Source organism: Phyllobates terribilis, unplaced genomic scaffold, assembly GCF_046119375.1.
Source record: "Phyllobates terribilis strain yellow unplaced genomic scaffold, ASM4611937v1 Scaffold_4__5_contigs__length_816908805, whole genome shotgun sequence".
Classification (NCBI taxonomy): domain Eukaryota; kingdom Metazoa; phylum Chordata; class Amphibia; order Anura; family Dendrobatidae; genus Phyllobates; species Phyllobates terribilis.
Window position 1 is genome coordinate 564922228 of NW_027362764.1, and position 1153433 is coordinate 566075660.

Genomic DNA, 1153433 nt, shown 5'->3' on the forward strand with positions numbered 1-1153433 from the left:
AAAAATTGGTATTCTATACACAGGTGGTATTTCTTGCAACACAGATAGGCTACTCCACTGACTAACACACTCTGCAATAGGCCAAAAAGGATTAGCTTTGCTAGATTCAGCCAAATGCTGTGAAAAAAACTTGCACAGCACTGGCACAGACCTGCCTGGCAAAAACTGATAGGAACTGATGTAACCTAGTCCTGAAAAGGACTGCAATTACAATTAGTCTTTACTCCCACAATCTATCTATTTAAGAGCACAGACCTGCCTGATAAAAGTCGTAGGAAATGCTGTAACCTAGTCCTTAAAAGGACTGCAATCACAACTATTCCCTACTCCCAAGCTATCTGTAGATTTGTGCGAAAATTGGCTTGAAATTAACAAGGTATAGCGCACAAAGCAACAGCGGTGCCGTCTAACACGCAGCTGCAGCAGTGAGAAAATGGTGGCGACGGGGAAAATGGCTTGGTCTTATAGGGCAAGGACATGTGACATACACTGCCAATGACACATGCCCTTGCTTGTGTGAAAAACAGCAGTTCGCTCCGTGTGTGCGCTGCTGATAGGCTGACAGACTGCACCTCCCCACTGCAAATGCGGGAAAGAGAAAAAAAAATGGAGATCTTCATTATTCCTGCAGAGATCCATCCCCTGCCCCTCCCCCTGCGTATTAACATTAATTTTCATCATTACTGAGAAAAAATCCAGTTATGATTTTGGTGCACGAACAGTTATCGAACATAACCTCGAACAGCCGAATTTTTCTCAAATCGTTCGTGTTCGCCGAACGGCTCGAACACCGCCCAAAACAGCTCGAATTTGAGATTGGCGAACCGTTCGAGTAGAACAACGCTCATCTCTAGTCCCAACTCTGCCATAATCCTTTATTAAAGTGCAAGGGCTGATCTCTTCCACATACATACCTTACATCTGACTGCATTTTCTTAACTTCTGTAACTTAAGCTGCTAATGATTTAACAGGGAGAGAATAATTCTTTTTTTTTTAAGTTTAAATATTTTAAAGGTAAAAATCTACTGTTATGATATTGAGAGTCTTCACATAATGGTCTATATCAGTCTGGATTAATTGCTTCATCTCAGACTAGAGGCATAAACCTCATCTGATATGACCCTTAGCCTTTCCTTGGTCTGACCCAGAGTAACTTTCCATTAATGACCTCTAATGGTCCAAGAATTGGATCTTATGCTGTTATTAATTTATCAGTAGTCTGTAGTCAACACTAAACGAAAATCCTGCTCCATAGTGGTAGATTATCTTCATTACAGCACAAGGATTTGAGAACGCATCTAAGACACTGTGAATTGAAATAATAGCTGACTTTTATAACCATATATTTCAATATATCTATAGCAAATTATAATGCGCTAAATTCAGATATTGCTACTTATTTTGCTGCAGACTTAACACAGATTTCATAATATGAATTGCATCCAGGCTCAAACTGGCCCACCAGTGACTCCCCCAGTGGGCTTCCAGTCCCCAGTACCAGATAGTGAAAATAAATATCACTGCACTCCCTTTGTAGGTGCTCGAGCAGGGGCCGAACCCTTTAGGACACAGTTCAAGAAACCTCGGCACTCAAAATGTCCTTTATATGTGAAAATTTATTTTAGCATTATAAACACACAGCAATATAACAACAAAACGTTTCGGTCATAATGACCTTCTTCAGTTGGCTGTAGAAGATAAAAAACAATGTAAGGTTTTGTCGGGAAATATGATTCATTATAAACAATAATGATAAGGACAAAACATAGCTTACAAAGATAATAGTAGTAATCACGAAATACAATTGGTAGTTGGAAAAAAAACATAGTGCCTAAAGGGCATATTAGATAAATGAATAAAGCAATCTGATGATAAAAAAAGGGGGAAGGAAGGGAGAAACATATGGAAAAGAAGGAGTGGGGGAGGGGGGAGTTCAGCGGCTAGGGTGTCAAGGGAGGACCGAGGAGCGACGCTGCGGGTCGGGATACTTCTGCTGCGAGCGCCCGCTCATGTCCCGGGTTCTCGCAGCGGAAGTATCCGCACAGGCAGCGCCGCTGACATCCATGCGCCTAGGTTGTGAAGGGAGGACCGGGGAGCGGCGCTGACATCCAATTGGTCGCGGACGCTATTTAAATGTGGCGACAAAATCGGTGATTGGTCGCGCCCAGCGTCGGCGACAATCAGCACAGCTGTGTTTAAATGTGGAGCCAAGATCGGTGATTGGTCGCGGCTGATATTTAAATTTGGCGCCCAAATCGGTGATTGGTCGCGGGCAGCGTCCGCGACCAATCAGCACAGTAGTGTTTAACTTTTGCGGTAAGATCAGTGATTGGTCGGGTCCGAAGACCGTGACCAATCATCGAATCGTCTTGGTGGGGAGCGGCGCTGCCTGTGCGGGTACTTCCGCAGCGAGAACCCGGGACATGAGCGGGCGCTCGCAGCAGAAGTATCCCGACCCGCAGCGCCGCTCCCCGGTCCTCCCTTCCGCATGGAGGTCAGTGACGCCGGCGGTCCTTCCGCTGCTACCGGCCGGGAGATGAGCGCCTCGCACCGGTCATCTACCGGCTGCATCTCTGTCCCGCAGATGGGTCCGGCAGTCGAGGTCCTTCTGCTGTTACCGGCCGGGAGATGAGCGCCTTGCGGCGCTCATCTCCCGGCTGCATCGCCGCTGAGCTCCATCCCGCAGATGAGCCGCTAACGGCCGCCATCTTTTTTCAGAAATCCCGCAGCACTGATTGGCCACTGCCGGACCAATGAGCGACGTGGGATTTCCAGGACAGATAGACAGATAGACAGACAGACAGACAGACAGACAGACAGACAGACGGGATGAGACAATTATATAGTAGATGAGGGCTAAAGAGACAAACATTATACAGTATGGGAGCCACAATGGAGGACATTATCGTTTATGGGGCCTAAAGGGGGGAACATACTGTATGAGAGTCACAATAGGAGGCATACTTTATGGGGGCTAAAGAGAGAGACATACTGTATGGGGGCCACCAGAGGGCCATTATACTGTATGGGGTCCAAAATGGGACCCACAGAGGAGGACATTATACTGTATTATGCTACAGAGGGGGACTTTATACTGTATGGGAGGCAGAAAGGTGGGCATTGCACTGCATGGGGCCCAGAAAGAGAGACATTATACTGTTTTGGGGACAGTTAACTATATGCAGGCCACAGAAGTAAACATTATACTGTATGGAGGCCCCAAAGAGGGATATTAAACTGTATGGTGGCCACAATGGAGAGACATAATAATAATGTTTTTATTTATATAGCACCAATATATTCCGCAGTGCGTTACAAATCAGACAATTTATAGACATTATGGGCACTGTCCCCATTGGGGCTCACAATCTACATTCCCTATCAGTATGTCTTTGGACTGTGGGAGGCAACCGGAGAACTCGGAGGAAACCCACACAATCACGGGGAGAACATAAAAACTCCTTGCAGATGTTGTCCTTGGTAGGATTTGAATCCTGGACCCCAGCGCTGCAAGGCTGCAGTGCTAACCACTGAGCCACCGTGCAAGACACTATTCTGTATGGGGTCCACAGAGAGATACATTATAATGTGTGGGGGCCACTGTATGGGACATTATACTATATACTATCTACAGAGCTCCTGTGTATACCTGTCACTGGGGATTACTGAATTATCTGTATACACACTATAATGTCTAGAGTAGAGCCACCCCCGTCGTGTTCGGGTTCGGTTTGGTTCGTCGAACACCGGTATGTTTGCCGAACTGTTCGTCGAACTGTTCATTGAACATCGTCGAACACCGTTAAAACCAATGGTGTCCAAAAGCTGACAAACTGCTCAGAAGACACAACTAACACATGGAAAAGTGACAAGTACATATAGTCATGCGAAAAGAAAAGAGGTGGAGGAGTAAAAGGAGGGGGAGACACAGATATAGGCATGTCATGCCCTTCTAAAATCAAGAAAGGCTGGAGTAAAAATCTAAAATCAGCCTACCAACACCCAGACGTCGTGACAAGAAAATTAAAAAAAGAAATATCTTTAGGTAGAATGGCGGTTCCATTCAGAACACTTTCCTTACAAGACGTAGTGGTATCCCGTTGTGAGTTGTGCCAAAAACGGAACCCAATACATTCGGACTAATCCACCATTTGTCATATCCAAGGGGCAGGTCAGTAAACGACAATATCGACGTGGAACCAAGTACAGTAGTATATACTGTACATCCTTTGACAAGTTATTATACTTGATACAGAATCTGAGTTTGTCAGATTTCTTATATGCATCACTAATGCCCATACAGGTAAGTATGCATCAGATTAGATCAATTCGGGAAATATGAAGTTTTCTATCTCTGATCTCCTTTGTTCGGTAATTCTCTGGTTAATCCTTTGACAAGGCAATCAGACGGATCAAGAAGTTGGGAAGGGTCACCCTAATGGCCAAAACAGACATTGATGCGGCGTTCCGGTTACTTACTACCTGTGCCTCCGAATAGTGTCCACCTATTGGGCTGCTTCTGGGAAGGAGCATACTATATAGATCGCTGTTTGCCCATGGGGTGGTCCAGATCCTGCTCACTATTTGAGGCGTTTAGTTGCTTCCTCGAATGGGTTGTAATGGACGTTTCTAAGGGGGCACATATTATCCATTACCTCGACAACTTCTTATGCCTGGGCCCAAAAGATTCGCCACAGTGTGAATACATGCAGTAGTCCACCTGTGAGAAGGAGAGAGCTGGAGGGAGAGCGGACACCACAGAGCCGAGGGGTTAGATGGAGAACAGAAGAAGGAAAGAGGGCGAGGGAGGTAAGGGAGTACAGTGGAAGGCCGACCTGAGCTCCCCCATGTTCCTGCTGGGCGGGGAACAGCCCTGGGAAGAAAAGCCGCTTGCGCATTCCTTTGAGGTTACGCGCGTGAGCGGGCAGAGGGACTACGCTGGAGTGCGAAGCCGACACGGCCAGTCCGTTCCTGCCCGTGCGACCTCCGTGTCGCCGGGTTTGTGCCAGAGCCGTGGTGGACGCTGACAGCTAAGCCCCCCTCACCCAATACTGGTGCCTGTCTGCTGGTGGGTCGAGCCCCCTCGCGGTGGGGGGGGAGTAACATCTGCAGAACAAAGACCATCTTCCAGCCAAACTAAGATGTCTACTTCTTTTCGTGGACAATGTGATACGATCCCTTTCTTACGGACAGGCCCATCAATACAAATTCCAGATGAGGCACTAAAACAGCAGGTGCTTCAACGGATATCAAGTGCTCCTTCAAGTGGGCTCTCCTTCACCTCAACTACAACATCACAAATACTCCAGTCCTCAGAGGTGTCACCCCAATCGCACTTGCTTCCTCACAGCTCCCAAGTCTCCAGCTGGACGGTCTGAGTATGGGGTAACACAGATGGTTGAGTCTGCAGAGCTGTTTACTCATACTATAGCCTGGGAAACGGAGGTCTGCTCCAGAGCTTCTGTTAATCCAGATGAGGAAATGATCTGCACTGATGCCCAGAATCTTTATGAGGAGGATCCAGGACCAGATGAAGAAGGTTCTGAGCATAATGTAGACCCTCGTTCCCAAACTGTAACTCCTGTTGGTGGAGACAATGATGAAGACGATGATGAGACTCAAATACCTGATTGGAGCGACAACTTGACTTTTCGGTCAGGGCACGAAGAGATTGGCTCTGAGGACGACGGGTGTGAGAACACACAGGGTGATGATGACGAGGCTGGAGATCCCACTTACTGTCAACCCACAGTCAGCCAGTCAATGAGGTCAGCAGAGGAGGTGGAGGAGGATGCTAGTGACGATGAGGTTAGGTTGCGCCTTCCTGGACAGAGACGGAGTACTGGAAGCATGTCAACAACTGCATCCTCAACCACAACTCTGCCTCTGACCACAAGTCGTGGTGGCTCTTCAGGTCGCATGGGCTCTAAGCCTTGCATAGCCTGGGCATTTTTTCAGATGGCCAAAAAATCCATAGTTTGAGTACTTCATGCATGAACCGTCACATGGATATGAAGCATAAGTTGCAGTGGGAAGCTCACTGTGCTACAATGCGGCCTAGCGGGCCGGGCCAACCACCGTCTGCCCCATCTTGTGCATCTGCGGCCTCTTCATCCTCTATGGCTGGGGGGACAGCAGTCACACATGATTTTGGACGCAGACCTGCCACCTCTTTACCCGCAACAGCCAATGTGATTGGCAGGTCATCATTTCATTTGGAAGTGGAAACACCAGCTGGTGTTGAGCGCTCTCCGACATCGAGAGCACCACCTTTGGATCAAGGCAACCTAAGTTTTCCACCTGCATCTTCCTCACAGACCGGCACTTTGCCGGGGACACCCTACTCAACCCTGTCTAAGCACAACAGCCAGCCCTCGGTCCCTCAGATGTGGACAAGTAAAAGACCATTTCCTCCTAGCCATGACAAAGCTATGAGGTTGAATTTCACCATCTGCAAGCTGTTGGCTACAGAAATGCTGCCTTTCCGCCTGGTGGACACAGAGGATTTTCGAAACCTTATGTCCGTCGCAGAGCCCCAGTACCGGATGCCCAGTCGGCACTACTTCTCAAAGAAATGTGTGCCTGCGGTAAACCAGCATGTCGCACACAACATCACCGCTTCTTTGAGAAACTCTGTGTGTGACAGGGTGCATTTCACCATGGACAGGGGCGTTACATGTCGCTGACTGGGCACTGGGTAACTATGGTGACAGCAGGACAAGGGGCTGCTGTCCAAGTCTTGCCGTCCCCACGAGTTGTGTGTCAATCCTCTTTATCTCGAAGTTCCTCCACTGCTTCTGCCTCCTCAACCTTCTCTTGGTCCTCCACCTGCACCCAAAGCCAGTTTGGTAATGCCACCCACTTTCTAACTGCGCAGAAGGAATCCTGCACATCTCCTTACTATGCTGGCAGCAGGGCTCAACGGCATCAGGCGGTGTTTACTTTGAAATGTCTGGGAAATGTGAGTCACACAGCTGAGGAGTTGTGGTCAGTTCTGGAGACCCAGTTTCATGAATGGTTGTCTCCACTGGACCTTCAACCAGGGAAGGCCGTGTGCGACAATGCTGCAAACCTGGGTGCGGCCCTTCGCCGGGGCAATGTCACACACGTGCCTTGTATGGCTCACGTGTTGAACCTGGTTGTCCAGCAATTTTTAGCCCACTATCCTGGACTAGATGGCCTTCTGCAGAGGGCACGGTCGCTGTGTGCTCACTTCCGCCGTTCGCATCCCGCAGCTCAACGACTTACATCTCTAGAGAAGTCGTTGGGCCTGCCAGTTCACCGGCTGAAATTCGATGTGCCGACACTGTTGAATTCAACTCTGCACATGTTGCAGCGACTGTGGCAGCACCGACAAGCCCTGGTGCAATACGTTCTGACGTATAGCCTGGGCCAACGAGATCCAGACGTGGGGCAAATCACGCTGCAGGAGTGGTCTCAGATCAGGGACCTATGCACCCTTCTGCACAGTTTTGAAATGGCGACGAAGATGTTTAGTGCTGACGATGCCATTATCAGCATGACTATTCCAGTGATTTACATGCTGGAGCACACGTTAAACAGAATTCGGAGTCAGGTGGTGGGACAAGAGGAGGTGGAGGAAGTAGAGGAGGAGTCGTATGCGGAAGGGATAACATCTCCAAGGTCCAGACGGTCGGCAGCACCAAGGTGGCAGGCATGGGAGGGTGGGGGAGAGGGATTAACCAGGGCGCATGGTAGCAGCCAAACTGTTGAGGAAGGTGCAGGAGCCAAGGAAGAAGTGGAGGACGAACTGGCGATGGGCATGGAAGACTCATCAGATGAGGGAGACCTTGATCACATTTCTGTTGTGCGAGGTTGGGGGGAGAGGGCAGAGGAAGGAAGCATGATTCTTACCTCGCTACCAACACAACAAGGACTTGGTCCTCCTGGATGCGCAAGACACATGAGTGCCTTCTTTCTGCACTACCTGCAACATGACCCTCGGACTGTCAGAATTCGAAGTAATCCGGACTACTGGGTTGCCACACTCTTAGATCCCCGGTACAAAAGTAAGTTTGCTGAAATAATTCCTGCCATAGAAAGGGATTCACACATGCAGGAGTATCCGCAGAGGCTGTTGCAGAATCTTACATGTGCTTTTCCACAAAACACCAGTGGTGCACGTAGTGAATCTCACAGTTCTAACTTGCCAACCGTGGGACTGTCGAGTCTTCATCACTCAAACCGTAACAGTAACACAGTATCTGCTGGTAACAGCAATTTTGTGGAATCGTTTCACCACTTTTTTAGACCATCCTTTGCAAGGCCACAGGAGACAAGAAGTCTGACACATAGTCAACGCCTAGAGAGGATGGTACAGGAGTATTTCCAAGTGAACATCGAAGCCATGACTGTGTCACTGGACCCTTGCTCATTTTGGGCTTCCAATCTGGAAAAATGTCCGGAGCTTGCCACTCACGCCTTGGAGATCTTGTCATGCCCTGCAGCCAGCGTTCTCTCTGAACGTGTGTTCAGCGCTGCTGGTGGTGTGCTGACAGATAAGCGCACGCGGCTGTCCACTGAGAATGTAGACAGACTCACGTTCATAAAGATGAACAAATCATGGATCTGGAAGGACTTTTCTACCCCTGTGTCATCCTGAGGAGACTAAAAGCTTGAGGATTTTGTAAAATCACCTCACCAACCATTTTAAGCAACTCTGGGGCAATTGATGCCACTGAAGTGGTGTCTGTGCCACAATTTTTGGAAAAAATGGAGACTCTTTTTGGAGTCCCCTTGCTGTGTTTTACGTGACGTTGGCATCGTCAATTCCAGGTGGGTTGGGTCGCTCCCCCCCCCTTTTAACCGTAAGAAACTACATACACTATGGCTTGGGGTAACACAGATGGTTGAGTCTGAAGAGCTGTTTACTCAGAGGTCTGCTCCAAAGCTTCAGTGTCTGCTAGTCAGCGTAGTAGCCCAGCTCTGAAGCAAGCTACACCGCCTGTGTATCTAATAAGAATTTTTAACTGCATCTAGCCTAGGCAGACTGAGGGGACCCCCAACCAAACCCAGATGCTCAGCCCCCCTACCGCCCCCCTTTCCTTGACAATACAATAATGTAACTCTTACAACTGGATGGGTGAGGATCGGTCACAGCTTTATTAACTCTTTATACTCATTCCATTAGAAAGGCATTTTATTTCTAAAATAATTCAGCTTGTTGCAGCATGCCCTGTGTCTCCACACCGGCAAGTTGGCCAACAAGTGTAACTCTCCAACATGTCCCTTCTATTTCCAGGCCACGGAGGATCCTGCGTACTCGTATGCAGAACTCTGACCCCCATCCATCACTCTTAACGCTTGTTCCACTCCATCCTGGAGTCCTGACAGGAATATGTCCAGTCCAATATCCATTAAGTGAACATCGTCGGGCCGTATGAGGCCTGCTTTATCTCCTTCCAGTTGTCGGTGTCGTATCACTACACCGCCTCTGTCTCTTCTAAATTTTGCCATCCGAATATTTATTACCTGCCTTGTCCGTTCGATGGCCGTGATGTCTCGCGCACCTTGCCATACCGCTATCGGCACAATCTCTGACCATACTATAGTTAGTTTTGTGAAAAACTCTCTGAAGCACTCAGTGTCTAGTTTCATTATTGCCATTAGTTATGCGCTCTTGTGATTTCCTAGGTCATTTCCCCCGGCCTGTATAACTAAGATGACCGGACCTCTTGCCTCTCTCCCTACCTTGATTACCTCCATTAGTACCTGTGGCCATTGCAGGCCTCTAATACCTCTCCAGTTGAAATATGTGTTATGAAACTCTAATTTCCTCCCGCCTGGGCAGACTTTCACCCTTTTTTCTGCCCAATATATATACGAGTGGCCTATCACCCACACTGTTGGCTTAGCGTCACCTGTAAAAGAAACAAACCATGTTAGGATAACAAGTCCGGTCTTATGTATCTCGCCAAACACGTGGATCGCCATCTTCCTATCCTCTGAACTTCCGTTTCTGCCAGTCCTGCTCTTGCTGCTTCCATGGCCGCGCCTATGCGGAATGAGTGTGTCCTGTAATCTTTGGGGTGGTTCCCTGCCGATGTTAGGCATTTATTAAATGTAGCTTGGAATTTGTATCTTGATAATGGCATTCAATCAATGTGTGATAGGAAGAAATTACTTTGTGATCTGATGGTTATATATGTTTTTACTATTGTTACCCGACTCAGTGTACCGTTTGTGGGTTGTAGAAGTACCCAAGTGCCCCTGCCCGCTGGAACCGTTTTCGATTTGCGTATGCGTAGACGTATTGCATTATTGGCTATGACTACGTCCTGCTGTAATAAGCCTCCACTGGTGGTAATTTTGGGTTGAGGGACTAATTCGCTTATGCATAGCGCCCCGAAGAAGGCGATCACAAATGCAGTAGACAGTAGTGTTGCTTCAAATTGTGAGTGTCATGTTAATGGTGTTAGGGATTTGATGTGAGAAATCAGTTTTAGTGACACGGGACGGGATGTCTACACTCCTGACTTGGCTGACCCCTTTTCCACCCTTTTATGGATTGTCTGATGATGAATCTCTTTGTCACATCTCCCCAATTCAGTAGTTGGAAGTTAAATGCTACTCCGGTCAGACACCGCTGCGCTGACGCCCCTGATATGCCCCTCATCATTAGCTGGTGGAGAAATTCTATGGTGACTTGTAATCTGGCTTGTTCACATTGGTCAACCCGTCTGCCTGCTACTAGTCATGTCCATTCTTGCCATGCCTTACCGTATGCTTGCCACGTCGACGGGGCAACTGAGACTCTGATTAATGGCATCAACTATTCGCCACTAGATCCCATAGGGAGGGTGGGCAACTGTTGCCCGATGGGTGGGCGTTGGGGAGGAGATCTGTGAAAATCTGCCAATTGAATTCTGATAAAGCGTTAGCAGCAGCGTTAGACCCCTCAGCATCATGGCTAGCGTGGACCCATACATTGTGTTTTAGGCACAGGAATGCTAGCCGGCGTAGTAGGCCTAGCACTGGGAGAGACGATGATGCCATCTTATTAATGCAGTGCACTAGGCTGGTGTTTTTTGTTATGAAGCGTATATTTTTGTTAGCCAGGAGCGCGCCCCATATTTCTATTGCTACCACTATTGGGAAGAATTCCAGGAGTGTCTGTTTTTTGTCAGCACTTGTTCTGCCCAATACGGAGGCCATAAGCTTGTGCACCATTGGTTATTTAGTATCGCTGCATATCCGTACAGATGGGCTACTCCAATGAGTAACAGACACTGCTACAGGCCCAAAAGGTTTTACTTGGCTAGATGCAGTAAAAAATTGTTATTAAATTCAAAGGTGGTGTAGCTTGGTACAGATGGGCTACTACAATGAGTAACAGACACTGCTACAGGCCCAAAATTATTTACTGGGCTAGATGCAGTAAAAAATTGTTATTAAATTCAAAGGTGGTGTAGCTTGGTACAGATGGGCTACTACAATGAGTAACAGACACTGCCACAGGCCCAAAATTATTTACTGGGTTAGATGCAGTAAAAAATTGTTATTAAATTCAAAGGTGGTATAGCTTGGTACAGATGGGCTACTCCAATGAGTAACAGACACTGCTACAGGCCCAAAATTATTTACTGGGCTAGATGCAGTAAAAAATTGTTATTAAATTCAAAGGTGGTGTAGCTTGGTACAGATGGGCTACTACAATGAGTAACAGACACTGCTACGGGCCCAAAATTATTTACTGGGCTAGATGCAGTAAAAAATTGTTATTAAATTCAAAGGTGGTGTAGCTTGGTACAGATGGGCTACTACAATGAGTAACAGACACTGCTACAGGCCCAAAATTATTTACTGGGCTGGATGCAGTAAAAAATTGTTATTAAATTCAAAGGTGGTGTAGCTTGGTACAGATGGGCTACTGCAATGAGTAACAGACACTGCTACAGGCCCAAAATTATTTACTGGGCTGAATGCAGTAAAAAAATGTTATTAAATTCAAAGGTGGTGGAGCTTGGTACAGATGGGCTACTACAATGAGTAACAGACACTGCTACTATGCCCAAAAGGTTTTACTTGGCTAGGTGCAGTAAAAAATGGTCTTAGATACACAGGTGGTGTAGCTTGCAACACAGATAGGCTACTCCACTGACTAACACACACTGCTAGAGGCCCAAAAGGATTGGCTTAGCTAGATTTAGCCAAATGCTGTGAAAAACACTTGCACAGCACTGGCACAGACCTGCCTGGCAAAAAGTGCTAGGAACTGCTGTAACCTAGCCCTCAAAAGGGCTGCAATTACAAACTAGTCCCTACTCCTTAAACCTTTCTGTCTATTTAAGAGAAAATTCGCTTGCAATTCACAGTTACACAATATAGCGCTAACAGCAGCAGCGGTGCCGTCTAACACTCAGCTGCAGCAGTGAGAAAATGGTGGCGACGGGGAAAATGGCTGGGTCTTATAGGGCAAGGACATGTGACATACACAGCCAATGACACATACCCTTTCTTGTGTGAAAAAAATCACTTTGCTGCGTGTGTGCGCTGCTGATAGGCTGACAGACTGCACCGCCACACTGTAAATGCGGGAAAGAAAAAAAAATGGAGATTGGCATTATTTCTGCAGAGATCCATCCCCTGCCCCTCCCCCCGCCCGCTGTACACTGAAAATGTGTATTAACATTGATTAACAGTATTACTGTGAAAAAATCCAGTTCCGATTTTGGTGCACGAACAGTTATTGAACATAACCTCGAACAGCCGGATTTTTTGCAAACCGTTCGGGTTCGTCGAACAGCTCCAACACCGCCCAAAACAGCTAGAATTTGAGATTGGCGAACAGTTCGAGTCGAACACCGCTCATCTCTAATAATGTCACAGTGATTATTCTATTATATTAGTACTATGTTTTTTGTTAATAATCAGTAAAGCAATAATACTTGGTCACTATGTGGTTTAAATATGTGGCCTGGTCATTGTATTGCAGTATTTGTCTCCTATGTGGCGTTATTCAGTCACTATATGGTGGCAAGATGAGGTCTGGTTATGGGGTGGCGGTCTTTGTCCCTTTTATGTAGTATTATTCAGTCACTATGTGGTGGTAATATGTGGTTTTGTCACTGTGGCAGTATTTGTCCCTTATATGTAGTATTATTCAGTCACTATGCCGTGGTAATATGTGGTTTTGTCACTGTGGCAGTATTTGTCCCTTATATGTAGTATTATTCAGTCACTATGTGGTGGTAATATGTGGTCTGGTCATAGTGTGGTGGTATTTGTCCCTTTTATGTGGAATTATTTGGTCACTATGTGGTGGTAATATGTTGCCTGGTAAGGGTGCGGTGGTATTTGTCCCTTGTGGTGCGTTGGTATTTGTCCCTAGTGTGTGGTGTTATTGGTATATTGATCTTGATATAATGGATTGTGTTGTGTATGGAGATAACTTGCCATTAATAAGGAGAAAATTGTTTATTTTCATTAAAGATTACATATTTGAGAGTTTAACCCCTCCTTGTCCTGTGACTTACCATTACACAGTTGCAGAAATGCACTTAAAGAAGTTTTCCGGTGAAAACAAATTACCACCTCTCTACTGGATAATAGACAGCTTATCACAGAACTTTTATCCCCATTAGAATGGAGCGGCATGTACTGTATGACCACCTCTCCATTCAATCCCTATGCAGCTGCTGAGCTTTGCGCTCAGCTTTTTCTGGTAACCCCATGTAGAATGAATGAACTGGCAGTCAGACATCCAACCTGCCATACCATTTTTGAATAGGAAAAAAAGTTCCCTGTTCGTCCAATCAGTGCGGTTCCCAGTGGTCAGACCCCCACTGATCAATAAGTTATCACCTATCTTGCAGATAGGCAATAACTTGTTTTCACCAAAGAACCCATATAATACAAACCACTATAATTCTACGTCACAGTTGTATGAGCACAGTAAATGTGCAGTAGCCACCTGTATTTTACAGTTGACATTTAACTCTAACAGAGACAATGCGTTACAGTTATTTGCATATAGCTGTAGTGTGGGCCCCTAGGGGCATCTCTACCTTTGGACCTTAGGCACCCCAGTCCGACACTGATTGCGTCAATAGTAAAAATTTGCTGCATTCCTGAAAGAGAATTATCGTGTAATTATGGAACCCAATGAATTGTATCAGATTTACAAGAATATTACCTGGTTTCTCTTACTCTTTTTAACGGGCTAACATTGCACCAAATCCTTTTACTTTTGAAAGAGAATGAGTATACTGCAAATTTTCAAATCCAAAGTAATCTTTGATTTGCATTTGTAAGTAAGAACATCTAGAGAGATGGCAGAAATGTGAAAACTCATTTTTAAATAAGAAAACCTATGTAACCTGTGGTGACACTGCAGGGAAAATGAATATTTACTGGCAGGTTCCTGTACAGATTATAGCTCCACACTTAGGTACCAGCACTGTGATGTCCTATGCATGGCACTATGACAATGTTGCCACACAGGTATGGTATAATGACAAAACAAAGCAGGTACATTGCGCAGAACTGTCCATCTCACATCCTTTTAGTGACTGCTAAGCGGACTATTCAGTGACTCGTGTCTTTTAATAATCCCCTACAACTAGAATGCACAACAAACAATAATGAAAATCAAACGAGCTTTATTGAATAAAATAGACAAACAAATAAAGAATAATACAGAATCCGACAGGTGATGTTATACGGGATAAAGTGCCAAAACAAATAAATAGATAGATAGATATACAAAATCATGGGAACATGTATAAAATATTATAAATAGCAAATGATGCTAAAAACTTGAGATAACCCAAGAAAATGTATAAAGATACTTATCTAATATCTGGTGGGTACATGCGGACACAATCACAAGATGTATAGATTAAATATCGACAGCTCAAAAAGTGGAATTGTGGATAAGAGACTCTTCAAAATTTGCATACATCACATAATTGTAAAAGTAAATAATTAATTATGATATTTCCCATAATAGTAATGGAGTAAAGTGACAGTGCTAATAATAGTGCAAATATGCAAAAATAAATAAAAAAAAATAAAATAAAAAAAATAATAATAATTTAACAATTAAGGTTTGATATCCACAATTAGAGCAAACAATCCCTCATATAATATGGAGGGGGGCAAATGTAAAAAGCAATAAGATAGACATGCTTGCCACCAGTGTGTCGGCACTAAACCCCGCGTATCCCGACGCGCGTTTCGCCTTGCTGGCTTTAACGAGGGATCTCGTTCTTTTATTAAATGATGAAACCTGAATAATGCATAGCTAGTAAGTTGTGATTCTGATAAGTCACACTTTCATATTGTGGAGGAAATATATTACCCTTATGAATGTATTTTCAGGAAAATCATAAATTTAGGAAACGCATATTTTTAAAACATTCCCCTCTGTTAACAATAGCATATTAAGCACATGAATCTATCGGGGAGACTGCTGCTCAGCATTTATCAGACTACTAACCATTTTCCTATGTGCTTATGTTTCCCATCAGGTACACCTTCCAAAACATCATTTTTCAAACTTTCATTACATTGTAAATTATGTTCACATAGTGTATATTGCACATTTCATAGCTCCCAAGTTCCATTTTTCAGGAGCTTTAGCTGTATTTAGAAGTATTTTTCAAGACTCATTGTCATTCAGTGGATGCTTCCTCTAGGTTTGAAGCAGAACATATTTATTGGTAATTCAATTGATCGGCATCTCATCCTGTAACAAATGTGATTGACTGCATTTTATTTAAAATAGCTCATCCATGTTGTTAAAATTCATTATGAAAACTTTATACTTTCTAAAACTTCAGCAGTTCTGTCTTGTAGCATAGATGTTACTGTTGTACTGTACACAATTGTCTAAATTTGCATGGTGGCTCAGTGGTTAGCACTGCAGCCTTGCAGCGCTGGGGTCCTGGGTTCAAATCCCACTAAGGACAACATCTACAAGGAGTTTGTATGTTCTCTGTGTGTTTGTGTGGGTTTCCTCTGGCTTCTTCGGTTTCCTCCCACACTCCAAAGACATACAGATAGGGAATGTAGATTGTGAGCCCCAATGGGGACAGTGCCCATAATGTCTGTAAAGTGCTGTGGAATTAATGGCACTATACAAGTGAGTAAAATAAATGTCACTATTTGCAAAATAAGCTTGTTATCTACAATGCATCATTTACTATGTATCTCCAATACTGTGCAAAAATAGGTGAATTCAGAGAAATAGCTCCAATAGGAAACTGCGGTTACAGTGTCATTATTTGGTTACATTATAGGTGTTGTCCACTACTAGGACAACCCCTTCTCGATCTGAATGCTTGGCACCAATAAAGTAAAAACACCTATACCTACGTCCCATGCCGGCGCTATTCCAGCGGTGGTCAGCACTCGCGGTCCTGGGACTCACGTGCTGTTGTTGTGATATGTGAGCCCGGCACCCAATCAGCAGTGACGTCACTGTCCCCGCCTTTGGGCAAATCAAACATCAAGAAGAAGTCAGAGAGCAGTCTCAGACCTGGCTTCCTGTTGATGTTCAATACGTCCGGTGGCAAGGACAGTGACGCCAGCACTCTGATTGGGCACAGGGCTCACGTGATATAACGACCACACGAGAGCCCCAGGTCAGTCGAGTGCTGACACCGCTGGAACAGAATCGGCACGGGAGGTGAGTATAGCTGTTTTTATTTTATCGGCGCCAAACATTTAGATCGAAAAGAGATTGTCCTAGTAGTGGACGTCCCCATTAATCCACAATAGCGCCACCTATTGGAAGCAGCAATCCTACAAGTCACAATCAACCCTTTAACGAGTCGTGAAATATGACTTAGGATAAAAGCCAAATCAGAATCTCAATTTGCAGACACAGTGTTTTGGGGTGCTGGCCCTCATCAGTGCAAAGTATGAGATCTGATTTGGCTAGGTGAGAGGCTCTGGACTGAGGTCTAAGGGGTAAGGTTTCTCCTTATAGAGAGTGACACACTAGCTCTGGCACGTCAAGGTAAGGAGGTTTATTCGCCATGCAATGCTCCTCTGGGAAATTTAATATGCAAATTGCCTCTTCAGAGAAAAAGAGGACTTGTCCTAGTAGTGGACGTCCCCATTAATCCACAATAGCGTCACCTATTGGAAGCAGCAATCCTACAAGTCACAATCAACCCTTTAACGAGTCGTGCAATATGACTTAGGATACGCACGACTCGTTAAAGGGTTGATTGTGACTTGTAGGATTGCTGCTTCCAATAGGTGGCACTATAGAGTACAAGTCCTCTTTTTCTCTGAAGAGGCAATTTGCATATTAAATTTCCCAGAGGAGCATTGCATGGTGAATAAGCCTCCTTACCTTGACGTGCCAGAGCTGGTGTGTCACTCTCCATAAGAAGAAATGTTACCCCTTAGACCCATTAATCCAGCAACTTTTAGCAGGTAATTGTGTGTTAGTAGAAGCACAAAACCAAGACCTGTAAATGTTCCTTGGCAAAATTCTATAGGGGCTCCTTAGAGGGATTTTCCCACAAACAAAATACATCTCGATTAATAGATCTTGGAATAATAATAAGTTCCACAATTAGATGTGTTAAAAAAAATGTTCCTGTGCTGAAATAATCTTTATAAATGTGCCCCTGCTGTGTACTGTGTAATGGCTGTGTCTGACCGTACAGGAACATTGTCTGATCATACCACAACGCCTGGGCAGGGGAGGAGGCAAAAGAGAACATACAGACAGGACTACATGGCATCACAACTGATTCTTTCTGTGAGGTAAAACCTGTTTTAAAACAAGAAGGGAAATGTTTTATCTAACAGAAAAAAATCTGCTGTGATCCCCTGCTGTAATGTCTGTATAGTCTTTTGCTTCCTCCCCTGCCCAGGAGATATGGTATGATCAGACCATGTTCCTGTACGGTCAGACACAGCCATTACACAGTACACAGCAGGGGCACATTTATAAGATCTCCCCACAGGAACATTTTTTTTTAACACATTCAATTGTGGAACTTGTTTCTATTCCAAGATAAGATCTATTGATTAAAATGTACTTTATATGTGGGACATCTCCTTTAAGGATGAAGAGATAAAAATGCTGGGTTCCTTTGAGACAGGCCTGAACAACATGCAGCCCGCCGAAGAATGTTATGCGGCCCGCAGAGAACCGGGAGACTCCTGTTCTCATCTTCCTGTATTCAGCTGTATTCTCGTCTTTTAGACGTGTATACAGTTAAACACTTCGGCACCGGGACAGATGCAAAGCAGAGGAGCACTCATCAGCCCCCGCCCCGACATGCAGCAGCGTGATGAGGTCATCACGCTGTGACCTCATCACACTGCTGCTGTCGCTGGAGCAGCACATAGTTGCTGTTACTATGAGGCTATATGATGGGGCAATGGATGAGAGGATTTTGAAGGAGGCACAGTATGCAGAGGGGTAGGGTGTGTGGGAGAATATTATGAAGAGGAACGGTGTATGGGGGAAATGACAGAGTATAGAGATGTGAGGGGAATTATGACATAGAGGAGCAGTGTCGGGGGGAATATGAAGAAAAGAAGTGGTGTGGGGAGGAATATGACAGAGAGGAGCGGTGTGGGGGGAATAAGATGGAGAGGAGTGGTGTGGGGGGAATATGACACAGAGGAGTGGTGTGGGAGGGAATATGATGGAGAGAAGCGGTGTAGGGGGAATATTATGGAGAGGAGCTGTGTGGGGGGACATTACTGAGGGGGGCAGTGTGGGGGAATATTACGGAGAGGTGCCATATAGGGGGGACATTACGGAAAGGGGCAGTTGTGGGGGGGAATACAGAGAGGGGCAGTGTGTGGGGGACAGTACGGAGAGGGGCAGTGTGCGGAGGATATTTTGTGCAGGAAGCACACTGAGGGGCAATTATTTGTTCAGGGGTGCAGTATGGGAGATATTTACGGTATATTTATGGGGCAGCATAATAATACTTTTATTTTTAAGGGCACCATGTTGGGAAGTGCTGCTGAAAAAGAATAAGAGGGAAGTCTGCAGAGACGAGCACTGGGCATGAAATCTCATCATGCCGCCTGTACTATGTGGAGACAAAAGGGATGGGAATTATCAGAGAAGATGTCACCTATAAGGTACCTGGATGTAAATGCTTATTTGTATTCCTTCCTGTGTCTCAACAGTGCAGTGGTTCCCGTATGGTCCACAGTCTGATGATGGCTGGTAATATCAACTCCCAGTATCTCATTACCATTGTTAAGGACATACTGGGAGGTGCAGGTTTATGTGATACAAGGGTATATGGGACTGACCTGAAACTGCAATTAAACACAGTTCTAAGCTTGGTGATGTATTCCTGTACTGACACTGGTACTGGCGCTGTTTTCATGCACTGACGGTGGTTCTGATCATGTAGCAATCCATAACATGCTTCATATTAAAACTAAATAATTGTCAAAACTTAGTTTTGAGATTATGAGGAGAATTTGGTTGAGTTTCTGCTCCAAAAACTCGGTGTAAGTTTGGGTGCGTTCACCTTAATTTTTTAGAGCAGAAACTCTACAAATCCTTCTCAAATACTCAAAAGTTGGTTCTGCCGAAGTAGTCATGTAAATACCTTTGTAAATTTCTTTGTGGCCCTTCAGATTGGTTCAATGTGACAATGTGGCCCTTGGACCAAAAAATGTTGTGCTCCCTGATGCATACTGATTGGAGTTACCCCCTTTTGCCCTCCCTACATTTTAAGGGGTTCTCCACCTCTACAATCCAGTATGATGTAAAATAATAAAGTTAACACACCTTAGTGTTCCCAGTTCCGCCTCTTCCAATGCTGTCTGTGTCCCTTTTGATCTTAGCACTTACTGTTCGGTCTGACCAGGCATGTGACACATCAGTGAATGGCTGTAGTGGTTACATTCCCATCTGTATTGAGGAGGAAGTGCAGAACCTCTGTGCATGTTGTTTGACAGGATGACTATGTGATTGCTCTGCTCAACCACTGACCGCAGTGGTGACCTATTAGTCACTGTTGGGGACAGTGACTGGAAACAGCAGTCAAATACCAATTTGGCCTAACAATGGTGGCTCAGTGGTTAGCACTGTTGCTTTGCAGCGCTGGGGTACTGGGTTCAAGTACCACAAAGGACAACATGTGCAAATAGTTTGTGTAACATACCTGGCGGCGTCCTTGCATAGTGGTCCATCTCCCATTGTGCAAGAGCGCGCACTTGATCTCCAGTCCAGTTTGCTAGCCTGGCTTCCCTCCATGCTGTCTGTTTGCCTCTGTGTCTGCTGCTTAAGGGCGGCGCCCGATCACTTCCTGCTTTTTGTACCTGCTGCAGACACACCCCTTGTGCGTCCTCAGCCTATTGCTGTCTGCCATCTGGTATTTAACCCAGCTGCTCCAATGAATCCCTGCCTGAGCATTGTGTTCTGTCAGTTGGCCTTTGGTCACTGATATGCCAGGTCCCGTTTATGTTTCCTGCCTTCGGTATCCGTTCCTATGTCTGAACTGTGTCATGTCTGTATTCTCTCCTAGCCTGTTTTGTTTTTCTCTATGTCCGTACTTTCCCTTTTTCTGCAGAGTCTGAACTCGTACCTAACTCCTGCTCGTTGTCACTGTACTTCCGTTTGTGAGTTTGTGGTCCACTCGCTACTTCTCTGCAAGTACCCTGTGGGTATCTGGTTCTGCCTTTCCCTTCTAGTCTCTTCCTTGTGAACAGAGCCCTGTCTCTACCGCGTCTTTCGCTTTGCTCAGCTTTGTCCACCGCGTCTGCGGTTTTCGCTTTGCTCAGCTCTGTCCACCGCGTCTGCGGTTTTCGCTTTGCTCAGCTCTGTCCACCGCGTCTGCGGTTTTCGCTTTGCTCAGCTCTGTCCACCGCGTCTGCGGTTTTCGCTTTGCTCAGCTCTGTCCACCGCGTCTGCGGTTTTCGCTTTGCTCAGCTCTGTCCACCGCGTCTGCGGTTTTCGCTATGCTCAGCTCTGTCCACCGCGTCTGCGGTTTTCGCTTTGCTCAGCTCTGTCCACCGCGTCTGCGGTTTTCGCTTTGCTCAGCTCTGTCCACCGCGTCTGCGGTTTTCGCTTTGCTCAGCTCTGTCCACCGCGTCTGCGGTTTTCGCTTTGCTCAGCTCTGTCCACCGCGTCTGCGGTTTTCGCTTTGCTCAGCTCTGTCCACCGCGTCTGCGGTTTTCGCTTTGCTCAGCTCTGTCCACCGCGTCTGCGGTTTTCGCTTTGCTCAGCTCTGTCCACCGCGTCTGCGGTTTTCGCTTTGCTCAGCTCTGTCCACCGCGTCTGCGGTTTTCGCTTTGCTCCGCTCTGTCCACCGCGTCTGCGGTTTTCGCTTTGCTCCGCTCTGTCCACCGCGTCTGCGGTTTTCGCTTTGCTCCGCTCTGTCCACCGCGTCTGCGGTTTTCGCTTTGCTCCGCTCTGTCCACCGCGTCTGCGGTTTTCGCTTTGCTCAGCTCTGTCCACCGCGTCTGCGGTTTTTGCTTTGCTCAGCTCTGTCCACCGCGTCTGCGGTTTTCGCTTTGCTCAGCTCTGTCCACCGCATCTGCGGTTTTCGCTTTGCTCAGTTCTGTCCACCGCGTCTGCGGTTTTCGCTTTGCTCAGCTCTGTCCACCGCGCCTGCGGTTTTCGCTTTGCTCAGCTCTGTCCACCGCGCCTGCGGTTTTCGCTTTGCTCAGCTCTGTCCACCGCGCCTGCGGTTTTCGCTTTGCTCAGCTCTGTCCACCGCGCCTGCGGTTTTCGCTTTGCTCAGCTCTGTCCACCGCGTCTGCGGTTTTCGCTTTGCTCAGCTCTGTCCACCGCGTCTGCGGTTTCGAATTTGTCTCCCAGTCTGTACTGGACCCTACCCAGCCTGCGCTCTAGTCTGCCTGTTCCTGTATTCCCCGGTGTGGGTCAACAGCCCTGTCCGGAGTCTGACCTGGAGTAGACCCTGGTTCCTCTGCTCGGTTCCTCCCTGGTGCACTGGCGTCGTATGCCGTCGTGCGACCTTGGTCGGATCGGGCAGATACTTAGTTACGCCCCTCCAGGCACTCTCCGGTTCATGGCACAGTGGAATCACTACATAAACACTCACATGCCAGTCAGTCCGGGCGTGTGCATTACAGCATGCTCAGGCCATGGTTCCCGTTGAGCCCCACGGCCTTCGCTCTCTGAGACGTTTTCCAGCGAATACGTGCATTAAAAATAAATAAATAATTTTTTTTTTTCTCTGTCTGAGTTCCAGGCGAATTACGCACCCGTCCAGATGGATCTTTCTGCACTCGTTCCTGCGGATCCGCCACGGTACTATGGGGATCCAAGACAGAGTCGTGCATTTGTGGAGCAATGCATGCTACACTTTAAGGCCTACCCTCTCTATTTTCCTTCCGATTGGGCTAAAGTGGCCTTTATGATTGACTACCTAGCGGGTGATGCCTTGAAATGGGTCACCCCTCTATGGGAAGCATGGGATCCTGTCGTCCTTGACCTGCAGGCCTTCCTGGTGGCCTTTCGTATGGTCTTTGAGGACCCTAACCCTGAAGTCCCTGCTGAAGCATCACTTCCCAATATCCCGGAGCAGCCCCGACCGGTAATGTGTGTGGGTAGTGCACTAGTCCTCCTGCCCGAAGAGACTACTGCCTACCCAGAATCCACACCGGAGGACTTCCTGCACCCGGTATCTGATGCTTCACCCACTTTAACCGGTGAGCCTGTCCAAGGGTACTCTGAAGCAGTGATTACCTCCGAGTCTGTGCATCTCTACTACCTGGTGGAGGACCCCCTGTTGCCTCCTGAATCCTCCGGGATACCACCTGATGACAAATGGAGAGAGACTTCCCTACACCCGGTATCCAATACTTCGTCTGCTCCGTCCTGTGAGCCTGACAATGGGTACCTCAAAGCGGTAGTTACCCCCGAGTCTCTACACCCCTCCGACCAGGCGGAGGACCTCCAGTTGTCTCCTGAACCCTTCGGGGTGCTACCTGGTAGCGAATGGACAGAGACTTTCCTATACTCTGCACCTGATACCTCGCCTGCTTCGTCCAGTGAGTCCGACCTAGTGTACTCCGAAGCAGAGGTTACCCCCGAGTCTTTACACCCTTCCGACCAGGTGGAGGACCTCCAGTTGTCTCCTGAACCCTTCGGGGTGCTACCTGATAGCGAATGGACAGAGACTCTCCTATACTCGGTACCTGATACCTCGCCCGCTTCTTCCAGTGAGTCCGACCTAGTGTACTCCGAAGCAGAGGTTATCCCCGAGTCTCTACACCCCTCTGACCAGGCGGAGGACCTCCAGTTGTCTCCTGAACCCTTCGGGGTGCTACCTGATAGCGAATGGACAGAGACTCTCCTATACTCAGTACCTGATACCTCGCCCGCTTCTTCCAGTGAGTCCGACCTAGTGTACTCCGAAGCAGAGGTTACTCCCGAGTCTCTGCACTCTTCCGACCCGGCGGAGGACCCCCAGTTGTTTCCTGAATCCTCCGGGGTACCACCTGATAACAAAGAGACAGTGACTTTTCTACACCTTGTACCTGATACCTCGCCCATTTCATCCTGTGAGCTTGACAAGATGTACCCCGAAGCAGAGGTTACCCCCGAGTCTCTGCACCCCTCCAACCCGTCGGAGGGCTTCCAGTTGTCTCCTGAACCCTCTGGGGTGCTACCTGATAATAAGTGGAGAGAGACTTCCTTGTGTGCTATTCCTGGTACTCCACCCGTTTCGTCTGTTGCTGAGGATGGCTGGATAGGAGGTAGCATCCTAGCTACCCAGAGGAGACCAGTTTTTCCGGTGGACAGTGGAAGTGATCTCCTTGAAGTAAAGGATTGGCCCTCGAATTCCCTGCGAAACATTCTGGCAGGCCTGAAGAAGAGGGGGCGTAAGCGGGGGGGTACTGTAACATACCTGGTGGCGTCCTTGCATAGTGGTCCATCTCCCACTGTGCAAGAGCGCGCACTTGATCTCCAGTCCAGTTTGCTAGCCTGGCTTCCCTCCATGCTGTCTGTTTGCCTCTGTGTCTGCTGCTTAAGGGCGGCGCCCGATCACTTCCTGCTTTTTGTACCTGCTGCAGACACACCCCTTGTGCGTCCTCAGCTTATTGCTGTCTGCCATCTGGTATTTAACCCAGCTGCTCCAATGAATCCCTGCCTGAGCATTGTGTTCTGTCAGTTGGCCTTTGGTCACTGATATGCCAGGTCCCGTTTATGTTTCCTGCCTTCGGTATCAGTTCCCGTGTCTGAACTGTGTCCTGTCTGTATTCTCTCCTAGCCTGTTTTGTTTTTCTCTATGTCCGTACTTTCCCTTTTTCTGCAGAGTCTGAACTCGTACCTAACTCCTGCTCGTTGTCACTGTACTTCCGTTTGTGAGTTTGTGGTCCACTCGCTACTTCTCTGCAAGTACCCTGTGGGTATCTGGTTCTGCCTTTCCCTTCTAGTCTGTTCCGTGTGAACAGAGCCCTGTCTCTATCGCGTCTTTCGCTTTGCTCAGCTCTGTCCACCGCGTCTGCGTTTTTCGCTTTGCTCAGCTCTGTCCACCGCTTCTGCGGTTTTCGCTTTGCTCAGCTCTGTCCACCGCGTCTGCGGTTTTCGCTTTGCTCAGCTCTGTCCACCGCGTCTGCGGTTTTCGCTTTGCTCAGCTCTGTCCACCGTGCCTGCGGTTTTCGCTTTGCTCAGCTCTGTCCACCGCGTCTGCGGTTTTCTCTTTGCTCAGCTCTGTCCACCGCGTCTGCGGTTTCGAATTTGTCTCCCAGTCTGTACTGGACCCTACCCAGCCTGCGCTCTAGTCTGCCTGTTCCTGTATTCCCCGGTGTGGGTCAACAGCCCTGTCCGGAGTCTGACCTGGAGTAGACCCTGGTTCCTCTGCTCGGTTCCTCCCTGGTGCACTGGCGTCGTATGCCGTCGTGCGACCTTGGTCGGATCGGGCAGATACTTAGTTACGCCCCTCCAGGCACTCTCCGGTTCATGGCACAGTGGAATCACTACATAAACACTCACATGCCAGTCAGTCCGGGCGTGTGCATTACAGCATGCTCAGGCCATGGTTCCCGTTGAGCCCCACGGCCTTCGCTCTCTGAGACGTTTTCCAGCGAATACGTGCATTAAAAATAAATAAATAATTTTTTTTTTTCTCTGTCTGAGTTCCAGGCGAATTACACACCCGTCCAGATGGATCTTTCTGCACTCGTTCCTGCGGATCCGCCACGGTACTATGGGGATCCAAGACAGAGTCGTGCATTTGTGGAGCAATGCATGCTACACTTTAAGGCCTACCCTCTCTATTTTCCTTCCGATTGGGCTAAAGTGGCCTTTATGATTGACTACCTAGCGGGTGATGCCTTGAAATGGGTCACCCCTCTATGGGAAGCATGGGATCCTGTCGTCCTTGACCTGCAGGCCTTCCTGGTGGCCTTTCGTATGGTCTTTGAGGACCCTAACCCTGAAGTCCCTGCTGAAGCTTCACTTCCCAATATCCCGGAGCAGCCCCGACCGGTAATGTGTGTGGGTAGTGCACTAGTCCTCCTGCCCGAAGAGACTACTGCCTACCCAGAATCCACACCGGAGGACTTCCTGCACCCGGTATCTGATGCTTCACCCACTTTAACCGGCGAGCCTGTCCAAGGGTACTCTGAAGCAGTGATTACCTCCGAGTCTGTGCATCTCTACTACCTGGTGGAGGACCCCCTGTTGCCTCCTGAATCCTCCGGGATACCACCTGATGACAAATGGAGAGAGACTTCCCTACACCCGGTATCCAATACTTCGTCTGCTCCGTCCTGTGAGCCTGACAATGGGTACCTCAAAGCGGTAGTTACCCCCGAGTCTCTACACCCCTCCGACCAGGCGGAGGACCTCCAGTTGTCTCCTGAACCCTTCGGGGTGCTACCTGGTAGCGAATGGACAGAGACTTTCCTATACTCTGCACCTGATACCTCGCCTGCTTCGTCCAGTGAGTCCGACCTAGTGTACTCCGAAGCAGAGGTTACCCCCGAGTCTCTACACCCTTCCGACCAGGTGGAGGACCTCCAGTTGTCTCCTGAACCCTTCGGGGTGCTACCTGATAGCGAATGGACAGAGACTCTCCTATACTCGGTACCTAATACCTCGGCTGCTTCATCCAGTGAGTCTGAACAAGTGTACTCCGAAGCAGAGGTTATCCCCGAGTCTCTACACCCCTCCGACCAGGCGGAGGACCTCCAGTTGTCTCCTGAACCCTTCGGGGTGCTACCTGATAGTGAATGGACAGAGACTCTCCTATACTCGGTACCTGATACCTCGCCCGCTTCTTCCAGTGAGTCCGACCTAGTGTACTCCGAAGCAGAGATTTTCCCCGAGTCTCTACACCCCTCCGACCAGGCAGAGGACCTCCAGTTGTCTCCTGAACCCTTCGGGGTGCTACCTGAGAGCGAATGGACAGAGACTCTCCTATACTCGGTACCTGATACCTCGCCCGCTTCTTCCAGTGAGTCCGACCTAGTGTACTCCGAAGCAGAGGTTATCCCCGAGTCTCTACACCCCTCTGACCAGGCGGAGGACCTCCAGTTGTCTCCTGAACCCTTCGGGGTGCTACCTGATAGCGAATGGACAGAGACTCTCCTATACTCGGTACCTGATACCTCGCCCGCTTCTTCCAGTGAGTCCGACCTAGTGTACTCCGAAGCAGAGGTTACTCCCGAGTCTCTGCACTCTTCCGACCCGGCGGAGGACCCCCAGTTGTTTCCTGAATCCTCCGGGGTACCACCTGATAACAAAGAGACAGTGACTTTTCTACACCTTGTACCTGATACCTCGCCCATTTCATCCTGTGAGCTTGACAAGATGTACCCCGAAGCAGAGGTTACCCCCGAGTCTCTGCACCCCTCCAACCCGTCGGAGGGCTTCCAGTTGTCTCCTGAACCCTCTGGGGTGCTACCTGATAATAAGTGGAGAGAGACTTCCTTGTGTGCTATTCCTGGTACTCCACCCGTTTCGTCTGTTGCTGAGGATGGCTGGATAGGAGGTAGCATCCTAGCTACCCAGAGGAGACCAGTTTTTCCGGTGGACAGTGGAAGTGATCTCCTTGAAGTAAAGGATTGGCCCTCGAATTCCCTGCGAAACATTCTGGCAGGCCTGAAGAAGAGGGGGCGTAAGCGGGGGGGTACTGTAACATACCTGGCGGCGTCCTTGCATAGTGGTCCATCTCCCACTGTGCAAGAGCGCGCACTTGATCTCCAGTCCAGTTTGCTAGCCTGGCTTCCCTTCATGCTGTCTGTTTGCCTCTGTGTCTGCTGCTTAAGGGCGGCGCCCGATCACTTCCTGCTTTTTGTACCTGCTGCAGACACACCCCTTGTGCGTCCTCAGCTTATTGCTGTCTGCCATCTGGTATTTAACCCAGCTGCTCCAATGAATCCCTGCCTGAGCATTGTGTTCTGTCAGTTGGCCTTTGGTCACTGATATGCCAGGTCCCGTTTATGTTTCCTGCCTTCGGTATCAGTTCCCGTGTCTGAACTGTGTCCTGTCTGTATTCTCTCCTAGCCTGTTTTGTTTTTCTCTATGTCCGTACTTTCCCTTTTTCTGCAGAGTCTGAACTCGTACCTAACTCCTGCTCGTTGTCACTGTACTTCCGTTTGTGAGTTTGTGGTCCACTCGCTACTTCTCTGCAAGTACCCTGTGGGTATCTGGTTCTGCCTTTCCCTTCTAGTCTGTTCCGTGTGAACAGAGCCCTGTCTCTATCGCGTCTTTCGCTTTGCTCAGCTCTGTCCACCGCGTCTGCGTTTTTCGCTTTGCTCAGCTCTGTCCACCGCTTCTGCGGTTTTCGCTTTGCTCAGCTCTGTCCACCGCGTCTGCGGTTTTCGCTTTGCTCAGCTCTGTCCACCGCGTCTGCGGTTTTCGCTTTGCTCAGCTCTGTCCACCGCGTCTGCGGTTTTCGCTTTGCTCAGCCCTGTCCACCGCGCCTGCGGTTTTCGCTTTGCTCAGCTCTGTCCACCGCGTCTGCGGTTTCGAATTTGTCTCCCAGTCTGTACTGGACCCTACCCAGCCTGCGCTCTAGTCTGCCTGTTCCTGTATTCCCCGGTGTGGGTCAACACCCGTGTCCGGAGTCTGACCTGGAGTAGACCCTGGTTCCTCTGCTCTGTTCCTCCCTGGTGCACTGGCGTCGTATGCTGTCGTGCGACCTTGGTCGGATCGGGCAGATACTTAGTTACGCCCCTCCAGGCACTCTCCGGTTCATGGCACAGTGGAATCACTACATAAACACTCACACGCCAGTCAGTCCGGGCGTGTGCATTACAGCTTGTATGTTCTTCTTGTGTTTGGGTGGTTTTCCTCTGGGTTCTCCTGTTTCCTCCCACACTCCAAAGATAATCAGATAGGGAATTTAGATTGTGAGCTGCAAAAGGGACAGTGCCAATATGTCTGTAAAGCACTTTGGAATATGATGGAGCTATATAAGCAAACCATAATAACTAAAGAAGAAATTGGGATAATAATCCATATGATATCCTACATCTTCTACAAAATAACTGAGGCATCTGGTTTTATTATCACAGACCATAGAAAAAAGGGTTCTTTTTTTTTCTTCTAGGAATTTATGGATTGCTGGCAATCCTGGACCTGGCCTAACACTTTAAGGCTACGCTCCCATGATGAGTATTTGGTGAGTTTTTGATGCTGCAGATTTTCGGCATCATTTCTGCACCCATTAAGTAAAATAGGTTACTTGCATTTTTTCAAAAAAACTCACCAAAAACTCAATGTGGGTACGTAGCCTAAGAGTAACATGTGCCTGGTAATGTACAGCTCATTTGTGGATGTCAATATACATAAGGCAGTGTTACTAGTACAAACCATATTGTGACAAATCATAATAGAGAATAGCCATAATTCTGTGCCCAGATGCCATATCTTTGTTGCTGTAAAATAATTATTTGTGCCCAGTAGTTTTTTTTCCTGCCTACGTACACCTCCGACCTCTATCTTCTAGAACAACAGAAATGAGTGAATACCTGTATTAAGTAAACACATGAGAAAAATATGGATATATTTTTTTTTATTTATTCTTTACTTTTTTTTGCAAATTAATTATTTAGTTCTTTTCAAATGATACAAATAAAGTAATAATAATTCAACAAAGGGTGACCTGTTAAAATGCTGTTTAAAAACAGATAAATACACAGTTTCCTTTTAACACATTGCGATACAAATGTAACAAAAACTGTATGTTGTCATAGTGCGATCTCCATGTTCCACAGAACAAAAATAATAATAAAAAAAATGAACACTATTGTAGTTAAGACAGTAACAGAAAAGTCAGTCAAACAAAAAAAAATATATGGATCCTTCATAATAATAAAATTGTGCTCATTCATTTGCCAAAATCCGCTGCTTCTATCAGGCGACTTGGTAGCTGTGGATAAATGATCCATAAACTTCAAGGTGCGTCCATGTCAGGAAAGCAGCAAGACAATGGGGAAAAAGGCAGTGCAGACAGCTTCCAGATCACTGTTCTCCAGCTCCTCAAAGAGCCAATTATAAGAAAGCAAAATGAGCAGAACACTGAAGTCCTCATTATATGTACACAAATATCAAGGAACAATTTGCATTGTTCATGGGAGAGATGGAGATGAACAGTTTTTATGTTTTTGTTGTGTCATCAATGCAATCAGCCAGAATTTAAATATTCCAGAGCCACCTCGTAGCAGAACTTGTATTGATCCTGGAAGAGGAGACAGAATACAAATATTCTGATTAGAACAATGAACACACAGTAGGTAGCAGACGGGTTGAAATCATGCCACGCTAGAAATAATTTCCATTGCTCTTGAGTTAGTTCAATTTTTCTTAACAAGAATAAATTATTTTATGTTGTTTCAAGTGTATTTTGAAAAAGAAAGTTTCAACTAAATTGCTTTAAATTATAATAAAACACTTCTAAACTTGTATAATGGTATAAAGTTGCCTGAAATCCACTGATTGACTGTAAAATATTAAAAAGAAAAAAAAAACTTCACCAACTCATACCACTATAGCGCCCTAAGGTATAACTTGATGTGGTATTCCAGACGATAACCTTCACCACCTATCTATTGAATTAATGAATAATTGATAAATGTCAGATCAGTGCGGTTCTAACTGTTATTACCAAGTCAATTGCTAAAACGCTTCCATTTCAGCGTCATGTAAAGAGGATAGGCAGAGACTGCAGTCCCTAGTGGGTCCTAGAGGTTAAACCCAACCAGTGAAATATATATAATATAATATCCAGTGGAAAGGTAATATTCCTATAGGATCACCCCTTTATATATAGGTCAGAAGCAGTCTACCTTTCTCATGTAACATTTTATAAATAGAGTCTACTGGCACTGCTCACTTCTACATCCGGAGGTGAGCAGTGCTGATGACATTGACGTTGGCAGATATCTGCCAGTACACATGTGCGATTGGCAGGTATTGTGCATGAATTTTAGTCTAATGAGTAGGATATGAGCACAATACCTACACAGCATGCGCCCGTCCAGGAAGATGTCTGCTGATGCAATGTCATCAGCACCGCTTACCTTCTGATGCAGAAGTCAGTGGTGTTGGCGAATCCCTTAAAGCATAAAAGATCAAAGCATATTGTAGGTATAATATTTCTAGAAACTGTTGGTGGCATGTTATATATCAAATGTTCTTAAATAGGATCTTTCATCATGAAAAAGTTCATGATGCAAAAGGAGAACAAAATATAAAATGTTTCTCCGATATATGTTTATAATCATAAAAATGAAAAAAATGTATCTCAAATTTCATGAGGAGGAGCAGGATTGTCTGATGTCTCACTATCTTACAGTAGTGTGAGCCTTCCTGCTTCACAGCTGGCAGGTACCACTTGACTTGAAGTATGCAATTGTAATATAATCCTTTGTTGGGTGTAATATAATGGGAGGTGCTGCTATCTTTGTCTATTGGATGTAGTTAGGTAAGGAGAGTTGTAAGATGGACTCCTGTGTGTTATGGAGCAGCAGGAGAAGAAGACGACTTAAAACAGGACTTAGGTCTTCTCACAGTTTTTCCTCAGTGTGATGTGGCTGTCTTGCTGTGTATAGTATGTAGTGAGACTCGGATTAACGCTTTAGATTCCTTCTTTGGCACATTAAACTAGCCAAATCTGATCACAAGGCTCCACTTTGCCACTCAATACTATATGTAATTAATTCCCACATCACAGTTGGTACTTTCCAGAGAAGAGAATCTCACCAGATGTTATGCTCTCACTGATAAAGTAAAAGTAATAGTAATTTTCCTCTGCTCTTTTGTAAGGTTGTAAAAGTAATAGCTGTGTCGCTCAAATACTGAGATAATTAATCTGATTTTCTAATGACATATATAGTCATTGCTGAAAGTGTAGGCACCCTTGAAATTGTTCTAGAAAATAAAGTATTTCACCCATGAAATTATTGCAATTACACATGTTTTGTTATACACATGTTTATTTCCTTTGTGTGTATTGGAAAAACACAAAAAAAACTGAGAAAAAAAGGCAAATTGGACATAGTTTCACACAAAACCCCCAAAATAGGCAAGACAAAATTTTTGTCACCCTCAACTTAATATTTGGTTGCACACCCTTTGGAATAAATAACTACAATCAATCACTTTCTGTAACTATCAACAAGCTTCTTAAGCCCCCGTCACACTAAGCAAGATCGCTAGCGAGATCGCTGCTGTGTCTCAAGTTTTGTGACGCAACAGCGACCTCAGTAGCGATCTCGCTACGTTTGACACTTAGCAGCGACCAGGCCCCTGCTGTGAGATCGCTGGTCGTGTTGGAATGGTCTGGACATCTCTTTGATCGTTGAGGCCCCGCTGGGTAGCATGCATCAGTGTGTTTGACACCTTACCAACGACCTTGTTAACGACTCAGACACAGAAACACATAGGCGTGCATCGTTATACAGATCGTTACGGGTCGCCGCATCGTTGCTGCGTTGTTGGGAAGATCTGACTGTTTGACATCTCACCAGTGACCACATAGCGACGCAGCAACGATCCCTGACAGGTCGTATCGTTGTCTGGATCGCTGTAGCGTCGCTTAGTGTGACGGGGACTTTACACCTCTCAACTGGAATTTTGGACCACTCTTATTTTGCAAATTGCTCCAAGTCTCTAACATTTGAAGGGGGCCTTCTCCTAACAGCAATTTTAAGATCTCTCAACAGGTGTTGAAGTGGATTTAGATGCAGACTCATTTCTGGCCACTTCAGAACTCAATAGTGCTTTGTTTCCATCCATTTCTGGGTGCTTCTTGAAATATGTTTGGGGTCATTGTCCTGCTGAAAGACCAATGATCTAGGGCGCAAACCCAGCTTTCTGACATTGGGCACTACATTGCCACCCAAAATTCTTTGGCAATCTTCAGATTTCATGATGCCTTATACACAGAGCCGGAGGCAGCAAAACAACCCCAAAACATCTTTGAACCTCCACCATATTTGACTGTAGGTACTGTGTTTTTTGTAGGCCTCATTCTGTTTTTTTGGTAAACAGTAGAATGATGTGCTTTACCAAAAAGCTCTATGTTGGTCTCATCTGTCCACAAGATGCTTTCGCAGAAGGATTTTGGCTTACTCGCATACATTTTGGCAAACTGTAGTCCAGCTTTTTTATGTCTCTGTGACATCAGTGGGGTCCTCTTGGGTCTCCTGTCATAGCGTTTAATTTCATTAAAATGTCGATGGATAGTTCGCGCTGACACTGATGCACCCTGAGCCTGCAGGACAGCTTGAATTTCTTTGGAAGTTGATTGGGGCTGCTTATCCACCATCTGAACTATCATGCGTAGCAATTTTTCTCTGCCATCCACGTCCAGGCAGATTAGCTACAGTGCCATGGGTTTTAAACTTCTTGATTAGGTTGCGCACTTTGGACAAAGGAACAACAAGATCTCTGGAGATGGACTTGTAACCTTGAGATTGTTGATATTTTTCAACAATTTTGGTTCTCAAGTCCTCAGACAGTTCTCTTCTCCTCTTTCTGTTCTCCATGCTTAGTGTGGCACCCAGACACACAATACAAAGATTGAGTCAACTTCTCCCCTTTTTATCTGGTTTCAGGTGTGATTTTCATGTTGCCCACACCTGTTACATGCCACAGGTGAGTTTTAATGAGCATTACATGCTTGAAACAAAGTTGATTACCCACAATTTTGGAAAGGTGCCAACAATTTTGCCCGGCCCATTTTTGGGGTTTTGTGTGAAATGATGTCCAATTTGCCTTTATTCTCTGTTTTCTGTGTTGTTCCAATACAATCAAGGGAAATAAACTTGTGCATAACAAAACATGTGCAATTTCAATAATTTTTGGGGAGAAAAACTTCATTTTCTGGAACAATTTCAAGGGTGCCAACACTTTGGGCTACGACTGTATCTACCATCATTGTTTATGCCTCTCTCATAAAAGATAGGTCCTCTTTAATTGTACAAGTTATTGGAAATTAACAACACATTATACTTTTTGTTTATTTTAACATATGATTTATAGTATTTCTCCATCTTTCAACCTGTCCTATATATATTTTCATTTGCAGAGAATGTCTCAATTCAATCACAGGTGACATATAAAGTGATAGACATTTCCTTAGATGTTATTTCTGGATATACTACTCTTTTTCATCTTATTATTCCTCAATGAAATATGTTTTAGTTCCTGATCTTCATCTCAGCTGGGCAAACATGATATAAAAATGCAATCAGTCCATATTTGCCTGAAGTTTGCACTAGCTGAAGCTTTTTATTGCCTAAAGAACTTCAAATTCAAAATCCGAATATTAATGCAGGCTTTATTACTAGACAGGAGATGCGTGCTAATATCTAGAAAAACTCTGGTAAGTGGATGTAAATGTAAAGCTGGCTTTTAATGGGAGAAAAGTTGTTTAAGTCAATAGGCCTCAGTAACATTAAAAGGAATCTGTCATCAGATATTTGCTAACCCATCCAAGAGTAGTATATTGTAGGGGCAGGGACCCGGATTCCAGTAATGTATCACTTACTGGGTTGCTTGCTGCAGTTTTGATAAAATCCCTGTTGTATCTGCTGCAGATCTACCAGTTCTCTGAATACTGAAGAACCCTAACTACATCACTCATTGACAGCTTTCTGTGTACACTGTGCATAGGCAGAAAGCTAGTAGGGATAGGTCATCAATGTCTGATCGGCTGGGGTCTGACACCCAGCACCCCCGCCGATCAGCTGTTATCGGTGTCATGGTGGAGGCCGCCAGCCGGAAGTACTTACTTGCAGAGCGGCTCCGTCTACTTGTAGTGGCTGCCGCAGGGTACTGCAAATCCACCTCCTATTGATTTGAATAAGAAGCGAATGTGCAGTACCAAGCCCCGGCCATTACAAGCAGACAGAGCAACTCGGCAAGTGAGTACTTCAGGCTGGCTGCCTCCACCACAGCACCGATAACAGCTGATCGGCGGGGGTGCTGGGTGTCAGACCTTGGTCGATCAGACATTGATGACCTATCCTAAGGATAGGCCATCAAGGTAAAAGTAGTGGACAACCTGTTTAAGCCTATTGGAACAAGATGAGCAAAAAAACAAAAGAGCAAAAGCAAAAAAATGTCCCAGGTCCTTAAGGTGATAACATGAGACATCATCCCCACTAAGTAAGGTGGAATAGATGAAATTACTGTGAGTAATTGATGCAGAAAGTAAACCGAAATATTGTATAACTTTTATTGTACAAGGAATAATCTTTATTTGCTGGAATTGTAATACCACTTTAAATATTTGACAGCTAGAAGCAAATAATAAAAATGTATCAGGTAAATATCCGGCACTTCATTTCCCAGTGTTCTCTCTTGTGCTCTGTACAAAGAATATTAACAACTATCTGCAAATGAAAGTTTCCAGTTAATGAGAAAAATATTGAGCTGGGAACTTTATGAATAAAGCCGCCATACAAAGTCTCGGAACTTGAAGTGTTCCTGGGCAAAGATAAAGATATGCCAGGTTCATGGTTCAGAATCAGAACACAATCTATTGTACAATGGTACGAGCAGCCTCTCGCGTCATGGAAATAGCATTAGTGCCCCCTCCTTCCCTGGAGCGCATTATACTTGGTGACACTAGGTTACGACTCTGTTCTCGTTATCACTTGTTAATTATCGCTTATATTATGAACAAGAATGCGGTACATTATGATTCTAGCAATAGCCTAGTGACAGATAATATGGAGGATTGCATTAACATTGTCGGCATTTTTCCTTTCAGCTCGTTCCAGCTCTGTCCACCTGCTGCAAATACGTATTTTGGAGACAAATTCTGCACCGCTGGTTGGAGAAATCAATGATCTTTTGAATCTGATTAAAGAAAAAGCCTTCTGAAATCACCTACCTATAGGAGCGGCATCGGCATTGGGCGCAGAAGGTCATTTTAACACTTGAGAAACAGACCTGAGTAAATGTGGCTGAACTAATGATAACAGTAATGCTTATTGCAATGTATGATTAGAATGGATGTGGCTCTGCGTGGACATAGACTGGCTGGACAGAAGGCTTACGACCAAATATTCATCTAAATAGGCACAAAGTGGTTATATGGAATAAGTAAAGCTGAGAGCGAGTCACGGTCACTTTAGCTTTGTTTGAGAACCAATATAATTCTGTAATTATTGTGGCAAAAGTTTTTGACAAATTAATTTTGCCTTTACATAATAACATAGTAATGGTGGAAAAAAGCACAGACCCTTCCAGTAAAAATTCTGCAATACCACGTATAGTGTAGATACCTCCAATAGGGGGCACTAGAGATGCAGCGCTCTTCCTCATGGATGGGAGCTAATTTGCATATCATTTTCTCAGAGAGCATCGTCTGGTGTATAGGTCCCCTTTAGACAGCTGGTAATTTCTGCAAGAAGATACAGCACCCCCGGACCTCTGTCCGGGACCTCTCAACCAGCCAACCAGGATCCTGCTCTTCAAAGACAAAGAGCAAGAACTCTGAACAGCTGTCTGCACATCCTTTTAAAAAAAATTCTGATTGGCTAATACCCTTAGTCATCTTCTAAGTTTAGTTAAAGTTGAACGTTGCTTTGTAGGGTAGCTACCTCCAAAAGGTGGCACCGGAATGCCAGTTTCCATCCGACTGGAGAAAAGTTAATTTGCATATCTTCTTTCACAATGAGTATTGGCATGCCTGTAAAACTCCCTATGCCAGCTGGCAGTCTGCACAAGAAGGAAAAGTACACCCCCAGACATTTGTCAGGAGCTTCTTATTCAGTCAACTGGTACCATTCTCAGCCCTAATGAGGCGCAATAACCCCAATACAGCTGTCTGCAGATGATTGAGTCTTCCTTTGGAGAAGACTCTAGTTTAACTTTTTTCCTTGTTACAAAATGTATTATAGGGTTGTGTTCTGGTTTACTGGCTTATAGTGTAGCTACCTATAGGTGGCACTGGAAAGACAGCTTTCTTCTTCTGCAAGAACTTATTTGCATAACTAGTTAACAGAGAGCATTGCCTGGTCTATACATCTCCACATGCCAGGTGGTGGTCTTCATTAGAGGAGCAACAGAAACACCCTAGACCCCTCACACTTCTACAATAAAATACTAATTTCTTCACAATTAAAGGGAACCTACGGAATCTGATCTGCAGGCAAGATCTTACAGAGTAGCAGGAGCTGATCAGATCAATCTAGATTTTTCTGGGAAAATTTTCTGTAAAACTTGCATTTTATTTATTGAAATCTCTTGTGTTTGTTATGCATACGAGTCCAGTGGGTGATCCTAATGAGTGCTTGACAGCTGTCTCTGCATACAGTCATACAGAGAAGACTGTCAATCACTGAGTAGGACCGCCCTTTACTACTTACTGGAGCTTCTCTATACCATGCTTGTCCACAGATCAGACTGCATGCACAACGTGACAGGTTCCCTTTAAATGTTGCCTTTACTCTCTTTTATCTGCTGAGGCCAATATTATTCTCTTTTCCTATTTAAGAACTTTTCCTGATTCTGTAAATTAGAGAATTTCTTCTATTTCAGCAAAGTATGTGACAATGTGCAGTAAAGAAGCAAACATAATAAGGGGTTGAAACAACGTAAATGATTTATCAATTAGTACATTGGGTCCACATGTATTTTACAATACAGCGGGCACATTGCTCTGATGGACTGCTGGGTTACTGCTTTTCTATCCTATACCTTGAAGATAATTATGCAATGCCTTACGATCTGTCTTTACATTTGGGTACGCCATCCCTGTGGTGAGAATATGCTCATCGTGTTGTCAGGCGTTTCTGCTACATACAGGAATGTCTGCTGCTGCTACTGAGATAATGAAACATTTCTATTCAGTGACATAATTAGAGAAACTTACCAAAAGGTCCACCATGTTAGGCTTATTGTTCCTAAGCGTTTTCACAGCATGGAAAACATCAACTGCCCTCTGGTGCTGAAGCATTTCACAAACGATGCTAATTGCACAAAATGTACCACTGCGACCACCTCCATTCCTGTAATAAGAAGAGTTAAAGGTGATTCAGCCTGTATACCCAGAGTTTTTCTGTAATGCTGCAGACATTTCATTGCTGGACGAGCTTTATTTAGAATCCGCATAAGCTCTTATGCTCTGCCCCCCTTTTAGGCATGTCAGCCAAACATTAAAGGGTTATTCCCAATATACTTGTCTACAGTCCCATCTTGGATGGAGCAGAGGTGTGCATGCTTGACCTCCACTCCATATACTGTCTATGAGACTGATGAAATGAAGAAAGCCAAGTACAGCGGTAGACTACATACTGCTTTCTAGAATACACAGACGCTGTAGAGTTGATGCAAATCGATTCGCAGGACCCGGTTCAGCATCCATGTCAGTAATCTGTGGCTGCTGGATGAGAGGCCTGAGAACCCCCTCATCATTCTCGGAATCCACAACTTCTTTTTTGATGAGCCGACCTGGTGTGACGTTATCATTGTGGCATGACGAAGGCCACCTAATCAAAAGAAGAGGCTTGGAAGCCACCAGGTAAGAGGCGTTTTCAGAACTCTGGTCCTGTTGCCAATGATTACTATGTGGATATTGGACCGGTTCCTATCAATCGATTTGCACTAAGTCTAAGGCTATGTGCCCACGATGCAGACATGCTCCAGATTTTTTTCCTGAGCATTTCTGCATCTCCCTGGCAGAAAAAACGCATGTGGATTGTACATGTGTTTTTCCTGCCAGGGACAAGTGGATGTGAAGCGTTCTTCACATGCATTTCCGCATGCGGGTTGACAAGCGCTTTCCAAGAGATTTTAGCATCACTTGAAAAGTGCTTGACAACTTGGTCACACTATATAAATCCATGCAATCGGCATGGATTTATATAGTGTGACCCCAAAGAATGTCAAAAAATAAATCTATACTTACCTTCTGATGGCCCCCGGAGTCTTGCTTCGCTCCGCCCTAGCTTGCCGGCAGCTCGCGGTACACTGAAGGACCTGCCGACGTCAGCATCACGTGACCCGTCACATGACTAAATGACGTCACGGCAGGTCCTTCAGTCCACCGTGATCTGCTGGCAAACGAAGACAAGGAGACCGGGGGCCATCACAACATAAATATAATATTTATTTTTTATTTTATTCTTTTTTTTACAGGTTCTATGGTACCCGGGTCTGGAGGAGAGTCTCCTCTCCTCCACACCTGGGTACAATCCGCACATTGAAACGCTTGGATTCCACATGTACAGATACAGTGATGCGTAATCCAAGCATTCCAATGCAAGTCAATGGCGGCCGAAAACGCAGTTTTTTTCCGCAATGATAATCCGCAGCGGAAGTTTCCGCAGCATGTGCACAGCACATGCGGATTATCATTGGGGAACATGGCAGACCTTCTACCATGCGTTTTTTTAAGCGTTTCTGCAGCGTTTTTGCCGCTGCGGAAATGCTTAAAAAACACATCGTGGGCACACAGCCTAAGTGTTAGCATTTATTAAACAAACACACCAGAAAGATTTCAAGATGCAGAAAGTTAAACGTTTAACACAATGAAAACCATTGAACTTGTATAGTTGGGTGTCGACTGGAGTTACACTTCTCTACAACAGGAAATCTTGCTGCATTGTGGTTTGTTTGTCATTTTAAGAAAGGCTACATCTGTATTTATGAAGAAATCTGTCTAAGTAACATGTCAGTTGTGGACTATAACTTGCCAATCGTCTTCGGGTTAGGGATTGTGCATAATTAGTTTCAAGGGAAGCTGTCAGTAAAATGTAATTGTCATAAGCTGTGCAATGTTTATAGCGGCAATTTAGATAATTGGTGACAATTAAAACAAATGGTGCTGAATATTTTATAATGCACAGCTATGATTAGTATTTCCGTGCAAAAGGATTTCCTTTTAGGAGAAAATGTAAATGACAACGTTACCTTAAAATGATGGGAAAGTTGAAAGTTTTCTACAAATATTACCAGATCCCCAACCAATGCCATGGGGAACATTCATTGACTATATAAAGACAGAGTAGGTAAAAAATAACTAACATAAATGTAACCAAGTTATTATATTCGGTTTAGAGGTACAGATTTGTCTCCTAAGTTCAATGCCCTTGTATAATCTACAGTACTTTTCTGCAGTAGCAGGAAAACTCCATATGGCTCTTAAATCTCTCTCCAAAACAAGATTTAGCTGAAGCTGAGATTCGTAAAAAATGATGCACTCCTTACTCTAAATTATATATAATTTATACACGGCCAAACGGAAATCCTTTGGGCCCACCTTCCATCTACACAGCACAGACAGTGATAATAAGTAAGAGGAAAACTACAAGAGAGAGCAGCTGCCGAGAAGTTGACTTCTCTCAGAGCCGAGGTAGCAGAAGACATACACCATTTCTTCTGTTCTACAAACAGAGGGAGTAAAGAGCTGTCTCAGTGTGCGGACGTGATAATGAGATCCAGACTGTATTCACAGAGTCCTTACTACAGGCCATTAATATGTTATCTGTGGAGGTCAGAACCCACAACGACCATAGGACACAGCACGCTCCATGAGGGGACATCTGTCTCGTGCCCCTTTCAACTTTCAAGACCAGGCTCAGCTGTGGCTAAACTACAGAATGAGATACAGCCACATCAACCGGCACATCATAATGGTGGCCAGAAATTCCAGGACAGTCCATAGAAATAGGGCACTATTTTACCCTCTCAGTAAAAAAAATTGAAGGCGTCCATGGTGATTTTTTTGAAGCTGAAGAAACTTCTACAGATTATTTTGACTGTATTTATCAGAATTTTAAAGTGTACAGAGAATGCAGCTGAAGTCATATCAGAATTTTGGGCTGTAGACATTACTTATAATCATAATGGTTTATTATGGTTTTCCAATATGTCCATAAAAAATATAGTCTGTATGATTTTTTTATAAGCTGTCCTGAAAAAAATAAAAAGTCCAGTTGGCAACCCTGAATGTTGGTACTGCAGTAATGGCGGTATTCTAGCCCCTTTGGTCTGATGACCCCTTTGACCTACAACAGGCACACACTGACGACCTGTACTATTATAGACCATCCATTACAGCAACGCAAACCCATCTGAGAAATTATTGATAATACAATTTCCTAACATATTAGGTGAAGTGACTTGTGGGGCTGAACTTCACCTTGGATGATTATGCGTAGTGGTGTTCAAAACAGCAGCAAGAACTATAAGCAGAAAAAGGTAATAATGAAGCATGGATTTAGAAGAATGAATGTCAGTGGGTACAAGCAGCAGACTGAGTAGAAAGAGCAGCATTAACAGTCCTTTACAATGATCTGCAGCTGAGTTTATGGGTTAAGAGCAAATACAGAATTCTAGCCAAAGAGCAGTTATCATACAACAATCCTGCTGCGAATTTGTCTAGAAACTCATATTAATAGATACAGATATTGCAATTAGTGATGTAGACATTCACCTATGGCCTTAGTCCGAGCTATTAATGCTAAATGCTAGGACTCACAGACAGTCAAATACCAGGCCCCGTCTCTGTAGTCAGACCTCGGTTTCGTTCTCCTTTAAAATTTCTCTTTTTAAAGGTTACTTCAGTCATCCTCAACAAACCAGAACATACTTCAATCTTACTAGAAGGTTAGTCACTTACATGAAAGGGATTTCAAGCATATTCACTGCTTGTTTCAAAGCTTTCAATGCAACTGAAAGGTCACGTCTGACCTTAAGGGATACAAACTTGATGGAGCCTTCTCAAATGTAAAATCACTTTTCTAATCCATGCGATTTACATGGAACAATGGGAGACGCTGAAGGGGCTTCCTGCTGGTAGGCAAACAGTGGAGGAGAATAGTCTGGAGGCACGCTCCCTTGTGAATTCTACTTGTGTAAAGTAGCCGGAACATTTTACCGGTTAAAGCTATCAGCATAAAACGGCCGGCTGCTAAAAATATTGAAATACATATTATATCTCAAATAAACCGTGTGTAATGTTAAACTCTGGCATTTAAAAGCATTAACAAATGGTAAAATCGCAATAAAATAGCTGCAGTTGTCTCATAAGTATTATATTGAAGTTAACCAAGTATCACGTCTCTCTATGTATCGCAGAAAATAAGTCAGAGTCTGGTGATTTTTATATCCGAATTGTTACAGTCAACTTGGATGTAAACTGAGTACAGCACAATCCACGTCTTCTTCCTTCATGTCTCGGCCATTCATGATGCCCTTGTCCATATACAGTGCTATGTTCTACACTTTTCTTCTTTTTCCCACATGGAGAATAGAGAGCGAGAGAGAGGGAGACGGAGAGAGGGAAAGAGAGAGATTTTCCAGCTTCAAAGTTCGGGTCCCCATTGATTTCAATGGTGTTTGGGTTCAGGTTCAAATTCGGGTACAGTTCTGGTACCCAAACCAAACTTTGGACTAAAGGTTGGTCAGGGGTGTGTGGCCTGGCTATGGGAGAGTGAGGTCGCATGGTTAGTGGCTCCAGTCCCTAGACCAGCTTCAGAGCCTGCCTAACACTTCAAATTGGGCCAAAACATCGCCAATGCCGGCAAAAAAAATAAAAAGAATCCAGCGCAGACAAGGGTGAGCTCTTCACGGGCCCCTCCAGCAAGTATTACCCGATATCTGAGAAGTGCAGCATCTGCCTCCCCTGCTCCGGCGGATTCAAAGACTGCGCCGGCCGTCCTTGCTCAGCGTTCTTCAGCCTCGACATCGGAGGGCCGGAGCTTCCTGGGAAATCACCCTGCCGCCATACCTTCAGTGTAGCACACACTGCCTTCTCTGGCGGAGGACATGGACCTGGTGATCCGGAACCCGGAGACGGTGGAGAGCCTTTCTGCCGTGGTTAAGGACCTTCCTCACCCTAAGATGGCGGAGCAGGGTTTCGCGTCCTCAGATCACTGGTGCTGTGCTGACGACCGATCCGGGCTCCAGGCCCTGAATACACAGAGTCAAGTGTCACCTACCTTTTCTGTGGACATGGGGATGGAGAGGCTACAGTCGTATGTGGATGCCTTGGGGTCCCCTGAGAGAGGCTCCTTCCCTGCCTTATTATGCCGCTTTTCTACTGTTCATTCAGAGGAGAGTCAACAAAGTGACTCAGCACAATGTGAGCCAGTATGGAGGGACCTTAGGGCTCAAATAAGAGCTATCCCAACCAGAGAGGATATGGACAATTATGTGTCCAGGTTGGAGTCCTCCTACGGGGCTGAAACAGCCTCTATAAGAGGGGATATGCAGCAACTATCAGAAAGAGTATCTGCTGTAGAATCACACACAGTGTCTATTGGGCAGCAAGTGAACACACATGAACAAACCCTATCTTCCCACACATACCAGTTGGAATAGTTAACAGACTTTTTAAATGTACCATATGTGTCTTACTAAATTTTTCTGTCTTTCTTTTTCAGCATTTAATTCATAATAAGGACTAAGCTATAATTTTAATAAGTGTAAGTTACATGTAAAATTCAAAGACAGATTTTTGTATACTTGCCACTCTTTTCCCTATTTTCATAGGGATTACATATTCCTTCCCTTTCTTCCACCCCCCCCCCCCCCCCCCCACTATTAAAACCTTGCTAACTTTCCTACCTCCCCAATTTCCCTTTTTGTCTTCCCCCACCCTTTAGGCTTATATTGTGTGTTTCTCCCTTTAAAATGTTTTAAGATACCAATAAAAACAATTGAACAGAATACTTAACAGACTTGATGGATGATATTGAGAATAGAGGAAGACGCAACAATATTAGGTTCAGGGGACTCCCTGAAACAACTGAACACCATAATCTGGATGAGACATTGCGCCATTTGTTTAATTCAATCTTGGGGGTACCTTTAGAAAATGGACTGGAGCTAGACAGGGCTCACAGGTCCTTGGGCCCCAGATCCCCGGATGTTACAAAGCCTCGTGATGTGATTTGCAAGGTCCACAGATATAAAACGAAAGAAAGCATTCTAATGAAGGCCAGAAAGATGGACTCCATTTTGTACCAAGAATGCCTGATTTATCACGTCACACATTACAGAAGAGAAAGACTTTAAAACCATTACTAGAGGTCCTGAGACAACAAAACATTCTATATTCTTGGGGATTCCCCTTCCATCTACAGGCCTTACATAAGTCACTGGTTTACACTCTTATAGACTCTCTCATTGATGATCAAGGCAGATTCATTTTTCTTAAACTTAAAATAGCGGATTCAATATGTACGATAGCAAATTGGAACCTTCGTAACAAGGATCAAATCTCTGTGTGCAGGTCGTTCCTAACATCTTTATCTAATTTTGCAGAAGAAGTTCTGATTCCAGGTGGAGATTTTAACTTCACATGGGATCTCGTGTTGGATTCCTCCCCTGGAAGAGGTGCCGTTCCTCTGAGATAATTTCGATTACTAAAGTGGGTAGTCCATGCCCTCAGGTTGACTGATATCTGGAGCATTTTAAATCCTCAGGGTAAGGATTACATATTTCTCTCCTGCTCATGGTTCATACAGCCGCACAGATTTATTTTTGTTGAGTCACCATGCCCTCTCGTGGCACCCATTTGCTACAATTGGTGATATATTGTGGTCTGACCACTCCCCAATTTTTCTATCATTATCCATCCCCTCTCTTGTTCAACGTTCCTGGACATGGATAATGAATGAAAACCTCCTAAAAGATAATATTTATGTAACAGATCTGAAGGACTCTATTGATTCTTTTATACAGATCCATGAATCGGATCACACCTGTGCAATGGGAAACACTAAAATGTGCCATGAGGGGCGTTTTGATCAAATATGGCTCCAGACTCAAGAGTGAGAGAACTTTGAGGGTTGACGAGCTATTGAGACAGATTCACACACTGGATACTTCACATAAAAAACATTATCCCCCAACACCCTTGCAGACTTGTCTAAAAAAAGAAGTGAACTCAAAGCATTGTTAGATCAGAAATACATAAGATATTGGGAGAAAACCAAAAACTTTTTCTATGAGTCATCAGATAAATGTGGTTGACCTCTCTCAAGATTGCTCCAACCTCGTTCAATGGCGACATTTGTCCCATGTGTTAAAATAACTAATGGGGAGGATGCCCATAATCCTAAAGAAATTATTGACATATTCTGTTCATACTATGAGAAGTTTTACAATATTAAGGAACAATATTCAGATCTCTCCCCTTCCAATCTCTCTGGCCGAATCAAGGAATATATACAGGATACTTCTCTGCCTTCTTTGCATAGTCAGGCCTCTGGAACATTGGAAATTGACATTTCAGAGGAGGAGGTCAATCTTGCAATTCAGTATCAAAAGAAAATAGTCGGCACTCTGTGTAGCTAGGGTGGTGCAAGTGGAAAACAATGTCTATAGGAAAAGAAAATCCCGGCACTCACGTGTTGATAATTAGTTGGTTTATTCCACAACTCACAAAAAAGACGTTTCAGCCTGTCCAAGGCTTTTTTCAATTGTGCAATTCAGTCCACCCACTCTGGTAAAAGCCCTGGTCCTGATGGGTTCACCCCGGCATTCTATAAATACTTCAAAACTCAATTGTCCCCTATTATGGTCAAAACCTTTAACTCACTGGATGACAAGACGAGACAAGTTTTTCCCTCAATCAGTAGAAGCTCATATTATCGTTCTCCCTAAACCAGGTAAGGACCTCAGAGTCACAGCTAATTATAGACCCATATCATTGATAAATGTGGACATTAAACTACTCTCAAAAATATTAGCATAAAGACTTGCCCCTTTGCTGCCTTCTCTCATAAACACTGATCAAGTTCGTTCAAGGCCAGGAAGCAAGAGACAACACTATTAAGACTATGTTACTATTCTCTAATGCTAAAAAGAATTCTATTCCCATCGGTCTTCTGTCGGTTGATGCGGAGAAGGCCTTTTACAGAGTTCATTGGGGGTTTATGAAGGAGGCTTTAAGTCAAATAGGCATATGCCCACGTTTTTTACAACTAATATTTTACTTGTACTTTGGCCCCACTGCTCGGGTTAAGGTTAATGGGACTTTGTCCTCCCCCTTTGAAATCCGAAAAGGAACTAGGCAAGGGTGCCCACTCTCCCCCCTTCTTTACGTAATAGTGATGGAACACCTGGCTAATGCAATAAGAAAAAATACTAATATTCATGGGATTACAATAGGCTCCAAAATTTTTAAGACAGCGCTATACGCAGATGACCTTCTCCTTTATGTCTCTCGTCCTCAGACTTCCCTTTCTTCCTTAATGAAAGAGTTTGATAGATTTGGTTTTCTGAGTAATTTTAAAGTTAATTATTCAAAATCTGAGGCATTGAATATATCGCTGCCGCAGAAAGAAGTCAAGCAAGTAATGGATAACTTTCCTTTCAAATGGAAGTCAGAGGCGATAAAGTATCTGGGTGTGTTCATTCCTTCTGACCCTTCCAAGCTTTTTGCTCTCAACTATCAGTCGCTGTTGGATCGTACATACAAAGATCTTGCGATATACAGTAAATTGAGATTATCTTGGTTCAGAAAAATGAACACGATCAAGATGGATATTTTGCCTCGCTTTTTATACTGTATATTTTTCAGACTGTCCCCATCTCCCCTCCATGTAGCTTCTTCTGCAAACTACATTCAGCCTTAACTAGATTTATATGGGGTAAACATAGACCTAGAATTGGTATGCAAACACCAATCTGTCCTAAATCGGCTGGAGGAGCAGGATTTCCTAACTTTAAAATATATTTTCAGGCTTCTATCCTAGGCAGATTTTTGGATTGGCATTTCCACTCTCTAACAAAACAGTGGGCCAGCATCGATCAGGAAGGGGTGAGTATTCCTCTAAAACATCTCCCTTGGCTTTTCACTTCCGATATTTCATTAGTAGGAGAACTAACATGTCTGACTAAAGACTATTAAAATTTGGCATGCGATCATGAAAAAACAATATTCCCACAGAACACTCAGCCCTCTCACACCACTTTTTTCCAATCCTTCCTTCTCCTCTGGATACTTGCGCAAATCTTTTCTCAGATGGAGGGCCATGGAAGATACCCGTCTTTTTCAGATACTTGAGGATGGTAGAATACCGCTATTCAATATTTTGCAGGAAAGGACTCCGTCCAAAAAGCTGTTATGGTTGAAATACTTACAGTTGCAGTCATTCTTATCCTCTCAGAGAACGGCACTTTCACTCCAGTTCATACCCACTCATTTTGAGAGGTTGTTTTTACAGGAATCTCCGCCTAATCATACAATATCTTTACTATATAACTACCTCAAAAAAATTACAATTTCATCAAGCATGGGAACAGGAGTTAGGGGTGACCATATCTTCAACGGAATTGGAAAGAGGATATTTATTTACACACAAGTAGGGTTGAGTGAGTATGTTCTGTCCGAGTATGCTCGGACGAGCTCCGAGTATTTATAGCTGCTCGGTGATATGGTTGAATCGCTCCCGTGTGCATGATTTGCAACTGTTTGACAGCTTTATTTCATGTGAGGAATGTGTAAGAAATAGACATTCCTCTCATGTAATAAAACTGTCAAACAGTTGCAAATCATGCACACTGGAGCGATTCAACCATATCACCGAGCAGCTGTAAATACTCGGAGCTCGGCCCGAGCATACTCGGCGAAAGGGTTAATAGAACATACTCGCTCAACACTACACACAAGCTATCGGTCTCCTGTTATGTGCAGGAGAAAAATTATAAAATTATGACAAGGTGGTACCAATACCCTATAAAACTACACACTATTTCTCCATCAGTCCCGGACACGTGTTGGCGATGTGAAGTGTAGAGGGGATCTATGCTTCACATATGGTGGGAGTGTAACAAGATCAAACCCTTTTGGGAAAAAGTATTCTCAAATTATCACTTAATTACTGGGGGTAGGGTCGAAAATCGCATTGAGGTGGCTCTCCTATCCATTTTACCCTCATCAATAGGGTCCCAAAAAAAGGACATTTTACGTTTTTGCTTAACAGCCGCTCATACAGTGATCCCACGCTATTGGAAACTGCCTCAAAGTCCCAAAATGTTGGAATGGTACAATGAAATGGTTAATATCTGCAGAAAGGAAGAAATTTCTGCTGACCATAATGGATGGGCTGGTAAGTTCAGGAGGACCTGGAGTGTATGGATTTTGTTTCAGGATTCACCAGATTTTCATAAATTATTTGAATAATTATTGTCTTGATGGGCTGGATCCGGATTGCTGCTGGTGACTAAACAATAGAATGAAAAGGAGTTCTATTACGCATCTCCCCCGCCCCCTTTGTTCCCTTATTCCCCCTACTCCCCATCCCCCCCCTTTTCTTTTCTCTCTCTTTCTATCTATTTTCCTTTTTTTTTTCTATACCCCCTTTTTTTATTTTTGCTTCTTTCTGGTTACTGTTTTACTGAATCACATAGTGGTTCGAGTAATTTATCATAGTAAAATATAATGTTCTTAGTATTTGTTAAATATTTTGATACCTCAATAAGAAAGTCTGAAAGTTGGTGTATTGATCACTGCAATCTGACAATTGCATTTGTTATTCTTCATTTGTTAACAACTTTCAATAAAAAGAGATTATAAATAAAGGTTGGTCAGGTACCAGAACCCGAACTTCCACGAGTCTGCTCTTCCCTACTAATATTACCTGTTGATTGAGAGTCAGGGGCCCCCATACACATTAGACTGTTGGCCAAACCAGTGGATATTGACAGGTTCTGCTGACATTAATTTAGTGTGTATGAGGCATTTACACTGGCTCGAACGCTCAACTAATGACCCAACTAATACAATATGAGTAAACAGGAGGTAAATTCCACCTCATTTCCTTATCGCACATATTATACTCACCTTGACAAACCCAGAAAAGTCTCCAAGAGCAGCACTGACATCATACAGGAATGTGGCACACTCTCATATTACAGTGGTAAATTAAGGAAAATCTCAATTTTACCCACTAACATACAGTATCTTCAGACTCCATCTAATAACAGTTTCCATTTGACTGTCAATCTAGTGTCATATAGTACTTGGGCACTACCCTGACTATGCCCAAAGGTAACAATGTAAGTGACACCTGTGGGTACACAGCTATACACATTGGTTTTACATTTAGTAGAATTGAAGTGTTAAAGTGGCAGTAAGGTACACAAAAATAAAGAGTGAAAATAAAAGGATAACGCCTTTGGGGGCCATTTATCTACTTATCTATTTAATTTGATGTATTTTTTTTGCTAAAAATTATTTTTGTAACTGGGTTTCTTTCAAACTTTAGCACCATTTGCTTTCTATAGCTTCTATGTCCACTGTCTACCGCTGGCTGCCGAATGAGTTACCTGAGAATCCGTCAGTGAGCTCGTTCTAACGGGAGAGTTTATAACTCTTAACTGAGCTCCTCTTAGTTGATTAAAGACCACATGAAAGTTAAACTAAACTTTGTGGTCATAAATTAGCTTTGAAGAGCTTAGAATAATAAAGATAAGAGTTATAATATCTCCCTCCAATACAAGCTCACTGACGGATTCTAAGACAACTCATTCTGCAGCCAGGAATAAACAATACTACAAAAGGCTACAGAAGGCAAATGGGGCAAAATGCAAATGAAACACAATTATAAAAATGCTTTTTAGCCAAAATACATGCATTTATGTGAAAAATGGCTCCAAAGGTGTTTGTATCCTTTAAACACTTAGTGATTTTACTTTGTGTAGAGTTGTCCCATTCACATAAGACTTATCAATATGTCTTCATTTAGATAATGATAATTTAATTTCTAATTAATCCTTCACACATTTAGTTACAACATTGCTGCACAAAATGCGGATATATGAATGAATTCATCTGATTTTATGCCACACTTACAAGCAGTGGACAACTGTCCGACCTTCTCCTCCATTGTATTCTTCTTGCCACTTGTCTACTTGGCGAATGAGCTTCAGAAAAGACCTCTTTGATACCGGAGTGTCTCTGTACATTGGCCAGCCCAGGAACTGGAACTGCTGGACCATTCTGTAACCATCCTGAGGCTGAAATCAGACGAGGAAGCCAATCAGACATCATAATCTTCTTCTTATGATTGAAAGAACATGGAGATCATGTGTGAAAAGTGTTTGTGAGATTACAGAATGAGAGTGGAAACATCCAACACAAAGATACGTCGCAGACAATTTATCCCATTTCCTCAAACAATAGGGATACAGCATTTCTAGATCCTGCTGCAATCAGAATTCCTACTAGTTATAACCAGTATCAGTACTAGGTACAATACAATAGTGGGATAAAAGTGGGAATTCAGCTGATTTTTCTGCTGGGAAATAAAATTCCTGGTGACCCATATTTCTTATGGCATTAAAGGGAACATGTCAACAGGTTTTTCCCATAAGAAGAAGGGCCAGCATCTGTAAGCTCTCTATTATAGCATTCTAGAATGCTGTATACTATATATACCCTGAATGCACTCTGCATAACACAAAAAAGAGCTTTTATTATAATCACATATGAGGTGGTCCGGGCCGATGGACATACCTGGTCTTGAACTGGCGCATTGTCTCTCCTTACCATCGCAGTCCTCCTTCTTGCTTCGTGTGAATGACGCGCCCTTAGTTATCCACACAGTGTCCGCCATCACACTCCTGTGCAGAAGCACGAAAGAGGACAATGTGTGGATGATATAGGATGCGTCATCCACACAAGGCAAGAAGAAGGACGAAGGCGATCGCATGAAGAGAGGAGGCACAGGAACAAGATGCCCATCGGACCAGACCGCCCCATGTTAAGCATAGCACATTGGAGACATACATACAGCATTCTAGAATGCTGTAACAGAGAGCTTACAGGTGCTGGCCCTACTCCATATGGGAAAAACATGGTGACAAGTTCTCTATAAGCCACTCTAGAAATATGTGTGATATGTGATATATTCAGAATAATTTTTCCATCAGTGGTGTATTTTAAAGTTCATGGGTTCCAATGCAAAATCTCAAACAGCTTCCCCCAGCTATCATAGGTCTTTAATAGTAATAGTCTTCCCAAGCAAGCTAAAGAGTCCTTTGGGACCCACCCTAAGGCTCCACAGCCCAGGTGCGACTGCAATCCCTGCACCCACTTTTGTTACGCCCCTTTATTGCATTAGTTATGAAAGGGAATCTGTCACCAGGTTTTTGCTACACCATTTGAGAGCGGCATGACATAGGGACAGAGATCCATAGTTCAGCGATGTATTACTTATTTGTCTGCTTGCTGCAGTTTTGATAAAATCCCTATTTTATCTGCTGCAGATCTACCAGTTCTCTAAATGCTGAGCTCTGTATAACCCCGCCCACACCACTGATTGGTAGCTTTCTGCATACACTGTGGATAGGCAGAAAGCGGCCAATCAGTGGTGCGGTGGGGTTATATAGAGCTCATGAATATGGAGGACTACATAGCAGCAGGTTTACTAGTCCTCGAATGATAATATACTGTTGATAAAGCAGTGATTTTATTAAAACTACAACAAGCAGCCCAGTAAGTGACACATTGCTAGAATCTTACGCTACAGCTGCTGCTATCACATTAGGTGGCACAAATCTGATGACAGATTCCCTTTAAATACATATGGAGTTCTTAAACTTTTGTGAAAACTTACCCGTGCAGCATTATAAATCCTAAATATTCGGCTTATGATGTCTTCTTCTAAGTCAGCAGATACAAATTCCACTTGGATGGGTCCATGCCGGTGTACTCCATTCTCTGGCCAATACTGCGGACAAAGCTGAATAAAAGAGGAACTTTATAAATATTTCTACAAACACGCTTTATAAAGTTAATTTTTTCATATACATATTTTGCTGAGAAATTCTATTGACAGCACCAATATGCAGGATTATGATTTGGCGTTTTAAGCCAGTCCTGGAAACTATATACTACAGCTATAGTCTGGACAAAGCTCTGGACCTTGGGTTTTTCATACCTTTCAGTATACTTGTTTCTTATTATTTCATAGAAGTTAGAATGAATTAATAAGTGATGAACATGGGATTTCAATTAATTGTTCTTTTCATAATGGCCAGATATGAAGATGTAGATTTAAAGGGCTTTTCTGGCCTTAGATTACAAGTCTGCAGTAACTCTATGTCAGGGGTCCTCAAACTTTTTAAACACGGGGCCAGTTCACTGTCCCTCAGACCACTGGAGGGACGGAATATAGTTTTTTTTAAAAAACTATGAACAAATTCCTATGCACACGGCACATATCTTATTTTGACGTAAAAAAAAAACAATACAGGAACAAATACAATATTTAAAATGAAGAACAAGTAAAGTTAGATAAACCGGTATTTCAATAGGCAGGTAAATGTCCCCAATAGGCAGCATAGGTCCCCAATAGGCAGGTAAATATCCCCAATAGGCAGGTAAATGTCCCCAATAGGCAAGTAAATATCCCCAATAGGCAGCATAGGTCCCCAATAGGCAGGTAAATGTCCCCAATAGGCAGCATAGGTACCCAATAGGCAGGTAAATGTCCCCAATAGGCAGGTAAATGTCCCCAATAGGCAGCATAGGTCCTCAATAGGCAGGCTATTTCCCCCTTATAATGCCCCATGCAGGCTGTTCCCCCCTTATAATGCCCCATGCAGGATGTCACCCCCCATATAATGCCCCATGCAGGATGTCCCTTTCTCCCACCATATAATGCCCCATGCAAGATATCACTCCCCTGTCTTTATAATGCCCCATGCAGGATGCCACCCCCCCATATAATGCCCCATGCAGGATGTCACTCCCCTGTCGTTATAATGCCCCATTCAGGATGTCACCCACCCATATAATGCGCCACGCAGGATATCACTCCCTTGTCGTTATAATGCCCCTTTCAGGATGTCACTCCCCCATATAATACCCCATGCAGCATGTCACTCCCCCATATAATGCCCCATGCAGGATGTCACCCCCCCATATAATGCCCCATGCAGGATGTCACCCCCCAATATAATGCCCCATGCAGGATATCACTCCCCTGTCGTTATAATGCCCCTTTCAGGATGTCACCCTCCCATATAATGCCCCATGCAGGATATCACTCCCCTGTCGTTATAATGCCCCTTTCAGGATGTCACCCTCCCATATAATGCGCCACGCAGGATATCACTCCCCTGTCGTTATAATGTCCCTTTCAGGATGTCACCCCCCCATATAATGCCCCATGCAGCATGTCACTCCCCCATATAATGCCCCATGCAGGATATCACTCCCCTCTCGTTATAATGCCCCATTCAGGATGTCACCCCCCCCCATATAATGCCCCATGCAGCATGTCACCCCCCCATATAATGCCCCATGCAGCATGTCGCCCCTAATATTACGTCCCATGCCTCCATACATTAAAAAAAAAAAATGCAATACTCACCTCCCTCCTCCTCACCTGCTGCCGCTGCTCAGGTCTGTACTCCAGCATCGCCCCGCTCTGCGCTGCCTGTGACGGCTCAGGGGAGGGCGCGGTGTAAAGAAGTCACCGCACCCTCTGACCTGAGACGTCACAGGGAGCGCAGACCAGGAAGACAGCGGATCTGCGGAGGCACGAGGAGAGGTAAGTATCCGCCTGCCGGGGCCCTGAGCGAGCGGGAGGGAGCGGGTGCTGACACCGCTCTCCTCTGCCCACAGCCCGGAGGGCCGGATAAAAATCCTCCGCGGGCCGCATGTGGCCCGCGGGCCGTAGTCTGAGGACCCCTGCTATATGTGATTACGGACTTGTGAATCCTTACATCTCACGGACTGTGTGCTGTGAGGATTCCCCGGTGCAGGAAGCGGCGGGCACATGACCACATGTATGTGATTGGCATTCATGTGGTCCCATGCCGACTAGACATGTGCGGCCTTGTTCAATGCAAGTGTATTGAGCAAGGTCAGACACATCTAGTCGGAATGTGGCCGGAAATATGCAAATTACATATTTGTGGTGGCATGACCGTCCACTCCTGGCACCGGAGAATCATCACAGCATGCAGTATTTGTAATGTAAGGATTCATAAGACAGCATTCACATAAAGTGACTGCAGACTTGTAGCCTAAAGTTAGACAACCCCTTTAAGGTCCAAGATTTCACAACCTGATTAAAATTTGATACTGGATCATATCTAAATATTTCTGAGTTTTTAGTATTCCTGAAACAAAGTCTTGGAATAATTGTGACCTTCCTTTCAACTTCTAAACTGTACATCAAAATGTCTTTCAAAGACAATTTCAGCCTATTTTCTGTCATCACAGATAATGCTAATAGGATATATAATGTAACATCTGCCTTTGACTGTGATTATAAGGCCATTTGTTACATACAGATTCGTGCATGAGGAGTTCACAGTTCCAAAACTAAATAGTTTTCCTCTTGTACTGAGCTTAAATTGTGCAGAACAAATAACCCCTTTACATGGATACAACCAATGTACTGGAAGATACACATGCTCACATGCACTCTTTATTGCACACTAAAAAGGTCAGTTTTGGAAAATGCTTTGAAAAAACTGCAGATTACGGAGATGAGTGTTTGTTCAGCCATACACTTGTATGTAAGTTTGATCCAATCTATAAAATGGCAGCATGTTAAATGCTTGCTCCAGCACATTGATGTCTCCAGGGCCCTCGCATATCACAGAGTAAACAATTCCGACTCCTAACTTGTTTGTCTCTCTCTATGTTAGCAAAGAGGAAAAATGTAATCGCTCGGATCATCCATAAGATCCAGCAGTGATAAAACATTTAGAAACATTTACAGATCTCCTAACCTTTCCACGTAAAGACATAGAGCACTTTATTTTAAAGGGTATACCAATAAATACTCACAGTCAGAGGAACTAATGCAACCGAAGCAAGAGAAGATAATCCAAACTAATTTCAGTGTTGTCTGTATTTAGCGTTTACCTAACTTAACATGAGTGGTTTATTGCTAATACTAATAGGCTTAGCTAAGTTACATGTATACACACATGTAGATACATATGTGGCATCTGTATCGGTGCCTGCCCTTCCTGTCTCCGCTTCTACTAGTTGTGGGTGAGACAAGGCGACAGTTCTAGTTTTATATCCCCTGGGACATAAAATATATCTCCCAGATTGGGAGTTATAGTGTTAACTGCCATGTGGTTCGGATGGGTCTGCCAGCTATTTAAGCTCCTGAAATCCAGCGGTCCACTGCCCAGTCATAGGGTTCGCTCACACTAATGTATAAAAAATCGGTCCCATTATTATCCAGAAAAGTGGTACAATTTTTTCTCACTTGTCATCCGTGTGCTGTCCCTATACAATCCGTTTTTTTACTCTGCAGCTATTAATCTTTTACAGGACCATTTACAGCTTTTTATGTTACAAAATTGTAATGTATTTGTAAAAAACGGAGGCCATACTGATGGTCCATATGGCATCCGATCTTTTTCTCACACCCATGAGATTTCAGAGTGAAATCGCAGCATGCTAACATTTATTTCTCATGTTGAATACAGCAGAGAAAAAATACGCAGATCTGCACTGCCTCACTGAATAGCATTGGTCCGAGTACAATCCAATTTTTTATTGGATTGCACTCGTCCAATTTATACGCTAGTGTGAGCGAGCCCATAATCTGACTTGCTCCTGTGTAACTTGTGCCTTGCTATTCTTTCAATCGACAGTCCTGACTTTTGACCTCGGCTTGCTTTCTGACTATTGTCCTTCTTTATGATTTTGTCCCTACACCTCCTGATTCTGACCCGGTTACCCGACTATTCTTGTGCCTCTGGTTCGTTCCCCTGGATAGAATCTCTTCCTTGGAAACAATCCAGTAGACCCAGATTTAAGACCAGATCTTTGTATAGGGGTTAAAGGGTGAAGGCCGGGGTTCCTTTGCAATCGGCGAGCAGGAGCGGCTTGCGCTAAATCTGACCAAGGTAGCCCTTTTGAGCCTGTGGCCTCTGACAGATGTAGCAATATATATGTACAGGGTGGGCCATTTATATGGATACACCTAAATTAAATATCAGGATTGGGGATGAGGAAGCCAAGCATACCAGGAATGGGGATGAGTGGGCAATACTTACCAGGATGGGGAAATTTACCAGTAGCTCCTGCATTTCCCACCCTAGACTTATACTCGAGTCAATAATTTTCCCAGTTTTTTGTGGTAAAATTAAGTACCTCAGCTTATACTCGGGTCGGCTTATACTCGAGTATATATGGTAAGTAGTGAAAAGTACAGGGTGGGCCATTTATATGGATACACCAAAATTAAATGGGAATGGTTGGTGATATCAACTTCCAGTTTGTGGCGCATTAGTATACGGGAGGGGGAAAACTTTTCCAGATGGGGTCATCTGAAGGCAATTGTCTATGCTGTGAAGATACGAGATGTGCAGCATCTGAAACAACGGATTCTGGAAGCCTGTGCTAGCATTTCTTCTGCGGTGTTGCTATCAGTATGTCAAGAGTGGGAGAAGAGGGTTGCATTGACAATCCAACACAATGGGCAGCACTTTGAACAAATTTTATAAGTGGTCATAAACTTGTAAAAAACTCATGAAAGAATAAAGTTACGTTAAAACCAAGCACACCATTGTTTTTCTTCTGAGATTCTCAATAAGTTTGATGTGTCACATGACTCTCCTCCCGTTGAAAAAAATAAAGCTGGATCCAAAATGGCCGACTTCAAAATGGCCGCCACAGTCACCACAATCTGGAAAAGTTTCCCCCTCCCATATACTAATGTGCCACTAACAGGAAGTTGATATCACCAACCATTCCCATTTAATTTAGGTGTATCCATATAAATGGCCCCCCCTGTGTGTATATACATATATATATATATATATATATGTTACAGATATTTCAGGAGGAGGATACTACATATAATTAGCTATATAACACATTATAGGGGCGGTGCACTGTAGACTATCCATCCAATATCCGAGTGGGTGCAAAGTAGAATGTGATGCATTGGATAGAGAAAAAAACAGCACAGGTTCATTGTAGACAAGTAGCATACATATACAGTATAAACTCTCCAAAAGACCACCTTTTTGAGATGTCCACCCAGATGAGATTTCCTATAACAAATCTTCAAATCTTACTATATATTGTGCATTCTAGCCATCTTCTCTGACAAGACCGCCACCCCAGAAGATAGGTTTTCACTGTTGGTGTCATTATAACGATTCTAATGGTGATTGGAACAGATGAGGATAGAGCGGTGTGTATGGAGCTTTATCATGCAGTGATGTTAATCTCTGTACTGTCACTTTAATCTTCTCATAAATAGCTGGCTATTACAATGACTACCAAATAATATGAACAGCTTCTCAAAAACATTTGCAGTAGTGTTGAGCGAATATGTTCTGTTAACCCTTTCGCCAAGTATGCTCGGGCCGAGCACCGAGTATTTACAGCTGCTCGGTGATATGGTTGAATCGCTCCCGTGTGCATGATTTGCAACTGTTTGACAGCTTTATTACATGTGAGGAATGTCAATTTCTTACACATTCCTCACATGTAATAAAGCTGTGAAATAGTCGCAAATCATGCACACGGGGGCGATTCAACCATATCACCGAGCAGCTGTAAATACTCGGAGCTCAGCCCGAGCATACTCGGACCAAAACATACTCACTCAACACTAATTTGCAGCAAAGTTTTGACTGTCACCCGCCATACACATGTGAAAAATAAGCTTGAAGGAATAAAGATCTATTCTGCTCTTTTCCCTGTATAAAACACAATTCTTTGCATTGACCAAGTGACTTTATAGTAACTTTTATCCAGGTGGCACAAAAAGCTTATCATGTGCATAAGCAGAAGAAAAGCCTGACCTTTCCTCTTGGCCTATGGAAAGCTTTGCAGAAAAGTAAAATGCTCTGAAATAATTCTGCCAGTGCATGCGTGATTTCAGCTGACATACCTGTGCAGGGTCTACATCATTTAGCATTACTATTGATGTGCAGTGATAGTCAAGGACCAGCCTCCAGAAGTCTTTTACTGTGTTCGGTAAAGGATGTTGTGTAACGATGAAAGCTGAAGGCTGAACATAGCTCTATAGAAAGAAGAACAAATTATAATGATAGCGGAGAATCAGGAAATCAAGTATGTTCAAAAGCAGAATGTCACAAACCAAGACATTGTTAAGATTAACAAAACGGACGAGGCCCCTTTGGAGGGTTTTTTTTCCTTTTTTCTTGTAAGAAATGCCACCACTTTATAACATTTTCATCTTCAAGTGGTAACAATAGGACTCACTTTTTTAACAAAGGATTTGACAAGAAATTGATTTGTGAGGTCACTGTGGTATTTCTTCCAGTTTTATTTTTAGTGAAGATATTCACATTCTAATAGGAAGGTGAAGGTTAACTTTTAACATTTGTACTTATTAAATGGTTGACACAGCGGAAACTTTTTCACTTGAGCATAAAAAAGAAATTATAATATACTTAAGTCCAGAACCAAGCAGACTGCGAGCTTCAAGACTTGAGTAGTGGCTAGACTTTCCATCGCCCGGGGCAAACATGCAGGCCTGATCTCTAGGGGCTACTCTGACCAGGGCGTCTATTGCAGGGAATTTAGGATAAAATGTGTTTTCTGTATGCATTTAGTGATGTGTGCACTTATGTGTGTAAGAGTAACAGCAAAGGATATCTTAAGCTACGTTCATACAAATTTTTTTTTACAGAAAAAATTAAATGCGGATTTCCAAGAGAATTACAAGGCTAAGGGCTCGCTCTCTCTTGAGATTAAATTGGACCAATGCAATTCGATAAAAAATCAGATTGCATTCGGACCTATTTAATCCTATGATGGTGTGCTCGGTTGCACTTATTTTTCCAGCGCCGATCAGATTGCGATTGGGCTGGAAAAAAATCACAGCATGCTGCATTCGGATCACACACACCCATATAATCTATGGGTGCGTGTGGAACATCGCACTGCACTCGGATATTACCCGAGTGCAGTGGGATTCCCTCAGATGCCAGTAACAGAGGAAATGGAGAAATTGATTTCTCTGTCCCCTCCGCAGCTGTGCTGTGATCCTCTTTGTGCGAGGGGATCGCAGTACCGAGCACTGACATTCGGCTCCCGTCCACAGCAGAGCGGGAGCCGAATGTCATTAGCGTATCTCACCCGATGCTCTCGCATCGGATGTGATTTACTAGTGGGACCCCGGCCTAACTCAGATATCTCCTGTGGTTTTACAGTTTAACTTGCCAGATCAAAGCAGAAATTGGAATAACCTGCCATGGTTTCTATGAGGGATCCAAAAGAACAACTGACCCTTCAATTATATATTTTTTCAAATCTCAAATTTCAAATCTCAGTATTGGTTGAACAGTAAACCGGTTATCCTCTTCAAATTAATAAATCAATTAAAGGCAGATTTTCATGAAATGCCCGCTAAAACCTTCATGAAAAAAATTCATTGTGTGAATATACCCATAGGGCCGGAGCATCAAGTGTTTATGGCAGAAAACTAGTGTAAAATACTTTGAATAGTCACAAAATTTTTATAGAACTTGGAGTTGCACCAACAATTTGCAGCTCTGACAAAATGGGCATAGATGGTGAGAAATGGGAGTGGGTCACGCAGAGTGGCCTACCCATCAAATTTATGAAAAGTGCCAATGTTTTTTACGCCAAAAATGTTACTCCAGTCTCTGACTGGAGTAATAATTCTGGTGAGGCGCACGCCATTGAAAAGATGCAACTAATTCATCAAGTGGCATGCACCTCTTAATGAATTCAGCACATCTTAATCCTGCACACATCTCATTAAAGGGAACCTGTCAGCTGCAGCATGCTGCCCAAACCGAAGGCAGCATTTATTAGCCAATGACTGTGTGTTCACAGCCATATATGTTTGTCGTACAGGTGGGCCCCTGGTGGCTTCTCCCTGCCCACTGACAGTGACTGGCAAGACTTTGCCTGCGTGCTGGGGAGCTGGGGACCAGCCTATACAATTTGTCACCTGTGTAGCTCATTCCCTGGCGGCCATTAAAAGCATTTTTTTCTCTGAAACACTGTAGTATTTCAGAGACAAACATATATGGCTGTGATCACACAGCCAGTGGCTAATACATGCCACCCGTGGTTTGGGCAGCAAGTATCAGCTGACAGGTTCCCATTAAGACTTGTATATGAACTGCCAGTTTTAAAGTTGTTTTCCCATGAACAAAAGTACTATTTTTATGTTGAAAATAAGTTTCTTTGTAAATACCTTGCTTTGCAGTTTCTGCCTGTGAGCGGCGCTATCAATGGCTGCTCACAGGCATCACGTAACCGCCACTGATGTCATGTCAAGTGAGGCGTGACATCAGTGACGCGCTCCCTGCGGTGGATGCTGGGCTGTGGGTGGGGTTACCCCATGCATCTCACTCAGCATCCTCTGCGCGCTTTTCCAATGAATTTACAAAATGGGGAGAGAACCCCAAAAGAGACCCCTCTCTAACAAGCCATAAAACTTAACTTTTATTTCATATTTGATTAAAAACTCCTAGGGGTATATAAAAACGTTGTCCCTAATCTGCCTTTAGTATTTTATAGTGGTATTCGTATTTCTACATACACTTGGCGGCACCCGGGTGCCTTCATTCAAACGGCAGAATAGGACAAACTGTACTTATAGCTCATCCAATGAATGGGGAGAGGGAGAGCGTGCGGTGGATGCTGGATGTGACGCGGGGGGTATCCCCACCCATAGCCCATCACTCACCCTGGAGCACAGCACTGAGTCACCCCCGGCTGCCCCCGAACTTGACTTGACATCAGCAGATGTCAGAGCCGGCTGCAGCTGGGGGTCACGTGATGCCTGTGAGCGGCCAGTGATAGCGCCACTCACAGGCAGTAACTGCAAAGCAAGGTATTTACAAAGATATTTATTTTTAACATAAAAATAGAATGGCCAATTATTAATAGTAGTGGACAACCCCTTTAAATAAAATGTTCCTGTGCTGAGATAATCTTATAAATGTGCCCCTGCTGTGTACTGTGTAATGGCTGTGTCTGACCGTGCAGGGACATGGTCTGATCATACCACAGCTCCTGGGCAGGGGGGGAGAAAACAAGTATACAGACATTACAGCAGGGGGTCACAGCGGATTCTTTTTTTGAGGTAAAACATTGTTTAAAATCAGGCACGAAAATGTTTTACCTCACAAAAATAATCAGTTGTGATCCCATGCTGTAATGTCTGTATACTTCTTTACTTCCTCCCCTGCCCAGGAGATATGGTATGATCAGACCATGTTCCTGTACGGTCAGACACAGCCATTACACAGTACACAGCAGGGGCACATTTATAAAATTATCTCAGCACAGGAACATTTTATTTAAATACATTCAATTGTGGAACTTATTATTATTGCAAGATCTATTGATTAAAATCAACTTTTGTTCATGGGACAACCCCTTTAATGAATTGTGGCCTCAGCGCTCTGAAACCACTCCCCCCAGAACAAATGAAATAATGTGCAAAATTTTAGGCAAGTATAGAAAAAAAGCTTAAAATAAAAGTGTTAGGGTAATTCAGACATGAGTATTTCATGGATAGAACGCATACCTATGGGGCTGTTCACATGTCTGAGTATATTTGCAGAACAAGTAGTCCGCACAAAATCAAGGAGATATCTCCAATTTTGATCTCAACATCATTGAGTCTGTCTGGGATTACATGAAGACACACAATGTGCACCAGCCTAAATCCACAGAAGATCTATGGTTAGATGTCCAAGATATTTGGAACAACCTCCCTGCCGAGTTCTTTCAAAAACTGTGTGCACGTGTACCTAGAAGGAATGAAGCTGTTTTGAAGGCATAAGGGCGGTCACACCAAATATTGATTTGGTTCATTCACTTTGCATTTTGATAAATGATCTAGTTTTGAAAGCATTTTTATGTTCCAGCATTTTCCCCCATACCTAAATAAAAATTTTGCTTGATACTTTATGCTTTTTTAAACCTAACGTTATCTATCTGTATGTGTAATATATGATAGCAATCATCCAGTCCATTAGAGCAAACTACAGGGAATAAAGTCAGGATATTTTCACACATACTGCAGGATTCTATGTGTTCATACCTCAGGTATAGATGAATGTGCACCTTTATATAGATTATGTAGATTTAATATCATTTCTCTGAAGGGTTGTTTTAGGTGTAATTCAAAATCTTAATATTTACAACTCAAAAACAAGAGCAAAGCGTGAAGTTCTGCAGTACTACAACAACAAACGGGTCTACAGAGCCCACTAGAGCGCAGACAACGTAGTATCAAGGGAAATAATGCAGAGATGGCGTTCTGTCCTGTACTTCATCAATGTCCTTATGATCTACTGGTATTGTAGAACTTTAGATGACATTACTTTTCTCTGCAATACCTGTCACTTACTGTTGTGTAAGTGTACCCTGATGGGTGCTTTATCAAGCTCCGGGCTGTTTTCTCTTATTTGGGAGATCTCATTTTGCGGGATTATAGATTATATTCTCATTAGTATGAACTATAAAAAAGCTTCTTACATCCATCAAGGCTGCATTGATGTAGTTACTGCTTTCTCCATCTATTGTTATGAGGAAAGGGAGGCAACGGTCTGGAGGTAAGACATCCATGCAACGGTTCTTTTCATGGTTCCTAGGCAAGAGTGCTATACTGCAGTCTTCTACCCGTAGTGTTGGAGTCACCATGTTCAACGTCTGCAAACAGAGTAACATCAGATTGGCAGATTACGATTGATCATAACTATTGTAATAAACTATGACAGTATTTCAACATATTTTTGGGAAAGAGTGACTATTCATGCTAGTGGTGGCATATAAATTTCTCATCTGACTGTTGAGATCCCTCCAGTCCTGAGAATTAAAAATACATTTTATCAGAAAATGACCTACTATTTAAATGCAGTTTTTGTGTTAATACAAATCTGTTAAAAAAAATAGTAATCTTGAAATTTTCAGACTGGCCACTGGAGCTATTTAAGACTTATGTGTCTTTTCAGGAACAGTTTTCAGCAGTCTTATTATCATCAGAGGCACAATTATTATAACAGGTAACACATCTATACACAGCTGATAATGCAGGATCCACCATTCACAATAGGTGATGTCACAGCTGACCCTGCTCTCCCTCCATTCAAAATGCTCATTAGATGCTTTAATACAAAAGATTGGGTTTGATTCAGCCTATTGATGTTAATGTACATATGGATGTCCTGAAAAAAAAAACAAGAAGTCTAGAAAAACCAAAGTGACCAGTATGAAAATTACAAGACTTCTCATTTAAATTTTTAATACAGATTGTGATATGGAAATAAAAATATTGCTATATTTTTTAAATTCATTTAACACAAAGAAAATGTTTTAAACAATAGGTCATTTTCTGATGACACATGATAATCATTTGACTAATAATGCTAGGCTCAGATTACTTTTGTGCCCACATTCCTGACTCTGTTGGGGGTTTCAGTCTGAACCCCTCCTAAAGAAAAAATTGTGTCTGGCTGATAAGACGGTCACCTAGGTCAGACAGTCCGAAATTACATACTTTTTCTAACTGAAGTATAAGACTATATTACTGGCACATTTGAATCCCATTTTTTCGGGGGCACTGACAGAAGCTCTCAACGAATTCAGAAACAAAGGCTTAAACTTGGTCTAAACCTGCCCTAAATGGTATGTATCCTGTATTGTTAACAATGAAAAAAGTTAGGAAATCTAAGCAGATATTAAGGGTATATGGGCTTTTGGGTCATATGGTAATTTAGATAAACATATATTATTATTGATAACTGAAGAGTGCAGTAGAAAGGTGTCCCACTTGGATTTCCCAAAGATACACAGACGCTGAGAGCCAGCTCTATATACAAAGTAGACTGACAAGCAGACTTAAGCCTGCCATACACATTAGATGGCTGTCGGCTGAACGAAGCTTCAGCCTATCATTTGGGCCTACAGCCTTCTCAGCCAACTTTCCCTCACACAGGAGCGCTCATTCAGTTCCTTTGTTCTCTACGTGAGAGCCTTCACCAGACTTTCCTGGCAATGGCTGATCTCCACAAGTACAAAGTGATCAGCAGTCTGAATTCGGACATACCAGAGCTACACATTCCCGGACGATCAGTTTTCCGGGCCCCCCATACACATTAGAATGTAGGAAGAACTTGTCAATATGGGTGGGTTCATTCAACATTAGTCTAATATTTAAGGAGGCCTTAAGACAAAAAACGGTGTACCAACACTACAGGATGAAGTCCTATTAAAGAAAACTAGGTTCATTTACACTTACTCTAAATTCCTCTTTAATCTGACTGGAGTTTGTTTGAGGGTCCACTTTATTCATTTCATAGTATACTGATCGGACCTGAGATGCAGAGATTGATGTGTCTCCACATAAACAGGCTTCTAATATGGCATCATGAATGAACACATACTGTTCCTGAAAATAGAAAAACAAATATTATATAGAAATTCACTGCTTATCTATTAGGAATAATTAGTCTAACATTCAGAAATCGAAAATTATAATGGATCAAAAGTAGGGATTTTTTTCTTTCGCCATTATATTTTTCTAAAATTGGTTATTTTCTTAAGAATAAAGGTAGTCAGACGTTTTTTTGTAGTTGATGATGAGGGTTGTGCACATGTCAGGAGGAATTTTGGTCCACTCCTCTCTGCAGATCATCTCTAAATCATTCCGATTTTGAGGCTGTTGCTTGGCAAATCGGAGCTTCAACTCCCTCCATAAGTTTTCTATGGGATTAAGGTCTGGAGGCTGGCTAGGCCACTCCATGACCTTAATGTGCTTCTTTTTGAACCACTCCTTTGTTGCCTTGACTGTATGTTTTGGGTCATTGTCTTGCTGGAAGACCCAGCCACGACCCATTTTTAATGGCCTGGCGGAGGGAAGGAGGTTGTCACTCAGGATTTTACGGTACATGGCTCCATCCATTCTCCCATTGATGTTTCCACCTCCATGCTTGACAGTGGGGACGGTGTTCTTTGGGTCATAGGCAACATTTCTCTTCTTCCAAACACGGCGAGTTGAGTTAATGCCAAAGAGCTCAATTTTTGTCTCATTTGACCACAGCATCTTCTCCCAATAACTCACAGAATTATCCAGGGTTCATTGGCAAACTTCAGACGGGCCTGCACATGTGCCTTCTTGAGCAGGGGGACCTTGCGGGCACTGCAGGATTTTAAACCTATAAGGTGTAATGTGTTACCAATGGTTTTCTTGGTGACTGTGGTCCCAGCTGCCTTGAGATCATTAACAAGTTCCCCCCCGTGTAGTTTTAGGCTAATCTCTCACCTTCCTCATGATCAAGGATACCCCACGAGGTGAGATTTTGCATGGTGCCCCAGATCGATGTTGATTGACAGTCATTTCGTATTTCTTTCATTTTCTTACTATTGCACCAACAGTTGTCTCCTTCTCACCCAGCACCTTACTTATGGTTTTGTAGCCCATTCCAGCTTTGTGCAGGTCTATGATCTTGTCCCTGACATCCTTAGAAAGCTCTTTGGTCTTGCCCATGTTGTAGAGGTTAGAGTCTGACTGATTAATTGAGTCTGTGGACAGGAGTCTTTCATACAGGTGACTATGTAAGACAGCTATCTTTAATGCAGGTAACGAGTTGATTAGGAGCGTCTAACTGGTCCGTAGGAGCCAGAACTCATAATGGTTTATAGGGGATTAAATACTTATTTCTCACTGCAAAATGCAAATAAATTTATCTAATTTATACAATGTGATTTTCCTGATTTTTTGGGGATATTCTATCTCTCAATGTTAAAATTAACCGACCCTTAAAATTATAGACTGTTGATGTCTTTGTCAGTGGGCAAACTTACAAAACAGCAAGGGATCAAATAATTATTTCCTTCACTGTATATTCTCACCACACACTATATATGTATACATATACACAGTATACATACCTCCGTTTGTACCATGTTCACTCTACGAGAGCGAAGTTCCCTCACACAGTTGTAAATATCTACAACTCCTTCCCTTTCAGCCATGTCCAGCATGATGTCTATGACAATAAAGCAACCCGTTCGACCAGCTCCAGCGCTGAAAGAAAAAATGCAAAAATTTTTCAAATCAATATATTCCCTAATGGGCTGGTGTGGACTGACAATTGTGGAGGTTGTGTTTAGATTTTCTTGCAGCCAAATGCAGCGTATGACATCACCCTAATATGAGAAATTGTTCACACTTAAACACAATAGCAGAAATTAAAGGGGCTGTTCCTGTGCTGAGATAATCTTATAAATGTGCCCCTGCTGTGTACTGTGTAATGGATTTGTCTCACCGCGCAGGAACATGGTCTGATCATACCACAGCTCCTGGACAGGGAAGGACGTAAAAGAGTATACAGACATTACAGCAGGGGATCACAGCTGATTATTTTTGTGAGGTAAAACATTTCTTTCCCTGTTTAAAAACATGTTTTACCTCACAGAAAGAATCAGCTGTGATCCCCTGCTGTCCTGTCTGTATACTCTTTTGCTTCCTCCCCTGCCCAGGAGATGTGGTATGATCAGACCATGTTCCTGCACAGTGAGAAACAGCCATTACACATTTTTAAGATTATCTCAGCACAGGAACATTTTTATTTAACACATCCAATTGGGGAACTTATTATTATTACAAGATGTATTAATTAAAACATAATTTGTTCGTGGGAAAACCCCTTTAAGCTGTTAAACACTTTTTGTTTGCACTATCACCTTTTCTCTACTTTAACCTTGCAGTTAATACTAGTTGGGTTCTGGGTTCCAGCTTATTCTTCCACTATGGCCTGTGATGTGCCACAACCTATATCAGAGAGTCCACTTATGAAGTCCTGGTTTCCAAAAGAGAAAACTAACTAGACCACCAATAAGAAAATAAAGGTAATCCGATATCTGTCACACATAATGAGGGAATTCACCAACAGTGTGAGAAGAGCTCAGAATTTTCCCTGTTAATTAAATGGGAGCTGTACTTTCAACGAATTTTGCATAAATCAATAGTACATGCTATTATAAGAAATTTTGCAATATATCTGACCCACCTATGAGACACTTTTTTTCCCTCCCCCTACCATCAGAACTTGTCATTGACTCAAAACTGCTCACTCCACCTTGCTCAAGACAGGGCAAACTGTTAGCCCATGAGGTGTCAGGATACACCTCCTATTATATCATAGGGAGAGGTAAAGGGGAGGAGGAGGAGTGAAGAACAGAGTGAGAATAAATATTTGTTACAGTATTTGGAGTGCCAAGGATCTCCTATATTCTTCAGGAGCAGAGTGAAAAAACAAGCAGAGGGAGACCCAGAAAGATTGTGCTGAGCTTTCAAACAAGTCTTTTACCTCCCGAAAGAGCTGAATTCACATCTACACTAATTAGTACTGCTATATAACTTCTTCCATTCTACTGCTGTTTTTCTCTGTATGCAATGTAAGGAATGAAGAGCAGGAATATATCTCTGTGCGCCTTGCTGCATATAGAAGAGCATTATAACAGTTAGTCTCCCCTCACCAGCTTAGACTTAATTGAAAATTTAGAGATAGCGCTTACAGAGGGGAAAACTTGTGAGAAATGCAGGATAACAGTCATATAATGGCTATGTATACACAAAGACAGATACCCTTTAAAAGAAGCCTTTCATAAACATTTCCTATGTAGAAGACACCTTGCCTTGGGAAGAATAACAGAACATTGTTGATGACTGTATAATATATTTTGCTATTCCAGGGAACATTTTATGAAAATGCTTTCAATTTTGTCAACATTGACAAGCAACATGCAAAAGAAAAGGGACAAGGAAATACAAAATATTGTAATCCATACCAGACAAGTATCGTACATGGTTTATGTAATGAAATGTAAAAGCCTTGCAGGGAAAATGTTTTAAAAGTCCCTATACTTGTTTCATAAAAATCGCTATATCTGAGTGTATTGCTTTTATGTACATTGTAAATTCACCAACTTCATTATTTGATCCTGCCCCTGGGAATTTATAAATTAGACCATCATGCAATCAATGCATGCTTTTCTATAGTACTGAAACCCAGGGTGGTCTGCAAGCAGTGTTATTTTTAACTGATCAATATGGCATAATAACATCGCATTTTCTGATATGTTGTAAATGTATTCATGTCCATTAAAAGGGTTTTTCAGTTTTAAAATAGTGAAAAGCCTTTTCTAATTTATTTGGGTAAAGCATATTAGGGAGGGCAACCATGGCATGTGCCTCCCTTGGGTGCTGAGGACTATCTAAATACAGCACTAGGAGAGAACACTGAATCTTTACCCAGGGTTAAAGAAAGCATGGCTGCATCTATGAAATTTGTCCATGTTTTTCAAGATGTCTGATTGCTGTCATTTACTTCAATAGGATGAAAATGTGTTCAGCTCATGTAAAAGACACAAAGGTGGAAAACTAGAGAGAGCTTTATAATGGTATAATAACTGAGTGCCCTTCTGTGATCATCTCATGACCCAGATACACACTCATCTTCTGAGGAAGAAATCCATTCATTGACCACTAACAGAAATTTCTAAAAAAACTGCAAAGAATTAGTGTGCAAAAAAATGCTAAAGTTTTATTATTCAATAAATAAGCTGAATATGCAATACATCTTTAAGTTACTGTCTTTTTTCATTCAGCATTTCCATTAAATTGTTATTCAAATTGCCCCATCAGAGAGGAAGAGGACTAGAACTCTAGTGCCTACTGGAAGTAGCAATTCTAAAAGTCAATATCGACCACTTAACAAGCCTTGTCACATGACTTAGGATAAAAGCCAAAACAGAATCTCAATTTGCAGACACGTCTTTCGGGGTGTTTCCCCTCCTTTGTACATAGCAGGAGATTTGATTTGGCTGGATGAGAGACCTCTGACTGGGGTCTATCAGGGTAATATGTTAGGGCATGTGCCCACGATGCGTTCGGGCCTGCGGACTCTTTCATAGAGGTTAGATCTATGGGGAAAGCCCGAATGCGAACCTGCTGGAGAAATTGACATGCTGCAGTCTGGAAAGACACACCACATGTCAGTTTCCGCGGGTGATCCAAGGTTGCACAGAGATGCATAGTGGATATGGGATTTCTACAAATCCAATCCACTATGCTGTAACATCTGGCCGCTGCGGGTTTGATGCAGCGTCAAACGAGTAGCAAATCCGGACCGGCACATACCCTCACTCTCCACAAGGAGAAACGTAAGCCCTAGGCCCAGTCAGAGGCCTCTCATACAGCCAAATCAGATCTTATGCTCTGCACTGAGGAGGGGCAAAACCCTGAAACACGTGCTGCAAATTGAGATTCTGGTTTGGCTTTTATCCCAAGTCATGTGGGAAGGATCATTAAAGTGTTGATATTAACTTTTAAGATTGCGACTTCCAATAAGTGGCAATGGAGTTCAAGTCCTCTTCCTCTCTAACGAGACAAATTGCATATTTAATTTCCCAACATTGCATGGCATATAAGTCTCCGTACACTAGCATGTCAGACATGTCACTCTCCACAAGTAGAAACATTACCCTTTAGACCCCCATTAAAATGTTATATTGTCTGTCTTTATTCCCTTTATAATGAAATATTATCATTATTATAATAGTCTACGATTATTCAACTTGACACAGTAAAATCCTATGTAAAAATAGATGTGTAAAATATAGTAGCATTTAGAGTCATAATAAAAGTGGCTGCACATCATTTAGAATTTCATTCTTCGTTTACCTGCAGTGCACAACCAGTGGGCCTGAGCTGGCTGGGCTCTTTGATTTGACTTGTCGGACAAAGCCTAAAAGTCCTGTTGCATGGTACGGCACACCATGATCAGGCCAGCCTGTAAAGTGGAACTGGCGGATTTCTCGAATTTCATGTACACCCCTCTGTAAATAATGAAAGAATAAAAATGAATATGGATTTATGCATGTTGATCAGTCTGTTAAAAAAAAATCCATCGTATGACAATGAATCCACATGAAATGAAAAAATATGTTGTAAATTGATCTAAATATATTTGCAAGGTGATATTAATTATCTTCATAAAAGCTAAAGAAAACACATAAAAACATTGTAAATAATCTCTATTGTGCTAAACAGTAATGGTTCTTACCAAATAATAATCACCATACAATTCCTGTGTTATAATGGAGCCACTACAAAAACAGTCTTTTTTATTATTATAGGCAGGATATGTATACTTTATATTGCAGCCTTCAATTATTTTCTATGTTCTATTTTCCGTAGGTTGAAACCAATTTAATATTAGAAAAGTAACAAAGATACTACACAAATCGCAAAGAAGAAAAAAGTTCAAAGATTTTGATATGAACTGAATTCACCCCACTTCTTGCGGTGTCTTATAGTTTGCCAGAAAGATAATATTCTAGAAAGTCTTCATAAATCTCAACAAACATGATATTCTAATACAGCGCTACCATTTCTAATGGGATTGAATGGAACTCCATCTGTTCAGCAGATGAATCGAGTCTATACAAGATTTAATAAGAAACATCTCCAACTGGAGGTCTTCACACTTTCCTCATCAATGCAAACATATGCTATTTAGTGCAATTTGCAAACTTCACAGGACTGGGAAAGAACTTTGAGTTTCAGTTCACAAACAAAAAGTTAACTAAGAATATGTGGAAAACAGGGTGGTCAGGAAAACACGACGCTCCTTTTATTATATTATTATATGGAGTAAAAGAATGTTCTGGTGAAAAGAAATGAACAATTTAATACTATATGTCATGTGAACTGAGATAGAAATGTTGGGTTGTCAAGCGATAAAAGACGATAGCGTTGGAGAACTCTTGGGGCCGACACAGAAATGATTTATGAACTAGTCTTAGGCAATGACAATAGTTCATTGTATGGAAATGTTCTATAATTTTCCACGTTACATCCATGTTCATTGGTGTTTTGGATGGACTCCTGAAAAGATATTCGGTAGAATCTTAAAAAAAACCAACATGCTGCAAACGTAGTTAAAGGGGTCGTCCAGGACTTTTAGTATTTTTTCCTATAAGAAAAGAACTTAGGGGCAGGTAGTTGCTAAGTACCTGCCTGTTCTACCTGGCGATGATCTCTACAGACGATTCTCCTGCTTCCGTTGATAGCACGTCGACAGAGCAACTTCTTCTCTTCTGTCAACGGGGTGTCGTTGCTGATGTCTAACCGTGGGGAGCTGACTATCAATTGGCATGACGTCAGCAGTGATGCCCTGTTGACAGAGCAGACCAGAAGAGAAGGCACTGCTCTGTCCATATGAGGTGAAATAAAGTCACTGCCTAAGCCGGGAGATATTATTGCCGTGCAGATCAGGCAGGTGATGAGCAACTACCTGCATGTAAGTTTTTAGCCCCATAGGAAAAAATAACCAAAGTACTGGATAACCCTTTTAATTATATGAAAAAAGCCATAAAGCCAAATAAAAGAAAAGGAGTTTGTGAATACAGTCTGGAACGAACAGGAACTAAGGAGCTTGGCAACCCCTTTAATGCTGCCTACTGGTATTCAGTTAAGCCAGAAAACTTAGCCAACATATTGAGTAAAACAAATATTGTCTATTAGAAGAATAAATAGAAGATATTTGGATAGGGTAAAGGATCAGGTAGAGAGGTAACTGTTAAATAAAAATAATTTATTGAATAAATGTAAAAGATAGGTTAAAATAAATTTGAAACCAGAAGTTTACATACACTATATAAGAAGACACATATGCATGTTTTTCTCAATATCTAACATGAAATCAGAATAAACCTTTCCCGTTTTATATCAATTAGGATTACCATAATTTTTAATATTTGCCATAATGAGAGAGAGAATGTTTTAAGGCATTTTTATTACTTACTGCAAAGCCAAAAGTTTACATACACTAAGTTTACTATGCCTTTAAACAATTCTGGACTGCCCACAGGATGATGTCATGTGTTTGGAAGCTTCTGATTTTTTTTGGTTGATGTTTTTTTGGCAAAATCTGAGTTAATTAGAGACACAACTGTGGATGTATTTTAATGCACACCTGAAACACACTGCTTCTTTGTGTAGAATCATGAGAAAGTCTAAAGAAATCAGCCAAGATATCAGGAAGAGAATTGTGGACTTTCACAAGTCTGGCTCATCCTTGGGTACAATTCAAGATACCTGAAGGTGCCTCATTCATTGGTACAAACAATTATATGCAAGTACAAACAAGATGGGAATGTCCAGCCATCATACCGCTCAGGAAGGAGACAGGTTCTGTGTCCCAGAGACGAAAGTGCTTTGTTTCGACATGTGTGTATCAACCCAAGGACAAAAGCAAAAGACCTTGTGAAGATGATGGTGGAAGCTGGTAAGATTGTGTCAATATCCACAGTGAAAAGAGTACTGTATCAACATGGGCTGAAAGGCCACTCTGCCAGGAAGAAGCCATTACTCCAAAAGAAACATAAAAAAGCCAGATTAATGTTTGTAAATGCACACAGGAACAAAGACCTTAATTTTTGGGGACACGTTCTGTGGTCTGATGAAACAAAAATGTAACTTTTTGGGCATAATGACGAACGTTACGTTTGGAGGAAAAAGGGAGAAGCTTGGAAGCCTAAAAACACCATCCCAAATGTGAAACACGGGGGTGGCAGCATCATGTTATGGGGCTGTTTTGCTGCAGGAGGGACTGGTGCACTTCACAAAATAGATGGCATCATGAGAAAAGAAGATTATGTGGCAATACTGAAGCCAGGAAGAGGTTGGGCAGAACTGGGTCTTCCAAATGGACCAGCCGGCGCCACACGGTTATTGTCTCCTCATGAACGCACCAGGTACCTTACATCCAGTCTTCTACTAGAGAGTTTTCTTCCTCGCTTATTTCCACTACCAGTTATCTTGTTTTCTCTTCTTTCCGCTAGGCAATGACCACTGCCCTATCTCAATCTTAGACCCCTTATTCTGATTTACCATGTAGGCAACTTGGAACCAACCTACCACCAAAGACACCCACTCTCTCATTTGTGACTTTTTATATATATTTTAACCTATGTTTTAAATTTATTCAATAAATTATTTTTATTTAACAGTTACCTCTCTACGTGATCCTTTAGCCTTTTCCATTAGCACAACACAAATATCTCCTATTTATTCTTCCAGTCCTTTAATCGACAGCTTGTGGTAGTTGTCATATTTCCAGCAGGCCTAATAATAGGTACACCTACCAGCACCACTACCTTTTATTCTCTCAAATATTATCTATTAATGTCAAATTGAAGATTCTCAAGGACTTACCTTTTCTACTGCAAAAGTTCGTATTACATATTCAGCAAGTAACTCTGTTTCAATAAGTGTCACTTTAATATCTTTATATATCTCTGTGTCATCTGGCCAGTATTTACAGCATTTCACCTGGGGAAGAAAATATTAACGACGTGATGAGTTTCTTAACAAGATTTAAAGGCTCAAGAGTAGACCCATCCTTATAAAAGAGAGCACTTAACGGATTACAAAATGGATATACTGATCAAAACTATTTCTACTCCTAGGCTACTATATGGCATACTACTGCGCTACAAAAAATATTAACCTAGAATAACACCATTATTTATGAGTTTCAACATTTTTATATTCGTCTAGGAGAGTACTTACGGTATGTGATATATACTTTTAGATAAACCTTTGCAACCACAATTTTGAATTAATTTCCATTTGCAATTAAAAATTAAATGAGGATGTTGGTGGTCTTAAAAGTTTAAAAATACCTATGAAACCCCACCACTTCTCCATGTTGCTCCCTGTTTCCCAACCGATCTCTTGCCTTCTTCTTAAGGGGTTTATCCCACAAACACAAGTTCATTTTAATCAATAGATCTTGGAATAATAATAATTTCCACATTTGAATGTGTTTAAATAAAATGTTCCTGTGCTGAGATAATCTTATACATGTGCCCCTGCTGTGTACTGTGTAATGGCTGTGTCTGACCGTACAGGAACATGGTCTGATCATACCACATCTCCTGGACAGGGGAAGAGGCAAAAGAGTATACAGACATTACAGCAGGGGATCACAGCTGATTCTTTTTGTCAGTAAAACATTTCACTTCCTGTTTTTAAACAATGTTTTACTTCAAATAAAGAATCATTTGTGATCTCCTGCTATGTCTGTATACTCTTTTGCTTCCTCCCATGCCCAGGAGATGTGGTATGATCAGACCATGTTCCTGCATGGTCAGACGCAGCCATTACACAGCAGGGACACATTTATAAGATTATCTCAGCGCAGGAACATTTTATTTAAACACATCCAATTGTTGAACTTATTATTATTCCAAGATCTATTGATTAAAATCAAATTTTGTTAGTGGGAAAACCCCTTTAAGGCAGGGGAGAATCGGGTGAAAGCCGCAGCCAATTTGTAGCCACTAATTGGCTGCAGCCACAAGAACACAATTTCCTAGCTTTTCTTCTGTCTTGGACAGAACATAACTATCACAACTCTCCAGTTCAGCGGGACACCAGTCACAATATGGCGATGTATCAGTAATCAGGTAGGTGAATACTTTTGTTTTAGAACCACAATGGACCCATTTTTACACTAAATAAAAGTAGTGTACAACCCCTATAAGAAACATTGTAATAGGTCATGTCTACACTTTGTGTTTGCTGATCTTATGCAGATCAATGCATCTCCATGGTTACAGGCTACAAACTTTTTTAAAACTTGTTAGACAAGCTCCATAATGTTTTATTTGCAAAATAATTAAAAAGGAAGCTATCATTAGAGACCTATTGTATAATCACTTGTTTGTCTTACAAGCATTTAAAAAAATGGCAATGTCTTTTTTTCATATCTTTACTAAAAATAAAATTAGTAATCTTGCAATTTTCACACTGGCCACTGGGGCTTTTTTATAATCATATTTCATGTCCTTTTAGGAAAATTTTTCAGCAAGCTCCTTATCAGCAGAGGAAACTTTACAGTGACTGATAATGGAGGAAAGAATTTGTGTTAGTCCAGCTGAATCCAGGTAAATAGGATCACTTTATTTGACATTTTTCAATTCCATATTGGAGTGTTGAATGAAAACATTTAATGATCAACACGCTGCAAACACTGCGTGCATTCTTAATCATAAAGAGACCTAATTTGATTACCCCCCTGTTCGGGCTCTCTTGGTGAGCTGGCGATTCTTTTATTCTTTCTAAATGACTGATAACACCTCTATACAAAGCTGATAACACAGGATCCAACATTCACATTAGGCGATGTTGAAATTGACCCTGGTCCTTTTCCCTTCACAGTAACCTAAGCACATGTTTATTAGATGCTTCAATACAAAATAGAGGGTCTGAGTCTACTCATTGCTGCTAATGTACATGTGGATTTTCTAAAGCAACAGGAAGTTACGGTACAAAAAGCCCCAGTGGCCAGTGTGAAAATTGGAAAAGAGTTAAAAAAAATACTTTCAAGACAAAAACCTGATTTAAACAATAAGCAATTTTCTGATGATAGCTTCCCTTTAAGAACTATTTTTAACTCCGTTGTTGGAAAACTTTTGCTATTTTTTTTAAGCTTGCACTATTAAGAGACGCCATGAGACTGGGAGTTATTGTCTCTGAACCACAATAACACTATGCAGAAATATTACAGCGTAATAGTAAAGGTCTCTGTCATTATATTCAGTGTGGCTGTGTTCTCAGACAACCACGTATGTCCTAGTGGCTGTGTGTTTGATGTAGTGAAGCATGGCCATATACTGCAAATAACTGCAAGGAACATAACAGGAAGCAGCTGTAGAACGATCAGGAACATAGGCCATGGAAACAAAGATGTCTGGAGGTGGCTGCTGCCAACTGTTGATGCTCAGACTTTGGCAGAAACAACCTACAGTTTATCCATCTGAAGATCTCCTACTAAATATGTATATTGGAATCACTTACAGCATTTTGTATCCATATGGGCTGCAAGCAAAGAGTTTACACCAACCATTCTAGTAGATGCAAAATAAAGCACTGATTAAACTAAAACTTGTGTGAAAAAAATGATACTACTTGCTGAAAAAATATGTGCTGGTATCTTGTGGGGTGTTCTGGTATCTTTTGGGGTGTTCTGCTATCTTGTGGGGTGTTCTGGTATCTTGTGGGTGTGCTGGTATCTTGTGGGATGTGCTGGTATCTTGTGGGGTGTGCTGGTATCTTGTGGGGTGTGCTGGTATCTTGTGGGGTGTTCTGGTATCTTGTGGGGTGTTCTGGTATCTTGTGGGTGTGCTGGTATCTTGTGGGATGTGCTGGTATCTTGTGGGGTGGTCTGGTATTTTGTGGGTGTGCTGGTATCTTGTGGGGTGTGCTGGTATCTTGTGGGGTGTGCTGGTATCTTGTGGGGTGTTCTGGTATCTTGTGGGTGTGCTGGTATCTTGTGGGATGTGCTGGTATCTTGTGGGGTGGTCTGGTATTTTGTGGGTGTGCTGGTATCTTGTGGGGTGTGCTGGTATCTTGTGGGGTGGTCTGGTATTTTGTGGATGTGCTGGTATCTTGTGGGGTGTGCTGGTATCTAATGGGGTGTTCTGGTTCCTATCTATAGTAGTCAACTAGCAGATCCCTTTATATATTTATCAACAAAACTTGTAAGTGAATTGGCATCTCTAAGCTTTCTGTCCAATTAGATTTCACACTGTAAATTTTAGTGCAAATTTGGAGCAATTTTGCTCAATGACCCAGGAACATATAACAGTTTGGGGTAAATTTTGGCCTAGTAAAAAATATTGATATGGTTACTAATAATACATATTTCAGAGTAAAAGTGTGAAAGAGATTTCACGTGAATGTTGGAAGGCTTGGCACACCACTAATTTGATGTAATTCAATGTAGTGGCTCCTAAGCAGGGGCCAAAAATAGGAGATCTGAGCAGCTAATGTACAATATAGTTGGCACTGTTGGAGGAATGGGTCTCAGTAGTGGCATCTTTTAAATCACTAATAGTGGGACTGGGGCTAACATTTTTGGGGGCGCTGCAGCTGTCCTTGTTATTATTTTAGTTATTTTACTTACTTATATAGAACCATTAATTCCACAGCGCTTTACAGAGATTATCATCACTGTCCCCATTGGGGCTCACAATCTAGATTCCCTATCAGTATCTCTTTGGAGTGTGGGAGGAAACCGGAGAACCTAGAAGAAACCAACGCAAACACGGGGAGAACATACAAACTCCTTGCACATGTTGTCCTTGGTGGGATTTGAACCCAGGACCCCAGCTCTGCAAGGCTACATTGCTAACCACTGAGCCACTGTGTTGCCGTTATTATGATGTTTAGGGCAGTTGTCTCAGCTCCTATAAAGATGATTGACAGTTCAAACCAGAAGCAAGGTTGAGCTGTTGGTCTGAACTCCCTGCTGTCCATTGCTGTAAGCAGAGGCGGCCTTGCCCTTACTGTGCGAGCACATAGGCACTAGATCCTGCCATGCTGCCAGCGTTAGAGCGTAGCTTAAAAGCTGTATAGCAAATAAATTGAAAAGCGTGATTTCCTAACCTAGGAAACCAGCCACATTTGAGGTGGCTGGTAACTTTGGCAACAAGCAGTGTACTATAGAATAAAAAATCCCTCCATTCTTGAGAACTGAGAGGGTTTTTAATAAGAGGTAATTTACAAAGCTGATTTTTTTTAAAAAAAAAAAACCTTTGCAATGTTACACAAGTAATAAGATGAGAAAACCTCCTTTAACCCCTTCCCAACATATGATATGCAATTACATCGTATGTCTCGTCTCTGACTTCTATGCGGGCTCGCAAGCTGAGCCTGCATCTTTCCCGGCAGATGATGACTGAATTATTCAGGTCACAGCCATGCGCTCTCAGACGCTGATGTGAGCTGCCAGCATATTCCCTCCTCTCCACGCCAGGATTCTGGGCATGGAGAGGAGCAGATATGCATTTTCTTTAGTAGTGGGCACTGCCAGCAGGAGCTGCGGCTCAGCGCTCCTCTGTGCCCGCTACTAAACAGAATGAATATTCATTCTTCTCCATGCCCATGGGTGTGGAGAAGAGGGAATATTTATTTCTCTTTAGCAGCTGCTACATGTGGTAGCTGCAGCAGCCGGCAACTGCGTGTGCCCCGCTCCTCCGCCGCAACCCTCCCACTATCCACCAACGGCATTTCTATATACTCGAGTATATACCCAAGTATAAGCTGAGGGGGGCTTTTTCATCACAAAAAAATGTGCTGAAAAACTCGGCTTATACTCAAGTATATACGGTAAATAAAAAAAAATCATGTTTGGTATGTGTATAATTGTAATGACCTGGAAAATCATATTGCCAGGTCAGTTTTACCATATAGTGAACATGGTAAATAAAAAAACAAAAAGAATTGTGGAATTGCACTTCTTTTGCAATTTCAATGCACTTGGAATTTTTTTCTTGCTTTCCAGTGCATCACATGATCCAATAAATGGTCTCATTCAAAAGTACAACTTGTCCTGCAAAAAACAAGCCCTCATATGGTTATGTGGATAGAAAAATAAAAAAAGTTATGGCGTTTAGAAGAAGGGGAGGAAAAAAATGAAAAAAACGGAAATTGGCTGCGGCGTGAACAAACCGGTAGTAGCCATATGCAGTTTGGATATTATATCCATTTTTGGAGTGCAAAACTCGTGGTGATAATTGCTTATGGAGGACAGAGTTATGGGGAACCGGTGGCTTGGTCTAAGCATGATTAGCTGGTCATGGTAAGGTTGATAGGCATGCACATGCGTCTACGAAAAATAACCAAAAAGATGATTAAGACCAAACGGCTAAATGGTAAATATATAATGTCTGCTCCAGAAAACAGCTAGATATATACCCATGAATGATTTTTTTCTAGCAGATTAGATTGTTAACACTATAATTACCAAACTGTCTAGTTTAGAGGAAATAGAGGCAGCCAAATAGCTGCTGTTGAGTCAGGCAATTACAAACAGCTCGGCGTGCTCCAGTAAAATCTAACCAATTATACTGCACACAGTCTGTTGTTTCTGATATAATATTTCAATCCAGAAGAACGCTCTTAAAATAGCTGCTCTTTAGGTGCTCAAGCCGAGCAATATTTCATATGTGGAATAAAGTAGGTTATGGATGAAAGTTTCCTGTCAACAAATCTAGGGTAAAGCTGCAACAACAAGACGCTCACTTCATCAAAGCAAAATAAAATGCCTTAGATGTCCATCCTGACGCTGAGAAGGAGAGCTCGGTAATGTTCCCGTCCTGAACGCATAAAAAAACCCAAGTATTTTACCAGACGTCATCTCCGTGAGCAACACTCCAGAATCTCAAAGAAAAATACTTGGCTTCCTCAATGGTTTTGGTCTTGCTCCAGTAACAACAGCACATCCTTGCTGCTCGGTTATTACATGGGGTGATTTAATATCCTTGGATCTTAGAATTATCTACTTCACTGATGATGAAAGATTTATGCAAAATCAAACTTTGTGCTCCACGTTTTCTGCTCGGGCTCCTGTCATCGAGTTCGTCTCTGCTTTCCACACCACGGCAAAAAGTTAATGTTTGTAACGTAGACGTCAGGACGTGTTTTCTGCTCCGAGTGAATGTGATAAACAGTTTATAAATTCTGCGCATATGCTGCTGTTGGCCTAAATTCTGTTATGATAATCCAGGACATTGCGGATTTCTAATTATGTTGTTTAATGATTTAATAAACGTAATGAGGGAAAATAACACTGCACCTAAGACAAATTATAAGTTGATCAAGTTGGAAATAACAGAAGTAATGGAGGAAACTTAAACATAAGTGGATACGAAGACACCTGTATAGAAATTTTACTTCTGTCCACACTCCTCAGTTCACTATTCCACCAATCTTCTACCACTATTTTCTTCCACCGTGATATAAATAGTTAAAAAAAAAATGAAAGTTGGCTCCTGTTTTGGCCGATAGACCGTACCTAGTACTCCCTTCCAAAATCCTTTGTTTCCATGCATCCCTCTGGCTTGGAATACTCCAGTAATTGCTAGTTCACTATTGTAAGCTATTAAAACACAACGCATTGCAATGTATGAGCAAAAAGGGAGCTACAGTGGTGGCCAAAAGTATTGGCACCCCTGTAATTCTGTCAGATAATACTCAGTTTCTTCCTGAAAATGATTGCAATCACAAATTATTTGGTATTATTATCTTCATTTAATTTGCTTGCAAGGAAAAAACACAAAAGAGAATGAAGCAAAAATCAAATCATTGATCATTTCACACAAAACTCCAAAAATGGGCCAGACAAAAGTATTGGCACCCTCAGCCTAATACTTGGTTGCACAACCTTTAGCCAAAATAACTGCGAACAACCGCTTCCGGTAACCATCAATGAGTTTCTTACAATGCTCTGCTGGAATTGTAGACCATTCTTCTTTGGCAAACTGCTCCAGGTCCCTGATATTTGAAGGGTGCCTTCTCCAAACTGCCATTTTGAGATCTCTCCACAGGTGTTCTATGGGATTCAGGTCTGGACTCATTGCTGGCCACCTTAGAAGTCTCCAGTGCTTTCTCTCAAACCATTTTATAGTGCTTTTGGAAGTGTGTCTTGGGTCATTGTCCTGCTGGAAGACCCATGACCTCTGAGGCAGACCCAGCTTTCTCACACTGGGCCCTACATTATGCTGCAAAATTTGTTGGTAGTCTTCAGACTTCATAATGCCATGCACACGGTCAAGCAGTCCAGTGCCAGAGGCAGCAAAGCAACCTCAAAACATCAGGGAACCTTCGCCATGTTTGACTGTAGGGACCGTGTTCTTTTCTTTGAATGCCTCTTTTTTTTTCCTGTACACTCTATGTTGATGCTTTTTGCCAAAAAGCTCTACTTTTGTCTCATCTGACCAGAGAACATTTTTCCAAAACATTTTAGGCTTCCTGGGTATCCTACCATACAGTCCCTTTTCATTCAGACGCCGACGGATAGTACGGGTTGACACTGTTGTACCCTCGGACTGCAGGGCAGCTTGAACTTGTTTGGATGTTAGTCGAGGTTCTTTATCCACCATCCGCACAATCTTGCGTTGAAATCTCTCAATTTTTCTTTTCCGTCCACATCTAGGGAGGTTAGCCACAGTGCCATGGGCTTTAAACTTCTTGATGACACTGCGCACGGAAGACACAGGAACATTCAGGTCTTTGGAGATGGACTTGTAGCCTTGAGATTGCTCATGCTTCCTCACAATTTGGTTTCTCAAGTCCTCAGACAGTTCTTTGGTCTTCTTTCTTTTCTCCATGCTCAATGTGGTACACACAAGGACACAGGACAGAGGTTGAGTCAACTTTAATCCATGTTAACTTGCTGCAAGTGTGATTTAGTTATTGCCATCACCTGTTAGGTGCCACAGGTAAGTTACAGGTGCTGTTAATTACACGAATTAGAGAAGCATCACATGATTTTTCAAACAGTGCCAATACTTTTGTCCACCCCCTTTTTTAGGTTTGGTGTGGAATTGTATCCAATTTGGCTTTAGGACAATTCTTTTTGTGTTTTTTCATTGAAGACAAATTAAATGAAGATAATAATACCAAAGAATTTGTGATTGCAATCATTTTCAGGAAGAAACTGAGCATTATCTGACAGAATTGCAGGGGTGCCAATACTTTTGGCCACCACTGTACATAGAAGTCCGGATCCACAGGACTGTCACAGCATTTCAGAATTCAGATGATTATAGACTTCACACAGCAAGTAACTTTTCTACATATGGTCCTATCCATACTGGATTATGAACGAGGTAAAAAAAGATGTATAGCTTACTAGTATTTCAAATGGGTACACTTGGAAGGGACTTGGGGATTTCTTTCCTTTTTTTTTCTCTTTTTTTTTAACTCTGACCCCTTAAAGACCCTATCATTATTAACTACACCAAAAACAGCCAGACTTAAAGGGAATCAGTAAGATCAACTATATGGGAATGTAGGTCATAAGAAGCTGAATAAAATGATGCCTTGATATCTGTAATCTGATGTCTTATTCCAGAGAAATCCATGTTTTTCTTAAAGTGGTATTCCTATCTCCAAGATCCTATCCCAATATGTAGTACAGGTGCTTCTCGCAAAATTAGAATAGCATCAAAAAGTTAATTTATTTCAGTTCTTCAATACAAAAAGTGAAACTCATTATATAGAGTCATTACAGAGTGATCTATTTCAAGTGTTTATTTCTGGGTTAAAGCTCCTGCAATATAGCATGATCAGGTTGGGTCCCCAGTTGTCAGACACAGCTGTGGACCCTGGTGAGAGCACAAAAGTAGTTTATTACCACTTCTGTCTTCTATTTCACCGACTGTATAGCACTCAGTGAGCGCTATGTAGTGTGCAGAAGCAATGGCACTCCGGCGATCTGATTGCTGGGTGCCTGCTAGCATAGCATAGCTGTTTAGTCCTAGATAATGTCACTGTAGTGTGCTGTTTTCCTCTTTAACTGGGGCTTAGCACCATTTAGAGTGGAAAAAAAATGATAAAAAAAAGTCCCCATTTTGATTATCTTTTGGGGGACAAATTATGTGAAAAAATATACACATATAAAACATCGGCAAAAAAATTAAATAATAAAACAACAACCTACATAGGTATCCACACGTCTGTAATGACACTGAGAATTCATTCATCAGGATATGAGGTGTGAAGCGTGAACAGTAAAAAACAAACAAACTAAAAGCAAAAATAGCTTTTTTCTTTATTTTCATTGCAAAAAAAAAAACGATGCCCGCTCCATACACATGTCGGGAAGAGGTTAATAATTCCAGATTCTTTTTACTACACACTGTAAAAACAAAACCCAAAAAAACAATGTCGGAATCACGTGGGTATTTTTTTTTTTTCGCAATGTCACCACACATAGAATTTTTTCCCTGTCTTCCAGCATGCTGTATGGTAAAATGAACGGTGTCATTCAAAACTACAACTCGTCTTACAAAAAAACAAACAACGTCGACGAAAAAATAAAAAAATGCAAAAACGAAAATTGGCAGAGGTGGGAATCGATCTTGCCAAAAGAAAATGTTATTGTTCACTGTTGTTCTTTCTGTTATTTAGACCCATAAAATAATCCTAACTATAACAATTAGTGCTACACAGAAAAAGTGGATTTTGCAAAAATGGCTTTTTATCATCCTCACTTGGTAACATGACCAAAGACAACAGCAGATATTTGCCTTTCAGTCTCCTCCTGGCAACAATCCTGCAAATTTCCTAAAATACTGTATGACATAAACCGATAAAGCTGCACTTTGTTCATACAGTCTTTTCTTTGTCACAGTAGATCCAATAGGACATTGTACAAAGGAAAAACAGAATCTTAGTATCAGCTGAGACTCAGGATACGCTGCACAAATGACAAGACCAAGATCAATACTGTGTTAGGCGCTTCATTCATAAGCGCCACTAATGTGTTTACTCCTTGGAGTATAAGCCGCTCGTATGAATGAAATCATTTTATCACCCGTTATCAGCGCTGTGCAGGGCAAACTAATAATATCTGTAAATGCCTGAAAGGCTCCATTTAAGTTTTTAATAAACAGTCACAGTTTAATGAGGTCTTTTCAGAACTGACTTAACATGTTTAGAAATCATTAGCTTAAATTACCAGTGCAAAAGTCTCCTGTGGGAGCAACGCGGATTGCACTGCATGCTGTCTGGCGGGTGAATCAGCGGAAAAGTACAAAAAAACATTTATGTCTCTACATACAAACAAAAAGAAACATTAATAAAACAAAGCTTACAAGATATAAGTGTACTGTGCCAACGGGGATTTTTAGAGAAACATACAAACTTTGGTATTAAATGGCAAGTACAGAATTGCGGATAGTGATACACAGAATGCCAAAGATCCAATATTAAGGACTGGAGTAAAATGGGTTAAATCGGCGCTGCCAGCGGAAAGATGATGAGGAGTCGGGAATCCAAGAATGCGGTTTATTGGTGAACGCGTTTTGAAGTATCAAAGTATCGGCGATCGCTGTGGTTTGTTCTGATGAAGAAGTTTGATACTTCGAAACGCGTTAACTAATAAACCACATCCTTGGATTCCTGACTCCTCATCATCTTAGATTAATCCATTTTACTCCAGTCCTTGATAATAATAATAATCTTTTTATTTATATAGCGCCAACATATTCCACAGCACTTTACAATTCAGACATTATCGGCACTGTCCCCATTGGGGCTCACAATCTACATTCCTTATCAGTATGTCTTTGGAGTGTGGGAGGAAACCGGAGAACCCGGAGGAAACCCACGCAAACACGAGGAGAACATACAAACTCCTTGCAGATGTTGTCCTTGGTGGAATTTGAACCCAGGACCCCAGTGCTGCAAGGCTGTTTCCGTAAACCGTGGGTCTGCAGCAGCCTAAGCCTTTTTAGCGGTTGTGAGCACACAACCCAGCCAGGTGAACACCAATGCCCACACTCTTCTATTTATTTATCCGGATAAGACCCTATTGTGGTTTTTGTCCTTCCAGCTTCATACTGAAAGATCCAATGTTGGCTTACACATGAAAAGTCAGAGGTATGCAGCCTGATAAAAAGATATTTGTTTAGGCAACAGTTGTTAGCAGGTAACAGGTAGCCTTTCCCAGTTGCCCTTGCCAAGTTGGGAAGCAATGAATGCTTGCGGACATCGACCCTTACATTGCCAGGGTGAGTACTACGGGTGCAGCAACAAAGATGATCAGTAAATAGGATTTCACACAATGCAGACAGGCAGGCAGGAAGATAAAATGAAGCTCAGAAATCAATTTAAATCATTATGCAGATTTAAAGACTGATAGCGCTAGTGTGAGATGGGAAGCAGCTTCCAGCACAATTATCAGGAGACATATCTGTTTTCATTGCTCGGCTGTTACATGGTGCTGGAGCAAAGTACTTTAACTTCTTCAATAGCTTGAGGACATGAAGGTGTAATCAGAAAATTAAAGTGTTTTTTCTTTGTGTACAGAAAACAGTATTTGAGCGGAACTTACCGGGAAAGAAACAGACTCAGAAGGCAAACTACACTACGTTTTACATCTCTTTACAATATAATATTGGGGTCAGAGATGCCAATAGACACTAGGCGTGTAATCACACTGTCAGGAATATGTGCCATATTCCCCTATTCTTTACAACTTTGTTCCTCCATCATTTTTTTGTTGGCTATCCTCCGTTTAGGGCATCAGTACCTAATACCTAAGTAAAGCTGGACTATGTAACAAAAATGATTTCAAGGCAAGATTTAAAGAGAATCTGTCAGAAGGTTTTTGCTATGTAATATGATAGCAGCATGATGTAGGGACAGAGACCCTGATCCCAGTGATGAGTCACTTAGTGGTCTACATGCTGTTATTTTGATACAATCACTATTTTCTCTGCTGCAAATCTACCAGCTCCCTGAACGCTGAGCTTTGTATAACCCCACCCACATCACTGATTGACTGCTTTCTGTGTACACTGTGCATAGGCAGAAAGCTGCTAATCAGTATTGGGGGTGGGGTTACATACCGCAGGAGGACTACATGGTGTAAGACAACTAGTCCTCTAGGAAAAAATTCCTGCTGATAAAACACTTATTTTATTTAAACTACAACATGCAGCCCAGTAAGTGACACATCTCTGTAATCAGCCCCTCCATCATCTCTCAGCCCCTCCATAATGTTGCTCTCAGATTACATAGCAAAAACCTGGGCATACATAAACTGGGTATGCATATTAGATTAATGATGGCTGAATCCACTGATTTGGGCAGGATCGGCTGGCTATCCAATGTTTATGAAGGCCTCTTGACTCTCCCCTGAGGGGAAAAGGATGATGAGACATGTTGGATTTTAATATGCACAAACTTTTTGTTCTCTTCTCCCTCAGCAGCTGCCAGAGGTGCCTTACAGGACGCCTCTCCCCATACAGAATATATTCACTCTCAGCCAAATTAGCATATGGGGGTCGGGAGAGACAGCTGTCAGTACAACAGAGTGTCTTTAATGTGTGTGGCCAGCCTTAGATGCCTCTTGGTTCTGATGCAGAAAGGATGGTGACATAAAAGATATATATTTTCTATTTTCCTGATTAGAATTTTGAAATAAAAGTTAGGCTGCGTGCCCACGAAGCATTTTCCAAGCGTTTATGCTGCGGAATTTACACAGCATAAACGCTTGGGAAACGCTTGGTAATCCGCCCCCCATGGTCCCCAATGACAAGCCGCAATGTCAATGCCCATGCTGCGGATTTTTCTCAAAAATTTTTTGCTCAAAAATCCGAAGCATGTCCATTCATTTTGCGGACACACAGCGTAATCGCCGCCTTTGACTTGCATTGGACCGTGTGACATCCGCATCACTGCATCTGCACAAGCGGATATGACACAGTTCAATGTGCGGATGGTACCCAGGTCTGGAGGAGAGGAGACTCTCGTCCAGACCCAGGTACCATAGAAACTGTAAAAAAAAGAATTTAAAATAAAAAATAAAGATTATACTTACCTTCCGATGTCCTCCCGGTGTTTTCTCCCCTTCGTCTGGTCTGCTCTATGGGTCGCGGTGTTGTGAAGGACCTGCCATGACGTCATTGAGTCATGTGACCTGTCACATGACTCAATGACGTCACCGCAGGTCCTTCACAACACCGCGAGCAGTGCAAGAGACCGGATGCAGCGGAAAAAACACAGCGAGGACATCGGAATGTAAGTATAATCTTTTTTTAAATTTTTTTATCATTCTTATTCTTTTTTTTTTAACTAACTTGGTCACACTACTATAAATCCATGCCGGTTGCATGGATTTATATAGTGTGACCAAGTTGTCAAGCACTTTTCCAAGTGATGCTAAAATAGCTTGGAAAAGCGCTTGATAACCCGCATGCAGAAATGCATGCAAAAACGCTTGACAAACGCTTCTAACTCGCGGTTTTTACATGCGTTTTTCCTGCCAGGGAGAAGCGGAAAAAATATGCAGCATTTCTGCATCGTGGGCACTTAGCCTTAGTGGTTTACTTGCACCAACTCTTCCAGTACTATAAGGGTATGTGAGGATTTTCTGCAGTTTTGGCGCTGCAGAATTTCTGCACCATTTCCGCACCTAATATGCAAATTAAGTTACTTGCGGTTTTTACATACGGTTTTGCCGCATGCGTTTTTTTATGCGGTTTTTATGCATGCAGATTTTTCTCATCTAATGCAAGTCTATGGGTAAAATCCACATGCGTTTCCACAAGAGAAATAGACATGCTGCAGATCTGACAAAGGCACCTCATGTTAGTTTCCTCGGGTGATCCGCAGGTGCACAAAAACGCATAGTGGGCATGGGATTTCTTGAAATACCATCCACTATGCTGTAACATCTGGTTTCTGCAGTTTTGACGCAGCATAAAAGCGCAGAGTCAAAACCGCAGCAAATCCGCACCGTGTGCACATACCCTAAGGGCATCTAATACTGTACAGCTATGCCAACAATCTTCAGGTTTGATATATTTAACAAACAGTTCTGTGTAAAATGGAGGCATCCTATCTCTGAAGTAGAACCAGATAATGCATACTTATGTCCGAGGAGATTGTCTTTTAATGGTTTTAACCCTTTAAGGACCCGAGAATTTTTCAGTTTTTGTGCTACTGAATTTTCCTCACCTTTTTAAAAGAACTATTATTTCTCTATTTTTCTGCTGACATAGACATATGAGGGCTTGTTTTTTTGCGGGACAAGTTGAATGATACCATTCATTTTGAGATAAAAAAATAAAAAAAGGGAAAAAAATTCAAGTTCGATGGAATGGGGGAAAAATTTAATTGTTTTTGTCTGTCATTGTTTTTGTGTTTTGTTTTTACGGCTTTCATTCTGCAGCAAAAATGACTTGGAAACATTATTGTCCAGGTCAGTGGCATTACGGTGGTTCTAAAGGTGTCCAGTTTTTTTTTTTAAGTAGTTACTTTGTGCGCTGTCTAACCCCATTTTCAGCAATATCAGTCTTTTTCATGTGAGCTCAAAAACCCAGTTGACCATGTTTTTGTGCCCACCTGAAAAAGGAGGACAATGCCGAAAATGAGGTCAGACAAAGCACAATAGTGGCTGTCTGCTTCATTAAAGGCAATGACTCCATTGACTGATACACCTGAATCCCATTTTTAAGGGTTTCAGACAGAAGTCCTAATGGAGACACTGATGTGTGGCCAAAAAGTGATGTGAACGTAGCTTTAAAGCTTTCTATGCTTTAAATAAAGGAATATATCATATAGTAAAAGTTTCTGATACATTTTAAAAAGCAGAAGAGAATTCCACAACTTAAGGGTCACACTTTAGAAAAGGGCTAGCTGCTTTTCTTACAATAAATGGCATTGTAGGTTATAAATAATCTAGAGATAGAGAATGTATAACTGGTGGAGAAAGGTTGAATTTCATGGATCTGTCTATTTTCAAACCTTAAGACTATGTAACGATGTAACTTTAATAATTGACTTTTACAATCATGAGTTCGTTGTAGTAGTGTCCACCCAAATATAACCTTCTAATGTGGAGCGGCCCAAGTCTTTACTCAACATTTCTAATCTATTGGTCAGCTCCCTTGCATCTGTTATCTCCAATCAAGTGAATGGGAGAAACCTTGTAGTATAATTCACAGCCAACTACAAAATACCACAATCACCACTTCCGATGCACTGTGGCACCTCAAATCAGCCGAGAATCGCAACCACAATGATGTTTTATTGATAACCTATCATAGCAATAGATCATCAATATTAAAGTACCAGAAAACCCTTTAAAAGAACTGGTATGGAAGATCATCAATAATTACTACATTCATTGATTTAGCCCCAGCGTAGTCAACAAAGATAAATGAAATGTCTTGAAGAAAATCCATGTGTACAATGCTAAAAAATATTTGACCTCTATAGAAATAATAGCAACAAATAAATAAAATCCAGGATAGTACATAAAGTAATAGGTCTCCAAAAATATTAGGCTACATGGAGTCCTCCGATGTATACCATTGTCCTGTTATCCCTATGACAAGTGACCAATGCATTATTGGTGGCGGGTGACTTCTGGCATGGAGCTGGTTACACAGATGACATATTCTACAGCATACATGTCAAACTCTGGTCCATGGGCCAAATCTGACATATTCATATTTGACCCCCGACACTGACCGCAACCGATCAGCGAATCGTATTAGTGAGGACCGGGGAGCGGCGCTGCCTGTGCGGGTACTTCCGTTGCGAGCGGCCGGGAGATGACCGGCTGCTCACAGCAGAAGTATCCCGACCGGCGGCACCGCTCCCCGGTCCTCCCTTCACACTTGCCGTCAGGAGATCAGCGTCCCTAGCTGCTGATCTCCCGACGGTAGCCGCATGGAGGACAGCAGCGCCGCCGGTCGGGGTACTTCTGCTGCGAGCAGCCGGGAGATGACCGGCTAGTGCCGGTCATCTCCCGGCTGCATCGCCGCTGACCTCCGTGCGGCAGATGAGCCGCTAACGGCCGCCATCTTTTTCTGAAATCCCGCGTCGCTGATTGGCCGCGGCCGGACCAATCAGCGACGCGGGATTTCCTGGACAGAAGGACAGACAGACGGGATAAGACGATTATATATAATAGATGGGGGACTGTGTGGGGCCCATTATTCTGTATGGAGGACTATGTGGGGCCTATTATTCTGTATGGAGGACTATGTGGGGCTTAATATTAGAGTTAGGACTGTCCCATAAGGGTTACCGTGACGTGGTGGGATGGCTTTTACATTATTTTGATTAAAATGATGTTAACTAAATACCCTTTATTATTTATTATTATTTTTGAACTGTGCGATTTATCCATTTATTTCCAGTTATTTGGGTATTTTGCTTGTCTTTGGTTTTTCTCTGTCTAGTGGCCTTATGTGAACATGCATTTACATTTTGCATGCACACCAATTTACGTTTCAGTTCAGACTCTCAGGTTTTTTCTTTGTAGTTTAGTGTGCTTTAGTACATATAAGGGTGTGGCAGCCCTTTGTCTGAGCTGAAAGGTTCATTCTGCCTCTCAGGTCTATACTTCTACTAGGGGTTCAGTCTCTCTGCCCTTATCCATATGTATGTCACTTGACAAATAGTAAGGTTTTAATATTAGAGTTAGGACTGTCCCATAATGGTTACCGTGACGTGGTGGGATGGCTTTTACATTATTTTGATCAAAATTATGTTAACTAAATACCCTTTATTATTTATTATTATTTTTGCACTGTGCGATTTATCCATTTATTTCCAGTTATTTGGGTATTTTGCTTGTCTTTGGTTTTTCTCTGTCTAGTGGCCTTATGTGAACATGCATTTACATTTTGCATGCACATCAATTTACGTTTCAGTTCAGACTCTCAGGTTTTTTCTTTGTAAGGAGGACTATGTGGGGCCCATTATTCTGTATGGAGGACTATGTGGGGCCCATTATACTGTATGGAGCACTATGTGGGGCCTATTATTCTGTATGGAGGACTACGTGGGGGCCATTATTCTGTATAGAGGGCCATGTGGGGCCTATTATTCTGTCTGGAGGACTATATGGGGCCTATTATACTGTATGGAGGACTATGTGGGGCCTATCATTCCGTATGTAGGACTATGTGGGGCCTATTATTCTGTATGGAGGACTATATGGGGTCCATTATTCTGCATGGATGACTATGTGTGGTCATTATTCTGTATGGAGGACTATGTGGGGCCTATTAGTCTGTATGGAGGACTATGTGGGGCCATTATACTGTATGGAGGACTATGTGGGGCCCATTATACTGTATGGAGGACTATGTGGGGCCATTATTCTGTATGGAGGACTATGTGGGGCCCATTATACTGTATATTGGCTGGCCCGTGACTTTATCCAAGTTTTTCATTTTGACCCTCTGAGTGTCTGAGTTCGACATCCCTGTTCTAGAGATATTATTGGAGCAGTTGTTAGAAAATATCTGCAATAATTAGGAAGATTTTCAAACGGAAGAATTATTTCAGTTGCTTCAAATACCGTACATGAGCATTGCTGAATATGGATATTCATTTAGAACTAATATAACACTAAGAAAGATTATGTAAATGTAAATCCTCCATCTGCTAAAATTAATGTAACAAGTTTTCATCAGGCTGATATGATAGTTTTGTTAAGAAATAACAAATGAGAACAATAAATTATCACTGTTTCTGGTCATAATCATTAATACTCATTGATAAGAATTGTAACATGAACAGCACCTTAGCACGTGCACGACTGCGCCCCTTGTATGGAGCTTTTACTCCCATGTAACACATTACATACATAAATAATTAGAATGAATACTCACTACGAGATGTTTTCAGTTTATATTCATAAAATATCACAAATGTTAAATGAACATCAAACTATAGAAAATATATCTTACCCTGCCAACCTCTACTAGATTGGTCACCATGACTATGCTGGCTGTATTTTCATGCCACACCATCCTCCAAAAATCATATACCGTCTCCTGCATCGGGCCTGTGCGGGTAGATAAATAAAATATTGTTTAGAAAGAAATTCTTAATATATAAAACATATCATTTATAAAGAAGAGAGATGCTAAAAATGTACAGCTTGAAAGAGAATAATTTCATGAACGGCATCCACGATGTTTCCCACCGTGCACTGTTATTCCAAGCTACTGTATCATACTGGATGAAAATTTCTTTTAGTATTCCCACTAGATGTACTATTAATAAAGACAAGTTAACGACTACAACAATGAACATTGTACAGTACTTCTGCCTAATTTGCCCATTTGGAAGATCTTATCTACAATGTCGCTCATTTGTTGTAAATAATTAATGTTACTCAGGAGTTTCGTAGCTGAGACGTGCAGCAGAAACCGGGGGTCTACATGGATTAAATGGACGGGCAGATTCTACCTACTACACTTTGTACTTGTACTGTCATGAAAAAAGAAAGACAACCAACACCCAAATCATCCAACCATATACTGTACACTTAGCTGTTAGCTCATTTAGAAATATAGTATGAGCAGTTCAATTGTTACACAAGGCACATACCACAATTCTCTCTCTTTCTGTATATGTATATATCCATATGCACGCCTACACACATGGTACTGTGCAAAGGTTTTGGAAAGGATTGGGGGTGAGAAAAGTGCTGCAAATTAAGAATGCTTTCAAAAATACAAGTGTTAGGCCACGTGCACACGTTCAGTATTTGCTCAGTATTTTACATCAGTATATGTAAGCCAAAATCAGGAGTGGGTGATAAATACAGAAGTGGTGACGGGTTTCTGTTATACTTTTCCCCTGATTGTTCCACTCCTGGTTTTGGTATACAAATACTGATGTAAAAACTTCACCAAATATACAATGTGTGAACGTGGCCTTGTTAGTTAATTTGAATCAATTTTTAACCAAATGCAAAGTGAATAAACAAAAGAGAAATCTGCATCAAGTTAATATTTGGTGTGACCACCCATTGCCTTCAAAATAACCTCAAAATATCAATTCTTCTTCAACGTTGGTACACTTGGCACCTCCACACAGATTTTGAAGAAACTTAACAGGGATATTGTCCCAAACATCTTGAAAAACTAATTTCAGATTTTCTGTGGATGTAGGGTTGTGCAAATACTTCTGTCTCTTTTTTAATCCCAGACAGATTCAATGAAGTTGAGGTCAGGGCTCTGCGGGGTTTTATCATCACTTCCAGGAATTCATGTTCTTATTAATGCTAAAGATAGTTCTTAATGACATTGGCTGTATGTTTGGGGTTATTGTCCTGCTATAAAATAAATTTGGAGCCCATAAGATGCCTCCCTTATGGTATTGCATGATTGATACGTATCAGCCTGTGTTTCTGAGCATTGAGGAGACAGTATTACTCTTGCCCAACTACATTTGCTAAAATGCAGTCCAAAATGTGCATTGAACTTCCACCATGCTTCACTGTTGCCTGCTGATGCTCATGATTTCACCCCTCCCCAGCCCTTCGGCAAACAGCCTTCTGTAATAGCCAAGTGTTTGAAATTTTGACTTATCAGTCCAGAGCACCTGCTGTCATTTTTCTGCACACCAGTTTCTATGTTTTCTTGCAGAATTGAGTCGCTTGCCATGTTAAAGTTATAATTTTTTTGCCATCATTTATCCATGAAGACCACTTCTGGCTAGACTTCTAAACACAGTAGATGAGTGAAGCTCGATCGCACTTGTTGCTGCCAGTTCTGAGCTGATGACACCACTGGACATCTTCCGATTTCGAAGGGAAGTAAGCGTGATGTGTCTTTCATCTTCGCCACTAAGATTCCTTGCCCGAGTCTAAGGTTCTAAACATTGCCCATTTCTTGGTGCGTCTTCAAAAGAGCTTGAACCACACATCTTGAAACCTTTACCATGAAGAAACCTTACTGATGCAGTACCACTACATTGTGTCTTTCTGCTGTGCTCAGTCTTGCCATGGTGTATGACCTGTGACATAAAACTGTCCTCCACTTCTCACTTTTGCAACAGTGTGGCTGTTGCTCACTCAGCCTCCTACTATGTTTCAGTTAATAACTTCATTTCAACCTACATAATGAAATTGATGATCATTATCACCTGTTTGGTAAAATTTGTTACTCATACACCTGTCTATAATTGTACAAAATCCCTGATTTTGTGCAAGTATACCTAAAAGAACCGATGCTATTTTGAACACCAGGGGTGGTCATGGTCACATCAAATATTGATTTGATATATATATTTCTCTTTTCTTCACTCCCTTTGTATTTTGTTAATTTCTGATAATAAAGTACACTACTATGCATTGAAATTGCAACACCAAGGAAAAGACATGGAATTATGACAATCACAGGATCAATATACATTTTAATGATATGCAAAAGATCAAATAATGGAAACAAATTATTTTATTCAGTATTGTGTGTAGCGTCGGCGTCCCTGCCCTCTGCTAGGCAGGGACGCTGTTCCCCTCACCTCTCTGCTCCGAGCCCGGCGTCCTCCTCCCGCTCTGCTGGCAGCGCGCGCTCCTTCCCGGCCACTGTGCTTAGGGCGCGCGCGCGCTCCCTCCCTCTTAAAGGGGCCGCGCGCGCCGTCCTAAGGAGTCCCCGGCCAATGGCCGGAGGACTTCACCATATATAAGGCACCTCCTCCAAAATGGAGGTGCCCGAGCAATGTTGTTGCACTGTTCACTACTCTGCTTCAGCCCTCAGGTCCCGTTGCCAGTTACCTGTCAGTTACCTGCCTGATTCCTGCCAGAGTCCTGCCAGTTTGCTGTCTGTTTCCTGCCTGATATTCCGCTACCTGCCTGCTTGCCTGAGGTCCGACGGTCTGCCTTACAACTCCTGTCAGTCTGTCTAAGGACCAGCTTGCCCGCTCACCTGGGAGCGCACATCAGCTACCTGCCTGCTTGCCTGAGGTCCGACGGTCTGCCTTCCAACTCCTGTCAGTCTGTCTATGGACCAGCTTGCCCGCTCACCTGGGAGCGCACATCTGCTACCTGCCTGCTAGCCTACCTGGAGGCTCCGCCGTCACGTGCTGTGACCACCTGCCTGTCCAGTGACTCCTGCCCGCTCACCTGGGAGCGCTCATCTGCTGCCTGTCTGCTAGCCTACCTGGAGGCTCTGCCGTCACGTGCTGTGACCACCCGCCTATCCAGAGACTCTCGCCTGCTCACCTGGGAGCTCACGTCTACCATCAGCCGCCACAGGTCGTACCAACCCTTTACCCAGAGACTACCCCGGTCACTTGCCGTGACCATCTGCCCGTTCATCCAGAGACTGCCCCGGTCACTTGCCGTGACCATCTGCCCGTTCATCCAGAGACTGCCCCAGTCACTTGCCGTGATCTCCTGCCCGTTCTTCCAGAGACTGTCCCGGTCACCTGCTGTGACTGCCTGCCTGGTCGCCACCCGCTCCCTTACAAGGACCGCCCCCTTGTATAGTAGCTCAGAGGTTCTGCCTCCCAGACCCGTTACAGTTTGCTCGGGCCATGGAACCCGGTGGCACCCAAGCTCCCTCGCTCTCGGACCTCTGTCATGAACTGTCCCGTCAGAGGTCCCAACAGGAGTCCATCCTGGGTCACCTGCGGAATGTCAATTCTCGCCTGGACACTCTGACTGCTCCACCAGCAACCACCGCCAGTGCCATGACTCGCAACCCGGCAGCTCCGCTGCCCACCAATACCATGGTATCCTACCCCGGACCCCGGCTTTCTGCACCTCCTCGCTTCGGAGGCGACTCCGCTCAGGCTCGGGGCTTCATAAATCAGTGCACCCTGCACTTTGAACTCCTGTCCCACCAGTTTAACTCCGACCGGGCCAAAATTGCCTTCATCATGTCCCATCTCACCGGGGAGGCCCTGGCCTGGCTAAATCCTCTATGGGAGAGAGGAGACCCCCTGGTGTCCGACTTGCCTGCCTTTCTCACGGCTTTCCGGAAAGTCTTCGACGAACCCGGACGGAAGACCTCATCCGCATCATCTCTGCTACGCCTCCACCAGGGAAATCTCACCGTGGGCCAATATGCCATACGGTTCCGTACCCTTGCCTCGGAGCTGGCTTGGGATAACGACGCTCTGGTGTCTGTCTTCTGGGAGGGTCTGTCCGGCCGTATTAAAGATGAACTTGCCGGTCGAGACATTCCTACCACTCTCGATGACCTAATAACTCTTGCCACCCGGATTGACCTACGGTTCCAGGAGCGTGCCAAAGAGGTCACCCGTGAGAGGAGGTTTCCACGTCTAGCTCCTACTTTTCAGAAACCCGTCACTCCCTCCGTTTCTCCCCAGGTACACTCTCCTGAGCCTATGCAGGTCGACCAGACCAAGATGGTCAAAACCCGTCAGGACTTACGCCGTGCCGAGGGGAGCTGCTTCTACTGTGGCAGTAAGGAGCACCGGATCCGTACCTGCCCGGAGAGGTCGGGAAACGCCTGTGTCTAGGTTCGCTCAGAGAGGTCGACCTAGACAAGAATAAATCCTCTCCATCTCTGCTACTGTCAGTCTCTATTATCTGCGGGGAGAATCGTTATTTCGAACTAGCCCAACTTGACTCTGGAGCGGCCGGGAATCTTATTTCACAGTCCCTGGTAGAAAAATACCGCATTCCCACCAAACCTCTGGCTGTACCATTATCTGTCGCTGCTGTGGATGGGGGCCTCTTACCACGTCCCATCCAACTCATCACCGAATCCATAACTCTGCAGGTGGGAATGCTGCATTCTGAGAGCATCTCTTTTCATGTTCTGCCTGGACTCTCTCACGCCCTCTTACTAGGTCTACCTTGGCTCCAGAGACATGCACCCGTGCTTGACTGGCAGACCGGAGAAGTCCTTCGCTGGGGACAGGACTGTCATAAGACTTGTTTGGTTCCTGTTCATCCCGTCCGTCCTTCTCCTACCCCAACTAATCTACCTGGACTTCCGATTCCCTATTGGTCATTTGCTGATGTCTTTAATAAAAAGGAGGCAGAGACATTACCCCCTCATAGACCATACGACTGTCCTATCGACCTGTTACCCGGTACTACTCCTCCCCGTGGGCGTATTTACCCATTGTCCGCTGCTGAGACCCGGTCGATGTCCGAATATATTGAGGAGAATTTGGCCAGGGGATTCATCCGGAAATCTACCTCCCCGGCGGGAGCAGGCTTCTTCTTCGTAAAAAAGAAGGACGGCTCTCTCCGTCCCTGTATAGACTATAGAGGCCTTAACCAGATCACGGTGAAGAATAAGTACCCCCTTCCGCTCATTCCAGAATTATTTGATCGCCTGAGGGGGGCTAGAGTCTTCACCAAACTGGACCTCCGTGGGGCGTACAACCTGGTCCGTATCCGTCAAGGGGATGAATGGAAGACTGCATTCAACACCCGGGACGGCCACTATGAATATCTGGTAATGCCCTTTGGTCTCTGTAACGCTCCTGCCGTCTTTCAAGAGTTGGTCAATGACATCTTCCGGGACCTTCTCTACTCCTGCGTTGTGGTGTACCTGGACGACATCTTGGTCTTCTCTCCGGATCTCCAGACTCACCGGAGGGACGTTCGTCAGGTCCTGCTCAGGCTCAGGCAGAACCACCTCTTCGCTAAATATGAGAAGTGCCTCTTTGAGCAGACCTCGCTTCCGTTTTTGGGCTACATTATTTCTCAGACCGGCCTACGAATGGATCCAGAGAAACTGTCTGCCATCGAGAAATGGCCCCGACCGGAGGGGTTGAAGGCCATTCAGCGGTTCCTGGGCTTCGCCAACTACTACCGCCTCTTCATACCACACTTCTCTTCCCGGACTGCCCCAATTTCCGCGCTCACCCGTAAGGGTACTAATCCCAAGGAGTGGCCGTCCGAAGCAGAGGAGGCCTTTCTTTCCTTAAAACAGGCCTTCTCTTCCGCCCCGGTGCTGCATCGTCCGGACGGCAACAAGCAGTTCTTTCTGGAGGTTGACGCCTCCTCCTCTGGAGCCGGAGCTGTACTTACTCAAAAATCTTCTTCCAGGAGGATGGTAACTTGCGGCTTCTTCTCCAAACTCATCTCCTCTTCTGAGCGCAATTATTCCATAGGAGACCGAGAGTTATTGGCCATCAAGCTGGCATTGGAGGAGTGGCGTTACCTACTCGAGGGGGCTCTTCATCCGGTAATAATTTACACTGACCACAAGAACTTGGCTTACCTCCAGCATGCCCAGAGACTTAATCTGCGCCAAGCCCGGTGGTCCTTGTTTTTTGCTCGCTTTGATTTTGTTCTACATTTTCGCCCGGCTGACAAGAACATCAAAGCGGACGCCCTGTCCCGATCCTTTCTGGTATCTGACCTCGAGGAGGAACCTAAACATATCATCGATGCCGCCAGAGTAATGCAGGTGGCTCCCGTGAGTCTAAATCGTCTCCCTCCCGGTAAGACGTTCGTATCGGTACCTGATCGGGAGAAGATCCTACACTGGGGTCATTCGTCTAAACTAGCTGGCCATGCCGGTCAGAAAAAGACCCTCCAGCTTATTACCCGGCACTACTGGTGGCCTAACCTGCACAAGGATGTAATAGACTTTGTTTCTGCCTGTGTGTCCTGCGCCCGCAACAAAGTTCCGAGACACCTGCCAGCCGGTCGCCTCCTTCCTCTGCCAGTACCTGCTGCCCCCTGGCAGCATATAGCAATGGACTTCATAACTGATCTCCCCGTGTCTGCCGGTTGTACGGTCATTTGGGTGGTCGCTGACCGCTTTTCCAAGATGGCTCACTTCATTCCCCTGCCAGGCCTCCCGTCTGCACCCGAGCTGGCTAAAGACTTTATCCGCCACATCTTCCGTCTTCATGGCCTGCCCCGTCACATCGTGTGGATCGTGGGGTACAGTTCACTTCTCGTTTCTGGAGAGCCACTTGTAAATTGCTAGACGTCACCCTGGACTTCTCCTCCGCTTACCACCCACAGTCTAATGGTCAAGTGGAGCGGATCAATCAGAACCTGACCAGTTACCTCCGGCACTTCGTTAATGCCCACCATTCTGACTGGGTGGATCTCCTGCCATGGGCCGAATTCTCGTACAACAATCACGAGAGCGAATCTTCCTCCAAATCCCCGTTTTTTGTAGTCTTCGGTCAGCATCCTCGGATCCCGTTTCCCGTCTCCACCTCGGTGGACAATCCGGCTGCGGAATCTCTTGTTAACAAATTTTCCTCCATATGGGAGAGTACCCGGTCCGCACTCCTTCTGTCATCCGAGCGTATGAAAAGACATGCTGACAAAAAACGTCTGGATCCTCCTCAATTCCGTCCAGGGGATAAGGTCTGGCTCTCGTCCAAGTATGTCCGGCTCAAGATTCCTTCCTATAAGTTAGGGCCTCGGTTCATCGGTCCTCTGGAGGTCATCAGTCAGATCAACCCGGTGGCCTATAAATTGAAACTCCCGGCCAACTTGCGGATCCCTAACTCCTTCCATGTATCTCTCCTCAAACCTGTGGTACTTAACTCTTTTTCCAAGTCTACAGGCATGCCTCCTGCTCCGGTTTCCGCTGAAAACGAATTTGAGGTAGAGAACATTCTGGCCACCAAAAGGGTAAGAGGGAAGACCTTTTTTCTAGTAGATTGGAAGGGGTTTGGTCCTGAAGAGAGAACGTGGGAGCCCCGGGAGAACATCCATGCCCCTCTCATCCTAGCTAAATTTCTCTCTGACCTAAAAAAGGGGGGGCCTAAAGGGGGGGGTACTGTAGCGTCGGCGTCCCTGCCCTCTGCTAGGCAGGGACGCTGTTCCCCTCACCTCTCTGCTCCGAGCCCGGCGTCCTCCTCCCGCTCTGCTGGCAGCGCGCGCTCCTTCCCGGCCACTGTGCTTAGGGCGCGCGCGCGCTCCCTCCCTCTTAAAGGGGCCGCGCGCGCCGTCCTAAGGAGTCCCCGGCCAATGGCCGGAGGACTTCACCATATATAAGGCACCTCCTCCAAAATGGAGGTGCCCGAGCAATGTTGTTGCACTGTTCACTACTCTGCTTCAGCCCTCAGGTCCCGTTGCCAGTTACCTGTCAGTTACCTGCCTGATTCCTGCCAGAGTCCTGCCAGTTTGCTGTCTGTTTCCTGCCTGATATTCCGCTACCTGCCTGCTTGCCTGAGGTCCGACGGTCTGCCTTACAACTCCTGTCAGTCTGTCTAAGGACCAGCTTGCCCGCTCACCTGGGAGCGCACATCAGCTACCTGCCTGCTTGCCTGAGGTCCGACGGTCTGCCTTCCAACTCCTGTCAGTCTGTCTATGGACCAGCTTGCCCGCTCACCTGGGAGCGCACATCTGCTACCTGCCTGCTAGCCTACCTGGAGGCTCCGCCGTCACGTGCTGTGACCACCTGCCCGTCCAGTGACTCCTGCCCGCTCACCTGGGAGCGCTCATCTGCTGCCTGTCTGCTAGCCTACCTGGAGGCTCTGCCGTCACGTGCTGTGACCACCCGCCTATCCAGAGACTCTCGCCTGCTCACCTGGGAGCTCACGTCTACCATCAGCCGCCACAGGTCGAACCAACCCTTTACCCAGAGACTGCCCCGGTCACTTGCCGTGACCATCTGCCCGTTCATCCAGAGACTGCCCCGGTCACTTGCCGTGACCATCTGCCCGTTCATCCAGAGACTGCCCCAGTCACTTGCCGTGATCTCCTGCCCGTTCTTCCAGAGACTGTCCCGGTCACCTGCTGTGACTGCCTGCCTTGTCGCCACCCGCTCCCTTACAAGGACCGCCCCCTTGTATAGTAGCTCAGAGGTTCTGCCTCCCAGACCCGTTACATTGTGTATGAGTGCACTGTGCAGAAATGCACACACACACCTTGGCATGCTATCAGTGATGTTATTATTGTTTGTCTGAGGAATGTTCTGCCACATTGCATGCAGTTGGGCACAGGAATCATTACGATCCGCTGCTGGCAGCTTATTTTGCAATTGCCAAACAATGACGTCACAGATGTCCTTGATAGGAGACAGGTCCACAGACGTTGCAGGCACGTTGCACATGTAGGCCAAGCAGACTCACAGTAGCATTGAGTAGCATACAGCCTGGTGTTGTAGTGTTGAAAAACAGATCTTGTGACACTTGTGAGAAATGGCTGAACCACTGGATCTACCACCAAATCAATGTAACGCCTAGCAGTTAATGTACCTGTAAGTCATCGTTAAATTAGGTGAAGAATGTAGGGCTATGGCCATTAGTTGTGTGATATACACTGCCAGAATATGTGCTGTGCAGACCCCAGGGGGCCGTACCAGTCATACTGTCCTGATGCAACCATCGGCCATGGACTAATATATTAAAAACTGCACAATATATTATGATTACACTTAAGATTAAAAGACGTTTAACAAAAGTTATGGTTAGAATATTTGGATGCCATTACCAGCTCACTCTGTATGATAGATACACAAGAAACTCCATCCCTGCAAATGCCTTGTTTCAAACATAATTCTATTCAAAAGCTTTCTATTCTTTCACATTGATGAATTTCAAATTGCAGCCTGACATTTTAATAAATGATTATAGAACCACTTGTCTTGGGCATAAATTAAAATCCAATGAAGCCTGGAGGGCAGAGTGGGATTTACAGCTAGTTGTGAGCCCAAGCATAAATTCTGTGCCAGTTTGTGGATTGTGGAGAGCTGCATGTTTAACCACTTCAAGATGGGGCCAATTTCCCCTTTAATGACCAGGAACATTTTTTATTTTTTGCCATTTGGTGTAAGAGCTCTAAAGTTTTTCCTTGTTTAAAAATTCAAATAATTTTTGTATCTTTTTTTTCATGGTACTTGGGTTTTAATTTTAATGTAATTTTTATTAATTTTTTATGGTTTTTTTGCCAATGTTAGGGAAAAATGTGAAGAGAAAAGAAAATACATAATGGTTTTAATCTTTTTTCCTAATTTTAGCTAGGACCATAAAAATACATAATTGATTGTTTTCCCCTTTCTGAAATAGCTATTTCTACATATCCTACATATCAGTAGACAGTGGTTCATAATGGTGGTGGTTTAGTTTTTGTTAGCCCTGTTTAATTCAATGCTTTCCTTCCCTTGTGTTGTTCATAAGGTCATTAAAGTTCACAAATATTATTTTTTGTATAACTGATTTTCCCTGTAACTTCATGCAGTTATATTAGCCCCAATTAAAAGGCAAATTCAGTCTCCTAGCTGCACTGCAGAACTTACCTGGTTCTGATAAAACCCAGCGCATTCTGCTCCCACCTGGCACACAGAGATGAAGCAATCGCTATGAGAAAGTGAAGTTTCTGCTTTCTAAACTAAATACACATAGCTCGTTCAGAGTTGTGTAAACTACGATCAGAATGACAGAGATGGTAATAAACCATCTCTGCCTTTCTCTAAGAGGAATTCAGCTATGTCTGACATCCAGTGTCTCTGACATTTCGACTTCCGAGCAGCTGCTCACAATGCAAGAATAAATAAACCTTCTTGAAGAACCATATGTGGACCACCTCAATGTTTCAAACCATTTTTGTTGTTAAACTGTTTTTGTATTGCATGTCCAAAAATCACAACACATTATATACCAATTATTTATAGAATGTGTTAATTGTAAACATGAAATCATGCTTAATATTTAAAATGGAATATGTAAGCAGGTTTTTGCTATGTAATCTGAGAGCAGCATGATGTAGGTGCTGATACCCTGATTCCAACAATGTGTCACTTACTGGGATTTTTGTTGCTGATTCAATAAAAATCACTGTTTTATCAGAAGATTACTACTACAAGACTAGTAGTCTTGTCTCATGCCCCCTAGTCAACTGCTCTGTGTAACCCAACCCCAACTACTTATTAGTAGCTGTCAATATTCAGTGTACACAGAAAGCTGCCAATCAGTGGTGTGGGTGGGGTGGGGGTTACACATGGCTCAGCATTCAGAGAACTGCTAAATCTGTAGCAGAGAAAACAGTGATTGTTTGATAATGACAGCAAGCAGACGAGCAAGTGACATAATAAATAAAAAGGCCCACATCTCTTGAATCATATGGGAAATTTAAGAAAAAAACAAACAACAAAACATTACTCAGGGAAGCATTGGGTATAAAATAATTACAAAAAATGTTTTTACCTAGTGAAAGATCCTTTTTTAAGTGTAAACATCCGAGAGTTACAAATAGTAACTGTGAAGAATATTCAGGATATAATCCCAAATCAATCATTGTGCCCTGTTTGACGGGGATTATAGAGGTCTACAATGTACAGCTGTAATCCGACACTTCTGCAGCTAAAAAAGAAGGGAGGGGGCTCAGGGACAGTGAGTGACAAAACCCCCTTCAGCTAGCTGTGAGCTGTTACAGGAAGACCACCTGGAGATCCCAGCCATGTGTTGTCAGACAATTATAATTCAGTATCGAGTTATGGGAATACAATGTGTCCCAGTTATTCATAACCTAGATTTTTGAGATCCCAAGAGAATGGGGAATGTCACCCTGGCTTCCAGCCTCGTCTAGCGCGTAGGGATAGGGAGATACATGGCACAGCTTTTCAGAAGCCCTTAGGGTCACTGTGTTTGGTCTCCACGCATAGCAGGGGCCCGGCTGGATCCGATGACACCAGAACCGGCCTCTTTAGGACTGTCCATTAAGAAAGTATAGCCCATTTTAGTTTTTGGAGTTTTAGCTAAGAGAGACCAGGGGTGGAGATTTAGGTCCAGCCAGGGGTCAGGAGGGGGAGTGACCCAGAGGAGTTAAGAGCTTCAGCAGCCCTAGCTCCATGTCTTTTTCCTGGGACGTCACGACGATACATCGTGTGGGAGAAGTCCTGCAACCAAGGGGACCACAAGTCTCCCATGTGGCAGCCCCTCCCCCACAAGCCAGGCATTCCATCTGACTGGTAACTGACTCTCAATAACTGCTTATACCTTTTGTACCACTACTATTGTATTTGCATCTCTGACCATAATGTATGTATAACCCTTATGCATATAGTGTATTGTCTAGTGTGCCCTTAAGGCGATTAAATATATAATTTAACCTTGGACTGCTCTTTAATCTTGATTCACGAACGCTCACGTCCGTTGTTTGGTCCAACGAACACGCTACCGGGCTGGTTTCTGTCCTGATATAATCCCGCGGTCCTAGCGGGAATTATATCTAATAGAAACTGGTGGCAGCTCTACCAGACCGACAAGGTTCTGCTTCACTGGGGCTCGTGAAGGGACCTCTCAGCCTGTCAGGGGTGTGAGCGAATGTGGTGCCACGCCATTGACTGAGTGGGCCACCTCTTCTCACTCCCGATGCCTTCCTGTACCCGTGGGGACAGGAGGTGTCTGTGTAGAACTGCACCAATCTGACCTTACGCATCCCCGAGGGGGTGTGGAATGTCACGTTGGTGCAAAGGGCAGATAAGTATCACGTGATCCGTCTGACGTAATTGTGACATCAGGTGGGTGGCAAGGTGTGGATCCATCACAAGTGGTGGCAGCGGTGGGATTCTGCGGGATCTCTCTGGTGTCATTCTTCATAGTGGGGCAGCAAAGGGATTCTGCGGGATCTCTCTGCCATTCCTCACAAATGGTGGCAGCGGTGGGATTCTGCGGGATCTCTCTGGTGCCATTCTTCACAGTAACATAGAGCATATCTGCACCTAGAAGAGGACAAACTCTTAAAGGAAACCTGTCGGTAGATTTTTGCTATGTAATCTGAAGACACCATGCTGTAGAGGTTAAAACACAGATTTCAGTGGTGCCTCTTATCAAGCTCTGTGCTATTGTTTACTTGTAATGTTTGTTTTCGCACCAGGAGCTTATCACTGCTCAGACTACAGCAGTGAGTGCCTGGTAGTCAGACCTCCCCTTCTGTAATAAGCAGCTCACAGTCTATAGACATTGTATATACAGAGCCTAGTGTGGGCGGGGTTAGCTTCCTCAGCTCTGCTGCATTGCTTAATCTAAAAGCTGATTGTGTCAGAATGGCTGCATACAGTAAACTAAGTAATACATAGTTGGATTCAGGGTCTCTTTGTCTACATCATGCTGCTCTCAGATGCAGGTATCAAAAACCTGCTGAAAGATTCGCTTTAATACTGAATACCGCACAAATATCAGATCAAAATAACAGATTGTTATTTTATGGCATCGAGATTTTTCTATAAAATATCATTGTTAATACTTTGGCAACAAATAAAACATTTCCTATTTTGGTAGAAATATCATAACATCTCAATGTTATGGCTTTGACGGTCATACACCCTACTGGTGAATGCAATTTTGAGAGTCAGAAGCGCAGAGAGATCTTGGCAATGTGTAAAAAGCTCACTGAACTCCAAGAGAAACCATAGTGATAAAGCACCAGGGTAAGTGGGTAAGACTCTGTTTCCACTGGCGTCAATGCTTTTATTTTTACTGGAGACATTATGACTGATATGAGGCATCATCATCTAGAATCGGCATAGCAGAGATTGCTACAAATTGCATCAGATTTATTATGGGTGCGTAATTTTTGTGCAGATTAGTGGCATAAAATGTACATACACAAGTCATTTTAGAAAGAAAATTTGATTTCGTTTTGTAAAATGTATTAAAGCCTGTACCCAGTCTGATAAATTTGATACAGTTTGGACCATGTCTGCATAAAAATTGTCCCTTCTGTGATAACTTTTAACCCTAACCCCAATCATTAATACGCGAGCCATGGAGTGGAATTGCTTCAATACAAAGTGCATGACTGGCCACACTATCAGGTGCGCGTAGGCATGCTGCAACAACCAAGGACATCTGTGTAGAGTGAATCCGATCCTATACAAGCTGCATACAGTAACGTTTTAGAGTTGACCGGAACAGGTATTGTATTGTATATGTAATTTCAGCTTCTGAATTTAGATCAGCACTCAGCACAATAGGAACATACTAATATTCCCCAAAGGTTAGAAGAATATATGATTTTGAGGAGAGGTGCATGTAGTCTTACTCTAAATGTTACAGCAGATGAGCATTTTCCTCTTGTAATTTTTTGCATTCATGCCCCTTTTCTTTTCTGATGACAACGTGAGGTGTGAACTAAAGCCCATGACAAGTAACGTATGCTTGTGCAAAGCTATTTCACAGTTGACAACACTTGCACATTGTTGCCGAGCAGGTGACCTACATTTCCCATTCCTACATCTGCCCTTTCTTTATTTTTACTTTCATAAACCGTTGCAATTGCATTCCGTGTACTCGCCCCGTCCCGGCATCCGGTTCAGTGCTGCAGTCTGTCAACCTTTGACCGAAATAAGTCTTTCTTCAGTGAACACGGAGCAGGTTCTTCCCTGAGCTACAAACAAACCCAAGCAGTTTACCATCTGTTAATTTAATAAAATAGTGCAGTCTCAGATATTCAGGTCAGAGGGAATATTACATTTTTTCTTCGTACTGAGCACAAAATAATGGTCTGCAGATACATGTGCAATTGTTAGGTCATGAACCTTGGAGTCTCCTGCTTATTCCTCAATATGTCGTTTTAACTACAAGAGATACTTTTTAGTGAATTCTTTCCTCAGTAGACTAGAATCCATTTCTATCTATATCCCCAGAATGACTGTGGTGCTCCTTGGTGCGTTGTTTCTTTGTGGAAGTACTATCAATTTGTTCTTTTCATCTCTACATCTAACCATCCGGTCCTCTCGCTACTTCTGTGTGACAATAGAGCCTTTTCCTTCTGGTATTTAATAGCTATTATTAAACTCGGCTCATCTTCACACATCGTCCAACATATTATCCTGACAATGGGCAATCTGTAGAGAAGGTGCAGCTGATGAAACAGATTCAACCTTTGATAGACTCTTCCCTCTAGAGCGCAGGCTTCCCAAGAGCAGAATTATAATGTCTTACCTGCTGATGCAGGAAGTGTCGGTCTGGGGTGGTAAGAGCTCAACAGTAACATTTACTCTGGGGGCCCACTGTTCAGCTACATGCAAATATTACATTAACCTCTGCCACAATTCTACTTTTGCTTCTATATAATAGCTAAGTAACTTGTTAAATGAATAATGAGATGCTTTTGTCTGTACATATAGAACCCAGTTTATTGTGCCAACTACTGCTCATGTTGAGGAGTAATTAGCTTACTCCTGAACCGCGGCCCACCGGGGGTTTCACCGGTTTACAGGTGGGCCAGTCTGAACCTGGATGCAGGTAACGATATGCCCATTTATGGAATTATATGAATGTTCTCATGATACCCAGGAATGAACCAGATGAAATGGAAAGTTATTTTCTACATACAGCTAAAATAATTGCATCATTTAATCTTTACTTAGACTGACGCTTTGTAAGCCAATCCAAAGAGAATGCGTTGTGGAGTAAAATGCATTTACATCTATTAAGACGTAGAAGAAGACCTATACGGTTGAAATGCGTAGTCTGTTCCTAGACAGCTATGTCCTCTACACTGCCATAAAGTGCCCACTGTATGTACATACCTGGTCCGAAAAGGAATGATGTTCTTTTAAGGATTGTTGAAGAATAAAAAGATTTTAAGAAAAATGCCGAAATAAGGGTTCCTCCGCTGGACTTTATTTGTTTTGGTTCCAAGCGATTACAGGAGGGCGTGCGTCCCTCATCTCCATGCGGATCCCTGGCAGATGATCGGACCAAGGAGAAACTACGATCTAGGTAAGCTGGCTACTATAGACTTTTTGCATGTACATCTATTAATAAGCCCGTAATAAATTGATAAAGAGGTACATGGTATAGCAGCATTACATATGTGCTATGATGTATATAAAAAGTTGACTATGACCTTTCCAAAATTATATTCCAAAAAGGCATGTACCAAAAGAGGCATAAAAGCCTTAAAACAAATTCCTCATGTGACCAAACAGTGACTTTACAGAATAGCTAAGCAAAGCGTGGCTAACCACTGGGTAACATGGGTATTTAATGTATGGCATTAAAATGAATAATTGCTGTTATAGATTTTTGGGGCAGCCCAAAGATGCGCCAAATTTATTAAGACACTATGGCTCAGATTCATTTTTGAAGGTGTGCCTTTTTGTGTCTAGTTTTTTATGTTTTTAGCCTGTTTTTCACTTTTGCCACATTCTTCTTTTAATTTGCTCTTATTTTTAAAGTATATTTTATGTGCTTGCCTGTTTTTTTTTCTTACATCATTGTGGATGGGGCTTGGGGTTTTTAGCTGATACATCAATTGCAACTTTTTAAAAAGTTGCTAAATACTTGCTCAAAAGTATTCCATCCCCACCCGCCCCACTAGAGGTGCTGAAAGGACAATACATGAATAATAAAATATATGCTTTTCTCTTTTAAAGGAACAGTGTCAACATATTTCACATATCACATATGTTAGAGAACACTGTGATCCACACGGCCTGAATACTGTAAAGTGCGTGCAGTCCGTGTTGGGTATTTAACTTAGCCAAATCTATATTCCTGCTCAACAAAACCAGACAAAAATAAGCACATCCCATTTTTAGACTGACAGCTCATGGGTCTACGGGCGCGTGTGAAACATCGAATGTCATCCGAGTGCAGTTTGATTACCGTGGATGCCGACACTGGAGGAGATGGAGAAATTAGTTTCTCCGTCTCCTCCGCACCTGTGCTGCGATTCTCTCATGCAAGAAGATCGGATCACAGTAGCATGGCACTCGGCTCACGCTCGCAGCAGTTTGAGCTGAGTGTCATTAGCATATTGCATCTGATGCTCTTGTGACACCCCAGGGGTCTGGTTGTCACAGTGATAGAGATATTACGTCTGAGAGCAGGTGGGAGGTCCTTTGGTCAGGGATCCTGTGCATGCCACACCTCCTGCCCAGCCTTGGGAGGGGAAGAACTTCCCCTGTATAAACCCGGGGCTGAGGCAGGGTTAGTGAGTCCAGGAAGAGTAGAGACAAGAGCAGCATAGGAAGCAGCAGAGTCACAAGGAGTCAGGGGCTGGCAGCTAAAGAGCTCGCCCTGACTAAGAAGATTCTTTACCGGACCCGGAGTCCGAGGCTGTGGGGACTAACTTCTACCCAGCAGCAGAATCCGTCAGGCAGGGGATTTCAGGTCCCCTGGCCCAGAAGCCCGAAGGCCCGGTCACACGCGTTGGACCAGCACCGCCATCGTGGAGCGGAAGCCATTAGAAGGCCCCGAGTCACCGGCCATACGGGTGAGCACCACACGGTACACTCAGGGACGTGGGCTACTTACATCAGCTTCTAGCAAGGTAGCCAGAAGAGTACAGTCAGCTTGGGAGGCCTACAACTACGCCTGGCCAGGGGAGATCCCATCTGCTCAAGGACTGACCAGGCCCCGTTCGCTAGCAAGTACTCCGGGAGGGTCTATCGTTGTTACCAGTAAAGACCCTGAACGCTACCATACCGTCTCTGAGTGGTTCCTGCTACCCCCATCATCCACGTCGGCTGCCCTGAGGCCATACCCCTCCCGTTGGGGGTTATACTATCACGCTGCACCATCCTTCCACCGGCCTCAGCGGTCTGCCCTGCAGCAGCAGCCCCCTGGCTGCATTCAACGGGTGGCGTAGTCATCAACCATTTTCTACCGCTAACAGACTGCCGTCCAGTTTGACTCCCTGGGCACGGACCGGGTCACCGCCACGAGACTACAACCCTAAACAGATCCGGCTCCGGGTAAGCTCCCGCGTGCGCAACGCAGCGCGACACAGGCCCAGGGGCGCGTCAACTTTGGCGTAGTCGGCAGGATCACGTGCCCGCAACCACCGGGTACTGCGTGCCTGAAAAGCAAAGACTGTTCAAACTTACCAGTGGTGAAGATTCCCGCCATCGGTGAAGATTCCCGCCATCCGGCGCCATCTTCAGCCTTCTTCCCGCCATCGGTGAAGTTTCCCGCCATCCGGCGCCATCTTCAGCCTTCTTCCCGCCATCCGTGGAGTTTTCCCGCCATTGGACGCCATCTTGAGGACGCCGCGCGGGAAGAAGAGGGGCGTGGACTCCGAAAGCGCGCGAGAACTGAAGCCCCGCCTCACGTCCGGACGTTGCGTAAGGTCCTGGAAGGAGCCCAGCAGACGCCGACGTCACAGGAGCGCGACGGAAGGTCCTCAACCCTGACGATCCACTGCGGAGCCGCGGCCTACGGAACAGGATCATCGCAAGGTAGGCCACGGTCCACTAGGGGGGAGGAAGATGTCGGATACGGAGGAGAGCTCCACTGCCTCAACCCCCGCCAGCGCTACCGCTGTTGCAGTTATGCCCTTCACCATGCCCTATATCCCGGGAGCAGCTTGGCTACCCCAGTACTCAGGGGAGTCACATACCCTGCATGACTTTAGAGAAAAGCTGGATAGCCTCTTCCAGGTGTACCCCCTCACAGAAGAGCAAAAAGTGAGCATCCTGGTGGCCCAACTAACTGGGGCAGCCAAAAGGGAAGTAAAATCCTGGCCACCTGGGAGGAAGACTGTCGCAGGGATACTAACCCGGCTGAAGGACACCTTTGATACCCGCACCTCAGCCGAGATTAAACTTAGATTCTACGGGTGCAAGCAGCGAGCGCATGAGAGTATAAGGGACTATGCACTCAACCTACAAGAGGCCCTGAGGGCCATTAAGCAGACCGACCCTAATGGAGTGGGAAACGAGGACAGGCTGTTGACCGAACAATTTATAGAGGGTTTATATTGCAATGCCCACCGCACCCAGTTGCGGGCAATGGCCTTACAGGACCCTCATCTAGAATTTGCACAGTTCAAGGACAGAGCCATCCGGGTGCTCCGAGAACCGGCACCGGGTGGCGTTGTGACCCACAGGCGCCCAGCTATCACTTACCACCAGGAGGCGGCGCCCTTGTCGACAGGGCCTGTGGGAGCTCATGCGCAGGCTTTGGACAATGACCCGGCTCCAGACCTACACCATCAGGTCCAAGAGCTAGTTAAGAGCGTTGCTGCGCTAACCCGAACTGTGCAGTCTTTACAGGTTTCCACCCCAGGGAAGATCCAGCTGGCATCCGGACCGGAGGACATCCCGTGGCGTCGACCAAGGAGGACCCCACCGGCCAGAGGAAGACCCAGTGACCGATACAGCGAGGACGGACGACCCATCTGCCGCCGCTGCAATCAACCCGGACATATGGAAAGGTACTGTTCTTTAAACGGGCACAACCTGGGGTAGAGGGCCAACCCCCAGGAAAAAGATCACCAGGCCCATCGAACTGGCGCGACAGATATGTGGGAGGACGTCCAGTCTTGCCTGTGGTACTGGATGGCATTCCCATGAGTGCCCTACTGGACACCGGGTCACAGGTCACCACCATCCCGTACGTGCTCTTCAAGCAGTACTGGAATGACTCGGATATTACCCGCTACCCTGACGACGACTTGAGTATCATCGCCAGCAATGGTCAGCCCGTGCCACAGATCGGATTTAAAGAGGTGACCATCAAAATTGGTAGAGTCGAACTGGCCGCACAGGGACTGATCATTGTAGATATTGACAAACATGAGAGTCACCCAAAAATAACTCTAGGAACTAATGTAATTGAAAATTGTCTTGCAGAGGTGATTTTCCTTTTACAGCAGGTTGCCAAGAATGCCAGCTCCGGCGAGCAGCGGGTGCTCCAGAAAGAGATCCGGGCACTGATGCAACGGCAACAAGTGGAACTCTCCGGCGGTGAGATTGGTAGCGTAAGAATGTGTGACCCTTTTCCTATTGCCATGCCCCCAAAAAGTGAAATGATGATTTGGTGCCGGGCAGCTATTGGTCTGAGAGGTAGAGATTACCAGGCAATGGTAGAACCAGTTTACTCAGACAGTAGGCCCACCATTTTGACAGCACGGGGGGTGGTCAATGTACGCCATGGGAGGGTGCCCGTTCGCATAATAAATATCGGGGAGAGGGAAGTGTACCTGCCCCGGTATGCCACGCTAGCCAAATTATATACCACTAATCAAAATTCTATACAATCTGTGGAACCCTTGCCTCCATCTCACCCGGAGGAAGGTAACGGCTCTAAGAAAGACATGGAGGACTGGTGTCAGCAACTACATCTGGGTACTGACTCCACTCCCTCACATCAGAAACAAGGAGTCTATCGGGTGGTTCAAGAGTATGAGAGAGTGTTTAGTAAACACCCGTTAGACTTCGGGCGAGTCAAGGGGGTAGAACACCGCATCCCCACGGGAGATCATCCTCCCATAAAAGAGAGGTATCGACCCGTACCCCCTGCACATTACCAACACGCCAAGGGGATGCTTAGAGACATGAAGGAGGCTGGGGTAATCCGGGATAGCTGTAGCCCCTGGGCAGCCCCACTAGTTTTAGTCAAAAAGAAAGACAACACCATGAGGATGTGTGTAGATTACCGGAAAATCAACCGTATCACACACAAGGATGCGTACCCCTTACCAAGGATAGAGGAGTCATTGGCCGCTTTAAGATCTGCTAACTTCTTCTCTACCTTGGATCTCACTAGCGGGTACTGGCAGGTTCCTGTAGCAGAGGCGGACCGGGAGAAGACCGCATTCACCACCCCGATGGGACTTAGCGAGTTCACCTGCATGCCATTCGGACTCTGCAACGCCCCAGGAACCTTCCAACGATTAATGGAGTGCTGTCTGGGCCACAGAAACTTCGAGACGGTCCTGTTGTACCTGGACGATGTCATCGTATACTCCAAAACGTATGAGGACCACCTGAAACACCTGGCGGAGGTGTTCGAAGCTCTGGCGAGTTACGGCCTAAAGGTGAAACCCTCCAAGTGTCACCTCCTGAAACCAAAGGTGCAATACCTGGGACACGTGGTGAGCGCTGACGGAGTGGCTCCCGACCCCGATAAGATCACCGCAATCAAAGGATGGCCAAGCCCTTCCAGCGTAAAAGAAGTGCGGCAGTTCCTAGGGTTGGTAGGCTACTACCGAAGGTTTATTCCCGGTTTCACCAAAAAGGCGGCGCCTATGCAGGACCTCCTGATAGGCCAGTCCCGGAAGGCCAAGAACCAGAAGCCGCCCTTCAAATGGGAAGAGCTAGAGGAAGAGTCCTTCCGCCAGCTGAAGATGGCCCTCACGGGGGATGAAATCTTGGCGTATCCGGACTATAGCCAGCCCTTCATCCTCTACACCGACGCCAGTAACGTCGGGCTAGGAACCGTACTGTCCCAGATTCAGCAGGGGAAAGAGCGAGTAATCGCCTATGCCAGCCGAAAACTGCGACCCACCGAAAGGAATCCCGAGAATTATAGCTCATTTAAGCTAGAGTTCCTGGCCGTGGTATGGGCAGTCACCGAGCGCTTTAAGCATTACCTCGCTTCTTCCCGGTTCACCGTATACACGGATAACAACCCGCTGACACACCTGGACACGGCAAGACTCGGTGCCCTGGAGCAGAGGTGGATGGCCCGTCTGTCCAACTACGAGTTCACAATTAAATACCGGGCAGGGCGCTCCAATACCAACGCGGACGCCCTGTCCAGGATGCCCAACCTGCCGGACGGAGGAGAAGATCCGGAGGGACTGGAAGAAGTTGAACTCCCTGCGTTCCACCGTCATGGGACTATCCAGTATTCCCACCGGGTAAGGAGTAAGCAGGCTGCTACGTTGAACCCCTTACCTCACTACAACTGGGCGGAAACGCAAGACAGCGACCCTGCCGTCCGACTGGTGAAGGAGATGCTGACTCGCCCGGAGGCTAGCCTGGAATCAGACGCTCCAGAGGAAGCCAAACAACTATGGGCAGAAAAGAGTCGACTGTTCCTTTACAAGGGGAAGTTGTGCCGCAGAATGGTTAACTCCAGGACGCATGAACTACTCTGGCAAGTAGTGGTGCCACGAAGAGACGCAGCCATGGTGATGGAGGCATACCACGACGGAGCTGGACACTTCGGGTGGAAAAAGCTGGAGTTCCTGCTGCGCGAGCGGTTCCACTGGGTAGGCATGAGGGGAACCATCGAGAAGTGGTGCAGAGACTGTGGCCCGTGCAATCTGAGAAGGAAGGACCGGGCCAGCCAGAAGACTCCCCTGCAGTCCATCGTCACCCGGCAACCGTTGGAACTGGTAGCCTTGGATCATGTAAAACTGACCCCCAGCAGAAGTGGCTACGTCTACGCGTTAACCATCGTGGATCATTACTCCCGGTTTCTGGTTGTCGTCCCCGTCAAGGACTTAACGGCTCGAACAGCAGCTAGAGCCTTCCAGCAGCACTTTTGCCGTCCACACGGGTACCCGGACCAAGTGCTGACGGACCAGGGACCTGCCTTTGAAGCGGAGGTCTTCCAGGAATTCTGCAATCTGTATGGCTGCCGGAAGATAAGGACGACACCCTACCATCCGCAAACTAATGGACTTTGTGAGAAAATGAACCAGGTGGTAATGGATCTTCTAAAAACGTTGCCCCTGGAAGAACGCAGTCTGTGGCCTGAGAAGTTGCCCGATCTGGTGGACCTATACAACCACATCCCGGTAGGTTCCACCAACTGTACCCCGGCTTACCTAATGAGGGCAAGACCTGGTAAGTTACCTGTTGACCTGGAAATGGGAGTCCTGACGCCCGAGGACACTTCACCAGAAACAGACTGGGACACAGAGAGGCAGCAGCAGTACCGGAAAGTACAGGAGAGCGTGGAGCGAAGTCTCTGTCAGGCTAGGGAAAGACAAGAGAAGACTTACAACCAGTATGCTCCCGCTGTTCCCCTGGTACCCGGAGAGCAGGTCTTGAAGAGGAAGAGACGGCTCCACAAGTTGGACGACCAGTGGGAGAAGGACCCGTACACCGTACTGCCCTCAAGCCACGAGAACCCGAAGGTCTGTACCATCAGTAAAGACGGAGGGGAAACCACAGCCATTGTATCCCGGGACCACCTGAAGAAGTGCCCCGAACAACTGAGGAACCCTGAGGAGGAACAGGAAGACCATCGACCCGTGGAAGAAAGGGAAGATATGGTTAGTACCGTGCTCGGGGACTTCCCTCGGTCTTGGACTCAAGTCAATGGTGCAGTTGTGGTACCCGTACTCACCTTCCTCCAACCATCATCCCAAGAACCTACGGAGCAACGGGTAGAGCTGGAAGAGCAGCCGGTCCAGGAGGCAGAAGACTCCACCCAAGCGGAACAGGAGAATCCACCCTCTGCTTATAGTGAGCCTGCCGTACCCCTAGTGAGACAAAGAGCCGGTAGACAGCTGCCCAGTTTACCCTTGACAGCTCCTACACCCTGTAGTTCAGGGCCAGACAGTCAGCTCCGTAGGTCCACTAGGGCCACTAGAGGCCAGTTACCCGCACGTTGGAGGATCTAAATGTTTAAGTTGTTTTACAATGTTTACCTGTTTATTGTTGCTTGTGTATAATTTTGTGTTTCTAGTTATTTTTAGGAAACCTTGGTGGATTTACCGGGAATCCTTTGTATATAGTTGGAGCGTAACCCAGCATGGACTAGAGACTGTTAAGGACTCGGGGTAGGACAGACCCCTACCTGGTTACGTCTCCCTGTGTTGGTGAAATGGACACCTTTGCTTTTCTTCAAAGACTGCACCCGGTTGCGGACATCCGTGACCATCTTATTGTGTTTCCTTATTGTATTTTATTGTTCTTTGATATACCTTGTTATATTTTTCTAAAAAGTGTTTAGTCCCGGAGTACTAAATTTCACTAGGGGGGAGTGTGACACCCCAGGGGTCTGGTTGTCACAGTGATAGAGATATTACGTCTGAGAGCAGGTGGGAGGTCCTTTGGTCAGGGATCCTGTGCATGCCACACCTCCTGCCCAGCCTTGGGAGGGGAAGAACTTCCCCTGTATAAACCCGGGGCTGAGGCAGGGTTAGTGAGTCCAGGAAGAGTAGAGACAAGAGCAGCATAGGAAGCAGCAGAGTCACAAGGAGTCAGGGGCTGGCAGCTAAAGAGCTCGCCCTGACTAAGAAGATTCTTTACCGGACCCGGAGTCCGAGGCTGTGGGGACTAACTTCTACCCAGCAGCAGAATCCGTCAGGCAGGGGATTTCAGGTCCCCTGGCCCAGAAGCCCGAAGGCCCGGTCACACGCGTGGGACCAGCACCGCCATCGTGGAGCGGAAGCCATTAGAAGGCCCCGAGTCACCGGCCATACGGTTGAGCACCACACGGTACACTCAGGGACGTGGGCTACTTACATCAGCTTCTAGCAAGGTAGCCAGAAGAGTACAGTCAGCTTGGGAGGCCTACAACTACGCCTGGCCAGGGGAGATCCCATCTGCTCAAGGACTGACCAGGCCCCGTTCGCTAGCAAGTACTCCGGGAGGGTCTATCGTTGTTACCAGTAAAGACCCTGAACGCTACCATACCGTCTCTGAGTGGTTCCTGCTACCCCCATCATCCACGTCGGCTGCCCTGAGGCCATACCCCTCCCGTTGGGGGTTATACTATCACGCTGCACCATCCTTCCACCGGCCTCAGCGGTCTGCCCTGCAGCAGCAGCCCCCTGGCTGCATTCAACGGGTGGCGTAGTCATCAACCATTTTCTACCGCTAACAGACTGCCGTCCAGGTTGACTCCCTGGGCACGGACCGGGTCACCGCCACGAGACTACAACCCTAAACAGATCCGGCTCCGGGTAAGCTCCCGCGTGCGCAACGCAGCGCGACACAGGCCCAGGGGCGCGTCACTCTCACATCGGATGCTAAACGCTAATGTGACCCCAGCCTTACAGCAACTAATTTATGTTTTGATATACTTTTTGATCTCTGCTTGTATATGGCCTATGGGCATTTTCTGATTCGGATCCACGGATATTATCTTTGTTTGGACCAATCTGATCTTATTTAACATTATGACCTTCTGCCCATGTACTTTTGCCCCTCTGTGTCCTTGTTGTTTTGAGTCTTCACCTTGGACCTCGTATTTTTAAATATTTTGATTTAGTAATACATTTTTCTTTTTGTATTTTGTATTTACTTGGTATACAATAAAATTTGATTTTTATTTTTCTATTTTTTTTATCATTGTGGGTTTTGTGACTCCATAAATTTATAGGATTTATATTTACATTGGATTTTTTCCCATACAATGACATATGTATCTGAGGGTCTGTGGTTCCTCCGATTTTCCATATTACTATTTTTGTTTGGATAATAATAATATAACTCAAGTCACTGACTGCAGTGGACATGTGAACATGGACGACACGTCATCGCTGAGGAAAATAAGCGGAGACAAGTGTGGACCACAAGAGCAGTCTGACCATAGGTTACTGCTTTATTTTATACCCTTTTTTCCTTGTTGATTTTCTTAAAATATCAAAATACCCTGTTAAAGTGTATGCTCACGTGACCAATCATAATTTTCTTTTTGTAATGTCACAACGAGAGAGATCCCAGCTGTATCACTGTCATGCCAAAGAGACGTATGCTTTCATATTCTAAGTGGAAAAATAGAAGTAAAATCTAATTGCTTTCTGAACTGTTAAATGTAGAAATGTATTAAAAAAGCTCCCTCCCCACCTAATCCATATAATTATCTGTGCCATTTGTTTAGTTTCATTTGTATGCTGATGGCGGACAAGACATCAAATGGCCACCAGCGCCATCAAAGGCTTGAATACAATGTTAATTTGTACCTGCAATAATGATATGGCAAAGGTTACCTGAGTTTTAGCACTCGATAATAAGGCAAATATTGATCTGCCTAATGTGTCACATTCTCTCCAGGCGCTTGGCGTCATTTAAATGCCTCACAGAGAGGAACGTTTCACATTGTGATATTCCTAGTGTTACACTTTCAGTACACGAAGTGATGAGGGACCACACTGCTTCCACGTGACTTTTTCTAGTATAGGCATGTTTCCAGTTGAGACATAATATCTACATTTATGCATTTATAATATTGCTGTAGAAACCATTGAGCACATTTATTAACCCTTTCATGACCAGACAATATTCCGGTTTTACACTTGCATATTTTTTTTTTTTAATCTCAGAATTATGGTGTTTTTTTTCTCTCTTGGGTTCTAAATTTTGATGGGCTTATTTTTTTTTTTTTAAATCGGGGAAAACGGAAGGGGGAAGGGTGGAGGTGGATCAAATGCTTACATCTTCTATTCATGAGTTTTCTAAACTTTTTTTCAATTTTTGGCTTTATTTTTTAGTCCTTTTATGGAACTTGTACCTGTAGTTGTTTGATCGCTTATTTTACATACTACAACACAACGATATTCCAGTACATAGTTATTATTATTATGCTTTGCTAATATAAAACCATCATATTCTGCAGCGCTTTACAGACATTATCATCACTGTCCCCATTGGGGCTCACAATTTACATTCTCTATCAGTATGTCTTTGTAGTGTGGGAGGAAACCGGAGAACCCGGAGGAAACCCACGCAAACACAGGGAGAACATACAAACTCCTTGCAGATGTTGTCTTTGGTGGGATAAAAATGAAGTTTAAATGTTTATTTCCCGCATCAAAAATTAGCTTTTATCCAAAGGACAAGTAATAGATTTCAGATAAGTGGGGGTCTGATCGCAGGAATCCCCACCAATCCCCAAGATGTGGCTCTGAAATGCCTTAAAAACATATTCGTCAAGTGACCAGAAAGTGATTTCACAGTATAGCTAAGTAAAGCGTGGCTAACCACTACACAACATGTTAACTAGTATGAAAGGCAGTAAATTGGCTCATCCCTGAGATAGATTTTCTAGACAGCTCAAAGATGGGTTTGTTTGCAGGAACCCCCACCAATTCCCTAAGATAGGGCTCTGAAATGCCCCTCGTGGATGGAACAGCTCCATTAATTGTCTATGGAACAACCAGAGATAACCTGTACAGTATGATGATGGGATGATGGGGTGATAGATGATAACTTGCAATGTGGGTGATAACTTTGTAGGCTGAAATTAATAATATTTGTTATAGAATTTTGGACAACTTATTTTATACAAGCATATGACGCGCCCCTGGGCCTGTGTCGCGCTGCGTTGCGCACGCGGGAGCTTACCCGGAGCCGGATCTCTTGAGGGTTGTAGTCTCGTGGCGGTGATCTGGTCCGTGCCCAGGGAGTCAGACTAAGTGGCGCTGTATCAGCGGTAGATGTTGGACGACTACGCCACCCGTTGAGTACAGCCAAGGAGCTGCCGCTGCAGGGCAGACCGCCGAGGCCAGTGGTAGGACTGTGCAGCGTGATAGCACAACCCCCAACGGGAGGGGTATGGCCCCAGGGCAGCCGACGTGGACGATGGGGGTAGCAGGAACCACTCGGAGACGGTACGGTGTAGTTCAGGGTCTTTACTGGTGACAAAGATAGACCCTCCCGGAGTACTGGCTAGCGATTGGGGCCTGGTCAGTCCCTGAGCAGATGGGATCCCCCCTGGCCAGGCGGAGCTGCAGGCCTCCCAAACTGACTGCACTCCTCTGGCCACCCCGCTAGAGGCGGGCACAAGCAGCCCACGTCCCCGAGTGCACCGCGCGGCGCCCACCCGCACGGCCGGCGACTCGGGGCCCTCTAGCAGCCTCCGCTCCACGACGGCGGCGCCGGTCCCACGCGTGCGACCGTGCCCTCGGGCTTCTGGGCCAGAGGACCTGCAATCCCCTGCCGGTCGGTCTCCGCTGCTGGATAGGAGTTAGTCCCCACAGCCTCAGACTCCGGGTCCGGTGAGAAATCTTCTCAGTCAGGGCGAGCTCCGCAGCTGCCAGCCCCTGACTCCTTGTTGCACTGCTCCCACAGAGCTCCTGTAGCTTCTTCCTATGCTGCTTCTCTTCTCTACCTCTTCTCTACTCCTGGCATGGCCCAGGAGCTGGGCCCAGCCGGAGCCACAGCTCCCTGTCAGCCCTCCTGGCTGAACTCTCCCTTTCAACTCCCTAACCCTGCCTCAGCCCCAGGTTTATATAGGGGAAGTCCTTCCCCTCCCAGGACTGGGCAGGAGGTGTGGCATGCATAGGATTCCTGACCAAGAGACCTCCCACCTGCTCTCAGACATAACATTGCATTACTGTGGAAACCAGACCCCTGGGGTGCCACATTCCCCCCTAGTGAAATTTAGTACTCCGGGACTAAACATATTTTTTTAGAAAGACATAATAGGGTATAACAATAATAATACAATAAGAAAAACACATAAAGGTGGTCACGGCATGTCCGCAACCGGGTGCAGTCTTTGAAGGAAACAAAGGTGTCCATTTCACCAAAACAGGGAGACGTAACCAGGTAGGGGTCTGTCCTGCCCCGAGTCCTTAACAGTCTTTTAGTCCATCCTGGGTTACGCTCCACTAACTGTACAAAGGATTCCCGGTAAATCCACCAAGGACTCCTATAAATTACTAGAAACACATAATTATTTACAGGATATGGCCGCTCTCAGTCCTCGGCCAGTGGGGATAAGGATTGGCTGCTCACAGTCCTCAGCCTGGTAAGGGATAGGGGATGGCTGCTCACAGTCCTCAGCCTGGTAAGGGATAGGGACACACGGGGAACAATTCACTAATCCCAACGGGGACTATATTTTAATTAGCAGCAGTCCTTGTACCCTAACGGGTAACTATGTACAGCTCTTTATTCACGCTACTTCCCTTCAGTAGCTATGTCCTCTTTGTGCTCCCTCCTGAGGGTAGTCCTCAGACCCGTCCGGGTCCTCTTGGCTTTCCTCGTATTGGTAGTACTGCAGCTCCTCCTCGGTTAGCCGGGTTAGTATCTCTGCGACAGTCCTCCTCCCAGGTGGCCAGGACTTTACCTCCCTTTGGGCTGCCCCGGTTAATTGGGCCACCAGGATGCTCACTTTTTGCTCCTCTGTGAGGGGGTACACCTGGAAGAGGCTATCCAGCTTTTCTCTAAAGTCATGCAGGGTATGTGACTCCCCCGAGTACTGGGGTAGCCAGGCTGCCCCCGGGATATAGGGCATGGTGAAAGGCATGACCGCCACAGCGGTGGCGCTGGCGGGGGTTGAAGCGGTGAAGCTCTCCTCCGTATCCGACATCCTTCTCCCCCCTAGTGGACCGTGGCCTACCTTGCGATGATCCTCTTCCGTAGGCCGCGGCTCCGCAGTGGATCGTCAGGGTTGAGGACCTTCCGTCGCGCTCCTGTGACGTCGGCGTCTGCTGGGCTCCTTCCAGGACCTTACGCAACGTCCGGACGTGAGGCGGGGCTTCAGTTCTCGCGCGCTTTCGGAGTCCACGCCCCTCTTCTTCCCGCGCGGCGTCCTCAAGATGGCGTCCAATGGCGGGAAAACTCCACGTATGGCGGGAAGAAGGCTGAAGATGGCGCCGGATGGCGGGAAAACTCCACCGATGGCGGGAAGGAAGCGGGAGATGGCGCCGGATGGCGGGAATCTTCACCACAGGTAAGTTTGAACAGTCTTTTTCAGGCACGCAGTACCCGGTGGTTGCGGGCACGAGATCCTGCCGACTACGCCAAAAGTTGACGCGCCCCTGGGCCTGTGTCGCGCTGCGTTGCGCACGCGGGAGCTTACCCGGAGCCGGATCTCTTGAGGGTTGTAGTCTCGTGGCGGTGATCCGGTCCGTGCCCAGGGAGTCAGACTAAGTGGCGCTGTATCAGCGGTAGATGTTGGACGACTACGCCACCCGTTGAGTACAGCCAAGGAGCTGCCGCTGCAGGGCAGACCGCCGAGGCCGGTGGTAGGACTGTGCAGCGTGATAGCACAACCCCCAACGGGAGGGGTATGGCCCCAGGGCAGCCGACGTGGACGATGGGGGTAGCAGGAACCACTCGGAGACGGTACGGTGTAGTTCAGGGTCTTTACTGGTGACAAAGATAGACCCTCCCGGAGTACTGGCTAGCGATTGGGGCCTGGTCAGTCCCTGAGCAGATGGGATCCCCCCTGGCCAGGCGGAGCTGCAGGCCTCCCAAACTGACCGCACTCCTCTGGCCACCCCGCTAGAGGCGGGCACAAGCAGCCCACGTCCCCGAGTGCACCGCGCGGCGCCCACCCGCACGGCCGGCGACTCGGGGCCCTCTAGCAGCCTCCGCTCCACGACGGCGGCGCCGGTCCCACGCGTGCGACCGTGCCCTCGGGCTTCTGGGCCAGAGGACCTGCAATCCCCTGCCGGTCGGTCTCCGCTGCTGGATAGGAGTTAGTCCCCACAGCCTCGGACTCCGGGTCCGGTGAGAAATCTTCTCAGTCAGGGCGAGCTCCGCAGCTGCCAGCCCCTGACTCCTTGTTGCACTGCTCCCACAGAGCTCCTGTAGCTTCTTCCTATGCTGCTTCTCTTCTCTACCTCTTCTCTACTCCTGGCATGGCCCAGGAGCTGGGCCCAGCCGGAGCCACAGCTCCCTGTCAGCCCTCCTGGCTGAACTCTCCCTTTCAACTCCCTAACCCTGCCTCAGCCCCAGGTTTATATAGGGGAAGTCCTTCCCCTCCCAGGACTGGGCAGGAGGTGTGGCATGCATAGGATTCCTGACCAAGAGACCTCCCACCTGCTCTCAGACATAACATTGCATTACTGTGGAAACCAGACCCCTGGGGTGCCACACATATAGAGTAACTTTATAAAACTTTATATAACATATTTTTTACTACCTCCTGATTAAATAAGAGGGACGACCTGGAGACGTCAGCACAATTTTAGCTGTCACACAATAATAACCCGCACAATGAAGACGTAAGTGATATTTAAGCTAACAGTTATCTTCTTAACGGCATTACATTAGTAAATGTATTGTTATATTGGAGCTACCCTGACATCTGTACTAATGAGAACATAAAACCAGACATTGCTAGAACTAAGGTGAGATCACATATTTGCATCAGAATTAGTTCACATGAATAGAATCTGATTACAAATCAAAACATTTCCTTTTATAAGTTCAGACAAGAAAAGGAAATATTCATGATTCTTACTTGAAGAAAACCATCGGTAATGTACACCCTGTCTTGTAAGTCAGTAAACCTACTCATGTTCTCGTATCTGCATATGTCTACTTCTCCTTGTCCTTCTGGCATTGAAAGGGTAATAAAAGATCTTATGATACACTATTCTACACTTTCAGGAATAGCGTTCAGTTTGCTGAATGCCAAATGCTGTGGTTCGATGCAACATGATTTTCCAGGTGAGTACAATTACAGCTATACCAAACTTGAACATTATTTTTTTAATTTAACTAATGGAAAAAAAAAGAAATTTCCCCAAAAATTGGTTTCTAACCCCATTTTCTGAGACAAATAACTTTTTTCTTTTTCTGTCGGTGAAGCTGTACGGTGGCTTGTTTTTTTTTAGGGCAAGTTGATGTTTTTATTATTAACATTTTGTGGTACATTTTGATCACTTATTATTGCATTTTTTAGGGAGATGTGGTGACTTTACATTACCGTATTTACTGCATGGGTTAATTAATTATATATTTTCATACCCAGGATATTCATACAATTTTGGCCAAACCAAATATGCTTATTTGAATTATTTTTTAAGCTGTGAAAATGGGGGAAATTAAAATTTTTTATATTCTTTTTTTATACATTATAAAATAAAATTCTTTCTTTTTTTACTTTATTTCAACTTAGGGAACTTAAACCTGCTATTATATATTGCAATTCTGCATAATTTCAGAATCTAGTGCAAATTATGCTGTTCCATTATAAAGCGCAGTTAGGAGCTGGGCTTCACTGGAGGCCTTAGATGGCAGCCACTGGGTTCATCAAGATTATAGCTACGTAGCTACCCTGGTAGGTTGCAGGGGTGCTGATAGAAGTCGATGCATTTGAGCACTTGCAATTGCAACATTTAAATTTTGCTGTCGGTGACTGACAGCGGCATTCAAATGGTTAAACTACGGGGATCCAGTCGATGCTGTTAATGGCAGATGAGGTCTGTGTAACTCAGTCGGCATCTGCCAGTTATGATGCAGGCTCAGCTTCTGAGTCTGTTTCATAAATGAGGGCCAGATGTAGGAAATGCTATTATGTTCAAGACAAAATGTACTGGTAAGGACTTATATGCATGATGTCTACGAGGCCATACTGTATCTCTGATAGCTTTTATTTTCATACAGTTTCATAAGGAGTTTCTGTCAAATCGTGACAAATTGGACAGTAAAATGTGGCCTGTACCATCTCACATGGTTATTTTTTCCAGGATGAGATAGTTTAAAACTAGACCTGGCAAGTACAAGATGAACCAAATTTATAGGGTGGCTCATACTGTGAGATAGCTTTGATGCATCTAATTAGACATGTTCTATACTCCTCTTCCTTACACCAACTCTTGATTGCCTTACTTTAGACTAATATTTTGGGCCAAAATGTTGGTGTTTCTTGCTTGACATGTTAGTCACTTTTCTTCTCCTTTGACAACCTCCTTGTGCACGTCACTTATAAATTTGGCACCTTTAGCAACATTTCTTTTCTTGACAATTTTAAAAACTGTCTAGTGAGGGTAACAAAATAAATGAAAAATACATAATAAATCTGGTACATGACATGAAGCTTTTTTGTTAGTAAATATGCTCATGTTGTCTAGGATTTAATGCCACCATAAGGCAAAGCCCAATAAAAAGGCACACACATAGTACCTATAGCTGTGTAGTACGCAGACATAGGGACTCTATGAGTTCCACCATAAAGGTTTTTATTTATGACAAATTACCTAATTCGAAATGTATCATATATCAGGCACCATAGTCAAATACAACCCAGACTGAGACACAATTCTTAAAGTAAGCATTAAATTGAGGTGCACTTCAATAAAATCAGCACAGTAGGTTTTTCTTTTCCATTAATTCAGATGATGAAAATCACTTCAACGAGACCATACTATATCTGTAAAATGAAAAAATGTGCTACCCTTTCCATTCAAGCTTCTTCATATTACATTTGTGATTTAAGTAAATTGACCAAGCATCTTATATGAGACATTGAGCAGATATCTAGACCAATAGTAAGTATTTTCATAAAAGGAACCGTTCAGCTTTTGTGTAATAGCTAAGCAACAGAACAAAAATGAAATGACAATGATGCCTTAATACAGCTGTTGATCCCTTTAATTACCATACATTGGTCCTACATGGCCTTTTAAATTTTCCTCCATCACTTTAATTTTACCATCAACATTTGCCATTTTTTGGAATCTCACATTGTAGAAGATGAGTACAACACAACTGAAACTACTGAGAGGTCCAACTTATTTTTATAGAAAAAAATAACCTTTTCTCACTTAGCCCTCTTTCCTAATAAGCATATGTTAGCAACTAGAGATGAGCGAATTTGTGCGATTGGAATTAAATTCTACTTGAATATTACAAAATCAGCTGTTTTAGAAATTCCACTGCATTCACAAATACAGCCACAAAAAAAACAAATAACACCTCACCACTCACCTGTTCAGACAACCCACCTGCTGTCCAGTCCTCTGGGTCTTTTCTTTGCACAGTTGTGTGCTGGTTTCTTCACTCTAGAACACAACTTCTGGATAAGACCAGGCCTCAGTGGTCACTGAGAGTGGTAACATCGTGTCATCTCAACTCACTGTATCCTCAGAAAGTTTGTTCATGGCTAGAAGTCCTGTACTAGAGTGAAGACACCAGGCCTCAAAGGCGTCGTGATTTCGTGATTTCATGATGTGCGCTGACCTCCGAGGCCTGGTCACGGCTGAAAGCCCTGTTCTAGCGTGAAGACACATGTGTTTTTATTATGCAGGAAGAAGAGGCCCTGAAGGAAGGATGAGCGGCAGTGGGCACCGGAGATAGCAGGCTGCTGGGACAGGTGAGCTATGTGGTGAGTATTAAAGTTTTTTCATAATGCTCTGGGGTCTAGAAAGACATTCAATTTGTGAAGAAAAACGTAACTGAAAATAGAATTTCTGAGGACAGTGTGAGATTTGGTAAACTTAAATCTAGCCAGACCCACTCATCCCGACTAGCAAACCTTTAAACATACATGCAAACACTCCCGAATTGTCTGAAATATTCCCAGAGGAGGTCTCCTGGATTCCCAGAACAGCCAACAAATCTTTCATATGCCCACATACTAAACTCTAGCCATTTTTGCTCTTCTACACTTGTCACAGCTGGGCATTTTAGAACATTTCATGGACAGAACTATGTGCAGTTCTGTACAGGTCATGCGAGTGGTCATTGATTGATATTTCTCATAATGGTTTGGTAGAGATTGAACCAATGGTGGTGGTAAAAGACACATTGGAGAAGATTCATTAATGTGGTCTTAATTGTAGACAATATAAAACTAAATTAGACAGGCAAAGCTGTTTCAAATTTATTACCAGGGTTCATGCTGTGTGATAAACCTGGCATCTTGCCAGATATCATTATAAGTATAAGGCTATATGTCCACGATGCAGAATTGAAGCAGAAAATTTCCGCAGCGTTTTTCTGCATGTTCTTGGCAGTAAAAATGCTTGCGGATTTTACACGTGTTTTTTAAGCGTTTTTGCAGCGTTTTTACATGCGGATTTGACTTGCGTTTTTCAAATGCATTGTGACCTCAAATCCACATGCGGAAACGCACAAATAATGGACATGCTGTGGATTTTTCCGCAAGGAAAATCCACTGCGCAAAATTCCGCAGTATGTGCACAGAACATGCAGATTTTCATAGGGGATCATGAGGCACGGATTACCAAGCGTTTTTCAAGCGTTTACGCTGCGGAAATTCCACATCAAAAACGCTTGAAAAATGCATAGTGGGCACGCAGCCTAAATGTAAGTAGTAACCTACAAATTGGAGAAAATTACACGAATATCTGTTCTGAAAAATTATTCCTGCTTTATTTTTTATTTATTTTTTCATTTTATGTAAAACTGTTAGGCTGTGTGCCCACGATGTGTTTTTTAAGTGTTTCCGCAGCAGCAAAAACGCTGCAGAAACGCTTAAAAAACGCATGGTAGAAGGTCTGCCATGTTCCCCAATGATAATCCGCATGTGCTGTGCACATGCTGCGGAAATTTCCGCTGCGGATTATCATTGCGGAAAAAAACGCAGCACTACCAATTATTTTGCGGAAGTGCTGTGTTTTCGCCGCCATTGACTTGCATTAGATCGCATGGATTACGCATCACTGTATATGTAAATGCACATTCCATGCGTTATAATGTACGGATGGTACCCAGGTCTAGAGAAGAGGAGACTCTCCTCCGGACCTGGGTACCATAGAAAACTGTAAAAAAAAGAATAAAATAAATAATAAATATGATACTTACCTTCTGACGGCCCCCGGTCTCCTTCTCTTCACTTGCCGGCAGTTCGCGATGGACTGAAGGACCTGCGCTGACGTCATAGTCATGTGACGGGTCACGCGACGCTGATGTCAGTAGGTCCTTCAGTGTAACGCGATCTGCCCGCAGCCGGGACGGTGAAGCAAGACTGCGGGGGCCATCAGAGGGTAAGTATAGATTTATTTTTTATTTTTTGACATTCTCTCGGGTCACACTATATAAATCCATGCTGTTTGCATGGATTTATATAGTGTGACCAAGTTGTCAAGCACTTTCCAAGTGATGCTAAAATTGCTTGGAAGGTGCTTGTCAACCCGCATGCGGAAATGCATGTGAAGAACTCTTCACTTCCGCATGTCCCTGGCAGGAAAACGCATGTACAATCCGCATGTGTTTTTTTCTGCCAGGGAGATGCAGAAACGCTCAGGAAAAAATCCTGAGCATTTCTGCATCGTGGGCACATAGCCTTAAACTTAATGTACTACTCCAACTTTTTTTAGTTTACCGCTGGTGTAGTATCACTAATGCTTGTTCCCTACTCCTAGTGATATACTTACCAGCTGCAGTCTTCTGCTCTTCCCGGATCCGTTCCAGTCCTGATCTGCCATTTTGTAACCGGAGCTCCTGACTGACTGGAAGTCAGAGGTAACAGTCACGAGCTCTCAGAGTAAGTCTATGGGAGCCTTGTTCTGGCTCTCTTATACTTACATTGAGAAGTGACTTCCGGTTCACCCAGCAAATACTGGAGCGATCTGACAGGTCACAACCTATAGAAGACGTCCAGAGCAGCGCTGATAACAGAAGATGACTTGTGCTTCACAGACTTGTGTGACAGCGGGGAAGCATCTGCAATTGCGCTCACACAAGTCTGTGAAGCAGAATGATCTCACCTGGAGGTCAGCTATGTGAGCGCAGGGTGGCTGGGATGAATCACAGATACGCTCTGGGCTTACAGCAGGGAGCCTGTGCTGTCAGACTTGTGAGGGAGAATACGTTGTGCACACTGGGGGTGGGGAGTTGGGGGGAGTCGGACCTCTTATGATGACAGGAACTGCGCAAACTCAGCCAGCTGATCGGACACTGTTAGGGCGGATTGAACTAACGCCAGGGGGCACCAGAGACCATAATTCAAAAAATAAAAGCTTGTTATCTTTAGAATGGAGCATAATTTTTAATCACTATAAATTACTAAACTATTTATTTACACCTTTTCTGCTTGGTTAACGGTTAACTGCATTCTTTATGATGGCACAACCCATTTAAGGTGAAAGTGCTGCAATATCCAGCATAGTCATGACTAAGTAGACAACGTCCATGGAGACACAGCAGTGTAAAGAATGAAAAGGCGGCAACGCTTACATGAGCATTACAGCTACTTTAAACAACCGACAGGCCGGGATGTTTAGAGACAGTCCCCCCACTGATCCGATATTAATGGCCTATGCTAAGGGCAAGCCATCAATATTCTGATCCTGCAAAGACAAACATACAGATCTAGCAAAGATGATATTGACTCAAATAGCAAAGCAATGGGACATCCTGGCACAAAAAAAGTGTAATTCAATCTCCAGCATGACATCAATCTTCTGGCTTTTGCAAAATAACCTTAATCCTTGTAAATCAGACAACCTTATGTGAAGATTATCAAGATGCGCTGTGAGTCACGATAACTTTTGCTACATCTGTAATTCTAGTGTAGGAATAAAATATATGCACATATAATAGTGTGTAATCTTTTCACTGTTACGGTGTAAAACTGCAGCACTTATTGCAGTCGTGTCCGCCATATACTGTACATGTTCAATTTACTTCTATTGTAACTCTGGCACTCGAATATATCTCACAATACTTCAGTAGTCACACAACAGAACAACTGTCTGCTCTGTTAAGGCCAGATTTGTTGTCTATTACAAACTGATTACACTTGCCACATTTTGGCTGCCTACAATTATATTTGCTCATTAACACTTGATAGCTTGAATGCAGATGAAGAAGAGTATAAGAACAATTAAATCTCAATCATAATAATTCCACAGAGCTTTGAAGATGACTGCTCAAATTCTATTTCCCTGCAAAGACTAATTATCTCCTTTTGGCTTCTGAAGATTGCTAGAAGATGGATGTGTGGCATTTCCAAAGAATTAAAATCAAGTTAAACAAAGATATTTCATTATGAAATGTTTTCCTTTTAGTGGATGAAAATTAGACTACACTCCAGAATTTAAAAAAACAGGACGCTGTCAAAACAGGGCTGTCAGTTGTCAGAGAGCCTTGGAGATGTGTGACGCGGAGATGTACAGCAGTGTGAACAAAGAGTAACGCATCAGAAGGTACAAAGTATTATTGAAGCAGAGATAAGAACGTGCGTAATAAATAAGTCGGGGTTAGAAGCCTCCATCATGGGTTCAGTCGGCCATTTGAGTATTTTAGAATAACAATAATAGTAAGGATACTAATCGATTATATTAAGTGAATGGGATCTATTACTGCTGGGTTGGATTATGAATGGAAGCCATGACACTAATGCCCTGGTTATAAATACCAAAAACTGTGAATATGCCCATTTATTTCATTTCATGCATCAACAAAAAGAAGATACAATGTTCATAAAATATTCCAAAAACTCCAGTAACTTTTTAAAGGGAATCTGTCACAAAGTTTTTTCCACCTAATCTGAGAGCAACATAATGTAGGGGAAGGGACCCTGATTCCAGTGATATGTCACTTAATGGTCTGCACTGTTTAGTTTTGATAAAATCACTGTTTTATCAGCAGACGATTATCACTAGAGGACTAGTAAACCTGCTTCAAGGTTGTCCTCCATATACATGAGCTCTGTATAACCCCAGCCCCACCACTGATTGGCAGATTTCTGCCTATGCACAGTGTACACAGAAGGCTGCCAATCAGTGATGTAGCGGGGTTATACAGAGCTCAGCATTTAGAGTACTGGTAGATCTGAAGCAGATAAAATTGTTTTTAATCAAAACCGCAGCAAGCAGCCCAGTAAGTGACACATTGCTGGAATCACAGTCTCTGCGGCTACATCATGCTGCTCTTACATAAGGTAGCAAAAACCTGGTCCTAATTTCTCTTTAATTAAATGTAGCCAATAGGGGTCTGCAACCTATAACGTCAATCGACCCAAAGTGATAATTACATACATACATATTAAAATAAACTGCACAATTATTTCCAATCAGTACACAGGCAAAAAGCTCCTTTATATTTTTTTTTTACTTGTCTTCATCTCTGCAGCATATCTCTAACAAGAAAAGCACATCCTATGCAGATCATAAAAGCAAAGGTCCCTTTGTATTTATCACACTGATGCGTGGCTAGAGGATTACAAGGTGCTGTGGTGTTCAAAAGTATAAATCCATTCATTGCTCCTGTTACTCTCACAGGCACGCTGGCCTGGCATATGACTGCGGCCAGATCAGCGCACTTCTCCGCACATGCCATCCTGCCCACTAGTCAGCCACAATGTGATCAATTTCCCATGTAATGAAATAAGCATACTTTATTTTGAAGACAAGTCACAGGGCAACATGGTGTTGTTTCTGTAGCTCTAGTCAAGCAGAGACTTTTATATGATGGAAAAATCTAAGACTACTCCTATCCTGCAGTGATAGGATAATCACATTTTACACATTTTCAATCTCTCAGCCTCTTTTTAGGAACGGCTCCGTTCTGTCAACATCATTGCGCACAGTAAATAATCCGCTTGCACTCCAGATTCTGCTTGGTGCCAAAATGAAATTATAAATATGTCAAGTGAGATCTGAAACTCAAAAACATGTTTTAGCTAATATAGAGAATTACTTCTTTCTTCTTTAAAACCTTTCTCCACACATGACAGTTTTTTAGTGATTTCTAAATGCAGCTTTTGGTCAATTTGATGTTCTACAGAAAATGTTCTTTACATGGTGAATATGACCAATATCCATTTAAAGACTGGTGTTTCATACACTAGTCTTATTGAGGGGCAAATGAGATAAGTCACGGAGACGAGTAACATTTCTTGCAAAAGAAATGCAACCAGCCACTTCTGAAGAATTGGAAGAGAAGGCGAAGTCAAGTTCAGTCCCGGCTCCTTAACCAGTTGCACCAATTTTGTCGGGGCTGCCCAAAACTGGCGTGAAAATGGAAAAAGTTTCAACATTTTTGAGGAACTTCAGATTGCACAAAATTTTATGACCTTTCAAGGTGTTCTACGCCAGTTTTCTGGCGTATAAACTTTGAATCAAGGGATTAGGGTACAAAAAGTACAGAAAACAGTACCATTTGGAGATCTTTGGGTAAAGGATTCTGCATCAGTATTTGTAAGCCAAAATCAGGAGTCCAAGGGGTAACATTTTTCCTTGTAGAGAGTGACATTTCAAGCCTGGCATGCCAATGTGAGGAGGCTTTTAAGCCTTGCAATGATCCGCTGGGAAATGAAATATGCAAATTGCCTCTTCAGAGAGGAAGATGACTAGAGCTCTAGTGCCACTTATTGGAAGTAGCAATCCTAAAAGTTAATATCGATCTTTAACAAGTCCTCTTTCTCTATGAAGAGGCAATTAGCACATTTAATTTCCCAGAGGAGCATTGCAAGGCTTAAAGCCTCCTCATATTGGCAAGCCAGGCTTGGAATGTCACTCTCTACTAAGAGAAATGTTACCACTTGGATCCCAGTCAGACACCTCTCACCTAGCCAAACCAGATCTAACACTTTGCACTGATGAGGGGCAGCACCCTTAAACAAAGTGTCTGCAAACTGAGATTCTGGTTTGGCTTTTATCCTAAGTCATGTGGCAAGGCTTGCTAAAGGGTTGATATTGACTTTTAGGATTCCTACATCCAATAGGTGGCACTAGAATTCTGGTCCTCTTCTCTGAAGAGACAATTTGCATATAAAACCAGGAGTGGAACAATCAGAGGAAAAGTATAATAGAAACACGTCACCACTTCTGTATTTATCACCTACTCCTGGTTTTGGCTTACAAATACTGATGTAAAATACTGACCAAACACCAATAGTGAACGGGTGCATGTAGACTTATTAACTGATTATCTGCTGCCTGCCATCAGGCAGGACTAGTCTGGAAGAGTGTCTCTTCTCCCAGACTGCCTCGGATGAATAAAAGTTCATTTTTTAAACATAGCAAGGTTTGGAATACTCAAGGTACCCGACAGGTTCCCTTTAAGTACAGGAATTATCCTGTTAAAGGCTAGGCACTATGTAGCGGATAGAGGCAGTGATCAAGAGCAGAGCTGGATAAGCTATGGCTATAACTAGGGCTGTTCTTCCTAGGAAAACTCCTATGGATGCCTAGTAACAAAAATATATCAGTGCAAATGTCTCATTGAAATATATATATACAAACATAAAAAATATAAATGGAAAGTATAAATGAAAAAAACATACTTTAACTACCGTATGTCAACCCAAATTGTTGCTACTGCCACCCTGGTCACTCGAGTCTACGTATTACATATCAAAACAACTGAAACAACATAGGAAACCTATTTGAATGCTGTATTTTAGTGTGAATTTGCAGCTCAAAAGGAAACAGATCTAGAAATTAAAATATATATATATTTTTTTTTCCCTAACTTTTGTACACTAAAAAAATGATTCCATAGCAAGAGATTTAAAAAAACAGATTTGTGTGCTACAAAAAAAGAATACATTTGATTTATGGCTATTAAACCACCAAATCAAAACATTGTGATTGTTAAGAGGTTCTATCAGTGACACATTTGTTCAGAAATACCGTATTTTTCGGACTATAAGATGCAGTTTTTTCCTCCAAAATTTTGGAGGAAAATGGGGGGCGCGTCTTATAGTTCGAATGTTGCTGGGGGGTATATATATATACTGTGTTGGGGGGAGCGGTTGCGGCGGAGGAGCGGGGCACAGGAGGCAGCAGCCGCCTGCTGCAGCCTATACTGTCCCAGCTGCTAAAGAAAATGAATATTCACTGCTCCCCACGCCCATATGCTCCTTCATAGCGGCACACAATGTATCAGCAGCGCGGCTCCTGCTGCTGCCGGGCGATCGCGTGTGTCCGCTATTAAAGGGCATGAATATTCACCCCCTCTCCACGCTCATGGGCGTGGGGAGGAGGTGAATATTCATGCCCTTTAACAGCGGACACACGCGATCGCCCGGCAGCAGCAGGAGCCGCGCTGCGGCTACGCTGTGTGCCGGTTATGAAGGAGCATGAAGTCACTGCTCCCCGCACACACAGTCCCGGCGTGGTGAGCAGTGACTTCCAGCAGCTGATCTCTCCTTGTGAGCCGAGCATGGCAGTGACGTCATGCGCGGCTCACATGTAGAGATCAGTGCGGGCAGGCAGGACGCATCGATGGAGGAGAGAAGAAAGGTGAGTATGAGTGTTCATTTTTTTATGTGCAGCCTGATGGGGATTAGGGGGACCATGCATACTAGGATAAGGATGAGGGGCCATACATACCAGGATAAGGATGAGGGGGCCATACATACCAGGATAAGGATGAGGGGGCCATACATACCAGGATAAGGATGAGGGGGCCATACATACCAGGATAAGGATGAGGGGGCCATACATACCAGGATAAGGATGAGGGGGCCATACATACCAGGGTAAGGATGAGGGGGCGATACATACCAGGGTAAGGACGAGCGGGCCATACATAGCAGGGTAAGGATGAGGGGGCGATACATACCAGGGTAAGGATGAGGGGTGCCATGCATACAAGGATAAGGATGAGGGGACCATGCATACCAGGATAAGGATGAGGGGTGCCATACATACCAGGGTAAGGATGAGGGGGCCATACATACCAGGGTAAGGATGAGGGGGCCATACATAGCAGGGTAAGGATGAGGGGGCGATACATACCAGGGTAAGGATGAGGGGTGCCATGCATACCAGGATAAGGATGAGGGGACCATGCATACCAGGATAAGGATGAGGGGTGCCATGCACACCAGGATAAGGATGAGAGGGCCATACATACCAGGGTAAGGATGAGGGGGCCATACATAGCAGGGTAAGGATGAGGGGGCGATACATACCAGGGTAAGGATGAGGGGTGCCATGCATACCAGGATAAGGATGAGGGGGCCATACATACCAGGGTAAGGAAGAGGGGGCCATACATACCAGGGTAAGGATGAGGGGGCCATACATAGCAGGGTAAGGATGAGGGGGCGGTACATACCAGGGTAAGGATGAGGGGTGCCATGCATACCAGGGTAAGGATGAGGGGGCCATACATACCAGGGTAAGGATGAGGGGGCCATACATAGCAGGGTAAGGATGAGGGGGCGATACATACCAGGGTAAGGATGAGGGGTGCCATGCATACCAGGATAAGGATGAGGGGGCCATGCATACCAGGATAAGGATGAGGGGTGCCATGCACACCAGTATAAGGATGAGGGGTGCCATGCATACCAGGATATTGATGAGGGGTGCCATGCATACCAGGATATTGATGAGGGGTGCCATGCATACCAGGATATTGATGAGGGGTGCCATGCATACCAGGATAGGGATGAGGGGTGCCATGCATACCAGGATAGGGATGAGGGTTGCCATGCATACCAGGATAGGGATGAGTGGTGCCATGCATACCAGGATAGGGATGAGGGTTGCCATGCATACCAGGATAGGGATGAGGGGTGCCATGCATACTAGGATAAGGATGAGGGGTACCATGCATACTAGGATAAGGATGAGGGGTGCCATGCATACTAGGATAAGGATGCGGGGTGCCATGCATATCAGGATTGAGGGGTGCCATGCATAGCAGGATAGGGATGAGGGGTGCCATCCATACCAGGATAGGGATGAGGGGTGCCATGCATATCAGGATAAGGATGAGGGGTGCCATGCATACCAGGATAAGGATGAGGGGTGCCATGCATACCAGGATAAGAATGAGGGTTGCCATGCATACCAGGATAGGGATGAGGGGTGCCATACATACCAGGATAGGGGTGAGGGGTGCCATGCATACCAGGATAGGGATGAGGGGTGCCATGCATACCAGGATAGGGATGAGGGGTGCCATGCATACGAGGATAGGGATGAGGGGTGCCATGCATACCAGGATAAGGATGAGGCTTGCCTTGCATCCAGGATAGGGATGAGGGGTGCCATGCATACCAGGATAGGGATGAGGGGTGCCATGCATACCAGGATAGGGATGAGGGGTGCCATGCATACTAGGATAAGGATGAGGGGTGCCATGCATATCAGGATGGAGGGGTGCCATGCATATCAGGATGGGGATGGGGGCCACGTATAATAGGAAGGGGGGGCATATCTACCAGGGTGGGGGATATTATCAGAATTGGGGGACATTACCCCTATACCAGTGTCAGAAGCAGACCCGCTCCCTCTTAACAGTGCATTTTTTTGCTTACATTTTTTTTTTATTTTCTTCCTCTAAAACCTAGGTGCGTCTTATGGTCCGGTGCGTCTTATGGTCCGGTGCGTCTTATAGTCCGAAAAATACAGTAATAAACTAAGTGATATATTTTTTATCACTGTTTTAGCAGTCTTCTTAGGGCTTGCACAATGCATAGCATTTTTTCCCGTGCTTTTTTCAAGCAGTAAAAACACAGCATTTTACAGTAAGGCTATGCTCACACATGTTGGATTTGATTTACGACACAAATCTGCAGCAAAACTGATCTCTGTCAGGAAATCAGCTGCGTCAAAAACGCAGATTTTGATGCATTTTTTGATGCGTTTTTTCAGAGTTTTTTTTCACTGTCCTTTTGTTTCTATTTATGCATGTACATAAAGTTCTGTGAAAAAAAAGAACCCCATTCTATTTTGCCAACAAAAAAGGTGAAAAAACGCTGATGCAAATTTTGGTGCATTTTTTCAGCGTTTTTTTCACCACCCATTACTTCCTATGGGTGAAAAAAAGTTGAAAGAAGTGACATGCTCTATTTTCCAAAAACCCAACGAAGGCACAAAATACGCAACAAAAAATAACCAAGATGTGTGAACAGAGAATTCTGGTTTCTCATAGAAAGCTGAAAATTTCCATAAAAATCTGCAGCAAAAAAACGCTGAAAAACCCAACATGTGTGAACATAGCCTAACAGCGAAATGAATGTGATTTGTAAAATCTCATTCTTATGGTGCGTTTTATTTTATTGACCTGTGTTGTATTATTTTTAAAAAATGCAGCATGTTAATTATTTTAGTGTTAGAACTGCATTTTTCCCCATTTAGATCAAAATGGCTTGGAACCAACATAAAAAAGCTGTAAAACTGCATCTAATTTGCATAAAAATGCACCACTAATGAATGTAAGTTTGGCTGCGCTTTTTTGGCCATAGCTTGTGGTTTTTTATGCATAAAAAAATATGTGTGAACATACCCAATCTAAAATTTAGCCTCATACAGCTCATTGTAATGGATCTGTAGTGCCAGGGCTCGTGGACATGACTGTATTTTCGGTCCGAGTGCTATCTGTTAAAAAAAAACAAATCGCACTGGGACCAATGTTATTCAATGGGACAGTGCGGATGAACAAATTTTTTCACTGACTGAATCTGTGTGTGAAAAAATCACAGCATGCACGATTTTCCTTTGAAAATCGGATGAGACACCCATTCAAGTCTATGAGTTTGAGAAAAAAATCGGATGCAATAAAGAACCGCAGTATAACATGATTTTTATGGATACATTAGAATTTTGTAACATAGGAAACTGTAAATGGTCCTGTAAATGAATAATAGCTGTTGCTGTAAAAAAAAAAAAAAAAACATTACATATGGACTGCACACAGATGACAAGTGAGAAAAAAATCGTTCCACTTTTCTGGATGCAATTCTGAATGATTTTTTAAATTGTCATGTGACTCTAGCTTAAACCAGACGCTAGTTATTTAGGAGGAGCAGTCTATGACAAAGTGACATCACCGTCTGATTAACCACTTCGCGCCAGAGCCTGTTTTTGCCTTCGTGACCAGGCCAATTTTTTCAATTCTGACCACTGTTACTTTATGAAGTAATTACTCTGGAACGCTTCAACGGATTCCCCTGATTCTGAGATTGTTTTTTCGTGACATATTGTACTTCATGATAGTGGTAAAATTTCTTCGATATCACTTGCGTTTATTTGTGAAAAAATCAGAAATTTGGCGAAAATTTAGAAAATCTTGCAATTTTCAAACTTTGAATTTTTATGCCCTTAAATCAGAGAGATATGTCACATAAAATAGTTAATAAAAAACATTTCCCAGATGTCTACTTTACATCAGTACAATTTTGGAACCAAAATTTTTTTTTGTTAGGGAGCTATAAGGGTTAAAAGTTGACCAGCGATTTCTCATTTTTCCAACAAAATTGACAAAAACATTTTTTTAGGGACCACATCTTATTTGAAGTGACTTTGAGGGGCCTTTATGACAGAAAATACCCAAAAGTGACACCATTCTAAAAACTGCACCCCTCAAGGTGCTCAAAACCACATTCAAGAAGTTTATTAACCCTTCAGGTGTTTCACGGGAATTTTTGGAATGTGGAAGAAAAAATGAACATTTAACTTTTTTTCACAAAAATGTTACTTTAGACCCAATTTTTTTATTTTCACAAGGGTAACAGGAAAACATGGACTACACAATTTGTAGTGCAATTTCTCATGAGTGTGCTGATACCCCATATGTGAGGGAAAACCACTGTTTGGGCGCACGGCAGGGTTTGGAAGGGAAGGAGCGCCATTTGACTTTTTGAATGTAAAATTTGCTTGAATAATTAGCGGACGCCATGTTGCATTTGGGGAGCCCCTGATGTGCCTAAACAGTGGAAACCCCCCACAAGTGACACCATTTTGGAAACTAGGGAACTTATCTAGATGTGTGGTGAGCACCTTGCACCCTCAGGTGCTCCACAGAAGTTTATAATATTGAGCCGTAAAAATAAAATTTTCACATTTTTCCCACAAAAAATGTTTTTTATCCCCTAATTTTGCATTATCATAAGGGTAACAGGAGAAATTGCATCATGAAATTTGCTGTGCAATTTCTCCTGAGTATGCTGATACCCCATATGTGGGAGAAAACCACTGCTTTGATGTACGGCAGGGTTCGGAAGAGAAAGGAGAGCTATGTCGGCTGGGATAGGTTGCAGACACCATGTCACATTTGAAGAGTCGCTGACATGCCGAAACAGCAGAAACCCCCACAAGTGACCCCATTTTGTAAACTACACCTGTCAAGGAATTCATCTAGGTAAGTAATGAGTATTTTTTAATTTTTTAATTTATACCATTGGGCAGTGAAGAAAACATAATTATATTTTTACCACAAAAAAATGTTTTACTCTCAGATTTTACATTTTCACACAGGGCAATGGGTAAAAATGGTGCCGAAATGTGTCACACAATTTCTTCTAAAAGTGGCAATACCCCATATGTGGCTGTATCGTACCGCTTAGCCATACGGCGAGATCTGGGAGGGACGGAGCGCTATTTGACAATGGGAGAACAAATTATTGTAGAATAGGCATTTGGATTTCGGAGCACAAAATTTTCTGAATTTCTTTTGGGGGGCAAGGGCCATTTCGCTTTTCCAGAGCCTTTCTGCTACCAGTAACTTGGAAGTCCCTTATATTTTTAACAGATGACGGACCTGAATGGGGACTAGCTTTTTTTGAGGGCTGAGTTGAAGCTTTTATTGGGAACATTTTATGTAAGATTTATCCGGCGCTCTAGGCTGAGCACTTACATCGGGGTTTCCATCTAAATTTCCAAGTGATGTAATTCAGATGAAACCCCTGCGGGATCCATTCACTGTAATGAGGCAGCAGAATTACTCTGGACTCCGTCTGGCCTCAGTTTAGCGGTGTCCTTTTTTTCAGAAGTGCACAAAACTGTGGCCAACCGCACTTTTATGCACGCCTAAAAAAACTGACACTGTGGGATCACAGGCCAGACGGCATCCACAGTGGCCTATATCTGCCTCATTACAGGGAGTCTTCCGTCATGGGTTCCGTCTGAATCACGTATTTCAGAGATTTATACGGAAATTCTGGTGTAAGTGCTCAGCGCAGAGCGCAGGATAAATGTGAGCAGAGCCTTACTGCGATCTTTGGGAGACATAATAAACAAATCAGTAGCAGGTGAAGAATTGGTTTTATTTATTTTTTACGCCGTTCCTCGTGCGGTATAAGTGATGAGATTACTTTATTCTTCGAGTCGGTGCGATTACAGAGATACCAGATTTATATCGGGTTTTTATGACTGACAGCTGTCACACACTAAAATACGCTTTTTATTTGCAAAATCTAGTTTTTGCATCGCCATATTTTGAGAGCTATAATTTTTCCATACTTCCGCCAACAGAGTCATGTGATGGCTTGTTTTTTGCGGGACGAGTTGACATTTTTATTGGTACCATTGTTGGGTACGTGACATTTTTTGATCGCTTTCTATTCTGTTTTTTGGGAGGTAAAATTAACAAAAACCAACAATTCAGGAATTGTTTTTTGAGTTTTTTTTTAATGCCGTTCTGCGTGTGGCAAAAGTGATAAGGCAGCATTATTCTTTGGGTCAGTACGTTTACAGCGATACTACACTTACTGTATATTTTTTTTATGTTTTGGCGCCTTTACACAATAAAACAATTTTATAGAAAAAATATTTTTTTTTGCATCGCTTTATTCTGAGAGCTATAACTTTTTTATTTTTCGGCTGATGGAGCTGTGTGGCGGCTTTTTTTTGCGGCACAAGATGACGTTTTCAGCGGTACCATTTTTATTTCCATTTTGCTTTGTGATTGCATTTTTTTCCACTTTTTGTTTGGCGATATGATGAAAAAGCATAGTTTTTTGCTCCGTTTTTTATTTATTTTTATTACGGTGTTCACAGAAGGAGTTAATTAGTGTGACAGATTTATAGATCGGGTTGTTTCGGACGTGACAATACCAAATATGTGTACTTTTTTTGTTTTTGCATAAATATACGGATTTATTGGTTTAATATTTTATTTATTTATTTTTATTTATTTTGTGATTTTTTTTATCAGTTTGAAAACATTTTTTAGACTTTTTTTTGCATTTTTACTTAGTCCTGTATGGGACATTAATTTTTATTTTTCTAATCACTGTTCTCATGCAATGCAATAGACATGTATTGCATTGCATGAGAGCTTTGCTGACAGTTTCACACTGTCTCCTGCTAGACTTCAGCTGCAGGCTGAGCCTAGCAGGACACCATACATGGCAGATCCGGAGGCGGTCATGTGACCTCCGGCTGCCATGACAACGGCAGGTCCTGTAAGACATCAGGGGGCCGTCGGAGAGGTAAGTGGAGGACCCCTTCTCCTCTCACTATCTTCTAAATGCCGCGATCACTATAGATCGTGGCATATAGAAGATAGCAAAGGGTTAACATCATTGGGACCTGATCCAATCAGGTCCCGATGATGTCCCCTGTCACAGCTGTCGCTCTGCACTGCACCCGCAGCGCTTGCAGGACCTGAGGGCTGCGGGACCACCGACCGTTCATAAACGTCAGCGCTGCAGAGCCCAAGCAGCGCCGACGTTTATGTACAGTGGACGGTCTGGAAGCGGTTAAAGGGACTCTGTCAGTACAGAATGACTGTTCAAAAAAGTACAGACGCTTGGTGCACCATTAGGGTGGACAGTCATTTAAGAGAATCTGTCAGCAGGTTTTTTGGTTCTTCATCTGAGAGCAGCATGGTGTAGGGACAGAGACCCAGATTTCAGTAACGTGTCACTTACTGGACTGCTTGCTGTCAATTTGATAAAATCCCTTATTTCAAATCTAGCAGTTCACTGAATGCTGAGCTCTCTACAACTTCGCCCACACCACTGATTGTGCATGGGCAGAAAGCAGCCTATCAGTGGTGTGGGCGAGGTTATACAGAACTCATGAATATGGAGCACTACATGGCAGCAGGGTTACTAGTCATCTAATGATAATCTCTTGCTGATAAAACAGTGATTTTATCAAAACTATACTAAGCAGCCCAGTATGTAACACATCGCTGGAATCAGAATCTCTGTCTCTACATCATGCTACTCTTGGATAGCAAAACCTGGTAACAGATTCCCTTTATGTGCACCTTCCACCCTACTTTATTCTACATTCCCCCCAACCCTCTTCTTAGATTGATAGCTGTGGGAGCCAGAGAAGGGAGGAGATAGATGAAAAACAAGTAGGTGGGAAGGTGCACTTAGATATTTGGCCATGCCAAGGGTGCAATCAGCGCCTGTATGTAGTTTGAACAGTCATTCCTTGCTGACAGAGTCCCTTAACCCCTTTCTGGCCCAGGGCGTACTAATACGTATCTGTGCCCTGGGCCTTATGGGCCAGATACGTATTAGTACGCCTTAGCGATTTTGCCCGCACACAAGCGGTGTGGGCGAGATCGCCGCCGGGTGTCAGTTGATTATCACAGCTGACACCCGGTGCTATGTGAAGGGAGCGGTCCTGGCACATTAACCCCCGAAATGCTGCGATCGAAATCGATTGCAGCATTCCGGTGGCAAGAGGAGGTAAGCGCTACACTTACCTTCTCTGCCGGCGTCCCACGGCGTCTCAGTCCGGTCCCGGATGTTGCCATCGTGACCCGATGTCATCATGACAACATCCGGGTCACCAGGAGGCTGGAAGTTGCTTTGGTCATGCGCAGTGCAAGACAAAAGTAACTTCTCCCTGTGCAGCACTGACAGGTTGTATAGCACAGGGATGGTTCTGCAGTCCTGTGCTATACAGCCGATCAGGCTGCAAAAAAGTTAAAGTCCCATAGCGGGACAAAGTGTAAAAGTAATAAAAATGTCAGAAAGTGACAGAAAACTGTCCCACTAGTTAACCCCTTTAGTGAACACGGTAAAAAAAACAAATAAAAAACAAAACATAAAAAGATGTTTTATCATTATACCGCCAAACAAAAAATGGAATAAAATGCGATCAAAAAGACGAATGTAAATAAAAATGGTACTGCTTAAAACGTCATCTAGTCTCGCAAAAAACAAGCCACCATACAGCTCCAACGGCTGAAAAATAAAAAAGTTATAGCTCTCAGAACAAAGCGATGCAAAAACAATTCTTTCTTCTATAAAATAGTTTTTATTGTGTAAAAGCGCCAAAATATAAAAAAAACAATATAAATGCGGTACCGCTGTAAACGTACTGACCCGAAGAATAAAGCTACCTTATCAATTTTACCACACGCAGAACGGCATAAAAAAAAACCCAAAAAACAATTCCTGAATTGTTGGTTATTGTTTATTCTGCCTTCCAAAAATCAGAACAGAAAGCGATCAAAAAATGTCACGTGCCTGAAAATGGTCCCGCAAAAAACAAGCTGTCACATGACTCTGTCGGCCGAAATATGGAAAAATCAAAGCTCTCAAAATATGGCGATGCAAAAACTAGTCTTTGCAAAAAAAAGGTTTTTTAGAGTGTGACAGCTGTCAATCCTAAAAACCCGATATGAATCTAGTATTGCTGTAATCGCACCGACCCGAAGAATAAAGACGTCTAATCACTTATACTGCACGAGGAATGGTGTAAAAAAATAAACTTTAGGGTTAGGGTTGTGCTAGGATTAGGGTTGTGCTAGGGTTAGGTTTAGGGTTGGGCTAGGGTTAGGGTTGTGCTAGGATTAGGGTTGTGCTAGGGTTAGAGCTGGGCTAGGGTTAGGGTTAGGCTAAGGTTAGGGTTAGGCTAGGGTTAGAGTTGGGCAAGGATTGGGCTAGGGTTAGGGTTGGGTTAAGGTTAGGGTTGGGGTTGGGATTTTTTCAGAAGTAAAGAAAAAAAATGACGTTGATATCGCGACTAATGTTGAGCGCAAGTGCTCGCTACTTGAGTTTGCATTGGGTGCTCGGGTATGCACTGAGTATAGTGGGTGCTCGAGTGACATGATCGAGTCTACGTCCCAAAGGTTTTGCAGCTTTTATACCGCCAAAAAAACCTTGTGGGGATTGCCTGCCATACACGAGCGATCCCCGCATGCTTTTTTTAGGGTGTCTAATAACCGTGAAACATGCGGGCGGGGACTCGAGCATGTCACTTGAGCACCTGTGATACTTGTTGCATGCCCGAGTACCCGATGCAAAGTCAAATAGCGAGTACTTGCACTCAAGACTAATGACAACTTATTCAATATGATGACCTAATGTTATCAAATTCTGTGTCGTACCTCTGGGTTCAAAATGTTCACTATACCCCTTGATAAAATCCTGGAGGGGTGTACTTTCCAAAATGGAGTCACTAGGGGGGGTGTTCCACTATTTAGGCACATCAGAGACTCCCCAAACGCAACATGGCATCCGCTAATTATTCAAGCAAATTTTACATTCAAAAAGTCAAATGGTGCTCCTTCCCTTCCGAACCCTGCCATGTGCCCAAACAGTGGTTTTCCCCTTATGAAAATGCAAAATTGGGGGCTGAAAAACATTTTTGTTGGAAAAATGTGAAAATTTTATTTTTACGGTTGAATGTTATAAACTTCTGTGAAGCACCTGGGAGTTCAGTGTGCTCACCACACTCCTAGATAAGTTTCCTGAGGGGTCTAGTTTCCAAAATGGTGTTACTTGTGGGGGGTTTCCACTGTTTAGGCATATCAGGGGCTCCCCAAACGCAACATGGTGTCCGCTAATTATTCAAGCAAATTTTACATTCAAAAAGTCAAATGATGCTCCTTCCCTTCCGTGCGCCCAAACAGTGGTTTTTCCTCACATATGGGGTATCTGCGTGCTCAGGGGAAATTGCACAACAAATTTTGGGGTCCATTTTTTCCTGTTAACCTTGCGAAAATAAAATTTGGGTCTAAAGTAACCTTTTTTTGAAAAAAGTTAAATGTTCATTTTTTTCTTCCACATTCCAAAAATTCCTGTGAAGCACCTGAAGGGTTAATAAAGTTCTTGAATGTAGTTTTGAGCACCTTGAGGGGTGCAGTTTTTAGAATGGTGTCACTTTTGGGTATTTTCTGTCATAAAGGCCCCTCAAAATCACGTCAAATGTGATGTGGTCTCTAAAAAAATGGTTTTGTAAATTTTGTTGTAAAAATGAGAAATCGCTGGTCAACTTTTAACCCTTATAGCTCCTTACTAAAAAAAAATGTGGGTTCCAAAATTGTGCTGATGTAAAGTAGACATGTGGGAAATGTTATTTATTAACTATTTTGTGTAACATATCTCTCTGATTTAAGGGCATACAAATTCAAATTTTGAAAATTGCAAAATTTTTGCCAAATTTCTGATTTTTTCACAAATAAACGCAAGTGATATCGAATAAATTTTACCACAATCATGAAGTACAATATGTCACAAAAAACAATCTCAGAATCAGTGGGATCCGTTGAAGTGTTCCAGAGTAATTACCTCATAAAGTGACAGTGGTCAGAATTGTAAAAATTGGCCCGGTCATTAACGTGCAAACCAACCTCGGGGGTAAAGGGGTTAAAGTTAGCTTCTGCTATGCTGATCTAGCCATGTAACGCTTTACCACTGACAAGCTTCAGCACAGGCACACAATGTCAGCTGTACCGCCTTCCTGCTCATCGAGTTGACAAAAGAGAAGACTTTTCCAGCCAAGCAGCCGTTGTATAACTTTTTGGAACCCAAATCAGCTTCTATGTACCAGTGGAGTCAAAATGATGGATATGTTAGTATGTGCAGTAATAGTGCTGTCAAACATAAGAACTCACATTCACTCACCTGTTTCAAACAAAACGTACTGGTTTCCTAGGATCTAGTCCTAATGTCTATATAAGTTACATTTGAACACACGAATGGAATAAAGTAAAGTAACTTCGAGAAGGTTCTAGAAACTTCTGCTCCATAAACAATGAAGTGGAGAAGACAATATTGCCTTATAGGTCTCACCCAAATAGGTCTCGGATTTTTGAGCATACTTTCCAATATGAAAGCATTGAAATGACGCCTGCTTTCATTTCCATCAATTGAACAATTCTCAGAACAATAGATTTTCATGATGTCTAAATCGTTCTCTACAAAGTAAAGTGTTTTATCTATAATAGAATACTTTATGTGTGATTTACTTACAGTATCTCCAATCTTAGAAACATTTCTATTACTACAATTGAAAGTTGAGGCATGCAAACCATTCCCAAATCCACACATTAGATTGCACTAAGCCGAAACATTGGAAATGTCAGAAAACCTCCATCTGACAAACTATGCAGAATGAACATTTCACCAGTGTCATATCTCACTTGGAAATAATCAGTTTCTTATAAGGAATGGTAATGAAATTAACTACAATGACTTTTCCTAATCTTTTAATTCAGGGGTGGGCATTTAATTTTCCCAAGGGGCCACATGAGAGACCATGACTGTTGTTGAGGACCGAACCAATAGGCTGAAATTAATTCTGCTCAATATTTATATTAACATATTAATTATTTTATATTAATTGTATCACTTAATGTTGAGCAGAGTTAAGTATGCTGACATCCCCCATTATAACGTATGAGCCCACACATAGCCTCCAATATACAGTATGAGCCTTCACATAGTCTCCTATACACAGCATGAGCACCCACATAGCCTCCTATATACAGCATGAGCCTCCACATAGCCTCCTACATACAGATTAAGCACCCACATAGCCTCCAATATACAGTATGAGCCACCACATAGCCTCACATATACAGCATGAGCCCAACATAGCCTCCTATATACAACATTGAGTATTCAAATAGCCTCCTATATACAGTATGTGCCACCACATAGCCTCCTATATAGTGAGCCTCCACAGGAGCCTCCACATAGTCTCCTATGTACACCCTGGTGGTAATTTAGAAAGTGTTGGGAAGCACATGACAAGTAGTGCTGAGTGAATTTGTTCGGCATTTCAAATTCGGGTTCATGTTCGGGGTTCCGGCTTGTTCGCGCCAAAAAATCGGCTCCGCCCACGAACATCCCCGATTTGCCACACTGTCAAGCAGATGTTATCTCTATGTGACAGTGTGGCAAATCAGGGATGTTCTTGTTGAACAACCAACATATTGCAATCTACACTTAATGCATGTAATGGAATATACTTCGTAGGTTCTGCCACAATTGATAAAATAATCAATTCTATACTCTTTACCATCAGAGGATATGCTAGTTTTACTATTAAACATGTACATGCAGAATCCGCAAGATTTTTGTCCACATTTATAGGAATCATCCAGTGATGGATAACCAATTTTTCCTGTTTGCACTATTTTTTTTTACTTTATTTTATTCGTGTGGTCACTAGGGAAACATAATTACCAATGGTTGTACCACGTTTAGAGACAAATTTACACCCTTTCTGCAAAATATTTTTAAGTACTTCATCCATATGTAAAATAGGTCAATTTCTCTTTACAACGTTCACAATCTGATAATAATTAGTACTGTATCGGGTAGAAAACAATTACTGGTTTGTCATCCATATAGTTGTATTATTATTATTTTTACTACATTTTTGAGATAAATAATCTCTCTTGTTTTTTGATTAGGAATATATTTTAGCTCTGTTTAAAATATGATCAGAATAACCGTTTTTGCGGAAAAGTGAATCAATATTTGAGCATATATTTTCTTTCAAGTTTACAACACCTTTTCGCTCTAACATATTCACCAACTGGTAGGTTGTGAATAATATGTCTTGGATGACAACTGGTAGCAAACAAACTGGCTCCCCCTGGATTCACGCGATATTATGTAATGCGATCCCTGCGGCCAATCAGCGCTGCCTGTAACTAGGGCTGGATTCATGAAATGCTCAGTTTAAAGGGGCGGTCAATTATTTGTAAAAAAAACCCCTTCTTAAACGCCTGAGTTCTAAGTAAAATTAGAAAAGCTTATATTGAGCTCACGGACCGGTGCTGTTGCTTGAGTACCACTGTTATGCCATGTGAGCAGTGGAAACTTTTATTATTCTGTTAGTGAGGACATCTGCTCTGATGGAATATTGATGAGCAGCAGTCAAAAATTTGGATTGGCTGCAGCGGTCTCATGACACAAAAATGTTACGTAACCCACTGTGAACAGTAGCGTCGCTGCAGGAGGTGAGTATACCGTATTTTTCGGATTATAAGATTATAAACTTTTTTCCCTCAAATTTGGGGGGAAAATGGGGGTGCGTCTTATAGTGCGTCTTATAGTGCAGACTATTATGTATACAGTTCCATTGCTGCGGTCCTCATGCTGCAGGCCCCTTGCTTGCAGTACGGTAGGTGTCCGGTGGTACCGGGGCTCGGCTGACATTTTGTAAAAGCCAGAGCCCCACACCTTCCATACTGTTCCATGCGGCGGTCTCCGGGAAAATGGCCGCCAGAGGTGGCACATGCGCAGATGAGATCTCAGGAGTCGAGATCTCGGTGCTGAGATCTCAATCTGGGCATGCGCCGCCTCCAGCGGCCATTTTCCCGCAGACTGCCGCATGGCACAGTATGGAAGGTGCGGGGCTCCGGCTTTTACAAAATGTCGGCAGAGCCCCCACACCACCGGACACCTACAGGACTGCAAGTAAGAGGTCTGCAGCATTAGGACCGCAGCAATGGGACCGCAGCAAGGGGCTCACAGCATGGGGGCTGCAAGCAAAAGGACCGAAAGCAATGGGAACACAGCAAGTGGCTCACAAGCAATGGGAACACAGCAAGGGGCTCACAAGCAATGGGACCGCAGCAAGGGGCTCACAAACAATGGGACCGGAGCATGGGGACCGCAGCTATCTTCCGACTCCTGCCTCGACCCTGCCACCTAGGAACCCGCTCCACCAACACCTCAGGCCCCCAGGTAAGCTGATTATAACACGCACTGGTTTATAAAAAAACATTTTTTTCTTATTCTCCTCCCCAAAATTTGGGGTGCGTCTTATAAACCGGTGCGTCTTATAATCCGCAAAATACGGTACTCATATAAGAAATCAAGAAGAAGTGAGAACTGCGGCTGGCCACTCACTTTCTGTTAATTACTTATACAGCTGAAGGTGGGGCCAGTGACACCAGAGCTGATTGGGCACAGAGCTTACATGTCATAACAACCTCACATGAGCCCCGTAAATAGAGTACTGACACCGCTGGAACGGCGCTGGCACGGGAGGTGAGTATAAGTTTTTTTATTCTGTATAGGCCAAACATGGGGAATGAGGTTCAACATTTTTAGCTGTTATTAACAGACATCTGCATAGTTTTTTCAATAAGTATCTATGTATTTTTCCTATGACCTGCATGCATTTCAGACTCAAGGAGTGGGCTGGCATGGGCAGTGGCACAACTATCACATATACATTGCAATTTTTTGCAATTAATTATTTTTTTAATTCATAGACAAGATATCAATTTGAACATAGAATCTGGAAATATACATAAGTAGTAATTGGTTAATCAAACCTTCACACAGGTATTTTTGGAGAGCCAGATTATGATACCATTTAATAATGTCTGTGATATCACAAACGTAAAAAGGGCCTGTCAGCTTTCCTCTAGTGGGTACGGAAAGTATTCAGACCCCTTTAAATTTTTCACTCTTTGTTTCATTGCAGCCATTTGGTCAATTCTAAAAAGTTTTTTTTTTCTAATTAAAGTACACTCTGCACCTCATCTTGACTGAAAAAAAACAGAAATGTAGAAATTTTTGCAAATTTATTAAAAAAGAAAAACTGAAATATCACATGGTCATAAGTATTCAGACCCTTTGCTCAGTATTGAGTAGAAGCTCCCTTTTGAGCTAGTACAGTCATGAGTCTTCTTTGGAATGATGCAACAAGTTTTTCACACCTGGATTTGGGGATCCTCTGCCATTCTTCCATGCAGATCTTCTCCAGTTCCGTCAGGTTGGATGGTGAACGTTGGTGGACAGCCATTTTCAGGTCTCTCCAGAGATGCTCAATTGGGTTTAGGTCAGGGCTCTGGCTGGGCCAGTCAAGAATGGTCACAGAGTTGTTCTGAAGCCACTCCTTTGTTATTTTAGCTGTGTGCTTAAGGTCATCAACTTGTTGGAAGGTGAACCGTCGGCCAAATCTGAGGTCCAGAGCACTCTGGAAGAGGTTTTCATCCAGGATATCTCTGTACTTGGCCGTATTCATGTTTCCTTCAATTGCAACCAGTCGTTCTGTTCCAGCAGCTAAAAAATACACACGTAGCATGATGCTGCCACCACCATGTTTCACTGTTGGGATTGTATTGGGCAGGTGATGAGCAGTGCCTGGTTTTCTCCACACATACCGCTTAGAATTATCACCAAAAAGTTCTATCTTCATCTCATCAGACCAGAGAATCTTATTTCTTATAGTCTGGAAGTCCTTCATGTGTTTTTGAGCAAACTCTATGAGGGCTTTCATCTGTCTTGCACTGAGGAGAGGCTTCCGTCGGGCCACTCTACTATAAAGGCCCAACTGGTGGAGGGCTGCAGTGATAGTTGACTTTGTGGAAATTTCTCCCATCTCCCTACTGCATCTCTAGAGCTCAGCCACAGTGATATTGGGGTTCTTCTTTACCTCTCTCCCACGATTGCTCAGTTTGGCTGGACGGCCAGGTCCAGGAAGACTTCTGGTAGTCCAAAACTTCTTCAATTTAAGGATTATGGAGGGCACTGTGCTCTTAGGAACCTTGAGTAATGCAGAAATTCTTTTGTAACCTTGGCCAGATCTGTGCCTTGCCACAATTCTGTCTCTGAGCTCCTTGGGCAGTTCCTTTGAGCTCATGACATGCACTGTGAGCTGTGAGGTCTTATATAGACAGGTGTGTGCCTTTCTAAATCAAGTCCTATCAGTTTAATTAAACACAGCTGGACTCCAATGAAGGAGTAGAACCATCTCAAGGAGGATCACAAGGAAATGGACAGCATGTGACTTAAATATGAGTGTCTGAGCAAAAGGTCTGAATACTTATGACCATGTGATATTTCAAGTTTTGTTTTTAATAAATTTGCAAAAAATTCCACATTTCTGTTTTTTTCAGTCAATTTGGGGTGCAGAGTGTACTTTCATGAGAAAAAAAATGAACTTTTTAGAATTTGCCAAATGGCTGCAATGAAACAAAGAGTGAAAATTTTAAATGGGTCTGAATACTTTCTGTACCCACTGTACGTATTTTCTTACAGCTCTGTGCTGTGTCATTCTTCTATTATTTGGTATTTAGTAAGTCTACAACTGGATGTTACCATTTGGGGGCATGACACAGTTTGCCCCAGCATTACCAGGAGGAGTGACAGAGGAACAGCAAAATATAGACTTGTAAGAGAAGGTGCTCCATAATCAATATTTCATGGAAAATGCAAATATTTACTAAATGAGGACTATTAGTAATAAAGACGGGTCCTCTTTAAAGACATATATGGGCAATTAAACTTGCATTTGTTGAAGGACTATATTACATTTCCAAAGCAGGAGCAATGTATACAACTAATACTAACATTGTCTTTGTTTCTGTAACTCATTTTATCTGCACTTTTTAGAGCGGCATGGTCCATTAAATGGGAAATAAAATACAAACTGTGTTTATTAACATGCACCAGATTTTTCGGTTTCTCAACTCGAGGAGCTATCACCGAGCATTTAAGTAACAAAGCAGGGTTGTAATTATACTATTTTCTACAAACGGCGCTGACAATTTAATTGTGCACCGGGTATATTGCAGTGTGGATAAGTAAACGTTTTTACACGAAACTCACTGCCAGAAATAATGCTATGTTACTGCGCTTAACACAACCTTGTCTTAAGAAAGTCGCTTTACATGTCGCTGAGTTAATGCAGAATAAACATTAATGTAAGCAAAAAAGAAACAAGACATATAGACATTATGGAGCCAAGGAATGGAACTTACCCTGAGTGGCAATGTAGTGATTTGGTCTGTGATAGCCCTAAAATCAGAAGAAAAAGAAGATCTGTAAAATCCGTAATGTATTTGCTGTCATATGACATGGAGCTAGATTGAAAGCAGACTTCATTATATAGCAATAAATAGCAGAACGACCACCAGGGACTACAGTAACTAGTAAAAGGAAGAGCTGCTGAGTCAGGCTGAACAAAGTGAGCACTTCATTGGGGTTTTCCTGTAGTTCTTAAAGGGGTTTTCTAGGAAAATGTTTTTGGGATCGGCTTGAGCAATGTGAAAATAATAAATTCATAAGTTACTCACCTTACTCTTCTCCTCCTTCAACAATGTCCCTGAGTTACTGCATTGGTAATTATTTACGGGCAGCAGCCGTGATGTCATCACTACAACGCCCATGATGTCATCACTACAACGCCCGTGATGACATCACCACAGCGCACATGATCACTGCAGCCAATAATAGTGATCAGCAGCTCAGCTGACGTACACAGCAAAGGCAGGTAAGCACAGTGGCTGGTTGCAGCAGTGATGTCACCACTGCAGCCTGTCTATAAAGACCAGAGTGGTGGTTGAAAGCTGCGCTGGATCAGGGGCAGGTGAGTAGCTTCTAAGCTGGATATTTTCAAGAAGTGCAAACCTATCCACATAAAAATAATCATAAAATGCCTCTTTGAAGGAGTTGTTCAGGTGTAGAAAACCATGACTACGTTTTTTTTCCAGAAACAAGGCAAACACAGTCCATAGTTGTGTCTATCTTAATTAAAAAGTAACTACACTTTCTTTTATCAGAAGCAAATACAAAAAACTTATGATATCTTATTAGAAAAAAAATATCTTTCCCCATTTATCAGTTTCATTTTTTGTTTATTTATTACTGATTATTCACTCTCAAAAACTGCTCGAATCTGTAGCTTCTAGTGAATAGAGTTGGGAGAGCTGAAAATAATGCCAGATATAAGTCATTTAATGCAAAAGACAAAAAACTGACCAGCACCTCCATATAGTGTGAACATGTGCAAGCTGCAATGACTGCACAACATACAAAAAAAAGAAAACAGCAGCCTCTGTAAGGGCCAAGATATATGTAAACACTGAATACATGAGATCTGAACTGCATTATTGCTAAGCAGAATGTACTTACAAAAATGAAGGTTCTTAGCGCATAAATTGGCCATTTCATGTATGCACCTTTTAGTGCTTTTAATTAGTGCTGGTTTCTACCTGCCCATTTAAATGTAGGCTTGTAGCCTGGGAGAGGTATGTTTGATAAGTATTAGGTTATGTACCCATCACAGAAAGGTCACCCTGCCATGGTTGATGGGCATACATGAATTGGCCAATTTATGAGCTAAGAACCTACATTTTTGTAAGAACATTCTATTTAACAGTTCAGATCTCATGTATTCAGCGTTTGCATGTATGGCCCTGTTCTTTTTTTACAAGTCATTTAATGGACAAAAATAGTGTCATTTCTCATGAGCACATACATGGCAACTTGAAAGTCACATTAAAGGGCTCTACACTTTAATGCGAACTTGACAGCAGATATATACTGCTCATGATGCTGGCTACATGATTTCAGCTATATATGTTTGACTATGAAAAAAGAGGAAAATATACTTTAAAAGCCACCAGGGAGAAAGCAAAACAGGTGACTAGTGGAAAATGCGAGTCCCAGCAGTTTCTCCCTGCCCGCTGCCAATGACTGACAGGTCTTTCCCTATACCTGCACATAGGGAGAGACCCATTACTCAAGGGGTGCGGGCGGAGAGAAGCCGCCGTCGTTCTGGCCTTTTTGACTAGTCTCCTGTGCAACTTGGTCCACAGCTAGCATTTAAGTATATTTTTCTCTGAAACGCTACAGTGTTTCAGCGTCAAAACATATATGGCTGAGACCATATAGCCAGGATCTGATTCATTCTGCCCATGGATTAGACATCATGTAACAGCTGTCACGTCCTCTTTAAAGTGAATGGTGATGAGCTGCAATACCAAACTTAAAGGGGTATTCCCATCTCCAAGATCCTATCCCAATATGTAGTAGTTATAATAATAATAGTAATATTAGCAAATATCTCCAATTAGAAATGTAGTATTGTATTTTTGATTCACTATCCCTCTTTCCTCATGTACAGGCATCGCAGGACCTTAGGTATCCATGGTTACGTCCACTGATAAAGTCACAGTTAGTTAGCTAGTTGCTAATGGTCGTAACCATGGATACCTAAGGTCCTGCGATGCCTGCACATGAGGAAAGAGAGATAGCAAATCAAAAATACTATACTACATTTCTAATTGGAAATATTTGCTAATATTACTATTAATAGACCTACTACATATTGGGAGAGGATCTTGGAGATGGGAATACCCCTTTAACCTATAGAAGGTGTATTGCTGGCAAAAAGCTGTTCTTTCGTTCTAACCCTAAACAACCCCTTTTACTCAACTTAAAAAAGAAAGGGACCAGGACCCATAGGACAGGGGGGTGTCTAGGGGGGGCAGGCGGGGCATGTGCCTCGGGCGCAGCCGGCAGGGAGGCGCAGTCGGCGGTCCGATGTGTTCCTCCCCGGCGGCTGCGTTCTGACGTCCCCTGAGAGTCGGCAGTTCTCTGAGCCTGGGTGTCAAGATGACACCGCGCTCAGAGAAGTTGGAGCGTGCCGGCTCCCAAAGTTGAAGCTCTGTCCTCAGAGTCAGAGCGACGTCAGCAGCGTTATCAGGTCATGTGATCACACTGCTGACGTCACTCACCGGCGCAGCAGCTGCAGAGGCAGCCATTGGTGGAAAGTGCTCCACACTGGAGCTGAAGACACCGAAGATGGAGGTGAACATTCATTGTGGGGGTGAGTTATGATATGGGGGGGGTGATTTATGGTATGGCTTGGGGGTGATTACTATGGGGGGGTGATTTATGGCATGGCTGGGGGGTAATTACTATTGGGGGTGATTTATGGTATTGCTGGGGGGTGATTTACTATGGGGGTGATTTATGGTATGGCTGAGGGGGTGATTACTATGGGGGGTGATTTACTATGGGGGAGATTTATTGTGTGGCTGGGGGAGATTTAGTGTGGGGGAGGTTTATTGTATGGCTGGGGGAGATTTAGTGTGGGGGAAGGTTTATTGTATGGGTGGGGTAGATTTAGTGTGGGGGGAAGGGTGGGAGAGATTTTGTGTGTGGCTGATTGGTGCGGATACAGAATGGGGAGCGAAGGAGGGGAATGTATACCGACATAGTATGGGGAGTGTGGGTGTGATGCGTGCAGACCCAGTATGGAGAATCGGCGGGGGATGTGTGAGGGGGTAAATATATGAGGAGACAGTATGGTTAGCAGGGGTGTGTGAGAGAAGACAGTATGAGGAGGAGGAGGGGAGGGGAAATAATGGGGGAGAAAAGTTTGAGTGGACACAGAATAGAGAATGAATAGTGTTGGGGGTATAGTATGGGGGGACAGTGTAAGGTCACAGCCAGGAGGGCACAGTAAGCCAAGGAGGGGGAGTGTGATGAGGGGTGCAGTATAGAGACTGAGCCCTATAGGGGGGACACAGTGTGAGAGGACACTGTGAAGAGGCAGCCCAGTAAGGTAAGGAGAAGGCACTATGGAGTGCATGTACAATAAGAGGGACAGTGTGGGGGTCATATTTTGTGCAGGGAATATAGTGAGGGGCAATTATTTATTCAGGGGCTCAGTGTAGGGCAGATATTTTTATTCAGGAGCAGTATAATAACTTGGCTTTCTTTAAGGGCATTGTGTGATGACGTGCTGCAGAAGACCAGAGAAGATGAAGTCTGCAGAGACAAGCTGTGGATGGGAAAAGTCATCATGGCGTCTGGACAAGAGGAAGAAAAGAAAGAGAAGGACTCCAGAGACAATATCATCTATCAGGTACCTGGATGTAAATGTTTTTTGTGATACTGACTAATTCTCATATTTTTATTTATGTTAGGAGCGTTAAAGATGTTGTCCAAGTTTGTGATGAGCCTGCAGTCATTCTATGTGACTGCAGATTCCGTAATTCTCACAGTGCGCACTGCACGCTGTCAGGATTCTCTCATGCCGGCGATTTGTATACTTGTGGTCAGATGCTGACTAGACATGCGTGGCCTCACTCAATGGCAATGAATTGAGCTAGGCCGGACACGTCTAGTTGGAATGTGGCCAGAAGTATACAAATCACATACTTGTACAAGGCAGAATCCTAAAAGTGTGCAGTGAATACACTGTGAGAATTCAGAAGCCAGAAGACACACAGGGTAACTGCAGACTTTTATCTCAAACCTAGACTAGCCCTTTAGTTATAAAATGAAGCCCTGCAGCCAACCCTAACAGTGTGCAATATACTCACTGTCAGGATTCAGCTCTGCTTGCAGGTTCCAGCAGTCATCACATGGATACCTCACTCATATGCGATTTTCATACTTACAGTCAGGTGACAACGAGCTTCTCTTTCTGCTTCTCTGTTTTTCACTGAACATTGAGAGAATTAGGCAGAGCAGTTCGTCGGCACGTGACTAAGTGTGCAAATCGCATATGTGCTTGGGGTGGGGGGTGCCAAACTGAACTCTTGCCCCGGGTGCCAGAAAGCCTAGATATACCTCTGCCATAGGACCCTGACCTTTACATCAATAAAAGTAATGGAAGCTGAGGACACAGTTAGTCGTCAGAGAAGTTCTGCAGAGTGCTGATGCTTACACTCACAGCCTCATTCCAAATTATAGGCAGAAAAAAACATCAGCACAAGTTGACAAGTATGTCGTTGTAATAAAGCTAATCCTAGCAGGAGGCAGAGTTCACAGGAAGAGATCTGGGGAACTGTACATTCATTGCCTGCTTCATGGTTACAGCTCTCTCCATGAGATCTCAGGCAGGCAATGTTGGGACACCAGCTGAATGTTAAACAAAACACATCCTTTAGAGACAGAAAATGGGACTAATTTCTGTACTCTTTGAAGCTATTCACCACCTGCTGTCCTAAAGATACACAGTAATTTGTAGCAAGACGCATTGGCACTAATTAATGGCATGCTGCAGTTCAATGTGCAAAATAAAGCACACAAATATTAATAATTCTGAAACAAATAAAGTAATCGGTCCCCGCTGAACACTAAGGATGGGAACAAGGTCTATGAGCCAGCAATATTTGCTGAGCAAGAAGAACTGCTGCCACAGATAGAAAAGAACGCTGTTTTTGTAGACAGGAAAAACAAAATAGTATCTAGGAAAATGGTAACTATTTAGAGCTCTGTTCTAGTTTAGAGATGTAAAGAATGTGATGCAAAACCGCAGGCAGCAGCTAATGCCCCTCGTTAGTCGAGTCAATATCACTTAAAAGTGGGTAAATGAGGAATGTATACAACAATTTAACACCCCTCACGTAGGCCCAGATGGCCCGGGGGACTATGCACATGGGAAATGCATCTAGAACATTTTGCGCATTCTAAAGTAGTGAGCGTGCAATCTAGGATGATCGGCTATAATAAGCGAAACAGCATGCAAGCAGGGACCATATTACAAACTGATCACTTAACCGTGACAAAAAATTTTATGAGCCAAACCTGACGTTCCTACACCCAACATGCTTTTGAACTTAGTATTTTTTATTTATTTGCAATATTCCTATTAGATTAAATGGAACTATCACCAGGTTTTTCCCATATAAAGTAAGACCACCACCATTAGGACCTATCAGCATACTGGAATGCTGTTAAAAAGTCCCCAATCCAGTCTGCAGATCCTAAAAAATAGATTTTATTATACTCACAGTTGTGGTGGCCCGATTCGATGGGCGTCTCTGGTCTTCATTTAGCGCCTCCTTTCTTTTTGCGATAACCGTCCTATTTCCCTGCTTCGTGTGGTTGATGCATCCTACGTCATCCACACAGTGTTCTCCATCACACTCCTGCGCAGGCGCACTTCTATCTGCTTAGGGTAGAGCAAAGTCCTGTGGTGCGCATGCGCCGGGAAAGGCCAAAGAGCACTAATGACCCGGAAGTAAAGCCAGTACTTTGCTCTGCCCTCGACATGGCAGACAGAAGTACACCTGCACAGGTGCACGATGAAGGATACTGTGTGGATGATGTACGATGCAACATCCACATAACACAGGGAAGAAGGACGGCGATCGCAAGAAAAGAGGAGGCACCGGATCAAGACCAGAGATGCCCATCGGACCGGACTGCCCTGTAATAAAAAGCTATTTCTTGGGCTTTGCAGACTGAATTGGGGACTTTTTTACAGCATTCCAGTAAAAAGGCCCTAATGGTGGTGACTTTACTTTATATGAGGAAAACATGGTGACAGGTTCCCTTTAAGGGTAGGTGCAGACGAGTATATATTCTCTTAACAGAGAGAATCGTGTCAATTCTGCAAATCACACTCTGATCAAAGTCTAATAAGAGTTTGATAAGAGTGCGATCTTAGTGTGATCCGATTCTCTAGGATGAGGAGAAGATGGAGAAAACTGGCAGTTTGATTGACAGCTCGCTCTACACATACAAGCTGCATAAACTGCTGCTGAGAGAGCTGTCAATCAAAGTGCTGGGGAGTGATTACTGTACAGTGAGCAGCGCCTGTGACTGCTGCCTGAAACGTCCCTATGACTGAAAGCAAGAGCTGCCGGGAGCATGTCAGTTAATCTTCTCCAGAACTGTGCTTTCAGTAACGCGGCCAGGCAGCATTTTACTGCTATTTACTTGCAGATTAAGCCTATATCTGCAGGTAAATAGCATTTTTGCACATGACGGGTTTCTGTTAAATCTACACCTATGTAAGGGCTTGTCCATTTAGGTCAGGTATGCAGCGGAAAATCCACAGCATATTACAGAGCCAGTGTTGTAGATGAGATTTTATGAAAAATCGTAGATTAAATTGACTGGTGCTGTGGATATTAATTGCAGATTTCACCCTTTGAAAAGCCAAAATTGTCTTATTTAATTACATGGCTTTATAAAAAGGAATCAGGAAACTTGGAGATATATAGCAGCCAAACAGACCTTTGCCCTAAAATAAGAAATATCATAAAATGTAAACCATGCCTGTCATTTCAGTTGTCACTGCAGAAGAAGTTGGCGTATGTGCATATGACAGCTAGCATTAGTTTTGCCCATTATATGATTTATTTATGGCATTTCCCCTGAGCAACCTTCATCTCTAATTGTCAGTTTTCTCTGAGCTAGTGGGTAGAGACTAACTACCATGATGTCTCCCATACAAGGGCGTTTATATACGGTTACATGTTAGTTTCTATGAGGTTGCACGTTAGTTTCTATAAGGTGTGAGGCAGTGAGGGGGATCATAGATCATATGCGAGGGACGGTATGTATTCCCCAGGATGTGCATAGAAGGTTATTGAGCCCACTGCAGTGCATTGCAATCACAGACACAGCTGTGGTTGCAGTGCAAAATAAAAGTAAGTTTGGACAGGGTCAAGCTATTTGACCAAGTCAGATTAAGAAAACCTGACATAGGCTTTTATTTTTGGAGAGATCTACAGGATGGTAGTGGGGCAGTTCACTCCCTCCAGCCCGGGTCTTACAAGTGGCTCACGGCCACAGTTTTCATTTAAAACCTGCAGCAAAGGTTTGGGTGTGTCAGTGCTGGGATTGCTAGCAGCAGAGAAGGAAGCTCTGCACTGCAAGTCTGTGTGAAGGCCGAACACAGGCCTGTGAAGGAAACGTAACTGATGCACCCTAAGTGACATGGCAGTTCAGTCGGCAACGGGTTTTGAAGTGGACTGTTTGGACGAACCGGCTGCAGTCCAAAGGATACCGTTTGCCTTTAATTTGTGAGTTTTTGAAAATATAGACATTTAAGTTGAACTTTCCTGGGTCACTGCCTTATTACCGCACCGTGTGAACACTACTGCACTACATAGGTTATATGTCTCATTATTCTTAGCCTGTTTCTTGTATAATGTACATACTGTCTCCAGGTGTTTGGCAATAGAAACATAGCTTTTTTCCCAGACTGCAGTGACATTCCAGAGGAACACACAGATAGGGTCCAATGTTTTATCAGAACCAGAAATGTTCCTTTATCACTAGGCATTCTTCCTAAATTTCTGTCATATTTCATAGTATTGCTTTCTTGACTTAAAGGAATACTTGAGAGATTATAATTGCACCACTATAACTATTAGAAGGCTTTAGAAAATTAGTTTTCATGCTTCCATGACGAATGGGTATGTAGTCAGCCTTTAGTTCACATTTATGTATTTATGTCATTAATTATATGTTAAGGCAGATTTGCAATAAAGTCCACACGAAAATCTTTATTGAAAAAATCATAATAATTTGTGATTTCACCTTGGGTCTTCCATAGGTTTAGCTGGACATCTACCGCTGGTATTAGCTGGATCACAAATTCTTCAGATGATTTTAATATCTGACCTTTAGTAAATGTAATGCAGATATGGAGCCTGAGGGGCATGATTAAAAAAGAAACCAAGTCATGACATCCAGCTGTCATGCCCAGTGTACGCGCTTTAGTTCTTACTTTATTGCCACCTCAGCTGCTGCCCATCACTTTGCTTTGCTGTATCAGCAAGGATGTAGTGGGGAAAATAAACTTAGGCTTCTACAGATACAGTAGTTTGTCACTTTATTACACTTTATTAGATCTACTTGATCTTCTAGGTGATATTTGAAGCCCAAATATAACAACATCTTTGTATCTAAGGATGCTTTCAGCAACTCTGTTAGCACAGAATGACTGTTCAAACAAAGTACAGGCGCTTGGTGCACACTTGGTGTGGCCAAACATTCAAGTGCACTTTCTCACCTACTTGTTTTCCTTCTATTTCCACACTCCCCACTCTCTTCTTTGATTGACAGCTCTGGCTTTATAGAGACAAAGGAGGGCGGAGATAGATGGGAAGGTTCACTTAAATGTTTGGCTACACCAAGGGTGCACTGAGTGCTTATACTTGGTTTGAACAATCATTTGTTGTTTCAATAGACTAAGGCTCATCTGAGAAACAGCTTCCAGGTTGGACAGGCAAGTAACTGGTCAATGGCAGGTGCAATGCATACTGGGAAGTTTGGTTAAACAAAGTTCCACCATCTCGTATGTGCACCAAAAGAAGTTTTAACTATGCTTTTACTTTGTTTTTGGTTGAAATGACAGTACTATTTAAGATTTACCAATGTTACAGTCTATGGATAAAGATAATGTGTAATTTTTTAAACTGCTTTTATCATCTTGTTGTAGATTATGAGGGCAGCCATATGGTACTAACGTCATATTGGCCATAAGAAACTGGTGCCTATAGATGACTTGTTCATTCGTATGTAAGAGCGTTCTAGGTATATTCTGCGGTCTATGCAAGAGATGAGCTGTACCAATCAGATACTGAGGTAAGTGGTGATTCTTTCACTGTCTCCAACCTTAACACCTTCGAGACATGAGAGAATAGTAATCTGAGCCCTCTACACACCCAGGAAAGGCCAGCTGAGTTATACAGTCAAAATAAAAACAGACATAGATACATTTATGGACAAAGCTGAGAAGGCAGGTGCGAGTAAGGTGACCTACAAACTTGGATCAGTTACACCAGTTTTGTCACGAGGAATGGACCCAAATTCCGACCAACTATTGTAAGAAGCTTGTGGAAGGATATCCCAAACGTTTGACCCAAGTCATTCAGTTTAAGGGCAATGGTACCAAATACTAATGAAATGTATGTAAACTTTTGACTCTGTAGTGAGTAATAAAAATGCATTAAAACATTCTCTCTCTCTCATTATTCTGGCATTTGGCAAATATTAAACATTAAGGTAATCCTAACTGACCCAAATCAGAAAGGTTTATTCTGATTTCATGTCAGATATTGAGAAAAACATGCATATGTGTCTTTTTATATAGTGTATGTAAACTTCTGGCTTCAACTGTATGTTAAAAAAAAATGTTTTATATATATATACACACACCGGTATACATACAGGGTGGGCTATTTATATGGATACACCTAAATAAAATGGGAATGGTTGGTGATATCAACTTCCTGTTTGTGGCACATTAGTATATGGGAGGGGGAAAACTTTTCCAGATGGGTGGTGACCATGGTGGACATTTTGAAGTCGGCCTTTTTGGATCCAACTTTATTTTTTTCAATGGGAAGAGGGTCATGTGATACATCAAACTTATTGAGAATTTCATAAGAAAAACAATGGTGTGCTCAGTTTTAACGTAACTTTATTCTTTCATGAGTTATTTACAAGTTTATGACCACTTATAAAATTTTCTAGTACACTGTATGATGAAATGGATGATGTCATTCTAAATTACAACTCATTTTGCAAAAAAACAAAGCCCTAATTTGGTTATGTACAGAAAAAAAAGTTAGAAGTTGGAGGAAGTGGAGAAAAAAAATGCAAAAATGGAAAGGGGTTAACATGGAAGATTCCCAATGTCAAGGTCCCACGTTTCTGATTTCGTTGCATGAAGTGATACTATAGCTTTACAAGAGTGGAAATATTATATATACTGTATACTCAAAACTCCTCACACTAGAAAACTACAGCAACGTCATAAGGTTTATTTTCACGAGATACTTAATGCTATCAATTTAATACCTTAATAACGGTTCTTTTCATGCTACCGCTGTCTGCGGGGGTCAGCTGTAAAAAAAAAAAAGTTTTGGGGCAATAAAAGTTACAAAATCTATCTCCAGAGCACATGCCCCCCCATGGCTTGTCGTCCTAGTACTAGTGAATGCCCGATAGGACTCAAGAACAGGAGTAGAGCCACCATAAAGGCTAAGTATACATGGAATCCTTATGTAAAATGTATGACTATGTCCTGTTGCTCTACATGAAAAATACTTCACGTCATATAATTTCACTCTGTCTAAATCTGAGTGAATGATATTTCTGTAAATGTCTATTAATGTATGAAGGTGACAGGTTCACTTTGATAATGTGTTCACATTAAGCAATTTGGATCATAGACCTGAAATTATATAAAATTTGCTGTTCTTCAAGGTTCCCAGCTAGGTCACCATAAAAACCAGACGGCTGTTATCACCGAATGTAAAGTCTAATTTGAATTCAACAGAAATGATAGCATAGTATAAGCCATTTCCACCTCCGCCTGTAACGGCTTATTACGGACAGCCACTTTTCACACAAAGCAACTAACTGCCTCTAAATACTTGTGCATATTTACACTGAGTGTCCCATTATTTTCAATTAGAATTTCATATTAATTGATTTATCTATAAACTTCCCATTTCTCAAACAGTTCATTCCAATGTAAAACAATCAGTTAACATGATGCAATACGAACAAAGAAGTGCTGCTGAATAATTAAAGGGTTTACATATTTCATGAAATGGCTGGCTTGCATTAGAAGCATTGGTTAACAGCTGCACACTCCTTTGAAGGGAACTTAAAAGTGCAGAGATGACAAGAGATTGCAAATCACAGCATTAGGAATTACATAGTTTTGTCGCATTAATATGCAAGCAGCTTTCTATTTAATGAAGAATCGTGCCAAATTGGTGACACAAGAGAGACAAAACATTTACTTTGTCCACACTTGTGTCGGGAGTAAGAGTAGACTGTCTTGAGGCCACCAAACTGTGACACCACAAAAACAAAAATATTATAACTACTGTTGCCTAAAAATTAAATATAAACCCTCCTTTATTTGCTCTAAGAGTCCATGTTGTGCAATAAACACAAGGGAAGATCGACTTCATTGTGTCACAGCTGGGAAAAAAGTCAAGTATGGTTGTGTTCTACAGGACCGCAAACTTTTATTAAAGTGGTTGGTCCATCAGGAGATTCAACATTTATCATCTGTTCCCGGGAAAAGAGATAACTGTATGATTTCTAGAGGTACCACCACTGAGACCCTCACTAATCATGAGAACTTTGTCCTACATACTCTATTTGAGGGGAGCGGTGATCACACATGCCTGTTCCTGCTCCATTCAATATATATAGTACTGACGGAGATTGAGTGCAGTGCTTCGCTATCTCCGTCAGACCCATAAACCATGAATGAGTAGTGGTGACCACTGTTTCACTTAAGCAACAGTGAGACCTCCAGCAATTATACATTTATCACCTATCCTATAGATAGGGAATACCCTGTAAATGTTTTTCATGGGCCAACCAATTAATAAAAACTAATGTGACATGTAATCAGAATCCATCTATAAATTGCCTTGGGACCCAAACTAATCCACTATATCCATACTGAGAATCTGCTGTATGAGAGGAAAACAGTTTTATCCAACCAAGGTTGTCAGCTTAATTAGGAACTGTACTTTCAGCAAACTTTGCATAAATCAGTATTAAATGCGAATCTAAGACACTTTAAGATATATCATATCAGAGAATTCTGTTGCTTTCTCCACTTATGAGACATTTGTTTCCTTCCCCTCGCCTCCTGAACTCTGTCATGCTAAAGACAAAATGGATTGCAAGTACAGTGAGTTGTTAGGAGAATACTGAGAAAATAGAGGGAGACACAGAAAGATTATGCTGAGCTGTCTAACAAGTCTTTTACCTCACACCAGTGCTGGAGTCACATCTACAATAAATAGTAATGCTATATAATTTCCTCCATGCCTCTGCTGCTTCTATCTGTGTGCTGACACTAAGAAATGAAGAGCAGGACTATCTCTGTTTTCTGTGCTGTGTATGAGAGACATAATAGCAGCTAGTCTCATTAGCTCACAATCCATTGTAAATTAGGAAATAGAGCCTGCAGAGGGGAAAACTTGTGAAAATGCAGGATAGAAGTTATAAAATAGCCAAAGACAGTGTTATTCCCCATGTTCACAGACATGACAGCTAATTCTGAAAACTTACTTTAATGTACATTTATTTCAGATGAGCTAATAGATTAATAGCAAATCAAATTCATGTTGAATTTTTGAAAATCCGCAGGATGGGAATAGCCAAAAATGCCCGCTGCTATTTTACACAGAATTCAGATAAGGCTTATATGAACTTGGGCGCAACTTTATAATAATGCATTGTAGCTATCATATCACATAGTAGATATATCACATAATGTAGCGCATCACATAGTACAGCACAGCCTATCATACACTGAATAAAAGCAATGCAATGCAGTAACCATTTTGGAGTGAATCTGCTTAATGGAAAGATGTCACTTTAGCAATATAAGCAGGGAGAAAAGTAAAAAAACAACTTCCCTAATAAAATTAATAAACAGTATAGATAGTGTATGTGACCTAACAGCAGAAAAGAAGAGTTACCATCTGTTTCCTCATTGCCATGTATGTGGAGGTCACTGACAAATTGAATTTTTGGGCAAAAAATTGATGAAGCTAGCAAATTTAAATTTCAAAAGATTAGATCATCCCTAACAGTTACCCTTTAATTCTGGGGTACAAAGAACATTGGAAATTAAAATTACAGGCAGAAATTCATGAGGAACACAAGTGTGCAAACGATTCCTCAGACATATCATATGAATATAAGCCTTATGTACGTACATCAATGTAGTTTCCATTGATATAGTCAGAGCTGGATTCTTCTTCAATGTTTTGCAGCCTCACACGGGAATGGTCATCTGCCAAAGAGATAAGATTACACATGTTTACCTGCCTCAGAACATAAAAGGCTTTATATTAAAAATGTATGTAAAATGTACAAAACCTTAACCAATGGTTTTGCTTTTCAAACAATCATTTGTTGATCAAGCAGGTAATATACAACAAGAATACTTTATATTTCTTTGTCCTTCTTAAACTTATATAATGTTGTAATAAAAATTAAGATGACTGCAGCGCTGCAGATTCTGTTTGCCGTATGTGAGCAATGGGTGATAAATTAACAACTAACATGTTCATTTTATTCCAAAAGTATCTAAAGACACATTTCAGACACTGAAGAAATACTTTATTTCTTCACAAAATGAGACCAAGCTTTACAATACTTTGATACGGCCCAATATACTGTATAATCATGGGGTTTTGGATTGACTGTATCATTAGTCATTCAGTTACGATAAGTACATTTTTGTGCTAAAATTTACCAGACGTGAAAATAAACATTGAATTGCAGTATATTCACTACCAAAAAGTGTTAAAAATAGTAAACGAACAAGTTTAATTATCAAGATTTTCTGACTTGTACAGAACTGTAGAATGGATTTTGCAAAGCTAAATCCTTGCACAATCCCAAAAGGTCTATTTGTCTCCTGAATTAAATTAAAATGGGTCTTGTCCAGGTGCTCTGGGCTAGCTCCTCTTACTCACCGTAATAAATTACTTTTCATCCTGGTGGCACAGTTCCTTATTGCGCCCTTCCTCGCACTGAGATAAGATGCAACCTAGTTCCTAATGCACCACAGGGCTTAATTAAGCTCTTGTACCAAAAAGTCAACAATGTCAGCAAATGACATTTAGTCTAATGCGATGCTGAAATCTAAAGATTTGTATTCAAAGTTATGTGCACGTCAATATAAGTCTACGTTACTGAGAAGACAATGAATATGCGAAGAGAGAGAAAAAAAAGTTGATATACTGATGCTCCAAGTTATCTAGGGATGTCACGATACTAAATATTCCAACAGGGAGACAAGAAGTGAAACATATTCTATTTAGACTGAAAGGCACATTAATTATACTCCAAGCTCAGGAAGACAAACCAAGAGATTGATTTTATATTAGTGCTGCTATGGATCACAAACAAAAATACCATCTGAAGGACAGAGCTGAAAAGTTTCAGCGATTTGCAGGACCTTGGTCCAGCAGCCAATTGGGTACTCCGTGGAAACTGGAACGTGGCACTACGAACTGCATATTCCCAACCGGAGATTCTATTGATTCTTAGGCATGATGCATATCATGAAGCCATGGTGTCGGGGGGCCTACTATTCAGAAAAGGCACAGGTGATGCTAGCAGGTACTGGAGTGTTCATAGTGATCTGGTCCGGGTGCCACAGAGTACTGATATGGCCACTGAATCAGGGTCCTGCAAATCGTTTTGCTCATACCTAATAGAGTGATCAATACTTAGACTTAAATTGGTTAGCCAACAAGAATGAAGGTCCTGCAACTCCCATTCCTCATCATTACCCGAAACAGTGAGTAGGAGTTTTAATGATGCAACGGCTGGGCATGCACCCTGTCGCATAATTCAATGGCTAAAAGGTTGGCTGAAACAATCAAGCATTGTACTGTGTTTCGGTCAGTCCAATTGACTGTTGGAACCAAACATACTCAATCATTCAAAATTCTTCTCACTCCAATTATATGGTGAAGTGGATAGGGAAGTCCAGGACCTCAGATCTAGCGATTGTTGGATCCCAGCAGTGGGGACCTTAGTGATCAAACATTTGTAGCACAACTCTTTAGTTAACAGCCCTACATTTGACGTCTACTGTCTCTGTAAATCTAATGCTCAAATATGAAAACACATATATGAGTCTAGCATGTATGTATGTATAAGTATATAAAATGCAAAATAAACATGGAGGACGTCAGCCACATACCAAACAGTGCAAACATCTAAGCATCTAGTAAATTCTCCAACTGAGTGATAGCTTATTATATTAGTACATACATTGTTATTGCTCTCACCTTTGTATCTGCAATTTACACCCTAGCCTCTTAGTGATGACTTCATGTACAACAATCCCTGTATGAGGTAGGCCGGGGAGATGAGCCCTCTCCATGCAGCGCAGGTACCAGCTGTGTTATATAACTGACACCTGACAGTAACTGTTGCATCGGTGTCACCATAAAATGACACTGTCAATAGAGATAGCAGCATTTAAAGGTCTTCAAGGGGGCGGCCGTCACTTCTAACGGTCACAGGCACCCTACAAGGTGTAAATGCGAAATGCCGAATGGTTGCCATGGCAGCTGAGGGTCTTCTGAAGGCCTCATGTCTGCTGTGTGAGATGTGGTTGGATTTCAAAAGAGATTGTCTATTTCACAATACCCTGCGGTACTGTTGTTGAATTGTATTGTATATTGTTCATTGACAGCACACAACAATGTCACGTGACCGCTGTTCGCTGGAGCGGCGCCACTGAGGGGAGTATCCACTGCTTCTATTTTATTTTAATTCGGGTCCTGAATTGATTATAGCACAATGAATGCCGTAAATACAAAACCCAAAAAACAATTGTGGATTTTCAATTATTTTTACCAAAAAAACAAGCCCTTATGTGTCGACAGAAAAATAAAAAAATTATGGTTCTTGGAAAAGAGGGAAGAAAAAATAAAAGCGCGGAAAAAAAATTGCCCAGGGGTTAACGAGGATCAGTCTTCAGATCTCACAATACAAACTGTGCATATGTCTAAATAGATCTCTTAGACCTGATGAGGCTGGTATACTTACTTTGAAAATCCATGTCAGAATGGCTGTATAATCCTTTATGACAGTTTTATTCAATTTCAGCCCTGACTGACAACTCCTCAGTGTCCCTCCTCCCTGTGGCTGAGACCTCACACTGTTCAGTACAAGCTTCAGCTGTCATTCGAGCTGGGTGGCAGGAGAACTGACTACAATTGAACTCATGAACTCTCTTATTCTATAGCTGGATTCATCTTAATATAAGGATTATACAAATATTCTGACATGGATTTCAAAGTAAGTACACCAGTACCACCAGGTCAAAGATCTATTTAATAAGGTATGCAGTTTGTATGGTGACAGATCTGCTTTAATTAGTGAGCTACATCCTAACAAATAATCTATCCCTCTGATTTAATAATAATCTGTTTAGTTATCTATGACTTTTCAGCACTTTCACTTTTTTTTTTGCGGAAAAAGCTTTTCATCCCTTCTGAAAACTTTGTTATTAAAAGAGAAAATGGACTCTGTTATGTGACTCCTAGCATAATTGTCTTTACGGTGAGAAATTTTTAAATACACGGCTGCTCTTTGCACTCCGATGATTTATTTAACAGGCACAAAATTTGTAACCTTTTCTTCTGAACGATCCGAGGATGTTTCACATTTGTAAAGGTTATAAATTTGCCTGCGTAATGAATTATTTCATTTCAGGCCTAAACCTTTCCGAGACTTAAAAACTATAACTTTAGATAAACAGATGCATAATTATCTACTGTTCTCAATAACGAGAAGGAGCAAAAGTAAAACACCAGAAAAATTAGCTCCACCCTGACTCTCCAAAGGGTCATGGAGGGTTAATATATACTTCATTTTGACACTTGCACACTCATTAAGCAAAGACAATATAATTGTCCTCCAAATGCACGCTTGTAAATTTTCCCGGCCATTAGTATCAGAGCTGGCTCGGTGAGGGAATGATATGCAGTGCCCCTATCACACTGTCAACACTTACATGCTATGATATTCCCATATCTATTCTTCATTCTGTTCTCGTCTTTCTTTGCAGACTCCCAGGGTGCGGACTGTCCTTCAAAGAAGCTCTATAAAAAAAAAATTAAAAAAAGTGTCACTAAACGTTATGCCACATAGAAGAAGGGAAAAAAAAAGATGTATATGTAGTCCAAGGTTAGGGGACGAATTACAGCAATAACTTCTTAAAAGGAAAAAAAAATACCAGGTTGCCTGAAGTGATAGAAATGATTGCCTTGGCTGTTCACAATGATTTAATTATCTAGAGATCTATCCGAACAATCATGTCTGCTTCATTTGTGGAATACGCAAGGTGCAATTTATGTTGTCAGTATCGCTTATGCCTTTCAAAGCAATACCACCCATGCTTTCTCTTTAGATAATGAGACTGGAACAAGCAATAATAGGGAGATAAATGGATATTCACAAAAGAATATGATACGCTTCAACAATGTGCATGTAGATCAAGTCATAACAGAAACCGACCAGCCTCCAAGGGTTGAATGAGAACTGAGAAATGATTGCCAAGTATGCCTACAATGCAGAATCTTAGCCTAGAATAGTACAGAAGGAACATATAGTATGCATCCAAAAACAAGCTGCAAAAAAACCCTATAGGGTTATATTAAATCTACTACAAAACAGTGCATTATTTGTGACATATTTACAGGGGTTTTTTTTAGGCTGTTATTGTCTTTTTTTATACACGTTTTCCTAAAGCCTTTGCTATAGAAATGATAAAACATACAAACACAAAGCCATGGACAAACACATGGACGTAGCCAACACATAGGCTGAAATTGTTAGGTTTCAACAACTCACTAAAGGTTTGGTTACAACAGTGTTTCCCACACTCCAGTTCTCACGGCCCCCTACAGATCAGGATTTCGGGATCTCCTCAGTATTACACAAGTATCACCAAGACATCAGGAATTCTCTCACCTGTGCAATACTATAGAAATCCTGTAAACATGACCATTGGGGGGCCGTGAGGATGGGGTTCGGGAAACACTGGTTTACACAGTCCGATGGGCGGCACTAAATGACCGCTATTCCTTAAATATTTGCTGATAGGCGGCCATTTAATTGGCTTCTTTCACAGGCAGACTGTGGTAAATAATGTGCAGTTAGTGCTGGGGAGTGGTTTGAGCCACTTAATTACTATGCACAGTGCTGTGACTAAACCCGCGCCAACCCACCCCTATGACTGAAAGCCTGAGCCTGCTGGAAGGAAACAAGTTAGTTTTCTCCCAGCAGTGGGGCTCTCAGGCAAGTTAAGAACAATATTAACCTGCAGACTAACCCCATATCTGCAGGTTTTTTTTACATGACAGGTTCCCTTTAAGACTGTAGACACCTTCCATATCATGCCCTGGCAAACAAATAATGCTTTGTATTCATTTCCTGGATACAACAAGACATAATACATCAAAACATGACCAAACTTGCCAGACTTGACTTTTTTCAGTGTTATTAACTAACATTATTGCAATGTACAGCCCATTAGATAATACACAATCCCATGGTAAACAATTCTAACCTTTACTTAAAAGAGTTAAAGTACTGTCACACGTAGCGACGCTACAGCGATCCCGGCAACGATACGACCTGGCAGGGATCGTTGCTGCGTCGCTGGAGAGATGTCAAACAGTCAGATCTTCCCAACGACGCTGCAACGATACGGCGACCTGTAGCGAAATATATAACGATGTCGTTGGTCGTTGGGACCCTGTCACATAGCAGCTACTCTGCCGATTCAGACCTCGATGAAGGACGTACTGTGTGACGTTGTAGTCACACAGGCGTGCATTTGCGTTGCCTTTTCCACGCCCATTCAGCTCCGATTGTTGGTCGCTACTGCGTTCTGATTGGGTGGTGGCCTTGCCTTAAAATGAGGCGACATAGTAGCGCTTCCATCCTTTGTTCCTGACCGCGTGCTGGTTTGCAGATCATAGTAGAGTTCTCTGGGCTGCAACTCCACATCGATTTATCTATTCTTCAACGGTTCTTCTGACACCTACCTCTGTGCATGGTAGATATCGTTTGGGGTCTCAAATGCGTTTCCATTTTTGCTTGCTTTATAGGACACCTACCAATTATCTGCTATTATTGCTCTGGAGGGAGGGAGGGCTTGGCTTCTATCTGTGTATATATGCTTTTGCATGGGCAGCCATTTTAGGAGGTCTCGTGTGCACACGGTAGTGTGGTTCAAACAGTATTTTTTACTTTTTTTAAAATGTTCCATGTATGCTCACTGTATGCTATTCTTTATTTCAGATGTCTTACAATAGCGAGGAATTTGTCCGTGAACTTATTGAGATGTATCGGTCCCTGCCCTGCCTTTGGCAGATTAAATCGGCCGACTACAGCAATCAAAATAAAAAAAGGGAGGCATATCAGAAACTGGTTGCTCTCTTTAAGCAGCATAATCCTTGCAAGAAGGTGGATGAGAGTGTTGTTCGAAAAAAGATCCAGGGTCTACGCACCGTCTATAAAAAAGAGCTCAATAAGGTGGAGAAGTCAAAGAAGTCTGGTGCCGGCACAGATGAGGTTTATGTGCCCTCTTTATGGTACTATGACTTGCTTGGCTTCACTCGTGACCAGGAGCTACCGCGCACAATGGTATCTTCGATGCGGCCGACCCTGGAACAAGACCCTGAGATCCCGACTGACACCCCTGTTGGAGATGTAAGTACCTTGTTTGCTTGCTTCCCTGTAAATAGCATTTAAGCTTTGTATGTATATGGCATAGTTGAATAGAAAATATTAACTAAGGTTTTACCTGCTTAATTCTGCAGTTTACAAAAGTTATCCCTTCCAGTTCAGATAAGTACACTCCTTTACTATTTTCGCCCCACTCAGTTTTCATGCCGTTGAATGAGATTTCATATCCTGTACTGCTAGTTCCTCCCCTCACATTTGTTTCCAGTGCACGTTTACCCAAGCTGGTCATGATATATCCAATGCCAACACATTTCTGTGGTGTGGTGCTGGATGTTGTAAAATAATTTTTGGGTTTAGCTTTAACATTACTTTTCTGTTCCCGCAGCAACATCAGCAAAATCTGGCGACCACAAGAAGTGACGACATCCTGGGTAGTGAACCTAGCCTGGCTGAGGCTACTGAGGGGTTGAGTGAAGACCCTGCACCCTCAACTGTACCTCGGCGACTAATCAATTTGCGAAAAAGAAAGGCCACCTTGTCGCCATCAACAGATGTCATCTCTTTGGCAAAGCAAATTTTAATTCAGCAGACCAACACCGGTATGGACAGCTTTGCAAACTTTGCTGCTGATAGACTTGGGAAGCTGGATGACACACAGAGGATCCACGCCGAAAGGGTCATTTTTGAGACTTTAAGTAAAGCGGCAGCCGGTCAACTGGATGAAACGTCAACCGTTCATAGTAGGATCGACCGTGATCCTTGTTCAAGGCAGTCATGGACCCAAATGCCTGAGCAACTACATAGCACACCAGTGCGTCGGATTGTACCTCAGCAAAACCTGCCGCTCCCCCCCCCCCCCACAGTATCCCAGGTTTTCTCATTCTTTCCTTGCACAACTATCTTCTCCGCCCAGGCAAGGATTTTCGAATGCAGAAAACCAATATGAAGATCTGTAGTGACGTTTTACTTTACTTTTAGGGTTTAAGTTTAATTGTTATGTTATTGTTAATTTAATAGTTAATTTAATTGTTTAATTATTAAAATATTTGTTTGTAATAAAAATGTTTTTTTGATTAAAACTTGCAGCCTGCTTTACTGAATTCAGCATATAGTTATTAGCAGGTCTACTAGGGGGGTAATGGGCTGGGTGCATCTATACAGATGCATAGATATAATGGGTGTGAGTGATGTTATTTTTTTTAACAAAGCGTACACAACAGCGGATATAAACTTTAATGTTTTTTTATAACAACAAAATAAATATAATAACAACAAAAAACCAAAATATAATAACAACAAAAAACAAAAAAATTAGCGGCTGCCGCACCGCTGTTGGGCCGCCACAAAACTTGCCAGCATCACTCCGTGCTGTTTAACTGCTTCAGTCAGTGTCCTGTGTGACGCCAGGAGGTCCTGTAATGTAGGGATTTCTATGGAGGGAATGGTAAAACTTAAGAAGAGTAATTCTGTACATGCATCTAATTAACAGGTACGTGTTTGTTATTTAACACTTACGGTTTTCAGTTTGCTCTGGTGATGATGAGCTGACGGACCACCCGGATCCTCTGGCATCACCGGCTAGGGAAAGACACAACACTTCATAGTACACGACTTTACTATACTTTCCAAGTTGTGTGGACCTTATTTTATGTGCAAGAATTACCGGAAGACAAAGCTACACCCATATCATAGATTGATGGTGACGAGCCTGTAGGTGACTCCTGCTGGGGTTCTGGGTCAGCAGGTGACTCCTGCTGGGGCTCCGGGTCTGCAGGTGCTGGAGAAAAAATACCTTATTACATACCTGAGGTACTGCACTATAATTACTGTTGTAACCAATGTGCTGCCATATACTGTGCTAACCTATGTTAACGCCACTCACCACGATGGGGCAGGGTCTGTGACCGGATGCTGGAGATGCGGTCGCTGGATCTGTACCGCAGATCTGCCAGCTTCTTTCTGATCTGGGAAGTGGAGCGCTGCACCCCAAATCTTCTGGCTAAGCCCCGACTTATCCTCCGCAGCACAGCCTGCTTATGGAGGACTGGATGTCCTGGGTGCTCATAGCACTCATAGACTCTGGCATCCAGCTCTGCCATCAGGTAGCGCACCTCTGCATCCCCCAATGGAGTTGCCCGCCCACAATGCATCAACGCCGTAAACCCCGCCCATGATGCATCAACGTTGCCCACAGGGACGCGCGACTTATCAGAGGACGCTACTGCGTGCTCAAAGGAAGCAGCCTGAATTCTGATTATCTCCGTCAGACCGGAGATGCTGCTGCGTTCGAAAAGTGACGAATCATCAATATAGCGTCTCCGGGCACACGGGAAGACTGGTGTGTTGGTGGTTTTATGTATGGATATATAGCTATGTTTTTAGATAGGTATGCATACTTGTATGTCTGTGTACACCGCATGCAGAATTATTAGGCAGATGCGTATTTTGATCACTTTGATACTTTTTATACATGTTGTCCTACTCCAAGCTGCATAGGCTTGAGAGCCAGCTACCAATTAAGTAAATCTGGTGATGTGCATCTCTGTAATGAGGAGGGGTGTTGACTAATGACATCAACAGCCTATATAAGGTGTGCTTAATTATTAGGCAACTTCCTTTCCTTTGGCAAAATGGGTCAGAAGAGAGATTTGACAAGCTCTGAAAAGTCCAAAATTGTGAGATGTCTTGCAGAGGGATGAAGCAGCCTTTAAATGTACAAACTTTTGAAAAGTGATCACCGAACAATCAAGTGTTTCATGGCAAATAGCCAACAGGGTCGCAAGAAGCGTGTTGGCCAAAAAAGGCGCAAAATAACTGTCCATGAATTGAGGAAAATCAAGCGTGAAGCTGTCAAGATGCCATTCGCCACCAGTTTTGCCATATTTCAGAGCTGCAACGTTACTGGAGTATCAAAAAGCACAAGGTGTGCGATACTCAGGGACATGGCCAAGGTAAGGAAGGCTGAAAAACGACCACCTTTGAACAAGAAACATAAGATAAAACATCAAGAATGGGTCAAGAAATATCTTAAGACTGATTTTTCAAAGGTTTTATGGACTGATGAAATGAGCGTGACTATTGATGGGCCAGATGGATGGGCCAGAGGCTGGATCAATAAAGGGCAGAGAGCTCCACTCCGACTCAGACGCCAGCAAGGTGGAGGTGGGGTACTGGTATGGGCTGGTATCATCAAAGATGAATTTGTGGGACCTTTTAGGGTTGAGGATGGAGTGAAGCTCAACTCTCAGACCTACTGCCAGTTTCTGGAAGACAACTTTTTCAAGCAGTGGTAAGGAAGAAGTCGGTATCGTTCAAGAAAAACATGATTTTCATGCAGGACAATGCTCCATCACATGCATCCAACTATTCCACAGCGTGGCTGGCCAGTAAAGGTCTAAAAGAAGAAAAAAGAATGACATAATGGTATATATAGCTATGCATACAAGCATGGCTCCACCTAAACACAGATGGTAAATAATTAATTAATTACTAGGTAGGAGTTGAATTAAAAGTGACAAGCCAGTAGAACAAAATACAAAATAAAACCACTATATTTCACTGACACTACAAAAAGAAAAACAGTTATACAGAGTATATATATGAATCATGAAACAGTACAGTCTGAAAAAAGTACGAGAGTTACCTTAAATGAATAGAATTATTTAAGAAATCTGGTATTGATTTTCTGCTACAACAACCTGTGGTCCATCATAAAATGTGAGATCTACAGGGAGGGAAAACAGTACACCTCTCGGAACAGTGTCTGGGAGGCTGTGGTGGCTGCTGCATGCAATGTTGATCGAAAACAGATCAAGCAACTGACAGAATCTATGGATGGAAGGCTGTTGAGTGTCATCATAAAGAAAGGTGGCTATATTGATCACTAATTTTTTTGGTTTTTGTTTTTGCATGTCAGAAATGTTTATTTCTAAATTTTGTGCACTGATATTGGTTTACCTGGTGAAAATATACAAGTGAGATGGGATTATATTTGGTTTTTATTAAGTTGCCTAATAATTCTGCACAGTAATAGTTACCTGCACAGACAGATATCCTCCTAAGATAGCCAAATCTAAAAAAAAACCACTCCAACTTCCAAAAACATTAAGCTTGGATATTTATGAGTCTTTTCGGTTGATTGAGAACATAGTTGTTGATTAATAATAAAAATAATCCTCTAAAATACAACTTGCCTAATAATTCTGCACACAGTGTATATGTAGGTATCTGTATATGTGTGTGTATATGTGTGTACATTTGTATGTATCTGAAAATGTATGTGTATATGGATGTATCTGTATACATAGGAGTTCCCGTATGTATATATGGGCCTTTACTACTGAAAGAATGAGAAACAAAGCTTTTGCAAAGTAAAACACACAGTTTATTAGACAAATCAGTACAAAAATTAAAGTAGTGTATAAATGTGAGTAGTAGCCCACTATAAGTTCTGATGCTGCCAAGTAACAGCACCAGGACCGTTAAAATATTGGCAATAGTTGTCTCGGCAGGTCTTTGCATCGTTGGTGTTTCTGCCGGGTCCCAATGGTTGAAGGCCTGCAATTGCGGGATCGTTTGCGCGCCATTCACCGAGCTGCACTTCCCCATTAGTTAGGCCTACAGAGTCCACGAAGCCAGGCGGACAGTACGCCAATGCATCGCGCCGGCGAAGGAAGTTGTGAAGCACGCAACAAGCCAAAACAACTGAGTCTATTGATTCAAGCTTCATGTTAATAGGCGTGTGGAAAACTCTGAAGCGATTGGCCATGATACCGAAGGCATTTTCTACAACCCGACGTGCCCTTGACAAGCGGTAATTGAAAATTCTTCTTTCCTCCGTCAGACTTTTTTGGGGGAACGGTTTGATAAGATTGGGATGAAGCGGGAAGGCCTCATCACCGACAAAAACAAAATTAAGGTTACCTCCAGTCTCAGAGTTGGGGAGGCAAGTGAAGGTCACAGTTGTTCAAACGCTCTCCAAAGAGTGTGTGCTCTAAAACACCACCATTGGAAACCCATCCGTTCATGCCAACATCTACATTTATAAATTCGTAATTGGCGTTAACAAGGGACATCAGGATGATGCTGAAATAGCCCTTATAATTAAAGAAATAGGATCCGCTGTTTGGTGGTTGAGTGATCCAGACATGTTTCCCGTCCAAAGCTCTACCACAGTTAGGGAACTGCCAAAGCTGCTCAAAATCTGAGGCAATCTTTTCCATTCCTCCTCCGTGTTAGGAAACTGCATGTAGCTACATAGACTGTGGAAAATCGCATTACATGTCTCCGGAATTAGAACGCTGAGCAGGGTCCTTGAAATGGCTGCAGAAAAATGCAAGTCTTGCAGCGAGAATCCGGTGGCCAGGAATCGCAGCGTGACTGCCAATTTTTCATGCATCGCTGTATCCTTCCGTTGAATAAGTGGAGTAATTCTTTCCAGTAAATGTATGAAGGATTCCTCTGACATCTGCCGATAGTTGCGGAAATCATGAGGATTCTTCTCCTGAAGCTCTCTTACAAGTTGCATGTGGGACAAATCGGACCTCTTCTGCAGCCACTCTCTGGTCCACATGCGACGCTTTCATTTGGAACGCCTCTCTAGCATCTGTGCCTCATCTTGACGCCGAGCTTTCTCAACTAGCAATGCAGCAAACACAACAGCACACTGCGCATTATTTAAGATGGTGCAAACTGAAAAATATAAAATGAAAAGATGAGAAAAGTTAAAAAAAAAATAAAGCAATCATTAAAACTGTACATGCGAAAGGTCATGGAAAACTGCATTCCATTCCGTTAGCGCGCATGCCAGAAAACGTGCTGTATGGGTGTGTGCACACGAGACCCCCTAAAATGGCTGCCCATGCAAAAGCATATGTACACAGATAGAAGCCAAACCCTCCCTCCCTCCAGAGCAATAATAGCAGATAATTGGTAGGTGTCCTATAAATCAAGTAAAAATGGAAACGCATTTGAGACCCCAAACGATACCTACCGTGCACAGAGATAGGTGTCAGAAGAACCGCTGAAGAATAGATAAATCGATGTGGAGTCGCAGCCCAGAGAACTCTACTACGATCTGCAAACCAGCACGCAGTCAGGAACAAAGGACGGAAGCGCTACTATGTTGCCTTCTGTTAAGGCAAGGCCGCCCAATCAGAATTGCAGTAGCGACCACCAATCGGGGCTGAGGGGTGCGGAAAAGGCAACGCAAATGCACGCCTATGTGTCTCAGTTCTGAGTCGCCTACTAGGTCGTTGGTAAGGTGTCAAACGCACCGATGCATGCTACCCAGCGGGATTTCAAAGATCAAAAAAAGGTCCAGACCATTCCGACACGACCAGCGATCTCACAGCAGGGGCCTGGTCGCTGCTACGTGTCACACTAAGCGGATCGCTACTGAGGTCGCTGTTGCATCACAGAACTTGTGACTCAGCAGCGATCTCGCTTAGTGTGACGGGGCCTTTAGAGCTGCCTTGCCATACATTAGGAACAATGCATAGTGCACAAAAGTTTCTGTAATGCTTTGTGGTATCAAAAGAAATAAATATAAATATATGCTGAAAATAAAGTTTGTACAAGGTTATCATAATCGTGTTAATGGAGAAACAGCTATTACTGCCTCCATAAAGTATGTTTATATAATAAAAGAAAGAAGTATTGCTATGTGCTGACCTTCAATTAAGGCTTGAGTCACGTGTAGTTATCAAGCTGAATAGCATACATTGTACCTAACATAGTAAACACTTCACAACTCTTTATTGTGTAGACAAATAAACTTACCCTTATAACTACTCTTCTAATTTGTCCTAAAGGTTTTATTTCCACAATGACAATGTTTTACAAAGCACAGTATTTGCATGAGTATTGTTAATATACTGTACATTATAAACCCAACATAATAAGTTTCTTTCTTGTATCTTTGCGTCTATTTTCATCTCCTCCTGCCTCTCTGTGCATCCAATTTTACATAACTGAATAAGCACTCCTATTCTAATCTGCTAAAACTACATTTCTCAGCAGCACACGGCTTGTTCTCAGTGCTTCAGGCCCCTTACCCTGCTCTCCCGTGTGCTTTCTGATATAGCTAGATATCAACATGGGCAATTTATATGTTTTCGGATGAGGTGATAGTTTTGAATATTGTTACTGTGACCCACTATTTGACCAATATTCATCACTATTTACATGCGCCACATTTTGTTAGTGGTTCATTGGGATCTTCAGAGTATGATCATGCTCTCATCGCATGTGAAGCAGAGCTGAGCACAGAAGAGCTGAGCTGTGCTAAACTATGGCTGAGTAATTAGGGTGCGGTGAGAGGGTTTGGGTGATGTTTTGTTACACAGGGTCATAGGTATATCTATGTTTCATGAATAAGACATGGTAATTAGGTGCAAATTCAGCTGGTAGCAGGGAGATCTCAGTAATTAATATGTTGACGATGTGCCACAACCCGGCTGTCAGATGTTTTATTAGACAGGGTCAATAGGTACATCTGAGCATGCTCGACCGACAACATTAGAACTACTGGAGTACACATCCAGTGGGAACAGAGGATAATGGTTAGTTGGGTGGCAGCTGCAAATCAGTGCATATTTAATCATAATAGGTTGTATTGGCACACATGATTAAGTCTGTACGTAAAGAAAAAATCAGACCATATTATGATTATGGGAATAATTCTTTAAGAATGAAAACTGTCCTTTATATTTCCATGCCAACTGATCGACAAATCAATAGATTAACATTCTGGATTTGATAGTTTTTGTGATAGTTTTCTATCACTAAAATTTTCAATTTTACTGAAAATAAGTTGTTTTGTAAAGAAAATTTTCAGAGAATGCTGTGTAAACTGGGTGCATGGTTAACAGTTATCTTATTATTATCAGAGGGAAGAATTATATGAAAAATCTCTAAGATATAACTAGTGTCAGCACACAAAGGGCGCACTATTGGCCAACATTGATGAGGCATCTCCTTCTCAAAATGACCAAGTACATGCCACATAGAATGCTCCCAACATGTCACAGTAAAAAGACTGTTATACTGCCTCCTACCGCCGGCAGTAAAGCACATACTTGCAGCAGCTCACGTAAAAATGGCTGCCTTCATAGCCATATGGAAGAAAAATGTGCAATCAAAATGAAAAAGAGATTAGAAATACAGAGATGTTTTAGTAAATACTATTAATTTTTAGATTTTCTTTATTAATTGAATCTAAAACTTACACTAAACTACATTTTTTTGATTATTTTTTGGTTTCAGCTCTATTGCTACATTTCCAGTTTTACTTGGTCCTTCTTGAAGATTGATAACTATACATGTGCATATTTAAGGTGAGAAATCATCACTATTGTATAAATATACGATTATTTTCTCCCATATAAGTATACGTCCAATTAGTTTATGATAGTTTTGGTGACCTATTCATATATTCACTCAAAACTGATTTATTTGTAATAAGAAAAATGTGTATGTCTAAATGCATTACAATTTATCCAAGCTCTTCTGTAGGTATATGAATGACAGGCACATTTAGAAGACAACATATATAGAAATGAAGAGACTGGTCTACAAAGAATGAAGCCATACATACAAGGTCTACTAATTTGGGAAGAACTTTCCCAGTTGAATAACCTCAATAGATTGATCAGTCTCAGGAAGTAACAGCGTACAGAAAATCCAATTACAACTTGAAGAATTGGGCTGTTTTTAATAGACTGGGTAAATTAAGTATGCTTAATTGTATTTTTTAAATGTTAGGATCAGTTAAAATTAAATTCCGTCAGATTCCTTAATGAGTACGCACACATGGGTTGATCTATTTTTTTTACCAGTTTTTCCTATTAAGACCACTTGTTTTGAATAGAAGACTGATCTACATTGGTTCCAGTTTTTCTAACCCACAAGAATCAACTGTGATCTTCAAAGGAAATCATATCGTAGACTGTGAGCCCTCGCGGGCAGGGTCCTCGCTCCTCCTGTACCAGTCGCTGACTCGTTTTGTTAAGATTATGTAAATGCTTTTGTTATGTATATCCCTATCACATGTAAAGCGCCATGGAATAAATGGCGCTATAATAATAAATAATAATAATAATAAATAATAATAATATCTGAATGTGTCTTAAATGAGATGAGAAAAATGTGGCACTCACCATCCCATAAAATAGATCCTTTCTTATAAGCACATAAAAGACTGGTTGCAAGGAGACGAGGATAGCTCTGTCTGCACAGGGGACTCGCGTCTCCTTGCAACCAGTTTTAAATTTTTTTATGGTAAAGGATCTATTTTATGGGATGGTGAGTGCCCCTTTTTTCTCATTTCACTGAAGACATTTACATGTATTCTTTTTTACAGTTGAGCACCAAGAGATCTCAGTGGTCATACGGTGCATCCTAGTTATCGGACAGTAAGTTTTTTTTGATGGTGCCGAATCAGTCGTATTTTATTCTCCATGGAAATCATATTTGCATCTACTATAAATTGATTGTAGCACTGAAGGGAATGTGTCCTCCATAAATAATCTACTGTATTGTTTAAATTAGGTTTTCATATTAAATGCACAGTTTTTATTTTATTTTTCATATCATGGTCTGTATTAAAAAATAGAAATATTGTCATTTTTACAGTGACCAAGTGGGCTATTATACACTCATATTTTTTGCTCTTCCAGGAAATCCCCATTAGTGTTGAGCGAATTTGTTCGGCATTTCAAATTCGTGTTCGTGGTATCGGCTTGTTCGCGCAAAAAAATTGGCTCTGCCCACGAACATCCCTGATTTGCCCCGCTGTCATGCAGGTAACAAGCCGGAACCTCGAACACGAATTTGAAATGCCGAACAAATTTGCTCAACACTAATCCCCATCTACAATAGCCGCAATTAACTGACTGAAACCCTATATTTTGTATTAAAGCATCAAATGAGAGTGTGTAAAATTCATTTTGTAGGCAGGGAGAGCCAGGGAGACCTGTGTTATCAGCTGTGTATAGAGGTGTTACCTATCATTGTACTCCTTCCTCAAATGATAATACAATTCTAGAAAGTATTCAGTGAGTGTGAGTCTACCCTGTGGCCAATGTGAAGGGCGGGGAGCAGGGAAGCCTCTAATCTCACCTATTGTGAATGTGTGAATCCTGCTTATCAGCTGTGTTTAAAGGTATCATCTGTCAATGTAATCCTGCCTGTGATCATAATGGAATTTCTGAAAAGTATTCCTGAAAGAACAGAAGGTATAAGCCTAAAACAGCCCCAGTGGTAAGCGTGAAAGCCGCAAGATTACTATTTTTTTAATACAATTAACAAAAATACCTGATTTTTTAAACAAAATGTTATTTTTTGATTATACGTTCCCTTGTAATGATAGTCATCTCAATAAACAGCTGAACAGGTCATACTGGGGCAGGCTCATTTGCTCTGATTCAAACGAGGTTCCCCAACCCCTATTTATTTATTTATTTACTCACTTATATAGTGCCATTAATTCTACAGCGCTTTACAGACATTTTGGGCACTGTCCCCATTGGGGCTCACAATCTACATTCCCTATTAGTATGTCTTTGGAGTGTGGGAGGAAACCCACGGAAACACGGGGAGAACATACAAACTCCTCACAGATGTTGTCCTTGGTGGGATTTGAACCAAGGGGTCGCAAAGGCCTCAGTAGGATGTAGTAGATGGAGTCGACACATTCATTTCATACTATATTCTGTCTCCTCTCCTCAGTGAATGGGCAGCACATCAGCAGAGAAAGGGGATCAGATGGGTAACACTTCTTTACCAGCAGTCAGCAAATGGAAGCTTGCTTACAACAGTTACAAATGGAGCATATTGGGAAATGACTACTCTCCGGTTCAACAAAGCGGCTGTGGTTTCAACAACTGGGTTAGCCAAACTGGGAATAACTTGCTGGATCCCACCTTGCTTTAATCTATCCCTGTTGGTTTTACATTGGCATATGCAGTAACTATTAGTAAAGTAAAGAGAGTCTATTATGAGTCTATAATTAGCAAGTCAGAAACATCTTAAGCCCTGTTCACATGTCTAATTGTCAGTATTAAAAAAGAACTGGATCTGTTACAAATCGAGCAAAAACGGCCGCCCCTTTTTGTTTCCATTTTACATCTATTTGGTAATGGTTTTATTTTTACTAGCGGAGTCTATGATCACCTCTAGTGTTTGAAAACTAATTCGTTTAAGAATGACATAACAAATTACCATCCATTATTATCTGTTCCCATACACTTCAATGGTTTAAGAAAACATCCAGTTATTATTCATTTTTTTTGCCAAAAAAGTTGTGCAAAACTACAGGGCTTTTTATTCAGCTTAAAAAAAATGGACTGCAGTCAAAAGTGAGACATTTTAGGTCCTTTCCAACTCTGTCAATTGAATGGATCCTGTACTGGATCATTTTCTTTCTGTTTAAGCCAAAATGGTTCCAAAACCGAAATAACTATGAAACTATAGTTTTAGTAGATTTATGAGATATCCTTTGATTGTTCACTATTTGGTTGATGTTAATGCTAACTAACTTTATATCCAGTTTAAATAAATGGAAACTTTATAACTCGCATCACCAAGTAAGTATATAAAATAAAAGAATAATTACTCAGCCCTGCATCTTTTCTAACTATGAATTATATTTGAGGAACAATTGAGAACAATAAACTAGAGACTGTCTTTTTACAAATAAACAGACAAGAATTATAGTTTGCCCATGAAATTGGCAATGAACTAGAATACTTAATTATTCAAATGACATAAATACTATCTATATGAAAATAAAGGCTGTATTTATAATTAACAACGGGTGCATTATAATTACATTCAAAATCATTTGCATAATTTAAGCTGCTACAAATCGAAGAAAGGTTTTTCATGTCCACTTAATGGCAAATAATAAAATATAAAAGAATTGAAGAGGTTAGTTAGAGAAAAGTGATGAATATTTTCTCCCCGAGATACTGTTTCCCTGCTCATTACAGTACAACGTTAGAATGAAAATCATCAGATAAAAAAAACATATAAAAACACTCAAGCATATTTTACAGCAAAAATAAAACAAGCTCTACAAAAGACCTAAAAACACCATAATTATTAATATTTACAGTCCAAGTTTAATAAAAAATATACAAGTCAAAAAGGGATATTGTGGAATAGGGTGCAACAGCAATTGTCAAACCAGTTGTGCCACCAAAAACATTTGGACGACTTGCCAGCTACTTATTGTTGTAGGACTATCTTAGAACTGCAATTTATCTTTGAAAAAACAGCCAACTTGCAGACAGATCACTAGCGAGATGCAAGTTGCACTTCTGATCTGCGACCAAAAATCAAAGAGGTTTTGACTTTACGAGACAGTCACAATGGGACCCAGCAGACAATCATTAGACACAGTGTCTTCATGTTACACAGTGTCCGACTCCTAACCTTAACAGTGCAAGGTATATATGTATATTTACTTCATATAAAAATTTAAATGGGTTGTCCCATCATCTTTGGCATTGGTGCACTATTCCTCTGCCTCCCGGCTCCCTGGTTGCTCCGGTACAGTGCACTCCTGCTTGATTGACAGGTCGGACCAAGACACTGTTGTGTCCCAAACCGTGCACTTTCTGAAGCTGCTACATGTGTTTACAAGCTCCATTTGAAAGAGCTGCACTTTTTAGGCCACTGCTGCTACCCTGCATCGGTGGCTGGTAACCCAGTCAACAAGCAATAAGCAACAAAAAATAAAATGGTAGTTATCAGTTGAGGGCCAGGAAATTTTAAGTTGCTCTTTTCACAAACACTATCCAAGTACGCCTATCTATGAAGATGGGAATAATGTGGTATGTAATTACTATATACAAAGCATTACCCATCTTGTGCTAGTCCTGAGATAAAAATTTTATTATAGCCCAAAGCTGCAAGGCTGGTGGTTGTCCCAGGAAACAGTCAAGAAGCTTGTTGATAGACACATCCTTGACAAGCTTAGCTGAGCTCTTATAATACATTAAAACTGCTAGTTTTATATTAGTTTAATGGACCATGTTTAATGGTACATTTTGCATTTTTAAAGCACCAGAGCAAGCTTTGTGTGAACATTGAACCACTGAAGAACATTGTCAGATTGCAAAATTGCGAGTGCAGCTCTGCACTATGCTATAAAATGTGAACCAAAACCAGAAAAAGAAAAACTGCACTTGTATAGTGACCCAAAGTTTTATAGTTTTCTGTAAATTTTATTACAGTAAACCATACATATGTATATATCTCTCTATATATCCCCTTGAATTCTATGGTTTTATGTATCAGGACATATTGAAGAAAACATCTGGTCTTTAGAAGGTCTTAAAATTAGGTAAATACAACCTCATATGAAATACAACACATAACAAATTACATCTTGTCATCAATTAACAAAACATAGGCCAAAATGCAGCAGCAGCAGCTTGTGAAAAATTAAGTACACCCTTATTGCTTCCAAAGGAAATAAGAGGGTATGTAGCAGTTAGGTGCTTCCAATCAAATGGCCTTGATTAATAGTTCATCAGCAAATATAACCACTGCAATAAAAGCAGAAGTTTTGGCTGGGTCCTGGGCTGTAGCATACTGGCAAGTGTTAACACAAAGCCAAGGAGGAAAGCTGTACACAATGATCTTAGAGAAGCAATTGTTGTTGCCTATCAACCTCGGTAAGTTCATCATTCTACAATGAGAAAGATTATTCACAAGTGGAAAACATTCAATTCAGTGCAATGCTCAGAGAAATTGCAAAAGAAAACCAAACTCTAAAGGCCTGAGCCTGCTTGGTAAATGTTCAAGTGCCTGACGGTACTATAAGAAACAGCCTGATGTATGGCTTGCTTAGAATGGTTACCAGGAGAAACCCTCATTTTCCTAAAAAGAAGACGGCAACCCAGATAAAGTTTGAAAAGTTGCATCTAAACAAACCATAACACTGCTAGAACAATGTCCTTTAGACAGACCAGTCCAAAGTGGGAATGTTTAGCCATAATTTTGTGTGCCATATTGGGCAAAAACCTAACACCACATATCAGCACAAACACCTCATACAACCTGTCCAGTATGGAGAAGTAGTGATAACTGGGGCTTGTTTTACAGCCACAGGACCTGGATACACTGCAGTAATTGAGTCGATCATGAACTCCCCTGTATACCAAAGTGTTTTGCAATCAAATATGAGACCATCTATCCAAAATCAAAATCTTGGCCAAAACAACAGAATCATACAATTGTCCAATAATTCCAAACACATCAGCAGATCTACATCAGAATAACTGTAAAAGAAATTAATCAAAGTCATGTGTTATGCTGGCATGGATAAACATATGCCATTTGTGTAGAACACACATGCCAAACTCTGGCCCGCTGCCCCAATCTGGCCCGCAGGGTGATTATATTTGGCCCCCGATGCCGGCACCGAGCCCCAGTATGGAGGACTATGTGGGGCTCATTATTCTGTATGGAGGACTATGTGGGGCTCATTATTCTGTATGGAGGACTATGTGGGACCCATTATTCTTCATGGAGGACTATGTGAGGCCATTATTCTGTATGGAGGACTATGTGGGGCCCATTATTCTGCATGGATGAATATGTGGGTCCATTATTCTGTATGGAGGACTATGTGGGGCCCATTATACTGTATGGAGGACTATGTGGGGCCCATTATACAGTATGGAGGACTATGTGGGGCCCATTATACTGTATGGAGGGCCAAATACATATTAAGATTGGCCTGGTGTAGAACATATAATCCTACAAAAAAAAGCAACATACTTGTATAAGAATAAAATAAATTATTTATTAAATTCATATAAAACCATATGTTCCACTATATTAAAAAAATGTATATGTGTACCAGGACAATATCAAACACATGAGTGGACACATACGTGTAGTGGTATTGTAGAGAACAAAATTGTATAGTCAAAAAGTACTCAGTTGAGGGCTCTCCCAAAGGGATATAATAATAAAATGTATAGTAAAATGAAGCTAGACATTCCCATTAACATGCATGTGCATAAATAAGGATCTAAACATATCTGTATATAAAATGAGACATGATCAGTAATGTAATAGATAATAAATACCCAAACCAACATTTAAGATGTCCGTGCCCCGACGCGTGTTCTAACACTTGCTTACTCAAGGGGACATCATGTGGTGGTGCCTTTTTTATAGGATTATTGGTACACACCTATTTGTAATTTTCTGTGAATAACAGTGCTGAGCGATACCTTCCGATAACGGGAAATATCGGATCGGATTGGATCGGACCGATACCCAAAAAATATTGGATATCGCCGATTCCGATACAGGAAACCAATGCAAGTCAATGGGACACAAATATCGGAATGAAAATAAACCCTTTCTTTCCTTGTAGGTTAATTCTACATGAAGGAAAACAACTAAGAATAATGTAGAATGTATTACATGAAAAGCCGGCAATTCAGCAGCAGCATACACCGGTACCCGACAATTTAGAACAGAAAGAATAGAGCATCACACATAGATTAGATAGATAGAAACATGTCAGTCACATATATAAGAAGTACAGTGACAGTGTTTCTTACTGTACTTGTCATTTAGTGTTAAAGGATTTATTTAAAAAAAATAGTGCTTTCATGCACCTTCTCTTTAAAAAAGCCGGCCGGCAATTCAGCATCAGTACCCGACAATTTAGAATAGAAAGAATAGAGCATCACACATAGATTAGATACATAGAAACATGTCAGTCACATATATAAGAAGTACAGTGACAGTGTTGATTACTGTACTTGTCATTTAGTGTTAAAATAAAGGATTTATAAAAAAAAAAATTGGCGTTGGGTTCCCTGTAATTCTAGTCTCTAGCAGAGGTTAAGTAGACGGCTGGGGCAGATGTTTGAAGCCTGGGAAGGGGGTAATACCCATGGAGCTTCCCAGGCTACTAATATCAGCCCCCAGCTGAATACCTAGCCTTTACTAGCTATTAAAATGGGGGACCCAAAAAAAAAATGACGTAGGGTCCCCCCTATTTTAATAGCTAGCAAAGGCTAGGCAGACAGCTGGGGGCTGATATTAATAGCCCAGGAAGGGTGCCATGAATATTGGCCCCCTCCCAGGCTAGAAACACCAGCCATCAGCCGCCAGCCATAGGATGCGCCAATTCTGGCACTTAGCCTCGCTCTTCCCACTGCCCTGTAGCGGTGGCAGTGGGGTAATAGGGTTGGGGTTGATGTCAGCTTATAATGCCAGCTGACATCAAGCCCAGGTTAGTAATGGAGAGGCGTCTATAAGACACCCCCATTACTAACCCCATAGTCAAAGTTAAAAAAAAAACACAAACACCCAGAATAAAGTCCTTTAATTGAAATAAACACACAATTCTTTATTGTTCTAAATTAAACCATACTTACCATCACGCCCATTCCAGCTGAAGCCAATGTCTTCTGCAATAAAAGTAAAATAATAAAGCATCCTCATTCTTACCTTTCCATGGTTCCCAGGACAGCTTCAGCTCTGCTACTTTCACATGACAGGCTGGATCGCAGCCGAAAGCTGCCATCCAGCTTGCCATGCCGCAGACACTGAGGAGCGCAGGCATGCTTGCGCTCCTCAGTGTCTGGCTGTGACGGCATAAAGATGAGCCGAGGTCATGTCCAATGAACTCAGCTCACCTCATGCACGTAACTGACAGCGTGGGAAAATTCTCCTGTGCTCAGCGCTTCAGCAGGAGAATTCTCCCACGCTGGGATGGCATTGAGATGACAGGCTGGATCGCAGCTGAGCGCTGCCATCCAGCTTTTCATCCTTCAGAGACACTGCAGAGCGCAAGCATGCCTGCGCTCTGCAGTGTCTTTGAAGGATGGCATGCTGGATGGCAGCGCTCAGCTGCCATCCAGCCTGTCATCTTAATGCCATCCCAGCGTGGGAGAATTCTCCTGCTCAAGAGCTGAGCGAAGGAGAATTCTCCCGCGCTGTCAATGACGTGTATGAGGTGAGCTGAGTTCATTGGACATGAGCTCACCTCATGCACGTCATTGACAGCGTGGGAGAATTCTCCTGCGCTCGCTCACCGAATGCGCAGGAGAATTCTCTCACGCTCACCGCATGTGCAGTAGAATTCTCCCACGCTGTCAGTGACGTGCATGAGGTGAGCTGAGTTAATTGGACATGACCTCGGCTCATCTGGATGCCGTCACAGCCAGACACTGAGGAGCGCAAGTATGCCTGCGCTTTTCAGTGTCTGCGGCATGGCAAGCTGGATGGCAGCTTTCGGCTGCGATCCAGCCTGTCATGTGAATGTAGCAGAGCTGAAGCTGTCCTGGGAACCATGGAAACGTAAGGATGAGGTTGCTTTAGTATTTTACTTTCATTGCAGAAGACATTGGCTTCAGCTGGAATGGGCGTGATGGTAAGTATGGTTTAATTTAGAACATTAAAAAATGTTGTGTTTATTTCAATTAAAGGACTTTATTCTGGGTGTTGTGCTTTTTAATACTTTATTAGAAATTCATGGCGGTCATGTCTAATATTGGCGTGACCCCATGAACTTCGGGCTTAGGGCCTGCTGATAATGCCAAGCTGGCCCTAACCCCTTTATTACCCAGTGAGCCACGGCACCAGGGCCCTGGATTAGTTGGGTAGAGCGCCAGAAGATGACGCATCTATGAACGTGCCATTTTCTGGGGTGGCTGCGGACTGCAATTTGCAGCGGGAGGGGCCCAGAAAGCTTGGGCCTCCCTGCGCTGCGGATTCCAGCCCCCAGCTGCCTAGTTGTACCTGGCTGGACACAAAAATAGGGCGAAGCCCCACGTATTTTTTTTTTAAATTATTTCATGAAATTCATGAAATAATAAAAAAAAAAAAAGGGCTTCCCTATATTGTTATGTCCGGCCAGGTACAAATAGGCATCTGGTGGTTGGGGGCAGCCCGTTCCTGGATGCTGTACCTGGCTGGCATACAAAAATGTGGCAAAGCCCACGTCAAAATTTTTGGGAAAAATTAATTAAAAAATAATAATAAAAAATAATAATTTAGGGACTGCATCTTTATTAACCCCTCACGTGGAGGGGTTAATAAAGATACAGTCCCTAAATGTGTTTTTTTTTTAATTTTTATTGAATTTTTCACCAAAAACTTGATGTGGCCTTGGGCCATATTTTTGTGTCCAGCCAGGTACAGCAGGCAGGAATGGGTTGCCCCCAACCACCAGCTGCCTATTTGTACCTGGCCGGACACAACAATATAGGTAAGCCCTTTTTTTTTTAAATTATTTCATGAATTTCATGAAATAATTAAAAAAAAAATACATGGGGCTTCGCCCTATTTTTGTGTCCAGCCAGGTACAACAAGGCAGCTGGGGACTGGAATCCGCAGCGCAGGGAGGCCCAAGCTTTCTGGGCCCCTCCCGCTGCAAATTGCAGTCTGCAGCCACCCCAGAAAATGGCACGCTCATAGAAGCGCCATCTTCTGGCGCTGTACCCAACTCATCCAGGGCCCTGGTGCGGTGGCTCACTGGGTAATAAAGGGGTTAGGGCCAGCTTGGCATTATCAGCTGGCCCTAAGCCCGAAATTCATGGGGTCACGCCAATATTAGACATGACCGCCATGAATTTCTAGTAAAGTATTTAAAAAAACACAGCACCCAGAATAAAGTCCTTTAATTGAAATAAACACACAATTTTTTGTTCTAAATTAAAACATACTTACCATCATGCCCATTCCAGCTGAAGCCAATGTCTTCTGCAATAAAAGTAAAATAATAAAGCAACATCATCCTTACCTTTCCATGGTTCCCAGGAAGGCTCCAGCTCTGCTACATTCACATGACAGGCTGGATCACAGCCGAAAGCTGCCATCCAGCTTGCCATGCCGCAGACACTGAGAAGCGCAGGCATGCTTGCGCTCCTCAGTATCTGGCTGTGACGGCATCCAGATGAGCCGAGTTCATGTCCAATGAACTCAGCTCACCTCATGCACGTCACTGGCTTATCTTTATGCCGTCACAGCCAGACACTGAGGAGCGCAAGCATGCCTGCGCTTCTCAGTGTCTGCGGCATGGCAAGCTGGATGGCAGCTTTCGGCTGCAATCCAGCCTGTCATGTGAATGTAGCAGAGCTGAAGCTGTCCTGGGAACCATGGAAAGGTAAGGATGAGGTTGCTTTATTATTTTACTTTTATTGCAGGAGATCGTTGGCTTCAGCTGCAATGGGCGTGATGGTAAGTATGGTTTAATTTAGAACAATAAAGAATTGTGTGTTTATTTCAATTGAAGGACTTTATTCTGGGTGCTTGTGTTTTTTTTTTAACTTTGACTATGGGGTTAGTAATGGGGGTGTCTTATAGACGCCTCTCCATTACTAACCTGGGCTTGATGTCAGCTGGCATTATAAGCTGACATCAACCCCAGCCCTATTACCCCACTGCCACCGCTACAGGGCAGTGGGAAGAGCGAGGCTAAGTGCCAGAATTGGCGCATCCTATGGCTGGCGGCTGATGGCTGGTGTTTCTAGCCTGGGAGGGGGCCAATATTCATGGCACCCTTCCTGGGCTATTAATATCAGCCCCCAGCTGTCTGCCTAGCCTTTGCTAGCTATTAAAATAGGGAGGACCCCACGTCATTTTTTTGGGGGTCCCCATTTTAATAGCTAGTAAAGGCTAGGTATTCAGCTGGGGGCTGATATTAGTAGCCTGGGAAGCTCCGTGGGTATTACCCCCTTCCCAGGCTTCAAACATCTGCCCCAGCCGTCTGCTTAACCTCCGCTAGAGACTAAAATTACGGGGAACCCCACGCCAATTTTTTTTTTATAAATCCTTTATTTTAACACTAAATGACAAGTACAGTAATCAACACTGTCACTGTACTTCTTATATATGTAACTGACATGTTTCTATCTATCTATCTAATCTATGTGTGACGCTCTATTCTTTCTATTCTAAATTGTCGGGTACCGATGCTGAATTGCCGGCCGGCTTTTTTAAAGAGACGGTGCATGAAAACACTATTATTTTTTTTAATAAATCCTTTAACACAAAATGACAAGTACAGTAAGCTGAGGGCTGCCATCCAGCTTGTCATCCTTCAGAGACACTGCAGAGCGCAGGCATTATGGGAACTTCCGATTCCGGTATTCGATATTCTAAAAGTATCGGAACTCAGTATCGGAACTCCGATACCGCGAATATCGGTCGATACCCGATATTTCAGTATTGGAATGCTCAACACTAGTGAATAATTTTTCTGATTTATTTCTGTAGAACAGTCAACCCATATCAGGCCTGTGCCCTCCCAACATGAAAAATCATTACCGATGTTTTATTCCCCTCCTATAAATTATTGTATCTTTACTTTTATCACTCCCCTGAAAAGAGAAGAATACCAGACCACCTTTGACCACTACATGTCCACTCTCTGTAACGAATGATCAGAAAGCTATAACTTGTTTGGTAAGAGAGGGGATAATTTCAAGAGACAGTCAATAAGGAAGGATTATGTGCTATCAATAGGCCTCAGTTATGGGAACTGAAGAAGACACCCAGATCACTGTTATTATTTTATAACCTACTAAGACTAATGCAATATGATTAGTGATGAGCGAGCGTGCTCGTTTAATCCTTTCGACTAGCACGCTCGAGTGCTTTCCGAGTATCTTCAGAATGCTCGTATATTAAGTTTGAGTCCCTGCGTCTGCATGATTTAAGGCTGTTAGTCAGCCTCAACACATGCAGAGATTGCTTGTTTGTTAGGGAATCTTCACATATGTTGAGGCTGACTAACAGTCATAAATCATGCAGACGCAGGAACTCAAACTTAATATACGAGCACGACGAAGATATTCGGAACGCACCCGAGCATGCTCGGCGAAAGGGTTAAATGAGCACGCTCGCTCATCACTAAATATGATGATTGATTTATTGGCTGGCTGTTCTATCTTGGTAAGTGATATCATGCTACTTTTTTGTACTTATATCAGAGCAGTAATACTCTACAATTTAAAGAGTAATTGTACTTAAAAAAAATATGGCTTGTCATAGAGACATAGCCAAAGTTTTAAAAGATGGGGGTCCGTGTACTGAAATCACCACCGACTGCAAAGAATGAAAGAGAATAAGCACTGAACGGAGAACTGCTGTTTTCTAAGACTGAAGTTGGGCTCAATAAAAATTTTGTAGAATTAATCTTTTTGTCACACGAGAGTATACTTTAGTTGAGTGCACCTGCTCCTTCATATTAGCGATCAGTAAGATTCCAGCTCCAAAATTCACACTGATCAAAGCTTCTGACATGTTTTCATGATAAATAATAACTTTTTTTTTCATATACCGTATATTCCGGCGTATAAGACGACCTGGTGTATAAGACGACCCCCCTACTTTCCTGTTAAAATATAGAGTTTAGGATATATTCACCGTATAAGACTACCCCTTTTCCAACGCATACCAAACACCGGTAAAAATAAAAAAAAACAGATTTGAATTTAACATGGTCCTTTTTTAATTTAAATTCTTATGACATGCAGGTATATAGCAGGAAAACTGTCACTCATAAACATATTAAAATAGGGGGGACCCCACGTCATTTTTTGGGGGGGTCCCCCATTCTAATAGCTAGTAAAGGCTAGGTGTTCAGCTGGGGGCTGATATTAGTAGCCTGGGAAGCTCCGTGGGTATTACCCCCTTCCCAGACTTCAAACATCTGCCCCAGCTGTCTGCTTAACCTCCGCTAGAGACTATAATGATGGTGGATCCCACGCCAATTTTCTTTTTAAAAAATCCTTTATTTTAACACTAAATGACAATTGAGGGGTTAATAAAGATGCAGTCCCTAAATTATTATTAATTTTGTAATTAATTTTTCCCAAAAATGTTGACGTGGGGCTTCGCCATATTTTTGTGTCCAGACAGGTACAGCAGGCAGGAACGGGCTGCCCCCAACCACCAGCTGCCTATTTGTACCTGGCCGGACACAACAATATAGGGAAGCCCTTTTTTTTTAAATTATTTCATGAAATAATTAAAAAAAAAAAGACGTGGGGCTTCGCCCTATTTTTGTGTCCAGCCAGGTACAACTAGGCAGCTGGGGGCTGGAATCTGCAGCGCAGGGAGACCCAAGCTTTCTGGCCCCCCCCCGCTGCAAATTGCAGTCCGCAGCCACCCCGGAAAATGGCGCGTTCATAGAAGCGCCATCTTCTGGCGCTGTACCCAACTCATCCAGGGCCCTGGTGCGGTGGCTCACTGGGTAATAAAGGGGTTAAGGCCAGCTTGGCATTATCAGCTGGACCTAAGCCCGAAATTCATGGGGTCACGCCAATATTAGACATGACCGCCATGAATTTCTAGTAAAGTAATTAAAAAAAACACAAACACCCAGAATAAAGTCCTTTAATTGAAATAAAGACACAATCCTTTATTGTTCTAAATTAAACCATACTTACCATCACGCCCATTCCAGCTGAAGCCAACGATCTCCTGCAATAAAAGTAAAATAATAAAGCAACCTCATCCTTACCTCTCCATGGTTCCCAGGACCGGTCCAGCTCTGCTACATTCACATGACAGGCTGCACCGCAGCAGAACGCTGCCGTTCAGCTTGCCATGCGGCAGACACTGAGAAGCGCAGGCATGCTTGTGCTCCTCAGTGTCTGACTGTGACGGCATCCAGATGAGCCGAGATCATGTCCAATGAACTCGGCTCACCTCATGCACGTCACTGACAGCGTGGGAAAATTCTCCTGCTCCCCGCATGCGCAGTAGAAGTTTCCCACGCTGTCAGTGACGGACGTCCAGGAGGTGAGCTGAGTTCATTGTCGGCTCATCTGGATGCCGTCACAGCCAGACACTGAGGAGCGCAAGCATGCCTGCACTTCTCAGTGTCTGCGGGATGACAGGCTGGATGGCAGCGTTCTGCTGCGGTCCAGCCTGTCATCTCGATGTAGCAGAGCTGGAGCTGTCCTGGGAACCATGGAAAGGTAAGGATGAGGTTGCTTTATTATTTTACTTTTATTGCAGGAGATCGTTGGCTTCAGCTGGAATGGGCGTGATGGTAAGTATGGTTTAATTTAGAACATTAAAGAATTGTGTGTTTATTTCAATTAAAGGACTTTATTCTGGGTGTTTGTGTTTTTTTGTAACTTTGACTATGGGGTTAGTAATGGGGGTGTCTTATAGACGCCTCTCCATTACTAACCTGGGCTTGATGTCAGCTGGCATTATAAGCTGACATCAACCCCAACCCTATTACCCCCTGCCACCGCACCAGGGCAGCGTGGAAGAGCGAGGCTAAGTGCCAGAATTGGCGCATCCTATGAATGCGCCATTTCTGGGGCGGCTGACGGCTGGTGTTTCTAGCCTGGGAGGGGGCCAATATTCATGGCTCCCTTCCTGGGCTATTAATATCAGCCCCCAGCTGTCTGCCTAGCCTTTGCTAGCTATTAAATTAGGGGGGACCCCACGTCATTTTTTTTGGGGGGTCCCCCATTTTAATAGCTAGTAAAGGCTATGTATTCAGCTGGGGGCTGATATTAGTAGCCTGGGAAGCTCCGTGGGTATTACCCCCTTCCCAGGCTTCAAACATCTGCCCCAGCCGTCTGCTTAACCTCCGCTAGAGCCTAAAATTAAGGGGAACCCCACGCCAATTTTTTTTTAAATAAATCCGTTATTTTAACACTAGATGACAAGTACAGTAACCAGCACTGTCACTGTTCTTCATATATATGTGACTGACATGTTTCTATCTATCTAATCTATGTGTGATGCTCTATCTTTCTGTTATAAATTGTCGGGTACAGATGCTGAATTGCCGGCCGGCTTTTTTAAAGAGACGGTGCATGAAAACACTATTATTTGTTTTAATAAATCCTTTACATTAAATGACAAGTACAGTAAGCAATACTGTCACTGTACTTCATATATATGGGACTGACATGTTTCTATCTATCTAATCTATGTGTGAAGCTCTATTCTTTCTATTCTAAATTGTCGGGTGCCGGCTTATGCCGCTGCTGAATTGCCGGCTTTTCATATATTGTCACAGAAGCAATGCGAACTTCCCAGCTCCGGACACAGCGCAGCGCTTCTGTGACAAGTGAAAGCTGTCGGCACAGAAGCCCTGCGCTGTGTCCGGAGCTGGGAATACGCAGCGATGTGTCCGTTTCAGCACAGAAGCGCTGACTGTCTGGACCTACCGCCGCCGTATTTTAACTCCCTCCACCTTATATTAACTCCGACATGGCAGGGATACGGCCACGGCAGCTTATTAACACCCCCAGAGTATCCCCGCATGTCAATTTCTGAAAGTTCAAAAGCATTACCGGCGTATAAGACGACCCCAGACTAGACAGAAGATTTTTCAGTCTTCAAAAGTCGTCTTATACGCCGGAATATACGGTACATTTGTCCTTAAAATATACAGTACATGGTGAGTCCAGGCATTAATTCCAGTTTATCATTGTATGCATAGTTTCATAGCAAAGTTTTTACACTACTAGTTAAAGCTATAAATGTACTAATTATATATAATAAAAAAGTACAAATCAGTAACATCACTTGTTGTAGGAGCGTAATGGTGCATCATCTTTGTAAAATAAAGGAGTATTGGTCCTATGCACGATTTAAGGCTCTTTAGCCAGTCATGCGTTACTTTAGGAATTCCCATTTTGGACTCCGCTGTCTTGCTAAGTCACATTGAAGCCACTTAATGTATGTCTTTATAAGGTGGCAAATGCAAATATATTATTTAAGAAGGTTTGGAGTGACTGTACCCTTCAATAATTGGATTTAAGGCATAACTAACATACTTCTCTCTAGTGGATAGTTTAGTAACATTTTACATTTTCATATTCATTATGGTAGTGGATTTTACCCTAGAGGAAAATCTGGAAATTTTCAGTATAACTACATTTAGAGCTTGATATAAGTCAAATTTAAATTTTGGAGAGAAAGAATAAAATATACTGTGTTGATGAAGTAAAAAAAACTTAGTAAGATGTGTCTGTGTGTGCATGTGAGAAGACCTACACAGACAATTTACAATTTTTGTATAGTAATATTCATTTATTTTATGTATAATTTTGGAACCGATGACCATGCTGTTCTTACGTCCATATACAGTACAGACCAAAAGTTTGGACACACCTTCTCATTTAAAGATTTTTCTGTATTTTCATGACTATGAAAATTGTACATTCACACTGAAGGCATCAAAACTACGAATTACCACATGTGGAATTATATACTTAACAAAAAAGTGTGAAACAACTGAAAATATGTCTTATATTCTTGGTTCTTCAAAGTAGCCACCTTTTGCTTTGATGACTGCTTTGCACACTCTTGGCATTCTCTTGATGAGCCTCAAGAGGTAGTCACCGGAAATGGTCTTCCAACAATCTTGAAGGAGTTCCCAGAGATGCTTAGCACTTGTTGGCCCTTTTACCTTCACTCTACGGTCCAGCTCACCCCAAACCATCTGATTGGGTTCAGGTCTGGTGACTGTGGAGGCCAGGTCATCTGGCGTAGCCCCCCATCACTCTCCTTCTTGGTCAAATAGCCCTTACACAGCCTGGAGGTGTGTTTGGGGTCATTGTCCTGTTGAAAAATAAATGATAGTCCAACTAAACGCAAACCGGATGGAATAGCATGCGGCTGCAAGATGCTGTGGTAGTCATGCTGGTTCAGTATGCCTTCAATTTTGAATAAATCCCCAACAGTGTCACCAGCAAAGCACCCCCACACCATCACACCTCCTCCTCCATGCTTCACGGTGGGAACCAGGCATGTAGAGTCCATCCGTTCACCTTTTCTGCATCGCACAAAGACACGGTGGTTGGAACCAAAGATCTCAAATTTGGACTCATCAGACCAAAGCACAGATTTCCACTGGTCTAATGTCCATTCCTTGTGTTCTTTAGCCCAAACAAGTCTCTTCTGCTTATTGCCTGTCCTTAGCTGTGGTTTCCTAGCAGCTATTTTACCATGAAGGCCTGCTGCACAAAGTCTCCTCTTAACAGTTGTTGTAGAGATGTGTCTGCTGCTAGAACTCTGTGTGGCATTGACCTGGTCTCTAATCTGAGCTGCTGTTAACCTGCGATTTCTGAGGCTGGTGACTCGGATAAACTTATCCTCAGAAGCAGAGGTGACTCTTGGTCTTCCTTTCCTGGGGCGGTCCTCATGTGAGCCAGTTTCTTTGTAGCGCTTGATGGTTTTTGCAACTGCACTTGGGGACACTTTAAAAGTTTGCCCAATTTTTCGCACTGACTGACCTTCATTTCTTAAAGTAATGATGGCCACTCGTTTTTCTTTACTTAGCTGCTTTTTTCTTGCCATAATACAAATTCTAACAGTCTATTCAGTAGGACTATCAGCTGTGTATCCACCAGACTTCTGCACAACACAACTGATGGTCCCAACCCCATTTATAAGGCCAGAAATCCCTCTTATTAAACCTGACAGGGCACACCTGTGAAGTGAAGACCATTTCCGGTGACGACCTCTTGAAGCTCATCAAGAGAATGCCAAGAGTGTGCAAAGCAGTCATCAAAGCAAAAGGTGGCTACTTTGAAGAACCTAGAATATAAGACATATTTTCAGCTGTTTCACACTTTTTTGTTAAGTATATAATTCCACATGTGGTAATTCATAGTTTTGATGCCTTCAGTGTGAATGTACAATTTTCAAAGTCATGAAAATACAGAAAAATCTTTAAATGAGAAGGTGTGTCCAAACTTTTGGTCTGTACTGTATGTAAAAAAAAGTTATTTCATGTAAAAGTTATTTTATGAAAAAAGAAACTTATTTAATGTACTTATTAAGTAAAAAGATTGTTCATTATTAATTATACATATTAAAAAAGTTATTTCTTCCTACAATGCTTCTTCTAGATTAATGTTGTATGGGTCAGAATATTAGGACACTTCAGCCATTATATCTGGTTGTGCCAATGCAAATGGTATCCAAACTAGATAAAGTGGCAGTATGCCAACGGATCTGGTATTATATCAAATAGGTTACTGCCACCCAAATAAATCAAAGGGTACATATAAAAGACTTGATTTGGCACTTGTTACAAAGGGCGTTTAATTAATAATATTGGCTATAGGAAGTTTTTAATTTATTTTGTAATGTTAAAGAGCATTATAGATTTGGTCATATAACATCCAGCAAGACAAAAATCTATAAAAATTCACCTTTATTTGAAATGTCGTTCTAAAAAAAATGGTGCCATTTTCCAAGACCCGTAGCGTCTCCATTTTTTGGGATCTGGGGCCAGGTGAGGGCTTATTTTTTGCTCACCAAGCTGAAGTTTTAATTGATACTATTTTGGGGTAGATCCGATGTTTTGATCGTCCGTTATTGCATTTTATTGCAATTTTGCGGTGACCAAAAAACGTAATTCTGGCGTTTAGAATTTTTTTCTCGTTACGCCGTTTACCGATCGGATTAATTATTTTTTTAGATTGATAGATCGAGGTGATTCTGAACGCGGCGATACCAAATATGTGTATGTGGGTTTTTTTTTTAATTATTTTATTTTGAATGGAGCGAAAGGGGGGTGATTTAAACTTTTATATTTTTTTATTTTTTTAAATATTTTTTAAAACATTTTTTTTTCACTTTTTGTTTGCTTCTATGCTTCTATAGTCTCCATAGGAGACTAGAAGCAGCACTCATTTGATCGGCTCTGCTGTATACAAGGGACGAGCAGATCTCCTGCATGCAGCAGAAATGGTCCTGTGCTATGAGCGCCGGCCACTAGGTGGCGCTCATAGCGACCAGATCATGACAACCACTGGTGTCTGCTGCAGACCCAGGGTTGTCATGACCACCCATCGGCGACCCGCAATCATGTGACGGGGTCGCCGATGGGCGGGGTAAGTGACGTGCTTCCCGGAAGCGGGAGTTAAATGCCGCTGTCGGAGATTGACAGTGGCATTTAACATGTTAACAGCCGCGGATGGATCGCGATTCCACCTGCGGCTGTTGCGGGCACAGCCCACATCAGCTGACATGTGCCCGGTTCAGTGCGGTTTCAGCGCCGGAGCCCTCACTGAACCAGGGGTGATGACACAGGGCGTACTAGTACGCCCTATGTCGTAAAGGGGTTAAACAGTTACATCAGGAGTGAGGTCTCTGCTCGCAAGCTTACATTCTACAAGGAAATAGGGGGACACAATAGGTGGAAAGTGCTTGTTATTTCAGGTCTGGCAATTATAATAAGTCGGGATTATCATATAAAGCTGCATGATCCGGTCATCAGCCTGTATGTTCAAGTGCAATACTCAATTACCGAGTGCAGTTATCGTGTGCATGGAGGGTGTAGAAACAGATGAACAGTAGGGTGCAGATTCTGAATAGTATTTAGGAGGGAACAGGGGAAAGTTAGTTTACTGGGTATTTGAGATGGTAGGCTTGTTTAAAGAGATGTTTTTTTTAACGTACTTAGTAAAAAAAATTCTGCCCAGATTCATCAAGTACGGCATTGTTCCTGCCGGTCTCGATGAGGAGGCATGCTGGAGTCAGAGGTGTCTGATTCATTATGAAGCGCATGAATCTTAATGAAGCAGGTGTGTCTGAAAAGTGTTTTTCACCTCTGTGTGCTTCGCCACACATCTTACTCCAGTCAAAGAATGGAGTATGATGTGTGGTATAATGTACACCAACGCTCGTCAAGAATTAGACGAGCGGGCGTCACGACTCCCCATCTTGCCTTATCGCTTTGATAAATCGGGAGATTAAATCTTAATACATGTACTTTATATTTTTGACTATCCAACAAGATTTATTAGATGAAATCTTTTCTTATTTGTGAATTTTGTAGAGTTGAACAATGGGCACCTGTTCCCATAACTAAACCTTTAGACTACTTTACACTCTTATGTAGATTTCTGGTCTGGAGCCTTAATAAAGTAACTACCATTTTTTTGGTTCAGCTCTATTGTAAGGTACAGATATATAATTTTATTAGACTATATTTTCTTTATTCCCAGAGTAAAGCACGGTTCTCATATTAACCATCTGGTGAGCTTACACGTATGCAGTATATTATCTAATTGAATAGAGGGCAATACCCTTGCATGTAATTAAGATTCACACAATTCACAAGTGCCGCTTTATAATTGCTCAAGGAAGTGCCATGGGATTTACATTCTGTATGGTTTCTCTTTGAGCCCATCAGCAATGAAGTTTAGGGATAATTACATTATTAATTATATTAACTTAATCAGAAAAATTAGTAACTGTGAAACAAGGAATTGATAGCGTTTCTAGAAAGCAAAAATCAGAATATAAAATCAATCCTACAGATTATTCAGTATGCTTGGAACACAACTCTTAAACTTGCACTTGGCAACATGGGTAAGGCTTGACACAAAGGGCACCATAGTCAGCTCTGGGTTGATATTGTTCCTTAGCTCAAATTTTCCATTGAGTCACACAGTCTAGTATTACATGCTCTGTCGTCTGTTATGGTATGGAAGTATTTACTATTCCAAGAATTGTTCTAGGCGAGAATGCAGTGGTGATGATCACTGTTGTTGGAACGTCTCTGCTACAGCCAGTACACAGAGACCGCAGTAGTGGTGGAACGGTTCTGGACCCAGGTAGGGCGAGTACTATCTATGTCTGATGGTTTACAAGTATTTAATTATTTGGGCACATTATTATGCTTTGCTTGTATAGCGCTATCATATTCCCCAGCGCTCTGCATACATTATCATTGCTGTCCCCATTGGGGCTCAAAATCTAAATTCCCTATCAGTATGTCTTTGGAGTGTGGGAAGAAACCGGAGAACCCGGAGGAAACCCACGCAAACATGGGGAGATCATACAAACTCCTTGCAGATGTTGTCTTTGGTGGGAACCCAGTATCCCAGCGCTGCAAAGTAACAGTGCTAACCACTGAGCCACCGTACTGCCCATGTTTTTTGCTAATAGAAAATCCGTTTAAGACCAATCATCATGCTGACTCTTTATGCAAACTTAATGCAACTTTTTCAGCATAGCCAATTTACAGCTTCAAATAATATGTTTCTGTTACAAACTTTTTTTCTGATGTAGAGAGAAGAGGAAAAAGAAAACATAGAATCAAATCAGAAAACCAGCACTACAGCAAACAGAAACTGCATCTTCCATTTCTGACAGTTTTCCCTTTGACAGTTGCCTCTCTGATCCTACCTTATCTTTATTCTGCTACAATAGTGCACATAAGATCAAACGTGAGAAAGCAAAAGTAAATCATTTATTCTGTAAAAGCCTGGGGCTTAATTCATTAGTGCTTAGAAATATCTCCTTAGATTCAGACTTGCTCCCATAAAGAATGGTAATGGAACAGGTGTTTAAAGCTCACTTGTAATGAACACTTTAATTATTGAGCAAAAAGAAATATCAAGACGATTACTGGAGCTGCGAAAAGAAGCAAAAAAAAAGCAATTTATCATTTGTGCAAAGTTTAAAAAACGAATTGGGACAAGAAGAGCAGTGAAATTTTTGTATTATTACAAATTCATTGGCTAATTGTGCCAAATAAAATTAAAATATGGATTGTAGCTCTTTCATGTTTGTGGAACTAAAGGACATTGCTTGAGGCTCCAAAGACAATATACAAGGCAAAAAGCAAAAAACTTCACAGGCCACACGAACACTCAGGCTATATTCACACATCCATGTGACACGTCCTAGTGCTGTCCGTTCTTGTCTAAGACAGAACACTGACCCCTAGATCTTCATACAAACATTTGTTTTTAAAAAGAGGTCTGTATCCCTGGTCCATGAGACTCAGAACATGTCCTATTCTCATCTGTATTGCGGATCAGCCTCAGCCATTAAAGTCTAGGGGGATCCCTGTAAAATAGATGACACACAGAAGACAGACTGTGTACTTCAGAGTTCTATCCCAGTTTCATCTGTTTTTAAGAGATCCATTGTTCAATAGACTCAATAGATAAAAAAGTTCTGACGGTCTACCTGAGTCTGTGAAAAAAAATCGGAAGAAAATAAATGAAAGCAACTAGGATGACACCTGCGAAAAAAATCAGTCTGTATCTCTCAGATGGTAACACTCAGATGTAAGAATGTCCCTTTAAAGGGGTTATCCTGGAATATTTTTTGTTTTTTACTATGGGCCTAAAAAATAAAAGTCAGGTAGTTCCTTACAATCTGACTATTGTGCCAAGTGCCTATCTCTACCAGCACAGAGCAGTCACAGACTGCTCATACCAGTGATTTAGCAGCTTCCGATGATGTCAAGAAGGAGCTCTTCTTCATCTGGGCTGCTTTGTTAATGGGACATGACTGCTGATGTCATGTTGACTGACAGCTGTTTCCAAGCTGCCTAACTGCGGGGAGCCGGCTATAAATCAGCATAATGTCAGCAGTCACATCCTGTTGACAGAGCAACTGGTAGAAGAAGAGCTGCTCTGTTGACATGGAGCAGCTGAATTGCCGGCTGGAGCGGTCGGTGACTGTTCTGTGCCGGAGCGGGGAAGAACAGGCAGGTTAACCTCTGTTAGCCACTACCTGCCTGGTCAGGTTTCTGGCTATATTTTACTATAGGAGGTTGTAACTGCCTCCTGTCTGACTCTGCACTCCTCCCATTAACCAACATGTGATGTGTAACCAGTTCTACATGCCCATTTAAATTGTAGGCGTTTTAGCCCAGGAGAGACATGTTTGTCCGTTTAGTTGTAGGCTTATAGCCCAAAAGTGGAATGTAGGGTAGGATAGGACCCATCAGAGGGAGGTCACCTTGCCGTGGTTGATGCTGCTGTGCTTTCTATTAGCCACTACCTGCTTGTTAGTTCTTAGGCCCATAATAAAAAAAATAATGTAATCCAGGCAAACCCCTTTAATTTCACCTCACCTTTCGGAGGGCCTTCTGTCAGAGTATGGTGCTTTTTGGAGTGCCAAATATCTGAGATGTTCTCCCCTAAACTAGCTTAGTAATCATAAAAAGCCCCTGTATAAAATCAGAGGCATATGGAGATAGAATATGGTCCCGTAAAAGTCAATGAGTTTCTTATAGCTCCATATGACTTAAAAGCTACAAGAAGTCATAATATGAAATGTATGAAATCAACCCTTGGTTGTACCCCAATCAATCAGCAAGTTATCACCTATCCAATCATTAACACTTTAAGGCTGGGCGTTCAACATATCACAATAAAAACAAAGGTTTGATAGACACTGCAGTAAAGTATGTAGAGAGCCTTATGGAGGCACAATGGGTCCTGACGATGAGCCTCAGACATTCTATTTTTTGCCATAAGATGCTTCATACAGCGTTGCATTACTGAGATTTTATCCCCTAGAAGCAATACTTTTTGGGGAATACCTCTCCATATTAGAGCATCTCATTGAATATGCCACATTTTTGCCTGTCACATTTATATCTATATGGAGTGGCGGTCCAGAGAATTTCATGGTTACTGTATTAGGTCTTCGTACTAAATACACATGACAAGCTCCAGCGCCGATGTATTTCCCCAACACTAGATCTGTCTCACGCTGATTGTATCTAAACTGAGCTGTTACTTGAGATCATTTTTAATCTTCCTTAAACTATCATGTATCAATGTGCAAATGTGAGATGGAAATTTCTCCTTTTCCATACATCTACCTCACCTTCACTAACTGAATATATAACGTCACATACTCATCTAACAGGTAAGAAAGACTCATCGGGAAGGATACGTCCGAGCACATAATCAATATGCCTGCCCAACAGATAAACATTTAACAATGAGAGATTTCACACTTCACATATCCTCAAAGTTCATATCCTGTCAGCTGGAGAAGAGATGAAAGGCGATGATGTCAACTCTTCAAACCTGTTATGTAGCTATCTAGTTGAACCTAAAATATTAATAATGAATGTTCAAAATAAAATATTGAAAGTTCTTTTTGGAAATTACAGAAGATGAAACAGGCATTTGAAGTTTCCACTGCATTATACCTTACTACGGCATCTCCTGCCATGGCGCTGTGCTTGAGTTTTCTACTTACTTCATATTCTTCTTTGAATCCGTAGCCTTCAGCACATTTCATCTGTGTGATGTGCTGCAGTAAGTCAGCTACCCGGATAGCTGGGTGAAGCTGGCCTGTCTGATAGGGAACATCAACTGTCTCCCGTTTCTTGTATGTATGGGATTGGGCTAAACTGCTTGTCTCGCTGTTGGTGTGGTTTTCATCTAGAAGTAGAAAACACAATAAAATGATTGGTTGGCATACTGAAATCATGAAAACCTACAAACAAGGCTTCCTTGGTGGAAATGAAATTATGAAAGCTATGAGAAAAATATATAGCTTATTTCATATAGTCAGAAACAATCCATCAATTGCAAATGGAAAACCATTATTTTAATTCTCCCATAGTAACCAGGATTGGGCAGGACGATGAATTACAGTAATAACAAAGTGACACATTATATCGTAGAAAAATGGGACAATGTGAAACACAATGGTTGGACACTTGGTATGGCAGACATACAGAGTGGATTCAGAGTTTCACCCCATTCGTTCTCATGCAACTGATAGGAACGTAAGGTTGTTACACAGAAGATGAAACAGGTCCAAACACAACCCAACATAAAACAGACCCGGTGGAAGAATAAAGACCTGCAGGGTTCCCACAACCACTTGTCCTTATCCCGTGTTGGGAGAGTATGTCAAGAGTGATCCTGGCATCCTCAACCAGCACTGGAAAAGTTCATCAACCTCCCCCATGGATGTTTCTTCAGAGGGTAAGAATGGCAACTTACCATTAATTGGCACTTTAAAGAAGATACATATCAGGAGGGAAAAGAGTAGGAAAAAAATGAGACAGGGCATAAGCAATTAAAATGTATTCAGTATCAACAGTCTGGCTCCTGACAGTGGTCAAAATAAAATGAAGAGGAAGGGTATAAGGCCAAAAACTAATGCTATATAATAGAAGGACTAGATTAACGGGAAACTATAAATGTTGAGGTCACATACCTAGTGTTAATTCAGATCTATGGCAAGCTATAAGGGGTTTTTTGTTTCTTAATTTAGAGTTTTCATTTGAAATAAATTTATCTAGGGATCTGCCATTACTGGTGAGGCTAATAGGGAGCAGACTTGGTCCTCCGTCACAGTTTCTGAGTCAGTGTTTTGTTGTCTAAGCTCACATATGGACATAAAAAGGAGATTACGGTCAGTATTTTCAATGAATTGCCACTTCAGTATGGAGTATCCAATAATTAATGCATTTCATGCACGTGTAAGATAGAGATATAGTTCTATGAAGGGAAATTAAATTAAGTTTAGATACTTTTAAACATTCTAGAACATGTCTAAAAATAAGATACGACACAAAGGACAAAAAATCAACGTCATTTAATTTGTTTATTTTTAATTGTCAAATAATCCATCAAATTTTTGTATCACAGCATATCCAACCTAACTCCATATCCTCATGAGATTCTGGTCCAGTCCTGGTTTTCAAACTCCCATTCTGGTCCTGGTATTCCAGATTTTCTACAGAAAATTAAAAATGCCATGACCAGAATGCATCGAAAAGACAGAACATTTCGAAACAAAAATTCAATAACGGAAAATGAAATTGTCCCCGATCCCCCCCGACAAAGTCTTCCGTACAAAATGTAACACAGAAGATATTTAATATTAAAAATATATGTATATATACAATTTTATAATGCATAAAAATCATTTAACGTATTTAGAACTACATATCATGCAACATCTTTAATAAAGGTCTCAAAGCAGCACAAATAGTTTTTAAGCTTTCACAATAAATAGTATTATACACTAGAAAGGGAAATCAAGGTAGAATAACTACAGTGCTTTTTTCTTCATTGAAAACATTATTAAATAAAATCCAAAATATTTACAGATGCATTTTTGTTAATTTTATAAAACAATTGTTACCACTGTTTTATAAATTGCTTCTTAGATGGGGTTTAGATGGAGTTTGTCATCAGATCTTACTTTTTGTTTTGCAATTTGGACCTATATTTTCTGCTATGGAGAAACATTATAAAAACCTACAGTGACGAACGTTTTACATTTGTGTAAGCAAGTATGAAAAAACAAGGATATTTGGTGTTTACCAATAATTCTTCATGCTAAACTAAAATGAAAACAAAAATTTGCTTGGTAGATTAAAATTAGAACTTCTTCGGTGTAATATAATAATTATTATGCATTTATTTTTTTGGAATATGAGCTATTGTCTATATGTTTACAAAGTATTTAAAGGGGTATTCTCATCTCCTAAAGTGATGTAATTGGATATGTCATTGCTTTATAATCAGTAGAGATCTGACCTCCAGGGCCCCTACTAATCCTGAAGATGAAAGAGTCGAATTGCCTATTCAGTGCATTGGTCCTTCACGGTCTTTCAAGGGTCTGAGAATGGGGCCAACTGTGGTTTTCTACGTGGGGCCAACTCTGGTTTTCTGCGCTGCACCATAGGGATAAACCATAAAGTAGCCTCAGTGCTAAATTATTGCTGCTGCACCTCTAATATCAAAATTGGTGGGCACTGTTCCCTCTAAGATGTTCACTTTCACTTAAAAATGCCCCACACCGCACACTGTGTAAATGGGCTTATTGGGCTCATTAGTACATTGAAATAACTTTTTCCTTTCCAGATTGCTCAGCTTAGAGGGAACAGGGTTGATGGGGTCCCTGAGGTTACACCCCTACAAAACAAAGTATCTAGTGACATGTCATCACTTTCTGAGATGGAAATACCACTTTAAAGGGTCTTCCCAAGACTCATTTTTCTCAGGGGTGTTGAGTGTCTGATCCTTAGGGACTCCACTGCTAGGACTTCCTTGAATTAATAGATGAAGGGTTACAAATTGAGCATGGTTCCCTTTAAAGCTAAATTCCCATAGTGCAAAAATAGCATCTTTTCTGCTAAAATCCACTGCATTTTACAGAGCCAGAACAGGGCATGATATTTTAAGGAATCTCATGCACAGACTGCAAAATACATTTGCAGCATAAATTGACAGGAGCTGCTGGAGATCCACAGCATGTTAATTTATGCTGTGGCTATAGATGTAAAGGGTGAAATGTGCAGCGCTCCCCCTCATCCTTTGCAATGGTAAATGCGACTGTAGATATCTCTGCTGCCGGAGGTCTGCACTGGAGATGTTATGTGGGAATATAGTCCAAGGTGGGCTCTCTGGAAATGATAGAGTTAGAATTGCAAACCCTGCAGATCGGTAGACCTGTTGTTGGGCTCATTCGTTCTGATTATTATATTGTTTTAAGCATTTACTTTCAAAAGAACATGTCTTAGATCAGGGATGTCAAACTCAAACCCACAGAATGCCAAAATGAAAAACTTGGGCAAAGTCGCTGGCCAACCAGTATACAGTATAATGGGCCCCACGCAGTCCTCCATACAGAATAACAAACCCCATATAGTCCTCCATACAGAATAATGGGCCCCACATAGTCCTTCATACAGTATAATGGGCCCCACATAGTCATTCATACAGAATAATGGTCCCACACAGTCCTCCATACAGTATAATGGGCCCCACATAGTCCTCCATACAGAATAATAGGCTCCACATAGCCCTACATACAGAATAATGGACCCCACATAGTCCTCCATACAAAATAATGGACCGCACATAGTCCTCCATACAGAATAATGGCCCCACATAGTCCTCCATACAGAATAATGGCCCCACATAGTCCTCCATACAGTATTATGGGCACCACATAGTACTCCATACAAAATAATGGCCCCCACATAGTCCTCCATATAGAATAATGGGCCCCACATAGTCCTCCATACAGAATAATGGGCCCTACATAGTCCTCCATACAGAATAATGGCGCCACATAGTCCTCCATACAGAATAACGACCCCACATAGCTCTCCATACAGTATTATGGGCACCACATAGTCCTCCATATAGAATAATGAGCCCCACGTAGGCCTTCATACAGAATAATGGGTCTCATAAAGTCCTCCATACAGAATAATGGCCACCCATAGTCTTCCATACAGTATTATGGGCACCACATAGTCCTCCATACAGTATTATGGGCACCACATAGTCCTCCATTCAGAATAATGGCCCCACATAGGGGTGTCGGTTCTGGTGTTATGGGCCAAATAGTTTGACATGTATGGCTTAGATGGAACAGTGATGTTGAATATATGTCCTGCATATTCAATTAATGTCTATGAAATTGCAGAAACTACTGAGCAGTGTAGATGGAAGTACTTGTCTCTGTCAGCCCCACAGACTAAATGGAGCAGCAGCAATCATAAGCCGTTATTATGGTTCTGTACAGGGATGATATCCCCTTCTTTGTTTTTTTAGTTTGTGCACAGATAATTCAATGCAAAAACTTTCGGAGAAAGATATTTTTAGAACTCCTAGATTAAATGAGTAGAGTAAATGTAATGAATTTATGTAATCCAATGATATGTCAAACCTGGCTCTAAAGTATCCAACTGAAAAATAATAAAACTAGATAAAAAATGATTGCTTTTAGAATCTAGCATTAGTTTGGTGCAGACGGCTCCCTCCTGAAATTTGATTGATTACTTACAGGGTAAAACAACAGAACATTGGCACACCGGCGTGCGGACAATAAAACACAAAACCGTGTGCCATGCACAGCAAACATCCATTGTTCACCCCTTCCATGAATTTAATACCCGTCATAATCATACTTTCAATGTCATAAGTGTTGGACAGAGATAAGGGAATGACAAAATAAAATCTAAGATTTTATTTAATAGGCTTAGTATAATCCTGCAATTAAATCACACAGATTTATTCACCCAAACTCTGTATTTCTTCCCTCAAGGGACATATATCTGCTAGATAAAACTGCTAACCAAAGACAAATGTGACAAAAAGTACGGATCAGTCCTGTGTGGGTTCTGGTGATAGTGTTCTACTCTTTGTCATTTTTGTATGATTTGTGCTACGGATGGAGAGAATGTGTAAAATATCAAGGACAAGTGTTATGGCCTTGAAATAAAATGAATGAGTAAAAGCCCTTTAACCGATGGTCGGGCATTTCTAAAGGCATATTCAAGACCTCCGTGTAAATATGTCCGCCAATCAAACAACAAATGAGGAAATTGCCCCAGAGATGTGCTGCCGACACTGATGAAACAAAGCGAACATCCCAGAGCATTAGCGCTCAGTCATCACATGCTGATGGAAACCAAACTGCGCGATTGAAGTCGCAACACGGTAAACTGTTTTGGGCAAAAAAAATGTGCAAATGTAAAAGATCCTTAACGCTATAAGAAAACGGTGAGCGATAAGTTAGTTCTCTAGTGAATTCTACGTCATCAACATACAGCTCAGGAATGATAGAAATATAAAAATATGTGCTGATGACCTATCTTGCGGTGTGTGGGTTATACTGCATTCCTTTGCACAATTCAACAATAAATGCTGGCAATTTAATGTATGTGAAAAAATAGCTAATAATAATAATAGGATTATAGATCTATACCACCATCGCTGACAGTAGTGCTATACGTGCGCAGTAACAGTAGGGCCTGATGTTTGTTTCCTCAATAGGCTTTTTCTATGGGTGAGTTCCCCACCCTCTTATTTTCTAGAAATGCAGTAAGGTCGGTTTCACACATCCATAAAACATGGACCATTCTCACAACGGAAGACCCAGCCCGACCACCAGGTCTCCTGATCTGAGCTCACTGCTTCAGATATGTCTAAGAAGCAGTTAGATCAGAACAGGAGATCCGGTTGTTGGGCCAGGTCTCTCGATGAGAGACTGGTCTTTGTTTCACGGAGGTGTGAAGCTGGCCTGATAGAGAAGAATCAGGTGTTACTGTACTCCACTATAATGTCTTTGGTCAGCTCCGCTAACTTTGTATGAACTTAATTACATTAATGGGGTTTTCTTGGAATAGAAAAAAAATACATAACGGTAATAAATAAATTCCTAAATACCTTTTATTAGCAAATTGCACTAATCAGTACATTACATTAAAACTGCTACCATCTTGTTACACTTTTCAATTTTATCAATTTAATAAGATGAGACAACTTCTTAAATAGGAGAGATACCTGTGAGCATGTGCAGTAGGAGGCTCTGCCTCTCTTCATGTGTAAGAAGATGTGCTGTGATCTAATACCAAAGATACCAGGGTACTGAGGCTAGGTGGCTGCTCACACTGTGTCCACCTTGTTTCTCCAAATGCTGAATACCTGCGGTGACTTGGAGATAGACTGATGCATGGTACAGGATATCTCCAGGTAACTGCATTGGAGCCTTCTACTGTATGGGCGAGTGTCCTAGTGACACTATAGGATAGGTTTATGCCAGTGCAAGAAATAAAATGTACTATAGGGTTTAGCTCTTTAGACAAACATAAATTTCTAACTCAAGGTATTTAGGAATTTATTTGCAATGACATTTCTTTTATTAACTCCTTTAAGAACCTTGTATTCTGTCTGATGAAGTGATTTTATCTTTAGTATCGACAAGGGTGTACTTCCACTGAATGATGCATAATATGAAATGAGTGACCGTAATCCGTGCTTCAGATGCGCACTGAACAATCTGTAATGCATCTTTCTGTGTGTATAGGCTGCCAGTGATCTCGACAGCGCAGATCCTGTTTACACAGCACTATGTGCTGGCGAGAGCAATGATCTTTTGCATAAACCAGACAGATGAGTGTTGTGCTCCTTCAGTAGTCAGTATGGACTGCTCAATTCTCGTGAAACAATTATTCCTAGGAACGCTCATAAGAATATATGATTTGTTTTTGACTCACCAGAAGCATCTTGAGATAAGAGAAGTCTGGAAATGGTTATAAAAAACCCATGTAACAAAGAGAAGGGGCCACTTCCTCTCATCATGTTTTTGTGATGCTTTATTTTGAACATTGTTTTTCTCAATGCCTGTATATTGCTTTGTTACCTCATTGATAAAGTATTATATTGCTTAAGGAAAAAAGCCTGGGATTCCCAACAAGTGGTCCTCCACAGGTTCTATCCACCAAGGCCCAAAAACAACTTGGAACTTCTTAAAAGGGCTCTACTTGATTACAAAATTGATGACCTCTACTTTCTGGTTAGCCAATAAAGGTATCACTCCGTGAATATTTTTGTCATTTTTGGGCATAAAAGTATTTACATCGATTTTTCTGGCTAACACGGTACCGCAATATAACTTTGTATTGTACATCATGACCTCTACTTATAACAGACCATCCATAATGAGGTTGGTAGGGGTTGATGCTTAACACCTCCACTAAATTACTGATGAAGAGGCAACATGGTTCCACACGCCCGTCAGTGAACAACACTTGGGTGGGACAAAACTGCCTTTAGTTGAAAAATTAGGATCAGCTAGCACTAAATGCACAAAGCCAGGTATAGGCCAATTTTGTAGGTCCCAAGAAACCCTTTAACATATTATAGTCAATTGCTTTGTCTTATTTTTTATGGTATAGAGGTCCGTGATGAAGCCATCATCATGTCTTCCAGTATTAAGAATTCTTTTTCACAGTCAGTCATGATGATTAAATGATTTCAAATACTACTATCTGTAATCTTTGGCACTGGCTTCACTGACATGGGTACTGGAGTGGGCATCAATGGTATCTCTTTCATAGCCCTTGTCTATGGGGTTGACATGGGGCTTGCCTTTAGTGACATGAATGAGACTTACAATCTTTCTTCTAGAGAGAAGTTTCTGGACTTTAATGAACATTAATTCCTTGTATATATAGTTATAATTTTTACTGTGTTAGTTGTGGATATTATATACAAATTTTACTTGAATACTTAAGTAAAACCCCCAATTTATGAGTTTTACTATACCTTATATATACTTTATATTAAAGTACATCACAGTAACTATCCTAAAATATTAATTACAAATTGGGCCCAACAGCAGGGGTATTACGCCTACTCATTATCACAGGTCATAATTGTAAAAGGCCAAGATCCCAGAAAGAGGTCACTTCATAGCAGAAAACACACTGTAAATCTTAAGTTATTTTTCCCCTTGGACTGATTCCTTTAGACTTTTTGATTATTTGATATTTCCAAATGTCTACAATTTCCAAATTGCCTTATGGCAGGAAAGGCAGGACAGCAAATCAATCAGGTAAATGAATGTGTGTCTGCAGAATAAGGCTGTGGAATGAATATCTGACCTCAGGTCCAAGCCCAATGAAATAATAAGAACCATGGAAGGTGAGACGACTCTCTGAGTCTTGACATGTTTAAATAAGGAAAATTCATATTGATCTGCCGTCTGATGAAATCTGCACTGATACTTTACAAATGAAAGCTTTCTCGATATTGCCATCTGTTGATTGAATAGTTTATTTTAAGCTTTGATCTCATGTATAAAATCATTACATATAAACAAAGAGAAGTGTTGTCAATGAAGAGAAAAGCATATAGGCTTCAATTTATGACCGGAAGCTGTGGATATACAAAATAAACCAACTAAATACTGACACTGTGCTATCCAGGTTCAAGGAAGAAACGACAGAGGCATGGCATTTCCAGACAAATATTCCAAATCAGGGGGAGCCGGCATTTCACGTCCCAGAAAGTACTGGACTACAGTTCCCATCAACCTCGACAGGTTGATGGGCGTTGTAGTCCAGTATGGCCGAAACAGCGCCATGCTGACCTCCTCTGTTACATGTTGAATTTTAAGAAGGTAATCATCTCCGACAAGCAGTCACAGTGGAAAAAATAGTGTCCCACAAAAATGTTGCAGTATAAGAACAAGCCGTGTGGGCAGGAGGTTTGTGTGACCCCCACATATAGAAAACAATTTTAGTAGCACCATTTAATAAGCAAAAAAATACTTTTCTTCATAACATTTTCAGCATTTTGCATGTGTAAGAATCACTACAGTCACTGCTTTGTGAAGAGCCAAACACAGGACGCATGGGAAAGTCTCTTCCGCTACCACTGTCTATCCTAGTCATTTGTACAGATAACTTTTATGAAGGGAAATGATCTCACCTAAAATTGCAGTTGGCACAAATGGGTCTGCCATGTACCACAAGCGGGGCCAAGAAGAATGAGGGGGAAAAAAGAGAACACAAGGAGAGAGAAGAAGAAAAATAGAAAATAATTGACACAAAGGCTGGTACTCCCAATAGATTCACGATAACACAGACGGCTGTATTGCAATGGAGCAAATTCATTTTCAGCTGCAGGTTTCACATTAGGTTAAATAGACATAGAGAATATGGCAGACATTACGGCAGCCTCCTCCATGACGGGTGTATACACCAAATAAGTTATGACATTTTAGGAGCAGTTTCCTCCGGAAGCATCACTGACATTGCGGACCTCTACTTAAGTGCTTCAGGGAACTTTACTCACTAAAAATTCCAGGTGTGACAAGGTCAAGTGATGCTATTCCCAGAAATGACTGCTCCTACAATGATCCCGCTTATTAAAACAAAATGCTGCCATAAAATCTACTGCACGTCATGTACTGTAAGAGAGCCCTGAAGAGGAAATCAATACCTGCGAAAATAAACAGGGTTATATGGGAGCTTTTATAGGATGCACTTATTAAATATTAAAACAACCTACATTATTACAGAAGAAATTATTAGTAGAAAGGGATCCAGTTCTTTCATACGGCACCACAGTAAGAGGCAAAATAAGCAAATGTGAGTGTAAATACAAATAAATGTGACATAAAAAAAGCATAGAAAATAAAGAAATATGACTACAACAGATAAAGCACAAGATTTTGGAATTGGTTTACTTGCTTATTGAAGACACTTATTATAGGCTTCGATTTCACAATGTAAAAACAATGTTACACTTGCACATTTGCTTCGGTCTGTGCCATAAACTATTAAAAATGGTTCAGTGTTACAGTAGTTAAAGGGGTGGTCTGAGGTCAGAGTAAATTTCATTCTAAATCCATATCTATTTAGTACCATAATCAAAGCTATTTTCTAATATACAGTATTTCCATTAAAAAGTCCCTATCCTTCCCTAACTACACTATCTAACTGGTATTCTATTTTTTTCCTACTTCCTGTATGATGATGGCGCTTCATTTGAGAACCCAAGTGCATGCTGGGATACTCAAAGGGTCATCAGGGGGCAGACAGTTCTAGAGGAATAGTGCCAGCTCACTTGTGCTTGCAGGAAATTAAGAAAATGGAGTGCGGACCCCGTCATGAAACAAAAAAAAATAGGAAAAGTTGTTCCAGCTCCAGATAAATACTTGATTTTATTTCAACGATTAAAAATACATATCCAAAATATGAAGGGGGGTAGACAGGTAGGTTTTGACATGTTTTGTGGAAATAAAATCAAGTTTTTATCGGGAGCTGAAACAATTTTTCCTATTTTTTTGCAAATCAGGGAGCAGAGACTGCGGTCACTGTAGTAGCCCCTTCCCCCTACTTGAAATGAAGCATCATCAGTGACACTTGTTCAGGGGCTGGGCTAGTCCCTCCACGCTGTGCACTGTGAACAATGACAACATGCGCTTTGTTGTCAACTTAGATCAGTAGTAACCAGCCGGCAAAAGAGCGATGTTACAATGCCCGGCGTGCAGAGAGTAGTGACGTCACTTGCAAGGGAGGCACTGTGGTCTCTGCACGTCGGGTATTGCAACACCGCTGTGTTACTTGATGGCTGGTTACTACTGATCTAAGCCAACAACAGAGCGCACGCTGTCATTGTGCACCCCACACAGATCACCGCACGCAGGGACTAGCGCAGCCCCTGAAACAAGAGTTACTGATGCTTCGTTTCAGATAGGGGGCAGGGTTTGCGGCAGAGACCACAGCCTCTTCCCCTTGATGACGCTTTTTTTGAATATCCCAGCATGCACTGGGATTCTCAAACGAAGCGTTATCACACAGGAAGTAGGTAAAAAAATAGAATAGTAGTTAGACAGTGTAGTGATGGAGCGGTAAGTAATTTGTAATGCATGTATATTACAAAATAGCTTTGATTATGGCACTAAACAGACAGGGATTTAGAATGACATTTACTTTGACTTCGGACCACCTCTTTAAAGGCTTTTCCCACGTTGTGGATTGCTGAAGAGTGTCTGTTTTTGTGAGGTGCATGTACATAGCCGCCTGATCGAATAATAAAGGCGTCACCAATAGGCTGTAAGTCAGACACTGTGCACCACATGTACTTGTGTGACTGGCGCCCTATGTAAGCCTCATTTGTGTGCATTTATATGCTAGACAGCCACCTCCATGAACTGGTAAGTTTGTGAGTGGTTGTTTTATCAGTATTTTGCACCTGTGTTATCTCCGCCTTTATCACGGGGGTTTGCTGCATCCTGCAGTACATCAGTATTATGACCTGGTGTTGGTAAATACGGCTCCCTTTTTTATTTTATGTCCTTTTCGGTGAGTAGTTTTTAATTTTATTGTAGGGACTCGCAGGTCAATGATTATTTTTGAAGTGGGTTATGAGGTTGTATTTTGGCCAAAATAACGACCAATACCTCATACATTTTTTATATATTTTTCATGGTTTTATTGTTGCACATCTTTTGCAGGATGCAGCCAGGCCTTTTAATATTGATTGGGGGCATTGGGGTAATGCTGGGCATCCCGCCTGATGTAATAGTATGGGTGTCATCCATCGGCTGTAAGCTAGACACTGTGCATCACATGTATACATGCCCTATATAAACCTCATCTGTGCGCATGTAAAATACTCAGCAACCAGCCCTCAATGAATGGCAGGTGTGTGAATGGTTATTTAATCAGTATTTTGCACCTGTGCTGCCCCCGTCTTTATCATGGGGGCTGCTGCGTCCTGCAGTCATTAGTAATATGACCTGATGTTGGTAAATACGCTGCCTTTTTTCAGTGATGTTTTTTAAATTTTATGTCTTTTTCAGTGAGCTGCCTATCAAAATAACAGGCAAAGCAGGCAAATATAAATACAACTGAAAGTTACATTATCAAAATACATAGAAAATAAAGAAATATGACAATAACAGATAAACCACAAGATTTGGGTACTAGTTCACTTGGCTATTTAAGACACTTATAGGCTTCAATTTCACAATATAAAAACAATATTACACTTGCAAATTTGCTTCTTTCGCAGCCATAAACCCAAGATAATATTAAAAATGGTGTAATGTTACAGTAGTTAAAGGCTTTTCCCATGTTATGCATTGCTGAGATATTACCAAGAAATGCCATTAATGTCTGATTACTCAAGTTTCCTCACTATGCAAAAAAAAAAATGGTCTGAGGAGCTTTGAAAAGTAAAGTGGATGTTATTTTTTTTATTTTTTTCCAAAATAGAACTTTACGAGACTTTGTCCCTACTTAAAAGGGAGAACTCTATAGTTTCCTACACAGAGGATCATCGAGAGAGGCACTATTTCAGAAATAGGTAAAAGTGACTGTGCTCACTCCCCTGTAGGCAATCACTGTGGTTCCCAGCAGTCAAGCAGACGTTAGTGGCAAATCTCATTCATAAGGCATGAGTTAGTTTTGTATGAAACCCAATTTCATGTAATGTGCAATAATTTTATCATTGTTACATAGGTAACTAAATGGTTAGACCACTGGAAGTACGCTGTTTGGTCTCATCTACATCAGAAATAGGAGAAGTGAGAGCATGAATGTAATCAAATTATTTCTTCTATATAACTCACTCAGAAAGCTAAAAAGTGTGAATGTTAAGCAATAGAATATTAAAATCTACTATCACAATTATTATATACTTTATATTAAACTGCCCAATTCTTCTGAACTGCTGATAGGAAGGACGGAGTTAACCTTCTCCCTGAGGGTTATTGTCATCTAATTAATGGCTATACTAAATCTGCACTAGAAAACTAGATGGAAATAGTAAATACAGGTGGACACAGTGCTTCGACAGGTCCAACATGGCAGAGGTCACATGGACACAGTGCCTGACAGGTCCCACAAGGCAGAGGTCACATCGACACAGTGCCTGACAGGTCCCACATGGCAGAGGTCACATGGACACAGTGCCTGACAGATCCCACATGGCAGAGGTCACATCGACACAGTGCCTGACAGGTCCCACATGGCAGAGGTCAAGGCTCACTGTTTTTGAGAAGAAGCACACAATGCAGTATGGCCAGTACTACTTTGTAGCTTACCTGGGTAGTAAGAATTAGGCACTGTTGTACTTAGTGTGTTTGTTTTCATAGTGAATGATGAAGGCGAGGACACAGCTGTAGATAAAGACACATATAAATTATACACAATGAGCGGCAGTAAAAGTCCTCTGTCATCACCATCAAACCATAAAATACTGTCAAATGGGATAATTATGCACCTGCTACACACATAGCGCATCTATAAAAGTCATAGTCCAGTCATCTTATAACAGTAAAAGTGTAAATATTTAGAGAAAACAGCACCTTCTATATACAGTGGGGAAAAGAAGTATTTGATACGCTGCCGATTTTGCAAGTTTTCTCACCTACAAAGAATGGAGAGGTCTGTAATTTTTATCGTAGGTACACTTCACCTGGGAGAGACAGAATCTTAAAATGAAAACCAGAAAATAACATTGTATGATTTTTACATAATTAATTTGCATTTTATTGCATGAAATAAGTATTTAATCACCTACCAACCAGCATGAATTTTGGCTCTCATAGACCTGTTAGTTTTTCTTTAAGAAGCCATCCTACTCTACGCTCATTACCTGTATGAATTGCACCAGTTTGAACTCGTTACCTGTATAAAAGACACTTGTCTACGCACTCAATCAATTACACTCCAACCTCTCCACCATGGCCAAGACCAAAGAGCTGTCTAAGGATACCAGGGACAAAATTGTAGACCTGCACAAGGCTGGGATGGGCTATAGGACAATAGGCAAGCAGCTTGGTGAGAAGGCAACAACTGTTGGCGCAATTATTAGAAAATGGAAGAAACACAAGATAACTGTCAATCTTCCTTGGTCTGGGGCTCCATACAAGATCTCACCTTGAGGGGTAAGGATGATTCTGCAAAAGGTCAGGAATCAGCCCAGAACAACATGGGAGGACCTGGTCAATGACCTGAAGAGAGCTGGGACCATAGTCTCAAACATTACCGTTAGTAACACACTACGCCGTCATGGATTAAAATCCCTCAGGGCACACAAGATCCCCCTGCTCATGCCAGCACATGTCCAGGCCCGTTTGAAGTTTTCAAATGACCATCTGGATGATCCATAGGAAGTATGGGAGAAGGTCATGTGGTCAGATGAGACCAAAATAGAACTTTTTGGTATCAACTCCACTCCGTGTTTGGAGGAAGAAGAAGGATGAGTACAACCCCAAGAACACCGTCCCAGCCATGAAGCATGGTGGGGGAAACATCATACTTTGGGGGTGCTTTTCTGCAAAGGGGGCAGGACGACTGCACCGTATAGCAGGGAGGATGGATGGGGTCAAGCATAGCGAGATTTTTGCCAACAACCTCATTCGCTCAGTAAGAGCATTGAAGATGGATCATGGCTGGGTCTTCCATCATCACAATGACCCAAAACACACAGCCAGAGCAACTAAGGAGTGGATCCGTAAGAAGCATTTCAAGGTCCTGGAGTCACCTAGCCAATCTCCAGACCTGAACCCAATGGAAAATCTTTGGAGGGAGCTGAAACTCAATGTTGCCCAGCGACAGGCTCGAAACCTGAAAGATCTAGAGAACATCTGTATGGAACAGTGGGCCAAAATCCCTGCTGCAGTGTGTGTAAACTTGGTCAAGAACTACAGGAAACGTCTGACCTCTGTAATTGCAAACAAAGGTTTCTGTACCAAATATTAAGTTTTGTTTTTCTATTGCATCAAATACTTATTTCATGTAATAAAATGCAATTTAATTATGTAAAATCATGCAATGTGATTTTCTGTTTTTCTTTTTAGATTACAAATTACAGAGCTCTCCATTCTTTGTAGGTGGGAAAACTTGCAAAATCGGCAGTGTATCAAATACTTATTTTCCCCACTGTAGGGATATACGGTATTGATGCAAGTGCAGTATTTCTGAAAACAATTACATTCAGAGGAAGTATCACGGGTGTATCAAGTATGACAGACAGACATTCTGGATCCGGCTGTAGAAGGTCACTGCGATTGGCATTGCAGACGCCTTCTTGATCCTCTCATCTCTGTAGTGTAGTGAAATCCCTGCTCCCTTTAGGACCCAGCAGTGACTTCCACCTCCTGGTGCTAATTGACACACCCTTGCTTGGTAGTTAAAAACTCTCAGTATCTCCAGAGAGTCGCCGGTGATAGTTCAATGCTCCTTTGTCCATGCCTGGAGTACTAGTAGTCGGCTAGTTTCTTCTTGGATCCCCCTTGGAGAACAGTTAGCGCTATCTCTCTGGTGTCTTCTCAAGCTAAGTGTATCTCCTTTGTTTGTTTATCTTGTTGTCTTTAGTTAGAGTGGGGCCTGACTAGTGTTCACCCCATCCCCTCCCTATCTAGGGCCTAGCTCTTGGGACATTCAGGGATTAGGTTTCCCGCGCATGTGCTGTGACAAACGGCTCCGGACACACACAGTGAAGCTGAGAACTACACAGCTTCACTGCGCACGTGCGGGGAGCCGCTCATCACAGCGCATGCGCGGGTCCCAGAGATAAAAGCGCGGCTGACAAATACTGCGCAAGCGCCGTCAGCTCAAGCCGAGAGCACTGAGAATTCAAATGCGTGGGCGGCGCCAACCATGACTAAATGCGAGCAATCACATCCCTATGACTAAACGAGCAGGTATGATATAAATGTATAAAGTGGTTTATATACATGATATTAGAGCCGATTTTTATTAAAAAAACGTGTTAGTGATGCACACTGCATCACTAACAACGCAATGGGGGCAGTTTAGATACTACACAGGACATGACAGGTTTCCTTTAAAATCTGTATAAGTGCTTTAATTAGCATTTTGGGGGGTAATAGACTCCCTTTAGTCTTTCCCGGTATATTCATAAGATGCACTGGTTACTCCACTCCTCTGCTTTTATAACGTTTGCCCGAGTGTTTTATTTTGGAGAAATTCGACAATCGCAGCTGGATGATGGCCCAAAAGAGATGTAAGTGACCCCGATAACTCCTGAATAAGCCCACTAATCATAACTGTGCAAAGTGCAGTGTGGTGTAGCAGATTAATGATACCTCACTCTGACACAGGGAAGGCTAAAATCATTCAACATTTATATCCGTCTACCTAGGGCTCTAGAGTTATTATATGGTGTCTACAGAAAAGTCTACTGACAGGTTCCCTTCAACCTGGTTATTAAGAATGCTTAAAAAAAGGTATACATGTAGAAGTGAGCAGGGGAAGACATTTTATTTACTGAGGAATGAATATTTTATTTTCACGCCTCCCATATGTGACACAAGGATCAGTGCTGCTATACTGTAGTGTTACAGGGCTGCATTATGGTTAGATGACAAGTTTATTTTAGAGACTGACAGGCCGACACAGGCAAAAATGTCACATTGCTTATTGTAAAAGCACAATTTCCAAGATAGTTGTAAATGGTCAAAATGAGAATAATGCACCCCGTATAGTAAGGGAAGGACATCGAGCTCCCAGCAATACACTTTCCAACTTGTTATGATTATTTAGAGAAAATCCTGAATGCATCAGCGACTGTTCAAAACGCAAAGTGATTTAAGGCACAGCATGAGGGAAGTGGATTTTCCATAAATGACTATTTTGTCCATTAAATTGATTGTTAATGAGGTGGAAAAATGTCTTAAAAGTCACTCATGTTCACTTCAATTGCTTCCTCCTCCGTGCATTAGTAAAAATAAAACAGTGATGGAGCAAAATCATTTACAACTTACATCTGCCATTTAGATTGTGAGTGTCCATAAAAGAGAACGCTTCATCACAGTTAGTGCCTTGCTCGGTGTAGCTTTTATCCATTGAATTCACCATCACTGTCATCTCCTGACGAGTGTTGCTCAGGGTCTCCTTCCGTTTCTTTGCCAGTTTCCTGCAAAATAATATCAATCACACATTATAATTCACTGGAGCTTAGCAACACGGCATTAGTATGGAAGGTGCAGTGGTGGAGAAGCAGTGTGCTAGGCCATATAAGAAGATGCTAAATGGTACATGGGATCCCTGGTTTACATCATTAATTGCAGTCCAGAATATTTTATTTACTCCTCTGCTGGGCAACATTACATAAAGAAAATTTGTTAGCCCAGATCTGTCATCATACCGTAATGTGTACTTGAACGCGACATCCTCAATGGCATGTCATGGGGTAAACCTCAAGATAAAGTTTGCTTTACCTGTAACACAATGACAAGTCCGTTCTCCTATAAGCCAAAATGACAAAAAATAATGTTATAGATTGGCTACTAGGAGAGCTGTAAGAATACACCAGATACAGAGTTTGGTGTATTCATCCTACAAGGCGATAATTGATGTCAATCACTTGGAAGAAAAGGAGGAAGGTGGGAAGAGCTTTCTCCTCTTAAATACACCACTCATAAACTATGCGCCCAGTATCCTCTTTATGTGATCCTAGTAGCCAATCAGCACAACATTTTTGCTCTTTTAGCTAATAGGAGAGTGGACCTCTCCCCATATCATGCCACCTTTAAAAAGAGCAACACAGTATGGTAACCAATCTGCCAATGACACCGGGATTTTTAAGGCTAATGAGTTTTTATGTTTGTATTCCTGACAATTAAACAAAAATAAACCTGATGTACTGTGGGTGAAATAAGTATTACACTTAATTTATGGACATCTATGGTTTGATTTATTTGCCTGTGTGGATTGGATGGCTTGTTATCAACATCTGGTGAGAATTTCATATCAATAGCAACTTTAGAAATATGTTTACTTACAAAATTGGTGACAGGTTCAATACTTATTTCACCAGCTACACACTTTACAAGTAAGATCAGTCATTGTCTGTTATACTATTTGAAATTAAGTGATTAATAGTGATGAATTGTTAACCCTTTCGGCGAGAGCGATCGGGGGTTTGTCGAGTATTTGCGTCGTGCTCGGCGTCAATGTTAGTGTTGCCGCGGCTGCTTGTGTCACGGCTATTAAACACAAGCAGCCTGTTTTTAAGGTACGGAGGGCCCTGCGATCCCGCTCCACCATCACCGCGACTATCCGGTAAAGTAACGTTCGGACCATAAGACGCACCCCCCACTTTCCTCCCAAATTTGGGGGAAAAAAGTGTGTCTTATGGTCTGAAAAATACGGTATATTTGTACATATATATCTATATATATTGTGACAAAGTCAGTGGCAAAGTACTGGAGGGGAGATATGTTTCACTGAGGCTATTAGCTTCAGTAATTTGAAACTCAGAAGTTTTGCTCCAGCACACTAAGTGTTGAAAGGGGTTAAGCAGCCATTTTAAGGGCTGGGTTTTTTGAGAACAACCATAGAGCGGGTGGGAGGTAGTTCTCCATATCTCCACCCCAGGGTGTGGTCTGGGGTTTAAATATAAGGTCTGCTGAGACATTCAGTGTATCTGGAGAGGCTAGCTCCAGAGAGGAGCTTGTGGTTTTGTGCAAACCTGACCAGCGTGTTTTTCTAACCCTGAGTGGCAGGACCCCGGTAGATGTAAGGACTGTGCTGTACATTTTCTTATTTTGTTTTACTGTTATGCCAGAAAGGCAGTGTTTATTTTTATGAACTCTACATTGGTTTATGCCGTATTTTAATAAACCAATAAGAAATTTAAAGAGACAGGGTTCCATGTCTACCTCCGTGTGCAGCCGAGTGAGCCGGTCTACCACAATATAGATAGATATATATCTATCTATAGATATATATATCTATAGATATATATATGACTCATTATACTCTTTATTGCATTCTATGAATAATCATATAACAAGTGCCCCTGCACAGTAGTCTAATGAAGTTCTCTCAGACAGATCACTTTTGCTGTTCCCTCTCTCTTTGGTTTTCTGAGAACAATTCCCCCTCCAGGGCTGAGTATCGCATGTATTGAAATGACTTGAATGCAGCTGCAGGAATAGGCAGGGGCTAATTGATTTATATGAAGAATGAACTGATTAGGTAATGGCATAATACAAATGTGTTTTATAAGGCTGCACATTGTGCAAAATGCTTTGTTCTCTCATCTACTTTCTATCCAGATTTAATCTCGACTAGCATTATCATTGAAATGTATAGATAATCCAGTTATGACTTATCAAAGCAAAGCAATTTATCTGCATTGTTCATATTCTTCATCTCTGGAACAGAACGTCTTGATGTTCACTAATATTCTAGGTCTATGGACCATATCTAAATAGACTTTGTAAGTAGCTTTTCTTTGCGGCATATATTTTTTGTAATATTCTTCTGTCAATCATGTTACATTCAGTCTGTATTTCTAGCATTATTCCTCTATTGTAATCAGGGCAATTTGGAGTCACACTGTGCATGTATCATTTATTACTGTGTGCTGTGTGCGCATCTACTCTCCCTCCAACCTCCAATTGGCCGCCATTTACCGTCCCCCAGGGTCAGCCACCACATTTCTAGACCATTTCACCACCTGGCTACTTCACTTCCTTTCCACTGACATCCCCACTATCATCATGGGCAACTTCAACATCCCCATTGACACATCCCACTCATCTGTCTCTAAGCTTCTATCCCTCACTTCCTCCTTCGGCCTTGCTCAGTGGTCTCCCACAGCCACTCACAGAGACCTCACTGGATCTCATCTTCACCTGCCTCTGTTCCCTATCTAACCTCTCTAATTCACCTCTCCCTCTATCTGACCACAACCTACTTACATTCTCTTCCCTCTCCTCTTCAGATCCACAAACCCCACTCCACAAACTTACACATCCTCGCAGAAATCTCAAACACCTTGACCTACACTCACTCTCTAAATCCCTCCTCCCTCTTACACACATAAGTTCCTTACAAGATGCAGACATTGCTGCAGCTTTATATAACGCCACAATAGCTGTAGCTCTCGATTCGGTCACCCCTCTCACACACCAAAGCTCGCACAATCAATAGGCAACCCTGGCAAACCAACTGGACTAAAGAACTGCGACAGGCCTCCAGGGTTGCTGAGCGGAGATGGAAAAGGTTCCGCTTCAACGAGCACTTCATCGCATTCAAACAATCCCTCACCATTTTCAAGTCCACACTCACTGCAGCAAAACAAACTTACTTCTTATCTCTCATATCCTCCCTGTCTCACAACCCTAAAAAGCTATTCAACACTTTCAATTCTCTCCTCCGTCCCCCAGTGCCTCCTCACTCTCCTCTCATCTCAGCCGAAGACTTCGCCTCATTCTTCAAGCAGAAGATTGACACCATCAGACAAAGCGTTTGCCTTAAGTCCCCACAGCCCCTCCTCATATCTACCCAACCTTATTCCTCCAAAACAAGCTTCTCCACCATTACAGAAGATCAAGTTTCCTCTTTACTCTCCAAATCACACCATACCACCTGTGAACTCCACCCAATCCCGTCCCACCTAATCCCTAACCTTTCCACAGTCTTCATCCCAACCCTAACCCACCTTTTCAACCTGTCACTAACAACTGGCGTCTTCCCCTCATGTTTCAAACATGCCTCAATCACACCCATCTTCAAAAAGCCCTCCCTCGACACATCCTCTTTGTCTAGCTATCGCCCCATATCACTCCTCCCTTATGCCTCAAAACTACTGGAACAACACGTCCACCTTGAACTGTCCTCCCACCTCTCCTCCTGCTCCCTCTTTGATCGCTTACAATCAGGCTTCTGACCACATCACTCCACTGAAACTGCCCTGACTAAAGTCACCAATGACCTACTAATCGCCAAATCAAAGCGTCACTACTCTATCCTCCTCCTCCTGGACCTGTCATCCGCCTTCGACACAGTGGACCATTCCCTCTTACTACATACAGACTCTCTCTTCTCTTGGCATCACAGACTAGGCCCTATCTTGGATCTCTTCATACCTAACAGACCGGACATTCAACGTCTCCCACTCACACACCACCTCCTCATCTCGCCCCTAATCTGTCGGTGTCCCCCAAGGTTCAGCCCTAGGGCCCCTGCTCTTCTCTATCTACACCTTTGGCATGGGACAGCTCATAGAGTCTCACGCCTTTGAGTATCACCTCTATGCTGATGACACACAGATCTACCTCTCTGGACCCGATATCTCCTCCTTACTAACCAGAATCCTACAATGTCTGTCTGCTATTTCATCCTTCTTCTCCGCCAGATTTCTAAAGCTGAACATGGACAAAACTGAATTCATCATCTTTCCCCCACCTTACTCAACCCCCCCATCTGACCTATCCATCAAAGTTAATGATTGCCCACTCTCCCCAGTAACACAAGCTCGCTGCCTCAGTGTAACCCAGGAATCTGATCTCTCCTTCAAGCCACATATCCAAGCCCTCTCCACTTCCTGCCGACTCCAACTCAGAAATATCTCCCGGATCCACACATTCCTCAGCAATCACTATGCCCTCATCATCTCCCACCTCGACTACTGCAACCTCCTGCTCTGTGGTCTCCCTTCTAACACTCTCGCACCCCTCCAATCTATCCTAAACTCTGATGCCCGACTAATCCACCTGTCCCCCCGCTATTCCCCGGCATCTCCTCTCTGTCAATCCCTTCATTGGCTCCCCATTACTCAGAGACTCAAGTTCAAGACCCTAACCTTGGCATACAAAGCCATCGACAACCTGTCTCCTCCATACATATGTGACCTATTCTCCCGGAACTTACCTGCAAGCAACCTCCAATCCTCACAAAATCTCCTTCTCTACTCCCCTTCCCACAATCGCATACAAGATTTCTCCAGTGCATCTCCTCTACTCTGGAACTCTATACCCCAACATATCAGACTCTCGCCTACCGTGGAAACCTTCAAAAGGAACCTGATATCCCACCTCTTCCGACAAGCGTACAACCTGCAGTAACCACCGCTCCATCATACCGCTGCACGACCAGCTCTACCCCCACCTACTATATCCTCACCCATCCCTTGTAGATTGTGAGCCCTCGCGGGCAGGGTCCTCTCTCCCCCTGTACCAGTTGCTAACTCGTTTTGTTCCAGATTATTATAAGTGCATTTGCTATGTATACCCTTTTCACATGTAAAGCGCCATGGAATAAATGGCGCTATAAAAATAAATAATAATAATATTACTGAAATATCTCATTATTTCTTTACATTTCCTATTATTTTCTAAAATACTAATAAAAATCAAATTGGAATTGGAATGGGTAGTATATATGTAGAAAGGATCTATTGATTAGGTGACTATAAACTATCGTGGACTGGTCGTGGATTTTCAATGTGGGTTATGCACCAAAGATCTACAACAATATACCAGAAAATACATATATTCCTAACAGCTTTGTGTTATCAATGTTCTCTGCTAATGACAAGTAATCCAGTCCTTTCACCCTGAACTCATAAGTAGCACAGCTAGGAATCAAATGCAATGCTCTAATTTGCCTTGAGCAAATCAAGCTCTACTCATAGGGGCCGATTTATCAAAGCTTTTATGGCACAAAAATGGCGTAAAAGCTTTGAAAAGTAGCAAACTGTTTGCGCAATGCAGAATTGCACAAAAATTTTGGATCAGCTACACCAGTCTGGATCAATCGGCTCCATATTCCTTTTTAATGACTTGAAATTAAAAATAAACTCTGAGATTGAGAATAAATCCCATGTGAGTTATTTTTCAAATGTCCTTAAATATGGGGTAAATTCCCCCCTACTGAAAGAAGGTAATGGCAAATATAAAAACAACAATAAATTCTTGGATCAAGTACTCAGTTTTAACCTTAGGGGTTTGCCATCTGTGCAGCTGCACAGGCCATATTAACTGTTGTTACTGAAGAGTTCACTACTGGCACCGATACAAGGGGCAATGATAGCGAAGTATGATCCCAGTCTTGAACTTGGTGGCCAAATCTGTAGAAAGATAGCTGCACAATATGCTTCATTCCTAGTTTATTAATTTGACAGCATTTTCTTAGTAACAGTGTAAATTGGACATTGTATGATTATGTTTAGGGAGGAGCGGACCCATGGAAATTCAGGTTCTGGTACCCGAACCGAACTTTATTCCAAAGTTGCACTGCCCAATCCAATGTAGTGAACATTTATCATGCACTGCCCAATCCAATGTAGTGAACATTCATCATGTTTTTGATGAATGGCATCGTAACCCTATATAAATGTAGAGAAAAATCATCTAGATAAAGTCCATTGCTCTTAAGGTAGCAAATATCTCTTTGTGGGACAACATTGTGGGTATCTTCGTGTTTTGCAGTTATAGTACTTGGTATAAAGATATCATTAGGCGGATCTCTGTATTTGCCTTTGAAATATACTGTATGATCCGTAATTTACTCACAGAAATTTTTTTAAACTAAAAATACCCAACTTTTACAAATCTTTATTGATGCAGAAATACGTCCTTCCCTTCCATAGTTCGGTCATCCACCTTCCAATCTGCTGTATCTTGTTTATACATTCATGCCCAAAATTAATGTCCACCATATCCTATGTGTAATTGATACGTTTAACATACAGAACCACTGCATTTCACTATCACAATATTCATATATTCAGTACATTTACTATCACCAAACGCAGTGTAGAGAAATCCAATTCAATAGCCACATGTTCTGTAGGTAGATTTAACAAGTATAGCTTCAGACAGCAGGGAAAAATGGGATCAGGGTGACCTACATACAGCTGGTAAAAAAGTACTGAAAACCTCCACAATTTTCTAGGTAAATATATTTCTAAAGGTGCTATTGACATGAAATTCTCATCAGATGTTGGTAACAACCCATCCAACCCACACAGGCAAATAAATCAAACCATAGATGTCCATAAATTAAGTTATGTGTAATAATGAGAAATGACACAGGAAAAAAGTACTGAACACGCTTACTGAATTTATTTAATACTACGTACAAAAACCTTAATGGTTATGACAGCTTCAAAACACCTCCTGTATGGAGAAACTAGTCACATGCATTGCCCAGGTGTGATTTTGGCCCATTCTTCCACACAGAGTCTTCAAATCGTGGGCTCCATCTATGAACTCTGAGCTTTAGTTCCTTCCATAAATGTTCTATTGGATTCAGGTCAGGGGATTGGCTGGGCCATTCTAGCAGCTTCATTTTCTTTATCTGACACCAACGGAGTTTCCTTGGCTGTGTGTTTGGGACTAGGCCATCAGTTGAACCAGCTGATAATATTTTTCACTATGTGGTAGGATTGCTTTCTAATTACTGATAGATTTTAGCTGGTGCCATGACTTTCTATGGCTTTTTGCACCTCTCTTTCTTCATATGTTCAATATTTTTTACCCGCATCATTTCACATTATTACATATAACTTAATTTATGGACATCTATGGTTTGATTTCTTTGCCTGTGTGGATTGGATGGGTTGTTACCGACATCTGGTGAGAATTTCATGTCAATAGCACCTTTAGAAATATATTTACTAAGAAAATTGGTGATCTGTTCAATACTTATGTCACCTGCTGTATACTTTAAAGCACACACAAATACACCCACCCGTATTTTTCTGTGAATTTTGCTAAGAACTCAAATTTTTCATACTATAAATTCAACAAAGTACTGTGAAATATGGTGGTGCTATATGAATAATAATAAAAAAATAACAATAATAATAATTATTATTACTATTAATAATTATTGCAACAGGCTAGCAAAAACATTCACAGACTAGAACATAAGATCAAAACCACTGGATGAGTATACATAGACACATACAGCATAAACATCTCCAGGCAGCGTATCAAAAGTCTTTTTTTTTTTTTCAAATCTGGTCATCACGTGCTGCACACCACGGGAAATATTAAGCCTGAAGGAAACATGTATATATTATTTATTGATAAAGTGATATTCCCATCTCCAAGATCCTATTTTTCATAATAATAATATTATTAAATAACTCCAATTAGAAATGTAGTATAGTTCTTATGATTCGCTATGTTGCTTACCCCATGTTCAGGGCATTGCAGTAGCTTATGTATCCAGGGTTACACCCACTCACTCATATAATGACAGTTAGTTAGTGGTTGTAACCATGGATACCTAAGCTACTGTAATGCCCTGGACATGTGGTAAGCGACATAGCAAATCACAAGATCTATACTACATTTCTAATTGGAGGTATTTGATGATATTATCATTATTACACATACTACATATTGGGATAGGATCTTGGAGATGGGAATACCCCTTTAAGCTAAAGGTTATAGAGAGTGCTGTTTTTCTGATCTTCAAAAGTGTGCCTATATAGACATGCCCAAGTGATCTAGTAGTATGTGCAAAACCAAAATACCATTTTTGGAAAGCCATTGCCTATGTTCAAGTTTTAAATTAGAAGAAATGAGAGCTAAAATCTATTTTGGGAACATATTAATTCAGGCATTACATTATTTTATTGACTTTGCATTACTTTAATCTTATAATGACATCATATATCATTAGACTGGTTCATTTTTCCAATTTTGCATTAAAAGTTCACCAGATGATTTCCTTGTTGACGAGCAGTACTGTATAAACAACAACACAAACTAGAAAATTAAGAAAATATCGTCTACACAGTAAGGGCATCGAGTAGATAACAACATGTGGCAAATAGCTCCGGTAACATCCCGGTTCCAGATGACTACTTAACAACAAAGAGCAGAAGCCGCACTGGAATACACTAAGATGCACTCATTTTGGACGTGTGCCCATCATTATTATATGGGGGTAGAAGAACGACAGGTGTTCATGTTATTATGGCGTTACGATCGGCATATTTATTGCATCGTCCAGACATTTAAAGCCATATATATTGTTGGGGAGGAAGATTCATCGCTTTGCTGTTGACAGTGTGTCATTAGTACAACAGGATCATTTCCTATGTTACACAATGAGGTGATTGCTTCCAGACATAATAACTGAAGCTAATGTTTGGGTATTAGGACAATTGTTTAATTAGAATGAAGACGCTACGTGTGTTCTTGTACAATTACGCTCAGTAATGACATTTGTTGCAGTGACTTCCACCTCTTCCCTGCCATGCTATGCTATGTAATGAATATCCGGTCCCCAGGACTGGGAGGGGGTAACGCTGCTGTTTATTCAAAGACACCAGCAGAAGTTAATAGACAGTTATAAACTAATTGAGTGTGTCTGTTGTGATATCTTCTCATTCATCTAGCTCTTTCGGTTTAGCTCTGGAAGGCGTCCATATGGTGCTGAACCCTGCTGCTGGAAACACTCAGAAGAAGTGAGAAAAAGCGAGCGCCGGGAAGTAAACTTTAACTGTTCTGAATGTGTTCAGCACTTCTGATATTAGCCGCACTGTTTCAGATTAAAAGCAGTATAAAATGTCCGTACAACTTAAAAGAAAAGTAGATGCAACTTATTAACATCTTGATGAAGGGACCTATGTACTTTATTGTCCATTAAATGGTAGCATGTATTGAGGATTATCATTTAGTATCTGTTCTACATCATACCTAAATATTAATCCAGAAAATCTGGCTCTGTAGAGTCAACAGGATCAAGGTTTTGATTTACAGCAGCTGAGATATGAATAAGGAAGAAGATCTTGACTTTTAGGTTTAAGAACAGAAAATGATGATAAATGTCTTAGCCCTATTATTCCTTATCTTTCCTTAAAGAAGCCCTCCCATAAAAGTTTTTATCCTCTTAATATATTGCAATCATCATATTATACAGCACTGTGTACTTACAATTGCTAATTTTGCCTTTCTATCCAGCTAATTCTTCTCTATTCTCTGCTCTATGTAGAAACAGGAAGTCTCTTTTCCCTCCTGGCTGCTGTCTCCTCCCCACTGCCAGAGAGGTTTGCAGTGACTCATGATTCATGCAGGAAAAATAGACTTCCTGTTTCTACATAGAGCTTAGATGGATTCAGCTGGTCAGTTTTTAATCACGTGATGTCATAGAACTAATGGAAAAGAGAAGAATTAGCTGGATAGAAAGGCAAAAGGAGCAATTGTAAGTACACAGTGCTATATAATATGATAATTGCAATATATAAATAGGATACACATTTTGATAGGAGTGCTTCTTTAAAGGGGTTATCCTGGACTGTTTATTTTTTCTTATAAGGCTAAGAACTTACAGGCAGGTAATTCCAAACCAACTGTCTATTCTGCCCGGCTCAGAGCGGTTACAGTCCGTTCTATCTGGCGATTCTGCTACTTCATTTGACTTCACGTCAACAAAGAAGCTCTTCCACTTCCGGGCTGTTCTGTCGACAGGACGTCACTGCCAACGTCATACTAATTGTAAGTTGGCATCCCGCAGTTAGGTAGTGAGGAGCCAGCTGTTAATCAGCATGACATAGTCCATGATGCCCTGACTACAGAGCCGAGCAGAACAGAGGCAGCTGTTCTGTCAATGTGACATCAAGGGATCCACAGAACTGCCAGCAGGAGCAATCTGTGACCGCCCTGAGCCGGCAGACATCGGCGCCAGGCAGAACAGGCAGGTCGTTAGCAACGACCTGCCTGAAAGTTCTTAGCCCCATAAAAAAAAAAATACAAATGTCCTGGATATCACCTTCAAAGAGGTTGTCCCAACATAACACGCTTCAACATTGCAGTCAGTCCTGTAGTCACTTCTCTGACTGACCTCACATTTTTCCTGCAGGAGCAGCTACTGAGTCATCTTGTCTCTAATAAAGAGTGGCATAATTTGGTCATTTGGTCATATAAGGCTCATAGACAAGGTTTCCTGGTCATATATTAATTATAATTAAAGGAAAGTTTTAAATAAATCTCTATATATACTTCAAGTACGATGTAGTTGAAGAACTGAAAGATGCTATCATCATCTCTTGACTCGACTACTGCAACATTCTCCTCTGTGGCCTACCTGCTAACACTCTCGCACCCCTCCAGTACATCCTTAACTCTGCTGCGCGACTAGTTCATCTCTCGTCTCGCTACTCCTCTGCTACCCGCCCTTTGCAAATCCCTTCACTGGCTCCCAATTGCACAGAGTATCCAGTTCAAACTACTAACACTGACCTACAAAGCCATCCATAACCTTTCTCCTCCATACATCTCTGAACTAATTGTTAGAACCCTCCTGTTAGTTTTTCTATCTTGTGTTTTGTGGTCACGTGACCATCTGCCTATATATTCCAGCTCCGCCCTTCTGGCTTTGCTGGACTTCAGTGTTTTTTGACTGTTTTGCTAGCCTGGTGCTTCGGTGCCTATCTCTGTCAGTTTGCTTGGTCCTCTTGGACCTCTAGTACTTTTTGTCAGTTTGTCTTTTGTGTTCTACAACAATTTCTGTTTAGGAGGTGTCCCATTTTTGTCCCAGTCCTTAGGGACCCCTCCCTTAAGTCTATAGGTCTTCATTCAGACTAGCCGAGGACGTAGGCAGGTCTGTTCACTAGGAACAGGCAGCCCGCTACATCGTAGGGATTCAGCTTAGTCTTACTGTAGGGACAGCTTTCCCCTATCTTTCCTTAGTTCTTGTTGCAGATCATAACACTAATCTCCCGATACATTCCATTCCGTAATCTCCGGTCCTCCCAAGACCTCCTTCTCTCCTCCACACTTATTCGTTCCTCAACAAATCACCTCCAAGATTTCTCCCGAATATCCCCCATCTTAAGGAATTCTGTGCCTCAACACGTCCGATTAGCCTCCACATTTGGATCCTTCAGACGGAACCTGAAAACCCATCTCTTCAAACAAGCTTACAGCCACCATGACCTTGCTTGCTGCTGTAAAGGACATATTGATATTCAAGCTATGGCAACTCCATTTTGTCTGCTTGCTTCAAAATCATGTTATTATACTCCTTGCATAACATGCATTCTTTCCTTCTTTTCTCATGCTTCCCATGCATTTTTACCACACTAACCTTTTCTCACAAGAACATTCTGTGAGACACCCTGCACCCGTTATCTGACTAGTCTGAGCCGGGATGGGTAACCTTGTAAATTTCCATCATGCGCCGAACTAACGATGATATATGACCATATGTGTGTTTCCGTAATAATTGCACTAATATTGGCCTAAGCCTGTAATACTGTAGTACGGCTGTAGGTGATTGGCTATCGATATATTCAAAACAATATAAAATGCTAAGTAGAAATAAACGAGATTAGAGATTCTCTGAATCCTCTCATACAGAGCACTGTCTCCGCTTGGTTTTCTGTGGATTGCGCAATCAACATAATAATTTGACACTCACTTGGTCAACCGTGAAGGGACGTTGGTGCCCTCCCTCAACACTGCCACCTTGCCACCTCAACAACACCGGAGCTACTGCAACCCCCCCCCCCCCCAACCTACTGTCCCCTTCCCCATTCCTGTAGAATGTAAGCCCGCAAGGGCAGGGTCTTCCTCCCTCTGTACCAGTCTATCATTGTTAGTTTGTTTATTGTAAGTGATATCTGTATTTGGTATGTAACCCCTCCTTATGTACAGCACCATGGAATCAATAAATAATAATAATAATAATGCTATAGGATTTTTACAGGATGAAAGTGGTAAAAAATAATGCTAAGACCACCGAACTTTTAAATTTCTATTTTGCTTCTGTGTTCTCTAAGAAAGTAAATGTAACATCAACTGATCTTCACTGTACTATTGAAGAAATAGAAGAATCCACACTATCTAGAAACAAAGAGATAGTGAAGGAAAACTAAGCTAACATAAATTAATTCAAGTCTCCAGGTCCAGATGAATTACATCCTAGGGTACTGAAGGAGATAGTAGAGGAAATTATTGAACCACTCTCCATAATCTTTGAAAATTCTTGGAGAACTGGAGAAGTCCCAGAAGACTGGAGAAGAGCGAATGCTGTCCCTATCTTCAAAAAGGAGAAGAAGGTGGACCCAGGGAACTATAGGCCGGTGAGTCTGACTTCTATACCAGGAAAGATCTTTGAACAAATTATTAAACAACATGTATGCAAGTACCTTTATGAGAATGAAGTGATTAACCAGAGCCAGCATGGGTTTGTAACTAATAAGTCATGTCAGACTAACTTAATTTCCTTCTATGACAGAATTATTGACTGGGTGGATCAGGCAAACACAGTATATATAGTATATCTTGACTTCAACAAAACATTTGACAAAGTATCTCATACCATCCTTATTGAGAAAATGGCCAACTATGGAATGGACAAGGCAAGTGTTAGGTGGATTCATAACTGGCTTAGTGATGGGAGCCAAAGAGTGGTCTTAAATGGTTGCACATCCAGTTGGAAGAATGTCTCAAGTGGGGTACCACAAGTCTCTGTCCTGGGCCCTGTGTTGTTCTACATCTTTATCAATGATTTAGATGAAGGAATTGAGAGTAAAATGGTTAAATTTGCTGATGACAAAAAGATAGGAGGGATAGCTAATACTAGAGAAGAGAGAGAGAGGATTCAAAAAGATCTAAACAAACTGGAACAGTGGGCAGCAACTAACAGAATGTTTTTTAACAAAGTGGAATGCAAAGTCCTACATTTGGGCAAGAAAAATGAAAAAAAGCATATACAGAATGGGAGGGATAGGGCTAAGCAACAGCACATGTGAAGAAGACTTGGGTATACTAATAGATCATAGACTGAACATGAGTCAACAGTGTGTTGCAGCAGCAAAAAGGGCAAACACAATTCTGGGTTGCATTAACAGAAGCATATAGTCTAGATCACATGAAGTAATTATCCCCCTCTACCCATCTTTGGTTAGGCCTCATCTGGAATACTGTGTCCAGTTCTGGGAACCACATCTTAAAAAAGACATGAAGAAACTGGAGCAAGTTCAGAGAAGAGCGATCAGAATGGTGACCGGTCTGCAAACAATGCCCTGTGAGGAACAGTTAGAGGATTTGGGAATGTTTAGTTTGCAAAAGAGAAGACTGAGAAGAGACTTAATAGCTGTCTACAAATATCTTAAGGGCTGTCGCACTGTAGAGGGATCAGTTTTATTCTCATTTGCACAAAGAAAGACTAGAAGCAATGGGATGAAACTGAATGGGAGAAGATAAAGATTAGATATTAGAAAAAAATTTTTTGACAGTGAGGGTGATCAATGAGTGGAACAGGCTGCCTTGAGAGGTGGTGAGTTCTCCTTCAATGGAAGTATTCAAACAGCGGCTGGACAGACATCTGTCTTAGATGGTTTAGTGAATCCTGCTTTGAGCAGCGGGTTGGACACGATGACCCTGGAGGTCCCTTCCAACTCATTCTATGATTCTATGATCATATTGCGCTGTCACTACCTGCACCACTAGTTTGATTGATTTCTATGGAGCTGATTAGAACGCAGTTAACCTTTTGTGCACACTGTATTGCATTACCCAGTCTAGTACATCCCATCCACCATGTTCGCAGCACACCACCATTTATCCATGATGTGTCACATCCATCTGCATGTAAGCCTGATCAATGAACTGCTTATTTTAAAACTGGGGCCACATGGTTATTTTGTAATACATAGGGATAGGAAAGAAATGCTTGTTACAAATAAATACATGGAAGTTTCATTAACGAATCTTCATGGACAATTAAAATTCGGCCAAAAAATGACAGAAACCTGAATAAAGAGCAATGAGTATTAATTTGCTACCATTACCTATTAGGAAGAGAATTAAATAGCTCATTAAGCACTTTACTCATGTGAATGAACTGTCTGAAAGCATAGGTCATTGTAGCAGAGAAAGGGGTTAACTAACAGACACATAAGGAATAAGATACTTCTGTCTGTTGCTCACTCTCCATAGAACATGCTGTGTGGCAACCCACTGACTTGCGTGACTCCTGCAGAAGACTTCATTAGTCAATGCCATCTTCAATCTGCTTCAGTTATGTTACTCCTGGATCCCAGAGGATGGGAGCTCTCCTCGGCGAATGCAACCTACACTAAAGATAAACTGGCTCATTTTACAACACATCAGGCCAGCACGTCCTTACTCTCAACAGCATCTCAAAACACAGGAAAATCTATAAATGCTATTAACCTTGCCAAGGTATTAAATGAAAGAGATGTATGTGTAGGCAGGAGCTCCTAAAGCCCCGGCAGCCTAACTACTAGCACAACAGTGGTCTCACTTCTGGAAGACGTCATTTACATAGGACAAATAACACTTAAAGCTATTTGCATCCACATGAGACTTCCTAATATTTTAGTCTTACAGTTTATCCAATACCACATTATGTAATTATTGCGCCAATATTACATTACTGGGTCCGTGCCAATAGATCGTTGCCTCCATTCCAGGAACATTAGATTGTAGGATCCACTAGGGCAGGACATGGTACAAATGTAGCACCCTGAGGATTCGGCTGCTACAGGGGTATTGCACCTCAACCCAGAGGTGTGATATTCCACTCCCGGGTAAGGATGGAGTGTGGAACTGAGCTCGGTAGGCTGCATGCACTACACACATCCCATTTCCGAGGAGCAGACCGACGGTACTCCCACTTAGAAATGTGCAGGTACGACCGAGTCTGTTCCTGGCTGGAGTGGGAGGGGGGTGGTACATCCCAAGTAGTGTAGGGGCAGATAGGGGGAGCAGCCTGGGTAAAGATAGGAGCTCATTGGGTGCTGGTCACCTGAGCTCACACATAGAGGGTGTATATAAGGTGGGCACCAACTAAGAACAGGGTCAGTCAGTCTTTGCAGGCAGGTCAGTCTGTCAGAGTAAGAAGCAGAGGAGCAGAGCAGCCCCAGAGAGAGAGAGAGGAGAAAGCAAGAGAGACCCAGAGGGGGAAAGAGAAGAGAGGACTCTGAGACCCCAAATCCAATCCACGGGTGAAGAGTCGGCATCAGGGTACCGGAACCCAAGCTGGTGGGGGCAAAAACACACCCCAGCCAGAGACCGGAGGCCGTGGGCAGCGTCTGCCACGGCCACCCACCACATCCACCCCGAAGGCATACCACGTGGAGGGTCAGGGAACCCAAGGCCAAGGGTCTCCCAACAGAAGGCCCGAGGGAGCTGGACCTGGGTGGATCACTAGTGGGGACGGCCAGAGAAAGGACAGAAGGAGAGCTCAGGGTCACGCTCCGGACTCGCTTGGGGGTTGGCTGGATCCAGGACCTGGTGGATGCAGCACGGCTCGGGAGGTCACTTGAAGCTGGAGTGACCGGAACATCAGCAGTGAGTAAATACCCTTAACTGCATAACCCGACTCTGTCTTCCTTTAACATCTATGCTGCACCACCACAACCCCCATCCTCTGCACCTGACCCCCTGAGGCTATACCCCACCCGTTGGGGGTTATACCATCAAAAGCTGCACCTACACCATCAGCCTCAGCGGACCCTGCTGCAGCGGCGGCCATAGTGACCGCAATACAACGGGTGGCGTAGTCGACAATTAAGAACTTATTAACATCTGTAGGACTGCCACTTACAACTGAGTTTGACACCCTGGGCACGGACCGGGTCACAGCCACTCGGAAGACTACAACTCCCATCTGATCCGGCTCCGGATATTCCCCCTAAAGAATATGGCCCAGGGGGCGCGTCACAAACACCCAATATTACATTGAAAAGTGGTCTTTTAGAGGGTTGGTCTTCTCAAAAAGATAACTAGTATGTATAATATATGGTGGAAATTGAAAATATGTCACAGGAAATCTTGTCTGGACAAGAGGATATCTACTTGAAGGGGCTATGCAGGACTAACTTACTGTTGACCTATCCTTAAAATTGACCTTCAATTTCAAATTGTTGGGAATTCAGCACCTGACACCCCCACCGATCAGCTGTTTGAAGCCCAGACTCCCATTGAAGTGAATGATAGCTGAGCAACAGTACGAAGCTGTGCTGTTCCAGCTCTGCACACTGTGGACTTCCGGTTACCGCAGGAGTTGCAAATAGGTTATTGGTGAGGGTGCTGAGTATCGGACCCTGAATGATCTCATATTATAGGTCATCAATATATAAGTCCTGGACATCCCTTTCAAGCACACATTAATTTCTTATTGCAGATTTTCAGTTCTCAGTATACTTTATATAGCTATTGTCTTTGTCCTGGACAACCCCTTTAAAAAGGTGGTCCTCCAGAATAGTTTTTTTTTGTGTCGGCTGATTGAGGGGAGTCCTGCCTGGTGGAGCCTTTGCTCTATTACCTCAAAATGCTCCATTATAGCTACAAAACCAGACCATCCCCCATAGTCAGACCCATCAATTACTTTATAGGGACACATATAGAGTGACTGGTCATGTGCAACCAATACATGTGGTTTAGATACTTTTCCGAATAATATGAGAAAGTACTACTTGTACAATTGCAGTACTATTCTGTTCATGTGTCAGATTTGCATATATTTCTGTAACTTTGACACATAATTATTATATGATCCACTGCAAAAATCTAAGACAGACGATCGGATTTTACCGTGGATTTGCAGAGTTTGTCCTGCGGGTGTATAACAGATTAGCACAAGGATTAGACACATTGTTGATAATGGGGCTAATCCTTGGCTTTTCTGTGCAGAAACGTTGTAAATAAGTCACTTATTTCCTCAACAGATTATTTTTCTACAGCACTGCCAAAAATACCTGCCGAAATTTGTGGTAGCTTCTAAACAAGGTTCTGGGAACCCTATTCACACGCATTGAATGACGACTGTTGTTGGGTTTGACAGAGAGCACTGTGTAGAATATAAGCCGGAATCCATGTCAAATGGGAGCTTTTACACATTTTATGTTGGAATTCATTGATATAGTACATTGTATTGTACAGAACTGTGAAATATCCGGTTCTTCTAATGTGTCACATAGCATCGAACCATAGCTTTCCCCATCTATGGAATTTTGTGTTTTTCCTAATGGAAAACAAATAGAACTCTGTGTTTTTTTGTATATAGTGCTGACATTATGCTCTAAATTGAACCTAAGTATTCAACCTGTGGCACGTGCACCCTGCAAGGTACACTCCATATCTCAAGAGTGTATTCACACCGTTCTCTTGATTAGCTTTTAACAAGCACAGCACAATGTATGATCATAGCCTTGGGGTAATGTGAGGTCACTTACAGTTGAAACCAGAAGTTTACATACACTATATAAAAAGACACGTATGCATGTTTTTCTCAATATCTGACAAGAAATTAGAATAATCAGTGAATGTAAATAGCGGTATAAGAGCGCCAGTAACAGGGCAAAAATTTAATTAAAATGACTGATTTATTAACACACACAACGCGGTTCGGTGGACAAGGCCACCATCATCAGGTGTCATGAAATTAGAATAAACCTTTCCCGTTTTAGGTCAGTTTAGGCCCCCTCCACGTCTCCTGTTGTACTGGCCTGTCTCCTGGTAGCGCCTCCAGCCTCTGGACACTACGCTGACAGACACAGCAAACCTTCTTGCCACAGCTCGCATTGATGTGCCATCCTGGATGAGCTGCACTACCTGAGCAACTTCTGTGGGTTGTAGAGTCCGTCTCATGCTACCACAAGTGTGAAAGTACAACCAACATTCAAAAGTGACCAAAACATCAGCCAGAAAGCATTGGTACTGAGATGTGGTCTGTGGTCCCCACCTGCAGAACCACTCCTTTATTGAGTGTAACTGATTGTCAATCAGTGTTGCTTCCTAAGTGGACAGTTTGATTTCACAGAAGTTTGACTTACTTGGAGTTATATTCTGTTGTTTAAGTGTTCCATTTATTTTTTTTGAGCAGTGTATTTAGTACCATTGCCCTTAAACTGAATGACTTGGGTGAAACATTTGGGATATCCTTCCAGAAGCTTCTCACAATAGTTGGTCGGAATTTGGGCCCATTCCTCCTGACAAAACTGGTGTAACTGATCCAGGTTTGTAGGTCGCCTTGCTCGCACGGGCCTTTTCAGCTTTACCTATAAATTGTCAATAGGATTGAGATCAGGGCTTTGTGATGGCCACTCCAAAACTATGACTTTGTTATCCTTAAGACACTTTGTTACCATTTTGGCAGCATGCTTCGGGTCATTGTCCATTTGGAAGACCCATTTCAGCCCAAGCTTTAACTTCCTGGCTGATGTCTTGAGATGTTGCTTCAGTATTGCCACATAGTCTTCTTTTCTCATGATGCCATCTATTTTGTGAAGTGCACCAGTCCCTCTTGCAGCAAAACAACCCCACAACATGATGCTGCCACCCCCACAGTTGGGATGGTGTTCTTAGGCTTCCAAGCTTCTTCCTTTTTCCTCCAAATGTAACGATAGTCATTATGTCCAAAGAGTTCAATTTTAGTTTCATCAGACCACAGGACATGTCTCCAAAAATTAAGGTTTTTGTTCCTGTGTGCATTTGCAAACATTAATCTGGCTTTTTATGTTTCTTTTGGCGTAATGGCTTCTTCCTGGCAGTGGCCTTGTAGCCCATGTTGATACAGTACTCGTTTCAATGTGGTTATTGACACAATCTTACCAGTTTCCACCATCATCTTCACAAGGTCTTTTGCTTTTGTCCTTGGGTTGATATAATATGTCGGACCAAAGCACATTCATCTCTTGGACACAGAACCCATCTCCTTCCTGAGCAGTATGATGGCTGGACATCCCCATCTTTGTACTTGCATATAATTGTTTGTACAGATGAATGAGGCACCTTCAGGTATCTTGAAATTGTAACCAAGGATGAGCCAGACTTGTGCAAGTCCACAATTCTCTTCCTCATATTGTGGCTGATTTTGTTAGACTTTCCCATGATGCTACACAAAGAACCAATGTGTTTCAGGTGTGCGTTAAAATACATCCACAGGTGTGTCTCTAATTAACTCGGATGTTGCCAAAAAAACTACCAGAAGCTTCCAAACACATGACATCATCATATGGGCAGTCCAGAATTGTTTAAAGGCATAGTAATCTTAGTGTATGTAAACTTTTGACTTTGCAGTAAGTAATAAAAATGCCTTAAACATTCTGTCTGTCTCATTATTCTGGCATTTGGCAAATATTAAAAATTATGGTAATCCTAACTGACCTAAAAAGGGAAAGGTTTATTCTGATTTCATGTCAGATATTGAGAAAAACATGCATATGTGTCTTTTTATATAGTGTATGTAAACTTCTGGTTTCAACTGTGACATCACATTACTCCATGAGTGGAGAGTAACATAAAGCCAAGTGTAAGAGCATTTCCTGGAATTGATTCCTTAGAGAAAAATTGTATATGTAAACCATTTTTCTTAGACAAATCAGTACTATTACCGAATTCTCAATAATATTCTCTGTTATCACTACAACTGCTTGAATTATTTATGAAGAAACATAATTTCAAGGGAATTTCAGTGACTCTTGTTTACATGGTAACTTTTTCTCCCTCTATCGGCTGAAACATTGCCTAGGTAAATCGTTCCAGCTTATTTAATTTGCTTGTCAATTAGATAATCATACTAGCTTTAGGGATAAAATATGTTTCTTGTAAAAGGATTGTTAGGAATATATTGAGACAATCAAGAAAGGAGATGTCTCATAAATTAATGAGCTTTCATATGGGGAAGAGAGGGCTATGCTTCAGGGCCATTGAGGTAGCTGTAAATTTGTCACTGACATAAAATCTGCCACACTTTGAATTGTTGGGAAATTAAATCTGTATAGCTGACAATACCACGCTATTAAATTAGAATTAAACGGTCTAATGATTCATCCATCACCTCAACACTTGCATAACCAATAAACTGCTTTGGTTTTCATATATTTGCCAAAAGTGTCTTGTCAATGTCTAGGGCGTGTACTAATGATCAAGCAGCAAAACAATTAAGTATTAACTGGGAACTTATTATTGTCACCCTATTTCTTTAGGATTCTCCTACAGATAGAGCAACTCTTAAGAGAACCACTGTGGCCCATACCTACCATTGCGCTTATAATACTGGTGTCCTCTTGAGCGGATGAAGGGCCATAGGGCATCAGAGACTACATGTAAGTTTTAGCTCTACCCTCTCTCTTTCAGCTAAATTTCTATGAGAACCGACCTCAATAAGTTTAGCAATGCTGGGGTGTGTCAGAGGAAAGAGGGCCCACTGTTGATTCCTGTTCTGGATTTATGTCCAATGTATTTTATCTTAGACAGAGAAGTGGGATGTTCTCAAATCCTAAATAGATTCTCTACCATCAGGAAGTACCATGATACCTGTTAGGCGTTGGGCGTTTGCTGGATTCAAAATGGGTTCAGAACCATCAGCGGATTTTGTGGTCTCCCATTCCAGTCCAGCCATGGCAAATGCTGCTCAGCATCATCATTGGTCCCAACACCTAGCTGGTGCACGACATGTACAGGTTGTCTCTTGGGTAGAGATAAGCGGTGTTCGACTAGAACTGTTCGCCAATCTCAAATTCGAGCTGTTTTGGGCGGTGTTCGAGTTGTTCGACGAACCCGAACGATTTGCAAAAAAATCGGCTGTTCGAGGTTATGTTCGATAACTGTTCGTGCACCAAAAGCGTGTCCTGCATGTCTGGTGCTATTTAGAGCACCAATCATGCAGGGATTGTCTGCCACTCACTGTAATGCCACAGCCATGGTGGTTGTGGCATTACAGTGATTGCCCAAATCGATGGGAACAGTGCCAACAGTGAAACATGAAAAGCCGGCAATTCAGCAGCGGCATACACCGGTACCCGACAATTTAGAACCGAAAGAATAGAGCTTCACACATAGATTAGATAGATATAAACATGTCAGCCACATATATACGAAGTACAGTGAAAGTGCTGCTTACTGTACTTGTCATTTAGCGTAAAGAATTTATCAAAAAAAATAATAGTGTTTTCATGCACCGTCTCTTTAAAAAAGCCGGCCGGCAATTCAGCATCTGTACCCAACAATTTAGAATAGAAGGAATAGAGAATCACACATAGATTAGATAGATAGAAACATGTCAGTCACATATATATGAAGTACAGTGACAGTGTTGCTTACAGAACTTGTCATTTAGTGTAAAGGATTTATTAAAAAAAATAATAGTGTTTTCATGCACCGTCTCTTTAAGAAAGCCGGCCGGCAATTCAGCATCTGTACCCGACAATTTATAACAGACAGAATAGAGCTTCACACATAGATTAGATAGATAGAAACATGTCAGCCACATATATATGAAGTACAGTGATAGTGTTGGTTACTGTACTTGTCATTTAGTATTAAAATAAAGGATTTATTATTAAAAAAATTAGCGTGGGGTTCCCCTTGATTTTAGGCTCTAGCGGAGGTTAAGCAGACAGCTGGGGCAGATGTTTGAAGCCTGGGAAGGGGGTAATACCCACGGAGCTTCCCAGGCTACTAGTATCAGCCCTTATGCACGTCACTGACAGCGTGGGAAAATTCTCCTGCACTCAGCGCTTCAGCGTGGGAGAATTCTCACGCTGAAGCGCTGAGTGCAGGAGAATTCTCCCACGCTGTCAGTGACGTGCAGGAGGTGAGCTGAGTTCATTGGACATGAGCTCACCTTATGCACGTCACTGACAGCGTGGGAGAATTCTCCTGCACTCAGCGCTTCAGCGTGAGAATTTTCCCACGCTGTCAGTGACGTGCATGAGGTGCGCCGAGTTCATTGGACATGAACTCGTCTCATCTTTATGCCGTCACAGCCAGACACTGCAGAGCGCAAGCAAGCCTGCGCTTCTCAGTGTCTGCGGGATGACAGGCTGGATGGCAGCGTTCTGCTGCGGTCCAGCCTGTCATCTCGATGTAGCAGAGCTGAAGCTGTCGTGGGAACCATGGAAAGGTAAGGATGATGTTGCTTTATTATTTTTCTTTTATTGCAGGAGATCGTTGGCTTCAGCTGGAATGGGCGTGATGGTAAGTATGGTTTAATTTAGAACAATAAAGGATTGTGTCTTTATTTCAATTAAAGGACTTTATTCTGGGTGTTTGTGTTTTCTTTTAACTTTGACTATGGGGTTAGTAATGGGGGTATCTTATAGACGCCTCTCCATTACTAACCTGGGCTTGATGTCAGCTGGCATTATAAGCTGACATCAACCCCAGCCCTATTACCCCCTGCCACCGCTACAGGGCAGCGTGGAAGAGCGAGGCTAAGTGCCAGAATTGGCGCATCCTATGAATGCGCCATTTCTGGGGCGGCTGATGGCTGGTGTTTCTAGCCTGGGAGGGGGCCAATATTCATGGCACCCTTCCTGGGCTATTAATATCAGCCCCCAGCTGTCTGCCTAGTCTTTGCTAGCTATTAAATTAGGGGGGACCCCACGTCATTTTTTTGGGGGGGTCCCCCATTTTAATAGCTAGTAAAGGCTATGTATTCAGCTGGGGGCTCATATTAGTAGCCTGGGAAGCTCCGTGGGTATTACCCCCTTCCCAGGCTTCAAACATCTGCCCCAGCTGTCTGCTTAACCTCCGCTAGAGACTAAAATTAAGGGGAACCCCACGCCAATTTTTTTTAATAATAAATCCTTTATTTTAATACTAAATGACAAGTACAGTAACCAACACTATCACTGTACTTCATATATATGTGACTGACATGTTTCTATCTAATCTATGTGTGAAGCTCTATTCTGTCTGTTATAAATTGTCGGGTACAGATGCTGAAATGCCGGCCGGCTTTTTTAAAGAGACGGTGCATGAAAACACTATTATTTTTTTTAATAAATCCTTTACACTAAATGACAAGTACAGTAAGCAACATTGTCACTGTACTTCATATATATGTGACTGACATGTTTCTATCTATCTAATCTATGTGTGAAGCTCTATTCTGTCTGTTATAAATTGTCGGGTACAGATGCTGAATTGCCGGCCGGCTTTTTTAAAGAGACAGTGCATGAAAACACTATTATATTTTTTAATAAATCCTTTACACTAAATGACAAGTACAGTAAGCAACACTGTCACTGTACTTCATATATATATGTGACTGACATGTTTCTATCTATCTAATCTATGTGTGAGGCTCTATTCCTTCTTGTCTAAATTGTCGGGTACCGGTGTATGCCGCTGCTGAATTGCCGGCCGGCTTTTTTAAAGAAAGCGTCTTCTGAGCAGTTTGTCAGCTTTTGGACACCTTTGAAGGTGTTTTCTATGTGTTTCTATGTGTTTTTGTTTGCCTGCCATTGTTTTTAACGGTGTTCGACGGTGTTCTAAGGTGTTCGACGAACAGTTCCTCGAACATCCCGGTGTTCGACGAACCGAACCGAACCCGAACACTACGGGGGTGGCTCAACACTACTCTTGGGTCTTTGTTCCTAGCAACATGAAGGATAGGTTGCGGAGGGAAACAGGGCTGCTGCAGCCTAAGTCCAGGATTCTCTGCACTGAGCATGCCCGTGACATGGCGGACCGTGATTGGTGGTTTGGGAGTCAGCTGACCCGGTGACGTGGCACCGCCTGATTGGTCGCGGGTGATGTCACCAATAGTGCGACGGTGGGCAGGGCTTAATCTTTAAAAATCCCGCCCACAAACAAGGCGGTGGCTCTGATCATTGAACAGTGATGGTGTTGTGTGGACGCTTGGTCATTTGAGCTCCACGTGTGCTTTAGCTTGATTCAGGCAGGTTTAGCGGGGATAGGCAGTCTTAGATGGAGGGAGGCAGGTAGCTTCGTCTGACAGTCTGGCTCCGACAAAGGGGTCGCCATACACCCTGAGCAGTCTGCAGACGCCGTATTCCGGGCACCGCCTGTAAGCTACGTGGAGATATACTTCTCAGTCTGGTAGCACGCCGGCTGGGAGCACTTGTACGCCTGCGTGTAGCACCCACGCATCCTACCGCCTCCTGTGTAGTCTCTGTGCTGTAACAGGACTACAGATACATTATTTATTGCACATCTCTCGTGCAGTTAACGGAGATAGTGCGAATCCCTATTCCCATTCCGGTGTGCAGTAACACGGAGGGGATTGTTATTTAAGTTGGTTGTTTTTACCCGGAAGGTGTTCGGCCGCAGTCCACCAGGCTGCATCGCGGACCCCGGGTTCGGCTGCTTTCCATTATTTAATAAAGTTGTTTGCAACCGTCCCCTTAACAATATCTCTATGCATTTATCTATTTTTCAACTTTTCCTTTTATCCATCTTCTGACACATCTCAAAATAAGGCCATTGTCTATGAAAGGTAGAGACACCACCAGTGAGCCACAGTTAAAGCAACAACCTGCACAGTTTAGCTAACTCACTAAATGATGTAAATAAACATGGCACAACTGCTTTTTTTTCTGAAGGTAATCCAGAATTAAAATGTTTATGAATTAGTAGCTAACTTACGTGAGTGACAAAATAATGTTGTGTGCAGCTCGGTTCAATATGAAAAATAAAAACCTAAATCTTCTGGCTAGCTTAAAACCCAAATTTCCAGCAGTAAAAGGATTGAATGACAAACTTTAAGTCATGCAGATGCCTCTACTCTTTTTAAGGTATGTTCACATATGCAGGAGTTTATTATTTTTTTTAAATACATTTCAATTATAAAAAAAAGTGCACATACGCACAAAATTGCAGCAAAAAGTGTCAAAAAACTACTGTAAATATACTGGTTGGATGGAAGACCTAGATACAGTGGCATGTAAAAGTTTGGGCACTCCTGGTCAAAATTACTGTTATTGTGAGAAGTTAAGCAAGTTGAAGATAAAATGATCTCTAAAAAGTCTAACGTTAAAGATGACACATTTAGTTTGTATTTTAGGAAAACAATGTATATATATATATATATATATATATATATATATATATATATATATATATATATATATATATATTTTTTTTTTATTTTTTTTTTAATTACTATTATTATTATTATATTTTTTTCATCTTTTACATTTTAAAAATTAAATATAATATTCCCAAAAAACTATTGTAGTAAGTTAATTATCCAAAAGGGTCCCAAATATCAAAACCTCAAGGAAAATGTTTTACCTTTTTATTATTATAAAAACCTTCATTAAGAGTACCAAAATTATTAAGTTAATTATTACCTCCGAGCAAACGAGGAATATATAATGTCTTTGCATTCCAAATACCAGTCCTTAACTGATATCAATCCTACAAAAAATGGGAGTACAAGAAGTAATATGGTAATATGGTAAGTGCTATATTGTGAATGCCTGAGATGTTTATCACCCAGCTATAACAAGGAGGAAATGTCTTTCTGGCCTCAATAATCCCTATTTCCCAAGAGGAACATGTCCCTACCTAAACACACCCCAAAGAAGATACTTAATGTCACAACTAACTCTGCGTCGTCTTCCCCTATCCTTTTTCTAGTGAGTCCTCATAGTTGACTACATGCGGTACAATATTCAATAATGAAAAAGGTAAACTGGATAGTACGCAGTCTATGATCAGTTATAATCAACAGATATACGCAGAGCTGACACCCAAAAATGTGTAAAGACTAGTAGCAAAGAGTAATGTCCATCACCCTATCAATAGCATCAGCTACATATACATTAACATTAGCAGACATTCCCTCTGTCCACTTGTATACTCATCTGATACCCGGATTAAGAGAGGGTTCCTGAATAATATTAATTCCCAAAGCATTTTCCCTCAACACATTCAGAGGATCAGCAGTTGATTCTGTTAAGGACTTCTTTCAAAGAAGGTGGATGGCGGGGGAGGACGATCGCTTCACTCCCACCTCTATCTCCTGCACACTAGGTATTCATCTGAACAGTAACATCTGAACAGTGCTATAATACAGAGATAAATAGCAGCCATGCACTGTACTGGTCTAATCACACTGACTTCTACTAATGTAAAAAATAAATTAAACTGGAAGGAATTGTACGCTGGCAAAATCAGAGATACAGGTTTGGATATTGTATTGCCTGTCATTGCCTTTATCCAGCACTTTCTGTGTATGTCATCCATAATTTTGTCTTCCATAGTTATATTTAGAGAAAATAATGTGATAAGTGGAACGCCACTATGCTAATAGTGATAATGAAAGACAAAAAAACAATTTAAAAAATGTTACAGTTAAATTGACAGTGCTTAAAAAAAGAACCAAAATAAAACAGCAAACAAGAGACAAACATATGGAGAAATGACAAGCCCAGATTTATTCTGCACATGAGTACAAACACATTTCTGCCAACATGACATTAAATATATCATAACTCTCATCTGTGAACATAACTAATCACGTGCCAAGACACAGTCGCATACGGATATTTAAAAATACCAAGGGTAGCCATCAGAATGCTACAAGCATTTAGTGCAAGAAAGCAGCTGTGACTACAAAAAAAAGTTTAGAATACTATGAGGAAAGTTTACTTACAATAGGAAAAATATAAAAATAAAATAAGAGCCCTAAACCTCCCATTCCAGAAAACTTCACAAACCTTCACGCGTGTATTACAGCTTTATACAACCTCTGGAAACAAAAGATGGTGCCCATAGACTCCTAATGGACCCTACTTTACCTTTTCTTTAAATTTGATAAAGTATGTATAGTGAGGAAAATAAGTATTTGATACACTGCCGATTTTGCAAGTTTTCCCACCTACAAAGAATGGAGAGGTCTGTAATTTTTATCGTAGGTATATTTCAACTGTAAGAGACAGAATCTAAAAATAAAAAACAGAAAATCGCATTGTATGATTTTTAATTAATTGCATTTTATTGCATGAAATATATATTTAATCACCTACCAACCAGCAAGAATTCTGGCTCTCACAAACCTGTTAGTTCTTCTTTAAAAAGCCCTCCTTCTCTACACTCATTACCTGTATTAATTGCGCCTGTTTGAACTCATTACCTGTATAAAAGACACCGGTCCACACACTCAATCAATCACACTCCAACCTCTCCACCATAGCCAAGACCAAAGAGCTGTTTAAGGACACCAGGGACAAAATTGTAGACCTGCACTAGGCTGGGATGGGTTACAGAACAACAGGCAAGCAGCTTAGTGAGAAGGCAACAACCGTTAGCGCAATTATTAGAAAATGGTAGAAACACAACATGACTGTCAATCTTCCTCAGTCTGGGGCTCCATGCAAGATCTTGCCCTGTGGGGCAAGGATGATTCTGAGAAAGGTCAGGAATTAGCCAAGAACTACACGGGAGGACCTTTTCAATGACCTGAAGAGAGCTGCGACCATAGTCTCAAACATTACCGTTAGCGACACACTACACCGTAATGGATTCAAATCCTGCAGGACACACAAGGTCCCCCTGCTCAAGCCAGTACATGTCCAGACCCATTTGAAGTTCTCTAATGACCATCTGGATGATCCAGAGGAGGCATGGGAGAAGGTCATGTGGTCAGATGAGGCATCTGTACCAAAATAGAACTTTTTGGTATCAACTCCACTTTCCGTGATTGGAGGAAGAAGGAGGATGAGTACAACCCCAAAAACACCGTCCCAACCATGAAGCATGGTGGAGGAAACATCATACTTTGAGGGTGCTTTTCTGCAAAGAGGACAGGACAACTGCACCGTATTGAAGGGAGGATGGATGGGGTCATGTATCGCAAGATTTTGGTCAACAATCTCCTTCCCTCAGTAAGATGGGTCATGGCTGGGTCTTCCAGCATGACAATGACCTGAAACACATAGCCAGGGCAACTAATGAGTGGCTCCATAAGAAGCCTTTCAAGGTCCTGGAGTGTAAAAAATCTTTGGAGGGAGCTGAAACTCAATATTGCCCAGCGACAGCCCCGAAACCTGAAAGATGTGGAGAAGATTCATATGGAGAAGTGGGCCAAAATCCCTGCTGCAGTGTATGCAAACTTGGTCAAGAACTACAGGAAATGTCTGACCTCTAATAATTGCAAACAGAGGTTTCTGTACCAAATATTAAGTTTTGCTTTTCTATTGTATCAAATACTTATTTCATTCAATAAAATGCAAATTTATTATGCAGGAGTCAAACAATCAGAGGAAAAGTATAATAGAAATACGTCACCACTAGTGATGAGCGAGTATGTTTCGTTAACCCTTTCGCCGAGTATACTCGGCTGAGCACCGAGTATTTATAGCGTGCTCGGGCTTTAAGTTTTCAACGCTCCGTGAATATGATTTGCGACTGTTTGACAGATTTAATACATGTGAGGAATGCCTGTTTTTCCAGCCTTCCTCACATGTATTAAATCTATCAAACAGTTGCAAATCATGTTCACTGAGTGACGAAAACTTAAAGCCCGAGCACGCTATAAATACTCGGTGCTCAGCCGAGCATACTCTGCGAAAGGGTTAAAAAAACATACTCGCTCATCACTAGTCACCACTTATGCATTTTTCACCCACTCCTGGTTTTGGCTTACAAATATTGATGTAAAATACTGAACAACTACTAAACACGTGAACATGGCCTAAAACTGCAGGGACTCCATGTGCCTCCACACAGCTTCTGTTTTCACTTCTTTGCCTACTTTAAAGCAGCTGTCTCAACTTTTTAAATGGGTTAAAGTGCTTGTAAAAACAGGCAACCTTGCAATTTTCTTCCTATAAAAAATCCCTTTGTTCTTATGAACGGAGGGATTTCTAATTGCTCGTTGCCTAGGTTACCAACCAAAACTGCAGACTATTTATTATTATTATTTATTTATTTATATAGCGCAATTGATTCCATGGCGCTGTACATAAGAAGGGGTTACATACCAAATACAGGTATCACTTACAGTAAACAAACTCACAATGATAGACTGGTACAGAGGGAAGAGGACCCTGGCCTTGCAGGCTTACATTCTATGGGAATGGGGAAGGAGACAGTAGGTTGGGGGGGTTGCAATAGCTCCGGTGTTGGTGAGGTGGAAGTAAGCAAGGTCATGGCAGGCTGTAAGTTTGTTTGAAGAGATGGGTTTTCAGGTTCCGTCTGAAGGATCCAAATGTGGAGGCTAATCGGACACATTGAGGCACAGAATTCCAGAGGATGGGGGATATTCGGGAGAAATCTTGGAGGCGATTGGGTGAGGAACGAATAAGTGTGGAGGAGAGAAGGAGGTCTTGGGAGGACCGGAGATTACTTAAGAGAATATATCGGGAGATTGGTTCAAAGATGTACAGAGGAGAAAGGTTATGGATGGCTTTGTAGGTCAGTGTTAGTAGTTTGAACTGGATACGCAAGGCAATTGGGAGCCAGTAAAGGGATATGCAAAGGGAGGTAGCAGAGGAGTAGCAAGCCGAGAGAAGAACTAGGCGTGCAGCAGAGTTGAGGAAGAACTGGAGAGGTGTGAGAGTGTTAGCAGGTAAGCCACAGAGGAGGATGTTGCAGTAGTCGAGGCGGGAGATAATAAGAGCATGCACAAGCAGTTTAGTAGATTGAGGGTTGACGAAAGGATGGAATCTGGAAATATTTTTGAGCTGGAGGCGACAGGAGGTGGCGAGAGTTTGGATGTGGGGTTTGAAGGACAGGGCAGAGTCAAGGGTTACTCTGAGGCAGCAGATTACCGGTACAGGGAAAAGTGTGATGTAATTTATTGTGATAGAAAGATCAGGTGGGGAAGATATGCGAGATGGGGGAAAGATGATGAGTTCAGTTTTGTCCACACTGAGCTTGAAGAAGCGAGAGGAGAAGAAGGAGGATATGGCTGATAGACATGCTGGGATGAAGAAGCGAGAGGAGAAGAAGGAGGATATGGCTGATAGACATGCTGGGATTCTGGATAGCAGAGAGGTGACATCTGTGCCAGAGAGGTAGATCTGGGTGTCATCAGTGTACAGATGGTACTGGAAGCCAAGGGATTTTATGAGCTGTCCCAGGCCAAGGGTATAGATTGAGAAGAGTAGGGGTCCTAGGACAGAGCCTTGAGGGACTCCAACAGAGAGGGGGCAGGATGAGGAGGTAGTGTAGGAGACGCTAAATGTGTGGTTAGAAAGTTATGAGGACATCCAAGATAGGGCAAGGTCTTTGACGCCAAAGGAAGAGAGTAGTAGAAGGCAGTGGTCAACTTTGTCGAAGGCAGAGGACAGGTCAAGAAGAAGGAGTACAGAGAACTGTCTGTTAGCTTTGGCTGTAAGTAAGTAATTAAAATTTTGGTAAGGGCAGTTTCGGTGGAATGGTGGGGGAGAAGCCAGATTGTCGGTTGTCGAAGAGAGAGCTAGATGAGAAGTGAGAGGAAAGTTCAGTCTGAATGTGTTGCTCAAGGAATTTGGAGGCAAGTGGGAGCAGCAATAAGGGGCGGTAGCTGGACAAGGCGGTTGGGTTGAGGGATGGCTTTTTGAGGATGGGCGTGATTGTGGCATGTTTGAAGGCAACGGGGAAGGTAGCAGAAGTTAGTGATAGGTTGAAGAGATGGGATGAGTGTGGAGGTGAGGTTGGGGAGGAGGTGGAATGGGATGGGGTCGAGTGCACAAGTGGTGAGGTGTGATTTGGAGAGGAGACGAGTGAGGTCTCCTTCCGTGATGTGGGAAAGGGAGGTTATGAGGGAAGGGCAATGGTCTGGGAGACAAAGGGATTGTAGTGGTCAGACAGTAAAGACTTGCCGTGTTTGGTCAATTTTCTTTTTGAAGTGTGTGGCAAACTCCTCAGCAGAGATGACGGAGGTCGGAGGGGGCAGTAGAGGGCGGAGGAGAGAGTTAAAAGTGTTGAATAACTGTTTGGGGTTGTAGGACAAGAAAGATATGAGGGTTGTGAAGTAGGCCTGTTTAACAGAGGTGAGGGCTGATTTGAAAGTGAATGTTGCTTGCTTGAATGCAGTGAAGTCATCTTGCGAATGTGTTTTCTTCCAACGCCGCTCCGCAACCCTGGATGCTTGCCAAAGCTGTTTAGTGAGGTTGCTGTGCCAGGGTTGCCTGTTGACTCGCCGCGCTCTGCCATGTACAAGAGGGGCGAATAAGTCAATTGCTGATGCAAGAGTTGCATTGTAGAAAGCAGTGGCGCTGTCTGTGTCATTGAGTGAGGATATGGATGTCAGTGGTAGAATAGAGTCAGAGAGTGTGTGAGTGTCTAGATGTGCAAGGTTTCTGCGGGGGTGTGCTATTTGCTGGAAATGTGTGACAGGTGAGGAGGGAGGACAGGGATGAGAACGTGAGATGGTGGTCATATAGAGGTAGGGGGGAGGTTGTGAGGTTAGATAGGGAGCAGAGTCGGGTGAAGATGAGGTCTAGTGTGTGTCCATCTGTGTGGGTGGCTGAGGAGGACCACTGATTAAGTCCAAAGGATGAAGTAAGCGACAGGTGATTGGATGCTGTTGACTGGCGAGTGTCAGTGGGGATGTGGAAATCACCCATGATGAGTGTGGGAATGTCAGCAGAGAGAAAGTAGAGAAGCCAGACTATAAAAATTGGCTCGATTCCTAGGGAAGGAGAGCACACTTGCAAGCTGTTTCATACACAGCTTGCAAGCACAGCTCTGAAGCTAGCCAAATCGCTGTATACGGTCAACTTCATTGCCCCTGTGCTCCTCTGATGCTGCAGAGACAAAGCTGCCTCGGCTTGCAGTAAAGGAGAGCGCACACTTCATAAAAGCAGCATGACTATCCCACTGGTCTGAACTAAACCCTTCAGGAGTGCACTGCCCCACGGCAAGCAGGAACACAGGAGGAATGGGAGAGGTGCGTTCCTGAAGAAAGAAGATTAGAAACCTTTAAATAACACCTTCCAATGCATACAGTCACTTTCAGTAACACAGAGATGCAAAAAAAAAAGAAAAAACTGATAAAATAAACATGATATAGAATAATTTTGAGCATGGAAATTAAATTTCGCTGTACACTATGCATAATTATTAGGTCAGTATTTTGACCATAACATCATATTTGTGCAGATTTTCCAACTCCAAGCTGTTTAAATATGAATGCTTATTGGATGAAGCAGATCAGGTGATGTGTATTTGTGTAATGAGGGCGGGTACAGCCTAAGGATACAACACTCTTTATCAAAGTATGCAGAATTATTGTTTTCCACAGACAAAATGGGCCAAAAAGAAAATTAACTGACTCTGAAAAATAAAAAATTGTTACAAGTCTTACAAAAAGATGCATCACTCTTAGCAATGATAAGATATTGGAGCAATCACAGAACCATCAAAAGTCTTGTTGCAAAAAGTCAACACAGTCGCAAAAATGTGCTGAGAAAACAAGACGCACATTAACTGCCAAAGATTGGAAAATAATCAAAAGTGAAGCGACCAAGAACTCATTATCCTAAAGTGCTGTCATATTCCAGAACTACAACCTCCTTGGAGGGTCCAGAAGTACAAGGTGTACAGTGCTCAGAGACATAGTCGAGGTAAAGAAGGCTGAAACCTGACCACCAGTGAATAAGACACAGAAGTACAAGATGTTCAGTGCTCAGAGACATGGCCAAGGTAAGGAAGGCTGAAACCCAACCACCACTGAAGAAGACACAGAAGTACAAGGTGTTCAGTGCTCAGAGACATGGTCGAGGTAAAGAAGGCTGAAACCTGACCACCAGTGAACAAGACACAGAAGTACAAGGTGTTCAGTGCTCAGAGACATGACCAAAGTAAGGAAGGCTGAAACCCAACCACCACTAAATAAGACACAGAAGTACAAGGTGTTCAGTGCTCAGAGGCATGACCAAGGTAAGGAAAGCTGAAACCCGACCACCACTGAACAAGACACAGAAGTACAAGGTGCTCAGAGACATGACCAAGGTAAGGAGGGCTGAAACCAGACCACCACTGAATAAGACACAGAAGTACAAGGTGCTCAGTGCTCAGAGATATGACCAAAGTAAGGAAGGCTGAAACCTGACCACCACTGAACAAGACACAGAAGTACAAGGTGCTCAGTGCTCAGAGATATGAACAAAGTAAGGAAGGCTGAAACCTGACCACCACTGAACAAGACACAGAAGTACAAGGTGCTCAGAGACATGACCAATGTAAGGGAGGCTGAAACCCGAAAACCACTGAACAAGACACAGAAGTACAAGGTGCTCAGAGACATGACCAAGGTAAGGGAGGCTGAAACCCGACCACCACTGAACAAGACACAAAAGTATAAGGTGTTCAGTGCTCAGAGACATGGCCAAGGTAAGGGAGGCTGAAACCTGACCACCACTGAACAAGACACAGAAGTACAAGGTGCTCAGACACATGACCAAGGTAAGGAGGGCTGAAACCTGACCACCACTGAATAAGACACAGAAGTACAAGGTGCTCAGAGACATGACCAAGGTAAGGAGGGCTGAAACCCGACCACCACTGAACAAGACACAGAAGTACAAGGTGCTCAGAGACATGACCAAGGTAAGGAGGGCTGAAACCAGACCACCACTGAACAAGACACAGAAGTACAAGGTGTTCAGTGCTCAGAGACATAGCCAAGGTAAGGAAGGCTGAAACCCAACCACCACTGAACAAGACACAGAAGTACAAGGTGTTCAGTGATCAGAGACATGGCCAAGGTAAGGGGGGCTGAAATCTGACCACGATTAAACAAGACACAGAGGGTGAAACGTCAAGACTAGGCCAAGAAATACCTGATGTCAGAGTTTTCAAAAGTTTTATGGACTGAAGAGATGAGAGTGACTCTTGAGGGGCCAGAAGGATGGGCCCGTGATTGGATTAGCAATAGGCACAGACCTCCGCTTCAGCAAGGTGGAGGTGGAGTACTGCTATGGGCTAGTATTATTAAAGATGAGCTAGTTGAACCTTTTCGGGTTGAAGATAGACTTAAAATAAGCTCCCAATCCTACTGGGACACTTTCTTCAAGCAGTGATATAGGAAAAAAGTTTGCATATTTCAAGAAAACCATGATCTTTATGCAGAACAATGCTCCATTACATGCATTGACGTCTCCATTGCTTGGCTGCCAGTAATAGCCTTAAAGGTGAAAAAATAATGACATGGCCCAGTCCTCAACGGACCTAAACCCTATTGAGAACTTGTGCGCCCCTTCTTAAATGGGAGATTTATGGTGGATGGAAGGCGTGTGACTGTTATTAGAAAGAATGGTGGCTTTATTGGTCAGTGATATTTTTTTAATGTCAGAAATGTATTTTTATACATTTTAAGTTGTTTGTTTATTATTATGGAAAAGTTTAACTTTGTAAAGTCCAAGTAAGATAGATAGAGATCTCAGAATCCAAGTGTATTCGATTCCAACCATCCAGCTTTAATAACAACTACAGCTTGTACTGAGCAGTGTGAGATCTCAGCAGCAGGGAGTAGGGACACTGAGAACCTGTCAAATTGGCTGGGTGGTCAGACATTGAGTTAAACTTTCACAAAGGATTAAGTAGCCATTCAGACACGGATTTTCAACGCAAGTACAGAAGCCACATCAGGCATACAAGATTTATTCAATTATGTATGCAGTTTTTATTGCTTATTTATACTATTCATTAATATCCAAGAGATACTGACTTTTCTCACAACCAATAATAACCTAGGGCTTTCATGTATCAGACATACAATATGTCCTCTACGTACAATGTACAGAGATGATTATTAATCCTAGACAATTGCCTTTCATTTTTTAAATATTCTTATTTTCTCCCTGTTGCTGATGTTGGAGCTCAGTCCTGTTATGCAGAAGCTTTTGTATTCACAGACCATTGTGACGTTAAAATTATTCTGTCTTTTTTTTATATATCTCAGCATAGAAAAAAAAATTCATTGGCAGTATTCTACTAAACTGCTACAGGGATTTGGGAAAGAAAACAAGCCTATTTCACTTTAAATGTCAAGATGCAATTCACCTCAGCATGCCATTCAAAGAGTACAAAGCGATGGATAAATGCATCCAAAAATGTTGAGAAGGCCCCCCAATCAAAGATGTCAGATCGAGGTAGATTGCTATTGAAGAAACTGTATAGAACAGTCAGAGGTGGGCTGTAATCATAGTCATTCGACTAGAAAGAGTGAAACCGAACAGAGCAGAGATGTTACAATGGAAAGAATAAACAGCCTACAACAAAACATCATGTAGAAGCCATTAATACTAAAACAAAAGAGCCGGCAATCACTGCAACAGAGCAACGTTACTTTCCTTCCGCTCCCAGAGACGAGTATGATTCATCTGAAATGTCTGCGCTCCAGCATCCCTGAGACTTGTACAGTTTAAAGGCTATAATATCACTTCAGGTGACCAAGGATCTTCTCATGTAACCCACATCAGGCCATACTTCAAGTTTATTAGAATTGCAAATTGGATCTAACTTTGCCATTGAAGTCAAGTGTGAAAAATGCAGATAGCTATTGGATGTAATTTAATTAGGGAGATGTAAGGGTATGGTCCTTCTAAACTAGGCAATGTAAAATTAGTGAAAAGTTTATTGTTTCTGGAACTATGTGAGGCGTGAAGTAAGGAGTCCTATTATATACAAGTCGTGATAGCGCAGATAGTTTAGATGATGGATGCTACTTTATACAGCCAGCAATGAACAAAGGGGTAAAAGGGACAAGAAAAATCATCTGTGAAGCTCCTCAGGGGCTCTTTAGGTGAGGGATACAATATCTTTAAACAGTAGTCTCCTCCAGATAACCCCATTCCATATGCACTATAAGACATCACAGAAGCGGTTCCTGTTCTGCAGGTCTTAGTCTATTCGTGGACAGAAAGGTGGCTCAGTGGTTAGCACTACAGTTTGTCAGCGCTGGGGCCCTGGGTACAAATCCCACCAAGGACAATATCAGCCAAGTGTTTGTGTGTACTCCCCGTGTTTGTGTGGATTTCCTCGGGGTATTTCTTTTTATCCCACACTTCCAAAACACACCGATAGGGAATTTCGTTTGTGAGACCCAATGGGGACAGTAATGATAATATCTGTAAAGCGCTGTAAAAATAATAGGGCTATATAAGTAAAAATAATAAATAAATTGACGTATTATAAAGAAGGCCATTCAAGTACTGTAATGTAGTACTACGGTTACCCTGCAGCCACCACCGGCAGCTGGTCTGACTTCCAGCACCCACTAAGCTAATGTGCTAAGAGTCTGACTAATGGCAATTGCTACTAGGGCATCAAACTGAAAGGGGTTGTCTCTAAAACAAACCACTGACATAATTATTATGATTGATTGCTGAGGAATATAGATATTGGCACACTGGTGAAGGTTTTCTGGAGGATTATAAAGTGGTAATCCTTGCCAATCAGTTGCCAAATACTAATTTTCCACGTGTCATCCACAACCTGCATTTACTCTGGAACAAAATCCCACTTATAGGGCCACTAATTCTTATAATATAGAAAAAAGGAAGTGGGGAAAGGAGAGTCAGCTCACCCGTTCTGGGTGCACTTGAAGTAATAATAGGAAATCACCGCACAGAGACGCCCAGATCAGGGCTGAAAACAGACATGCAAAAATGCAAAATCCGCCAGGGATGAAAAAATTGATATAAAACGTAACATGTATTGGTTAGTTTAAAAAGATTAGTGATAATGGCAAACCACATGTAATTAAAAAACAACCAACGTGTTTCGGCGTTAAGCCTTAATTATGGTGTAATGTACTGTTGGTTTGCTGTTAAATAGACATATGCTTTGATCACAAGTAAATGTAATAGCCGATTACAATGGCTCGTCAATTTCCATCTATACAGTTAAAAACAGGTGAATTAAAACCAAAACGAGGCATGAAAGATGAAGCAAACTAGGTATATTCTAAAATAAAATCCTGTCTTACATTAAGCCCCGACGAGTTCTTCTTTGTAATTTAAAAATCCAATATGATTCTCTGTTAAGGATTTTTCTTCTAATATATCCTCCTCTAACCAGTTTATATACTTTTTCTATGCTCGCAAATTTCAGTGTTGAAACATCCCCCTTGTGAACCTGTGAAAAGTGCTTGGAGACTGCAGACGTATCCATAGCTGTTGGATTAGCTGCATCAGACATATTTCTGCTTATGTGTTTTTTTAAAAGCCCAAAAGCACAGCCCACATAGTGAATTCTGCAGGCAGAGCCTAATAATAAAGGGAACCTGTCACCAGAAAAAATGCTATTAACCTGCAGATATGCGGTTAATTCGCAGGTTAATAGCAATATTATGCTACCCGGCGCTTGCACTTAGCCTAACAGTGCGTGGAGAAAATTAACTTTATTCTCCCCGGCAGCATTCCTTTTTCAGTGACGGGGGCGGCTACGGCGCTCGTTCAGTCACCGCCCTGAGAATACAGAGCAGTTGCTGTTACTGTGTCCCCGGCCCTTACTGATAGCCGGCCCTAATGCCGGAGGTGCGGTTACAGCTGCCGCTCTGTATTCTCAGAGCAGTGAAAGAACCAGCACCTAACTGACACTCCCAATGCATTGGGACAGGCTGTCAGTTAGTCACGGGGGCGCGATTACAGCCGCCGCTCTGTATTCTCAGAGCGGTGACTACATCTGCGCCGACGCTGCCCCCGTGACTGAAACCCAAACGCTGAGGGGGGGATAAAGTTAATTTTCTCCCCGGAGCGTTCGGCTGCGTGCAGGCGTCGGGCAGGTTAGTAACGCTATTAACCTGCAGATTAACCCCATATCTGCAGCTTAACAGCGTTTTTTCTGGTGACAGGTTCCCTTTAAATATATGAGGCATTTTGCAATTGATGACATTTTTTATAGAAAAACGTTGACCCGCTTTAGAGAAGGAGAAGCTAGTGCATTTTTGCATATGATCACAGGAAATGCATTGCGAATGGACGCATTTTAGAAGCCTTTCAAGGTAAGCCACATTTGATTAGTCTGTTTTTTGTCTTTAATAAAAAGGCATGGTGACAGAATTGAGCTTAAAGGGGTTGTCCAGTACTTTTAAAAATATGCCAATGCGTTTTAATGATAAATAGAAGCTTCTTTCTAATTACCTCCTGGTGCTGTTTCTGCCTGTGTGCGGCGCTATTGGTGGCCGCTCACAGACATCATGTGACCCCCGGCTGTAGCCGGCTCTGACATCCGCTGACGTTACGACAAGTCCATGCTACAGCCGGGGGTCCCTCTTCCATGTTCCACCAGTGGCTGCTGGGTTGTGGGCGGGGTTATTCCCGGCATCCACCGCGTGCTCTCTCTCTCCCCATTCATTGGGAAAGCGCGCGGTGGATGATGGGTGTGACGCGGGAATAACCCCGCCCACAACCCAGCAGCCACTGCGGGGACCCCAGCGCTGAGTCCCGCCTCACTTGACGTGACATCAGCGGGGGGTCACGTGCCATCTATGAGCGGCCACCGATAGCGCCACTCATGGGCAGGAGGTAATTAGAAAGAAGCTTCTATTTATCATTAAAACACATTGGCATATTTTTAAAAGTACTGGACAACCCTTTTAATGTAGGTGCTTTTTTAGCTACAAATCTTATTTCACTATTGTTAATGATATCAAAGAGTCTCACATAAGTCTCAGAGTACCCAATATAAGTATATGCATCCCCATTGTTTTGAATGATGCTCTGACTTACACGGGGGCCATGTGTCATCATTAGAGACACATGCTTATTACGGATTAGAAGATCCCTAATTATCTGTCTTGCTTATAACTATTCTCAAAATTCCCTTTACTGACAACAGCATCTCATATAATATACATATGCAAAGGAGATTTCACTGTTATAGCTAAATCTAATAATCTCCAACTGTGACTGCCGTCACTTCCAAAGTGTATGAAATCAACGATAGAACGAAGCCATACAGTGAAAGGAAGTAAACAATCTCAGCATTGCAGCATTTCAAATGAAAGTGCCATCGTCTAGTGCTGTCAATCATAAAGTGGGCCATGAGGCAGGGAAACTTACCTAGGCTTCTCAAAGTTGTGACTGATATAATTGATGAAAATGCGATGAAACATGCAAGAGTCTCATACAGAGTCTCAAGCTTATCCCCGCAGAGCTGAGAAAAAGTTCCAGAGAATTAAACAATGTCTAAACTAAAAATGCCATGAATGTCATTCACAAGAACAAACTTATCAGGTTATTTTTCTAAGTGATATTATGACTGGTCATGAAATTGGAACTCACTTTACACTTCTACATTTCAGACAAAAGCCTTCCACCGTTTCCTGCACCCTGTGAAATAATACATTTGGCCATGGCCGACTGGTGCATCAATCACAAAAATGGAACACAGGAATGAAATACAGGTACGGGCCTGGGCATTCAGCTCCTAGGGTGGTGGAAATAAGACTAGAAGTCACAGGTACAGGTAACAGGCCTGGGTACACAGCCCCCAGGGTGGCGGAACAGGATAGATACAGGACACAGGTACAAGTCTGGGTACTCAGCCCCCAGGGTGGCAGAAACAGGCAAGGGACAGGACAGGACAGGCAAGGGACAGGACAGGCAAGGGACAGGAGAGGCAAGGGACAGGACGGGACAGGTTTGGGATAGGACAGACAAGGGACAGGACAGGCAAGGGACAGGACCTGGCAAATCACAGTTGCACAGAACACACTGAAAGATAGTGTTGCTCAGGCACCTCCCACTGGGCGGAGGTGCCTTAAGTACCCAGTGACTCACAGCAATAGGCTGGGGACCGATTAGGAACACACGCACTGTTCCTTCAAGACTCAGGAAGTGCTGCCGCCCTGAACATGCAGCCAACACACATGCAAACAGCAAGGAGAGGAACAAAGCGCAGTCTGGGTTGGTGGGTAAGTCGGCGGTCTTGCATGGTGTGTGATGGGAAGCCATGCCAGCATGCCACCAGGGATGTTACAGCTCACAATCAGGGTTGATGCACAAGACCGTATAAATCGGACCAGTGCTAGCCGTGGTTTTGACGGATAGCACTTGTACCCATGTTATTCTGTGGGGCTGTACACGTGTCCAATTTTTTCATCGGACTGAGTGGCCCGAGGAATGAAATTGCAGCATGCATGTTTTGTTTCTGAGAATCGGATGGCACTCGTCCATTCAAGTCTAGGGGTCCGTGAAAAATATCAGACCGCATTCGGATGACATTCAAGTACAGTCCGGTGGACCAATTTTCATAGACTCCCATAATAGAGAATTTGGAGATTTTTTTTTTTTACATTCTCTTCACCTCGGAGAAAATTGGATCCCAATCTGATCAAACTCTGATCAAAGTATGACTAGCATAAATGGACCGATTTTCTGGGATGGAGAGAAAATAGTCATCTGCACCTACCCTTAGTGTCATATTTACTTCTCAGCACATAATCTGAATACTAAGGCAGCACGGTGGCTCAGTGGTTAGCACTGAAGCGCTGGGCTCCTGGGTTCAAATTTCCCAAAGGACATCTGCAAGGAGTTTGTATGTTCTCCCCGTGTTTGCGTGGGTTTCCTCCGGGTTCTCTGGTTTCCTTCCACATTCCAAAGACATACTGATAGGGAAATTAGATTTTGAGCCCTAATGGGGAAAGTGATGATGATGATGTCTGTAAAGTGCTGCGGAATATGATGGCGCTATATAAGTAAGCATAATAAATGAATAAAGTGCTTAAGGCCAAGGTTAGAATTATCATTGTTAAAATCAATTAAAAGCATCAAGTTGTATATCCAGTGCTGAGTTATCTCATCTATTATTATAATGATACAGTGAATATGTGGTGGACACACGGGTCGCGATGCTGAAAACAGCCCAAGTAAACTGTGCTAGTAATTTCTGTAAACTCCCATAGAAGTGAAGGAGTTATGGAAAGAGTAAAGCACAGGGGACTCTGTACCTGTAACTCTGGATATACAGTGTAGGTCGCTGTGCTATACTTTTTATATGATTCCCATTCACCTCTATTGGAATTATGGAAACCTCACAGTCCACTGTCTGTCTCCATATTCCCTGGCACCTCTGACCATTGCATATAAAAAAGTAATCTCATCTCTGCCATGAGTTACTGAGATGTAAATAGCTGTTTAGCTCTTATATTAATGGGTAAATTGTCTAGTTTAGAATGCTGATTTCATACACTATTTTAATGGGGGGCTTGCCATAGCGGAGAGTGGTTACAAACAGCATTTGCTCTAGAGGAGATTTCTATTTTCTGCATTACTTGTATGGCCCATTGATCTAGTGGGCATTGTGTATTGCTTCATTTCCCTACAAATTACAGCTAAATTACTGGGAGTCCTAGTAGAAGGGTAATTTTAGAACATCTTATTGTCCAGGGAGCCTTCTTGCAACAATTGCCTAAAGCTGAGACCTCCTTTTAATATGACTGGTAAATTCCATTTTTTTAAACTTGAAACCCCTTTATGGCTATAAAACATTAATAAGAATAAAAGGATTATGAGACAGCAATTTGAAAATACAAAGGTAAAAAGTAAAAACAATCCACTTCAATTACCAACATAGAATTCACCTTTCACGCATTTGCATAAATGAAAGAGGTTGTCCTGTATTTTCCATAATTTATTCTAAATTTTGCACTGAAAAATAATCCAATGTTTTAAACAGACTGACACTGCATAAAATCCATTTTAGGGAAAAAGCTTTAGTAAATTGATTTGAGAAAATGTCAGCAGTATTTTTTGTTATATTGGAAAGTATGCCAATACCCTTCAGAAATACAATATGATAACAAGGTCAGTTGGCACAAATTAATTCAAACTTCAAAATTAACTTAAGCTTACATTTTCTATGTAAATTCTCTACTCTAAAAGAAAGCAAATTTTTTTTCTACTTTTTTTGTGGTAACATAAACTTCCTCTCAGTTGGGTTACTTGAGTCCGATGGGCCCCGGTGTAAATGTTGGTCAGATGTACGGGATCTTGTAGTGTTCTATATCCTATAGAGACATATGTGTTCACCCCCTAATTAATAATGTCCCCATTCTAGGACACTTCCTGTAATAATGTCCCTCATCATGGGCCCCTTTCGGTCATAATGTCCTCCATCATGGACCCCATCCCGTAATAATGTCCCCATCCTGGGCCCCTTCCAAAAATAATTTCTCCCATCCTGGACCCATCATGGGCCTCTTCCTTTAATAATGTTCTCCATGGGCAGCACGGTGACTCAGTGATTAGCACTGTTGCTTTGCAGCGCTAGGGTCCTGGGTTCAAATGCCAACAGGGACAACATCTGCAAGGAGTTTGTATGTTCTCCCCATGTTTGCATGGATTTCCTCCGGGTTCTCCGGTTTCCTCCCACACTCCAAAGACATACTAATAAGAAATTTAGATTGTGAGCCCCAATGTCTGAAAAGCGCTGCAGAATGACGCTATATGCATAGCATAATAATAAATGATTACAGTACTAATATCCTCCACCCTGGCATAATGTCCTCCATCTTGGGAACATTCTTGGTAATTTGACTCCCATCCTGAGCCCCTTCAAGTAATAATGTCCTCCATCTTGGGCCACTTCCAGTAATAATGTCCCCAATCTTGGGCCCCTTCCAGTAATAATGCCCCCCATCCTGCTACAGTGTCCTCTATTCTGGGCCCCTGTCAGTAATAATGTAATAATAATCCTAGGCCTCTTTCTGTAATATTTCCCCCCATCCTGGGACCCTAATTTGTATCCTGGGCCCCTTACTGGTATAATGACCCCTTCCTGTAATAGTGTCCCCCATCCTGGGCCTCTTCTTGTAATAATGTAATTTTCTTAATTTTTATTTTTTTTTTTTTTACAAATTTCAGAATTTCACTACTAAAATATAAAAACACTAAAAGATAATGCTTCATACACAAGGCCAATATTAAAAATTAATCAATTTTTTATTGAAGATATTAACACTAAAGTTATTAAAAACACATAAAAATTGAGACCGACTCCTGGAAAACCTTGGTGGGCAACACCGGGCATAAATAATTTAAAAATGCAAGTAGCATTTTGGGATCTGTGCTGTCAACAATAGCACAAGTGAAAATAAATAACTTGGTAGTATATCTTATGAAAAAAAATATGCATCTTTCTTCATTTATGAGCCATTTCCCCACACCACCTACTAAAATAATCATTCACTGTGAAAAAAAGCTCAAATCCACTGAACTGCCAACACAGTAAGGTGTCAGGTTACTAAACAAACTGAAATCTATGGAGGGGGAAGGAGAAGAGAGGGGAGAAGAATAATGATACAGAAACAGTTCATGCAGATTTTAGCTAGCTTATATCAGTGCCGGATTCACAGATGCACTGCTCTGTCCTGCAGTATAATTTCCTTCATGCCTCTGCTGTTTCTGTCTGTGTGCAATTGAAGGGTAAAAGAACAGGAATCCCTAGTATTGTGCATTTAGTGTATAGGCAACATTATAACTGCAAGTCTTCCCCCACTGGCTCAGAGTCAATTCCAAATTAGAAATGCAGACTCCAAAGGAGAAAACTGGCGAAAAATGCAGGATACAAGTACGGTAGTTTAATGTCCAGAAATATTGTTATTCCTAATGTGCACACACAACAATTTATTCTGAAAAGTTCTTAAAGTGCTGTTCCCTTTAAAGGAAATCTGTCAGCAGGTTTTTGCTATGTAATCTGAGGACACCATGAGGTAGGGGTTAAAAAATAGATTGAAGTAATGTGTCATTTATCAGGCTGTGTGCTGTTTGCTTACAATAAAGGTTTTATCACAGGGTGATTATCACTGCTGGGACTATGCCTCACGTGACTGCTAGCCGGACCACGCCCCCTCCTGTGAAAAGCAGCTCACTGTCAAAAAACTATGTACACAGAAAGCCCGGTGTAGGCGGGGTTAACTTTCTAAACTCTGCTACAAGCTACATCTAAGAACTCTGATTGTGTCACAACTGCTGCACCCAGTGAACTAAGTGATACATCGCTGGAATCAGGGTCTTTTTTCCTACATTATGAGGCTCTCTGATGAGGTAACAAAAACCTGGTGACAGATCACTTTAAGCCTATTCTCTTAGCACTATATTTAGATTTTCCATGGTAGGTGCTCGAATAGTTCCAAAAACTATTTGATGGAGCTACTTGCATACAGACATTTGTTTTTATGTATGAATGAGTCAATACATATCTTACTACTTTTGCCAAACTCTGATCTTGCTGGCTCACAAACCAGGTACAGATGATGATCATGGCTATAGCTACAGTCATGCTATTTACCATCTCATCCTCTTAAAGTCAATTCAAACTCATTAGAATAGAAAACAGACCAGGCACTGAGCCCTACACAGAAGAGAAGAGCTCAACAGTGTCACCACTACTAAAAGAATGTGACAAAGAGTCATTCAAGCAGGATAAATAAACTACAATCTCAAAACACAAGGGCAAGAAGGAATTATTTGTATTGGACACAACAGACAAAATGACTTAAAAACAGCCATAATTTCTCGCTGATTGGGATTTTAAATTGTCATAATTATAAAAGACTCCAACACTTTAAAATTCTTTTCACTCAAATATACTTTCCAGTGTGGTCCTCGTTTTTTAAAGCAATTTTCATATCAGGATACATCTATCTATGACACACTAAGCAATCAAGGAAATGGCAATTTATTTCTATGTGGTCTCATTGCAGCTAACAAGTAACAATCAAGCTGAAGAAATGTCAAATCAGACAGTGGGAAGCATACTGCTAAGCATGTGGTGCTGCTACTTAGCATAGCATTGTGCAAACACATTCACACTGGCGGATCACAAAAATGTTTATTTCAAATAATGCAAATCGCAACATGCAAACAAAAATAGGCTGAAAAGATTTTCACCAGACCCAAACTTTTATCAGCTTATTATTTTTTTTCAGATCGCTTTAAGACTCACTGTCAGTAAAGCGACTTTTTATTTTATTGTTTGCTTTTTTTATTATTCATTTCCAAAATGTGTTCCCTGTGGCTAAGCTTTCCAAACAGGATCCAAACATAACTAGGCACAGCATAAGCCAAACAGCCAAAGCTTTATTGATTTTCAGGAGGTATAGAACAATGTGTGTGACCTCAGGTGCTTGACTTGTTCCTAAAAAGTTAGTTTGCTTCTATATTGTACTGGAGTTGTCTTAAAGTAGTTGTCCAGGATTGGAAAAAAATGGCTGCTTTCTTTCCAAAACAATGCAACCCCCTAACCATGTTCTGTGCATGGTATTGCAGCTCAGCTCCATACATTTCAAAGGGGCTGAGTTTCCATACTAGACACAATCCATGGTCAGGGATGGTGTTGTTTCCCAAAGAAAACAGCCATGCTTTCTTAATCCTGAATAACCCCTTTAATTCCAAAGTGCCATACAGATAAAGTAACTATTCAAGAAGTTGTACAGTACTTTAAATTACCCCCCCCCCATGTGTCCCCCGGGGGCCCATAAGACTTTTTGTAATTACCTTACGTTGCTGATAATGCCTGTGAGTGGCGCTATCGGTGCGCTGACGTCACAACGCGTGCCAGGGGACACGTGATGCCTGTGACCGGCCAGTGATAGCGCCGCTCACAGGCATTATCAGCAACGTAAAGTAATTACAAAATTACAAAAAGTCTTAGGGGCCCCGGGGGGGATACATTGGAGGGGGGGTAATATAAGGTACTGGACAACCCTTTTAACATAACATTTGTTCAATTAATTCCTCCAGATGCGTCCAAGCTTCACTTGCCTGATCCTGGTATATTGCAATTGAAATAAGAAATCAAGCAAGATGCAAGCAAATGATTGTCCATGTTGGAATCCAAGAGATTCTGTCAGGAGCCTTCCATATACATAAGATTGTCTGATCTTATCAAAATTAGTGTGTTATCAGTGTGTTCATTAAGTTTTCTATAATGTGTATGGTTAGTTTTAGAGCAGAACTCTACTTTCAGGAGATCCTGCACATGCCACCAGCCATAGAGAACATGATCTACAACTATCTCAATCATCTATCAATATTAATGCAAGGGAGAGTTGGACAAGTGGCCCAAAGAAGCCAATCACAATCCCATATTAATTTCTTAACAGGTTTCTTGCTATAGAAGAAGGAGTTGAATTTGGGCAAGTGTGGGCAGCACCGTGTCTCAGTGGACAGCACTGTTGCTTTGCAGCGTTGGGGACCGGGATTCAAATCCCATCAAGCAGAGACTGGAGTATCTGTCCATAAAACCACAATAAACCGTACACTCCATAGAGGTGGATTTTATGGAAGAGAGGGCAGAAAAAAGACTTTACTTACACGCAAAATTTGTAAAGCTCATTTTGAGTTTGACAAGACACGTGGGAGACTCCCCAAACGTATGGAGGAAGGTGCTGTGGTCAGATGAGACCAAAATTAAACTTTTAGGCCACCAAGGTAAACGCTATGTCTGGCACCAAACCAACACAGCTCATCACCCCAAGAACACCATCCCCACAGTGAAACATGGTGGTGGCAGCATTATGCTGTGAGGATGTTTTTCAGTAGCAGGGACAGGGAAAATGATCTGAGTCGAGGGGAAGATGGATGGTGGAAAATACACGGATATTCTTGAGCAAAACTTGTTTCAGTCGGTCAATGATTTGAGACTGGGACAGAGGTTCACCTTCCAACAAGACAATGACACAAAACATACTGTTAAAGCAACACTCGAGTGGTTTAAGAGGAGTTGTGCAAATATTTTGGAGTGGCCTAGTCAAAGCCACTACAAAAGAAGACTGCTGTTCACCAGAGGAAACCATCTAACTTGAAGGAGATTTGCCTTGAGGAATGGGCAAAAATCCCAGTGGCAAAATGTGGAAAGCTCAAAGAGACTAATCCAAAGGGACTTGCAGCTGTAACTGCTGCAAAAGGAGGCCCTACAAAGTACTGACATTAGGGGGGTGAATAGTTATGCACAATGAAGTTTTCAGTAATTTTGTCCTATTTGTTGTTTGCTTCGCAATAAAAAGAAAACCAAATGTTCACAGTTGTAGGCATACTTTCACAAGCCACTGTAGTAGAATGCATTCCTCATAGTCCTCCATATAGTTTAATGCACGCACTATAGTCCTCCATACAGTATAATGCACCCCATACTCCTCCTTGTAATATAGTGCACTCCCCATAGTCCTCCATATAGTATAATGCACTTCCCATAGTCCTCCATACAGTATAATGCATTGCCCATAGTCCTCCATACAGTATAATGCACTCCCCAGAGTCCTCTATATAGTATAATGCACCCCATAGTCCCCTATATAGTATAATGCACTCTCCATAGTCCTCCATATAGTATAACACACAACCCATAGTCCTCCATATACTATTATGGCCACCATAATGTACTCACTGCTAAAAAAAATTTCTCACCTCTCCTTCTCGTTCCCCTGCTGCTCCGGTCTCTGCAGCAAGAGGCCTAAAGTGCCGAACATCTCAGCGCAGTGGGCGCCATGTAGTGACATCATCGCACCGGTTGCGCTGAGACGTCAGATGCCGAAGAAGAATGAAGGAGGAGGAAGAGTCAGCTGACGCTCTCTCTTTCATCATTACTTTCGACTGCATCAGCATCCAGGATGCCGGTACAGCTGAACATGCATTGAAGGTGGGGTTGGGGGGGTTTCATCACCGGCGCTTGCACCGGGCCCCCCCAGCTTACGGGCCCCATAGCAGCCGTGTGGTCTGCCGCCATTGGCGGTATGCCACTGTTTAGGATTATCCAGATAACTAACACCAAAAATTTTACTTGTCAAACCTAATACTCTTTTTTTAATAACCAAGTAAATCTTCACAGAGCCGAATCTCATGGCATACCTTGGGTGGGGACATTCTACATCTAGGCCATCTCCCCTTCTTAAAGAGAACCTGTCATGTGAAAAAATGCTATCAACCTGAAGATATGGGGTTAATCTGCAGGTTAATAGCTTTCTGAAGTTGCCTGGCGCCCGCACTTAGAGCCCCGCTGCCAGAAGGAAATGGACTTTATTCCTCCTGGCAGCGTTCGAGTTTCAATCATAGGGGCGGAGCAAGCAAGGTTTCAGTCACCGCTCTATGTATAGAGAGCGGAGACTGTAGCTGCACCCCCGGCACTGACTGACAGCTGACCCCAACGCTAAGCCTCTGTCAGTTGGTTACAGCCGCCACTCTCTATACACAGAGTGGTGTGTACTAACATAAGCCCACTTCCACACAAAATCAGTGCAAGGGGATATGACTTGCACAATAGCAAGGATTCAATGATTATATACAAGAGGCATCTAAACCACAAGTGATAAAAATAAGACTAAAATGATCAATAGAGTAAGAGTAATGCAATGTATTTACCAACTTTTATTACGTAAACCTGACTATATATGACTGTAAAAAGATGAGCAAGCATAGTTCGTGTACGCTACAATGTGTTTTTCCATCTTTAAGCTAGGTTGCACTTTTCATATTAGCCTTTTAATTATTTTTTTATGATTTGTCAATCTCTGATTTGCACCAGTTAAATCTCTCCATGATTATAACAACTCTCCCAGCCAAAAAATTATAAAAGAAGGAAATTATATTGTGGTTGAAATTTCACAAAGCGATACAAAGATCGCTTCCAATCTGAGAAGAAAAAAAAAAGATTGTCACTGAAACAAATGTGTGATCTCCTTACATTTACGGTAATTTTATTCTTGTTCTTTTAAATAATTAGTTGTAGATTTAATTAAAACTTTCACTCACCAAGCATTGTGAGGAAAAATATTCATATTTAATGGATTTCCTTTTCCAAAGCATAAAAAAGAGCAGTATACTGCTAGTAGTAAAGCAGTATCATGATATTATATGTATTGTATCCTTATATCGTTTAGTATTATATGTCTACAAGGATTGTCTGGTTAGAAAAATTGCTGTCAAATAACAAAGATTAAATGCCCCATTTTATTAAGGAATGGCTGCTAAACGTGTCTTTAGAACTGGATTACCTTTATTACATAGACAGCCCCTTGGTGTCAATGGGAACTCTGTAATGCTTAAAGGGGTTTTCCAAGCACATGTATTATTAAATCATTGTAAAGCCTATCAGAAATTAAGAAACTTCTTAATTCACCTGGTATTACATTTCTGCTCTGTTCCTTTACTGTCACGTGTGGTGATGTGTCCTACAGCTACATACTTTCTGCTACAGTCAATTTAAAGCACAGAGTAGAGAGATTTCCAGTCTGTGCTTTAAACGGCTCAGCTAGCACCTTTTAGTGAAATGGTGATGTCACGGGGGGCAAGGCTTGTAATCCTTGCAAGTTTAGTATGACTGGTGAGGCATACAGTGAGGGAGGGACAACATAAAAGCAGTTAAAGGCTGAAAGCTCCACAGAGAACAAGTAATCTTATGAACTTGTGCATTTGGCTAGAAGGAATGGTGCTAGGTGTTCCAGACTACTAGATTAAATGATAATATATGAATACATTATATGACTCATTGCTCCTGAGAGTACAATGAGCCTGTCCGGTACCAGTGTCAGCAGTTATAAGATTAGTGACTGGAGTGTCAGGAGAGAACATACTAAGTGTAGTTGAAGAAATGTTATATAGGAGAAATTGTGTGTACAGTGATTTACCCATCTTGAGACTGTATAGGAGTCTCAGGATGGTGCTTTGCAGGTGAAGTGGGGGGTATATTTGAGCTGTGTGAGAACGTGTACAGCACTGTCTTTTTGGTGGTCTAGATGGTACAGAGGGACAGCTGGTAGGAAGTTCAGTATGAAAATAATAACAAACCATAAAAATGGCTGCAGGGGACTGGGCTGAAGGGCAGCTGAAACAATCACTGCAAATGCTATTTTCTTGCATATATTGGGTTAGTGCCAAGATAAATAACGTTAAAACATTCTGTAGCCAGCTGACTTGAAGTGCGACTATGTAAAGGTATGGACTGTACTGTCGCGTTCCTGCCACTGAAGACACCAATCGCTTAATGTGTTATGCGTCTTTTTACATATGTAGTGACATGTCACAGAGAAAATGTGAGACTCTCTGGCTCACGCTGCACTGTGCATGACCCGGAAGTAGCTTTTATAATGAAAGACTATGCAGCGTCAGAATGAGACTCCATAGGCTTACACTGTCAAAGCCACTTCTGGCTCACACATAGAGCAGAGAATGAGCTGGAGAGTCTGAAGGTCGGTGACGTCACTGAGGAGAGGAACAGCGCTATATCCCGGAGAAGGAGGCGATAGGTGAGTATATTAATATACTCACACTATACTACATACACATATACACACATTTAATGAAAAAAAACATTAATTTGAGTGCTTCTTTAACTTAGTAGGTTTACTAATAGAGAATATCATATCTATGTAGATTGACCCTTATGAGTATGACGCGCCCCCTGGGCCATGTTAGGGGAATACCCGGAGCCGGATCTGTTGGGGATAGTAGTCCTCGTGGCGGTGACCCGGTCCGTGCCCAGGGTGTCAAACTAAGTGGCGATGTTTTTAGTGGCAGATGTGATATTGTTCGACTACGCCACCCGTTGAATGCGGTTACGAAACCGCCGCTGCAGGGCAGACCGCTGAGGCCGGTGGTACGGTCGTGCAGCGTGGATGGTATAACCCCCAACGGGAGGGGTATGGCCTCAGGGCAGCGGACGTGGATGATGAAACACTCAGAGACGGTGCGGTGTAATTCAGGGTCTTTACTGGTGGCAAAGATAGACCCTCCCGGAGTACTGGCTAGCGATCGGGGCCTGGTCAGTCCGTGAGCAGATGGGATCTCCCCTGGCCAGGCGGAGTTGTAGGCCTCCCCAACTAATTGTACTCTTCTGGCTACCTTGCTAGAGGCGGGTAAAAGTAGCCCACGTCCCTGAGTGTACCGTGTGGTGCTCACCCGTATGGCCGGTGACTCGGGGCCTTCTGGTAGCTTCCGCTTCACGCCGGCGGTGCTGGTCCCTTGCGTGTGACCGTGCCTTCGGGTTTCTTGGCCAGAGGACCTGAAATCCCCTGCCGGTCGGTTTCTGCTGCTGGGTAAGGATTAGTCCCCACAGCCTCGGACTCCGGGCCCGGTGAGAACTCTTCAATCAGGGCGAGCTCTACAGCTTCCAGCCCCTGACCTCTTTTAGCACGGCTCCCACAGAGCTCCTGATCTCTCTTTCCCTATAGCTACCTCACTCCAGACCAGACTGTGTCTCTGTCTGGGACTCCTCTTCTTCTCTTTCTCTCTTCTTTTAACCCTGCCTCAGCCCCAGTTTATATAGGGGAAGTTCTTCCCCTTCCAGGACTGGGCAGGAGGTGTGGCATGCTTAGGATTCTTGACCAGGAGACCTCCCACCTGCTCTCAGACGTAATATTGCTATTACTGTGGAAACCAGACCCCTGGGGTGCCACAAGTATTGATAATAATATTAATATCTATATTAAGCTACTATAACTACTTCTGTAAATCTGTACATATTGATCATATTTCTAACATCTATATTGTCACTGAGAAAAGTGCATAAAGCTTGGTTCATTATCTTTGGGAATTTCTAAATTATGTCAGCTCAAGTTGATGTCTTTTTTTTAAAAACACTTTTTAACCTTATATGAGCCTACAAATGTAACACAGGTCACGTATTCCTAGAATAAAGTATAGTATCTATAAAAGTGCTTTCAATACACCCAGTAATATAGTAATCGTGTCTAGATACCACCTAAACAAAGCTGCCATGCTCTCCTTCAAGCAGTGACATAATAACTTTATTCATTAGATTTACAAATTCTAGAAAAATAAGAATTGTGTAATAAAGATAACCAACAAAATATTAATGACTTCCAAAAGGCGTAAACAGACTAATCTACAGCAGCTCAACTAGTGGCTGTTCTGTTACAATCACAGGCATACTTAAAAATCTGGGAAAGGTCCCCACTTACCACATACAGTTGTGTTTAAAAGTTTACATACCCTGGCAGACTTTTTCAATTCTTGGCCTTATTTCAGAGAAAATGAAAGATAACAAAAAAACTTTTTGTCCACTCATGGTTATTGGTATAGTGAAGCCATTTATTGTCAAACTACTGTGTTTTCTCTTTTTAAATCTTAATGACAACCAAAAACATCCAAATGACCCTGATCAAAAGTTCACATACCCTGGTGATTTTGGTCTGATAACATGCACAGAATTTGACACAAATGGGTTTGAATGGCTACTAAAGGTAACATCCTCACCTGTGACCTGTTTGCTTGTAATCAGTGTTTGTGCATAAAAGCTAAGTGAGTTTCTGGGATCCAGACAGACTCTTGCATTTTTCATCCAGCCACTGACATTTCTGGATTGTGAGTCATGGGGAAAGCAAAAGAATTGTCAACGGATCTACGGGAAAAGGTAGTTGAACTGTATAACACAGGAAAGGGATACAAAAAAATATCCAAGGAATTGATAATGCCAGTCAGCAGTGTTCAAACTGTGATTAACAAATGGAAAATCAGAGGCTCTGTAAAAACCAAACCACTGTCAGGTAGACCAACAAAAATTTCGGCCACAACTGCCAGGAAAATTGTTCAGGATGCAAAGAAAAACCCACAAATAGCATCAGTTGAAATTCAGAACTCTTTCAAAACTAGCGGTGTGGCTGTTTCAAGATGCACAACAATGAGGCACTTGAAGAAAAATGGGCTGCATGGTCAAGTCGCCAGAAGAAAGCCATTACTGCGCAAATGCCACAAAGTATCTTGCCTACAATACGCCAAACAGCACAGAGACAAGCCTCAAAACTTATGGAATAAGGTAATTTGGAGTGATGAGACCAAAATTGAACTTTTTGGCCACAACTATAAACGTTACATTTGGAGAGAGGTCAACAAGTCCTATGATGAAAGGAACACTATTCCTACAGTAAAGCACGGAGGTGGATAGCTGATGTTTTGGGTATGTGTGAGCTACAAAGGCACATGAAACTAGGTAAAGGTTGAAGAAAAGATGAATGCAGAAAATACTGGAGGCAAATTTGCACTTGACTCGCCCCCTGGGCCGTGGGGCACGCGGAACCGGGCAATAGGGAGACGCTGGGAGTAGTAGTGGCGGCCCGGTCCCGCGGCTCAGGGTGGTCAGACCAATGGTAGTCTGCTACTGTACTTTAGATAATGTCCGACTACGCCACCCGTGGATTGCGGTTATTAGGAACCGCCGCTGCAAGGCAGTCCGCTGGGGCTGATGATGGGTGCAGCTGAGTGATGTGACTCCCCACGGGAAGAGTGCAGCCCCAGGGCAGTGTAGTGAATGGTGGGAGTGATGGTAGTGCGAGTCCCGGTGCTGATAGTGCTGGAGGCGCGAAGGAGCACACAGACAACAAGTTACAGTCCAGGGTCTTTACTCACAGTTCGTTTGTTCCGGGTCACTTCTGTCAGCAGTGACCGCCCGAGCCGTGCTGCGTCCACCAGGTGAGGGGCTCGGTCAACTCCCAGGCAGCTCAGGAGCATGGCACAGGACCCCCTTTTATCCTTTCTCTGGCCTGCCTCACCAGTGACCCACTTTTGTCCAGCTGCCGCGGACCTGTGCGGTTAAACGTGGGCCCCGTCCTCCGCTGTCCTATATGGTGCCTTCCTAGCAGGTTTGATGAGGTGTCGCACCAATAGATGATCACGACGACCGGTCTTTGGCTGAGGGTTGTTTCTCCTCCACCAACTTGGGATCCGGTACCCTTAATCTGCCTGACCCTGCACCCTGGATTCTCGTGGGTTCTTAGGGTCCCTTCCACCTTCTTGTTCCTGAGCCCTTCTGTTTCTCTGTCTCTCCTTCTTTACAGTTCCTGTTCTGTTCCTTTCTCTTCCTTTCTCTTGGAGCTGAGATGAGCCAGAATCTCAGCTCCCCTTCACCTCCTCCTCGGCCTCTCACTAGGCCCTCCTGGAGTAGAGCTCCTACAGAGCCTCTACTCCCTGTCTTCTCCTCTGGCTGAACCGACCTAGATCTAAGATGGTGCCCACCTTTTATACCTTCCTCTAGCCATGAGCCCAGGTGACCAGCAACCAATGGGCTCCTATCTACGCTCAGAAACCGCCCCCTATCTGCCCCTACAGCACTGGGTGTTCCACCCCTCCCTCCCCACTCCAGCAGGGACATGGTCGGTCGTGCCTGCACTTATGTCTAGTGGGAGCACCGTTGAGCTGTCCCTCGGAAATGGGGTGTGTGTGCTGCATGCAGCTAACTGAGCCCTGGTCCATACTCCATCCTTACCCGGGAGTGGAATATCACACCTCTGGCAGAGGTGCAATACCCCTGTAGCGGCCGAGCCCTCGGGGTGCTACACACTCATCAGTCCGGAAGCTGCGAATGGGACATACTTGGACGTTCCAACATGACAACGATCCAAAACACAAGGCCAAGTCGACCTGTCATTGGCTACAGTAGAACAAAGTAAAGGTTCGTAAGTGGCCATCTCAGTCTCCTGACCTCAATATCATTGAGCCACTCTGGGGAGATCTCAAGCGCGCAGTTCAGGCTAGACAGCCCAGGAATTTACAGGAACTGGAGACTTTTTGCCAAGAAGAATGGGCAGCTTTACCAGCTAAGAAAATAAAGAACCTCATCCACAACTACCACAAAAGACTTCAAGCTGTCATTGATGTTAGAGGGGGCAATACACGGTATTAAGAACTGGGGTATGTGAACTTTTGATCAGGGTCATTTGGATGTTTTTCGTTGTCATTAAGATTTAAAAAGAGAAAACACAGTAGTTTGACAATAAATGGCTTCACTCAACCAATAACCATGAGTGGATAAAAAGTTTTTTTTGTTATCATTCATATTCTCTTAACCAAGGCCAAGAAAGGAAAAATTCTGCTGGGGTATGTAAACTTTTGAGCACAACTGTATAATACAAATTTTGCCTCGTGTGCCAGGGTTGAGAGCAACTGCAAGCACTGAACCCCCTAGAGAACACATATCAAACTCTCAATCGCACACATTTTTTAATAAATATCAAGGTTGGCCTGCTACGTTGTCCAAGCTTTTTATTTTGTCTCTCAGTGTATTTGAGTTTGACATCCCTGCCCTAGAGCCAAGACTGTGGTTATAGCAGAATTCATCCTAAAATCATATTCTGGTACTGTATGTTCCATAGACATCTTAGAATTTTACATTACAAGAGTCTGTGACATGGTACCCACAGGGTAATCTGACAAGGCATAAAGCACGCAACCAACCATTTGTGGTTGTATCCTGATGAAGTCGGATTACTTTGAAACGCGTAGATTTTTTTAAACCCGCATCCCATTTATCGAGTCTCCTGGATTATTCCTATGGATTTTTATTAGCAGTGCAGAGGAACCACTTAATCTCTCCTTTTGGCATTTATGGTTTTCTAATCAGTGGGTGTTTAACAGCTGATAACCTCCAAGCTGTATTATTGTGTATCACACAATTTTACCATTTGAGCAATTTTTTTGCACTAAATTACCGCTTACCACCAGATAAGACCCCACTGTGCTTTTTCTGCTCCTTCTACTACTCAACCAACCATGGCACGGCTCTAAGATATTCATGTAGAATATACAGGGTGGGCCATTTATATGGATACACCTAAATTAAATGGGAATGGTTGGTGATGTCAACTTCCTGTTTGTGGTACATTGGTATATGGGAGGGGGAAAACTTTTGCAGATGGGTGGTGACCATGTCGGCCATTTTGAAGTCGGCCCTTTTGGATCTAACTTTATATTTTCAATGGGAAGAGGGTCATGTGACACATCAAACTTATTGAAAATTTCTTAAGAAAAACAATGGTGTGCTTGGTTTTAATGTAAGTTTATTCTTTCATGAGTTATTTACAAGTTTATGACCACTTATAAAATGTGTTCAAAGTGTTGCCCATTATGTTGGATTGTCAATGCAACCCTGTGCAGCATCTGAAACAACGGATACTGGAAGCCTGTGCTAGCATTTCTTCTTCGGTGTTGCTATCTGTGTGTCAAGAGTGGGAGAAGAGGGTTGCATTGACAATTCAACACAATGGGCAGCACTTTGAACACATTTCAAGTGGTCATTAATGGATCCAAAATGGCCAACTTCAAAATGGCCACCATGGTCACCACTCAACTGGAAAAGTTTTTTCCCTCCCATATACTAATGTGCCACAAACAGGAAGTTGATATCACCAACCATTCCCATTTAATTTAGGTGTATCCATATAAATGGCCCACCCTGTATAATGAGCATGCATGGCACTTCTTTTTTTTTAAGAAACATTAAGGGTCCCGGGTTGCATACCCTTTAGCATTGTCAGCTTCAGACATGACAAAAGATCATTTTTAGGTGAAATTTCCCTATGGAGATCATATGTGCCATCCTGTTTTCTTAGTCTGAAGCTGATTTGCATCTGCCTTTAGTTTGGTGGAACAGCATGGGACCAGTAGAACAGTAATCATTAAAAAGGTTTCACATTCAAAACTTTTTTTCTCTTATAGTTTCATCTTCAACAAAGATATACAGTACAGTTATTATATACAATAATGTTATTTTCAGCACGGCAATTTCCATGACAGTGATTAATGTTGCCCTCTTAACAATTTATGCATTTTCATTGAACAGTTTATTAAGAATAAATGAAATTTCATTCCAGAACTCAGAAAATTTAATCAATTCTTAATCAGCTACTGTGCCATAATACTGGCTCTGATTTAGACAATAAAGGTTCAGGAAAGTGTTGGTTTATATTTTTCATTCTAGAGGATGAGTCAATGTAAAACATGTGCAGGTATGAACGGTGGTAAAAACTTAACTTTTTTTGGTAAGTTAGTAAAAAGGTTGTGGAATCTGCAAGTGATCAGAATAGGAAACATCACTGATCATGGGTGAACATACCAGGGTCACGTAACCGCATTACGAAGCATCAAACTGATACATTAAAGACATTAAAAAAAAAAATGAATAAATGACATAACTTTCAGGGATTATTTACGGCAGATATAGTCTTAAACCCCTTTACGTTACAAGTGATTTCTTCTCATTTCTGTCTAAATTTAGTTCATATATTTGCTAGTAGAATGGAGCTACATATGTAACTATGAAAAAGGTATGGAATAGCTAAAAAGAAGTAAAAGAAGCGAAACCAAGTATCATCAACTGTTGCGACTTGTACACAAAACCGGTAAGACTGCCGGAGCATCTGTGCTAGATCTTTGGAGTAAGAAATGGTGGAGATTTTTTGTGTTCCCACACCGCCAGCTGTTTTTCACATTTTTTCATTATGAATTTAAGGAACTTGTTTATTTTGACGGTACGGACGACAGGATTTTGCTCTTCTTAGTGTCACATCGTGCAAAGAACAATATTTTTTTCCCGCTGATGTAGCCATATGAGGGCTAGTTTTTTGCATGCTAACTTGCATTTTTCAATAGCACCATTATGGGGTACATATAGCTTACTAATTTTGGAGAAATGAACAACAACGACAATTCAAATGTTTCTGTTGCGTTTTAAATCGACGGTTTTAACCACACACGCTACACAACATATTACCTTTGCTCTAAGAGTAATACAGTAGAGGTGATAATAAATATTTACAACTCCAATTCTAAAAAGAAGAGAGGATGCTACACAATGGTAGACATGTTCCTGTCCCATCTCTTTTCAGATGTGTTGCTACCATCAATTTTTTAATTATTTTTTTTTTTCAAATTAAATGGAAAAATGTCTAACGTTCAACGTCTGGAATGTGTTCTGTTGTGAATAAAATATGGCAATAAGAGATTTTCAAATCATTTCACTTTTGTTTTCTTTATATTTTTGAGTGTCCAAACTTTTTTTTGGAATTGGGGTTGTAGTTGCTAGTTATGTTTTACTACTGTCGCACAATGCTAACAAATTTTTGGGAAAAAAATTATTATTATAAACTGTCAAAAGTCATTGCAGCGCTATGTCGGAATATATTACAGATGACAATGCTAATGGTAGAAGCACAGGTTCTATGCCCATGCCATTGACTGGATAAAACTGTGAGTATATCAGCATCAATGCATGCGCAGATTGGACATACATTTACTATCTGTCACAGGGGTTAAATCACTGTATACATTGAGATTTTATACCTCTGGATGTAAATAAAGAAATATATTTAGGAATAGTATATAATTATGTACTATATGGTTCCGCACAATGAAGAAGAATGTAAAGAAAAAAACAAACAAAAAAACACAGGCATAAAAATGTAATTAACAGACGTGATAATGAGATTGGTAACCACTACAAACAGTTGCCATGCTTTAAAATATTCCAACACTGGTATGCTATCAATTTTCTAGTTAAATTAAATTTGTATCAAAGCCTATAGAGATGATAATTAGAGATGAACAAATCGGTTCACGCAACACCGGTCCATGGTCCAGTTCAGTGCTCTCTGGCCGTATACAGGAGCTGAACAAATTTCTTGGGCTTCAAGGTTCCTCAGTGCTGCGTTTCATTTGTTGGCCTGACGTGACGTCATCTGTGGCGCACAAGTTTATGTCTTATCATAAGCCGAGCCTGGGATCTCAGAGGGTAAGGAGATTCACAGAGCTCCTTCCACAACCAGAGAGCACTGACCTGGACTGTGGACCAGGGTTGTGTGCTGATATCCACTCATCTATACTGATAAGATTTGCTAATTACCCTCTAAATTTACAATATGTTGATTCGCCAATTAAATTTGGCCGCAAAAAATTGGACACATTTGACTTCATAGACTCTACCTAACATAAAAACATAATAAGGCAAAACAACATGACGATCAAAACGTAAGGAACTCTTAGTTAAATATTTAGAATTACAGTGATTGTGAATATTCTAGATGTTTGTGTTATGTGTACGCTTCATACTGCATGCAACTTTTTCTCTTACTTTTTTTTAACTCCTCTATTCTTTTAAGGAAACTGAAGTGCAGTTTCCAGGTTTACTTGAAGATTCTGTCTTAAAAAGTTTCTTGCATACAAATTATCACAAAAAATGTGTACAATTTGTATTCTCTGATATGTAGGTCATGCAGATGCACCACCGGAGCACAGCTATGCCTAACAAATATGACTTGATATATAAGGAGAAGCAAACATCTGTCTGATATACTGGAAAAGAGATCATAGCTCTACTTACTAACCTTAAAATGAGTACGCTCAGAACTATTGTGCTTCACATTTGAGGACAGATAAAAAAAAAGTCTAAGGATCGTACATGAAAGACTAAAGAATGAATGTAGGCAGATGCCGTCTTGAGACAGATTACTACGGTAGTAATCTTTAATTTGGGGTCAGTAGAAAGGAGTTCAGTTTAGGCATCTTTAGACAGAAGAGATTAGGGATTTATAAGTAAAATTAAAATAGAGTTACTTAGATGGGCTAATACAATGATAATGCTTGAGTCCTTTGTCTTTGGTAAGTCTACGTAATAGCATAGTTGAGACAAATATGGGTAAATGTCGGACAAAGCAGGATGAATTCCATCACGCTGAAAAAGCTTGTCCGGCAGAAAATCCATCTAGTATTAGGTCGTCTATAAAGTACACTCCCTAATCATAGCCCAATCATATTCAGAGATAATAGGGCATGGGTGACTATTAGAAGTCACATTACACTCAAACTGAAAACAAAGATAAGCAATAAACCAACAAAACAAGAACAATTTAACTAGCTCAACACAACTAATATAACAAGTGGTTTCTCCAAATTCAACGTAAACTAGCGCTTTCACTGATCACTACAGTCTCAAAACTATTTCGTGCTTAGCAGAGCCCCTTTGGCTGTTATAACCTGATGCCAAGTGATTCGGCCAGACATCAGCTTCTGTCAATGTTCCCAAGGAATCTTAATCCATTCCTGGTGGGCTATGGCCTCCAGGTCACTAAACTAATATTCATGGGTTGGCGTGCTGCAACTGACACCTTGAAATCCCACAAAAGATTGTATATGTGGTTAAAGTCAGGCAACTGTTATGGCCACTTCAAAATCTTCTTCTGAAGTTCTACTTCTGAAACCAAAAGTTCTTGGAGAACTTTGCTTGGGATCATTATACTGTTGTAAGGTCGAATGATGCCCAAGCTTCAGCTTCCCAATAGAAGCATGAAGTTTTCTCCTAAGGTTTTCTGATACTTGATTGAATCCATTTTGCCTGCTGCAGGTATCCGGGGTCTGAGGAAGCAAAGCAGCCCCAGAGGATCGCCGAGCCACCACCATGCTTATGCTTCATTCCTCCTCCTCCAGACATACTGCTAATGTATGAATATCTCTTGTAAAACAATGAAATGTACTAACTACCTAACTAGTTGCTGATTACTTCAGTTGTTACCAAAGACATGGACTCATTGGCCTCTGGTTTGGGAAACATTTAACCCTAATCCAAAACATACTGTATTTTTTAAGAAACTACTAGACTAGATGCGGTCACGGTTTACTTTGGAGCTTCAATAGTGTATTATCTATTTATTAAGAGAAAGCACAATCTTAATTTTATACTTGGACTTGCTCATGAAGCAGCCTTAAATTCATTTCTCACAGTAAACACCCTAGCCTGGCAGACCACTAGGACATGGTTCAATATTTCATTAAATTTCACTGAACGAGCATAACTCAATCTATTAAAAAAACTGCAGTCTAAGAAGTCTAAATTATGGCACAGGCACGATTTGTATTATACACTATAGTGAGCCTAATGAAAACTTTTCATCTCTTCTGCCGCTGTGAAAATCTGGATTAAAAAGCATTTCTTTCAATAATCAACCACACATAGAACATACCAATAGGTGTCGAAAAGCACTACAAACCCCAAACAACGTACCGGTAATAACCTAATACAGCTTTCTCTGCTTGATTCTGGATAATCTGTTATTTCTGTTCAATGAATAATAACACCAGGAGTTGGAGAAAGTCTGTGACTTTCATCCTAATTTAACCACTTCATTCCTTAATGGTTTATCCACCCAATCTTCTTTACTAGGCCTACTCTGGTGGATTTCTTTTTGCTTTTGAGTCATCATATTCAGAGAGCTCTTTTTTTTCTACAGCTCAATGAGGGTTGATTTGGCGGCATGTATTTATAAATGGGTGCCTTTGTTAAACCCCAAGTTGCCATAGACGCCTGATAACATTGCGGAGTTGAACGGGTCACAGAGATAGCCATCTACCTAACTACTTAAATGGATTGGTTGCTAATGATTGTGGCATCTAGGGGGTTAATGACGTAACATCACTCCAGTAGTCCTGCCCTGTGACCCCTGCTATATAGTAATAGTGCATTCACAGGGATCTCAGCAAAAGTTAGTATATATATATATACACAGTAACAGCCCAATGTGCATAGTCATGCAGCAATAATGAATAAATTTAAGGGATTGTCCAGCCTTCGAGTACAAATCTGAAGTCAGTCTATGTGACTGCAGACTTGTGAGTCCTCACATCATGTGCACTGTAAGGATTCTCTGCTGCCAGGAGCAGACTGTAATGTGACCGCAAGTATGTGATCTGCATACTTCCGGCCACATTCCAAATAGACTTGCATACTTTCAGTTAGACGCCCGTCCGCTCCCAGCCCTGGAGTATCCTGAAAGTGTACACTGTGCGCGCCATGAGGATTCACGTCGGCAGTCACACATAGTTGAATGCAGACAATGTAAACTTGTACCCTAAGGCCGGCAACCCCTTATTCATGCTCGCTGCATGACTATATGCATTGGGCTGTTATCCCACAGTCATTGTATATAAACCCATTTAAAGACCAAACTTACAAAAACATTTTATGACATTTTAAAAGGATAAGAATTAACATTTTGAAGTTTATTATTGTAACCAGGCTTTCAGGAATAGATAAGCGGACTGGCTGTCCAGAAACCACCGCAAAGTAGTCCACCGGCCTCATCTGACATTGAAGCGCAGTCCTATTGAAATCCTATTAATAGCGGATGCGCTGCAACATCAGACAAAGCACAGGGCCAAGTTTGGCGCTGTTTCTGGAACAGAAAACAAACTCTGTAAGTAACCCCAACATATTTACTCAAATGTCTTATTTTATGATGTTTACATGTAATTCATTCACTGCCAAGGACGCAGGTACCAACCATAGAGAATAGGGTGGGAATGCTCTGCCCTGGTGGTTAAGTAAATATACAGGCAAGTTGACAGAAGTTTTAAGAATTCAGCAAATTTTGGGACTTTTATGCTAGCTCAGACTTTTTGCCATTAACATGGATTTGTATGCATTATTACAAAACATTACATTATATACATTGGGATATACAGTATATGGGTGGTACATCATGATCTTCTTTATTCAAAGGTCAGGTTTTAGTTATTTAATAGTTATTTAAAGTGTAAAGGTTTAGTGAAACCTTTGGAGGGGAAAGAGTTACATTTCATTAATATATTGAGCTCACATCAGTTGAGTAATTGAATATGTTTCATTACTTATCTTGCACTGATTCTGAGTTAAAGGGGTTGTTTGGGACATGTATATGTGGCGCCCCTGAGGGTTCAGTCGCCACAGAGGTACTACAACTGGTGGTGCCCCACTCTCTGGTAAGGAAAGGGTACAGCCCGGGACCCCAACACCTGCATCCAACACTACACTGCTCCAGGCTGGCTGGAAGGGCAAGATGCACTGTGTCTGCTGAGCCCTGTCCCTGGCTGGAGTGGGGGGGAACCAGAGTGAGGGGGAACCAAGTAGTGGGTGTGGGTGGAGGAATGAGTTTAGGGGAGCATTTTGTTAGGAGTATATAAAAAGGGAAGCCATCTTAAGTAGAACAGAGAAGTGTGCAGTGCAGTACTGTGCAGTGAAGTAAGTAGTAAGGAGAGGAGGGGAGCAGAGTCTCTTCAGGAGCTCTGCTCGAAAGTGGGGCCTGGTGAGAGAGGCCCAGGAGGGGAGCAGAGGAGGAAGGCTCCGGTAATTGAAGGGGTCCCAGGGGTACGGAAGGAGCAGGAAGCCACCCGTACGCTCTAATCTTTCAAGTGTCAGAGGGACCAGGCCGCAAGAAGGGAACCGGTCCCTGGGCTATTCGTGTCACTTTAGGTCTTGGCTAGGAAACTGAAGGCTTCTGGCCTTTATGGTACAGTTGCTACAGCCTCACCCTAGTCGCCGAGGAGGGCTGCAAGTAGGTCCGGGAACTCCAGGTTGCCCAGAGGGACTTCAGAGCACCCTATCGGGACTTTGTGTGGGGAAGCGCAGGGCAGAAGGGAGAAGACCCTGCGTGGAAAGTCGGATGAGGAAAGGAACATATAGAAAGGGGGTCCCGATAAATACTCTCAAATTGCCGGAGGGACTGCTGAACCCCTGCTTGGTGAACGCAGCGCGACGCGGGAAGCGGTAACCTGTACAGTGTACCGAGGAATCTAGAAAGAACTGTGAGTAAAATCGGATGACTGCACTCCACTGTCTCTGTTGGTTATTGCCGCTGCGCCATCATCTCTCCTACGTTACAACGCCCTGCATCGCATCCATCAACCCTGCCCCAGGGGCTTGCTCCGCCTGTGGGGAGAAGATACATCCCAGCTGCCATCCCATCACCCCCGGAGGTCTGCAGCAGCGCCGGTAACCATTACCGGAAACCACAGGTGGAGTCACGAGACAAACTAAAACCACTAAAACCCCTTTTAAAGAGTGACCCCAGAGTACAGGCCCGGAAGCTGACTGCCGTGACATCTCAAGAAGGTAAAGGCCCGGGTACCGAGTGCCCATATCCCCCTGGGCGAGTCATATACAATTTGCAAGTGACTGTAACATGCTGAAGAATACTATAATTGCGCAATAGAGATTAGCAAATTTATTAGAGTGGAGCAAAATTCTCCTTGAATTTTACAAAAATACATATACCCCAGAACAGATTTTTTGCAATTTGTTCCATCTGAATTCACCAAATTAGCTTGCCGCCATCTTGCCGAACCATAGAGGGTCGGCAGACGAAAAAAAAAATGCTCATCTCACCGCTCACCTGTCCCTGTCCCACCGCCCATCATCCGGACCCCCGCACATTTTGTTTTCGTCACCCACATCTTCTTCACTCTGGACCGCAAATTTTGGCTGACTAGCCTCTGACATCGCTGGTTTTATTATTCTACATTTATTATGCTGTGGATTAGACCCCACAGCATAATAAGGAACACCGATTCGCATCAAATAACTTTTCCATGATTTTCTATGATACATTTGTGTTATTTGGCAAATTCAAATCTCTGCAGATTTGATCATTTCAATTGCGTAACATACTCACTAAAAGGCAAAGTTCACACGTTCAGTATTTGGTCAGTATTTTACATCAGTATTCGTAAGCCAAAATCAGGAGTGGAACAATCAGAAGAAAAGTATAATAGAAACACATCACCACTTCTGTATTTATCACCCACTCCTGGTTTTGGCTTACAAATACTGAGGTAAAATACTGACCAAATACTGAATGTGTGAACATGGCATAAAGTCGAGGTCACGTGAGCGATGATTCTCTTATGCGAGAAAATAGGGCCGATTATGCTAATGACACTTGGCTCAAACGATGTCAGAGATTGAGCCGAGCGTCATCTTAGGGTATGTTCGCACTAGGCGTTTTTTCAGCGTTTTTTTTCTGCAGCAAAACCTGATCTATTGGTAGGGAGGAAACTGCAGAAAAAAACAGCTTTTGTTTGGTTTTTCTTGCTTTTTTTCCTGCGATTTTTTCACTGTCCATTTGTCTCTTTATGCACGCTGTTAATAAAAATTACCCATTCAACTTCATAAGAGTCTTGGCACCAAAAACACATCAGACCTGGATACCTGTGTTTTTTCAGCGTTTTTGTCACAGCCCATTACTTTCAAACGATGAAAAAACACTGAAAGAAGAGACATGCTCTACTGTGTAAAAAAAACATGCAAAGCACAAAATACCGATGACACAAAAACCAAGGTGTGTGCATGAGATTTCTGAAATCTCATAGACTTTGCTGGTACTGTAAAACACAGCTGAAAATTTGCATAAAAAAACGCCTAGTGTGAACATGGCCTTAGTGTGATACGATTCTCTTGCATGACAGAATCGTCGCACAGGTGTGGAGAAGACGGAGAAATTAATTTCTCCATCTTCTCCATTGTCTGTTTCAGTCAGTCCAATGTTTTACACATATCCATAGACATTTATTGGTGCGCGAGATCTAAATTACGGAGTCACTCGCAGCATGTGGATCCGGCATGAGAAAAAAATAGCAGATCAGCACCACCCCATAGAATAACATTGGGCCTAGTGCTATCTGATAAAACATTGGATAGTACTCAGCTGGGTTATACTGAGCGAGCCCTTAGGATTCTGCTCTGTTTCACCCGCGCTCGTTGTGAGACTGTTGGCATGCAAATTTGTATACTTATGTACAGCACACTACAGTCATTTGCAAATTTTACACGTCTTGGCAACCCCTTTATAACATGTCCTATAGTCCAGAGCTGAATTCACAATTCTGCTGGTTGTTAGTGGAAACAATTCAAAAACCCGTTTTAAAACACTTTTCTAACAGCTCAAGGCTGACATACACATTAGGTAGCTTTCGGCTGAGCGATCGCTTGGCCACCTGCTATCTCTGCCAATTCTTCAAGACATATCTGACGGCGGCTTATCTCTTCGCAGAACAAAAGTTAAAATCCAACTTCTCTCCCTCAACGCATCTGCTGAGAAGAGTCTATAGTCCCTCATACACATTAGATGGTCGTCCAGTCCTGACAAAATTGATTGGTTCGGCCGACTTTTCTCCAATGTGTATGGCAGCCTTTTGTTAAGCTGGGTCAGTTAGGCTGACCGTCATCAGATGTTTGTCTACAGCCTGGAGTAAAAAATTGACACTTTCTAACAAGCTTTTACAATAGATTAGCATGGAATATTGGGGGAGTTCAGCTCTGGACTAGACAGGATGACAGCCAGGATCTATACAATATAAGTACTGCTAGATAAACATGTTTAATGCCAGGTAAACTCTCAAGCAAGCGTGTGAGATGAGGATGTGCCTGGTGGACACAGAGGTGGTAAAGCTGTCGTAGTATTATAGGCAGCGCCGACTCCAGCTCCTCACACTGTTACCTGGCTTGACTTCTTTCCAAACAGATAAAATAATAATGTCTCTCTGGTCTAATTTCTCCAGAGTGGCTGGCATTTTTATATGATATCTGATGATCTATGACGAAATTGTTTTACCAGAGTGTATGTATCTTATAAAAAGCTCTTCAGGATTCAGAGGAGTTTCTGTAAGGTTATGTGGCTCCTCTGTGCAGACATTCTTTATGTGTGTCATGAGTCCTCTCACTCCATTAAGCACTGAACATTAGTTGGAAATATAAGTGCTTTGTCGCTGCTGAAATATTGGTACAGAAATCTATAAGCCAGATTCCCAGTTCCTTCTAATAGAGTACATCATTCAGAAGCATAATTCTCTCCTTACATAATGATGGGCAGGTGAAACGCGTGAATGAGTGATTTATTCTGAGTCAGACTCCCAAATTTAGAAATAATATGGAAATATTTTCATCAAAGCGTTTGTATGATTGTGTATAACTCACGGACCCCCAAGTTGAGAGCTAATATAGTATACAACCCCTGGCAAAAATTATGGAATCACGGGGCTCGGAGGATGTTCATTCAGTTGTTTAATGTTGTTGAAAAAAAGAAGATCACAGACATGGCACAAAACTAAAGTCATTTCAAATGGCAACTTTAGGGCTTTAAGAAACACTAAAAGAAATCAAAATTAAAAATGTGGTACTCAGTAAAGGTAATTTTTTTTCAGACCAAGCAGAGGGAAAAAATTATGGAATCACTCAATTCTGAGGAAAAAATTATGGAATCATGAAAAACAAACACACAAAAGAACATTCCAATACATCACTAGTATTTTGTTGCACCACCTCTGGCTTTAACATCAGCTTGCAGTCTCTGAGGCATGGACTTAATGAGTGACAAACAGTACTCTTCATCAATCTGGCTCCAACTTTCTCTGATTGCTGTTGCCAGATCAGCTTTGCAGGTTGGAACCTTGTCTTCAACTTCCACCAAAGATTTTCAATTGGATTGAGATCCGGACTATTTGCAGGCCATGACATTGACCTTATGTGTCTTCTTTCAAGGAATGTTTTCACAGTTTTTGCTCTATGGCAGGATGCATTATCATCTTGAAAAATTATGTAATCATCCCCAAACATCCTTTCAATTGATGGGATAAGAAATCTCTCCAAAATATCAATGTAAACTTGGGCATTTATTGAAGATGTAATGACAGCTATCTCCCCAGTGCCTTTACCTGACATGCAGCCCCATATCATCAATGACTGTGGAAATTTGCATGTTCTCTTCACGCAGTCATCTTTATAAATCTCATTGGAACGGCACCAAACAAAAGTTCCAGCATCATCACCTTGCCCAATGCAGATTCGCGATTCATCACTGAATGTGACTTTCATCCAGTCATCCACAGTCCACAATTGCTTTTCCTTAGCCCATTGTAACCATTTTTTTTTCTGTTTAGGTGTTAATGATGGCTTATGTTTAGCTTTTCTGTATGTAAATCCCATTTCCTTTAGGCGGTTTCTTACGGTTCGGTCACAGACATTGACTCCAGTTTCCTCCCATTTGTTCCTCATTTGTTTTGTTATACATTTCCTATTTTGGAGACATATGGCTTTAAGTTTCCGGTCTTGACGCTTTGATGTCTTCCTTGGTCTACCAGTATGTTTGCCTTTAACAACCTTCCCATGTTGTTTGTATTTGGTCCAGATTTTAGACACAGCTGACTGTGAACAACCAACATCTTTTGCAACATTGCGTGATGATTTACCTTCTTATAAGAGTTTGATAATCCTCTCCTTTGTTTCAATTGACATCTCTCGTGTTGGAGCCATGATTCATGTCAGTTCACTTGGTGCAACAGCTCTCCAAGGTGTGATCACTCCTTTTTAGATGCAGACTAACGAGCAGATCTAATTTCATGCAGGTGTTAGTTTTGGAAATGAAAATTTACAGGCTGATTCCATAATTTTTTTCCTCAGAATTGAGTGATTCCATAATTTTTTCCCTCTCCTTGGTCTGAAAAAAAATTACCCTTACTGAGTACCACATTTTTAATCTTGATTTCTCTTAATGTTTCTTAAAGCCATTTGAAATGACTTTAGTTTTGTGCAATGTCTGTGATCTGCTTTTTTCAACAACATTAAACAACTGAATGAACATCCTCCGAGCCTGGTGATTCCATAATTTTTGCCAGGGGTTGTTATTCTATAATGGGATCATATTCAAGCTTTAGGTAGGAACGATATTCTATAAAGGACCAGATACAGAACGGGAGAAGCAACAGGATATTTGGAAGCCATTATTGTTTTTTTATATTTTCTATATTTTTAGAGTTTGAGAATTCAGGAAATCGAATTACATGACATCAGTTTTATTCAATGAATGTAGAAAATAGGGCTGCTGTTTGAGTACTTCATTAAACTATACTATATATGAGCCATTAATCCTGTAGCTGAACATATTTTGGAACAGACTGATGGCTTGTGGCTCACAGTGGTGTATTATGGAAAAAGTAATTTATGAATACTAGTGTTTGAATGCACTATTAATATAATACATATTTATTACTAGTTTCTATAGAAGCTGATGTCATTATGTGATGCATTGCTCTTTTTTTGTGATATTATAGTGAAGTGTACGGTAAAATAAAGTGTAGAAACACATTCTAACTGCAGTTTGGTGCCCTGTTCTTTATAGGTTTACCGTATTTTTCGGACTATAAGACGCACTTTTATCCTCCAAAATTTTGGAGGAAAATGGGGGGTGCGTCTTATAGTCCGAATGTTGGGGGGTGTGTATATATATGTGGGGTGTGGGGGGAGCGGTAGCAGTGGAGGAGCGGGGCACAGGAGGCAGAAGCCGCCCGCTGCAGCCTACACTGTCCCCGCTGCTAAAGAAAATGATTATTCATGCTCCTTAATAGCAGCACACAGTGTAGCCGCGCTGCGGCTCCTGCTGCTGCCGGAATCGCCTGTGCCCGCTGTTAAAGGACATGAATACACAACCTCTCCACGCCCATGGGCGTGGGGAGGGGTGAATATTCATGCCCTTTAATAAGCGGGCACACGCGATAGCCCGGCAGCAGCAGGAGCCGCAGCGCGGCTACACTGTGTGCCGGCTATTAAGCAGCATGAAGTCACTGCTCCCCGCGCACACAGTCCCGGCGTGGGGAGCAGTAACTTCCGGCAGTTGATCTCTCCATGTGAGCCGCGCATGGCAGTGACGCAATGCGCGACTCACATGGAGAGATCAGTGCAGGCAGACCGAACGCAGCGCTGGAGGAGAGAGAAGAAAGGTGAGTATGAGTGTTTATTTTTTTATGTGCAGCCTGATGGGGATTAGGGGGACCATGCATACTAGGATAAGGATGAGGGGGCCATACATACCAGGGTAAGGATGAGGGGGCCATACATACCAGGGTAAGGATGAGGGGACCACACATACCAGGGTAACGTTGAGGGGGCCATACATAACAGGATAAAGATGAGGGGGCCATACATAACAAGATAAAGATGAGGGGGCCAAACATACCAGGATAACTCTGAGGGGGGCATACATAACAGGATAAAGATGAGGGGGCCATACATACCAGGATAAGGATGAGGGGTGCCATGCATACCAGGATAGGGATTAGGGGTGCCATGCATACCAGGATGGGGATTAGGGGTGCCATGCATACCAGGATAGGGATTAGGGGTGCCATGCATACCAGGATAGGGATGAGGGGTGCCATGCATACCAGGACAGGGATGAGGGGTGCCATGCATACCAGGACAGGGATGAGGGGTGCCATGCATACCAGGATAGTGATGAGGGGTGCCATGCATACCAGGATGGAGGGGTTCCATGCATACCAGGATGGAGGGATGCCAGGCATACCAGGATGGGGATGGGGACCATGTATAAAAGGAAGGGGGGGGCATATATACCAGGATAGGGGATATTTTCAGAATTGGGGGATATTACCCCTATACCAGTGTCAGCAGAAGACCCCCTCCCCCTTAAAAGTGCATCATGAACACATTTTTTGCTTATTTTTTTATTTTCCTCCTCCAAAACCTAGGTGCGTCTTATGTTCCGGTGCGTCTTATAGTCCAAAAAATATGGTAGTCGTTACGCTACATGTATAGTCTATGACCTTTTTGTGGGTTTTTCTTCGCTATAGGTTTATTATAGTGGTGACTGCCAATCTAAATAATATTATATTTAAAGGGGTTGTCCACTACTAGGAAAACTCCTTCTCAATCACTGTTTGCTCCCACTAAAATAATAATAGCTATATTCACGTCTGATGCCGACACCGTTCCAGTGTTGTTGGCACTGGTTCTCCCAGAATGATCCCTGTGGCCAATCAGCAGTTGCTTCATTGCCCCGTCCTTTGGATGTAATTACCATCCTGAGGAAGTGAGAGAACATTAGTAGCTCTAATTTCCTCAGGATGACTGATTTGTCGCAAGGAGGGGTCAGTGATTGGCCACAAGGATCAAGTGACCTAAAAACGTCACGCGAGCCCCGGCAGAGCCAGTGCCGACACCGCTGGAATGACACTGAAACCAGAGGTGAGTATAGATGTTATTATTTTACTGGGGGGCAAACACAGTCATTGACACGGCTTTGTCCACTACTTGGCTACGGAAGGCTGTATGCACTATGAGACCATTAATGTTATATAGGTACGGTACTGCTGAACTTACATGGGTGATGTTAGGATATACACCAGCAGGTTAAAAATATAATAAGGGTCCTCTTTCCCTTTCTACCATTCTCTGACTCATCTTGTCATCTTTATTGAAATTTGTTTTTATATATATATATATATATATATATATATATATATATATATATATATATATATATATATATATATACACTGCTCAAAAAAATAAAGGGAACGCTCAAATAACACATCCTAGATCTGAATGAATGAAATATTCTCATTGAATACTTTGTTCTGTTCAAAGTTGAATGTGCTGACAACAAAATCACACAAAAATCATCAATGGAAATAAAATTTTTTAACCAATGGAGGCCTGGATTTGGAGTCACCCCCAAAATTAAAGTGGAAAAACACACTACAGGCTGATCCAACTTTGATGTAATGTCCTTAAAACAAGTCAAAATGAGGCTCAGTATTGTGTGTGGCCTCCACGTGCCTGTATGACCTCCCTACAACGCCTGGGCATGCTCCTGATGAAGTTGCGGATGGTATCCTGTGGGATCTCCTCCCAGACCTGGACTAAAGCATCCGCCAACTCCTGTACAGTCTGTGGCGCAACGTGACGTTGTTGGATGGAGCGAGACATGATGTTCCAGATGTGCTCAATCGGATTCAGGTCTGGGGAACGGGCGGGCCAGTCCACAGCTTCAATGCCTTCATCTTGCAGGAACTGCTGACACACTCCAGCCACATGAGGTCTGGCATTGTCCTGCATTAAGAGGAACCCAGAGCCAACCGCACCAGCATATGGTCTCACAAGGGGTCTGAGGATCATCTTGGTACCTAATGGCAGTCAGGCTACCTCTAGCGAGCACATGGAGGGCTGTGCAGCCCTCCAAAGAAATGCCACCCCACACCATTACTGACCCACTGCCAAACCGGTCATGCTGAAGGATGTTGCAGGCAGCAGATCGCTCTCCGTGGCGTCTCCAGACTGTCACATTTGCTCACTGTGAACCTACTCTCATCTGTGAAGAGCACAGAGTGCCAGTGACGACTTTGTCAATCCTGGTGTTCTGTGGCAAATGCCAAGCGTCCTGCACGGTGTTGGGCTGTGAGCACAACCCCCATCTGTGGACGTCGGCTCCCATACCACCCTCATGGAGTCGGTTTCTAACCGTTTGTGCAGACACACGCACATTTGTGGCCTGCTGGAGGTCATTTTGCAGGGCTTTGACAGTGCTCCTCCTGTTCCTCTTTGCACAAAGGCGGAGATAGTGGTCCTGCTGCTGGGTTATTGCCCTCCTATGGCTCCCTCCACATATCCTGGTATCTGCTCCATGCTCTGGACACTGTGCTGACAGACACAGCTACCCTTCTTGCCACAGCTCACACTGATGTGCCATCCTGGATGAACTGCACTACCTGAGCAACTTCTGTGGGTTCTACTGTAGACACTGCCTCATGCTACTGTACCTCTAGGGGTGAGAGCAATGGCAAAATGAAAAAGTGACCAAAACAACAGCCAAAAAGGATGAGAACAGAGAAATGGTCTGTGGTCACCACCTGCAGAACCACTCCTTTATAGGGGGTATCTTGCTAATTGCCTATTATTTCTACCAGTTGTCTGTTCCATTTGAACAACAGCGGGAGAAATTGATTCACAATCAGTGTTGCTTCATAACTGGAGAGCTAGATTTCACAGAAGTGTTATTGACTTGGAGTTACATTGTGTTGTTTAAGTGTTCCATTTATTTTTTTGAGCAGTGTATATATATATATATATATATATATATATATATATATATACATATATATATATATGTATATACACATACATATGTATGTATATATATATATATATATATATATATATATATATATATATATATACATGCTGTATATACAGTATATTAGTATGCACTGAAATCCTTTTGTACCTTTTTCATATGTACAGCACCTTATAGTAACAAGGAACGCTAGTGGTGAGCAAAAAGTACCTACATCCCCCCGCCAGCAAATGTTTTTCAAATAACCTCAGTGTATCGATCTAAATACACATATTTAAATATAGGACCAATAACAATCAGAGAATTTTTTATTATTAATGTTGGAGGATATATTAAAGCAAGCTCTGCAATTTGTTAAGTATACACACCAACTATTTAATCCACCTAAAATCCTTTCTCAGAGATGAACTACCTATAAAGTTACTTATAAATATTGTCACTATGACAGTCATATGTTAACTACCAAATTCACTCAATTTTAATTAATTAAAATGATTTACAAAACTACACAGGCATATAATAGATAATCGCTTCATAGAGAAGGGGTACAGAGCAACCACAACAACATACAACAGCAGTGATATTAATTCCCTCTAGTACCACCATTGGGGTGCCCATCTAAATCAATGGTTGTCTATATAATTCAGGACAGGGCGGATCCTCCATAGCGAGATATGCTCTCTCTACCGGTTCTCCACTCTGGCTAAAATATGATAATCCTGATATGGGAAATACCCTCAATAATTAAGAATTTCCTAAATTAAGACACTGAGTTCTCCAAATTAGACAACCCCCCTAATGAAAAGTTCCATACATTATGGAGGTTTATTTTTGCCTTGAGTGCTCGGCATTCTCTTTTCTCTCTTAGAGAGTACCTATAACCAGTCTGCGGCTGCCATTTTCACTTAAGAAAGCAATGGACAGGCACAAACTGATTATTACCAAAAATGCTGACAAGTGTTCCTAATGGCCCAGTAAATGACTTGACTTTCTAGCAAAAGTCAGGTCCAAACTTCCAGTTTGAGGGATCCCGGCATGCAGCGCTGCTATATTTTTTTACTAAGCAGTTACTGATTAATAACATCATTAGAGCGGTTACAGGTTTAGCAGCGCTGATTTAATTCAGAGTGAAATCTCGCACTTTCACTGTAAGGCCACTGAAGATATGCATGCCAGAATCCACCTACCTGGAAGTTCAGACCCCACTTTTTCAGGAAAGTTGGGCTATAGGGGGCTAATAGGGACACCCGGTAGCATGTTTGGTCATACATCTTATTCTTATTCAGTCTGTGGCTGACCATTGTTTTCTTAACTAAAAAGGGCAGCCACATAACAGTGCAAGATATTTTTAAGTACTATTAACGGGTAGGTTCCGAGATTTCTTGAAGGAGTATTTTATAAGTAATAAGTCAGCAATAACACCTTTACCCTTGGCCCTCTCCATGGCGTAAACTAAATGAGACTACTCTTGCCCACCATATACATATTGGCTTCAGTTCGTACTTATCATCTATACATATACATGCGGTGTGGAGAGAGAAGGGGGGTGCAGGACACAACTGGAAGATGTCTCTAATGTGTAATTGACATTTATAGATACTGGGGCGCAGTTGGCTGAATCAGCCATTTTCTATTGGTCCAGTTGACCATATAATGTAGATAAGGCCTCCCGGCTCTGCTTGACAGATAAGCCATTGCCTGAGGTGTCTAGAAGTGGTTATCAGTGCTCTCTCAATTAAAAGTATATAAACTCTTGGCCGAGAAGAGTATTCACAGTGCTCAGCCAAACAGGCCCGGGGGGAAACAAAGCGCGCTCCCTGTGACCCGCGCTTTGCACGTACGCTGGGAGGTGAGGGGAAAAAGCGCACGTCACAGGGGCCTGTGACATGTGGGGGGGGGGTATGGTAAACGTGGACATAGGCGGGGAATTGGTGGAATAATAAGCAGATGGGCGGGGATAGCTTGGCGTCTGGGGGATGCCAAGCCTGTGAGAAACCAAGGAAATTAAACTATACTTCTCTGCATTCAGACCTCTACTATGGGCCATACAGGTAAGTATAGATTTACTTTTCTATACCCTGTATGCCCATAGTAGAGGTCTGATAACTCCAAAGTGGTGACTGATTCCCTTTAAGGTAAGAAAGGTTGGGGATCACTGCTTTATAGATAGGAGCCTTATAGTGTAACGGGCTCAAAAAGACTGGAATATAAAATCAGAAGACTTAAGGCATTATCTCAAAACATCATCCCCATTCAGCTTCTGCAATGCAGTTTGGAGTTTATAAAGTGGAATTCATCAGCCTGAACTATAAGAGAATACAGTAAGAGCACAAACATGCTGCTGGTATATTTATCGTGTGGAACAAATGAGGATCTGCAAATTGCAGCTGGTAATTAGTTTTCTCAGCCATATAACCTACTTGAATTTGATTTTAAAATGAACATTTCTGCAAACATCCCATTTTATTTACCCAGTTTGAGGCCATAGTTATGACAAAGGAGCAAGATGCTATTCAGAGTGCAGGTTATGTGAAATCATTTGATAGAATTAGCAGGGGTCACTACGGCCATCTTTCTTATTGTGGCGCAGTCCCATTCCAAACTGGAGATAAAATATGAATCTGCTGCCCCAGGACAGTCCATTCTAATCTCAGGAAATGTGCCCCACTTAGAAAAAGCCGCCAAATCCCATCACGTTAAATAACCAAATAGATTATTAAATGGAGTTAATCAGATATGTGATAAAACTCAGGTGAAGAAGACAACGGTAGCTGGGACCATATACCCTTGCGGAACAAGGGAAGAAAACGTGGCTACCAATCAGTGACATCTCTATGCCAATATATCTGATTATTTCATTTATCAACTTTTCCATCTATCTAGCAAATGATGTTACATGGGTGGAAATGAATGTTATAACATCGAGCTGACATTCAATATTCATGCGTGATCAAAAACATGGCAGAAAGCATGACACTACTTATGCACAAAAATTTACTTACAGGTAATATGTGTAGGAGTTATAGCTTCTTCTGCCATGATGAAGCAAGGATATAGGCAGTGGAAAAAGATGAAATGGAAGGAAAGAAAAGCCAGATATTAATGTATGAAAAATCTAGATGAACGAGAACAGATCAGATGACATGAATGAGATTCCAGAAGCAAATTACATCACAGACACAGCATGCAGCACATCAAAGCCAATGACTGAACATATTAGCAGACATTCACTATACAAATAGTTCACTTTCTGTAACCTAAAGGACCTAGAATGGAAGCAGGAGGCCACTTTTCACAACTCCTGTGATATTAAAAGAAATCTGTAAGCAAGAGTTTGCTAAGTAATGTGAGATCAGCATGATGTATGGGCAGATACCCTGATTCCAGTGATGTGTCACTTATTAAACTACTTTTTGTAGTTTTATCATTAGGAGATTATCACTAGAGGACTAGTTGTCTTGTGCCAAGTAGTCCTCCTGCTCAGTGTAACCCCACCCCCACCACTTATTGGCATCTTTCTACCAATATACAGTAAACACAGAAAAATGCCAATCAGGGGTGTAGGTGGGGTTATACAGAGCTCAGCATTCAGAAAACTGGTAGAGAAAACTGTGATTTTATCAAAACTACACCAAGCAGACCAGTAAATGACACATTGTTGGAATGAATGTCTCTGTCCCTACATCATGCTGCTCTCAGACGGGATTGCATAAAACCAGGTGACTTTTTAACTCCTAAATCTACAAATACAAATGTACAGTGAGGTTATAGAAAGTGATGTTAAATATCAGGATTGTTGTGGGGCCATTCAGGTAAACACTATGATAAAGTTGTGTGTATAGAAAAAGACTAATGTAATTAGCCTGAAATATTGGAAACTACAGGTTCCATACACAAGACTTAAATCATCTGACCACGTAATGTGTATGGGGACCACATGGCTCTCTCCCTACAGATGATGTCTGGGGGACAAGAATTGTGCAGCTTGTATTAAAATGTGATCCTTTAGTTCTTCCTGGTGATAAGTCACTGTCAGAGGTGTCTGATAGAGGAAAGAGACCCTACCCCATACACAGATGAAAATCAGGTGAGGGCTGCTGCATGGCACAATGATCATTTGTCAATGGGCCCAAACACATCACCGTCTACATTGGTCACTGTTGAATTTTTTCTTCCAATGATGCTGTCAGTACTGATCATCAGCCCAAAAAATACAACACGCCCGGCTGGTGTTTTGAATAATTATGAACATTCGTCCATTGTTTGTTTCACCGAGCCAGCCAACAATCATTTCTTATGGTCAAACTCGACCATTTCATTCGAATAACATGTATGGGCTCTCTTACGCTGTTCTCTCCATTAAAACACATAAATGCTTGGTCAAAGCAACCTATTACTGGGCCTTTCTTCTGTAAAATCAATAATTCCAATAGAGAGTAGAGTGCAATGACTTTTTTCTTTATAAATTCAAACAGACCTAATTCAGATGCATATAAAGGTATTGTACGGTTGAGTCCCATACAACAATAATACAGACATGTGAATGAACCCTAATGGATGCACACTTACAAAAATTGGAATTTTGTCTGAAAATATAAAGCAATCTGTGTGTAACATGCACTATTTTTAAAATAATTTCTTATTAAAGATATTCACTGATGCTTCATCAGTGTGAGAAATAGTGCGGGTCCACTTTTTTTTTGAGAAACGAATCTCAAAGTGTTTGAATTTCCATGTGATTGTAAGTTTCAGGAAGTTCGACTTAAACTTGGTCCTCCGAGGATCGATTCACTCATCTCTATACAGCAGCATGGAAAACATTATACAGCAATGGTGAGCTCTGTGGCTATGATTCCAGGACCACAGTGAGGTATAATTGTTGCTTGAAGCTGCCATATAAGTGTGTGTGTCTCTCTATGCTCCCTTTCCCCTCTCTTAAGGAAAATAATAGGGAATGTAATCTGACGCCTCAATGTACTGGCAGTCTGTCTTGCTTTGGCCATGAAGGATTTCATATTTTTGTTTTTCAATTTGATGTTGAGTTCATGAGGCAAGGGAAGAAGTGACTCATAAGTGGAGAAAGAAGCAGATCTCTCGGATAAGATATATTCCAAAATTCTTAATTTTTACTTGTATTATTGATTCATGCAAAATTTGTTGAAATGACAATGGCCATTTATGATGATGGAAAGCAATATCTACAGGCTTTCTGTGCTGAATCAAATTAATTATTCATGGTATTTTATCTTATTTTTGTAGATTTGTACCCACAGGCCACCATGAATTGGGCACTATATTAAATTTAGTGTAAAACCTAAGTAAATGATCTACAGACGCAGGAAAGAGAAAATCAGAGGAGCAGGGATAATCATAATCTTGCCATCTTCTGTGATAGACATTATGGGGCCGGTTCATTATGGCTGGTGTTGCACACAAAAGTCTTAATGAAGGTGCGTTGTAGATTTTTATCAAGTGCGTTGTGAATTAGGATACACTGATTTCATCAAGTGGCATCTTCTTAATCAAATGCACCTTTGTGTGCCTTGCCAGAAATGTTACTCCAGTCATGGAGTAGAGTAACATTTCTGGCATAACTTACTAACTTTTGAAGAATTGGCCAGACGGGCGACCTGATGTCACCTGGTAGAGCTGAAGGGGACGGAAAAATTCAAAAGTCAAAAAAAAAATTGTCCAACTTAGGGTTGGCAAAAATTTTGTGACTTTTCAAAGTGTTTTACACAATTTTTCTGACGCAAACACTTTGATGAATAGGCCTCTATATGTGACAAATATGAAACGTTCTGGAAGTTGGAGCAGATCCAAAAAGCAATAAGAAGAGTTCTCAATAAAATTTTAATTAAAAAAAAGAGATGTGTTTTAATTATGCAAATTGTACACAAAAATATTTTGCCTCATGTTTGACTTTCTAATTTCCAGCCTAGCAGTAAAACGTTGCGATAACTATATCCCGGCGAGCCAATCATAAGTTTGGAAGAAGTTTGAGGTTGTTTGTGTTTTAATTTTTTCCTATTTTCTTATTATAGTATGCTGAGGAATTTGACCTGCGTACCTTGCCTTTGGCTACATATTATGTTCATCTCTTTGCAATATCGGCATTCATTGAATTTTCTGTCTTATCTAGTTTCTCTGGGAAGGCTGGAGATATACATTCTAGAAGCAATATCTATTTTCAAGCATCAAATGCAGTTGGGATTTCCTAGAACCATTTTACTTGGTAGGCTTATTGAGTATAATCACAAAAATGGGTTGCTTGTGTTCAATACATTGATTTCATCTCATTATTTTAGTTTAATATGGATTTAATTAAAATGTGAGTAAATGTGATTTTCAAGTCATATGCACTGAATTTATGGTAAGTCAATCTTGATAAGATTAAATCAGCATTTAGAAGAACTCTAAAATGACATTAAGTGCAAGTAATTAAAATGGTAAGGACTTTTCTCATGCTTTCAGTAACCATGTGAATGCATTCATCTATGAGCTCCAGGCGATTGCATAACTATGAGCTCATGTGCTCACAGTCCATTTATTAGGCACAACAGTGCATGCTGGGAAGAACTAGAGCACATGTATGTCAGAGCTGAGCCCGCTGCACACATAGCGGGAGCCGGTCATATTGTACAGCCAGCACCTTCATCAGGTACGCTCCCACTGGCGTGCCGGTCTGGATGCCCATTGGCCCCTGCAAAGTGATCAGTGGGTGCTGATGTTTTGTCATTAAGGCCAGGGCCCCCCATCATCATCATCTTTGTGCTTCTAAAAAAGCCCAGCTTGTGATTGGGCTTCATAGGAGATCGCTAAACTCACTATGATCAAACGATCATAGGTTCAAAAGAGAAAAAAAGTGAAATAAAAAAACAACATTTTTTTAAATATTAAAACATTAAAATGAAAAATTAAATCTATAAAAATCAAATTCACATAGTCATTCACATAGAGACTGTTAAGCAATAATTTCCAATAACTATATTATAATACCTTAAAGGTTAGTTATCATCAGCTTATAAGGTGTTTTACGACATATGTTGACTTTTAATAAATGTAAAGAACTAACCTTCCATTTATTCATATATATTCATAATTCTTCCATAAACGGTTGCACTGTATGTTTGAGATACTATTAGAAAATATCCAATGAACGCTGTGCTCAAAAGTTGTGAACAGAAGCCAATTCAGCAGGACAATTGCATTACATCATATTATTTCCATGGTAGATGTCACCCAAAAGTTTGTAAAGATATAATTATATCAAAGATTATCCTAGTACCTGAAATATCTACTTACATTGATTATTTTATAAAGGCTTCAGAATCATTTGTGAAAGGAAATCTGTCACCAGGTTTTTGCTACCCCATTTGAGAACAGCATGATGTACAGACATAGACCTTGATTCCAGAGATGCCCATTGCCCAGAGACTCCAGTTCAAAACCCTAACCATGGCATACAAAGCCACCCACAACCTGTCTCCTCCATACATCTGTGACCTAGTCTCCCGGTACTTACCTGCACGCAACCTCCGATCCTCACAAGATCTCCTTCTATACTCACCTCTTATCTCCTCTTTCCACAATCGCATACAAGATTTCTCCAGTGCATCCCCCCTTCTCCGGAACTCTCTACCCCAACATATCAGACTCTCGCCTACCGTGGAAACCTTCAAAAGGAACCTGAAGACTCACCTCTTCCGACAAGCCTACAACCTGCAGTAACCACCGCCCCACCACATTACTGCATGAACTCCTCTACCCTCACCTACTGTATCCTCACCTATCCCTTGTAGACTGTGAACCCTCACGGGCAGGGTCCTCTCTCCTCCTGTACCAGTCGCCGACTCGTTTTTGTTTAAATTATTGTACTTGTTGTTTACTATGTATACCCCTTTTAAACATGTAAAGCGCCATGGAAATAATGGCGCTATAATAATAATAAATAATAATAATAATGTATCACTTACTGAGCTGCTTGCTGCAGTTTTTATAAAACCACATATTTATCTGTTGTACATCTAGCAGTTCTCTGAATGCTGAGCTCTGAATAACCCCGCCCACACCAGTGATTAACAGCTTTCTGTGTACACTGTACAAAGGCAAAAAACTGCCAATCAGTGGGGACGGGATTATACAGAGCTCATGAATATGAAAGACTACATAGCAACATGTAGTCTAGTCCTCTAGTGATAATATCATGCTAATAAAACTGTGATTTATTAAAACTACAGCAAGCAGCCCAGTAAGTGACACATCACTGGAATCAGGTCCTCAGTCTCTATATTATGCTGCTTTTAGATTAAGTAGCAAAAATCTGATGACAGAATTCTTTTTAATCTTTTTTTTTTCTTTTAGAGACAATATTTCCTGGCCACTTACAATGAATATCTCCTAGGGCCACAAAACATGAAAACAAAGGGGTTGTCTACTTTACATGGAGAGTTACAAAGCTTGATTTTTTTTTCTAGCGGACACCGGTCATCAATATATTGTTACAATAATAAGGTTAAAATATGTAAATTAGGATAAACTTTACCAGTATCTAAATTTTTAATCTAAAGGTTTTTCAGTATTTTCTTATTGGATCTCACCAGCCAGAAGATGGTGATCTATGGGCTTCACCACTAGTTGTAGTATATGGCAATTTTTTTTTTTACTTATCTTGATTGTTGTCACCTGAACCCAGCAGAGTCTTAAAATACTTAGAAAAGAGTGATATCACTAAAGCATAGATCAGTGCAACCAGAGATCCTTGGAAAGAACTCAAAGGTTACAGTTTGAGAAGCACTGGACTAGACCATCATAAGATAGCACAATCGGGAGAATTACACCTGACTACGTCATCACTGCTCCAATTTATGATTGGGGTAATGAGCCACTAAGTACATTGAGGATAACCAAAAATACAACTCCCCTATTCTAGAGGGACATCTTAAGTACAAGGGGGAGATTTAATGAGCAAAGTGCAACAGAATCCTGGCACAAACTGAACCTAAAAGATGTGGTACATGGCTTGAGTCAAAGTCAAGACACTTTTTGCACTTTCCTCAATAGTTTTGAAAACTGTCTTCAAAAAGAAGAGAATTCTTAAAATGACCCACATTTATAAAGGGCATGCTCTAGTTTTATGTGCATATTAGAGAAATATAATACGCCAACAAGGAGGAAGAAAAGATGTCAATATGCCAAGAAGATGCACCAAAATGATCATACAGTGGGCGCCTCTGTGATGGATAGGATTCAGTTTATGGTATAGTTTTATCCTGTCTAAATTTAGGACACAAATAGTAAATCTCCACTGGATTTCTATTTAATGCATAATTCTCCTCCGTCTCGTAAATGCTGCCTTTCCTTAATAAACAGTAACACCGTGGAATTAAAAGGCTGCAGACAAGAGGTATCTGTAGGTAAGAGCCGTAGTAATTAGCTACTCTTATAATTAGCACACGTGTATGTGCATGAGAAGGGAAAGCGTTCATTTAAGAATTTACAGTAAATATCATTTATCAAAATATCCAGTCGGGGAGAATGGAGCTACATTTAATTCCACAAATGCAGCTATTGAGATAAATAGCTATAAAAAAAACTGATGAAAAAGCACATAACGTGCAGAGGAAATTCATCATTGAGCTCAAGGCAAAACACACAAAAAGGAACATATTTTTCTTAAGGTATTTTTAAATAGTTTAATTGGAATCGCTTTATAACAATGATAGGTACAAGGGAAGTTGTAGTTGTTGAAAGTATTGTTTACCATGACAATTTGTCATAAGCAGATGGTATGAAATAGATTAGATGCTTTGCATTCAATACTTTTCTGCAAAGACTCTGTTAACTCAGCGATAAAATGAGAAAATAAATATAATGCAGACTCGAGTTTCATGTAATCCAAGGTCCAGTTTAAAAGAATCTTAAAAATGGAAATATTTATTATTATTGAGAATGAAGAACATATTTAAAGGGGTGTCAATATGGACCTTGGAGCCATCCTTTATGAGCCAGAGAGGCTTTTCATTTCAATGTCACAACCACAGTTGCAACAAAAAAAGAAGAGGCACAAAATTAAATTATGTGCCCAATGGTCGCATGATTTTCAGGCATCACAGAGGACAGTTTTAGACTCATGCACCAAGATGCAGCGTATGCGATCACGCGAATATGAGAAATTGTTCACACCTTCATACAATAACAGATATTAAGGAAATGCAACTGTCTAATGAGTTAGATATTTGGCGAATGTTACACATACAGTAACGAAAACCTCAGCGAGTATGGTAATTTGAAAGAGATTTCAAAACTATTTTTATTAAGTAAAAAAGGAACTAAAGCTTTTTAAAATTGCTCTAAAATCCAAGCATATAATAATTTAAAATAAAAATCGAAAGGAATTCTCTTAAGTGGAGCCAAATTTGAAGAGATTTTCTACTTGCTCAATTCATTTCCATGGACAGTGATAACACAGCAATTGTAGTATGCTATAAAAAAAATCTACAGGCAGCACAAGACTTAAAGGCTCAAGCAGACGTCCATGCAACACGGTCAGAGTACGGACTGCAGTGCACTGACTGGCCACCGGTCTCCTGAGCTACGCGTGACAGTCTCAGAATTAGAAGTCACGCTCATGTTGGGAGTCTCGCGGTCCATCCTTGCATTGTGGTCCGAGCTCGGATCTTGTTGCACAGACGTCTGCATGAGCCTTAAAGAAATATTACAGGACCTTAACATTGATGACCTATCCTTAGGGTGGGTCATCAACATCAGATTGGTGGTGATACAGCTCTCGGCTTCCCTATCAATCAACGGGTCAAAAAGCCTGTGTTGCATTGGAATTGGTACAGCTTTGCATATTGTGTAGTAACAATGAATGGTACTGCAGCTGTCACCTATACAATAAATAAAAAAGTTTTTTGTCCACAACCGGGCAACCATATCTTAATCAATTTAGGAGCCAAATTAAAATAAAAACAACGGATTCTCATATCTGCAGAAGCACCATTGCAGCGATGCCAGCACCACTATTCCCGGCGGTGACGTGACTTTGGTGTGTCACGTGTCAGCTGCAGGTCATTCCATGGCGGATGTCCATTCTGATGAAATAGTAAAGGCTGCAGCTGATGAGTGGCTGCTCAAAGAAGGGAGATGAGTATACATTGTTTTTATTTTAATTTTGGTCCTGAATTTATTAAGCTGGGGTTTTATGGTTGTGGACAACCTCTTTAATAGAGACACTCACAGTACTATTTAGACCACAAAACAATGTGCCGTGCTGTACTTGAACTAGTCTCGACACTCCACAGCTCCATCAATCAGCATATTGTTGGGGGTGCCAAGAGTCATAGTTCCACCGGTACAATATTGATATTGATCACCATCCTAAGGAAATTCAACTCACACAGATATGTAACCCACTAATTGTACTAGAGATGTGTCGTAACATGACCTGTGCAAAAGTAAGTTGGATAAGATCTTCATAGTCTATATAAAACTATCACCTTCAAATTTTAACTTTATACAATCAAACAGTGACAAAATCAGTAAAAGTGTCCAATCAACTTAAAGGGGTTGTCCACTACTAGGACAATCCCTTCTCAACCTGAATGTTTGCCCCGTCAAAATGAAAACACCTACACTCATCTCTGGTGCTGGCGCCATTCCAGCAGTGTCGACATTTGCATTTCCAGTGTTCACGTGAGGTTGTTCTATCACACGAGCCCTTCTCCTAATCAGTGCTAGCTTCACTGTCTCTGTCTTTGTATAAATCGAACATCAAGGGGACATCATAGAGCAGCCACAGACCTGACCTACTGTTGATGTTCAATTCGTACGAAAGTGGGGTCAGGTAGGTGCTGATTAGGTGCAGGGCTCCCGTGACATAACAACCTATCGTGAACCCTGGGAACACGAGAGCCGACACCGCTGGACCGGTGCCAGCACCGGAGGTGAATATAGGTGTTTTTATTTTAATGGATGCAAACATTTGGATTGAGAAGGGGTTGTCAGAGTAGTGGACAGCCACTTTAAAATATGATCTCTGTGTATCCAACCTTACAATACATTTAAACACACACTTCATGTTTTATTTAAAAACCCATCAAACCAAAGTTTAGTAACTAAACAACATGTGACTTATGTAACAGACATAACATGCCATGTACCAAGTTTGTAGAAATGTTACTGCGTGACGCCCCGTTATGCTGCAAAAAATTCTTCCTGTCTCAAAGTATCAAATTATACCACTTCCGGTGTCTCTTACAATGGAGTCTCTTCTCTTTACAGATTTAATTGTCTTGGTTAAGCAATTGCTTAAAGGGAACCTGTCATGTTATACATGCCGTCTGATCTGTGGACAACATGGTATATAGAAGGAGAAGTTGAGCAAAATTATATATAGTTTTGTGGGAAAGGATTTAGTACAACTTGAATTTTATTCATTGATAATCATGGTGTCTGTACGTATGAATCCAGTGGGAAGTCCTACTCAGTGATTGACAGCTATCTCTGCACAGTCCTAAAGGAAGACTGTCAATCACTGAATAGGACCGAACACTGGACTCATATGCGTACAACCACCAGGGAATGCAATAAAAAATGCAAGTTTACTGAAACTTTGCCCATAAAAATGTATATTTATTTGATCAACTCCTCCTACGTGACTCAGGGACACATCGAACCATGTATTGTAAGGCGAAAACACTCCATTAAAGCTGTATGCCCCTTTATTAAATATATGTGTAGGCATTGGGATTTGCAATAGTAATATAAAAAGGATGGAAGCCATATGTTTATGTTAGGTGCTTTTATGTTACCAAGCTGATCCATCTGTGAGTAAGAAGGGAATATGTCAGATGTTGATAACAGCGAATCCTTTATTATAAGCTTCGTTGTGGAAGGTGTCTACATGGATATGTAGCCTTTGGCATAGTTAGAGGGATGACCCATGGATACCGAGGAGAGGGGACCCTCTGATCGGTGAGCTAATGGAAACGCGTGTATAGTGAGTGCTATGACCAGACCGCAAGGAATGTACAAAGCGGCACGTGCGCAGTGATATGGAGGGGCTGCGCTTTGTTTCATGTTGAGCGCTGGACTTGTGTGATGTCTGAGCAGCCTCCTTGCACATGCGCAATAGCGGCGTAAGCACCACTACGGGTAGCAGATCCCAGGCCCCGGCAGGAGGGGCGGACATGCGCAGTATATGCGACAACACCTCTAGTGGTGAGATCGCAGGCAGTGCAAGCGCAGCTCGGGGACAGGAGGCTACGCTAGCCCTGTAATCTATGGGTAGTGAAAACTCCAGGGCTCCGGGGGGAGGAGCAAACATGCGCAGTACACACGAGGATACCTCTAGTGGTTAGATCCCGGTTAACGCAGGCGCAGTTTGATTGAGGGACAGGAGACCATACTGGCCCAGGAATAAGAATTTACCCTGAATTAGGGAAGTAATACTATCTGGATATGGCACGGTGAGCCTTTATATGGAAGGGGATGTGATGAAGGAGTGTAGCTCTCTGCAGGATGACTGGATCTTCTCCTGAAAAACCAACAGGGAAACGCGTCGAGGAGCACCCTAACATTTTTGCAAGATAAGTTCTACTTTTTCCCTACATGTTATGTCATTATCATGTAATGGCAAGTGTGGCAGAAGTATCTGTCCGCCACCCCAAAGCAATAGCTGTGGGTCTATCAGTATTAAGAACTACAGCAGTGCAGCATTTATATATAGGGTAGAAAAGTGTTGATATCACTTTAGCTTATCTTGCGGGTTGTACCCTTGATATGTGTGTGTCATTTATTCATTGAATGTAGTTTGGGGGGCTGGATCTGCATGATCCACCAACATCAGATATGAGTATGTACCCTCTAGCTACGTTTTCCTGCCGTTTTTAAGAATAAGTAACTTGCTGCTTACAAGGTGTTTTTTGATTAACCCCATACTAACATTTTGCATATCCAGTGGCAAAAATTTCTTCTATCGCCTCTGGTGTGTGTGGGGGGAAGTGACCATATAGGGCCAATATCTGTGTACCTACAGTGGTGGCCAAAAGTATTGGCACCCCTGCAATTCTGTCAGATAATACTCAGTTTCTTCCTGAAAATAATTGCAATCACAAATTCTTTGGTATTATTATCTTCATTTAATTTGCTTGCAAGGAAAAAACACAAAAGAGAATGAAGCAAAAATCAAATCATTGATAATTTCACACAAAACTCCAAAATGGGCCAGACAAAAGTATTGGCACCCTCAGCCTAATACTTGGTTGCACAACCTTTAGCCAAAATAACTGCGAACAACCGCTTCCGGTAACCATCAATGAGTTTCTTACAATGCTCTGCTGGAATTGTAGACCATTCTTCTTTGGCAAACTGCTCCAGGTCCCTGATATTTGAAGGGTGCCTTCTCCAAACTGCCAATTTGAGATCTCTCCACAGGTGTTCTATGGCATTCAGGTCTGGACTCATTGCTGGCCACCTTAGAAGTCTCCAGTGCTTTCTCTCAAACCATTTTATAGTGCTTTTGGAAGTGTGTTTTGGGTCTACTTTTGTCTCATCTGACCAGAGAACATTCTTCCAAAATGTTTCAGGCTTTCTCAGGTAAGTTTTGGCAAACTCCAGCCTGGCTTTTTTATGTCTCGGGGTAAGAAGTGGGGTCTTCCTGGGTATCCTACCATACAGTCCCTTTTCATTCAGACGCCAACGGATAGTACGGGTTGACATGTTGTAACCTCGGACTGCAGGGCAGCTTGAACTTGTTTGGATGTTAGTCGAGGTTCTTTATCTTGCGTTGAAATCTCTCGTCAATTTTTCTTTTCCATCCACATCTAGGGAGGTTAGCCACAGTGCCATGGGCTTTAAACTTCTTGATGACACTGCGCACGGAAGACACAGGAACATTCAGGTCTTTGGAGATGGACTTGTAGCCTTGAGATTGCTCATGCTTCCTCACAATTTGGTTTCTCAAGTCCTCAGACAGTTCTTTGGTCTTCTTTCTTTTCTCCATGCTCAATGTGGTACACACAAGGACACAGGACAGAGGTTGAGTCAACTTTAATCCATGTTAACTGGCTGCAAGTGTGATATAGTTATTGCCAAAACCTGCTAGGTGCCACAGGTAAGTTACAGGTGGTGTTAATTATACGAATTAGAGAAGCATCACATGATTTTTCAAACAGTGCCAATACTTTTGTCCACCCCCTTTTTTAGGTTTGGTGTGGAATTGTATCCAATTTGGCTTTAGGACAATTCTTTTTGTGTTTTTTCATTGAAGACAAATTAAATGAAGATAATAATACCAAAGAATTTGTGATTGCAATCATTTTCAGGAAGAAACTGAGTATTATCTGACAGAATTGCAGGGGTGCCAATACTTTTGGCCACCACTGTACCTGCACTAAGTCACATTTTTATGGGCACTTTATTTGTGTTGTTTGTGTCATGTTGTGATTATTAAAGATTATCTTTTATGTAAAAGGGTTTTTATTGTCAGACGTTAGATTATTTTCCCTTTATTTTCAATTAAGACCGTGTAATCTGACTCAACTCCTCCTACTCTAAAGAATCCTGACTGCAGTTCAGATACATTTTTCAACATGACATATTCCCTTTAAATAGGTACATTGGAAAAACAGGACAGTAGGTCCTACCCATGAAACCAGAGGCAGTTATGGAAGATGATTACCAGCCCTTGGCTAATTGGTAGGATACGTACTTGAACTAGTGGATGGGATGCAGATCAGTAAAGAGAAGCTTTTGTAGTGGAATTTAATGATATATTAAAACATAACATAGTTAAACTAAATTCCAAGTTGATGATGGCAGCTGCGGGGAGTGACTGAAGTGCCAGCCCCCTGACCATGTTGTGTTTAAAGGTGATAAAAGGAGCAGGGGTGAGTAACAGCAGCCCAAGACCCTCAATGACGTTCCGTTTAAGGGTGATAAAAGGAGCAGGGGTGAGTAACAGCAGCCCCAGACCCTCGATGACGTTCCGTTTGAGAATCCCCAGTGCATGCTGGGAGACTCAAACGGATAGTGGAAAAAAAACAGACATAGGAAGTTAAAATACAGAAGGAATGGCTATGAATTTTTAATTGATGTATGTTACAAAAGTAGCTAACTTTCAAAATTAAATTGTTAGATATTGAACATTAGGTTCACTGTTAGGTTTCAGACAACCCCATTTTCTGTTTATTGCAGCTTGTTAGCTTTGCAGTGTAGACTGGGTCAGGGTAATTTGATGATGCAAGTCTAAATATCAGCTCTACTGTACTACTGATATACTCACACACTCCCCTATGCAACTCCCCTGTCACTCCTGGTTTCCCCAGAAAGGGAGATGTGCAGTTGCTCAAATCAATTTGGTGTGGAAGTGAGTAAGAGACAATGGTGTCTGCACATCTAGACCTTGACCAAGGGCCCTTGTACAAACAAATTGCGAAGGACGGCAGTACCCCAGTTGAATTCCAGAAAAAAAACATATATATAGTATATATCTATCTACAGTATGTATAAATATATATACAGTACAGACCAAAAGTTTGGACACACCTTCTCATTTTTCTGTATTTTCATGACTATGAAAATTGTACATTCACACTGAGGGCATCAAAACTATGAATTAACACATGTGGAATTATACCGTATATTCCGGCGTATAAGACGACTTTTGAAGACTGAAAAATCTTCTGTCTAGTCTGGGGTCGTCTTATACGCCGGTAATGCTTTTGAACTTTCAGAAATTGACATGCGGGGATACTCTGGGGGTGTTAATAAGCTGCCGTGGCCGTATCCCTGCCATGTCGGAGTTAATATAAGGTGGAGGGAGTTAAAATACGGCGGCGGTAGGTCCAGACAGTCAGCGCTTCTGTGCTGAAACTGACACATCGCTGCGTATTCCCAGCTCCGGACACAGCGCAGGGCTTCTGTGCCGACAGCTTTCACTTGTCACAGAAGCGCTGCGCTGTGTCCGGAGCAGGGAAGTTCGCATCGCTTCTGTGACAATATATGAAAAGCCGGCAATTCAGCAGCGGCATAAGCCGGCACCCGACAATTTAGAATAGAAAGAATAGAGCATCACACATAGATTAGATAGATAGAAACATGTCAGTCACATATATATGAAGTACAGTGACAGTATTGCTTACTGTACTTGTCATTTAGTGTAAAGGATTTATTAAAACAAATAATAGTGTTTTCGTGCACCGTCTCTTTAAAAAAGCCGGCCGGCAATTCAGCAGCGGTACCCGACAATTTATAACAGACAGAATAGAGCTTCACACATAGATTAGATAGATAGAAACATGTCAGTCACATATATATGAAGTACAGTGATAGTGTTGGTTACTGTACTTGTCATCTAGTGTTAAAATAAAGGATTTATTTAAAAAAAAATTGGCGTGGGGTTCCCCTTAATTTTAGGCTCTAGCGGAGGTTAAGCAGACAGCTGGGGCAGATGTTTGAAGCCTGGGAAGGGGGTAATACCCACGGAGCTTCCCAGGCTACTAATATCAGCCCCCAGCTGAATACCTAGCCTTTACTAGCTATTAAAATGGGGGACCCCCCCAAAAAAATGACGTGGGGTCCCCCCTAATTTAATAGCTAGCAAAGGCTAGGCAGACAGCTGGGGGCTGATATTAATAGCCCAGAAAGGGAGCCATGAATATTGGCCCCCTCCCAGGCTAGAAACACCAGCCGTCAGCCGCCCCAGAAATGGCGCATCCATAGGATGCGCCAATTCTGGCACTTAGCCTCGCTCTTCCACGCTGCCCTGGTGCGGTGGCAGGGGGTAATAGGGTTGGGGTTGATGTCAGCTTATAATGCCAGCTGACATCAAGCCCAGGTTAGTAATGGAGAGGCGTCTATAAGACACCCCCATTACTAACCCCATAGTAAAAGTTAAAAAAAACACAAACACCCAGAATAAAGTCCTTTAATTGAAATAAAGACACAATTCTTTATTGTTCTAAATTAAACCATACTTACCATCACGCCCATTCCAGCTGAAGCCAACGATCTCCTGCAATAAAAGAAAAATAATAAACCAACATCATCCTTACCTTTCCATGGTTCCCACGACAGCTTCAGCTCTGCTACATCGAGATGACAGGCTGGACCGCAGCAGAACGCCGCCATCCAGCCTGTCATCCCGCAGACACTGAGAAGCACAGGCATGCTTGCGCTCTGCAGTGTCTGGCTGTGACGGCATCCAGATGAGCCGACAATGAACTCAGCTCACCTCCTGGACGTCCGTCACTGACAGCGTGGGAAACTTCTACTGCGCATGCGGGGAGCAGGAGAATATTCCCACGCTGTCAGTGACGTGCATGAGGTGAGCCGAGTTCATTGGACATGATCTCGGCTCATCTGGATGCCGTCACAGTCAGACTCTGAGGAGCACAAGCATGCCTACGCTTCTCAGTGTCTGCCGCATGGCAAGCTGAACGGCAGCGTTCTGCTGCGGTGCAGCCTGTCATGTGAATGTAGCAGAGCTGGACCGGTCCTGGGAACCATGGAAAGGTAAGGATGAGGTTGCTTTATTATTTTACTTTTATTGCAGGAGATCGTTGGCTTCAGCTGGAATGGGCGTGACGGTAAGTATGGTTTAATTTAGAACATTAAAAAATTGTGTCTTTATTTCAATTAAAGGACTTTATTCTGGGTGTTGTGTTTTTTTTAATTACTTTACTAGAAATTCATGGTGGTCATGTCTAATATTGGCGTGACCCCATGAATTTCGGGCTTAGAGCCAGCTGATAATGCCAAGCTGGCCCTAACCCCTTTATTACCCAGTGAGCCACCGCACCAGGGCCCTGGATGAGTTGGGTACAGCGCCAGAAGATGGTGCTTCTATGAACGCGCCATTTTCCGGGGTGGCTGCGGACTGCAATTTGCAGCGGGGGGGGCCCAGAAAGCTTGGGTCTCCCTGCGCTGCAGATTCCAGCCCCCAGCTGCCTAGTTGTACCTGGCTGGACACAAAAATAGGGCGAAGCCCCACGTCTTTTTTTTTAAATTATTTCATGAAATAATTAAAAAAAAAGGGCTTCCCTATATTGTTGTGTCCGGCCAGGTACAAATAGGCAGCTGGTGGTTGGGGGCAGCCCGTTCCTGCCTGCTGTACCTGGCTGGACACAAAAATATGGCGAAGCCCACGTCAACATTTTTGGGAAAAATTAATTACAAAATTAATAATAATTTAGGGACTGCATCTTTATTAACCCCTCAATTGTCATTTAGTGTTAAAATAAAGGATTTTTTAAAAAGAAAATTGGCGTGGGATCCACCATCATTATAGTCTCTAGCGGAGGTTAAGCAGACGGCTGGGGCAGATGTTTGAAGTCTGGGAAGGGGGTAATACCCACGGAGCTTCCCAGGCTACTAATATCAGCCCCCAGCTGAATACCTAGCCTTTACTAGCTATTAGAATGGGGGACCCCCCCAAAAAATGACGTGGGGTCCCCCCTATTTTAATATGTTTATGAGTGACAGTTTTCCTGCTATATACCTGCATGTCATAAGAATTTAAATTAAAAAAGGACCATGTTAAATTCAAATCTGTTTTTTTTTAATTTTTACCGGTATTTGGTATGCGTTGGAAAAGGGGTAGTCTTATACGGTGAATATATCCTAAACTCTATATTTTAACAGGAAAGTAGGGGGGTCGTCTTATACACCAGGTCGTCTTATACGCCGGAATATACGGTACTTAACAAAAAAGCGTGAAACAACTGAAAATATGTCTTATATTCTAGGTTCTTCAAAGTAGCCACCTTTTGCTTTGATGACTGCTTTGCACACTCTTGGCATTCTCTTGATGAGCTTCAAGAGGTAGTCACCGGAAATGGTCTTCCAACAATCTTGGCCCTTTTTCCTTAACTCTGCGGTCCAGCTCACCCCAAAACATCTCGATTGGGTTCAGGTCTGGTGACTGTGGAGGCCAGGTCATCTGGCATAGCACCCCATCACTCTCCTTCTTGGTCAAATAGCCCTTACACAGCCTGGAGGTGGGTTTGGGGTCATTGTCCTGTTGAAAAATAAATGATGGTCCAACTAAACGCAAACCGGATGGAATAGCATGCCGCTGTAAGATGCTGTGGTAGCCATGCTGGTTCAGTATGCCTTCAATTTTGAATAAATCCCCAATAGTGTCACCAGCAAAGCACCCCCACACCATCACACCTCCTTCTCCATGCTTCACGGTGGGAATCAGGCTTGTAGAGTCCATCCGTTCACCTTTTCAGCGTCGCACAAAGACACTGTGGTTGGAACCAAAGATCTCAAATTTGGACTCATCAGACCAAAGCACAGATTTCCACTGGTCTAATGTTCATTCCTTGCGTTCTTTAGCCCAAACAAGTCTCTTCTGCTTGTTGCCTGTCCTTAGCAGTGGTTTCCTAGCAGGTATTTTACCATGAAGGCCTGCTGCACAAAGTCTCCTCTTAACAGTTGTTGAAGATATGTGTCTGCTGCTAGAACTCTGTGTGGCATTGACCTGGTCTCTAATCTGAGCTGCTGTTAACCTGCGATTTCTGAGGCTGGTGACTCGGATAAACTTATCCTCAGAAGCAGAGGTGACTCTTGGTCTTCCTTTCCTGGGGCGGTCCTCATGTGAGCCAGTTTCTTTGTAGCGGTTGATGGTTTTTGCAACTGTACTTTGGGACACTTTCAAAGTTTGCCCAATTTTTCGGACTGACTGACCTTCATTTCTTAAAGTAATGATGGCCACTCATTTTTCTTTACTTAGCTGATTTTTTCTTGCCATAATACAAATTCTAACAGTCTATTCAGTAGGACTATCAGCTGTGTATCCACCTGACTTCTGCACAACACAACTCATGGTCCCAACCCCATTTATAAGGCAAGAAATCCCACTTATTAAACCTGACAGGGCACACCTGTGAAGTGAAAACCATTTCTGGTGACTACCCCTTGAAGCTCATCAAGAGAATGCCAAGAGTGTGCAAAGCAGTCATCAAAGCAAAAGGTGGCTACTTTGAAGAACCTAGAATATAAGTCATATTTTCAGTTGTTTCACATTTTTTTGTTAAGTATATAATTCCACATGTGTTAATTCATAGTTTTGATGCCTTCAGTGTGAATGTACAATTTTCATAGTCATGAAAATACAGAAAAATCTTTAAATGAGAAGGTGTGTCCAAACTTTTGGTCTGTACTGTATGTTTAGTATATTTATACACAAACATGTATAAGTATACATAATAAGCGTGTGTGTGTGTGTATAAAATTGTAATTTATTAAATTATAATTATTTAATGGGCAGCTTATAATTTTTTTTCAGGTTCTTTTGTCCGTGCTTCATTTTTCATGAGTACATAATGTAACAACACATGAATAGATTAGCAAGCCACCCACCTTTTCTTCATCACCAAGACAATGCCCAGGAAGATGATAACAAAGAGAAGAATTCCTGCGATGACTCCAGCGATTTTCACAGTGTGATCTGACTGTTTTTCAGGTTCAGGATCTGGCTTACGAGTTGCAGAACCTAAATGGATCATTCATTTACAAAGAAACAAAAGACAAGTTTAATGAATTGTTGAATAGAATGGTAATATTTTAAAATACAGTATTACAGAATGGTTCATCCAGAAATGAGAATAAATATATCCTTCCTCATGTTGATTAGTATAAATCAGAATATAAAGCTTTAAAACTAAACATACAATTCTGAATAAAAGTGGACATAAGATGTCGGCATTGGTGATGTACAGGTCAAGTTCACTAATTCCATGAAGAAAAATTACATCTGCAATTTAAGATGATGGAAAATCATCACTAGTTAGCTCCACTATCTTCGATGTGCAGAACTGCTGGATGGTTCCCAGTGTTTTGATCTGAAAAATTCTCAGATGGGCAAATCCTACAATTCTGGATCATTCACCGGCACCCGCTCTGTTTAACCAGAGTGAGAATGAAAATACATTGGGCAAGAAATTCTGAAATGCAGGAAACCTTGGCAGATGACCCTTAGTTTTGCTAGTTGGGAACACATCAAAAGATCCCTTCTGATGTACTTTGCATGAAGACATATTCCTTTACAAGTCTGATAAAAACAGAGCTCGCTTTTATGTTTTTTTTTGCAACAAACCAGCAAAATACATTCTGAGTCTGTCAACCTCACATTAGAAATCCTACTGCAAATGTAGACGATGTGCTACCAGCAAAATAAGAAGGAAGGAATAGAAAGGTCACGGGACGTCTTTCTCACAGATATGAGTATTTTCAATTAAAATATATCACAATTACAATGCAATATTACTACTAATAACATAGATTACACCAAAGCAAACACCACACTGTCCACCACCTTTTTCCCAAATACATCACTTGCCATGATATTTGAAGATATCATGTTGCAGATGTGATTTCTATACATTATAAAACAAGGGATCCACTTGTAAATTGAGAATAAGCTTATTCTAATGTGATTACAGCATTGTATAATAGCTATGAAACATTATGGTGCCTCCCACTATTATTTTAACATAAGAACCCAACTATGAATTTAAAAATGAAATAAATAATATATTAAATATATAACTTATATATATATATATAATTATATATTTAATAATATATTAAAATAAATAATATATATACTAAAAAGTAGTTAATGCAAAAACAGTCAATTAAAGGAATCGGTCGCCTTTATTTTAACAGACTGCACAGCTCTTCTGTCCACAAAGCATTCCCAGTTTTTTTCAACTGAAGGAGAATGATGGATAGGTCTGTTTTTCATAAAATTATATCTAGAGTGGGAGACCATCCTCTATGAAATCCATGTTTATGAGACAATTCTTCATGCTCAAGTTGCCTCTTGAACAGCTCATAGTCTCCTTACAGTCTCCTTAGTTTCTGGTTGCTTGAAGGGGGGAGGGGGTGAATGCTCCTCATTGGGTGATTGCTCTGGTCTGGAGCTTCATTCTGCTAGTACACGTTATTGGTCTGTCAGTGTTTGTTCTGAGTCTGCACTGTTACCACTATATTTACATGTAGAGATAATGAGGACACTGAACAAGCACATGGCTTAGTGAAAGCCATGCTTAAGAGAACTTCCCTGGGAACCGCTGATGCTGGGTGCGGTGGGGGGTGGGGTCTTGGAGGGAGGGAATGTGATTGAATAGGACTGATACAAGCCATGTCAGGAGCTGATCGAAAAGAGGAGGGAGGTGAGCTGATAATTGCTGTATACAAATCAATGGGCTGGACAGAGCTGACTGCAATGTTAGAAGTTAATGCCTTTCCTGGAATTTAACTACTATGCACCTGGCTGAGCTCCAAGCTCTACACTATGTAAGATAAAAGCTCTCAATGCAGGAGAATGACAGCATATAGAAAAATCATGTCAATTGCAAACTTGCTGATTTTCATGCTAACTAAGCCACATGCCTCCAGGCTCTGACTGACATGTCACTATTGTTTCAGTGACCTGCTTTCCATTCAGAAGATTTCACGCAAGTTCCGTCATTGCCTGGGGTCGTCCCCTCAGAGGGGGCGAAGCAGGCGCAGATCAATAGCTGGCTCTCACATCGTCATTAGGACCTTACTGTGCATGTACCACCTCAAATCTCAGAAGGCAAACCAGGTCACTGAAGCAAAAGTGACCATCAGTCAGAGACCAGAGGCACGTGAGGAATAGGGAGAAAGAGAGGGAGGAGACTCTAAAAAAGAAAAACTAAGTTCTACAAGCTACATAACGATTTATTCAGCATTAAAGAGCCTTTACACACATCATCAGTTTTGCAGCATAATATGAAAACATGATTTTTTTTTGTCTATCACTCCAACTGATCTATGTCCCTATTAGGGCTCATGCACATGTCTGTCAAAATCTGACGAGTGCTCTCCGTCTCCACCTTATTTTATAGGGCCGAGCACATGACCAATTTTTTTCCTCGGACCGAGTCGGTCCGAGGAAAAAAACGCACCATGCACAATTTGCCTGCCTATGAGAATTGAATGGCACTCGCCCATTCAACTCTATGGATCCGTGGAAAAAAATCAGACGTCATTTGGATGACATCCAAGTACTGTCTGAGTTTCACGGACTGACAAATATAGAGAAAGTGGAGAAACTTTATCTTTTTCCTCCTCTGAGAAAATTGGGCACACTCAGCTCAAACTGTAATCAGAGTGTGGTTAGCCTAATCAGACCGATTTTCTCAGATGAGAGAAAAACGGTTGTGTGACCCCAGCCTTATAGAAGCCTAAGGCCCTGATTCATCAAGATCTGTATTTTTCATGCCAGTCTTGATGAGGGGGCGGGCTGGAGTCAGCCGCTCCTGATTTATTAAGAGTCACACACCACTTAATGAATCCGGAGCGTCTGAAAAGTGGACTGCACCTATATGAGCACCTTACCACAACTCTTATTCCAGTCATAGAGTCATGAATTTGATAAGAGTGGGTTGCCCCATCACATCCCAGCCCTACCTACTTTTTCAGAGCTGGGTGAAAATGGAGTGAGAACATCAAAAGTTGCAAAATTTTAATGTAGGCTCCTGATGCCCCACAATTTTGTGATTTTTCATGCCTTTTTATGCCAGAATTCTGAGGTAAAATCTATGAAAAATCAAGGCCTACGTGTCTTGTGACAAACATTGATTGATTCCACTCCGGTTCTTGATCTCTCGTGTAAGAAGTGCACCAGGCGAAGGAAACACAACTTGCCCTGTATATACAAGATATATCCAGCCCCGGCCTAACTTCAGATCATCTCGTGCATTTCATTACATCTCATGCTTCCTTGTTGCTAACAAATACACGGCATTAACATCATAATACGTGTCTATCCTTCTCTTCTACATGATTCGCTGGACAATTTTCCTTAATTATTTCTTATAAGTGAATCTGTATTTCTGTTATATATTAGCTGAAACACCTGGAAATATGTGATAAGCTCATTTACCATGCATTTCACCAGCAATTGTTTTTCACTACAATAGCCTATTTTTGCCTTTGGAAATTAAAATCTAGGTCACATCTGGTAGTCAAAAGACTCCTTCTAAGCAATTTATTCACAAAGTGGGAAGCAGCTGAGTATCATACCACTGGCACCCACATTTAATATCTGCCTAAATGAGATAACCAGTGCCTTGCAGCGGCTACTGTCTTAGCTTTTCCCAGTTCTTTATTTCTAAAGTCCTGTTTACACTGTTTATCGTATAATGTGATGGAATGTCAAATCCACATCTAATGGAATATCCATTCTCTTTTCTAAATAAATATAAGATGAAAAATAAAAGAGACGCAATGTTCAATTCACTCCCTTGCAATCCTTTTTCTTGCATTTTTTTTTTCACCAAGCCTCCAATTTTTTAATCAAAGTGTGACAGTATTCATCATGTGAGTTGTCAGAAAGAAGAAAGATGGTTTGGAAATTGGAATTTACTTCAGAAAGTCTGAAAATGATTCCTTTTTTACAAGGCGTATCCCTAGATGACATATTTAATAAGATTCGGTGATGCACAGTAGAATTAATGACACTGCAAAACTTTACTTTTTTTCCTATTTTTCCCTATAAAATGCACTTAGAAATTGGTCAGCTTGCTTTATTATATATATTTTTTTAATGTATTCAAAAGCATAGTTGAGCTTTTCAATGTATTTGGATTCTTTCAAAAAATGTATGTTTTTTTCTTGCCTTGCCTTAAAGGCTATGTCTACCTTTGCAATATTTTTTTGTATCATTTTATCTAAAATAAAAAAAAGTGAAGAAACTTTGCAATGTCTCTATCCTATCCTATTCAGGCCGATGTGTCTCCAAGGCAACAGACAACAAATAAACTCCTGTGTAGTCTGATTCTGTAGTCATAGATTACAATTGAGTCCTAGCAATCAGCATATATGACGCGTTTCAGCCCATCCCAGGCTTTCACCCTTATTCACCGAGTGCTGATCCACCTTTGGATTTCTGATTCTGCAGTCACACTCCCTCTTATGTGCCCCTCTACTTCTTGCTAACCTACCAATTGTATATAATTGACAGATAGAAGGAAGTATGGTTGCAGGATCAAACAGGGCAGTTGCCAGGCTGTAGTGGATCTGCATGTGTTCAGGGAAACCAGCAGTCACTGCTGAAAATGGTGGGATTGGAAATGGATGGTGAGACCTAATAAATTCAAGGGCCAATTTAGTCAAATGGAATGATATTTTTTGTGCTATTTGGGTTACTAAGAGAGCAGGTCTGTCCTAATAATACTTCTGACCAATTTGGATGATCACACGATTTCAGGCTGCACTGCTATAATAAAGAATTCTTAGGACCAAGATGAGTTGAACGTTTTTTGCCAATTGTTTTTTTCTCTTGAAAAATACGCTAGTCCAGCATTGAAACGCGTTGTGGATATAAAAACCATTCAACTTATCTTGGTCCTAAGGATTCTTTATTTCTGATATCGTGTTATAGTCCAAATTGGTCAACTATTCTGGAGGAGACCATCCACTAGCCATGAGGAATCAGCAGCTGATATCTTCAGGTATTCATAGGAGTTGTGCCTGCAGACAACCTGCTCAGGTGAGCATCTACCTTTTACTTTCCTTTGCAGCTAAAAGGGTATCACCCGATGGTCTTGTGCACTTTTGTTCCCCTACAGTTTTTCTACTAATAATATTCTTGGAAGACCGATTGGAATGGCTGCACATTTGTCTACAATCACTAATGTTCAACAGTGGAATGTAAAAAGTTGAAAATATGTTTCATAATCTAATGGAAATCCTTCCAAGAAAAGTATAGACTGGAACTCGATGTTCTGCAAGCACATATGGCTGTGATGTCTGGATTTTATTTCCTTATAGTTTCTCCCAATAAACATTACCAGAATTACAATAGCTAATTTTTTTTTAGAGACACCAAAAGACACTCTACTCTAGTCTGTCATCTACCCAGAGTTAAAGGGGACCAGATACAGTCACAGCTGTCTTAGAAATCCTGCATCAGTCAAGCATGGAGGAGCATTGGACTGCATGACTGTAGCTCACAGATGGCTAATGAAAAGTAATAAGTATACGTAACGTGTTTTTTTTAGAAAACATACATGAAATTGCTGCTTCCACTCTGTTTCCAGGATTCTTCAATACAATTTATTAAATGCAAAGATAAAAAGACAATGCGTTTCGACTGGGTCAGCCTTCATCAGGTGAATAGCTCAATACTGAAACATGGAGCTTAATTATACCTTTTCCGGTTCTAATAGTGGGTGGTGCTGATTTGCATAGCAATTACTTTCAGACCACCTGTCCTCACTTTTTCTTTTTTCTATACCTTTCCTTAGTTTCTTTCCTAAATCGTACTGAAGAATCCTGGAAACAGTGGAAGCGCCAATTTCTTGTATTTTTTGTAAAAAAATTTTTTGTTATGTTGGAACCTCTTGAAGGGCCCTCCACGGTTTAAGAAGGTAGCAGCCGACCACTAACATGGATTTATACGGAACACACGTTATCCTAGAATTGTGCCTGTATGCACAATCATATAAGGTGGGCAAAATCTTTCATTTGCTACCAATGATGATATAATCTAATACTATGCTTAGACAGCGCTCCCTTGTCTCCCTTGTAATCTAGGTTACATCCTGCAGCTATATATAATGCCAACAGTATTGTAACTTTATTTTTGACATATTACAAACCACTATGGCTGTGGTTTGGGGTAGGACAATTACGTGTTCCAGTTGAGCGAAACATGATGTTCCACACAACTTTATGTGCATCCAGGTAAAATATGAATAGGAAAATGTAGCAACTTTAATAAGTCAGCTTAGTGGATGAGTCCCCAATACAATTGTGTGACATTTAGACTACAACTTAAAGGGAATCTGTCAGCAGGTTTTTTGCTTTTTAATCTGAGGACAGCATGAGGTTGTGGCTGAGACACTGATTTCAGGGATGTGTCACTTATTAGGCTGTGTGCTGTTGTTTCAATGCAATGAGCGTTTTATCAACAAGAGATTATCACGGCCAGGACTCGTGCCCATGTGTGCCCTGGTCCAACCCTGCCCCCAACACTGATTAGCAGCTTACTGTCAATATACAATGTACACAGCTGTGGTGTGAGCGGGGGCAGCATTTTGAGCTGTGATTGTATCACAATTGCTGCACCCAGTAAACTAAGTGATACATCATTGGCATCAGGGTCTCTTTTCCTACATTATGCTGCTATCAGATGAGGTAGCAAAACCTGCTGACAGATTCCCTTTAAACTTTACACTAAACTCCAGATGCAGTAGTAAGGACCATAAGGCTGTATGCGGATGAGGCAGCTCTTCTCTACTTTATTTATGCTGCTGTAGATTTGGCAGGAGGTATAAGATTTTTATTTTTAATCATGGTCACTCGATGATGAATAACAAAATTTATTCAAACAAATGCATGACTATATGCATTCTGCCAAAATGAGGGCTGTGTGAACAAAGCTTCACAGAGACTGTTCTAAATTGTACACTTGCTTCCAACACATTATTAGTACTTTACATAAGACGTTCTCCTTTCTATGGAGTAAATAAGTGAATTCCTTCTTGTCTTACTAAGTTCTGAGTGAAGAATATATTTCCCTGCTCTAGCAGTCAGCAAGGCAAGGCACTTTGATGTGCAGTAATGTCAGTTGTGACTTATTGCCTCTTTATGCATGTAATGTTTATCATTTTGTGCCGTGACAGTTTCATCTATAAAGCAATATACTAACAAGAAAATGAGCATTCAGGAGTTTCATGATTGCAGATTTTTCCTTCTGCTCAAAAAATCCAGTGTCAAATTGTGTTCTAGGTATTGTGAAGTAAGGCTGAGAATATAGTTTATACAAGACAGAAGAAATCAACACTTAGGCTTCCCTCATACATTGGGGGGAATTTATGGAGGTTGGCATTTTTGTAAGCTGGTCTATATCCATAGACCACTAAAGTAAAGTCCAGCCCGTTTTACTAAGCCCTATCTGCTTTGAAGAAGAGTGATGGGTCTGGTGCAAAAAGTTGCAAAAATGTTAGCAACTACCATTTCTGACAAATTATGCAACTTTTTGAAGCTAAAAAACTGATGTAGAGGGAATAATAATTTCCATAGTTTACTGCCCTGCTGTTTTTATGGTGTAAACAAGTGCATCAAAAACAGTGCAGAATTCCCCACTCAACTCACAAAAATGCTTTGTATTAAATGCCTTTGATAATCCACAATAGATTTTAAAGTATCATCTAGCCACATAAAAAAGTAATGCAATGTGAATAAATGTTACAAAAAAATGTCCATTGTTAAAAAGAGAATGTTTAAAGAGAATCTGTCAGCAGGTTTCTCTTTTATAATCTGAGAACAGCATGCTGTAGATCTTGAGAGCCTGATTCCAGCGATGTATCACATAGTAGGCTGTGTGCTATTGTTTCAATAAAATCAGTGTTTTATCAGCAGGAGATTATCACTACAGGACAAGGTGCTCGTGCCTCCTAGTAAACTGCTGTAACCTTGTCTCAACCACCCATTAGCAGCTTTCTGCCAATGGACAGTGTACACAGAAATCTGCCAATCAGTGGTGTTATACAGAGTTGCTGGTAGATCTGCAGCGGACAAAATTGTGATTTTAGCACAACTGGAATTAGGGTCTCTGAACGTAAAGCAAAAACCGGGTGACAGATTCCATTTAATGAGCAGTGAAAGCATCTTGATGTTAGCTACATGGTAGTAGTGATGTGGCTTTAATTGTTACCTATGAGAAAGAACCTTGGCAAACATTACAAAGTTGTCTTAGGGTTTTACTGTTAACGTACAAATAAAACCTATCATTTTTATTTTTAGATTCAGGCCAAAGATTCGTATGGGGTTCCCTATTGAAGTGCATAGGGAATCAACTATACAGACAACCCAGTCTGACACTGTATACAGATGTATCAAGTTTTACAGAAGTGTTTGGTGCAAGATTTGTTTGTTTTGAGGGAGAAAGGGGCGATCATTTGTATCCAATCTACATTGCGCAGATGCACAAACTCAAAGTAATAGAGCAGCTGAGCTATGCGGTTTTTGTAGGTGGACTATGATAACTACATAGTATGGTACCTTTATCAATTTAAAGAATACATCAAGTGTACCTCAGTGTACCTCTGATTTATTCTATATGAATTCAACAAAAAAAGACCATTCTATGTGCTGATTGGCTCATGAGAAGTGTAGGACAATAAATGACTTGTGAGTGTCTCTTAATACAATATTCCATTGACCAGCAGAAGTAAGTGAAAAGTTGTCTCCAGGTAATCCCTAAAATGTAACATGAAACCAATCCAGGAGGTCTGAATCCATCCTTATCCCTTAACTCTGCTCATTCTGCCCCTGTATTTGTAGATGTAATAAATGGAATAATATCGTATGCTGCAGTTGCTCTCATTTCAGCAGATTTAAAATGAATGTATTTAGTTTTTCTAAGAAAATATTGCGCATTAATGCAAGCAAGTCTGGATGTTTTTCCATATCATGGTTACAAAATGTACGGTGACCCATTCATGAATGATTTGTCACTGTCCAAAACTGTTGTCTGCAGAAGGCAGATAATACATGAGTTTCGCTGAGACAATTTATTTCCTGTGCGCTCGGCAGCAGAAATATGCTTCAGAAGCAAACTGGCTTTCTGGAAACTTTTGCCCGAATTTCTTTCTATCCAATATTAGATTCATAAACTCTAAATGCAGTGAAAACATGACAAAAAAAATTAACAATTTGTGTTTAAAATGTGTAATTATCTTTATTGGAACTCAAATGTGGATCCCACTAACAATGGCTATCAGATTGATAAATTGGGATAATTATAAGGAATGGTAATGTTAATGATTCCGCAAAAAGGTTAATGCAATTTGCATCTATAATTTTTTTTTGGTTCTGCTTTTTTAATTGTCTGCGAGTGTTCACATAATAAAGCATGTCATGTATAACTGTATGCAATTAGGTTATATGTGTGTATACTGTCCATGTAGCTATTATCTTTCTAACTTGTGCATTTATCTATGTTTCTGCCAGTCTATCAATACATATATTGATCTATTCTATCACATCTATCTATCTAAAAAAATAGAGGCAGCACTCAATCCACAGCCACATGGGTTATTAAAGCAACTATTTTTCTATTTACCAATACCTGGTTTAAAAACAACAGTATCACTGTGCTTGAGTGTCCAGCAAACTCGCCTGACCTTAACCCCATAGAGAATCTATGGGGTATTGTCAAGAGGAAGATGAGAGACACCAGACCCAACAATGCAGACGAGCTGAAGGCTGCCATCAAAGCAACCTGGGCTTCCATAACACCTCAGCAGTGCCACAGGCTGATCGCCTCCATGCCACGCCGCATTGATGCAGTAATTGCTGCATAAGGAGCCCGACCAAGTATTGAGGGCATTTACTGAACATACATTTCAGTAGGTCAATATTTCAGATTTTAAAATAATTTTTCAAGCTGTTGTTATAAAGTATTCTAATTTACTGAGATAATGACTTTTGTGTTTTCATTGGCTGCAAGCCATAATCATCAACATTAACGGAAATAAACACTTGAAATAGATCACTCTGTAATGACTCTATATAATATATGAGTTTCACTTTTTGTATTGAAGAACTGAAATAAATTAACTTTTTGATGATATTCTAATTTAGTGAGAAGCATTTGTATCTATCTATTCTATCATGTCTGTCTGTGTATCTATATACTGTATGCTATCACGTCTGTGTGTCTATCTAATCTTACTATATGCTTCATAATGTTTGAGGATCTTCTTTTAAAAGTATTTTATATATCATTACAAAAAGATTAATACACACTAACCATATATTAATTTACAATTCTGTTACTAGTGTTAGGCTGTGTGCCCACAATGCGTTTTTTAAGCGTTTCCACAGCAGCAAAAATGCTGCAGAAACGCTTAAACGCATGGTAGAAGGACTGCCATGTCCCCCAATGATAATCCGCATGTGCTGTGCACATGCTGCGGAAATTTCCGCTGCGGATTATCATTGCGGAAAAAAACGCAGCACTACCAATTACTTTGCGGAAGCACTGCGTTTTCGCTGCAATTGACTTGCATTGAAACGCATGGATTACGCATCACTGTATATGTAGATGCGCATTCCACGCGTTTCAATGTGCGGATGGTACCCGGGTTTGGAGAAGAGGAGACTCTCCTCCGGACCCGGGTACCATAGAACCTGTGAAAAAAAGAATAAAATAAAAAATAAATATTATATTTACCTTCTGATGTCCCACGGTGTGCTTGTCTTCGCTTGCCGGCAGATCGCGGTGGACTTGAGGACCTGCGCTGACGTCATAGTCATGTGACGGCAGGTCCTTCAGTGCAGTGTAACGTAATCTGCCGACAAGGGAGAACGGAGCGAAGCAAGACTCCGGGGGCCATCGGAAGGTAAGTATAGATTCATTTTTTTAATTTTTACCATTCTTTTACGGTCACACTATATAAATCCATGCCGGTTGCGTGGATTTATATAGTGTGACCAAGTTGTCAAGCACTTTCCAAGTGATGCTAAAATTGCTTGGAAAGCACTTGACAACCCGCATGCAAAATCGCATGTGCAGAACGCTTCACTTACGCTTGTCCCTGGCAGGAAAAACGCATGTACAATCCGCATGTACAATCCGCATGTGTTTTTTTCTGCCAGGGAGATGCAGAAACGCTCAGGAAAAAATCCGGAGCATTTCTGCATCATGGGCACATAGCCATACTTAGGCATTAAATGATTAATTTATACTGTACTTGGACTAGGGTGATCATTTTACAAAGGTGGTGAATTTACCCAAAATGTATTTATGGAGAGTCACACTTTTTTTTCTTGTGAACCCTATTTTCAGAATTCAAACATTAAAGCCATTTAATTTCTATGAAGCATTAATACATGTGGAAAGAACATATATAACTACTTAGAGTACCATAGTATATTGTCTATAGAAGTCTATAGAAGTATAATGTAAAATGTTAGGTCATTGCCAATTGTAGCTTCAGCTCAGTGGTGTGTTTACTCTGTGCTCTGTATTCTGATCTTTTGTAGTCAGACCTGGGATTTGCCTTTTGATTACACATTTGCATAACCCCTTTTGCCTTTGATGCACTCTGACCTTAGTTACCAGACTTTGCCCCTGACTATCCATTTTCCTTATCCTTTTGTCTTTGACGTACCTTCCTGGCTTTTGACCTTTAGACCACTTGACCATTCTGCCTCACAGCTAGTCCGTAAGTAATGACTAGTGTCACATGGACTACATACAAGTGATCATTTATTAGTCTGTTTTCCAAGGCCAACAAAAAATGATGGAAACAGAATATTACAATCAAGCTGTTCCCATACAGGCTCATGCTGTCCGCAGCATATTCCCTGTTTACCGAGGGTGATGTGCTACTGATAATAATAATTTTTAGGCCAGCATAATCAGATTACACAACAACCAAGTGTTTTGCTTGTTTGCAAAGTAATTGCTGGCATGTTCAAAGGGCCGACAATCGGGAAAGAGCATTCTTACACTCCCCTTTGCTGACTATTGCTTAGTCTAAATAGGCCTTATGTCGAAGCAGACACACAGATCAATGATTTCTACTGAAAGAGGTGCACATCAATGGTTCACTCAGATGGCAAATCAGAGATCAATGAAGCAAGGAAAATTTTTGCCTCCAATTTGGATATCTGTTTCTGTGCCATACCCATATACTTTGAAAAATTACAGTCAAATAGAAAACCATGTCTTATAGTTTTCATTCTTCCTGTTCAGAACTAAATTAATTCTAAATGTAAACAATGGCAATTTGCACAAATAATGTCACAGCTTATTTAACAGAGCAATAAACTGATGGGTTAATACCTCTTAATCTCTTGTTTCTACAAAATCTGATCTGATTAAAAGGAATCTGTCATTGGGTTTTTGCAATGTATTCTGAGAGCAGCATAATGTATGAGCAGAGACCCTCATTACAGTGATGTGTCCCTTACTGGGCTGTGTTCTGCAATTTCAATACAATCAGTGTTTTATCAGCAGGAGATAATCACTCCAAGACAAGCTTCGTCGTGACTCCTAGTCCAGCCCCACTCCCAGCACTGATTAGCAGCTCTCCGTCACTATACAATGTACACAGAAAGCTGTGGTGTGGGTAGGGTTATACACAGCTCAACAACTGGGCTCTGATAGATCTGCAGCAGAGAAAACGGTGACTATCATAACTGCTGCACCCAGTAAACTAAGTGACACATCGCTGGAATTGGGTTCTTTGTAGATACCTTATTGTCAGGGGTGTGTCAGAGGTGACAGACAGTCAACCTGCAGTTGGTTGCAGGAGATGTCTACGTTTGGTATTATAGACATCTTCTTAGAGGCTGGCTGTCTCTAGGACCCAGCGGCTACCTTCCTCTGGCTAATTAGCTCCCTGGCCTGGGTGTATAAATACCTGGTGTGTCTGAGAGTGAGGTGACAGTGATATTCATTACTACTTGTGAGGCTTAGCAAGAGCAATACTTCGTCCTCTCTGGAGCTTGAGGCCGTGTGTGCATTTGTCTGGAGTCGTCCAAAGCTAAGCAGTCCCCCCTGTTTGTCTACCCTTGTTGTCTATAGAGTTTAGGGAAGATTGACTAGTGCTCATCTCCTCCCGTCCCTAGCCTTAGCCATACGCCAGGGAAAGTGAAGACGAGGTACGTGTGGGGTGATTGGTGAAGAGCCAATATGGGGATGGTAGTTGAGACAGGGTGACAATAGGCCAGACTAGCAGGTCTCACCTTCCCACTTTCCTAAAGCCCCCGTCTCACATAGCGATATCGCTAGCGATATCGCTGCTGAGTCACGGTTTTGGTGACTCACCAGCGACCTCACCAGCGATGTCGCTGTGTGTGACACTTTGCAGCGATCAGGCCCCTGCTGTGAGGTCGCTGATCGTTGCAAAGTGTCCTGGACCATTTTTTGGTCGTTGGCCTCCCGCTGGCCAGCACACATCGCTGTGTGTGACCAGCGGGACCAACGATCTGGCTGGTAACTATGGTAAACATCGGGTTACTAGGGGCACGCGCGCACTTAGTAACCCGCTGTTTACCATGGATACCACTCTGCTACAGTGCGCGGAGGGCCCCGGTGTGACGGGGCCCTAAGTCTGGGCTCCCTTTCCCTTTGTGTTGCACTAAGTCTTTCCCAAACCTGGTGTGACACTTATGCTGCTGTAATATTACATAGAAAAATCTTGCTAACAGATTCCCTTTAAACTCCTTCCTAACCTTATTACCAATATTTCTCACATCCTAAGAACCCAATACTTTCATTTCTACATCATGTTTGGTAAATGTAAAATATGTTGTAATTCTTGTCCATGCTTATAGTATATTCTGGCCTACACATCGCTTCTGTAAAAGGAACTTAGACTTGGTCACTGCTGTCACTTGGGAAATCTGTGAGCGGATTTAAAAGAACCCCTGGATCTGGGAAACGCTGCTTGGGAAACATTGATTTATGATATCTTTGGTTTCTGAGCACAGTGGTGATATTTCTGGTAATTATATTTTTCACCATATGTGAACACAGATATAAAATAGTTCACGAGAAGCTTTAAAAAAAAGAACATCTCACACAATACACACATAATAATTGCATGCAGTGAGCAACATTGATTTATGGCACATAGATGAAATGAATTGGTAATACTACAAGAGCAAGTGCAAAGCTAAAATGGAGAGAAAAAATTAAATGAACAATCACAGGTGAAGAAATGAGCGGAAAATTGCAGAATGATCATGGCAATGACAATGATGATGGTAAAAGGCAGAAGAAATGAATATATGAGTTGTGTGTACTTGAATGTCTGACCTGTTAGTTGGTCGTCGCCTGCAGCAGGGGCGATGCGAATGTATGGTGTTGTAAGCTGAGTCACGATAATCGCAGCTAAGGCAAAGGAAGAATTCCGGGTCAGCATGCATGAGGAGGAGAAGAAAAGCCAGACTGAAGCAAGGCCGACAAGAATACTGTCAATGTTTCACCAACTCTGCAACATCATACTACCAAAACACCACATTTTCTAGCTGACAGTAGAAAACAGCATGGAGGAGAGGAAAAGAAAAGAGTTCACTGTGGAAATGATTCAGTAAATCTCTGGTTAGAAATATGTGAATAATGAAGACATGCAATTTACTGTAGGTTCTTACATAGACTATGTCTCCCATTATTTCTACACTGGATATTATAACAAATTTTATATTTGTGGCTTCATTCACAAACTCACAAAGACGATGAAGCCCAAGCACATAACAGCTAAAGGATTGGGGACTAATAAGTATTGTAAAAGGAGCTGCACACACTACTGCAGTATATAATACACCTACACCTTTATATTGGCTCTATTCTGTTGTACTATTTTCTTCTTTTGTGCATGTTCTTTGGATTTATATTGCTTTTAATGTTTGCTGCTTTGTGGTAGTACATATTTTGTAGAAGCAATTACTTTGTATCAAAATACAGCAAAACAATGAGTAAATATTAGACTATTCTACAAGACTGCAGGTGCTTCTTCTAGGAGAATGGCAGCAGAAACTAGGGGATGTAGGAGTTGCACTGTACTATATTTTTTCATGCAATTCATTCTAGTGACTTAAATTATATAACATTGTTGCAGCAATATAAATTTAAATGCATTATCACCATAACCCTCATTATACACTTATTTTTGACAGATATAAAACAGTTGGATTAAAAGCTTCTCTATAGCATGCAAAAAAGTTGCAAATTTAGAACACTAGAAATTTAGCAATTTTTCGTGTTGTAAACTTGGTCTAAATCAGTGTTTCCCAAACTGCAGTTCTCATGGCCCCCGACACTTCATGTTTTAAGGATCTCCTTAGTATTAAACAGGTGATGGAATTACTATCAAGTAGCGATGATCGAGCATGCTCGTTGCTCAGATTTACGAGCATGCTCGGGCGAATACCTATTATCTTCAGCTTGCTCGGGGGTTACGTTTTTGTCGCTCTGTGAACATGATTTGTGACTGTTTGACAGCTTTAATACTTGTGAGGAATGCTGGAAAAACAGGCATTCCTAACATGTATTAAAGCTGTCAAACAGTCGCAAATCATGCTCACAGAGCGACGAAAACTTAACCCCCGAGCAAGCTGAAGATAATAGGTGCTCGCCCGAGCATGCTCGTAAATCTCGAGCAACCAGCATGCTCGATCATCACTACCATGAAGGCATCAGGAATTCTATCACCTGTGCAATACTATGGAGATCCTGAAAACATGACCTGTGGGGGCTGTGAGGACTGCAGTTTGGGAAACACTAGTCTAAATACACACTTTGGACGAATTAGACTGGGTTCACTTTTAGGCATTGGGTTTAGTAGGACAATGATCAATGTCCGATGGATTGCATATATTTATGTATTGTGAGTGGACCAAATAAAATAATGGAGGTGAGAAAAGAAGATAATAAATTGTATCTAGGGAGTCAAGAAAATCTCTAGCTGTGGAGTCAAATGCAGTATACTAGCTGTTATATGTGTTCTGTATAGAAGCAATGATTTTTATGCAATATAAAACCTATCATTTGTTCCATTACATGAACTGCCTCCTTAATGAATTTATTGCACACAAGGACAAAATGTTCAGACGTCTTTAAAACCCATTTATAAAATTAGTCAACAAAATAAAAAAGTGTTAAAGTGCTACTGTCACTTTACTTGGAAATATATATATATATATAGATATATATACAGTACAGACCAAAAGTTTGGACACGCCTTCTCATTTAAAGATTTTTCTGTATTTTCATAACTATGAAAATTGTACATTCACACTGAAGGCATCAAAACTATGAATTAACACATGTGGAATTATATACGTAACAAAAAAGTGTGAAACAACTGAAAATATGTCTTATATTCTAGGTTCTTCAAAGTAGCCACCTTTTGCTTTGATGACTGCTTTGCACACTCTTGGCATTCTCTTGATGAGCTTCAAGAGGTAGTCACCGGAAATGGTCTTCCAACAATCTTGAAGGAGTTCCCAGAGATGCTTAGCACTTGTTGGCCCTTTAGCCTTCACTCTGCGGTCCAGCTCACCCCAAACCATCTCGATTGGGTTCAGGTCTGGTGACTGTGGAGGCCAGGTCATCTGGCGTAGCACCCCATCACTCTCCTACTTGGTCAAATAGCCCTTACACAGCCTGGAGGTGTGTTTGGGGTCATTGTCCTGTTGAAAAATAAATGATGGTCCAACTAAACGCAAACCGGATGGAATAGCATGCCGCTGCAAGATGCTGTGGTAGCCATGCTGGTTCAGTATGCCTTCAATTTTGAATAAATCCCCAACAGTGTCACCAGCAAAGCACCCCCACACAATCACACCTCCTCCTCCATGCTTCACGGTGGGAACCAGGCATGTAGAGTCCATCCATTCACCTTTTCTGTGTCGCACAAAGACAAGGTGGTTGGAACCAAAGATCTCAAATTTGGACTCATCAGACCAAAGCACAGATTTCCACTGGTCTAATGTCCATTCCTTATGTTCTTTAGCCCAAACAAGTCTCTTCTGCTTGTTGCCTGTCCTTAGCAGTGGTTTCAAGCAGCTATTTTACCATGAAGGCGTGCTGCACAAAGTCTCCTCTTAACAGTTGTTGTAGAGATGTGTCTGCTGCTAGAACTCTGTGTGGCATTGACCTGGTCTCTAATCTGAGCTGCTGTTAACCTGCGATTTTTGAGGCTGGTGACTCGGATAAACTTATTCTCAGAAGCAGAGGTGACTCTTGGTCTTCCTTTCCTGGGGCGGTCCTCATGTGAGCCAGTTTCTTTGTAGTGCTTGATGGTTTTTGCAACTGCACTTGGGGACACATTCAAAGTTTGCCCAATTTTTCGGACTGACTGACCTTCATTTCTTAAAGTAATGATGGCCACTCGTTTTTCTTCACTTAGCTGCTTTTTTCTTGCCATAATACAAATTCTAACAGTCTATTCAATAGGACTATCAGCTGACTTCTGCACAACACAACTGATGGTCCCAAACCCATTTATAAGGCAAGAAATCCCACTTATTAAACCTGACGGGCATACCTGTGAAGTGAAAACCATTTATGGTGACTACCTCTTGAAGCTCATCTAGAGAATGCCAAGAGTGTGCAAAGCAGTCATCAAAGCAAAAGATGGCTACTTTGAAGAACCTAGAATATAAGACATATTTTCAGTTGTTTCACACTTTTTTGTTAAGTATATAATTCCACATGTGTTAATTCATAGTTTTGATGCCTTCAGTGTGTGAATGTACAATTTTCAAAGTCATGAAAATTCAGAAAAATCTTTAAATGAGAAGGCGTGTCCAAACTTTTGGTCTGTACTGTATATACACACATATATATATGTATATACACTGCTCGAAAAGATAAAGGGAACACTCAAATCACACATCCTAGATCTGAATAAATGAAATATTCTCATTGAATACTTTGTTCTGTACAAAGTTGAATGTGCTGACAAAAAAATCAGACAAAAATCATCAATGGAAATCAAATTTATTAACCAATGGAGGCCTGGATTTGGAGTCACCCCCAAAATTAAAGTGGAAAAACACACTACAGGTTGATCCAACTTTGATGTAATATCCTTAAAACAAATCAAAATGAGGCTCAGTATTGTGTGTGGCCTCCAAGTGCCTGTATGACCTCTCTACAACGCCTGGGCATGCTCCTGATGAGGTTGTGGATGGTCTCTTGTGGGATCTCCTCCCAGTTCTGGACTAAAGCATCAGTCAACTCCTGGACAGTTTGTGGTGCAACGTGACGTTGGTGGATGGAGCGAGACATGATGTTCCAGATGTGCTCAATCGGATTCAGGTCTGGGGAACGGGCGGGCCAGTCCATAGCTTCAATGCCTTCATCTTGCAGGAACTGCTGACACACTCCAGCCACATGAGGTCTGGCATTGTCCTGCATTAGGAGGAACCCAGGGTCAACCGCGCCAGCATATGGTCTCACAAGGGGTCTGAGGATCTCACCTCTGTACCTAATGGCAGTCAGGCTACCTCTGGTGAGCACATGGAGGGCTGTGTGGCCCTCCAAAGAAATGCCACCCCACACCACCCACTGCCAAACCGGTCATGCTGAAGGATGTTACAGGCAGCAGATCGCTCTCCACGGCGTCTCCAGACTCTGTCACGTCTGTCACAAGTGCTCAGTGTGAACCTGCTTTCATCTGTGAAGAGCACAGGGCGCTAGTGGCGACTTTGCCAATCCTGGTGTTCTGTGGCAAATGCAAAGCGTCCTGCACGGTGTTGGGCTGTGAGCACAACCCGCATCTGTGGACGTCGGGCCCTCATACCACCCTCATGGAGTCGGTTTCTAACCATTTGTGCAGACACATGCACATTTGTGGCCTGCTGGAGGTAATTTTGCAGGGCTCTGGCAGTGCTCCTCCTCTCCCTCCTTGCACAAAGGCGGAGGAAGCGGTCCTGCTGATGGGTTGTTGCCCTCCTACGGCCCCCTCCACATCTCTTATTGTACTGGCCGGTCTCCTGGTAGCGCCTCCAGCCTCTGGACACTACGCTGACTGACACAGCAAACCTTCTTGCCACAGCTCACATTGATGTGCTTTACTGGATGAGCTGCACTACCTGAGCAACTTCTGTGGGTTGTAGAGTCCGTCTCATGCTACCACGAGTGTGAACAACCAACATTCAAAACTGACCAAAACATCAGCCAGAAAGCATTGGTACTGAGATGTGGTCTTTGGTCCCCACCTGCAGAACCACTCCTTTATTGAGGGTGTTTTGATAATTGCCAATAATTTCCATCTATTGTCTATTCCATTTGCACAACAGCATGTGAAATTGATTGTCAACCAGTGTTGCTTCCTAAGTGGACAGTTTGATTTCACAGAAGTTTGAACTACTTGGAGTTATATTCTGTTGTTTAAGTGTTCCCTTTATTTTTTTGAGCAGTGTATATATATGCTGATTATTCACAAATGTTGTAGATGTAAATCTACAGTAAATATTTATGGAGCTTCTCAGAATTTAAGATAAGTGTTATGAAGTAGATCATAGGGGTGAATGTTACTGTACTTACTGTTACTAATCACAATGAGGAGGACGTACTAGACCAGATGAGTGTGGAGTCTTACAAGCCATGCTCCATGGAGAAAAGTATATAAATTAGCTCTCTCACAGAACAAAAGAAATTATCCTCCAAGTACCACTTAAGAAAGGTAACTACCCTATAAGTTAATGTCTGACCCTTTAACAAGTATTAGTGTAAAGCCACGGCCCCACTATCAGTATTTGGTCAGTATTCGGTAAGTATTTTTTCTCAGGAGTGGGAGTCAAAACCAGATGAGGAACAATCTGAGAAAAGATATAATAGAAACAATTCTGCATTTATCACCCACTCCTGGTTCTGGCTCCCACTCCTGAGAAAAAATACTGACCAAATACTGATAGTGGGGCGGTGGCCTAAAGCAGTGTCTGCTGAGTGTGAGGCGTTGAGGCAATTGGGGAAAATACTTGTTTTCCTTAAAGGGACCAGCTGAGTAAACACCCCAAAGCAGGCTCTGTGTGGATGAGTTTCTATATAAAGTGCGTTGGAAAGTATTCATGCCCTGTGAACTTTTCCACATTTTTTCATGTTACACCCACAAGCATAAATGTATTTTGTTGGCATTTTATGTGATATACCTACTTTGACTGGGCCATTCAAACACATGAATATGCTTTGATCTAAACCATTCTATTATAGCTCTGGCAGTATGTTTAGAGTTGCCGTTCTGCTGGAAGGTGAAACTACTCCCCAGTCTCAAGTCTTTCGCAGCCTGTAACAGGTTTTCCGACAGGATTGCCTTGTATTTAGCTCCTTCCATCTTCCCATCAACTCTGACCAGTTTTGCTGTCCCTGCTAAAGAAAAGCATGCACACAGCATGATGCGGCCACCTACATGTTTGACGGTGGGGATGGTGTTTTCAGGGAGATATGCAGTTTTAGTTTTCTGTCACACATAGCATTTTGCACAAAATGTTCTAATTTGGTCTCATCTGACCAGAGCACCTTCTTTCACATGCTAGCTATGTCCCCTACATGGCTTTTTGCAAACTACAACAGCACTTCTTGTCTTGCTTTCAAATATAGCTTTCTTCTTGCCACCCTTCCATAAAGGCCAGATTTGTGGACTGTACGACTAATAGTTGTCCTGTGGACAGATTCTACCACCAGAGCTGTGGCTCTCTGCAGCTCCTCCAGAGAGACAATTAGCCTCTTGGCTGCTTCTCTAATTAGTAATCCCTTTATTTGAGATGTCAGTTTAAGTGGACAGTTGAGTCTTGGTAGGTTTGCAGTAGCGCCATCCTCCTTCCATTTTTGGAAGATGGATTGAACAGTGCTCCATGAGATGTACAGTCCTTGGGCTAATTGTTTATAACCTAACTCGGCTTTACTCTTCTCCACAACTTTATACCTGACCTGTCTGGTGTGTTCCTTGGTTTTCATGATGCTGTTTTATCCTTAATGTTCTGAAAAAATCCTCTGAGGCCTTCACAGAACAGCTGTAGTTATACTGAGAGGAAATTACACACAGGTGGACTCAATTTACTCATTATGTAACTTCTGGAGACAATTGGTCACTCAGGATTTTAAATAGGGGTATCAGACAACAAGGGGCTGAATACACACACACTCCCTGACAAAAGTTATGTCGCTTATAACCTGAGGTTAAATTCATCCATTGGTTTTATAAATTACTCTTTTGAAAGCTGAAACCCTCCCAAATTTGTTATATGTTAAGAAAATAAATTGGCATCAATGCTGAAATATTGATCATTTAATGCAGTGATTTTCAACCTTTTTTGAGCCGCGGCACACTTTTTATACTTAGAAAATCCTGGGGCACACCACCAACCAAAATAGCACAAAATGACACTAAAACAGTCATATTATACATATAGTTAATAATATAGATTCTAAATTTATTTTACTCACTCAGTGTGAAACCTGGGCCTGTTTCGATAAACACAAAAGGGATATCCTGGCAGGAATGGTGGAAAGACACACACGAAGCTTTTCCTCAACAGTTCTCAGTTTCTCCCTGTTTTTAGTTTTTATCGCAGTCAAGCTTGAGAAGCCCAGCTCACATAGATATGTGGTTGAAAATGGGAGCAATGTCAAAATAGCTTTGTTGGCCAGAATGGGGAACTCCTTGGCAACAGATAACCAAAAACTGTCCAAAGGAAGATCAACAAACTTTAGCTTTAAACCGCGATCTTGCTTCAGTTCAACGAGTTCCTCTTGCTCCTTTAAAGTCATGTCCTTTCCAGCAACGGATAATGAGCTGTATGGGTCCCTAACCCAGTCAAGGCATTCTGTGAAGGCTGAAGAGAAATAGAACGATAACTTCTCCTCAAGAGTTTTCAAATGTCTGCCAATCGCTTCGCACATTGCAGCAGTATTGTCATCATGTAGTTTCTCGGTGAGTGGGAACATCTGAAGGTTGCCACCCTGCACATGTTGTTGCCAGAGCTGCACCTTTAAACGGAATCCGTTCATTTTATCAGTGCTTGTAAGCAGGTTTTCATTTCGACCTTGCATCCATGTGTTTAGTTCATTCAGATATTGAAATATATCAGCCAGGTATGCCAGCTTTGCACACCACTCATCACTTGCAAGCAGCTTTGAATAATCGGACCTCTCGTTTGTAAGAAATATTTTAAGTTCCTCTCGCAACTCATACACACGGGCCAGCACTTTGCCGCGTGACAGCCACCTGACCTCCGTGTGGAGCAATAAGATTTTATGTTCCGCTCCCATTTCTGTACACAAAGACGCAAATAAGCGACATCTCAAAGGTCGCGTCTTCACAAAGTTCACTATGCGCACAACATCATCCAACACAGGAGCTAGATCTGCTGGTAAGGTCTTTGCAACGAGGGCCTTACGGTGCAAGAAACAGTGGGTAGCAAGAACATCTGGGTTTCTTTCTTTAACCCTACTTACAAAGCCTTTGATGCGCCCGACCATGGCTGCGGCTCCATCAGTGCAGACACCTGTGCAGTTTTCCCATGTAAGTCCACTTTTATCAAGATATTCCGATGTGACTTGGAATATTGCCTCTCCTGTTGATTTTTCTGTCAGTGCCTTGCAAAATAGGAAGTTTTCTCTAATGGCTTCACCATCCACAAAACGCACATTGGCCAACAACTGACAATGTCCAATGATATCCGTCGACTCATCAAGTTGCAAGGCAAATTTCTTACTGATGCGCACCTTTTCCAAAACAACTGTTTCAATGTCCGCAGACAAGTCATCAATCCGTCTGGCAATTGTGTTATCAGAGAGAAGCACTTTAGCTATCTCTTTAGCTGCTTCAGGGCCAAGCATCTCATTTACAATAGCTTTACAAGCTGGTAGTGACGCACCCCTGGGCCTGTGTCGCACAGCGTTGCGCATGCAGGAGCTTACCCGGATCCGGATCAGATGGGGGTAGTAGTCTCGTGGCGGTGACCCGGTCCGTGCCCAGGGAGTCAGACTAAGTGGCGTTGTATTAGCGGTAGGTGTTGGACGACTACGCCACCCGTTGAATGCAGCGAAGGAGCTGCCGCTGCAGGGCAGACCGCTGAGGCCGGTGGTAGGATTGTGCAGCGTGATAGTATCACCCCCAACGGGAGGGGTATGGCCTCAGGGCAGCCGACGTGGATGATGGGGGAGCAGGAATCACTCAGAGACGATGCGGTGTAGTTCAGGGTCTTTACTGGTGATAAAGATAGACCCTCCCGGAGTACTGGCTAGCGATCGGGGCCTGGTCAGTCCTTGAGCAGATGGGATCTCCCCTGGCCAGGCGGAGTTGTAGGCCTCCCAAACTGACTGTACTCTTCTGGCTACCTTGCTAGAGGCGGGTATAAGTAGCCCACGTCCCTGAGTGTCCCGTGTGGTGCTCACCCGTATGGCCGGTGACTCGGGGCCTTCTAGTGGCGTCCGCTCCACGACGGCGGTGCTGGTCCCACGCGTGTGACCGTGCCTTCGGGTTTCTTGGCCAGAGGACCTGAAATCCCCTGCCGGTCGGTTTCTGCTGCTGGGTAGGAGTTAGTCCCCACAGCCTCGGACTCCGGGTCCGGTGATAGCTTCCCAGTCAGGGCGAGCTCTGCAGCTGCCAGCCCCTGACTCCTTATAGCACTGCTCCCACAGAGCTCCTGATGTTCTTTTCCTATATCTGCTTCTCTTCTCTGTCTCTACTTCTTCTCTACTCACTAACCCTGCCTCAGCCCTAGGTTTATATAGGGGAAGTTCTTCCCCTCCCAGGACTGGGCAGGAGGTGTGGCATGCATCGGATCCCTGACCAAGAGACCTCCCACCTGCTCTCAGACATAACATTGCTGTTACTGTGGAAACCAGACCCCTGGGGTGCCACATTCCCCCCTAGTGAAATTTAGTACTCCGGGACTAAACATATTTTTAGAAAAACATAACAAGGTAAAAACAATAATAATACAATAAGAAAAACACTTAAAGATGGTTACGGCGTGTCCGCAACCGGGTGCAGTTTTGAAGAAAAGCAAGGTGTCCATTTCACCAAAACAGGGAGACGTAACCAGGTAGGGGTCTGTCCTGCCCCGAGTCCTTAACAGTCTTTAGTCCATTCCTAGGTTACGCTCCAACCAATTGTACAAGGATTCCCGGTAAATCCACCAAGAACTCCTAAAAATAACTAGAAACACATAATTATTTACAAGTAACAGACAGGTGACCACAAATAAAACAATTTAAACACTTCAAATCCTCTAACGTGCGGGTAACTGGCCTCTAGTGGCCCTAGTGGACCTACGGAGCTGACTGTCTGGCCCTGAACTACAGGGTGTAGGAGCTGTCAAGGGTAAACTGGGCAGCTGTTTACGGGCTCTTTGGCTCACTAGGGGTACGGCAGGCTCACTATGAGCAGAGGGTTGATCCTCCTGTTCTGCTTGTGTGGAGTCTGCTGCCTCCTGGACCGGCTGCTCTTCCAGCTCTACCTGTTGCTCCGTAGGCACTTGGGATGCTGGTTGGAGGAACGTGAGGACGGGTACCACAACTGCACCATTGACTTGAGTCCAGGACCGAGGGAAGTCTCCGAGCACAGTACTAACCATATCTTCCCTTTCCTCTACGGGTCGAGGGTCTTCTTGCTCTCCTTCTGGGTTCCGTAGCTGTTCGGGACACTTCTTCAGGTGATCCCGGGATACAATGGCTGTGGTTTCCCCTCCGTCTTTACTGATGGTACAAACCTTTGGGTTGTCGTGGCTTGAGGGCAGTACGGTGTACGGGTCCTTCTCCCACTGGTCGTCCAACTTGTGGAGCCGTCTCTTCCTCTTCAAGACCTGCTCTCCGGGTACCAGGGGAACAGCGGGTGCATACTGGTTGTAAGTTTTCTCTTGTCTTTCCCTAGCGAGACAGAGACTTCGCTCCACGCTCTCCTGTACTTTCCGGTACTGCTGCTGCCTCTCTGTGTCCCAGTCTGCTTCCGGTGAAGTGTCCTCGGGTGTCAGGACTCCCATCTCCAGGTCAACAGGTAGCTTACCAGGCCTTGCTCTCATTAGGTAAGCCGGGGTACAGTTGGTGGAACCTACAGGGATGTAGTTGTATAGGTCCACCAGGTCGGGCAGCTTCTCAGGCCACAGACTGCGTTCTTCCAGGGGCAACGTTTTCAGAAGATCCATTACCACCTGGTTCATTTTCTCACAAAGTCCATTAGTTTGCGGATGATAGGGTGTCGTCCTTATCTTCCGGCAGCCATACAGATTGCAGAATTCCTGGAAGACCTCCGCTTCAAAGGCAGGTCCCTGGTCTGTCAGCACTTGGTCCGGGTACCCGTGTGGACGGCAGAAGTGCTGCTGGAAGGCTCTAGCTGCTGCTTGAGCTGTTAAGTCCTTAACGGGGACGACAACCAAGAACCGGGAGTAATGATCCACAATGGTTAACGCGTAGACGTAGCCACTTCTGCTTGGGGTCAGTTTTACATGATCCAAGGCTACCAGTTCCAACGGCTGCTTGGTGACGATGGACTGAAGGGGGGTCTTCTGGCTGGCACGGTCCTTCCTTCTTAGGTTGCACGGGCCACAGTCTCTGCACCACCTCTCGATGGTTCCCCTCATGCCTACCCAGTGGAACCGCCCGCGCAGCAGGAACTCCATCTTCTTCCATCCGAAGTGTCCAGCCCCGTCGTGGTATGCCTCCATCACCATGGCTGCGTCTCTTCGTGGCACCACTACTTGCCAGATTAGTTCATGCGTCCGGGAGTTAACCATTCTGCGGCACAACTTCCCCTTGTAAAGGAACAGTCGACTCTTCTCAGCCCACAGTTGTTTGGCTTACTCCGGAGCGTCTGGGTCAAGGCGAGCCTCTGGCCGAGTCAGCATCTCCTTCACCAGTCGGACGGCAGGGTCACTGTCTTGCGTTTCCTCCCAGTTGTAGTGAGGCAAGGGGTTAAACGTAGCGGCTTGCTTACTCCTTACCCGATGGGAATACTGGATAGTCCCATGACGGTGGAACGCGGGGAGTTCGACTTCTTCCAGTCCCTCTGGATCTTCTCCTACGTCCGGTAGATTTGGCATCCTGGACAGGGCGTCCGCGTTGGTATTGGAGCGTCCTGCCCGGTATTTGATTGTGAACTCGTAGTTGGACAGACGGGCCATCCATCTCTGCTCTAGGGCACCGAGCCCTGCCGTGTCCAGGTGTGTCAACGGGTTGTTATCCGTGTACACGGTGAACCGGGAAGAAGCGAGGTAGTGCTTAAAGCGTTCGGTGACTGCCCACACCACTGCCAGGAACTCTAGCTTAAATGAGCTGTAATTCTCAGGGTTTCTTTCGGTGGGTCGCAGTTTTCGACTGGCGTAAGCGATTACTCGTTCTTTCCCCTGCTGGATCTGGGACAGTACGGCTCCTAGCCCGATGTTACTTGCGTCGGTGTAGAGGATAAAGGGCTGGCTGTAATCAGGGTACGCCAGGATTTCATCCCCCGTGAGGGCCATCTTCAGCTGGCGGAAGGACTCTTCTTCTAACTTCTCCCATTTGAAGGGCGGCTTCTGGTTCTTGGCCTTCCGGGACTGGCCTATCAGGAGGTCCTGCATAGGAGCTGCCTTTTTGGTGAAACCGGGGATGAATCTGCGGTAATAGCCTACCAACCCGAGGAACTGCCGCACTTCCTTTACACTGGAGGGACTTGGCCATTCCTTAATTGCGGTGATCTTATCAGGGTCGGGAGCCACTCCGTCAGCGCTCACCACGTGTCCCAGGTACTGCACCTTTGGTTTTAGGAGGTGACACTTGGAGGGTTTTACCTTTAGGCCGTAGTTTGCCAGAGCTTCGAACACTTCCGCCAAGTGTTTCAGGTGGTCCTCATAAGTCTTGGAATATACGATGACATCGTCCAGGTACAACAGGACCGTCTCGAAGTTTTTGTGGCCCAGACAGCACTCCATTAATCGTTGAAAGGTTCCTGGTGCGTTACAGAGTCCGAACGGCATGCAGGTAAACTCGCTAAGTCCCATCGGGGTGGTGAATGCGGTCTTCTCCCGGTCCGCCTCTGCTACAGGAACCTGCCAGTACCCACTAGTGAGATCCAAGGTAGAGAAGAAGTTAGCAGATCTTAAAGCAGCCAAAGACTCCTCTATCCTTGGTAAGGGGTACGCATCCTTGTGTGTGATACGGTTGATTTTCCGGTAATCTACACACATCCTCATGGTGTTGTCTTTCTTTTTGACTAAGACTAGTGGAGCTGCCCAGGGGCTACAGCTATCCCTGATCACCCCAGCCTCCTTCATGTCCCTAAGCATCCCCTTGGCATGTTGGTAGTGTGCAGGGGGTACGGGTCGATACCTCTCTTTTATGGGAAGATGGTCTCCCGTGGGGATGTGGTGTTCTACCCCCTTGACTCGCCCGAAGTCTAACGGGTGTTTACTAAACACTCTCTCGTACTCTTGAACCACCCGATAGACTCCCTGTCTCTGGTGTGAGGGAGTGGAGTCAGTACCCAAATGTAGTTGCTGACACCAGTCCTCCATTGTTTCCTTAGAGCCGTTACCTTCCTCCGGGGAAGATGGAGGCAAGGGTTCTACGGACTGTATGGAATTTTGATTGATGGTATACAATTTGGCTAGCGTGGCATACCGGGGCAGGTACACTTCCCTCTTCCCGATATTTATTATGCGAACGGGCACCCTCCCATGGCGTACATTGACCACCCCCCATGCTGTCAAAATGGTGGGCCTACTGTCTGAGTAAACTGGTTCTACCACTGCCTGGTAATCTCTACCTCTCAGACCAATAGCTGCCCGGCACCAAATCATCATTTCACTTTTTGGGGGCATGGCAATAGGGAAAGGGTCACACATTCTTACGCTACCAATCTCACCACCGGAGAGTTCTATCTGTTGCCGTCGCATCAGTGCCCGGATCTCTTTCTGGAGCACTCGCTGCTGGCCGGAGCTGGCGTTCTTGGCAACCTGCTGTAAAAGGAAAATCACCTCTGCAAGACAATTTTCAATTACATTAGTTCTTAGAGTTATCTTTGGGTGACTCTCGTGCTTGTCAATGTCTACAATGATCAGTCCCTGTGCCGCCAGTTCAACTCTACCGATTTTAATGGTCACCTCTTTAAATCCAATCTGTGGCACGGGCTGACCATTGCTGGCGATGATACTCAAATCGTCGTCAGGGTAGCGGGTGATATCCGAGTCATTCCAGTACTGCTTGAAGAGCACGTACGGGATAGTGGTAACCTGTGACCCGGTGTCCAGTAGGGCACTCATAGGGATGCCATGCAGTACCACAGGCAAGACTGGACGTCCTCCCACATATTTGTCGCGCCAGTTCGATGGGCCTGATGATCTTTTTCCTGGGGTTTGGCCCTCTACCCCAGGTTGTGCCAGTTTAAAGGACAGTACCTTGCCATATGTCCGGGTTGATTGCAGCGGCGGCAGATGGGTTGTCCGTCCTCGTTGTATCGGTCGCTGGGTCTTCCTCTGGCCGGTGGGGTCCTCCTTGGTCGACGCCACGGGATGTCCTCCGGTCCGGATGCCAGCTGGATCTTCCCTGGAGTGGAAACCTGTAAAGACTGCACAGTTCGGGTTAGCGCGGCAACGCTTTTAGCTAGCTCTTGGACCTGATGGTGCAGGTCTGGAGCCGGGTCATTGTTCAAAGCCTGCGCATCAGCTCCCACAGGCCCTGCCGACAAGGGCGCCGCCTCCTGGTGGTAAGTGGTAGTGGGGCGTCTGTGGGTCACAACGCCACCTGGTGCCGGTTCTCGGAGCACCCGGATGGCTCTGTCCTTGAACTGTGCAAATCCCAGATGAGGGTCCTGTAAGGCCATTGCCCGCAACTGGGTTCGGTGGGCATTGCAATATAAACCCTCTATAAATTGTTCAGTCAACAGCCTGTCCTCGTCTCCCACGCCGTCAGGGTCGGTCTGCTTAATGGCTCTCAGGGCCTCTTGTAGGTTCAGGGCATAGTCCCTTATACTCTCGTATGCTCGCTGCTTGCACCCGTAGAATCTAAGCTTGATCTCGGCTGAGGTGCGGGTATCAAAGGTGTCCCTCAGCCGGGTTAGTATCCCTGCAACAGTTCTCCCCCCAGGTGGCCAGGACTTTACCTCCCTTTGGGCTGCCCCGGTTAATTGGGCCACCAGGATGCTCACTTTTTGCTCTTCTGTGAGGGGGTACACCTGGAAGAGGCTATCCAGCTTTTCTCTAAAGTCATGCAGGGTATGTGACTCCCCTGAGTACTGGGGTAGCCAGGCCGCTCCCGGGATATAGGGCATGGTGAAAGGCATGACTGCAGCAGCGGTGGCGCTGGCGGGGGTTGAGGCAGTGAAGCTCTCCTCCGTATCCGACATCTTCCTCCCCCCTAGTGGACCGTGGCCTACCTTGCGATGATCCTCTTCCGTAGGCCGCGGCTCCGCAGTGGATCGTCAGGGTTGAGGACCTTCCGTCGCGCTCCTGTGACGTCGGCGTCTGCTGGGCTCCTTTCAGGACCTTACGCAACGTTCGGACGTGAGGCGGGGCTTCCGTTCTCGCGCGCTTTCGGAGTCCACGCCCCTCTTCTTCCCGCGCGGCGTCTTCAAGATGGCGTCCAACGGCGGAAAAACTCCACGGATGGCGGGAAGAAGGCAGAAGATGGCGCCGGATGGCGGGAAAACTTCGCGGATGGCGGGAAGAAGGTAGAAGATGGCGCCGGATGGCGGGAAACCTCCACGGATGGCGGGAATCTTCACCACTGGTAAGTTTGAACAGTCTTTTTCAGGCACGCAGTACCCGGTGGTTGCGGGCACGAGATCCTGCCGACTACGCCAAAAGTTGACGCACCCCTGGGCCTGTGTCGCACAGCGTTGCGCATGCAGAAGCTTACCCGGATCCGGATCAGATGGGGGTAGTAGTCTCGTGGCGGTGACCCGGTCCGTGCCCAGGGAGTCAGACTAAGTGGCGTTGTATTAGCGGTAGGTGTTGGACGACTACGCCACCCGTTGAATGCAGCGAAGGAGCTGCCGCTGCAGGGCAGACCGCTGAGGCCGGTGGTAGGATTGTGCAGCGTGATAGTATCACCCCCAACGGGAGGGGTATGGCCTCAGGGCAGCCGACGTGGATGATGGGGGAGCAGGAATCACTCAGTGATGATGCGGTGTAGTTCAGGGTCTTTACTGGTGATAAAGATAGACCCTCCCGGAGTACTGGCTAGCGATCGGGGCCTGGTCAGTCCTTGAGCAGATGGGATCTCCCCTGGCCAGGCGGAGTTGTAGGCCTCCCAAACTGACTGTACTCTTCTGGCTACCTTGCTAGAGGCGGGTATAAGTAGCCCACGTCCCTGAGTGTCCCGTGTGGTGCTCACCCGTATGGCCGGTGACTCGGGGCCTTCTAGTGGCGTCCGCTCCACGACGGCGGTGCTGGTCCCACGCGTGTGACCGTGCCTTCGGGTTTCTTGGCCAGAGGACCTGAAATCCCCTGCCGGTCGGTTTCTGCTGCTGGGTAGGAGTTAGTCCCCACAGCCTCGGACTCCGGGTCGGTGATAGCTTCCCAGTCAGGGCGAGCTCTGCAGCTGCCAGCCCCTGACTCCTTATAGCACTGCTCCCACAGAGCTCCTGATGTTCTTTTCCTATATCTGCTTCTCTTCTCTGTCTCTACTTCTTCTCTACTCACTAACCCTGCCTCAGCCCTAGGTTTATATAGGGGAAGTTCTTCCCCTCCCAGGACTGGGCAGGAGGTGTGGCATGCATCGGATCCCTGACCAAGAGACCTCCCACCTGCTCTCAGACATAACATTGCTGTTACTGTGGAAACCAGACCCCTGGGGTGCCACAGTAGCATTAATGTTTCTGCCACAGTGTGGGACTTTTTTGATTTAGCTATGAGTTCAGCCCAAGGTAGCTAGCTTTGAGGGCTCTCTCATTTACCTTTGTGCTTTTTCTCAAAAAAGTTGCCCCTTTCTCATTGTTTGTACGTAAGCGTACAAAATACTCCATCGGTTTATTTTGAACGGAAGGGTGTTTCGTTTGGAGATGGCGTTTAAGTTTGCTTGACACCATAGCGCTATTGGAAAGCTTCTCACCACACACCAAGCACAGTGGTGTTGGTGCTGTCGCATCCCCAGTGGAAGTAAATCCAAATGAAAGATAGCTTTCACTGTATTGCCTTGAGCTCACCGTCTTGTCTTTTTTCTTTTGTCGAACTCTCATACTAGGGCCTTCATTTGGGTTAGAATTGTGTCCAGGGTCCTGTTCGGCATTTGCCTTTTCCATTCTCAAATACTTCTCCATCACTGCTGAGATAGTGTGCGCAGCCACACACTAAAATAGAAGAGTATTACATTATCTGCCACACTTAAAGGACCTCTGCTAGGCATATTTCATTCCTGAGGGCTTAAAAAGCAGCTCTCGTGGTGACAAGAAGCTGATTTAAACCCCCCAAGAGTGAACTTCGCGAGAGCTGTATGTGTGTGATAATAACTTATATTACTACGGTTTGCATTTCCTGCTTGAATTGACACTAGTGACGTAGCTCTCAGCTTTCTCTATAAGTAGAATAGAGCCGGCTGCCAAGTGCTACGCCACTAGAGTCAATTCAAGCAGGACATGACTGCTGAAGAACGGTACTAATATCATTTATTATTCCATACATACAACTCTCACGGAGTTCACTCTTGGGGGTTTTAAATCAGCTTCTTACCACCACAAGAGCTATTTTTTTAGCCCTCAAGAGTGAAATATGCCTGGCAGAGGTCCTTTCAATAAATTATTTATTTTAAAAAAGTGAAATAAAAAAGGATAACCCCCTCATATATTCAATCCCATGTAACCTCATAAATACAGTCCCACGTATATGAGCACATGATTATCAGCATAATATACTGTGGTGATGTGCACTGTACAGCGCCACAGTATATGGTGCTGATTATTATGTGGCTCATATACTGCAATATAAAGGGGTACAATGAGAAGTACTATGGCCATGAGGCCAGAGTACAAGTGCCAGCTCATATACTCAGCATATGAGCTGGCACTTGTAGTACTCCAGCCTCATGACTATAGTATTTCTCATTTTACATTTCTCATTGTTATATGCAGTATACTGCTGGAGTACTAAAAGTACCAGCTCATATACTGAGTATTCTGCCAACAGTTCATATACTCAGGCAAAAGCTCATATAGTCAGCATTATTGGCGGGCATTACCTTGGCGGCGGGCAAATGCGAGAGTCTCTCCGCTCTCAGGATGACGCGCCGGCCTCGGTGACGTCATTAAGTCGCGCGAGGTTCAAAGCTTGCGCATGTGTTATTGTACACGTCTCCTACATTGTAAGAAGGCGTGACTGCGCATCGAGCGCATTGCCGGGAAACAAAACACAGGGGGCACCATAGTTTGGGGAACTTTCCCCGCGGCACACCCGACCATGTGTCGCGGCACACTAGTGTGCCGCGGAACACTGGTTGAAAATCACTGATTTAATGAACATAGAATGGTCAGATTTTGGCAAGACAAAAGTTTTGTCGCCCACAGAAAGTAATGTGATATTCAAACAAATAATTATCTTAAAATACAAATATATGTTGCATAACATTGGTGAATGAAGTTGTGGTGCTATTAGAGTCATATTTAATATTTTGTGTGACTTCCATGAGCTTGAAGGACTGCATCCATGCGGTTCAACAATGATTCATACAATTTATTAATGAAGTCATCAGGAATAGCAAAGAATCCAGTCTTACGTGCCTCCCAGAGTTCATCTAGATTCTTCCAAGCTTCCTCTTTCATCCTACCCCAAACATGCTCAATGATGTTCATGCGTGGCGACTGGGCTGGCCAGTCCTTGAGCACCTTGATCTTTTTTGCCTGGAGGAACTTTGCTGTAGAGATGGATGTATGAGATGGAGCACCATCCTGCTGCAGAATTTGACCCCTTTTATGATTTGGAATGTAAGAGGTAGCTAATACTTCTTGATATTTTAGGCTATTGATATTGCCTTCCACCTTGCAAATGTTTCGCACACCCCCATACTGAATGTAACCCCAGATCATGATCTTGCCACCACCAAATGTAACTGTTTTCTGGGTGTATTTTGGATCCATACGGGCTCCAGTAGGTCTCCTGCAGTATTTGCTGTGGCTGTGGTGTAATTCTACTGAAGATTCATCAGAGAAATCCACCTTCTGCCTCTTTTCCAGCATCCATCTGTTTAGCAGGCTGTGGGACTTTGCAAATGTTTTGTATTTGCCTTTTGTTTAGTGCTGGCTTCTGGGTACTGATTCGACCATGGAGGCCATTTGGAGACAGAATCCTACAAACTGTTCTAGTTGACACAGGGACTTGAGGTGACCAGGCCTGTTGGAGCTCTGCTGCAGTGGAAGAGGGGCTAGCTTTGGATTTTCTAACCAACAAACGTTCCTCCTGAGCAGTTGTCTTGCGGGGTCTGCCGGACATGGGCTTGTCAAACACATCTCCAGTCTCTTCAAATCTTTTTTTAATTCTTTGTACTTGACGCTGAGACACATTAAAGGTGCCAGCCACCTCTGCAATGGATCTGGTCTTCAGCCTCTTGATAATCAAGGCTTTGGTTGCAGGGTGGATTTTTGGCATGTTGTCAGAGCTCAAGTTGCAGTTCAAGTGAAGGTCTGGGGTGCTGGGTTTCTTTTTATACACACCCACTAATTAACCGATCATTTACTGAGCACTGGTGAGAATGTAAACTAGGATTGGGTGCATTATATGACCAGGTGACAAAACTTTTGTCTTGCCAAAATCTGACCATTCTATGTTCATTAAATGATCAATATTTCAGCATTGATGCCAATTTATTTTCTTAACCTATAACAAATTTTGGAGGGTTTCAGCTTTCAAAAGAGTAATTTATAAAACCAATGGATGAATTTAACGTCAGGTTATAAGCTTTTATTTACATAACATGGATAAGCGAGATAACTTTTGTCAGGGAGTGTACACGTCACAATTTTCATGTTTATACGTTTAAAATAATTAGAAAACCATATATAATTTTCTTTACACTTCACAAATTCTTGCTACTTTGTGTTGGTATATCATATAAAATCCAAATAAAAGATATGTAAGTCGGTGCGTGTAACGAGAAAAAATGTGAAAAATTTCATGGGGTATGAATACTTTTTTAAGGTATTGTACTGTATATCCCATGTCATGTTGCAAGGCTTTGTTAAAGGGTTAATTTACATGCTAATCACCATGTAAAACCCTATTGTCAACTTCTCTTGAGGCAAAAGTGGCTGCTTGTTACAGGTTCGTTACAGGTACAGGTTACAGGTACAGTTAGCAGTTTTTTTTATTATTTTTACCTTGATCTGCAGCAAATTCTATAAGTGGAGCCTGTGTTGCAGAACTGAACAGAATATACCATAACACTTATAAATACATACTAATTTTATGCCTCTCAGATTTTAGAAATTATTAAAAAAGCTGAGAGGTCAAAGACAACAGCTGGAAGATGACATGGAAAGAAGACATAAGAAAATTAAGGACAGACTTTTTCTGAGAGATTTCTAATTTCCACCGAACAGCCTGAACGCTATTAGAATTGTGGCAACAAGCGAGAGAAATAGATCATCTACCATCTGCAGACAATTAAACTCAGAACCGCTGCTGAATAATATTTAGAAATATCCCTCTGCAGCGTTCACATGGAGTGATGTTACTGGATGATTCACAGCTAGTTATGTGCCATAAATATCTCAATAGAATCCCACCATTTGTTAGCGGGGTTATGGCTCCACCATTACATGATGCCAAGCAGTAAGGCCTGTGCCATTAAATGGTCAATTGTCCTGGAGGCGTCATGGTGCAATTTCAGGTCCCAGAAGTCTTTTTTCCTATAACAAATATTTACTGCGCTGTCATTTTAATACAGTTCATACAATATGTATAAATCTATAAGCAGAGTAGTAAATGAATTGCAGTCGCCTTTACTCCCAAAAACTGCCCCTTGGGGTTTCACTAACAAAAAATAAGTAATTCTTCAAAGTATGTTGATATTACGAGCAAGCAAATGGCTTCAGGTAATTGAAACACATTGAGAGACTGCAGTTTTGAATCTGCCTTTACATAAAATATATATATTTTTTGTGTGAATAGATACTGGCTGGAAAGTTGTAACACTATGACCCCGATTCAACAAAGTGATTACTTTTTGAAAAGTTGCAACATTTTTGTGCAACGTGGAATTGCTCAAAAATGTTGTGACTTTTGGCGATTTCACAGCATTTTGACTAGCTCTACCAAGATGGGTAACGACCACTAGCAACTAGCTAGCTAACTGTCACTATATCAGTGGTCATAACTATGGATACCTAAGGTTGTGCAATGCCCTGCACATGGGGTAAGAGACATAGCAAATCAGAAAAACTATACTACATTTCTAATTGGAGGTATTTGCTAATATTATTATTACACCTACTACATATTGGGATCTTGGAGATGCGAATACCCCTTTAAGCTACAAATCTTACTCCAGTTTCTGACTAAAATAAGATTGTACCGAGGTGCAAGCCACTATTCAGACACACTTGATTCATTAAAGGGAATCTGTTGGCAGGATTTTGCTGTGTAATCTGACAAAGAGATTCTAACCCTAAGCAGGGTAATTGTCCCACATGCACTGAATGGATACAGAAACCAACCAAGCGAAAGAATGTGATGGCATGAAGTTCAATACAAACAGTATCAATCTTTATTAATGAAACATAATAAAAAAGGGAAATTGGGGAGAGTAAAAATCCAACATAACAAACACAGATATATAAACTCGGGGGTGAGCACCATAGGAAAATAATTAATGTGAAAAATTCGATGTTTAAACATAGTGGAAAGGCAAGAAAGGAGTAAAAAAAATGTAGATATCTGACCACAGTAGGTATGTGTCAAAAACTAGTAGTAAATACTGAAAGTCAATATGGCAGATATATAGCAAGGTGCATTTCAAAACTGTGCATAAACAGTGATAACACAATTTAGAAGTCCCTATAAATACAAAAATATATCAATATAAAGTGCAATAGTGCAAATAATAATCAGGACAAATGATCAACAGAGTACATTGATGCTCAACCCCTAACAACCCGACGCGCGTTTCACTGTTGCTTTGTCAGGTTTTCAGGTGATTTTTGAGATGAATTAATTTCCTTTAGTGCTCCCCCACAAATTTATATGGATATTTTTGCTATGTTGGATTTTTACTCTCCCCATTTCCCTTTTTTATTTTATTTCATTAATAGAGATTTATACTACTTATATCAAACTTCATCCCAGCCCCAGCACATTTTTTTGCATTGTTGTTTTCTGTCTAATCTTACAGACGCATGATGTAGGGACAGATACCCTGATTCCAGCGATGTATCACTTTACTGGGTGCAAAGTTTTCTCTGTTGTAGGTTTGAGCCCTATGTACATTGTATAGTGACAGAGAGCTGCTAATCAGTGCTGGAGGTGGAGTTAGATTAGGAGGCATGATGCTAGTTGTCCTGTAGTGATAATCTCCTGCTGATAAAACATTGATTGTATTGAAACAGCAAAACACAGCATAGTAATTGACATATCGCTGATTCAGGTTCTCTGCCCCTCCATTATGCTGCTCTTAGATTACATAGGTAAAATTCTGCCGACAGATTCCCTTTAAAAAGCGTACGCCTTTTCATGAATCAGGTGCTTCTGACTTCAGCACGCTGGTCTTGATGAATAGGGAGGGACCTATGGATATGCCACAAATTGTAATTGTACTTTACAAGATATAGGTGTTTGGCTATGATGGTATAAGCTGTTATTATGTGTCTTTTGCCTCTAAACTCTACTTTCACACACAACGCATTTGATGCCGATTTTCCACGGAAAGAATTGACATGCTACACACTTAAAAATCTGCACCGCAGGTCAATTTACACATGAAAAATATTTGCAATGTGTTGATGTGATGGTTAAAATCTCATATATTTAGCTGGTTCTGTACTATGCAGAGGATAAATGGAAAAACTGCACCAAATCGGTACCAAGTGCATTTACCCAAATTCTTCGGTTAAAGGAAATCTGTCATTCATGAAAATGGAGTCCAATCTGCAGGCCCCATGTTATAGAGCAGGGCGAGCTGAGCAGACTGATATATAGTTTTGTGAGGAAAGATTCAGTATAACCTATGTTTCAATAGATTCCTCCCGTTTATATTCTGATTTGTATAAAAATCACTGTGGTGAGAGAATAAGACCGCAGTGTTCAGTGTAACTATTACACTTCTCAGAAGGCAAAGAAACATAGAAAGTTTCCAGTAAGCAGAAGGTAAAAGTAGTTTCTGCTCAATTACTTACGCATTTCATCAACATTGCCACCTATTGAAAGGCGTGGATGGCTGGTCAAAAAATTCTGTCCTCTGAGTATGTGTTAGAAAGACAAAGCGGCTGAGTGATGATGCTCCCATGGTCCCTCACTTGTCTGGCTAGATCTCAGCAGAAATGACGTGCCATACCAGCATGTGACCTCTGCAGCTAATTAGTAGTGACAATGGAGATGCCAGTAGGTGGGTCACCATGAAGCACTGGCGATGTATCAGCGGGGGATATAATAATAAAGAAGCACTCCCATCTATATATTTTTCTAATAAATCTGTGTACATGTGCATGTAATGTGGTGTGATTGTGTTAATATACTCACCTATCACTGCTCTCTCCAGTGTCCAGCATTCCACTCCTCTTCTCAGTGATGTCACCGCAATTCTGACTAGCCAACTCACTCTATGCTCTATTCGTGAGCCGGAAGTCTCTTTTACAATACAAGCCTAAGGGGCCTCGATCCTGTGCTCCACAGACTTACACTGTAAAAGCCACTTCTGGGTCACACAAGCGCAGTGTGACCTGGAGAGCCTGCAGAGGAGTGACGTCACTGAGAAGAGGAGCAGAACAGCGCTGAATACTGGAGAGTAGCAGTAGAGTATATTAACACACTCACACTACGTTACATGCATATATACACACATTTAATTGAAAAATTATAGATGGAACTGCTTCTGCAGAGGGACTGTCTGTTCTAAAGCTACAAGTCTGCAGTCACTTAATATGAACTTAATGTGAACTTTCACAGTGTGAACAATGTGAGGATTCACAAGTCTGCAGTCACAAAGAGTGACTGCAGACTTGTAGTTTTAGACCAGACAACCCCTTTAAATGCTGTAATACATTTCTAGGTCTTTATTAAAGTACTTTTATGTTCTCTTATCAGTGGAGAGTCTTTTTAGTAAATCTACAGGCCTCAGTGAAATTCGTTCACAACTCACTTGGCTGTGACACCATAAATTAACTGTCGTTAAAAATGTTTCTAAAGGACAAATTAGATTATTTCTGATGTTAGCAGGATAAATAGGCACCAGGCATGATGCTCCTGCCCACTAATCACCCCCTTGTGCCACTATCACATTCCTTAATGAATAACAGAGGATGAAGAACAAAGCATTGGAGTCACAAATTCAAAAAGTTCCCTGGTTGTTTGGTCATCCCCGCTATTACAAAAATGTCTGGTGACAAAATAATTCAGGTGGTGTGATATCTAGAATAGCCTTACTACTGTCAGAAGCCGCACATATGGAATGTTATATATTATAAAATGTAAAAAATGTTTTATCTTATTTACACAAACTACTTATCAGATTCACTAAAGTATATTTTTGTCAATAAATTAAGGCTTCATTCAGAAGTAAGAGTTATAATTAATCTGTATTCATGATGTGGAATGCAGACTCCCAGTTGTTCTACTAAACCTACATAATAGAACCATAGGGATCTATGATGTTGTACGTTTGATTTAGTAGAACTGTGGAGAGTCCAGATATGAATTGTAGACAGAGGTAGAATGCACCCATCTAAATGGTTACCCCACTAGTTTTACAACCTTCATAATAGGGTTTGATACTCACGGATACTCATTAAACCACAGCTTTTAAAGGTTCCCATGCAAATTAGACTAATGTTGGCCAAACCCGCCGATATCGACGATGTCTATGAGGGTACCAGCCAACTAATTTTTGGGGGATATAGTGATCGAACATGTTCGATTTCAGACTGACGAATGTATTCTACTTCAGGAGATAAGTCACCAGACAACATGTCAGCTGATGGCTTTTTCACAGAGAACACAGGAGTGCATGGCTGAGTATGGCTCTACTGAGTATGAGAGAGTCGTCTGAGATGGCTGTCGATTGGACAAAGCTTTGTTGGTCCGGCAGCCAACTAATGTGCATATTAACCTTATAGGGGAACAGTTTACCATACACTGTCAAGTTGTCATGGGCCAAATCAATAGAGGGAGGGATCCATGTGGTTGTGACATTTCAATGTAGATTCACCTTATACATGAATGTGAGCAGCAATTTTCTATTGTCATTCTATGATCAAAACCACAAATGTGTTAAGATTTAACTGTATAAACTAATGTCATTAAAATGCAGGGAATTATTTTAGACATTTCTCATATCTGGATTCTACACTCTGGAAGGCTCATGTGGGGTAACCAAAGAACTCAATCACATATCACCAATAAAAGGAACCTGTCATCACACATGTTGCCCATCCACAGGCAGCATGAATCAGATAATGGTTCACAATTGTAGCAAGCTATGTTTTACTCTGAAGCGCTGCAGCCTTTTTTAGAATAATCAGATTTTGCTGACTCTCCAAACCACATTTTCTTTGAAACAATGTAATGTGTCGGAGTACAACATACCTGGCCACAATTATTCATACTACCTGTGGTTTAGATGGCATGAATATGCTGATAGGTTCTCTTTAAAGAAACACTCCCATGAAGTTTTTTTTTCATGTGTATGTAGTGTACTGTGTGTGTATTAATATACTCACCTATTGCCGACATCTACCGGATCCAGCGCAGCTCTGCTCCTCTTCTCAGTGACGTTATCGCTCTTCGGACTCTCCTGGTCACACTGTGCTCTGCGTTACTCAGAAGTGGCTTTTACAATGTAACCCTATGGAGCATCGGAACAAGGTCATGAACAGAGCATAGAGTGTTCTGGAGAGTCTGAAGAGCGATGATGTCACTCAGAAGAGGAGCAGATCCCAGAGAAGGAGATAGGTGAGTATATTAACACAGTCACACTACACTATATACACATATGCACAGATTTAGAGGAAAAAAATATGTTTGGAAGAGCTTCTTTAAAGGGAATCTGTCAGTAGGATCATCCCTCCTAAGCCGTCAATATAGGGACATGGAGGTCATAGCAAGCTGAATATAATGAATGATAGCTTGATATCTGAGATCCAGTTTCTTAATTTCAGAGAAATCCACATTTTTCTTCTATGTAAATGAGCTGTTTAGGACTATGGGCCGGACACAGATATGCATGAGAATCTGCCTGCAGACGGTCACAGGTTTACCATGACAGAGAGGGGCCAGAAGACCACGGTGTCTGATTTCATGTACTCCTGCACTGATTAGAAGCACTTCTCCATCATATTAAGCAGTGTAGGTTTCGCTAGCAGTGCAGGGGTTAATCTGTTCAGTTGAGAGCTTCTGAAGGGATGGTCTCAGCTGTTCAGTGTTGGTCACTGCCCTCTGCTATATATACTCGCCTCTGGCAATCTGGGATTGCCGGTGTTAGTTTTATAGAGGACCCGGCTATTTGAGGAAGTGCTTGGTGTGTGATTTTTAAGACTGTTGCTTGGTGATTTGTCTGTGTGCATATCTTCATCCCATCTTGTTTGTTTTTTCCTTCCTTTACTTCCTGGTGTTCCACTCTGTTATTTGTAAGTGCATATTTGTCTGATTGATACTTTCATTTATCCCTGTACATCTTTCCCTTGTTAGTCTGGTTTGTGTATTCTTATACACTATTACTCCCCACTTTCCTGGATGGAGGAGGGGACAGATAAGGGCTGATTCAAGAGCTCAGCAAGGCAAGTGGCCCCAGTGTCTTCACCATTAGAAGTAATCCAGGGAGCAAGGATAGTTAGGGCACCCCTAGATTTAGAGATAGGGAAGGAGCTCCTGGCCCTGGGATATCTGACATCAGTGCAATGACACAGACCTTATTATCAATGAAAGGGGGAGTTACCAGTGTGATGTGTAATGGCTGCTATCTGATTTCCTGATCTCATTGCAGAGCAGTGTATGATTCTAACTAACACATCTGCAGGTTCCTCTCAGCTTCAGCTTCCAGCTCACAGGCAGGCAGTAATAGTGTTACAATAAAGCAGAGCTGCGAGAGCTGCAGCTGTTAATGTGCTTTAAAGGAGACAGAGTTCAGTTCTACTGTCCTGTGTTAGTTACATGTCTCACACTGGTAACTCCCCCTTTCACTTAAATAATTTCTGGAGGCAGATTCTCATGCAGATCAGATTCCGGCCCATAGCCTGGAACAGCTTATTTACTTAAGAAAAATGTGGATTTCTCTAGAGTAAGACATCGGATATCAAGGTATCGTTTTATTCAGCTTCCTATGACCTTCATGTCCATATAGATGGTTTAAAAGGGTTGATCCTACTGACAGATTTAATTTAAGTTCTAAAAGTTGGTTGCTTTGGGTTAAGTCACATTTATGGCATATTTATTCCGTTTAATGTCTAAACTTAGTTGGCACAGTACAAATCAAATGAGTTCAGTATTGTATCACTGGGATGTAATGAATCTGGCAAAACTATTCTGCAGAAACCCCAAAGGGGAGCCTTCATTTCCACATTTTAATCAGTAGGGTTCAGCATCCATGAAGTTTACTTGATATGACATTTACATATATCAGTGGCTGATACAGAAGTGCTTTCACACCCTGCTTCCTTTTTCACTTTACTTGTTAAATAGCAAATGCAACAAAGCATAGATATAATTTGTACAAACAATCGTGCAGCATCATCTAGAAACAAGACTGTCAAACATCTCCTCTTGGGATCCATGTTGCCTCGGGACTACAAATCATTTGTTTGTCTGCCTGAATTTTGTGTGGTTTTACAGCTGTACACAATGTCTTTTAATCACTTGTTTTGAAGACTTAACAAGACTAAAACTCAACTTTCAAAACAATAAAAGATATAGAGTGAAAATCAATATAATACAGAAGGGACCACAAATCAGTTCACTCCTGCTTTACATACCTGCTGCACAGAGTTGCGTATATTTTCATAATAATATAATTTCAATACTATTGTATAAGTGGTTATAAAGACAAAATGAGCAAATAATAACCCATGTTTGGTCAAGGCTGAATCTTTGAAAAGGCCTAAGGTGAACCTAAGTGTATGTGCACACAATGTCTTTTCCAGGTGGATCAGATGTGAAAATTGCCTAAAAAGTGCTACCTAAATGCTGAAAAGAAAACTTTTATCTAACAACGACTTGCTGTTTATATGTTCAGTCTTTTAAGAATCTTTCAACAGTTTCAGGTTTCCAAAGACACAAAGCGGTTGTAAGAAATTAGTAGAACATTCTTAAAGAAGCATTCCCATTTATATATATATTTTTTTATTAAATGCGTGCATACATACATGTAATATAGTGTGAGTGCATTAATATACTCACCTACCGCTGCCTTCTCCGGTGTCCAGAACCGTTCTGCTCCGCTTCTCAGTGATATCTCTGCTTTGCAGACTCTCCAGGTCATGCTGCGCTCTGTGTGACCCAGAAGTGGCTTTACAGTGTAAGTCTATGAAGCGTCAGAACGAGACTCTATAGGCTTGTATTGTAGAAGAGACTTCCGGCTCACACATAGAGCATAGAGTTAGCCGGATAGTCGCAACTGCAGTGATATCACTTAGAAGGGGAGCAGAATGGCGCTGGACACCGGAGAGACCAGCGGCAACTGAGTATATTAATACACTCACAGTACATTACAGGCAAGTATACATACATTTAATAGAAAAAAATATATAGATGTGAGTGCCTCCTTAAGGTGACTTCTGCACTGAAGATGCTCTACATTTTATAAAAGAAGTCAATTGGAAGACTCAAAAAATGCCCGAAAGGTGGCTGAGTATACTTTTGAGCATTTTTGCTTCATATTTGAATGGGATTTAGGCTATGTGCCCACGTTGCGGAAATGAAGCGGAAAATTTGCGCTTCATTTCCGCATGTCCTTTCCCGGAAAAACACATGCAGAATTTCGCAAGCGTTTATAGTGCGTTTTCGACATGCGGAATTGCCTTGCATTTTTTATTGCATTGAAAAGGCAATTCCGCATGCGGAAACGCAAAATTAATTGACATGCTGCAGATTTTTGTGCGCATCAAAAACGCTGCGGAAAAATCCGCAGCATGGGCATAGAACTTGCGGATTCTCATTGGGGACCATGGGGTGCGGATTACCAAGCGTTTTACAAGCGTTTCCGCTGCGGAAATTCCGCATCACATACGCTTGTAAAACGCTACGTGGGCTCATACCCTAAAAGAACTTTTGGGAAATGCTAACAAAAAAAGAAGCCGAAAAATGCAAGAAGAAAGCACACAAAAAAGCCTAAAAAGAACTCCAGAAACAATCAAAATAAATGCTAAAAAAGACGCTTCAGGAAAAATAACGCCGGCATTTCCATTATTCCTTTAGAAATTACAATAAACAATTTACTGTCTATAGAGTGTTGGAAAATAAGTCCACACTGTATAAAAATTATTACTATGACAATGGCAGGGCTTAAAATGCTACAATGTAAGAAAAGAGCACAAAACATGAAACTATCGTTAGCAGGTCATTGTGGGATTGTGAACCGACACACTGGAATTGTTTTGTGAAGCGAGCAAACCTATGTAAAGTCCCTGCTATGAGCAACCTGTTTTTGCTAAACATGATGACTTGTCTCTACATGAAAGTTGCTGAACAATATAAAAATGCTCAGGATAATATGGGGAATGTGTATAAGCTGTGATGTTATCAACTAGGATTGATAAAATAATTACGTGCAGTGGAGACTCTAATATACAGCGCTGTACAAGAAGAACAGTCGGTAGTACATCCTGAAAGCCAGGATTCATTGAAAAATGTACTAAACATTGCAAGTATATATACTGTATTTTCATTTAAAGGGAGACCTTCAGGTACAGAATATACTTTCTATATCAGACTCCTCCCTCATAAATGACTGCCCCATAAAGAAGCTTTAGAATGGCCCTTTTTCTCGAGCTGATCCAGATCATTAAACAACTGTCAATCGATACAAGCCAACCAGCAGTCGTATACGGTCAGGTTTTGATCGGCTGCCCAATATACTACACACAGAATGACTATTAACACGATTGTTCGGTTTTCATAGACTATAAAGCACATCAACTCTATGCATAGGACGATATGCCGCTGATAATCAAGATTTTTATGCTTCCATTGTGACATTCTGTTTGTTCCATTTCGAGAAACAGACAAATGAAGTAATGTCAAATCCAGATGCGTTGCACAGCTAATGCAAATGGAAGTACAGGGACCCCATTGAGTATTATGGGGTCTCTCTGTGTTCTCATTATATGTCAGTTTTTAGAACTGAAGAAAAAGCGCACAATGAAGAACTTTTTTTTTCCATTGTGACACGACTGACACATAACGAAACACAGGTGCATCCCATAATAATCAATGGGGTTACTCTCAGGGTGGCTCCTTCCACGGGCCTCTGGTCACATGGCCGTGACGTCATGGCAGGTCCTTCAGCTCCACTAGTGCTCAGCATCTCCAGGCTCCCTCTCCGTGGTGGAGCCACACTCTCAGGTCCTGTCACTGTTTATTTACCTCGAAGTGCCACCAGCCGAGAACACTGAGTGGTGAGTGCGGCGGATGGATCCTGTCCCGGTTGTACTGCACATGGCAGCCTTTTTAGCGCATGTGCAGTACAAACTTCGGGGTTGGGTGGAAAAATCACAGACTGCGATTTTTCCAGTGGACGCTATGGACGGCAGAGAAAAGCACCGGGTTTTTATGGACTGTCAGTAAATTTACAGACGGTTGGCACCCATGGTCACTCTGCTTCCATTGGCATTAGTTATGCAACAGATCCATTTTGATATTATTCCATTTTTCTGCGGCTCAAAAGGGCACAGAATGTCAAAACTGAGGAGCGATCTAAGCCTTATATAAGGTCTTCAATTCCAAAAATAGTTAAATGGACTGAGCTTCAAATTAGTTTTAAGTAACTCCAAAAGGAAAAGGCGAAATAAGGTGTACATTCTGCCATCTGTTAGAAAAGTGTATTTTCTGACTTCCCTTTTACAGAGGGAAGGTATAATTTCTATGTCAGTTCTATTAATAAATGTATTAAACATTCACTATGAGAAAATGTGAATGTAAAATATTAATTTGGCTATTAGGGTATTGATATGAGTCTGCCTGGGTTTCATTGATTTAACAGATAATTCTGACAAGTCTTCTTGATAAGATCTACCTGTTATTAATTGCTTTGTACATTACAATCAAACATCATTGGGAGGAGGTCTTCTCCAGAGGTGGTCTTCTAGACCATTACATTTTAATATATCAATAAATCACACTAACATAGTAACTATTCAATTACGATAACCAAACAATGGGTAGGAGTTGTCTAAGGGTGCTTTCACACTGCATGTTGGTCCCGTCGGGGCTTACGTTAGAACTCCCTGCAAAACGAGACTTGGGCGTATGAGCCGAAAGGGGCCATAGACTATTATGGAGCCGACAGAGTGAACGTGTGCCCTGTCGTGCATCATTCGTTGTGCATTAGTGCACTATATCTGAGTGTCCAGTAGGTCTACAGGCCCGAAATCAAGTTTTAAGGGGGGGTTTGGATGTAAGCCCTGATGGGACCAACAAACGGCTGCCAAAACGCAGTGTGAAAGCACCTGAAGCTGCACAAGGACCTCATACTGCACACTGATGGCTTATCTCTTGGATATGTAAACAGTGGGACTACCAATCAGACATTGGAATATGAACCACTACGATTCACACACTTCCAGCATATCCTAGGCATAACCTAATGGCAACAAAATTAATTTCTTCAATTTGCTGCATTTTTTTTGTTGTTTCTTTGTATTTGCAAAGATTTGCTCAGTGGTTAGCACTGCAGCCTTGGGGTCCTGGGTTCAAATTCCACCAAGGACAACATCTGCAAGGAGTTTGCATGTTTTCCCCATGTTTGCGTGTGTTTCCCTCGGGTTCTCTGGTTTCCTCCCACACTCCAAATACATACTGATAGGGAATGTAGATTGTGAGCCCCAATGGGGACAGTGCCAATAATGTCTGTAAATTGTCTGGCTTGTGAAGTGTTGCGGAATATGTTGGCGCTATGTAAATAGAAAGATTATTATTATTTATTATGATTTTTACTTTTTGAGTATATGGCGTTATGACACTAGATCCACAGCCCAACTAAATTATCTTTGCATTATCTAGAATTGTAGAAACCTATGTGACCAAATGAAAACTTTATGAAGTTATTGTCTTGGTTGGATTCTTGCTCAGGGCCCAAGAATTGAGCACTGAGACATAATGCTATGGCCGGGATATATCATTTTTCTACACTCGCACATCATTATTAACATAGAAAACACTATAACATGCAATGAAATCACAGGCTAGTCCTGAATTAAAAATAAAGAATAGGATCGTCCCGATTGGGTACACCTTGTCGTGGTGAGATGGCATTTATGCTTTTTTTTATCAAAATAGTGTTAACTAAGTACCTTATGTTACTTACATGTACTATTACTATTCACTTACTACAGGGTATATGCTATTTTTTTGGGGGGGTTTGTCATAATAATACATATGTATTTAAGCAATGGCCAATGATGAAGTCATATTAAAGTCCCATTTCGGTGTTTTTTTTTTAAAATTTATTATCTATTTGCTATTATTAATGTATGTTAAGTGTGTGCATTCAAATACTTACCGGTTGCTGCCTTCTGCCGTATCCAGTGCTGCACCAGTCCTCTCCTTGACCACAGTTGAGACCGGTTGGCTCATTCAGTGTTTCTGTGCGGATCAGAAAACACTTTCTCAATGTAAGTCTATGAGATTCAGAACGAGACTCTCATAGACTTATACTAAGAGAGGAAGTAACGGTCTATGGCGAGAAAGAGCAGCGGTCACAAGATGAAGGAGAGACTGGAACATAGCGGGAAACGGCAGAAGACAGTGATCCGTAATTATTTTAATGCACACACTGAACATACATTAAAGATTACAAATGAATAGTGATATTTAGAAACAAAACAAAATGGTACGTAGAAGAATGTGCACAAAAATGGCGAATTCTTTTGATGCTAACAGTTATCAGATGCTTCTAACAAAAATTTGTCTAATTTTTGTCTTATCTCACTGCAGTCCCTTAAAGGGGTTACGGATAATAACAAATGTTTGGACACATGGGTCCTCATTAGCCTTTATGATGTTTACTGTGCAATTAACCCTTAATGTGTGTAATAACAATTTGTAGATACGGTTGACTTCTGGATGATAGGCTACAGTACTGACTGTCAAGGAGAGGTCAATATCTACTTAACATCACAAACACATGGATCACTTTTGGTTTGGATGGAGATGGCTGTAGAAGGTCAAAGGGAGAAAAGATAAAGAACTTTGAAGTGAATCCCTGGAACAAAAAGCAAAGTAAACTTCATAGTGAAGACTATACTTCAAACACAGTCCCCCGTGAGAATGGATTATTTCAGACAGTGATGGATGTAAACATGACTTAACCAATTTCTGCAATGTGAGTTCTTTTGTAGGAAATGTAAACGGTATGGACTGGTAGAAATGCATGCGTCTAATGTAGCAATATAACTATGAACATATCTATAACTAACTTAATTAGTTTATTCAGCAGAGTTGTAAAGCATTAAACTATTTTAACATTTAGCATTGTGAAAAAAATAGAGATTGCATCAATGACTTCACAAACATTCACCACAGCACTAGTGGCTCTAAAGCGGTGTTCTTATCGGATTTTTCTGCCTATGGTATACATCAGGAGTAGTCGCTAACACACGGTCTACTTTCGACAGAAGGAGCTAACTAGGTTCGGACTGGCCCACAAGAAAACAGGGGAATCAATGGGTAGGCCCCTGTGTAGGACTGGGCACCCAATCTCCCTACATGACCAGTAGTTGGCACAATACACATGATTCACTATGTACAGACAAAATGCCCAGTTACTATTATATAGAAGCAGAAGTACATTTGTGAATGAGGTTAATGTAATATTTACATGTAGCTGAATAGTGGACCCCAGAGTCACTGTTACTGGTGGGCAATAGGCACCCAAGTCTGCCACAAGCCCTAACATACATATGCCGCTGTATAATAATACACTGGCATCAAACACCTACAGCCATCAATGTATTAAAAAAAAGTGTCCTACACTGTATGTTTTATGTGGTTGCTCACTGAAAATGCAGTCTCCCACAATTTAAGGTATAGTTTAAAAAGGCATGCCAATGCTACCTGCCTGACAGAGGCTAAAAGGACACTTATCAGGTCAATGTTGTGTGAACAGGGATCTATGGTTACTTTTGACTAAAACATATTGTGTGCTATGTAAACATAGCCTTACTATGTATGGAAAAGGGTAAGTAAGATGGTGAATGGTGTCTAGGCTATTACCCCAAAATCAGATCTGTGAGGCTTCCTATGCTACCTTATCGGAGTTTTGGGTAAATGGAGAAATGCTGAGCTCAGGAGTATATATTTTTTATGATGTGATATTTTCACATAAAAGGCTATGTACTGCTACCAGAACTCCTAGAGAAAGCTTGTAAGTCCTGCTTCTCTCCCCACACAGTGGTTGACAGCTCATCCTGCATACAAACATTCAGAAGCTAAGCTGCCAATTGCTCTGTTTGTGAGTAGAAAAGCAGTGCTCGCCTCTTTAGGCATGGCTACTCTATCACTACAGGAATTATTAAAGAAAATAAGATGGAAGACGTTAAAGGGGTTGTCCGGTCCAAATCGATAAGTCTGCATACTCCCGGCCAGAGCCTGTCCAGTGAGCGCGGCCTCTCTCCATACACTTGTATTGAGCGAGGCCGCGCTCCGTCTAGTGACGTGGTCATCTAGTGGGCGTGGTCATCTAGAGGGCGTGGCCTCGCTCCATACAAGTGTATGGAGAGAGGCCGCGCTCACTGGACAGGCTCTGGCCGGGAGCATGTATAACGTATACATAACCTCCAGTCCCAGATCAGAAACCCACAGTGTGTGTGCTGGGGGGATTCATAAGTCTGCAGTCATATATAGTGATTGCAGACTTATTGATTTGGACTGGACAGCCCCTTTAAAATTGAAAAATTGTAAAAGAAAAAAGTATAGGGTAGGCAGTAAATTTACTATGTGTTTTAGAGAATTTTTGCCCATACCTTTAGGGTATATGCGCACGATCAGTATTTGCTTGCAGAAATTTCTGCAGCGTTTCTGCAAGGTTCTGAACCTCTTGGCAGCAAAAACGCTGCAAAAATTCCGCAGCGTTTTTGATGTGTTTTTGCATGCAGATATGCCATGCGTTTTTTTCCAATACATTGCATAGGAAAACCGCAGGCCAAAATGCAAAAAGAATGGACATGCTGCTTCTTTTAAAGCACATGAAATTCTATAAGGAAAAATCCTGATCATGTGCACAGATCTTGCAAAATCTTATAGAAAGTGCTGGGATAAGGTTAGCAATTATTTTGCGGAAGTGCTGCGTTTTCACCGCCATTGACTTGAATTAGATCGCATGGATTACGCATCACTGCATCTGTAGATGCGCAATCCAAGCGTTCTAATGTGCGGATGGTACCCAGGTCTAGAGAAGAGGAGACTCTCCTCCGGACCTGGGTACTATTGAAAACTAAAAAAAAGAATAAAATAAAAAATAAATATATACTTACCTTCTGGTGGCCCCCGCTGCACTCCTCCTCGCATGCCGGCAGTTCGTGATGGACTGAAGGACCTGCGCTGACTTAAGCGAAGCAAGACAGCACGGGCCATCAGAGGGTAAGAATAGATTTATTTTTTGATTTTTTGACATTCTCTCGGGTCACACTATATAAATCCATGCTGGTTGCATGGATTTATATAGTGTGACCAAGTTGACAAGCACTTTCCAAGTGATGCTAAAATCGCTTAGAAAGCGCTTGTCAACCCGCATGCGAAAATGCAAGTGAAGAACGCTTCACATCCGCTTGTCCCTGGTAGGAAAAACGCATGTACAATCCGCATGTACAATCCGCATGTACAATCCGCATGCGTTTTTTCTGCCAGGGAGATGCAGAAACGCTCAGGAAAAATCCGGAGCATTTCTGCATCGTGGGCACATAGCCTTACAGTTTTAAAAACTGTTTGGATTAAAATCATGAACAATATCATTTATATTTAAGACTTGTCAATTTTTAGGGCAAAATAGTGGTGTACAGGTACAGTATGTTAGGAAATGGCATTGAGAAAACAAGTGTGGCTAACATGTCTAGTGAATTTGCTACATTCATCATTCCATGGTCTGCACTTTGCTACATTTAGCATAACATACAGAATTTTTTTCATTTAATTTTAATATTTTCTATGACTTGCTGTGTAAGGCCATGTTTCAACATAGAGTAAAATGCTGCATTTTTTCAGTCAAGCAAAGTGGATCTGATTCCATGAAAATTCCTGCCTTGTGTGTGTGTGTAAAGACATTGTTGATCGGTTTCTGGTGTATTTTCCTCTATAGAATCCTGTGGGGAGCCTGAAAAAATGCATGTGGCATAAGGCAGATGCGTTTTTAAGTGCAGAATAGTAAAGCTTTTCTGTACTAAAAAATGCATTAAAAACTACTGTTTCAAATCTGCACCAAATCCGCATAAAATAAGGGGGAAAACACACCAAAAATGCAGCAAAAACAGGATAATAAAAGAAGGTTGTTGAATATTTTGGTGTGGACACCTGCAGAAAACATGCAGATAAAAAGCAGCAGAAAAAAATTGCGGCATTTACGCTACGTGTGAACATGATTCAATGTAAAAACTAGGTGTGATGTCAGAGTATTTACATTGATGTAAGGATGATGTCTACTAGTTTTCTTGATGCCTACTGGTATTATTTTTGGTTTCTAAAAATATATATTAGCTAGTCAGTCTAAAATATAATATCTAAACAGTCTAAAATATAAAAGCTAGACAGTCTAAAATATAAAAGCTAGACAGTCTAAACTATAACAGCTAGACAGTCTAAAATATAACAGCTAAACAGTCTAAAATATAACAGCTAGACAGTGTAAACTATAATAGCTAAACAGTCTAAACTATAATAGCTAGATAGTCTAAGGCCCCATTAAAAGTTATTACATGCATTCTCAGAATAAAGCCTACAGGATTCAGCAATATGTAACAGCGCTATCTTTTGACTTACCTTTTGTGGCTATCCTCACACAGTCAATTTTAGTTTCCTGTGACAAAAGGAAAAAAAAACATTTTTGGGTGTCTGAAAAAGTATTTACCTTACCAGAAAAAAAAAGTTGTCCATGTTATGCTTTCTGTGTAGCATTATTTCAGGAAAAAGAAGAGTCCTCACTTACCATTTTGACCATGTATTGACTATAATCGGGGTCTCTTTTTTTGTGATGTGTTTTGGATTTTATGGCCTTTCAGTTAATTATTATAGGAAATAACATCACTAGGCAGAAATACTCATTTATTTTTGCAAATAAATGGAGGTATCTCAACTAAATTTCTCTTAAACAGGATTGATAAGGGATATTTAAAGCTGACTACAGCATAGCTGATGCCGCTCGCTTACACAATCTTTGAACATCGCCTGATGCATACTGGAAATATGGCAGATCTAGGGACATCAGGCTGATTTCAACTGTCCTTATCAGGGCAATTACTAAACATTCATAGGGTTTAGACTAATGACTTTATAGAACTAGTCTAGTCTAGCACAGTAAATATAGCTCTGATAAAACTAAAAGGAAATCTCTCACCAGGTTTTTGATGCCCATGTGAGAGCAGCATAAAGTAAAGGAAAAGACCCTGATTCCAGCGATGTGTCACTTACTGGCGTTTTTGCTGTGGTTTTGAAAAAAGAAATAAATACTGTTTTACCTGCTGCAGCTCTGCCAGTTTTCTCAATGCTGAGCACTGTAAATAACTCTTGTCTGCAAATCTGTTAGCTTTCTGTCTGCACTGTGCATAGGCAGAAAACTTTCAATCGGTGGTGGTGGGGAGGGGATAGACAGAGCACATGCATATCAAGGACTACATTGCTGCAGGTTTGCTAGTCCTCTTAGCAATAACCTCCTACTTATAAAACAGTGTTTAATCAAAACTACAGCAAGCAATCCAGTAAGTGACACATCGCTGGAATCAGGGTCTCCGCCAAACATTATGCTACTCTCAGATGGGATAGCAAAAACCTGGCGACAGAGTCTCATTACTTACCAGTTCCCAGAATAAGAATTTAACAAAATCAGCATTTACTTGCATATTCAAGAACTAGTATTTAACGCCTTCCTCCTGCCATTTTAGTTTTTGCCTTCTAGTTTTTCTCCTTCCTTTCTTCAAAGAGGCATAACCTTTTTATTTGCAGTCATAGCCATATGAGGGTGTGATATTTGAAAAAAAGAACACAATTCCATTTTTTTCTTTTGTCTTTTTTGGGGTTTTGTTTTTAAAGCATATATTGTATGATAAAAATTTCCACGCAACATAATTCTTCAGGTCATTATATTTACAAAGATACCAAACTTATATATGGTAGGTTTTTTTTAATGAAAAAAATAAGAAATTTCTTTTAATTAAGAATAAAATTCAACTTATAATTAAGAAAGTTTTAATTTCTTTTTCTTGCATTCTCGGGGGGAGGTATGGCGACAAAAAAATGGCAATTCATGCATTTTAATTTTATTTTTTACTTTCTGACATTCAACATAGGAGCTGAACAATTTTACATCTTGATAGATCAGACTTTTATGGATATGGGTATACTGGAAATATATACAGGTGCATCTCACTAAATTAGAATATCATCAAAAAGTTAATTTATTTCAGTTCTTCAATACAAAAAGTGAACTCATATATTATATAGAGTCATTACAAACAGAGTGCTCTATTTCAAGTGGATTGTGGCCTCTCCACTCTTCCTCCAGACTCTGGGACCTTGATTTCCAAATGAAATGCAAAATTTACTTCGCATTTACTCAGTGTGTCAATGACTGCCTTCTGGATATCTGTCAAGTCAGCAGTCTTCCCCATGATTGTGGAGCTTACTGAAACAGACTAAGGGACCTTTTTAAATGCCTAGGAAGCCTTTGCAGGTGTTTTTTGTTAATTATTTTAATTTACTGATATAATGACTTTTGTGTTTTCATTGGCTGTAAGTCATAATCATCAACATTAACAGAAATAAACACTTGAAATAGATCACTCTGCGTGTAATGACTCTATATAATATATGAGTTTCACTTTTTGTATTAAAGAACAGAAATAAATTAACTTTTTGATGATATTCTAATTTAGTGAGTATACGGTATATAGATATATAGATGTACAGGGTGGGCCATTTATATGGATACACCTAAATTACATGGGAATGGTTGGTGATATCAACTTCCTGTTTGTGGCACATTAGTATATGGGAGGGGGAAAACCTTTCCAGATGGGTGGTGACCATGGCGGCCATTTTGGATCCAACTTTATTTTTTCAATGGGAAGAGGGTCATGTGACACATCAAACTTATTGAGAATTTCAGAAGAAAAACAATGGTGTGCTTGGTTTTAATGTAACTTTATTCTTTAATGAGGTTTTTACAAGTTTATGACCACTTATAAAATGTGTTCAAAGTGCTGCCCATTGTGTTGGATTGTCAATGCAACCCTCTTCTCCCACTCTTGACACACTGATAGCAACACCGCAGAAGAAATGCTAGCACAGGCTTCCAGTATCCATAGTTTCAGATGCTGCACATCTCGTATCTTGATGGTATGGTGTGGTATATGGGGTACAAAGATAGTAGGGCTATTCTTCATCAATGGAAACCTCAATGCCACTGGATATCTGAAATTACTACATGATGATGTGTTGCCCTCTTTATGCACTGAAGATGGCACGTTCCCTGAGTTTTTCCAACAAGATGGTGCACCACCACATTATGGGTGTCAGGTCCGAGCATTCCTACATGAACAGTTTCCTGGAAAGTGGATTGGTCATTGTGGGCCAGATGAATGGCCACCAAGGTCTCCCGATCTGACCTCCTTAGACTTTTATCTTTGGGGTCATCTGAAGTCAATTGTCTATGCTGTGAAGATAAGAGATGTACAGCATGTAAAACAACGGATACTGGAAGCCTGTGCTAGCATTTCTTCTGCGGTGTTGCTATCAGTGTGTCAAGAGTGGGAGAAGAGGGTTGCATTGACAGTCCAACACAATGGGCAGCACTTTGAACACATTTTATAAGTGGTCATAAACTTGTAAATAACTCATGAAAGAATAAAGTTATGTTAAAACCAAGCTCATCATTGCTTTTCTTATGAAATTCTCAATAAGTTTGATGTGTCACATGACCCGCTTCCCATTGAAAAAAATAAAGTTGGATCCAAAATGGCCGACTTCAAAATGGCCGCCATGGTCACCACTCAACTGGAAAAGTTTTCCCCCTCCCATATACTAATGTGCCACAAACAGGAAATTGATATCACCAACCATTCCCATTTAATTTAGGTGTATCCATATAAATGGCCCACCCTGTAGATATGTTTTATTTATTTACTAATTTTTTTTGTTTTAATGTCTTTACTTTTAAAACAAAAAAAATGGTTTCTTATAAAGCCTAGTCTAAAAGAGTATCAACATAGCAGCTATTGGCGCCTAAGTCAGGCTGACAAAGCAACCTTGTGGATGGGCGATAGGTGCTCAAAATAGTGCAACCTTATGATCATCCTCGTGATAAAATCTGCGGTTAGAGAGGGTTAAATGGTTAACAGCAGCAATTGGCTCCAGCTCTGTTCACTGCTGTCCCTGGCAAATGCTGTTTGTGTGACATCAGTCGGGTATCGTGCTAGCTCACATCCTGAGCCTGCTCTATACACCTGCACCAAACATACATTGTACATGTATGGAGAATATCAACAACGAATTAATAGCTAAGTAAAATTATTGTCATTGTGCATAGAACGTCTTACATAACCAAACCAACTTCCATCTCCAAGACTTTACTTGAGCTGGACTAACTCTTGAATGCGCTACCTTGGACTTTCAAAATAATTCTCAACATTCCTAGTTTTAGGCATGCCATACAAACACACCTTTCTAGGTAGTCCTACCACGTTTCCTAATTGATAACTTCTCCATTTACCCCCTTTCTACATTATTCTTCAGCATTTGATCCATTCATCCATCAGTATCACCTACACTCCATGCACTTATTTGCATTATAATTTTTCTGCATACACATACTGGCTGGGTGATTGGCTCATGCAGCTTTGTGACTAGACAACATCTCTCACATTTCAAATGATATTGATGACTTAAAGGTTTATTCCCATGGATAGGGGCTAACTTGCTAATCGGTGGCACCTTTGCTCCATTCGCTCCTTCACACTATTCAGGACAGGGCTACAGAGCCTTGTTCTTGGGGTTCTAAATCCCTCATCACGGGGCTGATGGGAGTCACTCATTGGTAGGGTCTGACTTGTATTTTGGGTATAACTCTAAGTTTTTCCTTAGGGAAACTTGACAGAGAGGTGAAGAAATCCTCCACCAGCTACACCAGTCTTACCCCATTGGCTCTGCTTGCAGCTTGATAGTAGATACTGTAGCTTTTCTGCGGCAGAAGTGGAGCGTTCCAGAACCCATTATATGTTTTATTGTCACCGACTGTGAAGATAATGGGAGACGACAAAAGATTTGGAGGAAGTTCTGCAGCAAAGTAGTACTGCGAATTCAGCAAGGAAGCGTTCAAGTAATGTATGGGAACTGGAAAGCATTTTAGCATTTCTGACGTCTTTCGAACTCGGCGAGATTTCTTTTCTTCAACAATAATGTGGTAAACACTGCAAGAAAAAGAAACAAACTGTTTATCATGAGGAAACTAAGAGAATTCAAGCTCTTCCTAGATTATAAAAAGCCTAAACTTGAAGACTTTAACTATATGCTTCAGTATTTTTTGTCACATTATTTTTTTTGAACAATAATTGTGAGCAGAAACCTATGAGACAATGCACACGAAAGTTCTTCTACAAAATGAACATAAACTGAAAGTATAGTTACTTATTGAGGGAAAAAAGAACTTGTAGGGATTATCCAACTTTTTAAATTTTTTCCAAATCTGCTGAAAATGTTAGGAACAAATAAAATAAAACACTACTCAATTCTTCCTCTCTCGTGACCAGTACAGAGGTTCTGGTGGTCATCACAATCCTTATTTAAAAGTGGCTGGCATATGACTGCTGCAGCCAGTGATCGTGTGCAGCACTCCTGGCATCATAGCTCCCATTGCTGAACAGTGATGCTATAGCAATAGTCACTGATTGACTGCAGAGGTCATATGATGACTAGTGTTGAGCATTCCGATACTGAAATATCGGGTATCGACCGATATTCGCGGTATCGGAGTTCCGATACTGAGTTCCGATACTTTTAGAATATTGAATACCGGAATCGGAATTTCCCATAATGCCTGCACTCTGCAGTGTCTCTGAAGGATGACAAGCTGGATGGCAGCGCTCAGCTTACTGTACTTGTCATTTATTTTTAAAGGATTTATTTAAAAAAATAATAGTGTTTTCATGCACCGGCCGGCAATTCAGCAGCGGCATACACCGGTACCCGACAATTTACAACGGAAAGAATAGAGCATCACACATAGATTAGATAGATAGAAACATGTCAGTCACATATATAAGAAGTACAGTGACAGTGTTGCTTACTGTACTTGTCATTTAGTGTTAAAGGATTTATTAAAAAAAATATTAGTGTTTTCATGCTCCGTCTCTTTAAAAAAGCCGGCCGGCAATTCAGCAGCGGTACCCGACAATTTAGAATAGAAAGAATAGAGCATCACACATAGATTAGATACATAGAAACATGTCAGTCACATATATAAGAAGTACAGTGATCGTGTTGATTACTGTACTTGTCATTTAGTGTTAAAATAAAGGATTTATTTAATAAAAAATTGGCGTGGGGTTCCCCGTAATTTTAGTCTCTAGCGGAGGTTAAGCAGACGGCTGGGGCAGATGTTTGAAGCCTGGGAAGGGGGTAATACCCACGGAGCTTCCCAGGCTACTAATATCAGCCCCCAGCTGAATACCTAGCCTTTACTAGCTATTAAAATGGGGGACCCCCCCAAAAAACATGACGTGGGGTCCCCCCTATTTTAATAGCTAGCAAAGGCTAGGCAGACTGCTGGGGGCTGATATTAATAGCCCAGGAAGGGTGCCATGAATATTGGCCCCCTCCCAGGCTAGAAACACCAGCCGTCATCCGGCCCAGAAATGGCGCATCCATAGGATGCGCCAATTCTGGCACTTAGCCTCGCTCTTCCCACTGCTCTGTAGCGGTGGCAGTGGGGTAATAGGGCTGGGGTTGATGTCAGCTTATAATGCCAGCTGACATCAAGCCCAGGTTAGTAATGGAGAGGCGTCTATAAGACACCCCCATTACTAACCCCATAGTCAAAGTTTAAAAAAAAACACAAACACCCAGAATAAAGACCTTTAATTGAAATAAACACACAATTTTTTAATGTTCTAAATTAAACCACACTTTCCATCACGCCCATTCCAGCTGAAGCCAATGTCTTCTGCAATAAAAGTAAAATAATAAAGCAACATCATCCTTACCTTTCCATGGTTCCCACGACAGCTTCAGCTCTGCTACATTGACATGACAGGCTGGATCGCAACAGAACGCTGCCATCCAGCTTGCCATGCCGCACACACTGAGAAGAGCAGGTATGCTTGCGCTCCTCAGTGTCTCGCTGTGACGGCATAAAGATGAGCCGAGGTCATGTCCAATGAACTCAGCTCACCTCATACACGTCACTGACAGCGTGGGAGAATTCTCCTGCTCAAGCGCATGGTAGCATGTTACAAACACACATACAACAAAAGTGCATTAAAACAGTGCGTTAAAAACAATACCATACATTTTGCGGTTCCGCAACAATAGTATTTGATAAAGAGAATACATGGAAGATTATGGAAAAACAGCAAGTGAAAAATACATAATAAATTCTAAGAAAACAGAAAGATCTATTTTTTCATTAAGACCCAATGGTCCTTGGGCTTCGGAATTTAAAATCCATTTAGCCTCATGTTGTAACAGTAATCTGTTGCGGTCACCTCCTTCTATGGGATTTTTTACCTGTTCCAGCCCTGCAAACCGTAACACGTTAGGGTCTGCATTGTGACAATCAACTATATGTTGTATTAATTTAGGGGAGCCTTTCCTTGATGTAATTGAATTATAATGTTCCCTAAACCGTACAAAAAGGGGTCTGATGGTTTTACCAATATAAAAGAATTGGCACGGACATGTGATTAGATACACTACATAATTGGATCGGCACGAGATAAAATCCTTCACAATATGTGTTAAAGCACCTATTGTCAGTGTTTTTTCCGCATTATGAAAAATCCAGAAAGAGCAATGCCCACATTTGAAATTCCCTTTCGGGATGCTTTTTTCTAGCCAAGTCTCCCCACTCTCGATATATCTGTTGTGGACAATCATATCACCCAAATTTCGACTACGGTGGTACGAAATAATTGGCTTTTTTGAAGCTCTTTCTGATAAATCTTTATCACTTTCTAAGTTTAAAGAGCAAACTCAAGATTTGCCAGACAGATTGTTAGCTTGAGGCTATCCCACTCAATTAATTGCATCAGCCTCAGCCTATTCAAGAGCTGGCAAAAAAACGCAAGCAGAATTATTGACAAAAAGAAAGTCAGACCATAAAAAAGAAGAAAGGTTTATTTTTAACTTTAAATTTAATCCAATTTCCAACATAATAAATAAAGCCATTAGGAACAACTGGCACCTATTAGAAAGTCATAAAGATTTATCAGAAAGAGCTTCAAAAAAGCCAATTATTTCGTACCGCCGTAGTCAAAATTTGGGTGATATGATTGTCCACAACAGATATATCGAGAGTGGGGAGACTTGGCTAGAAAAAAGCATCCCGAAAGGGAATTTCAAATGTGGGCATTGCTCTTTCTGGATTTTTCATAATGCGGAAAAAACACTGACAATAGGTGCTTTAACACATATTGTGAAGGATTTTATCTCGTGCCGATCCAATTATGTAGTGTATCTAATCACATGTCCGTGCCAATTCTTTTATATTGGTAAAACCATCAGACCCCTTTTTGTACGGTTTAGGGAACATTATAATTCAATTACATCAAGGAAAGGCTCCCCTAAATTAATACAACATATAGTTGATTGTCACAATGCAGACCCTAACGTGTTACGGTTTGCAGGGCTGGAACAGGTAAAAATTCTATAGAAGGAGGTGACCGCAACAGATTACTGTTACAACATGAGGCTAAATGGATTTTAAATTCCGAAGCCCAAGGACCATTGGGTCTTAATGAAAAAATAGATCTTTCTGTTTTCTTAGAATTTATTATGTATTTTTCACTTGCTGTTTTTCCATAATCTTCCATGTATTCTCTTTATCAAATACTATTGTTGCGGAACCGCAAAATGTATGGTATTGTTTTTAACGCACTGTTTTAATGCACTTTTGCTGTATGTGTGTTTGTAATATGCTACCTGTTAAAAAGGCAGTAATCAGGTGCTCACCACACCTGGGACCCGTTGAAGCACCAGAAGGCAGCGAAAAGGCCGTCGTCCTCAGCCCTACACACCCGCACACTCCTCGGGGTCTCCGTCCCATGCCGCTGGTCAGCATGTCTTGTTGGCAGCAGTAAAGGATATTTTCAGACATATCGGTGAATGCTACCTTTACTTCTTTCTTCAATTCAACTACAAATACATAGACCACAAGTAACGAAAAGAGGTAAGTATTGTTTCCTTTTTGTTTTCTAACATTTTCTGTTCTGATTTGGTGAAGAATGTAAAGACTAGTGAAATTCACATTTATTATTTAAATTGGCTTTCGAAGACTAATCTAGTTACAGATTACTGAGATCCAACCTTGTTACCACACTTACCTTTGCAGATTGGAATTCATAGGTTTTAAGGGAACTGTTTTCCATGGTGCTGAAACATCCTCTTGTTGATATCAATGTAATTATAAGGTATTGGGAGACTTATCTATCTCAATAGTTTATAATATTTGTAATATTGGGACAGATACTGCTCCCAAAATCTTATAATTACGATCACATCAACACAGCTGCTAAAATATATATGGGTGCTAAAATATTCACTTGTTGATATGAATATAATCATAAGATGTTAAAAGACTTATCTGTTCCAACAGCAAAAATAGTAAAAACTACTGCAACAGAAAGAAACTATTGATTAGAAGTCTGCCAAAATCTTATGGTTACATTTATATCATCACATGTATATTTTAACACCCCGGCCAACTAAATGACCACTATACTGTATATTAGAACAACAAATAAAAAGCCACATAAAAACATGATCAAATAGTTCTTATAATAAATCCTCTTACTGTGTTCATAACAAATACACTAGAGTTGAGCAAATCAAATTTTAGAAAAATCGCAGGTCCCAGTGAATTTGAACAATTTTTGATTCAATTTATGTGAATTGCAAAAAAATGCCAGCGTGTATCGAATTAGCATTATCGTGTCATTTTAGGGAAAGGGATTGAATTTTGTTAAAAAATAGAAAGAAAAAGTTTAAAAAATGTAGAAATTTAACGGTGCATGTCTGTTTTTGCACTCTTGGTTTTCAAATTTGATACAAGGACAAGTCACACCTATACTGCTGCCAGTTGGCACATTTTTCTTTCAGTCCGTGTACCTAACTAACTAGCATTTCTTGTTATACTCATTTTTTGGCAAGGAATAACTGGAATTAAAAAGCTTGTCAAAAGTTAATTATAGTGTTGTACAAAATGTATGGTAAAGAAAAAGTGGCAATGACAATGGACGGCGTAGTGTAAACGGAAAAAAAAAACATATCACAGTTACAAATGTGGGAGCTGCTAGTTGCAGAAGAAGTATCACCTCCAACACTATTAGCCTCATTTCAAGTGCGCACACGTGGGGAAGAAGCAGAGGGTGTTATGGAATATATAGCACATCAAGCGCATCAATTACAGCAAGATGAAGTTACCTCTGACAGTGACACCGTCACAGATGGAGTCAGTGTTCTGCAAAGAACATCCTGTCTGATCACATATGACTAAGAGAAATAAGTTTTGGACCATTTTAAAAAAAACAAACAGTTAAAGTATGTCAGTGCTCTTCGTAATTAAATGCACTGTTGGTTACTACTAGGTTAGTAATCGTTTCTATGGTTAGGCCACTTTGACATTACTAAGGACTCATTCATACGTCCTAATATTTCCGGTACCAGAAAAAACAGTCACAGAGATATCCGTGTACACCTGTGTGCTGCATCAGGAGCACATGTAAGGCGTCTGTGAATTAGCGCTACAGTTAACGCTGTTCCCAAGAACCAGGTGCTGAACGCTGCCCTCATCATAGTCCCCTCCCAACACTGTGATCAGCACCAACAGGGGACCATGATGAGAGTCGTAGTCTGCTCCCCGTGTCTCCACCTGTAAAAATAAGAATAAAATAAAAAAATCCATATACTCACCTGTCCTAAGTGTCCCCTGCTGTAATCCATGCGGCGGCTCAGCAAAGGAGCCGGGGAGAATGACTCCTGCAGCGAGCAGGCCCCGGAACTGCGCTCAGTGAGCAGTGTCCTGTCATTTATTGAGCTCAGAGGAGGTCAGGGGCTCGCTCGCTGGAGGTCAGAGGAGGTCGGGTGACACTTGTACAGATGAATATATGGATTTTTTTATTTTATTCTTATTTTTACAGGTGGAGACACCGGGAGCAGAGTACAACTCATCATTATCCCCTGCTGGTGGTGATCGCAGAGCCGGAAGGGGACTATGAGGGCAGCATTCAGCACCCGGCGCTTTTGAACAGGGCTAACTGTACCGCTGATTCCCAAGCACCGGTATGTGTCACGCGGATGGCATCTGTGTGCGGCATGTATTTACACGGACCCATTGACTTGAATGGGTCCGTGTGATCTGTGCTGCTGACCAAAAATGGATATGTCTACGTGTGGAAACACACTGACATGTGCGCAGAGCCATTCAAATGAATGGGTCTACGTGTGTCAGTATCTCCAGTACGTGTGGAAACTGTCACCACACGTACTGGACACACTGATATGTGAAAGAGCCCTCAGGCTGGGTTTTTGCTAAAGAGCTTCAAATATGTTGGATACAGTCCTAGGAGACATCTGAGTGTTGCATATGTATTTTCAAGGCATTTGGAGGCTTTGCAGTATTGTGATTCACAGCAAATCAAATTTTGGAGAAAAAGTAGTTGACTGTGGCTAATTCTAATTTCAAATGATCTGATTATCTCTAAAATACACATATTGCATGTCAATTACCTCTTTATTTACTAATATTGGAAAAAAATACCTGCTCAAGACTGAATACATTCATTAGGATCCGGAATAAGAAGAACAGATATTGTCCGACGTTTCGACCTGTAAGACAGTATTTATCAAATGTGGTTCCTTGACCGTTTTACATTAACTGATGTCCTGGAAAAAGACAGTCTTACAGGTTGAAATGTCGGACAATATCTGTTCTTCTTATGTCGGATCCTAATAACTATATCCACTCTTGAGCAAGCAGCTCAGTCTCTGTCCTCTTTAATGCTGAGATTATCCTTTCATGATGTTAGGACTATTGTCCATTCCTAAAAAACACAAATTTTCTACAGCATTGTTGCTGACCCTAATACACATCTGTAACACACAGTATTAATATAAGCCGAAGCATTATTTTAAACCATTTTGTATATCATATAATTCAATTAAACCCATCTCATTACTGGCTGTCCTCTATTATAACTGTGTTTTGCACAAATTAACATGAATATAAGAGTAACTAAACAATTGATAACAATTTTTATATGTTATTGTTCTTTTAACTGCAAGTAGATCGGATGAGATCTGTGTTCTGAAACCCTTACCGATCACCCAAACGTTGCGAGAAGTGCACAGCTCAGGAGACAGTAGCGCACAGCACTTGCCTGAGCAATCTGATCGGAGTTCGAATGTAAGGCCACGTTCACACGTTCAGTATTTGATCAGTATTTTACATCAATATTTGTAAGTCAAAACCAGGAGTGGGTGAATACAAATACTGACCAAACAGTGAACGTGTGAATGTGGCCTTATAGAAAGCATATACATACACCAATCCGCCCACAATTAAAGAACAACATTTAAAAAATGTTAGTTAACCTTTAAAAACTTAGAAGAAGGTTTTATTGAATTATGATAATAAGTTAAAAATATCTGCTAATTGTCTAATGCTGTGTTTCTCATGTTAGGATATTAAAATTTTTCGCTAAATATTGTTTTTTATTTCAATGTAATAGTATCCCTAAATGCCACGCTTCTTTTCTTGCACTAATTGAATTCTAGTTTAGGCAGTATTTGGAGAAAATGGCTTGCATCTTCTTCTGAAAATGTTTTTTTTTATGAGATAAAATGATTTACTTGCATAAAGAAGCACTATTTTACATTTTTTTCACATTTTTTAAATTTTTACATTGTTACTGAGGCCTCAACCCATAAGTGCTGCTGTTCTTACATGCAGTGCCGATCCTTCTAGACATATGATCTAGTGGTCACTGCAATCTCTGTATTCCCTATTGCTATGTTAATTTTTTTTATATTTTCTTAATTTATTCTCTTTTTTATTAAAAGCTTCAAAGATGTACAATGCAATACAAACAGGTGCACAGGTCATATATTGAAAACAAGTATTGATCTTAATCGGGTACAGCTGACAACAATGTAGACACAATCTATGAAAAATAGCCACATCATCTTTGACAAAATTATGCCTGTCATAGAAAAATGCTCTTCGCTTCTTGCGAATCACAACATCCAACATAATAATAGCAAACATTAAATCAGCAGCTTCATTGTAACTGATTAGGAAATAGGAGCCAAACTTTAGTAGAGACCTGACAGAACATTACAAATGCAGTAAGTCTCCAGGAAATTATTTCAGGTGAAAAGTAATTATCTCAGGTACTCGAACAGGGAGAAAAGTAATTATCCGAGGTACTCCAACAGGAATAAAATAAATATAAATTGAAAAAGCAGGTTAAGAAACGCATTAAATCATGTAATGTATGTTTCAAATGAACATTTAATCAGGTTCCGTATTAGGAGAGAAATTGTTCTCCTTAGACAAGAAACACTTTAACATTTCAGACGTATGTGATGAAGCACTGCCCTTATTTTGTTACAATGGTCCTGTAAAACAAGTGAATAGGAAAGACCTTAAAGAGGTTGTCCACTACTTTAGCACTGATGACCCATCCTTAGGATACATCAATGTCTGATCGGTCGAGGTCCGACATCCGGCACCTCTGCCGATCAGCTGTTATCTGTGTCGGCGGCTGCCGCTGGCCGGAAGTACTTACTTGAGGAGCGGGCTGTCTTCTGATAGTGGCCGCTGTAGGGTTCTGCACATCCACCTCCTATTTATCTGAATAGGAGGTGGATGTGTAGTACTAAGCCCCAGCCACTATCAGAAGATGGCCAGCTCTGCGAGTACTTCCGGCCAGCGGCCGCCACCGATAAGAGCTGATCGGCAGGGGTGCCGGGTGTCAGACTCCAACCGATCAGACATTGATGACCCATCCTAAAGATCAATGATAAAGTAGTGGACAACCTCTTTAACTTTGTCTACAACAACAAAACAGTGAAACAAACGAGTAAGTAGAATACTTTCAATAAGACTAGGGACCCCAAAACGTAGTACGTAGCAAGAGAGAAATAAACCTAAAAAAACTTGATTAGATTTGAAAAAAAAGTTAAAAAGTGCTTAACAAATATTAATAATAGACAAAAAATATATTCTAGAGTGTACAAAGTGACAGAAAAGGGGCTTCGATATGGGGCAGGTGAAATAGAAGACAAGCCCTACGATGAAAACAAGAAAATAGAAATAACAGTAACTCTTGAATGAATGATCTGTATATATGCATAGATGAACCTACATCTAAGCAGTATATTGGGGCCTGTGGCCTATACAATACTCCCTCAATAAGAAAGGGAGAAAGAAATTTAGATACCAAGCTGTGACATTTTTCCTATGTCTATTACTTTTCTTTTAGCCAAGAGAACTTATATTGGTCTACGATGACGACCATTACTGAGCTTGATGGGCTCCCACCATCAGCAGCTAAAGGGTTGCCTCATCAAAGATAACTAATTTATTATAAGAGCCCTTATGTCTATCAGAGCAGAGCCAACTCCCATACCCCCGACAAACAGCTTATTTTGCCAAGAGTAGATGCTGCTATCAATGGCTCATTTACATTGCAGCAGCTGTCGCATGGGAACGTATTATCACATGAGGCCATGCAAATTCTGCCCATTGTCTCACGGAAAGGGGTTACTACTGGAGCACCCACAACTCTGACATTCATACACTCTAAAAGGCTACATCAAAAGAGGTTGTTGAGATGCGATTACCCATTCATGTAAGTAGATACATAGGTGAATTATTGGTCCTAAAACCATACTTATCTGGTCCTGCACCATTGAAAAGTGCTGAAATCCATAGGAGTATTATACCGATCATAGAATGATAAAGAAGCAATTCCACCTTAAAGGGTATCTGTCACCAGGTTTTTTCTAGCCCATCTGAGAACAGCATTATGCAAGGGCAGAGACCCTGATTCCACCGATGTGTCACTTACTGAGCTACTTGCAATTTTGATAAAATCACTGTTTTTTGTGCTGCAGATCTACCAATTCTCTGAATGATGAGTTCTGTATATCCTGCCCACACCACTGATTGACAACTTTGTGTGTATTCTGTGCATAGGTAGAAAACGGCCAATCAGTGTTGGGGCAGAGTTATACAGAGCTCATGAATATGGAGGACTACATGGCAGAAGATTTACTAGTCTCCTAGTGATAATATCCTGCAGACAAATCAGTGTTTTTATCAAAACTACAACAATTTGCTCAGTAAGTGACAAATCATTGGATTCAGGGTCCCTGACCCTACATTATTGTACTCTCAGATTGGGTGGCAAAAACTTTGTGACAGACAGATTCCTTTTAAAAGTGTAAAAACAATTTTTCTGATCTTAAATAAGGCACTGTTACTATTCTGTTACTATCTTCATTTAATTGATACTCCCATTTAGCTAATCACTGCCTGGCTTTACTGGTTCAAAAATCAAACTATGTCATCGTTGCTTACATAGCACCAGCATATTGTGCAGTAAAGAGACTATGATCCCCTGATTTGGAGGAAATTCATCAAGACTGGTGTTTTCAACGCCATTCTTAATCCAGGGTGCACTGGAGTGAGATGTGCCCAAATCATTCAGGCACAAGACTCTTAAAGGGGTTGTCCACGACTTGGACAACCCCTTCTCAATCCCTATGCTTCCCCCTTGTGAAATAATAAAACCTATTCCCACCTCTGGTGCCAATGCCATTCCACCAGTATTAGCACTGGCTCTCACTGGGATCACGTGACACTATTATGCAAAGTGATCCCTGCAGCCAATCAGCTATGGCTTCACTCGCCCCGCCTTGAGATGAATCATACATATCCGGAATAAGTAAGAGAGCAGAAATTCTCATTTCATGTATGTGATTTGTCCGCAAGAGAGGAGAGTGAAGCCAGCACTGATTGGCTGCAGGGATTGCCTGACATGAAAATGTGACGCAATCCCCAGGAGAGCCAGCGCCGACATCACTGGTCCAGACATGAACTAGAGCACATTTCTGCTCTAATTTTCAAATACAAACATACTGCACACAAACTCCATACAGATGTTGTCTTTGGTCAGATTTACTTGATATCATATAGGTTCTTCTTTTGCTTTTTTTACTCTTAAGTCAGTGGCAGTTAAATAGGACCAGGATAAAAAAAAGATCAATATACCCAAAACTATAAAAAGCAAAAAATATATAAACTATTATTAGAGGATATTGATTAAAAAAAACATTTAAATTCTATACATTGTGCATCATTCAAATGATATCCTGTGTTACTAAATAAATTAATGAATATGTAAAAAGTGACAGCTATAGGCATGGTCTGTAGTCTATTGATATAACCTAAGGTAATAGAGCTATTTAAGTATCTGCTAGGCTATAAGGTCTTTATGGTCTTGGAGCCGTGAAACAACTCAATGCCTGAATAAGAAGCTCTCTTGTGTGCAAAATCGTGTGTCTAAAATGAAAAAATATGAAATGTATATACTTGCACTGTAAACATAGGTAGGTACCTTACAGCTGGTTCCAGGGCACAGCTTTGCTAGAAATGTTAATTCGTGCTCAACCCTAGGGTGTTCTTTCATGAAGTATGTAAATTTGATTGAAAGAAAATGACATTTTAGGTTCTGCAGCAACTCTTACAGTGGTGCCGGAAACTATATGATATAGAACATTAAGGTCAGCAAGGAGAGCAAAGTGTTTTGCATGTTAAATGAGTAACACATGCATTTGGGACATAGAAATGTTGGTGAGTATTCAATGCATCTCTTAACCTTGTTTGACACTTCCAAGAAATGAAAATATGGATTGAAAAAGCAGAAGTGGAGTATTATTAATAGTGTATAAGCTGCTCTGCCCCCCAGTGCAGCGTGCACCAGGTTTATTAGTGCAGAATACTGTAGCGCTGGATAGAAAAAAATGTTTCATTGTAGTTGGGAGCTGTTTTCTTCCACTTTTCCTATTATGTAAAAAGAATCCGTCATCAAGTTTTTGCCACCTAATTTGAGAGCAGCATAATGTAAAGAAAGAGACCCTAATTCCAGTGATGTGTCACTTACTAGGCTGCTTGCTATAGTTTTAATAGCAGGAGATTATCACTATAGGACTAGTAAACCTGCTGTCATGTAGTCCTCCATATTCATGAGCTCTGTATAACCCCACTCCCACCACTTATTGGCAGCTTCCTGCCTATACACAAAAAGCAGCCAATCAGTGGTGTAGGTGGGGTTATACAGCAGCAGAGAAAACAGATTTTATCAAAACTATAGCAACCAATAAAGTAGGTGCTAAATCACTGGAATCAGGATCTCTGTCCATACATCATGCTGCTCTGGTGACAGATTCCCATTAAAGAGATTCTACTGGAAAAAAACATGGTTGCTTATTTCCCAGTTGGATAGCTGGGCTGCAATACCACACCCACACATATACATCATTTTCTGCTCCCTTCTGAGCGCTCCACCAGATGCTTTAATCTGAATAAATTCCCCAATGTAGTAATTCAGCTGAATTTCTACAACTGATTCTAAACTATGAAACGTTTCATTCTGCTTGAACTCCTTTTCATGGATTTTTTTGCCAGACACATTGACATAGTCTACCACTTCTGCTGGACGATACATGATAGGTGATCATTTCATGGCCTTTTGTAAATGTATTAGTCCATTGGCTATAGGGTGGTCGATTTGATTTTTGGATTTTTTCTGGACAATCAATATTCTTTACGAACACAATAGAAAACCATAACAAATCATTAAGATTATTAGTGACATATGTCTACAGCCTGTAATTCTGATATGAACCATTAGTAACTGTCTGTGTACAATTATAATAACTACAGGTATAATAATCTGTTTAATTTTATTTTTACAGAGGAAAAAGGTGTCTTATTTTTACTGTCCATGAATTTCTGGTTGACAACCCTGATTTTAAAATAATTTTAAGTACATGGGTTATGGTGTATTCTTCTGTGTATGATGTGAGTAGCACATGATACTGGCTGGGTTACCGGTAGGCAGGCTTGGACTGGCACACAGGAGAAAAGGAGAATCCTACGGTGGGCCCTTCTGCAAGAGTGACCCAGCACCCTCTTATAAGGGCAGTACTTGACACTATATACTTAAATCACTATGTACAGGCAAAGGCAGCATCTCATTCATGTAACAATCTACCCAGTTCATGGTTATAGAAATTTGTGATAAATGTCACATTTGCATGTAGCTGAAAAGTGGGGGCCTGGGGTGGGTTACTGGTGGGCCCTTGGCATCCCAGTCCGACACTGGTGGTAGGTAGAAGCAGTGTTGTGCAATTGGGACCAGCAGGTATTACAGGGCACTCTTCTGGGTGACATAGTTTATTAATTTCTATAACAAAAATTACAAGAAAAATGTAAAATAATCCATGATTTAGGTGAATGCTTCAATGTTCTCTGTTAGTAAAGTTTCTGACTGCAAATAGATTTTACAGCTTGAGAGACAAGGGAACGACAATGAGTTTGATCATTTACTTCACTTGAGATTGATTTCCAAGAATATGCATGAATTCCTGTGAAATGTGGCAGGGCAATTGATTATTTATAACACGGGAGCTTGATTTTCAGGAATACATTTGAATTAATCTTAAAAATGATCATGTGTTTTTTTTTTTCACATGAAGAATCAAACAATGTATCCGCATCAGCATTAAAAGTAAGAGATATAAACATATCCGTCCCAATTGTATCATTGGCGCGTCGGTATCATAAATGTATTTCTCTGGTTTTACGACTCATCAGTCACGCACTTCTCCAAGGAAGGTATCAGCAGGTCACCATATACCTGACCTCTGGAAGGAAATTTCTGCCATCTATTTGTCTCTAGATGCATTAAAGAAAAAAAGAAAGTTGACTGGAGATATTTCAAACCCAAAATGTCTTTTCATCTTTTCACCACAAGACAAATTAGATTAGCGAGTAACCAGACCTCAAATCTATTTGCTCTTTAATAATTTAAGCACTTAAAGGTCAAGCAGCTCTTTTCTGTTCTCCTTTATCACAGTCCAAGTGCTAATGAAAAATAACTAAATCCCATCGCCTGTCTAATTTCCACCCAGCGCCGACTACCTGATGTAAATTAACACATGATTACCTCCTGTGCCAGGGCGCCGCTTGAAGAAAATTCTTTATTTTATTGCTACAAAATGAGGACACTGGAGATAATCTGGATCCTTGGTTTTTTTTTAAACCGAAAATCCTTTGCACATTGATTAGTTTATGTTATTTCAAGTTTAGTCTAAAAATTTCAACTACCTTACAAAATGCAAAACAACAGTGAAAAGTAAACTACGTGATTATAAATAACTCCTGATTTCCAAAATCAGAGGTAATATATGAATATATTACAAAACAGAACTTTGCCATTCAATGCGTGAAAATACCCCATTGGCTTCACAAAACCTACAATGTGATTTTGTGCCGCTGTTAAGCATAAAATGGATGGCTGCAGAAATGACAAATGTCGCTATCAAACTGATATCTATAAGCAGAAAGCATAACATTTTCAATCTACAGAAAGATTGTATTGGTTAGTGCAGAGGTCAGTAAGCCGAGTCACTTCCTCCATATCCAAGCATGCTGACAAGCACAGATAGAAGAGCCGGAGTGCTGCAGGTTGCTGACCTCTGGGTTAGGGTATATATGACTTATATGATAATCTTGTTGGATCAGGCAAGCACAATTAAATGTTTTACTGTAGAAGTTCCAAGTATCTGTTGCCATTTTGCTCAATTCTCTCCACATCAACCAACAACAGTGAAGAAAGGAAAAAAATTATGTAAAAAAAAGTCTATCACAGTTTCTTATAAAGGTGGTTTAAGGAATATAAAACAAAACTGCACTTGAGGCAAAACTGCATATAATAAAACATGATTTTACAGAACACGTACGTTGGTACACAGAGAGACCAGGTTACACGCTGCAACTCATAACTCATACAGTGGGAAAGAAAAGGAGAAGAAAGGAACTGCTGGAGTGAGAAACACAGTCAGTGCTGCTGAAAGCTCTGGTAAGCTGGATTCACAGATTCACTGCTCAGTATTGCTGGATGAATAATGTCCAACATGCTGTTGCTACAGAGACAATGAGCAGAATCTCCTCTTCTCTATGTATATTTTAAAAGCCATTTCCAGCTCACTCATAAAGCCCAGTGTGATCCGAAGACTCTAATGACTCAGTAGAGGAGCGGAACGGCACTGGATACCGGAGAAGACGGCAGTTAGTGAGTTTATTAATACACTGACTCCACTACACTAACATTTACACAGGTTTAGGGAATAGAAAAAAAACGGGAGTGCTTCTTTAATGACACAGGTCATTTTTTTTAAATTAAGAAAACCTAAAATTTGGAAATTAAATGATAATAACTTCACCTTATCTTACCAAAGATATAGATGTGACAACCTCTAACTACATAACTATGTGTCCTTTACCAGAAAAGCAGGAGTTTAAACATTTTCAACTAAAGTTAATTAAATTGACTAGAACTTGTTTGGTTGATATGGAATATCCTTTTGTCATAAAAAAGCATATGACTACTTTTGACTAGTGTCAGCAAATATGATTTATTTCTGTGTGCATAAATTGAAAGCACCAATCATAGAGGTCTGTGCCAGCAATTAATCATACGAGACAAATGTTTCACTTTAGGTAAAACTACAATAATTTCCTAACAGACAATTATCTATGCAATACAAATGACTCTCTCCATCTTTGTGATGGACACCGTACGTTTGCTACCAACTTCATGTTTGATTATAACAAGGGTACTCTGACAGGCACTATTACAGAACAGTGAGGCGAGCACCGCTATGGTACTGTACTGTGAGTGACACTATAACAGACACTGCGGCTGACATTGCAGAGGCACGGGGCTGTGCATGGTTATCTACACACTCTGATCTACAGTATGGAGACTATGGGTGGCACCTTAAGCTCTTAGGATAAATACAGATGTAACATTTCTTAACCTAACACACATATTAAAATGCAGCAAGATATCATAATGCTGTGAAATGTATTTTCACACCTAACGTAACATATTCAATGGCTTTAAGTGGCTATAAAGGGAACCTGACAGGAGATTCAGGCTGTCAGAACCACAGGTAACATGAATCAGACTCTGGCTGTGTTATTGCAGCTGTGAACGTTGTATGTTTTACTCTGAAACGCTGTAATTTGAGAGGCCGGCTGAAGACGAAACGACTACAATGAATAGCCAAGAGGCCTGGCGGCTTCTCCCCACCTCAGAATAACTAGACTGACAAGTCTCTCCCCTTCAACAGAACTAGACTGACAGGTCTCTCCCTCAACACAACTAGACTGACAGGTCTCTCCCCTTCAACACAACTAGACTGACAGGTCTCTCCCTCAACACAACTAGACTGACAGGTCTCTCCCCTTCAACACAACTAGACTAACAGGTCTCTCCCTCTCAACAGAACTAGACTGACAGGTCTCTCCCCCTCAACACAACTAGACTGACAGGTCTCTCCCCCTCAACACAACTAGACTAACAGGTCTCCTCCTCAACATAACTAGGCTGACAGGTCTCCCTCCTTCAACACAACTAGACTGACAGGTCTCTCCCCCTCAACACAACTAGACTAACAGGTCTCCTCCTCAACATAACTAGGCTGACAGGTCTCTCTCCTTCAACACTACTAGGCTGACAGGTCTCTCCCTCTCAACACAACTAGACTGACAGGTCTCTTCTAGACTGACAGGTCTCTCCCCCTCAATACAACTTGACTGACAGGTCTCTCCCTCTCAACACAACTAGACTGACAGGTCTCTCCCCCTCAATCCAACTAGACTAACAGGTCTCTCCCTCTCAACACAACTAGACTGACAGGTCTCTCCCTCTCAACACAACTAGACTGACAGGTCTTTCCCTCTCAACACAACTAGACTGACAGGTCTCTCCCCCTCAACTCAACTAGACTGACATGTCTCTTCTCCTCGACACAACTAGACGGACATGTCTCTCCCCTTCAACACAACTAGACTGACAGGTCTCCCCCTCAAAACAAACTAGACTGACGGGTCTCCCCCTCAACACAAATAGACTGCCAGGTTTCTCCTAGACTGCCAGGTCTCTCCCTCTCATTACAACTACACTGACAGGTCTCTCCCCCTCAACACAACTAGAGTGACAGGTTCCCCCCCCACCAAAAGAAAAAAAACAACTAGGCTGACTCCCTATGTGTGTAAACTTTTCCACATCATGATAACTTTCTGTGATGTGGTATAACTTAAAGGGAATCTGTCACCCCATCTGCCCATCTGAAAGCAGGATGATGTAGGGGCAGAGATCTTGACTCCAGAGAATTTCACTTACTGAGCTGCTTGCTGCAGTTTTGATAAAATCACTGTTTTACCTACTGCAGATCTACCAGTTCCCTGAATGCTGAGCTCTGTATAACCCGGCCCCCACCACTGATTGTCAGCAGTGTGCACTGTAGGCTGAAATCTGCCAATCAATGGTGGGGCTGGGGTTATACAGAGCTCATGAATATGGAGGACTAACTGGTAGCAGGTTTACTAGTCCTCTAGTAATTATCTCTCGATGATAAAACAGTGATTTTATATATAAAAAAAAAAAAAAAGCAGCCCAGTAAGTGATACATTGCTGCAGTCAGGGTTGCTCTCTGTTCATTGCACTGCTCTCAGATTAGGCGACAAAATCTGGTGGCAGATTCCTTTCAATGCATTGTGTTATGTTAAGAAATGCAATATTTGTATGTCATACATCATACAATGGTATGGTACAGAATCAATGTCTGGTCTAAGTAAAACCAGCAGAGTTTAAAATGCAGTTCTGTGTATGAATGGTGAAAAACAGTAATCAATGAAAACCAGCAAACAATTAGAAAAAGCATTTACAAAATGAGTAAACCTTTTAGTAGCAATATAGTTTTTATTTTCAGCAGTAAATGTTATTATGTTTAGAGATCCTACTGCTAGCCATACGTTTCAATGGCAAAAAAATTTAAGCCAACCTTGGTTTGTCACGCAGTCTTTTTTGTATGGGATCTTTATTTCATTTATCTATCTCTGACTTACAGCAGTGAACTACAGTCGCACAAGAGCATGTATTCTTCAGTGAAGCAAATTCTATCTTACAATAATTACTGCAAGTCTGAGAAGTGAAGTTGACTCCGGTGGCAGACTGAATGGTCTCGCTGACTGTTTTGCTGAGATGATTGTGAACACGAAGAATGGATGGATGACAAGGTCAGGCTGCTCTGTTGTTGCATACCAAAGACACTGGCATTCACTGCTTTTCTCTACGAAGTCTTGGGCAAGCACAAATGTATGCAATAAGAAATGATAATGGTGTCTCATTCACAGCTTGTATAGACCCACCACTAACAAGTGTATTGCCAAAACCGGTAAGTCTGTTAATTGACTAGAAAGAGTTATAAGTAAGAATAAATGAATTAGATGGCCCATTACAGAGTTATGTCACCAAGGAGAACTGAATGACACTTTCACGCGAACACTATCATTTTATTAATGATAATTATTGGAGATGAGGGATGGAGATGATGGGCGGTGCACTACTGTGGAGCGCTTTGTGGGTAAGAGTGATATGTCTATATTTTATTCTGAAATGGATGGGTAACCAGTGCAATGACTGGCACAGAGAGGAAACATCAGTGTATTTGTTGGACAGAAATACGGGACTGACTGCTACATATCAGATAGATTGGTTTAATCAGAGGAAAACTGATTCATAGTGAGTTGCAGTAGGTAATATGTTCAGAAAGCAGAACTAAAATGGGGATATGTTCATACAGAGTTTTTCAACATCCACATAAAAAAATGCTTCAAATATTGTTTGATGTGGATTTTAATAAGTATCTGTTTCAAAATCCACACAAAAAACTTCATGAGAATATACCTTTAGAGTTTTTACAGTTTTGATGGTAAGAAAAAGGCAGATTCTGTAAATGTTCCAGAGGTGCAAGTGCACGAGTAAGCCAGTGATTGGATATAGGGACTGAAGTAAAATTTGAGTCAAATATATCTCCAAGACCGTGAGTCATGGAAGTACCACACCTGGAAATAGAAATAGCAGGTCCAGGGCAGGTGCAGACGGCCATATTATTGGTCCGAGTGCAATATGACAAAACATCGGATTGCATCCGGACCAATGTTCGTCTATCGGGCCGTGCACATGTCCATTTTTATCCTTGGGCAGAGTCTGTCAGAGTAAAAAATCGCTGCATGTCTGAGTTTGATCGGATATTCGGATTGCACTTGCCATGCAAGTCACTGAGAGCCTAGTATGGGTGAAAAACTTTTGCCTGTTTTCTGCATATATTGGTTCATTATCCCCAACACTGCATTTTTTACTTTTCACCAGTCACACATTTATAAAGCAAAGTATAAATGATACACCAACTCTTCAGTTGTGGCTAAATGTCTCTACTACTTGTCTCTTTCATCTTACCTGTCTTCCCTCCTACACAACCCCTGATGTGCGCTAGAAATTATCCACAAAATATCTCGGTGGGAAATAGCATTCACAGTACACAAATAACCCTGACTTTATCAACATTCTCTGTGTGCTGCCAACTAATAAGGGTCCCAGCTGCTGAAGCTATGTTTTCATCATAGAAACAACTTGTCACAATGGCATAATGGAAAACATATGTAAAAATGTGCTGCCCTTACGTAACAAAGGCTGTCAGACTAACACGTTTCATAAAACAATAATATGGAAATGGGATCATTTTCTCAATCTGCATTTGCAAAATACTGCACCTAGGAAATATCTGTTGTGATTAATAAACTATATTGCAGATTGGATTAGAACATTTATAATGTTATGTAAGCATCTGAAGCATCATAAATTTGTACTAACTATAACCCTGCAACCACAGAGCACAACTACTGGAGTATTGCACTCATAGCTTACATGTAATATTCTTGATCCACAAGTAACCAAGCAAGAGCCCTTCTGCAAAACTGCGAAAAAGACTTAATTCTGCCACTAAAGTGTTTTTTCGGGCTTTTATTTTTTCATATATAGGGCTAAAAACATGCCAGCAAGTAGTTGCCAACTACCTTCCTGCTCTATTCTGCCTTGCAACAATCTCTCCTGGCTCAGGCAGCGATTCTCCTGCTTCCTGTGACTTCAAGTCAATAGAGTAGTTAGTTCTCTCCTGGTCTGCACTGTAAAAGGGGAGTCACTGCCAACATCATGCTGATTGACAGCTGGCTCCCCGCAGTTAGGCAGTGGTGAGCCATCTCTCAATCAACGGGACATTACCAGTGACGCCCAGTCAACTGAGCAGAGAGAAAGAGAAGTAGCTGCTCTATCATGACATCACAGGAAGCAGGAGAATCGCCTGGCAGGAGCGGTCTTTGACAGCTCTGAGCCAGAAAAGATCGTTGTACTGCAGAACAAGCAGGTTGTTCACAACTACCTGTCTATATGATCTTAGCTCCATTGGGAAAAAATACAAAAGTCCCGGATAACCACTTTAACATGAATATTGAGATGATGTGGTGGGTAGTTATGGCTTTTACATAGTGTCCTTTGACTGCTGGATGACCCTTTTGCTAAAATGAGCCCCTTGCACTGTAGAGCCCTAAGGCCAATGTTATTCTCGGAGCTAATATAAACGATACATACTAGCTTTAGAAGGTTCACCACTACTTTTTAAGTTTTTTTTTTATGTGATCACAATCCTTGTGTAACCTGAGCTGTTCTCTTGGACACATGATGCCTGGCTGAGAATCCTCTGGCTTCCTGTGATATCTCGTCAGATTCTCCTGGACGTCCTGGCTCTGAAATCTGACATGTCATCACAATCATTTGACTTTCATGGGGCGTGGGTGAGCAGGGCTTCATTCACAAGAGCCCACATTGCTCATCTGTATGTATACAGCAAAGTGTATATACATGTACACATCCTGCCCTATAACCTGTGTAATATATAAACCACGTAGGATACCCCCTTTCTCAATCCATCCACTTATCCCATTACAGTTGAACATGATTAGTCAGTGAGGAGGAGTAGGGGATAAACTTTATTGCCAGGGCTGGTGTTCTGGTGCTTTTGAGTGTTACTTTTATGCACTGTAACAATTATGTATGATATTTGCTTGCAGCAGTGTCCTGGATAGAAGATTGAACTAACGCTGTGTTGGAGTAGCAAGATGGAGCTGGGGGTGGAGTATGAGGTGTTTCGCCAGAGTTACAGGTCTGTGCTCACTGCTGGCTTGCAGCCCAACACAAGGACTAGTTGGAAATGTAGTCAGAAGAGAGAAGAGGAAATGATGGCTGTGAACACCAGAGGTTGTGTTAGGGCACAGGAAGTAAGTAAAAAGTCATAAAACAACATAAAAAATGCCAAAAAAGGAACATGAGTTTTTTAAGGGCATTATCATTAGGCATTTATGGCACAAACAGTAACTTGGGTAAAGGTAGCTGACAACTTATTTTAAAAAGTAGAGAGTTAACTGAACAACTAAATGCTTAATATTTTTCCCCAACCATCTCAAGATGTGATGGCATATATCTAAACACAAAGGGAACAGCAAAATTTGATATTTTTTGTTCTCAAGATTAGGGGGGAGGGGCAATCAGGAATCAGAACTTTATGAAATATGAAAATGTTAAGATGAAAATATACTTTGAATTAAAATAACTAGAAGAAGAACATTCAAAGATTTATGTTTTATTACATATTTATATATATTAGTTTATCACACTATATACTAAAAATGTCATGTATAAGAAATTGTAATACTTTTATATCTTAAACATAAAGATAAACAAGTTAAAGAAGTTTGAAGAAAGTAAATAATAGCAGATTAGGATGACAGCCAACAAAAGAAAAAGGCATGAAATGGGGATGGAGAATTGTTAAAAAGTTCCAATAGTTTGATGTAGCATTATAAAGTATTATTATTATCATTGCTCATGTCTGCTGAAGATACAATTAAGGAAAATGTAGAACCCATCTTCTCATTCAGTCTGTCAGTTTTCTCTGAGTAAACAGCTTTTTGTTACACAAGCACATGTCATTCTTGGCTTGACAGCAACATTCATCTTCAGCTTACTTGTATTTATGGAATGGAACCAAAAATAGAAATACATTTGTTTTTGGTGCAAGTAACAGAAATTATTTGGAAGGAGGTTTTGGCGAGTTTGCCTGACAGTGAAATTGGTAATTAATTTAGAAAAAGTCTTCTTGTGCCACCTGGGCTTCTTGTCGAATGATTGCACAAACTGTATCTGGAACAGATACAATTATGATGTGGATTCTTATTAATGTAAGTCTGGTTGCATGCAGTCACACAATGGTGGGGACTGGAGCATTGTTTTATACATAATTGCTAGTCACTTAATTGATATTATTTGTTGGGAGCTCTGACCTGATAGCAGTGATTTACAAATGAGGTCTGTCCTGTTGCACTTAAAGCCCCCGTCACACTAAGCGAGATCGCTAGCGAGATCGCTGCTGAGTCACAAGTTTTGTGACGCAACAGCGACCTCAGCAGCGATCTCACTACGTTTGACACGTAGCAGCAACCAGGCCCCTGCTGTGAGATCGCTGGTTGTGTCGAAATGGCCTGGACCATTTTTTGATCGTTGAGGTCCCGCTGGGTAGCATGCATCGGTGTGTTTGACCCTTACCAACGACCTCGTTGGCGACTCAGAACTGAGAAGTCGTCCCTCATCGAGGTCTGAATCATCAGAGTAGCTGCTTTGTGACAGGGTCCCAACGACCGCCGACATCGTTATACAGGTCGCTACGGGTCGCCATATCGTCGCTGCGTCGTTGGGAAAATCAGACTGTTTGACATCTCACCAGTGACCACATAGCGACGCAGCAACGATCCCTGACAGGTCATAACATTGTCGGGATCGCTGTAGCGTCGCTAAGTGTGACGGTACCTTAAAAGGGCTATCCAATTTCTCAAAAAATGTAAAAGCAACAGCAAATGTGATAAAACAAAAATAAGCCCAACTCACTTCTTTTCTCCAGTGATTGAGCATTGATTGATTGTGGTCTCTGGACTTTGTTTACCAGCAATCAGCAGGTAACCACCTTAGCTAATCAGTGGCCGAAGTGGAGAAACACCATACTATTGGCATGATGATACAGCGCTGAGCACTGGTGCCGGCAAAGTACAACAAATAACAGCTTAAGCCATTGATTGCTGGTAAACAAAGACTGGGAACATCAGAGGTGGATTGCTGGAGGAAAGAAGACGAGAGTAGCTTTGGATTTTTACTTTTATCCCGTTTGCAGCACTTTTGACATTTTTTGAGAATTTTGGATAATTCCCTATCCATGGCGACAAATATGCTTAAACCTTTCAGTGATGTGGATGTAGACTAGTCTTGACTTCACAAATCCAAATTAGAATATCAGTGTAAGTCTTTACGATGTAAGAAAAATAAAAACTGACGTTCCTAAGATTTTCAGGTGATTGGTATAGTCGTGTAATACCATTAGGCCTGAGTTCTGGAAATGAAAGTCATAGATCAAATTGTCACTGCAAGGTAGAAGTCAGTTTAAATTAGCAAAATGTTTAATAGAGGAATTTAGTAATGTTTCATTTCCATCTACTCAGTTTGAAATGATAACAAGTTCCTAAATTCTGCAGAGGTGAATATAACAGAAGATACTGCTCTGTAGGGAAATAAAGTGAGGCACAAAGTGGGACTCATCGGTAAAAAAGCATATTTTATGATAAATCTCCTATCATGGGAGTAGGAATTACAACACTTTAATGGGAGAATACAGAAAGAGTACAAGCCACTCATCAGTATTTTAGTCAGCATTTCACATTAGAGATTGGACGCAACAAGAAGTTGAACATGCACAAAGAAGAGGTATAACGCAATCACTGTTTAGTGTTTAGGACCCGCTCCTAATTTTGGCTTGCAAAAGCAAAATTCTGACCAATGACCTAAAAACCCTTTTAAAATTTTTTTTTTTAAAAAATGACTTAGTAACCCTTAAGTGTGTGGCAGGAAAATAGTTGCCAAAAAGATAAAGGTAGATTGCAGAAAACAATCAGTATGAGACATCATTCAGAAATAAAAGCATGGCAGCTATTCTGAGAGCAAGTTAAAGGAGTGGTCCGGCTTTCTGTTAAAAACCTGCAGATGTTCTATGTGACTGCAGACTTCTGCATCATTATAATGCATGCACCGCACGCTGATAGCATTCTCAGGTATTGCTGCCGAGACCAGGTGGTCGCATGACAGTAACAATGCGATTTACATTCATGCCACATTCCGACTAGACTAGACGTGATCATCCTCGCTCAATTCACTTGTACTGAGCAAGGCTGAGCACGTCTAGAGTGACTGCTGGCTTTTATAAGAAGACGGCCTAACCCCTTTAAACCAGCGGATTCCTAAATGCAAAATGTAACCTTACAGAATGTCACATGCTAAAGGTGAATACATTTATTTTATGTTATCCTTTAGCCAAATACTTTTTTTTTTTGGGACATAGATGGGGATTTAATGTGGTACCAAGAAAGAGCCAGTATCTTTACTCTCCTTTTTTTAACTTTTTTTTTTAAGTTTTATGTAGGGGCAATTGCAAATTATATTCCTTTTTTCGTTGTGTAATTTAATGCAATTAGTCAACCCAGACTGATGGAACAAAATACTCCCCACACTCTCCACTGTATAACAATACCAAACTAATGCACCTAGAACACTCGAGAGCATAGGTAATATTTTTTCTAGCACGCCTCCTACCTATGGTATGTGGAATATGTAAATGGACAGAAATCACCGGCATACAGGCCATATGTCACTAGAAGAAAAACGACATGTACTAATTAATGTGGTGTTGACTTCATGAAGAATATCATAGGGGAAACGCGCGTCGGGTGGACACAACTAAGCAGTGAGTCCTCATCCACTTCTTACAGTGCAGTAAGCCCCTACTATCTTTCATTGAAAATGCACTGACATTTGGCATTTTTACACTTTGTCACTAGTGATTTATGTGACACATGCCGCATTTGATTATTATATATCTTAAATTATGCATAGCTTTGTACAATTACTGGCATTATACCGAATTATGTATAACTGACTCCCTGTGACACACTGCTTTTTACCAATTCTGGCTGTGAGCTCCGGTATCTTTGTAATTTTTTTAATTCTTATTGTTGCGTTCCTGATTCTTAATGTACAGTCATATGAAAAAGTTTGGGCACCCATATTAATCTTAAGCTTAATGTTCTATAAAAATTGGTGTTTTTGCAACAGCTATTTCAGTTTGATATATGTAATAACTGTTGGATACAGTAATGTTTCTGCCTTGAAATGAGGTTCATTGTACTAACAGAAAATGTGCAATCTGCATTCAAACAAAATTTGACAGGTGCATAAGTATGGGCACCTCACCAGAAAAGTGACATTAATAGTTAGTAGATCCTCCTTTTGCAAAAATAACAGCCTCTAGTCGCTTCCTGTAGCTTTTAATGAGTTCCTGGATCCTGGATGAAGGTATTTTTGACCATTCCTCTTTACAAAACAATTCCAGTTCAGTTAAGTTTGATGGTCGCCGAGCATGGACAGCCCTCTTCAAATGATCCCACAGATGTTCAATGATATTCAGGTCTGGGGACTGGGATGGCCATTCCAGAACATTGTAGTTGTTCCTCTGCATGAATGCCTGAGTAGATTTGGAGCGGTGTTTTGGATCATTGTCTTGCTGAAAGATCCATCCACTGCGTAACTTCATATTTATCACTGATTCTTGAACACTATTGTCAAGAATCTGCTGATACTGAGTGGAATCCATGCGTCCCTCAACTTTAACAAGATTCCCAGTGCCAGCATTGACCACACAGCCCCAAAGCATGATGGAACCTCCACCAAATTTTACTGTGGGTAGCAAGTGTTTTTCTTGGAATGCTGTGTTTTTTTGCCACCATGCATAACGCCTTTTTGTATGACCAAATAACTCAATCTTGATTTCATCAGTCCACAGGACCTTCTTCCAAAAAGAAATTGGCTTCTCCAAATGTGCTTTTGCATACCTCAGCCAACTCTGTTTGTGGCGTGCTTGCAGAAACGGCTTCTTTCGCATCACTCTCCCATACAGCTTCTCCTTGTGCAAAGTGCCTTGTATAGTTGACCGATGCACAGTGACACCATCTGCAGCAAGTTGATGCTGCAGCTCTCTGGAGGTGGTCTGAGGATTGTCCTTGACTGATCTCACCATTCTTCTTCTCTGCCTTTCTGATGTTTTTCTTGGCCTGCCACTTCTGGCCTTAATAAGAACTGTCCCTGTGTTCTTCCATTTCCTTACTATGTTCCTCACAGTGGAAACTGACAGGTTAAATCTCTGAGACAGCTTTTTGTATGCTTCCCCTGAACAACTATGCTGAATAATCTTTGTTTTCAGATCATTTGACAGTTGTTTTGAGGAGCACATGATGCCACTCTTCAGAGGAGATTCAAACAGGAGAACAACTTGCAAGTGGCCACTTTAAGTAGCTTTTCTCATGATTGCATACACCTGGCTATAAAGTTCAAAGCTCCATGAGGTTACAAAACCAAAAAAAGTGCTTTAGTAAGTCAGTAAAAAGTAGGTAGGAGTATTTAAAACAAGAAAATGATAAGGGTGCCCATACTTATGCACCTTTCAAATTTTGTTTGAATGCAGATTGCACATTTTCTGTTAGTACAATAAACCTCATTTCAAGGCAGAAACATTACTGTGTTCAACAGTTATTACATATATCAAACTGAAATAGCTGTTGCAAAAACACCAATTTTTATAAAACATTAAGCTTAAGATTAATAGGGGTGCCCAAACTTTTTCATATGACTGTATTTATATTTTAATACATTTTTGTCTATACTGGGTTTCTATGGTCACTTTGTTTTTTTTCTCTTTTTAATGTGTAGTTGGTATAATATTCTACTATTCATTATGGGTCTTTAACGATCATTAAACATATGCTCATGAAAATAGTCCCTGAATGTGTGGTCGGACTGGGGAAGGTATTTGTCTGTTAAGTTATATTTTGATTATTATTTTTATTTTCTAAACTGATAACTTTTATTAATTAATTTTTTGCTTTCTTCAAATTCAAGGATCTGTCAACCAAATTTTACAATAAATTATTACATAGATATCTAAAACCGGAGGAGGCTGGTGTACTTGCTTTGAGAATCCTTGTAAAGAATGTCTGTACAATTCCTTTATGACAGTTTCCATGCCTAATGTTAAAATAAGCATTTTAGATAAGTCCAGTTATGGATTCATAAAATGCTCACTTTAATATCAGGATTATGCAGCCACTCTGGTATGGACTTTCAAACCAAATACATCAGTCTCAACAGGTCTAAGAAATGTACTGTGAAATTTGGTGACAGATCTGCTCTAAAGTTGTCAACAAGTAACATATAGAGAAACAATAGCATTTACAGTATATATCAGGCCTCCATTTATTTTCCAACAACCAAAAAGTTTCTCATTGTCGTATCTTACTGTCCTGTTTAAGGTTTGGCAAGGTAAAAAGCAGAGTAATACGCAGATAACTGCCTGCATTCATATCACTAATTTGTTTAACTTGTTTTTTTAGTTTATAAAGACACAAAACAAGATCTGGATTATGATCTGTGTCTCATATCACTGTCGTGTGGATGTCCAGGCAGTTGTAAGTCTGATAACAAAACACATTACAGGAAATCTGCCGTCTTATATTTTACATTCTCATGATTGATACATTTGTCAAATATTTTTTCAGCTTGCATTTGTTTTAGCAGGAAGTCGGCTGCTATGACAAGTACATTTTGCATCAGTTTGCCTTACAGTTTTACAAACATAATGGATTTTTTACATGGTATAGAGTACGATAGAATTAACCTCTAGGAATATTACTAAAATGTGCAAGCAGGTGAGAAATGAAGAGGGGAATTGTAGGACGGCATAATTTGTCATTTCATCAAAAGCTTTGTACAAGCTAAGAAAAGTTTGAAAATTCCTTGTACACTTTTCACCAAACATACAACTATGATACATATTTTTAACTTTAGTTTTAGTTCCCAAACATCTTCAGAGTGTTACATAGGGAGGGGGTAAAGCAGTCACCTGTGTTCCATGTGAAGCTTTTTAAAAAATAAAATCTGAGCTCGGATTAGTTCTCTGTAAACAATAAAAGCAGTTTTTAATTCAGATAGTCTTCATTAATGAAGTATTCACATTGGTTTTAAAACATGCAAAAGCGCGTGCCATGGAGCTTAAAAACAGCCACAGACATCATCGTTATCAGTCTGTTTACTGCTTATTTAAGCTGGTAATGGGAAGAAGACGTAAAGTGCATTTCTTCTTTGGCGTTCCCTTACTTGTTTTGGAAAAATTTGATTGGCACAATCATCATCATAATATTATCATTAACTTTATTGTGTTTATATATGGTACATTTCGAGCCTTTACTAGTCTCTTTGTCAGGTATAACACAGTTTTAAAGAAGAGTCAGATGGTCGTATAACTTGGAGGATTGCAACACAATGTTCAGATTGGCCGTCGACTCTTCTGACCTGAGATTGACAGCTTGGGTCAGGAGAGTCGACAGCTAATCCAAACAATGCGTTGCGATCCTCTTCCTAGTTACATGGCTGTATGATTCATCTCTTATGTTTGGTAACAAAGAACAATAGAACCAGATATTCATCACATAATTTGTCGCTACCTCTATGGCTCTTGTTGCCCTCCCTTGAATTTACTCGATACAAGCAAAGATGGGTCATGACAATATTTTCCATGCTATGTAGAGTTCTCATCTCATCCATGGAAAGTTGAAAGAGGTCTACATAGTGCTGACCACTCACTTCCTCTTGATGTCTAATACATCCGAAGGCAGGGAGAGTGAAGCCAGCACTGATTGGGCACAGGGATAGCGTGACATAATGTGATGCTATCCCTGGGAGACCAGTGTCGACACTGCTAGAGTATTAATTTTTTTCCTTTTCACATAAAAAATTACAGAGCATAATACAGAACATTCAATTTGCCGAGAATAACTTCAATGCAAATGTAATTTCTCTGTAAAATAAGCATAATTCTATAAATTTGAATCTTGGCAGATTCGATCATCTCCAGTTGGTGTACATATACACCTGCATACAGGGAGCCTGGATCTGCTATGTTCATAGATTAATATTCACCACACATGATGTACTGCCACATTTTATTTTAATAAAACCACGTTAGTTTATTAGTAGGTAAAGATAGAATTGCTGTTTTCAACCTAAATAATATTCTTTCCGGTATTTTCGAATCTTTTCCTAAAATGTAAAGAGTCACTAAATATGTATGAATATTTTAGTTTTAGTTTTATTTATAGCAATTTTCACTTTTGATTATGGTAACCGTTATATCCATATGGAATCCACTGGATATATTTATCTTGCATAGTAAATGCAGTCTCCGGTATATTGCCAAGGGCACTAATGCATTTTCTTAATAGTAGGAAATCATATTTCGTTTTTTTTGTTATTTTTTTTTTTATAATGCTTTACTTTAGCAGACCATTTAAAGTTACATAATGCAGATGAAAAAAAGATACATGTCCATTAAGTTGAACTGAGGGATGGGAGAGGATATAAGAAAGGGGTGTACGTACAACCGCAATGCACAAACTAATCTGCAAAAATAAAAATAAAAAAACAACAGATATTTCCACCATGATGCTAAGGATCGATTGACTGGGTCAACATTCAGAAGAAGAATTTTACACCTTTACATAAGTGTTCACGTTGCCGCCTTCTAAAAAGTAATCAAGACTCTTTTAAACAATTAATGGTTCCCTATGTGACCAGCTGCTGATGGAGTCTGTTCCATAGATTCATAGTTCTCATGGTAAAAAATGCCTTCCCTCCGTTTCTAAGTGGAAGGAGAGCTCCCTTGTCTTTTGAGGAGGGTTTACATGAATGAGCTGTACACCATATTTTTATACGGCCATATATGTACTTGTACAAGTTGATCATGTTTCTCCTTAAACGTCTCTTCTCAATACTAAATAAATGTCATTTTTTTAGTCTTTGCTCAGAAATTAGATCCCCCATGCCTCCTATCAGTTTTTTCTCTTCTTTGTACCTTTTCTAGCCATCCTATCTATGAACCGGTGTCCAGAACTGAACTCCAGGCGTAGGTTGCGAGCTTGCGTATTTTGGCCAAAATATTGATCAATACCTCATGTAATGTATTTATCTTATCCATTATTTTTCATCTTTTTAATGCACATTTTCCATTTTTTGCATAAAAAACAATCTCAACCTAGACATAGACGTAAGATAACCCATCCTACTGTATCTTATCATATCACTGTGTGCAGAAAGCATATTTTATATGATTAATATTTTCATTTTCACTTTTGTTTCTCACCAAGCTTTTTCGAAAAAAAATAATCAGTTCCTTTGTTAAAGCTTTGGATTATCTTGAACAAAACACAGTCATTTCATCTTCTATAAAGTCATAAACACGGTGCAAATAAACCCAAGAAAAGCAATCATTAGTTACCATTTAGCGTCCATTTTTCATAGGCCTCTCTATGCTCGACGTCCCATAAACAGGATGACAGTGGTTAATATTTAATTTTAAAACATTAATTTCTTCGTGTCCCGCTTTGACCATGATTAGATCAGTCATAAATAGCTTTGGAATATTAGCTGGGTACCGTTAATGTATTTTGTGTTCCTTCAACCAGAACTTATTACAAAGATCTCACATTGCATCAATAAGTCACCATTGCTCATTTTTTGGTGAGGCTCAATGCACCACTGCTGTGCTATTCAGTGAGAGGACGCAATGCAATAAAATATTAATTACAGCTGAAAGGTTGGGCGAAATATATGAACTCAATTATAGACCTGTATTGTGAGCAAAGTGCAGGCTCCAGACATCTCCAAAGAAAATATTATTATTAATAATAATAATAGTAATAATAATAATAATTACTTTGGAGTTATCTGGAGCCTGCATTTTGCTCACAATACAGGTCTATAATTGAGTTTGTATATTTCATATAGTGCAAACCCCATATGTCAAAGTGCAAGCCCCTGATAACTCCATGTAAAGCAGTATTATTATTACTACAATTATCATTATTATCAATAATATTTACCATAGTATCAAGCAATAATATAGCTTAATAGTCACTGTATATAAATATCTCCACCAGTACATAGTATCCGGAGTTAGCAGTATATTATTTCCTTGGAGTTTCCTTATAAATTTCATCTAGCTTGTGCCTTCTATGCATCTTTACAGCATTCTCTGAGGACCCCCAACCTCGGCTTATTACACTTACATAAGATCAAAACGAGAACACCTCATTAAGAGACAATGTCCACCCTGCATTTTAGGTAGTGTCATACGAATACTTAATACATCTCTTCCATAATATTAATAGTCGTTGTTTAGCCACCAAGAAACAAACCTCATAAAATAACATTATACCACGGTGTAAATCAGATACCCGTACCTGGGATATCCAGGGGAATATAGTTTGTTATATCAGAATGAAGCAGTAACTGATTGCTACATACTGTAACACTATTTCACAGAGACATACATGGAGTAACCTGAAACACTGCATTGTTATTATTCATTTTTTAAACCAGCATTAATTCCAAGGTACTGTATGTATGAAAAGGGTTACACATAGTGATGAGCGAGTATGTTCAGATAGCCCTTTCGGCGAGTATGCTCGGGCGAGTACTGAGTATTTACAGCTGCTCGGTGATATGTTTGAATGACTCCCATGTGCATGATTTGCGACTGTTTGACAGCTTTATTACATGTGAGGAATGCGAAAGAAACAAGCATTACTCACATGTATTAAAGCTGTCAAACAGTCGCAAATCATGCACACGGGAGCGATTCAAAAATATCACCAAGTACGCTGAAGATACTCGGTATTGAATCCAGTTGGATAAACACGTAAGTGGGCTGCATTGCTGAAGTAAATCAATTCTTCAGAGATGATGATGATGATGATGATGATGATGATGAAGAAAAGGCAAATGTGTTTTTTTTTATCTGAAAAAGACTCGGGTACGACGTTGAAACGCGTTGTTAATAAAAAGCCTTTTCATCATCATCATCATCATCATATCTGAAGAATTCATTTACTTCAGCAGCGCAGCCCACTTACTTGTTCATCCAACTGGATCTAATATCTCCTGGAGGATTTATCCACCAGCCACGGGGCAGCAGCAGCTGTTTTTCTTCATGCCTTCATAGGAGTTGTGACTGTCACAACTCCATCAGGTGAGTGTAACCAGCACTCTCTTAATCTCCCTCCATAGGGTATCACCCTATTGTCCGCTCTGTTCCCCACATTTAGATCTACACGAAGATACTCGGTACTCGCACGAGTATACTCGCCGAAAGGGTTAACCAAACATACTCGCTCATCACTAGTTAGTTACACATATATAAAATACAGAAAACAAAATGACAGACTGGTACAGAGGGGGATCGGGCCCTGCCTTCATGGCACTGGTGGACACAGGGCCCCTGGGCAGGAACAGTATATGGGCCCTTTGCAGTCCAATAACATACTAAAACACACAGTTTTGCCTAAATGTCATTATATTTCCAAACAGACAAATCAATCTACATTATTTCTATTTCTACTTATTGCATTACAAGTCTGTTAACTCTTCATATAAGGACATATGTTATAATAATAATAATAATAATAATAATAATAATAATATTTTATTTATATAGCGCAAACAATTTCCGCAGCACTTTACAATTAAGCAGGGACATGTACAGACAATAAATTCAATACAATTTAAGGAAAGTTTAAACAGTTACATTAGGAGTGAGGTCCCTGCTCGCAAGCTTACAATCTACAAGGAAATGGGGGGACACAATAGGTGAAAAGTGCTTGTTATTTCAGGTCTGGCAATTATAATAAATAGGGATTTTCATATAAAGCTGTATGATCTGGTCATCAGCCTGTATGTTTAAGTGCAATACTCGTGTACCGGGTGCAGTTATCTTGTGCATGGAGGGTGTGGAGACAGATGAAGAGTAGGGAACAGATTCTGAATGATATTTAGTAGGAGGGAACAGGGGAAAGTTAATTTACTGAGTAGTTAAGGTGGTAGGCTTGTTTAAAGAGATGGGTTTTTAAAGTGCGCTTGAAGATATGGAGGCTAGGCATCAGTCGGATCGTCTGGGGTAGTGCATTCCAGAGAACTGGCGCAGCACGAGAGAAGTCTTGGAGACGGAGGTGCGAGGTTCGGATTATGGGGGATGTTAGTCTTAGGTCATTTGTAGAATGGAGAGCACGTGTAGGGCAATAGACAGAAGTGAGAGAGGAGATATAAGGCAGTGCAGAACTGTGGAGAGTTTTGTGGGTGAGAGTGATAAGTTTATATTGGACCCTGAGGCGGACCGGCAACCAGTCTAAAGGCTGGCACAAGATGAAGACATCGGTGAAGCGACTGGACAGAAATACGACCCTGGCTGCCGCATTCAGGATGGATTGGAGAGGAGAAAGTTTGGTAAGAGGGAGACCGATCAGAAGAGAGTTGCAGTAGTCCAGACGAGAGTGAATAAGAGCAACAGTAAGAGTTTTAGCAGTTTCAAAGGTGAGAAAAGGTCGGATTCTGGAGATGTTTTTAAGATGCAGGTGACAAGAGCGCGTGAGTAAGCGGATATAAGGAGTAAAAGAAAGGTTAGTGTCGAATATGACCCCCAGGCAGCGGGCGTGCTGCTTGGGAGTTATGGTTGAACCCTGCAAGGTAATTTCGATGTTAGGTAGAGTTGGGTTAGTGGATGGGAGAAACACAAGAAGTTCAGTTTTAGAGAGATTCGGTTTAAGATAGAGGGAGGGCATGATGTTAGAGACAGCAGACAGACAATCCTTGGTAATTTGTATTAGGGTAGCGGTGATGTCAGGTGAAGAGGTGTATAGCTGGGTGTCGTCAGCATAGAGATGATAGTGGAACCCAAATCTGCTGATTGTTTGTCCAATAGGGACAGTGTATAGAGAAAAGAGGAGGGGGCCTAGGACTGAGCACTGTGGAACTCCGATAGTAAGGGGACGAGGAGAGGAAGAGGAGCCGGCAAAAGATACAGTGAAGGAGCGGTCAGAGAGGTAGGAGGAGAACCAGGAGAGAACGGTTTCCTTGAGGCTTATAGAGTGGAGCATAGTGAGGAGGAGCTGGTGATCCACAGTGTCAAATGCGGCGGAGAGATCCAGGAGAATCAGCAGGGAGAAGTGATCTTTGGATTTGGATGTTATATAAGTATCAGCGTGGAAGGATCAGCACTAGTGTTGAGCATTCCGATACTGAAATATCGGGTATCGGCCGATATTCGCGGTATCGGAATTCCGATACTTAATTCCGATACTTTTACAATATCGAATACCGGAATCGGAAGTTCCTATAATGCCTGCGCTCTGCAGTGTCTGTGAAGTATGACAAGCTGGATGGCAGCGCTCAGCTGAGATCCAGCCTGTCATCAGAATGCCATCCCAGCGTGGGAGAATTCTCCTGATCGTTTAAAAGCCGGCGGGCGGTAAAAAGCCGCCGGCTTTTAAACAATCACACAGCCCCATACTGCTTCCCCGCAGCCTCCCACCCCGATCCTCCGCTCCCCTCGCCACCTCCCATCCCGATTGTAAGTTAGGACCGGGCGGGGAGCGCAGCACCAAGGAGCGGGGAGCGAAGGACCCGGGCGGGGAAGCCGCAGTGAAAAGACTTCACCGCCGGCTTTCCCGTTCTGTGCTGCGCTTTCCCGCCGGTTATTTCAAATGAACAGCTGAGGTATCAGGTGATGCCGATCAGCTGTTCATTTGAAGTAGCCGCGGTGCCCTCAGAGGGTTCACGTGAGTTCATGCTTGACTGCATTGCATGAACTCACATGAACTTTCCCACGGCCGCACAGGTCATCCTCACCTCCCAGACCATCAGCCCGTCATGATTAGTGTGTGCAGGTGTCTGTGCGTGTGTCTGCGAGTGTGTGCGGGGTGTCTGTGCGTGTGTCTGCGAGTGTGTGCGGGGTGTCTGTGCGATGTCTGCGGGTGTGTGCGATGTCTGCGGGTGTGTGCGGTGTCTGTGCGATGTGTGCAGGTGTGTGCGGGTGTGCACGGTGTCTGTGCGATGTCTGCAGTGTCTGTGCGATGTCTGCGAGTGTGTGCGGTGTCTGTGCGATGTCTGCGGGTGTGTGCGGTGTCTGTGCGATGTCTGCGAGTGTGTGCGGTGTCTGTGCGATGTCTGGGGGGGGGGGTGCGTGCAGGCAGACATAGGCCGATGTGACACTACTACTCCCATCGGCCTATGTCTGTCCCCCGTCCACTCGTGCCAGCAGGATCAGCTCGATGGGAGCAGTAGTTCCCATCAGCCTGATCCTGCTATTTAAATTGCCCTACTGTGTCCCCAATAAATTTTAAATACATGTCATTGGTGGCCAGTGGTTGCCTACAATAAATTAGTTCATACATTACCTGTCCCCGCCGATCGCCACCTAAAATAAAGTAAAAAATAAAAAACTACACCTATACTCACCTAGACACCTAATTCCCCGAAGCCATCGATCTCCTGTAATAAAATATAAAATAATAAACCACAACCTTATCCTTACCCCTCCGTAGTAGTCCACGAGTGTCCCACGATGATCTCCAGTTTAGAGCAGCCACATAGAATGTGACCGCTCTGAACCGCTGCCGCCGCTAGAATGATGGGGCCGTAAAGCAGCCCCGTCATTGCATAAGCGGGTTCGCCGGAGTTCAGGCAGCGCTGCTCCGGTTAGCTCCTTTACGGCCCTGCTGTATCGTGAGAAATTCCCACGGTACAGCAGTGCCGTAAAGGAGGTCTCCGGAGCTGCGCTGACTGAATGCACTCCGGTGACCTCAGTCAGTGGCTCCCGCTGCCGGGAGCGGACGTGTTCCCGGCAGTGTGAGCTTACAGCAGCCATGCACAGCTGTCACCATCTCCAGATGTGACAGCTGTGCATGGGAGATCAGCGCAGGAACGTGGACAGGTAACTATTTTTTTTTAGTAAACTAAGAATTAAATAAAATTGTGTGTTTTATTTCAAATAAATTATTTTTTTCTGGGTGTAGTGTGTTTTTTCTTTTTAACACTTTGTAGGTTAGTAATGGGGGTGTCTTATAGACGCCCATCATTACTAACCTGGGCTTAATGGCAGCTGGCGCTGACATGAACCCCAACCCTATTACCCCCTGCCACCGCACCAGGGCAGCGTGGAAGAGCGAGGCTAAGTGCCAGAGTTGGCGCATCCTATGGATTCGCCATTTCTGGGGCGGCTGACGGCTGGTGTTTCTAGCCTGGGAGGGGGCCAATATTCATGGCACACTTCCTGGGCTATTAATATCAGCCCCCAGCTGTCTGCCTAGCCTTTGCTAGCTATTAAATAGGGGGTACCCCACGTCATTTTTTTGGGGGGGTCCCCCATTTTAATAGCTAGTAAAGGCTAGGTATTCAGCTGGGGGCTGATATTAGTAGTCTGGGAAGCTCCGTGGGTATTACCCACTTCCCAGGCTTCAAACATCTGCCCCAGCCGTCTGCTTAACCTCCGCTAGAGCCTAAAATTATGGGGGATCCCACGCCAATTTTTTTTTTAAATAAATCCTTTATTTTAACACTAAATGACATTTGAGGAGTTAATAAAGATGCAGTCCCTAAATTATTATTTATTTTTTAATTAATTTTTCCCAAAAATTTTGACGCAGGCTTTGCCATATTTTTGTATGCCAGCCAGGTACAGCATCCAGCTTCTATGAACGCGCCATTTTCCGGGGTGGCTGCGGACTGCAATTTGCACTGGGGGGGGCAGAAAGCTTGGGCCTCCCTGCGCTGCAGATTCCATCCCCCAGCTGCCTAGTTGTACCTGGCTGGACACACAAATAGGGAGAAGCCCCACGTATTTTTTTTTTTAATTATTTAATGAAATTCATGAAATAATAAAGAAAAAAAGGGCTTCCCTATATTGTTGTGTCCGGCCCGGTACAAATAGACAGCCCGTTCCTGCCTGCTGTACCTGGCTGGACACAAATATAGTGCGAAGCCCCACGTCAATTTTTTTTTAATTATTTCAGGAAATTCATGAAATAATTTAAAAAAAATTGATGTGGGGCTTCGCCCTATATTTGTGTCCAGCCAGGTACAGCAGGCAGGAACGGGCTGCGCCCAACCACCAGCTGCCTATTTGTACCTGGCCGGACACAACAATATAGGGAAGCCCTTTTTTTAAAAAATTATTTCATGAAATAATTAAAAAAAAATTGACGTGGGGCTTCGCACTATATTTGTGTCCAGCCAGGTACAGCAGGCAGGAACGGGCTGCCCCCAACCTCCAGCTGCCTATTTGTACCTGGTTGGACACAACAATATAGGGAAGCCCTTTTTTTCTTAATTATTTCATGAATTTCATGAAATAATTAAAAAAAAAAATACGTGGGGCTTCGCCCTATTTTTGTGTCCAGCCAGGTACAACTAGGCAGCTGGGGGCTGGAATCCGCAGTGCAGGGAGGCCCAAGCTTTCTGGGCCCCACCCGCTGCAAATTGCAGTCCGCAGCCACCCCGGAAAATGGAGCGTTCATAGAAGCGCCATCTTCTGGCGCTGTACCCAACTCATCCAGGGCCCTGGTGCGGTGGCTCACTGGGTAATAAAGGGGTTAAGGCCAGCTTGGCATTATCAGCTGGCCCTAAGCCCGAAATTCATGGGGTCACGCCAATATTAGACATGACCACCATGAATTTCTAGTAAAGTATTTAAAAAAAACACAACACCCAGAAAAAAGTCCTTTAATTGAAATAAACACACAATTCTTTATTGTTCTAAATTAAACTATACTTACCATCACGCCCATTCCAGCTGAAGCCAACGATCTCCTGCAATAAAAGAAAAATAATAAAGCAACCTCATCCTTACCTTTCCATGGTTCCCACGACAGCTTCAGCTCTGCTACATCGAGATGACAGGCTGGACCGCAGCAGAACGCTGCCATCCAGCCTGTCATCCCGCAGACACTGAGAAGCGCAGGCTTGCTTGCGCTCCTCAGTGTCTCTCTGTGACGGCATAAAGATGAGCCGAGGTCATGTCCAATGAACTCGGCTCACCTAATGCACGTCACTGACAGCGTGGGAAAATTCTCACGCTGAAGCGCTGAGTGCAGGAGAATTCTCCCACGCTGTCAGTGACGTGCATGAGGTGAGCTGAGTTCATTGGACATGAACTCGGCTCATCTGGATGCCGTCACAGAGAGACTCTGAGGAGCGCAAGCATGCCTGCGCTTCTCAGTGTCTGCGGGATGACAGGCTGGATGGCAGCGTTCTGCTGCGGTCCAGCCTGTCATCTCGATGTAGCAGAGGTGAAGCTGTCCTGGGAACCATGGAAAGGTAAGGATGAGGTTGCTTTATTATTTTTCTTTTATTGCAGGAGATCGTTGGCTTCAGCTGAAATGGGCGTGATGGTAAGTAGAGTTTAATTTAGAACAATAAAGAATTGTGTGTTTATTTGAATTAAAGGACTTTATTCTGGGTGTTTGTGTTTTTTTTTTAACTTTGACTATGGGGTTAGTAATGAGGGTGTCTTATAGACGCCTCTCCATTACTAACCTGGGCTTGATGTCAGCTGGCATTATAAGCTGACAGCAACCCCAACCCTATTACCCCACTGCCACCGCTACAGGGCAGTGGGAAGAGGGAGGCTAAGTGCCAGAATTGGCGCATCCTATGGATGCGCCATTTCTGGGGCGGCTGACGGCTGGTGTTTCTAGCCTGGGAGGGGGCCAATATTCATGGCACCCTTCCTGGGCTATTAATATCAGCCCCCAGCTGTCTGCCTAGCCTTTGCTAGCTATTAAATTAGGGGGAACCCCACGTCATTTTTTTGAGGGGGTCCCCCATTTTAATAGCTAGTAAAGGCTAGGTATTCAGCTGGGGGCTCATATTAGTAGCCTGGGAAGCTCCGTGGGTATTACCCCCTTCCCAGGCTTCAAACATCTGCCCCAGCCGTCTGCTTAACCTCCGCTAGAGACTAAAATTACGGGGAACCCCACGCCAATATTTTTTTAAATAAATCCTTTATTTTAACACTAAATGACAAGTACAGTAATCAACACTGTCACTGTACTTCATATATATGTGACTGACATGTTTCTATCTATCTAATCTATGTATGATTCTCTATTCCTTCTATTCTAAATTGTCGGGTACAGATGCAGAATTGCCGGCCGACTTTTTTAAAGAGACAGTGCATGAAAACACTATTATATTTTTAAATAAATCCTTTACACTAAATGACAAGTACAGTAAGCAACACTGTCACTGTACTTCATATATATGTGACTGACATGTTTCTATCTAATCTATGTGTGATGCTCTATTCTTTCTGTTATAAATTGTCGGGTACCGCTGCTGAATTGCCGGCCGGCTTTTTAAAAGAGACAGTGCATGAAAACACAATTATTTTTTTAAATAAATCCTTTACACTAAATGACAAGTACAGTAAGCAACACTGTCACTGTACTTCATATATATGTGACTGACATGTTTCTATCTATCTAATCTATGTGTGAAGCTCTATTCTTTCTGTTGTAAATTGTCGGGTACCGGTGTATGCCGCTGATGAATTGCCGGCTTTTCGTGTAATACATTCTACATTATTCTTAGTTGTTTTACTTCATGTAGAATTAACCTACAAGGAAAGAAAGGGTTTATTTTCATTCCGATATTTGTGTCCCATTGACTTGCATTGGTTTCCGGTATCTGAATCAGCGATATCCGATACTTTTTGGGTATCGGTCCGATCCAATCTGATACGATATTTCCTGATATCGGAAGGTATCGCTCAACACTAATCAGCACCATAAAACTTGTGTATTTACTGCACAAATTCATTGTGACCACTGCTTCACCTCATCCATTTCTGAGCACCATATATTCACGTGTGACTACAGAACAAAAGTACTTCCCTCTATTGCTTTTGCAATTCATTAGTTCTATTGCCTAAATAAATTGCAATGACAACATTCTGCCTGCCCCAATAATGATATTACACACAAGCGGTTTATATATTTTGTGCATTTCCCTTCTCATAAATAGTGAACAAGTCATTCTCGTGTAACAACAGGGATCATAAATCCTACACAATGGGCCCTTACATAGACAGCCCATGCTGTCCTTCATGTCCAGGGACATTTAGATGTTCTTACTTCCAGGAAAATACTTTAATTTCCAAACAATGTACAATACAGCACTGAGCTACATACAGTACATCTGTACAATATGCAAATCAGATTGTGATAAAACAGCAATTGTGTTTCCCAATTTTCTGCGCAACAAACATTTGTATTTAAGTCCTTACGGCTACATGACAAGGGTATTGTGGTCTAGTTCTTTCTCTGGACCTTGGTGTGCCTTTACTCCAGCTTCCGATTAGAGAATAGTGAGCACAGCAGCATCTACTATTACAGGGACCCTGTTGTCAGAGATTTCTCTATGTAGCTAATGCAATGATGATACAGTGTTGATTATTAACTTTTTAAACTTGTCCTGGATGAAGTTAAATGAATCACTATAAGCCAAAAAATGAAATCTTACCACCGCGGCTCCATGCCCTGTACCAGTCATCTGGGCGGAGCTGTAACACCGAGCAGCCAACCAAGACTGTAATCGCCCACGGACTACCGATGTGCTGAGTGGTGGACAGCAGACAATACTTCATTTCTTAATTCAAGAGTAGTAATACACACTATATTACCATGGCATTAGACGAATAGGGGAATCTTGTGTAAATGCTGCTTTGGAACATACATGCAGCTTCTATGATTCTCCTTGACAATCCTTAAAGAGTAACTAAACTTTATTTCTTTTTTTTTAACATTATGGAGTCCAACATGGGGTATGAACATTTGTAATTTACTTTACTATGCCATTTGGCTTCTTTCTGATTCAAAACTATGATCTCAGTGGCCTCCAAGACCCGGCTTCCTTCAGGCTTTTCTTATTGTTGTGCAACATTGGTCCATTGGTTAAGTGAATGGAGTACGGATTCGGCCTGTAGAGGGGGCCGCACCTCAGGAGTGTGCTTGCTCCCAAGGGAGGTAATGCTCTGACATAGCGCACTTTGTCCTGAGTGAGAGACTCTGTAGGGCAGAGCGTAGAGCACCTGCGCAGGTAAAAGATTTGCGGCAATCTATGGATGACATAGGATGGCCAAATAAGCCAGGAGGACAGCTACTGGGATTGAGGAGGCGCCAAGAAAAGAAAAAAGATGCCCATTCGACCGCACTGTATTTCAGGAGTATAAAAGGTGTTTTTTGGCATATGCAGGGATAGTTGAAGGCTTAAAAAAAGATTGATGGACTGCGGTAATACAGCAGCTAAGTGTGGTGATTCTCCTTTAAATTGGGAAAAACTGGTGACAGGTTCCCTTTAAAAATTTGTAATATATATGTACTCGTAAAAATCGGATGCTGTACAGTGGCTCCATATGGAATCTGATTTTTTTGCGCACCTATACACTTGAATGAGTGAACTTCATCTGACATGCGGAAGAAACTAGTGTACACTGCGATTTTTTTTTTCAGGCGCAGATTCAGTGTGTGAAAAAAAATCACTCATCTCCACTGCCACAATAATTAACATTGATTTGAGAGCTGACTGTCTGTTTTCAATTTTTTAAGGACATCAGTAGGAACATAAATTTGTATACCGAATGTAAAAAAAAATTGGATTCCATACAGAGCTGCAGTTAGATCACCCGATTTTTACAGATACACTATAATTCTTTAATTCTTTGCTGCTTTCTAAAAACTGATTGCTCATGGATTGCTTACGGATGACAAATGAGAAAAAATTGCACATGTTTTCTAGATGAAACTTGCGTGACTTGTTGCACACCCAAGTGAAGCCGGCCTCAAAGTGATAAAAAAAGATTGGAAACACCATTTCCTAGATGACAATTGTTGAGCGTCACCTTTTACAGTATTTTTAGCACCAAACTGGAAAAGATTGTTTAGCATCTCAGTGTATTTGTAGCTAAATTGTTATTACAGCTTGTTACAATCGCCCGCTTAGTAAGTTAATCGACTGGTAGATTGCACTTAACCGTCTTCACCATGTTGATATATTCCAAGCTCAATGTTCTCCCTGCGCCATAAAAGTTTTCTAATAACTGCATCAAATCCTCTGAAGAAAATCAATAACTGAACAAAACACACATTACAAATTCTGAGATTTATGTCACTTAGGAGTAACGCTCAATTCACGTGCATCAGAAGAGCTAAGATTATGCAGTACCAAAGAGAACACTACCCCACCGATTCACCATGCAAACTAGCAAGACCGAGGAAGGCAGTAACACGATTCTAAATGAGAGCATTTGACACTGAGAATGAAGTTGACCTGCTGCAGACTGGTATCATTCAGGCTTCCAGAGCTTATTTCCTAGTTATCAGAGTAATGGCTCCAAAAGTAAATTGGGGAATTAGGAACACAACATTTTCAGAGCTTGTTTTAAGATGAAAACTGAAAATTGGTCTTTTTCAAAGTTATCAGTAGACTAGTCGTTAATTTTACTTAAGGTGACATGTCCTTTTATACAACATTTGTACAAAATTAGGTCTTGCTGCCCTCATTTACCACAATAAGCTAAAACTGATTTTGGTGCACATGTCTGGAAACTATCCTGATTCTCAGTTTTTTCAACTTGTCATCCACTTTTTTTCAGAAGGTGGTTTCTCTTCTACAGCATTCTGCCAGCATAAAAGGTGCTGGAACTTCATTTCACTAAAAGGGAAGCTATCATTAGAAAATTACCAGGTTCTTGCATTACATGGATTTAAAAAAAATGCATTTTTTTGTTTCATATTACAATCTTTATTTAATATAAAAGAAAAAAAAGAAATCTTGCAATGTTCACACTGTGCACTGGGGCATTTTAAGACTGGTTTACAGCAAGCTTCCATATTATCACAGGCAGGATTAAAATATTAAGTAACACTTCTATACCCAGCTGATCACACAGGATCCACAATAAGTGATTTGACACTTGACCCTACTCCCCTTCCTTTCACAATTTGTACAGGCTCATTAGATACTTCAATATAAAAGATAGGGTCTGAATCCGACCACTGAAGCTATGTACATGTGTTGTTTCCTGAAACAATAGAAAGTTAAAGTCTAAAAATGCCTCAGTGACCAGTGTGAAAATTGCAAGATTTTTATTTTTTATTTTTAATTCATATTGCGATATGTAAAAAAAAAGTGGGAAAATGTTTTTAAAAAATACATGTAACACAAAAACTGGATTCAAACAGTAGGTCATTTTCTGATGATATCTTCATTTTAGGTCTCAGAATTCATTGCTCTTACCTATTATTCAATCGCTTGCCTGCCCTGAAATGAAAGCTGCATCTCTATATGGCAGCTTGTAGAGCAGGATCAGAGGGCAATGACTAGAGATGAGCAAATTCGAACTTAAAAGTTTAGGGTTCGTAGCGGACAGGTGCTGAATGCCGAACATGTACTTCTCCCAGAAGTCTGTTGCAATGTTCGGTGTACCGTGTGAAGAGAGAGAGGGAGAATTTTCCAGCTCAAAAGTTTGGGTCCTTATTCTTTTCAATGGGGTTTGGGTTCTGGTTCAAGTTCGGCTACAGTTGGTACAGTTCTGGTACACAAACCGAATTTTGGAAAAAAGTTTGGCTCAGGTACCAGAACCCGAACTTCCATGGGTCCACTCATCCCTAACAATGACCCATCTCCTGTGATCTGTCTAAATGTCTCTTTATTAAGGATGACATGTGCAACACAACCATAGCAGGGTTTTGCTGGCTGAATAAGATGCCCTTGATGTTTTTGGAGATGTACCTAACCTCATGAGTGTGGTAACAACCCTTAGTCAGTGACCCCAAGGCTGCAGTTTACAGATGGGTGTTTGCCTTGGTAATATCCATAGTGATGATGTAAGGCTCGTTAAACATGACCAAAATAAATTTGCATCCACTGTAATGAAACAATGAAAGTTCCTTATTGAATAATTGCAGTTATAATTCTCCAAAACTGTGAAAAATTGATACATAAAGTATACTGGAAAATATGAAAACTTTTCATTATACAAAGAATCACATTTATTTGCTGAAATGGGAACAATCATTTAAACACAGGAGCTGCAAAAACAGATAATACTATTTGATGTAACAGCTTGGATTATATTGTTATTTCACACAACAAGGAATTAATAAATAATTTGTTTTCTAAAGTTGAAATAATTTGACAAGCGTGTGCCTTATGTAGCTGACCCCTTGAACGACATCAAAATATAGGCTGTTACAGTCATTGGATAGTTCTGTATGATGATAAAAATGGCTGCAACCGGATGTTATCTGACAGCAAATCCATGACTTTTCACCTAGTCATGCAATTGTATTATTTTAAACTTGAAAGGGCAGGTGCAGACGAGACAACCGTATATTCTCCGAGATTTCGGTCCAATTATGCTAATCACACTTTGATCAAACTCTGATCTGAGTGTGATCTGATTTTCTCAGATGTGGAGAATTAAAAAAAAAGTTTCTCTATCTTGTCCATTCAGTCTGTCCGTGAAAATTGGACCACATTCGGATGTCATCCAAGTGTGTTCCGATGTTTTCCATGGACCCACAGATATGAATGGGAGAGTCCCATCCAATTTTCTAACTAAAATTGTACATGCAGGGCTGTAGAGTCGGTGTCCATTTTGGTGGAGTGGGTATAAATAGACAGACTCCGACTCCTAAAATATATAATAAATTGGGTACAGTAGTTCAATGCAGGATGTGCTGTAAATGTTTTCATAAGAATTTCGGAATGTCCTATAAATGTCTGTTCTGTTCATGATCTAAGGATCTCGGCTTTTAGTTGAGATGAATCTGTGCTGCACTTTATGTACACGCTCAGTAGTGAGGCCGGGCTGTGGAGTCGGAGTCACAGTTGGAGTCAGGGAAATTGAGGAGCCGGAGGTTTGGTTTACCGACTCCACAAACCTGCGTGCATGCTGTGATTTTTTTCCTTGGACCACTCAGCCCGAGTAAAAAATTGGACACGTGCACGGCTCCCTAAAATAGCATTGGTCCGAGTGCTATCCGATGCTTTTTACGGATCGCACCAAAACTACAATCGTCTACATGAGCCCAAATAGAAACTGATAAGATAATACCAGTAAATTCATTATGCACAGAAGCATCCCGGACTTACAGAACAATCCTATCTCAAACAGTTTTGGACTTGTTGAGATGGAAAGTAAAATTAATGACCTTTTCTTTTATCTCCTGGGCAATAAAGAGTGGCATACATTCAGACAATGGTACATATGTAAAGTACAGATAATTTAGCTGCATTTCTCCAATAGCCCTGTACAAATCCAGTGCCACAGATAGGCAGCACAGTGTAGTGTCTAGTAATAGACGAGTTTCATGGGAGCGTCTTGTTTAATAGCGTTCAGTTCCAGGTTATGGTGCTTGACCGAACAATTTGTTCCAGCTACTAGACTTATACCTTTCAATAAGAACATAGATCTCTGAAATCAGATTCTCTTCCCATTTCTTCAAAATCAAAATCTCATCTGACTGCTGTGTTCCCATGATGTATTGAAGCAGAAAACTAAACAGTAAGTGAAAAAATTCCACAAAAAAGAGCAAAAAAAGCTGTCAATACATGAAGCACCGAGCGGAGGGACTTAGTTTGAACAGTCATTCTGTGCTGACAGAGCCCCTTTAATGCTTTTTTTTTCAAGCCTAAAGATAAGGATAATACCCCCTTTTATCCTTAATTTGAACAGCAGCTGAGATGCAGTACCCAGAAGTGGCCACAAAACATGGAGGTGTGCTGTTCTGGCTTCATACACTGCTTACATCTGGCTGCTGCCGGGACTAACAGCTTCAGGTGGGGGTCCATGGTGCCAGACCCACCGATCTTAACTGGTCAACAACTTATGATGTACTTTTTTTATATAGGTCCCGAAAGCAAAGTATGAAGCTCAGAGATGACTCGGCTTGATAGCCAGCATCTGCCTGTACCTGAAGTGACTGGAGCTGACCCATGCAATTTAACCATTTAGACACGCTCGTGACTCAATAGTTAGGAACCGATGGTATACCATGCTAGCTGGGGGCCTGCCATATCAGACCTCCTGTGAAGCTGGGTGTCAGGCTGGGCTTCATAGGAGAGACGCGATTTTACTATACACTGCAATACAGCGTGCAGATCAGATAACAGCTGATCAGCGGGGGTGCCGGGTGTCGGACCCCGACCGATCATACATTGATGCCCTATCCTTAGGATAGGGCATCAATGTAAAAGTAGTGGACAACCCCTTTAAACAATAGAAAAATAACATTTTAAAAATAACTTTCTTAAGCCCTTTAAAGGTAAGTTGTCCTTTCAAACACACAGGATTGAATGGAATCTGATTGCAGACTACGTTTTTGGAGAATATGTGTTAATACAATGCAAAGAAATACTCAGGTGTAAACTAAGCTTTGCCATCTCTTATCTCAGTAGAAAATGACATTTTCCTTTCCAGAGATCCTGTCTGTATTTTAGCAGTCAGAATGAGTTCACACTGCACAACAAACAGATCAAATGGTCATCTATAAAAATGATGCATTAATGGTGCCAAAAACAATGCAGCAGAAAAAATCAGGAATCGTTTGTGCTAGACGACAAGACATAAAGAATTACATTTTTCACTGTAAGCAATTATTTCATTGCCAGTTCTGTAAAGCAGAAATTGATCTCTAGGCTGTAAATCAAACACACCCTTCTAGATAAACATGGCCATAGGCCAACATCTATGGCCACCGTCAATGGCTCCACTTATCACCACCATCTGTGGCCACCTTCAATGGCTCCACTTCTCACCACCATCTATGGCCACCTTCAATGGCTCCACTTCTCAATTTATACTTATGTGCAAACAAAATGTATAAAGGAAATACATATTTTCAGTGGAATATGAATCAGGCACATCCAAATCTCCAGGTATTGACATCTTCTAGATGCATTCTAAAATTATAGGGGAGCACAGAACTATTGGCCTTAGGCCTGTGGCCTACCAGACGTCAGGAGTAGAGTTGGTGTGAATCGATTCACAGGACCTGGCCCATCAGCCTGGTCAGTAATCTGTGGCTAGACAGGCGTCCTGAGAACTGCCTCTCTCCTGACAGCATTGCAGATTCTTCTATTGATTAGCCAGCCTGGCACGATTCTTCTATTGCTTAGCCAGCCTGGCGCGACATCTTCATTGGAGCGTGAAGCACACATGACGTTACGTCAGATTGGCTAATCAAGAGATGAGCTGCAGAGCCCGTAAGGGAAGAGATGGTTCTCGGGGCTCCCGTCCTGTGACCACAGACTACTAGGTAGCCGATGGACCGAGTCATGAGAACCCATTTGCCCCAACTCTAGTTAGGAGCTATGGACGGTGTGCATAGGGCCCACCATGAATTGAGGGGAGCATATTGCCGCACGAAAAAACTATGGCCCTTACTCATCATTGCCTTAGCTCCAGCTTTCTCTAGTTTTGCACCTTCTCTTTGTTTGCACCCAATTATTTTCTTTGTGCTTTTCTGGAGTCTACGTTATATGTGCTCACGTGTTTTTTTTCCGCTTTGTGGACATAGTTTAGTGATTACGAATGCTTTCGTCTCATTCATCAATTACAACTTTAAAAAAAAAATCTGAAAATTTGCCACAACTTCATTACAGTCACCACCTGGTGTATTTTTGAGTATGTCAACATCTTGTCGCTTATTCTTGCGACTTTTGCTGCCAAAAATGCAAATTTTGGTAAAGTTGCAGAATCAGTTTTAGACAAGAAAAGAGCAATTTTTTTAACTTTGTGCCCAATTCATGAATCACGTACGCCATTTTGATGAATTTGGCGTTAAAAACGGCAACTAATACCACAAGACAAAAAAGGAAAGTGACTTAAAAAATGCAAATAATGAATGGAGGCATATGAGTAACTGCACAAAAAGGGCCATTTATGTGGGGACAAAGGGGGAAACTACAACTGTATGGGTAGATAAAGACTTAGTAAAGTGATTTTTCTTCCGTGTCTTTTAGTCATTATTTGGAGGTATTATGTGTTGGATTGGCAGTATTATTTTGCCTTTACATTGTATTATTGGCAATATTGGCTTTTTTTATACTAAGTTTTATGACTTTAGTTTACAGGTGTATTATCATACATACCAAATTATCTCGTTGCTACGCTGTGTTTTAGTTTTTTCGGAAAATATAGTTGCCCCCCCCCTGCATATTTTACTAGTTTTTACCTTTTAATGAATAAAGAAAACTGCATGGACAAATGTCTGGTACAGTTTGTCTGTACATGTCCCATGTTTTATTTCTATGTTCCCAAATATAAATGAAGCCTGCCTTCCAACATGGAAACCCAGACCAGCAGGGTGATACTGGTATCAGAATATTTGGGAAGATTCTATCTTTTAAAACATAACAACACCATATGGAGCAAGATGTCTGCTGCAAAATCCCACTTTAGACAAAACTGCATTGATTTGAATAGAAATCCCATTTTAGCCCTGGGAAATGGCTGCATGCAGAGACTTTACAATTTGAAAATGTCTTTGTGTCAGAGAAAGTTTTCACTTCAATAAAATATGATGCTGTGGGAGAATTTCACTCCTTCATTAAAACTTTCCCCAAATGATATTTCTTACTATAATAGGCACTTAGCACAATGTCGCACCTAATTACATTCATTCACCCGATTGCATGTAGCCTTCTAGCGCTATATACACATGGCGGAGCTGCGTGCAGGAGACCGTGCAGAGGTAAGCAGATCCCAGCTGCTCTGAATGCTGCAATACAGAAAAAAGACGCAGCGAGTCAGGAGGATGAGAAACACAGCTGGGAGGTGGGGGAATCACAGCATGAGAAGCGTGAAAACCCGGACTGCTCATCAGAGACCATAAAGGCACTAAAGACTAAAGAAAGTAGCTACACTTTCACCACTGAATGTTTTTGAAGTATAGTATTGTTAAGGCGTCATTCAGATGTCAGTGTTTTTCACGTATGCAAAAAAAAAAAAAAATGGTACTTGTGTGATCAGTGTTTGGTCAGTGTGTCATCAGTGTTTGGTCAGTGTGTCATCAATATTTGGTCAGTGTGTCATCAGTGTTTGGTCAGTGTGTCATCAATGGTCAGTGTGTCATCAATGGTCAGTGTGTCATCAATATTTGGTCAGTGTGTCATAAGTGTTCGGTCACTGTGTCATCAATATTTGGTCAGTGTGTCATCAATGGTCAGTGTGTCATCAATATTTGGTCAGTGTGTCATAAGTGTTCGGTCACTGTGTCATCAATATTTGGTCAGTGTGTCATAAGTGTTCGGTCAGTGTGTCAACAATGGTCAGTGTGTCATCAATGGTCAGTGAATTATCAATGGTCAGTGTGTCATAAGTGTTTGGTCAGTGTGTCATCAATGGTCAGTGTGTCATTAATGGTCACTGTGTCATCAGGGTTTTAAATTTTAATTTTAAATAAGGCACAAATTAAAAAAAAAAATAAACTGCACCAAAAGTAGACAAAAAAAGTGCAAATTCAATAATGAATCAGGCCCATAGAAGCACAGGACAACGTAAAACAACTGTTGTCTCTCCACACTGCTGCCCCCAGCCTTGTTTGTGCTTCTTTGCAAATTTATTCACCGCAAATCCAAATTCTGGGGAAAATTCTGCCAAGTCGGTGAATTAGAATTTAAAAAGATCCACTTATCCTTACTCAAAATATACACTCCTGTCTGCATCCATCACTGAAATTCTATCACGTTTTGTCTCAGCGAAAATATAGTAGCAACTAAACAGAATAGCTTTTGTGGACACAGATGATATTTCAAATAGGTATTCAACCCTAGAATGAGCAGCAGTTCTGGGCAATAATGTACATGGAGTGAGGGGTGTTGTTACAACTATGGCATTACTGGTCCTTTGGACAATTGTCAACTTAGATCCCAAGAAAGATCAGGCTTTCATTAGACCAGGGATGTCAAACTCAAATACACAGAGGGCCAAAATTAAAAGCTTGGACAAAATCATGGGCCAACGTTGATATAACAAACTTTTTCATATGGAAACAAATTTAAAGGGGTTGTCCCACAAACATAGTACATTTTAATTAATAGATCTTAGAATAAAATATTGGAATAAAATTATATGTTATGTAAGAGCAGTAAAAAGCATATGGCCTAATTTAAATAAGTAATAACAAAGGATAAAAAACCTTGAATAATATATACAGTATATAATAAAGTAAGATAAAAACAAAAGTTCCCCCAAATACAGTATGATATCCTCACAGTGAATTCCCCCACAGAACCCTCCAAACGCATGGTATGATGACCCAACTGTACCCCCTCCTTCAATCCTTCTGACAAAGTATGGTGACCTCATCACAGTATGGTTCTCCACCTGTAATCCCCACACAGTCCTCCATACAATATAATGGCCACAAAAATTGCTCCATACAGTATAATGGGCCCCACATAGTCCTCTATATAGTATAATCGGCACCACATAGTCCTCCATACAGTATAATGGCCCCACACAGTCCTCCATACAGAATAATGACCACAAAAAGTGCTCCATACAGTATAACGGCCACACATAATCCTCCATATAGTATAATGGGGCCCTGTATTGCCTTCAATACAGTATAATGGCCCCACACAGGCCCCCATACAGTATAATGACCTCACATAGTCCTCCATACAGTATAACGGGGCCCTGCATTGCCTTTCATACAGTATAATGGCTCCACATGGTGCTCCATACAGTATAATGGGGACCACATAGTGGTCAATACAGTATAATGAACCCCACATAGGGCTCCATACAGTATAATGGGCTCACATAGTGCTACATTCAGTATAATGGCCCCCACATAGTGCTCCATACAGTATAATGGCCCCACATAGTGTTCCACACAGTATAATAGCCGCCACATAGTTCTCCATAATGGCCCCACATAATGGCCCCACATAGTCCTCCATACAGTATAATGGCTCCACATCGTGCTCTATAATAATCTTATAATAATAATAATCTTTATTTTTATATCGCGCTAACATATTCCGCAGCGCTTTACATACATTATTGTCGCTGTCCCCATCGGGGCTCACAATCTACATTCCCTATCAGTATGTCTTTGGAGTGTGGGAGTAAACCGGAGAATTCGGAGGAAACCCACGCAAACATGGGGAGAACATAGAAACTCCTTGCAGATGTTGTCCTTGGTGGGATATGAACCCAGGACCCCAGCGCTGCAAGGCTGCAGTGCTAACCACTGCGCCACCGTGCCGCTCTATACAGTATAATGGGCCCTACATAGTCCTCCATACAGTATAATGCACCCCACATGGTGCTCCATACAGTACAATGGCCCCACATAGTGCTCCATACAGTATAATGGGCCCCACATAGTCCTCCATACAGTATAATGCACCCCACATGGTGCTCCATATAGTACAATGGCCCCACATAGTGCTCCATACAGTATAATGGCCCCACATAGTGCTCCATACAGTATAATGGGCCCCACATAGTCCTCCATACAGTATAATGCACCCCACATGGTGCTCCATACAGTACAATGGCCCCACATAGTGCTCCATACAGTATAATGGGCCCCACATAGTCCTCCATACAGTATAATGCACCCCACATGGTGCTCCATACAGTACAATGGCCCCACATAGTGCTCCATACAGTATAATGGGTCCCACATAGTCCTCCATACAGTATAGTGGGCCCCACATAGTCCTCCATGCAGTATAATGGCCGGACATAGTCCTCCATACAGAATAATGGGCCAAACATAGTCCTCCATACAGTATAATGGGCCCCACATAGTCCTTCATACAGAATAATGGGCCCCACATAGTGCTCCATAAAGTATAATGGCCCCTTATAGTCCTCCATACAGCCCGTTCCCCCGCTGCTGCGGTCTCTTCATGGTGTCTTCAGATCCTCAGCTCAGTTAGGTAAAGCGGGCTCGTTGTAATGACGTCATCGCACCCCTTGCGTCATTACAAAGTCATTGCTTTCAACTGTATCGGCATCTAGGATACCGATATAATTGAAAGTGAGATGCGGGGTGAAAGTGCAATACATCACAACAAGGTACTTTCATCCCTGCACATTATACAGAGCACATTTGATTGCTCTATTCCCACATAAAGAAGGGGGATACTATAGTAGATATGTAGTCTGTGAACAGACTCTAAAATACATTACATTTTCTGCTGATACATCAATCACCAGGTCTTAATAAAAGAGAAAGAACTCCGCTTACTTCAGGTTTTATTCATCCACTGTGAATGCCTCCGCTGCTGTCATGTAGAAAACTTTGTCTACATTTGCAGTTTTCTATTGGCTTTGCTTGTACTGCATGTCTGAATACAGCACAGAAGGGACGAATGTAGTTTATGATCTCTACATCTTTCAGACCACAGAGAAATCTATGTAGCTGCCAAGAATTGTGCAGATCCAGATAAACATGCTCATTCTAGTCGGCCGTCATAATGCAACTACTGACTCCATGGACACAGAATGAACCCATTGTCTTCAATAACACGCTGTAACAAGTTAGCGTCTATTCACATCTCTTTTTTTACGCTCCATCCTTGTGGCATACACTGGGCCAGTATGTGTCGGCATACCTTTTCTTATTGTACAGGAAACCGTAGTCTGCTATGCTTCCTTCTACACAAGAACATGGAATAAAAAAGTATTTTTTTTTATTATCTATATGTTTTTCACAAAAAGAGAAAATTGCTGATGTATCCCATTGTATGCCTAGGAAAACTAATGACTGGGTACCATCAATGCAAGAAAGCTAAAAAATAGTTTTCTACTTTTGTAACATGAGACGTTCATCTAGTGCACATTAGAGATGAGCGGTGTTTGACTAGAACTGTTCGCCAATCTCAAATTCGAGCTGTTTTGGGCGGTGTTCGAGTCGTTCGACGAACTCGAACGATTTGTAAAAAATTCGGCTGTTTGAGGTTATGTTCGATAACTGTTCGTGCACCAAAATCATAACTGGATTTTTTCACATCACGCAGGGATTGTCTGCCACTCACTGTAATGCCACAGCCATGGTGGTTGTGGCATTACAGTGGTTGCCCAAATCGATGGGAACAGTGCTCACAGTGAAACATGAAAAGCCGGCAATTCAGCAGCGGCATACACCGATACTCGACAATTTAGAACAGAAAGAATAGAGCATCACACATAGATTAGATAGAAACATGTTAATCACATATATAAGAAGTACAGTGACAGTGTTGGTTACTGTACTTGTCATTTAGTGTTAAAGGATTTATTAAAAAAATAATAGTGTTTTCGTGCACCGTCTCTTTAAAAAAGCCGGCCGGTAATTTAGCATCGGTACCTGACAATTTAGAACAGAAAGTATAGAGCATCACACAAAGATTAGATAGATAGAAACATGTCAGTCACATATATATGAAGTACAGTGACAGTGTTGATTACTGTACTTGTCATTTAGTGTTAAAATAAAGGATTTATTAAAAAAAAATTGGTGTGGCGTTCCCCGTAATTTTAGTCTCTAGCGGAGGTTAAGCAGATGGCTGGGGCAGATGTTTGAAGCCTGGGAAGGGCTCTATGGGTGTGAGAAAAAAATGGGATGTCACAGTATAGCATCTGATTGCTAGGGATACATTGCAATTCTGTAACCTAGAAAACTGTAAATGGCCTTATAAATGATTAATAGCTGCTGTAACAAACGGATTGTATACGGACAGCACACGGGATGAAACTGACTGATTATGTATATTGTCGGGTGAACCTTCCCTCACTCAGACGTAAGTGATTTTTGGTACAGAAGAAACAGTCCAAGTGTCATCAGTGTTTTTGATCAGAGATTTATCAGTGTTTGGCCAACAATCAGTGTTTCATTATTAATTTGTATCCAATTTTCATCAGTGTTTGGTCAGTATTTCAGTTTTTATCATCAGTTTTCATCAGTGTTTGGTCAGTGATTCCGTTTTTATCATAGTAATTTTGATCGTTGACTCTGGGTTTGCAAAACTACATGGACATGTGAACAGCCACATAGAATATTATGGGCATGTGTTCAATCTGTGAAAAACAGGGATAGAACATGGACGTGACCCGCGGATGTCTGAATGAGTCTTTATAGGTGGCTTGTTGCAGGACAAACACATATACTTGTTTGTCTATTGTTAACACACACTAAGCCCATCACTGTCAAGCTTTAACATGGGATGATCTTGTGTCTCCTCTTACAGTATTCTCTTTGCCCTTACAAACGTATAAGCATATCAGGGTTTTTTATATCTGTTTTGCTTTTCTTAATTAAAATATTAGCTTTAGCAGCCCTTAATACAATACATAACAGTTATTGCTATATTATTCATCATATTCCGCTTTCTGACACTTGGCAAATTACCACAATAATGTGTTTGTGGAGCATTTAGAGAATAAAGGCAGAAAAGGAGTCTATATTGTGATGACATCCATAAAGTTTCTGGTCAGAACGATACTATAGTTCCACAGAGATTTATTATTATTCTATATTATGCAATTTCAGTAATCCCACATCTGATAGAAAAGATATTGTGATATCTGGCACTTGTTTCCAACAGAGTCCTGAAAAATAAGGTGACGGCAAAATGATGCACTTCATGGATTAAAACAACCGGAAGTATCAATGATGTGTAAAGTAGCCAATAGGAATTTGTGTGTTCTTTTTTTCTAGTGCAGTATACAAGCTAAAATCTAGCTAGACCCTAGTACACGCTTTTTAAAGGAAATCTGTCAGTAGAATCAACCCTCCTAAGTTGTCAATATGGGCATTCAGGTCATAAAAATTTGAATAAAATAATATCTTGATATCTGCAATCAGATGTTTTATAACTTTTATTGCAGAGAAATTCACATTTTTCTTGATTTGTAAATGAGCTGTTAATTGTAAGGTCAATGGGCCAGACACCGATCTCTCTGAGAATCTGCCTCCAGAGCTTGTTTTAATTGAAAGGGAGCGTTACCAGTGTGAGACATGTAGATCAGAAGATCAGACTGTCAGTCATTACATGTCTCACACTGGTACTTCCCCCTTTCAATTAAAATACACAATAAAAAAAAATCTCTGGAGGCAGATTCTCAGAGAGATCTGTGCCCGCCTATAGATCTTAACAGCTCATATACATATAAGGAAAGGTGGATATCTCTGGAATAAGACATCGGATTACAGATATCATTTTATTGAAATATCTAAGACTTGCACGCCCATATAGATGGCCTAGGAAAGTTGATCCTACTGACAGATTCCATTTAACCCCTTTACCACATATGATAGAGTTACGTCATATGTCGTGCCCGCATCTTTCCTAAATGATGATGGCTGAATTATTCAGCCATCACCTGCCTCTAACAGCTGCAGGTGGAGTGAAGCTTTGGCCACGGCTGTTAACATGTTAAATGTCACTGTCAATCTCTGACAGGGGCATTTAACACGTATTGGCAAGGGGGCGTCATTCCATGCGCCCATCGATACGTCTGTGACATGATCGTGGGCCGCCGATGGGTTGCATTGACAGCAGGGGGTCTGCGTAACACCTCCGTGCTTGCCATGACGATTATCCTGTGAAAGCCGGCATTTAGCTGGTGTTCATAGGAGATCATGATTTTGATGTACTGCTATGAATTGTACCAGCAATTGGATGATCGCAGCTTCAAATCCCCTATGGGGACTAATAAATACAGTCAAAAGTGAATTTTTTTTTTAAAAGATATGAAAAAAAAAACAAAAGTTGAACTCACCTCCTTTTTGCCTCATTAACAAAAAATTAAAAATACACATATATGGTATTGCTGTATTTGTAAAAGTCTGATTTATCAAAATATAAAATAAATTAATCAGATCGGTAAACGGCGTAATGAGAAAAAAAATCAAACTGCAAGAATTAAGTTTTTTTGGCCGCCACAATATTACAATAAAATGCAATAAGAGGCAATTAAAACATATTATCTACCCCAAAATGGTATCAGTAAAAAAGTCAGTAAAAAAAAAAGCTCTCAACTGGCCCCAGATCACGAAAAATTAGAACTTTATGGGTCTTGGAAAATGACAACAAGCAAAATTTTTTTTTTTTTTTTTACAAATTTCCGATTTTTGTTTCCACCACTTAAATATAAAAAAAAACTATACATGTTTGGTATCTGCGTACTCACCTGGAGAATAATATTGCCAGGTCAGTTTTACAATACAGTGAACATGACAAATAATAATAAAGAAAAAACAATTGTGGAATTGCACTTTTTTTGCCATTTCAACACACTTGGAATTTTTTTCACGCTTTCCAGTGCACCACAGGTGAAAATAATGGTGTCATTCAAAAGATCAATTGGTCCCGCAAAAAACAAGTTCTTATATGGTTATGTAAACGGAAAAATAAAAAGTTATGGCTCTTGTAAAAAGGGGAGGAAAAAATAAAAACAAAAAAAATGGAAACTGGTTGCGACGAGAAGGGGATAAGGAGGGTTTGAGAAAATATATGTCACCTTAAGATATATTTTTTATTTTGTTCTGTGTATGTGCAGTTACAGTAACATTACTGATGCATTCACAGTAAAATTCCGTATGTGCACATGATGCCTTTTTTAGGTGGATTATACTAAATATGTGAACGTGGCCTTAGCAGGACACCTGTTTCCAGCACAAAATAATCTAAAATCCCAAGGCAAGAAGCATGGGACTAAGCAGAGATAACCGTAATGTGATGAGAGCATATCTTATGTATTTTATTTTGGCTTGTCTCTCTGGAGGATCCTTCCAACTACAAGTACATTTTGTTTGCTTTCCTATTAGACTGTCGAGTACATATTGTGTATTGTTTAAAGTTCTTTTATGACCCTATGCACATGTTGCAGATTTGTCACAAAACCTGAAATGATTCCTGAAGCCAGCAAAGTGAATGAGAATCTTTAAGTCTCATGCACAAGTTGCTTAATTGTGATTTGCAGATTTAGTGCAAAATTAAATCTGCAGCATGTCAGATTTCATGCATACTTATGAGTGGGGAAAAATCTGCAACAAAAACGCATGTCAAAAATGCAACAAAAACATTGCAAAAACACTCCTATTTTACGCTGCGTTTTTCCTGCCAAGAGATGCAGAAATGGTGAAGAAATTTCTGCATCAAATACTTAACCTGCGCAAATATTCTATATTTGCCATATACGCATAGGCGGATTATAATGAGGGCAATATGGGCTACTGCCCGGGGCCCCGAGGCTCCAGGGGGCCCATGAATTGCTCCCATTATAATTCGCATTTTTTTCAGTCACCACAGCGCTGGTAAAGGTTTATATGATCACTGCCAGCAGCTGTAGGCGGTTTGAATCATACTGTGTCGCCCCACCCTGCCAGTGCCACATGACGCTCCCATCTGGCCGCCGTGGCTGTATATTCACTAGCACGGGCATGCAGTTTAAATGCTGTTGGTACCACCCTGCCTGACATCATGTGGCAGGGCGGTCCCAATATCATTTAAATTTCCCGCCGGCGCTAGTGCATATACAGGGCTGCGTGATGCAGGCAGCCATCGAGTCTCTAAGTGGCTGCTTTGAACTTTGGGACCGCCCTGCCTGACGTCATGTGGAAGGGCGGTCCCAACATCATTTAAATTGCCCGACTGTGATAGTGAATATACAGCAGTGGCGGCCAGATGGAGCGGCTGCGTGATGCAGCGTGTCTCTGAGTGGATGCTTTGAACTTTGGAGCCGCTCTGCCTGACGTCATGTGGCAGGGCGGTCCCAACATCATTTAAATTTCCCGCCGGCGCTAGTGCATATACAGGGCGGCGTGATGCAGCCAGCGTGTCTGTGAGTGGCTGCTTTGAACTTTGGGACCGCCCTGCCACATGATGTCAAGCAGGGTGGTCCCAAAGTTCAAAGCAGCCACTCACAGACATGCTGCATCACGCAGCCGCTCCCTTCCGGCCAGCTGCAGATCCACCGTGGTGGGCAGTTTAAATGATGATGGGACCGCCCTGCCACCTGACGTCAGGCAGGGCCCAGCATACACAGGGGTGCGGGTCTATTTAAAAATTCATGAAATGGCTCACATGAGCCAGTGTCATTCTGCCCTGCAGCATCTGCTGAAGAGGAGCCGCCACCCACGCACAGTGACCCACAGTTTGTCTGCAGCCTGCCTGGTCTCCTGCTGAGCCGTGCTGCTTCAGTCTCAAAATGTGTATTCTGTTTAAAAAGTATGTTTTTTGTATATATATCAATGAATAATGGTCCCTGCAATTTTATGCAGACTGCTTGCTGGCTGCCTTCTAGTGTTCCTGCCACTTGCCACAGTCAGACAAACATTAGCTTATATCATCGCGTGTCTCAGACAGTGTCTGTGGCAGTGGAACGGGATGGGCAGCTAGCAGCACTTTGTATGAAAGGGCAGGGGATCATTGTCATTTTTAAAATTTGTACATAATGTTGGGGATAGGAAAGTAGTGGACTGAACTACATAAAGACAAATGCCCCTGCATACTGTCTACTCCCTCTCCCCATCATCTTAGAAATTTTGCTTGCATCATGTAGTGAGTGGCAGCTGAAACTGCGGCCCAGCACGGACTTAAAGTGGACTGGATCTGTCTCTTGCAGCTGTGGGTGGAGCTAAGCTTTGTGCGGCTCCCTGCTGTGTATAGATGGCTTTGTGCGTCTCCCTGCTGGGTATAGATGGCTATGTGCGGCCTGCTGCTGTGTATAGATGGCTATGTGCGGGCTCCTGCTGTGTATAGATGGCTACGTGCGGCCTCCTGCTGTGTATAGATGGCTACGTGCGGCCTCCTGCTGTGTATAGATGGCTACGTGCGGCCTCCTGCTGTGTATAGATGGCTATGTGCGGCTCCCTGCTGGGTATAGATGGCTAAGTGCGGCCTCCTGCTGTGTATAGATGGCTACGTGCGGCCTCATGCTGTGTATAGATGGCTACGTGCGGCCTCCCGCTGTGTAAAGATGGCTACGTGCGGCCTCCTGCTGTGTATAGATGGCTACGTGCAGCCTCCTGCTGTGTATAGATGGCTTTGTGTAGCTCCCTGCTGTGTATAGATGGCTTCGTGTGGCTCCCTGTTGTGTATAGATGGCTTAGTGCGGCTCCCTGCTGGGTATAGATGGCTAAGTGCGGCCTCCTGCTGTGCATAGATGGCTACGTGCGGCCTCCTGCTGTGTGTAGATGGCTACGTGCAGCCTCCCGCTGTGCATAGATGGCTACGTGGGGCCTCCTGCTGTGTATAGCTGGCTATGTGTGGCCTCCCTCTGTGTATAGATGGCTTTGTGCGGCCTCCTGCTGTGCATAGATGGCTTTGTGCGGCTCCCTGCTGTGTATAGATGGCTACGTGCGGCCTCCTGCTGTGTATAGATGGCTACGTGCGGCCTCCTGCTGTGTATAGATGGCTACGTGCGGCCTCCTGCTGTGTATAAATGGCTACGTGCGGCCTCTTGTTGTGTATAGATGGCTACATGCGGCCTCCTGCTGTGTATAGATGGCTACGTGCGGCCTCCTGCTGTGTATAGATGGCTACGTGCGGTCTCCTGCTGTGTATAGATGGCTACGTGCGGCCTCCCGCTGTGTATAGATGGCTACGTGCGGCCTCCCGCTGTGTATAGATGGCTACGTGCGGCCTCCCGCTGTGTATAGATGGCTACGTGCGGCCTCCCGCTGTATATAGATGGCGCCGTGCGGCCTCCCAATGTGTATAGATGGTTACGAGCGGCGGCATGCTGTGTATAGGAGGATTATGTGGCAGCTCATATTGTATATAGGGTCTCATACTGTATATAGGGGATGTCAGCATACTTAATTGTGCTCAATATTAAGTCATACAATTAATGTAAAAAAATTATGATAATTAATATATTAATATTGTGCCAAATAAATTTCACGTGAACTATCACATGATCTATCAAAGGGGATCAGGTGACATGTCACGTCATACATCAGGTGTGTGTGTGTGGGGGTGGGGCATGCCTTCTAAACTGCCCGGGGCCCTTGCTACTCTTAATCCACCCCTGCATATACGGTAGTTCCATTATGCTGTATGTAAGGACAAAAGCCACAGAAGATGCTATATGGTCAAATCTCGTTCCACTAGTTTGAAATACAGAACTGTACTAGGACTACAGATTTCTTAACTTTATCCCTTAATACTTATAATAAGCAATAATTGAGGTGGGCGTAATGCAATGATTAATTAAATCTGTGATGGCCCTTGGGCTCCCATCATCTTTAGCACTAATGTGTAAGGAGATGGATATACTGCCCACGTTCCCCCATGGAGTATTGTTGTGATCTATAACGTAAATTGAGATATGGGTTGAGAGGAAAGAGGACACGGAACCGTGGGTTGAGAATAAGACTCTCACTAACTGGACTGTAGTAAGGAGCTGAGTTTTGAAAAAAAGGTGAACTAGTGGAGAAAGAGACCAAATGAGTTAAGAGAAAGGAACGGAGACGGTGTGTGAAAATGCTCCCTACTGTGAAGGAAACGTTCATCAAGCTGTGTACCCGCTATCTGTTGTTATCCCCACTATGTTCAGTAAAAAGTCTATTTTTTACTGGTAGTCTCCCTCATTGAACTGCTCGACATCTCTTCCTGGCCAACCCAAGTCATCGGTAATATGCAGCCTGCTAGGGCATATTGCCCCCCTAGATGAAGTCCACACATCTCGGGTGTTTTCTGAGTATCTTCAGCGTGCTCGGGTGTTATGTTTGAGTCACCCCGCGTGCATGATTTGCGACTGTTTGACAGCTTTAATACATGTGAGGAATGCCTGTTTCTTAGGCATTCCTCACATGTATTAAAGCTGTCAAAGAGTCACAAATCAGCACACGGAGTGACTCAAACATAACACCCGAGTACGCTGAATATACTCGGCGAGCACCCGAGCATGCTTGCCGAAAGGGTTAACAGAACATGCTCGCTCATCACTAATAAGCAAGCGTCAATATTACTAATACATGCTGCAGACATAGTGAGCAATCAGCATTTTATGGGGTCTCCCGTATCATTATCTGATGAATGATGCCACAGCGGCTGAGATGTGTGATGTTAAACGCAAATAAATAATGCTGCTTGGCCTAGTCTGGGATGTTCGGTGTCTCCTACACCAGCAGAATTACAATGCCATCTTTATTATTTCCTACATGTACTCCGAGGTTCACAGCCGGATCTACAGTGTTTATCCTGCCTTGTGAACTGTACAGGTCACTGCTTCCATAAATCCCTCCTTCCATTCTCACAACTGCTCAACTAATGTTCATGTAACTATCAAATCCTACCATTAGCCACGGCAAACGAAGGAAAGGATAATGCTGTTTGTTCACGATGATTTTATTTTTCCTTCCCATCTAAAGCTGACCTACAGCAGCAACCTGGATCAATAGCTGAAATCCAGTACACATCTCAGAGAAGAATAATTTCATAACAAGCAACTTAAAAAAAAGAAGGAAATAGCAGAGGAGTATAATAATAAACCGGCAAATAATCTGGCACAGACCTCGCTGCTCACCTGAAGGAGATATAATAAAATCGGCAGTTTAGCACTATAGCCTTGCAGCACTGGGATTGAATCCGACCAACATCTGCATGGAGTTTGTAGGTTTCCCCATGTTTGTGTGTGTGATTCTCTGGTTACCTCCCACACTTCGAAAAATATACTGAAATTAATAGTAGAGTTGATTTGTATGTAAGGGCTCGTGCACAAGACCGTATTATCGATCCGAGTGCAATCCGACAAAACACTAAATATTAGTTTATGGGGCCATACGCATATCCGATTTTTTCATTGGACAGGGCCAATCGAGGAAAAATGACAGCATGTCCGAGTTTGATCCAATATTGGGATTGCAAGTCAATAAGTTTGTGGAATATATTGGATTGCACTCGGATGACATCGGAGTACTGTCTGATTTCCATGAACTGACAGAATGGAGAAGTTGGAGAATTTTTTTCATTTTCTCATCATCTGAGAGAATGGGATCACACTATGATCATACTCTGATCAGAGTTTGATCAGAGTATTATTTGCATAATTGTCCCAATTCTCTCGAATGAGAGAAATAAGGTCGTGTGACCCCAGGCTAAGACTGTAGCATTGGATTGAAGCCCTAAGAGCCACCTCTTATGTGATGGCATGAATGGCTCTTCTTGCGATTAGCCAGCCTGATGCGGCGCCATTATTGCAGCATGACTCACGTTTAGTTGCACAAGGCCGGCTAACGAAAAGAAGAGCCACGGATGCTGTAAGAGGCGGCTGTCAGGGTTCCCGTCCAGCGGCTACAGATTACTGAGGTGAGCAATCAACCAGGTCGTACAAAACGATTTGCACCAGCTCTAGTTAGTTGGCTTCCTATGAAATTGACTCTAGTGTACATGTGTGTATCTAAAGCTGAGAAAGGTAGATTGTGTGCCCCATTATTACACTGACTGTTGTGAACAGTGACATTCTCTGTACAGTGCTGCAGAATATGTTGGCAGTATATAAAGAATGAATAAATCATGAATAAATAATATTCATAGGCTAGCATGCTAAGGTTTATCACATGCAGGACCAGTTACTAGGAAATAGAGTATTCAAAGATACAAGTAAGGGAATATGATCAATACTTGACAAATGTCCAGATTTTGCTTTGACAGTACCACACCCCAAACCATAAAGGGATGGGGATTCTACTAACTCTACCCAAAAGTGGCAGTGTTTAGGGCAGTCCTGTGACAGGGGCTTAGATGGTAATGATGTATGATTATGCAAAAAAAAAAATCACAGTTCGGTGAAAGAAACCAAGATAGTCCTGATCCTGCTTTGTCTTATGCTCCCATAGCTTTTGACCCTACATTCAGTGGCTCCCTTGGGGCTTACGTACAAACCTCAGCAAAACGAGATTCAGACATATGCGCTGACAGGGCCAATGACTATTAAGATGCAGACGAAGTCAAAGTGTGGTCTTTCGTACATCATTTTCAGGCATATATGGCTAGTTGAGGATGTCAGCAAGGCCTAATCTACTATGTAAGGCCGAATATGATGTATGACAGAGCACACTGTGAATCCTGCCGCATCATTACAGTCAATGGCCCCGTCAGCGCATACACCCGAATCCTGTTTTGTGAGGGGTTCGGACATAAGCACCAACGAAACCACTTAACGTAGGGTCAACCGCTATGTGAACATATCCTCAAACTGACGTATCATTGAAGTATCAATTATCAGCACTGTTGCCTTACAGCATTAGGGGCCTAGATTCAATTTGGACCAAGGTCGATATCTTCATGGAGTTTGTAAGTTCTCTCCATGATTATATGAGTTTCTAAGGGTCCTCCATATTCCCCCAACAGTGCAAAACCTACTGATAGGAGTCATGAAACTGGCCCTAACATGTGTGTCTGAGATGGGGGAAAGTTGATGTGAGCCTCATTGGCCCCGGAAACGAAACAGCGAAGTGGAACAAATGTGTGATATCTGAACAATGACAAAAAAAATAAAAAATACATTAACTAAATTGGATCAGATGAAGTCCCAGCACATTTTATTTTATACTTTTCCATACTGGACTGGTATGAAGAGTGGATAGACAAGATGAGGTGTAGCTGCCTTCACAACTAGTTCGATCCCATTCTGGCTGCTATGAACAGATCCTCTACTTCTCTTCCCAGCCAGGCTCTTTACATGAGGACTGTCACACATTACAGGGTGCTACCGCCCCTTCACCAGGTATAATTGAAATATTTTAATCACCTAAAGGACAAGTCTAATTGAATCCATTGTTCTGCTGAGTAACAGTAATGCATCTCCATGTATTTGTGCTGCAGGAACAAATTTCAGAATAAATCGCTGCCTTAATGTCAAAGAATTAAACAGTTTTCTTGTGCTCCCGCAGACATGGTATAAATCCTGTAAATCCTTTTTCCCTAAAGTGATTTAATAAAACAAGACGCTAACACAAAGTTAACAAGCTGCACCAACACCGTCCTTGTGGTGGTTACTATGGAAACTGCATCAAGATCTGCTCAAAAAGAAAAAAGATATTATCTGGAAGAAATATATGATATATTTTCCCATAGTGGAGTCTGGGAAAAATGTTTACACCGGCTCAGAGTGTAGGATTCCTATAATTATTAATGTCATATATAACGTATGACCTCAATTAAAATCTTGACAGTAGTAGAACAACCCTGCAGGTCTGATGGAGAGTTTTCCTGTTCGGAATATTCCAGACCATCAAAGATCCTGGACTAACGGACAGTCAACAAAATATATTTAAAATGTATTCAGAAGTATACAGGACCCCCGCAAAGTCAGTTCAGAATAAAGAGCATCAGCTACATGCTCTGTGCAGATGTCTCTGCGCAGGGAGGGTGAGGATGTGAATTGTCCATTAATGGTGGATCCTGTGTTGTTTGGCTACAGTCTTACAATCGAGGGCTTACATACATATAATCATGTGGTTGAAGTCCAGTCTGTGATGATACTAGGATAACTACTCATAAGAGAACAGCAAGTATTAGCCTATAGTGAGGCCCAGTGGTCAGTAAAAACTGTCAGATTTCAGGAATTTTTCGTAACGACAAAGGTATATTGAATATACTGATATCAGGAATCACACTAAATATTCCCTTCTTAATCAGAGGATATTGGTCAGAACCATTTATCTCTTCTGTGCTCCTCCAGATTAGTTCTAGGTATGTGTCAGGAATAACAGTAGGAACAGTGGTAGCATTAAGCTATCAGAGATTAGTTAAAAAAATTATTTTCTTGCATATATAATGGTTAAATGGCTGACTACATAAATATGCATTTTACAATGAGACTTGGTGCCAAAAAAACAATGAAATGACATCAGCTCAGTCCGTGTAAATGGCCCCACAAAGGCTCTTCTTGCTTCTTATTAGTAACCATGTATCTTTGCTTGTGATGAGCATTACAGCTGAGGCCAGAGATTGGCGGCAGTGGTCACAGGGCTGAGGGACATCAGCACTCTCAGGACCTTCAAATGACAAGGATAGTACTGGTGCTTCTGCGACTATTGTGCAACTGTGATAACCAGCTCTAAGTCATTTATAAAGTTCACCTCATTGATCCGTTCTTACTGAAATCAATATAAAAAACAAGTAATGTTGTTAGCTTCCCACACTCACAGAGGCTGGAAGACAGATTGTATTATTTAAAGGGGTTGTCTGATGGCAAATAATACAATTTTTTCAAAAAACATGTAAACCTCTTACTTCATTGTCCATTGTTTTCCTGGTCTGAGAAGAGACATGGAGACCGATTTATCTAGCAGTTTACACCAGCTTTCTGGAATTAAAGGGAACCTGTCATGTCCTAGTTGCTATGTACACTGCCCCATAGTGTTGTTAGTGATGCAATGTGCATCACTAACAAGCTGTTTTCATGAAAATCGGTAGTAGTATAATGATGTTATAACGTTTTATATACTTTGTCTTACCTGCTCGTATTCAGTCATAGGGGTGTGATTCTCAGATTCAGTCATGGGCGGTCACCGTGTTCAGCTAGTGTTGGTGCCGCCCATGACATTTGAATACTGCTCCTAGCAAGCGCGATGCTTGTGGGGCGCATGCGCATTTGCACACGTCAGGGGGCCGCTGGTCCAGCACGTGCGCACTGAGGCTGTGTAATTACCAGCTTCAGTGCGCACGCTCTGTGACCTGTGGTTCCCGGCGCGTGCGCGGTCAATGTATTGTGCGGTGACCGCATGCGCAATTACATTGCAGCGGTGACCAAACAATACATTGACTGCGCACGCCCCCCAAGCCACAGATCACAGCGCGTGCGCACTTAAGCTGGTAATCACACAGCCTCACTGCGCACACGCCGGACCAGCGGCCCCGACGTGTGCAAATGCGCATGCGCCCCTCAAACCTAGTGCTTGCCAGGAGCAGTATTCAAATGTCATGGGCGGCGCCAGCACTAACTGAATGCGGTGACCACCCATGACTGAATGCGAGAATCACACCCCTATGACTGACTACGAGCAGGTAAGACAAAGTATGTATAAATATATAACATCATTATACTACTACCGATTTTCATGAAAACAGCTTGTCAGTGATGCACATTGCATCACTAACAACGCTATGGGGGCAGTGTAGATAGTAGCTAGGACGTGACAGATTCCCTTTAAATGCCTTGTAATGTCCTCATAGTTGCACAAAAATGTTGTGATTTTTGCCTTTTTCACACTAGTCTGGCCCAGCTCAGCTCACTTTTTGAAAAGTGGAAGGAGCTCAGTTGGGAGTGGGCATAGATGAGAGTGCCCAACAAATTTATCATTAATTATTCCACAAAAGTTGGTAAATTATGACAGAAATGTATGTCAGACTGTTAAGACCCGGACCTTCAGGAGGGGAATGCATGGCGTTATTATGCATTGTTTTCCTCTCCTGAAAGGGTTAATGTGGCTGGAATGGTTTCCCGCCATGCTGGGGATTGGTTCAGGTAGCCAGCCTGTCAGTGGGGTGTCGCAGGGGGAACACTACTTCTTCCCTATGCGACAGCTGCTGATAGGGTCCTAATATTTATTAAACATTGGTGGTGCAGGGTATTAAAGATGGCAGCGCCTGAGGAGAGTGTCAGTCCTCAGACGCTGCTCATCTAGTGCTGCTGCCCCACCACCCTCCCTACATATATGTTTATATTCGTCACGGCCTTGGGGTTAGTCGTTCAGGAGACTGAATGGACACCAGGTTGGTAAGGTAAACGGGCTTGAGCTTATGGCTAAGCTGCGGTGTTATAAGAGTTTTATTAAAGTATAAGAATTTTTAATAAAGGCCATGGCCATAAATTTTCCAACCAAATCTGCGTATGTCATGTTTATTGAGTGTGGTAAATAATAGGTTCTTTGAAAGTATGGTTAATATGCAGTATAATGTCAAGGGACTTCTTGTGTAACCAGTATGTAGTAAGCTCTTAAGCTCTGTCCTGAATTTGCAGTTAGCCAGTATGACAAGATTAAAGGGGTATTCTGAAGTTTGGAAGCTATTCCCAATCCGTTATCGCTGTGGAACTCAGCAATAGGACCCGAGTGATCGGAAAGTTATCCTATGGGATACTTTCTGAACTTGCGAATACCCCTTTAAACTTTCAAGGCTTAAAATATACATGCAGTTGGTACAGCTATGTTGACTTGAACGATTCATACTTTTGGGTAGTAAGTTCTAACAGACATCCTCTTTATATATTTTCTATTCTACGGCAGGCCACTTCAACATTTTTCTTCAAAATATAATTTAATGTTGTTTTTCTCATTTTCAGTTTGCATATCCTTTTTTTTATAGTCATGAAGTAAACAGAATAAATTTATGAGAAATACTTCAGCCAGAAAGGGTTTGATTTCCTGTCTAGATTCTTGATTATACAGAAATGTAAGATTTAATAGACAAAGATTTAGCATTACAGAAGCAGGAAATGTAATTTTATGATATAGACTTTAATCTAGATCCCATGAAACAACAAGGAGACACAATGTGCGCCTACTCTGAATTACAAAGTAAACTTGTAATAGCAGATAATATTACCTGATTAAATAGTGTGTGATAAAAGGGAAAATAAAATATATGAGTTTCTCAGACTGTGCCCGTTTTGAAGGTGCAAAAAAGATTGACTTAATACAGGCGCATAATGGAAAATAGTCTTCTGGGAGTTTGTTGGATCATATCTGACTGCAGCATAGTAATACATTTCTGACAGCATAGAAATGATTCTGCTTACACACTATATAGGATTGTGTATTAAAGCAGTCTAATCATTGAAATCCAATACAAGGCAGACCTTAATAACATAACAGCACAGAACGGCACATAAATATAAAACAAAATGCGACTGCATCTTACGTAATGTGAACCACACCATAAAGGTAAAGTATGGCTTCTGAAGTTAATCCATAAACATAGGAATTTATTCATCAGACCTTTCTGCGGGTATGAAGCGATGCCGCAAGGTGATTATAATACATGAGCACATTACTCAATGAGCTCAACACAGGAGTACCCACAGTATATACATTACAATGGGGCCTTTGTATGAACAATGACATTTTTTATATTGTTTAAAAGTCATGTGCATAAAGATCGAACCTTGAACTTCAATCAATAATTGTACCTAGGGACCTCGAGCTATTCTCTAACATTTCCTAACCCTAACCTATATCCTCTCTATACTCCTCTGGGGTCTTCATATTGATTAGCTTTCCCCCTGTTCATGAACACATATACTGTATATACAGGGTGGGCCATTTATATGGATACTCCTAAATTAAATGGGAATGGTTGGTGATATCAACTTCCCGTTTGTGGCGCATTAGTATATGGGAGGGGGAAAACTTTTCCAGATGGGTGGTGACCATGGAAGCCATTTTGAAGTCGGACATTTTGGATCCAACTTTATTTTTTTCAATGGGAAAAGGGTCATGTGACACATCAAATTTGAGAATTTCATAAGAAAAGCAATGGTGTGCTTGGTAGCTAGCTAGCTACGAGATGCGCAGCATCTGAAACAATGGATACTGGAAGCCTGTGCTAGCATTTCTTCTGCGGTGTTGCTATCAGTGTGTCAAGAGTGGGAGAAGAGGGTTGCATTGACATCTCGTATCTTCACAGCATAGACAATTGCCTTCAGATGACCCCAAAGATAAAAGTCTAAGGGAGTCAGATTGGGAGACCTTGGTGGCCATTCAACTGGCCCCTGACGACCAATCCACTTTCCAGGAAACTGTTTATGTAGGAATGCTCGGACCTGACACCCATAATGTGGTGGTGCACCATCTTGTGGGAAAAACTCAGGGAACGTGCCATCTTCAGTGCATAAAGAGGGCAACACATCATCATGTAGCAATTTCAGATATCCAGTGGCATTGAGGTTTCCATTGATGAAGAATGGCCCCACTATCTTTGTACCCCATATACCACACCATACCATCAAAATACAAGATGTGCAGCATCTGAAACAACGGATACTGGAAGCCTGTGCTAGCATTTCTTCTCGGTGTTTCTATCAGTGTGTCAAGAGTGGGAGAAGAGGGTTCATTGACAATCCAACACAATGGGCAGCACTTTGAACACATTTTATAAGTGGTCATACACTTGTAAAAACCCCATGAAAGAATAAAGTTACATTAAAACCAAGCACACCATTGTTTTTCTTATGAAATTCTCAATAAGTTTGATGTGTCACATGACCCTCTTCCCTTTGAAAAAAATAAAGTTGGATCCAAAATGGCCAACTTCAAAATGGCCGCCATGGTCACCATCCATCTGGAAAAGTTTTTCCCCTCCCATATACTAATGTGCCACAAACAGGAAGTTGATATCACCAACCATTCCCATTTAATTTAGGTGTATCGATATAAATGGCCCACCCTATATAAGGAGTTATAGATATTTAGATGGAACTAATTAAAATGCAGATATTTTGCAATTATATTAAGTAAAGTACAAAAAATGTTTCACAGCCTAAGGCCACGGCCCCACTATCAGTATTTGGTCAATATTCGGTCAGTATTTTTTTCTCAGGAGTGGTAGCCAAAACCAGGAGTGGGTGATAAATGCAGAATTGGTGACTTGTTTCTATTATACCTTTTCTCTGATTGTTCCTCACCTGGTTTTGGCTCCCAGTCCTGAGAAAAAATACTGACTAAATACTGACCAAATACTGATAGTGGGGCCGTGGCCTAAGACTTATAATGGAAGCCTGAGCCACTGGTGCCAGATGGACCTCTGGTGACTCAACAAGGACCTTTCACTAAATTTTTCATGTTGAACTGGACATAGGATGTAAAAGTGGTTGCAGTGCGTAATAAAACGTTTTGTTTTTTTATTATTATTATTATTATTATTATTTCACCTCTCTGTTGCAGAGACGATAGCAATTAAAGTATTTGGTCCCTAATGAGTTCATTTTTGTTAAGTCCAAGTGGGTGTTATTAGATAGTATTTTTCTGTGGGGGTGTACTTCTTCTCACTATATGATGCTAGCCAGTCATAAGCAGGCAGCAACCTCAAAGGAAAGAAGAACATCTCCCACCATAGCTTAGAGCAGGAGTCTCAGTATGAGAGATGTAATGATATAGCTCTGTTGTCCTGCATGAGTCAGTATGGGGAGGTGGGCAGTGCAGCGGAGTCTAGCTGTGTCACATTACAAACCTTTCTATCACCTCTCCTCTCATAACACTGTCAGCTCTGCTATAGTGCCCCTCCACCCACACTACCTATCCAGAGATTTGTCATAAATCACACTTAAGTATGCTGTGTTCAACTTATAATGGCTCTGCAGGGAGATCAGAGCTGTCATTATGTCTCACACACCTGCCAGTTCTGGACTATTCCTGTGTGAGATATAATGACAGCCTGTTCTGCTCTCAAAGAGTAAGTACAACCACAACAGATATAAGTGTGATATGGACAAATTTCTGGATAGGTAGTGTGGGAAGGGGCAGTACAGCAAATGTGACTGTATCAGGAGGAGAGCTAATAGAAGGGTTTGTAATGTAACACAGCTAAATTCAGCTGCACTGCCCCTCCCCCACACTGACTCAGACAGGGGTTAGATCAGGAGATCAGAGCTGTATCATTACATATCACACACTGAAAAACCTGCTCTAAGCTATGGTGGGGGCGTGTTCTTTTTTCCTTTGAGTGTTGCTGCCTTCTTTTGATTGGTCAGCGGCATACAGGGGGAAGAAGTACACGCCCTTTGAAAACTGTCTGATAACTCCCACTTGAACACTATGAAAATTAACTCATTAGTAGCCAAATACTTTGATAGATAAAATCTCTGCAACGGAGAGGGAAAAAAAACATTTTTTTGAGCTCTGCAGCCACTATTACATCTTGTGTCTAATTCAATATGAAACATTTGCTGAAAGGTCCTCTTTCAAATGGGATTCACCTGGGTTGCATAAGAGTTTTTGTTGATTTCACAAAAAGAAAAGTATTTTATCCTGTGCTATTCTTGCCATATAAAGTGGCAGAAACACCAGATGACAAGTCTGAAGGCAGGTCAGATCATAGCTTAAAGGAAGTCTGTCAGACTAAAAATGCTAATTCAGCCACTTAAATCATTATATAAGGGACTTAGCCCCTATAAGTATACCAGCAATACATATACCAGCAATATACATTTTGATGTTCTAGTTGCAGATAAATTGACCTTTTTTTCGCATGCAAATGTGGGCACTTTAACGCACCCGTGGTGTGGCCAAGAGCTCAGTTCACCATTACGCCCTATGATTTTCAGATCCAGCATTGTCCCTTATTTTCAATGACAGTGCTCGTTTGCCAATAGTGAGTGCTGCTAAACTCAAATCCCTGTTCTGATATTGTGCGCTCTGACACTGGAGGAGCCCAGCAGAGCATACACAGTGTCAGTGTGGGTGTGCACTTAGTGTGGGTGCACACCCGCTATGACACTTGACTCCGGCCAGTCTTGCTACACTTACAGTTCCAGTCCAACTAATGTGTATTACCATGAAATAATGGTAATCCCTTAAGAAGGATCCACTTGTTATACTTATACAACCCCTGGAAAAAAATATGGAATCACCGGGCTCGGAGGATGTTCATTCAGTTGTTTAATGTTGTTGAAAAAAAGCAGATCACAGACATGGCACAAAACTAAAGTCATTTCAAATGGCAACTTTAGGGCTTTAAGAAACACTAAAAGAAATCAAGATTAAAAATGTGGTTGTCAGTAAGCATCATTTTTTTCAGACCAAGCAGAGGGAAAAAATTATGGAATCACTCAATTCTGAGAAAAAAAATTATGGAATCATGAAAAACAAACACACAAAAGAACACTCCAATACATCACCAGTATTTTGTTGCACCACCTCTGGCTTTAATAACACTTGCAGTCTCTGAGGCATGGACTTAATGAGTGACAAACAGTACTCTTCATCAATCTGGCTCCAAATTTCTCTGATTGCTGTTGCCAGATCAGCTTTGCAGGTTGCAACCTTGTCATTGACCATTTTCTTCAACTTCCACCAAAGATTTTCAATTGGATTGAGATTCGGACTATTTGCAGGCCATGACATTGACCTTATGTGTCATCTTTCAAAGAATGTTTTCACAGTTTTTATCTATGGCAGGATGCATTATCATCTTGAAAAATGATGTCATCATTTGCCACATGTTTTTTTTTGCCTTCCTCTGGATCAACATGTTAGGCTATGGGTTAGTCTTCCTTCAACCTTAAAAACTATGTTACTATCATTTCCAAACATCCTTTCAATTGATGGGATAAGAAAACTGTTCAAAATATCAATGAAAACTTGGGCATTTATTGAAGATGTAATGACAGCCATCTCCCCAGTGTCTTTACCCGACATGCAGCCCCATATCATCAATGACTGTGGAAATTTGCATGTTCTCTTCATGCAGTCATCTTTATAAATCTCATTGGAACGGCACCAAACAAAAGTTCCAGCATCATCACCTTGCCCAATGCAGATTCGCGATTCATCAATGAATATGACTTTCATCCAGTCATCCACAGTCCACGATTGCTTTTCCTTAGCCCATTGTAAACTTGCTTTTTTCAGTTTAGGTGTTAATGATGGCTTATGTTTAGCTTTTCTGTATCTAAATCCCATTTCCTTTAGGCGGTTTCTTACAGTTAGGTCACAGACATTGACTCCAGTTTCCTCCCATTCGTTCCTCATTTGTTTTGCTGTGCATTTCCTGTTTTGGAGACATATTGCTTTAAGTTTCCGGTCTTGACACTTTGATGCTTTCCTTGTTCTACCAGTATGTTTGCCTTTAACAACCTTCCCATGTTGTTTGTATTTGGTCCAGATTTTAGACACAGCTGACTGTGAACAACCAACATCTTTTGAAACATTGCGTGATGATTTACCTTTTCTTAAGAGTTTGATAATCCTCTCCTTTGTTTCAATTGACATCTCTCCTGTTGGAGCCATGATTCATGTCAGTCCACTTGGTGCAACAGCCCTCCAAGGTGTGATCACTCCCTTTTAGATGCAGAATAACGAGCAGATCTAATTTCATGCAGGTGTTAGTTTAGGAAATGAAAATTTACAGGGTGATTCCATAATTTTTTCCTCAGGATTGAGTGATTCCACAATTTTTTTCCCTCTGCTTGGTTTGACAAAAATTACCCTTACTGAGTACCACATTTTTAATCTTGATTTCTTTTAGTGTTTCTTAAAGCCCTAAAGTTGCCATTTGAAATGACTTTAGTTTTGTGCCATGTCTGTGATCTGCTTTTTTTCAACAACATTAAACAACTGAATGAACATCCTCCGAGCCTGGTGATTCCATAATTTTTGCCAGGGGTTGTATGTCCTTTGCAACTGAGGCCCATTTTGGTGATAAATTCTACGAGTCTCTGGGAACCTCATATACAATTTAGGAATCACAAAGCACTTATTTCATGCAGATACAGCAAAGAAAAGCAACATTTATGGAGTCTGTAGAGTCACACTTACAAGCTTTTTAACCCACCTTATTCTAAAATATAAGTGCCTGTTCTGTGACCTAAGCGGCTACACAAGAAGTGGCCATAAAGAAGGGATTTTCATTAAAAAAGACAACCTGCTGCTTTATTGTGACACTGTGACACAAGGGTACAATTAACCTGGGCAAAGTCTTTACACAGGTAAATATTGAAAGTTACTAAGTGTAAAACAATCCAGATGAAAAATCGGCTGTAACCCTGGATTTTGCTGATAACAGCAAGCAATTACATTGCTGGAGCGAATAAGCCACCCACACACCGGAGCTGCCGCTTTGTTCTCCATCTTCAAAGAATCAGCCACTTGCATCTGGATCAAATGATTTAAACAATACTCATCAAAGTGCCTTCCTTTCTACTGTTATTTAATTTAATTAGTCCTAATGCAGACACGGATTTACACAGTGTACACTGCGCGGAAAGTAATCCCTAGAAACATATTCAAGAAATTAATCAATTACATTTTTTTTAAGAAGATCTTTTTTTTTTCTTTCTTATACCTGATCGGCGCGCCTCTGCTCTGAGCCGGCTTTAGCAGAACTGTCAATGTGCTATCCGTCTGATTCACAGGTGTTTCCAGATCATACGCTGGCATAGAGGGTGCTGGGAAAGAAAATGGAGATTAGGCTAAAAAATTACTTTCCTGTACCTATATTGTTCCCTGTGCAAATCAAAAGACATAGGTAAATAATAGTCATAATGCCACCAAAAATGTAATCAGTACTATATATTAGAACAAAGGATAACATAAAATCTCATACAGATCTAATTTAATATATATTGTTGAATACTTGTGTCCAAAGACTTGACCCCAAATCAGTATTTTATCAGTCTACAATGCAGTATTATCCATAGCAGCAGCTAATAAAAGGTTAAAGGTACAACTATAAAGACTCTTGGGAAGTCACAATGAAAATTGAATATGATGGCACTGACCTAAGACCATTCACATCAACAGCAGTTGGGAAGTGTACAGACAATAATGAAGCAGGCATATCTGTAGCCTAATTGTCAATTTTGCAAATCTTTGCAGGTAAACTTGGAAATTGTTGGCTTTTTTTTTTAAATTTTGGAGTTGTAACAACACAACTGCAAAAATGGACCTCAAAAACTGAATTAGATAATGGTACAGAGAAAAAATTCTCACTTGTAATGTGCTCAAAAAATTGGTGCAAATGGGTGCTCTATCTATTATAGACACTTTTTCAACCTTGCTAGATAATTTATCAGTGTCTGGAAAAGAGAGAGTGGTTTAATATTGCCACGTGTCAGTTTTTTGGCACAAAATAATTTTTTAAAAAAAAAGTTGCACATAAAGATGATGGACATAAATCACTTCTGAAACGCGTTGGTGGCTTTGTGCTAGAATCTGTTTCTTTGGGGCCATCCACCATTTTGTTGTGGGTTTCTGGCTGTTGGTCTTTTTCCCCTGGTGTTGGTTTTGACTAAGGTCAGGTGATTGTATCACCCTTTATTACCCAGCACCTGCCTCCTAGTCCTTGCCGGACAACAGTGTAATAAGTTAGTGTTCTGCCCAGGAGGTTTGATAGTAGTGCTTCTGTGTTTAGTCTTGTGCAGTTCTGGGATCTTCTAGTTCTGCCAGCTGAGATTCCTTTTAGTCCTTTTCGTTTCTGCAACTCCCACTTTCCTGGTAGGAGGTCACCTGTTTGTTATCCCAGCCCTTAGGTCTTTCAGGGTTTCCTTCCCTCTTCCTTTAGGTCTTGAGTTTAGTCTAGGAAACGTCGGTGGGTCTATTAGCCAGGAAGAGGTTGCCCACTCCATCGTAGGGCTACAGACTAGACCTAGTGCAGGGACAGCTTTCCCTCTCTTGTCCTAGTTCTGAGTTGCAGTATCGTAACACTTTGGCTGTACACACACTGGTGTATTCTTTTAATGGATATGAAATTAACATTAGATTTTAATGACCTTTGCGACTTTTAAAAAGTGTCTTTCTATAGGCTTGCACCAGGTTTTGTGGCACAAAATACTTTTAAAGGGAATTTGTCAGCAGGATTTCACATCCCAAACTATTTATATGTACTTAGCTTTTTCATAGACAAGTCCAGCAATACCATTACGTGACCAGTCTGTTCCTACATTTCTAGGAAATCAGAATTTGAATGAATATGCAAATGAGGCCGTATATCTGAAGCCTCTGTCACTCCAGCTCTATTCCTACCCAGCTTCACCTCTTCCTGCTTGACTGAGGCTCTTTTGTCTGAAGTCACACAGCAAAAAGGCTGTCAGAAAAGCAGGAAGAGGCGGTGCTGGGTTGGCCAATAGAGCTGGAGTGACTGAGGCTTCAGATCTACCATAGACATTTGCATATTAATTCAATGGCTCAAAGTAAGTCAACTAAGAAATAGTGTAAGGAAGTGAAAGACTCTAACATGAACCAAATCGCCTCCGTGATAGGTTTTGAATTTTTTTAGCCTAACTCCTCTAGATTTAGGAAGCCTTTCTTAAAGCCAATCTGAATAAGTATGCCTCAATGTGTTGCGAGAAATTGGCTAAGTTTTATATAAGGATGTGCATTCAAAAAGGTAATTTTATAGGCACATCCCAAGACTATGATACAAGTCTGTATATTGGCCCAGCATGAAATAAAGCTTTACTATAAATATATCTAGCTTATTGGCGCAGCTGGTATTACCTAGGGATGCTCAGGTGCCACACTGAACATTAAGCTTTGACTTTGTAGATATTTGTCATGTATTCTCTTCTGAAGTCTTATCTGCCCGCTGCAAAGCTCCTACATCACATTATTGTCATAGTGACTATCACCAGTCAGGATTTTCTTCACAAGCCAGATAATAATGTACAAGTAGAGATAGCAAGATTATAAAACAGACCATTCCCATCATTCAAAGTAATACCTGAGATCTTGGTTGTAAACTGACTAGTAATAGGGGGGCCAAAGCCCTTGGCCGTGCTGGCTCTTATTGTGAAAGAGTATGTTGTGCCCGGATACAGTCCAAAGAACAGGTAGTGCGTTTCATTCCCTTGCTTTATAATCCGGCCACTTTGATTGGATAAATCTATTTCTGGGTCAAAGGAGCTGACTGCCTTGTAGGAGATCTGCAGAAAGAAGCAAGAAGAATTAATGGAAAGTCAATGGAAAGTCTTGTGTTGGCAGTGAGAGATTACATCTTTATCTGGTAAGCCCTTCTGATACATGCACCGTCAGACATTTTATGATAAAAGATCATATTCCTCCAGACTCTTCAAAAGCTGAATCCAATGAAGGAACTCAGCCAAAACTGTTATGAGCTATTACTTTTATAGATACAAGGACTTAGAGCCAGATGGATTACTAATGTGAAAGATGGCTCCTGACTTAACCTAATACCTACAAGTTGTTTGCCTTTCCACTTCACATGTATAGACTATAGTCTGCTCCTGTCTTTTAATAATTACATTGCCTAAAAAGATTAGGTTTTCATGATGACTGATACCATTTCTCTGGTATTTTTTGTACATAATGAAATTAAAAATCAGAGATGGTGCAAGCTCCATAGACAGCTCTGTAGATATAGTGCACCAGGATAGGTGCAGTGAGCAATAGCAGATATGGGTCACTCATATAACATACTGTAACTGTAGAAGAAGAGATGGACCACACTCCGCACATCCACAACTCATACACAGATCTATTGTGGCTAAGAAAAAACTCACAAATCTGAACACGAGGTTTTGAGTTAACATTGTAATTGGATTGTATTAAACCCATCGCCACATCACGGTAAATCTCCAACTGGGACCCTGACTTTATAGGTGCAGCATGGGGGGTCAACCACTGCTGGGGTGGCACCACACTGACATGGGGCTTCATACAGTACGATCAGAAAGTCAACTAAGAACCAGTCAGTTTTGTTCATTTTTGCTTAGACACAATTGCTTAATGTATGATGGATGTGTGGTCCCTGTCTTGTTTTTCTAAAGTTGTAGCATTCTGCATACTGTCCCCTCTCTTCTTAGTAGTAGTTTGTACCAATACTCATAACATTTGGCCCAGTTGTTTTTAAATTAGCAGGACATTACAAGTCCCACCTATTTTTTTCACAGCTTTTAGTCTAAGACCATGTGGAAAGTGAGTTTTTTTGCACCTTTCACTTAGTGTTGGTGTTGTGTAGTGGCCATTGATGCTGCGGTTCTGAGCCTGTGGGTGGTGTGGCCTGGAGACATGGGGGCTTTGCTTGGCAGCATGGGTGGTATGTGACAAGGCATCGCTCACCCTGCTGATGCGATATCACTTCGGTGCTGGTCACCTCACAGAGCACATGTTTAACCCCTTACCAACATACACTGTACATGTATGGCGCAAGTTGGTAGTGGGTGTATGGAGCAGACTTACGGGGTGAGCCAGACCCATAACCAGCAGATAATGGCTCTGACACACAGCTAAGACCTGCATCCAACAGTCGTGGGTGGAGCAGCGCTCCGCCCTCAATTGTTAACCTGTTAAATGCAACTGTAAAAGAACATGCCAGCATAGGGGTGCCTCAAGCTACGAGTTCATCACATAGCACCGATGGATTGCTATGATAGCCGGGGGTCTATTGAAGTGCTTCTTTGAAACTCAGCCTGTGGCCAAGCTTCAAAGGAGACTGTGATTTTTACTATATGCAGCAACACTGTGGCATTGCTGTTTATAGCACAAGCGATCGCAGATTCAAGCCCCCTAAGGAGACTAATAAACACAGTAAAAAGTAAGAGAATATCAAAAAAAACATAAAAGGTCACATTATCCCCTTTCACCGCATTAAAAATAAAGATCATAAAAAAGATACACTTATGTGGTATGGCCACGTACATAAAAGCCCAATATATCAAAATATAAAAATAATTATCCCAATCAGTAAACACTGTAAACAAAGAAATTAAAAACGCCAAAATGGCATTTTTTTTTGTCGCCGCAACACCGAAAAAAATGCTGTAAGAGTGTTGTACCTACCCTAAAATGGTACCAATATAATGTCATCTCACCCTGCAACAAATAAGGCCTCTCTAGTTCTCGCGACTAAAAAATGAAAACGTTATGGCTCTCGGAAAATGGCAACACAATCAAAAAATTTTGTTTTTTTTTCATTTCTGATTTTTTTTACCACTAAAATAATAATAAAAAATTGGCAAATTTGATATTATCATAATCATCACGAGGAGATCATATTGCCAAGTAATTTCTTCCACACAATTTACATCGTAAAAACATTTCCCAAAAAACAATATTTGAATTGCATTACTTTTGCAATTTCACCGCACTTGGAATTTTTTCCCCCATTTTCCAGCACACTATATGGTAAAATTAATGGTGTCATTCAAAAGTACAACTCGTTCTGCAAAAAAAACAAGCCGTCATATGTCTATGTGGACAGAAAAAAAAAGTTATGGCTCTTGGAAGAAAAAGAGAAAAAAACAAAAACACAAAGACGGAAAGTGGCCATGTCGGGAAAGGGTTAAGGTTAGGGACCAACTAAGAGGATCGCCATGATGTTGCAGTGGATTTATACAGTCTGATCAGGATGTTAACCAAGAACCTCGTATCAAGTTTTGAAATTTTTGGCTTAGCCGAAATAGATCAATGTATGAGGCTTGGATGTGCAGTGCATGTCTTTTTCTGCAGTTGTAGATATGGGTCGGTCATGCACTTTTAGTATTAATCATCTATTTCCACCGATGAACCTTTAACAGCAAGTCATTTAGTGGTAGATTTGGGATGGAAAATGTGTATTGACATTAAATTCAATGGACTACACAGGCATAGTCAAAAATCCAAAGAGAACTGGAGCTGAACCCCATCATCCCCAGGATCATAGACCCAGAGATCACACTTACGGCTTGACTCATTCAAAAGTCCATCAATAGAAAATAACTTTAAAGGGGTTTTCCCCACAAGCAAAGGTAAATTTTAATCAATAGATCGTGTAATAATAATAATTTCTACAATTGGATGTGTTTAAATAAAATGTTCCTGCGCTGAGATAATCTTATAAATGTGCCCCTGCTGTGTACTGTGTAATGGCTGTGTCTGACCGTACAGGAACATGGTCTGATCATAGCACAGCTCCTGGGCAGGGGAGGAGGCAAAAGAGTATACAGACATTGCAGTACAGTATCGCTAATGATTTTCTTTGAAGAAAAACATTGTTTAAAAACAGGCAGTGAAATGTTTTACCTCACAGAAAAAAATCAGCTGTGATCCTCTGCTGTAATGTCTGTACACTCTCTTACTTCCTCCCCTGCCCAGGAGCTGTGCTATGATCAGACCATGTTCCTGTACGGTCAGACACAGCCATTACACAGTACACAGCAGGGGCACATTTATAAGATTATCTCAGCACAGGAACATTTTATTTAAACACATCCGATTGTGGAACTTATTATTATTCCAAACACTAATGATTAAAATTAACTGTTGTTTGTGGGAAAACCACATTAAGAAATATATATTTAATGAGCACAGATATATTGTTATTGTGATTAGGTGAGAATTGTGGATCTGGTTTGGTCTTTATATAATAATAATAATTTTTATAGCTCCAACATATTCCGCAGCACTTTACATTACTTTACATTTTACAGTCTTTACATTATTATACACTTCACATTATATACTTTTTAAACTATTATTAGAATCCTTTTGCTTAGAGACATTTGGCTTACTGTAGACATCCCGTCAATAAATTACACATCTTTTCTAAAAGGAAAAAAAATAAGTAGAGAGGACGAGAAGTGTAATAATAGTTATGCAATGATTTTGTGTCATCTTCACAAAAAAAAAAAACTTTCTTTAGATGAAACTTTTCATAAACCATACACTTAAAGTGCTGCACTTATAAAGATTGATGACATTTTGCTAGGATGTACCATCATGTGTGATCACAATGCATAAGCACAAGCGCTGCAGTTCCTTCAGTAGATATACTGCCAAGCTTGTCAGTGCCCTGCGTCTGGTATTGCAACTCATCCCCACTCATTTCAGAATCTCAAGACAAGACAGAGACACTTGTTCTGAGTCATTTCTATACAATATTATAGGTGCTGTTACCTCATATGACTGGTAATTTTATTTAAATGGAGTCTGTCACCCCTAAAACTCATATTAAACCACTTATATTGTATATTCATATAGGGGACATAGCTCCTGTAAAAATCATACCTGTCCTATAGATTTAATAACTGCATTTTAAATAAGGAGTCCTTGGTGCCCTCTTGGCATGGCCAAGGGCTCAGGGCACTGGTGTGCCCCCTTTCAATTACAATCCTCCACTTCTCCACTTATGTTGATTGAAAGAGTTCTCCATGGAGCGCTGCCTGAACTGAACTCCCAGCCGTGCACACACTGACACTGCAGAACAGTGCACTGAGCCCTTGGCCACATGAGGGGTGCACTAAGAGACCCTTATTTTCATATATAATATATATATGTACAGGGTGGGTCATTTATATGGATACACCTAAATTAAATGGGAATGGTTGGTGATATCAACTTCCTGTTTGTGGCACATTAGTATATGGGAGGGGGAAAACTTTTGCAGTTGGGTGGTGACCATGGAGGCCATTTTAAAGTTGGCCATTTTGGATCCAACTTTATTTTTTTCAATGGGAAGAGGGTCATGTGACACATCAAACTTATTGAGAATTTCATAAGAAAAACAATGGTGTGCTTGGCTTTAACGTAACTTTATTCTTTCATGATTTTTTTACAAGTTTGTGACCACTTATAAAATGTGTTCAAAGTGCTGCCCATTGTGTTGGATTGTCAATGCAACCCTCTTCTCCCACTCTTGACACACTGATCGCAACACCGCAGAAGTAATGCTATCACAGGCGCTTCCAGTATACATTGTTTCAGATGCTATACATCTCGTATCTTGATGGTATGGTGTGGTATATGGGGTACAAAGATAGTGGGGCCATTCTTCATCAATGGAAACCTCAATGCCACTGGATATCTGAAATTGCTACATGATGATGTGTTGCCCTCTTTATGCACTGAAGATGGCACGTTCCCTGAGTTTTTCCAACAAGATGGTGCACCACCCCATTATGGGTGTCAGGTCCGAGCATTCCTACATGAATAGTTTCCTGGAAAGTGGATTGGTCAGCGTGGGTTAGTTGAATGGCCACTAAGGTTTTCCAATCTGATCCCCTTAGACTTTTATCTTTGGGGTCATCTGAAGGCAATTGTCTATGCTGTGAAGATACAAGATGTGCAGCATCTGAAACAACGGATACTGGAAGCCTTTGCTAGCATTTCTTCGGCGGTGTTGCGATCAGTGTGTCAAGAGTGGGAGAAGAGGGTTGCAATCCAACACAATGGGCAGCACTTTGAACACATTTTATAAGTGGTTATAAACTTGTAAAAAACTCATGAAAGAATAAAGTTACGTTAAGACCAAGCACACCATTGTTTTTCTTATGAAATTCTCAATGAGTTTGATGTGTCACATGACCCTCTTCCCATTAAAAAAAAATAAAGTTGGATCCAAAATGTCTGACTTCAAAATGGCCACCATGGTCACCACCCAACTGGAAAAGTTGCCCCCCTCCCATATACTAATGTGCCACAAACAGAAAGTTGATATCACCAACCATTCCCATTTAATTGAGGTGTATCCATATAAATGGCCCACCCTGTATATGTATATATACACTGCTCAAAAAAATAAAGGAAACACTTAAACAACAGAATATAACTACAAGTAAATCAAACTTTTGTGAAATCAAACTGTCCACTTAGGAAGCAACACTGATTGACAATCAATTTCACATGCTGTTGTGCAAATGGAATAGACAATAGATGGAAATTATTGGCAATTATCAAGACACACTCAATAAAGGAGTGGTTCTGCAGGTGGGGACCACAGAACACATCTCAGTACCAATGCTTTCTGGCTGATGTTTTGGTCACTTTTGAATGTTGGTTGTGCTTTCACACTCATGGTAGCATCAGACAGACTCTACAACCCACAGAAGTTGCTCAGGTAGTGCAGCTCATCCAGGATGGCACATCAATGCAAGCTATGGCAAAAAGGTTTGCTGTGTCTGTCAGCGTAGTGACCAGAGGCTGCAGGTGCTACCAGGAGACAGGCCAGTACACCAGGAGACATGGAGGGGGCCGTAGGAGGGCAACAACCCTGCAACAGGACCGCTACCTCCGCCTTTGTGCAAGGAGGAACAGGAGGAGCACTGCCAGAGCCCTGCAAAATGACCTCCAGCAGGAGACACATGTGCATGTGTCTGCACAAATGGTTAGAAACCGACTCCATGAGGGTGGTATGAGGGCCCGATGTCCACAGATGGGGGTTGTGCTCACAGCCCAACACCGTGCAGGATGCTTGGCATTTGCCACAGAACACCAGGATTGACAAAGTCGCCACTGGCGCCCTGTGCTCTTCACAGATGAAAGCAGGTTCACACTGACCACATGTGACAGACATGACAGTCTGGAGACGCCGTGGAGAGCGATCTGCTGTCTGCAACATCCTTCAGCATGACCGGTTTGGCAGTGGGTCAGTAATGGTGTGGGGTGGCATTTCTTTGGAGGGCCGCACAGCCCTCCATGTGCTCGCCAGAGGTAGCCTGACTGCCATTAGGTACCGAGATGAGATCCTCAGACCCTTTGTGAGACCATATGCTGGTGCAGTTGACCCTAGGTTCCTCCTAATGCAGGACAATGCCAGACCTCATGTGGCTGGAGTGTGTCAGCAGTTCCTGCAAGATGAAGGCATTGAAGCTATGGACTGGCCCGTCCGTTCCCCAGACCTGAATCCGATTGAGCACTTTTGGGACATCATGTCTAGCTCTAGCCACCACGCTTGCACCACAGACTGTCCAGGAGTTGGCGAATGCTTTAGTCCAGGTCTGGGAGGAGATCCCATAGGAGACCATCCACAACCTCATCAGGAGCATGCCCAGGCATTGTAGGGAGGTCATACAGGCACGTGGAGGCCACACACAATACTGAGCCTCATTTTGACTTGTTTTAAGGACATTACATCAAAGTTGGATCAGCCTATAGTGTGTTTTTCCACTTTAATTTGGGGGGTGACTCCAAATCCAGGCCTCCATTGGTTAATAAATTTGATTTCCATTGATGATTTTTGTGTGATTTTGTTGTCAGCACATTCAACTTTGTACAGAGCAAAGTATTCAATGAGAATATTTCATTCATTCAGATCTAGGATGTGTTATTTGAGTGTTCTCTTTATTTTTTTGAGCAGTGTATATATATATATATATATATATATATATATATATATATATATACTTAGATTTGTCTTTTTTATATGTAAATTGGAATCCGTAAACTGTGTACAACAGCCAAGATTGTTATAGAGGCTAAATCCCCTATATGATTATATATAGCGGGTGAAATTAATATTGAACATATCACCAATTTTCTAAGTAAATATATTTCTAAAGGTGCTATTCACATGAACTTCTCACCAGATGTCGGTAACAACCCACTGAATCCACACAGGCAAAGAAATCAAACCATAGATGTCCATAAATTAAGTTGTGTGTAATAATGAGAAATGACAAGGGGAAAATGTATTGAACATGCTTATTGAAATTTAATTAATACTTGTAACAAAAGCCTTTGTTGGTGATGACAGCTTCAAGATGCCTCCTGTATGGAGAAACTATGCATTGCTCAGGTGTGATTCTTCCACCCAAGCACTCTTCAAATCCTGAAGGTCCCGTGGGCTCCTTCTATGAATTCTGAGCTTTAGTTCCTTCCATACATTTTCCATTGGATTCAGGTCAGGTGATTGGCCGGGCCTTTCTAGCAGCTTAGTTTTCTTTCTCTGAAACCAATTGCGAATTTCCTTGGCTGCATGTTTGGGATTATTGTCTTGCTGAAATGTCCACCCTTATTTCATCTTAATCATCCTGGTAGATGGCAGCAGATTTTTATTAAAAATGTCTCAGTACATTTGTCCATTCATCTTTCCTTCAATAACGGGAAGTTTACAAGTGCCGAATGCTGAAAAACAGCCCCACACCTGATGTTCCCACCTCCAAACTTCACTGTTGGTATGGTGTTTTGGGGGTGATATGCACTGCCTTTTGACCTGCAAACATGGTGTGTATTATGGCATCCAAACAGTTAAATTTTGGTCTCATCTGATCAGAATATATTCTCCCAGTATTTTAACAGGCTTGAATAAATGTTGTTGAGCAAACTTTAAACGCGCTTGCAAATAGTTTTCGCTTAGCAATGGAGTCTTGCGTGGAAAGAATTAATATAGGCCATGGAGGTTGAGTCCATTATTCATAGTTTTCTTTGAAACAATTGTACCTGCTGATTCCAGGTTTTTCTGTAGCTCTCCACGGGTGGTCCTTGGCTCCTGAACAACTCATCTGATAATTCTTTTCACTCCTCTGTCTGAAACCTTGCGGGGAGCACCTGGTCATGGCCGGTTTATGGTGAAATGATGTTCTTTCCACTTCTGGATTATGGCCCAAACAGTGCTCACTGGAGCCTTCAGTAGTATAGAAATTCTTCTGTAACCAATACCTTCGGAACGTTTTGCAATAAGGTTGAGAAGGTCTTGAGACAGCTCACTGGTTTTACCCATCATGAGATGTTTCTTGTGTGGCACCTTGATAATGAGACACCTTTTTATAGGCCATCAGTTGAACCAGCTTATATTATTTTTCACTAAGTGGTAGGATTGCTTTCTTATTACTGATAGATTTCAGCTGGTGTTATGACTTTACATGGCTTTTTGCACCTCTCTTTCTTCTTGTGTTCAATACTTTTTCCCTGTGTCATTTCTTATTATTACACATAATTTATGGACATCTATGGTTTGATTTCTTTGCCTGTGTGTATTGGATGGCTTGTTACTGACATCTGGTGAGAATTTCATGTCAATAGCACCTTTAGAAATATATTTACTAAGAAAATTTGTGATGTGTTCAATACTTATTTCACTTGCTGTAAGTGGTTTGAGTTTTGGAGATGACAGACCCCCTTAAAAGCTGCACAGTTTACCCTGAGCTATTACAGTATATGTATTGATAAATTGTAAATGTAGTTACACAAAATATATTTTAACCTCATAAAAAGGTTTACTAAATGCAAGTAAAGTGATTCCATGTACAGCTATTAAAGGGTTTGCCTCACAATGACAATAGCATTGCATGTGCCCTATACATTTGGATGCCAAAGGCTCTGGTTCTGTTGGTACCCAGCAATACATGGTCATCTATGCGAATCTCTCGTGTATTCTACATTTCTCTGCAGTGGTCAAAATTGGCCCGGCTGTAGAGAAATATGTCTTTCCTTGCCGTGGCTGAAATATATGGATGGATTCATTTAATCAACCAGTTTTCAAGGGTGACTATCCCTGGGAGATACAAGAACAAGCAGTCGCTTCCCTGGTAATGACAGCTGATTATCAGAAGTCAGTACGTCCGAACCTGCAGTGATCAGATGATTCCCTGACCAGCTTCTATTTAACAATATTCATTAGATAATCCATTAAAGAAATAATATATCTATCTAAAACATCCTAGATATACGGTAATACTAGATAGATGATAACGGGAAAAACATTTCTTCCTTTTTTCACTTTGTTAACAGAGGAGCTTGTTTTAAATGGAGAGAACACAATGATGGACACTTGAAGCTTTGAAGTTCATTGCCAATTATTTTCCGTACTGATATTTACATCGCATCCTTTGTGGATATAATTGGTGCATCATTAGATGTGGAACCATCAAAACAAGTCAATCTTTCCCTGCTAGCGTCATGTTAATTGCCACACACTGGTCAAAGGATTGGGATGGCTGAAAACAGGCACAGGGCACAGTATTTATCCGGATTCTGACAGAACTGTCTATTCTAACAGAACTGTCTAGCATCCTTGCTTTAGAAAATTTCCGCCAGCAATTCAAGTGCATCCTTTAGGCATCCATTTGCATAGCGAGGGACAAAAATAAATATTTCAGTAACCTTTGTTCTCTTCTTTTTTTTTTTTTGCTGTCAAAACTGACGTTTTTGACTTGGCAGAAGCATTTGTGACTTTTGAGTCCCACCAATTGTCGGGTGTTTGATTGACAGGTGAAAAGTACAGTTTTCTTGCTCTCCCTCTTCACACACTAGTCTGCCTCATCATAAAAACGTCTTGTGTGTGCATTACATAAAAGCAGAGTCTTCTTTAATCAATTAATGGCTCTCTATATGTTCTGTACATATTTGAAGCTACCAGTCCTCGCTAATGTCTTTGGATATATAAAGCTCCATGTTGGAGAAGTAGAAAGTGCTTTAGTGGTTGTATAGTTCTGCTCTTTGGATTGGGATAATTTCCTCATTATAATGCCAGTCAGAAAGCAGCCAAACAACAGCTAAGTTGGGCGAAGTGACGGCTTTCCTCCTGATTATTGCCTGACAGTTTAGACTGCTCCATTCTTTGTCAGTAGACTTCCAATGTAGTCAGGTAAAGGTCCCTTGTTAGGCAGGGAATGGTTCCTACAGAACAAGCAGCATATAATTGTAAGGAATTTGCATTCAAATAAATGTTGCTTTTTAAATTACACCTGTTTGCTTCTCTTATAATAGGCTTCACGAAAAGAAATGCAGGCAAAAAAGCAAAAAGCAATTAAAGTGACCATTATGCGACTTCCACGATATTGTCCTTGAACAATCCATTCAAATCGGCGCATGAACATAAGAAAGAGTTGTGAGTTATAATGTATTCCAAAGAAATGACTGACTCATGTATGTCGCTGCTGACAGCGGTTTATGTTCTTAGATGCACATGATCGTGCACAGCCACGATCCTAGCTCCATCTAGTACTTGGCACATTTACCGTAAGGACATACCCCAATACTAATGAAGCTCCCATCCAAGTGGCTTGCTTGTCCCAAAATGTACTGTATTTGAGCTGCAACTGATAAATATTTAAAGGAGTATTCCCATCTTGGAAAGTGATGGCATTATTATATGATAGGGCAATCACTTTATGATAAGTGTGAGTCAAACTTCTGAGATCCCCACTGATACTGAGAAAGAAGAGGATGCACATGTGGGGAAGTAAAAGGAAACAGCTGTGGTTCCCTGTATAGCTGGATGGCCGAGAGCATGGTTGCGCAGGGCCAATGTAGTATGGAACACAGCACACACCTTCCATAGAAAACACAATTAGACATTGAGGAATGCTTTACATTCATGATCTAGTTCCAAGAACGCTTGATCTACTACTAACATCCTCCATAATTCTCCCAGTCCTATCTCCAAGACTCTTCTCGTGTTGCACCAGGTCTCTGGATGCACTACCCAGATGATCCGATTATTTCCCATGGTTCACAATTTTAAGCAGGCCCTAAAATCACATCTTTTTACGCCGATCTATATCACATCACCTCACTAAGGTCAGTTTTCTCAGTTCTCTCATCCTACATTTTTTATCCAGAATCTGGTCTTTTCGATCCTCTGTTTCCATACCAGTGTTTGTGTTCTAATCCATTTCAAGCCTGGAGTAGTCATAACATGTAAAAATACAACCAGATACTGGATTCAACACGCAGGTCCAAAAAGACGAACAAGTATAATGAAAAGAATCAGAAGAATCATAAATATTCCAGATCCTTCTGAGTCTCATTCGAAAATGGCATTGGAAAATGTATCAAAATTGACACCAAAACTGCAAGTTTGAATATGGCCTAAATTATCTCATTATTACAAAAAAAAGAACACACTTGATGGGGTATCCATTAGGATCATTGGAACAACAGGTCCATAAAACTGGGGTGAGCACTACAGCTGCTTCCATGTTTATCCTACACATGTACAACAGTCCATCTATACACAGTTAGGTCTAGTATTGTGATTGTAGGAATGAGCTGCTGCCAAGGTGAAAAGACTTTTGCTGTGCTGATTCCCCATGGTCCAGGATTTGGAGACCACATTGCCTATAACCTCTCCCAAGGATCAAGCCATCATTTTGTTTAAAAAAATTCTTAAGGAAAATTAGCACACTGATTAATAAATAAAGAGAACTTTGCTCATCGTGTAGACCATTTTAAAATTTGACAAATTACCAGTAGTTGCAGAATTGTAATAATAATGTCAATATTAATATATTACATTTGTAACTAATTGAATGCACATTTATATGTATTAAAATACAGGATGTTTCCCATTGATAAATAGCAAAGAACCGTTAAAAAAAATTGTAACTTACATCATACAAGGTAATAATGCCATAGGTCTGTGCAGGCTCCCTCCACTGTAGAAAAATCTTCTCCTCAAATGTGCTGCTTTGAATTGACTCTAAAGGTACCGCCCCCGGCACTAAAAAGACAACAATCAGCATGTAACATGGCCATTTAAAATACTAGCGCTATTATTTATATAGGCTAACAGTGTCCCAGTCTATACAGTAAAGCCGAGAATGTGTCAGCAAAAAGAAAATACATGCCATTTACTGCTTAGTGTGAAAACTGGAATATTTCAAGATATTTCTATATAGAAAGTCAAATACAAAACAATAAAAACACCAGCAAAACTTCAAAAACATGTTTAGAATAAAACCCTGATTTTAACTATAGGGCGTTATCTAATGACACATTCTCTTTAACCCTTCACTTTTTTATGTATTTTTTAAATTTAACTTGTCACACAGAACCTCAGTACTGATTTGTATAAAGATAAAAACAACCTGACAAGTGGTGATCTAGTGAGACCCAGCAGCATGGCTATATGACCGGTCAGTAGGTGATCATCACTAGTGTTGAGCGAATTTGTTCGGCATTTCAAATTCGAGTTCGTGTTCGGGGTTCCAGCTTGTTCGCGCCAAAAAATCGTCTCCGCCAATGAACATCCCTGATTTGCCCCGCTGTCACGCAGATTATCAGGTGATGAAAAGGGACAATCAAAAGCTCTAAAAGGTGTATAGACATTAAGGGGTCCGATTGAGGTAACAGATGACTGAGTATGTGTATTGTTTCATGTTGCAGCCATAGTCTTTGTCAAATGTAACTCACTAGTGTTGGACACTATAGCCAGGGCATAGGGTTGGTAGGGTTGGAGCAGTAACAGCTGACACACATCTTATTCTGATGTATAATATACTCAACCACAATAGTAATGCATCCCACAACTAAGGTTCAGTGGTGTCTAGTTAAATCCAGTAGTGTTCTCATTTGACAGCTGTCTGTGATAGCCAGGGCCAATACAGGCTTTCTCTACTATATACATTGTTTTAGGCTGTGTGCCCACGATGCATTTTTTAAGCGTTTCCGCAGCGGCAAAAACGCTGCGGAAAAGCTTAAAAAACTCATGGTAGAAGGCCTGCCATGTTCCCCAATGATAATACGCATGTGCTGTGCACATGCTGCGGAAATTTCTGCTGCGGATTATCATTGCGGAAAAAAACGCAGCACTAACAATTATTTTGCAGAAGTGCTGCGTTTTTGCCGCCATTGACTTGCATTAGAGCGCATGTATTCCGCTTAACTAGATAAGCACCTGTGGGGGGCCGTGAGGATGGGGTTTGGGAAACACTGGACTACACTCTGATGATATCCGAGTGCAGTCCGATGTTTCACACGGATCATAGACATGTATGGGGGCGCGTGATGCGATCATCGGAGCCACTTGCAGCATGTTGTGATTGTTTTGTCATGCAGACTCTGCATTAGAAAACAATCACAGATCTGCACTGCCCCATGATATAACACTGGGCTCAGTGCTATCAGATAAAGCATCGTATAGTACTCGGCCGTGTTATATGGCAGTGTGAGCAAACCCTAAAAGAGAGAATGTATAGAGACAGAAGGATCTGTCCAGCAGGAGCAATCGTCATGAGATCACTAGTATTATAACACCCTCACTAGATTTGCCAACAACGGGGGAGTCCACACAAGTTAGAGGGGCACTACTTGCATATTAGACTTTATTGAGGGTATCTTAGAATTCAGTTGTCTATTTTCCTGGACAACTTATCTGCATGTCCCATAATCAAATTAATAGAGCAATCTTGGCAAGTAATCTTCCAGAATATACTTTAAGGCTATGTGCCCACGATGCAGAAATGAAGCAGAAAATTTCTGCAGCATTTCTGCATCTCCCTGGCAGAAAAAACACATGCAGATTGTGTATGCATTTTTCCTGCAGAATACATGCGGATTCACATGCGTATCCATATGCGTTAACGCATGTGTTTCCGCATGCGGACTGACAAGCACTTTCCAGGCGATAGCATCACTTGGAAAGTGCTTGACAACTAGGTCACACTGTATAAATCCATGCAAACGGCATGGATTTATATAGTGTGACCGTAAAAATAAAAAAATAAAGCTATACTTACCCCCGATGCCCCGCCGCGTGTGCTGTCGCGCTCGTCCTGGCTTCTTCCGGGTTGCCGGCACATCGCGAGACAGCCTGCGGTCACATAACCTCGACGTCATCTCAGGTCCTGGAAGGTAAGCGCTGCAGGGGCCGCCGGACAGGTGAATATAAACTTTTTTATTATTTTATTCTTTTTTTTACAGGTACAATGGTACCCAGGTCTGGATGAGAGTCTTCTCTCCTCCAGAACTGGGTACCATCCGCACATTGAACCGCATATAATCCGCGTGTACAAATGTACAGACACGGATTATATGCGTCTTAATGCAAGTCAATGGCGGCAATTCCGCTGCGCTTGCGCAAAATTAATGAACATGCTGCGGATTTATGAGCGCTGCAGAAACGCTGTGGAAAAATCCGCAGCATGTGCATTGACATTGCGGAATGCCATTGGGGACCATGGGGTGCGGATTACCAAGCGTTTTTGATGCGTTTCCGTTGCGGAAATTCCGCAGCAGAAACGCATGAAAAACGAATCGTGGGCACACAGCCTTACTGGATTTTTATAATGCACCAAACATCATATGGATATAATGCAGTGTAAAAGCTTTCTTTGCCCAATAGTTAGTGTTAGCAGAAAATGTAAGCTAAATAATATTTACAATTGAAATCTACTATGCAGGGTTCAGATGGACGTATTTCATGGTTCATATACGGACCACAATGCCCGAACTTACTGTGAGTCTCCTAATCTGAATTGGCAGCCTCATGGGCATATATGAGCTTGTATGTTTGGGTCGGGAGAACCACTGTCAGCCCGGGCACTGCAGCCAATGTACAGACAGTAAAATACACCCAGCAGAACCTGACCCCAGGACACAATAGACAAAAATACAGGCAAGGTTTTGGGCACATTGTGTCCCTATAGGTCTGCATTGTGGACCTGTATGGAGCCTCTTAGTCTGTAAGCTCCATATGATGTTCAGCTCTATTCACCTGTGCATCAGGATGGAAAATAGCTCTATAATACAGCATGCAAAGGAGCAGATCACAATTCTTTCATACTATACATTTAGGAACAGTACACATTCTGATTATTTGTATTTCCACAAGAACTTACCATCTTCATCTGTCTGCACTACTAGTTCCTGGCTTTCCTTCCGGCCCTCTGGATTCATGAGCACGAGTTTGACGCTGACGTTGGTGTAAGGAGTCAGCTTTGTGATTGTGTGCTGGGGATGGGAGCTCTCCGTATCCCAGCTCACTTCTTCCCGGACTTGCTCCTGCCCTCCAATCTGGTACCTATACTGAATAGTCAGGTTGTATCTGTGGCACCGTGTAACATTGTATCCAAATGGCTCCCAGCGAATAGTTATTTCTCTGGACTTTATTTCAACCACCTGCAGCTTCCGGGGACCATGCATGGGATCTGTAAGCAAGACATAGGAAATAGATATGTATGTATATATTATTCAATATAACAAGTTAGACAAATATCTAAAAATATTATAATAACTCTTGTCTCTTATTCCGGGCCTGTCATATGCATACTTGCATGTAGCCTGGATGACCAGGTGACTACACTTCCAATTCCAATATTGCCAATTATTATGTCAATCAATTCCCAGTTACCTATAAGTCTCGCATACAGCTGAAAATAAGCGTGGGCTATCAATAAGTAAAGAACTATCAACAAGCAAAGAAAGAGGAAGCCTCCGTTCTTGGAAATAAGCAGGAAATCTGCCATATGCTAGAAACGTGCTAATAAGAAACGGCAGTCGAGGTTCCAGAGAGAAAGTTTACTTTTTCTGGAATTGTTTTAGCCGCCCGTCACTGTGCCGTGAGTGATAGATTTCTATTTTCTATTAATTTAGTTATAGGTTACAAAGCTGTTTTTTTACTGTGCCCCAGTTTATTTGATAAACTGGCGGTGTCTCTTTTGGAATTATCTCCATTTATGATAGGCCCCATTGGCATGAATCATGAGGTCAACGGAGACACTCCAGGTCCACTGATTCATGATAAGAAAGCCAGATTGCTTCCCTGCAGAGTGCAATGTCTGTCATGCCTGAAGTTCAGTCAGGTAATGCCTATCAATTCCCCAGACTGAGCCTGCAGCATCCGACATACACCAGTGCTTCCCTCCTGCCAGATAAAGCCGGGTATCAAGCAGTGAAGCCTGACAAGTGCGGTTCTGACCCGAGGGAGTCGCAGGCCCATATTTAGCCGGTGGCACTTCTGAATTCTGTTTAATCACAGATCCTAGCTGTTTCTATTCTTGCTATATGGCACAGGAACTGACTGATAGAATCAGTTTCCATCGCTGCTACAATTCATAGTTCATTTCTTCTGAATTTACACTTTACCTTCTATTACAACGTGGTGTTTTTTACTCATGAAACTCAATTTCTGCATCTCTGAGACATTTAAGGTGTAATCTGAGGATACTGCCAATGATAATCAAAACCTGGTTTAGGAATAAAAGATCTTGTTGCAGGGGCTCGGTTCCTCTTTAGTTTGTGTGCTGGCACTGTGCAGATATATAAATATGCAAACCAGGGGCGCTTCGCTTTTTTTTCCCTTCCTTTTATTCGCTAAGTCTTTAATTTACTTCCAAAACATGGATTTAATGGCAGAGAATGAGAAGTCGCCAACTCTTCAGCAATGACCAAATAATTCTCTTTGTCTCAAAACTAACCTGGGCCAGTCACCTTTCCAGAGCTACATTAAAATGCCAGGCATAACCATCCCATTGTTTTCTGCACTGCCATGCACAGTGATATCGCATAGAGGTTGGCTCCTGGCTGCCGTGTATCACGTGTACAGCATATGCCGTCACAAGCCATGAAATATGTGCCCTGACAATACATTTGACAAAAGGTACAGATAACATTTTTAGTGTCGCATTTTGCTTAACAGAGTGGTTCAGTGGCAAAGTATATGTTAAAGTGTATTGTGGCTACAGTATAACTAGACAATTTAAGGGTTAAGCTATAGAGGCTGATTGGAATAGGCTGTATTCACAAGTAAGGAGTTTTTTTTACAGCAAAAAATTTGAGGAAGATCAATGGCAAAAAGAAACACATATGAATACAGTGTAAGGCCATGTTCACACATGTTGGGTTTTTCAGCGTCACAAGTCTGCAGCAAAACCTAATCTCTGGCAGCTGCGTCAAAACGCAGGTTTTGTTGCATTTTTTTATGCTTTTTTTGTGCGTTTTTTTCACTGTCCTTTTGTCTCTATTTATGCATGTACATAAAGTTCTGTAAAAAAAAGAACTTCATTCTATTTTGCCATAAAAAACGCTGAAAAAATGCAGAAAAAAAACGCTGATGCAAATTTTGGTGCATTTGTGATGCGTTTTTTTCACCACCCATTACTTCCAATTGGTGAAAAAAAGCTGAAAGAAGTGACCTGCTCTATTTTCCAAAAACCCAATGAACGCACAAAATACGCAAAAAAAAAAAAAAAACATGATGTGTGAACAGAGAATTCTGGTATCTCATAGACTTTGCTGCTACTGCAAAACGCAGCTGAGAATTTGCATAAAAATCTGCAGCAAAAAAACGCTGAAAAACCCAACATGTGTGAACATAGCCTTAGGTCTCATATACACAGCAGTGCCCAGTGCATAGAGTCTGTGCAGCTATCTATATGGCAGAGCCTGCAGGCTGTTATGCACTGCACTATAAACACACAGACCCGGTTGCTACTGCTTTTTAAAGAGTGTTATTTCTCATCCTGGTGCTGGATTCACAGCTATACTGCTCACTACTGCTGTGTAATGTCCTCTACATAGAGAAAAGAGAGCAGGAATTGCTCATTTCCCTGTGTACTGTGTTTGGGAGACATCATTGCAGCTAGTGGTTCCCCAGTAGATCAGAGGCAAAGAAAAATTAGAGATGGAGTCAGCAGAGGGGAAAACAAGTGAAAAATGCAGGATATATGTACTGGAATGGCCCAAAACACAAGTGCTATTCCTTATGTACAATCACAAAAGACTTTTATTCTAAAAAGTAACCTGAAACTACAGAGACCTTGTACCTGAAGAAGAGACCATGCTTACTACTATTTTATCATACATGAAGGTCTATAGATACCTGGGAAATAACACTGCTACCATTTGCTACTTTGTTACTTCATCAATATGTTTCAATACACTGCTTCACGGGATAAATTTTTCAGAGGGTGTATTATAAAGGAAACCTAATTTATTAAAATAGCAGTTTTGCCACTTGGTTAAAACATTATGATATCCCAATATATTGTGTCACTAGTCTAACATAGTATAATGTATTTATCCAAACTGTTGTTAGAGTAGGTTTTTGGCACTTGCCAGTGTTCAATTTCTGACACATTTGGGGCATATTTACTATATACAGTGCTCAACATAAATGGGTACAACCCCTGTAAGATTTAAATCACTATCTCAATGAACACACAAATAATTTCCAAAATTTTGACAAGACTGAGTTTCATAGAACATTTCTTTAACCCATAACATGAAAGTAAGGTTAATAATATAACTTTCAATATAAATTCTCAAGTTTTACTCAAATTAGTTAATTCAAAAATGAATATACCCAACCCAAAAACAACTACATCTAGTATTTTGTATGACCTCCATGATTTTTAAGGACAGCACCAAGTCTTCTAGGTATGGAATGAACAAGTTGGCAACATATTGTAACATCAATGTTTTTTCATTCTTCAAGAATGATCTCTTTTAGAGCCTGGATGCTGGATGGAGAGTGATGACAAGTGATTGTCTCTTCAGAACTCCCCATAGATGTTCTATTGGGTTCAAATGAGGATAAATACTTGGCCACTAAATCACTTTCATCTCGTTCTTAAGAAATGCAACAGTGGCGTTCGATATATGTTTTGGATCATTGTCATGTTAGTAAAGTGCACATCTACCAAAGGCACAGAGTGATGGTAGCATCTTCTCTTTCAATATAGAGCAGTACATCAGTGAATTCATTATACCATCAATGAAATGCAGCTCCTCGACAACAGAAGCAATCATGGAGCCCCACATAAGGAAACTGACACCACGTTTTATTGTAGGCACCAGACATTTTGAAAAAATGCACGTCTACCAAGGACACAGAGAGATGGAAGCATCTACTCTTTCAATAAAGAGCAGAACATCTGTGCATTCATGATACCATCAATGAAATGTCGCTCCCTGACACCAGCAGCGCTCATGCAGCCCCACATACAGGACATTGCCACCAACATGTTTTACTGTAGGCACCATGTATTTTTCTTTGTACTCCTCACCTATGTGACATCATACAGTTTTAAAGCCATCAGTTCCAATACCATTTATCTAGGTTTCATCACTCCAGAATATACAGTTCCAGTAGTCTTCACACTTTTCAGCATGGGCCCTGGCAAATTGTAAGTGGGATTTTTTGTGCATGGGCTTTAGTAGAGGCTTCCTTCATGGACTACACTCATGCATGTAATTTCTTTGCATTGTACACCGTATTGCTCCTAAGACTTTCATTGGGATGTAGTCATTTTTGAAACATGGTCTTGAATGAATTTGATAAGAAAAGTTGTTTTTTTGGTTTGCAAAATAACAAATCTTGTTTGCAATGGAATACATTTATGGTAGTAGTAATATAGTATCCTACAGAAAATGTTGATTATTAAGGGAAACTACAGGTTTTCTGACAAATCTGTTGGAGTGTACTCGTTTATGCAGAGCACTGTGTAATACCGCTATACGTATCGATACATTTAGAGAATAGCAGCAGAAATCGTTTCTAATAAACATGGCTCACTCTGGCATGTTTCATCTTATTGGCCCAATTTTTATATGGCCAGAAAGCACTTAATTTTTCACATCTGAAAAGAGTAAAATTAAAACTTTATGTTGAAACATTTACAACATAAAATATCAATTAAACACTATTGTTCTCAATATACCGTAATATTGTGTTTAATGAGCTGGCAATGAACCATGATATCTGTAGACCATGTCCTCAGCCCAAAAGCTTTTTACATAGATACAGGCCTATATGTGAACTAAGAACAATGCTAGGCGGCAGCAAGTGCTATTTTCTCCTAAACAGATGGATATCTATTCTGCTTGCGAAAAACGAAATTACTCAAGAACAAAGTAAATTCTGTAATTTGAGGAGCCAGCTATCCACCCCCTCTGAAATGGTAATTATTGGTACCTGTGCCTATAATCTGCACATTGATGAAACACCTGGCTGTTTCATACTGCGGCACATAGACTAAAAACTTTTTCCGTTTGGTAAATGCACTATTTCTTTTTTTATTTTCTTGATGGAGCCGCATAGATTATACATTTTCAGCAGTTTTTCCTACTTCTTCATAGTCCCAACGAGACAGTAAATAGAAATGATGTAAAACAAAACAGATTAGAATGAAAAAATAAGACTCCTGTAAAAATGACATACCTCTGTGTGATGCAATCACTCTATAATAACCCCTTTCATTTTCAAATCTACTTAGACATCAGTAGAGAAAACGTTCCGTGCTACAAGTGCACATTAGGCTCGCATTCCTTGACAGCCTAATTCTAGAGAAGTCTGAAGACAGACAACCATGTGCATAAGTAATTTAATTCTTTTTTTTTTTGCTATGGAGCAGGCATGTTTCTTGGTGATAAATGAAAAGTGGAGGAGTGCAAAGATACATTTTAATTTTCCCCATCCTCTAGCAACAGTTTCCTTCAATCGCGCTCCAGGTGCCATTGGCAGATATGCAAATCAATATTAACTAGATACAGTAGGTAGTTGTAAAATACATTTCCCAACTATGCAAAATGTTCCTACTGAAGCTTAGAATATTGTTCCAAATACACTGGCAGCATAACACCATAAGTATAATAGTATGAAGAACGTACAAGTCACTGAGCAGCTTAGTACTAGGATTGCAAAAACATTCGCTGTCTATACTGATAGGCCAATGAAAGGAAAAGTAGAGTGATGTCCAATCATCACTGGACAATGCAAACGTTATGAATAAAGCGGGATCCACTAAGGGGAGCAGTGAATTGTGGTGTTTAACTCAACGGCTATCTTCCTTTTCCCAGAAAAAAAAATACATTTGAGTTCGGTTGGTAAAAAAAAAGAGGTGTTTAAGTCCATCACCCAGGACTGCGTCAAAATGTTAGAGAGTAAGGAAATGGCAGGGGAATAAAGAAAGCGCAATAAGGTGTCTTCCAGATTAACGCAGTGATCAGAGGTGGTGCGGCTCACCTGATATGGTTGTGTGAGACACAATTCTGAAAGAACATCAAATATGGTTCCAGCTGCTGAAGCGTCTCAGGTTGGTAGATTCAACGTGGTAATGATAGTAGTAGAGAAATAGCAGGTGATGTGCGCAACACTAGCTCAGTGCATTGGTACTCTGTCCAGGTTTTGCGCAGATCACCCGCTATTTCCCTACTACTATCAAACTTTTGAGTCTCACCATATAGAGAGATGGCCAACTATCTTTATCAAGTGTGTTCATATTTGGTAAGACAGGTGAGTAACGCTGTAGTGAGTGACTCTAGTAATGCACAAGCGCTGAGTCCCTTCTCACTATAAACGTGCATAGGGAGAAAGCTATCAATCAGGTTCTGGAGGGCGAGGTTAGCCAACAACTCATAAATACCGGGGTCTCAGTATTTGTATATTATATCGAGAAGACTCAAGAACTGCAATTAATAAATGTAGGTTTCTGTAAATCCACACTACACACTCATATAAGCCACAGCCTGTCTGTTGCTATCTTATATTGCCATTAGAGACTACCTTATGCTGTCCTGATTTTCTACTTATACACACAATTTAATTCCTACTACAAGTACAAATTCTTCCAGTTCATTGCAAAACTGATAGCCATCTTCCAAAACTGCTTCTGGCTTCATGGGGAGCGCCTCTGCGTATGACCACAATGAGCCTTTTAGGACACAAGACTGAAAAATGCAGACAGGACGGAAGAAGCAAAAGGGTGCCTCAATCAGGAAACTGTTGCACATTGTATTTGGTACATGACGCATGTTGTTTTGTCACTGAGCATACATGTTGCATGGACATTACAAAGGGACAACTAGAGATAACACTGATATATGCAGATAAACACAATTTGAACCGACATTTCCATATAGGTAAAATGTTTACCAAAGGGATTGTTGTATTGGAGCGCGTTGCCTAGTCAGCAGGAAAGGTATGAATGGCTCCTTGAAATGTTCTAACCAATAAATTTTACATTACCGGGACTCTCACTGAAGATATAAATTATGCTTAAAGAAGCACCCCCATCAAAGATTTTATCCTCTTATATAGCACTGTGAACTTACAATTGCTCATTTTGCCTTTCTACCCAGCTAACTCTTCTCTTTTCTCTGATCTATGTAGAAACAGGAAGTGTATTGTGCCTGCAGAAATCTTTCCCCTCTTTAACTCCTGACCCAGCTGCTCCCTCCTCCCCTCTGCCATTTACTTTTGCAGTGACTGATGAGTCATACAAGGAAAATTGACCTACTGTTTCTACATAGAGCTTAGAAAGATTCAGCTAGTCTCATTTCAATCAGTGACCATAGAACTAATGGAAAAGAGGATAATTAGCTGGGTAGTAAGGCAAAATGTGCAATCGTACGACACCCAGCTTTCCATGTGTGTGATCTATCTTGCCATTCCTGTCTGCACTAACCTGGTATGTTTGTAAGCTGACCACAGCACGACCCCTGTTCAACACTTTTCTTTTCTTTATGGCCAGTCTGTCTTAAGGCCCCGTCACACATAACGAGATCGCTAGCGAGATCGTTAGTGCGTCACGGTTTTTGGGATCGCTGGAGAGTCGTTTCGTGATCGCTGGGGAGCTGTCAAACATGCAGAACTTACCAACGATTTCGGCCGCCCCAGCGATCTAACTAACGATCTCGGCGGTCGTTGGGACGCTTTCACACAGCAGCTATTTCAACGATCCTCACCTTGATAGGGACTGTACTGTGTCACAAAGGCGTGCATAAAATCACTTTTCCGCGCCCCCTCATCTCCGATTGGTGGACGCTACTGCGTGCTGACTGGGCTGCCTTGGTTTAACATTGCTACTGAGTCTCCGGTCAGACGGGAACACTGGTGTGTGCATTGTTCTTGTACAGATGTATGGATGTCCATATATTTATATGAATATATATATATAGAGAGATGTAAATGGCCATTTATGTGTATGCATATCTGTATGTTTTAGAGTATGTATGTGTATATATAGTTATCTGTATACGTATGTGTATATGAGTGTGTGTGTATATATTTATGTACTTAAAAATATGTATGAGTACATGGATGAATCTGAGTAGTTGCCCACTATAGGTTCTGATGCTGCCAAGGAACAGCACCAGGACCGTTAAAATACAGGCAGCAGTTGTCGCGGCAGGTCTTCGCATCATGGGTGTTTCTGCCACGTCCCACTGGTTGAAGGCCTGCAATTGCAGGATCGTTTGCACACCATTCACCGAGCTCCACTTCCCCATTGGCTAGGTCCACAGAGTCCACGAAGCCAGGCGGACAGTACGTAATTGCATCACGTCGACGAAGAAAGTTGTGAAGCATGCAACAGGCCAAAACAACAGAGTCTATTAATTTAAGCTTCATGTTAATTGGCGTGTGAAAAACTCTGAAGCGGTTGGCCAGGACAGCGTGTCAGAAAACGTGCTGTGTGGGTGTGTGTGCACGAGACCCCTAAAATATCTGCCCAAGCAAAAGCATATATATACAGATAGAAGCCAAGCCCTCCCTCCCTGAAGAGCAATGATAGCAGATAATTGGTAGATGTCCTATAAATGAATTAAAAATAGAAACTCATTTGAGACCCGCTAAAGATGTCTGATTTCTTCAAAGTGGAGTCACAGCCGGAGAACGCTGGTGGGATCCGAAAACAAGGAAGCAGTAGCGACTAGTAATCGGGGACGAGGGGCGTGGAAAAGTCCAATTTATACACGCCCACGTGTCTCAGTTCTGAATCGCTAACGAGGTCGTTGGTAAGGTGTCAAATACAGCGATGTACACTGACCAGTGGGAGCGCAACGACCCAGGAATGGTCCAGGAAGCTTTGTAACGATCAGCGATCTCACAGCAGGGGCCTGATCGTTGCTACCTGTCAGACATAGCGAGATCACTAGCGAGATCGCTATTGTGTCACGAAAACCGTGACGCATCAACGATCTCGCTAGCGATCTCGTTATGTGTGACGGGGCCTTTACTTTGCTTGTGTTATATCCAGCATCTGGGCCAATTTGTACTTATCTGATAAAGATGGGTTGGAGGCCTCTCCCCTCTCCTTAACACCTGAATGCATTTGCTAGCATATCCAATGGGGGAAATAAGTATTTGATCCCTTGCTGTTTTTGTAAGTTTCCTCACTGACAAAGACATGAACAGTCTATAATTTTAAGGGTAGGTTAATTTTAACATTGAGAGATAGAGTATCCCAAAAAAAATCAAGAAAATCACATTGTATAAATTAGATAATTGTTTTTGTATTTTGCAGTGAGAAATAAGCATTTGATCCCTCTGGCAAACAACACTTAATACTTGGTGGCATACATCTGTGACCTAGTCTCCTGGTACTTACCTGCACGCAACCTCCGATCCTCACAAGATCTCCTTCTCTACTCACCTCTTATCTCCTCTTCCCACAATCGCATACAAGTTTTCTCCCTTGCATCCCCCTACTCTGGAACTCTCTACCCCAACACAGCAGACTCTCGCCTACCGTGGATATCTTCAAAGGGAACCTGAAGACCCACCTCTTCCGACAAGCCTACAACCTGCAGTAACCCTCGCTCCACCATATCACTGCACGACCAGCTCTACCCTCACCTACTGTATCCTCAGCCATCCCTTGTAGATTGTGATCCCTCGCGGGCAGGGTCCTCTCTACTCCAGTACCAGTCGCTGTATTGTTCAAGATTATTATAATTGCTTGTGCATTGTATATCCCTTTCACATGTAAAGCACCATGGAATAAATGGTGCTATAATAATAAATAATAATAATTGTATGTACACAGTGCTATATAATATGATGATTGCCTTATATAAGAGGATATAACATTTGATGGGAGGAGTGCTTCTTTTATATGTCGAGGTATCCGAATCAGACAACAAAAACACGTAAATTTCCAAAAAAAGAGTTTGACCGTGAAAAATATCTAGAAAAAAGCATTAAACAACACAGAGAACAAAAACAAACACATATATCTTAGAAATAAGGTGTACAAATGTGGGTGCAAATCTTCAGGAGACAAGTCCGCCCTTGCAACTCAAAGCCTTCAGAAAACACTTTAGGAAATGAAAAACTGTTGTCGTGTTTTTTAACTTCAGGGCTTAGCCAACTATTATTTGCTCATAAAGCTGTTTCTATGGAGAGCCCTGCATTTCCATTAATCTTGTGAATATATGCCATATTGATTGCAACCATGGAACACAAAAAGCTTTCTGACAGGTAACTAAACAAAAAAGAACACATGCACATCAGGGTATAAAACTGGCTCAGAAAGAGAACGTAGAATTATGAAGTCATTAACGGCTGGGGAGCTTCAGAAAGCTTGCATGACACTTTGATACTAACGTGAAATTACTGAACACAAATTCATATGTTCCATAACATTTTTCTACAACTTGGAGGTATAGTAAACATATTTTACTGGCTACAGCAAAAACATAACGGTGACACCTGTATCAGGGTCTCCAAACTACTACATGCAGTCAGACTGAAGAACATTGGGCCCACCAGAGGATTTGATTCTGAGGGCCTACCTTTCTCCCCCACTCAAGAGCCCCATAGCAGCGGCAAGGTTTGCACTATGGCCTCTCCTGAAGGAGAAGCCAGGGCCCAGTGGAGGATTCTCCAGTTCTCTGGTGGGCCAGTCCAACCCTGACTACATGCTATTTATAATATTGGTGGTCTCTAATGTAATGGTGACCCTACATATCTAGATAACTGAATGCCATCTATAATGGAAGAAAATGTAGGATTGTTTTCAATTTCTGCAATATTACATGCAACTTTCTTTACATAGGTAAAATATTAAACTAAGTCGAGAAACATCAAAGTATTTCAGACTCTCCCATACACGCGAGCTCATAGTTCATGTGTCGTCAATGGAGATAGACAGCTTTGAAAGTGGCTTAATTCAGAGAAAATAAAAGATGGAGTATTTGAATTTAAAGGGAATCTGTCAGTAGGATCAACCCTCCTATGGGTCTATATGGCCATGCAGGTCACAGGAAGCTGAATAAAATGATACCTTGATACCTGCCATCAAATGTTTTATTCCGGAGAAATCAATGTATTTTTTATACGTAAATGAACTGTTAAGATCTATGGGCGGACACTGATCTGCATGAGAATCTGCCACCAGAAATTATTTTAAATGAAAGAGGGTGAACTTCGATCTTCAACTCTAATAACTAACTATCAAATAATAACAATACAAATAGTGCCTGATTACTCAAATCGTTCACACCAGAATTCTGGTGTAAAAGCTTTGAAGAATCGCAAAATTCAGATGCAACTTGTAGTTGGGGCAAAATTTTGCGACTTTTGGTGGTCTCACATCAGTTTATCCCATCTTTGGCAAAAAGTGCGGGGCTGGGGTGGGACCGTGGCTGCACTACAAATCACGCCCCCTTGTCAAGACCTGCATGATCAATAGAAAGTGCTGACTAAGTCTGACTAGGTAAGTCTACAGGAATGCATAGGAGTGGTCAAGCCCATACATATTAAATATCTCAGAACAACATTAAGTGGAAAAACTCGCACTGTGAAATGTCAATAAAGAATGACAAATGAATACCCTCAACACATGTTTAGTTTCAACTGCAAAGAATCCTGTTCAGTGATATTTATTATATAGGACTTGGACAACTCCTGTTACTTGCCTGTAGTCCTACCTATTTAGTCAGGACTTTCTATTGGTCACTACTTGTATTTTTGTTATTGTGTAGGTGGTAAGCTATACTCTGTGGATTGCCCTTTTTAAAGGGAATCTGTCACCCCCCTGGGCGATATCAGACCTCTACTATGGGCATACAGGTGATGGAAAAGTAAATCTATACTTACCTGTATGGCCCATAGCAGAGGTCTGATTACAGAGAGACCTGGCGTCCGGGGGACGCCAAGCAAACCCCTCCTATCTGCTTACTATTCCCTTAAATCACCGCCTCTGTGCTAAATTACCATATGTCCCCCCCTGCACGTCACAGGGCCCTGTAATGTGCCCTGCTCTGCTTCCCCTCCAGCGCTGCTCCCATGGAGTGCGCTTTGTTTCCCTCCGGCCCCGTTTGGCTGCGTACTGCCAGCGAAGCAGAAGTCTCAGTGACTCACCGTCACTTGCGCAATACAAGGCTGCGGTGCAGTACGCAGCCAAACGGGGCTGAGGTCATCACTTGACATATGGGTGATTTTGATCCATTGTCCAGAACAAGATTGAACATGTGAACAGCACCGTAGACTATAATGGGTATGCGTTTTATATGTGGAAAACTCAGATAGCACATGTACATGAAAAGCAGACAGACATATGAATGATGCTGAAGTGTATATAGGATTTTTTGTGCAATGAGACAAGTCCATTTAATGAACTTAAATGAAGCCTGTCACCCCCAAAATGAATTGTAATTGGGCTATACGGTGCTGTAGGGGACTTAGCCCCTTTAACAACTATGTTTGCATTTACCTGTTACTGGTACAGTTCCCGAGAAAATAATTTTAATCATATGCAAATGAGGAGGCTTCAGTGCACCCTTAACATAACAAACAGTTTGTTGCATTGTTATGCCTCCTCATTTGCATATTGGAGGACTTCTGTTGCTACTGACTGAGAGTGCTGTGCGGACAAGAATGCATGCAGGGGCCGAGCATTCTCCTCCCTATCTAATTTCTTCTGACATCGCTCACAACACTAATACACTCAAAGGCGCAGCGAGCAGCGTCAGAAGAAAGGAAATAGGGAGGAGAACGTGCGCGGCCACTGCATGCCACATACCGACCGGCAGCATTCAGACAGTGCTCGCTTGGGGAAGTGAACACTATCGATATGAAGAGGGGAGGGTTCTAATATACAAATGAGGAAACATAAGCATGCAACAAACTCTTGGCCACACTGAGGGTACACCAAATCCTCCTCATCTGTATATGAATTAAAAGTTATTTTCTCAGGTGGAGTGCTAGTATGGTTGTCACAGAGGCTAAGTCCCCTACAACACTGTATAGCCTATTTAAATGCATTTTTGGGTTGACGGACTTCCTTTAAGAGGACAAACCTAAAATGCCGTTGCAGATGTGTTGTATACATACTCGTACCCTGTACAAAGACAGCAGTCAGTGGCATCAGCTTGATGTAGAAAAGAAGAAGTAAAAAGTGCTATAACATGAAACAAGCTTTTTTAGGTTCTGCTTTACAGCTCTTGATTCCAGCTTTTTTTCCCCAGCTTTAGTTTTATATAGCTTTTGTAATAATTGCCCATACTGCTTCCCCACATAACTATGACTTACAGCATGCAAGAGCTAGAGGCAGGGGATCAGAACCATCAGGAACGCTGCATGGTCACAGAATGGCTGTTCGGCAGACTGGTGAGCATCTGTAAAATGGGCTTATCTTGCCAAGCATTACACTACATCTGCATTGTGCAATTACAGATAGATTACATGTTTGCAAAACCTGTACACGACATTAAACAGAGTCCGCTACGAGCTGCTCTAAAAACATTCACAGCTTGTTGGACTGCAGCAAAGAGAAGTTTCTGACACGCTGGAAAAAAACAAATATTGTGAAAATTCCAAAGATTAGTAAGAATGCGACACAGACATTAGTGCCCTAAGGCCTCATTCCATTATTTTGCAAATGAGAAAAATAAATATATCTTGATCATTGTCTGTTTTTACCATCACTGCAGCATCCATTGTTCTCACGTGTAAAAAAAATACATTTTGCAAGCTGCTCCTATCCATTAAACAGTAGGCAAAACAGACATCACAAGGATTATACACTAATGTGTGGGTCCCAAGTTTTTTACAGACCCATTGATTTGAGTGTGCGATTTTGACCTGTGAATTGGATCAGAATGAGACATAACTGAGCCTAAATTCTTGCTGGTTGTTAGGTGATCAAATATTGCAAAATCAGCAGTGTATCAAATATTTGTTTTCTCCACTGTATGCCTCCAATTTTGATCAAAAATTCTCGTCCGCAAAAATTAGACTTGTGCATGAAGTCTAACTTGTTATATATATAAGATGGTGCACTACAATTATTATTATTTGGCACAATCTGTGGTCTCCATGACACAGCAGGTACAAGTATAGGGATAGTGTACAGCTAGATGGTACTGGAGTGTGGACCAAGTCTGAGCAGACCCTAACTTTCTGTACATGAAGTGTTTGCAGAAAAGAAACGTTGGGTGTTCTGCAAAATGCAGGAGACAATTGGATTTCCTATTGCACGGGGAGTCATTTAGAAGGGATTGGTTTGAATTCAGAGAAAGACAAAAACTTAGGCTGTGTGCCCACGATGCAGTTTTTATAGACGCCCTCCATTACTAACCTGGGCTTCATGTCAGCCGCCAATACAAGGCTGACATGAACCCAAACACATTTCCCCCTGCCACCGCTACAGGGCAGCGTGGAAGAGCGAGGCTAAGCACCAGATTTGGTGCATCTTATGGATGCGCCATTTCTGGGACTGCTGAGGGATATTAATAGCCGCGCAGGGGGCTAGTATTCATGGCCCCATCCATGGCTATTAATATCAGCCAGCAGCTGCCTAGTTTAGCCTTTGCTGGCTAGATTTTATAGGGGGACCCCATGACAATTTGTTTCTGGAGTCCCCCTGTAATCTAGCCAGTAAAGGCTAAACAAACAGCTGTGGGCTGATATTAATAGCCATGGAACATTGTTGGCTAATGGCCCCTTCCGTGGCTACTAATCTCAGCCCCCAGTGGTCGGCTTTCCCTCTGCTGGTTCTAAAAATGATGCGGGAGCCCACGCCATTTTTTTTATTTTATTTTAGGCTTTGTGTCCATAATTCAGACGTAGCACCACTTTGGACGCAAATTTTTGCTGCGTCCAAAACGTTACATTCTATTGAACGCAGGTAAATCCATATGTGTTCACATAACCATGCAGATTTACCGCATTCAGTACATTCTAGTGGTCAAATTTCTGTTGTGGAGACTAGCGACTCCACCAGAGAATTTGACATGCTGCGGTCCACGGGTGATTTACAGCCTCTGATGCACGCATAGTGGACGTGGGATTTCTAGAGATCCCATCCACTATGCTGTAACATCTGGATGCTGAGGGTTTGACGCTGTATAAACACGCAGCATCAAACCTGAGTCAAACCTGAAGCGGCTCTTGACCGTGGCCATGTACCCAAACACACCCGCAGCAGGTCAATTTCTGTAGCGGACACGCTTGTCTCCGCTGCAGATTTTGACCGATTCAAGTGTCATTATATGCGGTGGATTCATATTTACTGACAACAAAAGTGCGGCACTATAACTCCGCGTTTTGGACGCAAAATAAATACTTTGTGTTCAGAAATTCCTCCTCCCCGATCTGCTGAGTGCTGATCGGGGAGGAGGGACATAGGGGCTAACGAAACCAGCTGTGAAATGTTAATTATGGACAGGGAAATGTTTGCCTAGTGGCACATTCCCAGGCTAAAAAAAACAGCTCACAGCAGTCGCATAAATTATGTGAATAGAAATGCTAATGAAGATTGGGTGAATGGGACTAGCTGACACACAGCTCTTTTGTTTGGCGATGTCAAGGTGTCCATCAGACCTTTTCATAACCAAACAAAGTAAAGAAACACACAGACATAGTGCAAACCCTTTATTTGAAATACAACAGACACATTCTTTAATCATTTAAATGAACCAATATACTCACAGTTCTTACAGTAATCCAAGGGCTTAAGCAATGTCCCGCCAACTTTATTTAGTTTAAAAAATCATTCATTGATGCTCAAAAACGCTTCCAAAAACTAAGCGTCAAAAATGCATGTAAAAACCGCATGCGTTTTTTCTGGCAAGGAGAGACAAAAATGCTCAGGAAATTTTTGCTTCAAATCTGCATCGTGGGCACTTAGCCTTAATGTGGGGTCATTTTTTCATTGATGTCAAAGATTGCTCTAGAGCCAATGTACCATACAACGAGCAGCAGTGTTTCTTCTGGATCCTGACATTAGTATTTCAGCAGCGTTGCTCGTCATGTAACAGACTGGCCTGAAACGTAATCCAGATGAAATTTTGAAGTCGCTCTATTAAAACAAACATTCTGCAGACACTATTGTTCACAGAAAATATAATCTTATTATGGCAGTAATATAGAAGATATACTCATCTTGTAAGTCTTAGTGCTGCCAAGGAAGCGATGCCTGGAGGTTACGCTCCTCAATACCATATACTAACATTTTCTGCACTCAACTGGGCTTAACTGTTTAACCACTGAACTAGCCAGGATCCATCTTTAACTGTGCTGGATGGCATAACTGTGCTGGATGGCATAACTAACATAAATAAATGTCTGAATACCTGTATCTTTGGGGAGATATCTGGCATAATTACAATAAACACTATATATTTATGAATGCTACTGCTATTTTCCCAATGTAAGATACCTTGAGAGGCATTTACTGAGCTAAATGCATAAGAATTGTGGTGCAATTTGAGTAAATAAACTGTACTTCATAACTTGCATGTGTTTTAGACTCTGTCTGTGCCTTGTTCAACAAGGGGTGTGATCTCAGTGAAAGGGGTGTGGTAATACAGAATTGGGGCATGGCTTAATGTGTCAAAATTTTGCCAAGAATTTCAGCCACAAAGAAGGCCAACCAATAGGTGATGTAAACTTACATCTAGTGAGTCTAAAGAGGGGCCACATTTATGAAACAGTATGTAAGACTGTGATAAATTTGGGGCATTTTAATACTGCCTTGTCTGAGGCATGCAAGGTACAGTAAGGCCCTAAACACTTATATGAATGAGTACTCTATTGTAGGGGTCGTCTGTGGACTACATTATTGATGACCTATCTACTGATCAATATGAGATTATTAGTGTTCGACACCAAGCACCCCCTCCAGTCAGCTGCTGTGTCCCGCTCCATACATTACTTTCATCTGGTCACTGCCGGGCAGGTATTTATCCACTTACAGTATATAGCATCATTAATTCCACAGCAGATATCACCACTCTCACATTGGAGATCACAATAAAAAATCCCTATTCCTATATCCAGTATTGTCTGTGGAGTGTGAAAGTAAACCAGAGTACCCAGAGGAAACCCACACAAACTACTTGAAGATATTGTCTTGGTGGGTCTTAAACCCAGGACCCCAGCGCTGCAAGGCAACAGCTGAGCCACCTTACTAATCAACTGGTCAGTGTGGATGCCGGGTGTCGGACTCCCATCTACTTCATGCTGAAGACCTATCTAATGGATAGGTCATCAATAATATAATCCCGGGCAACCCTTTTATGGCTCCACATAAAACAGAGCAATAATGTAGCCACGTGCCTAGTTTTCTGCAATTTGCTCATTAATAAAATTCATACAGAATATTTTTCGATTTTCTTTTGCTGATAGTCTACACTATACTCTACAAGCATATGAGAAAATGATATTGGTTGAGGCTGAAATCTTAGACTACTAACTGGGGGATTTATCACAATATTTTATCCTAAGGGCCATTCAAATCAATTCATTACTAAAATATTTCATTCTAACTGGAATTAATTTCATCCAGTAAATTAGGATTGGCCTATAGCTTCGTACAGTATTTGTTTCTGTTTATACAGTAAGTTCACAGCTAGTTGTTCTTTTTATTATTTCTGTGCATTTTGTACTTTAAAATTATTCATCAGTTTACAGCAAATACTGCACAGTCTCCAAACATCAAAGACTCTCCAAGCCCCCGTTGAGTTTGACACTTGTTTTTCATTTCCAGGCATTGATTTTTCTCAGTCCAGTCAACATATTTCATTGGAATAAACTGTTAGCACTATCAGCATCAAATATTGATTACTGCAAGTCTAAGATCCCCACCTGAGAATATGTAACCTTAATTTCCAGCAGGTTACATTGGTTATCACCAACCGGCTGGAGATAGAAAAGGAATCATTATGTAGTCCAAAATGTTCCCCGACATATAACTCCTTGAATATACACTGACAGTAACACAATAAGACAGGCGATGTGACAGCGATTATCACTGCCTGTAAATGAGGAGCCACGATGTCAATTATACAGGGCTTCAAGTAAATGGCTTCTAGTAGAGTCCTGGAATGACACATACGACAATTAATAAGACGGGTGTGAACAGGCAGCAAAGAGGTGCAAAATTAGGCCACGGCCCCACTATCAGTATTTGGTCAGTATTCGGTCAGTATTTTTTCTCAGGAGTGGGAGTCAAAACCAGGTGAGGAACAATCAGAGAAAAGGTATAATAGAAACAAGTCACCAATTCTGCATTTATCACCCACTCCTGGTTTTGTCTCCCACTCCTGAGAAAAAATACTGACAGAATACTGACCAAATACTGATAGTGATTCTGTGGCCTTAGGTGGATATTGTGTGCTTATAATAACGCTAGTGCAGGACATGGCAACTATTATAGTGTAAGATGCTTAGGGTAGGGACACACGACAACGCAGAAAACCGCATCAGGGTGCACATTTACCTCAACCATTGTTTCAGGCACATGACAGCTGATTTGATCAGCTGACGTACCCCTAACAGCCGCGGGTGGAATTGCAATTCAACCGCGGTTGTTAACATGTTAAATGTCGCTGTCAAACTCTGAAAGATGCCTTTAACATGGCTGCGCCGGAAGTGTGTCACTAGCTCCACCCATCGGCGCCATTGGCACATGATTGTGGGGCATCACAACCCGGGGTCTGCAGGAGACCCTGTGGTTGTCATAGCCGATCTGCTGTGAGCGCCACCCAGTGGCCGATGTTCATAGCAGATGATCATTTCTGCTACCTATAGCAGGGCTGAAGCCCCACTATGTGTAGCACAAGTGATCAGATGATAACAGCATCAAGTCTCCCATGGAGACTATTGAAGCATGTAAAAAGTAAAAAAAAAATGTTTTTAATAATATTAAAAAAATATAAAAGTTCAAATCACCTCCCTTTTGCCCCATTCAAAATAAAAAAATAATAAAAAAATACACATATTTGGTATTGCAGTGTTCAGAATCGCCCGATCTATCAAAATATAAAAAGAATTAATCCGATCGGTAAACGGCGTAACAAGAAAAAAAAATCAAAACATTGTAATAAAATGCAATAATGGGGGAACAAAACATCATATCCACCCCAAAATGGTATCAATAAAAATGTCAACTCAGGGCGAAAAAAATAAACCCTCTCCCAGCCCCAGATTCTGAAAATGGAGATGTTATGGGTTTCAGAAAATTTTAGATTTTTTTTCACCACTTGAATATAAAAAACCTATACATGCTTGATATCTACAAACTCATACTGACCTGGAGAATCATAATCACAGGTCAGTTTTAGCATTTTTGTGCAATTTCACCACACTTGGAATTTTTTTCCTGTTTTCCAGTACACTATATGGTAAAACCAATGGTGTTGTTCAAATATACAACTCGTCCCGCAAAAAAACAGCTCTCATACAGCCATATTGACGGAAAAATAAAAAAGTTATGGCTCTGGGAAGAAGGGGAGCAAAAAACAAAAACGGAAAATCCCAAGGAGGTGAAGGGATTGGTGTAAATGAGACTATTTTATTTTTCTATATTTGTAGGGGTGACCGGAATCTCCATAGACGTCCACGGCTTCAGTTATGCTCATTGTTCCACCTAAACAATTAAATTACTGATTTATGAGAAAATACTACAGATTGTTTTCCCGAAGAATATGTTGTTACAATAGATAAGTTACCTCTTTCTTTCCTGGATCATTAGCCGGATCATTGTTTCCTGGGGCTGAAAACTATAATATATGAAGTCACAATTAGATGTGGATACATAATACTGATATAATGTGACCGTGAGCTGAATGTCACAACAAGTCATCCCAGAGGAAACAATGACGTTACAAACTAATTGTTATCACCCTCCCTGAGGTAATAATTAAGGAGATATATAAAGCGGTACATACTGTGAGTGTGACAAATTTGTAAATGATCCTTGATCTGTTCTTACTGAAAAGCGCACAGGCAATACAGTTTTCTATATTGCATTTTTTCCAACTGAAATCAATAGGGAGATATGCTACATGTAATATGTTATTTGTTGCTTTCAAAAATAGCCGACAGAAAATGCAATGTATGAAAAGCGTTCATTTATAACTTTTTTAATTCTTATTATTCTTTTCCCTGTTTGTGTATGTGGTAATACAATTCTACACTGGCAAATGAGTTATTTATTAGAAGCTAACTACAGTACATGCATAAATCAATTGTACACATATATGTAAATAGATGGAACAATTTCAGTTGATCAAAAAAGTTTGCAGGACCCTGGTCCTACCACATTGGCACTCCGTGGCAGCCGGACCAGAGTCCTGTGAACTTCCTAAGCTTAACTGAAATGCTGACATTCTGGGCACTTCTGCCCCCCGCAATGTCATGATGTTCATCGTACGAGATATCAAGACATCAAAGGGACCTTGAAAACACATAAGGTGCCCAGGAAGTCAGCATCCAAGCACTGGTCAAGGAGGTGTGTAGGACTCTGGTCCTGCTGCCACAGTGAAGCACAACTAACACACTGCAAATCTTCTTGCTCACCTCTAGTAACAATACTAATTGTATACATAAATGTAACTATGCTATGTACATAGATGTAACAATGCTAATTATGTACATAAATATATCAAGAAGTATTTGGAATTTTCTTTTAAGGGAAACTTTACTTTAAACAAATATAATGAACATACTTTAGATTATTTTTTAAACAGGAACTATACTTTAAACAAATATAGTAAGTATAAAAAGCTTTGCAATATATCTGATCATAGACGTGCTTACTTTTTTCCTTATAAGACACTTTTTCCCCTGCTTCCTGAACTCACCATCCTCTCTGAAACCCCCCCCCAGCTCAAATCCATCTTACTAAGACAAGTCAGAGTTACGGACAACTGTGGTGTCATGTGATGTGACAAAGCCCATTATACTCTGTAGAGAGTGAAGGGGGAAGAAGAGAGAGGAGCAGAGTGAGCAAACAGGCAGAGGTAAACGCAAAGACATCATGCTCAATCCAGTGCTCGATTCATAGCTACACTGATCACTATTGCTATGTAAAGTCCTCCATGCTGGTCTATGTTTGCTAAAAAGGAAAGAACAGGAATCTATCCTTGCGTGCTGTGCCATATACGGCAGAGGTCACATCAACGTCTCCTCCCAGAAGCTCAGAGTGGATTGCAAATTAAGATAGAGAGCATGCAAAGGGGAAAATTGATGAACATGCAGGATACAACTCATGTTATAGACAGAACTAGTGCTATTCCTTACGTATACACACAAGATAGTTTATTCTGAAAATTTACTTGAACGTACCTTACCTATCTGTTTCTAATTACTTAAAGAGAGTAGGCAAAATTCATAGATGATGATTTCCTGCTACTCAGTGATTTTTCCTTGATTGCTTTTAACCTCAATTACATTAGGAAAGAACTGGGATATGTGACTGTAGATTAGCTACAGTGTCTATAGAGAGTCTGCGGTAGTCTGAAACATTTTTCCTGTCTCCTCACTGGTTTGGTCTGCAGCTCTGCCCCTGCTGTTTCCCCAGTCTGCAGCTCTGCCCCTGCTGTTTCCCTTCCTCTGCAGATCTATCTATCCAGATAGACTGCTTTTATTACAGGCTTACAAAGAAGTTAGTATATGAAGAGCTGATTTACATTACAAGAGCAGAATAAGTATACAGATTACAAAAAGAAAATGTTATATAGGGTAATCGAAAACTAAATTTTATTTTACTCCTAAATCTCTATCTATTTAATGTGATAATCTAATCTTTTTTCTAATATATTTTAATTAAAAAATTCCTTACCCTTCCCTCACCACCCTATCTAATTGCTTTCTTTTTTTTTCTACTACTTCCTCTTTGATGACGCTTTGTTTGAGATTGCCAGTGCATGCCTCAAACAAGTCGTCATCAGGGAGCAGAGGCTGAAGTCACTGCCGAAACCTCTGCCCCCTCCCTGAAATGAAGCGTCATCAGTGATGTCCGTTTCAGGGGTTGGGCTAGTTCCTGCTCTACTGAGTATCCATTGGTTGTCAATTCTGATGTAAGCTCAGTAGATTCTTGTCACTGTGCTCTGTTCTTCTCAGTGCACAGTGACAATGCGCTCTCTCGTCGACCCTGATTACAAGTGACGAGCCGGCAACAGAGTGCACTGTCATTGCACAGTGCAAGTAGACAACAAGCGAGCAGAGACCAGTGCCGCCCCCGCAAGTGACATCACACAAAAAATGAAGCTATTAGATAAATTAGTGAGGGAAGGATATAGAATCTTTAAATTAAAGTATATTAGAAAAAAGATTAGATTATCACATTAAATAGATATTTAGGAGTAAAATAAAATTTAGTTTTGGACCACCCCTTTAATCTGGTAAATATTACATGACTAGTAAGACAAATAAGCCTTAGTAAAAGGGGTTGCAAAGGAGTCAATTTAATTAAAAAAAAGCCATACAGAGACAACAAACAACTTTCTAGTATTCCACCATACCTCTAGCTGATGCCATGAATAATACACTAATAATGGAGTTGTAAAACATGGCACTGAATATGCTCCAATTATTACAATTGATGTGTTGCATCCCATGTAAATATAACAATTTCATGTTTTTACTCAAGACTTGTAGTAAATTCTAATTATGTACCGAATAGTTTGCATTAGGAGAGGTCATTGTTACTGAAGAGATACGTTAGATTTTAATAATCAGACACATCCTGTGACTGTTCTTCCACAACACCAGTGATTCCAAGAAAATAATGATGTAATTTAGATGAAGGTTTCATGTGTTCTCTACAAGTGCCACAAAGAAGCAGATGCCAGGTTTTGCCTGAAGGAGAATAAACTTAATGTACTGTAACAAATAGAGGCAAATAAAATAAAGCTACATTTCTCCATAACCTGCAAATGATTTCTGGTGCTGCATTCAGAGCTGGAATGGTTCACCTCTGCTTGCAATGCACACTGGAACTTGAAATCCCAGCCAGGTATTAACTTGACAGTAAAAAGCTATACATCTTAATACATGATGTGTTATTTTATCCTCATATTGATCTAGGCACAGACTACAGTAGCTGCACATTTATCAGACAATGGTCCTTGCCAGAAAAGAACACTTATATGTTCCCCCAAAAGCATCCTGAGCTAAATGTACAAGTTACAAGTTATCATTGGGCACAGAAGAGATTTTCCCTTATTTTTTATCCTGTTTTTTTCTCTCATTTTGCATTATAGATATCCATAGAGGAAAACTGAGGACATGATTTTTACTTTTACCTTTCTCTAAGTTACTGGAAGACTATCTGCTGTCATTAAATATGAACACTGCATCACAAAAGAGAAAGTATGCTTGTATCTCTGAGAACTATTTTGTTTGTATTAATATTTACAAATTCCAAATCCACAGAGAGCAAATGTACAAAAGACAAAGTATGAAATTCACTTATGTGGGCTTGTTATTCTAAAGGATGAGGATTTATTTATTTTTCTTATTACTTTACAGGTTGTATTGCTTAAAATGTAGTTTTGCCAGCTACGTTTACCCCTTTAGTATTGGCATTCTTCTTCCAAGAGCAATAACTTTTTCATTTTTCTGTTGACATAGCCATATGAGGGCTTGTTTTCTTGCGAGACAAATTGTTTTTTTTTAATTGACACAATTCATTTTACCATTAAAGAAGCACTCCTCCCATCAAAATGTCTATCCTCTTAATATATTGCAGTCATCATATTATATAGCATTGTTTACTTATAATTTTTTGCCTTTCTACCCAGCTAATTCTTCTCTTTTCCATTAGGTCTATGACATCAAGTGATTAAAAACTGACCAGCTGAATTTATTTATTTATTTTACTCACATAGCGCCATTAATTCCACAGCGCTTTACAGACATTATGGGCACTGTCCCCATTGGGGCTCACAATCTAAATTCTCTATCAGTATGTCTTTGGAGTGTTGGAGGAAACCGGAGAACCCAGAGGAAACCCACGCCAACATGGCGAGAACATACAAACTCCTTGCAGATGTTGTCCTTGGTGGGATTTGAACCCAGGTCCCCAGTGTTGCAAAGCTGCAGTGCTAACCACTGAGCCACCATCCTTCTAAGCTCTATGCAGAAACAGGAGGTCAATTTTCTCTGCATGATTTATCATTGCAAAATCCCTGGCAGGGGGAGGAGGGAGCAGCTGGGTCAGAAGTTGGAGGAGGATAATTCATGCAGGGAAAATTGACCTCCGGTTTCTATATAGAGTTTTGAAGGATTCAGCTGAATAGTTTTTAATCCCGTGATGCCATAGACCTAATGAAAAACAGAATCATTTACTGGGTAGAAAGGCAAAATGAGCAATTGTAAGTACACAGTGCCATATAATATGATGACTGCAATATATCAAGAGAATAAAAATTTTGAAGTGCGTGCTTCTTTAAAAGTACTGAAAAACAAGAAAACAATTCCAAGTAGGATGAAATGGTAAAGGAAATGTAATTTCAACATCGTTTTGGGAGTTTTGTAAAAATGACCTGGCAGTATGATTTCCCAGATCAGCACGATTATGGCTATAGCAAACTTGCATTTTTTTTTTTTCATTTAAACAGAGAAAAAGATTCTGAAGTTTGTATAAAAAAATGTTGGGATTGTGTCACCATTTTCTGAGACCTGTAATGTTTTTACTTGTCCTTGGATGGGGCTGGGTGAGGGTTTGGTGTTTGTACGATGAACTGATGCTGTCATCGATACCATTTTGGGGCCCATATCATGTTTTGATCGATTTTTACTGCATTTTTTCAGAGAAGTGTAGTGACCGAAAAACAGCAATTCCTTTAGTTTTTTTTATCCTTGTGGCATTTACCAAATGAGACATATTTTGGTAGACTAGACTTTTACAGTCGCAGCAAAATCAGATATGCTTATTTATTGTTTTTTTTCTCTTTATTTATAATAGGGAAATAAAGTCGGCGAATACAATTCTTTAAAAATTTTAACTGCATTATTTTCACCATTTCATAAGATGTGGAATTTTTTTTCATGTGTTTCAGTATAGTATATCATAAATTTAATGGTGACATTTAAAACTACATCTCATCCAGCAAAATCAAGCTGGACATGTCTATGTCAACAGAAAAAATAAAAACGTTTGTCTTTTGAAAGAAGGTGAGGAAAACAAGAAAGCGCAAAAATGAAAAAATTCCCTAGTCTTTAAAGGGTTAAATACCTGGCACCTTACTTATTAATTTCCTTAGTGCACTGCAAACAGTGTACAAGGGTAGACTAAGAACCTGGCAGCCATTTTCACTTAAATAAGGATCCAGTTGCTTTAAAGCGTAACTGCACTTGGCTAACGTTATAGAGTATATTGCCATATGTGTGGGCATGAGGATTAACATTACATTGTGGATTTCAGCCCATTACATGGCTTATATTTTACATTTATTAGCAATTTTTGACTCTGCCTGCTCTTGTCTCTACAATTCACTGAAATTTATTATAATACTCAGCAGTTTCTATCTGTGTACTCTCTTTCTCTCCATCCAGCTTCTCTCCCCTCCCTTCTCCATAGACTTTTATCAGCAGCAGGTATAGTTTGAGCTCTTACAATAGGCAGATCTGTAGACAGATTTGAACAGTTTTTGAGAGTAAATGATTACTGCCATAAAGAAGTTTTCTTTAAGTATTGGGAGGTATCATTAAAGGGAATTTATCGTCAGTTGATAACTTGTTAAAATCAAGTTTGCTGAAGGTTTCAAATTTTTATGAATGTTGTAGTGTTCTTTTATGAGAAACGTATGGTGATTTTATGCTCTAGGATAAACCAGATAAAAATCTCAGTTTCACACTGTCCTTTGAGCATACAAAAAAAGGATTACACTTTAGCTCATGCTTTCTACTCTGGAGAAGAATTCAGTTACCTAATTATCATCAGAGGACTAAATTACATTAAAAAGGAACCACCAATGAGATTATATTAAAAAGGAACCTCCAATAAGATTACATCAAAAAGGAACCGCCAATAAGATTACATCAAAAAGGAACCGCCAATAAGATTACATCAAAAAGGAACCGCCAATTAGATTACATCAAAAAGGAACCGCCAATAAGATTACATCAAAAAGGAACCTCCAATAAGATTACATCAAAAAGGAGCCTCCAATAAGATTACATTAAAAAGGAACCGCAAAAAAGATTACATCAAAAAGGAACCGCCAATAATATTACATTAAAAAGGAACCTCCAATAAGGTTACATCAAAAAGGAACCGCCAATAAGATTACATCAAAAAAAGGAACCTCCAATAAGATTACATCAAAAAGGAACTGCCAATAAGATTACATCAAAAAGGAACCGCCAATAAGGTTACATCAAAAAGGAACCTCCAATAAGATTACATCAAAAAGGAGCCTCCAATAAGATTACATTAAAAAGGAACCGCAAAAAAGATTACATCAAAAAGGAACCGCCAATAAGATTACATTAAAAAGGAACCGCCAATAAGATTATATCAAAAAGGAACCGCCAATAAGATTACATCAAAAAAGGAACCTCCAATAAGATTACATCAAAAATGAACTGCCAATAAGATTACATCAAAAAGGAACCGCCAATAAGATTACATCAAAAAGGAACCGCCAATAAGATTACATTAAAAAGGAACTGCCAATAAGATTACATCAAAAAGGAACCGCCAATAAGATTACATCAAAAAGGAACCGCCAATAAGATTACATCAAAAAGGAACCACCAATAAGATTACATCAAAAAGGAACCGCCAATAAGATTACATTAAAAAGGAACCTCCAATAAGATTACATCAAAAAGGAACCGCCAATAAGATTACATCAAAAAGGAACCGCCAATAAGATTACATCAAAAAGGAACCGCCAATAAGATTACATTAAAAAGGAACTGCCAATAAGATTACATCAAAAAGGAACCGCCAATAAGATTACATCAAAAAGGAAACGCCAATTAGATTACATCAAAAAGGAACCGCCAATAAGATTACATTAAAAAGGAACCTCCAATAAGATTACATCAAAAAGGAACCGCCAATAAGATTACATCAAAAAGGAACCGCCAATAAGATTACATCAAAAAGGAACTGCCAATAAGATTACATCAAAAAGGAACCACCAATAAGATTACATCAAAAAGGAACCGCCAATTAGATTACATTAAAAAGGAACCACCAATAAGATTACATTAAAAAGGAACCTCTTAGTGTCCATAGCCCTACCGCTGATTCAGGGGTTGTAGTTCTCCAAGGCGCTTTCAGTAAAAAATGAACTGCCGCAAATAAAGAACACCACAATACTTGCTGTTATAGAGATTATCTGACCCACTACTTTAACCATCACAATTTGGTGATCAGATCCTTATGTTTTCCTGCTTCCATTTCTTCAACTTCTAGAATTAAAGAGGTAGGACAAGACAGGTTATAATTTCTAAATCAGTGAGAGTCTCATAACCAAGACCCCAAGTACTCACCAGATTTCTGTGCCCCTTTGGAAAGGAGTAATGGAATAGCAGGTCAACTGCGGCAGTATTCATATCCTAAGGAATAGCTGAGCTACGGCTGATCAGTGAGTGTACAGTAGATGTATGTACGTACATATGCCGTGTAGCAGGATTTACTATGATGTAGGTTCCTATTGTTCACGCCACTATTCTTGTAAGCCACACATTTGTATTTTATACCAGACAGTGATTTGGTCAAGCATGAACACAACACACAGGCCCGAATATCTCTAAATGAGATGATTTCCACAGCTCACTGCACTCATCCAAGAAGATCTACCACTCAGCCAAAAAGAATGTATAGGACAGCGAGAGCAAGACCTTTTCTGTACCTAGCTGGTTGACTACTGGAGCATGCGTGCAAATTCATTTAATTGACATGTGTTATCTGCACCTTTGGGGAACGGATTTGAAGGGTGAACAGTCACAGCTTTTGCTTTGTGCAGTAGAAAGTGCCATCAAAACTGAGAACAGACCAAGCTACGTTATGCAAGAAACTGCCATATCCATCTTTTCCATTTACGAGACATTTTCAATCAAAATTCCAAGCAACCTTCAGATATTCTCTCTTTGCTCTTACTATATACCTTTTACAATTTCTTTGTAGCAATTGAACTGGAGAGCAGCTTTTATGTATACAGCTCTAATTATCTTACAAAATAGTTTTATATATTTCTTTCCGAAATGATGTTAGAGTATACAGTATTTGGTGTGACATATCAGATAAGCCATTTACAATGATTCAGCCTCAATCATCAGCTCACAATGTTATAAATTATACAGTCACAACAACTAACAACTTGATAGTGTATGAGCATTTACAGCACAGAAAAGTGACAAATCATTCAGTGCCGATGCCCCCCGTAACTGCCATGTCATTTAACATGTTACCTATTACTTATTTAGGTGTAGGGGGTTTATGGACCCCTGTTCTAGTGGTCACTTGGGGGCCCAGCTGAAAGCCCAACAGCTATAACACATTTTTTGTGGGTAGGAGATACATGAATCTTGTTGGAAAAAAAAACATTTTAAAAGATTTTTATTTTTTTTCCAGAATAAAATACTGTATCTCCGATGAAAGTCAGCTACTTGCAGCCCAGGACATCTGCAGATACGCTAACAGGGAGAATGCAGTGATGTTACAAGGAGCATAGGTCAGACTGCAGGTCCTGTTCACTACAAAAACAGGGAGTGGCGCAAGAAGCACAATGAAGGGTCGAAGGAGAAGTCATTCTTCTTACCACATGATATGGTATCTGTCTAAATCACAAGTTTTGGTATTGAACTGTTATACTATGTAAGAACATACTGCTTAGTGACTTAAAGAAGCACTCCTCCCATCAAAGTTTGAATCCTCCTTATATATTGCAATCCTCACATTATATAGCACTGTGTACTTACAATTGCTCATTTTGCCTTTCTACCCAGATAATTATTAGGGTGCACACATGGACCCAGTTGACATAGTCAGTTTGAGGGCACATGGGACAGCAAGGATGAATGCTCAACATGAACAGAGTCTAATAATTTGTTATGCTTACTGCAACCAATGTGTTAATCCAGAAAGTAGCAAGTCAAGTGGCAGGACTGAGAGTACACAAGAATCACAGGAGAATTACAAGATGACTACACAATATAAAAAGATGAAGAAGCACTCCAAACCACAATTCCACTCTAGAGTCTCAATACTAAGACACATGTGTGTCTCTAATTGGCAGTTAAGAGGTCTAGGGAGATGATGTCACAGAGACACTTGGAGCAACTTGTGAAACCAGACATGGAGCACGGCAAAGGGCAGTGGCCATAGGGAAAGGGTGCAAGCTTAAAGTTTGATATCCAACAAGTCCAACCCTTTTTTCCTTCAACATATGTCGCGAAATTCAAGACTGTCTTATACACATTAAAAGATTGGCTAGTCCTGCCCAAATTATCGGGCTTGGGCACCATTCATCTAATGTGCATGGCCACATTAAAGGAAACCTGTCAGTTGATTCATGCTGCACAAACCATGAGCAGCATGAATCAGAACCTGGTTGCATGATTGTATCAAGGTATATTGTTCTATGAAGCACTATAGCATTTGAGAGAAAATATAGTTAAAAGATTCAACCGGGGACTATAGCTATAGAGAATACTAGTCAGGCTTCACCCCGATTTTTTCCCAGTGCCGTTCCAGGTAAATGACATGTCGCTTCTAACTATATTTTCTTTGAAACTCCGAAGTGTTACAGAGAAAAATATATCTGGCTGTAGTGGTGCAGCAAGGCTCCGATTCATGCTGTTCTTGGGCACCATGAATCAAGTGACAGGTTCCCTTTAATAATGCGAGTCATGCCTCATCAGATTTATTTTGGTGAAATCTTGATTATCCAAATTGTTATTTTATCCTTTTTACTGAAAACTCTTAGGCTATGTGCCCACGATGCAGAAATGCTCCGGATTTTTCCTGAGCGTTTCTGCATCTCCCTGGCAGAAAAAACACATGCGGATTGTACATGCGGATTGTACATGCGTTTTTCCTGCCAGGGACATGCGGATGTGAAGCGTTCTTCACTTGCATTTCCGCATGCGGGTTGTCAAGCGCTTTCCAAGCGATTTTAGCATCACTTGGAAAGTGCTTGACAACTTGGTCACGCTATATAAATTCATGCAACCGGCATGGATTTATATAGTGTGACCGTAAAAGAATGGTAAAAAATAAATCTATATGACGCGCCCCCTGGGCCATATTCTTTAGGGGGAATATCCGGAGCCGGATCAGATGGGAGTTGTAGTCTTCCGAGTGGCTGTGACCCGGTCCGTGCCCAGGGTGTCAAACTGAGTTGTATGTGGCAGTCCTACAGATGTTACTAAGTTCTTAATGTCGACTACGCCACCCGTTGTGTTGCGGTCACTGTGGCCGCCGCTGCAGCAGGGTCCGCTGAGGCTGGTGGTGTAGGTGCAGCTTTGGTGATATAACCCCCAACGGGTGGGGTATAGCCTCAGGGGGATCAGGTGCAGAGGATGGGAGTTGTGGTGATGCAGTGTAGACGGCAATCAGAGACAGAGTCGGGTTATGCAGTTTAGGATGTTTACTCACTGCTGATGTTCTGGTCACTCCAGCTTCGAGTGACCTCCCGAGCCGTGCTGCGTCCACCAGGTTCTGGATCCAGCCAACTCCCAAATAAGTCCGGAGCGTGACCCTGAGCTCTCCTTCTGTCCTTTCTCTGGCCGTCCCCACTATTGATCCACCCAGGTCCAGCTCCCTCGGGCCTTCTGTTGGGAGACCCTTGGCCTTGGGTTCCCTGACCCTCCTCGTGGTATGCCTTCGTGGTGGATGTGGTGGGTGACCGTGGCAAACGCTGCCCACGGTCTCCGGTCTCTGGCTGGGGTGTGTTTTTGCCCCCACCAGCTTGGGTTCCGGTACCCTGATGCCGACTCTTCACCCGGGGATTTAAGTTGGGTTCTTGGAGTCCTTTTCTTCTGTTTCCCCCTCTGGGTCTCTCTCTCTTCTCCTCTGCTCGCTGACTTTCTCTCTGCAACTGACCCTGTTCTTAGTTGGTGCCCACCTTATATACACCCTCTATGTGTGAGCTCAGGTGACCAGCACCCAATGAGCTCCTATCTTTACCCAGGCTGCTCCCCCTATCTGCCCCTACACTACTTGGGATGTACCACCCCCCTCCCACTCCAGCCAGGAACAGACTCGGTCGTACCTGCACATTTCTAAGTGGGAGTACCGTCGGTCTGCTCCTCGGAAATGGGATGTATGTAGTGCATGCAGCCTACCGAGCTCAGTTTCACACTCCTTCCTTACCCGGGAGTGGAATATCACACCTCTGGGTTGAGGTGCAATACCCCTGTAGCAGCCGAATCCTCAGGGTGCTACATTCCCCCCTGGTAAATCACAGCACGTCCTCGGGCTGTAAGACATAAACAACACCACAAACATACATTTTTTTTTTTTTTCATAAACATATAAAACATATAAAACATCATATAAATTAGCAGCATCAATAAAACTTTTTATAATAAACATTCTCGTCGTCTCTGGCTCCTCCTCCGGTCACTGGGCAACTGTTGACCGGGCAAAGTGCGACAGTCTTTCTAGAAAAATGGTTTTCCTATAAAACCGGTAGGGGGCGCTTTAGGACGCGCAACTATATACAGGGTTATGGCCGCTCTCAGTCCTCGGCCAGTTAAGGAGGGAAAGGGAATGGCTGCTCACAGTCCTCAGCCTGTGGGATTAAGGGTAAACGGGTAAACAGTTCACTCATCTGGTCCCAACGGGGACTATATTAGCAATAACAGTTTCTTTATACCCCGATCGGGTAACTATTTACAGCACCTACTCCGCTGTACTCAACAACGTCTTCCTCCTGCTCCTTCTTTGGGGATCTCAGCTTCAGACCCGTCCGGATCCTCTTGCTCTTCCTCCTCACATCGCAGCTCCTCCTCTGTCAGGCGATGCACATGGAGGGCGTAAGGTCCTTTGGCACACTTGTGCCGGGTAAAGGTGACCTCGTCCCCGATATAAAGGTCACGACCTCTGTGCCCCTCCGGCAGATGGGACTCCACATCTCTGCGCGTGACAAAGACGTCGCCGGGGGTGTTGTGGTCTCTGATGAAGCCCCACCCATGCTGCATATTGAACTTAATTACAGTCCCGGTGGTGCGGGGACTGTGCGCTGCACGGGGGTCCCTCCTGGTTCGGCTCTTCTGCTCGGCGCTCCTTATTTGGGCCTGTTGTTCCCGGACCCGCCTCTCTCTCCGCTCCCTCGCAAACTCCTCGAGCTGCTGTCGGCAGCACTCAGCACGCTCCGCTGCAGCTGCCCTGGTTTCCTGAGTGAACCCCATTAGGTCTTCTCCGGTGGGGTCCCACTCAAATTGGGTCTCTTCAAGCGGGGGCGAGATCCTTATCACGGGCTTCGGAGCCGGAATCAGGGGTGCACACATGGCCCCAACTCTCCTCTGGTGCTCCAGTTCATAATATTTCTGGGGCCAGATGAAAGGCTGCCCGTCCGGCCACGTGTGCTGGGCAAACAAGTCCTCTCCCAGACGCGGCACCCTTGGTTTTACGGGTGCGGGCGCGGTGGTGGTGGCGCCCGGGTTGCCCAGGCCTTGCGGCCAGGCCTGGGGCACCTGGAAGGTGAAGGGCACCGTTAGGACGGCGGCGCCCTGGGCTACCTGGCCTTGCGGCCAGGCCGGAGGCTCCGCGGAGGTAGGGGGCGCTGTTGGTGATGCGACGCCCGGGAATTCTAGGCCCTGCGACCAGGCTGGTGTTACTTCCTGTTTTGCCACGCTCGGGGTCGGTGCGCATGGCGTCACAGGGGTCGCGGCGGCGGCTTCCGGTTGGGGCCTAGTCTGCGTCGGTGACATGGCGTTTTCAGGCACAGCAGGGGGACTTTCGGGCTCTGCGACGGGGAGCTGGGGCAGGTACGCGGTTTCCCGGTTTGGGGTATAGACGTCCCCTTTACCTGCCTCCATGCGTTCGGCTCCCTTCTCGGCGCCGTCTCCGGCCTTGGGTCCTCCCGCGCCATCCTCAGAGGCGGTCTGTCTCCTCATCTTGGCTGGCGTGCTCCGGGTCTTGGTTTGCTGGGCCATCTCTCGGCTCCACTCCGCCAATGTCTCTCGCTGTACCCGGGCCATCCTCCGTGCGAGGCCCTCCAGGGCAGTCTGTGCACACTCCCGGTCTCGGGGGAGCTGTGCAAGGACCTCCACTAGGCCTAGTGGGGTCGTGGTTTCCAGCAGGCTCCTGACCAACGGGTCGGTGCTGCTCTGCTCTTCTTCCAGCAGGCTCCTGGCCAGCGGGCCGGTGCTGCTCTGCTCTCTCGCCATCTCCGGGTGAGCTTCTCTGCTACTCTTCTCCAGGCTTCCTGCCTCCGCGTGCGCTCGCTCCAGACTGCTCCAGGCGGCACCCATCTTTGTTCTCTCCTTTCGTCTCCTCCCACTTCGAGGGCGGTCCCGGGGCCACTTGGTGACTGTCAGCTCCAGGGGCTGTTCTTTCACGCTGACAGACACCTCTAGCATCACAGTCTCTGTTGGTGGGGGCGGTTTCCACTTTTGGCGCCATTTTCGGTCCTGGCCCACGATGGGAGGTGGCCTCTCGCCACCCTCTGGCACGCCCATAATGGCGTCCGCTCTTCCAAGGCGGGAAACCTTTGGAAATGGCGGGAATCGCTTCCCAGTGGCGGGAAACTCTGCAGATGGCGGGAAAAAGTTGTTAATGGCGGACACCCGGCGGGAATCGATCTGTGATGGAGTCCGATGGCGGGGACCCTCCGGAACCGGCAGGAGACTTCTTTTTGAGGTAAACTTGCACTTTTCTTCAGGCACGCAGTACCCGGTTGTTGCGGGCACGTAATCCTGCCGACTACGCCAAAGTTGACGCGCCCCCTGGGCCATATTCTTTAGGGGGAATATCCGGAGCCGGATCAGATGGGAGTTGTAGTCTTCCGAGTGGCTGTGACCCGGTCCGTGCCCAGGGTGTCAAACTGAGTTGTATGTGGCAGTCCTACAGATGTTACTAAGTTCTTAATGTCGACTACGCCACCCGTTGTGTTGCGGTCACTGTGGCCGCCGCTGCAGCAGGGTCCGCTGAGGCTGGTGGTGTAGGTGCAGCTTTGGTGATATAACCCCCAACGGGTGGGGTATAGCCTCAGGGGGATCAGGTGCAGAGGATGGGAGTTGTGGTGATGCAGTGTAGACGGCAATCAGAGACAGAGTCGGGTTATGCAGTTTAGGATGTTTACTCACTGCTGATGTTCTGGTCACTCCAGCTTCGAGTGACCTCCCGAGCCGTGCTGCGTCCACCAGGTTCTGGATCCAGCCAACTCCCAAATAAGTCCGGAGCGTGACCCTGAGCTCTCCTTCTGTCCTTTCTCTGGCCGTCCCCACTATTGATCCACCCAGGTCCAGCTCCCTCGGGCCTTCTGTTGGGAGACCCTTGGCCTTGGGTTCCCTGACCCTCCTCGTGGTATGCCTTCGTGGTGGATGTGGTGGGTGACCGTGGCAAACGCTGCCCACGGTCTCCGGTCTCTGGCTGGGGTGTGTTTTTGCCCCCACCAGCTTGGGTTCCGGTACCCTGATGCCGACTCTTCACCCGGGGATTTAAGTTGGGTTCTTGGAGTCCTTTTCTTCTGTTTCCCCCTCTGGGTCTCTCTCTCTTCTCCTCTGCTCGCTGACTTTCTCTCTGCAACTGACCCTGTTCTTAGTTGGTGCCCACCTTATATACACCCTCTATGTGTGAGCTCAGGTGACCAGCACCCAATGAGCTCCTATCTTTACCCAGGCTGCTCCCCCTATCTGCCCCTACACTACTTGGGATGTACCACCCCCCTCCCACTCCAGCCAGGAACAGACTCGGTCGTACCTGCACATTTCTAAGTGGGAGTACCGTCGGTCTGCTCCTCGGAAATGGGATGTATGTAGTGCATGCAGCCTACCGAGCTCAGTTTCACACTCCTTCCTTACCCGGGAGTGGAATATCACACCTCTGGGTTGAGGTGCAATACCCCTGTAGCAGCCGAATCCTCAGGGTGCTACATATACTTACCTTCTGATGGCCCCTGCAGTCTTGCTTCGCTCCGTCCTGGCTTGCTGGCAGCTCGCGGTGCACTGAAGGACCTGCCGTCACATGACTATGACGTCAGCGCAGGTCCTTCAGTCCACCACGAGCTGCTTGCAAGCGAAGACAAGGAGACCGGGGGCCATTAGAAGGTAAGTATAATATTTATTTTTTATTTTATTCATTTACAGGTTCTATGGTACCCGGGTCCGGAGGAGAGTCTCCTGTCCTCCAGACCCGGGTACCATCCGCACATTGAAACGCTTGGATTCCGCATGTACAGATCCAGTGATGCGGAATCCAATCGTTTCAATGAAAGTCAATGGCAGCGAAAACGCAGCGCTTCCGCAAAATAATTGGTAGTGCTGCGTTTTTTTCCGCAATGATAATCCGCAGCGGAAATTTCCGCAGCATGTGCACAGCACATGCGGATTATCATTGGGGAACATGGCAGGCCAACATTCTACCATGCGTTTTTTAAGTGTTTCTGCAGCGGAATTGCCACTGCAGAAACGCTTAAAAAACGCATAGTGGGCACACAGCCTTAATTGTCACTGCTACTTGCCTGTAGGTAGAATGTGCATTTTACCTGTGATGAATAATGTCTTCCTTCTATACGACTGATATCTTGTCCAATTATCCTCAGTTAAAAAAAAATCAGCGAAGCCAGTACAAGGAATAGTAAGTTTCAGTGACATTTCCAAAGTGGTTTCTTGGGTATACTTCTTATGTTCACACTTGCATATTGCTAGCTTTCTCACAGTCATACTGACATTAATTTAAGAAACAAACTTCCACCCAAACAAACAATGCATTTTTGTCTACATGGAAAATAACATTCTAATTGGATGTAAGGCTTTACAAAATGTTTACCACTGCAATTTTACCTACTGTTTTTATGTGGTTAAAGTATCTTAGATAAGCATAAACATTGCGTTTCATATAAAATTAGATTTATGCATCAGTCTATAGCTTTACAATGAGAAATATCCAGACAAGCAAGAATAGAAGCTTAACAAGCTAAAAAAGCTCTTGTGAGATTGCTCACTGGTCATACAGTAAAGTTGAAAGTGACAATTAAAAACAATTGACAATTAAAACTCAATTATTGTGGCTAGCTATGAACTGCTGATAAAGAGAAGCTCCACTTTTATCTTTTGACACGTCAATTAGATATCTCAGAGGCGATCATCAATCTATAAGCTGAAAGATTTCTCCAAGGTAAGTTCTCAGCTTCAGCTCCTGGACTCTTAAAAAAAATTACCACTTAAAATGTCTCCGTGACCTCAAGCTTTCATTATAAGAAAAAATATAATACTAATTTGTATTTCAAGCACCTATTTCTATATTAGTACACAGTAGCTCAAAAGAACTATAACTCTCCCTAAAATTATATCTTATGCTCATTTTATGAAGCTGTACAGAGAACAAACAAATGTTCCTTTTAATGTTGCTTCAAAGAGTTATCTCCAACATTGAAAGTTAGCACCGCATGATGAAACACTGGTCCACAAAAAGATGCTCTGAAATGCCCTGTCACTCTCTAGGAGACTGCAAAAGACAGTCAAGGGATGTACTTGGCTATCTCCAATGGCCCCATAGAGACTGAATGGAGCGTTGTCGCGCATGTATGGCTATTACTCTATTACAAGGAGAGGCACCACATGGTGTCCATGGACCCCAAGTGCAAGAGGCAGACAAAAACTGTATCATCTAAAAGTCTGCTATATAGATACATAGTTATATAGGTTGAAAAAAGACTTAGGTTCATCAAGTTTAACCTTTATTCACCAGTTACACATTCTCTATCACAAGCTTATTTATAACCCACAATGCCATTTGTTGTGAGAAAGGCATCCAGATCTTTTTTAAAGGCTATTATAGTGTCGGCCATTACTACCTCTTGTGGTCGGCATTCCACAGTCTGACTGGTCTAACTGTAAAGAACCCTTTCCGGTTTAGCTGCCAGAATAATCTTTACGCCACAAATGATTAATGTTCCATGGTCCTTTGTAAGGTCAGTAGAAGGAATAAATCATGACCACACATATACATATACCTGAGATTGCTTCTGAGGTCTTTTTTCTAAGCTAAACAAGCCCAACTTTTCATATGAGAGGCCTCCTTCCTATGTAATAATCTAGTTGCCACCTTTGAACTGACTCTAACTTCCCAATATCCTTTATAAAATGTGAAGCCTAAAACTGGATCCCATATTTAAGATGTGGACATTAAAAGAGATTTATAAAGGGGTAATAATACCATTGTCATTGGATTTTATTTCTCTATACACCCTAAAATAGTGTTTGCTCTTGCAGCTGCTGCTCAACCCACGCAAACACATGTAAATTATAATTTGTTAAAGGGAACAACCTGTCAGCTTAGAAATACTGTACAATTTATATGCATCATGTTATATAACAGGAGGAGCTGAGCAGATTAGTGCTAAAAAGTTTGTGAACCCTTCAGAATGGTCCACATTTCTGCATAAATTTGACCTAAGTCTACATCAGATTTTCAATGCCTAAAAAGAGAAGCAAACCAAACAAATAAGTCAAACATTTTAAACTCTGTCATTTTATTTTATTAATGGAGTAGATGACTACTTGGACAACCTCTTTTTAAAAGAAGTCCCCATAGTAAAATAAAAACAACAGACACCTCCTGCACCAGCGCTGTTCTAGCGATGTCGGCGGCGGGTCTCCTGTAGCTTATGTGACATTATGTGACGTGACCCCTGCGGCCGCTATTGTGCTGCTACTAACTCCTTTTTCAATTTGTCCGGGGTTTGTCCAAGAAAAGTAAGAGCAATCCAATAGCGGCCACTGATTGGCTGGAGAGCTCACGGTGGTATAATAATGTCACGCTGACATCAACTGAACGGCACCAGTGCAGGAGGCGAGTATCTGTTATTTTTATTTTACAAGGGGCACTACATCATTTAAAAAGGGGTTGTTCAGGTAGTGGACCCCCCACCCCCTTGAAGGAAAATGATCCAATATTACTGGCCTGCGAGTGGCAAAAGTATGTGAACCTTTAGGAATATTAGATTATTTGAAAGGGAAATTAGAGTTTAGTCAATCAGTATCAATCAAGAGGATGTCAATTAGATGTGAGTGGGTGACCTGTTTTATTCAATGAATAGGGATCTATCAAAGTCGGATCGTCACAACACATGTTTCTGGAAGTGTTTCATGACATGAATAAAGAACATTTTTAAGGACCCGAGGACATGAAGAAGCTGCTGAAGCCCTCAGGCTGGAAACGTTTAAAAAACATCTAGAAAGAATTTGGACTCCACCAATGCACAGTTAGGATTGCAAGGAGAAAGCCACTGTTCACCAAAAAGAATATTGTTGCCATCTGCAGTTTGCTAAAGATCAACAGGACAAGCCAGAAGCCTATTGGAACACTGTTTTATGGATTGATGAGATCAAAATATAACATTTTAGTTTAAATGAGAAGTGCTATATTTGGAGAAAGAAAAACACTGAATTTCAGCATAAAAACCTCATGCCATCTGTAAAATATGGTGGTGGTAGTATCATGGTTTGGGCATGGTTTGCTGCATCTGGGCTAGGACAGCTTGCCATCATTGATGGAACAAGGAATTCTCAATTTTATCAGCAAATTCTAAAGTAAAATGTCACAACATCAGTCCATGAGCTGAATTTCAAGAGAATGTGAATGTGGGTCATGCAGCAAGACAATGACCCAAAGCACACAATTCGTTCTACAAAAGAATGGTCATAGAAGAAGAAAGTTAAAGTTTTGGAATGGCCAAGTCAAAGTCATCACCATTATCCTATAGCTGAGGAAGCACCTGAAGCGAGCAGTTGATGGGAGAAAACTCACCAACATAAGAGAGTTTAAGCTGTTTTTCAGGGAACAATGGGCTAAAATTCTTCCAAGCCAATGTGCAGAACTGATTTAACTATTACCGCAACATTTAGATACAGTTATCGCTCTACAAAAAGGTCACATCAAATATTGAAAGCCAAAGTTTGCATACATTTGCCAGTCACTGACATCTGATATTGAATAATGTTCCTCAATAAAAAAAAATGAGAAAGTCTAATATTTGAGACTCATTTATTTGATTTGGTTTTCTTTATCTACTTTTAGGACTTGTGTGAAAATATGCTGTAGTTTATGTATAAATACATAAAATTCTGAAGGGTTCAAAAACTTTCAAGCACTAATGTAGGTTTGTGGCAACAGAGTCAGTAGAGATTACTGTCCACCAGGACATCCACTACTACCAGCCTAGGGCCTGCAGCATCACCGCACTCCTGCTGCCGCCGACTTCCTGCAGCGGCGACCCTGCCTTATGTGACCCTGCTCCACCGCCCCCCTCTCAGTAAGCTACGTACGGACTATAAGACGCACCCCCATTTTCCTCCCAAATTTGGGAGGAAAAAGTGCATCTTATAGTCTGAAAAATATGGTAACATTAAAAATATTGTTATCATTGATCAAAACTGAATACGTATAGATAATTATTAGTATCATTAGCAGTACCTCCCATGCAGCATGTACAATTATATGAATCAATGTGGTCAAACTTTCAGTAGTGATGTAAATGCTCTTCATATACTCTACCATTGATTATAATTATTTATATGACTGTTGTGACTTTCCTGTCATACAGTTGACTTGGTTTGTGTGTGAGACATAGCTAGAGATGGGGAGTTTAGACAGTGGTCCCCTCAGGGGACTAGGACTTATTTGGGAAATGTAATTTGTGTACTGCAAAGAAGGAAATAAATATTTTCTAATAATTGGTGAAAAAAAATACTAAATAGGAGAATAAGAGGTCTGTCCTTGAAGGTCATTAGTAAATACATGAACATTATATAAAAAATCATTAAATACAGGCTAAAAGGACCAATTTGCCATAATAAAGCCTTATTAATTCATTTATGCTCTACCTAACAATGAACTGTGTCCACATAAACAGAAACAGAACATTTCTGCTAAGTAACATAGGATTTATTCTGTCTGTTGTACCCACCACTGACCTTTCCTATCGAATCTCATTTTCCTGCTTTGCTTTTTCCTTGGGATAAATGATTTTAGCAGTCATCTCACAGAAATCCAATTGAGGGCTCATAAATGTTATTTATTAGTTCATGCCATATGCATATACTTACATCTATTAACTCACAGATATTAATTATTAAAATCCGTAATGAGTTGTAATATAGTTCTACATTGTATTGCTGGTTACAATTTATGTGTTATGCAAAAAAACTATAGCACGTATAAAGCATTTATCAATTATGAATATCTTTTATGTGTTCAGTTATATTATTGTCCACAGTCCCATTTCACGGAGGCTCTGTCTTTCTACAAGGTTCTGCATTGCTGGGCTTTAATATTTCATTTTCAGTCCAATAAAAATATAATTTAGAAAAGGAAAAGTCATAACCTAGAGCAAAATAACACTGTACAATGCTAATTACTACATCGTAATAAATCATACCTGCACAAATTAAAAGAGCTGGATAGATTATGGCTTTCCTTTGAAGAAAATGCTATAATCTAAATTAATTTCATACTGACATTTCCAATAGAAACACCTCAAAGACTGATAAACAACTCGCAAAACAACCAGACATGAATTCTCGTCAAACAATATTCATTTCTGTAAACAGATAATCAGCTAAATTAATATTAAATCAATAAACTTCACTGCTATGAATCTGCAATTACTGAATAAACAAGATAAACAATGGGTCTTTCAATATTTTCTCAGGAGTATGTTATAGCTAGGAATAATACGGCTCTGTTCACACTTACACATGCAGGTTTAGTTAAAGAAGTCCTCCCATGTACATTATAACTGTGTATATATTTATGTAAGGTAGTGTGAATGTGTCAATGTACTCAGCTTCCAACTTCTGCTCCGTTATCCAGCACTGTTCTGCTCCTCTTCTCAGTGACATCACCGCTCTTCAGACTATCCGGCTCACTCTGTCTCTTTTGGGGCTCGCTCACATGAGCACATAACACGGCTCAGTGCTATGCAATGTTTTGGCAAAAATGGAAGCTAGCATGTTTAGGTGGACTGTGCTGTGGGAAAGAAGAGCCTTCGGATTCCAAAACGTTTTTTATTAATACCAACGCGTTTCTGCGCCGGACAAGTGCCTTTCTCAGGGTATAAAAACCAAGTGAAAAGCAGCATGCCTTTATAGATGTTTTGCCTGCATACAACACCCTTAGGTGAGTGCTACCATCGATTATACCTATCCCTTACCAGGCGGTATTGCCTTATTTTGTGTGCGCTTTTCAGAGCTTTTCATGCATCGGATCGCACTCACCCATACAAGTCTATGGGTAGGTGCGAAACATCGGACTGCACTCAGATGTCATCCCAGTGCAGTCTGATTACCGCGGATGTCGGCAATGGAGGAGATGGAGAAATTACTTTCTCCATCTCCTCCACACCTGAGCTTGATTCTCTCATGCGAGTAGATTGGTGCACAATGCACTGACATTTGGCTCATGCTCGCAGCAGAGATTAAGCCGAGTGTCATTTGTATAATCGGCCCCGATTCTCTTGCACGAGAGAATCATCACTTGTGTGACCCCGGCCGTACAATGTAAGTTTATGGTGCCTTGTTCTGACTTTCCATAGACTTACACTGTAAAAGCCACTTCTGGGTCATGCAGGGCGTACTGTTATCCAGAGAGTCTGAAGAGTGGTGACGTAATCTAACAGAAAAACAGAACGGCACAGGATACAAGAGAAGATCGCGGTAGGCCAATATATTAAAATACAGGCACTACAATACATACACATATTAATAGATTTAGTAAAAAAAAAATCATGGGAGTGCTGCTTCAAGTTTTCCAGTGATGTTGATAGTAAGAATAGTGCAGTCTGCAGTTCTTATAATGCTATCAATAATATCACTGGAAACTGTTAAAATCAGTGGGGTCCTTTACTATCCAAAAATGGATCCATCACAGTGGTCACGTGTGTTAATCCAAAGCCATGATGCTGGTAAACAGAGCTTTTTCATTTTGGTTTATAGAAAGGAATTTTTAAATTAACTCAGGAGTCTACTGTCAATGGCTTGTTTTATTGGTCACAATGATATCCACACATGAAAGAGTAACTGTACGCCACATGAATGAAAGCTGTAGTTTGACCATGGCAAACAAGTAGACCACATCTTTTGCTTTCAAACCCGGTTGGGAAATTAAAATTTCACATGACATTGGCTGTAAGGCCACGTTCACACGATCAGTATGATCGTGTCAGTATTTCACTTCAGTATTTGTAAGCCAAAACCAGGAGTGGGCCAAAAATTCAGAAGCGGTGACGTGTTTCTATTACACTTTTCCTCTGATTGTTCCTCTCCTGTTTATGGCTTATAAATACTGAAGTAAAATACTGACCAAATACTGGCCTTATTCTCTTTCTAAGGCCAAATTTACACGTTCAATATTTGCTGCTGAGATATACCTGACAAAGGGTATCTTACTCAAAACGTTGCGGCACTTCAATAACTGTATTTTACAATGTGGTGTGAATTCTGGATTTGAAAGAGAATTAAACGTGTTTTGAAGCATATCCAGCGCATTCAGGGCGCCATTCCTCCACGAATATTTACATTATTGATGAGCTTATGAGCAAAATTGGTCAGCTCCAAGGGAGTGTTCACCCGTTTCCAAATATCGCATCATCTGATGGTAACGTGGCCTGTATGTTATCATGACCAGCGCAGGCTTCAGATGCAGCACAGTAGAGTATAGCAGAGGTTCCTCTAAATTAATGAAATTATACTAAACAGATTAGGAACCAAACATACTAATATGAAAGATTTGGAATCAAGAAATTTCAGGAGAGCGGCATCTAGATTTTTTTTTTTTGAGTAAATATGATCATTATTAGGTATCTACACATTATGATTCATTTAAAATTTAGATGAATGTAGATGTAAATGTTTAACTTGGGCTACTATAAATAAGTGATATTATTTTAATATATTTCCTTTTTTTCTTAAACCTATTTGCAAAATATTTCAACTTTAGCTTTATCAAAAACTGCCTCAAGACAAATCAATTCCCAGACTTGGAAATACTTCAAATCTCTGTTTCATAAATAGCATTTTCTATTTCTGTTTTTCAGAATTTTCCTTTCTTTGTTTTAAAACCTTTAATGCCTGTAGGAATCATGACATTCTCCACTAGATCTAGACAATCAAAGGAGGAAGCTGACAAGTTACAATACTGGTGGTGACATTTCTCAAATATAAGGTAATTGTATGGTCAGCAAAAAGTACACAAGAATTAATCCCATCAACGAGGTCTCTAAGTATTATGCTTGACCTAAATCTTTAACCCATTAATACTTTATGTGCTTTACAAAATCAAGCATTTTTTTTCATTATTTTACTGTTATTCCAATAGCCATAGGGCTGATTCATCAGAGCTTTTTATGCCAGAAAACTGGAGAAAAATTCTCTGAAACATCGCAAAATTTTTCACGCCACTTTGAAGCAACTCGGTTAAAACAGACAGAGCCGCAGAGAAGCTGAGCAAGAATGGGTGTGGAAATGCCCGCTTTTAGAAATTCAGCAAAAGTGTTGGCTTTTCTTGCAACTTACTCGCAATGTTACTCGAATTACTGACTGGAGAAGCTTTTCTGGAAAGGCACATGTCACTGAGAAGTTGTACTTAATTCATTTAGGGGCGCGCATCTCTTAACGAATTTGGCTCATCGTACTCCAGCGAGCCCTTCATTAAGGCTGGAGTACGCACAGTATGTCTCCTTTGATACTCATATTGATTAGAATTGCATCGGAAAACCATTGGCAAATGTTATCAGACAAAAAGTGCATTTCACCAAATCAATACTATTTATGATTTTTGCATTGTTTCCCAAATTCAGTACATAACCCTTTCACGACATCCACCATACATGTACGGCGCAAGTCGGAAGCGGGTGTATGGAGCGGGCTCACATAGCGAGCCCGTCCCATACCCGTCAGGTGACAGCTGTGTATTACAGCCAGGACCTGCCGCTAACAATCGTGAGTGAAGTGGGGCTCTGCCCATGATTGCTAACCTGAAATGTCGCTATCAATTTCTGACAGAGGCATTTAACACATGCCGGCATTTGTGCGCATCATTCTCTCCGCCCATCTGTGACGTGATCGTAGGTCGTCAATGGGTTGTCATGACAGCCGGGGGTCAGCTGATGACTCTGTGCCTGTCATTAAGGAGCTCCTTTGAAACCCTGCCTGTGGCTGGGCTTCAAAGGAGACCATGATTTTTGCTAATTGTTGTGGCATCGCTGTATATAGCACAAGCGATCAGACGATCGCAGCTTCAAGTCCCTAAGGGGGCTAACAAGAATAATGAAAAGTAAAAAAAAGTTATAAAAAATATGAAAAAAAAAACATAACAGTTCAAATCATCCCCCTTTCCTCCATTGAAATTAAAGAATTTAAAATATGTGGTATCGCCGAGTTCAGAAAAGTCAGAGCTATCAAAACATAAAAACAATTAACCCTATCGGTATACACCGTAAATTAAAAAAATGTAAGAATGCCAAAATTATGTTTTTTTGGTCGCCGCAATTCCACAAAAAATGCTATAACAAGTGATCAAATAGTCACATCTATCCTAAAATTATATTAATAAAAATGTCGTCTCACCCAGCAAAAAAATCACAACTCCATCAGCCAAAAAATGAAAATGTTACGAATCTCGGAAAATGGTGACACAAACCCAAAAATGTTTTTTGCAAACGTCTGATTTTTTTTTCACCAGTAAAATTATAAAAAAAAAACTAGACATGTTGGGTGTCGCCGTAATCATATTGATGAGGAGAATCATATTGCAAGGTCATTTTTACCACAAAATATATACCATAAAAGCAGTTCCCAAAAAACAATGTCAGGATTGCGTTTATTTCACAATTTCTCCCCAGTTGGATTCTTTTTCCCATTGTCCAGTACAATATGTTTTAAAATGAATGATGTAATTCAAAAGTACAACTTATCCCGCAAAAAAAAAAATCCTCATATGTCTATGTGGATAGAAGAACAAAAGTTATGGCTCTGGGAAGAAGGGGAGGAAAAGGCGGAGACACAAAAACGGAAATTGGCGGCGGCATGAAGGGGTTAAAGAACAATAACGGCTCACGTTCTGAAGATTAGTTTCACTTATTAGTTTCACAAAATCAATAAGTAGATAGGATGAAAAAAAAGACAAGTCCCAAGTTCAACCGTTCTCAAGCAATTATACATTATTTATCGCTAGATTAGAGCCCACAATACCATTCATTATTTAAAAACGGCTTGATGTTTTTTTTTCTTAAGAGTAACTAAACTTGGAATATAATTTTTCAGATTCACAGGCGCTTTAATTGCCTGCAGACAGGTGGGGATCTGAGTCCTGAGACCCCCACAATTCGCTCAATAGACCCCTGAACAGTGCATAGCTCAGCAGAACTAGTCTGAATACTTTAAACATAAAGAACCCTTTCTTATTTAAATGTCGAAATAGCCTTTCCTCCACAGGTAATGAATGTCCGCTAATGGACTGCTGTCCTCCTCTTCTTCCTGATATTGTACAGTAACAAATGGCACTTCTATTCTTCTGAAGGTACCAAATCTAAATTGTTCAGCACTTCATTTCATTGCCCAATATGTTCTTCCTAATTAATAAATTAATTCAGGTAACAGTTATGAAGTAAGAAATGGCAGTGAATGCAATTTTCCAGTAAGATCTCTTTAATGCTGTTTTTTAGATACACAATAAATACATATTCATACAAGAAAACTAAGACAATAGTAATACAGAATATGCCTCTTATTAAGCAGAAATTCATTTTCCAATTGCTTAGTAGTAATTCCAGTCGGCAGCAATGTCAGGATGCATCATTATGTAGATAACTTAATTTTTCCAGGTCAGTGAAATGTCAATAGATGTCAATGTCTTTTAGACTATCAACTGTCAATACGTTATGTCGTTTAAGTTAATGTTTTTCCATCTTTATGGGGCTGAGATAATGAGACAGATAAAAACGGGCACATTTCTAGATGCAATATGATAATTGTTGCTGGAAAATGCAAAATTATTTCTATATCAATAATATAATACAAAAAAAAGTGTTAAAGGCCAAGCAATATTAAGAGGAAAGGTGACGGGCCAAATAAAAGAAGATTAGCTAAGTGTTTGAATATTGGTGACATTCTGCCAATTAACATCACATAAGAAATTGAGAAGATCGGAGGTAATAGCACTCTGTAAGACTATGTTTTTTTCCCAATATGCAGCACATTTAACATCTTACCGCTGAGTTTGGTGTTATCTGTTTTTCGGCACCTGTATCTGATATATAAAGGCTTAAGACTGGGATCTAAGGGGTAAGTTTTCTCCTTGTGGAGATTGCCAAGTCAGGTCTGGCATGTCAGAGTGAGGAGACTTAAACGCCTTGCATGCTCCTTTCGAAAATTAAATATGCAAATTGTTTCTTCAGAGAGGAAGAGAACTAGAACTCTAGAGCCATCTATTGGAAGTAGCAATCCTAAAAGTCAAAATCGATCCTTTAACAAGCCTTGCAATATGTCTTAGGATAAAAGCCAAACCAGAATTTCAATTTGCAGACAGTCTTTTGGCTCTCTCACTCTGACATGCCAGGCCTGGCTTGTCACTCTCCACAAGGTGAAACCTTACCCCTTATATCCCAATCTTAAGCCTCTCACCTAGCCAAATCAGTACTCACACTTTTCACTGATGAGGAGTAGCATCCTGAAACACTGTCTGCAAACTGAGATTCTGGTTTGGATTTTATCCTAAGTCATATTGCAAGACTTGTTAAAGGGTCAATAGTGACTTTTAGGATTGCTACTTCCAATTGGTGGCGCTAGAGTTCAAGTTTTCTTCCTCTCTGATGGGGCCAATTTACCTATTTCATATATAGAGGAAATACTGCATTAGTGGAGGCCTGAAAGGAATGAGCAGGACGTAGGGACTTTCTCTATGCCGACGGTTATATCTCTGTGTCATGCACCAGCCTTTTTTTTCTGCACTAGACACAAGATATCAGATACATTTTGCCCAGTGTGCCTTTAGGGAATTCTTTTTTGGTAAAGTTCTCCACCAAAAGTAAGTTCATTACACAACGTCCCACTGCTGGGGGTCCTTCAGCTTTCATTAGAAATCCACAGAGACGCGATGCCAAGCAGTATGACGCGATGCCAGGCAATATGTGTAGTGACGCGCCCCTGGGCCTGTGTCGCGCTGCGTTGCGCACGCGGGAGCTTACCCGGAGCCGGATCTTTTGAGGGTTGTAGTCTCGTGGCGGTGACCCGGTCCGTGCCCAGGGAGTCAAACTAAGTGGCGGTCTATTAGCAGTGGATGTTGGATGACTACGCCACCCGTTGAATGCAGCTTTGGAGCTGCCGCTGCAGGGCAGACCGCTGAGGCCGGTGGAAGGATGGTGCAGCGGGGATGGTATAACCCCCAACGGGAGGGGTATGGCCTCAGGGCAGCCGACGTGGATGATGGGGGTAGCAGGAACCACTCAGAGACGATGCGGTGTAGTTCAGGGTCTTTACTGGTGACAAGGATAGACCCTCCCGGAGTACTGGCTAGCGGTTGGGGCCTGGTCAGTCCTTGAGCAGATGGGATGTCCCCTGGCCAGGCGGAGTTGTAGGCCTCCCAAACTAACGATACTCTTCTGGCTACCTTGCTAGAAGCGAGTATAAGTAGCCCACGTCCCTGAGTGTACCGTGTGGTGCTCACCCGTATGGCCGGTGACTCGGGGCCTTCTAGTAGCTTCCGCTCCACGACGGCGGTGCTGGTCCCATGCGTGTGACCGTGCCTTCGGGTTTCTTGGCCAGAGGACCTGAAATCCCCTGCCTGACGGATTCTGCTGCTGGGTAGGAGTTAGTCCCCACAGCCTCGGACTCCGGGTCCGGTAAGAAATCTTCTCAGTCAGGGCGAGCTCTGCAGCTGCCAGCCCCTGACTCTTTGTAACACTGCTCCCACAGAGCTCCTGTTGTTTCTTCCTATGCTGCTTCTCTTCTCTACTTCTGGCATGGCCCAGGAGCTGGGCCCAGCCGGAGCCACAGCTCCCTGTCAGCCCTCCTGGCTGAACTCTCCCTCTCAACTCTCTAACCCTGCCTCAGCCCCAGGTTTATATCGGGGAAGTCCTTCCCCTCCCAGGACTGGGCAGGAGGTGTGGCATGCATAGGATTCCTGACCAAGAGACCTCCCACCTGCTCTCAGACATAACACTGCCGTTACTGTGGAAACCAGACCCCTGGGGTGCCACATGTAGCTTCCATGCTGTGCCTCCACTGGAGCAATAAATCAATAAATGGCACCCAACAAAATCAAAGGGTGGTCTATGTAATTCACGGCCAGACTGTTTTCTTCATAAATATAAATGCTCTTTTTAGGGTCTACTTTTTGATCTTGCTAATTGAAGGGATTCAGAGAACTTGTATTTAAAATGGACTTTCTCAACCAAAAAAGCCCTTTGGAGTTGAAATACTATAAAAGAACAATCGCTATCAGGACATGATCCAAAAATTGTGCTTTGTTGCCTTTACTTGAAAAACTGTCAAAGAGCAGTATGGAAAAAAAAACACAACTCTGTCTCTTCAAAGGCAAATATATTTGTTTGTTATAAGGGCCAAGATGTTTACTTTGGATTTCAGGAGTTTACGGTTTTAGGATGCAGCTTGCTTAGATTTTTACTGACCATTTATCTTTGTGATTGTTAGCTTAGCATTCGCATCTTTACTTGTCATCTGCTTTCCACAGTCTGCTTTATAAGTCATAGCTATATAATTTTTATTGATTTGTTAGATCTATTTATGCCCTCACGCAGTCAAAAAAGATTTAGCAATCCCTTTATAAGGTTTTTTTTTTATTATTAATCAAATGTCTTTGTCATATGAAATATTTCTACTGTTTACTATGTAAAGAAACACAAAATTGCAATATGTTTGCACCATCTGTGCAAATGAGTTGATATTTTTCCACACGTAGAGATGCAGAAGATGGTAAAAATAAATAAACTATGTTTATAAATAAATGAATTCATTAATATCAATTATTAAAGTGAACCTGTCAGCAGGATTTTGCTAAGTAAACTACAGGCAGTGCCATGTTGTGGTTGCTGCACTGATTAAAATGATACCTGGGGTGAAGAAATCTGTCTTGTGTAATCAGTGTTTGCAGTTTTGAGTTAATGATATGCTTGTGCTATGGGGCGGGACTGTAGGTAGGGTCTTTCTAGGTGCTGTAGGCCAAATCAGCAGGAAAAGACCTGCCCACAGGCCGCCCCTGTCTCTCTGTATCTGTCTCTATGATGAGGAACATACTTGTGCTTGGGGCGGCCTGTGAGCAGGTCTTTTCTTGCTGATCTGGCCTACAGCACCAAGGAAAGACCCTGCCTACAATCCCGCCCTGGAGTACGGGCATATCATTAACTCAAAACTGCAAACACTGATTACACAAGATGGATTTCTTCACCTCAGGTATTATATTAATCAGTGCAGCAGCACCAACATGACACTGCCTATAGTTTACTTAGCAAAATCCTGCTGACAGGTTTGCTTTAAACATATATGGGTGAAAATACATTTAAATTATCTTGATAATCAATGTGTTGAAAATGATGGTCCCCACTATCCCTGGTATTCACCATCATAGCCTAATGCAATAATATTTCTAATATAAGTAATTTAATAGCTAAAACCCTATACTTCATTAGTGACGGTCAACCGACTACTTCCAGAACCCACGCAAGTAAACTCTCCATAATTGTGCAAATAAAATTTCCCTGTTCAGAGATTGGAGCAACAAATCATTGGGCACCAAAACAATGAACACCAACAAATAAGATTTTCAACACCATGAGAGGTAGGATGCACTTTGTTAACTTTGCTTTGGGGACTAAAAAAGTTGGAGGAAACTGGAGAACCTGGAGGAAACCCACACAAGAATGGGGAGAATTGAACTGCAATTATAGTGGCCATTCTGGGCACTATTGTGCTGTCATCAGGTGCCAGTTTCTAGGTGCTATCTATTTAACTTATATGGCAATAATCGGGTATCAGAAGAAAGCCTTTACCACTCTAATAAGAAAGAAAACAACATTATGGTTTTAAAGATTGGGTGAATTAGAATAAAAGAGGAGTTTGGCTTTATGCCACATTAAGTATCTGCATTAATATTTTCCAGCCATATAATCTGACTTTTTCTAAAGTTCCTTGATTTCACATTGAGCTGAGGTCTCTGCCATATTAGAAAATGTTACAACTACTGTTAAATGTCTCTTATAAAGGAACTCGCAGTGTTTGGCAGATAAAACTTGAGGTGAAAATTATAGTTCCTATGGAAAGGGTCTCATCACAATCGAGCATTTTATTTGTCAGAAAAAAAGAGCCCCAGGTTTTATAATGGAAATGTAATTGTAGTGCCATTTTAAACAGTTGTCATTTGGCGGTAACGCTAATGATGCATAGGTCACGGAAAAATAATTTTTTTGTCATACGCTTGGTCAAACATGCCAGTTATAATAACGCAGAAGGTCATTCCATAAAACTAAACACTACAGGAGGAATTGGTCAAACTTTTTGCACAGTTTGCTGCCTGCTGAAGTCATTCATGGTGATTTTACCCTTAAAAATATTTAATTACTTCTGAAAAGAGTTGTTCGGAGAGATAAAAAAGCTTGTACACTGATTCATGGGTCTACATTGAGGAAGCTTCGGAATGAAACAGAAATGACATCTGATGATGGCCAGTCTGAATGGCTGTGCCTGCAGTATAATGCTGCACCATCAACTTATCTCAGTATGACTTTAACAACTCGTTAAAATGAATTATTTACTACATAAAATAGCACAGGTAGACCAGAAAAAGAAAAGAAAAAAGAAGCTACTTCCTGTAAAGCAGTTGTATATTTCCAGAGGGTGCTGCCTTAGGTACCAATACTTCCCATTACAGTCAGGATGAGAAGAAGAGTAGAGGAAGTAGCTGACTTTCTAGGCGCCATTGAGAAGGGTGGTGGGGACAAACCTTTCCAAGTAAAAAAAATACGCTAATAAGGTTAGATATAGATTATACACACAAAGAGGGGGAACAAATATAAATACATATGTGAATGTTACATGCATGTTCTGCCCAACCCCAAAGTATTGCAAAAATAAGAGAATGGACAACACCTCCAAAAAATCATACGTTAATCTAATGCCGCTCGGCGAAAATATATAAAACTGAACATGAAGCCCACTGCCACGTAACGGCAAACCTCTCAGTGGGTCCTAACATTTCCGCCACAGCGACAATGCACCAGCAGGGGAGGTGGCCTGGTGCCTCACAGCGCCTTGCTGTCCCCATGACTCCAGACCGCGCTGCCCCACAAGAACAAAACCACAGGAACAATGGCCAACACACTGCACCAACACCACATGAAAGGAGCATTGTAACTCACCTTCCTCAAGCTCTCAAGTGAGAGCAAAAATAGGTTAGACCCTCTTTGCAGTCTCCTGCTAATTTAAAATAAACACATTTATTATCAAGTTAATTTGAATGTATTATCACCCAAATATGTTTAAAGTGAACCTGCCAGCAGGACTTTGCTAAGTAAACTACAGACAGTGTCATGTTGGTGCTGCTGCACTGATTAATATGACCTTAAGGAAGGTGAGTCACAATGCTCCTATTATGTGGTGTTGGTGCAGTGTGTCGGCCATTTTTGCTGTGGTTTTGTGCTTGTGGGGCAGCGTTGCCTGGAGTCATGGGGACTTGCAGCATGGGAGCATTATCGCTGCAATGGTGGTTGGCGAACAGCGCCGCTCCTTTTAGGCAGGAAACGTTAGGACCCACTAAGAGGTTTGCCGTGATGTGGCAGTGGGCTTCATACAGTCTGATCAGAATGTTAAACTAAGAACCTCATGTTCAGTTTTATATATTTTTGCCAAGAGGCATTAGATCAACGTATGTTTTTGGAGGTGCTGTTCATTCTCTTTTTCAGCGTACTGCATAAACCCCAAAGTATGTTCACATGACATAGATTTTGACGCCAAAGTACCGGTATGTGTCAAAACTGATGACAATCAGCATCCTATGGATGTAAATGAGGTTTCTGCTTATCCCTGTACATGCTATAGAAATTTCTAACTTCTGTGGATTGTCCATGGTCCTGCTGCTGAGCTCAACTTGAAGATCAACATCTAAAGTTACATAAAGTTCCCACTAGAGAAGAAAGATCTAGCACTATTTTTGGTTTCTCCAATGTCCAAAATGCAGATGAAATATCCAATACCTAGCAATGCAAAATTTCCATCAGTGTTCTGCAAAGATACATAAAGTTATATGTTGGGACTTGCAGCTAAACAGCAGTTTATAGACAAGTGTAATGACTTCTTTGAGGGATTAATTTACGTCATGCAAAGTCAATGGAATATGCAGCTTATGAGTAGCCTGCTGCATTAGACCCTATAAGACATTGACACCAGTGGCATACCGCGGCAGACCACGCGACTGCTATGGGGCCCGTGAGCTGGGGGGGCCCATAGCAGTCCAGGGGCGGACATACCGCTGCTGGTGCAGCTGTGCCGGGGGGGCCCACCAGTGCAGCGTCTCCCTGCTCGTGGCGGACAGGGAGCGATCCCTGCAGCTAAGCTGCTGACAGGACAGAATGGCAGCGGAGCTGCAGAGATCCATCCTCTGCTTCCTGCCCGCCGCTACCTCCCTCACACAGGTACGCGCTGCTTTATGACGTCATCATGCAGCGCGGGCCTGTGTGAGAGAGGAAATTGCAGACAACAAGGATACTGTGGCCTGCGGGGGAAAGGGCAGAGAGGTTTTTTTTTTTTTTACTGAAACGATGGGGAGAGCAATCATGGGGCTGGAGAGAGCAATAATGGGGCTGATGGGGCTGGGGAGAGCAATGGTGGGGCTGAGGAGAGCAATGGTGGGGCTGATGGGGCTGGGGAGAGCAATGGTGGGGCTGATGGGGCTAGGGAGAGTGCTGATGGGTCTGGGGAGAGCAATGGTGGGGCTGGGAAGAGCAGTGATGCTGCAGCTTGCAGGGGAACGAGCAGATAGGTGTTTCTTTTTATTTTTACTGAAACGCTGGAGAGAGCAATAGTGGGGCTGATGGGGCTGGGGAGAGCAATGGTAGGGCTGATGGGGCTGGGGAGAGCAATGGTGGGGCTGATGGGGCTGGGGAGAGCGCTGATGGTTCTGTGGAGAACAGTGGTGGGGCTGGGAAGAGCAGTGATGGGGCTGATGGGGCGGGGAGAGCAATGATGGGGATTAGTAGACCAATGACGGGGATAGGGAGAACAATGATGGGGGTGCAGGGAGAGAGCAATGATGGGGGTGCAGGGAGAGAGCAATGACAGGGGTGCTGGGAGAGAGCAATGACGGGGGTGCTGGGAGAGAGCAATGACGGGGGTGCTGGGAGAGAGCAATGACGGGGGTGCTCAGAGAGCGCAATGACAGGGGTGCTGGGAGACAACAATGATGGGGTGCAGGGAGAGAGCAATGACGGGGGTGCAGGGAGAGATCAATGACGGGGGTGCTGAGAGAGAGGAATAACGGGTGCTGGGAGAGAGGAATGAGAGGGGTGCAGGGAGAGAGCAATTACGAGGGTGCTGGGAGAGCAATGACAGGGGTGCTGGGACAGAACAATGTTGGGGGTGCTGGTAGAGAGCAATGACGGGAAGTGCTGGGAGAGAGGAATGACAGGGGTGCTAGGAGAGAGCAATTACGAGGGTGCTGGGAGAGCAATGACAGGGATGCTGAGACAGAGCAATGTTGGGGGTGCTGGTAGAGAGCAATGACGGGAGGTGCTGGGACATAGCAATGACGGGGGTGTTAGGAGAGAGGAATGATGGAGGTGCTGGGACAGAGCAATGAAGGGGGTGCTTGTATATTTTCTGTGTGCACATAGCCTTACAGTTAATTGGGGAGAGTCACAGAGACTGAATAATTTATATTGTTGGCAGGTGGAGATTATAGTTAATGGAGGGCACAGTGCTGCTTATCACTTTATATTTTGATTACTAAGTGGCTAATAGTATATTAATGGGGGGTTACAGATCTGTATTCAGGGGCGCAGTGCGGGGGAGACACATGTATATATACAATATATGTGACCTTGTTATTATCTAGGCTGGAGATCATCATGACAAGACGAATCATGACTGGGAAATGTCGACATGAAGGTCTGACCAGATGGAGAAGAAGCAGCAGAAACCGACTCTGATCAGATGAGACGTCAGCGGTAAGTGCCTGGATGTAAATATTATTCTATATCTGCACTGTGTGACTTGGAGTGATAATGTTATCTGTAAAATCCCTTAGGCTGCATTCTCACATTTGAGTGAAATGTCAGGTTTTTTATTATCGGATCGTCCATGGACTTGTAGAGTTTTATAGATCGATTCACACATCCATGAAAATCTCGGATCTGAGAATGAGATCTAAGAGGGTCAGAGAATGTCCTGTTCTGATCCGATTTTGAGGATTAGAATAGGACATGCTCAATGCATCTGTAAAACAGGGCAGCACACTGACACTGCACACAGATGCAGGAATGTAGCCGTATTATGTACAGCACAGTCCCTTAGTACATAGTGTACTCACTTATTATGTATAGCATATGCCCTTAGTATATAGTGTACTCGCTTATTATGTATAGCGCCGTCCTTAGTTATATAGTTTCATCTTTTATTATGTATAACACCCTCCCTTATTACCTATCATCCTCTCTAGGGCTCACAATTGGGGGATCATACTGTGTTGGGGTCAGCAAACTTTGCCCTGGGAGTTGAAGTGGGGTACAGTAGGGTCATTACACTGCGCATGTGGAGGAATTCACCACGGGGGTATCATACTGTGTTTGGGGGACACTTTTGTTGGTATCACACTTTATGGGACAATGAAAGAGGGGCCTAGGACGTCAGCAGGAGGAAAATTACTATGTAAAGGCGGGAAGGTTGTGTGATCTGCTCTTCTGTGACCCTGACAATTATTTACATTTTTTTTTGGGGGGGGGGGGGGCAATTTGAACTTCTGCTATGGGGCCCAATGAATCCTATGTACGTCCCTGATGGACACCATCAAGGAGATTTTTTATTTTAAATTTAATGAATGTATTTTTTGGTAAAATAATTTTTGCAATACGGTTTTATTATTGTTTTTTAAACGGTTTAGCTTTGACAGCCTCTATGTTTCACGGTATGCTGCAGAATAAGTCACCAGTTGATCTGTCAATGATCATTCTGACGGCAGGGAGTGGAAGTGTGATCTTAGACTATCTTTTAAGATGATTCATGACCATACTATCAAGTTAGAAAATAGTTCAGGAGGCGACAAGATAAGACCTTCAAACCCTGCTATCATAAAAAGCATAAAAATGTACTGATAATTTCATTTGTAGCCAGCCAGATGTAATACTGTAGAAACTGGGGATGTAGAATCTAAATGGTTAAAGAAATATTGTAGCTAGCCAAATGCTTAAATACTGTGGAGGATCAGGCTGTAGATGCTAAACGGTTAAAAAAATGAGTGGAACTCTATTAGAAAAAATATATTTTGCCTAAAATACATGGATTTACGGAAAAAAAACTGTCTGTGAAGATGTCCATGTTCTTTAATGTAGCCATATACCTAAGATAGCTGTAGGCTGCTTTTAAAATTTAGCATGCCTGATCCTTCTTTCTACCAAACATCTGCCTTCATCAGAGTGTTTAGTGGTCCCTCCACATATAAAGCTGAAAATTCTGCCGAATTCGGTAGGTATGGCTGGCTAACATCTGTTGTGTATAATTAAGCACCTTTAAGTGATAAGATAAGTAATTAAAATAAAGAAAAACAACCCTATCGCCTTATATTTTGTCCAGGCCAGTCTGTACAGTCTCCCATTTTTTTACAATGTGTATTTTAAAAATGTTTTTGACATAAAATAAAAAAAAAGCTCTATTGAAAAACAAGGTTTTTCGCTACAAGCCTAAAATACATACATCTAAAAACTTCAGTGACTGACATAATCACGTTTTCTAATTACCTTCGAAGCTGCTGGGACGCACGATGTTAATGATGAAAACGTTTTTCATTCGACGACCATGAAATAAATCAATAACCTATTAAGAATGTTTTTTAAGAACACTCACCCCAGATGAAATTCTCGTTTGCCTAATTGTTTCATGAATAACAGAAAATTGAACAGGTTGATGAAATCGGTGAAAAAAATCGGGGAGGAATACAGCTGGAATTATATAAACTTATTAAGATTGGACTGGAGTATGTATAATAATTAAGATGTTAGATTACTAATTCAATTGGTATGTCTATAAATTCTAATATATGGTATTATAAGGCAATAGACACTTCTGCGCATACATATCTAGCTAGTATCAATGAAAGTTCGCCAATTGAAAATCTGAACAAACTCTTATTTTTTTTAACCTCGTGTGTAAGTTCAAGTTTCTAACCTAAAATTAAAAAAAATGATTAGTATGTGCTTTTTATTAACTTTATTCATTTGCAGGATACACAAGCGTTTAAAGGGGTTGTCTAGGTTTTTCACGAAAGTCAGCAGTCACTCTATGTGACTGCAGACTTGTGAATCCTCACAGGTGCGATATGCATACTTCCAGCCACATTCTGGCTAGACGTGCGCAGTCTTGTTCAATACAAGTGAATTGAAAGAGGCCGCGCATGACTAGTCGGAATGTGGCTGGGAGCATGCATACGCATACGACCGCTCAGTTTTGCCGCCGGCACCAGAGAATCCTCATAGTGCGCGTGCTGTGAGGATTCACAGGTTTGCAGGGACATAGAATGACTCCAGACTTTTGGGATAAACCTGGACAACCCCTTTAAGGCCTCCTAACGCAGATGCAAAACGCACGTCAAGGTCCTTGTATGGTCAGACTGAACCTTGTCTACCATGTCCACAGGTAATTGAGGATTTCTGTATTTTGGATAGCCATTGGTTAATGTTAGATATTCTACAGAAGTGTTATGGTTTCCCATCACACATTCTTTTCCTAAGGCATTTGCACTAATGTTACAATGACCTAGGTACTTTATTTTAACACATCTTTGTTGATTGAGAATCAGACGTAAGGGTATGTGCACACGCAGAAAAATCTGCTGCAAACAGTGATATGTTGGCAGAAAATAGGGAATAAAATAGACATGCTTTGACAAGTTTTTTTTCTACATGTTTTTCCCAATCTTTAGTATGGGTGAAATCTGCAACAAAAAACGCTGAAAGAATTGGCGTGCTGCAGATTTCAATGGGCTGCAAATCTGCAAGGAAAAAATAAGCAGCATGTGTTTGACACTTCAGGAATCTCATTTAATTTTGCTGGTAACAGTAAATCCTTCAGAGTTTTTGTGAAAAATCAGCGCCAAAAAAGGCGTCAAAAACAGCAACGTGTGCACAGACCTTAAGGCTTTCAATGTTGTCTTTTAGAGGTGTCTCAGGGATTTTTTATTTTATCCTGTTTGGATCCATACATGCGTATGTATGTTATAGCCAAAAAATTACATGCATTTGGAATTTTGTATATACTGATTAATAAAATGTGATTACTGTCTCCTACTTTGTGTGAAAATCTTTTTCTGGGGGCTAATGTAAAGACTTTGTATATATCCGTTTTATCACTTTTTGATTTGAACTGTGTTGGCATATTATAGGTATACATATACAATAATTTAAAGATGCATGTACACATTTGCCACAGGAAAAAGCAATGATCTGCAGTGATGTTCCAAAATTGCTGCAAAACAAAAGCAATGCAGTCAGAGTTATTGCATGCTTTTACTTCCTCCCTGCTGTCTGATGTAAGAGCGATAGCTAGAGTGACTTAATAATTAACGGTCTGTGCATCTCTAGAGAAACCTTGCTAGCTTAGGTTAAGTCTTTAGTCTGTGTAAGAGTCCTAAGTGTGCAAGAGTGTACTAACCTGGGAATTGTAAATGCAATATGAGCAAGCAGGTTTGTGGACAGAGTGAATGAACGTGTTTGTGAATTAGGAAGAAGGAAAGGTCGTTAGTGCAAACCGCACCGATCTTTGAAGGCAAAGACTTCACTTTACATAAGGATCTAAGTGCAATTGTTGCAAAGATAGCTCTGCATTGGCTAGTGTTTTTTTTTAACTTTTAAAGCATATTTTTTGTCATCAATCTTAATTTAATAGGTAACTAGAAAAAAAGACCATGCGAAAAAAATGCATATGAAAATTATGCACTGAACCCCCACCCCCCACTGTAGTATAATATGAGGACAATTATCCATTTGGGTATTTTGTCAGATGTCCTTTATTCTGGAAATCAATGTGGGTCTCATCGGTTAGACTAAGTAGTTATCAGTATCATCTTTCCGATTTGTCTTTTTCATACATTTTTGCAGCTTTAGATTTGTCTATATTTCCATAAATTTTCATAAGAAAGTCTTGAAACTACTAAATCTGTCTTTCACAATCAATCTGTGTTTTATTACAGAATCCAAGGAGAACATGTTGCATTGAAAGTCAATGGCTAATGTTTGATCGTAGCCAAGTCAAGAACATATTCATGTGAACGTAAAGTACTATGGGTCATTACAAAAACTTTAAAAAAAATCATAATCTAATTGTATGCAATAGGGCAACAAATGACTTAATGATTCTCATGTGGGGTCGTAACGTACACTGTATAAGTTAAGCAGACCACAGGCCCATACTTTCTTCCTTTCAGAAAACTAATGGCAACACAATTTTTCAGTTCATGTATTTACAAGAAATAAGTAAATGGAAAACACAGAAAGAGACATCTATCCTTTTTATCTGGCATCTTTTTTCTTCCTCCAAGTAGCAGCGCGAATGTGTGCATGACGGTGTCTTCAGGGCAAGGAGTTATTGATTCTTGAAGTTGAGGAATGATTGCTGGGCTGATATTTTTCTCCTTCCCGTTTGGCTTTTTTCCATGCTACGGTAATACACACGCTGAAAGACTGTCTGAATAGTTAAGTGAAAAGTCCCACACGGGCGCTGCATTTGTGGCTAGCTGGTGACAAAAGAATAGTCTCAAGGTCATCTGTAAAGTTATGCAGAACCTTGCTGTGATTTATTACTTTGGACATGTGTGTACAGGGTTACATTGATTCAATATTCAGTGATGATTATATTAAATCAGCTTCTATTCAATATCAATATGTATAAGGCACATGGTAAGTAAATGGAGTAATGCTGAAACAAAGCCAAATGTAAGGATAGGCAAACAACTCCGGGGTACCAGCACATGTCCAGCTTTTCTTTGAGGCCAATACCTTGCATAATTTATAGCAAATTTACTGCAATTTTTCTGCAATTTTCTGTGTTACATGCAAGTTTTGCTGCAAATATTGTTGTGGAATTGTTGAAGACGTCACCCAATGCATTGCAAGGGTGAAGTCTGCCATGAATTCTGCAAAAAGAACTGATCAGTTAATGTAGGAAAAATGTCTGCATCCTGCGCGGGAGATTTAGTAAATCCCATTTACATTGCTGTTGCTGTATTACGCTGTGGATTTGCTTCTGGAAACTCCATTCAGTACATCCATAGTATATAATCCTCTAGTGCCAAGACCCTTAAAGTTTTACTATAAAGATTAAATGTCATTTTCTTCCAAATAATACAAGGAATATGGTAGTTAAAAACACAGGCATCCTCAATGATGAAACTTTTTCTGTTATGGAGCTCTATTTATTGCAAATAAAAAACTGGTGGTATAGATACCTAGCTATATTACAGTATGTCGGCCTGGGGGAACTTATATAGGCCAAATACAAGAGCGCACTATAGAAACTGCCCATCAGAGGAACATCTACAAGGAAGGTCTTCTCTGATTTGTTCATCTCTAATTACAATATGCCAAATAACCAAGGAGCAAAAACAGAGACTTTCATCAAAACCTTTGATTCATGTACCAGTACCAGTCTTGATAACACTCCTTTTGGAGTAAGATGTGTCTCTTAAAGAATATGGCACAACTTTAGGCCATCCATGACACTATAAAAATGCCAAATGGAGTAGCATCTGGAGACCTGGAGTAGATTTCTGCTATAATTTCTGCTACTTTCTGGCATAATTTATAGTGAATTTGGTGGGCATTGGTTGGCCACACACCTCCATCTACATTCACCACACTTTTTTTAAAAAAATATCTGGATGGATTGGCATATAAATGCCCAAAATCAACAATTTGTTGTACAACTAAACATTGCGCAAACATATCTCTGACACACACTGAGAATAGGGATTTTAGCAATATCACTATTAGAATCATAAGAGTAATACAAAATATAAAACTAATTTTAAAAATTATAAACGGGTTCATTTTTAATTGTAATAAGATGACAATAATAAAAATGGTAATAATACATTTGTGAGGCCTAGTCCCAGTAAGTTAGTAAGTTAGTGTAGTGTTAGTGTAGAGAGTACAATTGGGGGAGGAAGGTTGAACTTGATGGACCTAGGTCTTTATTCAACCTATGTTACTATGTAATGACTGGAGCAGAATTGCACATACTTGACCTCCGCATCATTCAGGTGGGGCTCTGCCGAGCTTGTTCTTGAGATCACTGGGGTTTCCAGCCGTGTGATAGCGTGTAACTTCTAATCTTTGCACAAACCCCTTAATGAATTGCCCTCTCTGTGTGGGATAAGCAGTCATGAATGGATGGAACAGCACTCACTAAGGCCCTATTCACATGTCAGTCTGTGGTCAGTATTTTGTATCAGTATCTGTAAGTCGAAAAAATCAGGAGTGTAATCTACAGAGAAAAAAAAACTTTTCTGTTTTGGGGTTTGGAGCCATTCCTGGTTTTGGATTACAAATACTGATAAAAGTCTAGCCAAAAATACTTGGGTGTGAATTAGGACTAAAACATTCCATAGGTAACAAGGCATCCAGATAGAAAGCTAACTAGAGGATCTGTTTTATGGTGTCTTCTTCATAAGTGTGTTGGGTGCAGGTGGTTAGTACAAGCTGATATGGTAGCATATCCCCTCCACCCCCAAGGAAACAAATGGATAGTTTATAGAATTAATGTGCATGATGGTCACTGAAAACATTTTTTGGTTGTCTTATATTTTCACTTACTTTTCATTATCTTATTAGCTTTCCTAATCTATCCAATCCAACACAATAAAATCTTAATCAAAAGCGAATATAAAAAGAGATGAGACTACCTGAGAGGGTTGTGCATGAGACGAATGGGTTAAAGTAGCGGGAGGATCTCCTAGCCATAAGACTGGTGATTTGAATCTGGAGTAGTTCTAGTCCCCATAGTTTCAGAATGGCAGCATGTAATTATCACTGTCATTAACCAGGTGCAATGACTCTTCCATTAAATTGACTCCTGTTGTTAATTGAAAGACGTACATCTGAGGATGGCAATGTTTTACACCTTCCATTCTTAATTTGTTTGTCATTAGTTCTTTAGCATGTACTAACCCCATTAACTAGTGATTAGGAAGTCGTTTGGATCCCACAGCCCCCCAATTATGGATGTCAGAGAACAACGTCACAGAACATAGAAGTGACACTTCTCTTTTGCAGTTGCTCAGTTCTTTATGAATTATACATAAGCCACCATAGGAAAAACTATTCAGGATAAGCAATAAAATTTCAATGTGCAAAATCTGAAACAAAAAATACAAACCAAAAACAAAAATGAAGTTATCATTATAGATTTCTAATCTATTCCAAAGAAGTGAGGTTGAAGCATGTCATTCATCTCACAAATACTCCGAAAAGATAGAAAATACCAGCCCAAGTTCCATTGTAATCATATCTTTCAAATCTCAAGTGTCGACACAACATAGCTCACATTTATTTTCTAATTTTCACCCCCTCCAACAAGACATAATTACAGCACAATTACCATGAAAAAGTAATACAGTTAAATTAGCTAGAGAATTATGGAAGAGATATCATCCGCGCTGGTGACCTCTGACACTGCACACCTTCGCAATGTATCATGAGGACTGTTGTTTTTCTTCTTTATTTGATGGTTAATTTAATTTGACTAGATTTTTTCAATAAGCAGAAATGAGTTTTTCTAACTGCTGTCCAATTATGGAACATTATAAACAACTAAACTCTCTACAAAGATTAGCTAAATGTAGAAACCTGTCCTACAAACCAAATTTGTTGGTAAGAAATCTAAATTCAATTGTTGATGCTTTAAATTAAATTAGCTCATAGCAAACTGAAGAAATGAAAAGTGTGATGAAAAAACAATTAAAAAAAAAACTTGAAATATCAGCCCATATTTGTCTTAAAGGCAACTTACACCAGCAGGTATTCCATCGGTAACGGAACTGATCAACGATAGAGCATTTCAATTGGCACACTTTCACACTTTATTTCGTGTCCACATTACAGATCAGCCCTTCAACCCTATGGTGAATAAAGAGGGTTTTCCAGTTTTAGAAAAGTGGACCCCAACAGATAGTAGTAAAAAAACAAACAGAGTACTCACCTTCCCCCTGTCCAGCGCTGTCTCTCGGCAACTGTTTTGGTGACTGAGCTTCAGTTATAGTAGCGACTACAGTGTGTATCACTACTGCAGCCAGTCATCAAGTTTGGCGGCTCGTGCCATCAACAACAGAAGAATGGCTGAGCTCAGTGATTGGTAGCAGCAGCGATGCGCACTGTTGTCGTGATGTAAACGCTATAGGCAAAGCACAGACACCAAAGCAGCGTTAGGGAGGTGGCGATAGACCAAGGGAATAGTATCTCTATTTTTTTACTATTATTTGATTGACTAGGGTTTATTTTTCTAGAAAAGGAAAAACCCATTAATATATGAGCCAAAATCTAACTTAGAGGACCCCTTCGGGCTAAAACTGCGGCAAATGAAATGTAAAAGGGAATCTGTCAATAGAATAAACTATATAGTCATCTATATGGGCACGTACGTCATAGGAAGCTGAATAAAATATCTTGATATCTGCGATCCAATGTCTTATTCCAGAGAATTCCACGTTTTTCTTATATTTAAATGAGCTGTTCAGGATTATGGGCCGGACAATGAAATGCATGAGAATCTGTCTCCAGAGCTTATTTAAAAAAAGGAGCTATGTTCCCAGTGTGATATGTAATGTCTGCTCTCCTGATCTTACTGCAGAACGGTGTGCGGTTATATCCGACACATTTGCAGTTTCCTCTCAGTTTCAGCCTCCATCTCACAGGCAGACAGGGTGTAATATAGCAGAGCTGTTAGAAATGCAGTAAATGTGTATGGAAGGAGACAGGGTCCAATTCTGCTGAACTTTGTTAGTTACATCTTTCACACTGGTAACGCTACCTTTTATTTACAATAATCTCTGGATTCAGATTCTCATGCAGATCAGTGTCCAGCCCATAGATCTTAACAGCTCATTTATGTAAGAAAAACATGGATTTCTCTGAAATAAGACATCGCATCACATATATTATGATATCATCTTATTCAGCTTCCTATGACCTATATGCTCATAAAGACGGCTTAGAAGGGTTGATCCTACTGACAGATTCCCTTTAAGTCTCTTCCCAAGCCTTAATTTTTAGGTTTTGATTGAAAATTAGCTTTAAGAAGAGTTGTAAGACTGGTTGAAAAGCATCGAGAATTATAGGTGTTGTTGTAAGGAGATGGACATATTGCCCACGTTCCCCTTGAAGAAGCAAGTGTAATGTTATGTGATGTAATGTGAACTGTGATGTATGATGTGAATTGTGACTTGTAGTAAAGCACACCTGTCAGCAGGATTATGCTTAGTAAACCAGATACACTGCCAGGTGGGCGCCATTACACTGAGTAAAATGATACCTTTGTTGATGAAATCCGTCCTGGGGTTCTTTTATAATCTTTATTTTCATTTCTGCCATAATGAGATGCTCGTGCTTTGGGGTAGGACTTTTTGGAGGGGCTTTATCTGGTACTCTGATTATGTCTGCCTTCTGACAGGTCACTGTGCCTTCACTGACCTGCCTACTATTTTAAATACTGCCTGTGTAATTGTGTTCCAAACTGGAAATTTACATGCACCAAAATGGCCCCCACCGCCCGCACAGTAGCATCTCTTGGTTGCTGACAGTGCCATATTGCTGCAGGCAAATTTATTTTTCCTCCAGCAAAATGGCGCCGTCAGCGGCTCTTGCGCTGGAGGAAAAAGAATTTGCCTGTAGCAATATGGCGCCACATGCCGCGCATGCACAGTAGCATCTCTCGGCAAGCAAAATATATTACTGCGCACGCGCGGGCGCCATTTTGCTCGAGGAAAAACAAATTTGCCTGTAGAATATGGCACCGCCGGCTGCGCTTGAGCAGTAGCATCTCTCGGCAACTGAGAGATGCTACAGCACATGCGCGGGCGGTGGGGGCCATTTTGGTGCATGTAAATTTCAGGTTTGGAACACAATTATGCAGTATTTAAAATAGTAGGCAAGTCACTGAAGATACAGTGACTTGTCAGAAGGCAGACATAGGAATACATAAGCAGAGCACCAGTTAAAGCCCCTCCCCAAAGGCCCTCCTGAAGCACGAGCATCTCATTATGTCAGAAATGAAAATAAAGATAATAAAAGAACCACTGGATGGATTTCATTAACAAAGGTATAATTTTTCTCAGTGTAACGGTGCCCACCTGATAGTGGATGTGGTTTACTGTGCACAATCCTGCTGACAGGTGTGATTTTATAATGTTGATAATGTGTGCTGGTAGTGATGAAGCTGTATTCTGCCCAGCAACAGCTTGTTAACATGTACAGTGATAATTAATGTTTGGAGTGAGAGGGGATTCGCTGAAGGGAAATGAGACAGTTCCCAGTCAGAGAGTGCCTTGAGTGCATAGAAAGAGGATCTGAAGTTCAATGTGAGCAGTGCTGAAGTCTGGGGTGTCCCTACAGTGAGAGGAGACCGAAAAAAAGAGATAGCGAGATTCGGAGCAAACGTGACTAAGAGACAGAGTGGTATACCGGAGACAGGCCCTGGGAGAGGATTCCTAGCAGAAAGGTCCAGAGTTTATAACTCTTGAAGGTAACGGGCCTAAACAGGATTGAGTACGTGAAAAGAGCAAAGTGTCAAGGGCGGGAGTTCCAGAGCCTCAGAGGGATCACAGCTGATTCTTTCTGTGAGATAAAACATTTGCCTGCCTGCCAGTGTGTTCTACTTACCAGAATAATCTCCCACAGCAGCCTGTCCTCAGAGATACTGAGCTCTACAAGCGATCTTGTAGTTCTTCTCACATTGCTGTGCGACTGGTCTAAGTGTCCGTTTACATAGACCGACTAGGGGCACTAAACGACCACTGATCGGTAAACCTTTACTAATCGGCACTCATTTAATAGCTTGTTTACACAGGCAGACCGCAGTAAACTATTCGCGCTAAGCGATTTGTTATAGATCGTTCAGTTTGCTAAAAAGGAAAAAAAGTTATGAGCCCCCCACATTGTCGATGCCAGAAATGCGAAATCCAACGTCAATGCACGGAAGAAACGCAGGCAAGCAGCCCCGCTGAGGAACCACAGAACAAGTAAAAAGGAGAGAAACTGGCACCAAAAAATTACAAAATATATTTTTTTTATTAGGTCAAAAATAAAGATGACAAACATGAGGGATAACCTATACCTATGACTAAGGACATGCTTGTCTGAAACGTGTAAGGTTTTGTACCACCTCCTTCTTCCATTTTTCTTTGATTTTTTATCTCATGTTTATTCTTTAATTAGCTAATGTAATTTTTTTTATTTTTAACATTTTTCAGTGTCGTTTTTTTCCTTTTTACTTGTTCTGTTGTTCAGTTTGCTAGGCTGCCATGGTTTGCAGCTGCACAAGTCCTATTTACATCACAGAGAGCGATGTTTTTTTGTGCTAGGCAAAAGATTAGCTCATCAGATGAACTAGAATTTTGCTCATTCATCTGGTGATCAGCAGCCTGTTTACACTGCACAATTATTGTGAAACGAGCGTCACTGAGCAGCAATCTTCCAGTGTAAATGCACTGTCTCCTTACACTCCAGGAGTATAATGTCTGTAATGTGATTCAAACCTGATGACTCTACTGGGGCAAATTCCACAATAAAGTGATTTGCAAAGTTTCATAACTTTCCACACTGGACAAAATTATTTAAAAATAAATGAAAGTTTAGTTACTCTTTAGGTTGTGAAGTTCGATCATTACATGTGAACCTTGTGGGGTTACATTTGAGATTCATTTATTCCTTGTGCAGCTAAACTGGAGTACAATTTTCAGGCTGAACAGATATAAACTCTATTGCTATGATGACTGGTAATATTATTAATGACAGCACTAGTGTCACACCCAGAGCTAATAGTTGTTAATATGTAAGATAATATATAACCTTCTATTTCATATATTCTTCACCATTTTTCAGGCTGTTGTCATTTTTTTCTTACATTTTATAATTAAACATAACTAGGCCACTGTTTATTTAAGAGAAATAGAGACACAAAGTATTTCTTTAAGGGTTAATTTATGGACTGGACGGATCATAAAATGAATTGCTCAGAAGCTGGATGAGCCATGCCAGCTGCACCTTTTTTTCTGCTTACAGTATATACAAGGAGACAGTAAAGCACTATGCAAGTCACATAATTTAAGATCACATTATTTTAACCAGAGACAGAAATTCTTCCTGTAAGCCAACTCTGCATTTATGTATGTGCCCCCCACCCCCATTCTTCCCGTAAGACTTGTAACAATTGAGAGGTTTGAGATTATACTGCACAATAGGCATAATGCTCCATTTAACCCACCGATCCTCTGCTATCATCTCCAACCATAAATCTTCAGATGAAATATATCAGGATATCACAGGGCTTTCAGGTCACAATGTACTAACACTGAGGACATTGGAAATAGAAGAAGTTCCTTTAACCATAGTAATTTATATGTTCTTTTATTTTTTTCTACTCACCAGCACATTTTGTCCTTGTCCTCAATGCAGGTCCAGGTGATCCGGTTCCACCATCTCCTGGTCTTGTTAACAAGACACTTATCTCATATTCTGTGTCAGGGTCAAGATGTCCAATCTTATAACTGGATGAATCCACAGACTGGATATCAGACCAGGTCCCGCTAGTAGTGCGATACTCTATATCCCTTTCAATGATGGGGCCATCTCCATTTATTGAGTTTGCATTGAGCTGTATCCACAGATATGTTGCTCCTACAGATGATAATTGTGGTGGTGCAATGGGCACAGGTGGTTCTGCAAAAACCCCAGAATATATTAGTACACATCATTTATGTACAGGTTACAGCATGTTATTTATAGATTTAAAGGGATTGTCCAACAGTAAAATAGATCTTAACAACATCCAATCATGTGCTCTTCTAGTCACCTAACCTATGCCGCCAATTACAGGCTGCAGCTGTGCTAGGGCTTCCCAACAAGTCAGACCCACTTCCAGAGACCTCCGGAGTGGCTTGCGTTGAATCCGCATGGGTGCTAGAAGGTGATTATGCTTCTGTATATTATTTTTAACCTAAATTTTTTTTTATATAGGACAACCCCTTTAATATAGGTAATGGACAACTAAGCAGTGATTTAAAAAAACATGGTGACTTTCCTCCAAAACCAGTCCCACAGCCTTCCTCAGATTGACAAGTGGTGAATATTGCAATCTGACCCAAGTCCATGTTTCAGATGTGACTTAAGTTTTAATGTCAGCAGGAATTCACCTCAAAAACTATTTATATGTGCATGTAGCTCTTTCAAAGACATACCTAGCAATACCTTTACATGTTCAGTCCGTTCCTAGGTTACTGAGAAATCAGTGTTTGAATGTATATGCAAATGAGGTTGAAGTGCTGTACTCTAGTTCTGAAGCCTCTGTCACTCCAGCTCTATTTCCAAGCATCTTTAGTCTACTGCACACTCTGGTGGATACACAACTGATGGATGAGAATGAGGACAATCTCTGTATGGTGCAGTGGAATATGTTGTTGCTATATAACAGAATATTAATAATCCAGTCTAAAAAATCCTCTGTAATCTAAATACTTTGCAGTCAGCACACATTTCCTTGGCAGTTTACTACAGACCAGGCTATTTAGTGCGCAGAGCATTCCTTAGACTGGATGCAACTGTATACGGTATATATTTTCAGATGACAGTAAGACTAGGACTATTCTGGATTTTAGCCTCAAGTCAGGATGTGAACAGGAAAGTTCCCATTCACTGGCAGCAAATAAACAATGTGAAAATAAGTTAGCGATAAAAAATGTATCTTTTTTTATCCCCTTAGTGACCAGGACAAATTATTCAAATCTGACAAGTGTCAGTTTATGTGGCAATAACTCTGGAATGTTTCACAATACTTCAGTGATTTTGAGACTGTTTTTTCATGACACATTATATTTAATGATAATGGCAAATTTAGGTCGATGTGTTTTTTGTTTATTTATAAAAATACCAGACATTTGACAAAAATTTCTAAAAGCTAACAATTTTCAAACTTTGAATGATTATCCCTTCAATCCACAGTTCCACCATATAAAATAGTTAATAAATAACATTTACCCCATATGTCTGCTTTACATCAGCACCATCAGTAACATCTCCTTTTATTTTGTCAGGATGTTAGAAGCTGTAAAATTGTAGCAGTAATTTGTCATTTTTTCAAGGAAATTTACAAAAAAAAATTTCAGGGACCTTTTCAGCTTTGAAGTGACTTTGGGGGCATGACAGGAAAGAAAAATGTTATTTTTACCACCTAAACGATGCCAACGTCTGAACAGGCCCCTATAGCCGGCAGACTCTAAGGCTGTTATTTGGCTGTGAATTGCCATGGTAACCATCAGGACCACACATTCATGATCTCAGGGTACCTATGGGGTTAAAGAGGAAGCCCCCACACACTGTTAACAATCTAGATGCCATAGTCACTATTGACTGCAGCATCTAGGGGGTTAAATGGCCATGGACGGTGCCAACACTGATCGTGACTGACAGCTGCTGCATTTTCATCTGTCGAGGGATGCTATTCACTTATATCTGTCCCCAAAGTATACAAGAAAGTTGCAAATATTTTCTTTGTACTTTTATTAATCTTCATTTACATAAAACCATGAAATCCCTTTAAGTGTTGGTAGTACAGTTATGATGCACTGAGGTGACATCTTCTAAAATAAATTGAGGTTTAGTGAAACGTCATGATTAAGGTAAGTGCCATTTTCTTGCACTTATTTGGAGACACATGAAATGAAACTAATACTAAAATATAATTTTCCAATTTCCTACAGAAAATCCCCAATATGATCTCTTTTTAGCCACTGGCTGTTGTGTTAGTAATGATTGAGTGAATGCTATGTGCAGGAACCATGTGCTGTAAACACTTCCGCACCAAATCCAAATCATTTAACATCAATTTAAGCGATTAAGCTATTTCTTGAACCAGGACGCAATACAATGCTTCATGGAGGATCCTAAGGCAAGTGTGAAGCCATGCTGAAACATCAGTTAATTACTTTCTTGTTTCCTTCTATATATATTATGAACTGTTGAACTAACGCAAAAGAAAAAGAAAGGTTGAAAGGCTTAAACCATACAGCATTATTGCTGCTATTAGAAAAATACAGTATACAGATCTTTGCATCATAAATGCAACATGCCAACAGTTGAATCTAATGCCTATAATATGTACAGTTTATACAGAGCCAAATAAGCTGGATAGAGAATTGCATCCCGGGGGCAGCTTAAAACCAATGAAGGATTAGATTTTAATATTACATTCTTCAATAGCATCATCAAACATGGCCTGATATAATGTTATTTTTGGGACAATGGCCGTCCTGGCAATATTAATTCAATAACTACCATTACAGATGAGCAGATGTTTTGAAATTCAAATTTGACAACTTTGCCAAATTTTCCCCAAAAAATTTGATATGCGGCAAATACATTTGAGCTAATTTCAATACTGGAAAATTTGTAATTGCTTGTAAAAAACACATGAGGGAGAGGAGAGAAAGAGGACTCCACTAATCATAAGAGCTTACACTTTACAGGAGAGAGAAGACCCCACTGACCATAAGAGCTTACACTCTATAGGAGAGAGGACCCCACTAATCATAAGAGCTTACACTCTACAGGAGAGAGGACCCCACTAATCATAAGAGCTTACACTCTACAGGAGGCAGAGGTCTCCACTAATCATAAGAGCTTACACACTACAGGAGACAGAGGTCCCCACTGATCATAAGCGTTTACACACTACAAGAGAGAGAGAGGTCCCCACTGACCATAAGAGCTTACATTCTACGAGAGAGAGGTTCCCATTGCCCATAAGAGCTTATACTCTACGAGAGAGAGAGGACCCCACTGACCATAAGAGCTTACACTCTACGAGAGAGAGGACCCCACTGACCATAAGAGCTTACACACTACAGGAGAGAGGCCTCCACTGATCATAAGCGCTTACACTTTACAGGAGAGAGAAGACCCCACTGACCATAAGAGCTAACACTCTACAGGAGAGAGGACCCCACTGATCATAAGAGCTTACACTTTACAAGCGAGAGGCCTCCACTGACCATAAGCGCTTACACTTTACAGGAGAGAGAAGACCCCACTGACCATAAGAGCTTACACTCTACAGGAGACAGAGAGAGGACCCCACTAACCATAAGAGCTTACACTCTACAGGAGGCAGAGGTCTCCACTAATCATAAGAGCTTACACTCTACAGGAGAGAGAGACGACCTCACTGATCATAAGAGCTTACACTCTACGAGAGAGAGGTCCCCATTGACCATAAGAGCTTACACTGTACAAGAGAGAGAGAGGACCCCACTGACCATAAGCGCTTACACTCTATGAGAGAGAGGACCCCACTGATCATAAGGGCTTACACACTACAGGAGAGAGAGAGGTCCCCATTGACGATAAGGGCATACACACTACAGGTGAGACAGAGGTCTCCACTAATCATAAGAGCTTACACTCTACAGGAGAGAGAGGACCCCACTGACCATAAGAGCTTACACTTTACGAGAGAGAGGACCCCACTGATCATAAGAGCTTACACACTACAGGAGAGAGAGGTCCCCACTGACCATAAGAGCATACACACTACAGGTGAGACAGAGGTCTCCACTAATCATAAGAACTTACACTCTACAGGAGAGAGAGGACCCCACTGACCATAAGAGCTTACACACTACAGGACTGAGAGAGACTCCACACGCCATAAGACCTTACACTCTACAGGAGAGAGAGGATCCCGATGACCATAAGAGCTTACACTCTACAGGACAGATTTACTCAGTGATTCTGGAGATGGAAAACGATTCTGTCGTACAAACGGTGATCCATTGGGAACTGCTGATCTGTGATGGCCCAGGTACAAGACATGATAATCCACTAGCTGTCATAGCTGCAGAGCATTATGGGGAGGCCAGAGTGTTAACGTAAAAATGACGTTCGCCTGCTCTCTGATGCTTCAGCAGTGGGGAAATGGCGAACTTCAAATTGAATCTTAAAATGTTTGAACCGCAAATTTCAGGAAATTTGACTCAAACTCGATCCTCTGCTAATTGATCCGCTGATCTCTAATTACCATGCAAGGTTGCAAAGAATGTTATTTTCATCAACCAAAAGGTGTCATCAGCAGGGTGCTTATCATAGGAAGATTTTTCAAATTATAAATTCCCTGTACTACCAAGTTAATTTAGGATTAATCCAGCTGGAACATAAAGCAGTGAAGAAAACTGTTGATGATCCAAAAACGGCTGCATTAATTGCCAAATAAATCTAAGTTTACATACATCTACAGCACAAATTCCATTTTTTTCTCCGTCATAAGAGCACAAAAATGAAGCTGACAAAATGCTATTGGAAAATAATGAAGCCCGATGGGCAGCATTGTATGACGTGCTAGTCTTCTTATCAAATATAGTATGACAGCATCTGCTGCAGATGTGAACAGCATCCAAAGGGACCATAGCTGAGGCCAGGTAGAAGAACCACCCAAGTTACCGCTGTTTAAATGTGTTGATATTACACTGTGTTCCAAATTATTATGCAAATAATATTTTCTCAGATTTTCCCAAATTACCTATATGAATTGCAGTCATTGTAATTTTCCAGTCAAATAACTATTAGAGTACAATTGAAAGGTTTTTGTACAAACTGCCTATGATAACAGTATATTTTAAAAAAATAAAACACTCAAACTGCACTCAAAATGCATGTTCCAAATTATTATGCACAGCAGAGTTTTCAACCTTTTCATTTTAATAAAGAACAAAAAAATGGTCATTTTTGAAATTATAAGCATTAGCAGGTTATTACAAACTGAAATCAAACAGTTTTCAACTCAAAACTTTATTCTAGGTGATGTTACATTTGCACATAGGACCCCTTGTTCGAAAGGAGCTTCTGAACTCTCTCGTCCATTTAATTTGTCAGGTTTTGGATGGTTTCTGCTTTAATTGTTTTGCATGGGGAGAGAGATTGTCGGCCCTTTTAGGATCCCTGAAGGGGTAAAGATGAACTCCATAATGTATGTTGAGTTTCTCAAACAGCACTTCCTTCCATGGTTCAAGAAGAAGAACCGTGCATTCCGCAGCAAGATCATTTTCATGCATGATAATGCACCATCTCATGCTGCACATAACACATCTGCATCTCTGGCTGCTATGGGCATAAAAGGGGACAAACTTATGGTGTGACCCCCATGCTCCCCTGACCTCAACCCCATTGAGAACCTCTGGAGCATCATCAAAAGGAGTGTCTATGATGGCGGGAGGCAGTTCACATCTAAGCAACAGCTCTGGGAGGGTATTCTGTCCTCATGCAAAACAATTAAAGCAGAAACCATCCAAAACCTGACAAATTCAATGGACGAGAGAGTTCAGAAGCTCCTTTCGAACAAGGGGTCCTATGTGCAAATGTAACTTCACCTAGAATAAAGTTTTGAGTTGAAAACTGTTTGATTTCAGTTTGTAATAACCTGCTAATGCTTATAATTTCAAAAATTACCATTTTTTTGTTCTTTATTAAAATGAAAAGGTTGAAAACTCTGCTGTGCATAATAATTTGGAACATGCATTTTGAGTGCAGTTTGAGTTTTTTATTTTTTTAAAAATATACTGTTATCATAGGCAGTTTGTACAAAAACCTTTCAATTGTACTCTAATAGTTATTTGACTGGAAAATTACAATGACTGGAATTCATATAGGTAATTTGGGAAAATCTGAGAAAATATTATTTGCATAATAATTTGGAACACAGTGTAGAATACCATTTAGGCGGTATTTTATAACTGCGTCACAAGTGCAGATTTTTGACAGATTTAATTTATGTAAATGCATGCTGTCTGTATCCCTGAATTAACGCCTACGGACCTGATTCATCAAGCAATTTTTGCTAGGATTCTGGTGTAAAATTGCTTAATACACTGAGAAATGTTGTAACTGAAAGAAGCGCAAATAAATTGTGACTTTTAGAAATTTTACACCAGTCTCAAAGTTGTACCAAGATTTGGAAAAGTGGGCTAACCTCGGGTTGGCGCATATGTGGCCAAAGACATCCAACAAAATTTGTGATAATTTGCGCTACAATAATGGTATAAATTATGACAGATATGTACACCGGCCCCTGCCTGACATACATTTCTGGCAGTGGGGCGCAACAGTTGAAAAATGAAAAATTAATTAAAGAAGCAAACGCCTCTTACTGAATTTGGTGCATCTTACGCTAGCGCTGATGTACAATATGCCAGTCTTAATGAATTGGGGCCTACATGTTCACAACCTTGAAAGAAAAAGTGCCACCAAGTGGACAAGCCATATTACTAGTTAAAATAAAAAGCTGATGTGACTCATGCTACACTTACTGCTTCAGAGTTTTAACTAATAGTTGTGCGCTCTTATTCATAAGCAATAAAAACAATTTAAAATGAGAGAAAAAGAATAAAGCACGCTACATAATGAATAACTCTCTATGTGACTTTTAATATCATTTATATATTAAATAAAATTATATATATTTTCTTTTTCAAACTGTGGCAATCTGTCCCTTATAAGAAAAGGGATATCCTCATTGTCCTCTACAATATCTCCTTCACTCATTTAACACCACTCTTAGAAAACCAGATTAGTTCATTAACTGAGAGTCGGGCAACATTCTGCTAAATATCATCATATCTAAATCTTAAAGACATGAATGTCAGAATACATAGTGAACGCACATTAAACACTAAAGTACAAATTAATAAAAGCGTCCATCAGGATCTTACTATCTGCATGCTAGCAGTTTCTGAAAATGTTATCATATATAACATAAATGGAAACATTGACATTAGGAAGAATATATTGGATTATTGGTAATAAGGTCCACCAGCAGCAGCTCCCCTGCCCTCCACACTTCTCTTGGATGGCCTGTCCTTTAATGTTTTTAGAGGACAATTTAACTGACATTTCACTAATACTTCTGGAGAACTGCAGATATTACACAGAGCACAGTCCTAGCCGAAGCTTTATCTTTTAATGTCATAATATTTTTCATGTTTGTGATAAGTAAAACATTTTATCGCTAAATAGAGCTTAGTCAGTTCTTAAACAAATACAAAGAATACATTTAGTCGCTTTCTTTCAAGGATACAAAGAATACTGCAGATCTTACTATTTCAAAGAACATATAAGAAGGCAATGTTTCAATAAATGCCTTGGCTCCTTATAGGAGGGAAAAAAGTCGTTTTCTGATATTATCTTGAATCATCCTGCAGACTTGAAATGAAAATGACTAAGCTGCAGAATGAATGTGGGGTTTTTCTTCTTAGAAGCAACAAAGTTAAGTTCTTGTGGAAGAAGCTGAGCTGTGAATAGAAGTGGGTCAGCGGTGCTACAGATGGCTTCCCCTACATGCCCTCTGTTAAATGCTGAAAACCAACTTCTAAAAGCCGAGAGACACCTAGCTTTTCCTTGCCTGAACTCAATAAGTAGGGTGAGCCCTGCAATAATCGGATGTCTGTTCAGAAAGCGCCATTTGAGTGCTCTTTGTCTGGGTAAGAATGCACCTGTGACTATGCCAATATTAGAAAAGTTTAGCCAGTGAACCATATGTAGAAGACTAATATGCTTCTCCAAATGCATTAAATCAATACTGCCCTGCTGCCTGCCTTTTGTTCCTATGTATTTTAATAACAGCTAGAGTAAAAAGTCTGTGTGGGTATTAGAGCAATCCAGCCTTGTGCATCATAAGCTAAGATTTCCATCTTCACAAGGAAGCAATAACAGAACGTGAGGAGCGCCGAACATAAATAACTTTTCACTCTTTTCTTTATAGAGATTAGCCAAATCTTGACTTTCAGCATCTGATAATTTTGACAGTTCATAGCTCATTGTTCAGCAGTCACTAAAAACTGACAGATATTTTAATAGGGGACAAAAGAGTCTGAAAGCATAAAAATACAAGGAAAGGAAAAGATCTACTGTAGATTCATCGTACAGAGGAAGGGAAACCGCTCAGTTTAAGCCACTGTACATGTGAAACCAGATGGCCAGGATGAGGTGAGTAAGATTTGGGATCGTTTGAAATGTAGCTACGCTATACATTAACTGGGCAAATCAAAGTGATCGTGTAATATTTGGACACCCAAATATTTAAAAATAAAGGCATTCTGTACTTTGCCACACATGATCTTCCAACATTTACATGATAAGAGATCCTGATTGCCTGAATTACCCAATATATCAATGACTAACAAATATCCTCAGGTAATAACAAAGAAGCGCGGTGCTTACAAGCTCTTTCCAATAGAGCTTGCATGTGCTGCTCCAAAGCTGGCCAATATCGCTGGAGTGCACTGTTAGCTCCTGATCCGGACAGTTTCAATGTCCCTGTGCTCTTTTAATGCTGTAGAGGTAAAGCTGCCAACAATGCTGCTGTCCAGAATTATGAACCAAGCAGGAACCCATCCTTAGCAAGCAGGACACAGAGGCTGGGAGCAGTGAGTTCCTGATCAAGAAGAGTGGACAACTTTCTACCCAGCTGAATTTCAGTATACTGGGTTACAAGTACAAAACACAAGGTACGCCCATGTACACTGGAACTGCTGCAGTTTTGACATCCAGATTTTTGGAAAGAAAATCTGAAGCTGAACACAGTAGCAAACAAATGGGTGAGAATAGAGCAAATTTCATTTAGCCATGAATTTCCTGCAGATTTGCCTCATTTTGTACAAAAGAAAATAATGCAAAAGAAATGTGACACCGAGAGTACTGTGACCGTGACAAGCAAGTCACCAGAAATTTAACCAGGTATAATTTTTTTTTGACTTGCTTGCCACACTTTCAGTACGTTCGGAGTCAGAATGCAACTCTATTCCCTTGTATTGCGCTGCCAAGTAGCTGCGACACATAATGAACTTTGGTCACCTGTGGGTGGTCAAAGTTGCCTCAAAGCCCCAGCCTAAGGCCACGTTCACACGTTCAGTATTTGGTCAGTATTTTACCCCAGTATTTGTAAGCCAAAATCAGGAGTGGAACAATCAGAGGGAAAGTATAACAGAAACACGTCACCACTTCTGTATTATTCATCCACTTCTGATTTTGACTTACAAATACTGATGTAAAATACTGACCATATACTGAACATGTGATCCTAATGTGACTCTCTGTAGGATCAACTTGAAATAAGCTGACAACTCTCATTCATGAACAATTACACAGCAGCATTCCACCATAATTTTGCACCACTATATATTGTATTTTCTTTTTGCAATACCTGCCCACAATGTATGAAGCGTTTCTTGCCTCCGTGTCAGATATACTGTAGAGTATACCGAGCGTAGCCTGAATGGCACATCTGTAATAGGGGCTCATGGAGCGGGCGGGTCCAGCATTTGTCCCGTACATTTATAGACATGGTGAGAGCTGTAGACTACAGTGCAGAGTGTCCTGAGGATGTTACCGGCTCATTGACTGAATCTCCGGATGAGCTTTTCCAAATTAACCGCACATCCTGACCTTCCACAATGTGGTCTAGATTTATTTCTCATTTTGGACTGGTTTATATGCAAAGTCAGCAATAAAATGTATTAATAACCTTTCCACGATCCTCAAGGAAAAAAAAAACACATTTTTTTCCTACAAGAACCGATACTGTAAGGTTTATTAGAAAGTAATAGAATTGTAAATATTTTTAATGAAGTCTTAATTCTTTTTTTTTTAATTAGTTTTTATTTTAGTGAATAAAAGCAAGGAAATAAACAGCTCCGGATAATTCATTTGTTTTTCACCTGCAGTTTTCTCTTTCAATGAGATCAGATATTCTTTTTCTATTTACTCCACTGGACATCGGCTGACTATGGTGAAACTAGAGTTGTAGAAGAATTCTACGGGAATCCAAACGACAACCTGTCATTATGACAGTCCTCTTCAGATTAGAGTTTAATGCCCTAATTGAGCAAATTAGCATAAGGACATTCACTACACAAACCCACTCAGTGCCCAAAAGGTATAAAAAAACAGCACTTTCCGGTTCTGGGTTCTGTGGAGTTACATTCTAAGAAATGGAAGACGAATAATCCATTTTTCAGAGTTACGGAATGAATAATAGCTGTCATGTGAAATGCCAAATGACTCCATCAAACCAGGAGGTGCTTACTTTTCAATCCTCCAGATTGGCACCCTGGGGTGGCACTTTAGTTAGTATAAATGTACCCGTAGCATAATAACTATACTAATGTCCTTCAAGAGGTTGTCCATTACTTTTACAGTGATGACCTATCCTTAGAATAGGTCGTCAATGTCTGATTGGCTTGAGTCCGACACCCGGCCGATCAGCGGTTATCGGTGGCGGCAGCCAGAAGTACTCACTTGCCGAGCAGTTCCATCTACTTGTAGTGGCCGCCGCAGGATACTACACATCCGCCTCTTATTGTTTTGAATAGGAGGCGGATGTGCAGTACCAAGCCTTGGCCACTGCAAGTAGACGGAGCAGCTTGGCAAGTGAGTACTTCTGGCCGGCGGCCGTTGATAGCAGCTGATCAGCGGGGGTGTCGGACAATCAGACATTGATGACCTATCCTAAGGATAGGTTATCAATGTAAAAGTAGTGGACAACCTCTTTAATTTAAAAGTTTTGTCATAGTATCAGGTTGTTTTTAAAAAACATTTCCATGGTCACTTAATCGCTTAGTAATTTATGGTGAAATTCAATATTTTATCAATTATAATACTTAAATTAAAAAAAATTCTAATCTTCTATGTCAATATCCATGTTTTAAAAAAAAAACTCAACTTTTTCAGTTTTCTGTCACTGAGTCTACTAATAAGCTGACTCCTCCTGGTTTGTCCAGTAAAAGAAAAATTGCCAGAAAGCAGGAGATGTAATAAAATAACAAAATGGCTTAAACTCAGTGTCAGACTGAAGAACATTGGGCCCACCAGAGGATGTGATTCTGAGGGCCCACCTTTCTCCTCCACTCAAGAGCCATATAGCAACTGCAAGGTTTGCACTATGAACTCTCCTGAAGGAGAAGCCAGGGCCCACCGGAGGATTCTCCGGTTCTCTGGTGGGCCAGTACAACCCTGCTTAAACTCACCAGGTAAATGCTCCGCAGCTCCAGCTATTACTGCCTCAATAGTATTGGAGCACAATTGGTACAAAATCCTTAAATCAAGTGAAAATGTGGGCAGTCAAAAAGTCATCATTGCTGGTCAGCTAACACAGAGCAGCAGCAGGTGCATCAGAGCGGAAGGGAATTTACCAGGTGAGAATAAGTTATTTTGCATTTTATCATATCCCCTGCCTTCTGTCTATTTAAAAACCCTTTGAATGCTCCCAACTATGTTGAAGAAAAATAAATTACCGTATATAGTCGAGTATAAGCCGAGTTTTTCAGCACATTTTTTGTGCTGAAAAAGCCCCTCTCGGCTTATACTCGGGTATATACTCGAGTATATAGAAATTCCGGTGGTGGATAGTGGTGGGGGGGTTGCGGAAGCGGAGGAGTGAGGCACACACAGTGGCCGGCTGCTGCAGCTTCCACATGTGCCCGCTGCTAAAGATAAATTAATATTCACTCTTCTCCACTCCCATGGGTGGGGAGGAGAATTAATATTCATTCTCTTTAGTAGCAAGCACAAATGAGCGCTGAGCCGCAGCTCCTGCTGACAGTGCCCGCTACTAAAAAGAATGCATATTCACTATTTTCCACACCCACAGTCTCGGCATGGAGAGGAGTGAATATGCCGGCAGCTCACATCAGCTTCTGAGAGCGCATGGCATTGAAGCCATGCGTTGCTCAGATGCTGACATAAGCTGCTGCAGCAGAACAGAACGCAGCACTGGAGCAAAGATGAGGAAGGAAGCTGAGTATAAGGGTTTATTTTTTTATGTGTGCAGCGATGGGGCCATACATACCAGGATTGGGGAATGAGGGGTGCCATACATACCAGGATTGGGGAATGAGGGATGCCATACATACCAGGATTAGGGATGAGGAGGACATGCATAACAGGATTGGGGATGAGGAGGCCATGCATACCAGGATTGGGGATGAGGAGGCCATGCATACCAGGATTGGGGATGAGGTGGCCCTACATACCAGGATTGGGAGTTAGGGGGCCATGCATACCAGGATTGGGGATGAGGGGGCCATGCATACCAGGATTGGGGATGAGGGGGCCATGCATACCAGGATTGGGGATGAGAGGGCCATACATACCAGGATTGGGGATAAGGGGGCCATGCATACCAGGATTGGGGATAAGGTGGCCATACATACCAAGATTGGGAGTGAGGGGGCCATGCATACCAGGATTGGGGGATGAGGAGGCCATGCATACCAGGATTGGAGATGAGGGTGCCATGCATACCAGGATTGGAGATGAGGGTGCCATAAATACCAGGATTGGAGATGAGGGTGCCATACATACCAGGATTGGGGATGAGCGAGCAATGTGTACCAGGGTGGGGAAATTTACCAGTAGCTGCTGCATTTCCCACCCTAGGCTTATACTAGAGTCAATACGTTTTCCCAGTTTTTTGTGGTAAAATTGGGTAACTCGGCTTATACTCGAGTATATACGGTAAATAATGAAGCACAACTGTTCCAGCCGATGGGGCAGATTGTCATCAGTCAAATTGTTTATTAGATCATTTTAGAACAAATATAAAACCATTTTAACTAACAATAAAAAAAATCTGTAGTTAACAATAACTTGTTTGCAGGAGTTCATGTTTGGTTAAGAAAACATTTACACAGTACTGTTAATCAAAGACATCCCACAAGTGTCTTAGGAGACTCCTCTCCGCGGCTGCTTTCTTATGGAACTCAGTTCTTTATGAAATGTGAGACATTTGCATAAATATTTCTCTACATTTCTGCATTAAATTTAAAGAGGCTGCAATCCCTCTATGTTTATACTTTATTCATTTATTCTGAACATTTTCTTTCTAATCTTTCATTTTCTGATTGTAGATTATATTCTTAAAAAAATAAATAAATAAAAATCTCTCTCTCTCTCGCTCTATATATATAATATTTAAATAATATTAATGATATTGTTATTTAATGACACCCACAGAGATTTTTACCAAATGGGACATCTTTTATGTGGATGATTCTATTAAAACTGCATTCTTCATAGAATGAGACATATTGTCTTGTAGACTATCAGAAATGCGCAGACGCTGGGCATCCCGGTCACAAGCTCAAAGATTTTTGTCTGGTGCCCCAGATCCCTGCACAAGCACCACTCACTGTATCTTTAGGATGATAGTTGAGTGCAATGGTGGAGCAGGGAGCCGTCAGACCTCTGGCTTCGGCTCTTGCGCCGCAAATGTCTACAATGGTTTCCTGTTCAGTAGTATTGTAAGGGGCAGGACTAAATTGTCCTGTAGCAACACCGTACCTGGACAGGGCACCAGTGCAGGCTGACAAATAGGCTGCACAAGCTGAAGGAGGGCTGTGAAAGAGGTCTACAGCCCGATCTGATTCATCCATAATCATAACAAGACTATGTTAGTATGCTATAATTACTGAATGAGAAGACACAAAGGGGACAACATTCATGTGATTAATGAAGCACTCCCACAAATATTTTTTTCCATTAACACTGTGTATATGTGTATGGTGTGTAGTGTGTGAATCCAGCTCTGTTCTGCTCCTCTTCTCAGTGACGTCACCCCTCTACAGACTCTTCAGGTCACACTGCGTTCAGTATGTCCCAGAAGTGGCTGTTACAGTGTAAGTCTAAGGAGAGTCAGAACAAGGCCCTATAGGCTTGTATTGTAAAAGAGACTTCCAGAAATACACACAGAGCATAGAGTGAGCTACATAGTCTGAATTGCGGTGACTTCACTGAGAAAAGGACCAGAATGGCGCTGGATCCCGGAGAAAATGGCAGTAGGCGAGTATATTAATACATTCACACTACACACCATACATATATACACAGATTTAATTTAAAAAAATATTCATGGAATTGCTTTTTTAAGGCACTAAGTGACAACCTAATTATATAGGGTTACTAAGAAAACATCCCCACTCTGTGGGAGGCTCTAAAAGGGAATCATTACTGCCCAGTGACACTAAAGGCCCCGTCACACTTAGCGACGCTACAGCGATCCCGACAACGATACGACCTGTCAGGGATCGTTGCTGCGTCGCTATGTGATCGCTGGTGAGCTGTCAAACAGGCAGGCTCACCAGCGATCAGGGGAGCAGCTACATCGTGGAAAGAATCTTTCCACGATGTCCTGCTCCTGGTTACTAGCCTGCTGACGCAGGAGCAGGCTGGTAACCATGATAAACAGCGGGTTACTAGGGGCACACGCGCACCTAGTAACCCGCTGTTTATCATGGTTACGAGCCTGCTATGGAGAGCGGGAGGTTACCGCTCACCGTAGCAGAGTGGTAACCATGATAAACAGCGGGTTACTAAGTGCGCGTGTGCCCCTAGTAACCCGCTGTTTATCATGGTTACCAGCCTGATCGCTGGTCACACACAGCGATGTGTGCTGATCAGCGGGAGGGCAAAGACCAAAAAATGGTCCAGGACATTCTGCAGAGATCAGCGACCTCACAGCAGGGGCCTGATCGCTGCAAAGTGTCACACATAGCGACATCACTGGTGAGGTCGCTGTTGCGTCACCAAAACCTTGACTCAGCAGCGATCTCGCTAGCGATCTTGCTATGTGAGAAGGGGCTTAAGGAGCTATTGTTCCTATGTAGGAGGATCTAAGGGAGCATTTTCACTGTGTGATGGGATGTACTGTCTGGGGAACAAAAAGGGACACTTACTGTATGAGACACAAAAATGGGTATTATTATTGTGTGGGGCACAAAGCGGAGCACACTTACAGTGTGGGCCTCTATATGTTTGCCATTTATTTTTGGGCACACTATCTGTGTCCCACTAGTTTAGTAGCAAAATATGACAGCAGGATTAGAAGTTTCTAAGGAGAGTGTTTATGATCTGGGAAAAGTTAAGAGCTAGCAAACTCTACATAGATGAGCCATGGCTGGAACAGGTCCTATGACCTGACCTAGGAGTCAGTGGATTTAGTTGTAGGATGTATTCATGGCATGATTACACTCTGCAGATCCCCATTGTAGAGCTGCTATGTCACCACTGCATGGTCACTGAATGATGATATTAATGGTTGCCTTGGGCTTTGTGGTAGTCATATGTCATCATGTTAAGGAGGTATTATTTGCTCCTTGTACTTTCCTAAAAAGTTAATCTACAGTATATGATCTCTCATTGGGTCTTTGTTCGTGACCTATAATGGATATGACATAAAAGTAAAAATTTCTTTTATAAAATTAAAACCTCGACTTTAAGGTATCTTTTCTGCTTAAGATCTTCTTCAAATATATGAGTGGAATTCACCATGAATGGAATTTCTGAAATCAGTTCGCCTTGTGACTGCTGGTCCATTGTTTGCTCCAAATTTATCAAAGTATCACACTATTTGATATTTGATAAATTTGGTGCATCTTTACATATAATGCTTTCTTCTAGAGCTGATTTTCCACTTTTCATTATGTATATATATTTACACATATATCTATTCATATGTGTTTATATGTATATATATTTGTCATGGCAGGAAAATATCTAATAATAATTTGCTTCTAGAAAATGCTTGCTACAAATCACTTTAAAATTCCTATAAGAAAATCTCAGGCACTTTATTCAAATCTTCTCCAAGGTAAACGTTTCAGAGCAAGCACGATAACCTTGACACAAATACAAAGAGCTAGCTATACACAGATTACATTGTAGAGTACCTTTAACAACCAATTCAGCGTAGTTCGAAACTCCAACTCCTCCTTCAGTACGAATCATACAACGATAATTGCCAGCATCTCTCTTTGTTGTGTTCACCACATTAAATATGGCCACAAATCGACGATCATTATTCACTGTTATATCTTTTAAAGGAGCATCTCTTCCATTTACGCCCTGACAAGAGAGACGGGAAAAAAAATAAAAACATATTCAATTTTTGCATTTTCCATATCTGTACATTGAATATTCATTCCTCTGTTCCCTGAAACAGATGTTGCTGTAGGAAAGAATAGCTGATTGATTGCTTTGCTGCTATTATGTTTGCCCTGTTTTTTTAGACATCCAGCTGGCGATGTATTAAAAAAGGGACATATTTATAAAAATTTCAAAGAAAATACACATTTGCTGGCTATGCCACTTTCTGACTAAGAGTATGAAAACTGGTTGTTACATATAAACACAACATTACTATAGATTGAGATAACTATTGCCTTTTATGTGTATCACAGATGATAATTTTAAGTATCATTATTCTTAAAGGAAACATGGCAGCTGACTCATCCTGCCCGAACCATGAGCAGCAAATATCAGAAACCTGCTCTAGTACTTCTGTTATGCTATTGCGGTGCACATGTTCAAGCTTTTAAGCTTTTGAATGTCTTTTAATTGCTTTGGGTTTCTAAAAACTCCAACTCAAAAGATGGCTGGAAGACACAGAGACATATTTTAGAGCATTTTGCCATTGTTTTTGCTTAAAAAAAGCACTAGCAGTTTTTCATTATTCAATGGAGTGAAAAAAATGACCGGAAACAACAGTAAAAAAAAAAGTCACAAAAACCATGGGAAAACCCTTAAAAAAACCTCCGACAACCAAAACTTTGAAAACAATGCGCAGGAAATGAGCAAAGGAAAAAAAAAAACACAATAGATGCTTCAGGAAAAAAAATCCCAGATTTTCCTGAAGCGTCTTCTGCTTGAAAAACTCAGTGGTTTCAACATTATGTCCACATACCCTTTAAGGGGTTTTCCCCAAAATAAAACTAATCAGCTTTCTAGGTGATACGAGTCCGATCGCTGGCATTGAGTGCTGAGATCTCCCATTGGACATGAACTAAGGTCCTTTGTCCCCAATTTAAATAGAGTGGTGGGGTGTCCAGTGAGCAAATTTTCACACACGGGTTTTTAATCTGTGAAAACTCCTTTTAGAGGGCATGGAAAAAGCAATCTATATGGGGCAACCCCTTTAAATGTAACCTTTTACTGTACTGATTTTAATTCTAACTAGACCAAAGCTTCTTGTGTTAGCGATCAAAATGTGGCAGATGTCAGAAAATTAAGAAGGCTCATAGAGTCTGAAATATGAAATATAAGGAAGTAAAAAAATACGGGATAAGCATAGCAACTTTAAACTCCAGATGGGAGTTCAATACGTTTTTAGTTTTTTTTGCTATTTTCATTCTAAAAAAATTGGGCTTAAATTTATCAGTATTAGGCTCAATTCACACCTGCAGATTTGAATTTTGTTTCTAGCTTCCGTTCAACAAACAAAAAAGAAATTCACGTGGAATACGGATCTTTTACATGCAAAAGAAAGCAGAAGGTCTTCATTGATAACAATGGGGTCCACACTGTTCTATTACAGTGTCCTCAAAAATAGCAGAGCAAGGCTTATGGCATTTTATGTCCTCATCCCAAACACCATAAATGAACAAATCAGTAGCAAATCAGCTCATGGGATTGCCAGCTTTTGGGTAAGGCTAAGCTCACATGTTCAGTAATCATCCATTAGAATGGATCCAGCAGCAAATCAGTTGGCAAAAAAGTTGTGCAGACATAACTTTTTTGTCCGTTTCTATAATAACAATATACATTATTATCAATGTCTTCAGGAATCCTGGTAGTGTTCAAATGATCCTGCCTTCCCTTCCCCGGTAATGTGCCCGATCTCATGCCAAACATTAAACAAATCATTTTTCCTTGTTTGTTCACACTGACGTTCACGCTCATGGGCACACGGTATAAACCACGAGCAACTGCACTTGACACCATCCATATAAGTGACATTACATCAAGTAACCGGGCTAAGCCGCCAAAGACAAGGGGAAGAAAGAATTAGTAATAAGATGAAATTGTATTGGGAGAGAAATGTGAAAGAGTGTAGTGGGCGAGAGCTATATGATGATATGGTATATGGCGTACTACGTTATGTGGCAGATGACCATTGTGGACAGCCAAGTAATTGCACTCTAAGGAATGAAGTTCAAGGATAATTTCAGAAAAAAGAGACACACTCAAACTGGGAATGCCATGAACCTGGAAATTCAGCTGCCCAAGAAAAAGTGAAAAACAAACCAAAAAGTTTAGTTTATCTTTATGACACATTTCTACATGGTTAGGCAGCGTTCAAAGTGATTTTCAACTCCTCGAGAGCCCCCTTTGAGATGCATTAACTCTTACTTCTGCACTAGTAGGGGAGGCATAATGGACGGCCTTTATACACACAGAAATGTTATCAAAACCAGCCAGGCAGCAGACCTGTTGAGAGCAGACAAGTTTAGATTGGAGATAGATCATAAGAATGAAGTGACAGCTTAAGGACTGGATAAAAGCTGGCATTGCAGAAATGGATGCCGCCATGTGAGTTTGATTGTCCCGTCACCAGCTGTGATATAGTTCCTTTATTTATAGAAAGGCAAAAGCCACTCACAAGGATAAATCGGTATAATGCTGCCACTTTTATGTATAATTTGTGTTCACAGTATTAACAGATACAATAATTAATGTTTATATTATAACTACCTACTACAGATATATATATAGATATAGATATAGATATATACATACAGTACAGACCAAAAGTTTGGACACACCTTCTCATTTAAAGATTTTTCTGTATTTTCATGACTATGAAAATTGTACATTCACACTGAAGGCATCAAAACTATGAATTAACACATGTGGAATTATATACTTAACAAAAAAGTGTGAAACAACTGAAAATATGTCTTATATTCTAGGTTCTTCAAAGTAGCCACCTTTTGCTTTGATGACTGCTTTGCACACTCTTGGAATTCTCTTGATGAGCTTCAAGGGGTAGTCACCGGAAATGGTCTTCCAACAATCTTGAAGAAGTTCCCAGAGATGCTTAGCACTTGTTGGCCCTTTTGCCTTCACTCTGCGGTCCAGCTCACCCCAAACCATCTCGATTGGGTTCAGGTCTGGTGACTGTGGAGGCCAGGTCATCTGGCGCAGCACCCCATCACTCTCCTTCTTGGTCAAATAGCCCTTACACAGCCTGGAGGTGTTTTTGGGGTCATTGTCCTGTTGAAAAATAAATGATGGTCCAACTAAACGCAAACCGGACGGAATAGCATGCCGCTGCAAGATGCTGTGGTAGCCATGCTGGTTCAGTATGCCTTCGATTTTGAATAAATCCCCAACAGTATCACCAGCAAAGCATCCCCACACCATCACACCTCCTCCTCCATGCTTCACGGTGGGAACCAGGCATGTAGAGTCCATCCGTTCACCTTTTCTGCGTCGCACAAAAACACGGTGGTTGGAACCAAAGATCTCAAATTTCGAGTCATCAGACCAAAGCACAGATATCCACTGGTATAATGTCCATTCCTTGTGTTCTTTAGCCCAAACAAGTCTCTTTTGCTTGTTGCCTGTCCTTAGCAGTGGTTTCCTAGCAGCTATTTTACCATGAAGGCCTGCTGCACAAAGTCTCCTCTTAACAGCTGTTGAAGAGATGTGTCTGCTGCTAAAACTCTGTGTGGCATTGACCTGGTCTCTAATCTGAGCTGCTGTTAGCCTGCGATTTCTGAGGCTGGTGACTAGGATAAACTTATCCTCAGAAGCAGAGGTGACTCTTGGTCTTCCTTTCCTGGGGCGGTCCTCATGTGAGCCAGTTTCTTTGTAGCGCTTGATGGTTTTTGCAACTGCACTTGGGGACACTATCAAAGTTTTCCCAATTTTTCGCACTGACTGACCTTCATTTCTTAAACTAACGATGGCCACTCATTTTTCTTTACTTAGCTGCCTTTTTCTTGCCATAATACAAATTCTAACAGTCTATTCAGTAGGACTATCATCTGTGTATCCACCAGACTTCTGCACAACACAACTGATGGTCCCAACCCCATTTATAAGGCAAGAAATCCCACTTGCTAAACCTGACAGGGCACACCTGTGAAGCGAAAACCATTTCCGGTGACTACCTCTTGAAGCTCATCAAGAGAATGCCAAGAGTGTGCAAAGCAGTCACCAAAGCAAAAGGTGGCTACTTTGAAGAACCTAGAATATAAGACATATTTTCAGTTGTTTCACACTTTTTTGTTAAGTATATAATTCCACATGTGTTAATTCATAGTTTTGATGCCTTCAGTGTGAATGTACAATTTTCATAGTCATGAAAATACAGAAAAATCTTTAAATGAGAAGGTGTGTCCAAACTTTTGGTCTGTTCTGTATATATATTGTAAGGTTGCAGCCGGACAGATCGTGGACGGGAGGTATGTGTCCCCAAGGTGCCAAGCTTTGGTGATGTATGACTCGGAAAGCAGGCTCCAGCACATATAGTGCTGAGAGGCGTTTAATGGGCCCGGATTACAGGGCCTCGTTTTAAGAGCTGCTGAAAGAGCTGGCGGGATCAGTTGCTCACTTACCTCCAGTCCAGGTCTTGGAAGGCCTGATTTAAGACAGCTGCGCCTGTCTCAGTCGGGCTGTGTGTTGTGCAAGGTGAGCAGACCTTGCATGTGCTGCTCAGACCTTGCTGAAGGCAGAGAAAAGCACTTCATTTAAGCGGCCGAGGCCGTGCTGTATGGAATTGTTATTTTGAGTTTTGTTCTGTTATACCTTTTTGTGCCAGAAAGAGGCTGTTGCCATTTGGTGCCATGTACAGTTTATTGACATGCCTGTTTGTTTGCACCAACGAACTGCATCCCTGTGTGAACCTGCGCCTACCACAGAGCTAACTTCTCCACAATATATACTGTATATATATATATATATATATATATATATATATATATATATATATATATATATATATATATATATATATTGCAAGCCTAAAAATACAATCAAGCTGTTATCAATATCCGCAAAAAGTATCCCACTGTCATTTGAGCTCTTACATACAAGTAGATGAAGCAGGACCATGCTTGTGTTTTCTGAAACCAAACCTTTGTTATGCCTAGTACATGGCCTTTGGAACCTACATTTAAGGTTAACACAATGTCCATTGAGCATTATCTGATGTGCCCGGATTTTTTTGTTAAAGGGGTTGTCCAGTGTAAAACAACACGTCTGCAGTCACTGTATGTCACGCTCTGCACGCAGTGAGGATTCTCCGGTGTCAGTGCAAGGAATGGCAGTCATGTGATCACAAGTATGAAATGTGCTTACTTCTGGCCAGAATCCGACTACACTGTTTACTGCTTCGCGTAATACACTTGTACTGAGTGCAAGACCGATGTCATGCTGTAGACTCATCAGGTAGACAGATCCCTGATGGCTTCACCCAGCCCACTGCCCTAGATTGACAGCTCTCAGGCAATATGCGCATGTAGCCAGAGACCTGACATTCCAGGTCAGCGGGTGGGTAGAAGTTGCTGAGGACTCGTCTGTCTGACTAGTCTTCAGCGCGGCTCGGTTCCCAGCGCCTTCAAAGGATGTTTCTTAAATGAATAATACAAGTGACTATAAGACATTTTGTAATACATCCTATCAGAGAAATATGCTCTTCTTCCCTTCCCTCCAGAATTCATCATCCACTCTGAAAAATTTCTCAAATTTGTCAGGATCAAAACAAGATGGACTGCTAGCTCAATGAAATACAACCAGGCTGTCCTTCAGGCTGTCCATGGAGGGGGAGTGAAGAGCATGCCGCACAGTGAGAGACCAGGCAGACTTAGCAAGCAGGCTGCAGCTTCTAGCAAGAGTTTTCTCTTATTTCAGTGCTGGATTCACAGCCACACAGCTCAGTACTGATGTATAATTCTGCTACTACTTCTGTTTGTGGAATACACAGAAAGAAATAAGGAATATCGCCATCTGTGTGCTGTGTATGGGAGACATCATAATAATTAGTCTCAACTAACTAGCTCAGAAAAACTGAAAATTAGAGACAAAGCATGCAGATGGGAAAAGTGGTCATATATTTAAAAAATAGTAATATCCTGACCAGAATTAGCGTTATTCCTCATATACATGTTCCTATATCCATATGACAAACTGCACTACAAAATGTCTACCGCCTCATTGTGGGACACCTCCTGTAATATTCCTTTTTCATGAATATATGATATGTGAGAAGTTTACAGCGGGCGCTAACAAATTTGAGATACGTAGTTTTAATGATAATTTTAGCAAAGAGCTAACTCTTTAGTGGTAAAAGGACTGTGTAAGCCAATTGTACCGATGAGTTCACTGCTATCCTATTGTAATCGGATCTGCCATCAGTCACGAGACTATAAAGAACACTATATGTTACCGAATAATATACGAGATGTGTTTGAAATAAGAAAAGCATGTGATTTTCTAGCCTTGGTTAACACAGGAAAGCCGGATAGGTCTAATAACATGTAAACTATGAATAACCGAGCAATAACAAGAACAATATCTTGATTTGTGCAGGCTGTAAAGCTAATGAGACTATTGTTATGGAAATAAATCTCAGCTATCTAAATATGATTCTTTGCAAAGGAAAAAAAAGACATATTCAGCAAGAGTTCTCAGCACAAGAATTGAAACTATATTGTATCATATACTGTATATATTCATGAAGCTAAAGTTACACTTTACCTACTGGAGAAGTACAAAGCAAAATAGTTCAAGTTCAAATGTTCACTTTATCTTTATTTTTAGGAAATACATTCGGGATATTAATTTTGTTACTAATATATCAGTATCACAAGTTGAAAATTTTAAAAACAGCTTTCCTATGTGCAGTGTTTTTCAAATCGGAAACATATATGCAGATATATACCACTATACATATATACAATCCTCAACATTGAAATTGAAACACCAAGAAGGAAAAGTCATAGAGTTATAGAAATCACACGATTGATAGACATGTTAATGATAGGCAAATGATAAAAAAATGGAAACAAAAATTTCAAAACATCTAGATTTATTCAGTATAAAGCATAAGCACCACAGATAGAAATACACTTACTTACATGTCTTGATATGCTATCAAGTGAGGTTATTTATGGTTGTCTGAGGACTGTTCTGCCACGTTGGTTACATTTGGACACGCAAATCATCAACATCTGCTGCTGGCAGCTCCCTTTACAACTGCAGATCAATGACATCCTAGATGTGCTCAATGGGAGACAAGTCTGGAGACTCTGCAGTCCTTGGTAGCACAATTAAGCCATGTAGGCTGCTCATAGTAGCATGAACAAAATGAGGCCTAGGGCTGTTGTTTTGAAAATCAGCTCCTGGCACACTTTGGAGAAATGGCTGTAGCACTGGTTTCATGACCAAATCAGTGTAACATTGAGTTGTTAGAGTACTCTTCATGAAGACTAGAGGGGTCCAGCTACCGTGTAATATGCCTCCCCCCGCCATAATTTCGGGAATAGGACTGATGTGACCATGTGGTCTTCAGCTTGTGCGCAAAACAAAAGAGGGACTCATCGCTGAAGAGGTTAGACCTTCTTTCCAGCCTCCATTGCCATCTTGCTCTACACTTTGAATGTGGTGGGACATCTGTAGTTGCATGACTGGCTCATAGCACAATGTCAACGAAACACCATCTCATGGTTTGTGTAGACACTGTTTGATGTCTTAATCTCGGTATGTGATGTCTAATCCTTGCAGTGCAGAATGAATCAATCGTGGAACCAATGGTCTGGCCATTTCTTCAAACTGTCCCAGGAGCCATTTTTCAACATCATAATGCAAGGCTGCATGTTGCTCATGCTACTGTGAACAGCTTGCATGGCTTAAACATGCTCCCATTACTTGCAGAGTCTCTGGAGTTGTCTCAAATCAAGTGCATCTAGGACGTCATTGGTCGGCAATTACAAAGGGAGCTGCTAGCAGCGGATCTTGATGATTTGTGACCAAGTGCATTCAGCATAGCAGAGCATTCAAACAACAATTAATAACTTTATTGATAGCAGCCAACACATGTAAGCGTATATATTTCTAAGCATGGCCACTTATAACCGATGCATAAATCAAGATATTTAGAAAAATTGGTTTCCACTATTTTTATCATTTGTATATCATTAACATATCTATTGACCCTGTAATTTCCATAACTCCAAGACTTTTCCTTCTTGGCGTGGCAATTTTAATGTTTAGGAGTGGATTTTGATATTCACCAACCTAAATATATCCAATAATACTGATGCCAGCAAACATGTAACAAACATATCAATGTACAAGAGATTGATTAGAGTAGATGTGCAACTGCTCATCTTCTCATATATTAAATACAATTAAGACAAGTATACCCCTAATTGTGACAACAGCCTGAGAAATCATAAGCTCTCTAACTGGAGAGTGAAGGCTGATAATAGAAAGGAAAGGTTCAACTTCACAGGAGATAAGATTTCTTCATTATAAGAGCTGTGAATTTGTGGAGAAGTCACCCTAGGAGCTGCTAAAGGCAGAAACAGTTGGTGACATTCCGTGATATTTATTCTCCCCATTGTGTTGCATATGGTGAAAATAACAGTAGAGACAGTATTCCCTCTCCCCAGGTCCAGGGCTGACTCTCAGCTGCTGCATCGATGTTGGTTTACGGATTGATGTGGTAAATACCTGAATACAGTGCATGTGACCACTGCAGCCAATCACTTGGTTCTGCAAATCACTTTACTTCTTTTTAGCCATAATAATGTAACTATTTACATGACTTCTACGTCATCAGCATCTTTATGTACTTAGTGTACAGATAGACGCTGGCAATGTACAGATACTGCTAGTCTTCCAGCACAGGCACCTACGCTCCTACTGTAGTTTACCATCTTCATTTTTCAACTTGATCAGGTACAGAAATCCTACCGTAGGACTGAATTTTTTTTTGGACTTAAAGTGGAAAATGATCTTCACCAAACCATTATTATCATGTAACAGAAAAACATGTTGTATTAGCGTCTGAAATGACAGACCTGGTGCTACCATTTAATGGTCTTAGATGATCATTCTTCAGGTATTCTGTAAACCAAAATCCCATTTTCTAACTCACTATTAAGATGATGACTTAAGCACTTGCCATATTTCCTCATCAGACTGACGAGAATCCTTAAACTTAATCCTTGGGTTACAATTGATAACCAGCTTTTAGTTAGGTCTCTGCAATTGTGAGAATTTGATCTTTTAATATTTGCAATTTTCAAAATGGCAAGCTAAACTCCGAGAAGGCATTTGGCCAAGACATTAAATTACAGCATGATTCCAATACAAATGTATTATACAAAATTACTTCTGAGAACAGATAACATAATTAAATGTTTCACTGGCATAAACTATGTAATAATTTAAGAAACAGTCACTTTCTAAGTGAGGTAATGCAGGGTAATAGCAAAGTGAAAAGATCCTTAATCTAGCGAGGTGGACAGTAACAGACAATTGACCTGGACTTCCCATAAACCAGCAGTCGTGAAGCTGATGGGTTGCTGGTACAGTGTGCTAAGATTGATTTACTTATTGAAATGCTGCTTTTGGAGCATCAATTTATTTAAATTATGAGTCTGATCATTGCTACAACTATTGCTGAAACTGCATAATAAGTATTTTTTCTAGCAAATTACTACTCGTGTTAAGATCTTAGGAGTTAGCACATTGCACAAAAGTAGCTATAAGTCTAATTTGCATGAGAATAACCTCATTCCAGAGCAGGCTTCATAAATTAATAGAATATAATGCTTTAAGTCTACACAATAACTTGCACAGCAAAATTTACTTAACCCAATATATGTAGAGTAAGACATTTTTCTCCAAATTACTTCATATACTGGATACATTAAATATGGAAAATCACATGTCAAGTATTAAAATGAATTCTGAAGTCTGACACATGTACTGACCATCAGGGAGGTTTTGGTTTGGCAATACAACAATTTGGGACCAATACAGCAAAGTGTTTTTGGGAGAAAACTTTGAATACAGTTGCAAATTTTTTTACGTGTAGTTGTGCAAAAATGTTGAGACTTTTGCCATTTTCAAGTCAGTTTGCAGGTCTTCCAAAATGTGCAAAACATGGCGAACCGGGGAGTGGGTACACCTGCCTGGAAAATTCAACAAAACTAGCAGCGTTTCTTACGGCAGAAATGTTACTCCAGTCATTGACTGGAGTAACATTTCTTGCAAGGTGCATAGAACTGATAAGATGCACAGAATACAATAAGTGGTGCGTGCTTCTTAATGAATTCAGCACATCTCATTCCTGCACACCTATTATTAAGACTGGCCTATGAAACAACAGTCTTAATAAATTGGGACCTATATCTTTTATCAAGATAAATGGCTAATACATGAACTATGTAAGTAGTGCAAGTGATAGGGGTTCAGTACAAAAGTGTATTTTATGACTTTATCTATAAACTGGCATTTCAAGATTGGTGAGAAGTTTAGTGCCAATCAGTGGTTTGTGAGGTGTCCTACTGGCTTGTTATCAAACATTTTCATTCATGGTCATGCCTCATAAATATGTATACACTGTGTGTACAATTATCAGCCAATTTGTATTTTTGATGATTCATTTTATTGTTGAACAACTACAGTGCTATAGATCAATCCAAAATGTTAATAACCTGAACATTTAAGAAAGTAAAAGAGAGGTTTTGATTTCTTAGGAGAATATCTATGCGTGCAGAATTATTGGGCAACTATTAGTGTACATAATTATTAAGCAACTAAAAGAAAAAGTTATATATTCTCATCTCAGTTGTTTATTTTCATCTGTTAAAATGAGAATAAGAACCAAGCAAGTCAAAATGTACAAAAATATAATTTTGTCATCTCTTCTTTTCAGTAACAGTCATAAAGCTTTCATCAATGGAATATGTCAGTTTCTTAATCTGTTAATGATCAACTTTCTGGGCAGCACCAACAATAGCCTCCCAGATACTGTTCAGAGAGGTGTACTGTTTTCCTTCACCTTAAATTTCCCGATTAAGAAGGACGTACAAGTTCCTAATAGGATTCAGGTCAGGTGAAGAAGGCGGATATGTATTCATTCTTTCATCTTTAAGGCCTTTACTGGCTAGCCAAGCAGTGAAGTACTTCGATGCATGTGATGGAGCATTATTCTGCATAAAAATATTAGTTCCTTGAAAGATGTAGACTTTTTCCTGTACCACTGCTTGAAAGTGACTTCTAAAAACTGGCAGTAGGCTTGTGAGTTGATTATCAGTCCATCTTCAACCCAAAAAGGTCCAACTAGCTCATCTTTAAAAATACTGGCCCATAGCAGAACCCCAACTCAACCATACTGGTGTCTGAGTTGAATTGGAGGTCTGTGCCCGTTACTGATCCAGCCACGAGTTCATCTGTTCCGCGAAGAATGACTCTCATCTTATCAGTCCATAAAACCTTTGAAAAATCTGTCTTCAGATATTTCTTGGCTCAGTCTTAACGTTTCAACTTATATATGTCATGTTTAGTGGTGGTCGGATTTCAGCCCTCCTTACCTTGTCCATGTCTCTGAGCACTGAACACCTTGTACTTCTGTGTCTTGTTCAGTGGTGGTCGGGTTCAGCCCTCCTTACCTTGGTCATGTCTCTGAGCACTGTGCACCTTGTACTTCTGTGTCTTGTTCAGTGGTGGTCAGGTTTCAGCCTCCCTTACCTTGGTTATGTCCCTGAGCACTGAGCAACTTGTACTTCTGTGTCTTGTTCAGTGGTGATCGGGTTCAGCCTCCCTTACCTTGGCCATGTCTCTGAGCACTGAAGACCTTGTACTTCTGTGTCTTGTTCAGTGGTGGTCAGGTTTCAGCCCTCCTTACCTTGGTCATGTCTCTGAGCACTGAACACCTTGTACTTCTTTGTCTTGTTCAGTGGTGGTTGGGTTTCAGCCTTCCTTACCTTGGCCATGTCTCTGAGCACTGAACACCTTGTACTTCTGTGTTTTGTTCAGTGGTGGTCGGGTTCAGTCCTCCTTACCTTGGTCGTGCGTGTCTCTGAGCACTGAGCACCTTGTACTTCTGTGTCTTGTTCAGTGGTGGTCGGGTTTCAGTCTCCCTTACCTTGGTCATGTCTCTGAGCACTGAGCACCTTGTACTTCTGTGTCTTGTTCAGTGGTGGTCAGGTTTCAACCTCCCTTACCTTGGTTATGTCCCTGAGCACTGAGCACCTTGTACTTCTGTGTCTTGTTCAGTGGTGGTCGGGTTTCAGCCTTCCTTACCTTGGTCATGTCTCTGAGCACTGAAGACCTTGTACTTCTGTGTCTTGTTCAGTGGTGGTCGGGTTCAGCCCTCCTTACCTTGGTCGTGTCTCTGAGCACTGAACACCTTGTACTTCTGTGTCTTGTTCAGTGGTGGTCGGGTTCAACCCTCCTTACCTTGGTCATGTCTCTGAGCACTGAACACCTTGTACTTCTGTGTCTTGTTGTCACGCTGTCTCAGTATACTGGAGGTAGGGGGCCTAAGCTGACCCTAAGCTGGGGCCCTGACTAATCCCTCAACCTGGAGGTACTGTTAAAGGTACAGAGGTCCAGGCCGCCAGCGTAACCCCTACCTCCTGAAGATCCCTGCACCTCAGTAATCTAGTCCTGAGAAGGACCCCGATCACAACCAAAGGGAACAAGAAATAATATGCCCAAACACAGTATTTAGACGAACGAGACAGTACAAGGGAAAAACCAAAACCACCTTGCATACAAACAACTTCTCAACTACAACAGAGGGAAAACCAACGGGAAAGGAGATAAATGATAAAGCGAGGAAAGGGAAAAAACACTTCCAAATACACTTATCTCAGCAACTCCAAACACCACGATCCGCTCTGTCAGTCTGAATGAAATGCTTTCACCGACACCTCCCAAACAGACCAGCAGGTATATGAAGGAGTCTCACTACAGAAGTATTGATTGCAGCTGGGCGAGGCTGGACCTCATCTAGCCCAGAGAGAGAGAGAGAATTAACTCCCTCACTGCCGAGAAACACAAAGCACCAACAAGTCAGCTGCGAGAAGTCAGGCTGTGTACTCGTGACGATCTTCGTGGCAACACACCCGTGACAGTACCCCCCCTTCTACGAGGGGCCTCCGGACCCTCAGGGCCAGGTTTATCCGGGTGAGTCGTGTGGAAGGCCCGAACTAATCGGTCTGCGTTAATATCCGACGCAGGAACCCACATCCTCTCCTCAGGACCATACCCCTTCCAATGAACCAGGTACTGAAGGGACCGGCGATTAAAGCGTGAATCAATGACCCTCGATACCTGGAACTCCAAGTTACCATTGACAACCACTGGAGGGGGAGGTAAAAGTGACGGTACCACCGGCGCCACATACCTCTTAAGCAATGATCTGTGAAACACGTTGTGAATTTTAAACGTAGGGGGGAGGTCAAGACGGAATGCCACCGGATTAATAATAGAACTGATTCTGTACGGCCCGATGAACCTGGGACCCAGTTTCCAGGAGGGAACCTTAAGTTTTATATTCCTGGTAGACAACCATACCCGATCGTTCACACTTAGGTCCGGACCAGACACTCTCCTCCTATCAGCCATACGTTTGTATCGGTTCCCCATAGTATTCAGATTCTTCAGCACCCCTCTCCATACTGAAGCGAGTGATGAGGAAAATCGTTCCTCCTCAGGAACCCCCGAAGAGCCCCCCCCACTGAAAGTACAAAACTGGGGGTGAAAACCATATGCCCCAAAAAACGGGGACTTACCAGTGGACTCGCTCCGCCTATTATTAAGAGCAAACTCTGCCAGAGGTAAGAAAGAAGCCCAGTCCTCCTGGTTCTCTGACACAAAACACCGGAGATATGTCTCCAAGCTCTGGTTCATACGTTCCGTCTGACCATTGGTCTGAGGATGAAAAGCCGATGAGAATGACAACTGCATCCCCCGCCGTGCACAAAACGCCTTCCAGAACTTGGACACAAACTGAGACCCCCGATCAGACACCACCTCGGAGGGTACCCCGTGAAGCCTCACAATCTCCCCAATGAACACCTGCGCAAGAGTTTTAGCATTAGGGAGAGCCGGAAGAGCGATAAAATGTGCCATCTTGCTGAACCTGTCCACTACAACGAGTATGACCGTTTTACCCGAAGACGGAGGGAGGTCCGTAATAAAGTCCATAGACAGATGAGTCCAAGGACGCTCCGGGATCTTCAAAGGTAAGAGGGCCCCAGACGGACGGGTATGTGAGGTCTTAGAGCGCGCACAAACCCCACAGGACGCGACAAAAGTTACCACCTCCTTATGTAAATTAGGCCACCAAAACCGACGCGAGAGGAGATCCACAGTAGCTTTACTCCCCGGGTGTCCTGCAAAAACTGAGTTATGGTGTGCCTCGATCACCTTTTGTCGCAACTGATCTGGAACAAACAATCTCCCTGGAGGTCCAACAGGGGCGTCCCCCTGAGCCTCCAATACCTCCTCCTCCAGCTCAGAGCATACTGCCGAAACCACCACCCCCTCCTGAAGGATAGGAATCGGGTCGTCCGTATTCCCGGCCCCCGGGAAACTACGAGATAAGGCATCCGCCTTTACATTTTTTGACCCAGGACGATATGTAACGACAAAATTAAACCTGGTAAAAAACAATGACCACCTAGCTTGTCTGGGATTCAGACGTTTCGCGGACTCCAGATATAGCAGGTTCTTGTGATCGGTGATGACGGTGACCGGATGAACAGCCCCCTCCAGAAAATGGCGCCACTCCTCAAAAGCTAACTTAATGGCCAAGAGTTCCCTATTGCCGACATCGTAATTCCTCTCAGCGGACGACAATTTTTTAGAGAAAAAGGCGCACGGATGCCACTTACCAGGGGACGAACCCTGTGACAATACTGCTCCCACCCCTACCTCGGAAGCGTCTACCTCTACAATGAATGGCTGAGACGCATCAGGTTGAATGAGTATGGGCGCCGAGGCAAAACATTTTTTCAAAGAGGAGAATGCTTGACAAGCCTTGTCAGACCACCTAGAAAAATCCGTCCCCTTTTTAGTCATGTCAGTGAGAGGCTTAACCATGGACGAGAAATTACGAATGACCTTCCGGTAATAATTAGCAAACCCCAGGAAACGTTGTAGTGCCTTAAGATTCTCTGGCCGATCCCACTCAAGAACTGCCCGCACTTTCCCAGGGTCCATACGAAAACCGGACGCTGAAACCAGGAAGCCTAAAAACTGGAGTTCCTGTACGGCGAACACACACTTTTCCCACTTGGCATACAGTTTATTATCCCGCAAGATCTGTAACACCTGCCTAACGTGCTCCTGATGAGACACCAGATCCGGCGAGTAAATTAGGATATCATCCAGATATACGACAACAAACTGTCCCACCAAGCGGCGAAAAATGTCATTAACAAAGTGTTGGAACACCGCCGGGGCATTAGTCAGACCGAATGGCATGACAAGGTTCTCATAATGCCCCTCCGGAGTGTTAAACGCCGTCTTCCACTCATCCCCCTCCTTCATCCTAATCAGATTGTACGCCCCCCTGAGATCCAACTTAGAAAACCATTTGGCGCCCACGATCTGATTAAAGAGATCGGGAATAAGTGGGAGCGGATACGGATCTCGGACCGTAATCCGATTAAGTTCACGGAAATCCAGGCAAGGGCGTAGGCCTCCATCTTTCTTCTTAACAAAGAAGAACCCCGCAGCCACCGGTGAAGATGAAGGTCTAATATGCCCCTTAGCCAGACTTTCTGAGATATAATCCTTCATGGCCTGCCTCTCAGGACCAGAAAGGTTATACAACCTAGCTTTAGGTAACTTGGCCTCAGGGAGCAGTTTTACAGAACAGTCATACACGCGATGAGGAGGTAGTTCCTGACACCCTTTCTCCGAGAATACATCCTCAAAGTCCGCCAGAAATGGAGGTAAGACCCAAGGAGTAACCGCACCAATGACCGTGTTCATGCAGTTTTTATTACAGAATTTACTCCATTGGCTTATCTCCCTGGTTTGCCAATTAATAACCGGGTTATGCTTAGCTAACCAAGGAAGGCCCAACACAATAGGAGTGGGAAGACCCTCCAACACGTAGCAAGACAACAGTTCTTTATGTATTGCCCCCACTTGAAGTTTTACGTCATGCACAACTTTCAAAAAACTTCCCTGCCCGAGAGGCCTGGCATCGATCGAGAATATGGGGATGGGTTTAGCCAACTCACTCAACCGCATACCTTGAACCCGGGCAAACCGAGCATCAACCAGATTAGCCCCGGCCCCACTATCCAGAAGAACAGATATCCTCTCAGTTCTCGTACCCACCACCACCTCCGCCGGTACGAGAAACTGTGACGAACCTAGGGACGAAATACCTACTCCCAGATTGCCGTCCACCACACAACCTGGGATCAACAGTTTTCCGACGACTCTTCACTCTGCAAGGGACGGGATGGACACCCCCCAATAAAATGTCCCTTTCTCCCGCAGAAGAAACACCTTCCTGCCATATGGCGCACCACCGGTCCCCTCCCCCGAAATGATGTCCCTCCTAATTGCATAGGCTCCTCTGGACTGACCAGGGGAACCACCATATGAGGGGACCTTGTAGGAGGTGGAGTCATCACAGGGGGTAGAGTTATCCCGCACCTCTCCCGAAGCCGTCTGTCCACGCGAATAGCGAGGGCCATAGCGGCTTCCAGAGACACGGGAGAGTCATACTGTGCCAACACATCCTGTAATTTGTCGGATAAACCATGACAAAACTGGCTCCTAAGAGCCGGGTCATTCCACTGGGTGTCCGTGGCCCACCTACGGAACTCCGAACAGAATTCCTCCGCCGGACGATCTCCCTGCTGGATCCTACGTAACTTAGACTCAGCAAGGGAGATCCGATCTGGGTCATCATATACGAGTCCCAGGGCAGCGAAAAACCTATCCACTGACTGGAGAGCCGGGGAACCCGGGGGAAGAGAGAACGCCCAAGATTGTGGGTCCCCTTGTAGGAGCGAGATGACAATTCCCACCCTTTGTTCTTCACTCCCCGATGACCGAGGCCGCAGCCGAAAGTACAATTTACATGCCTCCCGGAAAACAAAAAACTTGTCCCGCCCCCCAGTGAACCTATCAGGGAGAGCTACTTTAGGTTCTGGTCCGGCTTGCTCCTGAGGATGCCAAACCTTGGACCTAACGTCCGCCAGCTCCATGGACAAACTCTGCAATTGCCGAGCTAGACCGGCTACTGGATCCATAGTAGCTGGAGAAAAACTAAGTGGGTCGGTGAAAATGTCACGCTGTCTCAGTATACTGGAGGTAGGGGGCCTAAGCTGACCCTAAGCTGGGGCCCTGACTAATCCCTCAACCTGGAGGTACTGTTAAAGGTACAGAGGTCCAGGCCGCCAGCGTAACCCCTACCTCCTGAAGATCCCTGCACCTCAGTAATCTAGTCCTGAGAAGGACCCCGATCACAACCAAAGGGAACAAGAAATAATATGCCCAAACACAGTATTTAGACGAACGGGACAGTACAAGGGAAAAACCAAAACCACCTTGCATACAAACAACTTCTCAACTACAACAGAGGGAAAACCAACGGGAAAGGAGATAAATGATAAAGCGAGGAAAGGGAAAAAACACTTCCAAATACACTTATCTCAGCAACTCCAAACACCACGATCCGCTCTGTCAGTCTGAATGAAATGCTTTCACCGACACCTCCCAAACAGACCAGCAGGTATATGAAGGAGTCTCACTACAGAAGTATTGATTGCAGCTGGGCGAGGCTGGACCTCATCTAGCCCAGAGAGAGAGAGAGAATTAACTCCCTCACTGCCGAGAAACACAAAGCACCAACAAGTCAGCTGCGAGAAGTCAGGCTGTGTACTCGTGACGATCTTCGTGGCAACACACCCGTGACACTTGTTCAGTGGTGGTTGAGTTTCAGCCTTCCTTACCTTGGCCATATCTCTGAGCACTGAACACCTTGTACTTCTGTGTCTTGTTCAGTGGTGGTCGGGTTCAGTCCTCCTTACCTTGGTCGTGTCTCTGAGCACTGAGCACCTTGTACTTCTGTGTCTTGTTCAGTGGTGGTCGGGTTCAACCCTCCATACCTTGGCCATGTCTCTGAGCACTGAGCACCTTGTACTTCTGTGTCTTGTTCAGTGAAGGTTGGGTTCAGCCTCCCTTACCTTGGTCATGTCTCTGAGCACTGAACACCTTGCACTTCTGTGTCTTGTTCAGTGGTGGTCGGGTTCAGCCTCCCTTACCTTGGCCATGTCTCTGAGCACTGAGCACCTTGTACTTCTGTGTCTTGTTCACTGGTGGTCAGGTTTCAGCCCTCCTTACCTTGTTCATGTCTCTGAGCACTGAACACCTTGTACTTCTGTGTCTTGCTCAGTGGTGGTCGGGTTCAGCCTCCCTTAGCTTGGTCATGTCTCTGAGCACTGAACACCTTGTACTTCTGTGTCTTGTTCAGTGGTGGTCGGGTTCAACCCTCCTTACCTTGGCCATGTCTCTGAGCACTGAGCACCTTGTACTTCTGTGTCTTGTTCAGTGGTGGTCGGGTTCAGCCTCCCTTACCTTGGTCGTGTCTCTGAGCACTGAACACCTTGTACTTATGTGTCTTGTTCAGTGGTGGTCGGGTTCAGCCTCCCTTACCTTGGTCATGTCTCTGAGCACTGAACACCTTGTACTTCTGTGTCTTGCTCAGTGGTGGTCTGGTTTCAGCCCTCCTTACCTTGGTCATGTCTCTAAGCACCTTGTACTTCTGTGTCTTGTTCACTGGTGGTCGGGTTCAGCCCTCCTTACCTTGGCCATATCTCTGAGCACTGAACACCTTGTACTTCTGTGTCTTGTTCAGTGGTGGTCAGGTTCAGCCTCCCTTACCTTGTCTATGTTTCTGAGCACTGAACACCTTGTACTTCTGTGTCTTGCTCAGTGGTGGTCGGGTTCAGCCTCCCTTACCTTGGTCATGTCTCTGAGCACTGAACACCGTGTACTTCTGGCATCCAGAGAGGTTGTAGTTCTGGAATATGACAGCACTGGAGGATAATGGCTTCATGGTCGCTTCACATTTTGAGTCTACTCTAACCTTTGGCATTTCATGTGCATTTATTTTCCCACCATGGTTTTTTACGACCCTGTTGACTATTTGCAACAAAACATTTGATGGTTCTGTGATTACACCCTAATATCTTAGCAATTTCAAGAGCGCTGCATCCCTCTATAAAATTTAAAATAAGACTTGCAACAATTTTTGACTTTTCAGATCCAGTTACCGTAAATCTTTTTTTTGGCCCATTTTGCCTGGGGAAAACAAGCTGCCTAATAATTCTGCACACCTTGATAAAGGGTGTTGTATCCTTAGGCCAGAACTCCCTCATTACACAGATACACATCACCTGATCTGCTTCATCCAATAAGCATTCAAGTTTATACAGCTTGGAGTTAGAAAATCAGCACAAAAGAGATGATATGGTCAAAATACTCCCCTAATAATTGTTTACACAGTGTGTATAATATATATTGTATTATTCATATTTATTTATATGTGCACCTAATTCAACGTTTAATTATGTACCATATATACAATGCTTTTCAATATTTCTGGCAAGGAGGAAACCTAAGTCACAATCCTCCTTTCCTCTTTTCCCTAATGTGTGATTTCGGTTTTCATCTGTGTATGTGTATATTTTTGTTTTCTGGTATTCTAGAATGACAATATATGTGACGTAATTTTTTCACAATTAATCTATTGTTACCAATTTTCTCTGATCTCACGTCGTCATTCTTTTATTGACAAAATCAATACAGTGATTTACCAATAATTATTTAATTAGCAAGTGTATCCAAATTACCTCTTCAAGATGAATATGTTTTCCATTATTTACATAGCACTGACATATACACAACACACAATTGGACTCTTCTAACAATCTTATTATGCCATATAATAAGGCCAAGTTTCCTGGGAAGCCAATTAAAAACCAGCCATATAAAACAGATTCTAGATGCCCATAACAGCAGCTTTAGATCAATTTCTGCCAACTGTTTGTGACATGAAAAAGCAGGACAGATGCCGACCGAAAACAGATATCTGTGCAAAAGTCAATCTGCTGTGTTGGATTTATTTGGTTGCTGTTGGGTGCAGTCATTAGCATACCTGGATATTTATTCATGACAAACACCACATGTGCAGCACAAAGCTTAGATCACAGTGTGAAGCAGAAATCGATCTGCCAAAAGTCTGCAATTTATCATTTTAACTTAAAGGGAACCTGTCACCAGATTTTTCCCATATAACCTACGGCCACCACCTTTCAGCAAAACCACCTTTTGCAAAACAAAAAAGAGACCATTTATTATACTCAACTACGGGCGTCCAATGGACGTCGCCGGTCTTGGTCCGGCGCTTCCTGTCTTTTTGCAATCGCTGTCCCCCTTCTCTGCTTCGTGTGGATGACGCGTCCTACACCATCCTCAGTGTTCTCCATCGTGCTCCTGCGCAGGCGCACTTCTGTCTGCCCAGCTGAGAGCAGAGCAAAGTGCTGTTCTGTGCATTTGCAGGGAAAGGCCAAAGAGTGCCTGTGCATGCGCACTACAGGACTTTGCTCTTGTCTCAGAAGGGCAGAGAGAAATACGCCTGAGCAGGAGCACGATGGGGAACACTATGGATGACATAGGACGCGTCATCCACACGAAGCAGAGAAGGATGTCGATCGCAAGAGGGGAGGTGCGGGACCTAGACCAGTGATGTCCATTGGACTGGACCACGCCGTAGGTGAATATAATAAAAGATATTCTTTTGTTTCGCAGGCTGGCTTGGAGACTTATACACAGCATTCCAGAATGCTGTAACACAGGGCTGAAAAGTGCTGGCTTTAGGTTATATGAGAAATATCTGGTGACAGGTTCCCTTTAAAGCATTGTCATCCAGAACTTTAACCATCACAGACCTACGTCAACTTCAATTCATTTGAAAAAATGCTGTCTAAAATATATTGTATATGACTACTATTATAAGAAGTGTGCCCCTACGGGGTTCAAACCCAAGATCTCACGCAATTGTAGGCCCCAAGATATCTGTTTACAGTGCTATTTCCATCTCAGACATTATGGAACATGTAAAGCATATGTCCTATATGTCTGATAGATGCAGACCCATACCGCTCTCAGAAATGAGAGTAAAGTGGAAATGAAGAGGTTCCACATAATCGCATCTCTTGATTCACTATTACAGGTATTCCAAAAGGTACCAAACAGGTTTCTTGGCATATTTTTGACGTGTATATGAATATGTGACTAGGCACAAGTAGGTGTTTACCAATTTTAAGCATTTCAGCTTTGAAACATATGGTAAGTCATAGATTATACATTACTACAACCTTAATTCCCGAGTCCTTTAATTTACCAGTTGGGAAACTCTTCTCTACAAATCCAAGGAGTGGCTGATTACATAGCATCAATATGATTGTCAAGTAATGTTCTATGCATGACTATGATGGGGAGATGAAAATATTTCTATATCATTTTTGTTTTGACACTTTATGACAGGTAACATACAGTCTGATGGAAAGAAGAATCCTATTAAGGATGCAGACAATTTGACAAAAGTTGACTTAAGATGCCTTCCAAAGTAGAAGGCACAATAAACTGACATGTAATCCTCTTCAACTTTTATTAATTACTTTTTGGCTCACCAATGACATTGTCTGATCTTATGCAAACAGAGCGCTGCGGTGGAATTTCCTTGGTGACAAGCCTCGGCTAATACCCAGTCTTTTTTTTTGCCCACAGCATAATCGCGTACTACAAGTGAGATATCAACACCTCCATCAACATATGCATTAGAATTATTTTCCTTGTTTAGTGAGTCAATACAGAAGAAATATTATGCCCATTTTAGTGCTAGCTTGTGTTGTCAGCAGATGTGACAAAGAAAATCGAAGCAGATGGGATACATCTGTTAATCATAAACATGCTTTCATTAGTGCCATCGTCACATTTATTTGGTTGCAAGTTTATTTTTTAGTGTATCAGCTAATGAGAACATTGGATTTACACCACAGTCTGCATCGGTAACATCACTACTTTACAATATGTTTGTTTATTCATCGCAAAGCAAATTGTGAAACTAGTTTCTGGAATGGATACACCAGAGATACATAAAAAAATGCTTGTACATATTGTTGGGCTGCCTTAACGTGACAGTCTAGTTCCGTGACTGGACAGTCATTCTAGGCTTTCCATAGGGTAGTGTGGGTAACCAATTTTTATATTACCCATAATAATCTATTTAAAATGGAAAATCATTCCAAAATTTCTACTGTATCAGTATCTTCCGGATGTGGCCTCCCTTCCTTTGAGCTGGATATCACAATTAAAAAGCTCCTCACTAGCTGTGTGTCCATGTTTGGGACCCAGTCCTTCTCAGCCCTTATTCACACTGGACATCACTATGACGCAGGGTAAGGTTTTAATATTAGATGTTAGGACCATCCTGAACTTGGGTACGCCTTGGAGCTGGTGGGATGGCTTATATGCCTTTTTTTTATCAAAAACGGTGTTTACTAAGTACCGTATGTTATTTATATGCACTATTGGTTTTTACTTATTTACTTACAGCAGGATATTAATTTATTTTGTTTCTGTCTTGGGATTTGTCTGTTTTTCGGCCAGTGTGAACATGCTCCTATTTTGCATACATACCAACTTGCACCCAGTTCATTTCTTCCAGTTTTGTATCAGTATCTTCACTCTAGAGCGCTCACATGTCTCCATGGTCAAAGAGACGTAAAAAAAGGCATATAAAAAAACACAGCATAAGCGCATTTTTGCCGCTGCTTTTTTCCTGCCAAGAGATGCAAAAATGGTGCAGAAATTTCTGCACCAAATAACTTAACATGTGTACATACCCTTAATGGCTAGTAGGATTTTTTTAGTTATTTTTTTGCATACAAGAAAAACAGATTCCACACTAATGATAAGAAGTGATATGTGAATAAGAAAAAGATGAAAATCGGATCATGCGCACTGATAAAAAGGCAGTCAGTTTTCTCTCGGAATCAAAAAAACAATCGGATGTTTTAGATAGGCCTAAAGCATAACCACGTGCAAGATTTATCACTTGATTCAGACAGACAAACATATGACATAATGAGATTTAGCAGAGTTGTGGGGTGACATATGTTTATATTAGGAGGAGATAAACCTAAAAGGTGAGCACAGTTGAAATCAATAGGACTGGCTGGGGCTGGCATTAAATTAATTATTAAGGTAGGAGGTCAATATAAGGTAAATGTCTAAGATTAAAACTGACATCTGTTGTGTTTTGTGTGTTGGGATAATATGGATTCAATTATTAGATGTCATTGTTATAATCTCCTTGGCTAAAGCCAAACACTAGCAAGAAACTTATAGAATATTACAGATAAAATGACAGGATATCTATATATGGGTCATTCTAATGGTTACATATCATAGTTGGTCGCTATTTCATAGTATTTTCAAAAATTTCATGTTAAAGAGGACAATTAAATAAAAAGCATAGGAAGGTAGAAGATAAGATGTAATAGTGTAGGAACACAACACAATCTATATTTATAAAGACTTAGATTTATTATTTGTACTACACAATATATCACACAATAATTAGCAATAGGAAGAAATTAGGTTCAGTTACTATCATAGTACAATGTTATACAAGTCTAGAATACAAGATAGGGGTTAAACAATAAATAAATGTTCTAGAAAAAAAATAAAAAATAAATCAGAAAGATCTCACCCATACTCCTAGGTCCATATTTTCCCTGTGGACCTAGGAGTATGGATGAGATCTTTCTGATTTATTTTTTTATGTATATATACCTACTAACCACTGTACAGATTAGGGTATATACAGTATGTGACCATTGTCACAAATGATGCAGACACCAGCCTTGCTAAATATATCTTTTTTAAAAAGTGTACTATACCACTGTTAGTTACACTTTATTTATATTGTGTGGTAGCTAACTCATAGGCTGGCTCGCTTGTCTTTTTGTCATTTCTCTATACTATATTTGTACTGTCGGTATTGGTAATATGTGTTGATTTTAATTGTTTAATAATAAAAGTTACTTTTTATATACTTAATACTCTCACTTAGTGCTGCTAGATAGAATTTCATTGTGAGCTAGGGAGTGATCCCTGGGCGTTCCCGGTAATCATTATCTGCTTTGTATAAAAGTTCATATTTACATTGAAGTCTTTATTACTACACAGGTACAGTACTAGTAGGCTGACATACTAAACTCAACATCTTATTCATTGAAAGATGAAATAAAGACAACACTGCTAGCCCTCCATAACTAAAGATTTATGAAGACAAGTGCAAGTCATAGTCATCTTTTGTTTCATGTTTAACTCTATAAAGAAAGATATTAGACCTCATTTAGCACAAGGGCTTTTTATTCGCTGCCTATAGTCTCCACTAGGGGGACTGATTCACCCTAAGCAAACGTAGGCATCCACAGCAGCAGCAAAAACTTCTATTCATGGGGATCTATACTGAATACAAATTATACCTGTTATTAAATATATGCAGTGGAATGTGCAAATGGGAAATGGGGCCAGAAGTGCTCCAAATTTTAAACTTGATAGAAGAAATAAAGTCTAAATATAAATAGGTCATAAACATAAAACTGTAATAATCCTATTACCGTTAAAGGGAAGCTGTCATAATGAGAATGGTATCTGATCTGCAGGCAGGGTGTTATATGACAGGAGGAGCTGATCAGATTGATATACATTTTTGTGGGAAAAGTGGTAGTAAAACTTGTATTCTATTCACTTACATCCATGGTGTTTGTATGCATATGAGTCCAGTGGGAGTCCTACTCAGTCATTTACAGTCTTCCCTGTATGACTGCAAGCAAAGATAGCTGTCAATCACTAGCAAAACCGCCCACTGGTCTCATACACACAAACACCAGGGATGTCAATGAATAAAATACAAGTAATACTGAATCTTTCCCACAAACCTACATATCATTCTGATCAGCTTCTCCTTATGTAGACCATGCAGTCTACAAATTGGACTGCATGGACAACATGATAGGTTCCCTTTAAGAAAGCAGCCATTTTTTCAAGTTACATTTTTCCTCCTCTTTTTCTGGAGCTTTTCCCATAACTTTAACACTCCATTGACACAGCTATACAATGGCTTGTTTTTTTGTGATTAGATGCAGGTTTAAATGAATCCATTCACTTTATCATACAATATTTAATAACGGGTAAAAAATTCCAAGTACGGTGAAATGGTGAAAAAAAAAAGCAAATAAATCATTGTTTTCTTATTTCCTTTTTACATGATTCTCAAGGTCAGTACAATTACCATACCTGTATAGTTTTAGTATATTTTGAAGTTGCTTAAAAATAATCTGATATTTGGATAAAAGAAACAAATTTAGTTTGGGTTGCAATTTTCAAAGACCCATATTTTTTTTATTTTTCCGGCAATATAACTACAGCATATAAGGGTTTTTTTGCATGCTGAGCTAAAGTTTTAATGCTACCATTTTGCGGTACATACAATTTATTAGTCGCTTTTTATTGCACTTTTTGTAACTGGAGCAATAATAGGAGTGGAAATTTTGGCATTTTGATTTTTTTTTCTTTACAATGTTTACCATATAGGTTAAAGATTTTTTATAATTTTATAGATCAGACTTTTATTGATGTAATAGTACCAAATATGGTTATTTTTCTATTTTCTTATAATTTAATTTCCTTATTTGTAACTGGTTATAAGGGAGTGATTAGATTTTTTAAAATTTAAGTTAATATTTTAAAAACTTTTTTTTTTTAACTTTACATTCTATTTTTGTCCCCATAGGTGACTTGAACCCGTGATTCAAGTCTGCAGTATTGCATTATACAGAACAAATCATGGTCTCATATGAAGTCCAGTGGCATCAAATTTTGGGGGAGGTGGGGGTTAGGGGTACTGGGTGCACAATTGGATACCCTTGGAAGGATTGACAGCAGCATTTAAGAGATATGACAGCAGCAATAAGTAGTTAACAGCAGTCAGAGCTGGTTCTGACTGCTGCCTTTAAGAGGTTGAGACCAGCTGTATAACGCAGCAAGCACTTTCCAGTGTGGAACGCGTGCTGGCTGTGGACTGGTACTTACATGTCCATCATGCAGAATAAAGGTTTTAAAAAAGTGTATTGCTTCATGATCCCTTAAGATTATCAGCTCTCCTTGCTTCGCTGTACCTCAGTGAGCAATTAAAAACACAAGTGGTCACCACCAGAAAAGCCCACCAACCACAATAAACCAATTTTTACTTTACTTTCGTGTATTAATCTGTACAGTTTATCCACCAAGAGTGCAGCGTCCATGCTGGAGCGACTGGTTTGAGTGCTCCAATGTTCTCTATCTTGAGGATCGTGGGAACAGCTAACTGCGTTCCTTTTGGACCTCCCCTTTCCAGAAATATCTCCTGAAGAACCTCCACATTAATGAAGGAGAAACTTGTCGAGATAGATGAGTATTTCTCTGACCCATTTACTGAATGTGATCAGAGGTGAAATAAGATCATTTGATTGTATAGTATTTTTCTGACTGTTCACAATCTATATTGGATGAAAGCTGCTAACCAGTAGTCTGGGGCTGTGGTTGGACTAAGATGCATGAGGCCAGTTGTCCTCTAGTGATTATCTCCTGCTGATAAAAAAAACTAATTGCATTGAAACAGAAAAACACAGCCTAAGTGATATATCGCTGGAATCAGGGTCTCACTCTCCACATTATGGTGCTGTCAGATTACAGAGTAAAAACCTGGTGACAGATTCTCTTTAGGTATATTACTGCTTATTGGTCACCTAATTTTCCATTTAGAGCATCTAACACAATGATATTTTACCTCCTAGAAAAGGGATTTACTATTATTTATATAGTGCACCCTTTGATGGGATAGGCTGCAATAGGGATTAAAAAGGATCCTTTAGGGGGCTAACCTCGACAGTTAAGTAAGGATCAGCAATGATGAGACAATAGGGACTTTCAGCAGGCCCTGTTTGTGGTGTCCTCTTTAGTTAGTATTATTTTTCATTTTTTGGTATTTTAATCCCACTCCTTTTTCTATATTTCCTCTGTATTATTGCTAAGTGCAATTGCATTGCATTTGATACCTTTTAGATTTGTGATATATTTTTCTTTACATATTGATTGGTTAAATTTTTACATATGTAATAAACGTTAAGTTTATATTTGAGGTATTTTTCTGTGAATTACCTCAGTGACCTATTAAAACATTAAGTGATCAGCACCAGAAAAGCCCATCAGCCACAATAATTCAATTTTTTTTTCTTGCATATATTAACCTGGACATTTCATATCTGGCACAGGATATTTCCTACTTGAAGGGATCTAAAAGGAAAAAATTACCTGCAGCCAAAGCCTATCGCTCGGAGTTGTCTTTCCATTTGCTACACATGTGAATGTTGCAAACTTCCCGGCATTAACATCCTCATTCTTTACCCGTATAAAGTGAGGTGTTTTAGCTGGAAAAAAAAATATAGCACATTAACACAACAGTAAACGAATGGAAAAGCCTCTACATCCAGTCCGAAAAAGACCAAAAGTGCATAGCATAAAGATTTATAAATATATACAGTACAGACCAAAAGTTTGGACACACCTTCTCATTTAAAGATTTTTCTGTATTTTCATGACTATGAAAATTGTACATTCACACTGAAGGCATCAAAACTATGAATTAACACATGTGGAATTATATACTTAACAAAAAAGTGTGAAACAACTGAAAATATGTCTTATATTCTAGGTTCTTCAAAGTAGCCACCTTTTGCTTTGATGACTGCTTTGCACACTCTTGGCATTCTCTTGATGAGCTTCAAGAGGTAGTCACCGGAAATGGTCTTCCAACAATCTTAAAGGAGTTCCCAGAGACGCTTAGCACTTTTTGGCCCTTTTGCCTTCACTCTGCGGTCCAGCTCACCCCAAACCATCTCGATTGGGTTCATGTCTCGTGACTGTGGAGATCAGGTCATCTGGCGCAGCACCCCATCACTCTCCTTCTTGGTCAAATAGCCCTTACACAGCCTGGAGGTGTGTTTGGGGTCATTGTCCTGTTGAAAAATAAATGATGGTCCAACTAAACACAAACCGGATGGAATAGCATGCCGCTGTAAGATGCTGTGGTAGCCATGCTGGTTCAGTATGCCTTCAATTTTCAATTTTGAATAAATCCCCAACAGTGTCACCAGCAAAGCACCCCAACACCATCACACCTCCTCCTCCATGCTTCACGGTGGGAACCAGGCATGTAGAGCAGGGGCGTACATAGGAATCATGGGGCCCCATAGCAGAAGCTCTAATTGGGCCCACCCCCCAAAAAAAAAAAAATAATAATTGTCGGGGTCACCAAAGATCAGATCTCACAACTTTCCATCCTTTACATAGTAATTTTCCTTCTGCTGACGTTCTAGATCTCTCTTTCATTGTCCCATAAAGTGTGATGCCAATAAAAGGGCCCCCCAAACACAGTATTAAACCCCCATGGTGAATTCATCCACATGCATAGTATAATGACCCTACTGTACCCCACCTCAACTCCCAGGGTAAAGTATGCTGACCCCAACACAGTATGATCCCCCAACTGTGAGCCACTAGAGAGGATGGTACATAATAAGGGAGGGTGTTATACATAATAAAAGAGGAAACTATATAACTAAGGATGGCGCTATACATAATAAGTGAGTACACTATATACTAAGGGACTGTGCTATACATAATAAGGCTACATTCCTGCATCTGTGTGCAGTGTCGGTGTGCTGCCCTGTTTTACTGACGCATTGAGCATGTCCTATTCTAATCCTCAAAATCGGATCAGAACAGGACATTCTCTGACCCTCTTAGATCTCATTCTCAGATCCGTGATTTTCATGGATGTGTGAATGGATCTATAAAACTGTACGAGTACGTGGACCATCCGATAAAAAGATCTGGCAGCACAAGGACATTTCACACAAATGTGAGAATGTGGCCTAAGGGATTTTACAGATAACATTATCACTCCAAGTCACACAGTGCAGATACAGAATAATAGTTACATCCAGGCACTTACCGCTGACGTCTCATCTGATCAGAGCCGGTTTCTGCTGCTTCTTCTCCATCTGGTCAGACCTTCATGTCGACATCTCCCAGTCACGACTCGTCTTGTCACGATGATCTCCAGCCTAGAAAATAACAAGGTCACATATTGTATGTATACATGTGTCTCCCCAGCTCTGCGTCCTCGAATACAGATATGTACCCCCCCCATTAATATACTATTAGCCACTTAGTAATCAAAATATAAAGTGATAAGCAGCACTGTGCCCCCCATTAACTATAATCTGCACCGGCCAATAATATAAATTATTCAGTCTCTGTGACTCTCCCCAATTAACTGTAAGGCTATGTGCACACGGAAAACATACAAGGCTTCACAGTACAAGCAAAGTGAAACCCCCATAATTGCTCTCTCCCAGCACCCCCATTATTGCTCTCTCCCAGCACCCTCATCATTGCTCTCTCCCAGCACTCTTGTCATTGCTCTCTCCCACCACCTCCATCATTGCTCTCTCTCAGCACCCCCCATCATTACTCTCTCCCAGCACCCCCGTCAATGCTCTGTCCCAGCACCCCAGTCAATGCTCTGTCCCAGCACCCCAGTCATTGCTCTGTGCCAGCACCCTCATCGTTGCTCTCTCCCAGTACCCCCATCATTGCTCTCTCCCAGCACCCCCATCATTGCTCTCTCTCAGCACCCGCATCATTGCTCTGTCCCACCATCCCCATCATTGCTCTCCCCAGCCCTATCAGCCCCATTATTGCTCTTCCCAGCCTCATAATTCCTCTCCCCAGCCCCATCAGCCCCATTATTGCTCTTCCCAGCCACATCAGCCCCATTATTGCTCTTCCCAGCCCCATCATTCCTCTCCCCAGCCATCAGCCCCATTATTGCTCTCCCCAGCCCCATCATCCCATCATTCCTCTCCCCAGCCCCATCAACTCCATTATTCCTCTCCCCAGCCCCACCATCCCCATCATTGCTCTCCCCAGCCCCACCATTGCTCTCTCCAGCCCCATCATTCCTCTCCCCAGCCCCATCATTGCTCTCCCTAGCCCCACCATCCCATTATTCCTCTCCCCAGCTCCATCAACCCCATTATTCCTCTCCCCAGTCCCATCATTCCTCTCCCCAGCCCCATTATTGCTCTTCCCAGCCCCATTAGTCCCATTATTCCTATCCCAAGCCCCATCTCCTTTCCCCAGCCCCATCAGCCCCATTATTGCTCTCCCCAGCCCCATCAACCCCATTATTCCTCTTCCCAGCCCCATCAGCCCCATTATTGCTCTCTCCAGCCCCATTAACCCCATTATTCCTCTCCCCAGCCCCATCAGCCCTCTCCCCAGCCCCAATATTTCTCTCCCTAGCCCCATCATAGCTCTCCCCAGTCCCATCAGCCCCATTATTGCTCTTTCCAGCCCCATCATTCCTCTCCCCAGCCCCACCATCCCACCATTGCTCTCCCCCCACCTCCCCTCCCCAGCATTTCAGGAAAAAAAAAACAACAACTTACCTCAGCTCGCTCCCCTGCAGCAGCATCCTCCTGGTTGCCGGCAGCTTTCTTACAGACCCAGGCGCGCGCTGCATGATGACATCATCAAGCTGTGCAGGCCTGGGACAGGGAGGAAGCAGAGGAAGAACCCTCCAGCTCCGCTGCTATTCTCCTCCTAACAGCAGCGGAGCTGCAGGGATCGCTCCCTGACCGCCGCGTGCAGGGAGCAGCTGCACCTTGCAAGCCCCTTGGTGCAGCTGCATGGTGGGGACCCGGCGCAGAGGCACCAGCGGCAGTATGTCCACCCCTGGACTGCTATGGGCCCACCCCCGGCTCACGGGCCCCATAGCAGTCGCGTGGTCTGCCGCCATTGGGGGTATGCCACTGATGTAGAGTCCATCCGTTCACCTTTTCTGCGTCGCACAAAGACACGGTGGTTGGAACCAAAGATCTCAAATTTGGACTCATCAAACCAAAGCACAGATTTCCACTGGTCTAATGTCCATTCCTTGTGCTGGTGACTTGGATAAACTTATCCTCAGAAGCAGAGGTGACTCTTGGTCTCCCTTTCCTGGGGCGGTCCTCATTTGAGCCAGTTTCTTTGTAGCGCTTGATGGTTTTTGCAACTGCACTTGGGGACACTTTCAAAGTTTGCCCAATTTTTCGCACTGACTGACCTTCATTTCTTAAAGTAATGATGGCCACTCTTTTTTCTTTACTTAGCTGCTTTTTTCTTGCTATAATACAAATTCTAACAGTCTATTCAGTAAGACTATCAGCTGTGTTTCCACCAGACTTCTGCACAACGCACCTGATGGTCCCAACCCCATTTATAAGGCAAGAAATCCCACTTATTAAACCTGACAGGGCACACCTGTGAAGTGAAAACCATTTCCGGTTTGCGTTTAGTTGGACCATCATTTATTTTTCAACAGGACAATGACTCCAAACACACCTCCAGGCTGTGTAAGGGCTATTTGACCAAGAAGGAGAGTGATGGGGTGCTATGCCAGATGACCTGGCCTCCACAGTCACCAGACCTGAAACCAATCGAGATGGTTTGGGGTGAGCTGGACTGCTGAGTGAAGGCAAAAGGGCCAACAAGTGCTAAGCATCTCTGGGAACTCCTTCAAGATTGTTGGAAGACCGTTTCCGATGACTACCTCTTGAAGCTCATCAAGAGAATGCCAAGAGTGTGCAAAGCAGTCATCAAAGCAAAAGGTGGCTACTTTGAAGAACCTAGAATATAAGACATATTTTCAGTTGTTTCACACTTTTTTGTTAAGTATATAATTCCACATGTGTTAATTCATAGCTTTGATGCCTTCAGTGTGAATGTACAATTTTCATAGTCATGAAAATACATAAAAATCTTTAAATGAGAAGGTGTGTCCAAACTTTTGGTCTGTACTGTAGATAAATATACCAACTGAATTAATAAAAACTCCTTTCGGAGTTCGTACTCATGTGTTGATTTCTTTCATGGTATGTCTGCTTTTTGTATATGCAGTGTATTTAGATTGTACGAACTATTTATTCATTCACTTGGTATATTTATCTGTATATATTTATATATCTTTATACCAGGGGTCCTCAAACTACGGCCCGCGGGCCACATGCGGCCCGCAGAGGATTTTTATCCGGCCCGCCGGGCTGTGGGTGGAGGAGAGCGGTGTCAGCGCCCGCTCCCTCCCGCTTGCTCAGGGCCCCGGCAGCCGGATACTTACCTCTCCCTGTGCCTCTGCAGATCCGCTGTCTTCCTGCTGTGCGCTCCCTGTGACATCTCAGGTCAGAGGGTGCGGTGACGTCTTTCCACCGTGCCCTCCCCTGAGCCGTCACAGGCAGCGCAGAGCGGGAAGACGCCGGCGACGCTGGAGTCCGGACCCGAGCAGCGGCAGCAGGTGAGAAGTGTTTTTTTTTTTTTTTTAATGTATGGAGGCATGGGGCATAATATTAGGTGTGACATCCTGCATGGGGCATAATATGGGGGGGTGACATCCTGCATGGGGCATTATATGGGGGAGTGACATGCTGCATGGGGCATTATATGGGGGTTGACATCCTGCATGGGGCATTATAAAGAGAGGGGGGGTGATATCCTGCATGGTGCATTAGAACGACAAGGGAGTGATATCCTGCATAGGGCATTATATGGGGGGGGTGACATCCTGAATGAGGCATTATAAAGACAGGGGAGTGATATCCTGCATGGGGCATTATATGGGAGGGTGACATCCTGAATGGGGCATTATAGAGACAGGGGAGTGATATCCTGCATGGGGCATTATATGGGGCGGTGACATCCTGAATGGGGCATTATAAAGACAGGGGAGTGATATCCTGCATGGGGCATTATATGGGGGGGGTGACATCCTGCATGGGGCATTATATGGGGGGTGACATCCTGCATGGGGCATTATATGGGGGGGTGACATCCTGCATGGGGCATTATAAAGACAGGGGAGTGATATTTTGCATGGGGCATTATATGGGGGGTGACATCCTGCATGGGGCATTATAAGGTGGGAACAGCCTCCATGGGGCATTATAAGGGGGGAACAGCCTGCATAGTGCATTATAAGGGGGAAACAGCCTGCCTATTGAGGACCTATGCTGCCTACTGGGGACATTTACCTGCCCATTGAGGACCTATGCTGCCTATTGGGGACATTTACCTCCCCATTGAGGACCTATGCTGCCTATTGGGGACATTTACCTGCCTATTGGGGACATTTACCTACCTATTGGGGACATTTACCTGCCTACTGGGGATCTATGCTGCCTATTGTGAACATTTACCTGCCTATTGGGGACCTATGCTGCCTATTGGGGACATTTACCTGCCTATTGAGGACATATGCTGCCTATTGGGGACATTTACCTGCCTATTGGGAACATTTACCTGCCTATTGGGGACATTTACCTGCCTATTGGGGACCTATGCTGCCTAATGAAATGCCTGTTGATTTAACTTTACTTGTTCTTCCTTTTAAATATTGTATTTGTTCCTGTATTGCTTTTTTACTTCAAAATAAGATATGTGCAGTGTGCATAGGAATTTGTTCATAGTTTTTTTTTAAAAAATTATATTCCGGCCCTCCAATGGTCTGAGGGACAGTGAACTGGCCCCCTGTTTAAAAAGTTTGAGGACCCCTGCTTTATACTATACACTTTTTCTATATCTTTCATATACAGACCATTATTTTAGAAAACACAACACCATTATTTATATAATACCCATTTCTGACACGTTTTTCTTGTATTTTCTTAGTTTTCCCACCACATTTTTAATGAATTCAATATTATTGATTTTGATGTATTAATAAAATGATATATTTAACTATCTGTAGTTATTCGCGCCCCCTTTTTGTGTAGTCATCATATTTATTGTGAATATTCACGTCTCCCAATGATTTACCGTATTATTTATTTTGTGGTGTATGAAAATGATCCCTAATCTGATTTGCTAGTTATGAGAAAAGTAGAGAAAAAGCCATAAGCAAATCAAGCTGGAAGTGCCCTAGGGCATATCAATGCATTTGGAAGAATCCCTTCGAGTGCGTGCACTGTCATGCCCCAATGCACTTTCAGTCTGATTTGCATATGACTTCTACACTAGATTTCTCATGACTGGGACATCAGATCTTTACAAAGGCCTATGCAGTATGGGGGGGGGGGGGGGAGTGTCTATGCAGATATACAGTTACTTATATATGTAAAATAATGTAATAACAGGTTCCTTTTGAGAACTGGGGCAGTTATAGCTATAAAACAGGTCTGGACACCGCCATGCTGTATGCTGGGTATTATGATAATGCTTCTGAACTATACTATGAATATACAATGAAGTCTTGTGTTACGGTAACTGTTAGCTAGAAGTCATTGTTTGGAGATATTGTCAAGTGTCTGTGCAGTGTTACACCGATTATCAACAAAGACGATGCAAGTCATCCGAGCCCGACAAAGGCCGAGTAACAAATGCTGAATGTTTATCAGGACAAAACTGAAGCCATTACTCTTCACTAATGCTAATTTCCAAAAGATTATTCACATGTTGGAATAAAAGAAGACCTTGGTAATGCCAGCTCTAATGGAATAATTCAATTGTAGTTCTGCATTTGTGATTTTATCATCATCATTTATTGTATTCATAAATACAAACTCTACCTTTAGTTTGTTGGGTATACATACCCAACAAACATGTCTGTTACCGGGAATGATATGGCTTTTTCATCATAGCAAACATTATTATTCCTTTCAGGAATGGTCGTTGTGGTACAAAAGGTCTCAAGAGTTTCTGAACCCATTTTAATACATATTGTCAAGATCTCAATAATAATACAAACATAACTCACCACAAGGATGTCTCAGGACTTTCACTTCATCTATTGCTATGTATCCGTGTTGATCAAATGCAATCACTTCAAAGTAGACCTGTAAAATGAAAACATGGTTAAACACTTCCATTTATATATGTGACTATTGTGAGATAATTAGTAATTGTACTTAGATTACACATATGTAAAAAAATGGACTTATAATACATTGCACAACATATAGGAGTATATTCCAGATTCCTTACTGAAGACTTTATAAGACATATAACGTGTGAAAAAACAGATTTATGACAAATGATTCCCCGTAAAAATCATGACATTTCAATGGGATGACGATAGTTCCACAATCTATTAATATTGTCCCAATACTATGGGTTTGCTCTGAGCGCAGTCAATAAATTATGAATAAATTATAGGACTCATCAATGGAAACCATGGCACATAGAAAATGTCCTTGTTCCCTATAGCAAGCAAACTTCAGTTTTAATATCTAGCATTGCACTTGGAAAATGCAACCTGAAATGTGATTACTAGGTTGTTTATTAACCCTAACCTTATTTTGGCAGAGATGAAATTAAATAATGACAGAGCCCTCAGTTTAAACCTTTTTAATTGGCCTTGATGACTTTATTACTGAAGCCCAAACAGTGTGGTTCCTTAATTATGTAGGATAAACTGTCGGACAGAAATGAGACCCTAAATGTAAGTCTAAAATCCAAGTTGATGGCCAACTGCAAAACATCCTCTCTAGATTGTTTAACAATATTGAACTTTAATGACACTAGATTAAGGAGTATTCCTACAGTATTTTACAATGTTATGTCAAATAGCTAAGGTATGTCCACAACATTATCAACGATGGGGGGTCCGATCACTGGAACTCCCTTAATCCTTAAGATGACTTTACACATTAGATAAAAGTGTTTGATGGTTAAATAATTATTTATATGTATATTATTAATAATTATGAATATAATCATTGAATAAATGATCAACTTGTGAACGATCATTCATTACGCATATCGTGCCATACACATTTATAGTGGCTGTTCCAGTCATTCAAACTGGCCATATATGTTCAATGGCAATGGGAGGAGAACAAGCAATCTTTCAGGGAATAGTCTTTAAAATTAAAGATCCTTTGTCCACTATCATAGGAGAAATTCTAACAAAGCAAATTTAGTTTCAGATGATGACAGCCTGTTATTGGTCAGCTAAAGGGATAAATCATTGCCGAAATTCACCACTTTCAACTTCCTAAATGCCTTATGTATAAACTTCATTAAAGACTATTAGAAAAGCCACGGTGAAACAAGTGAGGAAGCCTTTCTTAGCACTTCAAAGACCATGATAGGAAAGAATTTATCGACCAACAGGTCATCCAACAGGCATGGAAAGAATACACAGAGAAACTATATCACGAGGAGAGCGGGGACCAGAACCAGACCGAATGGAAATTAAGAAGGAATGGGTAGTGAGGCAGCTGCCAAAGAACAAGGCACCTAGCACTGATGGCATCTCAGCATAGCTGCTCAACCAGTCCTCAGAGCTGCATTGACAGCACTATGTCAGAAGATCTGGTGGACATGCACATGGCCAAAGCAGTAGAAAAGATCAGCTTTCATCCCACTGCTGAAGAAAGGCGAAGCAAGGGACTGTGCCAAATATAGAACAATCGTCCTGATCCCCCATTCCAGTACGGTGTTTCTAAAGATCATTAAGAAGTAATTACTTGAGCAACATCCTTGATAAGAGAACTTCTTGATGCACAAGCTTGATTCCATGAGGGCAGGGGGACCCATGATCACATTGTAAATCTGAGGTGGATCATAGAAATGACGAGGGAGAACCTGAATTAGCTCTACCTGTGCCTTTTTGATTGCAGGGTTTTTGACTGTGTTGAGCACAATAAGCTCATTATAGATTATTTTTTTCCCACAATCAGATCTTAATCTATCAGAAAGTAATGCCATACACTAGCTTTGAGATCTTGTGGTGGAAAAACTCTTTTCAGTTACACCTTTAATGGGTCATTCCCAAGATAGAAAGGTACTCCCTAGCTTTAGGATAGGGGATAACTTACTGATCGCTGAGGGACCTATGTCTGGGACCCTCAAAGATCCTGAGAATGGCACTCTGGAACCCAAGAACCAAGTTCTGCAGAGCCCCGACTTGAAAGGAGCAGATGAACTTATGTGCAACTTACAGTTCATTCATAGTCTATAAGACTGCTGAAAATAGCAAAGTGCTGTTTTTGGCTTTCATCAGCTATCCCATAGACCAGGGATAGCGAACCTTTAAACATGGGAGGGCGGGACCATGATGTGTGGCTTGCAGGACCATAATGTGTGGCTTGCAGGACCATGTGTGGCTCGCAGCTGTTTGTCAGCTTGATGCATTAGCAACATGTCCAGCAAACAGCTATGAAGAGCAGGTCTTAAGATGGTGACTTTTGTGAGTAACACTACACAGAAAAGCATATTTGGATGAGCAAATACTGACCTCTGGGATGGAGAGCTAAATTAAGTAAGTTCTAAGCTGGACATAGGATGATAATGCCAGATAGAGGGCTGCTTGAGCTGGATGTGATATCGTGGTGGAAGTGCTTGATGCAAGAAAACCAACTGAGGGTAAGGTGTTAACACCTGGATGTAAGCATACTGCCTCAGTGTGCTTTCTATGGAGAATCTTTGGCTGTCATTACACGGGGGCTCTGGGTGTAATGACAGGCAAGCGCTGGATGTCACTATTCGGGGGGGCATGGATATGGTTTGTGACTCTCTCTCAGAGCTGTATGTGGCTCTCAAAGTAAGAAAAGTTGGAGATTACTGTCATAGACAATGAACGAAGAGCACTGGAAGGAGAGATGTTTGATCCAATAATCTTGGTTAAGATTAAAAATAATAGTTCATTCCAAACATATTAAATACTTGGCAAAATCATATGATTAAGAACCACCACAGTTTTTTGAAACGCGTCATTGCTCTTCATGTGATTTTTTTATTTTCTTTTTTCTCTTTTGCCATGTTTTTAATATGTTTGGAATAAACTACTATTTTTAATCTTAATCAGGATTGCTGGATCAAATATCTCTTTCTACAGTGCTACTCCACGAAGAAACCAGCCGGGATTTTACTCCATGCATCCCTCAAATTTTCTACTTTCAGATCCAGGAGCCGCATTCTAAATAGGGTGAGATGACAAGTTTACAATTTTTTTCTTTTTCATTTCCATAATGAATGAAGAGAACAAGCATGCACACCTATTCTCTGTTCAAATTGAGGATCGACAAAGACAAATTCCACTTCTCCATTCTCTAGATCGCTGGGGGTCCCAATCGTCATACCCCTAGTGACCATGGTTAGGGGATAATGTACTTTTAAAACAGAATGTGCTATACTCTAATGACCAGTAAGAAGTCATGGAGGTGACGCCACTAGTGATGAGCGAGTATGTTCTGTTAACCCTTTCGGCAAGCATGCTCGGGTGCGCGCCGAGTATCTTCAGCGTGATGGAATGCCTAACAAACATGCATTCCTCACATGTATTAAAGCTGTCAAACAGTCGCAAATCATGCACACACAGTGACTCAAGCATAACACCTGAGCATGCTCGTAAATCTTGAGTAACGAGCATGCTCGTTCATCACTAGATGCCACTTCTCTGAAGAGACACATTGTTCAGTTCTCCTCCTAGCTGGATGACCCACAGGCCGAATATAAAATCACAAACCATCTTCAACAGCAATCAGTATACCCACAATGACGAGAGCGCTTCTGGCAATGGTTTTGTATGTGCACATAGCAGATGCTGCTGGAGTTGGCTTCAGAGAAATGGTTTCTTTTGAAAGTTTCCCTTTAAAAAACCTTACAGCATAGGGATAGCATAGTCACCTTTATTTTGGTTTCCAAAGACAGGAATCTGCATATTTTAATTCTTTGTATATTTAGAACAGATACAAAATTTCATTAAAACAAAATGGAACTATAATATCTCAAAAAAGCGTCTTATTACTGTTTTACAGTCCCTGGTTTTAGGACCACGAACTGTCCTAGTTAACTACCAAAGCATTGCCACTAATCAGCTGTCACAACAGGGGTCTTACCAGCATGTCAGTGACAGTGTAATGGGGGCAGAGCCAGCAGACTACATATTGGTGCTTTCTGCTCTGGTTGTCTTTAAAATAAAGAACGCAAAAAAACTCCCCGTGTTTGCCAAGAATCCACTAATGAAAGTCCGGAGGCAACTGAAGAGTGACTAGGGACTTCACTGTAAGGAAAAACTGTTCATACAGATGCTTTAATATAATAAATGTACAGTTGTGCACAAAATTAACCCCCCCCCAGCGCTCAAGGCCTCCTGTCGTTCAGTTAGTTTATCAATATTTGGAATATTTAATGCTCCATCTGCTTGATACAGAACAAGTCAGACACAAAAATATGAATGTCCCTGCTGTCAAAAGGGAGTCAATAGCATGGGGTTTGCTGGGATGTGATTTTCTATCATAGCGAATATCAACAGCATAGATTACACTGCATGACTTAGCATCTGGTCTTCAATCCCTGTGTCTCTAATGGAGCAGTTCAATAAATGGTATGGCTTCAGCAAGGTTGTGCTCAATTAAGTTCACATAAACTACTGCACATGAGCAAACAGCAGTTACATGGCTAAGACTACAGTGAAACTTTTTGCAATAAGACTTTTTTTCTATAGAGTAATAAAAATATCAAGAAAGAAATCCAAGCAAGTAGGGTTAAAAATAAAAATTGATAGTGGCTATGGAGATGCTGAATAGATTTTCAAGCTACTTAAAGGGGTGTTTATATTTATGACCTATCACCTAGGAGAAGTCATCAATATTAGATGAGTGACAGTTAGAAATGAGAGGATCTTTTTAAATTTAAATTTGCAGAATTTTCCCACAAATATTTGATTAGAATTATTAAATTCTCGTGAATGTCAATACTGCAAAGCCTGTAATTAGAGATGAGCGAACTCGAACTTAAAAGTTCCAGGTTCGTACTGTCCGGTGAAAAACACCGAACATGGACTTCTCCCAGAAGTCTGTGGTGGAGTTGGAAGTTCCAGGGGAAGTCCATTGCAGAGAGAGAGAATTTTCCAGCTCAAAAGTTCTGGTCCTCATTGTTTTCAATGGTGGTTGAGTTCTTGTTCAAGTTTGGGTACAGATCTGGTACCCAAACCGAACTTTGGAATAATGTTTGGGTAGAGCACCAGAACCCGAACTTCCATGGGTCCACTCATCCCTACTTTTAATTGCTTGGAAAATACACGTTGAGGAGAGGAAAAAAAAACCATTGAATATAAGATCTTACAATTAACAGCCAAGAGTGAGTGAGAGGACCCCGCTGACCATAAAAGCTTACAGACTCTATAGGAGAAAATGAACTTTATTCTTCTCGCCAGCATTCGGTTTTAGTCACGGTGGCGGTGCCATCGCTGGTTCAGTCACCGCACTGAGAATACAGAGCAGCCGCAGTAACCGCACCCTGGCATTGACTGACACTGGCTCTGCATTGGGTTACAGCGGCCGCTCTGTATTCTCAGACTAATGACTGAAACAGCAGCACCCCCAGCCCCCCATGACTGAAACCAAATGCTGGTGGGAAGAATAAAGTTAATTTTCTTCCCGCTGCATTCAGCTGCGTGCAGGTGCCGGGCAGCAGAATAACACTATTAACTTGCAGATTAACCCCTTATCTGCAGGTTGACAGTGTTATTTCTGGTGACAGGTTCCCTTTAAGTCCATGAAAATTCTTTAATATATTCCTATGGAAAGCAATATCACACACCTAGATGTTTTATCTCTCCTTACAACAAATGGCCTGGTAATAAGTAGTAAGGATTACAGAAACTGCAAAAACGGTTAGAGGAGGTTGACCATATACAGTATTAATGCTTTGCTATGCTATTTTATTATGCGTTTTCCTGAAGGAACATGCTCCCATGATATCTAGAAAAAGAACTGCACTTCACCATTGCTTCCGTTTCAGCTTTACATTACTACACTGTGTTCCAAATTATTATGCAAATAATATTTTCTCAGATTTTCCCAAATTACCTATATGAATTGAAGTCATTGTAATTTTCCAGTCAAATAACTATTAGAGTACAATTGAAAAGTTTTTGTACAAACTGCCTATGATAACAGTATATTTTTAAAAAAATAAAAAACTCAAACTGCACTCAAAATGCATGTTCCAAATTATTATGCACAGCAGAGTTTTTAACCTTTTCATTTTAATAAAGAACAAAAAAATGGTCATTTTTGAAATTATAAGCATTAGCAGGTTATTACAAACTGAAATCAAACAGTTTTCAACTTAAAACTTTATTCTAGGTGATGTTACATTTGCACATAGGACCCCTTGTTCAAAAGGAGCTTCTGAACTCTCTCGTCCATTGAATTTGTCAGGTTTTGGATGGTTTCTGCTTTAATTGTTTTGCATGAGGACAGAATACCCTCCCAGAGCTGTTGCTTAGATGTGAACTGCCTCCCGCCATCATAGACACTCCTTTTGATGATGCTCCAGAGGTTCTCAATGGGGTTGAGGTCAGGGGAGCATGGGGGCCACACCATAAGTTTGTCCCCTTTTATGCCCATAGCAGCCAGAGATGCAGATGTGTTATGTGCAGCATGAGACGGGGCATTATCATGCATGAAAATGATCTTGCTGCGGAATGCACGGTTCTTCTTCTTGAACCATGGAAGGAAGTGCTGTTTGAGAAACTCAACATACATTATGGAGTTCATCTTTACCCCTTCAGGGATTCTAAAAGGGCCGACAATCTCTCTCCCCATGATTCCAGCCCAAAATATTACTCCACCTCCTCCTTGTTAGCGCCGTAGCCGTGTTTGCATGGGGTGTCCATCAACCAGCCATCCTCCACTCCATCCATCTGGACCATCAAGATCATTTCATGCATGATAATGCCCCGTCTCATGCTGCACATAACACATCTGCATCTCTGGCTGCTATGGGCATAAAAGGGGACAAACTTATGGTGTGGCCCCCATGCTCCCCTGACCTCAACCCCATTGAGAACCTCTGGAGCATCATCAAAAGGAGTGTCTATGATGGCGGGAGGCAGTTCACATCTAAGCAACAGCTCTGGGAGGGTATTCTGTCCTCATGCAAAACAATTAAAGCAGAAACCATCCAAAACCTGACAAATTCAATGGACGAGAGAGTTCAGAAGCTCCTTTCGAACAAGGGGTCCTATGTGCAAATGTAACATCACCTAGAATAAAGTTTTGAGTTGAAAACTGTTTGATTTCAGTTTGTAATAACCTGCTACTGCTTATAATTTCAAAAATGACAATTTTTTTGTTCTTTATTAAAATGAAAAGGTTGAAAACTCTGCTGTGCATAATAATTTGGAACATGCATTTTGAGTGCAGTTTGAGTTTTTTATTCTTTTAAAAATATACTGTTATCATAGGCAGTTTGTACAAAAACCTTTCAATTGTACTCTAATAGTTATTTGACTGGAAAATTACAATGACTGCAATTCATATAGGTAATTTGGGAAAATCTGAGAAAATATTATTTGCATAATAATTTGGAACACAGTGTATCTTTATGGTCTAAGGAATTCAGTCCTAATTGGTCCAGTCAATAATTTTTTGTATATCAATAAGCACCAGGATGAGGAGACTGAAGAGCTTCTGCCAAAGGCTACGTTCACATGTTCAGTATTTGGTCAGTATTTGACAAAACTATTTGTAAGCAAAAACCAGGAGTGGAACAATCAGCGGAAAAGTATAATAGAATCACGTCACCACTTCTGTATTTATCAGCCACTCCTGATTTTGACTTACAAATACTGATGTAAAAAACTGACCAAATACTGATCGTGTGAATGTGGCCTAATGCTGATCATGAGGCCATGCCGGTGGAGAACAAACTGCACTCTCTCCACCTGTTCTAGATCCCTAAAACAAGTAGCCTCTTTCTCCAAACCTGCTCATCCTAAGTAGAGCTCATTTTCCTTGCTGCTATTATAGTTGTTCTAATAGCAATTTGTGGGAAGCTCTGCCACAGTCTCTGGCTCTCTATGGGCAGATCACATTGGTAAGGGGGTCAGGTTACACTTTGATGGTTCATGCCCAATTTTTCAATTCTTAAATACAACCCCTTTATAGATAGACAAATCCGCACCTCACACTATGGTGCTAGCCTCCACGTCATATTAGGCATCTCCCAAATAAAGTGACAGTAGCCTCCAGGAACATGACACCCGGGCCGATTTTCCCAGGTGCCACTTAACAGGAAAATTAGCAATTTTGCCTAAGCAAACCAATTGCTCAAGGACTATAAATTTGAAACTAAGCCTCTGGCACTGCCAATTAGTTTACTTGGAACATACTTTATCACACTGGATAACATATATGATTATACCATGAAACTGAGATGGAGTCCTATATAATTGATCTATTTTATAATTTAATCTAATTTAACGGGGGGAAAACATTCATCAATGAGTAAATAAAATGTGAAATGTCACAGGCGGAGTATCTAGTCCTTTGTACAAGAGTATATTAAATGAATGCATGCTTGCAAATGTCTGCAGTACCCCCAACTTAGATGCCATTTTCATTGCTTACACACTTAAGAAATCGGGAAAGAAAAATGACAGTCATTAGAGTGGCATTCTGATGCAGTTATACTAAAACAACGCTGACACTTCCAATATATCTCTAGAGAGAAAATGTGTGACTTGAACAGTGCTGCGTTTTCCATCATTTATGCTCCGTGTCTTTTCAGCTTGCCAAATGATATTTTTATTCTATCCTCATCCGCGCACCTTTTATCATCCCAGACTTGTCTTCACCAGGTACAAGAAGAATTAAGAGACAAAAATATTTATTGAAGGCAATTTAACTAAAAAGAACATTTTTTTCTCAAGAAGCAGCATTTATTTAGCAGAGATATGCAGAGTTTAGTAAAACTGAAGACCCCACAGAAAACTGGAATCGACATCCTATTTTATGGATGATTAATTTAATTAAATGTGTTTCTGGTTTCCAATTCTTATGTTCCTATTTTGTTTTCTAGCGGTTCAAATGATTAATTATTCTAGAAAATAAAATTAGTTGTACTACAACACTTAGAAGCTTCTGTATAAAGTATATACATGAGAGATCAGCCACACAACAAATTACTCCATCTGTGAGGTGTGCTGCAGTCATACAATCCAGATCCACAAAATTCTTAAGAACATAAAGTAAAAACAGCAGAACTCGATAGGAAGGGTTAACTGTGGATCTTTATTCACCCAGCAGAATGGGGCATAAAGACTCAGAATGAACTGTCCCTTTGGAATACTGCCATCATACTTTTATATGAAAAAAGCATATGTATACAATCTAACTACTTTCCAAACTGGACCCGGTGGTCCAGTCATGTGTCCATACTGACGGGTCTACACTTAGAACTTTTACATCTGTAATTGTGATAGTTGCCACATCAGGCTTTGTTTTTACCTGTGTTTTTAGGAGGCTCTGACGCGATTTTGTTATTTTAACAGGAAAAAAAACTGTAATGTAGCAGACAATCTAATGGAAACCTAATGGTTTCTGCTTGGCCACATTTGTTTTTCGAATCAGATTCCATCATTCTTAAAGGGATTTACACTGTTTTATCCACTACTTTTACATTGATGACTTATTCATTCAACACCCCCACCGATCAGCTGACATCAGTGCCAGCCGTGGCAGCCGGATGTAAACCATGAACACAGCTAAATAGCATAGCTTCATACATTGTTTAGTGGCTGCTCCTGGGTACTGTAGTTCAGTTTTGTATTCAACCAAACAGGAACTGAGTTACAGTACTCAGGAACGGCCACTACACAGTGAATGAAGATATACTGTTCTGTTCACTGTTTACATTCAACTGCTGCCGAAACTGCAGGTTGGTGTAGTGGGGGTGGGTGTTGGGCCCCACCAATTTGATATTGATTACCTAACCCAGACTTGGGCAAGGCCTCTGGCTCTTCCAGTCTGGCCCGCAGACAGAGACAGCCAAAAGGCTGAAAACACAGGCCCATGGGCCGCATGATGCGGGCGCCCGTGTCCAAATTTCACAGCTATCTGCATTTTCAGGATGCAGATAGCAGTAAATACAATGGTAGAAAAGAGAGCCTCTAGCTCCTTCCTCCACCAATCAGCATGTGCAACTGAGATAGCAGAAGTGTCTGTGACTACACTGCATCTGCTTTGCTGAGCATCAGTGCATTCTGCAAGGATCAGAGCAGAGTGTCAGGGGAACAGGAGCATGGTGAGTAAGGCTGTGTGCCCACGATGCAGATTTAATGGGTTTCCGTGGCGGCATTTCTGCCGCAGAAAAGCATTAAAATCGCTTAAGATGTCTGCCATGTTTCCCAATGATAATCCACATGTGCTGTGCACATGCTGTGGAAATTTCCACTGTGGATTATCTTTGCGGAAAAATCCGCAGCACAATCAATTTGGGCGCGATTTTGCGGCGAAATCGCGCCCATTGACTTGCATTGAACCGCATAAAATCCACATGTATAGATTTATACATGCCGATTTTATGCAGTTCAATGTGCGGATGGTACCCGGGACTGGAGAAGAGGAGAGTCTCATCCGACCCAGGTACCATCGTACCCACAAGTTAAAAAAGAATTCTAAAGTAAAAAATAAAAAAAATTATTCATACTCACCTCTCCGGTAGCTCCTCGGTCTCCTCCCGGCCGCGTCCTCTCTCCTCGGTGGCCTGCGGTGTACTGGCAGGACCTGCGGTGACGTAATTTAATCAGCTGATGGTCACGCGACCATCACCTGATCGCTGACGTCAGAGGTCAGGTGATGGTCGCGTGACCATCAGCTGATTAAATTACGTCACCGCAGGTCCTGCCAGTACACCGCAGGCCGCCGAGGAGAGAGGATCGCCACCGGGAGGAGATCGGGGGCCACCGGAAAGGTGAGTATAAGTTTTTTTTTTTTCTTTTTAATTATTTTTTTTTTTTAGTATAGATGCATCATTTGAAAGCAGAACTCTCCTCATAAGTTTGTCACACAATATAAATCCATGCCAGTTGCATGGATTTATATTGTGTGACCAACTTGTCAAGCCCTTTTACAAATGCATTTGAGTGATGCTCAAAATCGCTTGGAAAACCGCTTGAAAAAACACATGCATAAACGCATGTAAAAACGCATGTAAAATCCGCATGCGTTTTTTCTGCCAGGGAGAGGAAAAAACGCTCAGGAAATTTCTGCTTCAAATCTGGATCGTGGGCACATACCCTAAGTGTTTTAATTTTTTTTATACAGCAGATTAAATAAGTAATGAACACGTCACCAATTTTCTAAGTGAATATACAGTAATTCTAAAGGTGCTGATATGAAATTCTCATCAGATGTCGGTAACAACCCATCCAGTCCAAACAAGCAAAGAAATCAAACCATAGATGTCCATAAATTATGTTATGTGTAATAATGAGAAATGACACAGGGAAAAAGTATTGAACACATGAAGAAAGAGAAGTGCAAAAGGCCATGGAAAGTCATGACACCAGCTGAAATCTATCAGTAATAAGAAAGCAATCCTGCCACTTAGTGAAAAATATTATCAGCTGGTTCAACTGATGGCCTGTAAAAAGGTGTCTCATTACTAAGGTGCCAAATAAGAAACAACTCATGATGGGTAAAACCAGTGAGCTGTCTCGAGATGTTCGTAATCTTATTGCTGCAAAACATACTGATGGCATTGGTTACAGAACAATTTCTAAACCACTGAAGGTTCCAGTGAGCATTGTTGGGGCCATAATCTGGAAGTGGAAAGATCATCATTTCACCATAAACCGACCACAACCAGGAGCTCCCCACAAGATTTCAAACAGAGAAGTGAAAATAATTATCAGAAGAGTTGTCCAAGAGCCAAGAACCACCTGTGGAGAAAGAACTAGAGAAAGACCTGAAATGAGCAGGTATAATTGTTTCAAAGAAAACTATAAGGAATGCACTCAACCTCCATGGAATGCTCACCACGCAAGACTCGATTGCTGAACAAAAAACATGTTCAAGAGCGTTTACAGTTTGCTCAACAACATTTAGACAAGCCTGTGAAATACTGGGAGAATATATTCTGGTCAGATACGACCAAAATTGAACTCTTTACATGCCATAATACACACCATGTTTGGAGATCAAAAGGCACTGCACATCACCTCAAAAACACCATACCAACAATGAAGATTGAAGGAGGGATCATCATGGTGTGGGGCTCTTTTTCAGCATACGGCACTGGCAAGTTTCATATCATTGAAAGAAGGATGAATGGACAAATGTACTGAGACATTCTTGATAAAAATCTGCTGCCATCTACCAGGATGATGAAGATGAAACAAGTGTAGACATTTCAGCAAGACCCAAACACACAGCCAAGGAAACTCTCAGTTAATGTCAGATAAAGAAAATAAAGCTGGTAGAATACTCCAGCCAATCCCCTGACCTGAATCCAATAGAAAAGTTATGGAAGGAATTAAAGCTCAGAGTTCATAGAAGGAGCCCACGAAACCTTCCGAATTTGAAGAGTGTTTGTGTGGAAGAATGGGCCAAAATCACACCTGAGCAATGCATGCGACTAGTTTCTCCAACCAGGAAGATTCTTAAAGCTGTCATGACCAACAAAGGATTTTGTAGAAGAATTAAATACATTTCAATAAGGGTATGCAATACATTTTTCCCTGTGTCATTTCTCATTATTACACATAACTGAATTTATGGACATCTATGGTTTGATTTCTTTGCCTGTGTGAATTGGATGGCTTGTTACTGTCATCCGGTGAGAATTTCATGACAATAGCACCTTTAGAAATATATTTACTTAGAAAATTGGTGACATGTTCAATACTAATTTCACCCGCTGTGTGGTATGTGTGCCTGTACATAGAGGGCTATGTGAGTGTCCATACTGCATATAGTAGGGCTCATACAATACATAGCCTGGCTTTGTGGGGGCTCAAGCTGTATATAGGGAGCTGTGTGTGTGCACATACTGTATATAGGGGTGCTATGTGTGTGCTTATACTGTCTAAAGGGAGGCTGTGTGGGGGCTCATACTGTATATAGGGGCTGTGTGTGGGCTCATACTGTGTATGGGGGCTGTGTGGAGGTTCAGACTGAATATAGGGGTCGTATTTGGACTGTGTGTGGGGCAGGGCTGTGGAGTCGGTAAGCCAAACCTCTGACTCCAACTCCGACTCCTCAATTTCCATGACACCGACTCCAACTCCGACTCCACGACTCCCTCATACATGGCTCATGTTTAAGTGATAAATATACGGCAGGACACATTTTTCTCAGCTAAAAGTCCAGACCCTTAGATCAGGAATAGGAAAGACATTTATAGGACATTTCATAACTTTCCCAAATTCTTATGAAAAATATATTCCCCACAAACTGAATTGAACTACTGACCCAATTTATTATATATTTTAGGAGTTGGAGTCGGTCCATTTTATACCAACTCCGATTCCGACTCCGACTCCACATCCCTAGCGTGGGGGTGTTAGCATATTCAACTCTGCTCAATATTAAGTGATGCAATTAATATTAATATAAAATAAAAATTACAATTAAAGGGGTTGCCCGGTACTTTTTTAAGTTGCCCAATGTATTCAGCATGTCGGCATAAGTATCTCTGTAAATACCTTGTGTTGCAGATATTATGCCTGTGAGCGGCGCTATCACTGGCCGCTCACAGGCATCACGTGACCCTCGGCTGCAGCCGGCTCTGACATCCGCTGACGTCACGACAAGTCCAGGCTGCAGCCGAGGGTCCCCCTTCCGCGTTCCACCGGTGGCTGCTGGGTTGTGGGCGGGGTTATTCCCCTGTGTCACACCCGGCATCTACCGCGCTCGCTCCCTCTCCCCATTCATTGGGAAAGCGTGCAGTGGATGTTGGGTGTGACGCGGGGAATAGCCACGCCCACAACCCAGGAGCCACCGCGGGGACCCCAGCGCTGAGTCACACCTCACTTGTCGTGACGTCAGCGCGGGGTCATGTGAAACCTGTGAGCGGCCACAGGCATTATCAGCAACACAAGGTATTTATAAATATACTAATGCGCACATGCTGAATACATTGGGCAATTTAAAAAAGCACTGGACAACTTGTTTAATGTTAATAACAATATTGAGCAGAATAAATTTCAACCTATTGGTTCAGCCCTCCAGAACAGTCATGGTCTCTCATGTGGCCCCTTGGGAAAATTAATTGCCCGCCCCTGACCTAATCAATGGTAGGTTGTCAATATCAAAGTAGTGAACAACTTCTGTAATGTTATTGTGAAGCAAGCTTGATTACGATATGATTATGTGGTGCTAAGCTCTTCAATAACACTGCGATATTAAGGTAGTATAAACAATAGAAAAGATTAAAACAACTAAAAAAAGGATTCTAATACACCGTAAAATAATAAAATACAAATCAGAATACATTAAAAACAAAGCCGTGGAAAGTTTCCCAATGTCATTCAACCTTAAACCTGGCTCTGTCTGTGCTCAAGTAATACTTATGACATTATTTATCACAAACACACATATAATATCAGCTCAACAACTGTGTGAAAGGTGCTTGGTTTTCTCGGCAGTTGGTTAGACTCAGCGACTCAGAGATACATGAGGTTATTCATCAGATATGTGACAAATGGGAAGCCGTGAATCAACGTACCACAGCGATGATCCTCCCTGCATCACTGAAGAGCAAAATTAGCTTTTATCCTCACAACTTTCCCCAGCTGCTTGTCCTGGACATGCTGAACGTTATCATAACCCATCCAACCAGGAGCCCAAAGACAACTTGTCACTGTTCAAGAGTAACGGAAATATTTCTCCCTCTCTAAAAGGAGCAATGCACTTATTGTCCTAAGAAAAAAAATACTTGCAGCAAAGTATGGAGTTCCATCAAAAATCAATATACAGGTGCATCTCACTAAATTAGAATAACATCAAAAAGTTAATTTATTTCAGATCTTCAATACAAAAAGTGAAACTCATATTATATAGAGTCATTACAAACAGAGTGATCTATTTCAAGTGTTTATTTCTCTTAATGTTGATGATTATGGCTTACAGCCAAAGAAAACACAAAAGTCATTATCTCAGTAAATTAGAATACTTCATAACACCAGCTTGACAAATGTTTTTAAAACCTGAAATGTACAGTACAGACCAAAAGTTTGGACACACCTTCTCATTTAAAGATTTTTCTGTATTTTCATAATTATGAAAATTGTACATTCACACTGAAGGCATCAAAACTATGAATTAACACATGTGGAATTATATACTTAACAAAAAAGTGTGAAACAACTGAAAATATGTCTTATATTCTAGGTTCTTCAAAGTAGCCACCTTTTGCTTTGATGACTGCTTTGCACACTCTGGGCATTCTCTTGATGAGCTTCAAGAGGTAGTCACCGGAAATGGTCTTCCAACAATCTTGAAGGAGTTCCCAGAGATGCTTAGCACTTGTTGGCCCTTTTGCCTTCACTCTGCGGTCCAGCTCACCCCAAACCATCTCGATTGGGTTCAGGTCTGTTGACTGTGGAGGCCAGGTCATCTGGCGTAGCACCCCATCACTCTCCTTCTTGGTCAAATAGCCCTTACACAGCCTGGAGGTGTGTTTGGAGTCATTGTCCTGTTGAAAAATAAATGATGGTCCAACTAAACGCAAACCGGATGGAATAGCATGCCGCTGCAAGATGCTATGGTAGCCATGCTGGTTCAGTATGCCTTCAATTTTGAATAAATCCCCAACAGTGTCACCAGCAAAGCACCCCCACACCATCACACCTCCTCCTCCATGCTTCACGGTGGGAACCAGGCATGTAAAGTCCATCCGTTCACCTTTTCTGTGACGCACAAAGACACAGTGGTTGGAACCAAAGATCTCAAATTTGGACTTACCATGAAGGCCTGCAGCACAAATTCTCCTCTTAACAGTTGTTGTAGAGATGTGTCTGCTGCTAGAACTCTGTGTGACATTGACCTGGTCTCTAATCTGAGCTGCTGTTAAACTGCAATTTCTGAGGCTGGTGACTCGGATAAACTTATCCTCAGAAGCAGAGGTGACTCTTGGTCTTCCTTTCCTGGGGTGGTCCTCATGTGAGCCAGTTTCTTTGTAGCACTTGATGGTTTCTGCAACTGCACTTGGAGACACTTTCAAAGTTTGCCCAATTTTTCGGACTGACTAACCTTTATTTCTTAAAGTAATGATGGCCACTCGTTTTTCTTTACTTAGCTGCTTTTTTCTTGCCATAATACAAATTCTAACAGTCTATTCAGTAGGACTATCAGCTGTATATCCACCTGACTTCTGCACAACAAAACTGATGGTCCCAAACCCATTTATAAGGCAAGAAATCCCACTTATTAAACCTGACAGGGCACACCTGTGAAGTGAAAACCATTTCCGGTGACTACCTCATGAAGCTCACCAAGAGAATGCCAAGAGTGTGTAAAGCAGTCATCAAAGCAAAAGGTGGCTACTTTGAAGAACCTAGAATATAAGACATATTTTCAGTTGTTTCACACTTTTTTGTTAAGTATATAATTCCACATGTGTTAATTCATAGTTTTGATGCCTTCAGTGTGAATGTACAATTTTCAAAGTCATGAAAATACAGAAAAATCTTTAAATGAGGTGTGTCCAAACTTTTGGTCTGTACTGTATGTTCAGTAAATGCACTCAATACTTGGTCGGGGCTCCTTTTGCATCAATTACTGCATCAATACGGCGTAGCATGGAGACGATCAGCTTGTGGCACTGCTGAGGTGTTATGGAAGCCCAGGTTGCTTTGATAGCAGCCTTCAGCTCGTCTGCATTGTTGGGTCTGGTGTCTCTCACCTTCCTCTTGACAATACCCCACAGATTCTCTATGGGGTTAAGGTCAGGCGAGTTTGCTGGTCAATCAAGCACAGTGATACTGTTGTTTTTAAACCAGGTATTGGTACTTTTGGCAGTGTGGACAGGTGCCAAGTCCTGCTGGAGAATTAAATTTCAATCTCCAAAAAGCTTGTCGACAGAGGGAAGCATGAAGTGCTCTAAAATTTCCTGGTGGACGGCTGCGCTGACTTTGGTCTTGATAAAACACAGTGGACCTACACCAGCAAATGACATGGCTCCCCAAACCATCACTGATTGTGGAAACTTCACACTAGACCTCAAGCAGCTTGGACTGTGGCCTCTCCACTCTTCATCCAGACTCTGGGACCTTGATTTCCAAATGAAAATTGGAACTCTAGGACCTTGTGGAGTGTGTCAATGACTGCCTTCTGGACATCTGTCAAGTCAGCAGTCTTCCCCATGATTGTGGAGCCTACTGAAACAGACTAAGGGACCTTTTTAAACGCTTAGGAAGCCTTTGCAGGTGTTTTTTGTTAATTATTTTAATTTACTGAGATAATGACTTTTGTGTTTTCATTGGCTGTAAGCCATAATCATCAACATTAACAGAAATAAACACTTGAAATAGATCACTCTGTTTGTAATGACTCTATGTAATATATGAGTTTCACTTTTTGTATTGAAGAACTGAAATAAATTAACTTTTTGATGATATTCTAATTTAGTGAGATGCACCTGTATGTAGCTCAATGCATCCAATATGAGAGTGATTGAAGTTAACACTAACCATAATGCTTTGGTTTCAATTCACATCTGCCTTCAATCGGAAAATATTTTCTATAAAACACAAACAGTGTACGAATAGTCACTCATCAGTACAAGAGATGGAAACCATGGGTCTTTGCAGTAGGGTCCCTCCAGCAATCAAACCAGTTAGCATGACCAGTGATGTTCCTGATTATGCTCTGGCGAAAGGTATGATATGTGCTTCATTCTAGCACTTAACTTGATATTTCAGGGCGAGACAGGGGCAGACTCCGCTGAGCAGGGGGGCTATTTGCATTTATCTTTAGGTTGGTAACCACCGCAGTTAGGTATTGCTCTCTTAAGGACAGGCAGAGTTTATCTTATTTATCTGGTTGCCTGATAGTTCCTTGAATATATAGATAAGATAGGATATCTTTACATCATAATGTGTTCCTGTTTTTTGCTGATAAGTGTTGTTCATGGGTAATTGGTCTTTGATTTCTTTTGTGGTTTTAATTGTATTTAATAACTATTGATAGTGTAGGGGATTTGCTTGTTAGCCTTATATTTGATTCATCCTCTTCTTGCTATCTACTTTGGACAGCCTAATGTCCCAGTTACCCTGGGACCACATTTATATGTTTGTCAAAAATTTTTATATCTCTTCAATCGCCATATACAAAAGACCAAGGACTAGTCCAGGGTCAGTACTAGTGTTGAGCGAATTTGTTCGGCATTTCAAATTTGTGTTCGGGGTTCTAGCTTGTTCGCGCCCAAAAAATCGGCTCCGCCCACGAACATCCCTGATTTTATCCCTGATGTTATCTGCGTGACATCGTGGCAAACCAGGGATGTTCGTGGGCAGAGCCGATTTTTTTGGCGCGAACAAGCTGGAACCCGAACACGAATTTGAAATGCCGAACAAATTCGCTCAACACTAGTCAGTACCTGTAATCACGCCCCGCACACAACGTACGGCCTCCTAGGCATACGTACTGCACTGATGAAGCCAGGGAGAGTACACCTGGCTTCACTGCACATGGGAAGGGATACTCGGAGAGGACTGACTTACAATGGCACAGGAATTACTTGGAGAGAAGGGAAGGACATCAATCATAACCAGGGGGTGTGATTACAGGTATTGAAACCAGACTAGTATGGGGGAAGCAGTAGTAGTCCTAGGTCATTAGCATATGGTGATTGTAGACATAAAAGGTATTTTAGAAAACATAGAAAGGCCAACCAGGACATTACTGAAATGCAGAAAGTATCCATTAAAGTGATATGTTGGGCCCTGATAAGGTTTGGAAGACCTGACAGCTCCCTTTGAAACACAGATTGGTTATCTCTCCCATCGCAACATTCAAAAGTAAAGGGTATCATACAAATCATAAGATAATTGACAGACCTCAGCAAAAAATTCAATTTGGTTCTGTGGCTTACTATATTCATTTATCCCAACATGTATACAGCTTCTTTGGACTTATTAGCAATGTTGTACTTCAGTATATGCTATTTGGTTCCTTTCACCATACCAATCTATCTATACCTTTACTGGATGCCCCATAGTGGGAGACCCAAAAGTTCATTGAGTCCCAGTTAATTCTATTTATAACATTACATGTGTGTTTCTCCTATACTATGTATAACTATTTTGTTTTCTATCGCTCTCATCCATACCTCCATCCATCCATTCATTCATCTATCCATCCAATCATCCATCCATGTCTATCGTTATTATCATCAAAACATTTTAGGTAATAAGGATAAAATGATTATTATTTTTCCAAACAAGGAAAAAGATGTGACAGAACCAATACACTAATGTGGCACTTCCAAGGTCAATTGCTAATCTGTATTTTCTGGTCCCTCTCGAACACACATAAAATTACTTTTAAGCCAATCCCTGGCTGCAGTGGTGGCAAGTCTAAGCCAGTGATTGGCTGAGGCTGGTCACATGTCACTGTGTCAGGACATCACTGCTGAAGCAGGAACTAGAGACCAGAAGAGATCAGCACTGGAGAAGAGGGGAGATTTTTCTTCTTTTAATTCCTTTCTGATCCTTTTCTACCACTGTTGTAAATATAATATTGTAACTATGACTGACAATATTTAAATTTAATATCTATGTTACATTAAATATTTTACCACCTTAACCTTGCTGTGAAACCTGTAACATTTACTTTTAACTCTACCTTGTCTATCTTGTTATTATGATTATTATTCGAAAACTTAAAAAAAAAGAATTTAAACAGAAAGAAATCAATGAAAATTTGCAAAAGAACATCCCCTTTATTATGAACTGTAAAAAGAATACTATTTCAACAGCAGCAAACTCAGATCAGGTAGAAACTACTGTTTGCAATATTTAATTTAGAAAAGCAACAAATATTTACCACCAGCTCAATTATGTTTATATGATTTATAATCACCATCATGAAAAACATAAACTCCTCTCATATAACTCCTCCATTACGGCTGCCATACACTACATCGAACAGTGAAGCACTTGATGGTTCTCTTTCTCTTTTATGCAAAATTAAATAATATACAGTCATGAAATAAAAGTTGGCGTTAATTAGATACTGAGCTTGCACCTAATCAATGGATAATTTCATTCTTAAATTGCTACGGATGATAATTATCCGGCAAATTGTTGTGCTCTCAGAATGGTCTTGTATACGGCGCATGCAGGAGAAGCGTCAGTGATTAGTGTGATGGTGACGGCCGCCTAAAGTTCACAACGGCTTCTAGTTTAATTATATGTTCAAGAGCATTTAAATGTAAACGGCATTCATCAACTCCCACTCCTAGAATATATAATGTGAATATAACACCAGAAACTCACTAAAAGGGCAATCTGTATTCAAATATGTGATATAGGTAAATTACATACAAGTTAAACTGCTGTGGGGGGTGGGGAGGGCGTCCTGATATACAGATAACCCTTCATGAGCATTATGGAACTAGTATAAAATATTTAAAGGGTATTTTTATTAAATAGGAACATAAAAACTAACAGATAGGTAGTTGCTAACTACCTGCTAACTACCTGCCTGTTCTACCCGGCACCAACACTAAGAGGTCATTGACTGCTCCTGCCGGCGAGCTGCTCTAGGTCAACAGAGTAGCTCTTCATCTTCCGGGCTACTCTGTCAACGGGCGTGACTGCCGACATCATGTTGATTGACAGCTGGCTCCCCACAGTTAGGCAGCGTAGAGCCTGCTGTCAATCAGCATGACATTGGCAGTCATGCCCCATCTACAGAGTAGATCAGAAGATAAGCCGCTGTTCTGTTGACATGATGTGAGAGGAAGCGGCTGAATCGACAGAAGAAAAGGTCTGTGACTGCTCTGTGCCGGCAGAGATCGGCGCCGAGCACAACAGGCAGGTAGGTACAACTGTTGACGGGGTGTGACTGCCGACATTATGCTGATTGACAGTCAACTCATCGCAGTTAGGCAGTGTGGAGGCGGCTGTTAATCAATATGACGTCGGCAGTCATGCCCTGTCAAAACAGCACAGCAGAAGAGAATCCTCGGCTCTGTCGACATAATGCCAGCAGAGGGCACTGAACTGCCGACAGGAGTGGTCTGTGACCATTGTGTGTCGGCAGAGATTGGCGCCAGGCCTAACAGGCAGGTAGGCATCAACTACCTGCCTGTTAGTTCTTAGGACGATAGTAAAATAAAAAATTAGACCTGGATAACTTCTTTAATAATACAATTATCATGCGGAGAAGTGAAGTATGGGGTAAGGCTATGTTCTATTAGGAGCGTCTGTGACAGGTTCTTTATTTTTATTGGAAAATAGTACTGCATGCAATGCTGTTTTTCCATCAAAACAATAGACACATTCATGTAACCTGGCAGATCCCATCATAAGTCAATGGGGTCTACCAGTTACTGCCATGGGAATATATGCATAGAGAAGATAAGGATCTTGTAAGAAATCTGGTAGGATAGGGTGTCCATTTTCCATGTTTGACATAAACAAATCACCTATATATAAAGGATGCCCCATTCATACAAGAAAATGGAAAGGAGTGAAAAAGTAAAGATTCAACGTGCTATGTGTCAAATTTGTAATATTTTCTAGGATAATTCAAGTAATACAAGTTTGTGCTGATAAAACACACTCTTGGTGATGTGCAGCAACTTAAAGACAAGAATATACTGACTTAGAAGTTTCTCAATACTTATCAATATGTCAGTATACGTCAGTATAAGTCCCACCTAAGGACCACCACAGTTAATGTAAATCCTGCCTTTTTCATGAAAGGACATGCTCGAATTTGCTGAGATTTATTCCAAAAATTTAGAACAGTCATATAGATGACAACTATTATGGTTTACATCTTCTACGGTGATGTTCAAGTGTATTTTCCGCCCTACCAGAGGGCCTCTACATGCTGGGTCTTAATCCTCCTTGTAGGTACCTGCAATCCTCTTTGGCAGTAATAAGTGAGAGGAGTTGACTGGCTCTGAGAGCTGTCAATCAGCATGGCGTTGGCAGTCATGCCCCATCCACAGAGCAGAGCGGAGAGAAGCCGCTGTTCTGTCGACATGATGTAAGAGGAAGCCACTGAATTGACAGCAGAAGAGATCTGTGACAGCTCCGTGCCGGCAGAGATCGGCGCCGGGCACAACAGGCAGGTAGGTAGCAACTACCTGCCTGTTAGATCTTAGGCCCATAATAAAAAAATACAAATGGTTCTGGATAAACTGGATTGATGGTAATATGCTTTTACTGTACAGAGTGTTCTTTCTGGGTTTCCAACACAAAGCTTCATGCAAATCTATATGATTATCTTATAAGCAAATATCTCAACTCACAAAAAAAAGAGCAATCTGTAGAAACTAAAGGGTGAAACTTGTATACTAATCCATCATTGACGCTATCCAGTCGTGCTACAGATCTCCTGAATGGCACAGTTTTGTGCTAACCATAAGTGTTTCTAATACCATGTTTATTTTTTCTTAACTTTAACCTTTGTCAATTTAGGGTTTGCATTGCAATTATTGTTTACTCACATAAATAGATTATCCTACCTGGTAGAAATTGGGCCAGAAGGTGCTTATTGCCAGTTCTGCTCGATTCCACGTGCCTGATGCTGGTCCTGATACATTCCAGATTGAGCTCCCTTTTTCCCCATTGTTAACTGTCACATAAATGTTCATGGATCCAGGAAGCGCTCCACTCTTGCTGGACACAAAGTAATGAAAGTCAATGCAGTGCGTGTCATTCTCCTTCAGCTGAGGTAAGAGAAGGACAGCCTTCTGCCCAACACGTCTTCCAGTAGTATTCACCATCATAAAAGACCCTGAAATGCAAAGCATTACACAGTTAGTACAAAGCAAGAGAAAAAAAAAGTCTATACTTTTTTTTATACCAGTAGTTATGTATCAGAAAAAAAAAAAAAGTATATATGTTATTATATATATATATATATATTTACAAATATATATATATTTATAGGTATATATATATTTACAAATATATATATATATATATATATATATATATATATATATATATATATACATATATACAGTGGGCAAAATAAGTATTTGATGCACTGCCAATTTTGCAAGTTTTCCCACCTACAAAGAATGGAGAGGTCTGTAATTTTTATCGTAGATAGGCTTCAACTGTGAGAGACAGAATCTTAAAAAAATCCAGAAAATCACATTGTATGATATGTACATAATTAAATTGCATTTTATTGCATGAAATAAGTATTTGATCATCTACCAACCAGCAAGAATTCTGGCTCTCACAGACCTGTTAGTTTTTTTTTTCTTTAAGAAGCCCTACTACTCTGCACTCATTACCTGTATTAATTGCACCTGTTTGAACTCGTTACCTGTATAAAAGACACCTGTTCACACACTCACTCAATCACACTCCAACTTCTCTACCATGGCCAAGACCAAAGAGCTGTCTAAGGACACCAGGGACAAAATTGTAGACCTGTACAAGGCTGGGATGGGCTATAGGACAATAGGCAAGCAGCTTGGTGAGAAGGCAACAACTGTTGCCACAATTATTAGAAAATGGAAGAAACACAAGATGACTGTCAATCTTCCTCGATCTGGGGCTCCATGCAAGATCTTGCCTCATGGGGTAAGGATGATTCTGAGAAAGGTCAGGAATCAGCCCAGAACTACACGTAAGGGCCTGGTCAATGACTTGAAGAGAGCTGGGACTACAGTCTCAAACATTACCATTAGAAAAACAATACGTTGTCATGTATTAAAATCCTGCAGGCCACACAAGGTCCCCCTGCTCACACCAGCACATGTCCAGGCCCGTTTGATTGACCATCTGGATGATCCAGAGAAGGCATGGGAGAAGGTCATGTGGTCAGATGAGACCAAAATAGAACTTTTTGGTATCAATTCCATTCGCCGTGTTTTGAGGAAGAAGAAGGATGAGTACAACCTCAAAAACAACGTCCCAACCATGAAGTATGGTGGGGAAAACGTCATACTTTGGGGGTGTTTTATCTGTAAAGAGTGAGGACGACTGCACCGTATTGAAGGAAGGATGGATGGGGTCATGTATCATGAGATTTTGGCCAACAACCTGCTTCCCTCAGTAAGAGAATTGAAGATGGGTCGTGCCTGGATCTTCCAGCATGACAATGACCCGAAACACACAGCCAAGGCAACTAAGTGGCTCAGTAAGAAGCATTTCAAGGTCCTGGAGCGGCCTAGCCAGTCTCCAGACCTTAACCCAATAGAAAATCTTTGGAGGGAGTTGAAAATCAATGTTGCCCAGTGACAGCCCCAAAACCTTAAAGATCTGGAGCAGATCTGTATGGAGAAGTGGGCCAAAATCCCTGCTGCAGTGTGGGCAAACTTGGTCAAGAACTACAGGAAACATCTGAACTCTGTAATTGCAAACAAAGATTTCTGTACCAAATATTAAGTTCTGTTTTTCGATTGTAGCAAGTACTTTTTTTCATGCAATAAAATCTAAATTAATTATGTAAAAGTCATACAATGTGATTTTTTTTACTTTTTTTTAAGATTCTGTCTCTCACAGTTGAAATGTGCCTACGATAAAAACACATACAGCACACAGATGGCACATGGATGAAACACGGATGCCATCCGTGTGCTGACGTGTTTTTCACGGACCCATAGACTTGTATTGGCCCTAGTCATCTGTAGTGCTGGTAAAAAAAAATATATCTCCGTGTGGTTTGCACAGACACATGGTTCATGTAAACACATGGACATGTGAGCAGCCCCGTAGATTATAATGGGTACGTGTGGCATCCATGAAAAAAACGGATGCCACACATACTGGAGACACGTACAAGTGGTACAAGGAGGCTGTTTTTAATTAAAACTGGATACTACCTGCCCATTAAATTTGTGTGCTTATAGCCTGGGAGAGGCATGTTTGATAAATATTAGATTTAGGATCCGATCAAAGAGAGGTCACCTTGCCATGGTTGATGGGCACACATGAATTCACCAATTTATGTGCCAAGTACTAGTGATGAGCAAGCGTACTCGTTTAACCCTTTAACGAGCATGCTCGGGTGCTCGTCGAGTATTTGCGGCGTGCCTGGCATCTAGGTTTGAGCCGCGCAGCTGTATATGTGGCGACTGTTAGACAGCTGTGACATATGCAGGGATGGCCTGTTTGTTAGGCAATCCCTGCATGTGTTACAGCTGTCTAACAGCCGTGACACATGCAGCTGCGGCGGCTCAAACATAGATGCCGGGCATGCCGCAAATACTCGGCGAGCACCAGAGCATGCTCATTAAAGGGTTAAATGAGCACACTCGCTCATCACTAATAAGTACCTTAAGTTTTATAAGTATATTCTATACAGCAGTAATGCAGTTCAAACTTCATATATTCAATGTTGGCATACATCTTAGTGCTTACAAAGTGCTGCTATATACTTTTTGTGTATTTTTATTCAATGGCTGCTGCGTTTCACAATCCAAGAATTAAAAAAAAATGCAATGAAAAGGCTAGAACAAATCTAGCTGTAATCCGCTGCACCTTCTCATACTTATCCCCCAGCTCGCTAACCTTTGCCCAGGGAGACTTGGCACAGTAGATATGCAAATGAAAACATACCATGAACGCTCACATATTTTTAGAAAACTGCAGTATTTTAGAATTTCACAGTAAATGGTGATAAAATATAAGCCCAGTACACTGTTATCTCTCATTATAGCTCTAAACCTCTATGCTTGTCAGACCTATTAAATGTACATAGAGTGGATTTTGAAACTTTAGGATGGAAAATAAAGACTGTAATAAAAATAATGCATTGCATTTTCAGAACAAATGCTTCAGATGGATTAATTTTCTAAATGCCTCTAGCAGCAGGAGAGAAAGCTTTATTTTTTTCACAAGAAACAAAGTGTTTGCATATTACTGTGGACCATACTAAATCTGTATATTAAAAAACATAGAAAAAAGGGTCTAAAGAACAATATGCTAAGTACCTCTAAATATGAAGCATATTTTTTTCTGAAAAGCTTCTATTATTAAATGCATGATGTTTTTAAATTCTCCATTATTTTATCCATGTCTAATGCACAAGGTACTCAGATCCATCAGACTCAGATGATGTTCATGATCTGAAAAAGGTCATCACTTGTAACCTGCTACTACTTATATCACACATGGGAGGTAGTTGAAGAAGACCTGTCACTTGCTCAAAAAAATTGAGTTAAATACTTTATAAAACTCCCTGAGCTCCTTTGATTCTGCTGCTCTTTTACATTTTGTACTGCGTCACTCCGTAGCAGACGTATTCACATTTGTTTCTTCTGGAGTGTAAGTGCCCATGATGCAGAAATGCTCCGGATTTTTCCTGAGCGTTTCTGCATCTCCCTGGCAGAAAAAAAGGATGTGGATTTTACATGCGTTTTTCCTGCCAGGGACAAGCGTAAGTGAAGCGTTCTTCACATGCGATTTTGCATGCGGGTTGTCAAGCGCTTTCCAAGCGATTTTAGCATCACTTGGAAAGTGCTTGACAACTTGGTCACACTATATAAATCCATGCAACCAGCATGGATTTTATATAGTGTGACCAAGTTAGTTAAAAAAAAAAGAATAAAAATGGTATAAAACAAAACCATATACTCACCTTCCGATAGCCCCCGGTCTCCTTATCCGAAGCGTCCGGTCTTCCTGGTGTCTCGTGGTTGTGCAAAAAGGACCTTCCATGACGTCGTTTAGTCATGTGACAGGTCACGCGACTGCAGACGTCAGCGGTCGTGTGACCCGTCACATGACTAAATGACGTCATGGCAGGTCCTTTTAGACTATCGCGAGCCGCCGGGGAGCCAGGACGCATCGCTATGGAGACCGGGGGCCATCAGAAGGTGAGTATAATGTATATTTTTTATTTTAATTCTTTTTTTTTTTTTACAGGTACTATGGTACCCGGGTCTGAATGAGAGTCTCCTCTTCTCCAGACCCGGGTACCATCCGCACATTGAATCGCTTAATATCTGCATATGCACATGTAGTTATGCGGATATTAAGCAATTCAATGCAAGTCAATGGTGGCGAAAACGCAGCGATTCCGCACAATAATTGGAAGGCTATGTGCCCACTATGCGTTTTTTAGGCAATTCCGCTGCAGAACCGCTTAAAAAACGCATGGTAGAAGGTCTGCAATGTTCCCCAATGATAATCCGCATGTGCTGTGCACATGCTGCGGAAATTTCCGCTGCGGATTATAACTGCGGAAAAATCCGCAGCACTACCAATTATTTTGCGTTATCGCAAACATGGGGAGAACATACAAACTCATTTCAGATAATATCCTTTGTGGGATTTAAACCTAGAACCCCAGCGCTGCAAAGCAACTGTGCTACTCACTACTCACTTAGCTTTGGCTAAGATATTAAGATTCATGGCAAGCGACAAAGGAAGGGTGAAATAAAACCTGTCTATCCTCTGCGCACCCATATACAGTACATTTAATAGAAAATCCTGCTGAAACTGGAGACGTGACGATAGTGTGAAATGTAAACCATCTTAAGGTACTCAAGGCATTCAAGGGGTTGTCCACTACTAGGACAATCCCCAGTGCCGCCACCGTTCCAGAGGTGTCAGAATTTGAGGTCTAGAGGCTGTGATGCAGTGGAATAACACGTGATGCCCGGTGCCCAATCAGCGCTGGTGTCACTGTCCCCGTCTTCGGACAAACTGAACATGAAGAGGAAGTCTGGGATCAGCTGCATCACAGCCCCGGGACCGTGAGTGCTGACACCGCTGGAATGGAGCCAGAACGAGAGGTGAGTATAGGCTTTACCTCATCAGAGCCAAACATTTAGTTTAAGAAGAGGTTGTCCTAGTAGTGGACAACCCCTTTAATTTAAAAGCAAATTCTAATGTTTGTATCCATAAGAATTTTCCCGCTTTCTGGATAATGCCCTGTTTTGGGTCTGCTGTCTATGCAATTATTATAAATGACATTTAAATGAATCAATATTTTGTTCAGAGATGTCAATCTAGGAGAGCCCTAACCAGGGTAATAAATGAAAAGAGCATCATAGGAAAAAGGAGTGGCCTCTTAAGGGGTATGCTGTATATAAAAAGGAATGGCTAGCATACAACAGTGCAATACTACTGGAGACACTAATAATATTCCAAACGATGAGTGTCATAAATCTATAACTAAAAATTGTCATGCACAACTTACTTCTTAGAAATTATATACATTTGTCATAGAGTTGAGATGAGACATCACCTAATAATGCCTGACCACCAATGACCGCCATTAGCTTATTTTTCTTGATCCAGGACACCACACAACGCTATTTTGTGGCAGTGTAGTCTTTTTACTTACAGCTTGTACTACCAGCACACACCGTTAGCACAATCATACCACCGGTACACCAAGGGCTGTAGGACACCAACTCATCATGCAAAATATTTTTTGTAAGGCACTCTTGTGGTAGATTTGTCACATCCCCTCACCCAGCTCAGGCCAGACAGAGACAATGGTAAGATACTGTGTGGCCATTGCACTGATCCCCTACTATGGAGGTGACAGAACGCAGCTGCTCTTATCAACATTACATAACCACTGATGTTACTTCCCATCTTCTTGCAGCCCCTATGCCTGATTCTCTGGGTGGATTCGTCTTCTCGCCTGTTCTATGATCCAGTTGTTATTTTAACCATATATGCAAAACTAGCCAAATTCAAGAAACTAGAGTTGAGTAGGTGATCGGGTTCGGTGAGTAGCAATATAACATACTGTAAGTAAGAGTCCTGGTAAAACAGGTTGATATGTTTGCTTTATTGTCTGAATACAGCCATAGAACATATTGTTGATAAGTAAATTCTGATCGCTTTAATCATCAATATTTGAAATTTATTTTTAGGTTTCTCATCCTTGTGTCACATTGCCTCATAAAGAAGCAGTTCTGGTTTGCCATTTTAACAACCTAACTACAAGTAAATCTGTCAATTTTCAACATATAGAAAGATCTCCTGGTTCTCCGTAAGAGAAGAACATCTAGATGTGGCCAGGCACCGTTACTGTTGTTTCAGCCATGCCCTCATGTGGCACAATCTGATTATAGGGAATTTATGATGCATATCACTGGGAAAATGTTTCATCTAAAAATGGAAACCTTTCTTGTCAGCCTTTTAGTTTTACCTGTTTATGAGTCAGGTTTTTACAATTTCTTTGCTTTTGTAGCAATAACATTACAGGGACAACGAAAACCACAAGTAATTATATCAGGCATTAAAACTTTCACATTTTTTAAAAATATAATTTAGTAATAATTTAAAGGGGTTGTCCAGTACTTTTAAAAATATGCCAATGTGTTTTAATGATAAATAGAAGCTTCTTTCGAATTACTTCCTGCTGTCCTTCTTGCCTGCGAGCGGCGCTATCACTGGCTGCTCACAGGCATTACATGACTCCCGGCTGCAGTCGGCTCTGACATCCGCTGACGTCGCGACAAGTCCAGGCTGAGGGTCCCTCTTCCACGTTCCACCGCACGCTCTCCCTGTCCCCATTCATTGGGAAAGCGAATGGTGGATGCTGGGTGTGACGTGGGGAATAACCCCGCCCACAATCTAGCAGCCACCGCGGGTCCCCAGCGCTGAGTCCCGCCTCACTTGACGTGACATCAGCGGGGGTCACGTGCTGCCTGTGAGCGGCCACCAATAGCGCCACTCGTGGGCAGAAACAGCACCAGGAGGTAATTAGAAAAAAGCTTCTATTTATCATTGGCATATTTTTAAAAGTACTGGACAACCCTTTTAAGGCTTTTCGATTAAAAAAATAAATAAATAAAATTTTTATTTTGTGTTTTTTTTTTTTTAACGGTAATAAATATTAATATAGCTTCCATAGGAAAAAATCCAATAAATGACTGATGAACCCTAGAAGTTTGAAAAGCCACTTCGCTACATTTCGGCAATGAAAGCAGTCCTTTGCTAGAAGCCATCACACAATCTTGGTCGCACACTGACTTTTTTCACATACTTATATACTACTGGCAATTAGGAGAATCGGTATGCTTACAGATCATATTTAATTTGCTTCTCAGGCTGCAATTATCTACTATCTAGAGCTCGGTAAATGGCACCTATGCGTTGCATTAATAATGGCTGATCGCCCACAAGAACATATACAATTTCCACGCCATGCAATGTGTATGAAGCTTGTGCCAAATCTGAAGAGTCATTTCCATATTCCCCTCCAGCGATGTGTATATTATATCGAAAAGAACTATGACTTAGAAAATGCTTGTACTCAATTTTACAGAATGGACCCAAAGGCCGAGCCCCCCTACTCCCTGCTATTTTAGATTTTGATCACATTTTTGTGTAACTTGCCATATCAATTACCCAGGTCTAATACATAAACCTATGTGGTATTTTATACGGATTAGATTTTCCCTTGCGTTGATCAGCATGTGGTGGCTTGCAGGGAATTTGCATAAACAGATAATGCCATAAACAAATGTATTTTCGAGGCGCTTACACACTGAACTCAGCATTCATCAATCACAGCAATACAAATACAAATGGGTTTGCCCTTTCTTAATGGTGTGAAGTCTACTTCTATCAATCCAGTGCACTTGCTAGACATCCAATCGGCATTAATGAAGGCGCAGAATGCTATCAGAGTCCGCGGAAGACAATCACATGTCTGCCACAGTTACACAATCTGTCAATCATTACAGACATGACTGACACGTCACCGCGGTAAATGGATAAGAAGAGAATGACACAGGTATAAAAAACACTGTCTTTCAATTCTTAAAGAAGCCCATAGATCACGACTCTATGAGATAATTGACTTGAAAAGGTCGCACAGTTGTGGGCAATGTATAATGACTCCAATCTCCACAAAGCGGCAACTCTACAATTGGGCAGAAAAGTCTTCTTTCTATGGAGTGAAAAACTCCATAAAGGATTGAACAATGTGAACTCATTAAATTATGGATGCTAGATAGCCGAATATACTCCCCGATCACAACCACATTAGATCTAATCACATACAGAATCGGAAAGTGACTAATAGAACATCAAGCGAAAAAGTATGTATGCGTGAAAAATCAAAAGGGACTTGTATATGCAACACACCATACTGCTGCTTTTATGGTAAACCTTTAGACAAGAGGGATGAAGTGTTTTTTTATGTATGTCTTACAGAATGAATAAGACCGTAACTTTCTCTGTCTCCCTTTGTGCACTTGCTACTTTGAGTCAAGGACAGGTCTGCTGTGCTGCAATATTACCAGAAAGAAAAATCTGGGTATCAAATATATGGAAAACGCGTCAGCCAAGTAAGTTGTCTGGAAATATAATATTGGATTAATAGACATGTTCCTACTGACCACAGTAGTTGATGGAGTATCTGTCTATCTCTACAACTATAAGGGCACGATCACACACGGTGTTATATTCTGAGCATTTTTCATAGATAAAAAATGCAGCGTTTTACAGTACCAGCAAAGTGAATGAAGTTTCAGAAATCTCATGCACATGCCCTTATTTTGTCTTTGTAGATTTGACCCATCAAAGTGTTTTATAAAAACTGCAGCATGTCAATTGTTTCAGAATTTTTCCTACATTTTTCACCTATTCAAATGAATGGGAATGCAAGTAAAAACATAGAAAGCAAGTAAAAACATAGAAAAAAAGCACAGAAAATTGTGTGAAAAAGTGTGTATTTTCCGCAGCTTTATCTTGCCAACACTGTGGTTTTTGGTGAAAAAAAATCTGCTCCAAATACTCAATATGTGCACATACCCTAAATTTCTGCAACTATACATATTCTTGTTTGTCTGTTCCAATGTAGGCACAAAAAAATAATGACAGCAATGCCAAATCTATTACATGACCAATAGCACCCAACAGACCTCAAAGACTATAATGGGGGGTACCCTGAGTTTCCATCATAGTGGCCGTATTTTACTGGAATATATAACAGAGCATCCCTAGCGGAGCCCAATGCATAGAAACAATAGAGCAGAGGATCTAAATAAATATAATACTGTACATACAAAGTATAGTAAAGCCATAAAGCACATTACATATGTTCCAAGTCAAACATCAGCAGGTCACCAAAGCCATATACCAAGAATGCCGTGCTATAATTTACAAACCAATGATGTATAACATGCTCTAAAGTCAAGAGGGTGGGCTGTCAAGGTAGATTTCCTAGATAATTACTGTACTGTATACAGTAGACAAAATGATGAGTGACTATTTCAGGATGGACAGACCTTGGGGCATGTGATCGAATCCGTCCATCAACTGCCTCCATTGAATAAAGACCCCATACACATTAGGCAACTGTTGGCCGAATGTGCCTGTGTTCTCTATGAGAGAGTCACTACTAGGTGGCTTATCTCCCATGAAAACAGAAGGATCGGGAGTTGAAATACAACATTCAGAAATCTTATTTAGTCTGACATCATTTGTCGGAAGAGAGTACGGAGACCCCCATACACATTAGACTGTTAAGTGATTCCACTGATATCAGCGAATTAGGCTGAATTTAGTCTAATGTGAATGGAGCATTTAAGGCTATGAGCAACATAACATTGGACATGTGCTCAGGTCTAATGTTCTGTCACATGAACGCCAGGAGACCTGCCGCCAACACTGCTAGAGCAGCGCAGGTGCGGGAGGTGAGTATAAGTTTCTTATTTTACTCGAGTAACTCAGGCACTTAAGAAGAGATTGTCCAAGTAGTGGAAAACCCCCTTAACGCCTTCCCTTTGCAACCAATTTTCATTTCTGTGGTGCAGCTTTTCCTTTAGTTCCATGAACAATAACTTTTTTATTTTTCCATTGCCATTGACATATTAGGACTTCTTTTTTTGTTGTAGTTTCATTTTGTCACATACTGCACTTAAGATGGGAAAACATTTCCAACTGTGAAAAAAAAAATCCAAGTGGATGAAAAAACTGTAATTCCGATTTTGTTTTGGAGTGTTTTATTTTTACGACATTATTTGTATGGTGCAAATGACCTGGTAATTTGATTATACAGGTCAGTATCATTTAGGTGTTTTTGTTTTTATTAATACCATATTGAGGTACATATGACATTTTAATAACTTTTTATTGAATTTTTTGCAGAGGTGCAGTGACTAAAAAATGGTAATTCAAGCAATTTAATTTTTTTTGCTTTATACAGAATAAATTATTTCATATTATTATATATCAGACTTTTAGAAATGCATCAATACCAAATATGTTTACTTTTTTAATACCTTTATCTTAATGGGGGGAATTTTTAGCTGTTTTTTCAACGCTGATGTAGCGTAGAGATCGCACGCCTAAATCTCTAGTAGCGGCATTTAAAGGCTTAACGACAGCAATTAGAGCAGTTTAGATTTAAAGGGATTGTCCACTACTAGGACAGCGCCTTCTTGATCTGAATGTTTGTCCCTGCCAATGGACCTATAAGTAAACAAGAGGAAGTGATAGGCCAGAAGCAGCTCTCACTTCCTCTTGATTATCCGAAGGTGGGGAGAGTGACGCCAGTGCTGACTGGGAGCGGGACTCACATGTCATAACAACCACACGAGAGCCCAGGGACTACGAATGCCAACACCACTGGAATGGCGCTGACACGGGTGGTGAGTAGAAGTGTTTTTATTTTCACGGGGGCAAACATTCAGATTGAGAAGGAGTTGTCCTGGTAGTGGACAACCCCTTTAATCGCCGCTGTTTCAGGCAGATCCCGGCTATGTGTTGACTCCTGAGCCCGCTTCATACACTAGCACCCACTATGTTTTGTAGACAAATCTGAACTCATCAGCTTTCCTCCATCTCACGTATCTTCCCTACCTGATCTATCTATCACAATAAACGGCATCACACTTTCTCCTGTACGCTGCCTCGGAGTAACCATTGACTCTGCCCTATCCTTCAAACCACACATCCAAGCTCTTTCCACCTCCTGTTGCCTTCAAGTCAAAAATATTTCCAAAATCCTTCCCTTCCTCAACCCTCAATCTACTAAAATGTTTGTGCATGACCTCATCATCTCCCGCTTTGACTACTGCAATTTACTCCTCTGTGGCCTCCCAGTTAACACTCTCGCACTTCTCCAGTGCGTTCTTAACTCTGCTTCCTGACTAATTCATCTCTCTCCTCGCTACTCCTTTGCTTATCCCCTCTGAAAATCTCTTCACTGGCTCCCAATTCCCCAGCATATCCAGTTCAAACTACTAATACTGACCTACAAAGCCGTCCATAACCTGTCTCCTCTGTGCATCTGTGAACTAATCTAGCAATATTTTCCCTAATGTAATCCCTGGTGTAACGGGTCTGGGAGGCGGAACCTCTGGGCTACAATACAAGGGGGCGGTCCTTGTAAGGGAGCGGGTGGCGACCAGGCAGGCAGTCACAGGAGGTGACCTGGACAGTCTCTGAGTGAACGGGACAGTCTCTGAGTGAACGGGACAGTCTCTGAGTGAACGGGGCTGGAGGTCACGGCAAGTGACCGGGGCAGTCTCTAGGTATAGGGTTGGTACGACCTGTGGCGGCTGAAGATAGACGAGAGCTCCCAGGTGAGCAGGCGAGAGTCTCTGGATGAACGGGTGGTCACAGCATGTGACGGCGGAGCCTCCAGGAAGACCAGCGGACAGGCGACAGATGAGCGCTCCCAGGTGAGCGGGCAGAAGTCTCTGGACAGGCGGGTGGTCACAGCACGTGACGGCAGAGCCTCCGGGTAGGCAGACAGACAGGTAGCAGATGAGCGCTCCCAGGTGAGCGGGCAGGAGTCACTGGACAGGCAGGTGGTCACAGCACGTGACGGCGGAGCCTCCAGGTAGGCTAGCAGGCAGATAGCAGATGTGCGCTCCCAGGTGAGCGGGCAAGCTGGTCCATAGACAGACTGACAGGAGTTGGTAGGCAGACCGTCGGACCTCAGGCAGGCAGGCAGGTAGCTGATGTACGCTCCCAGGTGAGCGGGCAAGAGTCTCTGGAATAGCTGGTGGTCACAGCACGTGACAGCGGAGCCTCCGGGCAGGCAAGCAGGCAGGTAGAGGAGAAGCGCTCCCAGGTGAGCGGGCAGGCTGGTCCTTAGACAGACTGACAGGAGTAGTAAGGCAGACCGTCGGACCTCAGACTAGCAGACAGGTAGCAAGTAATCAGGCAGGAATCTGACAGGTAACTGGCAGGTAACTGGCAACGGGACCTGAGGGCTGAAGCACAGGTGAGACACAGGTGCAAACAACATTGCTCGGGCACCTCCATTTTGGAGGAGGTGCCTTATATATGATGAAGTCCTCCGGCCATTGGCCGGGGACTCCTTAGGACGACGCGCGCGGCCCCTTTAAGAGGAGGGGAGCGCGCGCGCGCGCACCCTAAGCACAGGGGCCGGGAAGGAGCGCGCGCTGAGAGCAGAGCGGGAGGAGGATGCCGGGAAGGAGCGCGCGCTGACAGCAGAGCGGGAGAGGGACGCCGGGCACGGGGCAGAGCAGTGAGGGGAGCAGCGTCCCTGCCTAGCAGAGGGCAGGGACGCCGGCACTACACCTGGTCCTCTCATGACCTTCTTTTCTCCTCCACACTTATTCGTTTGTCACCCAAGCGCTTCCAAGACTTTTCCCGAATATCCCCCATCCTCTGGAATTCTGTGCCCCCCAACACATCCGATTATCTGCCACATTCGGAATCTTCCCTACCACCGGAGCTGCTGCCTCACCACCGCCAGAGCTGCTGCAACCCCCCAACCTACTGTCTCCTTCCCCATAATCATGTAGAAATTAAGCCCCCAAGGGTAGGGTACTCTTCCCTCTGTACCAGCCTATCATTGTTAGTTTGTTTATTGTAAGTGATATGTGTATTTTGTATGTAATTCCTTCTCATGTACAGCACCATGGAATCAATGGTGCTATATAAATAAATAATGTTTTGTACATCTACGGTGAATGTCTTAAAGGGGTTAAAGCAAGTGAACAGGGCAGGAATGGCACACATATAGCATTGTATAGAACGTAACTAGCCTGAAAAGTCATTGTGTGGTCTTTAAAAGGAACTTGTCAGCTGATTCATGCTGCCCAAACCACAAGCAGCATGAATCAGACTAAGGCTATTACTCAAACCCATGACTGACACTTGTGTGTATAGGGAGAGACCATCAGTAAAGTGAAGCAGCCAGGGAACTGCCATGAACTAGTCATCTTCTAGAAACAAAGTCCTCTATTGATTATCCGTGGAATTTTTAAAGTCAGTTTTCTCTTCTGTCTTATTGCTTTAGTTGCCATTTGTTCTGCCAAATTATAGAAAATGGCGAGTGCAGTTTATGAATTTTGCGCAAGTTAAAAAATTGGTCTGAATTTTTTCTTTACCCTGGTGTACATGAAATCATTCCGGTGTAAGCGGGAGAGGGGTTGGTGGGGGACATTTTCAACAAATTTGCAACAATTTAACGACTTTTCGAGAAGTCGCAACTGATGAATCACGCAAAAACATCTGTAAACCCCAAACTCTGCCCACAATGGCAAAGCAAAATAAAAAGAAGACAAGTGGGAACACAAAATAGGGTTAAAAAAAAAGTCCAAATGGAAAGGTGGATAACAAAGCAAAAAAAAAAAAAAGAAAAAAAAATGAAAACTAGACAAAAAAAAACAGGCAAAAAGGTAATAATGAATCGAGCCCATAGTTACTTTTTGAAAGCATGTTTTCTTCTGAAATGCCGCAGCGTTTCAGAGTGAAATATCCATGGGTTGCAGCACCGCAGCCGGTATCTGATTCCGTGGTTCAGGCAGCATGAATCAGCTGAAAGGTTCTCTTTATAGAACCCTGAATAATTTATCCACTGAAACCCAAACGGGTCACCGGTGAGCCTGTTCCTTAATCTGATTGACTGCTGCCAGCCGAAGAGCTGCAGTGTCCTGGGTGCCGCCGCCGACTTCTGAAAGCACTAATATTAAATCCTGATTTCGCTTAATTTGGCTGCATCGGTATGAAATATGATCTATTTCAGAGCTCGTCTAAATTACAATTTAATGTTCTGCTTACTTTATAAGCCATGCAGCTGCAGATATTATGCACGGTTGTCATGTAAAATAGAGGGAAAGCTGGACCCAGCTCTGATCATTTGCAGTTCATTATCCCCAATATTAGCAGGCTAGCTAATACTATTGTGTTAATGGAGGGCAGGATATCAGTTTGGGCTTAAAGTCTACTGATTTCTCTCATCTGCTCTCTAATCCTCTGTCACCATTTCTTGTATTTCGGTAATAAGAATCACAGAGGTCACACAGAGAAAGAGAAGAATTAATGACTGGAAAATGTCAATGGTAGGCAAACTCTTATTACTTTTGTACAGATAGGATTTTTTTCTAGCTACAGGGGTTAGTTTATAAAGTAAAGTAATTTAACTTTCAGACGGCTAGTGAGGAAGAATGGAGGAAATCACATCCTTTTATATAACATACTTGCAAAGTATGGCTATTTTAAAGGGAATTTGTGAGCAGGTTTTTGTTACCCCATCTGAGAGCAACATAATATAGGGGCAGAGACCTTGATCCCAGTGATGTGTAACTTACTTGATGTTATTTTGATAATTTTCTCACTTACAAATCTACCAATGTTCTAAATGTTGAGCTCTGTATAACCCCGCCCACACCACTGATTTGCAGTTTTCTGCCTATGCACAGTGTACAAAGAAAGCTGCCAATCAGAGGTGAGGGTGGGGTTATACAGAGCTCACAAATATGGATTACTACCTACATGGCAGCAGTTTTACTATAGTCAGCATCCCAGTAAGTGACACATCACTGGAATCAAAGTCCACGTCTCTACATCATGCTGCTCTCAGATTAGGTGATAAAAACCTGGTGACAGATTTAGACATATAGTAGCACATATTACCCTGTATACAGTCCTGCTGGCCAATCAGAAGTGATCTTAAAGAGCACCTGTCACCACTTTGGACATATCGGTTATATTTAATATTTGTATTCCCCATCAAATAACAATTCTGGAGTATCATTTCTTAGAACTCTGTCATTTTGTTCTTATTGCTATTCCTGCTAAAAATTTATGAAAAATTAACAACTGGTTTTTATCAGCTGGGGGTGTACTCCTATAAAGGATCCACGTAAGAGACAGCACTCCATGTCTTCCATAAAAAAGTATAAATTAAAAACATTAGTGGCTGAGTACAACAGCATATAAAATAAGTACAATGGCAAGACAAGAATGCACACCTTTCTAGCCTTTCTTGCACAAAGCACAGTTCTAAAAATAACAACTGTTCCAGAATTGTTATATCATGACGAATACAAGTTGTGACGATACAACTTAAAATCTTAATTAGCCAGACGATTAGATTTGTTAATCCAAGAGAAATACCTTATTGTGTTTTATTAGAGATTGCTGGCTGTGTTTTTTTTAATGTTCTGCAATGCTCGTCAGTTTATGTACACTAATTTAACTTGTAAAGTGTCCAGCATTCCACTACACTAATTTTATTAGTATAGTAGTATATCAGAAGCCTCTAATCATTGTTCAATCATCTAGGCTCATTGTGTTAGCGTTGAAAGAAGATCCGGCGTAGCCTTCACCACAGGGAGTCTCACGTGTAGACCCAGGTGATGCGGTCCACCTGAGAAAGATACCTCCATTAATGCACACTGAGCTTTGGGGAAGGAGGGTGAGAGCAGTTCTGCCATTCAGGGAGCTGAGCCAAGAGAAATAGAAGGGACATGTGTTTTTGTAGCAGTCACACTTGAAACAGAGATTGGAGAAAGACTTTACAAGGAGAATGAGAGACATCCTTCAGGACAGCAGATGGATTGCATGGTATTACCCAAAGAGACACAGATTTGTATTCTATATGATTCTAATCTAAGGGTATCGGCTCTGACTGGAAAGATACGGATTTGCTCCATTTCACCATCAGAGAGACATAGATACATTTTGGGGAGACCAGGGTTGGGACAAAGAAGTCACCTGGCCTCATGGATATGTTATTTGGGGTTGCAAGGAGGGACACATCGGTCGCCTGCAATCCCCAGAGACATTCAGAGAAGCCAGATTGGGACCCACCGGTCATCTGGCCCCATGGAAACTCACGGAGAGGCCAGGTTGGGACCCTCGGGTATCCTGGTCTTGTACCTCGATGGACTGCTAGCTTCCTAAGCTTGCTGCTACCTTCTCTGAGTGGGGGCCCGCCAGAAGCGGGGGGCCACTGGTTGAGGTAGTCGGCCCTGGAAGTCTCCAAAGTCGCAGCTGTTCTATCCCAGGCGGGCGGAGAAGGAAGGGAGAGACTGTGTAATGTTGTACCATCTTGGGTATTTGCTGGGACTTCTCTGTGTGTTTATTGCTCACGTTGTGGTTCAATAAAGTACTGCCACGCTGATTTACCCTCACCCAGTGTTGTCTGAGTAGCGTTACGCCCACGGAAGACCCCGGGTCTTCACACAAGTGTTTAATAAAACAGACATATCAGCAGAACTGACAGGTCCTCCTTAAGAACCATATCTGACACCACTTTTAATCCCTAGTTTTAGTGCTTCCTCTTGGTGTGCCCCATCAACAGATCAGCCCGGAAGAAGAAGAGCTGCTCTGCTGACGATGCGCAGCTGAATCACCGGCAGGAGCGGTGAGTGATTGTTCTGTGCTGGCTCCAGGTAGAACAGGCAGGTAGTTGCCTCTGGTAGCATCTACCTGCTTGTTAGTTATTAGGCCCATAGTAAAAAAATAGTTCTGGATAAACCTTTAATAACCAATTTTGCACCTGGATCCAAGTTCCATTTTTGTATCACTTCTGCAGATGTTACTCACTGCTAAAAGCAATCACTGATACTAAATTCTTTAGCTTGACAAAGTACCAGTAAAACTATGAGTAGTCTTTAGGAAAAGGCGATTTGATCTTTCCCTTTTCAGCTAGGAAGCTTATTCAGACTAGAGACCTTAGATTAATTTTTAGGTATTTTTTCTTCTATTCAACCCCGCAATTTCAGTTAATCTCTGATTTGTAATACAATTTGGACAATTAATACCTTTTTTTTTAAACTGAATAGTAGGTTTGTGATTTTTATTCTATGGGGAGGACATTAAATTTTTAGTTATACAAAACTAATCTAAAAGGAAAGTTTCACCATCTTCGGCAATTTCCTAATGAACCACTAGCAGCATTAAGAGCGGGAACAAATGAGGGTAATATGGGAAGGTACTTACTGGATGATCCGCATATAAACATAAATCTTTGGTCTAAACCTAGTTTATAGGCTGCGGTAAAGTTTTGTACATCTAGTCCAAAAAAGTCCCATAGTAGTTTTGGTTTACAACCATCGGCGAAAACAGCGTTTAGCGGCTTTGCAGCAAATGGTGATCTGGAGAAAAATTTAGCTAATTATGCCCTATGCTTGCAATTACTTGTAATGCTTTTTATATTACTGTTATCTCTGCTTGGGGATTAAAGCCAATGAAGCAAACATCAAGGTCATTCCCACCTTAATGTAAAAAACTTACTAGGAATTAACAGAGGCGAGGAAAGTAATAAAATGTTGTTTAGCTTCCTTTACTAATCGGTAACAACAGCACCAGTAGAATATATAAGCTTTGGTGACTAGTATTAATACTTACTATGGGACTGTAAAGTTGTCCATCAGTTATATCATGGTTTATTGTTACAGGTTTTGCTGTCATGTTTCTTTGTGATTTTTTTTTGTACATCGGTCGGGTTTTTCATTCTATACAAAATACATTGATATGGCAAAACTTTATATACAATATGCAGAAAAAATAAATCTTCAACAAGGTAATCTCTAAATGGTTTTCAAAATACTAAAGATTTGATCAGACAGTATTATCTTAAATATACAATAAATTATCATCACTAGAAGAAAATCTGTCACATTAGGCTGAAGCCACGATAGTTGCACTGACAGTTATGATATAACATACACCTACCGTATGTGTCCCCTGGACAGAGGAACAACAAGGGTTTTTTTACTTCTAGTACAGATGAGCAAAAATATTTGCGGGATTGTAGTCTAGGTCCATATTGGTTCTCCGTGGTAGTCGGACCAAGATTTTGCAAACGTCCTTGGATGACATCCTGGCCACATATAGTGTTTTCAAGGCCCTTGCGACATTATGACGTCACGGCTCATTCGAAATTCATGACTCTGTCGTGCCACAGTTTAATTAAATCAAAAGGACCATGTAAAGGCCATAGGTGCCTAATATCCAAGAATTTTAATACTGGCCAAGGAAGTTCACAGGACCCTGGTTTGGCATCCAGTTTGGTGGTTCATGGCAGCCGGACCAGGGGGCTGAAAACTTGCTTGGGTGTTATTTAAATACCATAATTTTAGGTGTCTTTGGCATTTACAAGACTGTTTTGCAAATCTTTTTGCTCATCTCTAACGTCTAATGCATCAAGACATGCTAACTACTGGGCCACTAAGAATCCGGAGTATGTTTTGATTCGTGAAAGGGAGGCTAGGAGAGAGTGGACCTGCGGCAAGTACATTGGATGAGGGATGGATGTTGGAGCAGATTGTGATACTTTATTTTCCTATTAAAAAACAGGTTGAACAGCTTTACCTTCCAACATGGCTGGATGAGAAACATGGGTATAAAGATGGGCTAATTCAGAATGGCTGCATGTATACTGTGATATATATGTATATTATGTATTGTGATATATATGTAATATATATGTATATTAATCTCATAAGAAGAAAAATTCTACACTGAGGAGTGAATATTACACAAATCTGTTCATTACAAATAGGGCAGCAATGACAAAACGTAACTTTCCGGTATCTTTTTCCCAATGCACCACAGGGCACCTACAGTGACGCTTAAAATTTTGTGAATCTTTTAGAATTTTCCATATTTCTCATAAATTTGGCCTAAACCTGAAAAAGATTGTCACACAAGTCCTAACAATACTGTATATAAAGTGAACCAAATCAAACAGATGAGTCAAAAATATTAGACTTTGTAATTTTTTTATTGAGGAAAATGTCTGTGATTGAAAAAAAAAAATTAAAAAAACTTTAACTTTATTATCCTTTAACCATTTTTCTGAAGAACAACTTGCGTGCTTTGGGTCGTTGTCTTGCTGGATGATGCATGTTCTCTTGAGATTCAGCTCATGCACAGACATTGTGACAGTTTTCTTCACAATTTGCTGGTGAAATTCAGAATTCAATGTTCCATCAACGAAGGCAAGCGGTTCTGGCAGACATGCAGGAAAATAGCCCCAAACCATTATACTACCACCACTGTGTGGTACAAGGGACAAATGGTACAAGGATTTTATGATGTAATGTAGTGTTTTTTTCTCAAAACATAATGTTTCTTACGTCATCTAAAAAGCTCTATTTTGTTCTCCTTCGTCCACAAAATATTATTCCAATGGCCTTCTGGCTTGTCCATGTGATCTTTTGCAAACTGCAGACAGGCAGTAATGTCTTTAGCAGAGCATTGGTTTTCTCCTTGTACACCATTGTTGTTAAGTGTACTTCTGATGGTGGACTCATGAGCACTTCAGTTGCTTAGAGGTTACTTTGGGTTTCTTTGTGACCTCAAAGACTATATACACTTTGTTCTTGGAGTGATATTTGTTGCTCAACCACTCCTTGGGAGGGTAATAATAGTTTTTGATTTCCAAAATTTGTTTAGAATCTGTATCACTGTGGAATAGTGGAATCCAAAAATCATATTCAGAGTCAAAGTGGAGAAAATATATTACAAGGTCTGAAGCGTTTTTGACCATACGGTCCTTACTAATAGTCCATAAGGATTGTGGATGGGTTTTAAAATTTTGCCCATGACAAAACAAGACTAGCATCGTATGGAAGATTGGGCTTGTGTTTTTTGGGATATATTACTGGTGCTGGGAAAGAAAAGTGGCGGTGCACAAGCTGGGGTGAGCTGATAGACTTTTTCTATTTTATATCTGCATTTAGCATGTTATATGAAGTATTTAAACTGAATTAAATGAGTTGCAATTATCCTATAATCCATGACCTAAAACTGACTTTTAAACATTTTTTCTCCATAGCAACCTACACTGTGTTAATCTCATGTTACAAACACGCACAATGACTACATATTTTTTTCTTCACTTAACTACCCATATGTATAAATGTGCCACCCACTTACCATCAGAAAATACTGGTTTTCTTTTCTGCTGCTTCATGGGGAAGAATAGACTAACATTTCCTTATCTAATAATTGCTCTGAATAGCACCACTCCGACATCCTGGAGTGCTCTTTCTTATACAGTTTTTATTATTATTATATTTAATATGTGAACTAATTATGCTTCCTATAATGCTCTTCTTATGCGCTCCCACTGGAAATATGTGGTTTATTCTTCAGAAGAAAAAATAATATATTATTATCCATTAATTTGTGGAAAAACACTAAACAAATGAAAACAGCAGAGTTAATAAATGATGCACATGGCAAAAATACTTCTTTATGTTTCTTACAAAATAACAAAATAGTATAATGAACTGTATTTATTTACTAGGCTTAAACCCTTGCCAACCATTACTCTATTATTCCAGTGAGAGTCAGCCAATACCAGGGTAATATTATTCTAGACATCTCTGAACAAGGCATTGTATGAATCAAAAGAACAACTTAGATAAACTAGAATGACATGAAATCTTACTATCCTGCTGTCCATCTGTCCAGAGTTATCTATGGGGTCATCATTCCCAACTGAAGTCTTGGGTGCAAATCAAAAGTTTTACAGCAATCTACCTTCTTTATTCCATTGTGACCTCGTAAACATCTTTTTTAACTCAGTAACCATCTATTTCATTTACATTGTCTTACATTTCATTATATCTCATCCCCCTTTACATCCCATATTGGGTAACTCATTTGTACCCTAGTGATTGGAGTATTGCGTGTTTAAACTATGGATGGTGAGAGACTGTTTTTCATGTTTTTCATTTCTCTGAGGGTTCACATGAGTATGCCAAGTATGATTTCTGACCAAGTTCTAATAGGCATCTGGATTATGCTTCATTTTAAACACATTTTTCCCATGTTATCATGTAATTCAAACTCTTATGTGCAGTGGAGAGTCCTATCCGCCATACTTTATCTCATACATATGCTTCGTTAACTCACCACTCAGATCAACCTCCACCCAAATTCCTTCTTCTGTGGGTAGATGACTTAGAAAACTCACTTTTCTCTGAACAAAGGGACATAAAACTTCTATTACTTTAGAAAAAAAAATCAAAAGGAGGACAAAAATGGCCTTGGTAGAACATATTATTATTTATTAACAAAATGGGGAGAACCCCATATAGAAGTCCCTTTCTATCAGGCCATAAAACGTAGCTTTAATTATTTACAATTAAAATGCACAGAGAGTAATAAAATATTGTCTCTAATCTGCCTATATCAATGACTTTTAAGTTGCCACTTATATGAATTCATTTGATGACACCCCGGGTGGCATTCATGCCAGTGTCTCATCCCGCATATATAGTGAAACATGTTGGGGGGATGTGTGCTTTAAACAGTATTTGTTCTATTCTGCCGGATGTCATTAAATAAATTAATATAAGTGGCAACCTAAAAGTCAATGTTATAGGCATATTAGGGACAATATTTTAATACCCTCTGTGCATTTTAATTGTAAATAATAAAAGCTAAGTTTTATGGCCTGATAGAGAGGGATTTCTATATGGGGTTCTCCCCATTTTGTTAATAATTTCTATTACTTTACAATTGCAAGAAACTAATTATAAGATTTTGTGTAGATGGTATAAAGTCCCATCAAGGCTACATATACTTATTCCCTCAGTAAGACCTAACTGTTGGCATTGTAGGGGTCGGAAAGGTTTGTTTCTCCATATTTTGGGGTCCTCACCCTCTCATGTCCTTTTGGAAGAATATGGAACGTCGGATCAAGAAAGTTATAGGCTATACTGCGCCTTTGGTCTCTAAACTGTGTCTTCTCGATCACTGTGGAATTCCTATCAGGGCTGTGGAGTCGGTAAGCCAAACCTCCGACTCCTCAATATCCCTGACACCAACTCCGACTCCATCATACACGGCTCATGTTTAAGTAATAAATTTACTGTAGCACAGATTCATCTCAGCTAAAAGTCTAGACCCTTAGATCAGGAATAGGACAGACATTAATAGGACATTTCATAACTTTCCCAAATTCTTATGAAAAAATATTCCCCACAAACTGCATTGAACTACTGTACCCAATTTATTATATATTTTAGGAGACGGAGTCGGTACATTTTATAACGACTCCAACTCTACCAAAATGGGCTCCGACTCCACGACTCCGACTCAACAGCCCTGATTCCTATATAGGCATTCTCTTTTATACCCCCTTGTTATGGTCGCACCATTGTAGGAAGAGGAAGAACCCACTGTCTCTACTCTCCAGTCTTATGTACTAACAAGGTAAATGACGTTATGTGACCTTATACAAACGGAGGACTTATTTTGACATCACAGGATAAGTAACTTTGATAAAACATTGTTTAAATAGAAAAAATCCAACAGATTTTTTCTTTTGGTGAGTTCATCTGATTTTTTTGCATTTGACATTCATGTCATGATATGATTTATGCCCTTTAGCTGTATTAAGCAACTGATGGGAATGTTCTGTTTCTTACCCCCCACATGGGATGTATGTGGGCCTTTTTGGTACCGCGCAGTGTCGCAGTGTCTGATCTACTACACCGCATGCCCTAACTATATATTGTGATTTAGCAAATTTTGCATTTTAGCATTATTATCTTCAATAAAATCTTTTTTATGCCATGATACTCATGTCCTCCTTAGTTTCATTCACTCAGATGAAGAAAGCTGCATTCCCCGTTCTTAAGACTAACCCTACCTCTGCCGGCTTAGGAGCCTTTGAATCGATCCTGGCCCTATTTCTTTTCTCTCTGTCTTTTCCTTTAATTTCTTTCCTTTGCTTGTCCCACAGTTTCTTTTGATTGCCTCCACGTGTTAGGCTGTGTGCCCACGATGCGTTTTTTTAAGCATTTCCGCAGCGGCAATTCCGCAGCGGAAATGCTTAAAAAACGCTTGGTAGAAGGTCTGCAATGTTCCCCAACGATAATCCGCATGTGCTGTGCACATGCTGCGGAAATTTCCGCTGCGGATTATCATTGCGGAGAAATCCGCAGTACTACCATTAATTTTGCGGAAACACAGCGTTTTAGCCGCCATTGACTTGTATTGGAACGCAAAACATCCGCATGACTACACATGCATATGCAGATATTATGCGGTTCAATGAGCGGATGGTACCCGGGTCTGGAGAAGAGGAGACTCTCCTCTAGACACAGGTACCATAGTACCTGTAGTTAAAAAAGAATGAAAATAAAAAATAAACATATACTCACCTTCTGATGGCCCCCGGTCTCCTTCTCCGGTGTCTTCAGCTGCTCAAGGTGGTAAAAGGACCTTCCATGACGTAATTTAGTCATGTGACATGTCACGCGACAGCTGACATCAGCGGTCGCGTGACCTGTCACTTGACTAAATTACGTCATGTAAGTGTGGCGCCCCTGCGGGTTCAGTTGCCACAGAGGTACTGCATCTCACCCAGAGGTGTGGTATTTCAGTCTCAGGTAAGGATGGAGTACTGCCCGAGACCCTAACACCTGTATCCAACACACCACTCCAGGCCAGCAGGAGGGGGCAATATGCCTCTGGTTCTTGCTGAGCCCCTTCCCTGGCTGGAGTGGGGGGGGGATCTAGTGAGCCGGAACCATGTAGTGGGAGTGGGTGGAGGACGTAGATCAGGGGAGCACTTCAGTAGCTGTATAAAAAGGTGAACCATCTTGGGAGACCAGGTCAGTCCAGCCAGTCAGAGGAGGAGAAGTGAGGGGGGGCAGAAGCTCTGCAAGAGCTCTGCTCCAGAGCGGGCCCAGTGAGAGGCCCAGGACTGATGGAGAAGGAAAGAGAGAGAAGAGGAGAGGGAGCAGGAGAAGGGCTCCAAGAACAGAAGGGATCTCAGGGGTATGGGCAGTGCTGGAGGCCACCCAGGCGCCCGAATCTGCCAGGCGGTGGAGGGATCAAGCCGCAGAGGGGACCGGCCCCGTAACTAGTGGAGAATTACAAGGCTCAGCTAGGAACCGGAGGCTGCTGTACTTGCAAGGTGCAGTGGCCACATCCGCAACTATATCGCTGAGAAGGTGGCCACAGAGGGTCCAGGGGACTGCAGGTAGCCCGACAAGACCCGAGGCTACCGGATTAGGACACTGGTTGCGAGGCGCAGGGCAGGAGGGTGAGAGCCAGCGCAGGAAGACAACTGAGAAAGGCACACAGAAAGGGGTCCTGTTAAGTGCTCCTGAATTATCTGGGGGATTGCTGAACCCCTGCTTGGTGAACGCAGCGCGACGTGGGAGGCTGTAAGCTGGACAGTGCAACCTGAGGAACTTAACAACTGTGAGTAAACTCGGAAGACTGCACCCCACTGTCTCTGTGATTATTGTCTGCGCCATCACCCCCTGCACTACAACGCCCAGCACAACCTATAATCTCAACACTGCCCTGGAGCTAAGCTCTACTTGTGGAGAGCCACACCATCCCTGCTGCACTAACATCCGCTCCAGAGGACCTGCTCCGCAGCGGCAGCTCCCTTAGCCGCATACCACAGGTGGCGTCACGAACTTTGTATATAAATCCCCTGTAAACAATCCCCTTTTTGAATGACCGCCCTGGGTCACGGACCGGGTCACTGCCACTGTGACCTTTCCCTAAGCGACGACCGACCCGGCACCGAGTACCCCACGGCCCAGGGGGTGCCTCATAAGGTCACACGACCTTACATGCCCGCGCCCTGCAGTGTACCGCTGGCCGCCGGAGAGACAGCATCGCCGCAAGGGACCAGGAGGACACCGGGGGCCGCCTGACAGGTGAGTATACAGGTTTATTTTTTTAATTTTACTTTTTTTATTCTTTTCTTTACTACCGCGGGCACATGGGCTGGGAAGAGCGGACTGCTGCTCCTCCCATCCACGCTGCTCTCATTGTTATCAGCTAGAGCAGCGGTCGGATGAGAGGAGTAGCAGCCTCCTCTCCCAACCCGGGTACCAACCGCAGCGAGATTCCAGCGTCTATTGATTTTCATTGAAATGCAGCAATTCCGCAGGTATAGATATTCTACTTGTGGGTTTGCTGCGATTCAATGCTAGTCAATGGAATCGCATTTGAAATGGTAATGCTGCGGATTTTACCGCACTGGTAATCCGGAGAGGAAATTTCCGCATCATGTGCACAGCACATGCGGATTACCATTGCTATACATGACAGACCTATTAACATGCGGTTTTAATGCGTTTCCGTGGCAGTTTTTCTGCTTAAAAACTGCATCGTGTGCACATAGCCCAATTCTTGGGTCTTTGGTTTCTATAACACCATTCTCTGAATGCTGAGTGCTATATAACCCTATCCCCACCACTGATTGGCAGCTTTTTTGTATATACTGTGCATAAGCCGAAAGCTGCCAATCAGTGGTGGAGGAATGATTGGACTACATGGCAGCAAGTTTACTAGTCCACTAGTTATAATCTCCTGCTGATAAACAGTGATCTTATAAAAATGACTCTAAGCAGACCAGTAAGTGTTACATCACTGGAATCAAGGTCTCTGCCCCTATATTATGATGTTCTCAGGTGAGGTAGCAAAAATCTGGTGACAGATTCCCTTTCAGAGATAAAATGCAGGGGATTGTTGGATTACATGTTGTTACAGGCTGCAATAAGAACTCAATGAATGGACAGAGATGATGTCTTCCAGATAAAGAAAATATGAATCCTGTATTAGGAAGAGCAAATAACTAAGTAAATCTACCAACTCTCACTTACAAAGGATGTATTTTCATCTCATAAAATGAATATAATTAAAAAATATAAATACCCACAAATCCACATTCCAGATTTTTTTTCATGTGGATACGGCACCATATTCCACGACAGAATTGATATGGGAACTGCCCACAAACTAACTCTCATTGTTTTGAAAAGTAAATCCAAGTTGCCCTTCATACGACCATTGAGTGGATACGGGTACCTTTGGGGGCATTTTCTTAAAATGCATATATTTTGGTCTAAAAATCATTTTTGCCAGTTGGATTTTCATTAAAAATGTTGCAATTGCTTTTACAGGCTCTTTGTTTCCCAGCACATTGCTGGCTGTAGAATACATTCACGAGGAATCCGTCACTCATCTTGTTCTCTCAGAGTATGCAACTCTCTTATCTGCCTTTTACTGAGCTCCTCTCAGCTGATTTATGACCAGCTCAACTTCGATGTGGTTCCTGATCATAAATTTAGAAAACTGAGCTGAGAAGACATGATAAGGCTACAATCAGAATAAGCTCACTGACATATTCCCAGATAAATCATTCTGCAGCCAGCAATAGACAGTACAACACATAGACTATGTGTTGTCATAGAAAGCAAGTGTTGCAAAATTATCAATGAATCCATCCTAATTGCAAAAATGATTTTTAGCCCAAAATACACACATTTAAGTAAAAAAAATGTCCCAATCGTGTCCATGTTTTTTAAACTGAGATTTAATAATTCACTTGTCGCTTATTGAAGCATCCACATGAAAACTAAGGCAAGAAGTCATGTGGGTTAGACCTATTGAATGGAGCTAACCCACATGAAGTCCTGTGGCAGTGAATACAACAAATTTTCAGCTGCAAATACTCCAAGAAAAGGTTCGTTCACACTGCCGTATTTTCGGATGGCACTAGGATCAATGATAATCAATGGGGAGGTGCAGATGAACAATTTTTTTCACATACCAAATCTGCGTGAGAAAAAATAGCAGCATGCACTAGATTCTTCTGTGAATCGGATGAGACTCACCCATTCATGTCTATGAGTGTAAAAAAAATTGGATGATATAGGGAGCCAGAGAATAGTAACCAATTTTTACAGATACATTGCAATTCTGTAACATAGGAAACTGTAAATGGTTGTGTCAATGATTAATAGCTGCTGCTGTATAAAACTGATTGTATACGGACTGCACATGGATGACAAGTGAGAAAAAAATTGTCAGTGTTTTCTGGATGAAAATTTTTGAAATGTTCGTGTGAACCTACCCAAAATGTGTGAACGCACCCTGGAGGAACAGCAGCTACTATATCTTCCCTTATCATACAGAGATTTTCTAAATGCTGGTAATTAGTACCAATCCTTCAGTCTCCAAAATATACATGAGGCATGCTCAGCAAACATACATGGTTATAGAAGAATAACCAACTCAAAAGGACCGCTTAATAAAAAAAATTTAAATGAAATTTTTTTTTTATCACAGCTTCCCATTATATAAATTTCTTTTAAATTTAGCTCAAATGACCTAATTCTCCATTACATTTTATTTCCCTGAAAAATCAGAATACTTAAAAAATACTGAAAATTGGAAAAAGCGGAATACTTCTGCTAATATTTATATCACAAGGATGCATCGATTCTAAATCATTTGCTGATGCCCGCCAAATATGAGCCAGAATTAAAGGAACCAGATGTAAAAACAATTAAGAGATAATATAAAACCTGAGATGCCCCTAGTGCAATAAGAAAAATCCAAGAAACGTGACAGGAGGATTGACTGGTCATGACAGGTTAAGTTACTACAAGAGATTGGATAATATGAGGCCACTTAGGTCATTGGGCTAGACAAGCTCAGGTTTAAGATGGGTAGAGACAGATGGAAACTTCAAGCATATAATTAACAGATGCTCTTAATGCATAATGTAGATGTAAGGTGAAATTCACATATTTCTTAACTCGTTGTGGTGCCGAAGGTACCTGTGCCACATAAGAGAAGAGCATAATGACAAGAAGCAGTGCAGTACAATATAACAACTTCAAATGAGAGCAGCCGCATTATACAAAAGAGCACTTGACCGCTAAGGTCAGTGATTGTCTGCAGCGGTCATATGAATTATAGACACCACTGTAGTGCTAAAGTTGGGGGAGATTCAAATAGAAAGTAAAGGCTATTTCTCTATTCTATAACATTCCCCTCTCTATGGCATCTTTTGAAAGATCGTGAAAACCCTTATAACATAACACAGAAAACCACATAATTATCCGTGGTGTAAGTAGATAGTCATGTCTCATGCATTAAAGACTGAGATAGGAATAACCCTTTAAGTAGTACATGCGTCAGTAATAAAGTATCATATCCATTATTTAGTTATGTAACACAATTACTTGCACATAAAATTGTTCATATCCATCCATAATATTATACAATATAGCAGGTCATTTATGATGTTCAGACAAATTGCATTCAAGACATGGCCTTAAATGTAGAAAATCTCTTCATGTAATGAATGTCTTGCAGAATTTCCTATAGAGATGAACAGACCGGTACAGCGCTGCTGTTAAGCTGGCAGTCACTCTCTATTTGGATATGCCCTAAGGCATGCATCATATAAACTTTATGTCTTTGTGGCTTCATGAAAAAAATATTATCCTTTGGTATCTTAGCCAAAGACATAATATATCAATATAAAGGAAATAATGAGATGATAAAGCTAGATGAATGATTTTACAACCCAAACTATTAGATGCCAAAATCATGAATTAGTGACAGGACTGGGCAGTTCAAGTTGACTAATCACATACTAAAATAAAAGGCTACTGATCCCCACACGCTGGCTGCTCTCAGTCACAATGTGTCCACTCGCTTCATTTTGGATGAACATTTGTAAATGATTTTGTAGTTTGCTTTAGTATACGGGTATTCGCTCTGCGAACAGTCTCCAACCTGATGTAATCCCAAGCGCCTCTTCTGATTTGTAGGTCCTGTGTGATGCGTGGATGACGTCATGCCTACTATTCACAAGAATGTTTGAGAAAAAGCAGGGATCTTTTGGATCCAAAGTGTACAAGTAGGATCCTAATCCTTAGGTTGAGTTGCAAAAGACACTTGACACTCATGAAATGTGTTCAGAATGAATTAATTGTGGAAAATGCAGAAAATAATAAGAGATGTTTCGATCAAAACAAGCCCTTCATCAGTCCTCTGGATGGTGAAGTGATGCTTACAACAGCGTTGGGTGCATCAGACCCTGGATGACTGCAGGGTGTGGTGGATACCGCAGACATGCACCCAGCGCTATTGTAAGCAGCACTTCACCATCCAGAGGACTGATGAAGGTCTTGTTTTGACCAAAACGTCTCTTATTATTTTATGGATTTTCCACAATTAATTCATTCTGAACACATTTCGTAACTGCCAAGTGTCTTTTGCAACTCATACTATTCACAAGAAGCGATGATTCCGGCGAGTAGGAGGTCATTCACAAGTCTCTCTTACGATAGCCATGGAGTACTGACACTTTCTGTTTAAGCCACAACACTCCAGACATGAAGGTGTGCTAGTAGGGGCCCAGCCCCTGTATACTATAAATCCAAAGAACTAGGCACTCATGGATACGAGACAGGAAATTTAAGTGCAAGCCAAAAGTGAGTGTACAACGTTTCAGTCATTGGGTAAAATTTTTCTTTTTGCACAGAGACATGGATTAAGTTGCGATAAAATGCTATATGAGAAACACAGGAACCTACAGCACTCCCACCAATACAGTCATTCTGGGGTTCTCCTATAGCGCTTCATCATAACTTAATTCATTATTCTTTGCAAAAAAAACATCTGTGCATCTGATGATGATCAGAGTCAATGATTGAAATGTTGTACACTCACTTTTGGACTGCAAATAAATTCCCTGTTTTATATCTATGAGTGCCTAGTTCTTTTGGATTTATGGAGTACTGACATGGCCGCTGGACCAGTGTCCTGTGAATCAGTTCTCTCATCTTTAATAACTGCCTTCTATTTGACTACTAATCAGAAGAGTTTTATGGAATTTGGGCACACTGAAACACACGTTAGTACTACCTCTAAACCACATAGCACCTATTGCCAGCTATATCAAAGACAAACAAAATGTTCTTATTTCCACTATTATCACAACATTTTGTACACCAATGAGAAGAATTAATATAGGCTTCCACTTAATATTTGCAGCTGGCACAAGATGTCAGTCAAATGTGCTTATTTCAGAGTTAAGTGGAAGTGAAGGGCATTGTTTTCACGTGTTACCTTATAAGATGAATTGGAAGGCTATTTTGTCATTTCATACTGTGGTTTGTCCGTGGCAACAGCAGCACGACAAATCAAGCTGACAAATGGCATTTGGCCAATTGCAGATTCTGTGACTTTGACTGTTTTTTCCTACTCTAGAAGTCTGATTATTATACGTATGATGGTAAATCTGTACAGTAAGACACATTAAAATATTCTAATAAATCAAATACTTATGAATTCTACTTTCAGACCCATGAATTCTAATCTCTGGGTCTAATATGCTGATACGGAATCTGACTTCTTTACCCACACCGTCTAGTAAAAGCATGCTGGGAACAATCTTAACACATACAATTAATCTGATCAGACAAACGCTTGACACGTAACTTTTATAATTCCATTGGATGGTTATTGAGGCTCCCTACATACTGACTTAATACCAGAAATGAATGCATAACCTCACTTATGTGACAGATGTCAAGTAATGAACAAGGATCTAATCAGCAATTTAATAAACGGTGGAAAACAACATTTCTGCTTTGCATAATAGCTCAAATGGATATCACACTCAGTTCTGTTTTATCGCTAATACATTGGAACTGAAATGTATACAAAGAAGAAAACACCATATCCACAAGCATGATAAAAACACTATTAGTTCTGCTAAGAATAATAACATTAACCCTCTTTCAGCCCACCCTAGGTCATAAAATGCCCTGATATCTGGTAGAAAAAAGTTAAAAAGGGAAATCACAGCCACTCAGATATGAATTTTCAGTATATGTACACCAGTCTCATCAGGTCTAAAATAGTTTTAAAGTGGATCTGTCACCATATTTCACAATATAAACTTCATATATTAGAACAGTATCTCCAACCTGCGGTCCCAGAGCCACATGTGGCACGCAGGTCTATGAGGTGTGGCTCGGGGCTGCCTGACAACTTGATGCATTAGCACCAGGTCTAAAACAGTTATGAAGAACAGAGCTTCAGATGGTGACTTTTATGAGTAGCCTTACATAAAAGAGCAAATCTGGATACACATATACTGGCCTACAGGTTGGAGAGATATGGTAAGATGGAGATAGGAAGATACCGATAAAGGGGATGTTGGAAGCTGGATGCGATTGTGTGGTGGGAGTGCATGATGCAAGAATACCAAATGGGGGTAAGGTGGGAACTCCTGGATGTAAGTGTACTGCCCCAGACAGATTTCTATGGCGTTGTTTTGACTGTTATTACACCAGTATTGGGGGCTCTGGGTATCACTACTGTGGGTGTAGGTGGGGGGGGGGGGTCAGGACCTGGATTTCACTGCTCAGTGGGGCTCTGGATGTGGTACATATGGACCTGTCCCAACTATTTTGAGATGTGTTGCTGCCATCAATTTCTAAATGAATTACATTTTTTGCAAATGAAATGAAATAAATAAGTAGAAATAACCTTCTACTTCTGATCTGAGTTATTTGTTCTTCTGATGTCAATAAAACATGGCTATAAGACATTTCCAAATCATTGCATTCTTATTTTGTTGATATGTTACACAGCATCCCAACATTTTGGGAATTGAGGTTATATAATAATAGCTAGAGCAGAAAACGTAAAATGACCTTTGATTATCAGGACTGTACAGCCATTCTGACTTGGAATTTCAAAGTAAGTACACCACCCTCAAAAGGACTTAAGAGACTCAACCTTTCTTACCTTGAGAGCCACATTCGGCTTTGAGAGAGGGTCACAAGCCAAATCCAGAGCCCTCCCCCGAATAGTGCTCTCCAGTTCTTGGTACTCCCCTGGAGAGCTCCTATTACTGGTATAATGACAGCCAAAGCTCCCCCACTGTAATCACACTAAGGAAGTACAGCTACATGCCAGGGTTTCCCTTACCCCCAATTGGTATCCTCGCATCAAGCACTCCCACCACACTATGGTATCCAGCTTCAAGCACCTCCTCTGACAGGTTATATCATCCTATCTCATCTAGCTAACATACTTACTTTATCTCTCCGCCCCAAGGCCAGGATATGTGACGCGCCCCCTGGGCCAGTGTTGTTAGGGATACCCGGAGCCGGATCAGATGGGGGTTGTAGTCTCCGAGTGGCGGTGACCCGGTCCGTGCCCAGGGTGTCAAACTCAGTGTGTGGCAGTCCTTATAGATGTTACTAGATGTTCTTTTGTGTCGACTACGCCACCCGTTGAATTGCGGTCAATACGGCCGCCGCTGCAGCAGGGTCCGCTGAGGCTGGTGATGTATGTGCAGCTCAGGTAGTATAACCCCCAACGGGAGGGGTATAGCCTCAGGGGGTCAGTTGCAGAGGATGGGGGTTGTGGTGGTGCAGCAGGGATGGAAATGAGACTCAGAGTCGGGCTGTGCAGTTCAGGGTTTGTTTACTTACTGCAGTTGTTCTGGTCACTCCGGCCTTAAGTGACCACCCGAGCCGTGCTGCGTCCACCAGGTCCTGGACTCAGCCAACCCCCAGGTGATTCTGGAGCGTGGTCCTGAGCTCCCTTTCTGTCCTGTCCTCTTCTCTGGCCTTCCCCACCAGGGATCCACCTATGTCCGGCTCCCTCGGGCCTCTTGGTGGTAAACCCTTGTCTCTGGGTTCCCTGACCCTATATGGTATGCCTTCCGGGTGGATTTAGTGGGTGATCGTGGCAGATCGATCCTGCCCATGACCTCCGGTTCCTGGCTACGGTGTGCTGTAGCCTCTGCCAGCTTGGGATCCGGTACCCTGTTGCCAACTCTTCACCCTCTGGTCTAATTTGGGCTCTTGGAGTTCCTTCTTTCTCCCCCTCTGGGTCTTTCTTTCTCCTCTCTCTCTCTTGGCCTTGGAGCTGCTCTTCTCCTCTGCTCTGCTTCTCTGACTCAACTCTGACAGACTGACCTCACTCTGCAAAAGACCCTGTCCTAAGATGGTGCCCACCTTATATACTCCCTCTATGTGTGAGCTCAGGTGACCAGCACCCAATGAGCTCCTAGCACTACCCAGACTGCTCCCCCTATCTGCCCCTACACTACTGGGATGTTCCACCCCCCTCCCACTCCAGCCAGGAACAGACACTGTCGTACCTGCACATTTCTCTAGTGGGAGTACCATCGGTCTGTTCCTCGGAAATGGGATGTGTGTAGTGCATGCAGCTAACTGAGCTCAGTTCCACACTCCATCCTTACCCGGGAGTGGAATATCACACCTCTGGGTTGAGGTGCAATACCCCTGTAGCAGCCGAATCCTCAGGGTGCTACATTCCCCCCTGGTAAATCACAGCACGTCCTCGGGCTGTAAAATATAAACATCCACAAACATACATTTTTTTTCATAAAACATAAACATATAAAACATATAAAACATCATCAGCAGCAATAAACTTTTCATATAAACATTCTTGTTTCTGGTTCCTCCGGTCACGGTGCAACTTGTGACCGGGTAAAGTGCGACAGTCTCTTGAAGAAACACGGTTTCCTATAAAACCGGTAGGGGGCGCTTTAGGAAGCGCAACTATATACAAGGGAATTATGGCCGCTCTCAGTCCTCGGCCAGGTATTAGGAACTAGGGACACACGGGGTTAACAGTTCACTCTTGTCCCAACGGGGACATATTTTAAATAAGTAACAGTTCTTATACCCTGACGGGCAACTTTATACAGTATGTTGAATTTTATCACAGTCCCGGTGGAAGGGGGACCATGAGCTGCACGGGGATTCCTCCTGGTCCGGCTCTTCTGCTCCGCGCTCCTTATCTGCGCTTGCTGTTCCCGGACCCGCCTCTCTCTTCGCTCCCTCTCGAAGACCTCGAGCTGCTGCCGGCAGCACTCTGCACGCTCTGCTGCGGCCGCCCGAGTCTCCTGAGTGAACCCCATGAGGTCTTCTCCGGTGGGGTCCCACTCGAACTGTGCCTCCTCCAGCGGGGGCGAGGTCCTCTTTACGGGCTTCGGAGCCGGAATCAGGGGCTCGCACATGGGCCTTGCTCTCTGGAGTTCCAGCTGAATGTACTCCTGGGGCCATATGAAGGGCTGCCCATCCGGGCACGTATGCTGGGCAAATAGATTTTCACCCAGGTGCGGCACTCAAGATGTTGAGGGCGCGTTGATGGTAGCGGCGCCCGGGTTGACCAGGCCTTGCGACCAGGCCTGGGGCACCTTAAAGACAAAGGGCACCGTAAGAACGGCGGCGCCCTGGGTTATTCGGCCCTGCGACCAGGCCGGTGGCTCCGCGGAGGTAGGGGGCGCTGTTGGTATTGCGGCGCCCGGGGGTACTAGGCCTTGCGACCAGGCCGGTGGTATTTCCTGCTTGGCCACGCTCGAGGTCGAGGCGTGTGACGTCACAGGGGTCGCGGCCGCGGTTTCCGGTTGAGGCCTAGTCGGCGGCGGTGACGATGTAGCGACGGGCACGGCAGGGGGAATTTCGGGCTCTGCGACGGGGAGCTGGGGCAGGCACGCGGTTTCCCGGCTCGGGGTAGAGACGTCCCCTTTACCTGCCTCCGTCCGTTCAGCTCCCTTCTCGGCGCCGTCTCCTGCCTTCATTCCTCCTGCGCCATCCTCAGAGGTGGTCTGTCTCCTCGTCTCGGGTGGCGTGCTCCGCTGACGGGTTTCGGTCTGCTGGGCCATCTCTCGGCTCCACTCCGCCAACGTCTCTCGCTGCACCCGGGCCATCCTCCGTGCGAGGCCCTCCAGCGCGGTCTGTGCACACTCCCGGTCTCGGGGGAGCTGTGCTAGGATCTCCAGCAGGCCTTCTGGAGTGGCGACCTGCAACAGGCTCCTGACCACTGGGTCGGTGCTGCCTGACTCTCCCTCCATCTCCGGGTAGGCTCTCTCTGGACTCTCTTCCAGACGTCTTGTCTCCGGGTGCGCTCTCTCCAGACTCCTCCAGGCGACACCCATCTTTGTTCTCTTGTTCTGTCTCCGCCCACATCGAGGGTGGTCCCGGGGCAACTTCAGTTCCAGGGGCAGTTCTCTTACGCTGATGGACACTTCCAGCATCACAGTCTCTGTTGGTGGGCGCGGTTTCCGCTTTTGGCGCCATTCTTCGACCTGGCCCACGATGGGAGGTGGTCTCTTGCCACCCTCTGGCACGCCCATAATGGCGTCCGCTCTTCCAAGGCGGGAAATCTTTGGAAATGGCGGGAATCGTCTCCCAGTGGTGGGAAACTCCATGGATGGCGGGAAAAAGCTGCAAATGGCGGACAACCGGCGGGAAACGACCTGTGATGGGGCCCGATGGCGGGGACCCTCCGGAACCGGCGGGAGACTTCTTTTTAAGGTAACGGTGAACTTTTCTTCAGGCATGCAGTACCCGGTTGTTGCGGGCACGTTATCCTGCCGACTACGCCAAAGTTGACGCGCCCCCTGGGCCAGTGTTGTTGGGGATACCCGGAGCCGGATCAGATGGGGGTTGTAGTCTCCGAGTGGCGGTGACCCGGTCCGTGCCCAGGGTGTCAAACTCAGTGTGTGGCAGTCCTTATAGATGTTACTAGATGTTCTTTTGTGTCGACTACGCCACCCGTTGAATTGCGGTCAATACGGCCGCCGCTGCAGCAGGGTCCGCTGAGGCTGGTGATGTATGTGCAGCTCAGGTAGTATAACCCCCAACGGGAGGGGTATAGCCTCAGGGGGTCAGTTGCAGAGGATGGGGGTTGTGGTGGTGCAGCAGGGATGGAAATGAGACTCAGAGTCGGGCTGTGCAGTTCAGGGTTTGTTTACTTACTGCAGTTGTTCTGGTCACTCCGGCCTTAAGTGACCACCCGAGCCGTGCTGCGTCCACCAGGTCCTGGACTCAGCCAACCCCCAGGTGATTCTGGAGCGTGGTCCTGAGCTCCCTTTCTGTCCTGTCCTCTTCTCTGGCCTTCCCCACCAGGGATCCACCTATGTCCGGCTCCCTCGGGCCTCTTGGTGGTAAACCCTTGTCTCTGGGTTCCCTGACCCTATATGGTATGCCTTCCGGGTGGATTTAGTGGGTGATCGTGGCAGATCGATCCTGCCCACGACCTCCGGTTCCTGGCTAAGGTGTGCTGTAGCCTCTGCCAGCTTGGGATCCGGTACCCTGTTGCCAACTCTTCACCCTCTGGTCTAATTTGGGCTCTTGGAGTTCCTTCTTTCTCCCCCTCTGGGTCTTTCTTTCTCCTCTCTCTCTCTTGGCCTTGGAGCTGCTCTTCTCCTCTGCTCTGCTTCTCTGACTCAACTCTGACAGACTGACCTCACTCTGCAAAAGACCCTGTCCTAAGATGGTGCCCACCTTATATACTCCCTCTATGTGTGAGCTCAGGTGACCAGCACCCAATGAGCTCCTAGCACTACCCAGACTGCTCCCCCTATCTGCCCCTACACTACTGGGATGTTCCACCCCCCTCCCACTCCAGCCAGGAACAGACACTGTCGTACCTGCACATTTCTCTAGTGGGAGTACCATCGGTCTGTTCCTCGGAAATGGGATGTGTGTAGTGCATGCAGCTAACTGAGCTCAGTTCCACACTCCATCCTTACCCGGGAGTGGAATATCACACCTCTGGGTTGAGGTGCAATACCCCTGTAGCAGCCGAATCCTCAGGGTGCTACATATGCACATCCATATCTGTTGTTTTGTGCGCGGCTACCCAGAAGTCACCATCCGGGGACCTGCTCTTCATAGCTGTTTGCTAGGCCTGATACTAATGCACCAAGCTGGCAGACAAACGCAAGTCACACACCACTGAGCCACAGGTTGGGAACCCCTGACATATGAGGCTTGTATTCTGAAAACTTGTGACACATGCACTTTAATAAAGTTTACTGTTTATATTATATTACTTGGTGACAGATTATTTAAAAGAAATTTCCCAGTATAGCATTTGTCACCTCTCCACATGAGAGATGATAAATGTATGATCCCACTTTTGGGACCCCCACTGATCTCATGAGTATGGGTTCTACGTAAGCTATACTCAGTTATCTCAGTCAGACTCATAGACAATGAGTAAAGTGCAAGTGTGTAAGCATGCCTACCTCTTTATTTGAATAGGGACACAGAACCCTCACTTGAGATCCATAGTATACCCTAAGACACAGCTATCCTGTGGACAGGTGATAAGTGATGTTAGCAGGTCAACCAATTTGATGAGACCACATTTTATAAAGCGATACATTTATCTAAATGGGCAAGATCGTTCAGCAAAAGAATACATTCAAAAAGGAGGTTTCCTAGATAGGATAATCCTATTAAACCTTGTAAAAATAAACCCAAGAATAAAAACAAATACACTTTTCATTCCTGTGTTTTTATATAACACTTTATTTCCAGGAAGAAATATAGTACAATAAATAAATCAAGCACAGTGACTCGCAGCAACAGCAGAAAGTATTGCAAAGTAAAAAAGAAAGTGTCGTTAAAACTTTAACCAAAAAAAAAAGACAAACTTTGTTCTCTAAAGTTGCTATTCCTTGAAGGAGAACCTAAGAGTGCCACATACTGCACCTAAGTGTCCATTAAGGGAATGCTTCAGGTTTATACAAAGCACTTGACATGCTTGGCACGGCACACAACATGGAGCACAGCGATCGAGATGCCTGGAGTGAATACGACTTGTTCTCTCAACACCGCGGATTCCTTAATCATTTACTGATGCCAATAAAAACAAGCTCCATTCAATTAGCCATTTAATATCAACCAATTAATCATTCTTGGAGAATGATATTACCTGTGACACCTCAATATACTTTAAATAAATGAAATGATGGTAATGTAGCTATTATATAATGAAGTATTTATGGATGCACCTGTCCTGGTGAAATGATGTATGCAGTGAAGGACATGATGCTAAAATGAAGCAATCTTCATGAGGTCTTCTAGACATTAAGTAAATGCTCGGGATCAGTCACATTAAGAAGTGCTGGAACATTTGACATTTTTCCTATTGTAACACCTGTCCTATAGCAGATTGCTTCACTGCTCATTACAATCCATTACTGAGCGACCAAGCAATCCAAACCTTCACTATTTCAGCTTTTGATGATAGGTTTTATGCAGGGGCAGAGAATCTCCTGAACTATTGGGATTGTTAACAATAGAGGAAGACCTACCTTGAAGGACAGTCCTTTCAAAAGGACTTTTTAACTTTAGTAATGATTATGCTGTGATTTTACTGGGCAACCGGTGCACCCAAATAGTTCTACTTTTTGAACAGAGAATATCAGCTAATGTTATATCGGTGAAGTACTACAAAAGTAGTTTCAAAAAGAATTACTTTAATATGGCATCCAATAATGCAGAAAGTCTCATAGGTCAGTTATAGAACTGCTTGATAATCCAGATAAACTGTGCTAGTGGATGAGAAGTTGAAAACACCACCTAAGGGAATATGAAATACTTTATATTTGCCTGGAAGTGTTTAGCTTTTTCAAAAAGTAAAATATATCTTTAGGTGACTATTCACTAATGAGGAATGTGTAATAATGTGGCTAAAATCAGAATTAGGCTGTGTGCCCACAATGCGTTTTTTAAGCGTTTCCGCAGCAGCAAAAACGCTGCAGAAACGCTTAAAAAACGCATGGTAGAAGGTCTGCCATGTTCCCCAATGATAATCCGCATGTGCTGTGCGGATTATCATTGCGGAAAAAAACGCAGCACTACCAATTATTTTGCGGAAGTGCTGCGTTTTCGCCGCCATTGACTTGCATTAGAACGTGCCAATTCCGCAAGACTGCATCTGTACTTGCGTAATTGGCGCGTTCTAATGTGCGGATGGTACCCGGGTGTAGAGGAGAGGAGAGTCTCATCCACACCCAGGTACCATTAAAAAAGTTGTAAAAAAAGAATAAAATAAAAAATAAATATATATTTACCTTCCGGCGCCCCGCGGTGCGCTCCTTCTTGCTTCCCGGCACTTCGCGATGGAATGAAGGACCTGCGCTGACGTCAGAGTCATGTGACGGGTCACGCGGCGCTGAGGTCGGCAGGTCCTTCAATCCACTGCTGCCGGCAGCCGGGACGGTGAAGCAATACAGCGCGGGCCATCGGAGGGTAAGTATACATTTATTTTTTTATTTTTTGACATTCTCTCGGTCACACTATATAAATCCATGGTGTTTGCATGGATTTATATAGTGTGACCAAGTTGACAAGTACTTTCAAAGTGATGATAAAATCGCTTGGAAAGCGCTTGTCAACCCGCATGCAGAAATGCAAGTGAAGAACGCTTCACTTCCGCATGTCCCTGGCAGGAAAACACATGTACAATCCGCATGCGTTTTTTTCTGCCAGGGAGATACAGAAACGCTCAGGAAAAAATCCTGAGCATTTCTGCATCGTGGGCACATAGCCTTAGGCTATGTTCACACATCATGGTTTTTTCAGCATTTTTTGATGCGTTTTTAATGCAAATTTTCAGCTGCATTTTGCAGTACCAGCAAAGTCTATGAGATTCCAGAAATCTCATGCACACATCAGTTTTTCTTTGTTCAGTATTTTGAGCTTTGCATGTTTTTTTGAAAGATAGAGCATGTCACTTCTTTCAGTGTTTTTTCAGCGTTTTTTTCACCCATTGGAAGTAATGGATGATGAAAAAAAAGCTGGAAAAACACATCAAAAACGCAGGTGTCAAGTTTTCAGCGTTTTTTCAGTATTTTTTGTGCATAAACCAGAACATTTTTTTTTCACTGAACTTTATGCACGTGCATAACAGAGACAAAAGGACAGTGAGAAAAACGCTGAAAAAACGCACCAAAAAAAAAAAAAAGCAAGAAAACAGCCACAAAAATCCTGAACAACCTCCTGGCAAGAGATCAGGTTTTGCTGCAGAAAATCGACGCCGAAAAAAACATGATGTGTGAACAAAGCCTTAGAGTACACTCACACTGGCGTATATTCTCTCATGAGAAATAATAAGGCCGATTATGCTAGTGACATTCGGCTCAAACTCTGTCAGAGTTTCATCAGAGTGTCATCTGAGTGTGATCCGATTCTTTCGCATGAGAGCATCCCAGCACAGGTGTGGAGAAGATGGAGAACTTAATTTCTCCATCTTCTCCATTGTTTCTGTGACATCTGAGTGCAGTCCGATGTTTCACACGCACGCATAGACTTGTATGGGTGCGTGTGAGCCGAGTCTAGCAGCATGCCAAAATAGTCAAAAATCTGCACGGCCCCATAGTATAACATTGGGCCTAGTGCTATGCAATAAAACATTGGAGATAACTCGGCAGTCTTATATGACAGTGTGAGCCCTCAAATGAATTTTAGTATAGCCAGTGAGGAGGCTGCGCATCTTACAGTCACAGCTTGGTTGCACCATGTTCGCCATGAATTTACATTAAAGTAAGAACTTTTTATTCAATTGTTGGGTGCCCTACAAGTCTTTTTCCTTAAGAGTATTCTGTACCTGTGAGCAGACAGGATCCGGTGCACTGAAGAGGAGAAAGGTGGATATACAGGTGCATCTCACTAAATTAGAATACCATCAAAAAGTTCATTTATTTCAGTTCTTCAATACAAAAAGTGAAACTCCTATATTATATAGTCATTACAAACAGAGTGATCTATTTCAAGTGTTTATTTCCGTTAATGTTGATGATTATGGCTTACAGCCAATGAAAACACAACAGTCATTATCTCAGTAAATTAGAATACTTTATAACAACAGCTTAAAAAATGTTTTTAAAATCCGAAATGTTGGCCTATTGAAATGTATGTTCAGTAAATGCACTCAATACTTGGTCGGGGCTCCTTTTGCATCAGTTACTGCATCAATGCGGTGTGGCACGGAAGCGACCAGCCTGTGGCACTGCTGAGGTGTTATGGAAGCCCAGGTTGCTTTGATAGCAGCCTTCAGCTCGTCTGCATTGTTGGGTCTGGTGTCTCTCATCTTCCTCTTGACAATACCCCATAGATTCTCTAGGGGGTTAAGGTCAGGCGAGTTTGCTGGCCAATCAAGCACAGTGATACTGTTGTTTTTAAACCAGGTATTGGTACTTTTGGCAGTGTGGACAGGTGCCAAGTCCTGATGGAGAATGAAATTTCCATTTCCAAAACATTTCCAAAAAGCTTGTCGGCAGAGGGAAACATGAAGTGCTCTAAAATTTCCTGGTAGACAGCTGCGCTAACTTTGGTCTTGATAAAACACAGTGGACCTACACCAGCAGATGGCATGGCTCCCCAAACCATCACTGATTGTGGAAACTTCACACTAGACCTCAAGCAGCTTGGATTGTGGCCTCTCAACTCTTCCTCCAGACTCTGGGATCTTGTGGAGTGTGTCAATGACTGCCTTCTGGACATCTGTCAAGTCAGCAGTCTTTCCCATGATTGTGGAGCCTACTGAAACAGACTAAGGGACCTTTTTAAACACTTAGGAAGCCTTTGTAGGTGTTTTTTTGTTAATTATTCTAGTTTACTGAGATAATGACTTTTGTGTTTTCATTGACTGTCAGCCATAATCATCATCATTAACAGAAATAAACACTTGAAATAGATCACTGTTTGTAATGACTCTATATAATATATGAGTTTCACTTTTTGTATTGAAGAACTGAAATAAATTAACTTTTTGATGATATTCTAATTTAGTGAGATGCACCTGTAGATCTGAGAACCAATGAGGTGAAAATGACTTCTGATTCTTTTCTACATATAAATGAATATTCCCTTTCGAACAACATTTTACCATTGAACTATAGTTATAATCTACACTGGAAGTTGAACAATTTCACAATTTAGTATTACTTATCTTCTACAGATCCTGAGTTGAAATTTGTATAATAGCCCACAGCTGAATTCATAATTCTGCTGGTTGCTATTGGAAACTGACAACAAGTTAAAGGACTGACATATCAGTTTAGGTAATTCTACAGAACAATTAAGCTTTCCTTACATCAGCTTACTGTCCAGTGTCTGGTCTTTTCAGAAAGCAAACCAACAAGAGGACGCTCTGTACAAATATTAAACCAACAGCATATACTGGGCGATTACTACATAGGAGAATTGGGAATGCAGCTCTGGAGTATACAGGCTAATGATCAGCACAAGATAAGAAATATAATGTTATTTGCTAAGTCACTTAACTTCAACATATGTAACTTATGAGTCGATAAAATCTGAACACTTATTAGCCAACACTGTATTTATTTCTGGAGAAAATGTGCTAATAAAACAGTATAATAATAAATCATCGCATGACTAGTTTTATAAACTTCTCAAATGAATTCTTACAGACTACAAGAAGAAAACAGGCGCAGCGATCTCGTACTTCACTGCATCTTATGAGGTTAAGGAAAACAGAGGTCCTAGCTCATTAATCTGACACTGATTTGACAAGCCAATATAAGCGACTGCAAACAAGCCATCATTATTATCTCACATAGGCAGGAGCCGTGTCAATCACAACCTCGGGATACAATCACACATCCTTGATCCATAAACCCAGGTGTTATTTTTCTATGATCAAGGGAAAGTAGATGGGGACCTTTTTCAAAGACAATAGGCTGCATCCTTCCATGTTTCCAGTTAATTGTGGATATAATTGTGCCATTGCACCGGTGATTTCCTCCTGAATAGTTTATTTTCTTCATGTCCGTGAATTATGAGCAGACAACAAATAGGTATAAACTTCAGTCTGGAAACAGAAATAATACTTACAATAGATTACTAACAATGTGTGAAGTTCATTCTCATTCTCTCTACATTAGCGGACACTAAAAACACAAGACAGTTCTAGAATAGTACAAAAAAAGACATTTTTCAATGAGCAGGGTATAAATAATGCACATATATTACACACATAATTCATTTATTTCTACCAAAAAACATGACATAGTATGATAGGCTAAATCCACCAGGAAACATCTGGGAAAGAAGTTCATAGGAATTTATAGCATATCATATAGAACCCCACATATATACCATTGCAATGTCAGCAACACTGGAAACTCTCTGATCACTTAAATAGCAGTAGTAACTGGTATACTATACACCATAGAGGTGCATACTGCAGTCATATGGCTTCATATAAGTTCCAGATGGTATATATACCTAATATGACACCAACAGATACCTCTAATTTTTATACTAAAGCACAGAAAAAATTATTAAAAGGGAATCTGTCACCAGGTTTTTGCTAGGAAATCTGACTGTAGCATAATGTAGGCACAGAAATCCTGAATCCAGTGAAGTGTCACTTACTAGTCTGCATGTGGTCATTTTGATACAATCACTGTTTTCTCTGCTGTAGATGTAGCAGTGCTCAGAATGCTGAGCTCTGTATAACCCCGCCCACACTACTGATCAGCTTTCTATGTACACTGTATATTGACTGAAAGCTGCCAATAAGTGATGAGGGTGGGGTTATACACAGCAGTTGACTAGGAGGCACAAGACACCTAGTCCTGTAGTGATAATCTCCTGCTTAGAACACACTGATTTTATTGAAACAGCAACACACTGAGTGACACATAACTGAAACCAGGGTCTCAGCCCCTACATCTTGCTGCTCACACATTATATTGTAAAACCTGCACGTTCTATTAGGATAGCAGCATGATACAGCATGCGAGTATACTGACAATATGGTGTTGTATGGAGACACAATTCACAGCACAGTGTTGTATAGAGCATCCAGTGCTGCATAAATTTCATGCACACGGCCCTGCAATGTGCATAAGGTTACGCTGCGCCATGCACATTAGACAGATGTTAGACATTCAGCTATCTCTCCCATACATATGAATGGTCAAGCATTTATGTGTTTATGATGGGGAGAGAGGAGAAAACTGCAACCAGACACCTCTGGCTTACCTACCAGGAGCATTAAAGGGTTCAAATGGCACCACCCCATCTCTCCCAACATCATATGTCAAGGAAGAGTCACGAGGATCCCCCATACACATCAGATGGCTGCCTGGTCCACCGATAGGACTATGCTATGAGGATTGTAACACATTTATGCTCTGATGAATTCATTCTTCTGTAATAAGATCATAAATATTGTTTGAATCTGTCATGTTTTACTCCAATTTTGAAAAAACATATACTTTAAATGCTTGATTAAACTATGGATATGTGTGTTAAAAAAAATCATGTGAAAAAGACACTACAGGATAGTCACAAAACCTACATTATATGCTCATTCATGGACCCGGTAAGGTTATTATTTATTCAGCACTGGCAATAAATGTTGTATGCACAAGTGAAAAAAATAGCCTTGTAAAATCAGTCATTGCCGAAATGCCAGGGGGATGAGAGGGTGTAAGCAGATACTGAAAAGTAATGACAGAATCCAGGTCATTAATGGATGATGCACACAATCAATGGCTCCGATTCATCATTGCCTTTGTGCCTGTTTTTTGACTAGTTTTGTGTGTTCTGTGCCTTTTTTTGTTTGCACTTAATACTATTATTCTATTTGCACTTTTTTTTGTCAGTTTTATATGTGCTCGCCTGTTTTTTTTCCACTTTGTGGGTTTAATTTAGCAATTCCAGATGTTTTCATACAATTCACCAGTTGCGACTTTTTAAAAAAAAGTAGCAAAATTTAACTTAATTTCACTCCATTCCTACCCTGGTGTATTTTCAAGTATGCCATAATTTTTTTTACATTTTTTCTACTATTGATGCCAAAGTGCTACCAAGTCAAGGCAGAAAAAAAAGCAATTTTGACTTTGCGCCAAATTCATAAATCACGTGCTCCATTTTTATGAATGCCACAAGACAAAAAATGAAAGTGACTTAAAAAACCCTGCAAATGATGAATTGGGGCCAATGTGTTTAGTAAAAGGTTATAGAACGTTCTGCATACATTGCGTGTTGCCTGACATTGTTATTTTTATGTGTGTTCCTCAGTACTACAATACTCAGGTATTTAACCCGTATAGGCCACCAATAAAGAGACTTCCTCTTTGTGTTGAGCATAATTAGAATTAAATGCATTTTACGACAAGTGCCTAAATCACATTGATTGTCAGCGAGGCGTGTATGTGGGTTGCTGAGAGTCAGGAACTAATAAGGCAATTAACCTTCAATCTCTAAAAAAAGAAATAATGCTTCCTCTCCTTTGTTTTATTTCTTATTCAATGTGTTTCCTCTTTTTACTTTTTCTCACCATCTCTGTATTGATCTCATTAAAGCTTTATTCATACCACATGCAAACCCTCCATTATACTGTGTGTATAACTGAGGCATATAAAATAATGTATGTATTATATTGCATGGCCACATGTACAATCTTTTCCTACTTCTTCTAACCGCTTCAGGGTTCGGAAACTGATCAAAAGAAGTAAGCCGTTTATTCTTGGGGCAGCTTTATTTGGAAGCTGTTGGCTCAGAACTATGGAGTTATGTGTTCATGTCCATAGACCTCTGATTAAAGCATCTGATACATGTCACTGAATAGCCATAGAGAGGCGCATGTTGCACCTTAGCCACATTGTTACAAATATATATATATACAGTACAGACCAAAAGTTTGGACACACCTTCTCATTTAAAGATTTTTCTGTATTTTCATGACTATGAAAATTGTACATTCACACTGAAGGCATCAAAACTATGAATTAACACATGTGGAATTATATACTTAACAAAAAAGTGTGAAACAACTGAAAATATGTCTTATATTCTAGGTTCTTCAAAGTAGCCACCTTTTGCTTTGATGACTGCTTTGCACACTCTTGGCATTCTCTTGATGAGCTTCAAGAGGTAGTCACCGGAAATGGTTTTCACTTCACTGGTGTGCCCTGTCAGGTTTAATAAGTGGGATTTCTTGCCTTACAAATGGGGTTGGGACCATCAGTTGTGTTGTGCAGAAGTCTGGTGGATACACAGCTGATAGTCCTACTGAATAGACTGTTTAAAGCTTTATTCATACCACATGCAAACCCTCCATTATACTGTGTGTATAACTGAGGCATATAAAATAATGTATGTATTATATTGCATGGCCACATGTACAATCTTTTCCTACTTCTTCTAACCGCTTCAGGGTTCGGAAACTGATCAAAAGAAGTAAGCCGTTTATTCTTGGGGCAGCTTTATTTGGAAGCTGTTGGCTCAGAACTATGGAGTTATGTGTTCATGTACATAGACCTCTGATTAAAGCATCTGATACATGTCACTGAATAGCCATAGAGAGGCGCATGTTGCACCTTAGCCACATTGTTACAAATATATATATATACAGTACAGACCAAAAGTTTGGACACACCTTCTCATTTAAAGATTTTTCTGTATTTTCATGACTATGAAAATTGTACATTCACACTGAAGGCATCAAAACTATGAATTAACACATGTGGAATTATATACTTAACAAAAAAGTGTGAAACAACTGAAAATATGTCTTATATTCTAGGTTCTTCAAAGTAGCCACCTTTTGCTTTGATGACTGCTTTGCACACTCTTGGCATTCTCTTGATGAGCTTCAAGAGGTAGTCACCGGAAATGGTTTTCACTTCACTGGTGTGCCCTGTCAGGTTTAATAAGTGGAATTTCTTGCCTTACAAATGGGGTTGGGACCATCAGTTGTGTTGTGCAGAAGTCTGGTGGATACACAGCTGATAGTCCTACTGAATAGACTGTTAGAATTTGTATTATGGCAAGAAAAAAGCAGCTAAGTAAAGGAAAACGAGTGGCCATCATTACTTTAAGAAATGAAGGTCAGTCAGTGTGAAATATTGGGAAAACTTTGAAAGTGTCCCCAAGTGCAGTTGCAAAAACCATCATGCGCTACAAAGAAACTGTCTCACATGAGGCATGCCCCAGAAAAGGAAGACCAAGAGTCACCTCTGCTTCTGAGTATAAGTTTATCCGAGTCACCAGCCTCAGAAATCGCAGGTTAACAGCTGCTCAGATTAGAGACCAAGTCAATGCCACACAGAGTTCTAGCAGCAGACACATCTCTACAACAACTGTTAAGAGGAGACGTTGTGCAGCAGGCCTTCATGGTAAAATAGCTGCTAGGAAACCACTGCTAAGAACAGGCAACAAGCAGATGAGACTTGTTTGGGCTAAAGAACACAAGGAATGGACATTAGACCAGTGAAAATCTGCGCTTTGGTCTGATGAGTCCAAATTTGAGATCTTTGGTTCCAACCACCGTGTCTTTGTGCGACGCAGAAAAGGTGAACGGATGGACTCTACATGCCTGGCTCCCACCGTGAAGCATGGAGGAGGTGTGATCGTGTGGGGGTGCTTTGCTGGTGACACTGTTGGGAATTTATTCAAAATTGAAGGCATACTGAACCAGCATGGCTACCACAGTATCTTGCAGCGGCATGCTATTCCATCCGGTTTGCATTTAGTTGGACCATTATTTATTTTTCAACAGGACAATGACCCCAAACACACCTCCAGGCTGTGTAAGGGCTATTTGACCAAGAAGGAGAATGATGGGGTGCTACGCCAGATGACCTGGCCTCCACAGTCACCAGACCAGAATCCAATCGAGATGGTTTGGGGTGAGCTGGACCGCAGAGTGAAGGCAAAAGGGCCAACAAGTGCTAAGCATCTCTGGGAACTCCTTCAAGATTGTTGGAAGACCATTTCCGTTGACTACCTCTTGAAGCTCATCAAGAGAATGCCAAGAGTGTACAAAGCAGTTATCAAAGCAAAAGGTGGCTACTTTGAAGAACCTAGAATATAAGACATATTTTCAGTTGTTTCACACTTTTTTGTTAAGTATATAATTCCACGTGTTAATTCATAGTTTTGATGCCTTCAGTGTGAATGTACAATTTTCATAGTCATGAAAATACAGAAAAATCTGCAAATGAGAAGGTGTGTCCAAACTTTTGGTCTGTACTGTATATATATATTCATTTTTTTTCTTAAGGCCTACTTTATAGGAAAGTGAAGCAGAGTGATGGATGCCAGCCTAACTTTTAGGCTATGTGCCCGCGATGCAGAAATGAAGCAGAACATTTCTGCAGCATTTCTGCATCTCCCTGGCAGAAAAAACGCATGCAGATTGTGCATGCGTTTTTCCTGCAGAATACATGCGGAATACATGCGGATTCACATGCGTTTCCGCATGCAGATTGACAAGCGCTTTCCAGGCGATAGCATCACTTGGAAAGTGCTTGACAACTAGGTCACACTATATAAATCCATGCAAACGGCATGGATTTATATAGTGTGACCGTAAAAATAAAAAAATAAAGCTATACTCACCCCCGATGTCCCGGCGTGTGCTGCAGCGCTGCTTCCTGGCTGGTTCCTGGCTGCCGGCATCTCGCGAGACAGAGCGGTGAAGGGCCTGGGGTCACATGACTGTGACGTCACCGAAGGTCCTTCAGCGATGCCGGCATGCAGAGAGAAGACGCCGGACAGGTGAGTATAAACTTTATTTGTTATTTTATTCTTTTTTTACAGGTACAATGGTACCCAGGTCTGGATGAGAGTCTCCTCTCCTCCAGAACTGGGTACCATCCGCACATAGAGACGCATAAAATCCGCTTGTACAAATGTACAGATGCGGATTCTATGCGTCTCAATGCAAGTCAATGGTGGCCATTCCACTGCGCTTCCGCAAAATTAATGAACATGCTGTGGATTTTTGTACGCAGCATAAACGCAGCGGAAAAATCCGCAGCATGTGCATAGAACATGCGGAATCCCCTTGGGGACCATGGGGTGCGGATTACCTAGCGTTTAACAAGCGTTTACGCTGCGGAAATTCCGCAGCATAAACGCTTGAAAAACGCTGCATGGGCACGCAGCCTTAGCCTCTTTGAGATGAATAGAGGCCTATATCAACATTCTGCAAATGGTAAAAGGTGAAAACAAAATACTGTAAAAAAAAACAAAAAAAAACAAACATTTTTTAATGAAAAACAAAGTGCCACCATACTGCACATTTTACATTCCGAAAAATATTAAAAGAGGCTGAATCTTTCAAAAATCCATGAGGGGTTAAAGTGAGCCCTAAGGTAAGTACCGTTCCAAAGATATGCGGCTGTCTATGGGGATGTTTAGCTGCAGGGAGAAAATGATGGTATATCCTCCCTGCAGTCATCGAGGTGGCGCCGTGGCAGTGACTAGTCATCGTTATCATCCTGCCCAAGGATGCGTGAGTGATGTCCTGCTTCACAGCATGTGAATGTGCAGAGCAGGATGTCGCTACAGGATCAGTAGATGTGATTATAGTGCTTGTGGATATAGTTGACATAATTGCACTTGTATATAAAGAATACAGAGAAAAAGAGAGGAACCGAGATAATGGTCATAAGATACGATAAGAAATACTTTTATTTAATGACAAATTAATCAAGGAATTTGCAATGAATTTGCAACATAGCAGAAAGGTGGCGCATAAACATAAAATTGAAAAAACAAGTGCAATTTGTAAAATACGACCTGCTGTGTAGACGTACATACATACATCCGAATTGTAGTATATCAGATATCTCCTGACATGCAATGTAATAATTCAATATATATATATATATAGGTATGGTACACATATGGTAAATCCATTATGTATTGCATGTCCATGTCACTCATATGTACCAGATCACTGACATGGATCAATACACAAAATATATTTTCATTAGTAAAAAATGCAAAAAAAAAAAACAGGTAGGTTAAGCTAATATAAAGTGTGATTGTGCAAATGCCAATGAGTACCTGTTATAGTGTGCTGAATCTTATAATTCAATCTAAATATGTAGATTCATAGGGTAAGGGACCTGTGGAACACTAAAATATGAATGCATCATTTATGTTAAATTTGCTAGGAGTAAGTGCCAAGCCACAAACCGTACCATGGTACAGATAAAGCAGACTAATAAGAGGTATGGTGGGAAGAGAATTTAATACCTGAATAATATAAACAGCAGGATTCCCGGTGTTCGCCAACCCCGTCGCGCGTTTCAGAGTACCTTTGTCAGGGGAGTTCGCACACCGGGTATTGCTTATTGTACCATGACCATTATCTCAGTTCCTCTCTTTTTCTCTGTTTGCATTATTAGTTACTGAGTGTCCTGTTCAATCCTTAGTCCAATACACCCATATACACATACCCCAGATACTGGGCATTATATGAATCATTACATAATTCGGCATTATGATGAGCTATTGGACTGCAGAGGACCCATATATTGTTCTTGCACAGAGGCCTTCTTCTGTCTGTGTATGCCATTGCTTCAGACAAACATCTTTTCTTTACCTGCAGGTTAATACTCTAATATTGTTTTTCTCATAAGTTCATTTTAAAGAAGCACAGTGCACATGTAAGTGATGCAAGTGTGAATCAGTGTAACGCCTCACGCAAATTATGAAGAGTATGAAGCACGTGCAGGAGTAGGTCAACCAATTTAAAAAGCTTACTGGTGAGGGTGCTAAGAAACATACCTCCACTGATATAGTATTGACGGCTTGTATGAAAGTGGTTGGCCCCTTTTAACAAACTTTTTTCCATAGTTATTGTAAAAACATTAAACAAACTGAGCATTACATACCCATACTCTCACTGAGTGTCTCTGTTGCAGCCCTCATCTCTGTTGTTTGGCTGCAGCCATAACATCACGGCAATGACCCTTCAGTCAATCACTTTGATCAATGGTTCATGTAATTTACATTGGCAGATCCACTGAGCTCGGTGATTGGCTACAGCGCTGTCAATGTCACCACTGCTACCAAACAATGGAGACTGGGGAAGCGGCAGAGACATAGCACTAGATCCAGGAAGAGAACTAAAGCTCAGTTTGCTTTTTGACAGGTAGCTGAGCCTATAGAAAAAAGTTTGTTGTAAGAGGACAACCCCTTTAAAGGTTTGTCATTATTCTTAAAAGCCTGAAAAATGTGAGTGATAACAATCTCTGTACATTGTGGCAGAATGTGTTGGCAGTACACTCTAATAAACAAAACTAACAAGCATTTGGCTTTTTCTGGCTGATGCTTCTTCTCAAACGCATCAACATAGATCAATAAGGAAACTTCTGAAACTTTTATCTGTAAAGAGATCATGGATTGCTACAGCTCATAGAGTCAGATGCATTAGTAAAGACATTGATTTGCACGTGAGGTTCGTGTGATGGACTGAAATAATTATAAGTATCTATGTTGTGAGATGAAATATTGACTGGAAGACTAAAACCAAATGTCACACAGTACAGGAGCAGACACCAGGGCCCTAGATCCAGTTTACAAAGTTGGAAGGGGACTGCTGTTTATCAGATGATATATTGACATGTTGCTCAACCGTGGCTTCATGCTATGCAAAAACCGATATGACACAGCATGCAGGCATGCATCTAGATGATCTCATTTCTACTGTCAGAGCACTAAAAGCAATTTGTAATCACCGCTGTTCCATTTCCACGTAATACATAAAATGAATATTTTATTTAGGAAACAAGGTATGGAAAATGTTTCCCATCTACGTGTGCGGTAGAACCATTACAACTTACATTAGGCATAAACAGCAGTTTCCCCATAGTTGTACATAAAAGCTATTGCACCATATACAAGAATTAATAAAGGATAACTGTCCGTCTTAGGTCTCATTCAGATGTCTGTTTTTCACATGTCCTTAGTTTCCACTGACAGAACATGTACCATTATAATCTATTTCCACGAATGGATCAAAATTATCCATACAAGACTATGGGTCCAAGAAAATTGTAGACAGCACACGGATGGCATCAGTGTTACATTCATGATTAAGGCTATTTTCCCACGATGCAGAAATGCAGCATATTTTTTCCGCTTCTCCCTGGCAGGAAAAACGCATGCGGATTTTACATGCGCTTTTCCCGCCAGTTAGAAGCGTTTGTCACGCGTTTTTGCATGCATTTCTGCATGCGGGTTATCAAGCGCTTTTCCAAGCGATTTTAGCATCACTTGGAAAAGTGCTTGACAACTTGTTCACACTATATAAATCCATGCAACCGGCATGGATTTATATAGTGTGACCAAGTAATAGTTAAAAAAAAAGAATAAGAATGGTAAAAAATAAAAAATAAAGATTATACTTACCTTCCGATGGCCCTCGGTCTCCTTCTCCGCTCCGTCCGGTCTCCCCGGTGTCTCGCGATGGTGTGAAGGACCTGCGATGACGTCATTGAGTCATGTGACAGGTCACGCGACCCCCGACGTCAGCAGTCGCGTGACTTGTCACATGACTCAATGACGTCAGGTCATTTTTGGCACTTTTGCATCAAACACTGTAGGGTTACCCGGACGATTACTAATCCAGCAATGAATGTATCTAAGAATACTTGCACTCCTATACATACACTAAATATTTTCTGATTCTGTACATACTTTATGAATGAAGCCAAAAGATGTAGCAAAAGCTAACAAGAAATGACTTAAAAGGCACTGCTATGATTGTATTTTTCACTGATTTTGATTTCTTTTGTTGGCCATAGCGTCATACTAATCATTTATTCTGTACAGGTGTGAGACCAATTCTGTTTATTGAAGTTCTCAAACACAACTCTCACCATACTCCAACAGCTGTACTATCAATAAATGCTGGGATAAGTAGTTTTGTAAATGCCAGAGAGTTACAAGTTGGAGACCACTAGCTTCTATAATAAACATTATTTACTGCTTCACTCACACATACATTCCTATTTGATATGTCATATATCAATTTTTCTGGGCTACAACCTGACGCTTGAAAATATGTATTTTCTCAAATACTTTTTCTTATTAGGGAAGCTATGTAGTCATTGTGACAGATTGATGAAGTGGAAGATATTTGAGTGACATATGCTGGTGCCAAAGGGGGTGCAATGGCATTTACTTTCCAGTACAACTGCTATTTGACATAAATTACTCATATGTTTAAGAAAATCGCTCTCATTTTTCTGGACAATTCCTAATTAAGATGACTTCTAATCATTCTAAATTTATGTGATATATCAGAACTTCATTTCTGGGCCTATCAGGAAATCTACCTACCCATCTATCTACCTATCTACCCATCTATCTATCTATCTATCTATCTATCTATCTATCTATCTATCTATCTATCTATCTATCTATCTATCTATCTATCCATATCTATCTATATCTATCTATCTATATAATGTAATGCAGCGATGTTCACACAGTGCAGTAAAGAGGCAGTGACACAGGTTAGTCCAACTTAAAAGTCTTTATTTTGGCAACTCACAGCAAAAAAGCAAATGTTATCCTCCGGATCGCAGCTGGATCGTCCAAACAGTCCTTAACACTCCATTGCTGTAGGCAACGACAACACCGTATCTCCAGTGAGCGCGTTAGTGGCTTTGTTTTCCGTGGCTCTAGCCTGTGTTTAGTATCACACAGACCTGTGCTACAGAGAGCTCCTGCTCTCAAGCTTGCAAACCAAAAACTGACACATGTAAACCTTTACTGCAGGTTTAAATGGAAACCGTGGCCAAGGGCCACGTGTAAGACCGGGACTGGAGGGAGAGACCCATCCCACTACAGATCCTATAGATCTCTCCAAAAATAAAAGCTCATAAAGTCCACACTTACCTTTATTTCGCATTGTAACCACAGCTGTGGCTGTGATAACAATGCACTCCAGTGGGCTCAATATACCTCTATGCGCATCCTGGGGGACACATAATGGCCCTCGCATATGATTCCCCTTACTGTCTCACATATCCCCCCCTCTGTGGGGTTGAACACCAGTCACCATACAGGGTATCGGTGACAGGTCATCCGCATTCCCTTGCGACTTCCCAGCTCGATGTTCCACTGAAATACTAAAATTTTGCATGACAAAAACCATTTAGTGACCCGAGAATTCCTCTCCTTAGCATTTCTCACCCAAACCAGGGGTGATTGGTCTGTCACCAGTCAGAACTGTTGCCCCAGTAAATATTAGCGTAGGGATTCCAAGGCCCACTTAATGGCCAAGCACTCCTTCTCCACTACGTGATAATTTTTCTCTGCTGGGGTAAGTTTCCTGCTCAAGTAGGTGACCGGATGTTCTTCTCTGTTCACCTCTTGGACAGAACCGCTCCTAGCCCTACCTCAGAGGCATCCATTTGTACTATTAAACCAGTTCCTAAAGTTGGGATTGATAAGGATGGGCTGTCCGCACAGTGCCAACTTCATGGACTGCAAAGCGTCCTCTGCCTGAGGATTCCACCAAACCTTTACCGACTTCCGTCTCTTTAAGATATCGGTCAGTGGTGCTGATCTCCCAGCAAAATGAGGTACAAACCGTCTATAATATCCAATGATACCGAGGAACGCTCTCACCTGTTTCGTAGTGAGAGGCCGGGGCCAGTTTTGAATGGCTTTGATTTTATTTATTTGGAGCTTGATAATTCCCCGACCAATCACGTACCCCAAATACCTGGATTCCTCAAGACCTATCGCAAATTTTTGGGGGTTTTATTTTTGGAGAGATCTATAGGATCTGTAGTGGGATGGGTCTCTCCCTCCAGTCCCGGTCTTACACGTGGCCCTTGGCCACGGTTTCCATTTAAACCTGCAGTAAAGGTTTAGGTGTGTCAGTTTTTGGTTTGCAAGCTTGAGAGCAGGAGCTCTCTGTAGCACAGATCTGTGTGATACTAAAAACAGGCCAGAGCCACGGAAAACAAAGCCACTGACGCGCTCACTGGAGATATGGTGTTGTCGTTGCCTACAGCAATGGAGTGTTAAGGACTGTTTGGACGATCCAGCTGCGATCCGGAGGATAACATTTGCTTTTTTGCTGTGAGTTGCCAAAATAAAGACTTTTAAGTTGGACTAACCTGTGTCACTGCCTCTTTACTGCACTGTGTGAACATCGCTGCATTACATTATATAGATAGATAGATAGATAGATATAGATAGATATGGGATAGATAGATAACCCGCGGCTCTGAGAGAGTCCACTATGACTTGTACATGTGACAAGTGGGTATGCCAGTCGCTACTATAGATGATGATATCATCCAAGTACGCATACTTCTGATGGGGCTCTAACACTATGTCCATCAGCCTCTGAAATTGCGGCTGGGGCCCCATGTAACCTAAAAAGCAAGACGACATAGTGATAGAGACCCTCTAGGGTCACGAAGGCGGTATTTTCTTTGGCCGACTCTGTCAGAGGCACCTGCCAGTAACCCTTGGTTAGATCGAGCGTCGTGAAGTCCTGGGCCTGCCCCAGTCTCTCAATCAGCTCATACACCCAGGGCATTGAATAAAGATCCAAATTTTCACACCTCATTCAATTCCCAAAAATTGTTACAGAACCGTAAAGATCCATCCGGCTTTGAAATCTAGCCCAATCACTCCTAGACTCTTCAATGACTCCTTATTGGAGCATCTTCTTTACCTCTTCCGAGATGGCTTGCCTCCAGGTCTCTGGCACTCGGTATGGTTTCATTCACACCCTTACCTGAGGCTCGGTGACAATGTCATGCAGGATCACAGGTGTCCGACCGGGCATTTCTGAGAATACGTCCATATTCTGCTGCTGTTTCGTGAGACTGTCGCTATTCTTTACCTCGTTCGCCGCCTATTCCTGGGCCGGTGTCGGAGGGACCATAGGAGGAGCGACGGGAGTCAGCTCTGTAACCAGACATTCCCCATGATCATATGGGCTTTGCCACCTTGCCAAGAACTTACTTTCTCCAGTGAGTACCAGAACCAACACTCTATCCCTTTGTTTAAAGGACCTAACAATGGCCTTTCTTTTGTAGCCTCGGCTCTCGGCTGTCTGGGCATTCAGGAGATGTTCCTTTACAATGGGCATTATGGACGTAATCAGGTCCTGCATACTCGCCACATGCACTATAATGCTTTCATGAGGGGTGGGCTCCTGTTCTCATGTATTTTTGGCTATGTCCAGCAGGCCCCTGAGATGTTTACCATGTAATAGTTACGAATGGAGAGAACCCCGTTGAGGACTGCGGTACCTCCCAGATGGTGAACATTAGATACGGCAACAACATATCCCAGGCGTTCCCATTTTTAGCTACCACCTTTTTTAACATAGATTTTAGGGTCTTATTGAATCTTATTACTAGACCATTGCTCTGTGGGTGGCAGACTGATGTGCACAACTGTTTGGTCTGGAGCAGTTTACACAATTATTTAGTAACCTTGGACATAAAAGGAGTCCCCTGATCCGTAAGGATCTCCTTTGGTAGCCCAAGGCGACAGAACATGGCCAATATCTCCCGGGCAATAAGTTTTGCGCAGGTATGAAAGAGAGGAATCGCTTCCGGGTAACAAGTTGTATAATCCACCATGACCAATATGTGTTGGTGACCCCGGGATAATTTCACTATTAGCCCTACCAGATCCATAGGAATCAGCTCAAAAGGTACCGCTATAACCTAGGGAGCAGTGGTAGATAGAGTACCCCTAGCATTAAGGACACCTCTCCATTACTAACCTGGGCTTCATGTCAGCTGTCAATAAAAGGCTGACATGAACCCCAACCCTATTACCCCACTTGCCACCGCACCAGGGCTAGTGGGAAGAGTGGAGGCTAAGCGACAGATTTGGCGCATTTTATTGATGCGCCATTTCTGGGGTGTCCAAGGGCTGATATTATTAGTCTTGGAGGGGGCCAGGATGCATGGCCCCTTCCCTGGCAATTATTATCAGTCCACAGCTGTCTGGTTAGCCTTCACTAGTTAGATTTTATAGGGGGACCCTACGTCAATTTTGTTCTGGCGTCCCTCTGTAATCTAGCCAGTGTCCACGATTAGGACTATCAGCGTTTTGGACGCAGCTCACCTGCTCTGTATCCTACAGTACAAGCACAGTGGATGGGATTTATAGAAATCCCATGCCCACTGTGCTTAATTTTCCTTAATAATCGGCACACTGTGCCCGCAGCGCGGCTCCTGGTATGTATGGCACCCTTTATCCCTTTATGTATGGCCCCCCTCCCATGGGTGTGGTAATATTCATGGCCTTTAATAGCGGGCACGCTGACCGCTGAGCGCAACAGGAGCCGTGCTGCGGCTCCAGCATGCGAGCTAATAGGGAGAATGAATGCTCACTGCTCCCCACGAACGCAGTCCCGTGCATGGGGAGCAGTGACTATTCCGGCACAGAGCGGAACACAGCACTGGAGGAGAGAGGAGGGGAGTATGATTGTTTATTTTTTTTCTGAGAAGCGTGATGGGGATCATGGGGTGCCAAGCATACCAGGATGAGGGGGCCATACATACAGTACAGACCAAAAGTTTGGACACACCTTCTCATTTAAAGATTTTTCTGTATTTTCATGACTATGAAAATTGTACATTCACACTGAAGGCATCAAAACTATGAATTAACACATGTGGATTTATATATTTAACAAAAAAGTGTGAAACAACTGAAAATATGTCTTATAATCTAGGTTCTTCAAAGTAGCCACCTTTTGCTTTGATGACTGCTTTGCACACTCTTGGCATTCTCTTGATGAGCTTCAAGAGGTAGTCACCGGAAATGGTTTTCACTTCACAGGTGTGCCCGGTCAGGTTTATTAAGTGGGATTTCTTGCCTTATGAATGGGGTTGGGACCATCAGTTGTCTTGTGCAGAAGTCAGGTGGATACACAGCTGATAGTCCTACTGAATAGACTGTTAGCTGCTTTTTTCTTGCCATAATACAAATTCTAAGTAAAGAAAAACGAGTGGCCATCATTACTTTAAGAAATGAAGGTCAGTCAGTGCGAAAAATTGGGAAAACTTTGAAAGTGTCCCCAATTGCAGTTGCGAAAACCATCAAGCGCTACAAAGAAACTGGCTCACATGAGGACCGCCCCAGGAAAGGAAGACCAAGAGTCACCTCTGCTTCTGAGGATAAGTTTATCCGAGTCACCAGCCTCAGAAATTGCAGGTTAACAGCAGCTCAGATTAGAGACCAGGTCAATGCCACATAGAGTTCTAGCAGCAGACACATCTCTACAACAACTGTTAAGAGGAGACTTTGTGCAGCAGGCCTTCATGGTAAAATAGCTGCTAGGAAACCACTGCTAAGGACAGGCAACAAGCAGAAGAGACTTGTTTGGGCTAAAGAACACAAGGAATGGACATTAGACCAGTGGAAATCTGTGCTTTGGTCTGATGAGTCCAAATTTGAGATCTCTGTTTCCAACCACCGTGTCTTTGTGCGACGCAGAAAAGGAGAACGGATGGACTCTACATGCCTGGTCCCCACCGTGAAGCATGGAGGAGGAGGTGTGATGGTGTGGGGGTGCTTTGCTGGTGACACTGTTGGGGATTTATTCAAAATTGAAGGCATACTGAACCAGCATGGCTACCACAGCATCTTGCAGCGGCATGCTATTCCATCCGGTTTGCGTTTAGCTGGACCATCATTTATTTTTCAACAGGACAATGACCCCAAACACACCTCCAGGCTGTGTAAGGGCTATTTGACCAAGGAGGAGAGTGATGGGGTGCTACGCCAGATGACCTGGCCTCCACAGTCACCAGACCTGAACCCAATCGAGATGGTTTGGGGTGAGCTAGACTGCAGAGAGAAGGCAAAAGGGCAAACAAGTGCTAAGCATCTCTGGGAACTCCGTCAAGATTGTTGGAAGACCATTTCCGGCGACTACCTCTTGAAGCTCATCAAGAGAATGCCAAGAGTGTGCAAAGCAGTCATCAAAGCAAAAAAGTGGTTACTTTGAAGAACCTAGAATATAAGACATATTTTCATTTGTTTCATACTTTTTTGTTAAGTATATAATTCCACATGTGTTAATTCATAGTTTTGATGCCTTCAGTGTGAATGTACAATTTTCATAGTCATGAAAATACAGAAAAATATTTAAATGAGGTGTGTCCAAACTTTTGGTCTGTACTGTACATGGATGAAGGGGGCCATGCATACAAGGATGAGGGGGTCAATACATACCGGGATGAGGGGGGCCATGCATAAGGATGAGGGGGCCATACATACAGGGATGAGGCATAAGGGGGGCATACATACAGGGATGAGGCATGAGGGGGGGCATAAATATAGGGATGAAGGGGGCTATACATACCTGGATGAGGGGGGCCATACTTACAGGGATGAAGGATGAGGGGGCTATACATACAGGGATGAAGGGGGCTATACATACCAGGATGAGGGGGGCCATACATACAGGGATGAAGAGTGCCATACATACCAGGAAGAGGAATGAAGGTACCATACATACCAGGAAGAGGGATGAGGGGGGCATGCTTACCAAGATGGGGGATTGAGGTGCCATGCATATCAGGATTGTGGCTTGGGGTGCCATGCATATCAGGATGGGGATGAGGGCCACGTATAACAGGAAGGAGGGGGCCATATATACCAGGATGGGGGATATTAACAGAATTGGGGGACATTACCCCTATAACAGTGTCAGCAGCAGACCCCCTCACACTTAACAGGGCATCATGACCACATTTTTTGCTTACATTTTTTTTATCTTTTCCTCCTCTAAAACTTAGGTGCGTCTTATGGTCCGGTGCATCTTATAGTCCGAAAAATACGGTACTCACCTCAAGTCCGATGGTAATCCAAGGGTTAAAGTGATGTCCCACATTTCTTTTTTCAAATATCTTTATTTAGCTCCAAAAAGCATTTCATGCTGTACAAAAAAGCTTAAAAAAAAGCATGCAAGAAACGCACCAAAAACGCACGTTTTTTCTGCAGAGTTTTTGCTGCCAAAAGATGCAGAAACGTTGCAGAAATTTCTGCAATCAAATGCTTAACATTCGCACATACCGTAACTCCTGCACTGCTAAAAGAAACCAGCACCATTTAATAAGAGGGAGAAGTGCTTCTGTTCAACGCAGGAGTACGTGAACTCAGACGCTCTGCTCCTCTGGCTCCTCTCTGTCGTGGTAAACCCGTGACACAACTCCAATGAGCCACACATTTGTCATTATCCTTCCTTTAATTCTTGCACAAAAGACATTCGGTGAACAAATTTCAGTAGACACTGACATGTTGTTTTGCTGACGTGTGTCCGCTGGGATAATCAGCTTCTTATAGTCCTCTCTTGAGTGTCTGCAACAATATGTGTTCGAACATGTGGTGGTTTATTTTTTTGCTCCGGCCTTGTGTCCTGTGTGACTTTAGTTCCACACTAAACCATGTATGCTGTTTTATTCATGAAGTAAAAAGGTCCAAAATCTGACCAGGGAAACAGTTGTGTATTTCTGTGTACATGGGCCTCCACTATCACAACACTCCATTTTGGATAACCTCACATGACACTTCTGCCCTCCACAGACCACCAGTAAACTGGCAGGGAAGAGATAGGGGCCTAATTCGTTTCTTACACTGCTGTGGTAAGATGACAGCAGAGCTCTGATTGATTGCTATGAGCAACGCACACAGTTTTATTGTAGACAGTTCTAATGACTGAGGCCCTGTACACAGCGCACAAAGGGTACGCGGGTTTGGTTTCCATGGAACACCAACTACAAACTTCGGATGCTCCATCGTACAAATATGGATTTTCGCAGTTATTCTATGCTCTATATACAGTGGTACTTTCACCTCTTCCAGCCACACTACATAATATTACATCATGTTTAGGTGGGGGTGTATGAAGCGGATTCAGGAGCTGAGCAAGCTCCACACAAGGTATGTGCCAGCTGTGTTATACAGCTGGCATGTGCATCTAACAGCAGTGACCAGAGCTTGCTCCAATTACTGCTAACGTTTTAAGGCTTTAGTCACACATCTGTGTTTTTGATCAGTATTTGTACGCCAAAGCCAGGAGTGTCTCCAAAGTACAGAACAGGAGTCAGTCTTTCAATTATAGATTTTTTCTGTAAGTTCCACTTCTGGTTTTGGCATTCAAACATAATGCAATACGAATCAAATACTGATGTGTGAATAAGCCCTAAATTACTTTCTTAACCTCTGATAGCATCATATGGGTGGTGTGAGCATGGTGGGGCAATGCATTTGAGGGGTACCGATGGCTTGTCATGGCAATTGAGGGCCTGCATAAGGCACCCGACTGCCATCTTAGTACTCTTTTGAAGCCTAGCCACAGGTCACACTTCAAACCTTGTTTTTCACTATATAATGCAATCCTATTGTAGTATAGTATTGCAGTATATAGAATAAGCAATCAAAGAAACACAGGTTCAAGTCCCCTATGGGGAATAAACAATACAATGAAAAATGTACAAAAAAAGTATTTAAAATATTACAAAATAAAAAAACATAAAAATTGTAATCACTTTCCTTTTCCCTTTTTTGAATATTGCTGATTAATAAAAGTCAGATCTATAAAAGTAGAAAAACATTAATCTAAATGGTATAGGAAACAAAGAAAAACAAACTTGAAATGCAAACATTTCTGCTTTTTGGTTGCCACATTTTTCCCGAGTCTGCAATAAAAAGTGTTCAAAATGTATGCACAAAAAAGATGTTGCCATTAGAAATGTCAGCTCTCCAAGCAAAAAACAGGTCCATATATAGAAAAAAAACATTTTTCACCACTTACCGTAAATAATAAAATAAATGTGCAAGTACTATATTCCCCCTTTCTAAAATAATAACAGCTATACTCACCTCCAGTGCGGGCACCATTCCGGCGGTGTTGGCACTGGCTCTCCTGGGACTTGCGCGAGCCCTTCAGCCAATAAGCAGCCGCTTCACTCTCCCCTCCTTGAAACAAATCAGATATCTGGAGGATGTGAGAGAGTAGCAATAGCTCTCACTTCTTCTGGATGTCAATTATGACCAAAGAAATTGAGAGTAAAAGGAATACTAATTGGATGCAGGGCTCGCGTGACTTAATAAAGTCATGCAAGCCCCAGGAAAGCCACTGCTGTCACTGCTGGAACGGCGCCCACACCTGAGATGAATATAGCTGTTATTATTTTATAAATTGGGAATATAGGGATTCAGAAGATGTCCAAGTAGTGGACAACCCCATTAACGGGGTCATTCAAAATTACAAATCAGTCCACAAAAACAAGACCTCATACAGCTATGTCAGTGTAAAAATAAAAAATGTTATGGCTCTTTGAAGAAAAAGAGGAAAAAATTAAATCACAAAAAAGAAAAATGACTGTGACATTAAGGCCTTATATACAGACTTCTTTCGGTTATCCACAAGCACTTTGGGTGGTACTGACGTGCCGCATTGCTATATTTTGGCTGGGTTGTTTCCAGTATCTCACAAGTCTCAGCTTGGCCTTTTTTCTTACAGACAAAAAAAATTAGTTTCACAAACCTGACGGCATCCAAGAATCTGTATGTGGCCTCCTTAATGTATTCATCTGCTCCCATTTCAGGTCGCTGAGCTCCAACTGACTGTAGCCACACGACTGGAATGGCTCATCAAATGTACAGCTACCTGAAAACAGAATAAGCCGAAAATAATACATTAGCTTAAGAGATCACCACTTTCAGAGAAACACATTTCACATAGACCACACAAGTGGTGCATCGCAATTGTACGCTCAGCCGTTCACAGACCATTCTAGGTTCCAGGCACAGAAAATGGCCTTGTACCTCACTAATGGATTTTAAAAGTAGAAATTATTTTGACAGTAAGATTGGCCACATATTTGTAACACTTTTCTGCATTTATAGTAGGTAACACAGATATATATTCCTCACATTTACTTATATTAGAATTTCTTCTACAGGCATTTAGAGGCTTTCACTATTGAAAGGTTTCAGAAAAAAATATATATTCAGGCACTTTTGTCTACACTCACATTTTAGTTTTTGATCCATCTTGCTCTTCCTATCCTTCCCTTTATGTCTATACTCCCTGTTTTATATTACTAGGAACAATGCCAATTGCATATGGCTTTGAGGATCTTTTTTTCTATTGATGAGGATGATCTGCCAAGTGTCAATAAAACCAAATGAATAAAAAAAAGAAAAACACAATAAAGGGGAATTTGTCAGCAGGTTTTTGTTATGTAATAGGAGGACAGCATGAGGTTGGGGCTGACACACAGATTTCAGGGATGTGTCACTTATTAGGCTGTGTGCTGTTGTTTCAAGACAATGTTTTATCACCACAAGATTATCACTGCTGGGACTACAGCTCACATGAACCCTGTTCCAACCACGCCCCCTCCTCTGATAAGCAGCTCACTGTCAATAGACAATGTATGCAGAAAGCTGTGGTGTGGGCAGGGTTAGCTTTCTGAGCTCTGCTACATGCTACATCTAAAAACTCTGATTGCGTCACAACTGCTGCCCCATGCGCTGTAAGGTTAAGGTATGTATGCGATTGCTATTATTAAACTAGTCATTTGTTCTATCTTGGCACAAGGGTACTCATTCTTCTATTCTTCAGTATACAGTCATGGATGAAAGCGCTGGCTGCCTTGAAATTGTTCCAGAAAAAGAAGTATTTCTCCCAGAAAATTATTGCAATTACACGTTTTGTTATACACGTTTATTTCCTTTGTGTGTATTGGAACAACACAAAAAAAAACAAAGGCAATTTGGATATTATTTCACACAATCCCCAAAAATGGGCCGGACAAAACTGTTGGCACTTTTCCAAAATTGTGATAAACAACTTTGTTTCAAGAATGCGATGCTCGTTCAAATTCGTCTGTGGCAAGAAACAGTTGTGGGTAATATGAAAATCAAACGTGAAACCAAATAAAAAGGGGAGAAGTTGACTCAATCTTTGCATTGTGTATCTGTATGTGCCACACTAAGCATAGAGAACAGAAAGAGGAGAAGAGAACGGTCTGAGGACTTGAGAACCAAAATTGCTGGAAAATATCAACAAGCTAAAGCAGTGGTTCTCAACTCCAGTCCTCAAGACCCACCAACAGATCATGTTTTCAGGATTTCCTTAGTATTGTACAGGTGATGGAATTATCACCTGTGCAATACTAAGGAATTCCTGAAAACATGATCTACTGGTGGGTCTTGAGGACTGGAGTTGAGAACTACTGAGCTAAAGGTTACAAGGTTTAAACACATTTTTGTAAATTGTGTACCCTCTCTTTATGCCAGAGATCATATGCTTACCATCCCTCAGCATTTCTGAACCACATTCCAAGGGGAATCCTGAGAAGATGTTAAGCTTTAAGTCATTCACCACATAATAGACTGTCTGACATGCCCGCTGATATTGACAGGATAAGTCGACAATTTGTATGGGAACAATGTGTATGGGAATGGCGGCCAACTGATCGTCAGGAGAGATGTCGATCGGGAATGAATGCTTTCGCACTGCTGATCGCTTTGTTCTTCTGGAAATGAGCCGCTGACAGAGAAGTTTGTCGGCAGCTTCCTCATAGAGAACACAGGAGCAAAAAGTTAATCGAGCGCTCCTGTGTACGGGAGAGATAGCCGATATTGCTGGCGGCTGAACTTTCATCTGGCAGACATCTAATATGACCGGCTTAAGGCTCTGTCCATACCTGCCTTTCTTAAGTGTATTGTTCATCAGAAGTGATGGATCTCTAACATGCAGGGCACCAACACTGACTGTTATGAGGTCTGTGTGCTTTCCATTTACCACGGTGCACCAGGCTGCATTATTTTGTCTTATATGTTTGTCTGGATCTGTGACATAGGCTCTGAACAGACAGATGTGAACAGAACCCAGGCTTCACAATTCCCTCAATAGTAACTTTTTTGTTTAAGAAAGTTTATAGCTTGGTAGAATTATTGCTAGCATTTTCTCATTAGGGACTGCAAATCGAGTTAACTATTGAAAACTTTCTTCCTTTAATTTAGAATAGATACGGTAGTAAAAAAAAATAGATTTTGTTTCCAGAACAGATGGGTTGGACATGCTTTATTTCTTTTTAAATAAATGATAAACCTGCTCTGAAATGCTATGATTATAACTGTGGGACAACAGATTTACTATAATTTACACAATAAATTAAAGTGAATTGTAGAAAAAAAATCTACACCAGTCCGTAGCTGGTGTATACCTGGATTTGTGCCAGATAAGATGTACAATGTTATTATGAGGCATGCTTCGCTCAACAAATGTGGTGCATGTTACTATTTAAAGGGGTTATCCTGCTTCAAATATTTTTACCCCATAATCCAAGAGATGAAGAAAAACAAACCATGGTCAAGTGCTGTCTCTCACCGCTGATCTGGTCTTTGTTGATCAGATGCACTGGAGACACCACATTGACAGCACTGCAGCCAGTCACTGAGCTCAGCAACTCTACATCGACGTGATGTCTTAGCTACAGTCAATCAACAAAGAATGGAGCACTAGAGGCAGCGCTGGACTCTGGGGGGGGGGAGAGTAAGCTCATATTTTGTTTTACGTCATTGAGGCTATAGAGTAATAATCTTTGCAATGGAACAACCCTTTTAAAGGGAACCTGTCTCCAGAAATAATGCTGTTAACCTGATATGCAGTTAATCTGCAGGTTAACAGTGTTATTATGATGCCCGACGCCTGCATGCAGCCAAATGCCCGCGGATTCAGTCACGAGGAGGCTGCGGGTTCAGTCACCACTCTGAGAATACAGAGCAGCCACTGTAACTGTGCCCCCAGCCCTGACTGACAGCCGGCCCCATGACTGAATCCGAATGCTGGCGGGGAAAATAGAGTTAATTTTCTCCCCGCTGAATTTGGCTGTGTGCAGGTGCCGGGCAGCATAATAACGTTGTTAACCTGCAGATTATCCACATATCTGCAGGTTAATAGCGTTATTTCTGGTGACAGGTTTCCTTTAACACTGATGTATGCAATGCCAGCTTTGCATTAGTATGGTCCCCCTATGGGTCTATCAAGTGTTTATGATGTGACTTAAAGGCGATTGGAGGACTTGCTAGCATGACACTATAATACATTTCTGAATCTTTTGATAATATTATGTGCTACAGATGGTGGGATATGCAAAGTCTTTGCAATTTTACGTTGAAGAAAATTTTACTAAAATTATTCCACAATTTCTAGATGCAGTTGTTCACAAATTGGTGAACCTCTCACCACATTTGCTTCTGGGAGGCTTTGCCTTTCTAACATGCTCTTTATATAAACAGGCATGTGACTTAGTTGAAAATTGACCCCCAACTTTTTTCCTATACACCAACATCCTTTTCCAGCCTATTGTTAAGCCTGTCCCGTCATTTCTAAGATGTGTTGCTGCCATCAATTACTAAATGAGTTAATTTTTTCAAATCAAATGGAAAAATGTCTCACTTTCAACTTCTGATGTGTGTTCTATGTTCTGTTGTGCATAACATACGGAAATAAGAGATTAGCAAATCATGATATTCTTGTATATTCTTGTTTTCTTTACATTTTACACAGCTTCCCAACTTTTTTTTGGATCTGGGGTTGTCTTAGTTTAGAGAAATCTACTTCTTTCTCCACTTATGAGCCACTTCCCCCCCGCCTCCTGAACTCATCATACACTGTGAAAAACAGCTTAGATCTGTCTTGGTCAAAGCAGGAAAGTCTGTCAGCACAGTGAGGCGTCAGGTTACACCTCCTATTGTACCCTATGGAGAGGTAAAGGGGAGTGGAGACCTGAGAAACATACAAATACAGTCATATCAATGGTGCTAAATGTAGTCCATGCTGCTGCTGCTACTTCTGAACATATACTATACAGCGAAAGAAACAGGTTTCTGTGTGCTGAATATAAAAGGCATTATAGAAGCTAGTCTCCAGCCCCTGGTTCAGAAAGACTGAAAATTAGAAAGTCTGCAAAGGGGGAAAACTGGTGAATATGTAGGATACAAGTTGTATAATAGCCAGAAATGTTATTTCTCAGGGACACACACTGAAAAGTTACCTAAAATGACAGGTATGCTTTAGCACAAACTTTTTTCAAAAGGTGGCCTTTCATTTGCACAGTGGTTTTGTAATTAATTTTCAATATCTGTACATAGGACGTTACAATTATTCTAAACTCCATACAACTCTATTGGTATAGGTACACCACGGGGGATATGTAGAATCAGCCCTATAATGACAGAGAATTCTTTCTGTAAGCTCACATCAGCACAGAAATGACTTGGCAGACTACTTTCCAACCTATAAATAAAATACAGAAGTGCAATTTTCCAGCAGATGAAGGTTAAGAGTGTCTAAGAAGAGATGAAATGCGACCAAAGAAATTTCAAAAGAGCGGTTCACAAGTTGACTGCTGATTTGTGACGAAGCTTCTTGATAACACAAATGGCAGTGAAAAAGTTTATACGCCTTTAGAAAAAAGTTCAAAGAAACACAGGCTGTGATTAAGATGAAACAAAGAAGGATATTTGTGTGCAGAGCGGGGTATGGCATTGGCACATGTCTTAAGTGTTGATTCTCAATCAGCTGGCTGAACGAAAATCATATTTCCCTGTTGGTGTTTCTGAACATCAAGCTGAATCAATCTATAATTTTATGAGGTCATTGAAATGAAATAGAATTGACTTTTTCTTTGCAATGAGAAAACACAAGGAAGCCAAGATTGAGGAATTAATTATGGCTCAGTGAATGTAGCAACTGGTATTATTAGTAAATAGTTGAATGACTTTATTGAAGATATTATATGTCCCTTTTGGGCAAATAGAGAAACAATGAGACACACACATACATTTATATAGGCCTTCTTATCTGTAGGACAATAAAAAAGCAGTTTGCTCTGGTACAAGGCCACGGACGTGTCAATCAGAGAAGGTAGGGTGCTGCTAGGGAGGAGATAGAGTGCGAGGCTGAGAAACCACAAGTGCATTGTTACGCCCCAATGTACGTCCAGACACGACTTCAAAACACTATTTCTTGCTGTTGGAGCAGAGCTTTGGGGTCACAAAAAAATAACAGGCTCTTCTTTTGCAGGGCTAACACAATCATGCTGATGGTTTGGATGGAGTAAGGGTTAGTTCATACGCTGTGCATATGCCACAGGAATAGGCAGCGTTTTACAGTACCAGCAGAGTGAATAAGATTTCTGAAATCTCATACACATTACGCTTATTTTTTCCTTGTAGTTTTGACCCATCAAAGCATTTTTCAAATCTGCAGCATGTTATTTCTTTCAGCATTTTTGCATCAGTTTGCAAGTAAAAACGCTCACAAAAACGAATAAAAAAAGTGCATATTTTAAGCAGCGTTTCTCCTACCAACACAAACTGTCTGCTGCAAATACTCAACATGTGCACATACCCTAAAACTATGCTCACACATGGAGTCAATAAAAAAGTAGTGACCAAACCCTTTAAAGGCAAGCTGTCCTAACCAATTATGCCTTATTCACACATCAGTGATCTTTTTTTTCATGACCACAAAAAAAAAACCCAGACCGTTTTCTATCAGTTTTTGCTTCATGTGTCAGATTTTACACATGCAAAAAAAAAACACTGATGGAGACTTTTGAAGCTTCATGGCTGTAAGGTGTGAGTTCACCAATGGAACCTCTAAAAAATAACTATGGCAATGTCCTCAGAGAAGGTAGCATGGAGTAACTGAAAGGTTTGCTTTAAAGAGAATCTGTTAGCAGGTGTTTGCTATGTAATCTGAGGGCAGCATGAAGAAGGGGTTGAGACACTGATTTCAGCGATGTGTCACTTATTAGGCTGCGTGCTGTTGTTTCAATACAATGAGTGTTTGATCAGCAGGATTATCACTGTCGGACTACATCTCGCGTGCATCCTGGTCCAACTTCGAGCCCACCACTAAATAGCAGCTCACTGTCAACATACAATGTACTTAAAAGCTGTAGTGTGGCTTTCTGAGCTCTGCTACATGCTACATATAAAACCTCTGACTATATCACAACTGCTGCACTCTGCAAACTAAGTGACACATCGCTGGAATCAGGGTCTCTTTTCCTATATTATGCTGTTCTCAGATGAAGTACAAAAAATATGGTGACAGATTCCCTTTAAATGATAAAAGTACATCTGATACAGAGTAACACCAGCATTGGTGTGTTAACATTTAAAGAAGAAAGTTACAGATGAGCAGCTAGAAAGGCAACACGTAATCCTCTTGGTACGGAAAAGAGGATTGGGGTTTGGTTAAGAATTAATAACAAACTGAAGTTGTTCGAAGGATCCAGACTCACGATTTCAATTATCTATTCTACTGCACTCTGCAGTGACTGCAATCTGATTGCGCTGCTTTACGTAATCTCCACACTTGACATTTGTATCATACTCCATTATGCTCTTTACTGTTCTAATAAATGTATTGTAGGTTTTAACAAAATGTGCTGACAAACCCACTGAAGCCTCTGCTAGTTCTGCGGCCACAAGTTGAGTGTCACGAGTGCATATGAAGAGACAGCTAAGTGCTGTCTACCTTGCTGATGCTCACACAAATGTGATTATAACTAATATCTGTGTGCGTCTTTGACATCCACTCACATATTCATTGGTGTGATTTTCTAGAGAGAACTTCAAGTGTTACACAAATGATACCTCTTCTCAATGCCTCCCAAATTCTGAGCAAAAGATGCCAAAGTGCAAAATATGTCAGCAAGAAAATGAACACATCCCAATCTGACTGCCTGCTCCTGCTTCATCTTGTCATATAATTCCTTAACAGTGTATATGAAGGTTGTATTACCCTTCTCGATCCATTAAACCACTGCTAGAACTTCTCTCGGTATTGCAGTCACCATAATCCTTGACTTTTGTCATTCTAAATTTCATGGAGTCAATGAGTTTGGCAAAAGTGTTAAAGGAGCTGTCCAGTAAAAACAAGTTGTCTTCAGTACACAGGATAGGTGATAACTTGTTGATTGGTGGGGTCGGACCACTCAGAGCAGAACTTTTATCCCCACCACTAGAATGAAGCAGCAAGTGAGCATTGGCAACCTGTGCTCCATTCATTTCCTATGATGCTGCTGAGGGCCATTTCCAGCAGCCCCATGGAGAATGATTGGAGCGGCATCCGGGTGTCCAACCTGCGGCACCATTTCGTAACTGGGATAAAAATTCTCCATCAAGTATAGAAAATCCCTGATCTGCCGATTGGTGTTGGACATCCATGGATCAGCAAGTTATCACCTATCTGGGCATCAGTGAAAACTTGTTTTCAAATACTGAATGTGGGGGTTGTGAACTAAAAAGAACTCTTCATTATGAATACGTTCAGACACTCATTTAAACTACCTTTTTTTCCCCGCAACTGAGGACAATCTTCCACATCAGAACTTTAGTGCAGTGTAAAACACTTTGCTGTTTATGCCATTTTCTGATGCATTTTGTAGGCGGATACATTTATAGTACAGCATGGGCAACACTATTAAGATGTTTCAACGTAATTTTGCAGCAGTCCTCAAAGGGCTGTAAATTATGAAAAGTGTTCAATAATTCATAGCAATTTGTGTTCTAAGATGACTGGAAATCTCGTTCGTAAATTGAAAGTTCACTGTGAAAGTAAGGGGGCTTTCACATTGCGTTCAGGCGCCCGTTCAGTGGCCCCGTCGAGGCTTACGTCCATCATTTTCGGGAGTGTACGCCTACTGGAGGCAGACACTCAGACGCAGTCTAATCACCTTATGTATTTTTATTAACTGGAAGGATCCCTTTACAAATGACACTGATTTGATTAAAGCCCAGTTCATACCCTCCATTTCTGTTGCTGTTTATTTTTAATGAAATGCAATAGAGGCTTTTGTTCTTTAGATCCATCCATGGATTCACAAAAACAATGTCCAAGTGCAAAACTTCAACTAAGCCTAAGGGCTTAGCCATTTTTCACATCTATTCTATATTTTTTTAGGACTCTCATAGAGGCGCATAGGCATTTATAAAACCTTTGTTTAAGTGCTGTGATTGCATATAGAGACATATAGTTAGAATTTTCTCTGTTGTGCCCAGTATAAATACCAATGCAAAAAATGGTGGATAATAGGTGTATATTATTATAATTTATTATACTATTGCCATACAGAGGTATATTTTTACATGGTGTAAATGCCGATGCACTATAAAAATGACAAAGCTGTCGTATTCTAGCAGCATCTGAGAACCTCCAGCTGGCACTGGTAACAAATGACTGGCGGGGGTTCAGGGTGTTGCAACCCCCTCAATCAGATAATGATGGCCTATCCCAAGTATTTAAAACAGTCCAAGGCCTCATTCAGACATCCCTGTTGGACGTATGTGTTGTATCCGTTTTTTTTTTCAGAGATAAAACATGTACCCATTATAATTTATGGTTCTGTTCACATGTCTGAGTTTTTCCACGAACAGTTTGTCTGTGCAAAACGCATGGAGACATGTCTGTTTTTTTCCAGCAGAACAAATGAAAAAGGTCAGTACAAGTCTATGAGTCGGTGAAAAATACGTACAGCACACTGATGGCATCCATATAAAGTCTGTGTGCTGTCCGTATATAACATTACAAAGGATAGGAGAAGCTTTCGCATTCATTTTTTTATCCATCCATGAAAAACACTGATGACACTGATGGTAAAACGGACACACTGATGACACACTGATGACACACTGATGGTAAAAGCGGACACACTGATGACACACTGATGGTAAAAAGGACACAATGATGACACTGATGGTAAAATGGACACAATGATGACACACTGATGGTAAAACGGACACACTGATGACACACTGATGGTAAAAGCGGACACACTGATGACACACTGATGGCAAAACGGACACAATGATGACACACTGATGGCAAAACGGACACAATGATGACACACTGATGGTAAAAAGGACACAATGATGACACACTGATGGTAAAATGGACACACTGATGACACACTGATGGTAAAAGCGGACACACTGATGACACACTGATGGTAAAACGGACACAATGATGACACACTGATGGCAAAACGGACACAATGATGACACACTGATGGTAAAAAGGACACAATGATGACACACTGATGCACAACACTGATGACACACTGATGGTAAAATGGACACACTGATGACACTGATGGTAAAAAGGACACACTGATAACACACTGATGGTAAAATGGACACAATGATGACACACTGAGGGTAAAATGGACACACTGATGACACACTGATGGTAAAACGGACACACTGATGACACACTGATAGTAAAACGGACACAATGATGACACACTGATGGTAAAAAGGACACAATGATGACACACTGATGCACAACACTGATGACACACTGATGGTAAAACGGACACACTGATGACACACTGATGGTAAAACGGACACACTGATGACACTGATGGTAAAAAGGACACAATGATGACACACTGATGGTAAAATGGACACAATGATGACACACTGATGGTAAAAGCAGAAACACTGATGGTAAAACGGACACAATGATGACACACTGATGGTAAAAAGGACACAATGATGACACACTGATGGTAAAACGGACACACTGATGACACACTGATCGTAAAACGGACACAATGATGACACACTGATGGTAAAACGGACACAATGATGACACACTGATGGTAAAACGGACTCACTGATGACACACTGATGGTAAAAAGGACACAATGATGACACACTGATGGTAAAACGGACTCACTGATGACACATTGATGGTAAAAAGGACACAATGATGACACACTGATGGTAAAACGGACACACTGATGGTAAAGTGGACTCACTGATGACACACTGATGGTAAAAAGGACACAATGATGACACACTGATGGTAAAAGCGAACTCACTGATGACACACTGATGGTAAAACGGACACACTGATGACACACTGATGGTAAAACGGACACAATGATGACACACTGATGGTAAAAAGGACACAATGATGACACACTGATGGTAAAACGGACACAATGATAACACACTGATGCACAACACTGATGACACACTGATGGTAAAAAGGACACAATGATGACACACTGATGGTAAAAGCTGACACACTGATGACACACTGATGGTAAAAGCTGACACACTGATGACACACTGATGGTAAAAGCTGACACACTGATGACACACTGATGGTAAAACGGACACACTGATGACACACTGATGGTAAAAGCGGACACACTGATGACACACTGATGGTAAAGTGGACTCACTGATGACACACTGATGGTAAAGTGGACTCACTGATGACACACTGATGGTAAAGTGGACTCACTGATGACACACTGATGCACAACACTGATGACAAGTATGTGTTTAAACATGGACTTGTGATTGAAGCCTAATATTGAGCTTACCAAGCCCAATCTGCAGAGTCTGGCATTCTTTAACCCATGTATTTCCAGAGAGGACAGCTTAGACGGAACAGTAGTCTAGATTTCTCCCTGGTGTCCATCAACTATCCTATTTATGGAAGTAGAGATACGAGTGAATGATGTGAGTTTTACACATGTATTTACCTTGGTATTGAAGTGATAGGGTATGGGGAAACAACATCTTTATCAGAACATTCTCAAAAGAATAATCAATTGCTTTTCTATGGAAAAAAATGACTTGTTCATATGTTCAGGCTTTTGAGTATCTTTTAACAGCTTCAGGTTTCAAAGGACATCAAGTGGGTAAAAGTAGTGAGCTGACCATTCTTCAGGTATTTTGCACTGAGAAGATGCTCTATACTTACAATACAAGTCAATGGGAAGGCTCAAAGACACCCTGGCGTCTTTTTGTGCTCTTTCCTAGCATTTTGGCTTCAAAAATCACTAACAGTTTCTTCATTGTTGAATGGAGAAAAAAAAATGACTAGAAACACCAGTACAAAAGACAACCCAGAAAACCCTGGAGAAATGCTAAAAAAAGTGCCAGCGGTCAAAAACTTTAATCAAGTGCTCAGGACATAAAAAAACAGATGCAAAAAATATGCTTCAAAAACGCTGACGTGTTCTGGAGCAATACGGGATTTTTACAAATATCAGCAGGTATGACCGCATATAAAAGACGTTATGTCCACATATCCTTGAACTCCAGTTTTCATTAATTTATGTCTGGCTTCTTGGATGAGTAAAAAAAGACGAATGCATAGGTTAGAAATGCTTGACCATGTGACCAAAGCCTTAAAATACAGCATAATTGTTTTCTGTGAATACTTATAGATCACCTAGCCAAATCAGAGGTCCTGCTTTGCACTGATGAGGGGTAAACACCCAGAAACACTTGTCTGCAAATGGAATCTCTGGTTTGGCGTCTTAGCATAAATCATGTGGCAAGGATTGTTAACGGGGAGATATTGACTTTTAAGATTCCTGTCTGAAGAGGCTGTTTGAATATGTAAATCCCCAGAGGAGCATTGTATGGGCTATAAGTCTCCTTACGCTGACTTGGCACTCTGTACAAGAAGAAACATTCACCCCTTAGACACCATGTCAGAGGCTTCACACTGAGGCAAATCAGACCTTCTGCTTTGCTCTGATGGGGGGCAAACATCCCCAAGACACATGTATGCAATTGAAGTGTCTGGTTTTGTTTCTTGTCCTAAGTCACATGGCAAGGCTCGTTTATGGGTCAATAATGACTTTTAGAATTGTTACCCCAATAGGTGGCAGTAGTGTTCCTGTCCTCTTCCTCTCTGAAGAGGCCATTTGCATACATATAGATGGAATATTTGGAAAGTATTGTGCAGTTCTAAACAAACACAATGGTTTCAGAATATAATAAACAGTATATACGCCATCCCATCTGAGCGAGTTATTTCAATTTGTTTGCTATGGTAACTTCAACATAAATTCTATAAAATTTAATAATCAAAATCAAATTCTATTTTAAATGGATATCTAAAGTTAGAAAATGAACAAGTTTCTTCTGTAAAATCAAATTAATTCTTCAAGTTTGTGCTTCAGAGGCATAACATTCAGAGAACTGTCACAAAGTAGTTCAGGAGTACTCACACAATGCAATTAAAAGGCAGTATAATAGGAGTCATATGGGGAGAGTAATTGTCATCTCAGTTGCTCATTTAATTTTGATTTGTATGTCCCATGGTTTAGTGTTTCTCTGCCCCAATTACCTGGCCACAGTATGGAGCTTTTGTTAACCTTCCCTGCATCTACCCTACTCTTGCTTTCCTGCTATTTTCTACATATTATGCAGCGCATTGATTTTCCTCATTTAATGTCTCTATTTTTCTTCGACATATGAGGCAATTACAGCCTGGATTTATATAGAAGTAAGGTGTCGTAATAAAGTACCTGATTTTTATTCTCACTGTTTTCATGAAGTGTATTTCAACTTTTCAGAACTATATATTTCTTAATGCAATGAAATCAAAGTGATTTACCAGTCCATACAAGTAAATACCTATCTGGGTGTTGCCTTACCGCCTGAAGAAGTGCATGTCACTTCAAAACGCGTTGAATAAAAACAGCATGTTTAATAAATTCCTGAGAACTGATGTCTAGTGCCTGATCACATACTAAATAAGTCTTGCAGAAATCCAAGGACAAGCGGGTAAATCAGCCTCATTCAAGTGAAGAGATTTACAGTTAAAAAAATCTGTAGATCCACTTTAAAAATGTAATCTGAAATTGAAAAGTTTTTTTTTTAATATTTATCCGCATAAAGTTAATCATCAACATAAAGTTTTTACTATCCATGTGGTTTTCTGTTGGCCGTTCATGTGTACCATCTGTGTGTCATCCGGCTCACGCTGCGCTCAGCAAGACCCGGCGACTGTGAAGAGCGGTGATGCGTCGGGTCTTGCTGAGCACAGCGTGAGCCGGATTCGAGGAACGTCGTGTGAAGAGCTGGACTACATCCTACCTGTGTGGGAACTTTTTTTTAAAGTAAATTAGTGAACGGGGGACAGTATCTTGTTTTTATTTCTCTAATTTTATGTCTTCTTTCAGGTTTCTATAAGGGACTACGCTGGATTAACTGGACTACGTCGGACCGGAGTTGGATTTATTTTATTTTTTAAATAAATTGGTGAACCAATGTGTGTGGTTTTTTTTTTATTATTATTATTAGTGTTGAGCCACCCCCGTAGTGTTCGGGTTCAGTTCGGTTCGTCGAACACCGGGATGTTCGAGGAACTGTTCGTCGAACACTTTAGAACACCGTCGAACACCGTTAAAACCAATGGCAGGCAAACAAAAACACATAGAAACACATAGAAAACACCTTCAAAGGTGTCCAAAAGCTGACAAACTGCTCAGAAGACACTCTCTTTAAAAAAGCCGGCCGGCATAATCAGCAGCGGCATACACCGATACCCGACAATTTAGACAAGAAGGAATAGAGCATCACACATAGATTAGATAGATAGAAACATGTCAGTCACACATATAAGAAGCACAGTGACAGTGTTGGTTACTGCACTTGTCATTTAGTGTAAAGGATTTATTAAAAAAAATATTAGTGTTTTCATGCACCGTCTCTTTAAAAAAGCCGGCCGGCAATTCAGCATCTGTACCCGACAATTTAGAACAGAAAGAATAGAGCATCACACAAAGATTAGATAGATAGAAACATGTCAGTCAGATATATAATAAGTACAGTGATAGTGTTGGTTACTGTACTTGTCATTTAGTGTTAAAATAAAGGATTTATTAAAAAAAAAATTAGCGTGGGGTTCCCCGTAATTTTAGTCTCTAGCGGAGGTTAAGCAGACGGCTGGGGCAGATGTTTGAAGCCTGGGAAGGGGGTAATACCCATGGAGCTTCCCAGGCTACTAATATCAGCCCCCAGCTGAATACCTAGCCTTTACTAGCTATTAAAATGGGGGACCCTCCCCAAAAAATGACGTGGGGTCCCCCCTATTTTAATAGCTAGCAAAGGCTAGGCAGACAGCTGGGGGCTGATATTAATAGCTCAGGAAGGGTGCCATGAATATTGGCCCCCTCCCAGGCTAGAAACACCAGCCGTCAGCCGCCCCAGAATTGGCCTCGCTCTTCCCACTGCCCTGTAGCGGTGGCAGTGGGGTAATAGGGCTGGGGTTGATGTCAGCTTATAATGCCAGCTGACATCAAGCCCAGGTTAGTAATGGAGAGGCGTCTATAAGACACCCCCATTGCTAACCCCATAGTGAAAGTTAAAAAAAACACAAACAACCAGAATAAAGTCCTTTAATTGAAATAAACACACAATTCTTTATTGTTCTAAATTAAACCATACTTACCGTCACGCCCATTCCAGCTGAAGCCAACAATCTCCTGCAATAAAAATAAAATAATAAACCAACATCATCCTTACCTTTGGATGGTTCCCAGGACAGCTGCAGCTCTGCTACATCGAGATGACAGGCTGGACCGCAGCAGAACGCTGTCATCCAGCCTGTCATCCCGCAGACACTGAGAAGAGCAGGCTTGCTTGCGCTCCTCAGTGTCTCGCTGTGACGGCATCCAGATGAGCCGAGGTCATGTCCAATGAACTCGGCTCACCTCATGCACGTCACTGACAGCATGGGAAAATTCTCCTGCACTCAGCACTTCAGCGTGGGAGAATTCTCACGCTGAAGCGCTGAGTGCAGGAGAATTCTCCCACACTGTCAGTGACGTGCATGAGGTGAGTTCATGTCCAATGATCTCAGCTCACCTCAGGCACGTCACTTACAGCGTGGGAGAATTCTCACGCTGAAGCGCTGAGTGCAGGAGAATTTTCCCACGCTGTCAGTGACGTGCATGAGGTGAGCTGAGTTCATTGGACATGAGCTCACCTCATGCACGTCACTGACAGCGTGGGAGAATTCTCCTGCACTCAGCGCTTCAGCGCGAGAATTTTCCCACGCTGTCAGTGACGTGCATGAGGTGAGCCGAGTTCATTGGACATGACCTCGGCTCATCTGGATGCTGTCACAGCGAGACACTGAGGAGCGCAAGCAAGCCTGCTCTTCTCAGTGTCTGCGGGATGACAGGCGGGATGGCAGCGTTCTGCTGCGGTCCAGCCAGTCATCTCGATGTAGCAGAGCTGAAGCTGTCGTGGGAACCATGGAAAGGTAAGGATGATGTTGATTTATTATTTTTCTTTTATTGCAGGAGATCGTTGGCTTCAGCTGGAATGGGCGTGATGGTAAGTATGGTTTAATTTAGAACAATAAAGAATTGTGTGTTTATTTCAATTAAAGGACTTTATTCTGGGTGTTGTGTTTTTTTTAAATACTTTACTAGAAATTCATGGCGGTCATGTCTAATACTGGCGTGACCCCATGAATTTTGGGCTTAGGGCCAGCTGATAATACCAAGCTGCCCCTAACCCCTTTATTACCCAGTGAGCCACCGCACCAGGGCCCTGGATGAGTTGGGTACAGCGCCAGAAGATGGCGCTTCTATGAACGGTCCATTTTCCGGGGTGAGTGCGGACTGCAATTTGCAGAGGGGGGGGCCCAGAAAGCTTGGGCCTCCCTGCGCTGCAGATTCCAGCCCCCAGCTGCCTAGTTGTACCTGGCTGGACACAAAAATAGGGCGAAGCCCCACGTATTTTTTTTTTAATTATTTCATGAAATTCATGAAATAATTAAGAAAAAAAGGGCTTCCCTATATTGTTGTGTCCGGCCAGGTACAAATAGGCAGCTGGTGGTTGGGGGCAGCCCGTTCCTGCCTGCTGTACCTGGCTGGACACAAATATAGTGCGAAGCCCCACGTCAATTTTTTTTTTAATTATTTCATGAAATAATTTTAAAAAAAAGGGCTTCCCTATATTGTTGTGTCCGGCCAGGTACAAATAGGCAGCTGGTGATTAGACATGACCACCATGAATTTCTAGTAAAGTATTTAAAAAAAACACAACACCCAGAAAAAAGTCCTTTAATTGAAATAAACACACAATTCTTTATTGTTCTAAATTAAACCATACTTACCGTCACGCCCATTCCAGCTGAAGCCAACGATCTCCTGCAATAAAAGAAAAATAATAAAGCAACCTCATCCTTACCTTTCCATGGTTCCCAGGACAGCTTCAGCTCTGCTACATCGAGATGACAGGCTGGACCGCAGCAGAACGCTGCCATCCAGCCTGTCATCCCGCAGACACTGAGAAGCACAGGCTTGCTTGCGCTCCACAGTGCTCCTGCACTCAGCGCTTCAGCGTGGGAGAATTCTCACGCTGAAGCGCTGAGTGCAGGAGAATTTTCCCACGCTGTCAGTGACGTGCATGAGGTGAGCTGAGTTCATTGGACATGAGCTCACCTCATGCACGTCACTGACAGCGTGGGAGAATTCTCCTGCACTCAGCGCTTCAGCGTGAGAATTTTCCCACGCTGTCAGTGACGTGCATGAGGTGAGCCGAGTTCATTGGACATGAACTCGGCTCATCTGGATGCCGTCACAGAGAGACGCTGAGGAGCGCAAGCAAGCCTGCGCTTCTCAGTGTCTGCGGGATGACAGGCTGGATGGCAGCTTTCTGCTGCGGTCCAGCCTGTCATCTCGATGTAGCAGAGCTGAAGCTGTCGTGGGAACCATGGAAAGGTAAGGATTATGTTGCTTTATTATTTTTCTTTTATTGCAGGGGATCGTTGGCTTCAGCTGGAATGGGCGTGATTGTAAGTATGGTTTAATTTAGAACAATAAAGAATTGTGTCTTTATTTCAATTAAAGGACTTTATTCTGGGTGTTTGTGTTTTTTTTTAACTTTGACTATGGGGTTAGTAATGGGGGTGTCTTATAGACGCCTCTCCATTACTAACCTGGGCTTGATGTCAGCTGGCATTATAAGCTGACATCAACCCCAGCCCTATTACCCCACTGCCACCGCTACAGGGCAGTGGGAAGAGCGAGGCTAAGTGCCAGAATTGGCGCATCCTATGGATGCGCCATTTCTGGGGTGGCTGACGGCAGGTGTTTCTAGCCTGGGAGGGGGCCAATATTCATGGAACCCTTCCTGGGCTATTAATATCAGCCCCCAGCTGTCTGCCTAGCCTTTGCTATCTATTAAAATAGGGGGGACCCCACGTCAATTTTTTGGGGGGTCCCCCATTTTAATAGCTAGTAAAGGCTAGGCATTCAGCTGGGGGCTGATATTAGTAGCCTGGGAAGCTCCGTGGGTATTACCCCCTTCCCAGGCTTCAAACATCTGCCCCAGCTGTCTGCTTAACCTCCGCTAGAGCCTAAAATTATGGGGAACCCCACGCCAATTTTTTTTTAAATAAATCCTTTATTTTAACACTAAATGACAAGTACAGTAATCAACACTGTCACTGTACTTCATATATATGTGACTGACATGTTTCTATCTATCTAATCTATGTGTGATGCTCTATTCCTTCCATTCTAAATTGTCGGGTACCGCTGCTGATTTGCCGGCCGGCTTTCTTAAAGAGACGGTGCATGAAAACACTAATATTTTTTTTAATAAATCCTTTACACTAAATGGCAAGTACAGTAATCAACACTGTCACTGTACTTCTTATATATGTGACTGACATGTTTCTATCTATCTAATCTATGTGTGATTCTCTATTCCTTCTATTCTAAATTGTCGGGTACCGCTGCTGAATTGCCGGCCGGCTTTTTTAAAGAGACGGTGCATGAAAACACTAATATTTTTTTTAATAAATCCTTTACACTAAATGACAAGTACAGTAATCAACACTGTCACTGTACTTCTTATATATGTGACTGACATGTTTCTATCTATCTAATCTATGTGTGAAGCTCTATTCTTTCGGTTCTAAATTGTCGGGTACCAGTGTATGCCGCTGCTGAATTGCCGGCTTTTCATGTTTCACTGTGAGCACAGTTCCCATCGATTTGGGCAATCACTCTAATGCCACAACCACCATGGCTGTGGCATTACAGTGAGTGGCAGACAATCCCTGCATGATTGGTGCTCTAAATAGCGCCAGACATGCAGGACACGCTTTTGGTGCACGAACAGTTATCGAACATAACCTCGAACAGCCGAATTTTTTGCAAATCATTCGGGTTCGTCGAACACCGCCCAAAACAGCTCGAATTTGAGATTGGCGAACAGTTCTAGTCGAACACCGCTCATCTCTAATTATTATTACTGGGTTCTGATAGAAATCTCTCCATTACTAACACCAGGGTTTTTATGTCAGCTGTATTTTTGGACAATTCACAGCTGATATCAACCGCAACTACTATTATGCTGATTGACAACGCACCAGGGCAATCGGAAAGAGCCAAGCTCTAGAGCCAGAATTGGCGCATCTAATGTGATGCGCCACTGCTGGGGCAACTAGGGGCTGATAACTTTTGACTGGGAAGGGCCCAATAATGATGGACCTTCCCAGCCTGATAATATAAGCCCACAGCTGTCTGCTTTACCTTTTTACCTTTGCTGGTTACCAAAAATGGGGTGACCCAACGTCATTTTTGTCATTTGTTTATTTATTAGGTTAATCCATGTACAGTAAGCAGCACACACAAAACACTAATTATAGATCTCACGGATATCTATCTATCTATCTATCATCTATTTAAATTATATCTAACTATATATTCTCTATCTTTGCACATCTCTATCACATAAAAATATTTCATTTCTATTCTGCATTTTATTCAGGAAAAAAACAACATGTCTACGTGTGGTCCCTGAAAACACGGACATGTGCTCAGCCCCATAGATTATAATGGGTGTGCGTGTGTACGTGTCTCAGGTACGTGAGTAAATGGACGCCACACACATAGGAATCACGAACGTGTGAATAGGGGCCTTAGAGGGTTAGTTCAAAAAGAAAAAACATCAACAGGGTGTCACAGTCGGATCATCACAGATGGGTGACAAGTATAAAGTTCACCATATTTGATCATACAGTAATGTGTTTCAGGGAGTGCACTTCTTTTCATGATCAGTTGATCACCTAGTCTGAAGAAGAGGTACACACCTCAAAATTTATTACTTTACACTTCAAATAAAAATAATTTACTTTTTTCTTGTCAGTCATCAGTGATTTTTCCTGATCCGAGAACGTGGCCCTGTTGATGCTTTTTCTTCTTGCACAAATTCGGAGCCTGATGTTCTCAAAGTCCACTGCATGACAGATTATTTTCCTATCATATATGCTTCAAAGTGTTAAGCTAGTGCTAGCTGTTATAAGCCATATATAGATGAATCACGTCCCATGTTGCGCTCTGCTTTTTTTATTTCAGCAATTTTCTAATTGTTAGAGGGATCCTTGTAGAATAAGCTGTTGGCAAATTGTGCCCTGGATGGGATCCTCAGTAATCAGCTGTAATCTGTCGGCAATTCTGGTAGTAAATATTCAATTTACTACAATCACTAAGGCTATGTGCCAACGCACGATCAGGCAATGGCAGCGTTTTGGAAGCTGTGTATTTTTGCTGCTTCCAAAATGCTGAGTTCTAATCGCGCAGGTAAATCCATATGTGTTCATTGAACAATGTGGATTTACCACATCCAATACATTCTATTGGGGAAATTTCTGTTGCGGAGGCTAGTGTCTTCGCAACAAAAATTGGCATGCTGTTCGTAAACCCGCACCGTGGGTGAGCGTCAAATAGAAGCACAGTGGGCATGGGATTTCTATACATCCATCCACTGTCCTTGTGTAGTAGAACGCAGCATTTTGGACGCAGTGCAGGTGATCTGGATCCAAAACACTGCTATTACTGATCATGGGCACGCAGCCTTATTGCCCACTCACATCAATGCAATACAGGACACATCCTTCTGAGTGTGAAACACGCTCTTTGTTTCCACTAACCCCTATGGCCAAGAGATGAAGGGTCTCCAATTTTTTTTACTTCAGAATTCCCTAAAAGGGTTATGCACTTGTTTTGCAACCACAAAAAAAGCACCAACCTGTGATAAAATCCTAAAATTCTTACATATTTTTGACCATGGCTACTCTTAGGCTGTGTGCCCACTATGCGTTTTTGCCGTGGAATTTCCCCCAATGATAATCCGCATATGATGTGCACATGCTGCGTAAATTTCGGCTGCAGATTATCATTGCCGAAAAATACGCAGCATGTCCTTTAATTTTGCGGACACGCAACGTAATTGCTGCCATTGACTTGCATTGAAACGCATAATATCCGTGTCAGCACATTTGCACACACGGATATTATGCAATTCTATGTGCGGATGGTACCCAGGTCTGGAAGAGAGGAGACTCTCCTCCAGACCCGGGTATCATGGTACCTGTTAAAAAAATAATTTAAAATAAAAAATAAAGATTATACTTACCTTCCGATGGCCCCCGGTATTTTCTCCACTCCGTCTGGTCTGTTGTATGGGTCGCGGTATAATATATATTCTAGCTTGAGACCATATATTATATATAATTTATGAAAATTACACTTTTTTGTGCTCGAATATCCCAGTGTTATACAATCTGAGTCAGGGTAATCTTTGCTACATCTTTACATATTAGGGAATTGCTGCACATGCAATTCTCTAATACATGACAGAAAATTCATGAAAGACAAAGTTTAAATATTTATTTTTTTGCCAACTAGTAATAAATAGTGATGAGAAAACTGTAATAAAATGGATCTGAAGATTTTGTGGAACAACAATTCCCAGCATGTTTGTCTGCTGAGCAGACACAAGTTATCAGCTAAGTATCTTTTTTTGCAAGTTATCAGCTATTGTGCTTGAAGGAAAATCAATACAGTAAATACATTACTTGACACATTGAAAACAAAGCTAAAAATAAAAAATCTTCGGCACTTGTGTGATCGGAAAGGAATTGAACACAGCAAAGCGATGCTAAACATCCAGCCCGTGAGGAGTTCATTCTGCCATCACTTTCTCTTTTTCCATCTTTAAGCTGTTACAGTGAAAAAAAAAAGAAAAATATTGCTTTCTCTTAGATATTGCTCCTGTTTAAGTGCTCAAGCCACGGACCTGATGCTCCATCATCATCTGCGATGAATTCACATTTTTAATGAGCAGCCTGTCTTCATGTGTCTCCTAAGACAAGAAGCACAAAGCAATCTCAGGTAATTTAAAGCCGGCGTCTGATGCCTCCCCTAACTACTGCCTTTTTTTGAGCTGAAATCTTCCTATTAAGTCCATGAGGGACTGCTGGGCCATTTCAGTCAAACCCAATTTCACTTATTTATCACAAGCCCCTACTAAGAAGGATCTCCGCTGTGAATTGCTTGTACATACTGTCTGTTCCAAGCTTTGAACTCCAGAAAGGATTTATAAAAGCCAATCTCAATAACATTAGAAATCCAAGTGCATTGCTTTTCCATTGATTGTGAGAAAATAAAAAAGTTTGAAGCCTGATTTAATGACTAATCTCTTCCATTTGCTTGATGAGCATTGCAGATGCCTCAAAACAATCACCCATTCTATTAGACAAATGTCAGCGTGTTAGCGGCTGAACAAACGCACACTATTTATAATGAAAAACGTTCAATTCCCCAGGATTTTTTTCACAAAACTGTTCGCTTGTGTAGATTTTCTTCTTCTTTTTTTTTTTAAAGCTAAGTGTTAAAAGAGACACATACTGTATTTATTAATAATGCCTGTATAGCAATGTTACCGCTATAATGGAAACAGAGGAGAAAATGTGCTAAATGTACTAAATTGTTTTTCCATCACAATCATTTTCTGCAAAGGAAGTGCGTATGCCAGAAATGTATGATTGATGGGAGACTAAGTAGTACCAATCCCGAGGACTGGTGGAAAAGTGTATCAGATTCCTGGTGGGAAGGTGAACCAGGTTCCTCGTGTAAAGGTGTATTGAATTCCTGGTGGAAAGGTGTACAGGGTTCTTGTTGGAGAGGTGTACCAAGTTCCTGGATGAAAGGTGTACCAGGTTCCTCTTAGAAACATGTTCCAGGTTCCTGGTGAAAGGTGTACCAGGTTCCTGGTGGAAAGGTGTACAAGGTTCCTGGTGGAAAGGTGTACAAGGTTCCTGGTGGAAAGGTGTACAAAGTTCCTGGTGAAAAGGTGAACAAGGTTCCTGGTGGAAAGGTGTATCAGGTTCCTGGTGGAAAGGTGTACCAGATTCCTCTTAGAAATATGATCCAGGTTCCTGGTGAAAGGTGTACAAGGTTCCTGGAGGAATGGTGTACCAGGTTCTTGGTGGAAAGGTGTACAAGGTTCCTAGTGGAAAGGTGTATCAGGTTGCTGGTGGAAAGGTGAACCAGGTTCCTGCTGGAAAGGTGTACCAGGTTCCTCTTAGAAACGTGTTCCAGGTTCCTGGTGAAAGGTGTACAAGTGTCCTGTTGGAAAGGTGTACCAGGTTCATCTTAGAAACGTGGTCCAGGCTCCTGGTGAAAAGTGTACCAGGTTCCTGGTGGAAAGGCGTATATGTATGTGTATATGTGTATATATTGTAATGGAGTGGCTTGCTGAATTGCTAAAATGTCCAGGGGGTGTGTTCTGGCCGACCATTTACTTCCCCCTCAGGTGACTGATCACATGACTGTGACATCATCACAGGTCCTGTGTGCACAAAGGATATATAAATCCTGGTGGTTTTGAAACAGTTAGAGAGAGAGGCCTGGTGAGGCAAGAAGCCTGGTCCCTGTGTTTGGGACTCCACTAGCCTTGGAAGGCCTGGAGACTTAAAGCCACAGCTGTGGCAGGACAGAGCTGATAGAAGCAGCTGAGACCCGGCAAAGGTAAATTGGTGCTTTAAATGAATATTGATGCTGTACCTTGCTGAAGTCTGTATCTGAAGCCAAGCGGGCATAGCTGCCACTGAAAAGGCTCTAGGATACATGTGTAACATTCCTGCGAGCCACTGAGATGGACTATGTTATAAGCAGTTTATGATGTGTAATAAACTGCTGGACTTCATATTACCGTAAAACATTGTGCTTTAATTGACCGGGTGAAGTGAGTGCCCCCCAACATGATCAATAGTGCTACCCCACAATATGTTTGGATTATTAACTTTATCTACTACAGATCAATCAGTTCTCTGAATTTCTGCCCACACCACTGATTGGCAGCTTTCTACTGTGAATAGGCAGTAAGCTTCCAATCAGTGGTGGGGCCATGGTTGGACCACCAGGCAGTTTACTATTACTAGTCCCCTAGTGATAATCTTCTACTGATAAAAGAGTGATTTTCAGAAAAACTACATTAAGCAGCCCAGTAAGTGACAAATTGCTGGAATCAGGGTCTCTGCCCTTACATTATGCTGCTCTCAAATTAGGTAGCGAAAAACTAATGATAGATTCCTTTTAAGTGTTGTAGATACTTTTTTTAGGCTGACCCCCCCCACAAAAAAATGGATAATGAAGCTTGACATATCGTAAGCAGGGCATAGCTCCACATGACATCTGCAGTGCAATATGTAAGCAATTTGTTCACAAAACATTAGCTCAAAGTAAGCCATCCGACAGGTAGTGTAACATTAGGCAAAGGTGTCTAGATGTGTGCCCAATTTAATAAACCCATATGAGACATTGTGATAAATTTGGGGTAATTTCTGTCTATTTATACTAAGGCTGCATTTACCCTGGCTGACCACGGCCATTAAACGACTACAGAACGGCTATATGTAGGCCAATTAATGGTCGTCTTATAGTCTGTTTAGACAATCTGACCGCATTTCCAAGCGCACAAACAATAGTTCTGTACGCATAGACTGCCATTGTTCTTGGTAGCACATGTCCTGTTTATATAGAGTGCTATACTACTTAAAATTATCATTTTTAAGCAAGTTTAAAGATTATTTCACCCAACGATCGTGTGCTTTCCTGATTATCTGCCAGTGTAAATACACGTTACAAATTTGATTGGATTAGTACATTTGCTACACTGGGTTTTTTTCTACGGTGCATTTGGTTATAATAAAAGTAAAATCTGATTATGACAGCAGTATATCACACTTCGTGCACCTTGCGTTAACAATTGTAAAAATACGGTCATGTGAACCTACCTGTACTGTTATTATGTAGGTATAATAGTTATTGATATACCAGGTTTTAATCTAGCGAGTATGCATGCTGTTGGATTATTTAGACCATTAAAAGGATTGACGTACTGGCTACAATCATGATTAGAATTTTCTTGGTAGAAAAAGTAAAGTTAAAAAAAGAATAATGTACAGTATTTTACTCACTTCAGCCCTAACTTTAAAGATAGGATGTCACAATGTAAAATAATAATTTCAAGGGAGGCAATTAGTGCTTGTTCATTGAATTAATAAAGAATAATTCAATGAAATAGAAAAACTCAGCACTCCTGATTGTCAGAGTGCTTTAGAGTTCACTAGTATGACATTTTGTCTGAGCTCCCGGGCAGGAGGCATTGTAAGACTTGGCAGGGCAGGCTTGGCATACCCACAGCACACTGGATGGTTGCTAAGAGTTCCTCAGTGCTCCATCGTCAATTAATGACTGATTAACTTTCTGTGTTTCTTATACTAAACCGCATAATAAAGAACAAAACCACAAGACATCTTGGCCTGCACCCCACTTTGCTCCTGTCAAATAGTGTGCATCTTATTTGTGCGCTTCGGACAAGAAATTGGTCAATGCTTCACAAAAACTGCTTCATCACTAATAGGGATTCACTTCTGACTTTTATTGCCACATGGAGTTGCTCCACATTAATATGTATGGTGTGGCGGACAATGACAGAACACTACACTACATCGCTACATCTGTATAGTGGTTAGAATTACAGCTTGTGAACATAATGATTCCTATCCTTAGCTAACCCTATACAGTACATGTAGCTGCCAGTGTATTGCACCAATAGTACCAGAAAAAGCGCCACACATAGCTTTTATAAGAGCAATCTTAAAGGGAACCTGTCACCAGGTTTGTCTTATATGAGCTAAGGCCAGTCTAATATATAGAATTTTAATATGTTGTATATATGCCCCCGATCCGGCCTGCAAGACAAGAAAAAGATCTTTCGTTATACTCACCTACAGGTGGTCTGAAGGGCATCGCTGTCTTGGCACCTCCCTTCTTCTTGTGATGCCGTCCTCCTTCTTGCTTCATGTGGATGACGTGTCCACATCATCCACACAGTCTCCCCAGGATCGCGCTCCTGTGCAGGCGTACGTCTCTATCCTGACCAGGGCAGAGTAAAGCACTGCAGTGCGTGTGCGCCGGGGCTCTTTGGCCTTTTCCAGCACATGTGTAGCACCCTGAGGATTCGGCTGCTACAGGAGTATTGCACCTCAACCCAGAGGTGTGATATTCCACTCCCGGGTAAGGAAGGAGTGTGGAACTGAGCTCAGATAGACTGCATGCACTACATACATCCCATTCCAGAGGAGCAGGCCGACGGCACTCCCACTTAGAAATGTGCAGGTGCGACCGAGCCTGTTCCTGGCTGGAGTGGGAGGGGGGAGGAACATCCCATGTAGTGTAGGGGCAGATAGGGGGAGCAGTCTGGGTAGTGGTAGGAGCTCATTGGGTGCTGGTCACCTGAGCTCACACATAGAGGGCTATATAAGGTGGGCACCATCATAGATCAGGGTCAGACGCAGAGAGGAAGTCAGATGCAGAGGACAAGCCTGCAGCAAGAGAGAGAGAAAGAAACAACAGCCCTGGAGAGAGAGTGGAGTGCAGAAAGACCCAGAGGGGGACAAAGAAGGGACCCAAGAACCCAAATAAGAACACCGGGTGAGGAGTCAGCAGAAGGGTACCGGAACCCAAGCTGGTGGGGGCAAAGACATTCCCCAGCCAGAGACCGGAGACCGTGGGCAGAGTCTGTCACGGTCACCCACTACATTCACCCTGAAGGCACACCACATGGAGGGTCAGGGAACCTGAGGCCAAAGGTTGCCCAACAGAAGGCCCGAGGGAGCTGGATTTAGGTGAATCACTGGTGGGGACGGCTGAAGGAAGGACAGAGGGAGAGCTCAGGGCCACGCTCCGGACTTGTTTGGGGGTTGGCCGGATCCAGGACCTGGTGGACGCAGCACGGCTCGGGAGGTCACTTGGAGCTAGAGTGACCAGGAACATCTGCAGTAAGTAAAGACCCTTAACTGCACTACCCGAGTCTGTCATCATTACCGGCTGCACCACACCACCACAACCCCCATCCTCTGCGCCTGTCCCCTCTGAGGCTATACCCCTCCCGTTGGGGGTTATCCCACCAAGCTGCGCATCCACCATCAGCCTCAGCGGACCCTGCTGCAGCGGCGGCCACAGTGACCGCATCACAACGGGTGGCGTAGTCGACACAACGAACTTTAATAACATCAGTAAAGACTGCCACATAACACATAGCTTGACGCCCTGGGCACGGGACCGGGTCACAGCCGCTCGGAGACTACAACCCCCCCATCTGATCCGGTGCCGGGTATTCCCCTCAAAAAGGAATATGTCCCAGGGGGCGCGTCAACTTTGGCGTAGTCGGCAGGATTACGTGCCCACAACACCCGGGTACTGCGTGCCTGAAGAAAAGTGCAAGTTTACCTCAGAAAGAAGTCTCCCGCCGGTTCCGGAGGGTCCACGCCATCGGACTCCATCACCAGTCGTTTCCCGCCGATTGTCCGCCATTTCCAGCTTGTTCCCGCCATCTGCCGAGTTTCCCGCCACTGGGAAGCGATTCCCGCCAAAACCGCAGATTTCCCGCCTTGGAAGAGCAGCGGACGCCATTATGGGCGTGCCAAAGGAGGGCGAGAGGCCACCTCCCATCGTGGGCCAGGACAGAAAATGGCGCCAAAAGTGGAAACCGCCCCCACCAACAGAGACTGTGATGCTGGAGGTGTCTGTCAGCGTGAAAGAACTCCCCCTGGAGCTGACAGTCACCGAGTTGCCCCGGGACCGCCCTCGAAGTGGGAGGAGACGAAAGAAAAGAGCAAAGATGGGTGTCGCTTGGAGCAGTGTAGAACGAGCGCACCCGGAGGCAAGAGGTCTAATGAGGAGTAGCGGAGAAGCTCACCCGGAGTCGAGGAGAGAAAGAGTGGACCCGGGAATGGAGCGGCAGCAGAGCAGCACCGGCCCGCTGGCCAGGAGCCTGCTGGAGGAAGAAGGAGGAGAGCAGAGCAGCACCGGCCCGCTGGCCAGGAGCCTGCCGGAAGCAGAGCAGAGCAGCACCGACCCGATGGTCAGGAGCCTGCTGGAGTCAACAACCCCGCTAGGCTTAGCGGAGATCCTGGCGCAGCTTCCCCGAGATCGGGAGTGCGCGCGGAATGCCCTGGAGGGCCTCGCGGGAAGGATGGCCCGAGTGCAGAGGGAGATCCTGGCGGAGTGGGGCCGGGAGATGGCCCAGCAAGCTGGAACCCGTCCACTTAACCCGCTCCCTTGGAAGAAGACATCGACTGCCTCTGCGGATGACGCGGGAGGACCCAAGGCCGGAGACGGCGCAGAAGAGGGAGCGAGACGTATGGCAGCAGGTAAGGGGGATGCCTATACCCCATACCGGAAGACCGCTTACCTGCCCCAGCTCCCCGTCGCAGAGCCCGAAGGTCCCCCGGCCGTACCCGAGACCGCCATGACATCGCCACCGACTAGGCCCCGACCGGAAGCCGCCGTCGCGACCCCGAGAACGTCACGCATCGTGACCCGGAGCGTGGCGCCGGAAGAGGAGCCTCCGGCCTGGTCACAGGGCCTAGCATTTCCGGGCGCCGCATCCAAAGCAGAGCCATCTACCTCCGCGGAGCCTCCGGCCTGGTCGCAAGGCCAGGTAACCCAGGGCGCCGCCGTCCTAACGGTGCCCTTCACCTTCCAGGTGCCCCAGGCCTGGCCGCAAGGCCTGGGCAACCCGGGCGCCACCACCACCGCGCCCGCGCCCGTAATACCTAGGGTGCCACATCTGGGAGAGGACCCCTTCAGCCAGCTAACGTGGCCGGACGGTCGGCCTTTCATCTGGCCCGAAGGATTCTTGGAGCTGGAGCGGCAGAAGCAACTAGGTCCCCTGTGTGAGCCCCTGATCCCGGCTCCAAAGCCCGTGACTCGGGTCTCGCCTCCCCTAGAAGAGGCTCAATTTGCGTGGGACCCCAAGGGAGAAGATCTGATGGGGTTCACCGGAGAGACTCGGGCAGCTGCAGCAGCGCGCACAGAGTGTTGCCGTCAACAGCTGGCGGAGTTCAAGAGAGAGCGGGAGGAGAGGCAGGCCAAAGAGCAATGGGCCCAGACCCGCAGCGCGGAGCAAAAGAGTCGGACCAGAAGGGACCCCCGTGCAGCAGATCGTCCCCGTACCATCGGGACGGTAATAAAGTTTAATGCGCAGCATGGGTGGGGCTTCATAAGGGACCGGAACACCATGGGTGACGTCTTCGTTACACGACGGGACGTCGAGTCCCACCTGCCAGAGGGTCACAAAGGCCGTGACCTCTACGTCGGTGATGAGGTAACGTTCACCCGGCACAAGTGTGCCAAGGGACCTTACGCCCTCCACGTGCATCGCTTGACGGAGGAGGAGTTGCGGTGCGAGGAGGAGGAGCAAGAGGACCCGGACGGGTCTGAAGAAACCACCAGCCATAAGATAAGAGCAGGAGGCAGACGCCGTTGAGTGCGGCAGAGCAGGAGACTGTATATAGTTGCCTGTCGGGGCACAGTGAATCGGAACTGAAACTGAAACTGGAACTGTTGTTGCTGCTAAAATAGTCCCCGTTGGGACCAGCGAACTGTTACCTGTAACCCTTTCCATACCAGGCTGAGGACTGTGAGCAGCCATCCCTTTCCCTTTACCTGGCCGGGGACTGAGAACGGCCAAAATTTCCCTGTACATAGTTGCGCTTGCTAAAGCGCCCCCTACCGGTTTTTATAGGAAAAACCATTTTTCCAAAAGACTGTCGCACTCTACCTGGTCACGAGTTGCACGGTGACCAGAGGAACAGAAGAGAGAAAGAGACGACGAGAATGTTGTTTACCTGAAAAAGTTTATATATATATTTATATAGTATTTCGTATAATATTTAATATGTTTTACATGTTTATAAAATGTTGTATGTTTTGGTGTTTTTTTGTCTTTGCAGCCCGAGGACGTGCTGTGATTTACCAGGGGGGAATGTAGCACCCTGAGGATTCGGCTGCTACAGGAGTATTGCACCTCAACCCAGAGGTGTGATATTCCACTCCCGGGTAAGGAAGGAGTGTGGAACTGAGCTCAGATAGACTGCATGCACTACATACATCCCATTCCAGAGGAGCAGGCCGACGGCACTCCCACTTAGAAATGTGCAGGTGCGACCGAGCCTGTTCCTGGCTGGAGTGGGAGGGGGGAGGAACATCCCATGTAGTGTAGGGGCAGATAGGGGGAGCAGTCTGGGTAGTGGTAGGAGCTCATTGGGTGCTGGTCACCTGAGCTCACACATAGAGGGCTATATAAGGTGGGCACCATCATAGATCAGGGTCAGACGCAGAGAGGAAGTCAGATGCAGAGGACAAGCCTGCAGCAAGAGAGAGAGAAAGAAACAACAGCCCTGGAGAGAGAGTGGAGTGCAGAAAGACCCAGAGGGGGACAAAGAAGGGACCCAAGAACCCAAATAAGAACACCGGGTGAGGAGTCAGCAGAAGGGTACCGGAACCCAAGCTGGTGGGGGCAAAGACATTCCCCAGCCAGAGACCGGAGACCGTGGGCAGAGTCTGTCACGGTCACCCACTACATTCACCCTGAAGGCACACCACATGGAGGGTCAGGGAACCTGAGGCCAAAGGTTGCCCAACAGAAGGCCCGAGGGAGCTGGATTTAGGTGAATCACTGGTGGGGACGGCTGAAGGAAGGACAGAGGGAGAGCTCAGGGCCACGCTCCGGACTTGTTTGGGGGTTGGCCGGATCCAGGACCTGGTGGACGCAGCACGGCTCGGGAGGTCACTTGGAGCTAGAGTGACCAGGAACATCTGCAGTAAGTAAAGACCCTTAACTGCACTACCCGAGTCTGTCATCATTACCGGCTGCACCACACCACCACAACCCCCATCCTCTGCGCCTGTCCCCTCTGAGGCTATACCCCTCCCGTTGGGGGTTATCCCACCAAGCTGCGCATCCACCATCAGCCTCAGCGGACCCTGCTGCAGCGGCGGCCACAGTGACCGCATCACAACGGGTGGCGTAGTCGACACAACGAACTTTAATAACATCAGTAAAGACTGCCACATAACACATAGCTTGACGCCCTGGGCACGGGACCGGGTCACAGCCGCTCGGAGACTACAACCCCCCCATCTGATCCGGTGCCGGGTATTCCCCTCAAAAAGGAATATGTCCCAGGGGGCGCGTCACATGCGCACTGCAGTACTTCACTCCGTCCTCGACAGGAGAGAAAAGCACGCCTACACAGGAGCGCGATGCCGGGGACACTGTGTGGATCACGTAGGACATGTCATCCATATGAAGCAAGAAGGACAAAAAATTTATGTCTGCACAACTTTTTTATGTCAACAGATTGCTAACGAATCTGTTCTAACAGATAATTACTGGACGTGTGAACTTCAATGAATGGATGAAGTTAGTCAAAAGCCTTTTCTTCTGGATCCGTTAGACCAGGGGTCTCAAACACGGGTCCCCTGAGGCTGCTTCATGCGGCCCACAGGCACCGGAGCCCCCCGTGATGATCACGGCACGGTCCGGGGGCCGCTGACGTCAGTGATTTGTTTTCAGTTGATTTCAGTCCAAGGATGCACATTCAATTGAAATGTATTGCGGCACAGACACCAGCTCTACAAGATGCTGAGCAGGATGGGCACATTACTACAAGGTGGTGTTATTAATACCATATGAGAAATGATAACCAAGATGGGGCACATTACTACAAGATGGGGACATTACTATATGTTCGTCAAGATTACTATATGGTGCTAATTGTAAGAAAAAAATGCTGTATGTGGTCTATTAGGGGACACAAAAAGGAAATAAAAATGTAAAAAAAAAAGAATGCACCTCTTCAAATTCACATTTTTTCTATGTGCGGCCCATATACTCAGCCGAGTTTGAGACCCCTGCGTTAGACAAAGACGACAATGGATGCCGCATAAACGGATCCGTTGTCCATTAATTCCAATTTTAAAATAAAGGCTCGGTCAGAGATCAGTTAGCGGATAACGGACTAAAAAATTGTGTCAGCACATCTTTGTACCTAACGGATTTAGGCTGGATCCATTCCAACGTATCATTACTGGACATGTGAACATAGCCTTAGCCTAAAACTGATCCTTTTTCCATAGATTTCAATGTTAAAAAAACGGATCCAGCAGAGATCAGTTATTTAAAAACTAAAAAGTTGTGTCTGCCTGATCACTACTGGACATGTGAACATAGCCGTAGACTGCTTGTGCTTGGTGATAACAGCATTTCTGGACTATTCCGACACCTGTCTTATCTTTACCACTATCAACATGAAGCAGGAAATAAAACATGCATTTTTAAGCATCAAAGCCACCATTCATTGGCTAACTAAAGTCATGTGAGCATAGACAAAGTAGGAACAGGAACAACTAATTTCTTTCTAATTAATCACAGCTTAGTCTTATTTTGTATTTCCATTCAAACTGAACAAAGGCTGTCTTTAATTGTGTCCAGGCTTTTTTCCAATTTTGCTTTTTTTTCCTGCAAGTTTTAATTTGCTATTTTTGTGCCTTTTCCTTTTCTAAACAAACATACAAGTTCATATAAACCCGAGGAGTTTCACTAAAGACTTAATTTCAGGGGATATTTTACATTGAGTAGGTAAGATTCAGGGGTGCCAATCAGGGGTGGATTAAGAGTAGCAAGGGCCCCGGGCAGTTTAGACGGCATGGGCCCCCCCCCCCACACACACACACACACCTGATGTATCACATGACTTGTCACATGATCCCCCTTTGATAGATCATGTGATAGTTCACGTGAAATTAATTCTGCACAATATTAACGTATTAATTATAATTATTTTTTTATATTAATTGTATGGCTTAATATTGAGCACAATTAAGTATGCGGACATCCCCCTATGTATGTAGGGTCTCATACTGTATAATATGAGCTTTCACATAATCCTCCTATACACAGCAGGAGGCCGCACGGCGCCCCCCCAGATACAGCCGGAGGCCACACGGCGCCCCCCCCCAGATACAGCCGGAGGACGCACGGTGCCCCCCCCAGATACAGACGGAGGACGCACGGTGCCCCCCCCCCAGATACAGCCGGAGGACGCACGGTGTCCCCCCCCCAGATACAGCCGGAGGACGCACGGTGTCCCCCCCCAGATACAGACGGAGGACGCACGGTGCCCCCCCCCCCAGATACAGCCGGAGGACGCACGGTGTCCCCCCCCCAGATACAGCCGGAGGACGCACGGTGTCCCCCCCCAGATACAGCCGGAGGACGCACGGTGCCCCCCCCCCCAGATACAGCCGGAGGACGCACGGTGCCCCCCCCCCAGATACAGCCGGAGGACGCACGGTGCCCCCCCCAGATACAGCCGGAGGACGCACGGTGCCCCCCCCCAGATACAGCCGGAGGACGCACGGTGCCCCCCCCAGATACAGCCGGAGGATGCACGGCGCCCCCCCCCAGATACAGCAGGAGGCCGCACACACACAAACAAACATATACAAAGACAAATACATACACGCATAGGCTGCGTGCCCACTGTGCGTTTTTCAAGCGTTTTTGCCAGGAATTTCCGCAGCGAAAACGCTGAAAAAACGCTTGGTAATATGTGCCCCATGTTCCCCAATGATAATCCGCATGTGCTGTGCACATGCTGCGGAAATTTCCAATGCGGATTATCATTGCAGAAAAAACGCAGCATGTCCACTAATTTTGCGGACACGCAGCGTAATTGCCGCCATTGACTTGCAATAAATCGCTTAATATCCACATGACTACATGTGCACACGCGGATATGAAGCGTTTCAATGTGCGGATGGTACCCTGGTCTGGAGAAAAGGAGGCTCTCATCCAGACCCGGGTACCATAGTACCTGTAAAAAAAAGAATTTAAAATAAAAAAAATAAAGATTATACTCACCTTCCGATGGCCCCCGGTCTCCTCAGCGATACGTCCGGTCTGTTGTATGCGTTGCGGTGGTGTGAAAGCACCTGCCATGACGTCATTTAGTCATGTGACAGGTCACACGACAGCTGATATCGGCTGTCGCATGACCGGTCACATGACTAAATGACGTCATGAAAGGTCCTTTCACACCACCGTGAGCCGCTCAACACACCGGACGCATCGCTGAGGAGACCGGGGGCCATCGGAAGGTAAGTATAATCTTTACTTTTTACCATTCTTATTCTTTTTTTTAACTATTACTTGGTCACACTATACAGTATATGCCGGTTGCATGGATTTATATAGTGTGACCAAGTTGTCAAGCACTTTCCAAGTGATGCTAAAATCGCTTGGAAAAGTGCTTGATAACCCGCATGCAGAAATGCATGCAAAAACGCTTGACAAACGCTTCTACCTGGTGGGAAAAACGCATGTAAAATCTGCAGCATTTCTGCATCGTGGGCACATAGCCATAAACACATTTGAAACACAAAAATACATATAAACAGACATATCACACAATGATATCTGCACACACTGACACATCACTCACCGTCCCCCTGCTCGGCTCCAGTCGTCCAGCTCCTCTATGGTGGTAAGAAGCAGTGCAGGGCACACTGCATGACGTCACGCTAGCAGACACTGCCGCGCACAGGGCCGTGTCTTCTAGCTGTGATGCGGCCAGGCCAGCACACGTGCGCACGCACGATATGCAGATATGCGCACACATGCACACGGTACGCAGATATGCGCACAGACACATGCATACGTACATATCTTATAAACACATAAAACTGTCCTGTCCAGCAGCTCCTCAGGCATGTCTCAGTGCAGGGTCGCCGGCATGTCACAGACATGGCCCTGGACCATCAGAGGGGCCCACTCGCCGTTGGGGCCTGGGCTGCTTCTACAGCATCTGTGTAGGACCTCTGGCGCTGCTTGATTGCCGGCACTTCACCTGACATGGCCGTGCGCTGTGCGGTTGTGTCTGGTAGTAATGGCGCGGCAGGGGCAATACACAAGCACAATTATAGGCGCAGTGTCGCCCCTGCCGTGTCATTAATACCAGACACAGCCGCACAGCTCACGGCCATGTCAGGTGAAGTGCCAGCGGTCCTGCACAGGGGAAGCGGCTCGGGCCACGACAGCGAGTGAGCCCCTCTTATGGTCCACAAATACATAGACATAGATACATACACACACACACACACACACACACATATACATACATACACATATATACATACACACATATATATATATATATATATATATATATATATATATATATATATATATATAAAACACACACACACTGCACATGGACTTACCCTTTCTGTACATGATGCAGGTTCTTCCATCTTCTCTGTGGGGCAGCCTCCCCTCCTCTTGAGGCCCGACTGCAGAGCTCTGGTGTAATTGCAGGGCAGGAGGGGGAGAGCGGAGAGGTAACATTCAGACCCGGGTAGGGGGCAGGGAGAGCAGTGGCCATGCTGTAAGCGGGCTCTGTGCTCTGCCGGAGGCCGGAGCAGGTGGGCCGAGCCTCCTCTCCTGCACTTACACAGTCAGCAGCTGGTGAGTCATCCTCGCAGCGTCGCCGGACACAGCAGGGCAGATTCCATCTTCCGACTCCCGGGCCCTCCTGTCACACATTATAATGAGGTCAATCCGGCCACAGGCCCCTGGGAGCCCCGGGCCCCATGGCAGCCCAGGGCCCCGGGCGGTAGCCCGGATTGACCTCATTATAACCCGCCTATGGTGCCGATACTGTTAACTGTATGAACAGCACTGAGCTGAGATGGAGACACGAGCACAGCTAAACATCGGGATGTGATGTTCTGTAGAATTAGAGAAATCTGCCAATCTGTGCAATAAGTCAGGGAAAAACACGTGACCACAATGGGCACAGAACTAAACAAGTAACAAATGCATATAAAAAGCAGATTTCTGTAGATAATTTTAGAAAAAAGACATACACTGAACATTTAGCTGACTTCAATTTTCACATAAAAAGACTAGAACTGTAGCAATATATACCCCAACAGCTGTATGTGCTAAGTGGTTATTCTGTGGCCTAAATATTAAAATGCTCACTTTCAGTCAGCTTGATCTCATTTGATAATGTAATAAACTGACAATTTATAAATCAATTAATTTAACATATATGTTAATGTTATTCTACCTTTAAAAAATTACTCCACCGTGCAGACACTAGGTGTCTCCCTTCTAGTCTGAGGTCCATTGCCTGTAGTCAAGGACTACTTATGACTGTCTCTAGCAGAAGAGACCTGAGTCGGAGTACAAGAAGTGGGGATGGGTCTTTCTAGCTCTGCTTCTACTCTCCTGTCTGTACAACTGCATATGGGCATAAAAGAGAGGCACGCTTTCAGTGCAGGCAAGACATTAGTGCAATGTATGCTGGGAAGTGAGCAAAAGGCAGTCAAGCACCCATCATGCTGCCAGAATGCTGATGACAAAGAACAGCTCACTGGAAGTGGAGTGGATGGCAAATTAAAGAGCATCAGAATTTGCACAGTTCTTGGGCAGAAGACCCTTATATGTGCACAAAATGCAGTTTTAGATTTTTGTGGGGGCTGAGGGCACTGAGACCATGCTTTTCTACAGGTTTTGTGTGAAAGGGCAGGTATGCTTTAAGATTCAAAGTGTTCACTTCAAAGCAAGATAGCTGGTGAACTCAATAATACACTGAATAAAAAAGCCTATTAATGATCAATTGATACAACTCTCATCCTTGTGTTAAAGGGGATGTCCAGAACTTACATACTTATGACTTCTCTGTAGGATAGGACATCAATATGAGATCGGTGGGGGTCTTCACATGACACCCGTACTGAACAGCTGTTACGTCCTCTGGCAATTGCCTGATATAAGCAATATACAGAACACAGAACAGCAGCCATTGTTTAGTGGCCACTGCTGGAAACTGCAGTTTATCTCTCGTACAAGTGACTACAGTATAAGGTGCAGTACTTAGTGGTCACTAAACAGTGTATCAATAGGATATCAATATGCAGGTCCCAGTAACTGCCCTTAAACGTAGATGTTTTTTCAGTCTACAATCGGCTTCTCACATGCACCACTTTCTAACATGGAATAATGTAGTGGGAAAGATGAAACCAGGGTTCCTCAGGAAATGATGTGGACGTCAGCAGATACCGTGTAATCAGGCCGCCAGCAACTTCCTCTCCGAAACACACTTCCTCCAAGGAATACTATGAGATACACAGATGTACCAAACTGAGAGGCAGCCAAATCAGTGCACATTATAGGATTCATTAGTCTAGAATTTAAACATTGACTAATAAGTTTGCAAGAAAATGCCAGGTTTATAATGCTTTGTTACAAATATACAAATAATGTAGCAGATTATCACTCTTTACACTTTCTTGTATCATTAAATGCCCTTAAAATTGGGTTAAAGGCAGTCGGTCAGTCCAAACTGACAGTATTAACTCACCTTTAGGGTTCGCTCACACAAGTGTATAACACGGCTGAGTGCTATGCGATGTTTTATCGTAAAGGACTCAGCCCAATGTTACACTATGGGGCAGTGCAGATCTGTGATTATTTTCTCATGCCAATTCAGCTCGAGAAAACAATTGCAGCATGCTGTGAGTGGCTCTGATATTTTGACCTGGCCCACCCATACAAGTCTATGGGTGTGTGTGAAACATCAGCCTGCACTATCTGACCATATGGGGCATACCACAGCCCACCTTACACCACTCCAATGTGCGTCTTTCTGCCGCTTCATGAGGAATATATTTAATATATTTATTTCTGCCTACTTTTTGAATACAGTGTTTAGGTTATACAGTTGAAAGCAGAAGTTTACATACACTATATAAAAAGACACATGCATGTTTTTCTCAATATCTGACATGAAATCAGAATAAACCTTTCCCGTTTTAGGTCAATTAGGATTACCATAACTTTTAATATTTTCCAAATGCCAGAATAATGAGAGAGAGAGAAATTTTAAGCCATTTTTATTACTTACTGCAAAGTCAAAAGTTTACATACACCAAGATTACTATGCCTTTAAACAATTCTGGACTGCCCATATGATGATGTCATGTGTTTGGAAGCTTCTGATAGGTTTCTCAGCAACATCTGAGTTAATTAGAGACACACCTGTGGATGTATTTTAATGTACACCTGAAACACACTGCTTCTTTGTGTAGCATCATGGGAAAGTCTAAGGAAATCAGCCAATATATCAGGAAGAGAATTGTGGACTTGCACAAGTCTGGCTCATCCTTGGGTACAATTTCAAGATACCTGAAGGTGCCTCGTTCATCTGTACAAACAAATATAGGCAAGTACAAGCAAGATGGGAATGTCCAGTCATTATACCGCTCAGGAAGGAGATGGGTTCTGTGTCCCAGAAATAAACGTGCTTTGGTCTGACAAAAGCAAAAGACCTTGTGAATATGATGGCGGAAGCTGGTAAGATTGTGTCGATATCCACAGTGAAACGAGTACTGTATCAACATGGGCTGAAAGGTCAATCTGCCAGGAAGAAGCCATTACTCCAAAAGAAACATTAAAAAGCCAGATTAATGTTTGCAAATGCACACAGGAACAAAGACCTTAATTTTTAGAGGCATGTCCTGTGGTCTGATGAAACTAAAATGTAACTTTTTAGGCATAATGACCATTATTATGTTTGGAGGAAAAAGGGAGAAGCTTGGAAGTCTAAGAACACCATCCCAACTGTGAAACACAGGGGTGGCAGCATCATGTTGTGGGGTTGTTTTGCTGCAGGAGGGACTAGTGCACGTCACAAAATAGATAGCGTCATGAGAAAAGAGGATTATGTGACAATACTGAAGCAACATCTCAAGACATCAGCCAGGAAGTTAAAGCTTGGGCGGAAATGGGTCTTCCAAATAGACAATGACCCGAAGCATACTGCCAAAATGGTAACAAAGTGGTTTAAGGATAACAAAGTCAATGTTTTGGAGCGGCCATCACAAAGCCCTGATCTCAATCCTATTGAAAATTTATGGGCAAAGCTGAAAAGGCAGGTGCGAGCAAGGCGACTTACAAACCTGGATCAGTTACACCAGATTTGTCAGGAAGAATGGGCCCAAATTCCAACCAACTATTGTGAGAAGTTTGTGGAAGGATATCCCAAACATTTGACCCAAGTCATTCAGTTTAAGGGCAATGGTACCAAATACTAATGAAATGTATGTAAACTTTTGACTTTGCAGTAAGTAATAAAAATGCCTTAAAACATTCTTTCTCTCTCTCATTATTCTGCCATTTGGCAAATATTAAAAATTATGGTAATCCTAAGTGACCTAAAATGGGGAAAGTTTATTCTGATTTCATGTCAGATACTGAGAAAAATATGCATATGTGTCTTATTATATAGTGTATGTAAACTTCTGGTTTCAACTGTATATTATATGGTGATATTCGTGGGCAGTTCTATGATTTTGGGATCATATTTTGGAATTTCCTTCTTCTGTACGTGGTCTAAAAATGTTTTTAGTCTTGAAAGCTGTTTTCTACTTCTGATTTTAAATGTTTTTAAAACCAAGCATGTTTGAGTAATGAAAAACGCAACAAATACTCAATGTGTGAACTTAGGGCTCGGTCCATTATTGAATTTGTGCCTGTTTGTGAGTGGGTTTTTTTGTGTAACATTAATTTTTCCGTTTGTGCTTTTTTTTAGATTCACTCTTTTATGTATTTAGCAGTTTTTATTCAGTGTGCCACTGTGGACGGAGTTTAGGGTTTCCAGATGTTTTCGCCTAATTCATCATTCACGGTTTTTCGACAAGTTGCAAACTTTGGCACATATGTACTCCATTTATCCCCGCTCGCAGAGGTTTTCCTTTGCTCGCCTGAAAATTTGGAGCAATATTTGCGACATTTCCGTGGAATATGCAACTTTTTGTGCTAAAAAGTTGCAAAACAGGATGAAGGCAGAAATAAAGACCAATTTTGATTTTGTACAAGATTCATGAACAGCGTGCTCTATTTTGATGAATTTGGTGCAAAATAAAACATCAGCAAATACCAAAAAAACAAATCATAATAAGGCCTTGTGCCTTAAACATTTTTCTGATTTCTCAGTTTAGCAAACTTAGGGTAATTTCCCAGGATGAATTTTTGGTGAGTTTTTGACTTTTCGCTGTGCAAAAAACGCAGCATCTTATAGTTTCAGCAAAGTGGATGGGATTTATAGAGATCTCATGCCCACTGTGCTTTATTTAACTCACTGACCGGAGGTGCGTGTTTGAAATCTGCAACGTGTCACTCTCTTCTGGATATGCTGAGTTTTATGTGCGGATTTTCCCCATAGACTTATATTAGCTGTGGATAATGCATGCTTAAAAAATTCATATATGTTCTCAGTATGTGCCTGTTGCAAAAACACATAAAAAATGCATGTAATCCACACATGATTATAGCAACAAAGTTTTATCAAAGTCTAATACTAGGAAGTATCAAAAACAAAGGAGATGCTAAAAAGAGACAAGAACGTAAGAGTCAAAAATGCATGTAAAAAAAGATGCACTAAAAATACAAAGAAAAAACGCAGGTAATCTAATTTAGCTAATAGGAGCAACAATGCTGAAGAAAATCTGCAACATCAGAAACTCACCAAATTCTCATGGTGGGAATCTAGCCTTAAGTGTATGCAGCACCAACACTAAGTGTCTGTATGAGATCCTAACAAGACTCAACAAGGTTAATGAGAAATGCGGAGTTTATTGACAGCTATCACTTTGAAGAGCTGACAGGCTATTATCACAAGACAAACACCTTGTTCATGTCTCATTGGCACAGTCTGCCTTCCTGCATCTCCTAGTATGTATAGAAAATTACAGCACTGTGTTGTCTATTCTCCACTTTTTCTAAATTGCCATAAAACATTTCTGCCCCTGCTCTAGCGAAGTGCACTTCATGTTGTCGAGGACCTCGAAGAGCTCATCATACAAGTGGCAACAATAACTTTTTCAGAGAAGACATTTTTTTTTTTGCCGGGATGATTTTTCTCGCTAACATGCCAAACATAAAGGTGGTTAAATACAATTTAATTCACTCTGGAGTGCAGTTAAATAGATATGACGGATGGCAGCTTGTCTGAGGCCTTTCCATTTGTTAAATTATGATGGATGAGTGATGTACATTGCAGAATTTCAATGTACGCTCTCTGTCGCTCATTCTCTCTGTTTTCATAAAGAACTTGCAATCAACAATTGTTCTAAATCTATCTCCATCAGAACAATGTGACACTCTGCAATTATGATAAAGAAGGAGAATGCCTAAAATGTTAGTGAATAGGTCCCTAGATAATATGTGCGATGTGAAGAGCATTCAAAGTGTCACACTGGTGTGACTGCTTCAACAAATTCTCAACACTTTCGGCTTTCAATTAAGTAGTTTGCCATGTTCTCGGAATAAATGTTTCGCATTGAAACATCATGACTCACAGTGATATAAAAGACAGTTAGGAGCAGCAGAATAATTAGTTATGATTCCTTCTCCCTTCATAGGAAATGCTGAAAATTGAAAGAACAGAAATCAGAATACATTGTAGCGTCTGCAAACTCTTTATGACAAGAGAGGAGAGTACCAGAATACTAAGTCAATTTTGTCTTTCTTGTTCTTTTCTTCAGACGAAAGCATATGACAGGGATCAAATAAAAAACTGTATGAAGGATAATATTTGTAAAGAGCCACTTTCCTCTATTTCCCTGTAATTACAGCAGGAACTACATTTACAAGATAAAGTGGAAGTAGCAGTGTGGAATGAGGCATGAGCTCCGCCACAGTAATCAGCTCATGTCGAATCTTCTATTCCGCAGTAATATCAGTGCTGGAATCTTGTGTATTTCACACTTTTACAATTCTGCATATACAGGTGTGACAGGTGTTAACCAAACCTGCTTGGCATTAACGGTCATTTACTTTATGTTGGAGTGGTAGTATAACGCAACGTTTGTATAAATGCTCTTCTATGCCAAAAGAAATCTTGTGGCGCCAAAACCAGCATAGAGATGACCACGGCACTACTGTATAATGGTGCACAAGTAGGATCCAATCCCCTTCAATGATACGTAAGAAAACTTGGCAAAGTAGATGAAATTAAATAAATGATTTAATACGCAATCCAACAATAAAGTTCACAAACGTTTCGATCTACATTAGACCTTGATCAGTGTGCCTATTTTCCAATTGAAAAGATATCAGATTGCTTTTTATCTCCTAGGATCGATTAGCTAGGAAGTGCTGGGTCCACCGCTGGGTCAAACAACAGACGTCTGGACATTGTCTTCTCATCAGCTCCTCACCTCATCGCACTTGTTCTTTCCAATACCAGCCCCTTCCTGCTTCCTGTCTATCACTCGGCCTCTTCCTCCTCCGCTTACATCGCTGTACTCCAGGTCCCTCTCCTGCATCGCCTGCTCTGCACAGCTGGCGTTGCCATTCCAGATGTTGGCAGCCAGTTGAGTACCCTAAACCTAGATGACCATCAAGCTGACAGCTTTATGAACTGCTGCAATCGTTGACTAGACAAAGCTGTTATGACCACTATTTGTAATAAATCACCTGCTCGGTATTAATGTATGGCAAGTTGAAATGTACACATATAATAATATACCCAAATTACATATTTCCTTTGTAAACTAATTTAATGACTTGGCCATATAATTTGTGTAGCAAAGCTCAGGAATCCTTTGTAGTAATGAAGAGGTTAAATTAATTCTCAACTGAAAGTATTATGTTAATTCAAAGAAATGAGATTCTTTACAAGGATAATGTGTGAATTAATATGAATTATTGAAAAGCTGTAAGAAAAAAAGAAGAAATTATTTGAAAACCTAATGTTATGTCACTGACTGCAAAAATCACTTCACCACACCCGAGGACATAGTATCACTGACATATCCCATGGGGGAAATGAAGTGAAAGCTGTAAATCTGGGTAATAAAGAGATATGTGTTGACATCAACATCTTCATTAATATTTATAAGGCAAGAATGAATACTATCTTCATTAAATAGGATGTATCATACATATATCCTACCACAAACAAAATACTTTCCAGGAAAGAATTAAGGGATATACATTACAGAATAAATCTTATTTTAAAACCATAAGTAAGGAAGACCTGTCAATAGGAGGCATGCATTTAGGGGTCAGTAAAAATGGACAAATCACACCAAACATATCAAAATGGCACACGTTATAATAAATCTGGTGCTACGCGCTCAGCATGTCACAATGTTTTTCTTCTATGATAACTCATAGCTAATCTTCAAATGCCAGTATTTTGAACGAAAACATTTAGGCCCAATTTTCACATACATATTCTGTTTTTTTTTGCAGATAGAACATCATAGTCAATGCATTTTTTCACAAGCCTAATTTTCTTGCCCATCACCCATTTGAAAACGAAAAAAAAAAATGGAGACAAGTTCAATTTTCAGATCAAAATCGCCCATTAAAGTGAAGGAGTGTACAAAAAAACAGCATACGGATGTGCCATCCGGTTTCCAACTGTGTACTGTGCTTTTTTCACTGACAGGTATTTAGGAGAAGCTTTCGAAACTACCATCATCTTTTTTGCTCATATGAGAAAAACGGATGACACATCCATAATAAAAGTGGACACCTGGACCAAAAACTGTTGAAAATCAGACCCAGCGTTTTGACGAAAAGTGTTTTTTTGGTGTATGAGAAACAAAACTGACGCGTGAATGTGGCCATGCAGTGAGTGACTGTGCCCTTATGTACTTGGAAGGTCTGCTATATTGAGCTGCTCTCTAACTTATTAATAAGGTAAACACTTGGGGCCTGACTCATCAATGTGTTTATGCCAGAGTTGTGTTAGAAAACACCTTGAAATTTTGCACCTTTTGGAGATGTTGGGATGGGATGGGACGTGGCAAAGCCCACTTGGCAAGAAATGTAAACCATTTTACTGGCATAAATTTCGACTGAACGTACATTATTGGTGGAGGAGCTGGGCAGTTGTAAAATGTGCCTAATTCATTAAGTAGCGTGCGCCTCTTATTGGGATTGTGCAGCCTTGGGGTACAAGTCTCCAGTCACTCTATGTGAGTCAAGACTTGCGAAAGCTCACAATGAGTGCACTGCATGTTGTGAGGATTTTCAGGCACTCGGAGCGAGTGGTCATGTGGCCACTAGTATGCTATTTGCATACATTCAGCCACATTCTGACTAGAAGTGTCCAACCTCGCTCAAAACATTTGCACTGAGCAAGGCTGTGCACGTCTAGTCGGCATGTGACTGAATGTATGCAAATCGCATACTTGAAGTCATACGCACGAGAACCTCACAGCGTGCGATTTGTAGCCTAAGGCCAGACAACCCCTTTAATGAATTGGGTGCATCTCACTCTAGCACTCTAAGACTGGAGAGTAAAAATGAATCAGACCTTTGGTTCTTTTTGTCCGAAACATCCAGATTACAGCTTCCCACTCTTTATTGTGTGTTTGCCTAGTGTCTGCATATTGATCAGCAAATAAGCCTAGTGGGTGTACAGGGAGGTTTCCCCAGAACTTCAGATAACAAGTACAAACAATACTTGTGATATTATGTTTTACACTTTCAGATATATATCTTATTTCTTAGCAACGTTGCCACAAAGACGTGGATAGAAGGCATTCATACGCAGGAAAAAAACATTTACTATATTGAATAAAAACAGTAGGATAATTAGTAATGCTCAAGGCTTGGTTTTTGCAAGTCTCAAAATATCTAGTGTTGTTCTGTTTACCTTCCATACATAACTGTTCTCAACTGTGTGTAATAATCTGATAAACTGTGATCTGCACTATGCAATTACACTCACTTAACAGCTGTTAAGCAGCATAATTGCCTGCTGTTAAACTCATGTAGAATTGATTGAAATCTTAATTGCATTATCGTTCCTCATTATGACCACCACCACCCACAACCACCAGGGATGCACTGTGCATGAGGGACTGCACTACAGAGAAAAAGTTGACAAGAGGCGCTTCTTGTTACAAACTTTGCAGATATATACTTGTTCTGCCATATTCTAAGTGGTTTCATTGACTGCTAAGAAGCCAGAATGCAACAGAAAATAAAAAAACAGAAATCATCATCCAAAAATATCCTTGGGCTTTAGAATGATGTTTATGCTTTATATTCATCATGTAAGATAGCATACTATTATCCAAGCCATTTGCATCTGTAACACACACAGGGGTCACTATAGTCTTCCCAAATGCATAAATTTGTACAACTGAACATAAAGGTAACAGAGAAACCAAACAGATGGACGCATGCATCAGCATAGTTCTTATTTTCCACGTTTCAGTGGCATTTTTTTTTAGATATTATCTTTTTTTGAAGCTTTACGTAGAAGTCTATTGGGGAAAATGGCAGGAAAAAAACAGTAATATTTTTTCAATCTGTTGCTTTTTCAAAGTAAAATTTAAAATGTTAATTCCATTCTTAAAAGTTATTACCTATCCAAATTATAGATAACTTGCATATCAGCGGGGGTCCGACTCCTGGGACTTCCCGATCCTGAGTAGAGATGAGCGAACCCGAACTGTAAAGTTCGGGGTTCGTACTGAACAGCTAGTGTTCGATGCTGAACTCCAAACATGGACTTCACCTGGAAGTCTGTTTTAGTGTCCGGAGTTTAAGAGAGAGAGACTTTTGCAGCCCCCTAGCCCTTACTATGACCATTTTACATCACTAAAATTTGGGTCCCCAGTGACTATGGGGTCCGGGTTCAAGTTCGGGTAGAGTTCTGGTACCCGAATTGATCTTTGGATTAAAGTTCGCTTGAACCTGAACATCCACGGGTACGCTCATCCCTAATCCTGAGAACCAGCTCTGGGAGGGGAGCAGTAGACATGCGTGTGCGCCATTGGTCCATTCACTCGCTATAGAATTGATTGAGATATCTGAATACAGTTCTGAGTTTTTATTGGAGTTCAATTCATATTATTAATTTTGTTATTGAGATCAATGGGAATTTATTTCTACTTAGTGATTTCATTTAGTGGTGGCAGAAAGACATAATTTTATGAAAGTACTAAAACCACTTTATAAATCCGATATTTGCACTTGATTACATGCAAAAGTTGCCACAAAAATGGTTAAACGCCCAGTTGTGAGCGATATGTATAAAATGATTTTTCCATTTTCCAGAATATTTTTTAATCATAAATATTTTCGTGTTAGTGTATACTGTGTTCTTTTTAAAATGATATACACTGCTCAAAAAAATAAAGGGAACACTCAAATAACACATTCTAGATCTGAATGAATGAAATATTCTCATTGAATACTTTGTTCTGTACAAAGTTGAATGTACTGACAACAAAATCACACAAAAATCATCAATGGAAATCAAAATTTATTAACCAATGGAGGCTTGGATTTGGAGTCACCCCCAAAATTAAAGTGGAAAAACACACTACAGGCTGATCCAATTTTGATGTAATGTCCTTAAAACAAGTCAAAATGAGGCTCAGTATTGTGTGTGGCCTCCAAGTGCCTGTATGACCTCGCAAAAATGCCTGGGCATGCTCCTGATGAGGTTGCGGATGGTCTCCTGTGGGATCTCCTCCCAGACCTGGACTAAAGCATCCGCCAACTCCTGGACAGTCTGTGGTGCAACGTGACATTTCTTTGGAGGGCTGCACAGCCCTCCATGTGCTCGCCAGAGGTAGCCTGACTGCCATTAGGTACCGAGATGAGATCCTCAGGCCTCTTGTGAGACCATATGCTGGTGCGGTTGGCCCTGGGTTCCTCCTAATGCAGGACAATGCCAGACCTCATGTGGCTGGAGTGTGTCAGCAGTTCCAGCAAGATGAAGGCATTGAAGCTATGGACTGGCCCGCCCGTTCCCCAGACCTGAATCCGATTGAGCACATCTGGGACATCATGTCTCGCTCCATCCACCAACGTCACGCTGCACCACAGACTGTCCAGGAGTTGGTGGATGCTTTAGTCCAGGTCTTGGAGGAGATCCCACAGGAGACCATCCGCAACCTCATCAGGAGCATGCCCAGGCATTGTAGGGAGGTCATACAGGCACGTGGAGGCCACACACAATACTGAGCCTCATTTTGACTTGTTTTAAGGACATTACATCAAAGTTGGATCAGCCTGTCGTGTGTTTTTACACTTTAATTTTGGGGGTGACTCCAAATCCAGGCCTTCATTGGTTAATAAATTTGATTTCCATTGATGATTTTTGTGTGATTTTGTTGTCAGCACATTCAACTTCGTACAGAACAAAGTATTCAATGAGAATATTTCATTCATTCAGATCTAGGATGTGTTATTTGAGTGTTCCCTTTATTTTTTTGAGCAGTGTATATCTTTTGTAAAGCTATCATGATATAAATATACTTTGAAACATAATCTCATATTCATTGTAAATTGCTTTGCTGTACTTTGATTGTAGTCAGCAATGTAGGCAAAGGATGTCATGTTATCACTCTGATTGCCAAGGCTATGGCCAGGAACATTACTCTTCTGTTATTATGTTTCTCTTTTTTATATTTGTATCAACAGATTCATTAAACTTCTGCATTTGTACATGTGGTAAAAATAGTAGAGAAATTGTATTGATTTAACCCAATCAGCCATAACATTAAAAGGAATTTGTCAAGAGAAAATCCACTTTGAATCTTTATGTAAATGAGGCAGGAAGTGCACCAAGGCAGGGCCAATTCCCAGCTAGTGCTCCTCTTTCTCATTCTTGCCCACTAAGCTCCATCTCCAAGTTCTTCATTCTCATCTCTTCAATGCTGCTGATACCAGCAACTTGTAGCTGCGCCTAAATTTTGCAACTTTTGGCATTCTCATCCCAGTTTCTCCCAGCTCAGACAAGATGGGCGAAGCCTTTTCTTAATTCAGAATTCCTAGTATCTCCAGTATTAGATCAGATAGACATTGTGGACAGCAGTGTGAGCAGCCTCTTCTTACCTCAGCACCTCTGGTATCTCCAGCATTAGATCAGATAGACAGGTTTGATATCAGAGTGAGCAATCTCTTCTTACCTCAGCACCCCTGGTATGTCCAGTATTAAATTAAAACGGCAGTGTGGACAGCAGTGTGAGCAGCCTCTTGTTACCTCAACATCCCTGCTATCTCCAGTATTAGATCTGTGGCGCCCCTGCGGGTCCAGTTGCCACAGAGGTACTGCATCTCAGCCAGAGGTGTGGTACCCCACTCTCAGGTAAGGAGGGAGCACTACCCTGGACCCACACACCTACATCCAACACTACCCAACTCCAGACCAGCAGGCGGGGCAAGATGCACTTGGTCACTGCTGAGCCCTGTCCCTGGCTGGAAGGGGGGGAACCAAAAGAGAGGCAACCATGTAGTGGGTGTGGGTGGAGGAAGAAGTTCAGGGGAGCACTGAAAGAGCAGTATATAAGCAAGGGTGGAAAGATCTAGAAGAAGTTCTGCTCAGGGGAGCAGTTGAGTCCAGTTCTGCTCAGGGGAGCAGTGCAGAAGGGCCCAGTGAGGAGTAGGGGCCCAGCAGGAGGAGAGTAAGGAGAGAAGACCGGAGCAGGGAGGAGGGCTCGAGAGAGAGAAGGGATCCCAGGGGCATGGCGAGTGCGGAGGCCACCCGTGCGCCCAAGTTCACGCTGATGTGGAGGGATCAAGGCCGCAGTAGGGGACCAGCCCCAGACTAGTGGAGTACTTTAAGGCTCAGCTAGCAAACCGGAGGTTGCGGGATATTTATGTGCCGTAGCCAAAATCCACACATAATCGCTGAAAAGGTGGCCATATAGGACCAAGGGGACAGACCAAACGTCGCCCTACAAGGCCCACGGCCACTGGCTCTGGACACTGTGTGTGAGGGGCAGGGCAGGAGGGCGAGAGCCAGCGCAGAGAGAAGACCTGGAGAGGTACATAGAAAGAGGTCCCGTTCAAGTGCTTCTAAGATATCTGAGAGTTGGCTGGATCACTTCCCCGGAGGACACAGGACGATGTGGGCGGTTACAGACCAGTAACTGTAACCTGGAGAACTTAACAACTGTGAGTAAAACCTGAAGACTGCACCCCACTGTGTCCTTGAATAATTGTTGAGCCATCACCTGCCTAGCACTACACCAGCAACATCTACAACATCCATCAAATATACTGCCCTGGGCCTAGCTCTGCCTGTGGAGACCTGAATTATCTTTGCTGCGTCACCATCAGCCCCAGTGGATCTGCATCACAGCGGCAGCCCAATATAGCCGCATACCACGAGTGGCGTCACGAACATAATCCCCAAATCTTTATTTCCCCAATTGACTGTTCTTTATTTGACCGCCCTGGGCCACGGACCGGGTCATTGCCACCGTGACTACCCCAATACAGGACCAGCCCGGCTACCGAGTACCCCACAGCCCAGGGGGGCGCGTCAGATCAGATAGACAGGGTAGATAGCAGTGTGAGCAGCCTCTTGTTACCTTAGCACTCCTGATATCTCCAGTATTAGATCAGATAGACAGGGTGGACAGTAGTGTGAGCAGCCTCTTCCTATGTCAGCTCTCCTGGTATCTTCAGGTTTATGTTAGAATATCCACTGGTAGCACATGTTCCTGCATATGAAGGGAGAGGGCAGAGTTTCTCCCTGATCATGCTCACAGGCACCTCTGTTGCTAATATTATAGGGGGGGTTCTGTCAGTGTAACAAAACTGTGGACATTTTGATGTAAAAAAAGTGGTTACCTCTCTAGACAAAACATGTGTATTTTACTAAGTGATGGAGTATTCCTGTTTCAGAAAAAACCTGTATCAGATTTAAAAAAAAAAAGCAAAAAAGAACAAAACACTGTGCTTTACGCACCCTCCATGGTTTCAGCGCTGATTCTCTGGTTTTGCTACCAATGTCTACCATTGTCTGCAGCGCTGATGTCAGGTCGACACAGTGCTGCAAACAATCTATGAGCTCTAATACATAGCCACTGAATTCACTAATTGGATGCAGCATGGTCAACGTCACGTCAGCACCGCAGATAATAACAAACACTGTGAGCAACAGTGGAGACTCAGCGCTGGACATGAGGAAAGTGAGTGGTTTTCTGAAACTGAATAACCCATTTAAAGATATTCAGAAAAGTAAATTCTGTCTTTATTTTATCTGTTTATGGAGAACCATTTTAACTTTCTTGAAATGACAATGAACATTCAAGTATGTAAAGTTTTGAGGTGGGACCTCTGACTTAAGGCCAGATGCCCATAACCGGGTTGATTATTCATCAGATGTCCTTTTAAATCAATTTTGACAAGTTCTAACTGACGCGCCCCCTGGGCCGTGGGGTACACGGTGCTGGGCCGGTAGATGCTGGGGGTTGTAGTCACTGTGGAGGTGACCCGGTCCGTGACCCAGGGCGGTCAATCCAAGGGGAATTTATATGTATAGGTTTTATAATGTCCGACTACGCCACCTGTGGAATGCGGCTAATGGAGGCCGCCGCTGCGGAACAGTCCTCTGAAGTTGATGGTTTCGCAGCAAGGGTGGTATAACTCCCCACAGGAAGAGTTAGCTTCAGGGCAGTGTGTGGATGATGGTGGTTGTGCAGGGTGTTAGTAATAACCACAGAGTCAGTGCAGTGCAGTCCCAGGGTCTTTACTCACAGTTGTTGCAGTTACAGGGACCCGTGTAACGGCCCTCGTCGTTCCGTGCTTACTCAGGGAGGGGTTCAGTCCACCCTCAGGTACTTCCAGAGTATTTATCAGGACCCCGTTCTGTGTGCCTTCCTCAGTCGTCTTCCTGCGCTGGCTCTCTCCCTCCTGCCCTGCGCCTCACAGTCAGTGTCCCAATCCGGTGGCCTCGGGTCTTGGCGGGCGACCTGGACCCTCTGTGGCCGCCTTTTCAGCGAGTATTAACTGTGGCGGTGGGCAACTGCACCCTGAAAGTACAGCCACCTCCGGTTGCTACTTAGACTTGCAGTATCTTGACTAGTTAAGGGGCCGGTCCCCTCAGCGGCTTGATCCTTCCACGTTCCTGCAGATTCGGGCGTACGGGTGGCCTCCAGCACTGCCCGTACCCCTAGGATCACCTCTATCCTTCTGGAGCCTTCCTTGCTCCTCTCTCCTTCAGTCCTGGGCCTCACAGGCTAGGCCCGCCTCCGGAGCAGAGCTCCTGCAGAGCCCCTGCTCTGTCACTTCTCCTCCTCTGACTGTCTGCTTCAAGATGGTTCCATCCCCTTTTATGCTGCTCCTGGCAAGTGCTCCCCTTTTCTACTTAGTCCACCCCATCCACTACATGGTTCCCCCTCTCTAGGTGGTTACCCCCACTCCAGCCAGGGACCAGGGACTGTGCTCTCCTGTAGGAGCAATCTCGCACTGTCCCCCGCTGTAGTGAATGCTGGTGTTAGGGTCCTGAGCCATACTCCTTCCTTACCTGAGAGTGAGGTACCACACCTCTGGTTGAGATGCAATACCCCTGTGGCGACCGAACCCTCAGGGGCACCACATAACCACTCTATAACCCGAACACCCCACAAGACCGGCCATTTTGAATATACTCTGACTCACTTTAGCTATCACAATTTTGCCTTTGTTAAACATACTCATATCATTACAACAGCATTTTTTCCCTGCTTCCAACACATTATCGGACTTTTTCCCTGCTGCCTAATATATCTCACTACTTGACAGGTGCCATTGTCATAAGAATGTATTTTATGCACTTCACCTGACAGGTGTTTTAATGTCATGGCTGATCACTGTGTATAACCCAAGAATCCCCAGGACAACCAGAATGAAAACATTCATTGTCTGCATTGATGATTGCATGCAGAGAACTGAAAGATCATATTCAATAGAGATAAGATTCATCCTGTAAAGATATTTTCTGTTCTAATTTTACTAATAGAGATCTTTATAAAAAGTTTAGAACCACATTTAATACTTTCAGAATTTGTATTCTCCACAAATCTGCAATCCTATTATTGAATTGTTTCTGTCTGCAAAGGGAGTGCTTCTGACAATATGCATATACTAGTTAATGGGAACATGTCACAAGGTTTTTTCCATATAAAGTATGGCCACAATCATTAAGGCCTCTTTTACAGAATACTAGAATGCAGTAAAAAAGTCCCCAATCCCCTCTGCAGATGCCAAAAAAATACCTTTTATTATAATCAGAGACGGCGCGGTCTGGTCTGATGGACGTCTCTGGTCTTGGTCCGGTGCCTCTTCTCTTCCTTCATTCGCCGTCCTCCTTCCCTGCTTTGTGTGGCTGACATGTCCTATGTCATCCACACAGTGTCCCCCAATTGCGCTGCTGTGCAAGCTCACTTCTCTCTGCCTAGCTGAGGGGAGAGCAAAGTCCTGTAATGCACATGTGCCGGAAAAGGCCAAAGAGCGCCTATGACCCGGAAGTAAAGCCGCTGCATGCCCACTACAGGACTTTGTTCAGCCAGAGAGAAGTGTACTTACGCAGCAGCGCGATTGGAGGACATTGTGTGCATGACGTAGGAAACGTCATCCACACGAAGCAGAGAAGGAGGACGGCGAATGAAGAGAAGAGGCGTCGGATCAAGACCAGAGACGCCCATCAGACCAGACTGTGCCATCTGTGAGTATAATAAAATGTATTTTTTGGGATCTGCAGAGGGGAATGGGTACTTTTGTACAGCTTTCCAGTATGCTGTAAAAGGACCTTAATAGTGGTGGCCGTATAATATATAGGGAGACCATGGTGACAGGTTCCCTTTAAGAAGTACTCCCGCCAACACTTTTTATCCCTTAATCCTTTCTAAATATGTCTGTAATGCCGTGTAGTTGTGTTAAAATACTTAATGATCGCCATCATCTCCAGTTTCCAGCACCGGTCTGGTGCTTCTAAGCCACATGAGTGATCCTCTTCTTTTCCGACTCACACAGGGACAGCAGTATCTGGCATTGCTATTTCCACCAATCTAAGTTTATGGATCTTAAGAGTGAGAATGAGGCTCCATAGTTTTACATTGTGAAAACAACTTCCGGTCCACATATAAAAACATCGGTGTGCACCAGCAGGTCTGATTTGAAGTCACGTGATCCTGGAAAAGACAGGAGTGACGATAGAAACGGGCAAGACAGCGATCGGCAAGTATTTAATGCACCTACACTATATCACACACCTATTTAAAAAGCATTCGGGAGATCAAATATTTGCTGGGAGTGCTTCTTCAATATAAAATTGCTATTTATACAGTTTCCTAATATGTAAGTGGAGGTTCATGTAGGCACCCAGTCAGTAAGGGAATAATACATAGCAATTTCTTGCTTACATGATACTGTAAATTAAATGTACACATGAATATGAAACTAAATAACAAAAGAAAATCTTTTAATGCATCAGTGGTTTAGTTGATGAAGTTTTTTCCTTATTAATCAATAAGAATCCTTACAATTATCTATGAATAATTATTTTATCCCCTATTGAGTAATGCCTCCATCAAATTACCATATAGATTGATTATAAGACAGAAGTGTATGATAGATGGTGTATAATACAGCCCCAGAATCTCAATGATTGTATAAGTAAATATGGGAACAGACAGCTTGTACTTGAGAACGGTACAGAACACTTTTGCAGCTGCACAGGATGGTTCATACAACGCATAAGTGTTTCCAGTACGTGTGGTGACAGTTTCCACACGTACCGGAGACCCTGACACACACTCAGACCCATTCAAATGAATGGGTCTGTGCACACCTCAGTGTGCTTCCACGGACCGTGTGTCCGTGTGCTCCACACGCTGACATGTCTGCTTTTTTGCGGATGCACGGTCCGCAAACTGTCCCACATGGATGACATCCGTGTGTCATCCGTGTGACACATACCAGCGCCTGGGAATCAGCGCTACAGTTAGCGCTGTTCCCTAGCACCGGGTGCTGAACTCTGCGATCAGCACCAGGAGGGACAATGATGAGGGTAGTAGTGTCTGCTACCGCAGAGTCCCTGTGTAACAACAAGAATAAAATAAAAAAATCCTTATATTCACCTGTCCGCTGTAATCCTCTGACTTGCCGGGGAGAATGAGTCGCTCCGGAGCTGCGCTCAGTGAGTGACAGGACACCGCTCCTGAGCTCAGCTCCGGAGCTGCTCATTCTCCCCGGCTCCTCGGCGTCAGCAGTCAGAGGATTACAGCGGGGGACACTTAGGACAGGTGAGTGTATGGATTTTATTCTTATTTTTACACAGGGACACTGCGGGAGCAGACACTACTACCCTCATCATTGTCACTGCTGGTGCTAATCACAGTGTCGGCAGGGAACCATGAAGGGGGCGGTGTTCAGCACCCGGGGCTTTGGAACAGCGCTAACTGTAGCGCTGATTCCCAGGCGCCGGTCCGTGTGTTCCTGATGCGGCACACGGTTGCCACATGTGTGACATATACAGACACACGGGACACGGATATCTTTGGTACCGGAAATATACGGACGTGTGAAACCATCCTAAGTCTGTTACACGTATAAATAAAAGAAAGTTGTAGAGCAAAGCAAAAACTCATCTTATTACAACCAATGTTTTAACAATAACAATCTGATGATAACGTAGACAAATCAATCAGTCATTTATGTTGCTCATTCTCTGCAGATAATTATTGTATTTTAACCCAGAATTGGCAATAAGCTTGATAAGGAGAGGCATCTGTACCGTATGATCAAAATGTTTTAGTTCATGTTAAAAGAGTTTTCAAACACTTTGATAATGATAAAGTATCCATTGGATAGGTCATCAAGATCAGATTGGTGGGTTTTCGGCACTCTCACTGGTTAGCAGTTTGTAGCGCCAGATGTAAACAGTGGACGAGCAGAACACCACCCCTTCACACTGTCTAATGGCTGCTGCTGGGTACTCAAACCGTAGGAGCTGATAGCCAAACCTAGTCATCAATTTCAGAGTTGTGTGGAAATCACCTTACAGGCTACATTCCCACCATGAGCTCTTAGTGAGTTTTTGATGTTGCAGATTTTCTCCAGCAATTCAGCACTTATTAGGTAAACAAGATGATGGGCCGATTCTAACGCATCGGGTATTCTAGCATATGTCTCCCGACCCTCCTTTATAATGCCCCATGCAGGATGTCACATCCCCCCCTCCCTTATAATGCCCCATGCAGGAAGTCACATCCCCCCTATATAATACCCCATGCAGGAAGTCACATCCCCCCTATATAATACCCCATGCAGAATGTCACATCCCCTGTATATAATACCCCATGCATATAATACCCCATGCAGGATGTCACATTTCTCCATAGTGCCCCATGCAGGCTGTCACATCCCCCCTATATAATACCCCATGCAGGATGTCACATCCCCCCATAGTGCCCCATGCAGGTCCCCTATGGCCCCATTCAAAAAAAAAAAAATCCAATACTCACCTCACTGCTTCTCTGGACTCCAGCATAGCCGGCATCTTCCCGCTGTGCGCTGTGACCGCTCAGGAGAGAGCGCGGTGTAAAGACGTCACAGAACATCAGCGGAAGACACAGGAGCTGCTGCGCAGGCACGGGGAGGGGTAAGTATGATTCCGGGTGCCGGGGTCCTGATCGAGCGGGGGGAGGGACGGGAGGAGAGGAGAGGGGAGGGGAGAGGAGGGGAGGGGCGTCACACTTGTCCTCGGGAGATAAGCGGCCGAAGACGCTGATCTTCCGACGATAGCCGCATGTAGGTCAGCGGCGCCTGCGGTCGGGGGACTTATGCTGCGAGCAGCCGGCTGCATCTCCCAGCTGCATCGCCGCTGACCTCCGTGCCGCACATGAGCCGCTAATGGCCGCCATGTTTTTCTGAAATGCCGAGTTGCTGATTGGCCGCGGCCGGACCAATCAGCGACCCGGGATTTCCTGGACAGACAGACAGACAGACAGACGGGATAAGACAATTATATACAGTGCCTACAAGTAGTATTCAACCCCCTGCAGATTTAGCTGGTTGACACATGCGGAATTAACTTGGCATTGTGACATTTGTACTGTAGATCAGCCTGGAAGTGGGAAATGCACTGCAGCAAATTTTTTTTTTTTTAAAAACGTTAAAAGTTAATTCAGAGTGTCATTTATTATTCAACCCCTCAAACCACAAGAATTCTGTTTGGTCCCCCTAAAGTATTAAGAAGTAGTTCAGGCACCAAGAATAATGAGCTTCACATGTGTGGATTAAAGATCTCTTTTGCCAGCCTTTTCTGACTATTTAAGACCCTCCCCAAACTTGTGAACAGCACTCAGACATGGTCAACATGGGAAAGACAAAGGAGCATTCCAAGGCCATCAGAGACAAAATCGTGGAGGGTCACAAGGCTGGCAAGGGGTACAAAACCCTTTCCAAGGAGTTGGGCCTACCTGTCTTCACTGTTGGGAGCATCATCCGTAAGTGGAAGGCTTATGGAACTACTGTTAGCCTTCCACGGCCTGGATAGCCTTTGAAAGTGTCCTCCCGTGCCGAGGCCAGGCTTGTCCGAAGAGTCAAGGCTAACCCAAGGACAACAAGGAAGGAGCTCCGGGAAGATCTCATGGCAGTGGGGACATTAGTTTCAGTCAATACCATAAGTAACGTACTCCACCGCAATGGTCTCCGTTCCAGACGAGCCCGTAAGGTACCTTTACTTTCAAAGCGTCATGTCAAGGCTCGTCTACAGTTTGCTCATGATCACTTGGAGGACTCTGAGACAGACTGGTTCAAGGTTCTATGGTTTGATGAGACCAAGATCGAGATCTTTGGTGCCAACCACACACTTGACGTTTGGAGACTGGATGGCACTGCATACGACCCCAAGAATGCTATCCCTACAGTCAAGCATGGTGGTGGCAGCATCATGCTGTGGGGCTGTTTCTCAGCCAAGGGGCCTGGCCATCTGGTCCGCATCCATGGGAAGATGGATAGCACGGCCTACCTGGAGATTTTGGCCAAGAACCTCCGCTCCTACATCAAGGATCTTAAGATGGGTCGTAATTTCATCTTCCAACAAGACAACGACCCAAAGCACACAGCCAAGAAAACCAAGGCCTGGTTCAAGAGGGAAAAAGTCAAGGTGTTGGAGTGGCCTAGTCAGTCTCCTGACCTTAACCCAATTGAAAACTTGTGGAAGGAGCTCAAGAATAAAGTCCATATGAGACACCCAAAGAACCTAGATAACTTGGAGAAGATCTGCATGGAGGAGTGGGCCAAGATAACTCCACAGACCTGTGCCGGCCTGATCAGGTCTTATAAAAGACAATTATTAGCTGTAACTGCAAACAAGGGTTATTCCACAAAAAATTAAACATAGGGGTTGTATAATAATTGACCCACACTTTTATGTTTAAAATTTAATAAAATTCAACTGAGCAACATAACTTTTTGGTTTGTAGGATTTATGCTTCTGTTCATAAAACCTACTCTCGTTTGCAGTTTGAAGGCTCTAACTTATTTGCATCTTATCAAACCAGCTAAATCTGCAGGGGGTTGAATACTACTTGCAGGCACTGTAGATAGATTAGGTTACTTGCATTTTTTCATTGTGTTTTTGAGTGCGTTTTTTACGTGTTTTTATAACGTGAATTTTGTCTCTTCTTCGTATTTTCTGTATTACATAAAGCTGTTTTATTTTTATACTTCCTGGTGTTCGGCGTTGACCAAACTTACAGTCATGTGCAGTCTACATGAGTTTTTAGTGCATTTCCACAGCAGAAAGGCACATAAAGGGGTTGTCCGGTACGTTTAAAAAAATGCCAGTGTGTTTTAATGATAAATACAACCTTCTTTCTAATTACCTTGCGCTTCTGATACTGCCTTTGAGCAGCGCTATCGGTGGCCGCTCACAGGCAGCACGTGACCCCCCGCTGACGTCCCGTCTATTGAGGCGTGACTCAGCCCTGGGGTCCCCATGGTGGCTGCTGAGTTGTGGTTGGGGTTACCCCACCGCGTCACACCCAGCATCCACTGTGCGCTTTCCCAATGAATGGGGAGAGGGAGAGTGCGCGGTGGATGCTGGGTATGAAGAGCGGGGTAACCCTGCACACAACCCAGCAGTCACCGGCGGAACGCGGAAGAGAGAAACTCCCGGTTGCAGCCTGGACTTGTCGAGACGCGAGTGGATGTCAGAGCCGGCTGCAGCCGGGGGTCGCGTGATGCCTGTGAGCGGCCAGTGATAGCGCCGCTCACAGGCAGTATCATCCTCTATTTTTCTATTTTAAATTTTCTGCCTCTAAAGCAATTCTATTGGGAAAATCCACACATTAAACTCAGCGTACCTGCAAGAGAAATTGCCATGTTGCAGATTTGAAATCCGCACCACAGGTCAGTTTATAATGAGCAAAAAAAAGCAAAGTAGACATGAGATTTCAAAAACTCCCTTCCACTTTGCTGGAACTTTAATGTGTGATCTCCAATGATGAGTTTTTCATCAGAGATCACATTCATCAAATTTTCTAAAAAAAAACCTGGTTTAAGACACTTCAAAAAGTAGCAAAAATATTTGTCAAATGCAAAGTTTGAAACAGCCATGCCAAAATGAGTTAGGGAAGGCAAAAAATGCGACAAAGCATGACTGCACCAGCCCATCAGATACTGCCGGTGTTTCTTATACTAGAAATGTTATTCAAGTTCCTGACTGGAGTAACATTTCTGGAGAGGCAAATGGAGGCGCACAGCACTAATAAGATGCACTGACTTCATTAAAAGGCGTATGCCTCTTAATGAATTCGGTGCATCTAATTCCTGCACAGCTCTTATTAAAACTGAGGTACCAAATGCCAGTCTTGATGAATCAGAGTATTAGAATAAGACCACGGCCCCACTATCAGTATTCGGTCAGTATTTTTTCTCAGGAGTGGGAGCCCAAACCAGGAGTGGAACAGTCAGAGAAAAAGTATAATAGAAACAAGTCACCAATTCTGCATTTATCACCCACTCCTGGTTTTGGCTCCCACTCCTGAGAAAAAATACTGACCAAATACTGATAGTGGGGCCATGGTCAAATAAGAAGTCTATCAACCAACTACTTACAGACACAAACCTATTTTTCTAAGATCCCGGGCAAGATCTTGGCACAGGAATTATACTAGTTATGGAGAAGATATGAAAAGTAATAATTCTCCACATTCTAAAACAAATAAACCATGTTCTACAGTCTAGGAGAACTCCTTTCACAATTCTCAATAGCTTTGAGACTTGAAGTGTTATATATCCTTATCAATAATGCACTCTCTGAAACATTTTATCATTGGTAGAAAAATTAGCTGAGAGATGTATAGCATTTTAGAGTTGCAGACCAGGAGGAAATAACAGAACATTACTAAACTATCTGACCTGCTAGTATATTTGTGTCATCTATATAAATAAAGCTTAATGGACAATTCACAATGTACAGTACTTCGACCTTCTGCAGTTTGGATTGCTTCTTGTAAACATGTATAAAAGGAAATATAAATATATATAAGGAAATATATTAGCTAGCTACTTTCTAAACTTCCATGTTGTTCTAGCAGATTGTTATGCCGACCATTACTTAGCCTCTTAGATCAGCTGGATTGCAGAAGCGGACTTCATTGTCTGTTACTATGGTTGTTTGACAAAGACGTTTACTTTTCTAGCAAAAGCGAAAAACTAAATTAAATATATTCATTTTCCCTGCTGTAGTGACTGTTCTTATTATTAGGTAATGAAAGCTTATGAAAAAAAATGATGGTAAATGAACTCTGGAGCTTATGGAAGTGTCATGTTCCTGAAGAAAATGAAAGACACAAATAAGATACACAGAATATTTGGAGGAAAAAAGAAAAAAAATAATAATAATAATAATAAAAAAATACAAATACTTATCCCTGATATCTGTAGTGAAGCCCTGCAGCTATTGTGTTCTCAGAAATAAAAAACAAGACAGCATTTTTTATTTGTGGTGCAGTATATATCTATATTGACTTTTTTTTATGTAAAAGTGGTAGTGAATTTTTGCTCATCCGGCACTGTCTGGCCCCATCACTATTATTATTTGCACTGTACAAGGACTTATCAATCTTTTTTGACCAAGCCACCACCAACCAAAAATATAACATATAAAAACATAACAGAAAATTAATATATATTGCTTGGCATAGATTACTGCAGCCATAGTGCGTAGCTGCCCAACGGTGTCTGACCAGTGGGGCCCTCCTCAAAGTGTCGGATGCACTGGTATAGATAGAACAAAAAGAAATTGATACAGTTTCTTGTATGGTAAGTGAAATGTTTGCTAAATACAACCGGTAACAGATTCTACATAGCCTCATATAGTGAGCCTACAGCCCATGTTGTATATCTACCATCACATAGTTCTTATACATGCAGAGGGGTGCAGAGCTTTCACTTATATTTGATCCCTGGAGTTTAATGGAAAAGACAAAGGTTATATAAGTAGGGATGAGCGGTCCGTGGAAGTTCGGGTTCTGGAACACGACTGTACCAGAACTTGAACCAGAACACGAAGCCCATTGAGAACAATGAGGACCTGAACTTTTGAGCTGGAAAATCTCTCTCTCTGTAACGGATTTCCCCCGGAACCCCGAACATTGCAACGGACTTCCAGGAGAAGTCAGTGTTTGGCGTCTAACTGTCCGGTACAAACACCAAACTTTTAAGCTTGGGTTCGCTCATCTCTAGTTATAAGTCAGATAATAAGAATCTTGGCACTATAAAATGGACAGGGGTGTGATATATACCATTATAATTGCATAACATTAAAGTTGTAGACACAGCTGTCTTATCATACAAATGAATATATCACTTTTATCTATTACTATAGTCTGCAGACAATGATTTATATCTGGAATAGGTGTAAGTGTACTTAGGCAATAAACTTTTATATACGAGACATGTAGCTAGTAAGGATCTATTAACATTTTAATTATTGAGACTTTTGGCCTTTCAAGTTTTTCTGATGGCATGATATAGCAGCAAAATTCCTACAATCAAAAATACCAGACCTTAATGTACGATTCTTAGCTATTCAGCATACTTCTCATGGTTCTAGTATGGCAGAAGTCTTACTGCTAGAGAGTATTTAGTATTTATTTTTTACAATTATTGATTAACCCCTTAAGGACCTTGGGTTTTTTCGTTTTTGCATTTTCATTTTTTTGGTCCCCTTCTTCCCAGAGTCATAGCCTTTTTATTTTTTGGTCAATATGGCTATGTGAGGGCTTATTTTTTGTGGGACAAGTTGTACTTTTAAACGCCATCACTGGTTTTACCATATTGTGCACTGGAAAACGGGGAAAAAATTCCAAGTGCGGTGAAATTGCAAAAAAATGCAGTTCCACAGTTGTTGTGGTTTTTTTTTACCATGTTCACTGAATACTAAAACTGACCTGCCATTATTATTCTCCAGGTCATTATGAGTTTGTAGACACCAAACATGTTATTTTTTATTTAAGTGGTGAAAAAAAAAATCTAAAGTTTGCTAATAAAAAAAAAAAAAGGCGCGATTTTCCAAGACCAATAGCGTCTCCATTTTTGGGGATCTGGGGCTGGATGAGGGCTTATTTTTTGCGTGCCGAGCTGACGTTTTTATTGATACCATTTTGGGATAAATCTGATGTTTTGATCGCCCGTTATTGCATTTTATTGCAATGTTGCGAAGACCAAAACAACGTAATTCTGGCGTTTAGAATTTTTTTCTCATTACGCTGTTTACCGATTGGATTAATTATTTTTTATATTGATAGATCAGGCGATTCTGAACGCAGTGATACCAAATATGTGTATGTGGGAATTTTTTTTTATTATTTTATTTTGAATGGGGCGAAAGGGGGGTGATTTAAACTTTTATATTTTTTAATTTTTTTTATATTTTTAAAACCATTTTTTACACTTTCTGCTTGCTTCAATAGTCTCCATAGGAGACTAGAAGCTGCAGTTTCCTAATAGTTTCTACTGCATACAGGCGACGAGCAGATCGCCTGTATACAGGAGAAATGCTCCTGTGCTATGAGCGCCGACCACTAGGTGACGCTCATAGCTAGTGAGACATGACAACCACAGGGGTCTGCAGCAGACCCCGGGTTGTCATGCCGACCCGTCGGTGATCCACGATCAAGTGACGGGGTCACCGATGGGCGGGCTAAGGCCGCGCTTCTGGCGCGGTGCTGTTAAATGCTGTTGTCAGAGATTGACAGCGGCGTTTAACTGGTTAACAGCCGCGGGTGGATCGCGATTCCACCCACGGCTGTTGCGGGCACATGTCTGAACCGGGGGTAATAGCCTATAGCGTACTAATACGTCATAGGCTATTAAGGGGTTGAATGGAGTTTGTCAACTCAAATTGACAATATAAACTAAGCATTGACTTGTTAGGAATATAGACCATATTAAAATAGCAACTTAGTGATCTAATCACCTCCTCCATTCCAGAGCAATTAAACTTTAATCAGATGTGCTAACTCTGCTGCCGGGTGCACCCTTGATGTGGCCAAGAGGCTCAGAGCACCATTCTGACCACTGGTTTCTCATACCCCTGCCTCCTTACTGGTGATTAACAGCACTGACTTGTCTACAGTGAGAACAGAGCATAGTCAGGCAAGACAGCAATGTCAATTAGTAATGAGCGAGTATGTTTTGTTAACCCTTTCGCTGAGTATGCTCGGCCGAGCACCGAGTATTTACAGCTGTTCGGTGATATGGTTAAATCGCTCCCGTGTGCATGATTTGCAACTGTTTGACAGCTTTAATACATGTGAGGAATGTGTAAGAAATAGACATTCCTCACATGTAATAAAACTGTCAAACAGTTGCAAATCATGCACACAGGAGCGATTCAACGATATCACCGAGCAGCTGTAACTACTCGGTGCTCGCCCGATCATACTCTGCGAAAGGGTTAATAAAATATACTCGCTCATCACTAATGTCAATCACTGAGAGGGAGACTGAGGCATACAAAATCAGTGGGAGGAATAGTGCACTGAGCTTCTTGGTCACACCAAGGGTGCACTGAACAGCCTATTGAGCATATTTGATTACATATCAGTTTCCGCAGAACAGAGGTAGCAATTAAAACTCTAAAGGCGCAATTTGTATAGGGGCTACATCCCCTACAAATCTATGTGCTTATTATATACTGTCAGTTTGGGTTCATAGCTTCCCTTAAACATATGGGGATGTAATTTCACCTTAATTATTTTCACATATCAAAATTGTCTGCAGAAATATCAGCCATGGTACAGCAGCTATTTTTGAGCAGTGTAGGTAAGAAAATTAGAGTTTAGCTGTGATTGGTTTCAATGGGAAAAAAGGGAAAAGATTTTATAATGTGGCCACATCTATTATTCATTACTTTTGATATAAAACAGAAGTAGAGCATAGTATCGAAATTTAAAAAAAAAAATCCATGTTTTTCATCTTGTTTCTACATCTGGAAGAGAGCTCGGAAAAAAGCAAAACTTCATTGTAGATGAGCCCAATAATGGATGCATAAATAATTTCTGTCTTTAACAAGTCCATCATTTTTATCTTGACTTGTTTTTAGCAAACTAACAAACGGCATTGATAAGAAGAGTGGATTAGTGATGTTCGGAGACAATTGAGAGGATTAATCATAAAATATAAGACACATCTGCCTATTTTCAGCACAACAACTGACATCTGAGTGACAGATCATTGTCTGTTTACCTTGGGAAGAAAAAGAAGAAATAATAGATGCTTTAATTTTCATTTTATACATTTGAAGTTATTAAAGGTACATGATCTAAAAACCCATTGCAGCTAAATACCATAGTCTTAATTAAGTCAACTTCTTGTAAAGCTGCCCCTACATGTGTCAATAAATGGCTCTATCACTATTGGGCTACGTTCCCACAATGAGCTTTTCGTGAGTTTTTGATGTTGCAGATTTTATGCAGCATTTCTGTACTTATTAAGTAAAATAGGTTACTTGCATTTTTTCAAAAATAAGCAGCATGAAAAACTCACCAAAAACTCATTGTGGGGACGTAGCCTTAGGCCAGGGCCCCACTATCAGTATTTGGTCAATATTCGGTCAGGATTTTTTTCTCAGGAGTGGGAGCCAAAACCAGGAGTGGGTGATAAATGCAGAATTGGTGACTTGTTTCTATTATACCTTTCTCTGATTGTTCCTCACCTGGTTTTGGCTCCCGCTCCTGAGAAAAAATACTGAACGAATACTGATGAAATACTGATGGGCAGTGGCCTTAGACTTATTAATTGAAATTGCTGCATTTTTGTACCCTTATTGTCAGATTTTTTTTTCATCCATTTCTTGAAAACCGTAACGCTCTTATATTTACGCCCACATAGATGGTTTATTTCTGGATGAACTGTTTTTTTTTTAATGGCAAGATTTTCTAATACATTTAATGAATTGAAAACACTGTCATTGTCTTTTTGTGAAGGAGGTTGGAAAATAGACATCAATTCCGCATTTGTTTTCCTACTGAGTCTACCGCATGTGATAGAAAACATGTTTTTCTTTCAATAATTCAAAATGATTCATGGAATAATATTTTTTGCATGCTTTTTTTTTTTTTTTACATCTTTTATGTTTTACTTCCAACTTTGTATGATGCTGTAACTTATTTCCACTAATGGAGCTGAGTCAGGGTTTGTTTCATGCAGAATGAGCTGTAGTTGCCACTAGAGCCCCCTTTAACTGTACAAGTCCAACATGCTGGTATAGAAATGAGCGGCCCCCAGGAGTGCAGATTTATGAGACATGTACAACGATTGCACCACTTCACAATCCTGTATATAGGTATTAGAGGGAATCTGTCAGAACGATCTCCCCCTCAAACTGTTTATATGGTCATGTTTATCTGGAAAATAGGGTAATCCACACCTTTACTTATGCAATCTCTCTGAAATATTCCTGTTTTACAAATGAGGCTTCTAATCCTCTGCTTTCCTGGATCTATTCCCAGCCGAACTCCACCGTCTCCTGCTTGACAGACAGCACTCTGGCTTCATGATACAGCTAGTGTAAGTCAAACTGAAGGTGGGGCTGGGCAGGGAAGAGGTCCAGGGAAGCAGTTTCTTGGGAAGTGCTCTGACACTCCTAGAGCATTTAAGCCTCATTTGCATATGAATGAAAACAGCAATTTTTCAGTCATGGATCAAGAGATTGCATATGTAAAGCTATGGATGACATTAACGTTCCGAGATCAACATTACCATATAAACATTTTAGGGTGATGGACCAGGCATACAAATTCCCTTTAAATCAGTGATGACCTAGGAAGAGACGAATGATAGAGAAAAAAGCATTTTAATTGTAGGAGACCTATCAGTCCATATACAGTACTGTAAATGCTTGCACTGGTAATGGAGAAGTAATGTTTGCTTAGTATACTGCTAACATCTACTTTTGTGTTCTGGTCAATATCTGGATACATTTGTTTAGAGATGACAAGTTGCCTTTCCCACACTTCTTCTTCCTTCTTTCACACAACATTCTTCCTGTTTTTAGTCACTTATAATGATGAATATCAGTATAATTATTTTACTCAGCTATACAACATTATTATGTAATATAAGTTATAATATTAAGCTATGATGGAATAATTAAACTCTGAACAAGTTTCTACAATAAGTAAGAGTTATTTAACAAACCAGTTACATTGATTATATCATTCTGCAATATCGGCAGAGGACTGACGATGTCACAGAAGGGGCCTCTTTTAGCGAGTTCTCCTGTGCGCCCCAGAAACAAGCAGCCATTTTGTTATTTCTTGTGGTGTGGTGTACTGTAAAGGGTGAAGAAATCTATGGCTTTGATTAATTAGGGTTAGAATTACAAGATATTGGGTCCTATACCAAAGTAACTTAGCAACAACCAGCAAATATGAATCCTTTGGGTCTGTGCACACTACTTTGAAACTTTGTCGCATTTTCTTTCTGAGAAGATTTGTCACAAAACTTGAAGGATTTCCTAATACTGGCAAAGTGAATAAGATTCTTGAAGTTCATGCACACATTGCTTATTTTTTACTTCCTGGCAGACTTGGTGTAGATTTATATCTACAGCATGTCAATTCTTTCAGCGCTTTTGCTTCAGATTTCATCCATAATAATGAGTGGGGAAAAATCTGCAACAAAAACACATGTAAAAAAAAGTTTAAAAAAAATGAGTCTATTTTACGCAGTGTTTTTCTTGCCAAGAGATGCAGAAATGGCGTAGTTACTTCTGGTGCAGATACTCAATGTGAGCACACACCCTTAATGTATGCAGCACCATCTGATTCACTTTCTCTCAACGCCATAGCGTGAGGATCCTCAGAAGAAACAACTCATAGTTCTGGGTTATTATTTTTTTTTTTTTTATGTGGAATACAGTGTTGTCACTCCGGTGCTCTCCTCTGCTCCTGCAGCATTGACAGCATATTCATCATTAATGTGACCAGCACAGGCAGCTACTGGCCTCACTGGTCATGTGTTGTATATGTAGATGCCACCAGGTCAGTGACTGACTTTAGCGGTCACATAAATGAGGGTCAGGACGTCATCCTGGCACTATTGCCATGAACAACAAGAACTGCAAAGTTGGAGTCACAGATGCTTGACTAGGTGAGTAATGCCTATTTTATTATTTTAACAGATTTCCAGAAAGTTTTAGTTTAATTTTTTAAATCCCAGACAACTCCGTTAAGAATGTTCCAAAATAAAGCTTCCAGAAATGTAAAACTAAATGACTATAAAACAAAACCTGTCACCGTCCATAAAGTATAGTAGACTCATCACTTGGGGTAATGCTAATATTGCTTACTAATAGTGTCCAGAAACCAATGCAAAAGGTGAATCAGCATTGAACAGACAGCTGCGCTCCATTTGGAGATATATATGGTAACCTTAGATGTCACCATTATCCATTAAACAAATTAAACCCTGTGAAAGGTGTTGCTGACAGGAGAGTTTACATTATGATTAATTAAATGCCGGCGGTATAAAGAAGATAATTTTGTGGCAGCTTATTTTCCATTTGGAAATGTAGCTAATATTTTACGCATCTCTTTGCAGTGCCAGCCATGTCGATATCTCTGTCAACATTAATTTGCTTCATTAAAGATGTCAGATTGTGAAGATTTAATGTCAGAGAGAAATGAAAATCTATCTAATTAGATTGATGTATCTATTATCATTCTGACATTACACCCTATCATTAGCTATTGACTTGCAGCAAGTGCTAGACTAATATTCTCAATATTAGTAGGAACAATACAGGTTGAAGGGTTGGAGACATATTAAACGCTACCACATAAAACATTTCAAAATGGGAGGAGATAATAAAGATATATCAAAACTCATAAGATTCTGCCTAAAAGAAAATATTAAAACAAATATAATAATAGTACCATTCAATTCCCTATAGAATAAAAATGCAGATAAAGATTTTTGCAAAATACTCTCCACATTTCAGTGATTCATTTCAACATAGGGAAGTTTTAATAAAAGAGAAACATAATGAAATGTTGTAAAAATAGTAAGAAAGTCCTTCTAAATTTGCAAACATTGATTTTTTGTTGTATGCTTACTGCAACAAAAGTTACACTTTAGTAGACTTCGATGCCAACACTCGTTGGGCACCATTATTTTGGCAAAACACGCCAACAATATATGCACATGCAAGTTAATTATTGGGATGAACAAAATGTTAAGCTCATTGATTTAGATTCATAAAGTAAGCAGCATCAGGGGTCTGGCTACTACTCCCCCTTTTTCGTTCTTACATATTATTATGAACTTTTGCTACTGACAGGATTCCTAAAGGTCTAAGACTAAGAAAGGGGTTACTATGAGCATCTCTGGTGGTCTCGGGGCAGAGAAAAGGGTATTTACACTTTTGTTTTAGGAAACTTAAGGGTTGATATCAGCATCCTCAGTAGTCTAGGGCAGAAGCACTCCCATGTATATTTTTTTTATTAAATATGAGTATGTAATGTAGTGTGAATATATTACTAGCTGCTTCACACCTCTCTCCTATTCATCACATGCATTGTGTTGTGCACACGCTGCTGCTGGCAATAAGAGATTGTCTGCAAGCGGAACATGCTGCAACTCTGATGAGCAAAGTGAGGAAACTGGCTTTTGCTGCCAGAACCCCTAAAATTTATTCCATCTTGAAGAGCCGTGCTGGAAAAGGGGCAATTGTGGAATTACAAAATTTTTCACTTGCTCTCAAAGAAGTAGAAGAGTTCAATCGTTCATCAAAACTGACTGTGCACGAGGCAATTCCTTTATACCCTGAAATTGTTAGAGATGTTGCCCATGTGGTTACTGCTTTGCCACCAACCCAAGTTAGTGTAGAGAGGTTGTTCTCTAGCCTTAAAATAATTAGGTCAGATTTGAGGTCATCTATGAAGGAGGATCTGATGGAGGCGATACTATTTCTCAGGACAAATTCATAGACTGCACAAATGTTATTCAGTACGTTTTTCTTGAAGACTGTTTTTTTCCACTTACTGCATAGTGTATAATAAATTGTAAATATGCAAAAGTTATTTTGTTCTAAAGTTGTATTCCAATAAATATATTTTATGTTGTATCTAAATAGCTTGATTATTGTATCATAATAATGATTAAAAGCCTGATGTTACCATTTTACTACAGTAAATTTATCACTTAAACATGAGCCATGTATGAGGGAGTCGGAGTCGGATTTGGAGTCGGTGTCATGGAAACTGAGGAGTGGGAGTTGGAGTTGGAGGTTTGGCTTACCGACTCCACAGCCCTGCTTTTGACAAAAACAACTTGCATCACAAAATATCATCCAAATGATAAGATACTCTGCCTAACTGGTATTATCTCACTATATCTGAGTCTATACTTATAAATCTTAGGAAAGATGATCTAATCATTGACAATGATTTCGATTTGCCAGTAAGATACATTACACCAGTCATCTTGACCTGTGATCCAGGACAAAGACACATTGGTGAGTCAATCATGAATCCATCTGATTGTCTTGCCAGGGGGTTGATTTTTTAAAAGAAAGCAGAATCTTGAACAACTATGAGATGAGAAAAGTAAAAAAATACAAAAATACACTTTTGTGGTTTTATTAAAGAGTAATGATTCACTTGTAAAGGTTCTGCAAGGTGAAATATTATCTTATCGTGACTGCGACAACCCTGACAATGACAAACATGTCATAATGAAATGCAAATGAATACAAATCTATATTCTCCTAATCTTCAGGTCTATATGAAACATGCTGTTTTCTTACATAAATTATTACAGTTCAAATATAGCATCAGCCTTTCACAATACTAATGCAGAAGGTGTGCTCCACACATATTAATGTGCTCTTTTGGCAGCTCCCCGTTGAACCTTTAGTAATCCAGACACTGTTGAGCCTCATTTGTCTTATACGCTTTACTATTCTTACCATTTATAATTATGTGTGACAATGATGACAATGACGGCTGGAGTTCTCAATCCTCTCACCACAACCTGTAATTTTCAGCTATGTATTTTTCATACTGTCCAGGCACAAAAAGGTGACATCATTATTTGAACAACTTTTGGGAATCTTCCACTCGTCTGTTTTTAAACCTCCCAACATTTAGTGTTGAGTGACAGACAGCTTGAAACTGGTACTGCGCTATGCCCTATGTCAGGACCATTGAATACTCAACATTGCAAATGAAGCCTAATATTGTGCTTTATCAAGAAAAAAAGGGGAAGGAGGTAGCTAAAATTGGAATTCAGACTGCATATGGATAAAGATTTAATACGAACAATGTTGTGAGCTTCATAAAATCCCTGCTTCCATGATACATGATACATTTCCAGTGGTAGCACTATCTGGTACAACACATCCAGAGAAAAATACCTTTAGGCTATGTGCCCACGATGCAGAAATGCTCAGGATTTTTTCCTGAGCGTTTCTGCATCTCCCTGGCAGAAAAAACGCATGCGGATTGTACATGCGGATTGTACATGCGTTTTTCCTGCCAGGGACATGCGGAAGTGAAGCGTTCTTCACATGCATTTCCGCATGTGGGTTGTCAAGCGCTTTCCAAGCGATTTTAGCATGCTTGACAACTCGGTCACACTATATAAATCTATGCAAACAGCATGGATTTATATAGTGTGACCCGAGAGAATGGTTAAAAATAAAAAAATAAAACCTATACTTACCTTCTGATGGCCCCCGAGTCTTGTTGGGCTCCTGTGCTGGCTGCCGGCAGATCGCGGTACACTGTACTGAAAGACCTGCCGTCACATGACTGTGACGTCACCGCAGGTCCTTCAGTCCTGCGCGATCTGTTGGCAGCCAGCACAGGTAAGGAGTCCGGGGGCCGTCGAAAGGTGAATATAATCTTTATTTTTTATTTTATTCTTTTTTTTACAGCTTTTAATGGTACCTGGGTGTGGATGAGACTCTCCTCTCCTCTACACCCGGGTACCATCCGCACATTAGAACGCGCCAATTAAGCAAGTACAGATGCAGGCTTGCGGAATTGGCGCGTTTTAATGCAAGTCAATGGCGGCGAAAATGCAGCGCTTCCACAAAATAATTGGTAGTGCTGCATTTTTTTCCGCAATGATAATCCGCAGAGGAAATTTCCGCAGCATGTGCACAGCACATGCTATCATTGGGGAACATGGCAGGCCTTCTACCATGCATTTATTAAGCGTTTCTGCAGCGTTTTTGCCGCTGCGGAAACGCATAAAAAACGCATCGTGGGCACACAGCCTTATAAAAGTTTTCAGCGTTCCCCTGAACAGATGCAATTCTGTGTCTGAGCTAAACATAGTATAAGGCCATCGGAATAAGATCTAGCTGTGAATTTACAAGAGGCCTCCTTATTTAAGGTAGGGGTGAGGAACCTCAGGCCCGAGGGCTGTTTACAGCCCTCAATGACCTTTTCTACAGTCCCCAGGCAGATTCCTGTGGACCACAATGGCAGCATCTCCTCCTGATTATTATACTGCAGCCCCAAAGTGTCTGCTGCGATGTCTATGCCACAGCCCCATATCTCATGTAATGTTTATGCCACAGCCCCATATCTCCTGTGATGTCTATGCCACAGCCACATCTCCTGTGGTGTCTATGCTCCAGCCCAATGTCTCCTGTGATGTATTTGCCACAACCCCATGCCTCGTGTTGTGAATATAGCACAGCCCCATGTATTTTGTGATGTATACGGCAGTCTCGGTGTCTCCTAAGTGATGTATATACAGCACAGTGCCAGTGTCTCCTATGTGATGTATATACTGTAGACCACCCACTGCTATAAATGTTATGTGAGCAGTGATGAATTTCCCACTGTGAGGAGACCTGCGGTGTAATATACGTCTGTATTGAGTACAACTTAGTACTGCGAGCTCTTTACAAAACTCATCAGTGCAAAAAGTCGCCTGTACTCCAGACTGGGACAAACCTGGAAAAGCAGTTATGAGTAACAACATCATCCATACCACCCAGCATTACAGCCACACCAAAGAGTAGCAGTTCCAGTCATCAAATTGGGGTGAGTTAGTTAAACGTTTGACCAAATATAGCAGGGTAATTTTCAAGTTGATAATTTTGTATGACCCCCTAGTGATGGTCTAAATATCCAAATGGCTCCCAGCAGAAAAAGGTTCACCACTACTGGTGTAAGGGTATGGTCACATGTTGCATTAAATCCAGTGTGGCTGAGATGGACACGTGGATGTGTGGATATCTGCTGCTGACGTGGTGTGGGTGTGCATCAGAGCTTATTCTTATTGTCACTGAACAGGGCTAATCCTCTGATTTTTAAGTTGGCTGCAGACAAGCGTATGAAAAATCTGATTTTCATTTGATTTTCTTTCAACCGTGTGCCATCCGCTTTCATATATCTACATTAAAAAATGTACATGATCATAAACATGTCCTACATTAATAATGGAAATGTATCCGTAAAATTTGGATGCTGCACAGCTGATCCATATCGGATCTGATTTATATCACGCACCCATTGCCTTGAAGGGGTGAGTCTCGTCGGAGATAAGCAAAAAAATAGTGCAGGCTGTGATTTTTTTCTCACTGTCGGACCAAGGGAAAAATTGGTCATCTGAACAGCCCTATTAAATAACATGAGTGCTGTCTGTGTGGTATTCCATCAAAAGTCAGATAGCACATGTCCAAATTATACGCTCATCTGCATGAGCCCTTGGGGTGAAATACAAGGTATTTAAGTGCTGCTTTATTAATTCTGCAAAAGATTTTTTTTTCTGTAGGGCAGATAAAAATCTGTTCTGATTTTTTCCAGGTCTTGTGAATGTAATATTAAAAACTGTATTCACATGCTTTGGAGAAGGATTAAGATTAGATTTGAAGCTGTTTAAATCTCTGTCCACAAGGATACTTATCTCATCTGAAAGTTCTGTAACGGCTAATGAACAGACAGGGGGTTTGTCATGCTCATGTGCCAACAGTAAGCTCTCTCCTGTGTGAAATCCAACCCGGAAGTGCTATTTTGTACACATATAAAAATTATATTTTTTTATACTGGACATTCCCTTTAGACAACCAAAAATTCCTTAAAAGGAATCTGTCACCAGATTCATAATTCTCAATCTAAGGACAACAAAATACAGGGACAGAGACTCTGATTTCAGGACTATTCACTTACTGGGCTTCTTGCTGTAGTTTTGAAAAAATCCCTGTGTTATCTGCTGCAGCTCTTCTAGTCTTCTCAATTATGAGTTCTGTCCAATCCCATATGCATATTGATTGACAGCTTTCTGCATATACTATGCGTAGAAAGAAAACTGTCAATCAATGGTGGTTTAGCAGGGATAGCCAGAGTTCATAAATATTAAGAATGATGTTATGTCCAACAACCTGGGAATAATACAGAAGTATTGTCATTATATTGTGCTGTTTCATTGCTATGCAATAAGGATTGCCCCTCTTTAGAACTTTGTTCTTCCTCTCTTCCTGTCTCTCCCTCTAGCTCTGATGTCAGTAACCCCTCCCTTCTTCTTCATTCACTGTTTGTCAGCCATCTAATAAGCTCATGTGTTTGCATCTCTGGTTCAGAAAAGTCTTTTTTACAAACTGTATGTGTGCAGAACTACAAAAATTCGTCTGGAAAAAAGATCTTCTTCTGGAATCTTGATACGTGCCTCCTGCAGTCGAATTCAAGCTATCTGATGATATACTGTATCTACGTGTAAATACTGGTTCATACTGAGGCAACCTAGAAACGGTGTATCAAGCGCCCTACACTTGCAGCTTAGTTATGGAGTCAGAATAGACTACATAACAGAAACTGACCAGCATGGGGAATACCGGGGAATTGTGACAGCGTGTTCACGATTCGGTAGCCTATAGTCACAAAGAGTCAGACAACCCCTTTAAGCCTATCTCTATCTACATATGGATTTGAAGGCTTCTGGTTATAAAAGGTAGATATTTATTTAAAGAGAACCTGTCAGCATGGATTTATCACTATAAAGTCAAGGTATGGCCATAATGGCGCTATTACACTGATTAAATTGATACCTTTGTTGAAGTAATCTGATCAGTGTTTCTTTTCTAATTATTTTAAGTTTTCTTCTGATGAGGTTTTCTTTGTATTGGGCCGGGCCTGGGGGGTTGGGTCTTCTTCTGCTCCGGACCCTCTGCCAGCCTCCATGTTTCTACAGGTCACTGATTATTCAGTGACCTGCCTCCGTTTTAAAATATCGTGCAGTCGCCGCCATCAGAAGAAAACTTAAAACCATGATTAAAAAAGAACCACTGATCGGATTGCTTCAACAAAGGTATCAATTTTATCACTGTAATAGCACCATTATGGCCATACCTTTACTTTATAGTGATAAATCCTGCTGACTGGTTCCCTTTAATGGTACGTAATTGTATGGTCGCTAGATGTAGGTAAAGTAATTACAATGCTCACATAAAACATACTTTGGTGCCATTAAAATTCTAGAAAAGTCTGAAAAAAATCATGACAACAAATGGCTTATTGATCCATTATCCTCCCTCCTCCTCCTATATTTAACATTAAAGCAATTTCTGAATAAAAGACAGACCAAAACATGTATCATTATATAATCCAATAATATCAGTGTGGAGAATAAAAAAGAAAGCCTTGAAACTTTCTTTATACACTCATAAAAATGCTTTATAAATGCAGAAAGGTTGAGACGGCCAACCCACTCACTAGCACCCATTTACACAGAATGCCTGTTCAATGGAGCTCCAGCAATAAGAGCTTTGTAATATACTTGATAGCACTGATTATGTTTTTTTTTACACTGGAATCTTTAAGAATTATTGTAATTTTAAGCTTTGCCAGAGTAATTTTAGTTTTACATTACATCTGTGCAAAATAAAAGGAAATGATAATAGAAAAAGGACTGTATTTGTTTCCAAATGCTTCATTCACAGCATAATTATGACATTCTAATTGTAGCACCGTAACCTCTACATCTGCAGCTGATGCGAGCTAGGACATCACCAGAATTGTAGAACAAAGGGAGCCAGAAACTCCATGAAAAGAGGAGCTGGGGAACAAAGGCTGCTTTGCAACATAAATAATGTGTTAGTGAGAGAGAATCTATCTCATATTCTGTCTAGCTATATATACTGTAGAGCAGTAACAAAGCCAATGCTAAACTTCAGAGACAGCAAACTTCTTTAAAGGGACTTCCAAGACTTACCTATCGATGACCTGTCCTTACGATAAATAGCACCTCCACCGATTACCTGTTTACAGCTCCTGTGCCGTTTGGAAGTAAATAGTCAGCGGAACTGGGACACCACAGCTCTATACTCTGTATAGTGGTCGTTCCCAGGTACTGCAGCTCAGTGCCCAGTCACTGCAATGCTCTGGTGACCCAGCTGAGTACTCTATTTGCTTCCATCTTCTCTGGTACACGCAAAAAGCTGAACGTGGGTGTCGGTGGGCAGGTGTCGGACCTCCACTGATCTGATATTGCTGACATAAGTCCTGGACAACCTCTTTAATGAAAAATTTTGACTACTAAATTAAGAAATCAATACATATGTGCTTAAATGGGTTAATGATTTCTTTATGTATTTGTGGCATATCACGTGGATATACACTATAAATGTCTAAAAAAACGAATGTCCAATAATTTACTAAATAAACCCAAAAATTTGTAGATCACTTGACGTCCAGTAAAATAAACATTGATACAAATCTATTTACGGTAATCAGTTTATGGGCCTGATTTTCTCATACAAGTGTTATCTGTGGTTTTCATGGATAGAACTTGCACTTATAATATTGTGGCTGTCAGCGGAAAAAATCAAAGACATGTCCGATTTTGATCCGAATGTTGGACCAAATCGGCAATGCAAGTCTATGGGTCCGTGAATAAAAATAGGACTGCATTTGGATGACATCGGAAGATTTTCACGGCCTGATTGGAGAAGATAGCAGGGCTGTGGAGTCGGAGTCGTGGAGTCGGAGCCCATTTTGGTGGAATTGGAGTCGGTATAAAATGGACCAACTCCAACACCTAAAATATATAATAAATTGAGTACAGTAGTTCAATGCAGTTTGTGGGGAATATTTTTTCATAAGAATTTGGGAAAGTTATGAAATGTCCTATAAGTGTCTGTCCTATTCCTGATCTAAGGGTCTAGACTTTTAGCTGAGATGAATCTCTGCTACAGTAAATTTATCACTTAAACATGAGCCATGTATGAGGCAGTCAGAGTCGTGGAGTCGGAGTTGGAGTCGGTGTCATAGAAATTGAGAAGTCGGAGGTTTGGCTTACTGACTCTACAGCTCTTGAAGGTAGAGAAACTTTTTTTTTTCTCTCCACGTCCGAGAAAAACTGATGCCACTCTTATCAAACTCGGATCAAAGTCTGATCAGAATAATCAGACCATTTTTCTTGGATGTGGAGAAATCAGATGTGTGATCCTACCCTAATAATGAGATCGTATAATCCAATTATACATATTAAAGTGAACATATCCTTTACATTCAATCTTTTACTGATTGAGTTATACGCCTACTGTCAAATAACTCACGGGTTTCAACTATGTAAATGAAAATTCTATGGTAAATTCTAACCATGCATATACCATATTAATTCTAAAATATATTTTCCACTTACTGAAAGTCACATCTTGTAGAAAAAGACACTCATCTCTAGAGCTGACCCTTACACTATCACTTTTTGTTCTCAGATTACTTATAAGCTTCATGAAATACTATGACACATTGCAATGATATTATTTATCTATCAGTTGTTTTCGGTGGTTGTCATTAACTTTGGCCCGTTCCTTATCTTCAATCTCAAGTTAATTCCCAAGGCGGCATGCTCCTTACTGGCTTCGGGGATTAAATGTAAGGGTTTATGAAGAAAAGCCGCTTTCGGTACAATGCTATTACACTATGATAGCTTACTCATAAATTGTAAGGTCGGAAATGTTCTATGGTGTACGCACATTGTTCATTTTAAAATAACCAATATCTCGATGGGGCAAAAAAAAAAGTCAAACTTTGGCATGATCATTAATATGTCATAAAGTGTCTTGTTATTTCAAAGTCATACAAAGGTTAAGGGCTCTTTCTATAAATATATATATGTATGTACACTCTATGTATGGAATCCACAAGTCTGCTTCAAGGAATTCATCACATTGTATTTATTATCATCCCGATAAAATGTTACTGCTGTTTTAAAGCTGAATATGTGAGTGGGATATTGGTGACGTAATAGGAGGCTTAGGAGCAAACTGAACAGTAGGATTTGCTAACTACAGAAAGAACCTATTTCTAACTATACATTGTTCCCTTCTCTAGTTGACATGACTAAATGTTCCAAGTATTTCAGTGAGCCTATATAATGCATATCGCTCTGATCTTAAATTAGCACTCCAGCAATTTTTTCTTTCACTTCCTTTATTAATCCCTAGGCGATATTCAGACGGTTGATTTATGCATGCTAGTGCTTTTTTTTTTATTTTTTTTTTTTTATTAACGGATAGCATGTACACACATTATAGTCTATGGCTGCATTCACACATACTCAACAAAAAAGCGATTACATGTCCATAGTTTGGTCTGATTCATGGACCAAACTCATACATTTCAAAATATGTGATGTGAATTGACAGCACCTGAATGCCATCTGTGTTGCATCTGTTAAAAAACACGGACAAGTGAATTTGGACTAGTATAGTAGTGTTATTAAATGACAGTCATCTTTGGAGTATCTTCTTAGCTCTTTTCTTATCTACGAGGAAGTGTTCCCTCTTGCACCCTCGTACCTAGCCACCCTACACTGATTTTACAACATTCCACCCTGGCATGGACAAGTCTAAGGAGGTGGACAGCTCATTCGAGGATTTTCAAGAGGATGACAAATGAGTCCACCAAAGGTTTGTGTTGACTTGTGCTTAGTGCCATTCCCTATTTCCTACCAATTTTAATTACTGACCCAATAGGCAAATAGTGATTGGACAGTACAATGTCTCCCCTATACACTACATCTTGCTACCAGAAGAGCTCCAGTGCAGATTCTATAACATTAACTCTTGTAACACGTCTCCTTGCCCTCATGTGATGTCAAGACATGGGTGTCAAAAGGACAATATAAAGTGGAACCCCTCAAAAGGGAGATTGGCAAGTAGTTACTGACGCACATCTGTAGGCAGCCAGAAGTTAGTCTTATTATTAAGACACCAGGAACTCCAAAGGGGTCCCATGAACCAATGCATAGGAAATATGAATGGAACTCATGCAAAGAAAGACAAAAAAGAAATATAAGGACCATTATATAAAAATACTAAAATATACAGTACAGACCAAAAGTTTGGACACACCTTCTCATTTAAAGATTTTTCTGTATTTTCTTGACTATGAAAATTGTACATTCACACTGAAGGCATCAAAACTATGAAATAACACAAGTGGACTTATATACTTAACAAAAAAGTGTGAAACAACTGAAAATATGTCTTATATTCTAGGTTCTTCAAAGTAGCCACCTTTTGCTTTGATGACTGCTTAGCACACTCTTTGCATTCTCTTGATGAGCTTCAAGAAGTACTCACCAGAAATGGTCTTCCAACAATGTTGAAGGAGTTCACAGAGATGCTTAGCACTTGATGGCCCTTTTGCCTTCACTCTGCGGTCCAGCTCACCCCAAACCATCTCAATTGGGTTCAGGTCTGGTGACTGTGGAGGCCAGGTCATCTGGCGTAGCACCCCATCAATCTCCTTCTTGGTCAAATAGCCATTACACAGCCTGGAGGTGTGTTTGGGGTCATTGTCCTGTTGAAAAATAAATGATGGTCCAACTAAATGCAAACCGGATGGAATAGCATGCCGCTGCAAGATGCTGTGGTAGCCATGCTGGTTCAGTATGCCTTCAATTTTGAATAAATCCCCAACAGTGTCACCAGCAAAGCACCCCCACACCATCACACCTCCTCCTCCATGCTTCATGGTGGGAACCAGGCATGTAGAGTCCATCCGTTCACCTTTTCTGCGTCGCACAAAGACACGGTGGTTGGAACCAAAGATCTCAAATTTGGACTCATCAGACCAAAGCACAGATTTCCACTGGTCTAATGTCCATTCCTTGTGTTCTTTAGCCCAAACAAGTCTCTTCTGCTTGTTGCCTGTCCTTAGCAGTGGTTTCCTAGCAGCTATTTTACCATGAAGGCCTGCTGCACAAAGTCTCCTCTTAACAGTTATTGAAGAGATGTGTCTGCTGCTAGAACTCTGTGCGGCATTGACCTGGTCTCTAATCTGAGCTGCTGTTAACCTGCGATTTCTGAGGATGGTGACTCGGATAAACTTATCCTCAGAAGCAGAGGTGACTCTTGGTCTTCCTTTCCTGGGGCGGTCCTCATGTGAGCCAGTTTCTTTGTAGCGCTTGATGGTTTTTGCAACTGCACTTGGGGACACATTCAAAGTTTGCCCAATTTTTCAGACTGACTGACCTTCATTTCTTAAAGTAATGATGGCCACTCGTTTTTCTTTACTTAGCTGCTTTTCCTTGCGATGATACAAATTCTAACAGTCTATTCAGTAGGACTATCAGCTGTGTATCCACCAGACTTCTGCGCAACACAACTGATGGTCCCAACCCCATTTATAAGGCAAGAAATCCCACTTATTAAACCTGACAGGGCACACCTGTGAAGTGAAAACCATTTCCGGTGACTACCTCTTGAAGCTCATCAAGAGAATGCCAAGAGTGTGCAAAGCAGTCATCAAAGAAAAAGGTGGCTACTTTGAAGAACCTAGAATATAAGACATATTTTCAGTTGTTTCACACTTTTTTGTTAAGTATATAATTCCACATGTGTTAATTCATAGTTTTGATGCCTTCAGTGTGAATGTACAATTTTCATAGTCATGAAAATACAGAAAAATCTTTAAATGAGAAGGTGTATCCAAACTTTTGGTCTGTACTGTATATAAAAATATCAAAGTGCATCATTGAGGATAGAGCTACAGAGCAAATTTGCAAAAACCAGGTACACATATATAACTCAAAAACAGAAAGATAAAAGTTGATAACATTTTAGATTCACTCTTAGCAAAAGAGAATGACCAACATGAACAGCCAATTAATTCCAATATGACACCATTAGACCCTTTTAAGCCATTCTTAATTCTGCTGTTCAATTAATCCCCCTCTCCTCTCCGCACTCCTCAGCTTCTGCTAATCCTTTCTGTAGCTCTCCATTACCCAGGTACGGTAAGTCATTTCAAAATATGAATGATTTACAAGGTGGTCCATATTCTGTCTCCTCCATATTATGTCTCCTCCAAGCATCTTCTGACCTAATCTCCCGGATGATTCCCAAAAAGTAATATCCGCACCACACAAGATCTCCTTGATTGCTCTCTTCTTGTCTGTTCCTCACACAACTGTCTCCAAGAGTTTTCCAGTGCATCTCCCATACTCTCAAACTTGCTACCACAGATATCAGATGGTTGAAACCTTAAGCTGCAACCTGGAAACTCAATTCTTCTGGAAAGCCTACAAACAACCTTAAAAACTTCTGTTGGTACCTGAGCTGCTTTCCAGCCTCCTGTCCTACTGTCTCCTTCATCAATACCTTGTAGACTGTATTTTGCAGGGCTCTCTACCTCTTTGTACCAGTCTGTCCTGTTAGTTCATGTGTTTGTGCTTGCAAAATGTTTATTATCCTTTACATGGCCTATACTTTGGAATAAGTGGTGCTTTAAAATAAATAATAATAATAAAGAGTATTCTGAAATCACAGGACACATACACTATCTATGTCAGTAACAGAACAGGCACAAACGATCTCAGTGCCAACCTTGCCATGGTTCACTCCCTGCCACTAAGGAATAAGTGAACTAGTTGACTCCTTTAGTGCTAGCAGTGCTCTTTACAGTGGCGCTCCATTCTTGCTAATAGATAGGAGTCCTGAGCAAAAAAATAAAAGGCTATGAAAGAGATTTTCAGTTCCATGGTCAATTTCACTGGTAGCATTCACTGAAACGTTGGTAAATGAATTTTCAATGTTTTACTCATCTCTAGTGTTAATCTTCTTTTGCCCCGAAGGCAATTCACTTGGAATCCCTGAAAAATATGCATAAAATATGTGGAAAAATAGGCTTTGAAAAAAAATTAAAATATGAAACAGCATTTACTAGTGGATTTAAAAAAAATGCACATAACGGGAACTGTCTGGTTTCCTAATTCGATTTACAATATAGGCAATGCACAAAGCAAAGGTAATGAAATTCAATCTCAAGAAGTGATTTGAAAAAATAATAGAAATTATTCTTTTTTTAGTGTATCCTGAAGTTTATAATATGCATGTCGTGACAGCAGAGATGTCTGGAACAGTCGGGTACTGACCGCAGTCTACAGCTTCTGCATGGAATAAAACAGTCATAGACCATAGATAGCTAATAATACAACAGTTATTATTACCACGATCACCAAGGCAATAAGCTGCCATGAGACATATCTGGCGGTGGCTTCTTTCCCATAAAACAAAGGATTGGGCTTGTTGCAAACCAAAATCTGCTCCTGTGTGAACCGGTCCTGACTTGGAGGGATGGAGGGATACCCACAGGTGAGACAGGTCTGAAACTAAGAGCAGATGGGATTTTCCCTTACAAATGACCTTTCTCTTAAATAAAAACATATAACACTTGAAATAGCTTAAGAATGACCAAATAAACAGATATTTAATTCTTTTGTAGCTTCAAGTATCAGATCTTCATATATGTTGACTGCATAGTACATGTGAGGAGCTGCCCACTTACTAAAGACTATGAGACTTTTCCAGCACAGAGCATCGGTTCCGTCTATATTATTGTTGTGTTTTATCATTGATTTGCTTGCTGTGTTTTATTAATGTTCTGCTTGCTCGTCAGTTTATGTGCACTAATTTCACTTGTAAAGTGTTCAGCATCAAGAATCAATGTTTCCATTCAGTGACAATAAGCAGAGGAAGACATGCTGGCTGGAACTTATGTATACATAAGGCCTGACAAGAGATTGCCAAAGGTAAATGTAAATTCTGTTAATCTTGTTAATATCTCAGGGGTCTTAAACCATTGTTCTAACAGCCAGTAGTCCCATTGTGTGAATGGGAACAGTAGATGCAGGTGAGCCATCAGCACAGGGAGCCTCACATGAAGTCACCAGTCATGGGCTTCTGAAATATCTTTCACTCTTTACCCTAAAAGCAAATGTTTAAGGGGGAGTGATCACTTCTGATTGAGGGGGCAGATCCCAGTGAAGGAGAAAAGAAGCCACATGTTTAGTGGAGAGTTGGTGGAATGACATCGAAGGGATAGGATCAAGATTGAGGACCTGGAAGGATGGATGGAAGCATGGCATATGGAGTGTTGGAGATCAGTTACTAACTGGACTGGATAAACATGCTACAGTTATGGGATCTGTCGTTGGGATTTAAACTTTGTTGCTACTGCATACCTGTGCTTCCATTGTTTTACCTGTCGTCTGGAAGACTGGGGACTGTGAGTACAGACTATACTGGCACAAAGGCAGTGGAACTACAGTCCTAGGAAGGGGATCTTATGGACTGAGACAATTGTATTTTGGACATTTACCTGGAATTGCTGTATTACCATGGATGTGAGAAATAATTTATTGTTACATCGTTAACCTGCCTAGGTGATTATCAAAATCTACAATCTCAGATCTTTACAGTACATAAATATGTAGTAGAAAAAATAGTATAATAAAACCAGTGTTTGCCATGCTTTAGCTACTTGCTCTTCATATATTGTTTAAAGGAGTTATACCAGCTGATCTCAGCGAGTTTCCTGAAACTTCTGACAAACAATTGCTTTTCCTAGTAGAGGCCTTGGCCGGCTAAACATTTTCCCAGGACCCATTGTAGAGGATACGTCATTCATCGTGGACAGATGAATGGCGGTCCCAGTAATGGAAAGATGGCACAAGTCCACAAGAAGTTGTCTTTATGAGACATCCCCTTTAATGAGAGGCTATTATAAGAAAATTACCTATTGTTAAATTAGGTTTTCATTTTTTAAATTTAAATGTTTTTTTTTCTAAATTGGCAATGTATTTTATTCCATATAACAATCTATATTAAAAATAGAAAAGGGAAATCTAGCAATTTTCACACAAGCTACTGGAGCTTTTTTAGTCTCTAACCTGCTGTCTATTGTTTCAGGAAACAACACATGTACATAGCCACAAATAAACAGACTGACCCTATTTTTTGCATTGAAACAAGTTATGATCATGTGAAAAGGTCACTCATTGTGAAGGGAGGGGGATCAGGGTCAGCTGTTACGTCAACTATTGTGAATGGTGGATCCTGTGTTATCAGCTGGGTACAAGAGAAAAAAGAGAGACAATCACACCTAGAATGATACAGTATAGGGTAGAGGATGTTAAGGGGAGGTGAGAAGTGCTCCCCTGGCCAGGTTGTGAATGTCACAAACTCAAATTTGTACCAGACTCTTTTTAAAAAAAAAAAAAATAGAATACACACCAAAGTAGTAAATTTTTGAAAAAGAGTTTGGTATGAACTTGAAACGCCTAATATAGCTACTATTAACTACTACCATAGCGTAGAACGACTACTCTTCCAGCAGCAGCGTGATCAACCAGAAACGCCCATCTCCTTTTACTCCTCAATACATCAGCTGTGCATAGCGGTAGTACCTGTCATTGTAATCCTGACTCTACTAGTAAGGAGGATACTGAATATTCAGGAAGACAGGAAGTATGAGTCTAAAAAAAAAACAGAGGCCGGTGTGAAAATTGCAAGACAACTAGTTTTGTTTTTTAACAAAAACCAAACATTGACAATTTTTTTTTTAAATATATGTAACACAAAAACTTGATCTAAACAATAAGTCATTTTCTCACAATAGCCGTCCCTTAAAAGTGGTTCCAAAAGCTAGATTTAATGTTAAAATGTTAATAAATACATTGTTGTTTTTTTCCCTAAAAAGACATTTACTATGAGGCACTCAACTGATCAGATTTGTAGTAGATGATGTAAGATAGTTAAGAAGCAAATGTTATTCCACCTGATCTAAAATTAGTAGAAAAAAAATGTCCAATTTAGACACATCCTGTTCACTGGTCAAATCTTGAAGAAAAGATCACTTAAGGTATGAGCCCATGTACAGCATTTACAGCAGAAAACTCTGCTGCCAATACTGATGTGTTGGCAGGAAAAACGCAACATGAAATAACTGTTTTTAACTTGTTTTTGATACGTCTTTCTTATTCATTAGAATAGGTGAAAAACGCTGCAAAAACACTGAAAGACTTGAGATGCTGCAGATTTGAAACTGTTTCAAATCTGCAAGGAAAAAATAAGCAACTTGTGCATTAGACTTTAGGAATCTCATTCACTTTGCTAACACTAGGAAATTCTTCAGTTTTTGTGCCAAATATGCACAGAACGAATGCGACAAAAATGCAGCAAATACTTATCGTGTGCACATACCCTATTTGGTGTCCTCCTGCTGAGACCGCTTACAAATTATCGACCGTGGTTTTATATGTCAATGTATCCGACAACTCTGCTCTAATAAACGGGGCAGTTCCTGCAGGTAACACCCTCCTTATGAGAACACGTGGAAAGTGATTTAAAAAAGTGGACAATCCGTGCAACATTCTGTGTCACTGAGGCTGTTTAGCAACTTTGGTTACTGTTAAATTTCAATATGGGTGTGTTGTCAATGTTTTGGATTATCACATCCCCTACCATATTTCAGCTCTTCACTATTCAATGGGTTTTGACTAGAGATGAGTGAACCCAAACTTAAAACTTCAGGGTTCGTACCAGACAGTTAGTGTCCGATGCTAAACGCTGAACACGTACTTCTCCCAGAAGTCTGTTGCAATGTTTGAAGTTCCAGGGGAAGTCTGTTACAGAGGGAGAATAAATGCATTTTCCAGCGGAAAAGTTTGGGCCTTCATTGTTTTCAATGGGGATGGATTTGTATTTGAAGTTCGGGTACAGTTCTGGTGCCAGAACTTCCACGGTTCTGCTCATCCCTAGCTTTGACTGATCATATACTTATGTTACAGCATCAATTACACCGCTTAAAGTCACCATGATTATCATGTTATTTTATAGCCATTTCAATTTGTTGAGAATAGTCCTCATTTCATTGCTTATCTTATGAAGAAGTGATGTAAATGTGATGATTTATGACGTGGCATAATCATATAAACAGTTACTTTTCTACCAACAATAAGAGGATGGTTGAGAAATAAAGGGCCTTTGCTTGTGACCCCTTCTGCACCACACGTTAAATTATATTAAATTACGTAACAAACTGTGTTTCTTGTAGATACATTCTGTTACGAGGATCATAGAAGAAAGGTCAGAATAATGCACCGTTATAAATCACTCAATCAATTTGAGAAATCCTTATCTGCTGTCTGCAAAACAAGTCAACAGAAACAAAGTTTTCAGTGTGGGGGCGCTAACAAAGTTGCTGGAGAGTGTCACTGTAAATAATTGATTGACTGTGACACTGCAATAGTCAAAACCATATTCTTTATAGAAAGACTGATCCCTAAGGACCTAAGTGCACATCTCTGTGATGGCAGCACAAGTAATAAATCCAATCTGACAACTATTCACAGACTAGGGCAATGTTCCATCAAACATTTTTAAAGTCAGCTCCACACAAACCATCCTGGATTCGCCTAAGGATTTATTAGACATTTAGCTGGTGTGCATGTGATCATTTGTTAAAGTGAAAAGGGAAGGAAAGGCAAGTTGACAAAGTGTAAACTAGAAGGCTTCTACACTGGTGGAAAATACGATGTGATGTCTGTTTTGGCTGCGGCTGCTTTTCCACAAACTTTTGAAATGAAACAAGTTGGTGTCAGAACCATTTAGCAGCATGCGAGCGTATGTTACGGACAGGTCTATGGAGAACTGTCTCATTTCATCTACATATACTGTACATATGCTTATCTCATCCCCATTACTCTATTCATTGCTTTTATCTGCTGCAGACATTTTGTGGAGAAATGTCCAGTGGCTGTCACGAGAAACAATGTAAAACACAATTGTTCAGCAGTGCGGAAGTTACCCTGATCTATGTAAAGAATAACTCAAATTACAATGTGAATTATCCATATGTATAATCATTTTATTTCATTATTATTTTAAAATATCCTACAGACGTCAACTCAGTGCTTCACCTACCAAGGCAAGAGAGTTAAGATCAGATCTGAAATTGCTGTGCTGGATGAATGCAACTCATTTTTGCCTGTTACCAGTCAATTTTATGTTCCTCAATTATATTATTCATTGCCCAGAAAAATGTCTGCCCCCTACAAAGCCCAGCTTTGTACATAAAGTAATCTACTACCAGTGCGATATACCCAATCTTTGGCTAATTGAGCCTGCTTGAAGGTAGGTCTTGTCTAACATCAGCATAAATGGAAGCAAATATTTAGACATGTATGCTATCACATTATCAGATGTTTCTTTGATTATTGCAGTCAATCACAGGCTTAAGTGTCCTGATGACATCCAGGTGGCATAGACATCACTACTGGAGCCATTGGAGATCTCTGGAGCAGCCTGCACTGGATTTGAAGGGGTGACAGAGGGTAAATAAGCTTTCATTTCTTATTTTAAAATCAACCATGCTTAAAAAAGAAGTTTACAGCGTCAGACGGCCCCTGTAAGCAGCACCGACCCTTAATATTGTGCCACAACTCGTCAGCCACCTTAGAGTTACATCGCCTGAGAACAAATGAAGTATAATCTGACATCATAGAAATATGAGATGTCCTCAAGACTGAATTATGCTTTAGGTAAGGCAAGCAATAATTGGATCACAAAGTACGATTTTAATGGACTTTTGTGTGTTGTTTTTAATGTAAAATGCAAGATTGTATATATAAAAAGAGGAAAACGGCACACGGTAGTGTGAATCTAAGTGCAATGAAAATTGCTTATTTAGTCAAAATGCAAAACACAGTCAATCAAGTCACACAGATGGCTGCACATATGCAACATAGCATCAGTCTACGATTTGTGATTACAAGCTTTCCATAGCAATGAATCCAACTGATACTTGCTGATGTTTCCCGAAAGGTTTAGACAGTTTTCATTATCATCATTATGTTTTATTCTACAGAGATTTATGGAGAAAGTCACACTACAAAACTGTACAGGTAGAATGCATGACGGAGGTGGAAAGTTGCTAATAGAAATCTAATAAATAATTAATAGTGTTTGTCATTGTCTATCCGGGGAGTAAATGCAGGGAAGTTGGCTTTACAGGAGTGTTACTAGCTATGCCATGTATTTGCTATGTTGACGACTTGCTGTAATTATATTCTCAATAGATCTCACTAGCTTATCAAACATTCGCTCCCTGGCCAAACAGAACCCAGGTTGGATCACATCTAAATAAAACAGATGTCTAATACAAGAAAACAGAAAACAGGGTTATATATTCAATATAAAATAATCCATGTTTTGTGTATATTTTTTTATATTAATATTACTATGCTCAGGATATACGTGGAAAGTGAAGTGGAAAAATGAGTGCATTTATATATGAATGACTGCATATCATACATGTGATATGTTTAACATGTGGCAAATCGACTGTGTATTATTTTATAATCACCACAGAACAGCATCAGATAAAGGACTACTCGGACAACCCCTTCTCAATCCCTACGTTCACCCCAGTAAAATAATATCATCTATACTCGCGTCTAGTGTTGGCTCCATTTTAGCGGTGTCGGCAATGGCTCTCCCAAGGCTTATGTGACACTGTTATGTCACGTAATCCCTGCGGCCAATCAGCGCTGGCTTCACTCTCCTCTCTTACGGACATAATTGACATCCAGTAGTAGTGAGAGTGTAGTATCAACTTATCCATTCTCACTTCCTCTAGATTTCTGGTTTGTTGGGACAGTGAAGCCAGCGCTGATTGGCTGCAGGGACTGCGTGACATAACAATATTAGATGAGCCCCGGGAGAGCCAGCACCGACACCACTGGAACGGAGCCGACACCGGACGTGAGTATAGATGATATTAGTTTACTCTGGGAAACATAGAGATTGAGAAGGGGATGCCCGAGTAGTGGACAACCCATTTAATCTGATCTGTTAAATCTGAGTCATACATATTTTTACTATACAGGCCACTATACACATTAATCTAATGTCACCTGAACCCACTGATATTGGCAGGCTCGGCTGACAGTCTAATGTATATGTGGTTTCCTGACTCTTCCATGACAGAAGATGTCAGGAGAGAGAAGGATTTGGCACATTGGCTTACTGATGGCCGATGCTTTTGCTCTCCAGGAGATGAACTGCTACCATTGGAGTCTGATAATGGCTCTCTCATGGAGGACACAGGAGCTCTCTCATGGAGGACACAGGAGCACTCGGCTGAGCACAACGTTCCAGTGTATTGAGGACTCGGGGGAGACAGCTGTTGTAGGTATCTCTTGTGTATGGGATAGTGAGGAGGGGCTTAAGCAGTTAGTTGGTGTTTATATATTTTAGCTTTGGCATTATGGACTTAAATGTCAAAGAGCAATCTAACTGGCATTTTCTTATACACTAAGGTGCCGCTGGGAGTGAAAAATGTATAGGAATTTGCATTTCATCTAATACACTGAATGCTGTTGGCCACACATGCTCATTCCCTTGGCAAAGTGATAAAAATCCTGCACATGCCCTCTCAGTCAAGACAGTTACATTTCTTATATCTGCATTGGTTGCTAAGGGAGAGCAAACTTTGGATGTCATACAGTGTATAATTATCTTTAATACAAAAAAACATATATCCAGCACCACCAAAAAACTTTAAGAAATGTTCTACTTTATTTCGAACTGATTGAAAACATTATAATGTGCAGTGGTCCAAGCAAAAATGGTGATGTCACAACATATCACGAAGGTCTAGAAATTAGTTCAAAATTTGTCACAACTCTGTATATATAGTTGTCATGGTGCTTTGTTGAGTATCAATTTTTCCTTGTTGCATTGTTTATATAGCGCTATCATATTCCACAGCGCTCTACATTCAGTACTATCACCGTCCCCAATGGAGCTCGCAATTCCCTATCAGTATGTCTTTGGAGTGATGCTATTCCTTTGATGTAGTTCTGACAATGTCATAAAGTGTCAGCTAGGAATCACTGATCTACACACCACTGTGGCATTATGCGGTGTGATACAAGTCTTGCAGGCCACAACTACAGGTAATCAATGTAGACAGCTATTGTTTAGTACTTTGCTATTAATATACATAGAAATGAGTAGTACAGGGTGGGCCATTTATATGGATACACCTAAATTAATTGGGAATGGTTGGTGATATCAACTTCCTGTTTGTGGCACATTAGTATATGGGAGGGGGAAACTTTTCCAGATGGGTGGTGACCATGGCGGCCATTTTGAAGTCGGCTATTTTGGATCCAACTTTATTTTTTTCAATGGGAAGAGGGTCATGTGACACATCAAACTTATTGAGAATTTCATAAGAAAAACAATGGCGTGCTTGGTTTTAACGTAACTTTATTCTTTCATGAGTTATTTACAAGTTTATGACCACTTATAAAATGTGTTCAAAGTGCTGCCCATTGTGTTGGATTGTCAATGCAACCCTCTTCTCCCACTCTTGACACACTGATAGCAACACCGCAGAAGAAATGCTAGCACAGGCTTCCAGTATCCGTTGTTGATGCTGCACATCTCGTATCTTCACAGCATAGCCAATTGCATTCAGATGACCCCAAAGATAAAAGTCCAAGAGGGTCAGATCGGGAGACCTTGGTGGCCATTCATCTGGCCCACGACGACCAATTCACTTTCCAGGAAACTGTTCATGTAGGAATGCTCGGACCTGACACCCATAATGTGATGGTGCACCATCTTGTTGGAAAAACTCAGGGATTGTGCCATCTTCAGTGCATAAAGAGGGCAACACATCATCATGTAGCAATTTCATGGCCACCAAGGTCTCCCGATCTGACCCCCTTAGACTTTTATCTTTGGGGTCATCTGAAGGCAATTGGCTATACTGTGAAGATACGAGATATGCAGCATCTGAAACAACGGATACAGGAAGCCTGTGCTAGCATTTCTTCTGCGGTGTTGCTATCAGTGTGTCAAGAGTGGGAGAAGAGGGTTGCATTGACAATCCAACACAATGGGCAGCACTTTGAACATATTTTATAAGTGGTCATAAACTTGTAAATAACTCATGAAAGAATAAAGATACGTTAAAACCAAGCACGCCATTGTTTTTCTTATGAAATTCTCAATAAGTTTGATGTGTCACATGACCCTCTTCCCATTGAAAAAAATAAAGTTGGATCCAAAATGGCCGACTTCAAAATGGCCACCATGGTCACCACCCATCTGGAAAAGTTTTCCCCCTCCCATATACTAATGTGCCACAAACAGGAAGTTAATATCACCAACCATTCCCAATTTATTTAGGTGTATCCATATAAATGGCCCACCCCGTACATTGATATAGAAGTGCTACCATATAAAATTATAATTCCCATTTCTTACAAGAGCTTTCCATAGGCTTGAGGAATGCAGAACATGAATACTGCAGTGTATCCACATCATCTCACCGCTACTGCTTTATTGCTTAATGATTCCTGATGATTCTAGCTACGACTTGGATATGCCATGTGACTAGCAAATATTTGATAATTTGGGTATATGGCACATTATTGTAGCACTTTCACTTGATATTTGAACCAATTCTTGAATTTGTTGGCTCCTTGTTTCTTTTCACTCTGACAAGCTGGAGCCAAGATTCCCAATGAAGTAATTATTTTTTATGACAAGGCAGAAAGTTTCATATAATTGTCATTATCCCTGACTTCAGGATATGAGTTACAAGAGCACATAAAGCCTCCAATAATGTCCAACAAATATTAATAAGGGACTAATTTCCTTAGTTACCACTTCAATGAATAATTAGACCTCTGGGCTACTATAAATAATGTATTAGATGGCATGCAGATAGCATGTATCCCTACAGGTCGGTGCATACATTATATCATTCCAGATCATTTCCAGGCAAAATATGACTTGCAAGTGACTTCTATGCAAATGATCCTTTTCTTCTCCTGCCTGGGGATGGCACAGTGAGTGCCTCTATCAGTTAGCATGAGTTAGAGAAAAAGACAAATATTTTTTTTCATCTGAATCCCTTTATACCATGAAGTATTCAATAATTCATTATTGTACAAAAAGTCCAAACATCCTTTAAGCTATTGATGAGATGGTAAATGTAAGGCTTGCTACAATTACTTGCTTGCAGAAGTCAGGTTTGCTTTCCTCAGCTTCTTTTCTTAAGAAAACAAAACAGAAACACAAAAAAAAAGAAGAACTTGAAGCTGCTTGAGTATGCGCTCAAAAATATGTACACCTCATTAAAATGCAAATTGGTTACGGCTAGCATTGTTTCTTGGGATGCATTCATTCCGAGTGCAGATTTTTATAGTGTAATTATCTAAGAACAGGAGATGTTACATGTAACTTCTCATATATTCACTTTATTCCACAAATGTGGCTGGGATGAATTCCATGCCCTCCAGGTATGTATAAGCAGTCTATGGACTGAAACATTTCATCATAACTATGCACAATTCATATCTCCTGTCAAATCGCAATCCTCGGTCACATGAAGAAAAATAGTATTCTTCCAGTCAGCACTCTGGACATCTAATGTGGGCTCTCGGGACCTCCTTGATGGGTCTCATTTGTTTCCCCATACCTGAGTAATTACCTTACTGATGGCTAACACGTTCGTAGTTTACAGTTCCCCCACACTTGCTGCAATGGAAATAAGCTCTCCAATGCTGACTTTGGGTATGTGCACATAAGCAGAAAAATCTGCTACGAATACTGGAGTGTTGGCAGGAAAATCATAGTGCAAAATGCACTTGTTTTTGCCACGTTTTAGCGTGCGATTTTTTTTGTAGTTTATGCCTATTTATTTGAATGGGTGAAAAATGCAGCAAAATTGCTGAAAGAACTGACATCTGTAATGAAAAAATAATCAGCATGTGCGTGATATTTCCGACATCTCACTCACTTTCCTGGTACAGTAAAATGCTGTGGTTTTTTTTCAGCCAAAACGCACGGGAAGCTTGGCAAAAACGCATTCTGTGGTTATACCCTTTGGCTATGCTCACTTCTGCATTGTGGTTCTGCTAAAAAAGGCAAAAAAATAGACCATGCTGCTTTTTTTAGGTAAAAAGAAGGACACCGTGCAAACCCAACAGACCTCACTATAGCCAATAGTGTCAACCAGGTAAAGTATTAAAAAATGTTATCAACTTACAACAGCTCCTACTACAAAGTGATGGCATATTGCTATGATGGGGACACATGATGGGGACACATGATGGGGGCACATGATGGGGGCACATTGCTGTTTTAGTGCTGTACCCCATTCACCATTTTTACCCAGACAGTGGTGCTCCTACCACTCCCTGTGCAGCCAGCTGCAGTATGGCCCAATCAAATGAATGAGGATCACTACAGCTCCCTGCACAGCAATGAAGCGCTACTGTGCAGGGAAAATTAAGAAGGTGCTACACCAGTGTTGTATCCCATTCACTACTAAGGAATGGTGGGGGTCCCAAAAATCAGATCTAGTGATGTGTCATCAACTTATAAGATGGGAAACACCTTCAAATGTACATGCTGGTTAGCAAGCAGGGTTCTTTATCAGGACACTGCCGCTGCTGGAGAGGCCGTACCTCCTTGTTTCACCCATAAGCATCAGTAACTGTTTCAAGATTCTAGATAACTCCAAATTATACATAGAAAATGTGACTAAAGATGAACCAAGCAGTGTTACACGTGCAATGGGTGAGGTCCTGTCAAAAAGCATTAGCAGCATACATAACATTCAAGAGAGACATTGTCAGTGACTTGAAAGGTGAAGAATGCGAATGGAAATGTCAATTGAAGGCTTCTGCTAAATGGCAGCCAGTGCCCGGGCGAGGTGTTTGCCTACCCATGTGCTGCTTGTCTCTATAAATCTATCACCCGAAAGAACATGGAACCTCAGGAGGGATGAATGTCCGGAGTCAAGACGCTACATTGGGCTGCATTGCTGATAGCCTGAAGCAACAGCATGCTTGCTGTAAGCTGTCATAGTGTGGACTCAACTGCAATCTGCCTTCTGTCAAACATTCTGGAAAAAGCAGTCTTGCTTTGTATTTCTATCCAATAAAGGATGAATTGTTTTAACTATTTGAATCTTGCTAAGGCCAAGTATTAATACTAGAAACAAAAGCAAGGCTCAGCAATGAAAGAGTTAAGTCCCAATCTTTATTCCCCATTCACTGCATCCAATTAGAACTCACAGAGGTTCCAAGATAGAACTGTGGGAAGTCACCTTGTGGCAACTGAATTGATTTTTGTGACTCTGCCCCTCATTAAACCAATGACCACTGCAAAGTTTACTTCTTATTGTAACTGCTAAGACTACAATCAGTCTCCCTTGGGCTCACAGCCTTTAAAAAATACCCTGTCACTTTATTTCTATAATCTATCTATCTAATCTATCTTTTTCCCAAAAATATTACTTCCATAAGACCAATGCATTGGGAGATTTTCCCACATACACAAGTATTTGATGTAAAAAAGCGCAATGTGAAATGAGCCTAACATGTACTGCATGTTTCTCATTTATGTGTGCTCAGATTAACAGTGGGAATATCATATATATCAATTGATTTACCGTTGAGCACTGAGGCGCAATCCTACGTGTCAGTTGTAATACAGTCTGATGGATAAATTAAAACAATGCTGGGCACACTTACCATGTCAGTTCCATGATTTGTAGAACACTAACGACTCGTAATTTATAATCTCCAGTGTAATTCTGCAGAAAGCTCAGCCTTTTTTTAACACTGCTTTGCTTTCATTGTCATACATGAACTTAAATTCTGTGCTTTGCCTTTCTTAATAATTGACTTTGCTCATCAAGAGTGCTGACCTCTGCTTGTTCTTAAAGGAGTGGTCCAGGACTGAACTATTAATGAATTAACCCCAGGATGGTTCAACAATAGAAGATGAGTGGGGGTTGGATACCTGGGACCCCATCAATTAGCTGAAATCTGCTCTGGCAGCAGATGGAACTAAGTAGAACAAAGCAGCCCCATACATTGCTTAGTGGCTGCGACTGGTACAGCACATTATCTCCTATTCATCTGCTGAGTAATGAGCTTTATCTTCCTTCAACCAGAATGAAGAATAAAGCACAGTCCCCTGTAGTGGCTCCTAAGCAATGTACAGGGTGGCTGTGTTCTACCCCAAACATCTCTTAGCTCATCGGTGGGCGTGTTGAGTATTGGACTCCCACCGATCTATTGATAACCTATCCTACACATAGATCAGCAAATAGATCTGCACCGGACAACCCCTTTTTAACCATGATTCCGCCTGCACGTAGGTACTTTATCTAGAAGTATATCTGATTCATTTTTCTCATAGCAAATGAATTGTTTTCAATGTCCAATAATACTAAGAAGTATCTGTTTTAAGGGATGGTTAACTTATTTAAAATTGATGACCTATTCTTAGCACCCCTGCTTATCAGCTGTTAGAGGGACCACAGCGAATGTGCGGAGAAGGCAACTATGAAGCAGCATGTAAGGCAAAGTAAACACTGCAGAGACCGCGGCACTCACTTGAGCACTGTGGCCCCTTCAAACACGCAGGGGACCCCTCCAACCTAATGCTGACTGCCTATCCTAAGGGTAGGCCATCAATTTAGAAAGGCTAGTCAACCCCTGTGGTTAAACATTCATGTCCTAGCACACTTAATTTGCACCACCTTCTTCCTAAATTCCTAACTCCTTAACCATATAACCTGCTTCCCTTCCCTATCTGTCCTGCAAATGTCATTCATGTCTTGTCCAGCTGCTGTGCTGAAAGCCTTTAACCAATGCAATCAAAGCGCAGAGATTGGGGATTAGAGGAGGAAATTGCAAGCACAAATAAGGAATTAGAGTGCAAAGACGATACAATTTCCAAGATTGAAGTCTCCCACCTGGAAAATGAGCTGGATAACAATCTGTCCACATGACAACATTGTTGAAGGGATATAAAATAATCAACTCATCAGTGTAAATCAGAATTACAGTGTGCGTGCTCTAGTATGACTCAAGGTCCGCTAATGTAAGTAATTTCCTAGCGCATAACGTCTACCATAGCCGCTCTCTGCATATGTGATATGGTATTATGAGCAGAACAGTCTGAGGCACAGATCAGTGACCTCCGGTACACCATTACTATCTGCATATCATAATCACCAGCAACAAAATCCGAAGGTAAACAGCATATTAAAAAGAGCGGTCCAGGTCAGAAACAAATGTGTTTTTCTACAACTTGTCACAGTAATTGTTTATCTGAGACTCAGTCATCCTTAATGTAACTCTTCATTTGCATTCAGTTATACATGAGAATATCTTGTTTTTTTTTACCCCAGGCTCGTACATTGGGAGGCTGACTGTTCTGACCTGCAACATATACTAAGGAAAGATAGGGGAAAGCTGTCCCTACAGTAAGACTAAGCTGAATCCCTACGATGTAGCGGGCTGCCTGTTCCTAGTGAACAGACCCGCCTTAGTCCTCGGCTAGTCTGAACGAAGACCTATAGAATTAAGGGAGGGGTCTCTAAAAGAACTAAGGACTGGGACAAAAATGGGACACCTCCTAAACAGAAGTTGTTGCAGAACACAAAAAGACAAACTGACAAAAAGTACTAGAGGTCCCAGAGGACCAAGCGAACTTGACAGAGAAAGGCACAGAAGCACCAGGCTAGAGAAACAGTCAAAGACTGAAGTCCAGCACAGCCAAAAGGGCGGAGCTGGAATATATAGGCAGCTGGTCACGTGACCGCAAACCATAAGATAGAAAAAACAAACAGGAGGGTTCTAACACTGACGTCTCCTCATTTCACTAACAAAAGATAATTTCCTTCCTGTCTTAAAATTGTTGTTGCCAACATACATTACATGCATCTAGTACATGTCAATGATTTTGTATCCTGTGATAGTTGTAGATATACATGAGACTATAAATTAATGAAATAACTCACATCAGGATGAGAATGGTAGCGAAATATCTAAAAAAAAACATTTTTTAAGGAGACTTCCCCCTTAATCAGATGAGATTTTCTGTGCCTCACCTTCAGTTCCACTACATACTATGCCTACTTGGCTATCACGCCAGCAGAAGACCACTTTTCAATGCAATCTTTGGTGGCCACCTTAACAGAGGTTTCACTGTATAATAAAGAGCATGCACAATCAAAAATCTTCACAGTTAGCTTACATAATTTCAAGTAACACATAATGTGTGCAAGAAATTTGTAAGTAAGGGAAACTGTTGGCAGAGACTAGCAGCTATGATGTATTCCGTATACAGAACACATAAAAAAGAGGAGATCCTGTTTTCTTATATGTATTCTCACATACATACAGCAGCAACATGGACGACACTATATAACTGTACTAAGCAGTGTAGCAGTGAATCTAGCACTCGGATGGACCAAACACTATCTAGAAGCTGCAGTGTGTCGGATCTTCTGTCTCTGTACAGCCACTCCCTTCTTGATCACATCCGCCCCTCTCCATAGGCTTCTATGGACAGTAGCTTTAGTCTAAATCATCTAATAAAACTGGGATTCTATCTGTTTTAAAGGTGGATTTTATCTGCGAAATGAGAGTGAGCAATCACTGTAGAAAGAAGAAGTGGATAAAGATACATGATTCTGTAAAAGCATGTACAGTATTACAAACTTTGTTATTTTTGATTATACTATTAATTTATGAGAATTTTTTTTAAAACAACAATGACTTTATATTAGATAATTGTTGCCAATCGGGATATTATACATTTTGTATCTAAAGGCGTTGTCTGAATAAGAGATAATAGGACATGCCAAAGAGGAACTCATCCACTCAAGACCTCTCTACGAGAGGTGGGCAAGGGAGGAGATGAGATACAGGTACCTTCTACCCCTAGTGGCACAAAAATTTGCACTAACAAGAGGGCTGAATCAATAAAGGAATTCGGGAGTGTGGTGTATTCATGAGGACAGCCCTTCACCTCTCCATGCTCCCCTTCTTCTGTCATAAGTGATTGGCAAACTGCTACGCACACATGCCCTATATATATACAGCATTCTTCTAATCACTGCTATTAAGATGAAGAAACAGGGAGCACTTTGATTGGTATGCCATTCAAAAATGAACCTGTGCCGCCACCTGAATATCACAGAGCTCTTGTGCAAATTATACATCCAAAGTGAACAAGTTTCCTCTGTGCCAATCAAACACACACACACCAATTTATAGCAGAGATCTCAGCACTAGATGTCTGCAGGCTTAAAAGAAACATTTACATTGATCCTAACAAACAAACTGCAAACTCTTCTGTATACTGTATAGTCCATTTTAAAAGGAAATGGACATGTTCAAGAGCATGTTTTACTTAAAGTGCCACTCGAGCGTTTTGGGTTTTCTTTAACGACAGAAGCGAAGCTGGAAAACAATGAAGGAGGCGGCAGGTGAGTATGAGATAGGGGAATTACATTTAAAGCACCACTCCAGCGCTGCAAAAAAAAAACACTGGAGTCCTGCTATAAATGCATGTAGTTCAAATTAAAAATAATTTTTGCAATTGGATTTCATTACACATTTTGCACCATTTGCCTTCTATAATCTGTGATGCACCATCTGTTTCTGTATAACCTAGAATAAAAACATAATGCAGTAAGCAGGTAAATAAATAGTAACAAATGTAAAAAGGAGTACCCGGGCAGGATAGTCCCTCACTCAAGTGACTCACCTGGCTATATGCCATGCAGGCCTGAAAATAGACGGGGGCAGAGCAGGACCAGTGACTTTAATGGCCACAACGTACCAGTGCACCTGCATATTACACTTATACTAACCTGGATATTACACTTATACTAACACAGGTGCGGGCCCTTGTTTTTGGTTTTGCTTTAGATTGTTGTAATCAGTACATTTGGGGGTGTACCTTTTACACGCCTTTGGGGGTGTACCTTTTACATGCCTTTGGGGGTATACCTTTATCTACTCAGCTTTCCATGGGGAGGTGTAAAATAGTCAGGTCTAAGTCCTGCTCTGCCGTCTTCTATTTTGAGGCATGGATGGCACATAGTGAGGTGAGTCAATGGAGTTACAGACCATCCTGACTGGGTACACCTTGTCGCGGTGGGATGAATTTGATCCTTTTTTGATAAAAAAAAAGTCAACTAAATACCCTATGTCTGTTACGTTTACTTACTTAGTGCAGTGTGACTACAGTCATGGCCAAAAGTTTTGAGAATGACACAAAATTATATTTTCACATGATCTGCTGGCCTCTGGTTTTTATTAGTGTTTGTCTGATGTTTATATCACATACAGAAATATAATTGCAATCATATTATGAGTACCAATAGGTTATATTGACAGTCAGAATGAGTTAATGCAGCAAGTCAATATTTGCAGTGTTGCCCCTTCTTCTTTAAGACCTCTGTAATTCTCCCAGGCATGCTCTCAATCAACTTTTGGACAAAATCCTGACTGATAGCAGTCCATTCTTGCATAATCAATGCTTGCATTTTGCCAGAATTTGTTGGTTTTTGTTTGTCCACCCGTCTCTTGATGATTGACCACAAGTTCTCAATGGGATTAAGATCTGGGGCGTTTCCAGGCCATGGACCCAAAATCTCTATGTTTTGTTCCATGAGTCATTTAGTTATCACCTTTGCTTTATGGCAAGGTGCTCCATCATGCTGGAAAAGGCATTGTTGGGCGCCAAACTGCTCTTGGACGGTTGGGAGAAGTTGCTCTTGGAGGACATTCTGGTACCATTCTTTATTCATGGCTGTGTTTTTAGGCAAGACTGTGAGTGAGCCGATTCCCTTGGCTGAGAAGCAACCCCACACATGAATGGTTTCAGGATGCTTTACAGTTGGCATGAGACAAGACTGGTGGTAGCGCTCACCTCTTCTTCTCCGAATAAGCTTTTTCCAGATGTCCCAAACAATCGAAAAGGGGATTCATCAGAGAAAATGACTTTGCCCCAGTCCTCAGCAGTCCACTCCCTGTACCTTTTGCAGAATATCAGTCGGTCCCTGATGTTTTTTCTGGAGAGAAGTGGCTTCTTTGCTGCCCTCCTTGAAACCAGCCCTTGCTCAAAGAGTCTCCGCCTCACAGTGCGTGCAGAAGCACTCACACCAGCCTGCTGCCATTCCTGAGCAAGCTCGGCACTGCTGGTAGTCCGATCCCGCAGCTGAAACAGTTTTAAGATACGGTCCTGGCGCTTGCTGGTCTTTCTTGTGCGCCCTGGAGCCTTTTTGACAACAATGGAAGTTCTCTCCTTGAAGTTATTGATGATGCGATAGATTGTTGACTGAGGTGCAATCTTTGTAGCTGCGATACTCTTCCTTGTTAGGCCATTTTTGTGCAGTGCAATGATGGCTGCACGTGTTTCTTTAGAGATAACCATGGTTAACTGAAGAGAAACAATGATACCAAGAACCAGCCTCCTTTTAAAGTGTCCAGTGATGTCATTCTTACTTAATCATGACTGATTGATCGCCAGCCCTGTCCTCATCAACACCCACACCAGTGTTAATGGATCAATCACTAAAACGATGTTAGCTGCTCCTTTTAAGGCAGGACTGCAATGATGTTGAAATGTGTTTTGGGGGTTAAAGTTCATTTTCTGGGCAAATATTGACTTTGCAAGTACAGTAATTGCTGTTAAGCTGATCACTCTTTGACATTCAGGAGTATATGCAAATTGCCATTACAAAAAATGAAGCAGTAAACTTTGGAAAAATTACTATTTGTCTCATTCTCAATACTTTTGGCCATGACTGTACACATCACATTCTTATTTAATTGTTACATTTTTATAAATGGCCACAATGATCATGTGCACCTGCATATTACACTTATACTAACAAGTGTGCGGACCGTTGATTTTGGTTTAAAGGGGTTGTTCACTACTAGGACAACCCCTTCTCAATCAGTATGTTTGCCCTCGTTAAAATAAAAACACTCATACTCACCTCCTTTGTCGACGCCATTCCAGTGGTGTCAGCACTTGCGTTCCCTGGGCTCACGTGAGAGTGGCACCCAAACAGCGTTGGCGTCACTTTCTCCGCCCTCAGAAGAATAAGTAATCAAGAAGTCAGATCTGCGACTGTTCTCTCACTTCCTTTTGATTACGTATACATCTGCTGGTGCTGATTAGGTGAAGGACTCCCGTGTCATAAGAATCTCATGTGAGCCCCAGGAATGCGAGTGCTGACATCGCTGGAATGACGGCGACAATGGTGGTGAGTATAAGTGTTTTTATTTTAGCGGCCCAAACATTCAGATTGAGAAGGGGTTGTCCTAATAGTGGAAAACCCATTTAACTATCTATTGCTGGCTGGAGAATGATTATTTGAGAATCCATCAGCAAAATCACTTCTTTTAACTGTTTAAACTTCTTAAAAACCTGAAGCGGTTAAAAGACGTTCAAATGCCTGAACACATGCACTGTAAGTTATTTTTACACAATAATGCATATGTTCATTTTGTTGAGCGTTTTTTTTTTATAGGTTTTTCAGGCGGTTTCCGTGGCGGAAAATGACTTTGTGATCACATCCCTTTAATCAGTTTATTGTATCAGTTGAAACAGGAAGATGCAAAGGCAATCAGGATGAAAGTATAAGACCACTCTACCATACAATACCCTTAAATTACCATATATCTCTATGTAAGGAGACTTGTCACATAGCAGAACTGCATTTGTGCCGTTCCACAGTGATTCGCGTGCCCTTTGTGAGCAGTAATAAGTGCACATGTAAAACATACAATTACATTCAGTAGATGAAACTGTGCTGTTGTGGCTCAAACACTGTAACTAATTGCATTTATTATAATTACATCAGATCCCAATGTTTAACATGGGGCACAGTCCTCTGACGTCCTCATGGGCAAATACAATGCAGTGATATCTGCCATTATTCAAATCCATCTGTAATCAACAAATCAATTAATGCAAGGAAGATTCATGCAGTCTAAACCTTCTACTGGTATCTTGAATAAAGATAAAATAGATATATACTGCTGCTGCCCAGCATGCAAAATACTATCAATGGACATATTATCTACATATCTGTTCTGTACAGGTCCCTGTTGTGGTGCCCTCACTACATACACAGCTGATCAGATGTATATGGAGCTTTGTAATGAATGTACAGGTGCTATATGGTTCACGTCTATGCTGAGAGATCACTGCAAGCAGTTAAAAGGGTTCTCTAGCCAAAATAAAATATTCTGAAAATGCTTAGAATACTCCTATTAGCATTTTAAGAAGCAATTGTATCCAAGCAGGAGTATTATTTAATGGTACTGTATTGTAAAAGTAAAAATTCTAAAAAAAATTAGTGTTAGAATTTAGCAAAAAGATTCACAGGATACAACACCTCTTCTGGCGATGCCATGCGTGCGTCACACCGCAACGTAATGACATTACGGGGTCTACTAATCAGAAGAGGCGCAGGGGATGTTGGCAGTTAAGAGGAAATTCGAAGGAGTCTGGTTCGGCGATCACAGACTACCGACATGGCCGTTGGCTTCTTTTTGCTCAAATCTAAGAGATCGATTCATCATTGCATTTTTTTACATTATTTTGGAGTGAATATCTCTCAATTAGTGATTTTTTCATTTACGTCAAATTCATCAAACAGTTTGCATCATTTTTAAAAGTTCTATTTTGATGTTTAGTTTTCAGATTGTTATGTAAATGTGGCTTTTCCAGATATTTTAGACTGATTCATCAAATGTGACTTACTGTATTTTTTGGACTATAAGACACACTTTTTTCCTCCAAAATTTTGGAGGAAAGTGGGGGGTGCGTCTTATAGTCCGAATACTATATACCTGTGCATAATGTATGGGTCTGTGTGGACGTGGAGAGCAATCAATATTCATTTTCCTTAATAGCGGACACACTGTACCCGCAGCGTGGCTCCTGCTGCTCCCATGGGTTGTAGTGAATATTCATAGAATTTAATAGCGGGCACACTGACCACAGAGCGGCAGCAGGAGCCACGCTGCGGGTAAAGTGTGCCGGCTATTGAAGAGACTGAATGGTTACTGCTCCCCACGCACAGAGTCCCGACGTGGGGAGCAGTGACTATTCCCGCACAGCACTTCACTGTGTGAGAGAGCATGGCAGGGCGTGCATGGCGTACCTGCCATGCGCCCTCACACAGTGAGAGTGTCGGCAGCAGAGCAGGACAGAGATGGAGGAGAGAGGAGGTGAGAATGATTTTTTTTTTGTGGGCAGCGTGATGGGGGCTCAATGGGTGCCATACATACCAGGATGGGGGCTCAGAGGGGTGCCATGCATACCAGGATGGGGGATAAAGGGGTGCCATGCATAACAGGATGGGGGATAAAGGGGTGCCATGAATATCAGGATGGGGGATAAAGGGGTGCCATGCATATCAGGATGTGGGATAAAGAGGTGCCATGCATACCAGGATGGGGGGATCAAGGGGTGCCATGCATACCACGATGGGGGATAAAGGGGTGCCATGCATACCACGATGGGGGATAAAGGGGTGCCATGCATACCAGGATGGGGGGATCAAGGGGTGCCATACATTCCAGGATGGGAGGATCAAGGGGTGCCATGCATACCAGGATGGGGGATAAAGGGGTGCCATGAATATCAGGATGGGGAATAAAGGAGTGCCATGCATATCAGGATGTGGGATAAAGAGGTGCCACCTAAACCAGGATGGGATGGGGGTCACATATACCAGGAAGGAGGGGCCATACATACCAGGATGGAGGATATTAACAGAATTGGGGGACATTACCCCAATACCAGTGTCAGCAGCAGCCCCCTCCCCCATAACAGGGCATCATGACCACATTTTATGCTTAAATTTTTTTTTTACTATTTTTCTCCTCTAAAACCTTAGGTACATCTTATGGTCCGGTGCTTCTTGTAGTCCGAAAAATACGGTATTAAAAAGTTGCAAAATTCAGAGCAAATATACTCCAGTGCTGCCCTGGAGTGATTTTACATATGACAGTTATATAATAACAGACCCAAAAAGAAAAATGACTTGAAAAAAAACAACACAAATGATGAATTAGGGCCTATATTGGCAGCGTGGTAGCTCAGTGATTACCACTTCTACTATGCAGCACTGGGGTCCTGCGTTTAAATCCCACCAAGGACAACATCTGCAAGGTGTTTGTATGTTCTCCCCTTGTTTGCGTGGGTTTTCTTCCAACACTCCAAAGACATACTGATAGGGAATTTAGGTTGTGAGCTCCAATGGAGACAGTGATGACAATATCTGCAAAGTGCTGCAGAATATGATGGCGCTATATAAGAAAAGCATAATAAATAATAAATAAGTGTAACCCATGTACAATATATGTGTGTTATATGCAAACCCTCTGCTTTTACAGAGGCAGGTTTACTGCATTGTTTGCACCGCAATGTGAAACTGACTGTACTGATTACAGCATCTGCAACATTACAGCTTTCATCACACAAAAATAGATAATACGCAGGTGTTTCCACAACAGGGTTGCCAACTTGAGTTGTAATTTTTTTTGGACCGCATATCAAAAACTCATAGACAGATAATATTTTTTACAAACACATTAGAAAACCATAATAAATCATTATGATTAACAGTGATACATACAGCCCATAATTATGATATGAAGACATCAGCTGCATTCTCTATAAACTGTAAAATGATGATAATTACAGTCAAAATAATCTGTGTATGTTTCTTCAGCTTCCAAAAAATCATGCCTCAAATTTTTTTTCTGTACAGTAAAAAAACTTTTTACAGACTGTCCAGGAATTTCTTACCTTTTCCTAACTTTGGTTAAAGGGGACTTGATAGGTCGGATAGCATTATTAACCAGCAAATATAGTGTTAATCTGCAGATTAATAGCACTATGAATGGGCCAGGCTGCTGAACTAAAAAAGTCCGGAACCCAGGACAAAATTAACTTTATCCGTCCCGGGAGTTGCAGGTTTTCAGTCATAAAAGCGTGCAAGTGTGGCTACAGTCACTGCTCACAACACTGTGGGAGGCAACTGTAAGGACGCCCCGGCACTTTGACTGACAACTGGCTTAGTAGAGCATAAGTGCACTTTTTGAAAAGTAGGTAGAGGTTGGATGTAATGGGGCATGGCCAAGCATGATTGACAAATTCATCACAATTAAAGCCACAAAAGTGGCGTAAATCTTGACTGCAATGGGCTGACACCACTGACTGGAATAACATGATGCTTCTTAATCCAGAGCAGATGCTAATCTTGATGTATATACTATATACAGTGGGGAAAATAAGTATTTGATGCACTGCCAATTTTGCAAGGTTTCCCACCTACAAAGAATGAAGAGGTCTGTCATTTTTATCGTAGGTACACTTCAACTGTGAGAGACGGAATCTAAAAAAATTCCAGAAAATCACATTGTATGATTTTTACATATTTTTACATAATTGATTTGCATGTTATTGCATGAAATAAGTATTTAATCACCTACCAACCAGCAAGAATTTTGCCTCTCATAGACCTGTTGGTTTTTATTTAAGAAGCCCTCCTACTCTGCACTCATTACCTGTATTAATTGCACCAGTTTTAACTCGTTACCTGTATAAAAGACACCTGTCCACTCACTCAATCAATCACACTCCAAGCTCTCCACCATGACCAAGACCAAAGAGCATAAATTCCACTTGTTTGTTCATTTTTTAATGCAATTTTTGATGCGGTTTTTAGTGCTGGCCCATTTTGATCTCAAAGGGCAAAAACCCAGTAAAAACACAGAAAGAATTGACATGATGTGTTTTTTAAAGAACGCACCACAGGTCAAAAGGAGCAAGAAACAAATTAATTCATTAAAAAAATACAAATAAATATAAATAATCATCCGATTTGGTAAATCTGCTTGTGCCTGTCATTCCTTACTGACATATTACGTGATTTAGGCTTGACTGATTGCAACATCTTCAACTGAATGCAGTCTCCTAGTGTCGTTCAGGAGCAGTGCCGCCTAATGTAAACCTTTCATACAAGATGACAAGTTCACGCTGATGAGGAGGAGGACATGCACATTCAGTGAAAATAGCAGCGCTCCCCGGCACCATCATCAATATATGAAAAGCAGTAAAATGATTATCTACTCAATGTACTACTAATTCTGATGAAACAACTAAGGCAAGACCCAAACCAGAAAGTAACTGATACCCGGAGCACTAATATTTATAGCCATTATTAATAAAAAAGTATTTGTAAGTGTAACATTACAGCTGTACAGTATACATACGTAATGTATCTAGTAAGTTACATTGCATATTCAATGATCTGGTAATCTGGCCAAAATTAACAAAGGAAATCTTGCTTCCACATGACCAATAAAGCATTTAGCTATAATCCCACATATATATATATATATATACAATACGTGTCCTTATCAATCAATGCAAAGATTACATTGAAAATTTGCCTTCAATGCAAACCACAAGTCATACTGTATTCCACTGAACTATACATCAATCTGTTCACCGCCCGTGCTCTGTGAGATGTTGCCCACTGATATGACTGAATGTACAATATGACAGGTTCTCTTTAGAGGGGTTGTCCAGTCTAAATGGATAAGTCTGCAGTCACTCTGTGTGACTGCAGACTTATGAATCCCCCCAGGGCACTCACGATACACTGCGAGGATTCATCGGTTTCTCAGCTGGGACAGGAGGGTATGTATGAGTTATACATACTCCTGGTCAGAGGCCGACTAGTGGGTGTGGCCTCGCTCCATACACTTGTATTGAGAGAGACCGCGCCCCAACTAGTGACATGGCCGTCTAGAGGACCCACTGGACGGACTGAGTATGTATAACAGGGCTGTGGAGTCGGTATGCCAAACCTCCAACTCCTCAATTTGCCCGACTCCAACTCCTGACTCAATGACTCCACAGCACGGCCTCATTATTGAGCATGTACATAAAGTGCAGCACAGATTCATCTCAACTAATAGCCGAGATCCTTAGATCAGGAACAGAACAGACATTTATAGGACATTTCATAACTTTCCCAAATTCTTATGAAAACATTTACAGCACATCTTGCATTTCACTACTGTACCCAATTTATCTTATATTTTAGGAGTCGGAGTCGGTCCATTTTGTACCGACTCCATCAAAATGGATACCAACTCCGACGTATAACGCATACATACCCTCTGGTCCCGGCTCAGAAACTGGCGAATCTTTGCAATGCTCGGTGTGTGCGCTGGGGGGATTCATAAGTCTGCAGTCACACAGAGTAACGGCAGACTTATCGATTTGGACCAAAGATCTCCTTTAATGCAAAGCAAGCCTGCAAACTTTCAATGAAAAAAAAAATAGCTGCAGATGTTATAAAATGAAGAAAAAACACAACTGGCACTTTTGTGCTGTCACCTCTCCAGTGAATGCACTACTGGCCTCCTGGCTCCAATTGCTGAGTAGTGACGCCTGTAGTACAATACATGACCAATATGGTCACTGATTTAAAGGGTTGTCACTGCTGTGGTCACTGACGAAAGTCTGTAGTCACTATATGTGACTGAGATTTCTCAATGTTTACAGCATCCACATGGCACACTGTCAGGATTCTCTGGTGTCACAAGTGAGAGTGGGTGATCACATAACTGCAAGTAGGCGATCTGCATGCATGAGGTCATATGCCAAATAGACGTGTTCAGCCTCGCTCAGCACAAGTGAATTGAGCAAGGCCAAGCACATCTAATAGGAACGCGCCCGGAAGTATGTAAATTGCAATCACGTGGCTGCCCACTCTCGCAGGTGACACTGGAGAATCCTGACAGTGTGTGGTGTACACAACTGTAAGGATTCAGAAGTCGGCAGACACAAGAGATAACCACAGACTGTCATCACAAGACCCCTTAAATGCAATTGTTAAAGTTGCATAAATCCGTTTAATGAGTTGCATTTTAATCTTAATAGCATTAGACACCTGTAGTTTCTATTTACATTGATGCTGATAAAGAAAAACCAAGCACCAAGGGCGACAGAGCTCCTGCACTGTACAATTCATTAAAAGCTTTGTTAATAATTAATAACATTATTTTTATGTGCGCTCATTAATAAAGCAAAGCCAACAGAGTGAGAGAGGACTATTTGACATCGCGCATGGGGACAATTCAGAGAACCAAACACAGTCTTAAACAGTTTTGCCTGAAGAAATTTTTAGATGCATTTGTGCATCAAAATGAAGAAAACTGAATTATTAAAGGAGGCTTTAAATTAAAATGATTCCGAGAGCAAATAGGGGACTGAATAAATTGGTAATTTCTTTTTACATTCGTAAAACAGCGTGTAGTTCATCAAACACGGCAAGTCTTCTAAATGCCGAGATGATGGGACTCCGGCTACAGGTCTCTCTCACACTGGGGGTCAATAATATCTAAAGAAAAAACATTAAGAGAACATTTCATTCATGCCTCAAACTGGTAATGGAGTGAGAAGGACACAGATAAAGAGGAAAAACATCTCATGGCTGACCTGAGGAAGGTGAAGATCTGAACTATTCCAGGGAAGTTGTTCCTAGCTAGTCAACCTGTTTTTAATATTATCGGTATCTTTCAAGCAAAAACTTGCTTTGCATGGTTTTCAGAAATATTGGTTTGGGTATATGTGCAGTATAGAGGTAGGGTGTTTGGGGCGCAGGGCTACCTGACAGGGCTCCACATTATTGCTATGTAAGTTTGCCTCATATACTCTTCTATCTGATGTATATGTTAATCATTAGGGAATGATTGCAATAGATATGTATGTATACTAATTATATATTGTGTATAGCCTTGGGAGGTTTGTTTTTAGGCATCCAGTAAGCTATTCGTTTTTTTTTTTTAACAAAATCCGTTATATTTTATATTTAATAAAGTTTATATATTTGTGAGATATTTTGTAGCACCATTTTGCTTTTGGTTTAACTCATTATACAGAGCATAAAACATATGTGTTAGGCAACTGCCCCGGTCCAATAGACTTCCTTGTTCTTCACATAGGCTTTGCAAGTAGTCTGGCGTGCACCCATGTGTTGTGTTTTCTATGCCTATATAAGGCCTTCCAAGACACACACCTGTGTCTTGGTATTCTATAAAGACTTTGTAGCAACTAATTTATTTTTTTCTGTGCACTTCATCTGTTTGTTTGCGGCCTCCAATAACCCTGCTACCTGTCAGTGGTCTCCAGGACCCCTTTAAGACTTTCAGTTTTTCTCTACATGTCCGCCTGTGGCTTCCAGGATGTCTCCTGTCCGCACACGGCTTCCAGGACCTCATTAAGACTTTCAGTTTGTTTCTGCATGTTCACCTGCGGATTCCAAGATCTGTCCTTTAAGCCTACGGCTTTCAGGACCCCTTTCAGACTTTCATTTTGGCTCTATGTGCCTATCTGCAGCTTCCAAGATGTCTCCTGTCCGCCTGGGGCTTCCAGAATGTCTCCTGTCGGCTTGCAGTTTCCAGGAACCCTTCAAGAATTTCAGTTTGTCTATACTTGTCCGCCTGCGGCTTCCAGGACACCTTTAAGATTTTTAGTTTGCCTCCAGTATCTCTGCTGTTTCACGTGTGCAACACCCACCTGTTGCATGGACGCCCGTGGTCGGTATGCCCACTCGGGCCTTGGGCATAGAGTATTCACCTCATCTAGTGTGCACGCTTTCTGTAACAATATCCAGGCGGGTCAGGTCTCTGGGACTCCTTATTTAAAAGGCAACCACTAAATTTTATCACATATTAACAAATCACAAATAGTGTTGAGCATTCCGATACTGAAATATCGGGTATCGACCAATATTCGCGGTATCGGAGTTCCGATACCGAGTTCCGATACTTTTAGAATATCGAATACCGGAATCGAAAGTCCCCATAATGCCTGCGCTCTGCAGTGTCTCTGAAGGATGACAAGCTGGATGGCAGCGCTCAGCTTACTGTACTTGTCATTTAGTGTTAAAGGAATTATTAAAAAAAATAATAGTATTTTCATGCACAGTCTCTTTAAAAAAGCCGGCCGGCAATTCAGCAGCGGTACCCGACAATTTAGAATAGAAAGAATAGAGCATCACACACAGATTAGATACATAGAAACATGTCAGTCACATATATAAGAAGTACAGAGATAGTGTTGATTACTGTACTTGTCATTTAGTGTTAAAATAAAGGATTTATTAAAAAAAAAATTGGTGTGGGGTTCCCCGTAATTTTAGTCTCTAGCGGAGGTTAAGCAGACGGCTGGGGCAGATGTTTGAAGCCTGGGAAGGGGGTAATACCCACGGAGCTTCCCAGGCTACTAATATCAGCCCCCAGCTGAATACTTAGCCTTTACTAGCTATTAAAATGGGGACCCCCCCAAAAAAAATGACGTGGGGTCCCCCCTATTTTAATAGCTAGCAAAGGCTAGGCAGACAGCCTATGGATGCGCCATTTCTGGGGTGGCTGACGGCAGGTGTTTCTAGCCTGGGAGGGGGCCAATATTCATGGCACCCTTCCTGGGCTATTAATATCAGCCCCCAGCTGTCTGCCTAGCCTTTGCTAGCTATTAAAATAGGGGGGACTGCACGTCATTTTTTTGGGGGTCCCCTATTTTAATAGCTAGTAAAAGCTAGGTATTCAGCTGGGGGCTGATATTAGTGGGAAGCTCTGTGGGTATTACCCCCTTCCCAGGCTTCAAACATCTGCCCCAGCCGTCTGCTTAACCTCCGCTAGAGACTAAAATTACGGGGAACCCCACGCCAATTTTTTTTTTAATAAATCCTTTATTTTAACACTAAATGACAAGTACAGTAATCAACACTATCACTGTACTTCTTATATATGTGACTGACATGTTTCTATGTATCTAATCTATGTGTGATTCTCTATTCTTTCTATTCTAAATTGTCGGGTACCGCTGCTGAATTGCCGGCCGGCTTTTTTAAAGAGACGGTGCATGAAAACACTGTTATTTTTTTAAATAAATCCTTTAACACTAAATGACAAGTACAGTAAGCAACACTGTCACTGTACTTCTTATATATGTGACTGACATGTTTCTATCTATCTAATCTATGTGCGATGCTCTATTCTTTCTGTTATAAATTGTCGGGTACCAGTGTATGCTGCAGCTGAATTGCCGGCTTTTCATGTAATACATTCTACATTATTCTTAGTTGTTTTCCTTCATGTAGAATTAACTTACAAGGAAAGAAAGGGTTTATTTTTATTCCGATATTTGAGTCCCATTGACTTGCATTGGTTTCCGGTATCGGAATCGGCGATAACCGATATTTTTTGGGTATCGGTCCGATCCAATCCGATCCGATATTTCCCGATATCGGAAGGTATCGCTCAACACTAATCACAAATCAACTGAGTATGTACGAAGACATTGACCAACCGCTGGGAACCCCAACAATCCTGAAAATGGAAACCTACAAACCCTCAGGATCAAAAATGAATGGGGTTTCACCCCAAAAATTGCATAGTGATTATGTGTAAGTATCATTTTTTAGATAAATAAGAGTAAGCACATTATTTCTTATTTCTTTATAGCATCAGCACTGACTATTTAGGATGGCAGCTTTTCTAATTTAATATTTGAAAATTCAATTTCTGCTTAGAGTTATTGTGCAAATAAGTCTAGCTCATAGGCTTACTTCTCTGATGCAGCTTATTTCTTATTCCTGTATTTTGTGAAATATTCCGTTTCACCATAAATCTCCATATGAAAGAGTGGGAGGGTCACTTGAGAAGAATTTAAGCAGAAAATTGACATTTTGTTTTGATGTTATCCATCACAAGGTTTTATACCGCTTCTATCAACAATAAAGAGCCACATAATATTCCTCATCGGAGGTGATCTTCTGAAAGTGAAGTTGAGAAAAGTAAGAAGCAGCTGTTCACATTTAAGAATACATGACCCAGATTAATATAGATGCATTCTTTTGTTTTTTGGGTTCTAATATTTGCAAATTTTTTTCCAAGTAGATAACCAAGTCATTAATCAATAATCTTCTAGGACAGTACAAAGAGATCATTGCAGCTGCTGCACCAAGTTCTGATATTTAGAGAAATTCATATAACATCTGTATGTTTAAAAAAAATACAGTTTTACCAATAAAGATTAACAATTCCAGCTGATATAGTAAGTAGCATGTAACGCAATACCCCCTGGCACTGTGTAATGTTTTTATATCAACTTCAAAAGGCTTGAACTATGCCTTGCAAATGGAGATATGTAGAAACGCAAATTGTTCATTTTTGCAAGTGAGCATGACTTAGAAACCGCTGGAAATGCACATCAAATCTATGAGAACTTCTTCTCTGCATTTGTGTGATTGCCTCAATGTCCTAAATACACTTATGTCAGCAATTAGCAGTAGCAGTGTTTCATTAATCCATCAGAGTTCTGATGTGGCACATTCTAAGACCAAGAGATAATAGGAAATCATTTGTGTAAAACCTCCGGATTAGCCTCTGATGTATCACCCTACTGGATGCCATTAGCAGTGGTGGTGTTAACCCAGGATTAAAGCGCAAATCGTGAACTGTGCTAAGACTCTGCAAGCAGTTTTATACACTCGGCATGACACCTAAGTATCCAGTGCAGATCATTACTGTGAGCTGCAGTATATGTCCGATTTATATATATAGAGATAGATAGATAGATAGATCGATAGATAGATAGATGACTAAATCATACATACTGCACCTAATGATAATAAACAACAATGACAAACAATAACAATCAACAATGAAATTGCAACACCAAGAACGAAAAGTCGTGGAAACTACATTTTCACAGCATCTGGATTTATTCAGTATTGAGTATTAACACCACCTATAGTTATATAGGCACTTACACGCTGCTATTATTAAGGTTATTAATGTTTGTGTGAGGAATGCACTACCACACTGAATGCACAGAAATCCTCAAGATCTACTGCTAGCAGCTCCCTTTGTAATTGCCGACCAATAAGGTCCCAGATGTGCTTGATAGGAGACAAGTCCCGAAATGCTACAGGACATAGAAGCACATTTCAGCCATAGAGGCTGCTCACAGTAGAACTAGCAACATGTGGTCTGGTGTTGTGTTGAAAAAGGACTCATGAAACACTCTGGAGAAATGGCCGTATTACTGGTTTCACTACCAAATCAATGTAACGCCAACCTGGAATGAGGACTAAAGGGGTCCAGCAACCAAATATTATGCCACTCTGCACCATAATCCTGGGAGTAGGACTAGTGTGCAGTTCCTTTGTGAAGGCCACTTCATGGCGTTACCCACATGTTTTCCAGACCTATCTCTGGCAATCACTGAGTCCAAGACAAAAAGCGGGACTGAAGAGGATAGACCTCCATTACAGCCGGCATTGCTGTCTTGGTCTGCACCATGATAGCTTTTGAGAACACGTGTAGCAGTGCATCTGGCGCGTAGCCCAATGTCATGGAAAATAGAAAAAGATAGGTCGCTACTCCACATGTAATGGTGCTCTTGGACGTCAGTATAGTAGATGAGAAAGGTCCCGGCCCTCATGTGTAGAATAAACCGTTTTTAATCCAGCACACACATGAAAATCCAATTAAACGTTTCTTCATCTACTACAATGTTGTGGAAACACCTTCTGAAGGCTTGTATAGATAATGTTTGATGCCTTAGGATTAGTATGTGACATCCAATATCACTTGCAGTACAGAATAGTTTAATCGTGAATACGAGTGGTACAGCCATTTCTCCAAAGTGTCCCATGAACCAGTCAATCCACATGACAATGCCAGGCCGCATGTTGCTCGTGCTACTGTGAGCAGTCTGAGTGGTCTAAATGTGCCATCCCGGCCTGCAGCATTTCCATATTTGACTTCTATTAACCATCTGGGATGTCATTCCTTGGCAATTGCATAGGAAGCTGCCAGTAGCGGATCTTGATCATTTACATTCCCAAGTGGATTCAGCGTGGCAGAACATTCTCCAGACAACCATTAATCACTTCATGAATAGCAGCCAAGTGTAAGTGCACGTATTTCTGCATTTGGCACCCGTAGTCAATACTGAATAATTTGAGATTTCCATGTTTTCGTCATGTACATTTTATAAAATTGCATCCTGCATATGTTTATATACACAATATACATATACATATAAGTTATTGTATACTAGATGGTGGCCTGATTCTAACGCATCGGGTATTCTAGAATATGTATGCGGCTGACCGGGCGCAATCAGCAGAGCGGTGTTTAAATTTGGCGCCAAAATCGCTGATTGGTCGAGGCCGGCAACCGTGACCAATCAGCAAAGCGGTGTTAAAATTTGGCGGCTATATCGCAGATTGGTTACGGCCGGCGGTCGCGACTAATCAGCAGAGCGGGGTTTAAATTTGGCGCCAATAATGCTGATTGGTCGCGGCCAGCGAACGCGACCAATCAGCAGAGCGGGGATTAAATTTGGCACCAATAATGCTGATTGGTTGCGGCCGGCGGTCGCGACCAATCAGCAGAGCGGTATTTAAATTTGGCGCCAATAATGGTGATTGGTCACAGCCGCGACCAATCAGCACAGCGGTGTTTAAATTTGGCGCCAATAATGCTGATCATTCGCGACCGGTAACCGCGACCAATCAGCAGAGCGGTGTTAAAATTTGGCCCCAATATCGCTGCTTGGTCGCGGCCGGCCACCGCAACCAATCAGCGAAGCGGTGTTTAAATTTGGCGCCAATATCGCTGATTGGTCACGGCCGGTGGTTGCGACTAATCAGCAGAGCGGGGTTTAAATTTGGCGCCAATACTGCTGATTGGTCGCGGCCGGCGACTGCGACTAATTAGCAGAGCGGTGTTTAAATTTGGCGCCAATACTGCTGATTGGTTGCATCTGCGACCAATCAGCAGCCGACCACGACCAATCAGCAGAGCGTTGTTTAAATTTGGCGCCAATCTCGCTGATTGGTCGCGGCTGGCGTCCGCGACCAATCAGCAGAGCGTTGTTTAAATTTGGCACCAATCAGCAGAACGTTGTTTAAATTTGGCGCCAATCTTGCTGATTGGTCGCGGCTGGCGTCCGCGACCAATCAGCAGAGCGTTGTTTAAATTTGGCGCCAACCTCGCTGATTGGTCGCGGCTGGCGTCCGCGACCAATCAGCAGAGCGTTGTTTAAATTTGGCACCAATCTCGCTGCCAGCCGCGACCAATCAGCACAGCAGTGTTTAAATGTGTCGGCAAGATCGCTGATTGGTCGCGGGCAGCGTCCGCGACCAGTCAGCACAGCAGTGTTTAACTTTTGCGCCAAGATCAGTGATTGGTCGCGGCCGGAGACCGTGACCAATCAGCGAATCGTATTGGTGAGGACCGGGATCGTATTGGTGAGGACCGGGGAGCGACGCTGCCTGTGAGGCCACTTCCGTTGGGAGAAGCCGGGAGATGAGTGGCTTCTCGCAGCAGAAGTATCCCGACCCGCAGCGCCGCTCCTCGGTCCTCCCTTGACACCCTAGCCGCATGGAGGTCAGCGCCGCTGCCTGTGCGGCTACTTCCGCTGCGAGAAGCCGGGAGATGAGCGGCTGCTCGCAGTAGAAGTATCCTGACCCGCAGCGCCGCTCCCCGGTCCTCCCTTGACACCCTAGCCGCATGGAGGTCAGCGGCGCCGGCGGTTGGGGTCCTTTTGCTGCAAGCGGCCGGGAGATGAGCGCCTCGCGCCGGTCATCTCCCCGCTGCATCGCCGCTGAGCTCCGTCCCGCAGATGAGCCGCTAAAGGCCGCCATCTTTTTTCTGAAATCCAGCGTCGCTGATTGGCCGCTGCCGGACCAATGAGCGACGCGGGATTTCCTGGACAGACAGAAAGACAGACGGGATAAGAAGATTATATATATAGATGGTTTGAAATTATTAAGTCTCCTGTGTAAGTAATAATATGCCACTTCATCAACAGTGTGTGTGTTACATAACTGGGAGTTTATGTTCGGCACATAAATTGAAGGAACCCTTTCAAATCCAGTTTTTGCAGAAAACACTAATCTTGCTGGATTTCAAACCACATTTACCTTCTACATATACAGATGCTAAGTGTGAACTGTCTTAAAAGACATATCAATACACAGGGATCTCTGGTTTACAAAGACCAGAGGGAAACTGATGGCAGAGCCGATCACACTGTTATTTTTGCTATCTGGTTGCTATACAAGGAGACAATTCACAAAACAATGCATGCAACATTTTCCTGACTGGCTATAAATGTTGGACTTATACATTTAATGTAAAGTTTATGTATATTATTTTATCTGGTACGCATATAAAGAATACTCTCATTATATCCTATGTATTTTAGAGAAACAGCTGGATGCTATGACAACCCATGTCGGACAAATCTTGCCAATAAAGGGTGTGGTGTACAGAAAAGACTTTATGTGGTTAGTAAACTAAGTGACTGACTTCTATTACTTTGCTAGAGGTCTGATTAATGCTAAAAATATGCAAGTGAAAAAGAATAAGGCTACATAGCGACTCTGATCATGTGACACCAATGCTCAGACAAATTTTAAGACAAAAATATTTGAGCGACTTGTCGGCAACTTGATGTCATGTGACCATTTTAAAACTGCAGTTTGCAATTCATCATTGTAGGTTGCAGATTGCTATGTGACCTTACTGAGAATTAGATGCAATGTAACTTCATAATCTTTATGAGAAAAAAAGAAAGAAAGAAAGAAGGAAAGAAAGAAAGAAGGAACGAAAGAAAGGACGAAAAAAAAGAAAAGAAAGTGTCACCAAAATGCCTGTGAGCATGTGCAGAAGGAAGGTTGTGGTGATCTGGAAATAGCCTCGCAGTGCAGGGTATAGGTTATCTCCAGGTGTCAGCAGCAGTTTGCTACTTCCAATCCCCACAGGCTCCTGACCTATTAACTTTCTAGGGCAGGTTTCGGTCACTGTAACAAATGACATGTTTGAATGTGCTATAGTCATTACCTCCCTAGATAAAATGAGTGTGACTTGCTAATTTAAGGTATCTAGGAAATGTAATTTTCTTATTTTGGATCATCCTGGGAAGATCCTCGAAAGTAGAGGTATAACCTAGTATGTGAGTTCACTGCAAGTGGTAAAGTGACATCAGGTTGGTGCAAGAGTCCAAAGAAGAGCAAAGGCAAATCAGTCATGGTAGTGTATGAGTCCTTTTTATTGATGCAAAGGTCTCTGAATTACAGCGCATTTTGAGGCACTAAGAGTGCTGTCGATTTCATCCCACTGCTGTTTCATCTATTATACAAATAAGATGCATGATTATCAGGAATGAGTGTATTTATGAATGCTCTTTCCAATAATTGCGCAGTGTAAACCAATCACCCGATGAGCGAGGAAAACACTTCTTCAACAGGTAAAATGATCTTTTGGTTTGCTTAAAAGATCATTATTCTCTGCAGCACATCATCCAATATAACAGAACCTTTACTGCCGAGATTGTTCTATGTGCATATTAAAGAAGCTCTCCTCCCATCAAATTTTTTAGCCTCTTAATACAATGGTGCTCAAAAGTTTACATACCAGGCAGAATTTTTCCTTTCTTGGCCTTGTTTCAGAGAATATGAATGATAACAAAAAAACGTTTTTCTCCACTCATGGTTATTGGTTGGGTGAAGCCATTTGTTGTCAAACTACTGTGTTTTATCTTTTTAAATCTTAATGACAACCAAAAACATCCAAATGACCCTGATCAAAAGTTTACATACCCCAGTTCTTAATACCGTGTATTGCCCCCTCTAACATCAATGACAGCTTGAAATCTTTTGTGGTAGTTGTGGATGAGGCTCTTTATTTTCTCAGATGGTAAAGCTGCCCATTCTTCTTGGCAAAAAGTCTCCAGTTCCTGTAAATTCCTGGCGGTCTAGCATGAACTGAGCGCTTGAGATCTCCCCAGAGTGGCTCAATGACATTGAGGTCAGGAGACTGAGATGGCCACTCCAGAACCTTCACTTTGTTCTGCTGTAGCCAATGACAGGTCGACTTGGCCTTGTGTTTTGGATTGTTGTCATGTTGGAACGTCCAAGTACGTCCCATGCGCAGTTTCCGGGCGGATGAGTGCAAATTTGCCTCCAGTATTTGCTGATAAAGTGCTGCATTCATTATCCTTGAACTTTTATCAAGTTTCCTGTGCCTTTGTAGCTCACACATCCCCAAAACATCAGCAATCCACCTCCGTGCTTTACTGTAGGAATGGTGTTCCTTTCATCATAGGCCTTGTTGACCTCTCTCCAAATGTAACATTTATGGTTGTGGCCAAAAAGTTCAATTTTGATCTCATTACTCCAAATTACCTTGTTCCAGAAGTTTTGACGCTTGTCTCTGTGCTGTTTGGCATATTGTAGGGAAGATACTTTGTGGCTTTTGCGTAATAATGGCTTTCTTCTGGTGACTCGACCATGCAGCCCATTTTTCTTCAAGTGCTTCCTTATTGTGCATCTTGAAACAGCCACACTACTAGTTTTCAGAGAGTCCTGAATTTCAGCTGATGCTATTTGTGGGTTTTTCTTTGCATCCCAAACAATTTTCCTGGCAGTTGTGGCCGAAATTTATGTTGGTCTACCTGACCGTGGTTTGGTTTTTACAGAGCTCCTGATTTTCCATTTGTTAATCACAGTTTGAACGCTGCTGACTAGCATTATCAATTCCTTGGATATTTTTTTGTATCCCTTTCCTGTGTTATACAGTTCAACTACCTTTTCCCATAGATCCATTGACAATTCTTTTGCTTTCCTCATGACTCACAATCCAGAAACGTAAGCGACTGGATGAAAGATGCAAGAGTCTGTGTGGATCCCAGAAACTCACTCAGCTTTTATGCACGCACGCTGATTACAAGCAAACAGGTCACAGGTGAGGATGTTACTTTTAGTAGCCATTCAAACCCATTTGTGTCAAATTCTGTGCACGTTATCAGGCCAAAATCACCAGGGTATGTGAACTTTTGATCAGGGTCATTTGGATGTTTTTGGTTGTCATTAAGATTTAAAAGGAGAAAACACAGAAGTTTGGCAATAAATGGCTTCACCCAACCAATAACCATGAGTGGAGAAAAATTATTTTTTTTTATCATTCATATTCTCTGAAACAAGGCCAAGAAAGGAAAAATTCTGCCGGGGTATGTAAACTTTTGAGCACAACTGTATATTGCAGTCATCATATTATATAGCACTGTGTACTTACAATTGCTAATTTTGCCTTACTACTCAGTTAATTTTTCTCTTTTCTATTAGGTCTGACATCACATGATTTAAAACTGACTAGCTGAATCCTTCTAAGCTCTATGTAGAAACAGGAGGTCAATTTTCCCTTTATGAGTCATAAGTCACTGCAAAAGTCCCTGCCAGAGAAAGGAGCGGAAAAGCTGGGTCATGAGAGGAATGATAAATGCAGGAACAAGAGACTTCCTGTCTCTACATAGAGCAGAGAAAAGAGAAGAAATAGCTGGGTAGAAAGGCAAAATGAGTAATTGTAAGTGCACAGTGTCATATAACGTGACTGCAATATATTAAGAGGATAAAAACTTTGATGGAAGGAGTGCTTCTGTAAATGCAGCCTGCCTGTCTAAACATTAAATAGCCACCAATCAGCAAACAAGTAGCTAAGCGAAGGACATTTAGGAAACACATTTCCAAAGTAGTTTCTGTCACATCTCTTTGGAAAAACTTATGAACACAATAGTGTAACACAATATTGTCACAATATCTAAAAATCTAATTAATGTTTGTGTTCAGTTTTAATATGGATTATTTTAGCCTTTTTCATCTGTGAGTGTATTATATAAATCCAGATACTCTATAAATCCATGCAAGGCGGCTTCATCTCAAATAGTAAGTCTATGGTATAAATCTTCTATAGAAAGTTCAGTACAATATAGTAAATAGAAATAAAAATACACGGGAGTGAAATTAACCTTGTAGAGTTGAACACCACCAGTGACTCGAGGTATTTCTGAATGGAAAAATATAATCCTCAAAATATGAGGTTTGTGGTTAAAAGTTCTTAGTTTATAATAAGACGTTATGTAAGAAACTCAATACATGGTTGCAGAAGCAGAAAATATCATAAATGACTCAACCCTTATTATTCTAAGTAAAACATAGACACTGTGACTGGTATGCTAGCTCATGAGTCTCAAAGTCTAGAAAGACAGCTATGAAATACCCATACCCATGCGGCACAGAATCTTTATAACATGGGACAAGTTAGGATATGTTCACACTGCCATCGCGTGCAGTACCTTTCCCTCTAGTGGGCCTATCATACGCCATAAGAGTAACTTTAAGTATGGGTGGGCATACCTTTATTCGCACTGCGCTGAAAACCATAAATGTATGTAGCTTTATAACAGTTTTTCCAATTTGTAGGCTGTCCTTCCTTGTGATTAGCAATCACAGAAGATAGTGCAACAGAACCAATGGCAGTGATGACAGATCCACCATATATGGCCAGTATTGTAGTCATTTGTCCAAACAGTAACTAAACAAGAGTGCACTTATAAATCAGTACCACTATGTGTTGTTGTCTCACACTGGTACTGAAACAGGATTGGTGATGACTTTGAGGTTCCTACCACTATCACACCCACTGAAGTGCCACGTTTTAATAGAATGATGCTAGTCCATGCGCGCCACCACTCGATTCATTGCCTATGGGATTGCCATAAATAGCTGAATGCTTTACAAGGTATGTGTTCTTAGAGGACTTTGAGTTTTGGGCAACCACTAAAAGGCTCCCAATAACTACTAGACTGATAACTCCGCTATTCTCTAATAGAAATCATCACCATTTTGGTAAGATGTACGGTGTAAATTCATTTTTTTCTAATTCTGCCTGTTTATAGAGGTTTCCCTCAGGTACAACAAAATTTTAGTTTTGCGTTTATGGCTAATTATGCACATACAGCCTTTGCAAACATTAGTAAAAACTGCTGAACAACCTACACAGGTCCAATCAGGCAAACTTTAGCAAGCTGTAGTTAATTTAATTTAGATTTATTTTTTGCAAGATTTTATACTTTTGAGGATGTTCCAACAGTTATAACTTACACCAACTTTACATACATTCAATACACTTTGTTCAGACAGCAATTTATGTAATCTGTTGAGAAGTTAATTTGCAAGTTCTTAAAATAAAATATATACTTATATATTGTACAAAGATGGAAAGACATTGTAATTCTCAAAATTAAATAGGTCAACACCGGTCAATTCACGGCAGGTAAGTTAAAAGAGAGTTTACAAATTTACATCAATTTGCAAAGAAGTTAAAGCACAAAATCTATCCAACTGATTATATGCTGAGCAGGTGAATAAAAAAGTAAAAAGTTTGAAAAGATCATAAAGAAATAAATTAAACCATTTTAGTGGTGAAAGGTGAATTGCTGCTTTTCACATAAGTATGCTTTGTGAAAGAAAGTATGAAAGCCGTACAGTCAGGAAAGATGCTGTTTACCGGTTGACAAGAGGCAATAAAAAAAATAACAGTGCGTTCAAGGATTTTTGGTCATTAAAATCCAGTTTGACCTCAGCAATTGCAAAAGATTAACAAGGCTATTTATTATTTGTAAAAATTTCAAGGCTTTTTCCTTGTCCTGCTATCAAAATATACGTTTTAGAAAGCACAAAACAAAACAGCCTTGTGGACAAAAGCTAAAAGAAATAGGGAGACATCGGTAACTTTACATAACAGGTGGGGGCCTAATTAATTACAGTACATAGCATCAGGCCTCACAAATGTTTAGAGGTTTAAGAGCCATCCAAGAAAACCGCGCACCACACACCAGATGACACCCAGAAGCTGGTGCATGTACCTGATTGTATCATATCATCCCCAGTATTACTACCCTTTACTATCTCATGTAGTCAGAGCAATTAAGTAAGTGGGTAGGACCACACCTGCAAATGCAATATTGTTCTACCCACTTAAAATAACTACATATTTTTAGTAACTGCTGCGGAGACTTTAGTCATGGCACCCAAGAAGGAGCATTGAGATTAGTTATACACAAGCCAACTGGCAATCGCGCGACTAGATCGATATTCCATGTAATACTTTAAATGTACTTTATTTATGATTGAAACTACTTATTAACAATTTCAGACTATCGTTTTTTTCTCTCAAAATGGTTCAAACATACATTATGCTTTGTATTTTTTAGTTGTTTTTTTTTTTGCAAAATTGCATTTTCTGCTCTTATACGTAGATGTCTAGAGGTATTCCGTTCAGCATGCACAAACTAAAAGGCTCTAGTTTCTATGTCATAGTAAGTTAGATTTAACAATCATTTACTGATGTTAGACAAGGAATGTGATATTAATTAAATGTAAGGACCAAGAAGTTGAAGATTTTGTCACAGACTCCTTTTGCCTTAGGCTTAAATCAGGGAAGCCTGGGGCTAGACCACATGGTAACGTCATAGAGAGTGATGGAAGGTCAGGGAGCCTAAGGAAGAGCAATGGGCTCTCTGACCGGATAAGTCATGTACATATATATATATGTATATATATATATATATATGTATATATATATACATTATATATAAACACTGCACACTGAACAGTGATCAAATATTGGTGTATATAGAAAAAGTATTTATATGTACTGGCTGTTAATTCCCTGCCAACAAGAAGTGCATTAATGGATATGAATTCCTAGGTAAAAGTTAAATATCGTCAATATAACCTATATCTATCCTAATCTATATATCTATCCTATATCCTATATCTATATAACCAAGCAAACAAGGGTGATAATATACCATAGATATACAGTATGTATATACTTTACTGTATATGTGTGAACAAAACAGCATTTTGATATCACAGTACAAAATTGGTTGGAGACCATTCAGTTAGTTCCAGAAATATTTGCATAGTGACCGAATCTTGTGATTTAAGCTGTGCATGCCACTACATCTGATTTAAAAAAATGTAAAATGAAACAACTGAGCTGCAATTGAAATGTAAACTTTCGGGTTTAATTAAAGGAATTGCAACAATTTTTCTACAAAACCTCCTCATTTCAGGGCTCAAAAGTAATTGGAAAAATTTACTTTACCATAAATAAAACATTATTTTTTTATACTCTGTAGAGAATCCTCTGCAGAAAACCACTGCCTGAAGTCTGGACATCACCAAGGGCTGGGTTTCCTCCTCTGTGATGCTTTGCCAGGCCTTTACTGCAGCAGACTTCAGTTGTTTGTGGGTCTTTCTGCCTGATTGAGACCTGGTGATTGTCTAGCAGAATATTCCACTTATTTGACTTAAAAAACTCCTGGGTTGCTTTTGCAGTGTGTTTTGGGTCATTGTCCATCTGTGCTGTGAAGAACTGTCAAATCAACCTTGCTGCATTTGGTTGAATCTGAGCACAAAGTACAGCCCTGTACAGATTCATCCGACTGTTTCTGTCTTTAGTCACATCATCAATAAACACTAGTGACCCAGTGCCACTGGAAGCCTATGCATGCCCATGCCATCACACTGCCTCCACCATGTTTTAAAGAGGCTGTGGTGTGCTTTGGATGATGCGTCATTCCCAGACTTCTCCATACTTTCATATTCCAATCCAAGAATGATTTTAGTTTCATCTTCCAAGGATGATCTTAGTTTCATCTGTCTTAAGAATGCTTTTCCAGAACTGGGCTGGCTTCTTTAGATGTTTTTTGGCAATGACGAATCTGGTCTTACTATTTTTAAGACCTGATCTGATTAATGGTTTGCACCTTGTATTTGATGTCATGAATTCTTCTCTTTATGGTAGATTTAGGATACCAAAACACCTACTTTGTGGATGTTGTGAAAGGGTGTTTCTTCACCATGGAAAGGATTCTGCGATCATCCACCACTGTTGTCTTTCGTGTACATCCAGGCCTTTTTGAGTTCCCTAGCTCATCAGTGCACTTTTTTTTCTGCAGAATGTACAAACTGTTAATTTGTACAGTACACCCCTAACATTCCTGGTATCTCTGTCTGATGGATTTCTTCTTTTTTTTCTTCAGCCTAATGATGATCTGTTTCTCTTCTGAGAGCTCTTTTGACTGCATGTTGTGGGTTCACAACAGCTTCCAAATGCAAATTCCACCTGGATTCAGCCCCAGACCATTTACATGCTTAATTGATGATGGATTAACAAGGGAATATACTATTAAAAAGTTTTTGAGAAACTTGTCAGATTCCTTTTGGTCTCTTGAAAAAGAGGCAGTTACATTTTAAAGAGCTGTAATTCCTAAACCCTGACTCCAATTAGGATGTGAATACCCTCAAATTAAAGCCGAGAGTCTGTTCTTCAAGCCCATATTGATTACATAACTAGCTTCAATATGTTTTGGTAAACAACTAAAATGACAAAACTTGTGTTACTGTCTAATATTTCTGGACCCAACTGTATAGAGTATATAAAGCTGTAATATTCTACTAACCACAGACAGAGCATTTCTGGGCCACATACTTCTAATTTTATTTCCTTATCACATCCTCCACTGATGGCCATATTGTACCCCTATAATAGTGGTCAGCTAAATGCTTATTTGGCAGACAACTTTTCCTTCCTGTATCTCCCATACATATGAACACTTGGTTAATGTGCACTGAATATAGTCAACACAATGCTGTTAAAATGCCAGGCTTTTCTCATGTAAAAAATATCATACCAAGAACACAACGCAGCAAAGGAATCTTATTATTGAAAGTTATCAATCAGGAGAAGGTTACAAAAAATGTACCAAGGCATTAAATATATAACACTTAAGACGGTCACCGAGAAATGGCTTAAATTTGGCACAACACTGGACGACCCTCAAACATTGATGACATGAAAAAAAGAAAACTGGTCCAGAAGGCTAAGATACCTACAGCCACCATTAAAGGAGCGGCAAGTACTAGTTGAGCACTACATGTGATAACAATCTGATGTATTTTTCATACGTCTGGCCTGTGGGGTAGGTTGGAAAGAAAAAAGTATTTTCTTAAGAAGAAAAACATTAAGCCCGGATATATTTTTGCAAAACCTACATCAAGTCTGCCAAAAGCAAGTGGGAAAATGTGTAATGGTCTGATAAGATGTGGGCTGAAGTTTTTGGACATAATTCCAAAAGGCATGATTGTCACAAAATCAACACTGCCCTTCGTCAGAAGCACACCATACCTCAGTGAAGCACGGTGGAGGCAGCATTATGCTTTTATGTTTCTTTTTGGCAGCTGAAACTGAGGCTTTAGTCAAGGTGGAGGGAATTATGAACAGTCAATTTTGCAACAAAACCTTCAAGCTTCTGCTAAAAAGCTGAACAGGAATTTTACCCTTCAGCACGACAACGACCATAAGCATACCTCCAAATCAACAAAAGAATGACTTCGTCTGGAGAAGATCAAAGTTTTGGAATGGCCCATCCAAACATCAGACCTGAATCCAATTTAAAATCTGTTAGGCGATTTGAAGAGGGTATGCTGTATGCAGGTGATGCCCTCGCAATCTGACAGATTGGGCAAAGACTGCCAATTCTATATATGCCATGCTGATGATCTCCTACCCAAAAAGCCTGAATGCTGTCACAAATTCAAAGGGAACTTCAACAAAGTATTATTTAACCACATTATTTTAGTTCTTTATTCTCCTTTTTTCATGTAATGCATTCCCATTGTGTTAGGGGCTACCTGGTTGATCCTGCCAGTAGCATACGCTTTTCTAAAAGATTAAGCCATGCACATGTGAGTACACACAGATGGTACTGTGAAACTGTGAATAGCTCATTAAATCAGTTTAAAGATTTTAGTTTATTTTTCAATTGAATTGTACAGATTACAGGTGACATTAAAGGTGAAAAAAAATCTGAAATGATTCTTCTTTGTATGATTTTTTTACATAACTAAAACCTGACATTTCAACAGGGGTGTGTATACTTTTTATGTCCACTGTACGTGTGTTCTTAATAGAGACATAGGCATAAGCAGTTTACTGACACGTCTGGCGGTGACTCTCTTTTCAGAACAAGGGATTGGGCATGGTAAAATTCTATACGATGATTTTTTCTTAACATCTGCTGAATGACCATTAGCTAATAATGCGATACATTTCATCACTGTCTAGTCCTGATTGAACTGATGGGTCTTTCCAAATTTCATCTAATCTGTATTGCTTATATGCTCATTTACACTATCATACAGACAGGCCTGTGCACTGTCATACCAACTCCATCGGATTTTGTGTGCAGAGACATTCCCTGAAAAATTTTGGAAGGCAAACAAACTCTATGCAGATGATTCTTTGGATAAAGCTGAATGCCATGAGGCAGTAGTTCCGCCTGCAGCTATATTGCCCCACTCTCCCACACCCAGAAGAGTTCGCTCTGCCAAGCGCTCCTGTGTTCTCTATGAGAGAGCCACTGTCAGACATCTCTGGGGGCGGCTTATCTGTTTGAGAATGAAAGGACCGGCCACTCGAAATGAAGCATTTAATCACAGACAACTTAAAATTAGTGTTGAGCATTCCGATACTGAAATATCGGGTATCGGCCGATATTCGCGGTATCGGAATTCCGATACTTAATTCCGATACTTTTACAATATCGAATACCGGAATCGGAAGTTCCCATAATGCCTGCGCTCTGCAGTGTCTCTGAAGGATGACAAGCTGGATGGCAGCGCTCAACTGAGATCCAGCCTGTCATCAGAATGCCATCCCAGCGTGGGAGAATTCTCCTGATTGTTTAAAAGCCGGCGGGCGGTAAAAAGCCGCCGGCTTTTAAACAATCACACAGCCCCATACTGCTTCCCCGCAGCCTCCCACCCCGATCCTCCGCTCCCCTCGCCACCTCCCATCCCGATAGTAAGTTAGGACCGGGCCTGGAGCACAGCACCAAGGAGCGGGGAGCGAAGGACCCGGGCGGGGAAGCCGGCAGTGAAAAGACTTCACCGCCGGCTTTCCCGTTCTGTGCTGCGCTTTCCCGCCGGTTATTTCAAATGAACAGCTGAGGTATCAGGTGATGCCGATCAGCTGTTCATTTGAAGTCGCCGCGGTGCCCTCAGAGGGTTCATGTGAGTTCATGCTTCACTGCATTGCATGAACTCACATGAACTTTCCCACGGCCGCACAGGTCAGCCTCACCTCCCAGACCGGTCATGATTGGTGTGTGTGGGTGTCTGTGCGGGTGTGCGCGGTGTGTGGGGTGTCTGTGCGGTGTCTGCGGGTGTGTGCGGTGTCTGCGGGTGTGTGCGGTGTCTGCGCGATGTCTGCGGGTGTGTGCGGTGTCTGTGTGATGTCTGGGGGTGTGTGCGTGCAGGCAGACATAGGCCGATGTGACACTACTACTCCCATCGGCCTATGTCTGTCCCCCGTCCACTCGTGCCAGCAGGATCAGCTCGATGGGAGCAGTAGTTCCCATCAGCCTGATCCTGCTATTTAAATTGCCCTACTGTGTCCCCAATAAATTTTAAATACATGTCATTGGTGGCCAGGGGTTACCTACAATAAATTAGTTCATACATTACCTGTCCCCGCCGATCGCCACCTAAAATAAAGTAAAAAATAAAAAACTACACCTATACTCACCTAGACACCTAATTCCCCGAAGCCATCGATCTCCTGTAATAAAATCTAAAATAATAAACCACAACCTTATCCTTACCCCTCCGTAGTAGTCCACGAGTGTCCCACGATGATCTCCAGTTCAGAGCAGCCGCATAGAATGTGACCGCTCTGAACCGCTGCCGCCGCTAGAATGATGGGGCCGTAAAGCAGCCCCGTCATTGCATAAGCGGGTTCGTCGGAGTTCAGGCAGCGCTGCTCCGGTCAGCTCCTTTACGGCCCTGCTGTATCGTGAGAAATTCCCACGGTACAGCAGTGCCGTAAGGGAGGTCTCCGGAGCTGCGCTGCCTGAATGCACTCCGGTGACCTCAGTCAGTGGCTCACGCTGCCGGGAGCGGACGTGTTCCCGGCAGTGTGAGCTTACAGCAGCCATGCACAGCTGTCACCATCTCCAGATGTGACAGCTGTGCATGGGAGATCAGCGCAGCAACGTGGACAGGTAACTATTTTTTTTAGTAAACTAAGAATTAAATAAAATGGTGTGTTTTATTTCAAATAAATTATTTTTTTCTGGGTGTAGTGTGTGCTTTCTTTTTAACACTTTGTAGGTTAGTAATGGGGGTGTCTTATAGACGCCCATCATTACTAACCTGGGCTTCATGGCAGCTGGCGCTGACATGAACCCCAGCCCCATTACCCCCTGCCACCGCACCAGGGCAGCGTGGAAGAGTTAGGCTAAGTGCCAGAATTGGCGCATCCTATGGATGCGCCATTTCTGGGGCGGCTGACGGCTGGTGTTTCTAGCCTGGGAGGGGGCCAATATTCATGGCACCCTTCCTGGGCTATTAATATCAGCCCCCAGCTGTCTGCCTAGCCTTTGCTAGCTATTAAAATAGGGGGGACCCCACGTCATTTTTTTGGGGGGGTCCCCCATTTTAATAGCTAGTAAAGGCTAGGTATAAAGCTGGGGGCTGATATTAGTAGTCTGGGAAGCTCCGTGGGTATTACCCCCTTCCCAGGCTTCAAACATCTGCCCCAGCCGTCTGCTTAACCTCCGCTAGAGACTAAAATTATGGGGCATCCCACGCCAATTTTTTTTTTTAATAAATCCTTTATTTTAACACTAAATGACATTTGAGGAGTTAATAAAGATGCAGTCCCTAAATTATTATTTATTTCTTAATTAATTTTTCCCAAAAATTTTGACGTGGGCTTTGCCATATTTTTGTATGCCAGCCAGGTACAGCATCCAGCTTCTATGAACGCGCCACTTTCTGGGGTGGCTGCGGACTGCAATTTGCAGTGGGGGGGGGGGAGGCAGAAAGCTTGGGTCTCCCTGCGCTGCAGATTCCATCCCCCAGCTGCCTAGTTGTACCTGGCTGGACACAAAAATAGGGAGAAGCCCCACGTATTTTTTTTTTAAATTATTTCATGAAATATTTTTTTTAAAAAAGGGCTTCCCTATATTGTTGTGTCCGGCCAGGTACAAATAGGCAGCTGGTGGTTGGGCGCAGCCCGTTCCTGCCTGCTGTACCTGGCTGGACACAAATATAGTGCGAAGCCCCAGGGCAATTTTTTTTTAATTATTTCAGGAAATTCATGAAATAATTAAAAAAAAAATTGACGTGGGGCTTCGCACTATATTTGTGTCCAGCCAGGTACAGCAGGCAGGAACGGACTGCCCCCAACCACCAGCTGCCTATTTGTACCTGGCCGGACACAACAATATAGGGAAGCCATTTTTTTCTTAATTATTTCATGAATTTCATGAAATAATTAAAAAAAAAAAATACGTGGAGCTTCGCCCTATTTTTGTGTCCAGCCAGGTACAACTAGGCAGCTGGGGGCTGGAATCTGCAGCGCAGGGAGGCCCAAGCTTTCTGGGCCCCACCCGCTGCAAACTGCAGTCCGCAGCCGCCCCGGAAAATGGCGCGTTCATAGAAGCGCCATCTTCTGGCGCTGTACCCAACTCATCCAGGGCCCTGGTGCGGTGGCTCACTGGGTAATAAAGGGGTTAAGGCCAGCTTGGCATTATCAGCTGGCCCTAAGCCCGAAATTCATGGGGTCACGCCAATATTAGACATGACCACCATGAATTTCTAGTAAAGTATTTAAAAAAAACACAACACCCAGAATAAAGTCCTTTAATTGAAATAAACACACAATTCTTTATTGTTCTAAATTAAACTCTACTTACCATCACGTCCATTCCAGCTGAAGCCAACGATCTCCTGCAATAAAAGAAAAATAATAAACCAACCTCATCCTTACCTTCCCATGGATCCCACGACAGCTTCAGCTCTGCTACATCGAGATGACAGGCTGGACCGCAGCAGAACGCTTCCATCCAGCCTGTCATCCCACAGACACTGAGAAGCGCAGGCATGCTTGCGCTCCTCAGTGTCTCTCTGTGACGTCATCCAGATGAGCCGAGTTCATGTCCAATGAACTCAGCTCACCTCATGCACGTCACTGACAGCGTGGGAAAATTCTCACGCTGAAGCGCTGAGTGCAGGAGAATTTTCCCACGCTGTCAGTGACGTGCATGAGGTGAGGTCATGTCCAATGAACTCGGCTCACCTCATGCACGTCACTGACAGCGTGGGAAAATTCTCCTGCACTCAGCGCTTCAGCGTGAGAATTCTCCCACGCTGCCAGTGACGTGCATGAGGTGAGCTGAGTTCATTGGACATGACCTCACCTCATGCACGTCACTGACAGCGTGGGAAAATTCTCCTGCACTCAGCGCTTCAGCGTGAGAATTTTCCCACGCTGTCAGTGACGTGCATGAGGTGAGCTGAGTTCATTGGACATGAACTCGGCTCATCTGGATGACGTCACAGAGAGACACTGAGGAGCGCAAGCATGCCTGCGCTTCTCAGTGTCTGCGGGATGACAGGCTGGATGGCAGCTTTCTCCTGCGTTCCAGCCTGTCATCTCGATGTAGCAGAGCTGGAGCCATCGTGGGAACCATGGAAAGGTAAGGATGAGGTTGCTTTATTATTTTTCTTTTATTGCAGGAGATCGTTGGCTTCAGCTGGAATGGGCGTGATGGTAAGTAGAGTTTAATTTAGAACAATAAAGAATTGTGTGTTTATTTCAATTAAAGGACTTTATTCTGGGTGTTTGTGTTTTTTTTTTAACTTTGACTATGGGGTTAGTAATGGGGGTGTCTTATAGACGCCTCTCCATTACTAACCTGGGCTTGATGTCAGCTGGTATTATAAGCTGACATCAACCCCAACCCTATTACCCCACTGCCACCGCTACAGGGCAGTGGGAAGAGCGAGGCTAAGTGCCAGAATTGGCACATCCTATGGATGCGTCATTTCTGGGGCGGCTGACGGCTGGTGTTTCTAGCCTGGGAGGGGGCCAATATTCATGGCACCCTTCCTGGGCTATTAATATCAGCCCCCAGCTGTCTGCCTAGCCTTTGCTAGCTATTAAATTAGGGGGAACCCCACGTCATTTTTTTGGGGGGGTCCCCCATTTTAATAGCTAGTAAAGGCTAAGTATTCCGCTGGGGGCTGATATTAGCAGCCTGGGAAGCTCCGTGGGTATTACCCCCTTCCCAGGCTTCAAACATCTGCCCCAGCTGTCTGCTTAACCTCCGCTATAGACTAAAATTAAGGGGAACCCCACGCCAATTTTTTTTTAAATAAATCCTTTATTTTAACACTAAATGACAAGTACAGTAAGCAACACTGTCACTGTACTTCATATATATGTGACTGACATGTTTCTATCTATCTAATCTATGTATGATTCTCTATTCCTTCTATTCTAAATTGTCGGGTACAGATGCTGAATTGCCGGCCGGCTTTCTTAAAGAGACGGTGCATTAAAACACTAATATTTTTTTAAATAAATCCTTTACACTAAATGACAAGTACAGTAAGCAACACTGTCACTGTACTTCATATATATGTGACTGACATGTTTCTATCTATCTAATCTATGTGTGAAGCTCTATTCTGTCTGTTATAAATTGTCGGGTACCGCTGCTGAATTGCCGGCCGGCTTTTTTAAAGAGACGGTGCATGAAAACACTATTATTTTTTTTAATAAATCCTTTGCACTAAATGACAAGTACATTAAGCAACACTGTCACTGTACTTCATATATATGTGACTGACATGTTTCTATCTATCTAATCTATGTGTGAAGCTCTATTCTGTCTGTTATAAATTGTCGGGTACCGCTGCTGAATTGCCGGCCGGCTTTTTTAAAGAGACGGTGCATGAAAACACTAATATTTTTTTTAATAAATCCTTTGCACTAAATGACAAGTACATTAAGCAACACTGTCACTGTACTTCATATATATGTGACTGACATGTTTCTATCTATCTAATCTATGTGTGAAGCTCTATTCTTTCTGTTGTAAATTGTCGGGTACCGGTGTATGCCGCTGATGAATTGCCGGCTTTTCATGTAATACATTCTACATTATTCTTAGTTGTTTTACTTCATGTAGAATTAACCTACAAGGAAAGAAAGGGTTTATTTTCATTCCGATATTTCTGTCCCATTGACTTGCATTGGTTTCCGGTATCGGAATCGGCGATATCCGATACTTTTTGAGTATCGGTCCGATCCAATCCGATACGATATTTCCTGATATCGGAAGGTATCGCTCAACACTACTTAAAATGTTTGACAAATTTATCCACAAAAATTAAAAATTCGCAAAAAAAAAATCACTTCATAAAATCATAGTATTTATTAGCAGTTGATATAAGAGGGTTCAGCCGACGTTTGTCTACTGTGTATGGGGGCCTTCAGTCCCACTGTAACCTTAGATAGTTCGATATAGCTGTTGTTACAGACAGGTTAATCAGTATTCAAAAAGCCTTTACATAGTAGTTGAAAAAAGCTATTTTTGAAATGTCTTCTGACTAACGGCAGGGATCTCATGTGAGAACACATTAATTAAAGTTCTGACTTACTACTAAACTGCTGATAATGTATTGGTGTTGTGGAAATCATTACATATTGCTCTTTATCCAGCAAGGCTGGATCATCATGTATTTGCGTTCTACATTTATAAATGCTCCCTGGAGGAATAATTGATTTTAAACCAAAATAAAAATTCTCTTGGTGTTTGGCCTTCTGTGAATCATGCTTTTAGATTATTTCCAGACTTTAGCATCAAGACATTCTAACATCCCTGAATTATTAATTCACCAGTGTTTGCACCACTCCCAAAACACCAGTGGAGGCCAATACGTTTCAGCTACTTGATGTTCTATCTTCTTAAGTGACTAAAGAGACTGCAAAGCACCCCATTGCTTACGCCTGACATCTCAACGCCATTAGCACTAAAGACCTCCCTATTCTTACTGCTGCATAAATCCTTGGAGAGCCTCAGGACTGTTTCATGCTTGAAAGGAACTGTTAAGAATTTGACAACAGCCAAACGGTTCCTATTTAATCCTTCTCCCAAGGTAAAAAGAATTATAGGTAAACATATGCCTTCATTATTTGCCTTGCTGCTTCTCAATACCCAATCCCACACACAATTGCAAGACAGGGATTAAATGCAATTGCTTGTATGTTTCAAAGCTATTTCTTTCCAGTATGGTAAACGTTTAATAAGAGTGACAGGGGCCGAGAGCAAGTGGCCGTGCCTTATGAAACTGGCAACCACAGTTATACTAAACTGACTTTGATTTAGATAGAGGTAAAGAATGTAAAAAAAGTATCTTGTTTCACAGCAATCTGTGCAATCTGTTGGCCCAGATCAAAGTGATGAAGAAGATAATATTGTAGCACCCTGAGGACTCGGCTGCTACAGGGGTATTACACCTCAAGCCAGAGGTGTGGTATTCCACTCCCGGGTAAGGATGGAGTGTGGAACTGAGCTAGTAGGCTGCATGCACTACATACATCCCATTTCCGGGGGACAGAACGACGGTACTCCCACCAGTATATGTGCAGGTACGACTGCGTCTGTCCCTGGCTGGAGTGGGAGGGGGGTGGAACATCCCAGTAGTGTAGGGGCAGATAGGGGGAGTAGTCTGGGTAAAGATAGGAGCTCATTGGGTGCTGGTCACCTGAGCTCACACATAGAGGGAGTATATAAGGTGGGCACCATCTTAGAACAGGGTGAGTCAGAGTTTAGCCTGAGGAGCAGAGCAGAGGAGCTCAGCCAGGAGGGCTGACAGGGAGTTGTGGCTCCGGCTGGGCCCAGCTCCAGAGCAGAGCCTGCAGAGAGAGAGAGAGGAGTGAGAAGGACCCAGAGAGGAAACAAGAAGGAACCCCAAGATCCCAGAATAAGGACAGAAGGGTGAAGGGTTGGCGGACAAGGGTACCGGATCCCAAGCTGGCGGAGGCCCAAAACGAACCTTAGCCAGGAACCGGAGGTCGTGGTCAGGATCTGCCACGACCCTCACCAAATCCACTAGAAAGGCACACCGAGTATAGGGTCAGGGAGCCCAGAGGAGGCTTGACCACCAAGAGACCCGAGGGAGCCGGCCAAAAGTGGATCCCTGGTGGGAACGGCCAGAGGAAGGGAGAGTCAGAAAGGAGCTCAGGACCACGCTCCGGAACTGCCTGGGGGTTGGCCGAGTCCAGGACCTGTTGGACGCAGCACGGCTCGGGTGGTCACTCAAGGCCAGAGTGACCAAAAGAACACCAGTAAGTAAAAACCCTGAACTGCATCTCCTGACTCTGAATCTTCTTTCTGCATCATCACAACCCCCATCATCTACACCTGCTGCCCTGAGGCCATACCCCTCCCGTTGGGGGTTATACCATCACTGCTGCACATATACCACCGGCCTCAGTGGACTGCTCTGCAGCGGCGGCTTCAAAGCCGCACTCAACGGGTGGCGTAGTCGACAATCAAGTTAAACATCTACTGCCATAGACTGCCACTTAGTTTGACACCCTGGGCACGGACAGGGTCACCGCCACAAGGACTACTACCCCCATCGAGATCCGGCTCCGGGTATCCCCTACAGCACTGGCCCAGGGGGCGCGTCAATATCACTACAAGGTATTCTACCAAAATGTCACTAAAACTATTCTGCAGGGGAACGACCTTTCAAGACCTGGTGATTTTGAGGCTTCTGTTTTTTTTTTCCACTTTCCTTTTTGTTCCTTCCATTCTTTGGAGAGCCGCAACTTTTTTATTTTTCCACATAACTATATGTCACCGACCAGTGATGAAAATGTATGCCACAGGTCGTTAAGCATTTCATAGGTCAAGATGACGACAATACTCATGAAATGAACCACTGTGTAAGTAAAGGTCTCAAATGTATTAGTAATTAATATCAGCACTGTGCCAGACTATACTTTAACACAGAGGTCCCCAACCTTTTTTGCACCAGGGACCGGCTTTAAGCAAGACCAGTTTTCCATGGCCCGGTGGGGGTGGGGGCGGGGCTTTGGTCATATGGGGGTGGGGTTATGGAGGGGTGGAGCTGTATGGGGAGGATGCTGGCGGGACCTCGGTGTACAGCGCTGCTAAGTAGCAGCATTGTACATTGAGCGTCAGTGTATACAGCGCTGCTGCTTAGCAGCGCTACACACTGAACACCGGTACCGGGAGCCGCGTCACTGAAGCCAGTCTGCTGCCCCAGCACGCCCCACATAACATGTTCTGCCGGGGGCGTGTCAGTGAGGAGAGCCTGCCGCCCCACCCCGTCAGGAACACACCATGCTGTGCAGGAGGGCCGCGTCACTAAGACCCGCCCCGTGACGTACAACAGGTACCATGCTGTGCTGTGGAGGGCTGCGTCACTAAGACCCGCCCGACGCCCCACCCCGTCCTGCATAATGTTCTCTGCCGGGAGCTGCGAGCTGTCACGGCTATGGCAGAAAACATTATAAATCCACACAGAGCGAGTTCTGACCAGGCGCAGGGCCGCGGAGCTAGCTGTCAGCGGCAGGGCCGGCTCCAGGTTTTTCTGGGCCCCGGGCGAAAGAGTCTCAGTGGGCCCCTTTAACACATACCACGATTCATGATGCAGAGATACGGCGGAGAAATATATATATATAGTACAATGCAAAGATTTCACTTCATGAGTGATATCTATTGTAAATTCTACAATAGCTCAGAAACCGGTGAATCGCTCCACACAGAATAGCGGCCCCCATATAAGGCTCCATACGGAATACTTGCCCCCATATAAGGCCCCATATGGAATACTGGCCCCCATATAAGACCCCATACGGAATACTGGCTCCCATATAAGGCTCCATACAGAATACTGGCCCCCATATAACGCTCCATACAGGATACTGGCCCCCATATAACGCTCCATACAGGATACCGGTCCCCATATAATGCTGCATGCAGGCTGTTACCCCCCACATAATGCCCCATACAGGCCCCTCCCTTTTAATGCTCCATGCAGGCTGTTACCCCCACATAATGCCCCATACAGGCTGCCCCCCCCCTTATAATGCTCCATGCAGGCTGTTCCCCCCCACATAATGCCCCATACAGGCCCCCCCCTTTTAATGCTCCATGCAGGCTGTTACCCCCCACATAATGCCCCATACAGGCTGCCCCCCCTCTTTATAATGCCCCATGCAGGCTGTCACCTCTCCTCTTTATACTGCCCCATGCAGGCTGTCACCCCTCCTCTTTATACTGCCCCATGCAGGCTGTCACCCCCCCTCTTTATAATGCCCCATGCAGGCTGTCACCCCTCCTCTTTATAATGCTCCATGCAGGCTGTCACCCCTCCTCTTTATAATGCCCCATGCAGGCTGTCACCCCTCCTCTTTATACTGCCCCATGCAGGATGTCCCCCCCTCTCTTTATAATGCCCCGTGCAGGCTGTTCCCCACCTTATAATGCCCCATGCAGGCTGGTCCCCACCTTATAATGCCCCATGCAGGCTGTCACCCCTCCTCATTATAATGCCCCAAGCAGGAATCCCCCCCTCTTTATAATGCCCCATGCAGGCTGGTCCCCACCTTATAATGCCCCATGCAGGCTGTCACCCCTCCTCATTATAATGCCCCAAGCAGGAATCCCCCCCTCTTTATAATGCCCCATGCAGGCTGTTCCCCACCTTATAATGCCCCATGCAGGCTGTCACCCCTCCTCTTTATAATGCCCCATGCAGGATGCCCCCCCCCTTCTCTTTATAATGCCCCATGCCTCCATACATTAAAAAAAAAAAAAAAATCAAATACTCACCTCCCTTCTCCTCACCTGCTGCCCGCAGCTCGCTGCTCGGCTCCGAACTCCAGCGTTGTCGTTTCTTCCCGCTCAGCGCTCCCTGTGACGGCTCAGGGGAGGGCGCGGTGTAAAGACGTCACCGCGCCCTCTGACCTGAGACGTCACAGGGAGCGCAGAGCAGGAAGACAGCTGATCTGCGGAGGCACGGGGAGAGGTAAGTATCGGGCTGCCGGGGCCCTGAGCAAGCGGCGGAGAAGGGCGGGCGCTGACACCGCTCTCCTCCGCCCATAGCCCAGCGGGGTGCGCGACCGCCAGTGGGCCCCTCTGCCTGCTCAGAGCCCCGGCATTTGCCCGGGTGCTGACGCCGGCCCTGGTCAGCGGCGCCGCGGACCGGCTGAAAAACCCCAACGGCCCGGTCCTGGTCCGCGGACCGGCGGTTGGGGACCTCTGCTTTAACAGACTAACAATTGGACACAAAGAATTTACATATATAAATTATTAAAGGCAATCTGTTAATAGGATCATCCCTCCTAAATGGTCTATATGGGCATGTAGATCATAGAAAGTAGAATAAAATGATACCTTGATATCTGCGATCTGATTTCTTATTCCCGAGAAATCCAGGTTTTTCTCAATATGTAAATGAGCTATTAAGACTGTTTTAGTTCTGATCTCACTGTAAAGCTGTGTGTGATTATTTGTTTATTATGCTTTACTTATATAGCACCATTAATTCCACAGCGCTTTACAGACATTATCAGCACTGTCCCCATTGGGGCTCACAATCTACATAACCTATCAATATGTCTTGGAAGTGTGGGAGGAAACTGGAGAGCCTTGAGGAAACCAATGCAAACACGGGGAGAACATACAAACTCCTTGCAGATGTTGTCCTTGGTGAGATTTGTACCAAGGATGCTGCAAGGCTGCAGTGCTAACCACTGAGCCGCCGTGCTGCCCATTATGAGAGCAGACTGTCAGTCATTACTTTGTTTGCACTAGTAACGCCCCCTTTCATTTAAAATAAGCTCTAGAGGCAGATTTTCATCCAGATCTGTGTCCTGCCCATAGTTTTTAACATTCACATCTAAGAAAAACATGGATTTCTCTGGAATAAAACATTGGATCGTAGATATCAAGGTATCATTTTATGCAGTTTCCTATGACCTACATGCCCTTATAGATGGCTTAAGATGGTTGATCTTACTGACAGATTCCTTTTAAGTGCTCAGTTGGTCCGCATAAGTATACATGAGGAAGATGGTCTCGTCACGTGAGACTATGGTGAGAGAAGGGCGGCAACTTTCTACTTGAACAAAGTAAGATCCCTGTCCTGAATGGATTGCTAAATGTGAGTAATCGGCTTCTTGATACATGAATGTATTACCCGGGTGGAGATTGTTTATTGAGTTTGTGGTGCAGACCTGGATCTGGATTTATCATAGCTGTGTCTGGTTATTACCATTGAACTCAGCTTATCTCCATGATGTAACATCTTCATACCTGTTGTATTTTAATCTCCAGAGTTAAACATCTAGTATCTGAGTCATACTCTACTTTAAACAGCCAATATATATGTTAATGTAACCCAACTACAAGACTAAAGCATGGATCTTCTCAGAGGAGACACGTTCTGGCTATAAATGCCAGGTTAATGCACATGTCTATAATTCATTAGTTAATCGTTTTTCATTAGAAGAACCAATATTACAAAGTTAGATACATACGACTGAGCAGTATAATTGATTTCTATACCAAGTATATGTATAGTATTATTAAAGGGAACCTGTCGTGAGAAAAAACTGTATTTACTTGTATTAGCCATAGTGCTAATCTGCAGGTAAATTGCGTTCCACTCATATGTGGCTGTATAATGTTATGTTTATCTACAGGGAGAAATTGAAGTTATATTCTCACTGAAGCTTCTCATTTCCAGCGGAATAGAGGAGTGAACAGTCAGCACTGTGTATAGAGCACAGCAAGCGCTGTAGCCACAACCACTGATCCGTCAGTGACGCTCTGCTCTGAAGCATGTGTGCTGAACTGGATGTCACTCGATGATCAGTGGGCGTGATTACAGCATTCACTGTGCACAGCGGTGATGGTTCACTCCCTTGGTGTCACTCCCTTGGTGACAGTTCACTCCAATGGTGCTGCACAAAAGGTTGAAAATGATCGGCAGCAGGGAGAATGTGGCTTAATTTACTCCCTGCAGATAAACATCATGTTAAACAGCCACATATATTTGGAACAGTATTTACCTGCGGATTAGCACTATGCCAGCAGTTAAATACCAACAGGGGATTGTGTCAAATGACTGTTAGAGACTAAACTGACAGCATTGAGAATTAACAATATTAAGTGTAAGATACAAAACTTTACCAACATCAATACTTGCAATATGGATAAAGAGTAGATATGGCATATTCAACAATTATACATCAGGCTGTTTTTTTACTGTGCCAAAACACTGCAAACTTTTATTTTATTGCCAAGAGAACCAAACCAGGATATAACATGACTCGAAGCCATAAATAGCTGACGCTGGCCTCAGTCAGACTGTTATTCTTGCACATGCCAGGCCCTCGCTCTCAGCCAGTTTCCTCTTACCTCCAGTTGATTTTTGCATCAGATGTAGGCAGAAGCCTCTGTTACAAAGCTTTGATTATATCCAAGCACAAGGATCATACTCCTTTTCTATACAAGGATCATACTCCTTTTCTATACAGTCATCATTTGCCCTCCAGACCAACTAAGTTTTGAAGATAAAATTAGAGGAAAGTGGAGGAGTAACTCCAGACTGCTACCGCAGGTTAAACGATCCTTCCAGTAGATCATGGAGACAAATTAATTGTGAAGAACAATGTTACAGCTCTATCAAGAACATTCTGTATGACATAAAAAAATTGTAACTAAAATAAAGAAAAGAAGTCTTTCACCAATGGGTCCCATGAATAGCATACGTCACATAAAAACCATCAGGACTATAAAGAAAATGTAGCAGCCTTTGTGGTGTACATCTTACATAAATGTCTTTTCTTCCTCCATTTCCTCCCAGCATAGTTAGTGATTAATCTTTCTACGTCTCCTGTGCGGCACACAGCATGGCTTCTGTTTACATGTCTTATTTTCCTTGATCCCTGATTAAAATAAACAGTTTACTTTATACAGCTGTATAATTCCAGGACTAACATCAATATGGATGGTAATCCTTCTTCGGTAACACTGGATTTGGCGGAGGACAGACACAACGTCGTTCCGACAGAAAGTACAAAACTTGGAGAAAGTTAAGACAAACATGACTTTACCTCTATTGGTAATGAAGCTCTGGTACAACTTGCGATTTTTTTATCAAAAGCTTTTCAGTCCTGTAACAAACACTGCCAAATACAGCGCATAATAAAGAGGTTTTCCCACCATCCATATGTATCACATATCCACAGGTTGGCCAGTAAGTGATTGACAGCGGGTAGCTCCAGTGCTGAGACCTGGGGTGCCAACCGTCCGTAAATTTACGGACAGTCCGTTAAAATTATGTGCTTTTTTTCTGTCGTCTGTAGTGTCTGGCAGAAAAATCACAGTTCGTGATTTTTTTTCCCCCGGAGAAGCTTAGTACTGTGCATGCGCAAGCTGCCTGCATAAATTCCTGGCTTCTAAGAGGAGAGCCGGCCGGATGGAGCCTGGAAGAAGCAGGACAGAGGCAGTTGTAGGCGTCAACCTGGCCCTGAGCCAATCAGTGGTAAGCATGAGCTTTTTCCCGCGCTTACCGTTTGCATTGCCCTTTTGTCCTCCTCAACCTGCCTTACACAACAAAGAAGACACCACCACCACCGGCCATCTCTTCTGCGGCTCCCTCTCCGGCAGCTCTCTGGTGGCTCCCACCCCCACTGCGAGTCTCCGGCGGCTCCCTCTCCGGCAGTGGCCCTGTTGCAGACAATCCGCTTGCTCCGGATCCGGATTTTATTATTCTCCACATCCGAGAAAAACGGATCACTCTGATCAAGCTCCGATCAGTCTGATTAGCATAATTGGACCATTTTTCTCGGATGGAGAACATACTGTTATGTAGCCTAATATTGAGAATTCTGGTTCTAGTTGCAATCGATTTGCTTCAAAATATATATTTTCTTTATTATTCCTTTTGAGCATTTAGTTAATTCATAAAAATGTGCAGAAACCTATAAAGACAATACATCTTCCCTTGTGACTAGCTCTCTGTGACTTGCTCATGACTAGTAACAGAATAATCACCTTGTTTATGGATGTGCAGCCCACATTTATTTTAATTGGGTAACCAACCAAGTATCCACTATTAATAACGATGATCAGCAGCAATCAATTTTATTTCCCCTCCTCCTTTCTCCCCCCCAAAACAACACATGCATTGAACGCTTAGTTAAAGTGCCATGTAAAAAGACACACAGGACTAATGGAAATACTAAATCACTCTGTGGAAGCAATTATGCACAAGATAGTAGCATTTATCACATAAACCAATTTGTGACCTAGGGTGCCTATGCATCATTACGGAACTGCAAAAGAAAAGTTAGTGTGTCCAACAGGGAAAAGAAACCCTTAACTAATGCTTATTATCTAGTAGTGAATAAACAAGTCTACATCCAGAATATACTCTGCAAGTACATGCATTTATATCCATTTATGACACATAAACACTAATGACTAATAATACCATGGTAAATAAATGCAGACAATGAGAGCGCTGTATAAACAGTGAACACGCTAAGCAACCTGAGTATTCATAAAAAACACAATTATTTGCAGGGTGATTATTCTGTATAACGTTTGTATTTCAAGCATGTAGAAGAACTAGACATTTTTATACAACGACGTGATATTTACATTCGGCTAATTATTGCATTCTCTAATAAAATTATTTTAGTTCCAGGAAATAATGGGTTCGCTGATTTGTTCTCCTATATTACAATGATACATATCTGTTTTCAGGCTTGCCTAAAAATGCACCTTCTTTAAGCTGGATCTATCAAACCTAAAATCTAATAATATTAACCGGTTCAAGACCAGGCCATTTACCCCCAACTTTGACCAGGCACGTTTTTTTTTTTTTGGACATGCAGTTTGAAGAACTGTAAAATGTTTTCTCACTCGGAAATTCAAGCAATTTTTGCATCTTTGTTTGTAATACATGGGACCTCACTTTTATGTCACTTTTATATTCTCTCTTTTTTTGCTCAGGCGATATAAGTGTCTGTGTTTCCCTTTTTTATGACCAAAAAGACCACTAAAATAAATTTAGAAATTTGCATACTTTTATTTTTCTAAGGTGGCAGGGCTAGTAACTGCTATTTGGATTGACTGTGGCATTTTTATTTATTTTATTCAGTATATTTTTCATTTATTTTACACATTGTTCCACCATAAGGTCATAAAAAGACCCTTGGGAGGGGCTAAATCAATTTTTAAATCTTTTTATTTTCATTTTATTTTCCATTAATAATGATTAATTTGTATGGTCTTTACAAAGGGGGTGTTGATCGCAGGGTGATAACGCAGAACGACCTAAAGACATACCCCCAGAGAATATTATAAAGACCCTAAAAAATTGCACCAAATTAAAAAATGATGACATACTCAGAGGAACAGCGGGAATAAATTAGGAGCAAAACCTGCTGGCCACATTTGCCCTAGTGATAGGTCCTCTTTAAGCACAATTGACGTTTTCTGTCCAGAAATATCACATCATTATTTAAGCTGTGCTCGTGGCAGTTTTCCTGAAGCGGCTTCGCCGGCAGTTTTGCCGTCCTTCTTGCAGTGGCTCACCCATTGGCGTCTTTTACTCTATACTGTCAAGTGGGCGTGTCACTTCTTTTAACCGCCTCAGAGTTTCCAAACCATGAAATGGTAAAAAGACATGACATAAGACGGGACATGTGCACAGCAATGTTGTTTTGACATTGCTGTGAATTGTGTTCATTTTATGTAGCGCATTTGCTGGTCTTTTTCAGGTGATTCGGGTGGAATCCACCTAAAAGAGACACTGTGTGCACATAGTTGTTTGAAAATCATGAAAATTATCACTTCACTCCTGGTCTGAGGACCACATTGTCAGGTCAAACTAATTACAAAGACCGCAATAAACATAAAGGGGTATCAATATTTTATACATGAGTAGCATATTAAATGTAAATATATATTCGTTGCTGGTTCCCCTTCCAGGACTCCAATTTATCAACAATGGCCGCACCAACACCGCACCAACACCACATGACAGGAGCATTGTGACTCACCTTCCTCAAACTCTCAAGTGAGAGCAAAAATAGGCTAGACCTTCTTTGCAGTCTCCTGCTAACTCCTGCTAACTACCATTCTGCTGAACTACTACTCTCTCTGACCTGGAAAACACTTTAAGTCGACAACAGCCACAGCCACCCATAATGTCACTCCTGGCCACATTTGCCTCTGGGCCACAGGTTAGACTTCCCTCTTTGAAAAATTCTTCCATAATATCATATCAGACATAGTCCTACTGAATGATCAGAACTCCCTCCCTCCCTCTGTACTTTGGAAAATAATGCCTTCCCCGTAGGGTGAGGGAAAATAATGGGTCAGTTTGATGGCACTTAAAGTAATTGCAAATATTAATGTGTAGGTGTTGTACTCTTGAAATATTTCTCAAATTGACAATGGCTGTTATTATGTCCATCATAGCTCACAATTCACCTAAAGTCTGATTATTCCAGCGTGTGACTGAAAGCAAGATCCAAATATCTCGAAATCTAAATGCCAATCATATTAGCTAATAAATGGCCTTATCAAAAAATGTTCTGGAAGAGTGAATGGCATCAACTCACTTAAAGTCAGCATCAGGCACCTAACCATAGTGAATTAGGTCGCCGGTAGCACTTTGTTCTTTCCTCCCTACTGATATTGGAAAACGACAAACCCACAAAATCCATGTCGTTAGTGCGTGGAATATGGAAACAATGACTTCAAATTGATTGTAATTTGATCATTTATTATGAAGTGTGTCGATTGTAAGCTTACAATACAATGCCAGCTTTGAACAAAATCATGAATTAGTATAATGCAGACTTTACTGCCACTCAAGTCATGAAGATCCTGTCAAATCGGCACTTAAAAAGCCCTTTCTGTAATTAGATTGACTGCTGGGTTTTCTAAGTAACATCAATAGATCTTAGAAATGGCTCTTTTTCTCAAAGAGACATTTTGTTTAACATGATTTTTTACCGCTAAATGTCAACCTCATTTGTTCTTAGGCTATGTGCCCACGATGCAGAAATGCTGCATATTTTTTACGCTTCTCCCTGGCAGGAAAAATGCATGCGGTTTTTACATGCGGTTTTCCCGCCAGGTAGAAGCGTTTGTAAAGCGTCTTTGCATGCATTTCCGCATGCGGGTTGTCAAGCGATTTTAGCATCACTTGGAAAAGTGCTTGACAAATTGTTCACACTATATAAATCCATGCAACCAGCATGGATTTATAGTAGTGTGACCAAGTTAGTTAAAAAAAAGAATAAGAATGGTGAAAAGTAAAAAAAAAATAAAGTTTATACTCACCTTCCGATGTCTTCCCGGTGTTTTGTCTGCTCCGTCCGGTGTCTTGCAATGTTCGCGGTGGTGTGAAGGACCTGCGGTGACGTCACTTAGCCATGTGATGGGTCACATGACTCAGTGACGTCATGGCAGGTCCTTCACAACAACGCGAACATTGCAAGACACTGGACGGCATAGACAAAACACCGGGAAGACATCGGAAGGGAAGTATAATCTTTATTTTTTATTTTAAATTCTTTTTTTTACAGTTTCTATGGTACGTGGGTCTGGAGGAGAGTCTCCTCTCCTCCAGACTTGGGTACCATCCGCACATTGAAAAGCATATAATCAGTGAGTACAAATGTACTGACACGGATTATATGCGTCTCAATGCAAGTCAATGGCGGCGATAACGCCGCGCTTCCGCAAAATTAATGGACATGCTGCGGATTTTTGAGCGCAGCATAAACGCTGCGGAAAAAAACGCAGCATGGGCATTGAAAGTGCGGCTTGTCATTAGGGACCATGGGGGGCGGATTACCAAGCGTTTTTGAAGCGTTTATGCTGCGGAAATTCCGCAGCATAAACACTTGAAAAACGCATCGTGGGCACACAGAAGAGACTCTGTCAGCATAGAATGACTGTTCAAACCAAGCACAGGTGCTCAGTGCATCATGGTGGGGCCAATCATTTATATGCACCTTCCCGACTACTTGGTTTCCATATATCTCCGCTCTTCTCTGACTCTATGAAGCCAGAGCTATCAAAGAAGACGGGGTGGAGATTGTGGGAAAACAAGCAGGTGGGAAGGTGTATATAAATGATTGGCCCCGCCAACCGAGCGCCTGTACTTGGTTTGAACAGTCATTTTGTAATGATAGAGTCCCTTTATAGTATTGACAAAGAAATAACATATCACAAGAACATAGCCAGGAGACTCCAATGTGCCCATGAAACTGGTTACATGGTGTGTGGCCAGAAAGACATTTTTAAGCACAACCTGAAATCACAATTACCCCTCCCCCATCACCTATGGAATATCAGTTTCAGCAGAAAACACTCAATTGTTTAAATCAAGTTTTATATGTTCAATGTATTTTTAAGAAATTTGGTTCATCAAGTTAAATGGAATTTCCGATGGTTTATTAAATGTCCATGTCACTATCTTGCAGTTTTCACTCTGGACACATTATCTTCCCAGGGAGGATTAACATGAAAGGTTTCACCTATAAATAGGATCAAACCACTGACAATAGGTGAAGGGGACAGCTCACCTCCACCCCCTCCCTGCACAATGACCTCAGTTCTACAGGCTGGTTAACAGAAGTTCAGAAAAGATGGCTGCCCCAGTTTATATAGCAAAAATAGAACGACAAAACTGTATAAAAAAATAAAAAAAAAAGACTCTAAGGCTATGTTCACATGATGCGTTTTTTATGCACATTTTAAGCTGCGTTTTACAGTACCAGCAAAAGCTTTGAGATTTCAGAAATCTCATGCACACGCATAGTTTTCTTTTCCTGACTGATTTGGAAAACTGCTGTGTTTTTTTAAACTGCAGTATGTCACTTCTTTCAGCGTTTTTTCACCCATAGAAAGCAATGGGTAAGAGCAAAAAAGCAGCAAAAACTGCAGGTATCAGGTAAAAAAAAAGCGGAAAAAATGCAACATGTGAACATATTCTAAGGATTACTTATTAGTTAGAAGCCATCACTCCAGTCGGGTTCATACAGGGGGATCTTTGATCAGGACCGCCTGCGTGAGCCAGACAGGAATGATAAGGTCTAACCGTGCAGATGACATAGGTTGCCCTGATGGGACACTTCTTTAAAAAGCCTGCAGTTGTTTAAAAGCTTTGTGTACTCTCATTATCCCAATTATTCCTGGTACTAGGCGTCCATAAATCATCACTTTTCTTCCTTCAGCATTTTAGAAACAGAATAAGCACAGAGAGGTTCAAGGTGAAATCCTGGTAATTTAAAATTGCAGTTTGCACTTAGTCTCTTTCATGGCTCTTTTTTTTCTGCCAAGCCCTCAAGTCAAGAAAACTGATGCATATGAATTGGATGCAAGCAGAGTAATGCATTAATGACTGGCGTGTGGCAGCAAAACGCAGACACACAAGATGCAGGCTGACGTTAATGGAGAAATTTGCCTGTGGTCATGCACAGGGGAAAAACAGACCCACCTGCTCCTTGCCTTTAACCTGGGTTTAAAATCAGATGTCAGACACGATTAATTAAATGCCTCTAGTTTGATTCAGTTCCGCTGATAGGAAAAACGCATTTCCATAATGCAAGGAAGCATTTATGTGGGTAGAAAATTGCTCTGACATTGAGGCAAGGTTTGCTGTATTGTAAAGCTGGCTGTGCGCTGGTTGTCACTGCAATTACTTTCTACTCAAGTGCTTTGCTTTTTAACATTTTATTATCCTCACAACAAAACCCTGGAAGCAATAATTATTTATTATGTTAATGGGAAAGCTTTCCTTTTCTCAGACATTATGCTACCCATTAAATACTTGCTGTGTCCTACATATACATAAGGTGCATTCGGTTTATCCAATTAAGAGCAGAAGTAGTACAAGCAGTTGACTCCCTAGTAACAGATTGAAGACGCATCCAATTTATGCACAGATTACATTTCCTTACCTAGAAGTATTTGTGGCAAAGCTCATAAGAAGATCAAACCTGATCTATTTTCATGCAAGTGTTTACCCAGATTACATGGGAACTAACGTATGAATCACAAATCATGCTCTGGACATGGATGCTTGTAGACTTACCAGTAATGACATTTGTCTTGGATCACAGTACAGATCCCTTCTAGATTAGATATTCCTATGATATCAATACAACTATCATATTTTATAAAGCCTCAGCAGCACCTTCGATCTCATAAAAGAGTGCGTGTGCTTTAAGAGGGGCACAATGAGATCATATATTTGTAACATGAAAGAGGATGTTAGCTCTGCGGATAAGTCTATCTTGGTAAATATTAGTAAATAGAACTATTAGTAAATGGAACTCTGCAGTGTGTTCCTCAATTATTACTCCTGGGAAATGTATGAATAATTCTCCTTGTCCAATGGGTGTGTCCCTACACTGTCTGACGTCAGCACTGATTGGACAATGTCAGTCTGTATTAGGGTATGTGCACACGTTGAGTATTTGATTGCGGAAATTTCTGCATCTCTTGGCAGGAAAACGCAAACCTCAAAAACGCTGCGTTTTTGCTGTGATTTTGCCACATTTTTCCTGCGTTTTTCAGTGCATACAATGGGTGAAAAATGCTGGCAAAAATGCACAGAGAATTGACATGCTGCGGATTATTTTCTGCATCAAATCTGCAAGTCAAAAATACTCAATGTGTGCATTACACTTCAGGTTTCTCATTCACTTTGCTGGCATCAGCTTTTGCAACAAATCTACACAGGAAAAAACGAGACAAAAATATGACAAATCTGCAACATGTGCACAGGCTCTTAGGGTTCTTGCATATGGCTGTACTTTCAGTCCGAGTGCAATTCGATAAATCATCGGATCGCACTCGGACCAATGTTATTCCATAGGGCTATGCACTTGTCCGATTTTTTCACTGCATGCTCGAGTTGGATCCGATTATCGGATCGCACTCTGCCATGAAAGTCAAGAAGTCCGTGCAAATATCGGACTGCCCTCGGATTATATCTGAGTGCAGTCCGATTTCCACGGACTGACAGAATGGAGAAGATGAGGAATTTTTTTTCCCATCATCTCCTTATCCAAGAGAATCGGATCACATTCTGATCAGGGTGTGATTAGCATGAGAGAAAATACGCAGGGGTGACCCCAGCCTTAAATGGTAAAACCCAGTTGTCAATATATCCATGAATTTCTAGGAGGAATAACAGACGAATGTCACAAAGATTATGACTTGTCTTTTGCTTGAAATTCGAAAGGGAATATACATTTTTAATAAAATATTATTTTTACCTGACAGGTTCTCTTCAAAAGCACAAATTCTCATGGCAATAGGATGTCCTATCACTAGTGTTGACCTCTTGTAGCAATGCAAATTTAATCAACATTGCTAGTCTTAAGGAGTGTTTACACTGTGCGATGTGCAGTGTAAATGACAGCCAACCAGTAACACATTTACTGGTTTAATAGCCAGCATACAAAGGCCGACCAGGCTTCAGATGCCTATGGAACGATTTGTAAGACATCCTTCACTGTGCATAGGTTGCCATTGTTCTCAACTGCATAGTTATGATCATTATAGTTCCTGTTTATACAGTGCTGTTTACAATGGACAAGATTATTTCACCTAACGAAAGAGCCTTTTGCTTGTTCATCAGGTGATCGGCAGCCTGTTTAGACTGCACGATTATAATGAACTGAGCAGTCGCAGGAACGATGATCATGCAGGACAAATGGACCTTTAAACTTTCTACAACCACAACTTCCCATTTCTCAAAAGGATTTTGACTCAATATCAGTTTCTGAACCTTTTCCAGGGGAATATGGTGATGAATAGCAGTGTTTAAATGCACCTTGTGTACAGTGGTTATAAACCACAAGGAGCTGACATGTCGTGGTTTGTAAATGGAGTGCAATTGTCAGCTGTAATTAAGTTCACTGGTTTCTTTTTTTTCGCATGGAACTTTAGAGGAATATTCTGTATCGTCTGCTTTATGTATCACATCAGAATGTGGCTTGAACTATAACAGTAGCCTAATATTATATTAAGAATTTTTATATTAAGATTTTTTATATTAAAAAATCAGTCTGCGATAACATTTTGGTTTGCATTTTTACGTATATTTTTTTTCTTTCCATACTAATTAATATTTTTCTAAATACTCAATCAGATGGGTGATGAAATACTGTCACGCAAGGTGAGGGAAAGACTAAGTGCAACATGAAGAGAAGAGGGGAAGGAAGCTCAAACACTAGGGAAAGGGGGAGTGGAGACCTCTAGGCAGATCTATTATCACTCTGTCTCGCCTATCATCCCTATATAGTTTCCGCACCTATCGCCGAGCAGGAACCTATACCCTGAATGTCCCTAGAGCTAGGCCTTAGATAGGGAGGGGACAGGATGAGCACTAGTCAGTCTCCACTACAAAATAATGACAACAAGGTAGACAAACAAAGGGAATACACTTAGCTTGAGCAGACACCAGATAACGCCAACTGTCCTCCAAGGGCACCAGAGAAGAAACTTGCCAACTGCTAGTGCTACAAGCCTACACAGAGGTACATAGAACTATCACCAGCGACTCTCTGGAGAAACTGAGAGTTTTTAACTACCAAGCAAGGGTGTGTCAATGAGCAGCTGAAGGTGGAGGTAGCTGCTGGGTCCTAACGGAAGAAGGATATAACAATACTAAAGAGATGAAAGGATCAAGAAGATGTCTGCCATGCCAAGCACAGTGACCTTCTGCAGCCGGCTCCATAGCAACTGTCTGTGACACCTGATACACCGGTGACAAATACTTAAGAAGAAAATGTAAAAAATAATGACCTCATGGCAGAAACGTTATTGCACGATAAAGAAACAAAATAGAGTGGCCATCAGTCACCCAATTGGCTGGTATTTGGTCACACAGGCAACTGCACATCTTGTCTTACCTTTGTAGTTTGAAAATCCAGCCTCATAAAAAATATGGTCAATGTTACAAATAAGTGTCAAATGTTGACAGCAGATGCAGAAATCCAGAATGGAACCAGTGGTATTAAGATATGTGAAAGATAAGTTGAGAAAGCAGTTGGACTGGCGTGACCCTTTTTCTCGTTGTGACAGCAGAGAAAGTTGATAGTTATTTAATATCAAATTTATTAGTCTTAATTGATCATGCATTTCAAGGCATAAAGCCCCTACATTTGGTACACGGGTCTCACTTTTTTTTGACACCTTATCAGGAATGGACGATTTATACCAACCCATAATGGATCCATAGTTATGTTTTGGTTTCAGACTGTTGTAACAATGGCCTACATATTTTCTAATAAAGTCTTTTTAATGTGATTTTTAATTTGAGTGTGGACACTTATTCAATGTGTTTTTTTAAATAGAGATCACAATGAACATGTGATTGCAAGATAGCTGAATTATTTCATGGCCTCAATAGACATCGATTGCCACCAACTGATTTCAACGTCAAGTGCAGAAGATCTTGATGACTGAGGCTTCATGAGGGTCGCACATACCTCCCTTTATCATCAGATTTCTTCAGATCACTCAGGGTTTACAAAAATCAGAAATAATGCCTCGAGCTCAAGAAATAAATAACTGCTTATTCCGGCCCTTTTACTGTCATTATTTTCCTCTACTTCTCTTTCACATACAACAATCATATGTTCTCTGTCCCAATAATGGGAAGCTGTAATACTCCTTGATGAGCGAGGTCTCAAATATAGCTCAGGGTCTCACATTAGAGTCAGTGTAACTACACGAAGTCTGTCCCTGCTAATGTAGGCTTTAATGAGGTGCAGTAAAGAGACATATAGTAATGGATCCAGATCACAGTGATGTATTACTCCCGGGCAGCGATGTGAAAGAAGTGTTACTTTTTAGTAATTTCAGATCAATATAAGAGCTTTCTGTAGAACACAAATTGTGTGGTGGAATTCATTCATTTAAGGAGCCACAGACATTCCCTTTCTGACGCGGAGCTTTAATGCCAGCCAACCTTTGACCAGCCAATACTCAGCTCTCAGTAAGTCTCTAATTTGTACACAAAGGCTTAGACCTAATGCAATTAGTAATGTAACTGACAAATTATCAATCCGTGAACCTCGTGAATACAAAGCAAGTCGAGTCCCAATCAGCTCTTCTAAAGATTAAAAGGGAACAAAGCAAAATGTATTGACCGCTACGTTATTAGCAATGTAACCTTTCATGTGCTGGTGGAAACTACAGAAGACATCAACTAAAACTAACAATAAAGTCATACAATATAACACTACGGTAAAGTGACTTGGGAAAAAAAAGAAATCTACTTGAAATACAGTAGATATATATATACACTAAAATGTAATAGACTAACAGTATCTTTTAATTAAAGGGCTTATCCTGGATTTTTTTTTTCTATGGGAATAAGAACTTACAGTCAGGTAGTTGGCAACTATTAGTTCTTCTAGCCTGTTCTGCCCCGTGATGATTGCTCCTGGCTCACTTGTGAATTCTGCTTCCTTTGACCTCACGTCGATAGAGCAATTCTTTCTCTTCCGCTCTGCTCTGTTGACGACGCATCATGCTGATTGACAGCCGGCTCCTTGCAGTTAGACTGGGCAGAAGAGAAGGAGCTGCTCTGTCGACCTGGAAGCAGGAGAATCACTGGCAGGAGCGGTCTGTGACCGCTTTGAGTGGAAGAGATCATTGCAGGGCAGAACAGTCATTTAGTAGGAAAGTTCTTAGCTCCACAAGAAAAAAAAGGCCCAAATAAAGCATATAAAAGGATTTTCTAAAGGCTGAACAATCATGGAGCTGACAGCTATTATTTTTAACTTCATCACACACAGGAACGCCCAGCTCGGCCTAGCACTCTTGTGTTATCTGTGAGAGAGCCACTGACACAGCTGGGAGAACAAAAGATCAGCTGTTTAAATTAAAAAGAATCCTTCTTTCCATCAACTGTTGGAGGAATGTCGAGTGGAGGCCACACACATTAAACTTATATCGTCAGATTCAGTCAATTGTAGCATAATGTGTATGGGTGCCTTTAGTATGTGAGAAGTACGCATGTAAGGGACCATATGTAAGGGACCATATGGCTCCTAATCACACACGGATACTTATCCTAAGCATAGACAATCAATGGAAACCCACTTTAAGGCCAACCTTAAATGCAAAATGAAATTACCATGTATGACAACACATGACTGAAGGGCACAATCTTAAATCGGTGTCCATTTTGGTGGAGTCGGAGTCAGAATCGGAGTCGGTATAAAATGGACAGACTCCAACTCCTAAACTATATAATAAATTAGGTACAGTAGTTCAATGCAGTTTATGGGGAACATTTTTTTCATAAGAATTTGGGAAAGTTATGAAATGTCCTATAAATGTCTGTCCTATTCCTGATCTAAGGGTCTAGACTTTTAGCTGAGTTGAATCTATACTACAGTAAATTTATCACTTAAACATGAGCCATGTATGAGGGAGTCGGAGTCGTGGAGTCGGAGTTGGAGGTTTGGCTTACCGACTCCACAGCCCTGGACAACACAACAGTATTTGCAGCAGATGTTTCTCCTGAAAATACTGAACATGTGCACATACCCGACTTAAAAATTGGAATCCTATAGCATTTGATTTTTATGGATACATAGCAAATATTAGCACAGGAAAACATATTTGTTCTTGGAATAATGGACATACAGACGGCATACGGATGACAATACAGATGAAATATCATTTGTTTTTCCTGGATGAAAATCGGACGACTTTTTTTTTTTTTTACACTCATGCAAACTTAGCCGAACTTTGAGCAGTGTTGAAAAATGCTATTCACAAAAGTGTTACATCTTCAAGCTCCTCAGAAAGCGTCGCTGACTAATACAACTGTTGTGGTCTCCCAGACTCATTGCTCTTCAGATTACAGAGAAAAGCAATTTCTTTGTGGAATTCGAAGCAATGAGAAACTCCACTAACTTATTTCACAGTCAAAAGATAATTCCCTCTCAGATCCCAGGGATGCGGTTCAGGGCTCTCTGTAGATGAGGATAGATTTGTTAAAGCCTTTACATGCCTGTATTCTGCCGCCATGTGATTGCTTACTCAGCCTCTCCTGAAGTATATTAATTAAAAAGACTTACAGCTGTCTGCATTACAAATCTCACTAACTTTTATATTGGATGCTATTTTTACTATTGTGCTTTTGCTGCTTATGCGAATATTATACCTGACATTTCCACAATTCCTGCAACAATTAAAAAGAAAAGTAGAAATGCACCTGCAATTGTAAAGTCACGAAACACCTTAATATATACACTGTGTGCAGAATTATTAGGCAAGTTGTATTTTAGAGGATTATTTTTATTATTGATCAACAACTATGTTCTCAATCAACTCAAAAGACTCATAAATATCCAAGCTTAATATTTTTGGATGTTGGAGTGGGATTTTTTTTAGATTTGGCTATCTTAGGAGGATATCTGTTTGTGCAGGTAACTATTACTGTGCAGAATTATTAGGCAACTTAATAAAAACTAAACATAATCCCATCTCACTTGTTTATTTTCACCAGGTAAACCAATATCAGTGCACGAAATTTAGAAATAAACATTTCTGACATGCAAAAACAAAAAACAAAAAAATTAGTGATCAATATAGCCACCTTTCTTTATGATGACACTCAACAGTCTTCCATCCATAGATTCTGTCAGTTGCTTGATCTGTTTTCGATCAACATTGCGTGCAGCAGCCACCACAGCCTCCCAGCCACTGTTTCGAGAGGTGTACTGTTTTCCCTCCCTGTAGATCTCACATTTTATGATGGACCACAGGTTCTCTATGGGGTTCAGATCAGGTGAACAAGGGGGCCATGTCATTATTTTTTCTTCTTTTAGACCTTTACTGGCCAGCCACGCTGTGGAGTAGTTGGATGCATGTGATGGAGCATTGTCCTGCATGAAAATCATGTTTTTCTTGAACGATACCGACTTCTTCCTGTACCACTGCTTGAAGAAGTTGTCTTCCAGAAACTGGCAGTAGGTCTGGGAGTTGAGCTTTACTCCATCCTCAACCCAAGAAGGTCCCACAAGTTCATCTTTGATGATACCAGCCCATACCACTACCCAACCTCCACCTTGCTGGCGTCTGAGTCGGAGTGGAGCTCTCTGCCCTTTACTGATCTAGCCTCTGGCCCATCCATCTGGCCCATCAAGAGTCACTCTCATTTCATCAGTCCATAAAACCTTTGAAAAATCAGTCTTAAGATATTTCTTGACCCATTCTTGACGTTTTATCTTATGTTTCTTGTTCAAAGGTGGTCGTTTTTCAGCCTTCCTTACCTTGGCCATGTCCCTGAGTATCGCACACCTTGTGCTTTTTGATACTCCAGTAACGTTGCAGCTCTTAAATATGGCAAAACTGGTGGCGAATGGCATCTTGGCAGCTTCACGCTTGATTTTCCTCAATTCATGGGCAGTTATTTTGCGCAGGTAGGAGACATTTCGCAAGTGACAGTGAAAGATTGGTGGTCAACATCACTGAAGAGAGAAACAGCCGAGCTAATCAGGGGAACTAAAGTTCTCCTGATTGGGGGAGATCTTACAGGGTTTGCAAAAGAAGAGTGGTCCAAAATTCCAGTTGAGAGGTGTAAGAAGCTTGATGATGGTTATAGGAAGAGATTGATTGCAGTTATTTTGGTGTACAAGCAAATATTAAGTTGAGGGTGCCAACAATTTTGTCTGGCCCTTTTTTAGGGTTTTGTGTGAAATTATTTCCAATTTGCCTCTTTCTCTCTGTTTTTTTTCTGTTGTTCCAATACACACAAAGGAAATAAACATGTGTATAACACAACATGTGTAACTGCAATAATGTTCGGGGAGAAATACTTCATTTTCTGGAACAATTTCAAGGGTGCCAAAACATTTGGCCATGATATATCCTAGGCGTGATCCCAATGAGTGACAAATTAGTGTCTTTTTGGCATATGCCAGGGAGGTATATCTCAGCCTACTTTTTTTTAACTCTGCGGTATATCTAAGTCAGCTATAACACTCAATACAGAAGCATCCCGCAAAAAAAGGTATAGTACATTGTATTTGGGTGTAAAAAATGTTAGCCTCAGGAGATAATGCCTTTCTAAGTATACACCGCAATCAGAGCCTTATACTGAAGTGACTCCATTCACTGGAGAAAGAACGGAGTACAAACATTTTCTTTTACAAGGTTATAACCAGCATGAATGAGCAAATACTTTCACTACTAGTTAATTCTTTAAATAAAATGTCTCCACCAAACAAAGACTAAAATCTTACAACATATCAATTTTCGACATTACCTAACATGGTTAGGACTTAAGTATTTCTAGGAGGTAAGCATCCTGACTTCTAGATGATATCCGAGTGCAGTTCTATGTTTTACATGCATCCACAAACTTGAATGGGAGCGAGTGCTCCGAATTGCGAAGCCACTCGCAGCATTCTGCAATTTTTTTCTCATGCAGAATCAGCATGAGAAAAAAATTGCAGAACTTCACTGCCCCATAGTATAACACTGGGCCAAGTGCTAACCGATAAAACATCTGATGGCACTCGTCCTAAGTATACGCTGGTGTGAGCGAGCCCTTATATGAAGTCCCGCTTCTCTGGATACACTTCTATTAGGTAATGCTGGGTTTCACAGCACGATTCATGTAATTAAGCGACTGCCAATCAGCTACATGCAAACTGATCGTCAGTCATTTACTGGCTAGTTTAGACAGTCCAACCAGAATTTAGGCACCGGGAACTGAGGAGATGCCAGGTGTCAGATGCCAGATGTTTTGTCGGATAGACTGGGACCGAAAACACGGTCATCTGCACCTCCTCTAAATATTGTATGTGCGAAATTGATAAATTCGGTTCAATCTGTGCTATTTTTGCAAACATATATTCATGCACATTACAACAGAATTGGAATATGCCTCCCAGTGTTACAATATGAATAAGGACGTGTTCAGATGATGAGACTATTTCTTATCTCTGGCCGCTTCTCTTGGTTCATGAATTACATTTAAAGTGCCAGTACTTCACATTTTATGTCCCTACAACAACACATTCCAAAATTGAAGAGGGTGATTTTGTAGGAGAGGCTTCTAGATTTAATCAAAGTATATGTCTTCATATGCATAAAACATACGAGCCGGCGGATTCCAATTTAGAGGATGATGCTCCTGACTCTGCTTTACATGTGATGCATGGGCATATTGCTCAGATAATGAACTTCTGAAACTTCCAGAAAACAACAAAGCACCCGGCTTACTAAAAGAGACAAAGTGACCTTTAAGTCCTGCATATTTTACCAAGCTCCATAAAGGTACAATATTCTCCTTATCTCCTTCCATGACAGAATCAATAGACAAGGGGCATTATAAACCAAAAGCAATAAGACAGGAATTGAGCAATATGAAATATTTCATAATGAAAGCCAGCAGAAAGCAGCGTGTTCTTACATTTACATATATTCAATAAAGAACTCTGGGGCCGTCAGTTCTTAACTATTTATCTGATTGAGACCATAAAGCAGCTTCCAGGGAAAAACACAAGAAATAATATAAGAATCGGTAGCACTAAATATAAGCAGCATTAAAACTTAAAGGGGATCTCTCCAAGCTTGGTCTTTTCTATTTATGTATATTTTGTGTGTCTAGAGGTAATGGAAACCTCCTGCTTGTGTATGTACTTATATACCAACTAACTCAAAGTTTTGTTATGTTTCTTGTTGATTGAACAATCTTTATATTTCAATAAAAATTAGTTTCAAAAAACAAAACTTAAAAAGGGTGTTCCGTTTTCAGAAAAATCAGTCAGCCAATCAGTGAACTCAGCAGCCCTGATCCTAGTAGACGGCATGAGCCGCAGAGCTCGCTGATTGTCTGCAGTGCTGTTGATGTGGTGTTAGCGCTGCAGACAATAACTGATACCTGGTGCAGTGGTGGAGACTTATCACTGGACCCGGGGAGGATGAGTAAAGAACAGTGTTGTTTTTTGGAAACAGAAAACCTCTTTTAGGTTCTGTGACCCTTCACTGACTACGTCTGCATCCTGTAATTCAGAGAATTTTCTACAAAGACTCCTATGCCAAAAAGGTCCTAGTGAAGGAATACAATATATTTATAAATAGTGATGTCTACACCAGCACCGTCTTAAGTCCTCCTTATCCAGTTTTGAGATGGTATATTACTTGCCAAGATGGATTTAAAATTAGCCCCATCTGTCATCCTGTAAAATGAGAAGTCTGAAAATATCCGAGTCATACAGTACTTGCACTCACTGGATCTGCACCAACAGTTTGTTTTCAAATTTCCTCATAGTTACAAACTACATTATAAAAAGTGAAGAAAGATGTTAGTATGTGAACATTGTACAATAATCTAGCAGTGAAAGACAGAATAACCAAAGCCAAAGAGCCACGGAGCTACACATCAGCATACTAACTGGACTATGTGCATAACCGTAATGCAGATATCAAAGTAAAGCCATGTATAATGTGCTAATCCCTTTACGGCTATTCTTCACACTATAAAACCCCACGCCTTTCCACAATTATACAGCTGCTGTTGTGGAAAGTATGTTTTCTGCACTTTATAGGTCCATCCAGTCACCCACTATTTTCAGTATACAAAAAAAGCAAAAAGAAGCCAAAAACTGCTTGTGAAAACAGGGAACATGAATGCCAATGAAACGTTTATCAAAACTGTGGGAGGAAAAATACACTGCTCAAAAAAAATAAAGGGAACACTTAAACAACAGAATAGAACTCCAAGTAAATCAAACTTCTGTGAAATCAAACTGTCCACTTAGGAAGCAACACTGATTGACAATCAATTTCACATGCTGTTGTGCAAATGGAATAGACAAAAGACGGAAATTATTGGCAATTATCAAGACACCCTCAATAAAGGAGTGGTTCTGCAGGTGGGGACCACAGACCACATCTCAGTACCAATGCTTTCTGGCTGATGTTTTGGTCACTTTTGAATGTTGGTTGTGCTTTCACACTCGTGGTAGCATGAGACGGACTCTACAACCCACAGAAGTTGCTCAGGTAGTGCAGCTCATCCAGGATGGCACATCAATGTGCTGTGTCTGGCAGCGTAGTGTCCAGAGGCTGGAGGCGCTACCAGGAGACAGTCCAGTACACCAGGAGACGTGGAGGGGGCCGTAGGAGGGAAGCAACCCAGCAGCAGGACCGCTACCTCCACCTTTGTGCAAAAAGGAACAGGAGGATCACTGCCAGAGCCCTGCAAAATGACCTCCAGCAGGCCACAAATGTGCATGTGTCTGCACAAACGGTTAGAAACCGACTCCATGAGGGTGGTATGAGGGTCCGACGTCCACAGATGGGGGTTGTGCTCACAGCCCAACACCGTGCAGGACGCTTGGCAATTGCCACAGAACACCAGGATTGGCGCTCTGTGCTCTTCACAGATGAAAGCAAATTCACACTGAGCACATGTGACAGACGTGACAGAGTCTGGAGACACCGTGGAGAGCGATCTGCTGCCCGCACCATCCTTCAGCATGACCAGTTTGGCAGTAGGTCAGTAATGGTGTCGGGTGGCATTTCTTTGGAGGGCCGCACAGCACTCCATGTGCTCGCCAGAGATAGCCTGACTGCCATTAGGTACCGAGATGAGATCCTCAGACCCCTTGTGAGATCATATGCTGGTGCAGTTGGCCCTGGGTTCCTCCTAATGCAGGACAATGCCAGACCTCATGTGGCTGGAGTGTGTCAGCAGTTCCTGCAAGATGAAGGCATTGAAGTTATGGACTGGCCCGCCCGTTCCCCAGACCTGTATCTGATTGAGCACATCTGGGACATCATGTTTCGCTCCATCCACCAACGTCACGTTGCACCACAGACAGTCCAGGTCTGAGAGGAGATCCCACAGGAGACCATCCGCAACCTCATCAGGAGCATGTCTAGGCGTTGTAGGGAGGTCATACAGGCACGTGGAGGCCACACACAATACTGAGCCTCATTTTGACTTGTTTTAAGGACATTACATCAAAGTTGGATCAGCCTATAGTGTGTTTTTCCACTTTCATTTTGGGGGTGACTCCAAATCCAGGCCTCCATTGGTTAATACATTTGATTTCCATTGATGATTTTTGTGTGATTTTGTTGTCAGCACATTCAACTTTGTACAGAACAAAGTATTCAACGAGAATATTTAATTCATTCATTCAGATCTAGGATGTGTTATTTGAGTATTGCTTTATTTTTTTGAGCAATGTATATTTTGTAATTTATGCCTAGGCCAGTATTCCTATCTTATATTGCTGGGATATCCCATAACTTTATGATTGGTGGAGATCATACATCTGGGATTAGCACTGACCTTGGTAACTGTGGCAGTGGTGAACACCCTTCATTTTACGGGTCTGCGGGGATCCCAGTGGTCTACTCCCCATGGATCATAAAGTGATGTCATATCCCATAGATATTACACTATTAGTGCATGGTTCTCCAACAGTTCTCTGTAGGATGAGTGCAGACAACACTATTAGTGCATGGTTCTCCAACAGTTCTCTACAGGATGAGTGCAGCCAGAACTATTAGTGCATGGTTCTCCAACAGTTCTCTGTAGGATGAGTGCAGACAGCACTATTAGTGCATGGTTCTCCAACAGTTCTCTACAGGATGAGTGCAGCCAGAACTATTAGCGCATGGCTCTTCAACAGTTCTGTATATGATGTGTGTGGCAAACACTATTAGCTCATGATTTTCCAACACTTCTCTGTAAGATGAGTGCAGCCAGCTAGAGAAAATTTCAGCATGACTAAGAGGTAACAAAGGTTAGTTTTGCAAGTCACTTTTCTTGTGTTAAAGTATCCATTGACAGCACCATGGAATCAATAGCGCTATATAAATAAATATTAACTATAATTGACATTTTGTGCACCAAATTCTTCAAAATGGCACATGTGGTTCATGAGTTTTGCACAAAATCTAAAATACTCTTTATTTTTGGCTTTAACCTTTTTTGAGTCATTTTAGTGCCAAAAGTTTTGCTAAAAATGCAGCAAAATCTGGGCAAAAATTTCAGACTTAAATAAAAATCACTGCTCGGGGCACTGGAGTACATTTGCACAAAAATTCTGCGACTTTTTAAACTCTAAAATAACCTCTTAACATTTGCATAAAAGATGCATTCAAATGACAAACAAGCTTACATATAAAGTGTTCATACGAATGTCCGTCTTCCAGATTACTGGCCTGTGTAAAAGGGCCTTAAGAATTGAGTTCAAAGCAGAGTTTATTTGCTGCACAGCTCTAATCTCTACTGTTCAGCACTAGCTTCAATACTGCCGTGCATGACTTATTTTGCCTCGCTTACTAAAGGGGTATTCCACCTTCATTTTTCTTACTTTAAAGGCCGGGTATGTGTAAAAATAAAAATAAAAAAAAGCCTTACTTATCTCCTACTGCTCCAGCTCTGCTTTTCCACTGCTATTTGTAGAAATGACTGGTACCACTACTACCACACATGACTGGTGTGGCCAATCAGTGGGCTTAGCGGCCATACCAATCACTGAGCTTGGCGACCATACCAATGTAGAAGAGACCGCTAAACCCAATGACTGGCTCCAGACATGATGTCAGAGCAGCAGCATGGTCAATAAAGACTTGTCAGCAGCAGACAGGCAGCACTGGAACAGCTGTAGGTAAGTAAGGCATTTCCTATTTTTACGCATACCAAAGATCCATTTATATAGCAGGATTATCATGAATGAGCATTCTAATCCTCATTTAATGATAATCGTGCATTCCAAATAGGCCACCAAGCACCTGACGGAGCAGCAAAATTTTCGCTCGTAGGGTGAAATGATCACTTAGATCATTTCACCATACGAGCGAGAATTTCACCCTACGAGCAAGAATTACATGATTCACAAAAGAACATCATTCTCGCAGCGCATCATCCTGCTGAGAAAAGAAGCTGCACTGCTAAGAGCAATGGAAGCCTATGTGAACTGAACAATCTATCTGAGGCATGGTTGCCCTGTATAGACAGGCTATTAAACGATCACTGATCAGCAAACAGCTGACTGGCGGGTGTCTAGTGCCACAGGTTAAACGTATCCTTAGCTTTTAAAGTGGAAAAAAAAACTTATAGAAAACCCTTTTAAAATATTTGTCTCCCAAAAATTACAACAGTTACATAAACATGACGCTAAACTTACAGAAATGCGCCACACAATACATTCCATGGACTGTAACTATGGCGTCATAGTTGAAGTTCGAACTGTTGTACTTTAAAAAATCTGCGTATCGCTCCAGTCACTTGCATCGCAAAGAATTTGCAGCAAATTATTTCAGAAAACAAATGAATACACATCATAAATATACAAACTACCACACCAAGTGCATCCAAGATTACAGTGAACATATTTTATAAATGTATCATCCCAACAAGTCACTTTAAGGTTCCATTCAGACTTTCTGGATTTTTGGACAGATTTCCTGACAAAATCTGACAACAATCTGCATGGCATGCACATGAACAGAGTTTCTGCAACCCAGATCACGCGATGGAAAATTTCTGCTCACCTCGACAAGTATTTTTAAATGAAGATCCTGTCCTATTTTAAAGTGAAGTTGACTAGCTCTAGAATTGTATATATTTTACTCTTTCATTCCAAGACTTTCAGCACAGTGTATTATCTATCTGATCACTCTGCAGGGAATGTTAGAACAAAGTTCAACCCCAGCAGCTGCAAGTATCAGTCAGCGGCATTCAGCAGCCCTGTGTTTCCATCCTCTACTGTACTTAGAGGATTTGGAGATGCAGCTACACCTAGTGATCAGCGACAGATCACAGCAGGCTGAGCTTTTCAACCGAGACTGCAATTTATCTGTGTGTTACAAGGTTCACTGCTCTTTAACTCACAACCATTTAAAAGGCGTTAAATACATTTCAGACATACAGGATTCTATCTTATACACAGGTTTAAATATTTCGGTTTTTTTTTTTTTTTTTTTTATAAATAGCACACGCAACCACAAATCCTATATGTCTAAAAAAAAAATAATTAAAGTGTCACTATAAGAAAATCCTCATGCTGCCAGCTTTTACCAATAGTCGTCATTTTTTAAGCAGCATGCAACACCAGAGATCTTTGATGTGGCTACTGGCACAATATTAGAAAAAATATATATTTTTAGTGACTTCTCTGTATTTGGAAAAAGTTCTCTCTATAGTCCCAATGTTAGCAATAACACACTGAAAGTATCAATATGAAAGGTGAAATCGCAATAACTATACTGGAATCCTCAATGGAGCATCAAATAGAAGTCTTATATCTATGATCTAAGAAATGTAATTGCAAATATTAAGTATCCTTCAGAGTGTATCTCTTCAGCTAAGTGATAGTTTTTCCACTCTTTAATCAGTGGCATAGATTAGATTAATTTTATATTTGCCAAAAATTAAGACATTAGGTAATACAGTTTTAGAAGAGTTAGATCTTTCTATAAGACAAGTCACAAGTCTCCTTACAGTAATATGTGTATGTCTCCAGTTTTATTATAATAGATAAGTAAAAGGCAAAATCCTTGAAGGCAACCTGTCAGCAGCTTCATGCTGCCCTAATCACAGACAGCATGTAATGCCCACAAGCTCACTCATTACAGAGAACTTCATTTTACTGCCCTGTCAAAAGAAGGCAATCACAGATAATAGTGTCTGCTGGGCAGTTACCTAGAGGCTTCTTCTCAGCCAGCTCATAGAGTATCTGTACCTTAGGTCTTTACTTTGTGAGCTTGGCCTTATAGTCAGCCAGTGGCCTACCACGCATGAAGCCAGCCCATTCTAGCTAAGTGGCCCATGAGTTGAGGACGAGATCTGATGTCAACTGCACAAAATATAGTGGAGTATGGAGTACTTGGGGTATTATACTGAATGAGTGCACAGTAGAGGCATCAAACTGTGTGGAATGCCCTGTTGGGCATAATAATGTGTGTAGAAGGCACCATGTATGTGGGGGGCACTGTGGGGCCATCATTCTATTTGGACGTAAGTATGGAGGCATCATACTATAGAGGGAATGTACTATGGGGGAATCATACTGTGCGGTGTGCACAGTGTGGAGGCAAAATGTGTGTGGGGGCATCATACTACACGAGGGACATTACGAAGGCATGATAATTTGGAGGCAGTGCACTGTAGGCACATCATACTGTGGAGGATTCTATGGGGGGCATCACACTGTGTATGGTAACTGAGCGTGCCAGAATACATGTGCCTCTATCCTGACAACCAAGTCTTCTGGCGTCTCTGACCTTGCCTATGCACTATGACTCTATCTGACCCCACCAATGTCCTATGATTTTGCCAACAAGAGTAACTTTATTCAGACGTCTGCTTTGTGGCTTTATGATATGTACATACGCCCCTGTAGACAGAACAAAATTTTACCACATTGAGCTGCAATGTAAAGCATAAGGGAGTATAAGGGAGAGATGGGGTAGCAGTATGGGCCACTGATGAAACGGGTATGTGTTCAGACCACCTGGAGACTTCCTCTGTCAGTTAAGACTATAGAGCAGCTAAGCTGTAGCCCCTGCTCATAGCCGCCCCCTAATGGAACACAGATGAATGGCAGCCAACACTGTAAAGAACAAATAGCAGGCAACCACCAGCATCCATCATTAGACTTCTTAAAACTGTATATATATATATATATATATATATATATATATATATATATATACACAGTATGGACCAAAAGTTTGGACACACCTTCTCATTTAAAGATTTTTCTGTATTTTCATGACTATGAAAATTGTACATTCACACTGAAGGCATCAAAACTATGAATTAACACATGTGGAATTATATACTTAACAAAAAAGTGTGAAACAACTGAAAATATGTCTTATATTCTAGGTTTTTCAAAGTAGCCACCTTTTGCTTTGATGACTGCTTTGCACACTCTTGGCATTCTCTTGATGAGCTTCAAGAGGTAGTCACCGGAAATGGTCTTCCAACAATCTTGAAGGAGTTCCCAGAGATGCTTAGTAGTATTGAGCGAGAATGTTCTATTAACCCTTTCCCTGAGTATGCTCGGGCCGAACTCCGAGTATTTACAGCTGCTCGGTGATATGTTTGAATCGCTCCCGTGTGCATGATTTGCGACTGTTTGACAATTTTAATACATGTGAGGAATGTCTATTTCTTACACATTCCTCACATGTAATAAAGCTGTCAAACAGTTGCAAATCATGCACACGGGAGCGATTCAAACATATCACCGAGCAGCTGCAAATACTCGGAGTTTGGCCCGAGCATACTCGGAACAGAACATACTCGCTCAACACTAATGCTTAGCACTTGTTGGCCCTTTTGCCTTCACTCTGCGGTCCAGCTCACCCCAAACCATCTCGATTGGGTTCAGGTCTGGTGACTGTGGAGGCCAGGTCATCTGGCGTAGCACCCCATCACTCTCCTTCTTGGTCAAATAGCCCTTACACAGCCTGGAGGTGTGTTTGGGGTCATTGTCCTGTTGAAAATTAAATGATGGTCCAACTAAACGCAAACCGGATGGAATAGCATGCCGCTGCAAGATGCTGTGGTAGCCATGCTGGTTCAGTATGCCTTCAATTTTGAATAAATCCCCAACAGTGTCACCAGCAAAGCACCCCCACACCATCACACCTCCTCCATGCTTCACCGTGGGAACCAGGCATGTAGAGTCCATCCGTTCACCTTTTCTGCATCGCACAAAGACACGGTGGTTGGAACCAAAGATCTCAAATTTGGACTCATCAGACCAAAGCACAGATTTCCACTGGTCTAATGTCCATTCCTTGTGTTCTTTAGCCCAAACAAGTCTCTTCTGCTTGCTGGCTGTCCTTAGCAGTGGCTTCCTAATAGCAGCTATTTTACCATGAAGGCCTGCTGCACAAAGTCTCCTCTTAACAGTTGTTGTAGAGATGTGTCTGCTGCTAGAACTCTGTGTGGCATTGACCTGGTCTCTAATCTGAGCTGCTGTTAACCTGCGATTTCTGAGGCTGGTGACTCGGATAAACTTATCCTCAGAAGCAGAGGTGACTCTTGGTCTTCCTTTCCTGGGGCGGTCCTCATGTGAGCCAGTTTCTTTGTAGTGCTTGATGGTTTTTTGCAACTACACTTGGGGACACATTCAAAGTTTGCCCAATATTTTGGACTGACTAACCTTAATTTCTTAAAGTAATGATGGCCACTCATTTTTCTTTACTTAGTTGCTTTTTTCTTGTCATAATACAAATTCTAACAGTCTATTCAGTAGGTCTATCAGCTGTGTATCCACCAGACTTCTGCACAACACAACTGATGGTCCCAACCCCATTTATAAGGCAAGAAATTCCACTTATTAAACCTGACAGGGGACACCTGTGAAGTGAAAACCATTTCCGGTGACTACCTCTTGAAGCTCATCAAGAGAATGCCAAGAGTGTGCAAAGCAGTCATCAAAGCAAAAGGTGGCTACTTTGAAGAACCTAGAATATAAGACCTATTTTCAGTTGCTTCACACTTTTTTGTTAAGTATATAATTCCACATGTGTTAATTCATAGTTTTGATGCCTTCAGTGTGAATGTACAATTTTCAAAGTAATGAAAATACAGAAAAATCTTTAAATGAGGTGTGTCCAAACTTTTGGTCTGTACTGTATATATATATATATATATATATATATATATATATATATATATACACTGGAGCATAGCCCTTGAGATCAGGATATCACATTTTAAAGGGAATCTGTGTCACCAGATTTATGCAGCCAGAACCACGGGCAGCATGAATCAAGGCCTGACTATGAGACTGCAGCCAGGTATGACTTTCTCTGAAATACTCTGGGTTTTAAAAAAAACCTCTACTTTGACAAGCTGACTGGGCTGAGAGAAGCGGGCTGGGAGCTGCACTGGACTAGACAGGTCTCTCTCTATAGTCCCCAGCCGGCTTTTCAAACGATGCCCCTGATTCATTACTACTGGCATTTTGCATGCCAGCCTTAATGAAAAGTGCGCTGAAATTCCTTGAGTGTCGCACGCCTTTTAACGAATTTGGGGCATCTTACAACCCACTTGCCCTTTATCAGAAATGTTACTCTAGGCAGGCTGGCATATATTTATGACATAATATACACCACTTTTATGGAGTAAATTATGGTGAATTAGACTGGCAGCCTTTGCCATGACTTATCTGCAACAAATCAGTACATTTTGGCAAAGCTGGTCAGAAATGGCGTAAAAATGTCAACTGTCACTAAATTATGCAACATTTCAAGACGTTTTATTCCAGAAAACTGGTGAAAACTCATTGATTAATTTGGGCTTAAGTTTGTGACAAGTAAGAGAAAGACGTACCTGACGGCACTTTCACAGCCAGGCTCTGATTTATGCTGCCTGCAGTTCGGGTACCATGAATCTAGTGACAGATTCCCTTTATTATTGTTCTATACAATATTTAATCTTTATTACACAACCCCTTTAAAGAATGACATGTAACTTTATAAAGACAGATGACAAGACAAATAGTTTCATCTGATGAAACATTGATGAAGGAATAAAAAAAATAAATGATTCAAAGTCAAAGTAAGAAGGTCTAATGATTCTGGATATTTAATTCTCCTAGTAAAAAGCTACATCTCTAGAGAGCAATAAAACAGGATGGAAATGTGGTTCTGGTGAATATATGTGATTAAGAAATGTTTTATTGGTTATAAGGGTTATCTGAGCAAAGTGAAAAACAAAAGGAATCTTGCAGTCCTTGTAATGAGTCCACATACCACCCTGATACCATTAGTTTTCATTTTAGGTCCCTTTCTGCCTCCTTCATCCATCAAAGCCTCTAGTCAGTGTGGTGGTCCAGCACTTCCGCCCAGCATTTCTTCTATCCTCCAAACTACGAGTCCCAAGAAACACTGTGATCTGGATCACAGCTCCCTCACTCCTACCCTGTTGACGTCACCATGTAATATGTCAAAATGGGCCGAACTTTACAGAATATACCTCCTTCATGACATTACATAGAGAAGAGCGCTGAGAGCTGCCATCTTAGTCCTGTCCACATACATACAGGTCTCAACATGACTGACAGGTCACCTTGTATTCAAAGCAAACGCATAGAATAGCTATACTCTGTGTACGACCCCATAGTTACACAGTTAATACAAAAGACACATCTATCAAGGTCAACCTCAAGTTACATCTTAGGAACAAAGTAAAATTCAAGTTATGGTAATTTAGAAGATTAAACATTGCTAACAAACATTTTGACCACACGTAATAACTAGTGTTCCTGGAAATCCCCCTTAAATATAAAGGATGTATTTGTCAGAATTCAAATAGCTGTCCTAATAGACCAGAGAAAACATGAACGAAAGGATATGTTCACACGGGACTTATCTGGAGCAGCTGAATTACCCCAAATAATGTTGATTTTGCTGCAGATTCTACAGCATTACATTACTGCAGCATAAACTGACAGGCCGTCACAAGCGCACCGCCACTCAATTTACATGGCAGATTTTCATCCATAATATTACTACTGTAATACACAGCTGATTTCCCATCTAGAAAACCTGCTGCATTTACGACTCATGTGAACATACCCGTAGGCTTTTATATCTTTCCCCATATCATTACATAAGCGGTCTTTATGTATCTAACTAAGCAAAGATGTAGAAGCAGATGCCTGCGATACTGAAAGAATTATTTGCTGTTACTAAAGGCTTAGTGCAATACGTAGAATATTGACTACTGAAAAACATAAAAAACAATCTCTAATCTGCCTGTATGTTGGCTTTACCTCTGCCCTAGCATTATATCCTGCCCTATGACTCTATACAAAGAAGGTGGTACACTTTAGTAAGACATTTTGAAGGTATATTTTTGTGATTGTTTGGAACAGTAGATACAGTTTCCAGAGAGTTGAGGAATGCACATCACAGTATCCCGGATAAGCACGTGTCATCCAGATTCCTGATCGGTAACAGCATGGGGCTGTGCCCGCCTCGTACATTACACTTATCACCACTCTGCAAGCTGCTACTACATGACCTGGCCCTCCACGACAAGCAGAAGCAAAGCTGAATGTGAAATACGCTTTATATTTAGCTTTTTCCTGAGGAAATGAAGCACAATGAGCAGCTAGTGAGGTTCCCTGAGCATGAAAGTAAAGTAATGACTCCTTCCACAATACTGTTGTCTGACATACAAATCTTATCAAACTCCATTGCCATAAGGAAAAATGTCTCTACACAAAGTCTCAGTCTAGCCTTAGGGCAGCACACAACTTTATTACGGCTCTGGATCACCTCTGATTTGCACTGAACTGTATTACACCATGCAAAAACTAAAGGAACGTACTGTACTTCCATATAATTCAGCAATACATGGAGCCATACAAAGGTCCAGCAGTCACAGGAACCTCAGTTAATTCCACTGCTGGTTCCAGGAACTAATTTCAATGCTTATTTAAAGCAACCATCAAGTCAAAATGGAACATTTGTCTATGCGCGGCTAAAGTATAGTCCCCATTTTCGTGTATTCCTCATGAACAATTTTGCCGCCGTTTGTGCGATCTGAAGCTCCCTTTCTATCTTTAAAAAAGGCCCTCCACAGTCTCAGACTTCCCTAGGCTGGTCTCAGACTACCCTATTGTGGGACAGGGACGGCACAACAGCATGTAATAGTCTGATGGAGGAGATGGGTCATGTCTCATACTCCTAAGGCGAATCTACAAAGGGATGTCGTACTCTTACGGCTCCTGCAGAAGAGCGTAGGAAAAATCAGGCAAGTTTCATCCAAAAAACTTGGATGATTTTTCTTCAAATTTTCATCAGATTTTCATCCATGTGCCATCTGTGTTTCCGATTTTTCGATTTTTATGTCCATGTGACATCTGTGTGTGATCCATTTTCATACAAGTACAGTAAAACGTGGACGTGATCACATACAGTTTCCTAGGTTTTTAATAGAAATCTATCTGTAAAAATCAGATGCCACTCTGAATGTCTGTGTGGGATCCGATTTTTTTCTCGCACTCATAGACTTGAATGTGCGGGTCTCATCCAAGACTCGGTAGAAAGTACTGCATGCAGCAATTTTTTTCTCAGGGACATTCGGACCAAGAAAAATATCATTCATCTTAACAGCCCTGTTGAACAACATGGGTCAGTGTGCTATTTTATTTAAAATAAAAATCAGTTAGCACATGTCCGATTTATACGCTCGTCTGCATGAGCACTTAGGCTAAGTTCCTACAATTAGTATTTAGTATTTGATGTTGCAGATTTTCTGCAGCATTTCTGCACCAATTAGATAAATTAAGTTACTTGCGTTTTTTCCAGGGCTGTGGAGTCGGTAAGCCAAACCTCTGACTCCGACTCCTCAGTTTCCATGACACCGACTCCAACTCCACGACTCCGACTCCCTTATACATACATGGCTCATGTTTAAGTGATAAATTTACTGTAGCACAGATTCATCTCAGCTAAAAGTCTAGACCCTTAAATCAGGAATAGGACAGACATTTACAGGACATTTCATAACTTTCCCAAATTCTTATGAAAAAATATTCCCCACAAACTGCATTGAATTACTGTACCCAATTTTAGGAGTCGGAGTCAGTCCATTTTATACCGACTCCGACTCCACAGCCCTGGTCTTTTCATTTTCTTTTGAGTGTGGTTTCTTTTACATGCATTTTTATCACAATTTTTTTTTGCTGGGGATGATGTAATGTTTTAAATCATACCACTGTGTTTTGGATATTTCCTGTAACTTAGGTTTGATAAGACTTTATTGATAAAGTAATGTGTGGACTGGACATGTTTTCAGTGCATTTCTGCTGCAGAAACCAACTAAAAATACATATGTGCTTTTTACCTGCGGATTTTCCTCATCTCATTCAAGTCTACTGGGAAAATCTGCAAATAATACGCATATTTACCGCAATTGATATGTTGCAAACACGCACCACCGGTCAGTTTATGCTGCGTTAAAAAAAGCACAGTGGGCATAAGATTTCTATAAATCCCATCCACTTTGTTAGGACTTAAAGATGCTGATTTTTGTGCACAGTGAAGATATACAGCATAAAAAACTCACCAAATACTCATTGTGGGAACTTAACATTATGACTTAATAGCTAGATCTACTAGTAAGTAGAACTGATTAGCGCATCAGTATATATTGGCCATTTATAGCTGGACTCTTGTGATAATGTAATATGTCATTTCTGTGTCCACTTGGATGACTGTAGAAGTGACTCTTACATTTTGGAAACTTAGTTCACACTAGTTCTTCTGGCAGGACTTTAATTCATTCTATTTCTTACCGTTTCATAGCTAAAACCTACAAAATGTCATTTCGTACATGTAATCCCTACATCATAAAACTGTGGGGTAAACAGAATAAAGTTCTGGCACAAGGTAGAGAGAGCTGCTAAAGAGTAGAAGCTAGTGAGAGTGAATCAAAAAGAGATACAATGATGGCACACTGCATTACATGGACACCATGAAAATGGTGACTTGGTGGCTAGCACTATTGTCTTACAGCACTGGGTTTCCGCATAATATTTCATGGATTCTTCACTGTATATTGTAGAATACTGTTAAAGGGTTATTCCCATCTTTAGAAATTCTCCCCTGCCCATAAATTAGGTGATAATTAGCTGATTAGCGGAGGTCTGCAGAGCTGTCTGAACGGAGTGGTGGACAGGCATGTGCACCAGCGCTTCATTTATTCTCTATGAGACTGTTTTAAAAAGACAAGCCCTATACTCGGCTATCTTTGCCAGCCCGATAAAGAATGAAACAAGCCAGTGAGTGGTTGGATCCCAAGTTATCACCTATCCCATGGATAAGTCAAAACCTCTAAAGATGGGAATAAAGCTTTAACCCAATGGGGACAATGAGTGATGGCAATATATGCCAAAGGGTCCGCAACCTTCAGCACTCCAGCTGCTGTGCAACTACAACTCCCAGCATTTCCTGACAAAGGGTGTAGTTTCTTAACAGCTGGAGAGCCGCATGTTGCTGATCTGATGTCCATACACAGCTCTGCAGAATAAGCTATAGGTATATAGAGGAATAACACAAGTTGTGTGGAGCATGAGTAATTAATAAAATGCCAAAGTAATAAGGCTTGGTGCTGATTTGGGATATTTCACACAACATTTTCTTTTCTTCTGAAATGTTACAATCTGGCTTACTTCAGCTTGTAAGGAATGTCTGATGGAGCCTTCCCTCTCAATGCAATGGAAAATTGGAGCGCTGCACACAGTGTCTCTGCCATGTACTCACAGACAGACTGTTATGAAAGAGGGAAACTTTGGAGTTTCACAAAATGTAGTTCAGGGGCTCGCTTGACTATTATAAAGCACAGCAACCACTGCAGGCAAGAGAGAGGTGGATAAAAGGAAGGGAATACAGACACAGGGCTGCTGACAATCTCATTCTATCGCACAATGAGAAGTCACGTTTTGCTCAGAACTATGGAAGTGAGTGAGAGAATAAGCGGGCTCACTGCTAGGTATACTGTCCTCCTGTACTGGCCTATGGGAGATATATACCCTCTGTATAATACACAGCCAACTAGCATCAATACCAAGACATATAGCAGAAAACAACTTTATGTATGCTTCCTACAAACATTAACAAGTGTTAACAATTGTATGGCTCATTTTATGGCACTTTGCATCACACTTGCTACAACTTCTTCATAATATTGCATCTTGGAGATAAACTGCACTTACACCTTGCAATACACACCATCAATCATCTCAGTTAATGACACAGGGAATCTAACTGGGAAAATGGTCCTTAAAGTAAACTTACACATTAGCAATTCCTTAAGATTTAGAACTGATTCAAAGAATATAATCCAAAAAATAGGAATTACAATTGCCAAATATAAAGTTATTATTGAAAATGACATATAATGATGGACCATTTTGCCCTCAATTATGAGATTACATAGAAATGTATTTGTTAATACTTTTTTTAGTCTTAAAATTGACTAAATCATTATCTTAGGGAATTGCTATTTTTGCGACCATGTTAAAGTCAGCTTTTTATTATAACTAATGAATTTATTTTATTTTTATTTAAACTATTATTCTAACCAGATTAAATATGTGTCAGCTACATAAAAAGCTGACCTGATGCCTATACACGGACTGGCATAGCTATAAACATCGGGCTGTATAACTAATCACATCAATGGCTCTGGCTGTAGAATATCAGGATACGACTCAAACACAGGAAATTATTTTTTTTTTTGTTAATGCTGAGGGAAAAGTCGACATCATAGGTAAACAATAGGGATAACAATAGCAACGGTTTCCTCCTTCCCTTGTGAAAAAAAAAACAGAAGCTTATTGAAAAGTACAACCGGGGGGCGACTTAGTGAAGTTGGCACATTTCACCAACTTGACGTGACCGCTATTGGCATAAGATTTCTTTAATCTGCAGCCATCATCACCCCCGTCCCACAACAGCTACACAACAAACGTACATACTATACAAAGTGCAGTAAAGTGAAGTCAGTCACTTGTTTCCAAAGCAGTAACTTATATACAGATATACTTTATCATTATAGGGATGCAACACATGTTCTAAGTCTGCAACATTCACCACTTTCTTCATTAATATTTAATGTTATTATTTTTAGTAACTATTATTATTTTATCATTTTTATTATTAACTTTTATTATTTCTCCTTATTATTATGACTTAATGTAACCTGTAATCTACCGGAATGTACAGTGATCACTTGTAAATTGGTCATATATATCTATAAGCACAGAAGGCAGCCTTTTACGTTCTCTTATATCACTACATACTTTTTGCAACTTGAAAAACACTTTTTTTAGCAATCTTTCCCAATCCTCGGGACAACATAGTGCCAGTTATCTGATACCATAGTAGCATGATGTCTCAATGACGACGTTAACTAAAATATAATCTTTGTGGACTTTGGCTGGACTGGGTCCAAAATTGCAATGTCGCAATGTCATATAATTACTCCTGTTGATGGATCAAAATTATGGTCTTCCAGATGAAAAATTACCTTAAAGTAATCTAAAGGTGAATTAGAGCTGAAAATGAAGACATATCAGTACCAGATATAGGTATCAGTATAACAAACGGCATTGCCAGCGAGCTGTTACACGAATATTACCTTTAATATTTCAAATAAAGTGTTACGTGCAGAAAAGGCTTTCTATAGCAGACTTAGACTTAGTGCCCAATAGGTTAATAAGAAGTCAGCAATTACAATGTGATTGATTAAAAGGACATGGTGTCTCCCCAGCTACATCCTATGGATTATTAAGCCTTCGATGCACTAGGAATTGCTTAGAAAGAATGACAGGCACCCAAGCAGCCCAGCCATTCAGCAGCACAAGGCGGCTCAGAAAACTTTGCAGAGGTTGTTATTATGTGACACTGGCAGTATTCATGCTGGTGGCTCCACTGACAGCGTAGTCTCCCAGGCAATGCACCTGGTTCTTCCCGCTCGCCTGCAAAGCCCATACGGCATTGTTCTCCGGGACTTTGGTGTCTGAGCAGGACATGACAAGTCCAAGAGGAAATTACCCTGTTTACTTTAATAGAGGGGTGCAGGAAGCAGCTGGGAAGATAAGAGAACAGAGGAAATAGGGTGGAGAATAAGGAGGCTGAAAAGTGGATGAAATGAAAAAGGAAAAGGGAAATTCTGAGAACAAGCTGCAGGATCAGATAATGAACCAGAGAGGAGCTGACTTCACTGGAGAAATCACTGCCCGACTAAGCCTGGGAACGCAGGGAGCACTTTACAAAGCAGTATATGTATGTGTAAATAGACACCCATATATGTATATACACAAACATATATTGAGATAGATAGATAGATAGATAGATAGATAGATAGATAGATAGATAGATAGATAGATAGATAGATACTGCTGAGGGAAGTGTTCCCCAGCTTAGTCCAACACTGATTTCTTCAGTAAAGTGAGCTACATTATATAGTATACATTTATTCTATGTGTCGTAAGTTCTACACAGTAGAAATTAAAAGTATAATGGCCACAACCCCTGGATATGGGCTTGTTGCCCACTACAAACATAGATATAAACATGCTGGAGAATCCGCTCTATCACCTGAAATGATGTGGGCACACTAGTATCTGTGGAACCACTGCCATCTACAAGGGGTTAATGGGGGATGTCAGGTGCCCAATGAGGGGTCATCTGGCAGTCTCCATGGCTAGTCATCTCCGACTTACAAAAGTCAAGGTAAATTGGAGACCAGAAAGTTAGTTACACTGTATGTAAAGAGTCCAGTGACCGACCCACATGTATGTATGACAGGAATACAGGTGATGACAGGGGTACAAGAGATACCAGAGTACAGGTGATGACAGGAGTACAGCAGAGGACAGGGGCACAGCCGATGACAGGGGTACAGGTGATGACAGGGGTACAGGTGATGACAGGGGTACAAGAGATACCAGAGTACAGGTGATGACAGGAGTACAGCAGAGGACAGGGGCACAGCCGATGACAGGGGTACAGGTGATGACAGGGGTACAGGTGATGACAGGGGTACAAGAGATACCAGAGTACAGGTGATGACAGGAGTACAGCAGAGGACAGGGGCACAGCCGATGACAGGGGTACAGGTGATGACAGGGGTACAGGTGATGACAGGGGTACAGGTGATGACAGGGGTACAAGAGATACCAGAGTACAGGTGATGACAGGAGTACAGCAGAGGACAGGGGCACAGCCGATGACAGGGGTACAGGTGATGACAGGGGTACAGGTGATGACAGGAGTACAGGTGATGACAGGAGTACAGCAGAGGACAGGGGCACACAGATGATGACAGGGGTACAGGTGATGACAGGGGTACAGGTGATGACAGGAGTACAGCAGATGAGAGGGGTACAGGTGATGACTGGAGTACAGCAGATGACAATAGTACAGCCGATGACAGGGGTACAGGTGATGACAGGAGTACAGGTGATGACAGGAGTATAGTAGGTGACAGGAGTACAGGTGATGACAGGAGTACAGCAGGTGACAGGAGTACAGCCGGTGACAGGAATACAGGTGATGACAGGGGTACAGGTGATGACAGGAGTACAGTAGGTGACAGGAGTATAGTAGGTGACAGGAGTATAGTAGGTGACAGGAGTACAGTAGGTGACAGGAGTACAGCAGGTGACAGGAGTACAGCAGGTGACAGGAATACAGGTGATGACAGGAGTACAGGTGATGACAGGAGTACAGCAGGTGACAGGAGTACAGCAGGTGACAGGAATACAGGTGATGACAGGAGTACAGGTGATGACAGGAGTACAGCAGGTGACAGGAGTACAGGTGATGTCTTCCTTGTCCTCCACTTGAACCTCTGGTTCTGTGTGAATACAGTAGATGGAGCAGATGGAGGTCCTGCACCTGATGTCTCCCGCTCTGGATCTGTATATAGAGACCCCACAGGTGTCAGATCCACAGTGACGGTGTCAGGGAATGTGCTCAGCCCCCGTGTGTCACCTGTCACCGTCCTCACACCCAGGGATGAATGACAGCCCGCAGCCCGATGCCAGCGCCGTGCCATGTGAGCCGTGTACTGCTCGCTGTGCTGATCCCGGGCAGGGCGGGCATCGGGTGTGCAGATGACCCGGATCTATGGGGCCAGATGTGCAGTGCACGCAGAGAATAAGAAGAGGCATACAAATGGTTAAATATGCATTTCATGGAAAGAACAGGAAACTGAGCGGAGCCGGGATACTACACAGAAACTTCCCAACTCCGCGCATGGCTCGGTGCCCGGTGTGCCCTGCCTGAGCCGCCGGAGGTCTGCACTCACCAGAGTACGGTCCGAACGCCACAGCGGGCAGAAGTCCAGCCAAAGTCAGCAGGCAACTTGTAAACACTTTCCCCATGGCGGCTCCAGGACGCCACACCGCCGGCTGCTGACAGTCTCCTCAGCCCCGTACACAAGTCCCGACACTCCGGCCGCAGAGAAGTTTGGATGCTCCAGTAGTCCTGTGGGTGGAGAGGCTGCACCGTGGTACACAAGTGTGAGTGGCGCCGTGCCCGCTCCGTGTGTAGAAGTAACGTGTGTCCTGCCGCAGCTTGTCTCTGCCACTGCCAGCGCCGCCCCCTCACTCTACGTTCTGGATTTGGAACTCTGGCGGCGGCGGCGGCGGCTGCACTGGGCGGTGACGTCACGGATCTCTCCCAGCGCTGGATGGAGCGGATGAGGTCCAGGGCGGTGACGTCACGGATCACTCCCAGCGCTGGATTGAGCGGAGCGGATGACGTCACAGCTCTCTGGCTATAGTGTGCTGACGGTGACAGAGCTGCACAGACTGTCCTGCCACTGTCTCCGGACATACTTCATCTACAAACTAGGGAATGGCACTAGCAGTTTGTCACAATGTCTCCCACTAGCAGCTGGGAGCATGTACTGCTGCAGGACTGGTGTCCCCCTGCAGTGCACCCCCTGGAGTGCACCCCCCTGGAGTGCCCCCCTTGAGTGCACCCCCTGGAGTGTCCCCCCTGCAGTGCACCCCCTGGAGTGTCCCTCCTGGAGTGCCCCCCCCCCCCTAGTGTCCCCCCTGCAGTGCACCCCCTGGAGTGTCCCCCCCTGCAGTGCAACCCCTGGAGTGTCCCCCCTGGAGTGCCCCCCCCTCCCGGGAGTGTCCCCCCTGGAGTGCCCCCCCCCCCAGTGTTACTATGGGGTCAGAGCTGTTATACTCTTCTCCCCTATATTCCTGGACATGTCTGGAATTATGGACATCGGTCATTTCCCACAGAGCGACCTTTCCTCTTTCCCTGACTTCCTTCCATACTGGAGGCTTTCTTTTCTGCTGTCCATCTTACACTCTACAGGAGATAGAGGACCCCACTGACCATAAGAGTTTACACTCTACTGGAGATAGAGGACCCCACTGACCATAAGAGCTTACACTCTACAAGGGAGAGAAGTCCTCACTGACCATAAGAGCTTACACTCTACAAGAGAGAGAAGATCCCACAGACCATAAGAGCTTACATTCTACAAGAGAGAGAAAGCCCCACTGACCATAAGAGCTTACACTCTACAAGAGAGAGAAGGCCCCACTGATCATAAGTGTTTACACTCTACAACAGAGAGAAGACCCCACCGACCATAAGAGGTAACACTCTACAAGAGAGAGAAGACCCCACAGACCATAAGAGCTTACACTCTACGGGAGATAGAGGACCCCACTGACCATAAGAGCTTACACTCTACAAGAGAGAGAAGTCTTCACTGACCATAAGAGCTTACACTCTACAAGAGAGAGAAGACACCACTGATCATAAGAGCTTACACTCTATAGACGAGAGAGAAGACACCACTGATCATAAAAGCTTACACTCTATAGACGAGAGAGAGGACCCCACTGATCATAAAAGCTTACACTCTATAGACGAGAGAGAGGTCCCCACTGACCATAAGAGCTTACACTCTACAAGAAAGAGAAGACACCACTGACCATAAGAGCTTACACTCTACACAAACACAAGCCCCACATTCACAGTCACTATACTCTACTGCTGTGGTGTGTGAGTAGCGGAACCGGCGAGTGATGTGACAACACTGTGCTACAGCATGGAGGCAAGGGATGGGAAACTGGGAGTTTATCTACAGGTGTCGCACAGGCTGCCCATGGTCCTGACGGAAGACATGGAGCAACAAGTTTGGCATGGGGAGATTAAGTTGAGTAAATTTATGTATTGAAAATAAAAATTATTTCTGACCATTAGGAGCATAAACTAGTAAAAAACATACATTATAAGATCCCTGTATAAAAAAAAGAAGCTTTATACACCATAATAATTATAAAGTTAATAAGCGCAGATCTATGTAAATAAAAAAGCAGCTGAATAAAAGATAACCATTCTCTTTAAAGCTGAATTAACACAAATAAATGCCATTAAAGTGAATTGGATTTGCTGTGTTTTTTTTTTATAAATCAGCATAGCCTATAAATTGAATTGAATGTGGAAAATTGTATTTTTTTACAATTTCTTTCACCTTCTTACAGTGCAGTGACACAGTACATTATTTCCAGAGGAAAAAAAAGACTTCAAGACAGCTGCCAATCACAGCAAAACAATCAACTAGATTCATACATTATATTCCATTTTTTTATATTTTCAGTGAAATGTTAATTTATTTTATGACAGCTATGTAAATGAAAATTCAGTCTATGTCATACCAAGTAAAAGCATTTAAAAAATCACATTAGTCTCTGTTCACACGTGCATTTCCTTCCTTTTTGTCAAAGATTGCAGCATTTTTTGTTTGGGCAGTCTGTAGTGCTATGCTTACAGTAAAATGACTGAATACCAATCAGACCCAGTTATATTGCAAATCAATAGTATTACAGGATTTGCTGGAATCTAGTCTAAAAAAATTAGTTTATGCCCCCAAAAATGTGAAGACTTCTTACTGAAAAATGGAAGGTCATTTACACTGTTACTATGTAAAAATGAATATGCATTCTATGAAAACAAGCAAAAAGTACCGTAATAATCACATATAATATATAATAGGATCCATTCGTTCACAGCAGGGTTGGATTGAAGAACAAAGTTCCCGGCTAATTGGAACAAATAATACAAATCTAAAAATAAAACATTAAAATAACATGATGTATAACTGTAAAATGTAAAGTACTTTAGGCGTACCCTGTCCATATGCCCTGTTAGGTCATGTTCACATGGCATGGATTTCCCATAGGCAAAGTTGCCGTAGATTTTTAAGACAACTTGCAGCAGAAATATAACACTGGATCGGTCAGTGGGTTAACCCCAGTGTAATTGAGTTGAGCTAATCCACAACACCTCCTTGTGAACCCCCTGCGATAATGAGCATGTTATGGAGTTTAAAAGGGTTATCGAGGACTATACAATTTTTTTTTTCGAGAAGCCTAAGAACTAACCGGCAGGTAGCTGCTAACTACTAACTGGCTCCGATGTCTGCTGGCACAGAGGGGTCAAAGACCGCTTCAGTGGCTCCCGCTAACATCATTTCGACAAAGCAGAAAATTCTCTCCGCACTCCTCTGTTGACGGGGTGTTGATGCAGATGTCATGCTGATTGACAGCCGGCTCTCCACTAGGGGAAGCATGACGTTGACAGTCATGCCCCATCAACATAGGAACCCGGAAGAAGAAGAGCTGCTCTGTTGACATGGAGCTAGTGAATCACCAGCCGGAGTGGCTGGTGGACCGTTCTGAGCCAGCTCAGGAAAAACAGCTAGGGCATTGCCTTTGTTAGCAACTACCTGCCTGTTAGTTTTTAGGCCCATAGTAAAAAAAATAATAGCCCTTGACAGCCCTTTATGATTTCCAGTGCGTTCACTTAGCTTGCGTAATATCAGTGGAAACCATCTGGATTTAGGTGTGGACTCCTTAGGGTAAAGTAGAGATCTCCTCTATTGGCTAGAAGATGTAAATTGTGATCTACTGTAAGGTACAGTCTTTATTCTTCAGGACTTAGCATAACTTTGTATTATCGGTTATGTATTACCATACCCATTATCAATGAACATACATTGTGTCATACTACATTTCCACCGCAGTGATGTTGAATAACAAATGTATATGATCCCTAACATTGACAACTAATCATTAGTGGTTCTAGCATTCACTTTCCCGGTGCTACCATGTGTAATTAGATTCTCCTAGTGGTGGTTGTTATCTTTCAAAATGATCCTAGCATTATGCCAAACCTTACTACTTTAAAGAAACCCCTAAAATTGAATTTTTCTAAATTGATATAGAGAAATAGAAATAAAGCGCGTTGAATGAATGAGTTGTCACCTTTTTTTGTAGAGCTTGCTATGTTGATTCTTGGTTATGTAACAACATTAATAAGGCTCAATGGATCTCCACTGCTTTCTTTTAACTAAATAGCACTATTCCAGAAATTAGCTGACATTTCTAAATAAAGGGACCCATATTAAATATTATAAGTGATCCATCTGCAGAGAATAAACAAATGTTGGATTTTTGTTTGGCATCTGCTAGCTTGAAAGATTAATTTCGTTTGAGTCCAAGCCACAACTCTGGTCGGCACCATGCCCAGTCACCAGTGATGTCAGGCCAGCTCTTTGCCACTTGGCTATGTCCACTACACTGTTACATTTTAGAGGATTATCACTCATGAAGAAGATTGATGGAATATCAGAGGTAACATATATTATTCATTTTATTGGATACAGAGACAAACACTAGTCATTTCTTTAAACAGGTGAAATATGATGTATTTTCTCCCTGGACACTATATTAAATACATCTGCTCAATAAATATCCCCTAAGAGGCACCAGTTTGGTAATGGACTTGGACTGCAGACAAAACATTGGACTCTGAAAGTCGTAAGGTGGATGTAAATGGACTACCGAAATGATTATTCATTGCAAGACCCCTTCTTTTCACCTGTAAGCATGTACTACCTCTTAAATGGAGGGTTAGAGTGTTTCTTTGCTATAATTAGACATATTTGGATGCTGCCTATGGGTTTTGGTTGAATTTCTCATGATCGAGCATGAGGGTGAGATGTCTCAAAGTTTTGCTATCAGTTTTGAAAAAAAAAATAGATCAACTATGGTAATCAGTGGTAACAAATAGACTAAAGAAAATGAAATTGGATGGACCTCTGCCAATGTTAATAAATGCTGCAGACTGTAATATGGTAGATTATTTTGGAAGCAATTCTAGTTGTGTTTCTTTATTTTAGAGGGTTGGGTAATCATGAATCCTAATAATTAGACTTGTATCAGCTGACAGAAAGACGACAGTATCCAACAGTGATAGTCCGGTCGAAAACCACAAGCCTGCAGTCACTCTATGTGACTGCAGACTTGTGAATCCTCACATTGTGCACATTGCGCACTGTGAGGATTCTACGGTGTCAGTGCAGTGAACGGTGGTCATGTGACCTGGTCACAATTCATCTAGATGGGTGTAGCCCCTCTCATTGCAAGTGTATTGAGCGAGGCCGGAAACAGTTTAGTCGGATTGTGGCCGGGAGTATGCATAACGCATACTTGCAGTCACATGACAGTTAATCCCATCGCTTACATAGGCAAATCCTCACAGCGCACCATGCGCGTAATGTGAGGATTCACAAACCTGCAGTCACATAGAGTGACTGCAGACTTATCGTTTTAGACTAGACAACCCCTTTAAGGATACTTTCTCAGTGCTGCAACATCAAAAATTCGCTAAATACTCATTTAGTGAGTTTTTTGCTGTTTCAGCATTTCTGTACCAATTAGCTACATTAGGTTATGTTTTTTTTTTCATTTACATGCGTTTTTATTGCATTTTTTCTTAGCTGTTGAGGTTTTTGTCTCTTTTTGTTACGTCATGTTTGGAATAAAACTGCCTTGTTTTGGATACTTAGCTTTGGTAAAACTTTTTTTTTATAAAGTCATGTGCTAATTATATATATTTATTTTTAGTCTTTTATCTCTAAACACGTATATGTGTTTTTATTTGTGGATTTGCTAGATCTCATTCAAATCTATGGGGGAAATCTGTAAATTAAATGTTTATTTACCACTAGAGAAATTGACATGTTACAGATTTGAGAAACGTAATGTAGGTCAGGTTTAGACTGCATAAGAAAATAACCACAGTGGACATAAGATTTCTATAAATTCCATATCATGTGCCGGAATTATAAGACTCCGCGTTTCTTTGCACAGCACCAAAATACTCACCGTGGAAACTTAGCCTAAAACTATGAACATGATAAAATGTTGCAAGAAACTTGTTAAATTCATGCCACAAAATATTCAGACTATCAAGGTTCATCTTATAGATTGTATGCCTTTGGAGACAGGGCCCTCTTTCCTTCAGTCTATCACTCACTAAGTAAAATCATGTTTATTATAGTTGTTATTTTTAATGTCTCATGTTATATATTTAGATCTTTTTTATTTATATGTACAGTAGCCTGGAATTATTAAATTTTAACTAAATAATTAATTAACTATTAAAATAATCTCTCTGTTAAGTATCTGAATTAACCTTATGGCTCTGGTGTTTTCCTGTTCCTTCTGCTACTTTTCTTTCTTTAGTTGTATTTTAGTTGGAGGAGAGAATCTGAGAATTGGTGAATGCTGCCACCTCTGGCTGAAAATGAAATAGCGATCTTAGACTTAAGCCTTAGAAATGCTAGTTTAGCATAAAATAAAAGCTATAAATATACATATGGTGTAAAATAAATGAATGGATGAAAGAAGGAAGATAAAAAAGCCTGATGTTTTATAATAATAATAATGCAAATTGTACATCAGTTTCTATATGTTTAACTGATTTCTGCTTTAGGCTGCGTGCCCACTATGCGTTTTTCAAGCGTTTTTGCCGTGGAATTTCCACAGCGAAAATGCTTAGAAAATGCTTGGTAATACGTGCCCCATGGTCCCCAATGATAATCCGCATGTGCTGTGCACATGCTGCGGAAATTTCCGCTGCGGATTATCATTGCGGAAAAATCCGCAGCATGTCCATTAATTTTGCGGACACGCAGCGTAATTGCCGCCATTGACTTGCAATGAATCGCTTAATATCCGCATGACTACATGTGCACATGCGGATATTAAGCGATTCAATGTGCGGATCGTACCCTGGTCTGGAGAAGAGGAGACTCTCCTCCAGACCCGGGTACCATAGTACCTGTAAAAAAAAGAATTAAAATAAAAAATATACATTATACTCACCTTTCTATGTCCCCTGGTCTCCTGTATGATGCGTCCTAGCTCCCCGGCGGCTTGCGATGGTGTAAAAGGACGGTCGCGTGATCTGTCACATGACTAAATGACGTCATGAAAGGTCCTTTTACACAACCATAAGGCGTACAAGAGACTGGACGCACCGGAGAAAAGACCGGGGGCCATCGAAAGGTGAGTAGAATCTTTATTTTTTACTATTTTTATTTTTTCTTGTACTATTAACTTGGTCACACTATATAAATCCATGCCGTTTGCATGGATTTATATAGTGTGACCAATTTGTCAAGAACTTTCCAAGTGATGCTAAAATCGCTTGGAAAGCGCTTGACAACCCGCATGCGGAAATGCATGTGAAGAACGCTTCACATCCACATGTCCCTGGCAGGAAAAACGCATGTACAATCCGCATGCGTTTTTTCTGCCAGGGAGAAGCGGAAAAAATATGCAGCATTTCTGCATCGTGGGCACTTAGCCTTACATTTATTTTTAAAATTAATAATGTGATAGAGAATGTATAACTGACGGAGAAAGGTTGAATTTGATGGACCTAGGTTTTTTCTTTTTTAATCTATATAATTCTGAAAATAATATTACAGTAAATATATAATATTATGAAAAAAGTACAATTCCTTAAACCCAGCAGTAAGGATCCCTTATAGGTGTGAGATTCTTAGATATTCTGTGCTATAAGCAAAGTAAAATTACTTTCATCCAGCAATAAGGAGACATTATAGGTGTGATTTTATTAGACATTATGGATTCTCACTCTTAGGCCATATTCACACATTCAGTATTTGGTCAGTATTTTACACCGGTATTTGTAAGCCAAAATCAGGAGTGGGTGATAAATACAGAAGTAGTGACGTGTTTCTATTATACTTTTCCTCTGATCGCTCCACTCCTGGTTTTGGCTTACAAATACTGAGGTAAAATACTGACCAAATACTGAACGTGGGAACGTAGCCTTAAAGTTAACCTGACAGCTGATACATGCTAACCAATCCATGCCATGTATGTTTGACTCTGAAACACTGCGGCGTTTCAGAAGAAAACATACTTTAAAACCCACTGGGGACTGAGACTACACTGGAGACTAGTCGGACTGATGGGTCTCTTCTCTCCATCCATTGTCTTGGAGTGACAGGTCTCTGCCTACGTGCGTATATAGGCATGGACATGTCAATCCTGGCTAGCAGATGGGGAAAAGCTGCCGTTGACCCACCAATCCAACTAGACTCCAGCACAGTCTCAGTCCCCAGCGGTTTTTAAAGTATGTTTTCCTCTGGAACGCTGCAGCGTTTTGGATGTCAATCATACATGGCTGAATTAATCCAGCCAGTGCCTTATATTACAGTTAATGAATTAATATAGCCAGTTTCAAGTTCCAGCCACGGCTGTTAACTATTTAAAATATAGCGTACACTAATGTGCATTGGCTTCCATTGACTCCCCACAACTCGATTGCGGGGAACCGATGGGTTGCTGCGACAGGCGCTGAAGACCCCCGTTGCTGTCATCTCAGTTGCTGTCATCTCAGTGAAGCTCAGCCATAGGAGACCGATATTTTCTCTATATGCTGCAATACTGTGGTATTGCACCATCTAGAATAAGCAATCAAATGATCAATCAAATAAAAAGTATTACAGGTCTCAGAAAATGGCAACACAAAGCAAACAAATGCTTTCACAATATATTGAATTTCATTTCATCAATTAAATAGAAAAAATTGATGCATGTCTGGTATCGCCATATTCAGACTGACCAGGACAATCATGTTTCCAGGTCATTTTTACCCCACAATATACAACATAAACACAAGATCCCCAAAACAATAATGGAATTGCATTTCCCCCGTCTTTACATGACATGGTAAAATAAATGAATCCCTATATAAGGCCAAAATCAATAGAGGGCACCTCTATATAACAGACAGAACCTACAAAAAATATGAAGTACACAAGCCCAGAGTACAAGACAAATGTCTGTGACATATAAAAGGAGGTCATATAAACAATCACTTCTTGTACATAACAATTACAAAGAAGGCCAAGGGGCCAAAAAGGGAGTGATTATGATTGTGACCAGGAGCATAAATAAACCCTTAGAAAAGGCCAAGTGTCCACTAACAATATATAAAGATAAGTGAAACCATATAAAAAAAAGCCAAGTGGCAAAAAGCAGTGTGCACTAGTCTGACAGGCCAATAGGTCAGACTCTCCAAGAGAGTATAATAAGTACAAAAAGCTAAGTGCTAGTACAAATAGTAACATGGAATAGTAAATGAGCAAAACCTGAGTAGATACAGAGAGGGACCTCAATGCGCGTTCCACGTTTAGCCTCTTCAAAGGAGTAGAGGAGGAAGAATGGTTCCTCCTGAAAGAAGCGTTGGGATCAGGTTTTCTTCATTTACTATTCCATTTTACTATTTGTCTTGTATACTGAGGTTTGGGCCTTAATTCGGGCTCCCTGAGTGTTACAGACCTCTGTGGTACATTCTCTTTTTTAATTAAAGTCTTTTAACTATCACTTTTGTAAAGCAATAAAAATGTATATTATTACTGAGCCTGTGTACTTCTAATTCTTTGTAGTTTCTGTCCGCAAAAAAAGCCCTCATACATCTATGTCGAAAGAAAAATAAAAAAGTTGTGGCTCTTGGAATAAGGTGAGGGAAAAACAAAAGCGCGAAACCAATATATTCCCTGTTCCTCAAATGGTTAACTATATATTTAATGATTCAATTTATGCAATTTATATATTTAATAATTTATTAATTTAATGATATGGTGATAGGCAGTATATACAGTACAGACCAAAAGTTTGGACACACCTCATTTAAAGATTTTTCTGTATTTTCATGACTTTGAAAATTGTACATTCACACTGAAGGCATCAAAACTATGAATTAACACATGTGGAATTATATACTTAACAAAAAAGTGTGAAACAACTGAAAATATGTCTTATATTCTAGGTTCTTCAAAGTAGCCACCTTTTGTTTTGATGACTGCTTTGCACACTCTTGGCATTCTCTTGATGAGCTTCAAGAGGTAGTCACCGGAAATGGTCTTCCAACAATCTTGAAGGAGTTCCCAGAGATGCTTAGCACTTGTTGGCCCTTTTGCCTTCACTCTGCGGTCCAGCTCACCCCAAACCATCTCGATTGGGTTCAGGTCTGGTGACTGTGGAGGCCAGGTCATCTGGCGTAGCACCCCATCACTCTCCCTCTTGGTCAAATAGCCCTTACACAGCCTGGAGGTGTGTTTGGGGTCATTGTCCTGTTGAAAAATAAATGATGGTCCAACTAAACGCAAACCAGATGGAATAGCATGCCGCTGCAAGATGCTGTGGTAGCCATGCTGGTTCAGTATGCCTTCAATTTTGAATAAATCCCCAACAGTGTCACCAGCAAAGCACCCCCACACCATCACACCTCCTCCTCCATGCTTCACGGTGGGAACCAGGCATGTAGAGTCCATCCGTTCACCTTTTCTGCGTCGCACAAAGACACGGTGGTTGGAACCAAAGATCTCAAAGTTGGACTCATCAGACCAAAGCACAGATTTCCACTGGTCTAATGTCCATTCCTTGTGTTCTTTAGCCAAAACAAGTCTCTTCTGCTTGTTGCCTGTCCTTAGCAGTGGTTTCCTAGCAGCTATTTTACCATGAAGGCCTGCTGCACAAAGTCTCCTCTTAACAGTTGTTGTAGAGATGTGGCTGCTGCTAGAACTCTTTGTGGCATTGACCTGGTCTCTAATCTGAGCTGCTGTTAACCTGTGATTTCTGAGGCTGGTGACTCGGATAAACTTATCCTCAGAAGCAGAGGTGACTCTTGGTCTTCCTTTCCTGGGGCGGTCCTCATGTGAGCCAGTTTCTTTGTAGCGCTTGATGGTTTTTGCAACTGCACTTGGGGACACTTTCAAAGTTTTCCCAATTTTTCAGACTGACTGACCTTCATTTCTTAAAGTAATGATGGCCACTCGTTTTTCCTTACTTAGCTGTTTTTTTCTTGCCATAATACAAATTCTAACAGTCTATTCAGTAGGACTATCAGCTGTGTATCCACCAGACTTCTGCACAAGACAACTGATGGTCCCAACCCCATTTATAAGGCAAGAAATCCCATTTATTAAACCTGACAGGGCACACCTGTGAAGTGAAAACCATTTCTGGTGACTACCTCTTGAAGCTCATCAAGAGAATGCCAAGAGTGTGCAAAGCAGTCATCAAAGTAAAAGGTGGCTACTTTGAAGAACCTAGAATATAAGACATATTTTCAGTTGTTTCACACTTTTTTGTTAAGTATATAATTCCACATGTGTTAATTTATAGTTTTGATGCCTTCAGTGTGAATGTACAATTTTCAAAGTCATGAAAATACAGAAAAATCTTTAAATAAGGTGTGTCCAAACTTTTGGTCTGTACTGTATATATATATATATATATATATATATATATATATATATATATACTATAAATATATACATGTTTTTATATTTATATGTGTACGCACATATGTATATATTATATATACAGTACAGACCAAAAGTTTGGACACACCTTCTCATTTGAAGATTTTTCTGTATTTTCATGACTTTGAAAATTGTACATTCACACTGAAGGCATCAAAACTATGAATTAACACATGTGGAATTATATACTTAACAAAAAAGTGTGATACAACTGAAAATATGTCTTATATTCTTGGTTCTTCAAAGTAGCCACCTTTTGCTTTGATGACTGCTTTGCACACTCTTGGCATTCTCTTGATGAGCTTCAAGAGGTAGTCACCGGAAATGGTTTTCACTTCACAGGTGTGCCCTGTCAGGTTTAATAAGTGGGATTTCTTGCCTTATAAATGGGTTTGGTACCATCAGTTGTGTTGTGCCGAAGTCTGGTGGATACACAGCTGATAGTCCTACTGAATAGACTGTTAGATTTTGTATTATGGCAGGAAAAAAGCAGATAAGTAAAGAAAAAGGAGTGGCCATCATTACTTTAAGAAATGAAGGTCAGTCAATCCGAAAAATTGGGCAAACTTTGAAAGTGTCCCCAAGTGCAGTTGCAAAAACCATCAAGCGCTACAAATAAACTGGCTCACATGAGGACCGGAAGACCAAGAGTCACCTCTGCTTCTGAGGATAAGTTTATCCGAGTCACCAGCCTCAGAAATCACAGGTTAACAGCAGCTCAGATTAGAGACCAGGTCAATGCCACACAGAGTTCTAGCAGCAGACACATCTCTACAACAACTGTTAAGAGGAGACTTTGTGTAGCAGGCCTTCATGGTAAAATAGCTGCTAGGAAACCCCTGCTAAGGACAGGCAACAAGCAGAAGAGACTTGTTTGGGCTAAAGAACACAAGGAATGGACATTAGACCAGTGGAAATCTGTGCTTTGGTGTGATGAGTCCAAATTTGAGATCTTTGGTTCCAACCATCGTGTCTTTGTGCAACGCAGAAAAGGTGAACGGATGGACTCTACAGGCCTGGTTCCCACCGTGAAGCATGGAAGAGGAGGTGTGATGGTGTGGGGGTGCTTTGCTGGTGACACTGTTGGGGATTTATTGAAAATGGAAGGCATACTGAACCAGCATGGCTACCACAGCATCTTACAGTGGCATGCTATTCCATCCGGTTTGCGTTTAGTTGGACCATCATGTATTTTTCAACAGGATAATGACTCCAAACACACCAACAGGCTGTGTAAGGGCTATTTGACCAAGAAGGAGAGTGATGGGGTGCTACGCCAGATGACCTGGCCTCCACAGTCACCAGACCTGAACCCAATCGAGATGGTCTGGGGTGAGCTGGACCGAAGAGTGAAGGCAAAAGGGCCAACAAGTGCTAAGCATCTCTGGGAACTCCTTCAAGATTGTTGGAAGACCATTTCCGGTGACTACCTCTTGAAGCTCATCAAGAGAATGCCAAGAGTGTGCAAAGCAGTCATCAAAGCAAAAGGTGGCTACTTTGAAGAACCTAGAATATAAGACATATTTTCAGTAGTTTCACAATTTTTTGTTAAGTATATAATTCTACATGTGTTAATTCATAGTTTTGATGCCTTCAGTGTGAATGTACAATTTTCATAGTCATGAAAATACAGAAAAATCTTTAAATGAGAAGGTGTGTCCAAACTTTTGGTCTGTACTGTATATATATATGTATATATATATATATATATATTAGCATAAATATATGTATGTATATAGAATGAGAGATAAGTGACAGAAAAGGAAGAAACTAAATTAACTCTTGATCACAGCACTACTTGTGAAAGTCAGCGCTGGAAGGTTAAACAAGTCTTGGGAAAACTAATAATGTGTATGAATATAGGTAAACTTTCCATTCCCCTCCCTCCTTTGTCTTACTATAAACTTGTATTTATTGATCCAGAGTTACATATTAATTTAAACATTAAACAGGAAAAAAGTCTGTTTACTTCCCTCAAATAATTTGCAGTTCCCATCAAGTCATCTAATACTGAAAGCAGAAATCTTACCCACTGAGGGAGATTTATCAAGCTTCAGAATTCTGGCATAATAGGATCCAACTGTCTAATGACTTGCACCATATTTATGATGTGATTTATACTCTGTCTGTGCATTGTTTAACAAAGGAGCGTCAAATTTCTGACAGAAATGAAGCCAGAAAAAAATACTAACATGAAAAAGATCCCCCTATAAAAAAGATATATACTTTATTAATATCGATTACAAGTACACCACAAACAAATATTACACATAATACACAAAAAAACTAATACAAAGGTTACACTTGTCAGTACCCTATATAATATACAAAACCAAAGGGGTAAGGGTCTACCAAGAGACAAGCACAATTGAAGGATATAATGTAATATGATGTGATATGCTTTTCCTGTAAAAATACAAGCTACTGGATGCCCTACCTAGCCACGGAGGTGAGTCCATGCAAGACGACTATCCCTGGAAAGCCCTAGGGTACCCTAACAATCAAACCATGTGAAAAACAGACCTCATAAATGGATAAACATCCCATCAAAAATATGTGCAAGTCTGCCACAAAACACATCAATCCTATAGCAAATGTATATATGTCAGGGCAGACAATCAGATACAGTAATAAACCTACCTATGCCCCGAGGATAATTCCTTAGGTGACATTAGATGCATTAGAGTAAGATACACGACATATAACGATACAATAGGCATAAACAGAATAGGTTAATAATATTTAAAGGGACTGCTAGAATTGCGCAGCACTATCAACAGCGAGACCTTTCCCAAGTATAAGTGGCGTCATCACTCCCAAATACATATGTAAACCCTATACATAGCTACCAATCCGTATTCCTCTGACGCATTTCCCCATACATGGTTCATCAGGAGGCTTTATTGTTAGTCCATAAGGAAAGAACACTTAGGTTGCAGTAAAGTGATGCATTAATACCAGCATGTAGAATGGCAGTCTGCGTGCAAATAAATAGGCACTTGTCTATGAGCTCATTATCGTATCCAGACAATAGAGGTTTCATCAGGAAGTGAAATTAGTGACCGGGCCTCCCACCAGGCCAGGAGGAGGTTAGCGTATGACGGGGCACAGAAACTCTCCATCGCAGTACCCTTGAGCTGGTGGAACTATTTGCCATCGAAAAGAAAATAATTGTGCATAAGAATTATACGAAGGACTCGGATGTCAAATTCACTATGCCGTCTGACGTGGATTGCCCTTCATTTTAAGAAGTGTTCCACAGCTCTAATACCACATTCATGAGGAATGCTTCTATATAGGGATTTTACATCTATTGACACCATGAGGGTATGCTTATCTAAAGTTACTAATTTCAGCAAGAGGTCAGCTGAGTCCCTAATATATGAAGGTAGCATAACAACAAACTGACGTAGGATGTGATCCACGTAGATGCTGGTACTTTGGTTCACTGAGTTTATCCCTGATAAAGATAAGGCGTCCTTTTAAACTGGACAATCCCTTATGGACCTTTAGGAGAGCATAGAAGGTGGGAATAGTTGGAATCACTGGTGCCATGAAGTTAAACTTGTCCTGAACAAGGAGTGTCATTAGAAATTCGCAATATGACTCAATGAGGTCCCTATCCAAAATTTCATATGTGTTTTTATTATTCAAAATAGAATAACACATTGAGCGATAGATTTGGTGATCAAGAAGAACTAGATTTCCCCCTCTTGTCTGAGGGTTTGATGATTATATCCTTCTCCAACTCTTCCAATAGGAGTCTCTTCTCCCTATTGAGGTTACCGTATTCATGGCCTCTACTGCTCCCATTTCAAATCTTCTTAAAGTCATCCTCAACAACCCTGAGAAAAATATCAATGCAATGGAGGTCACTTGGGGGAGGTATTTTGGTGCTTTTCGCTTTGAACTCTGTGAAGGGGCCCAAGCCTGTCACCTGTTTATCCCTACTAGATCCAAAAAAATCTGGACACCTTCCCAGTCCTCCAGGGATACACTAAGTTTCACACATTGTTCCCTATCAGAATTTTTATAGAATCTATGTCATTTAGTTTTCTGCAGAAGAGGTTGATGTCTTTTACCCACATAAATATTGATAAGACTCAGTTTCATATAACTTTTTTTTAACACATAACATGAAAGTTAGGTTAATAATATAACTTTCATTACAAAATCTAAAGTTTTACTCATATTAGTTGATGTAAAAATGAATACACCCCACATCAAAAGCTACTGTATCTAGCATTTTGTATGACTTCCATTATTTTATAGGACAGCAGAAAGTCTTCTAAGCATAGAATGAACAAGTTGGCGACATATTACAACATCTTTTCCCTTCTTCGAGAACGAGCTCTTTTAGAGCCTGGATGCTGAATGGAGAGTGATGACAACTTGTCTCTTCAGAATTCCGCATAGGTGTTTCGATTGGTCTCAGATAAGTAGACATAGTTGGCTACTGAATCACTTTCACCCTCTTCTTCTTCAGAAATGCTACAGATGATGGGTTTGGATCATTCTCATGTTGGCAATGTGCATGTCTACCAAGGGCACGGAGAGATGGTACCATCTTCTCTTTCAATAGAGATCAGTACATCTGTGAATTCATGATACCATCAATGAAATGTAGCTCCCCGACACCAGCAGCGCTCATGCAACCCCACATAAGGGCACTGCCACCACCATGACTACATTTTACCACCTTACTGTAAAAGTTTGTTTGGAAATATTACATAATAACACAGGCAGCCTCCATAACTGATCTACATAATAGTGATATAAAAGATTGTTATCTCCAATGGGTCATAAATAAAATAATACTGATATTTCAATTCCATATGAAAAGGGTCATTAGAATAACAAAGTTAGTTTTTCTAAATCTATGTCCATAGCTAAAAAAATGTCTGGTCTCTATGGAAGAAGTGACAGGGCAAGTGATAAAGTGGACAAGGCTAGGGTGATGAAACATCTATAGTTTATGATTTCCTGTATCCATGGGCTGGAGGCTCTTACTTATGAATTAAAGTCTCTCTATATGATTAAATACACAATACTGGCTGCATTTTAAGCAGTGATATTCTATTTTCCATTCAGTGAAGATAGTTGCAGTATTTGTCTTTTTAATCTGTAAATGCATGAATTTAGAAAATGTCATCCTGATTTATGCTCGCATCAAAGTTACTCTTGAAAGTGAATGCAGATGGGAGTTCTTTTCATATTAACAGCCAATAATATGGCCCGTGGCTTCATTTTCATTGAGGTGCAAGCACAAACTGTTCCTCTCCCTGTGACAGCATGTGAGATGGTAATATTAAAGGTAATCTTTGCTGGTTGTAGCTTTATTACATGAGCCGGTGTTTCTTTTGAAATAGTAACTATTTCTCAGCACAAATGCCGTAGTAATGGAAAAACAGATATATAGTAGGTAATTAGTGGTCTAATAAACAATTGGATTGTCATAGTAGAAAACTCCAGAAATCATCCATACTTTTGATAACAATACGGCGATTTTCTACATGCTAATATATTGAAGATAAATGGAGAACACAAGAAGTTAACGCTCACATGAGATTTTATTACATATATTATAAAGCGCCAAGTAATATATAAAAACTCATTAGGAAAGGAGAAAAAGTAGTACAAAGAATGGTCCACACAAGTTGGCACAGCATATAAACATTAGTGCAAATGCCTTAAAGGGGTTTTCCCACGAAGAAAGTTAATTTTAATTAACATTTTATTCCCTAGATCTTGGAATAATAATACGTTCCACAATTGAATGTGGTTAAATAAAATGTTCCTGTGCTGAGATAATCTTATAAATGTGCCCCTGCTGTGTACTGTGTAATGGCTGTGTCTGACCGTACAGGAACATGGTCTGATCATACCACATCTCCTGGGCAGGGGAGGAAGCAAAAGAAAGGATACAGACAGGACAGCACGGGATCGCTAATTATTCTTTCTGTTAGGTAAAACATTGCTTAAAAACATTTATAAATCAAATACCGTACCACTTAGTATAATGCCACCCAAAGTGAACTAAGTAGTCAGTCATAGACATGGAGAGATATTAATGCAAAAGTATACAATCTTTATTTGAACATAGAGTTAACACATAAACATTAGAATAAAAACAAATGCCTCTTGTGTGAGGGACGCTATAGGGCACAGACCCAGTACTAGAAGTTATAATAACCAAACATCAATGGTCTAAATTGAATGCCCACCAACTGACTGCTAAAGTGCATGTGCATATAAAGAAAACAGAGGAAATACAATAATTAAATAATAAATCCTGCTAATAGATCAATCACTGTGGGTGTATAATTAACATGACAAAGTGCTAATGTAAAATGATATTCCCCGTGCTACCAAATCCATTACTGATGGAATGACTAAAACACAGCTACTATATGCAGAAACATGCTGACATGCACCACTGCCTCAATAACACTGGATATATGCAGGCACTGAGTGATCCCTTGATAGGTAAGTAGGTAGGATACAATGATTGTTTGGGCACTTACTGGTCTGGGGTCTGTCCCACATCCCTCACCCCCGATGCGAGTTTCGTACACACTTCGTCAGGGGGTGTGTCAGCGAAGAGGGACGCCGGACCTTTAAAGAAAGTATGTGCCAATAGCCTAAGACCTATTTTGTCACGTCGATGCATTCTGCTCATTGTCGGGGGTTGTTAGGGATATTGTGCGGCGCACAGCGTCATCAGCCCGCCTCCAGGAAGTGACTTGTCACCTCTGGCGTTTGAACCACAAGCTCGCAGGGCGGCTCAATCAGGCCTCTATGCGTTCCAGCAAGGCCAGAGTGCCGGGGACACACTCAGTTACGAGGTGGTGCCTGATCAACGTGCATGCTCACTCCCACACAAGCCCAAGCAGGCAGTGAGGATAAGTGTGGGTGAAAATGATGCATGTACAAAAAAGGGGATGTGGGTGTGAATGGGATGTGAATGGAATGTGCTGATAAGGGTATGCATGATTGGTAATACTAATTCATTCTGTGACCCGCATTATAAATATTGGGCAAGTTAAGTGAAAGACTATATTAATGTCCTATTATAGGGCAATGCACCATAAAAAAATTAATAATGTGAGTAAATAAAATAAAATAAATAAAAAATACTTGTGTCTTATAGTGAAATAGTGTAATATAGTGAATCCCTGTGTATATATATAATTTAGTGGAGAACTATCTATTCCATCTTTTGAAATACAAGTGAGACATAACTAATTGATAAAGATCAATTCATACTAAATATACGATATATATATAAAGTGATAAATCAATCAATAGACATCATAAGAAATATTGGTGGTTACAAGTTTGCCAGAAAAGTATCTTTTACAGTCATTCTTCACCGTATCAGAAATCAAGAAAATCTATTACGGCATATTTGTCCGGCGATGAAGCATCCTTGGATGATGACCAAGATAACCATGAGTTGACCATGTGTTTATAGGTGTCCATAGAATCTTGAGAACCCAGCTGCAATCCCCAAGATCACGGACTAGTTGGCGATGAAAGGTCCAGCATAACATGAAAAGGACAACATGTATCTGTAATAAAGAATACTAATAAAAACCATGTTAGAACATAACACAAGAAAATTAGATTAAAAACATAAGCGACCCCTGCCCATTCCACCCTTCCCCTAAAAGAGCAATTTAAAACAATACCACTACCCACCTATTATGTTTACCAAAAAGAACTAAAGCCGAAGTTCTTATTCTTTCCATGTGGGGTGATGTTCCCAAGTCTAAATATCCACTTGCTTTCCATTTTAGCAAGGTTTTTGCTAAGGTTACCCCCTCTACACCCCATAGAAACCATGTCGATACTTTTCACTTTTAAGAGACTGGAATCACTTTTATGGAACTGATAGAAGTGTCTTGGCAATGTTTTGAGTTGAAGGGGGTCTTCAGCTGTCAGTCCTTTCTCGATATCTCTGACATGTTCCTTCAAGTGAACTCTCAGTTCCCTGGTTGTGAGTCCAACATAAATTTTGCCACATGGGCCATCAGCACAATAAATCACTCCTTTGGAGGTACAAGATAGAAAATGTCTGATGGAATAGGTGCGATCTCCTGTGGTATTGCTGAAGGTTTAACTTTTGACCATGTTAGAACAGGCCTTGAAGTGGCCACATGGATAAAACCCTTTGGTCTCCAGCCAGGTTTTGGTCCGAGTCGAAGGAGGGTCATAATTATTGTGTACCAGAATGTCTCTGAGATTTTTGGACCATCTAGCCGTAATCAGGGGACTTGATGGTAAGCATTTTTTGAGTATCAGATTGTCTAAAAGAACTTGCCAATGTTTCTTGATAATTTAGCAAAATTGTGACCATTGGCTGTTATAGGTCACAATAAGCTGAGCCTCATTATTGGAATGTTCTTCTGTAAAATTATTGTTGTTATAAATAAGTTAATTTCTTGCAGTGTTTCTTGCCCTTTGGTAGCTTTTACGAATAAGATTACGATTGTATCCTCTGTTTCTGAATCTCCTGCTTAGATCTCTTGATTGCTGTTCAAACAATTGTTGGTTGAAGCATATGCGCTTGATTCTCAAGAATTGTCCGGTAGGTACTCCTCTAATAGTCGATGCGGGATACGAAGATGATGCATGAAGGAAGGAGTTGGCAGAAGTGGGTTTCCTGTACATATCTGTTGAAAGATTTCCAATGGATAGAGTATTGATTTGGATATCAAGAAAATCCAATTTTTTGCTCACTTTGTATGTTAATTTGATGTTCCGGTCATTGTTGATTAGGCTCACCATGAGCTGATCCAAGTCTTTCCTCGGGCCATCCCAGATGAACCACACATCATCTATGTAACGCATCAATGATATGTGTTCTCTATCCCCTCAATCGGCTTACTGATGAAGATCTCCTTCTCCCATGCCTAGAGGAAAAGGTTAGCATACGATGGGGCGCACAAAGCCCCCATTGCCGTACCTTGTTGTTGGAGGTATACCTGTTTGTTGAAGATAAAGCAATTATGTGTTAGTACATATTCCAACAATGTCAGCAGAAGTTCAAATAGTTGTGGGTCAAGATTACTAGTTCTTTGGAACCACGATGTTGCTGCTAGACCATCTGTATGTCTAATAGACGTGTACAGTGATTCCACGTCAGCTGTAACCATAAGCATACTTTCGGATAAACACATGTTATCAAGTTTGTGCAATGCAGCCGTTGTGTCCTTAATGAAAGAGGGCAAGGTACCCACCAAAGGTTTCAAAAAATAGTCCAAGGTATCACAGATGACTTCACACAAACCTTCATTGCCTGCCACAATTGGTCTACCAGGTGGGTTCTTGGGATCCTTATTAATTTTGGGGATTAAATAAAACATGGGAAATTTAGGATACAATTTTTGAACCATCACAAGCATTTATTTGGGGATGATGCCTTCTGAGAATACCTTCTAAGATTTTGATCAGTTCCGCCTGAAAAATATGAAGAGGATTTGAGGGCAATTTGTGGCAACACTTGGTGTCATTTAATAACTTGCTTGCTTGTGCCTTGTACATATGGTTAGGCCAGATGATAAGATTGCCCCCTTTGTCCGCCGGCTTGAATACAACATCATCCCAACCTTGTATGGCTGTGTGCCCACGATGCAGATTTAATGCATTTCCGCGGCGGCAGTTCCGCCGCGGAAATGCATTAAAATCGCTTGTTAAGATGTCTGGCATGTTTCCCAATGATAATCCGCATGTGCTGTGCACATGTTGTGGAAATTTGCACTGCGGATTATCATTGCGGAAAAATCCGCAGCACAACCAATTTGCGGCCGATTTCGTGGCAAAATCGCGCCCATTGACTTGCTTTGAACCGCATAACATCTGCATGTATACATGCGGATATTATGCGTTTCAATGCGCGGATGGTACTCGGATTGGGAGAAGAGGAGACCTGCAAGTTAAAAAAGAATTCTAAAGTAAAAAATAAAAAAAATATTCATACTCACCTCTCCTTCGGCCCCCGGTCTCCTCCCAGCGGCGATCCTCTCTCCTCGGCAGCCCGCGGTGTACTGGACCTGCGGTGACGTCATTTAGTCAGCTGATGGTCACGCGTGACCATCAGCTGACTAAATGAAGTCACCACAGGTCCTGCCAGTACACCACAGGCCGCTGAGGAGAGAGGGTCGCCGCCAGGAGGAAACTGGGGGCCGCCGGAGAGGTGAGTATAAGGTTTTCTTTTTTTTTTTTACTTTTTAATTCTTTTTATTTACACTAAATGCACGATTTGAAGCAGAAATCTCCTCATAAGTTGCATGGATTTATATTGTGTGACAAACTTGTCAAGCCCTTTTCCAAGTGATGCTCGAAATCGCTTGGAAAACCGCTTGAAAAAGACACATGCGAAAACCCATGTAAAAAGGCTTGAAAAACGCATGTAAAATCCGCATGTGTTTTTTCTGCCAAGAAGATGCAGAAATGCTCAGGAAATTTCTGCTTCAAATCTGCATCGTGGGCACATACCCTCATTCCTTAAGGGCCATTTGTTGATCATTGTTTAGGTTATGTGCCCTATTTTTAGTAGCCGCCAAGGCCTCAATCTCTGAAGTAACAAGCTTTATGAAAATGAAAATATCCACAGGACAAATACCAAGAGCGGGGAATTTCTTAGATTTATTAAACAATTTCAAGGGGAAGCTGCTTACCTGAGTTGAGGTGTCATGTTCTGCAAGAGATTCCAAAATACGCAATGCTTCCTGTTAGTCAGTAGCTGTAAAGATCTCCTGTGAGACCGGTTTGAAGTGTAACTTTTGCAAATTGATCTTTCTTGATCTTTCTTATGAATAAATGGAGATCTTTAATTGGGGTCTAAGGAATGGGATGGGGAAAAGGTTAGTCTTTTTTCTAACACTTCCAGTTGTGATGAAGTGAGGGTATGAAAAGATAAATTAATTACCTTGCTTTTGTCGTTATTGCAATTACTTACTCTATTATACTTTTAGCAGATGAGTATGTTCTTTTTCTGCTAGCATACCTGGTGGTGGGTCCCTGTACAGAAGAAGTTTCAATATCACTCCCGAAATTGTGAGTTTCTGTACATGATGATAGGGAATTCATGGATTCACTGCGTATTTAAGGTGATTTTTTATTATTGTTGTGGCTTTGATAATGCCACCTAAAGATTTTATTAGACTCATAGTCAGATAAATCTCTGGCAGATTTTCTCTTTTTTCCTTCACTAATGTACTGTTCCCATTTTTTAATATCTCTTTCAATGTCTATAAGATGTCTCTCAAGCGCATCTACTTTTGTTTCTTTATTGATGGTTAATTGTAATTTGGAGATCTCCTCATCGATAGTTTTGAGGGATTGCTCATTGTGCTCATTAATGATTTGTATAAAGGCTAGAGAATATGTACTTGCCTCTTCAATCCACCTCCTAGTCAAGTTCTGCAAGGTTGCGGTTCAAACGCCGAAGGTGACGGGTCACTTCCTTGAGGCGGGCTGATGACGCTGTGCGCCGCACAATATCCCTAACAACCCCCGGCAATGAGCAGATCGCGTCCACGTAACACTGTATGTGTTCTGCTATTGGCACATATTTTCTTTAAAGGTCCGGGGTCCCTCTTCCCCGACATGCCCCCTGATGAAATGTGGGCAACACGCGCATCGGGGCCGAGGAACGTGGGACAGACACCAAACCAGTAAGTTCCCAAACAATCATTGAATCCTACCTACTTACCTATCAAGGGATCACTCTGGACCTGCATATATCCAGTGTTATTGAGGCAGTGGTGCATGTCAGCATGTTTCTGCATATAGTAGCTGTGTTTTAGTCCTTCCATCAGTAATAGATTTGGTAGCACGTGGGAATGTCATTTTACATTACCACTTTAGCATGTTAATATTACACCCACAGTGATTGATCCATTAGCAGGATTTATTATTTAATTATTGTATTTCCTCTGTTTTCTTTATATGCACATGCACTTTAGCAGTCAGTTGGTGGGCATTCAAATTATGATGTTTGGTTATTATAACTTCTAGTACTGGGTCTGTACCCTATAGCGTTCCTCACACAAGAGGCATTTGTTTTTATTCTGATATTTTTATGTGTTAACTCTACGTTCAAATGAAGATTGTATACTTTTGCATTAATATCTTTATCTGTCTCTGACTGAATACTTAGTTCACTTTGGGTGGCATTATACTAATTGGTACATATGATCGGACCATGTTCCTGTACAGTCAGACACATCCATTACCCAGTACATAGCAGGGTTCACATTTATAAGATTATCTCAGCACAGGAACATTTTTTTCTAACACATCCAATTGGGGAATTTATTTTTATTTCAAGATATGTTAATTAAAATTTACTCTGTTTGTGGGAAAACCCCTTTAAACTCTCATAGACACAATGGTCAAATTCATATATAGTATAAGCTGTACATAATGATATGAGTGCAACAAACTAGAACTAGCATGCAAGCATGTTAATATACATTGGAGAAACATCCACAACAGCTAACACATATGTTACGTATCGTAGCCATCATAGTCATAAGTGTCTTAACTGCAGAAAGGAATTATTGACATGCATTCAATGAACAGGGTAGAAATCTGTGCCAGTAATGAGGTCCACCCAGAGAAAAATCCTCAACGTGCGTTTCACAATATTATGTGTCTTGTTTCATGAGGAGGGAGGGAAGAGTTCTTAGGGGACTTTAGACATAGAATATATGGAACTTTCATAATTATTTATCTATTTTACATATGTTCTATTTTCAAGTTTGGCTGGATTCACGCATCTGACTTTTATTGTCCGAGTAGGGACCGCAATGCCTGTACTGGCCACGATTCTCCTGATCCGGAGATCTGTAACAGATCCGGACATTACAGTCCATACTGACGGTGTTTTATATTTCAAGAGAACTCTATATAATACGGGACGGTGCTATATACTGTATAACAATATAACAAAAGGATGCTATATAATACAGGATGCCGCTATATATATATATATATATATATATAATGAGAGGACGCTATATAATGCAGAACAGTGCTATATATAACAAGAGGACGCTATATAATACAGTACGGTGCTATATAATATGGGACAGATTGCTCAGTGCACATTCTTTAAAGCAGTGTTCCAAAACAAAATTTTATTTTCATCGTAAACTCTATTTAATATCATAATCTAATCTTTTTTCTACTATAAATTTAATTAAAAATTCTCTATCCTTCCATAACAACACTATCTAACTGCTTTATTCTTTTTTTTACTACTTCTTTTTTGATGACGCTTTGTTTGAGAATACCAATCAATAAAGAGTCTCCACTCACTCACATTGTACTCAATGTTAAATTTTTCCATCAGCCCAGGAACATCGCTGCAATACACTAGAGCACCATCTTGAGAAAAGTATGGAAGGATTTCCTTTTCTCTCCTTCTGTACCATGAAAAACCATTTCAAACCAATCTAATGACACCAAAATCATCCACCAAAGGTCACGCAAAGGGGTCAAAGTATGGTGCAAGAAAAACACTATGGAGTCAGTGTTTGTGAAAAAAAACTGTACGTGATGGAATTTTTTCAATATTTTTACTGAGTTTAGCAATCGAAAGTGTATAAAAATCACCTCTTTCTTTCCAAACAATTTTAATCTTGCAGACCTGTGTTATTCTAGCTCATACGGAAATCAATCAGCCGATACCGAAGTTACCTCAACCTAAAGTATTGTGCAAAAGTTTTAGGCAAGTGTAGAAACATGCTGAAAAGTAAGAATGCTTTTAAAATTAAAAGTGTCAATTCTTTAATCTTAGCAATTAACAAAATGCAAAGAGAATGAACAAAATAGAAATCTAAATCAAATTATTTGAGGTCACCACCTTTTGCCTTCAGAACAGCATCAATCCTTCTAGATGCACTTGCACACAATTTTTGAAAGAACTCGGCAGGGAGAATGTTCCAAATATTTTGGAGAACTAACTGCCGATCTTCTGTGGATGTATGCTTGTGAAAACCCTTCTGTCTCTTCATGTAATCCCAGACATACTCAATGATGTTGATATCAGGGCTCTGTGAGGCCATATCATCACATCCAGGACTCCTTGTTCTTCTTTACTCTGAAGATTTTTCTTATTGACATTGACTGTATGTTTGGGGTTATTGTCATGTTGGATATTAGATTTGGATACACCTCACTGATGGCATTTCAATGTGGATAAGTAGCTACCTGTATTTTTCAGCATTTAGGACACCATTAAAGCGGTAGTCTGAACACACATTAATTTTCATTCTAAACTCTATCTATTTAATGCCCTAATGTATCTTCTTATACACTTTAATTAAAATGTCCCTATCCTTCCCTAACTACACTAGCTAATGACTATTTTTTTCTACTTTTTGATTAGTCTTTGTTTGAGAATACCAGTGCATGCTGGGATACTCAAACGAAGCATCATCAGAGGGCAGGGACTGCGGTCACTCTCTCAGCCTCTGCCCCCTCTCTGAAATGAAGCATCATCAGTGATCTCCATTTCAGGGGCTGGGCTAGTCCCGGCTTTTCTGAGCATGCGCCGGTTGTCAATTCTGACGGATGCTCAGTAGATTCTTGTCACTGTGCGATATGCACAATGACAGTTTTCTCTCTTGCTGGCTCTGATCAGAAGTAATAACCCGACAGCAAAGTGCACTGTCAGTGCACGTTGTAAGACAAATAAATGGCTTGCAGAGACCAGCACCTCCTCCCCAAAGGGACGTCACATGTGATGCAGCGCTGGTCTCTGCATGCTGGGTAATCCTGGTCACTGATGATACCTCATTTCAGGAGGGGGCAGAGACTGCAGCAGTGACTGTAACCTCTACCTCCTGATGACGCTTTGTTTAAGTATCCCAGCATGCACTGGAATTCTCAAGAAAAGCGTCATCAAAAAGGAAGCAGAAAAAAATAAAGTAGTTAGGGAATTTTATTATATTATATCTATTTATATTAGATTTTTATTAAATAGACAGGGATTTAGAATGAAAAATAGTTTTTGTTTGGAAACACCCCTTAAATCTTAGCTAAGTTCCCAACTACATTTTCTGAAAAATACCCTAAACTGGCAAGGAACCTCCACCATGGTTCACTGTTGACTATAGTCAATCATTATTTTAAAGTTCTACAGCGATGAAGTGAACAAACTGTCTTCTCTTGCAGCCAAATATTTCAAATTTTGACTCATTAGTCCAGAGCACCAGCTGCCATTTTTCTTGTTTTCATGCATAATTGATTCGCTTGGCCTTGTTTCTATATTGGAGGTATGACTTTGTGGCTGCTATTCTTCAAAGAAGACCACTTCTGGCCAGATTTCTCTGATCAGTAGATAGGTGTAGCTAAGTTCCACTGGTTGCTGCCAGTTCTCAGCTGATGGCACTGCTGTTTATCGTCAAACTTTGATGGAAGCAAGCATGATTTTTCCTGGTCTGACAACTGCATCTATGGTTCTCAACATTACCCATTGCTTGGTGATTCTTCAAAAGAATATGAACACTGTTAGAACTCTCATGTTAGGTTTTTTCTATCTTGCTGGTCACATGACCTTTTTGCCTATTTAATCCTGCTCCACCCTTCTGGCCATGCTGGACTTCATTGTAATTTCTACTCTTAAGCGAGCCAGGTGCTTTGTAACCTTTCTCAGTCAGTTTAGCTAGGTCTTTTGACCTTTATGTTCTATGTTGTGTGTTTGTCTTTTTACTGCTACAATTTCTGCTAGGAGGTGTCCATCTTTCTCCCAGTCCCTAGTTCTTGTAGGGATCCCTCCCTCACATCTATAGGTCTTCGTTCAGACTAGCTGAGGACTTTAGGGGGTCTGATCGCAGGATCAGGTTCCCCGTTACATCGTAGGGATCTAGCTTAGTTCTATTGTAGGGACAGATCTCCTGTCTTTCCTTAGTGCTTGTAGCCAATCATAACAGTAAGTCCAGCCCAAAAATATCTCTAAGGAAAGACCTCCAGTTTCCATCATGGTGTCGGTTCAGGATTTGGGTCAACGCCTGCAGGGACTCTCTCTGGAGGTGGCCAAGCTCCAACAACACGTGAGTAGCTGTTCTGGAGCGCATTTTGTGGAGCCAAAGGTACGATTGCCTGATTTATTTTTTGGTGAACAACAAGATTTTTTTTCCTTTAAAAATGCTTGTTTATTGTATTTTCGTTTGAGGCCCAGATCCTCTGGTGATGAATCACAGCGCATAGGGTTCATAATGTCACTTTTGCGCAAAGAACCTCAGGGATGGGCCTTTTCTCTCCAACCTAGTGATCCGTGCTTTAGATCAGTGGATAGTTTTTTTTCTGCTTTGTGGTTGTTGTATGATGATCCTGATCGTGTCTCATCAGCTGAGACGGAATTGAGACTTTTGAGGCAGGGATCAGGTAATGTGGAAAATTATTGTACTCACTTCCGTCGGTGGTCTGCTCAGGTGGGGTGGAACGATTCAGCTCTGAAAAGTTTGTTTCTTGCGGGACTAGGTGAAAGGGTTAAGGATCTGCTTATTGCTTATCCTACACCTGGAAACTTGCAGGAGGCAATGCAATTAGCTATACGGGTGGACAGGAGACTGCGTGCAAGGGTTAATGAGAGTAAATCCTTTGCCATGTCAGCTCCTAGTCTTGAGAGGGTCTGTACTGACATTGGAGAGCCGATGGAGATTGGGGCGATGTCAACCCGCTCTCAGGAAAAAGACCGCAGGTTTTCTGAAGGTTTGTGCTTTTATTGCGGAAAATCTGACCATTTCATTGAGAACTGTGTGCTTCGTATGAACAAAGAAAAAAAAAAAAAGGTCAGTTACGCCAGTATAGCCTGTTTAAATACTAAGGGGGTATTTCTTTCTGCTACTACTGCAGCTCAGGAAGAATTAATTGAATTTCGGGTATTTGTGGATTGTGGTTCTACTCTGAATGTGATTGATGGGGGATTCTTGGAAAAACTTAAATTAAAACCCAAACCTTTGTCATCCCCTATTGCCGTGGTTTCTGTCGATGGCTCTCCCTTGAAATGTGTTACTCACAAGGTTTATGAATTTCCCCTCACTATTAATGGTATTCACCAAGAAAATTTGGATTTGGCGGTATTAAATAATTTGCCTTCTCCAGTAATATTGGGGTTACCCTGGTTAAAATTGCACAATCCTGTACTGGATTGGTCTACTAATGAAATTAAGTCCTGGAGCCCTAAGTGTTATGACAAGTGTTGTAGCGGGCGCATTGCTACTGTGGATAAAGGGGAATTACCTGTACCTATTCAGGATTTTTGGAAAGTTTTTTCTGAGGAGGAGTCACAAATTTTGCCTCCCCATAGAGACTATGATTGTACCATTGAATTTGTCCCTGGAGCGGCTCTTCCTAAAAGTCGTTTATTTAATCTGACTATTCCTGAGAGAAAGGCTTTGGAGGAATACATACAGACGAGCTTGGCCGCCGGTCACATCAAACCCTCTAAGTCACCTGTGGCTGTTGGATTTTTTTTTTGTTAAAAAAAGGACGGCGGTTTACGTCCTTGTCTGGACTTTTGCGAGATTAATAAAATTACTGTACGCAATCCCTACCCACTGCCATTGATTCCTGATTTGTTTAACCAGTTAGTGGGGGCCAAGTGGTTCTCTAAAATTGATCTCCGGGGGGGGCATACAATTTGTTACGCATGAAGGAGGGTGATGAATGGAAGACTGCTTTTAACACTCCTGTGGGTCATTTTGAGAATCTGGTTATGCCTTTTGGTCTTACCAATACACCAGCATTTTTTCAGAATCTTATTAATGACATCCTTAGACCTTTGATCGGCAAAAATGTGGTTGTGTATTTGGATGACATTTTGATTTATTCGCCTGACCTGGAGTCTCATTGGCGGAGCGTACGTGAGGTATTACAGTTATTAATTGACAATTCGCTTTTTGCGAAGCTGGAAAAATGTGAGTTCGCTGTACAGAGAATTAGTTTTTTGGGCTACATTATCTCCAGCGAGGGCTTTGAGATAGACCCGGTGAAAGTTCAAGCTGTGCAGGAATGGCCTAGGCCTATTGGTTTGAAATCGATACAGAGGTTTTTGGGTTTCGCCAATTATTACAGAAAATTCATTAAAAATTTTTCTATTATTGTTAAACCACTGACCGATCTCACCAGGAAAGGTGCTAATACGGTTCAGTGGACTACTGAGGCCATTGAAGCGTTTGTGTTTCTAAAGGAGAGGTTCAGCTCAGCCCCCATCCTTATGCTGCCTGATGTGACTAAGCCGTTTTTGGTTGAGGTTGATGCTTTTTCTGTGGGGGTCGGTGCGGTGTTGTCTCAGGAAAACAAGGATGGAGTACATCCCTGTGCCTTTTTTTCAAAAAAAATTTCTGAGACTGAACTTAATTACGATATTGGTAATCGGGAATTGCTGGCTATTAAACTCGCATTTGAACACTGGCGTCATCTCTTGGAAGGTGCTGAATTTCCCATTCAGGTTTTCACTGATCATAAAAATCTGATCTATCTTGATGCTGCCAAGCGCTTGAATGCCCGTCAGGCTAGGTGGGCACTTTTTTTTTTGCGGTTTAATTTTTCCGTTACTTACATCCCGGGTACCAAGAATGTTAAAGCTGATGCTTTGTCTCGCAGCTTTTCTCCCATGGTCGGTGCTGAGGAGGAGGAGAGCATTTTACAAGAAGGTGTTGTGATTGCTGCATTGGACTCCGTTTTGGAAGTTGAGATTCTTAAAGCACAGGAGGATGCCCCATCTAACACTCCCTATGGGAGGTTGTTTGTGCCTAGGACCTTTAGGAGAGACTTGTTTGTTGAGTGTCATGAGTCTCGGTTGGCAGGTCATCCAGGAATTTCTGAGACCAAGAGACTTGTGGGTCGCAGTTTTTGGTGGCCTAGATGGCAGAAGGAAGTCATTAAGTGGGTGCATCAATGTACTGTGTGTGCTAGATCTAAGTCTTCTCATACTCCTGCTGCAGGGTTGCTTTGCCCTCTGGAGGTTCCTAGTGCACCTTGGACACATCTGGCTATGGACTTTATTACTGACCTTCCCTCCTCTGAGGGTTTCACGGTCATCTGGGTGGTCGTGGACCGTTTTAGCAAGATGTGTCACTTGGTTCCCTTCATCAAACTGCCCTGCGCTAAGACACTCGCTAAGGCCTTTGTCAAGGAAATTGTCAGACTCCATGGTGTTCCTACTGACATTGTTTCTGATAGGGGACCTCAGTTCGTGGCTCGTTTTTGGCGTGCTTTTTGTGACAGGTTGGGAGTTCATTTGTCGTTTTCATCTGGATATCATCCTGAGTCTAATGGCCAGACAGAAAGGAAGAATCAGGATGTTGAGCAGTTCTTGCGTTGTTTTGTGGCAGACAATCAAGAGGGGTGGTCTGAGTTTCTGTCGCTTGCTGAATTTGCTCTTAACAGCCATACATCCTCTTCTGCTGGGTGTTCGCCTTTTTTTTGTTGTTCTGGGAGACATCCGTCTTTTGGGTCATTCTCCAAATTGGTATCGGCTGTGTCTGAGGAGGAGAGCTTTTGGAGAGAGTTTGAACGGATGTGCGTGGTAATCTTCAGGAGGCTAACAAAAAATCTAAGAGGTACTTTGACAGGAAACGTCAAGAGGTTTTGTTTACGGTTGGTGACATGGTTTGGTTGTCCTCTAAGAATCTGCGGTTGAGGATTCCTTCTAAAAAATTGGGTCCCAAGTTTGTAGGGCCCTTTAAGGTGCTTCAGGTAGTTAACCAATCTGCTGTTAGGTTGGAGGTTCCTACCTCCTGGAAGATTAATCCGGTGTTTCATGTTTCTCTATTGAAAAAAGCTGATGTATCAGATAGAGACGCCACTGCCACTGTTCCTCCGGTGGTGGAGGACGGGGAATATGAAATTTCCCGCATCCTTAATTCTAGACGGTATAGAGGGAGTTTGCAGTGTCGCTTGGAAGGGTTTCGGTCCTGAGGATAACTCATGGGTGAGGGCGGATGATGTTTCTGCTTCCAGACTTGTCAGAGCGTTTCACAAGAGGTTTCCTGATAAGCCTGGGCCTAGGGGATCCGGAGGATCCTCATAGAAGAGGGGGTACTGTTAGAACTCTCCTGTTAGGTATTTTCTATCTTGCTGGTCACATGACCTTTTTGCCTATTTAATCCTGCTCCGCCCCTCTGGCCATGCTGGACTTCATTGTAATTTCTACTCTTAAGCGAGCCAGGTGCTTTGTAACCTTTCTCAGTCAGTTTAGCTAGGTCTTTTGACCTTTATGTTCTATGTTGTGTGTTTGTCTTTTTACTGCTACAATTTCTGGTAGGAGGTGTCCATCTTTCTCCCAGTCCCTAGTTCTTGTAGGGATCCCTCCCTCACATCTATAGGTCTTCGTTCAGACTAGCTGAGGACTTTAGCGGGTCTGATCGCAGGATCAGGTTCCCCGTTACATCGTAGGGATATAGCTTAGTTCTATTGTAGGGACAGATCTCCTGTCTTTCCTTAGTGCTTGTAGCCAATCATAACAGTAAGTCCAGCCCAAAAATATCTCTAAGGAAAGACCTCCAGTTTCCATCATGGTGTCGGTTCAGGATTTGGGTCAACGCCTGCAGGGACTCTCTCTGGAGGTGGCCGAGCTCCAACAACACGTGAGTAGCTGTTCTGGAGCGCATTTTGTGGAGCCAAAGGTACGATTGCCTGATTTATTTTTTGGTGAACAACAAGATTTTTTTTCCTTTAAAAATGCTTGTTTATTGTATTTTCGTTTGAGGCCCAGATCCTCTGGTGATGAATCACAGCGCATAGGGTTCATAATGTCACTTTTGCGCAAAGAACCTCAGGGATGGGCCTTTTCTCTCCAACCTAGTGATCCGTGCTTTAGATCAGTGGATAGTTTTTTTTCTGCTTTGTGGTTGTTGTATGATGATCCTGATCGTGTCTCATCAGCTGAGATGGAATTGAGACTTTTGAGGCAGGGATCAGGTAATGTGGAAAATTATTGTACTCACTTCCGTCGGTGGTCTGCTCAGGTGGGGTGGAACGATTCAGCTCTGAAAAGTTTGTTTCTTGCGGGGCTAGGTGAAAGGGTTAAGGATCTTCTTATTGCTTATCCTACACCTGGAAACTTGCAGGAGGCAATGCAATTAGCTATACGGGTGGACAGGAGACTGCGTGCAAGGGTTAATGAGAGTAAATCCTTTGCCATGTCAGCTCCTAGTCTTGAGAGGGTCTGTACTGACATTGGAGAGCCGATGGAGATTGGGGCGATGTCAACCCGCTCTCAGGAAAAAGACCGCAGGTTTTCTGAAGGTTTGTGCTTTTATTGCGGAAAATCTGACCATTTCATTGAGAACTGTGTGCTTCGTATGAACAAAGAAAAAAAAAAAAAGGTCAGTTACGCCAGTATAGCCTGTTTAAATACTAAGGGGGTATTTCTTTCTGCTACTACTGCAGCTCAGGAAGAATTAATTGAATTTCGGGTATTTGTGGATTGTGGTTCTACTCTGAATGTGATTGATGGGGGATTCTTGGAAAAACTTAAATTAAAACCCAAACCTTTGTCATCCCCTATTGCCGTGGTTTCTGTCGATGGCTCTCCCTTGAAATGTGTTACTCACAAGGTTTATGAATTTCCCCTCACTATTAATGGTATTCACCAAGAAAATTTGGATTTGGCGGTATTAAATAATTTGCCTTCTCCAGTAATATTGGGGTTACCCTGGTTAAAATTGCACAATCCTGTACTGGATTGGTCTACTAATGAAATTAAGTCCTGGAGCCCTAAGTGTTATGACAAGTGTTGTAGCGGGCGCATTGCTGCTGTGGATAAAGGGGAATTACCTGTACCTATTCAGGATTTTTGGAAAGTTTTTTCTGAGGAGGAGTCACAAATTTTGCCTCCCCATAGAGACTATGATTGTACCATTGAATTTGTCCCTGGAGCGGCTCTTCCTAAAAGTCGTTTATTTAATCTGACTATTCCTGAGAGAAAGGCTTTGGAGGAATACATACAGACGAGCTTGGCCGCCGGTCACATCAGACCCTCTAAGTCACCTGTGGCTGTTGGATTTTTTTTTGTTAAAAAAAGGACGGCGGTTTACGTCCTTGTCTGGACTTTCGCGAGATTAATAAAATTACTGTACGCAATCCCTACCCACTGCCATTGATTCCTGATTTGTTTAACCAGTTAGTGGGGGCCAAGTGGTTCTCTAAAATTGATCTCCGGGGGGGCATACAATTTGTTACGCATGAAGGAGGGTGATGAATGGAAGACTGCTTTTAACACTCCTGTGGGTCATTTTGAGAATCTGGTTATGCCTTTTGGTCTTACCAATGCACCAGCATTTTTTCAGAATCTTATTAATGACATCCTTAGACCTTTGATCGGCAAAAATGTGGTTGTGTATTTGGATGACATTTTGATTTATTCGCCTGACCTGGAGTCTCATTGGCGGAGCGTACGTGAGGTATTACAGTTATTAATTGACAATTCGCTTTTTGCTAAGCTGGAAAAATGTGAGTTCGCTGTACAGAGAATTAGTTTTTTGGGCTACATTATCTCCAGCGAGGGCTTTGAGATGGACCCGGTGAAAGTTCAAGCTGTGCAGGAATGGCCTAGGCCTATTGGTTTGAAATCGATACAGAGGTTTTTGGGTTTCGCCAATTATTACAGAAAATTCATTAAAAATTTTTCTATTATTGTTAAACCACTGACCGATCTCACCAGGAAAGGTGCTAATACGGTTCAGTGGACTACTGAGGCCATTGAAGCGTTTGTGTTTCTAAAGGAGAGGTTCAGCTCAGCCCCCATCCTTATGCTGCCTGATGTGACTAAGCCGTTTTTGGTTGAGGTTGATGCTTTTTCTGTGGGGGTCGGTGCGGTGTTGTCTCAGGAAAACAAGGATGGAGTACATCCCTGTGCCTTTTTTTCAAAAAAAATTTCTGAGACTGAACTTAATTACGATATTGGTAATCGGGAATTGCTGGCTATTAACCCCTTAAGCCCCGCGGGTGGTTTGCACGTTAATGACCGGGCCAATTTTTACAATTCTGACCACTGTCACTTTATGAGGTAATTACTCTGGAACGCTTCAACGGATCCCCCTGATTCTGAGATTGTTTTTTCGTGACATATTGTACTTCATGATTGTGGAAAAATTTCTTCGATATCACTTGCGTTTATTTGTGAAAAAAACGGAAATTTGGCGAAAATTTTGAAAATTTTGCAATTTTCAAAATTTGAATTTTTAAGCCCTGAAATCAGAGCGATATGTCACACAAAAGAGTTAATAAATAACATTTCCCACATGTCTACTTTACATCAGCACAATTTTGGAACCAAAATTTTTTTTTGTTAGGGAGCTATAAGGGTTAAAAGCTGACCAGCGATTTCTCATTTTTCCAACAAAATTTACAAAACCATTTTTTTAGGGACCACATCACATTTGAAGTCACTTGGAGAGGTCTTTATGACAGAAAATACCCAAAAGTGACACCATTCTAAAAACTGCACCCCTCAAGGTGCTCAAAACCACATTCAAGAACTTTATTAACCCTTCAGGTGCTTCACAGGAATTTTTTGAATGTTGAAGAAAAAAATGAACATTTAACTTTTTTCACAAAAATGTTACTTTAGACCCAATTTTTTTTATTTTCACAGGGGTAACAAGAAAAAATGGACCCCAAAATTTGTTGTGCAATTTCCCCTGGGCACGCAGATACCCAATATTTGGGGAAAAAACACTGTTTGGGCGCACGGCAGGGCTCGGAAGGGAAGGAGCGCCATTTGACTTTTTGATTGTAAAATTTGCTTGAATAATTAGCGGACGCCATGTTGTGTTTGGAGAGCCCATGTGTGCCCAAACTTTGGAGCTCCCCCACAAGTGACCCAATTTTGGAAACTAGACCCCCCAAGGCACCTTTCTAGATGCATAGTGAGCACTTGGAACCCCCAGGTGCTTCACAAATTGATTCGTAACAATGAAAAAGTGAAAAAAAAAAACACTTTTTCATTTTTATGAATCAATTTGTGAAGCACCTGAGGGTTCCAAGTGCTCACAATGCATCTAGATAGGTGCCTTGGGGGGTCTAGTTTCCAAAATGGGGTCACTTGTGGGGGAGCTCCAATGTTTGGGCACACAGCGGCTCTCCAAACGCAACATGGTGTCGCTAACAATTTGAGCCGATTTTCCGTTAAATTTGTTAGAGGACACCATGTTGCATTTAGAGAGTCCCTGTGTGCCCAAACATCGGAGCTCCCCCACAAGTGACCCCATTTTGGAAACTAGACCCCCCAAGGCACCTATCTAGATGCATATTGAGCACTTGGAACCCCCAGGTGCTTCACAAATTGATTCGTAACCATGAAAAAGTGAAAAAAAAAACACTTTTTCATTTTTATGAATCAATTTGTGAAGCACCTGAGGGTTCCAAGTGCTCACTATGCATCTAGATAGGTGCCTTGGGTGGTCTAGTTTCCAAAATGGGGTCACTTGTGGGGGAGCTCCAATGTTTGGGCACACAGGGACTCTCTAAATGCAACATGGTGTCCTCTAACAAATTTAACGGAAAATCGGCTCAAATTGTTAGCGACACCATGTTGCGTTTGGAGAGCCGCTGTGTGCCCAAACATTGGAGCTCCCCCACAAGTGACCCCATTTTGGAAACTAGACCCCCCAAGGCACCTATCTAGATGCATTGTGAGCACTTGGAACCCTCAGGTGCTTCAGAAATTGATTTATAAAAATGAAAAAGTGTTTTTTTTTTCACTTTTTCATTGTTACGAATCAATTTGTGAAGCACCTGGGGGTTCCAAGTGCTCACTATGCATCTAGATAGGTGCCTTGGGGGGTCTAGTTTCCAAAATGGGGTCACTTGTGGGGGAGCTCCAATGTTTGGGCACACAGGGACTCTCTAAATGCAACATGGTGTCCTCTAACAAATTTAACGGAAAATCGGCTCAAATTGTTAGCGTCACCATGTTGCGTTTGGAGAGCCGCTGTGTGCCCAAACGTTGGAGCTCCCCCACAAGTGACCCCATTTTGGAAACTAGACCCCCCAAGGCACCTATCTAGATGCATTGTGAGCACTTGGAACCCTCAGGTGCTTCACAAATTGATTTATAAAAATGAAAAAGTGTTTTTTTTTTCACTTTTTCATTGTTACGAATCAATTTGTGAAGCACCTGGGGGTTCCAAGTGCTCACTATGCATCTAGATAGGTGCCTTGGGGGTCTAGTTTCCAAAATGGGGTCACTTGTGGGGGAGCTCCAATGTTTGGGCACACAGCGGCTCTCCAAACGCAACATGGTGTCGCTAACAATTTGAGCCAATTTTGCGTTAAATTTGTTAGCGGACACCATGTTGCATTTAGAGAGCCGCTGTGTGCCCAAATATTGGAGCTCCCCCACAAGTGACCCCATTTTGGAAACTAGACCACCCAAGGCACCTATCTAGATGCATAGTGAGCACTTGGACCCCTCAGGTGCTTCACAAATTGATTCATAAAAATGAAAAAGTGTTTTTTTTTTCACTTTTTCATTGTTACGAATCAATTTGTGAAGCACCTGGGGGTTCCAAGTGCTCACTATGCATCTAGATAGGTGCCTTGGGGGGTCTAGTTTCCAAAATGGGGTCACTTGTGGGGGAGCTCCAATGTTTGGGCACACAGGGTCTCTTCAAATGCAACATGGTATCCGCTAACAATTTGAGCCGACAATTTGTTAGCGGATACCATGTTGCATTTGAAGAGTCCCTGTGTGCCCAAACATTGGAGCTCCCCCACAAGTGACCCCATTTTGGAAACTAGACCCCCCAAGGCACCTATCTAGATGCATAATGAGCACTTGGAACCCCCAGGTGCTTCACAAATTGATTCGTAAAATTGAATAAGTGAAAAAAAAACACTTTTTCATTTTTATGGATCAATTTGTGAAGCACCTGGGGGTTCCAAGTGCTCACTATGCATCTAGATAGGTGCCTTGGGGGGTCTAGTTTCCAAAATGGGGTCACTTGTGGGGGAGCTCCAATGTTTAGACACACAGGATCTCTCCAAACGCGACATGGTTCCAATTTGTTAGAGGACACCATGTTGCGTTTCGAGAGCCCCTGTGTGTCTAAACATTGGAGCTCCCCCACAAGTGACCCCATTTTGGAAACTAGACCCCCCAGGGAACTTATATAAATGTGTGGTGAGCCCATTGAACCCCCAGGTGCCTCTCAGAAAATCATAATGTTGACTTGTGAAAATAAAAAAAAAACATTTTTTCCACAAAAATGCAAAAAAAAATATTTTCACAAGGGTACTAGGAGAAATTGCACCCCATAAGTTGTTGTGCAATTTCTCCTGAGTACTCATATACCCCATGTGTTGGAAAAAAACTACTGTTTGGGCGCATGTAAGGGCTCGGAAGGGAAGGAGTGACGCTTTTGAACGCAGACTTTGATGGAATGGTCTGCGGGCGTCATGTCATGTTCTCAGAGCCCTTGATGTGCCTAAACAGTGAAATGCCTAACAAGTGCCCCCTTTTTGGTAGTGTTAGTTGATTTTTGAATTTTGTAATGTAGTGTTATACATCAGTTGTGTAAGACAATCTGACGAACACTACACAACTGATGTATGACAACCTGACGAACACTACGTCAGCTGTGCAGTGTTCGTCAGGTTGTTATACTTCAGAAATTAATTCAATAGTCCATCGAAGTATGGTACCTTTTGAAGCAGTCTTTCATACACAGGCCAGGTTTGTCAGGGCAGGTGTCACATTGATAAATGGTGTCCTTGCGTATTCCACTTTTATAACACACTCGGCACCTCTTTTGTGACTTTCCTTTTTTTCCGCTGTGAGGGATCTGCCCTGGGAAATGCTGGCCTGGTACAATTCTTGGTCCTTCAATTCCAGAAGTACTGGGGCCCTCTCTGTCACCGCTGCCAAATATCAGGGCCTTGATAACTGTTTCCTGAAACTGAAGGTACGACGCAGAAGTCTGGCCTGCACATTGTGACAGAAGGAAAGCATTGTGCATTGCCATCTGTACAATGTGCACGGCCAGCTTCTTGTACCACACTCTGGACTTTCTCAAAGCACTGTATGGCTGGAGGACTTGATCAGAGAGATCAACTCCCCCCATGTACTTGTTGTACCCCACTACACAGTCTGGTTTGACGACCTGTGTAGTGGAACCTCGTACAGTGCTGAGTGTGCTGCCATCACCATGTATGGTGGTCAAGAAAAGGACATCCCTTTTGTCCTTGTACTTGACCATCAACAGGTGGTCGCTACATTGGGCTCTGCTCTCACCCCTCTTGAGCAGCTGCCCAATTAGCGTCTTTGGGAGGCCTTTCTGAATTTTGCGGACAGTACCGCAGGCTGCGGTACGTCGCGCAGAGAGGGACTGGAAGAGCGGGATACTTGTATAAAAGTTATCCACGTAGAGGTGATAACCTTTATCAAGCAGTGGGTGCACCAAGTCCCACACAATTTTCCCACTCACTCCCAGAACAGGGGGGCATTCAGGGGGTTCAATCCGGGATTCCTTCCCTTCATAAACTCTAAACTTGTGAGTGTATCCTGAGGTACTCTCACAAAGTTTATACAGCTTGATCCCGTACCTTGCCCTCTTACTGGGCAGGTACTGCCGGAATCCAAGCCGCCCCTTAAAAGAAATTAAGGACTCATCCACACAAATGTCCCTTTGGGGCACGTACACTTCACCAAACTTGTTGTTGAAGTGTTCGATGACCGGCCGAACTTTGAAAAGACGATCAAAGTTCGGGTCATCGCGTGCAGGACACCTTGCATTATCTTGGTAATGCAAGAACTTGTAGATGGCCTGAAAACGTGTCCGGGGCATGACCATTCGGAACACTGGAGTGTTATACAAAACGTCAACACTCCAGTATTGCCGAAGCTCGGGCTTCTTCAAGATCCCCATAAGAAGGACCAGGCCCCAAAACTTCATCATTTCTACTGCGTCTACAGGAGACCAGTTAGAAAATGATGAAGAGGGGTTTTGTTCTAAAAATTGATGAGCATATAAATTAGTTTGGCCCACCATGAGGTTTATAAAATCCTCAGAGAAAAAGACTTTGAAAAAGTCTATTTCTGTGAGGCCGGTGGTGTCAAACTTGATTCCTGATTCCGCTACGAAATCAGGAATCAGCGGCTCATAATTTTCGGGGGGCGAAGTCCATATAGGCTCAGTAGTGGGGGGCGCTGGAACATCTCTCCTGCGACGACGGCGGGGCGGGCCAGCAGAACCTGATTAAGAGGAGGAAGAAGAGAAGGAGGAAGACGACGAGGAGTCGGAAAAACAAAGAAATGTGGGATCCTCACCCTCACTGTCAGTGTCGGAGGCAAGAATAGCGTATGCCTCCTCCGCTGAATAATGAGTTTGGGATGAGCTGGACATTGTTTGTTATGTATGTGCTGCGTGTGTGTCAATTCTTTGAGAGTGTGTGTGTGTCAGTACTTTATTTAGAGTGTGTGGAAAAAGGAAATACTGTATGTGGTGCAAACAGCGAGCACGAGTGTGGATTGGTGAACTATGCCACCGATCAATACTCGGCGGCTGCTGGATGTGCGCACAAATGTGTGGGGAGTGGGAAGAGGGGAATTGGGTTGGATGAGGGGAGATCAGATTACTTACCAAAGTCCTCTCTGTTCTTTCAGGACCGGGAGCCCGTAGCAGGAGCCCGGCGCTGGTGACCAGGAGCCCGGAGCAGGAGACCGGGAGCCCGGAGCAGGAGACCGGGAGCCCGGAGCAGGAGACCGGCGCTGGTGACCGGGAGCCCGGAGCAGGAGACCGGGAGCCCGGAGCAGGAGACCGGGGGCCCGGAGCAGGAGACCGGGAGCCCGAAGCAGGAGACCGGGAGCCCGGAGCAGGAGACCGGCGCTGGTGACCGGGAGCCCGGAGCAGGAGACCGGGGGCCCGGAGCAGGAGACCGGGGGCCCGGAGCAGGAGACCAGCGCTGGTGACCGGGAGCCCGGAGCAGGAGACCGGGGGCCCGGAGCAGGAGACCGGGAGCCCGGAGCAGGAGACCGGCGCTGGTGACCGGGAGCCCGGAGCAGGAGACCAGGGGCCCGGAGCAGGAGACCGGGAGCCCGGAGCAGGAGACCGGGGGCCCGGAGCAGGAGACCGGGAGCCCGGAGCAGGAGACCGGCGCTGGTGACCGGGAGCCCGGAGCAGGAGACCGGGGGCCCGGAGCAGGAGACCGGGGGCCCGGAGCAGGAGACCAGCGCTGGTGACCGGGGGCCCGGAGCAGGAGACCGGGAGCCCGGAGCAGGAAGACGGGAGCCCGGAGCAGGAAGACAGGAGCCCGGAGCAGGAAGACGGGAGCTCGGAGCAGGAGACCAGGAGCACGGAGCAGGAGACTGGTACTGGAGCTGGAGATCAGAAGCAAAAGAATTAACAGGGACACTGGGGTGAGGCGGATTGGGATGGGAAGGGGGGTAAAAAGACAGGGGAGTGGGAAGAGGGGTAAAAAGACAGGAGAGTGGGAAGAGGGGGATTGGGGTGGATGAGGGGAGATCAGAGATGGACTTACCAAAGGGTCAGCAGGACTGGAACAGAAGACCCAGAGCAGGAGCCCGGGAGCCCGGAGCAGGAGACCAGGAACCCGGAGCAGGAGACCAGGAGCCCGGTGCAGGAGACCAGGAGCCCGGTGCAGGAGACCAGGAGCCCGGTGCAGGAGACCAGGAGCCCGGTGCAGGAGACCGGTACTGGAGCTGGAGATCATAAGCAAAAGAATTAACAGGGACACTGGGGTGGGAAGGGGGGTTAAAAGACAGGGGAGTGGGAAGAGGAGTAAAAAGACAGGGGAGTGGGAAAAGGGGGAAGAGGGGGATTGGGGTGGATGAGGGGAGATCAGAGATGGACTTACCAAAGGGTCAGCAGGACTGGAACAGAAGACCCAGAGCAGGAGACCAGGAACCTGGAGCAGGAGACCAGGAACCCGGAGCAGGAGACCAGGAGCCCGGAGCAGGAGCCCGGAGCAGGAGACCAGGAGCCCGGAGCAGGAGACCAGGAGCCCGGTGCAGGAGACCAGGGGCCCGGTGCAGGAGACCAGGAGCCCGGTGCAGGAGACCAGGAGCCCGGTGCAGGAGACCAGGAGCCCGGTGCAGGAGACCAGGAGCCCGGTGCAGGAGACCGGTACTGGAGCTGGAGAACAGAAGCAAAAGAATTAACAGGAACACTGGGGTGGGAAGAGGGGTAAAAAGACAGGGGAGTGGGAAGAGGGGGAAGAGGGGGATTGGGGTGGATGAGGGGAGATCAGAGATGAACTTACCAAAGGGTCAGCAGGACTGGAACAGAAGACCCAGAGCAGGAGACCAGGAGCCCGGAGCAGGAGACCAGGAGCCCGGAGCAGGAGACCAGGAGCCCGGAGCAGGAGACCAGGAGCCCGGTGCAGGAGACCAGGAGCCCGGTGCAGGAGACCAGGAGCCCGGTGCAGGAGACCAGGAGCCTGGCGCTGGTGACCAGGAGCCTGGCGCTGGTGACCAGGAGCCCGGCGCTGGTGACCGGGAGTGGAGCTGGAGACTCGGACCAGAGCTGGAGACCGCTGCAGGACGCAGAAAAAAAAGGTAAGGGGGGGTAAAAAGAGGGGGGAGGGGGGATTGGGGTGGATGAGGGGAGAACAGACTTACCAAAGTCTTCTCTGCAGGATCAGCAGCAGGCTCTGGAGCAGGAACCACAGCAGGTCAGGAGCAGAAGATCCAGGAGCTGGAGCAGAAGATCCAGGACGCTGGAACAGAAGATCCAGGAGCAGCGGCAGCAGCAGCGACTGGAACAGTGAGAATATTCTGTGGCACTACAAGGCCCAGCACAGACACATCAGATGTGATCGCTCTGTAGAAATCCTCACCAAATGTGAGGGTCTGCAGGGCGGTCACAGGGTGATGATGGGGTGGTGACAGGTGGAGGTAATCTGATTGGAGCAATCATTGATGACATCGATCGCTCCAATCAGAGTACCTGAATACAGGTAACCAGGCGGTCACAGGGAGGTGTCACCCCTCTGTGACCCCCTGTGGTGCATGTTGTGCCCCAGCCATCTGATTGGTGACACTGATTGCACCAATCAGACATGGCTGGAGCAGAGCACGCACCACAGGGGGTCACAGAGGGGTGACACCTCCCTGTGACCGCCTGGTCACCTGTATTCAGGTACTCTGATTGGAGCGATCGATGTCATCATTGATCGCTCCAATCACAGCAGTCTGGGGGCTTGAGTCACATTACAGGGGGTCATGGGGCGGTGACAGGCAGGTCACAAGCCGGTCACCGCCCCATGACCGCCCTGTCACCGCACGGTCGCGCTACGATTGGTGCGATCGATGTGATCGGCGATCGCACCGATCATAGCAGTCCGGGGCCAGGGCTGGGGTGTCCTAGCAACAGTCTAGGATCGGTGCTCATAGGAGCACCGATCCTAGGCTGCAGATCACTGTTTCCGGCAATCACATTGCCGGAAACAGTGAGAAATGCTGTGATTGGCTGTTCAGATTTGAACAGCCAATCACAGCGATCGCTGGTGCGGGGGGGCGGCGACAGCCCCCGGGATGATGACGCCATCTACCAGGAGGTAGGATGGCACCGTAACTTTAATGCTGTCACCGCGACTTAAGTCGCGGTGCCGCATTAAAGATATGACGTTCTAATACGGGTCTGGCTCTTAAGTCCCAGGGCACAGACGCGTATTAGTACTTCAGATGTTATTAAGGGGTTAAACTCGCATTTGAACACTGGCGTCATCTCTTGGAAGGTGCTGAATTTCCCATTCAGGTTTTCACTGATCATAAAAATCTGATCTATCTTGATGCTGCCAAGCGCTTGAATGCCCGTCAGGCTACGTGGGCACTTTTTTTTTCGCGGTTTAATTTTTCCGTTACTTACATCCCGGGTACCAAGAATGTTAAAGCTGATGCTTTGTCTCGCAGCTTTTCTCCCATGGTCGGTGCTGAGGAGGAGGAGAGCATTTTACAAGAAGGTGTTTTGATTGCTGCATTGGACTCCGTTTTGGAAGTTGAGATTCTTAAAGCACAGGAGGATGCCCCATCTAACACTCCCTATGGGAGGTTGTTTGTGCCTAGGACCTTTAGGAGAGACTTGTTTGTTGAGTGTCATGAGTCTCGGTTGGCAGGTCATCCAGGAATTTCTGAGACCAAGAGACTTGTGGGTCGCAGTTTTTGGTGGCCTGGATGGCAGAAGGAAGTCATTAAGTGGGTGCATCAATGTACTGTGTGTGCTAGATCTAAGTCTTCTCATACTCCTGCTGCAGGGTTGCTTTGCCCTCTGGAGGTTCCTAGTGCACCTTGGACACATCTGGCTATGGACTTTATTACTGACCTTCCCTCCTCTGAGGGTTTCACGGTCATCTGGGTGGTCGTGGACCGTTTTAGCAAGATGTGTCACTTGGTTCCCTTCATCAAACTGCCCTGCGCTAAGACACTCGCTAAGGCCTTTGTCAAGGAAATTGTCAGACTCCATGGTGTTCCTACTGACATTGTTTCTGATAGGGGACCTCAGTTCGTGGCTCGTTTTTGGCGTGCCTTTTGTGACAGGTTGGGAGTTCATTTGTCGTTTTCATCTGGATATCATCCTGAGTCTAATGGCCAGACAGAAAGGAAGAATCAGGATGTTGAGCAGTTCTTGCATTGTTTTGTGGCAGACAATCAAGAGGGGTGGTCTGAGTTTCTGCCGCTTGCTGAATTTGCTCTTAACAACCATACATCCTCTTCGGCTGGGTGTTCGCCTTTTTTTTGTTGTTCTGGTAGACATCCGTCTTTTGGGTCATTCTCCAAATTGGTATCGGCTGTGTCTGAGGAGGAGAGCTTTTGGAGAGAGTTTGAACGGATGTGCGTGGTAATCTTCAGGAGGCTAACAAAAAATCTAAGAGGTACTTTGACAGGAAACGTCAAGAGGTTTTGTTTACGGTTGGTGACATGGTTTGGTTGTCCTCTAAGAATCTGCGGTTGAGGATTCCTTCTAAAAAATTGGGTCCCAAGTTTGTAGGGCCCTTTAAGGTGCTTCAGGTAGTTAACCAATCTGCTGTTAGGTTGGAGGTTCCTACCTCCTGGAAGATTAATCCGGTGTTTCATGTTTCTCTATTGAAAAAAGCTGATGTATCAGATAGAGACGCCACTGCCACTGTTCCTCCGGTGGTGGAGGACGGGGAATATGAAATTTCCCGCATCCTTAATTCTAGACGGTATAGGGGGAGTTTGCAGTGTCGCTTGGAAGGGTTTCGGTCCCGAGGATAACTCATGGGTGAGGGCAGATGATGTTTCTGCTTCCAGACTTGTCAGAGCGTTTCACAAGAGGTTTCCTGATAAGCCTGGGCCTAGGGGATCCGGAGGATCCTCATAGAAGAGGGGGTACTGTTAGAACTCTCCTGTTAGGTATTTTCTATCTTGCTGGTCACATGACCTTTTTGCCTATTTAATCCTGCTCCGCCCTTCTGGCCATGCTGGACTTCATTGTAATTTCTACTCTTAAGCGAGCCAGGTGCTTTGTAACCTTTCTCAGTCAGTTTAGCTAGGTCTTTTGACCTTTATGTTCTATGTTGTGTGTTTGTCTTTTTACTGCTACAATTTCTGGTAGGAGGTGTCCATCTTTCTCCCAGTCCCTAGTTCTTGTAGGGATCCCTCCCTCACATCTATAGGTCTTCGTTCAGACTAGCTGAGGACTTTAGCGGGTCTGATCGCAGGATCAGGTTCCCCGTTACATCGTAGGGATCTAGCTTAGTTCTACTGTAGGGACAGATCTCCTGTCTTTCCTTAGTGCTTGTAGCCAATCATAACAAACAGCACATCAAACTAGTCTGAAATCTTTGCCTTGGAGAGACCTGGCTGATTCAGTATAACTACCTTGTGTCTTGTTTCTCAGTGTTGCCAAGCTATATGACATGTGACATGAAACTGTCTTCATCAACCGCACTTTTGTAGCAGTTTTGCTGTCCCACACCCAGTTTTAAGCCTTTTACACAGCTGTTTCTGTTTCAATTAATGACTGTGTTTCAACCTATGTATGAAAATGATCATCTTTATCACCTGTTTGGTATAATTGGTTATACACACACCTGACTATAATTCTACAAAATCTCTGACTTTGTGCAAGCATACTTAGGATAAATAATGCACTTTTGAAGACAAAGGGTAGTCACATCAAATATTGATTTATTTAGAATTATCTTTTTTTCATTCACTTTGCATTTTCTTAATTGACATTGCTGTCACATAACTGCTGTAGAGAATAAGTGGCTATTAATTGGCTAAAGCTGAATGGCTGCACCGGTCATGAGACATAATGTCATGTGAAAGCCAGGAGAGACAGACAATTGTGATATCGCAGGAAAGATGCTGGTCCAGGAAGTATGTGTGTTTTTTTATATTTTATTATGGTCTCTTTAGCTGTTAAGAAGCAACTGTCCAGTAGCGGAGTCGATAACTGCTTTAATTTAACTTTGAACAGCATTATAGGACCTCTGAAGGTGCTAAGATCTTTGTAAGAGCTGATCATATAATTTCTGTGTGCGTTAGGTGTAGGACACCCCTAGCCTCTTATTCATACCAGTCATATCTAGGGATCAGTGGACCCGTGGAAGTTCAGGTTCTGGTACCCTACCGAACTTTAGTCCAAAGTTTGGTTCGGGTACCAGAACTGGACCCAAACTTCAACCTGAACCGGAACCTCATTGAAATCAATGGAGACGTTAACTTTGGAGCTGGAAAATCTCTCTCTCTCACTCTGTCTCCGGACTCCAGGAGAAGTCTGTGTTCAGAGTTCAGCACCGGTACGAACCTCGAACCCTACAGTTCGGGTTTGCTCATCTCCAGTCATATCATCTCTAGAACTTCAACAGTGAAAAGTCCACACACAAATCTGCATCATTAAAACTTGTGAATTTGTAGATTAACCCAGTGCAAAGGATGAAATCTGTAGCATAGATTAAAACAGAAAAGCTAAAATCAATCCTGGGTATCGGAAACACAGGTGTACCAAAAAGCTTTCCCTATTTGCTCAGGTCCCTCAATTTTCCCATTCTCATGTTAATTCACATTGAATTGATGCATATAAAATGTCCTTACTATATTCTATATATGACTGACTGGTCACATGTCTATTTTTCGCACAGGAAAGGTCCAATCCAAAAAATGCAGGTATCTGTAAGTGGCCATTCGGTGTATATGTTGCATAGAAAGAATAGTTTGTGTTGGGGAAAATATTTCTGTTACTATGTATCTAGATTTGTTTCTAGTGTTTAAGCATGGCACACAAGAAGTCTTCTAGGCATCTTGTATAACTTGCACTATTATCATGAAGTAAAGTTTATTAGTGATTACCAAGAGCATAAACAATACAACCCTCATCTCTGGTCCAAACTCTAGAAGGAATCCTGCAAAGGATTTTTTACATGGTTGCTAATGTTCTTGTCTTTATTATGTAGTAATTACGTCTGACATTTGGACTAACCAGTGGCTGGAAAATTATAGCCAACCATTTAGATATCTATTATTTTCTGTAAGTTTAAAAGCTCAGGTCCGGGAAGCAGTTATTTAAGTTGAAGAAGTTTAATTGTAAAAGCAAAATCATTAATGCAGAGGCGTTCTATATACACTCTACCAAAATGGCTACATATTCCTTTTATAAATATTTTATGTATAGTTTTCATTTATTCATTTATTAATTTCTTACAAGCATTAAGTAGAAACCAGTCGTGTCCTGTTGTGGGAGGATGTAAGAACGCAGTTTAACATCTTTAAATGGCTGAGTGCAGGAGAATGATGATGAATCATTAGTGCTGTGTGGTTGTATAAAGTAGATATACAGTATAGGAATGACATGAAAGAGTTTACCATTATCTGTCAAGATATATGTAGCGGGATACAGAGTATCAAACACTCAGGGTCGGGATGATGGGTGGGCAGATTAGGTATCTGCCTGGGGTATAATTAAGAAAAATAAATTTATACATTAACCACTTTGCACCAGAGCCTGTTTTTGCCTTCGTGACCGGGCCAATTTTTTGAATTCTGACCACTGTCACTTTATGAAGTAATTACTCTGGAACACGTCAACGGATCCCCCTGATTCTGAGATTTGTTTTCGTGACATATTGTGCTTCATGATAGTGGTAAAATTTCTTCGATATCACTTGCGTTTATTTGTGAAAAAATCGGAAATTTGGCGAAAATTTTGAAAATTTTGCAATTTTCAAACTTTGAATTTTCATGCCCTTAAATCAGAGAGATATGTCACACAAAATAGTTAATAAATAACATTTCCCACATGTCTACTTTACATCAGCACAATTTTGGAACCAAATTTTTTTTTGTTAGGGAGCTATAAGGGTTTAAAGTTGACCAGTGATTTCTCATTTTTCCAACAAAATTTACAAAAACATTTTTTTAGGGACCACATCATATTTGAAGTCACTTTGAGGGGTCTTTATGACAGAAAATACCCAAAAGTGACACCATTCTAAAAAACGGCACCCCTCAAGGTGCTCAAAACCACATTCAAGAACTTTATTAACCCTTCAGGTGCTTCACAGGAATTTTTGGAATGTGGAAGAAAAAAGTTAACATTTAACTTTTTTCACAAAAATGTTACTTTAGACCCCATTTTTTTTATTTTCGCAGGGGTAACAGGAAAAAATGGACCCCAAAATTTTTTGTGCAATTTCTCTTGAGTGCGCTGATACCCCATATGTGAGGGAAAACCGCTGTTTGGGCGCACTGCAGGGTTCGGAAGGGAAGGAGCGCCATTAGACATTTTGAATATAAAATTGGTTTGAATAATTAGCAGACGCCATGTTGCGTTTGGAGAGCTCCTGATGTTCCTAAACAGTGGAAACCCCCCACAAGTGACACCATTTTGGAAACTAGACCCCTTAGGGAACTTATCTAGATGTGTGGTGAGCACCTTGAACCCCAAGGTGCTTCACAGAAGTTTATAATATTGAGCTGTAAAAATAAAATTTTCACATTTTTCCCACAAAAACGTTTTTCATCCCTTAATTTTGCATTATCATAAGGGTAATAGGATAAATTGCACCATGAAATTTGTTGTGCAATTTCTTCTGAACACGCTGATACCCCATATGTGGAGGCAAACCACTGTTTGGGCGCACGGCAGGGTTTGGAAGGGAAGGAGCGCCATTTGACTTTTTGAATGTAAAATTTGTTTGAATAATTAGCAGACGCCATGTCGCATTTGGGGAGCCCCTAATGTGCCTAAACAGTGGAAACCCCCCACAAGTGCCACCATTTTGGAAACTAGACCCCTTAGGGAACTTATCTAGATGTGTGGTGAGCACCTTGCACCCCCAGCGGCTTCACAGAAGTTTATAATATTGAGCCATAAAAATAAAATTTTCACATTTTTCCCACAAAAAAATGTTTTTCATTCCCTAATTTTGCATTATCATAAGGATAACAGGAGAAATTGCACCATGAAATTTGTTGTGCAATTTCTCCTGAGTATGCCGATACCCCATATGTGGGGGAAAACCACTGCTTTGGTGTACGGCAGGGTTCGGAAGAGAAAGGAGCGCTATGTTGGCTGGGATAGATTGCAGACACCATGTCACATTTGAAGAGTCGCTGACATGCCGAAACAGCAGAAACCCCCACAAGTGACCCCATTTTGTAAACTACACCTCTCAAGTAATTCATCTAGGCAAGTAGTGAGTATTTTTTAATTTTTACATTTATACCATTGGGCAGTGAAAAAAGCATAATTATATTTTTACCACAAAAAAATGTTTTACCCTCAGATTTTACATTTTCACACAGGGCAATGGGTAAAAATGGTGCCGAAATGTGTCACGAAATTTCTTCTAAAAGTGGCAATACCCCATATGTGGCTGTACCGTACCGCTTAGCCATACGGTGAGATCTGGGGGGGACGGAGTGCTATTTGACAATTTGAGAACAAATTATTGTAGAATAGGTATTTGGATTTGGGAGCACAAAATTTTCTGAATTTCTTTTGGGGGGCAAGGGCCATTTCACTTTTCCAGAGCCTTTCTGCTACCAGTAACTTGGAAGTCCCTTATATTTTTAACAGATGGCGGACCTGAGTGGGGACTTGCTTTTTTTGAGGACTGAGTTGAAGCTTTTATTGGGAACATTTTACATAACATTTATCCGGCGCTCTAGGCTGAGCACTTACATCGGGGTTTCCATCTAAATTTCCAAGTGATGTAATTCAGATGAAACCCGTGCGGGATCCATTCACTGTAATGAGGCAGCAGAGTTACTCTGGACTCCGTCTGGCCTCTGTTTAGCGGTGTCCTTTTTTTCAGAAGTGCACAAAACTGTGGCCAACCGCACTTTTATGCACGCCTAAAACAAATGACTCTGTGGGATCACAGGCCAGACGGCATCCACAGTAGCCTATATCTGCCTCATTACAGGGAATCTTCCATCATGGGTTCGGTCTGATTCACGTATTTCAGAGATTTACACGGAAACTCTGGGGTAAGCGCTTAGCGCAGAGCGCAGGATAAATGTGAGCAGAGCCTTACTGCGATCTTTGGGAGACATAATAAACAAATCAGTAGCAGGTGAAGAATTGGTTTTATTTATTTTTTACGCCGTTCCTCGTGTGATATAACTGATTAGATTACTTTATTCTTCGGGTCGGTGCAATTACAGAGATACCAGATTTATATCGGGTTTTTATGACTGACAGCTGTCACACACTAAGAGACGCTTTTTTTTGCAAAATCTAGTTTTTGCATCGCCATATTTTGAGAGCTATAATTTTTCCATATTTCAGCCGACAGAGTCATGTGATGGCTTGTTTTTTGCGGGACGAGTTAACATTTTTATTGGTACCATTTTTGGGTACGTGACATTTTTTGATCGCTTTCTATTCCGTTTTTTGGGAGGTAAAATTAACAAAAACCAACAATTCAGGAATTGTTTTTTGAGTTGTTTTTTTATGCCGTTCTGCATGTGGTAAAAGTGATCAGGCAGCGTTATTCTTCGGGTCAGTACGTTTACAGCGATGCTACACTTACTGTATATTTTTTTATGTTTTGGCGCTTTACACAATAAAACAATTTTATAGAAAAACTATTTTTTTTGCATTGCTTTATTCTGAGCGCTATAACTTTTTTATTTTTCGGCTGATGGAGCTGTATGGCGGCTTTTTTTTTGCGGAACAAGATGATGTTTTCAGCGGTATCATTTTTATTTCCATTTTGGTTTTTGATCGCATTTTTTTCCACTTTTTGTTTGGCGATATGATGAAAAAGCATATTTTTTTGCTCCGTTTTTTATTTATTTTTGTTACAGTGTGCACAGAAGGAGTTAATTAGTGTGACAGTTTTATAGATCGGGTTGTTTCGGATGCGGCGATACCAAATATGTGTACTTTTTTTGGTTTTGCATAAATATACAGATTTATTGGTTTAATATTTTATTTATTTATTTTTATTTATTTGTGATTTTTTTTTTAACAGTTTTTTTTACTTTTTTTTTTTACATTTTTACTTAGTCCCTGTATGGGACATTAATTTGTATTTTTCTGATCACTGATCTCATGTAATGTAATAGACATGTATTACATTACATGAGATCTTTGCTGACTGTTTCACAGTCAGTGTGTCCTGCCAGGCTTCAGCTGCAGGCTGAGCCTGGCAGGACACCATATATGGCAGATCTGGAGGCGGTCATTTGACCTCCAGCTGCCATAGCAATGCCAGGTCCTGGAAGGTATCTGGGGTCGTCGGAGAGGTAGGTAAGACGACCCCTCTCCTCTGTCTATCTTCTATATGCCGCGATCACTATAGATCGCGGCATATAGAACATAGCAAAGGGTTAACATCATTGGGACCTGATCCAATCAGGTCCCGATGATGTCCCCTGTCAGAGCTAACGCTCTGCACCGGAATCGCAGCGCTTGCAGGACCCTGGGGGTCCTGAGCGCTGCGGGACCACCCACCGTTTTTAAAAGTCAGCGCTGCACAGAGCCCAGCAAGCGCCGACGTTTATCTACAGTGGACCGTCGCGAAGCGGTTAAATAAAGTTTAAAAATAATACACTTTTTGTAACCCACTGGACTGAATGGACTGTAACTAAGATACTGATAATGCCATTGGTTAGTAATTAATGATTATCCACATGACAGCTACCATGTTGAATTTTAGAGATGGACGGAGGCAGATAAAAAAATTATATCATAAGCATCAGGAGAGTTTGTTCTCCCTGCTAACTATATTTTAACAATATATTATTAGAAGTAGAGCTAATATTAGATGAAATCGTATAAGAGAATACAAAGGAGCAGAGAAAGTTGTAAGAACAAACCAGGTTGTCGACGATTTTATTTTACCAAGTAGGCACTAAAGTGGTCTAAAGACGCTTCTTAGTTTATGGTTTCTGTAAAGAAAAAGGTCACCACATTGTACTTAAAGTACTTAAAGTAAGCAGCCCCATTTTGATAGTTTAGTGTAAACTTCTTTGCTGATGAATTTCCTAATATATCGTTGGAATGGTTGGAGATCAGTTTGTCTGATTCAGAACTCCAAGTCCCTTCCCAAAATGACTTAAGTGATTCAAATCTGTCTTCCTGCTGTCACTAAGGATAATTTAGTAGCTTACTGCATGCAGATTATTTTTTCTTATGGTGTCCAAAGGGAGATACAATTGTGCTCAAAAATGTACATACCCCGGCAGAATTTTTCCTTTCTTGGCCTTGTTTCAGAGAATATGAATGATAACAAAAAACTTTTTCCCCACTCATGGTTATTGGTTGGGAGAAGCCATTTATTGTCAAACTACTGTGTTTTCTATTTTTAAATCTGGCAAAAAGCCTCCAGTTCCTGTAAATTCCTGGGCTTTATATTTTTATCCTGAACAATTTTCCTGGCAGTTGTGGTCGAAATTTTTGTTGGTCTACCTGACTGTGGTTCGGTTTTTACAGATCCCCTGATTTTCCATCTGTTAAGCACAGATTGAACGCTGCTGACTTGCATTATCAATTCCTTGGATATTTTTTTGTATCCATTTCCTGTGTTATACAGTTCAACTACCTTTTCCCGTAGATCCATTGACAATTCTTTTGCTTTCCCCATGACTCAGAATCCAGAAATGTCAGTGGCTGGATGAGAGATGCAAGAGTCTGTCTGGATCCCAGAAACTCACTCACTCTGGGGAGATCTCAAGCGCGCAGTTCATGCTAGACAGCCCAGGAATTTACAGGACCTGGAGGCTTTTTGCCAAGAAGATTGGGCAGCTTTACCATCTGAGAAAATAAAGAACCTCATCCACAAATACCTCAAAAGACTTCAAGCTGTCATTGATGTTAGAGGGGGCAATACAAGGTATTAAGAAAGGGAATATGTGAACTTTTGATCAGGGTCATTTGGATGTTTTTGGTTGTCATTAAGATTTACAAAGAGAAAACACAGTAGTTTGACAATAAATGGCTTCACTCAACCAATAACCATGAGTGGAGTAAAAGTTTTTTTGTTATCATTCATATTCTCTGAAACAAGGCCAAGAAAGGAAAAATTCTGCCAGGGTATGTAAACTTTTGAGCACAACTGTATATCAATCAGAATACTGTTTTTTCTTTAAGTTCTTAAAATAAAGATAAGAGGGAATATAAAGTATATTACAAACAAGTGCAATAAGAATGATCTACTTTGAGAATGGATTGGGTGAATGCTTTCCTACACAAAGAATGAGTCAATTTTTTTTATACCTAGGAGTCTATTATTGCTTGTCAAAAGCTTGTTTTGAAACCACAATATGGTATCATGACACAGTCATCCACAGGGCATCCACCTCATTAATGCAATATCTACATACATTGTGCGTCACCACACTGCGATTAGTGAATACATGATATACATGCTACACTGTAAAAAAATGTTTTATTTCAAGCTAAATATACAGAGAGGCACGGACTCGGGTGATAAGGCTGTGGAAGGGAGAAGGCATCAGCCTGTATTTAGATAGTCTGAGATTCCCAGCACAATAATGCAGATGTGAAGCTTGTATGATGCTTGAATGTGTTTAATAGTTCTGGTGATGAATTAGATAATGTTCCAACTTTTCAATCAAAAAGGTTTTCATCAAGGAATCTGTAGAGGAAACCGGAAAGGTAGGAGATTGGAAAGTCTATGTAAGTTCCGTGCCTCTGGTATTATTCTTACCTACTGCCGTCTTCAGCTCTTCCCACCAACGCTCTGGTCTCGTTCCACCGTCTTGACTGAAAGTCAGAGGTAACAGTCACAAGCTCTCAATGTAAGTCTGAGAGCCTCATTCTGGCCTTGTTCATCTCTCATGGTCTTACATTGAGAAGTGACTTCCTGCTCACCCAGCAAACACTAGAGCGATCCGGTAGGTCGCAACCTTCACAAGACAAACCGGAGCTGCGCCAATAACAGAAGAAGATTGGGGCTGGTAAGTATAAAACTAGGGGCAGGGGGCTAATTAAAAAAAAAACCTTCTAACCTGGTACTTCAATGCTACAGGTGTATTTCATGATAGAAAACCAAGTTAACATCCTTCATGTCTAAGCCAAGAGACTGAAAATAATACTCCAATGTATACATTGAATTGAAGTACTGTAAAAATGATGTAATCTGGTGTTCTTAGGCAATGGTCCATTATTCTGATTTTCTACATCTAAAATCTTAACATATATAAGATATAGGTAAACATGAGCAAAATGTGAACAGAATATATTTTTACATTTCTGTAAAACTGCAATCATTATTTTGTTACATTTTCTTCTTTCTTTCTAATGTACAGTAGCTAAAGTATAAAAGCCTAATGGTTTGCTAATGCTTTACATTAACTGTAGAGTAGGTAACATACAGTAAAATTAGAGGTTTCAAGAGGACTCCATCTAGAAAATTTGCATGCAAGAACAGTCTTTTTAAATTAGAGGTGACATTGACATTCCTTAGCCACGTTCATCTATGAGGCAATGCTTCATTTTTCATGCTTCAACCAAAATAACTACTTACAAGATTGCTCTGATTGTTCTTATTATTCACAGACGTCGTCCACCTATCTTTGTGAAGGAGAACTTTAAGAGAAAACTTTCTTTTTTTGCTATGATTTTTTACGTGATATACAGCTCCATCAGATGCTCCTTTTGCTTTTCATGTTCATTAAGTCATCCAAAAACTGACAATTTTGGCAGGATTATTTGAAAATTTAATGTGCAATAAGGTCTTTACACTGTTACACAATGGGGCATATTTATGACTAAAAAAATTGCCAAAAAAAGGTGCATTTCAGATGAGACATCATTTTAAACTATTTTCACCAGAAGCAATAGTATTTTTTGAAATGCTCGACTTTGCGCCTGAAAGCCCCAACGTGAGTGTGGGTCAGGAGTGTCTATGTTTTAGACATATTAATAGAAATAAAACTATTAATGAATAGTTTTCAACAAATGTGGCACCATAAATTTGTTGCAAATGTTGAGGTTTGACATGGTTATCATAATTTACAATTTATACTATACAAGAATCCATTGAAATTATACTGAACCAAATTCACAATTATTCAAGAATAATGATTTTTTTCCCCTTCATTAACACAATTATGACTTTAAAGGAAACCTGACCCCAGGGTTTTCCTATACAAGCTAAAACCACAATCTTTCAGCTGTCTTTACAAGCACTTCTGCAACCTGTTCATGAGAACCTAACTGCCCCTCATACCCAAAAACATGCATTTTATAATTGTCCTGCTCTGTTTGCTAATTGGCACTGTCCGGCCCCATAGGAGTCTCTAGGCACCTGCTCTATTCCTGCACTGTCTCTCCTACTTTGATTGACGTGACTGTTGTCTCCAACATCACACACAATCTGTTCAACTCTCATACCTGCATAGTAAGGCAGAGGATCAGTGCAGGAGAGATGGCGATTGTGGAAACAAAGAAAGTGCTGAGCATAGTCCAGAAACACCAATAGGACCGAATGGCACCAATTAGCCGAACAAGACAATAACAAAAGGCATTTGTTAGGTCTGCTGGGTACAGTGGTTCTAAAGTGCATTTAAAGAAGTCTAAAAGGTGATGGATATAGTTTATATAGAGAAAACTTGAGAAGTTCCTTTTAAAGACTTTAAAATAACACAAATATGTAGTGCAGTGTCTTCTGATACAGCGGTAAAGGCTTTTTCCCTCTATATCACACTATATCACAGGTTGCTGGTTTGAATCCTGGCATTGACCTTACCTACTAGGTTTATAGAAAATACATACAGTACAGACCAAAAGTTTGGACACACCTTCTCATTTAAAGACATACTGATAGGGAATCTAGATTGTGAGCCCCGATGGGGACAGCGACGATAATGTATGTAAAGCGCTGCGGAATATGTTAGCGCTATATAAAAATAAAGATTATTATTATTATATTATTAAAGATTTTTCTGTATTTTCATGACTATGAAAATTGTACATTCACACTGAAGGCATCAAAACTATGAATTAACGCATGTGGAATTATATACTTAACAAAAAAGTGTGAAACAACTGAAAATATGTCGTATATTCTAGGTTCTTCAAAGTAGCCACCTTTTGCTTTGATGACTGCTTTGCACACTCTTGGCATTCTCTTGATAAGCTTCAAGAGGTAGTCACCGGAAATGGTTTTCACTTCACAGGTGTGCTCTGTCAGGTTTAATAAGTGGGATTTCTTGCCTTATAAATGGGGTTGGGACCATCAGTTGTGTTGTGCAGAAGTCTGGTGGATACACAGCTGATAGTCCTACTGAATAGACTGTTAGAATTTGTATTATGGAAAGAAAAAAGCAGCTAAGTAAAGAAAAATGAGTGACCATCATTACTTTAAGAAATGAAGGTCAGTCAGTCCGAAAAATTGGGCAAACTTTGAAAGTGTCCCCAAGTGCTGTTGCAAAAACCATCAAGCGCTACAAAGAAACTGGCTCACATGAGGACCGCCCCAGGAAAGGAAGACCAAGAGTCACCTCTGCTTCTGAGGATAAGTTTATCCGAGTCACCAGCCTCAGAAATCGCTGGTTAACAGCAGCTTAGATTAGAGACCAGGTCAATGCCACACAGAGTTTTAGCAGCAGACACATCTCTACAACAACTGTTAAGAGGAGACTTTGTGCAGCAGGCCTTCATGGTAAAATAGCTGCTAGGAAACCACTGCTAAGGACAGGCAACAAGCAGAAGAGACTTGTTTGAGCTAAAGAACACAAGAAATGGGCATTAGACCAGTGGAAATCTGTGCTTTGGTCTGATGAGTCCAAATTTGAGATCTTTGGTTCCAACCACCGTGTCTTTGTGCGATGCAGAAAAGGTGAACGGATGGACTCTACATGCCTGGTTCCCACCGTGAAGCATGGAGGAGGAGGTGTGATGGTGTGGGGGTGCTTTGCTGGTGACACTGTTGGGGATTTATTCAAAATTGAAGGCATACTGAACCAGCATGGCTACCACAGCATCTTGCAGCGGCATGCTATTCCATACGGTTTGCGTTTAGTTGGACCATCATTTATTTTTCAACAGGACAATGACCTCAACACACCTCCAGGCTGTGTAAGGGCTATTTGACCAAGAAGGAGAGTGATGGGGTGCTACGCCAGATGACCTGGCCTCCACAGTCACCAGACCTGAACCCAATCGAGATGGTTTGGGGTGAGCTGGACCGCAGAGTGAAGGCTAAAGGGCCAACAAGTGCTAAGCATCTCTGGGAACTCCTTCAAGATTGTTGGAAGACCATTTCCCGTGACTACCTCTTGAAGCTCATCAAGAGAATGCCAAGAGTGTGCAAAGCAGTCATCAAAGCAAAAGGTGGTGTTATGCACACGCCCAGGCTGAGCGGCGTGTGCGTGTGATTGTAGTGATTCCACTGGACCATGAACCGGAGAGTGCCTGGAGGGGCGTGACTAAGTATCTGGCCGATCCGACCAAGATGGCACGACGGCATACGACGCCAGTGCACCAGGGAGAAACCGGGCAGAGGGACCAGGTGCTACTCCAGGTCAAACTCCGGACACGGGGGTTGACCCACACAGGGATTACTGGATCAGGCTGGTTAGGCTGGCGCACAGACTGGAGGGTATAGGCAGGCACGACTGGTATGCAGGCAGGGGGGTAAAGGCAAGCGCAGCTAGAGTGCAGACAGGGAGGCACTAGCAGGTAGGAACACAGGCGGGATAGGACCCAGTACACACTGGGACTCAGGAACAATACAGGTAGAGGGGTACAGGCAAGCACAGCTAGAGTGCAGACAGGGAGGCACTAGCAGGTAGGAACACAGGCGGGATAGGACCCAGTACACACTGGGACTCAGGAACAGGCAGGTTAGGCTGGCACAGACTGGTGGATATAAGCAAACACGGCAGGTATGCAGATGGGTGGATACAGGCGAGTATGCAGGCAGGGAGGTACTGGCCGAAAGGACGGGCTGGAGCACAGAAAGGTTAAGACCCAGTACAGACTGGGTCACAGAACCGCAGATGCGGTAGACAACCACAGCAGAGAGGGAACGCCCGAAGCGGTGGGCAAGAACAGAGCAGGACGGGGCTGCAGGAGCAGCGGGCAGAAGCAGCGGGCAGAAGCAGGGCAGGACAGGACTGCCGGAGCAGCGGGCAGAAGCAGGGCAGGACAGGACTGCCGGAGCAGCGGGCAGGACAGGACTGCCGGAGCAGCGGGCAGAAGCAGGGCAGGACAGGACTGCCGGAGCAGCGGGCAGAAGCAGGGCAGGACAGGACTGCCGGAGCAGCGGGCAGAAGCAGGGCAGGACAGGACTGCCGGAGCAGCGGGCAGAAGCAGGGCAGGACAGGACTGCCGGAGCAGCGGGCAGAAGCAGGGCAGGACAGGACTGCCGGAGCAGCGGGCAGAAGCAGGGCAGGACAGGACTGCCGGAGCAGCGGGCAGAAGCAGGGCAGGACAGGACTGCCGGAGCAGTGGGCAGAAGCAGGGCAGGCTAGAACCGCCGGAGCGGTAAGCAAAGGAGTCAGAGCAGGCTAGGCTGAGTAGGGGGGACAGGGCTCTGTTCACACGGAACAGACAGGAAGGGAAAGGCAGAGCCAGACACCCACAGGGTACTAGCAGAGAAGTAGCGAGTGGACCACAAACTCACAAACGGGAGTACAGAGACAACAAGCAGGAGTTAGGTACGAGTTCAGACTCTGCAGAAAAAGGAAGGGAACGGACATAGAGGCAAAACAGGTAAAGGATAGGAGAGAGTTCAGACTGGAACTGAGTGTACGGAGGAGACCGACACTGCAGCGGAATACAGGAGCGGGTCTGGGAATACGGCCCCCAGAGAGGCAGGACGAACAGGCAAGGTGCGTGTTCAGACAGGACAGACAAGATACAGGAGCAGGTCTAGGTAATCGGCCCCTAGAAGGCAGGAGGAACAGGCTAGGAGCGTGTTCAGACAGGTCAGACAAGAGAACACAGAACGGGACCTGGCACCTTCAGCGTGCAAGCACACACTGAATGAAACACTATGCTCAGGCAGGGATAGATGGGAGCAGCTGAGCTATATACCAGGTGACAGACAGCAATAGGCTGAGGACGCACAAGGGGTGTGACCCACAGCAGGTACAAAAAGCAGGAAGTGATCGGGCGCCGCCCTTAAGCAGCAGAAACAGACACAAACAGACAGCATGGAGGGAAGCCAGAGAGACATTCTGGACAGGAGATCAAGTGCGCGCTCTTGCACAGTGGGAGATGGACCACTATGCAAGGACGCTGCCAGGTATGTTACAGGTGGCTACTTTGAAGAACCTAGAATATAAGACATATTTTCAGTTGTTTCACATTTTTTTGTTAAGTATATAATTCCACATGTGTTAATTCATAGTTTTGATGCCTTCAGTGTGAATGTACAATTTTCATAGTCATAAAAAATACAGAAAAATCTTTAAATGAGAAGGTGTGTCCAAACTTTTGGTCTGTACTGTATGTATTTATATACAGTGCCTTGTGAAAGTATTTGGCCCCCTTGAACTTTTCTACCTTTTGGCACATTTCTGGCTTCAAACATAAAGATATAAAATTCTAATTTTTTTGTGAAGAATCAACAAGTGGGACACAAACGTGAAGTGGAACAAAATTTATTGGATATTTTAAACTTTTTTAAAAAATTAAAAACTGAAAAGTGGGGCGTGTAATATTATTCGGCCCCTTTACTTTCAGTGCAGCAAACTCACTCCAGAAGTTCAGTGAGGATCTCTGAATGATCCAATGTTGTCCTAAATGACTGGTAATGATAAATAGAATCCACCTGTGTGTAATCAAGTCTCCATATAAATGCACCTGCTCTGTGATAGTCTCAGGGTTCTGTTTCAAGTGCAGAGAGCATCATGAAGACCAAGGAACACACCAGGCAGGTCCGAGATACTGTTGTGGTGAAGTTTAAAGCCGGATTTGGATACAAAAAGATTTCCCAAGTTTTAAACATCTCAAGGAGCACTGTGCAAGTGATCATATTGAAATGGAAGGAGTATCAGACCACTGCAAATCCCCCAAGACCCGGCCGTGCCTCTAAACTTTCATCTCGAACAAGGAGAAGACTGATCAGAGATGCAGTCAAGAGTCCCATGATCACTCTGGATGAACTGCAGATATCTACAGCTGAGGTGGGAGAGTCTGTCCATAGGACAACAATCAGTCGTACACTGCACAAATCTGGCCTATATGGAAGAGTGGCAAGAAGAAAGCCATTTCTCAAAGATATCCATAAAAAGTCTCATTTGAAGTTTGCCACAAGCCACCTGGGAGACACACCAAACATGTGAAATAAGATACTCTGGTCGGATCAAACCAAAATCGAACTTTTTGGCCACAATGCAAAACGATATGTTTGGCGTAAAAGCAGCACAGCTCATCACCCTCAAAACACCATCCCCACTGTCAAACATGGTTGTGGCAGCATTATGGTTTGGGCCTGCTTTTCTTCAGCAGGGACAGGGAAGATGGTTAAAATTGATGGGAAGATGGACGGAGCCAAATACAGGACCATTCTGGAAGAAAACCTGTTGGAGTCTGCAAAAGACCTGAGACTGGGACGGAGATTTATCTTCCAACAAGACAATGATCCCAAACATAAATTAAAATCTACAATGGAATGGTTCAAAAATAAACGTATGCAGGTGTTAGAATGACCAAGTCAAAGTCCAGACCTGAATCCAATCGAGAATCTGTGGAAAGAGCTGAAAACTGCTGTTCACAAATGCTCTCCAGCCAACCTCACTGAGCTTGAGCTGTTTTGCAAGGAAGAATGGGCAAGAATTTCAGCCTCTCGATGTGCAAAACTGATAGAGACATATCCCAAGCGACTTGCAGCTGTAATCGCAGCAAAAAGTGTCGCTACAAAGTATTAACTCAAGGGGGCCGAATAATATTGCATGCCCCACTTTTCAGTTTTTAATTTTTTTAAAAAAGTTTCAAATATCCAATAAATTTCTTTCCACTTCACGATTGTGTCCCACTTGTTGTTGATTCTTTCCAAAAAAATTAGAATTTTATATGTTTATTAGTGATGAGTGAGCACTAAAATGCTTGAGTACTCGTTGCTCGGGTCGAGCAAATTGGAATACTCGGATGCTCGACCCGAGCAACGAGCCTAATGTAAGTCTATGGGAGACTCGAGCATTTTTCAGGCGGCTCCCCCCCGGCGGTCTGCAGAGGGCCTAAAAATTGCCCAAATCGATGGGAACAGTGCTCAAATGACATGGTAACAGCGTGGGGAAGACCCCTGGAAGCATCTCTGACTCCCAGATCACTGCTGTCAGCAACGTGGTCAGAGTATTACACCACTTTTACGGACTCACAATAAAACATACAAAAACGAAACCAAAATGGATTTTCCTGGGAAATATGTTAAGGAACATCCTTTCCAGGGTAATGACTTGTATATAAGGCAAAATAAATAACCAAAAACAAAAATACTCCTCCACAACTTGGGCTATGTTCACACGTAGCGTTTTTGATGCGTTTTTGCACTTTTGCATTGCTTTCAACCAAGACAAATCCTTTCACCAGGAAATGTCATTTTAACATTTTACAACCTTATCTGGCCATGTGGTGTGTGACACATCATCAGACACATGCATACAGTGCTGAAAAGACATGTGAACAGCATGGGGAAGACCTCTGGAAGCATCTCTGACTCCCAGGTCACTGCCTAAAAGTGTACCTATCATAAGTGATCCTTGACGCATGCGAAGATGCCTCCTGCCATGCACCTGTCGTTGCGGACTTGCAACAATCACCGTCCACGTCCTTGTCCCACTGCAGCGTTCAGTTGTCCCTACCCCATTCCTTGGAATGCAAGTGCAAGTATGCAGCCAGCCACCCACCCACAGGCCGCAACACTAAACTGCCAGATTTCAGAGCAGCTCTTTGCACTTGAAATATGGACTTTTAAGCTCGTGGAGGCGGAAGCTTCTCACAACCTCATGCCGGGTGTCCATACTCGGTCCCCAGCCGCCACTATATTTCCCGGTATCGCCTCTGCCTTCCACAAGCACGAGTCCCAAAACATTACCCGTGCCCTCCCCACTGCACTTACTGGGAAGGACCGCCTAACCACAAACACGTGGACAGGTGAATGTGGCCAGGGACGGTACGGAGCCTGTCCACAACTTTTTTTGCTAAGAGTTGTAATTAGCTCATGAAAGGACTGGCATAGAGGGAAACCGTATCTACCCTGCGTGTCATTTCTCCCAGGAAGTCCTGTAATTGAGCTTATTGCAGAAGCAATGGCAGCCCGTCCAACATCAACTCGCACTTGCCGGTGGTGCTTTGACACACACACATCTTTCTTTGCACATTTAATTTCTTGAATACAGAGTTGGACAATGGCCTGATCTGTAATGCATTTTGAGAAATAACATGCATAAGCACGGCCGGTCCACATTAAAAAAGCAGCCATAGAGTGTCCGGGAACCTTCCTCCACACTTTTCTTAGCCAGGGCTGCTTTTCGGCAGGGTTGGATGGGCCCACCAGAGAACTGCAGACTCCTCCGGCGGGCCCTGACTTCTCCTTCAGGAGAGTTCATAGTGCCGAGGTGAGGCCATGATGATGATAGAGGCCACCATCTGCTTCGTTTTCTGTAACTTGAAATGCAAGTGCAAGTATGCAGCCAGCCACCCACCCACCCACAGGCCGCAACACTGAACTGTATCTACCCTGCGTGTCATTTCTCCCAGGAAGTCCTCTAAAGCGGTTTGCACTTGAAATGTGGCCTGAACATTACTGCTGGTACTTTTCTGTGGGAATTTGTTTGCCTCCTACCTGCCTGGAATATTTCCAGCAAACTATGGTACGACGCCATGGTATTAGCACTGCTCCCAGTACCAGTAGCGAAGTCATCCCCAATTTCCTTCTCAGGAATTTTATTTGGTAGACTGAGTGGCTGCCCAGATACATTTTCTCACAAAGGAGCTGAAGATAGAGTGGCAGTAGGTGCAAGTTTCTCCAGCCTGTTAGATATTAGAGGGTGAACGGCAGCACATTGGATCAGTGGTTAGCACTGAAGCCTTGCAGCGCTGGGATCCTGGGTTCAAATCCCAGGAAGGACAACATCTGCAAGGACTTTGTATGTTCTCTCCGTGTTTGCGTGTGTTTCATCCTCAGTAAAAAAGCAGCCATAGAGTGTCCGGGAACCTTCCCACACACTTTTCTTAGCCAGGACTGCTTCTCGGCAGGGTTGGACGGTCCCACCAAAGAATCCTCTGGTGTGCCTTGGCTTCTACCTCAGGAGAGTTCATGATAGCTCTAACTTTGCAGCTGCTATGGGGCTCTTGAGTGGGTGAGAAAGGTTAGCCCTCAGACTCAAATCCTCTGGTGGGCACAATGTTTTTAATCTGAAATAGCTTCTCAGTGGGAGTTGTATTTCACCACAGCCATATTCTTCAGCTCGGTGAAAGGACTGGCATAGAGGGAAACCGTATCTACCCCGTGTTATCATCTGCAACAAGTACTAAGGAAAGATAGGGGAAAGCTGTCCCTACAGTAAGACCAAAAATCTCTGTATAGATTTAAAACCAATAGGCCTAGGCCATTCCTGCACAGCCTGAACCTTCACAGGGTCCATCTCAAAGCCCTCGCTGGAGACAATGTAGCCAAAAAAACTAATTTTCTGCACAGCGAACTCACATTTCTCCAGCTTAGCAAAGAGTGAATTATCACTCAATAACTGCAAAACTTCACGTACACTCTGCCAATGGGACTCTAGATCTGGTGAATACATCAAAATGTCATCCAAATGCACAACCACATTCTTACCAATCAATGGTCTCAGGATGTCATTAATAAGGTTCTGAAAAAATGCAGGTGCATTGGTAAGACCAAAAGGCATCACCAGATTCTCAAAATGACCTACCGGAGTGTTAAAAGCAGTTTTCCATTCATCACCCTCCTTCACTCGTAACAAATTGTATGCCCCCCGGAGATCAATTTTAGAGAACCACTTGGCCCCCACTAACTGGTTAAACAAGTCAGGAATTAACGGCAATGGGTATGAATTGCGTACGGTAATCTTATTAATTTCACGAAAATCCAGACATGGACGTAAACCCCCGTCCTTTTTTTTAACAAATAAAAATCCAACTGCCACAGGCGACTTAGAAGGTCTAATGTGACCAGCAGCCAGGCTAGTCTGTATGTATTCCTCCAAGGCCTTTCTTTCAGGGATAGTCAGATTAAACAAGCGACTCTTGGGAAGAGCAGATCCCAGAACAAACTCAATGGCGCAATCATAATCCCTATGAGGAGGTAAAACTTGCGACTCCTCCTCCGAAAAAAACCTCCAAAAATCTTGAATAGGTACCGGTAATTCCCCTTTTTCCACAGCCGCAATGCGACTATTACAACATTTATCATACCACTTTGGACTCCAAGACTTAATCACATTAGTAGACCAGTCCAGTAAAGGATTGTGCAGTTTTAAACAAGGCAATCCTAGAACAACCGGAGAGGGTAAATTATCTAAAACAACCAAGTGCAAAATTTCTTGGTGAACTCCATTGATAGTGAGGGGAAATGCAGCAACCTTGTGAGTAATACATTTCAAGGGAGTGTTATCAATTGCAATCACAGAAATAGGTGATGACAAAGGTTTGGATTTCAAGTTAAGTTTTTTCAAAAGCCCTTTATCAATCACATTAAGTGTTGAACCACAATCCACAAATACCTGAAATTCAATCAAATCTCCCTGCAAAGTAGTACTCCCAGAAAGAAATACTCCTGCAGAGGTTAAACAAGCAATACGGGCGTACCTGACCTTTTTTTTTCTTTACTTAAACGAGGCTCACAACGAAGCTCACAATACTTAATCAAATGGTCAGCTTTACCACAATAAAGACACAATCCCTCAGCGAACCTACGGTCTCTTTCCTGAGAGCGGAGTGACATCGCCCCAACCTCCATCGGTTCTCCGCCGTCTGAGTAGATTTTCTGGGGACTAGGACATGACATTCCAGGAGTTTTTACCTCATTCAGCCTGAATCTCAGCCTCCTGTCCACACGAACAGCTAATTGCATGGCATCCTGTTGCTGTAGCTCAGCCACCTCCAGAGATAATCCCTGCAAGCGTTGAGCCAAATCCTGGACGGAAACCATACTGATCCCCGAATTTCTTTCCTTTTAGTTTTTTGGGCTGGACTTACTGTTATGATCTGCAACAAATACTAAGGAAAGATAGGGTAAGGCTGTCCCTACAGTATGACTAAGCTGAATCCCTATGATGTAGCGGGCTGCCTTTTCCTAGTGAACAGACCCGCCTTAGTCCTCGGCTAGTCTGAACGAAGACCTATAGCATAAGGGGAGGGGTCCCTAAAAGAACTAAGGACTGGGACAAAAATGGGACACCTCCTAAACAGAGAAGTTGTTGCAGAACACAAAAAGACAAACTAACAAAAAGGTACTAGAGGTCCCAGAAGGACCAAGCGAACTGACAGAGAAAGGCACCGAAGCACCTGGCTAGAGAAACAGTCAAACACTGAAGTCCAGCACAGCCAAAAGGGCGGAGCTGGAATATAAAGGCAGATGGTCACGTGACCGCAAAACACAAGATGGAGAAAAACAGAAGGGTTCTAACACCCCGGCTGTCATTTCTCCATCACCAGGTTCCACCCATTGTCACACAGATCAGGCTGCTGTGTTACAGCTTTCAGCAACTCTGCAGCGCTGGGCGGTTTGTCAATTAAGCATTAAACATGTTATCTTCAGCACAGCCTGTTGCCGCTTGGCCAAGGCAGTGCTGCAGTGCTGTCAGCTTGTGACTGATGTGGTCATTTCGGAGATGGAGGAGGAGGTGCATGAGCTGAACAATGTGATTACATTGAGGTTAAATTGGTGACGCTGTTTTTTATACTAAAGAAAGATCTTATTGTTTTGGGTTTTTTTACGTTATTTTTAAAACAAATGCATTCACCGGGAAATGTAATTTTAACATTTTACAACCTTATCTGGCAATGTGGTGTGTGACACTAACAAGGTACGACATGTTCCCATTAGAAAGGAGAGAGTCTGCTATACAGTTATAGGGTATGCAGTGAATCCAACGGCTGACCAATTTTTAGGAAAAACCCCACTAAAAATTTAAAGACACACGGAACAGGGCCACAGTAACAAGGTACGACATGCTCCCATTAGAAAGGAGAGAGTCTGCTATACAGTTATAGGGTATGCAGTGAGTCCAAAGGCTGACCAATTTTAGGAAAAACCCCACTAAGAATTTAAAGACACACGGAGCAGGGTCACAGTAACAAGGTACGACATGTTCCCATTAGAAAGGAGAGAGTCTGTAATACAGTTATAGGGTATGCAGTGAGTCCAAAGGCTGACCAATTTTAGGAAAAACCCCACTAAGAATTTAAAGACACATGGAGCAGGGCCACAGTAACAAGGTTCGACATGTTCCTATTAGAAAGGAGAGAGTCTGCTATACAGTTATAGGGTATGCAGTGAGTCCAAAGGCTGACCAATTTTAGGAAAAACCCCACTAAGAATTTAAAGACACACAGAGCACGGCCACAGTAATAAATACGACATGTTCCCATTAGAAAGGAGGGAGTCCGCTATACAGTTATAGGGTATGCAGTGAGTCCAACGGCTGACCAATTTTAGGAAAAAGCCCACTAAGAATTTAAAGACACACGGAGCAGGGCCACAGTAACAAGGTACGACATGTTCCCATTAGAAAGGAGAGAGTCTGCTATACAGTTATAGGGTATGCAGTGAGTGCAACGGCTGACCAATTTTAGGAAAAACCTCACGAAGAATTTAAAGACACACAAAGCAGGGCCACAGTAACAAGTATGACATGTTCCCATTAGAAAGGAGAGAATCTGCTATACAGTTATAGGGTATGCAGTGAGTCCAACGTCTGACCAATTTTAGGAAAAACCCCACTAAGAATTTAAAGACACACGGAGCAGGGCCACAGTAACAAGGTACGACATGTTCCCATTAGAAAGGAGAGAGTCTGTAATACAGTTATAGGGTATGCAGTGAGTCCAAAGGCTGACCAATTTTAGGAAAAATCCCACTAAGAATTTAAAGACACACGGAGCAGGGTCACAGTAACAAGGTACGACATGTTCCCATTAGAAAGGGGAGAGTCTGCTATACAGTTATAGGGTATGCAGTGAGTCCAAAGGCTGACCAATTTTAGGAAAAACCCCACTAAGAATTTAAAGACACACAGAGCAGGGCCACAGTAACAAGGTACGACATGTTCCCATTAGAAAGGAGAGAGTCTGCTATACAGTTATAGGGTATGCAGTGAGTCCAAAGGCTGACCAATTTTAGGAAAAACCTCACTAAGAATTTAAAGACACACAAAGCAGGGCCACAGTAACAAGTATGACATGTTCCCATTAGAAAGGAGAGAGTCTGCTATACAGTTATAGGGTATGCCGTGAGTCCAACGGCTGACCAATTTTAGGAAAAACCCCACTAAGAATTTAAAGACACACGGAGCAGGGCCACAGTAACAAGGTACGACATGTTCCCATTAGAAAGGAGAGAGTCTGTAATACAGTTATAGGGTATGCAGTGAGTCCAAAGCTGACCAATTTTAGGAAAAACCCCACTAAGAATTTAAAGACACACGGAGCAGGGTCACAGTAACAAGGTACGACATTTTCCCATTAGAAAGGGGAGAGTCTGCTATACAGTTATAGGGTATGCAGTGAGTTCAAATGCTGACCAATTTTAGGAAAAACCCCACTAAGAATTTAAAGACACACAGAGCAGAGCCACAGTAACAAGGTACGACATGTTCCCATTAGAAAGGAGAGAGTCTGCTATACAGTTATAGGGTATGCAGTGAGTCCAAAGGCTGACCAATTTTAGGAAAAACCTCACTAAGAATTTAAAGACACACAAAGCAGGGCCACAGTAACAAGTATGACATGTTCCCATTAGAAAGGAGAGAGTCTGCTATACAGTTATAGGGTATGCCGTGAGTAATTGCCTTGGGGGGTCTAGTTTCCAAAATGGGGTCACTTGTGGGGGAGCTCCAAAGTTTGGGCACAGAGGGGCTCTCCAAACGCAACGTGGTGTCCGCTATCAATTTGAGCCGATTTTCCATTCAATTTGTTAGCGGATATCATGTTGCATTTGGAGAGTCCCTGTGTGCCCAAACATTGGAGCTCCCCCACAAGTGACCCCCTTTTGGAAACTAGACCACCCAAGGCACCTATCTAGATGCATAGTGAGCACTTGGAACCCCAGGTGCTTCACAAATTGATTCATAAAAATGAAAAAGTGTTTTTTTTTTCACTTTTTCATTTTTACGAATCAATTTGTGAAGCACCTGGGGGTTCCAAGTGCTCACTATGCATCTATAAAGGTGCCTTGGGGGGTCTAGTTTCCAAAATGGGGTCACTTGTGGGGGAGCTCCAAAGTTTGGGCACAGAGGGGCTCTCCAAACGCAATGTGGTGTCCGCTAACAATTTGAGCCGATTTTCCATTCAATTTGTTAGCGGATACCATGTTGCATTTAGAGAGTCCCTGTGTGCCCAAACATTGGAGCTCCCCCACAAGTGACCCCATTTTGGAAACTAGACCCTCCAAGGCACCTATCTAGATGCATAGTGAGCACTTGGAACCCCTAGGTGCTTCACAAATTGATTCGTAAAAATGAAAAAGTGTTTTTTTTTTCACTTTTTCATTTTTACGAATCAATTTGTGAAGCACCTGGGGGTTCCAAGTGCTCACTATGCATCTATAAAGGTGCCTTGGGGGGGTCTAGTTTCCAAAATGGGGTCACTTGTGGGGGAGCTCCAAAGTTTGGGCACACAGGGGCTCTCCAAACACAACATGGCGTCCGCTAATTATTCAAGCAAATTTTACAATCAAAAAGTCAAGTGGCGCTCCTTCCCTTCCGAGCCCTGCCGTGCGCCTAAACAGTGTTTTTTCCCCAAATATTGGGTATCTGCGTGCCCAGGGGAAATTGCACAACAAATTTTGGGGTCCATTTTTTCTTGTTACCCCTGTGAAAATAAAAAAAATTGGGTCTAAAGTAACATTTTTGTGAAAAAATTTAAATGTTCATTTTTTTCTTCCACATTCAAAAAATTCATGTGAAGCACTTGAAGGGTTAATAAAGTTCTTGAATGTGGTTTTGAGCACCTTGAGGGGTGCAGTTTTTAGAATGGTGTCACTTTTGGGTATTTTCTGTCATAAAGACCTCTCCAAGTGACTTCAAATGTGATGTGGTCCCTAAAAAAATGGTTTTGTAAATTTTGTTGGAAAAATGAGAAATCGCTGGTCAACTTTTAACCCTTATAGCTCCCTAACAAAAAAAAATTTTGGTTCCAAAATTGTGCTGATGTAAAGTAGACATGTGGGAAATGTTATTTATTAACTCTTTTGTGTGACATATCGCTCTGATTTCAGGGCTTAAAAATTCAAATTTTGAAAATTGCAAAATTTTCAAAATTTTCGCCAAATTTCCGTTTTTTTCACAAATAAACGCAAGTGATATCGAAGAAATTTTTCCACAGTCATGAATTACAATATGTCCCGAAAAAACAATCTCAGAATCAGGGGGATCCGTTGAAGCGTTCCAGAGTAATTACCTCATAAAGTGACAGTGGTCAGAATTGTAAAAATTGGCCCGGTCATTAACGTGCAAACCACCCGCGGGGCTTAAGGGGTTAAAGACACACGGAGCAGGGCCACAGTAACAAGGTACGACATGTTCCCATTAGAAAGGAGAGAGTCTGCTATACAGTTATAGGGTATGCAGTGAGTCCAACGGCTGACCAATTTTAGGAAAAACGTCACTAAGAATTTAAAGACACACAAAGCAGGGCCACAGTAACAAGTATGACATGTTCCCATTAGAAAGGAGAGAGTCTGCTATACAGATATAGGGTATGCAGTGAGTCCAACGGCTGACCAATTTAAGGAAAAACCCCACTAAGAATTTAAAGACACACGGAGCAGGGCCACAGTAACAAGGTACGACATGTTCCCATTAGAAAGGGGAGAGTCTGCTATACAGTTATAGGGTATGCAGTGAGTCCAACGGCTGACCAATTTTAGGAAAAACCCCACTAAGAATTTAAAGACACACAGAGCAGAGCCACAGTAACAAGGTACGACATGTTCCCATTAGAAAGGAGAGGGTCTGCTATACAATTATAGGGTATGCAGTGAGTCCAACGGCTGACCAATTTTAGGAAAAACCCCACTAAGAATTTAAAGACACACGGAGCAGGGTCACAGTAACAAGGTACGACATGTTCCCATTAGAAAGGGGAGAGTCTGCTATACAGTTATAGGGTATGCAGTGAGTCCAAAGGCTGACCAATTTTAGGAAAAACCCCACTAAGAATTTAAAGACACACAGAGCAGGGCCACAGTAACAAATACGACATGTTCCCATTAGAAAGGAGGGAGTCCGCTATACAGTTATAGGGTATGCAGTGAGTCCAACGGCTGACCAATTTTAGGAAAAACCCCACTAAGAATTTAAAGACATACGGAGCAGGGCCACAGTAACAAGGTACGACATGTTCCCATTAGAAAGGAGAGAGTCTGCTATACAGTTATAGGGTATGCAGTGAGTCCAACAGCTGACCAATTTTAGGAAAAACCCCACTAAGAATTTAAAGACACACAAAGCAGGGCCACAGTAACAAGTACGACATGTTCCCATTAGAAAGGAGAGAGTCTGCTATACAGTTATAGGGTATGCAGTGAGTCCAACGGCTGACCAATTTTAGGAAAAACCCCACTAAGAATTTAAAGACACACGGAGCAGGGCCACAGTAACAAGGTTCGACATGTTCCCATTAGAAAGTAGAGAGTCTGCTATACAGTTATAGGGTATGCAGTAAGTCCAACGGCTGACCAATTTTTGGAAAAACCCCAATGAGAATTTAAAGACACACAGAGCAGGGCCACAGTAACAAGTACGACATGTTTCCATTAGAAAGGAGAGAGTCTGCTATACAGTTATAGGGTATGCAGTGAGTCCAACGGCTGACCAATTTTAGGAAAAACCCCACTAAGAATTTAAAGACACACGGAGCAGGGTCACAGTAACAAGGTACGACATGTTCCCATTAGAAAGGAGAGAGTATGCTATACAGTTATAGGGTATGCAGTGAGTCCAACGGCTGACCAATTTTAGGAAAAACACCACTAAGAATTTAAAGACACATAGAGCAGGGCCACAGTAATGACAAATTTTCATTAGAAAGGAGAGAGTCTCCCATAGTGTTGGGCCTATGCAGTGAATGCAAGGGCTGCCAAAAATTTGGAGGCACTTCAATGACCCTTGGAAGAGACATGGAGGAGGGCCTCATAAAAAAATGTTCCCATTAGAAAGAAGCGGGCCTCCTATACTTGTAATGCCCATGCACAAAGTGTATGGGCTGACAAACTTTTACCCCTGGAGGGTATACATGAACATACTGTATATTTTTTTTTTTTTACGGGCATCATAAACACCCTTTAAAAAAATGATGTGGGTGTTGCATCACGGACCACGGTCACCCTGGTGATATGGTGGTGGAGAATGAGGAGAAGGAGGAGGACAAGAGCAAATAGCCAAAATCAGGAAGCGTATACCCATGTGTGGGTGTGAAAAGGTGCATGGGAATACACCTCCCAAGAAAAGACACTGGATTTGAGTTTATGTTACGCTGCTATCATTCGGTGGTGTTGAGAAGTCTGGCCCAATCCAGCCCTTGTTCATTTTTATAAGAGTCAGCCTGTCAGCATTTTCAGTTGACAGGCGGATGCGCTTATCAGTTATAATTCCACCAGCGGCACTAAAAACCCACTCTGATAAAACGCTGGTTGCAGGGCAGGCCAGGACCTCCAAGGCATAGAGAGCCAGTTCATTCCACGTATCCAGCTTGGATGCCCAATAATTATAAGGCACAGCGGAATCAGGGAGGACGTTGGTACGGTCGGCAAGGTACTCCCACAGCATCTTCCCAAACTTTGCACTCCTTGTGAGAGTACCCTGCGCCTCAGTGCCTGTGTGATGGGAGGGTCTGAGAAAACTCTCCCAGAACTTTGACAGTGTTCCCCTGTCTCTGCTGGATTGAAGTTGTGTCTCTCTCGCCTGTACTCCTTGGTTGTCCAACGAAGTGTGACCTCTGCCACCAGTGTTTTCAGATGGGAATTTCTTTAATAGTTCCGCAACAAGGGCCTTCTGGTAAAGCCCCATTTTTGTAGACTGTCCGCCTCAGGAATAAGAGATAGAAAGTTCTCCTTGTAGCGTGGGTCTAGAAGTGTCACCAACCAGTAATGACTGTCACCCAAAATTTTGAGAACGCGAGGGTCATGGGAAAGGCAGCGTAACATAAACTCAGCCAGGCGTGCCAGACAACTAACAGGCAAGACTTCCGTGTCCTCACCAAGAGGATGACTGACCATGCTCTCCTCCTCCTCTCTGTCCTCTGGCCATCCACGCTGAACAGACAGTATGACAGCTGTGCAGGTAGTACCATCTATAGTGCATGAAACTAGCTCCTGTCCTTCCTCCTCCTCCTCCTCTTCCTCATTGTCACCCAATCCACGTTGGGATGAGATGAGGCTTAGCTGTGTGTAATCACCCTGTATGGTTCCTTGCTCCATCTCATTGTGCTCCGCCTGCAATGCATCCTCTTTGATTGTGAGCAGAGAGCGTTTCAGAAGACAGAGAAGAGGGATGGTGACACTAATTATGGCATCATCGCCGCTCACCATCTTGGTGGAGTCCTCAAAGTTTTGGAGGATGGTACATATATCTGACATCCATGTCCACTCCTGAGGTCTTATGTGTGGAGTCTGAACTGAATACCAACGGCCTTGTTGATGCTGGTACTCAACAACTGCCCTCTTCTGCTCAAAAATCCTTCCCAACATCTGCAGTGTAGAGTACCAACGCATGGGGACATCACACACCAGTCTGTGAGCTGCTGCTGAAGCACGGCAAGGGCGGCGGAAGCTGTAGCTGACTTTCTAAAATGGGCACACAGGCTTCGTACTTTAACAAGCAGATCCGGCAGCTCGGGGTAGGATTTGAGAAACCGCTGAACCACGAGGTTAAGCACATGGGCCAGGCATGGTATGTGTGTGAGCTCGCCTCGCCTCAGAGCCGCCACCAAGTTCCGGTCATTGTCACACATGACCATGCCTGGCTGTAGGTTCAGCGGTGTGAGCCACAGATCTGCCTGCTCTTTCAGAGCTGTCCACAACTCTTCAGCATTGTGCGGTTTTTCAGCTAAGCATATTAGCTTCAGCACAGCCTGTTGCCACTTGGCCGAGGCAGTGCTGCAGTGCTTCCAGCTTGTGACTGATATGGTCATTTCGGAGATGGAGGCTGAAGAGGAGGCGGCTGAGCAGGAGGAGGTGCAGGAGCTGTAGACCGTGGGGGCAACCCTGATTGACCTCGGGCCCGCAATCCTTGGCGTCGGGAGGACGTGTTCCGTCCCAAGGTCCGACTGGGTCCCGGCTTCCTCTATGTTAACCCAGTGTGCCAACAGCGAGATGTACCGTCCCTGCCCACAAGCACTTGTCCACGTGTCCGTGGTTAGGTGGACTTTACCGGTAACTGCGTTGTTGAGAGCACGGCTAATGTTTTGGGACACGTGCTTGTGTAATGCGGGGACGGCACACCGGGAGAAATAGTGGCGGCTGGGGACCAAGTACCGAGGGACGGCCGCCGCCATCAGGTTGTGGAATGCTTCCGTCTCCACGAGCCTAAAAGGCAACATTTCGAGCGCAAGCAGTCATGAAATGTGAGAATTTAGTAGTGTGGCCTGTGGGGTGTTGGCTGCATATTTGCGCTTGCGTTCCAAGGACTGGGGTATGGACAACTGAATGCTGCACTGGGACAAGGACATGAACGTGCTTCCTGATGCTGCTACTTGAGAGTGTGCAATGACAGGTCCAGGGCAGGATGCTTCTTCGCATGCACCACGGACAGGGGATTGGCTTGCATGCACAACAGCGGAAGAAGCAATGGTGCCACCCGCAGACACTGTTCCTGGACCCTGGGGTTAGGCCCACAAAGTCGGGTGCTTTGCTGCCATGTGCCTGATCATGCTGGTGGTGGTCAGGCTGGTCTTTTTGCCACCCCTCCTGATGCTGGCCTAGCAGGTGGTGCAATTGGTCTTTTTGGGGTTATTGGCAGAGTCTTTAAAAAACAACCAGACTCGGGAAGACCTAACAGTTGTACTGGCAACTTCCTTCATGTTGGTGTTATGGAGAACGGTTGCCTGCCTTCTGTCTGCGGCCACCACACTGCTTCTTCCTGCTTGTTGGGGTGCTCTGCCTTCCTCCCCCTGTGTGCTGCTGTCCTCACTCTGCATGTCCTCCTGCCAGGTTGGGTCAGTTACTATATCATCCACCACCTCGTCTTTCACTTCCGCACCCTGGTCCTCCTCCTGACTTTCTGACAATTGTGTCTCATCATCGTCCACCTCTTGTGACACTTTCCCACCGTCGCCTTTGTGTGACCGTGGCTGCTCAAATATTTGGCCATCGCTACACGCGATCTCTTCTTGCCCCACTTCAAGTGGACCGGGCGAGAGGCCCGAATCTATAAATGGAAAAGTGAACAGCTCTTCAGAGTGTCCAAGTGTGGGATCAGTTGTCTCTAGGTACTCGGCATGGTGGGAGGAAGGAGGATCAGAGTGAGGAATATGGGGTCCAGACTCACGGCTACTGAGACTTGACCAAGAGGAAGACTGGGTGGTGGTGGTGGCTAATGACTGGAAGCATTATCCGCTGTCCAGCCAACAACCTTTTGACACTGCTCAGGGTTCAGTAGTGGTGTGCTGCGGTCCCCTAGAAATTGGGACAGGAAGGTCAGGCGAGAAGATGTGGGTGTTTGTTGTGGCACAATTTCGGCTTGCCCACGGCCTTGTTCTCGGCCTCTGCATGCACCATTAACATCACGTCCAGTTCTCCATCCCTTCCCACGTGCCTTGCCCATTTTAAATGGAGGACAGTATCTTCCACGCTCACTACAAATGACTTAGTTTGGTGCGAACTTATATGTGATCCGTGTGATAGAGAAAACAGAGTTTTAAATACCTGGCCTGTAGGTAAGTAGTTTGAACAGCAAACTGTGGTGAATTGCTTCAATGACACAATGAAAGAAATTTTTAATGGAGGCCAGAAATGGCAGTATTTTCTGACAATGTATATGTGATCCTTTTGACAGAGAAAGCAGAGTTTTAATTACCTGGCCTGTAGGTAAGTAGTTTGAACAGCAAACTGCGGTGAATTGCTTCAATGACACACTAAAGGAAATTTTTAATGGAGGCCAGAAATGGCAGTATTTTCTGACAACGTATATGTGATCCGTTTGACGGAGAAAACACAGTTTTAAATAGCTGGATTTCTAGCGCTCTAATATGGAAAGGACCTGGCTGTATTCTGCAGTGGCAACAAGCAAATGGCGCAGAAAAAATGGTGTTCTCTGGATTGCTTTTTAAGCAAATAATGAGGATTAAGATCCAAAGAAAAGTGTTCCTTGCCCTGACACCTGGACCTTTGTATAGAAATATCTAACAGCAGCAGAAGGCAGAATTGGAATGGAGCCTCTTGTGCTATATGTACTGCAGTCTGCTATATACACTGCCTGCCTATACACTCTGCCTGCCTGATATCTCTGCAGATGGATTAGTCCTCAGAAGGACTGTTTGTTAAGATGGATATGTGTAATGTATGGTTTTTCTCCCTACACTACCTAATGCACAAGCAAATCTGTCCCTGACGCAGCAGCACCTCTCCCCAAACAAGCAAATGGCGCAGAAAAACGGTGTTCTCTGGATTGCTTTTTAAGCAAATAATGAGGATTAAGATCCAAAGAAAAGTATTCCAGGCCCCTGAGACCTGGGCCTTTGTATAGAAATATCTAACAGCAGCAGAAGGCAGAATTGGAATGGAGCCTCTTGTGCTATATGCACTGCAGTCTGCTATATACATTGCCTGCCTATACACCTTGCCTGCCTGATATCTCTGCAGATGGATTAGTTCTCAGAAGGACTGTTTGTTAAAATGGATATGTGTAATGTACGGTTTTTCTCCCTACACTACCTAATATACGATCAAATCTCTCCCTGACACAGCAGCAGCTCTCCCTACACTGTCTGATCCGGAGTGACTGTGACGAGCATGGCAGCGCCAGGTCTGATATAGACCTGATGACGCTGTGTGGCCAGCCAATCATTGTAATGCCCACAACCAACATGGCTACAGCATTACAGTGCATGGCAGGCAATCCCTGCATGTTCATTGGCTCTCTAAAGAACCCCAAACATGCAGGGAGGGGACCCGAGTTCCCCCCGAGCAACCCGGAAATACTCGGCGAGCGCCGAGCATCTCGAGCAGTGAGATGCTCAGGCGAGCACCGAGTAGTAGCAAACATGCTTGCTCATCACTAATCTTTATGTTTGAAGCCAGAAATGTGGCAAAAGATAGAAAAGTTCAAGGGGGCCAAATACTTTCGCAAGGCACTGTATACTCACCAGACTGTTGTCCAGTTCATTCACTATACTTGCATGTACAGAGCCAGAGTAGTAAAGTAAAATACTTTAGTTAAAATAAGTTGATTTTATAATTTTATGAGAATTTTAAATTTTTTTTTTTTGTCTCCAATTTTTGGTTCATTTCAATTATTAGTGTTGGTGCACAAAACAAATGATAAATGAAGGAAAAAAGGCAGAATCCTCCAGCGATGACAGATCACTTAAAAAGTAGAAAAATCATCTTTATTGACCCAATAATGAACAATAGTAAATACACTGGTCACCATGAGATATCCATAGTACACACCGACGCGTTTCAGCTAAAAGCCTTAATCATGGTATGGCTTCTAGCTGAAATGCGTCGGTGTGTACTATGGATATCTCATGGTGACCAGAATATTTACTATTTTTTATTATTGGATCAATAAAGATGATTTTTCCACTTTCACTTCTGTAGGATTCTGTCTTTTTTCCTTCATTTTTGATTTCTACATACCAGACTATGACGGCTCTGTGCGGTGCTCGTCAGGTGAAGCAATGTGCACCTAAAAGTGGTGAACTGAGTTTCCCCTTCCCATTTACCTCTGTTATTACAAAACAAATTATGATACAAACTTAACAAAGAGAATGATAAGGTAAAGCTGTCATCAGAGTAAAAAGAAGTACTTTGAGGAATCTAAAGTTTACTCGTGTGTTCCCTTGTAGTTGTGCTTCTGTCAATCTGAATGTACAATGTGCACATTCCAATAAGAACTAGAAATCAATTTACAAATTTGGTGCATTTTAGGACTGATCAATATTGGTTTTGATGGTCACACCCAGTGTGATCAAAATGTGCATTAAGATTCCTCCACCCACCTGTAACTGCATTGATCATAGCTAGCAAATGTAACCTCATAGATGCCATAATCAATTACAATCTCAGCATCTAAGGGGTTAGACAGAGGAAGATGGTCCCTTCTTCAACAAGATGCTAAACTTGATGGGCTATTTACATTTTTGCCTCAGACAGCATAAAAGCTAGATTAGCCCTTAAGAAATGTATAGCATTAGTAAAACATGTCTGTTTATTTCGAGAACCATTACGTTGTCCATGGAGTATATGTTAGATTACAGCTCAGACCCTTTCAAGAAAGGCTGAGCTGTCGTACTAGACAAAGTTTGTGTATAAGAATGCCTCTATTTCCTGAAGAAAGCAGACATTTTTTCTAATGTCGTACAACTCTTTAAACATATGCATTTATAACATTCTTGTGCTGGATTTTCATATTTTACATCCACTAGTGAGTTGTTTGCCATGAAAGAGATTTGTAGCCTAGATGCCAAACTTTATCACTATTAATGTCAGTTTTTACATCAATTTATTCCACCATCCATTGAAAACAATACAATAGATAAATTGGATATGTAACTTGGAAAAGTTGTACTTTATTAAGATGATTTATTAAAACTTAAGCCTTTCTCATTCTTTCTACACAAATGTGACAGCTCGCCCAATAAAGTTTTCGCAAACAAAATATTTGTTGATTATGTAAGAAATATCATGCAGAATAGTTCCAAATCTACATTCATCTTTCTAGTAAAATAGGATTGGAGTTGTCACCGCATTTTTCACTTGTCTTGTTACTTGAAGTAAAATGTATTTTTTTTCTTCATCTACACAAGATGGATGCCTGCATTATTCCTCATTGTAATCAGAAATAAATATCACAAGGCACATTCCTATGAATTGCTTACATTACATCAATTCTAAATTTGATTACATTGTTAATGTTGTAGCACGGTTACACATGTTTTGTTTCTGCTTTACATACATTGTTACATGTGTATTAAATAGGAAGGAAAGAAACCGAGAGAGTGAGTTATTTATTTATTATGCTTTGCTTATATAGCGCCATCATATTCCACAGCTCTCTACAGACATCACCATCACTGTCCCCATTGGGGCTCACAATCTACATTCCCTATTAGTATGTCTTTGGGGTGTGGGAGAAAACTGAAGAACCCGGAGGAAACCCATGCAAACACGGGGAGAACATACAAACTCCTTGGAGATAGAACATATGGCGTATCTGTCTGAAAAGTTTTTTTCAGATGCAATTTATGATGTTTGAAATAAAAAGATCAAAATTACTGGTGTCTCAAACAGTCTCAAACATTACTGTTAGTAACACACTACGCCATCATGGATTAAAATCTTGCAAGGTCCCCCTGCTCACGCTGGCACATGTCCAGGCCTATTTGAAGTTCGCCATGACCTTCTGGATCATCCAGAGGAGGCACGGCAGAAGGTCATGTGGTCAGATGAGATCAAAATAGAACTTTTAGGTATCAACTCCACTCGCCGTGTTTGGAGGAATGAGAAGGATGAGTACAAACCCAAGAACACCATTCCAACCATGAAGCATGGTGGAGAAACATCACACTTTGGTGGTGCTTTTCTGCAAAGGGGACAGGACGACTGTACCATATTAAAGGGAGGATGGATGGGGTCATGTATCTCGAGATTTTGGCCAACTACCTCCTTCCCTCAGTAAGAGCATTGAAGATGGGTCATTGCTGAGTCTTCCAGCATGACAATGACCCGAAACACAAGCCCAGGGCAACTAAAGAGTGGCTCCGTAAGAAGCATTTCAAGGTCCTGGAGCAGCCTAGCCAGTCTCCAGACCTGAACTCAATAGAAAATCTTTGGAGGGAGCTGAACCTCAATGTTGCCCAGCGATAGCCCCGAAACCTGAAAGACCTGGAGAAGATCTGTATGTAGGAGTGGGCCAAAATCCCTGTTGCGGTGTGTGCAAACTTGATCAAGAACTACAGGAAACGTTTGACCTCTGTAATTGCAAACAAAGGTTTCTGCACCAAATTGTAAGTTCTGTTTTTCTATTGTATCAAATACTTATTTCATGCAATAAAATGCAAATTAGGTATGTAAGAATCATATAATGTGATTTTCTGGTTTTTATTTTTAGATTTTGTCTCTCACAGTTGAAGTGTACCTGCGATAAAAATTATAGATCTCTCCATTTTTTGTAGGTGGGAAAACTTGCAAAATCGGCAGTGTATCAAATACTTATTTTCCCCACTGTATGATAGTGCTCTCTATAATTGCTAAATGTACATGTTCTACTATCCGGTACCTAATTTCTGCTACATGTACTAGACTGCTCTCTATCTGTTCTACATGTACTGTACTACGGTACTGTTCTCTATCTTTGCAACATGTAATGTCCTGCTCGCTACCTGTGATACATGTACTACTATTTTGTTTTCTACTTGCGCTACATGTTGTAGACTGGTCTCTCACCTGTTCTACATGTAATGTACCTATCTTTACCTGTGTTACATATGCTATGCTGCTCTCCATATGAGCTAAATGTAATGTATTGCTCTTGATTTGTGCTACATATACTGCACTGCTCTCTACCTACTGCTCTCTATCTGTGCTCCATGTAATGTTCTGCTCTCTATCTTGCTAAATATATTGTCCTACTATCTACCTGTGCTACATGTATTATACTGCTCTCTATCTGTGCTCCATGTAACATCCTGCTCTCTATCTTGCTATATGTATTGTACTACTATCTACCTGTGCTACATGTACTATACTGCTCTCTATCTGTGCTATATATACTGTAGTGTTCTCTACCTGTTGTATATGTACTGTAGGGATCTCTGACTAGTGAGATTGGTGACTTTCTACTAATATGTATGGTCAGTCTTAGGGTATGTGCCTTAGATCTCCTCAGAACTCATGGATGGTTCAAGTATTTAGAGAATACAAAACTTTTCTAGTTAAAGTCAAGTTGCTTTTAGATTCATGTGCCCTTTTGTGATATATTTGAGCCTGGAATGGGCACAGGATTTTTACATTTTCTTTACATTTCCTTAACTTGAGCGATAAAACTATATTTTATCACAATTTGAATTACCACTTTACTATTATATGTATAATGGTATGTGAATATAGATCTCTAAAAGAAAAATAACAACAGTTATCACCTCCCACTCACACCCCGAACTTTAATATGTTATATCGCTCCAGAGCCTGTGTACATTGTGACCCTCTGCTGTACCGATATAACGTTATTACCTCCCCCCCGACCTGTAATATTTTATATTGCTCCCGAGCCTGAGTACAGTGTGACCCCGGCTGTATCTATATAACGTTTTTTTCCCCCCGACATGTAATATTTTATATCGATCTGGAGCCTGTGTACAGTGTGACCCCGGCTGTACCGATATAAAGTTATTATCACCTTCCTCTCTGATCTGCTCCGACCTTTAATATTTTATATCGCTCCAGAGCTTGAGTACAGTGTGACCCCAGCTGTATCTATATAACGGTATTATCCCCCCTTCGACCTGTGATATGTGGTATCTCTCCGGAGCCTGTGTACAGTGTGACCCCAGCTGAACCAACATAACGCTGTTATCACACCCGCCCACCCGACCTGTAATATGTTATATCTCTCCGGAGCCTGTGTACAGTGTGACCCCGGCTGTACTGACATAACACTATTATCACACCCGCCCACCCGACCTGTGATATGTGATATCTCTCCGGAGCCTGTGTACAGTGTGACCCCGGCTGTACTGACATAACGCTATTATCACACCCGCCCACCCGACCTGTAATATGTTATATCTCTCCGGAGCCTGTGTACAGTGTGACCCCGGCTGTACTGACATAACGCTATTATCACACCCGCCCACCCGACCTGTAATATGTTATATCTCTCCGGAGCCTGTGTACAGTGTGACCCCGGCTGTACTGACATAACGCTATTATCACACCCGCCCGCCCGCCCGACCTGTGATATGTGATATCTCTCCGGAGCCTGTGTACAGTGTGACCCCAGCTGAACCGACATAACGCTATTATCACACCCGCCCACCCGACCTGTAATTTGTTATATCTCTCCGGAGCCTGTGTACTGTGTGACCCCGGCTGTACTGACATAACACTATTATCACACCTGCCCACCCGACCTGTAATATGTTATATCTCTCCGGAGCCTGTGTACAGCGTGACCCCGGCTGTACTGACATAACACTATTATCACACCCGCCCACCCAACCTGTGATATGTGATATCTCTCCGGAGCCTGTGTACAGTGTGACCCCGGCTGTACTGACATAACGCTATTATCACACCCGCCCACCCGACCTGTAATATGTTATATCTCTCCGGAGCCTGTGTACAGTGTGACCCCAGCTGTACTGACATAATGCTATTATCACACCCGCCCGCCCGACCTGTGATATGTGATATCTCTCCGGAGCCTGTGTACAGTGTGACACCAGCTGAACCGACATAATGCTATTATCACACCCCCCCACCCGACCTGTAATTTGTTATATCTCTCCGGAGCCTGTGTACAGTGTGACCCCGGCTGTAACGGCATGTGCCCAATTTTTCGTGTGTGAATACAGGCTTAGCCCTCTTTGATAAACTGTTTTAATAAACTGTTGTTATTTTGTCTATGTGGGCAATTTTCTGTGTGGGTAATTTTCTGTATGGACAATTTTCCATGTGGGCAATTTTCTGTGTGGGCAACATTCCTTGTGGGCAGTTTTCCTGTGGGCTGTTTTCTGTGGGCATTTTTCCTTTGGGCATTTCTCATGGAACCTAACTAACCATATGTGATTTTTCCTTTAATGGAAGTTTATTTATATGCTACTTCTAAGTTCAGAAAGAAGATAAAAAGTGATCTTAAGCGATTCAGAAAATATGTAGTAGGAAATTGCTGTGGCTGTTAGTAGGCTCGAAGGTAGAGCTGCTCTTTATGTGTTGCCAGTTCATGCACTCTGCTGATTTACATAATTGAACATACTAATTTAACTTATTCAAATGGAAAAAGTGACCTTTTAAGAGAAATTTTGTAGTTGTCGCTTTGGCCTTAGTCATTTCATTAGTTTGTAGTGAAATAAAAGTCAGAAAGTTATGCAGCCCACAATACAGTTATAATAATTTATAATTATAATAGTTTTACCTATCCATAAATTCCAGGCATAATAACAATAGATAATCTATAACAATGCATGACAAAATTATAATAGATCAGATTCTGACAGAATTGAAGTTTGATTGTGTGGGAAGTACAAAAGACCCAAAGAAAAAAAATTAAAGAAAATATATTCACAAGGGATTGAAAGATGAATAAATATCTTATAATGAAAGTATTACAGAGGAAAAAAAGTCTGATACTACAGTTCAGTAATAACCATCTTGTAGTGGGGCACATGATTGCTTGGTGTCTCAGCTACTAAAGGGACCCTTGAGACTGGTTGTATTAAAAAGCTCTTACATATTTCATATGTCAAAGGAACTTGCAAGCACAGTCTGTGACTATCTATCTCAACAGTTGCGTTATTTCAGGCACAGACTTCATTTAATATTGCTGCACATAAATATGTCTTATTAGGAAATCTGTCTGCCTCTGTAATTTTCAGATCAAATATGGAAAAAGTGTATACTACTGTTTGCAGGAAAAAAAATTGTATTTCCCATTCATGTAGTGATAACAAAAATTGGACATTAATATGAACTAGATTGCATGTACTAACTAGGGTTATTCCAGCAATAAAGAGTAAGAGCTGACCTTTAGGGTCTGTAACTTGAGATAAGTGTCACAGTAGGCCTGGAACCCAAGGCTTGTAACCAATATGAGTTTTAGGCTATGTGCGCACGATCAGGATTTGAAGCAGAAATTTCCTGAGCGTTTCTGCATCTCCTAGGCAGTAAAAATGCTGTGGAAATTCCGCACGTTTTTTGAAGCGTTTTTGTACATCAATGAATGCTTTCTGGAGCTAAATAAAGTCATTTGTTGGGACCTTGCTTAAACCCTTGGATTACCGTCAGAACTGGGGTGAGTATATTGGTTAATTTAAATGATTAAAGAATGGGTCTGTTGTATTTTAAATAAAGTGTTTGCTCTGTGTCTGTGTGTTTATTTAACTCTTTACTTTACTTTAATTAGGTTTGGTCATGAAAAGGTCTATTGACACCTTGACATCACCAAACAAAAGAGCTAAGTGTCAGCTAATCCTATTCACCCAATCTTCATTAGCATTTCTATTCATGTAATTTATGCGGCTGCTGTGAGCTGCTATTTTTAGCCTGGGAAGGTGCCATTTGCAAACATGGTCCCTGGCTATTAATAACAGCTCACAGCTGGTTCATTAGCCACTACGTCCCCACGGTCAGCACTCAGCAGCGCTTTGGACGCAGTGTATTTTTGTTGCGTCCAAAAAGTGGTGTTCTAATGCCGCACTTTTGTTGTCGGTACATGTGAATCCACCGCATATAATGACACTATAATGACACTTCAATCAGTCAAAATCTGCAGCGGAGACTAGCGTGTCCGCTACAGAAATTGACATGTTCAGTGAACATATGCGGATTTACCTGCGTTCAATAGAATGCAACGTTTTAGATGCAGCAAAAAATATGTGTCCAAAGTGCAGCTATGTCTGGATCATGGGCACAGAGCCTAAAATTAAAAAAAAAAATGGCGTAGGCTCCGGCGTCATTTTTATAACCTGCAGAGGGAAAGCCGACTGCTGGGGGCTGATGTTAGTAGCCGGGGAAGGGGCCATTAGCCAACAATGTTTCCTGGCCATTAATATCAGCCCACAGCTGTTTGTTTAGCCTTTACTGGCTAGATTGCAGGGGGACCCCAGAAAAAATTTGACGTAGGGTCCCCCTATAAAACACAGCACTGTATGCTGACAGGGGTGTGAAATCACCCTTGTCAGTATACAGTGCTGTGCAGGAGGTCACTGGGGTTCATCCGCTGAAGATTAGCTGATCAGCCTCGGTGAGCTCTCACCACCATCACCCTGGGAACATTCTTCGGAATGTTCCGAGGGTGAGGTCACGTGAGCGATCAGCTGATCGCTCATGTGACCACAGGTCCTGGAAGCACAGTATACTGCGGGGAGCGAGCAGGCACCCCGCAGTATACCGCCGGCACCGAGGACACCAGGGGCAGCCGGACAGGTGAGTGTAAGGATTGTTTCTTTTCTTTTTCGGATGAGGGGAGTTATAGTCCTCCTCTCCCGACCCGGGTACCACCCGCACTGTGTTTCCATGTTATACCTGCGGATTTGTTGCATTTCAATCAAAGTCAATGTGCGGGAAATGCTCTGGAATTCTGGGCATAATGGTCAAGCTGCTTTTTCCCCGCAATGCTAATCCTGAGCGGAAATTTACGCATCATGTGCACAGCACATCAGGATTAGCATTGCTATAGCAGACCTATTAACAAGCGTTTTTGCAGCATTTCCGCGGCGAAAACACATCAAAAACGCTTCCTGTGCACATAGCCTTAGAGGGAATCTGTCAGTAAGATTACCCGTCCCCCCAGACTGCATATATTGGCATGCAGGTCTTTGAAATGTAAATCCAGCCACACCTTTATATCTTCTATCTGTTGTTATATTCTCAAGTAATTAGGATTTTAATCCCTATGCAATTTAAGTGTTAAGTGCTCTGGATGTGGCAGAGCATTTAACAATCCTCTGCCACCAGAGGTTGTGTCACCACCTCAGAACCAGCCTCTTTAACTTGATTCATAGTTCACTGTGTGTGACACCGTGCACCAAGCAAAGAAATCAGATAGTTAGCTATCAAGCATGCTAAAGAGACTGGTGTTGGTCAGAAAAACAAGCTCTGGAGGCAATAGATCCTTAAGTACTCGGTTATATCCAGAGCACTTAATACCTCATTGGCATATGAATTAAAAATACTAAGTGCTTGGGAATGCAACAACTGATAGAGGATATAAAGGTGTCGATGGATTTACATGTCCACATTTGTGGTTTGGGGGGTTGATCTTACTGACAGATTCTCTTTAATATTCATTGTATCTCACTTTTACTGTAGTTAGACATTGTACAACACTGTTGTTAGAGTATGAAACTATTATTCGTTTAGTGTATTTTGGTAATATTTGTGATATTACTGTATTTGTGTAGAGTGGTATTTACTTAGGTATACTATGCCACTACTTATAGTGCATTATTTTGCAATGTATATGATTTTTAGCCAGTGCTGTTGAGATATTTATTCATATTTGATTATATTATTTTATAGGTTGACCTATGTCAGGAAATAGGTTAGAGCTATCTAATTAACATAAATTATATACAGTACTGGGCAAAAGGTATAGGCAGGTGTGGACAAAATGCTGCAACTTACGAATGATTTAAAGAACGGAAGTGTTAATAGCTTATTTTCATCAATTAACAAAATGCAAAGTGACTGAACTAAAGAGAAGTCTAAATCAAATCAATATTAGGTGTGGTCACCCTCTGCCTTCAAAATAGCATCAATTCTTTTAGGTACACTTGTACATATTTTTTGATGCAACTCAGCAGAGAGGTTTTTTTCAAACATCTTGGAAAACTAACCACAGATCTTCTGTGGATGTAGTTTTGGGAAAATCCTTCTTTTTCGTCATGCAAATTGTCTCTTCAGAGAATAAAAGGACTAGAACTCTAGTGCCACCTATAGGAATTGGAAGTAGCAGCCCTAAAAGTCAATATCGACTCTCTAATGAGCCTTGTCAGACGAGGGGCAGTACCCCGTAAAAACACAGTGTCTGCAAATTGAGATTCTGGTTCTGGCTTTAATCCTAAGTCATGTGACAAGGCTCATTAGAGAGTCTATATTGACTTTTAGGATTGCTACTTGCTATAGGTGGCACTAGAATTCTAGTCCTCTTCCTCTCTGAACAGACAATTTGCATATTTCCCATAGGAGCATTGCGGCTTAAAAGTCTCCTCACCTTGATATGCTTAACATGTCACTCTCCGCAGGAGAAACGTTACGCCTCTGCCTCTTCATGTAATTCCAAACTGACTCAATTATTTTGAGATCAGGGCTCTGTGGGGCCATATAGTCACTTTCAGGATTCCTTGTTCTTCTTTACACTGAACATAATTCTTATGTACTTTGCCTGTATGTTTGGGGCTATTCTCCTGTTGATGGTGTTGCATGACAAATAAGTATCTGCCTGTATTTCTCAGCATTGTGGACACAAATAAACCTATCCAAATCCCCAACTCCTTTTGCTGAAATGCAGCCCCAATTTTGCAAGTCATCACTATGCTTTACTGTTGCCTGCATATATTCATTAATGTGAACCAATTAGATCTGTGATATTGTATATTACAGGAAAAAGAAGAGATCTATGACATAATAAAAGCTTCAATGTTTATTTAAAAAATTAACAAAAATTAAAAATAAAATCACATAAAACATGGAATGCCTCTAGGGGACATTATACACCTGCATATATTAATATTGCTTGTAAGACCAGAGTACAAATAAATCTCTATAGGTATATATCATAGTGCCTTGCCAGTGCATAGCATCTTTACTACCTATATAATAAAGTTTTTCCCTGGTTCACAAGCTATTTCATATCCACCACTAGTTAACTAATTACCCTATAAAGTGTATAAATGTATGACGAATTTTACCAGAACATGAAAGGATGGCTGCCACTTTGGGTCTGATTCCATATAGCAGCACTGCCCTAACGCGAGTTTTGTCTCACTTGCTTCTTCCTGGGGTCGTGGTCTTACAAGCAATATTAATATACAGTACGCAGGTGTGTAATGTCCCCTAGAGGCATTCCTTGTTTTATATGATTTTATTTTTAATTTTTATACATTTTTTCAATACACTTTGAAACTTTTATTATGTCTAAATCTCTTTTTTTTACAGGCTTATACAATATCACAGATCTAATTGGTTCACATGCAGGGGCGGACTGGCCCACCGGAGGATCGGGAAAACCCCTGGTGGGCCCCAGGTCCCGATGGCCACGCCCCAAAGCCCCACCCCCTACCCCCCTGGGCCCTGTACAGAGAACAAAGGGCCCCCCTGGTTCGCTAATCATATCGGCAGCACTGCCGATATGATTAGTGATGGGCCCTCTTCAGCGGCAAAGCAGGGAGAGCGATCTCCATGCTCTGACTGTTGCCGCAGTGCCCCTCTGCCTCCTCTGTGCAGCGCGACACTGCTGACGAGTGCGCAGGAGGTCAGTCTCAGGGCGATGACGTCACCGCCCTGGGACTGCTTCCTGTGCGCATTGTGGAGGACGGACCCAGCGCTGCCCCAGGCAGTGGCAGCAGAATCTATGGGCTCCTACCAGGTATATATTATTGGAGCCAGCAGAATCTATGGGCTCCTGTCAGGTATATATTATTGGAGGCAGCGGAATCTATGGGCTCCTGTCAGGTATATATTATTGGAGGCAGCAAAATGTATAGGCTCCTGTCAGGTATATATTATTGGAGGCAGGAGAATGTATGGGCTCCTGTCAGGTATATATTATTGGAGGCAGCAGAATGTATGGGCTCCTACCAGGTATATATTATTGGAGGCAGGAGAATGTATGGGCTGCTACCAGGTATATATTATTGGAGGCAGGAGAATGTATGGGCTCCTGTCAGGTATATATTATTGGAGGCAGCAGAATCTATGGGCTCCTGTCAGGTATATATTATTGGAGGCAGAAGAATCTATGGGCTCCTGTCAGGTATATATTATTGGAGGCAGCAGAACCTATGGTTTCCTGTCGGGTATATATTATTGAAGCCAGCAGAATCTATGGGCTTCTGTCAGGTATATATTATTGGAGGCAGCAGAATGTATGAGCTCCTGTCAGGTATATATTATTGGAGGCAGCAGAATGTATGGGCTCCTGTCAGGTATATATTATTGGAGGCAGGAGAATGTATGGGCTTCTGTCAGGTATATATTATTAGAGGCAGCAGAATGTATGGGCTCCTGTCAGGTATATATTATTGGAGGCAGGAAAATGTATGGGCTCCTGTCAGGTACATATTATTGGAGCCAGCAGAATGTATGGGCTCCTACCAGGTATATATTATTGGAGGCAGGAGAATGTATGGGCTCCTGTCAGGTATATATTATTGGAGGCATGAGAATGTATGGGCTCCTGTCAGGTACAGTATATATTATTGGAGGCAGGAGAATGTTTGGGCTCCTGTCAGGTATATATTATTGGAGGCAGGAGAATGTATGGGCTCCTGTCAGGTATATATTATTGGAGGCAGCAGAATCTATGGGCTCCTACCAGGTATACATTATTGGAGGCAGGAGAATGTGTGGGCTTCTACCAGGTATATATTATTGGAGGCTGGAGAATGTATGGGCTCCTACCAGGTATATATTATTGGAGGCAGGAGAATGTATGGGCTCCTGTCAGGTATATAATATTGGAGGCAGGAGAATGTATGGGCTCCTACAGGTATATATTATTGGAGGCAGGAGAATGTATGGGCTCCTGTCAAGTATATACTGTATTATTGGAGGCAGCAGAATCTATGGGCTCCTGTCAGCTATATATTATTGGAGGCAGCAGAATGTATGGGCTCCTGTCAGGTATATATTATTGGAGGCAGCAGAATCTATGGGCTCCTGTCAGGTATATGTGGCGCCCCTGAGGGTTCAGTCGCCACAGAGGTACTGCACCTCTCCCAGAGGTGTGGTGTCTCCCTTCTCTCAGGTAAGGTGGGAGTGCTGCACGGAACCCCAAACACCTGCATCCAACACTACACTGCTCCAGGCCGGCTGGAGGGGCAACATGAATAGCGCAGCTGCTGAGCCCTGTCCCTGGCTGGAGTGGGGGGAACCCAAAGGTAGGGGGAACCAGTAGTGGGTGTGGGTGGAGGAAGTAGTTAGAGGAAGCACCATCATAGGAGATATAAATAGGGAAGCCATCTTAGGGTGGCAGTTCAGAATGTAGTTCAGTTCTAGGGAGCAGTTCAGAAGAACAGCTCGGGACAGCTCAGAAGAACAGTCCGGGAGCAGAGTCTCATTAGGAGATCTGTTCCACAAGTAGGGCCAAGTCAGGAGGCCCAGGAGGGGAGCAGGGAGTAGGCTCCGTTCTAAGAAAGGATCCCAGGGGGTACGGCGCGTGCAGGACGGCACCCGTACGCCCCGCATCTGTCAGAAGACAGAGGGATCGTTGCCACGTTCTAATCCCCTGGAGGGTCAAGTAGGTCCCGGATCCGACGTACAGGAAGGACTTCAGAGCACCCGAGCGGGTTTGAGAGTGGGCAGTGCAGAGCAGGAGGGAGAAGGACCTAGTGTGAAGACGGTCAAAATAGGAACACGAGAGGGTGGGGTTCTGCCAGGTATTCCCAAGCTGCCTGAGAAAGGATTGAACCCTTGCCCGGTGAACGCAGCGCGTAGTTGGAGGCCTGCACCTGTACGGTGCACCTGTGGACGGTCTAAAGAATTGTGAGTAAAACCTTGGATGACTGCACTGTACTGCCTCCGTCCATTCTTTCATCGGCGCCATTGTTCCCCCTGCACTACAACGCCCAGCGCAACCCACTCTCCCTCACTTCACTGCCCTGAGGCCTGCTCCACCTGTGGGGAGCCGTCCCATCCCAAGCTGCCCTAACATCTGCATCAGAGGACTGTTGCGGCGCTGGTGATCCTCACCAGACACCACAGGTGGCGCAACGAACTTTCTATAAATTAATCCCTTTTGCACTGACAGCCCTGGGTCACGGACCGGGCCGGCCACCGTGATATTCCCCGCCAACCGGCATCTAGAGGCTCGGCTGCCGAGTACCCCACGACCCTGGGGGCCCGTCATATATATTATTGGAGGCAGCAGAATGTATGAGCTCCTGTCAGGTTTATATTATTGGAGGCAGCAGAATGTATGGGCTCCTGTCAGGTATATATTATTGGAGGCAGCAGAATCTATGGGCTCCTGTCAGGCATATAATATTGGAGGCAGCAGAATGTATGGGCTCCTACCAGGTATATATTATTGGAGCAAGCAGAATCTATGGACTCCTGTCAGGTATATATTATTGGAGGTAGCAGAATGTATGGGCTCCTACCAGGTATATATTATTGGAGCCAGCGGAATCTATGGGCTCCTGTCAGGTATATATTATTGGAGGCAGGAGAATGCATGGGCTCCTGTCAGGTATATATTATTGGAGGCAGCAGAATGTATGGGTCCTGTCAGGTATATATTATTGGAGTCAGGAGACTGTATGGGCTCCTACCAGGTATATATTATTGGAGGCAGCAGAATCTATGGAATCCTGTCAGGTATATATTATTGGAGCCAGTAGAATGTATGGGCTCCTGTCAGGTATATATTATTGGAGGCAGCAGAATCTATGGGCTCCTGTTAGGTATATATTATTGGAGGCACGAGAATGTATGGGCTCCTACCAGGTATATATTATTTGAGGCAGCAGAATCTATGGAATCCTGTCAGGTATATATTATTGGAGCCAGTAGAATGTATGGGCTCCTGTCAAGTATATATTATTGGAGGCAGCAGAATCTATGGGCTCCTGTCAGGTATATATTATTGGAGGCAGCAGAATGTATGCGTCCTGTCAGGTATATATTATTGGAGGCAGCAGAATCTATGGACTCCTGTCAGGTATATATTATTGGAGGCAGGAGAATGTATGGGCTCCTGTCGGGTATATATTATTCGAGGCAGCAGAATGTATGGGCTCCTGTCAGGTATATATTATTGGAGCCAGCAGAATCTATGGGCTCTTGTCAGGGTGTATATAATTTGATAATCATGCCCATTGCCCAGTTCCTGCCATATGTTGATCGCCAGCCAGATAAAACAAGGCAGCTGGGGGCTGGGATTTGCAGAATGGTAAGGCCCAAGCTTTTTTGGCCCCCCACGCTTCATCATAGCACCATTTCCAGGTGCTTTACCCGGCTCTTCCAGCGGCCCTGGTGGTGAGTGGCACCCTGGGTAATAATAAGGTTAGTACCAGGCCAGCTTTGTATTATCAGCTGGTACTAAGCCCGAAATTCATGGTGTCACGCCAAATTAGACAGCCACCATGAATTTCTAGTAAACAGAAAAAAAAAGACAGACATTTTCTTTTTTATTAAAAATAAAACATATTTAGGTACTCCATCTTTAATAAAGAAAAATCCTCACTCCAATGTAATCCATAGGTCTTCTGTCTTCAGCTCTGCTACATCTTTGCCATCAGACAAATACAGTATGTCTGCTGACAGAGATGAGCAGGCACAGAATGACACTGGAGCACTGTTACTGTGTAGTGCGGCACTATGTTTTTTTTTTTGTCATTTCATGCAGTGTAGAAATCTTGGGAAAAGTGTGGATTGTGCTCTGGAAGTGATCAGTTATAGCTAACTATGTTATTTTCTGCAGACATAAGTCCTGCATAGAAGATGTGATATATCGGTCTGCAAATAAAGAACTTCACCTAGAGACATCACTGGTGAGTATGTGTAATACCTATACACACACACTGACACTATATACAGAGCTCCTGTGCATAATGTCACTGGTGATCAGTGTATTACCTCTACACTGACACTATACACAGAGCTCCTGTGTATAATGTCACGGATAATCTTTACATTATCTGTACACCGACTCTATATACAGAGCTTTTTTACATTTTCATTATCATGTCACTATCTGGTGCCATTATGTGCCATGGTCATGGCGTGGCGGAATTTGTCCCTTGCATGTGGTATTATTCGGACAGTAACTATGTGGTGGTAATATGTGGTCTTCTCATGGTGTGGCAGTATATATACTTTGTACTTGGTAGCATTTGATCACTATGTGGTGGTATGTGTTCTGGTCATCGTGTGGCGGTATTTCTCTCTTCTACAGTTATATGAAAAAGTTTGGGCACCCCTATTAATCTTAAGCATAATGTTTTTTAAAAATTGGTGTTTTTGCAACAGCTATTTCAGTTTGATATATGTAATAACTGTTGGACACAGTAATGTTTCTGCCTTGAAATGAGGTTTATTGTACTAACAGAAAATGTGCAATCTGCATTCAAACAAAATTTGACAGGTGCATAAGTATGGGCACCTCACCAGAAAAGTGACATTAATATTTAGTAGATCCTCCTTTTGCAAAAATAACAGCCTCTAGTCGCTTCCTGTAGCTTTTAATGATTTCCTGGATCCTGGATGAAGGTATTTTTGACCATTCCTCTTTACAAAACAATTCCAGTTCAGTTAAGTTTGATGGTCGCAGAGCATGGACAGCCCTCTTCAAATGATCCCACAAATGTTCAATGATATTCAGGTCTGGGGACTAGGATGGCCATTCCAGAACATTGTAATTGTTCCTCTGCATGAATGCCTGAGTAGATTTGGAGCGGTGTTTTGGATCATTGTCTTGCTGAAAGATCCATCCCCTGCGTAACTTCAACTTTGTCACTGATTCTTGAACATTATTGTCAAGAATCTGCTGATACTGAATGGAATCCATGCGTCCCTCAACTTTAACAAGATTCCCGGTGCCGGCATTGGCCACACAGCCCCAAAGCATGATGGAACCTCCACCAAATTTTACTGTGGGTAGCAACTGTTTTTCTTGGAATGCTGTGTTTTTTTGCCGCCATGCATAACACCTTTTTGTATGACCAAACAACTCAACCTTGGTTTCATCAGTCCACAGGACCTTCTTCCAAAAAGAAATTGGCTTCTCCAAATGTGCTTTTGCATACCTCAGCCAACTCTGTTTGTGGTGTCCTTGCAGAAACGGCTTCTTTCGCATCACTCTCCCATACAGCTTCTCCTTGTGCAAAGTGTGTTGTATAGTTGACCGATGCACAGTGACACCATCTGCAGCAAGTTGATGCTGCAGCTCTCTGGAGGTGGTCTGAGGATTGTCCTTGACTGATCTCACCATTCTTCTTCTCTGCCTTTCTGATGTTTTTCTTGGCCTGCCACTTCTGGCCTTAACAAGAACTGTCCCTGTGTTCTTCCATTTCCTTACTATGTTCCTCACAGTGGAAACTGACAGGTTAAATCGTTGAGACAGCTTTTTGTATCCTTCCCCTGAACAACTATGTTGAATAATCTTTGTTTTCAGATCATTTGACAGTTGTTTTGAGGAGCCCATGATGCCACTCTTCAGAGGAGATTCAAACATGAGAACAACTAGCAAGTGGCCACTTTAAGTAGCTTTTCTCATGATTGCATACACCTGGCTATGAAGTTCAAAGCTCAATGAGGTTACAAAACCAAAAAAAGTGCTTTAGTAAGTCAGTAAAAAGTAGGTAGGAGTATTTAAAACAAGAAAATGATAAGGGTGCCCATACTTATGCACCTGTCAAATTTTGTTTGAATGCAGATTGCACATTTTCTGTTAAAACAATACACCTCATTTCAAGGCAGAAACATTACTGTGTCCAACAGTTATTACATATATCAAACTGAAATAGCTGTTGCAAAAACACCACTTTTTATAAAACATTAAGCTTAAGATTAATAGGGGTGCCCAAACTTTTTCATATAACTGTATATGGTATTATTAGTCTAGGTATAGTGGATTGTTGTCAGTCATTTGTTTTTTCGGATATTAAGAATGGGAACATTCTTTATTTGCAATACATATTAAATACTTGGATGGTTAACCTCTCCCTGTGTTGTGACTACTACACAGCAGCAGAGATGCACGTCAGCTCAAGACGCAGAAAATAAGCCGTCACACAGCCCTAGATCCAAAAAAATGAGAACACTACGGTGCGCAGAACATGGCGCGAAAAGTGTGATTTTTTTTTTCAAACTTGAGAATTTGTTTTCACCACTTAGATACCAGTAAAGGTATACATGTTTGGTATCTACGAACTCGTACTGACCCAAGGCATCACACTGTCATGTCGATTTTACCATATAGTGAACATGGTGACTAAAAAACCCAATAAACAAACGTGTAATTGCACTTTTTTTGCAATTTTACTGCACTTGGAATTTTTGTTGCCATTTCCCTGTACACTATATGGTAAAATAAATGATTGCATCTGAAAGTATAACTCGTCCTGCAAAAAAACTGTCTTTCCTGCTGGTACAGACTTTTATATGACTACAATTTACATTCTGCTGCTTACACAAACATTTTTGCAGTTTACAAGACACTTCTTACACTTGCTTGCACCCAGGTTTCATGTGAAAGAGTGTTCTCAAAGCTGAATATTGTAAAAAATCGTCTGAGGTCTTCGATTGGACAGGAGCTTTTAGAGTCACTCCTTCTGTTGAACATTGAGTATGACATTTCAAGGAACTTAGACTATGATGTCATTATTAATACGTATGCAATGTCATCTTCTGTTCTGAAAAAAAAAGTTTTGTCATTTTGCTGCTGAATGACTGTTAGTGTGTGTTTATTTGTTGTTTTGGGCCTTTCACTAACAATTGAATGGTATTGTATTATAGAGGAGAGGAAAACGTGCAATACAAACTTCCAAAATGCATACAGAATTCTCAGAATTCTTTAAGTTTTCCCAGTGGGCCAAGTTTGGTGTTGCTACAAGGATGCTGGCTGCTGGGATGCTAGTTAGATGCAGGTTCAATTTGTGGCACTTATACTTTAAGAGAATGTACCTTGAAAGTATTTATTGTTATTGTTCTGTTCTGGCACTTTATCACACACTGATGTGAATAAGATAACAATGTTCCTCTTTAGTCAGGAGTGTTTCTTTAGTTTGTTATTTATTCATTATATTTGTTATTTATTGGTTAATAAAGTTGATTCATTTTGAAAGAGTTTGTGGACTTATGTTATTCCTATATATGATAACTGCATGGTGCTGGTGGGCCCCAAGATAGATTTTTCCAAGTGGGCCCCAGGTACTCTAGTCCGGCGCTGTTCACATGTATTTTGTGAAGTGCTATGTATTGCATTGGGACAAATATTGATAACTGATATATTCAATAATGTACTGCTCTCTAGCCCTTTAGTAAACAAACTGCCTTTTATTACAGCAAAATATTTCAAATTTTGATTCATCAGTCCAGAGCACCTGCTGCCATTTTCTGCACCCCAGTTGTTATGTTTTTGTGCATAGCTCAGCTGCTTGGCCTTGTTTCCATGTCAAATGTATGACTATTTTGACTACAATTCTTTCATGAAGACCACTTTTGGCCAGACTTCTCAAAAATAGATAGGTTTATCTGGGAGCCTCTGATTGTTGCCAGTTCTAAACTGATGGCACTGCCGTTCATCTTCCTATTTCAAAAGGAAGTAAGCATGATTTGTCTTTGATCTGCTGCACTAAGATTAATGTATCCTCAACATTGCCCATTATCAATATATTTCTAAATATTGCTCAATTCTTGCTGCATCTTTAAAGAGCTTTAACAAGACACTGTAGCGTCGGCGTCCCTGCCTTCTGCTAGGCAGGGACGCTGTTCCCCTCACCTCTCCGCTCCGAGCCCGGCGTCCTCCTCCCGCTCTGCTGGCAGCGCGCGCTCCTTCCCGGCCACGGTGCTTAGGGCGCGTGCGCGCGCGCTCCCCCCCTCTTAAAGGGGCCGCGCGCGCCGTCCTAAGGAGTCCCCGGCCAATGGCCGGAGGACTTCACCATATATAAGGCACCTCCTCCAAAATGGAGGTGCCCGAGCAATGTTGTTGCACTGTTCACTACTCTGCTTCAGCCCTCAGGTCCCGTTTCCAGTTACCTGCCAGTTACCTGCCAGTTTCCTGCCAGATTGCTGTCTGATTCCTGCCTGTTATCCGCTTACCTGCTTGCTAGCCTAAGGTCCGACGGTCTGCCTTCCGACACCTGTCAGTCTGTCTATGGACCAGCTTGCCCGCTCACCTGGGAGCGCTCATCTGCTACCTGTCTGCTAGCCTACCTGGAGGCTCCGCCGTCACGTGCTGTGACCACCTGCCAGTCCAGAGACTCTTGCCCGCTCACCTGGGAGCGCTCATCTGCTACCTGCCTGTTAGCCTACCTGGAGGCTCCGCCGTCACGTGCTGTGACCACCTGCCAGTCCAGAGACTCTTGCCCGCTCACCTGGGAGCGCTCATCTGCTACCTGCCTGTTAGCCTACCTGGAGGCTCCGCCGTCACATGCTGTGACCACCTGCTTATCCAGAGACTCTCGCCTGCTCACCTGGGAGCACACATCTGCCATCTGCCTGCTAGCCTACCTGGAGGCTCAGCCGTCACAGGTCATACCTACCCTTTACCCAGAGACTATCCCGGTCACTTGCCGTGACCTCCTGCCCGTTCACCCAGAGACTGTCCCGGTCACTTGCCGTGACCTCCTGCCCGTTCACCCAGAGACTGCCCCGGTCACTTGCTGTGACCTCCTGCCCGTTTACCCAGAGACTGTCCCGGTCATCTGCTGTGACTACCTGCCTGTCTTCCCTGGTCACCACCCGCTTCCTTACAAGGACCGCCCCCTTGTATAAGTTGCTCAGAGGTTCCGCCTCCCAGACCCGTTACAGTTTGCTCGGGCCATGGAACCCGGTGACACCCAAGCTCCCTCGCTCTCGGACCTTTGTCATGAACTGTCCCGTCAGAGGTCCCAACAGGAGTCCATCCTGAGTCACCTGCGGAATGTCAATTCTCGCCTGGACACTCTGACTGCTCCACCAGCAACCACCGCTAGTGTCTTGACTCGCAATCCGGCAGCTCCGCTGCCCACCAATACCATGGTATCCTGCTCCGGTCCCCGGCTTTCTGCACCTCCTCGCTTCGGAGGCGACTCCGCTCTGGCTCGGGGCTTCATAAACCAGTGCACCCTGCACTTTGAACTTCTGTCCCACCAGTTTAACTCCGACCGGGCCAAAGTAGCCTTCATCATGTCCCATCTCACGGGGGAGGCACTGGCTTGGCTAAATCCCCTATGGGAGAGAGGAGACCCCCTGGTGTCCGACTTGCCTGCCTTTCTCACGGCTTTCCGGAAAGTCTTCGACGAACCCGGACGGAAGACCTCATCTGCATCGTCTCTGCTACGCCTCCGTCAGGGAAGTCTCACCGTGGGCCAATATGCCATATGGTTCCGTACCCTTGCCTCGGAGCTGGCCTGGGATAACGACGCTCTGGTGTCTGTCTTCTGGGAGGGTCTGTCCGGCCGTATTAAAGATGAACTCGCCGGTCGGGACATTCCTACCACTCTCGATGATTTAATAACTCTTGCCACCCGGATTGACCTACGGTTCCCGGAGCGTGCCAAAGAGGTCACCCGTGAGAGGAGGTTTCCACGTCTAGCTCCTACCTTCCAGAAACCCGTCACTCCCTCCGTTTCTCCCCAGGTACACTCTCCTGAGCCTATGCAGGTCGACCAGACCAAGATGGTCAAAACCCGTCAGGACTTACGCCGTGCCGAGGGGAGCTGCTTCTACTGTGGCAGCAAGGAGCACCGGATCCGTACCTGCCCAGAGAGGTCAGGAAACGCCTGTGTCTAGGTTCGCTCAGAGAGGTCGACCTAGACAAGAATAAATCCTCTCCATCTCTGCTGCTGTCAGTCTCAATTATCTGCGGGGAGAACCGTTTTTTTGAACTAGCCCAACTTGACTCTGGAGCAGCCGGGAATCTTATTTCTCAGTCCCTGGTAGAAAAACATCGCATTCCCACCAAACCTCTGGCTGTACCCTTATCTGTCGCTGCCGTGGATGGGGGCCTCTTACCACGTCCCATCCAACTCATCACCGAATCCATTACTCTGCAGGTGGGAATGCTGCATTCTGAGAGCATCTCTTTTCATGTTCTGCCTGGACTCTCTCACGCCCTCTTACTAGGCCTACCTTGGCTCCAGAGACATGCACCCGTGCTTGACTGGAAGACCGGAGAAGTCCTTCGTTGGGGACAGGACTGCCATAAGACTTGTTTGGTTCCCGTTCATCCCGTCCGTCCTTCTCCTACCCCAACTAATCTACCTGGACTTCCGATTCCTTATTGGTCATTTGCTGATGTCTTTAATAAAAAGGAGGCAGAGACATTACCCCCTCATAGACCATACGACTGTCCTATCGACCTGTTACCCAGTACTACGCCTCCCCGTGGGCGTATTTACCCATTGTCCGCTGCTGAGACCCGGTCGATGTCCGAATATATTGAGGAGAATCTGGCCCGGGGATTCATCCGGAAATCTACCTCCCCGGCGGGAGCAGGCTTCTTTTTCGTTAAAAAGAAGGACGGCTCTCTCCGTCCCTGTATAGACTATAGAGGCCTTAACCAGATCACGGTGAAGAATAAGTAGCCCCTTCCGCTCATTCCGGAGTTATTTGATCGTCTGAGGGGGGCTAGAATCTTCACCAAACTGGACCTCCGTGGGGCGTACAACCTGGTCCGTATCCGTCAGGGGGATGAATGGAAGACTGCATTCAACACCCGGGACGGCCACTATGAATATCTGGTAATGCCCTTTGGTCTCTGTAATGCTCCTGCCGTCTTTCAAGAGTTGGTCAATGACATCTTCCGGGACCTTCTCTACTCCTGCGTAGTGGTGTACCTGGACGACATCTTGGTCTTCTCTCCGGATCTCCAGACTCACCGGAGGGATGTTCGTCAGGTCCTGCTCAGGCTCAGGCAGAATCACCTCTTCGCTAAATATGAGAAGTGCCTCTTTGAGCAGACCTCGCTTCCGTTTTTGGGCTACATTATTTCTCAGACCGGCCTCCGAATGGATCCAGAGAAATTGTCTGCCATCGAGAAATGGCCTCGACCGGAGGGGTTGAAGGCTATTCAGCGGTTCCTGGGCTTCGCCAACTACTACCGCCTCTTCATACCGCACTTCTCTTCCCGGACTGCCCCAATTTCCGCGCTCACCCGTAAGGGCACTAATCCCAGAGAGTGGCCGCCCGAAGCAGAGGAGGCCTTTCTTTCCTTAAAACAGGCCTTCTCTTCCGCCCCGATGCTGCATCGCCCGGACGGCAACAAGCAGTTCTTCCTGGAAGTTGACGCCTCCTCCTCTGGAGCCGGAGCGGTACTTACCCAAAAATCGTCTTCCGGGAGAATGGTAACTTGTGGCTTCTTCTCCAAACTCTTCTCCTCTTCTGAGCGCAACTATTCCATAGGAGACCGAGAGTTATTGGCCATCAAGCTGGCATTGGAGGAGTGGCGTTACCTACTCGAGGGGGCTCTTCACCCGGTAATAATCTACACTGACCACAAGAACTTGGCTTACCTCCAGCATGCCCAGAGACTTAACCCGCGCCAAGCCCGGTGGTCCTTGTTTTTTGCTCGCTTTGATTTTGTTCTTCATTTTCGCCCGGCTGACAAAAACATCAAAGCAGACGCCTTGTCCCGATCCTTTCTGGTGTCCGATCTCGAGGAAGAACCCAAACATATCATCGATCCCGCCAGAGTAATGCAAGTGGCTCCCGTGAGTCTAAATCGTCTCCCTCCCGGTAAGACGTTCGTTTCAGTACCTGATCGGGAGAAGATCCTACACTGGGGCCATTCATCTAAACTAGCTGGCCACGCCGGTCAGAAAAAGACCCTCCAGCTTATTACCCGGCACTACTGGTGGCCTACCCTGCACAAGGACGTAATAGACTTTGTTTCTGCCTGTGTGTCCTGCGCCCGCAACAAAGTCCCGAGACACCTGCCAGCCGGTCGCCTCCTTCCGCTTCCTGTGCCTGCTGCCCCCTGGCAGCATATTGCTATGGACTTCATAACTGATCTCCCCGTCTCTGCCGGTTGTACGGTCATTTGGGTGGTCGCTGACCGCTTTTCCAAGATGGCTCACTTTATTCCCCTGCCAGGCCTCCCGTCTGCACCCGAGCTGGCTAAAGACTTTATCCGCCACATCTTCCGTCTTCATGGCCTGCCCCTCCACATCGTGTCGGATCGTGGGGTACAGTTCACCTCACGTTTCTGGAGAGCCACTTGTAAATTGCTAGACGTCACCCTGGACTTCTCCTCCGCTTACCACCCACAGTCTAATGGTCAAGTGGAGCGGATCATTCAGATCCTGACCAGTTACCTCCGGCACTTCGTTAATGCCCACCATTCTGACTGGGTGGATCTCCTGCCATGGGCCGAATTCTCTTACAACAATCACGAGAGCGAATCTTCCTCCAAATCCCCGTTTTTTGTAGTCTTCGGTCAGCATCCTCGGATCCCATTTCCCGTCTCCACCTCGGTGGATAATCCGGCTGCGGAATCTCTTGTTAACAAATTTTCCTCCTTGTGGGAGAGTACCCGGTCCGCACTCCTTCAGTCGTCCAAGCGTATGAAAAGACATGCTGACAAAAAACGTCTCGATCCTCCTCAATTCCTTCCAGGGGATAAGGTCTGGCTCTCGTCCAAGTATGTCCGGCTCAAGATTCCTTCCTATAAGTTAGGGCCTCGGTTCATCGGTCCTCTGGAGGTCATCAGTCAGATCAACCCGGTGGCCTATAAATTGAAACTCCCGGCCAACTTGCGGATCCCTAACTCCTTCCATGTATCTCTCCTCAAACCCGTGGTACTTAACTCTTTTTCCAAGTCTACAGGTACGCCTCCTGCTCCGGTTTCCGCTGAAAACGAGTTTGAGGTAGAGAACATTCTGGCCACAAAAAGGGTAAGAGGAAAGACCTTTTTTCTAGTAGATTGGAAGGGGTTTGGTCCTGAGGAGAGAACGTGGGAGCCCCAGGAGAACATCCATGCCCCTCTCATCCTTGCTAAATTTCTGTCTGGCCTAAAAAAGGGGGGGCCTAAAGGGGGGGTACTGTAGCGTCGGCGTCCCTGCCCTCTGCTAGGCAGGGACGCTGTTCCCCTCACCTCTCCGCTCCGAGCCCGGCGTCCTCCTCCCGCTCTGCTGGCAGCGCGCGCTCCTTCCCGGCCACGGTGCTTAGGGCGCGCGCGCTCCCCCCCCTCTTAAAGGGGCCGCGCGCGCCGTCCTAAGGAGTCCCCGGCCAATGGCCGGAGGACTTCACCATATATAAGGCACCTCCTCCAAAATGGAGGTGCCCGAGCAATGTTGTTGCACTGTTCACTACTCTGCTTCAGCCCTCAGGTCCCCTTTCCAGTTACCTGCCAGTTACCTGCCAGTTTGCTGCCAGATTGCTGTCTGATTCCTGCCTGTTATCCGCTTACCTGCTTGCTATCCTGAGGTCCGACGGTCTGCCTTCCGACACCTGTCAGTCTGTCTATGGACCAGCTTGCCCGCTCACCTGGGAGCGCTCATCTGCTACCTGTCTGCTAGCCTACCTGGAGGCTCCGCCGTCACGTGCTGTGACCACCTGCCAGTCCAGAGACTCTTGCCCGCTCACCTGGGAGCGCTCATCTGCTACCTGCCTGTTAGCCTACCTGGAGGCTCCGCCGTCACATGCTGTGACCACCTGCTTATCCAGAGACTCTTGCCTGCTCACCTGGGAGCACACATCTGCCATCTGCCTGCTAGCCTACCTGGAGGCTCAGCCGTCACAGGTCGTACCTACCCTTTACCCAGAGACTGTCCCGGTCACTTGCCGTGACCTCCTGCCCGTTCACCCAGAGACTGCCCTGGTCACTTGCCGTAACCTCCTGCCCGTTCACCCAGAGACTGTCCCGGTCACTTGCCGTGACCTCCTGCCCGTTCACCCAGAGACTGCCCCGGTCACTTGCTGTGACCTCCTGCCCGTTTACCCAGAGACTGTCCCGGTCACCTGCTGTGACTACCTGCCTGTCTTCCCTGGTCGCCACCCGCTTCCTTACAAGGACCGCCCCCTTGTATAAGTTGCTCAGAGGTTCCGCCTCCCAGACCCGTTACACACACCTTGAAATGCCAGTCTTCTTTGAATGTTTTGCCTGAGAGAGACCTTGCTGATGCAGAATAATTACCTTGTCTTCTTGTTGTTGTGCTGTGTCTTATCATGGTGTATGACCTGTTACATGAAACTGTTCCACAATCTCACCATTGGAGCAGAGTTCCAACGTTCCTCACAGAGTTTTAAGAATCATAAACAACTATTTCTGTTTCAGTAAATGACTGTTTCAACCTACATATGAAAATGATGATCATTTCCACCTATTTGACATAATTGGTTACTCATACACCTGACTATAATCCTACAAAATTCCTGACTTTGTGCAAGTGTACCTAGAAGAATTGATGCTGTTTTTAAGGCAAAGGGTGGTCACACCAGAAATTGATTTGATTTAGAATTTTTGGTTGTTCATTCACTTTGCATTTTGTTAACTGCCATTTAAGAAGAGCGAGGTGTCTTGAAAGTGATGATGTGGCTCCACAGAGCCATGATCCTAGCATCATTGAGTCTGTCTGGGATTACATGAAGAGTCAGAAGGATTTGCACAAGCCTACATCCACAGATCTGTGATTAGTTCTCCAAGATGTTTGGAACAATCTCTCAGCTGAGTTCCTTCAAAAACTGTGTCCAAGTGTACCCGAAAGAATTGATGATGTTTTGAAGACAAAGGGTGGTCACATCAGGTATTGATTTGATTTATATTTCCCTTTTGTCCAATCACTCTGCATTTTGTTAATTGCTTAAAATAAAGTATTAAAACTTTTCTTTCAATTACCTTTTTTTTCCACACCTGACTAAAACTTTTACACGGTACTTTATATTCCATGTCTTATAGTGTGGCCAGGTAACATGAATGGTAGCAACAAATAGGAATGCATTGTGGTGACATCATAAGATGTCCACAGTAGACAGTAAACTGTTGTGTGTTGCTAATTTATCGCCTCTCGGCCTCTGAATTACCTGAGCAGCCCTCAAATATGTAGGCAGCATGACTATGTGACCTCAAGAGACAGCATGATCGCATCATGTGACAGCTTCACATTTTACTCTTAAAAGATATACCCACTGTGCCCCTTTATTTCCTATCCCACTAAATGTTAATGACTATTGATGATTTCTGTATTACTAAATGCTGGGTTTAAGCTTTTGGCCTCACTCACTCTTCAGTAGCTGAGCAATATTTTGCCTTTTTTTTTACTAAATCTAGAATTAAATTCTAAATCCTACCACAAAGAAGATATAATAAAATATTTACTCTCCTTCTCTTCTTTGTAATCCACTCCTGATTTTGGCTCGGAAAAATGAATAAAAATACCGGTTAAATACTGAAGTGTGAATGAGGCCTATTTCTCATACTGGCATTTATTAAGTGACTCCAGGGAAAGATTATCACGAGTGTGGCTGCCTGATAATATTCATGAACATATGATATTTCTTTTTTATCTAGGTAGGTGAGACGTATGTGAGCGGCTTATCTGTATGCATGAGATGGGATTTATATCTCAGTTGGCTTCTGAATGGATAACCATCCTATTTTAAAAAAATAAATATTTTAAAAGACTGTTTAAAATGGAAATTAGAATCATTAGGTGGGTGATTCCTCAGGGGTGCTAACATTTACACATATTTCAAAGTGGGATTTAAATCAGATTCCAACTTGATCCAAGGGTCATACAATGAGTAGGAATATTGTGCGCTTTCTGTTCATCTTGAAAAACCTCCTTCGCTTACTGAGCTGATTGATGTCAGCAAGCATGATAGGGTTAACTTATATTTTCCTGTCTTGTTAATCCAATGTGTGAATTCATTTTAAGAGGAGATTTCACTTGCTTTGATCATAAACACTCATATTCTTTTTCAGCATCAAAAGCAGTTTATTTTCTTTCATGTGAGCACAAAAGGTAGGGACCTCGGTAGAAGGGAAGGATCTGCACCTGGATACTGAAGTTCAACAATTTAAAGAAGGTTATGCTCTCTGAATTCTACAATGTCACTTACATAACATTTTCTAAAGAGCATTTCTACCCAACATATTTATGAGGCTGGGACTGTATGAATATATAATTTTTCTATTTATTCACTTTGTATAAATAAGAGATTAAGATGTTTAGTGGATGATCTTGGTGGAGGAATGCATGTAATATTGGTGCTCAGTTTGTCATGTTTTGGTACCAGGGTACAGCAGTATGGATAGGTCTAAATAGTGCTCAGGAATGTGTCTTTACATGAAACCAATAAATGTGTGTGAGTGTGTGTGTATGTTATCACTGAGGTTAAAAGGAATCTCTAACCTGATTCATGCTGCCAAATTTGTGGGCAGCATGAATCACCAAATATATTTTCTCTGAAACACTCCATCATTTCAGAGAAAATATAATTTAAAGATCTGGCTAGGGACCATAGCCAGAGTCTAGACTAGTCCGGCACCATCCTCTAATCTTTTTAATGTATATTTTCTCTTAAAGAGGATCTTTCACCAAATTCTTCACGTTGAACTGGAAACATAATGTAATAGGCGCTGAAGTGCAGAATAAAACATTTTTTTATTTTTTTTATTTTGTCTCTCTGTGGTGGAGATATTAGCAATCAAAGTAATTGGCACTTAAACAGTTATATTTTTTAAGTCCAAATGGGCATTACCAGAGAGATTTCACTGGGGGAGTGTACTTCTTCCTCTTTCTGAAGTTGACCAGTCCTAAGCAGGCAACAACACACTGGGCAAAGAAGAACACCCCCCTAAAATAGCATTGACAGTCTTCTCTCATCACTGCACAGTGATGACATGCTGGAGCAGCAGAGCTGAGTGTGATTAACTGACAGCTTTCATCTCTCATCTCCAGTAGTCAGTGTGGGGGAGGGTAGTTCTGCAGAGTTGAGCCTCATTACAAACACTTCTAGTACCTCTCCTCTTATAGTGTTTGCCAATTCTGCCAATCATAAGCAGGCATCCACATACAAAGGGAAAAACATGCCTCACTGTAGCTTAGAACAGAATCTATGTGAGATATAATTAATGACACAACATTTGGTGTGGGGGGAGGGGCAGTACAGCAGAGTTGACCCTCATTACAAACACTTCTAGTAGCTCTCCTCTTATAGTGCTGCCAGTTCTGCCAATCATAAGCAGGCATCCACATACAAGGGAAAAACATGCCCCACTATAGCTTAGAACAGACTCTATGTGAGATCTAATTAATGACACAACATTCAGTGTGGGGGGAGGGGCAGCACAGCAGAGTTGGCATCACTACATTTGCTTTGTCAATGCTAATGTGTATTTAGTCCTGCCAATAAAGCTCATTTGAATTTGAGAGAAGCCCTACTAGAAATGCTGGTAATGAGATTCAACTTTTGCAGTCCTCTCCTTCCCCCCAAACTGAATGTTAGAGATGAGAGATGAAACAAATGTGCAAAGCGCAGTAGAATCTTATTCAAGATATGTAATAGGTTAATAAATTCTCTTACGCTCATCTGCTGGGGTTGTGTGCCACACAACCACTAGTAATATATAAATATCAGCAGCTGCAGCATCCACGAACGTATATTCAAGAGAAGAAAAGGGAAATGGATAATGTCTGTACTGCTCTATTCCAAAGAAGGATCCAAAACATCAATAAAATGAAGGTGGTTTATTGTCAACAGGTTTCAAAGTCAAACTGACTTGTCCTGAGGAAGTAGTCAGTTTGACTTTGAAACGTGTTGACAATAAACCACCTTCATTTTATTGATGTTTTGGATCCTTCTTTGAAATTCAGCAGAGCAAACGTTATCTATTTCCCTTTTCTTCTCTTGTAGAGATGAGAGCTGAAAGCTGTTAGTTAATTACACACAGCTCTGCTGCTCCAGAACATGTCATCACACTGCAGTGAGGAGAGCAGACTGTTTGGTGCTCGCCGAGTATTTTGGCGTGCGCGGTGTTTCATTCACTGTCATCGCGCTTGCAAGTGTCACGGCTGTTAGACAGCGGTGACACATGCAGAGATTGCCTGTCTGACGACAGTGAATAAAACGCTGAGCACGCCAAAATACTCAGCGAGGACCCGAGCATGCTCGCCGGAAAGGGTTAATGATACATACTCTATCAACACTAGTGATTAACTGTTTAGATGCCAATTACATTGAGGCAAAAAAACAAAACAAAAAAGAAACAATAACATACTAGGCTGCAATTGTGTAACCAGGCACTAAATCGTGCTGCTCGCAGTTTCGGCAGCATATATTAGGTCACAGGTTCCCTTTAATGGGGTTGTCTTAGGTTAGAAAAGCTGTTTTGTTCCAAAAACTGTACTGTAACTAACTATCCATTGGTTGTGTGTGGTAATGCAGGTCTTCCCCATTCATTTTTTGAAGGTGGTCAGGTACAATACCAGACACAGCCAATGGACAATGGTAATAGAGTGCACCATAGGTTGAAATTCTATAGTAAAAAAGGAGTAATTCACATCAGCTCACCAGTGTGAGAAATCATCTATATTGGGTGCAGTGCACGGAAAAATCCTGGTACGGTTCCAGGCAACAAGTCAATGTGAGTGAAATAAGGTTTCCAGCTACTGCAAATAAAATATTATATTACATTATCTTAAAAACATTATTTATTGATATGCAGTAAAACAAAATATAATGATTATATCATTAGGTTTACACATTTCAAGGGTCTTATTCATAGCTGTTTTATCAGCATAAAAATTCAGTTTGAACATTGCCTCACATCCCTGAAATCATGTCAACTCACCTATGCACACATTGTAAGAGCTCAGAGCCGATTTTCATTGAGACAGATTCCCCTAAAGGTGCTGGGTTGCTATCAAACAAGCAGCCAAATCTCTACACACCCTGATGGCCAATTGCCACATGATTTTGTTCTGCAGTCGTCTAACCACTGGCCGGTTGCAGGCGGGCTGAGCGTTGGCTGTGTGGCGACAACAGTGTTTGTTCTGCACGTTTCTATATATTTCATTTTTGAATTTTGCGTTATTAATGAGTGTGAAGATTTTTAGGTATTTACTAGATTCACTTTTCAGATTTATTGGAAAAAGCAGGATTAGGATTAGAAGGAACTATAAATTCTTTTCAACCTATTGTTGGAAAATGGTACTTTATTGATTGATACTACTCATGGGTTTAGTGATCGGCTTGGATCTCCACTGATCAAACTTCTGATATGTCTCTATGCAATGTCAAAAGATTTTGGAAACAACAGTAAGTAATGACAAGTTGCTCTCATTATAAAAATAAGGATCAAATTGCAGTCCTACTAATTTTTGCATTTTTGCATGTGTGCTCATCCCATCTGTGAATCTGGTTCTTTACTCACATTTATACGAGTCTGGGTAATCAACGGTGACAATGACTCCAGGAGGTGCCATAGTAAAGCCAGCTGTAATGCAAATTATTTGCCTGGCAACTTGCTTCATTTGGCTTCAACTACCCAAAACTTGAAATAGTTCCAGTGTTAACATACTAAAAGGAATATGATGCCGTAGCATTTGTAGTGTTAGTGCAAATGGAGTTCTGCTCGTTAGTGTGCTACTTTCCTCCATGTATCTTTCTGTCATACTTTACCCAAATATAAATCCTCATATTTCCTTCACTGTTTCTTTGGATGCGATATGTGATTTGGTTCTTGAAAAAAATAAAACGCTGTGAGTTTTTTCATTATAAAATGCTTTGTAGTTCCCGAGTCACATGCTATGTAGGTCTGAATTTCACAAAAACCTATAGAATTGTAAAGAAAGGTTCCATTTTTAGACAAATTGAAATGTGCAGACATGAAATAAAATATGTTCAGATAGAAAATGAAATAGAAGGGAATAAAAGAACTACGTATTATCTGTTAATACAGATAAATGCCTTGGAATGCATTCACATGTATTTTGTCCGACCAGTTCTCTTTTGCTTAAGCAGGACACAACTGATGACAAATTGTAATATATTTAAGCCTAGCTCTAGGACACACGTGTCAAACTCTGGCCCGTGGGCCAAATCTGGCCTGCAGGGTATTTATATTTGACCCCCGACACCAAAACCACCACCCCTATGTGGGGCCATTATTCTGTATGGAGGACTATGTGGGGCCCTTATTCTGTATGGAGGACTATGTGTGGCCATTATTCTATATGGAGGCCTATGTGGCCATTATACTGTATGGAAAGCTATGTGGGGCCCATTATACTGTATGGAAAGCTATGTGGGGCCATTATACTGCAGGAAGGACTATGTAGGGCCATTATTCTGTACGGAGGACTTTGTGGGGCCCATTATACTGTATGGAAAGCTATGTTGGGCCCATTATACTGTATGGAAAACTATGTGGGGTCATTATACTGTATGGAGGACTATGTGGGGCCGATTATTCTGTATGGAGGACTATGTGGGGCCCATTATTTCATATGGAGGACTTTGTGGTGCCATTACACTGTATGGAGGACTATGTGAGGCCCATTATTCTGTATGGAGGACTATGTGGGGCCCATTATACTGTATGGAAAGCGATGTGGGGCCCATTATACTGTACGGAAAGCTATGTGGGACCATTATACTGTTTGGAGGACTATCTGGGGCCCATTATTCTGTATCGCGGACTATGTGGGGCCCATTATACTGTATACTGGTTGACCCGCGACTTTGTCCAAGTTTTTCATTTTGGCCCTCTGTGTGTTTGAGTTTTACATCCCTGCTCTAGAAGAAGTCCAGTGTCACATCTGATGCCATGGACTGTTAAACTAACCATTAGTTGACACTCTGGGGGAAAAAGTGACTGAAGGGCCAGATGTATGTCAACAAGCCCTTGAAGGTGTTTCTGGGATTGGTAAATAGTCTTGTTACAGCAAATAAATTGGCCTTTTATATTTTTTTAAAAAAATTCAGCTCACTTTATACTCTATGAGCTTTTCCTTGTTTGTCTTGTCAAATTTCAATTATGGATTTTCATCTATTAGTACATTGCAACCTCTTGTATTCGTTGAGGTGCAGATCTATTACAATGAACAGCCCTTGATAAGGAGACATGACTAGTGCTGATCGAGCACTAAAATGCTCGGTACTCGAAACGAGCAGGTCTGACGCTCAGATGGGCTTGACTCGAATACCGAGTATAAGGGAAGTCAAGAATTTTTCTGTAAGACCCTAATAGGAAATCTGGGGAAGCACGAAAAATCACTGAAATGGATGGAAACATCACTCAAATGGAATGGGAACAGCATAGGGAAGATGCCTGGAGGCTTCTCTGACTACCAGGTCGCTGCTGGGAACAATGTTGTCAGAGGTATTACGCCACTTTAGTCAGACAATAAAACATACAAAACTGAAGATAAAATGAATTTTACAAGAAAAAATGTTAGGAAACATTCTTTCCTGTATAATGACTTGTATATAAGGAAAAATTAAAAAGAGAAAAAAAAAACGCCTCCTCCACCCCTTAATAGCTGGGCCATTTCTCACCATATTTCCCTGCCGCCTATGACTACAGTATATGACATAGTAGAGGGGGAAATAAAATTACACCCACCGATAGCCACCAGTAAATGTAATTTTAACACTTTACTACCTTATCTAGGCACGTTGTGTCAGTGACATGGTCAAACACATTCTGTTTAATATATGAAGGAGGGACTCTATTAACTCACAATGCCTATGCGGACAATGCAAGAACTGCCAAAAATTAGAAGGAAGAGGGACCCCGATACACCCTGTATTAGACATAAAGATGGTCCTCATACACATTCTGATAAAATTGTTAGATAGTAGGACTCATAGACTCATAAAGCCTATGCACTAAGTGCAAGGGCTGCCAAAAATAAGAAGGAAGGACTGCAATACACCTAGTAAGACACATAGAGGAGGGCCTCAGAAAACATTTTTTTCCCATTTTTAAGGAGTAGGACTCCTAGACTGGTAAAGCCTATGCACTAAGTGCAAGGGCTGAAAAACATTTACCTCTGGGGGGTATACATATATATATATATGTAAGAGAATTGTAGAGGTAGGCCTCTTATACATCCTGTAAAAATTATTAAGGAGGGCATCATACACACCCTAGAAAAATTAAGAGCGAGGGTTGCATGATGACTCTCCAAAAATTATGAGCGAGGGCTGCCTGATGACCCTCTAAAAATTATGAATGAGGGCCACCTATTTACCCTCTAAAAATTATGAGTGAGGGCCGCCTGTTTACCCTCTAAAAATTTTGAGCGAGGGCTGCCTGTTTACCCTCTAAAAATTATTAGCGAGGGCTGCATGATGACTCTCTAAAAATTATGAGTGAGGGCCGCTTGATGACCTTCTAAAAATTATGAGTGAGATCCACCTGATGACCCTTTAAAAATTAGGAGTAAGGGCCACATGTTGACCCTCTAAAAATCTGTAGTGATGGCCGCCTGTTTACCCTCTAAAAATGATGAGTGAGGGCTGCCTGATGACCCTCTAAAAATTCTGGGCGAGAGCTGCCTGTTTACCCTCTAAAAATTATGAGCGAGGGCTGCATGATGACCCTGTAACAATTATGAGTGAGGGCCGCTGATGATGACCTTCTAAAAATTATGAGTGAGGGCCACCTGATGACCCTCTAAAAATTAGGAGTGAGGGCCACATGTTGACCCTCTAAAAATCTGTAGTGAGGGCCATCTGCTTACCCTCTAAAAATGATGAGTGAGGGCCGCCTGATGACCCTCTAAAAATTATGAGCGAGGGCTGCATGATGACGCTCTAGAAATTATGAGCGAGGGCTGCATGATGACCCTCTAGAAATGAGTGAGGGCCGCCTGATGACCCTCTAAAAACTAGGAGCAAGGGCCACATGATGACCCTCTAAAAATTTGTAGTGAGGGCCGCCTGTTTACCCTCTAAAAATTATGAGCAAGGGCTGCCTGATGACCCTCTAAAAATTATGAGTGAGGGCCGCCTGATGACTTTCTAAAAATTAGGAGCGAGGACCACATGATGACCCTCTAAAAATTTGTAGTGAGGGTCACCTGTTTACCTTGCTTCCAGAGGAGAGTGGGCCAATCATCGAATCACCGGGTCTTATATTGACACGATGCGGCTGACCAGTCACAGTAATGCCAGTAGCCAACATGGCTACAGCATTACCATGTATAGCAGGTAATCCCTGCATGTTTATTGGCTAAAAGCCACAAAACATTCGGGGCCGTGACTCGAGCATGGTGCTAGAGCACCCGTGATATTCGATAGAGTAACGAGCATACCCGAGCACCCTGATGCTCGATCAAGTATTGAGCAGTGGAGAGCACGCTCGCTCATCATTAGACATGACCACTGTGCTCTATATGATGGATGGCTTTATGATAACTATGTCATAATAGTCATAACATAATCATTAGATATGAAGTCACAATGTGACCCTATAATCTTCATGTCATGTGACACATGTGTCCCTTGCATTATTTGGATTAAAACTTCATGTTCCTTTATCCTCTAGGAACGTCCCTTTTGCTGGCTGTTTCTGCAGAAGATTGTGGAAATCTGCCAACTCTTAAGAGGGCTGCAATGAACAGTTTTTGCACTCTTCACAAAGCTCGACAGATCCAAGGAAAGCTACAGTCTCAATCGTTTAGCTGTGTACAAGAAAATGGCTATAATTGGGAAGGTCTCCAGGTTGTATCTATGGAGTAGCTGTTGTCTGGTGGAGTGAGATGGCACCACCTTATCACGGTGGGATGGCTTTTCTGCTTTTTTGATCAAAATAGTGTCAACTAAGCACTCTATGCTATTTACATGTACTATTACTATTTACTTATTTACTTACTGCAGGGTATTTGCTCATTGTTTTCATCCTATATTATGACTTTTCGCTATGCGGTGCATGCGCTGTATAGCAGCTGAGGAGTATGTGCCTATCTGTGATTGACAGGCTGAGCAACCAACACACCACTCAGCGATGACATCATCACCTGTTCTTCCACTGTCAGTAGGATAGAGCATCGACATCTGACAGGTGGAGCAGATGGTACAGGAGAGTGGAGGGGTAAGTACAGGCTCGGACTGGGGCACCGGGACACTGGAGAATTCTCCGGTGAGCCCGGGTCCTCGGCGGGCCCCTGAGCAGGATGCCGGAGGTGCAGGGGGGCCCTTGCAGTGCAGCCAATAATGAGGGCAATCTGGCCTACTTTTTGGACCCCTAGGCTCCGGGGGGGCCATGGCCAGATTGCCCTCTTCATATGCAGAGAGCGATCCCTCCAGCTCCGCTGCTGACAGGAGGAAAATGGCAGCTGAGCTGAGGGATCCGTCCTCTGCTTCCTGCCCAGCACTTTCTCCCTTACAAAGGCTCGCGCGGCTTGATGACATCACCATGCAGCACGGGCCTGTGTCAGGGAGAAAGTTGCAGACAACGACAATGCTGCGGGGGAGCAGGCTGAGAAGTAAGTGTTATTGTTTTTTTGTTTTTTAACTAATACACTGGGGATGAGGGAGAACAATAATGATGGAGGAGGTCGGGGGGAGATATGGCAATGATGATGATGGAGGAGGTGGGGGGAGATATGGCAATGATGATGATGGAGGAGGTGGGGGGAGATATGGCAATGATGATGATGGAGGAGGTGGGGGAGATATGGCAATTATGATGATGGAGGAGGTGGAGGGAGATATGGCAATGATGATGATGGAGGAGGTGGGGGGAGATATGGCAATGATAATGATGGAGGAGGTGGTGGGGAGAAATGGCAATGATGATGATGGAGGAGGTGGTGGGGAGATATGGCAATGATGATGATGGAGGAGGTGGTGGGGAGATATGGCAATGATGATGATGGAGGAGGTGGGGGGAGATATGGCAATGATGATGATGGAGGAGGTGGGGGGAGATATGGCAATGATGATGATGGAGGAAGTGGGGGGGGATATGGCAATGATGAGGATGGAGGAGGTGGGGGGCAGATATGGCAATGATGATGATGGAGGAGGTGGGGGGAGATATGGCAATGATGATGATGGAGGAGGTGGGGGATATGCCAATGATGGAAGAGGTGGGGGAGATATGACAATGATGGAGAAGGTGGGGGAGAGCAATGATGGAGAAGGTGGGGGAGATATGGCAATGATGGAGAAGGTAGGGGAGATATGGCAATGATGGAAAAGGTGGGTGAGAGCAATGATGGAGAAGGTGGGAGAGATCAATGACGGGGGTGGGGGAGAGCAATGATGGAGGAGGGGTAGAGCAATGATGGAGATGGGGGAGAGCAATGATAGAAAATTATTGGAACGCTATATGCTGTTAATATTTGGTCTGGTCACGGTGTAGTGGTATTTCTCTCTTGTACAGTATGTGGTATTATTCGGTCACTATGTAGTGGTAATATATGGTCTGCACACGGTGTGGTGGTATTTCTCCCTAGTATGTGGAATTATTTGGTCGCTATATGCTGGTGATATCTGGTCTGGTCACGGTGAGACTGTATTTGTCCCTAGTATGTGGAATTATTTGGCTGCTATATGCTGGAAATATGTAGTCCAGTCATGGTGTGGCGGTATTTCTGCATTGTATGTGGTACTATGTGTTGATATAGTGGATTGTGTTGTGTATGGCGGTTATTTGTTCTCTCTAATATTAACTAAGAGAAGATTATTTCCATCAGTGATTAAATACTTGGAAAAGAGCGGCAGAGATGCACTTACAGGGATTCTCTGGGGAAAACAAGTAATCACCTCTCCACAAGATAAGTGATAAATATTGATTAGTGGGGGTCTGAATGCTAGGACCTGCACTGATTGGTAGAATGTGGAGTTTTTATCCCATTAGACTGGAGCTCATGTGCGACTTGACCACTGATCCATTCATTCCCTCAGTGGCTGTTCTTGTTTTTTTTCTGGAAACCCCAAAGAGAATGAATGAGGCTGCGATCAGAAAACCCACCTGTCGCTGCATTTTAAAATGGGGATAAGTGTCCTGACAGGGATAAAACTTCCCCATTCTTCCGATAGGTGCGTTTTCCAATATTCGGACCCAAACGATCAATAAGTTATCACCTATTTTGTGGAGCCCCTGGATCGGTGATAACTTATTTTAACCAAATAACCCCTTTAATGCAAAATACCGGAATTGTACATCCCAGTTATAGTGGTACACAGTAGATGTGCAGAAGTCGCCTGTGATTTACAGCAGACGCTCCACTATAACAGGGATATCGGCTATCAGGTATTTGCTTATAGCTGTAGGGTGGGCCCTGAGGATCAATTCCTCCTGTGGGCGCCAGACACCCCAGTCCGACACTGGGTAAGTATGTGACAGATTATCAACAGATTGCCACCCACAACCTACCATGACCATAATGTGTCTAGCATTACAGATCTGTTGCATTTTTGGTTGCACACAACGTTGACTTTTAATGTGTGACTCCACACTGGCATATGACCTGTCTGTGATCTGACTATTTGTTTTTTACAGCCAAACTGCAGTTTTGAAATACAATGTAGTTACATAACAGCAAATAATAATGCATAAATATTTTTTTGCTGCACCACTCATCTGAGATTTGCTGCTGTTCGTCAAGAGTCACCGTCTAGATTTAGCCTTAATTAGAAATTCGATTTAATTGTAGTAACACCACTTACCACAAGGCTTAAAGCATGTTAATCTTAGCAATCCCTTTAATTGTTAATGTGATATACCTTTAGCTCATATTATTCCATATTATGCCAATGATTAAAAGCCCATTAATCTTAACAACTTGTTAAGATTAATTGTTAAGGTAATGTAAGTTTTGTACAAATTAACACTGTTATGTAAAATCTATATGGCAGTTCTCAACATGAAGCAATTACTTGACTTTAGCAGGAAAAACCAATAGGTGGTAAATAGTGTAGACAGGAACAAAAGATGCCATGTTCTCATCCCATGTTCCTATGGTCGGGCCTCCACTGATTTGTTTATTTGAATAATTTACATAGTTGCTTATTTGTTACATATTTTTTTAGCTTAAATTTAAAATATTATTTTGGAAAAAAACAATTTATTGAGCTGACTGAGACCTAATATAGGTCTCAGCTATGTTTTGATTTTGACTAGTGATTAGTGATGTGCGAATGTGCTCAGATAAGGTTTTATCCGAGCGTGCTCAGGTGCTAACCGAGTATCTTCGGCGTGCTCGAAAAATATGTTGGCGTCGCCGCGGCTGCATGTCTCGCGGATCTTAGACAGCCGCAACATATGTAGGGATTGCCTAACAAACAAGCAATCCCTGCATGTGTTGCGGTTGTCTAACAACCATGGCGACACCAACATATTTGACGAGCACGCCGAAGATACTCGGTTAGGACTCAAGTGTGCTCAGATAACGACTTATCCGAGCACGTTCGCTCATCACTAATTTTGATTTCTTGTAATTTCAGTTCAGGCAAATCACTTTTTTTCATTGTATATAGAAGAAAGTATTTAGGAAGCATTTTAGGTACATAAATTACATCTAGAGGCTTTATTATTCAAGGTCTGATGTTTGGCTGATGCATGCAATGCATACATTTGACTTACCCTTTTTGCTCAATGTCCCAAATTCATTAAAGATTTCTGGTGGAAACACTTTGAAAAGTCTCAAAACTTGTGCGCAACTCAAAGTTGTGCAAAACTTTTGCTACTTTTGGCGTTTTAACGCTAGTTTTGGCCGGCTCCAAGTGTGCAGAAGAACTATGGGAAGGCGTGGTAAAGCCCACCTAATAAATTCATGAAAAGTTGCCTCTGAATGTAGTACTATTTCTGATGAGGCTTATGGAGGCGCATGCAAGTGATAGCGTGCAAAATTCATGAAGTGGCATATTCTTTCTAATGAATTAGGCACATCTTACTCCAGCATGCCCATGATTAAGACTGGCATATCCAACTCCAGTCTAAATGAATTGGGTCTCTTCACTGCAGTTACCCCAAATTACATCTATTTGTAAAATAATAAAAAAAATATGTTGATTGCTCTTTTACTTTTTCAAAGTTGATCTACAAATGTACATCATGAGCTCTATTTCTACTATTGGCATTTACATATGTTTTAATTTACACCCAAAAAGAAGAAAATGAAAGTAGGTCTTAATTTATTAAATTAGGTAGGAAAGAAAAAATGCTTATTTGCATAGGGAAGGTTGCACAAATAGGGACAAAATCATATGCTTTGACTTGTTCCTCTTTACTACAGTAGTTAATTCATTAAATTAATGTCTTTGATAAATAACACACCTTTGGAGTGAACCAGAGAGAAGAGATGCTTCTGTGGTTGCTTATTGGATTAATAAATATGCTGATCTTAATCTCTTCACATTGATACGTAATGCACTGAGAAAATTACAATGCATTAGTTGCCCTATCTTGATGTATTGCAGATCACTCAACAAGGACATACAGGAAGGTGCGTGCATGCAAACAGGATAGGCCAGACACAAAACACATCAAAGTCACTTACCCAGTGTTTTAACTAATATCACATCTACACATGGAGATTTTTAATATATGCCTATGTGCTTTGAAGAAAATAGCAAAGTATCAACTTACAGATTTAATCACATAGAAAGTTTATGAATTTATAATGGTTAGGACACTGAAGAGGACGTTCATAATAGAGATTTGCTAAGTGATTACCGTAGCTTCTTTCCTTCCGTGTATCATGACATTCTTCCATTGTTATTCACTGGATAGGAAGTTAAAGGTAAAGTAAGATTAGTTGGAAAGATAAGTTCATGCTTCTCACTTTACTTTACAGTAGCTCTGGAAAGACTATGACACATATTTTGCTATGTTATTATGAAGAATGTCAAATAAAACTAAGTATTCCAATGGCCAGATTACGCTCTAAATTGTGGAATTGCATTTATAGAGGACCAACATGAAGTTTGTAAAGGAGGTGACTGTATGAATATATGTCACTTAGGCCTCCTTCACACGTCCTGGTGTTTCCTGTACAGGAAAAAACATTACTGGTGAGATCCATGGTCCATGTCAGTATTCCATCCGTATGTCCATATGTGATATCCGTGTGGCATACATGTGACATCTGTGTATCCGTGTGTCCATATGTCCGTATGACACATCTGTGTGCCGTCCATATGTCTGTGTGACACGTATCGGCGCCTGAGAAAAGCAGTACAGTTCGCTCTGATCCCAGGCGCCGACTGCTGAGGCAAACCTCATCATTGTTGTTGAGACAATGCTGGGAGTTGTATTCAACCCCTGCTGAGTACATCCTGTGTAAAATGAAGAATTAAATAAAAAAAATGGCTTGGATTCCCATGTTATTTTCATAACCAGCAGAGGGAAAACCGACTACTGGGAGCTGATATTACTAGTCAGGGAAGGGCCCATTAGCCACAAATGTTCACTGGCTATTAATAACAGCCCACAGTTGTTTGCTTAGCGTTTACTAGCTAGATTACAAGGGGACCCCAGAAAAAATTGATGTAGGGTCCCCCTATAAAATCTAATCAGCAAAGGCTAAACAGACAGCTGTGGGCTGATATTAATAGCCAGGAAAGGGGCCATGGATCCTGGCCCCCTCCCAGGCTGATAATATCAGCCCTCAGCGGCCCCAGAAATGGCGTATCAATAAGATATGCCAATTCTGGCGCTTAGCCTTGCTCTTCCCAGTTGCGCTGATGTGGTGGCAAGTGGGGTAATAGTGTTGGGGTTCATGTCAGCCTGGTATTGGCAGCTGACATGAATCCCAGATTAGTAATGGAGAGGCGTCTATAGGACACCCCCATTACTAACCCCATAGTAAAAGTTTGTAAATAAAGACACATCCTGTAAAAATTCCCTTATTTTAAATAAAAGTCCAGACCTTGTTTTGCACATTTATTTACAAAAAAAACACAATATACTCACCTAACGCCTAATCCCCTGAAGCCAATGTCCTCTGTAAAAAAAAAAAAGAAAAAAAAAAAGCTAATTTATGCTCACCTAACACCTAATCCCCTGAAACCATTGTCACCTATAAAAAAAACAAAAATAAAAACAACATTATCCCTCACCTGTGCGACGTGGCAATAATCCATAGTGTCTCACGCTGTAATCGATCTGTGTGACATATGCTCTTCAGCAAGAATGCTGGTCTGATGTGAGCGCTCATGCTGAAGAGCAGGGTAGAATGACCTGCTGCAGCGAGAGCATGCACATGAACAGTGGTCACCTCAGTGAGATCATCGCAGTTCACAGTGAGAGATTTCTCACGGTGTTGCGCTGAGCTCACTGAGTTCACCGTGAACTGCACTGAACTCAGTCAGCTCAGCGCAACAAAAATCACTGACTGCAGTGGAATTCCCAATTAAAAATTAACTTTTATTTAGAATAGACAAAATTACCCCTGTATCCACCGTACCTAATTTGCAGTCTATCCAGTGTAACGGGTCCGGGAGGCGGAACCTCTGAGCTACTATACAAGGGGGCGGCCCTTGTAAGGGAGCGGGTGGCAGTCTCTGGGTGAACGGACAGGGAGTTACGGCAAGTGATCAGGGCAGTCTCTGGGTAAGGGGTAGGTACGACCTGTGATGGCAGAGCCTCCGGGTAGGCTAGCAGGCAGATGGTAGATGTGTGCTCCCAGGTGAGCAAGCGAGAGTCTCTGGAATAGCAGGTGGTCACGGCACGTGACGGCGGAACCTCCGGGCTGGCAGGCAGGTAGGTAACGGAGAAGCGCTCCCAGGTGAGCGGGCAAGAGTCTCTGAGATAGCTGGTGGTCACAGCACGTGACAACGGAGCCTCCGGGCTGGCAAGCAGGCAGGTAGCGGAGAAGCGCTCCCAGGTGAGCGGGCAAGCTGGTCCATAGACAGACTGACCGGAGTTGTAAGGCAGACCGTCGGACCTCAGGCAAGCAGGCAGGTAGCTGATGTGCGCTCCCAGGTGAGCGGACAAGTTGGTCCTTAGACAGACTGACCGGAGTTGTAAGGCAGACCGTCGGACCTCAGGCAGGCAGGCAGGTAACAAGTATTCAGGCAGGAATCAGGCAGGTAACTAGCAGGAAACTGGCAGGAAACTGGCAGGTAACTGGCAGGTAACTGGCAACGGGACCTGAGGGCTGAAGCACAGGTGAGACACAGGTGCAAACAACATTGCTCGGGCACCTCCATTTTGGAGGAGGTGCCTTATATATGATGAAGTCCTCCGGCCATTGGCCGGGGACTCCTTAGGACGGCGCGCGCGGCCCCTTTAAGAGGAGGGGAGCGCGCGCGCGCGCGCCCTAAGCACAGGGGCCGGGAAGGAGCGCGCGCCGAGAGCAGAGCGGGAGGAGGACGCCGGGAAGGAGCGCGCGCCAACAGCAGAGCGGGGAGAGGACGCCGGGCACGGAGCAGAGCGGTGAGGGGAGCAGCGTCCCTGCCTAGCAGAGGGCAGGGACGCCAGCGCTACAGTACCCCCCCCTTTAGGCCCCCCCTTTTTTAGGCCAGACAGAAATTTAGCTAGGATGAGAGGGGCATGGATGTTCTCCCGGGGCTCCCACGTTCTCTCCTCAGGACCAAACCCCTTCCAATCTACCAGAAAAAAGGTCTTTCCTCTTACCCTTTTGGTGGCAAGAATGTTCTCTACCTCAAACTCGTCCTCAGCAGAAACCGGAGCAGGAGGCGTAGCTGTAGACTTGGAAAAAGAGTTAAGCACCACAGGTTTGAGGAGAGACACATGGAAGGAGTTAGGGATCCGTAAGTTGGCCGGGAGTTTCAATTTATAGGCCACCGGGTTGATCTGACTGATGACCTCCAGTGGGCCGATGAACCGAGGCCCTAACTTATAGGAAGGGATCTTGAGCCGGACATATTTGGACGAGAGCCAGACTTTATCCCCAGGGCGGAATTGAGGAGGGTCCAGACGTTTTTTGTCAGCGTGTCTTTTCATACGCTCGGATGACAGAAGGAGTGCGGACCGGGTACTCTCCCATATGGAGGAAAATTTGTTAACAAGAGATTCCGCAGCCGGATTGTCCGCCGAGGTGGAGACGGGAAACGGGATCCGAGGATGCTGACCGTAGACTACAAAAAACGGGGATTTGGAGGAAGACTCGCTCTCGTGATTGTTGTACGAGAATTCGGCCCATGGCAGGAGATCCACCCAGTCAGAATGGTGGGCATTAACGAAGTGCCGAAGGTAACTGGTCAGGTTCTGATTGATCCGCTCCACTTGACCATTAGACTGTGGATGGTAAGCGGAGGAGAAGTCCAGGGTGACGTCCAGCAATTTACAAGTGGCTCTCCAGAAACGGGAAGTGAACTGTACCCCACGATCCGACACGATGTGACGGGGCAGGCCATGAAGACGGAAGATGTGGCGGATAAAGTCTTTAGCCAGCTCGGGTGCAGACGGAAGACCTGGCAGTGGAATGAAGTGAGCCATCTTGGAGAAGCGGTCAGCGACCACCCAAATGACCGTACAACCGGCAGAGACGGGTAGATCAGTAATGAAGTCCATCGCTATATGCTGCCAGGGGGCAGCAGGTACTGGCAGAGGTAGGAGGCGGCCGGCCGGCAGGTGTCTCGGAACTTTGTTGCGGGCGCAGGACACACAGGCAGAAACAAAGTCTATTACATCCTTGTGCAGGTTAGGCCACCAGTAGTGCCGGGTAATAAGCTGGAGGGTCTTTTTCTGACCGGCGTGGCCAGCTAGTTTAGATGAATGACCCCAGTGTAGGACCTTCTCCCGATCAGGTACTGGTACGAACGTCTTACCAGGAGGAAGACGATTTAGACTCACGGGAGCCACCTGCATTACTCTGGCGGGATTGATGATATGTTTCGGATCCTCCTCGAGATCAGACACCAGAAAGGACCGAGACAAGGCGTCCGCCTTGACGTTTTTGTCAGCCGGGCGAAAATGAAGGACAAAATCAAAACGAGCAAAAAACAAGGACCACCGGGCTTGGCGCGGGTTAAGTCTCTGGGCATGCTGGAGGTAAGCCAAGTTCTTGTGGTCAGTGTAAATTATTACCGGGTGAAGAGCCCCCTCGAGCAGGTAACGCCACTCCTCCAATGCCAGTTTGATGGCCAATAACTCTCGGTCTCCTATGGAATAGTTGCGCTCAGAGGAGGAGAATAGTTTAGAGAAGAAGCCACAAGTTACCATCCTCCCGGAAGATGATTTTTGAGTAAGTACCGCTCCGGCTCCAGAGGAGGAGGCGTCAACTTCCAGGAAGAACTGTTTGTTGCCATCTGGGCGATGCAGCACCGGGGCGGAAGAGAAGGCCTGTTTAAGGGAAAGAAAGGCCTCCTCTGCTTCGGGTGGCCACTCTTTGGGATTAGTACCTTTACGGGTGAGCGCAGAAATTGGGGCTGTCCGGGAAGAGAAGTGTGGTATGAAGAGGCGGTAGTAGTTGGCGAAGCCCAGGAATCGCTGAATGGCCTTCAACCCCTCCGGTCGGGGCCATTTCTCGATGGCAGACAGTTTCTCAGGATCCATTTGTAGGCCGGTCTGAGAGATAATGTAGCCCAGAAACGGAAGCGAGGTCTGCTCAAAGAGGCACTTCTCAAATTTAGCGTAGAGATGGTTCTGCCTTAGCCTGAGCAGGACCTGACGAACGTCCCTCCGGTGAGTCTGGAGATCCGGACAGAAGACCAAGATGTCGTCCAGGTACACCACTACGCAGGAGTAGAGAAGGTCCCGGAAGATGTCATTGACCAACTCTTGAAAGACGGCAGGAGCGTTACAGAGACCAAAGGGCATTACCAGGTATTCATAGTGGCCGTCCCGGGTGTTGAATGCCGTCTTCCATTCATCCCCCTGACGAATACGAACCAGGTTGTACGCCCCACGAAGGTCCAGTTTGGTGAAGATCCTAGCCCCCCTCAGGCGATCAAATAATTCTGGAATGAGCGGAAGGGGGTACTTATTCTTCACCGTGATCAGGTTTAGGCCTCTATAGTCTATACAGGGACGGAGAGAGCCGTCCTTCTTTTTGACGAAAAAGAAGCCTGCTCCCGCCGGGGAGGTAGATTTCCGGATGAATCCTCTGGCCAGATTCTCCTCAATATATTCGGACATTGACCGGGTCTCAGCAGCGGATAAAGGATAGATACGCCCACGGGGAGGAGTAGTACCGGGTAGCAGATCGATGGGACAGTCGTATGGTCTATGTGGTGGTAATGTCTCTGCCTCCTTTTTATTAAAGACATCTGCATAAGACCAATAAGGAATCGGAAGTCCAGGTAGATTAGCTGGGGTAGGAGAGGGACGGACGGGATGGACGGGAACCAGGCAGGTTTTATGACAGTCTTGTCCCCAGCGAAGGACCTCTCCGGTTTGCCAGTCTAGCACGGGTGCATGTCTCTGGAGCCAGGGCAGACCTAGCAAGAGGGCGTGAGAGAGTCCAGGCAGAACATGAAAGGAGATACTTTCAGAATGCAGCATTCCCACCTGCAGGGTAATGGATTCGGTGATGAGTTGAATGGGGCGAGGTAAGAGGCCCCCATCCACGGCAGCGACAGACAAGGGTACAGCCAGAGGTTTGGTGGGGATGCGGTATTTCTCAACCAGGGACTGTGAAATAAGGTTCCCGGCTGCTCCAGAGTCAAGTTGGGCTAGTTCGAAATAACGGTTCTCCCCGTAGATGATCGAAACTGACAACAGCAGGGATGGAGAGGATTTATTCTTGTCTAGGTGGACCTCTCTGAGCGAACCTAGACACAGGCGTTTCCCGACCTCTCCGGGCAGGCACGGATCCGGTGCTCCTTACTGCCACAGTAGAAGCAGCTCCCCTCGGCTCGGCGTGAGTCCTGACGGGTTTTGACCATCTTGGTCTGGTCGACCTGCATAGGCTCAGGAGAGTGTACCTGGGGAGAGATGGAGGGAATGACGGGTTTCTGGAAAGTAGGAGCTAAACGTGGAATCCTTCTCTCACGGGTGACCTCTTTGGCACGCTCCTGGAACCGTAGGTCAATCCGGGTGGCAAGGGTTATTAGATCATCGAGAGAGGTAGGAATGTCCCGACCAGCAAGTTCATCTTTAATACGACCGGACAGACCCTCCCAGAAGACGGATACCAGAGCGTCGTTATCCCAGGCCAGCTCCGAGGCAAGGGTGCGGAACCGTATGGCATATTGGCCCACGGTGAGACCCTCCTGACGGAGGCGTAGCAGAGAGGATGCGGATGAGGTCTTCCGTCCGGGTTCGTCGAAGACTTTCCGGAAAGCCGAGAGAAAAGCAGGCAAGTTGGACACCAGGGGGTCTCCTCTCTCCCATAGAGGATTTAGCCAGGCCAGGGCCTCCCCGGTGAGATGGGACATGATAAAGGCAATTTTGGCCCGGTCGGAATTAAACTGATGGGACAAAAGTTCAAAGTGCAGGGTGCACTGATTTATGAAGCCCCGAGCCTGGACGGGGTCGCCTCCGAAGCGAGGAGGTGCAGAGAGCCGGGGTCCGGGGTAGGATACCATAGTATTAGTGGGCAGCGGAGCTGCCGGATTGCAAGATATGGCACTGGCGGAGGTTGTTGGTGGATCAGACAGAGTGTTCAGGCGAGTATTAACATTCCGCAGGTGACCCAGGATGGCCTCCTGTTGGGACCTCTGACGGGACAGTTCAAGACAGAGGTCCGAGAGCGAGGGAGCTTGGGTGCCACCGGGTTCCATGGCCCGAGCAAACTGTAACGGGTCCGGGAGGCGGAACCTCTGAGCTACTATACAAGGGGGCGGCCCTTGTAAGGGAGCGGGTGGCAGTCTCTGGGTGAACGGACAGGGAGTTACGGCAAGTGATCAGGGCAGTCTCTGGGTAAGGGGTAGGTACGACCTGTGATGGCAGAGCCTCCGGGTAGGCTAGCAGGCAGATGGTAGATGTGTGCTCCCAGGTGAGCAAGCGAGAGTCTCTGGAATAGCAGGTGGTCACGGCACGTGACGGCGGAACCTCCGGGCTGGCAGGCAGGTAGGTAACGGAGAAGCGCTCCCAGGTGAGCGGGCAAGAGTCTCTGAGATAGCTGGTGGTCACAGCACGTGACAACGGAGCCTCCGGGCTGGCAAGCAGGCAGGTAGCGGAGAAGCGCTCCCAGGTGAGCGGGCAAGCTGGTCCATAGACAGACTGACCGGAGTTGTAAGGCAGACCGTCGGACCTCAGGCAAGCAGGCAGGTAGCTGATGTGCGCTCCCAGGTGAGCGGACAAGTTGGTCCTTAGACAGACTGACCGGAGTTGTAAGGCAGACCGTCGGACCTCAGGCAGGCAGGCAGGTAACAAGTATTCAGGCAGGAATCAGGCAGGTAACTAGCAGGAAACTGGCAGGAAACTGGCAGGTAACTGGCAGGTAACTGGCAACGGGACCTGAGGGCTGAAGCACAGGTGAGACACAGGTGCAAACAACATTGCTCGGGCACCTCCATTTTGGAGGAGGTGCCTTATATATGATGAAGTCCTCCGGCCATTGGCCGGGGACTCCTTAGGACGGCGCGCGCGGCCCCTTTAAGAGGAGGGGAGCGCGCGCGCGCCCTAAGCACAGGGGCCGGGAAGGAGCGCGCGCCGAGAGCAGAGCGGGAGGAGGACGCCGGGAAGGAGCGCGCGCCGACAGCAGAGCGGGGAGAGGACGCCGGGCACGGAGCAGAGCGGTGAGGGGAGCAGCGTCCCTGCCTAGCAGAGGGCAGGGACGCCAGCGCTACATCCAGTCTACACCATTACATGTCAAACATGGATACAGATATATAGCACATCACGTGTACACAATTGTCAATGTGAGTATTATTAATAGTCAAATACTAGATCTGATTTCCAGTGGGATTAGATCACTTGATGTCATACATATCAAATATATACAATGTTGACTTTGAGAAAGGAGCGAGGGAGCTAGGATAGAGGTCACTAACTGGGGGTACCTGAATGATGTACTTGAACCAGCATATCATCATGCCAAAGGGGCCAAAAGAATATTTTTATTGGTGCCAAAACCCAGGGAAGAAAATTATGGTATTATCCGCTTGATAGGGTGATATGACAACAAATCCAAGGAAGTAATGGAGGTCCTCAAACAATTTTGAGATGTCCTTAAAATGGATCCTGAAATTAAGGATGTTGTGGTGGAACGAGCCCCGTACGAGTGACGTAACGAAGAGGCCGGAATATTAAACATCAGTTGGTCCATAGCCACCTACAACCCAAGCAAGTGGATCTAACTTCTTGGTTAAATAAATCTATTGTTAAAGTAACCTTTAGATGTGGATCATGTAAAACCTGTGAATTTGTTGACAAAAAGGGATCATTTACGAGTGATGCAACTAGACACATTTTTCTAAATAGAGATTTCATCAATTGTCATACAGAAAAAAAATTTATTTGGCCAAATGTGATTGCCCTAAAAGTTATGTGGGCAAAACAGATCGACAATTTAGGAGGAGAATCCTGGAACACATAGGTGACATGCAGAGAAAAGAGGACACACCTATTTCCAAGCACATCTGGTAAAAACATGGTGGTGATACAAAGGCAATAAGATTTCAAGGGATAGAAAAAATCAGGTTGTCACCGAGAGGAGGAGATCAGGACAATAGGTTACTTAGAAAAGAAACACAGTGGATGTTCAGATTAAAAATAGTGAGTCCGTTAGGCCTCAATGAAAACATCTCGTTTACACCGTTTATATAACAACGTATGTTGGGTTCATAGAAGCATACTTTTAGATACACTCAGTTATATTATATTTAGGGATAAACTTCAAAAGAATAAACATTTGGTACAACTATGATATATGTAGGATAAGTCTTTAGGTTGCCCTACTTGTCTCTCTAAATAAGGGGTGTCTCTCTTATGATAATTATAAATGGATGTTTCTATAGGGACACTGTGAGGATTCAAGGTTTCTGAGAGTATGTAAATGAGTGAACAAATAAATGGTGGGCAAATGTGCCATGCAGAAGTAGTGCTGTTGCTTCAAAAGCATCCAGCAACTATAAGAGTTAACACAGTCACAAGAGACAGGAAGTGTTGTGCTTCAGAAGCATCCAGCAACTAGAGGGGTTAACACAGTCACAGGAGACAGGGAATGTTTAGCAGAGCCCCAGGGGAATGGTGGGGAACTTGTTGATTAGTCTGGCTGGAGCTGAAGAGAAAGATGGTGTGTGATCTGTATCAGATCATCAGAAGGCAAGGGAATAGAATTCAGGCCAGGAGGGAAGCTAAACACAGGTCAGAAAGACTCCCTGAGTTAACAGTGTGGATTATTATAGGGCAGAAAGATAAGGACTGGAATGAATCGTGTCATAGGGATCTTCTCCCTCAGCAAACCCCCCTTTCCTCCATCTTCACATCTTCATGCAGGATAAAGAATGCTGTGTACTATTGAGTCCTTGTGAAGGAAAAGCCTGTGGTTGTGTATGCATAGATGTGTGCTGCTAAGAGATCTAATCTGTGCTCAATTATGCTACTGAAGAGACTGACATTACCGTGCCTGCTTTATTAAACTGTACTGTAATGTAGATTGTTGCTGTAATATCCCTGAATTGCACTGACCGTGCTTCAGATTAAATTCCACTGTCAAACTATTGAAAAATGTAAAGAGAGGAGAGAACAAGGCGCAATGGGTGACTCAGTATTGCAATTGTTAGAGGGGTGTGAGGATGGCTACTAACCTTATGAAGTTGTGCACCTCTGCACAACCCCAGTGTAAAGCTCCACAAGCTCCGCTCTGTTGGTGGCTGTCATCTAATTCCAGCGGCGTTCCCAGATCCTGATCTCTCGGTGGTGGATCACGTGGTCAGGTTAGTTGCATGTAACGCCGAGATGGATGCCCAGCTTCACCAACACCCCAAGCAGCGCTCCGGAGGGGTTAGAGCAGCGCAGCTTGGAAAACCTGGGTAGTGATTCTAATTAAATTCCTCCCACAGGTGAAAGAACAATAAATTAAAGGCAGCTCTACCGCACCCCAACAGGGGGAAAGGGACAATCAGTGAATATGGATAGCGGTACCAGAGCGCCAATAACAGGGCAAAAATATTAAAAGGACTGATTTATTAATATACACACTGTATGTATACACTGTGTGTATATTAATAAATCAGTCCTTTTAATATTTTTGCCCTGTTATTGGCGCTCTGGTACCGCTATCCATATTCACTGATTGAAACTGTCGGGGTAAAAGAGAATATATATATTTGTAACTTTTATACTTTTGTAACTTTTATACGCTTTTTTGCTAATGTACTAACCACCATTTTGTATCATATAACAGTAAGCTTTCCTTGCTACGTAATACTCAAATCGAAACTTAAACTAAGACAGTTCCAGTGTTGCCAAGACTTATTTCAGAGAAACGAAACAAGATTATAAGCTGACGGCTGCAATATCTGCCCAGAGACTGAGATAAGGAGATGAGGACCAATCAGGAGTGGCCAGACACTGGACTTTCATGGCTTACCCCGCCCCGGACAACCCCTTTTCCCTCCCCATTATGTAGTGTATTTAGGTTTGTGCATGTAAAAAATAAACACAGAACATTGCTGAGGACATTGTCTGTAATAGCCTTCTGAGCATGCTCTGAGCTTGAACCAGCTTGTTGTCTGACTCATTCTTTGAATGGTTGACCCATGCTCATAGTTTGAATTTGGAGTGACTGGAGGACAAGTGGAATGTCATCACGACCCTCACAAATGGCGCTCAACGTGCGGCGTGGCTAGCGGTACGCCGCCCTCCCGGACCCATATTGCTGACTTCCCTGGTGGTGACCGCGGTGGCTGAATTTGAGGCCTGATCAACCTCCATCGAACACGGTAAGTTGAGATGTATTTTATATGTCTCACTTGCCTGTGTGTCAGCCGCAGCGGTTCCTGTGGGATTGTCAGGATGGATCTGGGTGGGTGACCGGTCGAGTGGTGAGACCTTGGGCGTCCCGCACCACGTCCTGAACCAGCAAGTGTTAAAACGAGTGACGTCGCATGCCTGCGCGTGCTCGTGTGCACACCACCTCCTCCTCCTCCGGTCACTGAACTTTCTTTAGATAGCTGCCTCCCGTAACTGATAGTCGAAGTTTCAAAGCATTCCTGAATTGTAGTGTAAGGGAGAAAGGATCTGTGACGAATTGAGGTGTGCTCTTCGTCTAACACAGAGACTGCTGTAAAGTCAAGGTTAGGAAAGGAGATAGATTGAGAGGTGTACTCTCTATCTCATCAGTGTATTGAGAGGTACTCTACACTGATGGGTGGTGCCGTGGTAGGAAAGAAGACGGATTGAGAGGTGCTCTTCGTCTTATACAGAGAAACCTCATAAGGAGGGGTTCTGCTGTCAGTCAGGGTGCCGTGGTGAGTCGTACTGTAAAGTCGCCATTCAAGGTTAGGGAAGGGATAGATTGAGAGGTACTCTCTATCTTATCAGTGTATTGAGAGGTACTCTACACTGACGGGTGGCGACCTGTCGGCTGCACCAGTGATCTGAGTCGCGACAGATCATTGCATTCTATAAGAAAATGTTGTGTATATTCAAATTTGAAAGATTTCGTAAGTTGCGGAATGCTGCTGTGGGAGTTAAGCCAATTAGTGGAGTTACGGGAAGGCAAGAAGGCAAGAAGAATGTTAGGAATTTGTATAACATGATAAGCTTATCCAGTACAGGCAGGCTTTAGTTTTCAGTGTAGAATGAATGTGTTACACAGAAGTTGGGAAAGTTGGGTGAGGATTTCTACACCAGGCTCATGCACATCTTAGAGTAGATGGTGCAGGGGGGAACAGAGAATGCCGAGCCTTTGTTCGGATACATGAAAGCTGCAGAATGTGATTTGTTATGTGCCCCCAAAATGGCCGTTGCACCTTTGATGCCTGTCACTACACTGAGCCCTCAGTCACCACCCTATAATGGCGCCGACGCCAAATTACCGGAGGGGTGGACGTGTCGGGTGTGTGGAGAGCAAAACCCACTCTGGGCGGGCCGCCCATGGCACGAAGCCCAGCCTGCCTCCAAGAACATTCCTACTTCCACTCTAACTCCTCCCTCCAACGGCCATCTTACTACACCTTTTCCTGCCTCCAAGAACATTCCCACTTCCACTCTAACTCCTCCCTCCAACGGCCATCTTACTACACCTTTTCCTGCCTCCAAGAACAATCCCACCCCCACTCCCACCTCCTCCCTCCCACGGCCATCTTGCTACACCTCTTACTTGTTGTGGGAGGCCCGGAAAGCCCCAATCCGGCCTATATCCACTACTAGATCCGTCCGGTGCATATTACCAGCCACCAGCACAGGTGGAAAAGCCCGCAGGCCCAGAGCACCCATCTGAAGTTAATGTGACACCCTCTGCTCCAGTCCACGATGCTGAGATGCTTCCCCTGTTTCCTATGGGAGTCACCCACAACCCTGGGGATATCCTCCTCAACTCCCCAGAATTTCAGGCCAGACTGCTCTCCCTCCGCCAACATACTGTTACTCAAGACGATACGGAGCCAGATGAGGGATGGGCTCAAGATACTCCAGCCCCCCCCCCCCCCCTTTACCCCATACGTCTCCTATGGCATCCTCCACCCCATATCCATTACCCGTACTCCGGCCCTTGCTCCAAGCAACTGCTGACAGAACACCACTGTAGTGCCGGCGTCCCTGCCCTCTGCTAGGCAGGGACGCTGCTCCTCTCACCGCTCTGCTCCGTGCCCAGCATCCTCCCCCCGCTCTGCTGTCAGCGCGCGCTCCGTCCCGGCGTCCTCCTCCTGCTCTGCTCTCAGCGCGCGCTCCTTCCCGGCCCCTGTGCTTAGGGCGCGCGCGCGCTCCCCTCCTCTTAAAGGGGCCGCGCGCGCCGCCCTAAAGAGTCCCCGGCCAATGGCCGGAGGACTTCATCATATATAAGGCACCTCCTCCAAAATGGAGGTGCCCGAGCAATGTTGTTTGCACCTGTGTCTCACCTGTGCTTCAGCCCTCAGGTCCCGTTGCCAGTTACCTGCCAGTTACCTGCCTGATTCCTGCCAGTTACCTGCCTGATTCCTGCCTGAATACTTGCTACCTGCCTGCTTGCCTGAGGTCCGACGGTCTGCCTTACTACTCCGGTCAGTCTGTCTATGGACCAGCTTGCCCGCTCACCTGGGAGCGCTTCTCCGTTACCTGCCTGCTTGCCAGCCCGGAGGCTCCGTTGTCACGTGCTGTGACCACCAGCTATCTCAGAGACTCTTGCCCGCTCACCTGGGAGCGCATCTCCGTTACCTGCCTGCTTGCCAGCCCGGAGGTCCCGTTGTCACGTGCGGTGACCACCAGCTATTCCAGAGACTCTTGCCCGTTCACCTGGGAGCGCTTCTCCGTTACCTGCCTGCCTGCCAGCCCGGAGGCTCCGCCGTCACGTGCCGTGACCACCTGCTATTCCAGAGACTCTCGCTTGCTCACCTGGGAGCACCAATCTACCATCTGCCTGCTAGCCTACCCGGAGGCTCTGCCATCACAGGTCGTACCTACCCCTCACCCAGAGACTGCCCTGATCACTTGCCGTATCTCCCTGTCCGTTCACCCAGAGACTGCCCTGATCACTTGCCGTATCTCCCTGTCCGTTCATCCAGAGACTGCCACCCGCTCCCTTAAAAGGGCCGCCCCCTTGTATAGTAGCTCAGAGGTTCCGCCTCCCGGACCCGTTACAGTTTGCTCGGGCCATGGAACCCGGTGGCACCCAAGCTCCCTCGCTCACGGACCTGTGTCATGAACTATCCCGTCAAAGGTCCCAACAGGAGTCCATCCTGGGTCACCTGCGGAATGTCAATACTCGCCTGGACACTCTGACTGCACCACCTGCAGCCACTGCCAGTACCATGACTCGCAACCCGGCAGCTCCGCTACCCACTAATACCATGGTAACCTATCCCGGACCCCGGCTGTCTGCACCTCCTCGCTTCGGAGGTGACTCCGCCCAGGCTCGGGGCTTCATAAATCAGTGCACCCTGCACTTTGAACTTTTGTCCCATCAGTTTAATTCCGACCGGGCCAAAATTGCCTTTATCATGTCCCATCTCACCGGGGAGGCCCTGGCCTGGCTAAATCCTCTATGGGAGAGAGGAGACCCCCTGGTGTCCAACTTGCCTGCTTTTCTCTCAGCTTTCCGGAAAGTCTTCGACGAACCCGGACGGAAGACCTCATCCGCATCCTCTCTGCTACGCCTCCGTCAGGAGGGTCTCACCGTGGGCCAATATGCCATACGGTTCCGCACCCTTGCCTCGGAGCTGGCCTGGGATAACGACGCTCTGGTATCCGTCTTCTGGGAGGGTCTGTCCGGTCGTATTAAAGATGAACTTGCTGGTCGGGACATTCCTACCTCTCTCGATGATCTAATAACCCTTGCCACCCGGATTGACCTACGGTTCCAGGAGCGTGCCAAAGAGGTCACCCGTGAGAGAAGGATTCCACGTTTAGCTCCTACTTTCCAGAAACCCGTCATTCCCTCCGTTTCTCCCCAGGTACACTCTCCTGAGCCTATGCAGGTCGACCAGACCAAGATGGTCAAAACCCGTCAGGACTCACGCCGTGCAGAGGGGAGCTGCTTCTACTGTGGCAGTAAGGAGCACCGGATCCGTGCCTGCCCGGAGAGGTCGGGAAACGCCTGTGTCTAGGTTCGCTCAGAGAGGTCCACCTAGACAAGAATAAATCCTCTCCATCCCTGCTGTTGTCTGTTTCGATCATCTACGGGGAGAACCGTTATTTCGAACTAGCCCAACTTGACTCTGGAGCAGCCGGGAACCTTATTTCACAGTCCCTGGTTGAGAAATACCGCATCCCCACCAAACCTCTGGCTGTACCCTTGTCTGTCGCTGCCGTGGATGGGGGCCTCTTACCTCGCCCCATTCAACTCATCACCGAATCCATTACCCTGCAGGTGGGAATGCTGCATTCTGAAAGTATCTCCTTTCATGTTCTGCCTGGACTCTCTCACGCCCTCTTGCTAGGTCTGCCCTGGCTCCAGAGACATGCACCCGTGCTAGACTGGCAAACCGGAGAGGTCCTTCGCTGGGGACAAGACTGTCATAAAACCTGCCTGGTTCCCGTCCATCCCGTCCGTCCCTCTCCTACCCCAGCTAATCTACCTGGACTTCCGATTCCTTATTGGTCTTATGCAGATGTCTTTAATAAAAAGGAGGCAGAGACATTACCACCACATAGACCATACGACTGTCCCATCGATCTGCTACCCGGTACTACTCCTCCCCGTGGGCGTATCTATCCTTTATCCGCTGCTGAGACCCGGTCAATGTCCGAATATATTGAGGAGAATCTGGCCAGAGGATTCATCCGGAAATCTACCTCCCCGGCGGGAGCAGGCTTCTTTTTCGTCAAAAAGAAGGACGGCTCTCTCCGTCCCTGTATAGACTATAGAGGCCTAAACCTGATCACGGTGAAGAATAAGTACCCCCTTCCGCTCATTCCAGAATTATTTGATCGTCTGAGGGGGGCTAGGATCTTCACCAAACTGGACCTTCGTGGGGCGTACAACCTGGTTCGTATTCGTCAGGGGGATGAATGGAAGACGGCATTCAACACCCGGGACGGCCACTATGAATACCTGGTAATGCCCTTTGGTCTCTGTAACGCTCCTGCCGTCTTTCAAGAGTTGGTCAATGACATCTTCCGGGACCTTCTCTACTCCTGCGTAGTGGTGTACCTGGACGACATCTTGGTCTTCTCTCCGGATCTCCAGACTCACCGGAGGGACGTTCGTCAGGTCCTGCTCAGGCTAAGGCAGAACCATCTCTACGCTAAATTTGAGAAGTGCCTCTTTGAGCAGACCTCGCTTCCGTTTCTGGGCTACATTATCTCTCAGACCGGCCTACAAATGGATCCTGAGAAACTGTCTGCCATCGAGAAATGGCCCCGACCGGAGGGGTTGAAGGCCATTCAGCGATTCCTGGGCTTCGCCAACTACTACCGCCTCTTCATACCACACTTCTCTTCCCGGACGGCCCCAATTTCTGCGCTCACCCGTAAAGGTGCTAATCCCAAAGAGTGGCCACCCGAAGCAGAGGAGGCCTTTCTTTCCCTTAAACAGGCCTTCTCTTCCGCCCCGGTGCTGCATCGCCCAGATGGCAACAAGCAGTTCTTCCTGGAAGTTGACGCCTCCTCCTCTGGAGCCGGAGCGGTACTTACTCAAAAATCATCTTCCGGGAGGATGGTAACTTGTGGCTTCTTCTCAAAACTCTTCTCCTCCTCTGAGCGCAACTATTCCATAGGAGACCGAGAGTTATTGGCCATCAAACTGGCATTGGAGGAGTGGCGTTACCTGCTCGAGGGGGCTCTTCACCCGGTAATAATTTACACTGACCACAAGAACTTGGCTTACCTCCAGCATGCCCAGAGACTTAACCCGCGCCAAGCCCGGTGGTCCTTGTTTTTTGCTCGTTTTGATTTTGTCCTTCATTTTCGCCCGGCTGACAAAAACGTCAAGGCGGACGCCTTGTCTCGATCCTTTCTGGTGTCTGATCTCGAGGAGGATCCGAAACACATCATCGATCCCGCCAGAGTAATGCAGGTGGCTCCCGTGAGTCGAAATCGTCTTCCTCCTGGTAAGACGTTCGTACCAGTACCTGATCGGGAGAAGATCCTACACTGGGGTCATTCGTCTAAACTAGCTGGCCACGCCGGTCAGAAAAAGACCCTCCAGCTTATTACCCGGCACTACTGGTGGCCTAACCTGCACAAGGATGTAATTGACTTTGTTTCTGCCTGTGTGTCCTGCGCCCGCAACAAAGTTCCGAGACACCTGCCGGCCGGCCGCCTCCTACCTCTGCCAGTACCTGCTGCCCCCTGGCAGCATATAGCGATGGACTTCATAACTGATCTGCCCGTCTCTGCCGGTTGTACGGTCATTTGGGTGGTCGCTGACCGCTTTTCCAAGATGGCTCACTTCATTCCACTGCCAGGTCTTCCGTCTGCACCCGAGCTGGCTAAAGACTTTATTCGCCACATCTTCCGTCTTCATGGCCTGCCCCGTCACATCGTGTCGGATCGAGGAGTACAGTTCACTTCCCGTTTCTGGAGAGCCACTTGTAAATTGCTGGACGTCACCCTGGACTTCTCCTCCGCTTACCACCCACAGTCTAATGGTCAAGTGTAGCGGATCAATCAGAACCTGACCAGTTACCTTCGGCACTTCGTTAATGCCCACCATTCTGACTGGGTGGATCTCCTGCCATGGGCCGAATTCTCGTACAACAATCACGAGAGCGAGTCTTCCTCCAAATCCCCGTTTTTTGTAGTCTACGGTCAGCATCCTCGGATCCCGTTTCCCGTCTCCACCTCGGTGGACAATCCGGCTGCGGAATCTCTTGTTAACAAATTTTCCTCCATATGGGAGAGTACCCGGTCCGCACTCCTTCTGTCATCCGAGCGTATGAAAAGACACGCTGACAAAAAACGTCTGGACCCTCCTCAATTCCGCCCTGGGGATAAAGTCTGGCTCTCGTCCAAATATGTCCGGCTCAAGATCCCTTCCTATAAGTTAGGGCCTCGGTTCATCGGCCCACTGGAGGTCATCAGTCAGATCAACCCGGTGGCCTATAAATTGAAACTCCCGGCCAACTTACGGATCCCTAACTCCTTCCATGTATCTCTCCTCAAACCTGTGGTGCTTAACTCTTTTTCCAAGTCTACAGGTACGCCTCCTGCTCCGGTTTCTGCTGAGGACGAGTTTGAGGTAGAGAACATTCTTGCCACCAAAAGGGTAAGAGGAAAGACCTTTTTCCTGGTAGATTGGAAGGGGTTTGGTCCTGAGGAGAGAACGTGGGAGCCCCGGGAGAACATCCATGCCCCTCTCATCCTAGCTAAATTTCTGTCCGGCCTAAAAAAGGGGGGGCCTAAAGGGGGGGGTACTGTAGTGCCGGCGTCCCTGCCCTCTGCTAGGCAGGGACGCTGCTCCTCTCACCGCTCTGCTCCGTGCCCAGCATCCTCCCCCCGCTCTGCTGTCAGCGCGCGCTCCGTCCCGGCGTCCTCCTCCTGCTCTGCTCTCAGCGCGCGCTCCTTCCCGGCCCCTGTGCTTAGGGCGCGCGCGCGCGCGCTCCCCTCCTCTTAAAGGGGCCGCGCGCGCCGCCCTAAAGAGTCCCCGGCCAATGGCCGGAGGACTTCATCATATATAAGGCACCTCCTCCAAAATGGAGGTGCCCGAGCAATGTTGTTTGCACCTGTGTCTCACCTGTGCTTCAGCCCTCAGGTCCCGTTGCCAGTTACCTGCCAGTTACCTGCCTGATTCCTGCCAGTTACCTGCCTGATTCCTGCCTGAATACTTGCTACCTGCCTGCTTGCCTGAGGTCCGACGGTCTGCCTTACTACTCCGGTCAGTCTGTCTATGGACCAGCTTGCCCGCTCACCTGGGAGCGCTTCTCCGTTACCTGCCTGCTTGCCAGCCCGGAGGCTCCGTTGTCACGTGCTGTGACCACCAGCTATCTCAGAGACTCTTGCCCGCTCACCTGGGAGCGCATCTCCGTTACCTGCCTGCTTGCCAGCCCGGAGGTCCCGTTGTCACGTGCGGTGACCACCAGCTATTCCAGAGACTCTTGCCCGTTCACCTGGGAGCGCTTCTCCGTTACCTGCCTGCCTGCCAGCCCGGAGGCTCCGCCGTCACGTGCCGTGACCACCTGCTATTCCAGAGACTCTCGCTTGCTCACCTGGGAGCACCAATCTACCATCTGCCTGCTAGCCTACCCGGAGGCTCTGCCATCACAGGTCGTACCTACCCCTCACCCAGAGACTGCCCTGATCACTTGCCGTATCTCCCTGTCCGTTCACCCAGAGACTGCCCTGATCACTTGCCGTATCTCCCTGTCCGTTCATCCAGAGACTGCCACCCGCTCCCTTACAAGGGCCGCCCCCTTGTATAGTAGCTCAGAGGTTCCGCCTCCCGGACCCGTTACAACCACCCCCCAGTCTCTCAGAAGTCTGGGACCCCTGCCGCTCCCGGAATCTAGTAGACCCATCAGGACGCCCTGTCACTCTGTCAATAGGCTATGGTGACATCCTTACACATCGGGTGGGGGCCATGGTCAACCCTGCAAACACCTGTATGAGCCATGTTGGAGGATTGGCTCGCAAAATTTCCCTTGCTGCTGGTTCTACTCTGGCTGCAGAATGCCAGGCTCACTTAGCCGAAAACGGAGAGCTTTCAAAAGGCCATGGATTCCACAAAAGCAGGATCCCTTAGTACGTATGAATCCGGCCTAGAATACATGAAACAGTTAAAGGCCTGGGCTCAGAATCGCTTGTCAGATCAAGCTGGGTCTATACAAGATGTTCAACAAGACCCTGATGAATCTGTGGAAAAATATGCTGCAAGACTCAGCATGCATTTTGAGGATCTCGGATACAGTTTTCACGTCAAGGTTCAGGCCCTAGTAGATGGCCTACAAGACGCTCTCAGAGATGAAGTCCTGAGAGTACGGCCCGAGATTCGTTCTTCTTCTTTCAACGACGCGGTGGACTTCGTTAAAGCTTTCCAAAAATCAATGCTAAAAATGGAAAAAGATACTAAGTCAAAGAAGAAAGCCGCACCTGCCATGGTATATTAAGCTCATGAAAGCTACCCACCCCCTGGCAACCAACATGGAATCAAGTGGGTAATGGTTAAAGGCACAGGTGATGATACTCCTCCCACATATAGAAGACGAGACAGAAGAGATGACAAGGGACCATCCAGAAACAGAAGACAATCTCGTGATTCTGGAGGACGAATGTTGTGTTGGAAGTGTGGTAGCCTTGACCACATCCTCAGAGACTGTCCAACCCGCAGATAGTACCATGACCGGTCGTTCCGTGATGGTCCACACAACCAGGTGGACCATCAACCACTGGAGTTCCTGGTGGACACTGGGGCGGCCACATCTGTCATTTCCTCTGCACAGCTCCCTCCTTCTGTATCCCTATCACCGGATACCCTCACCTGTGTTGGGGTGGAAGGCCAACATATTTCCTCTCCACTCACAGTCCCTGTGTCTGCAGGACCGTTCACCGGAGTACTCACAAGATTCTTGGTCTCTGAAACTTGCCCTATCAATATGTTGGGAGCCGATCTCTTAGAGCGGATGAAGGCAACAATTACCTTCGGAAACCATGGTATGGAGCTTCTTTTGCGGGACCCTCATTCCGAACAAGGGACTGAAGACCGCTGTGTTCTTAAAGCCTTCCCTCTCATAATGACGACCATACAACCTCACACTCTTCTTGATACCTCACAGTTCCCTCACTCTCTGTGGTCCAGTGGGCCAGAGGACGTCGGCCTCCTGCAGGTTCCCCCGGTCCGAGTACACCTCAAGCCTGGACATAGGTACCCACGGTTGCCACAATACCCCCTCAAGGCTGCACAAGAACAAAGCTTGAGTACCCAAGTCGCTTCCCTCCTGGAATCAGGAGTCCTTGTCAGATGTGTATCTCCATGCAATACACCCCTTTTTTCTGTAAAAAAGAAAACCGCTCCGGGAGAGCCTCCAAGATACCGGTTGGTTCAGGATCTCAGAGCCGTCAATGCAGCTACCATTTTAGAAACTCCAGTGGTACCCAACCCAAACACCCTTTTGTCTCAGGTGCCTCCAACGGCCACCTTGTTTACGGTGTTAGATCTGGCCAACGCCTTCTTCAGTATACCCTTACACGAAGATTCGTGGTTTCTTTCTGCCTTCACCTTTCAAGGAGCACAGCTTACATGGACCAGGACTCCACAAGGAGCCCAGAACTCTCCTAACCAATTCACTCATTCTATGAAGTCTATACTGGAGCCATGGGTTCAAGAGAACCCTCAGGTCACCTTTCTACAGTATGTGAATGATCCTTTACTCTGTGGCACTGAAGAAAATTTGCCAGAGATGTCAGCATCCCTTCTCTGGTTTCTTCACTCAGCTAACTGTAAAGTCTCGAAAGGCAAAGTCCAATGGTGTCTGCCCAAGGTCATTTTCCTCGGACATTGTATATCACAAAGTGCTAGATATCTGACTGAAGAAAGAAAACAAGCCATCATGGATATCACCTTCCCAACTACCTATTCCGCTATGCAGACTTTCCTTGGTCTCATCACTTACTGCAGGCAATGGATCCCTGATGCCTCAAAGCTCATGCAACCTCTGTACGACTGTCTCAAAAATGAAGGCTCGGTTTGGCTTCATGCTGAAGATCCACGTGTTTCTCTTCAACACAGACTATGTTTTGACCGCCTTAAACAGGCTGTTGTCTCTGCCCCGGCCTTGGGCTTACCAGACTATACTCAGCCATTTCACTTTTTTGTCTCGAAATCGGAAGGTCATGCCTCTGGAGTTCTAGCACAACGCTATGATCATAAGTATCGGCCTTTGGGCTAATACTCAGCCCGCCTGGACCCTGTCACCCGAAATACCCCCACGTGCCTTAAGGCGGTCCACGCTGCTCACATTCTCCTTGACAAGTCAGCTGATATCGTCCTTGGATATGATCTCTCAGCTGTTCTGCAACAAACATCTCCGAAACATCTAACCAACCAAAGACACCTGCGGCTGCAGTGTTCCCTATTGTTGCCCTCCAATATAACATTTACCAGATGTCTGACTATCAACGCTGCCACTTTGCTTCCATCTTTTAGGGGGGAAGGTGAAGAGGGTGAAGGTCCATTGGTGGAACCTCATGATTGTATAAAAATTTTGCAGGAAGAGACTTCTGCTCCAGAGAATATGGTGGCACATCCGCTCGCACACCCTGCCATGCACCTATGGACTGATGGATCCCGTTTCGCAGACCCTCAAGGGAAGTTCCACACGGGATATGCTGTCACAACAGACCTAACAGTTCTGAAGGCTGAAGCTCTACCACCATACATGTCTGCACAAGAAGCTGAACTTGTGGCTCTCACAGAGGCCTGCCACCTGGCAGCAGGAACAAAGGCGAATATATATATATACCGATTCCAGGTATGGACATGGAATTTGCAATGATTCTGGACTCTTGTGAAAGTCTAGAGGATTCATCACAGCTGCAGGTACACCAGTGAAACATGCCTCATGGATTAAGGCCCTAATGAAGGCCCTGGAACTACCCATTCAGGTTGCTGTTATGAAGGTCAAGGCTCATGGAAGACTAGAATCCAGAGAAGCCAGGGGAAACCACCTAGCTGACCAAGCAGCCAAGACTGCAGCAGTGGAGAATGTGTCATCAAAGTGGCAGGAAAAGGAAGAAGAGATGGGAGAAACCCTGCAAACCGTAGCTGTGGCGCTCACTAGAGCAAGAGCCAAAAAACAGCCGGCGGAAGACCATACAAGTCCAGCGGAGACACGAGTGGAATCCAGGGGGGTCAAGATGCCTGAAGAAAAATTGTGTGAGGAACAAAGGAAGACCCCCACTGAAGAAGTCAAGCAATGGAAAGCGGCAGGAGCTGTGCTGGCAGGTCGCAAAGATTCAAAGGTCAACTCGACTCTTTACCAAGTGGATGGGAAGCCTTGCTTGCCTAGACGCATGTACTCAGCTGTGGCAGCATGGGCTCACGGGCCTACACACAGAGGAAAGAATCAAGCTTTGGCATGTATCAAGAAACTGTACTTTGCACCCGGAATCTCTTCCACTGTGACTGCGTACTCAAAATCCTGCTCTGTCTGCGCTACCTGCAACCCAACGTGTACGGCACGGGTCCCTCTCCAACACCTGGCTAAACCAGACTCCCCTTGGCAGAGAATACAAGTCGACCATATCCAAATGCCTAAAGCAGGAAAATAGGAGTACGTTTTGGTAGCCGTGGATATGTTCTCAGCCTGGCCCGAGGCCTACCCGGTTGTCAACATGACTGCTAAAGTCACAGCCAAGAAACTGATCACCGAAATTGCCTGCAGATTTGGAGTTCCCCAAGTCATAGAATCGGATCAAGGACCAGCTTTCACAGCAAATATCTACGAAGAACTCTGGAACATGTTGGGAACAGATTTGGGCCTCCACACTCCATACCATCCTGCCAGTTCAGGCAAAGTGGAGAGAATGAATTCCACCCTCAAGACCCAGCTCTTGAAAATGACCCAAGATCATCCCCTCCCCTGGCCCGACCTACTCCCCATAGTATTGTATCATATCACACACACTCCTCAGGCCAAACATAGGCTGACTCCCTATAAAATTTTGTTTAGGACCCCACCCAAGATAGGAGAGATTAGGCCCCAAGAGTTGTCTGAAACACATGATAGAGTGGTAAAATTTGTGATTGCTCTGTCTAAAGAATTGACTAACACCCGCTCTGCAGTATCTGCTTCTCTCCCAGAATCTACAGGTGATGCAGTACATGATTTCATCCCAGGCGATCTAGTGTATGTGAAGAAGTTTGTCCGGAAAGACTGCCTCCAGCCGCGGTTCGAGGGACCGTACACTGTGCTTCTCACCACCCCGACGGCTCTGAAGCTTGAGGGCAAGAGCACCTGGATTCACGCCTCCCACGGCAAGAGAGACAGAACGAGTCTATAAAAGATGACTACCTTCTTCTATATCCTTTTCATATGCTTACTGTCTGTCCCAGGGTGGACAGCTACCACACAGGGGTAGATACCTCCTTTTTCTCAAGTTGGTTGGGAGGGCTCAAGGGATTTTTCCAACAAGTTTGTCTAGTAATGGGAGGTCTATTAGTATTGGGCCTGGTGGTCCTGTGCTGCATAGTCCCCTTATACAGGAAAGTTATAACCAATGCTGTCCCAACCTCCGGGACCTTTCTGAATCAAGAGAAGATATAGAGAAATATACTCCTTTGAACAAGCCTGACCAGACCCCCCCCATGATAAAGTCCAATTGAAAGATTCAGTTTAGGATCAGTTGGGAGAACTCCATGTGTCATTCAGGATAGGGCTCGATTGTCTGGGGGCGTCCCATAAGGGGGCAGCTTCTAAGATGATTGGGTGAAGAAATCCACCTCCCCTCTCCCCACACATGGACAGTCTCAAAGGCCCCGAAGCAAAGGAAAGCTTAGTGTTTAGGGGGGAATGTCGGGGTAAAAGAGAATATATATATTTGTAACTTTTATACTTTTGTAACTTTTATACGCTTTTTTGCTAATGTACTAACCACCATTTTGTATCATATAACAATAAGCTTTCCTTGCTACGTAATACTCAAATCGAAACTTAAACTAAGACAGTTCCAGTGTTGCCAAGACTTATTTCAGAGAAACGAAACAAGATTATAAGCTGACGGCTGCAATATCTGCCCAGAGACTGAGATAAGGAGATGAGGACCAATCAGGAGTGGCCAGACACTGGACTTTCATGGCTTACCCCGCCCCGGACAACCCCTTTTCCCTCCCCATTATGTAGTGTATTTAGGTTTGTGCATGTAAAAAATAAACACAGAACATTGCTGAGGACGTTGTCTGTAATAGCCTTCTGAGCATGCTCTGAGCTTGAACCAGCTTGTTGTCTGACTCATTCTTTGAATGGTTGACCCATGCTCATAGTTTGAATTTGGAGTGACTGGAGGACAAGTGGAATGTCATCACGACCCTCACAAAACTATTGAAAAAGACTCTTGTCAGATGTGTCGCCCTATCTGAACCTAGCTGCATGCATGTAACACAAAATATTGTCTAATTCTATCTAATACTGGCCAAGCAGAATGAGATATGTAGTATTATGTCTACAATATAATGTGGAGGATCTGTCTAAATATGAACACACAAAATGAGGACCTTTCAGGATAGAGCGATCTATTACTATTGGATTGTGAATGGTTAAACCTCCTCAATACCTTTTTCTGTAGCGTCTGGTATCCTGGATACAGCCGGAAGACAGCTGACGTGAAGGCAATCGCGGTTGACGTGGCTGTACCTGATTTGCCCTTTGTGTGGGTATCGGTGATTGGCCAGTGTGATGGTGCGTCAGAGTGAGAGTGTGGAGTATCTTCTATAAAAGCTTGTCGTCTGTGCCACTGCACATGGCTCGCATTGAGGCCAGGAGTAATGAGCTCCTGTGCGTGTATGAATAATGTTACAGCACAACATCATACATGAATGATCACAATAACCTCCTGATGTACCTATGATAATGCATAGGTGAAACGCGTCGAGGTGTTAAGTGTTAGGGTGTTCGGCCATTAGGTATTATCTGACTAGTATAGAGCCTGTATAAGTATTAGGTGGGTGCAAAGTTTTTTCACTGAAAGCTTAACAGTGGCTAATAGTTTGATCCTATTAGGTAGAAAAGTGCTGTCAAACAAAGAGCATTTTTATTAATGAAGGAGCTAGAGCAACTAATTGCATTAATCGTGTAGGAAAATATCTGATGAAAAATAATCCCTGGTAGGATAGAAGTCCATAAATGGGGAATTAATGTATGAATTTGTAACAGATTTATTGTGCCAGTGAGTCACATGAATTAAGGGCAAGATGAAATAATAGTTCTAGTGTACTTGTGTGGCTGAGAAGATCTATATAGGTGCGTATTAATAGGTATAAGTGCACTGTTGGAAAGACATCTGTATTGATATCTTGAGGGCAAAGTGCAATACTTTAGAAATCTGACACACATACATTGTAGAAACGTATAAAAAGTGGGGCAAATAATTATATTGAGAACATTGTAAATATTTGATGTGTATGACAACAAGTGATTTCAACCCACTGGAAATCAGATCTAGTATTTGACTATTAATAATACTCACCCTGACAACTGTCTACACGTGATATGCTATATATCTGTATCCATATTTAACATGTAATGGTCTGGACAGGATAGACTGCAATTTAGGTCCGGTGTATATAGGGGTAATTTTGGGTAATTTTATCTATTCGAAATAAAAATAAATTTTTAATTGGTGATTCCACCCAGAACTAAAGTGATTTTAGCTCAGCACAACACCGTGAGAAATTTCTCACGGTGAACTGTGATGATCTCACTGAGGTCACCGCAGTTCATGTGCCTGCTCTCGCTGCAGCAGGTCATTCACCCCAGCTCTTCAGCATGAGCACTCGCATCAGGCCAGAATCCATGCTGAAAAGCATATGTCGCACATATGGAATACAGCGTGGGACCCTATGGCTTCTTGCCAAGTTGGACAGGTGAGAGATACGGTTGTTTTTTCTTGTTTTTTACAGGTGACAGTATCAGGCCAGCGTTCATGCTGAAGAGCAAATGTTGCACAGATGAATGGGATGCTATGGATTCTTGCCACTTTGGACATGTAAGGTATATTGTCTTTTTTTATTTTATTCTTAATTTTACACTGGATGTAGACAGCAGGGACTGCCTACATTTCTGAACATTGTCCCTTGCTCGCGCTGATTGCAGCGTAAGCAGGGAACAATGGTGAGAGTTTCCTCCATCAACCTGCTCTGGGCATCAGCGCAAACAGTACCGCTGATTCCCAGGCACCGGTATGTATCACGCTGATGACATCATCATCAGTGTACACTTGTGCAGCGCGCATTTTGTGGCAAAAACCTGACATGCGCTCACACCCATTGAATACAATGGGTGTGTGTATGTCAGTATTTGCGGCCCCTTAAAAACGTGCCGCATACGGACATAAAAAACGGATGTGTGAGGGGGCCTAATATGAGGGCAGGGGGCTGTTGCTGTCATTACCGTCTGTAATGTGGCAGTAACTTTCATTTGTGGCCTGTGGCTTTCACTCTAATGAATGTATTTGGATATTATTTTTTATTTTGAGTGGTGGTTATTACTTTTTATAGAAAGAGGTGTTCCAAAAGGGGGTACAATATTAAAACTTCACCCTTGCCATCACTCCTTTTGGCTTCACACCACTGCTCATGTATAGTTACCATCTCTGTTTAATACTTTTTACCATCCAGTGGTGAAGTGGTCACTGTAAACTTGTCTGTTTAAAATTAAAAGGGAATTCATATGTTATTCAATTGCTTCAATTAGTTAGATAACATGAAAATAGATAACTTTGCAATTTATTTGCTTTTTGCTGTCATCCTCATGCTGTGAGAGCTTTCATCTTACATAGTGTACAGCTTGTTGTCAAGGAGATTGACAACCAAAGCCTGGCCTAGTGTGCTTAGTAGTTACATTTCTTCCCGAGGGATTAACTCCTGAGATACCAGTCATCTCTTTTTAGCCCCCTTGATTTCTATACAACAGTTAGATGCTCACCTCACTCCCCCTCCCTGTCAGCTGGACTGTTATAAGTCCTGCATAATCACAGTACACAGCCCCTAGCATAGACAGTTTCCAGAGCAACTCTCCTAATCAAGGCACTCACCTTCTGAAGCCATGCGCTTGTTCAAAGGCTCTGTTATTTTTATATGAAGAAATATTGATAACAGTGTACACTTCAGAAAAATATCAGTAGCAGAAGGAAACTGACAAAACTGTCACTCAAGGAGGAGTGTCTGTCCTCCAGCAACCAAAAAGTAAGGAGACTACAGAGCTCTGAGGTGCTGAAGAGACAATTTGAGAATAACCCTTTAAGGTTTCTATTATTTCGAAGATATTCACCTTACATCAGCAGATAACATTATATAGAAACAACAGTCCAGTTGGAGAATAGATGTAATAGAAAGAAATTACAGCTCCAGCTCTTAATTCAAACACATTGAGGAAGGGTCCTTAGCGGGGAACCTCCACTTTTTATGTGGCAGGGTTTTTCTCACTAGACTTTTTGAAGCTCATCTGATTTGTATAACTTTCCATTTTCTAATGGTAGCACTACATTTTGTCCTTAACTTTACAATATCATAGAGATACATTAAATTACTACATTTTTTGTTTAGTGTATGCAATAAAACATATTATATGTCTTATACATTGCTAAGTGTCATTTAAAATCTGTGTCCTCAAAAGCTGTCCAAGTATCATCTCCTGGGCATGAAATATATTATATGCACAGTATATCATTCTATAATTTACAAAGTTTTATATATGCACATTGCTCATTTACTACATCGATTTCAACAGAGGAGAAGAAGAAAACAATCAAGCGACAGAAACGGAAGTCAGTCAAGCAAGCTGCAAGCCATTGGGATTCAAAAAGAGACCATCCATTTTGGCAGTCACAGCCTAAGGCAAAGTGAAATAGTGTCCTATGGGAGTTAATTAATGGGCTCAACAGACAGTGACCAAGAGTTTTACTTTTGGATGCCAGCAAATTGTATAATCTAATATCAACTATGAAGGAAAGTTACAGGTGTGTGCAAGCTTATAATTGTGCACTTCCAGATAAGCGTGTTTAAGCTTGGAATACGTGTTATCATTTTTCATTTGGTTGGTAAGCATGATTTGGTCAGTTAGATCTGGAATATTGACTTCCACAATTATTAGGAAGAAAAAAACAGATGGAAGAGTAGCTCATGAATTCATTCATAGACTGACAAGGAGCATCCCCTGACAACTTACTACAAAAGGAGCTCTTAGGCTAAGTGCCCACGATGCAGAAATGCTCCAGATTTTTCCTGAGCGTTTCTGCATCTCCCTGGCAGAAAAAACGCATGTGGATTTTACATGCATTTTTCCTGCCAGGGACAAGCGTAAGTGAAGTGTTTTGATCATGCGATTTCGCATGCGGGTTGTCAAGCGCTTTCCAAGCGATTTTAGCATCACTTGGAAAGTGCTTGACAACTTGGTCACACTATATAAATCCATGCAAACAGCATGGATTTTATATAGTGTGACCAAGTTAGTAAAAAAAAGAATAAAAATGGTAAAAAATAAAAAAAACCACATACTCACCTTCCGATGGCCCCCGGTCTTCTTATCCGATGTGTCCAGTGTTCCCGGTGTCTCGTGGTTGTGTAAAAGTACCTTCCATGACGTCATTTAGTCATGTGACAGGTCACGCGACCGCTGACGTCAGTAGTTGCATGACCTGTCACATGACTAAATGACATAATGGCAGGTCCTTTTAGACCATCGCAAGCTGCCGGGAAGCCAGGACTCATCTCTATGGAGACCGGGGGCCATCAGAAGGTGAGTATAATGTATATTTTTTATTTTAATTCTTTATTTTTACAGGTACTATGGTATCCGGCTCTGGAGGAGAGTCTCCTCTTCTCCAGACCCGGGTACCATCCTCACATTGAATCGCTTAATATCCGCATGTGCACATGTAGTCATGCGGATATTAAGCGATTCAATGCAAGTCAATGGTGGCGAAAACGCCGCGATTATGCAAAATAATTGGTAGTGCTGCGGATTTTTCCGCAATGATAATCCGCAGCAGAAATTTCCGCAACATGTGCACAGCACATGCGGATTATCATTGGGGAACATTGCAGACCTTCTACCAAGCGTTTTTTAAGCGTTTCTGCGGCGTAATTGCCTCTGCGGAAATGCTTAAAAAACGCATAGTGGGCACACAGCCTTACAGCTGCATGTAAGCGTTTGGGTACCCCTGGTCAAAATGACTGTTATTGAGAACAGTTAAGCAAGTTGAAGATGAAATGATCTCTAAAAGGTCTAAAGTTGAAGATGACACATTTCCTTTGTATTTTAGGCAAAAATAATAATTTGTTTTAAAATTACAAAAAACAAAATGGACCGGTGCAAAATTTTTGGCACCCTGCATGGTTAGTGCCTAGTAGGACCCCCTTTTGAAAATAACACAGCTTGAAAATGCTTTTTGTAGCCAGACATGAGTCTTTCAATTTTTGTTTGCGGGATTTTCAACCATTCTTCCTTGGAAAATTCTTCCAGTTCTGCGAGATTCTTGGGTCAACTTGCATGCACTGTTATTTTGAGGTCTAGCCATAGATTTTCAATGATGTTCAGATCAGGGGACTGTGAGGGCCATTGTAAAACCTTCAGATTGCGCCTTTTGAGGTAGTCTATTGTGGATTTTGGCATGTGTTTAGGATCATTATCCATTTGTAGAAGCCATCCGCTTTTCAACTTCAGCTTTTTTTCCCGGTGGTGTTATGGTGTAAATTTCATTGAATCCATTCTTCACTCTACCCGTTAAATGTTTCCCGTGCCATTGGCTGCAACATAACCCCAAAGCATGACTGATCCACCCCCGATTAATGGTTGGCGAGATGTTCTTTTCCTGAAATTCTGTGTCCTTTTTTCCCCACACATACCTTTCATCATTATGGCCAAAGAATTCTACTTTACTTTTACTCATCGGTCCACAGGACTTGTTTCCAAAATGCATCAGGCTTGTTTAGATGCTCTTTTGCATACGTTTGACACTGAATTTTATGGTGAGGACACAGGAGAGGTTTTCTTCTGCTGACTCTTCCATGAAGGCCATATTTGTGCAGGTGTCTCTCAACAGTAGAACAAAGTACCACAACTCTAGAGTCTGCTAAATCTTTCTGAAGGTCTTTTGCAGTCAAGCGGGTCTCTGATTTGCCTCTCTAGCAATATTACGAGCATCTCTCACTGAAACTTTGCCTGGTCTTCCAGACCTTATCTTGACCTCCACTGTTCCCGTTAACTGCCATTTCTTAATTACATTTCGAACTGAGGAAAGGGCAACTTGAAACCACTTTGCTATGTTCTTATAGCCTTCTCCTGCTTTGTGGGCCTCCACCATTTTAATTTTCAGAGTGCTAGGCAGCTCCTTAGAAGAACCTATGGCTGTGTTTTGGCACAAGGTTAGAGGAGGCTGGGTTTTTATAAAGCTGGGAAAGTTGCATCACCTGGTCTTTCCGAACGATGATAGTGAACAAGTCATAACCCTAACTGGCTAATTAAGTCTGAACACACAAATCTACAAGGGTGCCCAAACTTAATTTGTAATTTTTAAAATGAAAAAAATAAAATAAAATAAGAAAGATAATATGTATTATTTTTTGCCTAAAATACAAAGGAAATGTGTCATCTTTAACTTTAGGCCTTTTAGAGATCATTTCATCTTCAACTTGCTTAACTGTTCACAATAACAGTAATTTTGATCAGGAGTGCCCAAACTTTTACATGCCACTGTATGTGTAATCTCCAAAATCTAAATATCTTTGCATCTCTATTTTTTGCTTCAGTGGAAATATAAAGAAAAGTTATTTAACCATGCGACCTAAAAGCAGGGAAATATAGGATAATCTCACAACAAGGTTTTTGATGGCATATTAGAAGGTTATGCTATCAATGTTTAATCACTTGGAATCTGATTAGGGCTTTGGTACTGGAGTCCCAATATAATTACTAGCCAACAGGAGACTAGCATATAATTTTCCTTGTGCTACTGCCGCTTTATATCACCAACTCAGGGTTGGAAATACAGCATTTGCAGCCAGTTGTTGGCTTGGACAACAGTCTAATGTGCTTGAGTCCCTCCTGACTAGATTTGGGTGGATCTTTTGAAATTCAAATTTGTTGACTTTGACAAATTTTCCACAGAAATTTGATTTCCAACTAATAAATTTGTGCTAATCTCAATACTGGAAAGCTCGTAATTGCTCAGAACATGCACGTGGGGGAGAGGAGAGAGAGAGAGGACCCTGCTTATCATAAGAGCTTACAAACTACAGAAGAGAGACTTTCTCAGTGACTCTGGAGATGGAAAATGACTCTTCTGTACAAACTGTGTTCTACTGGGAACCATTGATCTGTGATGGCCCAGGTACTGAGCACCACTGCACAAGGTATGATAATCCACTAGATGAGCTGCAGGAGTCCACAGTTGCAATGCAAAATGATGTTAGCCTGCTCTCTGATGCTTCAGCAGTGTGGGAAATCATGTGGATCAAGGCTTTTTATTGTGTCTGATTCTGGACTGGTAAACCTTTTGTTCTTGACGAGATAAGTCGTTGGTAGAGGAGACTGGCAGCGGCTCTCTCCTAAAGAACACAGGATCTCCCGACAGAGTGAGCACCCCTGTGTATGCAGGAGTCAGTAGATATAGCTATTTATTGTATTGATGACCCTTTAGATGATCTTTTGGTAGAACAGTTTTGTCTCATTATCGCTGAAGGAAGTTGCTGGCAAGTCCTATTAGGGAGCTATGCTCTGGCTCATAAAGAAGGTCATCTAGAATTAGAAACCACCGCTGCTCCTTATTAGCAGAGAATACTCTTGGATTGCAATTGAAATTGTGCTGCTTCAACCAAAATAAACGTCCTTCTTGATATTAGAGTACAAATGGACCTGTGGAGATTTAGTGGCAATTTAGAGATATTTGAGGAATGTAGTTGACACTCCCTAATCTGTATAATATTAAGTAGTATGGGTCAATATAACATGCAGAATATTTTTCTTTTTTACCAATAGACACGCAGGGGATCATTCTGCCATGTAAACAAAAGGAAGCAGCTTAGTGAATACACAACTGTTGCAAAACAGCCTTTCTTCCCTAACTATCATGAAGAGGCACTGTTACTCTCATGCATTCAATTTTAAATATATCACTGACTATTACGTATTAAACAATACTATTTTTTCTGATCATCAGATACCAAATACTCTGTCTACTGTCGAGAGGCATTTCTTTGGTATAGCGGCTCGTGAATAGGAGCTAAGTTCCATTAGCCAACAGAATTCATCACACCATGCAAGGAGCTGAGGAGGGACAGTGCCATACTTCTGGTGGGCAAAAGACATGGTAATAGGTGATTGCAGGGAGATGAATCCATACTGCTCAATATCACTGTCCTTGATGACATCCTTAACTGCTCGATAACCCAAGTGACTGCCATTAGTCTGCAAACGAAAAAGCATTGCCATTAGTTTGCTATATTTTATGTTCCACAGTGGATGGGTGAGGAGAAGTGGTGAAGGACAATTCGCCCCTTAATAAAAGATTTGTTATGCATTATGGGTACACATAATTTGGTACTACTTTTACTATGCTAAATGCGATACATATTTCTGTTATGAAGTAGACATTGAAATGAACTTGGATGCATATATTTTTCAGTAGTTGATGGTGTCAACCTCTGACATTACTCACCGTTGGAGAGGCAATCTAATGAAAGAGAGGTGTCTCTGTTCATATGATTGATATAAAGAAGATGACAAGGAATTGTAGACGGTTAAAGAAATATAGTAGCAGTTCTTTGTTGTTCCGGCATGAGATTAGACATCTTTTAATCTCATAAATCAGCGTGTTCAACAATCTATCTGGGAAGGAAGGACAAGAGATTTTGTTGCATGTTTCCTGAGTTCCATTTGCAAAATCTCAATACTCTTGTGACAGTTTCATCTAAAATGCCTGTGCTATAGAAAACATCTTTATCCCAGAGGATATTTGAAGGTGGTCATCTTTTTTAGTCAGCAACTGAAAAAAAATGCATCACTTGTAAAACCCTAGCATATATTTCAGCTATTAAATAGTTATATCACATTCTTTTTTTACAGAGAGTCTGCAATTTACAATCTATTACTTCTCATTTATGGAAATCACATTTAATTTGCCTTGATTGATTTTTACATAAATTGCACTACTGAGATTTACTGATATGTAAACAATTAAAAACTGGATCTGGAGGCTGCAAATATTTAATAATTCAAATGAAAACACCTGGAACGAAACAGCTAAAAAACGATAGATAGGATTATTATTTAGAGATGTCTACATCACAGTTGTATCCTGTATTAAATTAACAAAAGAGAAAATATGTATTGCTTTGCAGAAAGATGATAATCTTAAAAACGTGTTGCCCAGTAATGACTTTTACAATGTTGGATAGCTTTGTACAAAAAATAAAAAGCTATAATTATTACAAAATTACACACTGAAATTGCAATTTTTAAGGCTCAATTGTCTCTTCATCAGACTGATTTAGAAAATTGGTTTACAAAATTGTATTGGGGTAAACAAAATCTCTCCAGTCCATATTAATTTTACTCACTTATATAGCGCCATTAATTTCACAGCACTCTATATACAGTACCTTATCAGTACTGTCCCCGTTGGGGCTCACAATCTACATTCCCTATCAGTATGCCTTTGGAGTGTGGGAGGAAACTGTAGAACCCAGAGGAAACCCACGCAAACACGGGGAGAACATACAAACTCCTTGCAGATTTAATTTTCATTGTAACAGAATTAGTAATAAATAGAAATGAGGAAATTATTTGAAATTTCAATTCGCCGGGTTTGACAAATTTTGCCGTAAATTGCAGGTACTCCAGTTGCTCTGAAATGATATGCATAACACTCTGAGGTCTCCAAGGACTGTAACAGCAAAAAAGAAAAAGCTATACACATAAATTAGGTGCACATCCAAAAGTCAGTCACTTATGATGCAAAGTTATTTGCACCACAAAAATGTATACGACACATTCTACCACAAAAAAACTTGAAATCACATAAACACTCTACTGAATCTATAATAGTAAGGTTACCTGGCAAATAAAGGACCAATTCATTTGCCCGATAATCTGCCAGATTCTAAGGGTAACTATACGCACAATATACGTAATGTGAATTAGTTGAGCAACTGAATGATGCATCCAAAAATGATTGTTCATCGTGTATGAAGTCATTTAGATGAGGAAAAAATTTTTTATTAATATTTTGAAGCTTCTGTAATGTAAATGGAGAATATTCCCTCATTGAAGGATTTGACCGACATAAAGGAGGAGTAGAAAACTAAGTGATAAATATTGTTGACCGTGTCCAAGGCAATACATGGTTCAGTAACAGTTGAAGCATTGGAACGAGTACATATTAGCAAATGGAGCAAGAACATGTGCGTAATTAGCGGAAAAAAATTTGCTTTCTTAATTCGATTAAGTATTCTTTATATATTATCAGTGGGGATGTTTGTACAATACTTTATGAATTCATGTATTCAAAATTATTAGTATCACTTATGGGATTTGAACATTGAACACATAACTGCACTGCAGATTATGTGTGTGTATGTGTAGAACGAGCTAAAAAGCTTGTAACAGAACTTCAACATGACGTTTCAAGGATGGAGCGAGACTGCCATCTACTGGCCAGAGACAGTCAAGCGGAACCAAAATATACAAAGGAAGTTGCAGGCAGGGCAGATTCAGAGGCTGGACCCTATCAGGTGACTTCCAGGAAGGAGTTCAGAGAGATAAGAGGCCAGCGCGCCAAACCTGAGGGGTCTTTGGCGCCAAGCAGCAGAGAGGAGCAGACGTGCTCCCTGCGTCCTGAGAAACCCCGCGTGACAGGCCAAATCCAGAGGCCTGAGAGGTGCTCCAGCCGGGCACCGGTAAAAGAGCTCCGGATCCCTCACAGTTGTGACTTGAGTGCTGTGCCTGCTGAGGATACTAGGAACCTGATCGCTGTGCTGAGTGAGTTCGCGGAACCCGACGTCGGCCGCCAACAGACGAGGCCTGGACCCCCCTATCCAAGGCTCGAGAGACTGCCCCCAACAGCCAAGCAGAGAGGAGCTGCATACGTGAGCAGGGCCGTCACTTCCACTGCTCACCCACGGTACCGGGGACAATTGGGTTTAAGTACTCAGGTTGGGAGGGGGACGGTTGGGGCTAAAGTAGCACAACGTGATTTAATTGAATTCATCCAGAAAGAGACTCACGGCCTAGCGGGAATAACCGGTGACCCCCGCTAGGGCCAAATTCACGGTTAAAGAACTTGTGTGGTGCTTCTCATGCTTGAGGGCATCACCTTACTTTAAGAGACTGCGCCTTATTTTAAGAGACTGCGCCTTATTTTGAGAAATTTCGTATTTTTCTGATATTTCAAACCACTGTTCATTACCCTTGTTGCTAATCCCTTGTTTCAGTATACCTGTTGTATAAAACTGTTTACAAACATCTCTGACTGTTCTCGCCTTGTGTCTCTGTGCGTTGCATTCCGGCACCTGCATTACATTTGGCGTAGTCGGCAGGATGCAACATTCAGACGCAGAGATGGCGGATCAGTCTATGGCTGGGTCCGGCCGGAGCCATATACCCCTGGGGGCTATGCTCAGCCATCTTCCCAAGTTTACAGGGGATGGCATGTCACTTTGGGACTGGGCAGAAAGACTGAGAAGTATGCTACGTATGTATCCCCTTGACCCTCTAGCCCAGGCGGAGCTGGCCCTCCTAACCCTTGATGGAGAGGCCCGACAGACTGTGATGTACCGCCCACCTGGGGACCGTGACACCGTGGATAAAGTGATAAAAATTCTAGAGGACATGCACGGTGACACTACAGATTTGGGACACTTGCGCTTACGGTTGTTTCAGCGGGTCCAAGGGGAAAATGAGACAGTAAATCAGTATGTTAATGCATTACAGGAAGTGACGGCCCATATCACTAAGAAAACTCGAGATGGGAACCGAGGACTGGGACCATTGGATGAGGTGTTGCGTGACCAACTGATTGCTGGCTTGAAAGACCCTTCCCTGAGGCAGATCCTGAAGGAGCGGCTGCGATTGAGAACTGATATGGGCTTCCTGGAGGTAGGGGCTGAAGCTAGAGTCCTGGAGAGAGAAGTTCCTGTTCTCAAAGCCACAGTTAGAAGTCATGAGGCAATTGCTCCTGGATTCACCAACCAAGACCCTGATTGGGTACGGGAAATACGTCAGGAAATTCGAGACATTCGGGGTGAGCTGAATTCTATTAGGAAGACTCCTACTGCCCCCTTGCCGACGGATCGTACTGCTCAACGCGGACGGAGACCAGAACGAGAAAGACGTTCCTATCCGGCCCCAGCACGACATGTACCCGACCTATTGGCAGAACGAGGACTGGAGTGCTGGACCTGCTGAGGTAGGGGGCATATCTCCAAAGACTGTCCCAACCGAGAAAGGAGGAGGAGGGGACAGCCGTTAAACTAAAATGCCCCACGGTTGTGGAGCATACCGTGGGGTCTCGAGCTTCAGAGAGTAGAAGAGGGAGCTCTGAAGACATTGTCTCCGAGAGGCCCATTATCTGGGCTGAATTCAATGGGCAGCGGATCCACTGTTTGATGGACACCGGGTCTCAAGTGACCACTATGCCTGAGACGTACTTCCAAAGTCACTTTCCTGAAGTCGCTCGTTCCTGCCGGGAACCCACTGTCAAACTGGTGGCGGCTAATCAACTACCTATCCCAGTAGCGGGAGTAGTATGGATGTCTGTGCGGGCATGTGGAAAGGACCTCGGTCGAAAAGGGATTGTACTGACCACCGGGCCCGGAGGCGATGGGCCCATTGTAACCCTGGGCATGAATGTGCTGAAAGAAGTCGGACAGTTCCTGGCTGAGGGCTGTAGCAAAAACAACTGGACCCGCGCCACTCGAGACCCAGCTAACAAGAGAGTGTTCCAGCACCTCGTGCGGGTCAGTCAGATTCAAAAGTTGCCCACTACCTCCCAGTACCTTGGTAAGGTATCGATACCGCCCGAAGCCACAATAACACTGCCGGTGGGACAGACTGTACTCACTTTGCCGGTGCTGGCACATGTGTCCTTAGAGGGCGTGGACATTCAAGTTGAACCAATGGAGGGAGAAGAAGCGCCCTCTGGACTCCTGATTGCTCGAACTCTGGCCACCGTGCGGCACGGTCGAGTACCCGTGCGCTGCATCAATTTAAGTGGCACCAGTTTACAGTTGTTGCCCCGACAAGAGGTGGCGCGAGTGTGCGTAATGCCGGAGGCCCTTACTAGAGCTGACGCTATAGGGCTGGCACCTGTGGAAGGAAAACCATGGACCCTAGAGGTGTCCCTCAATAGCCAGGAACATGGAAGAGAACCGTTGGCTGGACGCCACCTCCTGGAAGAAATGGAAGCTAACCTGACTGAGTTTTCTGCTGGACAAGTGAGGAAGATCGAACAACTTCTACAGCGATATCAGGGAGTGTTTGCACAGCATGAAGATGATTTCGGGTGCACTCGGGACATTCAGCACGAAATACCCACCGGAAATACTGCTCCCATCCGAGAGAGATATCGGCAGATCCCGCCTCAAAGTACCAGGAGGTGAAAGAGCTATTGGCCCACATGTTGCGGAACGGTGTGATCCGTGAAAGCCAGAGCCCCTGGGCGGCTCCGATCGTGCTGGTCCGAAAGAAGGACGGTACCCTGAGATTCTGCATAGACTATCGGAAGCTGAATGCCTGTACAGTACGGGACTCCTATCCACTCCCCCGAATCGAAGAGTCTCTATCTGCACTAGGGAGCGCCAAATTCTTCTCCTCCCTCGACCTGGCCAGTGGCTATTGGCAGGTCCCAGTAGCTGAGAAGGATCGTCCGAAGACAGCTTTTGTTCTCCCTATGGGCCTGTTTGAGTTCAATCGAATGCCGTTCGGACTAACAAATGCGCCAGGAACCTTCCAACGGCTGATGGAGAGATGCTTGGGGGACCTCAACTTTGAAGCCACTTTAATATATCTGGACGATATAATTATCTATTCCGCAACATTTGAGGATCATCTCCGCCGATTGGAACAAGTGTTAGAACGGCTACAAAGGCACGGCCTGAAAATTAAGCCTCGTAAGTGTCGTCTCTTCAAACGAAAAATTGAATATCTGGGGCACACTGTGTCCAGTGCAGGGGTGCACCCCACTGCGGAGAAAGTAGCTGCCGTGCAGAAGTGGCCCACACCCGCCAATCTAAGGGAACTAAGGGCATTCCTGGGGCTCGCTGGATACTACCGCAGATTCATTAAAGACTTCGCTAAGATTGCGAACCCGCTCAATGAATTGCTGAGAGGAACAGCCGGGGGAGCCAAGCGGCAGCCCATTCAGTGGGGCCCACGACAAGAAGAGGCATTCCGAGCATTGAAAATGGCGCTAACAGATGCCCCGATTCTGGCCTACGCTGACTTTTCGCAGCCGTTCATGTTGTACACTGATGGAAGCTTGCATGGGCTGGGAGCAGTGCTGGCTCAAGTACAAGGAGGGAAAGAGCGAGTGATCGCGTATGCCAGCAGGTCACTCCGAGATACGGAGAAGAATCCGGACAACTACAGTTCGTTTAAGCTGGAGCTACTGGCACTGGTGTGGGCCATGACCGAGAAGTTTGCTGAGTACCTGTCAGGGTCAGAAGTGCAAGTGCGGACAGATAACAACCCTTTGGCCCACTTGGAGAACGCCAAACTGGGCGCGTTAGAACAGCGGTGGGTCGCAAGGATGTCCAAATTCCAGTATAAAATCGCCTATCGGTCCAAGGCCCTGAACACACATGCAGATGCCCTGTCCCGGGTCACTCAGGCGGGGCCGAAGAAGGACAGAGATGAGGAGCTCGAAGGCGACGAGATCCCGGATTTCAGCCAGTTCGCCGCTGCTGTGGTCGACGCCCAAGAGACCAGAGGGGAGCCGAGGCCCACTCAGATTCTGGGACGTTCAAGAGACGAATGGATACATCTGCAGCAATCCGACCCGGAGCTAGCAAAGTTGAGAGAATGGGTCGCCCTTAATCAGAGACCCGACCAGGAAACCAGAGCCGCTTCACTTCCAACTACCCTACAAATCCTAGGCCAGTGGGAGAGGCTCCTCCTGAAGGATGGCTTGCTATGCCGAAGAATCCAGCTGCCTCGAGAGTTTGATGTTACCTGGCAAGTGGTAGTTCCAGGAGCGCTAGTAACACAGCTAGCCCAAGAAGCTCATAGAAGAGGTGCTCACTTCGGAGTAGAAAAGACCTTCCGGTGGTTGCAACGGCTGGTGTATTGGCCTCAACTGCGACAAGAAGTCGAGGGGGTCTGCCGAACATGTCGCCAGTGTGAGTTGAACAAGCCCCCGGAGCAAAGAGCTCCCATTCAGACCATCCAAACTTCTGCCCCCTTGGAAGTCTTGATGATTGACTACTTGATGGTAGGAACTTCATACAACGGTTATGGACACTGTTTAGTCATGACTGATCACTTCACCAAGTTTGCAGTAGTGACGCCCACTAAAGATCAGACGGCAGAAGCCGCAGCCAAGGCCATCTGTCAAGATTTCATCCGGATTTATTGGTGCCCGAAGCGAATACATTCTGACCAGGGGGCCTGCTTCCAAGGACGAGTGATGGATGAGCTATACCGCATCTATGGGATCGACCGTTCCCGGACAACGCCCTACCACCCGCAAGGGAACGGGGCTTGCGAGCGCTTTAACCGAACCCTGTTGCAAATGTTGCGAACACTGGAAGCGGACAAAAAGATGAAGTGGCCCGAATTCGTGTCCGAGCTGGTGTGGGTGTATAATAATCGAGTTCATGCAACCACCGGCTACACCCCCTACATGTTGCTGTTTGGAAGAAGTGGCCGAGAAATCACCGAACTGGAGCTAGACTCAGAAGACCCCGGTCCGGGCAGTAGCCCAAGTACCTGGATTCGAGAACACCAGCGTCGACTCCATACCGTGAGAAGACTGGTTGCTCAGAAGTTTCAGGAAGTAGAGCATGCAGTTCGGCCCCCGACCACAGGTGGATCGCTTCAGCCAGGAGACCGAGTGCTGGTGAGGACTAAACGATTTGGGAGTAAGCTGGACCATCGTTGGGAGGCAATACCATATCGGGTGGTGAAGAAGGTTCACCCAGACAACCCCGTCTACGAGGTTAGGCCCGAAGGGGATGACACCGCGACATCCAGGGTGTTGCACCGTAATATGTTGCGACCTTGCTCCTCTGAAGCAGAAGTCTGTAACAGGGCTGGGCCCTCAGACGTGTTGGCTGAAGTGCCACATACAGGAACCTTGGGGGATGAAGAAGGGTGGGCCACAATGCAGTTGGGCCCGTCAGAACCGTTGGTGCCACTCCCGAGTGGAAGTCAGAATGAGTCAGGAAATGATTTGCAATCCCCAGTAGTTGATTCCTCGGATCTCCCGGAGTCTCCTCCGCAAGAAGAGCCCCGCAGAACTGAACGGGCTAATGCCGGAATTCCTCCTAACCGGTATGCTCAGGAAGAGTTTATCTGGTCTCGAATCCAACAGAAAACGCAGGAGTGTGCCCAACTCCTGTCTGAGCTTGCACTGCCTGGAAGGAGACATCAATTCTGCGAGGAGTCCACTCGCCCGAGGACTGGCGAGCAAAAAGGAGGGAGGAATGTAGAACGAGCTAAAAAGCTTGTAACAGAACTTCAACATGACGTTTCAAGGATGGAGCGAGACTGCCATCTACTGGCCAGAGACAGTCAAGCGGAACCAAAATATACAAAGGAAGTTGCAGGCAGGGCAGATTCAGAGGCTGGACCCGATCAGGTGACTTCCAGGAAGGAGTTCAGAGAGATAAGAGGCCAGCGCGCCAAACCTGAGGGGTCTTTGGCGCCAAGCAGCAGAGAGGAGCAGACGTGCTCCCTGCGTCCTGAGAAACCCCGCGTGACAGGCCAAATCCAGAGGCCTGAGAGGTGCTCCAGCCGGGCACCGGTAAAAGAGCTCCGGATCCCTCACAGTTGTGACTCGAGTGCTGTGCCTGCTGAGGATACTAGGAACCTGATCGCTGTGCTGAGTGAGTTCGCGGAACCCGACGTCGGCCGCCGACAGACGAGGCCTGGACCCCCCTATCCAAGGCTCGAGAGACTGCCCCCAACAGCCAAGCAGAGAGGAGCTGCATACGTGAGCAGGGCCGTCACTTCCACTGCTCACCCACGGTACCGGGGACAATTGGGTTTAAGTACTCAGGTTGGGAGGGGGACGGTTGGGGCTAAAGTAGCACAACGTGATTTAATTGAATTCATCCGGAAAGAGACTCACGGCCTAGCGGGAATAACCGGTGACCCCCGCTAGGGCCAAATTCACGGTTAAAGAACTTGTGTGGTGCTTCTCATGCTTGAGGGCATCACCTTACTTTAAGAGACTGCGCCTTATTTTAAGAGACTGCGCCTTATTTTGAGAAATTTCGTATTTTTCTGATATTTCAAACCACTGTTCATTACCCTTGTTGCTAATCCCTTGTTTCAGTATGCCTGTTGTATAAAACTGTTTACAAACATCTCTGACTGTTCTCGCCTTTTGTCTCTGTGCGTTGCATTCCGGCACCTGCATTACATATGAACACAGTGCACGATGTTCGATGTTACAATGTAATGATCGCTATTCAACCTTTTAATTCGTGATTCTCATCCTGTACAAACACTCGTCTGACATCATTTGCTAGTCTGAGTTATGATCGCATCGTCCATTGTTTAAATGATTATCTGCTTGTGTGAACGAACCCTAACGGTTGCACATACAGCAGAAGGATAAAGTAGACCAATCTAAGGACAAAATAATTAATATCTAAGACAACAGAACCCGATACTAAAGTGCATACTAATGCTTAAAGGGAATCTGTCACCAATTTGGAGTTATCAGACCTCTATATGGGCATACGGGGTATAGAAAAGTAAATCTATACATACCTGTATGGCCCATAGCAGAGGTTTGATTTCAGAGAAAAGCGCACTAGTCAATTTTATTTTGTACAGGCTTGGCGTCAGGGGGACGGGAAGAAATCCCCGCCTATGTGCTTATTATTCCCCCAAAGGCCCACCTATATGCTTAATTATCATATACCCCCCCCTCACCTGCATGTCACAGGACCCTGTGGCAGACCCTGTGACGTGCACTGTGCTCCCTGACTTCCTGGGCATGTGCAAAGTGCCGCTCACATAGAGCGCGCTTTGCTTCATCCCGTCCCCGTCTGCCTGTGCACTGCAGGGTTTTATTGCGCAGGCGCCGGGAAGTGACAGTGACTCCCCGACACCTGCGCAATAGAAACCTGTGGCGCAGAGCACAAGTAGACGGGGCCGGGATGAAGCAAAACGTGCTCTATGTGAGCGGCGCTTTGCTCATGCCCGGGAATTCAGGGAGCACAGTGCATGTCACAGGGCCCTGTGACATGCAGGGGAGGGGGGAATATGATAATTAAGCATATAGGCGGAGATTTGGGGGAATAATAAGCACATAAGCGGGGATTGCTTGGCGTGCCCCGGACGCCAAGCCTGTACAAAATAGAATTAATTAAAGCGCTTTTTTCTGAAATCAAACCTCTACTGCAGGCCATACAGATATGTATAGATTTACTTTTCTATACCCTGTATGGCCATAGTAGAGGTCTGATAACTCCAAAGTGGTGACAGATTATCTTTAAGGTGTAGAAAGATGCAAAGTAAAGTGCAGAAAATATATAATGCTCTCTCTAATGAATAATGTGTCATCCAATGAAGTTAATTTGTAGTTCACTATTTTTGGTATAGTGGACTTGTTCAGTAATTTCATAATGTAACATCCCTGGCGGCGTGCTTGCATGGCTTACCATCTCCCACTATGCAAGACCGCAATCTTACCTATCAGGCTAGGCTGCACACTTTGCTCCAGTACCTGCTGTTTGTATGTCTCTTGTCTGCTGGCTTAGGGCGTCGGTGCTATTGCTTCCTGATTCTTAAAGCTACAGTGTGCGCAGTCCTAATGCTTCCCCAGCCTATTGCTGTGAGTCACTGGATACTTAAACCCCCTCCACCCAGTAGGAGGTGCCTGAGCAACACTTCCTTACAGTGTGTTCTGTGCAACTGTGAGTTGCCAGGTCCTGTCCTGATGCTAGTGTGTTTACGCCACCCTGGGGGCTGAGTACCCAGGGCCGCTACCTGTGTCTCTGACTTCTAGTCTGTTTCCGCCACCCTGGGGGCTGAGTACGCAGGCTCGTTCCTGTATCTTGTTCCTGGTTCAGTTCCTGTCTGAACAGTGTCCTTGCCCGTTACCTGTTTGTCTCTATGTCTGAACCTTCCCTTTTCCTGCAGTGTCTGAACCTGCACCTAACTCCTACTCATTGTCTCTGTACTTCATTTTGTGAGTTTTGTGTCCACTCGCTACTTCATTGTAAGTACCTTGTGTGTATCTGGTTCTGCTTGTCCCCTTTCCCTGCCTCCGTATCTACCTCCTGTGTTTTAATTATCTTCCTGTATTTTCCAGTCTGTTCCATGTGAACAGAGCCCTGTCCTGTCTGCCTGCACCTTCTGCTCTGTTCCGCTCTGCTTGCTCACCGCACCTGCGGTTTTGCTTCTCTCTGCTTGTTCACCGCACCCGCGGTTTTGCTCCGCTCTGCTTGTTCACCACACCTGCGGTTTTTCTCCGCTCTGCTTGCTCATCGCACCTGCGGTTTTGCTCCACTCTCCTTGCTCACTGCACCTGCGGTTTTGCTCCGCTCTGCTTGTTCACCGCACCTGCGGTTTTGCTCCGCTCCGCTTGTTCACCGCACCTGCGGTTTTGCTCCGCTCCGCTTGTTCACTGCACCTGCGGTTTTGCTCCGCTCCGCTTGTTCACCGCACCGGCGGTTCCGCTCCGCTCTGCTTGTTCACCGCACCTGTGGTTTTGCTCCGCTCTGCTTGTTCACCGCACCTGCGGTTTTGCCCCGCTCTGTTTGTTCACCGCTCCGGCGGTACTACTCTGCTTGCTCACCGCACCTGCGGTTTCGTCCTGCTCTGTTTGTTCACCGCTCCGGCGGTTATGCTCTGCTTGTTCACCGCACCTGCGGTTTTGCCCTGCTCTGTTTGTTCACCGCTCCGGGGGTTCTGCTCTGCTTGATCACCGCACCTGCGGTTCTGCTCTGCTTGCTCAAAGCACCTGCGGTTTTGCCCTGCTCTGTTTGTTCACCGCTCCAGCGGTTCTGCTCTGCTTGTTCACCGCATTGGCGGTTTCGCTCTGCTCTGCTTGTTCACTGCATCTGCGGTTTCGCTCTGCTCTGCTGTCCACCGCACCTGCAGCTCCGTTCCTGTGTCCCAGTCTGTACTGGTCCGTATCCTGCCTGCGTTCCTACCTGCCAGTACCCACCGGTCTGCATACCAGCCGTGCCTGCCAGTGCCCACCTGTCTGCATGCCAGCTGTGCCTGCCAGTCCCCACCTGTCTGCATACCAGCCGTGCTAGCCAATACCCACCTGTCTTCATACCAGCCATGCCAGCCAGTACTCACCTGTCTGTATGCCAGCCTAACCTGCCTGTTCCTGCATTCCCCGGTGTGGGTCAGCAACTGTGACCGGGGTCTGACCTGGAGTAGCACCTGGTCCCTCTGCTTGGTTCCTCCCTGGTTCACGGAGTCGACTGAGCCGCCATGTGACCTTGGCCGGACCGAGTTGATACTTAGTTACGCCCCTCCAGGCACTCCTCGGTTCATGGTACAGTGGGATCACTAATCACGCTCACGCCAGTCTGCCCGGGCGTGTGCGTAACAGTTTGCTCAGGCCTGGAGATCCTGCATGGTGTTTCCTGGGGGACTGCTGAGGTGCAAGGGGTGTCCAGTCCCCATATCTTCAGGATGGTCAGCAGTTTCTTCTTCTTCTTCACCAGATCTCCTAGTCGCTGACTCGCTGTGCGCTGAAGTCTCCGAAGGAAGGGAAGAGGAGGCATTGTCCCCACACAGTCTCGACGATTGTACCAATGATCTGGCTTTAGGCACCGCCCTGCCTCGCAGACGTGTCATCTCAGAAACCAGACTAAAGTTGGTCCCTAAGCAAGGATCCTCTATCTCTAATAAATCTGGCAATAAGTCCATCAAGGCGGTGGCTACCTCCAAGTCTCTGCACCCCTCCATCCAGGCAGAGGACCTCCAGTTGCCTCCTGAATTCTCCGAGGTGCTATCTGATAACAAATGGGGAGAGACTTTTCTGCACCCTGTACCTGGTACTCCGCCCACTTCATCCAGTAAGCTTGGCAAAGTGTACGTCAAAGCGGTGGTTAACCCCGAGTCTCTGCACCCCTCCAACCTGGTGGAGGACCTCCTGTTGTCCCGTGAATCCTTTGGGGTACTACCCGATATTAACAAGTGGAGAGAGACTTTCCTGTGTCCTGTTCCTGGTACTTCACCCACTTCCTCTGTTGCTGAGGATGGCTCGATGGGAGGAAGCCTCCTAGTCACCAAGATGGTGAGACCAGTTTCGTTCCCTCTAGTGGACAGAAGAGGTAATCTTCTTGAAGAGAAGGATCGGCTTCCAAATTCTCTGCAGGAAATCCTTGCTGGCTTGAAGAAGAGGGGGCGTAAAGGGGGGGGGGTACTGTAACATCCCTGGCGGCATGCTTGTGTAGCACCCTGAGGATTCGGCTGCTACAGGGGTATTGCACCTCACTCCAGAGGTGTGGTATTCCACTCCCGGGTAAGGATGGAGTGTGGGACTGAGCTCAGTAGGCTGCATGCACTACATACATCCCATTTCCGGGGGACAGAACTACGGTACTCCCACCAGTATATGTGCAGGTACGACAGCGTCTGTCCCTGGCTGGAGTGGGAGGGGGGTGGAACATCCCAGTAGTGTAGGGGCAGATAGGGGGAGTAGTCTGGGTAAAGCTAGGAGCTCATTGGGTGCTAGTCACCTGGGCTCACACATAGAGGGAGTATATATGGTGGGCACCATCTTAGGACAGGGTCTTTTTAGCCTGAGGAGCAGAGCAGAGGAGTTCAGCCAGGAGGGCTGACAGGGAGCTGTGGCTCCGGCTGGGCCCAGCTCCAGAGCTAAGCCTGCAGAGGAGAGAGGAGAAAGAAGGACCCAGAGAGAAAGACAGAGAGAACCCCAAGAACCCAGAAACAGACCAGAAAGGGTGAAGGGTTGGCGGACACGGGTACCGGAACCCGAACTGGTGGAGGCCACTTATCCTCAGCCAGGAACCGGAGGTCGTGGTCAAGATTTGCCACGACCCTCACCAAATCCACCAGAAAGGCACACCAAGTATAGGATCAGGGAGCCCAGAGGAGGCTTGACCACTAAGAGACCCGAGGGAGCCGGCCAAAGGTGGATCCCTGGTGGGAACGGCCAGAGACAGAGAGAGAGAAGGGAGCTCAGGACCACGCTTCAGAACTGCCTGGGGGTTAGCCGAGTCCAGGACCTGGTGGACGCAGCACGGCTCGGGTGGTCACTCAAGGCCAGAGTGACTGAGAGAACACTTGTGAGTAAAACCCCTGAAACTGCATCTCCTGACTCTGACTCTTCTTACTGACCGTCACAACCCCCATCATCTTCACCTGCTGCCCTGAGGCCATACCCCTCCCGTTGGGGGTTATACCATCATCGCTGCACCCATACCACCGGCCTCAGCGGACTGTTCTGCAGTGGCGGCTGCAAAGCCGCACTCAACGGGTGGCGTAGTCGACATCCAAGTTAACATCTACTGCCATAGACTGCCACTTAGTTTGACACCCTGGGCACGGACCGGGTCACCGCCACAAGGACTACTACCCCTATCCAGATCCGGCTCCGGGTATCCCTTGCACATGGCCCAGGGGGTGCGTCACTTGCATGGCTTACCATCTCCCACCATGCAAGACCGCAATCTTACCTATCAGGCCAGGCTGCACACTTTGCTCCAGTACCTGCTGTTTGTATGTCTCTTGTCTGCTGGCTTAGGGCGTCGGTGCTGTTGCTTCCTGATTCTTAAAGTTACAGTGTGCGCAGTCCTAATGCTTCCCCAGCCTATTGCTGTGAGTCACTGGATACTTAAACCCCCTCCACCCAGTAGGAGGTGCCTGAGCAACACTTCCTTACAGTGTGTTCTGTGCAACTGTGAGTTGCCAGGTCCTGTCCTGATTCTAGTCTGTTTCTACCAACCTGGGGGCTGAGTACCCAGGGCCGCTACCTGTATCTCTGACTTCTAGTCTGTTTCCTCCACCCTGGGGGCTGAATACCCAGGCTTGTTCCTGTATCTTGTTCCTGGTTCAGTTCCTGTCTAAACAGTGTCTTTGGCCGTTACCTGTTTGTCTCTATGTCTGAACCTTCCCTTTTCCTGCAGTGTCTGAACCTGCACCTAACTCCTACTCATTGTCTCTGTACTTCAGTTTGTGAGTTTTGTGTCCACTCGCTACTTCATTGTAAGTACCTTGTGTGTATCTGGTTCTGCTTGTCCCCTTTCCCTGCCTCCATATCTACCTCCTGTGTTTTAACTATCTTCCTGTATTTTCCAGTCTGCTCCATGTGAACAGAGCCCTGTCCTTTCTGCCTGCACCCTCTGCTCTGTTCCGCTCTGCTTGCTCACCACACCTGCGGTTTTGCTCCGCTCTGCTTGTTCACCACACCTGCGGTTTTGCTCTGCTCTGCTTGTTCACCACACCTGCGGTTTTGCTCCACTCTGCTTGCTCACTGCACCTGCGGTTTTGCTCCACTCTCCTTGCTCACCGCACCTGCGGTTTTGCTCCGCTCTGCTTGTTCACCACACCTGCGGTTTTGCTCTGCTCTGCTTGTTCACCACACCTGCGGTTTTGCTCTGCTCTGCTTGTTCACCGCACCTGCGGTTTTGCTCCACTCTCCTTGCTCAGCGCACCTGCGGTTTTGCTCCGCTCTGCTTGTTTACCACACCTGCGGTTTTGCTCTGCTCTGCTTGTTCACCACACCTGTAGTTTTGCTCCGCTCTGCTTGCTCACCGCACCTGCGGTTTTGCTCCACTCTCCTTGCTCACCGCACCTGAGGTTTTGCTCCACTCTCCTTGCTCACCGCACCTGCGGTTTTGCTCCCCTCTGCTTGTTCACCACACCTGCGGTTTTGCTCCGCTCTGCTTGTTCACCGCACCTGCGGTTTCGTCCTGCTATGTTTGTTAACTGCTCCGGCGGTTCTGCTCTGCTTGCTCACCGCACCTGCGGTTTCGTCCTGCTCTGTTTGTTCACCGTTCCAGCGGTTCTGCTCTACTTGTTCACCGCACCTGCGGTTTCGTCCTGCTCTGTTTGTTCACTGCTCCGGCGGTTCTGCTCTGCTTGCTCACCGCACCTGCGGTTTTGCCCTGCTCTGTTTGTTCACCTCTCTGGCGGTTCTGCTCTGCTTGTTCACCGCTCCGGCGGTTCTGCTCTGCTTGCTCACCACACCTGCGGTTTCACCCTGCTCTGTTTGTTCACCACTCCGGCGGTTCTTCTCTGCTTGTTCACTGCATTGGCCATTTCGCTCTGCTCTGCTTGTTCCACGGATCTGCGGTTTCACTCTGCTCTGCTGTCCACCGCACCTGCGGCTCCGTTCCTGTGTCCCAGTCTTTATTGGTCCCTATCCTGCCTGCATTCCTACCTGCCAGTACCCGCCGGTGTGCATACCAGCCGTGCCTGCCAGTGCCCACCTGTCTGCATACCAGCCGTGCCAGCCAATACCCACCTGTTTTCATACCAGCCGTGCCAGCCAGTACCCACCTGTCTGTATGCCAGCCTAACCTGCCTGTTCCTGCATTCCCCGGTGTGGGTCAACAACTGTGACCGGGGTCTGACCTGGAGTAGCACCTGGTCCCTCTGCTCGGTTCCTCGCTGGTTCACACTGAGCCGCCGTGTGACCTTGGTTGGACCGAGTTGATACTGAGTTACGTCCATCCAGGCACTCCTCGGTTCATGGTACAGTGGGATCCCTAATCACGCTCACGCCAGTCTGCCCGGGCGTGTGCGTAACAGATAACTGTATGACTACTTAAAAGTATTACTTAGAAAATGATCCTATTGCCATGTGTTCTGTGCAATTTATTATGTGCAAATTGTCTCTTCAGAGAGGAAGAGGACTAGAGCTCTAGTGCCACCTATAGGAAGTAGCAATCCTAAAAGTCAATATCAACTCTCTACCGAGCCTTGTCATATGACTTAGGATAAAAGCCAGATCCAGAATCTCAATTTGCTGACACTGTGTTTTGGGGTACTGCCCCTCGTCAGAGCAAAGTGTGAGATTTGGTTTGGCTGGATGAGAGGTATTTGACTGGTATCCAAGGGGTATCGTTTCTCCTTGCGGAGAGTGGCATGTCAAGCATGCCAAGGTGAGGAGACTTTTAAGCTGCAATGCTCCTCTGGGAAATATGCAAATTGTCTCTTCAGAGAGGAAGAGTACTAGAACTCTAGTGTCACCTATAGGAAGTAGCAATCCTAAAAGTCAATATCAACTCTCTAACCAGCCTTGTCACATGAATTAGGATAAAAGCCCGAACCAGAATCTCAATTTGCAGACACTGTGTTTCGGGGTAGTGCCTCTTGTCAGTGCAAAGTGTGAGTTCTGGTGTGGCTGGGTGAGAGGCGTCTGACCGTTATCCAAGGGGAAACGTTTCTCCATGCAGAGAGTTTATGTGAATTATTTTATTTTATAATGGGTGGAGGAGGGAGAGGGAATATATATGTCTTTATAGGTTCCACAGGGGATGATTCATCTGACCAACATGCTGGTGAGGGCCCAGGTTCAAATATTGCATCGGACCCATATGGACTCTAGTTACGCCTTAGTTCACAAACGTACTCAACATTCAGTTGCAGAGTCTTAAAAATGTTCTATTATTCTCACTGCAATTAAAAACATTTATCATGTTCAACAACTTAAGCAGATTTTATTCTATTATACGTTAAAATTTGCAAGGCTTCTATTTATAGCTGTCTTAGAAAAATAGATGTGCCATTTTATGAGTCAGTGTTCCCCTTCAGCAGAAAACCATAAACAAAGCACAAGGGAAGCAAAGTGGCAAAAATGCAACAAAGCCAGATGTTTAACATAAATGCTTGGCCATGAAAACTGTTTGACTTGGCTCTTTGACTGTCTAACGGCTGCTGCTGTAAAATAGTTTAAGATATTATTATGTTTCTTTTTCCTCTAAACTGCTCCTTTATGAAGGAGTTCTGAATGTGTTCTTAAGTTTTTTAAAAGTTCATTATAAACAAGAACATTTAAATAAATTTGTGCAACCTTGCAAATTGAGTCAAGCAAAAAAATATAAACCTTATTGTAATTGTGGATCACTATAAACAACTATAGATGGAATAGTCTACACTAATTTACAGTAACTGCATGTAACACTTCAGAATGAAAAATTGCAGTTACCTCTAGCTGCTAATCAACATTTGCTTTCATTTGAAGGTGATGATAACCCTAACAAACAAATGCTTTGGAAGTGTTTTCTCACCAATATAGGTAATGCTGTGTTGCTATAATATGCCACTTGTGTCTGATTATTTAGGACAATGTTGGATTACAACATGGGTGATGTTCCCTATTTAAAAAGACAGCACATCACTAGTGTTGAGCGAACATGCTCGACACTGCTCGGTACTCGCCTGAGCATCACGCTACTCGGGATGTTCGGCGAGCACCGAGCATTTCCGGGTTACTCGGGCGGGAGCTCGGGTCTCCGCCCTGCATGTTTGGCGCTCTTTACAGAGCCAATGAACATGCAGGGATTGCCAGCCAGTCACTGTAATGCCGCAGCCATGTTGTTTGTGGGCATTACAGTGATTGGCTGGCCGCACAGCGTCACCTCGAGTATTTAAAACCGGGCGCCGCCATCTTGGACACAGTCGCTCCGGATCAGACAGTGTAGGGACAGCGCTGCTGATTTAGGGAGAGATATATCCTGCAAAATAGTTAGTGTAGGGTCTGTAAAGGCTGCCAGATCAAACAAACAGTCCTTCTCAGGACTAATATCCATCCCAGGTATATCAGGCAGGCAAGCAGGCAGGCTGTATAGGAGACGCAGTGGTTATACCAGCAAACGCTGCATTACAGTCCTGTGTGCTGCTCCTGTTGCTGAAATTGCTGGACTTAGCTCCAGGTCCCGGGGGCCAGGAAAAATCCTTTTTTTTAATCTAAATCCTCTTTTTTTTTTCCTCATTCACAATGTACAAATACCCATCTTATTAACCTTTTGGTGCACCCCCCCCCCCCAAAAAAAAAGTGTGCCTCTGATTTTTCAGACACAAATATATCTGTTGAAAATAGTCTGGTGTAGGCCAGAGAAATAGAAGTGTGGTTTTACAGTGGGCCATTTGTATCTAAAAAAAACAGTTTGAGTGTGTCGCTCACTGTTCAGCCGCAAATATATATATATTTTAAAAAGCCTGGTATACACCAGTAAATTATTACTGTGGTTTTGATGTTCCACGGTAAAACATCTCTATTATCCTGTTTTTGGCATTTTTTGCTGTATAAAAATAATAATAGTGTCTCCCTGATTTTTCAGACACAAATATATCTGTTGAAAATAGTCTGGTGTAGGCCAGAGAGACAGAAGTGTGCTTTTGCTGTTCCAGTGTAAAAAATCTCTATTATCCTGCTTTTTGCATTTTTTGCTGTAAAAAAAAAAAAATAGTGTCTCCCTGATTTTTCAGACACAAATATATCTGTTGAAAATAGTCTGGTGTAGGCCAGAGAGACAGAAGTGTGCTTTTGCTGTTCCACGGTAAAAAATCTCTATTATCCTGCTTTTTGCATTTTTTGCTGAAAAAAAAAAAATAGTGTCTCCCTGATTTTTCAGACACAAATATATCTGTTGAAAATAGTCTGGTGTAGGCCAGAGAGACAGAAGTGTGCTTTTGCTGTTCCACGGTAAAAAATCTCTATTATCCTGCTTTTTGCATTTTTTGCTGAAAAAAAAAAAATAGTGTCTCCCTGATTTTTCAGACACAAATATATCTGTTGAAAATAGTCTGGTGTAGGCCAGAGAGACAGAAGTGTGCTTTTGCTGTTCCACGGTAAAAAATCTCTATTATCCTGCTTTTTGCATTTTTTGCTGAAAAAAAAAAAATAGTGTCTCCCTGATTTTTCAGACACAAATATATCTGTTGAAAATAGTCTGGTGTAGGCCAGAGAGACAGAAGTGTGCTTTTGCTGTTCCACGGTAAAAAATCTCTATTATCCTGCTTTTCGCATTCTTTGCTGAAAAAAAAAAAATAGTGTCTCCCTGATTTTTCAGACACAAATATATCTGTTGAAAATAGTCTGGTGTAGGCCAGAGAGACAGAAGTGTGCTTTTGCTGTTCCACGGTAAAAAATCTCTATTATCCTGCTTTTGGCATTTTTTGCTGTAAAAAAAAAAAAAAATAGTGTCTCCCTGATTTTTCAGACAAAAATATATCTGTTGAAAATAGTCTGGTGTAGGCCCGAGAAATACAAGTGTGGTTTTGCAGTTCCACGGTACAAACCTCTGTATTATCCACTTTTGGGCCATTTGTATCTAAAAAAAACAGTTTAAGTGTGTCGCTCACTGTTCAGCCGCAAATATATATATATTTTAAAAAGCCTGGTATACACCAGTAAATTATTACTGTGGTTTTGATGTTCCACGGTAAAACATCTCTATTATCCTGTTTTTGGCATTTTTTGCTGTATAAAAATAATAATAGTGTCTCCCTGATTTTTCAGACACAAATATATCTGTTGAAAATAGTCTTGTGTAGGCCCGACATCCCAGTGTGGTTTCGCAGTTCCACGGGTCAAATCGCTGTACTATCCAGTTTTGGGCCTTTGGTATCTAAAAAAAAAGCAGTTTGAGTGTGTCGCTCACTGTTCAGCCGCAAATATCTCTATTTAAAAAAGTGTGGTATACCCCAGTAAACAATAACTGTGGTTTTCCTCTTCCACGGTTCTAATCTACTCTTTATTACCCTTTTTCCATTGATAGTGCAAGTGTAAGCTATTTTACTTAATTTACAATGGGCAAGGCGTGTGGCAAGGGACGTGGAAGTGGACTTTCTGGTGATGGTTCGTGCAGAGGACGGGGCCGTGGCCAAGGTGAAAATGTGCCACAACCAACAGCCACATCTTCTCGCTCCCACTTCTTGACCGAATTACTAGGGAAGCACAGAACAACACCAGTATTGAGAACTGATCAGTGTGAACAGGTTATTAATTGGATAGCAGACAATACTTCCAGTTACCTGGGCACCACCACCTCCGGTCTGTCTTCCACACGGTCAACTCTTAGTAGCCGTGAGTCTCGACCGCATACTCCTCCTCACCCTGATGCTCCTTCCTCCCACTATGCCGAGTGTCGTCAGACAGCAAGTGATCCCACACTTGGACACTCTGAAGAGCTGTTCACTGGACCATTTCCATATTTGGGCCCCTCGCCTGATACGCTTGAAGTGGTGGAAGAGGAGATCCCATGTTGCGATGCCCAAATATTTGAACAGCCACGGCCACAGGAAGTCGACGTTGGCAATCTGTCACAAGAGGTGGACGATGACGAGACACAATTGCCAGGAAGTGAGGAGGAGGATCGTGGTGCGCAAGTGGAAGAGGAGGAGGTGGTGGATGATCTAGTAACTGACCCAACGTGGAGGGAGGACATGCAGAGTGAGGCCAGCAGCACACAGGGGGAGGGAGGCAGAGTACCCCAACAGGCAGGAAGAAGCAGTGTGGTGGCCGCAGACAGAAGGCAGGCAACCGTTCCCCGTAACACCAACACGAGGGACGTTGCCAGTACAAGCGGTAGGTCTTCCAGAGTCTGGAATTTTTTTAAAGACTCTGCTGATAACCCCAAAAAGGCCATATGTTCCACCTGCCATGCCAGCATCAGCAGGGGTGACAAAACTACCAGCCTGACCACCACCAGCATGATCAGGCACATGGCAGCAAAGCACCCGACTTTGTGGGGCGAAACCCAGGGTCCACGACCAGTGTCAGCGGGTGTCACCACTGCTTCTTCCACTGTTGCGCGTGCAATAGAACCCCCTGTTGTGTGTGCAAGGTAATCCCCTGTCCATACTGCATGTAAAGATGCCCCCTCCTCTCAGTCTTCACTTGTTTTGGCAGTTTCTCAAGAAACAGCATCAACGTCCACGTCCACGTCCCACCGCAGCGTTCAATTGTCCATATCCCAGACCTTTGAATGAAAGCGGAAATTCGCAGCTAACGCCCCACAGGCCACAGTCCTAAATTCACACATTTCACGACTGCTTGCATTGGAAATGCTGCCTTTTAGGCTGGTGGAGACGGAATCCTTCCGCAATCTTATGGCGGTGGCCATCCCTCGGTACTCGGTCCCCAGCCGACACTATTTTGCCCGGTGTGCCATCCCCGCACTACACAAGCACGTGTCCCAAAGCATCTGCCGTGCCCTCAACAACGCAGTTACTGGGAGAGTCCACCTGACAACGGACACGTGGACAAGTGCTTGTGGCCAGGGACGGTACATCTCTCTGACGGCACACTGGGTAAACATAGTGGAAGCTGGGACCCAGTCGGACCTTGGGACGGAACACATCCTCCCCACACCGAGGATTGCGGGCCCTATGTCAGTCAGAGTTGCCCCCACAGTGTACAGCTCCTGAGCATCCTCCTCCTCCTCCTCCTCCTCCTCATGTTCAGCCTCCATCTCAGATATCACCACATCAGTTACAAGCTGGAAGCATTGCAGTACTGCCTCCGCCAAGCGGCAACAGGCTGTGCTGAAACTCATAAGCTTAGGTGATAAACCTCACACTGCTTGTGAGTTGTGGACAGCTGTGAAAGAGCAGGCAGATCTGTGGCTGAGACCGCTGAACCTACATCCCGGCATGGTCGTGTGTGACAATGGCCGTAACCTGGTGGCGGCTCTGAGGCGAGGTGAGATCACACACGTACCATGCCTGGCTCATGTGCTTAACCTCGTGGTTCAGCGGTTTCTTAAATCGTACCCGAGTTGCCAGATCTGCTCGTGAAAGTACGCCGCCTGTCAGCTCATTTTCGCAAGTCGGCTACAGCTTCCGCCGCCCTTGCTGTGTTGCAGCAGCGTTTGCAGCTTCCGGCACACCGACTGGTGTGTGATGTCCCCACATGTTGGAACTCTACCCTCCACATGTTGCAAAGGATTTGTGAGCAGAAGAGAGCAGTTGTGGAGTACCAGCTGCAACAAGGCCGTCGATATTCAGGTCAGACTCCACACATAAGACCTCAGGAGTGAACCTGGATGTCTGACATATGTACCATCCTGACAAACTTTGAGGAGGCCACCAAGATGGTGAGTGGCGATGACGCCATCATTAGTGTCAGCATCCCACTTGTCTGTCTTTTGCAACGCTCTCTGCAGAGAATTAACGAGGAGGCATTGCAGCCAGAGTATGATGAGATGAATCAAGAAGCCGTAGCGGGCGATTACACACAGCCCAGCCTCATCTCATCCCAACGTGCATTGGGGGACAATGAGGGAGAGGAGGAGGAGGAGGAGGAAGAACAGGAGCTGCTATCATGCGTTGTAGACGGTAGTACCTGTACAAGTGTCATACCGTCGGTTCAGCGTGGGTGGCCTGAGGACAGGCGGGAGGAGGAAGAGGAGGAGGAGGAGGAGAGCATGGTCAGTCGTCATCTTGGTGAGGACACGGAAATCTTGCCCGTTACCAGTCTAGCACGCATGGCTGACTTTATGTTACGCTGCCTTAACCGTGACCCTCGCGTTGTCAAAATGTTGGGTGACAGTCATTACTGGTTGGTGACACTTGTAGGCCCCCGCTACAAGGAGAACTTTCACTCTCTTATTCCTGAGGTGGAGAGGTCTACAAAAATGGGGCAATACCAGAAGGCCCTTGCTGCAGAACTCTTAAAAAAATTCCCATCTGAACACGCTAGCGGCAGAGGTCACAGTTCGTTGCCCAACTAAGGCGTACAGGCGAGAGAGATGCAACTCCAATCCAGCAGAGGCAGGGGAACACTGTCAACGTTCTGGGACAGTTTTCTGACACCCACCCAGCTTACAGGCCCTGAGGCGCGGGGTACTCTCACAAGGAGTGGAAAGTTTCAAAAGATGGTGAGGGAGTACCTTGCCGATCGTACCAGCGTCCTCCGTGATTCCTCTGTGCCTTTTAATTATTGGGTATCCAAGCTGGACACTTGGAATGAACTCGCTCTGTACGCCTTGGAGGTCCTGGCCTGCCCTGCCGCTAGCGTGCTATCGGAGCGTGTTTTTAGTGCCGCTGGGGGAATTATAACTGATAAGCGCACTCGCCTGTCAACTGACAATGCTGACAAGCTGACCCTTATCAAAATGAACAAGGGATGGATTGAGCCAGACTTCTCATCACCACCAAATGACAGCAGACTAACATAAAGTCAAATCCACTGTGTTATTTCGGGAGGTGTATTCGCATGCACCGCTTCACACCCACACATGGGTATACGCTTCCTCGTTTCGGCTGTTTAATCTTCTTCTCCTTATCCTCAGCCTCCACCACCACTATACCACCAGGGTGCCAGCATTGCAAGTTCCTCCGTCCTAATTTTTGGCAGCTTTTGCTGGGAAAGCATAAGCAAATACCATGGGACACCCACTCCCCAATAATGGGACTTATGTTTGTAATATGCTGTACTGCATGGCTCTTGTAAGGGGCATTGCAAGTTGCTCCGTCCTAATTTTTGGCAGCTTTTGCTGAGAAAGCATAAGCAAATACTATGGGAGACCCACTCCCCAATAATGGGACTTATGTTTGTAATATGCTGTACTGCATGGCTCTTGTAAGGGGCATTGCAAGTTGCTCCGTCCTAATTTTTGGCAGCTTTTGCTGGGAAAGCATAAGCAAATACCATGGGACACCCACTCCCCAATAATGGAACTTATGTTTGTAATATGCTGTACTGCATGGCTCTTGTAAGGGGCATTGCAAGTTGCTCTGTCCTAATTTTTGGCAGCTTTTACTGGGAAAGCATAAGCAAATACTATGGGAGACCCACTCCCCAATAATGGGACTTATGTTTGTAGTATGCTGTACTGCATGGCTCTTGTAAGGGGCATTGCAAGGTGCTCCGTCCTAATTTTTGGCAGCTTTTGCTTGCAAGGCATAAGCAAATACTATGGGAGACCCACTCCCCAATAATGGGACTTATGTTTGTAATATGCTGTACTGCATGGCTCTTGCAAGGGGCATTGCAAGTTGCTCCGTCCTAATTTTTGGCAGCTTTTGCTTGCAAGGCATAAGCAAATACTATGGGACACCCACTCCCCAATAATGGGACTTATGTTTGTAATATGCTGTACTGCATGGCTCTTGTAAGGGGCATTGCAAGTTGCTCCGTCCTAATTTTTGGCAGCTTTTGCTGGGAAAGCATAAGCAAATACCATGGGACACCCACTCCCCAATAATGGAACTTATGTTTGTAATATGCTGTACTGCATGGCTCTTGTAAGGGGCATTGCAAGTTGCTCTGTCCTAATTTTTGGCAGCTTTTACTGGGAAAGCATAAGCAAATACTATGGGAGACCCACTCCCCAATAATGGGACTTATGTTTGTAGTATGCTGTACTGCATGGCTCTTGTAAGGGGCATTGCAAGGTGCTCCGTCCTAATTTTTGGCAGCTTTTGCTTGCAAGGCATAAGCAAATACTATGGGAGACCCACTCCCCAATAATGGGACTTATGTTTGTAATATGCTGTACTGCATGGCTCTTGCAAGGGGCATTGCAAGTTGCTCCGTCCTAATTTTTGGCAGCTTTTGCTTGCAAGGCATAAGCAAATACTATGGGACACCCACTCCCCAGTAATGGGACTTATGTTTGTAATATGCTGTACTGCATGGCTCTTGTAAGGGGCATTGCAAGTTGCTCCGTCCTAATTTTTGGCAGCTTTTGCTGGGAAAGCATAAGCAAATACTATGGGACACCCACTCCCCAATAATGGGACTTATGTTTGTAATATGCTGTACTGCATGGCTCTTGTAAGGGGCATTGCAAGTTGCTCCGTCCTAATTTTTGGCAGCTTTTGCTGGGAAAGCATAAGCAAATACTATGGGAGACCCACTCCCCAATAATGGGACTTATGTTTGTAATATGCTGTACTGCATGGCTCTTGTAAGGGGCATTGCAAGTTGCTCCGTCCTAATTTTTGGCAGCTTTTGCTTGCAAGGCATAAGCAAATACTATGGGACACCCACTCCGGAATAATGGGACTTATGTTTGTAATATGCTGTACTGCATGTGACACACCCCCTGGGCCGTGTGTACACGTGTGTGGGATACCCGGTGCCGGGTCTCTGGGGTCTGTAGTCTCCGTGGCGGTGACCCGGTCTCGTGGCTCAGGCTGGTCAAACCAGTGGCAGTCTTTCTTAGGTTTTGAGGTTAATTGTCCGACTGTGCCACCCGTGGATTGCGGTCAGGGAGTACCACTGCTGCGAGGCAGACCGCTGAGGCTGGTGTTGTGTGCGCAGCATAGAATGGGATAACTCCCCTCGGGAGGAGTATAGCCTCAGGGCAGTGAGTGTGGATGATGGGGGTGATGGTGCACGAGCGCAGCAGGAACGACTCAGAGTATTTGCAGTGCAGTTCAGGGTCTTTACTGATGATTATAAGGTAGACCCTCCCGGGAGTACTGGCTAGCATAAGAGGCCTGGTCAGTCTGTGAGCAAGCAGGAGTTCCCCTGGCCAGGTGGAGTTGTAGGCCTCCCCGTCTGTCTGCACTCTTCCTGGCTACCTTGCTGTAAGCGGGTAGAAGTAGCCCACGTCCCTGAGTGTACCGTGTAGTGCTCACCCGTATGGCTGGTGACTTGGGGCCTTCTGTTAGCCTCCGCTCCACGACGGCGGTGCTGGTCCCTTGCTTGTGACTGAGCCTCCAGGCTTCTATGGCCAGAGTACCTGAAATCCCCTGCCGGCTGGTTTCTGCTGCTGGATATATAAGTCCTCACAGCTTCGGACTCCTGCGTCCGGTTCCTATTGTCTTCTGCCAGGGCGAGCTCTGCTCAGCTTCCAGCCCCTGGTCTTTAGCTCCTAGCTCCTACAGAGCTCCTTGCTGTTACTTTCCCTTGCTCTCACTCTGACTCTGACTGTTCTCTGACTCACTCAACCCCGCCCCAGATCCAGTTTATAAGGACAGAATTCTCCCCTCCCAGGACTGGGGCAGGAGGATGTTGCATGTTTAAGGGATCCTGACCAGGAAACCTCCCACTTGCTCTCCGACGTAATATCTCTTTTACTGTGGTGACCAGACCCCTGGGGTGCCACACATGGCTCTTGTAAGGGGCATTGCAGTTCCTCATAATTTTTGGAAAGCCTTCCATTCACTGCTTAGGCCTACAGTGCACGGGAGACCCAGTTGCTATAAATCGAAAAAAGGTTTAGTTAACGCCCTCTGACCTCCATGTCATTTCCAAGGGGCATTGGAGTGGCTCAAAATTTTTGGTAGGCATTGCACTCACTGTATGCCCTATAACTGTGTAGCCGAACCGCTCCTGTTGTTACAGAAACATATCCTACAAGACATATCTGGTTGACTGGCCTGATATTGATGTGAATGGTCCCTGTTCCTCCTGCTCTTTCTCCTTTGCCACCACCTCATCCATCATTTATCACCTGAAGCTTTGTTTTAACGGGAGTCATAGAACTGGGATAGTAGCAGGAAAACATCCAGCAAACCTCGGAGGAGGTAGGATATGCGCCAAAATGCGGACCACCTCAGGCCTAGCCGCTACTACATACATGCGCTTGCATTCCAAGAAAACAAAGCAGATGCTAACTTCTATCATCATCATCATGCTCCTCACCTAGGCACTCTCAACTCCCCTGATGGAGAAGCCAGGGCCCACCGGAAGAGTCTGGTTCTCTGGTGGGCTTGCCCAATGCTGCCCTAAAGCAGGCCAGGCTAAGAAAAGTGTGGGGGAAGGTGACAGGAGAAATCAGGGCGGCTGGGGACCGAGTATGGACACCTGGCCGCCACCTGGCGGCTGGGGACCGAGCGTGGACATCTGGCCGCCGGGCGGCTGGGGACAGAGTATGGATACCTCGCTGCCGAAGCGGCCAGCTTCTGCCTCCTCCAAACTAAAAGGCCCCATTTCAAGTGAAAGCTAGCAGTATGGTATTGCAGCCTGCGGGTGGGTGGGTGGTTGGCTGCATATTTTCGCTTGCATTGCAAGGAAATGGGGGAGGTACAATTGAACACTGCCCTGGGACAAGGACTTGCACGGGGATAGTTGCAAGTCTGCATCTTCTGATGCGGCAAGGATCACTTCTGATGGGCACACTTTTAGACAGTGACCTGGGGTCAGAGATGCTTCCAGGGGTCTTCCCTATGCTGATCCCTTGTCTTTTCAGCACTGTATGCATGTGTCACACAGCACATGGCCAGATAAGGTTGTAAAATGTTAAAATGACATTTCCCAGTGAACGCATTTGTCACGGTTGAAAGCAATACAAAAGTGCAAAAACGCATGAAAAATGCTACTTGTGAACATAGCTCAAGGTGTGGAGGAGTATTTTTGTTTTTGGTTATTTATTTTACCTTATACACAAGTTTTTACCCTGGAAAGGAAATTCCTTAACATATTTGACAGGAAAACCGTTTCAGTTTCGTTTTTGAACGTTTTATTGTGAGCCCGCAAAAGTGGCTTAATACCTCTGACCACGTTGTTGACAGCAGTGACCTGGGGGTCAGAAATGCTTCCAGGGGCGATCCCCATGCTGCCCCCATGTCTTTTGAGCACTGTCACTATCGTTTTGGGCACTTTTTAGGCTTTCTACAGACTGCCGGGGGTGCTGCCGCAAAAATGCTCGGGTCTCCCTTAGACTAACATTGGGCTCGTTGCTCAGGTCGAGCACCCGAGTATCACGGTAAGCTCGGCCCGAGCTTCGAGCACCCGAGCATTTTAGTGATCGCTCAACACTATCAGTCGTCATCTTGGTGAGGACACGGAAGTCTTGCCCGTTACCAGTCTGGCACCCTTGGCTGACTTTATGTTACGCTGCCTTAACCGTGACCCTCGCATTGTCAAAATGTTGGGTGACAGTCATTACTGGTTGATGACACTTTTAGACCCCCTCTACAAGGAGAACTTTCACTCTCTTATTCCTGAGTTGGAGAGGTCTACAAAAATGGGGCAGTACCAGAAGGCCCTTGCTGCAGAACTCTTAAAAAAATTCCCATCTGAACACGGTAGCGGCAGAGGTCACAGTTCGCTGCCCAACTAAGGCATACAGGCGAGAGAGACTCAACTCCAATCCAGCAGAGGCAGGGGAACACTGTCAATGTTCTAGGACAGTTTTCTGAGACCTGCCCAGCTTACAGGCCCTGAGGCGCAGGGTACTCTCACAAGGAGTGGAAAGTTTCAAAAGATGGTGAGGGAGTACCAGCGTCCTCCGTGATTCCTTTGTGCCTTTTAATTATTGGGTATCCAAGCTGGACACTTGGAATCAACTCACTCTGTATGCCTTGGAGGTCCTGGCCTGCCCTGCCGCTAGCGCGTTATCGGAGCGTGTTTTTAGTGCCGCTGGGGGAATTATAACTGATAAGCGCACTCGCCTGTCAACTGACAATGCTGACAAGCTGACCGTTATCAAAATGAACAAGGGCTGGATTGGGCCAGACTTCTCATCACCACCAAATGACAGCAGAGTAACATAAAGTCAAATCCACTGTGTTATTTCGGGAGGTGTATTCCCATGCATCGCTTCACACCCACACATGGGTATACGCTTCCTCATTTCGGCTGTTTTTTGCTCTTCTCCTTATCCTCAGCCTCCACGACCACTATACCACCAGGGTGACTGTGGTCCTTGTTGCCAGCTTTGCAAGTTCCTCTGTCCTAATTTTTGGCAGCTTTTGCTTGGAAGGCATAGGCAAAGACTATGGGAGACCCACTCCCCAATAATGGGAATAAAGTTTTTAATATGCTGTACTGCATGGCTCTTGTAAGGGACATTGCAAGTTCCCCCTTCCTAATTTTTGGCAGCTTTTGCTTGGAAGGCATAGGCAAAGACTATGGGAGACCCACTCTCCAATAATGGGAATAATGTTTTTAATATGCTGTATTGCATGGCTCTTGTAAGGGGCATTAAAATCGTCTTGTTAAGCTACTGTGACCTCCACGTCTCTTCCAAGGGTCGTTAATATTGTCTTTTTATTCCACTGCGACCTCCACCACTCTTCCAAGGGGCATTAAAAGCATCTTGTTAAGCTACTGTGACCTCCACGTCTCTTCCACAGGGCGTTGATATTGTCTTTTTATTCCACTGTAACCTCCACCACTCTTCCAAGGGGCATTAAAACTGTCTTGTTAAACCACTCTGAACTCCACGTCTCTTCCAAGGGGCATTAAAACCATCTTGTTAAGCTACTGTGAAATCCACATCTCTTCCAAGGGGCATTAAAACTGTCTTGTTAAACCAGTCTGAACTCCACGTCTCTTCTAAGGGGCATTAAAACTGTCTTGTTAAACCACTCTGAACTCCACAGCTCTTCCAAGGGGCATTGACATGTTGTTTTTAATTACCTCTAACCTCCACGACTCTTGCAACGGGCATTGCATTTCCTCCTAATTTTTGTCAGCTTTTGCTTTTCAATGCATAGGCGAACACTAAGGGAGACCCACTCCCCAATAATGGGTAGAAGGTTTTTAATACGCTGTAATCCACGTCTGTTTCAAGGGGCATTGCATTGCCTGATAATTTTTGGAAAGCCTTCCATTCCCTGCTTAGGCCAACAGTGTACAGGAGACCCAGTTGCTATAAATGGAAAAAACGGTTTAGTTAAGGCCCTCTGACCTCCATGTCACTTCCAAGGGGCATTGGAGTGCCTCAAAATTTTTGGTAGGCATTGCATTCACTGTATGCCTTATAACTGTGTAGCTGAACCGCTCCTTTTGGTACGGAAACATATCCTACAAGACATGTGTGGTTGGCTGGCCTGATATTGATGTGAATGGTCCCTGTTCCTCCTGCTCTTTCGCCTTTGCCACCACCTCATCCATCATTCATCACCTGAAGCTTTGTTTTAACGGGAGTCATAGAACTGGGATAGTAGCAGGAAAACATCCAGCAATCCTCGAAGGAGATAGAATATGCGCCAAAACGCTGACCACCTCAGGCCTAGCTGCTACTACATACATGCGCTTGCATTCCAAGGAACAGAAAGCTAAGGAGGTGGATGGCCTCATGATCATGAATAATTTACTCGTTGTGTAGGAGGCCGACCACTGCTGCTGTCTACCTTCTCAACTTTGTGTTGAAGCCTGATTGACCCAGGACCCGCAATCCTCTATGTCTGGAGGACGTGTTGCATCCCAGTGTCCAGCTGTGTCCCGGCTTCCACAATATTAACCCAGTGTGAAGGCGTCAGTGAGATGGACCATTCCTGGCCACATTCACTTGTCCACGTGCTTGTGGTTAGGCTGTCCTTCCCACTAAATGCACTGGGGAGGGCACAGGTAATGTTTTGGTATGCGCGCTTGTGTATAAGGCGCACCGGGACAAATAGGGGCGGCTGGGGACCGTTTATGGACACCCGGCCACCCCCACGCAGCTGGGGACTGTGTGTGGGCACCCGGCCGCGGGGCGGCTGGGGACTGAGTATGGAAACCCGGCCGCCCCCCCCCCCAAGGTATGAATACCAGGCTACCGACGCAGCCATGACGTGGTGGCCAGATTCCACCTCCACATGGCTAAAAGGCCCAATTTCAAGTGCAAACAAGCTAGCAGTATGGTATTGCAGCCTGGGGGGTGGGTGGGTGGCAGGCTGCATACTTGCGCTTGTATTGCAAGTTATGAGGGAGGTACAATTGAACACTGCCCTGGGACAAGGACTTGCACGGGGATAGTTGCAAGTCTGCATCTTCTGATGCGGCAAGGATCACTTCTGATAGGCACACTTTTAGGCAGTGACCTGGTGTCAGAGATGCTTCCAGGGGTCTTTCCCATGCTGTTCCCATGTCTTTTTAGCACTGCATGCATGTGTCACACAGCACATGGCCAGATAAGGTTGTAAAATGTTAAAATGACATTTCCCGGTGAATGCATTTTTGGTTGAAAGCAATACAACGTGCAAAAACGCATAAAAAATGCTACTTGTGAACATAGCCCAAGGTGTGGAGGAGTATTTTTGTTTTTGGTTACTTATTTTACCTTATACACAAGTCTTTACCCTGGAAAGGATGTTCCTTAACCCCTTTCCGACCTGGTCAGTAATAGTACGCACCAGGTCGGGAAGGCCGGTTCAGCGGGGGCTCCGGCGGTGAGCCCGCACTGAAGCGAGCTCATGTCAGCTGATTATTGGAATCGCAATCCACCTGCGGCTGTTAATATGTTAAATCTCTGACAGTGGCATTTAACTCGCGCTTCCGGGAGTCCTAAGCCCCGCCCATCAGTGACCCCGTCACGTGATCGCGGGTCACCAATGGGTGGGCATGACAACTCAGGGTCTGCAGCAGACGCCTGTGGTTGTCATGTCCCAATTGCTATGAGCGCCACCTAGTGGTCAGCGCTCATAGCAAGTGAGCATTTCTCCTGCATACAAGCGATCTGCTCATCGCTTGTATGCAGTAGAAGCAATCAGACAACTGCTGCTTCTAGTCTCCTCTGGAGACTATAGAAGCAAGCAGAAAGTGTAAAAAAAAGTTTAAAAAAAATAAAATAAATAAAAAATATATAAAAGTTTAAGTCACCCCCCTTTCGCCCCATTCAAAATAAAATATATATATATATATAAAAAAATCCACATACACATATTTGGTATCGCCGCGTTCAGAATCGCCCGATCTATCAATATAAAAGAAGAATTAATACAATCAGTAAACGGCGTAACGAGAAAAAAATTTTAAACGCCAGAATTAAGTTTTTTTGGTCGCTACAACTTTGCAATAAAATGCAATAACGGGCGATCAAAACATCGGATCTACCCCAAAATGGTATCAATAAAAACATCAGCCCGGCACGCAAATAATAAGCCCTCACCTGGCCCCAGATCCCGAAAAATGGAGAAGATAAGGGTCTCGGAAAATGGCGTCATTTTTTTTTGTTTTTTTAAGCAAGCTTTGGATTTTTTTTTCACCACTTAAATAAAAAATAACCTATACATGTTTGGTGTCTATGAACTCGTAACGACCTGGAAAATAATGATGGCAGGTCAGTTTTAGCAATCTGTGAACGTGGTAAAAAAAGGACCCAAAAAACAACTGTGGAATTGCATTTTTTTTGCAGTTTCACTGCACTTGGAATTTTTTTACCATTTTCCAGCACATGATATGGTAAAACCAGTGATGGTGTTTAAAAGTACACCTCGTCCCACAAAAAATAAGCCCTCATATGGCCATATTGAACGAAAATTAAAAAAGTTCTGGCTCTGGGAAGAAGGGGAGCAAAAAAGGAAAACACAAAAACAGAAAGACCCATGGTCGTTAAGGGGTTAACATATTTCACAGGAAAGCAGTTTCAGTTTAGTTTTTGAATGTTTTATTGTGAGCCTGTAAAAGTGGCTTAATACCTCTGACCACGTTGTTGACAGCAGTGACCTGGGGGTCAGAAATGCTTCCAGGGGCGATCCCCATGCTGTCCCCATGTCATTTGAGCACTGTCACTATCGTTTTGGGCACTTTTTAGGCTGTCTACAGACTGCCGGGGGTGCCACCGCAAAAATGTTCGGGTCTCCCATAGACTAACATTGGGCTCGTTGCTCGGGTCGAGCACCCGAGTATCACAGTGAGCTCGGCCCGAGCTTCGAACACCCGAGCATTTTAGTGCTCGCTCAACACTACACATCACTCATTACTCAAAAGCCTTGGCTGCTGTTGCAGGTCTCACTCACAATTAAGAGATGTCTGGGAGAGAAGGGAAGCTCTATGTCGTTGATAGTGTAAGGAGATGGATATATTGCCCATATTCCCCCTTGAAGAACATGTGATTTGTTATATTGTGTAACGTGAACTGTGATGTGCGTTAAGGATGTTGGTATTGTGAATTTTTTGACAGCAGTGAAAGTTAGAGTTAATTGTTGGCACTAGCCCGAGTGGGAGGGGCTAAGCTAAAGGAACAGAGACAGTTTCCTGTCAGGAAAACAGGGCCCACAGATCTAAGGTCTAATGAGAGCAGTGCCGCATGACGTGGGTGCCCCTAATGAGAGGGGAGATAGAGCTAGAGTATGAAGAGATGCTAACAGAGAATATGAGAAAGATGACCGAAAGTACTTAGTGATTGATTGGAGACGTGTCCCGGGAGAGTATGCCTAGTAGTACGGCCCAGGAGTTTATAACTCAAAGAGGTAACGGACCAGGACATGGAAGGGTACGCGAGACGAAGAGAGTGCCCCGGGCTGGAGTTTCAAAGCGTCAGCATCAGAGAAGATAAGTATCGGCCATACTGGCAAATAGTTCCCTAGAGGGGAAAGAAGACATGGAACCGTGGGTTGAGCAGAGGACCCTTCTAGTAGGACTGTAGTACTGAGCTAGGTTGTGCTGAAGTAGTGAGGAACAGAGGAAATAGAGAGCAAGTAATGAGAGAAGAGGACAAAATTGAAACTGTGTGGAAAATGCTTCGTATTGTAAAGGAAACGTTCATCAAGATATATGCCCGCTCTCTCCTGTATATAATCCCTTCCCAGCTGCCGATGAGTAAAAAGTTTATTTTTGAATGGTGGTCTCCCTCATTGAACTGTCAAACATCTGGTCCTGATCAACCAAAGTTATCTGTTACATGCGGCCTGCAAGCACATAGCACCCCCACAGCACGAGTTCATACAACCAGCCAGGACCCCCCCATCTTCATGTATCATGCCGGACATAAGAGACGAGTATCTCGCTCATGTCAATCACTCAACGCCATGTTGCAATAGCATGATTTGTCCAATTAATGCGGTTCTCCCAGAAAACTCACAGATGAAAAAAATACATTATTATAAATAAATTGATAAGTACTTTAAATTATTTCTTTACACTTGTTTAAGGTGCAATTATAAGGTGTTTCAAAATGGTTTCCACCACATTACTGAACAAAAAATCCATCCTAAACACTAAGCAGGATAGGTTGTGCGAGTAGAGGAAGCTCCGCTGTCCATCCTCCTCACTCCTCATAACTTCTGGCCTAGTTGCCTGTGCTGCAGCTGAGATGTTATTTCAGTTTTCATATACACACATGCCTTTCTATCTCTCCTTATGGTTATAGGCCAGAATAGGCAGGATACTTTCCTTTCCTTAGGCAACCTATCCTGCTGTGTATTTAGGATGGGTTTTATGTTCAGTAATATGATGGCAGCCATTTTGAAAAAAACTTATAATTGCTCTCTAGACAACACAAGTGTAAATCAATAATTAAAAGTATCAATCATTTTATTTACAACAATGTATTTTTTCATTTATTCATTTTTCTTTACTTTCTTTATTTTCCAGGTGGTAAGCCACCTTCCTTCCTGTTGTGCAACAATTTTTATCTTCCGATTGCATCTACTGCTGTCCTTTGCTTTTGGCTTGTATTAACCCCTTTCTGACATACCAGTATATTCTACATTGAGTAGGGCTGTATGGAACAATCACAGGATCTTTTAACAGCAGCAAGTATTCAGATTACAGCCGAGGTCATGCTGTAGCTGGACGTCATAATAAATAGTGATTTTTCCTGTATACTGTAATACTGAAGTATCACGGTGTTTAGAATAGGCAATCAAACAATCATAGGTTCAAATCTCTTAGGGGGATTAAAAAAATAAGAGAAAAATACTAAACATAATTGGTATTGGTGCTTCCGTAATTGTCCCATATATGGAAATAAAATGAATTAACCCATACAGGCAATGGCCTAAAGAAAAAATATTGAAACACCATAATTACCATTTTTAGGTCATCGCTCCTCAATTCTAAAATGTAATAAAAAGCTATCAAAATGTCTTATATATCCCAAAAAGTACCAGTAGAAAGGACAGCTCATCACGCAAAGAAAAATCCCTCACATATTCCCTCATTCAGCTTTATCAACAGAAAAATAAAGAGGTTATGGGTTTCAGAAAATGACAACGCAGACCAATTTTTTTTTTTCTATAAAATACTGAATTTTTTAGCCACTATGAAATAAAAAAGCTATGCAGGTTTGGTATCACCATAATTGTACTAACCCGAGGAATAATGTTGCCAGATTTGTTTTAGCACGAAATGAGTGCTCTAAAATTGAAAGCAACAGGACAAGTTTTTCAAGAGGATTTTTCACCAAATTTTCCATTTTGACCTGGACACACGATGTGTAATAGTGGCTGCATAGCAGAATAAAATGCTTTTGTTTGTTTTTAATGTTGCCTCACGGTAGCAGAGATATTAACAATTAAAGTATTTGGCACCTAATGAGTTAACCTTTAAGTTCAAGTGGGTGTTATCAGACAGCAGCTCATAGGGCGCAGTCAGACGGCCTTATTGCTCATGCGAGGATCGCCTCGCAATCCTTGGACTGGCCGTCGGCTCTCCTGACCTGAGCGAGACAGCAGGTATTTCTATGCAGCAGGTCAGGAGAGTGACTGCCAGTCCGAGGATTGCGATGCGATCCTCATGCGAGTAATACGGCCCATCTGACTGCACCCTTACAGAGAGAAGCACACCCCTCCAGTGAAATCATCCACTTGGAGTTAAAATTAACTCATTAGGTACCAAATACTTTGATTGCTAATGCTGTATCTCTGCAATCGAGAGGCAAAATGTAAAACAAACAAAAATCAAGGAGTGCAGGAGCAGAAGAATACATTATGACCAAACGAGTAGATACAGAGCAAAAAAAGGGAGATTCCAGCTCCTTAAAACTCCAAACTTTGTTCAAAAAGATTAAAAATGAATTCCATGCAACAATTCGTTCTTTGTCTGAGCTAGATAACGGTAAATCCCACAATATCTAGATACAGAAAAAGAGCCAATAGATATGGCTATTCAGATCACATGGTACAAATATATATAAAATCAAGGAAAACATACATATGACAAAAAAAAGTTAAAAGAGTAAGCAAATCACAAAGAGAGACAAGAAAATATGTAAAAATGAATAATGAAACATAATTTTGTTGCTCATATAAAGGCCATTCGGATGGCAGGTGCCTAGATTACGAATATATCTCGAGCACCCCACGAGGCATCTACTGATATCTCCCCCTCTAGGTAATTTTAATACCCTTTCGATGACAAACACTTTGAGTGATGTTACCCGACGTTCATGACAAGTAATGAAATATCTAGACACATGGGAGACGGTACGGAGAGAAACTGTCAGTTGAATGTTCAGAAATGCGAACTTTCAATTTCTTGGAATTGATTTTATTGTATATATTTGTGCCATGTGATCTGTGTAGCCATATCCATTGGCTCTTATTCTGTATATAGGTATTGTGGGATTTACTGTTATTTAGCTCAGACAAAGAACGCCGGAGTGCGTTCGAAATGCATTGCCCATTGATTGTTACGTGGAATTCATTTTTAATGTTTTTGAATGAAGTTTAGAATTTTAACCCCTTAATGACCGGAGCATTTTCCATTTTTGCATTTTCATTTTTTTGCTCCCCTTCTTCCCAGAGCCATAGCCTTTTTATTTTTCGTTCATTATGGCCATGTGAGGGCTTATTTTTTGCGGGACAAGTTGTGCTTTTAAGCTCCATCAATGGTTTTACAATATCATGGTATGGTCATTACGAGTTCGTAGACACCAAACATGTATAGGTTCTTTTTTATTTAAGTGGTGAAAAATTTTTTTTGCTAAAAAAAAAAAACCAGCACCATTTTCCGAGACCCGTAGCGTCTCCATTTTTCGGGATCTGGGGCTGGATGAGGACCTATTTTTTGCGCGTTGCGCTGATGTTTTTGATACCATGTTGGGATAAATCCGATGTTTTGATCGCCCATTATTGCATTTTATTGCAATGTTGCAACGACCCAAAAAACGTAATTCTGGCGTTTAGAATTTTTTTCTCATTACACCGTTTACCGATCAGATTAATTCTTTTTTTATATTGATATATTGGGTGATTCTGAACGCGACGATACCAAGTATGTGTATGTGGGGCTTTTTTTAAATTATTTTCTTTTGAATGGAGCGAAAGGGGGGTGATTTAAATTTTTTTTTTTTTTTATATTTTTTAAAAACTTTTTTTTACTTTCTGCTTGCTTCAATAGTCTCCATAGGAGACTAGAAGCAACAGCAGTTTGATCGCCTCTGCTACATACAGGCGATGAGCAGATCGCCTGTATGCAGCAGAAATGCTCATGTGCTATGAGCGCCAACCACTAGGTGGCGCTCATAGCAATCGGGACATGACAACCACAGGCGTCTGCTGCAGACCCCGGGTTGTCATGCCAACCCATCGGTGACCCGCGATCATGTGATGGGGTCACCGATGGGCGGGGCTAATGTCGCACTTCCGGTGCGGCGATGTTAAATGCCGCTGTCAGAGATTGACAGCGGCATTTAACTGGTTAACAGCCACAGGTGGATTGCAATTCCACCCGTGGCTGTTGCGGGCACATGTCAACTATAAGAATCAGCTGACATGTGCCCGGTTCAGTGCGGGTTCAGCGCCAGAGACCCCGTTGAACCGGTGGTTACGACGTGGTGCGTACTATTACGTACCACGTTGTAAAGGGGTTAAGGAGCTGGAATCTACCTTTTTTGATCTGGAACTATTACACTGTGTATCCAGGTCAACATGTAAAATTTGGTGAAAGGTCCTCATTCAGTACATTATACAGTAAAATGGTGTTATTTAAAACTACAATGTGTTTTGCAAAAGCAAGCCATCATATGGCTAAATAAGTGCAAAAAACTCCATGTTTCATTAAAGGTTAGGGAAAATGAAAGCATGAATATGAAAATTTGACCAATCAGGAAGGGTTGACTGTGACTATTGTATCCAGCAGCTGTTTGTCTTACTACCCCCCTGACCAGTTTAACTTAGCTCCGTTGCTGGCTCAGTGTCCCTGTACTGACTTGGCTGGCAGCAACAATGCCATTCTCTGTCCCTTCTCGGAGGCAGGAGCCATTTTTGCTTCACTGTGTAGTTTCCCCTGAACAATCTTTTTTCCATTTGCTGATCTTCTTTTCTAAACATCAGTTTGAAAAACTATTTTTTTTTGTTATTTATAAAACTTTTTTTTCTTGACCCTTGCTACAGAAAGCAATGTGATGTCTGGACTTCACCTGACAGACCAAGTTGCTGCCTGGGAATGATCGTCAGTAGTGGATATCTATGCCAAATTTAGAAATACTGCTAAATTACCTTTAATTTGTCTTTTGTCTATTAAAACAAGTTCAAAATTAGTCAATAATGTTATTAAAGCAGAGATTGCTGCAGTCACAGAAATGACTGTGCAGCTTATAATCACTTCTGTGAAAACTGCTCTTGTAGCTATGCTTCACCAACTACTAAGACTTTACACTGTGGTCCCTGAACTTAATAGCACTACTCACTCTACTCCTGTGCAATCTCAAAGTGGCTGCGATATACCAATCCCCCGTCCACGACACTGTCTTTATTAACCACTTCACCACCCCATTCTCTCAGTTGAAGTCCCCATCATCATCACAAAATCCCCATTGAAAGCGCCAGTCATCAGCCTCCAAACTCTTGTCACTCACTTCATACTACAGTATTTTGTCATACAATGGTCCTTCACAGCCTCCCACAAAGCTGGACTCTCAGTAGTAGACTTCTGCCCAAACAACTTCACTGAAAAGACCCAAAGTTACAAACTATATAACAACTGCCAAAACTAATAGACAATGTGATGTACTCTTCCTAGATCTGTCCTTCAGCGTTCAACGCAGTCAACTGCTCCCTTCTGTTACATATCCTGTCTTCCCTTGACACCACAAACCTAACCCTTTCCTGGAAATCCACATACAGTGTCTCCTTTTCCCACACCAACTTCTCATTCCACCCTCTCTCTTTTGGCAACCTCCAAGGCTCTGTCCTGGGACCTTTACTCTTCTCTGTTTATACCTTTAGTCAGGGACAACTTATAAAGTCCCATGTCTTCCAGTAGTGCCTATATGCTGATGACACTCAAACCAACTCTCTGTCCCAGATGTCACTTCTCTGCTGTCTAGATTCCCAGAGTGTCTATCAGCCATATCCACCTCCTCATCAAGCATTCTAAAGCTCAATGTTGACAAAACTAAAATCAAAATTTTTCCTCGGTCTCACTCAACCCCCCCTGCCAGACCATTTAATCAAAGTAAATTACATCACGCTCTTCCCTGTCTCACAAGTCTGCTGCTTTGGTGTAACTGTGGCGCTCCGAGGGTTCGGTTGCCACAGGGGTATTGCACCTCAACCAGAGGTGTGATATTCCACTCCCAGGTAAGGATGGAGTGTGGACCAGGGCTCAGTTAGCTGCATGCACACACACACACTCACCCCATTTCCGGGGGACAGCTCGACGGTGCTCCCATATAATTGCAGGCACAACTGACCATGTCCCTGGCTGGAGTGGGGAGGGGGGAGAGAACCCAGTGATGTAGGAGCAGAAGGGGACGGTTTCTGGAGCATAGGAAGGAGCTCATTGGGAGCAGGTCACTTGAGCTCAGACACAGAAAAGTAGATAAAAGGTGGGAGCCATCTTCGTCTAGTGTGAAGTTCAGAGAAGAAGTTCAGTCAGAGCTGACAGGGAGCTGTGGCTCAGCCTGAGCTCAGCTCCACGAGGCAGGCCTGGAGAGAAGGCCGGGGCCAGAGAGGAGAAGAGGAGAAGGAGAAGGAAGGAAAGTGGAGAGACAGAGGAGTAGAAAGGCTCCAGAAACAAGAAGGCAGAAGGGACCCTAAGAGAGCAGAATGGACAGAAACCGTTGCAAACCCGCGTTATATCGGGTGAAGGGTCGGGCCGTGGAAGGGTACCGGATTCCCATGTTGGTGGAGGTAAATCATCCCTCAGCCAAGAACCGGAGGTCGTGATCATTTATTGGTGCGACCCCTTGCTACACCCGCTAGGAAGGCACCACATAGGGTCAGGGAAACTGGCGCCAAGTTTTACCAGAGAAGGCCCGAGGCAGCCGGACAGAAGCGTGGTCACTGGTGGGGCACGAGAGGCCAGAGAAAGGATAGAAGGGGGTCCTGTGCCATACTCCTGAATTGCCTGAGGGTTGACCGAGCTCCTCACCTGGTGAACGCAGCACGGCTTGGGCAGTCATTGCTGACAGAAGTGACATGGATAACAAAGGTGAGTAAAAACCCTGGACTGCACCATTGGACTCAGTGTGATCTTTGCTGCGCCTGCACCATCACCCCCAGCATCCACCTACACTGCCCTGAGGCTACACTCTTCCCGTGGGGAGTTATCCTATCCCTGTTCTGCACACCAACACCAGCCTCAGCGGTCTGCCTCGCAGCTGTGGTTATCCCTGACCGTAATCCACGGGTGGCGTAGTCGGACATTCAAAACACTGATAAATAGACTGCCACAATTTGGTCTGATCACCCAGAGCCACGGGATCGGGTGGCCACTACTACCCCCATCAGCACCGTACACCAGAAGGCCCGGTTCCGGGTACCCCACGGCCCAGGGGGCGAGTCATAACCAAACCCAAATAAATGAGCTGCAGCATGACTTGGTATATGGTATATGTGCAGTGTGTAAGAGCAGGTTCACACTGTAACATACCTGGCGGCGTCCTTGCATAGTGGTCCATCTCCCACTGTGCAAGAGCGCGCACTTGATCTCCAGTCCAGAATGTCTCTCTGGCTTCCCTCCATGCTGTCTGTTTGTGTCTGTTTCTGCTGCTTAAGGGCGGCGCCCGATCACTTCCTGCTTTCTGTACCTGCTGTGGGTCACACCCCTTGTGCGTCCTCAGCCTATTGCTGTCTGTCACCTGGTATATAGCTCAGCTGCTCCCATCTATCCCTGCCTGAGCATAGTGTTTCATTCAGTGTGTGCTTGCACTCTGAAGGTGCCAGGTCCCGTTCTGTGTTCTCTTGTCTGCCTTTCCTGGAGGCTGTATTTCCAGGCCTGTCTGAACACGCTCCTAGCCTGTTCCTCCCGCCTTCTAGGGGCCGATTACCTAGACCCGCTCCTGTATCTTGTCTGTCCTGTCTGAACACGCTCCTAGCCTGTTCCTCCCGCCTTCTAGGGGCCGATTACCTAGACCCGCTCCTGTATCTTGTCTGTCCTGTCTGAACACGCTCCTTGCCTGTTCGTCCCGCCTCTCTGGGGGCCGTATTCCCAGACCCGCTCCTGTATCCCTCTGCAGTGTCGGTCTCCTCCGTACACTCAGTTCCAGTCTGAACTCTCTCCTATCCTTTACCTGTTTTGCCTCTATGTCCGATGTCCGTTCCCTTCCTTTTTCTGCAGAGTCTGAACTCGTACCTAACTCCTGCTTGTTGTCTCTGTACTCCCGTTTGTGAGTTTGTGGTCCACTCGCTACTTCACTGCAAGTACCCTGTTGGTATCTGGCTCTGCCTTTCTCTTCCTGTCTGTTCCGTGTGAACAGAGCCCTGTCCCCCCTGCTCTGCCTTGCTCACTGCTCCGGCGGTTCTAGCCTGCTCTGACTCCTTTGCCCACTGCTCCGGCGGTTCTAGCCTGCCCTGCTTCTGCCCACTGCTCCGGCAGTCCTGTCCTGCCCTGCTTCTGCCCGCTGCTCCGGCAGTCCTGTCCTGCCCTGCTTCTGCCCGCTGCTCCGGCAGTCCTGTCCTGCCCTGCTTCTGCCCGCTGCTCCGGCAGTCCTGTCCTGCCCTGCTTCTGCCCGCTGCTCCGGCAGTCCTGTCCTGCCCTGCTTCTGCCCGCTGCTCCGGCAATCCTGTCCTGCCCTGCTTCTGCCCGCTGCTCCGGCAGTCCTGTCCTGCCCTGCTTCTGCCCGCTGCTCCGGCAGTCCTGTCCTGCCCTGCTTCTGCCCGCTGCTCCGGCAGTCCTGTCCTGCCCTGCTTCTGCCCGCTGCTCCGGCAGTCCTGTCCTGCCCTGCTTCTGCCCGCTGCTCCGGCAGTCCTGTCCTGCCCTGCTTCTGCCCGCTGCTCCGGCAGTCCTGTCCTGCCCTGCTTGTGCTCGCTGCTCCTGCAGCCCCGTCCTGCTCTGTTCTTGCCCACCGCTTCGGGCGTTCCCTCTCTGCTGTGGTTGTCTACCGCATCTGCGGTTCTGTGACCCAGTCTGTACTGGGTCTTAACCTTTCTGTGCTCCAGCCCGTCCTTTCGGCCAGTACCTCCCTGCCTGCATACTCGCCTGTATTCACCCATCTGCATACCTGCCGTGTTTGCTTATATCCACCAGTCTGTGCCAGCCTAACCTGCCTGTTCCTGAGTCCCAGTGTGTACTGGGTCCTATCCCGCCTGTGTTCCTACCTGCTAGTGCCTCCCTGTCTGCACTCTAGCTGTGCTTGCCTGTACCCCTCTATCTGTATTGTTCCTGAGTCCCAGTGTGTACTGGGTCCTATCCCGCCTGTGTTCCTACCTGCTAGTGCCTCCCTGTCTGCACTCTAGCTGCGCTTGCCTTTACCCGCCTGCCTGCATACCAGTCGTGCCTGCCTATACCCTCCAGTCTGTGCGCCAGCCTAACCAGCCTGATCCAGTAATCCCTGTGTGGGTCAACCCCCGTGTCCGGAGTTTGACCTGGAGTAGCACCTGGTTCCTCTGCCCGGTTTCTCCCTGGTGCACTGGCGTCGTATGCCGTCATGCCATCTTGGTCGGATCGGCCAGATACTTAGTCACGCCCCTCCAGGCACTCTCCGGTTCATGGTCCAGTGGAATCACTACAATCACACGCACACGCCGCTCAGCCCGGGCGTGTGCATAACAGCATGCTCAGGCCATGGTTCCCGTTGAGCCCCACGGCCTTCGCTCTCTGAGAAGTTTTCCAGCGAATACATGCATTAAAATAAATAAATAAATATTTTTTTTTTTCCTTTAGCTGAGTTCCAGGCGAATTACGCACCCGTCCAGATGGATCTATCTGCTCTCGTTCCCGCGGATCCGCTACGTTATTATGGGGATCCTAGACAAAGTCGTGCATTTGTGGAGCAATGCATGCTACACTTCAAGTTCTACCCTCTATGTTTTCCCACCGATCGGGTTAAGGTGGCATTCATTATGTCTTACCTGGCGGGTGATGCCTTGGAATGGATCAACCCCCTATATGAAACACAGGATCCGATCCTCCTGGACCTAATGGCCTTCCTGGTGGCCTTTCTAATGGTCTTCGATGATCCTAACCCGGAGGCTCCTGCTGAAGCTTCACTTCCCAATATCCCGGAGCAGCCCCAATGGGTAATGTGTGTGGGTAGCGCAATAGTCCTCCAGCCCAATGAGACTACTGCCCACCCAGAATCCTCACAGGGTGACTACGCTTTCCGGAATACTTCTCCCAACCTCAAGAGGCAGTCCAGACGTGCTAGACGTAGAGGCAAGCCGTCACGCCAGGGTCTGTCCTCCCTGAGACCTCCTGACCCCAACCTTGAAGTCCCTACTGAAGCTTCATCTCCCTGTATCCCGGAGAAGCCCCAACGGGTAATGTGTGTGGGTAGTGCACCAGTTCTCCTGCCCGAAGAGACTTCTGCCCATCCAGACTCCACACAGGAGAACTTCCTGCACCCGGCATCAGATGCTTCACCCACTTTAACCGGTGTGCATGTCCAAGGATGCTCCAAAGCTGTGGTTACCTCAGAGTCTGTGCACCTCTACTACCTGGCGGAGGACCCCCTGTTGCCTCCTGAATCCTCCGGGATACCACTCGATGACAAATGGAGAGAGAATTCTCTACACCCCATACTCGATACTTTGTCCGCTTCGTCCTGTGAGCCTGACAATGGGTACCCCAAAGTGGTAGTTACCCCCGAGTCTCTACACCCCTCCGACCAGGCGGAGGACCTCCAGTTGTCTCCTGAACCCTTCGGGGTGCTACCTGGTAGCGAAAGGACAGAGACTCTCCTATACTCTGTACCTGATACCTCGCTCGCTTCGTCCAGTGAGTCCAACCTAGTGTACTCCGAAGCAGAGGTTACTCCCGAGTCTCTACACCCCTCCGACCAGGCGGAGGACCTCCAGTTGTCTCCTGAACCCTTCGGGGTGCTACCTGGTAGCGAAAGGACAGAGACTCTCCTATACTCTGTACCTGATACCTCGCTTGCTTCGTCCAGTGAGTCCAACCTAGTGTACTCTGAAGCAGTGGTTACTCCCGAGTCTCTACACTCCTCTGACCAGGCGGAGGACCTCCAGTTGTCTCCAGAACCCTTCGGGGTGCCACCTGGTGGTAAATGGACAGAGACTTTCCTATATCCTGGATCTGATACCTCGCTTGCTTCGTCCAGTGAGTCCGACCTAGTGTACTCTGAAGCAGAGGTTACCCGTGAGTCTCTACACCCCTCTGACCAGGCGGAGGACCGCCAGTTGTCTCCAGAACCCTTCGGGGTGCCACCTGGTGGAGAATGGACAGAGACTTTCCTATACTCGGTACCCGATACCTCGCCTGCTTCGTCCAGTGAGTCCGACCTAGTGTACTCTGAAGCAGATGTTTTCTCTGAGCCTCTGCACTCTTCTGACCCGGCGGAGGACCTCCAGTTGTTTCCTGAATCCTCCGGGGTACCACCAGAAAACAAAGAGACAGTGACTTTTCCTCATTATGTACCTGATAACCCGTCTATTTCTTCCTGTGAGCTTGACAAGATGTACCTCGAAGCAGAGATTACCCCCAAGTCTCTGTCCCCCTCCAACCCGGTGGAGGACTTCCAGTTGTCTCCTGTACCCTCTGGGGTGCCACCTGAAAATATGTGGAGAGAGACTTCCTTGTGTGCTGTTCCTGGTACTCCAACCGTTTCGTCTGTTGCTAAGGGTGGCTGGATGGGAGGTAGCATCCTAGCTACCCAGAGGAGACCAGTTTTTCCGGTGGACAAGGGAAGTGATCTCTTCGAAGTGAAGAATTGGCCCTCGAATTCCCTGCGGAAGATTCTGGCAGGCCTGAAGAAGAGGGGGCGTAAGGGGGGGGGTACTGTAACATACCTGGCGGCGTCCTTGCATAGTGGTCCATCTCCCACTGTGCAAGAGCGCGCACTTGATCTCCAGTCCAGAATGTCTCTCTGGCTTCCCTCCATGCTGTCTGTTTGTGTCTGTTTCTGCTGCTTAAGGGCGGCGCCCGATCACTTCCTGCTTTTTGTACCTGCTGTGGGTCACACCCCTTGTGCGTCCTCAGCCTATTGCTGTCTGTCACCTGGTATATAGCTCAGCTGCTCCCATCTATCCCTGCCTGAGCATAGTGTTTCATTCAGTGTGTGCTTGCACTCTGAAGGTGCCAGGTCCCGTTCTGTGTTCTCTTGTCTGCCTTTCCTGGAGGCTGTATTTCCAGGCCTGTCTGAACACGCTCCTAGCCTGTTCCTCCCGCCTTCTAGGGGCCGATTACCTAGACCCGCTCCTGTATCTTGTCTGTCCTGTCTGAACACGCTCCTAGCCTGTTCCTCCCGCCTTCTAGGGGCCGATTACCTAGACCCGCTCCTGTATCTTGTCTGTCCTGTCTGAACACGCTCCTTGCTTGTTCGTCCCGCCTCTCTGGGGGCCGTATTCCCAGACCCGCTCCTGTATCCCTCTGCAGTGTCGGTCTCCTCCGTACACTCAGTTCCAGTCTGAACTCTCTCCTATCCTTTACCTGTTTTGCCTCTATGTCCGATGTCCGTTCCCTTCCTTTTTCTGCAGAGTCTGAACTCGTACCTAACTCCTGCTTGTTGTCTCTGTACTCCCGTTTGTGAGTTTGTGGTCCACTCGCTACTTCACTGCAAGTACCCTGTTGGTATCTGGCTCTGCCTTTCTCTTCCTGTCTGTTCCGTGTGAACAGAGCCCTGTCCCCCCTGCTCTGCCTTGCTCACCGCTCCGGCGGTTCTAGCCTGCTCTGACTCCTTTGCCCACTGCTCCGGCGGTTCTAGCCTGCCCTGCTTCTGCCCACTGCTCCGGCAGTCCTGTCCTGCCCTGCTTCTGCCCGCTGCTCCGGCAGTCCTGTCCTGCCCTGCTTCTGCCCGCTGCTCCGGCAGTCCTGTCCTGCCCTGCTTCTGCCCGCTGCTCCGGCAGTCCTGTCCTGCCCTGCTTCTGCCCGCTGCTCCGGCAGTCCTGTCCTGCCCTGCTTCTGCCCGCTGCTCCGGCAGTCCTGTCCTGCCCTGCTTCTGCCCGCTGCTCCGGCAGTCCTGTCCTGCCCTGCTTCTGCCCGCTGCTCCGGCAGTCCTGTCCTGCCCTGCTTCTGCCCGCTGCTCCGGCAGTCCTGTCCTGCCCTGCTTCTGCCCGCTGCTCCGGCAGTCCTGTCCTGCCCTGATTCTGCCCGCTGCTCCGGCAGTCCTGTCCTGCCCTGCTTGTGCTCGCTGCTCCTGCAGCCCCGTCCTGCTCTGTTCTTGCCCACCGCTTCGGGCGTTCCCTCTCTGCTGTGGTTGTCTACCGCATCTGCGGTTCTGTGACCCAGTCTGTACTGGGTCTTAACCTTTCTGTGCTCCAGCCCGTCCTTTCGGCCAGTACCTCCCTGCCTGCATACTCGCCTGTATCCACCCATCTGCATACCTGCCGTGTTTGCTTATATCCACCAGTCTGTGCCAGCCTAACCTGCCTGTTCCTGAGTCCCAGTGTGTACTGGGTCCTATCCCGCCTGTGTTCCTACCTGCTAGTGCCTCCCTGTCTGCACTCTAGCTGTGCTTGCCTGTACCCCTCTATCTGTATTGTTCCTGAGTCCCAGTGTGTACTGGGTCCTATCCCGCCTGTGTTCCTACCTGCTAGTGCCTCCCTGTCTGCACTCTAGCTGCGCTTGCCTTTACCCGCCTGCCTGCATACCAGTCGTGCCTGCCTATACCCTCCAGTCTGTGCGCCAGCCTAACCAGCCTGATCCAGTAATCCCTGTGTGGGTCAACCCCCGTGTCCGGAGTTTGACCTGGAGTAGCACCTGGTTCCTCTGCCCGGTTTCTCCCTGGTGCACTGGCGTCGTATGCCGTCGTGCCATCTTGGTCGGATCGGCCAGATACTTAGTCACGCCCCTCCAGGCACTCTCCGGTTCATGGTCCAGTGGAATCACTACAATCACACGCACACGCCGCTCAGCCCGGGCGTGTGCATAACACACACTGACTATTTCACAGACAAAACCCAAGATAAAAAAGAAAATGAGCATATATACTATAGCAAGTAAATAACTAAATAGCACTAGTACATGTAAATAACATGGGAAACTTAGTTAACATTTTGATCAACAAAGCAAAAAAGCCCTCTCACCATGACAAGTTATACCTAATCGGGATGGTCTTATCCTGTCTCTAGTATTAAAACCTTACCTTGTGTCAGCAGACCTCAGTGTGGGTAAGGGCAGAGCAGGACACGGGCCCGACTGGACAGACACCTGTCCACGGGAAGCTATATAGATGAAATGCCTAGCTCAGAGAGGGGTGACATACCCCTGTTTTTGTACAAAGACAAGAAACTACAGCAAAACCAAGAAATGAGCAGGAGCATAAGTTGTAATGGGTAATAGTACAGGTAGAGCGATGATGTCATCATTGTGCCTCCTGCATTCTGGGAGAAGGTGCTGAATAGGGGTTCAAGTAGCCTAAAGTCCTGTGTGCCTGTTAAGATATTTTACAGAGAGGATATAAGCAGGCATCCGATTACTTCCCAGCTTGCCATAAAAGTAGAGATGAATGGATGAATCCTCAGAGGATTGAATTCAAGTCAAATTTCACAGGATTTCACAGGAATTTGAACACTTTAATATTCCATTCCCGGTTCACAAAAAAAAATGCGCTTGACACCATTTCCCACACTGTTGAAGCATCAGAGAGTGGGCTAATTTTTATGTTGCCAAGTGGGCTTCCCTATAGTCCCCTGCAGCTATGACAACTTTTGGATTATCCTACCTTGTACAGTGCTGGACAGTACCTGGGCCATCACAGATCAGCAGTTCCAAGTGGAACACAGTTTAAATGGCAGGCAGAGTCGTTTTCCATCTCCAGAGTCACTGGGTAAGTCTCTCTCCTCTTTAGTGTGTAAGCTCTTATGGTCAGCGGGGTCTTCTCTCTCTCTTATAGCGTGTAAGCTCTTATGATCAGTGGGGTTCCCTCTCTGCCTCCTATAGTGTGTAAGCTCTTATGGTCAGATCCACTCATCTCTACCTACAGACCACTTTAAAAACTGGTTTGGGAGAGCAGCTGGGAAGACTAATTGTCACACTTAGCCATGGTAAATTTAATCTGCAGCTTAGTAAGGGCCTGACTGCTGGGACCCACAGTGGACCTGACACTGGAAAAAAAAATCACAGCTCTAATTAAAACTCTATGGCCTTTTCATTTTTTACTGTACAACAGCGATCATAAAAATTTATGATTTTTGGTAAATTCAACAATTGTATTTTTTTGGGGGATTTGTAGGGTACTATAATTTTTGTAGGTCAGTATGTTTAGTACTAGGAGAAATTTAGGAGTTTTAGGAGAAATCAATATAACCACATCATTTTGTTTGTGTGGTACTTTTTTTTTGAGTGACTGACATAGGGGCACTATGAATGCCATTCATCATCATCATCATCATCATCATCATCATCACATCATCATCATCATTTAGATTTTAAAGCACCATTAAAGAGTATCTGGCAACAGGTTTTTGCTATGCAATCAGAGGACAGCATGAGGTAGGAGTTAAAACACAGAATTCAACGATGTGTCACTTATCAAGCTGTTTGCTGTTGTTTACTTACACTGAAGGTTTTATCACTAGGACATTATCATTGCTTCCTTCATCGCGCGCTTGCTAATCCGACTCTGCCCCTCCTGTGATAAGCATTTTACTGTCAGAAGACAATGTACATAGAGAGCCTAGGGTGGGTGGGGTTAGCTTTCTCAGCTCTGCTGCATCCAAAAACTCTGATTGTGTCAGAATTGCTGCACCCTGTAAACTTAGGGATACATCAATGGATTCAGGGTTTCCTACATCATGCTGCTCTCAGATGAGGTAGCAAAACCTGCTGATAGATTCCCATTAATTCCCAGATGCTGTCCAGGTTCTGCTCATTTGAATGAGCTGTGTTTTAGTTACCTGCATAACAGTTTGGTGTAGAGAAAAAAACAAATGAAAAGTGGTCCCTTTGTTCTCACAATATGCAGAGGTCTCAGAGTCTAGACTATGATATTGGTATGTCATATCCTTGTAATATGCAATAACAGTTTACAAAGCATCCCAACTTTTTTGGATTTGTTTTTGGTGGGTTTTATAATGGAAAGAAAGCAAGAATGCAATGATTAGGAGTCAGGACATCTGTTATAGCAATATTATATTCACAACAGAACATAAAACACAGATCAGAAGTTGAAAGTGAGATATGTTTTCATTTCATTTGAAAGAATTATCTCATTAAGAAATAATGGCAGCAACACATCTCAGTAAAGTTGGGGCTGAGTTAACCAAAGGGTGGAAAAGGAAGTGGTTCTAATGAAAAACAGAAGGAGGGTAAATTTTCAGCTACGTTACATGACTGTGTACATAAAGAGCATGTTACAGAGGGAAAGATGGTCAGAGGTTCACCAGTCTGTGAACAACTGAGTATATAAATTGTGAAACAATTTCAGAAAAATGTTTCTCAATGTAAAATTGCAAGGACTTTGAATATCCCACCATCTAGAGGACATAATATCATCAAAAGCTTCAGAGATTCTGGAGAAACCCATGTGCATAAGGCACAAGAGCAACAGTCAATATTAGATATTTGTGATCTATGAGCCCTCAGGCGACACCACATTAAAAACATACATGATTCAGTCATCCAAATTGCTGCATGGGATCAGGAAAACGTCCAGAAATCATTGTCTGTGAGCATGGTTCGCTGGGCAATTCAAAAATGCAAGGAATCCATCATGCAAGGAAGAAGCCATATATCTGCAAAATCCAGAAATACTGCCGTCTTCTGCAGGCCAAAACTTATTTAAACTGGACTGAGGTAAAATGGAAAACTGTTCTGTGGCTAGATGAATCAAAATGTAAAATCTTTATGGAACCAAGGGATACCATGTCTTGCGGACTCAAGAGGAGAGGGACCATCCAGCTTGTTATCAGCGGACTGTTCAAAATCGTGCATCTCTGATGTTATGGGGTTCCATTAGTGCCTATGGCATGGGCAGCTTACACATCTTGAAAGGCAAAATCAATCCTGCGCATTTTAGGTTTTAGAACAACATATGCGCCATCCAGACAATGTCTATTTCAGAGAAGACCTTACATATTCAGTAAGACAATGCTAAGCTACATACTGCATCCATCGCAACAGCATGGCTTCACAGAAGAAGAGTTCGAGTGATGAACTGACCACCTGCAGTCCAGACCATGAACCAATAGAAAACATTAGGCACACTATGAAATGATAAATCCAGCAAAGAAGACCCAGGATTGCTGAGCAGCTAGAGCCCTAGATCTGACAAGAATGGGACATTACTCTCTCAAATTGTCAGCAATTGTCTCCTCACTTTCCAGATATTTACAGATGGTTATGTGACACCCCAGGGGTCTGGTTGCCACAGTGATAGAGATATTACGTCTGAGAGCAGGTGGGAGGTCTCTTGGTCAGGGATCCTATGCATGCCACACCTCCTGCCCAGTCCTGGGAGGGGAAGAACTTCCCCTATATAAACCTAGGGCTGAGGCAGGGTTAGTGAGTAGAGAAGAAGAGTAGAGAGAAGAAGAGAAGCAGTAATAGGAAAGAAAGATCAGAAGCTCTGTGGGAGTCATGCTAAGAGGAGGTCAGGGCTGGAAGCTGTAGAGCTCGCCCTGATTGAAGATTTCTTACCGGACCCGGAGTCCGAGGCTGTGGGGACTAAATCCTACCCAGCAGCAGAATCCGTCAGGCAGGGGATTTCAGGTCCTCTGGCCAAGAAACCCGAAGGCACGGTCACACGCATGGGACCAGCACCGCCGTCATGGAGCGGAAGCTACTAGAAGGCCCCGAGTCACCGGCCATACGGGTGAGCACCACACGGTACACTCAGGGACGTGGGCTACCTTTACCCGCCTCTAGCAAGGTAGCCAGAAGAGTACAATTAGTTGGGGAGGCCTACAACTCCGCCTGGCCAAGGGGGATCCCATCTGCTCAAGGACTGACCAGGCCCCGACCGCTAGCCAGTACTCCGGGAGGGTCTATCTTTGTCACCAGTAAAGACCCTGAACTACACCGTATCGTCTCTGAGTGATTCCTGCTACCCCCATCATCCACGTCGGCTGCCCTGAGGCCATACCCCTCCCGTTGGGGGTTATACCATCCACGCTGCACCATCCTCCCACCGGCCTCAGCGGTTTGCCCTGCAGCGGCAGCTCCATAGCTGCATTCAACGGGTGGCGTAGTCGTCCTACATCTACTGCTAATATACCGCCACTTAGTCTGACTCCCTGGGCACGGACCGGATCACCGCCACGAGACTACAACCCTCAAGAGATCCGGCTCCGGGTAAGCTCCCGCGTGCGCAACGCAGCGCGACACAGGCCCAGGGGCGCGTCAACTTTTGGCGTAGTCGGCAGGATTTCGTGCCCGCAACCACCGGGTACTGCGTGCCTGAAAAAGACTGTTCAAACTTACCAGTGGTGAAGATTCCCGCCATCCGGCGCCATCTTCAGCCTTCTTAACGCCATCGGTGAAGATTCCCGCCATCCGGCGCCATTTTCAGCCTTCTTCCCGCCTTCCGTGGAGTTTTCCCGCCGTTGGACGCCATCTTGAAGACGCCGCGCGGGAAGAAGAGGGGCGTGGACTCCAAAAGCGCGCGAGAACTGAAGCCCCGCCTCACGTCCGGACGTTGCGTAAGGTCCTGGAAGGAGCCCAGCAGACGCCGACGTCACAAGAGCGCGACGGAAGGTCCTCAACCCTGACGATTCACTGCGGAGCCGTGGCCTACGGAAAAGGATCATCGCAAGGTAGGCCACGGTCCACTAGGGGGGAGAAGGATGTCGGATACGGAGGAGAGCTTCACCGCTTCAACCCCCGCCAGCGCCACCGCTGTTGCGGTCATGCCTTTCACCATGCCCTATATCCCGGGGGCAGCCTGGCTACCCCAGTACTCAGGGGAGTCACATACCCTGCATGACTTTAGAGAAAAGCTGGATAGCCTCTTCCAGGTGTACCCCCTCACAGAGGAGCAAAAAGTGAGCATCCTGGTGGCCCAATTAACCGGGGCAGCCCAAAGGGAGGTAAAGTCCTGGCCACCTGGGGGGAGGACTGTCGCAGGGATACTAACCCGGCTGAGGGACACCTTTGATACCCGCACCTCAGCCGAGATCAAGCTTAGATTCTACGGGTGCAAACAGCGGGCACATGAGAGTATAAGGGACTATGCCCTGAATCTACAAGAGGCCCTGAGAGCCATTAAGCAGACCGACCCTGACGGCGTGGGAAACGAGGACAGGCTGTTGACCGAACAATTTATAGAGGGACTATATTGCAATGGCCACCGAACCCAGTTGCGGGCAATGGCCTTACAGGACCCTCATCTGGGATTTGCACAGTTCAAGGACAGAGCTATCCGGGTGCTCTGAGAACCAGCACCAGGTGGCGTTGTGACCCACAGACGCCCCACTACCACTTACCACCAGGAGGCGGCGCCCTTGTCGGCAGGGCCTGTGGGAGCTGATGCGCAGGCGTTGAACAATGACCTGGCTCCAGACCTGCACCATCAGGTCCAAGAGCTAGCTAAAAGCGTTGCTGCGCTAACCCGAACTGTGCAGTCTTTACAGGTTTCCACTCCAGGGAAGATCCAGCTGGCATCCGGACCGGAGGACATCCCGTGGCGTCGACCAAGGAGGACCCCACCGGCCAGAGGAAGACCCAGCGACCGATACAACGAGGACGGACGACCCATCTGCCGCCGCTGCAATCAACCCGGACATATGGCAAGGTACTGTCCTTTAAACTGGCACAACCTGGGGTAGAGGGCCAACCCCCAGGAAAAAGATCACCAGGCCCATCGAACTGGCGCGACAAATATGTGGGAGGACGTCCAGTCTTACCCGTGGTACTGGATGGCATTCCTATAAGTGCCCTACTGGACACCGGGTCACAGGTCACCACCATCCCGTACGTGCTCTTCAAGCAGTACTGGAATGACTCGGATATCACCCGCTACCCTGACGACGACTTGAGTATCATCGCCAGCAATGGTCAGCCCGTGCCACAGATTGGATTTAAAGAGGTGACCATTAAAATCGGTAGAGTCGAACTGGCAGCACAGGGACTGATCATTGTAGACATTGACAAACACGAGAGTCACCCAAAGATAACTCTAGGAACTAATGTAATTGAAAATTGTCTTGCAGAGGTGATTTTCCTTTTACAGCAGGTTGCCAAGAACGCCAGCTCCGGCCAGCAGCGAGTGCTCCAGAAAGAGATCCGGGCACTGATGCGACGGCAACAGCTAGAACTCTCCGGTGGTGAGATTGGTAGCGTGCGAATGTGTGACCCTTTCCCTATTGCCATGCCCCCGAAAAGTGAAATGATGATTTGGTGCCGGGCAGCTATTGGTCTGAGAGGTAGAGATTACCAGGCAATGGTAGAACCAGTTTACTCAGACAGTAGGCCCACCATTTTGACAGCACGGGGGGTGGTCAATGTACGCCATGGGAGGGTGCCCGTTCGCATAATAAATATCGGGAAGAGGGAAGTGTACCTGCCCCGGTATGCCACGCTAGCCAAATTGTATACCATCAATCAAGATTCCATACAGTCCGTAGAACCCTTGCCTCCATCTTCCCCGGAGGAAGGTAACGGCTCTCAGAAAACAATGGAGGACTGGTGTCAGCAACTACATTTGGGTACTGACTCCACTCCCTCACACCAGAAACAGGGAGTCTATCGGGTGGTTCAAGAGTACGAGAGAGTGTTTAGTAAACACCCGTTAGACTTCGGGCGAGTCAAGGGGGTAGAACACCACATCCCCACGGGAGACCATCCTCCCATAAAAGAGAGGTATCGACCCGTACCCCCTGCACACTACCAACACGCCAAGGGGATGCTTAGAGACATGAAGGAGGCTGGGGTAATCAGGGATAGCTGTAGCCCCTGGGCAGCTCCACTAGTCTTAGTCAAAAAGAAAGACAACACCATGAGGATGTGTGTAGATTACCGGAGAATCAACCGTATCACACACAAGGATGCGTACCCCTTACCAAGGATAGAGGAGTCTTTGGCTGCTTTAAGATCTGCTAACTTCTTCTCTACCTTGGATCTCACTAGTGGGTACTGGCAGGTTCCTGTAGCAGAGGCGGACCGGGAGAAGACCGCATTCACCACCCCGATGGGACTTAGCGAGTTTACCTGCATGCCGTTCGGACTCTGCAACGCACCAGGAACCTTCCAACGATTAATGGAGTGCTGTCTGGGCCACAGAAACTTCGAGACGGTCCTGCTGTACCTGGACGATGTCATCGTATATTCCAAGACGTATGAGGACCACCTGAAACACCTGGCGGAAGTGTTCGAAGCTCTGGCAAGCTACGGCCTAAAGGTGAAACCCTCCAAGTGTCACCTCCTGAAACCAAAGGTGCAGTACCTGGGACACGTGGTGAGCGCTGATGGAGTGGCTCCCGACCCTGATAAGATCACCGCAATTAAGGAATGGCCAAGTCCCTCCAGTGTAAAGGAAGTGCGGCAGTTCCTCGGGTTGGTAGGCTATTACCGCAGATTCATCCCCGGTTTCACCAAAAAGGCAGCTCCTATGCAGGACCTCCTGATAGGCCAGTCCCGGAAGGCCAAGAACCAGAAGCCGCCCTTCAAATGGGAGAAGTTAGAAGAAGAGTCCTTCCGCCAGCTGAAGATGGCCCTCACGGGGGATGAAATCCTGGCGTACCCTGATTACAGCCAGCCCTTTATCCTCTACACCGACGCAAGTAACATCGGGCTAGGAGCCGTACTGTCCCAGATCCAGCAGGGGAAAGAACGAGTAATCGCTTACGCTAGCCGAAAACTGCGACCCACCGAAAGAAACCCTGAGAATTACAGCTCATTTAAGCTAGAGTTCCTGGCAGTGGTGTGGGCAGTCACCGAACGCTTTAAGCACTACCTCGCTTCTTCCCGGTTCACCGTGTACACGGATAACAACCCGTTGACACACCTGGACACGGCAAGACTCGGTGCCCTAGAGCAGAGATGGATGGCCCGTCTGTCCAACTACGAGTTCACAATCTAATACCGGGCAGGACGCTCCAATACCAACGCGGACGCCCTGTCCAGGATGCCAAACCTACCGGACGAAGGAGAAGATCCAGAGGGACTGGAAGAAGTCGAACTCCCCGCGTTCCACCGTCATGGGACTATCCAGTATTCCCATCGGGTAAGGAGTAAGCAAGCCGCTACGTTTAACCCCTTGCCTCACTACAACTGGGAGGAAACGCAAGACAGTGACCCTGCCGTCCGGCTGGTGAAGGAGATGCTGACTCGGCCAGAGGCTCGCCTTGACCCAGACGCTCCGGAGGAAGCCAAGCAACTGTGGGCTGAGAAGAGTCGACTGTTCCTTTACAAGGGGAAGTTGTGCCGCAGAATGGTTAACTCCCGGACGCATGAACTAATCTGGCAAGTAGTGGTGCCACTGAGAGACGCAGCCATGGTGATGGAAGCATACCACGACGGGGCTGGACACTTCGGATGGAAGAAGCTGGAGTTCCTGCTGCGTGGGCGGTTCCACTGGGTAGGCATGAGGGGAACCATCGAGAGGTGGTGCAGAGACTGTGGCCCGTGCAACCTAAGAAGGAAGTACCGTGCCAGCCAGAAGACTCCCCTGCAGTCCATCGTCACCCGGCAGCCGTTGGAACTGGTAGCCTTGGATCAGGTAAAACTGACCCCAAGCAGAAGTGGCTACGTCTACGCGTTAACCATTGTGGATCATTACTCCCGGTTCTTGGTTGTCGTCCCCGTTAAGGACTTAACGGCTCAAACAGCAGCTAGAGCCTTCCAGCAGCACTTCTGCCGTCCACACGGATACCCGGACCAAGTGCTGACGGACCAGGGACCTGCCTTTGAAGCGGAGATCTTCCAAGAATTCTGCAATCTGTATGGCTGCCGGAAGATAAGGACGACACCCTATCATCCGCAAACTAATGGACTTTGTGAGAAAATGAACCAGGTGGTAATGGATCTCCTGAAAACGTTGCCCCTGGAAGAACGCAGTCTGTGGCCTGAGAAGCTGCCCGATCTGGTGGACCTATACAACCACATCCCGGTAGGTTCCACCAACTGTACCCCGGCTTACCTAATGAGGGCGAGACCTGGTAAGTTACCTGTTGACCTGGAAATGGGAGTCCTGACACCCGAGGACACTTCACCGGAAACAGACTGGGACACAGAGAGGCAGCAGCAGTACCGGAAAGTACAAGAGAGCGTGGAGCGAAGTCTCTGTCTCGCTAGGGAAAGACAAGAGAAAAATTACAACCAGTATGCTCCCGCTGTTCCCCTGGTACCCGGAGAGCAGGTCTTGAAGAGGAAGAGACGGCTCCACAAGTTGGACGACCAGTGGGAGAAGGACCCGTACACCGTACTGCCCTCAAGCCACGACAACCCAAAGGTTTGTACCATCAGTAAAGACGGAGGGGAAACCACAACCATTGTATCCCGGGATCACCTGAAGAAGTGTCCCGAACAGCTACGGAACCCTGAAGAGGAACAAGAAGACCCTCGACCCGTAGAGGAAAGGGAAGACATGGTTAGTACTGTGCTCGGAGACTTCCCTCGGTCTTGGACTCAAGTCAATGGCGCAGTTGTGGTACCCGTACTCACCTTCCTCCAACCAGCATCCCAAGCACCTACGGAGCAACAGGTAGAGCTGGAAGAACAGCCGGTCCAGGAGGCAGAAGACTCCACACAAGCAGAACAGGAGGATCAACCCTCTGCTTATAGTGAGCCTGCCGTACCCCTAGTGAGCCAAAGAGCCGGTAGACAGCTGCCCAGTTTACCCTTGACAGCTCCTACACCCTGTAGTTCAGGGCTAGACAGTCAGCTCCGTAGGTCCACTAAGGCCACTAGAGGCCAGTTACCCGCACGTTGGAGGATTTGAAATGTATAAATTGTTTTATTTGTGGTTACCTGTTTTTCTTGTTGCTTGTAAATAATTATGTGTTTCTAGTTATTTTTAGGAGTCCTTGGTGGATTTACCGGGAATCCTTGTACAATTAGTTGGAGCGTAACCCAGGATGGACTAAAAGACTGATAAGGACTCGGGGCAGGACAGACCCCTACCTGGTTACGTCTCCCTGTTTTGGTGAAATGGACACCTTTGTTTTCTTCAAAACTGCACCCGGTTGCGGACACGCCGTAACCATCTTTATGTGTTTTTCTTATTGTATTATTATTGTTTATACCTTGTTATGTTTTTCTAAAAATATGTTTAGTCCCGGAGTACTAAATTTCACTAGGGGGGAATGTGACACCCCAGGGGTCTGGTTGCCACAGTGATAGAGATATTACGTCTGAGAGCAGGTGGGAGGTCTCTTGGTCAGGGATCCTATGCATGCCACACCTCCTGCCCAGTCCTGGGAGGGGAAGAACTTCCCCTATATAAACCTAGGGCTGAGGCAGGGTTAGTGAGTAGAGAAGAAGAGTAGAGAGAAGAAGAGAAGCAGTAATAGGAAAGAAAGATCAGAAGCTCTGTGGGAGTCGTGCTAAGAGGAGGTCAGGGCTGGAAGCTGTAGAGCTCGCCCTGATTGAAGATTTCTTACCGGACCCGGAGTCCGAGGCTGTGGGGACTAAATCCTACCCAGCAGCAGAATCCGTCAGGCAGGGGATTTCAGGTCCTCTGGCCAAGAAACCCGAAGGCACGGTCACACGCATGGGACCAGCACCGCCGTCGTGGAGCGGAAGCTACTAGAAGGCCCCGAGTCACCGGCCATACGGGTGAGCACCACACGGTACACTCAGGGACGTGGGCTACCTTTACCCGCCTCTAGCAAGGTAGCCAGAAGAGTACAATTAGTTGGGGAGGCCTACAACTCCGCCTGGCCAAGGGGGATCCCATCTGCTCAAGGACTGACCAGGCCCCGACCGCTAGCCAGTACTCCGGGAGGGTCTATCTTTGTCACCAGTAAAGACCCTGAACTACACCGTATCGTCTCTGAGTGATTCCTGCTGCCCCCATCATCCACGTCGGCTGCCCTGAGGCCATACCCCTCCCGTTGGGGGTTATACCATCCACGCTGCACCATCCTCCCACCGGCCTCAGTGGTTTGCCCTGCAGCGGCAGCTCCATAGCTGCATTCAACGGGTGGCGTAGTCGTCCTACATCTACTGATAATATACCGCCACTTAGTCTGACTCCCTGGGCACGGACCGGATCACCGCCACGAGACTACAACCCTCAAGAGATCCGGCTCCGGGTAAGCTCCCGCGTGCGCAACGCAGCGCGACACAGGCCCAGGGGCGCGTCAGTTACATAAAGAAGTAAGTAGATGACAGGAGCACAAGAAAATATAATAGAATAAAACTGTCCTAGTCAGCCCCAAAGATGCCACATGGTGAAAGCATTATATGCATAATCAAACAATCACAAATTAAAATCAGTGATAAAATATTGATCTTTTAAACCCTTTAACTCCGAGGGTGGTTTGCACGTTAATGACCAAGCCAATTTTTACAATTCTGACCACTGTCACTTTATGAGGTAATAACTCTGGAATTATTCAACGGATCCCACTGATTCTGAGATTTTTATTTTGTGACATATTGTACTGTAATTTCTTCGATATGTCTTGCGTTTATTTGTGAAAAAATCGGAAATTTGGCGAAAATTTAGAAAATTTTGCAATTTTCAATATTTGAATTTTCATGCCCTCAAATCAGAGAGATATGTCACACAAAATAGTTGATAAATAACATTTCCCACATGTCTACTTTACATCAGCACAATTTTGGAACCCAATTTTTTTTTGGTTAGAAAATTTTAAAAGGGTTAAAAGTTGACAAGCGATTTCTCATTTTTCCAACAAAATTTACAAAACCATTTTTTTAGGTACCACATCACATTTAAAGTGACTTTGAGGGACCTTTATGACAGAAAATACCTAAAGTGACACCATTCTAAAAACTGCACTCCTCAAGGTGCTCAAAACCACATTCAAGAAGTTTATTAGCCCTTCAGGTGCTTCACAGGAATTTTTGGAATGTCGAAGAAAAAAATGAACATTTAACTTTTTTCACAAAAATGTTACTTTAGACCCCAATTTTTTTATTTTTGCAAGGGTAACAGGAAAAAATGGACCCCAAAATTTGTTTTGCAATATCTCTTGAGCACGTCAATACCCCATATGTGAGGGCAAACAACTGTTTGGGCCCACGGCAGGGCTCGGAAGGGAAGGAGCGCCATTTGACTTTTTGAATGTAAAATTTGCTTGAATAATTAGCAGACGCCATGTTGCGTTTGGTGAGCCCCTGATGTGCCTAAACAGTGGAAAACCCTCACAAGTGACACCATTTTGGAAACTAGATCCCTCAGGGAACTTATCTAGATGTGTGGTGAGCACCTTGAACCCCCAGGTGCTTCACAGAACTTTATAACATTGAGCCGTAAAAATAAAATTTTCAAATTTTCCCCACAAAAATGTTTTTCAGCCCTCAATTTTGCATTTTCATAACAGTAATAGGAGAAATTGCACCATAACATTTGTTGTGCAATTTCTCCTGAGTAAGTCGATACCCCATATGTGGGAGAAAACCACTGTTTGGGCGCACGGCAGTGTTTGGAAAGGAAGTAGCGCCATTTGACTTTTTGAATGTAAAATTTGCTTGAATAATTAGCGGATGCAATGTTGCGTTTGGAGAGCCCCTGATGTGCCTAAACAGTGGAAACCCCCCACAAGTGACACCATATTGGAAACTAGACCCCTCGGGAACTTATGTAGATATGTGGTGAGCACCCTGAACTCCCAGGTGCTTCACAGAAGTTTATAACATGGAGCCGTGAAAATAAAAAAATCTAACTTTTTCCACAAAAATTATGTATTAGCCCCAAATTTTTTATTTTCACAATGGTAAGAGGAGAAAATGGACCCCGAAAACTTTTGTGCAATTTCTCCTGAGTACGCCGATACCCCATTTTTGGGAAAAATACACTGTTTGAGCGCACGGCAGGGTTCAGAAGGGAAGGAGCCCTGTGTGACTTTTTGAACGCAAAATTGGCTGGAATTGAGAGCAGACGCCATGTCGCGTTTGGAGAGCGCTTGATGCGCATAAATAGTGGAAACCCCCCACAAGTGACCCCATTTTGGAAACTAGACCCCTCAAGGATTTTATCAAGGGGTATAGTGAACATTTTGAACCCAGAGGTACGACACATAAATTGATAGCATTAGGTCATCATATTGAATAAATTGTCATTAATCTTGAGCACAAGTGCTCGCTACTTGAGTTTTCATTGGCTACTCAGGTATGCACCATGTATTGCGGGTGCTCGAGTGACATGCTTGAGTTCCCACCCCGCTTGTTTCACGGTTGTTAGACACCCCCAAAAAAACATGTTGGGATGCCTCGTGCATGGCAGGCAATCCCCGCGAGGTTATTTTGGCTGCAACGCTTATGGGGCAGAGACTGGAGAATGTCACTCGAGCACCCGCGATATTCTTTGCATACCCGAGCACCCGATGCTAACTCAAGAAGTGAGCGCTTGCGCTCAACATTAGTTGCCATATCGTCATCATTTTTTTTTCTTTACTTTTGAAAAATTCCAACCCCAACACAACCCTAACCCTAGCACAACCCTAACCCTAGCACAACCTTAACCCTAACCGTAGCACAACCGTAACCCCAACCCTAGCCCAACCCTAACTTTAGCACAACCCTAACTCTAGCACAACCCTAACCCTAGCACAACCCTAACCCTAGCACAACCTTAACCCTAACCCTAGCATAACCCTAACCCTAGCACAACCCTAACACTAGAGTTTATTTTTTACGCTGTTCCTGATGCGGTATAAGTGATTAGACGACTTTATTCTTTGGGTCGGTGCGATTACAGTGATACCAGATTCATATCAGGTTTTTATGATTGACAGCTGTCACACACTAAAAATCCCTTTTTTTTGCAAAGAGTAGTTTTTGCATCGCCATACTTTGAGAGCTATAATTTTTCCATATTTCGGCCAACAGAGTCATGTGATGGCTTTTTTTTTGCGGGACAAGTTGATGTTTTTATTGGCACCATTTTCAGGCACATGACATTTTTTCATCGCTCTCTATTCCGATTTTTGAGAGGCAGAATAAACAAAAACCAACAATTCAGGAATTTTTTTGTTTTTTTTTACGCCGTTCTGCTTGTGTTAAGATTGATAAGACAGCTTTATTCTTCAGGTCAGTACGTTTTCAGCGGTATCACATTCATATCTTTTTTTATGTTTTGGCGCTTTTACAAAATAAAAGCTATTTTAAAGAAAAAAATAATTTTTTTTGCATCGCTTTATGTTGAGAGCTATAACTTTTTCATTTTTTGGCTGATTTTGCTGTATCGTGGCTTTGGATTATTTTTTTAAATTTTTTATATTTTTTCTCACTTTCTGATTCTTTTTTTTACTTTTAGGCTATGTGCCCACGATGCAGAAAAGCTCCGTATTTTTCCTGAGCGTTTCTGCATCTCCCTGGCAGAAAAAACGCATGAGGATTTTACATGCGTTTTTTCAGCCAGGGACAAGCTTTTGTCACGCGTTTTGCATATGTGATTTCGCATGTGGGTTGTCAAGCGCTTTCCAAGCGATTTTAGCATCACTTGGAAAAGTGCTTGACAACTTGGTCACACTATATAAATCCATGCAACCGACATGGATTTTATATAGTGTGACCAAGTTAGTTAAAAAAAAGAATAAAAATGGTAAAAAATAAAAAAAACATTATACTCACCTTCCGATGGCCCCCAGTCTCCTTCTCCCCAGTAGCTTGCGGTGGTGTAAAAGGACCTTCCATTACGTCATTGCGTCATATCACAGGTCACGCGACCGCTGACGTCGGCGGTCTTGTGACCTGTCACATGACTCAATGACGTCATGGAAGGTCCTTTTACACCACCGCAAGCTACTGGGGAGCCAGGACGCATCACTAAGGAGACCGGGGGCCAATAGAAGGTAAGCATAATTTTTTTTAAATTTTAAATTCACTTTTTTACAGGTACTATGGTAACCGGGACTGGATGAGAGTCTCCTCTTCTTCAGACCCAGGTACCATCCATACATTGAATCGCTTAATATCCGCATGTGCACAATGTAGTCATGTGGATACTAAGTGATTCAATGCTAGTCAATGGCGGCAACAACGCCGCGCTTACGCAAAACAATTGGTAGTGCTGCGGATTTTTCCGCAATGATAATCCGCAGCGGAAATTTCCGCAGCATGTGCACAGCACATGTGGATCATCATTGGGGAACATTGCAGACCTTCTACCAAGCGTTTTTTAAGCGTTTCTGCGGTGGAATTGCCGCTGCGGAAATGCTTACAGTGGTGGCCAAAAGTATTGGCACCACTGCAATTCTGTCAGATAATGCTCAGTTTCTTCCTGAAAATGATTGCAATCGCAAATTCTTTGGTATTATTATCTTCATTTAATTTGTCTTCAATGAAAAAGCACAAAAAGAATTGTCCTAAAGCCAAATTGGATACAATTCCACACCAAGCCTAAAAAAGGGGGTGGACAAAAGTATTGGCACTGTTTGAAAAATCATGTGATGCTTCTCTAATTCGTGTAATTAACAGCACCTGTAACTTACCTGTGGCACCTAACAGGTGTTGGCAATAACTAAATCACAGTTGCAGCCAGTTAACATGGATTAAAGTTGACTCAACCTCTGTCCTGTGTCCTTGTGTGTACCACATTGAGCATGGAGAAAAGAAAGAAGACCAAAGAACTGTCTGAGAACTTGAGAAACCAAATTGTGAGGAAGCATGAGCAATCTCAAGGCTACAAGTCCATCTTCAAAGACCTGAATGTTCCTGTGTCTTCCGTGCGCAGTGTCATCAAGAAGTTTAAAGCCCATGGCACTGTGGCTAACCTCCCTAGATGTGGACGGAAAAGAAAAATTGACGAGAGATTTCAACGCAAGATTGTGCGAATGGTGGATAAAGAACCTCGACTAACATCCAAACAAGTTCAAGCTGCCCTGCAGTCCGAGGGTACAACAGTGTCAACCCGTACTATCCGTCGGCGTCTGAATGAAAAGGGACTGTATGGTAGGATACCCAGAAAGACCCCACTTCTTACCCCGAGACATAAAAAAGCCAGGCTGGAGTTTGCCAAAACTTACCTGAGAAAGCCTAAAACGTTTTGGAAGAATGTTCTCTGGTCAGATGAGACAAAAGTAGAGCTTTTTGGTAAAAAGCATCAACATAGAGTGTACAGGAAAAAAAAAAGAGGCATTCAAAGAAAAGAACACGGTCCCTACAGTCAAACATGGCGGAGGTTCCCTGATGTTTTGGGGTTGCTTTGCTGCTTCTTGCACTGGACTGCTTGACCGTGTGCATGGCATTATGAAGTCTGAAGACTACCAACAAATTTTGCAGCATAATGTAGGGCCCAGTGTGAGAAAGCTGGGTCTCCCTCAGAGGTCATGGGTCTTCCAGCAGGACAATGACCCAAAACACACTTCAAAAAGCACTATAAAATGGTTTGAGAGAAAGCACTGGAGACTTCTAAGGTGGCCGGCAATGAGTCCAGACCTGAATCCCATAGAACACCTGTGGAGAGATCTCAAAATGGCAGTTTGGAGAAGGCACCCTTCAAATATCAGGGACCTGGAGCAGTTTGCCAAAGAAGAATGGTCTACAATTCCAGCAGAGCATTGTAAGAAACTCATTGATGGTTACCGGAAGTGGTTGTTCGCAGTTATTTTGGCTAAAGGTTGTGCAACCAAGTATTAGGCTGAGGGTGCCAATACTTTTGTCTGGCCCATTTTTGGAGTTTTGTGTGAAATGATCAATGATTTGATTTTTGCTTCATTCTCTTTTGTGTTTTTTCCTTGCAAGCAAATTAAATGAAGATAATAATACCAAAGAATTTGTGATTGCAATCATTTTCAGGAAGAAACTGAGTATTATCTGACAGAATTGCAGGGGTGCCAATACTTTTGGCCACCACTGTAAAAAACGCATAGTGGGCACACAGCCTTACACTTTGTCTCACTATGGCACTATTGGACTTTTATTTTTTAACTCAGATCGCCTGCTTAGCATAGAAATGCTGCAGCAGCATTTGTATGCTATGCAGGCTGCAGCCCTGCACACAAGTTAGTTAGACTGCGCACTGAGCACGAGCTAACTAACTTCCTGCTGTCTGGTGACCCGGATGTCGTCATGACAACATAGGGTCACCATGACAACCACCGGGACCCCACACAGACAGCGCGGGGCGCTGGGGATGAGGTGAGTAAGCGGCGCTTGCCTCCCCTTGCCACCGGAATGCTGCGATCGACTTCGATCACAGCATTTCGGGGTTAATGTGCTGGGAGCCACCGGGTGGTCAACTGTGACAATCAGCTGACACCCGGCGGCAATTGTGCCTGCACAGCTTGTTTGGCGGAATTGCCGATGCGTACTAATACATATCTGGTCAATAAGGCCCAGGGCGCAGATATGTATTATTAGTACGTATAATGTCAGAAAGGGGTTAAAAATAGTAAAACTTTTAATGTATGAAACCTCTATAAATGTAGCAACCATGTGGAAATAAGCTAAAACTCGTCATTTAAATGCATTTCACATGAGGTGAGAAAAAGACCAAAAGATAATGGCAGTTTTCCTGTAAAAAAAAAGACTTCTAAAAAAATCTAAAAAACATAATATAAAGGCACCAAAAACACACAACTGCAAAAAAATAATTTTTCAATAGGAGACATCCTCCAATGTTAATATGCTTTGAGAAACTAGGCTGGCATCTCTTATCACTGGCTAACCAATAAGCATCATTCTTTTTCATATTGCTAAGACATTTACATATGTTTCAGTATGGAGAGAGGTAGAAGCTGCAGCCAGATAATTCTGGCAGCACTTATCCCATTAAATTAAGGAGCAGGCAAGTGAACACAATGCTTTGTGGTTGCCTGCATACATATTAATTTGTCAGCCAATGTATTGCCGAAATTGGACATCTGCTAAGCCCCTCTTGAGGGTATGTGCCCACGTAGCGTTTTACAAGCGTATATGCTGCGGAATTTCCGCAGTGTAAACACTTGTGAAACGCTAGGTAACCCGCCCCCCATGGTCCCCAAGGGGATTCTGCAAGTTCTATGCCCATGCTGCGGATTTTTCCGCAGCGTTTTTGATGCGCGCAAAAATCCGCAGCATGTCAATTAATTTTGCGTTTCTGCAAGCGGAATTGCCTTTGCAATGCAATAAAAAACGCAAGGCAATTCCGAATGTCGAAAACGCGCGATAAACACACGAAAAACGCGTGCAGAATTCCGCATGCGTTTTTCCGGGAGAGGACATGCGGAAATGATGCAGAAATTTTCTGCTTCATTTCCGCAACGTGGGCACATAGCCTGACAGTCTATGTTGCTTTTTTTTACTATAAACTGCACATATTGTATATCACCTACAAATCATTCCTGAACACTTCTGTTTTAAACTAACTACATGCTTCCATAGTATGACCGACTGCTAAATATGTTACATTCTTCGTACTATAATTAACTTTTATAATTTCATTGTTTTCCTCATACTATTAATGTACTGAGCTTCGTTCTATAAAATAAATTTGAATTATTATCAGATTTTAAACCTTTATGTACATTATTAATATATTTTATAATGTGTACGTAACTTATAATGATGAGCGAATCTACTAAAATTGGATTCGGCAGATCTGCTTAAATTTGGCTTGGAAATTCAATTTGCATTGAATTTTTTCCCAGTGAATCCAATGTGCCTTATTACACTCTGAGATCTTTCCAGACCCAGGAGCATTATAAATATAGGAGCAAAAAAAATATTCTCTCTTTGCCCCAGCCCTCACTTGTTCAGCTGCGCAAACCCTTTCCATTCCAGTCCAGTCTTCAGGTGTTTGCTCTTGTTTCGCTGGCCTTGTCCTGTCATCTTTGGCCCTAACTGACTAGAATTGTCATAATACTGCTTGAGGCCTAGTCAGTGACCCTCCTCATGACATCATGATGTGACTAGCCCAGGGGGATGGAGATTACTCGGGTACCCTGGCCTTTAGCCTGGCCTTGGGGATGTCGCGGTGGTCGGCTCCCGGGCCCATACCCTGGGGTCGCTCTTTAAACAGGGGATAATGAGTTTCTTAGTTTTATAACAGTTCGTGACGCCACCTGTGGCTTCTGGTGAGAATCACCAGCGCTGCGCAGTCCACTGAGGCCGATGACAAGGCAGCTCAATGGTATAGCTCCCCACAGGTGGAGCTAGGCCTCAGGGCAGCGTATGGAAAGGGGAATGCAGGACAGGCGAGACCCAGCCGGGTCACAGCAAGTACAGGGACAGACACGATAGTCACTTCAGTACCTTTTACTGATGGAAATTCAGGCACGTCCCGGAGCACTGTAGGGTGAAGGGTGCATGTCAGGATCCTCCCCAATGAGCGGGTGTAGGGCCTCCTGTTACTTGCCTCTGCATAGTAAGTTTCTGACCTGCTTGGAGCTAGGCCTAACTTTGTCTCTGTCCTGCGCTGGCTGACCTTGTGATAGGGCCTTTTCTTGGAGTACACGCTCCTCAGCTTGCGGGGCCTATGTGTCTCCCGGCTCTGTTACGTATCAGCACTTTAACGATCCTGGGACTTGTAGTTCTCCAGGGATTACGGTTATGCCTTACTGGGTCATAGAGATCCCGGTAAGCTTCAGACCCGGTGTCCGGTAAATTCTTCGGGGTGAGCTAGTTAAGCTCCTCTGCCCCCTATGTACTAACTCTCCACTCGCCTTCGGCCTACTAGGGCCCTCACTAGGCTATACACACTAACGGCAGCTTGCCGCGCTTCACCGATCTTAAGGCGCCAGCACACCTTAAGCTCCCTATTCTGAGCTACAACTCAACTGAGCTCAACTCTGCATTCAGATCTGTACTTGCTGAACTCTCCAGAGGAACTGCTGAATCACTGAGCTCCACTGCAGACTGACCTGTTTCTGTGTCTCACTCTGCAGGAACTGAACTGCCTGGCTCCACCTTCCCTATTTATCTCCCTAACGGGCTCCCTCTGCTGGTCTGACGTGGAAGGTGGAGATGTGTGAATGTTTATGGGGGCATCTTGTGGAGGAATCCATCAATGCACTCTTCCAGGATCTGTGATACCAAGCACAGCTGGGCGTCACATTCCCCCCCTAGCAAAGCTCAGCACTCCCGGGCTGAAGTACATTTTAAAAAACAACAATAATAACATGAACAATGCAATAACAATCTTCCCTTTATGGGAGGCACCAAGCTTAAACGTTACATAACTATATAAACAAATAAGAAGGGTCCTCAGAATTCAAGTCTCTTGTGGTGAGGTTCCCAGACAGGATGTCCATCTCACAGGGTAGAGTACTTGGTGGTTTGAGGGACCTGTCCCAAACCCTCAACATAGGCCCTGGGGTGGCTGCAGGGCATGAAGATCCCAAGTTGGACCTCCAAGAGAGCCACTCCAGACAGGTTTTCCTTCTGAGGTCACCTATAAGGGGCACTCCAGGGAGCGCAATTATATACAAAAGCAGTTTTTTGGGCTGCACATAGTCCTCAGCCATGAAGTTCTTAGGTATGCAATAAAGGAATTAATGAGGTAAAGCGTCCATGTCACTTGAATTGTCTATTTACAAGGCAAAGCACAAATTAATAAAGACATACATTTACATGAAAACACACAGTAATACTGTACCTTTCAATTTAATACCCCAGGGGTAACTATCTACATTTTCAGAAATTTCACTATTTACTGAGTGTACCTAACAGGGGGTTTACCTCTCGTGCTATCTGTTGATCTGCTTAGTGCGGTGGTTTGTGTGGTATCAGAGTCTGTATTTTCAGTTACCCTACCAGTTCTACGTGTGACCAAGTTGTAAAACTGCCTTAACCTCTCTCTTGGACTGGCAAGTTCACCATTGGCTGGGCCCTCTTGCTCTGCTCCTACCGGGGATCCATCGTCCGGGGATACTTCTTGAGCTGGCTCTTCTGCAGCACTCACAGGTTCAACTTGCTGTGGAGGGTTTTGTGGCTGTTCGTAGAATTGTAGTGTTGGAATGATTACTGCACCTCCTATTTGAGGCCAATCTGCCGGGAAATCTCCTAGGTCAGTGTGTATCACTGCTTCTTCAGGTTCCTTCCGTTTGGTGAGAGGCACTTCTTCTTGGGATTTCAGTAGTCTGGACACAACTTTAGGTGGTCCCTGGACACTGTTGCAGTCGTCCTTCCTCCGTCTCGACTGATTATGCAGGTCTTCTTGTTATCAAATCTTGACGGTAACACAGTGTAGGGTTCTCTCTCCCACTGGTCATCAAGTTTGTGGTTTCTTCTTTTCCTTTTCAATACTGTTTCATCAGGTGTGAAGCGTTCTGCGGGTGCATTTTTGTTGTAGTGCGCCTCCTGCTTTTCTCTCACCCGAGTGAGACTGTCCTCGACACAGGCCTGCACTCTTCTGTACTGCTCTTGTCTGGTCGTGTTCCAGTCCTCAGTGGTCATATCAGCTTCAGGCTCAACAACACCAAGCTCCAGATCCATGGGCAGCTTTTCTGGCCTTGCCCGCATGAGGTATGCCGGAGTGCAATTGGTGGAACTTACTGGTATATGATTGTACAGATCCACTAGGTCAGGTAGTAGGTCTGGCCACTGATTTCTCTCCTCAAGTGATATGGTCTTTAGCAGGTCGATGATGATGTTGTTCATCTTTTCGCAGAGACCGTTGGTTTGTGGGTGGTACGGTGTAGTTCTTATCTTTTTACAACCGTACAAATGGCAGAACTCCTTGAACAACTCAGCCTCAAAGGCCGGGCCTTGGTCCATCAGCACCTGCTCAGGATAACCATGGGGTCTACAAAAATACGCTTGGAACGTCTTTGCTGCTGTCTCTGCCGTCAGGTCTTTGACGGGGGCGACCACCAGGAAATGTGAGTAGTGATCTACCATGGTCAGAGCATAAGAATACCCTGACCTGCTGGGGGACAACTTGACATGGTCCAGGGCCACGATCTCCAGGGGCCGAGTCGTCTTGATAGGTTGCAGGGGGTGCCTTCTGGCTGCTCCATTGAACGGCACCACCGTTCAATGGAGCTGCGCATTCTTACCCAGTAGAATCAACACTTCAGCAGGGTCTCTAGCTTTTTCCAGCCAAAGTGCCCTGCTTGATCGTGGTAAGCTTCTAATACCATCTGGATGTCTGTCTTCGGGACCACTATCTGCCATACCATTTCATGGGTTTTTGGATTGACGTACCTCCGGCACAGCTTCTCACGGTAGATGAACAGCCGGCTTCTCTCGTTCCACAGCTGCTTTGCTTGCAGAGACGCTTCCTTCTCCAGGGAGGCACCCTCTTGGGTTATCAGCTCCTTGATGCGGCTGACAACCGGGTCACTGTCCTGGGTCTCCTTCCAGCTGTGGTGAGGCAGGGGGTTTAACGTCTTTTCACACTGCCTCCTGGAGGCTGGTTGCTCATCCCATTCCGATGAAAGGCAGGTAGCTCTTTCTCTTCCAGGTCATCCACTTCTTCTTCTGTGTCTGACTGGTGAGGCATCCTGGACAGGGCATCGGCGTTGGCGTTCTTGCGGCTCGCCCGGTATTTAATTGCAAATTGGTAATTTGACATCCGAGCCATCCATCATTGTTCCAGTGCCCCGAGCTTAGCTGTTTCAAGATGGGTCAAGGGGTTGCTATCAGTGAAGGCAGTGAACTTACTGGAGGCTAGATAGTGCTTGAACCTTTCAGTGATGGCCCAGACCAAGGCCAGGAACTCCAACTTAAAGCTGCTATAGTTCTCTGGGTTCCTCTCGGTCGGGCGGAGCTTCCTGCTTGCATATGCGATCACTTTCTCTTGGCCATTCTGCTTCTGACTTAGAACAGCGCCCAGCCCTTCGTTGCTGGCATCTGTATACAGCAGGAACGGTTGGCTGTAGTCAGGGTAGGCTAGGATCTCATCGCCTGTCAGGATCTCCTTTATCTCCTGAAACGACTCGGCTTGCTCCTTACCCCAGTGGAATGGGGGATTTCTGCCTTTGGGGGACTGCCCTACCAGGAGGTCTTGCAGAGGAGCTGCTTTCTTAGTGTAGTCTTTTACAAACCTCTGGTAGTATCCTACTAGTCCCAAGAACTGACGCACCTCCTTGAGGCCCTTCAGCTCCGGCCACTTCTGGATGGCTGTCACCTTCTCCGGGTCTGGTGCTACCCCTTCCGGACTGACAATGTGCCCCAAGTACTGTACCTTTCTCTTGAGCAGGTGGCACTTTGAGGGCTTCAACTTCATCCCGTACCGGGACATTGACTCAAATACCTCTGCCAGGTGTTTCAAGTGTCCCTCGTACGTTCTGGAGTACGCTATTACATCGTCCTGGTAAAGTAACACAGTATCGAAGTTGCAGTTTCCCAGGCAGCACTCCATCAATCTCTGGAACGTTCCGGGGGCATTGCAGAGTCCAAACGGCATACTGTTGAACTCGCAGAGTCCCATCAGGGTGGTGAAGGCCGTTTTCTCCCGATCCTCCTCAGCCACAGCTACTTGCCAGTACCCACTAGTGAGGTCAAGGGTGGAAAAGTAATTTGCAGACTTTAAGGCAGCTAGGGACTCCTCTATGCGTGGTAAAGGGTATGCATCCTTATGTGTAATGCGATTTACTTGACGGTAATCTACACTCATTCTCATGCTCCCGTCCTTTTTCCTAACTAGCACTAGGGGAGCTGCCCAGGGACTACAACTATCCCTTATTACTCCCGCCTTTCTCATGTCCTGCAACATTTCCTTAGCCATCTGGTAGTGTGCTGGTGGTATAGGCCTGTAACGTTCTTTGATTGGGGGATGGTCGTCTGTGGGGATATGATGTTGAACCCCCTTAATCCTCCCGAAGTCAAGTGGATGTTTACTGAACACCTGCGAGTATTCTTGAACCACCCAGTGTACACCCTGTTTCTGATGGGCAGGAGTGGTGTCTGTCCCAACATGGATCTGTTGACACCAATCTTCCACCTGGGTTGCAGGGTCATTATCCTCCACTTCATCTGGTGAGGTTAAGGACTCCGCCTTGTGAATGCAATTGTTATTTACAGCATGTAATTTGGCAACAGTGGCATAATGGGGCTATCTGACCTCATCTTCCCCACAATTAAGAAGACGGACGGGCACCCTCCCATTACGTACATCTACCACTCCCCTGGCGGTTAAGGGCGTGGGTCTGTGCTCGGAGCAAAGGGGTTCTACTACCGCCTGGTAGCTCTGTCCTCTAAGACCTATAGCAGCTCTAGACCAGATGAGCATTTCACTCATTGGGGGGATGACAATGGGTATTGGGTCCGTCACCCGCACGTTACAGATTTCACCGTCTGTTAACCTTACTTGCTGTTGATACATCAGGACTCGGATCTCCTTCTGCAGTGCCCTCCTCTGTCTTGGTCTGGCAGTGTCAGCTATCTGTTGGAGCAAGAACACAACTTCTCCCAAACAGTTACCAACAATGTTAGTGCCTAGTACCATATACGGATTGGTGTCATCAGGATTGGTCTCTACTACAATTAGCCACTGGTGCTTCTGCTCCACTCTCCCCACCTTTACAGTCACATTCTTAACCCCAATTAGGTTAAGGGGGAGTCCGTTTGAGGCGTAAACAGAAAGATTTGGAGCTGGTGGACGTAGGTCGTCCATGGACCAGAACCTCTTGTAGAGGACGTCAGGCATGATGGTTACCTGCGATCCTGTGTCCAGCAGAGCGTGCGTCGGGATCCCGTCCAGCACTATGGACAGTAAAGGTCTTCCTCCGACGAACCTGTTGTACCAGTCTGATGGGCCTGGGGAGTTTACTCCTGGGTTTCGGCCCTCGGTCCCAGTGTTTTCTCATTTAAAGGACAATTCTGGGCGGTGTGTCCGGTCTTACGGCAGTGGTAGCAGGTAGGGTCCTTCGGCGGATGGCGCAGGTCACTGGTCCTCGTAGAGGGTGGTGTTGGCCTCCTCCTCCTTCGCATCCAGGGGACATCCTCAGGGCTATCGGCTAACAAGATTTTCCCTCCTTCCTCGGGCTCCGTCCGCAGCTGCAGAGCACTCAGCACAGTGGTCAGGGTTTTGCTCAACTGACGCACTTCAGAGCGCAGACTGTCCAGTTCTCTAGCGGACGTTGCTGGAACCTTAGCTTCAGCAGCCACTGGGGAAAAGGTGGGTGTAGCAGGTACTGGGGTAGCCCCACCCTGGCAACATTGGATGGCATTTGTTTCCAGGGGCTGCAGTCCTTTTATAGCCATGTCTTTAAGAATATCAAAGGTGGCATCTGGATGATCCAGGGACCACCAACGCACAGTCCTGCTCTCCTCTGGAGACCTCAGTCCCCGGACAAACTGGTCCTTCAGCATTTTATTCTCATTTTCTATGCTGGTTGGACTAACCTGTTTCAGAGCCCACACGGCCCCCTGTAGACGCCAGGCGTAGTCCCGAACATTTGTCCTCCGGTTGTTGGGAACAGTTGTAGAACCTCATCCGGAGGTCCGCCTCAGTAAGATCCTCAAAGGCAGTCTGTAGCTTTTGAAATATTGTGGACACTGACTCCTGGTCTGCGGCCGACCATGTTTCCACTTCCCGTTCCGCAGCACCAGTCAGTTGTCCCAATACAACAGCAGCTCTTTGCTTGCCTGTCATAGAGTACATGTCTAAGATACCGCATATCTTCCGCTTGAATCCAGACAGGGTATCTGGTTTGCCGTTGTACTGGGGGAGCCACTTTGCTCCAGGAATGTACAGTAAAGTTATAGGAATGACAGGGGTTACAGGCACTGCTGGTGGAGCGGCCGCCTCGGCCTGCCCAGCATCGGGCGCGGGTTTAACATCAGGGACGTTGGCCGGTATCCCGGCGTTGTGCTGTTCGTCGGACATTCTGGCGCCCCCCTAGCTAACCGTGGCCTACCTTCTAGTTTTTCTTCCGGTAGGCCGCAGCTCCGCAGGTGACGGTCGTCTTCAGGACCTTGCGTCGCTTGCGTCCTACGTCAGAGAGTTCAGCGACGCTCCTTACATTACCTGGCGCTTCCTGGTTTGACGTCGAGGTGTGGGGCGTGTCCGGGGCTTCGCGCTCTTTTACAGGTACGCCCCTTAGTTTCCTGCGGTTACACGCTTCTTCTCGCTCGGCGGCCCATCAATGGCGGCAATCTTCACTACAGTCTAATATACATTTCACTTCAATAAAGGCGCACAGTACCCGGTGGCAACGGGCATAACACTCCGTCGTTGCAGCGGCACGCCATCCTGTTCGTGACGCCAGGAGAGAGATGACTAGCCCAGGGGGATGGGGATTACTCGGGTACCCGGGCCTTTAGCCTGGCCTTGGGGATGTCGCGGTGGTCGGCTCCCGGGCCCATACCCTGGGGTCGCTCTTTAAAAAGGGCATAATGAGTTTCTTAGTTTTATAACAGTTCGTGACGCCACCTGTGGCTTCTGGTGAGAATCACCAGCGCTGCGCAGTCCACTGAGGCCGATGACACGGCAGCTTGATGGTATAGCTCCCCACAGGTGGAGCTAGGCCTCAGGGCAGCATATGGAAAGGTGAATGCAGGACAGGCGAGACCCAGCCGGGTCAGAGCAAGTACAGGGACAGACACGATAGTCACTTCAGTACCTTTTACTGATGGAAATTCAGGCACGTCCCAGAGCACTGTAGGGTGAAGGGTGCATGTCAGGATCCTCCCCAATGAGCGGGTGTAGGGCCTCCTGTTACTTGCCTCTGCGTAGTAAGTTTCTGACCTGCCTGGAGCTAGGCCTAACTTTGTCTCTGTCCTGCGCTGGCTGACCTTGTGGTAGGGCCTTTTCTTGGAGTACACGCTCCTCAGCTTGCGGGGCCTATGTGTCTCCCGGCTCTGTTACGTATCAGCACTTTAACGATCCTGGGACTTGTAGTTCTCCAGGGATTACGGTTATGCCTTACTGGGTCGTAGAGATCCCGGTAAGCTTCAGACCCGGTGTCCGGTAAATTCTTCGGGGTGAGCTAGTTAAGCTCCTCTGCCCCCTATGTACTAACTCTCCACTCACTTTCGGCCTACTCGGGCCCTCACTAGGCTATACACACTAACGGCAGCTTGCCGCGCTTCACCGATCTTATGGCGCCGGCACACCTTAAGCTCCCTATTCTGAGCTACAACTCATCTGAGCTCAACTCTGCATTCAGATCTGTACTTGCTGAACTCTCCAGAGGAACTGCTGAATCACTGAGCTCCACTGCAGAATGACCTGTTTCTGTGTCTCACTCTGCAGAAACTGAACTGCCTGGCTCCACCTTCCCTATTTATCTCCCTAACGGGCTCCCTCTGCTGGTCTGAGGTGGAAGGTGGAGATGTGTGAATGTTTATGGGGGCCTCTTGTGGAGGAATCCATCAATACACTCTTCCAGGATCTGTGATACCAAGCGCAGCTGGGCGTCACAGATGTTTATAGGCCTAGTAAAGCGAATAGAGGTCAAAGATGCCGGGACATGACAAACCAAAGTTGGCTCCTGATGTCTGGACTGGAGAGGAGAGAAGCTACATGGATGTATAGGAGGGAGCCAAGGTGAGGTATATTAATGGCACTACATAAGCAAGTAAAATAAATAAGTACACATTTTACATTTTTTTAACCCTTTTCTATTCCATTTTGCTGGATTTGTAAGAAGCAAATCACCCAGAATTTGGATTTACCCGAGTTGGAATTAATCTGATTTGTTTAGAATTGATTCGGTCGTCTCTAGTATGTCATGATAACTATTCAAGAACATTAAAAAAATCATACCTGAGCAATTTAAAAGCTGTTTAAATAAAGAAGAAATTAAATAAGACGACTTAACTCAGCTTCAATAATACAACAATACAACAGAAAAATAATACAACAGAAAGTAAATGCCAAATTTTATACCTTGTTGTATAAGGCAGTTACTCCAATGTCTTGTCCTTGAATGGCTGTATTGCTGCCTATATCAACGCAGTTTTCATAATATTTGCTTTACTTAAGTTTAGTGAATATCCACTTGTTATTTAAAAACTGTAAGCCAATACCTTTGAGACTACTTATTGGCATTTTTTTTTCTTGGCTGCTTAGCTGCTTGGTATCTCTGGACCTTCTTGGCTAGGTCTAATATGTGTAACTATAGGTGACCTTATAGCTACACATAGATATTACCTGTTCATATCAAGACTTTATGGATACGTTTGCATTTTATGTACAATATAAGGTAAAAAACTGAACTGGGGCCTTGACCTCTCCAATTCTTGGCCTCTGTTCTTTCCATACACTTCAATGTTGTGAACTTTCCATTAAAATGCAGGTAGAATAAGGCAGCCAAGGAATGGTGAACTGGGACCAACAGATCCACATTTTCTTGATAAGACACCTATCAGACATTAAAGTTATATCATATGAATATGCCATAAGATGAGACTATTCCTTTTGGGTATCTTCCATAGCAAATATGCAGTAGATTCTCCAATGCATATTTGTATGCAATAAATAAGCAATGTATTACAGTAGCAGTGCTATGAGCTTTCAAGAAATCTCTTTCACACACTACTGAGAAATTGATCCGACTATCTTGATAGGTGCTGCAGTTTTGAACTCCTCAACATGTCAGCTTTTACTGACGATATCATTGCACTTTTTCTTCAACAGAATCTGCACTGCAGTTTTATGTGTTATGGAACATTTGATGCACATATGATACGTGAGAACATAGAATTAAAGGGAACCTGTCATATGGTTCATACTGCCTGAATCACAGGTAGCATGAATCAGACAATAGCTTTAAAGCTTTTTTGATCAAAAGAGAATCAACTACAACGCGTGCAGAATTATTAGGCAAATGAGTATTTTGATCACATGATACTTTTTATACATGTTGTCCTACTCCAAGCTGCATAGGCTTGAGAGCCAACTACCAATTAAGTGAATCTGGTGATGTGCATCTCTGTCATGAGGAGGGGTGTTGACTTATGACATGAACACCCTATATAAGGTGTGCATAATTATTAGGCAACTTCCTTTCCTTTGGCAAAATGGGTCAGAAGAGAGATTTGACGGGTCTGAAAAGTCCAAAATTGTGAGATGTCTTGCAGAGGGATGCAGCAGTCTTGAAATTTCCAAACTTTTGAAGCGTGATCACCGAACAATCAAGCATTTCATGGCAAATAGCCAACAGGGTCGCAAGAAGCGTGTTGGCCAAAAAAGGCACAAAATAACTGCCCATGAATTGAGGAAATCAAGCATGAAGCTGCCAAAATGCCATTCGCCACCAGTTTTGCCATATTTCAGAGCTGCAACGTTACTGGAGTATCAAAAAGCACAAGGTGTGCGATACTCAGGGACATGGCCAAGGTAAGGAAGGCTGAAAAACGACCACCTTTGAACAAAAAACATAAGATAAAACGTGAAGAATGGGTCAAGAAATATCTTAAGGCTGATTTTTCAAAGGTTTTATGGACTGATGAAATGTGCATGACTCTTGATGGGCCAGATGGATGGGCTAGAGGCTGGATCAATAAAGGGCAGAGAGCTCCACTCCGACTCAGACGCCAGCAAGGTGGAGGTGGGGTACTGGTATGGGCTGGAGTAGCGCCCCTGAGGGTTCAGTCGCCACAGGGGTACTGCACCTCAGACCGAGGTGTGGTATCTCCTCTCCGAGGTAAGGAAGGAGCACCTCTCAGGACTCAGCCATCCATCCAACACTACACCTCTCCCACCTGAGGGGGAGCTTTAAGGCACCATAGTGCTGCCCCAGCCGGGATAAGAGGAGATGGGGGGAACCAAAAGTTAGGGGGAACCATGTAGTGGGTGAGGGTGGAGGACGCACTTTAGATTACACCACAAAATTCATATATAATAAACGGCCATCTTGGGCTTATGGTTCTTTGATTGTGATCTTCATCACTGAAAGTGGCTTTCTGTGTGAACCTGCAGTTGGTTGAAGATACACGGTCCTCGTGCTCTGGCCTTGAGGCGAGGAGCGGGCTAGAGTTAACGGTTGTCTCTACCCGGTCAAGGTCCCTACCCAAGAAGGCCTGGAGAGGAGCAGAGGAGACAAGCTCTGCAGGCAAAAGGATCCCAGGGGGATGCAGATGGAGCGGTATACGCCACCTGTCCTCACTATTCTGGCCTAGTCAGAGGGATTCCTGCTGCAAAAGGGGTACCGGCCCCCGAAATCTGACTCTGTTACTTCAAGTCTTAGTCGGAGAAGCCCGGAGGCTCAGTGGATCCCACCGGGTAACGGAGTTGAGTCGCCACCCGTACCCTTGTTCTGTGCATAGTCCAGAGGGAGACCCAGCCTTGTAACACGCACCACATACGGACAGGAGAGGACCTAGTGGGAAAGTCTAGGAACACTCTGGTGCAGGGGGTCCTGATTGATGCACCCGAACTACCCGGAGTGTGCTGAACCCCTTCCTGGTGGCCGCAGCGCACCGTGAGGAGCAAGGAGAAGCCTTGCAGCTGACACCTAACATCGTGAGTAAAGCTTGGAAGACTGCATCTATTGCCTCCGGTTCCTTATTGCAACGCGGCACCGCACTGCACTGCACCACATCCCCTACTACTACTCCCCTGATCCGTCTTCTCTGCCCTGAAGCCCTGCTCCGCCTATGGGGAGTAGTACCATCTGCTGCTGCCACGACATCCCGCCTCAGAGGACTGAACGCAGCGCTGGTGGAGAATCACCAGAAACCACAGGTGGCGTAGTCATTTAATCCACTCGATTAACACCAAAAAACTCTGAAAGCCCATTAAATCTTTTATGTGATGGCACTGGGCACGGAACGGGTCCAGGCCATGGCTACAACCCCCCAAACCTCTGACCCGGCTCAGAGTAACCCTACTTCCCAGGGTGAGGGCTGTGAGTGACGCACCCCCTGGGCCATATTCAGGGGATACCCGGAGCCGGATCTGACAGGGGTAGTAGTCCACGTGGCGGTGACCCGGTCCGTGCCCAGGGTGTCAAACTAAGTGGTTGGCAGTCTTGGTAGATGTTGTTTCAGTGTCGACTACGCCACCCGTTGATTTGCGGTCACAAGGCCGCCGCTGCAGAACAGTCCGCTGAGGCCGGTAGTATGGGTGCAGCGATGGTGGTATAACCCCCAACGGGAGGGGTATGGCCTCAGGGCAGCTGGTGCGGATGATGGAGGTAGTGATAGTGCAGAAAGGAGAGTCAGAGACGTGAGATGCAGTTTCAGGGTTTTTACTCACAGGTGTTCCTTCAGTCACTCTGGCCTTGAGTGACCACCCGAGCCGTGCTGCATTCACCAGGTGTGGGACTCGGCTAACCCCCAGGCAGTTCTGGAGCGTGGTCCTGAGCTCCCTTCTCTTTCTCTCTCCACTGGCCGTCCCCACCAGGGATCCACCTTTGTCCGGTTCCCTTGGGCCTTCTATGGTAAAACCTTCTCTGGCTTTCCTGACCCTACTCTTGGTGTACCTTCCTGGTGGATGTGGTGAGGGTCGTGGCAAAGCTTGACCACGACCTCCGGTTCCTGGTTAAGGGTTACTTTTGCCTCCGCCAGCTTGGGATCCGGTGCCCTCTTCTGCCAACCCTTCACCCTTCTGGCTTAATTCTGGGATCTTAGGGTTCCCTCTTTTCTGCGTCTCTGGGCCTTTCTTCTTCCTCCCTGCTTCAGGCCTGGCCCTGGAGCTGGGCCCAGCCGGAGCCACAGCTCCCTGTCAGCCCTCCTGGCTGAACTCCTCCTCAGAACTCTCCTGACAGACTGACTTTATCTCTAGATGGTGCCCACCATATATACTCCCTCTATGTGTGAGCCCAGGTGACCAGCACCCAATGGGCTCCTATCTCTATGCCCAGAGCCCCTCCCCTATCTGCCCCTACACTACTGGGATGTTCCACCCCCCCTCCCACTCCAGCCAGGGACAGACGCTGTCGTACCTGCACATCTACTTGGTGGGAGTACCGTAGTTCTGTCCCCCGGAAATGGGATGTATGTAGTGCATGCAGCCTACTGAGCTCAGTCCCACACTCCATCCTTACCCGGGAGTGGAATACCACACCTCTGGTTTGAGGTGCAATACCCCTGTAGCAACCGAGTCCTCAGGGTGCTACATTCCCCCCTGGTAAATCACAGCACGTCCTCGGGCTGTAAAAGAATAAAACATACCAAAACATACAAACTTTTTCAAAACATACACGAACATATAAAACATTATAAACATTATCAGATTCTAGCAATATAAACTTTTTCATATAAAACTCTTTTATATAAAATGTTCTTGAGCTTCTGGCCACTGTGCACTTGTGACCAGGTAAAGTGCTACAGTCACTGGGAGAAAAACAGTAATCCTCCTATAAAACCGGTAGGGGGCGCCTTAGAAAGCGCAACTATTTACAAGGGTATGGCCGCTCTCAGTCCTCGGCCAGGTAGAGGGAAAGAACGACCGCTCTCAGTCCTCGGTCAGTGGGAATAAGGGATGGCTGCTCACAGTCCTCAGCCTGTTAAGGGATAGGGACACACGGGTAACAGTTTGCTGGTCCCTACGGGGACTATACTTTACTGGTAACAGTTCTTGTACCCTTACGGGTAACTATTTACAGCTTCACTGTACCATACTTTAATAACGGCATCCTCCTGCTCCTTCTTGAGGGTAATCTTCAGACCCGTCCGGGTCCTCTTGACCTTCCTCGAACCGCAGCTCTTCCTCAGTCAATCTGTGCACATGGAGAGCATATGGAACTTTGGCACATTGATGCCGGGTGAAGGTGACCTCATCACCCAGGTAAAGATCACGTCCTCTGTGTCCCTCCGGCAGATGGCTCTCGACGTCCCTGCGGGTGACAAAGACGTCGCCGGGGGTTCTGTGGTCCCGGATAAAACCCCAACCGTGCTGCAGTTGAAACTTGATTACGGTCCCGGTGGCGCGGGGACCATGGGCTGCACGGGGGTTTCATCTGGTCCGGCTTTTCTGTTCCGCACTCTGTACTTGCAGCCGCTCCTCGCGGACCCGCCTCTCTCGCCGTTCCCGGTCGAAGACCTCCAGCTGTTGCCGGCAGCACTCTGCTCGCTGGGCTGCGGCCGCCCGGGTCTCATGGGTGAACCCAATGAGGTTTTCTTCGGTGGGGTCCCATTCGAACTGCGCCTCCTCCAACGGGAGTGGGGTGATCTTGGCGGGCGCCGGAGCCGGAATCAGGGGCTCACACAGAGGCCTTTCCTTCCGGAGTCGGGGATGGAGGTACTCCGGTGGCCACTCAAAGGGCTGCCCATCCGGGCAAGTGTGCTGGGCGTACAGGTCTTCACCCAAGGGTAGCACGGTGGAGGTTGAGGGCGCGATGGTGGTAGCGGCGCCCGGCTTCACCAGGCCTTGCGACCAGGCCGGTGGCACTCTAAAGGTAAAGGGCACTGTGGAGACAGCGGCGCCCGGGGGCACTCGACCTTGCGACCAGGCCAGTGACTTGGTGGAGATAGAGGGCTCTGTTGGAACTGCGGCGCCCGGGGGTACTCGGCCCTGCGACCAGGCCGGTGGCGTCTCCTGCTTGGCCGCGCTCGGGGTTGAGGCGCGTGACGTCACAGGGGGCGTGGCCGCGGCTCTTGCTTGAGGCCTAGTCTGGAGCGGTGGCGGTGCAGCGACGGGCACGGTAGGGGGAATTTCGGGCTCTGCGACGGGGAGCTGGGGCAGGCTCACGGTTTCTAGGCTTGGGGTAGTGACGTCCCCTTTACCTGCCTCCGTCTCTTCAGCTCCTTCCACGGCGTCGTCTCCGGCCTTCATTCCTCCTGCACCATCCTCAGAGGCGGTCAGACTCCTCGTCTTGGGTGGCGTGCTCCGCTGGCGGGTTCCAGCCTGCTGGGCCATCTCCCGACTCCATTCAGTCAGCGTTTCTCGCTGCACCTGGGCCATCCTCCATGCGAGGCCCTCCAGCGCGGTCTGTGCACGCTCCCGGTCTCGGGGAAGCTGTGCCAAGATCTCCACCAGGTCTTGTGGGGTGGTGGCTTGCAACAGGCTCCTGACCACAGGGTCGGTGCTGCCTGACTCTCCCTCCATCTCCGTGTGCGACTTCCCCAGACTCCTCCAGGCTGCACCCATCCTCACTCTTTTGTTCTTGATCCGCCCACACTGAGGGCGGTCCTGGGGCAACTTGGTGATTGTCAGTTCCAGGGGCTGTCCCCCCACGCTGATGGACATCTCTATCATTGCAGTCTCTGATGGTGGGGGCGGTCTTCGCTTTTGGCGCCATTCTTGGACCTGGCCCACGATGGGAGGTGGTCTCTTGCCACCCTCTGGCACGCCCATAATGGCGTCCGCTCTGCCAGGGTGGGAAATCTTCTCTGATGGCGGGAATCGTCTCCCAGTGGCGGGAAACTCCGTGGATGACGGGAAAAGGCTGCAGATGGCGGGCAACCGGCGGGAAATGATCCGAGATGGCGTCCGATGGCGGGGACCCTCCGGAACTGGCGGGAGACTTCTTCTTACGGTACTTATAGACTTTTCTTCAGGCACGCAGTACCCGGTGGTTGCGGGCACGTGATCCTGCCGACTACGCCAAAGTTGACGCACCCCCTGGGCCATGTTCAGGGGATACCCGGAGCCGGATCTGACAGGGGTAGTAGTCCTCGTGGCGGTGACCCGGTCCGTGCCCAGGGTGTCAAACTAAGTGGTTGGCAGTCTTGGTAGATGTTGTTTCAGTGTCGACTACGCCACCCGTTGATTTGCGGTCACAAGGCCGCCGCTGCAGAACAGTCCGCTGAGGCCGGTAGTATGGGTGCAGCGATGGTGGTATAACCCCCAACGGGAGGGGTATGGCCTCAGGGCAGCTGGTGCGGATGATGGAGGTAGTGATAGTGCAGAAAGGAGAGTCAGAGACGTGAGATGCAGTTTCAGGGTTTTTACTCACAGGTGTTCCTTCAGTCACTCTGGCCTTGAGTGACCACCCGAGCCGTGCTGCATTCACCAGGTGTGGGACTCGGCTAACCCCCAGGCAGTTCTGGAGCGTGGTCCTGAGCTCCCTTCTCTTTCTCTCTCCGCTGGCCGTCCCCACCAGGGATCCACCTTTGTCCGGTTCCCTTGGGCCTTCTATGGTAAAACCTTCTCTGGCTTTCCTGACCCTACTCTTGGTGTACCTTCCTGGTGGATGTGGTGAGGGTCGTGGCAAAGCTTGACCATGACCTCCGGTTCCTGGTTAAGGGTTACTTTTGCCTCCGCCAGCTTGGGATCCGGTGCCCTCTTCTGCCAACCCTTCACCCTTCTGGCTTAATTCTGGGATCTTAGGGTTCCCTCTTTTCTGCATCTCTGGGCCTTTCTTCTTCCTCCCTGCTTCAGGCCTGGCCCTGGAGCTGGGCCCAGCCGGAGCCACAGCTCTCTGTCAGCCCTCCTGGCTGAACTCCTCCTCAGAACTCTCCTGACAGACTGACTCTATCTCTAGATGGTGCCCACCATATATACTCCCTCTATGTGTGAGCCCAGGTGACCAGCACCCAATGGGCTCCTATCTCTATGCCCAGAGCCCCTCCCCTATCTGCCCCTACACTACTGGGATGTTCCACCCCTCCTCCCACTCCAGCCAGGGACAGACGCTGTCGTACCTGCATATCTACTTGGTGGGAGTACCGTAGTTCTGTCCCCCGGAAATGGGATGTATGTGGTGCATGCAGCCTACTGAGCTCAGTCCCACACTCCATCCTTACCCGGGAGTGGAATACCACACCTCTGGTTTGAGGTGCAATACCCCTGTAGCAACCGAGTCCTCAGGGTGCTACATGAGCATCACAAACTTGGCATAGTCGGCAGGATTGCGTGCCCGCAGCAACGGAAGAGAATAACCCCATTGCTACCGGGTACTGTGTGCCTTTACAGAAAGATTGTAATTTCACATTTCATGTGGCGTCCGCCCAAGAAGAACGGACGCCATTATGTGCAAAAAGGACAGCGACTCAGCACCTCCCATCGTGGGCCAGGCTTCCCCATGGTGCCAAAAGTGCAGACCACCTCTTTCAGTAGAGACAGTCCGCAAGGTGATGTCCGTCAAAGCGGATGGGATGTCCCTGGGAGTGCCCGTCAGCCAGCCACCCTGGAGCCGCCCCAAAAAGAGGAGGAGAGGAAGGCAACAACAAGGTTTGGCCGCGACAATCCTAGTCACTCCGCACCCTGTAGCAGTGATGGACGCCGCCGAGGAGAGTTCTGCCGAGTCCTCCGGAGCTGGTCCACGAGCTGCCACCTTCCTAAGAGTGAAGGGAATATGTCTGACCCAGGAGGAGGTCGAGTTCCTCGGAGGAGAAACCCCGGACTTGACCCGGAGGGTCGAGGAGGCCCAGAGATTGGTCGCCGCGGAGTGGAGGGAGTCGGTGCTGCAAAGGATTCAGGTCCGCTGCAAAAGCTCCTCATGTCGGTCCGTAGAGGCCGCAGCCCAGGCAGAGAAGACCCAGGAGGCCGTGCGTGACCCAGGAGCGGGTAAGACGGGAGTCCCCAGCCCGCGCGCGGAACGCACTGTATCCCTCGTTGGGGTCCTGCCAGCACCCCCGTCCCCGGCTGCGATCATATGGGAGCAGCTATCGGCTCTGGAGGCTGAGGCCCAAGCCACCGCCGTCACCGGAGACCTGCTGTGCCTTCCGACTCCTGTCCCAGGGAGTCCTGAGTTTTACGGGGAATCCACCTGCCCTAACCCGGACTGGTCCGTACTTACAGAGGACCTGCAGCAACCTCTGATGACGCCGCTTCCTGCGCCCCCGGTTGCCTGCCCGGCAGCGGAAGAGATGGCCTGGGACTACCAGGGGGGGACCTGATGGGCTTCCCCCAGGAGACCCGGGCTGATGCGCGGAGGAAGGAGTTCTGTAAGAAACAGCTCCTCCAATACGACAGGGAGCGACGGGAGAGGAGGATCAGCTGCGAGCGCCTGGAGGTGCGCTCCAAAGCTGCGAAGTCCAAGGCCCGCCAGGCAGAGGCTGCCCGTCCAAGCCCTCGGGAGGAAGGGCTGATAGTCCGCTTTCACCAGGAGGCGGGATGGTGCTTCATACGGAGTCCCCAATTTGGGCAGGACGTCTTCGTCAGCCGTCGGGACGTCGAGCCACAACTGAAGGAGGGACACCCTGGTCGGAACCTCTACCCGGGCGATTTGGTATCGTATACTCGCCATCATGGAGTGTGTGGCTGGTACGCCCTGGACGTCCACAGGGTGTTCGGCGGTGACGCCCCCACGCGCCTGCCAGTAGAGGACCGGTCGGGCTCCGTTGGGAGAAACGAGCCTTTTCCCAAGTGGGGTTACCTGGACTAAGCAGCCCCGGTGGTTGCACATCCCTGTCGTTTAAGTATCGTTTTATGTTCTTTATGTTATCTTTCCTCCCGGTTTAGAGAGACATTTGTGCCTGCGGACTGGCAGTAGGCAGACTCTTCTACTTCTTGTTAATAGTTTTGCATCTCTTTAGGTGCTCCCTATTGGTTTTATGCAAAACCGCTTTACTACTACCTCAGACCTCAGAAGCAAAACCTGTCTGGAGTGGCTCTCCTGGAGGTCCAACTCAGGATCTCCATGCCCTACAGCCACCCCAGGGCTCACGTTGAGGGTTGGGATAAGGGCCCTCATGCTGCTGAACTGACTCTTTCTACGATATTTTCTACAGAACTGTCTACTGGCATAATGTCTCTTGAATGTCTCCCATGTGTGTATAATGTCTTTTTATACATGCATAATGTCTCTGTGATGTTTTTATACTTTTGTACTATTTAAAGTTTGCAACGTTTAAGAAAAAGTACCTCCCATAATGGGAAGATTGTTATGTTGTTACAAAAATGTAAAAAGTCTGTACCATGTTTTGCTCTATTCCAGCCCGCGGACGTGCTGTGTTTCACCAGGGGGGAATGTGGCGCCCCTGAGGGTTCAGTCGCCACAGGGGTACTGCACCTCAGACCGAGGTGTGGTATCTCCTCTCCGAGGTAAGGAAGGGGCACCTCTCAGGACTCAGCCATCCATCCAACACTACACCTCTCCCACCTGAGGGGGGCTTTAAGGCACCATAATGCTGCCCCAGCCGGGATAAGAGGAGATGGGGGGAACCAAAAGTTAGGGGGAACCATGTAGTGGGTGAGGGTGGAGGACGCACTTTAGGTTACACCACAAAATTCATATATAATAAACGGCCATCTTGGGCTTATGGTTCTTTGATTGTGATCTTCATCACTGAACGTGACTTTCTGTGTGAACCTGCAGTTGGTTGAAGATACACGGTCCTCGTGCTCTGGCCTTGAGGCGAGGAGCGGGCTAGAGTTAACGGTTGTCTCTACTCGGTCAAGGTCCCTACCCAAGAAGGCCTGGAGGGGAGCAGAGGAGACAAGCTCCGCAGGCAAAAGGATCCCAGGGGGATGCAGACGGAGTGGTATACGCCACCTGTCCTCACTATTCTGGCCTAGTCAGAGGGATTCCTGCTGCAAAAGGGGTACCGGCCCCTGATATCTGACTCTGTTACTTCAAGTCTTAGTCGGAGAAGCCCGGAGGCTCAGTGGATCCCACCGGGTAACGGAGTGGAGTCGCAACCTGTACCCTTGTTCTGTGCATAGTCCAGAGGGAGACCCAGCCTTGTAACATGCACCACATACAGACAGGAGAGGACCTAGTGGGAAAGTCTAGGAACACTCTGGTGCAGGGGGTCCTGACTGATGCACCCGAACTACCCGGAGTGTGCTGAACCCCTTCCTGGTGGCTGCAGCGCGCCGTGAGGAGCAAGGAGAAGCCTTGCAGCTGACACCTAACATCGTGAGTAAAGCTTGGAAGACTGCATCTATTGCCTCCGGTTCCTTATTGCAACGCGGCACCGCACTACACTGCACCACATCCCCTACTACTACTCCCCTGATCCGTATTCTCTGCCCTGAGGCCCTGCTCCGCCTGTGGGGAGTAGTACCATCTGCTGCTGCCACGACATCCTGCCTCAGAGGACTGAACGCAGCGCTGGTGGAGAATCACCAGAAACCACAGGTGGCGTAGTCATTTAATCCACTCAATTAACACAAAAAAACTCTGAAAGCCCATTAAATCTTTTATGTGATGGCCCTGGGCATGGAACGGGTCCAGGCCATGGCTACAACCCCCCAAACATCTGACCCGGCTCCGAGTAACTCCACTTTCCAGGGTGAGGGCTGTGAGCGTCACACTGGTATCATCAAAGATGAACTTGTGGGACCTTTTCGGGTTGAGGATGGAGTGAAGCTCAACTCCCAGACCTACTGCCAATTTCTGGAAGACAACTTCTTCAAGCAGTGGTACAGGAAGAAGTCGGTATCGTTCAAGAAAAACATGATTTTCATGCAGGACAATGCTCCATCACATGCATCCAACTACTCCACAGCGTGGCTGGCCAGTAAAGGTCTAAAAGAAGAAAAAATAATGACATGGCCCCCTTGTTCACCTGATCTGAACCCCATAGAGAACCTGTGGTCCATCATAAAATGTGAGATCTACAGGGAGGGAAAACAGTACACCTCTCGGAGCAGTGTCTGGGAGGCTGTGGTGGCAGCTGCACGCAATGTTGATTGAAAACAGATCAAGCAACTGACAGAATCTATGGATGGAAGGCTGTTGAGTGTCATCATAAAGAAAGGTGGCTATATTGATCACTAATTTTTTTGTTTTTTGTATGTCAGAAATGTTTATTTCTAAATTTTGTGCACTGATATTGGTTTACCTGGTGAAAATAAACAAGTGAGATGGGATTATATTTGGTTTTTATTAAGTTGCCTAATAATTCTGCACAGTAATAGTTACCTGCACAAACAGATATCCTCCTAAAATAGCCAAATCTAAAAAAAAAACCACTCCAACTTCCAAAAATATTAAGCTTGGATATTCATGAGTCTTTTCGGTTGATTGATAACATAGTTGTTGATCAATAATAAAAATAATCCTCTAAAATACAGCTTGCCTAATAATTCTGCACACAGTGTAAGTGCCCTATGTTATTTACATGTACAGATTATTTACTCTCGGGAGGATATCTATTCATTGTTTTTCTTTCTAGGTTGTGTTTGCCTGTTAGTGGCCACAGTATGAATGTACACCTACACATTGCAGTTATACCAACAGGTGTGCCAGCCCATGTTTTTGGTTTTGCTTTTGTTCATTGGGCTTTGTACATATAGGGGCCTGCTCCTTCTACACAAATTGGGCTGTTCACCTTGTCTATATAGCTGTCATGAGGGTCTCACGTGCCCCTGAGAGACCTGGAGTTAGAAGGTCATAAGGGGTAATGAATCGCAGGTCCTCTTTAGAGATGGTGTGATTCGTGTCCTATTATAAATGGATTTCCTTTTCATCGGTGCTGAAAGGGTTAAGGAATTTTTCCTTGCTGGCTGGGAACATACAGGTTGTTGTTCTCAGCTGCAGCTGCTAATATCATCTCCTCTTCCTACATATACTAATTTTGGGCATTTCTTCCTTGCAGGTGAAAGAATCTTCTTACTGGAAAGAGTAGAGCTGTGTAGTTTTGGAGTTGATAGTAGTTACTGGAGTGTTCTGTGTGCAGTAGGTTTGTGAGTGTTTACCTCCTGGTCCTTATTCCTGTTTAGTTTGTTTGTTCCTCGCTTTCCCTACCTTTCTCCCTATTTTTGTTGAGTGTCATTGTATGATAGTGGTTTCTATTATCCCTTTCTGTCTTTGTATCTGGTTTCCCTTAAATTTCTGTCCCATGTCTCATGGAGGGAGGGGACAGATTAGGGTTTAACAGGAGCATAGTAATGTCGGAGACCCAGGCCTCTCTACCATCAAGAGTACCCTTGGCACAGGGATAGTTAGGGTCCCAGTTCCAGGGACATCTTTAGGTACCTCTCTCTTACTTCAAGCCGTCACATCATGACAAAGGCTTTCCACAGGCAGATGTAAAACAGTCAGGCCCAGGTCCTTCTCTGCCCTCCTCTATTTTGAGGCATGCTGGCACAAGTCAAGGTGATATACTAGAGTTAAGGACCATCCTAATTGTGTACACCTTGTTGCAGTGAGATGTTTTTTGCGCCTTTGTGATCAAAAGAGTGTCAACTAAGAACCCTATGTTATTTACATGTATTACTACTAATTATACACTCACTATAGTGTATGTATTCGTTGTTTTTATCCTAGGTTGGGTTTGGCCCGCTGTGTTATTGCAGCTCAGCTGTTTCACTATGATATGTTGCAGCATTTCAGAGAAAATATACTGTACTTTTAAAGCAAGCCTTGAACTATGAGTCTTGGATAAGTAGACCAAGGCAGGTCTCTGGTGGCTTCCAACCTTGACTCCTTGGTACCCATCTTTCTTTTTCTTTTTACGTTTTCATTCACTATGTAAGTGGATTTTCTCTTTAAAAGGGGTTAGTGACACCACTCTGTTACACTGATATGGCTAATAGCCTATGTATTTATCACATGTTACCTTTACCTCAGAATATCCCCTAGTTTCTGCATTTTTGTGCGTGACTTCATAGTGTTCTATCTTGTATATACATTAAATCATGGATATATTAATAATAGTTTGTATGATATATCTTATTTTCTGTCTATGTTTAGCAAAGGCCCTGATAAAGACCATATGAGGTTGAAACGTTGGCCTGTTCATCTTCTATGGGGTTTTTCTTAAATAAAATACTTATTGCATCTATATTGGAGTGCCGAAGTTTCTCTTATTATCTTTGGAATATTTTACTTCAGAGCACCCTGAAATATGATACAGTGAGCGACCCCTCATTTCTTCTACAATCATGGCCAAAAGTTTTGAGAATGACACCAAAATTATATTTTCACATGATCTGCTGGCCTCTGGTTTTTATTAGTGTTTGTCTGATGTTTATATCACATACAGAAATATAATTGCAATCATATTATGAGTACCAATAGGTTATATTGACAGTTAGAATGAGTTAATGCACCAAGTCAATATTTGCAGTGTTGCCCCTTCTTCTTCAAGACCTCTGTAATTCTCCCTGGCATGCTCTCAATCAACTTTTGGACCAAATCCTGACTGATAGCAGTCCATTCTTGCATAATCAATGCTTGCATTTTGCCAGAATTTGTTGGTTTTTGTTTATCCACCCGTCTCTTGATGATTGACCACAAGTTCTCAATGGGATTAAGATCTGGGGAGTTTCCAGGCCATGGACCCAAAATCTCTATGTTTTGTTCCATGAGCCATTTAGTTATCACCTTTGCTTTATGGCAAGGTGCTCCATCATGCTGGAAAAGGCATTGTTGGGCACCAAACTGCTCTTGGACGGTTGGGAGAAGTTGCTCATGGAGGACATTCTGGTACCATTCTTTATTCATGGCTGTGTTTTTAGGCAAGACTGTGAGTGAGCCGATTCCCTTGGCTGAGAAGCAACCCCACACATGAATGGTTTCAGGATGCTTTACAGTTGGCATGAAACAAGACTGGTGGTAGCGCTCACCTCTTCTTCTCCGAATAAGCTGTTTTCCAGATGTCCCAAACAATCGAAAAGGGGATTCATCAGAGAAAATGACTTTGCCCCAGTCCTCAGCAGTCCACTCCCTGTACCTTTTGCAGAATATCAGTCGGTCCCTGATGTTTTTTCTGGAGAGATGTGGCTTCTTTGCTGCCCTCCTTGAAACCAGCCCTTGCTCAAAGAGTCTCCGCCTCACAGTGCGTGCAGAAGCACTCACACCAGCCTGCTGCCATTCCTGAGCAAGCTCGGCACTGCTGGTAGTCCGCTCCCGCAGCTGAAACAGTTTTAAGATACGGTCCTGGCGCTTGCTGGTCTTTCTTGGGCGCCCTGGAGCCTTTTTGACAGCAATGGAAGCTCTCTCCTTGAAGTTCTTGATGATGTGATAGATTGTTGACTGAGGTGCAATCTTTGTAGCTGCGATACTCTTCCCTGTTAGGCCATTTTTGTGCAGTGCAATGATGGCTGCATGTGTTTCTTTAGAGATAACCATGGTTAACTGAAGAGAAACAATGATACCAAGAACCAGCCTCCTTTTAAAGTGTTCAGTGATGTCATTCTTACTTAATCATGACTGATTGATCGCCAGCCCTGTCCCCATCAACACCCACACCTGTGTTAATGGATCAATCACTAAAACGATGTTAGCTGCTCCTTTTAAGGCAGGACTGCAATGATGTTGAAATGTGTTTTGGGGGTTAAAGTTCATTTTCTGGGCAAATATTGACTTTGCAAGTACAGTAATTGCTGTTAAGCTGATCACTGTTTGACATTCAGGAGTATATGCAAATTGCCATTACAAAAAATGAAGCAGTAAACTTTGGAAAAATTACTATTTGTCTCATTCTCATTACTTTTGGCCATGACTGTATATTCCAACCTTGACTGATAACTCTCTATTTATGCACAAACATAGGGAGAAATCAATCAACCTGTAAGTCTAGAAAGAGGGACGGGAAGAATACCCATGGGCTAGTAATCAGAGATGCATGTTTTTTCTGAAAAGCTGCAGCAGTTTCAGACTGGTGTGCCAAGGCTCACCAGTACCACTGATTTTGGGGGCCCCCTCTTCAGCTGTATGCAAATATTGTTGGCCGGTGATAGAGGATAATATATGAATTGCAGCTGCCCTTTTATGTAATTTCATCCTATGCTTCCATAAAATAATACAATGGACAGCTTGTTAAATAAGATGCTGCCTTTGTCTATATGTCATGCACTAAGTGTACTGTGCCAAATAATGCTCATGTGGGGGACCACGTGTGCACAGGGTCCATTTGGGGATTCAGCTGTTCTCTTATGGTCAAGTCCGAGCCTGCGCTGCAGCATTTCAAAGTAAAACAAACACGGCTGCAATATTGCAACAAGTGTCGGATTCTTGTTACCCGTGGACATCATGAATCAGATTGCATTTTCCTTTCAAGAGGATTCCTTGTAAAATGCAATTTGTAGGCATGTGCTCCCGTGGCATGGATATGCAGTGGATTTTTTTGCCATGGATTTTAGTCTGCTGTATTTTAACAGTACCAGTAAAGTAGGTGAAATTAAAAAAAGAAATCTCATCCTCCTTGCTGTGGAAAAAATGTGCGATGGATTATAAATCTGTAGGATGTAAATTTATGTGTTAACCTTTTGCAATGCAAAACACGTGATTTGGTGGATTTTTTTTGTAAAATTCACAGCTTTTCAGTCCTGTGGAAACAGACCTTTATTCCCAAGCTGTAAGGCTGAATTTAGAAGTTGACGAAGACCTAAAGACTCGATGGAATTTGTTCCAAAATCCTTATCAAATATGTTAACATTAATAATCCAATGCATTTGAATGGGGTATTTCATATCCCATTCAAGTCTGGTATGAACAATGCTGGTCTTGATGAATCGGGGTGGAAGTGTGTGCTATAGGAAATGCTGTGTCTAACCTGTATTTCATAGGACTTTGTTTTAGGGTCATAAACACCACAGATTTTTTCAGAAATAGTAATTTGTTTTGCACGAATAGTGAAAATGTATCTAAGTACAGCCCTGCTAGGACCTTCTTTCTCCAAGACATCAACATAACACTTGTGTAACGGGTCTGGGAGGTGGAACCTCTGAGCTACTATACAAGGGGCAGTCCTTGTAAGGAAGCGGGTGGCTCCCAGGGAAGGCGGGTAGGTAGACACAGCAAGTGACAAGGACAGTCTCAGGGTAGAAGGGCAGGACGGTCACAGCAAGTGACGGGGACAGTCTCTAGACAGGCGGGTGGTCACGGCAAGTGACGGGGACAGTCTCTTGACAGGCGGGTGGTCACGGCAAGTGACAACAGGGCAAGAGTCTCTAGGCAGGCAGGTGGTCACGGCAAGTGATGGCAGAGCCTCCAGGTAGGCTAGCAGGCAGGTAGCAGGTGAGCGCTCCCAGGTGAGCGAGTAAGAGTCTCTGGACAGGCAGGTGGTCACAGCAAGTGACGGCTAAGCCTCCAGGTAGGCTAGCAGGCAGGTAGCAGGAGAGCGCTCCCAGGTGAGCGGGAGAGAGTCTCTGGACAGGCAGGCAGGTATCAGGCAGGTATCTGGCAGGTACTTCCTGGTCCACAGGTGGACTGATCCATAGACAGACTGGCAGGTGCTGGTAGGCAGACTGTCGGACCACAGGATTGCAAGCAGGTAGGCAGATATCAGGCAGATATCAGGCAGGTATCAAGCAGGAATCTGGCAGGTACTTCCTGGTCCGCAGGCGGACTGATCCATAGACAGACTGGCAGGTGCTGGTAGGCAGACTGTCGGACCACAGGATTGCAAGCAGGCAGCCAGATATCAGGCAGGTATCAGGCAGGTGTCAAGCAGGAATCTGGCAGGTGACTGGCAGGTAACTGGTAACGGGACCTGAAGGCTGAAGCAGAGTTGAAAAGCTTTGCAACAACATTGCTCGGGCACCTCCATTTTGGAGGAGGTGCCTTATATATGGTGAGATCCTCCGGCCATTGGTCGGGGACTCCTTAGGACTGCGCGCGCGGCCCCTTTAAGAGAGGGGGGGCGCTCGCGTGCGCGCCCTAAGCACAGTGGCCGGGAAGCAGCGCGCGCTGCCAGCAGAGCGGGAGGAAGACGCCGGGCACGGAGCGGAGAGGTGAGGGGAACGGCGTCCCTGCCTAGCAGGAGGCAGGGACGCCGACGCTACAGTACCCCCCCTTTAGGCCCCCCCCTTTTTAGGCCAGAGAGAAATTTATCAAGGATGAGAGGGGCATGGATGTTCTCCCGGGGCTCCCATGTTCTCTCCTCAGGACCAAACCCCTTCCAATCTACTAGAAAAAAGGTCTTTCCTCTTACCCTTTTGGTGGCCAGAATGTTCTCTACCTCAAACTCGTTTTCAGCGGAAACCGGAGCAGGAGGCGTACATGTGGACTTGGAAAAAGAGTTAAGTACCACGGGTTTGAGTAGAGATACATGGAAGGAGTTAGGAATCCGCAAGTTGGCCGGGAGTTTCAATTTATAGGCCACCGGGTTGATTTGTTTGATAACTTCCAGTGGGCCGATGAACCGAGGCCCTAACTTGTAGGAGGGAATCTTGAGCCGGACATATTTGGACGAGAGCCAGACTTTATCTCCAGGACGGAATTGTGGTGGATCCAGACGTCTTTTTGTCAGCGTGTTTTCTCATCCGCTCGGATGACTGAAGAAGTGCGGATCGGGTACTCTCCCAAATGGAGGAAAATTCACTAACGAGGGATTCCGCAGCTGGATTGTCCACCGAGGTGGAGACGGGAAACGGGATCCGAGGATGCTGACCGAAGACTACAAAAAACGGGGATTTGGAGAAAGATTCGCTCTCGTGATTATTGTAGGAAAATTCGGCCCACGGTAAAAGATCCACCCAGTCAGAATGGTGAGCATTAACAAAGTGCCGGAGGAAACTGGTTAAAATTTGGTTGATCCGCTCCACTTGGCCATTGGACTGTGGGTGATAGGCAGAAGAAAAGTCCAAGGTGACCCCCAGCAATTTACACATATCTCGCCAAAAGCGAGAGGTGAATTGAACCCCTCGGTCGGATACAATGTGTAGAGGTTGACCATGAAGACGGAAAACATGATGGATAAAGTCTTTAGCTAACTCAGATGCAGACGGGAGACCCGGCAGGGGAATGAAGTGAGCCATCTTGGAAAAGCGGTCAGCGACCACCCAAATGACCGTACAGCCAGCAGAGACAGGGAGATCCGTTATAAAGTCCATAGCTATATGCTGCCACGGGGCAGCAGGTACAAGAAGAGGAAGGAGGCGACCGGCTGGCAGGTGTCACGGAACCTTGTTGCGGGCGCAGGACACACAGGCTGAAACAAAGTCTATTACGTCCTTGTGCAGGGTAGGCCACCAGTAATGCCGGGTAATAAGCTGGAGGGTCTTTTTCTGACCAGCGTGGCCAGCTAGCTTAGACGAGTGACCCCAGTGTAGGACCTTCTCACGATCAGGTACTGTTGCGAACGTCTTACCGGGAGGAAGATGATTTAGATTCACGGGGGCCACCTGCATTACTCTGGCGGGGTCAATGATGTGCTTAGGCTCCTCCTCTAGATCAGAGACCAGAAAGGATCGGGACAAGGCATCAGCTTTGATGTTTTTATCTGCCGGGCGAAAATGAAGAAGGAAATCAAAGCGGGCGAAAAACAAGGACCACCGGGCTTGGCGCGGGTTAAGTCTCTGGGCGCTCTGGAGGTAAGCCAAGTTCTTGTGGTCCGTGTAAATTATTACCGTGTGAAGAGCCCCCTCGAGCAGGTAACGCCACTCCTCCAGTGCCAGCTTAATAGCCAATAATTCTCGGTCTCCTATAGAATAATTGCGCTCAGAAGAGGAGAAAAGTTTGGAGAAGAAGCCACAGGTTACCATTTTTCCAGAAGACGACTTTTGGGTAAGTACCGCTCCGGCTCCGGAGGAGGAAGCGTCAACTTCTAGGAAGAATTGTTTGTTGCCGTCTGGACGATGCAGCTCCGGAGTGGAGGAGAAAGCTTGTTTTAAGGAAAGGAAGGCTTCCTCTGCTTCGGGCGGCCATTCTCTGGGATTAGCGCCCTTACGGGTGAGCGCAGAGATAGGGGCAGTCCGGGAAGAGAAGTGCGGTATGAAGAGGCGGTAGTAGTTGGCGAAGCCCAGGAACCGCTGAATAGCCTTCAACCCCTCTGGTCGAGGCCACTTCTGGATGGCAGACAGTTTCTCAGGATCCATTCGTAGGCCGGTCTGAGAGATTATGTAGCCCAGAAACGGAAGTGAGGTCTGCTCAAAGAGGCACTGCTCATATTTAGCGTAGAGGTGGTTCTGCCTGAGCCTGAGCAGGACCTGACGAACGTCCCTCCGGTGAGTGGGAAGATCCGGAGAGAAGACCAAGATGTCGTCCAGGTACACCACCACGCAGGAGTAGAGAAGGTCACGGAAGATGTCATTGACCAACTCTTGAAAGACGGCGGGAGCGTTACAGAGACCGAAGGGCATTACAAGGTATTCATAGTGGCCGTTCCGGGTGTTGAATGCCGTCTTCCACTCATCCCCCTGACGGATACGGACCAGGTTATACGCCCCACGGAGGTCCAGCTTGGTGAAGATTCTAGCCCCCCTCAGACGGTCAAATAATTCAGGAATGAGCGGAAGGGGGTATTTATTTTTCACTGTGATCTGGTTAAGGCCTCTATAGTCTATACAGGGACGGAGTGAGCCATCCTTCTTTTTGACGAAGAAGAAGCCTGCTTCCGCCGGGGAGGTAGATTTCCGGATAAATCCCCGGGCCAGATTCTCCTCAATATATTCAGACATGGACCGGGTCTCAGCAGCGGATAAAGGGTAGATACACCCACGGGGAGGAGTAGCACTGGGTATCAGGTCGATTGGGCAGTCGTATGGTCTATGAGGGGGTAATGTCTCTGCTTCTTTTTTATTAAAGACATCCGCATAAGACCAATAGGGAACCGGTAGGCCGGGTAGATTGGCTGGGGTAGGAGAAGGACGGGCAGGATGAACGGGAACTAAACAAGTCTTATGGCAGTCCTGTCCCCAGCGAAGGACTTCTCCGGTCTGCCAATCAAGCACAGGTGCATGTTTCTGAAGCCAAGGTAGGCCTAGCAAGAGGGCGTGAGAGAGTCCAGGCAGAACATGGAAGAAGATGCTCTCAGAGTGCAGCATTCCCACCTGCAGAGTTATGGATTAGGTGATGAGTTGGATGGGATTTCGTAAGAGACCCCCATCCATGGCGGCGACAGATAAGGGTACAGCCAGGAGTTTGGTGGGAATGCGGTATTTTTCTACCAGGGACTGAGAAATGAGATTTCCAGCAGCTCCAGAGTCAAGTTGAGCCAGTTCAAAATAACGGTTCTCTCCACAGATGATAGAGACCGACAGCATCAGAGGGTTTACTTTTATCTAGGGCGACCTCTCTGAGCGATCCTAGACACAGGCGTTTCCCGACCTCTCTGGGCAGGAACGGATCCGGTGCTCCTTACTGCCACAGTAGAAGCAGCTCCCCTCGGCACGGCGTAATTCTTGACGGGTTTTGACCATCTTGGTCTGGTCGACCTGCATATGCTCGGGTGAGTGCGCCTGGGGAGTAACGGAGGAAGTGATGGGTCTCTGGAAGGTAGGGGCAAGGCGTGGAAACCTCCTCTCACGGGTGACCTCTTTGGTGCGCTTCTGGAACCGGATGTCAATCCGGGTGGCAAGCGTTATTAAGTCGTCGAGAGTGGCAGGAATGTCCCGACCGGCGAGTTCATCTTTAATACGGCCGGACAGACCCTCCCAGAAGACGGACACCAGGGTGTCGTTATCCCAGGCAACCTCTGAAGCAAGGGTACGGAACCGTATGGCATATTAGCCCACGGTGAGACCCCCTTGATGGAGGCGTAGCAGAGATGAGGCGGATGAAGTCTTCCGTCCTGGTTCGTCGAAGGCTTTCCGGAAAGCCGTGAGAAAGGCTGGCAGGTTGGACACCAGGGGGTCTCCTCTCTCCCATAGAGGATTTAGCCAAGCCAGCGCCTCCCCTGTGAGATGGGACATGATGAAGGCTACTTTGGCTTGGTCGGTGGAAAACTGGTGTGCCAACAGTTCGAAATGCAGAGTGCACTGATTAATGAAGCCCCGTGCCTGGATGGGATCTCCGCCAAAACGAGGCGGGGCGGAGAAGCGGGGACCGGGAAGAGATGCCATGGTATTGATGGGCAGCGGCGGTGCCGGGGTAGTAAGTGTGCGAGTGGAGGTTGCTCCCGATGAGGCAGTAAATGTGTCCAGGCGGGAGTTAACACTACGCAGGTGACTCAAGATGGACTCCTGTTGGGACCTCTGACGGGAAAGTTCATGACATAGGTCCGAGAGCGAGGGAGCTTGGGTGCCACGGGGTTCCATGGCCCGAGCAAACTGTAACGGGTCTGGGAGGTGGAACCTCTGAGCTACTATACAAGGGGCAGTCCTTGTAAGGAAGCGGGTGGCTCCCAGGGAAGGCGGGTAGGTAGACATGGCAAGTGACAAGGACAGTCTTAGGGTAGAAGGGCAGGACAGTCACAGCAAGTGACGGGGACAGTCTCTAGACAGGCGGGTGGTCACGGCAAGAGACGGGGACAGTCTCTTGACAGGCGGGTGGTCACGGCAAGTGACAACAGGGTAAGAGTCTCTAGGCAGGCAGGTGGTCACGGCAAGTGACGGCAGAGCCTCCAGGTAGGCTAGCAGGCAGGTAGCAGGTGAGTGCTCCCAGGTGAGCGAGTAAGAGTCTCTGGACAGGCCGGTGGTCACAGCAAGTGACGGCTAAGCCTCCAGGTAGGCTAGCAGGCAGGTAGCAGGAGAGCGCTTCCAGGTGAGCGGGAGAGAGTCTCTGGACAGGCAGGCAGGTATCAGGCAGGTATCTGGCAGGTACTTCCTGGTCCACAGGCGGACTGATCCATTGACAGACTGGCAGGTGCTGGTAGGCAGACTGTCGGACCACAGGATTGCAAGCAGGTAGGCAGATATCAGGCAGGTATCAGGCAGGTATCAAGCAGGAATCTGGCAGGTACTTCCTGGTCCGCAGGCGGACTGACCCATAGACAGACTGGCAGGTGCTGGCAGGCAGACTGTCGGACCGCAGGATTGCAAGCAGGCAGGCAGATATCAGGCAGGTATCAGGCAGGTGTCAAGCAGGAATCTGGCAGGTGACTGGCAGGTAACTGGTAACGGGACCTGAGGGCTGAAGCAGGGTTGAAAGGCTTTGCAACAACATTACTCGGGCACCTCCATTTTGGAGGAGGTGCCTTATATATGGTGAGATCCTCCGGCCATTGGCCGGGGACTCCTTAGGACGGCCCTAAGCACAGTGGCCGGGAAGCAGCGCGCACTTCCAGCAGAGCGGGAGGAAGACGCCGGGCACGGAGCGGAGAGGTGAGGGGAACGGCGTCCCTGCCTAGCAGGAGGCAGGGACGCCGACGCTACAACTTGTACCCAATAGGAAAATAGGAAGCAAAGGCCTGGAATCATAGAATGGCATCCACACTGACTTACTGGCACACAAGGGGAAACAATACTAAGGGAATATGCAAGTTTAGAATTTAAGATAGAAGACATCAGCTGAAGACCTACAACTATGTAGATTCTTGAACAAACGCTGAGATAAAGATATCACATACTAAATATTTAGATGGGGAAGTAGTGTGAGCCTCTCAGTTTTTTCTTGTCATATGCTGTTCATAGTTGTTTAATTTACTGGGGCCTTATATTAAATCACAGTAATAAATAATATAAATAAAGGAACCCTCCCTTGAAGTTTTTTTTTCATCAAATCTGTGTATATGTGCATGTGGTGTAGTGTCAGTGTATTAATATAATTACCTACCACAGTCTTCTACAGTGTCCAGTACCGTTCTGTGACATGACAATGACATCACAGCTCTTCAGACTCTATGGGATACTCTATGCGTGAACCGGAAGTCTATTTTACAATATGAGCTTATGAAACCTTCTTCTGATGCTCTATAGGCTTACATTGTAAAAAACACTTCTGGGTCATTAAAAGCTCAGTGTGATCCGGGGAGTCTGCAGAGCGGTGACGTCACTGAGAAGAGGAGCAGAATGGTGCTGGACTGCAGAGAAAGCGGAAGTGAGTATATTAACACACTGACACTACACTACATGCACATATACATAGTTTTAATGAAAAAAAATCTCTTACCTGGGAGGGAAATTATAGAACAATAAGCGTTCTCTCATTCACAAACACCTTACAAATATTAATTTATTTAATTTACAGTTTGTACATAGTTTTCATTTTATAAGAGATCTTCTTTTGTAGCTGGTGTTACGAGTAACATTTACAGTGGCAAGACCTAGACATTTTCCCAGCCTTTAAAAGGTTACATGTTGATTTGTTTGCAAATCATCAGTCCTGTCATCTCCTCTTGTCTCTGGGGATCCAGATCCATCAAGAACTACTTCAAAATTAAAGGTCTATTTCTTGTGAATTACATGACCATTATCTTTTTATCGCAATAAAACGACTAGTAAGTTACATTTATATTAACTATGTTTCATGCTCCAAACATCTATCCTCTAATGTTCTGTAATTTATTTATTTATTATTTATTAATGACCTTGTAGGGAGCATATAGAGTAGTATTTCAATATTTGCAGATGACACTAAACTCTGCAGGGTAATCAATACAGAGGAGGACAATTTTATATTACAGGAGGATCTATGTAAACTAGAACCTTGGGCTGATAAATGGCAAATGAGCTTTAATGGGGATAAATGTAAGGTAATGCACTTGGGCAGAGGAAATAAAATGTATAATTATATGCTTAATTGTAAAGCACTGGGCAAAACTGTAACTGAAAAAGACCTGGGTGTATTGGTGGACGACAAGCTCACGTTTGGTGGCCAGTGTCAGGCAGCTGCTACAAAGGCAAATAAAATAATGGGATGCATTAAAAGAGGCATAGATGCTCATGAGGAGAACATAATTTTACCTCTACACTGTGTTCCAAATTATTATGCAAATAATATTTTCTCAGATTTTCCCAAATTACCTATATGAATTGCAGTCATTGTAATTTTCCAGTCAAATAACTATTAGAGTACAATTGAAAGGTTTTTGTACAAACTGCCTATGATAACAGTATATTTTTAAAAAAATAAAAAACTCAAACTGCACTCAAAATGAATGTTCCAAATTATCATGCACAGCAGAGTTTTCAACCTTTTCATTTTAATAAAGAACAAAAAAATGGTCATTTTTGAAATTATAAGCATTAGCAGGTTATTACAAACTGAAATCAAACAGTTTTCAACTCAAAACTTTATTCTAGGTGATGTTACATTTGCACATAGGACCCCTTGTTCGAAAGGAGCTTCTGAACTCTCTCGTCCATTGAATTTGTCAGGTTTTGGATGGTTTCTGCTTTAATTGTTTTGCATGAGGACAGAATACCCTCCCAGAGCTGTTGCTTAGATGTGAACTGCCTACCGCCATCATAGACACTCCTTTTGATGATGCTCCAGAGGTTCTCAATGGGGTTGAGGTCAGGGGAGCATGGGTGCCACACCATAAGTTTGTCCCCTTTTATGCCCATAGCAGCCAGAGAAGCAGATGTGTTATGTGCAGCATGAGACGGGGCATTATCATGCATGAAATGATCTTGATGGTCCAGATGGATGGAGTGGAGGATGGCTGGTTGATGGACACCCCATGCAAACACGGCTACGGCGCTAACAAGGAGGAGGTGGAGTAATGTTTTGGGCTGGAATCATGGGGAGAGAGATTGTCGGCCCTTTTAGGATCCCTGAAGGGGTAAAGATGAACTCCATAATGTATGTTGAGATTCTCAAACAGCACTTCCTTCCATGGTTCAAGTAGAAGAACCGTGCATTCCGCAGCAAGATCATTTTCATGCATGATAATGCCCCGTCTCATGCTGCACATAACACATCTGCATCTCTGGCTGCTATGGGCATAAAAGGGGACAAACTTATGGTGTGTGCAATACCAAGATAAGTTATTACACTTGGGATTATTTACTGTGGAAAAACGAAGGCTTAGGGGTGATCTTATTACTATGTACAAGTATATGAGGGGACAGTACAAAGGCCTTTCTACCGATCTTTTTACTCTGAGGCCTGAGACGGGGACAAGGGGGCATCTTCTACGTCTGGAGGAAAGAAGGTTTAATCATAATCACAGACGCAGATTCTTTACTGTAAGAGCAGTGAGACTATGGAACTCTTTCTTTTCAGATAATTCAGATAACACATAATGGCAAATAATTTAAATACAGATCAAAGAAAATGGATTTTAACTGAGTATTGGAAATCTCAAAATGCTGAAACCGTTAGAGCAAATTGAGTTGAAACATTAGGTACTCAAGCCCCAAAGAGACAAACCATTTACCTCATTTGTGACAAATTCAATGCCACTGGCTCAATCCTTAATGCTCCAAAAACTGGTCGACCCAAAACAGTCTGTAGAGAAGATAATAAACAACTTGTTGCTGAACATTTGTTCAGAGTCCAAAAAAGTCCACCACAAGAGTCTCTTTGGAATTGGGAATTTCACGAGCTTCTATCATGCGAATCCTGAAATCTATTGGGTGGAAAGCTTATTGTCCACGTCTAATTTGTAATGCACACGCCCCGGCAGAGCGGCGTGTGCGTGTATATGTAGTGATTCCACTGGACCGTGTCGGAGAGTGAATGCCTGGAGGGGCGTAACTAAGTATTCACCCGAACCGACCAGGGTCGCACGACCTCATACGACGCCAGTGCACCAAGGAGGAACCGAGCAGAGGGACTAGGTGCTACTCCAGGACAGACCCCAGACACGGCTGTTGACCCACACCGGGGAACACAGGAACAGACAGGCTAGGCTGGCACACAGACTGGTGGGTATAGGCAGGCACGACTGGTATGCAGGCAGGCGGGTATGCAGGCAGGGGGGTACAGGCAAGCACGGCTAGAGTGCAGACAGGGAGGCACTAGCAGGTAGGAACACAGGCGGGATAGGACCCAGTACACACTGGGACTCAGGAACAGAACCACAGATGTGGCGGACAAACACAGCAGAGTGAGGCCACCCAGAGTGGTGAGCGAGAGCAGGGCAAGACGAGACCGCCTAGAGCGGTGAGCGAGAGAAGAGCAGGACGAGGCCGCCTGGAGCGGTGAGCGAGAGTAGAGCAGGACGAGGCCGCCTGGAGCGGTGAGCAAGAGTAGAGCAGGATGAGACCGCCTGGATCGGTGAACAAGAGTAGAGCAGGACGAGACCGCCTGGAGCGGTGAGCAAGAGTAGAGCAGGACGAGGCCGCCTGGAGCGGTGAGCAAGAGTAGAGCAGGACGAGGCCGCCTGGAGTGGTGAGCAAGAGTAGAGCAGGACGAGTCCGCCTGGAGCGGTGAGCAAGAGTAGAGCAGGACGAGACCGCCTGGAGCGTTGAGCAAGAGTAGAGCAGGACGAGGCCTCCTGGAGTGGTGAGCAAGAGTAGAGCAGGACGAGGCCACCTGGAGCAGTGAGCAAAGGGTCAGAGCAGAGCGAGACTGCCGGAGCAGCGAGCAAAGGGTCAGAGCAGAGCGAGACTGCCGGAGCAGCGAGCAAAGGATCAGAGCAGAGCGAGACTGCCAGAGCAGCGAGCAAAGGGTCAGAGTAGAGCGAGACTGCCGGAGCTGCGAGCAAAGGGTCAGAGCAGAGCGAGACTGCCGGAGCAGCGAGCAAAGGGTCAGAGCAGAGCGAGACTGCCGGAGCAGCGAGCAAAGGGTCAGAGTAGAGCGAGACAGCCGGAGCAGCGAGCAAAGGGTCAGAGCAGGCTAGAACCGCCGGAGCGGTGAACAAGGCAGAGCAGGCTAGAACCGCCGGAGCGGTGAACAAGGCAGAGCAGGCTAGAACCGCCGGAGCGGCGAACAAGGCAGAGCAGGCTAGAACCGCCGGAGCGGCGAACAAGGCAGAGCAGGCTAGAACCGCCGGAGCGGTGAGCAAGGCAGAGCAGGGGGGACAGGGCTCTGTTCACACGGAACAGACAGGAAGGGAAAGGCAGAACCAGATACCCACAGGGTACTTGCAGTGAAGTAGCGAGTGGACCACAAACTCACAAACGGAAGTACAGTGACAATGAGCAGGAGTAGGTACGGGATAAGATTCTGCAGGAAAAGGGAAGGTACGGACTTAGAGGAAAACAGGTAACAGGCTAGGAGAGTATTCAGACAAGAACAGACACAGCAGCAAGATACAGGAGCGGTTCTAGGTATGCGGCCCCTAGAAGGCGGAACGAACAGGCTAGGAGCGTGTTCAGACAGGAACAGGCAAGATACAGGAACGGGTCTAGGTATGCGGCCCCTAGAAGGCGGAAAGAACAGGCTAGGAGCGTGTTCACATTGGCCTGGAAATACAGCCTCCAGGATAGGCAGAAGACAACAGACTAGAAGATAGTTCAGACAGGACACAGTTCAGACACGGGAACTGATACCGCAAGACAGGAAACAGAGACAGGACCTGGCACGTCAGTGACAGAAGCCAACTGACAGAACACAATGCTCAGGCAGGGTTTCCTGGGAGGAGCTGGGTTAAATACCAGGTGACAGACAGCAATAGGTTGAGGACGCACAAGGGGTGCGCCCGCAGCAGGTACAAGAAACAGGAAGTGATCGGGCGCCGCCCTTAAGCAGCAGAAACAGAGGCAAGCAAACAGCATGGAGGAAAGCCAGGCTAGCAGACTGGACTGGAGATCAAGTGCGCGCTCTTGCACAGTGGGAGATGGACCACTATGCAAGGACGCCGCCAGGTATGTTACATAATTCATGGTTTATTGGAGGATGACCCAGACAGGCGGCTGCAATTTAGTGTTTGATAAATCTCCCCCTTCATAACCTTATTACACTTTCTGTCCACCTACTTTTTGACCACCCTGTATATATACAGTACAGACCAAAAGTTTGGACACACCTTCTCATTTAAAGATTTTTCTGTATTTTCATGACTATGAAAATTGCACATTCACACTGAAGGCATCAAAACTATGAATTAACACATGTGGAATTATATACTTAACAAAAAAGTGTGAAACAAATGAAAATATGTCTTATATTCTAGGTTCTTCAAAGTAGCCACCTTTTGCTTTGATGACTGCTTTGCACTCTCTTGGCATTCTCTTGATGAGCTTCAAGAAGTAGTGACCGGAAATGGTCTTCCAACAATGTTGAAGGAGTTCCCAGAGATGCTTAGCACTTGTTGGCCCTTTTGCCTTCACTCTGAGGTCCAGCTCACCCCAAACCATCTCGATTGGGTTCAGGTCTGGTGACTGTGGAGGCCAGGTCATCTGGCGTAGCACCCCATTACTCTCCTTCTTGGTCAAATAGCCCTTACACAGCCTGGAGGTGTGTTTGAGGTCATTGTCCTGTTGAAAAAGAAATGATGGTCCAACTAAACGCAAACCAGATAGAATAGCATGCCACTGCAAGACGCTGTGGTAGCCATGCTGGTTCAGTATGCCTTCAATTTTGAATAAATCCCCAACAGTGTCACCAGCAAAGCACCCCCACACCACCACACCTCCTCCTCCATGCTTCACGGTGGGAACCAGGCATGTAGAGTCCATCCGTTCACCTTTTCTGCATCACACAAAGACACAGTGGTTGGAAGCAAAGATCTCAAATTTGGACTCCTCAGACCAAAGCACAGATTTCCACTGGTCTAATGTCCATTCCTTGTGCTCTTTAGCCCAAACAAGTCTCTTCTGCTTGTTGCCTGTCCTTAGCAGTGGTTTCCTAGCAGCTATTTTACCATGAAGGCCTGTTGCACAAAGTCTCCTCTTAACAGTTGTTGAAGAGATGTGTCTGCTGCTAGAACTCTGTGTGGCATTGACCTGGTCTCTAAACTGAGCTGCTGTTAACCTGCGATTTCTGAGGCTGGTGACTCGAATAAACTTATCCTCAGAAGCAGAGGTGACTCTTGGTTTTCCTTTCCTGGGGCGATCCTCATGTGAGCCAGTTTCTTTGTAGCGCTTGATGGTTTTTGCAACTGCACTTGGGGACACATTCGAAGTTTTCCCAATTTTTCGCACTGACTGACCTTCATTTCTTTAAGTATTGATGGCCACTCGTTTTTCTTTACTTAGCTGCTTTTTTCTTGCCATAATACAAATTCTAACAGTCTCTTCAGTAGGGCCATCAGCTGTGTATCCACCTGACTTCTGCACAACACAACTGATGGTCCCAACCCCATTTATAAGGCAAGAAATCCCACTTATTAAACCTGACAGGGCACACCTGTGAAGTGAAAACCATTTCCGGTGACTACCTCTTGAAGCTCATCAAGAGAATGCCAAGAGTGTGCAAAGCAGTCATCAAAGCAAAAGGTGGCTACTTTGAAGAACCTAGAATATAAGACATATTTTCAGTTGTTTCACACTTTTTTGTTAAGTATATAATTCCACATGTGTTAATTCATAGTTTTGATGCCTTCAGTGTGAATGTACAATTTTCATAGTCATGAAAATACAGAAAAATCTTTAAATGATAAGGTGTGTCCAAACTTTTGGTCTGTACTGTATATATATATATATATATATATATATATATAAAAATATATATATATGTATATATATATATATATATATATATATATATATATATATATATACAGGTGCATCTCACTGAATTAGAATATCATCAAAAGGTTAATTTATTTCAGTTCTTCAATACAAAAACTCATATATTATATAGAGTCATTACTAACAGAGTGATCTATTTCAAGTGTTTATTTCTGTTAATGTTGATGATTATGGCTTACAGCCAATGAATACACAAAAGTCATTATATCAGTAAATTAGAATACTTTAGAACACCAGCTTGACAAATGTTTTTAAAACCTGAAATGTATGTTCAGTAAATGCACTCAATACTTGGTCAGGGCTCCTTTTGCATCAATTACTGCATCAAGGTGGCATGGCATGGAGGCGATCAGCCTGTGGCACTGCTGAGGTGTTATGGAAGCCCAGGTTGCTTTGATAGCAGCCTTCAGCTCATCTGCATTGTTGGGTCTGGTGTTTCTCATCTTCCTCTTGACAATACCCCATAGATTCTCTATGGGGTTAAGGTCAGGTGAGTTTGCTGGCCAATCATGCACAGTGATACTGTTGTTTTTAAGCCAGGTATTGGTACTTTTGGCAGTATGGACAGGTGCCAAGTCCTGCTGGAGAATGAAATTTCCATCTCCAAAAAGCTTGTCGGCAGAGGGAAGCATGAAGTGCTCTAAAATTTCCTGGTAGACGGCTGCATTGACTTTGGTCTTGGTAAAACACAGTGGGCCTACACCAGCAGATGACATGGCTCCCCAAACCATCACTGATTTTGAAAACTTCTCAAGCAGCTTGGATTGTGTGCCTCCCCACTCTTCCTCCAGACTCTGGGACCTTGATTTCCAAATAAAAATTGGAACTCTGGGAAGTTGTGGAGTGTGTCAATGACTGCCTTCTGGACATCTGTTAAGTCAGCAGTCTTCCCCATGATTGTGGAGCCTACTGAGACAGACTAAGGGACCTTTTTAAACACTTAGGAAGACTTTGCAGGTGTTTTTTGTTAATTATTTTAATTTACTGAGATAATGACTCTTGTGCTTTCATTGGGTGTAAGCCATAATTATCAACATTAACAGAAATAAACACTTGAAATAGATCACCCTGTTTGTAATTACTCTATATAATATATGAGTTTCATTTTTTGAATTGAAGAACTGAAATAAATTAACTTTTTGATGATATTCTAATTTAGGGAGATGCACCTATATATATATATATATATATATATATATATATATATATATATATATATGTATATACATATATATATATATATACTTATTTATATATACATACACACAGTCATGGCCGAAAGTGTTTATATTTATTGATGCATACTGTGTATGTATGTGTGTATTGTAAGGTGGCTAATGGTCGCGTAGTCGATGGGAGGTATGGATCACAGAGATGGCTGGTCTCTATGATGTAGGCCGGAGTGTTTCTCTAGTGCACATAAGCACTAAGAGGATCGTTTGGTGCACCTGGAAGCCGGGTTACGGGTAGCTAGGAGAGAATGGGTGGGTCCAGCTACCCACATACCTCACCTCTGGGTGTGGTTAGCAGCCTATAAAATGGAGGCTGTTGTTTGGCACATGGTCTGTGTTTGGAGGGAGAAGGCCTCCTGTGTGTGTTGTCTCCAGATTGAGCTATGTGCTGGATACATACCAACCTGTGTGACCACAGGTTCGGTTTACCAAAGACTTTGCCTAAAGGACTCTTTACTTTGTTTTGCCTGCACTAAAGGCGGTTTGTTTGCATTTTGCTAGACAAGATCAAGGACCTGCTGAAACACTTGGTCCAGTCGCAGCAGCAGCAGGAGACCAACAGGCTGTTGTTACAGCAGCACCAGTAGGAACAACGGCAGCAAATGCAGCATCTGGCAACTGCCATCCAGGGCAAGAGGAGCGCCCCAACCCCAAGTCCGGCTGATGACACCCACGTCTGGAAGGCGGTAAGATGGGCCATGCAGAAAATGACCCCGGGGAATGATGTTGAGGACTTCTTGACCATGTTTGAAAGGGTCGCCGAGAAGGAGAAACTTCTGCCAGAGCAGTGGGCAGAGGTAATGGCACCATACTTGATGGGAGAGCCCGAGAAGGCGTACTATGATTTAGCTTTGCAGGACGCCAAAGAGAATGGCAAGCTAAAAACTGAGATTCTCTCGTGCTTGGTGGTGACAATGACTATCAGGGCGCAGTGGGTTCACTGCTGGGCGTATCACCGGGACAAACCACCTCGCTCCCAAATGTTTGACCTTTTGCACCTGGTCCAGAAGTGGCTGCAGCCAGAGTCCTCTACACCTGCGCAGATGGTAGAACAGGTGGTGATGGACTGGTTTGTGCACTCTCTACCGAGGCCCATACAGACTTGGGTTGCCCAGGGGGATCCCCGGAATGCAGATGAACTGGTCGGACTGGTCAAGAGATACCAGGGGGTTGAAGGTCCTTTGGGAAGGCAGCCCACTCCATACTGGGGGTCCCAGCAGGGGGCGGGGCCAAAAATGGGGTGGGGCATCAAAAAGGGCAGGGGAGGTGGTGCCCAAGGTCCCTATGGGTGATGTCATTTGCTGGAGGTGCCACGGTCTAGGCTATATAGCCGCCCATTGTCCCCTGACCCCCGAGCCGATGGACTGCAACATAGGACGTTATTGCTCACATTATGCGTTTCCGGCCTGCAGTGTGAACTGTCCACCCAGCGAGGGGCCTCAAGCATGTCCCGTGAAGGTGAACGAGCAGGAGGCAACAGCACTGCTAGACTCTGGGAGTCTGGTGACCCTTGTGAGGGCCACCCTTCCTCTCCAACTGATCCCGAGGAAAAAAGTCGGCGTTTGGTGAATCCATGGTGATGCTAAGGACTACCCTATGGCCAGAGTGGACATTGAAATGGCCCACGGTACTGAGTCCCACAAGGTCGGCATCGTTCAGAACTTGTTGCACCCTATTATAGGCCGGGACTTTTGTTTATTTTGGGATCTGTGGGGGAAGGGTCTTGGATTCACTGGCTCAGATAGGAAACCAGTTAACCCTGATGAGGTATCACCACACCTGAAGTCAGACAGGTTTCCCTTTTGTGTCCTTGTGGGGGATGAGGAGGTAGTTTCCCCTGAGTCTGACATTCCGGAGTTAGGGGTGACCAGTGAGAATTTTGGCTCTGCCCAACATAGGGACCTAACTCTGAAGGAAGCCTTCAACAATGTCACCGTCATAAATGGAGTTGCACAGGAGCCGGGGGCTGACACAAGGTTTCCGTATTTTATGATGAGTTGGGAGTTGTTTTACCGGGTCACAAAAGTGAGGGAAGAGTTGGTGGAACAGTTAATAGTGCCGGGTCCCTATTGACGGAATGTGTTGGACATGGTCCATTCACATATCTTGGGGGGACATCTGGGGGTGGAAAAAAGCAGGAACAGATTATGCAGAGGTTCTATTGGCCAGGGTGTCACCGGGAAATATTAAAGCATTGCAGGTCCTGCCCTACGTGCAAGTTAACCGCACCAACCTCTCACTTTCGAAGTCCCATTGTACCATTGCCCATTATTGAAGTGCCGTTGGACTTGGTCGGTCCCCTGGTTAAATTTGCTCATGGACATCAATATATCTTGGTCACCCTGGACTATGCCACACGCTATCCGGAAGCAATTCCCTTGAGAAACTCTTCCGCAAAGAGTATAGCTCACGAATTGGTCCACGTTTTCTCCCAGACAGGTTTACCAAAGGAGATCCTAACCGACCAGGGAACACCTTTTATGAGTAAGGTGATGAGGGAGTTATGCAAGGTCCTGCAAATCTCCCAACTGAGAGCTTCAGTGTACCATCCTCAAACAGATAGCCTGGTGGAAAGGTTTAATAAAACGCTAAAGAGGAAGGCTATAGAAAAGGACGGTAGAAACTGGGACTGTCTCCTACCGTATCTGTTGTTCTTCATCCGAGAGGTTCCATGGGCATCTATGGGGTTCTCACCATTCCAACTTCTGTATGACCGACATCCGCGAGGTCTCCTGGATATAGCCAAGGAAACCTGGGAAGCTGAAGTCACGCCCCACAGACGTGTCATCGAGCATGTTGCACTGATGCAGCAGAGGACTGCGAAGGTGATGCCCATCGGAAAAGGACATCTCCTCCAGGCAGAAAAAGCTCAGGCCAGGGTCTACAACCGGTCAGCCAGAGTAAGGCAATTCAATCCGGGAGACCGAGTCCTCGTGCTATTTCCTACGATAGAGAGTAAGTCCTTGGCCAAATGGCAAGGGCCGTATGAGGTGGTGGAGAAGCTTGGTGATATGAACTACAAGGTTCATCAACCGGGACGACGTAAGCCTTACCAGATATACCACATCAACCTCATCAAGCTGTGGCAAGACAGAGAGGCTGTGGAAGCTTCATGCTTGCTGGGAAAGCCAGAAGGGGACGTGGGAAGAGTCGCTACAGAAGAACAGGGATCTGTTCTCAGAATTGCTGGGCTGCACAAGGGTCATAGAACACAAGGTTCTGACGGAGCCACGTGTGGGGGTGAACGTGAAGCTCTATCGGATACCTGAAGCCCGACGAGAGGTGCTCTCCAAGGAGGTGGAGCGTATGTTGAAACTCAGGGTCATTGAGGAATCCAAGAGCGGCTGTTCGAGCCCGATTGTCCTGGTCCCAAAGCCCGATGGTGAATAGAGGTTCTGCAACGACTATCAGAAGTTGAATGAGGTCTCCAAGTTTGACGCATATCCCATGCCACGTGTCGATGAGCTCATTGAGAGACTTGGGGCAGCAAGGTACATAACCACCGTGGATTTGATGAAGGGATATTGGCAGATCCCTATGGCACAGGGAGCTAAGGAGAAGAATACATTTCTTACACCAGATGGATGCTTCCAGTATGACAGGATGCTGTTAGGACTGCAGGGGGCCCCTGCAACCTTCCAGAGAGCTATGGATCGAATCCTTGCACCCCATAAGCAATTCGACGCAGCATACCTGGACGATATAGTTATCTTCAGCCCGGACTGGGAGAGTCATCTGGAAAAGGTCCAGGCAGTGTTTGATGCTCTAAGGAAGGTGGGGTTTTCAATTAACCCGAAGAAATGTGCCATGGGGAAAGAAGAAGCCAAATACCTGGGTTATGTAGTTGGTAGAGGCGAGATCAAACCCCAAATCAGTAAAGTGGAGACAATCCAAACCTGGCCGAGACCGCGGTCAAAAAAGCAGGTTAGAGCCTTCCTGGGGATCGTGGGATACTACCGGAGGTTCACCCAAAATATTTCACATCTAGGTGAAATATTCGCTGGTATCAGTGGGACTCACCCCAGCTCTGAGCTCAGTGCAGCTGCACCAGCGATTTGTCTGCCCCCAGGGAACCCCTCTTAAGCGATATTTACCTTTACACATACTGTCTACAGTGTCTCGGGTACTAATAAAATATATATTTTTATTTCTATATATATATATATATACACTGCTCAAAAAAATAAAGGGAGGGAACACTCAAATAACACATCCTAGATCTGAATGAATGAAATATTCTCATTGAAAACTTTGTTCTGTACAAAGTTGAATGTGCTGACAACAAAATCACACAAAAATCATCAGTGGAAATCAAATTTATTAACCAACGGAGGCTTGGATTTGGAGTCACCCCCAAAATAAAAGTGGAAAAACACACTACAGGCTGATCCAACTTTGATGTAACGTCCTTAAAACAAGTCAAAATGAGGCTCAGTATTGTGTGTGGCCTCCACGTGCCTGTATGACCTCCCTACAACGCCTAGGCATGCTCCTGATGAGGTTGTGGATGGTCTCCTGTGGGATCTCCTCCCAGACCTGGTCTAAAGCATCCGCAAACTCCTGGACAGTCTGTGGTGCAACGTGACATTGGTGGATGGAGCGAGACATGATGTCCCAGATATGCTCAATCAGATTCAGGTCTGGGGAACGGGTGGGCAAGTCCATTGCTTCAATGCCTTCATCTTGAAGGAACTGCTGACACACTCCAGCCACATGAGGTCTGGCATTGTCCTGCATTAGGAGGAACCCAGGGCCAACCGCACCAGCATATGGTCTCTCAAGGGGTCTGAGGATCTCATCTCGGTACCTAACGGCAGTCATGTTACCTCTGGCGAGCACATGGAGGGCTGTGCGGCCCTCCAAAGAAATGCCACCCCATACCATTACTGACCCACTGCCAAACCGATCATGCTGAAGGATGTTACAGGCAGCAGATCGCTCTCCACGGCGTCTCCAGACTCTGTCACGTCTGTCACATGTGCTCAGTGTGAACCTGCTTTCATCTGTGAACAGCACAGGGCGCCAGTGGCGACTTTGCCAATTCTGGTGTTCTGTGGCAAAAGCCAAGCGTCCCGCACGGTGTTGGGCTGTGAGCACAACCCCCTTCTGTGGACGTTGGGCCCTCATATCACCCTCATGGAGTCGGTTTCTAACCGTTTGTGCAGACACATGCACATTTGTGGCCTGCTGGAGGTCATTTTGCAGGGCTCTGGCAGTGCTCCTCCTGTTCCTCCTTTCACAAAGGTGGAGGTAGCAGTTCTGCTGCTGGGTTGTTGCCCTCCTGTGGCCCCCTCCACGTCTCCTGGTGTACTGACCTGTCTCCTGGTAGCGCCTCCAGCCTCTGGACGCTACACTGACAGACACAGCGAACCTTCTTGCCACAACTCGCATTGATGTGCCATCCTGGATGAGCTGCACTACCTGAGCAACTTCTGTGGGTTGCAGAGTCCGTCTCATGCTACCACGAGTGTGAAAGCACAACCAACATTCAAAAGTGACCAAAACATCAGCCAGAAAGCATTGGTACTGAGATGTGGTCTGTGGTCCCCACCTGCAGAACCACTCCTTTATTGAGTGTATCTTGATAATTGCCAATAACTTCCATCTATTGTCTATTCCATTTGCACAACAGCAGGAGAAATTGATTGTCAATCAGTGTTGCTTCCTAAGTGGACAGTTTGATTTCACAGAAGTTTGATTTACTTGGAGTTACAGTATATTCTGTTGTTTACGTGTTCCCTTTATTTTTTTGAGCAGTGTATATATGTATATCTGTAGCTTGGTTGCCATAAAAGGTGGGGGGCCCAAACACATTTCTTGCACAGGGGCCCCAAGCTGTCTGTGTCCGCTCCTGATTAATTTGATCATATCTACTAATCACTCTATTTTATCAATATGTAATCCATTATTATCATGCTGTACTGAATATGTATTTATAAAATCTTATCACATCCTATCCATTTTCTGACAGAAAGAAGTATTTTATTCCGATTTATAAGTTTTCATGACTTTTACTTTGCAGTTGTTTTTCAGAAGATACAGTAGTTCTGTTGCATTACCCAATGTAAAACCAGTAGATTCTTTACAATACAGCAAGGTCAGTGGACATATTGGTTTCACCCATGATAAAGGTCATAAACTTAAATCCATTATTATGTAATAATATCCTTGAGCTAAGGAAATATATGTACTGTATCTGGTTTATATATTCATTCAAAAGGTTGGTATCTGCAGGAACATCTTTGTGTAGCAAAAGGATATTTAAAGCAGAGATTTTGCCCACAGACAGTACTGGTGCACATGTGTATTATGGAAAAAACAAATTACGCTGCTAGGAGCTTTAAAAGTTCTCTGCCAAGAACTGAAGATACAGTGATTCCATAAAACATAATCCAATTCTGTTCATATTCTTTCAAAACATCTTCATTGAAGTATTATATTTCCCAAATATTATGTCTTATAAAGGGAAACATTGTTATTTGTGCACTGTAGATATCTTATACACAGCATTTTTATTATGCAATAATATAATACTGCTTTCAAAATCAATCTTAGGAGAAGTACTGTAATATGGTTGGGATGTATAACTTTCTTGAAATAACAGCATTTAATCCTTGCCGCTTCCTAGGGCTATGCTGCCATGATAATCATACAGTCTACTGTGGGAATGTGAGACACGCACAGATCTCTAGTTGTGTATTCTATCTATATAGCAGTTAAAACAACAAACTGATCCAGCCTGTCTACATCCCTAAAATCAGTGTTATCACTGGCTCTTAATAATGCAGTATTTGCATTGCTTGACAGGCTGTCTACTTTGAACAATCACTTTTTAAAGAGTCTCCCAAGAATAAGTTGATCACAAGATTTCTCAGTGCTGGAGCTTCAAGCGTTCAGCTGAAATCTGTATTGGAACCTGCCAACAAATGCTCAACTAAGCCACAGGGCCACCACAGGGGACATGAAGTATAATTTTGGGATGTCCATGTAGTACATGGACATGTTGGGTACTCCAGAGAGAGATTTTCCCAACTATACATTTTGGTTGATAAATGTAGGTGCTCACCTCTTCCCTAATACCCTGTTTGGAAATGTTTTAGCTAAACTAGGCAATAACTTTAGCTAAGACCAAAAGGATACACCAGGTGTGATTATATTTTAGATTTTGGTTTAGGTTTGCGAAATCCCATTTATCAATTGCTGGTTAAAGAATTTTTTTGTTTTCAAAATGTAATACTGCAAACAGGCTCGGACTAGCCCACGGGAGACCAGGAGAATCCTCAGGTGGGCCCCTGTGCAGGAGTGGGCCACCACCCTCTTATAAGAGCAGTACTTGGCACAATATATGTGAATCACTATGTACAGACAAAGGCAGCATCTTATTCATTTAACAATCTACCCAGTTCATTGCTATAGTAATTTGTGATTGAGGATAATGTCACATTTGCATGTAATTGAAAAGTGGGGCCCTGAAATTGATTACTTGTGGGCTCTTGACACCCCAGTCCGACACTGACCGCAAATACATGACCTCATTGAAAAAAAATCATTGTTATTTACCCCATGCGCCTCTCCACTATGCCTAGATGGTCTTTGTTGACATGACTGCAATGATAATGTTACAACCACAGGAAATAACCAGTGCAGCCAATCACTGGGCTCATCGGTCTTGTGCCATCTACCTTGACATGACCTTTGAGCCGAGTAATTGGTTCCAGCGGTCACCCATTGTAGTCATGACATCACTACATCAGCCATTTTGACAAAGACCATCTGGATGCACCAAAAAGTGACACTACAGTGAAGTTATTAATAATGTCACAGATTCTCCAGAAACTGTTCAAAATGAAGATTGTTTTAAAAGGATTTTTGAGACAGTACCCTGATTATTTCAATTTCCTGCCATAGTTACAGGATTATCCTAACAGGATCAGTCTGACAAAAAAAAATTTTTTTTGTGGGGGTTGAACTTTTTTTTTTTTGCTTCAAACCTTCTTTTACTGAGTCTCAAAGCTAAATGATGCATTTCTGATTACCCGCAGCCACCAGTACGAGGAGAAAACATTACTGAATGTAGATATTCAATTGTGTTTAATAAGTTCTGTATAAACATAAACCTGTATTATTAATATGTAATAATTGTTTATATCTATATATATAATCGTCTTATCCCGTCTGTCTGTCTGTCTTTCTGTCTGTCTTTCTGTCTGTCTGTCCTGGAAATCCCGCGTCGCTCATTGGTCCGGTAGCGGCCAATCAGCGCCGCAGGATTTCTGAAAAAAGATGGCGGCCGTTAGCGGCTCATCTGGGGGATGGAGATGCAGCCGGGAGATGACCGTTAGCAGCAGAAGGACCCCGACCGCCGGCGCCGCTGACCTCCATGCGGAAGGGAGGACCGGGGAGCGGCGCTGCGGGTCGGGATACTTCTGCTGCGAACAGTCGCTCATCTCCCGGCTTCTCGCAGCGGAAGTAGCCGCACAGGCAGCGGCGCTCCCCGGTCCTCACCAATACGATTCGCTGATTGGTCGCGCTCTCCGCCCGCGACCAATCAGTGATCTTGGCGCTAAAGTTAAACACCGCTCTGCTGATTGGTCGTGGCCGCTGCCCGCGACCAATCACCGATTTGGGCTCCACATTTAAATAGCGGCCGCGACCAATCACCGATCTTGGCGCCACATTTAAAAACTGCTGTGCTGATTGGTCGCGGACACTGCACGCGACCAATCAGCGATCTTGTCGACACATTTAAACACTGCTGTGCTGATTGGGCGCGGACGCCAGCCGCGACCAATCAGCGATTTTGGCGCAAAATTTAAACAATGCTCTGCTGATTGGTCGCAGACACCAGCCGTGACCAATCAGCGAGATTGGCGCCAAATTTAAACAACGCTCTGCTGATTGGTCATGGACGCCAGCCGCGACCAATCAGCGAGATTGGCGCCAAATTAAAACAACGCTCTGTTGATTGGTCGCCGACGCCAGCCGCGACCAATCAGCGAGATTGGCGCCAAATTTAAACAACTCTCTGCTGAATGGGCGCAGCTGCCAGCCACGACCAATCAGCGAGATTGCTACCAAATTTAAACAATGCTCTGCTGATTGGTCGCGGACTCCAGCCGTGACCATTCAGCGAGATTGGCGCCAAATTTAAACAACGCTCTGCTGATTGGTCGCCGATGCCAGCCGCGACCAATCAGCGAGATTGGCGCCAAATTTAAACAACGCTCTGCTGATTGGTCGCCGACACCAGCCGCGACCAATCAGCGAGATTGGCGCCAAATTTAAGCAACGCTCTGCTGATTGGTTGCGGCCGCCAGCCGACCGCGACCAATCAGCGAGATTGGCGCCAAATTTAAACAACGCTCTGATCTCCCGACGGCAAGTGTGAACGGAGGACCGAGGAGCGGCGCCGCCGGTCGGGATGCTTCTGCTGCGAGCAGCCACTCATCTCCCAGCTGCTCGCAGTGGAAGTACCCGCACAGGCAGCGTCGCTCCCCGGCGAACAATCAGCGATATGGGCGGCAAATTTAAACCCCGCTCTGCTGATTGGTCGCCGGCTGCGACCAATCAGCATTATTGGCGCCAAATTTAAACCTCGCTCTGCTGATTGGTCGCGACCGCCGTGTGCGACCAATTAGCGATTTTGGTGCAAAATTTAAACCCCGCTCTGCTGATTGGTTGCGGTCGCCGGCCGCGACCAATCAGCAGTATTGGCGCCAAATTTAAGCAACGCTCTGCTGATTGGTTGCGGCCGCCAGCCGACCGCGACCAATCAGCGAGATTGGCGCCAAATTTAAACAACGCACTGATCTCCCGACGGCAAGTGTGAACGGAGGACCGAGGAGCGGCGCCGCCGGTCGGGATGCTTCTGCTGCGAGCAGCCGCTCATCTCCCAGCTGCTCGCAGCGGAAGTACCCGCACAGGCAGCGTCGCTCCCCGGCGAACAATCAGCGATATGGGCGGCAAATTTAAACCCCGCTCTGCTGATTGGTCGCCGGCTGCGACCAATCAGCATTATTGGCGCCAAATTTAAACCTCACTCTGCTGATTGGTCGCGACCGCCGTGTGCGACCAATTAGCGATTTTGGTGCAAAATTTAAACCCCGCTCTGCTGATTGGTTGCGGTCGCCGGCCGCGACCAATCAGCAGTATTGGCGCCAAACTTAAACAACGCTCTGCTGATTAGTCGCGGTCGCCAGCCGCGACCAATCATCAATATTGGCGCTAAATTTTAACACCGCTCTGCTGATTGGTCGCAGCCGGTGACCGCGACCAATCAGCAGTATTGGTGCCAAATTTAAACCCCGCTCTGCTGATTAGTCGCAACCACCGGCCGTGACCAATCAGCGATATTGGCGCCAAATTTATACACCGCTTCGCTGATTGGTGGCAGTGGCCGGCCGCGACCAAGCAGCGATATTTGCGCCAAATTTTAACACCGCTCTGCTGATTGGTCGCGACCGCTGTGCGCGACCAATTAGCGATTTTGGTGCAAAATTTAAACCCCGCTCTGCTGATTGGTTGCGGTCGCCGACCGCGACCAATCAGCAGTATTGGCGCCAAATTTAAACAACGCTCTGCTGATTAGTCGCGGTCGCCAGCCGCGACCAATCATCAATATTGGCGCTAAATTTTAACACCGCTCTGCTGATTGGTCGCGGTCGCCGGCCGCAACCAATCAGCAGTATTGGCGCCAAATTTAAACCCCGCTCTGCTGATTAGTCGCAACCACCGGCCGTGACCAATCAGCGATATTGGCGCCAAATTTATACACCGCTTCGCTGATTGGTGGCAGTGGCCGGCCGCGACCAAGCAGCGATATTTGCGCCAAATTTTAACACCGCTCTGCTGATTGGTCGCGGTTGCTGGCCGCGACTAATCAGCATTATGGCGCCAAATTTAAACACCGCTTTACTGATTTGTCATGGTGGCCGGCCATGACCAATCAGCGATATTGGCGCCAAATTTAAACCCCGCTCTGCTGATTGGTCGCGTTCTCTGCCCGCAACCAATCAGCATTATTGGCGCCAAATTTAAACCCCGCTCTGCTGATTAGTCGCGACCGCCGGCCGTGACCGATCTGCGATATAGCCACCAAATTTTAACACCGCTTTGGTGATTGGTCACGGTTGCCGGCCTCGACCAATCAGCGATTTTGGCGCCAAATTTAAACACCGCTCTGCTGATTGCGCCCTGTCGGCCGCATACATATTTTAGAATACTCGATGCATTAGAATCGGACCACCATCTAGTAATTGAATAATTGAATATGCAAATCATTAACATTTTTGTACATGAAGTGCTGTGTCAAAGGTCATCCCTTGCAAAGAAAGCGGTAAGAAAAACTCAGTCGGATGGATGACCTTTTTTAGATCTGATTTTTGTATGCAAATTTATATTGTTAACCCTTGTAAATAGAAGAAAATCCTGTCTGAAGATTGTCACTATTGCAAGTCGCCTCCTCTTTTTCTCTATTTTAGGCCACCTGCACATGTCCATTTAAAAAAACCTACGCGTGCGACCGTCCATTTTTACAATCCGTTTGGCTTTCTGTTGGCCGCCCATTTGTATGTGTGTACCATCCATGTGCCCCCCGTGTGCTCTTTTTTTTTTTTTTAATAAAGTGGTGAACGAAGGAATGTGTCTTTGTTTTATTTTTCTGTGTTTTGTATGTATGTTCTTTTCAGGTTTCCATTTGATGAACTATGTCGGACTTACGTGGGATATATATATTTTTTTAATAAAGTGGTGAACCAGGGTAATTGTCAGGGAGTGTTTATTTCAATAAAGTATTTTTTGTGTTTTTCCTTTTTATTACTGGGTTAGTAATGGGAGTGTCTGATAGACACCTCTCCATTGCTAAAGCCAGGACTTGATGTCAGGTGTGATTTTGAATAATTCAACCCCAAGCCCGATTATCCCAATTGCCACTGCACTAGGGCATTGGGAAGAGACAAGGCAAAGCACCAGAATTGGAGCATCCCATGTGATGCTCCAATTCTGGGTTGGCTGTGGGTTGGTATTTTTAGGTTGGGAAGGGCCCAATTACCAGGGACCTTCCCAGCCTGATAATATCAGGTTAGAAATGTCTGCTTTACCTTTGCTGGTTATGAAAAATAGGGGGACCCACATAATTTTTTTTCATTTATTTATTAGGCCCATACAGTTGTGCTCAAAAGTTTACAAGAATTTTTCCTTTCTTGGCCTTGTTTCAGAGAATATGAATGATAGCAAAAAAATTTTTTCTCCACTCATGGTTATTGGTTGGGTGAAGCCATTTATTGTCAAACTACTATGTTTTCTCTTTTTAAATCTTAATGACAACCAAAAGCATCCAAATGACCCTGATCAAAAGTTCACATACCCCAGTTCTTAATACCGTGTATTGCCTCCTCTAACATCAATGACAGCTTGACGTCTTTTGTGGTAGTTGTGGATGAGGTTCTTTATCTTCTCAGATGGTAAAGCTGACCTGTCAGTAGGGGGAGGAGAGACTCACTCAAAAGACTATTGTGAATTAGGCAGCTCAGGAGGCAGAAGTGCAAGGCAACTCTGTTCTACAGTAAATTAAAGGGACTGAAAATATAAAAAAAAACTGTCAAAAATTTACATACTCTTTAATAAAGTCATAAAAAAAATGAGATAAAGGAATAATCCTAATAGAGTTAAATGGTTTTATTGCCAATGTGTGAGTTCTTAAGAGTGTATGATCTAAATATATCAAATGTGTAAATATAATAATAGAAGGTATCAGGATTGAAAAAAAGGATCTGCTTTTTCCAGAGACAATGCCACTCTTTCCTTAGGCCTCCTATATAACCGGTACCGAAAAAACTGTACCAATGTCATCAGTGTTTTGGATCAGTGTGTCATCTATGTGCCATCCATATTTTTCTGGTATGGAAAAAGATAGCATGAAATTACAAAGCTTTTCCAATATTTTGCAATGTTTAAACATGTACAGCACATGTGCTGTATGTGTTTTATACGGACCATGAATAAGGCTGTATAAGCTAAAACGCGTTGGTCGTTCAGTGTGCCACTGTATGTGTAGTATTACTGCAAATTTTTAAAATATTTTTTCAATAAACAAAGGATTTTAAATATATTTCTCCGCTGGATCCTCTACTTCTCTTTCATCATGTGATGCCCGGTCTGATCCCAGACTACTCCATGCGGACTTACCACCTGCTTCCAGTCTTTGTCTTCCCTTTCCCTCTGTTTGCAAATATTCAAAGTGTGGAAAAATATAAAAAAAAAGCGCAATATCACAGTTGTTTTCTGTTTTTTTTGTTTAAAGCATTCATTTTACAGTAAAAATTACCACGTAATATGATTCTCCAGGTCAGTACGATTTTGGAGATTCCAAACATGTATAGTTTTTGTTTTATTTAAGTGGTAAAAAAAAATCATAAATTTGTAAAAAAAAAGAAAAATTTTGCTTGTGATGCCATTTTCTGAGAGCCGTAATGTTTTCAGTTTTTGGAATATGGAGTTGTATGAGGGCTTATTTTTTTCTCCCTGAGGTATTGTTTTTATTGATATGATTCTGGGATACATACAAGGCAATTCTAGCATTTTGATTTTTTTTTTATTGCTGCCTCTTTAACCGATTGGATTCATTTATTTTATATTTTGATAGACCAGACTTTTATGAACTCAGCGATACTAAATATGTATATATTTGTTTTAGATTTTTTATTTCTTAATTTTTAAAGTGGGAATAGGGGGGGGGGTTGATTTGAACTTTTAGATATTTTTTTAAACATTTTTTTTTACTTTTCACTGTATTTGTTACTCTCCTTAGGGGACTTGAACCTGCGATCATCAGATCGCTTGTGCTATATACCACAGTATTGATGTTTATAGCAAAAATCATGGTCTCCAATGAATGCTAATCACAGATTGGCTTTCACAGGAGCACCAGCATGACAGGAACAGTTGTCTTCAGCAGACCTCTAGCCATAAAGCAACCCATTGGCCCCCCAGCATAGATTACATCATGGAAGCGCTGATGGGCACATGGAATGACACACGTCCCTGTTGTAATGTGGCGCGGGCAGTAGCCACTGACGAGGCACTCGTCTTCTTCTGTCACGCGCTGGCACGCTACATGGATGAGTGGGTCCTGGCTGGGTGTTGGTATTAGTGTTATGTGGGCCCTGGATCTACCTCTCGGAACCCCCACTAGTCCCACGCTCTCAGCCCGGCTTAGTCCATTACCTTCGGCACTAGCAAGCTCTGGGGTTTCTTGTGACTCGGTTTCTTATCTGATAATGCCTCCTGGAAGGTCTTTCAGTTTCGCCAGTAACTTTCTTTAGGATCTCGCTATTCCTTGCTCCGGTCTCTTCTAGCTGTGGATCACCCCTTGGCAGCACTGCACACTTGTTACTCTCCAAACTCTATCTAACGCTAGACAGGAAGCACAGTCCTGTCCCTATCAATAAGCCCTCCCCTGTGGGCTAGTCTCAATACTTACCTACTTCTGACCCTGCTGTCTGTTGCTGGGCAGAACTTCCTTAAACTACACACTAGGCTAACAATTATTATATTATACCTTTCTCTATCATATCCTGCATTATTATACATTATACGTATAACATTTTAACACTTATCATACACTTTGTCATAAGACATCACACCGGAACATATCACATGACCCAATACAGTTGAAACCAGAAGTTTACATACACTATATAAAAAGACACATATGCATGTTTTTCTAAATATCTGACATGAAATCAGAATAAACCTTTCCCGTTTTAGGTAAATTAGGATTCACCATCATTTTTAATATTCGCCAAATGCCAGAATAATGAGAGAAAAATAATGTTTTAAGACATTTTTATTACTTACTGCAAAGTCAAAAGTTTACATGCACTAAGATTACTATGCCTTTTAACAATTCTGGACTGCCCATATGATGATGTCATGTGTTTGGAAACTTTTTTTTGCAACATCTGAGTTAATTGGAGACACACCTGTGGAAGTATTTTAATGCACACCTGAAACACACTGCTTCTTAGTGTAGCATCATGGGAAAATCTAAAGAAATCAACCAAGATATCAGGAAGAGACTTGTGGACTTGCACAAGTCTGGCTCATCCTTGGATACAATTTCAAGATACCTGAAGGTGCCTCGTTCATCTGTACAAACAATTTTATGCAAGTACAAACAAGATGGGAATGTCCAGCCATCATACCGCTCAGTAAGGAGACTGGTTCTGTGTCTCAGAGATGACCGTGCTTTGGTACAACATGTGCATATCAACCCAAGGACGAAAGCAAAAAACCTTGTGAAGATGATAGCGGAAGCTGGTAAGATTGTGTCAATAACCACAGTGAAACGAGTACTTTATCAACATGGGCTGAAAAGCCACTCTGCCAGAAAGAAGCCATTACTCCAAAAGAAACATAAAAAAGCCAGATTAATGTTTGCAAATGCACACAGGAACATAGACCTTAATTTTTGGAGACATGTCCTGTGGTCTGATGAGACTAAAATTGAACTTTTTGGGCATAATAGACCATCGTTACGTTAGAGGAAAAAGGGAGAAGCTTGGAAGCCTAAGAACGCCATCCCAACTGTGAAACACGGGGGTGGCAGCATCATGTTGTGGGGTTGCTTTTCTGCAGGAGGGACTGGTGCACTTCACAAAATAGATGGCATCACGCGAAAAGAAGATTATGTGGCATTACTGATGCAACATCTCAAGACATCAGCCAGGAAGTTAAAGCTTGGGCGGAAATGGGTCTTCCAAATGGACAATGACGCGAAGCATACTGCCAAAATGGTAACAAAGTGGCTTAAGTATAACAAAGTCAATGTTTTTGAGTGACCATCACAAAGCCCTGATCTCAATCCTATTGAAAATTTATGGGCAAAGCTGAGAAGGCAGGTGCGAGTAAGGTGACCTACAAACCTGGATCAGCTACACCAGTGTTGTCAGGAGGAATGGGCCCAAATTCCGACCAACTATTGTGAGAAGCTTGTGTTTGACCCAAGTCATTCAGTTTAAAGGCAATGGTACCAAATACTAATGAAATGTATGTAAACTTTTGAATTTGCAGTAAGTAATAAAAATGCCTTAAAACATTCTCTCTCTCTCATTATTCTGGCATTTGGCAAATATTAAAAATTATGGTAATCCTAATTGACCTAAAACGGGAAAGGTTTATTCTGATTTCATGTCAGATATTGAGAAAAACATGCAAATGTGTCTTTTTATATAGTGTATGTAAACTCCTGGTTTCAACTGTATATATATAAGACACGCAACATTATTCACATAACGCGATTGGTGACTTCAGGGATAGGAACGCAACAGTTCAGTCCACACCTCTTACACTACCGGAATGATGTGAATGTCATTGTCACAGATCGAAATCAGCATTTAACAGATTACCAGCCCTGGGCGGAGCTCCGTTCCACCTGCAGGTATTAGAGGCAGATGATGGCTGATTATCATAGCCATCATCTGCCGACAAAGATGTGGGCAGTCTTTTAAGCATTTGTTGTGAGATACAGTGAAGGAAATAATTATTTTATTCATTGCTGTTTTTGTAAGTTTGACCATTAACAAAGACATGAACAGTCTATAATTTTAAGGGTCGGTTAATTTTAACATTGAGAGATAGACTATCCCCAAAAAAATCAAGAAAATCACATTGTATAAATTAGATACATTTATTTGCATTTTGCAGTGAGAAATAAGTATTTGATTCCTCTGGCAAACAACACTTAATACTTGGTGGCAAAACCCTTGTTGACAAGCACAGCAGTCAGACGGTTTTTGTAGTTGATAATGAGGTTGCGCACATGTCAGGAGGAATTTTGGTCCACTCCTCTTTGCAGATCATCTCTAAATCATTAAGATTTTGAGGCTGTCGCTTGGCAACTCAGAGCTTCAACTCTCTCCATAAGTTTTCTATGGGATTAAGGTTTGGAGACCAGCTAGGCCACTCTTTTTGAGACACTCCTTTGTTGCCTTGGCTGTATGTTTTGGGTCATTGTCTTGCTGGAAGACCCAGCCACGACCCATTTTTAATGTCCTGGCGGAGGGAAGGAGGTTGTCACTCAGAAATTTACGGTACATGGCTCCATCCATTCTCCCATTGATGCGGTGAAGTAGTCCTGTGCCCTTAGCAGAGAAAAAACCCCAAAACATAATGTTTCCATTCCAATCATCCAAGTGTTCATTGGCAAACTTCAGACAGGCCTGCACATGTGCCTTCTTGAGCAGGGGTACCTTGCGGGCACTGCAGGATTTTAAACCTCTAAGGCGTAATGTGTTACCAATGGTTTTCTGGTGACTGTGGTCCCAGCTGCCTTGAGATTATTAACAAGTTCCCCCTGTGTAGTTTTAGGCTAATCTCTCACCTTCCTCATGATCAAGGATAACCCACGAGGTGAGATTTTGCATGGTGCCCCAGACTGATGTCGAGACAGTCATTTTGTATTTCTTCCATTTTCTTACTATTGCACCAACAGTTGTTTCCTTCTCATCCAGCGTCTTAATTATGGTTTTGTAGCCCATTCCAGCTTTGTGCAGGTCTATGATCTTGTCCCTGACATCCTTAGAAAGCTCTTTGGTCTTGCCCTTGTTGTAGAGGTTATAATCTGACTGATTAATTGAGTCTGTGGACAGGAGTCTTTTATACAGGTGACTATGTAAGACAGCTGTCTTTAATACAGGTAACGAGTTGATTAGGAGCGTCTAACTGGTCTGTAGTAGCCAGAACTCATAATGGTTTGTAGGGGATTAAATACTTACTTCTCACTGCAAATGCCAATAAATTTATCTAATTTATACAATGTGATTTTCTTGATTTTCTTGGATATTCTATCTCTCAATGTTAAAATAACCTACTCTTAAAATTATAGACTGTTCATGTCTTTGTCAGTGGGAAAATTTACAAAAACAGCAAGGGATCAAATAATTATTTCCTTCACTGTATGTTAGGTTGTTTTTTTTGTAGCCGACTCCTCAAAAAACTCTGTGTGTACATGTACTAACTGAAAACAAAGTAGAACTTTTATTCTAATCCTAGACAACCCATATACAGGGTATATCTATTGTGAATAATGCCTTGTATAAATTAGGGGACTGGTTTATATAAAGTAAGGTACATGAAAAATATTTATAAAAAGTAGTATATATTCTTCTGTGGGTGTAACAAGTGTTTCTATTCTGTTCTCAAACTTCAGATGACCTTAGAAATATAAGAGCACCCTATAGCTCCCCATGACTATGGAAAAATATAAAATCAATGTCAAATTCTGACATTTCAATGAAAAGGTTAGAAGTCAGTCTTTGAGAAGCATTGTCTAGGGCAGTGTAAACTAATTGACTTATATAACATGAATATCTTAGAGGCAAAACACAAGAAAAAATACCCACAAAAGTTACACATTCTTTATATTTAATACGACTAAGATGGGAACATCCAAATGCTGGAAGCATAAGTAATGCAGAAAGTTTGAAGCGGTTAATTATCACTTCTACAGTAGTTTCCCTTCCATGGCTTCTGGGAGAATAAGAATGTCCTCACTATTTTTAGATCCATAAGTTGGTTAATTAACCCCCAAGCTCTCATTAGCGCTCACACACCAATTGTGTTTTTTACTGGGACCTTAGCCTACATTACCGCAGCAGTATCATCCTATGATAGATGTTTATGCAAACTGAATAAATGGTTTGGGCTTGAGACTTCACAGACAAAGCAATAGTTCATGCTCCCTGATCCCAAACTATTTAATTGAACAGCTCTGTGATGCGATTTGCCATAGTTTTATATGTTAAAAACACAAATATAATATTAGTATTTCAGATTGTTTTAGGAAGCAAAGATGTGGATCTGGCAGAGATGAGCAGATAATCAGATTATCGCTGCCATCAATTCATTCATAATAGACTCTCTAAAACGCTGTAAGGATAAATTCACTGGAGTTTATTGCAGTTCATTGATCTGACTGAATTGAGTTATTATAAGTGACTATAAATTAATCATAACAATGTATAATTGTTATGCTTATTCAAGTTTGATACTAAAACTACATTTAGATATTGCATTTTTATTTGCAAAATCCACAAACACTTTAGTATGTAAAGGGCAGAGTAGCCCCCAACTGTGAAGATAAAGGTCATATAGGAAGGAATTATCCTTATAAGGGCTCACTCATTGGACCATAGATTCTCATATCGGAGAGAATCGGGATGATTATGCAAATGACAGTGTCAGCAGAGTGTCAGCATAGTGTGATCTGATTCTCTCTGATGAAAGAGTCGCAGCACACTGTGAGGAAAACATGGGAAACAACATTTTTCAAACTTCTCCATTCAGTGAGTCTGAGGAAATTGGACTGCACTCAGCTGTCATCCGAGTGCAGTCCAATGTTTTCCACGCACCCATAGACTTAAATAGGTGCGTGCCATCCCATTTCAAAGTGAAAAAAAATCGGTCATCAGCACTGCCTCATTGAATAACATTGGTCTGAGTACTAGCCGATAAAACATCTGATAGCACTTGTCCGATGTATACCCTTGTGTGAGCGAGCCCTGAAACCCTGTATTCTCCTTGAAGATTAGTACTCAGAGCAATTTGAAAGCCATTCATACCCATGAGCCACTGAAATAACATACATGATTGTCCAATGTATCATAGGTAATAAAGGGACCCCATCAGGTCCTCAAAGCCTCTCAAACTTCAACTAATGCAATTTAGTGCTTTATTCCTGCATTCAGACTATGTGCACATGATCAGGATTTGAAGCAGAAATTTCCTGAGCGTTTCTGGATCTCCTTGGCAGGAAAAACACTGTGCATTTTTGACGCGTTTTTGATGTGTTTTTTAAAGCGTTTTTGTATATCAATGAATGCTTTTTGGAGCTAAATAAAGTTATTTGGTGGGACATTGCTTAAACCCTTGGATTACCGTCAGAACTGGGGTGAGTATATTGATTAATTTAAATGATTAAAAAATGTGTCTGTTGTATTTCAAATAAAGTGTTTGCTCTGTGTCTGTGTGCTTATTTAACTCTTTACTTTACTTTAATTAGGTTTGGTCATGAAAAGGTCAGATTGACACCTTGTCATCACCAAACAAAAGAGCTAGGTATCAGCTGATCCCATTCACCCAATCTTCATTAGCATTTCTATTCACGTAATTTATCCGGCATCTGTGAGCTGCTAGTTTAGCCTGGGAAGGTGCCATTTGCAAACATGGTCCCTGGCCATTAAAAATAGCTCATAGCTGTTTCGTTAGCCACTACATCCCCACGAACAGCAACAACCAGCGCTTTGGGAGCAGCGTATTTTTGTTGCGTACAAAACACAGTGTTTTAATGCTGCACTTTTGTTGTTGGTACATGTGAATCCACCTCATATAATGACACTTCAAAAGGTCAAAATCTGCAGCGGAGACTAGCGTGTCCGCTACAGAAATTTACATGCCACGGGTGAGTTTGGGTACATAGCCACGGTCAGGAACCACTGCAGGTTTGACGCTGCGTATTTATACAGCGTCAAACCCGCAGCATCCAGATGTTACAGCATAGTGGAAGGGATCTCTAGAAATCCCATGTCCACTATGCATGCATCAGAGGCTGCGAGTCACTCGTGGACACTGACATGTGGCGCGTCTTTCAGGACTGCAGCATGTCAAATTCTCTTGCGGAGTCGCTAGTGTCCGCAACAGAAATTTGATCACTAGAATGTAATGCGGTAAATAGGCATGGGTTCAGTGAACACATGTGGATTTACCTGCCTTCAATAGAATGAAACGTTTTTGACGCATCAAAAAATATGTGTCCAAAGCTCTGCTACGTTCGGATCATGGGTACAGAGCCTAAATTTAAAAAAAAAATGGCGTGGGCTCCCGCGTCATTTTCATAACCAGCAGAGGGAAAATCGACCGCTGAGGGCTGACATTAGAACCAGGGGAAGGGGCCATTAGCTAACAATGTTCCCTGGCTATTAATATCAGCCCACAGCTGTTTGTTTAACCTTTTACTGGCTAGATTACAGCGGGACTCCAGAAAAAAATTGATGTGGGGTCCCCCTATAAAATCTAACCAGCAAAGGCTAAACTAGACAGCTGCGGTCTGCTATTAATAGCCAGGGAAGGGGCCATGGATATTAATATTACCCCCTCAGCAGTCCCAAAAATAGTGCATACATAAGATGTGCCAAATCTGTCGCTTAGCCTCGCTCTTCCCACTGCCCTGTATCGGTGGCGAGTTGGGGTAATGGGGTCGGGGTTCACGTCAGCCTTGTATTGGTGGCCGACGTGAAGCCCAGGTTAGTAGTGGAGAGCGTCTATAAGACGCCCCCATTACTAACCCGCATAGTAAAGTTGTCGGCGCTTTTTCAATAAATACATGGCCAGAATAAAGTATTTAATGAAATAAAAAACACGTTTTTTTTTAAAATTAATTTATTGTACTGGGCCCGCGAAGCCCTCGATCTTCTGAAAAAAAGTAAAAAAACAAACAACCATATCCCTCACCTGTCCGTCGTCACAACGCAGTCCACGATTACCGCCGGTCCCTCGACGATCAGTGTCACTTCTACATCAGTAACATCAGCCATCACTGATGTCACTGCTGTAGAAGAGCAATGTATACTGACAGGAGTGTAAAATCCCTCTTGTCAGTATACATTGCTGCAGGAGGTCACTGGGGTTCATCAGCTGAAGATCAGCTGATGAGCCCTAGTGAGCTAACCACCGTGGGAGCATTCTTGAGAATGTTCCCACAGTGATGTCACGTGGCAGTATAGTACCTGTGGTGACATGAGCGATCAGATGATCGGTTACAGTACTCCCACAGTGTACCGCCAGCCGCCGGGAGGAGAGGATTGTCGCCGGGGACCAGGAGGACACCAGGGGGCGCCTGACAGGTGAGTATAAGGTTTTTTTTTTATTTTTACTTTTTCTTTTTTTTTTTTACTACTGCGAGCACGCGGGCTGGGCAGAGCAGACTATTGCTCCTTCCAGCCACGCTGCTCTCGCAGTTATCAGCGGGAGCGGCGGTCAGATGAGAGGAGCTGTCCTTCTCTCCTGACCCGGGTACCACCCGCAGCGCGTTTCCTGTGCGTATTCGCTCCCATTGCCTTTAATTGAAACGCAGAAAATCCGCAGGTATAGATATTATACCTGTGGGTTTGCTGCGATTCAATGCAAGTCAATGTGTGTAAATTTGCGGCGGAAACGCCCGAACAATGGCCATGCTGCATTTTTTTCCGCAATGGTAATTCTGAGCAGAAATTTCCGCATCATGTGCACAGCACATCAGAATTACCATTGCTTCAGCTGGCAGACCTGTTAACCCCTTTACAGCCTGTGGCGTATTAGTACGCACCAGGCTGTCACCCCCTGTTCAGCGCCGGCTCCGGCGCTGAGCCCACACTGAACCGGGCACGTGACAGCTGATTATTACAGCTGACATGTGCTGCAACAGCCGCGGGTGGAATCGCGATCCACCCACGGCTGTTAACATGTTAAATGCCGCTGTCAATCTCTGACAGCAGCATTTAACAGCGCTGCGCCAGAAGCGCGTCATTTACCCCGCCCATAGGTGACCCTGTCACATGATTGCGGGTCACCTATGTGTGGGCATGACAACCCTGGGTCTGCAGCAGACTCCAGTGGTTGTCATGTGCTGATCGCTATGAGCGCCACCTAGTGGTCGGCGCTCATAGCACAGGACCATTTCTGCTACATAGAGGTGATCTGCTCATCACCTCTGTGTAGCAGAGGTGATCAGACAGTTGCTGCTTCTAGTCTCCTATGGAGACTATAGAAGTATGCAAAAAGTGAAAAAAAATGTTTTTAAAAATATTTAAAAAATTAAAAAAATTAAAAAGTTTAAATCACTCCCCTTTAGCCCCATTCAAAATAAAATAATAATAAAAAACCCCCACATACACATATTTGGCATCTCAGCGTTCAGAATCGCCCGATCTATCAATATAAGAAAAAAATGAATCCGATCTGTAAACGGCGTACCGAGAAAAAAATTCTAGATGCCAGAATTACGTTTTTTGGTCGCCGCAACATTGCAATAAAATGCAATAACGGGCGATCAAAACATTAGATCTATCCCAAAATGGTATGTATAAAAACTTCAGCTCGGCATGCAAAAAATAAGCCCTCACCCGGCCCCAGATCCCGAAAAATGGAGGCGCTACGGGTCTTGGAAAATGGCACTTTTTTTTTTTTTTAGCAAACTTTGGAATTTTTTTTCACCACTTAAATAAAAAAGAACCTATACATGTTTGGTGTCTACGAACTTGTAATGACCTGAAGAATAATAATGGCAGGTCAATTTTAGCATTCAGTAAACGTGGTAAAAAAAAAAAAACATCTGTAGTATTGCACTTTTTTTTGCAATTTCACCGCACTTGAAACTTTTTTCCCGTTTTCCCGTACACGATATGGTAAAACCAGTAATGTCGTTCAAAAGTAAAACTCGTCCTGCAAAAAATAAGCTCTCACACTGCCATATTCACCAAAAATAAAAACGCTATGGCTCTGGGAACAAGGGGAGCAAAACACGAAAACGCAAAAACGGAAAATCGCACGGTTACAAAGGGGTTAACAAGCATTTTCGCCGCATTTCCATGGCGGGAAAACTGCTGCGAAAATGCATCAAAAATGCTTCGTGTGCACATAGCCTTAAACAGTTTTTCTTGGTGTCCCAGGCTTATATTTGAATATATGACAAAACAGCTTACTGTATGTCACTGTCTCTCACTACATGCTAATGACCTAGGATTAGTCTGGAGGGTAGTTCCTTAATAGTGATGAGCGAGCATGCTCGCCACTGCTCGGTACTCGCCCGAGCATCTCAGCACTCGAGATGCTCGGAGCTCGCCGAGTACTTGCGCGATGCTCGGGTGGGAGCTCGGGTCCCCGTCCTGCATGTCTGGCGCTATTTAGAGCACCAATCATGCAGGGATTGTCTGCAACTCACTGTAATGCCACAGCCATGGTGGTTGTGGCATAACAGTGATTTCCCAAATCGATGGGAACAGTGCTCACAGTGAAACATGAAAAGCCGACAATTCAGCAGCGGCATACACCGGTACCCGACAATTTAGAACAGAAAGAATAGAGCATCACACATAGATTAGATAGATAGAAACATGTCAGTCACATATATAATAAGTACAGTGACAGCATTGGTTAATGTACTTGTCATTTACTGTTAAAGGATTTATTTAAAAAAAATAATAGTGTGTTCATGCACCTGTCTCTTTAAAAAAGCCGGCCGGCAATTCATCATCGGTACCTGACAATTTAGAACAGAAAGCATAGAGCATCACACATAGATTAAATAGATAGAAACATGTCAGTCACATATATAATAAGTACAGTGATAGTGTTGGTTACTGTACTTGTCATTTAGTGTTAAAATAAAGGATTTATTAAAAAAAAATTGGCGTGGGGTTCCCCGTAATTTTAGTCTCTAGCGGAGGTTAAGCAGACGGCTGGGGCAGATGTTTGAAGCCTGGGAAGGGGGTAATACCCACGGAGCTTCCCAGGCTACTAATATCAGCCCCCAGCTGAATACCTAGCCTTTACTAGCTATTAAATGGGGGACCCCCCAAAAAAATGATGTGGGGTCCCCCCTATTTTAATAGCTAGCAAAGACTAGGCAGACAGCTGGGGGCTGATATTATTAGCCTAGGAAGGGTGCCATGAATATTGCCCCCCTACCAGGCTAGAAACACCAGCCGTCAGCCGCCCCAGAAATGGCGCATCCATAGGATGTGCCAATTCTGGCACTTAGCCTCGCTCTTACCACTGCTCTGTAGCGGTGGCAGTGGGGTAATAGGGTTGGGGTTGATGTCAGCTTATAATGCCAGCTGACATCAAGCCCAGGTTAGTAATGGAGAGGCGTCTATAAGACACCCCCATTACTAACCCCATAGTCAAAGTTAAAAAAACAGTTCTGCGGATAATGTGAAAGGGGGACTAGAGTTCAAAATTTTGGCAATTTGTGAGGGTTTCAGTGGTCGAACGCCCCATCAATCAGTAGAAAAAAAAGAACATTTAGAGAACTTAGAGAATTTTGGTCAATCTAGCTATTGAAAGAAAAAAAAGGTGGCAAAATTGGTAACTTAACTGAGCCCTTGGATGCAATTTATTAAAAATCAGGGCTCTGAATCATTTGTAAACAATGTCAGAATACAAATGAAGGCAAGATAATGTATTATACACATACAAATATACAAGTCAAATAGTGTTTGAAATGCAAATATCAACCCAAGAGGCCGAAGAACACAAGAAAATATAAATAATTATAATGTGGAACAAGTAGCTTGTGTAGAACACAATTCAACCAGGAGGGGTTCAAGGTCTCTGATCAGCGCACAGTGGTGTGAGTTACAAGCTATTTAACATAATTATAGCCGTTAGCAATAATAATAGTCTTAATTCTACAGGAAAACAAGCCGCATATGGGTTTGGAGTAAAGTTTTGTTTAGTATCTGTGTTTGGTTTAACATTACTGCTGCATTAAATTGTCATCGGAAAAGATGAAATATTCTTTATACACATGGATCTCAAGCAGGTAAAATTTAAAGGGCCTGTCCATTACTTGTCAATCTCTTCTTATTCAGTCCAATGCCCATCATAAAATAAAAAACTTTTACTACTTACCTACCAGAGTGGCGTCATTACAGTGATGTCAGTTAGAGTGGGAGTCAATCCTGACAAAATAGTGAAGGCTACAGTCGATCAGCAGCTTTTGATTGGCTGCAGCAGTCACTTGACAACCAGGAATTGCAGCTTCGACAGCAAGCAGTTTTATTTTATAATGAGCACTAGAGCAATTAAGAGTTGATGTGTAGTCGATAACCTGTTTTATTGAAGTTACATTTTCCTTTTAATTACAGCATGTCTATTGTTTTAGCGATATACATATTTATTTTATGTGTTATAGGATTGTGTTATTAATACATGAAACTTTGCAGTATCTCATGAGGAAAAAGTGTGAACCTCCTTCCTCACATTCTAGCGCCAAATCCTGGAATGGAGAAGGTGATGTAGATACAGTTATTCTAAATGTCTCCAAATCTGCAGTGCTGCATCTTCTGACATGATCCAGCTTTTAAGTAAATGGAAACTCATTCTGAAGGTGTAGAGGAATTATTGAAACCCTATGGCTTGGTTTCAGCAGAATAATACAAATTAAATATTCTTAGGAAAACTATAGGGGGAAATGTGTTAATACTAGCATTTTATAATTGAATAGCCCTAGTATAAGATGCAACAAATTTATTAAGAGGCGCTTATCCTATTATAAATATGCCCTATATTGGGTTATCCACTTTCCAGAAATTGAAACTTTTGTCGTAAATTATAGTAAATCTGTCATGCCTGTCTATGATCACTTTGCTCACCACTTTTCAAAAGTGAGATGAGAAATAAACAGTCGCAAATGTTAGCGCAACTAAGGCTTGTGTCAAAATGTGAGACTTTACACTTGAAAACTGGCTTAAAGCCTTTTCTAAATTTCCCTTGACTAAGTTCCACTTAGGCTCTGGTCACATGTCGATTTATGTTTTCCGTTTCTCTCTTCCATTTAAAACAGACAAGTGGATCAGATAAACAGAATTAGTGGGCAGTCCTGTTTTAAATAGAATTAGAAGGGCCCCATTGATTTACACGGGTGTCCGTCTTCATTCTGTTTGTTGTTTATTTTTAGAATGGAAGAAAAAGTTCTTCTGTGGATGTAGACTTGCACAAATCCTTTGATGATGTTGATATCAGAGCTCTTTGGGGGTCATATAATTACTTTCAGGACTCCTTGTTCTTTTTTCACTAAGTATAGTTTTTAATGACATTGTATGTTTGGGATCATTGCCTTGCTGCAGGATATATTTGGAGCCAATCATATGCCTCTTTGATGGTATTGCATGATGGATAAATGTCTGTTTGTATTGAGGACACCAGGAAATGGGCAACGTTAAGGATTGTAGAGACAGTTCTTGGCCAAGGGAAGTTAGTGTAGCAGATGAAAGACATGTCACTCTTTACTTACCTTTGAACTCAGAGGATGTCCAGCAGTACCATCAGTTCACAACTGGCCGCAACCATTAGGAACCAGCTAGATCCATCTACTCTTCGGAGAAAGGTGGTCAAAGGTGTACTTCATGAAAGAATTGTGGCCAAGTGGTTCAACTATGCAAGACAACATACAACTGGGGTGCAGAAAAATGGCAGCGGCTGTTCTGGATTCATGAGCCAAAATGGGAAATATTTCACTGTAACAGAAGGCAGTTTGTTCACCAAATGGCTGGAGACCGGTACAATAATGAGTGTGTATGAGTAACAGTGAAACATGGAGGAAGTTTCTTGCAAGTTTGGGGCTAAATTTCAGCAACTATAGCTGGGAATTTGGTTGGGATTAATGATATCCTCAATGGTGAAAAATACAGGCAGATACAGTTATATGAAAAAGTCTGGGCACCCCTATTAATCTTAAGCTTAATGTTTTCTTAAAATTCGTGTTTTTGCAACAACTATTTCAGTTTGATATATGTAATAACTGTTGGACACAGTAATGTTTCTGCCTTGAAATGAGGTTTATTGTACTAACAGAAAATGTGCAATCTGCATTCAAACAAAATTTGACAGGTGCATAAGTATGGGCACCCTTATCATTTTCTTGTTTTAAATACTCCTACCTACATTTTACTGACTTACTAAAGCACTTTTTTTTGGTTTTGTAACCTCATTGAGCTTTGAACTTCATAGCCAGGTGTATGCAATCATGAGAAAAGCTACTTAAAGTGGCCACTTGCAAGTTGTTCTCCTGTTTGAATCTCCTCTGAAGAGTGGCATCATGGGCTCCTCAAAACAACTGTCAAATGATCTGAAAACAAAGATTATTCAACATAGTTGTTCAGGGGAAGGATACAAAAAGCTGTCTCAGAGATTTAACCTGTCAGTTTCCACTGTGAGGAACATAGTAAGGAAATGGAAGAACACATGGACAGTTCTTGTTAAGGCCAGAAGTGGCAGGCCAAGAAAAACATCAGAAAGGCAGAGAAGAAGAATGGTGAGATCAGTCAAGGACAATCCTCAGACCACCTCCAGAGAGCTGCAGCATCAACTTGCTGCAGATGGTGTCACTGTGCATCGGTCAACTATACAACGCACTCTGCACAAGGAGAAGCTGTATGGGAGAGTGATGCAAAAGAAGCCGTTTCTGCAAGCACGCCACAAACAGAGTCGGCTGAGGTATGCAAAAGCACATTTGGAGAAGCCAATTTCTTTTTGGAAGAAGGTCCTGTGGACTGATGAAACCAAGATTGAGTTGTTTGGTCATACAAAAAGGCGTTATGCATGGCGGCAAAAAAACACAGCATTCCAAGAAAAATACTTGCTACCCACAGTAAAATTTGGTGGAGGTTCCATCATGCTTTGGGGCTGTGTGGCCAATGCCGGCACCGGGGATCTTGTTAAAGTTGAAGGACGCATGGATTCCACTCAGTATCAGCAGATTCTTGACAATAATGTTCAAGAATCAGTGATAAAGTTGAAGTTACGCAGGGGATGGATCCTTCAGCAAGACAATGATCCAAAACACCGCTCCAAATCTTCTCAGGCATTCATGCAGAGGAACAATTACAATGTTCTGGAATGGCCATCCCAGTCCCCAGACCTGAATATCATTGAACATCTGTGGGATCATTTGAAGAGGGCTGTCCATGCTCGGCGACCATCAAACTTAACTGAACTGGAATTGTTTTGTAAAGAGGAATGGTCAAAAATACCTTCATCCAGGATCCAGGAACTCATTAAAAGCTGCAGGAAGCGACTAGAGGCTGTTATTTTTGCAAAAGGAGGATCTACTAAATATTAATGTCACTTTTCTGGTGAGGTGCCCATACTTATGCACCTGTCAAATTTTGTTTGAATGCAGATTGCACAATTTCTGTTAGTACAATAAACCTCATTTCAAGGCAGAAACATTACTGTGTCCAACAGTTATTACATATATCAAACTGAAATAGCTGTTGCAAAAACACCAATTTTTATAAAACATTAAGCTTAAGATTAATAGGGGTGCCCAAACTTTTTCATATAACTGTACCTATCTATCATGTAATATCATCAGGGAGGCTGCAAACTCATTCTGTAACAACTCCATATATACAGTGTGGGAAATCAGAATCCATTTTGTCTTCTCAGCTCCCATTTTATGCTCTAAAATCTATCACGCAGCACTTTTACACAGAAACCTTCCCCCTACACATTCCAAGTCCCTGAGATTCTCGATCAAACCAGACACTTAGACACAACTATCTCGGAATCCCACAAAACAGTTTCTTGCTTTTTGGCATGAAGCCCTTTCTAACCAGGGGTGTATATAAACTCCTCCAGCACTTAATTAAAGTGGAATCTTATGCTGGACACTACATGTGTGTGTGTGTGTGTACTGTATTGATTCTCCGAGCTCATTCTTTCCACCTCTAATCCGGCCTCACACATCAACTCTGGTTGGCCTATTGCGCCCGAGAACAGGGACCAGGCAACAACTACTCCCATCCGGACTACTTTTGATTGATGTCTCCCGGAATGGACAGATAAAGCAGCCGCTTACAAACCGCAAGGTAAGAAACTTTTTCTTACAGCTTATCTGTTACTTCCTGGTGATGCTTTCTAAGACCGGATGAGTTGTATACTAAGGCCAAGTCATTTATTCTGTATAAAAAGATTTGATGTGTGTAAATTATGCTGTTCTCCCAGGAAGTCGATAGCTGTTGTTTGAATCTGTGTTGTTTTTTCACTGTACTAGCATGTTTTGGTTTGTGGTTGGTGTCTAGCGTACATAAAAGAATAGTTGAGCTGGTGATTCCCACCCTAAAGAAATTCTGCATTGGTTGGTTGGGAGGGCAAAAGCCCCTCCTTTTGATCCCTGTTGAGCCAGATGGAATTAAATAGTTAAATTCCTAAATAGGACGAGAAAGGGGAGAGATAGGGGGCCATAGCCCGCAGCTGTTTGCCTTCCTTTGAGAGTCTGGAATTGAAGTGTACTGTGCAATCGAAGTCAGAAGAGGATTTCGTGCTTATGTAATAGAAGGAGAAAAGTCTTTCAGAGAATCAGTGCGAGATGTATGTAATAAGGAGAAAAAGCGCCATCTGGTGAGCATTTCAAGTTTGGACGCTGGACCCAGTCAGGTGACCTCCAGCAGAGGATTTCAAAATTTAACAGTCGAACGCGCAGTGCCTGAGGTGATTTCGGCGCCAGACACAGGGAGAGACGTGACGCAGGCCGGAAGCACTGAAGGAACCAGCGAGAGAGACCGGGGTGAGAGACCCGTAAGGCAAGACTGGTGGCTGCCGGTGAACGAGTGCGGGATTCAGCACACCATTCCCTCGAGTGTCATGGCTACGGAAGAGGACCGGGTCTTGCATACGACATTAAGGAAATGTACAAGACCCTCCTACCCATGACGTGGTAAAACGCCCCCATTGACAGGACAAAGAAAGGATAGAAACGAGTTGTGCCGGAGAGATCTCGTCAGCAGAAGCCGATGAGTGTCATCCCTGAACAGGGCTGTCACTTCAACCGCTCCGTCATGGTACCAGGAACAATCGGGTTTAGGGTATCAGGTTGGGAGGGGGATGGGTGAGGTGGAACAAGCCAAATGGGATCTAATTGACTTTGTCAGAAAAAGACTTAAAGGCCTAGCGGGAATAACCGGAGACCCCCGCTAGGCCATTTGCAGAACCGATGGACTTCAGTGATTAATCCCATATTTGGGCTGGATACAGTATTTTAAAGAAGGATTTTATTGCTATTTCATAAGTATTTGTTATTGTTCTCATTACAAACCCCTGTTGCAACCCCTTTCAGCTTCGTTTAATATATATACATATATAAATTGTTTTTTATAGCTATTTGACTGCCCTCATTTTGTGACTCTGCGTGTTGCATTCTGACACCTGCATTACACTTAAGTAAAGAATCTGGAATAAAAGTAGTACTTTGCAATCTAATTCAGTAGAGGATTTCATGCATTAGTAAAAAACAGCACAAGATGGGAACCACCTGCAGAAAGAAGATGGGGAGGAGAATAAAATTGTTGGAACCGCATATCATATAGCTGAGAGCAGAGAAGGAAAGCGTGCAGTGGAAAAATGTGGAAAGTTGTTGAGAAGGGCAGGAATGCCTTCAAGTGGTGTTCTAGGTGAAGTTAAATGAGAAAGGTTTAAAGGGAATAATAGTGGTTGTTTGAAAGATGACAGTTTGGAGGGCACCGCCAAGAGTTGGCAGAAAGTTTCAAAGGATGTGCTGAAGAGTGGTTACAAACAAGTTAAGGCAGGCAATAAGTATTGTTATCATTTGTATGACCCCCAAACAATTCAGCCGACTACAACTCCGAGTAGTCTTGTTGCCAGCCCTACTCCTCAGGTACCTCTTTCGTTCAATGAACCTACAGGATGGACATGTTGGTACTGTGAACAACAGAATCCAGACTGTAGAGACACTTGCTTTGCCTGTTGTGCTCCTCAACATAAGACGGCAAAAGGTGCATACCTGACAAATACTGGTCATACTGCCCACATGTACCCACTGTACACTAAGACCCATGACATAAAAACAGTTCCCCCACAGCATGGTCTAGACATTTCCTCACCTGCAACTTTTGTTAAAAATGAGCTAGTGCATTTGTTTTCTTCTATAGGTCATCTTACTGAATATCAGTGGTATGATAATTTTATGAGATTTAGCTCTTCAGGAAATCAGATAGTCAATTACCTTTTCCAATCATTAGTACTGTTGTGTATTCATTTAATTCTTATGGTAGCTCTAAACTTGTTCTCTTTTGTAAATTAAAGGCTGAATTTTCGAGAAGACCCTTCCTGAGAGAAGAAAGTGTTGTGATGTCCAAGAGAAGCCTGAAATTTTCCGATGTCTGGAATCCGGTGAAGAGTTAATAAGTCCGGCAGGATGGATTGGCCCCTGAAGTACGGGCACAGGAACATTTTCGGCCTTCAAGTATCACAAAAGGAGCGAATTGTGGGAAATCAGAATCCATTTTGTCTTTTCAGCTCCCATTTTATGCTCTAAAATCTATCACGCAGCACTTTTACACAGAAACCTTCTCCCTACACATTCCAAGTCCCTGAGATTCTGGATCGAACCAGACACTTAGACACAACTATCTTGGAATCCCACAAAACAGTTTCTTGCTTGTTGGCAAAAAGCCCTTTCTAACCAGGGGTGTACATACCCCCCCCCCGCACTTAATTAAAGTGGAATCTTATGCTGGACACTACATGTGTGCATGTACTGTATTGATTCTCCGAGCTCGTTCTTTACAACTCCAATCCAGCCTCACACATCAACTCTGGTGGGCCCATTGCGCCCAAAACAGCCAATATCATTAAGAACAATATCAGTGTAAAGAAGTACGATGAATCCTAGAAGTGATGATATCGCCCCTACAGAGTCTGTCTGGGAATACATAAAGAGACAGAAGGATATGTGCAAGCCTACATCCACAGGAGATCTGTAGTTAGTCTCCAAGTTGTTTGGCACAACCTCCATACCAAATTTCTTCAAAAACTGTGTACTAGTGTGCCAGGAAGAATTGGTGTTTTGATGCTGTTGTAAAGGCCAATGGGGATCATACCAAATATTGATTTGATTTAGATTTCTCATTTGTTCAATAACTTTGCATATTGTAAATTGATGCAAATAAACTAACACTTCTAACTATGAAAGCACTTTTTTATTGCAGTATTCATTCCACATCTGCATAAATCTTGTACCCAATACTGTATTTTATAATGCAAGCAGATTTTATGATTTATTCCATTTTTAGATAGAAAACCCAGCTATAAGGCCCCCAATATATAAGATATCTGACACCCTAGCAAGAGATAATGGTATTTTACTTCTAACATTGTAGTATACATTCGTGGCTTCTTACATCACCATCTTCCTTCATTACCTTAAAACCTCACACCACCCTGAGAAGTGCATGAATATTTTTCCCAACAATTATTTCATACAAAACAAACAGCCGAGCAAATATATTCAGTAAATCTGATAAATTGCATTTTGTAAACTGTAATAAAAAATATGGATTTTCTGCTTTTCTACATGGAGGCCCCAGATAAGCAGTTTCCGAAAATGTATTGTGCATAGAAAAGGAAATTAGTAATTTTATAGCCCAGAACAAACTTACCCCCCAAAAATGTACATAACTCTCAGATAACTCTGCTCATCAGTATATCCCCATCTGAATACAGAAAGATTTGCCGCTAGTTTTATTTTACATCTCGCTGGATCTTCATCCATAATTTGGTTTATCTTTTCTTGCAGCAAAGTGGCGATAACTATTGGTACATCAGAAAGAATTTATTTGTGTAATAAATTTGCTGTCACCAACAGATACACAAAGCAGTCGAAAAGCACTTAGCCGTTTTTTTTAAAGGACATGTACTTGAATAAATGATTGCAAAGAAGGACAAGTTTAATTGAATCCCCTGCAGTCCCATTTCAGTTTTAAGTGGTACTTACATAAAAAATACAATATCTAGTAGCATATGGCATTATAATAGTGCATCTGCTCCTTGCTATAGCAAAACATATATGTTTGATAAAGGTGCCATCTTTTACCACCAGAATATAAAGTACTAATGTGGAAGCATAAATATATACTAAATGTTAGATGTTGTTGCTTTATTGATGAGGCTGTAAAAAATGAAACATAATTATTTCCATCTCAGAAATGTTTGAAAACAAAATAAGTTCTGAAGTTCAAGACTTAATGTTTTTTTTACTGTATAGATTAATTTCCAATATCTTAGGTTTTTAATTTAGTACATATAAGGCCCTACTAAGACCATAAATTATAAGGTATCCCAATGGATTCTCATTATAATAATTTTTATTTATTATTTATTTTTATTTATATAGTGCCAACATATTCCGCAGCACTTTACAATTAAGTGGGGACATGTACAGACAATAAATTCAATACAAGGTAAGACAGTTTAAACAGTTACATTAGGAGTGAGGTCCCTGTTCGAAAGCTTACAATCTACAAGGAAATGGGGGGACACAATAAGTGAAAAGTGCTTGTTATTTCAGGTGTGGCAATTATAATAAATAGGGATTTTCATATAAAGATGCATGATCCCATCATCAACCTGTATGTTTAAGTGCAATAATCAAGTATAGAGTGCAGTTATTGTGTGCATGGAGGGTGTGGAGACAGATGAATAGTAGGGTGCAGATTCTGAATAATATTTAGAAGGAGGGGACAGGGGAAAGTTAGTTTACTGAGTTGAAGTGGTAGGCTTCTTTAAAGAGATAGGTTTTTAAAGCACGCTTGAAGACGTGGGGGCTAGGCATCAGTCGGATCGTCTGGGGTAGTGCATTCCAGAGAACTGGTGCAGCACGAGAGAAGTCTTGGAGACGGAGGTGCTAGGTTCGGATTATGGGGGATCTTAGGTCATTTGTAGAACAGAGAGCACGTGTAGGGCAATAGACAGAGATGAGAGAGTAGATATAAGGCTGTGCAGAACTGTGGAGAGCTTTGTGGGTGAGAGCGATGAGTTTATAGTGGACCCTGTAGCGAATGAGTAACCAGTCTAATGACTGGCACAAGATGGAGGCATGGGTGAAGTGGCTGGACAGAAATACGACCCTGGCTGCTGCATTCAGGACGGATTGGAGAGGAGAAAGTTTGGTAAGAGGGAGACCGATCAGAAGAGAGTTGCAGTAGTCCAAACGAGAGTGAATAAGAGCGACAGTAAGAGTTTTAGCAGTTTCAAAGGTGAGAAATGGTCGGATTCTGCAGATGTTTTTAAGATGCAGGTGACATGAGCAGGTGAGTGATCGGATATAGGGAGTAAAGGAAAATTTAGTGTCAAATATGACCCCAAGGCAGCGGGCGTTCTGCTTGGGAGTTATGGTTGAACCCTCCAAGGTAATTTCGATGTTAGGTAGAGTTAGGTTAATAGAGGGGAGAAACACAAGAAGTTCAGTTTTGGAGAGATTCAGTTTAAGAAAGAGGGAGGTCATGATGTTAGAGACAGCAGACAGACTGCGGCATCCATGGTATTTTGTATTAGGGTAGGGGTGATGTCAGGAGAAGAAGCGTATAATTGGGTGTCGTCAGCATAGAGATGATACTGGAACCCAAATCTGCTGATTGTTTGTCCAATAGGGGCAGTGTATAGAGAGAAGAGGAGGGGGCCTAGGACTGAGCACTGCGGAACCCCGATAGTAAGGGGACGAGGAGAGGAATAGGAGCCGGCAAAAGATACAGTGAAAAAGCGGTCAGAGAGGTAGGAGGAGAACCAGGAGAGAGTGGAGCATAGTGAGGAGTAGCTGGTGATCCACATTGTCAAATGCGGCAGAGAGATCAAGGTGAATCAGCAGGGAGCAATGGCCTTTGGATTTAGCTGTTAGGAGATCATTAGAGACTTTACTGAGGGCAGATTCAGTGGAGTGTAAAGAGCGGAAACCAGATTGTAGAGGGTTGAGGAGAGAGTTATCTGAGAGATAGCGGATTAGACGGGAGTGGCCCAAGCGTTCCAGGAGTTTAGAGATGAATGGAAGATTAGAGACAAGTCTGTAGTTAGCAGTGCAGTTCTGGTCCAGGGATGGCTTTTTAAGTAAATGGGTTATGATGGCATGTTTAAATGAGGAGGGAAAGAAACCTGAAGAAAGAGAGAGGTTAAATATTTTAGTCAGGTGAGTGGTGACCACAGGTGAGAGAGACTGCGGGAGATGTGAGGGAATGGGGTCACTGTTGCAGGTTGTAGGCCGAGAAGAAGTGAGGAGCTGGGTAGCTTCTTCTTCTGTGACAGGCTCAAAGAAGGCAAGTGAGCTTGAAGTGCGGCAGGGAAGGGGATCCAGGCACTTGGGAGATTGGGCTGAGATGTTCTGATGGATGTGGCTGATTTTTTCTAGGAAATAAGTGGCCAGATCCTCACCACTGAGGTTGGTGATGGGGGCCTGTGCCTTAGGGTTCAGGAGGGAGTTTAAGGTTTCAAAAAGAAATTTTGGATTGTTGGATAGTGAAGTGATGAGGTTAATGAAGTAGGATTGTTTGGCCAGATGAAGGGCAGAGTTATAAGTTTTGAACATGAATATACAGTGGATGAAGTCTTTTGCTAAAAGTGATTTTCTCCACTGACATTCAGCACACCTTAAGCAACGTTGAAGAAAACGTGTTTGCATCCTGTGCCAGGCCTGCCATTGTCTGTGACGTGTCTTTCTGCGTGTAGAAGGTGCTGCTTCATCTAGGGCACTCTTCAGTGTATTATTGTAGTGTAACAATGCTAAGTCTGGACAGGAGAGGGAGGAGATGGGAGCTAAAGATGTGTGTAGATTGTCCATAAGCTGCTGGGTATTAATGGTACGTGTATTCCTATAAGTGTGATAAGTGGGGGTGTCCCGGGTGAGGAAACAGTTCTTGACAGAGAAGGAAAGAAGGTTGTGGTCTGAGAGCAAGAGAGGGGAGTTAGTAAAGTCATGCAGCGAGCAGAGATGGGAGAAGACCAGGTCCAGAGTATTCCCGTCTTCATGTGTAGGAGAGTTAGTAAACTGTGAGAGGCTGAATGATTAGGTTAGAGAAAGTAGATGAGCGGCAGATTGGGAGAGGAGATCATGGATGGGGATGTTAAAGTCTCCCATGATGAGGGTGGGGATGTCACAGGATAGAAAGTGAGGAAGCCAGGTGGCAAAGTGATCCAGGAACTGGCAGGAGGAGCCTGGAGGGCGATACACAACCACCACTCGCAGTGAGAAGGGTTTGAAGAGGCTGACGGTGTGGACTTCAAATGAAGTAAACATAATTGAGGGAACCGGGGGGATGACTTGGAAAGTACATTGTAATTAAAGGAGCAAACCAACACCTCCACCCCGTCTGTTCTCAGGTCTGGCGGTATGTGAAAATTTCAGCCCACCAGACGAGAGAGCAGCAGCGGCGGTGGTGCTGGATCAAGGTTTCTGTAATAGCCAGAAGGTTAAGGGAATTAGAGAGGAAAAAATCGTGGATGTAAGTTAGTTTGTTACGCACAAACGTTCCAGAGATCACAGTGGAAAGCGATAGGAGAGGGCATGCACTGAATGTTAATAAGATTAGCAGGGTTTCTATATGCAGCTGGAGGAGAGTAATGTATGCTAGCGGAGGAAGGCCCAGGGTTGGGGGAGATGTCGCCAGCGACTAGCAGAAGGATAAAAAAGAGAAAGAGCAGGTGGTGCAATGATTTGTATGAACATTTTGAGTGCTGTATGGAGGTAGTGGATGGTTTGGAGTGGGTGAGAAATGTCAGTAGAGCCTCAGAATTATACACGAGAGAGGGGAGAAGGGAGGGATTGATATGGAGAGAATGCACAAAATGTGTTAAAGAGCGGGTGAGTTGTGAGAGAGCAGATGTTAAAACATATAATAAGCAGAGTGATATGACCAATGCATAATGCAGTGCAACTGACCAAGAAGCATGTTTCTATGAATATCTTATGCACCTTACCTGTCTCCTGCCCTGTCCAACTGCCATGTATAACTGCAAGAATGGCTTATATTAGGTTTATTATTTTATGGGACAGAATAGTCAAACTATTCTGTCTGTGAATGGCGATGGAACCGAGGCAAAATGCAATCATGATGCCAACAGTGTGAACAGAAACGTAGAGAGAGATCATTTATTTTAAAATTACTGTGGCTTAAAACAAATTGACCTCTAGTCTACATTTGCTAATCAAATAACCTGCATTAAATGTCCACAGAGTCTACTCTACTAACCAGCTTAATGACTCATGCAGACAGCAAAGCTATGGGCATGGAGCTTACATGGCAATGCCTAAAAGCAATATGTCTCCATGGAATGCAACAGCATGGTCCCCATAAACAAGTACAACAGAAGCCCTATGTACCTCTATAAAGCTTCAATAAAGCTCCATACAAAACAGAAATTTATCATGGTTGTGTTCCTGAGGGCCTATTGGCATAGTTACAAGTAATAATTAGAATGGTCACAAATAGACATCGATGAATTTATATAAATGGAATTTAATTTTACAAAAATTTTTTTTTTGTAATTTGCTCTGCGTGAATTTAGCAAGATGGTGACCATTTGGCCACCATTTTTCTGAACTGTACAGGGCCAGAAAGAGGTTAAAACTCTATTACTTCACTGATCACCTTAGCAACACCTGCACTCTCTCCACCAGTCTTTGCCAACTCTTCTTAGAGCCACCCGCCCTGAAACCCAAGGCCTCTTCATGCTTCGCTGAGACTATCATGCTAGATAAAGATATACGTCGTGACCTTCTGACCTTACCATGGGCACGCTAGGCCAAGACTTCTACCACAACTAGGCCCGGGACATCCCTACGGATGCGCAGGGATATCCAAGGCCTAGTCATGACTCGAAGTTCCGTTCCAGAGTGAAGATGCCGTTGGCGGCGGTAAGAAGGTGCCGTTGACCATATGGGCAATAGTTTACAAGATTTTGAAATGTGTCTAGAGGAATCTTTGTCCATTCATCCAAAAGAACATTTGTGTGGTCAGAAACTGATGTTGAATGGTAAAGCCCAGCTTGCAATTTCTGTTACCGTTCATTACAAAGGTGTTCGATGTAGTTGAGATAGGTCCTCTGTGCTGCATCATGAAGTTCTTCCATACCAAACTCATCCAACCATACCTTTATGGACTTTGCTTTATTCACTGGGTCACAGTCATGATGGAAAAGAAAAGGACCTTCCCTAAACTGTGTCCACAAAGTTATAAGCTTATTTTCCTTGCAACTAAGGGGCCAAGGCCAATCCCTAAAAAACAACTTCATATCATTATTCCCCCTTCATCAAACTTTGCAGCAGGCATAATGGGGACAAACAAGTAGCATTCTCCTCATATTAATTATACCCAGACTCATCCATCAGGTTGTAAAATAGAAAGTGTCATTCATTGTTCCACAGGACAAGTTTTTACTTCCCCAGAGTTCAGTGACAGTATGCTTTATACCACTCCATCTGGCACTGTGCATTGTGCTCAGTGATGTGAGGCTTGCATGCGGTCAACCTATGCCATGAATCTTCTGATGACAGGTTTTGTGCTGATTTTAATGCCGAAGGAGGTTTGGACTCTCCTGTTGTTAAGTCAGCAGAGTGTTAGTGACTTTTATGCACTATACACCCAAGCACTCGGCGACCACCTCAGTAAATTTGCTGCTGCTCCTAAACGCTTCCTTCCACTTGTCAATAATGTCAAATATCACAGCCAGGGAGATTGCGCAGAACCACCCACTGTTACCCTTTAGTCACGAACAGCCCTCTGCTGTCATCAGAACAATTACGCAATTGACCGACTATTAACTTAGTATGCTGCGACTATTTCCACTACTAGGCCGATTATTGGGGAACTCACAGTGAGCGTATTGTATGTATACATCCGATTCCAACACATGGAATATATATATATACCTCGGTACGGTCATTGCCAACTCCTTAGTAACCCAGGAAAGATTATTAGCTGCCACCATCAATTGTTTTACAGGCTGTTTGGACACCTGTTACAGGTAGTGTATGGCTTTGGGGTTGCAGTTTATAGAGCAAGGGGAACAGAACTATTAAATGTTATATTTAATTCAAAAAGATAGGCAGTGTTTATAAAAATATACAAAAGATTTTACAAAGGGAACAAAACAATACAGCATATACTACAATTGCATAAAATAAAAAGGAATAACAAAATAACTTAATAAATCTGGGTCACGGAAATGGTGCATATTTATGGAGGAAAGCGATCCTAGTGAAAACATCTGAAAAAGTTAATCAATCCTACAATGTGATGTATCTCTTTGGTATAGAGCACAGATCATAATTGACATTTGCCTTTTATTAGTTCCTAAGTTACACCGACACACCTCCCCTTGATGACATTATGTGTGGCGGATTTGTGGGATGTTGTCAGCCCTTTAGGGTTTTATTAAATCCCTAACTCACAAGATGTTATGATAGGCTACAAGCACTAAGGAAAGACAGGAGATCTGTCCCTACAATAGAACTAAGCTAGATCCCTACGATGTAACGGGGAACCTGATCCTGCGATCAGACCCGCTAAAGTCCTCAGCTAGTCTGAACGAAGACCTATAGATGTGAGGGAGGGATCCCTACAAGAACTAGGGACTGGGAGAAAGATGGACACCTCCTAGCAGAAATTGTAGCAGTAAAAAGACAAACAAACAACATAGAACATAGAGGTCAAGAGACCTAGCTAAACCGACTGAGAAAGGTAACAAAGCACCTGGCTAGCTTAAGAGTAGAAATTACAATGAAGTCCAGCATGGCCAGAAGGGCGGAGCAGAGGCAAAAAAGGTCATGTGACCAGCAAAATAGAAAAAACCTAACAGGAGAGTTCTAACACAAGATATCTTCGCCTCTGAAGCTCCCTGGCATTAGACATTGCAGTCATATTTTTTATCACAATTTTACCGTTATAAAGACCCTAAATATGACAAGTATAGCGCCGCCATCTATTTGACGGTTATTCAATTGCAGGGATTCTAGTGGATCCACGGCAATGTGAGTGAGTATATCAAGTCCGTCCCCTTTTTATGACGCCGAAACTCTATGTCCCATAAATATTGGATTGGCACAAACCCCAGTATTCCTATCTGACCATTAAAGACTTGAACGGTTAGCTCTTCCTATCTTAGTTTTAATTACATTTTCTCCCCTAGCTGTAACTGGCTTCCTCTTCCCCATATGTGTAAAGTGTCAGCTCTTACTCCTTGATATTCTGTGCGTGTGTGTGTGAGGGGGGTTAAATGCCCCCTCCATGGAAATGTTATGGATCTTAATTTTTCTATGGCAACATAAAACTTTCTTCATCAAAACCTTTTTGTAGTTCTAATTTGATAATCTACCTCCTTTAATTTCCCTGTCCAACACCTATGACAGCATATGAAAAAATACCAGCCCAATGTCAATAAGGGCTTCATGGAACAAAGTGTCTCTAGACACTTTGCATTAGAGTATACCTTTGATTTCAGCTTAATCACCATACTACCTACAGGACAAATACCAATGATGATGATCCAAAATTCAAACAGCTGTAGGCCTACGGGATATTCAAATTGTCCTGTCTTTGTCCTGGCCTTAATGATGTAGTTGAAACTGTGTTCTAATACGGATATGCTAATCTATAATATAACTGGAGATGTATCCCTCTGTCTGAAGCCTTTATAGACTGCACAATTGCGACGCACATGCGCAGTCTGGCTCCAGACGGAAGAACGCATGGAGCCGTTCCAGGTAAGAAGAGTGTATGGCGCCGGAGATTGCAGTATGCGACACTGAACACATACCGCGATCTCCGGCGCCATACTTACATACTTACCTGACCGGGAGGAGCGTTGCCGCAGCGCCTCTCTTCGCCAGAGACCTGGGCAGGAGTGAGGCGTCGGAATCGAAGCATGTGCATAGAGCTATTCGGCGCAATTTTACTGAAGACACATTTGCAGTGTGTCTTCAGCAAAATGGTGCCAGACAGCGCGGTATGGGCACGCGCGTACTCCGGCGCCGCACTCCTTCCCCGGCCTCTGGCAGAACAGGACACAGCAGCGCTGGGAAGAAAGGAGAGTATAAGTGTTTATTTTTTTGTATGTGTGCAGCGTGAAAGGGATGAGGGGTGCCATACATACCAGGATTGGGGGATGAGGGGGCCACACATACCAGGATCGGAGGATGAGGGGACCATACATACCAGGATTGGGGGATGAGGGGGCCATGCATACCAGGATTGGGGGATGAGGGGTGCCATGCATACCAGGATTGGGGGTGAGGGGTGCCATGCATACCAGGATTGGGGGATGAGGGGTGCCATGCATACCAGGATTGGGGGTGATGGGTGCCGGAGATTGCGGTATGCGTAGGCACTGAACGCATACTGCGAACTCCGGCGCCATACTTACATACTTACCTGACCAGAAGGAGTGCTGCCTCTGTTCTGCCCGGAGACCGGGGCAGGAGTGTAGCGTTGGAAATGGCGCATGCGCATAGAGCGCTATCCGGCGCCATTTTACTGAAGACACATTTGCAGTGTGTTTTCAGCAAAATGGCGCCAGACAGCACGGTATGGGCATGCACGTACTCCGGCACCGCACTCCTTCCTCGGCCTCTGGCAGAACAGGACACAGCAGCGCTGTGAAGAAAGGTGAGTATAAGTGTTTATTTTTTTGTATGTGTGCAGCGTGAAAGGGATGAGGGGTGCCATACATACCAGGATTGGGGGATGAGGGGGCCACACATACCAGGATTGGGGGATGAGGGGACCATACATACCAGGATTTGGGGATGAGGGGGCCATGCATACCAGGATTGGGGGATGAGGGGTGCCATACATACCAGGATTGGGGGTGAGGGGTGCCATGCATACCAGGATTGAGGGATGAGGGGTGCCATGCATACCAGGATTGGGGTTGAGGGGTGCCGGAGATTGCGGTATGCGTAGGCACAGAACGCATACTGCGAACTCCGGCGCCATACTTACATACTTACCTGACCAGAAGGAGCTTTGCCTCTGCTCTGCCCGGAGACCAGGGCAGCAGTGTAGCGTCGGAAACGGCGCATGCGCATAGAGCGCTATCCGGTGCCATTTTACTGAAGACACATTTGCAGTGTGTCTTCAGCAAAATGGTGCCAGACAGCGCAGTATGGGCATGCGCGTACTCCGGCACCGCACTACTCCCCCTGCCTCTGGCTGAATGGGACCCTGTGCTAGAGCACAGGGAAGAAAGGTGAGTATAAGTGTTTATTTTTTTGTGTGTGTGCAGGGTAATAGGGATGAGGGGTGCAAAACATACCAGGATTGGGGATGAGGGGCCATGCATACCAGGATGAGGCATGGGATACCATGCATACCGGGATAGGGATGAGGGGGTACCATACATACCAGGATTGGGGATGAGGGGCCATGAATACCAGGATGAGGAATGGGGTACCATGCATACCAGGATAGGGATGAGGGGGTACCATGCATACCAGGATGAGGGATGGGATACTATGCATACAAGGATTGGGGATGAGGAGGTACCATGCATACCAGGATGAGGGATGGGGTACCATGCATACCAGAATAGGGATAAGGGGTGCCATGCATACCAGGATGAAGAGCCATGTATACCAAGATAGGGATGAGGGGTGCCATGCATACCAGGATAGGGATGAGGGGGTACCATGCATACCAGGATAGGGATGAGGGGGTACCATACATACCAAGATAGGGATGAGGGATGAGGTACCATGCATACTGGGATAACATAACAGGATGAGGGATGGGGTGCCATGCATACCAGGATAGGGATGAGGGGGTACCATGCATTTCAGGATGAGGGAAGGGATACCATGCATACCAGGATAGGGATGAGGGGGTACCATGCATACCAATATGAGGGATGGGGTTCCATGTATACCAGGATTGGGGATGAGGGGGTACCATGCATACCAGGATGATGGATGGGGTACCATGCATACCAGGATTGGGGATGAGGGGGTACCATGCATACCAGGATGAGGGATGGGGTACAATGCATACCAGAATAGGGATAAGGTGTGCCATGCATACCAGGATGAGGGGCCATGCATACCTAGATAGGGATGAGGAGGTACCATGCATACCAGAATAGGGATGAGGGGGTACCATACATACCAAGATAGGGATGAGGGATGGGGTACCATGCATACCGGGATAGAGATGAGGGGTACAATGCATACCAGGATTGGGGATGTGGTGCCATGCATACCAGGATGAGGGGTACCATACATACCAAGATAGGGATGGGGTACCGTGCATACCAGGATAGGGATGAGGGGTACCATACATCCCAGGAGGGGGATGAGGAGTGCCATGCATACCAGGATGGGGGTGAGGGGCCCATTCATATCAGGATAAGGCTGAGGGGGCCATACATACCAGGATTGGGGATGAGGGGGTACCATACATACCAAGATAGGGATGAGGGATGGGGTACCATACATACCAGGATAGAGATGAGGGGTACCATGCATACCAGGATGAGGGATGGTGTGCCATGCATACCAGAATGAGGGATGGTGTGCCATGCATACCAGGATGAGGAGTACCATACATACCAAGATAGGGATGAGGGATGGGGTACTATCCATACTGGGATAGGGATGAGGGGTATCATGCATACCAGGATTGGGGATGGGGTGCCATGCATACCAGGATGAGGGGTACCATACATACCAAGATAGGGATAGGGTACCGTGCATACCAGGATAGGGATGAGGGGTACCATACATACCAGGAGGGGGATGAGGAGTGCCACGCATACCAGGATGGGGGTGAGGGGCCCATCCATATCAGGATAGGCTGAGGGGGCCATACATACCAGGATTGGGGATGAGGGAGCCATGCATACCAGGATGAGGGATGGGGTGCCATGCATACCAGGATTGGGATGAGGGGAGCCATGCATACCAGGATAGGATGGGGGCAGCACATAACAGGATGGGGGAACAGGATTGGATAGCACAAATACCAGGATGGTGGGGCCACAAATACCAGGATGGGGGCAGCACATAACAGGATGGGGGACCATAAACCAATAAAAATGCTCGCCACCCGGGCGTAGAACGGGTTCAATAGCTAGTTCTTTATAATTTCTCTTTCAGATTGCCCCCCTCATTCCAGGGGAACACTTTTTTTTGCATTTATTAACTTTTCGCACTTAACATTGATTCGACTGATATGGGAGCTTATCATAGGTTCTTGTAATTTTTTTTTTGTTGACTCCTGCTCCAATTTTTGAGAACTGAATAACTGTTTATGCTTATAATGTTCTTCAAATATTGTATTACTTTCCATCATTGTACTGTATAGTATTCATTATGTGGTGGTGTATTATCCTCAGTTTTTTGTTGTTTGTGGTCCTCATTTTTACCCTCATAATCTCTTGTTACAATCTAGTACTTTTTCATTAGTTCGCAATTCTGTCCATCTATCTGTTTTTGCAGCCAATTGTGTTTATATTGGTCTACAGCCCTGTCTATGTGCCTAGATCCTGGTTAAAGGGGTTGCCATTACTCAAACAACCTCTTCTCAATCACCATAGATGCCTCATGTAAAATAATAGCAGCTATCCTCACATCCGGTGTGAGCAGCATTCCAATGATGTCAGCTCCTGCTGTACCGGGACGTGTGTGACATTATCATGTCACGTGAGCCCTGCAACGAATCAGCAGGTGCTTTGCTCTCACTTCCTTTGAATATAATTAACACACTGAAGAAGTGTGCTGTCTGATTTCTCCGGATGTTAATTACGTCTTGCGGAAGTTAGAGGGAAACGGCCGATGATTGGCTGCATGACTCATGAGCACTGATAGAGTAGGCGCCAACATCATTGGAATGGTGCCCACATTACAGGTAAGTATGGTTGTTATTTTGTTACATGGGGAAACTATGATGACCGAAAGTGGTGATTGGTGATCCAAGTAGTGGACAACCCCTTTAAAGTCTGGTGCTTCCTTATTGTTTAACAGCCCTGTCAACCAGCTAAAATCCCTGTAACTGCTTGGTGCTTTCTTATTGGTTCATAGCCATTGTTACAGCCCAATGCTTTCCCATTGGCTCATGACCTTGTTCATCTGCCCAACCTTCACAGAGTTTAACATTTTTCATTGGCTAGCATCCTCTATAGCATTTAGTTACTGAGCAACCTATTTTTTATACTTTCGTGCAAACATAAACAGCTTTGTATTTATGAACATCAACTATTGCCTTGTTTTACCGCTTTATAATGATTTATTGTAGAATCCCTAGTAGTGGTTGCACTCCTTGTTTTTACTGTATTTATGGTGTTTGTTCATTGCTATGCCACATGATTTTGATGTCACCCCCTTTGTTATTACTGTTTTCCCACACTTTTTAGCTGATTAATCTGTCTATTGCACTATATTTGTGGCCCGAGTAAGGCGTCAGTACAACACTGAAACGCATAGCCTTGTAACTAGTGTTGAGCGAGCATGCTCGACACTGCTCGGCACTCGCCTGAGCATCTTGCTACTCGGGATGTTCGGCGAGCACCGAGCATTTCCGGGTTACTCGGGTGGGAGCTCGGGTCTCTGCCCTGCATGTTTGGCGCTCTTTACAGAGCCAATGAACATGCAGGGATTGCCAGCCAGTCACTGCAATGCCGCAGCCATGTTGTTTGTGGGCATTACAGTGATTGGCTGGCCGCACAGTGTCACCTCGAGTATTTAAAACCGGGCGCCGCATCTTGGACACAGTCGCCCGGGATCAGACAGTGTAGGGAGAGTGCTGCTGAGTTAGGGAGAGATATATAGTGCGAAATAGGTAGTGCAGGGTCTCTAAAGCCTGCCAAATCAAACAAACAGTCCTCCTCAGGACTAATATCCTTCCCAGATATCAGGCAGGCAGGCTGTATAGGAGACGCAGTGGTTATACCAACAAACAGTGCATTACAGTCCTGTGTGCTCCTGCTGGTCAAATTGCTAGACTTATCTCCCAGTCTCAGGGGCCAGGAAAAATCCATTTTTTTTCATCTAAATCCTGTATTTTTTTTCCTCAGTCAGACTGTACAAATACGCATCTTATTAACATTTTGGTATCCCCCCCCCCCAAAAAAAAAAGAATTGAGTGTCTTTGTGACTGTTCAGACACAAATATATCTGTCTAAAAGATTCTGGTGTAGGCCACATAACTATAACTGTGGTTTTGCAGTTCCACGATTCAAATCTCTGTATTATCCAGCTTTTGGCCTTTTTTCCATAAAAAAAAACAGTAATAGTGTCTCGCTGACTGTTCAGACACAAATATATCTGTTTAAAAGATTCTGGTGTAGGCCACATAACTATAACTGTGGTTTTGCAGTTCCACGGTTCAAATCTCTGTATTATCAAGCTTTTGGCCTTTTTTCCATAAAAAAAAACAGGAATAGTGTCTTCCTGACTGTTCAGACACAAATATATCTGTTTAAAAGATTCTGGTGTAGGCCACATAACTATAACAGTGGTTTTACACTTCCACGGTTCAAATCTCTGTATTATCCAGCTTTTGGCCTTTTTTCCATAAAAAAAACAGTAATAGTGTCTTCCTGACTGTTCAGACACAAATATATCTGTTTAAAAGATTCTGGTGTAGGCCACATAACTATAACTGTGGTTTTGCAGTTCCACGGTTCAAATCTCTGTATTATCCAGCTTTTGGCCTTTTTTCCATTAAAAAAAACAGGAATAGTGTATTCCTGACTGTTCAGACACAAATATATCTGTTTAAAAGATTCTGGTGTAGGCCACATAACTATAACAGTGGTTTTACACTTCCACGGTTCAAATCTCTGTATTATCCAGCTTTTGGCCTTTTTTCCATAAAAAAAACAGTAATAGTGTCTTCCTGACTGTTCAGACACAAATATATCTGTTTAAAAGATTCTGGTGTAGGCCACATAACTATAACTGTGGTTTTTCAGTTCCACGGTTCAAATCTCTGTATTATCCAGCTTTTGGCCTTTTTTCCATAAAAAAAAACAGTAATAGTGTCTCGCTGACTGTTCAGACACAAATATATCTGTTTAAAAGATTCTGGTGTAGGCCACATAACTATAACTGTGGTTTTGCAGTTCCACGGTTCAAATCTCTGTATTATCCAGCTTTTGGCCTTTTTTCCATAAAAAAAAACAATAATGTGTCTCCCTGACTGTTCAGACACATATATATCTGTTTAAAAGATTCTGGTGTAGGCCACATAACTATAACTGTGGTTTTGCAGTTCCATGGTTCAAATCTCTGTATTATTCAGCTTTTGGCATTTTTTCCGTAAAAAAAAAACAGTAATAGTATCTTGCTGACTGTTCACACACAAATATATCTGTTTAAAAGATTCTGGTGTAGGCCACATAACTATAACTGTGGTTTTGCAGTTCCACGGTTCAAATATCTGTATTGTCCAGCTTTTGGCCTTTTTTCCATAAAAAAAAACAGTAATAGTGTCTCCCTGACTGTTCAGACACAAATATATCTGTTTAAAAGATTCTGGTGTAGGCCACATAACTATAACAGTGGTTTTGCAGTTCCACGGTTCAAATCTCTGTATTATCCAGCTTTTGGCCTTTTTTCCGTAAAAAAAAACAGTAATAGTGTCAACCTGACTGTTCAGACACAAATATATCTGTTTAAAAGATTCTGGTGTAGGCCACATAACTATAACTGTGGTTTTGCAGTTCCACTGTTCAAATCTCTGTATTATCCAGCTGTTGGCCTTTTTTCCGCAAAAAAAAAACAATAATGTGTCTCGCTGACAGTTCAGACACATATATATCTGTTTAAAAGATTCTGGTGTAGGCCACATAACTATAACTGTGGTTTTGCAGTTCCACGGTTCAAATCTCTGTATTATCCAGCTTTCGGCCTTTTTTCCGTAAAAAAAAACATTAATAGTGTCTCGCTGACTGTTCAGACACAAATATATCTGTTTAAAAAATTCTGGTGTAGGCCACATAACTATAACAGTGGTTTTGCAGTTCCACGGTTCAAATCTCTGTATTATCCAGCTTTTGCCCTTTTTTCCGTAAAAAAAAACAGTAATAGTGTCTCCCTGACTGTTCAGACACAAATATATCTGTTTAAAAGATTCTGGTGTAGGCCACATAACTATAACTGTGGTTTTGCAGTTCCACGGTTCAAATCTCTGTATTATCCAGCTTTTGGCCTTTTTTCCATAAAAAAAAACAATAATGTGTCTCCCTGACTGTTCAGACACAAATATATCTGTTTAAAAGATTCTGGTGTAGGCCACATAACTATAACTGTGGTTTTGCAGTTCCATGGTTCAAATCTCTGTATTATTCAGCTTTTGGCATTTTTTCCGTAAAAAAAAAACAGTAATAGTATCTTGCTGACTGTTCACACACAAATATATCTGTTTAAAAGATTCTGGTGTAGGCCACATAACTATAACTGTGGTTTTGCAGTTCCACGGTTCAAATATCTGTATTATCCAGCTTTTGGCCTTTTTTCCATAAAAAAAAACAGTAATAGTGTCTCCCTGACTGTTCAGACACAAATATATCTGTTTAAAAGATTCTGGTGTAGGCCACATAACTATAACAGTGGTTTTGCAGTTCCACGGTTCAAATCTCTGTATTATCCAGCTTTTGGCCTTTTTTCCGTAAAAAAAAACAGTAATAGTGTCAACCTGACTGTTCAGACACAAATATATCTGTTTAAAAGATTCTGGTGTAGGCCACATAACTATAACTGTGGTTTTGCAGTTCCACTGTTCAAATCTCTGTATTATCCAGCTGTTGGCCTTTTTTCCGCAAAAAAAAAACAATAATGTGTCTCGCTGACAGTTCAGACACATATATATCTGTTTAAAAGATTCTGGTGTAGGCCACATGACTATAACTGTGGTTTTGCAGTTCCACGGTTCAAATCTCTGTATTATCCAGCTTTCGGCCTTTTTTCCGTAAAAAAAAACATTAATAGTGTCTCGCTGACTGTTCAGACACAAATATATCTGTTTAAAAAATTCTGGTGTAGGCCACATAACTATAACAGTGGTTTTGCAGTTCCACGGTTCAAATCTCTGTATTATCCAGCTTTTGCCCTTTTTTCCGTAAAAAAAAACAGTAATAGTGTCTCCCTGACTGTTCAGACACAAATATATCTGTTTAAAAGATTCTGGTGTAGGCCACATAACTATAACTGTGGTTTTGCAGTTCCACGGTTCAAATCTCTGTATTATCCAGCTTTTGGCCTTTTTTCCATAAAAAAACAGTAATAGTGTCTCCCTGACTGTTCAGACACAAATATATCTGTTTAAAAGATTCTGATGTAGGACACATAACTATAACTGTGGTTTTGCAGTTCCACTGTTCAAACCTCTGTATTATCCAGCTTTTGGCCTTTTTTCCATAAAAAAAAAACAGTAATAGTGTCTCCCTAACTGTTCAGACACAAATATATCTGTTTAATAGATTCTGGTGTAGGCCACATAACTATAACTGTGGTTTTGCAGTTCCACGATTCAAATCTCTGTATTATCCAGCTTTTGGCCTTTTTTCCGTATAAAAAAACAGTAATGTGTCTCGCTGACTGTTCAGACACATATATATCTGTTTAAAAGATTCTGGTGTAGGCCACATAACTATAACTGTGGTTTTGCAGTTCCACGGTTCAAATCTCTGTATTATCCAGCTTTTGGCCTTTTTTCCATAAAAAAAACTGTAATAGTGTCTCGCTGACTGTTCAGACACAAATATATCTGTTTAAAAGATTCTGGTGTAGGCCACATAAGTATAACTGTGGTTTTGCCGTTCCACGGTTCAAATCTCTGTATTATCCAGCTTTTGGCATTTTTTCCGTAAAAAAAACAGTAATAGTGTCTCCCTGACTGTTCAGACACAAATATATCTGTTTAAAAGATTCTGGTGTAGGCCACATAACTATAACTGAGGTTTTGCAGTTCCACGGTTCAAATCTCTGTATTATCCAGCTTTTGGCCTTCTTTCCGTAAAAAAAAAACAGTAATAGTGTCTCCCTGACTGTTCAGACACAAATATATCTGTTTAAAAGATTCTGGTGTAGGCCACATAACTATAACTGTGGGTTTTGCAGTTCCACGGTTCAAATCTTAGTATTATCCAGCTTTTGGCCTTTTTTCCGTAAAAAAAAAACAGTAATAGCGTCTCGCTGACTGTTCAAACACAAATATATCTGTTTAAAAGATTCTGGTGTAGGCCACATAACTATAACTGTGGTTTTGCAGTTTCATGGTTCAAATCTTTGTATTATCCACCTTTTTGCCTTTTTTACATAAAAAAAACCAGCTTGAGTGTCTCGCTCAGTGTTCAGACACAAATATATCTGTTTAAAAGATTCTCGTGTAGGCCAGAGAAATAGAACAGCGTAAACGCTTGTGAAACGCTTGGTAATCCGACCCCCATGGTCCCCAATGAGAATCCGCAATTTCAATGCCCATGCTGTGGATTTTTCCACAGCGTTTTTGATGCGCTCAAAAATCCGCAGCATGTCCATTAATTTTGCGTTTACGCATGCAGAATTGCCTTGTCAATGCAATAAAAAACTCAAGGCAATTCCGCATGTCCAAAACGCTGCTAAAACGCTCGAAAACCGCTTGCCAAACTCCGCAAGCGTTTTTCCGGGAAAGGACATGCAGAAATGAAGCAGAAATTTTCTGCTTAATTTCCGCATCGTGTGCACATACCCTTATTACCTTTTTTCCATTGATAGTGCGAGTGTAAGCTATTTTACTTCATTTACAATGGGCAAGGCGCGTGTCAAGGGACGTGGAACCTTCTGGTGATGGTGCGTGTGGAGGACGTGGCCGTGGCCAAGGTGAAAATGTGCCACAACCGACAGCCACATCTTCTCGCTCCCATTTCTTGACCGAATTACTAGGGATGCACACTACAACACCAGTATTGCGAACTGATCAGTGTGAACAGGTTATTATTAATTGGATAGCAGATAATACTTCCAGTTACCTGGGCACCACCACCTCCGGTCTGTCTTCCACACGGTCAAGTTTTAGTAGCCGTGAGTCTCGACCGCATACTTCTCCTCACCCTGATGCTCCTTCCTCCCACCATGCTGAGTGTCATCAGACAGCAACTGATCCCACAGTTGGACACTCTGAAGAGCTGTTCACTGGTCCATTTCCATATTTGTGCCCCTCGCTTGCTCCGCTTGAAGTGGTGGAAGAGGAGATCCCATGTAGCGATGCCCAAATATTTGAACAGCCACGGCCACAGGAAGTCGACGCTGGCAATTTGTCACAAGAGGTGGACGATGACGAGACACAATTGCCACGAAGTGAGGAGAAGGATCGTGGTGCGCAAGTGGAAGAGGAGGAGGTGTGGATGATCTAGTAACTGACCCAACGTGGCAGGAGGACACGCAGAGCGAGGCCAGCAGCACACAGGGGGAGGGAGGCAGAGTACCCCAACAGGCAGGAAGAAGCAGTGTAGTGGCCGCACACAGAAGGCGGGCAACCGTTCCCCATAACACCAACACGAGGGACGTTGCCAGTACAACTGTTAGGTCTTCCAGAGTCTGGAATAATTTTAAAGGCTCTGCTGATAACCCCAAAAAGGCCATTTGTACCACCTGCCATGCCAGCAGGGGTGACAAAACTACCAGCCTGACCACCACCAGTATGATCAGGCACATGGCAGCAAAGCACCCGACTTTGTGGGGCGAACCCCAGGGTCCACAACCAGTGTCAGCCGGTGTCACCACTGCTTCTTCCGCTGTTGTGCATGTAAGTGAACTCCCTGTTGTGCGTGCAAGGCAATCCCCTGTCCATACTGCATGCAAAGATGCCCCCTCCTCTCAGTCTTCACTTGTTATGGCAGTTTCTCAAGAAACAGCATCAACGTCCACGTCCCACCACAGCGTTCAATTGTCCATATCCCAGATCTTTGAACGAAAGCGCAAATTCGCAGCCAACACCTCACAGGCCACAGTCCTAAATTCGCACATTTCACGACTGCTTGCTTGGAAATGCTGCCTTTTAGGCTGGTGGAGACGGAATCCTTCCGCAACCTTATGGCGGTGGCCGTCCCTCGGTACTCGGTCCCCAGCCGACACTATTTTGCCTGGTGTGCCATCCCCGCACTACACAAGCACGTGTCCCAAAACATCTGCCGTGCCCTCAAAAACGCAGTTACTGGGAGAGTCCACCTGACAATGGACACGTGGACAAGTAATTGTGGCCAGGGATGGTACATCTCCCTGACGGCACACTGGGTAAACATACTGGAAGCCGGGATCCAGTCGGACCTTGGGACAGAACACATCCTCCCCACACCGAGGATTGCGGGCCCTATGTCAGTCAGAGTTGCCCCCACAGTGTACAGCTCCTGCACATCATCCTCCTCCTCCTCCTCATGTTCAGCCTCCATCTCAGATATCACCACACCAGTTACAAGCTGGAAGCACTGCAGTACTGCCTCAGCCAAGCGGCAACAGGCTGTGCTGAAACTCATAATCTTAGGTGATAAACCTCACACTGCTTGTGAGTTGTGGACAGCTGTGAAAGAGCAGGCAGATCTGTGGCTGAGACCGCTGAACCTACATCCAGGCATGGTCGTGTGTGACAATGGCTGTAACCTGGTGGCGGCTCTGAGGCGGGGCGAGATCACACACATACCATGCCTGGCTCATGTGCTTAACCTCGTGGTTCAGCGGTTTCTTAAATCGTACCCCGAGTTGCCAGATCTGCTCGTCAAAGTACGCCACCTGTCAGCTCATTTTCTGAAGTCGGCTCCAGCTTCCGCCGCCCTTGCTGTTTTTCAGCAGCGTTTGCAGCTTCCGGCACACCGACTGGTGTGTGATGTCCCCACACGTTGGAACTCTACCCTCCACATGTTGCAAAGGATTTGTGAGCAGAAGAGAGCAGTTGTGGAGTACCAGCTGCAACAAGGCCGTCGATATTCAGGTCAGACTCCACACATAAGACCTCAGGAGTGGACCTGGATGTCTGACATATGTACCATCCTGACAAACTTTGAGGAGTCCACCAAGATGGTGAGTGGCGATGACGCCATCATTAACATCAGCATCCCACTTGTCTGTCTTTTGCAACGCTCTCTGCAGAGAATTAAAGGAGGCATTGCAGCAAGAGTATGATGAGATGGATCAAGAAGCCATAACGGGCGATTACACACAGCCCAGCCTCATCTCATCCCAACATGCATTGGAGGACAATGAGGGAGAGGAGGAGGAGGAGGAAGAACAGGATCTGGTATCATGCGCTGTAGATGGTAGTACCTGTACAACTGTCATACCGTCGGTTCAGCGTGGGTGGCCTGAGGACAGGGGGGAGGAGGAGGAGGAGAGCATGGTCAGTCGTCATCTTGATGAGGACACGGAAGTCTTGCCCGTTACCAGTCTGGCACGCATGGCTGACTTTATGTTACTCTGCCTTAACCGTGACTCTCGCGTTGTCAAAATGTTGGGTGACAGTCATTACTGGTTGGTGACACTTTTAGACCCCCGCTACAAGGAGAACTTTCACTCTCTTATTCCTGAGTAGAGATGAGCGTTGTTCTACTCGAACTGTTCGCCAATCTCAAATTCGAGCTGTTTTGGGCGGTATTCGAGCCGTTCGGCGAACACGAACGATTTGAGAAAAATTCGGCTGTTCGAGGTTATGTTCGATAACTGTTCGTGCACCAAAATCATAACTGGATTTTTTCTCAGTAATGATGAAAATTAATGTTAATACGCAGTTTGAGTGTACAGCGGGGTGGGGGGAGGGGCAGGGGATGGATCTCTGCAGGAATAATGAAGATCTCCATTTTTTTTTCTCTTTCCCGCATTTACAGTGGGGAGGTGCAATCTGTCAGCCTATCAGCAGCGCACACACGGAGCGAAGTGCTTTTTTCACACAAGCAAGGGCATGTGTCATTGGCAGTGTATGTCACATGTCCTTGCCCTATAAGACCAAGCCATTTTCCCCGTTGCCACCATTTTCTCACTGCTGCAGCTGCGTGTTAGACGGCACCGCTGTTGCTGTGTGCGCTATACCTTGTTAATTTCAAGCCAATTTTCGCACAAATCTACAGATAGCTTGGGAGTAGGGAATAGTTGTGGTTGCAGTCCTTTTAAGGACTAGGTTACAGCATTTCCTACGACTTTTATCAGGCAGGTCTGTGCTCTTAAATAGATAGATTGTGGGAGTAAAGACTAATTGTAATTGCAGTCCTTTTCAGGACTAGGTTACATCAGTTCCTATCAGTTTTTGCCAGGCAGGTCTGTGCCAGCAGTGCTGTGCAAGTTTTTTTCACAGCATTTGGCTGAATCTAGCAAAGCTAATCCATTTTGGCCTATTGCAGAGTGTGTTAGTCAGTGGAGTAGCCTATCTGTGTTGCAAGATATACCACCTGTGTATAGAATACCAATTTTTTTACTGCACCTAGTGAAGTAAAATCTTTTGGGCATAGCATCATTCTATAAGTCCATCTATACTGACCTCCATCAGGTTGCAAATTGAATATAATTTTTTTCTGCATCTAGCTCTGAAAAAATATTTGGCCTTCTAGCAGTGTGTGGGACTTTCTCTATTAGTCCATCTATACTGACCTCCATCAGGTTGCAAACTGAATATATTTTTTTTCTGCATCTACCTCTGAAAAAATATTGGGCTTCTAGCTGTGTGTGGGACTTGTTCTATTAATCCATCTATACAGACCTCCATCAGGTTGCAAACTGAATATAATTTTTTTCTGCATCTACCTCTGAAAAAATATTTGGGCTTCTAGCTGTGTGTGGGACTTGTTCTATTAGTCCATCTATACTGACCTCCATCAGGTTGCAAATTAAAAATAATTTTTATCTGCATCTACCTCTGAAAAAATATTTGGGCTTCTAGCTGTGTGTGGGACTTGTTCTATTAGTCCATCTATACTGACCTCCATCAGGTTGCAAACTGAATATAATTTTTTTCTGCATCTAGCTCTGAAAAAATATTTGGCCTTCTAGCAGTGTGTGGGACTTTCTCTATTAGTCCATCTATACTGACCTCCATCAGGTTGCAAATTAAAGATAATTTTTTGTCTGCATCTAGCTCTGAAAAAATATTTGGCCTTCTAGCAGGGTGTGGGACTTTCTCTATTAGTCCTTCTATACTGACCTCCATCAGGTTGCAAACTGAATATATTTTTTTTCTGCATCTACCTCCGAAAAAATATTGGGCTTCTAGCTGTGTGTGGGACTTGTTCTATTAATCTATCTATACAGACCTCCATCAGGTTGCAAACTGAATATAATTTTTTTCTGCATCTACCTCTGAAAAAATATTTGGGCTTCTAGCTGTGTGTGGGACTTGTTCTATTAGTCCATTTATACTGACCTCCATCAGGTTGCAAACTGAATATAATTTTTTTCTGCATCTAGCTCTAAAAAAATATTTGGGCTTCTAGCTGTGTGTGGGACTTTCTCTATTAGTCCATCTATACTGACCTCCATCAGGTTGCAAATTAAAAATAATTTTTTGTCTGCATCTAGCTCTGAAAAAATATTTGGCCTTCTAGCAGTGTGTGGGACTTTCTCTATTAGTCCATCTATACTGACCTCCATCAGGTTGCAAACTGAATATATTTTTTTTCTGCATCTACCTCTGAAAAAATATTGGGCTTTTAGCTGTGTGTGGGACTTGTTCTATTAATCCATCTTTACAGACCTCCATCAGGTTGCAAACTGAATATAATTTTTTTCTGCATCTACCTCTGAAAAAATATTTGGGCTTCTAGCTGTGTGTGGGACTTGTTCTATTAGTCCATCTATACTGACCTCCATCAGGTTGCAAACTGAAAATAATTTTTTGTCTGCATCTAGCTCTGAAAAAATATTTGGCCTTCTAGCAGTGTGTGGGACTTTCTCTATTAGTCCATCTATACTGACCTTCATCAGGTTGCAAATTAAAAATAATTTTTATCTGCATCTACCTCTGAAAAAATATTTGGGCTTCTAGCTGTGTGTGGGACTTGTTCTATTAGTCCATCTATACTGACCTCCATCAGGTTGCAAACTGAATATAATTTTTTTCTGCATCTAGCTCTGAAAAAATATTTGGCCTTCTAGCAGTGTGTGGGACTTTCTCTATTAGTCCATCTATACTGACCTCCATCAGGTTGCAAATTAAAAAAAATTTTTATCTGCATCCAGCTCTGAAAAAATATTTGGCCTTCTAGCAGTGTGTGGGACTTTCTCTATTAGTCCATCTATACTGACCTCCATCAGGTTGCAAATTGAAAATAATTTTTTGTCTGCATCTAGCTCTGAAAAAATATTTGGCCTTCTAGCAGTGTGTGGGACTTTCTCTATTAGTCCATCTATACTGACCTCCATCAGGTTGCAAACTGAATATATTTTTTTTCTGCATCTACCTCTGAAAAAATATTGGGCTTCTAGCTGTGTGTGGGACTTGTTCTATTAATCCATCTATACAGACCTCCATCAGGTTGCAAACTGAATATAATTTTTTTCTGCATCTACCTCTGAAAAAATATTTGGGCTTCTAGCTGTGTGTGGGACTTGTTCTATTAGTCCACTATACTGACCTCCATCAGGTTGCAAACTGAAAATAATTTTTTGTCTGCATCTAGCTCTGAAAAAATATTTGGCCTTCTAGCAGTGTGTGGGACTTTCTCTATTAGTCCATCTATACTGACCTCCATCAGGTTGCAAATTAAAAATAATTTTTATCTGCATCTACCTCTGAAAAAATATTTGGCCTTCTAGCAGTGTGTGGGACTTTCTCTATTAGTCCATCTATACTGACCTCCATCAGGTTGCAAACTGAATATATTTTTTTTCTACATCTACCTCTGAAAAAATATTTGGCCTTCTAGCAGTGTGTGGGACTTTCTCTATTAGTCCATCTATACTGACCTCCATCAGGTTGCAAACTGAATATATATTTTTTCTGCATCTACCTCTGAAAAAATATTGGGCTTCTAGCTGTGTGTGGGACTTGTTCTATTAATCCATCTATAAAGACCTCCATCAGGTTGCAAACTGAATATAATTTTTTTCTGCATCTACCTCTGAAAAAATATTTGGGCTTCTAGCTGTGTGTGGGACTTGTTCTATTAGTCCATCTATACTGACCTCCATCAGGTTGCAAACTGAAAATAATTTTTTGTCTGCATCTAGCTCTGAAAAAATATTTGGCCTTCTAGCAGTGTGTGGGACTTTCTCTATTAGTCCATCTATACTGATCTCCATCAGGTTGCAAACTGAATATAATTTTTTTCTGCATCTACCTCTGAAAAAATATTTGGCCTTCTAGCAGTGTGTGGGACTTTCTCTATTAGTCCATCTATACTGACCTCCATCAGGTTGCAAACTGAATATATTTTTTTTCTGCATCTACCTCTGAAAAAATATTTGGGCTTCTAGCTGTGTGTGGGACTTTCTCTATTAGTCCATCTATACTGACCTCCATCAGGTTGCAAATTGAATATAATTTTTTTCTGCATCTAACCCAGCCAATAGTTTTGGCCTAATACCACAGTTTGGCCACTCAGCTCTGCTCGGTTCCCATCCATTGTTTTTTTGTGCA

General features: G+C 43.0%; 1 protein-coding gene across 5 annotated transcripts; it reads right to left on the reverse strand.

Moving 5' to 3' along the window:
• Positions 1-28944: 28944 nt before the first annotated feature.
• PTPRM (protein tyrosine phosphatase receptor type M) lies at positions 28945-839874 on the reverse strand. Of its 5 annotated transcripts, XM_073679060.1 has the most exons (36): positions 839445-839874; positions 665744-665866; positions 603145-603416; positions 580460-580538; positions 572923-573038; positions 545385-545559; positions 529048-529341; positions 461901-462209; positions 458673-458782; positions 446348-446549; positions 443972-444074; positions 369646-369919; positions 365280-365316; positions 328300-328374; positions 313845-313977; positions 295475-295504; positions 219365-219516; positions 215675-215749; positions 211549-211575; positions 203969-204046; positions 203308-203319; positions 202553-202737; positions 166881-166968; positions 163054-163130; positions 149572-149608; positions 90673-90770; positions 72596-72712; positions 69059-69213; positions 65263-65398; positions 63611-63760; positions 61849-62022; positions 57248-57379; positions 50978-51103; positions 49213-49376; positions 37276-37411; positions 28945-29625 (listed from the first exon to the last, which is right to left on the reverse strand). In XM_073679060.1, the coding sequence occupies exons 1-36, from the start codon at positions 839518-839520 to the stop codon at positions 29572-29574; spliced, it is 4581 nt and encodes a 1526-aa protein (XP_073535161.1). In that variant the 5' UTR covers positions 839521-839874; the 3' UTR covers positions 28945-29571. The 5 variants fall into 5 exon arrangements, with proteins under 5 accessions (XP_073535161.1, XP_073535156.1, XP_073535157.1 ...); XM_073679055.1 differs by lacking the exons at positions 203308-203319; positions 203969-204046; positions 211549-211575 and having other exon boundaries at positions 839445-839869; XM_073679056.1 differs by lacking the exons at positions 203308-203319; positions 203969-204046; positions 211549-211575; positions 295475-295504 and having other exon boundaries at positions 839445-839868.
• Between the last annotated feature and the right edge of the window lie 313559 nt (positions 839875-1153433).

What these genes read in the sequence shown, in the direction of transcription:
- PTPRM (XM_073679060.1), bottom strand. Translation starts at nt 839,520, where the DNA reads ATGGGGAAAGTGTTTACAAGTTGCCTGCTGACTTTGGCTGGACTTCTG. An exon ending in GCATTATTACCTTGTATGAT is followed by an intron (nt 446,550 to 458,672) that starts GTAAGTTACAAT and finishes TTCTTTCTGCAG; the next exon opens with ATCTCCTACAAGGCAGTCAG. An exon ending in ATATGGGAATATCATAGCAT is followed by an intron (nt 163,131 to 166,880) that starts GTAAGTGTTGAC and finishes TCTCTTTGGCAG; the next exon opens with ATGACCATTCCCGTGTGAGG.